General features: G+C 47.6%; 292 protein-coding genes and 3 non-coding genes across 295 annotated transcripts, besides 2 other annotated features; 140 read left to right on the top strand and 155 right to left on the bottom strand.

The window, feature by feature from the left end:
- The first annotated feature begins 7,547 nt into the window (after positions 1–7,547).
- On the top strand, positions 7,548–8,842 carry P174DRAFT_150094 (uncharacterized protein). Its single transcript, XM_024821161.1, has 3 exons — positions 7,548–8,360; positions 8,415–8,549; positions 8,606–8,842. The coding sequence occupies exons 1-3, from the start codon at positions 7,935–7,937 to the stop codon at positions 8,669–8,671; spliced, it is 627 nt and encodes a 208-aa protein (XP_024684566.1). The 5' UTR covers positions 7,548–7,934; the 3' UTR covers positions 8,672–8,842.
- Positions 8,320–9,939, top strand: P174DRAFT_150100 (uncharacterized protein). Its single transcript, XM_024821162.1, has 5 exons — positions 8,320–8,360; positions 8,415–8,656; positions 8,709–9,015; positions 9,068–9,348; positions 9,407–9,939. The coding sequence occupies exons 3-5, from the start codon at positions 8,709–8,711 to the stop codon at positions 9,773–9,775; spliced, it is 957 nt and encodes a 318-aa protein (XP_024684565.1). The 5' UTR covers positions 8,320–8,360; positions 8,415–8,656; the 3' UTR covers positions 9,776–9,939.
- Positions 9,940–11,823: 1,884 nt separating this feature from the next.
- P174DRAFT_150030 (type III PLP-dependent enzyme) lies at positions 11,824–13,749 on the bottom strand. The gene is made up of 5 exons (XM_024821160.1): positions 13,569–13,749; positions 13,164–13,498; positions 12,698–13,093; positions 12,088–12,642; positions 11,824–12,026 (listed from the first exon to the last, which is right to left on the bottom strand). Exons 2-5 carry the CDS (start codon positions 13,435–13,437, stop codon positions 11,869–11,871), a joined length of 1,383 nt encoding a protein of 460 aa, XP_024684564.1. The 5' UTR covers positions 13,438–13,498; positions 13,569–13,749; the 3' UTR covers positions 11,824–11,868.
- A 571-nt stretch (positions 13,750–14,320) lies between these two features.
- Positions 14,321–16,354, top strand: P174DRAFT_440572 (MFS transporter). Its single transcript, XM_024827083.1, has 6 exons — positions 14,321–14,622; positions 14,686–14,706; positions 14,759–14,816; positions 14,897–15,561; positions 15,618–15,720; positions 15,785–16,354. Exons 1-6 carry the CDS (start codon positions 14,617–14,619, stop codon positions 16,276–16,278), a joined length of 1,347 nt encoding a protein of 448 aa, XP_024684563.1. The 5' UTR covers positions 14,321–14,616; the 3' UTR covers positions 16,279–16,354.
- Positions 16,355–16,733: 379 nt separating this feature from the next.
- Positions 16,734–18,476, top strand: P174DRAFT_387827 (agmatine deiminase family protein). The gene has a single exon (XM_024823376.1). It carries the CDS (start codon positions 16,943–16,945, stop codon positions 18,077–18,079), a length of 1,137 nt encoding a protein of 378 aa, XP_024684562.1. The 5' UTR covers positions 16,734–16,942; the 3' UTR covers positions 18,080–18,476.
- A 1,595-nt stretch (positions 18,477–20,071) lies between these two features.
- P174DRAFT_459457 (TNT domain-containing protein) lies at positions 20,072–20,742 on the bottom strand (the record flags this gene model as incomplete). Its single annotated transcript, XM_024829765.1, has 2 exons — positions 20,072–20,311; positions 20,365–20,742. 2 exons carry the CDS (start codon positions 20,740–20,742, stop codon positions 20,072–20,074), a joined length of 618 nt encoding a protein of 205 aa, XP_024684561.1.
- A 1,534-nt stretch (positions 20,743–22,276) lies between these two features.
- tyr1 (tyrosinase) lies at positions 22,277–24,536 on the bottom strand (the record flags this gene model as incomplete). The annotated part of the gene is made up of 6 exons (XM_024830734.1): positions 24,216–24,536; positions 23,431–24,051; positions 23,294–23,382; positions 22,889–23,236; positions 22,529–22,829; positions 22,277–22,462 (listed from the first exon to the last, which is right to left on the bottom strand). Exons 1-6 carry the CDS (start codon positions 24,471–24,473, stop codon positions 22,277–22,279), a joined length of 1,803 nt encoding a protein of 600 aa, XP_024684560.1. The 5' UTR covers positions 24,474–24,536.
- A 2,891-nt stretch (positions 24,537–27,427) lies between these two features.
- On the top strand, positions 27,428–28,183 carry P174DRAFT_459455 (class I SAM-dependent methyltransferase; the record flags this gene model as incomplete). The annotated part of the gene is made up of 1 exon (XM_024829764.1): positions 27,428–28,183. One exon carries the CDS (start codon positions 27,428–27,430, stop codon positions 28,181–28,183), a length of 756 nt encoding a protein of 251 aa, XP_024684559.1.
- Positions 28,184–28,422: 239 nt separating this feature from the next.
- P174DRAFT_419858 (uncharacterized protein) lies at positions 28,423–30,451 on the bottom strand (the record flags this gene model as incomplete). The annotated part of the gene is made up of 4 exons (XM_024824810.1): positions 28,423–29,266; positions 29,341–29,504; positions 29,555–29,829; positions 29,881–30,451. 4 exons carry the CDS (start codon positions 30,449–30,451, stop codon positions 28,423–28,425), a joined length of 1,854 nt encoding a protein of 617 aa, XP_024684558.1.
- A 609-nt stretch (positions 30,452–31,060) lies between these two features.
- P174DRAFT_511631 (FAD/NAD(P)-binding domain-containing protein) lies at positions 31,061–33,008 on the bottom strand. Its single transcript, XM_024831805.1, has 4 exons — positions 32,953–33,008; positions 32,225–32,893; positions 31,600–32,156; positions 31,061–31,524 (listed from the first exon to the last, which is right to left on the bottom strand). The coding sequence occupies exons 1-4, from the start codon at positions 32,981–32,983 to the stop codon at positions 31,171–31,173; spliced, it is 1,611 nt and encodes a 536-aa protein (XP_024684557.1). The 5' UTR covers positions 32,984–33,008; the 3' UTR covers positions 31,061–31,170.
- Positions 33,009–33,714: 706 nt separating this feature from the next.
- On the top strand, positions 33,715–35,657 carry P174DRAFT_503212 (cytochrome P450; the record flags this gene model as incomplete). The annotated part of the gene is made up of 6 exons (XM_024831145.1): positions 33,715–33,940; positions 34,001–34,263; positions 34,337–34,521; positions 34,577–34,851; positions 34,948–35,050; positions 35,110–35,657. The coding sequence occupies exons 1-6, from the start codon at positions 33,773–33,775 to the stop codon at positions 35,655–35,657; spliced, it is 1,542 nt and encodes a 513-aa protein (XP_024684556.1). The 5' UTR covers positions 33,715–33,772.
- Positions 35,658–35,764: 107 nt separating this feature from the next.
- P174DRAFT_440569 (uncharacterized protein) lies at positions 35,765–36,381 on the bottom strand. The gene has a single exon (XM_024827082.1). The coding sequence runs from the start codon at positions 36,213–36,215 to the stop codon at positions 35,931–35,933; it is 285 nt and encodes a 94-aa protein (XP_024684555.1). The 5' UTR covers positions 36,216–36,381; the 3' UTR covers positions 35,765–35,930.
- A 380-nt stretch (positions 36,382–36,761) lies between these two features.
- On the bottom strand, positions 36,762–37,348 carry P174DRAFT_387817 (uncharacterized protein; the record flags this gene model as incomplete). The annotated part of the gene is made up of 3 exons (XM_024823375.1): positions 36,762–37,127; positions 37,176–37,207; positions 37,254–37,348. The coding sequence occupies 3 exons, from the start codon at positions 37,346–37,348 to the stop codon at positions 36,961–36,963; spliced, it is 294 nt and encodes a 97-aa protein (XP_024684554.1). The 3' UTR covers positions 36,762–36,960.
- A 1,097-nt stretch (positions 37,349–38,445) lies between these two features.
- Positions 38,446–41,227, bottom strand: P174DRAFT_149547 (glycosyltransferase). Its single transcript, XM_024821158.1, has 4 exons — positions 41,070–41,227; positions 40,760–41,008; positions 40,323–40,714; positions 38,446–40,275 (listed from the first exon to the last, which is right to left on the bottom strand). The coding sequence occupies exons 2-4, from the start codon at positions 40,883–40,885 to the stop codon at positions 38,751–38,753; spliced, it is 2,043 nt and encodes a 680-aa protein (XP_024684553.1). The 5' UTR covers positions 40,886–41,008; positions 41,070–41,227; the 3' UTR covers positions 38,446–38,750.
- Positions 41,228–41,460: 233 nt separating this feature from the next.
- On the top strand, positions 41,461–43,138 carry P174DRAFT_405109 (uncharacterized protein). The gene is made up of 2 exons (XM_024824058.1): positions 41,461–41,970; positions 42,021–43,138. Exons 1-2 carry the CDS (start codon positions 41,510–41,512, stop codon positions 42,970–42,972), a joined length of 1,413 nt encoding a protein of 470 aa, XP_024684552.1. The 5' UTR covers positions 41,461–41,509; the 3' UTR covers positions 42,973–43,138.
- Positions 43,139–43,203: 65 nt separating this feature from the next.
- P174DRAFT_450303 (putative flavin containing polyamine oxidase) lies at positions 43,204–45,521 on the top strand. Its single transcript, XM_024828923.1, has 7 exons — positions 43,204–43,727; positions 43,771–43,801; positions 43,849–43,986; positions 44,034–44,061; positions 44,107–44,126; positions 44,170–44,422; positions 44,470–45,521. Exons 1-7 carry the CDS (start codon positions 43,597–43,599, stop codon positions 45,480–45,482), a joined length of 1,614 nt encoding a protein of 537 aa, XP_024684551.1. The 5' UTR covers positions 43,204–43,596; the 3' UTR covers positions 45,483–45,521.
- Positions 45,522–48,422: 2,901 nt separating this feature from the next.
- On the top strand, positions 48,423–48,770 carry P174DRAFT_366716 (DUF3716 domain-containing protein; the record flags this gene model as incomplete). The annotated part of the gene is made up of 1 exon (XM_024822126.1): positions 48,423–48,770. A coding segment is annotated over one exon (348 nt), but the record flags the coding sequence as incomplete, so codon positions are not given.
- Positions 48,771–50,271: 1,501 nt separating this feature from the next.
- P174DRAFT_440563 (uncharacterized protein) lies at positions 50,272–50,775 on the top strand (the record flags this gene model as incomplete). The annotated part of the gene is made up of 1 exon (XM_024827081.1): positions 50,272–50,775. A coding segment is annotated over exon 1 (191 nt), but the record flags the coding sequence as incomplete, so codon positions are not given.
- A 74-nt stretch (positions 50,776–50,849) lies between these two features.
- Positions 50,850–52,359, bottom strand: P174DRAFT_440562 (putative short-chain dehydrogenase/reductase family protein). Its single transcript, XM_024827080.1, has 6 exons — positions 52,281–52,359; positions 52,133–52,193; positions 51,971–52,082; positions 51,544–51,938; positions 51,312–51,495; positions 50,850–51,264 (listed from the first exon to the last, which is right to left on the bottom strand). Exons 2-6 carry the CDS (start codon positions 52,186–52,188, stop codon positions 51,208–51,210), a joined length of 804 nt encoding a protein of 267 aa, XP_024684548.1. The 5' UTR covers positions 52,189–52,193; positions 52,281–52,359; the 3' UTR covers positions 50,850–51,207.
- Positions 52,306–54,502, top strand: P174DRAFT_419848 (glutamine synthetase family protein; the record flags this gene model as incomplete). Its single annotated transcript, XM_024824809.1, has 6 exons — positions 52,306–52,362; positions 52,808–53,261; positions 53,323–53,579; positions 53,625–53,677; positions 53,730–54,386; positions 54,472–54,502. 6 exons carry the CDS (start codon positions 52,306–52,308, stop codon positions 54,500–54,502), a joined length of 1,509 nt encoding a protein of 502 aa, XP_024684547.1.
- A 1,372-nt stretch (positions 54,503–55,874) lies between these two features.
- Positions 55,875–57,703, top strand: P174DRAFT_419847 (malate synthase; the record flags this gene model as incomplete). The annotated part of the gene is made up of 5 exons (XM_024824808.1): positions 55,875–56,235; positions 56,289–56,713; positions 56,769–56,969; positions 57,018–57,371; positions 57,425–57,703. 5 exons carry the CDS (start codon positions 55,875–55,877, stop codon positions 57,701–57,703), a joined length of 1,620 nt encoding a protein of 539 aa, XP_024684546.1.
- Positions 57,704–58,456: 753 nt separating this feature from the next.
- P174DRAFT_419846 (uncharacterized protein) lies at positions 58,457–59,042 on the top strand (the record flags this gene model as incomplete). Its single annotated transcript, XM_024824807.1, has 2 exons — positions 58,457–58,611; positions 58,661–59,042. 2 exons carry the CDS (start codon positions 58,457–58,459, stop codon positions 59,040–59,042), a joined length of 537 nt encoding a protein of 178 aa, XP_024684545.1.
- Positions 59,043–59,982: 940 nt separating this feature from the next.
- On the bottom strand, positions 59,983–60,641 carry P174DRAFT_503203 (putative IgE-binding protein; the record flags this gene model as incomplete). Its single annotated transcript, XM_024831144.1, has 3 exons — positions 59,983–60,147; positions 60,204–60,305; positions 60,357–60,641. 3 exons carry the CDS (start codon positions 60,639–60,641, stop codon positions 59,983–59,985), a joined length of 552 nt encoding a protein of 183 aa, XP_024684544.1.
- A 763-nt stretch (positions 60,642–61,404) lies between these two features.
- P174DRAFT_387799 (beta-glucosidase) lies at positions 61,405–64,820 on the bottom strand. The gene is made up of 3 exons (XM_024823374.1): positions 64,172–64,820; positions 63,944–64,115; positions 61,405–63,896 (listed from the first exon to the last, which is right to left on the bottom strand). The coding sequence occupies exons 1-3, from the start codon at positions 64,748–64,750 to the stop codon at positions 61,456–61,458; spliced, it is 3,192 nt and encodes a 1,063-aa protein (XP_024684543.1). The 5' UTR covers positions 64,751–64,820; the 3' UTR covers positions 61,405–61,455.
- Positions 64,821–65,430: 610 nt separating this feature from the next.
- P174DRAFT_450295 (putative mRNA-nucleus export ATPase (Elf1)) lies at positions 65,431–69,282 on the bottom strand. The gene is made up of 2 exons (XM_024828922.1): positions 65,699–69,282; positions 65,431–65,639 (listed from the first exon to the last, which is right to left on the bottom strand). The coding sequence occupies exons 1-2, from the start codon at positions 68,992–68,994 to the stop codon at positions 65,561–65,563; spliced, it is 3,375 nt and encodes a 1,124-aa protein (XP_024684542.1). The 5' UTR covers positions 68,995–69,282; the 3' UTR covers positions 65,431–65,560.
- An 863-nt stretch (positions 69,283–70,145) lies between these two features.
- Positions 70,146–71,796, top strand: mcsA (putative citrate synthase Cit1; the record flags this gene model as incomplete). The annotated part of the gene is made up of 3 exons (XM_024824057.1): positions 70,146–70,193; positions 70,256–71,404; positions 71,465–71,796. The coding sequence occupies 3 exons, from the start codon at positions 70,146–70,148 to the stop codon at positions 71,663–71,665; spliced, it is 1,398 nt and encodes a 465-aa protein (XP_024684541.1). The 3' UTR covers positions 71,666–71,796.
- Positions 71,765–73,672, bottom strand: P174DRAFT_440556 (putative integral membrane protein (Pth11)). The gene is made up of 6 exons (XM_024827079.1): positions 73,151–73,672; positions 73,030–73,097; positions 72,729–72,978; positions 72,669–72,677; positions 72,396–72,619; positions 71,765–72,289 (listed from the first exon to the last, which is right to left on the bottom strand). Exons 1-6 carry the CDS (start codon positions 73,362–73,364, stop codon positions 71,834–71,836), a joined length of 1,221 nt encoding a protein of 406 aa, XP_024684540.1. The 5' UTR covers positions 73,365–73,672; the 3' UTR covers positions 71,765–71,833.
- A 992-nt stretch (positions 73,673–74,664) lies between these two features.
- On the bottom strand, positions 74,665–76,735 carry P174DRAFT_440555 (FAD-dependent oxidoreductase). The gene is made up of 2 exons (XM_024827078.1): positions 76,240–76,735; positions 74,665–76,140 (listed from the first exon to the last, which is right to left on the bottom strand). The coding sequence occupies exons 1-2, from the start codon at positions 76,417–76,419 to the stop codon at positions 74,773–74,775; spliced, it is 1,548 nt and encodes a 515-aa protein (XP_024684539.1). The 5' UTR covers positions 76,420–76,735; the 3' UTR covers positions 74,665–74,772.
- Positions 76,736–76,841: 106 nt separating this feature from the next.
- On the bottom strand, positions 76,842–79,080 carry P174DRAFT_450292 (putative very-long-chain acyl-CoA synthetase family protein (CefD1)). Its single transcript, XM_024828921.1, has 4 exons — positions 79,025–79,080; positions 78,838–78,966; positions 77,448–78,789; positions 76,842–77,392 (listed from the first exon to the last, which is right to left on the bottom strand). Exons 1-4 carry the CDS (start codon positions 79,032–79,034, stop codon positions 76,978–76,980), a joined length of 1,896 nt encoding a protein of 631 aa, XP_024684538.1. The 5' UTR covers positions 79,035–79,080; the 3' UTR covers positions 76,842–76,977.
- A 376-nt stretch (positions 79,081–79,456) lies between these two features.
- P174DRAFT_459437 (uncharacterized protein) lies at positions 79,457–80,157 on the bottom strand (the record flags this gene model as incomplete). The annotated part of the gene is made up of 2 exons (XM_024829763.1): positions 79,457–79,885; positions 80,011–80,157. 2 exons carry the CDS (start codon positions 80,155–80,157, stop codon positions 79,457–79,459), a joined length of 576 nt encoding a protein of 191 aa, XP_024684537.1.
- A 1,078-nt stretch (positions 80,158–81,235) lies between these two features.
- P174DRAFT_503197 (aminotransferase class I/II-fold pyridoxal phosphate-dependent enzyme) lies at positions 81,236–82,563 on the bottom strand (the record flags this gene model as incomplete). Its single annotated transcript, XM_024831143.1, has 3 exons — positions 81,236–81,741; positions 81,793–82,409; positions 82,481–82,563. The coding sequence occupies 3 exons, from the start codon at positions 82,561–82,563 to the stop codon at positions 81,269–81,271; spliced, it is 1,173 nt and encodes a 390-aa protein (XP_024684536.1). The 3' UTR covers positions 81,236–81,268.
- A 573-nt stretch (positions 82,564–83,136) lies between these two features.
- Positions 83,137–86,438, top strand: bioDA (adenosylmethionine-8-amino-7-oxononanoate aminotransferase). The gene is made up of 5 exons (XM_024831142.1): positions 83,137–83,528; positions 83,576–83,908; positions 83,941–85,489; positions 85,570–85,700; positions 85,984–86,438. Exons 1-5 carry the CDS (start codon positions 83,244–83,246, stop codon positions 86,329–86,331), a joined length of 2,646 nt encoding a protein of 881 aa, XP_024684535.1. The 5' UTR covers positions 83,137–83,243; the 3' UTR covers positions 86,332–86,438.
- Positions 86,439–86,483: 45 nt separating this feature from the next.
- On the top strand, positions 86,484–88,033 carry P174DRAFT_503195 (biotin synthase; the record flags this gene model as incomplete). Its single annotated transcript, XM_024831141.1, has 2 exons — positions 86,484–86,980; positions 87,032–88,033. Exons 1-2 carry the CDS (start codon positions 86,765–86,767, stop codon positions 88,031–88,033), a joined length of 1,218 nt encoding a protein of 405 aa, XP_024684534.1. The 5' UTR covers positions 86,484–86,764.
- A 1,923-nt stretch (positions 88,034–89,956) lies between these two features.
- Positions 89,957–91,363, bottom strand: P174DRAFT_440549 (uncharacterized protein). Its single transcript, XM_024827077.1, has one exon. It carries the CDS (start codon positions 90,986–90,988, stop codon positions 90,068–90,070), a length of 921 nt encoding a protein of 306 aa, XP_024684533.1. The 5' UTR covers positions 90,989–91,363; the 3' UTR covers positions 89,957–90,067.
- A 786-nt stretch (positions 91,364–92,149) lies between these two features.
- Positions 92,150–92,285, bottom strand: P174DRAFT_t67. Its single transcript has one exon. It is a non-coding gene; the product is annotated as a tRNA-His (tRNA).
- Positions 92,286–93,135: 850 nt separating this feature from the next.
- Positions 93,136–96,471, bottom strand: P174DRAFT_430250 (cation-translocating P-type ATPase; the record flags this gene model as incomplete). The annotated part of the gene is made up of 4 exons (XM_024825616.1): positions 93,136–93,762; positions 93,813–95,868; positions 95,921–96,186; positions 96,238–96,471. 4 exons carry the CDS (start codon positions 96,469–96,471, stop codon positions 93,136–93,138), a joined length of 3,183 nt encoding a protein of 1,060 aa, XP_024684532.1.
- Positions 96,472–97,660: 1,189 nt separating this feature from the next.
- P174DRAFT_366848 (uncharacterized protein) lies at positions 97,661–97,963 on the top strand (the record flags this gene model as incomplete). The annotated part of the gene is made up of 2 exons (XM_024822135.1): positions 97,661–97,854; positions 97,939–97,963. 2 exons carry the CDS (start codon positions 97,661–97,663, stop codon positions 97,961–97,963), a joined length of 219 nt encoding a protein of 72 aa, XP_024684531.1.
- A 954-nt stretch (positions 97,964–98,917) lies between these two features.
- Positions 98,918–100,941, bottom strand: P174DRAFT_511608 (uncharacterized protein; the record flags this gene model as incomplete). The annotated part of the gene is made up of 3 exons (XM_024831804.1): positions 100,759–100,941; positions 99,421–100,709; positions 98,918–99,370 (listed from the first exon to the last, which is right to left on the bottom strand). Exons 1-3 carry the CDS (start codon positions 100,793–100,795, stop codon positions 98,918–98,920), a joined length of 1,779 nt encoding a protein of 592 aa, XP_024684530.1. The 5' UTR covers positions 100,796–100,941.
- Positions 100,942–101,269: 328 nt separating this feature from the next.
- P174DRAFT_366439 (M20 family metallopeptidase) lies at positions 101,270–102,664 on the top strand (the record flags this gene model as incomplete). The annotated part of the gene is made up of 4 exons (XM_024822112.1): positions 101,270–101,362; positions 101,408–102,204; positions 102,255–102,394; positions 102,447–102,664. 4 exons carry the CDS (start codon positions 101,270–101,272, stop codon positions 102,662–102,664), a joined length of 1,248 nt encoding a protein of 415 aa, XP_024684529.1.
- Positions 102,665–103,086: 422 nt separating this feature from the next.
- Positions 103,087–104,944, top strand: P174DRAFT_450283 (putative MFS allantoate transporter; the record flags this gene model as incomplete). The annotated part of the gene is made up of 9 exons (XM_024828920.1): positions 103,087–103,229; positions 103,284–103,502; positions 103,550–103,808; positions 103,870–104,133; positions 104,185–104,285; positions 104,336–104,401; positions 104,467–104,701; positions 104,757–104,777; positions 104,837–104,944. The coding sequence occupies 9 exons, from the start codon at positions 103,087–103,089 to the stop codon at positions 104,942–104,944; spliced, it is 1,416 nt and encodes a 471-aa protein (XP_024684528.1).
- A 7-nt stretch (positions 104,945–104,951) lies between these two features.
- On the bottom strand, positions 104,952–107,047 carry P174DRAFT_440544 (putative 2-methylcitrate dehydratase). Its single transcript, XM_024827076.1, has 5 exons — positions 106,689–107,047; positions 106,518–106,554; positions 105,778–106,476; positions 105,540–105,724; positions 104,952–105,487 (listed from the first exon to the last, which is right to left on the bottom strand). Exons 1-5 carry the CDS (start codon positions 106,965–106,967, stop codon positions 105,053–105,055), a joined length of 1,635 nt encoding a protein of 544 aa, XP_024684527.1. The 5' UTR covers positions 106,968–107,047; the 3' UTR covers positions 104,952–105,052.
- A 723-nt stretch (positions 107,048–107,770) lies between these two features.
- Positions 107,771–110,012, bottom strand: P174DRAFT_387770 (DNA cytosine methyltransferase; the record flags this gene model as incomplete). Its single annotated transcript, XM_024823373.1, has 2 exons — positions 108,318–110,012; positions 107,771–108,239 (listed from the first exon to the last, which is right to left on the bottom strand). Exons 1-2 carry the CDS (start codon positions 109,775–109,777, stop codon positions 107,771–107,773), a joined length of 1,929 nt encoding a protein of 642 aa, XP_024684526.1. The 5' UTR covers positions 109,778–110,012.
- Positions 110,013–110,684: 672 nt separating this feature from the next.
- P174DRAFT_440541 (amidophosphoribosyltransferase) lies at positions 110,685–113,128 on the top strand. Its single transcript, XM_024827075.1, has 5 exons — positions 110,685–110,759; positions 110,965–111,066; positions 111,134–111,586; positions 111,645–112,332; positions 112,391–113,128. Exons 2-5 carry the CDS (start codon positions 110,982–110,984, stop codon positions 112,914–112,916), a joined length of 1,752 nt encoding a protein of 583 aa, XP_024684525.1. The 5' UTR covers positions 110,685–110,759; positions 110,965–110,981; the 3' UTR covers positions 112,917–113,128.
- Positions 113,129–113,335: 207 nt separating this feature from the next.
- P174DRAFT_440540 (endonuclease III domain-containing protein) lies at positions 113,336–115,032 on the top strand. The gene has a single exon (XM_024827074.1). It carries the CDS (start codon positions 113,500–113,502, stop codon positions 114,907–114,909), a length of 1,410 nt encoding a protein of 469 aa, XP_024684524.1. The 5' UTR covers positions 113,336–113,499; the 3' UTR covers positions 114,910–115,032.
- A 208-nt stretch (positions 115,033–115,240) lies between these two features.
- Positions 115,241–117,462, top strand: P174DRAFT_450278 (aldehyde dehydrogenase family protein). Its single transcript, XM_024828919.1, has 3 exons — positions 115,241–115,574; positions 115,651–115,832; positions 115,905–117,462. Exons 1-3 carry the CDS (start codon positions 115,314–115,316, stop codon positions 117,319–117,321), a joined length of 1,860 nt encoding a protein of 619 aa, XP_024684523.1. The 5' UTR covers positions 115,241–115,313; the 3' UTR covers positions 117,322–117,462.
- Positions 117,463–117,504: 42 nt separating this feature from the next.
- On the bottom strand, positions 117,505–118,902 carry P174DRAFT_430241 (uncharacterized protein; the record flags this gene model as incomplete). Its single annotated transcript, XM_024825615.1, has 1 exon — positions 117,505–118,902. The coding sequence occupies one exon, from the start codon at positions 118,900–118,902 to the stop codon at positions 117,505–117,507; it is 1,398 nt and encodes a 465-aa protein (XP_024684522.1).
- A 987-nt stretch (positions 118,903–119,889) lies between these two features.
- Positions 119,890–120,152, top strand: P174DRAFT_459422 (uncharacterized protein; the record flags this gene model as incomplete). The annotated part of the gene is made up of 2 exons (XM_024829762.1): positions 119,890–119,910; positions 119,964–120,152. 2 exons carry the CDS (start codon positions 119,890–119,892, stop codon positions 120,150–120,152), a joined length of 210 nt encoding a protein of 69 aa, XP_024684521.1.
- P174DRAFT_148630 (uncharacterized protein) lies at positions 120,013–121,661 on the bottom strand. Its single transcript, XM_024821157.1, has 2 exons — positions 120,394–121,661; positions 120,013–120,317 (listed from the first exon to the last, which is right to left on the bottom strand). The coding sequence occupies exon 1, from the start codon at positions 121,520–121,522 to the stop codon at positions 120,395–120,397; it is 1,128 nt and encodes a 375-aa protein (XP_024684520.1). The 5' UTR covers positions 121,523–121,661; the 3' UTR covers positions 120,013–120,317; position 120,394.
- A 408-nt stretch (positions 121,662–122,069) lies between these two features.
- On the bottom strand, positions 122,070–123,235 carry P174DRAFT_440538 (F1F0 ATP synthase subunit d). The gene is made up of 4 exons (XM_024827073.1): positions 123,191–123,235; positions 122,718–123,113; positions 122,565–122,651; positions 122,070–122,496 (listed from the first exon to the last, which is right to left on the bottom strand). The coding sequence occupies exons 1-4, from the start codon at positions 123,197–123,199 to the stop codon at positions 122,467–122,469; spliced, it is 522 nt and encodes a 173-aa protein (XP_024684519.1). The 5' UTR covers positions 123,200–123,235; the 3' UTR covers positions 122,070–122,466.
- A 420-nt stretch (positions 123,236–123,655) lies between these two features.
- Positions 123,656–125,803, bottom strand: P174DRAFT_459419 (NAC-domain-containing protein; the record flags this gene model as incomplete). Its single annotated transcript, XM_024829761.1, has 7 exons — positions 123,656–123,849; positions 123,879–123,979; positions 124,040–124,098; positions 124,205–124,444; positions 125,143–125,175; positions 125,331–125,594; positions 125,678–125,803. 7 exons carry the CDS (start codon positions 125,801–125,803, stop codon positions 123,656–123,658), a joined length of 1,017 nt encoding a protein of 338 aa, XP_024684518.1.
- Positions 125,804–126,954: 1,151 nt separating this feature from the next.
- P174DRAFT_440535 (protein transporter YIF1) lies at positions 126,955–128,448 on the bottom strand. The gene is made up of 3 exons (XM_024827072.1): positions 128,023–128,448; positions 127,394–127,957; positions 126,955–127,340 (listed from the first exon to the last, which is right to left on the bottom strand). The coding sequence occupies exons 1-3, from the start codon at positions 128,308–128,310 to the stop codon at positions 127,119–127,121; spliced, it is 1,074 nt and encodes a 357-aa protein (XP_024684517.1). The 5' UTR covers positions 128,311–128,448; the 3' UTR covers positions 126,955–127,118.
- A 94-nt stretch (positions 128,449–128,542) lies between these two features.
- P174DRAFT_450271 (signal recognition particle receptor subunit alpha) lies at positions 128,543–130,877 on the top strand. Its single transcript, XM_024828918.1, has 3 exons — positions 128,543–128,829; positions 128,881–129,166; positions 129,225–130,877. Exons 1-3 carry the CDS (start codon positions 128,605–128,607, stop codon positions 130,661–130,663), a joined length of 1,950 nt encoding a protein of 649 aa, XP_024684516.1. The 5' UTR covers positions 128,543–128,604; the 3' UTR covers positions 130,664–130,877.
- On the bottom strand, positions 130,828–130,899 carry P174DRAFT_t66. Its single transcript has one exon. It is a non-coding gene; the product is annotated as a tRNA-Arg (tRNA).
- Positions 130,900–131,183: 284 nt separating this feature from the next.
- P174DRAFT_440533 (MFS transporter) lies at positions 131,184–133,699 on the top strand. The gene is made up of 3 exons (XM_024827071.1): positions 131,184–132,299; positions 132,326–133,069; positions 133,125–133,699. The coding sequence occupies exons 1-3, from the start codon at positions 131,652–131,654 to the stop codon at positions 133,416–133,418; spliced, it is 1,686 nt and encodes a 561-aa protein (XP_024684515.1). The 5' UTR covers positions 131,184–131,651; the 3' UTR covers positions 133,419–133,699.
- A 166-nt stretch (positions 133,700–133,865) lies between these two features.
- Positions 133,866–137,957, bottom strand: P174DRAFT_511594 (tetratricopeptide repeat protein; the record flags this gene model as incomplete). Its single annotated transcript, XM_024831803.1, has 13 exons — positions 137,842–137,957; positions 137,598–137,767; positions 137,387–137,525; positions 137,255–137,332; positions 137,070–137,203; positions 136,965–137,016; positions 136,698–136,903; positions 136,581–136,649; positions 136,447–136,533; positions 136,185–136,379; positions 134,622–136,133; positions 134,184–134,561; positions 133,866–134,116 (listed from the first exon to the last, which is right to left on the bottom strand). The coding sequence occupies exons 1-13, from the start codon at positions 137,877–137,879 to the stop codon at positions 133,866–133,868; spliced, it is 3,309 nt and encodes a 1,102-aa protein (XP_024684514.1). The 5' UTR covers positions 137,880–137,957.
- A 1,921-nt stretch (positions 137,958–139,878) lies between these two features.
- Positions 139,879–142,421, top strand: catA (catalase catA). The gene is made up of 3 exons (XM_024827070.1): positions 139,879–140,220; positions 140,277–140,589; positions 140,637–142,421. The coding sequence occupies exons 1-3, from the start codon at positions 139,987–139,989 to the stop codon at positions 142,328–142,330; spliced, it is 2,241 nt and encodes a 746-aa protein (XP_024684513.1). The 5' UTR covers positions 139,879–139,986; the 3' UTR covers positions 142,331–142,421.
- Positions 142,422–142,775: 354 nt separating this feature from the next.
- Positions 142,776–146,027, bottom strand: P174DRAFT_367719 (F-box protein; the record flags this gene model as incomplete). Its single annotated transcript, XM_024822192.1, has 2 exons — positions 142,776–143,662; positions 143,723–146,027. The coding sequence occupies 2 exons, from the start codon at positions 146,025–146,027 to the stop codon at positions 142,776–142,778; spliced, it is 3,192 nt and encodes a 1,063-aa protein (XP_024684512.1).
- Positions 146,028–148,612: 2,585 nt separating this feature from the next.
- P174DRAFT_366886 (Mpv17/PMP22 family protein) lies at positions 148,613–149,393 on the bottom strand (the record flags this gene model as incomplete). The annotated part of the gene is made up of 3 exons (XM_024822140.1): positions 148,613–148,762; positions 148,851–149,168; positions 149,295–149,393. The coding sequence occupies 3 exons, from the start codon at positions 149,391–149,393 to the stop codon at positions 148,613–148,615; spliced, it is 567 nt and encodes a 188-aa protein (XP_024684511.1).
- Positions 149,394–150,271: 878 nt separating this feature from the next.
- Positions 150,272–151,933, bottom strand: P174DRAFT_450266 (putative iron-sulfur cluster-binding protein; the record flags this gene model as incomplete). Its single annotated transcript, XM_024828917.1, has 5 exons — positions 151,602–151,933; positions 151,067–151,538; positions 150,575–151,006; positions 150,387–150,512; positions 150,272–150,324 (listed from the first exon to the last, which is right to left on the bottom strand). Exons 1-5 carry the CDS (start codon positions 151,842–151,844, stop codon positions 150,272–150,274), a joined length of 1,326 nt encoding a protein of 441 aa, XP_024684510.1. The 5' UTR covers positions 151,845–151,933.
- A 287-nt stretch (positions 151,934–152,220) lies between these two features.
- Positions 152,221–153,696, bottom strand: P174DRAFT_459410 (RHO alpha subunit C-terminal catalytic domain-containing protein; the record flags this gene model as incomplete). Its single annotated transcript, XM_024829760.1, has 7 exons — positions 152,221–152,348; positions 152,409–152,824; positions 152,881–153,062; positions 153,119–153,242; positions 153,326–153,399; positions 153,441–153,575; positions 153,658–153,696. 7 exons carry the CDS (start codon positions 153,694–153,696, stop codon positions 152,221–152,223), a joined length of 1,098 nt encoding a protein of 365 aa, XP_024684509.1.
- Positions 153,697–153,829: 133 nt separating this feature from the next.
- Positions 153,830–157,351, top strand: P174DRAFT_440528 (GTPase-activating protein GYP7). The gene is made up of 7 exons (XM_024827069.1): positions 153,830–154,053; positions 154,398–154,543; positions 154,623–156,012; positions 156,071–156,333; positions 156,384–156,446; positions 156,467–156,701; positions 156,759–157,351. The coding sequence occupies exons 1-7, from the start codon at positions 154,047–154,049 to the stop codon at positions 157,097–157,099; spliced, it is 2,445 nt and encodes an 814-aa protein (XP_024684508.1). The 5' UTR covers positions 153,830–154,046; the 3' UTR covers positions 157,100–157,351.
- A 75-nt stretch (positions 157,352–157,426) lies between these two features.
- Positions 157,427–157,507, top strand: P174DRAFT_t74. The gene has a single exon. It is a non-coding gene; the product is annotated as a tRNA-Ser (tRNA).
- Positions 157,508–157,865: 358 nt separating this feature from the next.
- P174DRAFT_503172 (aminophospholipid-translocating P4-type ATPase NEO1) lies at positions 157,866–161,969 on the bottom strand (the record flags this gene model as incomplete). Its single annotated transcript, XM_024831140.1, has 3 exons — positions 157,866–160,056; positions 160,107–160,514; positions 160,547–161,969. The coding sequence occupies 3 exons, from the start codon at positions 161,967–161,969 to the stop codon at positions 158,087–158,089; spliced, it is 3,801 nt and encodes a 1,266-aa protein (XP_024684507.1). The 3' UTR covers positions 157,866–158,086.
- A 1,069-nt stretch (positions 161,970–163,038) lies between these two features.
- On the top strand, positions 163,039–168,593 carry sec16 (COPII coat assembly protein SEC16; the record flags this gene model as incomplete). The annotated part of the gene is made up of 4 exons (XM_024824806.1): positions 163,039–164,306; positions 164,372–164,725; positions 164,785–167,966; positions 168,019–168,593. 4 exons carry the CDS (start codon positions 163,039–163,041, stop codon positions 168,591–168,593), a joined length of 5,379 nt encoding a protein of 1,792 aa, XP_024684506.1.
- Positions 168,594–168,946: 353 nt separating this feature from the next.
- Positions 168,947–170,393, bottom strand: P174DRAFT_440525 (checkpoint protein HUS1 family protein). Its single transcript, XM_024827068.1, has 5 exons — positions 170,265–170,393; positions 170,093–170,211; positions 169,290–170,037; positions 169,139–169,215; positions 168,947–169,083 (listed from the first exon to the last, which is right to left on the bottom strand). The coding sequence occupies exons 1-5, from the start codon at positions 170,305–170,307 to the stop codon at positions 169,057–169,059; spliced, it is 1,014 nt and encodes a 337-aa protein (XP_024684505.1). The 5' UTR covers positions 170,308–170,393; the 3' UTR covers positions 168,947–169,056.
- Positions 170,394–170,642: 249 nt separating this feature from the next.
- On the bottom strand, positions 170,643–172,384 carry hxkB (putative hexokinase; the record flags this gene model as incomplete). Its single annotated transcript, XM_024823372.1, has 3 exons — positions 172,112–172,384; positions 171,561–171,971; positions 170,643–171,485 (listed from the first exon to the last, which is right to left on the bottom strand). The coding sequence occupies exons 1-3, from the start codon at positions 172,319–172,321 to the stop codon at positions 170,643–170,645; spliced, it is 1,464 nt and encodes a 487-aa protein (XP_024684504.1). The 5' UTR covers positions 172,322–172,384.
- A 1,133-nt stretch (positions 172,385–173,517) lies between these two features.
- On the top strand, positions 173,518–178,020 carry P174DRAFT_430223 (GAS2 domain protein; the record flags this gene model as incomplete). Its single annotated transcript, XM_024825614.1, has 1 exon — positions 173,518–178,020. One exon carries the CDS (start codon positions 173,518–173,520, stop codon positions 178,018–178,020), a length of 4,503 nt encoding a protein of 1,500 aa, XP_024684503.1.
- A 939-nt stretch (positions 178,021–178,959) lies between these two features.
- Positions 178,960–184,455, bottom strand: P174DRAFT_405027 (putative GTPase activating protein (Tsc2)). The gene is made up of 2 exons (XM_024824056.1): positions 184,178–184,455; positions 178,960–184,067 (listed from the first exon to the last, which is right to left on the bottom strand). The coding sequence occupies exon 2, from the start codon at positions 184,012–184,014 to the stop codon at positions 179,248–179,250; it is 4,767 nt and encodes a 1,588-aa protein (XP_024684502.1). The 5' UTR covers positions 184,015–184,067; positions 184,178–184,455; the 3' UTR covers positions 178,960–179,247.
- Positions 184,456–184,623: 168 nt separating this feature from the next.
- P174DRAFT_450257 (putative chromosome segregation protein Cse1) lies at positions 184,624–188,302 on the top strand. The gene is made up of 8 exons (XM_024828916.1): positions 184,624–184,865; positions 184,934–185,244; positions 185,302–185,472; positions 185,556–186,880; positions 186,939–187,021; positions 187,085–187,388; positions 187,446–187,625; positions 187,683–188,302. The coding sequence occupies exons 1-8, from the start codon at positions 184,796–184,798 to the stop codon at positions 188,125–188,127; spliced, it is 2,889 nt and encodes a 962-aa protein (XP_024684501.1). The 5' UTR covers positions 184,624–184,795; the 3' UTR covers positions 188,128–188,302.
- Positions 188,303–188,306: 4 nt separating this feature from the next.
- On the bottom strand, positions 188,307–189,209 carry P174DRAFT_503165 (peptide chain release factor family protein). The gene is made up of 2 exons (XM_024831139.1): positions 188,934–189,209; positions 188,307–188,862 (listed from the first exon to the last, which is right to left on the bottom strand). Exons 1-2 carry the CDS (start codon positions 189,150–189,152, stop codon positions 188,455–188,457), a joined length of 627 nt encoding a protein of 208 aa, XP_024684500.1. The 5' UTR covers positions 189,153–189,209; the 3' UTR covers positions 188,307–188,454.
- Positions 189,210–190,385: 1,176 nt separating this feature from the next.
- P174DRAFT_440518 (serine palmitoyltransferase small subunit family protein) lies at positions 190,386–191,691 on the top strand. The gene is made up of 2 exons (XM_024827067.1): positions 190,386–190,893; positions 191,026–191,691. Exons 1-2 carry the CDS (start codon positions 190,776–190,778, stop codon positions 191,268–191,270), a joined length of 363 nt encoding a protein of 120 aa, XP_024684499.1. The 5' UTR covers positions 190,386–190,775; the 3' UTR covers positions 191,271–191,691.
- P174DRAFT_440517 (uncharacterized protein) lies at positions 191,622–192,825 on the bottom strand. Its single transcript, XM_024827066.1, has 2 exons — positions 192,384–192,825; positions 191,622–192,293 (listed from the first exon to the last, which is right to left on the bottom strand). Exons 1-2 carry the CDS (start codon positions 192,432–192,434, stop codon positions 192,036–192,038), a joined length of 309 nt encoding a protein of 102 aa, XP_024684498.1. The 5' UTR covers positions 192,435–192,825; the 3' UTR covers positions 191,622–192,035.
- P174DRAFT_440516 (dodecenoyl-CoA isomerase) lies at positions 192,636–194,102 on the top strand. The gene is made up of 2 exons (XM_024827065.1): positions 192,636–193,224; positions 193,277–194,102. Exons 1-2 carry the CDS (start codon positions 193,034–193,036, stop codon positions 193,911–193,913), a joined length of 828 nt encoding a protein of 275 aa, XP_024684497.1. The 5' UTR covers positions 192,636–193,033; the 3' UTR covers positions 193,914–194,102.
- Positions 194,103–194,201: 99 nt separating this feature from the next.
- cdc123 (cell proliferation protein CDC123) lies at positions 194,202–195,524 on the bottom strand (the record flags this gene model as incomplete). The annotated part of the gene is made up of 2 exons (XM_024824805.1): positions 194,202–195,330; positions 195,397–195,524. 2 exons carry the CDS (start codon positions 195,522–195,524, stop codon positions 194,202–194,204), a joined length of 1,257 nt encoding a protein of 418 aa, XP_024684496.1.
- A 311-nt stretch (positions 195,525–195,835) lies between these two features.
- Positions 195,836–198,386, top strand: P174DRAFT_511576 (uncharacterized protein). Its single transcript, XM_024831802.1, has 3 exons — positions 195,836–196,000; positions 196,059–196,228; positions 196,283–198,386. Exons 1-3 carry the CDS (start codon positions 195,858–195,860, stop codon positions 198,331–198,333), a joined length of 2,364 nt encoding a protein of 787 aa, XP_024684495.1. The 5' UTR covers positions 195,836–195,857; the 3' UTR covers positions 198,334–198,386.
- A 176-nt stretch (positions 198,387–198,562) lies between these two features.
- On the top strand, positions 198,563–200,297 carry P174DRAFT_511575 (CCDC90 family protein). The gene is made up of 2 exons (XM_024831801.1): positions 198,563–199,742; positions 199,793–200,297. Exons 1-2 carry the CDS (start codon positions 198,638–198,640, stop codon positions 200,173–200,175), a joined length of 1,488 nt encoding a protein of 495 aa, XP_024684494.1. The 5' UTR covers positions 198,563–198,637; the 3' UTR covers positions 200,176–200,297.
- On the bottom strand, positions 200,286–206,880 carry P174DRAFT_482683 (AP-1 complex accessory protein LAA1; the record flags this gene model as incomplete). Its single annotated transcript, XM_024830733.1, has 9 exons — positions 200,286–202,005; positions 202,062–202,363; positions 202,411–202,642; positions 202,695–202,703; positions 202,730–203,971; positions 204,024–204,383; positions 204,435–206,390; positions 206,426–206,518; positions 206,602–206,880. 9 exons carry the CDS (start codon positions 206,878–206,880, stop codon positions 200,434–200,436), a joined length of 6,045 nt encoding a protein of 2,014 aa, XP_024684493.1. The 3' UTR covers positions 200,286–200,433.
- Positions 206,881–207,126: 246 nt separating this feature from the next.
- Positions 207,127–208,150, top strand: P174DRAFT_387711 (post-initiation translation factor DPC29). The gene is made up of 2 exons (XM_024823371.1): positions 207,127–207,364; positions 207,419–208,150. Exons 1-2 carry the CDS (start codon positions 207,151–207,153, stop codon positions 208,042–208,044), a joined length of 840 nt encoding a protein of 279 aa, XP_024684492.1. The 5' UTR covers positions 207,127–207,150; the 3' UTR covers positions 208,045–208,150.
- A 34-nt stretch (positions 208,151–208,184) lies between these two features.
- P174DRAFT_503159 (Mis6 domain protein) lies at positions 208,185–211,016 on the bottom strand. The gene is made up of 4 exons (XM_024831138.1): positions 210,693–211,016; positions 210,577–210,639; positions 209,480–210,507; positions 208,185–209,425 (listed from the first exon to the last, which is right to left on the bottom strand). Exons 1-4 carry the CDS (start codon positions 210,712–210,714, stop codon positions 208,328–208,330), a joined length of 2,211 nt encoding a protein of 736 aa, XP_024684491.1. The 5' UTR covers positions 210,715–211,016; the 3' UTR covers positions 208,185–208,327.
- Positions 211,017–211,190: 174 nt separating this feature from the next.
- P174DRAFT_440510 (CLPTM1 family protein) lies at positions 211,191–213,610 on the bottom strand. Its single transcript, XM_024827064.1, has 4 exons — positions 213,367–213,610; positions 212,236–213,300; positions 211,692–212,177; positions 211,191–211,640 (listed from the first exon to the last, which is right to left on the bottom strand). The coding sequence occupies exons 1-4, from the start codon at positions 213,409–213,411 to the stop codon at positions 211,320–211,322; spliced, it is 1,917 nt and encodes a 638-aa protein (XP_024684490.1). The 5' UTR covers positions 213,412–213,610; the 3' UTR covers positions 211,191–211,319.
- Position 213,611: 1 nt separating this feature from the next.
- On the top strand, positions 213,612–215,355 carry P174DRAFT_450247 (short chain dehydrogenase/reductase family protein). The gene is made up of 5 exons (XM_024828915.1): positions 213,612–214,065; positions 214,121–214,206; positions 214,265–214,429; positions 214,482–214,552; positions 214,612–215,355. The coding sequence occupies exons 1-5, from the start codon at positions 213,785–213,787 to the stop codon at positions 215,164–215,166; spliced, it is 1,158 nt and encodes a 385-aa protein (XP_024684489.1). The 5' UTR covers positions 213,612–213,784; the 3' UTR covers positions 215,167–215,355.
- Positions 215,273–217,014, bottom strand: P174DRAFT_148110 (uncharacterized protein). The gene is made up of 3 exons (XM_024821156.1): positions 216,745–217,014; positions 216,181–216,663; positions 215,273–216,116 (listed from the first exon to the last, which is right to left on the bottom strand). The coding sequence occupies exons 1-3, from the start codon at positions 216,856–216,858 to the stop codon at positions 215,379–215,381; spliced, it is 1,335 nt and encodes a 444-aa protein (XP_024684488.1). The 5' UTR covers positions 216,859–217,014; the 3' UTR covers positions 215,273–215,378.
- Positions 217,015–217,146: 132 nt separating this feature from the next.
- On the top strand, positions 217,147–218,249 carry P174DRAFT_440507 (SNAP receptor SEC22). The gene is made up of 5 exons (XM_024827063.1): positions 217,147–217,238; positions 217,298–217,332; positions 217,398–217,507; positions 217,564–217,969; positions 218,030–218,249. Exons 1-5 carry the CDS (start codon positions 217,205–217,207, stop codon positions 218,090–218,092), a joined length of 648 nt encoding a protein of 215 aa, XP_024684487.1. The 5' UTR covers positions 217,147–217,204; the 3' UTR covers positions 218,093–218,249.
- Positions 218,250–218,368: 119 nt separating this feature from the next.
- On the bottom strand, positions 218,369–219,577 carry P174DRAFT_459385 (Elongator subunit IKI1; the record flags this gene model as incomplete). Its single annotated transcript, XM_024829759.1, has 4 exons — positions 218,369–218,698; positions 218,725–219,098; positions 219,164–219,317; positions 219,419–219,577. 4 exons carry the CDS (start codon positions 219,575–219,577, stop codon positions 218,369–218,371), a joined length of 1,017 nt encoding a protein of 338 aa, XP_024684486.1.
- Positions 219,578–220,715: 1,138 nt separating this feature from the next.
- On the top strand, positions 220,716–222,038 carry P174DRAFT_440506 (SNUT3/LISCH7 family protein). The gene is made up of 2 exons (XM_024827062.1): positions 220,716–221,275; positions 221,330–222,038. The coding sequence occupies exons 1-2, from the start codon at positions 220,921–220,923 to the stop codon at positions 221,707–221,709; spliced, it is 735 nt and encodes a 244-aa protein (XP_024684485.1). The 5' UTR covers positions 220,716–220,920; the 3' UTR covers positions 221,710–222,038.
- Positions 222,039–223,447: 1,409 nt separating this feature from the next.
- On the bottom strand, positions 223,448–226,733 carry P174DRAFT_440504 (uncharacterized protein). The gene is made up of 6 exons (XM_024827061.1): positions 226,339–226,733; positions 226,280–226,287; positions 226,176–226,221; positions 225,306–226,117; positions 224,474–225,252; positions 223,448–224,401 (listed from the first exon to the last, which is right to left on the bottom strand). The coding sequence occupies exons 1-6, from the start codon at positions 226,441–226,443 to the stop codon at positions 223,617–223,619; spliced, it is 2,535 nt and encodes an 844-aa protein (XP_024684484.1). The 5' UTR covers positions 226,444–226,733; the 3' UTR covers positions 223,448–223,616.
- Positions 226,734–226,877: 144 nt separating this feature from the next.
- On the top strand, positions 226,878–227,840 carry P174DRAFT_387688 (MMtag domain-containing protein). Its single transcript, XM_024823370.1, has 2 exons — positions 226,878–226,954; positions 227,017–227,840. Exons 1-2 carry the CDS (start codon positions 226,917–226,919, stop codon positions 227,699–227,701), a joined length of 723 nt encoding a protein of 240 aa, XP_024684483.1. The 5' UTR covers positions 226,878–226,916; the 3' UTR covers positions 227,702–227,840.
- On the bottom strand, positions 227,822–230,733 carry cwh41 (mannosyl-oligosaccharide glucosidase). Its single transcript, XM_024831800.1, has 8 exons — positions 230,430–230,733; positions 229,881–230,357; positions 229,663–229,820; positions 229,571–229,616; positions 229,126–229,504; positions 228,638–229,046; positions 228,138–228,590; positions 227,822–228,077 (listed from the first exon to the last, which is right to left on the bottom strand). The coding sequence occupies exons 1-8, from the start codon at positions 230,677–230,679 to the stop codon at positions 227,829–227,831; spliced, it is 2,421 nt and encodes an 806-aa protein (XP_024684482.1). The 5' UTR covers positions 230,680–230,733; the 3' UTR covers positions 227,822–227,828.
- A 176-nt stretch (positions 230,734–230,909) lies between these two features.
- On the bottom strand, positions 230,910–232,357 carry P174DRAFT_387686 (NAD(P)/FAD-dependent oxidoreductase). Its single transcript, XM_024823369.1, has 2 exons — positions 232,254–232,357; positions 230,910–232,168 (listed from the first exon to the last, which is right to left on the bottom strand). Exons 1-2 carry the CDS (start codon positions 232,291–232,293, stop codon positions 230,979–230,981), a joined length of 1,230 nt encoding a protein of 409 aa, XP_024684481.1. The 5' UTR covers positions 232,294–232,357; the 3' UTR covers positions 230,910–230,978.
- A 53-nt stretch (positions 232,358–232,410) lies between these two features.
- On the bottom strand, positions 232,411–232,921 carry P174DRAFT_147926 (uncharacterized protein). Its single transcript, XM_024821155.1, has 2 exons — positions 232,519–232,921; positions 232,411–232,466 (listed from the first exon to the last, which is right to left on the bottom strand). Exon 1 carries the CDS (start codon positions 232,855–232,857, stop codon positions 232,609–232,611), a length of 249 nt encoding a protein of 82 aa, XP_024684480.1. The 5' UTR covers positions 232,858–232,921; the 3' UTR covers positions 232,411–232,466; positions 232,519–232,608.
- A 43-nt stretch (positions 232,922–232,964) lies between these two features.
- On the bottom strand, positions 232,965–234,830 carry P174DRAFT_367235 (RBR-type E3 ubiquitin transferase; the record flags this gene model as incomplete). Its single annotated transcript, XM_024822161.1, has 1 exon — positions 232,965–234,830. One exon carries the CDS (start codon positions 234,828–234,830, stop codon positions 232,965–232,967), a length of 1,866 nt encoding a protein of 621 aa, XP_024684479.1.
- Positions 234,831–236,160: 1,330 nt separating this feature from the next.
- Positions 236,161–237,110, top strand: P174DRAFT_440499 (phosphatase PAP2 family protein). The gene is made up of 2 exons (XM_024827060.1): positions 236,161–236,461; positions 236,522–237,110. Exons 1-2 carry the CDS (start codon positions 236,386–236,388, stop codon positions 236,986–236,988), a joined length of 543 nt encoding a protein of 180 aa, XP_024684478.1. The 5' UTR covers positions 236,161–236,385; the 3' UTR covers positions 236,989–237,110.
- A 536-nt stretch (positions 237,111–237,646) lies between these two features.
- On the top strand, positions 237,647–241,194 carry P174DRAFT_511561 (FAR11/STRIP family protein; the record flags this gene model as incomplete). Its single annotated transcript, XM_024831799.1, has 7 exons — positions 237,647–237,880; positions 237,907–238,928; positions 239,026–239,602; positions 239,653–239,765; positions 239,829–239,998; positions 240,049–240,178; positions 240,229–241,194. 7 exons carry the CDS (start codon positions 237,647–237,649, stop codon positions 241,058–241,060), a joined length of 3,078 nt encoding a protein of 1,025 aa, XP_024684477.1. The 3' UTR covers positions 241,061–241,194.
- A 105-nt stretch (positions 241,195–241,299) lies between these two features.
- P174DRAFT_440495 (ribosome biosynthesis protein MAK16) lies at positions 241,300–242,677 on the top strand. The gene is made up of 2 exons (XM_024827059.1): positions 241,300–241,441; positions 241,541–242,677. Exons 1-2 carry the CDS (start codon positions 241,380–241,382, stop codon positions 242,436–242,438), a joined length of 960 nt encoding a protein of 319 aa, XP_024684476.1. The 5' UTR covers positions 241,300–241,379; the 3' UTR covers positions 242,439–242,677.
- A 134-nt stretch (positions 242,678–242,811) lies between these two features.
- Positions 242,812–244,020, top strand: P174DRAFT_440494 (uncharacterized protein). Its single transcript, XM_024827058.1, has one exon. The coding sequence runs from the start codon at positions 243,058–243,060 to the stop codon at positions 243,796–243,798; it is 741 nt and encodes a 246-aa protein (XP_024684475.1). The 5' UTR covers positions 242,812–243,057; the 3' UTR covers positions 243,799–244,020.
- A 1,350-nt stretch (positions 244,021–245,370) lies between these two features.
- P174DRAFT_368124 (putative MFS sugar transporter) lies at positions 245,371–247,085 on the top strand (the record flags this gene model as incomplete). Its single annotated transcript, XM_024822211.1, has 2 exons — positions 245,371–245,926; positions 245,986–247,085. The coding sequence occupies 2 exons, from the start codon at positions 245,371–245,373 to the stop codon at positions 247,083–247,085; spliced, it is 1,656 nt and encodes a 551-aa protein (XP_024684474.1).
- Positions 247,086–247,567: 482 nt separating this feature from the next.
- Positions 247,568–249,322, bottom strand: P174DRAFT_450233 (uncharacterized protein; the record flags this gene model as incomplete). The annotated part of the gene is made up of 4 exons (XM_024828914.1): positions 248,685–249,322; positions 248,257–248,629; positions 248,077–248,194; positions 247,568–248,012 (listed from the first exon to the last, which is right to left on the bottom strand). The coding sequence occupies exons 1-4, from the start codon at positions 248,838–248,840 to the stop codon at positions 247,568–247,570; spliced, it is 1,092 nt and encodes a 363-aa protein (XP_024684473.1). The 5' UTR covers positions 248,841–249,322.
- Positions 249,323–250,061: 739 nt separating this feature from the next.
- P174DRAFT_387667 (mannose-ethanolamine phosphotransferase GPI13) lies at positions 250,062–253,924 on the bottom strand. The gene is made up of 2 exons (XM_024823368.1): positions 253,218–253,924; positions 250,062–253,139 (listed from the first exon to the last, which is right to left on the bottom strand). The coding sequence occupies exons 1-2, from the start codon at positions 253,454–253,456 to the stop codon at positions 250,181–250,183; spliced, it is 3,198 nt and encodes a 1,065-aa protein (XP_024684472.1). The 5' UTR covers positions 253,457–253,924; the 3' UTR covers positions 250,062–250,180.
- A 1,005-nt stretch (positions 253,925–254,929) lies between these two features.
- On the bottom strand, positions 254,930–255,478 carry P174DRAFT_367959 (uncharacterized protein; the record flags this gene model as incomplete). Its single annotated transcript, XM_024822206.1, has 1 exon — positions 254,930–255,478. One exon carries the CDS (start codon positions 255,476–255,478, stop codon positions 254,930–254,932), a length of 549 nt encoding a protein of 182 aa, XP_024684471.1.
- P174DRAFT_440490 (uncharacterized protein) lies at positions 255,477–255,795 on the top strand. Its single transcript, XM_024827057.1, has one exon. The coding sequence runs from the start codon at positions 255,569–255,571 to the stop codon at positions 255,761–255,763; it is 195 nt and encodes a 64-aa protein (XP_024684470.1). The 5' UTR covers positions 255,477–255,568; the 3' UTR covers positions 255,764–255,795.
- Positions 255,796–262,092: 6,297 nt separating this feature from the next.
- Positions 262,093–265,080, top strand: P174DRAFT_367963 (mRNA-binding protein PUF3; the record flags this gene model as incomplete). Its single annotated transcript, XM_024822207.1, has 5 exons — positions 262,093–262,225; positions 262,304–263,640; positions 263,706–263,984; positions 264,047–264,602; positions 264,659–265,080. 5 exons carry the CDS (start codon positions 262,093–262,095, stop codon positions 265,078–265,080), a joined length of 2,727 nt encoding a protein of 908 aa, XP_024684469.1.
- An 877-nt stretch (positions 265,081–265,957) lies between these two features.
- On the top strand, positions 265,958–267,072 carry cwc21 (U2-type spliceosomal complex subunit CWC21). Its single transcript, XM_024831798.1, has 2 exons — positions 265,958–266,600; positions 266,638–267,072. Exons 1-2 carry the CDS (start codon positions 266,220–266,222, stop codon positions 266,860–266,862), a joined length of 606 nt encoding a protein of 201 aa, XP_024684468.1. The 5' UTR covers positions 265,958–266,219; the 3' UTR covers positions 266,863–267,072.
- Positions 266,643–270,851, bottom strand: P174DRAFT_450228 (ATP-dependent RNA helicase ECM16). The gene is made up of 2 exons (XM_024828913.1): positions 270,547–270,851; positions 266,643–270,478 (listed from the first exon to the last, which is right to left on the bottom strand). Exons 1-2 carry the CDS (start codon positions 270,748–270,750, stop codon positions 267,038–267,040), a joined length of 3,645 nt encoding a protein of 1,214 aa, XP_024684467.1. The 5' UTR covers positions 270,751–270,851; the 3' UTR covers positions 266,643–267,037.
- Positions 270,852–271,060: 209 nt separating this feature from the next.
- P174DRAFT_459364 (uncharacterized protein) lies at positions 271,061–272,695 on the bottom strand (the record flags this gene model as incomplete). Its single annotated transcript, XM_024829758.1, has 5 exons — positions 271,061–271,140; positions 271,415–271,603; positions 271,688–272,508; positions 272,596–272,627; positions 272,651–272,695. The coding sequence occupies 5 exons, from the start codon at positions 272,693–272,695 to the stop codon at positions 271,061–271,063; spliced, it is 1,167 nt and encodes a 388-aa protein (XP_024684466.1).
- A 544-nt stretch (positions 272,696–273,239) lies between these two features.
- Positions 273,240–276,050, top strand: P174DRAFT_404952 (uncharacterized protein). Its single transcript, XM_024824055.1, has 8 exons — positions 273,240–274,406; positions 274,466–274,657; positions 274,705–274,883; positions 274,930–275,041; positions 275,098–275,158; positions 275,208–275,491; positions 275,551–275,651; positions 275,711–276,050. Exons 1-8 carry the CDS (start codon positions 273,552–273,554, stop codon positions 275,952–275,954), a joined length of 2,028 nt encoding a protein of 675 aa, XP_024684465.1. The 5' UTR covers positions 273,240–273,551; the 3' UTR covers positions 275,955–276,050.
- Positions 276,051–276,159: 109 nt separating this feature from the next.
- atrF (ABC drug exporter AtrF) lies at positions 276,160–280,924 on the bottom strand (the record flags this gene model as incomplete). The annotated part of the gene is made up of 6 exons (XM_024829757.1): positions 276,160–276,181; positions 276,235–276,488; positions 276,545–276,694; positions 276,750–279,313; positions 279,367–279,587; positions 279,642–280,924. The coding sequence occupies 6 exons, from the start codon at positions 280,922–280,924 to the stop codon at positions 276,160–276,162; spliced, it is 4,494 nt and encodes a 1,497-aa protein (XP_024684464.1).
- A 3,118-nt stretch (positions 280,925–284,042) lies between these two features.
- P174DRAFT_430188 (uncharacterized protein) lies at positions 284,043–284,927 on the top strand (the record flags this gene model as incomplete). The annotated part of the gene is made up of 1 exon (XM_024825613.1): positions 284,043–284,927. One exon carries the CDS (start codon positions 284,043–284,045, stop codon positions 284,925–284,927), a length of 885 nt encoding a protein of 294 aa, XP_024684463.1.
- A 162-nt stretch (positions 284,928–285,089) lies between these two features.
- Positions 285,090–287,637, bottom strand: P174DRAFT_503137 (protein kinase COQ8). Its single transcript, XM_024831137.1, has 3 exons — positions 286,743–287,637; positions 286,406–286,688; positions 285,090–286,349 (listed from the first exon to the last, which is right to left on the bottom strand). The coding sequence occupies exons 1-3, from the start codon at positions 287,559–287,561 to the stop codon at positions 285,235–285,237; spliced, it is 2,217 nt and encodes a 738-aa protein (XP_024684462.1). The 5' UTR covers positions 287,562–287,637; the 3' UTR covers positions 285,090–285,234.
- A 175-nt stretch (positions 287,638–287,812) lies between these two features.
- Positions 287,813–288,926, top strand: P174DRAFT_147547 (urease accessory protein UreF). Its single transcript, XM_024821154.1, has 2 exons — positions 287,813–288,020; positions 288,084–288,926. The coding sequence occupies exons 1-2, from the start codon at positions 287,894–287,896 to the stop codon at positions 288,851–288,853; spliced, it is 897 nt and encodes a 298-aa protein (XP_024684461.1). The 5' UTR covers positions 287,813–287,893; the 3' UTR covers positions 288,854–288,926.
- Positions 288,927–289,403: 477 nt separating this feature from the next.
- On the bottom strand, positions 289,404–291,927 carry P174DRAFT_366796 (E3 ubiquitin-protein ligase BRE1; the record flags this gene model as incomplete). Its single annotated transcript, XM_024822132.1, has 6 exons — positions 289,404–289,577; positions 289,633–290,706; positions 290,763–291,310; positions 291,369–291,417; positions 291,475–291,618; positions 291,739–291,927. The coding sequence occupies 6 exons, from the start codon at positions 291,925–291,927 to the stop codon at positions 289,404–289,406; spliced, it is 2,178 nt and encodes a 725-aa protein (XP_024684460.1).
- A 278-nt stretch (positions 291,928–292,205) lies between these two features.
- On the top strand, positions 292,206–294,133 carry P174DRAFT_450222 (transcription factor TFIIIB subunit BDP1; the record flags this gene model as incomplete). The annotated part of the gene is made up of 3 exons (XM_024828912.1): positions 292,206–292,342; positions 292,402–292,491; positions 292,629–294,133. The coding sequence occupies exons 1-3, from the start codon at positions 292,315–292,317 to the stop codon at positions 294,131–294,133; spliced, it is 1,623 nt and encodes a 540-aa protein (XP_024684459.1). The 5' UTR covers positions 292,206–292,314.
- Positions 294,134–294,352: 219 nt separating this feature from the next.
- Positions 294,353–295,580, bottom strand: P174DRAFT_511545 (DUF1183 domain protein). Its single transcript, XM_024831797.1, has 3 exons — positions 295,350–295,580; positions 294,775–295,287; positions 294,353–294,748 (listed from the first exon to the last, which is right to left on the bottom strand). Exons 1-3 carry the CDS (start codon positions 295,405–295,407, stop codon positions 294,420–294,422), a joined length of 900 nt encoding a protein of 299 aa, XP_024684458.1. The 5' UTR covers positions 295,408–295,580; the 3' UTR covers positions 294,353–294,419.
- Positions 295,581–295,734: 154 nt separating this feature from the next.
- mmm1 (ERMES complex subunit MMM1) lies at positions 295,735–297,809 on the top strand. Its single transcript, XM_024821153.1, has 3 exons — positions 295,735–295,834; positions 295,892–295,922; positions 295,981–297,809. The coding sequence occupies exons 1-3, from the start codon at positions 295,819–295,821 to the stop codon at positions 297,422–297,424; spliced, it is 1,491 nt and encodes a 496-aa protein (XP_024684457.1). The 5' UTR covers positions 295,735–295,818; the 3' UTR covers positions 297,425–297,809.
- On the bottom strand, positions 297,485–298,493 carry P174DRAFT_503133 (acireductone dioxygenase (Ni2+-requiring)). The gene is made up of 3 exons (XM_024831136.1): positions 298,304–298,493; positions 297,868–298,239; positions 297,485–297,801 (listed from the first exon to the last, which is right to left on the bottom strand). Exons 1-3 carry the CDS (start codon positions 298,331–298,333, stop codon positions 297,751–297,753), a joined length of 453 nt encoding a protein of 150 aa, XP_024684456.1. The 5' UTR covers positions 298,334–298,493; the 3' UTR covers positions 297,485–297,750.
- Positions 298,494–298,645: 152 nt separating this feature from the next.
- Positions 298,646–301,077, top strand: P174DRAFT_503132 (tRNA modification protein MTO1). Its single transcript, XM_024831135.1, has 2 exons — positions 298,646–298,798; positions 298,864–301,077. The coding sequence occupies exons 1-2, from the start codon at positions 298,692–298,694 to the stop codon at positions 300,833–300,835; spliced, it is 2,079 nt and encodes a 692-aa protein (XP_024684455.1). The 5' UTR covers positions 298,646–298,691; the 3' UTR covers positions 300,836–301,077.
- A 648-nt stretch (positions 301,078–301,725) lies between these two features.
- Positions 301,726–303,207, top strand: P174DRAFT_368854 (alpha-mannosyltransferase; the record flags this gene model as incomplete). Its single annotated transcript, XM_024822247.1, has 1 exon — positions 301,726–303,207. One exon carries the CDS (start codon positions 301,726–301,728, stop codon positions 303,205–303,207), a length of 1,482 nt encoding a protein of 493 aa, XP_024684454.1.
- A 98-nt stretch (positions 303,208–303,305) lies between these two features.
- Positions 303,306–303,733, top strand: P174DRAFT_147371 (uncharacterized protein). Its single transcript, XM_024821152.1, has one exon. The coding sequence runs from the start codon at positions 303,404–303,406 to the stop codon at positions 303,644–303,646; it is 243 nt and encodes an 80-aa protein (XP_024684453.1). The 5' UTR covers positions 303,306–303,403; the 3' UTR covers positions 303,647–303,733.
- Positions 303,734–303,821: 88 nt separating this feature from the next.
- P174DRAFT_367806 (cardiolipin synthase) lies at positions 303,822–305,420 on the bottom strand (the record flags this gene model as incomplete). Its single annotated transcript, XM_024822198.1, has 4 exons — positions 303,822–303,951; positions 304,304–304,568; positions 304,671–304,990; positions 305,227–305,420. 4 exons carry the CDS (start codon positions 305,418–305,420, stop codon positions 303,822–303,824), a joined length of 909 nt encoding a protein of 302 aa, XP_024684452.1.
- Positions 305,421–306,929: 1,509 nt separating this feature from the next.
- Positions 306,930–308,771, top strand: P174DRAFT_387633 (uncharacterized protein; the record flags this gene model as incomplete). The annotated part of the gene is made up of 2 exons (XM_024823367.1): positions 306,930–307,916; positions 307,968–308,771. 2 exons carry the CDS (start codon positions 306,930–306,932, stop codon positions 308,484–308,486), a joined length of 1,506 nt encoding a protein of 501 aa, XP_024684451.1. The 3' UTR covers positions 308,487–308,771.
- A 1,265-nt stretch (positions 308,772–310,036) lies between these two features.
- On the bottom strand, positions 310,037–311,470 carry P174DRAFT_419754 (camp independent regulatory protein; the record flags this gene model as incomplete). Its single annotated transcript, XM_024824804.1, has 1 exon — positions 310,037–311,470. One exon carries the CDS (start codon positions 311,468–311,470, stop codon positions 310,037–310,039), a length of 1,434 nt encoding a protein of 477 aa, XP_024684450.1.
- A 12,324-nt stretch (positions 311,471–323,794) lies between these two features.
- On the bottom strand, positions 323,795–325,038 carry P174DRAFT_503127 (uncharacterized protein). Its single transcript, XM_024831134.1, has 2 exons — positions 324,673–325,038; positions 323,795–324,568 (listed from the first exon to the last, which is right to left on the bottom strand). Exons 1-2 carry the CDS (start codon positions 324,844–324,846, stop codon positions 324,242–324,244), a joined length of 501 nt encoding a protein of 166 aa, XP_024684449.1. The 5' UTR covers positions 324,847–325,038; the 3' UTR covers positions 323,795–324,241.
- Positions 325,039–325,536: 498 nt separating this feature from the next.
- On the top strand, positions 325,537–327,137 carry P174DRAFT_367338 (putative Snf1 kinase complex beta-subunit Gal83; the record flags this gene model as incomplete). Its single annotated transcript, XM_024822165.1, has 2 exons — positions 325,537–326,288; positions 326,498–327,137. 2 exons carry the CDS (start codon positions 325,537–325,539, stop codon positions 327,135–327,137), a joined length of 1,392 nt encoding a protein of 463 aa, XP_024684448.1.
- Positions 327,138–327,299: 162 nt separating this feature from the next.
- Positions 327,300–327,819, top strand: P174DRAFT_147239 (uncharacterized protein). Its single transcript, XM_024821150.1, has one exon. It carries the CDS (start codon positions 327,408–327,410, stop codon positions 327,741–327,743), a length of 336 nt encoding a protein of 111 aa, XP_024684447.1. The 5' UTR covers positions 327,300–327,407; the 3' UTR covers positions 327,744–327,819.
- kae1 (O-sialoglycoprotein endopeptidase) lies at positions 327,676–329,160 on the bottom strand. The gene is made up of 2 exons (XM_024824054.1): positions 328,711–329,160; positions 327,676–328,605 (listed from the first exon to the last, which is right to left on the bottom strand). The coding sequence occupies exons 1-2, from the start codon at positions 329,060–329,062 to the stop codon at positions 327,896–327,898; spliced, it is 1,062 nt and encodes a 353-aa protein (XP_024684446.1). The 5' UTR covers positions 329,063–329,160; the 3' UTR covers positions 327,676–327,895.
- A 178-nt stretch (positions 329,161–329,338) lies between these two features.
- P174DRAFT_511536 (ribosomal lysine N-methyltransferase) lies at positions 329,339–331,252 on the top strand (the record flags this gene model as incomplete). The annotated part of the gene is made up of 4 exons (XM_024831796.1): positions 329,339–329,677; positions 329,789–330,387; positions 330,457–330,684; positions 330,752–331,252. The coding sequence occupies exons 1-4, from the start codon at positions 329,527–329,529 to the stop codon at positions 331,250–331,252; spliced, it is 1,479 nt and encodes a 492-aa protein (XP_024684445.1). The 5' UTR covers positions 329,339–329,526.
- Positions 331,253–331,712: 460 nt separating this feature from the next.
- On the bottom strand, positions 331,713–333,654 carry P174DRAFT_368686 (enhancer of polycomb-like protein 1; the record flags this gene model as incomplete). Its single annotated transcript, XM_024822236.1, has 3 exons — positions 331,713–332,837; positions 332,891–333,373; positions 333,514–333,654. 3 exons carry the CDS (start codon positions 333,652–333,654, stop codon positions 331,713–331,715), a joined length of 1,749 nt encoding a protein of 582 aa, XP_024684444.1.
- A 571-nt stretch (positions 333,655–334,225) lies between these two features.
- cnaB (calcineurin regulatory subunit B) lies at positions 334,226–335,000 on the top strand (the record flags this gene model as incomplete). Its single annotated transcript, XM_024822208.1, has 4 exons — positions 334,226–334,334; positions 334,399–334,451; positions 334,505–334,578; positions 334,655–335,000. The coding sequence occupies 4 exons, from the start codon at positions 334,226–334,228 to the stop codon at positions 334,998–335,000; spliced, it is 582 nt and encodes a 193-aa protein (XP_024684443.1).
- Positions 335,001–337,292: 2,292 nt separating this feature from the next.
- Positions 337,293–337,885, bottom strand: P174DRAFT_147083 (uncharacterized protein). The gene has a single exon (XM_024821149.1). It carries the CDS (start codon positions 337,761–337,763, stop codon positions 337,440–337,442), a length of 324 nt encoding a protein of 107 aa, XP_024684442.1. The 5' UTR covers positions 337,764–337,885; the 3' UTR covers positions 337,293–337,439.
- Positions 337,886–339,456, bottom strand: P174DRAFT_147082 (uncharacterized protein). The gene is made up of 2 exons (XM_024821148.1): positions 339,263–339,456; positions 337,886–339,174 (listed from the first exon to the last, which is right to left on the bottom strand). Exon 2 carries the CDS (start codon positions 339,064–339,066, stop codon positions 338,008–338,010), a length of 1,059 nt encoding a protein of 352 aa, XP_024684441.1. The 5' UTR covers positions 339,067–339,174; positions 339,263–339,456; the 3' UTR covers positions 337,886–338,007.
- A 1,132-nt stretch (positions 339,457–340,588) lies between these two features.
- P174DRAFT_147064 (uncharacterized protein) lies at positions 340,589–341,210 on the bottom strand. The gene has a single exon (XM_024821147.1). The coding sequence runs from the start codon at positions 341,054–341,056 to the stop codon at positions 340,691–340,693; it is 366 nt and encodes a 121-aa protein (XP_024684440.1). The 5' UTR covers positions 341,057–341,210; the 3' UTR covers positions 340,589–340,690.
- Positions 341,211–341,998: 788 nt separating this feature from the next.
- P174DRAFT_440464 (uncharacterized protein) lies at positions 341,999–342,754 on the bottom strand. The gene is made up of 2 exons (XM_024827056.1): positions 342,098–342,754; positions 341,999–342,037 (listed from the first exon to the last, which is right to left on the bottom strand). The coding sequence occupies exon 1, from the start codon at positions 342,391–342,393 to the stop codon at positions 342,109–342,111; it is 285 nt and encodes a 94-aa protein (XP_024684439.1). The 5' UTR covers positions 342,394–342,754; the 3' UTR covers positions 341,999–342,037; positions 342,098–342,108.
- Positions 342,747–344,153, bottom strand: P174DRAFT_440462 (mitochondrial 37S ribosomal protein uS9m). Its single transcript, XM_024827055.1, has 2 exons — positions 343,182–344,153; positions 342,747–343,120 (listed from the first exon to the last, which is right to left on the bottom strand). Exons 1-2 carry the CDS (start codon positions 344,035–344,037, stop codon positions 343,029–343,031), a joined length of 948 nt encoding a protein of 315 aa, XP_024684438.1. The 5' UTR covers positions 344,038–344,153; the 3' UTR covers positions 342,747–343,028.
- Positions 344,154–344,390: 237 nt separating this feature from the next.
- On the top strand, positions 344,391–346,044 carry P174DRAFT_368762 (putative translation elongation factor eEF-1 subunit gamma; the record flags this gene model as incomplete). The annotated part of the gene is made up of 4 exons (XM_024822242.1): positions 344,391–344,420; positions 344,530–344,731; positions 344,977–345,699; positions 345,758–346,044. 4 exons carry the CDS (start codon positions 344,391–344,393, stop codon positions 346,042–346,044), a joined length of 1,242 nt encoding a protein of 413 aa, XP_024684437.1.
- A 619-nt stretch (positions 346,045–346,663) lies between these two features.
- Positions 346,664–348,952, bottom strand: P174DRAFT_387606 (NIF domain protein; the record flags this gene model as incomplete). The annotated part of the gene is made up of 2 exons (XM_024823366.1): positions 348,727–348,952; positions 346,664–348,658 (listed from the first exon to the last, which is right to left on the bottom strand). Exons 1-2 carry the CDS (start codon positions 348,841–348,843, stop codon positions 346,664–346,666), a joined length of 2,112 nt encoding a protein of 703 aa, XP_024684436.1. The 5' UTR covers positions 348,844–348,952.
- Positions 348,953–349,070: 118 nt separating this feature from the next.
- rrp36 (putative pre-rRNA processing protein) lies at positions 349,071–350,425 on the top strand. Its single transcript, XM_024827054.1, has 2 exons — positions 349,071–349,319; positions 349,375–350,425. The coding sequence occupies exon 2, from the start codon at positions 349,396–349,398 to the stop codon at positions 350,272–350,274; it is 879 nt and encodes a 292-aa protein (XP_024684435.1). The 5' UTR covers positions 349,071–349,319; positions 349,375–349,395; the 3' UTR covers positions 350,275–350,425.
- A 720-nt stretch (positions 350,426–351,145) lies between these two features.
- Positions 351,146–352,651, bottom strand: P174DRAFT_459336 (uncharacterized protein; the record flags this gene model as incomplete). Its single annotated transcript, XM_024829756.1, has 3 exons — positions 351,146–352,335; positions 352,412–352,413; positions 352,443–352,651. 3 exons carry the CDS (start codon positions 352,649–352,651, stop codon positions 351,146–351,148), a joined length of 1,401 nt encoding a protein of 466 aa, XP_024684434.1.
- Positions 352,652–358,121: 5,470 nt separating this feature from the next.
- Positions 358,122–358,761, top strand: P174DRAFT_419741 (DNA-directed RNA polymerase core subunit RPC19; the record flags this gene model as incomplete). Its single annotated transcript, XM_024824803.1, has 4 exons — positions 358,122–358,247; positions 358,343–358,434; positions 358,491–358,567; positions 358,628–358,761. The coding sequence occupies 4 exons, from the start codon at positions 358,122–358,124 to the stop codon at positions 358,759–358,761; spliced, it is 429 nt and encodes a 142-aa protein (XP_024684433.1).
- A 198-nt stretch (positions 358,762–358,959) lies between these two features.
- Positions 358,960–359,947, bottom strand: P174DRAFT_387598 (putative NADH-ubiquinone oxidoreductase B14 subunit). The gene is made up of 4 exons (XM_024823365.1): positions 359,804–359,947; positions 359,637–359,698; positions 359,348–359,494; positions 358,960–359,259 (listed from the first exon to the last, which is right to left on the bottom strand). The coding sequence occupies exons 1-4, from the start codon at positions 359,844–359,846 to the stop codon at positions 359,140–359,142; spliced, it is 372 nt and encodes a 123-aa protein (XP_024684432.1). The 5' UTR covers positions 359,847–359,947; the 3' UTR covers positions 358,960–359,139.
- Positions 359,948–360,052: 105 nt separating this feature from the next.
- Positions 360,053–361,424, top strand: loc1. The gene is made up of 4 exons (XM_024827053.1): positions 360,053–360,544; positions 360,617–360,766; positions 360,867–361,343; positions 361,396–361,424. The coding sequence occupies exons 1-3, from the start codon at positions 360,257–360,259 to the stop codon at positions 360,999–361,001; spliced, it is 573 nt and encodes a 190-aa protein (XP_024684431.1). The 5' UTR covers positions 360,053–360,256; the 3' UTR covers positions 361,002–361,343; positions 361,396–361,424.
- On the bottom strand, positions 361,161–362,823 carry P174DRAFT_368337 (putative hydrolase, alpha/beta fold family; the record flags this gene model as incomplete). Its single annotated transcript, XM_024822220.1, has 6 exons — positions 361,161–361,346; positions 361,399–361,527; positions 361,580–361,703; positions 361,767–361,847; positions 361,905–362,065; positions 362,119–362,823. 6 exons carry the CDS (start codon positions 362,821–362,823, stop codon positions 361,161–361,163), a joined length of 1,386 nt encoding a protein of 461 aa, XP_024684430.1.
- A 1,159-nt stretch (positions 362,824–363,982) lies between these two features.
- P174DRAFT_366739 (uncharacterized protein) lies at positions 363,983–365,228 on the top strand (the record flags this gene model as incomplete). The annotated part of the gene is made up of 2 exons (XM_024822127.1): positions 363,983–364,230; positions 364,298–365,228. 2 exons carry the CDS (start codon positions 363,983–363,985, stop codon positions 365,226–365,228), a joined length of 1,179 nt encoding a protein of 392 aa, XP_024684429.1.
- A 557-nt stretch (positions 365,229–365,785) lies between these two features.
- Positions 365,786–368,813, top strand: P174DRAFT_367858 (uncharacterized protein; the record flags this gene model as incomplete). The annotated part of the gene is made up of 5 exons (XM_024822201.1): positions 365,786–366,748; positions 366,835–366,945; positions 367,102–367,217; positions 367,266–367,922; positions 367,976–368,813. 5 exons carry the CDS (start codon positions 365,786–365,788, stop codon positions 368,811–368,813), a joined length of 2,685 nt encoding a protein of 894 aa, XP_024684428.1.
- A 795-nt stretch (positions 368,814–369,608) lies between these two features.
- On the bottom strand, positions 369,609–370,571 carry P174DRAFT_503110 (histone H3 family protein; the record flags this gene model as incomplete). Its single annotated transcript, XM_024831133.1, has 2 exons — positions 370,027–370,571; positions 369,609–369,998 (listed from the first exon to the last, which is right to left on the bottom strand). The coding sequence occupies exons 1-2, from the start codon at positions 370,219–370,221 to the stop codon at positions 369,609–369,611; spliced, it is 585 nt and encodes a 194-aa protein (XP_024684427.1). The 5' UTR covers positions 370,222–370,571.
- Positions 370,572–370,952: 381 nt separating this feature from the next.
- Positions 370,953–371,775, top strand: derA (putative ER-associated proteolytic system protein Der1; the record flags this gene model as incomplete). Its single annotated transcript, XM_024822253.1, has 2 exons — positions 370,953–371,141; positions 371,215–371,775. 2 exons carry the CDS (start codon positions 370,953–370,955, stop codon positions 371,773–371,775), a joined length of 750 nt encoding a protein of 249 aa, XP_024684426.1.
- A 1,544-nt stretch (positions 371,776–373,319) lies between these two features.
- P174DRAFT_146658 (uncharacterized protein) lies at positions 373,320–373,744 on the bottom strand. Its single transcript, XM_024821146.1, has one exon. The coding sequence runs from the start codon at positions 373,620–373,622 to the stop codon at positions 373,353–373,355; it is 270 nt and encodes an 89-aa protein (XP_024684425.1). The 5' UTR covers positions 373,623–373,744; the 3' UTR covers positions 373,320–373,352.
- A 2,134-nt stretch (positions 373,745–375,878) lies between these two features.
- P174DRAFT_146632 (glycosyltransferase family 32 protein) lies at positions 375,879–377,754 on the top strand. The gene is made up of 3 exons (XM_024821145.1): positions 375,879–376,598; positions 376,660–376,815; positions 376,884–377,754. Exons 1-3 carry the CDS (start codon positions 376,320–376,322, stop codon positions 377,517–377,519), a joined length of 1,071 nt encoding a protein of 356 aa, XP_024684424.1. The 5' UTR covers positions 375,879–376,319; the 3' UTR covers positions 377,520–377,754.
- A 659-nt stretch (positions 377,755–378,413) lies between these two features.
- Positions 378,414–379,602, top strand: P174DRAFT_440445 (uncharacterized protein). The gene is made up of 2 exons (XM_024827052.1): positions 378,414–379,160; positions 379,223–379,602. Exons 1-2 carry the CDS (start codon positions 378,818–378,820, stop codon positions 379,528–379,530), a joined length of 651 nt encoding a protein of 216 aa, XP_024684423.1. The 5' UTR covers positions 378,414–378,817; the 3' UTR covers positions 379,531–379,602.
- An 87-nt stretch (positions 379,603–379,689) lies between these two features.
- Positions 379,690–380,480, bottom strand: his3 (imidazoleglycerol-phosphate dehydratase HIS3; the record flags this gene model as incomplete). The annotated part of the gene is made up of 2 exons (XM_024824802.1): positions 379,690–380,105; positions 380,162–380,480. The coding sequence occupies 2 exons, from the start codon at positions 380,478–380,480 to the stop codon at positions 379,690–379,692; spliced, it is 735 nt and encodes a 244-aa protein (XP_024684422.1).
- Positions 380,481–380,861: 381 nt separating this feature from the next.
- On the top strand, positions 380,862–381,472 carry P174DRAFT_367667 (uncharacterized protein; the record flags this gene model as incomplete). The annotated part of the gene is made up of 2 exons (XM_024822190.1): positions 380,862–380,951; positions 381,086–381,472. 2 exons carry the CDS (start codon positions 380,862–380,864, stop codon positions 381,470–381,472), a joined length of 477 nt encoding a protein of 158 aa, XP_024684421.1.
- A 2,750-nt stretch (positions 381,473–384,222) lies between these two features.
- P174DRAFT_368566 (uncharacterized protein) lies at positions 384,223–388,221 on the top strand (the record flags this gene model as incomplete). Its single annotated transcript, XM_024822231.1, has 1 exon — positions 384,223–388,221. One exon carries the CDS (start codon positions 384,223–384,225, stop codon positions 388,219–388,221), a length of 3,999 nt encoding a protein of 1,332 aa, XP_024684420.1.
- Positions 388,222–389,483: 1,262 nt separating this feature from the next.
- P174DRAFT_459323 (Pet127 family protein) lies at positions 389,484–392,194 on the bottom strand (the record flags this gene model as incomplete). The annotated part of the gene is made up of 6 exons (XM_024829755.1): positions 389,484–390,001; positions 390,037–391,154; positions 391,217–391,280; positions 391,339–391,510; positions 391,565–391,948; positions 392,012–392,194. 6 exons carry the CDS (start codon positions 392,192–392,194, stop codon positions 389,484–389,486), a joined length of 2,439 nt encoding a protein of 812 aa, XP_024684419.1.
- Positions 392,195–392,817: 623 nt separating this feature from the next.
- ade1 (bifunctional aminoimidazole ribotide synthase/glycinamide ribotide synthase) lies at positions 392,818–395,805 on the top strand (the record flags this gene model as incomplete). Its single annotated transcript, XM_024831795.1, has 4 exons — positions 392,818–392,886; positions 393,186–393,491; positions 393,569–394,096; positions 394,145–395,805. The coding sequence occupies exons 2-4, from the start codon at positions 393,212–393,214 to the stop codon at positions 395,803–395,805; spliced, it is 2,469 nt and encodes an 822-aa protein (XP_024684418.1). The 5' UTR covers positions 392,818–392,886; positions 393,186–393,211.
- A 903-nt stretch (positions 395,806–396,708) lies between these two features.
- On the bottom strand, positions 396,709–398,603 carry act1 (actin ACT1; the record flags this gene model as incomplete). The annotated part of the gene is made up of 6 exons (XM_024825612.1): positions 396,709–396,939; positions 397,021–397,792; positions 397,868–397,898; positions 398,113–398,168; positions 398,428–398,458; positions 398,597–398,603. 6 exons carry the CDS (start codon positions 398,601–398,603, stop codon positions 396,709–396,711), a joined length of 1,128 nt encoding a protein of 375 aa, XP_024684417.1.
- Positions 398,604–400,413: 1,810 nt separating this feature from the next.
- fes1 (Hsp70 nucleotide exchange factor FES1) lies at positions 400,414–401,790 on the top strand. The gene is made up of 2 exons (XM_024827051.1): positions 400,414–401,174; positions 401,247–401,790. Exons 1-2 carry the CDS (start codon positions 400,773–400,775, stop codon positions 401,493–401,495), a joined length of 651 nt encoding a protein of 216 aa, XP_024684416.1. The 5' UTR covers positions 400,414–400,772; the 3' UTR covers positions 401,496–401,790.
- A 302-nt stretch (positions 401,791–402,092) lies between these two features.
- On the bottom strand, positions 402,093–403,139 carry P174DRAFT_503099 (UPF0220 family protein). Its single transcript, XM_024831132.1, has 4 exons — positions 402,941–403,139; positions 402,607–402,867; positions 402,434–402,531; positions 402,093–402,372 (listed from the first exon to the last, which is right to left on the bottom strand). The coding sequence occupies exons 1-4, from the start codon at positions 403,037–403,039 to the stop codon at positions 402,309–402,311; spliced, it is 522 nt and encodes a 173-aa protein (XP_024684415.1). The 5' UTR covers positions 403,040–403,139; the 3' UTR covers positions 402,093–402,308.
- Positions 403,140–403,412: 273 nt separating this feature from the next.
- On the bottom strand, positions 403,413–404,949 carry P174DRAFT_503098 (uncharacterized protein). The gene is made up of 2 exons (XM_024831131.1): positions 404,823–404,949; positions 403,413–404,763 (listed from the first exon to the last, which is right to left on the bottom strand). Exons 1-2 carry the CDS (start codon positions 404,872–404,874, stop codon positions 403,445–403,447), a joined length of 1,371 nt encoding a protein of 456 aa, XP_024684414.1. The 5' UTR covers positions 404,875–404,949; the 3' UTR covers positions 403,413–403,444.
- Positions 404,950–405,140: 191 nt separating this feature from the next.
- P174DRAFT_440432 (Vps55 family protein) lies at positions 405,141–406,151 on the bottom strand. The gene is made up of 3 exons (XM_024827050.1): positions 405,979–406,151; positions 405,697–405,910; positions 405,141–405,572 (listed from the first exon to the last, which is right to left on the bottom strand). Exons 1-3 carry the CDS (start codon positions 406,012–406,014, stop codon positions 405,439–405,441), a joined length of 384 nt encoding a protein of 127 aa, XP_024684413.1. The 5' UTR covers positions 406,015–406,151; the 3' UTR covers positions 405,141–405,438.
- A 171-nt stretch (positions 406,152–406,322) lies between these two features.
- pre5 (proteasome core particle subunit alpha 6) lies at positions 406,323–407,615 on the top strand. The gene is made up of 3 exons (XM_024823364.1): positions 406,323–406,532; positions 406,604–406,715; positions 406,798–407,615. Exons 1-3 carry the CDS (start codon positions 406,495–406,497, stop codon positions 407,434–407,436), a joined length of 789 nt encoding a protein of 262 aa, XP_024684412.1. The 5' UTR covers positions 406,323–406,494; the 3' UTR covers positions 407,437–407,615.
- Positions 407,616–407,744: 129 nt separating this feature from the next.
- Positions 407,745–408,587, bottom strand: P174DRAFT_459315 (LOG family protein; the record flags this gene model as incomplete). The annotated part of the gene is made up of 3 exons (XM_024829754.1): positions 407,745–407,990; positions 408,053–408,428; positions 408,544–408,587. 3 exons carry the CDS (start codon positions 408,585–408,587, stop codon positions 407,745–407,747), a joined length of 666 nt encoding a protein of 221 aa, XP_024684411.1.
- A 511-nt stretch (positions 408,588–409,098) lies between these two features.
- On the bottom strand, positions 409,099–410,214 carry med6 (mediator complex subunit MED6; the record flags this gene model as incomplete). The annotated part of the gene is made up of 3 exons (XM_024822145.1): positions 409,099–409,617; positions 409,683–410,044; positions 410,121–410,214. 3 exons carry the CDS (start codon positions 410,212–410,214, stop codon positions 409,099–409,101), a joined length of 975 nt encoding a protein of 324 aa, XP_024684410.1.
- A 475-nt stretch (positions 410,215–410,689) lies between these two features.
- pabA (aminodeoxychorismate synthase pabA) lies at positions 410,690–413,640 on the bottom strand (the record flags this gene model as incomplete). The annotated part of the gene is made up of 2 exons (XM_024828911.1): positions 412,493–413,640; positions 410,690–412,430 (listed from the first exon to the last, which is right to left on the bottom strand). Exons 1-2 carry the CDS (start codon positions 413,155–413,157, stop codon positions 410,690–410,692), a joined length of 2,406 nt encoding a protein of 801 aa, XP_024684409.1. The 5' UTR covers positions 413,158–413,640.
- A 184-nt stretch (positions 413,641–413,824) lies between these two features.
- Positions 413,825–419,649, bottom strand: P174DRAFT_450179 (histidine kinase-like ATPase domain-containing protein). Its single transcript, XM_024828910.1, has 4 exons — positions 419,167–419,649; positions 414,791–419,103; positions 414,086–414,767; positions 413,825–414,032 (listed from the first exon to the last, which is right to left on the bottom strand). Exons 1-4 carry the CDS (start codon positions 419,292–419,294, stop codon positions 413,948–413,950), a joined length of 5,208 nt encoding a protein of 1,735 aa, XP_024684408.1. The 5' UTR covers positions 419,295–419,649; the 3' UTR covers positions 413,825–413,947.
- Positions 419,650–419,833: 184 nt separating this feature from the next.
- On the top strand, positions 419,834–424,839 carry P174DRAFT_450178 (TRAPPII-specific subunit TRS120). Its single transcript, XM_024828909.1, has 4 exons — positions 419,834–420,208; positions 420,296–420,725; positions 420,815–421,280; positions 421,339–424,839. The coding sequence occupies exons 1-4, from the start codon at positions 420,043–420,045 to the stop codon at positions 424,621–424,623; spliced, it is 4,347 nt and encodes a 1,448-aa protein (XP_024684407.1). The 5' UTR covers positions 419,834–420,042; the 3' UTR covers positions 424,624–424,839.
- Positions 424,840–424,897: 58 nt separating this feature from the next.
- On the bottom strand, positions 424,898–426,576 carry P174DRAFT_387540 (SDR family oxidoreductase). Its single transcript, XM_024823363.1, has 2 exons — positions 426,373–426,576; positions 424,898–426,306 (listed from the first exon to the last, which is right to left on the bottom strand). The coding sequence occupies exons 1-2, from the start codon at positions 426,568–426,570 to the stop codon at positions 425,338–425,340; spliced, it is 1,167 nt and encodes a 388-aa protein (XP_024684406.1). The 5' UTR covers positions 426,571–426,576; the 3' UTR covers positions 424,898–425,337.
- A 142-nt stretch (positions 426,577–426,718) lies between these two features.
- On the bottom strand, positions 426,719–429,023 carry P174DRAFT_440424 (Sec1 family protein). Its single transcript, XM_024827049.1, has 3 exons — positions 427,571–429,023; positions 427,295–427,510; positions 426,719–427,232 (listed from the first exon to the last, which is right to left on the bottom strand). Exons 1-3 carry the CDS (start codon positions 428,594–428,596, stop codon positions 426,873–426,875), a joined length of 1,602 nt encoding a protein of 533 aa, XP_024684405.1. The 5' UTR covers positions 428,597–429,023; the 3' UTR covers positions 426,719–426,872.
- A 375-nt stretch (positions 429,024–429,398) lies between these two features.
- P174DRAFT_440423 (lysophospholipid acyltransferase) lies at positions 429,399–431,489 on the top strand. The gene is made up of 2 exons (XM_024827048.1): positions 429,399–430,617; positions 430,681–431,489. The coding sequence occupies exons 1-2, from the start codon at positions 429,462–429,464 to the stop codon at positions 431,160–431,162; spliced, it is 1,638 nt and encodes a 545-aa protein (XP_024684404.1). The 5' UTR covers positions 429,399–429,461; the 3' UTR covers positions 431,163–431,489.
- Positions 431,490–432,125: 636 nt separating this feature from the next.
- On the bottom strand, positions 432,126–434,342 carry P174DRAFT_419712 (putative serine-rich protein; the record flags this gene model as incomplete). Its single annotated transcript, XM_024824801.1, has 3 exons — positions 432,126–432,164; positions 432,220–432,413; positions 432,476–434,342. The coding sequence occupies 3 exons, from the start codon at positions 434,340–434,342 to the stop codon at positions 432,126–432,128; spliced, it is 2,100 nt and encodes a 699-aa protein (XP_024684403.1).
- A 2,285-nt stretch (positions 434,343–436,627) lies between these two features.
- Positions 436,628–438,459, top strand: P174DRAFT_440421 (CAAX prenyl protease RCE1). The gene is made up of 5 exons (XM_024827047.1): positions 436,628–436,990; positions 437,044–437,084; positions 437,249–437,629; positions 437,686–437,714; positions 437,744–438,459. The coding sequence occupies exons 1-5, from the start codon at positions 436,936–436,938 to the stop codon at positions 438,219–438,221; spliced, it is 984 nt and encodes a 327-aa protein (XP_024684402.1). The 5' UTR covers positions 436,628–436,935; the 3' UTR covers positions 438,222–438,459.
- Positions 438,460–438,690: 231 nt separating this feature from the next.
- P174DRAFT_404831 (sucrase/ferredoxin-like domain-containing protein) lies at positions 438,691–439,890 on the top strand (the record flags this gene model as incomplete). The annotated part of the gene is made up of 2 exons (XM_024824053.1): positions 438,691–439,071; positions 439,125–439,890. The coding sequence occupies 2 exons, from the start codon at positions 438,691–438,693 to the stop codon at positions 439,806–439,808; spliced, it is 1,065 nt and encodes a 354-aa protein (XP_024684401.1). The 3' UTR covers positions 439,809–439,890.
- A 210-nt stretch (positions 439,891–440,100) lies between these two features.
- P174DRAFT_440419 (leucine--tRNA ligase NAM2) lies at positions 440,101–443,415 on the top strand. The gene is made up of 3 exons (XM_024827046.1): positions 440,101–440,704; positions 440,772–440,912; positions 440,961–443,415. The coding sequence occupies exons 1-3, from the start codon at positions 440,564–440,566 to the stop codon at positions 443,280–443,282; spliced, it is 2,604 nt and encodes an 867-aa protein (XP_024684400.1). The 5' UTR covers positions 440,101–440,563; the 3' UTR covers positions 443,283–443,415.
- Positions 443,416–445,670: 2,255 nt separating this feature from the next.
- Positions 445,671–447,379, top strand: fdh (formate dehydrogenase (NAD+) FDH1). Its single transcript, XM_024827045.1, has 4 exons — positions 445,671–445,698; positions 445,770–445,945; positions 446,005–446,549; positions 446,607–447,379. Exons 1-4 carry the CDS (start codon positions 445,684–445,686, stop codon positions 446,948–446,950), a joined length of 1,080 nt encoding a protein of 359 aa, XP_024684399.1. The 5' UTR covers positions 445,671–445,683; the 3' UTR covers positions 446,951–447,379.
- A 453-nt stretch (positions 447,380–447,832) lies between these two features.
- Positions 447,833–448,612, bottom strand: P174DRAFT_387525 (uncharacterized protein; the record flags this gene model as incomplete). The annotated part of the gene is made up of 2 exons (XM_024823362.1): positions 447,833–448,524; positions 448,586–448,612. The coding sequence occupies 2 exons, from the start codon at positions 448,610–448,612 to the stop codon at positions 448,111–448,113; spliced, it is 441 nt and encodes a 146-aa protein (XP_024684398.1). The 3' UTR covers positions 447,833–448,110.
- A 769-nt stretch (positions 448,613–449,381) lies between these two features.
- P174DRAFT_459304 (formin sepA) lies at positions 449,382–454,888 on the top strand (the record flags this gene model as incomplete). The annotated part of the gene is made up of 4 exons (XM_024829753.1): positions 449,382–450,574; positions 450,630–452,430; positions 452,483–453,994; positions 454,052–454,888. 4 exons carry the CDS (start codon positions 449,382–449,384, stop codon positions 454,886–454,888), a joined length of 5,343 nt encoding a protein of 1,780 aa, XP_024684397.1.
- Positions 454,889–455,804: 916 nt separating this feature from the next.
- Positions 455,805–457,759, top strand: P174DRAFT_419704 (tRNA modification GTPase; the record flags this gene model as incomplete). Its single annotated transcript, XM_024824800.1, has 4 exons — positions 455,805–456,077; positions 456,142–457,433; positions 457,466–457,678; positions 457,741–457,759. 4 exons carry the CDS (start codon positions 455,805–455,807, stop codon positions 457,757–457,759), a joined length of 1,797 nt encoding a protein of 598 aa, XP_024684396.1.
- A 1,212-nt stretch (positions 457,760–458,971) lies between these two features.
- P174DRAFT_440413 (uncharacterized protein) lies at positions 458,972–460,359 on the bottom strand. Its single transcript, XM_024827044.1, has one exon. The coding sequence runs from the start codon at positions 460,043–460,045 to the stop codon at positions 458,981–458,983; it is 1,065 nt and encodes a 354-aa protein (XP_024684395.1). The 5' UTR covers positions 460,046–460,359; the 3' UTR covers positions 458,972–458,980.
- A 433-nt stretch (positions 460,360–460,792) lies between these two features.
- Positions 460,793–461,340, bottom strand: P174DRAFT_419702 (uncharacterized protein; the record flags this gene model as incomplete). The annotated part of the gene is made up of 2 exons (XM_024824799.1): positions 460,793–461,059; positions 461,146–461,340. The coding sequence occupies 2 exons, from the start codon at positions 461,338–461,340 to the stop codon at positions 460,793–460,795; spliced, it is 462 nt and encodes a 153-aa protein (XP_024684394.1).
- Positions 461,341–466,040: 4,700 nt separating this feature from the next.
- On the top strand, positions 466,041–467,580 carry P174DRAFT_404817 (O-phospho-L-serine:2-oxoglutarate transaminase). The gene is made up of 2 exons (XM_024824052.1): positions 466,041–466,839; positions 466,899–467,580. Exons 1-2 carry the CDS (start codon positions 466,126–466,128, stop codon positions 467,469–467,471), a joined length of 1,287 nt encoding a protein of 428 aa, XP_024684393.1. The 5' UTR covers positions 466,041–466,125; the 3' UTR covers positions 467,472–467,580.
- Positions 467,581–467,656: 76 nt separating this feature from the next.
- Positions 467,657–468,850, bottom strand: P174DRAFT_450162 (cytochrome b5 reductase family protein; the record flags this gene model as incomplete). The annotated part of the gene is made up of 1 exon (XM_024828908.1): positions 467,657–468,850. Exon 1 carries the CDS (start codon positions 468,803–468,805, stop codon positions 467,657–467,659), a length of 1,149 nt encoding a protein of 382 aa, XP_024684392.1. The 5' UTR covers positions 468,806–468,850.
- Positions 468,851–469,139: 289 nt separating this feature from the next.
- Positions 469,140–471,096, top strand: P174DRAFT_503079 (putative amino acid transporter; the record flags this gene model as incomplete). Its single annotated transcript, XM_024831130.1, has 2 exons — positions 469,140–470,229; positions 470,287–471,096. Exons 1-2 carry the CDS (start codon positions 469,159–469,161, stop codon positions 471,094–471,096), a joined length of 1,881 nt encoding a protein of 626 aa, XP_024684391.1. The 5' UTR covers positions 469,140–469,158.
- A 149-nt stretch (positions 471,097–471,245) lies between these two features.
- On the bottom strand, positions 471,246–473,310 carry P174DRAFT_450160 (glycoside hydrolase family 32 protein; the record flags this gene model as incomplete). The annotated part of the gene is made up of 3 exons (XM_024828907.1): positions 471,246–471,762; positions 471,823–472,602; positions 472,683–473,310. The coding sequence occupies 3 exons, from the start codon at positions 473,308–473,310 to the stop codon at positions 471,362–471,364; spliced, it is 1,809 nt and encodes a 602-aa protein (XP_024684390.1). The 3' UTR covers positions 471,246–471,361.
- Positions 473,311–474,656: 1,346 nt separating this feature from the next.
- On the bottom strand, positions 474,657–477,111 carry P174DRAFT_368408 (CeGAL family transcription factor; the record flags this gene model as incomplete). The annotated part of the gene is made up of 5 exons (XM_024822225.1): positions 474,657–474,971; positions 475,037–475,634; positions 475,694–476,713; positions 476,817–476,908; positions 477,073–477,111. 5 exons carry the CDS (start codon positions 477,109–477,111, stop codon positions 474,657–474,659), a joined length of 2,064 nt encoding a protein of 687 aa, XP_024684389.1.
- An 817-nt stretch (positions 477,112–477,928) lies between these two features.
- Positions 477,929–480,297, top strand: P174DRAFT_511490 (amidase; the record flags this gene model as incomplete). Its single annotated transcript, XM_024831794.1, has 7 exons — positions 477,929–478,125; positions 478,179–478,579; positions 478,643–478,664; positions 478,725–478,997; positions 479,055–479,249; positions 479,304–479,345; positions 479,440–480,297. Exons 2-7 carry the CDS (start codon positions 478,326–478,328, stop codon positions 480,295–480,297), a joined length of 1,644 nt encoding a protein of 547 aa, XP_024684388.1. The 5' UTR covers positions 477,929–478,125; positions 478,179–478,325.
- A 402-nt stretch (positions 480,298–480,699) lies between these two features.
- On the top strand, positions 480,700–482,312 carry P174DRAFT_440405 (polysaccharide deacetylase family protein). The gene is made up of 4 exons (XM_024827043.1): positions 480,700–481,064; positions 481,125–481,702; positions 481,775–481,878; positions 481,935–482,312. The coding sequence occupies exons 1-4, from the start codon at positions 480,950–480,952 to the stop codon at positions 482,062–482,064; spliced, it is 927 nt and encodes a 308-aa protein (XP_024684387.1). The 5' UTR covers positions 480,700–480,949; the 3' UTR covers positions 482,065–482,312.
- A 68-nt stretch (positions 482,313–482,380) lies between these two features.
- P174DRAFT_459294 (replication factor C subunit 4) lies at positions 482,381–483,655 on the bottom strand (the record flags this gene model as incomplete). The annotated part of the gene is made up of 5 exons (XM_024829752.1): positions 482,381–482,606; positions 482,664–483,086; positions 483,138–483,237; positions 483,289–483,509; positions 483,567–483,655. The coding sequence occupies 5 exons, from the start codon at positions 483,653–483,655 to the stop codon at positions 482,381–482,383; spliced, it is 1,059 nt and encodes a 352-aa protein (XP_024684386.1).
- Positions 483,656–483,855: 200 nt separating this feature from the next.
- P174DRAFT_145315 (uncharacterized protein) lies at positions 483,856–484,880 on the top strand. Its single transcript, XM_024821143.1, has 3 exons — positions 483,856–484,494; positions 484,564–484,632; positions 484,721–484,880. Exons 1-3 carry the CDS (start codon positions 484,125–484,127, stop codon positions 484,816–484,818), a joined length of 537 nt encoding a protein of 178 aa, XP_024684385.1. The 5' UTR covers positions 483,856–484,124; the 3' UTR covers positions 484,819–484,880.
- P174DRAFT_440400 (protein GET4) lies at positions 484,871–486,607 on the bottom strand. Its single transcript, XM_024827042.1, has 4 exons — positions 486,246–486,607; positions 485,891–486,147; positions 485,583–485,735; positions 484,871–485,529 (listed from the first exon to the last, which is right to left on the bottom strand). The coding sequence occupies exons 1-4, from the start codon at positions 486,287–486,289 to the stop codon at positions 484,943–484,945; spliced, it is 1,041 nt and encodes a 346-aa protein (XP_024684384.1). The 5' UTR covers positions 486,290–486,607; the 3' UTR covers positions 484,871–484,942.
- A 189-nt stretch (positions 486,608–486,796) lies between these two features.
- Positions 486,797–488,385, top strand: P174DRAFT_368663 (DXO/RAI1 family decapping nuclease; the record flags this gene model as incomplete). The annotated part of the gene is made up of 8 exons (XM_024822235.1): positions 486,797–486,871; positions 486,929–487,171; positions 487,237–487,268; positions 487,321–487,357; positions 487,477–487,570; positions 487,625–487,795; positions 487,878–488,177; positions 488,240–488,385. 8 exons carry the CDS (start codon positions 486,797–486,799, stop codon positions 488,383–488,385), a joined length of 1,098 nt encoding a protein of 365 aa, XP_024684383.1.
- A 627-nt stretch (positions 488,386–489,012) lies between these two features.
- Positions 489,013–490,853, bottom strand: P174DRAFT_387489 (tRNA dimethylallyltransferase; the record flags this gene model as incomplete). Its single annotated transcript, XM_024823361.1, has 2 exons — positions 490,441–490,853; positions 489,013–490,377 (listed from the first exon to the last, which is right to left on the bottom strand). Exons 1-2 carry the CDS (start codon positions 490,537–490,539, stop codon positions 489,013–489,015), a joined length of 1,464 nt encoding a protein of 487 aa, XP_024684382.1. The 5' UTR covers positions 490,540–490,853.
- Positions 490,854–490,904: 51 nt separating this feature from the next.
- Positions 490,905–490,980: a sequence feature (Protein overlapping with rRNA (P174DRAFT_366768, PKX95786.1) was converted to a misc_feature.).
- A 27-nt stretch (positions 490,981–491,007) lies between these two features.
- Positions 491,008–491,192: a sequence feature (Protein overlapping with rRNA (P174DRAFT_366768, PKX95786.1) was converted to a misc_feature.).
- Positions 491,193–491,435: 243 nt separating this feature from the next.
- On the top strand, positions 491,436–492,336 carry P174DRAFT_368931 (putative ABC transporter; the record flags this gene model as incomplete). Its single annotated transcript, XM_024822256.1, has 2 exons — positions 491,436–491,571; positions 491,630–492,336. 2 exons carry the CDS (start codon positions 491,436–491,438, stop codon positions 492,334–492,336), a joined length of 843 nt encoding a protein of 280 aa, XP_024684380.1.
- A 147-nt stretch (positions 492,337–492,483) lies between these two features.
- Positions 492,484–494,973, bottom strand: P174DRAFT_145487 (Elongator subunit ELP2). The gene has a single exon (XM_024821144.1). It carries the CDS (start codon positions 494,553–494,555, stop codon positions 492,582–492,584), a length of 1,974 nt encoding a protein of 657 aa, XP_024684379.1. The 5' UTR covers positions 494,556–494,973; the 3' UTR covers positions 492,484–492,581.
- Position 494,974: 1 nt separating this feature from the next.
- P174DRAFT_387483 (ubiquitin-related modifier 1) lies at positions 494,975–496,228 on the top strand. The gene is made up of 3 exons (XM_024823360.1): positions 494,975–495,453; positions 495,515–495,679; positions 495,736–496,228. The coding sequence occupies exons 1-3, from the start codon at positions 495,392–495,394 to the stop codon at positions 495,851–495,853; spliced, it is 345 nt and encodes a 114-aa protein (XP_024684378.1). The 5' UTR covers positions 494,975–495,391; the 3' UTR covers positions 495,854–496,228.
- On the bottom strand, positions 495,844–498,592 carry P174DRAFT_145305 (bifunctional fructose-2,6-bisphosphate 2-phosphatase/6-phosphofructo-2-kinase). The gene is made up of 11 exons (XM_024821142.1): positions 498,310–498,592; positions 497,964–498,152; positions 497,862–497,897; positions 497,713–497,810; positions 497,415–497,584; positions 497,257–497,337; positions 497,097–497,204; positions 496,927–497,046; positions 496,501–496,875; positions 496,265–496,441; positions 495,844–496,205 (listed from the first exon to the last, which is right to left on the bottom strand). Exons 1-11 carry the CDS (start codon positions 498,321–498,323, stop codon positions 495,966–495,968), a joined length of 1,608 nt encoding a protein of 535 aa, XP_024684377.1. The 5' UTR covers positions 498,324–498,592; the 3' UTR covers positions 495,844–495,965.
- A 707-nt stretch (positions 498,593–499,299) lies between these two features.
- Positions 499,300–500,520, top strand: tom40 (TOM complex pore protein TOM40; the record flags this gene model as incomplete). Its single annotated transcript, XM_024825611.1, has 3 exons — positions 499,300–499,611; positions 499,690–500,337; positions 500,413–500,520. 3 exons carry the CDS (start codon positions 499,300–499,302, stop codon positions 500,518–500,520), a joined length of 1,068 nt encoding a protein of 355 aa, XP_024684376.1.
- A 6,241-nt stretch (positions 500,521–506,761) lies between these two features.
- Positions 506,762–508,774, top strand: P174DRAFT_482408 (GSK family serine/threonine-protein kinase; the record flags this gene model as incomplete). The annotated part of the gene is made up of 7 exons (XM_024830732.1): positions 506,762–506,807; positions 506,844–507,070; positions 507,142–507,225; positions 507,301–507,649; positions 507,709–507,902; positions 507,960–508,164; positions 508,233–508,774. The coding sequence occupies 7 exons, from the start codon at positions 506,762–506,764 to the stop codon at positions 508,364–508,366; spliced, it is 1,239 nt and encodes a 412-aa protein (XP_024684375.1). The 3' UTR covers positions 508,367–508,774.
- A 1,122-nt stretch (positions 508,775–509,896) lies between these two features.
- Positions 509,897–513,349, top strand: P174DRAFT_450146 (NCBP1 family protein). The gene is made up of 7 exons (XM_024828906.1): positions 509,897–510,092; positions 510,199–510,293; positions 510,370–510,476; positions 510,553–510,820; positions 510,888–511,774; positions 511,828–512,009; positions 512,082–513,349. The coding sequence occupies exons 1-7, from the start codon at positions 510,029–510,031 to the stop codon at positions 512,975–512,977; spliced, it is 2,499 nt and encodes an 832-aa protein (XP_024684374.1). The 5' UTR covers positions 509,897–510,028; the 3' UTR covers positions 512,978–513,349.
- On the bottom strand, positions 513,044–513,716 carry P174DRAFT_145088 (uncharacterized protein). The gene has a single exon (XM_024821141.1). The coding sequence runs from the start codon at positions 513,601–513,603 to the stop codon at positions 513,166–513,168; it is 438 nt and encodes a 145-aa protein (XP_024684373.1). The 5' UTR covers positions 513,604–513,716; the 3' UTR covers positions 513,044–513,165.
- On the bottom strand, positions 513,340–514,810 carry P174DRAFT_440389 (sterol desaturase family protein). Its single transcript, XM_024827041.1, has one exon. The coding sequence runs from the start codon at positions 514,745–514,747 to the stop codon at positions 513,830–513,832; it is 918 nt and encodes a 305-aa protein (XP_024684372.1). The 5' UTR covers positions 514,748–514,810; the 3' UTR covers positions 513,340–513,829.
- A 1,445-nt stretch (positions 514,811–516,255) lies between these two features.
- Positions 516,256–519,044, top strand: rcoA (putative transcriptional repressor TupA/RocA). The gene is made up of 7 exons (XM_024828905.1): positions 516,256–516,693; positions 516,926–517,007; positions 517,104–517,426; positions 517,498–518,036; positions 518,092–518,559; positions 518,629–518,761; positions 518,844–519,044. The coding sequence occupies exons 1-7, from the start codon at positions 516,573–516,575 to the stop codon at positions 518,948–518,950; spliced, it is 1,773 nt and encodes a 590-aa protein (XP_024684371.1). The 5' UTR covers positions 516,256–516,572; the 3' UTR covers positions 518,951–519,044.
- Positions 519,045–526,204: 7,160 nt separating this feature from the next.
- Positions 526,205–527,744, top strand: P174DRAFT_459281 (putative C2H2 transcription factor; the record flags this gene model as incomplete). Its single annotated transcript, XM_024829751.1, has 4 exons — positions 526,205–526,957; positions 527,026–527,079; positions 527,152–527,325; positions 527,391–527,744. 4 exons carry the CDS (start codon positions 526,205–526,207, stop codon positions 527,742–527,744), a joined length of 1,335 nt encoding a protein of 444 aa, XP_024684370.1.
- Positions 527,745–528,087: 343 nt separating this feature from the next.
- On the bottom strand, positions 528,088–529,546 carry P174DRAFT_503062 (putative mitochondrial folate carrier protein Flx1). The gene is made up of 3 exons (XM_024831129.1): positions 529,269–529,546; positions 528,941–529,183; positions 528,088–528,857 (listed from the first exon to the last, which is right to left on the bottom strand). The coding sequence occupies exons 1-3, from the start codon at positions 529,384–529,386 to the stop codon at positions 528,298–528,300; spliced, it is 921 nt and encodes a 306-aa protein (XP_024684369.1). The 5' UTR covers positions 529,387–529,546; the 3' UTR covers positions 528,088–528,297.
- Positions 529,547–530,455: 909 nt separating this feature from the next.
- On the top strand, positions 530,456–532,414 carry P174DRAFT_144606 (U2 snRNP complex subunit HSH49). Its single transcript, XM_024821140.1, has 3 exons — positions 530,456–530,764; positions 530,844–531,219; positions 531,288–532,414. Exons 1-3 carry the CDS (start codon positions 530,745–530,747, stop codon positions 531,948–531,950), a joined length of 1,059 nt encoding a protein of 352 aa, XP_024684368.1. The 5' UTR covers positions 530,456–530,744; the 3' UTR covers positions 531,951–532,414.
- Positions 532,415–532,669: 255 nt separating this feature from the next.
- Positions 532,670–533,103, bottom strand: P174DRAFT_430106 (DUF2015 domain-containing protein; the record flags this gene model as incomplete). The annotated part of the gene is made up of 2 exons (XM_024825610.1): positions 532,670–532,989; positions 533,049–533,103. 2 exons carry the CDS (start codon positions 533,101–533,103, stop codon positions 532,670–532,672), a joined length of 375 nt encoding a protein of 124 aa, XP_024684367.1.
- Positions 533,104–533,436: 333 nt separating this feature from the next.
- Positions 533,437–534,919, top strand: P174DRAFT_404750 (60S ribosomal protein L28). The gene is made up of 5 exons (XM_024824051.1): positions 533,437–533,766; positions 533,897–533,991; positions 534,059–534,082; positions 534,154–534,278; positions 534,369–534,919. The coding sequence occupies exons 1-5, from the start codon at positions 533,715–533,717 to the stop codon at positions 534,544–534,546; spliced, it is 474 nt and encodes a 157-aa protein (XP_024684366.1). The 5' UTR covers positions 533,437–533,714; the 3' UTR covers positions 534,547–534,919.
- Positions 534,920–535,723: 804 nt separating this feature from the next.
- P174DRAFT_387447 (malate dehydrogenase) lies at positions 535,724–537,902 on the top strand. The gene is made up of 8 exons (XM_024823359.1): positions 535,724–536,177; positions 536,243–536,274; positions 536,352–536,462; positions 536,531–536,618; positions 536,689–537,066; positions 537,124–537,208; positions 537,261–537,405; positions 537,469–537,902. The coding sequence occupies exons 1-8, from the start codon at positions 536,165–536,167 to the stop codon at positions 537,607–537,609; spliced, it is 993 nt and encodes a 330-aa protein (XP_024684365.1). The 5' UTR covers positions 535,724–536,164; the 3' UTR covers positions 537,610–537,902.
- On the bottom strand, positions 537,877–539,060 carry P174DRAFT_440380 (trafficking protein particle complex subunit). The gene is made up of 4 exons (XM_024827040.1): positions 538,664–539,060; positions 538,401–538,518; positions 538,213–538,302; positions 537,877–538,152 (listed from the first exon to the last, which is right to left on the bottom strand). The coding sequence occupies exons 1-4, from the start codon at positions 538,891–538,893 to the stop codon at positions 538,021–538,023; spliced, it is 570 nt and encodes a 189-aa protein (XP_024684364.1). The 5' UTR covers positions 538,894–539,060; the 3' UTR covers positions 537,877–538,020.
- A 389-nt stretch (positions 539,061–539,449) lies between these two features.
- Positions 539,450–541,664, bottom strand: P174DRAFT_511469 (Siz/PIAS RING finger protein; the record flags this gene model as incomplete). Its single annotated transcript, XM_024831793.1, has 8 exons — positions 541,286–541,664; positions 540,973–541,191; positions 540,850–540,921; positions 540,477–540,793; positions 540,285–540,390; positions 540,007–540,232; positions 539,880–539,956; positions 539,450–539,829 (listed from the first exon to the last, which is right to left on the bottom strand). The coding sequence occupies exons 1-8, from the start codon at positions 541,431–541,433 to the stop codon at positions 539,450–539,452; spliced, it is 1,545 nt and encodes a 514-aa protein (XP_024684363.1). The 5' UTR covers positions 541,434–541,664.
- A 155-nt stretch (positions 541,665–541,819) lies between these two features.
- On the top strand, positions 541,820–542,836 carry P174DRAFT_440379 (DUF2423 domain-containing protein). The gene is made up of 3 exons (XM_024827039.1): positions 541,820–542,087; positions 542,170–542,217; positions 542,303–542,836. Exons 1-3 carry the CDS (start codon positions 541,904–541,906, stop codon positions 542,446–542,448), a joined length of 378 nt encoding a protein of 125 aa, XP_024684362.1. The 5' UTR covers positions 541,820–541,903; the 3' UTR covers positions 542,449–542,836.
- A 591-nt stretch (positions 542,837–543,427) lies between these two features.
- Positions 543,428–546,685, top strand: las21 (mannose-ethanolamine phosphotransferase LAS21). Its single transcript, XM_024828904.1, has 7 exons — positions 543,428–543,782; positions 543,842–543,886; positions 543,957–544,245; positions 544,313–544,440; positions 544,493–544,863; positions 544,931–545,923; positions 545,973–546,685. The coding sequence occupies exons 1-7, from the start codon at positions 543,583–543,585 to the stop codon at positions 546,536–546,538; spliced, it is 2,592 nt and encodes an 863-aa protein (XP_024684361.1). The 5' UTR covers positions 543,428–543,582; the 3' UTR covers positions 546,539–546,685.
- P174DRAFT_440377 (uncharacterized protein) lies at positions 546,536–547,682 on the bottom strand. Its single transcript, XM_024827038.1, has 2 exons — positions 547,139–547,682; positions 546,536–547,051 (listed from the first exon to the last, which is right to left on the bottom strand). Exons 1-2 carry the CDS (start codon positions 547,351–547,353, stop codon positions 546,679–546,681), a joined length of 588 nt encoding a protein of 195 aa, XP_024684360.1. The 5' UTR covers positions 547,354–547,682; the 3' UTR covers positions 546,536–546,678.
- A 308-nt stretch (positions 547,683–547,990) lies between these two features.
- Positions 547,991–551,135, bottom strand: P174DRAFT_404734 (putative meiosis protein MEI2; the record flags this gene model as incomplete). Its single annotated transcript, XM_024824050.1, has 13 exons — positions 547,991–548,577; positions 548,635–548,740; positions 548,799–548,878; positions 548,932–548,975; positions 549,026–549,054; positions 549,109–549,126; positions 549,189–549,219; positions 549,285–549,427; positions 549,478–549,513; positions 549,570–549,932; positions 550,039–550,473; positions 550,525–550,900; positions 550,948–551,135. The coding sequence occupies 13 exons, from the start codon at positions 551,133–551,135 to the stop codon at positions 548,348–548,350; spliced, it is 2,079 nt and encodes a 692-aa protein (XP_024684359.1). The 3' UTR covers positions 547,991–548,347.
- Positions 551,136–552,300: 1,165 nt separating this feature from the next.
- Positions 552,301–555,747, top strand: P174DRAFT_387435 (Rab GTPase-binding exocyst subunit SEC15). Its single transcript, XM_024823358.1, has 8 exons — positions 552,301–552,571; positions 552,627–553,619; positions 553,678–553,809; positions 553,882–553,983; positions 554,033–554,332; positions 554,384–554,833; positions 554,891–555,141; positions 555,198–555,747. Exons 1-8 carry the CDS (start codon positions 552,521–552,523, stop codon positions 555,274–555,276), a joined length of 2,358 nt encoding a protein of 785 aa, XP_024684358.1. The 5' UTR covers positions 552,301–552,520; the 3' UTR covers positions 555,277–555,747.
- hapE (CCAAT-binding factor complex subunit HapE) lies at positions 555,438–556,739 on the bottom strand. The gene is made up of 5 exons (XM_024821138.1): positions 556,548–556,739; positions 556,459–556,472; positions 556,335–556,391; positions 555,646–556,287; positions 555,438–555,559 (listed from the first exon to the last, which is right to left on the bottom strand). Exons 1-5 carry the CDS (start codon positions 556,627–556,629, stop codon positions 555,557–555,559), a joined length of 798 nt encoding a protein of 265 aa, XP_024684357.1. The 5' UTR covers positions 556,630–556,739; the 3' UTR covers positions 555,438–555,556.
- Positions 556,740–557,892: 1,153 nt separating this feature from the next.
- Positions 557,893–558,893, top strand: P174DRAFT_419669 (Fcf2 domain-containing protein; the record flags this gene model as incomplete). Its single annotated transcript, XM_024824798.1, has 3 exons — positions 557,893–558,071; positions 558,134–558,305; positions 558,519–558,893. The coding sequence occupies 3 exons, from the start codon at positions 557,893–557,895 to the stop codon at positions 558,891–558,893; spliced, it is 726 nt and encodes a 241-aa protein (XP_024684356.1).
- On the bottom strand, positions 558,621–560,431 carry P174DRAFT_482357 (purine-nucleoside phosphorylase; the record flags this gene model as incomplete). Its single annotated transcript, XM_024830731.1, has 7 exons — positions 558,621–559,144; positions 559,203–559,482; positions 559,544–559,746; positions 559,810–559,874; positions 559,936–560,015; positions 560,088–560,166; positions 560,221–560,431. 7 exons carry the CDS (start codon positions 560,429–560,431, stop codon positions 559,100–559,102), a joined length of 963 nt encoding a protein of 320 aa, XP_024684355.1. The 3' UTR covers positions 558,621–559,099.
- Positions 560,432–562,041: 1,610 nt separating this feature from the next.
- On the top strand, positions 562,042–562,834 carry P174DRAFT_459264 (mitochondrial 37S ribosomal protein uS10m; the record flags this gene model as incomplete). Its single annotated transcript, XM_024829750.1, has 3 exons — positions 562,042–562,094; positions 562,156–562,580; positions 562,659–562,834. 3 exons carry the CDS (start codon positions 562,042–562,044, stop codon positions 562,832–562,834), a joined length of 654 nt encoding a protein of 217 aa, XP_024684354.1.
- Positions 562,835–563,108: 274 nt separating this feature from the next.
- Positions 563,109–564,808, top strand: P174DRAFT_387420 (tryptophan--tRNA ligase MSW1). Its single transcript, XM_024823357.1, has 5 exons — positions 563,109–563,576; positions 563,625–563,705; positions 563,774–563,889; positions 563,939–564,057; positions 564,119–564,808. Exons 1-5 carry the CDS (start codon positions 563,169–563,171, stop codon positions 564,568–564,570), a joined length of 1,176 nt encoding a protein of 391 aa, XP_024684353.1. The 5' UTR covers positions 563,109–563,168; the 3' UTR covers positions 564,571–564,808.
- Positions 564,809–566,089: 1,281 nt separating this feature from the next.
- P174DRAFT_459262 (pepsin-like aspartic protease) lies at positions 566,090–567,713 on the top strand (the record flags this gene model as incomplete). The annotated part of the gene is made up of 3 exons (XM_024829749.1): positions 566,090–566,284; positions 566,352–566,670; positions 566,767–567,713. 3 exons carry the CDS (start codon positions 566,090–566,092, stop codon positions 567,711–567,713), a joined length of 1,461 nt encoding a protein of 486 aa, XP_024684352.1.
- A 27,969-nt stretch (positions 567,714–595,682) lies between these two features.
- On the bottom strand, positions 595,683–597,144 carry P174DRAFT_440366 (S-adenosyl-L-methionine-dependent methyltransferase). The gene is made up of 3 exons (XM_024827037.1): positions 596,831–597,144; positions 596,212–596,687; positions 595,683–596,191 (listed from the first exon to the last, which is right to left on the bottom strand). The coding sequence occupies exons 1-3, from the start codon at positions 597,136–597,138 to the stop codon at positions 595,881–595,883; spliced, it is 1,095 nt and encodes a 364-aa protein (XP_024684351.1). The 5' UTR covers positions 597,139–597,144; the 3' UTR covers positions 595,683–595,880.
- Positions 597,145–647,909: 50,765 nt separating this feature from the next.
- P174DRAFT_404711 (U4/U6-U5 snRNP complex subunit LSM6) lies at positions 647,910–648,217 on the bottom strand (the record flags this gene model as incomplete). Its single annotated transcript, XM_024824049.1, has 2 exons — positions 648,086–648,217; positions 647,910–648,028 (listed from the first exon to the last, which is right to left on the bottom strand). Coding segments are annotated over exons 1-2 (225 nt in total), but the record flags the coding sequence as incomplete, so codon positions are not given.
- A 536-nt stretch (positions 648,218–648,753) lies between these two features.
- Positions 648,754–649,965, top strand: P174DRAFT_450127 (small ubiquitin-related modifier domain-containing protein; the record flags this gene model as incomplete). The annotated part of the gene is made up of 1 exon (XM_024828903.1): positions 648,754–649,965. The coding sequence occupies one exon, from the start codon at positions 648,754–648,756 to the stop codon at positions 649,963–649,965; it is 1,212 nt and encodes a 403-aa protein (XP_024684349.1).
- Positions 649,966–650,237: 272 nt separating this feature from the next.
- P174DRAFT_482333 (RNA methylation protein TRM112) lies at positions 650,238–651,017 on the top strand (the record flags this gene model as incomplete). The annotated part of the gene is made up of 2 exons (XM_024830730.1): positions 650,238–650,423; positions 650,480–651,017. 2 exons carry the CDS (start codon positions 650,238–650,240, stop codon positions 650,708–650,710), a joined length of 417 nt encoding a protein of 138 aa, XP_024684348.1. The 3' UTR covers positions 650,711–651,017.
- Positions 651,018–651,280: 263 nt separating this feature from the next.
- set1 (histone methyltransferase SET1) lies at positions 651,281–655,066 on the bottom strand (the record flags this gene model as incomplete). The annotated part of the gene is made up of 2 exons (XM_024824797.1): positions 651,281–651,384; positions 651,445–655,066. The coding sequence occupies 2 exons, from the start codon at positions 655,064–655,066 to the stop codon at positions 651,281–651,283; spliced, it is 3,726 nt and encodes a 1,241-aa protein (XP_024684347.1).
- Positions 655,067–658,295: 3,229 nt separating this feature from the next.
- On the top strand, positions 658,296–662,025 carry gfa1 (glutamine--fructose-6-phosphate transaminase (isomerizing) GFA1; the record flags this gene model as incomplete). The annotated part of the gene is made up of 9 exons (XM_024829748.1): positions 658,296–658,300; positions 658,371–658,441; positions 658,495–658,726; positions 658,823–660,216; positions 660,273–660,434; positions 660,489–660,700; positions 661,088–661,091; positions 661,359–661,524; positions 661,617–662,025. The coding sequence occupies 9 exons, from the start codon at positions 658,296–658,298 to the stop codon at positions 662,023–662,025; spliced, it is 2,655 nt and encodes an 884-aa protein (XP_024684346.1).
- Positions 662,026–662,250: 225 nt separating this feature from the next.
- P174DRAFT_430085 (proteasome core particle subunit alpha 7) lies at positions 662,251–663,405 on the bottom strand (the record flags this gene model as incomplete). The annotated part of the gene is made up of 5 exons (XM_024825609.1): positions 662,251–662,592; positions 662,643–662,969; positions 663,060–663,218; positions 663,272–663,337; positions 663,403–663,405. 5 exons carry the CDS (start codon positions 663,403–663,405, stop codon positions 662,251–662,253), a joined length of 897 nt encoding a protein of 298 aa, XP_024684345.1.
- A 3,297-nt stretch (positions 663,406–666,702) lies between these two features.
- On the bottom strand, positions 666,703–667,011 carry P174DRAFT_430084 (mating alpha-pheromone PpgA; the record flags this gene model as incomplete). Its single annotated transcript, XM_024825608.1, has 1 exon — positions 666,703–667,011. The coding sequence occupies one exon, from the start codon at positions 667,009–667,011 to the stop codon at positions 666,703–666,705; it is 309 nt and encodes a 102-aa protein (XP_024684344.1).
- Positions 667,012–668,170: 1,159 nt separating this feature from the next.
- Positions 668,171–669,735, top strand: P174DRAFT_367860 (isocitrate dehydrogenase (NAD(+)) IDH1; the record flags this gene model as incomplete). Its single annotated transcript, XM_024822202.1, has 5 exons — positions 668,171–668,203; positions 668,392–668,452; positions 668,524–668,598; positions 668,683–669,586; positions 669,648–669,735. The coding sequence occupies 5 exons, from the start codon at positions 668,171–668,173 to the stop codon at positions 669,733–669,735; spliced, it is 1,161 nt and encodes a 386-aa protein (XP_024684343.1).
- Positions 669,736–670,426: 691 nt separating this feature from the next.
- P174DRAFT_511448 (18S rRNA methyltransferase BUD23) lies at positions 670,427–671,623 on the bottom strand (the record flags this gene model as incomplete). Its single annotated transcript, XM_024831792.1, has 3 exons — positions 671,335–671,623; positions 670,820–671,242; positions 670,427–670,799 (listed from the first exon to the last, which is right to left on the bottom strand). The coding sequence occupies exons 1-3, from the start codon at positions 671,355–671,357 to the stop codon at positions 670,427–670,429; spliced, it is 819 nt and encodes a 272-aa protein (XP_024684342.1). The 5' UTR covers positions 671,358–671,623.
- Positions 671,624–671,638: 15 nt separating this feature from the next.
- P174DRAFT_440352 (uncharacterized protein) lies at positions 671,639–673,135 on the top strand. Its single transcript, XM_024827036.1, has 2 exons — positions 671,639–672,060; positions 672,179–673,135. The coding sequence occupies exons 1-2, from the start codon at positions 671,991–671,993 to the stop codon at positions 672,814–672,816; spliced, it is 708 nt and encodes a 235-aa protein (XP_024684341.1). The 5' UTR covers positions 671,639–671,990; the 3' UTR covers positions 672,817–673,135.
- Positions 673,136–673,405: 270 nt separating this feature from the next.
- P174DRAFT_503036 (GTPase-activating protein BEM3) lies at positions 673,406–677,991 on the bottom strand (the record flags this gene model as incomplete). The annotated part of the gene is made up of 2 exons (XM_024831128.1): positions 673,406–674,141; positions 674,214–677,991. 2 exons carry the CDS (start codon positions 677,989–677,991, stop codon positions 673,453–673,455), a joined length of 4,467 nt encoding a protein of 1,488 aa, XP_024684340.1. The 3' UTR covers positions 673,406–673,452.
- Positions 677,992–678,588: 597 nt separating this feature from the next.
- P174DRAFT_511445 (mitochondrial distribution and morphology protein) lies at positions 678,589–681,315 on the bottom strand. The gene is made up of 4 exons (XM_024831791.1): positions 680,350–681,315; positions 679,499–680,289; positions 679,065–679,475; positions 678,589–679,006 (listed from the first exon to the last, which is right to left on the bottom strand). The coding sequence occupies exons 1-4, from the start codon at positions 681,137–681,139 to the stop codon at positions 678,875–678,877; spliced, it is 2,124 nt and encodes a 707-aa protein (XP_024684339.1). The 5' UTR covers positions 681,140–681,315; the 3' UTR covers positions 678,589–678,874.
- A 103-nt stretch (positions 681,316–681,418) lies between these two features.
- Positions 681,419–682,840, top strand: P174DRAFT_440351 (pre-rRNA-processing protein PNO1). The gene is made up of 3 exons (XM_024827035.1): positions 681,419–681,610; positions 681,661–682,307; positions 682,365–682,840. Exons 1-3 carry the CDS (start codon positions 681,532–681,534, stop codon positions 682,419–682,421), a joined length of 783 nt encoding a protein of 260 aa, XP_024684338.1. The 5' UTR covers positions 681,419–681,531; the 3' UTR covers positions 682,422–682,840.
- On the bottom strand, positions 682,501–683,628 carry prs3 (proteasome core particle subunit beta 6). The gene is made up of 2 exons (XM_024827034.1): positions 683,399–683,628; positions 682,501–683,340 (listed from the first exon to the last, which is right to left on the bottom strand). Exons 1-2 carry the CDS (start codon positions 683,494–683,496, stop codon positions 682,653–682,655), a joined length of 786 nt encoding a protein of 261 aa, XP_024684337.1. The 5' UTR covers positions 683,497–683,628; the 3' UTR covers positions 682,501–682,652.
- A 127-nt stretch (positions 683,629–683,755) lies between these two features.
- Positions 683,756–684,842, top strand: P174DRAFT_404681 (HCNGP domain-containing protein). Its single transcript, XM_024824048.1, has 3 exons — positions 683,756–683,988; positions 684,042–684,093; positions 684,154–684,842. Exons 1-3 carry the CDS (start codon positions 683,905–683,907, stop codon positions 684,714–684,716), a joined length of 699 nt encoding a protein of 232 aa, XP_024684336.1. The 5' UTR covers positions 683,756–683,904; the 3' UTR covers positions 684,717–684,842.
- A 376-nt stretch (positions 684,843–685,218) lies between these two features.
- On the top strand, positions 685,219–686,124 carry pre4 (proteasome core particle subunit beta 7; the record flags this gene model as incomplete). The annotated part of the gene is made up of 3 exons (XM_024825607.1): positions 685,219–685,248; positions 685,307–685,454; positions 685,520–686,124. 3 exons carry the CDS (start codon positions 685,219–685,221, stop codon positions 686,122–686,124), a joined length of 783 nt encoding a protein of 260 aa, XP_024684335.1.
- On the bottom strand, positions 686,000–687,506 carry P174DRAFT_440347 (fumarylacetoacetate hydrolase family protein). Its single transcript, XM_024827033.1, has 3 exons — positions 687,438–687,506; positions 686,544–687,273; positions 686,000–686,458 (listed from the first exon to the last, which is right to left on the bottom strand). Exons 2-3 carry the CDS (start codon positions 687,104–687,106, stop codon positions 686,326–686,328), a joined length of 696 nt encoding a protein of 231 aa, XP_024684334.1. The 5' UTR covers positions 687,107–687,273; positions 687,438–687,506; the 3' UTR covers positions 686,000–686,325.
- Positions 687,507–688,004: 498 nt separating this feature from the next.
- Positions 688,005–688,505, top strand: P174DRAFT_440345 (succinate dehydrogenase assembly factor 1). The gene is made up of 3 exons (XM_024827032.1): positions 688,005–688,143; positions 688,248–688,279; positions 688,368–688,505. The coding sequence occupies exons 1-3, from the start codon at positions 688,063–688,065 to the stop codon at positions 688,489–688,491; spliced, it is 237 nt and encodes a 78-aa protein (XP_024684333.1). The 5' UTR covers positions 688,005–688,062; the 3' UTR covers positions 688,492–688,505.
- Positions 688,506–689,015: 510 nt separating this feature from the next.
- Positions 689,016–689,597, top strand: P174DRAFT_430073 (Hsp20/alpha crystallin family protein; the record flags this gene model as incomplete). Its single annotated transcript, XM_024825606.1, has 1 exon — positions 689,016–689,597. The coding sequence occupies one exon, from the start codon at positions 689,016–689,018 to the stop codon at positions 689,595–689,597; it is 582 nt and encodes a 193-aa protein (XP_024684332.1).
- A 1,560-nt stretch (positions 689,598–691,157) lies between these two features.
- Positions 691,158–692,900, bottom strand: P174DRAFT_367572 (uncharacterized protein; the record flags this gene model as incomplete). Its single annotated transcript, XM_024822182.1, has 1 exon — positions 691,158–692,900. The coding sequence occupies one exon, from the start codon at positions 692,898–692,900 to the stop codon at positions 691,158–691,160; it is 1,743 nt and encodes a 580-aa protein (XP_024684331.1).
- Positions 692,901–695,831: 2,931 nt separating this feature from the next.
- Positions 695,832–697,007, top strand: P174DRAFT_511436 (ATG3/ATG10 family protein; the record flags this gene model as incomplete). The annotated part of the gene is made up of 6 exons (XM_024831790.1): positions 695,832–695,855; positions 695,997–696,024; positions 696,056–696,189; positions 696,299–696,418; positions 696,477–696,695; positions 696,762–697,007. The coding sequence occupies 6 exons, from the start codon at positions 695,832–695,834 to the stop codon at positions 697,005–697,007; spliced, it is 771 nt and encodes a 256-aa protein (XP_024684330.1).
- Positions 697,008–697,072: 65 nt separating this feature from the next.
- Positions 697,073–697,770, bottom strand: P174DRAFT_419641 (U2 snRNP complex subunit MSL1; the record flags this gene model as incomplete). Its single annotated transcript, XM_024824796.1, has 3 exons — positions 697,073–697,369; positions 697,427–697,640; positions 697,697–697,770. The coding sequence occupies 3 exons, from the start codon at positions 697,768–697,770 to the stop codon at positions 697,073–697,075; spliced, it is 585 nt and encodes a 194-aa protein (XP_024684329.1).
- Positions 697,771–698,003: 233 nt separating this feature from the next.
- P174DRAFT_440341 (WD40 repeat domain-containing protein) lies at positions 698,004–699,648 on the top strand. Its single transcript, XM_024827031.1, has 4 exons — positions 698,004–698,316; positions 698,387–698,973; positions 699,032–699,272; positions 699,344–699,648. Exons 1-4 carry the CDS (start codon positions 698,094–698,096, stop codon positions 699,382–699,384), a joined length of 1,092 nt encoding a protein of 363 aa, XP_024684328.1. The 5' UTR covers positions 698,004–698,093; the 3' UTR covers positions 699,385–699,648.
- A 219-nt stretch (positions 699,649–699,867) lies between these two features.
- Positions 699,868–701,635, top strand: P174DRAFT_142509 (lipase family protein). The gene is made up of 2 exons (XM_024821136.1): positions 699,868–700,264; positions 700,333–701,635. The coding sequence occupies exons 1-2, from the start codon at positions 699,983–699,985 to the stop codon at positions 701,299–701,301; spliced, it is 1,251 nt and encodes a 416-aa protein (XP_024684327.1). The 5' UTR covers positions 699,868–699,982; the 3' UTR covers positions 701,302–701,635.
- Positions 701,636–701,782: 147 nt separating this feature from the next.
- P174DRAFT_440339 (WW domain protein) lies at positions 701,783–705,948 on the bottom strand. Its single transcript, XM_024827030.1, has 5 exons — positions 704,025–705,948; positions 703,233–704,004; positions 702,844–703,177; positions 702,572–702,817; positions 701,783–702,511 (listed from the first exon to the last, which is right to left on the bottom strand). The coding sequence occupies exons 1-5, from the start codon at positions 705,724–705,726 to the stop codon at positions 701,969–701,971; spliced, it is 3,597 nt and encodes a 1,198-aa protein (XP_024684326.1). The 5' UTR covers positions 705,727–705,948; the 3' UTR covers positions 701,783–701,968.
- An 889-nt stretch (positions 705,949–706,837) lies between these two features.
- P174DRAFT_459233 (uncharacterized protein) lies at positions 706,838–709,526 on the bottom strand (the record flags this gene model as incomplete). The annotated part of the gene is made up of 8 exons (XM_024829747.1): positions 706,838–707,254; positions 707,318–707,839; positions 707,929–708,111; positions 708,187–708,788; positions 708,857–708,977; position 709,041; positions 709,337–709,440; positions 709,464–709,526. 8 exons carry the CDS (start codon positions 709,524–709,526, stop codon positions 706,838–706,840), a joined length of 2,013 nt encoding a protein of 670 aa, XP_024684325.1.
- A 3,393-nt stretch (positions 709,527–712,919) lies between these two features.
- On the bottom strand, positions 712,920–719,218 carry P174DRAFT_387357 (ECM29 family proteasome component). The gene is made up of 4 exons (XM_024823356.1): positions 714,162–719,218; positions 713,905–714,107; positions 713,743–713,822; positions 712,920–713,688 (listed from the first exon to the last, which is right to left on the bottom strand). The coding sequence occupies exons 1-4, from the start codon at positions 719,088–719,090 to the stop codon at positions 713,279–713,281; spliced, it is 5,622 nt and encodes a 1,873-aa protein (XP_024684324.1). The 5' UTR covers positions 719,091–719,218; the 3' UTR covers positions 712,920–713,278.
- Positions 719,219–719,490: 272 nt separating this feature from the next.
- On the bottom strand, positions 719,491–724,268 carry P174DRAFT_511430 (putative SNF2 family helicase/ATPase). Its single transcript, XM_024831789.1, has 5 exons — positions 724,215–724,268; positions 723,954–724,153; positions 720,679–723,883; positions 720,167–720,621; positions 719,491–720,109 (listed from the first exon to the last, which is right to left on the bottom strand). Exons 1-5 carry the CDS (start codon positions 724,246–724,248, stop codon positions 719,588–719,590), a joined length of 4,416 nt encoding a protein of 1,471 aa, XP_024684323.1. The 5' UTR covers positions 724,249–724,268; the 3' UTR covers positions 719,491–719,587.
- A 160-nt stretch (positions 724,269–724,428) lies between these two features.
- Positions 724,429–726,616, bottom strand: P174DRAFT_404651 (uncharacterized protein; the record flags this gene model as incomplete). The annotated part of the gene is made up of 2 exons (XM_024824047.1): positions 724,429–726,129; positions 726,178–726,616. The coding sequence occupies 2 exons, from the start codon at positions 726,614–726,616 to the stop codon at positions 724,547–724,549; spliced, it is 2,022 nt and encodes a 673-aa protein (XP_024684322.1). The 3' UTR covers positions 724,429–724,546.
- A 533-nt stretch (positions 726,617–727,149) lies between these two features.
- Positions 727,150–728,676, bottom strand: P174DRAFT_440332 (CCDC90 family protein). The gene is made up of 3 exons (XM_024827029.1): positions 728,014–728,676; positions 727,558–727,891; positions 727,150–727,502 (listed from the first exon to the last, which is right to left on the bottom strand). The coding sequence occupies exons 1-3, from the start codon at positions 728,558–728,560 to the stop codon at positions 727,445–727,447; spliced, it is 939 nt and encodes a 312-aa protein (XP_024684321.1). The 5' UTR covers positions 728,561–728,676; the 3' UTR covers positions 727,150–727,444.
- A 156-nt stretch (positions 728,677–728,832) lies between these two features.
- sec53 (phosphomannomutase SEC53) lies at positions 728,833–730,040 on the bottom strand (the record flags this gene model as incomplete). The annotated part of the gene is made up of 5 exons (XM_024824046.1): positions 728,833–729,205; positions 729,276–729,350; positions 729,434–729,750; positions 729,801–729,862; positions 729,932–730,040. 5 exons carry the CDS (start codon positions 730,038–730,040, stop codon positions 728,956–728,958), a joined length of 813 nt encoding a protein of 270 aa, XP_024684320.1. The 3' UTR covers positions 728,833–728,955.
- A 409-nt stretch (positions 730,041–730,449) lies between these two features.
- P174DRAFT_387345 (putative DnaJ chaperone (Caj1)) lies at positions 730,450–731,775 on the bottom strand. Its single transcript, XM_024823355.1, has 4 exons — positions 731,631–731,775; positions 731,553–731,567; positions 731,431–731,491; positions 730,450–731,374 (listed from the first exon to the last, which is right to left on the bottom strand). The coding sequence occupies exons 1-4, from the start codon at positions 731,635–731,637 to the stop codon at positions 730,798–730,800; spliced, it is 660 nt and encodes a 219-aa protein (XP_024684319.1). The 5' UTR covers positions 731,638–731,775; the 3' UTR covers positions 730,450–730,797.
- A 203-nt stretch (positions 731,776–731,978) lies between these two features.
- P174DRAFT_440329 (uncharacterized protein) lies at positions 731,979–733,289 on the top strand. Its single transcript, XM_024827028.1, has one exon. The coding sequence runs from the start codon at positions 732,424–732,426 to the stop codon at positions 732,889–732,891; it is 468 nt and encodes a 155-aa protein (XP_024684318.1). The 5' UTR covers positions 731,979–732,423; the 3' UTR covers positions 732,892–733,289.
- A 90-nt stretch (positions 733,290–733,379) lies between these two features.
- P174DRAFT_387339 (putative endoplasmic reticulum DnaJ domain protein Erj5) lies at positions 733,380–735,075 on the bottom strand. Its single transcript, XM_024823354.1, has 3 exons — positions 734,811–735,075; positions 734,657–734,722; positions 733,380–734,592 (listed from the first exon to the last, which is right to left on the bottom strand). Exons 1-3 carry the CDS (start codon positions 734,881–734,883, stop codon positions 733,535–733,537), a joined length of 1,197 nt encoding a protein of 398 aa, XP_024684317.1. The 5' UTR covers positions 734,884–735,075; the 3' UTR covers positions 733,380–733,534.
- An 831-nt stretch (positions 735,076–735,906) lies between these two features.
- P174DRAFT_142130 (putative COPII vesicles protein Yip3) lies at positions 735,907–736,897 on the top strand. Its single transcript, XM_024821135.1, has one exon. It carries the CDS (start codon positions 736,223–736,225, stop codon positions 736,745–736,747), a length of 525 nt encoding a protein of 174 aa, XP_024684316.1. The 5' UTR covers positions 735,907–736,222; the 3' UTR covers positions 736,748–736,897.
- On the top strand, positions 736,843–737,946 carry P174DRAFT_367548 (uncharacterized protein; the record flags this gene model as incomplete). Its single annotated transcript, XM_024822180.1, has 1 exon — positions 736,843–737,946. One exon carries the CDS (start codon positions 736,843–736,845, stop codon positions 737,944–737,946), a length of 1,104 nt encoding a protein of 367 aa, XP_024684315.1.
- Positions 737,947–739,413: 1,467 nt separating this feature from the next.
- P174DRAFT_419630 (Frag1/DRAM/Sfk1 family protein) lies at positions 739,414–740,376 on the top strand (the record flags this gene model as incomplete). The annotated part of the gene is made up of 4 exons (XM_024824795.1): positions 739,414–739,493; positions 739,557–739,826; positions 739,877–740,082; positions 740,132–740,376. The coding sequence occupies 4 exons, from the start codon at positions 739,414–739,416 to the stop codon at positions 740,374–740,376; spliced, it is 801 nt and encodes a 266-aa protein (XP_024684314.1).
- Positions 740,377–740,543: 167 nt separating this feature from the next.
- Positions 740,544–742,262, bottom strand: ptyA (putative tyrosine/serine protein phosphatase). Its single transcript, XM_024823353.1, has 5 exons — positions 741,731–742,262; positions 741,635–741,671; positions 741,487–741,581; positions 741,249–741,440; positions 740,544–741,181 (listed from the first exon to the last, which is right to left on the bottom strand). The coding sequence occupies exons 1-5, from the start codon at positions 741,847–741,849 to the stop codon at positions 740,686–740,688; spliced, it is 939 nt and encodes a 312-aa protein (XP_024684313.1). The 5' UTR covers positions 741,850–742,262; the 3' UTR covers positions 740,544–740,685.
- Positions 742,263–742,348: 86 nt separating this feature from the next.
- P174DRAFT_511420 (glycoside hydrolase family 35 protein) lies at positions 742,349–745,692 on the bottom strand. The gene is made up of 5 exons (XM_024831788.1): positions 745,414–745,692; positions 744,269–745,345; positions 743,720–744,218; positions 742,901–743,657; positions 742,349–742,859 (listed from the first exon to the last, which is right to left on the bottom strand). Exons 1-5 carry the CDS (start codon positions 745,652–745,654, stop codon positions 742,524–742,526), a joined length of 2,910 nt encoding a protein of 969 aa, XP_024684312.1. The 5' UTR covers positions 745,655–745,692; the 3' UTR covers positions 742,349–742,523.
- Positions 745,693–746,491: 799 nt separating this feature from the next.
- On the bottom strand, positions 746,492–749,573 carry P174DRAFT_503013 (uncharacterized protein; the record flags this gene model as incomplete). The annotated part of the gene is made up of 4 exons (XM_024831127.1): positions 749,225–749,573; positions 749,070–749,153; positions 747,584–748,987; positions 746,492–747,546 (listed from the first exon to the last, which is right to left on the bottom strand). Exons 1-4 carry the CDS (start codon positions 749,301–749,303, stop codon positions 746,492–746,494), a joined length of 2,622 nt encoding a protein of 873 aa, XP_024684311.1. The 5' UTR covers positions 749,304–749,573.
- Positions 749,574–750,007: 434 nt separating this feature from the next.
- On the bottom strand, positions 750,008–752,334 carry P174DRAFT_141711 (putative MFS transporter). Its single transcript, XM_024821132.1, has 7 exons — positions 752,189–752,334; positions 751,995–752,125; positions 751,552–751,941; positions 750,989–751,501; positions 750,524–750,932; positions 750,290–750,457; positions 750,008–750,229 (listed from the first exon to the last, which is right to left on the bottom strand). Exons 1-7 carry the CDS (start codon positions 752,232–752,234, stop codon positions 750,159–750,161), a joined length of 1,728 nt encoding a protein of 575 aa, XP_024684310.1. The 5' UTR covers positions 752,235–752,334; the 3' UTR covers positions 750,008–750,158.
- Positions 752,335–753,790: 1,456 nt separating this feature from the next.
- Positions 753,791–754,880, top strand: P174DRAFT_511417 (CFEM domain-containing protein; the record flags this gene model as incomplete). The annotated part of the gene is made up of 3 exons (XM_024831787.1): positions 753,791–754,215; positions 754,310–754,439; positions 754,522–754,880. Exons 1-3 carry the CDS (start codon positions 754,129–754,131, stop codon positions 754,878–754,880), a joined length of 576 nt encoding a protein of 191 aa, XP_024684309.1. The 5' UTR covers positions 753,791–754,128.
- A 196-nt stretch (positions 754,881–755,076) lies between these two features.
- P174DRAFT_141680 (uncharacterized protein) lies at positions 755,077–756,150 on the bottom strand. Its single transcript, XM_024821131.1, has 3 exons — positions 755,892–756,150; positions 755,370–755,801; positions 755,077–755,299 (listed from the first exon to the last, which is right to left on the bottom strand). The coding sequence occupies exons 1-3, from the start codon at positions 756,027–756,029 to the stop codon at positions 755,234–755,236; spliced, it is 636 nt and encodes a 211-aa protein (XP_024684308.1). The 5' UTR covers positions 756,030–756,150; the 3' UTR covers positions 755,077–755,233.
- Positions 756,151–756,239: 89 nt separating this feature from the next.
- Positions 756,240–757,997, top strand: cdc43 (protein geranylgeranyltransferase type I subunit CDC43). The gene is made up of 5 exons (XM_024823352.1): positions 756,240–756,935; positions 756,995–757,040; positions 757,090–757,451; positions 757,500–757,608; positions 757,669–757,997. The coding sequence occupies exons 1-5, from the start codon at positions 756,345–756,347 to the stop codon at positions 757,809–757,811; spliced, it is 1,251 nt and encodes a 416-aa protein (XP_024684307.1). The 5' UTR covers positions 756,240–756,344; the 3' UTR covers positions 757,812–757,997.
- Positions 757,998–759,761: 1,764 nt separating this feature from the next.
- Positions 759,762–762,498, top strand: P174DRAFT_430051 (non-specific serine/threonine protein kinase; the record flags this gene model as incomplete). Its single annotated transcript, XM_024825605.1, has 4 exons — positions 759,762–759,774; positions 759,800–759,960; positions 760,020–760,167; positions 760,223–762,498. The coding sequence occupies 4 exons, from the start codon at positions 759,762–759,764 to the stop codon at positions 762,496–762,498; spliced, it is 2,598 nt and encodes an 865-aa protein (XP_024684306.1).
- Positions 762,499–763,190: 692 nt separating this feature from the next.
- P174DRAFT_440313 (putative l-fucose permease) lies at positions 763,191–765,087 on the bottom strand. The gene is made up of 5 exons (XM_024827027.1): positions 764,860–765,087; positions 764,695–764,795; positions 764,422–764,639; positions 764,018–764,362; positions 763,191–763,960 (listed from the first exon to the last, which is right to left on the bottom strand). Exons 1-5 carry the CDS (start codon positions 764,992–764,994, stop codon positions 763,629–763,631), a joined length of 1,131 nt encoding a protein of 376 aa, XP_024684305.1. The 5' UTR covers positions 764,995–765,087; the 3' UTR covers positions 763,191–763,628.
- Positions 765,088–765,099: 12 nt separating this feature from the next.
- P174DRAFT_140886 (uncharacterized protein) lies at positions 765,100–765,934 on the top strand. The gene has a single exon (XM_024821129.1). The coding sequence runs from the start codon at positions 765,184–765,186 to the stop codon at positions 765,634–765,636; it is 453 nt and encodes a 150-aa protein (XP_024684304.1). The 5' UTR covers positions 765,100–765,183; the 3' UTR covers positions 765,637–765,934.
- Positions 765,935–765,959: 25 nt separating this feature from the next.
- Positions 765,960–769,855, bottom strand: P174DRAFT_440311 (calcium-transporting ATPase). Its single transcript, XM_024827026.1, has 5 exons — positions 769,299–769,855; positions 769,070–769,227; positions 766,677–768,992; positions 766,299–766,621; positions 765,960–766,238 (listed from the first exon to the last, which is right to left on the bottom strand). Exons 1-5 carry the CDS (start codon positions 769,414–769,416, stop codon positions 766,133–766,135), a joined length of 3,021 nt encoding a protein of 1,006 aa, XP_024684303.1. The 5' UTR covers positions 769,417–769,855; the 3' UTR covers positions 765,960–766,132.
- A 1,263-nt stretch (positions 769,856–771,118) lies between these two features.
- P174DRAFT_141202 (14-3-3 adaptor artA-like protein) lies at positions 771,119–772,825 on the top strand. The gene is made up of 8 exons (XM_024821130.1): positions 771,119–771,345; positions 771,537–771,544; positions 771,616–771,662; positions 771,725–771,744; positions 771,805–771,816; positions 771,877–772,151; positions 772,216–772,303; positions 772,387–772,825. Exons 1-8 carry the CDS (start codon positions 771,331–771,333, stop codon positions 772,741–772,743), a joined length of 822 nt encoding a protein of 273 aa, XP_024684302.1. The 5' UTR covers positions 771,119–771,330; the 3' UTR covers positions 772,744–772,825.
- Positions 772,826–773,524: 699 nt separating this feature from the next.
- Positions 773,525–774,923, bottom strand: P174DRAFT_440308 (eukaryotic translation initiation factor 3 subunit J). Its single transcript, XM_024827025.1, has 3 exons — positions 774,742–774,923; positions 774,552–774,589; positions 773,525–774,480 (listed from the first exon to the last, which is right to left on the bottom strand). Exons 1-3 carry the CDS (start codon positions 774,758–774,760, stop codon positions 773,776–773,778), a joined length of 762 nt encoding a protein of 253 aa, XP_024684301.1. The 5' UTR covers positions 774,761–774,923; the 3' UTR covers positions 773,525–773,775.
- Positions 774,924–775,366: 443 nt separating this feature from the next.
- Positions 775,367–776,870, bottom strand: aspf22 (enolase acuN; the record flags this gene model as incomplete). The annotated part of the gene is made up of 4 exons (XM_024822164.1): positions 775,367–776,162; positions 776,221–776,560; positions 776,633–776,689; positions 776,747–776,870. 4 exons carry the CDS (start codon positions 776,868–776,870, stop codon positions 775,367–775,369), a joined length of 1,317 nt encoding a protein of 438 aa, XP_024684300.1.
- Positions 776,871–778,162: 1,292 nt separating this feature from the next.
- Positions 778,163–779,873, top strand: rpt4 (proteasome regulatory particle base subunit RPT4). Its single transcript, XM_024831786.1, has 4 exons — positions 778,163–778,580; positions 778,693–779,079; positions 779,129–779,585; positions 779,644–779,873. Exons 1-4 carry the CDS (start codon positions 778,364–778,366, stop codon positions 779,762–779,764), a joined length of 1,182 nt encoding a protein of 393 aa, XP_024684299.1. The 5' UTR covers positions 778,163–778,363; the 3' UTR covers positions 779,765–779,873.
- A 726-nt stretch (positions 779,874–780,599) lies between these two features.
- Positions 780,600–782,824, top strand: P174DRAFT_419616 (glycoside hydrolase family 47 protein; the record flags this gene model as incomplete). The annotated part of the gene is made up of 3 exons (XM_024824794.1): positions 780,600–781,080; positions 781,136–781,780; positions 781,830–782,824. 3 exons carry the CDS (start codon positions 780,600–780,602, stop codon positions 782,822–782,824), a joined length of 2,121 nt encoding a protein of 706 aa, XP_024684298.1.
- Positions 782,825–782,879: 55 nt separating this feature from the next.
- P174DRAFT_482123 (M20 family metallopeptidase) lies at positions 782,880–784,259 on the bottom strand (the record flags this gene model as incomplete). The annotated part of the gene is made up of 2 exons (XM_024830729.1): positions 782,880–783,796; positions 783,853–784,259. The coding sequence occupies 2 exons, from the start codon at positions 784,257–784,259 to the stop codon at positions 782,935–782,937; spliced, it is 1,269 nt and encodes a 422-aa protein (XP_024684297.1). The 3' UTR covers positions 782,880–782,934.
- Positions 784,260–786,795: 2,536 nt separating this feature from the next.
- On the top strand, positions 786,796–788,350 carry P174DRAFT_430042 (uncharacterized protein; the record flags this gene model as incomplete). The annotated part of the gene is made up of 2 exons (XM_024825604.1): positions 786,796–787,093; positions 787,155–788,350. The coding sequence occupies 2 exons, from the start codon at positions 786,796–786,798 to the stop codon at positions 788,348–788,350; spliced, it is 1,494 nt and encodes a 497-aa protein (XP_024684296.1).
- An 873-nt stretch (positions 788,351–789,223) lies between these two features.
- Positions 789,224–790,974, bottom strand: P174DRAFT_366468 (putative DNA 3'-phosphatase Tpp1; the record flags this gene model as incomplete). Its single annotated transcript, XM_024822113.1, has 9 exons — positions 789,224–789,388; positions 789,448–789,593; positions 789,652–789,712; positions 789,776–789,915; positions 789,975–790,102; positions 790,151–790,473; positions 790,505–790,621; positions 790,681–790,841; positions 790,896–790,974. Coding segments are annotated over 9 exons (1,320 nt in total), but the record flags the coding sequence as incomplete, so codon positions are not given.
- Positions 790,975–791,494: 520 nt separating this feature from the next.
- P174DRAFT_367586 (mediator of RNA polymerase II transcription subunit 18) lies at positions 791,495–792,358 on the bottom strand (the record flags this gene model as incomplete). The annotated part of the gene is made up of 2 exons (XM_024822183.1): positions 791,495–791,807; positions 791,865–792,358. 2 exons carry the CDS (start codon positions 792,356–792,358, stop codon positions 791,495–791,497), a joined length of 807 nt encoding a protein of 268 aa, XP_024684294.1.
- A 1,687-nt stretch (positions 792,359–794,045) lies between these two features.
- On the top strand, positions 794,046–794,485 carry P174DRAFT_430039 (alpha-ketoglutarate dehydrogenase subunit KGD4; the record flags this gene model as incomplete). Its single annotated transcript, XM_024825603.1, has 2 exons — positions 794,046–794,121; positions 794,199–794,485. 2 exons carry the CDS (start codon positions 794,046–794,048, stop codon positions 794,483–794,485), a joined length of 363 nt encoding a protein of 120 aa, XP_024684293.1.
- A 934-nt stretch (positions 794,486–795,419) lies between these two features.
- On the top strand, positions 795,420–797,366 carry P174DRAFT_419611 (RUS1 family protein; the record flags this gene model as incomplete). Its single annotated transcript, XM_024824793.1, has 6 exons — positions 795,420–795,572; positions 795,693–795,805; positions 795,858–795,870; positions 795,957–796,331; positions 796,412–796,456; positions 796,530–797,366. 6 exons carry the CDS (start codon positions 795,420–795,422, stop codon positions 797,364–797,366), a joined length of 1,536 nt encoding a protein of 511 aa, XP_024684292.1.
- Positions 797,367–798,042: 676 nt separating this feature from the next.
- Positions 798,043–799,133, bottom strand: P174DRAFT_459202 (regulator of G-protein signaling domain-containing protein; the record flags this gene model as incomplete). The annotated part of the gene is made up of 2 exons (XM_024829746.1): positions 798,043–798,576; positions 798,675–799,133. 2 exons carry the CDS (start codon positions 799,131–799,133, stop codon positions 798,043–798,045), a joined length of 993 nt encoding a protein of 330 aa, XP_024684291.1.
- A 3,739-nt stretch (positions 799,134–802,872) lies between these two features.
- P174DRAFT_440295 (uncharacterized protein) lies at positions 802,873–803,655 on the top strand. The gene is made up of 2 exons (XM_024827024.1): positions 802,873–803,378; positions 803,432–803,655. Exon 1 carries the CDS (start codon positions 803,104–803,106, stop codon positions 803,344–803,346), a length of 243 nt encoding a protein of 80 aa, XP_024684290.1. The 5' UTR covers positions 802,873–803,103; the 3' UTR covers positions 803,347–803,378; positions 803,432–803,655.
- A 4,982-nt stretch (positions 803,656–808,637) lies between these two features.
- Positions 808,638–809,385, bottom strand: P174DRAFT_139948 (uncharacterized protein). The gene has a single exon (XM_024821128.1). The coding sequence runs from the start codon at positions 809,257–809,259 to the stop codon at positions 808,870–808,872; it is 390 nt and encodes a 129-aa protein (XP_024684289.1). The 5' UTR covers positions 809,260–809,385; the 3' UTR covers positions 808,638–808,869.
- A 127-nt stretch (positions 809,386–809,512) lies between these two features.
- P174DRAFT_430036 (casein kinase I) lies at positions 809,513–811,069 on the bottom strand (the record flags this gene model as incomplete). The annotated part of the gene is made up of 5 exons (XM_024825602.1): positions 809,513–810,093; positions 810,147–810,552; positions 810,609–810,757; positions 810,811–810,880; positions 810,941–811,069. The coding sequence occupies 5 exons, from the start codon at positions 811,067–811,069 to the stop codon at positions 809,513–809,515; spliced, it is 1,335 nt and encodes a 444-aa protein (XP_024684288.1).
- Positions 811,070–813,803: 2,734 nt separating this feature from the next.
- Positions 813,804–815,641, bottom strand: rtt106 (putative negative regulator of DNA transposition (Rtt106)). The gene is made up of 4 exons (XM_024824045.1): positions 815,405–815,641; positions 814,964–815,302; positions 814,542–814,898; positions 813,804–814,480 (listed from the first exon to the last, which is right to left on the bottom strand). Exons 1-4 carry the CDS (start codon positions 815,520–815,522, stop codon positions 813,915–813,917), a joined length of 1,380 nt encoding a protein of 459 aa, XP_024684287.1. The 5' UTR covers positions 815,523–815,641; the 3' UTR covers positions 813,804–813,914.
- A 170-nt stretch (positions 815,642–815,811) lies between these two features.
- On the bottom strand, positions 815,812–817,090 carry P174DRAFT_404579 (mitochondrial 54S ribosomal protein uL24m). The gene is made up of 2 exons (XM_024824044.1): positions 816,638–817,090; positions 815,812–816,577 (listed from the first exon to the last, which is right to left on the bottom strand). The coding sequence occupies exons 1-2, from the start codon at positions 817,052–817,054 to the stop codon at positions 815,930–815,932; spliced, it is 1,065 nt and encodes a 354-aa protein (XP_024684286.1). The 5' UTR covers positions 817,055–817,090; the 3' UTR covers positions 815,812–815,929.
- A 3,164-nt stretch (positions 817,091–820,254) lies between these two features.
- On the top strand, positions 820,255–821,548 carry rho1 (Rho family GTPase RHO1; the record flags this gene model as incomplete). The annotated part of the gene is made up of 5 exons (XM_024823351.1): positions 820,255–820,667; positions 820,764–820,791; positions 820,914–821,111; positions 821,204–821,338; positions 821,375–821,548. The coding sequence occupies exons 1-5, from the start codon at positions 820,600–820,602 to the stop codon at positions 821,546–821,548; spliced, it is 603 nt and encodes a 200-aa protein (XP_024684285.1). The 5' UTR covers positions 820,255–820,599.
- A 1,238-nt stretch (positions 821,549–822,786) lies between these two features.
- Positions 822,787–825,603, bottom strand: P174DRAFT_440290 (uncharacterized protein; the record flags this gene model as incomplete). The annotated part of the gene is made up of 3 exons (XM_024827023.1): positions 822,787–823,706; positions 823,766–825,106; positions 825,161–825,603. Coding segments are annotated over 2 exons (2,073 nt in total), but the record flags the coding sequence as incomplete, so codon positions are not given.
- P174DRAFT_139590 (uncharacterized protein) lies at positions 825,057–825,616 on the bottom strand. The gene is made up of 2 exons (XM_024821127.1): positions 825,162–825,616; positions 825,057–825,106 (listed from the first exon to the last, which is right to left on the bottom strand). The coding sequence occupies exon 1, from the start codon at positions 825,550–825,552 to the stop codon at positions 825,238–825,240; it is 315 nt and encodes a 104-aa protein (XP_024684283.1). The 5' UTR covers positions 825,553–825,616; the 3' UTR covers positions 825,057–825,106; positions 825,162–825,237.
- A 157-nt stretch (positions 825,617–825,773) lies between these two features.
- On the top strand, positions 825,774–827,154 carry P174DRAFT_367446 (methionyl-tRNA formyltransferase; the record flags this gene model as incomplete). Its single annotated transcript, XM_024822171.1, has 4 exons — positions 825,774–826,011; positions 826,100–826,195; positions 826,260–826,350; positions 826,413–827,154. 4 exons carry the CDS (start codon positions 825,774–825,776, stop codon positions 827,152–827,154), a joined length of 1,167 nt encoding a protein of 388 aa, XP_024684282.1.
- A 23-nt stretch (positions 827,155–827,177) lies between these two features.
- Positions 827,178–828,630, bottom strand: P174DRAFT_440287 (SDR family NAD(P)-dependent oxidoreductase). The gene is made up of 10 exons (XM_024827022.1): positions 828,535–828,630; positions 828,337–828,481; positions 828,160–828,246; positions 828,040–828,102; positions 827,884–827,991; positions 827,761–827,812; positions 827,618–827,706; positions 827,499–827,561; positions 827,363–827,441; positions 827,178–827,316 (listed from the first exon to the last, which is right to left on the bottom strand). The coding sequence occupies exons 1-10, from the start codon at positions 828,582–828,584 to the stop codon at positions 827,294–827,296; spliced, it is 759 nt and encodes a 252-aa protein (XP_024684281.1). The 5' UTR covers positions 828,585–828,630; the 3' UTR covers positions 827,178–827,293.
- Positions 828,631–828,994: 364 nt separating this feature from the next.
- P174DRAFT_387266 (glycosyltransferase family protein) lies at positions 828,995–830,244 on the bottom strand. The gene is made up of 2 exons (XM_024823350.1): positions 829,932–830,244; positions 828,995–829,874 (listed from the first exon to the last, which is right to left on the bottom strand). Exons 1-2 carry the CDS (start codon positions 830,004–830,006, stop codon positions 829,074–829,076), a joined length of 876 nt encoding a protein of 291 aa, XP_024684280.1. The 5' UTR covers positions 830,007–830,244; the 3' UTR covers positions 828,995–829,073.
- Positions 830,245–830,377: 133 nt separating this feature from the next.
- P174DRAFT_387263 (uncharacterized protein) lies at positions 830,378–833,464 on the top strand. The gene is made up of 3 exons (XM_024823349.1): positions 830,378–830,599; positions 830,667–831,503; positions 831,559–833,464. Exons 1-3 carry the CDS (start codon positions 830,486–830,488, stop codon positions 833,173–833,175), a joined length of 2,568 nt encoding a protein of 855 aa, XP_024684279.1. The 5' UTR covers positions 830,378–830,485; the 3' UTR covers positions 833,176–833,464.
- A 72-nt stretch (positions 833,465–833,536) lies between these two features.
- P174DRAFT_511394 (sugar porter family MFS transporter) lies at positions 833,537–835,903 on the bottom strand. The gene is made up of 8 exons (XM_024831785.1): positions 835,360–835,903; positions 835,233–835,309; positions 834,953–835,177; positions 834,571–834,886; positions 834,101–834,535; positions 833,905–834,029; positions 833,776–833,849; positions 833,537–833,718 (listed from the first exon to the last, which is right to left on the bottom strand). Exons 1-8 carry the CDS (start codon positions 835,453–835,455, stop codon positions 833,576–833,578), a joined length of 1,491 nt encoding a protein of 496 aa, XP_024684278.1. The 5' UTR covers positions 835,456–835,903; the 3' UTR covers positions 833,537–833,575.
- A 586-nt stretch (positions 835,904–836,489) lies between these two features.
- On the bottom strand, positions 836,490–838,813 carry P174DRAFT_404559 (glycoside hydrolase family 154 protein). The gene is made up of 3 exons (XM_024824043.1): positions 838,232–838,813; positions 837,879–838,177; positions 836,490–837,822 (listed from the first exon to the last, which is right to left on the bottom strand). Exons 1-3 carry the CDS (start codon positions 838,711–838,713, stop codon positions 836,657–836,659), a joined length of 1,947 nt encoding a protein of 648 aa, XP_024684277.1. The 5' UTR covers positions 838,714–838,813; the 3' UTR covers positions 836,490–836,656.
- Positions 838,814–839,215: 402 nt separating this feature from the next.
- P174DRAFT_440282 (uncharacterized protein) lies at positions 839,216–839,870 on the top strand (the record flags this gene model as incomplete). The annotated part of the gene is made up of 2 exons (XM_024827021.1): positions 839,216–839,702; positions 839,757–839,870. A coding segment is annotated over exon 1 (185 nt), but the record flags the coding sequence as incomplete, so codon positions are not given.
- Positions 839,871–842,189: 2,319 nt separating this feature from the next.
- P174DRAFT_440280 (uncharacterized protein) lies at positions 842,190–842,667 on the top strand. The gene has a single exon (XM_024827020.1). The coding sequence runs from the start codon at positions 842,241–842,243 to the stop codon at positions 842,445–842,447; it is 207 nt and encodes a 68-aa protein (XP_024684275.1). The 5' UTR covers positions 842,190–842,240; the 3' UTR covers positions 842,448–842,667.
- Positions 842,668–843,917: 1,250 nt separating this feature from the next.
- Positions 843,918–848,804, top strand: P174DRAFT_440278 (von Willebrand and RING finger domain protein). Its single transcript, XM_024827019.1, has 6 exons — positions 843,918–844,412; positions 844,840–845,334; positions 845,406–846,099; positions 846,154–846,374; positions 846,426–847,125; positions 847,179–848,804. The coding sequence occupies exons 1-6, from the start codon at positions 844,292–844,294 to the stop codon at positions 848,347–848,349; spliced, it is 3,402 nt and encodes a 1,133-aa protein (XP_024684274.1). The 5' UTR covers positions 843,918–844,291; the 3' UTR covers positions 848,350–848,804.
- The last annotated feature ends 334 nt before the right edge of the window (positions 848,805–849,138 follow it).

The raw sequence follows: 849,138 nt of genomic DNA, 5'->3' as shown, positions 1-849,138 counted from the left end.
AAGCTCTACAAGGAAGAGGCATAGAACTAACATTATAACCTACCTACCTACTGAGCAAGACTATTATTAATATTACTGTAATAGGTGTAGTAGCCTTCTACTAATACACATGTAAGAAAGATGCTACTATCTTCTTATCTTCCCTCCATAAGCTTAATAAACTAATTAATAAGAAACAGGGTGAACAACCCCTTTCCCTCCCTTAGTGGCTAACCATTACAGCTCAGTCTTTGATGTCTTAGTCAACCAACCATAGTCTAGTGATTACTGAAGATGAGATTAAGTGAGTCCTACCAGAACCTTATTAGGACCTAGTTAATATTTTCTCTAAACATAATTCTGATACTTTGCCTCCCCACTGCGGGGAATTTGACTATAAAGTTGAATTGGAACAGGAGAATGCAGTTAGCTATGGGCCCCTATATAAGATGAATGTAGAAGAATTAGAAGCAGTAAGGGAATATATACTAGATAACCTCTATAAGGGATTTATTATACCTAGTAATGCTCCCTTTGCTTCTCCTATTCTTATGGCAGAAAAGCTAGGTGGAGGACTATGTTTCTATGTTAACTACTATAAACTAAATACTATAATGTGTAAGGACTGTTACCCTCTCCCCTTAATTAATGAGATTTTAGAGCATATCTCTAAAGTAAAGATCTTCACCAAGCTAGACATCTGCTAGGGTTTTCATTAGATTCACATGGACCTGGCCTTGGAGGACCTTACCACATTCTGCTTGTGATATAGCAGCTTTAAATATAAGGTAATGCCCTTCAGACTTACTAATAGACTAGCCATGTTCCAGCACTTCATGAACAGTATTTTTATGGATTGCCTGGATTAATATCTGACCACATTTATTAATGACCTACTAATCTATTCTAATAATAAGTTAGACCACCAGCTCCACATCCATGCTGTTCTACAGCGCTTATAGGAGTATGGCCTATAAGCCTTAATAAAGAAATATGAATTCCATGTAATAAAGACGCAGTATCTTGGCTTCATCATCTTAATAGATGGCATCTAGGTTAACCTAGAAAAGGTCATTATGGTATAGAAGTGGAAGACTCCCACTACTATAAGGGGGGTCTAGTTATTTCTAGGTTTCTGCAACTTCTATTAGAGGTTCATACAGGAGTATAGTTGCGTTACTAAACCCCTAGTTATATTAATAAGGAAGGATGTTCCCTTTACATAGAATAATGACTGTAAGAAGATGTTCTGCTATTTAAAGGTTGCCCTTATGGAAGCTCTGCTTCTCACCTATTATAACCTGTCCTTACCCACAAAGCTGGAGATAGATGCCTCTGATGGCATAGTTGCTGGTGTGCTCTCTTAGCAGCAGGGGAAGAGTGGCATCCTGTTACCTACTATTCTAAAACCATGAATCTAGTGGAGCATAACTACAGCATCTATAACTAAGAATTATTAGCTATTATACATGCTTTAGAAGAATGGCGAGCTGAGCTGCAGGGCCTACAAAGAGCTGAACTATTTAAGATATTTACAGACTACTAAGTATTATAATATTTTATGTAGAAACAGCAACTGAACCCCTAATAGGCCTAATGGAATGAGTTCCTATCCAGCTTCTGCTTCCTCATTACTTTCCAGCTAGGGAAGCTTAATATGCTAGCTAACACACTCTCCAGGCTGTAAGACCTAGAAGGGACTAATAATCACTGAATTTAGTTAATATTTAAGCCAGACCACCTTAACCCCTAAATCTTAGCAGCTGTTACCCCCAGCCTAATGTTAATAGTGGATTAGGTATCCAAAGCAAATTAACTATATGACAGCCTCCAGCCTGAGTGAGAGCTTACATGGGCGGGTAGTGACTAATGGGAACTCTAAGATGGACTTCTGCTCTTCTAAGGACGCCTAGTGGTGCCTAATGAAGGTGACCTACATACTTGCCTACTAGATGAAATCCACCGCCCACCGTCTTCCGCACACCCAGGCAAGGCTAAGATGAAGAGACTTGTCTGTGCTCACTACTATTGGACTTCCTAGAGATGGGATGTGGACCACTATGTAGATAATTGCCTTGTCTGCTATTAAACAAAGATATGTAGAGACCCTCTACTAGGTCTACTACAGCCCCTTCTAATCCCTAACTAACCTTAGCAACATATTACTATGGATTTCCGTTTGTTCCCACGCTCTAAGACAGGTTTTGACACTGTGTTCATTATGGTGGACTAACTAGGGAAGAGAGCCTTTGCCATCCCCTATTATAAGATAACTACTACTTATAATATGGCGCGTCTCTTTATTACTTATATTTACCCATGGACTGGCTTACCGGAAATAATCATCTTGGATAGGGGAGGTCAGTTCATCTCAGATTTCTGGGACAAACTATGTAAGGTCTTGCAGATCTGCCTTAAGCTATTATTAGGACATCATCCGCAGACTAATAGTTAAATAGAAGTCATGAACCAGTGGATTGCACAGTGATTATAACTATTTATTAATTATTACTAGGATAACTGGGACCAGTGGCTGTCTATACTAAATTTTACTGCTGTAGCACTTCTAAGTAAATCTACTAGGATATTACCCTTCTTTATTAAGAGAGGCTTTAAACCATGCACATCCTTTGACTAGTTAGCAGCTACCAGGCTGTTAGACCTTAATATTAATTGCGAGCAAGCGCAGCAGATGGCTAGATGCATAGAGGAGATCTGGTTGTATGCTCATGGAGGTATGGAAGCTGCTTAATATTAATAGAAGTAATAGGCTGATAAGCATTGCTGTGCTATTAACTTTGATATCAATAATTATATCTTTGTTACTACATTAGATTGGAAGCTTAACTATCCTAGTCAGAAGCTTGCTGACCAGCTCACTGGACTATACTGAATTATAAAGTGAGAGGGGAACACCTTCCAACTAGATCTCCTAGATTCTATAAAAGTCCACCCCATCTTCACGCCTAAGAAGCTTTACAAAGCCCTATCCACACCTCCTCTACCTGGCTAGCTCCAGGACCTGGCTCCCCCACTAGAAGTTAACGGCGAAGATGAATGGGAGGTTGATAAGATACTAGTATCCTAACTCCACTATTGCAAGCTCCAGTACTGGGTAAGATGGCTTGGTCATGACATTAATCTTACCTGGTATCTAGCCTGAAATTTTAGGAACTCCCTAATGTTGCTCTGTGACTTCCACGCCTGATATCCAGCCATGCCAGGCCCGCCAATGCGCCTACCAGAATGGCTATGAGCAGCTAAAGACGATGTATTCCTTAATAATCACCCTAATGATGATAAACCCCGGATGAGGGCATCTGGAACCTAAAGGGGGGGTAATGTGATAATCCATCACTATATTCCCCGCGGACCTCCTTACATGGAGCTTTCTGCCCATCTTGACTACTTACCTCTCCAGGGCTGTTTGGATTGTTTGTACTGTTCCACCCTCTGTTTACATATCTCCCTACTATGTACATACTTCTTCCCCCTCTTCTCTATGCTTAGTTTTCTATCGAAATACTACCATACCATTGGAATATGAGCAGTGCCATCATAGCTTTATCTAGAAGTTGCCTTGTAGTAATTAATAGACTGAATCCCCTTGCTTCTGTTCTCCCGTCTGCCTCGTATAGACGCCAGACTCGTTCTGGAGAGCCTAGTCTGATGGGAGGTTTGGCTGTGTTTTAGATATTACTCCCTTCCCCTGGGCTTGAAGGTGATGGCATCAATACTACCCTCTTAATTAATATAGGCAACAGGCTGTTCATCATGTTATGTGTTACTCATGTACTGTCTGAGTCTGTCTCTCCCACGGAAGATCCTAACGGCACACACCCAAGCTGGTGCAGTTCTAAAAATACTCGTGGTGTTGACCCTGAGTAACATTTCAAAGGCAGGGCTTCAGAAAACAGTGGGATAAATAGGGCCTTTGCCATCTGACTCTAAATCCCTATGTTAGGATAAGGGATTTGAACCAGAGATCTCGTGGGTATATTAAGTCCAAGCATTATGTTGAATGCCGACGATGGTTAGCAGTTAGCTATGTAGACCTATGAATAAGAGAGTTCGAACAGGAGTTTTCTCTGAACAAGTATATTCTATTCTTGGCCACTGCTTGGAAGATTTAATTCATGTATTTGTTCTGGGAAATTTTCTTTTTATGAGGTTGATAACTTGAGCCGGCCCTAACTGAAGAAGTGTATCTTTGATTGCTTCAACTGAATCCTTTCACATCTCCATTAAAAAATAGGAGAAACTCTTTGCTCTGTAAGCGTTTAATACATGAGGTCTCTAAACTTCAGGAATGTTAGCAAGCTCTCAGGCTTTGACCATTTTAGAGATAGTTGATACTAATATCATACATAGCTGTAGGCGAGAAGCGCAAACAATATGATATCAGTTTATCACATCTACTGCGAATGGATCGATCCATGAAATCTACTCGAGGCAATATGAGTGATGGCAATGAAACACACAAAAAAGGTGTGTTACAGTCCCCTCTAGAAGCAGTGTTAAGAGTGGTCTTAATTGGGTGTACGGCCGCACAATAATTCTGAACGCGTGGCTCGGCTTGAGTATAGTACAATATATTATAGTTCTTTGAGCATAGGTTCGGTCAGTTACTTGAGCCTTCGAAGTCTTCGTAGCCGTAGCCGTGGCCACGTATCAGGCTATGATCGGTAGAAATTCGAGGGGATCTCACCTTCAGCCAGCCACGGCGTTAAACTAGCCATTCTTCACTGGCCCAGAGGCTCCGTTGGAAATGCAGCTTAAAGGCTGACTGCATATTCTGTAATAAATGCTTTGATTGACCTGTCATGGTTGGATGTGGCGACCAGGGTTTATGTGCGTTTTGAGATTTGACAGCGCGGGGCGTTTTTGTAGGGGGGGCTGGGCCAGGCGATGTAGATACTTATATCTCCGTGCGGGGAATTATTTCCGTCTTTCTTTTTCTTTTCCTCTCCTGATTTCGCGTTATTTTCTTTTGCTGTCCGTGTACTAGTTAGCATGGACTCTTCTTCGCGCCCGCACTAGCCCTACCCGTTGTTCCTCCCAAAGACAGATTTACATTCCTCCTGTTTTGAAGCCGACACTATGTTCTAAGATCAGATACAGCAGATCTAGGACAGCCTGAACCGTCATCTCTCGGTACAATATTGATTGGGCTCAATGACGATCTCATAATGGACAGTACAACCGGGTTGCCCGCGAGCAATACCGCTCATGAAACTCCCGCAGACCAAGAAGAGAGCGTTGAGAGATCTTCGATACGTGAGATATCTGACAATGAGAGTCAAAATAACGAGCGTACTGACGGGTCATCCGCTGTGAATTCAGTCCATGGGCACGCGGAGTCGCTTGGTGCGATCAGTCCGACTGGACCGGTGTCGGGCGACGAGGCGACCACGAACGATGAAGAGGTCGCAAGCCTTGGCGTATCTCAATCCCGCGAACAGAATACTGACGATGGCGAAGGTGATGGTTCGGCAGGGGACGGTCTATCCGAAATTTCAGACGACGGTGAAGCATATATCCCAGGGCTGGATCTTGAAACGATGGAAGCTATTCTAAGAGCTGCCCTAGAACGTGGGAATGATGCGAATTCCGATCAGTATACTTCTTCCAGCAGCTCCTTGACCGAGGTATCCGAATCCGGCAGCGACGATGGCCGAGATGGACATGCCAATCCGGGCACGGCAAGCGGGGCAACCAACGTTGTTCAGCTTTTGGAACACCCACCCAGCGAAGATATCTGGGAAGCTATATCTGATCGCCATATCGAGCGAGTGGAAGAGCTTCTAGCCGGTGATCCGGAGTTATCGAATTCAAAAGCGTTGGTTGAACATGATGACGAGGGGCAAGAACCCTTTGTAACGCCGCTATATTTGGCCGTGGTCTACCGTCAGCCTCGCATCGTGGAGGCCCTCTTGAAATATGGGGCGGATGTCGATGCATTGTCCACTAATATAGCTGGTGGGATCAGCGCGCTGCACACCGCGGCCATCATGGCCAACTACACCAGTGTGAGGTTGCTGCTTTCCCAGGGCGCAACCATTGATATTCAACGGGCTGGCGGAAGCACTCCACTCCACGACGCCATCAGGCAGCGAAAGTTCGACATAGTGCAGTGCCTCTTGGAGGAAGGCGCGGATCCTACCCTGCCAGACAACGAGCTGAACTCGGCTTTCCACCTCGCCGCGCAGTTCGACTCTGTGGAGATCTTGGATCTCTTGTGGGCAGCGACGGCTGACCCTGAGACACAAATAGCAGAGGTTAACGCATTGCACAGCACGGCGCTCCATACCGCGACTGTGAATAACTGCCCCAAGGTAGTAAGGTGGCTGCTGGATAAAGGGGCAAAGGCTGATCAGGTGGGCGAATATCAACGCACGCCATTGCACATGGCAAGCATAGAAGGAAACGACAGCATCGTCTCAATCTTACTGAAGAACGGAGCGCAGATAGACCCGCTAGACACTGACTCTCGGACTCCTCTACAGCTTGCATGTTTGAATCTGCAGGGTGAAGTGATGAAGACTCTGTTCTACCACTACGCCTCAACTACAACAGTCGACTCTATTGGACGAGGCTGCCTCCATCATGTGGTTCAGGGCCACCACCAGCTTGGTGAAGGGTCTAAATCATTCCCGGAGTACCTGGAGTACCTTGCGGGCAGGGGTGCTGTTATTGACCAAGAAGACGATCGTGGATCCACCCCGTTGATGGATGCATGCCTGTGCCAGAGCTCGGAGTTGATCCAGACCCTTCTCGACCTCGGCGCTGATATCAACTGGAAAGGCCATATGGGCCGGACGCCTATCTTCTACGCATGCGAAAAGCCGGACAATGGGAGCCTCGATCTTCTTCTGAGACGCGGTGCTGACGTTACTGTAACCATGACTGGAGGATCTACACCACTCCACGTAGTGTGTAGCCGGGGCGTTACTAGCAACGTCCGGCTTTTACTAGAGTACAACGCCCCCATCACTGCTCTTGATGGTGATGGCAACACGCCCCTTCGGAAAGCAGCAGATAACAAGGCCGTTGACATCATGCTGGAGCTTGTCAAGACACGCGAGTACTTTCCAAAGAATCCGGCTGCGGATCCGGCGTTCATTGAGGCCCCAAGGTCTGCTGCAAAATTGTTGGAGTCTTTCTCAATAGCTTCGGTGTAGAAGACCGTGACTATTCAGACCGTGATCTGGAGTCTCTACTGCACTGGGCCGTATCGCACGGCCGCTTCGAGCTGATCCAAAAGTGTCTTAGATACAGACGTAAAGCATTGTTCTGGAGAACTGGGGGAGAAGCCACATGGCTCCATGTAGCAGCTCAATACGGACACAGCGGCATTATCAATAACCTTTTCAGTAAGATTGATGCCGCCCAAGAAGCCAGTGGGGGATTACTGCGTTGAACGTTGCAGCTGCCCATGGCCACCTCGACACAGTTCGGGCGTTGCTGGAGATTATAGCGAGAGACTCTTCCAATGCAGACGAAGCCACTTGTGCAAAGGCTAGAGCAATCATTCACTGGAATGATCGAAGAGAATCACCTCTTACGCTATCCATCAGTCGAAAGCACAAGCGCTTAGAGGAGCTATTCTTTTCCGAGCTGAAGGCCCTAGGAGATGTGAGCGGCAATACCCTTGACTCAATCAAAGAAAGCGAGCTCCTCGAAATACTCGCCGAGTGGGAAAAGCCGGGGCGCGAGTCTCTGCTGAAGCATTTGCTCCAGCACTGGCTACCTGCTCCGTCAAATACAGATATCAGATACTGGTCGGCTCTTCACTGGGCCGTTCACGGATCCGCAGCCGTGGTGGTCTGGTGGCTTCTGTCAAAGGGGGATACAGATCGGGCGATGCGATCAGAGACTGCCAAAAAGATCCTCTGGCGAAAGCAGACGCAATCGGGCGGATCATTCAGAATCTCCTGCGGAATCCACCGCCGCAGATGTACGAGATTGCGAATCCCGTAGATGACGAGCGGCCCTTTCCCCCGAGACCGATGGACTGGGAGGATCAACGACCTGATCTCCATGGATTCATCGTGCATGTTTACTCTCAGAATGGAAAAACCGTCGTGCCATATACGAGCGATACTCTCCACGGCATCATTTACAGCCAAGGGCCGACTGCTCTCTCAAAACGCGCGGAAATGCTCGAACAGATAGACTTGAATATCTTGAAGAAGAAGCTGGGAAATGTTCCGAGCGAAGACCAAAGCCTTCCTAATATCTGGAATCGATCTCGAACTCCATCTGGCGGAGTCAGAAGCACTATCACCCGTCGCCAGCTGCGGCATGACTATAGTGACTCCTCGGAGAACCTGAAGCTTCGTTGGATTCATCTGCCTGTGAATGAATTACAGTTAACCAAGGTTCGCCAGCCAGCATCGCCCGTGAGTGATCGATCCTAATATGGTTGACCAAAGGACCTTGTAACGAGACTGTCGCACGACTCTGGCCGATCGGAGATGGACCATAGGAACTTTATGAAGTTCTTCAACAGAAGCTGGACCGAGCTCGCGGCAGGCGCAAGGCAACATTATATGAAGCCGCTGTGTCTGGTAGGCACTGCACCCAAAATGTTTAGTCATTTTCTAATTTGACATGAAATGTCTAGCGCGCGCAAATAAATGAGCGCGGTAAACACAGAACTTGCACCGCTGTCTACGTGAGTGGAACATAACTATCTCCCCTTGTTCTTATTATTAAGCCAACAACAGATGCCGTATCTGACACTGGGTGAACACGACCCAAAGCATCCCAAGAAGCGAACTCTTTCCGGAGTAAAGCAAAGTGGAGATGATAACTTGATCGGCAGAAGAGATTCCAGACACGTCGCGCATGTCCCTCTGACTCTCGACCAATACTACTACCCTGGGATCTCTGACACCAGCTACCGAGACGACCACCAGGTCTTCTCAAAGTACCTAGAAGAGCATCATGAGAAACCAGTGTCATCGACGAACAGGTCAAAGAAGAAACAGATATTGATGGTCGACCAGCTGTGGATTTGGATAATAGATGATCGTACGACTATTCGCTCCAGCAGGTATGATTGCAGCTAACTTTGATCACCTAGAGTCAGTCATTACAAGCACGTCCCAAAGACACGAGGAGTCCTCCACTGTGCCACCGCGAGATGCGAGGGATTCATCGATGAGCACTCTGCTGCAGCATGTCCTTAATGACATCGCGTACGGCGAGAGCAGAGGTCGCTCCGAGCGGCCTACGTCGGTGAATGCGGTCATGCAGTTGGTTCTCGGGGCGGCTACTGGATTCTTTATAGAAAAGTGTGTACAACTTGCAGACGGCACTTTCAAAGGACCTTTGGAGGTTTTCCGCGAGTCGATTCGTGATGTGGTTCGTCTATTGCAATAACCGAAAATTCAGCCGCGCATATCACTAATGACCGATTAAGGCCAACAGAGAAACCGAGCTGTTCCAGAACTTCTTGAAGGATCTCAAGCAGGAGATTAAGAAACGCAAGGCGCGCACCGAGCGCATTTCCTCGAGGAGCGGTCGCCCGTCGATCAGAGAACTGCCCAACAACCCGCACTATATCATCTCGGAGGAGACAGAACTTCTCGACCAGATTCGCGATATCAACGATGAACTTCACATGCTGCGGTCATTGGCCGAGGATCAGGAGATTGTGTGGAACCAAGCATTCGCTGGCATGGAGACGCAAGGCCGTTTCAGTTGCACTCCAACTGAGATTGCTCGAGATCTGGATGGAATGATCCTGGAAGCAGAGATGACTCGTGACTCGGTGAGTGTCTTGCTTTAGGGATCTTTTACTGCTGTATTGCTCACCAGCCAACTTCTCTAGATTGATACGTTGCTCGACTTGCGCCAGAAACAAGCAAGCCTTGCGGAGACCGAGGCCGGTCGACTACAAGCGAACGACACAGCGCGCCAGTCGAACAACATCTACGTCTTTACTCTAGTGACCATCTTCTTTGTAGGCCCAAATTACGCTCCCAGAAGTCATGCTAGAACCCAGACTAACTTCTCACGCAAAAAAAACAGCTCCCTCTTTCCTGGCTGACATCCCTGTTTGCGCTGAACATTACCAGCCTTCCGCACAACAACGGAACGACCGAGTACCAGCCTCAATGGCTGTTTCCTATCCTCTGTGAGGACTTCCTGCCAAATCTCAGAAAGACCCGTGCTAACATAGTACATGAAAGTCGGTGTGACGAGCGTGTTTTTCAGTATCGCCATTTTCGCCCCGTTGAGGGTTGAGGCGTTCCAGGACTGGATGTACAATCGCAGCGGGGTGGAAGTGCTGCTGGGGGCAAGCCACCCAGTCTGCGGCCGCCATCACGGTCCAGCGCGAGTAGGAGATGGAGCTCTTACACAGGTGACGAGGACGGGTCAAGCTCATACCTTCCTAGCGAACATCACGACGAGAGGGGCAGCAACCAACAAGAAAAGGGGTCAGGGCTCGGCTGCAGAGATACTGGCGGAGACGCGCGCAGAGATCTAGCTCAACAGTATAGCGTCTTCCAGCTCGGACAGAATAATCCAGGCTATATATAAGGAAAACAAAAAAGCTGCGGGTGAATCACAGATCCCCACACAGTAGTCTCTTCTTCCATATCAGTGATACTAGCAGCATCTTCCTCGTTGTCATAGCTTCCTCACTGCCGCTCTAGAAGAGCAGTCAAGGGACAGAGCATGTGATGTTACTGTGTCTAGACAATGACTCACTAAGATTAAGCTTTGTTTTCCAAGCTAGAAGCATTTCTCCCAGCCACTCCTTAGGAGTGCCATAATCAATGTAATAAATATTCCCACACTGTGCCCACCCCAGACGATCCCAATCATTCCCAGATACATGGATCGCTCAGTTGGAGGCATCAGGTTGGACAGAAGGGTCATCACTCCAAGACATATGCCGGCACCACCAAGACCACAAATCGCACGATTGACAATAAAGGCAATCATGCTCAGGGCGGCGTCACACAGAGCCAACCCAATCTCGAAAAATGGCTGTTGTGATGATGCAAAGCCATTTGCAATTGCACTGGTCATACCCTTTGCTCCTGTGCAGAATTAGCTTCATGGTAGCTTGGGAGACCTTCCAAGTTGACCCTACCAAGCCAACAGTGCATTTTCCTGCAAGGAACGCCGACCAGGGGTGGTTAAATGACTCACTTGGCTCATTCAGGCGCTCCCCGCGGTCAGGACGAAGCCCAATGCGATGATCTATATACTCGCCGTTTCGAGACATTCCTCGCGGCTACCCAGAAGATGGATTTTGACGAGGCCGAAGAGACCAGGCGGGAGAAGGAACAATAAACCTGATCAGATGAGCATTGAGCTATCCCGAGTCTAGGTACAGGCTACGAGCGGACAGATTTGGAAGTGTAGGTTCCGTATGTCATGTACGATCATTGGTGGCTCTCTACCTAGAACTGAGTCTCGAATGCCCATACGGGAGTATGCCGTTCAACAGTCGATCTGCAGCCTCAGTATGGGCAACATGCCCGTGGCGTACTTTGTGTGGTATTGGGATCGCGGGACTGGGCTTTCCCTGGTCCGTACGGCTTAGCCAGCCGTACTCCCAAACTGCGACGGATGTTCAACTCAAGCTGCTTGGGTACTGATTAATGTTTCGTCAAGTAAATAAATGACAAGGACCATCATTTGGACTAAATGTGTTGTTCTTTGGAGCTTGTGGCCTACGAGCCACTTTCTTCAAGGAAAGCCGCCCAGTATACTTGTCAGAGGGATCAGATCCACTTTATTCCTGTGTGAGTATGGAGATAATAACGGCAAACCATAGGTCTAGTGCAAGAGGAACAGCCTGATGATGAAGGCTTGAAAGGAGCATTTTCCCGCACCGACATGGGTTAAGCTAGAAAGATAAGAAAATCAAACTGAGATGGTAAAAGTACGCAAATGATCCTGATGCAGATTTGCCAACGCCTTCCAGTGCATCACTTGATAGTCCATCGACTCTGTATTAATGTAGATCACGTCATGCTGGTTCGAAAACCCATTGAACCGAGTCGCCGTTGCTGTGGTGTAGGCTTCCAGGTATAGTCAGTTTTTAGGTTTCTATACTGGACGGTCTGGCATGTAAGGACTCACCACCCATATTCTTGTACTTGAGCCAATCACCTATGCGTATCTCGGAGTTCATGGGCACATCTTTTGCAACACAATCCACGCTGTCGCAAGTGGGGCCCCAGATAGTGTATCGATGCTCCTGGAGTTTCCGCCGAGTATCATTGTCGTGGCTGTGAAATGGCCAAGTGTACGCGACCAAGGATGGCCGCACAGTTTCTTTCTCAATCAGTACGTTCATAAAACTTCCATATACCCCGTCGTTCTGGTAGAGCATATCCGGCTTATCGTGATCATCCGTCCCGATGTGACGCCGTCTGGACAGAATCTTGCACACGAGGGTGTAGGCACTGCGAGCATAATAACGACCCGGCTCGGCAATCAAGCGGACCCCAGAAGGGAACTCTTCTTTGAGAATTGGTCGCAGAGAACATGCAATATCTTCCAAGTTACAGTCCTGGAACCCTCCACCAATGTCCAGAAGGCTCATGTCAAACCCCAAGCTCTTGCCATATCCGAAGACAATCTTGGCATGCCGGATGGCGTTCACATAGGCTGAAGTATTGAACGCCCCGGTCCCTGAAAGGAGATGGTGAATACATTGAGAAACAATGGCCCTGCGGAAGCAACGTACCAACATGAAAACTCACCCCGCACACATCTAACCCTAGTTGTCGTGCTCGTTGCAATAGAGGTAATGAGGTCTCTACTGTGGCACCGAACTTCTCTCCCAGGTTTATCAAAGCATCACTGTCGCTGGCAAAAATTCGCAGGACAAGTTGTGCATTTGGTAGGAAGGTTCGGATGCTATCCAGCTCATCAAGGTTGTCAAAGGTCGTTCGCGTCACACCTGTTCGAGCCGCAAAAACCAAAGAGGAGGCAGATTTACAGGGATTGGCGAAGATGATGCGACCTGGATCGACCCCTAGACTAAGAACTGTACGTAGCTCCTCTATCGAGGCGCAATCAAAGCCTGTGCCCAGGTCTGCTAGAAGTTTGAGTAGATTAGGATCGGGGTTGCATTTCACCGCTGCAGCCGCCGACAGTTAGCATCAAGACGAGGGATATCAGAGCCTTGGATGGGAAGGGGTGGCACACACCAAAAAAAGGGTGTACGTCGGGCAGGTTTACCCTCCATCGGCGGTGCTGGCGGATAACCTGACCCAGATCCGCGACAAAAAAGGGCTCGTCAGCAATTCCCCAACCACGACTGCTCAAACTAAGCAGACGGGTCTGAATTGCCAAATCAATCAACCGCTCTGTCGAGTCCATTACTTCGCAGTGAGGTCTGGCGCAAAACTGGTGTACTGGTGTACCATGGTCGTTAGCGATGGTCACCTTTCTTATGGCAGTACATGCTGACCCGCCGTTCATGCACAGACCATGAAGTCGCTGAATCCCATTACGACATGAATGAGCGGAATGAGCTATAGAACTGTGGCAGTTCAGCACATGCAACCCAGGCTGATCGGGCGATCAGGGTGAATGTACAAAATCACACATACCAGGGTTCAGCCAGCCACTGTCTCTCAATCGTGTTTTTGGCCGATCCAGGGCAAAATTGTAGCTTCCCGTCACCCGTTCCCTGTATTATGAGCTGTAGGAGTGATTAACACTGCAATCCAAATCACAAAAAGCAAGCATAGCTGAATCACTCATGGAGCAGGACGTCAGGGTGTTGTATTCTTGCAAATCGTCACCAAATCCTCTCTTATAGATCAGCCACCGACGCTTCGACCTTACCAATAGCTCCGTTGTGGATCCTGGGGTTCCGGATGCGTTCTGTCGCTGCCAAGGAGGCAAACAAATAGTTTACCTAAGGATCTGCAGCACGTCCCCATTGCCTAGAACACCCTAGAGCGATTGGCTAGGACATCTCGCGACCTGAGCTGCCAAAAAGCAAATCTTGCGCCGAGTTCAGCTGGAGTCTACACTCGCCCTGATGAGCAGGTTTGAGGTATGCTTCTGGTCGCACTTGGCTGATGAGCGAGGACTAGGGCAATTCTGGCCAAATGCACGCAGAAGCATTCTTGTCGATCACCTCTTGGCAACCCCACATCAGCATCAGGGAGTGGCCCAGGCTCCCCTGGCAGATGAGAGACACACCTGGCTGGGAACACATGTTCCCAGCCAAGACCAATCAAACCGCGGGAATCGTACACAGTGAGCCCTTGAGGCATTTACGTGTGTTGCGGATGTCTCCGCAGTGACAAATATCTGCGGGGGTATCCTGCAGCTGCATTCTTCTGCAATGCTTCGTTTTTTCTGGGTTGTGACGCCTGCCAGAGGTTGCATATATGTGATAGTTTGGACGCAAGCGTGTCGCCAAACTCATCTCCCACCATCTTGTCTGGTTGTGATTACTAACCGATAATCACAATCATCAACTCCCAACTCCAACCATCAGATCCCCAACTCAGATTTGCCCAGAGCATTCTTGACTGAGCATTAGGACTGTGTAAAGACATGGTATCAAATGCAGACTCGGCGAGGTTGTCGCCATCGTGGCGCTCTTCTCGATGGTTTATCCTCACCGTCGTGTCCGTTTCTTACATGACGGTGTGTCTAGCCATGGACGTCTCCCCGTTTGGTAGTTTCACTACTGACATTTCCGACTATTAGACGCTGTTTCTCTATGGCATGGTACGCGGCGATCAGGTTCAGGCAGTATGCGCCCTTGCTCAACAGGTTTTAGATCGTCCCTATTATGCCATCCGCCCTGGTCGCTCGCGCTGGGGTGCTGCCGCAGGATAGTATGTATTCGTCCCTAAACTTCAAATGGTATCAGTGATTGGGAAGGGGAAGTTCACTGACTCTTCCTTCCAATGGCTAGAGGTCTACTGGACAAGTATTATGCTCGTCGCGGAAACAGCTGCAGCATTTTTCACCTGCCCCGTTTTTGGTTACTGGGTTGACCGCACGGGGCGGCGCAAAGTTCCTTTCCTGGCTGGTCTCGTTCTACTCGCTGCGTCAATGTGCCTTTTCACGGTCGCACGATCTGTAGCAACGTATATCATTGCTCGACTCTTGCAAGGCGCATCGGCCGCCATAGTTGAGGTCGCCGGTCTTGCTCTTTTGAAGGATGTGGTCGGAAAACAAGGTCTCGGGGAGGCCTTGGGATATATGGGAACAGGAAGTATGGTTGGCCTTATGGCGGGCCCACCCATGGGAGGCCTCCTAAACAAGGTTGGCGGATACTATGCTGTTTGTGCCCTGGGCTTTGCTATTGTCGCCGTGGACGCGGCACTGCGTTTGGCTGTATTGGAGAAGGGCGAGATGGAGCGCGGCAATAATTCAGCCCAGTACAGTACTATTCCTTCAACAGATCCAGAAGACCAAGACGCGGCTTCGGGTGGAAATACTACCCATCCACCGTCAGGCTTAAATGCGCAACGGGGCGTCGCTTTTGCCTCGCTGGAATTGCTGAAGCAACCGCGAGTTGCAATCACGCTTTGGGCACTCGTGGTTGATGGAATTATTATCGGTGCTTTTGACGCGGTGGGTGCTCACGGGGCCTTAAGCAGACCCGATGGATTGCTGACCAAAAATATCAGACCGTACCCAGCTTTGTGGAAAAATTGTTCGGATGGGACTCGTTCGCAGCCGGTCTCATCTTCCTCGTCATGGCGACACCGTCGCTTTTAGAGCCACTGTTTGGTAGGTTGACAACTGAGACCAATACACTTGCCCACCAAAGCACAAAATGCTGATACTTCTGTAGGAAGGCTGTGCGACCGCTTTGGGGTCCGCATCATGGCTGTCATTGGATATTCATTGCTGACGCCTTCATTGGTTTGTCTTCGCTTTGTGAGCCATGACTCCGTCTCCCAAAAGATCCTTTTCGGCGTGTTGGTTGCTTTCTGCGGCATCTCTCCCGATCTTGGGCACCCGGGATTGTACGTCGAGTCTCAGATGGTGATCGAAGAGATGGAACAGCAGTCCCCCGGAATTTTCGGTGAGAAAGGGGCGGTTGCTCAGGCGTTTGGTCTGCAAACCATGGCTAACTACGCTGGCCTGGCCATCGGTCCCATCCTGGGTGAAGCTCTGTTTGACAACTATGGGTGGAAAGCTATGGCTTTGGCCTTGGGGGCACTGTCTGCAGCCACGGTAGTGCCCTCCTTTTGGTTAAGTAATCGGACCTATGGCCATGAGACTGAGGAGGCGGAAGAGGAACACCTGACAGTAGCAGCACCGACCCCCTATGGGACCCTTTAAAGCGGCTAGCATCGTAGGTATCTAGAGCGTGACCAGAGTAACTTATGAACTCCTCATCAACCACGCAGTCATTCCCTCAGCATCCTTCGTATCACGATTAGTAGATCATCCTGTCGTTTGTACTAGGAGTGCGCATGAGGCTGCTTGGTGGAGCCAATTTCAGCTACCCAGCTGCCGCGGTGACCCTGTTCTCACGGTGCAGTTGATTCTGTGGCGCAATTACGTTTTCCTTTCAGCCCTGCCTCCATAATTTTCATTTTCTAGACTGAAGATCCCGGATTCATCAGCTCTCACCCTCAGCTGCAGCTCCTGATTGGCCTCGGGGACTCGGGGTTGGATGTGATCTATGCATGATCGCCTGTATATCCCGCCAATTACAAACCTCTTATAGCGAAGAATGCATGGGCTGCCTTCTATGAGACTTGGAAGCGGCCCCCGGGTGTTCAGCTGAACCTCAAAATCAAGGAAAGCTGATATCGTACTGCTGACTAGCGGTAAATTGGGCGTCTACCTACTGCCAGTATGGTCTAGGGACAACCGACATAGACACCGCACACACTCCTTTCATGCCTATAAGACGCTTCTTTTCTTCATCCATCTGGCAAATTGTCCCAACTGCGAGTTGTACAACAAATCTATCCTGCTAAAAGGCTATTCCCGCATTATGTTGCCTCCTCTGGAAACTGGTCGCTTCTTTTTCCCGCCCGAGTGGCATCCTCATCTTGCTACCATACTTGGTTTCCCATCCCGAGCATCGACTTGTGACGAGCTCCACGATGACAACTGCAGTGAAATAGTCGACCTTGCCGCTGCGATCGCAGAGTTTGAGCCCGTTCGGCTGTACGCGCGTCCAGAAGACGTATCTGCTGCCCAGGACCTTGTTAACCGCAAGGTAGCCGATCCCTCCCAAGTGAGCGTCGTCCCCACGCCCATCAACCACTGTTGGGTACGCGATACTGGCCCGGTGTATGTTCACGACGCGTCCGGCGAGTTAGATCCAAAGCAGCGACTGGCGATCAGCTTCGAATTCAACGAATGGGGCAATAAAAACGGATGGGAAGGTATCGATGGGGATTACCGATTCGCCAACCCTTCCATGACGCCGAAATGTTTGCAGGAGAACACCGACTTCGCTCGGAATGTCATCGAGAGCGACACCACCCCATCGCCCGTGCAGCTGGTCAAATCACGCATCCGCACGGAGGGCGGCGGTCTCGTCGTCGACGGCGACGGCACCTTGATTGTTGCCGAGAGCTATATGGTCTGCGACCAGCGCAACCCTGGCCTGAGTCGTGATGAGATCGAGGTAGAACTGCGCCGGGTCCTTGGCGTGGAGAAAGTTATCTGGGTTCCTGGACGGAAGGGACTCGATATCACCGACTGCCATGTGGATGCTGAGGTGCGATTCATCCGCCCGGGTGTCCTCGTCTGGTCACGCCATCACCCCAGTGTTCCACAGGTGTGGTTGGACATGTCCCACGAGATCCGCCACATATTGGAAAACGAAACAGACGCAAAAGGCCGGAAATTCGAACTGCATGCGATTGATGAGCCCGGCCCGGCAGACCTCGGGATCGAAGAGCACGACGAGTTCGTTTCTGGGTACGCCAATTTCTATTTCTGCAACGGAGGAGTGATTATTCCTGGATTCGGCGTCGAGGAGTACGACCGCAAAGCGAGGGAAACCCTGCAAAAGCTGATGCCGGAGCGCAAGGTGCGACAGGTGCAACTCAACGCCATTCCCTTGAGTGGTGGTGTGATTCACTGTGTGACACAGCAGGTTCCAATGCCAGTAGCATAAGTATTTGCTCTATCCCTCATCGTGTTCCCATGCCTTTGCAAGATCGGCGTATACTTTTTTGGTGTACGCTACCTCTGGAGCCAACATGTATGCCCTCAACCTGTCAGTCTCTTATATGCGAAGGATTTCTACTGTTTGCGAAATTTTGTTGAATATAGCTCTACATGTCTATACCTGAGTGATGGCTCCTTGCTTCCTAGTGTTTACGCGACTCAACATGTTTTGAAGCTCCCTTTCAATTTTTCCATGCCGTGTATCTTCAAATAGTTGGGAGTCTTGCCTAGAGCTTCATTATCGTAAGCGAAGAGCTATTGGCCAACTCTTTTGAGGTAGAGTTGAGGCTTTATTTGAATAGCGCGTAGAATACTTAACAAGGGACTTGTTATACATCTCCCACTCAGCCAAAAAGGTGTCTAGACAACCATCTCTAGCTAATATGGATGATAGCAGTAGCAGGAGGGTCAACTCAGCAGCGATGACACGACAGGACTCATTTACCTTCACTTTATCCTTATTTTCCTTATCCCATTACTCACGTGATCAAATGGGCCCTATCCGAAGAGGGATCGAAACATAAGAAGGTTCGAAATGCTTCGGAAGTTGGGAGAATCGCATGGATTCACAGAAGAATACCAAACAGGACCTTATTAACAAAGATAATGTTGTTAGCTGACGATCGCCTGCTACTGAGGAGTGGTACAATCATGCTGTTGACCGGTGGAGAATGTAAGAAGAATCTATGCCACCTGAAAGTTAAAAGTAGAGGATATTAATTGCCATAACAAAATAAATGGATGCTGTCAAAACACTAGCCTGGATATCTGTATTTCAGAACAGACAACCTCCATCCTCCTATCGGTATCCTTAAGCCGTTCGCCGAGAGTTATATTATGCTTCGTGAGGGCCCTTTACCAAGTCAGCACAGTGTCTTGCACAATGTTTCCTGTTTTATAAGTGAATGGGAAAGGGCGAGATTGGTTCAATTACCGGAGACTATTGAGGATGACGCTTATAATATTTATTTACTATTTCCCCTTATTATTTGACGTCCATATTAATGGTTGGCAGCTTATCAAGAATGAACTTACCCCTAAGTATGGGCTCAGCACCAAGCATAGAGAAAAGTTTCCTGTTACAAGAGTGGACCTCGACATTCTTATTAAGCACTTCTATGAGAATGATCAGCATGATTATGTCCACGAACGTTGTCGCTTTCAACAGGCCTTTGGCCTGTCAATGTTTTCCTCGTCCGGAGCCAGAGCAGGGCCTATTGTGGAGTCGACTTTTTACGAAACTCTAACGGGGCTATATATTACAAGGTGATATATATGTGTCTGGAGTTGCTCAATGAAAAGTAAACCTAGATCCAGCGGAAACCAGCATCATTATCACGGAAGGGCTTCCCAGCAGTCTATCAATCACTTGCACAGTCTTCGTAGAGACAGCGATCCGTATGGCTCCCAGAAGAATGGGAAGAATAGAGACAGGTATTATGGGCAGGGGAATATTAAACATGCTGTAACCGACAATATCTCCCCCACTTAGCTTTGTAAGGGAAAGGTGACTATCAGTCACCTCACGCATGCAGAGAGAGGGACCAAGGAGTCCAAGGACAATGGTCGGTACTCGGTGCTAGTGTAAGGATGAAAGTCCTCTTAAAGGGGTCACTGACTGTCTGACATTGAGAGGCGGCGGAGGCCTTTTATCTGATAAAGGGCCGGGATTGGTGATAAATGTCCTCCCTTGTCAGTCCGGTATCAACACTACTAACGTTTACTTTTGCCTTTTCTACTTGCCATAAACAAGGAAAGTTCAACTTGACTAATGAAACTTCCATTAGGCTAAAAGTGTGCCTATACAAACTGTTCTGCTACATCAGCCTGTGTGGACCTTCCCTTCATCGCTTCCATTCCATGTCACTGTTCTCGTCACCTGATTGCAAGTTATAACAACTGCATTAGGGCAGCTCGGATCTGCAACATATCAGCAACCTTAGTGATACATGTCATCATAGTCTCCCTCAATTCCAAGTGAAGCAGCTTCGCTCTCTTCTGCGTCTGAAAACTCCTGCCACGTAATATCGCCCGTTGAGTCCAATACTGGTTTCACGTGAACAAGGGAATCATTGATAAGTGGCTTAAGGCCTCCAGGAATATACCACTGCTTCCCTCCTCCTGGCTGACCAAACCATGGCAGAATTTCCCCTTCCAGAGCACTCAGGGTTTTGATCACCTTATACGCCCAATAGTTGTGCGTAGGGTTTCCGGCCCGTGGGTTGAGGTTACCCCCGGTATCGACCGCTTTTCGAATGGAGTCAGCCTCGGTGCAAGGTACCCGCCATATGGTGAGCCAATCCGGTCCACAATGTCCCCGACACTCGGGGAGCCCGATGACGGGCAGCCCTTGAATCCGTTGTTTGGTGGGTAAACGTAACTACCCTTGCCATTTGCCGCAGTGAAATTGGTCCATGTGCATAACCAGTCCTTGGGACATTGGGCATCCAGCGCCTTATAGTTGTTGAATATGGGCGCTAATTCTGGGACTTGGAGCGTGAAGTTCGCAGGTCCAAGAAGTTTATTACTGCAAATGCAGCTGCTACAGTCGTACGCGAGTTGATAGCAGGCATTTGTGCCACAGGTCGCGGGGTAGTCCTCTGCCTGCATTCACTGTTAGCATGAATACCGGGTTGACCAGTAGTTGTAGACATCCTTACGATAGCGTCCGGAGAGCACAACGCTGGTAGTGCTAGGAGCAGAAGTGTTGCAAAGGTACTATAGGTCATGGTGAGTTTGGCAGATGCACAACGTGAAACAGAAAGTTAAATAGGAGGAAGCAGTTAAAATAAGACAGTGCTTTTGATGGCATGGCTGTATTTGCATTGCTTGGTGCGTGATTGCATTAAATACTATGGCAGATGTTATCCACTTGTATCCTTCCTTCAATTGTTGGCCAGCCGGATTTTGCCTTGGACGCCAGGGATGTGATAGCAGAGGAAGCTGCTATTTCTGTGTAACAAAAATCAACTAGGGCATGCTGGTCATGGAGATTCTCATGTTATATGGAATCCAAACTCGCAACAATAATAGGGTAGCCTGAAATTATCAGGAATGATTGACGGTATTTGATTTGCGAGTCTGCTTATCTATGACTAGCTAATTCACCTGGCCACTTATGCAGTGTTTCTGTTCCATATTGGCTCGTGTGCATGGCAAACATTTTGTTTGTGATAGCCAGAGGGCTTAGTCAAGCTCCCAAAAGGTGAGTTGGTATGTCTCACGAGCATGACAGAGTGAGAGGGAGCTAAGGACACGCTGTATATACACGGTAGTCCCTACATACCAGCTGAGCAAGATCTCCTCCTCAAATACTGAAATCACAAGCGGCTGGGAGACAGACATGTAAACACACTCTTGATGCTTGCCAGAGAGAAAAGCTACGCTGTAGCCAAATTTCTCCTGTGGAATGGAGCTATCAAGCCGTATTTTATTTCTGGCGTAGCTAGGACGGGAACCCTGGTCGTCGACAAGGCGCTCAGTTTTGATCGTCTGGGGGAGTGTGAGCCAGATAGTATTGCAACACTCATTCAGCGCTACGAATCAGATACAATAGACGGCGAACCATACACTGCACGATAGATTTTCGGGCTTAAGTTCATTGTTTGATAAACTCGTAGGCTGTGCTGATGCCAGGGTACCTGTGGTAAACACTCGCTAGAAGGAAGAATTTGTGTTGCAGATTGCCCCGTCGCTGATTTGCTGTGTGTGCATTGATGTAAGAAATTAATGAAGCCTTTCCTTCCGTCATAGATTGATCAGTGGAATTCCGTCAGGATTTTTGGTGCACATAATAAGGCTCCATGGACTGCGTATACAATTCGCGACGTTCCCAAATTAATATACCACCTGATAAACTGACTTCCGGGCAGTGAATATAGTAGATGCCCCTACAGGGAGGAGAGATCCCTGAATGCTTCGGGCAGTCGATCAGATCACGTTCTCCGGTTATGCTGAAGAATACTACATGTAGCCTGGGGAGATAGGAGTGTGTATATCAATTTGCCACTCTCATATAGCAGATAATTTGACTTCATAGCATGAATTGAATAAGTAAGTTTCTTGCAAACCAACACCAACCGGAGAAGACGGAGTTGATCGACGTAAACTAAAATCAAGAACAGAGGTTGATTTTCGGTCTTTACTAGCGCAGCTCACGTCTTAGCGCGTCGCGCATTTGCAGCTTGTTGTTCTCGTCGCTCTCCAAAAGGAGGTCATATTTATCTGGGAAGACTTTTATTGAAGCATCAGTTGGGTATTGAGCTGTGCCAACGTGGACTGTGACATGCAGCCCCTTGAGGTGTTCCAGAGGAATCTCTTGGCCAGACGGCTGCGGAACGCTCTGTCAGCGTGTGAGGTCTAGGGGAAGTTGAAAGAGGGAGGAGAGCAATAATACCGTAGAGACAGTCCAGAAAAGCTGGTCTTGTAATTGGACTCCAACATGACCGAGCACCAAGCTGGTTACATCGGGGAATTCCGTATCCACCGCTAAATTGCAGACAGGGAGGGTGATCGGTACTTGTGCTTTTGATTTCACACCACTCTGTTTCTGGTCTGCACAGTTTTCACAGTCAGGCAGCACAGGAGCAGAGAAATTAAAAAAGGAGCCCAGATGCCGAGTTTGCCCCACTCTGCCGGGCTGGTCTTTCCCCTTCACGTAGAAATCAACAATATATGGCTCGCCATCCAGCGCGTACCTGATTTCGGGGTCTCAGTCAGATATAGCACGTTGGCGATTTTAGATATCAAAACGTACCGATCGTATTCAATATTGATGAGATAGTCATTAAAATAATGCTCTTCAACACCGTCGACCAGGCGCCCTTCGGTTGTTTTCATCTCCTTGAGAACTGTGACACTGTTACCATATTTGCTGCTGATAACCCTCTTCAGCTTGTCGATATTGGTATTCACCAATTCAGGATAAGTGTAGCCCAATTTTGTAAAGTCTCTAGCACCATCTGAAGAGTAGATTTCCCCTTCAGTGTTCTTATGAAAAGGCTTTAAGTTTTTCAGGGCAGGGTCCCGGTCATCTCCCCATGTGTTGTCAAACCACTTATCGGCATTCAAGAATTGCCATATAGCAAACAGCCGGTCGACATTACTTGCCTGCTGTCAGCGTATTGCCTGGCAGTCGTGCGAGGATGAGGGAGGTCCTTACCAGTGGTGCAGCCAGAAGACAGGATCAAATGCTGCGACAGGCACATTCGCCATGTGACCCTGCAGTCCGCTGGATCCTCCTGTCCAGAGCTGGCGGTGTCAGTTTTGGTGCTTCAGTACCTTCACGGAGTCCCCTACATGGATATGGTTATGGATCTCTTCTAAGGAGAAAAAGTCGGTGGCGATCTTAATCGGAAGCTCGTTTTTGTATCGTGTACTCGCAAACGTTCCATACGATTTAAAGTAATTATCGCTGAGGATGCGGAAAACGTTGTGCGCAATAGTCTGATTGCCTCCGCCCTGTTTCCAGGCGTGTTTGGTAAAGCTGCTAGTGACCTCATTGTTATTCTGCACCCCATTTACCCATTTCATGCTGTCGTTGGGGTCAGCATAGCGGCTGGTACCAATCCAATTGCTGAAGATGGGTTTTTTTGTAAAGTCGATGGCAAAGTCCCCCATTTTTTGCTTGTCACCCACATTCACCTCTTCGCCGTTCAGTTTATTAGTGAACTTGTAAAGGGGATTTGGAACCGATTCCTTCTCCTTTTCTCCAAGCTTGAGGATCCAGACTTGGCTGTCAGCCACGAGCTTCGGGACACCAAGCTTTTCCTCATGGGCTCCGTAGTCAACTTGAGGAAGAGCCCAATCCCAGTAAGGGAGACGCCACGTCTCCGCTGCCTGCTTCCAGGCCTCCTTTGCAGAGTTGCTATCTGGAATGGTGGGAATGATTTCATTCTTCATGATGTTGTAAAGACATTGCTACATAGCGTCATTAAATAGTGCGCCAAAGCATTGCAGGGCTGCAGCATTGCACTATACCTCGTACAACAACATATAGGGCCGATGCCATGTGGGAAAGGTAAATGTATTATGGGGACAGTAGTATCCACCCTCTGCACCGTCCCACTCCACTATAGGTAAACCATGGATCCCTGCGGTATCGTTAGTATGCGCTTGTTGCAAGAGAAATTAAGCCATTGCCTACCAGCAATTTGGTAGAAGGAGAGTTTATCCTTAATTGGATTCTTTTCTTGCAGCTTGCGCACAGCTCGAATAAAGAGAGAGACTTGAATTTGGTCAACAGGCTCGGAGGATACCGCCCAGCTGGAAATCTCTCGCCGTGGAGGCGGGTCTTGTCCAACGGGAACCGGGATGCCGGTAATGGGATAGTAATTAGCCATGGTGAAGAGAAGATGGTGTAAAAATACAGGTAGTCAAGACGAATAGATTCTTGTCAAGAGAAATATACTGATTATGGTTGATGTGCCTAAAGACGGACAGCTCAAGTAGTGGGAGCTATTCCTTTATTTAAGCCGTCTTTCCTGCCCGGAGTGGTAAACGGGACCTCTCTGATTACCATTACAATCAGGAGGTCAATATTAGGTCCCAGTGGGCAGCAGCCCATGTAACGTAGATGGCCTTCCGCTTGCATCGTTATTCGGGCCTCTGAAATCATCCTTTGTGCCGCTAATCCGTTCTGCGATAATGCAGAACTTCCCTAGATTAAATGGCAGTGGGAGGTATATTCAAATCACTTAAGTCACAAGATACATTACAAAAAGCCCAACCAGGGTATACCCTGTGGTTCAAGCAATCCGACAGTAGATGCGGCAACATAGGAATAGCCATGGTCAAATCCACGGCAGCTTTCCAGGTGTTGAGTAAAGAGGTTAGAATCCAGGACGCAGTATGTAAGATCACAATACTCGTTGCACGGCTACAATTGGTTAGTTGATTGCTGTGCTGTGAACTGGCCTGGACGTTACCGACCCCTGCTACTGTACATCGCAGCCTCGTCAAACAGTATTAGTTTTTTGGCGTCGCGCAAAGTCCAGGCCTCAGCGATTAAAGATGTGTCGCCATCTACAATCCGATTCCATCTCTAGACTCGTGTCTTCAATACTTACTCAATTTCTCTAGATTGGACATTAGAATCCGTCATATACCTTGGCTCTGGAGTGATATGTAACCTTGCGAGGATAACAAGGGATCATATTTTCGCAACCTTTTTCCCAAAGCGGATATTGACGTAATAAGACGATGACCGCTACAATGCGACACATTCCGAACCAAGCCAACCATCCCTATATTTTATATAAAATAGCACTTTTCAAGGTTCTGATATGTTAATGACCAAGCATCTACAAGGCCCAAATTGAGGCATGAGGTATAGTACAGTTATTTATAAGCTGTAGCCTCCTAAGACTGTGTATATAGAGGTACAGATGGGTAAACAAACATATTTACCTTTCTACATATTACGAGAGAAGACTACTATCTTAGGGCCCTAGAAAAGAGGATTGTAGACTTTTAACTACACATAATTTAAATATCTCACACACATATATATATGCATATAAGACCATTGTTGAGACATCAGGGCCTCGAAACATATGGAATACAGAGATGGATGGCTTGGTTGGGAATTCCATTACTCTCGACCAAGTAACCATCTTACAGACTATGTCAACATAACTTAAAATGCCGAAAGGCCCTTAGCACTAGGCCCTACTTAGTGGACTGCAGGGTACAGAACCTTAAATCATAGCTCTCCATGCTGAGCTGATCTTTGAAGCACTCTCCGCTGGGCTACATTCCCAGAATATTTATAGACCGGCGGAAGCTGCAATTCAAAGGCAATTACCGGCCTTCTTCGATCCGGACTATTTGTCCTGTGCACACTGTCTTCGGAACCCATAACCCAAATCCTAATGTTTCGCTTTTGTCCCTTCTCATTCTTACTGTTTCAGCCGTCAGGGTCAGAAGATGCCTCATCCAGTTGGTGCTGGGATGGACATAGCTAGAGAAGGGATAATTATTAGCACACTTGCACATGTCTGCAACGAAAACGGAAGAGTATGCTTTGTGAGACGCAATGTATCAATCCGATGTATTAACCAATATGTAACCAACAGTTAACTTCAGACTGTGCCGCAAAATAAATTTGACGCCAGGGAGATCTACGCGTTGATTGGATACCATTGACTCTTACAGCGTTTTTTACAAACGCGGAATAACAGTGATTGATGGTCGACAGCAGCATGACAAATAAAAGTTGCATAGCCCCCAGCCATGACTGTTACTCTACCACTACGACAACTGCGACCTGCCTGACTAGCTATTGTCCTAGGGTAAGCTTACTGAGAGGAGCGGATCAACGCTGGTATATCTCACAACCTGCCCCATCCCCTCTGGCGGCTATCGCATCCATAATCCAGAGATGGATTTGTCCCAAGAAGAACGACGTCACTGCGAGATTTCAGAAGCTAATTTATGTTTTGTCAAATTTCGGTCTTGCAAGTCCCACTTTTACGGTATAGTCGCACCTATTTGAGTGAGTCTTGAGAACTATGTCGGATTACCCGAAAAGGCGCATGCTTCAACATTTACACAGGAGTGTAATGACCATTACTGCATCATCACCTCTGCAAAATGAACAGTGCCCAACTACGCCTACAAGAAATAGTTAATGACCCAAGTTTCGTCGCAGTAGCTCAGTTATCATTGCCTCCCTTTATTAAGTCTATTTGGCCTGTCTACTGCACGACACGCTGACGTGGCCAATCAGCGTACCGTAGTATAAGACTAGGTTGATTGGGAGCCAGTCAAGACTGTGGGTAACCCGAGGGGACCAGCAAGTGTGGCTGTGGAACGATCTGATATTATGTGAAAATAGGGTCACCAAGTATGTATCTAGTGCAGCCGGGCGAATGCCCCGGAACAGCAGCTCAGGCAAGCACAAGCTCCTATGTTTACTTCAATATACCATCCACACATCTCAGCTCAGAGACCAAATACACCGTTTCGTTTATTTTGTTCGTTCCATTTGTTGAATAAGCCGCCAGAATAGGCCAATCCATTTAGCCTTGCTACCATTCCACAGTCAGCAAACGGCCAGTAGCCAAATGGTTGCTACCAGATCGTTGACTTGCCACGATGCAGAGAGATGTAGTGAACTGCACCTTACAGTATGCCTGCATGTCAATGAGACAGCGGCCACACCGCTACTTGCCCCTACTTGCCTCTTGAGTTTCTGGCCATGATATATTGACATAAATAGGGGCCATATGCCCCTGAAACGAAGAAGAAAAAAAAAGCCCCGGAAGAGTAAAGCTGATATTTGATATTTGCCCCAATGACAATCCCCGCACAATATGATAACCCGGCGTTCTTCGCCAAATACTCCCAATTGCCCCGAAACTCAGGCGGCCTGACAAATAGTTTGGAATGGCCCATCATAAGCCGCAACATAGGCCAAGTGACCAACCAAACTGTGCTTGATCTGGGCTGTGGCTATGGTCAGTTCTGCGGCTGGGCCTCAGAAAACGGGGCTGCCTCTGTGCACGGTATCGATGCTTCTGCGAACATGCTAGAAAAGGCGCGGGAGTTCAACAATGCCGACAATATCACCTATGAGCAGGGGGATCTCGACTTGTCCCTGAAGCACCCCTTGAAACTCCGAGAAAATGCATATGATGTTGTGCATAGCTCCCTGGCATTCCATTATCCGAAGAACCTTGCAGCCACCTTCGCGGCTATCTACAAAGCTCTGAAGCCGGGAGGCCGATTTGTCTTCTCAGTGCAGCATCCTACCTTCTCGGCACCGCGGACTCCAAACTGGGGTTCGCGAAAGGATGGTGGAACGCCTTTTTGGGAGCTTGAAAGTTACGGGTCTGAAGGGCCTCGAACGGTTGATTTTCTGGGCCACCCGCTCCACGTGTATCACCGTACAATGGAGACCTACGTCTCTTTACTATTAGAGAATGGGTTTACCTTGGTGGACTTCAAGGAGTGCATACCTCCTGCTGGGGCATTGCCAGAGGCGCATCCGGATTACGGAAAGGAGGGTCATCGTCCTTTGTACTTGATTCTTGCTGCTGAGAAGGGTTGATGTTTCTAGCTTGGATAGCAGGGTTGCTATTTAGTTCTCCGTCCCGGGTAATCCATGCTTTCTCTACCAAACGATGATGAACCCGAGGTTAGTTACGGTCCCTAGAGATGAGTATGTGGGCTGGACTGAAAGACGTAAATTAGTGCGTAGTGCGTGGAATTAATGCTTGTCAGTGTCTAGATTAGTACCTATCCAGCGTATCTATTATATTACATCTATTACCGCATGAAAGAGACCGATTATCGACAAGGACGAGAAAAGGGATATGCCTCCATCCACAACCCATAATCCCCCTCATCGCACGCGACATCCACCCACGCAAAAGACCGCATCAGCTTCTGCATCTCTGCCCAAGATTGAATATTCAGTATGTGACACAACTTCCGTAATTGTCCCGCATACCAGCACCGTCGCTCCAACTCTCCATCCTGCGCCGCAATGCCCCCGATCATCGTACACCAGAGCACAATCTCACTCTTAGCTTTCTCCTCATCCTCATTCTCATCAGCCAAAGAATCACTGCTCCGGCGGATCGCGTCTTGCAACTGCGGCACCAGATTCTCCCTCGTCGGCCGCGTGGCTGAGATCGGGAATGTGACGTGTGTACTGAACAGGAACGCTGCTAGCCAGCATGCGCGGTAGAGTTCCATTGTCGTTGCCATGGCTGTCTGTTGTTTATCTTCCTCGACTCGTTCATGCCCGTCGTTGTTCTTGTTCTCGAATATCCCCTCCAAAAACACCTGATCAGACGGTTTAGGCAAGCAAAGCAGCCGATGCTGCACCAGGTTCCGGACATCACCCAGTCGGTCGATGGCCATGGCATCGTCCTGTCTCGGCAGGTGCAGGTGCAACTGCACCGCCTGCGCGAACTCGCTCAGATCGAGCAGAGTGCTGACGACCGATTTCTTAATTCGTAGCGTCTGCAGTTGTCGGAATCCGCCGCTGCATAGGGTCTTGTGCCACGGCCGGACTGAGATTTGCAGGATTTGAAACGGCGAGTCGCTTCCGTACATGTTGCCTGTGGGGTCGATGATGGGGAATTCGGGTGTGGATGCGGTGAACATGGTGTATTTCAAAGAGGTACTTTTCACAGTCATTAGTATTCTGGTTTTATATCTCGATTCAGACGAAGACAGCTGCTGCTAGTACAGACTTACTAGGATAGAAACCACGGCGCCCCGTACAGTTTCACCGTATTCAACCCCCCATTCCGCATGACCAACTGCGTGATCGCATTCCAATGCACGCCGTGGAAGGAGCTGAACCCGTAGGAATCCAGACCCTGCAGGTCTTGCAGAGGCGGATTGAACGGGTTATAGTCCTTGGCCAGCGATTCTTGAATATCGTCGTGGACCGCCAGAAAACAGATACACAGATCTCGTCGAGGGTGCGTGTGCCGATGATCGGCCCCGTAATGGCCGACCGCAGCGCTCGCAGCGCAGCGCCCTTGTGGTAGAGCTGTTCGGTTGCCCGGCTGGGGTAGTTGATGGCTCCGTTGTTCTGGGCCGTGCGTTCGAGATGGACCGATGGGGCCATGCAGGTTGAGTGGAATAATAGGGGGGACCATGTCCCCTTGAGGTAGGCCTCGAAGCAGCCCTCGATCCAGGCGTGAGTGCGGCGGAGAGAAGGGACGAGGGTTGTGAAGACTGGACTTGTCAGTCAGTGGTGACGAAGATGAGGATGACGATGAGCCCTACAATGATCCAGCAGCTTGTAATACCCCGGATGGCCGCGTCCATTCGCGGGTCCTCCAAACGAATCTATCTCTGCGTCTGCGAGACGAGTCAAGTGCAGTTGCACGATGCGGTTGATATTGCGCTTGGTCTTTTGGATGACACTGTTGTGGCGAGCGTTGACGGCCATTTCCGCTGGTTTTCCGCAGTGGTTACAGACGGTGCTCGTGCCCGTCTCATGCCCTGCGCTGATGAGCGCGCTGCAAAAGGCACAGCAAGACCGATCAGCATTGCTGCTGCTCGCTAGGCCGGACTTGGTCGAATTCAGCAGTTGTGCTTGTCCTGATCGCATGGTTGCTTTCGACCTGTGAGACAACGCTAGCTGGTGGTGATGCCCCCGCATGCTGGCTGCAAATTTGTCGATCGATTGGTCCACATGTGGATTCAGCTGCTCTTGAGATCGCTCCTCTGGCGGCAATCTCTCTTGATAAATGCGCCGCATCAGTTGGGACCGGATCCAGCGACGGTCGTTGATGGTGCCCGCGGACCCCAGGCTGGGGCCATTGATGAAGACGAATCGATCCGACTGGTCCATTTTCTATGCAGGCATGATCGTTGTAGTTGTACCTCTTCTTCGATAAGCAGACTCGATTCACTGTCTAGACTCCAGTGCTCGCGATGCCTTTAGGGGGAAGCATGACTAATACAGAGTAATTAGGTTAACAAAATCAGTGTATGTGGGGGCCAGAATGCTGTATGATAACATTTTTGCACGACATAACTATAGCTGCTTTGGTACTAGTGCTTTTTATGCATATATCCCGGCAGTGTCACTGGTGATGACAGCGGCGCATACTTTCTCAAGACATTCATCCTGATATAGTCCAACTATCATCTAGCAATGATTGGGCCGCAGATTTCGGGGATTCCCGCCAAAGTCCCATCCACCCCTTATCAGGACGTTAGGGATGCGATTTCTATACGTTGGGCGATCGAAGGGACATATCTATGGCAATAAGGGACCCGTTCATATCTGAAGTCAGTCCCACGGGAATCGGGATTACCCCATGAATTAGGGACGGAAAGGGGAAATTCCCCTGGGCCCAAAAGCTTAATATGGTATAAGTCTTGGCATTCCCATTGCTGTCCCTTTCCCATAGAAGTTTTCAATCTTCAGCCCGATTCTCTGGCAATGCACGATATACTCGGCTTTTGCTTATTGATTCCTTTCAAGGCCATTTCCTACCGTACATTATACTAAATACATACGCCGGCCTAAATCTAATAGCTTATATAGGGCTTCAAGTCATAGACTCACTTTGCATCCTTCACATTATCCACAATGATATTATCAACATGGAAAATATCCTCGCTCTTAGTCAAAGCAATCCTTTCCTCCTCATTCAATTCCTTTGCGCCTCTCGCAAGCCTGAGAATGGTAGCCGTCGCGAGTTCGGGCTTGCTCCCGTCCCCGAAGAGCCGATATTGCGCACTCGAGCACATCCCGAAATACACCGCGTGGAGAATGGTCATCGCACGGATTGGATTCGAGGTGAAGATTCGCGAGAGGAGGCATCCGAAGGTCGGCGCTGCGCCGAGATCGTTGGCTAGCGAGTCACAGTATGGGAGGAAGTGGGCAGAGACGGTGTGTCGGTCGGATTGGATCCACTGTTGTAGTCAGTACCGTGAGTGATACGGACTTGGCCTTTTGAAGGCAAAGGAAAGAAAGAAGGAGAAAGTTACCTGTCTGCGCCGTTCCTCCTCTTCAGATGCGATCAATTCGGACATCCTTTCAGCGGGTGGGAGCTTGATCCTCCCCGTTAAAATGGCAGTGACCCATCGCGCTTGCAATTCCACGGCGGGCTGAATCGGCCCGGGTAGTTGAAACACGCCCATGATAAATAGATTGCGGACATGAGGAGGAGTCGTCAGTCGGTATAGATGCACCGAGTTTGGTGAGTCCATGAACTTGCTGTGTTTGGAGCGATAGCAGTCTTCGGAGATAAATGGGTAGTCAATATCATATCCGGTACAGAGGATGATTGCGTCCAGATTGTCGATTGTCTCTCCATTCGTCAGGGACAATCCTGTGGCCGTGATCTCTCCCACGCTGGCGCGGTGAGGGGTGATTCGTCCCACTTTGATATTCTCGATCAGCGTCGAATGGACTGCAGGATTCGCTCCGAGAATATCGTGCTCCGGTTGCAGTTCAGGTGGCAGTTTCCCCTCTACGAGCTGGACGAGCGTTGTCAGGCTCCATTTCGAGATGGATGCCGGGAGCACCGATTGCGAGAACCGGCCTGGTTCAGTTGTCACGTCAGGTCAGATCAACTGAGTCAAGAAGGTATGAATATAGAAACGAACTCACTATTCCATGCATGTATCGACTTGCCGAATATATACCGTGGGAACACCCACCCTCCTCTTCTCGTCACAAGGTGGCATTCCTCCGTCTGCCCGCAGAGTTCGGACGCAATGTCGGCAGCAGAATTACCGAATCCGATAATCGCGACTCTCTTCCCACTGAACCCTTCTGGTCGGCGATAGATATGACTGTGGAAGATGCGCCCCTGAAACACTTCCATCCCCTTGAACGCTGGGATGTGTGGTTTGGTGCTCTTGCCCGAGCATACCAAAAGAGCGTCGTAGACTGTTTCCCTTGGCTCTTCGTGTTCTGTTGTGTATTTGATCTTCCACCGGTTGTCTTCCACCTGCTGACATGAAACAACTTTGGTCTTGAACAGGATGTGCTGCTTGAGCCCAAAGTGATCCGTATATTCATGGAGATACTGCAGGAAAGCCCGATGGCCGCAGAAATCCGGGTATCGCGCTGGATCCATGGGGAAATCACTAAAACTCGACGTGTCGCGGCACGTGTTGGAAATGGCGCCCTCGTACATGGAGGACTGGGCCTCGCTGGTGGCAGGGTCGGGTTCTTCATAGTACCACTGGCCGCCGATGTTGTCGCGGGCTTCGAAAACAGTCACTGAGAATCCTTCCGCGAGGCTTTGCTTTGCTGTGGCAAGGCCCGATATGCCTGGAAGTCTCGTGATAAAATAAGTCTGCTGCTGATCGCGATCAGATAGGGATACGCACCGGCTCCGACAATTGCAACTTTTATTGTCATGTTAATCTCTGTGATAGAATTCAAGTTATAGCTAAGGAGAAGGAACACTGCGAGTATAGCAGCATTTGATCTTATATCAAGAGAATAAGATCCAAGCTCCTACCTAATTAGCTATAGTGGACCGGACACAGCTCAGCTGGTGTTGGCAAAAGCTCACCAGGTGCAGCCCAGCCGGACATCGCCGCCACTTTAACACTATAGCATTAATTTAAATGAGAATGTTAGTAAATTCATGCTTAATATATACTTAATATTAGGAAATAACTATTAAAGTTTGATTTGTTTTGATGTCAACAAATGCGTAAACATTAATTTCTTTATTTAATATTTTATTTTAGTACACATCGTACTGTAATAGGTAATATAGACGCAGGTACTGTGGTACTGTACCCTAATAGGATTTAGATTAGCGTTTTCAGCCGTGGGCTGAGCTGACTCGGAGACTGCATATCAATGACCCCCAATTAGTAGGTAGACGCATGGACACTGTCGTTCAGGGTAGTCTGAGTAGAACCGTACCGGATCCACCCCTTGGCCCCCATTTTATATGACGGTAGGAATTCTAGCTTGCAAAATCCTCTAATTACTAGGGTTAGTGCGGCTGATAAAAGACAATTACCAACTGGTCAATGCTTCTTCCTTAATCGGCCTTAGGTTTGAAGCGTCGAGGATATATGTAGAGATAGTTGATCAATTAATGATAAAGCTGATACACTTGCTTATCCCTGCAATTGTCATTTCGATTACTTCTCCCATGACCATCCTGTAAAAAAAAAAACCATTAAAATCATGACCACAGGCGTGGCGACCATAGTCCTCTGGTCGGTGCTCCTGGCCATCACATCGAGATACGCCATTTGGTACGTGTCAACATTCCGAAAAGCCCTGCGCATCGAAGGTTCGACTCCTCTACCAAGTATCCGGATCTACACCCCTCGTTATTCACCTCTGATCTATGTGATTTCGCCGTACATCGCCCCACTATTCAAATACCTGCCCTTCGGCTGGGGTAAATAGATGCGATATGCCGTCCGTGACGGGATATGGCAGCACAAGGGGACGCTGCCGCGCAAGGAACTCGGTTCGGACGTGTACTGGATGCTGGGACCGGGCGGACCTCAACTATGGGTTGCCGATCCCGATCTGATCAGCGAGATCACGCACCGATGGAAGGACTTTCCGAAGCCGGTTATGTACTACACGCAGCTGCAGCTCTTTGGCGAGAATGTGCTCACGGCCGAGGGTCCGCTGTGGCAGTTTCATTGGAAGATTACTATTCGGTAGTTCAATCCAAAGAATAACAGGTTCGTGCGTCTGTAATCTACTGTCATGCAAGCTCTGACATTAGTACAGCCTTGTTTTCGCCGAATCTCAGGAGCAGGCCAAAGCGATGGTCCGTTCGTGGTCCAAGGAGAGCAGGGAAAAGCGAGAGTCAGCCTCGTCCGCGATCACCGTCGACGATCTAGAGAACTCGGTCAGGAAACTGGCTCTGCATATCATTTCCGCGGCGGGATTCGGCCATCAAATGCAATGGGACGGTCAGGAATCCAATGCGGCAGAAACCTGGGACAACACCAAAAGTTACTTTCGCAGAGAGTCTAAAGACATTTGTGGATGAGGTCTGGCTTCTCATGATCTTTCCATCGTGGCTTCGGAAGTTTTCACCGTCGGCTCATCTGCGAAGAGTCCACAAAGCGCCCAGCATCTTTGCGAAACATGTTCAACAGGCCATTAACGAAACAAAAGCTGAGGATAATATGCGCAAATCAGCCCGGAGAAATGATCTGCTCAGCAATATGATAAATAGCGACGGTGTCTCCCATGGCTCGGACAAAGACGGTCTTAGCGACGAGGAAATCACGTCAAATGTCTTCATATTCACTCTTGCTGGCCACGAGACCACTGCCACCACGATCCAGACGGCTCTAACCCTGTTGGCACTACATCCAGACATTCAACAATAGGTCCACAAGGAACTGGATACGATCTACGGAGAGAAGTCGGAAGGCGTAGGACTCGCCTATGAGACAGATTATCCGAAGATGAGACATCTTATTGGCCCTGATGGTAAGTGAACCATTCTGCATCCGCATAAAGTGAGGAAGAATTCCACTAATCTTACCTAGCTGGAAACGCTCCGCCTATTCCCCTCGATATCCGGTATCCCCAAATGGACCGACGACAAACACCAGACTGCGCACTACAACGGCCAAACATTCGATATCCCCCGAATACCAGTATCGTGCTGGACGTGGTGGCCGTCCATCGCAATCCGCGATACTGGGGCGACGACGCACATGTTTTCCGCCCTTCACGTTGGCTCATGGACGAGACGTACGAACCGCCGGCGGACTCGGTCAGCCACTCGAAGCATCATGCGAATCTGTTAGGTCCGCGGAAGGGAGCGTTCGTCGTCTTCAGCGATGGGCATCGTGATTGTCTGGGTAAAGGGTTTGCGCAGGCGGAATTCTGTGCGGTCATTGCGACGTTACTGAAAGATTGCTCGATTGAGTTGGTTCCGCCTGAGGGGGCTACACCATCCGATGAGGTATGGAGTACGATGTGTCAAGACGCATGGAAGGCTCTGGACGACAGGAGGAATATGACGAGCTTCAAAATGTATGGGAAGGTTCCTGTTCGGTTTGTTCCTAGAGGATCAGAATGGCGTCGTTGATCTCTTGTATATTACATAGCATATGTCCTGTATTGGGAAGACTGTTTCATGCATAGTAGCATAGATAGATCTACATATATAATCATTTACGTCTGCGCGGAATTCAGCCCAAATGCGAATGGTATGAGAGTCAGCTCCTGAGCTATACTCTGTAGGCTTGGATTATGTGACTAGCAGCGCATGCGGTTCAGTTAAGCATCTTATAGTTAACGGGATCCAGTAACATCCTGGGTACTGGACAGATTTCCTTCAAAATCACAATACGCGTGAAGATCAATCAGTTTTCGGTTTCTCCAGTTTCTGTCCCTTCATATCACCGACATCACTCTGCTGATGAAGCGGACTCTCCGTCATTTTCAGACCTGCAAATGTCTTGTCACGCACATCCTTGTTAGCATCTTCATCGGCATTACTACTGCTAGGAACTGGGGCGTAGGGATGCGAGACGCTGCCCCGCTGAGGATGGGCGCGGCCAGTATGGATTGCCCCGATATCAGTTACGCGGTCGGCTGTGGAAAGGGCGAAATCTCCAGAGTCGAAATATGTTCGTTCCTTCATCATCAGTCAAGATACGATAGTTGTCGACTGAAAGCAGACGTACTTTTTTAGCCTGCTGGTCGAATAATCTTCCTCTTTGAGGCAGCCTTCCATAGGCGCGAAGGAGACCTTCTTCGTCCTTGGGGGGTGACTAGGATGTATTAGCTAGCAAGAAATCTAGGTTATAGGGTGAGGATGGTACCTCGGTATTTGATTGTTTCTTCTGCTCTGGCTCCATTCTGGTTTGTATAAGGGGTAATAATGTTAGGTACGAGATGTTAACACCGAGACTGTCTGATAGGACCCACTTGAGTTGGGGAATGACGTACATCACAGCGGCAGCCCGCGGAGAGTCACGTGTCAATCAACTTGCAGTAGCACTTGGCCCAATGGAGAGTAGAGATGATCGTATCCGTATATGGTCAATTCAAGACTGAACTGCCTCAATCTGCCTATCATTGTGTCTATAACGCCGGTGTGAAGGGGTATTAGCAAATAGGATAATGCATGGTGAAACCTACTTTACAGTATAGAGCACGACGCATTTAAGACCACCACGACATGAGGCCAGAATGCAAAACACTGTCTCAAAGTTGGATATAGTACAACAGGCTATCTCAATAGAAGTAAACAGAAATATCCACAAGTCAGCGACTCATAATCCTGCCCGCAGAGACTAGGAATGATGATTGTAGACGCAATAAATGTGAAAACCCAACACTAACACCAACACCATTTATCATCAATCATTACCCGTCACAGGAGGTTACTGAATCTCATAAATCTCCAACGCATGCTGGACATCATGCAGACTATCCTTGTCCCCGTACGCGTCCATCAATTTCTGATTATGCCGGATCCGCTCTTCCTCTTGGAGTTGGTACCGGGCTTGTTGGGCTTGAAAATCATTGAGGTAATTGGCGATGCCGAATCCTGATCGTGTCAGTTTGCGTGTGGGGAGATGTGTAGGCAAGGACATACCAGCTGCAACGACGGCCATGGCTGGAAGATAGCTGTTATTTGTTAGTGATTACCTGGATAACTTAGGCAGAGACATACAGTTTTCCTACCCTCCCTACTTTGAAGCTGGGGTAGCCGGGCCGCTTGAAGAATGGCCGTGGGGATTGCGGGGAAGGTGTGGCGAAGGAGGACATTTTGTATATCTCGTTTGTAGTGGTTTGAAGATTGCTTGATGTTGTTGTCGTTGTTGCGTTGAAGAATTGAAAGGACAGATATAGGGATAGATAGGCTAATATGTATTCAGGGGGAATTGGGATTGAGGCAGTGCCTGAAGGTGGATAACCTGATGCTGCGGGAGTGGTGTTACAGTGGCCTGATCATCATATGACCCTAATCCCAAAGAGGAGAAACTGCGGAGGAAAGGAAGGGGCTTTTGCGGGGGTTTCCATTTTATAGCCACGATCGATTCATGGATGGCCAATCAGATTGGCTTGAATCAATCATGATATTTAGCGTGTTTGAGGGAAATTTCGTTGATGTCATTGCAGGTGCGGATCAGTACATAAATGAGGGATGATGGACTTGCTGTGAGGAATAGCATCATATGATATAGACCAGTCTTTGATGGGCTTATTTATCAATTAACATCCGCTTTCGCCCACAGATTTCGGTTTGCAATATATAGGTCGATGGGCGACCTTGATGACATGGCGGACTGTCATCCGCTACTTAATTCTCACTTGGGTACAGTTTGACAAGCATATGAAAGATGACTTAGTCTCAATGGCAGTACTAAGCTAATATATACTAAGCTTATAGCAGATGTTATTATACTGGCACTGAACAGGACGTCCCGGATGATTTCTACACTTGCTATAGGGTAGTAGATCCAATGATGGCGGAGTGATCTTTGTCAATTCTGAAATACTGGACGCCTGAGGACACCAATATGAGGGGGTCCTACGCGTCAACACTATTCCTCTCATCTCTAACTCTGAAGATCTCTCTTGGTCATCATGGATCTGGCCAAGACTATCCTCAGCTCATCGCATACCCTTGAGACTTCATCTATCCCATAAGTAAGAATGCCATAAGAGCCTATTCAAGGAGGTACGAATGCTATTTTGGACGAGGAGATGTCTGCTCTGCGGCAAGCTGCCTTGCGAGGTGATCCACGAAATGTTGAGCCCCTATTGAACAATGGCTTGAGTCAACCAACCAGGGGGCCTCGGGGTTTGCCGCCGGTCGGGGTGCCATGCATTTGATGTAGCTTTTCTTAAAACATGGCTAACAAAAGAGGAGAATCTGTTATCTCCCGTTTCCTGGTGCCATTCGAAAATGTGACCATGATGTGGTTGAGCTTCTGATTCAGAAAGGAGTGGATCCAAGCGGTTTCATTGCGTCTTCGCTGGGTTTGGAGGAGAACATCTACCTTGGGTTTCATGCGGCAGTATCCTGCGCTATCAAGTACCTCTTGGTTGAGAAGAGCGACCGGGGCGGGGAAATATTGAACCCGCGAAGGAAATGAGATCGGAAGCCCTTGTCCTATTGTCGCAATCTCGCCATACTACACCACTGTAGCTTGATGCGGAGCGGTCAAGTGTCAATCGATGCTAAGCCCAAATCTTCAAACATCAGATCGGATAGTAGTCGATTTCCAGGTTTCCATGAATGGTCCTCAAGAAGTTTCCGAATCATATAGAGCCACGAGCTGACCAGACCAACCGTCGTGACATTGTCACTGACTGAACCAGGGGCTTTTTCCTGCATTCGCCGATACAAGTCTTCATCGGTCCACAAATTATAGAGACATTCTGCGACTCGGTCTGTGTCCCCTACTTTGACAATAAATCCCGTCTCGTTATCAATAACTTGATACGGCAAGCCACCAACGTCCGTAACAATCACGGGTTTGCCTTTGCGGAGTGCTTCCGAGACCTTGATTTCAAAGCCTTCCTGGGTGGAGAGCTGAAGGACAACTTTTGACTTGGAAAGAATCGCGTTCAGGACCTGGTCAGATGGCTTCGCACGAACAACAGCGATCTTATCGGCGAGATGGGGCATTACTTTATGAATATGGTCCATGGCCACGTCGAACATTTCACTTGCATCTGGATCATCGACAGACCCATGTCCGCAGACGACTAGTTTCGAGACCTTACTGTCCGGCTCAGCCTGTACCAGACGAGTATGGAATTTGTGATACGAGTCCAAGACGTCGATTATTCCCTTTGACGGGTCGAACCGGGCGATTTGCACAAAGTACTCGTCGGTCGGATAATCGATCGTTGGCATTCCTGTTTCGTGGCACCACTGGTTGAACAGCCGGCCATAGTATGCGATGTCGGAATCTATCATTTCCTTATTGAGTCCGTCCAACACATCCGTCGAGGCGGGAGAGTGGCCGATCATCGCTTTCGGCACAGTGGGCGGCACAGAGGCTGGAATGGGATGGCTGATAAACACATCAGCATGCTGCGCACGATGCCATAGCCAGTCCCATGATCTGGCCTGAGGTGTGTCAGGTGTGCACGCCAGGTCCACTCGGATCTGGATGTGGCTGCGGAAGATCACCGGCCGGTCTGGTGCCTTCTCCTTGGAAATAGGGATCAGGTCCGGCAGTTGCGGGTCGTCTACCACGACGATATGTGCACCGCCGCTGGAGGGATGATCGAGAGGTCCGCCGGGACAGGACCAGGCGCGTTTGCTGTTGACGCTTACCCATTGTCGGAGTTGTTCCTCATTCTCTGCGGTTAGATAGTCGTCGGGCTCTGCAACACCTTGGAAGATATTGTGATTCATCTTGGTGATGCGGAACACGCCGGATCGCGGTTGCGGCACGTACCACTGCACGTCCAGGTTCAGGAGCTTGCTCAGTCGAAGAAAGGCATGGCGGATGAGGGCGACTCCACCTCCCTGGGGTGTTGCGCTGAAGAGGGCAATTCGGATTTTCTTCCCCCGAACCTGTCCTGCAAGCCGTTCTAGAGCCACCCATGTCCGCTCGCTGACTGTGCCTTTGTAATCATCGAGCGTTGCCAGATGCATCATGAATCCAGAGTCCACTTCGACCAACCCACGGAACCCAACTTGCAGGAGTGGTATATTATTCGGGCCGAACAATCTGCTTGCATTAACGAGATCCAGCCCCGGCCGTGCTATGGAGTGTACCTCACGCATTTCATGGCCAGATACTCCGCCTGCTCATCTGCATCCCGTGTCTCCCATGGAATTTCCTGCTCGTAGCGACCACCCAGCGCGTCATGCTGCGGTACAACCAGTGGCATCACATCGAGCTCTAGCCAAAGCCGGGAGGCCAGTCGGGGACAAAGGTCCGTCAATTCTGTCGGGAGGCAGGTACCGATGAACTTTTCTGCATGATTCAGGCTGTACTTCCGGAGCTGCGCGAGGATAAACTCCGTGATGTTGGCATCGAGGTTCTTGGCAGGGATATGGAATCGATGTTCCAGAAAGTCCAGCGGGTAGACTGCGTCTCGGACGGCGATTACAAGATGTATACTATGCTCGTCGACTCTTTTAGCGGTGATACCAGTGTATCGGATCTAAGTCGTCAGCGGTGTGCGGCAGGAGACAGGACGACAGAATACCTCTGAAGTAGGACCCGACCAGGCGGCGAGTTTGTATTCTTCCTGCCATCGCTTTTTCTGGTGCTCGGAGATCCGTCGTTGGAATGAGTGTATGCTACTTGCATATGCGTACATGCCGCTTGTCATTAGTGGTGGGGTATATCTATGATACTTGAGTAGACCGAGATGCAGTCATGTCCCTAAAATAAGAGGGCATGCATTTATGTCATGTCATGTTTACATCATCTAGTTAGATCTTATGCCCTGTGGCTGCAAACCATGGTTAGGCCATCTTTCCTGCGGGGGAGAAAGCTTGATTTATTGATAGTACCTGTGCCACAGTCCACGGTTATTGATCATAGCCTAAGGCATTGCTTGTTCAGAGGAATACCTAGCTATCGTCAATATTCTGTTAATTAAGATTTTGGGAAGAGTGACGTATCCTACTAGTACAGAGAGTCTATCAAAGCATGGTGTCCTTATGACATCACACGTAAAGGACAAGAAAACCTCATTTATCAATATAAATAAGCAGACTTCTACCTCTCGATATGTATACATTATTAATATAGAGATGATCGGTGGGACTTACAGAGTCATTCTACATAATCAACGATTATGCGTCTCAGTCTCATATGCTAGTGTGAATTACTAGTAAAGCGGGGTATTAGCTTCAGCTTACTCCCCCAACCCACCTCACACACAATACCACTCTATACCCTCTTAACCTAGTACAGCACCATCCAATGGTGCCCTAGCAGTAGACAAAGCATGTCCGGCCTCGAAATCCTCGGCATAGCAGCCAGCATCCTGCAAATCGCCGACCTCGGCGCCACGGTTTCGGTCAAGCTATGCACCTTCTACCGCCAGCTCAAATCCGCCGACCAATCGGCACAGAGCCTCTCGACCGAGGTCGCGCTCACCTGTAGTATCCTGCGCCAACTAGGCGAGAATCTCAAGCAGGACGAGCAGACGCGGTTGTATTCTGCGCAGGCGTTCCAGACGGCGCAGGAAGTGCTGCGCGAGTGCGAGAAGGTGTTTAGGCGGATTAGCGCGGCGGTGGATGAGTCGCGGGCGGACGTCACGAAGAATGCGATTCAGCGGGCGGCGAGGCGGTTGGGGTTTGTGTTGATGGAGAGGGAGCTGGATTTGCTGAGGGGCAATCTGGAGAGGTTGAAGTCAACGATGTTGCTTCTGTTGAATGTGATTATGTATGCGGGGCAGCTGCGGAGGTGAGTTTTGCGTTTCGGGAACGTAAGAGTAAGAGCTGACGGATTTGCAGTCGGGCGGAGTCGTCTGTTCTCAAGGAGCAGAGGGGTTTGATTCAGGTGCTGGCGGAGGAGAAAAAGGCGAGCGAGGCGCGATTCGACCAGTTGGTCAAGGCTCTTGGGTCTGCCGATATCAACCACCACGGATCAGCTGGGCAAGATACGCTCCCTCCGTATGAGTCCCTGGCACAGGAGGATGCGTTACGTGAACTCCGGACGTATCACCAGCTCATCAAGCGGCTACTCCAAGAAGTGGATGCGTGCAGGACGGGCATTGAGCAGAGCCGGTATTCAAGATTCAGGAACGGAGTGGTCAAGGTGCATGCGGCCGAGGTGGAGGGATTTCGACGGGCTCACGGGGAGATTGTTACTCGATTGTTCGAAGATCCGCTGTTTAGTCTTTCTTCTGAGACGGACGTCGAGACACAAACTCAAGAGAATGACAACACTGAGGAGGCTGAACGGCCACAACGCAAAGAAGCCATAGCGAAAAGAAGACGAGTCGACGAGTTTACACGCCATACGTGTTTCCCTCCCGAGGCATTTGAGAGAGATCGTCTACCTTTAGAGCCATCGGGCTTTGACCCTTACGCTGGTCAGATCGGGCATCCTGCTCCTTCGCTCGAAATGGTCAATGAGAGAATCGAGGCATATCGTGCACGTGACAGAGCTTTCTGCGACTACGAAGGAACTATCGAGGGCGTCCGTCCCCGTATCGGTTCCAACGTGGCTTCTGGTCGTGCTATCGGGAGGCAGATCCATCATAATGCTCAGCAACAACAGGCTCAGCAACAACAGGCTTCTCCCAGGAGCGAGATAACGCCATTGGAGAGATACGTGTTCGAGGTTGATATTACCCCAGTTCCGGCTACGAAGCCAGCGCCAGAAGTCAAGGGAACTGTTGATGCGGTGGACGATTTGCTTCTGAAATGGACAACATTAGGGCAGAATGACCTCTTGGCTTGATCTAGGAACTTTCTTTTTCCTGCAAGTTCCAGTAACAGTTTCCCAAGACTCGTGCACATGTTCCTAGGGATATTGGCAAAGGGCCAATACACTGTGAGTAGCTTGAAGACGTTGCGCGGTATATAATTGCTCCTGGCGGTTTGCATAGGTAGAAACAATCACGAGGATACTAAATAAACCTCCATCTGATCATCTGATAATTTCAAACAAGACCACTCATCAAGTTCATCAATCATCCACGCCTAGAGTCGACTACTCCCTTGCTTCTCCGGCAGCACCAAGAAACTCGCACCTCAGTTTCGAATCTTAACAAACTAACCAATAAGTTCTTACAATCATGACCATTCCGCCTGGACTTACCCGCTTCGTCAGTCCTCTCATCCCTGGTGGACAGATCCCAGTGGTCCCGATAAGCCTTACATGCCAAGGCATCGTTTGATTCGATCACAAGATATCCCGCCCGTCGATCATGTGCCCGGAAGTGGTACAAAGAGGTGTCAGTGGTCCGTTATACGCCTCATTCCGAATTGTTTTTCTCTTTGCAACTGAGAGGAATAAGATAAATATGCCGGAGGATTCGGATGTGGTTTTTCTGTCTTTCTACGGAACTGTTCGGTGTTGTTGATGAAGATGCGGCTGAGATATGTACTTCCTTTTGTCACCGTTTGGATACTGCGGACTTGTGAGGGATATGTGGCGCAGCAGGTGCCTATGAGGGAGGACGGGAGGTGTACGAGGACTACAGTGGCTATCTTGTAAGTGTTTATCCTGTATATCGACAAGTGCTGACGGTAGAAGAGGGGGTGGAGTAACAGGGATTACCGCTGCTGTAAGTACTATATTTCGATATGAGATGAAAGCGACTGACTGTAACAGCAAGCGATGGCAAATGCATCCATTGATGATTTTATTATTCTCGAGTATAGAGATCGACTTGGGGGTAGATTGAGACTTGAAGAGTTTGGAGAAGATGAGAATGGGAATCCGTATGTGGTAGAGCTGGGGGCGAACTGGGTATGCAGCCTTAGAGCTCTATGCGTAGATGGAGTTGACTGGAATAGGTACATGGAGTTGGGATGGGTGTAAGAGGTGTGTACTGTCGAACTCAAGATCCCTTCATGCTAACGTGCTCAGAGAACCCTATTTGGCAACTGGTGCGTCTCTCCTCCGCACCACGGCACATATTGACAGCCCCAGGCCAGAAAGCACAACTTGACAGTCACACATTCCAACTACAGCTCGATACGCACCTACAACGAAACCGGCTTCACCGACTATCGACATCTCCAGCGCGAGTATGCCGCGGCCTACCGCACCGCCTCTAGAGAAGCAGGACGCATCATGACCGAGAACCTGCAGGATCAGACGGCGCGGACTGGCCTCGCACTGGCTGGATGGCGGCCACGGAAAGATGATTCGGCAGCGCAAGCGGTGGAATGGTGGAATTGGGGTACGTCTCACCTCATTTCGAGATCAACACGACTGATCTAGTTGTAGACTGGGAATCCGCCCAAACACCTGATACCAGCTCGTTGGTCTTCGGCCTCGCCGCCGAGAATATCACCTTCCAACAGTTCGGAGCACGGAACGAATTGGTCATCGATCCCCGCGGCTACAGCGCCATAATCAACGGCGAGGCCGCAACCTTTCTATATAGCGAGAATGGCGATCCGAGGATGGACCCTCGCGTCCGGCTGCAGACACAAGTCACCGAGATCGAGTACTCCGACAAAGGCGTCACGATCCGCAACAGCGACGGTAGCTGTGTAGAAGCAGCGTACGCCATCTGCACATTCTCTCTTGGTGTTCTGCAGAACCACGCAGTCAACTTCCGTCCTGCACTACCCGGGTGGAAACAAACCGCCATCCACAAGTACACCATGGGCACGTATACCAAGATCTTTATGCAGTTCGAGGAGATGTTCTGGCCGGACGATACGCAGTTCTTTTTGTATGCGTCGCCGACGACAAGAGGGTACTTTCCCGTGTTCCAGTCTCTGTCGATGGAGGGGTTCCTTCCCGGGTCGAATATCCTGTTCGTGACGGTTGTAGATGCAGAAGCCTATCGGGTGGAGAGGCAATCCGATGCGGAAACGCAAGCCGAGATCCTCGATGTCCTCCGGCAGATGTTCCCCGACAGGCACATTCCCGAACCGAAAGGGTTCTTCTACCCGCGCTGGTCGGAAGAGCCTTGGGCGTACGGCAGCTACTCCAACTGGCCGGTTGGTACGACGCTGGAGATCCATCAGAACCTGAGAGCGAATGTACAGCGGCTGTGGTTTGCTGGTGAGGCGACGTCTTCGGCGTATTTCGGATTTGCGCATGGGGCTTGGTACGAGGGGAAAGAAGTCGGAGAGCATGTGGCTGCTCTACTGCAGGGTAAATGTGTTACGTTGCAGGGGCAGAAGGCTTGTGGAGAGAGGAGGCATTACGAGGTGCTGCATGGGACGACACCCTTGGAGTCATATAATGCGATCAATGGGTGGCCAGTGAGTAGCATTGAGCTGTAGCCTGTAGATTCACTGGTTTATTTGTTTCAGGGAAGACGGTGAAGGAGAATGATCCTAGCTGGTTAATCTGCTTCTGATAGTGAATAAACTGATATGATATTATGTGAATATTTAGTACTTTGGCTCCCCTCTTAATGCCGATTCATTCATCTCTTCTTCAGCCCATACATGGACTTCTGGATATGTCCTCTTAAGAAGTCCATGGTTGGTCTACACATCTACCGTGTGAGCAATCTTCCTTCTCCCACTTTGTCTGTAGTTTTCTTTTTACTTCCTACTAAAGACATTATAACAACCAATATGATTCTATCATAGCCACTTAGCGCAGATGGCTTCATAATAGCTGCTGGCATCATATTTCCAACAAAACGGGAGGATGAAAACCGAAAACATAAACAATCTCTCCAACCTGATGATGCTGACAAATGCTTTCCATGAGGAGGTCAGGCTGGACTCACATGCGCACATGCCGTAGCTGAGCTCACTGCATCTCCGCGTCGGTAGGAATCTGGATCTCTACATTCCCAGTTCGTGGGCAGGTGGCTCTCCTGGTAGTGGTCACATCTAGCGACGATGGCGGTTTACATCGCTTTGCATCGTCTTTGGTATGGCCCTCGCCTGGTCCGCCGCTTTCCCCGATTCCCTCAGACTTTGCACAGCTGAATAGGTTACGCAATCGAGCTTCCCCAATCTCCCTTCGGGGACGACATTCTCACTGCGGTCGAGAAGTGGAAGATGAGCCACCCCATAGCCCGCCGTGAGGTGGCGATTCTCTGACACTCATTGTGTGAAGCTGTATGTTTGGATAGCTTCCCTGTTCTATGAACATGCTAACAGTGGTGTTGGCTAGGTTGCTCAGGAATGGCGGCGAAGCCCTTGACTTATCTCGTCGGGGCTTTTATTCGACGTCGACGGCGAGATGTGTCTGCAGTAAGTAATTTCGTGGGACCTTCATGATCAATGCTTAATGAAGGTAGTACAGTGTCGCATGCAGCGTTCCAACTTGCAAAGACGAAGAGAACTGTGCAGTTCTGAACAGCATTTTGTGTCTTCGCGGTACCCTAAAGGTAAGTCTATCAAAGACAAAGCTACATCTTGATCATCTACCGAAGTATGGATACTAAGGATGTGGGTTATACAGCTCAAGTTCCAAGAAGAGCACTCCCGATATCATATACAAACCACCGCGGGACGCCCCTTGGACTGAAGGGTCCTGCTCTACTACTGTCAAGTGCACTATCAAATCTTGCGCTTCTTTTACAATGCCAACCTCGCAAGATGACAACCACCATTAAACACTGGCCGCGCCGGGAAGTGGCGATCGGTTTCCGTCTGTCTAGGCGCATCCCTGCAAGCAAGTCCTGCTACTGTATGATCATATTTGGCTGGCCTCCATTGCTTTCTCGTCGCGCAAGCCATTTGCGCGGTGCTGCCATTACCATGCTTGGTGCCTTATTGTCTTTCACCATGGCCCGATTCCACAAGGGGTAGCACCGGGCACTCAGGCAATACGCCTAACACGGCGGATGTTCTTTGGCCAGTCGGTCAGACCTGGCGCTAGTCCAGGGGATGTTCTGCCTCTGGATGTAGATGAGCGGCGAGCCATAGCCCCAGATTGAAAGGGCCCGACGGACGAGCTACGACAGTTCATTCACATATATGGGATAACCTTTGGCAATCAAGTAGAGTGGTAGCATTCACTTTCTCCCTGTACACAAGAGTACTATGATTGCTAACAGTTATTCATACCTAGTATCGAAGGGCTACAAGATGATTCTGAGCGCGTTGAACGCTGTCGGCGGTCACCATCTGCAGGGCCCGTATCTGAACGACGAAGAGGAAATCCTCTTCAAGCTAATCACAAGGCCGTTCGATTGAGGCAAAGCCGACTAAGTGGAATTGAAGAGTATCTGTTCGACGATCCCCCGCGTGCGGAGGAGAGTGAGATGACTCCTTGGGCGACGAGCCAGGGGAAAGTCGACCATAGCAGTATAGTACGAACCTTGCAGGGCGATTTGGGGTTGGGGGGAGGAGATCGACTCGCAGACCGCAGGGCTGTTTCGCTGGAACACACACACTTATTCAAAGACCTGCAGGACATTCCCAAAACAAACGACTCGGTGGCACGGTGGGCTTTCGACCGGTTGAAGGACCGAAGGCCTAGTGCTGGTTGGATCCAGAAGGAAGGTCAGGGATGGCAATGAAAGTCGATTCATGTATCAATAGACTGATACAAGAGGGCTCGCTGGTGAAGGGACGGTCATCCCTCCGAGCCTGGGCCGGCCAGTATGTTGTCCAGAAGATGGCAACAGCCTGGTTAGACAACGCCATAAACCATGGTACAGTCTCCTGGGACATCCAATGCTATAGGCTGCCGTCCCGGTTCGTCTAACCTTCCCATCATTGTTGAATATACATACTGACGTCTAACTCCAAATAGGAGATCTAATCCGGGACATGTTTGACAAGGGGCTTTTCCTCAAATGGCGTGATGTGATCATAACTGTTTGTGACATATTTGATGCCCTTCATGGGCAAATCAGTCTCCGGTTTACCAGAGGCCACCAGTACATCTATCCTTCACTGCGTGCAGCCGAGTCGTCCTGCTTGAACCACGGCTTAACCTAAACACGCTATTCCAGGCAGTCGGGCGGGTCCATCGCCTCGGACTGCGTAAACCCCAGAACGTCTGGTCGATATCTCAAGAGCACTTGATCTCGCACTGGATCGAGTGCAATAATGCTGGCAAGGCCCTCCTCTAGTTAGCGGCGCAGCTTCACGATCTTCTGAAGCCAATGTCCTGGCAGCGCGTTCAACAAATCTTCAGCAGATGAGGCAGCCGACTACGCAGAGGTCGAGGTTATCCAGCAAGCTGCGGAGGATTGTCTCTGACGCGTGCTTGGCCAGCAGGCCAGTCCGCTGGGCATCAAGGACTTAGATGAAGTCAACCATGTATTGACGGCGTCTCAGAAATCTTGTGCGATGCTTTTAGATCATGTTCGAGAGATTGGCTGGACCGTGAAGAATGGAAAGGTTTTGGAAAAGCCGTTGAAGTCACGATTCAATCGAGATGCGTACATCTTGCAGCGTCGCGGTATCGAACAAGAAGATGCATGTACTCTCTGTGAAAGTGGGCGAGGGGTTTTTGGTTCGTGCGTCGCAGCGCCAGATGTGACGACTGACCAGACTGGAAGAAAGTGTTCTCTTTTCGCTGGCTCCTGCGCCAACTGTTTATGGCATGGAAAGGCTGCAGAATGCTCGTTTTACCTTGGGCGAAATGGTGGTTAGAAATCAGACCTGGATTTGTACTATCCCCGTTCCTCTTTTCGTTCTTATTTCATTCTTTTCTAACTGGTGTAGGTTCTTCCTCAAGCAAGGTGGACTTTGTACACTCGATGACGATAGCTTGGTGGTCAAAGACTGGCCTCTCGAGGAGTCCTCGTTCCGCAAAAGGTACCCCCGTCAACCAGAATGTTCCCGAAATCGTTATTTCTGGTGATTCTTCAGTTCGGAGCACCCGGTCTGGGAAGATTTTCAACCTTCCTGCGTTTGCGTTGAAGAAAGGGACACCTTCGTCGAGAGTCCGCCTGGACAAGCCATCGTCCCTCTCTAATGATCCCTTCGTTTCGGATTCGCGTGCCTCTCATCCCCCTCCTTCCTTCGATGTCGATAGAGCCAAAGGGCCCAAACGACTTCTTGTTTCTGCTTCGGGGTCCCCCTCGGCAAAGACCTCGGCCTTGACCCGGCTGAAGCCGTGGCAGGTCCGGGGGCACTCTGGCCGATGCGTGTGGAACGGGCAAAACGACCACAACTATCACGATGCTCTGGCATGCATCACTCGCTGCGGAGAGAGATACCTCGCACATGCATCGCCCGACATTGATTCTGTGTCCAAGCGCGCTCATCGATACGCGGCTAGCGGAGCTTAGGACGCAGAGGGACGGTGAGCTCACAAAGGCGCAAATGACACCGTGGCCTTCCAAATGAAGTGTCGCCGAGTGAGAGGCATGCACGCCGGAAGCGATCAGTATCAGAGTTCCAGCCACAGGGTGACTCCCAAAGGGACTGAGGATCAATTGCCGCTTGGGATATGTGAAGTCTGGCAAGCCAAAGAAGTCAAGAGGCTCACAAGCAGAAGGTCAGACTTGTTGACCCAAAGTGCATCCATGGGTGCAGCATCATACCTGCATCAGATGAGGAAATCGTCAATTTTGCAATTGTTGACTGGCTCCAGGCTGTCTGCTAAGATGCTTCGGTATACTCGAACAAAATCTACGACATCACCGACGTCCGAGGTGGCGCCCTCCGAGAAGAACACGTTCGTTTTGACAAAGAATACTCGACTGAATGGCACCGCATGAAATGCGCGCTGGACATGTATATCCAACTGCAAACTGCCTGGGAAGAGGCCCTATCCGACTATCGAACGGACATGGCGAAGTGGCGGATCGCAGCAATGAATAGGCAGCAGTTACCAGGTGGAGCATGGTTTGGTCGAATGAGCTCAGGCTTGTCAACGACGAAGCTCCCCAAATTCTTGCCGTGAGGTTAACATGACTCTATCCGAAATGAGGGCCCCAGACGAGGACCTAGGGAAGTCCCATGGGGCAAGCCTGCGAGCCAGAGAGAGTCCATGCAATCATTGAGTGCGAGCCCCTAATATACTGTCAGTACATCAAAATCGACTAGCTCATGCTCACTGAAGATTGTACCAATGTTTAGGATTTAGTACAAGAATATAATATATTCCAGAATTTCAAATAAAGTATCGTCTCATTATCACCGATTAAGGAGGGCCTCAACATACGATAAGCAGCAGTACAAATATCTCCAACTTCCAGATCCGCCAAAAGCATACGACGAAGATCCCATGCAACCCCTAACTACATCACCACAGTTAGAATATCATCCTTACCGTCGTTCTCGTCCAACCGCCAACTCGACCAAACCCCAATCATCCTCTCCTCCGAGCCCCCAGACGCATCACGAACCCTATCATCGACCCCCGTGCAGGCGGCGACCCCAGCCCCTACACATCTTCTACAACGCAGACATACGTAAACCAATCATCAACCGACCCAAGCTCCCACTGGAAATTGCAAGGAGCTACTTTGCAGAGCTTATTGGGTGTACGAGGCTCAAATTGGGTAACTCATCGCGAAAGGCTCAGCGACGCTGGAAGATGGGCCGTATGCCAAAGAGCCGAATGCTTCGTATGTGGCGGGGCAGACGCTACGACGGTGACTGCGACACAAATGGCTGAATTACGTTATTGAGACGGGATTTGAGGAGCCGTTGGGTCGGTTGCGGCTGCACAAGGAGCGGTGGCTTGGTCAGTCGGACGGATAGGTACGAGCGGTGTTGGTTGTTGGGGTGAGTAGGACGGCGCGGAGGGTTGTAATTGAGAACTGGGCGCAGAGGGCGGATCTTCGATCAAGGAGCAGGAGGTTGGTATTTCTGGAGATGAGGAGGGGTTGGTTGTTGCTTGGGATACGCTGAGAATCAAATTTGAGGATCTTTTTTTGCGGCCTGCGAGTGGTGATACAGAAGGAGATTTGGTGTTTCAGCGCGAAGGGATGGAAGACATGGCTGTAGCGGTTGGAGTTATTTGCCTTTTGAATGAGGTGTATACTACTTCTGGCGGATCTCATGTTGCAACAGGGATGCTGATTAGGCTCAATGGTATATTCGATGGCATGTGAACTGATAGCTACTCGAGATGAGATCAATGGCCAAGGTTCTTAGGAGCAGCAGTCGCGGGGCCTTCAGGGGTAACGTATGCCTGTTGTTGTCAGCATGATTGTTTGAGCCATGGAGTAGAAGTCATACCTTGGTCATGCCTCCATCTACGACAAAATCGCTTCCATTGACGAAACTGCTTTCGTCGCTGGCAAGGAACACGACCGCATGGGCCTGTTCAATGGCCTCGCCGAAGCGGCCTGTGGGGAAGTGAATCTCGCGACGGTGACGCTTGGGCTGATCATCACCCAGCCAGTCTTGCAGAAGAGGAGTGCTGTGACTGGTTAGCACATCTCGCTATCTGGGAATGAAACGAACTTACTTGAGCGGAGCAGGGCACAGAGCATTGAACCGGAAACCCTCACGAGCATGGACAATCGCCAACTCCCGAGTCAAGGCAAGAACAGCTCCCTTGCTGGCAGTGTAGGCCAGCTGGGGCGTGGCGCTTCCCACCAGAGCAACCACACTCGCTGTGTTGATAATGCTACCCCTGTTCTTCTTGTGACGACGCAGACTCAGCACCGCATGCTTGCAGCCAAACCAGACACCCTTGACGTTGATGTTCTGTGTCAGATCCCAGATCTTCTCTGGTGTATCGACCGCATCAGCGTCATCAGCGTGCATGATCCCCGCGTTGTTGAAGATCACGTCCGTTCCACCCCAGCTATCCTGAGACTCGACCATGGCCTGCACTTCAGACTCCTTGGAGACATCGCACTTGATTGTTTCGACCCGGGGGCGTTGGGGACGACTTCCTTCACTTTGGCGAGGGCTTTCTCGAGAGCCGGTGCGGAAATATCCGCCATCAGGACGTTGGCCCCTTCGCGAGCGAAAAGGATACTGGTTTCGAGACCGATGCCACTGCGGGGAATCAATCAGTATGTCAATTGAGTGATTAGATGATGCCTTACCCTGCGGCACCAGTGATGATGGCATTCTTGCCTTGGAGTCTTCCTCGAGAAGCCATTTTGTCTGTGAAGCTCGATCAGTAACTGAGGCTGCGTAGTGTGGGGTAGTTGATAGATACGACAGGGGGCGTGTGAACGGAAACGGTCTTACTATGAACTTGTGAGGATGTCAAGAAATGACAGACAATCTATGGGAGGAATTGAGCACTCAAGTCTCTATGGAGGAAAAGACGGTCAGGAGTCGCAGCCAGCAGGAGAGATACTGTGACACAGCTCCGACGCGGGGGGCAGTGTGGATCGAATTATCTAATCGGCGGAAGGCCGGTGATGATAACAGCTGGCGATAATCCGATGCTCGTATGCAAGAATATAGACCGTGGACTAAAGACATCTTCTATTTATCTCTTCAACCATTTAGACAGAAAACTGCTATTCTGTACTTCAAAAGCAACTATCATGATCGCTTATCTACATCGGCTCCTACCCCCTGTCTCCAATATGCAATCGGACCGATGTGGCCAACACACCGTTGATAAGCTCCGATAAGGCACCTAGGCTCTAAGGCTCTCCACACTTGACACAGCCTCAGTCTTCCGCATCTCCAACCCCCTGCCACCACGCGGGTGAGTTCATTCCCTGTCCATAGTGCCGTCTACAGACTCCAACTTACCGTCCCAGGAACTCCTGTCAATCACCATGTCCGCGTCCACATCCTCCCGCGAAGTGACCCTCGAGAATGTCGCCGAGATACTCAAACATGACACCAAGGTCAAGCTGGCAGGTGTCGACGTGGACGGCCAGCTGCGCGGCAAGCTCATCTCCAAGAAGAAATTCCTCTCTATTGCCGCTGACGGGTTCGGATTCTGCTCGGTGATTTTTGGCTGGGACATGCACGACCGGACATACTTTAAAGAACTTGCGATCAGTAATAAGGAAAATGGATACCAGGATCTTGTCGCGGTGCCTGATCTGAGCAGCTTTCGCCGAATCCCCTGGGAGAGCGATGTTCCGTTCTTTCTTGTCAGCTTTTTTGATCCGGAGACTAAGGAACCTGTTTCTGCTTGTCCGCGGGGGTTGCTGAAGACGGCGCTCAGTAAGGTGGAGGCAGCGGGATACCGTGCTATGGCCGGGGGTAGGTTGTGCTCTGCCTTGATTTCCCATCACGTTCTCGAAACGCTTACTGATTGATTCAGCGGAGTATGAGTTCTATCAATTCCGCGCACCAGGCGACTACCCCACACCCGAACGGAATGCCTCCGCGACCGCCGCCTTTCTCCAAAAGAACCCTGTCGAAGCGTTGCCTGCGCTGACGGAGGGTATGTTTGGATACAGTCTTACTCGCCCCATACACAATCAGGATTACTACTACGGTATATTTGACGCATGCGAGCAGTTCAACTGCGAGATTGAGGGATGGCACACGGAAAGCGGGCCTGGTGTATTTGAGGCAGTGAGTGTCCTTGGCTGTTGAGCAGTGCATGGTTGACGCGTTCAGGCATTACAATTTGGGGAAGCCAAGGAGATGGCAGACAAGGCTGGGTTATTCAAGTGAGTCGGTCGGTCGTTGAATACTAAGCTTTGGCGACTGCTGACCTTTCAGATACGTGGTCAAGTCCATCGGCGCGAAACATGGCATCACGCCAGCGTTCATGGCAAAACCACGCGAAGGTTTGCCTGGCAACAGCGGGCACATGCATATCTCGCTGGTTACGGAAGATGGAAAGAATGCGTTCCTCCGCCCGACGCCTGACCCATCCCCGCCCTATCCAGATGTAGCGCACCTCTCCGACCTGGGAAGACACTTTTTGGCAGGTATTCTCACCGGCCTTCCGGATATCATGCCTCTTTTTGCACCGACGATCAACTCATACAAGCGGCTGGTGGAGAACTTCTGGGCACCGGTCACCGTATCCTGGGGTCTGGAGCACCGGGCCGCTTCCATCCGGCTGATCACCCCGCCCACAGCCAGCGCGAAAGCAACTCGATTCGAGGTGCGCGTGCCGGGGGCAGACGCGAACCCACACTTTGTCCTAGCCGCTATTGTCGCGTTGGGTTGGCGCGGCGTCGAGAAGAAGCTGGAGATTCCCGTCCCGCCTCTGTCCAAGGGCGAGGACATGGGTGGTGCCAGCGATCAGGGCGTCCGACTGGCCAAAACATTGAAGGAGGCGACGGTTGCATTCATGCGCAAGGACAGCGTTGCACGAGAGGTATTTGGTGATAAATTCGTGGATCACTTTGGGGGACGCGGGAACATGAGGTGCACCTGTGGGAGGAAGCGGTGACTGATTGGTTTGTGTTCTCCGCATGCATGACGACAGGGATTATGCTAACGCAGTTGACAGGGAGGTGCGGCGGTACATCGAAACGGTCTAACGAGTCCTACGGTCCAACGGCTGTTGTATATACCCTGGTAGTCTGTTTAGCTTGATCATGCTGTATCTTCGAGTTGATGTCTCAGCGAGTGTTGTGTATTGATTGATACCATGCAGAGAGCACGTAGTAAAGCGTGATTGATCTCTATTTGTCTCTTATCGATCAGTCTGAAACAGGTACCCCGTTTGCTCCCGAGCGTATATCAAATCGGAATGAGGCCCGGAAGCTAGAGCTTCTGTTCTCGACTTACAGAATATCACATGCAGTCAACCATCTTCACATGCCGCATGCCAACACGCAAAATCGCAATGTCACAAATCACTAGATACAACAGTTGATATAATAGTCAGTATTCAGATCAAAAGTAAATTGTATCCTTGATATTGATATTATTAAATATATCTGTTGAGTGTTGGTGTTGATTGTGGTATTGATAGTAGTCGTCCTGATGGAAGGATGACTCCATCGGGTCAAGTCGGACGGCGCCTGAGGCAGCGACAGGCCGATATGCAGCTGCAGGGTTCAGGCCTAGATCATCCTGACGTTGGACCGCGGCTTCAACGGCTCAGGGAGATCTCGGGCATGCGGACGAATCCCTCGGTTGATCTATTTTGATCTGGAGTTGATACCTTCAGTCACGATTAGTCCGTATTCAGTGGATTGAGCGGTGCACCGAAACGGCCGAGAAATTGATCCCTTCATAATACTCCACGAGCAATTCAATTGCCTCGAGTACGTTCAATGATTATATAGTAATAGTATTACCAGTATGATAACAACCCCTGCCGATATCGATCGGTCTGCGGCGGCCCCGGGTGAGGGGAAGCGAACGACACCTCAGGCAGGACGCGGGGAGTCGGCCGAAAGATCCATACACGCTAGTAAGATAACTGGTAATTTAAACTTCCTGCTCCGGCTTAGTGTGAGTGATATCCGCGGGAAAGTCATGTGATCCCCTCCGAAACAGTCAACTTCCGCTCATCCAGGGCTGGTTATGCACGATGACTGGCTGTTGTCCATCAGTGATAGGATGTTTTCCACAGTTTCCCTGAAGAACGCTTCCCCATATCATGAGAATAACTTACCGATTACAGCTGGATGACTGGAATGGAAATGGGAGACCTCCAAGGTGTCCGTTCTTCGCCCATGGTTGGTCCAAACTTCCAATGGGCCGCGGCTGTTCATCGTTCTGACGTAGTCTCCATTCGTACTCCCGAAGGAACTATGCATGCGATCCTTCTATATATTGTCGTCTAGGCGCTGCGCCGGGCTTTGATTTCTCTTCTTTCTTTTTCTTGAACTTTATTTGGGTGACTTTCTTCATCCATCACATCATCCTCAGCCATTGATCATTGCAAAAGACAATATCAACATGAGCCAAATCGAAGTACAGCTCAAGGATGTCGCCATCCTGGGCGCCGTGAACAACGAGCATCGCAAGATCCTCACCAAGGAAGCTTGCGCTTTCCTCGCCATCCTCCACCGCACCTTCAACCCTACCCGGAAAGCTCTCCTGCAGCGCCGTATCGATCGGCAGGCCGAGATCGACAAGGGCCATCTGCCTGACTTCCTCCCCGAGACCAAGCACATTCGTGAAAATGACGCCTGGAAGGGTGCTCCTCCCGCTCCCGGTCTGGTTGACCGTCGCGTGGAGATCACTGGTCCCACGGACCGCAAGATGGTCGTCAATGCTCTGAATGCGGATGTCTGGACATACATGGCGGATTTCGAGGGTGAGCCCACTTGCATTTGGCTGTATTCGAAGACAACAAACTGACAGGCATAGACTCGAGTGCCCCTACCTGGTCGAACATGATCAACGGCCAAGTCAACTTGTACGATGCTATCCGTCGTCAGGTCGACTTCAAGCAAGGAAACAAGGAGTACAAGCTCCGCACAGACCGTACCCTTCCCACCCTGATCGCTCGTGCTCGAGGCTGGCACCTTGACGAGAAGCACTTTACCGTTGATGGCGAGCCTATCTCCGGCAGTTTGTTCGACTTTGGTCTCTACTTCTTCCACAACGCCAAGGAGCTGGTTGCTCGCGGCTACGGTCCTTACTTCTACCTCCCCAAGATGGAGTCCCACCTCGAGGCCAGACTCTGGAACGACGTCTTCAACCTCGCTCAGGACTACATTGGCATTCCCCGGGGAACGATCCGTGCTACTGTCCTGATTGAGACCATCACTGCTGCTTTTGAGATGGATGAGGTGAGTCAAGGATACTCTACAACTAGCTTTGGTGCCCGTGTACTAACATGCGCAGATTATCTATGAACTGCGTGACCACAGCTCCGGTCTCAACTGCGGCCGCTGGGACTACATCTTCTCCTTCATCAAGAAGTTCCGCAAGCACCCCAACTTTGTCCTTCCCGACCGCTCCGACGTCACCATGACCGTGCCATTCATGGATGCCTATGTGAAGCTGCTCATCAAGACTTGCCACCGCCGTGGTGTTCACGCTATGGTAAGTTTCGCGTCTGCCTGATCAACGGAGAAAAGCTGACAATCGCAGGGTGGTATGGCTGCTCAGATCCCCATCAAGGACAACGCCGCGGCCAACGACAAGGCCATGGAGAACGTGCGCGCCGACAAGCTGCGTGAGGTCCGTGCCGGCCACGACGGTACCTGGGTTGCTCACCCCGCTCTCGCCGCCATTGCCTCTGAGGTCTTTAACAAGTACATGCCTACTCCCAACCAGCTGTTCGTCCGCCGGGAGGACGTCAACATCACCGCCAACGATCTGCTCAACACCAACGTGCCTGGCAAGATCACTGAGGAGGGTATCCGCAAGAATTTGAACATTGGTCTTTCTTATATGGAGGGCTGGCTCCGCGGTGTTGGCTGCATCCCGATCAACTACCTGATGGTATGTGATTTCCAGTTTTTTACTTTCACTTCATCTTGCTAATTTAAGAGTAGGAGGACGCCGCTACCGCCGAAGTGTCCCGGTCTCAGCTCTGGCAGTGGGTGCACCACCAGGTCACCAGCTCCGATGGCAAGAAGATCGACAAGGCCTACGCTCTGCGTCTGCTCCAGGAGCAGGCCGACAGCCTGGCCGCCAAGGCACCCAAGGGCAACAAGTACCAGCTGGCGGCCCGTTACTTTGCCGGTCAGGTGACGGGTGAGGACTACGCGGACTTCCTTACCAGTCTGCTGTACAATGAGATTTCCACCCCGGGTACGGCGTCGAAATTGTAGCCTGTGACACTGAGCGTGGTGCCAGATTGATGATTGATGATTCCCCTGTACTGTACATTTAGCATCAATACATTGTCAGTAATCTTCAAAGCCATCTTGTAGATCGATATGCACAATCATTAAACATAGGCAGCAACCCATACTTTTGTCACCTCCCAAGTAGTTGAGTTCTTTATTAAACCTGTACCTGGACCAAAAAGGACTTCATTGACGGTATTACCAGAGTGCGAAGCAGTATCTACTGCATGATATGCTAGGTATCGTGCAGGCTGACAGATAGAAGCCAGAATCCACTTCACTAGCTATCGGACATGATATCTCTTGTCTTGATGTCCAAGACAATGACAAGGAATTTCCCATTGTTCAACTCAACAAGTCACAAATCGAGATATTTGTATCACAATGCCATTGTGCATGTCTCGTTTTGTCTTTTCCGTCATATTTCTTTCTTTGTCCAGCACCTCGGGATGTTCCCTCCCCGGAATCGACTCAAGACAATGCCTCGACATGATGTCTCTCAATCCGTGGTAAGACATCTCTCACGCAGTTTCTCTACCTATGCCATTCATGTCTCTAATGTCTCTTGGTTGATATATAGGACATCTATCTTCATCCTTTCAAGTTAGATGTCTCTCTTCTCTACAAGACATCGCCGTCTTGTCGTGATGTACCGAACTGATGTCTCATATCAACAGATTGCGTCTCATTTCTCTGCTCGCGATGGATATAAATTTCGAGAGAAAGCAGCCCAAGATGGACTTCTCTCTTCGTCACCATCATCCTTTGGATATCCTGCTCTTGCTCTACTCTCTTCTCTACTTGTTCGAACCTCGCTTCACTACAACCCCACACATCCTCTACAACTTCTTGACCTCCTCGTTCACATCTCTACTCCAGTCAAGCACCGGGTAAGAACAACCCAAGAACAATACCAAAAAAGAAAATGACCAACCAAAGACCAACAGCCTACCACGACCCCTCCGCCCCGCACCTCGTCCCAGTAGACGACTGCCTAACCTACGAAACAGGATACCGCCCTAACCTCCCCGGCCAACGAACCTGGTGGATCTTCTGCCCGATCACCGGCCTTTTCGCCAACAGCTACTCCCTCCTCGGCGCGATGATCGAGTGCGTCGCGCGCGGACAGGCGACCCTCGCGCCGAACTGGGACCGTACCGTCGCCGGCGGCATCTGGTATGATTTTGACTGCGGGGCTGATGTTTTGGATGGGCAGGTGCTGATGGATATGGCTGTTAGTGATATGCAGAGACGCATTGAGCGGTATATGTATACGAGTGATGGGCAGGTGGGGTATAAGCCTGCGCTTGGGTTTCGGTAGGTTTTGGCTGTGGTTGCTGACAGTTGCAGGTTGGTTGTTGAGAAGCATAAGGATGAGTGGTTGGGATTGGGAGATTGACAGGTATGTTTTCTTTGTTATTGCAATCGGTTTGGTTGGTTGAGGCTGTTTGAGTTGCTGGGTTTGGTATTGTTGGCTTCCTTGACTGCTACGATGTGCTTGGATTATGACAATGAAGTGAGTTCTTCGACAGAATATCCCGATACTGAGATGCATATGTGGGCTCGTAGACGTAGCAAAAGATGCAATACCCAGTAAGGAAATTTCCACAGGCGTTGCGACGGAGAACCCTAATAGATGGACGTTGCGACATATAAATACTCGATAGTCCTCGAGGCATAGTTCAGAAAGTGCCCTCAGAAGAAACCTCATGGGTTTGAAAGGAAACGCACGAAACACCAGATACCATTACTCCTGCAGAATGCAATGGTATGTCTTGTCTATTACACAATCTCCAATCTGTCCAACATTCCTTCCTATCCTCAGAACCGCAGAATCCACTCTTCAAGGTTTGTATCACTGACCGATAAGTGGATACCGCCTATCCTGCATACCCCAGTCCCTTCCATTATGCAGTCCAACATATCGGCAGATATTACGGAGTAGAGAGCGAGGATACAATTGACTCTAGTATATTCTAATGTATACGAGATCCATAGCAGTTTATCTACTACATCCAGGCAGACAACGACTATAGGAGCAAAGGTCGATCCGATGTCTAGAGCTACGCTTAAGACAGTGACAAGCTCTTACACCTCTATTCTTTCATATGCAGACAGGAGCAACGGTCATAGTCCAGTGAAGTTGACTCTATTCCAACGACCACCACCAATTCCACTTGTTTCCCACCTGGGGTCAAGCTATGCTACTCCGTACAAAATCTAGCACACCAATTCAGTCCACTCACATTAGTACCACAAAATTAGATATACTCCCAAGCGGCAGCCCGAGTATCATTCGAAGGCACGGCCAAAGCATCGAAACCAAGACATTCCGCACTGCCGGTAACGTTCGCAACAGAGGCATACACCTGCCAGTGCGTGGCGGTGCCATTGCTCTTGGGGCAAGCGACGAACCCGCTGGCGCCCTGGCCGTTGTAGGCGAAGTGGCCGAACGGCGTGCCGGCGGTGTAGACGAAGGGACCGGTGGAGGAGCCGGGGGGATGTAGCCCGAGTGAGCAGTGGTGAAGCGCAGGGCGCCGCGGGGGTCGACGTAGATGCGCTGGCCGCCTGGGACGGCGACGTCCTGTGTCTTGTTAGTATGGTCGGAACATATGAGGAATAGGCAAGGACGTACCAAGGCAGACTCGCTGGCGAACCGGGTGGTTGTGCCGGGAGGGCAGCCGCCGACCTTCTCGACGGACTCAGGGCAGAAGGTGGAGGGCGACTCGCCGAGCCAGAAGGTACCGTGAGCAGCGTTCAGGGGGAGCAAGTGGACGGGCGAGGCGGAGCGAGCGGACATGACGGAGAATTTGCTGGTGCTGTTGCTGGTGCGGTAGCTGTGGCTGTGGCCATTGTTGCGGACGGGGATGCTGACGGCAGAGGCCAGGGTGAGGAGCGAGAAAAGAGCTGGGATCTTCATTTTTTGCTTGTAGATGTAGATGTAGATATAGATATAGTATAATTGCAACTGTACAGTGATACGGAGTACTGGGAATGGGTGTGAAGTGAATCAGATATGGAGAGGGAGGGTTTAAATACCTGCTGTGCCAGCACTAACTGACGAAAAAAACCAGATCTGATCAGCGACCCTTCATTTTCATCATCCCTTATCTATTTCTTTCACAAGAGACAAAGCCTTGCCCCATGTGGCATCTCGAGCGCCCATCTCCACTTGGCCCTGACGATCCCGGGTCGGTCTCCGTCTCGATTTCTACAGCTGACTCCGACGGTTAATACCCTTGAAACACAGGGACAGCTGATCATGTTACGTCGTTGCCGTACCCTTGTTCATTCTCTTACACGGCTGATGATCAGGGTTTCTTTGGCAGGGGATGCCGTACGGGAAAAAGAAAAATTGATCCAGCAATGACATGGCCGATGATGCCGATGATCGACGGTTGCTCCACTCCGTGTCTCGGGGTGAGTACCTTTCTGGTCAAATGGAATAGCTTCACGTTCTGCAGCTCCTGTCATTGGCCGAGTGTCAGCAATAGCCCCCTCAGGGTCCAGTCCATAGCCTGTTGCTGCCGAAAACTCTCGTCGAGCTGGAAGATTCGGCGCAGCCACAGATCCACAGATCCACTCCGGGCCACTGCGGATGCTCATGGCGACAAGAGGCGGTCTGGTTGCTTGGAATAAATTTCTATATTTGTCGAATGATGCCTGCTGTGGCATTGCTTGGTCTATTATGTCCCACATCTATGTACAACAATTAGTCTATACAACAAGGCAAATCAATACTCCCCCATCAATGGCAGATCGCGAGAACTTCGTCCCACCCAGATCTGGAATTTGCCCTCGGGCATCACCCAGTTCTGCTCACGCGTGCTCCAGTAGCTCAGATCCTTCCGGCTGAGCGTCATCTGCACCTCGCGTCGCTCACTAGGTTCCAGCTCGATCTTGGTGAAGTTCCGCAGAACCCGCTCAGGAAACTCGATTTTCACCCGCTCCCTTTGTTTCTCCCCGGGCTTCTTTGCGTCGGTGTCCACCTCCACCCAGTCGCCCTCCTCGGTCACATCGGGCGGGAACGATACATACACCTGGACTACCTCCTGTCCTTTGCGATCTCCAGTATTGCTCACCTGGAGCTTTACGCTTACCATCTCCTCGTATAGCGCGGGATGGCCACCTGCTCCACCCCCGGCTGGCGATGGACTTTGTGTCTCGTTGTAACCCTTGGGGTAGAATGAATAGTTGCGCGGTGCCGTCCCATCAAAATTCGAAAGGTAGGGATAAATGTATTTGAAGATTGGCTGGAAACCAGCCGGGAATAAGACTGACGCAGGATCCGGAAGGCTGGTATCGTACACGGGTGGAGCCACGGCGTCTGCAGGCCGTGGGGGTGGAGACCGCGATTTTCTCTGCAGTGGGCTGATGCTGAGATCCGACAGTTCAAACGTGGTATACGACAACCCGAACCCGAATTCAAAGTGCGGCGTGATGTTATGCCGGTCAAAATGCCGGTAATCGACGTACAGAGCGTTCAAAAAGTCTGCCTGCGGCACCGGTGCATTGGGCTCGTATAAAACCTGCGCGCCAGGACCATAGTCCTCCAAACTCTTCCCAATTGTGTATGGCAATCGTCCACTTGCATCCACGTCGCCAAACAGCACGTCCATCAATGCATTTCCGCTCTCCTGTCCGGGCAGGTTGGCAAGCAGGACGGCGTGCACGCCGGGGAGATCGATCCACGATTCCATCACGACTGGGCCGACCGCGTGAATGACAACCACTGTCTTCCCTTGTCCACCACCGCAGTTGCTCCCCACGCTACGGACCAGTGTATCGCCTCCTTTCTGCAGAAAGAGATCGTTCCGATCGCCGTGGATTCCGCCTGCGGAAATATACCCCTCTCCTGAGTCGGCATTCACAAAGACGAGGCACAAATCTTTGTCAATCGCGTCCGCTGGCATGACGGCGTTGCGCAGGTACGCGGTGCTCTCTATTTCCGTCGACCATGCAGATTCCAACGCCTCGATAGGGCTGACAAGGTACGGAAACTCCACGGTTCCGCTGCCCCAGCCGGTAGCCAGGGTGCCCTGGTTGCATCCCCGGTCAGGGCAAGCATTCGGGCCCGATGCCGGTCCGGCATCGTCACCATAGATACCAACGCGGAGAATGCCGCCGGATGGACTCGATGCGTTGCGCGACAGCGGAAGCGTGTGATCTACGTTCTTCAGCAGCACTGTCCCTTCCGCCGCAACCTTTCTCGCTATGATGCTATGCGCCTCCGGCCCGGTGCCCTGGGCGTCAACGAAGTGGTTCACCACAGCATAGGACTCATCGTTGCTTCCCGTATGCAGCCACCCAACTTCGTCGTTGGTCCAAGACGAAAAATTAGGGCCGCCGTTGCCTTCCGGCGGCGGACGTTCCCAGGTATCCTGCCCCAAATGATACCACGCAGCCACAATCCGGGTGACCATGTCGTTGAGTCGCTCCATAGGAACAGACGTGTTGAGCACTGCTCTTGTCAGTTCACTACCCCAGAGAGACTTGCCGTCCACCCAATGCAGACCGTCCCCCGGCATGCTCATGTCGAGGCCCCCAAGGGCGCTGTTAATGCCAGACCGCTGGGCCAGCCAGTCGGACTGCACAAATCCTTGAAACCCTAGTTCATCCTTGAGGATTCCGTTCAAGAGTTTGCTATTTTCACAGGCGTGGCTGTTGTTCACCATTTGATAAGAGCACATCACGCTAGCCACGTCGGCTCGGATACTCTCGGCGAACGGCCACGCAAAGACTTCGTGCAGGGCACGGTCGCCCACGTTGGACGATAAAGCGGTGGGAATCCCCCATTCAAAGGGCTGCCGGAAATGTTCCTGCTCATTCATCGCAAAATGCTTCGCCGTGGCCATGACTCCGTTGCTCTGAATACCTCGGATGGTTTCCGCCGCAGCCACCCCTTGAAGCACAGGGTCCGAGCCGAATCCTTCCCAGTTGCGTCCTCCCGCAGGCATCATCCCCAAGGGACCCATCGACGGACCCAGGAGGACATTCACCCCTTTCAATCGAGCCTCCCGCCCCATAGCGACGCCCCGCTCGCGCATGAGCTCTCGATTCCACGTAGATCCCGTAGTAATACCCGCCGGAAAGGCAGACACATGGTCCGCAAAGCGTAATCCTTGAGGGCCGTCCTGTAAGCACAGCGAGGGGAATTTAACAATATCCGCGGGGCCTGAACAATCAGCATGAATTCCATAGTTCACAGTCAACCATGCATACCAGTGTTTCCAACACACAGGCCCATCTGCCAGCCAATGCCAGTAGTGATGTTGACCTTTTCGACGAGCGTCATGTTCCGAACCAAGCTCTGCGCCTTTTTATAACTCTCCTCCCAATGTTTGAGCGTCCCACCCTTTGGCGACGGAAACCACGAATCAGATGGTACAGTCGGCTAGACAATCAACAATCAGCCCCCAGCCTCAGATAAAAGTATGGCACAGCACTCACCCAGACTTTCGGCTCGTCCCTATGCGACATCGCAAAGCTCAAAAACCCCCACACCACCACCGCCAACGTAACAATGACAGCGATCAGCGTCCGCCACCAGATCCGCGCGTACTTGACAGGCGTCCACGCCCGGAGCCTCGCACGCCGCCGCTTCAGCCTATCCTTCAACCTGTATCTGAGTGTAGCCTCCTCGTCGGAGTCGAAATCGTCCGAGTCGTCGTCGTCGACGAGATCATACTGCTTCGACGCGGAGAGGAGCTCCTGCTCTGCTTCTGTGATGCTATCGAGGTACGTCTCGACGCCGCCATCATCGCGGAAGACGGGGATGAAGGCGGAGGAATGGTGGGAGCCGTAGCGGTCGACCGGGCGGAGCTTGTAGGAGCCTGACTTCTCGAGGTCCGAGTCCGAGTCGGTGTTGGCATCGGCGAATTCGGAGGGGGAGCGGAAGGAGGAGATTTCTTCGGGGATGGCTTCGTGGAGGGGTGCGTAGCGTTGTTTGCCCTTGGATGTTGAGCTCCGGTCGTTGGTTTTGAGGTGGTCCCTGAAGCTTCCGCCGTGGGTGGAATCCGGGGGAGCCATGCCGGGTTAGGGTAGGGATGGCATTGATTAGAAGGTGTCTTTACAGACTCAGAAAAGGGAGAGACTGAAGATGCCGATGGACAAGTAACTGGCAGGAGCAATGCCGATGGAGGAAATGACAGAGCCGATGCGGTGGAACGGGGAGAGCTATTCAGCCAATCAGAGGAGAGCTGCGTCTCCTGTATTGGAGATGCATTACGCACTGCTGGCGATCTTTTCACTTGATTTTAAACGCCGTGCTTGTGATATGTAGGAGAAACAGAGCGAGAGATTATGGTTTGTCATGAAAAATAGATAAGTTAGCTGAGGTGCTGAGTTCTGGGAACTCGATGGATTGCCTAATATGGCATAACAATGACAAGGTATCCAACCTCTTAATTGCAGCTCAAGAAATACTCAACTTTAAGGTGATCAATAACCAGGAGAAGTGATAAATATTACGAGGAGACTGGCTTACTTTATATGAGCCACTTTGGACAGTCCAGTGAGGGATATATTGGCTAAGTATCAGGTACTTGAACAGATCTATATATAGTTCATATTGCTATCTACACGCTCATCCGCGGCAGACACTCAAAGATAAGATGTCTTGCTGTAAAAAGCCTGCCTATGAACGCGAGACGAGCAAGGCAGCTCATGCAGTTTATGTACGAGTTATGCAATTAGAGATAGAAACAGATGAACGTAGGCAAGAAGTCATGTTCTCTATGTACTAACATGTATTATTCAAAACATAATAACACCAGACCGTCTATAGCAAGATATGCCAAGTTGAATCATAACGCTCATATGCAGTAGAAAGATGCACTTTTAGAAGGAAAAAGCAAAACGTCTATTCAGCTTCGTCGTCGGTGTCGGGGGCTTGGGGGTACCCTTGGGAGATTGCAACCTATGTAGAGTTAGCAGTCTGCAGAAAGTCAAAAAGTCAAAGGATAAGGAGGAACATACCATTCGAGGTGACGCAATCTACGGCGCGCCTCGCGCTCTTTGATCTGCGCACGCGTCATCTTCTTCTTCTTTCTGGCCTTGAACTTCAGTTCGCCTTGATCTTCGGCGCCAGAGTTGACGGCCGAGGGAGCGGCGCTGGTAGCAGCAGAGTTGGCGACGGTGCTGCCGGGCTGAGGAGAACTGGCGGCGCTGTCCTCGAAGCGGTCGAGAGCCACGGCGTTGTTGGTCCGGGCGACAATGCGACCATCGGCGATGTGCAACTGCTCGGGGCACAGGGCACCCACGAACTCTTCGTTGTGGGAAATCATGACGACACCTCCCTTGAAGTCACGGATGGCCACCGCCAGACCACCGAGAGAGTCACGGTCCAAGAAGTTGGTCGGCTCGTCCAGCACCAGCAAGTGCGGGTTGTTCCACATGGCACCGGCCAAGACGACCTTGACCTTTTGACCACCGGAAAGACCGGAGATCTGGTTGTGGTTGGCGATCTCGGGGTCCAGGCCGATATCCTCAAAGTGTTTCGAGATCGTCTTGGGTTCAAGGACTCGGAAACCGAGACCCTCACGGGAGGCTTCATGGTCGTCAAACTCTTGGACCAGCTTGAAGAAGCCAAGCTCGACCAAGGTTTCACGCGAGATCATGGTGTTGTGCTTGGGAAGAAGGCCGACCCATTTGATTTCGTACTGGAAGGTCTTCTTCCACTTCTGACGACCCATGATGGCTTCGATGCGACGCGGGCCACGGCCATCGCCAAGGTCGACCGGCTTCTCCATCTGCGCCTTGTCCTGTTCGGTCAGAATTCGGGTCTGCTTGAGGAAGACTTCGCGGTCGTCTCCGTTGGCATAACGCCATTGCAGGTATTGGCTGGGAGTCTTCTCGAGATGCATTTCAACATGCTCCAAAGCGTGCTGCTTGATGTATCCGATACGAAGGTTGGGGTGCTTCTCAACCTTTCCGGTCTGAGGGATCGTCTCACCAGTCAACATCTTGATGAAAGTCGATTTACCAGCACCGTTGCCACCAATGATGGCGACGCGCGACGACAGTGACAGCGAGAGGGAAGCGTCAGCCAGAGACGGCTTGCTAGCGCCGGGGTAGGTATAAGAGCAGTTGGTCATACGAAGGATCGAGCGGGTGTTGGACTTGATGCCGGAAAGGATACCGGGGGGAGGGAACTTGAACTGCACCATGCTGGACGACAGGGTGTAGTAGCTCTTGGCTTCGGGCTTCTGCTTGACAAAAGCGGCGAGGTTGCCCTTGTAGTGGACCAGCTTCTTTCCTTCGTAGTGGTAGATGTCGGTGCAGACCTCGTCCAAGAATCCGGAGTCGTGACTGACAATGAGACTGGTGATGTCAGTGTGCTGCTTCAGATACTCCTGCAACCACTTGACGTTGGCAACATCGAGATGGTTAGTCGGTTCGTCCAGGAGCAACACATCGGCCTTCATGAGCATAGCACGGGCCAGAGCCAGCTTCATCTTCCAACCACCAGAGAGGGAGCCGACCCGCTGGTTCTGTCTTCCCTCGGGGCCATCGGTAAAGCCGAATTCCAGAAGGACACGGCTAATGTGCTCTTGTCCGGCTTCGGCGATCTTGGGATCTTTGGACACATATTCGATGATGCTCAGATCCGCGTCTTCGCCCTGATTGTGCTCGACGAAGCACGTGCGGACAACATCCTGAGGAGGGAATCCCTCTAGCTTCTCATTGGCAATACTGCGCATGAGGGTAGACTTTCCGGCACCGTTCCGACCACAGAGACCGTAGCGGTGGCCCTTGAGGAGGCGAAGGTTCGTGTGAGAAAGGAGAAGCATCCCTCCGTAGGCGAGGGAGAAGTTGGCGTTGACGATCTCAACCTCGTTGGGGTCGTCAGGAACGGGCTTGCCGAACTTGCGGTGGTCTTCTTCGATGAAGTGCTCCTGGACGGCAGAAGCGACCGCCTCGTGCTTGTCATCCTGGAGGAATCCACGAAGATAAGGGCCAACACAGGCAGGAATGCGATCGTGCATTCTGGCGTTGACATCCTCGCGCACCATCTCAGCGATGTAATTCTTGCCGAGTTCGAAGATGGTGTGCTCGCTGGGCACTGCAAGGCCGCCGTTCTCCTTGATCTTGGCCTCGAGCACAGCGAGAACATCTTCAGCGGTCGTCTTCGCTACGGAGCCGGCCGCCAGGCTGCTGTCACCCATAGCTTTGTCGATGACATCCATGGCGCGGGTCGCGAGTTCTCTGACTTCAGGCAGCGAGGCGCGATCCTTAACAGCCTGGACACCAGGCTTGAGTTTGGGCAAGAAGGTGCGTGCTTCCGCAGGGTCATGGACCAATTTGGTCAAGTTCTCCACAACCACCACAGTGCGGCGCAGGGTCTCCTGAGGCGTCGTGGGCGCATTCAAGGAACGTTCGAGCAGAGGGGTCAAGAGGGCGAGGACGGGCGAGGTGACGATGGCGACAAAGGTAGTCTGAGACAGGGCATGGATGGCGTTTTGCAGAGTCTGTTCGGAAGGCTGCTCCATGGTCTTAATGAGCAGGGGAATGCGAGGAGCGACATCGTCGTTGTCCAGCAGAGTGATCAGCGCGGTCATGGTCTTGCTGGCCTGCTTGGCCACTTCGTTCTTGAGATCGTGCATCCCGGACTCAACCAGGGGAATCAGCTCCTTGAGGGTCTTGCCCATGGCGCTGCGCAGAAGATCCTTCTGGCGCTCCTCGTCCATGGTTCCCGTGCCAATCTGCGCCTTGACGGCCATCTTCTCCAATAGGGCATAGGCGCCGACGAAGCCCTGCCATTTACCAGAGCTCTTGTTGAGATATGCCGAGAGGGCGGGGATGAGAGCGTTGACGAGCGACTCCGGTTTCAGGCAATCGAAGAGCGCATCGATGGCGTACTGGGCCGCATCGCGGACGACGGCGCCCTTGTCAGCCAAAGCGTCGAGAGCAAGGTTCAAAACACCGCCATCCTGAAGAAGGAAGACGACTTCGCTGAGGGGATGCTCGCGAGGAAAGCGCTCGAACAGGGCCCCAATGATCAACATGGCGCTCTCACGTCGGGCACCGCTCTTCTTATCGGTAGCAGCCTTTTTGATCTCAGGGAGGATATTGTATCTTTGAAGACCGAACGCTCCGACGCTCTGAATGAGAAGGTTTGTCAGGCCGTATGCAGCATCGAGAGACTGTTGCGAGGTCTCAGCCGTGAAGATTGTGTTCGTAAGCGAGGAAACCTCCTCCACGGTGGGAGGGACTCCCGAGGGAGTTTTCGAGACGGCGACAGGTGCGGACATCTCGGAGTGAGGCATTATCATGAAACTTGAGGAGAAGAGTGGAGAGTGTCAAAAACGTGTGCTTCTGAGTGGGCTGAAGGCAGGCCGACAGGACTATCTTCGAGGCGACGGCGGGGAAACGAACGATTAGGGGGAGGGTATATGAGACGATGAGCTGGTGGATGAAATTAACGTCCTTCCCCGAGGACAGATCGTCTTAAGAAAAAGACAAAGTCTAGGGTATATGAGAAGAAAGGAAACAAACAACAAAGAAGAGAAACAGAAGATTTGAAAATTCCAGGCTGATGATAGATGATGGAGGGGTCTCCACTATCTCGCTTTATCAACAAGAAAAATTCGTGTCCAGCCGTCGAAAATTTCTGCCTGAGGCGATTCAGGGGTAATGGCCAATCAGAGTTCACCGCCAGCACATGCGGACGGTGATTTGTCCATTGGGTCATGTGGCGTGTGGCTGGAAAAATCTACGCCACAGTGAGGCTGAGTGGCAAGTTGGTGCCTGACTTAAATTCTAGCTGCCTCAGGCATAAAATACCCCGGTCTTGGCCTTTCCTAATCGGGACTCCCCGCATGGCAACAGCTGTCAATGATAATCATGCTTACAGCATACTCTGTAGGAGGAGGATTTTAATTTGTATCTCTGATTTGGTCTTGATAGCTCCCCTTGCTAGCAGTACATCGCAAAGATAGGCTCGAGCGTGGTAGAGTCAGTAAACATGGAGTCATCCTTACCCCAGACCCACGAATACCCGAACCCCTCATGTGATAACCGACCGTTGTATGAGCTGCCTCTGTATGTCAACAACAAAATGATTCAAACCATCGAGAAATTGTGAATAGATCTTCATCACGGTCAATTCTAAGGTCAATTACTACATCCCCATCCTTGAATCAACCGCTGGACCGAACCATCGGCCATGCAACACCGGTAATGCCAATTGTCTTGTCAACTGCTGATCCGCCGACCGCAACTCCGCATGCAGCCGCTTGTTGCCTCGGTTTGGGCAGACTTTCCCCCTGCCGTCTGCTGTCTGTCCACTGCCTACCTCCGCGGTCAACCGGAGGTGCCGAGCTATTGCTCTTTTTTCTCCTTGTTTCGCTGAGCTTTTTATCTTTTGCTCTCTTCTCCTTGTCCCCGCATCATAACTCACATCCCTTGATATCATCCCATCACAATGGCCATGACAATGAGATCAACACGCCATGCTTCCAAGCTGGCTCAGGTGAGCAATCCACCCTTGCGCAACGATCGCATACAAAGAACTCATCCTGTCATCCCCTCTAGACTGCCCGCTTGGCTCTCAACAATACCCGCAGATACTCAACGGCCGAACCAGATCTCAAGACCGCTCTGAAGGCAGTAATCCCCGCCAAACGCGAACTGTTCAAGCAGGTCAAGGAACGTAGCGATGAGGTGATTGGTGAGGTCAAGGTCGCCAACGTCATTGGTGGCATGCGCGGTCTCAAATCCATGCTCTGGGAGGGTTCCGTGCTGGATCCTGAGGAGGGCATCCGTTTCCACGGCAAGACCATCAAGGACTGCCAAAAGGAACTGCCCAAGGGCCCGTCAGGCACCGAGATGCTCCCTGAGGCGATGTTCTGGCTGCTCCTAACGGGCCAGGTCCCCTCGACCAACCAAGTCCGCGCATTCTCGCGCGAGCTGGCCGAGCAGTCCCATCTGCCGCAGCACATTTTGGACCTGATCAAGTCCTTCCCCCGGTCCATGCACCCCATGACGCAGCTGTCCATTGCCGTGGCGGCCCTCAACACCGAGTCCAAGTTCGCCAAGGCCTACGAGAAGGGCCTCAACAAGGCCGACTACTGGGAACCCACCTTTGACGACAGCATCTCGCTGCTGGCCAAGATCCCGCGAGTGGCGGCGCTGGTCTTCCGCCCGGACGAGGTGGACCAGGTGGGCACCCAGGCCCTGGACGCCAGCCAGGACTGGTCGTACAACTTTGCCGAGCTCCTGGGCAAGGGCGGCAAGGAGAACCAGGACTTCCACGACCTGCTGCGCCTCTATCTGGCGCTGCACGGCGACCACGAGGGAGGCAATGTCTCCGCGCACGCCACCCACCTGGTCGGCAGCGCGCTCAGCGACCCCTTCCTCAGCTACAGCGCGGGGCTGCTGGGTCTCGCCGGTCCGCTGCACGGACTCGCCGCGCAGGAGGTCCTGCGCTGGATCCTAGCCATGCAGGACAAGATCGGCACCAAGTTTACTGATGCTGACGTGCGCAACTACCTGTGGGATACGCTCAAGTCGGGACGCGTCGTCCCTGGCTATGGCCATGGCGTCCTGCGCAAGCCCGACCCGCGCTTCCAGGCGCTCATGGACTTTGCTGCGACCCGACCAGATGTCCTGGCCAATCCTGTCTTCCAGCTCGTCAAGAAGAACTCGGAGATTGCGCCTGCTGTGTTGACCGAACACGGAAAGGTATGCGCCTCTTTTTTTCCTGGAGATACTTTTCAATGCGATGTACTGACGAAGTCACAGACGAAGAATCCCCACCCGAACGTCGACGCCGCTTCCGGAGTCCTCTTCTACCACTACGGCTTCCAGCAGCCTCTATACTACACCGTCACCTTTGGCGTCAGCCGTGCTCTGGGACCATTGGTACAGCTCATCTGGGACCGGGCCTTGGGTTTGCCCATCGAGCGACCCAAGAGTATCAACCTGCTGGGATTGAAGAAGTGATTCTTCACGAAAATGACTGACGATTTGTATTGCCTGTGATATCAATGTTTGTATTTCGTTTCTTCGTTTCGTAGCATTAGATGTAGATCAATGATAGATTACCGTCATTAGCAGAAACAAAAAGGTGTAGTTCTATACTTTGTAAATACATGGGTATCAAAAACGCCATCAATCACTAGTCCACCCACAGCCCTTCACACTATGGCTCTCAACCCTCACCTCCGTCATCGTATGAATCCCGTTCTCACTCATCCCCTTCAACTCCGCCAGCGTCGTCTCACTCTCGCTCCCTTGGCCCCGCGAATGCGAATTCGACGGCCCGTTGATATGCGCACACCGCGCAAGTATCCTCTCCTCCGAGTCCCCGTCCGAGGAGACTTTATCTCGTTCTCGATCCCGCTCTGCGGCTGTCGACATGATGGTCGTCGTCGCGGGGATACTACTATCGAAAGGACGGGAGCCGGAGCCATGGATATAGCCTCCGCCGGGAGGGCGGGTCGAGGGCGAAGTCAGGCGGTAGGATTGCGATCGGTAGCCGTTCGCGTGGCGGCGGCGGTGGGTGGAGGAGGTTAGGGAGAGGGAGTGGAAGAGGGGGCCGTAGGTTGGGATGCAGGAGATTATTACCTAGATCGTTAATTAGCGAGCGTAGCGAGCGACTAGGTGGTGAAAATGTAGGCAGTGAAGTAGCGTAGCGAGCGATGATTGAGTGAGGAAGGAAAAGGGTGCTTACACCAAGACTAATTTCAATAAGGGACCAAAGGACGATAGGCTGGCTATCTGTATAAGTCTTCAGGTCCTTGATTGTAAAAATGCGGATGATTTGGATGATGGTGACGAAGAAGCCGAGGGCGAAGACGGCGACGAGAGCAGCTTTTTGGCGGCGTTGGAGGCGGAGGGTTATCAGGACGGGGAGGGGGAGGGCGATGATGATGCAGTCGAAGGCGAGACTCGTCCCTAGTATACTTAAGTTGCTTGCTTACTGCTAAGTGAGTTATGCTCGTACCTGCGAGTGCTGCATGGGTGTTAGTCTGGCATGTACAATCTGGCCCGGGAGGGGACATACCGTAGTAAGATGCGACAGTATCGATGCAGCTGCCTTGGATAGACATATCCCATTGCCTGGCTATCGGACGACAGGCGAAACACAAAACGAACGTAAAAGCCAGCTGGTTACAGACACAGGCGACAATGACGGCGATGATGACGATACGGTAAGCCTTGACGAACCCGCCTATACGGAGATACGAGGCCAACAGCGAGACTTTGAAGCCTAGCAGGGCCAGCGTGTAGACGGGGCCGCCAGCATATTGGACCTGTAGTCAGTCAACACCAGATCTTAGGTCAAGAGGTCAGGGCAAACGGACCCTACTGAACGGCACGACATTTTCCTTGGGAAAGTATTTGGCATTTAGTCCCAGACCCCATCGCGATTCTATGCCAGTTAGCATCTTAGCCTTGCAAACTCCAGAGTGGCAGAAGACTCACGCACAATGGCTATGGCGCCATAGGCGATAGCCAGAATGGAACTGGACAGTGCGGCATAATCATCGACCCATCCAGCGCGCTTGGTGTGGATGCGCACGTACAGTCGCAAAAGAACGGCAAGAAAGGCAACAATGGGGAAAACCAGGCAGATGGCAATAACGCGGGGGACCTGGCTGTGAGGATCGGGGGTTTTGAGATTGTACACCCAACCCATGGCTTGCTAGGGAAGCATCTCACCAAGGTTGTTCGACTGAATATGGAGATACGAAGCTATTGACCGCAACAACAGACGCGCATGAACTGGAGGTTTTGACTATTTTCTACTTTAGCCGGATACTTACTCAGGTACAATTAAGTTTGTGGGATTTACGTAGTAGATCGATATTCAGAGTGAGGATGTCCACTGAATCTGGACAGATCTCCACCTGTTTCTCTGACTATTCTTCTCTGCTTATCTCCTGCTGGACTGGGAATAGAACTTACTAATAGTGAGGAAGATCGGCACAGGATCAAGGAACACGCCGTGGAACAATGGAAGACCAGCCTTTCCCGGCCACTTCTCCGACGAATCATCTCCTCGACTTGGCAAATAGACCGAAAGACCGAGACTGTCTCAGTTACGGACTGGAGTTCGGACTACGGAGTACAGTCAGTCCGTCAGTAGGATAATTTTTTTTCCCACTATTCCAGCCCGACGGACAATAATCCCTTGTCTATGCACATGTATCCTGCACCAGAATGTTATAGTAGCATAAGTGGAGAAGGAGAACTGCTGATCTTCTACCCAAAGCTGATGAAACCATGGTTCATCATTTCATGTTATCTTGGCTGCGATCTTGTCAGTGTCACTCCATAGATACTGTAGACACCCATACTACCTCCCTTAGTACCTAAGTTATTGCAGTAAGCAGGGTAAAGTAACTACTAGGTACTAGACTAAATAGGCAGCTCGCTTGAGAACTTCAACCAACCCAAAAGGGCAAAACACCGGGAATCGCGGAAGCAAAAAGGCAGGTGATTCATTTATTAAGCTTCCGCCACCGGGAACATCCCTGTTCGTGGCCCCCAAACTAGGGCCCAACTTAGTCCCTTGTTCAGTGTTCATTGGGCGCATCGATCCCGCGGTGGATTGCAGGTTTATATTGTACCTGACCAGTAACGAAGCAGACCCAGTAGAGAACCATCTCCTCTGTCCACAGTTGCCAGGTTCCCTGCTGTCTAATAGATGGATGGATAATTGCCGATCGTCTAGACTCTGGACTCATGCCTTAATATCGGTAGACGATGATACAGTTTCAGCTTGATGAATGCAACTGCGAGCACGGATATAGATAGACTTCCTCGTGGTGTTGAAATCATTGATCCTATTAATGATGCGGAGTGAACCTATCCAGTTACCCTAGTCTTAGATTAGCTCAATCACCTGACCTAGTGAATCAAGTGAGAACTCTACTCTAAGCGAGCTAATAGTCTTCTCATAGTAATTAATAGGTAGGCTAGTGGCACACCAAATCCCGATCACGTTACTCGCGTTACTTATCTGCTGAATAGTCTAGGTGGAGTATATCTACTTACATACATACATACATACATATATACACTGTTCGACTGCCGTACACTGGCTATGGCTTGGCCTTGCACAAGTGTCCATCCGACCTGACGGTCCACTCGTCCGACCCCACAGCCGTAGTCCCATAAAACATACTCTGCGGATCATACTTGGCCTTGACGGCCCGCAGTTTCTGATAGTTTTTGCCATAAAACGCCGTCTTGAAATCGGGCTGCCGGAAATCCGCCTCGTTGAGATACGCCCCGGACTTCGGCGCCAACGCCTCCAGCCGGGGAATGTACTCGTCCGTCATCTTATGCTGCAGCGCGATCATGTCGGCCGTCGGAGCGGTCCAGTTCCAAGGAGTCGTGATGACGGTGTCGATCAGCGTGTCGCGCCAGGCGGGCAGCACCGCGTTGTAGACGTCGCCGGTGACCGCGGTCGAGACGTTGACTCCCACGCCGATGAAGGTGGCGCCGTCGGACGTGATGGCCCGGTATGCGGCCGTCAGATCGGCGTTGTTGGTCTGCACGACTGACCGCGGGATCAGCCAGCCACCGTACTGCGCGATGCCGACCTCGATGGGGCTCTGCATGGCCTCGAATTCCGCCAGGTAGCTGTCGAACTGCGCTGCGTAGGTGGTATACTTGATCCCCAGCTTGGTCAGCCCGTCAGTAAACGGCTTAACCAGCTCCTGCAGCGTGGCCACAGGAATGTTCGGCCCCGTCAGCGGCGAGATGGAGAAGCTAGTGTTGGTAAAATACCAGACACTCATGGCGCCGGCGTCGACGATCGCCGGCAGCGTCGAATGGTACAGCGCAACCGCCTCGTAGAACGTATCCTGCGAGATGCCAGCGTTGGTAAAAGTCAGGTTCAGCCCCGAGGCCGGCGTCCCCGTGTGCGCCTTGGACGTCATCGACCAGACCACCCCGTAGGTGCCGCCGCCGCCGCCGCTCAGCGCCCAGTACAGGTCCGCATACTCGTTGTCGCGGTTGGCCACGATGAAGTTGCCCTGCCCGTCAATCACCTCCCACTCGAGCACCTGGTCGGCCGCCAGTCCGTGCCGCGACGCCAGCGCCGAGTGCCCGCCGCCTTGGGTGTAGCCGCCGGCCAGACCGACGGTCGGACACTCGCCGCCGACGACCTCGAGCCCCTGCGCGTCGGCGGCCCGGTACGCCTCGATGCCTTGCACGCCGGCGCCCAGCTTGATCGCCTTGCCCTTGTAGTGCGTGTCGGACCAGTCCTTGATCTCGATGTCTTTGAGGTGGTGCGTCCAGATCCCCAGGGCGCCGGCCCCGGTGGACTTGCCGTTGTAGTCGTGGCCGGTGTTGCGGACGACCACGCGGATGTTGTGTTTCGTGGCGAACTGCACCGCCTTGGAGATATGCTCAGGCTTGCCCACGTTGACCGCGTAAACGACGTAGTTGCCCAGTGTGCAGGGCTTGGAGACGGGGTGGAACGGGTCGCAGGTGCCATTGGTGAAGAAGGGGCCATGATCGACGAGGAGGATTCATAGCTGCTTTTATCAGTTCTGGATCACAAAAGAAGAAGAGGACATTACGTACTGCAGCTCAGGAAGCTGCCATTGGGCCTTTAGAGCCTCGCATGTGGCAGCATCATAGTTGGGCGCATGGCAGGGAGTTCCCAGCGGGATCGTAGCAACCAGTCGGCCGTCAATCGTCTGGTTGAAAGCAGACCAGACCTTGGGGAAGGCCAGCATGCTTCTCCGGGGAAGCATCGACAGTTTGTTTGGGAAGTGTTGGAGGCAGATGCCGTAGAAGACAAAGCCAGGAGGCCGGTCAGAACCGACCAGCCATGGGTCGTAGTGGGGAACATCTTATCGGTGTATCACCCGTGAAGCAGTTGACGTCTCGACGAGGATGGACGACAGACGAGGGATCTCTTGATTTATTAGTTCATTCCCTCAGCATCCGTCCCACCGGTCACTAACCTGTGCCATCCGACGCTAGAAGCCACCGCGTGGGCTGGACAGGAGTTAATCCGATGCTAATTCCTTAGTCGGTGGAGATGCTTGAGTATTACTCCGTAGACTAATCAGTCGAAATTGTTCCTTGAAATATAGTTGAGGGATTTTGTCTCGCTGATAGTCAGCTTTCCATTATTATTTTTATCAAGTATCCTCGGCATCTCCATTCCATCCGCAGTAATATGCATATTCATCCCTTGACGCACAGCTACCCAATCCACTCCTTATCTACATAACACAATGTATATTATCTTGCATACTTGATACTTCTATCCAGTATCTAGATCCAGACTACAAACGAGCACCTCCCACCAGCGTCTCCCACTCCCTCTTCCCAAACTCAACATATCCATCTGCCCCCGGCGCAAGCCAATAAAACTTATCGTCCCGCCCCTCAGGCACTTTACTCCCAATCTTAACCGGGTCGACCCCCTCTTCGCGCAAGGGCACCTTGTTCTGCTTGTGGTTGTGGATATGCGCCGACGTCTCCACGATCCGCAGAAACACCGGAACAGCGTACCGGGGCAGTCTTGCACGCGCAAAAGCAGCCAGACCGCGAAAGTCGAATGCGTCTCGTGCCTCGGGACTGAGCTGGAGCGCTGCGCAGCCGGCGCGGCCTTCGTGGTTAGGGACCAGAACGCCGTAGACGTTGGCTTCTTGGATGCCGGGGTATTGGCCTAGGATTTCGGCCACCTCAGCGGTTGCACTGCGTCCATTAGTAATTTTGACTTTATTTCTAAGGGGGAGAAGGGACAGCTTACACATTCTCGGATTTCCATCGAAAGGTATCGCCCAGCCGATCGAGAAAGTACCAGCGGCCGTCGCTCTGGCGGCGTAGCGCATCGCCGGAGCGGTACCACAGATCGCCCTTTTTGAAGACGTCGCGCAGGAATTTCTTCGATGTGGCGCTTTCGTTGCGCCAGTAGCCTTGGAATGCTTGCTCGCTGGGAACATTGACGATAATCTCGCCGCCTTTGTCGTACGGGGCCCGGATGGCAAACCCCGTCTTGGGATCGCGCAGCACATCGCCGGTGGTGGGATCGATCTCCACAGGCACAAACGTGTTGTGCATGACAGCTCGCATGAGCAGTCCGTGGTGGCCGACACTCCCTGCCGTAAACGGGCCCTTGTTGAGATTGAACAGCCCGAAAAGCCCCTCGGTGCTGTTGAAGAACTCGCCGACGGCACTGATCCCGAACCTTTCCCGGAATTTCTCCCAGATGTCTGGTCGCAGTCCGTTGCCATACATGCAGCGAACGTGGTGGTTGCGGTCGTCCGGCGAGGGCGGTGCGGCCAGCAGGTACCGCGCGACTTCGCCGACGTACACGAAGATCGTGGCGTGGGAGTCTCGGATATCGCGCCAGAAGTTGCGCACGCTGAACTTCTTGCCTAGGGCAATGCTGACGCCTGTGGTGAGGCAGACCATCATGGCGATCGCCGATGTGCCGTGGTACAGGGGCATGCAGCTGTACCAGATGTCCCCACCGGGACCGTCAGTGTCCTCCATTGATCCGCGACGCAGAGCGAGCGTGCTGTACAGTCGTGCCATGGTGAATGCGCAGCCCTTGGGCATGCCGGTGGTGCCGGACGTGTACAGTAGGATGGCTGGATACTCGCCCGACATATTCTTTGCGAGCTCCTTCGGTGGCTTCGTGGTGGGAATGGTGGATACTTGCGAGGCGAAGGAGTGGTCAAGGTAGATAAGTTCCATGCCGAGTTGGCCTTCAATAGCTGCTCTGCTATCCTCGATGCGCGCGCGACATGCTTCATCGTCATCCACCAGGACAAGCTTGGCTCCACTGATCTTGAGGCAATGCACCAGCGCATCCCCGGTCAGATTGTAGTTGATCGCAGCGGGCGCACATCCAATACTGCAGAGAGCAAGCCACGCGATCATAAACTCGGCCCGGTTCTGCAGATAGAATGCCACCAGGTCCCCTTGCTTGACACCTTTGGAAAGAAAGTAGTGTGCATATTGGCAAGCGAGGTTCTGGACGTCCCGGTAGGTATAGATTCCCTCCCGTGTCCACATGCACACCATATCCGGGTACTTCTTTGCTGTTTCAAGGAATACAAACCAGACATTTCCAAGGCCCTTGGCGGCTGGTTCTCGTCAGCGTGATTTTGCAGGTACGAGGGAGGGCACCATACCAGCTTGTTCAAAGGAACGCGTACTTTTCCATGCGACGTACAAAGTCGAGATGTCTTTGACGAGGTGGAACTTGGCGTTTAGATACGCCGCCAGCGTAGCACCTCCTGCTACTGCGGCTGCTGCGACGCCTACAGTATTCGATTAGCCAGGCTCTGGATGTCAATGGCTCAATGAGTGTAGACGTACCTAGACTCATCGTGCGAGTAGTGACAGATGTAAACCCAGTAATTCGGTCGTGTAAACGTTATCAAAGCAAGAAATAGTAAAAATGAATGCAAGCAGTGAATGTTGTCTAATAGTTGAGACAGCTATTGCCGTTGCCGAGCTGTCGGTCTATTCCTCGGTTCATCATCGACTTCTCCGCATCTGGCATTTAACTCTCGGTCTCGCGAGTCAGTTTACTGGTTCGGCTCTGACGGACACATAACATACTAGGCCAGTCAGGGATGATAACCATTCGTCTCATTGGTGATTATCCTTTGGCAAAAGAATTTAACCAGTTCTTGTCTTGAAGAACAAGAATGCGGGGAAGTAAGCTCCGACGGCAACTCGCCATCCAGGATGATAAATCATATTTCATCAATCATTCACTCATACACCACTCTTCAATATCATTCTTCAAACTGAGCTGCCTGCAGGAGCAGCAGCACCATCACCACCAGCAGCACCACCCTGCTTCTTCTTTTTCATCGCCTTCTTCCGCCGCTTCGTCGGATGAGCAGTGGTATGCGCCGCAGCAACAGTAGCAAGAGTAGCAGCAATGGTATCGTACATCTTCTGAAAGTCCTCGTTATTAAAGTAGTCGTACTCCTCGTCGTCGTACTCTTCATACTCTCTTCTCTTGCGCTTTCTGCCTCTGTTCTTTCTCTCGCCTATCTCATGACGAGCATTTGCATCCCAGCGTTGTCTAAACGGGAAGGGCGGAGCAGAGAGATGGACGCCACGGAAAACGCACTCAGTCGCTTCGATGGCCAGCTTGCTTTTCCAGTTGATCTTGTCATCGCTGTCGCTGTCGCTCGCGGCGAGGGCAGCTTGCTCGGTTGGGATCTGGATGGTAGGAGCGGGGGTCGGGCGTCGAGTGGCGGAGAGGTCGGCTCGGACTGCTATATCATGATCCATCAGTATCTATCAGTATTCTGCCTGTAGATTCCTCAGACGGAGAGCGAGATAACGCGCCTGCGCGTAAGCGACCACCAAATCCGAGATCTCGTACAGCGTCTGGCAGCTCTCGGCGCCGGGACAGGTGAGCTTGTAGCAAGAGCTACAAGACTATCTTCTTCAGTAGTATCCTGTGCATTGTAAATTGTACTTACAGCCATGGTTTTAGTTGAGACAACAACCGGAGGGAATCTGTGTTGTTGTGATGGTGTTGTGATGATTTGGATCCGGTTCGAGGAAGAAGTAGCAGCAGGTGACGACGGTATACAGACCCGTTGCGCCTACCTCGCGTTTGTAGCCCAATTTGATTATATGGGTATGGAATTCCAGACTGCTTGTAAAGCAGCTAGTCGATACTTGAAATAATATCATGCTACGTTGGTAGCTACACGCGATCTCTATCCAAAAAGCATCTTGCATATCAAGTCCATTGTGTCCTGAGCTACCACAGAGATAAACACTGTCTCTGGACCTGTCTGACTGGCTCGCAGACTGTCATGCTATCTCGTTTTCTGATCTACTGTGCCAAATCAATTAACTAGGCTATTATAAAAGCGGTCTAGGAGAAAAATGCCTGCAACAACTTCATTGGGGTAGTTCTCTGGGATAAACAGTGTAAATTCACAGGAATACACAGTCATGGCTATCTTCATATCCTGGTGGTCACCCGGATGCCTAGAAAGGTCCCAAAGCCACAGCTCCATCTCATCTTGCTGGTATGACTGCTCCACTAGATGTTCGTCGGTCTCTGACGCTTTCCACGCAGGAACCATACCCTATCCCCGACGATGAGTCTGTCTGCTCATGTCTTGCGAGGCCCAATTGCTTATTTTGTCAACCTCTTGATACTCGTGTTCTATGGGATGCGAGTGCACGACATGCTAGGGTTGACATGTGTGTCAGCTAGATTAAATAAATGCGCAGCCTTGCTAGCTAGCTAGATTGAATACATGAGAATCAAGGGGTGAAGTTATAACCGAGGAGCTCTCAGATTTACCATGAGACAGTGAGCATGAGGATTCAGACAACTCGAAAATACCTAATCCCCTCCTATAACTACCATCAAACTAGCAGCCACACCTTCTATACCTACTATTGCAATAGTTCTGGGTGCTATTTCAGTGGAAGGACTGACAGTCTTACTTAGCCTTATATCTATGACATAAATTGGAGCCTAGCAGCTCCAGACACATCTATGGCGACTGGATCCTTCTTAGTTTCCTTGATCTCTAATACTGCATTTTTCTATACTGGCTAGTTATATTCAGCATGTCATAACCTAGCAACCTTCTTCTCCGTCGTCTGGCCCAGCCAAACCTTAAATGTATCAACCAACCCATCAATTTCCTCCACCGTATTACCAGCATGAAGGCAAACCCTCACCCGCTCTCTCCCCGCCGGAACAGTAGGCGCCATAATAGCGCGGACCACAAACCCCTTCTGCTGACAGGCCGCGGCCAACTGGCGCGGGAAGCGGCTACGCACGGAGAAGATGGGCGAAGTCGGGAAATGATCCACCTGGAAGGCCGCGGGGTCCAAGGCGTCCAATTCCGCGAGGCGGTCCCGGAAGTACGCGACCAGCTGCTGCAGTTTGGTCTGATGCTGCTCCGTCTCCCCCTCAGCCAGGAGCTCGTACGCAGCGCGTATGGACGCAAGGAAGGGGAATCCCATGGCAGTGGTGTAGATCAGGCTTCGCGCGTAGTTGATCAGGTAGTCTCTTGTGTCGGGGCAACAGAGCACAATTGCTATCTACTTTAGTTTCCGTACCCATGCAGAATGAAGGGGAAAAACTTTACCACCGTGACTTGCAAGCGCTTTGCCGAACGTATGCACCCGGATGAACATGCGCTTCTCGACGCCTAGGCCCTGTACAACGCCCGCACCGCGCGGCCCAAACACGCCTGTGGCGTGCGCCTCGTCGACGATAAAGTAGCCATTGCCTCGGGGGAGAAGCCGATCAACGACCCGGATAAAGTCCTGGATCGGCGCAATGTCGCCGTCCATGCTGTAGATGGACTCGATGGCGATAAAGACGTTGCGCGAGCCCGTCTGGATCAGAGGGTCGTCGGCAATATGCGACTGGAGGACTTCATCCAGGCTGCTGGGGGAGCTGTGCGAGAACGGCAACCGCTTGCCAGCTCTCGATAACCGCATACCCTCGCGCGCGCTTGCATGGATGAGTTCATCGTACACGATCAGGTCTCCTGGCTGGGGGATGCAGGAGAAGACACCGACGTTGGCGTCGAAGCCGGAGTTGAATAAGAGACCGCTGGGAGCGCTGTGGAAGTCTGCAATGAAATTTTCGACTTCCTCTGCGTATGTTGAGTTGCCGTCCAATAGACGCGACCCTCCGCTGGCGAATGGGTACAGCGGGGAGCTTGGTGGAGGAGGTCTAGAAAGCGTTCTCGAAAGACTGGAGATGTCGACAGCGATAGAAAATCATTCGAGGAAAAATCTACTGAGGACTGAGGTAGCACGGTCAACCGTCGACGAGAGGACTTGGCTTCTCTGCGAAGGAGTGCTTGACGCAGTGACTCCCGGAGGGACTTGGGAGGGGAACTATCCATTGTGACAGGCAATGGTAGACTTGTCACTGACAGATTACCGGAAAACGCAGTCACACAGTGACACAAGGGACAGATGATCTGGGGTAGACAGATAGACTAAGGAAATAAGGACATGACCGTCCAAATCCAACACTCTGGAGTGGAGCCCGGAATTGGCGATTAACAGCATTGTTGTGGTGGATCGCCTATTGGTACTTTTAGCATTCATGCCTTGTTGGCAGTGTGACACCGACACATTTTGATAAAAATAATAATAGTAATAGTAATAGTAATAGAAAATACAATAATATTAGATTGTGGTCATTGCTTCACAAAAGCCAGCACTAGTTTGGACAAACGAACTGTGCTGCCAGGGACCAGGACCAACTGTTGGTCCCCAACAGCAGAAACAGTTGGTATTGGTGGGACATTCCCTGGTGCCTTGCTGCCTTTGTGCCTAGTGGGCTGGCAGGTAACCGGATTAGCCTTAGCGCCTGATGGATGCCTCGGGCCCTCGGCCACCTAAGTAATAAGTTATAATAACAGCCGAGTATTATTATGGATCCTTGGAAAGATGATATGATTCACCGAGATTAGATTGCCCTGCTTATAGTCGGCTATGCGGCTATCATCGATATCACTCACATCTCTACTTTGAATAGTGAGATATCGCTGTACAGGTCACAACATCCGATTATCTGATGCCTCCGGTTCGAGCGGCCTTGTGGCGCACTCTGCGTGCCCACCAAGTCTACGGCGCCAACACGGACGTAGGCAAAACCATTGTGTCTACCATTCTATGTAATGCGGTACAACGTCGCAAGGCTGAAAAGGCGGCATTCCTGAAGCCAGTCTCTACAGGGCCATTGGACGAGGCAGATGACAGACACATCCAACGTCATGCGGCAGGTGCATTGACCAAATGTTTGTATCAATTTGATGAGCCGGTGAGCCCGCATATCGCTGCTCGACAGAAAAACTTCGTGGTATGTTTGACAAGGAATTGCTGCTCCGAAACAAGCTAATAAGATAGATCCCTCGGGACGATGATATCCTCGGTTCCGTGCATAAGACACTCTCCGAATGGGCCCGCACTGGAGTCAGTTTCGCTCTCGTAGAGACTGCCGGCGGAGTCCATTCGCCTGGGCCGAATGGTAACTCGCAGGCAGATCTTTACCGGCCCCTTCGTTTGCCGGTGGTTCTTGTCGCAGATTCGCGACTTGGGGGCATCTCGTCTTCCATTTCCGCCTACGAATCACTACTGCTTCGCGGTTACGATGTCAATTCAGTGCTCCTGTTCCGCGACGATTACTACAAGAACCATGAGTACTTGGGTGACTACTTCCGCAATAGGAGCATTCCCCTTGTACCACTGCCACAACCCCCAAACGCCCACAGTCGCAGGATGCCGCGTCCCTGGCGCAGGACGAGGAGGCCATGGCAGGCTACTATCAGCAAGTCGCGCAGGAATCAGACGTCCAAGGTCTATTGGATGAACTAGCGGCGAGAAATGCCGAGAGAATCGATCGTCTAGAGTCAATGGCTAGTCGGGCTCATGATACGATATGGTACCCCTTTACGCAGCACCATGGCATGACGGTCAAGGATATCACTGTGATCGACTCTGCACATGACGATTACTTCCAAACTTTGGAGTCGGGTGGCAGCGCAGATCAGGGTAGTTTGCAACCAACGTTTGACGGCTCAGCGTCGTGGTGGACTCAAGGTCTTGGACATGGCAACCCGGAGCTTGCCTTGTCGGCTGCGTACGCAGCTGGACGATATGGACATGTCATGTTTGCGGGGAATGTTCACGAGCCCGCGCTATCGCTCGCAGAGCTCCTGAAAGACACTCTCGGAAACCCTCGGCTCCAGAAGGTCTTCTACACCGATAATGGAAGCACGGGGATGGAAGTGGCTGTGAAGATGGGTCTTCGTGCGGCATGCCATCGCTACGGTTTCGACGCCAGCAAGGAACAGATCAGTATTCTTGGCCTCAAGGGAAGCTACCATGGCGACACGATCGGGGTCATGGATTGCTCGGAGCCGTCGACTTATAACCAGAAGGTCGAGTGGTACCGCGGTCGCGGCTACTGGTTCGATTTTCCCTTGGTGAAAATGTCCCAGGGAACTTGGAAGATTGAGATTCCTAAAGAGCTGCGAAACTCCTTGGGCGAGGATCTCGAGTTTTCCTCGTTGAACTCGGTATTTGATTTGGAGAGCCGTGTCAAATCGGAAGCGGGACAACGCTACAGAGATTTCATACGCACTACGATTGAAGACCTGGTCCACAGGCAAGGAATGAAGTTCGGTTCTCTCATCATGGAGCCTATCATTCTCGGAGCCGGTGGAATGCTCTTCTGTGATCCCCTATTCCAACGATGCCTCGCAGACGTGGTCCGCAGTCATCCAGAGCTCTTCACGGCCAACGCTACAGATACAAACAGCCTAGGATCGGAGACATCCTGGTCAGGTCTCCCGATCATCTTCGACGAGGTTTTCACTGGACTCTACCGTCTCGGACGCAAGTCAGCGGCCTCCTTCCTGAATGTCCATCCTGACATCGCCGTGAACGCGAAACTCCTGACAGGTGGTCTTCTACCTCTTTGCACCACACTTGCGAGCGATGAGATTTTCCAAGCATTCTCCAGTCCCGAAAAGAGCGATGCCCTGTTGCACGGACACAGTTATACCGCGCACGCCGTCGGCTGCACGGTCGCAGTGGATTCCCTGCGAACCATGACGAAGATGGAAAGCAGTGGGTCATGGAACGCGTACCGCAATGACTGGAAAGCAGTTGATGTGTCTGGGGAAGATAATTCCCCGGAGGCCTGGTCGGTGTGGTCCCGCGATCTGCTGCGTGACCTGTCATACGCCGAGTCGGTCGAGAGCGTTTTCGCTCTCGGCACCGTACTCAGTATCTCACTGAGAGACGCCCAAGGCGGAGGTAAGTCTCGTCCTCTCTGCATGAGATTATTTCGACCGATTCTAGCCGGCTAACATGTGACGTCGTCTCCACTACTCTAGGCTATACCTCCACCGCAGCCAAGGGCCTGCAGCAGAGATTATCGGCGGGCGGGCCAAAGTTTAACGTCCATTCAAGAGTGCTGGGAAATGTGCTCTACCTCATGTCGAGCGTCACGTCGAAACCCGAGACTGTGCGGGGGTTGGAGGCACTGCTCCGGTCGGCGTTGCTTTGATGCATCAGCAAATAGATTAAGTGACGAATGATGAAATTCAACGTACTCCATATGCTCCGTAGATAAGGTACCAACTACCAAGGATAGACTAGGTTGTGAGAGCGATCCGCGGAAAACGATGGTCCGAATTCGCAGACCATGGATTCTAGAATCGAAACCAGCTAATTTCGAACCAAGAATATGAGATGGAAACCTGCAGATTCTCTTGCTCTGGCGATCCCCTCACCGAACGGCCCGACAGAGGGGAATGTCTATCACCAATCAACTATCAGTATGGAATACGCTAAGATATTATCAAATTGATTTGCATCAGTCAAAAGATAACTGCCGGTTCCGGTTGTCCGACCAGTCGATCCAATTGGTCTATCCAGAAGTCAGAGCCAGGGACAGCGGAGCCTTTTCCCGCCAGAATCAGGAACGAAAGACACTCAACGCTGGAGGATCTACATCATCAAACATTGTGTACGTACTTTCAATTACGATGATGGTAAACAGAGAATATGAAAGAATGAATGAATGGATGGATGGATGTAGTATTGAATTGCAATGTGGATCACAATACATCATCAGTTCTGTATCCGCGCTCTGAATTCAACCATCGACAGATGCGGTTGGGGTCAACAAGAACTGTACAATTCCGGAGAATAGTGACTCATCTATTTCATAATCCAATTTCGTACCTACAATTAAGTTATGACTTTGCAATATTAATCAATTGACTTTCTGAATTCTTTCTGCAATTGTTGATGCCAATTAGCAGTAACCTTATTGGACCCTTTTTCTCCAACCCCCTCCCCACACTCTTCTTCCTCATTCCGGTGAAGCACTAAGATAGACGGATTCTCCCTCCCAACTACGTGTACTGCCCCTCTCTCCCTTGTCCAAACTCCCGAGGTTCAGTCCAGAATGCTAGTCTGATCAATTAGCCTCTGTATTAGCCTCTGTATTGACGATTATTATCGCTCTCCCTTGCGCAATTTCCTATCCGTTCTTCACCACCACCACACCACACCACAAACAGCATGTCGCTATCTCTATCGCGGTCCCTGCACAGGGCCCTTCTGAGGAGATCTTATGGCACAGTCCAAGCTCCTCCCAGTGCTGCATCACTTACAGCCAACCGCATTGCTCCCGCCCTCCAAGAAGCAACCGCCGCCACGGCCCCGCGCACCAACTGGTCTCGGGAAGAGGTCCAACAGATTTATGAGACTCCTCTGAGCCAATTGACTTATGCTGCGGTAGGTCGATCTCACCTCATTATTTTTGATGCATACTGATCTGTCTGACAGGCCGCCGTCCACCGCCGCTTCCATGACCCCGCCGCCATCCAGATGTGTACGCTGATGAACATCAAGACCGGCGGCTGCAGCGAAGACTGCTCGTACTGCGCGCAGTCCTCCCGGTACAGCACCGGCCTCAAAGCCACCAAGATGAGCCCCGTCGACGAAGTGCTCAAGGCTGCCCGCATCGCCAAGGACAACGGCAGCACCCGGTTCTGCATGGGCGCCGCCTGGCGCGACATGCGCGGCCGCAAGACAAGCCTCAAAAACATCAAGGAGATGGTCTCGGGCGTGCGCGCCATGGGTATGGAGGTCTGCGTGACCCTGGGCATGATCGACGAGAACCAGGCCAAGGAGCTCAAGGACGCCGGCCTGACCGCCTACAACCACAACCTCGACACCTCGCGCGAGTTCTACCCGTCCATCATCACCACCCGCTCCTACGACGAGCGCCTGCAGACCCTGTCGCACGTCCGCGACGCCGGCATCAACGTCTGCTCCGGCGGCATCCTGGGCCTCGGCGAGGCCGACTCCGACCGCATCGGCCTCATCCACACCGTCGCCAACCTTCCCTCTCACCCCGAATCGTTCCCCGTCAACGCCCTCGTTCCCATCAAGGGCACCCCGCTCGGCGACCGCAAGATGATCCCCTTCGACAAGCTGCTGCGCACCATTGCCACCGCTCGTATCGTCCTGCCGGCCACCATTGTCCGTCTCGCCGCGGGCCGCATCTCGCTGTCGGAGGAACAGCAGGTCGCCTGCTTCATGGCCGGTGCCAACGCCGTCTTCACCGGCGAGAAGATGTTGACGACGGATTGCAATGGCTGGGATGAGGACCGCGAGATGTTTGAGCGCTGGGGTTTCTATCCCATGCGGAGCTTTGAGAAGGAGGGCTCCACGCAACCTGCCGTTGAGGCGCCCCTGCCCCTGCTGCCCACGATAGTGTATCCGCTGCGCCGGCCGCAGCTAGCTCGTAGACCTAGTATCATATATATACATACATATGAATGATCAACGATATCAAGCCTGTATGTCTTTTCGCACTGCATCCAGACATAATCCATTCCGCCTGGCATGATGGTTTCGTCTACACTTGCTAATTTTCAACTTCAGAAAACGAAGCCGTAAAATCATGTCCATACTATGACCTTTCCAGTCTAGACATATCCAAAAAAATAAACTCATCAGCCATCTATTACTTACTTACATTCCAAGCCCAAAGTCCTTTCTTTATGCCCTTGTTCCAAATAACCCTTGACGTCCCCAGATTTCCTCCTGACTCTGCTGAGCCGCCTAAGGTTAACTATCTTTGCATGGATAGCTGCCGTAATGACGCCTCTTGTCTAGTTATCACCACCTTGAAATTCAGCATCAATAGGTAGCAGTCATCGGAAGATTCCCGCCATGCGGCGCCTCTTGTCCACTCTCTCCCCAGGCATTTGCAGCTAGATAGGTATCGGTATTGGTATTGATATCGACCGCTCTCGATCGTCCGAACTGGTATGCCATGTTGCGGTCAGAGCTCGTTACTTTCTTCGCCAACGGTTCGGTTCGTCGAGTACTGTACGGCTTGTACCTTAAGTTATCATCGTCCAGTACTAGAGGAGTCGAGGCTGCTTGCGATTGATTATTTCTGGAAATCAGGTCGCCATGTAAGCCCCAGCTCTCTGCTTGCTGTTTGCTGCTTGCTGCCGTGGCAGCCTTTCTTTCATTGATTTTTGATTATTGATGGAGGGATTGTCTGATTGCCCTCTCTGTCTCTGATTGCACAAAGACTGCCTTCATTAAGCATTAAGCCTGAAGATTTTGCACTTTACCTTACAGCCATGTTGTTCATCCTTAAGAAAGGTAAAAGGCGGTGATGGTGATGGTGATTGCCAGGAGATATTCGGGATATATGCCATTATTTAATAATCTGCATGTATTAGCTTCCTTCAGTGTTGGATAAGTCGGTGGAAGAGAAGTCGCAGGAGAGGACGTAAGGATGAAACACTACAAGTATTATAGTTCATCCACACATTCATAAAATGGCTGTCATTCACTAGGACCTAAAAGTAAGACATTACCCCATGTATACTGCATCCACAGTCTTATATGGATGACATAGTGAATAGATGACCAGATGTATTCACTTCGTACTGTTGGGATAGAAGAGCCTACATGAGCGGATGTCTTCCAGCTCTCCTGGATCTCCTGCTTGCTTCTTCCTCCTGCTCTCTTGTTGTTGATACATCAGGATATCGATTACCGCACCAGCTACTACTGACAGACTCGACTTCGATATACCCATTGAACAAAATCAGTATTATAAATGACATCCCAGTGGCTATTGATGTGATTACTCAAGTGATGATGCAGGCGCTCAGCCATGTGAGTATTTATCTCTTCTTCTGCCCCGTCCCCCTTTTCTTAAGCTTTCACTGTCTAACTGTGCCTTTAGCACTTGAAAATTCCGTACAGAAGCCGATTCTTCTATTTCGAAAACATCAAACTTGAATTCAATATGGCGCAGCCGCTGGCAGGTTACTAGCAGGTTACTGGACGCTTCCTATTATTGCGTCTTACCTTTCTGAGGCCAACCCTGCAAATCATCCTTATCAGGAACGGAGTTGAATATCCTCACCCACTAGTACCCGCTGCGCGATGGTTTTGGTACCGAGAGGGAACTGTATGTCCAAGCCGGAAGGAAGTTTGCGGCCAACATTGCTGTCACCAACATACGCCGAACCATATGCACAAAGTGATCATCGTCGAGACAAGAACAAGGCGTGGGAATGGATTACCGATTGGAGAACGACCATCTATGTATCCATTTAGCTCAGCTACAAGCTTTTCATGACTGATAGAGATGATTATATTTGCAAATCGAGCAAGCTGCTATTGATAGGTTTCTAAAGAAAGGCCGTTTCGTACTCATGATCCCCCCCCCCCCCCCAGGCATGACTGTACAGGGAATATCTGACTCATTATAATAATAACTTAGGAAGGAAGTGGGGTCACAAAAGTAAATAGACAAACACCAAGACTCCCCGCAGAATGATGAAATCAGGATGACCACACTGCTCGACAGTTGGGGCAGGACGGGCAGACAGGATCCCCGCGTGGGGTTCGAAATGCACGCTGAGTAGCAAGCCACACGTCGATGCAGGCTTTGTGGTAATTCTTACCGCACTGATTTTTGCAGTATACAAGGTCGTCAATATTGTCTTCTTCGTTGTCATCGTGTTCATTGTCGGACGCTGTGTCGGACACATTATTGTCATTTTCACCATCGCCGTCATCTGATCCCTCGCCGTCTTCATCACTGTCTTGTTCTCGTAGAGGACACATGCAGATATCACAGTCTCCTTCAATTGGTTTGCGAGTGGTTCTTCTGGGCTCGCTCTGAGCGACGGTTGGCTCCGCGGCACCACTGGGGACAGCTGGCGACGAAGACTCGGTAGATGTCCGGCTGGGAGAAAGTCCAGGCTCAGGTTGAGGTTCAGGTTGAGGCTCAGGTTCGTCCTCCCTATCTCCTCCTTCTTCCTCCGTTACAATAGCAGCCGACCTCTCCAACCGTGGGAGACTCAAAACTCTTTCTGAGAAACGCTGACCCGCCGACCCAGCAGTAAGCGAACGCGCCCGACTCTCCACAAGCTCTTGGAGGGATTTCGATATAGCAGCCAGAAGAGTCTGCTGCTGGAACGCCCGCAGCTTAGCCCGCCAGTCGCGGACCAGGTCGTCTGCCTGGTATTGGTGGAAGCGTTTGCAGAGAACTAGCGGGGCTAGCTCAATGAGCAGACCGTCGACGGGTAGGTCGTGTTGGAGGAATCTGGTGCCCTCTTTGAGGAGCCGGGAAGCCCTGTCTCGGTTGTCTTTCCTTGTTCGCATTCTGCAGCGGCGCCGTTGGGATGGGGCGTACCCGTAGCAGGTGTACTCGCATTCAGGGTAGACTTCGAGGATGGTAGATAGATCGGGATAGGACATTGTGCTTGCTAATGTGATGATTACCTGCCACTGAGGTGTGATGTCAATTCTGAGAAATGTGCTGTTGACTTGAAGACAACGACGACCACAGATATCTCAGCCCTTATATGCCATTTCCCCTGTACACCTTCAGCAACCAACAGCCTCTATCCACCGTCACGATCATGGCGACACAGCCACTGGCAGAACTGCATTGACTGTGCCACACATGCTATGCGTCTGAAAATATCCAAACCAAGGATGATTAACCTCACGGGGAAAGGCACCAAGGCAGCCAAGTATGAAACCCTGTTCACTGAGATGAAACAGCCAATTGCCATGGCCATGGTGAAGCCACATCGCTCATCTGGCCGTGCCAGACCACTGATAATTCAGGCATCGACATTCTTAAGCGCCTGGGCAGTTAGCCTTGTGCCAGCATTCCAAGGAAGATAGTGGCTTGTATGGTTACATCTGGCAGACGCTCCATTCCATTAACAGAACAAGTGCGACACGCCTACCAGGGCTAGAACTGCGCTATCTGCAAGTTACGACTCGCGTGATAGTAGTAGGGTAGTGTGGGTTACCGACATGCCCTATAGTTCGGCGCTTAGCAGGGATCTGATGGCCCTACCCCAGTCTAGCTCGGATGCGGAATGCTGTGCCGCTTGGGCTGGGCTTGGGCCTGGGCTTCTGAATGCTTGAAATAGATACAGTACCTTGTTGTTTGAGGCGGTGCATGCTTCCAAGGTCAAGGCCGTAATGGGAAACCCCGTGGGTTCGAAACCCTCTCTTGTCTGGGTGTGTGAGCCATACTGGATGGTCGACCAACTGAGAGGCTGGATCAACTGTGCTGATTATGATAAATAATATGCTCAGACTATGATGGGCAATGAGCATGCGGTCAGTTCGATAATCACCCACTGTATCTTTCTAGGGATGGGGTGGGCAAGCAGCTGGTGATAGGAATGTAGGCCCCGCAGGATGGCGTAAGGTGCTGTTTGGAGTTGGAACAGGCTAACAGTCGTCCTTGTGTCCTCACATGAGACGGCAGCCTTGTCATTGGCCAATGGCGCAATTTGATAAGTACTACCTACTCTGACCAGGCTAGATTCTGTTAAGAACTTAAGTGCCACGTAAAGGGGTCGGCGGCAAAGGCAAAAAAGAAAAGAAAAAAGATAATGACAAGAGTGGGATTCGAACCCACGCGGTTTCCCATTACGGCCTAAACGTAACTAGGTTGATCATTAGCTGAGATGCTGAGAGAGAAACAGGACACAGGGAACACTCACCGCCTTAACCACTCGGCCATCTTGCCCTTATTGGAAGTAATCTATATTCTATTCCTTTTATATGCGCTTTTTCAGAATCTCGAGTCTCAACCACTGAAGAACCACTATGTCAAATTTAGTGGAAACATTCCTAGCATAGTATTTTCATATATAAATTTATGCTGTTAATGGGGCTATATAGATAGTACTATCTAATCTATTATTTTATCTGGTTGTTGTTGACCTGTCTGTTGTTGCGGAAGGGTTGTGATTGGATATATATCCAGATAGCACACGTATATGGTGTACATTAATGGACGAGAGTGAATATTAAGGAGCCCATGTGACATGTACTAAATTACTAGTATGCTTAGGTAAAGTGATAAGTATACATACAGAAATCATATAATGTAGTTATAGTGAATCAACATAAATATGATAATAATTGCCATTGTATAGTCACAAAGATATACTATATCAACTGGAGTGATGCAGTACCAATACCCTTTTAGGAGATATGTCCACCTAACTTAACCTCTCCTAAACACATCTCTAAGTTATCCGGGCTCTGTCCTCTGTCTGGAAGAAGGAACACTTTCTTCTGAAAGTTGGTTGATGTCTTGGATCTTAGGGACATGCTACTATATTGTGGTGGTACTTGCCCTTTGCAGTAATAGCAAACACATATGCCATGTGGCCTATATAGGCAGGCTGCAGCCCCAGTGTTCTGTGGTCATAAAGTCAATTACTAGTGAATTTGCAGAGAAAAAAATCACTTCTATTCATGACTATGCACATTTTGCTCATGCAAACCAGTGGCGACCAATTAAACCCATGCAAGGCCACATAGTAGCTTCGCTGACTTCCAATTGCTGCTATCCGGTCCCATTGCAAGATCTAAACCATCGACTTTTCCACATTCAGATCACTCGTTGCTTGGGTTTCGGACCTGCTCATGGTGGTATACCGACTAAAGTCCCGAAGTATCCTATCTCTGCCAGTTTCCTTTTGACTGGTCCGTCTGAAATAGATGCGCTTGCACCACTTCCAGGCCTCGCAGCCAGCGAAGAAAAGAATCGCTTCAACAAACACCACTCCCCACTCCCAGGAGATGCCGACATGTTTGAAAACAACGTCATTAATCACAGGGATGTACAGGATCGGGAAGGTCGTGATGAATCCGATCATGATGCCGCTAAACAGAAACTTGTTCCGCCAGACGTCAAACATCCACTGGGTGAAATAGCGCTTGGAACCGGGCTGCATGCGGAAGAAGCTGCGGCGCATGTCGATCATCTCCCAGGCGAGGAAGAGAGCGAACCAGGTCATGCACACGAAGGTCGTGGCTCGGGCGCGGTACACGCCGTCGCACTCTGGGCTGTAGTCGCTGTTGCAGCCTGAGGCCAGGTTGCCATCTCCCCAGCCGAAGAGGACGAGCGAGAAAGAGGCGAGACAGAGAGCTGCCATCCAGACGCCGTAGACGACGGTGTCGACTATGACTTCCCAGGTGAAAATACCTTGTTTCTGCTGCCGTCAGTATATATGACCCCAAAAGAGTGACTGATGTTACTTACGCTTTGAGGGGGACGGTCCATGATATCTGGAGCGGCGATTTCCATACCCAGTCCCATATCCGGGAGACCGGAGGTGATCATGATGATCCATAGAATTTCAACAGGGGCAATAGGGAACACAGACTGCCCGTTGTCATCCTTGAAGCAGAGACCGATCAGAAGCGTGAGGGCCAGGCCGACGTTTTCCGCCAAAAGATGCAAGACGAATTTCTGAATATTATCAAAAATACGACGACCCTCCTCAATTCCGTTGATGATCGAAGCAAAGTTATCATCAGTCAACACCAGTTCCGATGCATCCTTGGCCACATCAGATCCCGATTGTCCCATAGCAATTCCAACATCTGCCCGCTTCAACGATGGGGAGTCATTGACTCCATCACCGGTCATTGCCGCAAACCGACCCCGACGATGGAGGGCATCAATCATCCGAACCTTTGTGTGGGGAGCGCACCGAGCAATCACAGCAGGAAGAGTAGGCAACGCATCGATTTCCTCATCTGTCAACTTGTCAAACTGACTGGCAGTCATCACCATGGCGTCCGCAACATCTTTGGCAAGGCTATCCATGTTCGCTGGAATGATGCCAACCTGCGCTGCAATGGCTCGCGCAGTACCGGGGTGGTCACCAGTGACCATGTGGACCGAGATCCCAGCGCGATAGCACTCGTCGATAGCGCCGGCAGTCTCAGGCCGGGGAGGGTCATACAGACCGATGAGTCCACAGAATGTGAGATCTTTCTCCACTTCTTCACGAGCAGGGACATCTTCTCCTTTGACGGGATGGCGATTCTCCCGGCAGGCGAGGCAGAGAACCCGCAAGCCCTCCTTTGCGAGAGCTTCCATGTTCTGCAAGATTTCCTCCTTGATGTTCTCGTCCAAGGCGATCGGGTCGGAACCAGCTGCCCAGGTGACGGTGGTGCAAGCCTCGAGGACCCGTTCCACCGCCCCCTTGGTGAAGATCATCTCCCGGTCGTCGTTGCTATCCTTGAAGATGACGGACATCTTCTTCACGGTGGAATCAAACGGATATTCAGCTTTTTGGCGCCAAACAGGCTTCTCGCCTTTGGTCCAGCGATCGCGTCCCCAGTTGAAGCGAGAGGCAAATACCTGAATCGCAATATCAGTCGGTTCACCACGAGCCTGCCATTCATTGTGCTCGGACTTGTGCACATGGGCCAGGTTGGCCATCGCTGCCACGTTCAGATATTGCTCCAGAAGAGGATTGTCCTTGAGCAGATCGTCCGGCCTGGAAGGCTCTCCCTGAGCGTCAGGACCAACTTTGACCGGCGGGTCAGGCAGTAGGCTCAGGTCGCCCTCTTCCGGGTTCAAGGGGTTATTAGAAGACCCCACCGAGTAGGTGCCAACAGAGGGAATCCAAGCCCGCTTGGCGACCATGCGCCCCTGGGTGAGGGTCCCCGTTTTGTCTGAGCAAATGTTAGTCACAGCGCCCAGGGCTTCAAGAGAATCAAGTTTCCGGACAATGACATGTCTTTCAACCATTTGCTTGGTGCCAACCGCCATGGTGATGGTCAGAACCACCACCAAGCAGGCAGGAATCATCGCAAGTCCCGTTGCGACCGCGTAGATGATGACCTCCTTGTCATTGCGGAACCCATTGACGCCCATGACAATGATGGCGAAGATGACGGCAATGACGAAAAGGGCCAAAGCCAGTTTGGATAGTTTGCGCTGCAGTGGTGTGCCAACGTTGATTCCCAGGAATCGTCCCACGGCGTCTGTGCAGGTCAGGGTCCACGCCTGCACGTACCATCGTTTCTTGGTTTCTCCCTCGGGACCGCGCTTGACGGGCCGCTTCCTGGAGTCGCTGGCGCGGAGAGCAGCGGCGATGGCTCCAATCTCTGTTTGCATCCCGGTGCCGATGACAACGCCCCGAGCGCGGCCTCTCGTCACCGTCGAGGAACTATACGCGATGTTCAAGCGATCTCCAGGCCCTGTATCCGGGTCAAACGTTGTTTCGACCTCTTTTTGCACTGGCAGCGATTCGCCAGTCAGGAGAGCCTCGTCGGTTTCGAAATTCATAGCATCGACGAGCCTATCAACAGTTAGTGAACGGAACGACATTTTGTCTGATAACTCATACGCACCGAAGATCCGCAGGAACCGTGTCTCCAACTTTGAGTTCAACCATGTCCCCAGGGACAATCTCGTTGGCAGGAATGGTATTGGTTTTGCCATCACGCGTGACGGTTCCGGTGGGAGAACTCAATGATCGAAGCGAGTCCATCGTTTTCTCTGCGGCATAGTCTTGGTAGACACCTACCACGATGTTTAAACCAATGACAGCTCCAATAACGCCACCTTCGATCCAGGATTGAATGCCGAAACTGACCGCCATGGCGATGATCAGGACCTGCTGTCGTCAGTTGTCTGTCAAAATCTGTCTAACAATGGAGAGACTAACCAGTATCATGGCATTGGCAATCTGCCTAATGACAATCTTGACCATTGAAACACCCTCTCCCCCTTCCAGCTCATTCAGACCATACTGTTGGAGTCTTCGTTTCGCCTCCTCCAATGTCAGACCCTCGTCGGGATCGACGACCAGCTCACGAAGGACATCCTCATAGCGAAGAGCATGAGCAGGCTGAGACAAAGCCTGAGAGTTGTCAGAGGATTGCTTCTTCTGCGCACCCATGTTATAATGAAAGTTCTATTCCAGTGACGTTATCTTAAGGAGGCTTCATGTATATTGTATCTTCAAGAGAGTGAGAGTCCATACACAACGACTTGAAATCAACTTTGGAACTAAAGCCTAGATTGCAGATCCAGATTTTCTTTTCCTGTTCCTTGCGGGGGGTATCGCAACATATTTAAGTCGCTCTGTGTCACTCATCACCGGCGCCCCGAAACCCGTCCATGACGCGAACTGTGGTTCCAATCTTGGCACCCTTATCAATCCGTACTCGTTTACACTGCACATCAATCACATCCCCAACCCATCGCATACATAAGAGGCAATCGATCCAGAATCTTGGCCGAATTCCTTGGGTCGGTGCGCGAGCGTTTGCCCCCTCCCGGCCCGATGACGCACACGACATCAGACACGGCCGACATCCCACCCACGTGTGCACCTTCGGCCGGGCGATACCAAGAAACCGCCAAGCCTCAGGGCGAATAAGTGGCCAATCCTTTTGGAGTAAGCGGTTTGATTGGCTGAGCAAGGCGGTCGCGGGGCAACCGGAACCACTGCGCCAAGAGCGGGAGCCTTGGCGGCCTTGGGGTTATTTCCCGCCTGGACGGTCTTGGGAGTCTTGGCGAGAGGCAGCAAGTGGTGGCCTGAGACCCAGTGGCAGCCCTATCTAAATGCAGGCTGGTCCCCTGGGCAGACGGAGCCCGACGCCCAACACGGCCTGTGACTATCTTTCCTAGTGTGTGTGCTCCATTGTGGGTGTTGGTTCTCTGAATGGCTGTCTGATATCCTCCCCTCCCTCAGTCCCCACACCCAGTGATTGTGTCTTGTGCACAGGCACTCGCTTTGATCTGATTGTGCATTACTATATTCTGGCTTGTTGAAGCTAGCCGATTTACCCGATTACGTGTCGTCCGTGGTCTGTTAGAGACTGGTTCATTGCTTCTCGTATTGACTATACGCCCTTCGTCTACGGAGTGAGTGTCTATGGCTAGCAATGGCGAGATCGCAGGTGTAGTTGCGGGAGCAGTCGTCTTATTCGTCGCCATCAGTGCGATCCCTATGTGAGTTCGACCTGTCCTCGAATGTCGCGGGGAATGTTCCATGATTTTCTATACGCTTCGTTGCGAGTGCCCAGAACGCTGGAATCGAACTATAGAGGTAACAACTGACAAACTTGGACCACAGCATAATCATGTGGCGGCACCGCAGGAAAGAGGCTGCAAGAAGAGCACGCGAGCTCGCCGCACTGCGAGAATATGGCTGCATGCGACAGGTGGGCGTGGAGAGATGGCTGGAAGAGCAGCGGAGCGATACCGCTGTCTGCAGCCGAAGCAGCAACAACAACAATAATGTCCATGATTTTGGACGGTACGCGCAAGAACCGTGGTAAGTCCCCTTCTCAGACTATCGGGCTATCGGCCATCCTTTGTTCTTGGCGTTGGAGACAAAGCGGGGACAGGGCTGCACTAGCGGCCTTGGCTGCTCTCATCAGTGAGACATCGTCAATCCGTGATCACACCGTTACTAATGAGTAATGGTGGGTTTGTTCTCATAGTGCCGTCTGCCTCTCGACCGTGCTACCCTCGTCGCCGTCACAATCATCGCTTCCGTGCTCGAATCCCGAGCGTTACCCACAAGGCACATCTGATCTGGGCCCGCCTGCGGAGGCCTCTCTGCTCGTTCTCAATCGCTGTGGCCATGCGTTTCATTACTTCTGTCTTGCGTCATGGTGGGAATACCGTCCATACAGGTGCCCAGTATGTCAGGCATCGTACGCCCCGGAGGAATGACATTCAGATTTTCGCTTGCTTTTGTTGTTCCTTTCCAAGCTGGCTGGACTTTCTTGGAACCACGTTTAGCGCTTATTTTGCTTTTGTCTCTGGCTTGTCATGTAAAATCACTATCCAGTACAGCAATTTCTCTTGGCATGATGGCGGAAGAGCAGACAAGGTCGGTATCGACCTGTAAATCTAACGACCTTTTGGATGAGTATCGTTGTAGGTGGCACTGAATAATGCCATAAACTCTATAGCACCCTCAACTAGAGGTTTTTTCGAGTGTTCCATCCGCCAAGAAGGCTCGTCGCAAAGTTCAATCCATGGCGAAGCACTGAAGCAACCTCATTCCCAAACATCCACTAAGACATTCGGAGAAATCTGGTTTCAACTCGGTCCAATCGTGAAGTCAAAGAGTCAAGGATCAAATCTCATATCCAACCAAACTCTAAATGCACTAGAGGCGAGGCCGGAGAATAGATCAGATATCAGTGTCTCCTGCATCTCAAGTCATGTGCCCCAGACTATTCTGGTAAGACAACATCCTGTCGCTTGGAGTCAATTCGGCGAATATCTTGGGCACTTTTTGCCAAGATCATCGCTGGTTTTCGAACGTTCTCGAAGTGATCTGTTGATCGAAAAGGAGTTAATCGGATTGGTCATCTTTGAGTGGATCAACCAGCATCGTAATACGGAAGTTGCTTCTGAGAATACGCAAAAAGGTCACTTCCGCGAATAATCTCGTCAAAGCGTTGGCTGACACGGCTGTAATTCTGCCCATACCGTCCCAACTCTCGTAATCGGATGGACACCCAATCCTGATAGATCCTGTCCGTGGTAGCCACGCCTGCCATGAAGAGCGGCCACGTGATGCGCACCATGAGATGCGGTCTGCTTCGATGGAGCTTGAGGGATAGGTCTAAAACTAGGGAGACGGCCTTTTCTCGCGACATCAACATGGTCGGCATGTTGTCTGGGAGCAGCCTGTCAAAGCATAGGTGGAAGTATACAATCGTGCTGTAATACGTGATGGCTGCCCAATAGATTGTCTCCATCAGGCGGCGCCCGTCTCCCACAATATCACACGACGGGGCGGCTTTTGCAGACGAGAGAAGCATTTCGAACTCCTAGCATGGTATGTCAGTCTGAGCAGCAACATGGGTGCGAACGGCCTTACATTGGCTATCTTGGTTATCTCTTCGACAATCTGCTGATAAGGTGCTTCGTTCCACGAGGTGCTTCTTGCTTGCCGAAATAGCTCGGTGATTCTGAATTGAACCACATGGCTTTTGTGGTAAAGGGCTAAGCCGGGATAGTTTTCCATGTCGTCTAGTTGTGCTTTGGCTGGGTAGGCTTCTCCCCAGAACTTCGAAGGCGACTGTCTACTGATACGATAGAGGTTCTCTAGGTTCAATGGCGTGTTTTCATCTTCTGCATGAAGAAAGAGACGGAAGAGACGATAGAGATCATTGTTGACTTTGTCAAACCCTGGTTCATATACAGCCCCAGGGCCAAAGAAAAGCGCGCCTGGCGTAAAGAAGTAGAGGGTCCACAGCAGGAATAGTGGCACTGCGGTGTAAACTAGTTTCCCCTCAGATGGACCAGCTACCGACTCGACCGAACTCCTGGCCGCTCTCTCGATCAAGCTCGCGCCCTCAGCCGAATTGTCAAACAGCAATCCTGCCGCTTCAGGACTGCCGGCAGTAATTGCAGGGGCCGAACAGTCCTCGTATTTCAACTGAGGTAAGATATAGTTGTGCAGTATGCTTTCAATCCCTCGCAGATGGATGTTGATTGTAGATGCACCACTACCGAACCGGTTCTCGTAATCGATCATCAGCCACAACGTTATAAAAACCGCCTCGACCTTCGACGGGGTCTTCACGCCTTCAGCCAGTGCTTCACGGAGTCTGGACAACGCTGTGCCGTAGTGTACCCTGCCATCGATATCGGACGAATTACTGGTTGGGGGGTATACGCGTGTATTTTCGCAAGCATGGAGGCGTGATCGATGGATTTCACTGGCAGTCGTGGCGAGGATCATGCTCATCACCATAGGTTCCTTGACGGCTACTCTATGGTAGGTGTAGGAGATGGTGGACCACGGCCAATGCTTGCCGAGTATAGTTACAAGGACAGAATCCCGAAGATAGTTCAAGCGAGACCGGTCAGATCTCGAGAGGAGAAGTGAATTGGCAGCTTGCAGACTACTGTCATGGGTGCAAGCAGGAAGTAAGGCAGTCTGCAAGTCAGCCAGTCTTCTCATCGAGCCATGCGAGCTAGCATGGGTCCCTGACTCCAGACTCTTTCTATTCCCTGTCGTTGACCGACGAGGGATGGGTCCACCCTTCCATTCGCAGGAGATTCGCGCGACAGAACATCGCCTGCATTGGGGTTCCTTCTTGCTGTCGACGATAATCCGTTCCTCATCGCATTTCACTTTTCGGATCCGACACGTACGGCAACCTGCATTCTATGAGTCATTGGCAGCAGGCCAGAAAGCAGATAATCCTACCAGTCTTGGAACGTGCTTTTCGGCCAGTCTTGTACATACTGAATCATTGAACAGCCAGATTGCTTGCTGATGACTGGTATTAATGCGACCCTCACATTCGAGCACACGAACATTAGCGGGGTTTGCCGGCGAGGTATGATTATCCAATGGGTCCTCTTATCACGACGACTGGCATGAAGCGACCAGGTGAGGAGAGTGAGAGATACGTCGAGGTTGACATAGCCACCCCAAATCGGCAACGAAGCGAGGATGCGGAGAAATACCGAGTCGCTATTCGTGATTGGCTGCATCGGCTAATTACACGTGATTTGCACTTATCTCAGCCAATCATGACTTTTGGAGTCATGACAATCCCCATTCGGCAAGTCCACACGTTGCCGAGATGGAAGTTGAAGGCTTCAGCTTTGTTGATCGTCTTAGCAGAACAAGCATATAAAATGACTCCGAGTCAGCCTTGGCTTGGAGGCCTTCGAAATGATCAAGAAGAACGGCCAAGGGTCAGACAAGCATAATGCAGCTCTCCGTATCTCAACAACAATTCATCGGAAGAGTTCGCGATGCCATTCGCAAGTATGACGCGCAGCTCAACGATATCAACAACAAAGTAAGGTTGACTCCATCACAACCATAACGTCCGCTAACCGTCCAGATCTGGTCGAATCCGGAACTAGCTTATGAGGAGCACAAAGCACACGACCACATCTGCGAGCTGTTCGACACCCTTGAAGGCTATGAAGTGCGTAGAAAGGCGTATGACCTGAACACGGCTCTAGAAATTGAGTACAAACATGGTGCCGGTGGTCGCATCGTGGTATTCAATGCGGAATACGACGCACTACCCAATATCGGGCACGCGTGTGGGCACAACCTCATCGCGACAAGCTCCATCGCTGCATTCATCGCCACTTGCGAAGCGTTGAAAATCCACTGCCCCGAGCAGCTCGGATATACCGTGCGTCTTCTGGGTACTCCCGCCGAAGAGTCGGGCGGCGGAAAGGTGCGCCTGCTGGACAATGGGGCGTATAAAGATGTCGACGCATGTCTCATGGTTCATCCCATGCCTATGGTCCCCAGTGCCCCGGATTTGCTGTGTATAGCTACAACGGTGCCAGGAGGCTTCCTTGCCAATGATAAGGTGCGCGTGACTTTTACTGGCAAACCGGCGCATGCGGCAGCCGCTCCGTGGGAAGGGATCAATGCTCTTGATGCTGTGGTTTCTGCATATGTGAACATCTCCCTCTTGCGGCAGCAGATCAGGCCTTCCCAGAAAATCCACGGGGTTATTGTCAATGGGGGAGACCGGCCGAATGTGATTCCCATGTCTGCAACGGTGGACTACTACATCCGATCAGACACAGTTAAGAGTCTGAAAGTCCTTACGGACAAGGTGGTCAAGTGCTTTGAGGCAGCTGCAGTGGCTACAGGTTGCAAAGTCGACTTTGAATGGTGAGTGGTTATGTCCTGGTGGGAATGTATCGTCGTTCTGATCATGACAGGGGAATTTCATATGCCGATTTAAAGACAAATCGTCCCATCTGCCAGAGTTTTGTATCTGCGATGCGCGCAATGGGTCACCATACCCTCTATGACAATGCCGGCCAGCCAAACGCTCTCGGGGGAGGCTCTACAGACATGGGTATGAATCCCTCTGAACGTGTTGTTCCAAACGACTAACTTTTATAATGTAGGAAACGTGTCATATGCTGTTCCTGGGTTCCATGGAATGTTCACCATTGCGGCAGAAGGGGTCAATCATACGCCAGAGTTTACAGCAGGAGCCGGATCCCAAGCATCGTACGAGAGATGTCTCGACTGCGCCGCAGGAATGGCAGTAGTCGCTTGTCAGATGTTGGTGGACGATGAGTTCGCAGCACAGGTGAAGGAGGACTTCCAAAGAGACGCGTAGATTATGTTATAACCTATGTAGGCAGGATATTTCTAGAGTAATCATTAGGTGACGTATGAGTAGAATGGAACATGATCCCACCGCATAGTTTCTGTCTGATAAGGGAATGAGATGTACGGCACCTTCTAGCCTCGGCTCTTCTATCCAATTGACTCATACTCTCCGATCAACTTCTATAGCTAGTTATATCGTATACGTATCGCCAAAGCTGCCAAGGCCTGCTAGCTTTGCCGACGCAGCCAATGACACTATCCCGGCAGTGTCAATCTTCGGCGCCGTTATCTCTATATCCACGGGCTCAACTTTATCTTCGAAATGCGGGGGTACAAGATAGAGATTCCAATGTTGCTGGATATAAATAGGGATGTTTGTATACAGAATGGAACGAGACTGCATGGCTGAGACACTGATTGCAATTCAAAATGGGAAACATGTCAAGCGAGAAGACACTACAAAACAACAAGCATGCAGATGACCTCGACGAGGGCGCTGTGCAACAGATTCAAGAGTGCTTTACCTTTTCGTCCACCGCAGAGAAAAGACTCGTCCGAAAGATTGACATTATGTATGTCCGACATGCAATCAGACAACCAGTCTGCCATGAACTAACAGCTATAAGGATCCTCCCTATTATGACATTTGCCTATATGATGGCCTTCCTAGATAAACAAGCCCTCAGCTACACGGCCATCATGGGCCTGCGAACAGATCTCAACCTCAAGGGATCCGAGTATAGCTGGTCCGGCAGCATATTCTACTTTGGCTATCTGTTCTTCTCATATCCAGCCTCTATTCTCCTGGTCAAGTTTCCGCTGGGGAAGTATCTGGCCTGTAACTTGTTCGTCACTTCCCTGAACCCTTAGGGATTATACTGACAATGAACAGCATGCTATGGGCTATTGTTCTGGCTTCCCATGCCGCCACGACCAATTTCGCCGGGCTCATGGTGGCCCGTTTCTTCCTGGGATGCACCGAGGCGAGTGTCTCCAGCGGTTTCAGTCTGATTACTTCGCTGTGGTACCGGACGTCTGAGCAACCACTCCGACATGGGATCTGGTTCTGTGGGAATTCCATCTCAATGATCATAGGGAATCTCGTTGCAGTGGGAATCTGGCAAATCAAGACTGGTCTGCAGTCTTGGAAGGTATTGCCACACCCTTTCCAAGTCTCAATTCCATTCTTACTCATAATGTCCAACAATACAGTGGCTCTTCATCATCTTCGGCATCATCACCTTCCTCTGGGGCATCCTGATGTTCTTCCGTCTCCCCGACACACCCAACACAGCCACCTTCCTCACAGAAGAAGAGAAACTCCTCGCCATCGAACGCCTCAAAGCCAACAAAGCCGGATACAAGCGCAATAAAATCGACACCGCCCAAATCATCGAGGCCTTCGTCGATCCCAAAACCTGGCTGCTGGCCGTCATGATCCTGGGCTTCAACATCCCCAACGGCGGATTCACAACGGTATACCCGTCCTCGCTACCCCGAACACCGCAGATGCTAACAACCCCCCAGTTTTCAAGCCTCATCCTCTACGGCTTCGGCTTCTCGACCTTCAAGACCTTGCTGCTGGGTATGCCAGTCGGCGCTGTAATCCTCGTCTTCGTCTTATTCTCGTAAGTCTCCTTGCCCTTCTCCCAGATCTAACCCTCTGATCGAACGATAGTTCCACCCTATCCTCCAAAATCCAAAACTGCCGCTGCATCGTCATCGCCGCAGTAGGCTGTATCAGGTAAATCCGCCCTCCCAAAAGCCAACTCTCCACCGCAACTGTCCCTGACAAAATGACGATCACAGCATCCTAGGCAGCGCCCTCGTCTACGCCACCGAGTCCATCGCGACGCGGTACGCCGGCCTCCTCCTCATGGGCGTCTACTCTGTTAGCATGCCTCTGTCGCTCGCAATGGTTGCCTCGAATATCGGCGGGTTCAGTAAGCGGGCGACTGTCAGCGCAATCTATTTCGTTATGTATTGCGCGGGGAATATTGTTGGGCCGCAGTTGTTTTTTGAGAGTGAGGCGCCGAGGTATCAGGTATGTGTACTAGTTCATCAAACTGAGGGAAACTGGGCTGATGGAATGAATGCAGAGTGGGTTTCAGGCGGTCATTGTTTGTTTTGTGGTTGTGGTGCTGGTGGCTCTTGTGTTGGGGTGTACCTACGGTGGGAGAATCGGAGGAGAGATAGGGTTGCTGGGCCTGTTAACGACGCCGAAAAGCCCACGGAGTTGGTGGATATTACTGATCTGGCGAATATGCAGTTCAGGTATGTCTACTAGATCTGACCTGGTATGCTAAGAAAATCTATTCTTCTGCTATCGTATAGGACCAGAAACCTTTTCGTATAATGACATAACATGCTAAAATCAATTCTAATTTTGACACAATTATTGAGCAGCGGCGACCATCTTGTCCTTGACATAGAGGTCAACGTACTTGTCAACATCGTAGTTCTCCAGAGAAGAACGGTCCAAGCCAACTTTCAGAAGCTCGTCAATACGGGTCTGGTCGAAGTGGGCCTCCAGGTGGCGCTTGTACTTGGACACAATCTCGGGCTTGGCCTCCTCACGTCTGAAGCGGTGTCCCAGGGGAGCCTCGACAACGACCTCCTCCAGAACGGTGCCGTCGTTCAGGGTAACGGTCAGAGCGTTGGGAATGGTGCGCTTGGCAGGGTCGTGGTAGTCACGGGTGAACTGGGGGTCCTCCACACAGCGGATGCGCTTGCGCAGGTCCTCAACCAGAGGTGAGGTGGCAGCCTCGGAGCCGTCAGCGTAGTCCTCGGCGGTCAGGCGGTTGAAGGCCAGCATGGTGGCAACCATGTACTTGATCAAGATCAGCAAAGCTTCCGAGGTCGAGTTCGAGCTGAAAACATACCTGAACACAGTGGTCACGGTCCGCAAAGTTGTCCATAGCCTTGAACTGCTTGTCGATAATCCGGATGCAAGCCTCATGGGTCCGGTTGGTGATCTCCTTGATGTCCTTGGCGCTCTTGCCCATAGCTGCCAGCTTCCTGTTGATAATCTGCGCGCACTCAATGGCGGTCTGTGAGTGGAACTCGGCTGTCAAGGGTTAATAATGAACTCGTCTAATTCCCACTTCCGCACAAACTTACCTGGGTAGGAAACCTTGAAGAGAACGTTCTCCATGACGTAGCTGCCGTACGGGCGCTGGAACTTGAACTTGTTGCCCTTGAACAGAACATCATAGAAACCCCAGACGGGGGCGGATAGGACAGTGGGAACACCGCCCTCGCCCTTCTGGACCTTTAGAACAAGGTTAACAGCACGCTGGCAAGCATCACCAGCAGCCCACGACTTTCTGGACATGGTGTTAGGGGAATGTCTGTAGGTACGGAGACTCTGGCCGTCCACCCAAGCCTGGGTGATGGCATCAGCGGTCTGCTTCTCGTTGAGACCGAGCATCTTGGCAACCACAGCAGTGGTGGCAACCTTGACCAGCACAACGTGGTCCAGACCGACCCTGTTGTAGGAATTCTCCAGGGCCAGAACACCCTGGATTTCGTGGGCCTTGATCATAGCCTCCAGCACTTCCTTGACCTTCACAATCTTGCCATTTCCGAGGTTACCTCCGGCACGGTTGGTGCGGGAGATCCAGTCAGCGACAGCGAGAATACCGCCCAGATTGTCGGAGGGGTGACCCCACTCGGCGGCAAGCCAGCAGTCATTGTAGTCAAGCCACCGGATCATGGCACCAATGTTGAAGGCACCATTGACAGGGTCAAGTTGGTAGGGAGTACCAGGGACACGGGTACCGTTAGGAACAACAGTGCCCTCAACAACGGGCCCAACAGCTTGGCGCATTCTTTGAATCTCAAGGCCTCCAATCCGCAACCCAGCGTGTCGAGGAAGACCAGACGGGCAGTGTCATACTAAATCAAATCAATGCATGAGCTACTTCCTTCCAGCGATGCGAACTGAATAACCAATGCCACGCCTCAATTGATAGAATTCATATTGAGGCCAAAAAATCGCTTATGCGCAACGGAGAAGAATGGACCCATACCGCCAAATCAGAGTTCACACTGTAGTTGTGAACATAATCAGCCATATCCTTGATCTCGGGATCATAGCTCCTCTCTGTCGGAGCAGAGGGAGCACCGTGCTGAAGGACAGTCATTGTCGAGAATTGTGAAACTCGGGGAGCACAAGGGTTGACGGCTTTGGTGAAGGAGTTGCGAGCGACAATGCGGGAGGAGGGCCTGGAGACGGAGACGATGCGGGATGGCAAAGTGCGGGGAGACCTGTGGGTCAGCCGTCTCAGCGCCGAACACGAGGCAGACATAATGGAAGGAGAAGGGAAAGAAGGAGGATGCAATACTCAGGAGACAGGAGGAGAGGAGAGGAGAAGAAGTTGTAATTAAGGATGGTCGCTTAGCAATGGAGGAGGAGGAAAGGTAAGAAGAGGAGAAAAAAGAAGGAGAAAAGGGACCGCGAGGGATAATTGTTGAGCGAGATCGAACTTCTCGCTGGACCGAGGCCGGTTCTGTTTGTTGTCCTGCGGTTACTCCCGGCTATCCGAATGCACACTGTAAAATGACCAGATGATGATCCTTCATCTACGGAGTTCTAATGGTCATACTGTCCAGACTTTTCTCCGGTGTCGGAAAATCGCTTTGATTCTTGAATCATTCGAAGTCTCCAGGTCTGTGATGATTCTACATTGCATACTCAACAGCCTGCGACTGTCATGATTACGGTGCTGCTCCGCTTCATTGGGAAGCATGAACACTGCGGATGTCATATTTTGGCACAAGCTTGAAACTTTCACTATCAATCAACTAAACAGTCCGATGATCTGAAGCGGTTTGACCGAGAGTCAAGCGTCGAGGGAGGATCCTTCTCTGCCGATGGTGATGGCCAAAATCATCCCTTGGAGCTCCCCGCGGTCGGACGGCATCTTTTCCATTTCCGCGGCTATAGCTTAACCCCATATAATGGACAGAGCATTTGCACCAGCCGATTGGAGATCAATTGACTAAACCAGTCACCATTATAGATATGAATCATGGAGGAAACCTCCCTCTTTTATCCGGGTATCAAACAGACGCTTCGTATGAACTGAACAAGGACCAAAATTTATCAAATCTACCACAGAGATGAATACGAATCGAAGAAACCAACGCCTTTGCCCTTGTCACGGATACCCAGCTCGTCCGTACGCTGCAACGACTTGATGATCTCTCGGTAAATCGCTTTGGACAGCGCAGGAGGGACGGCATTCCCGATTTGCCTCCGAACTTCTCGTGCTCCAAAGCGATAGTCTAGAGGAAACGTTTGCAGGCAGGCGAATTCGCGGTTTGTGAAGCCCCGTGTGCCAGACGGATGGTAATTATTCTCCCCGCCGCTGCAGGTCACGGTTTTTGCCTGCTGGTTCGGGTCGAAGGGGATCCTCGTTCCATTGCGCAGTCCTCGACTCCTCGCACCTTCGATATCGTGGTCCGGGGCATCTGGGGGGATGTTCGCTATCATCTGGTTGATCGTGGTGTAATCAGAAAGGCCCGATCCCGGCAGCCCGTGAGTGGGTTTCGGAAAGGATGGCAACACCTCTCCTGGTCTAGAAAGACATCAGCTCCTACACATTGAAAAGCCAGTGAGGACAGACAGGAGAACAATACGAAAGCAGGGTCCTTACCCGGAAGCAATAATGATGAGCCTTCTTCGCGATTGCGGTACCCCATAGTCCATGCAATTCAGGATTCTCCAACGAACAGAGTAGCCGATCTCTATAAAATCCTGGATGACTCTGTGAAAGGTTTCCTTGTGTCGATCAAAAAGTCCACTGGTCTCCTCCATTGTGTGCACTCTCGGCCTCGATTTCTTAATCATGTCCGCACAGGAAAAGATGCACGCCGAGTTATCATCGTCATTCACACTGTTGATCGTATGGGCTGGAGAAAATGTCTGACACGGAGGAGAACCATGGCTGACATCCACTTTTAAATCTTCTATCTTATTCGTCAAGAAACAGAAGATGTCACATGCTTCGCACACCGCAGTTGCAAAGTTCAGACGATACGTAGTAATCGCATTCTCCGACTTATCGAATGCCCACTTGATATGCAGACCAGCCTTCGAAGCACCACAAGAGACACCCCCTGCACCACAGAACCCATCGCCAAACGTATACTTGCGATGCTTTCTCTGCACTCTGGCGTCTTCTTTCTCAATTTCGGTAAGATCAATGACAGGGTCTGCATCCAGGACTATGACTGGAGATTGTGGTTGAGAATTGGTATCCGCACTACCAAACGGACGAGTTTCACCTCGCCATGACTCTCGTAAAGACGTAGAATCGATTGCAAAGCCTTCATCAGATTCTTGGGATGACAGGTACTCTACTGCTGCCTGAGATGAATCAAGATTCTCCTTCAATCGACAGAACAGATCATTTGGCCGATTTTGTTTCTGGAGATCCTGCTCAACATGGCAGCAGCTTGTGAAACGAATATTGATGAAGCGCTTGACGAAGCCCAGTGGGACTTCTGTTGACTCATTAACGATCCAGACCAGTTCATTGGACCATTTGGGTATATAAGTTCCCTTGTGATTCCTCGTTCGGATCAGATGACGGCCCTGAAAGAAGATCTCTCCAGCAGTATCTTGAAGCACAGTTTCGATTCTGAGATAAAGGCCATTGTGAAGTTCAAGGGAATGCCCCGCTTTGTAAACGATTCCGTCTACGCAAGCATGGTCGATTGGGCGCTTTTCCGATTCCGTGGCCTCATGAATCGGCGGAGGCGCCGCCGCGGGTCCAGGTCGGCCCCAGTCTCGGAGAAGACGCTCAAAGCATTCATCGGTGAGATAATCGCCTTCGGTGACCAATAGCTCAGGGCCCGAGGTGAGGTCTATGATTTCTTGGTGAGTTTGAGGTCCTATGTGGAAAGGCGTTGGGGTTCGTCGGCTGCCTCCAGGGTGAAATTGTTCGTCATCAAGGAAAAACGACCGATCCGGGTCGTTATTGATCGTGACGCTGCTGCCAGTGTTGCTGTCGGTATCACAGATGCTACAATCATCACTATCGTCGACGTATATGGGCTCTGAACGCTGTGGAAGCTCCTGGGAAGGGAGGAAATCATTTGTAGGACGGTTCATCTCTACTAAAGCAGGTAGAGCTGGAGGATGAGGAAGGTCTTTGAGCTATTCTGAATTGCCAACGGTTTCGTAGAATGGAGGCAACTAGGAAATGCTGGGAAAGAGAAACTTGGGAGAGTAAGGGAATGTAAGGAGCGTAACAACCTGAGAACTGGAAGATATGCCATGGTATAGATCATGTTGGTCAGAACACTATGAGGGAGAGTAACACAAGTAGAATTTAGCAAAGAAGTGGAGCAATCAACCATAAGGATGTTCGACAAAGAGCTGGCAAACCATTGAGCAGTGAATCAATGAGCACTGTTATAAGTACTAAGTTCATCAATAGGCTTATTCCCAGCAGTCATGAGGCTCTTCAGTCTGCTCACGCTGAAATATGAGCTGAGCTGAGACTCGACTAATAACACTTCATTTACAGATCACCAGTAACTTGAGTTGAGCTACGTCTTATCAAGTAAATTGTTCCCATCATTCCAGGAGAGGTCACTCTATCAAAGAGTGTTGATACTGAAGACAAACGAAGTATGTTTGCCCTGTTTGTGAGGGGCAAAATTGACAGCTTATGTCATCGCCGGTCTCGGCACTGCCTGAGGCTCCGAAGCAGTGCCGAGTGTAGCCTTTCATTTGTTATTGGTTTAGCGGCACCCGCAAAAATTCTGTTTCTTCCACTGACTGAGCGGTGGGGAAAGAACCAGAACCAACAGCACTGAGGAATTAAAAGAATATGAGGGCTTCCTCTCGTCCCAGTTTTTCCCTCTCTCCTAACTCTTCCTTCACCATGACATCTGTTCATTCAATATTCCCTTCGTGGGCTCTGCGTTGACCACCGTCTTGACTCTAGTCATCTTTCAGTGGCTATTGTTATGTCTCAATAAGAGAGTCGTTCTCCAATACCACCCCTGTCTTCGCCGACATTTCCGGTCCTTTTCTCGACCCCCTCCCCGGTCTCTGTGTGCGCGTGCCAGAACTTTTGCCTCTAGACGTGAGTGTCACTCGTGACTTTTTTTTCTTAATTTCGTACATGTCGTTCCTTCTCTTTTATGATGAATTTCGGTTTTTATAGATGTTAGACTTCCTAAGCATCCTTGCGGAGAAATATCCGATCTGACTTTAATTGCTTAATCTTGATTTGTCTTGCCGTTCAGTCTGATTTTCAGGCTCAATGCTGATATCATGAATACTTCTAGAATACCCTCTCAGCAAGATGTGTGGTATCATCGGTTTAATATTGGCGAACCCCAAGTCGTCCGCCGCCGTCGATCTCCACGAAGCGCTCTACCTTCTGCAACGTGAGTAAACGGACGATACGCAATGCCTTTCGAGGGTCAAGACTAATCTTCAATCTCCAATTACTAGATCGTGGCCAAGATGCTGCGGGTATTGCAACGTGCGCGGCAGGTGGTCGCTTCTACCAGTTGAAAGCCAACGGTATGGCAGCCAAGGTTTTCAATGATGGTGCGAGAGTGGCGGACCTCCCAGGCTCTATGGGCATTGGACATCTGAGATACCCGACTGCTGGAAGCAGCGCGAATGCCGAGGCTCAACCCTTTTATGTGAACAGCCCCTACGGTATTTGCCTGGCTCATAACGGAAACCTCATCAATGCTCCCGATTTGAAAAGATACTTGGATCTCGAGGCCCACCGTCACATCAACACCGATAGTGATAGTGAGCTGATGTTGAACATCTTTGCCGATGAGCTCAGCGAGACCAAGAAGGCGCGTGTGAACAGTGAAGATCTCTTTGCAAGCCTTAGCAGGATGTACGAGAGATGCCAGGGTGGCTGGGCTTGCACGGCGATGCTGGCAGGTGAGCAAGATTCATAACTCTCAGTGATTTCCTGAATATCAATTGACAATCATGGTAGGGTTCGGTATCCTCGGTTTCCGTGACTCTTACGGTATCCGTCCTCTGGTTCTTGGTTCCAGACCCTCCCTGGACGGCCCCGGAACGGATTACATGATGGCGTCCGAGTCGGTTGCCCTGCACCAGCTTGGATTCAGCAACTTCCGTGATATCCAGCCTGGTGAAGCCGTTATCATCGAAAAGGGTGGAGAGCCGGTCTTCCGTCAGGTGGCGCCGAAGAAGGCATATGCTCCCGATATTTTCGAGTATGTCTACTTCGCACGTCCCGACTCCGTCATCGACGGTATCAGCGTTTACCGGAGTCGTCAGCGCATGGGTGATCGGCTTGCCGCGAGAATCCTCGATGTTCTCGGACCTGAGATTGTCAAGGACATCGACGTTGTTATCCCTATTCCTGAAACATCAACCACGTCGGCTGCAGCGGTTGCTCGTTATCTGGACAAGCCTTACTGCCAGGGCTTCGTCAAGAACAGATACGTCTTCCGTACCTTCATCATGCCGGAACAAAAGACTCGGCAAAAGGGTGTCCGTCGCAAGCTGAACGCCATGCAAGCCGAGTTCAAGGACCGAAATGTCCTCTTGGTAGACGACAGTATCGTGCGCGGTACCACCAGCAGAGAAATCGTCACCATGGCGAGGGAAGCTGGGGCGAAAAAGGTCTACTTTGCTAGTTGCGCGCCTGAGATCACGTAAGTCGATATCAAATTCCCTTCTATGGCCACGACAAATTACTCATACTTCTAACAGACATGCTCACGTGTACGGTATCGACTTGGCATCGCCTAGCGAGCTCGTTGCACACGGCCGCAACGCTGACAGTATCGCAAGACACATTGGCGCTGACAACGTCATCTTCCAGACTCTGGACGACTTGATTGGTGCCTGTGCCGAGATCACTAAGGAAAACGGGTTGACTGAACCTGTCAACTTCGAAGTTGGAGTCTTCTGCGGCAACTACGTTACCCCCATCGATGACGGCTACTTTGACCATCTCGAGAAGATTCGTGGCGAAGGACGCAAGATCAAGGCCGTCGACCGTGCCAAAGAGGCTGTCACTCATGGTTTCGCCAATGAAGAGGACTACCAGATTGCTGCTAATGGAGTTAAGCTCGATCAACATGGCAAGGTTATTCCTGCCAATTACCCTGGAGAATCCGAAGTGCCTCAGGTGGGCTTCAACCGGTGCAACAAACCCATGACGCACGAAGAGGAACCTCCCAAGGTCAAGGATCGTATGGATATCAGCATCCATAACATTGCTGATCATGCATGATTATGGTTTCCTCTTCTGATGGATTACTATACCAACGGTGCATTTGTCTTTGGCGTCTTGGAGTTTGTATGCGATAGAGAACAGCAAGATCAAGGGCGGCTCTCTGTTTGATGCTTTCCACTGCGTAGCTCGGGCTGGACAAGGGGATGGTATTCCCGTCCAGGTCATGCAGTTATGGATCTACGATGAAAATCTTTTGGCACACATGTCATGAGGCTTATGGTGTTTGTATATAGATAGAACTAGATCGGCGATCATAGGTCGGATCATGTGATATGACGAATATTGAATCAAACAATCTGATGAGGCTATAATCAACCTTGGCACCGATTCTCTCCCTCATCTTTTGTTGCACATGCTCTGGGGAAGCAAGAATCATGATGGCAGAATATTAAAGCCATTATTCTTGCAAGTGTAGTCTTTCAATTGAAAAGTCATCTGAGGATACTGCTCACCGAACTGAACTTTGTACTAACGTACCATTGTCCATCTATCACCGCCCGATAAAGATCAAGTCTCCGTCCTCGTTTAAGGATTCCATCTTCCAACCGTGTCCTTATTGATTCAGCCGTGTACTGTCAGCATGAACGGCCGTGTCACACGTTCCGCAGCAGCCCGAGAGGCAGCTTTGCTTGCGGCAAAGGCACAGCATATCAGACCGCAGCTAGCCGACTCGAACGGTCCAGATGTCTCGCCGAAGACTAGAAACTCTACAGCTGGTCGAGCGAGAAAACTGCCCACAGAGCAACCAAAGTCCTCAAAAAAGAGAAAGACGAAAGCTACTTTACCAAGTCTCAATGTGAATGACGACCTTCCTCACAACCTGGGCTCAGTCTCTCAACCACTTGAGAATATCAACGCAGATCCTAGACTCAACAAGCAAGACTCCGGCATCAAAGAGGAAGAAGATTTAGACAAACTTGCAAGCGATCTTCAAAAAACCGTTGACAAATCTACAGAGGGACTACCACAACAAATCAGAATTAACAAGAAGAAAAACCCGTATGGTCTTACGCCCGGAGCTACCCCATATCCTGAATGGGCTCGGCCTACACCTGAAGAATGCGAGGAAGTGAATAGGCTCCTCTCCAACGTCCATGGAGAAGTCATCCCTCCTACTAAGATCCCGGAGCCGTCTCTCACGGTTACCGGGTGTGGCGAGGTTCCGTCAGTGCTAGACGCACTCATTCGCACCCTGCTCAGCGGTGCCACGACGGGGAGAAATTCCGCTTTGGCTTTCGATGGTCTGGTACGGAGATTCGGTATTCTTGAGGAAGGTATCGGCAAGGGAAGCGTCAACTGGGATGCCGTCCGTCAAGCACCGCTGAAGGACGTCTTCGAGGCGATCAAGAGGGGTGGTCTGGCAGATATCAAAAGCAAAAAGATCAAAGCAATACTGGACATGGTGTACCAGGAGAACCAAGAGCGCAAGAACATTCTCGTGAAAGGCGAGTCTGACGGGCGCTCCGACCTCACGGCAAAAACTGAGGGAGAGAAGGAGTACGAGATAGCGTGTGCTGATCAGAACTTCCTCTCACTGAACCACCTCCATACACTCGGCACGGAAGACGCCATGACAGAGCTGGTCAAGTACCCAGGAATCGGCCCCAAAACCGCTGCCTCTGTCATTCTTTTCTGCTTGCAACGCCCGTGCTTTGCTGTCGATACTCATATTTTCCGTATCTGCAAGTGGCTCGGCTGGGTGCCTCCAGATAAAGCTACCGAGGTCACTGCTTTCAGTCATCTCGAGGTTCGCATTCCGGATCACCTGAAATACTCTCTCCATCAACTTTTGATTCGCCATGGAAAGACTTGTCCCAGATGCCGAGCGATCACCGGGCAGTCCTCCGCTGGCTGGGAGGATGGGTGTGTGATCGACCACCTTGTAACTCGAACTGGAAAGAGAAAAGAGGGAAACGCGAAGGTGCCTGTGGTTAGCAAGAAAAGGACTGGACGAAAGGCCCGCGTCGAAACTGGTGAAAGTGACGAATGAGGTTGTGTCTCTGTTAGCATAGATTTGCTGCTCTATATAATTAGGATTACTGATTTCGGGGTACGTGGGACTACTCATGAAGAGTCAGGAGACATGAGACAATGATTATTGCTCAATACCCTGTATTCGGTACTTTGAGACAGCTAGCTGAATCTGCAAATAAACTATAATTCCTATTTCCTATTCATTTGAGGCCATGTTGACTACGGTTAAAATCATAGACCTTCTACTTGTTTGCTCCTTATCCTCAGGTGGTCCGTGCGATCGCGTAGTCCGCAGAATGTTGATAAAAAGATGGGACCACTTCTGTCCTTGCTCTCACACCAGAACGCCCCTCCAGGCACGAGCGACACATCCTTCAGGAGAGGTTCTAGGAATCAATTGAGGTGCAATTGATTGCCAAAATGGACTCTCTGGCTTCGCTCGTTCCGCCTGCTTTCGCTCCCCTCATCGACGCCCTGGCGAGCAATGCACAGCTGCTTGGCGTCGCAGTCATCTCTGTCGCTGCTATCTACCTGGGCTACGCTTTTATTTTGAGCAGCAAGGAAGCCGCTGTGTCTTTCAATGTTCCGCTACCGGCTGAGGTTCGCGCCAACTGGACCGGCAAGAAATGGGAGGATGTGCAGGGTGAGCAGAAGAAGGTGCTTGAAGGTCAGGTTCGAGGGGTAGGTTACTCCCTGCGCATTGACGATTTGATCGGTGAGACAGAAGGCCGATGCTAATGCGTTGTGACTTGCGCAGCAATGGAGCGACAAGTTGATTATGAGTTACTGTCCTGCGGACGGACGGGTACTGGGAACCGGAATCAAGCCGAACACCGCAGACGATGTCAATCGAGCGATACAAGCTGCCAAAACCGCGCAGGTCGAATGGGCCAGGACTAGCTTTGCCGATAGGAGGAAGGTTCTTCGGACATTGCTCAAGTGCGTTCGCCAGCCCTGAATACAAGGCTCGAGCGAGGATCTGGAAGCTAACAAACGATATGAAATATGCAGATACGTTCTTGACCACCAAGATGAGATCGTCGCTGCGTGTTGCCTGGATTCGGGGAAAACAAAAGTCGACGCCTCGTTCGGGGAGATCCTCGTCACCGCAGAGAAGCTGAAATGGACCATCGACCACGGCGAAAAGGCCCTGGCGGCTGAGCCCCGACCCACAAACTTCCTGATGATGTACAAGAAGAACATGGTCACATACGAGCCTCTGGGCGTTGTCTCCGCCTGCGTCTCCTGGAACTATCCGTTCCACAACTTCATCTCCCCGGTCATCAGCGCGATCTTCGCCGGGAATGGTATTGTGGTGAAGCCGTCCGAGCAGACCGCGTGGTGCACCATGTTCTTCCTTGAAATCATCCGAGGCGCTCTTTCGAGCTGCGGCCATTCGCGAGACCTAGTACAAACCGTCGTGTGCCTTCCCGATGTCGCAGGCGCCCTGACATCTCACCCGGATATCTCTCAGTTGACCTTCATCGGTTCACGGCCCGTCGCCCACAAAGTGTGCGAGTCCGCAGCCAAGGCACTGACACCAGTCACTGTGGAGCTGGGCGGGAAAGATCCCGCGGTCATCCTGGACGACGCCCGGACCGTGAGCGAAGTATCCTCTATTGCCTCGGTGCTCATGCGCGGTGTATTCCAATCCGCCGGGCAAAACTGCATTGGTGTCGAGCGCGTCATCGCCCTCCCAGGCGTATACGACAAGCTCCTCGACACCGTCGCCCCTCGCATTCAAGCCCTCCGTCTTGGCTCCGTTCTGCTCGACTCTAAACCAGATGACTCCCGGCAGAAACCAAACACCCCGGACATGGGCGCGATGATCTCCCCGGCCTCCTTCGATCGACTGGAATCTCTCATCGAAGACGCCGTCAGACAAGGCGCACGACTCATCTGCGGCGGCAAACGCTACAATCACCCTAGACAACCCCACGGCCATTACTTCACGCCTACTCTCCTCGCCGACGTGACGCCGGCCATGCGAATTGCCCAGACGGAACTCTTCGCCCCGGTCTTTGTCCTCATGCGCGCGGACTCAGTGCCCCACGCTGTCAGCATCGCAAACTCCACAATGTACGCCCTCGGAGCCAGCGTGTTCGGGTATAACCAGAAAGATGTCGCGGCATGTGTATCTCAGATCAAAGCGGGCATGGTGTCCGTGAATGACTTTGCCAGTTACTACGCGGTGCAGCTGCCGTTTGGCGGCGTCAAGGGTTCCGGATACGGGCGTTTCGCCGGAGAAGAGGGTCTGCGTGCCGTGAGTAACATAAAGGCAATTTGCGTGGATCGCTTCCCCAAGTTGATGGCTACGCGGATACCACCCAGAGTGGACTATCCGATTCAGAAGGGCGATGATGAGAAGCAGAATGGGACTGGAGCTTGGGAGCTGTGCAAGGGTGTGGTTGAGACGGGTATCAGTTGACGCTGGCCGGTAGGATAAGTGGGATCCTGCGGCTGTTGAAGAATATGTGAAGGGTTATCTACTGTATTAGGTGAAATACCTGTCAACAGTCCATCAATGGGGCATATATCTTGTAATTAATATAATGAAATTATGATATTGACAGACACCATTGCAGCCATGTGCTCGATGCTGGCTCTTTCTTTACGCCGTCGTAGTTTCGATCGCCCTCCATTGACTGAACAAATCGACCGACGCCTCCTCCATCCAACTCGGCAGCTCGTCCACATTCAATACATCCCGCAAATACCGTCTCGCCAGCTCAATCTGCCCATTAGCTCTACCGAGATAAAACACCGCACCCTCCGCGGGGTTCGCATTCGCAGTCTCTATCTGCTGCGGCAGCCTCAGCATCAAATCCAGCAACCAATGGCCAAACGAATCCCCGAGATTCATCGCCCACTCCGTAATCTCAGGATCATCCGCCGGGACTGATTCGGCGCTCGCTCGAAGCAATGTCTGGAAAAGAGCGGGGTCATTCCGTGCGACGCGGACAGCCGTGCGGAAATGTTCGGGTGGGATGCTGTAGGGCAGGCCGCCGGCGACGGTTGCGTTGCTGCGGAAGACGTACTCGTCTATTTTGAGGAGGGATGCGAGAGCTCGTGTGTTGTGCTCCACGAGGGCGATGTGGACGCCTTGGTGCAGGGATTCGCGGGAGACGGAGACGTCTGTCTCCAGGTGGCCGGAGCGGTTGAGCCCGCAGGCTAGTCGCATGGTTTCGAGGTACATTGCGTGTTCGTCGCTGAAGCCTTCGCCGCTGGCGCCAAGGAGGAGCTTCTCGGGGAAGTGTTTAATGTTGAGGATCTTGTGGGTTTGTTGCTCGTCGGTTTCCTGGCATGCGATGCTTATTGACACGAAGGGAGTGATGGATAGAGTGTAGTGATTGCCGTCGTTGTCGGTACCTTGGTATATAGAAGTGTCGTCTTCTCGCGTAAGGAACCGGTCCAAGGATTCTTGTTGCTCTTCAGTCATTTCAATACCAGCGTTGACCCAGTGTCTCTGGATAGTCAGGTTTGTCATGTCTGAAACCTGCTTGAGCAACCGGGACATCGTGCACCACCGGCAGCGCAAGATGGATGTTTGAAGACTTTCGCGGTCGTCATCCTGCAGAGGAACATAGTCCAAAGTTCTCGGTATCCTCGAGATAGCAGAGTCTGGATCCTCAGCTTCTGAAGCGGAATCATTCCAGAAAGCGAGCAGTATCAACACGCGATAGATGCGCTCACTCGACACCGCCGCCGCTAGCGAGGGCGATGCACGGGGTAGATTGACATTCAACGAGTACAAGAAGATCTTCTCGATCAACTCTACCGGAAGAGCCTCAAGTATGGACAATGTCTTGCGACGCTTCGACGGCCTGGCGGTCCACAGGCGGGCTCTCTTATTGCTCCTGGACTGAGACGAGCTGAGCCTCGCCTCACGGGACATCAAGGGCCGGCCGCCCTTGGGCCCGCTTGGTCTTGCCTTCGCCCCTTGATCATGGTTAGGGTTCTGAGCAGGGACTTTCTTTCTACGGCCGCGGACCCTGATTGGGGTCAGCATGCCCGGCGGAGGGGAGTGAGTGGAGATTGTCCGACAAGAGTTAAGGTTGTCTTTGCGCCATGACAAGCGAGCCTGTAGATTCTCGAGGAATGTACACGACCCAGTTTGAGCTCAGGTTAGCCCGGTAGGGCTGGGGTTGGCAGGGGTGCAATGACGATATCGTTGACACTTGGAATCTGACAGTTTATGGGCATAACATCACAAAGAGCCGTAGCCAATGAGGAAGAGGTCTGCGAAGAGCCTTACCATAAAGAGGAGAAAAGGGTTTTAGTAGGTCAGCTGACATAGCTCAATCCAGCCCTAGCACTAGACTACTTGAGGGATAGTGTAGCAGATACAAGTAATGATGTCATAGCATGATGTACCTCTCTACATTTCAGTACGTACTATTATGTCAAGTTTCTCAACGCCACTTGCGCACCCTGAATCTCTGTCAAGAACAAGTATGAAAGCCCATGAATGGTCAAGGCACGGTTAAGCTCTTCCTGGATCCCAAACACATCTTGTTCCAGGACCACCTGACAGGTAATCAATCCCTCGATCCACAGTCAGTTTGCCGCATGTAGACGAATCGTACCAAGAAACCAGGATGGACAGTCGTCGATATGACGGCATCGAGCAGTGTTTGGTCCTGGCTCTGTGGAGGTGACCATGCCATAGAATTCATAGAATTACGTTCTTCGTAGCACCTTTTTCTCTCGTAGCTTCTATTCTTACGCAGCCTGCCCCTTTCATGATATTCCCTTGTCCCAACCTCATACATCATTCTGAGACCTTGGCGCCATTGTGACATCGCACCTGCCATATATAGTCTCACTATCCCTCCCCTTCAACCTTACACAATGCGTCCATTCTCTGATACCTCTGTCCACGCTACTGCATCTTCCAGTACTTTGGCAAACACAGACAACACTTCCTCCTCTAAACCACAAACCGTGATCCACATCAAAACAAAGATCCTACAATAAACAAGACCATCTGATCAATATGGGTGCCGTCGTGTCTTGCGTATGTCCCTGCTCTCTCAATTGTTTTGCAAGTCCTTACTGACCACTCCATAGATCCGGGACATATTCCGTTCCATCGGCGCCTGCCTCATGGGCATCGTCAATACCATCGGTGCAGTCCTTAAAGCCATCATCAACGGTGTCGTCAGTCTCTGCGATGTCGTTATTTCATGCCTCACTTGTGGCTACTGCGGAAACCGGGGAAGGATGAGGTCCTCGAGACATCGACGATCAAGGGTCTAGTCACTGCGCCCTTCGGACTTGATGAGTTATGATGGATATGATACCTTGTGTGTTCATGGGCTTGTCTTTTCAGTTTCGTCACGTTATCTGTCCACGTTCGCGCTTTTGTCGTCTGCTTTCTTCATACCCCAGCAGTGTTGGTCATCTTTAGAATCTTATGTATTTCTAAATGATACCGGTTAATCCATGACTTCTTCTCCCTGTTCACGTCTCAAGAGTATCGTATGGTAAAAGTTCATACCTCATGCTGGAGAACATAGTCCTCCTTTCGCTATCAGCTCATTCTTGAGCTTTATATCAGACGAAGGTAAATCATCCCAACGTTCCCTAACCAGAAAGTTGAGGAACGGATCGTTTGAAGAGTCCGCGTATTTCAAAGCTGCCTTGAAATGAGACCGTTGTATAGGCCAGCGGAGAGGGTATCTATATATCCGGATCCGAATGAAGAGTTCTACCAGTACCTTGAAAGTACCGTAATCGCGGCTCCGGATTACCTGGCGAAGCAGGCGCCCAGAACGCTCAAATTCCTCATCGTCATCGATGTATACCTCCGAACACAGCAATTTAAGGAACTCGATCTTCGTCTCTGTCCATGGGCCACAAAGCAACTTGTCTGGCATACGCGATGGAGCTTCGCCCGCGCAACAGGGTAGTCGAAAGAGATCGAGCTCGGTATGAATCGGATTCGGCCTGCGGATCTGAAAGGCGCCAAAGTTGAACCACACTGCGACTCTATACTCCGCGTCGGTTTCTGGATCTAGAGCCCTGCAAACCAGATCGCCTTTTCCTAGACGGCCTCGGTGGCCCTGGTCGTATCGTTTCAGGTCGTGGAAGTGCTCCCCGATCTTGGCTATGCTGTCGCGGTCTTCAGGCGCGAACACTAGTTCTCGACACTTGAGACGGACGGCGTGTTCGATGTATTCTCTCTGGCATTTGCGCATGAGCTCCAGCGTACACCAGCGGCATGCGAGAATTGCGCTTTGGAGGTCACTTCGTTCTTCTGTAGATAGGGCGAAGAAGTCTAGTGGCGGAGGGAGAAAGTCTGGGGTGAAAAAGCCATGCTTGGAGCTCTTGTTGGAGCTACTGAAGGCCAGGCGGATGAGCCAGGTATAGAGGGTCGGATTTGATAGAGCCCTAGCAAGGGAAATCGAGGCTCTCGGAAGATTGAACTCGAGACTATGCAGGAAGATCGTCTGGAGGAGCTCCACTGGGAGGCATTCCAGCCTAGACTGAGCCTGCACTGAAGGCGATTCCTGTTTCATCTGCTCGGAGTCGCCTCCCTGATGAACCGCATGCGGTTGTATGATGTGATTTGACATGGTATGGATGGTCGTGATGAAATCAAGCCGAGACAATATCTTGATAGTCATGCCATGATATGGGCGAATCCATATATATTGTTTCGAATCAGCCAGGGGATGCAATGAGAGACCAGACAAGACTGCGCAGCCACAAAGGTAGCCGCCTCTGTCAAATCATCTTCGTTGGCAAGTATGTCTGAAGAACTATTACTGCAGGACGAGGGTTGGGCACTCGGCCGCCAGCTCGGTGCTATTCTCAGGTATCGATCCAGAGAAATAACCAACAATACCAGTCAGACCAATACTATATGTCTGGGATAAATGGATGACAGCATCAGCGCTACTTACTATGACTCGATCAAGCAAAGCCACAATATCAAAAGCGGCATGCAAAGCGAGTCGCTAAGAGCCCGGTATGGAGTAGAAGCGTAAATTCCATGTACAGGGACAGGGGCTGAAGGCGGAACAGCCCAGTTCGCTGAAAGTCCAGCATTGGACACACTCGATATATCCAAAACTCGGACTAGTTGACCAATCACCAGAACTCTCTATTTGACGGGCCTGCTTTTGGTTGGTTTCTGTCTTTTTTGTCGCTTAATGCTTGCAATCTTAGGTCGTGATACTCATTTTACGCGCTACAGGTACAGAAGGCAAGTGAGTTTCCAGTACAATGCTCGGCCTGGGCTGGGGAAGGGAGCACCATCTACAGCAGGTTCACATATATGTGCGATGTGCGAGAAATCGTGAATCAATGAAGACGGGAGTATTAAGCATCGAAAAGGACGAGTCATGGCTAAGAGCCGTAGGCGAAAATGGCTGGATGCATAAATGCAAGGAAACCGTCTTCTAATTTCAACATTGATTCTATACAGATCCGTCGACCAAAAGAAATACACTGCCAGGTATCAGGAATGGTAGCCATTCGTTAACAGGCTTGACAAGAAGTTTCCGTCGTGTAATTCCATTGGTTGTAGGATAAAAGATGCGGGAAATGAGATGCAAATGCTGACAATTTAAACAGCGGACAAGTCACCGAAGCGCTCCTATTCAAATAAATTATGGTCAGTAAATCGACTTGTATGAAAGCAAACGTCCAGGAATTGTAACCCACCTTGTATCCGGCCGGCATCCATCTGCCCCTGGAGACGAGGGCAGCAGTCTTCTCATCAATCTCGGGCTGAGCAGCAGCGACCTCATCCTGCAAAAGAGTCAATTCATATACCCTTCAAACACATCGCCTCCCATCTTGTAATCTAAAACATACCACAGTGAGCTCGTCGAAGGGACGAGCGGTCTCAATGTTCTCCAGAGTCTTCTCCAGGTTGCGGAGCTCGGACTCGACCTTGCCCTTGGTCTCCTCAGCGCTCTTGACGGCCTGAGCCTCGAAGGCATCGATTGCCTTCAACTGACGGCTGACATCGTAGGTAGCGGGCTTGAAGTTCTTGACGTAACCCTCGATCTCGTCGACGATAGCCTGGTTCTTCAGGATGCTGCGGTAGTGGTCGAAGTTGACGGTCTGGGGCTGCTCGGACAGGACCTGGACCTTGCGGCGCGCATCGTCGTTACGCTTCTTGAAGGCCTGGAGAGAGGCAGCGGTCTGACCGCGGAGGCCCAGAGAGCTGGTCACCTTGACCCAGTCGATCTTGAGAGCGGCGCTACGCTGTAAAAAACGAGTGTTAGCGATTCGAATCCTCCGATTCATCACAGATCCATCGTAGGAAAGCGCAAGTAACATACAGCAGCCATTTTTATTTGTGGAATGGTGGAAGATAGGAAAAAGAGGGGGACTTCAACGTGCAAACCTGGACATTCCGAGATGAGGGTTGTTTCGGCAAGGTTTGGATGGGGATAAAGTCACGTGATTATTTCGTTCCCGTGTTCCGAACACCCATCCACCAACAGCCGCAAATCATCAGGCAAGGCTGAGCTGTTATATTGATACGCATCGTTATTTAATGGAACTTTAGATGTAGTATTGTCCATGATTGTAAAGATTGGAATACAACATTCCAGGGTAAGAATGGCCGTAGAAAAAGTGATTTAAATCCGGTCAATTCTCCTTTTTTTGAACTAACTGATTTACACAAAGGGCGAGACAGAACAAGCGTCAAAGGGATGTCAACCTGATGTCGCACCCAGAGTTCATCCTGCCAGCAGGGCTAAGACGTCAGCCACTGACGGCGTGGATTCAACTTGGCGGGGTTATATGCTGAGCGCCATGATGGAGTTGACGATATCGTTGTCGTTCTCGCGCAGGGCCTTGACGGCCTTCTTGCGTGACACATTAGCCTGAGCCATGACGAGCTCGATGTCCTTGGCCTCGAGGCCAGTCTCATCGACCTCCTCACCATCATCCTCTTCCTCCTCCTTCTTGGCCTCGGTCTCGGGGCCTTGCCCTTGCCGTGGTCGTGGTCGTGGTCGTGACCGGCGTGCTCGCCAGCGGCGGCCTCAGCGGCAGCCAGCTGCTGGGCAGCGGAGGCCTGAGCCTGGGAGTTCAAGTCCTCGATCTTGGCCTCACCGAAGATGCTGTTGAAATGTGTAAGCTAAATGATAGACGCTCATCGAAAGAATCCGTAAGACACATACATCCAGGTGTTGCTGGAGGGAGAGCGGTAGACATCGGGCTGGTTGATGACGAAGAGGATCTGCAGAGGACGAGTTAGCTCCTGCTCTTTCACATTTGGGTTCTGCCTTGCAGGAACCCGAGATATATGGACTATCGATCGTCGCGAGAATGGGCCGTGTTCTTACGTTCTTGGGTCTGCGGAGGGTAACACGAGTGATGCCGGGAACGTGCTTCAGGCCGAGCTTGCCAATGGCCTTTCTGGCCTTCTTCTCGTTACGGGAGTGGATGGTGACGGCGGCGCCAGCGGGGATGCTGGACTCCTCACCAGCCTCGGACTCAGAGTCGCTGCCAGCGTCCTCAACGTTGGCCTTGGGAACCTCCTCATCAGGGAGCTCTTCAACACGGGGATCAGCCATTTTTGCGGTCTAAACGAGCCTAGAAGGGCTGTTAAATTGACTGTTAGCGATTCGAACTGGAGCACCGTCAGGTGGTTCAAATATAAACGTTGGAAAATGCCCCACGAAACACTCAAATCTCCACCAAAAGCGCAGGAAAATAAATTGGGCCCAGAAATGAATTTGGAATCTGTAAAATCAATATAAACATACCTAGTTCACGGATAGAGGGCTGTTGGGGATGATTGGGGGTTTTTGTCTTGTTGTAAGTGGAAGGTCGCAAAGCTGTGTGAATGCCATGCTGCCGAAAATCGTTAGCGAGGTGATTGTGACCCTCACCCCGGACTCACACAAGCACCACCTTTACAAGCTATACAAGTCATAACGAGCCAATTAAACTCAAATATATATATGACGATATATTCCTACATTTTCCCTGAGGCAATTGAGTCTGAAGTGTTTAATTCCCAATTAATGTCTAAGGAGACGGCTAAAAACCAGAGCCATGTAACTAATCGGGTGCGCCAATCTGATGACATAGTAGGATAACCAGTGTCAGGATATCAAGGTTTTGAATCATTTTTTGGCTGTCATTGTAGTGGATACAGCTTAATTTTTGCTGAAATAGAATAAAACCCTCAGCCATGTAAAACCGTCCCAAGGTACCCCTTCATACTATGCACCGAGCCTCATGAAAACATCTATGACTTAGGAGCAGCAGCCCTGACCTTGGCGTGAGCCTTCTGGACCTCGTAGCGAGCCTGTTAAATCACGACATGTCAGCAAACCGATCGCATATTATCTTGCAAGTAATTGCTCCTCTTTCCTCTCGCGATAAGCGAACGCAGAGTGGCCGAAAAAATGTCCTCCAACGTCCCATCACAAATTCACCCGTAGTTTCGCAAACTGCACGTACCTGCTTTCTGAGTCTGAGGACCTTGAAGCGCTCGAAGTCGGTCAGGTTCTTCCTCCGCTCAGCGCGCTCAGTCTTCTGAGCAATGGTGCTCTTAGCCCACTTTCCATCGATCTCGTTCTTCTCCCAGAGCTTCTTGACGGGGCCAGTGCCGGCAGCGCGGGGGAGTTTGGGAATGACGAAGGGGGTGAGAGTGGCGTGAGCGAGAGGAAGGGCGTGACGGGGAACGATCTTGTTCTCCTCGGTGGAAGGACCGTCAACCAGGACCTATAATCGCGACTCTTGTCAATATCACATCCGGCCATAATCTTTCCGTCCTGGGCTCAGAATTCCTCCGTTGAAAAACGTACACGCTTGTGGTCGATGATCTCGACAATGGCAGCAAGCTTGCCGGTGTAAGGACCGCTGCGGATCAGCAGAACACGGCCAACCTCAACAAGCTTCCATTGAGCAATCTTGACATCGATATCGGCCATGGCGAAGGCTTCCTAGAAAACGACAAAACGGATTCTTCAGTGACAGTCCAGAAATGCGATAGAGGGCGTAGATTTCAAACTCACGGTCGACAGACTCCGGGAGGGCGGTGATGGGAATTTGTTGTCGAAGAGTCGGGGTTGTCAAAGTCGTCCGAAACGCACACAAGTCGCTCTGGGCTACTGGATCGCGAATTTCCGGTGTTGCGTTCTTCGCCCACAAGAGTCTCGCTTAACAGCCAGTAGCAACTCGCCGAACGGGGTTGCGTGCGGCCTAGGGCTGCTTTTCGCTGGGGCCTTGGCGCCTCAAGGCCGGCTTTACTCGTTTCTCCGTTCCGGCCAAACTACATTTAAGCTTCTCCCAAAACATTTTACTCACCTCTTCCTTGCATTTGCAAAGAGTTTGAGCTGGCCTTTGGCTTGTTCCTTCAGGACAAAATGAGGTTCTGCTTATGCTATCTGCGACTGACTTGATCTACACAGGTTCATACATGGGATATCCTATATTTTACTGGTATGTTTCTATCTCCATTTTTTCAATATCACCATTCACATGATGCGGTAATTTGCGATTGACGCAGTGTCTGTGAACCCTTGCCGGGGTTCGTTAAGCAGCGCTGCCGCATGATATTCATTTCTTACATATTCTGATATTTGTTGATTGCTCCTCTTTCATTATCGTCACGATTCGTCCTTTCAGCGAGCTGACTTGTCAAAGACATTTTAGGTTCTCGTCAACTGGTCAATCTCATCAATCAGCAGACATTTCTGGTACGTTCGACTACTTTTTCCCTTCCCCAGTCACCGTCCGATGATTACACCTTTTGCACTGCCTAGATAGTATATGATGCCTCACGGCTATGATATGTTGCATTATCACCAAGATCTCTGAGGACTTGTGACCTTTCAACCTTTCTTGTACATTTTTACTTGTTTGCATCCGTCTAACATGAGACATTTATAGGTTATGGTGGACAGCTATGGATCCTTGTGTAGTCATTGGAATAACAATAATATGAGTCTTTCAATTCGTCCTCAATATCTATCTTTAGACTCGTCCCTTTGTACTCGCTGTAATATTTCTAACTTAGACGTTCCCTAATCGTATCTGAGAATTTTCGTAGAGAGGCCTGGTACTAAGAAACGTGGTGGAACTCAAAGAAATTCATTATGGTATTGAACCTCACTAGTACATACAGATCGCAATGAACACCGGCAAGCGAAGACCTACGGTCGACGCCGTCATAAGAGACTGCTTGCTTTTCATGAAGCCCGTCTATGTCATTATTATATGCAACTTCGCTGTCATCAAATGGAATCATGACAGCGACCCGGCACCCTTTGCAGCCGCTGAGGCAGCAGTAGCTGGGCCCTCGCGGCTCAGCACCCACATGAAGATGAATTGGATGACATAAGAGTAGATGAACAGGAACTGAGTTCGACGATTGCGCTGCGAACGGGCAACTGTATGCATCGAACCGGCGCGCATGGACGCATCACTGGTTGAGTCTGGGAGAAGAACGTACTTCAACGAGCGGAGCTGGAAACTTGTCAATGGACTGGCCGGCTGAAGTCACAATGCTTTTCACTTACCAAGAAGAAAGCATTGGCGAGGAATGTGTAAACGAACACAACCCAGCCAACCCAACCGCCAGTTCCCCTTCCTGGCGTCAAGATCTCGGACATAACCAGAGTTGCAATGATGCCAACGAACTTGTAGCCAGAGTATGCCACAAGGTCCAACAGCTGAGATTCATTGTTGATGCTGAGAATGTACATGGCCAGCTTGAGACACAGTATTTCAAAAACTATGACCGCAATAGCCGTCGTAGTTATCGAGCCAAGTAGCTCCGGATGGAAATGACCTCGGAATCCCGCCAGCACCGCTGAAAGAAGAATATAGGTGACGAGTGCCATCACAGGGATGTACATATCTGGAGAGTTCAGATCGTCACGAGGGGGGAGGAACATGGATGAGTATTGTTGCTGTGCAATCTGACCATTAGGACCGGCCGGCGATGTTGTTAGACGTGCTTGCTGACGAGACCAAGGCTTGTGTCGCCAGGGAAAGAGCACGAGTGCGAGCTTGTTCAGGACGTAATAGTTCGATACGTTGAAGTAATGCTTGAGAGCTGGAATGGAGACATAGCGATTGAACTATCGAACTTCAGCAGAAGCTCATAGGTTTGGGGTGCGGTAGGCTTCTTTGTTAGTCAACTCACGTTCTGTTCCATATACTCCTGGCCAGCAGCCATCGCCGTCTTCCCAACCTGGAATCCCATCTGCGCTGTGGGATCACTGATGAACCCACTAAAACCAGGCGCATATGTTCCGCTGCCGCCCTGCGCAGGAGAGGGCTGATAAGGATTGCCATATCCAGATGACTGGGGTTGCTGGGATGCTGGGGGAGGAGGCGAGCGCATCATGGGAACGGTAGACACATGTTGAGGCACAGGATGGTGGAGTGGAGGTGACTGCGCCGGCGGCGGTACGAAAGACTGGCGGTACATGTTGAATTTTTCTGTATAAGTAAGAAGCTAGTGATGAAAGAAAGTCTCGCAAATATTCCGTCTCGTCTTCTTGTCTTCTAGCAGCCGAAGAGGGGGGATGTTGGAAATCGGACAGTTCGAGTGCGAGTGATGTTGAAGTGTGTTTATACGTGGCTGGACTCGGTCTGATCGCCGGGGAGCTCTCACCTTTTCCGCCCGCGGTTCCCCACCATAGTGGCCACTACACTCACTTGTCCGTTCCCCAGAACCCACGCTGCTCGCCGTGAATAATATACACAAAAAGTGCTTACGATCATGTTAGAAGCCTTCGAAGTCTTGACTACATCCGGGGTGGTGCTGTGGTCAAAGTCGTATACACCGGTCGGAGCGCATGTGGTCAACAGCCTAATCAACGATGTCTTCATTGAGGAGAAGGTTCGCGCGCAGAATCAGGCAACGAGCAGTGCAGCTCCTATATACAAGAAGGAAAAGTATACTCTGAAATGGAAGCAAGTCAAGGATTTCAATCTGATATTTGTGGTATGTTCATGCCGCGCTTTGATTCAATGGCGCCGCTGACCGAGTCCATAGGCTGTATATCAATCTCTGCTACATCTTGGCTGGATCGACAAACTCTTGGATAACATTTCGACCATATTCATCGACTTATATAAGGACGAACTGAGGAGCGCACGGGCTAGGATTATTGAGTACCCGTTCGATAAGTACTTCGACCAGCAGGTGCGAGAGCTTGAGGACAATGCTGGGGCTCCTACATCAGAAACTCTCGTAGCAGAGAGCAATGAGAGAAAGGACCCTCTTGTTTCATCAGATAATGGTGGGCCACCTCCGCCGCCCGTGCCTGGTCTGTTGAAAGGTATTTGACATCGATAATTTTTCTCCACTAGTGATTGTGTTGCTAACTACCTCCGAAGCGCAACGTCCAGTTGCGCAGGGCGCGGCGACCTCGGACGAGGGTTCGCCACCCCAAACCCCAGATCTTTCTCGATCATCAACGCCCATTTTAGGTCATCTGTTGACCGCCAAGGGAGGGCCTGCTGGCCGCGCCTCTCGCCGCGCACGCAAAGCGGCCAACGCGAGCGCCACTGCTTCTTCTGGAGATGAAAGCATTCGGAAGGGGAAAACACCAAAAAGTGGCAAAAAGATGCGCAAGTGGGATGCTGATGGCTTTGCGGATGAGGATGATGGCAAGGTCCTCGATTACTCCGCGCCTGCAGATGGCGAGGACGCACCAGCTCCAGTAGTAGAGGCTGTTGCGCAAGAATCCTGGGGACGCCGAACAGGCAAGGGCCAATTTGTGCTGAAAGATCTAGGGGATGAAGTCCATTCCATTCTTGAGAATGCTGATCATGAAAAGGCAAAGGCTTCCTCGTCCACGGGCCTTGTTGGGTCAGGAGTCAACGCACTTGGTGGATTCTTCCGTAATATTGTCGGCGGCAAGGTCCTTACTGAGGCTGACTTGGAGAAACCCTTGAAAGCCATGGAAGACCATTTGCTGAAGAAGAACGTTGCGCGCGAAGCGGCCGTCCGTCTATGTGAAGGCGTCCAGCGCGAATTAGTTGGCAAGAAGACAGGCAACTTTCAAAGTGTTGATGCAGCGCTGCGCTCCGCAATGGAGTCCTCATTGCGCAAAATATTGACACCTACGTCGTCTCTCGATCTACTGCGTGAGATCGATGCTGTTAGATCTCCGACGAGCAAAGGACAGGCTCCTCGCCCATATGTCATCTCCATCGTGGGCGTCAACGGTGTTGGAAAGTCGACAAATCTGGGCAAAATCTGTTACTTCCTTCTCCAGAATAACTATCGTGTTCTGATTGCAGCCTGCGACACCTTCCGCTCTGGAGCCGTGGAACAGTTACGAGTCCATGCTCGCAATTTGAAGGAACTTAGTGCCCGAGAGAATACTGGAGAGGTTGAACTCTACGAGAAGGGATACGGAAAGGATGCAGCGAATGTAGCAAAGGATGCAGTGGAGTACGGCGCGGCGAATCAATTCGACGTTGTCTTGATTGATACTGCCGGTCGCCGTCATAACGACCAACGCCTTATGTCTTCTCTGGAGAAGTTCGCGAAGTTCGCCAAACCGGATAAGATCTTCATGGTCGGTGAAGCTCTGGTCGGTACGGACAGTGTGATGCAGGCTCGCAACTTCAACCAAGCTTTCGGCACTGGGAGAAACCTCGATGGCTTCATCATCAGTAAATGTGATACCGTTGGTGACATGGTAGGTACGCTTGTCAGCATGGTGCATGCTACAGGCATTCCCATTGTTTTTCTGGGCGTGGGCCAGCACTATGGTGATTTGAGGGGCCTAAGTGTGCCTTGGGCTGTCAATCTGTTGATGAAGTGAGTGCGCAGCTTTTGCCTTGTTAAAGAGATTTATATCATCTCGCTTCTGGTCACGCTGGATCTTGGAATGTTCTTGTAAATTAACTTACTGCGATTATACATTTCTCGCTACGGTAAAAATAAAGAAAAAAGAGAACGAGAACGAGAAAAAAGAGGCAAAAAGAATGACCTACGCAGGATTCGAACCTGCAATCTCTTGATCCGTAGTCAAGCGCCTTACCATTGGGCCAGCAGGCCTTCTTGAAGGATTTGGGCAGTACTGAGTCTTATCAGAAAAGGCAACAATGGGCGCTGGTGCTGCGAGCATCCACACAGTCTCTCCCACCATAAGCTTACGCCAGTCATTGTTACTGCAGCATAAGTACTCTAGTGTGGCTCTTATGCAGGGGGAACCATACAGGATTTTGAACGATGAATGTATTTGTTCTGCCTTGAGGTATGACATCATTTTGTTTTTGGAGCCTTACTATCTCGACCTCATGGGAGGATTATGACACCCTTGGTTCCTGAATCTTGTCTTGGCTGGAATGACCTTCATTGACACAACCACAGAAATAGCGCGAATCATTAATATTTCTGGGCCTGGCATGTTGGTACTTCGCGTGGGAAACGCATGACTCAGCGTGTCTCCCCAGATCGCTTACATCATCATCTCAGTCTCAAGTTCTGGACCTGGACTGCTCACTCAAATCATCACCCCATTGCATAATCTGGTCACTTCTGCTCTGTGCCTTGCCTTGCTATTGTACACTGGAAGACGTGTTTGTGATTGATAATTCGCCGGTTTGGAAGTACATGAGCGCCTTATTCCTTCCCAATCCGGCCGCGCGTGACGCAGTATTTTCCTCCGCACTTTGAACTTTCTGGAGACCATTGAGCAACATAGAGATTGGATTATCAGTCGACCTGCCTGCTACAATAAGTCTCGTACGAATCTTTACAAAAAATACATCTCTCCTCGAACTGCGTGAGGATCGTGCCCTGTGAGGATGAGAGAGACTGAACAGAACTCGCTGAATAGGCGTCATTCGACCACGCAGCACTATCAAACCTTCGACACTCCTCCTCCAAAATCGCGTGGAAGACCGAACTCAGGCCAATCCGAATCGTCAGGCGGCGACTCGAATCTGCAACAACATGGATCCGGAAGCGACGACGGATCACGATCTCCCTTGCCGAAGAAACAGATGGCAGTGTTGGCGATGATCGCGCTTTGTGAGCAGACGGCACTCAATTCGATCAGCCCTTATCTGCCTGATATGGCGGCGTCGTTTCCCGGAGTCGAACCGCAGTCTGTGGGTATCTATGTCGGAACGATCGCCTCGGCGTTTGCGATAGCGCAGTTCATAACCAACTACTTCTGGGGTTGGCTGTCGGATCGCGTGGGACGGAAGCCGGTCATATTGCTTGGGACCATCCTCACTGCAGTTTGCATGCTAGCGTTTGGATTCTGTAAGACGTTATGGCAGGCCATCCTGGTGCAGGCGTTGATGGGCGCTGTCAATGGCAACCAGGGATTGGTGTCAACGTGCCTGGGAGAGATTACCGACAGAAGCAACCAGTCGAAAGCTTTCACTTATCTCCCTGTCCTCTACGGTATCGGAGGTATCACCGGACCTCTTATTGGCGGCTTACTAGTCTTCCCCGAAATCCTTTGGACAAGAACAAACCCAATCCTTATCCTTATGCCGGGCCGAACCTCGTGTGTGCGGGAATTCTTATGGTGGACTTCATTTTGACGAGCCTTTTCCTCGAAGAGAGTCTCGAGGATGCGGAAGTTTTTCCTACAGTCAAACGCAGAATTCGTGCAATATTTGTCTGGTTGTGGGAGTGGACTAGTCATGCACGGCGGGCAAGACAGGCATACCCTCCCCATGAATATCATTCCGTGCAACAGCATGCATCTGAGCAAGATCATGACAGCGAACTTGACTCCGCCTCGGAAGTGTCCAGTCATCAAGGCGTCACACATGAGTCCCTGCTCAAAACCGAGATCTGGAATCGGGACACTGTTTTGCTTCTGCTGACGTATCTCATCTTCGCCCTGGGCAATGTGTCTTTCAACTCGCTTTTCCCTATCTTTTCGCATGCTCCACCTCCTACGGGACGAGCCCTTACTCCGAGCGAAATTGGTCTCTCGCAAGGTTTTGCCGGCCTGGCCACTATCCTCTTCCAAGTTTGTATCTTCGGCAAACTGCGAGATAAGATGGGCAACCGGTGGTCATATCGGGCAGGCCTCTTCGGCTTCGTCCTGTCGTTCATGCTCATGCCTTTCGTCGGATACAAAGGAGACGATGCTGACGGTCGGCTGACCAAAAAGACTGCTTTCATGGCTATGGAATTGTGCTTCGTGCTCTTAGTTAAGACGGTCGCTGCGGTTGGCGGTTTGACTAGTGCGCTTTTACTGGTAAAGTCATCCTCATCCCGACTGGGATTCGAGAATGCGCTAACTTGTCCTTCAGATTACGAACTCTGCTCCGGATCACGCAGTTCTGGGAGCACTCAATGGTCTTGCGCAAACTCTCGCCGCGGCTGGTCGAGCAGCCGGTCCGTTCCTATCTGGTGGCCTTTTCTCCCTGGCCTCCCGCATCCAACCAAAGGGAGAACTGCTGGCTTTCGGCGTCTTTGCTGCCGTTTCTTTTGTCGGCTTTATCTTGAGTTTCGGCATCAAGGGTCGCTCTTTAGAGGCGCAGGATTGGGAAAGTGACGACGACGATAATTATAAATCGGATGATGAGCATCCCTCAACTCCGTGATTGTGCCCCGGACAACCTCAGGACGGGTATCACCCGGTCGTTATGAATTGATGATCATGTATAGTGTCTCTAAGCCTCGAGTCCGGTGTTTTCCATTGTTATTGCATTTCCCTTAGATTGCCTCGCATCTGTTGCGCAAGCGCTTGTTCATATGTATATATTGGTGACAGCGACGATAGATTTATGGTTCATTCCGGGTCTGGGGACATCTAAACTTTCATATCATTGGCACGTCTTGTTCGTGTAGGTGGGATTAGATATTTGCATGAGATTAATCGAGACATCTACGTGTAAAATTTTGATCACAAGGATGATGCTAACCCCGATGGCTCGCTGGTACACCACATGTCTAATCATAGAAAGTATCCAATTGTGTTTTATCAACTTCGTATTCTCGACAACTCCTAGAAACAAAGGAAAAAAGGTTCGTTCGTGTATTCATGCTCCTCACTTCCACTCCCACTCAATGACATACATGAACGCTTCCTCCAGGTATCCCGACAGAAGCAAGCCCTGAGCATACTCGATCAGCTCGCTATCCGGCAACGAGAGAGACCGAAAATGTTCCCTTTCGCCGTTCGAGCCCCGCACGCTGATTCGCTTCTGGATGGCTGATTTGAACATTTCCTTGCCTGGGCTGACGAGGACGTACTTTGCGGGTGTATTGGGGGTATCCGGGGGGATGTAGCAGATGGCTTCTTGGCGTTGGGGGTTAGCCATTGGATTTCTCGGGGGTGGTGTTGGCGGTTGTTGGGGTTGAAGAACTTGTATTGCCGGGTCCAGATGATGATGATGACGATGATGATGACGGTGACGAGCTGCTGTCGATGGTTGCGAACCGGATGTCTGAGTCGAGGGAGAAGATGATGAGGGTGTTTGTGAGGGAGCTGAGCTTCATCCGGAAGGTTGTGAAGTTGCGCGGGTCGAAGTAGAAGGTGTAGCTGGCGAGTACGTCTACGGTCCTGTTCCCGTCGAGGGAGCGGATTTTAGAGAGAGCCTGGTCTCGGACCCAGGGTGGGCAGCGTGGTTTGACGGCTAGGGATTTGGACTCGCGGAGAGATACGGAGGGGATGCAGTAGGGGAGGTGTGATTGCAGGCTGGCTTTGTGGCATGGTTCGCTGCAAAAGCGGAAGATTTTGCATGCTGGGAGGCTGGTCAGCTTGTGCCGTGAGTCCGGGGGAAGATGTCAGAGAGAGGACTCACAGTTGCAGAGGATTTTGGTGGATGTTCCGCAGTTCTGGCATTTCCCGGGCTCGTGCAATCCCCACTCTTTTCTCTCAGTAGCCAGAACTTCTCGCCGGCGGTCGAGCTCGACGATTCTCTTCTGTGCATAGCCGATCCGTTTCCGCGAATGGTGCTCGTCGGGCGTGGCACTTGCCATTTGAACGAGCTGGTGATAGGCGAGGATGGCTTTATCCACGGAGTCGAGGTGCTCGCGTGACACGCAGAGCGCACTGAGCGCATCGAACGTCTCAGGAGCCTCTGGTCCTCTTACTACTAGGAGGTCCTCGAACAAGGTCTCGAAGAGATCAGCGGCGTCTCGGTTCAGTCCTGCATCCATGTACGATCGGCCTAATCGATGGATAACCCGAAGGGCCTCGGGGTCGCGAGAGTTGCGGTATTGGTCGAGTACGTCCAGGATTTCTGGGGGAAAGTCAAAATTGTCAGAGCCTTGGATATACCGGACAACGGCATCTCTCGTGATAGCACTCGCTACACCGAAGATCGTCTTGCAATGTGGGATGGTTTTGCCACATATCATCCGAGATTCCTTGACTAGGCCGAGCTTCTGATACAGAAGAGATAGCTTGTTCATTGCGTTGAGGGTCGTTTCGTTCTGTAGTCCAAACACCGTGTCCAGAGCAGGAACCGCCCTCTCCAATAAAAGGAGCGCGGATTCTAAATCACCCAAGGAGACCTTGAGCGACGCGAGATCTTGCATGCTACTCAATGTTTCCGGTGCGTGCTGTCCCAGAGTCTTCAACCTGCCGGCGAACGAGCGTTCGTATAGTGCGGCTGCTTCGGTGGCGTATCCGTCCTTCTCACAAAGTGCTCCTAGATCGTGCAGAACTGCAAAGTTCGTAGGGTGGTCGCGCCCAAAGGATCGTTTGTAGAGCCCGAGTGCCTCCAGGTAGCAGGCTTCCGATTCTGCGGCCATGTCCAGACTGCGGTATGCATGTCCCATAGAATGTAAAATGGACGCGCGAGACAATCTGTCGGTGTCCAATGCTGGCTCACTGTCCAGAGTCCGCAGTGCATCATGAAACTCCACAACCGCTGCTTTCGAATTGCCCTGCTTGAGGGCTGCATCAGCCCGCATACGCGTTATCAGGGTTTTGGAATAGACTGTCGAGGCAGAGAGCTCATTCTTCAGCTGGAGAAAGAGCTGAGCTACCTCATCCATCTGGAGCAGTCTTTGACGTCCAGAGGCGTCATGAACCATTGCGCCTCCCGAGAGGTGTTGAATATGAATGAAAATGTTCTGGCAGTTTCGTAACAACGTCATATACTCGGCTTCGAAAACAGCTGTTCGGATTCCATCCGCTCTGCGTTGCGTTTTGGCTGTGGTTTTCATGGCACTTGAGCTTCCTTCGCTTTCTAAGCTTGTATCACTTTCATTCTTGGAGACCCTTTGCGTGAAAGAGAGCCTCACGGTATTGACTCTTTTCAGCAACTTTCTCCCTCGGTTAGAGGCAGATTTTGCGCGTGACAGACCTGTTCTCCGTCAGCTGGGGTTTTGACTAACATTATATTCATCAAGCAAACCTTTCGGAATGGTACGACCAAATATCCTTTGCAGAAAAGATTGCCTTCGAGATGGCGACGGTGGTGTCCCTTGTGCTTGGTCTTCAACCAGATTTCCCTGCGAATCAACATAATCGGTTCTGTAATGCTCGTTTTCCTCCTCACAAAGGGCCATGCCCGATGCCTTTGAGCCAATGACATGGACATCATTCGGCGCTGGCAGTAATTATCAGCCGTTCACTCTCATGCACTTTTGTTCTTATAGAGACAGGGCCGAGCATACTTTCATAGGGACAGTCCCTCTGTGACTGCGTGGACTGCCATTCGGCAGCACCTCCGAACTGTTGGAATATACCATTGGGGGCATGGACTGCATCACACGTTAAACATGGCGCGTCAGAAAAAGGGTTGGCCTACCTCTCTCCAGGTCATATAGTCCAGCAAAACTAATCGCGATGAGCTCATCTTCATCACTTTGCGAGATTTCTGTCGAGAATTAGACATGTCTCTCATCAGTGGAATTGTGGAGCTTACTTCTGAATGACCAGGAATCCCGCAGCTTTCTGGCCCTCTGAGCAAACGATTGCTCCCCGGCGGTATTGGTCGCAATATGAAATTTAGAGCCGGTAAAGCTCATCTGCGCAATGCTGGGGCTTCTGCTGTGCGCCCCATTTGCCCTGTCCTTTTGAATATCCCGAAGACTGATATCGTCTCGGGGGTCATTCAGAACAGGCTCATATCTAAATTAGTCGTGTAAGACTGGCTGGACGACAAATAGATCAGTATCAGACTGGCACTGACGAGATGTTACACTCCTCCCCGCAGTTTTTGCAACTGATGAATGACGGCATGTCTGCGAGCTTATATGAGAGGATGTTCATAGGCAGTTACGGGTGACCGTCTCACCTCGCTGTCGATCCACTATTTCATCCTTGTCACCCATGGTAAATTGCTTCTCGCAATGCTCGCAGAAAAATCGGAGCGGACGGGAATTCAGAGGCAAAAACCGCTTTTCCATCCGGTAGCCCTTGGTGATAAGACTATAAAAGAATACTCAGCCTGAATCAACCGTACCCTGAAGTCAAGCATACCGATCTCGCATCATCAAATAGATTGCCACAGCTGCCCCAGGACAGAACCTCGTCAAGTAGTGTTGTTTCAATTCACACCTGTATATATCGTCAATTATGCATTGAAGAAGCAGGACAAATCAGCGGCCGTACGGTGAGGAGAAGACAGCATGGCAATCCGGGCATTGGGAGTCCGCAGCACCATTGGGGCCCCCATCGTCATTTCTGAGAGGCGGGAACAGACGTACAGTTTCTGCAAAACTTTCAACGCCTGGAGAATCTTCGACGGTTTCTATAGATTCGCGTCACAATACGTTAGATTTATCAAGTGGCGGATCATACACAAGAGCGGAATTCGACGAACCATTCTCTGTCTTGCCAGCTAACGACAGTAAGATGTCCGACGCTCGAAGAACCCGTGTCCGCGCTCCAAGTGCAACAGAGGCATTGTGAGAAGAAGGGCTTAAAACAATTTGGTTCTCAAAGTTCCGCTTCGCCTCTTCCTGCAGCGGACTGCGGCTGTCAATGCCATCTCTAGTCATCAAATATGAGTTCTCAGTGGGATATCCTAATCGGGGAGCAAATGCAGACCCTGGGAATGTTCTTACCGTTCCACCATCGGACTTGTATAATGACCGTAATCCATAACCAAGCTTCAGATAGGATGAAGAGAGGTCAAAGGCAAAGTTAAGAAGCAACCCGGATGTCAATGACACAAACCCACATGCAATCTGGACGAAGATCAAAGAAAGAAAGAAGCCGCATCGGAATGCACCAAAGGGCCGGGTGAGGCATCATTTTCAATAATCGGCAGGTCATGGTCCAGGTGCGTGTGCCCTGCGGGTCATCTTGATGAAATCGATTCTCCATGGGGATGAGAGAGGTAAACGGGTCGCATACTTTCTGGTTTCAAAAGGGAGGAGTTCGCAGCGTCAGTGCTTGTTATCCCTCGCATGATCCTAGCGGGACGCTTCCTTGGGATTGTGAAAGTCGTTTGCGAAGGATAGAAGCCAAATACTGAGTAGGCTCTGTAATCTGATGAAAAGGCCAATCAATTGACAGCTGAGAGGGTGGTTGGCGTCTGCAGGGTTTGTTGTCTCGGGCAATCCCGTTGGATGTGTATACTCTACAGAAATGTCGTGTGTTGGAGAGTCGCGGTCTTCGCGTCTCTTTTCTCTTTGAATTGACCGGACATCAACAATCAGGGGGAAGGATATCTCCAACAGCCAATCAGAAACACATTCTTCTTGATCCTGATTCCTTTCCTGTCAAAGAAATTCATCCCTGGCTCTGTACGACGATAAACCGATTGCTCCCTTGCGTCGAACTTTCTACAAGCACCCCAATGCCAGGAATACGTCTCCTCGGCCACGCCATTTTTCCTCACCGCATGAACATGCTCCTGCCTGTGGCTCCCTTCGATTGAAAGCTGGCCTATGACTATTGTCCCCGCATTCACAAGATGAAGTCGTTTCCCACCTGTCATATTTCGATGTGGACGCAGACGATCTACGGAACTCAAACGAAGACCCAGCGGATGACCCACAGAATTAACATAATCGACTGATCCTGAATAGATAGTCCGCCGCGTACGGATCTACAGAGCGGACTCCAGAGACAATTCGGATCAATAATTGTGGGAATCCATCTGATAGAGGATCCGATAGTTCATGGACTTGGGTCTTGGGGATATGACCTATCCGTGATGATCCTAAACTGCGGCCACCGCTTCTCCGTCTTCCTAGCAACAAATAAATCCATTCGATGGCCAGTTATCGAAACTCTCTGAGAGGTGATAGTCGACGCGACCGTTGTTTGAAGAAAGGAAAGCATTCGTATGGATCTCGGTGGGAAAGAGTTTGAGGGAGACGAAGGAGCAGTAGTAAGAAGAGAAACCCGGCCAAAAAGGGAGAAGCAGGACAGGCTAATGCGACAGTACAAAAAGTCAAAAACTTTATGCGCTTCGACTAGACTTTACACGCCAGATGCCGAAGTGTCTATTCCTCATGGATCCTTCAAATGCCGTCCTGGCACAAGTGCCTCTGCCTTGAAGTCATCAACCCGACAATCTCAGAAGCAAACGGTTTCTGGTTGATCGATGGATCGTTAAGAGCATCAATTCGCCCAACATTCGTTTGCTTCCCTGCTTCTGGAGCGGTGTTGCGTAACTCGCGGAACGATATACAGCCGCCAACAACAACACTTCGGCAGCATCAATGCCGATATCACAGCGAAACAGTCGATTTGGAAGTAATATCAATAAATTTATTGGACACTCTCCTGGCTTTGAGTATTCTCGTTGCAGATCATCAGCTCACCCGCATGGGGTAGAGTGAGTTCCTTGGTTATCAGACACAGTCATGAACTCATTTGCCCCACAAGAACAGAGCTTGGCTCTCCGTCAACGAATACCATCCTTGATGGAAAACAGGTTCAACGGAAAGATTTCAATTGGAGAAGTCATGAAGATATCCTCCGCATGCGAATTCCGGTTTTTCCATGACACTGGACAGCCTGGATGGTCATGATCGCTGGATCCAGCCGAGGCCGACACTGACAGGGTGACGTTGACGTTCCGCCAACGTCACACTTACGTGCGTCACAGCTCTGGACATACCAAAGAGCATTTATTACACACCATGGAAGCCAGCAGAGATGTTAAAGAGATGTTCTTGTCAGGTCGGCGCTGTCGGTTCTTCACAGAGCTTTAACTTAAATCTGAAATTACCTTGACCATCAGTTCGAGAATCAACATGGCCACAAAGATTGCTGGAGGCCTGCACAAAGCGCAGGAAGTGCTTCAAAACACGTCTTCTAAAAGCAAGAAATTGGTCGACTTGGAAAGAGATACTGCCGATGCTCACACCCAGCAGCCACTGACCACGGATCACGGTGTGCGAGTCAGCAACACCGATCAATGGCTTAGAGTTACGAATGACCGGCGGACTGGCTCATCCTTGCTGGAGGATCAGATCGCCAGAGAAAAGGTAAACATATTGCATGTAAATACTCTCGATAAAAATGGTATTAATGATATTCACAGATCCATCGCTTTGATCATGAACGTATTCCTGAAAGAGTAGTCCATGCGCGTGGCACTGGCGCATTCGGAAACTTCAAGCTTAAGGAGAGCATCGAAGATCTGACTTATGCCGGTGTCCTGACGGATACATCAAGAAACACGCCCGTCTTTGTTCGCTTTTCAACTGTCCAAGGAAGCAGAGGTAGCGCTGATACAGTCCGCGATGTTCGTGGATTCGCCGTCAAGTTCTACACTGAGGAAGGCAACTGGGACATTGTTGGAAACAACATCCCTGTGTTTTTCATTCAAGATGCCGTCAAGTTCCCAGATTTCGGTACGTATCATTCCTGTTGCTGCTTCTGTCAGATCTGACTTTGCCAGTTCATGCGGTCAAGCCGGAGCCACACAACGAGGTTCCTCAGGCCCAAACAGCTCACAACAACTTCTGGGACTTTGTGTACTTGCACCCGGAAGCCACCCACATGTTCATGTGGGCCATGTCTGACCGCGCCATCCCCCGATCCTACCGGATGATGCAGGGATTTGGTGTGAACACTTTTGCTCTCGTCAACAAAGAGGGAAAGCGACACTTTGTCAAGTTCCACTGGATCCCCCATCTGGGTGTGCACTCTCTTGTCTGGGACGAAGCCTTGAAGCTGGGAGGCCAAGACCCCGATTTCCATCGCAAAGACCTCATGGAGGCCATCGACAACAAGGCGTACCCGAAGTGGGACTTTGCAATCCAAGTCATTCCAGAGGAGAAGCAGGATGACTTTGAATTCGACATCTTGGATGCGACCAAGATCTGGCCCGAAGACCTTGTGCCCCTTCGTGTTATTGGAGAGCTCGAGCTGAACCGCAACGTCGACGAATTCTTCCCCCAGACCGAGCAGGTCGCATTCTGCACCAGCCACATCGTCCCTGGCATCGACTTCACCGACGATCCACTTCTCCAAGGCCGAAACTTCTCCTACTTCGACACCCAGATCAGCCGCCTGGGCATCAATTGGGAAGAGCTGCCAATCAACCGTCCAGTGTGCCCTGTGCTCAACCACAACCGAGACGGACAGATGCGCCACCGAATCACGCAAGGCACGGTTAACTACTGGCCCAACCGCTTCGAAGCCGTCCCTCCAGCCGGCACCCAGGGCGGTGGGTTCACAACCTACCCCCAGCGCGTGGAGGGCATCAAGAACCGCGCCCTCAGCGACAAATTCCGCGAGCACCACAACCAAGCCCAGCTCTTCTACAACTCCATGTCTGAGCACGAGAAGCTGCACATGAAGAAGGCCTTCAGCTTCGAGCTCGACCACTGCGACGATCCCACCGTCTACGAACGCCTCGCCGGTCATCGCCTCGCCGAAATCGACCTCGAGCTCGCCCAGAAAGTCGCCGAGATGGTCGGCGCCCCAATCCCAGCCAAGGCCCTCAAGCAGAACCACGGCCGCCGCGCCCCGCACCTCTCCCAGACCGAGTTCCTCCCCAAGGCCCCCACCATCGCCAGCCGCCGCATCGCCATCATCATCGGCGACGGCTACGACCCCGTCGCCTTCACCGGCATGAAGACCGCCATCTACGCCGCCAGCGCCCTCCCCTTCATCATCGGCACCAAGCGCTCCGCCATCTACGCCGACGGCGAGGACAAGACTTCCTCCAAGGGCATCATCCCGGACCACCACTACGACGGCCAGCGCTCGACCATGTTCGACGCGACCTTCATCCCCGGCGGCCCGCACGTCGCCACCCTGCGCCAGAACGGGCAGATCAAGTACTGGATCTCCGAGACCTTCGGCCATCTCAAGGCGCTGGGCGCCACGGGCGAGGCCGTGGATCTCGTCAAGGAGACGCTGGGCGGCACCCTCGATGTCCAGGTGGCGTCGTCGCAGAGCCCGGACCCCGTTGAGTGGTATGGTGTTGTGACTGCGGGCGGGAAGCAGAAGCCCGAGAGCTTCAAGGAAAGCGTGCAGATTCTCAAGGGCGCGACGGACTTTGTGGGCAAGTTCTTCTACCAGATCTCGCAGCACAGGAATTATCAGCGTGAATTGGACGGTCTGGCATCGACCATTGCTTTCTAGTTAGCCGGCGAGTTGATACGGATTAGTTTTACGAATTTGTTTCTGATATGGATCTAATGGTAGCAATAATTCAATTTTATGAAAATCATTCAGATGTGATTGGAAGAGACCATTGCACGCTATGCGACAAACAACCATGTACTGAATCGCTTCAGTAGTAACATCTATATCTGGAACATGCTTGTACAGTAAATGTCTTGTAACGAGTGTACAAATGGGTATCGAGCCGACATGCGAAGACAGGTACTAATATGTGAAGAAAAAAGGCAATATACTTCAGTCGCTAAAAACGCAGCGGAAAAAAGAAAAGATTGATGGTAAATGCTCTCAAACCCCGGCAGTATCATGATGGGGTCTGGCACAAAACATGGCGGCGTTGCGCATGCAGACGTTGACACATAAACATAGATCTGAGAGTCAGAGAGCTCAGTTGACGAGAAGATGCTCAAGCCCATCTCCAGCCAGAGTTGACCGACTCTTGACTGTTGATGACGGATTCAAGCAGGGACGGGCTCTTCGAGCGAAAGGCGAAGCGGCCGCTGCGCCGGTGTTCGTATCGTTCTTGTTCCCTAGTGAGCAGTGCAACCGCGGCATTTGCATCGATGCCCTCGCCAGTATCCGTGATCTTCAAGGCCCACTTGGCATCTTCTTCTTTGAAGCCAAGCTCGTGGACCATCACATGGATAGCCTGGTCGACGGGGTCGAGGACCTGAGGTCTGCAGGAAACTGGGTTTGCGGTGGGTGGTGGTGGTGGAGGTAGTAGCTGTGAGTACTGGGCGGGTGCGGGGGGACAGTAGCGAGGAGTCAGTGACGCTGACGACGCCACTTGCTGGCTGGGTGGAGCTGGAGGTGGAGGTTGGTCGCTTGGAAGCCCCTCGAGGCGTCTCATTATCATGGCATAGCTTGAGATCGGGCGCTCCTCGGCGAACGTGATTGGGTTACCAGGGTTATTCTGCTGTTGAGTGCGCCGGTTTCGCAGCTGAGCTGCGAAGACGGCTTGTCGGCGCCGATTGCTTTGGTTGCTATCGGTCGCGTTGCTGCTTGTTTGAGACGTTCTCTCGCGGCCGGCAGAAGATCTGGAGGAGGTAGAACTGGCATTCGATAGACGTGATCCGTTGAGCGACGGGCTTCCTTCCCGTACCTTGTAGGCTCTGGATACGGCTTCTTTGAGAAAAGTGGACCGGCTGATGTCTGAGTCGGGAGGCTCCCACTTTGTCAGTCCAATGGATTGCGCCGTTTGAAATGTCGCTTCAGCGTTATCGAAAGGACAGATTGAGCCAATACTTAGGACTGCCGAAGGTCCCAGCGTGAGGACATAGTATGTCCATTCCTCTGTTCGCTTGTCAGTCTACGATCCCAGATAAGAAGGAGATGACAAAAAGGGCCACTTACCTATCATAGCTTCTTCCTTAACCGTGTCATTTTCTGCGATGTCGAGCCCGTCAAAAACGCCAGCCTTTCGGGCCTCAGTGCGGCTGCCGTGAATGGGTTGGAGCAACACGGCAAGACAGGTCCATATTTCTGTCATGTCGTAGAGCTGACTTTGGGGGAGACCTTCCCCGTTTCCGCGCCCGAACCCCTCCGGCGGTTCGAAAAGAACATTGTTCATGCCGAATGGTTCAGTGAGCGACGTGGTCACGATGCTGTTACGGTCGTGGGCCATAACGCCGCCATTCAGCCAGTCCATCTGTCCTACTATATCATTCTCCCGATTCTTGCCACAGCCAAAGATCCGGCAGAAAGTCCAGATTCGCCAAAAGGCGTCATCGATTTCTGCCGCTCGGGCATCATCTTTGCCTGTCAGGCCATTGATCGTTTCCTGGCGAAGGAAGGTATTGCAGCGGGCCAGGATGAGTGACTTGAGCTGAGCGAGCGTATAGATGTCTTGAGCGTAACGTTGGAGGTAAAGTGTGGGAGTGTATTCGGGGACAGGAGCGTCCGGATCGACGAGAATCTGCCATTCGCTATCCCAGGGAGGACTCATTTCACGCAATTCCCAGGCTGGAGGGGACATGCGGTAGACAGCAGTCTTCATGAGATGTAATTCATGCTGTTTGAAAACGCGGTAATACTGCTTGGAGACGACGGCTAGATGGAAGAGATCATCAAGGGAAGAAACTTGCTCCAGTATTTTGAGGGTGATGTCGTCTGGTAATTGGACAGCAGTTGTCTTGGAGGGTTTGTGAATTGAGATGGTAATGTTAGGATGTGGTGATGGCAAACCTGCATCAAGCTCATAGACCATCCTTTGAGGCAGGCCACCTTCCAATTCGAAGAGCGAGTTTGACGTGTTTAATCGTCCTGATTTGCTCGACGCGACAAAAATCTTCTCCTCCACATTGTTCGCTCGGATTCTAGGCATCGATCGCTCAGCGACCAGTTTGTCTCCCACAGAGCTGGAAGTGGAGACGAGGTCTTCGTGGCTGCGCACTTGCTTTGTCTGAAGCCGAGGGAGTTTCAATCGTAATTCTCTTTCGCTGCAAAAGGACGATGGTCTCTGTCTTTGGGAGGGTACTGGCAGGCAGGAAGACCCGGCCACTTCAGCCGTTTCCTCTGCCTCATCGTGAATAGTTTCCGGGCGCGGTGGGCGCTGAGGGCGAAAGGACGGGGATTCCACTTCGGACTTCAAGCTGGAGCTGCTGAACGATCGGAGATGAGTATTGGTGTACTTGCGACTGAATCCAGGGACGGGAAACGTGAAGGGCCCTTTATTCTTCGTTTTCTTCATTGTTTTTTGCAAATCGCGTTCTGGTTTTTCGTGACTGATTTTTTGACTCGAGTTATCTTGTGACTTGATAGAAGCAATATTTGTAGGAGGCCTTGGAGCTGGTCGAGTAGCAATCATGTCCATGTTTCCCCGGCTTATCTGCAAGGGCCCGTTGACGATCTGTGAAGAAAACAATTGGGGCTCATTGTGGCGCTGCTCGGTGATTCCTGCAAGAAAATTCTCCAATTCCTCAGCTGCCTGGGACAGAGTATGCTGAGAACGCGAAAGTCGTGTGGCAGGACTGGCCGGGGTTGTCGTACAAGGCCGGTCGCTGGAGGGACGCTGGCAAGCCTGGAACGGACGGGGGCCTTTGTGACGAACTGACAGGGGAGCTAATGCAATCGGGGGCTCCCGAGGGAGGGGCTTGTTTCTCACCTCATCCAGTGATGGACTTTTTACGGCTAGCTTGGAGGCCGAGCCTACTAGCACGGGCGCTATATCGTCATCAAAAACTCCTGCAGCAGCGGGGGAAATGACAGAAAAGGCATCGGCTGATTTGTAGGGGCACCCGGCTAGTTCGGAGCCAAGACTTGTCACGGACGATCTTCGGCTGTAGCAAGAGGAAGTTGTGTCGAAAGTGTCTTCAGACAAGGACGGAGAATCAGTTCTAGTGCCAGAATCCGAGGAATTCTGTCGGTTTTGATGATCAATCGCCTGCATGTCTGCCAGAAGAGAAAAAGGTGTCACCTTAGGGATCGTAGTGCTTATCGGCGACACCAGCGAGAAATGCGACGACAGTTCAGGGAAGAATCGGGTCCAATGAGTCCCTCTTGGAGGTGATCTGTCAGACAGTGGTGAGATTGCGAAATCGTCGTCGTCTGTCCATTCGTCATCGGATGGTCGACTCGAAGAGGTCTCGCACTTTGAGATCGATGTAACGGAGTGTTCTGAATCGGAAGGCGGCACGCCTAACGGGTCTGTCGTGCTCATTTTTAAAGATGGTAGCCTTTTCAACGGCTCCTTCCCGCAGTTCAGATCTTCAATCGAGTCAAGCCAGAAGGGCTGTGCTGTGTACGGTTTACCCAAGTTCGGAAACTGCGGTGTGTGATATGATCCACGGATCTGGAAAGGGCTGGAGGTTCGTGCTTAGAGCTGTACAGTTGAATCACCAAGCAGATGTGCCTTTCTCAGGCGTATACATGATCATGCAAGATAGGTCCGTGGTTTCGGGACGTTCTTTGTTCTCCTTGACAATGCCACTCCGGTCTATTCCTGGGCCACTGCACTGCTCTTCCTCACCAAGGTCCCGATCCTGGACAAGTCCAGTCCTCCAGTCGCGATGATGAAAGACCCTAATAGTAGTTTCAGGTCTTTATCAGTCGAGCGGACTTGGAAATATACAATGGACGTTCCAGTAGTCGGCGTTCCTTTTCCTTCCCTGGTAATTCCGAAGCTGATAGAGATCGCCTCGAAATTGCGCTATACAGGGAACAAAGAGAACGGAGAAGGAGTATCTGATGAGACCAGTTAGCATGAATCTGTTCCACATGACCACCAGATTGCTCGGTGGGAAACGAACCAGTCAAAAGGCAGGTATGTACAGAGTAGGACAAAGAGGTAGCACCATCGCCTGCCAAGGGATGAGTGGTCAACAGGGAAAACAACCGGTCAGGATACAGAGTATATAGTACTGAGATGCAGTACTAGTCTGGCAATTAATCACTGCATAAATCGATTTCGAGCCCTTGTCACCACGTGCATGGCATGGGTTGGTTTCCGGCAAAAACAGGTCGAGCATTGTTGGTGTTGGGGGGACATATAGACTATTATGGTCTATCCGATTGTTGGAACTAATCATTCTTTTCCGCAAGCTGCCTATCCAACCAAGCTACTTCTGGTCAAAGGCTGAGGGCAAAAGGTTAACTTTGCAAGGGACGATCCCTCGACAATAATCCAATGATGATAGACGATAAAGCTGGTGACACGAGGAATGATGGATGGGGGCCAAAAAGAGACAAGCGTGACCAGTTGGTTACTAGTGGTATTTCTCATTCTGAAGGACTTTGGTGTTGGACGACTTCGAGAAAGCCTCGCTTAGGTGAATTACAATTACCGTCATTTCTAATAATATCACATTGTCCATCAGTGCAATAAGTATTTCTTCAAGAAACGAGAATAAAACGTGTCCTTAGAGAGGTAATAATTTCGTAAAATGAACGATGCCGATTCTATCGACGTCCACAATCGTATATGCAAGTGCGGAAGAGGTATCTACTCCGTAGGTAAAATGGAAGAAATCAAGAACACGAAGTGATATTCCGCTTTGTCGTATCGAGTCTTTTTTTGGCGTCGTCTCGGCCCTTTATCCTCGCATTCCCCCAGGCTTGGATGCTCCGCCATCGAGCCAACGCCACTGATCTGCACTTCTGCATCTTCAAGACCTCGGCCCCGGTCCACTCCATCCTTGCTCATCGTATAAGCTCGTTAGTTGACTGGTTTCAATCTTGTTTCCCAATCGACCTTGCAGGATTTCAGAGGATTTCAGTTCAGGCCATCATAGATACGGGGTCTCGCTCAACTCTAGAGTCACTAGCCTAGTGTTCTGGGGGCCACACAGATAAGCCTGGGGTGTGGGCTATCCTTATGGCAGTTTGGCTGACTACCCAGCTATCAGTTGGGAACTTGAGGCTTTTTCGAACAATGACATTATCCCCTTCCTCTATATGTCTATAATAACTGTGCCATGTAAACCAGCTGATCACCTCCTCTGTGAAGTTGGCCACATTCCTACCGCTTACCTGCATCTTCCTCGCATGACGGAGACCAGGCATGACCCATGGGATTCGAGTATGATTTATCACGAACTGGAGCTCGTCCTTCGGAATAGGAGACCTCCAGTCTCCAAAACTGTTAGGATGTAGACATACTGCGACCAGATCTGTTTCCTTTGTTCGTAAGCCCACCTTAGATACGCTCTGTTGTTGAAGATGTCACTCCGCACAACCTACATCGACTAAACGACTAAAACAACCAACACTCCGCAATCGTCAGTAGAACTCCAAGGGCCAACTTATTGTTGGCGATCGGCTGGATCAAATAACCATACCGTCACAGTAAGGCGTTTTCGGGAAGCAAATCTGAACTAATAGATGTGTCTCACATACATTCGAGTCGAGCTCAATTGCTGAGGTGATCGCGGAAGGGGCAGGAAGTGAGTACCCGTCTAAGCTCAACAATCTTACTAGAGCTTGTCATGAAGATTCGCCTCGGCCCTTGTTGGATGATGTGCATCAGCGTTAGTAGACGGATGGCCATTTGATTAAGGCTTAATCTTATGTAGATCCTAGATGAAATATAGTGGCCACGGATGATCAGATAGGATAGTTGGTAATATTTGTTGTCGGAATTCTATCCAACTTCAGCCCCCAACGGCCCCATCATATACAATAGGAATAATATGGAATGTCTAACTAACCAACCAACCCAACAATCCTTTCAGTCTATTCTTGTCTACAACCAGAGCACGGAGGCCAACAATTGCTGCAATCATGAATCTGCCTTATCTGGGGCCAACATCACCCAGACATCAGACTCAGATAAACCGCCCAGATGACGCCAAACAGACTACCAACAAGCAATCGCTTGTCTGCGGGTACAACAGTGAAGTTGAGAATCGACACAAGAGGCCAGAGCTTGAATCCAGCAAGCATGATGGGCCAAAAGTCCTGCGGCGCATCAGACCTGGGTAATACCCTCGCTATTGTTGCAGAGAAAAAAAGATACACCCGAAGGGAGTAACAGCAGTGGACTTACATTCTGAATCTGTGCATTGATGACCTCAAAATCCTGTCCCCGTAAAAGTCCCATTGCCATAATGAAGGCGACAGTGTTGATCGCCGCGCCGACAGTCTGGTCAATCACGACTTTTGCTACGGTGTTCCTCACGTTCAACCTCTGCTTCCCCTGCTTCGGACCATTCTTCTCAGCAGTAGACTTGGTGACAGACGTGTCTTCACTGGAGCCCGGGAACCTCGACTCCAGGCCCTCTAGCCAGACGTAGGTCAGCGGCGAGAGCACAAACGCACATGTCGTGAACTGGAACAAAGCCTGGAGGTCAAGTTCGAACGGTGTCTACCTTATGCGAATCATCGCCATCGCTCGTCAGAATCGTGATCATTACGTTTCTTGTTAATGGAACTGTTCATGGCGGGCTGCTTGCTAGGATGAATAAGAAAACATGAGATCGAATCCACGTACCTGATCTCTCCACGCTTTGATTCCCTGCGCAAGGACATTCGAACCCGCATTTACGAGCGCAGCCTGCAAGGTTGCCGTTGCAATCGGAGGTAGAGACATATCTGGCAATGCGCGAGATAGATGAGATGCGCAAGCAACCGGGTGAATACGAGTTCCCCCTCGTAAATAGAGTAGTGGACTCGGGAGGGAAAGTCAAATAGGAGGCTTGGCTCTATTTTTGCATAGATCAGCACTTAGTCTAATCTAGTCTTTTTGTGCGAGATACGAACCAGGGGATATCTTTGGCGTACTTACTGCAGACTACTACGGGAGCTCGTGTTCCGTGGGTTGACTCTGTCTGCGGTAATGATGTCAACTGACAAGACACGAATTGTTCTGGGCCTGGTGAGCTAAAAATACTTTAGAAATTCAGATGAAGAACTCGTGTTCACCTATTTAGCCGATGGACCAGATGCTTGGATCAAGTGTTATGAGCTTACAAACACTTTGATGAAAGTGATCGAGAAGAGAACACGAGGTTACGAGGACGCCTTTAAAGCATTTATATTGATGTTGTACCTAGGCAGGTACTTAGATTTTGATCTCTTGGATAATCAGGAGGTGGAGTTGGTAGGGTAGATCAGGGCTCCAGATAGGTCCCTGGTACTCGAAATAGTGGAGAAATGGATATGCGGAAAAGGGAAAGTTGACACGTCGAGGTACTCCGTACGCAGGGGAGACTCAAAAAGTCAGTGAAGAATGTGTCAATTCAGGATGTTGATTGGTGGCTGGCCTTTCGTTGCCAATACTACCTCTTTTCTCCATCACAATCGATAAGAAACAGGAAAAGAGATGCTCCCAAGCTATAGAAGATAAATCTAGTAGGGAAGTGCCTTGATTATGCATTGGTGCTACAGGTATCGCTGCTTGTCCCAGCGAGCTCGCTCAGTGCTATGCCATGCCTACTGCTTGATTGATCGCTTCAAGGCGCATGACGGCTACCAGGCCAGACTTGGGAATTTCTCACCACGACATTCGAGCTCTCTGCAAACTGAAATGAGTCAGTTAAGCTACTTTAATCATCCGGCTCCGAACAAGGGGTTATCGACTTACGTCGGTCGGCCTGCCGGGACTTTGGCGTCATTCGCGGCTGCCTCATTGCAGGATGCACTTCCATCCCTTGCAGCTCTTCGAGCTTAGTATGCGTTTTCAGCTGCTCGAGGATCAACTTTTGCAAATCTATTCAACGTAAGCATCAGTGTTCTCCAAATATGGATACTGAGAGCCAGGTAGGGACGAACTTGAGTTTGCCAAGCGAGAGCGACAGTCCCGATCTTCTGTTGTCGTTGCGGTCACATCTTCCTGGGAGCAATCCGCAGCTCTTCTGACTTGTAACTGATATTGGTTCTCCAATTCGGTGACTTGTTCCGTTATCATCTCAATGATCTTATCTGAAATCAACTCAGATTTGACGTCGCCATCCGTGTTCTGGAAGCAATACAGATCGTATCGGATCAGCGTCTTTCGCTCGGACGCCGGATGGAAGCTAAGAGAGTACCAATATCTGCTATCCTTGATGGTGTGAAGCGAGACGTTGGGAAATAGCAGACTGTCAGAGTCTCCTGCGTTCTTCCCGTCCAAATGATGCTTGATTCTGGCTAAAAGAGATGAACGTAGAAGTCGCGCAAGTTTGGGCAATATTGCAGATGTACCGAACTGCTTCTCAGATACGACTTTTGCGGTAGATCATCAGGGCTCATCCAGGCCAACGAAGGCAAGACTGCAGAACTTACCAGCCATTTTCCAATTGAATACTCCTTCGATCGCCTTACCCCCAATCCATCGTGACTGAGCTATAGGCCCATTACGCCTCACGAAGTCGGTCAGACAGTCAGTCTCTAGCAGCTCACCTGACGCATCGGCTTCGAGATTCACAAAGATGAGGCCGTCGGTGCTCTGCTGAACATGAATAGCAAACAGACCATTCTGTGATTTATCGAAACCAAGTACATTTTCAAAATGAGGGGCTTTGATAAGCTCGCCTTTCGTGCTGTAGCTCCAGCCATGGTAGCGACATCCGAGAACGGTAGAACTTCCTCGCTCTTTATTCGTGACGGTGTACGCTCTATGGCGACAAACATTGTGGAAAGCTCTAATCTCACCATCTTTGCCCAGGATGAGGAAGATGGGGAAGCCGGCCACTTCGAAGGACTGATAATCGCCAGGTTTAGTGAACTGGCTGCGGTGAGAAAGATACAGCCATGACTGTGATCCACAAGCGTTAAGAGATCTGAATTTCGAACCCGGAACATGTTTATTCGGGCTTACCTTGCTGAACACCGCGCGCCGTTCGAGTTGAAAGATATCATTGCTATTCAGCCAGATTTCAGGAAAATCCGATTCCTTGGAGACAGCTTGTGCGTCGTCGGCTTCTGGGACTTGAGGGACCGGCTCAGATTGTCCTATGAGGAGCGTCTTCGGGTGTATCCCACGGGGCCAGGCTCGACATAGGAAGACGATGGCAGTCAACAGTGCTACAAGTATTGGTGTAGGCGAGCTCAGAGCCTCCATGGCGATTCTCCAGCGATTCTTCCCGTAGTCAACGCCGCAGCGTCGGAGAGCCGTTGAAGCATTTAAAGGACAGTAACTTTGATGACCCCAAGGAAGGTCAACTCCATTCGTTACCTGATGGGCTGGCATGAAGAGACTAGACTCGTTGTACAACTGTGAGTCAAGCCCTATAAGTCAGCAGGCTTGCTGCATATCTTTCCAGATTTGGTGAGCTTTTCCGGTGTACAGCTGTTTCATGGGTCGCAGTTGAGAAATGACTGTTAGTCTCTGCTGAAGCTGAAGGCGAATTTGAATACGATGGACACGACATGTATGAATCTATACTAGTACTAACACTAACTTATGTACAAACATGCAAATCTAACAGCCGTGTCTCCTATGCGGCCGCTCCGACCTGCTCGGCATTTATCTCTGATTCCTTCAATCTGGGTGCGGAGAGACCATGGCTTGCGCTTTCCGCAGCGTGCTGCTGGCACACCAGCTCAAAGACTCTGCCTTGATAGACTGTGACACATTAAAACAGTTTTCACCATCAAGCTTAGCGGGCGTCAATTTCATACTCACATGCAACTCCGTTCTCCTTTTCTGGATTCAGGATACCTTCGCTGTATACACCCTTTTCCAGATTACCTTGCGCTTTCTCGCAAAGTTCATAGTCCTCCATCGCAACCTGTCGAACGAATTGGTAATACTCCTCAAATTTATTCCCCGACTCTTTGTGATAATAGTCAAATTCCATCCTTGTCTGGCTTGGATCTTCAGTCGGACAGACACGGAATGAAGACATGCCTCCGCCATAGACGTTGAGAGTGCAGTTGGGGAAGAAATACAAGAACAATCCGTCGTCTGGTTTCTTTGGATCAGCGATATGCTGGGAGAAGTTCTGGTGATTGTTGACAGTATAGAATGTCGGGGGATAGTAGATGGAGAACGAGGGATGTGTGTATTGACAATGCAAGCATTCCTGATAACCGTCGACCCTATTTGGTCTCCGTCAGAGAGACAGAGACTTAGTCAAAGGGAGGATCTTCCTCACATCGTCTTCCAGTTGAAGCGTCCTTCATATTTGATACTGCGCCTATATGGCAGCTTGGTAAAATCTACCCTTTCTAGCAATGCCTCGAGACCCGGAAAGTACTCGTCAAAGTTCGGAGCTTCGTCCGACAATGTACTAAAGACAAGACCAGTGGGTGTGACATGAGAGCGAAGCGTTCTGCCCTAAAAAAATGATGAGCATCCACAATATGGCGCGAAGGAACCTGAGCAGAGCGTACTGTCCTCACACTGACGACCTGAATCTCATCTGGACCAGGGAAAGTCGCGTCTCCAGAGCTTCGAAAGGCGAGAATCGACTGCTGGGCGATTTCATACTCGACCTTTTCCCCTATGGTCAAGAACCTTGTCACAGGTCCGAGTAGATACCATGACTATGCGGTTATAAGAAATTTTTCTACTTTTCTCACACAGGCAAACTTATATACCTTGTTGAAGATTGCCCTGCACTCGAGCTGATAGAGCGGCTGGCTGCAATACCACGAAGCCGGAAGAGTACGTGCTAACTCAGGCATTTTCGAGCATCTAGCAAATATATCCGGCCATCTGGTGTTTCTCCCATCCTTTTAAGCTCCTTATCTCTGGACATTCCAGCCAACTTTTTGTCCTGTTGTAGCAGAAGAACGGAAGATGTCCAATTGGATAGGTATATCGTTTCCTGAAGAGGTTATAAGATCCCTTAAAGCCTCTTGCTATGTCACGCAGAACCTTAGGTAATTAACTTCGCTGTGGGCGAATGATGAATGAAGCATATGCATACGAGGGTGTCCTGTCCTGCTGATAGGACCAAGGGTTGCATGCAGACGAATCACAGTAAGGTATGTAACATCATTTGATATCAGGGATCTCTCCTTGTAAAAGATGGTCAAAGCACAGGCAGCAGAGGATGCTTAAAGGAAGATGGAACACGTTACTACTCAGTGAGGTGTACAAAGGTAAGGACTCAGGAAGGGCTGTAGACAAAGATGTACAGCATGGACTGACACGTCTTTCAGGAATAAAAAGGAGAAACCTCTTCCAAATAGAGTATCCTCGAGACAAATTTCGGTTCTTCCTTTCTCTGTAGCCGGACTGTTGTTGACTGTATCAGCAATGAGATCTCTTCAAGGTCGAATGTTTTGCTGCTGCCTGCTGTGGGCTTGTGTGGCGATGGAGGGTGCTCTCGGAAAAGTACTCCTTCACAGCATATTTGAAAATCATCAGAGACTTAAGAAAGCTACTCTAAAGAATAGAAAAGTGACGAGTATCCAGCATCAAACTATTTCTCTAGTGTTTTGTGAATTTCACATCTTTGAAGTTCGACAAAGATCATCTAAAAGTGGGACAAATCGATCAATAATCAGGTGCCCCACGATTACGTCGTGATCTCATTCTCCACGCCCATCTTATCAGCTTCACTTAATAGGAAAAGAACAAATTCAATCGCAGTCTTTCGCATGATGAGCACTTTTCTCTGAAATATATCTCATCAAGCTCCAAATTTGCCATTAAGAATGGCAGGCTCCGGCACCAGATTCACTCCTCCTCCTTCGCCGCCGTCACCGACGGCGTCCTTCTACGATGTCAGCGACGCCGAGGAGGATGAATACAATAGCATCTCCTCCACATCAGGGAGGGGTGTGAAGCTTTTGTTCTCTAAGAGCAAGGTTAGTCTTTGACAAATCCAACAGAACTTTTGCATAAAAGGCCAGAGCTGACGTTCCGCTGTCTTCCTGAGTATTGCAGGTATACGTCCATCCGACTCCCTCCTCCAAGGACAATATCCCTGGCTTTATCGCTCTGCTCCAACAAAAACCAGCTCCTACTATGAGCAGCAATATCGCATCAACAAATACCGCTAAGACCACCGCCGACCTCTCTTCCTACCTCCTTGCCTGGGTCCCCGAATCCTCCCTCGGCGACGCCTACAGTACCTATGTCAGAGTTGACCTGTCTGGTGACTCTTCACCCCCGAAGCAACGATATCTGGTACCACCGCTCCCGACTACAACTACATATAAAGATCCGATAGGTCTATATGCATTCGCCGTACCGCTATCCGAAATTTATTCGCTGCTAGTGCGACCTCCTAGCTTGGGTTGGTGGTTTGGTAGCCTGGTGATCAATACCCGGGCTGGTGATAGTTTCCCGGCGCTGTTCTTTCACGATAGTGAATGCGAATCAACGATACTGCAGAAGAAAAAAAGGACAAGGGAGAGTTTTGACCCGTTTGGTGAAAATGGCGGCCTATTCTGGGGCGGTGACGAGGTTCTGCGCTGGCTCCGGAAGTACGTTGAGGTGCAGCGCTCGTCTGTCGACAACAGTGTCTATTTAATCAATCCCTCCGAAGAGGACCGCATATCCTTCGCACGGCCACTCAGCAGTTATGACGGATCGGTAACGAAGCAAGGGCACGATGCAGCTGCTGGCCCACATCAACCCGGTGGCAGTGCAGAACGAGATGCCGGAATGGATCCCTTCGTGAAAGCACTCAAGGAAACTAGATGGAAGGTCCTTGAGCAGCTCAGCAAGATTACTACATTCACAAGGCGGACGGCGAACGAACTTGCCGACAACACCATGATTCCTCCGCAAGTTCGTCGCCTGATGAAGACTCCCGAGATTCAGACCTTGCAGGATGAGTTCGATAGCGCCAGGCTCTACCTAGCTCGATGGGCCATGAGTATTGCTGAGCAGAGTGAACGAGAAAGGGCTCAGCGCATATGGACTGCACGGGATGTCCTGGAAATGGAAAATAGCTCTGTGGGTGATTTTGAAATTTTGGAGCTTGAGACTGGAACAATGGCGATTCAGGACCGACGCAGAATTGTCACTATGCAGGAATGGGAGGGCTTCTTTGATGCCACCACGGGAAGGCTCAATTTTACTGTAGATGAAGTGAAGGAGAGGATTTTCCACGGGGGCCTTGATCCAAATGATGGGGTCAGAAAGGAGGCATGGCTTTTCCTTCTCGGAGTGTACCCTTGGGACAGCAGCCGCGACGAGCGTCAAGCTCTGATGAATTCCAAACGGGATGAATACATCCGGCTGAAGGGTGCTTGGTGGGAGAGAATGGTTGAGGGGTCTTCCACTACTGAGCAGTATGAGTGGTGGAAAGAGCAGAAAAACCGCATAGGTATGCTTGCTTCCCTTGGAGGCATTTCCAAATTTAGCTGCTAACATATCGGTATCAGAGAAAGACGTACATCGTACAGATCGCACGATACCTCTCTTTGCAGGAGAAGATATCCCTCATCCCGATCCAGACTCCCCCTTTGCGGACGTAGGGACGAACGTACATCTAGAGCAGATGAAGGACATGCTCCTCACCTACAACGAATACAATCCTGACCTTGGCTACGTTCAAGGAATGAGTGACCTCTTAGCGCCAATTTACGCGGTCATGCAAGACGATGCAGTCGCATTCTGGGCCTTTGTTGGATTCATGGACAGAATGGTAAATCCCACACATATCCGTCCCAAATCAACACTGCTTACACAGACCAGGAACGGAATTTCCTTCGCGATCAGTCTGGCATGCGCGCTCAGCTCCTAACCCTAGATCACCTGGTACAACTTATGGACCCCAGTTATACCTCCATCTCCAATCCGCCGACAGCACGAACTTCTTCTTCTTTTTCCGAATGCTCCTTGTCTGGTACAAGCGCGAGTTCGAATGGGTAGACGTCCTACGTCTCTGGGAGACATTGTGGACCGACTATTTCTCCAGCAGCTTCCACATCTTCGTCGCGTTAGCAATCCTAGAAAAGCACCGCGACGTAATCATGGACCACCTCAAACATTTTGATGAAGTTCTTAAATACGGTAAGCACCTTACCTCTGCCCCGACTCACTGCGAACCCCCAACTAATCAACCAAAAGTCAACGAGCTCTCAAACACCATGGAGCTCGTCCCCATCCTCACCCGCGCAGAATCCCTTTTTCGTCGCTTCGAACGCACAGTTGAAGCAATAGACAAGAAGAATAACTTCCCCGCTCCATCAACCCATCAACGAAAACCCACGCAGGAATCTGCTTTGAACAAAGGCAAGTCGCCGCAACGACCACAAAGCGTCGGATACAGCAGTGGTGTCAGTGCCGGTCCGGCGAGTAGTAGTGCTGCTGGGGATAATGCCGAGTCCAAGGTTATCTCGCCGGAATTGAGGCAGCTTCTGAGCAAGGAGATTCTGTGGAAACAGCCACATCCGTCCAGCTCGAAGTGAGCAACTGTAGCGACCCGTATTTAGTCCTCACCTTCGCATCCTTTATCATCATGTGTCGGGCTCATATTTGTAATGGATGAGGAGAATCTCCTGCTGGGTTGGGCTTGGGACGGATTGGCGTGTATCTTTTTCTCTGGGCAGCGCTTTTAGCTATGATGCTATTTTCACGACTAACTATCTCAAACGACCATAAATATCATGACTCTCAACTACGGAGAATGTTCAGGCGGTAGTTTCTCTGCCTCACGGAGGTTGCTTTGTGCTGCGTATACCAGAGTAGTACGCACAGTATCTATATGAATTTACGTAGTATATCAAGCATCATTCGACACTTTGGCCGAGTGGTTAAGGCGCAGGCCTGCTAAGCCTGTGGGTTCGCCCGCCTGGGTTCGAATCCCAGAGGTGTCGTACGCAATATCTTTTTTATTTTTTTTTTGGTGCCGTTCTACCACCTTTCTTCTTCCATCTAAGTGGCGCTGCTTATTTGCTTATCACTATTCCATACTCACAAATATATTATCTGATATATTTTGATTGAGTTATATTTTGGCTTGGTGGCTTGGTGGCTTGGGGATATTAAGAGCGTTACTCCCATACTCTCCCGCATAGCTCGCTCGATATATATATTTGTTTAACCAACCCTGAGTCTCACGAAGGTCTTGTTGGACCTGTCATGTTAGTCATGAAGAATATACCTAGGATGGAGTCACAGAGCAGGTAGCTCATTCCGGGTCTTATACAGCAGAGTAAGCACGTAAAAATAAGTGTCCACAGGACGTTCATTGGATCATAAGTAAAGTTCCATGCAAGGTTTATATACCAACAAAGAAAAAGTGAAGGGAAATGGTATAGTATCAATGCTCGATGAATGCTAATGAGGATAATACAGAGAATTATATGACATTCAGGAAACCGCAACTCCTCTACCTGGAAAAGTGGAGAAACGACCAAGGCAGGGCGTCGCGAGAAGGGATATCATGAGAGCGATTAACCTCGAACTTTACGATAACTAGGAGGCTTCCACGACCGTTGGATCAGTTTAGCTGCCCAGACGGGGATGACGGAGACGGCGCAGACGGCAACCACACGCCAGACCCAGTCGACTGTGATGACGTATTCGAGATCGAAGTAGTCGCCCAGAAAGGGGACGCTGGCGGCATAGACCAGAGCTGTACCGATAAGGCAGAAGATCATTACCGGATGCCAGGTGGTGATGGCGATAGCGACCATCAGCAGCTCGTTGATGACGAGGGCCGTGAACGAGACGCTGATCAACCGCGGGCCCGAGATGGTGTTGAGCAAGATCTGCGAGAGTCCCTGGATTACGGCACCCTGATAAACTGACACAAGCACCCAGCCGAAGAACGAGCGATAGCTGAGACTGCGGCCGGACTTGAGTTCTTTGTACAGTTCGGGGTAGAGATTGGCCAGGTGCTCGTCGACGTCGCGGTCGAAAACGAGCGAGAAGACCGGGGCATTGGTGTAGACCGTCGCGTAGCCGACCATCAGCCAATTGATGAACAAACCCTTGGGGTCAAAATGGCTTGCAATGCTGTACATGGTTTGGCAAGCGCTAATGATGAGGCCACGATGCATGATGAATTGCGCCAATTTGGCGGATCTCTTGTATGAATTGCGGCCGTGCCAAACGAGGAGCTTTGTAAGGTGGTGGAAGTGCGTGATGCTAAAGTCGGCAGCCAACGAGGCCTGACGTCCCTCCTTGCCGACAATACCAATTCCAACATCGGCTGCTTGGATCATGGAGACATCATTGCCGCCGTCGCCAATACAGCAAACTCGTTTCTTAGTGTATTGACGAATCAACTCCGCGACTTCAGCTTTCTGAGTCGGAGAGCATCGACATGCAACCACAGCCGGTAGTAGAACAGCCACGGATATGAATGCCGACCGGAACTGACCAAGCATCAGCGACAGCGACTCGCCATCGATGAGCAGACAGCAATCAGTTTTATTTCGCAAAAAGTCCAACGCCTCTTGGGCGGCAGACGGGTCCTTCACTTTGGCGACGGTGTGGATGTATTGGCCTCGAGCTACCAACTTGGCGGAGATCGCGACACAACGTGCAGTCTCGACTTTATCTCCGGTCAACATCCAAATTTTGACTCCAGCATTGCGAAGAAGCTCTAGGGATGGTTTTACATCTCTTTGCAGACGATCTTCCACACCAGTCACGCCGAGAAGCTCCAGGTCACGCTCAAGGTGCTCGCTGACGACCTTGGCCATCCCGACGTCGCGTCCTTGCAATGCAAGCGAGGCCTGCTTGTACTTCGCAAAGAACTCCTGGAACTGCTGCAAGGATAGCCGTTTTCTACCAATCACAAGGGTACGCAGACCCTCCCGAGCCATATTCGCAGTTTCCTCGTCGAGCCAGTCGTTTGCTGCAACGATGCTGGACATAACAGTATCTGCACCTTTCTGATAGAACCAGATTTCGGTATCTTCGTTCGAAGTCTCTAGGATCGAGTTGGCGGTTTCGAATTGTACAATGATACCCATCCGCTTGCTGTCCGAGGTGAAAGGGAAAATCTCAAGGATGCGAACACGAACGACAACACTGCCTGTGTCGGTCGTCTCAAGGACAATGGACTGCCGGTCACGGTATGACAGCTTCAGACCGACCTCCTCGGTGTACTTGACAATGGCAATCTCATCGGGCGATGACGCTTGATAATTGGTGACTTTCACACCGTCTTCTTCGTCGGTCGTGGGAGTGACATTATGACATAGAGCCAGCGCCAGGACAATGTCACGAACGCGCGACCCAATCTCTCGCCTTGTACGAGGAGCTGCCCCAAGTCCGGCTTGGGCTCCGAATGCAGCTGAAGGTGTGGTCAAGGTATTGCCAGCGAAGGCTTGCCGAACAAATGACGCCACTTCCTCCATAGCGTCGTTTGCATAAGAAACCGTACCGACATGGATCTTTTTCAGCTCCATTTCTAAGACAGTTAGTAACGCAATTCACCTGTTAAGATGTATGAAATCTTACCGTTCTGAGTTAGGGTACCAGTCTTATCCGAAAGGAGATACTCGATTCTACCAAGATCCTCGGGTATCGTACTTGTTCTAACAACGGTCCCAGGAATATCTTTGTCTCGCTGAATGAACCTGCTATACACAGATTTCGCCATGTCCAAGTTGACGCGCAAGCTCATGGGAATGATTGTTGAGAATAGGATAAGGTAAATCATGATTGCGATGTACCATTTTTTGTCGTTGTTAGGTTGAAAACCCTCCAGAGCCACCAGGATGATCGATAGAGTGAGCGTCAACGCGCATAAAATCTTGGTCAGGTTATTGATCTCATATTCCAGAAGACCCACTTTTGAACGAGATGGCGATGTGGAGAGAGCTGCTCGAGTTTGCGAGCCAGTGTAGATAATGACGGCATACGTTACTGTATTGGATGCCAGGACCGTGTTTGCCCACGCCGTGTTGTCGATTGTGAGGGGGCAGAATCGGCTTGCCGATCCTCGCTGCTCGCTCCGCCGCCAGTCTGCGCTTTGTCGACGTGGGGATCGTAAAAACCTGACTGTGAGCCAAGCTCAATGGTGCCAAGGAACTCATTGACTCGCTTGTCCGGTGCGCTGGCGGTGACCTTGAGTCTAGTGAAATCCCGGAGTCGCAGGGACTGAGATAGGACCGCAGGCAAGCGTAGTTTCCAGTCAGTTTCACCGTCCAGCTGGTCGGTACGGATGAACGTGTCACTAGTAGAAAACGTATCAATTTCATCCGCGGCGGCACTTGAACTAGGCTCAACCTCGGACGGTTGAATTGATTCTTGGTCGGGTCGCATAAGATCCGTGGCAAGCTCAGCTGAAGAGCTTCGCGGCGCAGTGACAGAGTCGTTGGAGATAGTTTTCAAGATCACCACATCTGCGGGAAGGCGCTGGTTTTTGCGGACCTTGAGAACGTCACCGACTTTCAGGTCCCTAGACTTCTTAGTGATCTCGAATACGTCGTCGGCATCCGAATCATTATTTGCAGGTGTCGCAAACGCCCTTCTGCCCACGGGCCTGTCAAAGGACAACACTGAGAACTCTTCAGAGTTGGCTTCGGCATCTCGTCTTCGCCGGCCAATATCATCCAAGGCTTCTTTTCCCAAGGATATTGAGACGACGAAAGCTAGAGGCGCGATGTAGGACGACATGTACCCGATGCGAAGCACGGGAATGATCTGCGAAAGAGCCACAAGCAAAAAGTAGATGTTGAAGAAGAAAGAAAACTCATTGTATAGGGTGCGTGGTAGAAAGCTCCAAGGGGTATATTTCGCATTGGAAACGATGTTCGCTGGGTACTTCGACCTTTGCGCTTGCCCAACAAACACTTCCCGAGGAGGCTGGGTTGCATTATTTTCATCGTTCCTGCGAGACCAGCTCGACGGACCGGAGAAGATGTTGGCTGCTTTGAAACCAAAAAACCGTGACCGAGAAACCCCTCGTTGAATTGATCCATCACCCGGAAACGAGCGGGCTGAGCTCCGCCGGGGATTGTCAAGCAGCGGAGCATCATCATCAGTGAAATTGCGTGAGCTCGCATGCGAGTTCCGGAGAGCCTCTCCCTCTCGATCTTCTAGTAAACCGTGTGTATCCTCCTCCGAATCCCTGTTCCGTATGCCGGAAGCACTACGCTTCCACTTTCGACTTCCACCGCCGACCCGCAAATTCCTCAAAGCAATCCCTGAACCATAGCCTCTTTGTCGCGTTGGTTCGTCTTTCGATAGTCGGGGAGATTTATGAATGGTCGCCGTGGTCGGATCCAACTCCTCCAAGTCGAGATCGTCCTCGGATCCGGAGTCACCAGCGATGCTGGCGCGGTCGTGAGGATGAAGGTATTCGGATGATGAAGGCATTGTGGGTATGATGCGGAGTGATATTGACTGTGCTTCCCATATGAAGCGGCGATCCCGGATCTTCCTCGCAAAGTTCTATCTAGATCAGGATCCTATCTCACGGTAAGTGGCATTTCAGGCCCGCATTGTTATTGTTCTTGTCGCTGTGAAGAAAGTAGATGGCGTTCAACAGCGCGCCAGGAAGTAAGAAGCCGAAATCCAGGAAATGAGGGCAAATAACACCATCCTATATGCACCTAAGAATAATCAAGGAGTAAAAGAAAGGGAGTCATTCTATCATCGCGATGATAACAATACTAAGGTATCTTTGGAGCCTAAGCAGTGGTAACTGATCCATGAGAGGTGGAGCACGAGGCCGATCACATGATTGGTGCGGGCCTCAGGCTCTGCCACGCAGCTGTGGCGCACTCAATTGTTTATGAAACAGCGATGTCATAGGCGGAGAAGCTGTGTGTTGATCTGCTCCTTTCAAGATCAAATCGTAGCAGCCGAGTGTCTTCACACAATGAATTCGGGAGGTTAGTCCCCGTAAAAAGAAAGCAAATGAGAGTACACTAGTCTATATCGTGATCACAATTGATGCACATGCAACTGATGACTGTTGATAGTGCTCCGCAACTATGCGATGCAGAGTATAGACATCTGGACCAGGCACGTGACAAGGACATGTTAGGTGTTCTTTTCCAACCGGATTAAAGTCAATCCCCTCCGGATGACGGACAGGCCCAGACGGGGTAACCAAAAACGGAGAAAGCATCACTGCTCCGTACTCCGTGCTATCTATCGGGTGTCTGTTCGGGTGCCGAATCTCAAACCTTCATACCTTTCTACATGTCATGGATATCCAGTCATGAATCCACAACCAGGCTGTCTCTTGTAATTTTTTCTTCTTTCTACTGAATTGCTTCTTCCGCTTCTTATATGTTTAATTTCCCGTGTTTCTTGGATTCTTTTTACGATTGTGCTTCGCCTTGTTGACTCTCAGGGTCCCGGAGTTGTCTAGAAAACGTGTCAGCTTCGTAATTTACAGCAACCGTACCGCCATTCGGCGAAGTCTTTTCTTGCAGACATGGCGCAGACAGAAGGAGTACTCGCGTGGAATCCAGCGTTTCGACCTGAGGATAACGATTCCGTTACGACCGATCTGGCCAGGTTGGCGCTAGATTCCGAGAAGGAACTTTCAGAAACTACAGACATTGACACCCACGTGTCTCCCTCTGCCGAAAAAATCACTGAAGAGAATGGTCTTATTGAGTCCAAAGCCGCTATTTCTGCTGATACCAGTGACCAAGGTGCACTCGATGTGGTCGACTCGAGTACGCCGGCTGCCGATGACAGCTCGAAACCGGACATTGAGGAGCCCGAAGAACCCAGCCGTGATGAGTCGATTTCTATGCAGACTGATGAGCCCCGGGCAGTTGAAGATGTCACAGAGAACGTGCCTACGGAGAACGGCGATGTTGACATGACAAATGGACTTCGACTGGAAGAGCATGTAGCAGAAGAACCACATTATGAGGTGCCGGAAAAATCTACTGGCTTGGCAAGTCAGAATGATGCACAGGATTTGTTTGAGGGCGGTGACACTGCCTGGATGGATGAAGCTGAGGGCGAGGAAAATGGCGCAACAGTCAACGGAGAGGCTAGCGATAGCCGCCCGGGCTTCTGGGACAATCTCGGGGATAATGAACGCGATAATGAGGATGACTTCTTTAACCAGCTCAAAACACAAACAAAGCCGATATATAGTCCGCCAGAAACAGAATCTCGGTTCGAAGAGGGAATTCCGCTACTAGGTCACGGTGCGGCGACACAAAACGATCAAGCTCAAAAGGGGGAGGGCCAACTCGACGACTTTTTCGGAGGCGATGAAGATGTCGAGAGCGGATTTTTTAGTGAAATCCAGAAGTCAGCTTCAGCCGAAGGACCTTCCCACATCACGCGCAAGAGCACCAGTCAAGTCATCCATTCTCTTAATGCGGTTCCGGACTCTCCGTTCAGTGAACCATCGCCAACAGCCGTGGAGTTCAACAACAGTTTGGTTGTGCCAACAGCGGACGGTGAAATCAAAGAGGCTCCCTCAGAAGAAGATCTTGCCGCAAGGTGGCAAGCGGAACTTTCCGATGATGCTGACGACACTATGCCTACCGAAGATGATCTGGCTGCCCGGTGGCAGGCGGAACTCGATGATGATGATGATGAATTGCTCTTGGATGATGATACGACGAATGCACAGGGACCACCAGAGGCTGCCAATATAGATCATATGAACGACACTGCAATCCTTCAGAGTCCATTCGGTACCCTGAGAACCCTGCTCGACCCAAAGCGCAACCGGTCTCCTACACACCGCACCAGCCCTCTACATCAGATCTGCTCTCAGGTATTCCTGCGCAAAATAGTGCGCCTCAGCCCACCAATGCTTCCATGTCAAGTTACTACTCAGCACAAGCTCCTCCGAACCCTGTTACAACTAGAGCAGAGAGTTTCGCAGAACGTTCGAAGGAAGGCTACAAGTCACCTTATGACCTTCCAGAGGATCTTGCGCGGCCTCGTCGGGCCGTTGCCAACAGCAGAACAGTTGTTGCACAGCCTGGCACCGTACCGCAGCCGCCTCCGCGGAGCAGTAGCATACCTGCACCTCCTTTGAAGGCGTCAGCAGTCCCTCCTGCACCGCTTGGAACCTCATCGGCAGCCCCAACAGCACCTCAGAAGAACTTCTTCGAAGAACTTCCACTGCCGCCTCCTAGGCCCAAGTCGAGGCCTGCGAGCTCTGGAAGATATACACCTAATGCCCCTGTATCTGCGCCGTCAGTACCGCAGTCGGTCCCCCTCCCGCGAATCCGTATTCGAATGTTCCGGCAGCGCCCCAGTCCAATATCGGGCCCCCAAATCCACCCCAATTGCAGCAGCCGGAAAGGTTGGACCCATACTCGAATCTATTAGCGCCCAATGTACCAAGCGCGCCGGCCGTTCCAAGCACTGCGTCAAGATACTCGCCAAGGCCTCCCGGTCTGCAGGCTGGTGTTAAGCCCCCTCCTTCGCCCAGATACTCTCCAGCCCCACCTCAGTCTACGAATGCTGCGGCGGCGGCTCCTCCTCGCAATCGGTACGCCTCACAACCAGCAAGTATCTCAGGGCAGGGAGCTGCTTTACAGTTCCAACCACGCACATCGAGCCCTCTGGCTTACCACGAGAAGATACACTATCAAGATCAAGGCCAAAGTGAAGAGCGGCCTCAACTGCAACCAACAGCTAGCCCTCCTCCGTTGAACCATTCGCATCCGTCAGAACAGCCGGTCTCCTCAGAAGATAAAGGCCCTAGCAGCGCGGTCGTCCCGGACAATATGCCTCCGGTATTTACACGACCGCAATCGCCAGCCAAAAATCCATATGCTCCTTCCGCATATACCAATGAATTTGCCAAGCGCGCAGCTCCCGTATCTACCGGTCCACCTATCGCCGGAATGACGGGAGTCCTGAATCCTTCATCCACTGAGGAATCCCCGTTTGTCCCTCCTCGTCGATCCCAGACACAGTCTCCCAGTCAAACCCTCAGCCCCAGATTGTCCGTTCCCTCGCTCGACCCTTTCCAACGGCCTGCTTCTGTGCATGGTTCGACGTCTCCGACGCGAACGGTTAATCCTTACGCCCCAGCATCAGTTCCCACCCACAACCGTGCACCTTCTCAAGTGCTTGAGTTTATCCCTCCAACTGATGGACAACAACTCGACTCCCTGGAACGGTGGAAGGGTGCACCAACTTTCAAGTTCGGGTTTGGTGGCGCTGTGATATCTTGCTTCCCCAAGCATATCCCACGTTACTCGGCTGGCCAGGCAGCCCCGATGATCAAATCTTGTCCTGGTGAGGTCCGAGTCAGCCAGCTGAATGACTGGCTTCCCGCTGCTGAGGGTATTGTGCAACATCCGGGTCCTCTGAAGGGCAAGTCGAAGAAGAAAGACCTGGTTGCTTGGCTTTCTAGCAAAATCGCAGCCTTCGAAAACGCCGATATCCCCGATTTCGATCGTCTTTCACCTGATGCTTCTAAACGCCGCGAGGAGAAGACCCTTTTATGGAAGGTCATCCGAATCTTGGTCGAGAACGATGGTGTTCTGGAAGGCTCCGTTGAAGCTCAGAAGTCTTTGCGTAACCTACTATTTCCCAACCTGCAGGATTCTGCGCCCAATCAATCGCTTGGAGATGGCTTTACACCATCTGCAACTCTACGACCCTTGAACGCGCCCTCTCAACCTGATGCTGTCGATCCTCGGTCAGTAGATTCACTCCGTGATACTCTTGTACTTGGAGAAAGAGAGAAAGCAATCTGGGCTGCAGTAGACAAACGTCTCTGGGGCCATGCTATGATAATAGCCTCGACGATGGATAGATCGGTCTGGCAGCAGGTTGTCCAGGAGTTCGTGAGGCGAGAAGTGAGATCGGCGACAAGCCGCACCGAGTCTCTAGCGGCGTTCTACGAGATTCTTGCCGGAAATATCGAGGAAAGCATTGATGAGCTAGTTCCCCCTTCGGCCAGGGCCGGCTTGCAAATGATCAGCAAGGTTGACGGACATGGACCTGCCAAGAATTCTCTTGATGGCCTTGACAGCTGGCGGGAAACTTTGGGACTGGTACTGAGCAACCGCAGCCCCGACGATCAACGAGCGCTGGTTGCTCTCGGCCGACTGCTTCTCTCTTATAACCGTACTGAGGCCGCTCATATTTGTTTCATTCTCTCTCGCGCCGCTGTGTTCGGCGGGGTCGATGACCCGCTAGCAAATATCGTGCTTCTCGGAGTGGATCATCAACGCTTGGCGTCCTCCGCTGCTTTGTACGACGACGATTCTATCCTGCTCACCGAGGCCTATGAATTTGCGACATCTGTGCTTGCGGGCTCGTCCGTGTCCACACTTCCGCATCTGCTGGCGTTCAAGCTAATTCATGCATGGTCGCTTGCGGATCGTGGTCGCAAGTCTGAAGCTCAACAGTACTGCGACGCCATCGCAGCCGCTCTAAAGGCAACCACAAAGCCGTCCGGCTATCACAATCAGTACCTGTTCTTCGGTGTGGATGAGCTATCGGCGCGCCTCAGAGAATCGACCAGCGATGGCGGATCATCCTGGATTTCGAGGCCCAGTATGGAGAAGGTATCGGGCTCGATGTGGGCAAAGTTCAACAGCTTTGTTGCTGGAGATGACAGCGATGCAGCTTCCACTGGCTCAGGGAAGGCCGAAGAGATCGGACCGTTTGCCAGAGTCTCTGGAACTCCCACCATTAGTCGCTCACCGTCAGTATCCGACATCTATGGGTCCTATCCTGTGGCGGCGGCTCAGCCGTTGCCCGGTACTGGTCCCTCTCGCTACCAACCAGTGAGCCATTACGCTCCAAGCGCTTCACCCGAGCAACTTCGTGGTAGATCGTCTATGGACTCTCAGAGGTCTGCATCGTTCGGGTACCCACTAGGACAGCGACGAGGTTCTCAGGAGCCTTCTACACCGGTTGACACGAACATGTATCACGGAATGCCAATGTATGGCTCTCCGCCGGTTGCTGGTTACCAGTCCACGCCTCCACAATCATCCTACATGCCTTTGGCACCTGTTGCAGAGGATTCGGCATCTGGAGCTCAACAAGGAACTTTCTCCGCACATTCTCAGGTCTCCGACAGTGCCCCGTCCCACCGGCCTTCTATGTATGCACCGGAACCATTTGGTCAACCTTTCGACATCACTACGACGTCTCAACCAGACCAGGGCGGATATATGCCTCCTGCCAGCAAGGGGGCCTACGAACCTCCATCCGTTGAGTCTAATAAAGAGCCTGCATCGGACGATGTTCAGGATGAGTCTACTGAAGAGGACAAGCCAAAGAAGAAATCATTCATGGATGAGGACGACGACGAGGATCTTGCAGCGCGCGCAGCCGCAATTCAGAAGGCAGAGAGGGCACGCCGGGACCGCGAAGCTGACGAGGCGTTCCGCAAAGCGGCCGAAGCAGATGGTAAGTTCCCATGTAACTGTCGATCTCTGCTGTGGCTAATTGATTTGTCTAGCCAAGAAACCCCCGCCTGCAACAGGGAAGAAGGGATGGTTCAGTGGATGGTTTGGAGGCAAGAAAGACGACAATAGCGGCGGAGGGCCAATCCGTGCCAAACTTGGGGAGGAGAATTCATTCTACTATGACACCGAACTCAAGAAGTGGGTTAACAAAAAGGATCCCGGGAGTGCTGCTCCAACGCGTGGAACGCCACCCCCACCGAAGGGTTCGGCACCTCCCAGTAGATCAATGAGCGGCAGTGGTGGGCCGCCACCTGCTATGGCGACGCCTCCGCCGACAGGGGCCTCGGGAAGCCGGCCATCCTCTTCTGCAGGCGCACCTCCGTCCGTGACTGCTAGCCCAGCTCCCCCCTCGCTTGGAGCTCCGCCTCCTGCTATCCCACGGTCTGTGTCGACGGGCGCAGTCTTGCCGACTCCTCCGAGCAGTTCAGCCGGGGCACCACCCAGGCCCGCAACGTCATTGAGCAATGCCAGCTCAATAGACGACTTACTCGGGGCACCGCAGGCGCGCAAAGGCCCTGCAGCCAGGGGGAAGAAGAAAGGCCGCTACGTCGACGTTATGGCGAAGTAAGAGCCTTGATGGGCTGATCTTACTTTCTCGACTTGATTTTTATTTTCACTTCTTGCACAATGTGAAATGCATATACTCGGTCCGGTCATAGAACCATTGATGTTGAGTTTGCTTAGAAGCGTGCATGCCGGGTTCGGCTTGAAGAATAGCGGCCCCTTTCGGCGGCGCTTTGCAAGATATCTCCTTGCATGTTTGCATATACGTCTGCACAGTTGCGCTGCACGACTTCCTACGGGAGTTGGAGATGATCTTTTTGGGTCGTTAGATCCAAGCCGAATTCTTACAATCACCAAGGTTTCCTCGACGCCTTGCGACAGATTGGCTTACGTTTTGTATGATATACGATTTTAATTTGTCCACTATTGCTCTAATAACCAGCATTCTATGTATCATGTCTCATTATCGCAGCTTTGGCGCTCGACCTTGCCCAGGTCTTCCAGACTCAGGCGAGGTTTCTGATAGATCAGGCTGCATAGGAATTGATGTAATACTAGCAAGGGAATATTAATATTGGCATGGCTAAAATATCGCAACTGGGAACTTACTGTCAAGCATGAATCCTCCCCATTCCAACTTTGTGGTAAGTAAACATACAGAATCAGGGCCGTCTCATGGATAAAACCTGGACAGTAGAGTAGACGTATTAGCGCCAGCGTACAGTCGCAAGCATATAAACCAACAACAGCACGAACTCACAAGCAACCACCTTCGGGCTCAGCCTCCCAATACTCAACACCCGACTCCAATCTTTGGCATCGATCCGCACCTTAGCCCACCCCGCCTCGTCATCACTCCCCAGCGCCCGCATCCTCTCACTGGGCAACTGCTCAATCTCACTCTGTGACATCCCCGCCGGATCCAGCGGCGGGTTCACGAGATCGCTCCACACACTCGAGATGCGCAGCGCATCCGTCGCAATCGCCAACCTCAGCGAGCCATGCATGTTCGCCGATAACTCGAGCTTGGGCGACGTCAGCGTCGATGACACGATCCCGCCGCTGGCAGCGGGCCGCGCGTCCCCCGCTAGCTTCGAGAAGCGCTCCGAGATGCTTTTCAGGTGCGCTAGGCTGGGGAGGATGATGTGCACGTCTGGATCGCGGCAGCGCGGCTCATGTAGGCCTTCGATTGCGCTCTCGTGTAGGACCTTGACGGGGATTTCTTGCGTGATTACCGTTTCGCGTTCGCGGGGCCCGGTCATGCCAGGAGCTGCTGCTCCAGTGGCCGGGTTGGCGATTCCGAGGGCGTTTGAGCCTGTTGTCCAGGAGGAGGAGAGGACGGTTAGTGCGAGGAGAGGGATGTTGCCTTTCTTTGTGAGGCGGAGTTGGGCGGAGGTGGCGCCTGTTGCGGAGCGGAGGGCGCGATGGAGCGCGCCGATCGGGACTTCGAGGTTGATGACTCCTGAGTTGGATTGGAGGGTGTAGGTTGGTTCGTCGAAGATGGCGTCCTACGCCGTTTTGTTAGCTTTGGGTTGCAGATTGAGGCGGGGAGGTGGTGCGTACGACTGGTAACTGGGCCCACACTTGCGTGCCTTGGTCGGGGATGATGGTGAAGCGGACGATGCCATCTTCCAGGCGCATCCAGCAGACTTTCCCTAGCGATGAGAGGGAAGCTGTCAACTCTGTTGGTGGGTGGTTAGTGGGAGTACTGATGATTGGCGACGGGGAGACGTACTGCTGAAGGTGACAATGTTAGTCAGTTGACTTCGAAAACGCATCGTGGGTCATCGCGTCGCTGCGAATGCTGTCCTTGGAATGGTAATAATTGGCCTACTTGAGGATATCTAGACTACTGTGATGATGATGCTGAGCTTTGTGCATTGATGAGGTCCAGGCTTCAGCAGGCTGAAGGTGATCGGCAAGGGACAAGCGCTAACTAGTCATCGCTGTGGGGAACCTTTACACTATCAGTGTAGGCTACGCTAGTGGCCTAAGGCCGTAGCCACGGTATTGCTTCGGTTTACCTACGTAGACCTGCTACCGACTAACAGAGGTTGGAAATATCGCCAAACTGCGATAGAAGATGGAAAATGATCCTGTTGAAGGTTAAAGTCTATTCTGTTCTGCTAAGGACAGTTCCATCCGATCTCTCGACAGCCAACGCAGCGATCACCGCGGCGCCAACTCCAGACCCATCTTTGTAGAATCCAAACACAATCGGATCGTCGAGGTCACCGGGCCATGCAAAAATATCCCCGAGCGCCTGCGCCGCTCGCTTGCGGTAATTCTGATAATGACTAAAAATCGAGCCATCAACGCCGACATGGCAGCGTTCGATATTGCGTTTCTTGCAGATCGCTGCAATCCCGCATGCATAGAGACGAGCAGTACGCGTTCCGACCAGTTCGGCCAGGTATCGACAGGCCTTGAGTTCGTGCGGAGCTGGGTCAAGGCCCGTCTTCTCCCACAGACACTTACGAGCGTTTTCCATGCATTCGCCGACATCCTCCTCCAGGGTTGGGAAAAGGGAGGCGTCCAGGGCATTTGGCTGGCGCAAACACGAAACATCCTGACCTACAAAGAGAAGTTTGGCTTCGTGCAGCTCCAACATCACCAGTCGGAGCAGCTCCCCCAGGTACGGCCCGGAGACCATCTTCTCGTAGAGCTGCTGGCCGGGATGCGCGGATGTCCGGTCGATTTCATCGTCGAATCGTGTCCGCGGCAGTATGCGGCATGAATTATCAAAGGCACCGTACTCGGTGTTGATCGCGACGAGAGCATCGCTTGGTAGCCCGCAGTCTTGGATCTTTGGGATTGCACAAATCTCTTCCATGTATGCAGCGTTGCAACCGGTGCTTGCTATACTACCGATCTTGACCTCTCGATCTCCATACGCCGCGGCGAAGAGCGTTCCGACCGTATCATTGATCAGAGCCACGACTCGGACGGGAATTTGCTAGTCAAATGAGCAATAAGAGAACACGTCTTTTTCCTGCCTTTGCAATCGGACAGGTTACAAGGGGACACACACCTTCCGTTCGAAAGCAGCCTCTAACTGAAATACGACATCATGGCCTTCCACTCCAGATACGCAGAAATCTTTCGTCCAGCGCTGAAGGACTCCGACTTTTATAGAGGACTGGATGACGGGATAGGAGAACGTAAAGGCAAGCGGCAAGACTTTCGAGCTTTCGCCTTCCCTGAGCCGTGACTGGAGAAACTTCTGCACACAGTCCGCCACGAAATCCCACAGATCGTCGGCTGTACCTTGCTTGATCGACTGGGGTATACTGTACTTCTCCTGGATGGACTCCATATCGCGATCGCTACCGAAAAGCTCCGCCTGGCTTACGCGCAGGTTGGTGCCTCCCATGTCGAGGATCAAGAATTTCCCTTGCTCCTTGCCTGTTGGATAGCCCATGACCCAAGATACGTTCATTGGCTATGGCATGATCTCCGTCAGTTAGGGTTCCTTCAGAGCACGGAACCTAGATATTCAAATCTAGCAAGCTCACTAACGATATCGCTTCCTTCCACGGTTAGGCCTTGAGGATTTGGTCAGTATGGACATCGAAGAATGACGACGTCGTTTCGCCATGCTTCCAAAAATCTCTTCCAGGCTGGTCTGCAAGGTTCCAAGCCTTTTTCCATTTCCTTGACTAAATGATCTGTAATCTTCCTCAACAGGAACCTGTCCGCAGCGAACAGCTCCTCCAGTCCCTGAAGCGCAACGACCAGTTTCTCTGGTGCGTCGCTGAGAAGGTCGGGTTGAGTCCGGAGACCTTTTTCCATTGCTGTACCTGAAAGAGACGAAAAATGGGCCTGGGGTTGGTCATGCAAGGGGCAGGACCATTCAAGATCTAGAAAGGAATTTTTGTTCTATCAATCAGGGTATTTGGATTTGGGACGAGAACGGAAGGGATATAGGGCTACTGAGGCATTCCGATAATCGCGTGGAATGAGAATTATGCCGGGCGGATTCTAATGCCAGAGGCCATCATATTGACCGCATAATGAGCCAAGTTGATTCTGTCATCTGCAGATGCACGGATCGAGTGAGAGGCAGCTGTCAATATGCATGTTTCTTAAGTATCTCTAGCGATAAATCAGTAGACGGCACACGCGTCGGGCAGAAAAGGAGTGCAGGATGCATTTCAGGATTATTGATGAAGTACTCCGTGATGCAAATACACAATACCCTAACGGGAAAGGGAACTATCCAAAAATACTTTCTTCTAGCGAAACCCCCTGATATTATTGCCTAGATAGTTAGTACGTATCTACTAGTGAATAGCAAGGTCCACTTGAGTATCCGCGCGTCGCCGTCAACCCTTAGTAAAGTAGCTAAGGTAGCTAGCTTAGGGATCTCCGTCTCCAGGTCACCAACAACAACACCATCAAAACTCTCTCTCTCCTCTTTTCTCCATGCATGCACAGATAATGCTGCTCCTGTTGATGCAAATGGTTGGTTGTTATCAATTCTGTCATTGAGACCCAATTATTAATGAGCTGGTCTCCGACATTACACTCGTTTCCCCTCTACTGCAGCCACCTCGACTTGGTCGATCCCAGCCTTTCCCTCTTTTCCCCCGTCCAACCTCATATTATCCCCAGTCCCAGTCCGTTTGTGACCTATCCGACCTGCCAACTCTTCTTCCTTCTCATCCTGTCTCTCATTATCGTCATAAATTTTCTCTCGTTCCTCCGAATCATCTCCGCTCCACTTCCTCTGTACTTCGATTCTGCTCAATCTACTCCGTACGCTCTCGCTTTCGGTCCCTATACAACCACCTCGCCATACGCCTTCGTTCAGCTTCAGCGGGATCGCGCCTCAGCATGCTCACTCAGCGGTATTCTCTCTCTCCTACCATCACTGATACCGCATCTCGACCTCCGTCTCTTAAAATATACATCCACTCCTCGGTACTCTTTCCGCCCGGCCTTTTGTGAGCCGTCGATTCTAAGCTGGTGACGACCCCTTTCCCGAAATGGCAACCAGTCGTGTCAGCCCCGTTCGCCCGTCGGTTCGGTTCTCTCCCACCGAATCTCATCACTATCGAAAACGCTCATTATCTCGATCTCCCGACCGTTCTGCTGCTCCGAAATATGAAACAATTGACCCCTTGCTCAGCAACCTTTCTCCCGAGTCCACCTTGCTGGCGCTAACCTCTACCGATGCGGTACCAAAGAATGAGAAAGCTGCTCATGATATTCTCTGGAAGAGTATTTCACAAGTCTCCCCAGCGGAACGCGCCCTGGGAATCCGCGCGGCTATAGCAGCTCAGAAGCTCGGCGAGTGGTATCGGGAGGTGCAGGCATGGGACTGGCCGAAGCGAGCCGATGCTGAACTAGGAAAAGGTTTCATGCCGCCATGTTCGAGTAGTATCGATTCTGAGGAACAAGTCTACTATGGCAGCCTACCCTCGGTTGTTGTTAAGCAGCACGAAGATCGCATTGAAGAAATCCGAGATGGAATGGAAACATTGGACGTTGACGAACTCAAGGAACATGTACTCAATGCCCACATTCCAGCGCGGTCTCGACCCTCGTCATCCAATAGCACCGTGTCCGTCCCTCCTCCTCTGACCTACGTTCAATTGAGCGATTTCACCGCCGTCATTACCGCCACCATTCTTCGAGCCCTTCCTCTTTTGTCCCGGTTGAACAGCCTCCTTACAACATGGGACGTTCGACTATTGGTCCTTCGCCAGATTCCAGGTCTACTACGAGCTTTGCATCTTGCTCAGTCCGAGGTGAATTCTGCGATGGACCTGTTGAAAGCTACCGCTCCTCCTTCCGAGAATGATCCTCTTTATTCGAGAGAAAACTACCACGCCAAGCGAGCTGGACTTGAGGCGATAGTGCTCTCGGCGGGCAGACGAATGGATAATGTCATTGACGCGCTCGAGGGTCGCGAGGATTCACTCCCGGAAAGCTGGATTGACCAGCTGGAGGCTGTTGAGTCTGATTTTAGCACCTGGGTTATGGAAGCTGAAAAGCGTACGGTTCAGAATGAATGGCTACGGCTGAGAACGACGACGAGCAAATCGAAAGAAGCCCATCGTGTGCAGAATAAACAGAATCGGCTGTCAAACATTCCTGAAGAGGAAGATTCTGAGTCTCCAGTTGCGGATTCATCCGACCCATTCCCGCAATCCAGTTGCTCGTTTCCTATGGAAACCATCGACGAAGGTGACGATGACCAATCGTTGGTGGAACCTATTTCTGATCCTGTTACGCACAATCAAAACTCTGCACAGGTGCTCGATACCTCGGATCCCTCGCAATCCCATCTTGACCCGAGTGAGTCTGTGAGTTTGTCTGGACCGAACACGGACGCTGCATCAAAAACAAAAGAGGGTGCGGAGCTAGCGAATGAGCCTCCAGAACAAAGTACAATCAAAATCGTGATAGATGCTGTATCACCTGTTGGTGCGGACTTGTGTCAACCGGAGTCTTCGGAAATTTTCAAAAGCTTCTCGGGAGACTCCTCCGACACTTCTATTGGAGGATCTTCAGAGGAGCCATCGAACGGCCCCCTATCTCATTCGGCTCCTCGCCAGATTCTACCTGACACTTCTGACGCCGTTTCAGAGGAGGTATCATTTGAACAAACCCACGAAGATACTACGGTGCCACAAACTCCCGAACAGGAACGTCCAGCTTCCATAGAGCAACCTTCGGGAGAAAGGACGGACGACACCACCTCAACCGAAAAGCATCAGGTCCCTTGTGACCTTCAATGTTCCCTGACAAATGACGACCTCATCGCAAACCGGCCTGCAGTTGACTCCTTATCTGTCCCATCTGAACTCCTACCAGAGGATACATTTATTGTCTCACATGTTGAGGAGAAGTTGTGCGGTTCGCAACTATCTGTATCTGCCCAGCAAGAACCATCTGTTGTTACAGGGTCGGCGAAGTCCACTTACAAGGAGCACAAGAATGCACCCGTAGAAGAATCCAGCTTTACCAGTTTAAAGAACGATTCCTTCCGGATTCCAGAGCCTGAAACGCCCTCTCTACCTACGACAGGCACATCGATGGAGCCGACTGATGCTGTTTGTGGCATCAATGAGCATCAAACAAGCAGCAACACAGTTGAAGACAAGATCCAGGAAGGAAGGAAACAATTTCCAGAGGGATCACCTGTCGTCGCGGTGCCTTCGGACTCTGATCGTCACCTTTCAGTCGAACCATTGGAGGACAAGGTTGCTCCCACGGTCTCGAGCAACCTGACAGAAATGGCATTCCATGATGAGACAGCTGCGGCTGAACGACTCACAGTCGACAGGCTCAGCCGTCAGAGCCTGAGTGCAGATACAGGACGAGCAGTTGACCCGTCTGGCTCAGAGGAATCCTCGCCAATTGAAAATGAAGCAGCAACTCTGGCAAGCGTCATAGCCGAAGCAGCTACAACTGGAGCGCCTTCTACTTCTATGTCACTCAAGAGAGAAGAGTCATTTTCTAGATCCACAACTTCGTCGCCAGAACCTGCGAAGCCTATGTCTAATTCTGGCAATGACAAGGAGTCTCCCGTCTACCCAGGCGAACCACAACAGGCTTCGGAGACAGTTCCTCCACCCAAGATTCGCTTGCAAAGTCCCATCAAACTATCCAAAACCAGGCCGCAGAACTTATATATCAGCAAAGGAAACTCGAAATCGCGGGCTCGACGAACTTCTACCGCATCTGCGGGCTCGCTTTCGGATTATCCCTCCCTTACATCTAGTCCGGGCATCCGTGAACCTCGCACCGCGTCTTCGAATGGGACACCACTGCTTCTCGAAACGCCACCACCGTTCCAAGACTTTTCACAAGCATCTGATTATGTGTCAATTGGTGCCGACCATACTCTGCGTGAGGAGCGCTTGCGTCGTTTGGACAACCAGAAAGTTCCTAATGCAACCATGTCGCATAACCGGGCCCTGAGCCTTCCTCTGCAAAGATTCATCAATGAAGGGTTTGACATGCAGTACGAGAGCGAGGCTGGGGGTGATTTGAAAGGTACTCTCGGCAATCGACGAGCCTCAGTTGCTTCCGTCGACCTGCGTCCCCAAAGCGAGCAACATGCAACGGACTTACAGTCATCAAAGGATGGCTCAACCGTGCCGACTAATAACTTGAAACTCCTCGCAAGTCAGCACATGGAACTTTCCCAGAGAAGACAATCCACTTCGGAACTCGATGACGCTACCCCTAAGCCGCCTAAAGCCTGGGCACTTAACACGAACGCTTTTGCCAGAAACTCTGCCATTCCAAGCCCTCCGTCGGAACCTCCTGTTCGTAACGACACCGTTCGTATACGAAAGCAAATGACCACCCATCCTAGCCTTGAGAACATTGGTGCATACAATTCCAACTCCCAACCTTTGGGAGACGCTAGCTTTCCAAGAAAGGGGACATCGAGACCCTCGACTCCCAGTAAACAGATGAGGAGGCCGAAAAATCAACTGGATGAGAAAATCAGCTCGATACTGAACACTATTCCTGCCCGCATTCACCTCGTATCTTCTGGAGACCGCGAATTTGACGAGGCTTCTGTGGCGCCTTCCTTGCCAGTGAAATATGGCGAACGTTTCTCGATGACCCCACAGGGAGCCTTATCGCGCAGTGGCACGCCGACACCTTCATTGACGCTGACCGCGGCCCCCTCTCGCAGAAGGCATTCTCATGCGCCGGAAGACGGCTCCGTGAAGTTGTATCATTTGCATCGAGGTGGTAAGGCTGCTCCTACCAAGCTATTCATTCGCACCGTGGGAGAAAAGGGTGAACGTGTGATGGTTCGTGTTGGAGGCGGATGGGCCGACTTAGCCGAATATCTCAGGGAGTATGCTATCCACCACGGTTGTCGGGCTGTATCCGAAACACCGCGCCCCGAGGTTCAAGGCCTCTCTTCCCGCGGGACCCCGGCCCCTTCATCACCAGGCAGCACACTCACACCGACTGCCAACACTGGACGCAGAACACCGTCCCGACCTGCATCCGTTATAAGTAATCGGCCCTCATCTTCGCTTGCGGTTCGCAAAACACGGCGAGTGTCGAACGTGTCAGATCGGCCGGACTTCCGTTCCGTTAGTGCCGGTCAGGCATTGATGACCTCGTATTCCCCATTGTCCACAGTCTCCTCGCGCCGACGGCTCTCGATGTCGTCTACGAACTCCTTCGGTGCCACGTCATTCGCGAGTGAAAACCATCGTGCAACCTTCGCGAATTCGCCGTCAATACCCCTGGGTCTAGCAGGCCCAACACCGAGATCACGTCGTGTCTCAATCAGCCCGGAAAGCGAGGCATGGGTGGAAGATGTACTTGGACAAGCTCGAAGGAGCTCTTCCTCGAGACCGGTCAAATATGTCTTACCATCGCATGAGCAAGAGCCTGTTAGCGCCAGAGCCCGGACCTTGCCCAAATCCAGAAGCATCAGCGACATTGGCCGAGCTGGTTCCAGCAGGCGAGTTGCACTGCGCGGGTTGGGAAACCCGAGGGACTGAATTGGCCTCCTCACCATGTCCACATCTCGGTCATCCTTTTTAAACCATCTCATTGATATCATTCTTCGTCAATCATCTAGCGCTGGCGTTCTTTTAAGCTTGGTTGTGGGTTTAGAACAAAGACTATGGTTAAAAGCGTTCATGCATCCGTACCTTTCCCCCTTTACTCGACATTATTTTCCGTGTCATCTGCCTAAGGGATCCATACATTGTTTCTTAGAGGAGCTTCTGTCTTGATCTGTTCGCGGACGTCGTCAGCGTGGCATCTTGCATTTTTCAGCATAATTTGCGTGGAGTTTAGGTGGTCTTGTTCTTTGTTTGCATGGTCGTTCGCGCTTTTCCTATTGTTTTGCAAGGAAAGATACCCTCGGCTGAGGTTCGATAGCATGCTTTATTGTCTTTTGACGCTATTCAATTGACTACGAGTCCGTTGAAGGCATAGAAATCGTGAAATAGATAAACTATCCGAAAGATCTTTCTGAAAGCTTTGATAGTGACTGGTAAGTACTGCAGTTACTACTGTCCTCACTCATCCCACGAATACCTTATACATAACTCCCTTATCTCCTCATCTTTGTGATGTTGCTTTCAGATCTCGATAATAATCCAATTCTACGCACTTTGTTGTCTACACGAAGACTTTTCAATTATCCCGCTCTCATAAACGTGCCTTCTGGTGTCGAACCATAATATCACCGGCCGCGGAAGCCTACCACCTTAGCGAGACAAATGTCCAGTCTCAAAGTAGAAAAGTAATCCCTAGTTACCCTGGAAAGATGCTATTGTTCTCCAGTAATTTTATCACTTGAGTTGTCTTCTAGGCGTGGCATGTGTTCCATCACATATTCATCATCGTGTGTAGTCCGCCACAAGAAGCAAATAATACAGACATAGCCAGGTCAGGTCAGGTCATATACAGACAGTGGAATGAAAGAGGTGAAAAAAAAAAAAAAGGAAATAAACTTTTTGCATGACATTCAGGGGGTATTGGCACAGGTGTTGTGGATCATTAAAATAACAAAGAACGTACTGCATGGAGAAAGGCCTGGAGCCTAGTAATCATCAAGCAGGTAAAAGGGCATCACACATTTCAAATTTTTTTTTTTCCCGCTCCTTCCACAATCCTCAATCATCAATCCTTTTGTTCTCTGTTTTAGTTTGGATCACCCAAAGCGGTCGTGTATGTATTGGGCGTGACAGAGATGAGTTGAGACCGATACGAACGCCTTAACGGCCCCAGCGAGAAAAGTCCAAGTTCTGCAAAATGTTGGCGTCTGCAGCGGCATTCCAATCGGTAGCAAAGTCGGTTTTGACAGGAGTCACTCGCGAAGGCACCTCTTCGGAGAAAATGTTGGGCTTGGTGTTGCGTCGCTGACCGGGGTAGGCACCCTCCGCGGCCTCTGACATCTGCAACTGCGATCCCAGTGCCCGTTCTCTGAGCCGCTTGATCTCGCGAAGGCGATTGCGCCAAGAGGAAACATGCTCGCCTCCTTGACTGTTCCAGACGAGGGAAAACACGGATGCATTCAATGCAAGGATGCGCACAAAGGCTGCGAGGTTCTTTCCAGAAATGACCTTGGGAGTCGATGCGGGCGAGATCTCTGGCAGTCCATGCTTGCTCATGACCTTCACAGTGTACGATGTCTGTTCGAAATCACTGGGTGTCGGAGTTGCGGCACCAGACCCAGACGCGATGCGGCACACGGGACTAATGATAATATTGATGAAGTTGAACTGAGACGCAATCGTGTTGAAATTGAATGGAACATTGGACCGATTGAAGATGATATTGACAAAGTCATTCCCAATATGCCGCTTTTTGTTGATACAAGCCGGGTCTCTATCGAAATCGGTGGGCATCATCGTCGCAACGTGGTACACAATCTCCGTGACCCGGTCTCTCCAAGCATAAGTGAACTCGCCATCCACGTCCGGATGCAATCCCTGGGTGTTGAACTGTGCTCCTCTGATCGGTACCTTGGTTCCCAGACCGGAAAGGAAGTACTCGTAGTCAGGGCTCCCAACGGTATTAGAGAGGATCTCCGACTCGGTCGTTTGGCCGTTGTCTATGTAAATGACGCCGATTTTATGGCCATCGACAATGTCGTTGCGGTCAAAAATGCTAAGCGCTCTGCGAGTCATGTCGTCGTCAGGAAGGGGGATCGGTTGCATTACGGTGGGTGTAGGAAACGCTGTGGTCGTCAACTGCAGTAGTACGTGAGAAGGAAGCACGGCAGTGCGCATATCGTCTGAATGGGCATGCGCATCAGGTGAGGTCGGCACTTGATGAGGAAGTACAGGAGCTGTCCGCTGCTGGTACATCGCATAAGTGGTTCCGGAAGCTTGTCGCTTTGTAATTTGAGTCAAACCAGATACTCCAGCTGTCTCCACGGTGACTATGCTCATGCCCACGACCCATGACTTTTTGGACACTGGTCCATCCGAGGGCGATGGAGGGAACGTCTCATATGGAATAGTCTCACCCAAATCCGAGAATGCAACTCTCTGCATCAGATCAATGAAGACCTGGCTCTGTTCTTCAACCCTTTCCTGCCCATGTTCATCCTTGAAAATGAGTCTGCTGGTAATCCAGTTGACATGCTTCGCCCGATCCTGGAGTTTCAAGGACAAAAACCAAAAGACCATGACATGATGAGTCAGGGTGTAGATGTATCTCGACATTCCATCTTGCTGTGATGGATCAGAGGGCTCGCCTGGCGTCACTGCAATCTCTTTGACACCTCCAGCAAGCCGTGTCGAGGCCTGGCTGGGCCGATTTGACGAGTCACCCGCCCTCAAGCGGTGCTCTCTCGAGGTCTGGAGGAAGCGAATGCAGATACCGAAAACGGTTCGGATCTCTTCCTCGCGCAAATTGACGTAGACATCTGGCAGCCGTGCAAGGAGGGACAGAAACTCGAGAATGTGTACTGCTAGATTGGACATAGTAATCACTTTTGCCATCTTGTCGAATATGCCATTCAACGATTTCGTCACAGAAAGTGGAATTTCATGGCAACACACAGAAAGCGCATGTACACATCTGCGAGATGTATCACCCCAAGATCCTATGATGCCCATCATAAAGGCGCGTACAAGCTCATCTTCCTCGCTCTTGGCGAAGACCTCGTGATAACTGACCAACACGGAGAGGCAATCGAAAATATAGCCAGCCACGTCTGTTTTCTTGACGCCCGTGGATGCTGGGGGCTCTCGAAACGATTCGTTCTTGACTTGATCACACATTACGCTGCGTAGTAGTTTGATCTGAGGAACAGCGTTGCGGAAAAGACCTCGGTTGCTAAGCTGGGGGGCTAGATGCGTCAGCACGTAGCTATAGATTTCCCAATTTTTTTCTCGGAGAAGCAGCGTTATGACTGTCTCCAGCCACATGTTGGCCTTCAACGCGACTTTTTGAGTAGGTTCATATTCAGACTGAGGCGACAGGTCAGGGGTCGTATAAGCGTACATGTAAGGACTCGAATCAGCCGGTGGATTCTCGGGTAGAACTTGTGATGAGGCGAACGTCCAGACTGGGGGAGTTAAGACCGATGAACGGGAATGAGCTGCAGTGTTCCGACCAGCGGATCTGGATAAGATGTTTGCAAGTGATTCCCTGCTTATAGACTGCCTTCCTTGAGCGGCCAATCGCAAGTTTTCTTCACTTGTACCATGGTCTCCAACTGCACTTTCAGAAGTCTGTGATCTAGCGCTGCTATCAACACCACCTCGACCCGAACCGTCCACTAAAAAGTCGTTCTCAGACATCGATGTTACTATAACAGCCCCAGATGAATCACATCGGAGTCTGAACAATAATCTAAGGACATTCAGACGGCAATCTGCAGGTCGTTCAAGGGATTGAGCGAAGTTGAGAAGCTTCTCGAACACTGTAATCGCTTTGTTGGCTGACGTATTGAGCGATCTAAGGAACATTCTGACAAGCCCAGCGGTACAAACGCTTGAGAGAGACAATTCCAGCGAGTGATGATGAGAGCTAGCAGGATGTAGCGCGGGCGCCAATTCTGCAGATGAGCGACGTTGAGGCGAAGGTGCATCGGAAGCCGGGGGACTGAAAAGCTCGGGGTTGTCGAGATCCTTGTTCATGGGTGAACTCAAGGTATCTACCAGGAACTTGAAGGTAGCGTCGTCGGTAACAAGGACGGACGTATCAACGATAAAAGATACTAGTGATTCTAGGAACAAGATGTCATCTTCCTCGCTAAACTTTTCAACCATGAGGTGGAGCAACCCCTCTCCCTCGAAAAGAACTAACGCGTCGTAGGTCGAGAACGCCTCCTTCAGGAGGTCCAAGGCTGAAATTCGGATATCAGATGGCTTGTTGCGAGACCGGATAAAGCAGCGAATCAATATCTGGCAATGGTTGACCCAGTCCGAGTTAGAAGGGAGACAAAGATTTTCGGATCTCGTCGTGTTGATGACGAGCTCAGCCTGCGACGGCTCAGTGTGCTCACACAGGTTCATCAGGAACCGTGTAGCTTCCAATTTTTGCTCTCTGCTCAAACGGTCCCAGAGGGATTCGACTGTGGTCGCGATTTGAACAGCGTTAGCGAGGATATTCGATTTTGCGTCTTCAGACGTGCCGGTTTTTGAGAGGGGCGACTGTGAACTAGAAATTGAGGCGGCGCGCTCTTCACGTTCACCAACGGCTCTGAGCGAACATGAGTTGAGAACCCTCACAAACCCCGACCAGCTGCTTTCCAGAGCCACGTGAGCGAAATCGCCATCCAAAATGTTCAAACACAACTCCAGCACATCTGCTTCTAAGCGACTATCATCTTTACGAATCACCACCTCGAGACAATCCATTAGATGCTCAAAGTGAAGCTGCGGTATGCCATCCTGACCGTGAGCGCGAATCAAGTCTGTGAAAATGTGTACTGTACCGCGCAAAACGTTGATATTGCGACTCTCTTCCCCAGATGACTCCATCAGGAATGAATCAAGGGTGTTGACCATTTCTGTCTGCCATCTTGACTTTGCAAGGTTTCTGACAGCTCTCGAGGTAGGTCCAGATAAGGACTTCACGGAAGCATGAATACTGCACAGAACCTCTAGCATAGGAACAAAACTCCCGTCCGGAACGTCTGCATAGAGTATGACGGCATCGAATACTGCTAGTGAGTTTTTGATGTCGGCGGCAACGCTCGTCTTTTTGCAAATCACGAAAATCTGATCGAGCAACGACTCAACCTCTTCAGCGCTTGGACGCTTCCGTTGCAGCGTGATCAAATCAACAGCGAACTGCAACAAATCATCTAGTGCTGTTTCATCATAACCAAGTCCGTTCACTTTGCCAACCTTGGCTTTACGAGCTTTCAGTCGGGCCGACGAGATGAGCTCATACAGTGGGACAGCGCATGACGAAAGGATGGGAAGGATAGACGATGAGGTGAAGTCCAACTTCCTGCCGTGATCCGAAAGCGATATCAACGATTGGACACGTGCTGGTATTACATCCGGCTCTGACGAGCATGAAATCGCTTCAAAGACGATACGCCGACCTGAAGGCGATAGATCCTGACGGGCTGCAACAGCCTCTATCAACATTGACCCACTTCGTCGAGCGTCCGGCGAGTCCAGATTGTGGATGAGGTAGGAGCCAGCCTCCCATAGCGCAACGGATTGGTCTGAAGTGAACCACTGCAGGGATCTGGAGACATGCTCCGCCTCGTCGATGGCATGAGCTAGATTCTGTGTCTGTGATAGATTTCTGAGAGATGTTTCGAAATCCGGGGCACCGGGAGTGTCCGAAGAGCTGGAAACGACGCTACCACGATGCATTGATTCAAATCCGAGTACGAGGAAATTGTTTCTCCGCACATCCGTCGTATGCGACAAGGAATGACTGCTGTCCTGCAGCGAAAGTGGAGATTGCGATCTGGACCGGGAGACACCTAACGTTTTGAAGACGTCCACAAAACTTGCAGCGGTACTTTTATAAGGAGACGGTAACGGAACTTCATCGGGAGACATGCGTCCTCAAGGACGGGAGGTATATACAAGGTCTAAGTCGAGAGGTTATATATCTAGGACACCGACTGATCAGCATGGACGGAGCTATGACAAGGTTTCATGCAATACATGGGTTCGCCTTGTTTGCTGTAGCTCAAAGCCGTGTCAAAGAAGATCCACATACCCTTCCTAAGGAGTTCTAAGTCAGGTGTTCACAGCATCAGGAGGCTGAAAGGTAATACAAAGCTTCATCCAGATATGACAGCTCTAGTGGCAATGACGGATGTCTCAAAAGACAAAGCTGACTCTTTAAATAGACAAGAACACTTTTTCTTCTCAAAGTTCAAATGAAAACACCAGCGACAGAACAAAGAGACGCTCCTGAACAGACGTTGTTTGAGCACAGCCGGAAGCAATGATATCAGGTTCCCGTTCAAGCAAAAGTGTGCCAAGACACCTTTCCCCTCAAAAGGATCGATGATGAACATGCTCTGGCGGAGATGGAAAAGGTTAATCCGTTACATCACCTGATGGGCAGAAACACCCCGCCATCAGTGCTGACCGCCTTGTAAATTCCCAAAGCAACCAAAGCAACCGCTAAACAAACTGCCTTATATGAACTAAGCTCTGACAGCTTTGAGAAGGGCATTTTTTGTACAGACAGGCTGAAGGAATCTCCTGCCCGCACCAACTACTCAGACCTTTCCTTCTGTCCCCTTTTCTTGAATTGCTTATTCTTTGAAAGATTCTCACGCTGTTTTCTCCGTGAACTCTACCATAATTACACCCCGCTTCTCGAAAAATGGCTGCGGATCTCGGAGCTGTTGCCCAGCTCCTTGAAGCAAGCTTGGACCCAAGGCAAAACAAACAAGGTATGGGAAATTAAGCTTGTCTGGCTTGTATGTCTATTTTGCGATGGATTGTCTGATCTTTTTTGCAGCTGAGGCAACTCTTCGCCAGGAGGAACAGAAACCCGGCTTTTCTTTGCAGCTCCTCCAGATCACGGCATCTACTTCATACCCCTACAACACCCGCCTCGCCAGTGCTCTGTGCTTCAAGAACTTTATTAAGCGAAACTGGACTGATGAGGATGGGAACTACAAACTCCAGCTGGACGAGGTCGCGACGATCAAGCGGGAGCTGGTCAGCTTGATGATTTCTGTTCCGGCAGGTATCCAGTCTCAGCTAGGTGAAGCTGTCAGTGTGATTGCCGATAGTGACTTCTGGGAGCGATGGGACACCCTTGTGGATGTGAGTAGTACAAACAGTTTCTTTTGGTCGCCCTGCAGTTGTACTGACTCTTCCTAGGATCTTGTTTCAAGACTCCAGCCAAAGAACCCCGCCGCCAATATCGGTGTACTGCAAGTCGCACATTCAATATTCAAAAGATGGAGGCCCTTGTTCCAGTCAAATGAGCTGTATACGGAGATTAATCACGTCCTGAACAAATTCGGGAACCCATTTTTGGCTCTCTTTGAGGTAAAGTTCCTCCTCTCATGGCTCACTCGGCCATTACCATCGTGGCACCATGATTACCTGACCATTATGCTGAATCTGATTAGGGCTTGGATTCATTCCTCGAGGAGAACAAGTCGAACAAGGAAAATCTCATCCAGGGGTTTACGCAATTCAATCTGATGGTGAAATTGCTGTTCGACCTCTCTTGTCATGATCTCCCTCCCATGTTTGAGGAAAACCTCTCAGGGATAGCTTCGCTCTTGCTTAAATACCTGACATATGACAACACCTTGCTTCATACAGACGACGACACTGAGGCCGGCCAATTAGAATTCGTGCGGGCTGGGATTTTCGAGGCTCTGACGCTGTATGTGCAGAAGTACATGGACGTATTCAGTTCCCATGTTGGTCAGTTTGTGCAGAGCTCGTGGAGCTTCCTGACCACAATTGGCCAAGAAACAAAATACGACATTATCGTCAGCAAAGCACTTCAATTTTTGACTTCGGTTGCGGGTATGCCGGAACATGCATCGGTCTTCCAGGCAGAAGAGACCCTTGGCCAAATCGTCGAGAAGGTGGTCCTACCAAACGTGAGTCTGCGTGAGTCAGATGAGGAGCTTTTTGAAGATGAGCCTATTGAATTTATCCGGCGGGATCTTGAAGGATCGGATAGCGAAACAAGACGGCGGGCTGCCACAGACTTCTTGAGACGGCTGGCAGAGCAATTCGAGGGGCCAGTTACTAAGGTCGTTCTCAGATACAGCGACCACTATCTCGCTGAATATGCGAAGAGCCCTGCCACGAACTGGAAGGCCAAGGACACTGCAGTTTATTTGTTCTCTGCAATTGCGGCCAAGGGAGTTCCCACAGCAAGCCACGGTGTCACTGCGACCAACCCCCTTGTCAGCATCACCGACTTCTTCCAAAAGAACCTCGCTGCGGACCTGGTTGTTGATGAAAGTGCCCACCCTATCCTCAAGGTGGATGCCATCAAGTACCTTTACCTCTTCCGCAGTATCATCACGAAAGACCAGTGGCAAGAAGTTCTTCCTTTGCTGGTCAAGCATCTCGGTTCTCCGAACTTTGTTGTCTATACTTATGCAGCTATCGCTGTCGAGAGAGTGCTTTACCTTGCAGACAGCCAAGGTCAACCGATTATCGCTCCCGCCACTGTCACTCCTCTAGCGAAAGATCTTTTGCAGCACATTTTCTCATTGATCCAGAAGGACCCTGCCCCTGAGAAGGTGCAGGAGAATGAGTTTTTGATGAGATGTGCCATGAGAGTCCTGATTGTCATCAAAGAAGACGTGGTCCCATATACAGACATTGTTCTTCAACATCTAATTAACATCACTGATGTTATCAGCAAGAATCCAAGCAACCCCCGCTTCTATTATTTCCACTTCGAAGCAATGGGCGCATTCATTAGGTATGGCGATCATTCCATTCTTCGCTCTTTTCTCGATTTAGAGAGCTGACACGCCCAGATTCGCTGCACCGGCCAATTCCGAGAAGCTCGAACAAGCGCTCTACCCACCTTTCGCAAATATCCTTCAAGGCGACGTTCAAGGTATGTGCTATCAGAAAGGTACAGGAGGTTAAGGGACATCTTTGAGTGCTAACCTATTTGCAGAATTCATGCCATACGTCTTCCAGCTCTTTGCGGCTCTTTTGGAAGCCAACCCTTCGGGGTCCCTGCCCAACTACTACCAGAACCTGATCGCTCCCATCCTCATGCCTGTTATGTGGGAGTCGAAGGGCAACATTCCTGCCCTTGTCCGTCTACTGTCTTCTATTATCCCTCGTGGCTCTCAGTTCATCTTGGAAAACCAGCAACTGGTCCTAATCCTTGGTATCTTCCAAAAATTGCTCTCCACGAAAGCCAATGAAGGCTTTGGATTTGACCTTTTGGAGAGTGTCGTTGCAAACTTCCCATCGTAAGTGGATAATGGGCCGATCGATCTTGTCAATTATGTACTGACGCCTTCTTCTAGCACGGCATTGGAGCAGTACTTCGTCTCTATCATGCAGGTCATTCTCACTCGCCTTCAAAACTCCAAGACCGAGCATCTCACTCTCAGATTTGTCCGCTTCTATCACTTCATCTCCGCTCATGACGACAAGGGCTATAGTGCGGATTACTTTATCCAGGTCACGGATAAAGTCCAAGCAGAGTATGTCAAGATGAATCTGTGTATTGCCGATCTTTAGCATATACTGACGAACAACAGCCTTTTCACCCCCATCTATCTCAACATCATTCTCCCTGAAACACAGAAACTCGCACGTCCACTGGACCGCAAGACTGCCGTGCTGTCTTTCACAAAGACCCTTGCAAACTCAGAAGCGTTTGCAAACAGATACAAGAAGGGATGGGGCTTCACATGTGAGGCTTTACTGAAGTTGTTGGAGCTTCCCCCTCTTCCCGCCAGCAAGGATGACATTATTGCCGAACATGACGTTGAGGATATGGCTTTCGGAGTGGGTTTCACAGCGCTGAACACTGTGCGACCACAAACCAGGGACCCATGGCCCGACACGGGCGCTGATCTCAAGGCTTGGGTTGGCAGATACTTGAAGGAGGCCGACAAGAAGCATAATGGACGGGTCTCTGCGTGCGTACAAGAGCGCCTGGGAGCCGAGGCGCGGACAGTATTGAGCAGTTACATTGCATGAGCGGTAGCAGAAGATGTGCATGGTCTGCATCCGACGCCGAGTCAACAAGAAAAGTGACAACTAATACATTCATGCCTTTTATGACAACTTTCCCAGATAATTCTTAGAGTTTCCAGCTTGTCTCTTGTACTTGTGCATAAAGTACACAAAATATTTGGAGCTTACACAGGAGACGTTCAATTCATCCTTAAAAGTGTCTGTTATGTCCATTAGATTGGTGCAAGACCTGACCGGCAGTAGCACAATGAGATGAAGTGTAGACTGGCCATTCCGCAGCTAGACGGAGCCCCGTCGTGACGTTTCGGGAGAAATACAGCAGACGACCGATCATCCGAGCTGCTTCTGTTCAGCGGTGTGATGCTCAGAAGTTTCCTCGGTGGTAGAATATTTAGCATCCAAGCGAGAGACATGCGGCGCTCCTTGGTCCTCAGGACAATCCCCTGCGTCATCTTCTAGGTTGACCTCGTCTCCGTCCTCATGCTCCTCATTTTGCGCCCCCTTCTCTAACTCCCGATACTTCCGCCGAGTCTTCTTCATCTTGCTGGCCTTCTTCTTGCGTGCGCGCTCAGCCCGAATAGCATTCCGGCTCGCATCGCCCTTCAGCACCTCCTCGACTTTATCAGCCAGGATCTGCCGAGCGATTTTCTCATTCTGGGACCGCGATCGCGTGGCTTGGGATTTCACCACTATGCCGGTGGGTTTGTGGATGAGTTGGACAGCGGAATTGGTTTTGTTCTGTTCGGGTTGTTAGCGAGCGGGCATGGTATCAAGGAGGGATCAATGGTGGAGGAGTGAATGTAGCGTACAATCTTCTGGCCTCCTGGGCCGGTGCCCTTGAGATAGGATACCGTCAAGTCGGCATCGTCGATTTTGAGGCGCGGAGGGAGCTGTTTTGCGGAGGACGACGAGGTGAGGGTGAAGGAGCGGCGGAGTGAGGGTGGTGGGTGGATGGCTTTGGGTAAGAGGAAGGTCCTTAGGATGGATAGGCTTTGCTGGAGCGTTGTCGCTGTCGCGGGGTGTGGCATTGTTTCATTTTGTCTGTCTGTGAGGTTGGTTTGATAGGTAGGTTAAGTCGAGCGGGCGGTCAGTGCTTGATGAGTCTATCTAAGAAGCTACGCATATCTCTCGGTCTATTATTGCTATTGGGCTACCTTGTGGAAACATGGACTCATTCTTCTGGAATCTCCGTACACTTCTCTACTTTAGAGTAATATACTTCTTTCTTCACTGCTTTATAAGTAAATCTGATGGGTTTAGCAGAGACTGTCTGATCAGACTGAAAGATTACTTGGTGTGGAGTCTCTATTACGGTTACGGTATAAGAATTGGAGCTGATTCTACCATAGAATCACGATGACGAGACCTTAGCACAATACTAATGATATTGACATGCGTTAACAATAGCGATCATCGTGATCGGGAATAGCTTCGTTGGGGATGCTACAGATGCCAAGCAGAGGCTGACGTACGCTCTTACTCGGGTTCTCGGTCCTCTGCAGGAGAGGTAGGTAGATAGTCAGATCCATAAAGTTTGTTATTATGAAAACTCGGATCTTCCGCGATAATGCACGCCCCTGCATAACTATGTTGGACATATCTTTAACTAACTAATGCCCTGCGGGTATCTAGGTGATGTTCTAGACACTCAGGTTGTGCATATTAATCCATATCAGTATGGAGTGGTAGTACGGGCAATTTGATTTCTATTCTTGTCTTCCAGTCAAAGTGGTAGCAGATATCTGGCTAGCACCTAGACCCTGAAGTGGAACCAAGTGGCTTAGGTCTCTTCTGCGCAGTTATCGAAACGTCTGACTCGGTCGGAGAAAACATCCTTGTTCAAGTGAAAATCTGAACCACTTATTATATTATCTCAGGTATTCTTTCGACATATCTAAATTAGTTCGTATAATTGTACTTCGTAGTCGTACTCGTATGCCTCAATCAAGTAAGTAAGATTGGTGGTTCTTTGCTATGCATCAAACCTACCTCTCCACATGTTGATCTTCTCCCGGTCAACAATTGTCCCCGCACAGCTTGTTCTGTAAATTCCTCAAGCTGTTGATCTTCTCGATCAGCACTTGTTTACTACACCGAAAGGGTTGATCACTATCCTCAAATCTTGACACCTGTCAGTTATCTTTATCTGCCGAACCTAAGGTCCTTGACTAATTGAGCGGCCTCAACATTTTAATTGAATGAATCTCGCCACTTTCAAAGTTAAATCTCCCTTGAGCCCCTGAGTGGGAGAAGTTGTCAACCCCCAAGGTACCGCTTCGCTGGTAATTTCCACTAATTGCTCCACAGTCAGATAGACCGACCGCTGACTACTCTCCCAATCAGACCAGACCAGACCAGGAGATCTCTAGGTCACTAGGTCAATTCTATCCTGAGCTTCTTCGACAAGCAATTCTGTTCTTTTGAAATATCTTGCTCCTTACCCTAGAACGACCTAAGCAATCATCGCCTCTTTACAGCGCCAAGTCCTCCAATTCAAAATCTCCGCACAAGTGATCACTAAGGGGTACAGACAGGAAAAGGAAAAAGAGACACCGTTCCTTTATAATAAGAAGGAAAAAATATCACCATTCAGTCGTTGACCCAGCTGTCTACTCTTGTTCAGAGTCCATCAAGTCAAATCGGTGTCCACCATGGCTCCTCTTCTCTGGATAACAACTGCCTTGGTTCGGTGGTTTCGCCTGAAGGTTTATCAATATGAGGTGACTTTCGCCATATATATGCTCACCCCTACCGAAAAATTCATCTTTAGTATGTTGTCTTCCTTTGCCCTGGATGATTGACCTTGTTGGCTATCTATCTGTCCTATTGACTTCAGTGATGAGGACGCCTCTGAAGCGTTTCTGTTGCTTGCAATTGCTAAGAACCATTGTTTCTTGATAGACACACTACTCCTTACCCTCATCACCATGATTGTCACCGGCGTCTACGTCTACCTCCCGGACCATCTCAGATCCATCTACGGCCATCTCTATTACTACTGGGCGGGTGAACGCCCGTTCATCTCGACGGGCCTGCCTTCTATCAGCGCGGTATTCCGCGATAATAGCACCAAAACCCTAGAGATGGTGTATGACACGGTCAAAGATGCCGCCGCAACAGCCACTGGTCCAATCGCGGAATTGTGATCATCTCTCCTTCTTGTGCGATCCCGATCACATACTACCATTATCATGACCTCAAGTCGATTCACATACGCTTCTCAGTACCGTCTTCTCTTGTCTTCCTAGACGACGAGCATGTCGCAGCTTCCTATTCTTAGCATTCTTATTATCAGTCTTTTGCATACAAAGGCGTTGTAAAGGGACTCTCCTTTTCCTATTCATTCGAACAAATAACCAGAAGCGGGCGGGCGCATACCCTAGGAGTTCTTCTTGCCCTTCTGTGTATCCTTTAACTGTTATGTTTATTGAAAACCAGCCTTTTCTTGCCAGGCAGAAATGACATTGATACCCAATTGGCATGATTTTCCATTGCCTGTATATTTGTGCCCAGCATGGAGACGCTTGGTCTGTAAGCAGAGGAGGCGAAGGTGCTACGACTTGTCCAATCCAATGCAGTAAAACGAAAAGGCAGTATCGTGTAAGCAAGCCAGGTGGACTCAGCCAATTAACGAGATAAAAACTTTATTGTATAGAGAACAAGACGAAACTCCTGATATGCCCAGAGAAGAGTGTTATACAAAATGGCAATCATACATCGTACATGTGTCACTGCCACTCTGGCCATTTTGCCATGACACATGTCCGGCCATTCTGAACCCCGCAGAACGCCTTTATGCTTTTTCTTCCCTTCCATTTTCCAGCTTAGCAGCCTCCGGTTTATAAGACCCAAGGTCCTCGTCCGGATAATCAAATCCCACACGTGGTATATATCATCCCCTCATACGAATTTCACTCGGCAGTCTCAGCCTGCGCAGCTACTTGTGCCTGCGCCTGCGCCTCCATCGCCTCCCGCTGCAACCGTCGCTCACGCCGGACCGCATCTACCGTCCTCATCCGAGCCAGCTCCCGGTCAATCTCTTCCTTCTCGAGTGGGATCTTGTGCGATTGCTCGGCGGTGGGCCAGAAACCCGGTACGCTGAATCGCTCGTCGAGGTTTGTGCCGAAGTAGTACATCCAGCCGATGGGGAAGATGACATACATGCCGAACTATGGAGACGGGTTAATGGGGATTGGTTCAGTGGAGAGATAAGGGGAGGTGTTTCGTGCGGAAGCGAATGCGAGAGGGTAGGTATGTACCTTGAAGACTTCGAGGTTGCCCCCTTGTAATCTGCGCAGGATGGCTGACATTGTGAATTGATGTGATGGAATAGCGTTCTGTTAGAGAGGTGTATGGTCTGGATGGAGATGCGGTTTTCGATGGATACAGTGAATTGTGTGCTCAGTTTTTGGTATTGCAAGGCTGACTTTTTCGGTGCCAATTGCTAATCCGACGAGCAGTGACACATGCGGCGTTCTTCTTGTGCATTGAACTTGATATCAGAGCCCGCGGACTTCCATCGGCCCACCAGTGTCACGGACTTTTGGTGAGTCGAAGATCGGCGGTTCCTGCAAACAGGACAAACAAGGCCACGTGCCGGTCACCTGACCTGCAATGTGTCTGGCAGCGAGCCTCGGCTGCCAGCTCGGACCGTCGGCCTCCCCGCAATAATGAGAGTCGGTTTGGTGCTCCTGCTCCATTACCGTGAGGAATGAGGGCGTGAGGATAGCCCGGATCCTGAGGGAGCTAAGGATCTGGTATTTATCTGGAGCGTCGCTGGTCGATCTCCTGTCCCCGCTTGTTGACATCAAGTATTCCCCTTGTCCACGTATCTGGGACTCCTAATTTCTGCACGGCCGAACTGCTTCGTTGAATTTTACCTCTGCAACGCCTTTATTCGTATTTCATCATGGCGGCCGAAGATCTTATCACTCTTACATACCTAGATCGTATCGCGATCATTACATTCAATCGCCCCGAGAAGCTGAACGCCCTCAATGCAGACCTCTACTACCTGCTCGGTGAGCGGTTACGGGAAATTGAGAAGCGAGATGACATCTTCGTCACCATCCTGACAGGAACTGGTCGTTACTTCTCCGCGTAAGCTTGTAACTTCTTCTTCAGCTGCTCCTCCATCATTAACTCCCTTTAGCGGAGCAGACGTGAACTCTACCCGGCCAGGCGGCGGCCTGAACAGCGACTCCCGGCGAGAGATAGCCCGTACCTTCGTCGTCAACAACCTCGACCTCACCCGCACCGTCTACAACCACCCCAAGATCCTCGTCGCCGCACTCAATGGCCCAGCAGTCGGTCTCTCTGCGGCTCTCGTGGCCTTCGCCGACTTTATCTACGCCGCCCCGCACACCTTCCTCCTGACCCCATTCTCCTCCCTCGGCCTCGTCACCGAGGGCGGCGCCTCCCGCGCCTTCGTCGAGCGCCTGGGCATCTCCAAGGCCAACGAGGCGCTTATCATGAGCAAGCGGATCACCTGCGAGGAGCTGGTGGCCACCGGCTTCGTGAACAAGGTCATCTCCGCTCCGTCCGGTAAATCCGATGACTCGGCGGGGTTCCTTAAGAAGGTCCTGGAGGAGGTCGACGATCGTCTAGGTACGCATCTGAACCAGTCGAGTCTGCTCAAGATCAAAGAGCTCATTCGTCGTCCGGAGCGGGAGCTGCTCGACCGTCAGAATACGTATGAGGTTTTTGCCGGCATGGAGCGCTTCGTCAAGGGGTATCCGCAGGAGGAATTCCGCAAGTTGGCCTCGGGTGAGAAGAGGCATAAGCTGTAGATGCTGAGATTCGCATTGTAGAAATGGCATAGTATTGATTCTTAGACAATGCAATTCATTGTCAAGGAATACGGATTTGGACAGGTACATGTGATGAATTCTACGCAATAGCGAAACTATGGAACATAGAGATCTTGCCATAAGAAGCAATCATTTCTTAAACGGAAACGCTGTTGATACATGTAAAACTTTTCCCTGCTTTACCGTTCCAAAACGCCGTCTAAATGCCCCGTGAACCAAGGAGCTTCTCTATCGAAAGTCATAGTAACAAACAGTAAGTGAATGTAGCTATCGTCCATCGTCACTGTCCGTATCCTCCTGCGTCTGCTTGGCTAGAATGTCCTGCCATTTACCCAAGAACTCACTCATGCCACCTGGGCCAGAGAGAGACGCATCGACGACCTCTCTGGGCAATTTGTGCGCGGAGTATTGAGGCGTACTGAAAGAATATGCCTCCGGGTCGTCACGCTTCACGAGACGGAATTCGGGGAGGAACGGCGAGTCGTCTCCATCGTCTGCGCTTCCAACATCTTCCTCTTCGGACTCAGACCCTTCATCTCCATTTACCTCCACCACTGTAGGGTTGGCTCCGTTGAGAGACAGTCGAACAAAGCTTTCTTCGGGAGCGTCTGCGTCCTCTTCCTTTATTCCTATGGGATCCTTCATCTGCAGGATTTCCATCCAACTGAACAAAAGCGGGTCGGTTCTGTCCGCCCAGGGGTTGATGTCGATAAGCCACACGCGCCGGTGCGGCTCAGGGATATACACGTCAAAGACGAAGTTGGGGTCTGGAAATGTGTCCTTGAGCTTGTCGTCGAAGAAAGCCTGGATTCGTGATCGAATGGTATCTCGCAGCGAGAAGAGGAAGTCGAAATGATTTTGGTCGCGCTGGCACATGCACAAAAGCATGCGGTTACGGACAAAGCAACGGAATTCAAGAGAGGGATTGAAGTTGACATATTTGCGGAGGACGAGGTGGTAAGGGATATCGGGCTGGGTGGCAGGCGTATCGGACGAATCGTCTGTATCGGGCACGCAATCATCAAATGGATGCTCCAAGTCGTGTGTGATGAAGTCGCTGCTCTTCAGGAGGAGGTATATATCATTTGGTGTTCGGCATTGAAGATCGTTTGTCGCCGACATCCACACGGCATCCTTTGGCGCACTCCAGTTCAGTTTTGGTGTTACTTTGCCGCCAAACTCTGAGATGGTTGACTTGATCTGGGAGTGGATTTCTTGCCATTCAACGGATGGGTCTGGCTCCTCGTCTGCACCGTCGTCGGAGAACGTGTCTAGGTCATCATCGGCCTGTGGCTTTGTGGTCTCTGGTGGTAGAACGATTCCATCGGCGCGGAGGTAGGACACGAATGAAGGCGTCAAAGGTATAGCACGAGATTTAGGGGTGAGTGTGCGGTATCTAGTCCACGACGCTGCTAGTTAACTTCATGAACTTTCAGACGTTTGAGAAGCATGAGAAGCATACCGAGGTTGCCAGTAATGATAAGAGCAATGAAGGATGTGAGAGTAAGTCACAGGGGGAAAGGGTAGCCTCTGCGGCTGCGCCGCTGAAGATTCAGCCGGAGCCTGTGTATCAGGGTCTAGAAGTGGCATGATCGTTGTTGATTCATAGAAGTAAAAGATCGATAAAGAAATATATGAGGGGCAAAGATCCTCGATTTATCCGTATCTATGAGTGTTTTAGTGACTCAGCGGGGCCGGTTTACCGTCCTTCAAGTAGGTACAATCGGTGGTACTTAAGTTACCATTTGTGGATTAGTCAAATACGATTTGTCACGTATTGTAAGATTGTAAGATCGAGATGCCACGTGTGGTGCCTGAGGCACCATTGATGATCATTGCTTGCGGCACAGCTAAGCTCTCATCAGCGATTGTCTTTCCGTGTTGTTGGCATTTTCTCCTCCAGCATCCTGTGCGCCCGTCAATATGGCGTCGGCCGGTCCGGATCCGCAAAGCCTCAAGTCATGGCAGGATGCCTTCCAGTACCCAATTCCCACCGTTCGCCATCTGGAACAGGAGCTACGTCGGGACATCGCGAGCAACAAGGAGAGGCTCCGGGCTCTCGTAGGGTGAGTGTTCATTAAGACAATTGGGTGGAATTATTGCTGATATTAAAGTCGCACTCAGAACGAGGTATCGAGATCTCCTTGGGACTGCCGAAACAATTGTCCTGATGAACCGCGAGATTCAGGAGGTGGATTCGACTTTGGCCGATATTGGACGAAGATGCAACCCACGATTGATCGAGAGGATGCATGTGCACATGAATCAGATAAAGGATGATGCTCAGGATAATGGTAAGAAGCTCGCGCTCTCCGGCTTCGCAGTTCAGGGAATTGATTCAAGTGCAGAAACAGAGCGACGAGCACTGGGGGCTCAGCTTTCACTTCTCCACCGCTGCACACAGGCGATTGCATATCTACTGAGAAAGCGCGGTTCCACGCTACTGATGGCGAAACTACTGGTTCTTTCTCGACTGCTTCACAAAACCCTTTCACAACAGAAGACCATCCCGCCATTTCTGGACAATTTGCGCAACCAGCTAGCGTCCCTTCGACGGACACTCCTGAAGAGAATCGACAAGCGACTCGCGTCCGCAAAGTCCACTGTTGACGATACAATCGAGTCATTGGCCGCTTATTGCCTAGCGACAAGCTCCTCGTCCGACGATGCTATTCGCCATTTCCACCACGTTCGCCTGGAAGTCATTGGAAACCTGCTGGGACTTACTGGGTTGTCCGGCGAGAATGTCCCGAACGCTCTACAGCTCTACATCCAAACTCTGCAAATCTCGAAGACTCTACTTTCTCGCCGATTGTCAGATGTGCTCAATAAGTTGAAAGCAAAACCTATCTTGGCCGATCCTGCCATCCTCAGTCTCGATGAACTGAGTATTGACGTGCTGGGACGTTGGGTAGCTGCAGACGTCAAGAATTTCACTCCCTGGATCAAACTAAGTGAGCTGTCGAAACCAGAAGCCGAAAAGACAATCAAACAGTGGTCAAGGCAAGCGTTCGACGCTTTCGTCAAAGGCTGCAGTCACACCTTGACAGACTGGTACAGTTTCTCTGAATTACTCGCTCTTCGTCGCAAAACTTTGGAATTATGGCTCAGCTCCTGGGGCTCAACACCTACTCATTCGCCCATGAACGTCCTAGAAGGCATTCGATCTGCTTTCAATGAGCGACTCAGTCAAATATTATCAGATCAGGCCAAAGAGTTGGAGCAATTCGGCCAAGCTGTCTCTTCTGTCGTAATAAATTGGGACACCAACGAACACGTTGAGACTCTCTCCCTTTGGGATGACGAACTAATCAACCTTGACTTCTCAGATGGTGCGGCCGCGTTCAAACAAACAATCGCAGATAGATTGCTTGGCCGCGACGCAGACGTATCCACGGTATTAGCAAAGTACGAAACCTGGCTTGCGGCCATTGGCAAGTCCAAGGAGTATATCAATGAAATGAAACGAGTTCGTTGGACCGACATCCTCGAGGAGGGAGAAGAGGAGGATGCGGACATGGATATACCAGCCATATTAAACGACGACGATACTACATTGCTGAAAGACGCCCTCCAGCAATCTGTTCGGGAGTCATTCAACTACCTGCAGTCATCCTTCGCCGAGATTCTCAATTCCTTTGGATCTTGTCATCGAGACAAGAAAGCCGCCTTCCTGCTAAAACTCATTAGACTGGTTAGGAAGGACCTGCCTGTTGACTTCATTTCCAGCGATTTCGCCTTTTCGAAAGAAATCGTCCCTCAGCTGCAAGAAGTCCTTACCGCACGGGTAGTCACACTTACAGAGCCCTCGAATATATGGCCCAAACGCGCCTCCCAAACAAATAAGATATTGCCAGGTCGGACCCTTTGGGAGGGTGACCCTGAACTTCCGGTCCAGCCTTCACCAGCAATTTTCAAATTCCTCCGACGTCTTGTAGACACGATGGATGACTACGGCTTAGGGCTGTGGGACGTGTCTACCACTCAAGCGCTGAAGGAAGGATTGCGAAAAGAGCTTTGGGTCACCGCCGCAGCTACTCTTAAGAAGGATTCGGAGTCGGTACACGATCAAGAAGAAAGCGCAGCATCGAAAGAAGCTCAAGCAGTTGAGAATGGAGACAATGATAAAATCCAGCAGTTGGAAGCCGATGCTGCAATCACAGCGCAGAACACCGACGATTACAAGATCCAGCTCTACTTCGATCTAGTCTACTTGAGCAATGCTTTGTCGACCATAGAGCCGGCTCAGGGCTCTTTGTCAGACGCTGTAGACAGCCTCTCCAGCAGTCTAAACTCGAATGTGAAGACGGTCAAAATCCTTGAGCAACGAGCCCACGATTATTGGAAACGGACGCATCTGTTGTTCGGGCTTCTGGCAGTGGGGATAGCGCAATCATGACCGCATCAAACCAAACATCTTGTATATATCATCTGTTATGCACATACATAACCATAACTTTCGCAAAGACTGTGTTCAATCCATCTTTCCTAGTTAATCGAAGTACCTTCACCAACTGGCAACGCCCTAAACTATCATTATTCCGCGGCTTCTTCACCGCCCACGTCACGTTCCACCCACAACCAACTTCGCCGCGGGAAAGCTAGAATGCCTTCTTGCCAACTTCCTACCTGTGTACGCAACCCACTACGGCTTCAATACATGCTTTCTCGAATGATCTGGCGGTAGCTCCGACTGTTCCATTATGGCTTCCCCACGGCTACCATTTCTGTATCCGCATTTGATGCGCGCGATTAGAACATGCGAACCGTCCACCTACCGCACCATTCGGAGTCCGTCACATAGTCGTGCGTTTCACGCCAGTCGATATCGCGCTCAGGAAGCATATCACCGGCGGTATGGGCCCGCCGCCGAGGCCAACTTGCCTCCTCCGTCAAAACCCAAGGAAGAGTTGTCCAAAGAGCAAGAGTCGAAAACGCCAGCGGCGAAGGACGGCAACCACCAACTTGAGCAATCGCGGTCACAAGATGGTACCAAGCGAGACGTTCTGGACGGTTCACATGAGAAGGATAACGACCCAAAGACAGCACAACCTCGCGAGAGCCAGTCTTCGAATGAGTCGCACCCACAGGAGGAGTCCGAGCCCGACCTTGACGCCCCGGATATCCATGCTGTCTCCCCAGTTCCCACCGAACATCCGAGCCAAGATGGGCACAAACCTAATTCCCTTAACGATAACCCACTCGACGGTGTTCTCCATATGCCATCTCCTTCGTCGCCCTTAACCCCTACGGAAACATCATCTTCCGCTAATAAACCGCACCTGACTCCTGCCCCATATGTCCATCACTTCGATACCTACTCCCTCGTCTGCGACTTATCAAAAGGCGGCTTTACGGACGCGCAATCCATCACCATCATGAAAGCTATACGAACTATTTTGCACAGCAATTTGGACATTGCCAGACAAAGCCTGACTTCTAAATCCGATGTCGAGAACGAGACCTATCTGTTCAAAGCGGCCTGTTCGGAACTCCAGTCTTCCCTCCAGACAGCTCGAAATTCCGAAATGCAGAGGCAGCGTGCGTCCAGAGCACAATTAGAGCACGAGGCGGATATTCTCTCCCAGCGCCTGAACCAGGAACTTGCAGGCTTGAAAGACGACATCAAAGGAATGTTCAACGACCACAAGATGACGACTCGAGAACAGCAACGGAGCATTGATACATCGGTTCAGGAACTCAATTATAAAATTACTGTCTCCTTGAACAGCGACGGCAAGAGTGAGATTGAAGGTCTCCGATGGATCCTGACCAGGAGGGCCGCCATGGCTGTTGCTACAAGTGCCTGTAGGCCGTCCCTTTTTGCTCCTTGCAGACCTGAGCTAACCTACATATAGTCATGATCATTATTTTCCTCAAGTACTACTCCGTGCGCAAAGCGCAGGAAGCCGCTGAGAAGAAGAAAGAGACCCCGCCAAAGAGACCACCGAGAAGAGAGTTGCTCAAGAAGCCGCCCCACCGCCGACGCTACCTGCTGTCCCGGAGATCATTATCAGCGAGTCTCTTGGCTGATGACAATACAAGCGTTGCTCTACTGCGCTCTGGTCGCTCCTTGACTTATTGCTCTACTGATGTTTGTGGTTTTTTTCATTCACCCCTTCATACTAGACTTTCCTTCGCTGTATTTTCTCTTTCTTTGTGCTTGACGCCTGGTCGTTGGTCCTTGCGCGGACTCGTTACAGCACCACTTCGATACCCTGGGGATATTATAGAGGCTTGAGCGGATAGACGGACGGATACCGAGTCATTATTCGTTTCTTGTATTGATCATTGTAACTGTACTTATCTATCATTCTATATATAAACAAGACTCACGGTCAAGTGAGCCGAGCGTTCACTGTCATCTCCGAGTAATTGTCACATTCAAGTCATCATGAAGTCATGCGCACCAGGGAAGACGTAAATTGGTGGACAGCAGATATACAAGAGAGTCAACGTGAGAATCATGAAGAAATCGACAAAGAGCCAGCCGGGTCGTTTAGAAATCGAATCTGAGCGCAATACTCGGCATACTTTGCGATGCCTCCGACTGCGCACCGCTTGTTTCAGCTCTGCCAGCGCCAGCGCCAGTTCCAGGATCGGAACTTCGAAGAATTTCTTCAAGAAGACTCTTCTGGTCCGCCTTCATCGAGGCTACAAGAGCTCTAAACGTGGCCTGGTCCGCTCGAGCAAGCTCCAGTAGATGAGCGGCGGTTTCTCTGTATACCGGGTAACTCTCGCGTTTTGCGCGCGCGAGAAGTGCGGACATAACCAGGGAGAGAGCCGTGGGCAATTCACTTGCGGCAAAGGTAGTGCTGGTGGCGTAGGAGACTAGCGTACGTGCAATGACTGTCCTTGACTTCTCGGGGTCGCTTGGAATCTCCCCTTTGTCAAGGGGACAACCGACTAAGAACGCTATGAGACGGGGAAGGAGATACTTGGCAATGAGGTCATCGGTTGGTGATCTTGGTGTAGAGGTAAGGAGAATTGAGCGGATGCAGCCTGCAGCAACATTGGCAAGACCAACGTCCTGGAGACAGTCTAGGAGCTCGTTCAGGACACGAGGGATGGCAGGATCTTGAGGAGGCAGGATGTGGCCGCCGGTTGTTAGCAGGATCGTAATAGCAAGGAGTGTGTTTTTGGCACACGGTAGGGATGACTCGGACTCCCGTCGCTGAGCGATTGTCAAAGTCGTAAGGAAGCGTGTGAGACACCCGCGCAACTGGTGAGAGACGATGGCGAGATCCTGGGGTTCATCTGACGCGGAGCTCTTGGGATGGCTGATGCCATGGATAAAGTATTTGAACGTCGGAAGAGCCTGAGGCACTACCTCTGCTTGACACAGTCCGGTCGCCAAAATGGTGGTGAAGATGTGCAAAATGCATGCATTAAGGTCATTACGGATGATGGAGGGAAAGATGGAGGCAACTTGGACCAGAGATGAAAGGGCTAACCGAATAAGCGACAGAGAGTCATCCGACGTCACGTTGAATCGGGCCACAGAAGTGTTCTCACGCAGATTCGGTAGCAGCCCAGCCAGAACAAGGATGATACTTCGCGTGAGCTCGAAAAGCTGCTCGATGTCATCAGAAAGATGGTCGCTGCGCGCATCTCCAGCCTTGGCTGATGGGTGGTCCAGTGAGAGATTTCGCGCTATTTCGACAATCACGGTCTGGACGGGGGTTCCCTCAGTAAGGGCGAGCCGGTCAAAAGTGTCCATTGTCTCAGAAAAGATGGCTTCCTGGTAGATAGCATTCCCAGATATGACAGGCCGCAGGATCCTCTTGAGGGCTTGCAGGATATCCAAGCGCTGAGATGGCGTCGTCGACTGGTCAACCAGAGCTTCGAATGCCAAGCCAAAAAGTACGAAGAAGAATGCGACTGGCTCGTCACGGTAGTTGATATCATGTTTCTTGTCCGCCGCTTTCCCGTTAGGCACGTTTGCTTTTTCTTCCTCTCGGTCCTTGGGCTCCGTTGTCTTCCCGTCCAGGGCGTCGAAGACGAAATCGATATCCTTCTCGACTAAGCCGGCAATCGCGTCGACTAAACTCAGCCAGGAATCTTGATAGAACTACGGATTTTTAGGGTCAGCTTTGTCATGAGCATGCCTATTTTGACTGGGCTCACCTTCAACAGTGTTTCCCGGTTCAACGCCGCGTACACCTCATCTAGGTTGGTACTTTGTGGGCCAGTTCCCAAGCTACCTGAGATGTCCGGTTCGAATCTTAGCCGAGCATATTCTTGGAGAGAAGAGAGCCACAGAGGGGTGAGCGTCGCGAGATAAGGTTGAACGACCTCGTTCAGATAATCCTGGTCGATGCTTGCGATCTGGAGCCGTGCCCAAGCGGCGAACAGAGCCATCTTGACCATGACTTTAGCGTTGGAATTGAGACCTTTGAGATCTCCAAACTCCGTCGCGTCAGGATTTTCTAGAGAAAGTTAGCACTATTCAGGAACACTTCAACTGCGCACTTACTCGAGAAGTTTTCCAGCCCGAGAACCAGGACCTTCAAGATTCTGCCCATCCGTTCTACATTTGTCACAATTCCGGTTGCGATAAAAGTCGCAGAAACATTGATTGCCTCCGATGCCAGTTCTGGAGATGAATCAGCAGCAAATGCCGGCGTGAGCGCCGATCCGATCTGAGCTTGGTATTGCTCGAGGAGAGATGCCTCTGCAAAGTCTGGATCAGGAGTTTTGCCGAACATCTGGTATGGGTCAGTCATGTCTTCACCCTGTTGAAGAACGAGAGCCAGTTACCTTGAGAACCTGATCGATAATCTTCAGCCCCAGACTCTCAGCTCTATGACATTTGCGGTGGACGCTGAGAATGCCATCCGGACAATATCTCCAACCTTGTGCTGGAGGGCAAGTTCAGCAGGAATTGTCTGATCAGGCAAAATAGCCTCCTGGACTGTCGCCAACAGCTGACTCAGACAACTCATCACGAAATTGCGTGTTTGCCATTTCAGCAGCTCCTGACCGGCAACAGTTTCGTTTACGGTCTCCGACTGTCCTGCCCCAGCAATTGCAGATGCGAAACCTGCAACCTCGTCGTCTGGCATGTCATTGACAGCTGTCTTAACAGCAGATGTTGGTGGGATGTCCTCCACTTTCAATCGGGTCTTAGTCAACGTATTCTGGCAACGCTGAATCCATTGCTCGGTCTCTGTAAGGGCGGTGTGCTGCAGCCAGTCCAGAATCATATTTTTCAGGACCAGGTTATCAGGCGTATCATCATATGCAAGCCAGATCTGCTCTTCGAGACTTGGCGTGGCTGCTCGAAGGACAGAAGTAGCATCTCGCTTCATGAGATTACTCAGTGCACGAATGGCTACATCCCTCATCAGAGGGTTGCCTGCAGATAATTCATTTTGGAGACGCCTCACAAACCCTGAAAAGTCCACAAATCCCGGCGCGTACAGTGACATGTGATCTAAGCACTTGGAGCTCTCAGTGACCAGAGCCGGATTGTCCTCCAGTTGAAATTGCCGGAGGAGCGTCAGAATCAGGTTTCGCGTTTTTGTGATGTCTTGAAGATCAGGGCCGAGGACATTGATCAGTGAATCGACGCAACGACTTATTACGACCGGAGTGAGGAAGGTCATTTCGATGTTGGATGTTGCTAAGCTTGCGGCTTCTTCATTGTGAGTATCGGCATTGTATAGCTGAGCGAGCATCCCGAGCGCGCTGGAAACAAATGGTGAAAAGGTCAAGCCTGCGGAATTGGCTACTCTTTCTAGACCTCCAAGCGCCCAGAAGTGAACGACAGGGTGGGGATCATTGCAAAGTGACATTAAGACGCCAACAATCGTCTTGAGGTGCAGGCCAGCTGCCATACCACCTACTTGTGCGTGAATGCATCCCAAGGCTGCAGCACAGCCCGCACGTGCATTAGGCTCCCTGTTATCAACAATAGTATCGACCAACCAATTGACCTGTGTAGTCATAAGTGTGTTTCCAGCACTGTCACAGAGTCGTCCAAGTGCTTCGGCACCAATGGTTCGGACAATCGGATCTGCGTCAATGACGAATTTCTGTGGCTGTCAGCTAGAGAATAGGTGAATGGAGGTCCTCAGCATGTCTTACCTGCAACAGCTCCTGCAGTACTTTCTCAGTAACAGGATTGAGCCTGCCAGATGCTGAGCCACTGTCCTTGGCAGCGACTTTCAGCGCATGGAGTAATGCCACCGCAATGTTGACGATCATTGCAGCCTTGCGGCCAGGATTGCGCTGAAGGCTCTGGGATGACAGGAACGTTGCAATCTGTTCCATAGTGCTTTCCTGTACCTTAGGGGCGTACAAGCGAATAGCAACAGCGAACAGTTCAATTGCAGCATTGACGACCCCGGTGGCATGCGGGTCAGCCAAAACACTGTCTCTTTCACTCCTCGAAGAGTATAAAAGAAGAGAATCATGTTCGCTAGCTTGGCAGATAGGGAAAGTCAACTGCTATCGTTAGTTTGACTGCGCATGCCTACTGGAGGATGAAAGACTCACAGCGTCGTCGATATCTTGGTCTGATGAATCGACAGCTGACCAAGCAGGACCATTGTCGTTGTCCTGTTTGCCTGAGAGTGTTGCACGGATATATTGTCGGGCTAGGCCGGTGACACCAAATCCAAAATTATCGCAGAGATCCCAGAGAGTCTCAAACTGAGCGGTGGCAGCCGCTATCGAACTTTCCAGCGGAGCAGGTTGGGTGTATTCTGGATCGGCAAAGGAGGAGATGGAAAGCCTCAACAGAGTAGTCTGGGAGATGACATCTGCGTGACTGAGAGGATGGACATCAATCAGCTTAGAGAAGCACTGCAGAACCCGTCGCCGGACCATTGTAGCCATATCATGCAATTGCAACGAAGGTTGAAGGCGTTGCGAAAGATCCGCAACAGACTTCTGCCGAGGAAGATCGTCGAGAAATTCTACCGTATTTTGTAGCATAGCAGCGATTCTTCTCGCACCATCCGCTGTGATCAATTTGCTGTTGAACTCCATGAATACCAACAGGGATCCCAAAGCACATTCCCGTACATGTGCAAGGAAACTCATCTCTAGATACCCACGCTGAGCAATATTTTCCTTGCCAAGATGCTTGGGTAGCGCATTTTTCCAAAGTAACATCAGCTGGGACAGATGAATTTTAACGAAACTTGGTCCAAGGGGCATCAGACCTCCGATCAAAATCCATGCCACCTGTACCTGTGTACTCGCTGCCCGAAGCTCTGATTTGCCGCTGGTCTTCAGCAGATCAGTGGCCTGAGTGAAAACGCGGGAGAAGACATCAACAGAGCCATAGAGCGGTTGCAGTCGAGAGGTACTCAACATAGCCGACAGTCCGTTGGCGTACCCAACACAGCGCCGCGGCGCCTGCCGGGGCGTAGAAAGCTGCCCAATCTCTCTGCTCAGACTGTTCAAGCAGATGGTCACACAGGATATGAGCTGATGTGGGCAAGCAAGAACAAAGTTCCTCAAGCAGTGCGAAGCGTGGATTTGAACGGTGTAGCTGGGATGAGGGAGGACTTGGAGCAGTGCCTCGCGACAAGCTTCTGCCATAGAGCCGAATGCAGAGCCTAGGGACGATATCAAAGAAGACAATGCACTCAAAGTGCTGGCAAGTGTGTATTTGCTGGGCTCGCGGCGTTCTTGAAGGACCTGAGGATAGTCCTTAAGAATTTCGTTGATTAACCACTTAGCAGCATTGAGCTGGCTATTCTCGCGCAGAGTTTCCCGTCCAACCGTCTCCTCCAGAATTCCTTTAACGAATCTCCGGGTCATTAGGAGTCGGAATCGGTTATATGTTACTGTTGGATGGTTCAGAAGTTCAAAGAGGAGATGATTCGCAATCTGCCCGTAGCGCTCTTCGACAAGCTTATCGCCTAGGCTCCGCAGAACATATTTGTAACACGCAGCAATACCGGCTCGTGCGCGATTGGACGTTGTGCTTTTCATATATTGAGTGGAAAGTTGGCGAAGAAGATCCGGCAGGAGGAAGTATAAACCGGGCTCTGCCTTTTTGGAAACCGAGGACTCGGAAACTTCAGCCTCGTCTTCGTCCTCTCCGGGTCTAGGCGCGGGCTTTTTAGACTGTCTCTTCATCTTCTTAGGCTTGGGAACGGCTGTGACTCGCGCATCTGAGGCGTGCAATTTCACCAAGGCTTGCGCCAGACAAGCCGCAGCAGCGTGTCTGACAGGCGCAACATTGCTGTCAATGACTTTCCAGATCAGAGTCTTCAAATGATCAAAGTCATTCGCATTATCGAAGAAAGGTGTTGTTTTCACCAACTGCTCGAGACAGCGGCATGCGTGGACCTGGACAAAAGTGGACTTGTCACTGGTTGCGGCATTGCGAGCCTGCTTCCAGATATCCCGCGCTGTTGCTTCGTCAAGGGGGACTCCTGCACCCACGACAACCTTGCGCAAGATCGCAAAAGTTGATCCCGAAGTCCGGTATGGTTGCTGGAAGACTTCAGCAGTTTGAGCAAGCCCGATACCACAATTCCTGATTGCGCAAATACACTCTCTCCGGCGACCGCGAATACCTCTCCCAAACAGTGAGCCGCGGCGAACTTCGTCTTGAGCTCCGCCTCATTTTTGCCTGCATTCAGTATACCAAGAAGGTCGGTTACCGTTTCAAAGAGTACCCCCGATCCCCTTTGCCAAGTATAACGCCAAAAGAGCGGCCAAGGTTGTTGCGGATAACACGAGTGATCGTTGGCGACGAGAGGGTCAATATCTTGAATAGTTCCTTCTTCAAGAACTTCTGTTGCGATGATACACTCGCCGAATCTAGGTCCGAGATATATTGTACCAAGTCCGAAGTGAAGGTGAGAAGGTAGAGGTCCTGCTGTTCGGAGGGGAGCGCATGGAGCTTGGTAATGTCCAGCTCCGCACGAGGGGCCGCATTGTCGGAAGCAGCAGCTGTTGTTGCGTTTTCAGAAGAAGACATTGAATCTGACTGGCTCTGTCAGGCATTACCCATTAACCATATAACAAATAACAACAAAGAGAGGCAAAATTTGAAAATTAGTGTACGACTGAATCAGCCCCAGGTATGTTCCCAGCTGATTGCGTCGGTGTCCCCTTAATCGGGCAGTTGGCCCTATCGCCGGCCGCCGGAAGAATGTCGGTCCGTCTGCAGATGTATACTTGCGCCGTTCCTGAATCGCAAGTTTTATATGATTCTGCAGCTGCGGAAAGTGACACAGTCTGTTTCTCAATGGCATCGATAGTGAGCCGAAGATTGTTATTACAGCAACGTCGCCGGACGGGGCAATCGGTATGCGAGATATGTCGGAGTTTCTCCAGCGGCGCCCCGTTGCTCGCCGGTCACAATCGATGGTCACAGATCAAGCATGACAAGGCGAAAAATGACAAAGCAAAAAGCAGAGAGCGACAAACAATCGCAAAGGAAATTAGCAGTGCTACGCAGAGTGCGTGTCTGACTCCGAGTTTGCCGAGGTCAGCGCATGCTAACGTTTTTGCAGTGTGGGGAGCTGATCCCAAGTTCAACCCCCGACTAACTCTTGCCCTCTCCAATGCAAAACGTGCCGGTATACCGAAGACTGTGATTGAAGCAGCTATTGCCAGAGGCCAGGGAATAAGTGTAACCGGCGAGGCCCTGGAGTCGGTAACGATTGAAGCTATCTTACCCCATTCCGTTGCGGCGGTTATCGAATGCCAGACCGATCAAAAAGCTCGCGTATTACAAGACCTCCGGTATGCTATTAAAGACGCCGGCGGTACTGTCACTCCGACGACATATCTTTTCGAGAAGAAGGGCAGGATCATATTTGAGAAGAAGGAAGGCGTGAATACAGACGATTATTTAGACCAGGTCATCGAGGCGGGAGCGATTGACGTAGCGACAGATGATGAAGGCCGACTTGTGGTCTTTACGGAACCAACAGAAACGAAGAGCGTCGGCGAAACGCTCACAAAAGTGACCGGACTTGCTATCAAGGAACTTGACATAATCTGGGATCCGAACAAGGACACTATGGTGGAGTTGAAGGAGGACGATCAAGTCAGGGAGATTGAGGACATTCTGAATACTCTTCGAGAGGATTCTAGTGTTCAAGATATTTATCTGAACACATCTACGCAATTTTGATGACCATCAACACATGGGTTTGTCATGTATATATAGCGAACGAGTCTCACGAATACCCTGGCAGCTATAACATAGAATATAGAACATAGAACATACCATTACGTCCGATTTACAGATCCTCCTAATACCTTAGGAAATTACTGTATCATATAAAGGGCCGTCAATCTGCGCCGCCTTGACGGAGATCGACCGCTTTAGGGTATTATCAAAGCAAAATCCAATAGAGAACGTCTGAAATCCAACCAAGGCTTCCAAGTGTTCTCAACATTGGCCAACATCAACATCATTCCTTGCGTAAAGCTTTCATCGTACTGCGCATCAAGTTCCCAATTCCACGACTTCCTGTGGCGTCTAGCCAGTCAAGCATGCGCACCCTGTACTCCTGCCATGTCAATTTGACACCACCGTCTTTCTCAAGTGCACTCAGTGCTTTCTGGGTCACGGGTTTCCTCAACCTGGGCTTGCCCTCGGTGATGTTGTTCTCTTCCTCTATGTCAGCGAAGCAGCCGGCTGACATGTTGCACAGGGCTACATGGTAACTGAGAGAGAAAATGGAAGATAGGTTGAAGGAAAAGGAAGCCTCGCGCTTCCTGTCTCGGGATGCCTCGTTCAATTCCCGAGTGTACTGTGTGAGTGCACTCGTCGTAGCAGCTGGCAGGAGACAGCCGAGTGCGTTTGGATCGTCGCCATTGAGCCCTCGATTTCGCCAAACCAGATTGCAGACGTCCATGACGTAGCCGTTGAATTGGCCCACCAATTCAGTCGGATACAGCGAATCTGTAGAGTGTGGTAATTGAAGGATTTCGGAAGTCAGAGATGTTTCGAAGGACATTTTGTAGCTGGCGAGAACCGAGCTAATGATGGAGATGCTTGAGAGAATCGGTGTGAAAACGAGAGTGTAGACTGTCGGAGCTGGAGGAATAGTAAGACGGATCTGGCCATTCACAGACGCATAAGAGAATAGGTCGGCTAGAACGCAGTAGAACTCGAGGACAGATAGGGCGGCCGGTTTGTGAACTTCCACGTCGTCGGTATTGGATGGTTGCACCGAAAGACTCTCTAGTATTGACAGTGCCAGCAGTTCCGCATGCGTGATTAAGCGACCCAATGGTTTTGATTCTGCAGAGACAGAAGGTGAAGTCCTCAGCTTCACACCCCATTGCCGAATAAGTGAAGAGTAAAAGTCAAGAATGACTGTCATGGAGAATGGTCCGCTGCCCATTATGGCAGCCTCTAAAGGAGACAGAAAGTTGGCTCGTAAAGTATCGAAGTCCTGGATGGGGAGGTACTCAAGAAGACTGAGAACCTCTTCTTTGTTGTCGCGGCCGTTCCAAGACAAAAGATATCGTCTTAGAAAAGAATGGACTGACGCAGGAATATCCTGCAACAAACTGCGAGTTAACAGGTGTACATCCATGGGGCCAAGATGGCATACCTTTGTATAGCGCACATAATTCACAATGAGACTCAAGATGTAACCTAGAGATTCTGACGTGGCTAGTTCTTCATCTTGAGCATGCTCCAAACTTTCGTCAAAAAAGCTGCTCAGCCAATCATCTAATCGGAGCCTCACAGGCTCCGGTTGAGCTAGGTATAGATATTTCTGGGCTATGTTGTCTGCAATTGCGGAAATAATCTGATTTGGAAGCTCAATCCGGTCGAGCTTTTCAACCAGGTGGTCGACGCTCCGCAGCTCTTCTAAAGAGGTACGGTTGGATGACACTCTCGATGTCTGGAGAACAGGAACGATCACTTCCATTTTCCCTCTTTTCGCCGCTCCACGATGAACTACTTGAAAGCTCGATGACTGGACCGTCTGTACTTGCTCCAGATTTCTGTCTTGAAGAAGCCTTGCGTGACTAGTCCACTCGGGGTCGGGATGTTTGAAGACCAAGCCTCTGCGTCTCAAAGCCCCGAGATCACCCACGATGATGTCTGGATAATAATTCTTGAAGACGTTAAGCAAACCGATGAGTTCTTTTTCTTCCGCGCCGGCAGCATTGACCAGTTCCATAAGAGCTTGGATCCTGAAGGGCTTGACGTGCTTCCGCCTTGTGGTCATTGAAAGCAAATGGCATAACGGCTTGCGGAGACTGATCATATCAAGGTGATTGAACAGCACTGCGTAAAGTTTAGTGAGGTGCGACCTGTCCTCGCAGAATTCGTAGATGAGGATGAGCCATCGCAGCAGGGAAGCCTGTGTAGCAGGACTCGGCTTGTTCTTGCTGGGACCGAGGCAACAGACGACCTGCGTGACAACCTTGGAAGAGATCCTGTCTATCGGATAGAGATTTTTTATCAAGGTAGTAATTGTTCCTTGATCAAGGTGATTATTTCGTGTCAAAATGTGGATCAATCGCTCCAGTGCAGATGGGCTGATGCCGCTTTCATAAGCGTTCGAAGCGATTGTTTTGGCCAGTTGACCGGCATCAGTGTATCGCTTCTTTGAGGGTACATAAGCAACTGCAATCAAGCATCAGCAAGAAAACCTGCGAAAATCGGCTGAAGTACGATAAAAACAGGCAAGCAGACCTGCTTCTAGATGCTCAAGTGCATCAGCCAGGTTACTCGGCCTGGGCTCTATGCCAGACGGGCCTGACGACTTGTTAGCGATGGTAATCAATCCGAGGGACCTGGCTGTAACATACTACTTTGTGGATCGGACGACATCAATCGTAGAATTTCACATGAATATTTGGTTCAATTCAAATACTGTCGCGTTCCCTTTCTCTGGTTGGCATCGGCAGTATCGCGGTACTCCACGTTTTGTTGGGGTTCTTCGCGTTCCGTCGACGTCCCTTCGCGCCAATGCGATATTATGCGAATGTCCATGCGCCGACACAAATCGTCTTCTTGCCAAAAAAGAAAACAGTTGGATTTGAGAATCAGGCTGAATCATTTGCAGGTTAATGCAACGGTTTGTGACTTGTATCCCCAATCGTGCATTCCTAATGGGTCGCGGGAATTGTGAGCTTAAACCGAATCTGGCGATCAACCATATGGTAGTCTACTACGGAGTACTGCTCCCAATTAAAAACGGCTGTCCTTGAAGTCGAGAAAGTGTTTTCACTTAATTGACCTACAGGTGGCCATCGCTTCGGTAACGCAGATTCTACGGTTAATCGGGCTGAAATATCAAAAGATACCGTTGATGAAGGTTTAAGCTCATGAAGAAAAATGTAGATTTTGCTGAAGGCAAATCTAAGCTTTCGTTCAGGAGTTATGGTATATAGCTCCTCCCGCATCACACAGAGGAAAGGCATTCCGAGTCATTCTTACTTCCTCTTCCGTGTCGACTTCTCAGCATTGTCCCTTCCAGACGCTTCAGACACCGCCTCCAACTTCTTCTCGGATTCGGCTGCTGCCGGCTCCTCTGCCTCCTCATCGCTGTCGCCTCCCTGTCCAAATTCATTGACCCGCTTGTAATCAACCTTGTACTTGTAGCTCTGATAGAGCCAGACGAAGAAAATCACATCATCTCGGAGAGTGGCAAGCCGGTGGAGCCATGGCATCTTGACGGTAAATGCGAACAGATCATCGATGAAGGTGTTGAGGAATTTGTACGTCAAGGCCTTGCCAGGCATATGAGCAACAGACTGTTGACAATATTAGCTTCATTACAGGGGTATGAATCGAGGGGCACCAACCTTCAGACGGTAGTTGATGTAAAGACTGGGAACCATCATCAAAAAGCCATATGCGTAAACGCTGCCGACAAGTGTTTCAATAATGTAGGAGTACCACGACTTGTGTGTGTTGTAGATCAAGCTGTAGGCTGCATATGCACCGAGGAGAGGCACAGCAATGATGTAGAGCCAGCGGAATGCAATTTCATCATACTCCTTGGTCTTCTTCTCAGTTTCCGAAAGCTTGTGCTTATCCTCGAATACCACAACGTAAGGAAGGAAAGAGTAGAAAGACCCCGCTGGCGGCGCACGCAGACGCACGTTCACTGTCTTGGTGATCTTCCACGCCTCCAGTAAGATACCGAAACCTTGACTGGCAAGGATCATCCAAGAAGTGTTTTCACTGTTATCCATCAAGTAGAGGAAGATGACCATCTGCATGAACACGTTAGCCAAAATAGTGCGGACTGAGGTCCCAACAACGTCCTTCTTCTTGCGCCAGTGAGACTAGAGGAGACCCATTAGTTCGACTACATACTGTGGCCAAGTGAAAGGAGGAACGTACAATGTCGTTCTTGAACGCCAAAGTTTCAAAGATCATGTGCAGAATCGTAACCACACCAGTTGTACCAAGCAACCAAATGTTCGTGTTAAGGAGGACTTCCTTGACCATCTCAAACTCAGAGCCATCGCCGCCGCCAGGCACGGAGCCTCCAAATGCGGCTTGCCTGGCGTTAGCCTTTGCATTCTCGTCCACACTTGCCATCATGCTAAACTTCCAGTTGGCCAGATTGCTCAGAGTGATCCGCAAAGGCATCGTCTTCACGGTAGAGTTGAGCTCGGTCATATGGCTTCGGAGTTGCCAGAAAGTATTCAGGTACAAAATAGGATAGTACCACCCGTTCTGACCAGAGGCATCTCTTGCGCCGGTGGCCTCGAGTTGCATGTGATGCCGAATAGCAGGGTGTACTTGGCGGTATTTCTGGACTCCGGAATCAGGAATCAGCGATACCGTGAAGTTGGGGTGGTAGTATGAGGCAATAGAGGCATCCGGAATGCTGTTGTCTTCTTCGTCCTCCTTGGCATCGTCCGCACTGGCAAGCAAGTTCTTGAGCTTCTTGACCTTCTTCTTGGGAAGGTAGTGGTTCAGTGGGCGGAAGAAGTGCACAGCACTATCTGTGCTATAATCCTTAGCAGTTGGGTCGAGTTGATGTCCAGTGAGCGCAACATAGAAATGCGCCCAAAGCGTTCCATTTTGCTGGACTTCCCTGGGAATCTCGATGGTAGTGGCGATTTCCCTGGTGTCACTGTAATTACCGATCGTGAAGTTCTTTTCACTTAATACAAGAGAATCTGGTGGGAGCGAGCTGAGAGAAGGAAGGACAATGGAAGGCGAGACGTAGATGCTGATATCAACGGCGCTGTTTGGGGGCCAAATTGGAGCAACGGTGTCGGGGATAGGACTGTAGTCGGCGATTTCGCTGCGAGGCGGACGAGCTTGGAAGGAGGTCAATTCGCCAGGCTTCGCTCCAGATCCAGCATTCTGTGACTTGTTTCCGAAATATTGAGAGATCAGAAACTGCGTCAGCATAAAAATGGCGAGACCCTGAAGAGCACCCTTCAGGCCGGACTAGAAGGACACGAGTGTGTGTTAGCTCAACAAGGCTTGCGGGCGCTGGTACAAATGAATACGTACGCCGCCAGACTCCTGCTCTTCCCTGCGCTGTCTCTGTTCTGGCATCGTGCTCTGCTGACTAGAGATTGACGATGGCAAAAAAGAGTAATAGTCTCGAAAAGGAGGGAGGGGAAAGGAAAGGTAGAGCCATACGCGGACAGCCGACGGTCGAGAACCGAGCTAGGTCCACCTTGGCGGGCCTTACGCCATTACGGAGTATTAGTAGCGTTCTCGCTCGGCGGATACCATGGTCAATGATGTCGTCTCCGGACTACATTCTATACAATCAATACTGTGCTTACACCTCATATATCTCTAGGCTGTACTGAGGTAGATTTTACGCCAATCTACGCTCGCAGCACTCTTATCCAATCGCGGCTTCTAGGATCGTCCATCCGCGATGGGCTTGTCTGGCGCGTGAACTATCGGCTGCGACCTAATGACGGACAATCAACCCTCCCCCGATTACTCCCGCCCACAGTTTCCTGCCCATAGCGAACCGCGAGTATGGATTCTCACTGCAGGAGACTCGCCCATTGGGATATCGGTTACGCGCCAGATTCTTAAGCACGGAGACTATGCGTTAGTGGGATTGGCACATACATCCTTGGACCGGGACGAATGCCGTCGCGAGGAGTTCGGGGAGTTCCTGGTTGAAGTTGAGAGTCACCGCGACGAAGGATGGGCGCAACGCTTCAGGACAGTCCCTTTGGACATCAGGTGCGGACGTTTTTGACTCTGAATTTACTGATCAGAGCTCACGTTCGACATGTAGAATGATAGGGCAATGTCAAGCCTTGGTCGCCGAGGCAGTCGCAGCATTCGGCAAGGTAGACATCCTACTCTGCTGTACTAGCCAGAGTAAGGGATCTATTCTACTGTTTTTCGAGTTCTGCTTCATGTGCTGACACGCCAGAAGCCCTTGTCGGCGCGGTAGAGGAGCTTGCAGCTTCTCAGCAAACTTTAAACCTGGTCAAGGACCAGTTTGAAACCAATTACTTCGGTCCTCTGAACATCATCAAAGCAACGCTGCCTCACATGAGGAAGCAGAAATCCGGTCATATCATGATTCTTTCTAGCATTAGTATGATATTCCTCGGCCCTTATTGCTCCGATGCGACCCTAATCTGGAGTAGCTGCCCACATCGGTACACCCGGCCTTGGGATGTACTCCGCCGCTGGCTGGGCCCTGGAGGGATTTTGCGATGTAAGATTCTGGCAGAATGCCCATTTTTTACATTCTGGCTAAGAAGTTGCATTATTTAGAGCCTTGCATACGAAATCGCTCCATTCAACATGAAGCTCACAATCTTCCAATGCAGCATCGAAATTGGTATCCTGACAAATTTGATCACCAGTGTGCCTCCCATAGTTCCAGCGTACTCTCCTGCCGTCAATCATGCCCCTTTGTTCCGTGGTATATTGAACAGACTGATTCCTCGTCTGCCCCACCAACAGACTCAGGGCACGGAGAACGGTTTTCAAAACTCAAATCAAGTCAGCTCTGCTGAAGAAGGGCCCTTTTCCGCCCCCAGAGTTTTCTCCATGTATCCACCACTAAGTTCCGCACATATGGAAGTTCTGGTTGAAGAGACTGTGTACGCTATCACAGCCATCGGTGGTCATGAGAACCCGCCTTCACGTCACATAGTGGGACAAGAAGGTGTTGCAAGCGTCAAAGAGAAGCTCAAAACCGTCAGCGAAGAAATGGAGGATTTCATCCAAGCAAGCTTCGCCGTCGATTACGCTGCCGACGGTGGCCCCGGTCCGTCCAAGGAAGATAATATGGCCCTGGGGGCAAACCACAATGAAAAAGTTTGACGTTTGAATGGCGAGCTCTCTGAAATCTTAGCAAAGCGCTTTTTTCGAGACTTCAACTGCTATTCCGTTGGGTAAAAAGTAGCTCTTAAGGGCTACACGTAAGGTTGAGGAGAACATCTGGCCGAAAATGACCATGAGGAAATGGCCGTCAATGCCCGCGTTTCAACTCGTAGCCAGCAAAAATCTCCCCCAGATACACTGAAGAGAAGATTTTACTGCCCTCTAAGGTACCAAGCCTGTCTAACTTCCCATAAACTTCCCATGTCCTGATTGTTTCGGTAAGATCGAAATTCCTTCCAAGCATTCCCGTTGGGAACGTCCTTGATACGCCCGTCGACTTCCAAGATTTTCAGAGCGAGGGCGGTTGGACCCCCGATATTCTCTAAAATGATTTCCGAGGTCTGATCCGAATCACCGGCCATATTGGTTGAGGATGACTCCTCGTCCTTCGCTAGACTAGAAGCGACTTTATCTTGAAGGACTTCCGTTGCTGCTGCGGCAACACTTTCTGCTTCTGTGCTGTCAGTTGAGACAGCGTCGAGTGTCCCTGTAGGTAAGAATGAATCTGCCTCTGCTCGAGGATTGGTGACCTCCTCGGCCAAAGTTTTGGGATTGGCTACAAGGACAACATCGTCATCTGGCTCACGATTCTGCGAGTCATCCTCAGAAGATATAGATCCCTGTTGGCGCTTTCTGCGACTGCCGTGCTCGACTTCAGATTTCCGCTTTCTGGAGGATCTGGACTTTCTTGTGTTACCGGTGTCCGCCTGTGCTTCTCCGTTTTCCTCTGCAGCTCCGTTCGTGGGGATCTCAGTTTTGGAGATCTCGTCATCCTTGTCCTGAGAACTTGCCGTAGAATGCTGCCGGACTGGAGCTTGAACGGCAGGCAGGAAGACGCGTTGGCCTGAAGGGATCGCAAAAGTCAATCGCTTTCCGTCAATCTTCAGAATCTAGCCACGAGTATTGGTTAGCTCAAAGGGTATATGGCGAACGAGAGAAGAGGACCGCATTTACCTTTGCCTCCTTTTCAACTAAGGTCTTATTTCGCCCTTTGCCAGCAAAGGTTCGCGAATACTTCCAGACATCGCCTTCGCGCACGACTCCATGCTCAATGAGCGTAGTCAACTTCACTTGGGAACTCTGTCCAGCGGCAAGAGTTTTGTCCATTTTCTGTTTTTGGCCCCAAAATTCTTCAAATTCCTCCTCTTTGAATCGATCAAATTTCCCCTTTTCCCTTTCGCGCACAGCCTCATGAGCTTGGCGTTGCCATTCAGGGTCATAACGGCCATGTTGGAGGTCTAGCTGAAACAGACGAATACTATCTCGCCAGAAGTTCGAATAGCGCAGGAAAGATTCGGGTAAAGGGGGTATCTTCGCTTCCGAATCATCGGACGTGGATTCGCGGTTCGGGTGTAAACTCTCAGGAAGGAGACTCAATATCTCCTCTTTCTCGCTTTCTTCCAGGCAGTCCCATGCCTCGGGCCGCGCGAGCAGTTTCTAGATCATAAACAACCTCAGTCAACTTTCCGGTCACGTTCTCCGGCAGGGCGCAGATAATCCTCTCAAAGCAGGACATACCACAAGGTCTATATCAATCAGTTGCGAAGTGGTACTGGTCATCAACTTTTCCTCCTCCCAACGATCCTTTGCCGTCCTTCGGGGATTTCGCTTCGGTTTCTTGTTTGTAGACATTGCGGAGCCGGACGTGCCAGCGTCATCGAAGTCTGCTACATCAGCAGAGCGCGTCGAGCGGGTCCTGAATCAGCATTGTTAGAGATATGCACTTAGAAACCCGCAACAGACATTCGCCGCGAAGGGAAGCATATATCACAGCTTTCACAGTTCCGCTGTGTGTTCTAGATGGCATCACTTACGTCTTCGGTTGCTTCCGTGTACTGCCGCTCTCGACCGCCTTGCGCTTGCGGGCCATTGCTGAGGACAACACCAAGGGATCACGGAGTTTAATGTGTTCTGACAGCTGTCTTCTGGAGGTCTGCGCACACTTTAGACGGTAGATAAGGTTGCAGTCGCTCTCATAATGGTCAAATCAACTCAGATTGCCAGGCTAGATGGTAAGATACAGCACACTGTAGTGTTGAAACGGGAGCAGTCACTGACGTTAAGAGTGAAGGCCTGATGCTAGCAGCGTCGGTGGATGATGAACAAGTGAGTTTGACGACTCATTCACTGAATCTTCCCAAGAGAGAGAAGCTAACCGAATCTTTATCCAGGCAGAAGCAGAGCTTTCCGAGATTAAGTCTCAGGCCAAAATGATATTTCGCCGGTTGAGCCGCAATTCTGCACCACAAGCCAGTATTGAATGCGGCCAGTATAATTTACAGTACGCACGGTCTTCATATGCAGAACCCATAGAAACCTAACTTATTCCGACTTTAGCTATCTCATCAAAGACGACATCTGCTTTCTGTGTATCTGCGATCGTTCCTACCCCCGGAAGCTTGCCTTCACCTATCTCGAGGATCTAGCAACGGAATTCACCACCACATACTCCCCGTCACAGTATCATTCTCCGACTCTGCGACCATATGCTTTTGTGGAGTTCGACACTTTCATTCAACGCACGAAGAAGATTTACCAGGACAGCCGTGCATCGCAAAACCTCGACCGGTTAAATGACGAGCTTCGTGATGTAACCAAGGTAATGACCAAGAATATCGAGGACCTTTTGTATAGAGGCGATAGTTTGGAACGCATGGGCGAGCTATCGGGGCGTCTGCGGGAGGACAGTAAGAGATATAAGAAAGCCGCAGTTCGCATCAACTGGGAGCTGTTGATCAAGCAGGTAAGTTGTCTCGACGCCCCCCAGGAAGATTCCCAGAAATTCCCTTCTGACTTATCATAGTATGGGCCATTTGCGGGTGTTGGCTTCCTCTTGCTCTTCTTAATCTGGCTTCGGTTCTTCTGACCCCTTTTCTCTTCCGAGCGCTTAGGGTGTTTTAAACCCCCTCTCTTCAATGTATCTTAATGTTTCCTCATGGATGCAGGACATCCTGCCACTCATACTTGGCCTCCTCAGTTTGATAAACACATAATCTCCAAGGCAAAGCCTCATACTTACTATTGCACGACGCAGAGAAGCAAGTAACTCACTGCTGACGGCAACCAGAAGAGAGTCTGCATATAAGAACGAGACGAAGTCATGTAGACGGTTTGCGAAGCCGCTGTACTAGCCGGATCAAAGTTATAATTCGTCCTCTTCTTCGTCAAAGTCATCCTCTTCGCCCATATCATAGAGAATGCGCCCGCCTTCTCCAGGGCCGTCGCCTTGCTGCGCATCAAAGTAAGGCAACACAACTCCTTCTCTCTCCCTTCTTTGCCGTTCGGTGAGACGTAATTCAAAAGTCGACTCTGGTTCGCTGCTTCCCATTCCAGCGTCGGGCTCCACTGGTGGACGATACAGCGGGTGATCGTCCAGTAGAATCACAATTTCCTTTGCGTAATTGGACGGATAGCGCGCTGCTGGTGGTAGTACATACCACTCTAGAACGCCGCGTCCACTCTTACGCCGATGCTCCATTTCTAACACGACCCTTCCACGGAATCTTTTCCTGTTGGTTTGTCCAGTCGGCCGAGCAGGACTCCATCCAGCTCTTCTTCGAGTCCAAAGACAGGCGCAGCCAGACTGCGATCACGGGCAGCTTTCTGGGCAAGTATGTGCGAGAAAGAGTGCAGCTTGATAACGGTCGTTGCGAGATAGCTAAGCACAGAAAACAAAGGTGGAGAGTAGGGTGTTGCACATAATTGGTTCGGGACGTCCTGGTGGAATGTCACGATAAGTGAGGTCTCGACTTTGGCAGGAGACGACCCGGGAGGTGCGATGAAGGAGCCGAGAAAAGTTGGCAAATGAAACTTCGAATCGGTCTTTTTAGAGCGCAAGAGCGGATTGATAGAATCAATGAGAATTAATCGACCTATAACCAGGGGGGCAAAGACGTGAGCAAAATTGGGAGGAAATCGGTCCGGATGTTTCACTCACGGCGCGAGGGAACGTTAGAAGCAGGCTGGTAAGCAGCGCCTACTTCCTTGACAATTTCCGAAGGATGCTTCTTCCGAGCCGAGATGAATGCATCAACACCTTCGAAAGACCGCAATGTCTCGAAAGCTATGAGTGTTACGTGAACTTTTGAAAGCTTCCCAGAGGCCGTTAGCACGATGAATCAGTTTAAAAATAGACGATGCCATTAATAGTAATAATCATAGCCGGCATGCATGATCAAAATGCACTACTAACCTTTGCACGTCGAATATACTCGTGAATCAATGGCGTGGCTGGTTGTTCTAGAGAGTCCAACAACAATGTGAGAGGGGAAGCTGTGTCTCTAAGGCTGAGAAGTTTCGAGATTAGAAGTAGATTATGTGTCTGGCGATGGGATAAATTTGAAGGGGCCATTTCGTAGGCTACAAACGTCGTGCGTGCCTTTGTCGACGATGAAAGCTTTCGCGGTGCGGGGTTTATTTCAAGGGATCGGAGAAATTATTGAATCATCCACACCAGAATATTCCTGGGCAGTTCTTTGCGACTAACTACTTTTCGCAGTTAGACTGAGGCTCAGCGGGACGGGCCGTTAGGCTGCATCAAATTCGCAGATTACTGGGCATCTTGATGCCTGAGGCACCAAGGCGAGTTAGTCCTTCATCTCTCGCTAGAGAAAGGCGCAAGGTATCCTTGAGGTTAGATAAGGTGTAGAAGAACGAGGATTTTCTAGTATTTAACCTCGGGGTTGCCGATTAAGAACTAAGAAATCCTGAAAGCTACTTTTTGAATACTTCGTTGAGATTCCCTGGAGGCTACCTCACTACAGGTACGGCATTCTCATACATTGTCTTTTATTCAGCCTGATGTGCTCCTAGGCTTTCGCTCCTCATCAGTCAAGCGGTATTTGGGGCATACCGCACGGATATGTGAGACCTGAGGTATTAGAAGATGTACGTGGGCCTTCGATGTCTCTCTTGAGTTTCCGCCGAGTATTATCAAATCAATGGAGGACATAGTCTCGCTTCTAAAAAGGCCAGGCTATGGGGCTATCTACTCTTATCATATCCTTATCTGATGAAAGTGCGCTTCAGCGCTGGAGTTTCGGACTCAGCGATTGTTTGAGATATCCACCAAACGATTGAAGCCCACAATATCCAGCTATGTCGTTGTTTTCTGCTGTGCCTGGTTTGTAACGGATGACATATAAAAAAAAATAGTGGTAACCAGTTTGACGATCCCATGAATATGCTATTTTTGGAAAGGAGTCAATATATCGAAAATAGAACTGCAAAAAGGAGACTGCTCATAACCCCGAAAGAAATCAGGAGCGTAGACGAAAGCTGGCTAATTCCGTGCTGGAAGACAATGACCCTTTCAGTATCCCTGTCCTCATCTTCTTTAGGGTTAGTATTGAGAGACGACGAGAAAATGGGGGGTGACTGAAGGTTGTAAAAGATTGTTGAAAGTCGACGGCTTGAATTGGCTTAGTGGCGCATCGGGTAGAAATCGGCAACCGTATTAACTTCACGTTCTCCGTTTCAACTGCACCAAAGGTTGTTTCAGCAAAAGGACACGGCAAAACCCATTTTTCGATGAATTGATACCCCTTTTTTAGACAAGCCATGAGTCTCCCGTCGTTTCTATAATAATACCCTCAGAAGTCGCCGAATATCGCCTTACTCTCGAGCATCGAAAGAAGCGCGCCTCCCTTATCGACCATTACGATCACGATCTCCGCAACAACGCAGAGTTGAAAAATGGCAGAGCCCCCCGCGAAAAGAGCAAGACGAGTCGATAGCTCGACAATGTGGGACTTAGACGAACGAAAAACGCGTTCTCCTGAGCCGGACTCGGATATTGGCAGAAGCCCTCGGCGTGACGCACATCAAAAGGACGATCGGCGGCGTGAGGGGCCTCGTGACGACAGAAGATATCGTTCACGCTCAAGAGATCGGGTTGAAAGGCGCAGAGAAAGGAGCAGGTCTCGAGATCGGCGTGACCGGGACCGTGACCGTGACCGCGATCGCGATAGGACAGATCGGGATAGAGATGGTCGGGGAGCAAGGGACAGTGATATAAGCGCGACCAGAGAAAGACATTACGATAGGCGAGGTATGCTGTATCCTACTAATGAATTTGGGTTACGCATACCTAATGCTTTTCAAGGATATCGAGACAGATACCGCGACCGCTCCCGCTCACCTACTCGGAATGGGAATAGGGACAAGGCTAGGACTCCACCACCTCGAGGGCCTAAGGGAGATCGCAGAGACGAGCGCGAAGATAATCGTCCGTATGGCAATGGTGTCCCACATTCACCGTCACGACGAGACAAGGACGAGATGGAGTTGGATCCCGCAGTACCGATCGAAGAAGATGAGATGGAGGCGCTGATGCGCAAGACCGTGGGTTTCACAAGGTTCAGGAGCACGAAGAATACTAAAGTGCCTGGAAACGACGTCTACGGTGTGCGGAAAGAGAAGAAGACTGTGTACAGACAGTACATGAACCGTGTAGGCGGATTCAACAGACCCCTCAGTCCTTGATGCAAAGCGACACTGCAACTTCCTGATGCGCAACTTCCTGATGCAAAAATCGCCAAGAACTTTCTATTTCCGTCGACTTCTTCTCCTCATCTTCTTCATCCGGACAGTTTCTTCAGTTCTATTTGTCATCCGTTGTGCGCATTTACCGGAGTAAGTTCTGTTATGGCAAGCTCTTTTGTATGTCTTAAGTCTGGGCGGGATATCTGGAGTGTTCATATTCATTCAAACCAGACAAGAGCTAGCAGCTAGGTCATGCTTACCAAACCCTCAGTACAATACCAATAGCTTTCTGGCGATGAGAGCAAAATAATTATTCTTCTTCCTGTCGGCTTTCAAGTCAAGGTCCTTTTCAAGTTGACCCACCCATATATACTGCGCTAATGCATAGGTAAACACCCACTCTGAGACTCTCGTAAAAAGGCAGAGCATTGTTCGCCGGGAGACAAAGAGCTGCAATAATACCAGAGAAAGAACAAGCAATGATCCTCTGCAACAGCCTGTCAATGCTACAGGCGATCAGGAACCCACGCAACAAGTCAGGACAAGGCAGCCTCAGCATTGGAAGCGCGAGGTTCCCCTCCGCCCTCAATGGATCCCAGGACACAGTGACGACCCTGGAAGTGATGCAGCAGACAAGCTAGCCAAACCAGAGTTAGCCCAGACAAAACACACCCTTTCAGCCGCTTTTCTTCACAAGAAAGGGCGGCCAACTTCGCTGGATCAACACGAGGTTGCCAGCCATCCATACTCGATGATTATACGACCCGTTGCCACGAAACTGTGCCTATGCCTACCTAGGCAGCACTTACCCTCTGTGGGCTGGCCACTGCTGGCTGGTACCTACGGTGAGCCTTATGGATTGCAAGAGAATGAATAATGTGAAGTCATCTATCCATCGATCCAGCTGACAGGTGCCCAACACTGCCTACTCACTCTGGACTTCATTGCCCTACTCAATCTCGTGCTCGCTCAATCCTTGCAGGCTATATAACTTAGACAACTTGGCATAGAGTCTGATATACGCAGAACTATTATTTAGAGTGATCTGTCTTTAATGTTGCCTTAGACTGAGTCTGTTTACTACTTAATAAGGTACAGGTGTGATTTCCTTGATAATAATCCTGAGATTATTGATGCCACCAGCACGCAAGCAAAGAAAACCTTCTTTATATGATATAACTACTATCAGTTAGCTTCATATCCCCTTCACTCCAATATGCTGGCACTATATTGTATTAATTCTGCTTCTACTAGCTTTGCTGCTGTGTTGCAGCCAACAGTAAGCTTACTTCTTATATTTGCACTGTTGCGGGTTAGCTGTGCTAACTTAATAACCCTGACTTATATAAGTAACTTGCTAGAGTTATTCCACTAGTTAGTTAATATAGAATTAAATTTAATTATGAAGACAAGTATTATCTCACCGATGTCGAGCATTTGGTTCCATCTATGCCGGCCCAAACACACTTCCCTCTGTAGGTAGGAAAGAGGTTTGTATCAGGACTCTTGTCCTCACTGTACTAGTCAAACAGACCTGTCCTCGATATCTCAACCATTCTCATTATGCTGAAGCTGGATGACTGATGGCGGACAGATGTACTTCAATGAGAGTTGGCATTTGGAATGTCGGTTAAAGGATGTACAAAGGCCAGATAATTTTAACCCTATTGTCAATTAGGTGCTGGAATGTTTGCAGTACATGGAAACCTGGCTGCATTGGCTGTTAATGTTTATGCATTTTGACCAAATGTCATCGGAACTATACCTAAGGAAATGATAGTAGAAGGTATGTGCTGATTTGCCTTTGTACATTGATGAATTGGTGGAGGGGTTTTGTGTGAATGTCAGATGGTTTCTTATACAGAATGGATTGGCTTATAAAAGGAAATGTGCAGATCGAATGGGGCTCAGACTATGAGCACTTCGTCTTGGTCCGTTCCATCCTCTTCGTCGGATACAAACTTCGTCTTCCAATCGTACCAGAACTCGTAGCTCATTACGCTATGATCATCGTACATCAACAGCAGCCGATATCGACGCGAGACATTCCAGCCTCGCCAATGCTCCTCTGGCTGATAGGCCCGGGTTGCTCGAGCGTGACACTCAGGCAGCGTGGATGGGTGTTGTTGTTCACGCTCTGTGGGAGATTGTCTCAGCCCCGGCCCTGAAGGAAACGTCGGCGCGTATATCTTTCTCGAATCACCCTTGATATTGGAGGATGAAGTGAAGGTGTTGCTCCTGTCGTGATTCACATCTTTAAATTGGAAATGCAATTCTTTGCCGTCGCCCAGGTCGCGAGGGATGTAGGGCACATCTGGAGGCATCTCAAATCCCTGAATGGGGCTGACGCTCATGCCTAACAGAGGCACTAACGGACGCTCGCCGAACTTTTCCTGACTCTCAAACGGGACTATCCAGTCGACTCTGAATGACAGACCGGTTTCTTCTGATTGCGTGAGAGCTATCACGGCCGCACGGCCTTTCTGGGATGCTGCGACAACTATGCCATGCTCGGGAATGGATTTGACCATATTAAATCGATCGCACGCCCGTATGGAGACTATGGGTCTGGTAAAAGCCTGTCGGAGCGGCGCTCCACATACAACATTGGGTTGTGGCGCTAGAGGATGAGGAAGCAGACGGATGTCTGTCTGCGAAAAATGAAGGATTGGAAAATAAAACCGAAAAAGAGCTGGAGTCAGTAGCAATGTTTGTCAGCATGCCGCTGTTAAGTGAACTGCAGAGGACAACCTGAGCTACATACCATCGGAACCCGAGTATGCAGGTAGTCCAGTGTCCGAAATTGCATCACTGTCGGAGGAACGATCCTCAGCGTCGTCCATCTCCTCATCAGCACTATCACTCTCTTCTCCCTGGTTGTCCTCGTCGATATCTGAGTAATCTAGATTGTCGTCAAGATATTCTTCGGCACCCGGGATGTCGCCACCTAAGGCTTCTAACAGTGCAAACTGAAGAAACTCCGCGGTTGTCAAAGGCCCTTGTCCACGATGACGCCGAAGATTGACGTTTGCGTTGTGGAACCTATTTGTGTTCCCATTGTCGCCAGATCCGACAGCATCCTGGTTCGAAGCTCTCTGGCTTGGGTCCGAATTCACATCCGACTCACTACCTTCGTCCTCAGCAGCCGAACCATCTGCAGCATGATAATCAAGGCTATCGGCTGCCTCAGAGGGATGATTGGCTTCACCAGCAGGCTCCGAGTCTGAAGAGCTGCTGCGGTTCGGGGGCTGACCTTTGGGCGTTGTCGAATAGGCCCGCTTATGAGTGTCACTACTGATGCGACAGTCCGCTCCAAAGATGTCAGGCAAAACCGATTGATCAGGCTCAGACCTGACTGCGGGAGGAAAGTAGTTGTAAAGATGTGAAGCATCTGGTATACGATTGCTCAATCTCGTAACGTCGAGAACAACCTGGCCCCGCTTCTTGCGACGCAAAGGCTGGCCGCCCAAGGCCTCTTCTGTAGTCTTGACTTGCTGAAAGGTGCGTGGGTCAAGGGCGAGGACGGCCCAGCCTCTTTCAGTGCTGTTTAAATTAGCATAAGTTGTCACTCAATACTAAGGATATCTGTCTCTTACTCATTACGCAAAGTCTCGGGAAACGACCTGATGGTAGATTCGTTGAAGTGATAGACGTTGAAAGGGCCCAGGCTTTCCCAGATTTTCCACACAAGAAGCTTGTTGTCGATGTCAGTACTGACCATCCATGTTCCATTGGGATCAAGATCGCAGTTATAGAACCCGACAGACGGTATGTTCGAAAAGTGCCCAGTGTAGGTGAGCTTGATGTTTCTTGTCCGATGCTTCTCCGGCATGAGTCGTTGCAATTGCGCAAATTGTTCATTTCCCCTAATGTCCAACCAGGTTTGATCGTAGTCCGTGGAATCGGGCTCATTCTCCAGCTCATCGCTACCGTCTTTAGATGTAGGATTCACCAGCGCAAATGCGAAGACAGTGATGAGACCTGTGTTTGCGCTTACAGCGATAAGCCGCGCAAATTTATGTATAGCCAAGCCCCAGGCGCTCGCCTGCACGTACTCAACGAAGAACGGGTCCACCTGGGAACCGTCAAGCGGGCGTTTGCCGTCCTTGTTTTCTGTGGCGCGCTTCAGCGCTGAGAAAATTGCCTCGACTCGATAACCGCAGATATTACCCGAGTCAGTGACAAGGAGCAACACTTCCTCGCGACCGAGATCATCCACGAGAAGGTTGTTAATGGCATGAGGGAAGATTGGCGATATATAGCCACTGCTATGGGGCTCCTTCATAACAGGAGTAATGATCATTTCAGGCTGGGAGCCAAGCATCTGAAACGAGCCAGCAGGCTCCCATACATAGATTTGATGGCTGTAGGCCACGAACAGCAAGTTACGACGCTGAGAAAGTGCGGTCTATAGATATATCAGCAACAGAGTTCCTACAGCACGTACAGGAATGAATTTAACTGACCAAATTGTTCCGCCAAGTTGCGGTCTGGGGAGGTATAGAGTCCGACCTGGGGCAGCGTCAGTGTCATTCAGAGACTCTGGAGACAGAGCAGAGCTTGGACATACACAGGAAACTAAGAAACGTAGTCAGCCAGTATCAATCCAGGAGCAACTGCGCTACACACCCTGTGTGATCCCTTTTCGACATTCAGCGGTCGGAGATGTAGGCCGTCTCTTGGGCGAAACCTCGGTCCCGAAGGTTCTCCATCAGGACCACTGCGAGACGCCATATTTTGGTAAATTACAGCGGTTTTCACTGACAGTAGAGTGCCAGGAAAAAGGCTTCGCGATTCTACCAAGCGCCTGAAAGACAAGGAAGCAGAGTGGACGATTCAAGATGGTAAGAAGCGGAGGAGAGACGATAGTATGGTTTAAGCCATTAACATGAGGGGTATATGTACCAGACTGAAGACAACATCACCGAACCGCCCGGCTATATCGCATTAATACATCAAATAGATGAATTTGAGGCATGTCTCAATTGTAGAAAGCGACGGTCGTCCAAAGCCGCCTTATGGAATGGACTGGGTTGTTAGACGATATACCTCGTCCTCTTGTGGTAATCAATGAGGTCAGACAATATTTCTTGATGCCTCAGGCGTATATGCGCACGTGCCTTGTGCCCCCTTCAGTGAGCTGATCACCAAGTCTCCATCTGTTGACCATTCACCACCGAACTTTTTGCGAACGGGATAAAGCCAGGATGGATCTTGTTGCAGGTGTTCGCAAAGAAGGCAGCCGGTAAGCACTCCGTGAAATTCTCATTACCCGCGTATGTACTTTATAGATATTGACTGTAACAGCGGCGGCCGCGATGAGTTTAAATGGTCTGATGTGAAGGACTCGGCGCATCGCGAGAATTACCTCGGTCATTCTCTTATGGCCCCCGTCGGTCGCTGGCAACAAGGTCGTGATTTACAATGGTATGCCAAGGGCGAGACAACCGCGGAAGAGCAAGCCCGAAGGGATCGTGAGGAGCTACAACGGGTCAAACAAGCGGAGGAGGAAGCCATGGCACGAGCCTTGGGCCTACCCCTGCCAGCATCGAGTGGGAATGCCAATGCAAACCTTACACCCCTAGGCGAAAGGGAGCCGGAGACTGCGGTCCAGGATCCAGCTGATAGGAAGAGAGAACGGAGAAGTGAGCGGAGTCGGAGTCCAGGAAGGCATCGTATACGGGATCGCGAGAGCAACAGAGACAGAGACAGAGACAGAGACAGAGACAGAGACAGAGACAGAGACAGAGACAGAGACAGAGACAGAGATCACAGACACCACAGGCATCACGAAGAGCGCGAACGTCATCATCGAAGCCATCGTCACCGATCGAGATCCCGGTCGCGTGATCGCGAACGTCGGAGGAGGCGAACAAGTTCGCGGTCCACGAGCAGAGTAAGGGCCGGGGAAGATGGTCACCGCAGACACAGGGAAGACCATCGTCGAAGACATCCGAGGAATCATGACTCCGATCCTTATCGACGCCGCTGAGTTTTCTGACTGCATCATATTCACGACTTTTTGCACATGGAGTTGGGCGCTTGGAGGCAAATGTTAGTGTACAGGTGTTTTGATTCCCTCTCTAGTATATCAATATATTCAATGATCTTTGATAATTCTACAACTCGTCATGACCTATCTGCTTGTTGACAGGCAGGTCAGGCATTGACATGATCTTCACTACCATGCTGGTCCACCCTGTGAAGTGTTGCGTCCGTTGCCCCTTTCCGGTTTCAGGGTTGTACTGTTCCCAGGCAAATCCGGTCTCCTTCCATTGTCTGAAGACGTTTTCGACCAGGTTTTTCCGCAGGCTCGAGTACATCTCACGGGCCTGTTCTTGATGAGGACCAGATGTGGTTGCAATGTCCTAGTCGGCACAGTCAGTCTATCTGTTCGAACCGATATTTCAGATGATGGCTCTACTCACGTAAAGATTCTTGACCACCAAATAGTTGATGGGCATCCAGATCGGGCTTCTCCAATAGTTCTCGGCAGTACCGTAGAACTCGTCTTTCTTGCTCAAGCTGCGGATACCGTAGTCGCTCCAAAGCTCTTCTGGATCCCTGATCAAATCCAGAACAGCCTTGAGTCGAGGACTATCAGGGTCCAGCATGCCTGTCAAGAACGGGAAGAGGGAGACATAGCCCTTGTGACAAACATGGACACTTTCCTCGAATTCGTCGATGGTCGCATCACAGTACGTCTGTGCCTCATCATCCCAATGAAGATCGTCGATGTTGCGCGCAATCGCCGTTTCGTACCCTCTAAATTCTTCCACATCCTCGGTCTCGCCAACAAACTCGGCGATCCGTCGCATGGCACGAGTCATCATTCCCATCCAGCTGATCAAATCCACATGCAGCTCGCCTGGATGGGGAGGCTGGGGCGGGGATAATCATCAAGTCCCGAAGTGAGAATATGCTGGACGGACCTTCCTCGCCAGCGGTATGCTTCTTTCGTGGAAAACGCTTCCCGATCGTACGACTTGATGTCTCCTTTTTGGGTAGTCCTGTACCAAAAGTAATGCCGCTTGAGCAGCGGATAGATCGATCGAATAAATGCTTCGCCCATTTCCGGCTTTTGTAAATAGGTCATACGCAGACCGTCCAGCGCGCCCTGGTCGCCGAGGGCTTGAGAAGCGGCGCCCTTGCTAGCCTCCAGCTTATCCAGGAAAGCCTCCAATACCATGAACAGAGTCGGCGGGTTGGCATAATGGGGATACTGTACCGTAAATTCTGGCGGCACCTTGCTGCGGGCTTCGGCACCAAGGATTTGCTCTCGAGCAATCCAGCCATCCTCGTCCATCAGATTCAGCCAGCTCTTCACAATTTCGAGCCTTTATCTGAGTTAGTAGGCCAATTCATCAAAGGATAGTACAGAATAGGGAAATAGGCCAGGTAAATCGAGGAACATACGCGAGGGCAGTGTCCCAGTCAATCACAGGTATCAGGTGGAATCCCTCATCCCATAGAAATCCTCTGGGGAAAAAGGGGCGAGACGGGACACAAGTAAAGAGGTCCTTGGGCCCTTCAAGAACAGGCTGAGCTCGGCCCCTCGCCTCGGCCGTCTCCTCCCAGAAACCTTCGTTTTCTTCATCGTACTCTGGTGCTGCGGAGCGGTCAACAACATCATCTCCATGGAAAAAGCCAATGCCGCCAATGAGATTCGACAACATAGCCTTGGAGAACTCGGTGTATTCCGCAGTATCGAAAGGAGACTGCGGTGGAATGACTTTGTTGAAGCGTTCAGAGAACGATTGGGATGCGCTGGAGATCTCTTCGGTGAGCTTGTCGGCTACATCCCTTTGATTAGTATTCACGTTCTATCGGCCAGCAAGGCCAAGAGTAGGTAGGAGCTTACACGTCACGGGATCTGGAGAAGACCCAGAATTGAACAGGATATCGAACTGGAAATTGTAAGCCATGTACCGATGAGCAAATGGCAATCAATACCTCAAAAGCACCCTTGAACACCTTCTGAACGAGGTGAATGTTCCCGTCGCCAGGCGCGCTTTTGATCGTAAAAACTTGCGCTGGAGGAGGAGGATTCTCCTGACCAAATCTCTGTATAATCTCATTGACTTCGGACTTCATCTGCGCGAAAAGAAGGGCTGTACATACGTCAGCGCCATTTCATATGAGAGAGCAATTCCTCGGGACGCTGAGCCTACCTTTCACCTGCCAGAGGTTCTCAGGTGCAATGGTAGAGCTGGAAACCAGAGTGCGATCCAGCGGCTTGTCCTCGTAGGACGGGTGCCCATGTTCAGGATGCTCATTGGTTCCAGGGCCAGCAGTCACATCGATGGAAAAGTCTGCAAGATCGGTTGTATATCCTGTCAATTGCACGTCCCCCTCGTATCCAAGAGGACCAGATTCCGTCGCAACACCCAGATTACCCAGACCCTCCAACGTAGCATAGAAGACGATCGATGTAGGCTGGTCTGGGGAACCGTCTTCGCGCGGGACACCTCTCACTCTGGCAGCCCAGCTGCCGCCGTGTTGTCCACCAGGGACCTTGATGAAGTCGATTGTCAAGTCCAAGGAGTTGCCGGTGTCATGGATTGTCTGCCGGCCGCCTTTCCTGATATCGTACTCGTCCCAGCCATAACCAGCCATGCCTTCATTCTGCTCGCAAGTATGTCTGAAGTCTTCGAATAGGGGGTCAGTATCCAATGCAATGCAATCGCCCTCTAAATACACTAATGGTGCTGCAAACATACTGGCTTGCGCGGTGGCATAATTGTCCACCTTAGCCCACATCAACCCGGCGGACAGACTATTGGCGATGCGAGGGCGGACGCCAAAATAGAGATTGGACTTGTAGGGACCCCATAATAACGAGTCGTTGTTGGCCTTCGCTGTCTCTGTGGTCAGGACAGATAAATCGTCTGCGGCGGAGGCTTGACCAGCGGAGACCACGACCTTATAGAGAAAGGGCGCGAGAAGGAAATGTAAGTTCGGGAAATGCATATCTAGGAATGCATCGGAGGAAAAGTAATACCCTCAATATTCGGCATGAAATTATAACATGGAGACCTTGCAATTGGAATGGTTCTCGACGCTACGGAGTACCTATGATCTGTCCTAAAGCGGAGAGCTTCTAGCTTCCGCTCCACGTGGCCCAAGCTCCTATACCAAGTCCCAACTGTCCGTCTTCTACTCCGTATCTACTTGAGCAACCGAAAGATAGAGCTGAGATGATGAGGTACAAATTATTTCCAGACATGGCTACAACCAAAAGTGACATGATTCTAGCCTATATAGAGCTTTCAAAGAAAGTTCCTCGGATCTAGAGACCCGATCTTGGCGCTCTTTGCATCGCCATCGAAGACAAATTCACTGATAAGCTTGCCGGTCCCGGGAGCGTTTTGGATACCCCAGCAGGTGTGTCCAGCGGCAAGGTAGAGCCCTTTAGTGCCAGTGTGGCCGATCAAGGGACCTCCCCGTACGGTGACGTTGGGCAAGTAGCAAGCTTGCCGTGCGCAAACCTGTCCATCCCGAAGCTCATCGGATATGCTTCCCACTTGGTCGATGATGTCCTGGCACCGTCTCTGGTCCACTTCAACATCTGCTGTGGTCTTTGGAAGCGGGACAACCTGGTCACCCTCGCCACAAGCGTATACCGTCTCATCGGGGCGGGCGTAGATCTCCGGGGACACGACTGTGGGGCGTGAGGGCTTCGATGGATCGAAGTTGGCGGGTATTTCAATGTTCGTAAATAGAGTATGAGCGCTCACCGGCTTGGTTGGTCGGATGACAACACTGTGAGCGCGCATTGCCGATATGGGAGCTTCCGGCATGACCGTTCGTGTCCAGGGACCAGCGGCAATAATCACGTCCGTCGCCGAAATTGTGCGCGACTCTCCGGACTCCTTATCATTGTATGTAACTGACTCCACAGCATCACCTGCGTAGCCAATGTTTGTCACTGAGCCCAACTTGATCTCTGCGCCTTTCTTCTCGGCAAGCTTTGCGATTGATGTGGTGAAGAGGTAAGGGTGGACTTGAGCGGTTTCGCCAGGGTCGCTCATGCTCTCATAGCCTCTGATAAGTTGGGGATCAATCCAATCCAGATCCTGCGGAAATTTGGCTTTCCTTAGTTTCGCAATAGCAGCCTCACTCCGCTTTTGGAGGGATAATGAGCTTCCCGAGTCCTTCTCGCCGGCGTCCTTCCTTTCATTAAGAGGACGGCCTTTCACAACAATCTGTCCACAGCCAATTTCTCTATAACCCCATCTCTCTTTACCGTTGTGTTCCTCGGCCAGATCCGCATGCAACTTGTAGCTCAAAGGAACTATACTGCTTGGATATGCCCATAGCGCCAGCAGTCCCCCAGCTTTGCCCGATGCTCCACCCGCAATTTCTGTGGCCTCGATCAGAGTCACTTTATGGCACGCTGGATCGTACGATGGATGTCTTGTCAGATAATACGCCGAACAGCATCCAATGATACCGCCGCCTTTGGGAGCATCTAATCAGCTTTGCGCGCCTCAAAATGTGTGCGGGGTAGTTCAGATTGCAAGTAGACCATAATTCATACATACCGACGATAACAATTTCACGACGCTCGCTCGAAGCCGACATCTTACGTTGCAGAAACCTTATGGAAGCCACACTTACGGAAGTTGCTGGTATGCGTTATTAGATAGATACTCTCTGGAAGGGAGGTGTGGGGAATATAAAAAGCGGCTATATATGGCACTCTTCATCCCTATGACGCAAGAGTTCAACAAGTACACTTAGGTCCAAACTGCTATCTCCGGGGCGTATGTCAATAATTCCTGGGAAACCATACAACAGGTAACCTACAGACAGCCACTACCACAATTAGCCTGCCGAAGAACCAGCCGGAAAAAATGGCTGTACTGGTATGGGATGGTTCTGGATTTGTGCTATTTGTTACTTTCTGGAACTTGGCGGGTATAGTGCGGCATTGTATTGGGATGATTGTTTTGTTGAACTTAGATGGATGTTCAGGCTTCTCTTTCTTCCAGAAAATTGGAGGTATCTTGCATTGTACATCGGGAAATTGACAGAATATGTTCGCACTGGTACAGCTTTTTTCAACAGACACAAAACACGCAATGCTATGAACAAAATGTCGCTAATCATAAATATATGCATCACATCATTATTTGATAAATGCATGCAAAAAGATGTTCTCTCTTAAAGGCAGTTGGGCATCATCGTGATAGTTCATCGCTAGATTATAGTCGTCAAGAATGCCTGATTGTTGTGTGGAGCATATCAGGCAGTCAGAGGTCGTCATCCAATTCGTCACTGTCCCATTCATCTTCACGATCATTCTGAACCAGATCCAAAAACCTCTGGAGGCCTGGCCGATGGATTCGTCCTGGTCGAGGCGGCTGAACTACAGCTTGTCCGTCATGTTGCCGAGGACGCGCTCGCACCTCAGCCATCGCTCGCGCCTGCGCCTGCCTCTCTGCGGCTGCTGCCCTGCCTGCTGCATCCAGAACATTCGCATCATTGCCACGATTTCGGCGACCATGACCACCTGCAGCTTGGTTGACTTGCGGTGGCACAGGTGCAGGAGGTGGAGGTCGCCTTCGGTGTGCGATCTCTTCTTCACGGAACTCCAGGACAGGAGCACCTTCGTCATCACTGGGTTCATCAAAATCGACCAGGTCATTAGGTATTCGGTGTAGAGCCTCCGGACCTTCGGGATCAATGCCATCTCCTCCCTCCAAATCCCACAGTCGATTATAACACTGGCTGTTGATGTCGTTGAAGTGCCGGTAAGGGTTGTCTTCAGGGAGCCAGCTCGAACAGAGATAGCAGAAGTGGGTACTGCACTTGAAACATATCATATGGTTGCAGCCCATGCGTTTCTGACAGGGAGCATCGCATGTTGGGCAAGGTGAGGTGTAAAGTCTTAGGTACTCCTCTGTCGCTTTCTCTTCGGCTGACAGCTCCGCCTCCCGCCGCGGGAAGCACCGCACCAATTCACCATGCCAACCTTTCTTACAGACGCTGCAGAAGGCATAGTTGCAATCTTCACAGATGGCAACACGATCCGCCATTGGCGGCAGTTGGGCCTCATCTCCGTTCGGATCAAACGCAAAGCCTTCCTCCTCGTCAGACGAGTCAACGTCATCTGACATGGGATCGATGGGCTTCGGATGCTTCTTCGACCGAGCTGCACCCTGGCACCACTGTCGAGGGCAGTAAACTGTCGACTTGTCAGACTCGAGCTTCTTCTTTCTTTTCAGAAAGACATAGCGCTGGACCGTCTCTTGGTCCAATGGTATCTGAAGCAGCTCGCTCGGACTAAGTGTTCGATCGTGCTTCTTCCGCTTTTTCAACTGGTTCCCTGTCTCGGGTATACCGTTTTTCTCCTTGCCGCAATCGGGTGCCAGACATTTGACGCTATCAACATCTCCCTCAGTGATACAACTGTTGTAGAAGTCTTGCAGGCATGAAACGCAGAAAACATGGGAACAAAACAGAAGGCGGTGGCAAACCGATCCCTTCTTGGGCTCGAGGCAAACCCCGCATTCGAAGGTCTCTTGTTCGAACTTTTCCCGCTCTGCCTTGTTGTTGAAATCCAGCAATGCGATTTTGATGTCACGGGGAAGTCGTACTTCCTGGTCAGCCGTGTCGCTGACGCTAAAAGCTGTTTCTGCCAATTGCTGGAGGTGATCAATATACGTATACACAACAAGATCCCTCCCGCATTCTTCCCACAGACGGTTGCCATCCTCCGTGAGGCGCAAGATGATCGAGTGCGGGAGCCATGGTGGATTTGTCTCAAGCCTGAAAATGGGCGCCTTTTCAGAAGGGTACCCTTCCGGGAGATCAATCTCAAGACTGAGAGGCGGAAGGTGCGAGAGCGTATGAACGTCCCGTCCGTCGTCCTTGGTTGCAAATCCGAGTCCAACATCGCTGGCATCGAGGGAAGTAGGAGGAGTCAAAACCTCTGGGAATCCAGCGTCTAATTGTTGCTCGAAGCAGACAGGTAAGGGCGTTGAAGGTTTGACGGGTATATCCAAAGAGGCCCTGAAGGGAAAGGCTGGATCTATTTTGATTTCAGGGAAGATGGCAGCGATGGAGGACAGCTCGACTGAGCGTTCATCCTCCGAACAGAAGTCTGACCCCGTCATGGCGAACAAGACAGAGGAAAAAGAATGCAGAATTGCTGATGGAGATTATCGAGATAAGAGGTTATATCGGGTGGCGAGGCGGAGTTTGGACGGAGTTATTCCAAACCCAACCATAGTATAAAATCGGGAACGCTCGTGCCGTCTATAACATTCTGCGAGGCAATGACCAACTGGAAAATAAAAAGTAGTTTATATTGCCGACCAATTTGTAGAGATATACCAGGGGTCGAGGAAAGTAACGTGGTGTCGGAGACTCGATGAAACCTATCCGTGTCTATGCATTAGTAAAAGAGGCCCAAGGTAGTTTGAAAAAGAGTGGCGGCGGTCGAGAAGACGACCATGGATGGATTCTACCTACCCCTCAGGTACAATAAACTCGTTGGATGATCACAATTGCCTATGAAGGCAATAGACCCATCAAGCGAAGAGATCGATATGGAGTCAAAGCGAGTTCTTGGACTGTTTGCAGTTTCCTAGAGGGAGTTGTCGGAGTAGATGAGTGTGAGAACAAAATTTCGCGATGATAACGTGGGGAAAAGTGCGTCATGATTTGATTATATAGATAAGAAACCGAGTAATGAGAGATGGGACTGGTCTTGTGCCTGAGACAGCAGAGGAGCTCCGAAGAAGCAAAGAGGAGGAAAGGAGCAAAGAATACAGACTGCGTGAGTCATGAAAAGGACTTGATAAAAATAAGCGATTGCAATGGGCAGCAAAACGATTGTTGTTTTGTTGCTGCCCCAGGCGCTGCTCTCACTTCTGTGCAGGCTGTATGGTTCTTGTAATTTATCTACTTTTCTAAAAAGGTATTGACTGACATGTTGAATGATTGCCACAAATAAGAGGTACTTGTTTACTTTTTACCTTATTCTTTTTCCATTAGATTTTTGATATTTCGTGGCTTATCTTCGACTCATTATCCGATGTTATTTCCCCTCCCCCTCATTCCCCGTGCTGCTTTTGGTGTTCCTCAGCGGGATCTCGTTCATGTGATAAAAGTGGTTAAAGCAGCGCCCATGCACGGCCACGCCATCGAGGACAACCGCTGTACTCTGTGTTTCTATGCATGTTCGACCAGCATTGAGAATACTTGAAGCATGAATTGCGCTGTAGATCCCAGGTGACGGCGGGATTTTTGATACGTACCGCACTGCCCACTCTCTTCATGATGTATACCAGTTGACGATCATCGGTCGAGATTCCTATCAGTTATCAACAGCATTCAAGGGGTGCAGTGCAGGTGCTTACATCATTCGTCAGAATAGATAGTCAAGCTGCCTATCTATCGTATACACCTACGAGACAATATGGAAGAAACACCGCTGGCATCGCTGTCGTTAACCCACGTGCATTATGTGAGTCTCTGTTCCGAAAGGACTCAATCACGACCGGTGATCTCGAGCAGAGCTTTGGTACTGACTTCCATACTTCATGTTCATAGAACCCTGAAGACCCGTTATCCTTCCTTTCTGCCTGGCTCGCCCTTGTACCCCAAGCACTATGTGTGGCCTACGTGACCCTTATCTGGGCCTCGAGAGAAGTGGAGGTAATTTCCATGTTTGCTGGGCAAATGGGTTGTGAGGCATTCAATTTTGCCCTGAAGCGAATTATCAAAGAAGAAAGACCAAAGCGTATGTGATAGAAGCAGAAGAAACACACGGCGACTTAGGCTAAAATCTGAACTTATCCAGAAATGCTCGGGAAAGGCTACGGGATGCCGTCGTCCCATGCCCAATTCGTTACATATTTCGCTGTCTACCTGACTCTGTTCCTTCTCGTCCGGCATGTTCCAACTGTTCCAAAGCCTGACACGACTTCCTATTATCTCATGCGGGTGGCGCTGGCTGCCGGGGTGTGTCTCGGAGCTGGCGCGGTGGCCACCAGCCGCATCTATTTGAACTATCATACTCCAAAACAGGTGCTAGCAGGTTGCGCTGCTGGCGTTCTGTGTGCGGTATCTTGGTATGTGGCTACGAGCTTTTTGCGGACGAAGGGTTATGTCAATTGGGTATTGGATCTGGGAATATCTCAATTCTTGAGACTTCGAGACTTAGTGGTAAGTCAGGATCTCGCAGAAGCCGGATGGCTGCAATGGGAAAGGCAGCGAAAGTTGAAGCGGCGAGGCCACAGTGATCAACCGTCGGCCAAATCGGATTGAATATTGGAGACTTCATGGACCTACTGTTATAGCAGGTCGATCGTCCGTGTACGGGTTTCTATATGATACCCTAGCTTCCAGCGTGCTTGCTGAAATAATATAGAAATGCATCTTATCTTAAGCACTGAGTAAACTTTTAAGGATTTAGAATTGGAGATATACTTCCCACGTCAATAACAATCCTGCTGTTGCCCTGTTCGCATTACCCTGCAGCTGCATGCTTGTAGATAGTTCTTCGCAAGCGGTAAAGCCATCGCAGCCAATCTAGCATCTCTCAATCTTACTCGAGCCACGTCCTGGTCCAAAAAGTGGTACAGTCTTTCAAAGTGTATAAGATCACGTGATGCAGCCAGCGGCGGGCGCGCGTGGACAGTCCACCGCCATAAGCGATCTCCCAACTGCTTCGTCGCTATGTGCAGAGGTGGAAATCCGCATGATGAATCTTGAGGACTGATAGCGATGCTTGGCCGTTTGAATTATCCCAGACATTCTCCTCAGTGGAAGACTTAGGCTTCTATCCGTATTTCTTTCCCTGCCCCTCTTTTTTTTGATTTCAGTTTGCTTGGAGATACATAATAGTATGGCTTTACAGTAACATTTTCCGGTTTTGTCCTAAGCCATTTCCTCGAAACATTGAGACCACTTTTAGAGCTCAATGATGGATGATTCAATTGCGTCTTCTGAACATACAATGCAGGAACATCATATTGTCAAGGCCGACGAGGTCGATCAAACCGGAACCGACATCACAACTGTGTCAGATGATCAGTTGATGGAAGAGGTCGCGCAAGGCCTGCGACAGGAGCAAGCTTCAAAAGCGACGTCTGCTGAACCAAATGAGTTGCAAGAGCAAAGACCCAAACCATCGAGGCGTCCAGAACTGCGTCGGGACGTATCAGCTCCCCCCCGCCTTTACAGCCTCCGCCTCCTGCCCCGGTGCAGCAACTGCCGGACAGGCCGTCAGACTCGTTGAGCCTGGCTCAATTAAAGCAAATAGTTCAGGACATGCCCAAGGCCGATCAACCTGCGTATGCATTTGAATACGCTGACTCTCAGCCTCTTGCGGAAGAAATTGAAGAATGGTTCCAATACAGCGAGTTTGATCGAATCATGCTCCTTGGCATGAAGTCCACATTTGAGCGAGAATGGGCTTCTTTCTGTGAGAAGCAGTCTGCAGTTTCCAATCGGCTGCCTTGGCTTGATGCCCCTCATGACTTACACAAATCTTTCATGGAACAGATAATCAATGGGCTACCGGATCGAGACATTTCTGCTCGCACCGAAGCGTTAGAGATTATTTGCTATGCATTGACTGGTATCTGGGGTAGTACCGCTGGAAAAGCAGTCCGTGACTACCCAGAAGATCTGCCCCCGCAAGCAGTCACAGATACACCCAAATCAAAATCACTGCAGATCATATGGATGCAGAGAAACGCTGAGCTTGTCAATGAGTGTTCAGGACTTGGTCCATTGCTCAGTTGCCTGTGCAAAGCTCTTGAGAAGAATCGGGGCTCACCCAATCCCGAGTTGGACGGTCTGGACTCGAACTCGGATTCCGCAAATGTTGCTGCGTCAGAACATGAATTGAACCTTGTGCTTACGGCTTTATACATAGTCGTAGAGATTGGCCGAAGACAAGAGAAACATGATCCTCAAAATGTTCCCCTGCGCGATGCGCTCATGGGGTTGAAGCCTAACCTGCCAGTTTTTCTTGTCGAGGTCATAGCACGACTGCGATGGGACGATTCAGCAAACATTCCGCTCACGCGGATCATCCTCCTTTTTTGGAAGTGTCTTCTCCTCTTCTTTGGGGGAAGCGATAGCTTGAAGAAAGCCAAGGAAGAGTTGGAGCCGCGAATGGAGGCACGAGAAAACTCTCCCAACCGGAGGACACCATTTCTGACGGCTTCCCCCTGGATTACCACCTCTTCCGGCAAGAGGTTACATCAAAATACCCTGCTTACAACCCCCGCTACCTGTCGTTCCTCTGGAGCTTGAAAATAACTCTATTCTCCCTCCTCTTCCTCAGCATCCTAGCCGCACCAGTTCATCTACCGGGCTCTTTTCCGGAGTAGGTCCCTCTGTGGCTGGTGGAAACGGCTCTATCCTCCATCACTCTGTCCACATCGCTACACCGGCTCCATCACCTCCACCGTCACCTATAGGACCCGGTGGCAAAGCGGGCAAGAAGCAGAATTACCAGACAAACCAGAACTTTCCTTTTATGTATCCTCCTTTGGATGACTCGAGCAACGATATCGGCGGAAGAGGCAGCACTGAACGGCAAGATGCACTCGTGGGAAAGAGATGGGAAGGAAGCGATGTACCGGCGTCAATCATTGAAGCCGGAAAGCTCTTCTCGACTCACGTTAAGATGACTAGAGCGATGCGCCAGCTGTGGGAAGAAAGAGAGCGTTTCATGAAATATGACCGCGGTTGGTATCTTGACGAGAATTCAGCTGGCTCAGACGAGGACCCCTCTGGTGAACTTGTTGAGGACTTGGAAAACCTGGTTTTAGAGGAGAGAAGAAAGTCGAGTCACAGTTGGGTCCCACAGAGGGAGACCGATAATGATGACATACAGCGCCGCTTAGATGCTGTCGAATCGTTCTACGTACGTGTTCCCCTCTCTTTAACATGGTTGACATACTCACGCGTTGATAGTCCCAAGTATTGGTGCACCTACAGTCGATCACAATTGTCTTCTTGAAGATCATTTTGACCAATGTCAGTGCTATGGTCAATCAAGCGAATGGTCAAAATGGACATGCCATGAGGCACGTAGCGGACAGTCTATTGACAAACACATGAAGAACAAGAAATGGCTGACTTGAGGTTAGTGATGGTTACGGGGCCGCCAATGGGTTCCCAGCTGCCCCCAATAGCTTCTCGGATAGTTTCAATGCCGATGCTGCCATTGAGGAACTTGACAACATCCGCCTGCGAGAAATTACAGGGAAGGCTATATCTGGATCTTTGTTGCTCATGTTGAAGTGGTTCAAGAGATCTCGTAAGTTACAAGTTCGAGGCCTATGTGAAGTGTTTTCTAACAGGCTGTAGATATATTAAAGTTTGAATATATGACGCAGCTTTTGCTCGATTCAAACTATTTACCCCTGATTCTGAAGATGTTCGCGCATCAAGATATCGACCAGGCGATAGCACAGAAGAACGACCGTGAAGAACTAGGGTAGGTGCTCGTCAAACACTGATCACGATGCAGTCACTAACTCTGAGCAGTTTCTTCCACTTTTGTCATGTTCATTCCGATCAGCCGCCAAATTCAGCTGATAACTCAGATGAGGACTCATCACCAAGTGAAGATGAAGCCGTACCCCCGCCTATTCTTCGGCACCGCCGTGATACAGATCCAGGCACCTCCTCAGTACGACCGTCGTCTCCCCAGGAGGCTCTTCCTGAACTGGTAGAAGGCCCTCATCGTCCTGAAGTTGACGAACTGGGATTTCCCACTGCTCCTCCGCCGAAAGAGCCCATCACGGTGTTCTCGTTCCGGAACTTCTTCTCTGCCATCAACTACCTTCACATCATGCAGAAGATTACGCGGGACAAAGCACACAGATGTCTGCTTCTTGTTCAGTACAAGTCCAGCACGATCTTACGAAAGGGGCTCAAGATTCCTGATCCCCACCTGCGATTCTACACCCTGAAATTGTTCAAATCGCAGGTGCCCTACTGTGGCCGTAAGTGGCGCCAGAGCAACATGCGTGTCATCACTGCGATTTATCTATACTGCCGTCCGGAACTACGGGATGACTGGCTGGCTGGTTCGGATATTGACGCAGAAGTGGAGGAGGCATTGCCACTGGAACAAGCCCTCAGAGGGCTGACACACTGGTGGCACCTACGTCGATACAAGGACGTGATGGGCGGCGAAGGTGGTGCGTCCATGATGGAAGAAGAGCGGGACTTCTTTGTACGCGAGTTGGAAGCTATGGGTTGGGGGTTTGCCGGTGAGGAAATGATGAATGAGGAGGCGGAAATGGCTGCCAACGGGGCCATGATGAATGGGACAGAATGGGATGGTGGCCCGTTACAGATGGAAGGATGGTGATGTAAATATCTATTAGCGTTGAGGAAATATTGGCGCTGCATTGTGTTGAAACGGCCGTCATCATTGGCATATAGCATGCTGGGCGCATCAGAGTATCAGCCGGCTGTGATGAACAAGGAACAAATACGGAGTAGATCAGTTGATAACGATAAGCCGGCAATCGATAAGCGCCGCCCACGTGACCCCCTTGCTACCGCAACTTTTTTTTTTCTGCGGAGAAAATCAGCTTTCGATCCGTCAGGTCAACAGAAAACCATCCTACCTCTAAACAGACTGGGCAGGTCAAAACCGGTGCACGTAGCAGCCGGAATCAAATATCATGTCTTCCGACGAGATTGTCTGGCAGGTTATCAACCAGCAGTTCTGCTCCTACAAGCTCAAGTGAGTGAATCCCAGCGAGCGCTCGTCGAATTCGCCGCCCGCGAAAAACAAAATCTCAGCCGATGAAATATATGCACATACTAATAACACGCTATCCAGAACAACAAAAGGCCAGAACTTCTGCCGCAATGAATACAATGTCAGCGGTCTCTGCAATCGGCAGTCCTGCCCGCTGGCCAACTCCCGGTACGCTACCGTGCGGTCGGATCCGGAGACGGGCGCCATGTACCTGTACATGAAGACGATCGAACGAGCCCACATGCCCAGCAAGCTCTGGGAGCGGATCAAATTATCGTCCAACTACGCCAAGGCGCTGGGGCAGCTCGACGAGCGGTTGATCTACTGGCCCAAGTTTCTTATTCATAAGTGCAAGCAGCGTCTTACGCGGCTGACGCAGGTAGCTATTCGGATGCGGAAGATCGCCAAGGAGGAAGAGCGGCTGGGGGAGAAGATTGTGCCGAAGCTGGCGCCTAAGATCCGTCGGAGGGAGGAGACGAGAGAGCGCAAGGCTGAGTCTGCGGCCAAGGTTGAGCGGGCGATTGAGCGTGAGCTGATTGAGCGGTTGCGGAGCGGCGCGTATGGTGACCGGCCGCTTAATGTTGAGGAGGGGATCTGGAAGAAGGTCCTGCGCGGTCTGGAGCGCAGTGGTGAGGGTGAGCGGGATGAGGATCTCGACGACGGTGAAGAGATTGAGGACGAAGAGGAAGAGGGCGTTGGTGAGGTGGAGTATGTCAGTGATCTTGAGGATGACGAGGATCTCGAGGATATCGAGGACTGGCTGGGTGGAGACTCGGCCGACGACTCGAGTGATTACGATGAGGACAGTGACGAGGAGAGCGGCTCAGAGGAGGCGTCCAGCGATGAGGAGGTCAAGAAGCCCAAGCCTGGGGCCAAGAGAAAGCGTGCTGCACCACAAGCGAAGCCCCGGAAGAAGGGTCCTCGGGTCGAAATCGAATACGAAACCGAAGGAGCGGGCAAGGAGAGCATCCTGGCTTAGAGGGGGTCATGCTCGTGAAGGAAGTGAAGGATATAGAAGAAAAAGTAATTTGTTTGAGCTACATTCACGGCGTTTCGGGTTTTTCTTCTTACAACTTACTCGTGCGATCGGGGCTTGGCATACCCAGTCATTGCATCTACTTGTTTAACGACTGATTTTGAAGCTTCAAGAGAATATTTTGTTCGACAACATGTACAGAGCCTAGGAGATTATCAAAATATGCATCATGTCTTGTCAGAATATCTGCCAGTGTTAAGTATGTTAGTACGTAGTGTTTAAGTGATTTCTCCACGGCCGGGGACTCACGTGCGGCGGTAACTGGATCCGCCGTTGAAACACGCCAGCGTAGAGTGTCTGATCGCAAGAAACCACAGTTGGTCTACCTCTGGTTTCTATAGACTTCGTGGCTTCAATGTGCCGTGGATGATTTAAGTTCACGCAATCCCATTATCCTGGACCTGCACCTTGGCTTTCAGTCGCCCGTACCGTCGAGCTTAATTAAACCTTCCATCCTCTCCCTGCGAATCGCTTCCGACCCCGCCACCGTGCAATTTGGACCTTCCTTCGCGGCCCATCTAGCTTCTGCACATATTCCTCCGGCGAATCAAATCACAGAATAATGACCTCCTATTTCTCTTCGATTACCTCGTCGTCAGCGATCTCCAACATCAGCACGCGACTCAACTCCCTCCGCCGTGCCATCACCTCCGGAGACGAGGCCGACGACCCAGAAAACGAAGACTGCTCTCACATCTCCAACGTTCTGCGTGCCTACTACACACAGAAAGGCCGGCCCTTTCCATCATGGCTCCCTCCGGACCCTAAAGCTCCAGCACCCGCCCCTTCCCGAACCATCGCAACCACTCAGATCCAGCCAGGCGCCTACGGACACGGTTCAGCGGTCACAACCTCAGCCCCCGGACGCGGTGGCGGGCTGAGTGATCTATGGGGAGACTCGGGAGCTTCTCAACAACCACCAGCATCACAAACGGCCAGTCTGCGACGAGGACGTCTGGCAGCCGGGAGCGCAGGCGCCCCGCTGTCGACGGTGCACAGCGCTCCCTCTGGCTCAATGGTGACACCTCCCTCGGGATCCCCCACACCGCCGACTGCGCATCCGTCCGGGGCACGACCTCTCCCCAGTCAGCGAGCGGGATCGTATCAGACAATTGCATCAGGCCAGGCCTCTCTTGAGCGGGCTGCATCTGCGCAGGAGAGACTCCGAGCGCGCTTGCATGGAGGGCGGTCGCCTAGCCCGGCCCAGACTCCTCCGGGCGGCAGTCGGCCGGGGTCACCGTATTACGGGGGAGGGGCAGATCCGAGTGTGCGAAAGCCGGTTGGGATGCCGGGACGACGGTAAGAGGGAGGGGAATTGGGGGTGTTACCCTCAACAGCCACTGAATGAAGTTGTTATGTCTCAATATTACTACTAATTTGGACTCCCAACGCTCGAGACGGACATCGCTGGATGGTGCCTGTCTGAGAAGTTTGTACACAGCGTTAGGCCATTTGCTTGTTTCCTGTAATTATCTCTTCAACATCATCAAATAATACTTGTATCGAATCTATTTACTATTCCCTGTCTCTTTGTGCAATCGTTGGAAGTTCATAGACTGCTCAATATTCCGTACCTGTACTGTCGGGGTGCCTGGTAGGCACGTGACCTTAGCGAGTTCCCCCACGGGCTGAATTGTTCCTTGGTTGTTCCTCTCATGGTAGACCTTCTGGGACGCCACACTAAGCCTTTTGGCACGGAATCTTGAACCCACCACGGCGAATGAAAGTCTCGGGTGCGTTTCGAGGGCAAGTACTGCCTTTCTTGGCTGATGCAGTCTCGGGTTGTGTCCGGGTTGGTGGCGTTCAGCGAGCAATCAGCATCCCGGTAGGGCCGGTCCTTGACCGGATGATTGATTCAGCAATTGGACACTTTCGGGATCGACCAGCATTAAATGCCTCATTGGCATTAGCTAACTGGCAACACTCGGAGTTTTGACCACGGACAGGTGATGCAATTGGATGGAATTCCACCGAAGTGTCGCCGACAGTTCGGGATGACTGCGTGGTGCAGTGCATGACTGGGAGGGTTAAGATTTGGCTCTGACTGGCAATGGGGTGTGCCTGGGGTTGCACTACATGAATCGAGTTTTCTAGTCGCGTCCTGAGTCGTCCACAGTCCACTCTCTTTTCTCCAGATCTCCACACCAACCGTCTCTTTGCCTCCACGGGGACTCGTCTCGTTCCCCCAGCATTTGCTGCTTCAAGTCTCCGCATTCTTTGCACTATTGTCAAAGTATGTAGATGGCACTCATTGAGTTCATCGATTTGAGTCTATCCCTGCTAGGTGAAAATGACCGATAGGAGGGGGAAGAACCGACTCAAAATGCCTCGAGGATGAGCACCACACCACCATGGTCAATTGGTCATTGGCCGTGATCGTGATCATCATTCCTTAAGCTTCGGCCATTCCCCCCACCGTGCCAGAAATGCTGGCTTGCTGCTGTAAGCCTGTAGAGTTCGGAGTAACCTGTTCCATCGGTTACGCTACCTTTTTTCCTCTCTGATTTTCTTTCTGTCCCCACTTCCCCGTTAAAGTCTTGTCCCGCTTGTTTCCTGCCCTAAACCCGTGATGACCGTCCCTCCGCGGCCCAGGACTGTACCCCGGGATGCCGTGCCCGTATAAATATCCCCCGGGTTTCTTCTTCCCTTTTTCCTCGTTGTTAACCATTCTTCTCTCGCGACATCCTTTCTACAGGCGGTTGTCCTCTTCCTATCTAGAAGACTGTGTCTTTGTAGGGAACGGCAGGTCCTCCCCTCTTCTCTTTCTACTTTAAGTAAAGCCTTCCATAGGTGAAGGTCTTTTGTACACTACCTACTGCCTCTGGCTACCTCTCAATACACTACTTCTATAATCCATTCCCCTGCGTTGCCCGTCATGGCTATCAAAGACGTCGAGGTTCCTCTCGACGACCACAAGGAGGTCGCCGAAGAGATGGATGATATTCGAAATGATCCCAAGTCCGAGGCTTTCAACGAAGCTGCCATGGATGCTGAGCTCCAGCAGCTGGAAGTACAGCTCGGTAACATCAAGAAGTCTCGGCTTGAGCTCACTTTCGCCAACCCGGCTTACTTCACTTATGTTCTGGTTGCCTTTGCATCTATGGGTGGTCTACTCTCTGGTCTGGATCAGTCGTTGATCAGCGGTGCGAACCTTACCATGCCCAAGACTTTGCATCTGTCCGCCTCGCAAGCTAGTTTGGTCAACGCCGGTATGCCCCTCGGTGCCGTCGGCGGTGCCCTAATCCTTGGTCCTTGCAACGAGTACCTTGGTCGGCGCATGGCCATCATTGTCTCCTGCATCCTTTACACTATCGGTGCTGGACTCGAAGCCGGTGCCATTAACTTTGGCATGATGTTCGGCGGCCGTTTCGTTCTTGGCATGGGAGTCGGTCTTGAGGGTGGTACTGTCCCTGTCTACGTCGCCGAGTCTGGTATGACTCCTTTTAGTTCAACCTTTTTGTGACGAGTACAGTTACTGACTGATGTCTAGTCCCCGGTAAGATCCGTGGTAACCTGGTCTCTTTGTACCAGTTGAACATTGCTCTTGGTGAAGTCCTGGGCTATGCGGTGGCCGCGATGTTCTTTGGTGTCGACGGCGACTGGCGCTACATTCTCGGCTCTTCCCTGGTCTTCTCGACCATCCTTCTGGTTGGCATGCTGTTCATGCCTGAGAGTCCCCGTTACCTGATGCACAAGGGAAGACCGGTCGAGGCGTATGGTGTGTGGAAGCGCATTCGTGGCTTCGATGCTTACGAGTCCAAGGAGGAATTCCTGGGCATGCGCCAAGCTGTCGCCGCGGAGAACGAGGAACAAGCCAGCACCAAGAAGTGGGCTTGGCTGGATTTCTTCACCAACCCCCGGGCTCGCCGCGCCATGATCTATGCCAACATCATGGTATTCCTCGGTCAATTCACGGGTGTGAACGCAGTTATGTACTACATGGGTGTTCTGATGACGAAGATCGGCTTCGACGACCGTACCAGTGTCTATATGTCGCTCGTTGGAGGTGGAGCCCTGTTGATCGGTACAATTCCCGCAGTGCTGTACATGGAGCGGTTCGGCCGACGCTACTGGGCCAACGTCATGCTCCCTGGTTTCTTCATCGGTCTTGTGCTCGTGGGAGCTGGCTACACCGTCGACTTCAAGACCTATCCCGCCACGGCTGAAGGTCTCTATTTGACCGGTATCATCCTTTACATGGGCTTCTTCGGCTCCTATGCCTGCTTGACCTGGGTGATTCCCGCTGAGGTATTCCCCACTTATCTCCGTAGTTACGGCATGACCACTGCGGACGCCAACCTCTTCCTGTGCTCCTTCATCGTCACCTACAACTTTACCGCCATGATGAACTCGATGACTCGTATCGGTCTCACTCTCGGTTTCTACGGAGGTATCGCCGTCCTTGGCTGGTTCTACCAGATCCTCTTCATGCCCGAGACCAAGAACAAGTCCCTCGAGGAGATTGACGAGCTCTTCTCCAAGCCTACCTCGGTTATTGTCAAGCAGAACATCAAGAGCACTGTCGAGATCATGCGTGATCTGTCTCACTTGCGTTTCAGAAAGGTCTTTAGCCCTAGTCCTAGACTTTAGACAGGGTCTACGATTATGTGCCTACGAGAGTGTTTATATATTGTTGTGTCTGCATTATATGTATGTCATGAGGTTTAGATGAGATGATGGGATATGTATTCAAATTGTATATATTATACATTAGCTTACATCAAGCTATAGGAATCATGAAATTATTCCTCAACTACTACTTCAGTTTAAACCTGTTGGTAATTATCTTGTTTTGTCAGTGTATGCCGTTCTGACTGCTAGTCAGATACAGGACAACAGGCAAGGGGTTAGATAGTAATACAAGCAAATGTTTTAATGCTAGATATGTCACCCTTTGACATATAGTAGCTCCAGTGACGGGAACGAAATTTGGTTGCTTTTTGAAGGACGGCGATTGAGAAAGACTTTTGAGGATGAGTTATCGCTTCAAAGTACCTCTGGTATACATCGTCTATTCTAACATACAGTATATAATGTCTATACACCCTTCCCATCATCATGCGCAACAACAGTCACGTCAACCTGCTTCCGAATCCCAGCCGACCCCGCCCCAGCTCCTGACTACTCCCACCCGTCTCCACCCCATCAAGACTATTCCGACTACCAAGTATACGATCAACACTCGCCCCATCATCGCCCCGATTCCTGGTCGACAACATCCCACGCAACCGCGAATCAGTCTTTCTATGAGACGTCTTCTGCGCTGTAACTGACGTCGTCCCCGCCCGTGTCCCCGTAAACGCTGCACCAAGCTCATACGAGCGAGACCGCTGTCCGCTACTCGTCATATAATGGAACCCCGAGAGAATAAGAGAGCGGAGACAAGGCAGCGACGCGGTGATGATCACGAGGTTTGCTTCGATGTAGCCCCAGCGGAGGAGGTTGATCGTGCCGCCTAGTGCGTCGTTGTGGATTTCGGGGAGTTGGATGGTTTTGACGAGGGCGGCGGCCATGGCACTTTATTATCATCAGCTTTAGCAGAGGGAGAAGAGAACACGGGCAGAGGGGGGTTAGGGCTTACACAAGTCCACCGCTCATGAGGGCCACCAAACTGATTTTGATCCCGAGTTTGAGGTTGAGGTGCCAGAAGATATAGGTCGGGACGACGGCCAGGTACAGATCAACGAAGATGTTGAATACTGAGGTATATCGCATCGTCAGTTCACTTTCCCTGAAACTAGGAATTCGGCCATGGGCGTACCGCTCTGGAAATACCCAAAATTGACCTGGATGGAGTCCGCGGCACAGGTCCCCTCAACCGTGTAATCCCAAAGCATGGACACAGGCGTGCAAGAAGCAAACATCAAGATGATGCAGACAGAATTAAAAACCACCTCCATGCTGGCCAGAGCCGTCAGGATGATCCGCTGCCATTTCTGGCCGCCCAGGATGGCTAGGAGGTATAACACGAAGGCGGCGCGGCCGACGGCTGTACAGAGGATCAGAAAGGCCTGGCCTACGGTGTAGAATTTTCGACCCGTCGTCGCGCCAGGCTCGGGGACGGTTGCGTCCGGTAGACCGTATCCGTACTGGACTGCGATGGTGTTTAGGGAGCTGGCGATGATACCTAGGATCTAAACCGACGGTGTTATAGAAGACTTCTGTTAGAGGGCAAGGGCAGGTACGAACCAGCGCAAAGATCATCACGACATCGTCTGTCCGGAATTGGCGAATCTTCGTTTTGGCCAGGACGCGCAGAGAGACCACGACCACCGAGGTGCTTGTCAGAACCCATATCAGGACCACCAGGCCCGTTCCGTGCGGGTTTGAGGCAGTCATTGTCATCTTTTGAGATTGAGACTTGAATATCCACACTGGCTACCCAACAACGTCACCTATCCAGCACAGAAGAACTCTGCATTGTCACACAGATAGAACTGAGAATGGTACCGTCAAAGAAGAGAAAAAGAAAAACGAAGCAAAAGATGAACCTCGTCAGGTAATAACAAACTTGACAGACATCGCAAACCCCTAGCCCAGCCCCACTGGCAACGAAGAAACCGACAAACCACCCTATCGAGATGGATGAACTTTCCCAGTAATCTTACTCCACGAGCATTTAGTCTATTGTTACTGGCGAAGGGCCCACTCAGACTCCTACTGAATCCAGCAACCTAGTCGCCGGAGCAGCACTAGAGCCCCGTGCCCGTATCGGCTTCAATACCCTAATTCCCTACGCTCTTGTTGACAGAGTTCTTCACTCCCTTGTGTACTTATCATTGGTTCCTTGCCCCTAGTCATTCTTTCACTCTGACCTTAAATACAAGCCAACGATACAATCCACGCAGATATTCTTGTCAGCGGCCTGCGAATTCAATTCAGGCTAGTGGACCCAGCACAGCCTGCTGTCACTGCCACTGTCAGTCTGTCAGCGTCATGCAAGATCCCCTACCATATAAGTACTAGTATGCGTCCTGGTAATAATGCCGACAGGCGATACCAGAGGCAGCTCATAAATCGGGACATCGGCCAGTATCCGTCCCCTCAACCGTCGCCACAACGGTCAGACCTCTTCCAGGCTCCGTAGGGCGTACTCCGTAGCTTCTAGACCTTACCTTTAGCCCTAGTCCTAGCCCCCAAGAACCCCATACAGCTGAACTGAAATCGTGTTCGGTATTTACATGCTGTGCTGTGCATTATCCAATAGTGTCGACTTACATTAGCCATAGCTATACTGTTAGTGCTTAGATGGGGAAAAAAAAAATAAAAAAAAAAAGGATTACCTGAGAAAGGGGCAGTAGAGAGTCGAGACGGCTTGAAATGTCAGTTGGCGAATCTTATTGCGTCTACAAATAAAGTTGCAGCTAAGATGGAATAAACTTCAGGAAAAATAAAAATTTCCGCTCCGCTGCCGGGTGGCATTATGTAAGAAACCTTGTTTTTGCTTAATAGGCTTCACGCTAAGCTGCTTGCGGGTAGTGACTGGACCCCTGGGTTTCTAGATTAAGTGCTAAGTAGCGAGTGCCTGACGCCAATGTGGCGAGAAGTACGATTAGCTTCTAATTTCATTTGTTCAATTGATATGCTATTTTACTTCTGTGCATGATGTCTATGTAAATAATGGATACACGAAGGTGCACTTATAAATGCCAATGACACATGAAGTGCGCAACACATGGGCAGCACTACCAGCCAAATATTTCAGCCACACTCAATATGCTGAACCGTACGCCAGCCACAGAGAACAAGATCAACACAATATCCACAACACCAAGAACGGCAGCCCCCATCATGAATCGAGGGCAGAAGATCCGGTAGAGCATAAGGTGGCGGCGCAGGTGGCCGGCCCACATCGTGGTTGCGACGTTGATCGTTGCAAAGTAAAGAGTATATGTCGCGGCCGCTTGCGCCACATCAGACAGAATTCTGGTGGCGGGCGTGCTGGATGTGGTGGATGAGCTGCTATCGTGCAGTTGGAGGGGTCGTTTCCACAACACGGTGAGAGGAACAGCAATTGCAGTGAGGATCTGCGCGCCGAACGTGTTGAGGATTACCAGTATTGGCGACCAAGGATATTGAACTGAAGACAACGGGATGAACGCAGTTTCCCATTGGATACTGGTGAGGGTGGCCTGGTGTCCCGTCTTAAAGAAGTGGAACGACCCAAGAAGACCCAAGACTACAGGCCCGATGGCAGAGCTGCCGGTGACAAGCCCATTCGTGTCAAGGATCTCAAGAAGAGAGAGGATCTGCCACAGCAGCAGGCCGATTGCCCCTTGGCCCATGGGTTTCTGCATGAGAATGATCGCCAGGCAGAAATTAATGACGAGGAGGAAAGCTCGTGTGCCATAAACATTCCCGAATCCCAAAATAGTAACGGTCTTCCTGGCCGGTTCTCTACCCTCGGATTCAGCACCGCCTTGGCTCACGTTTATGCTGACGCACGGTTTGGTGTAGACGAACGCAGTGGTTCCAGCGGCGAATGCAAGAGCAAGGACGGCCTGAGCGACGAATACGCGTATGGTCTTAAGGGTCTCCTTGCTCAAAAGGCCCCATTCACCGTCGTCGGCAGCCTCGAGCGTCCAGAAAATGGACGCAATAAACAGACCGAACCGGAACGCAAAGCCGATCCACAATGTCGCTGCGCCTTCATAGGATTTGGAGCCTGCATAGAAAGACCGGACAACTGCCGGAAGGATGAGGGTCACGAGAAAGGGAATGACAAGTTGCCAGGGAGCAGACGTAGAGGACGTCGTGGAAGCATAATAGGTGGAGCGGCAGAATGGCATCTGCTCTTCGCGGCACAGGCGGGAGAAGGACGCAACTCTTCCCAGAATCACAAATAAGATTGAATGATAGACTCCGAGCACTCGGTCCGCGGTTGACTTCTGCCGCATTGATGATGCCCCCGCGACGACTCCAAAAGTTGAAAGGAAGAACAGAAGGATTTCATCCTCCCAGATTGTGTACGAGTTCGATGCAAAGCCTATCGATTGGGACACTGTGAAGATAATTGCAAGCCATCCCCAAAGACTATTGGGGAGAGGCAACCCTATGCGCCCAGGTTTACCGAAAATGGCCCACGAAGCGCCAATGATGCTTCCTACGGCAGCCAGCAGAGCAGAAGACTCGACTGCTCGAGCAGACAATATGCGAGAGTAAGACAGGCAAGCTCCAGTCACAGCACCCAACACGGATCCCACCCCCACGGAGGAGAGCAGAGACTGAGTGAGTTCTGTGCGGGCGGCTTTCATACCTCGTGCGTAGAAGACGAGAAGGATGATCGCCGCAGAAAGAATTCCGATGCCCTGCAACATGCTGGGTACATCAAACTTCGCCCATAGCCCACGGCAGACGTGCAAGACGTGCCGTTGGTACTCGCGATGCAATTCAGAAGCCGAACGCGGAGCTGCCGCGTTCGATTTACCTGCTCTCGGGATATTCTGCCAGGCGCTCTCCGCGGCCTCCCAAAGCTCCTCTGATCCAAGTGACTGGGCTTCATCCGCACCGTGCAAGGATATATATTCGTGCTGATACCGTCTGATTTGCGCAGAGGTCAGGCGGTTTACTGTGGCAAGATTCTTCCAACCGTTACCCCCAACTCCGATGAAAGCCTCCTCGATCGGAGAACCAAGGTTGTTGAAGGGAATCGGCATCCCCAGAAGAAGTGACAGAGTGGGTACGAGGTCTATCTGGGGAATGAAACGTTCCCGTGCCGTGCTCGGAGGATTAGCGGTCTCCGAACTCGTACGGCCGAAGATTGCCTTCTTGGAATACATCCAGAGAGCCGCCTCAACTTCATCGTTGGATTCGCCCCCGTGGTCGCCCTTGGAGTCCATTCCGTGATCACCCATGACCACCAAAAGTGTCTTGTCATCTAGCTTGGCAATGATGTCTCGGACTACTTGGTCCATCTCGCGGAGTTTTGCGGCCATCGCTGGGTGATCCGGTCCGTATCGGTGCCCAGCATGATCGACGCCGAGATAATGACCGAAAATAACATCCCATTTCGTTGAGTTTTCAGGATGCAACAGCGGGAAAAGATTATCATTGACTCCATTGTCAACAGTGTGCAAGTCCCACACATTGAAGGAATCGAAAGGGCGTGTAAGATCAGCGTCAAAGTAGCCCGGGAAAAGAGCATGCCAGGTATCATCTCCCAGGTGGACCAAGGTCTTGCCTGCCGCGTGTAGCTGCGCAACGAGGTTATCTTCATCGATTGCCGTTCCGGCAAAGTTGGAGCCAGCATCCACAAATGTAGGTAGAGTGCCCGTCGTCAGTCCTTTGAGTCGTTGCAATGTCGTGGTCGGCGGATCCGCAATGAATGGAAGTAAGAGAGCGTTTTCAGGAGACTTGACAGCCGTTTCGTACAAAACTGGTATGTTGTTATGAAACAGGTGCGCTGTTTCGCTTTCCGTCCCTGGTACGAAAGGTACTGTAAAGTCGTACCGCAATGCATCTATAACGATCACAATAGCCTTGTCAAATGACTTTTCATGCCAGCATCCTTGCTTTCCTTTGCTCACTGATGATGAAGAAGCATCGTCGAAAGGAAGAACATCACAAGCCGATTTATTTTCCAAGACCATCCGAGTGAGAAGGAAACCTTTCGTAAAAAAGAAGATGCCAGTAACATGCAAAAGCCTAGGATCATTTTGACCAGTCAGCTCACGGCATCCAATAAAGACCAAAAGACCTCTGAGCAAAAGGGGGAAAGCTTACAGTATCCAACCGAAAACACCCAGTATCCCTAAATGTTTTATTGTGAAGGCGCGCTCGAATTGCTTCGTCTTGTCCACCGGCGCTTTAGTCGTCTTTCCAGGCTGCAGTTGCGGCCGTGTTGTCAGGTCGCTGGGTTCGGAAACCCGCGGCGAAGATGTTCCAGGGGAAGGTGCCGTAGGTCGCGAGCCTTTGGAGCTCGGACGATCATAGCCGGGCCCAGAGGCTGTCGTTGAGGCCATGGTGTGCACGCGAGTCAGAATAGAATGAAAGCCGGGTCATCCAATGGTTAAAGTTGCCCGTAGCTTTCGTCGCTGTGGGAGGGGGTTGTTGTCGCGCAATATATTGGCAGCCGCCTGCAAGTGCTAGAGTGGCCTCCGATGCGAGAAGCTCCGAGGCAATTGGATCACTCAAGAGGACTTCATTGATAATGTAAGGACTGAGTTCAGAATCTGAGGAACAGAGGAAGAATTAAAGGCCAAAAAGAAAGAAGGTGTACCATATGTCACTATCTGAGCTGTCAAGTGTGCTCTCCCATCGAAGCCGACTCAAAGCACGTTCATGGCTACAATGACAGCTCAAATACAACGAATAGAACAAATGAAACCCTAATAATGAGAGACGTGTTGTCAATTGATCTTGCCGATTATGAGCCTAGTAAAAGAGAAAAGAATGAAAAGGCCAGCAGAACGATGAGTTCAGATTGTTCGGACCCTCCCAAAAATCTCCTGCCGCCCGTGACGTCGGGAGTTCGGCGCTTTCGGCGACCCCCAATTAGGTAGCGAGGTATTCATGCAAGCTTTGTGCTGGGCGTCATTGGTTGGCTCGGCGCGGAACATTCAAGAAACCCTGCCACGGGTGGGCCATGTTGCCCTATCTGGAGTTTTGTTTACTGTCAAAAGTGACGATCAAAGAGTGAATATGATCTACAGACTATTCATGGACCATTTATAGATTATCTGTACAGGTAATGACATCCATTCAGGCTCACACTATGGAAAGCAGCCACGTAATGTAAAGCGGACTAGTTACATACATTATCCAGTTGTATGACACCCTAAAGGCAAACCGAGAATTGCAAGGGATGAAAGCAGCATAATAGTATAGAGAAAGTAAAGGGGGAAAGAAGAATGGTAAAAATAAAAGCTGGGGTTGAGAAGGAAGAAAGAGGCTCCAAGAAAGAAAAGTGAAAACCCGCGTGCATTACGTCCTTCAACCCTAGTGACGTGGCAGGGCTGAGAGGACCACAAGTGACCAGGCACAAGAGATGAACGCCAATGGAAGCGAGAAGACCAGGCAGTAAGAGATCCCAATATGGCAATGCAGAGAGAAAGAAAGAAGCAACCCTTTGCTATACACAATTCAGCTTCGGTAAGCCTTCGATCTGGTAACTCTTCCGGTCGATCCGGTCGATGACATTGTCCTCGCGAGCATGAGTATAGTCGGATGACCCGAAGAGTTAATAGGTGTAGAGGGCAGGATCGACGGACTATTCGCGTATGTGCAAGTCGAGGACAAAAAGGCAAAACGGTAATGGTCAAGAGGCGCAGACAGGAAGACAGGACAGATTTTCGCCAGAATATCGTCAAGTATTGAAAGGAGTCGGTGTCGTCGAAGGATGGAAGGGGTTAAAGTAATCGATTCTTTTGGGTATCAGTTCGGTGGAGAGATACGCAGGTCACCTCAAAGACGGTCGGCGCTCGGCGGTCGGCAATTTAAGACCATCTTTTCAAATCATCTTTCTCCTTGAGGCCGCCCATGCGTTCGATGTCCAAGGATTGGAAACGTTCAGCGTCGCTGGTCTGATAAGGTGGAAGCTCTTCATTGCATGGTTCCAACCCAACGGCACCGGCATCACTAATTCTCACCACCACAACACGGCCAGACTTGCGCTTTCCAGACTCGTCTTCCTCCTCGGGGAACGTAATGCGGATTTCAGGGACCGGACTGGGTGGAGGGCTTGACGAGTTCTCGATCAGGCTGCGCTTCTCATCGTACACCAGAATAGACTGTGTCCTCGTGTTTGAAGATGCGGAGATCGTGAGACGACGATGGTTGGGCGAGCACTGCCCGTTATGAACTGGGAGTTCGGAGTGCATCTGATTTTGACGCTTTCGTCGCAGGACAAGAAGAGTAGCGACTAATACAATGCCGAGTAGAATGAGAACCAAGAGAGAAATCAATAGATCAATCATTGCGGGGGCAAGTGTACTATTGTCATCGCTGTCGCTGCTGTCGCCGCGAGTCACAAGCTTGATGAACATCTTTGCTGATTTTGATGGACAGGTGTACCCTAGCGACGCGTCTCGACTCCGATTCTTGCAGGCTCTTTAACGGGTTCGAGTATACGATGAATGGGTGTATTTAATCCAAAAAAGAAGTCGTGCTGTCACATTTCCCTTCTCGTCAATGACAAGTCCAAGGACATCAGGCAGTCTTTCCATCATCATCACTTACACTATATCCGAAAAAGTTCCCGCCAGTCGATATTGAGGAATCTTATTCGAGTGTATTCAGAAGTCCAAGGAGAGAATGAATCGGGTGGGTAGTGGTGGTCGGTCGTGAGTTGATCGGCCGAAGTGTAGAGACTGACTTGATCGGCGGCGATGATAAAGGAACGGACAGCAAGGTGAACAGCTGAAAGAGTGAAGCTGGCACCTGCTTGGGTTAGAGAGAGAACGTGATGGAGTGAGAAAGGAGGAAGAATGAGAGAGGGGTTGGTATGGGGGATGAAAACAATAATGACAAGGGAAGAAAAATGAGATGACTGAAGGGAAGGGAAGGACTTGAGTTGGGGGAGGCAGGAGGAAGGAAGGCCAGCAGGCCAGGCCAGCAGTCAGCAGCACAGCCGACCAGTCCGGCTCGAGGGAAACGGGGCGCAAGGGCGCCTAGAGCCTTAGTGTTCAGTCTTAGAGGTCCAGACTCCTGACCGCAAGGGTAAGGTACTGTTCTTTCCCTTAGGCAGACAACCTGTCAAGTGGGGTCATTCTGTAGTCTAGTGGAAAGACTAAACCTATAGAGGCATGCTCCAGGAGATTTAGTGACCAGTTGTTACTCCGTCACTAAAGAAAAAGGAGCCCACGCTGCATTGGTTCCAATGTTTCCTCTGCTTGTTGACTCGCACAGTGTTTTGCTTCATTTCTTGGTGGTTCGCTCGGCGTTGCCGCTAAGAGCGGGTGTAATTTCCCCATCATAAGCATTCAGTCAATAAGAAAGCCTTTGTCCCTGACGCCAACTGTCCATCAAGCTTATTCGTCACATGTCCCATCGTAAGGAAGGGCGCTAAAATAGGTGTGTGCTAATATTATCTCTCTGGGCTGACTATTGAATCCGAGGCATTTTCTTTTGCTTGTGGCTTTCTTGTTTTCTGCCCCTGAAAAAAGGGCCATTTGCTTGGTCATCTATCCATCATCGGATGTGTCCACTTACGGGCCCTCAAGAGAAATAATGCAGACTTAAGCATTCACATCAGACAGTTGGACACTTGTTCTCTAAGAATTCCCAAGGATTCACTGAGGATTTGGCCAGGATCGAGTCTATATATTTTCCGAAATTTCAGCGGAACCTCCATAGAAGACAGATCTTGCGCATTTGACTTGCGAGGAAAAAGTGTCGTCGCTCACGTCCAAAGCCCTGCAGTCTTCTCACTCTACTCGGTATGCACGGATATTTTCTTGCAGGATTCACAGGAGGTGGGGTTCACAACAACCACAATGACAGCAAGTGCTTTATTAGGCTTGTTTATCATCTTTCAGACTGTTCCAGTCCAACCCGTATTGTAGACTAAGGTAAGTCTATCATCAAACAAGATCCGGTGAATCATTTTGTACAATGTTTAGAGCAGACATGTAAGCATAAACACACGTACAAGCACCACATGTAAGCCTGGCCTAGAAGCACGACAATGAAATGGTATCAGCAGCGTTGAATGGATTTATAGATTGTGTAAGTATTTGTTTAAGAATAAAAATCCTAATCAAATACTGTATTGCTTGTTGTGCATGATAGGCATCTAGGATTTACAAACATTGCAAATCAGAGCAGATTATACTGAGAGGCCGCTACAACATATAATATGTTGGAGCACAGGAACAGCAATAGCACACGGGAATTGAGAACATCTTGATGACTAACCTTCCATGTCTGTACCTGAGAAGATCGGCTCCAACAACCCGTATGTTAACCGGATGAGCTAGCGAATGTTTTCAAGGACCCATTGGATGTCTTACAAAGTACGGAGCAGTAGTAGTAGGATTGATGCCGAGGCTCGTAAAGCCTCCAGCACTTACGGAGAAGAACCCTGGACCCTTCCACTCCAGAACGATTATTCTACAGATTCGAATTTGACTACCTCTAGGAATAGTCTTCTATCAGTCGGCCAATGCCCTGTTTGAATGTATAGCTCACTTGACAACCGTAGGAAACGCATGATGACCGGACTATGAAGGTCTAAGCTTGAGCCCACTACTGTGTTCAATATATGAGGGCTCCATCTACCCAGCATCAAACATGGTATGTGATAATCTTTGCTCGAAGGAAATCCGAGCAAATTGCTTCCACGTCTTCTCAGCTAAGTCAGTAATTCTTTTCTAGTCGTCACCATTGATGGTTCTGCGCGTCCTATGTGTCCAAGAATAGTATTGGAAATGAGGCATCATATAGACACATTTCCTTATCCAGATAACCTCCCGAAGATCTTCTTCACCAGTCTGTAGCCATATTTGCCTGCCCAAATACGCTACAATGACCTCCTACGGTTCTGAGTATCTCCAGCATCGGTCCAGACTCGAGCTCCCTTGCTTTTGGATGACTGACCGTTGGTTCGAGTGCAACATTGTTCGAAATATCTACACCTAAGAATTTATGAGCCAGAGAAAGAACGCTTCGTGTATGGACAACACATACAACGGAAGCTACCTTACGGAATGCAAAGGATGCATAACTTTCCGGGAGAGTACCCACATGTCTCAAACACACCTCGAAAATATTTCCGCTTGTTGACACGAGCACTTTTGAACTATACTCGTGTCTCGATCAGAATCCGGGGTTGATAACAGCTTTCTTGACTAGGCAAGGGACTTGCGTGTTCAAGCTTATCAGCCCCATACTGATAGTCATAGCGATAGGTGATCATCATGTTCATCATAATTATCGTTTATCTAGAATGTTAGTGCCACGGAATAGATGAGGAAAATAACGCAAGGCTCAATTGAGTCTTTGGCTTTGTCCTATCGTAAGGGAAGGGATGACTATGCGGATCCAATGGTATGTGAGCTCTTAGTGGAAGCGTAGAGCAGAGGACAACTGTGGAGGAGCACGGTGATGCACTGCAAAGAACATCATTATTAGTACATAGAGTAGTCACGAAGCATCAAAAGGGCCAGATCCGATAAGAGGAAGTCATGATGCAGTATATGAGGATAAGGATGGGTTCCCCTGGATCGCAGCTGTACTTACTATGGGCCAAAGTGACGAGCGATAAACAAACCATGGTTGTTACTACTGTATATGTAAGGGGTTTTCAGGCTCGAGGGATCAAAACTCAGAACTTTACCTATTTCACTGCGAGCATGAGTTGGCACAAACTTACAGCAAGTCTCAGTGTTGATGCTGCTCAGGTCAATAGTGCAGGTATGTACGAGGATAATATTGACGAGAAAAGCGAGTAAATGAATTGACCGAGGAAGAAATTCACAAAATTATATCCAACCATGGGTAATGGGTGTAAACTTGGACCAGTAGGTAAGGTACCATTCTGTATGTACCTGAGGTTGAGTCAATCAAGGTCACGGGATTTGGAAGTACCTTAACCATAATGAGGATTTGCCAATGATGAAGCTGCAGACGTCTATGAAACAATTGCGTAACAGCAGGTCCTAGGCAGACATTCAATTTCCTCAAAACTTTCTCCAATTTCCGCCTATTCAGATTCCCTCCTACGGATCCCTTCGTTCAAAAAATCTGCAACGATACATGAGAACGCCAGAAATAGAAATAGTGGCCTCAGGGCAAATCGGATGATTCCTTGAAAAGACTCTAGATCGACAACTGACGAATGATCAGAATACGATGGAGGAAAAGGGCTAGTCTAGTGGATCCGATCGGTCGGCCTGAAAGGCGCTGCTTAACCTTCTCACCCACCTTGTCAACACAACTGTGTTAGTGCAAGGGTCTATCCATAGGTACTACTTACTCTAATATCAGAAGACGATGACTCTATGCTGATGATAAGAATTGAATTGACTCAGGAGATACTTTGTGTCATCCGAGCCTTAATGATCCATGGCTGATCTGAGAGAGAATTCAATAACGAAAAGTCAGGAAAGTATGTCCGACCAAATGACTACTGAGAGTTGGCCATTGTCCCATACGCAAACAAACCGCTACCTACGGACTAAACCTAGTAAGCTACTGAGGTGGGCAGTCCGGACTTTCTTCCGCCCTTTGCGTACATAGATTACGCACATGCGATATAGGAATGCCTCTACCTCTCAAACCATGGCTTCGATCTGGCGGTCAACCTACCGTTTCACCTAGCTGAAGGCACTGATCGATCCATGTGTGGTGAGAATGGAAGATTTCAAGACCAGCGAAATAGAACCAATTGTTGTACAAGGACTCCTCCACCTATGCAGATTCCACTCAATCAACCCCGTATAGCCAATGATGATCCATCCTCATCATCTTGTTTCTCCGTCATACCAGCAAAAGACGAGCGGACCCGCCTTGATTGAAGCCTAAACAAGAGGCGGCGGGAGCATAATTTCGGGCGGCCCCAGATCTGGCGGTTGTCTGGAAAGGTGCTTAAGACAACTAGAACCAGATAACCTGATCAACTCACGGGGACATCAATGAACGACTTATGATACTTACACTTTGAATGTTAGGTAAGGATAAGCCAACAAAGGTATGTCCCATAACTGAAAGATCAATGGATACCTCTTGCGATACGAGAAACACTTATGGAGCACTCAAATCTGCGATCGACAGAATCGCCTGGGTGGGTGGTGTCTTATCTGTATTTCTGTGATCGATACCGTATCATGACTGATCGCCAACGAAACAGCCCTTCCGGACTTGAGCCTGAGGTATCCAAAATCCCCCTGTAAGTCTATATGTAGACTATGTAAGTCCTGAAATTCAAGGCGCCTCACTTTTGGTATGCTGGAAATATCCTGTAAGTGTAACGGTATTACAGTTACATACTAACTTTACCTACCTTACTTTTAGGCCCATTAGTCTTTCCTTCCAAGACACGCAGCATCTTTTTTCCTGCTACTGGAACCTTTCCATAGCAGCAGCATCAGCAGCAGCTTATCTAGGTAGTCTACCTATCATCCCAGCAAAAGACTTCATTTCTTCTTTGCTTTTTCCCTTTTCTTCTCGCTTTCTGTTTCTCCTCCAGATTCCCCCTTCTCTTGTTCTTATTACGTCCGTATTGGCAGGTCGTCTTAATAATTTGCTGTCTTACCATTATTTCTGCACGCTTGATCGGTCTTTTTCCCTTGTTCACTATTCTTTTTTTTTCCCACCAGAGCTAAGCTATCTGGCTCTCCATCTTGCCTTTATCCTTCTTCCTCCGGCCCCCTTCAACGGCCAATATCATATCCTCATTTAATATACGGTCCTTGAGAAAGATATATTGCAGTCGGAATCCTTACGATACAGATTGACCTGCTTGGAGCAGATTGGCCGCGGCGTGTCATGCTTGCCTCGTCTGTGTGACAGCTGGATTACATTGATTGCCGTGCTTGGTCGTCCACATTCTCACCATTCGAACGGTCCACTCATAACGTCTGATCTCCTCGCCCACTTGCGCAACGAGCACATTCCTACCTACCGTACCGGCTGCAATAACACTCGGTTTCCCCCTCCACTCCCACACACCCCTTGCCGCTACGAACCATCCAAGCTCACTCCCTCACGCTTGTCTGATTACAACCACAACCCCCCTACGGCCGCTCGTCGCTATTGCAACACACCGGTGTCTGTATCTCCTCCACTGGGCACATGAGGGCAATCGGCGCAGTTCGAGGTTCCTGGAGCATGCACGGAGCGTGGTAACGTTCACGACACACACGAGACACATACACCCATAATCGGCAATTTTGAAGGACGGCTACTTGCTGAGCGTTGCGCTAGCAAACGACAAGGGAGATTCTTCTTCCTTAGTGCTTGTCACCTTGCGTTGAATCTCGTTGGCCTGCTTCTCCGCTCCGCATTTCTCGCTTTCTCATCTGCCGTCTATCTCTCTCCCTTCCCTCTCCCTTCGGTCCCTTGTATAGTCTTGTACATTGCTTGACCGTATTGCTGTTTTCGAGTAAACGATCATCATATTCTCTTTCTCTCCCTCTTACCCATCCCTTTCCTCACCTCTTCTCTTTACTTCCCCTTTCTTCTCTTCTCTCGGTAAGTTTCCCTCCAAAGGAAACCTTTCATTTTGGACAGCAGGGAGGACGTGCTGCTTGAATTTCCCGAAAGATCGCTTGGCTAATCGTATGACTGGTCCTCGTGCAGCTTTATACCTTCTCCTCCGCCATTGCAGGCAGCTCGTGCCCATCTGCAAATACGGGTTGGCATATATTATTCTTTTGCTTCGTGATATCTTTCACTTGTGACGGGTCTGTGTGATTCGTGCGCAAGTATAGAAGGGCGATATTGATATTGGCCTTGATTACTTGCAAATATTTTGCGGCCCGTCAGGATACTTTTTTTCGTTCTTTTTTGTTGATCTGTTATCCTTGGTGGTGACAGTGGAATGGCCTCTGCCATGGCAGCAAACTCAACCACGGTACATAATGTAGGTCTCAATGGCAGGATTAAGTCGGACAGACCATTGATTGCTGCGATACAGGTACGATCAAACAGAGCTACAAACATGTCCGCATCGGGTATGAACAGTGACCGGTCACGAGGGCCTCATGCAGGTATGGGCAAGGGTTTCGGGGCTGGAAAGTCAAGCTGGAATTCCAACATCTGGGGCGACAACAACCTGGGAAGCGGATTCGATGGTGAGTTGATGGATCGAGCTCGCGGTATTTCTATTTTGTCCTTGCACAGAATCATTGAACTGACGATATGACCTGAAGACCAGAATCTTGCGGAAACTGCTTTCGAAGGAAAATCAGGGTCAGGCTCGTTACTGCCTTCCTCTGAATCTGACGGATGGAGTAGTCGGCCGAATCTGCCCTGGAACACAGTGAACACAACGTCGGCTTCCTTGTCCAGAGGCCAAAACAACGGCATGACTGCTTCACCCATTTCGACAAGGCCCAATGACAGAAGTGCACCCGCTCTATCGGAGACCGCCGATTCCTCGTCATATTTCTCCATACCTAGATCTTCCGGAATCGGCTCGTCCGCTGGAGGAGGGAACCACAAAACTTACCTGAACGCTGGAACTGACGGGATCTCTCCATCCGGAGACGGGCTGTCATTCGGCAATTTTGGTGGGCTCCGGAGTGGCGACGGTAGACGGCATCCCAACTCCTCTGCCTTTGGAGGAAGCCCAGTTGGAACGGGATTTCCTATGAAGCAAGGGTTTACCACTCTGGACACCACTCGGCCCGATGAGGTAACTGGGTCTCTCACAATGTCTAGTTTACCACAGACGTTGCCAGACACCATGTCGCAGCCGTTGGCTCGTAACGGTTTTGCGCATGCATCCCATAACTCCGCATCAATTACATCTCAGAGACCCACCCACGCCTCCCACCCGTCGTTTCATTCTGAAAGCCAGGGATTTGAGGGTCGCTTTGGAGGCTCCTCCATGGACCTGAGTGCTGGAATCAATAAGCTTCAGCTGAACGAAGGTGGCTTCTCGGGCCACCCAGCAAGCCGTCCGCCCTACCTGTCCCACTCGTCCTATGATGGGTCATTGCAACGCTTCAAATATCAGAGCACTGCCGATGAATCCAGCTATGAAGCAGTCGGGGGATACGCGGGAGATGGTTTGCCCGAGTTGCCATTAGGACACCACGCCGGCCGATCCCGTCTTGGTGAAGGTTCACTTTCTCCCACAGATCTCGCGCGGATGGAGAGCAACTTTTATTCTGCTCTTGAGGCCGGCGCGGTCCCTGGGTCACATTATCGGAATGGGTCTGCCTCCCGACTGAGTGAAAACCAGACGCTAGCCTTGGAGCGGAAGTTGCGTGCTATGCAGCACGATCAGGATCTTGCCCACGGTGCTGCAAGTTCTCTGCAACGTATTCCATATAATGCTCCTGCGTATGATCTTGCGGGATATCAAGCGGCACGCCTCAACGCCCTGTCAGGATTCTATCCTGTCGCGCAGCTTGGTGGACTGGGCTCCGCTGGTATCATCCCCAGGGGCCATCGTGATCAAGACCCTGCCCAAGTGGTGCGGAGCCCACTCTTGGAGGAATTTCGAGCGAATAGCAAGGGAAATAAACGATACGAGCTCAAGGTATGTATTTCCGTTTCCCCCTTACTATTCTCAGGCTCTAAAATCCCTATTAATAATCCCTGCAGGACATTTACAATCACATTGTTGAGTTCAGTGGCGATCAGCATGGTTCAAGATTCATTCAACAGAAGCTGGAGACAGCGAATAGCGACGAGAAAGAGCAAGTGTTCCGCGAAATTCAGCCCAACTGCCTGCAGTTGATGACAGACGTGTTTGGCAACTACGTTGTCCAAAAGCTCTTCGAACACGGCAACCAATCCCAGAAAAAGATCCTTGCCAATCAAATGAAGGGCCATGTGCTTGCCCTGTCCACCCAGATGTATGGGTGTCGCGTTGTCCAAAAGGTAAGGCTACTTCACGCCAAAGGGTGGATTTTACCGTACATCTAAGGCTAATGGTTGATTAGGCGCTGGAACATATCCTTACCGACCAGCAGGCATCCATGGTCAAGGAGCTCGAGAACCACGTGCTCAAGTGTGTCCGTGACCAGAATGGTAACCATGTCATTCAGAAGGCCATTGAAAGAGTTCCATCTCAATACGTGCAATTCATCATCAACGCCTTCAAAGGACAAGTGAGCAGGCTGGCCGCGCACCCATATGGATGCCGGGTCATCCAGCGCATGCTTGAGCACTGTGAAGAAGAAGACCGCGAATCCATCTTGGCTGAGCTTCATGCTTGCACTGCTCACCTTATCCCAGATCAGTTCGGAAACTATGTCATTCAACACGTGATCGAAAACGGCGAGGAGAAGGATCGATCCCGTATGATCAACGTTGTACTGTCGCAACTGCTCATGTATTCGAAGCATAAATTTGCGAGCAATGTCGTCGAAAAGAGCATCGAATTTGGTGAAGAGTCGCAGTGTCGGCAGATCATCAGCACATTGACATCCGCGAACGAGAGAGGCGAGAGCCCTCTCCTGGGTTTGATGCGTGATCAGTACGGAAACTACGTTATTCGTGAGTACTTTTCGGGTCTTCGTTTCGATGTAAGCAATCGCTAACGCTTGCTTTAGAAAAGGTGCTTGGTCAGCTGAAGGGCGAGGAAAGAGAGGCTCTCATCGACCAAATCCGGCCTTTGCTCAGCCAGCTTAAGAAATTCAGCTATGGAAAGCAGATCGTCGCGATCGAAAAACTCATTTTCGATTCTGCGACGCTGGGTGCTAATTCCCTGCCTCCGGCTTCGTCCACGACTCCTCCTCACTCCCACAAATCCTCCCCTCAGCCAAGCAAGCGCCTGGTCAACGATCTAGAGGACAGCCGAGCTCCTGTTGTCGGCGCGGCTCCCCCTACCCCTCCTCCCACTGACAACCAGGGTCATACACACGGTCCTACTGAGTCGAAGAACCTTGCAAAAAGCACGGTGACCCCTTTGTCGGTATCTGAATCTGCCTCTGCCGCCCCCAACGGCTCTGTGCCAGTGTCCGGATCCACCTAAAGTTACTTCAGACCTCAGACTCTGCACTTTGTTTAATTTTCTCCCTTTTCTTCGTGCGAATATTTGCTCCTTTTATGTCTTTAAATGAGCCGAAACCCCAACTCTATTTTTAATATGGGCGTATACATACAGGGAACTCTCTGAGGGATATATGAGTTTCCGGCTTTCTTTCTTCGATACTTCTCCCCAGCCATTATCGTTCATGGCATGACGGCGTCAAAATCCAAGGGTCATGGTGGGAGCTTCACTGGTTCATGTTCGACCTTCCCACATTCTTAATCGTTTGTCTTCGTCTTGTGTTTGAAATTGTGATGTGATGAAAATGAGGATACGTCTCGAGAAGTTTGTGAATGGTTCTTCTTTCTTTGTCCAAATAGGAGGGTTCGGCGTCTTCAACGGTGAGCTAAGGATACTGGAATATCGCGCTTGACTGACCTGGCGAAACTCGATACGGGATCATGGGCATATGCAGGAATCTGGAAATAGGTAGATTACATGAGACTTGCCTGGCGCATGAGGTGACTTTTCTATCTCGCTATACAGTCTGTTCAAATGAAAAGCGTTTGCTCGCAAAGCTGATATGATCGGTTCATATATTCCTAATGTAGAGGGGCATATGGGAAATGGGTTCATTCTATGACAGAAAGACATGGCCGTCAGAACGCATCCAGTCCGACACATGTCGGTGTACCTGACTTGATTAGCACAATAATTATAGTTTGTCTTTCTAATCTCTAACATATAGATGTTGCACCTTTCAGCTAATTTTCTCAACTCTCCTCATCTTCCCCTTTGGTGCTTATCAAGGGCAGTAATCACGTGACCATACTTCTATCAGGTACGGAGGAACTGGAGCTTGCCACAAGTCACAAGTTCATTCTACCGGAAGCATTACCCTGCGCAGAGTGTCTAACTCTCACAGTCACCTCATTCTCAATATCTAGAGCATTACTCCGTCCTGCTCAACATTTGAGGTTACTGTGCTTCACAGTTTCCCCGTCCCACGAGTCCTTTTCGACCGGAAAACGATTTATCCACTCTCACGGCTGTCCGACTTCACAAACACCTCTGCAGAACCACTACTCCTCCCGCTCCCACAATAAACCATAAATCACATCCCAGTCTTGTAGCCATCGATCATGTCCTCAAACGTCGGCCTCTCTACCCCTCGTGGAAGCGGTACCTCGGGCTACGTCCAACGCAACTACGCCTTCATGAGGCCGCGCAACGCAGGCTACGGCGCGCCGTACCCGCCCGTTTCAGGCGCCAATGCCAATGATTCTGCCCGGTCATTCAAGCAGAGGCAGCCCGATAAGCAGATTCTGGAGCATGATCGGCGGCGTGCGGTTGAGGTGAAGGTCATGGAGGAGAGGGAGAGGCTTGAGGAGGAGAATGAGCGGATTGAGGAGGAGGGTAAGGGCAAAGGAGAGGGGAAGGTGTTGTCGGAGGAGGAGATTGAGGAGCGGTGTGAGGCGCTCAGGGCGAGGTTGTTGAAGGAGATGGAGGAGGAGAATCGCAGGGTTGATGTGGGGATGGTGAGAAGGATGAGGGAGGGAGCGCAGGGGGTGGAGGCGTGGGCCTAGGGATAGGGAGCGGGATCTGCCGCCGAGAGAGAGGAGGCAGTTCAAGACGTATCAGGTGCATGAGCTTGCGGAGGCGAAGATTGAGGAGAGTGAGCGGTTTAAGAAGGCGTTGGGGATTCGGGAGGATACGGAGACGGGGGAGATCTCGAGTGGGAGGAAGGATTTTGAGGCGAGGAAGAGGGATAGGGAGCGGTATTAGATGGGGGTTGGTGCTTGTTTTTGTTCGTATGGGTTACCATGGCGTTTAGGGTGTTGAGGTGATGCTGCATCCTTTTTGGTCGGGATGAAACGGCATTATTAAACGGCATGCATGTATTTCATCAAGCATTACTCCTGTCGATCTTTGCTTCCAGCCTGCCAAAAACTATATACATCTAGGTGGTGAACTTTTCAATCACCCAGCCGTCCTTTATATCTTTCCGTTGAATGACCTTCTTGGCCGGTAAGGGCCAAGAGGTACCTCCAGCTTCGCCTACAAGCGATGGAATGACCCAGCATGCTCGTCGCTGCGGGACCCCGTCCATCGGTTCTATCTTGCCGATTGGCTTGCCGTATTCGATGAGCGGCGTGCCATGCGCGATAGCAGAGAGCTGCAGGCCGCTGGGTGCCGCGAGAGGATACATCCTGATCCTCGGGGCCTGGTCGGACAGCACCGAAGGCGCTGATTGTTGGAGATGAGAGTAGACCAGGTACTGCGGCATTTCCTTTGGTGAAAGGCGGGCCAGAACAGACGACGGATGCATGTAGACGGCTTTCTCCTGGAGTTCTGTCGCCCTTCCTTCTCGAGATCTGAAGAGCGTTAGGTATGGGACATCGATGGCTCTCTTCGGTGTGCGGTCCATCTCCGGCGGAACCGGCGCCAGATCGGCGCGGATTGCAACGTTGTCGATGAACCCAGCTGTCACGATCTGCTTCAGCGCTTTGATCTGTTTATCGGTTGGCTCAGGCAGACGAGGTTCGTACGCTCCAATCAGACCCGGGTTGTTTGCGCGCACAATGTCGGTCAACTGTTGCCGAAGTTGCGTTGCCTCCTTGAATGCCTTTGCCCGCAGGAACATCTGATCGCAGAATGAGTCCCCATTCGAAGCATAAGCATAGGCGCAGATCGCTGACAAATACTTCAAAGCGTCCGAAGTATCATCGTGCTTGCTGAAGAGACGCTGTGCTCTCGCGTAGTCCTTGTGGCGCTGTTCTCGAGCCGTGTCCTCCAAACGATCGGAGTTCTTATATACTCCGTCACCCTTGTCCTCTTCCTTTGAAGGAGCTGGATCGATCTGGTTTTCAGGGATGAACAAGTCTCCCACGGCCAGTGCAGAGACAAGCGCAATCACATAGGGCATGCAGCCGTGCTGGTGGCCGATATGAAGCATTTTGCTGAACCGCGGTGATAGCGGATACGTCGACAAGCGATGGCCGATCTGAGTGATCTTACCGTCCGCGGAGAGTGCTCCGAGGTTCTTCAGTAACTTCTCGGCCTTGGTCAGACCCTGCCGACTAGGAGGTGTAGGGAAGGGGAAATTGATCACGTTATGTAGGCCCATGCTTTTCATCTGGAGCACGACGCCTTCAATAGGTGTTCGTAAGATCTCAGGGTCGGTGTATTCCGCGAATTCACCTTCGTAAATCGCGGAAGAATAGAGTCGGTAGCAGTGACCTGGTCCGGTTCGACCAGCTCGACCAGCTCTCTGGCTTGCGCTAGCCTTGCTGATCCAACCGATTTGGAACTTTTGTACGCCAGTCTCTAGATCGTATTGCTTTTCTTTGGCTCGCCCACAATCAAAGACATACTTGATGCCGGGAATTGTAAGACTGGTCTCGGCGACGTTGGTCGCCAGGACGATAAGACGAGAGCCCTCCGGTGGCGGTTCGAAAACCTTCAGTTGCTCCTTTGTGGGCAGCTGAGAGTAGAGCGGCAAGACATGCACTCGAGTTGAGGAGTCCATCGCCTCTTCCCCGAGATTGAACTCTTCATCTTCCTCAGGATTCTCATCCAAGCCGGTAATTTCGAGGTCACTGTCATCATCCTCGTTGCCAGGATGAGACAAGTCTGCACCTCCAAGGTCCAGATCCTCCGCTTCGAGCGGTGCATCGTTTGCGGAGAGTTGTACTTTTGCCTGCATAGCTTCTCCCCGTTGTGTGGGCTTGAAGGTCTGCTTCAACCGCTTAGCCAGATGCCTGATCTCGTTCTGTCCAGTGAGGAACACGAGCATGCCTCCAGGAGGTAACTTGCGGTGGCCCCTGCAGACCTTTCTGTAGGCTTCTTCAACATAGTCGCGATGTGTCCGTCGCGCGAAGTGTACGGTCACAGGGTACTGACGGCCTTCTGCTTGTACTAGTGGCGGCGGGCCATGACGGAAGAGACTTGGATTCTGCGTGAAATCAGAGATCCGCAGAGTCGCAGACATGACCACGAGCTTGAGGGGTTTGATGGAGGGATTCTCTTCGCTCATGGCTTTCCGCAGATCAATGATACGGCTAACCATCCCAATCAGGATATCTGTGTTGACGCTCCGCTCGTGGGCCTCGTCGATCACGATAACAGAATATTTCTTCAGAGCGAAGTCTTCGGCAATCTCGCGAATGAGGATACCGTCGGTCATGAACTTGATGGCGGTTTTGCTAGAGACGTTGCTTTCGAATCGAATCTGGTAAGCGACCCGGTCGGAATACTGTCCCAGCTCATCGGCCACACGCTTGGCCATACTGACAGCGGCAACTCGGCGGGGTTGTGTCACTGCAATCATACCCGGGTTGGGACTGTCGGGGTGTCCATAACCGGCCTCGAACAAGAACTGAGGAAGTTGCGTGGTCTTTCCGCTACCAGTAGCACCCCAGATGACGATGGATGAATTGTTGTAGATGGCTTCCATTATCTTCTGTTCCTCACCGACCACGGGCAGTCCTAAGCGCGAATTTTGAACTTCTTCCGAACGGTCAACTTGCACGCTGAAAGCCTTGCGGTTTGGATCGCCTTTGGTGACTTGGAGCTCTAGCGGAAGCGGCTCCTCTTCAGCGACGGTGTTCCTGACGGGCCGCTTGGATTCAGGAACGAAAGGCTGCTCCTCTGCTGTAATGGGCCCAGAAGGTTTGAAGCCGACAACCTCATTGATTTGTTGTCTTGCCCACTCTTTGAACGCGGACTGGCGAGGCTTGATTCGGCGTTGTGCTGACGACTCGTCTTCCTCATCCTCGTCGTCATCGTCGTCTTCTTCTTCTTCGTCCTCGTCTTCCTCTTCATCCTCCTCATTATCACTGCCGCTATCCGCGTCATCGCTTTCATCGTCGTCGGAAGATGCGTCGTTCTCTCCATCCTGCACAGTCTCCTTTTCGGCATCGCTCTCTGAGTGTTCCGGCTCTTCATCGCTGCTACCAGCACTATCATTTCCATCATCTGAATCGAACCCTTCCCAAGAAACCTCCGGCACGGATACGACCACCGGTTTGACCTTGGGCGCTCTTTTCCGCTTCTTCAGAACTGGGAAACCGTCCGGACCGAGTTCAAGAGGACGTTTGAGACCGCCACCAACGGCTGGGGCGGGAATCGGTGGTGCAGGAGCAGTCTCAGAGAGCTTTCGCTTAGTAGTCCCTTTCGAATCAACAAAGAAATCGTCTGTTTCGTCGCCTGACAGTTCCGAATCCGAAACCTGATTCTGCGAAACACTAGCAGCCTTTGTAGCAGTCGCGGGTACAATATTTTCGTCCTCTCTCTTCCGTTGCCCTAGTTCCCTTGAGCTCTGGAGCGCGGAGGTGTCGACTTTGATCTTCTCAAGTTTTTTAAGCAGCTCGACGTTCTCTTCTTTTTTGAGTTTGTTTTCCTGCTCAGACGGTCAATAAAATCTGCGCAGACATCCGTGGAACCACAAGGAACTCATAATCCACATACAATATATTTATCCAAGCGCTTTTGCTTCTTCGCAGAGATTTTCGTGTGTTGCGCCCTCAGTTCCTCTCGGAGTTTCTGCTTCCTTGCTTCCCTCTCGCTCTTGGAGATGGGCAGTATCTCGGCAGCATTTGTGTCGACCGCAACATCGTTTGAATTGTTTTGTCGATGCTTCTGCTTTCGTTGACGGGGGACAAATTTGGGCATTGTGGATGTCGATGGGATTCCCTTGCCTCAGCCCGGAGACAAAGGGAAGAAATTTTAGAAAAACAACGTTAGAGAATGGCTGATTTTGTGATTGCTGCTCTTCTCCTGTTGAAAGAAACGTGAAAAGAAAATTGATTCTGCCGGACAGTGGGGATATAAACCTCACCGCCCACAAGGCGGCATCACCCACCATCTGCCAACTGATCACCGGCTTCATTTGTTTATATCTGTATTTCTGTGGTAGAATTGAAATCAAACGTTCTCTTAGTCCGTCGAAGAAGCATTTTTTTCAATTTCTAGCATTCCGAAACTAAATCTCAGTACCATTCGTCATGTCCAATCTTCTTGATCTCGATAACCTCCAGGTGCCACTAGACCTTCCTTTTCCTGCTGCGACAAAACAAGTCTCTGGCATGGTAAATGGCATACAAACAGACGTGACGTGCGTCCAATTTAGCGACAAAATTCTGGTCACCATATCTCAGAAGGGCCGACTTGGACATTGGGTCCGTAGCTTAGCGTCCCCTCCTACCAGGATCTCAGGCTAACCCATAGCTCAGCTGCATGTACCGCTAGAGAATAAAAACCCAGGGGCACAGGGATTTCATACACTGTCTGAGCCAGCTGATGATGATCTTCTTCCAATGAGTCGCTTGATGGCCACCTCTCTGCTTGGGGGTCGAGCTCCTGGACATGAAACAGTTGGTCAGCTCTACGCCCGTCAGATTGCAAGTTCTATTGCAACAAAGACACCTGACGAGAAGCGATTGCTTGTCGTCGGTCTTGGACTCGAAAGTGCAGAGGCTGATCGTGAAGTCTTTTTCGCCATCATCGATCTTGTGCTTCAATGCATCTGAGCTTCGAGCCAATATCCTCAATGAACCTCGAATGAGAACAAGTGGCAGAAGAAGGCATGCAACGAAAGCGAGTCACTTACACAGATTTATAGAGACTTCTTCCTCCTGTGCTCGTGTTATGACTCGCTCGATCGTCAAATTGGGAATTCCGAGGGCAAAGATGAGTTGAGTCAGGCGTTCTGTCTCGTCTTCGGCCAGGCCTCTGAATATCAACCTTCCGAGAAATTCAATCCCGCCACTAAACAGAGCGCGGACCAGGTCTCCCTCGTCAAATCCGGGGATTTTCCATTGATTGTACACAACGACAGAAAGCTCGTGGACTCTGAGGGGTTCGCTCATTCTTAGTGTGGTGATGAACTCTGCAAACGCCCAGCGACGTTGAACTGCCAGCAGGGGCTCGGATGCTCCGATCAGAAACACGATTTTCTTGAAAGATCTTCTCCACACAATTTCTTTGTTACGACAGGGGTATTCCAACCATTGCTGGAAGACTCGGTTACGGCAGCAAGGCAACGGTATTGGCTGACGTCTGAGGAAATCAGCGGACTTCGACCCGTAATTTCTGAAAAAGAGCAGTCGATCACCCAGGGAATGATACAGAGCGATAGACGCTTCATGGTAAAACACATGCGAAGTTCTGAGGATTGCCAAATCCCCGATTTGGTGGTTATATGGTCCCCCTATCTCGACATAACTGTTGTGGTGACAGAACAAGAACTCATAAATTCTGTATCGGACCTGGATCGGCAGACGAAGAAGGTGACACCGCAGGTGCCGGTTGCCCACGATCAGACTGCCTCTCACCATCTTGCAACCCTCATTGACAGCTACATCCTCGAAGGTTTCCGGTTCAGCTGGCTTGACAAGATTGGACGTTCCCTGATGCTCATCATATACTTGTCTGAAGAATTGCACCAACAGTCTGAATGATGAATGAGACATATGTGCCAGCAATCAAAAGAAGATATATCATATCCTGGAGACTTACACCTCTGGTTTCTGAGCCCGTGAGAGAAGAGCCTGTATTTTGCTTTTCTTTCCACTCTCGGGGGTTCTTGCTCTTGCTGAATTTGTGCGCCAGGATCCATCTTGCCAGGTTCTTTTGATTCGGCGTTTTCCTGATTTTCCTGAGTAAATGGAACCAGGGTTGTATTCGCGTCTTGGAGATGTCCTGTCGAGGAATGGGACAGTTGTGAATCCTTTGAGAGAAAGGAGTGAGGAGATGTGCGTTTGTTGTTGCGCCGAGAGCTCTTGTGTCAGGGACGGTAAAAGCTCTATCACTTCAGATTGGGATCAATACAAACAAATCTGAACTGACTGCTTTATCATATGAGCATATTCATGCTGACTTTTATGCCACTTTGATCTTTGTGTTGAACATTTTAAATATCATCTCTCACTGTAGAAGCTTGAGAGCTTATACTCAAGCTTCTACTAGATAATCTGCCTGTATCTTCGTAGAGTACATTACAGACCTCATTTTCAGCAGACTCGATTTATAGATGCCATAGCTAGGGACACACTCTAGATGTCCTCTTGATCTTCAGCACCAGAGATGGTCACGTGTCTCTGAGGTTCAAGGAGCAGAATAAGCCTGGCCACCAGTTGTGACTTTGCATGATTTCTACATTTCTTCGTTGTCGTTGCTTGTTGTCTATTTTGTCAATATAATACACATTCACCAGGTGTCATAGCGACAGTGCCAACTGGACACAGCTTGGTGGGACGCGTGGTGTCTGAATCCGTTTATGTGACATCTTACCATAAACAATCGCAGCATGGTCTCCCAGGAGTCGACAACAAGAGCTACATTGCATCTCATTTGAAACCTCTTAATTTTGGGAGTGTCTCGTGTCTACTAAATCGCTGGTTTCGGTTTTGTCTCATTTCTGCATCGTTAAAATATCCCGCTCATTGCAGTCTGAGATTCTGGGCCAACTGGAAATGGAGCCAGAAGATTTAACAGACCCCGACCTTAAAGCAGCCATCGCAGCCTCATTGAGGGACCTTCACGATAATGGTGTTAGTCCAGCTGATGAACCTCAACAAAATGTCGTCGATCTTACTGCAGAGTCAGACGATGAAGTCATTCCTATTTTCCCAAAGTCCAAATCAGTTATTGGATCTGATACAGATGCTGATGAGGATGGAGTTGATGTTGAAGGCGAAGATGATGAAGATGAGGATCTGAAAAGAGCCATTGCGTTGTCCCTGAAAGACTCTGAGGATACAGAAAAGAACCCACCTAATCCATCACACGGTAACAAAGAACATGGCCCACTACCAGAGACAGAAAGTTCTGCAGCAGAGCATGCAGCTTCGCAATCATCAGGGCTCCTGGGCCTGAATCGCAAGCAGATGGAGGAAGAACGCCTCGCCCGCATCGCGAAGAGAAAAGCGGAGGAAGTTGGGGCCATTGATCATCGTCAGGCCAAATATTCCAAGAACGAATCGAGCCAGCCGGCACGTCAAAGCAGCAGTGGTTCGGTATCGGCAGGCTATGCATCTACGATTGGCGTTCCTCAGGCCAGGCACGACACTGTTGAGTCAAAACCACGCCTGCCCAATCCTTCTCGGACACCAGGTGTACAGTTCCCAAAGGGAGTTGTCAAAAAGACTTACGCACAGTATTGCCCACGGACAGGTGACGATATCACAATCGAGGAGGTCTTCCAGAGAAGTGATTTAGAGCTGGCCATTTTGAGCTCATTTATGTGGGACATTGAATGGCTCTTTTCGAAGGTCGATACGAAAAGCACTCGTTTTCTCCTGGTAATGCAGGCTAAAGATGAGTTGACGGTGATTGACCCCCTGTCTGTTTTTCCTTGAAATACATAACTGATAAAGTGGGATACCAGAAACGTCAATATGAGGCAGAAACCGCGTCGATGAGCAACCTGAGATTGTGCTTTCCATCCATGGAGGGACAGGTGAACTGCATGCACTCGAAACTGATGCTACTCTTTCACCCGGGGTACCTACGAATTGTAGCTCCGACTGCGAATCTGACACCATATGATTGGGGTGAGATGGGAGGCGTGATGGAAAACGTAGGGATGACCAGCTATCTACAGAACCATTGCTGACTCTAGCTTAGAGTGCTTTTCTCATCGATCTTCCCCGGAAGGCAGCTACAACTTCTGTGGGCTCCAAGACCGCCTTTGAGGAAGACCTGGTCTACTTCCTGAGAGCAAGTACTTTGGATGAGAACATCATTTCCAGACTCGACGAGTTCGACTTCAGTCAGACTTCTCATATTATGCTAGTTCACACTATGTAAGCGTCCTTCGCGCTATTCTAGACGGCTACTAATGCTGTACAGCGGAGGGTCACACACAGGAAATGCATGGAGAAGAACGGGATACTGCGGCTTGGGACGCGCAGTCAATGCATTAGGATTGCGAACTTCCAAGCCGATCAATATCGATTTCGTCGTATGTACAGTCCATGGCCCAGCAAGCTCCAGACTCTCTCGACTAATCTCGCAAAGGCATCCTCGGTAGGGTCACTCACCGACGAATTTCTAAGATCAATATATCTCGCTTCGCAAGGTAAGCGCTCCTTCCGCTCCATCCAGACAGGAGACTAAAAACCTCCCAGGAGACGACGGTATAACCGACTTCACCCTCCGAACCTCCAAGACCTTCCCCGCGCGCAATTCCAACGACAGGAACCAACTCATTCACAAAAACACCGCTGAAGAATGGAAAGATCGCTTCCGGGTCTACTTCCCCTCACAGACGACCATCGAGCAATCGCGAGGCGGCCCAGACTGCGCCGGCACAATCTGCTTCCAGTCGAAATGGTACGAGGGTTCCAAATTCCCGCGCCATGTGCTGCGCGACTGTAAGAGTCGGCGGCCCGGGCTTCTGATGCATAACAAGGTACGTCCTTCCTCCCAGTCGCAAGATCATATACCAACTGAGACAATCTTGCTCTATAGATCCTATTCATAAGACCGGATGAGCCGATACGATTACCGAATAACGCACAGTGTCGAGGGTGGGCGTACGTGGGGAGTGCGAATCTCTCAGAAAGCGCGTGGTGAGTGCAACCTGACCCCATTAAACACAATAGAAAGCATTCTAATGCTAGACGCAAAGGGGCCGTCTCGTCCAAGATAGAACAACCAAGCAGCCCAAGCTCAACTGCCGGAACTGGGAATGCGGTGTCCTTGTCCCTGTCCTCGACAAAGACAATCCATCGGACAAAGCCTCGGATAACGGCAGTGGTAAAGCGGCAACCGAATCGGCGGATATGCTGGATGTTTTCAGAGATACTGTCCCCGTGCCGATGACGGTTCCTGGGCGACGATACGGTCCGGGTCTGAAGCCTTGGTTTTTTTAGTACTATCTGTGATGGACAGTGTAGTTTTGGGATTTGAGAATTGAAGATGATTTATGAAGAACGCTTGTCTATGCATTATTATTGCTCTATGTATGCAGAATGGATATCGCTAAATCAATATCATGATCCAACAGAAATGCTTTTACGACCCCTCACTGAGATCACTTTGATCTCATCCTTGCATCTGGGTCCTATGTCCTCATCCTCATGCCTTCTCCGACTTCCTCCTAAAAACCCCCTTGACCTTATCAATAACCAACCCCATCCCCCAAACAAATACCCCATACCAAACGACCAGCCCCTCACACGCACTGTATAGATAAAGAAATAGACCAACAGCCAATTAATAATCACAAAGGCCAAGAAGATCCCGAAACAGCGCCACTTGTCGCCGTCGTGCACGTTCAGCGTGGCCATGTACTCTGCGCCGTTGCTGTACGGGCAGTACTGGCAGTCTGCGCTGGCGTCGGGGTTGAGCAGGTACCCGTTCTTGGCGACGTTTGCGATGAAGTTGCCTGCGTAGTTGGCGCAGGTCTGGCCCGGGGCGGGTTGAAGTGGGTTGTTTCCGAGGGCGCGCAGTCGATCTGCACGGTGGGGAAGATGGAGGAGATGACGCCGCGGAGCCACCAGGTGACCGGGTTGACGTAGTACATCCAGTATTTCCAGAAGACGGGGTAGTCGCGGTAGGGACGGACGATGCCGTTGAAGAGGTTGCACATGACGAAGAAGAAGGGGAGGACCTGTTGACGGGTTAGAGTTAGAGCGGGTGATAAAAGGGGGGGCGGGTGGACTTACGTTGGAGATGACGGTGAACGACGGCGCAAAGGCGCAAATCCATTGGCCCCAGCTGGACATGAAGAGGAAGAAGAGCATCGACATGAGGAAGACGTAGCCTGCGGTGCTGGAGTCTGTGGGGAAGCCGACGGGGTAGTACCAGAGCAGCCAGTAGATGAGGCTCGAGACGATGGCCATGGGGATCTCGCAGACGATGTTGGCGGTGCAGAAGGCGAACCAGCCGTAGATACGGCTGGGGTACTCGCGGGCCTCCCAGAGGGCGCGGTTGATGTAGAACTTAGGCACGATGCTGTTGAGGACGACGGGGGGGATCATGATGATCAGGAAGATGGAGAACATGCGGTCCTGCATGTTGGCGATCGAGTTGCCGAGCATCCAGAAGGTGAACCCGTTGAAGATACCGATGATGACGCTGACGAACAACTTTCCATAGTAGTACGACGGGTCGCGCCAGTACTGTTTGAAGATACGTTCCGTGAGAAGTAGAGTCTGCGTCATCGTGGGCGCGGCGAATTCGTAGGGGCTTCCTGTCTCGGTTATGGGAATCTTGCTACGCTCTTCGCGGATCTGCTGAATTTCGTCCAGGACCCGCTGGTTCTGCTCCGAGTTCCTCCATTCTTCGTTCCAGTCGATCTTCTTGCCGTCCTTTGTCGTTGTTGCCTTGGCGGCCGTCTCGAGGATGAATTCAGCCACGTTCTTCGACGGAGGGCAGACGACGCCACGATCTGCGAAATACTTGATCACGTCGCGACCCTCGTGGCCAACTGGACCGAAATAGAAGGTGTTACCACCGGGGTTCAGGGCGAGAATCATATCGAACTGCTGGATCAACATGGACGAGGGTTGGTGGATGGTGCAAAGAATGGCCTGTCCGGCCTGGGAGAGTTTCTTCAGGAATCGGACAATCGAAAACGCCGCTTGACTGTCTAAACCAGACGTAGGTTCATCCAGAAACAGGAGTAGACTGGGCTTGGCTGCAAGCTCAACACCGATTGTCACCCGCTTCTTCTGCTCCACGTTGAGAGAACCGATGATGGCGTCTTGGATATCATTCAACTCCAACAGATCGATGATCTGGTCGACGTAGTCGAGCTTCTCCTGTTTGGGAGTGTTCCTGTCCTGACGGAGCAGGGCCGAAAACTCCAGAGCTTCGCGGATGGTAGATGTGTTGTCGTGAAGATCCATTTGTTCACAGAAGCCAGTGCCCCGTTGGAAATCGGCGCCCAGAGGACGACCGTCGACAAGCATATCGCCAGTCACCACACCCATCTTCTGACGCTGGGCCAAGGTGTTAAGGAGTGTCGTCTTACCGGCACCTGAAGCACCCATCAGAGCGATCATGACTCCAGGCTTTGCGTATCCATTGACACCATTCAGGAGCTTTCTGGTTCCGTTGCCATAAGGTACCGTGTATTCGACGTTCGACCAGGTGAAGATTCTGTCGCTGGAAGAGATGCGTTTGAAGGTTTCGCCATTGCTCGCGGACGTCGCCTCTCCGCGCGACAGCGCAGCCTTGTCGCCAGCGTCCTGAACCTTTTCCTCATCATTGCCCTGGGTCGTCTGGGTGGCCAGTTTCTTGGCACGTTTCGATCGTTTAAAGACAAGAGCACCGCCACCACCGCCGACGAAGGAAAGGAACTCAGCGGCAAGCACCGTGACTGTGAGATACAGCACAGTGAAAGCGACGACGACACCAAAGTTGCGCCAGAGATGGCTGCGAGTGAACTGGAAGGACTCCTCCAGGTACCGGCTACCCGAGACGCCTCTGCGACCCAGCTCAGACCCGGGAAGAGCACAGCCCTGATATCTGGGATCGACACCGGGACCCTGGGGTACCAGCTGTGACGGCGCACAGTCCATGATACGATCGGAAAACTCATTCGTCAAGACGGCCTCATAACTGTACGAGAGAGGGTTCACGTAAAAGAGCCACCCAAACCAGATCGAGCCGTCGATCAAACCCTGCTTGGGAATGACGTAACCAACGAAGACGATAAGTATGTTCAGAGCAATGCCACTGAAGCGAACGGCGTCATCGATAGTGGGTGAGAGCGCAGCGAACATGCGGTACAACGAAGTGATGGAGAATGTAGTGGTGTAGACGAACAAGAAGTAGATGAAGAATTTCGAAGCGGTCACGTCGAGCCCTGTCATGAAATACATGATGATCGTAAACGGGACGACCATGCAGAAGATAGCAGGGAAATCCATCACCACTCGAGCAATCGACACGGCAGATGGTCGGTAGAACGCGTACTCCTTGTGACGGGCAACAATGCCTCGTCCGGTAACGGCGGGCATCAACTCCGTCAATTGCAACCAACCGAGGAACAGAATCGAGAAGAAGAGCGCACCTCCACGGGAGAATGCACCACTGGTGTCGAGGGACTCGCCGTAGAACAGAGAAGAGACGATCAGGGCATTGGAAATGATGATAAAGTACTTGGTATAGAGGGATGTCTTGTCACCCCACAGGAGCCAAAACTCACGCTGCACGCAAGCCAGGACCTGACGAACAAACGAAACCGTGTAGCTGGACCTTTTCGACACCGTCTTACTTTTGGCTGAAGGGAATTAGTCTTCGGTAAGCATGTACTAGGGGGTGTCGCAAACTTACATTGGGCAACGGTCTTCTGGAAGAGGCGGGTATCCTCCTGATCCGTATCCTGAAGCTTCTTCTCATAGCTAGCCACCTCGTCGCAGATAGTCTTGTAAGTCTCACTATTTCTGAAGACGGCCTCAAGCTCCTCAGGGGTCTTGGGGGTAGAAGCCTCTCGGCCGGGCTGGAATTGACGGGCGTTAGGGTCGCAGATTGAAGTAAGAAAATCAGCAGTTGTCCTAGCAGCGGGTTAGCGAACGGCAAGTTTCATGTGAGGGAACAGAGAGACATACGATTTCTCTGGGCAGTAGAAGCCGAGGTTCACAAAGTACTCGCGCGCCTTGTTCGCAGGGCCCTGATAGAGCATGCGTCCGGAATCAATGACCAGGACCTTGTCCATGAGTTCGTAGATACTCTCTCCGGCTTGGTAGAGGGTCACAAATGTAGTACGTTTGCTGACGTCGGTCATGATCCGGAGAGACTTGGCATAATCCAAAGCCGTACTGGCGTCTAAACCTCTGGTGGAGTTATCCCAGCAAACAACCGACGACTTGGTCGCCAGGGTTTCGGCGATACTGACACGCTTCCTCTCGCCTCCGGACACACCACGGACATACTCATTACCCACAAGCGTATTCTTAGTGTGCATAATGCCGAACATCTTCAAGAGAGCGTCAATGATGATGGGAATGCTGGCCTTGTCGTGCTTTTTGGTCTTGTTGATCAAAGAAAACTTCAAGGTCTGCCACACGGTCAGGCTCGGGAAGTGCTGGTCGTCTTCCGGGTTGTAGTTGACCTCGCCACGGAAGTGCTTCAGTTGCTCTTCGGCAGAGAGACCGCCATACCGGACCTCACCCTCCACACCGGCAAAGGCACCCCGGTCGTTTGCAATCGTTTTCAGGAAGGTAGAGCAACCAGCGCCAGGCCTGCCCAGAACCAGCATCATCTCGCCTTCTCGGACTAGACCGGTGAAATCATGCAGCAGTTCTCGCACCGGAGGCTGTTTCCCAAAGCGCAATTGTGGGATGAAGCTACAGACGATTCTGTACAGATCCGGGCCAAATGTGCCAACAACAGCATCCGGCAAAGTCCGCACAAAGGACGCTCCGGTCTCGACACCTTTCACCGTGAGATTTTTGAAATGGACACCGACCTTCTTCGCCGGCTCTCCTGTGGTCGTTCTCCGTTCCAGATGACCACCCATCAGGAACTCGCCGAGGTCGAACCCACCCTGGTAACCGTCACCGTCACCGTCACCGTCAATCGTCGAATCCTCCTCGTCGATCGCCTTCTCTTCATCGCGAACTTGACTGGCTCGCCCGGAGGCCCGGGACCGCAATCGATGGGCATCCTTTCCCACCGACCGCGTTCGTCTCAGACTCAGTTGGGTCAGTTCCCTCCTCATCTCCTCAAAATCCTCCATGGCGCCACGGCGCGAAACAGGCTCCCCTTGATCCCGCTCTCCCCACCGGCCATCGAGGCTCAATTCAGAAGAGGTTGCTGTCACCGATGAGGAGTGTACAGTTTCCGCATCTGGACCGGAGACCTCTGCGTGCTCATGGTTGTTGTGTTCCATTGTTGTGTTGGTTGCCAATTCTGGCAGACGAGAGCCGTCCGCCATCTCGCTGTTGACGCGTATACCTTCTTGTTGTAAACTATGGAGATGTGGACTAGATTGTGCAGGCTGAAGTATTCGTCTTATATTCAGAGAGGAATCGACTCAATAGATTCCTCTGTTCGACTAGGACGGACAAAAGAGAAAGTCGAAGGTAGGTATGTACAGGAAACCGAAAGAAGGGTTGAAGAAATAGATGGGATATCAAAAGAATAAGTGGAATCAACACCGTTTACTGTTCAATTTGGAGAGGCGATACCAGTCCAATGCACCAGGAGTGGAGAGGATCTAAGAAACACAGCAACGGCACCGAATATAACACAGCGACAGAGAGACTCGGGGCGTCATTTCGTCGAGACTTATATATCGGTGATCTCCCAGGGTCCAGATTATTACTAAAGTCCGTTAGCGACATCAAGATCGAAAGAGACAAAAAAAAATTAGTTGATTTGTAAGGCTTGCGCAAAACAGGGCCCACCTAGTTGGAAAAGGAGGCAGATAGACTCATGGGGAGTCATGGAAGAACCAGACGGAGATAGCGAATAATCACCGGACGAGAAGTACGGTGGAGCTTGCGGAAGACAAGGAAAAAGTTCAGAAGTTGAAGCAGAAGTGGGACCCCAAGTTTCCATCGATTTCGTTCATGCAAAATGCCCAAGTGTATGCCTGGAAGCCTGAATCTTCCTGACTCATGATGAGTTATGCACGATCCAACATGACTCGTGCCAGTAATCCCGGGAATTTGATTGGACAGAGGAAAAATTACCAAAGCAGATGCAGACGGTTTTGGCAAAACTTCGGAACAGCCCGATTTCTAAGGACTCCACATCTATGCAGCGGCATCTACATACTGCACCTACTACGGAGTAGTTGGCATCAATATCACCACACGGATGCTAGCAGTAGGAGAAACAATTCGACAGAGCTTTGATTGGAGACTGTAGTACGCATCCATTATCATATCATCTATAGAATATTGACTCATCCGCTCACTGTGTTCTAAACCTAACCTTTCTTATAGTTGGCGTAACTATTTCATATTCGTTATGTCATCAACCATCGCGACCCACATGAGTCGGAGATAAGCAGACGGCGTTAGATTAACATCAAGCTTAGTGCTGACGCCACTCTTTTCTCCTTTTCCCTTTTCTGGTCTCCGCCTTTCTAGACCTCTGTATTTACTATTTAGTGAGGCAGATCCTTGTGTCAGCTTATCGGAGCCTTGGCTCACATGGAAGAGAGTCCTCAAGGTCAGCCATTGACGCATTACTAGTCACCTTCAGTATCTGCTTCTAGGGTAAGGTAATAACGGTGATACCTGGTCGCAGATGATGCGGATTTCCAATACGCACTGATCACCATGTGCGCCTAATCAGGGGCATCTAGTCGGGCACCTTCCATGCGGTTCGAACGTTCGATAAGGAAGCTGTATCTATAATGTGGGACGCTTAAATCAGGAACCGTTGTTGACTGATTATCAATCAATCGCTTCATTTCAGCGACTTATAAAAACTAGCTTGGAGGTGGTGGAGCTGGCCCAAAAGGGAAAACAGGACAGCAATCAACGAAGAAATACGAATGATGATTACAATGCAGAAAGAATTTAGGTGAATAATTGTAATGATTGGATGGTGCAAATTTAGAAGCCGAAACCCTGAAAAGTCGCCGAGATCCATCGGGTATCGGGTCGATGTTTTGTTTCATTATGTACCATGAACTGCCGAGTCAAGCTGCATCATGCATGGTTCTCTTGAATCATGCATCATTCTTGATCGCTTTCTGACAGTTGATAGGTTACGGTTTATGCATCTTCTTTAGTTTCCGATATGGTGCACTGACGTGGTAAACCTTTTTTTTTTGAGATCCATCATATTTAAGGGCGTCTGTCACCCATCATTAGTATTACGAATCATCCACTTTACTCCGCATGCTTACAGATACACCGCTTCATGTAGATACAGAACAACGAGGTCGCAAAAACCCCTCGAACAGGCCGTCTAAATCTCCCCGAACACCCAATCATCCATCCCCATTAAGGTAGAGTCATAGTTAGGTGTCTTGTCACCATCGTCGAAAAAGCTCATTAATAATCACAACATGGCGCCATCTTCTCATCTGCACTGCGGAATTCATTTTCCTCGGTTCCTTGCGCTGCCCGTGGAAATTTACCTAATCCAGCTGCCCGACTGCACCCACTTTCATCAAATAAACATAGATTTAGGCTGCTTTGAAATCAGCCTGCATGCAGTACTCGTGAAACCACAAATCCCGTGGTCGTCGGCGTAGCGCTATATCACGATACTCATAATAGGATACCACCGATCCATGGATAGTGTACTTTCTGTCCTTGACCTGGCCTACTTCCTATCAGAGACTTGATATCATGTATTCATGCAGATATACGGCGAGAACATGCATCGTGCAAAATCGATATGAGCACACGATGCGCCTGACTTTACTCGAGAGCTGCACAAGCCTTGTCGGTAGGCTCATTGACGCATTTCGCGACACATCAGACACCGGTATAACTATCGATGGTTGTACAGATACCGCCGTGCTCAGGAAGGCTGCCATTCTTGATTATCCCATCTCCCACGAGACATACAAGTTAACGCTCTCCTTTGAACCTCTTCTTAACGCAGACAAAGACCGAGCTCACAGTCTTGATATGTCATATGATGCTATAAATTTACCTTGCATATTGGGTTATGGAAACTATATGGGAGTTACAAATTGCTAAGGTCTACCATATGTAGTAACTTTCATAGTGTAGTGACCAGGTACTCTTGGGAGATATAGCGACATCATATTCTACACCTTACAAGAGTATATGTGAACCCAAATACCTCTAGACATAAAGACTGCTGCAAAACCATGGACAGACAGAAAGTAACCAGAACAATTCATTTGGGGTTCTCATGACTATAGAAGTAGGTACCCTACTTTGACATCATCTACCTTTTACCACCAGAACGATTCCTTTGGGGTTCTTATGATTATGCTATAGAGGTACCCTGACTTTGACCTCATCTACCTTTTACTACAAACAGATACCATCGAAGCCAGCTACTCAGTCACAATGGCAGTGAGAGCAGGTAGGCAGAATAGCTATCAGCAGCTATTCCGTGTTAGTCCTGAAACCAGTGAATACCAGTACTGCGGAGAACAAGATTTCCTTAAAGTCCTTGACAGTGAATATCACGCCTTGGAGGAAGACACGACTGGCTGTAGAAGCCAGTATATTATCATTTCTAATGTTGACGAGCAAACATTTTCAGAGACTTTCTCAAGTCCCAATCTATGCAAGAAGCTTTTCACCTGTTCGTTTTTTGAATATATTCCAGACCTTGCTCTACTTCTCGTGAGGATGACCACAGCAGCTCATGAGCAGGCACACAATGCCCTCCATACTATGATCATCCGCAAGTGTGCATTTATGAATGGGCTGGACTTGGGGCTACAACTGACAGGACAAGTCGCGATTACATCTAACGGGCGCACGAAGAAAGCCGACCAGACGTACCGTCCCATAGTCCTTCCGCAACCCCGTTCTGACCACTGGCCTACAGTGGTGATCCAATGCGCGTACTCGTACTCTCAGCCAGGGTCGAAGCTCGCGGATGACGCTCGCTGGTGGTTGTTGGAAGCAGGTGGTGATGTGAAAACAGCTCTTACCATTTTTGTTCACCAAACAAGAAGAGGAGTCGTTATCGAGAAATGGCAATTAATCCCACGGGAAACAAGACAGGACCAAAACAAGAAGGTCCCTGAAATAACTCAGCGGGCTGTCATGTCCCAGAAGACAGACAACGACCCCATTCGTGTGACAGGATACCCTCTAACCCTACCCTTCGAGCACTTTTTCCTTCGGCCCGCCAATCCTGGCGAAGGGGACATTGTCCTGGACGAATCGGATCTGAAGACCATCGCGAATTTAATCTGGAACGTACATTCCAAGGTCTAAGGTGGCTGGGACGAAGTTGACGACGTCTTTGAGATCTGCTGGGAAATGCGGAACAGGATCGCCTGGATATCACTATCTTCGCTATGGGATGGGAAGCGAGCGACGACTGGAAACGGATTACATTGCGCTTTGAATGGAAGGCAAGAATAGTCTCCAGACAGAGCAGTTCAACATTGAAAAGAATCTTTGTTCTATGATATCAAGGCCCTCGTTTTACATGATCTATTTTACAAGAGTAGACTTTGGCCTTCTATAGTAATACATAGCATGGCAAGGTACGGCAAGCACCACCATACTCCCTCCCGGTCTATTTCCGAGTCAACCCAACGTCGAGCCCAGACTTCTCTGCCTTCTGGACCGCGTCTGCAAACAGCTCCTTGCATCGTACTTGGCTTCCCAATCTCGCACAGAGCAGGAAGGCTCCGCTGAGCTTGCGATGCAAGCTGTAGGTTTCCTCCGGCGGAGGTGCGAGTCGCTCCCGAATCATAACAGGGATCAAACTCCGCACTCGGTCCGTGATGGTCTGATTCCGGAAATCGTAGACGTCTGGCGAAGAATCCATGAACGGTTCGGCAAGTGTCAATATCGAAGAAACATGGGCGTCTACCATGGCCTTTGACTCATGACCAGTCAGGTAGCCCAGTTCGATTGAGAGGCTGTGGCAGCGTTCCCGGTCGTTGCGAGAAGCGGCGATAAGTGTTCTGATATATTTCGAGATGAATTCGATAGGGTACTCGCGAGAAGCACCAAAGTCAAGAAGTTCCAGCTTATTGGTCTTCGCATTGTAGAGGAAGTTGGTCCAGTTGGGATCTGTCTGCATAAAGCGGAACTCGGTGATCTCGCGGAGGGATAGGCGTAGAAGCTGCGTGCCGATCCAGTCACGTTGCGCCTGGGTGAAGTCATGGATCTTGGTGACTGCAATGCCTTCCAGACGTTCCATGGTCAGGACTTGTTTTCCTGAAGCCTCCGGGATAATCTCTGGAACCAAGAAAACGGGGTCGTCCTTTACGAGCTCTCTGAAACGGTTGCCGCACTCGGCTTCTCGGATATAGTCGCATTCCCACGCGAGTTCGGTCCGTGCGTTTGCAATCGTCTTGTCCAGATAAAGACCTCTCGGAAGAAGACGGGATGCCGTCAGAAGGATGGAAAGGTTGTTCAAGTCGGAGTCAATGGAGTCAGCAACACCCGGATACTGTACTTTAACGGCAACTGGCTGGCCGGTCCTCTTGAGCACCGCTCCGTGAACTTGTCCAATCGAAGCTGCTGCCATTGGAACTTCCTCGAACGTAGAGAAAAGATCCCGCCAGTTGGGTCCAAGGTTATCAGCCAAGACTTTGTCTCGTTGAGACGCTGGCATATAGTCTGCTCGATCTTGCACTCGCTGCAAAACCTGATGAATAGCCTCTGGAAGCATTTTGTTATCTAAAAAGAATTAGTGTCCACCACAACGCAATGAATAAGTAACTCCGAGTACTAACCCTGAAAACTCAACATCTGCCCCAGTTTGAGAGCTGCTCCTCGCATTTTTGAGAGTTTGGCCACAAGTCGTTCCATGTTTCCAGGACTGAACATTATAGACCCAGCATAGTCTTCTTTGCTCCCAGTCATCCTTCGCAGGCCCTCACCCACGGCTCCAAACGCCATCGAGGTAGCCAGTCCACTGTATTGCCACAATCGACCTAACCGCGACGACGGAACACGAGATTCAGTCATCTTATAGGTATCGCTTTGCTTGAGCTCCGCTGCGATCAGGCGATCTTTCTATCAAAATATCAACAAGTGTTTTGTGCCATTCCACTCGACTAGGCGACGTACCACGGCAACGTCTTCAGCAATGCTGGCCCCAATCTTTTCCATGTCTTCCTTATCAGTTACCTTGCCATTCTCGACAGGAGCCGAGGCTGTCCTTCGACTGATCGAACTTTCGGAAAAACCTTTAGCTCTCCAATCCGGACTCTTTATATCCGAGGCTGCTTTCTTGGAAAGTATTCTGGCAACCTTGGGACTGTGGAAAATTTCCTTCATCATCTCCTCCGACACATCTTGCTGTTCCGTAGTAGACACTTCCTCGGACACAGGCTTCTCAGTGTTCACAGGCGAGTGGAAGACGTCCGCATTAAGAGAGCTATCCACATTCACTTGCGTGTCATTGATGGTCTTTGGCAGCTTCACTCGAGGAAGCCCCGACAATCCCGGCGTCGACTCTTGAGAACGCTGATAAAAGACATCCTGTTGTTCGCTGACATTCAATGTACTCGAGCCATTGTTCACAGTGTGCTCCGCAGCCGATGACGAAATTTGAAACTCAGCCTGTCGTTGAGCTTTCTTCGCTTCGCCCGGAGAGAGACCGGAACGGGCTTCCGCATTCGTTGGCCGGGAGGGCGCAGGCGTGCTGGTGGGCTGGGTTTTCGGCGCAGTTTCGGAAGTGGAAGGTTCATCAAATCGCTTTGCTAGAGCAGCTGCAGCTTGAGCTGTTAGTATTAAACCCTCAGTCTGCCTCTGGATACCCTTAGTGAGGGAAGAAGTCCGTGTAAAGGTGTCTAGCTGCCGTTGCCGCAGCGTAAGGTGTTTCGTCGCAACTGATTTCGCGACATTGAATAATTGGATAGCATCCAGAAGACGCTTTCCTGACATAATATATAGACTATCTCGTCAGTAGTAGCTCCAGGTCTAGCTTTATCATAATGTAATGCAGAGAGTAACATCAACATGCGGAAAAGTGATCAGAAGCTCGCATCGGACGACTATTGCTTACTTGCCTCGTTTCTCTCGCATCCGCCTTTTTCTGCCGACATCCACCGCCGGAGACGGGCAACTCCGATGTTCGGACGAGCTTATCAGTGGATTTGGTCATAGAGATAAGAAGCGGGCATATTTATGCTTCGGTCTAATGGTATGGAGGAGGAGCTCGTCGCGCAAACATCGTCCTCCTCCTTTTCTCTGTTAACACACTGAGGAATGTCCGAATGAATGGGAAGAACAGTATACAAGCTTTGGAGAAAGAGATCGCAGATCTCGAGTGCCGTTTGCGCAATGCCCGCACACGCCTAACATTAGCCCGCCCAGAGGGTGCAAGGGAATTGCCCTTCAATGGTCCGTGACAACTACCCTGCGACGGCCATGATTGTCGTACCTGAAGACTGACATCGAAAATAGACGAACCATACCTTCCACCAAACCACGCATTACTCCTCCTGTCAGATTCCGCCCTCCCACTGGGCTCCTTTGCCTACTCCAGCGGTCTGGAGTCCTACCTAGCCCACAATAAACCCTTGCCTCGCTCGGTGACAACAAGCGCATCGTTCCATCACTTCCTCAAATTGTCAATTGCGTCAATCGCAAGCACATCTCTCCCGTACGTCCTTGCAGCCTATAGGAACCCAGGAGAACTAGAGACACTAGACAACGATCTGGACGCCTCGACGCCGTGTATAGTTGCTCAGAGGGCAAGTGTCGCGCAGGGAAGGGCGTTACTTGGCGTCTGGGAGCGATCATTTCGAAGCGCATATGCCTCGGGACCGTCTGTCGGCGGGACGGACGCTGCAAAGGCCGTGCAAATGATTGAGAGCTTCTCCGACGCTCTCAAATCTTGGGTTGGCACTGCTGATGAATTAGGGCCGAAAGGCCATCTTGCTCCTCTATGGGGCATTGTATGCCTTGCTATGGGTGTCGATCTCCGGCAGACGGCGTATGTTTTCATGCTGAATCATGCCAAAGCAGTTCTCAGTGCTGCAGTTCGCGCATCTGTGATGGGGCCATATCAGGCGCAAAGCGTCCTAGCCAGCAAGCCCCTGCAAGCTATGATTTCAGAACGGATCGACCGAGAATGGGACACCGCAGTAGAGGATGCGGGTCAAATCGTCCCTCCTTTAGACCTCTGGGTAGGGCGGCATGAGCTTCTCTATAGCAGAATATTCAATTCATAAACATTTGAACAACACTACATAGAGAACTGTCTACCACAAGAAAGTCAAACGACATCATTAAGGCCATGACCGCATGAGCATGGTGCATTCATCATCTCGTACTAGGTAATCCTACATCTCGCATCCCGGCTCCCCACCACCGGTGCTACTCGCAACACAGAAGTGGGTATCCAAACAGTCTCTCTTCCTCCTGAAAGAGAGCAAGACACAAGGAAAATGGTGTAAAGAAAAAAGTTGAAGCCAAAGACTGGACAACCACCATGTCTGGCCAGATCGTTATGCAACGGGAAATCTTGCTCGGAAAGCGTAACAGCAAATCAAAACGCCGGCCCCAGTGAGACCCTATCCTGCTAAACCTTGTAGAGCAAAAACACCGCACCATGAACCTTCCATGATTGTGTGAAACACGAGAGCAAAAGAAAAAAGGGTAATAAAAAGGCTAGGGAGAAAATCGGGAGGACGAGAAGGGCAATAAAAACTATGGTACACGAATGTAAATTTTGAACTGAACCAAGGACCAAACCGGAAACTCAACGATTGCTGAGAGGACTCATAGCGTGATATGCATATGGTCATTATTTCCGAATGATCTATTGCAATTTGGACACTTTCGAGATCGAGAAGTGAGTCTTTCTTCTACACATTCTTTGCAGAATACGTGACCGCACGTCTTGATCGCAGTATTCTTGAAATTTCTGCGGCAGACAGTACAAAGTGCAAGACTCTGGAATGGCAATCAATTAGTATCAGTCCCTTATACATGGGCCGGAAAGACTTACCCTTAACATCTCATACTCTGACGATGAATTGCCCAAACTCTTGTTCTTCCAATTCTCAAGACTCTTCTTGGTATCGGCAAGAGTGACTTTCAGGCTTTCAATTTCAGTCTCGGCCTTACGACAGGCGCTTGAAGCACTCGCCAATGACGAATCCTTCGACACCGAGAGGGCCTTGAGCTCATTGACTTGGGCTTTGAGACCGTCGATAACAATGTTATTCTCCGCGATTTGCTGCTGAGCCGCATGATGCTTGCTGATGATCGAATTCAATGCTTCCTTCGTCTCACTAGCCTGCTTCTCCATATTGGCCAACAGAGAGCGAGTGGTTGCCTCGGATTCCTTTAGTTGCGAGACAATATCTGAGCTCTTCGAGTTCTGCATTCTCAAAGTTCGCACTTCCAACTCTCGTGCTTCCTTGCTCTTCATTGCAGCGAAATACTTTTGGTCCGCTTTCGACTTTTCGGCAGTCAACCGGGCGACCTTCTCTTCTAAAGCGCTGAAATCTGCAACCTTTTGCGAAGCCAACGAAGAGTACTTTTTGCAGGCGGTCTGCATCGACGTCAACTCAGTGTTGAGCATGGAATACTGGCGCTCCAAATTCTGATATTTCGCACGAAGTTCTTCCAACGGAATATCGTCGATCTCTGTATGCGCGGCTTTCGTGTTGTCAAGCTGCAAGCGGAGCCTTTCTACCTCGGATTCTAGGGCATTAATCCGAGCCTGTGCAGCATCCGCAAGTTCTTGAACCTTAGTTGTCGCAATTTTCTCCTGTTCTTGCGCAGCCTTCCGCATCTGCTGATCAGCCAAGAGCTCGTCACGGGCGTTCCGAATTCGGGCTAAGTCAGTCTCAGCTCGCATCAATTGCGCTTCCTTTTCGGCAATAACGTTCTGGGTTTCCTCATCCACCCGGTTGCGATATGCAGTCCGTTCAGATCGTAATTTTGCGGCCTCTTCACGTAGTTGTATGTTTGTTGCTTCCAGGTGATTGATTCGTTTAACAACGTCGTCGTATTGGGATCGCAGTTGCTTAAATAAGTCCGTATGCGCATAATCATCGTCGGTGGGCTTTGTACGCTACATCAACACATCCAGTCAGCAGAAATTTGCACAGCTGACCATAAGCGCCTTACCTTGATATTCAATTCCGTAATCTGGCTTAGTAGATTTGCGTTCTCAGTCTCAAGTTTTTGCAGCTGTTCCTTTTGCTTCTCCGAAACCGCCACAAGCTGTTTATGCGCTTCTTCCAATTCGGAATTGCGTTCGACGCTCGAGGGCACACCGTTGACAGGTGACTGCTCTTCCCGATTTCCGGATGCACTATCGCCGCCAGGTCGCTGAGCACCAAGGAGATACTGCTTCTCTAATTTGGCGACAGTCAAGCTTCGTGCGCGGTCGAGCTTCTTCTCAGCCACCATGTACCGTAGTGACGCTGCCTCCAGGCTTTCTTCCAGTTGCTGTTTTTCGGTCAAAGCTTTCTCAAGTTCGGCAATAGTACCTTTTTCTTCGGCCAATTTCTTCGCTAGTTGGGACTGCAAATCTGTAACCTCTGGGGGCGCATTTGTGGAGAAAGATTGCAACCGAGTAATAATGGCACGTATATCATCTGACCGGGCTTTGAGATGTTTCTCAAAGTCTTCCATATTTTCGAACAACAACGAACTTCGAAACGAAGGCCGATCTAGAAGAATATTAGTGAGATGATCTCAAGATGACGATCTAGCTAGGTTAGTGCCTACCTTTGTCTTCATTCGACGCGCCCATGAGAGTTTTGACCTCCTCAATTAACTATCGCAAAAACAGTGAGACTCTGCCGCTGCAAGGAAGATGAGCGAGGATACTTACCTGATTGAACCAGGCATCAATTACACGTAAATGATCATTATGGTAGGCCGTAGCTTTCGACATTTCCTTGACTTTCGTCTCCAGAGACATCTTCTCACGTTTGTACTCTTGCATCTGCCGCCATATCGCATCTTTTTGAAATCGCTGTCACAGAGTGTAAGTCAGCATCAGAACCATTTCAGACTTCAGCTGAATTCTAAGTGGGCTGAAAAAGAAGCCCCCTGCTACAAACTGAAGGTTCAGTAACAAACGTTAGCAACTCACTTCTAGGTCGTCTTTCCAAGGCATATCGGCATCTGGGTGCGGTTTACTCCCACCATTGATAGAAGTAGCTTGCTTCTTCAATGGTGGAGCGGAATCATTGTGATCATGAGTAGCAGGTCTCTTCCGGTCTTCCATCTTGACGATACCGGACTCGGAACATGCGACGGGAGTTGCTTCGGTGGCCGGCATCAGTGGCTAGAAAGACATAAGTCGATGAAGGCCGTCACCACTGAACAGCAACCAGCCTGGAGCAATAACCGCAGCAGTACCCGCCCGTGTAGGTAACAACAAATTCTGAGTGACGTTGAAGGGCGTAGCCGTGCAGGTGGTTGTGATAAGCAAGACTTGGGAAGCCAGGAGGATTTTCGGCCTGGGAGGTTTAGCGTCGCCTAGCGCCTCCCACGTGACCGAGCCCACTTCCCCCCAGAGTTCAGACGAACTCACGGCATCTAGTCTAGACTTCTGCATGTCACTCTCTACGTGTATTCGTTGGACCAACCATCCCATCGCATCAGTTCTGTTATCGGCCTGGACTTTGATGGTTCCATTTGTCTCCAGCGATGCTGAGCTGTGAGGATGAAATCTTTTTCGAGCTCTGTCATCAGTAAGTGTTGGATCCTGCTCCTACAACGTGCTGCATCGTCTGACCGCTTCCGTCTTCAGATAAGTCGGGCAAGAAATTTGCTCCAAAGGCGCCTGTCCGACGCGCCCCTCCGGCCCCTTCTGCCACCCCAGCACCACCGCGAAGACATAGTACCGCTTCACAAACATCTACTACTCAAAACACTCAACCAGCGTTTGATAAAATTCCTGCCGAGCCCGCGCCTCCTGCTACGGTCCCGGAGCCTTCTGTCGCATCTGCGGCTGATGTTGAATTACCCATCGCCGAGACGTCGGGGGCCCGAAACCCGATTCAGCGCCATCCAAATCTGTGACAGCCATCCCCGTTCCGGTTTCCAAGCGTAAGGCATCTTTCTCGGCTCCCACACGGCGCGTGACTGTTGAAGAAGCACCTGCGCCGTCTCAGTCTCTCGCGCATCACAACACCAATACCGAGCGCTTACCCACAAATCTCGACGCGAATGGGCCAGAGAAACAAAGGGAAATTGTTCAAAGTATCGAAGACACTCAAAACCTTGTGAGCTGCGATGACGCCTCGACACCTGCGGCTAGTTCTCAGAAACTTCCACCTGTTGAGGCCGCTACAGAGATCCGCCCATCCAAGCGCTTGAAACTGACTCAAGAATCGTCGACAACATCCACCCGTCCTACTCTTTCACCATCCCATGTCATTACTCCCCCATCTACCCAACCCCCGACGGTTGAAGAAACTACAGAAGTTACCGACGGAGCTGAATCGCAAGCAAACGCCGACCAGACCCGAAGAGCGTCGAAGTCGCGAGGCAGAAGGGCGAGCCGCGTCTCGAATGTTGAAGATGCCGCGGGCAAGGTGAAGAGGAAGCAACAGCGGTCTCGCAAAAAGCGCGAACCAACACCTGAAGGAGCGGATCTCATCGAAATCGCCCCAGCAGTTGTCAAAATGTCGGAATTGTGCAAGGATTTACGAACAGGGAGAATGTCTAAGCGGGAAACTGAATTGCGCAACATGGAGCTCGCTGAGCAGGAACGCAAGCGAGCTCAACAAGAGGAGGAGAGCCAAGCGCCAGTCCCTCTCAAACCGAGCGCGGAAGCTACATCCCCCGGGGCGGAACCTGACATCGACCTCGACAAGAAGCCGCAGGCCGGTCCTGTGATGCGAATCGTGAATGGAGAGATTGTGCTTGATGCCGCTTCCCTCCAGGTCGACCGTTACGCAGATGCGGCGAGAAATGCGGGGGAGCTGGAGGATGTGGTGGAAAGCTCTCTTACTCGGAAGATCAACCAAGCTACATGGGGAAAGCGGTCCAAGACAGAATCATGGGATGAAGAGATGACGGATCTATTTTACAGAGGCTTGCGAATGTTTGGCACCGATTTCATGATGATCAGCAAGCTGTTCCCCGGAAGGTCGAGACGTCAGATCAAGCTGAAATTCAACAACGAAGAGCGGCGCGCTCCAGAACGAATCAAGGAAACACTGTTGGGTCCGCGGGAAACAGTTGATATCACGACGTATTCCGAAATGACCAATACTGTGTATGATGACCCCAGAGTGGTTCAGCAAGAGTTGGATGAAGAGAAGAAACGGATTGAGGAACAACACGCAAAGGAAAAGCAGGCTCAGGAGGATTTGCTTCGAAATCCAGACGGCGCGGCTGGTGGTGCAGCAGCACCAGGGCTGGATAACGCCAATAACGTGCCCGTAAAGGGCAAACGAAACAACAAAAGACAGGCGATGAGAGCTATGGGAGGCGGAACTGAAGAAGTGATTGGCACGATTGATGACCTTCCTTGATTATTTAAGCGATTTGCTGGTCGGAGTTCGGTAGAAATTCGGGGGGGGGGGGGGGGGGGGCGCGTTTAGCGCTGTCTCTGTGTTGCATGGCTTTGAGATGGGATTACGACCACGGCCTGGTGCCTTTTCTGCTGTCTACCTCGGTGTTGCTTCTCGCTTCATCGGAGCTTGTAATATTATAACTAGACTGTCCAACACATGCTAGGTTCGTCATGCAGCGTCTAGGTAGGTTATGACAGCGGTATTAGGGGCGAACAAATCAATTCTAATGTCCGCGATTCAAGCATTATCTTCGTCTTGTTGAGCCGAATCCCGTACTCTCTGTGGTAGCCGATAACCGAGGAGGGGAACGCGGCCGTGTGCTGCTTTCTCTCCAAGGCTCGTGGTCATCCCATCTTCTAGAAGATGACGGTCTGTCGCTATGCCGATTGCTTCTCCTACCCATCTCGTAGCCAGCCATGCCACCAGTCGCAGCACCGGTCCAAAAGCCCGGTCTCCACCCTGGCTGCGAAGAACATGAACTACTATCTGGAAAGCTGCTGTATGGAGGAGGTGGCCCAGGATAAGGCCCATAGTCATTTCCTCCTCCTGCTCCTCCTCCACCACCACCACCTCCTCCTCCTCCCAAAATCCGCCCCAACCTCGTCCAACATTGGTCCTTCTTCGACGACCTCGCAGCTCAAAACAGGAGCGGACCATAGGCCACAAAATCATAACTAGAACCGCAGCCCAGAACCCTAAGAAAATCAGGTCGACTAGAGCGTCCACGCCTCGGCGCCATCCTTTTGTCACGCGCGGGATGGACTGCATGTCATCCTCTTGTATTTTACCAAATCGCCTCTCCCCGCGCTCCGTCAACAGTAGCCGGTACTCGACACCACAGCTGCCCTTCAACACCCACTTGTCGTCAGCATTTCGGTATCCCTCGCAGATCACATCTGTTGCGCCCAACATGAACTCCTCTGGAAGTGGTGCAGTGCAAGTCCACTGGACATCTTCTTCGTCGTAATCGTATCCAGCATTCGTGCATCGCGTAGTCTCTATCTTGTACTTGTCACAGATGGTCTTTGACGGTCCCACGCATTTCAGCTGTGGAATCGGGGAAACACGGCGAGAGGAGGTGAGACGGTTGGCGAAGAGTGTCAGCGACTGCACTCGCGAGAGGAGTATGGCATTTGGCCCGGGGGCGATTCCGAAGATCTGCCGTATGCGAGACCTGGGGGAGCAAAGCATAGAAGCCATAGTAGCAGTGAGTTGATGCTCGGATACTGCATTCCGCGAGTTGAATATTTCCGTTCTGTGTGGAGTATTTTGTAGCAGGAAAATCAGTTTGGAGGCATCTTAATTATGGGCACAGAGGCGAGGCAGAACCAGCCAGCTGGTAATATAGTACAGATTCTTAAGGATCTAACATGGATGACTGCGAAAGCTCAACGTGTCCTTACACAGAGGTGTGAGCTCGTGGGTCATTTTGGAGTCCAATCGCGATACGGATGTGATAAGCAGCTGCTCCAACTTAGCTAGTGCCTTGGCCGAGGCCGACAGGGTCCATCATTCGTCATTCTTTTTTGACCCTTGACATTGATCTTCCAGGGTTCCAACACATTGGAATCTTCAATTGTAGCGTCATTTGTTGTAGCAATGGGGTTATGGAAAGCACCCGATAACATATACAGCAGCTGAAAATGTCTTCTCAGCTAAGTGAGATTGATCCGATTCCATTGTTGATTTGATCCAAGACTGACAACACTGAACTAGACGACCCCACGCCTGTCCCGGCTCAGTCCTCGTACGTCAAGGTCACCGTTCATTTTAAGGCAGCTGAATAGCTGATGAAGTAGGAGTAGTTTATCGTTTACACAAGGGTTCTTGCTGGGACAGCTCTCCGTCGTGCTTCTCATTGCTGCCTTCATCAAGTTCTTCATCTTCGGCGAAGCGCCGCCTCCGCCCTCTCGCGGCCTTTCTCATCGTTCGGCGACTCATCGGCGTTCCAATTCGATTTACAGCAGCGCACAACATGATGGAAGCACAAGAACATTGAGAGAAAAGCCATCTAACTCGAACGTCCTCCGTCCGGTACCGTCCTCCGCGACCAACACCCGCTCCATCCTGCGAAAGACCTACTACACTGCAATCCCCACCAATCCCACTTCGAAACATGGACGACACAGGATACACCATTCTTCACACCAGCCAGAATCGTTGGACTGGTTCAATGTTCTCATAGCTCAGACCATTGCTCAGTACAGACAAACGGCATATATGCTGAAGGACTCGCCGACATCATCCATCCTCAGCTCGCTAACGGCGGCCCTGAATAACCCCGAGAAGAAGCCATCATTTATAGATAAAATTACTGTGACGGACATATCTCTAGGGGAGGAGTTTCCGATTTTCAGCAATTGCCGGATCATTGCTGTTGATGACCCAAATTCTGACGGTGGACGGCTTCAGGCACTGATGGACGTCGACCTGAGTGATGATAATCTCTCCATCGCTATCGAGACGCAGTTACTTCTCAATTATCCGAAGCCATGCTCTGCCATCCTTCCCGTGGCACTCTCGATCTCTGTTGTCCGCTTTTCAGGGACCCTTTGCATATCACTCGTTCCCGCTTCCACGCCTCCACTCGACACTCCATCCCATTCCCCATCTCCCCCTACCGCCCAGACAACAACGAACGGACGCTCAAAGCGCGAAGATCAGACGGGTGGAAGTCACTCTCGCGCAGGTGGCTCCTCGGAGGAACCCAGCGGTGAAAATCCGCCGAAAACCAGTCCGAAGAGCAACGTTGCGTTTTCTTTTCTTCCAGACTATCGACTGGACCTCTCCGTGCGGTCGTTGATCGGCTCTCGTAGCAGACTCCAGGACGTCCCTAAAGTCGCTCAGCTGGTCGAAGCTCGTGTTCATGCATGGTTTGAGGAGCGCGTTGTCGAACCTCGGGTGCAGGTCGTGGGATTGCCAGACCTCTGGCCTCGCATGGGCAGAACAGGCGTACGGACCGGCGATGATTCGGAAACGGGCTCTAATGCGCCGCGGAGTAGCACAGCGGCGGATGCCAGCGGGTCTGCCCGTCACGAGGACTCGTCTCGCGAACCAGAGGTGCTCAGGTTTGGATCACTGTTGGGCGCACGGCCGCCATTTGACCTTGCGTCCCGAACGAGCAGCTTCAATGTTGAAACTGGGGACCTCCGCAGCCGCAGCATGACGCGGGAAGAGAGCAGTGGTAACTTGAGCGATCAATTCCACATGCCTGGCTCTCTGCCAGGAGGTGGTGTAACTACGACATGAGTCAATATCTTGACCGGTAGCTTAAAAGACATAAAAATGACATGTTTTTCACAAGTGCCTGGGGATTCCATAGTCGTTGTACGTGAAAAGTGTCATGATCTATCGAACTGCTATGATATATACAAAACCATCAGTTATGAGCTACAAGCACCGGAATCTCATGGCAAACGGTAGTCTTGGCCCCGCTATCAGCCATGCCTCTCACCATGCTGGCAATTAGCATTAAGTCATCAATGGAAAGCAAATGTTCTAAGCAACAGCCTTGTTCTGGACCGTGCGGAGGTAAGACTGCCGATGAGCGTTCTCATCGACATCAGGGGCACGGTTCAAGGGGTCCATTTAGGCTCTTCCTGGAAAAGGCGCATAGCCTTGACGTACTGTGGACGAAGCAGTCAGCAAGTCGGTACTCGAAGCGTAGACAATATAAGGTCATGGAAACCAACATTCTTGTCATCAGTGGTAAAACGATGGTAGATACCAGCGGGAAGAATGATCAAGTCATCCTTCACCAACTTGATCCGGACCCATTCGTCCTCCTGGCCCCGCACGTCAAAGTAACCCTCGCCGTCACGGATGTAGCGGATCTCCTCATCTTCGTGCAGATGCTCATTGAAGAACATCTTCACCTTCTCCTCGTACACATCACCCATCGTCTGTGGAGAAACGACAATCTCATCGCGGTTCTTGTATCCACGTTCCTTCGCCAATTCATTGACAGACTCGAGGGAGGGGAAATGGTAGTACTGCACTCCAATGGAGGCAAGGTAGTCCACCGTCACCGGACGGCCAGAGTCATGGGGTTCCCGCTGGTCGCCCTATTGTAATCTCAGTCTCTGCCCGATAAGAGGGGGAGCCATAGTCTCGGATAATGGAACCTACCGGTTTGTTGTCAAACCAATAAGCCTTCATAGTGGAATGGTTTTCCTGTGTATGGCCGCCAAAAGAGTTCTCTTGCGCTCAGATAAGAGTCAACAGGTCAACACACTCAACAAAGTACGTCTTATCCTATCAGCGCGAGGATATTAGAAGATAGGAAACGCATGTAAGGGCCTGCGGGGCATGAAAAAGCAGCCCCGCAACTAGTGATCGCGCAAATCATGGGCAATATTGCTTATTTGCATTACGTCCGCTTTTCCACCGCCTTCGGAAATAAATGGCAATAAGAAAATATCAGCCACGTGATCCGGATATCCGCCAGTATTTTTCCATGGCCGCAATGCAGTTTATTGTTCAGGTGTAGAGTTGTCCTGGCTAAAAAGCTGTCATCATGGCTTTCCGGGCACGTTCAGTGGCTCTTTGGCGATGGGGCTCTGCTCCTCGGTCCCGGGTCATCGGCCTCACACGAGGCATGGCCACGGTTTCTGATGGAACCCGGTATGGTTTTTCCCCAGCACCCTTATCCTAGTCGTCTCTGCACGGTACTGACTCTGGGCATGTAGGGCATACGATGTCGTTGTTATTGGAGGAGGCCACGCTGGTTCCGAGGCCTCTGCAGCTGCGGCTCGATCAGGCGCACGCACCGCATTGGTTACGCCCTCGCTTTCGAACATTGGCGTTTGTTCCTGCAATCCGAGTTTTGGAGGAATCGGGAAAGGGACAATGATCCGCGAAATTGATGCCATGGACGGTGTGGCCGGGCGGATCATCGACAAGGCCGGTATCATGTTTCGCATTCTCAATCGATCCAAGGGACCTGCTGTGTGGGGTCCCCGCGCTCAGATCGATCGGGATCTCTACAAGAAGTACATGCAGGAGGAGTTGGTCGCTACCGAGGGGCTGAGCATTGTGGAAGGCAAGGTTGCAGATATTGTGGTGTCAAAAGAGGGGGTGGAGAACATCCCGGGATCACAGGGCAAGATTGTCGGAGTACGGCTCGAATCCGGAGAGGTAATACCTACTGGGCGTGTCGTCATCACAACTGGAACGTTTCTCGGTGGAGAAATACACATTGGACTTGAAGCGTACCCCTCGGGGCGTATGGGTGAAGCGGCTACGTTTGGGCTCAGCAAATCGCTTCGCGAAGCAGGTTTTCAGCTTGGTCGTCTGAAGACTGGGACTCCTCCTCGTTTGGACATGAAAACGATCGACTTTTCGCCATTGGAAGTTCAGAGAGGCGACTCCCCTCCGCAACCATTCTCGTATCTGAACACAACGGTCGACGTTAGCGATGAGGGTCAGCTTACATGCTGGATGACCCACACCAACGAGGCTTCACACGAGATAGTACGCGCAAATCTTGACAAATCGATTCACATTCGCGAGACCGTGCGAGGGCCGCGCTACTGCCCCTCACTGGAATCGAAGATTATACGTTTTACGGATAAGAAACAGCACCAGATCTGGCTCGAACCGGAAGGATTCGCACCGAATGAGGTTATCTATCCGAACGGTATCTCGATGACCATTCCGGCCGATGCACAATATGCCCTGCTACGCACGGTCCGCGGTCTTGAGAACGTGCGCATGCTACAGCCCGGCTATGGTGTGGAGTACGACTACATCGATCCCCGCAATCTCCGCCCGACTCTGGAGACAAAGCTGATCAGCGGCCTGTATCTTGCAGGCCAGATCAATGGAACAACCGGATATGAAGAAGCTGCAGGACAGGGTATCATTGCCGGTACGAACGCCGGTCTGTCTGCCCAAGGCCGACAGCCGTTCACTCTCACCCGGTCGGACGGATTTATCGGAATCATGATCGACGACCTCATCACCAAGGGAGTATCCGAGCCCTATCGTATGTTCACAGCACGAAGCGAATATCGCATTTCGACGCGGTCCGACAATGCCGATCTACGACTCACCCGTATGGCCCGTGACGCCGGAGTGGTCTCGGACAAGCGGTGGCGTTCCTTCACCGACACAGAAGCGCAAATCAAGGAGTTGCAGACTCTCCTTGCCAACACAAAACTCTCCTCTACTGTGTGGTCGCGCAAAGGATTCAAAACTCGAACAGATAGCTCGGTCCGCTCGGCGCTCGATCTCCTCTGCCTCGACGGTGTGGACATCGACGCTTTGATCCCCCACATCGAGTCGCCATCGGGCATGGCATATACACCCTCCTCATTCGACCCCATAATCCGAACCCGGGTCAGCATCGAAGGCCGCTACGCGCCTTATGTCAAGCGGCAGGAGGCAATGGCGAGGAAATTCCTGCAGGATGAGAGCCTCATCCTGCCTCCGGACTTGGACTACTCGAAGGTCCAGGGCATCAGTACCGAGGAAAGACAGGCTCTCGAGCGCGTCCGCCCTGTTAGTGTGGGAATGGCGAGGCGCATCGAAGGAGTCACGCCAGCCGGTGCTCTGCGGTTGCTGATGCACGTCCGCAGGACCATGGACACGAGCAAAGAATCACTCGATGCAGACGCGATTGAAGGCTCTGCGGAGAGCGTGTTGCGTGGATCTGTTTGAGAGTGCCGGATGCATCGTGATGTTCAAACATCTAGGAGGCTTGTACGATTAAGATTGGGTTTAACGTTTATTGGGAAACTGCATGGCGCATGGGATGGTATAGCGACTGGAATATTACTAGGGCTTGTTGATCTTTGCATTGCATATCGCATTGTGGCATACTATACCAAGGTTACGTCTACTCAGTATACTCTCAATGGCCTCGCCTCAACAACAACACATATCGTGTATTCCTGAGCTCCAAATTCATAATATATCCCTCTCTATCTATCTACTATTCAAAAAGCAGAATAATAGACGAGGAGAACACTCCAAGTCTTAATCGTACTATGATTGAGTCGATGATCATAACCAACGTGGTGAGTAGAACAGACTTTCCGCAGACCGGGGGAGCATGACTCTTCTATGATGATCATCAGCTGTGATTATTTTATCCCGTCCAATTAATTAACCGTTCGCTTACCCGTAACCCCCCAGTCTACGCCTCGTATATAGCAGTCTAATCTCACTTTTATTGCAATGTCAGCTTAGTTATCTATCTCTCTCTCTCTCATCTTTTCTTGACCTTGGACTCGCTCGTTTTTTTCTGCATACTATTCCCACACCCCAGTGTCTATGTATATTCACTCACGCCCGCAATTCTGCATTGATCGTCAGCGCATTACCAATCTTCCACAATAGTGATTGCTCTTGGATGTCTCTTGCACTGCGCTTATAAACTCTTTCTGGGGCGTCGCAGGTGCTAGCGCGTCGGGTGCGCAAACTTTCGCAGCCCCCTGAGCTTCCGTATCTTGTGCGACGAGGTGCACTCGCTGGGAAAGGGCTATCACTCAGCTTCGCCGGCGAAGGCGACTGCTCACCCTCATCTTTGCGCTCGCGCGTCGACGACAATGGCAGTACCTCGGATATATTCGCGAGTGCGAACGCTACTGCTTGCACTATTTCTTGCCTCGGTCTTCACCTGGTCTTTCGCGCGATGGCGATCTGTCCCAGTCAAGTCAGGCGACAAAAACCCTTCCTACGTTGATAGCGTCAGTGTTGGAGTCTTGCATTCTGCCGATGGTCATATTCATTTCTGGCAGCAGTTCCAGCCACTTTTGGCCAAATACCAGCCGAAATGCGACCCGCCCACGCGACTCGGCAATGCGCCGTCTGTACGGTTCGAGGAAGCGAAGCCGGAAGACCGCCGGGAGTATCTGGACATGCTACCGGGTGAAGTGGAGGCCATGAAGAACGCGCATACCGGGTTTGTTAATGACATCAAGAGCAACCCGCCGCAACTACACTATGTCCCCAACACAAGGGGCCTGGTCTCGACAGCAGGAGGTTCATACCTGCCTGTCCTGGTCATTTCTCTTCGAATGCTCCGGAAAACAGGCTCAGAGCTTCCGGTAGAGGTCTTTTTGGCAAACGAAGAGGAGTATGAGGAGTATATATGCGATGTGGTTCTGCCGTCTCTGAATTCCCGATGTGTGGTACTGTCGCATATTCTCGATGCAGTCCCCAAGATCATGCAGATAGAGAAGTATCAGTTCAAGCTCTTCGCAATGATGTTCTCGTCTTTCGAAGAGATCCTCTTCTTGGACGCCGACGCCTTCCCGCTAGAAAAGCCGGACATCCTCTTCGCGAGCGAGCCCTTCCGGTCGAAGAATATGGTCACATGGCCGGATTTCTGGGCCGACACCATCTCGTCATACTACTACCAAATCGCATCGAAACCGATGCCCCCAAACACCATTCGCCAGTCGACCGAATCCGGCGAGCTGCTCCTCTCCAAGAAGACTCATTCGAAAACGCTTCTCCTGAGCACGTACTACAATTTCTGGGGCCCAGATTACTACTGGGCACTGCTGTCACAGGGCGCAGCAGGAGAGGGCGACAAAGAGACCTTCGTCGCAGCCGCTCTGACAATGGACGAACCGTACTACCAAGTCAGCGAGCCCATCGTCGCTATGGGCCACCGCACCGAATCTGGCCTGGCCGGCTCCGCAATGGTCCAATTCGACCCCGTCGAGGACTACGCCCTGACACAGAAGGGGGAATGGCGCGTGCACGGCTCCAAAGCTCCCGCGCCCCGCGCTTTCTTCATCCACGCAAACTTCCCCAAGTTCAACCCCGCCACGGTCTTCGACGAGCAAGCCGTCAAGCCGACCTTTGAGGATGACGGCAGCTACACGCGCGCGTGGACGATTCCCGAAGAGGTGATTGGAAAGTTCCGCACGGATGTGGAGAAGCAGTTCTGGAGGGAGATCTTGTGGACGGCGTGCGAGCTCGAAACCAAGTTCCGGTCCTGGGAAGGCCGCGACAGGGTATGTCAGCGAGTCAAGGACTACTGGAACGCGATGTTCCCCACCCAGCCGGCCAAGACATGAACGGGTGTCCTGAAGGTTGACAACCCGAATCGGGCCTTTGATGTATGAGACCATAACCGGGGAACCGGGACACGTTTCCATCTTTCCAGCATCCTACGGTGGCCGGGAACTCACCTCGTCAGTGAGCAGAACTCTCCTTTAGGGCATGCCCAAACTCCACGATGTCCAGCTGCCCTGACAGAAACCCTACTGGAGTATGTGCTGTCATAAGGCGCACGAGGTGAGCAAACAATCTCGCCGGCTTTACGAATGTTACACACTCAAAAGGCAATCATATCTGTTCATATATTTGTTCGTCAATGACCATTATCTCCTACGGAATCACTTCGCATCTATCGGCCATTTCATCGGCTGCTACGCGATCTTCTCCCGCAGAGGAAAAGCTACGAGAAACCGGAAGACTCATGCTTATGCACTTCGCTTCATTTGCAAATATTGAATCTATTACTGCCCCTTTGTATGTACATTAGCAGGTCATATACACTCCAACCATGCAAATATTTACCACAGCGTGCAGTAACCCATCAACCGAAACATAGGAGGCGACAGTATCCGGCTTTACTACGCCGACGCCATGCACTTTTCCCTGAATCATCTATACACTATGCACAAGTTCAAGAGGGCTTCTTTCCGCTGGCTCTTGCAAGGCGCTTTTGTACTTCCTCCTTAGTGAGGATCTTTACTGCGTCTTTGGAAAAGACGTAACTGAGCCCAGACCAGATCGTAGTGGCTGCAACGAGGTACCTAGGTAGAAAGTTAGGATGCGATGCAAACGAATAGAGAATATTAACGAAAAGAAAAGTGTGCAAAAAAAGTAAGATATGTAGATGAAAATGATTTTGCAAAAACCAAAAAACGTACAACAGCCGGGATTCGCTGGTGGTCACCCACCCAACTACTAACCGGCCGGCGTGTGGCTTAAGTACGGCTGAGCGGACGGGAAGCCCTGTTTTCCACACCCTATGGTCGTACGTGCTAGAATTTCACATAACGGCAACCATATGCGCAGGGACCTCGCATTCTCTTCCGAATTTCAAAGGAAATAAAGGTGAAAAACGATAACGACGAAAAAGAAAAGGATTCAGGTGGTACTTACTGCAACGCCGTCATTCCTTCTCGGAGATTCCATGCATCGAGGAATGCCTCTGGAATGACAGGCAATGCGATCGCGGAACCCACAAGCACAAGCTGCAACGCTGTGTTGACTTTGGAGATACCCGTTGGCTTGACTTCTGCAGAGGGAAGGGAGAAGTCCCAGTATCGTGCCATGGTCTTTGGCGGGGGAAGAGATATCCAGCGATAGTAGATTGCGGACAACGCAAGACCCACATCGCGACCGAGAATGATTACCGCAAGCCATACTGTTCCCAATCAGTGACTGTCAAGATGAAATAGGAAAGAACCCATCGTTCGATATTTGAGAGGTTATAACAACAGCGTCATAGAAGGAGAAGGAGCCCTACCAGGAATAGAACCATTGACAGCCAAGCAAGCGACACCAATGGTCATCAAAAGTTTATCGGCCATTGGATCAATAATCGTACCAACGACAGTTTGCAGGTTATACCGTCGAGCAATGTAGCCGTCCACAAGGTCTGTGAGACCAGCATAGACAAATAATGATAGTGCAGCGGCATGATGATCATGAACGAGGAAGTAGCCCACCAAGGGAGCTGCAACTAGACGGGAAAACGTGAGGATATTGGGAACTGTGTAAATGTTCTCATGAGTAGGAATAGGAATCTTGGAAAGGATTGGAGACTTCTTCGGGCCGGATTGAGGACTACACATGGTTAAATCTCAAGAACGGCACCGACAGGCGCAGATATCAATGCTCACTTTTGAGAGGATTTCTCCATCTGATCATCCGGCCTTTTCGAGCCTGACCATCTCCTCTGTAGATCAAGTGGTCGGTGACACAGAGGCATGATGCCACGGAGCATGCAGCCCGTGTGTCTCGCGAACCTAGCAACCTGTTAGGCTCCATGAAATGTCTAGCTGAATAGGCAATGCACATACCTGTCTTGTATGCGACTAGGACGAGCTGGTGGAGTGGATACCGTCAAAGTGTGTATGTTCTTCCACCCGGCGCTTTGCCATCCTCCGCAGGTAGCGGAAGTCGATCCGACTGCATGAAACATGGCTCCTCGCCATAGATTTGACGATTGCCTGATTGCCCGAATGGGAACCGGCAGGAGAGTATTAGTTGCCATGATGAACCCCCGTCAATCAATTGCACAAGAAACGGGATAAGTGAAATAGCAGAAGAAAGGCGCTTGGCGAAATATTGAATCTGTTCAGCGGTCTGGTTCAATGCATATGTCTCTGTTGGCGAATTTCCCTAACTCAAGACAGCCGCTGGGACGATAACATGATCAATTAAGTCTGGCGTTTATGTGTTCGTCAAAAATTATGCTGTCAACTGAAAACCCATATGCTGCGATGGGGTCAACGATCAAAAATGAAGGTCAGATTCGAAGAAATGCACGATGACGGAACGAAAGTCAAGGCTCTTGTGGCAAATGTGAACGTAACAAGAAGTGAGAGACAGCCTATCCTAGTGACGGCTTGGATAGTCAACAATCTATCTCTTGGACTTTGAATTTATGGTGATGACCGGAATATATTATGGCGGCTCAATCACCCGATTCCAAGCAACTCAACGGCGGTCTCGGGTCAGAAGGTATACAGGTGACGGTGGGACCAGACAGCGGCCGACTACAGACCGGCTGGATCCCAGTTGAGCCCGAAAAACCGCACAAATGCTTGTGTCGCAATGAGGCAAGAAAATACTTTCAATGTATACAAATCGAGGCTCGTGACCACCTTTTTCTGTCTGGGGAAAGGAAAATGAGCACGGAAAAAGTGTTGTTCCGGCTCAGTCATGTGATTGTTCCCGAGGTTGTTGTACATAGGTATCTGGAGTAAACCTTTGGGAACATCGACAGGTTGAACCGTCCTCAGTATGCTGGGATACGACGGAACTTCCTCTCCACTATTGTCTGAGTTATTATTTGAATATGCGTAAGACTTCAATCACAGCGGGTGTGGTGTAACCGCCTTATCTCTCGATCCTGAAGTGCAAATCATAAGGCAAATTGACATAAAACTATGATTGTCGAGATTGGGAAGAGTCATACTTGGAACAGTCAAGATAGAGTCGGTAGATGGGAATGATAAACGACTCAATGACGGCTATTCATGGCTCAGAGTTTTCGTGGTTGCTTGTGCTACAACATGGATATGTATACAAAGATATATACTCGAATGTTCCTCGGTCACCTCCAGCATACAGCAGTCTTCTATACCATTCCCCCAAAATCGCAAAGAACAGAATGTGTTTAAGAGTCATTAGCTCTCCACCTGACCTCCCAGGTCAACAAAGCGACAAATTCACTGGCGCATTCACCACATCCATAGTAACACATCCATCCGTCTCTCATCTGACTGTAGATCCCTTCTCACCTGACTCCAGCCATGAGCATCTGTCCACAAGCTCGGTTTTCGCCTTCAATTTTGCCCAAGTCAGTCAAAAGTAGAGCACTCTGCATCTGACACTCGTCAACTAACCTCATAACTAACGACGTTGATATACAGGCTGTTCGCGGATCATCTACTTCCATCGCTCATGGATCCACAAGCAACAAACGCGACCTCAAACATAGGACTTTGACACGAGGCAGTCATTTTTGGCTACCTGATACTACAAGAACGAACTGGGAATGCCGAGCATGAACGGTCAGGCGCCTCCTGCGCCGCTGCCTCGCGACTCTGCCGTCCCTGGCAACAAGCAAAAGAAACTTGAGACCAGCAACACCGAGTCCCAGACGCCTGCAGATCCCAATCTGGCAAACCCACGACTATTGCTCAACGGAGCCTGTATCTACGAGCGTCAATTACCCGGCGATGCATACATCACAGCGCACGTCCAGCGACTGCAGCATGGATTCTATTCCAGCCCTGCCGTTTCCGACAAGGACTATGACCACGTAGACTTCCTGGGGATCAATTTCGTCTTCCACTCACCCAACACTTTGGCGCATCGGTTCAAGGCGGCCACGATTCGAGCCTCTGTGCAGGGCACCCGTCACGTCGCTTCGTCGGACCATTATCCGAACGGCTACCCGCCGGGAAACCCGCGCTTCCTCATGCATGCACCACATCTGATCTACGGCTCAATATCGCCGGAGACACTGCAGTGGAACTACAGCTTGACCGGATCACTGGGAGTCGTTGACTTGCCGGTGATGGCGAGCCTGTCGCCCACCGGTGGTATTAACGGCCGATACAGACGCTTTGAGATGATGAGAATCCAGGGATCAGTCCGGACTCTGAAGAGCCCGCGAGGACGGAAGTTCGACATCGAAGCCGGAGAAATTGTCTGGTCGCTGGAGGAGAACAGTTTGCAGAGATCGGGCCTGCCGCGGGAGTTCACGTTTGCCATGCTGATCCAGAAACCGCGCTCAGACAGCCGCATTGTTTTCTCCCTGGACATCGAGCCGACCCTGCAATCGTGGTACGGCAGCTACCCGGACTGGTGGTTATCGTTGCTCAAGTATCAGCCTCTGAGTCGACGGCCTGTGGACTTTAGATCAGAGGTTGGACAGCGCTTTGAGCCCGCTGCGTCAAAGAAAGGATTCAATTTCGCGACTCTCGAAAGCTCCTTTGATGACTATGTGAGCATGCCGGGGAAGAGATTCGCATCTGTTGTAAGTCCCAAACCCCAATAATAGAAACAAAGTTGACGCAGACAACGACAGATCCCTTCTGACGGAGGAGTGCTGCAAGACGACAACGACGCCCTTCAAGACACCAACCATGATCGCACCATAGTCGAGCCGATCAGGGGGGTCGCAAGATTCGCATATCCCAACACCCTCGCCGGCGCAGCAGCAACAACAGCAACCTCAGCACCAGCGTCTAGCGAGCCGGCCCTTATCGCACGCCGCAGATCCCTCATCTCAGACCCGAGCGCCCTAACCATCCACCTCCTGATGGACAACCAGATGGCCTCGCACCTGTCAAGTCTGCGCGGGAGCCGTCCCTCACCCAAATCCACAACCCACAGCGACATTCATGGCAACAGCACTGCCAAGCGGGATAAAGCTGATCGCCGAGAGTCCCCAAGGGCACTGCCAGCAGCCACCATCCCAGCACCGCCTCAGCGCCGAACAACCCTCCGCAGGACAAGATCGCGAGAAGGACTAAATTTGAGTCTGAATCTGGATCATCATCACCCGGAACCGCGCCCGCAAGTATCCGAGCGGCGTTTTAACTGATGCACCCTTCTTTTTTCTTTTTTTCCTCTCTTCTCAACATCAGGGCAGTTTCACATCGAGCGGCTCACATGACCGAGTGACGACGCGGGAGTCCGCATATCCATTCAGTCACATGCATGAGGCGCAGCACATCCACATCCACAGACTCGCCAACTACCTTACGTACCTCGATTCGAATGAAATGGAATGATCACCACACTCTGCGATAACTACCATAAGGTACCTATCTGCCTAGTTAAGGCACCCCAGGTAGCCAAACACGTAACCCGGTCCCACCAATCAAGGTCCCCAAAGTGGAGTCCTGCTGATCCGCGTCTCCCGGGTCCAAGCACCCCTGATTCGCTGACCCAGGACCCGATGGGCTACGGGACAAATCGGCCCACTGGCGAATGATCTGCAACTGCAAGCAAGGCTATGTCCTATGTCACGTACTGTATCCGTCATAGACAAGGAAAAAAGATATGAAGTTCAGAATGTACTGTAGTTTCTGTTTCGCAGATTGATCTCTGGTAGTTTCAGTGGATGAGCCCATGGGTGAGGGATTGTTTCATCATGACTACCTTGACTGAGGTAGAGCTAGTCTGTACCATAAAATAGATACTGTGTGGACAGTGGATAGCGGACGGGTGGCCTAGAGCGGTGGATCTGACAATGGCCTATTCAAATTACATCCCGAGTCTATCCTTGGAGAGTAAGAATGAAGGTTTTCTAGACTGCGGTCTAGTCCACACTAAGCATCGTATTTCAACGTCGAACGAAGAAATACAGATAGTCAGAGGCTCTGGAAAGAAGCTGACTGGCAAAGATCGAACATTAGTGATGATGTAATCCATCCGTTCCCTCGAGAGGTTACATACAAGGAATGGAGACATGTCACGTAGCACCTTTGTTTCAGCACCAGGAATATGGGGCTGGGCGATTAAATTGGACTATTGAAAGTATGATATAACGTCCGCTGGCAGACCAGAATACACCGATCAGAGAAAAGGCAAAAGACATCAATGTGACCTGGCTTATATTTGGCCTGCGAGGATACTCTCAGCTCCCGAATACACCTAGAGCCTCTCTCCGTAAAAGAGCAACAAGGATATAATAGCTTAGCAAAGCAGGAACGGGTAAACATAGAAAAAGGAAAGAAAAAAAATAAAAATAAAACAGATAGCCACCCAGACCGAACCACCCAAACCGCGACATTGCTCATAATCGTGTAAAAGACGGTGCAACTGAACCCGAATGAAGGACCCTCCGAAAAAGTGCAGGAGAAAAGAATAAAGGTCACAGTTGGCTAAGAACGAAAAGATTTTGATGTGTATCATATCGTCGTAGAAGACAACACAGCAAAACATGAAAGAAACAACCACCGGTATCTTCTCTAAGAGCAGAATCCCATCCGGGTAAACATCCATACCGTGCATGCAGCATCTATCCCCAAATCGCCGCCCTCAGAGATATAATGTGAAGAGAAAAGGAAACCGGGTAATCATCGGGAGGGTGCACGAAACAAATAGAAAGGAAGAAATAAGGGAATATAGGAGGATAGCGCAGCGAAGTTACATTTGCGGCTGAGCTGGAGCAGCCGTGGTCCACGTCGAGACAGGGTAACTCGCATGTGCGGCCGGCGCCGTCGCTCCCATGTAATACTGAGGCCTGTCGCTTCCCGTATAGTAATGAGCTGGTATAGACTCCCGACGAGGGATACTAGGATCGAACGCTGGCGCAATGCCACGCTGCTCGGGTGGTTGTAGCGATGGCCCATCCATGTGGCCCGAGAGACTGAAACTGTTCCCTCGAGAGAAGGTCGCTGGGGTGGAAGGATCGATTGGCGACGTCACGTCCGTGGCAACACTGCGCGACGAGATCGAGGAGTTTCGGTAAGCCGACACACTTTGATCCGATGTGGAGCGATTGCGCTCGCTCAGAGAACTAGGTATGCTGCTGTTCAGGGTGGAAGGCATTGATGAAGACAAAGGCGCATGGTTGATTGAGTCAAAACTGGTCCCATACGGACTTGGTGCTGGGTTGGGATTCCTGTACTGCGGATAGTCCTCCGTCTTGTGCTGGACATGCGCGGGTGCAGAAGGGGCAGGAAGGTACGGATTCTGTGCAGGCATCGAGCCTCCAATGGAATATCCAGGGATCGATGCAGACTGTGGTGCGTGAGAGGCAGTGTAAGGCGCCGTATGCAGATAAAACTCGGGATGGGGATTCGGCATGGCGTATCCAGGAGGCGCCATGAGCTGTGGCCGATATCCATAAACGGTATGAGACGGATCATTCGGATTCTCAAGTCCACCTGTCTCCAGATCATCGATTGGAGCGCGGAAGCTCTGCTTCTGCGTCAGTTCCGCGCGTGGGCGGATATATCGCAGCGACTCCACCATCGACGGCGGATTCAGAACGCCCCGCATCACATCCTCAACGCTGTAATACGACACCAGGTGGTGAGTCACCCCAGAGACAGTTACGCTCATTGTCTTCTTGACCAGCCCCGAATCCTTGAAGCCGTATGAATCCACCAAGGAACCGACCAGTGCCCGTTCCACGTCCGACTGATGCGACCGATCGCCAAACGAGCCAGATGTCGACGAGGGAGAATAAGATCCACCGTTGCTATCGTGACGCGGGTAGGGTTCGCCAGGCCTCGCAGACGGCACTGGACGTCGGTTGGCCTTCTTCATCGCTCGTTTCTTTTCTCCTGGTGGAAACGGCTTCTCGAGCTCTCGATAGACTAGAAAATTGCCCAAGATGCGACTGGGACTCCACGTAACTCCGTCTGTCCATCGTTTGATGCCTGATGAGTTCTCTTCGTAGATGAATACACTCCCGCTGCGGACGAGATGGCTCCTTTCGCGATCATGGGGTCGACGAGGAACGTGATGTAGGATGCCCGTCAAACAGGCCTCGAACAAGATCAGTGCATCTTGCGTCGTTGCGACATACCCCGTAAAGGTGGGTTCCAACACCGCAGCGGTGCCGTTCACCATCTTTCCGTTCCTTCTGTTCCCAATTTGATGGCGGAGGTTGTAGTAGAGTTAGGTTAAACCTAGTTGACAGGGGAGGGGCCAAGAGAAGTAATATCAATCAGAGTTGAACCACTGCTGAATCAGAGTTTCAAGCAACGCGGATATGACTGCGATGTTTCCAGGAAGTTTAAAGAGAGAAGGAGCGAGTGACCAGATCCCAACAGTTGTGGTTTCGCGCAACTGCTGGCTGGAAGGAGGCGAGGTAATTCTTTCTTGCTTGTGTTCAGACCGATGATTTAGTTTTGGGCGCACAATATAAGGAGAGAAATTGAAAGAAGTGGAAAAGAGAGGGGTAAAAGAAAAGATGACAATGTTCGAGATGTATGTAGGTCAAGGTAGGGTAAGGTCGTGAGTAGGTAGTAGTGACACTCCGGGGCAAAGTAAGTGGAAGCTCACGGCAAGGTCGAACCGTAGAAGAAGGGCCGATGGTGCAAGTTTAAAACCAGACCTCCCCCCTCTCTGTCTCTCCAGAGAGTTTAAAGTCTACCAGAGTTTCGACTTTCTGCAACCCGGATCGACGACCAGCACGGGCCCCAGTCTCGTTTTGTTCCCCCAAATCTCCGTCTAGACGGAGGAGGCCCCAACGAGCAAAAAAAGGAAAGAAAAAGAAATGGAAAGATTATTGGATCCGGACTCTGAATTTCTGGAGACTGGAGACTTGATCCAATGGGTCACTGGAACACTGGGTATACAGACACGGATGGAAAACGCCTGGACCTAAGTAGTATAAAAGCTGGGTCGACTGGAGCTTCTGGTTCCACGGGTAGCGATCGGATCGTATAGGTTGACTTGAGTCTTCCAACCACACAAAGCTGCGGTAATTCCCAAGCCTCTGAAGTTCTGGACTGACTGGCCAGAGATAGCATCAGCACCTAGTTCACCTTTTTTTGCGTTTCCTTTTATAACTTGGGATTTTTATAAAAGAGAAGAGGAAATCGCAGTGCCAAGTTCTCGAAGGAATAGGGGAGAAGAAATAGTAGAAACGAACAGTTCAACTGGTGCTGGAGTGGCTGTTCTGTAACTGTATCGCAGCAGGAGGAATGTCAGCCGATTTTATCCACTTTGGGACTCACGACTGCCACCAGTGCCATGCAAAACGAGGGAGCAACGAGATGAACCTCCCCAGAATAAGCAAAGAGGGTAAAAAAAAAGAAAGCAAGCCTAGAACACGAGGTGAAGGAACAGAAGGAAAGTGATATGATATAGATACCTGGGAAAGAAGTGTGAACCTAGAGAGGGGGACCGATCTTAAAAGAACAATTGATGATGATCGAGAAACAGTTTAAGCAATTCACATTAACATGCAAAAGAGCAAGGGTAAGATAGATAGGTAATGTCCGTCTTCTCTACGGAGCGAGTACTTGTTTTGCTATTTCACATTTTATTTTATTTCGACTTATTTTATTTTTTTGCAACTCGTCAGGAAAGTAGAACAAAATTAAAATTAAAAATAAAATAAAAAGAAAAGAAAAGAAAGAAAAGTGGATTAGTATGCTAGCTACAGGAGAGTAGTAGGCTAGGACAAAGCCGGGTATGGTGGGGGAGAAGCAGCAGCAGAACTCCGTAGTTACAGAGTAGATGACTAGGTAATTAGCAGGCTTAGCAGCAGAAGAAGAACTGGATAGTCGCAGTTAGTATTCCCGATAGACTTGACTATCCAGACTAGACTACGGAGTACCTAGTTGATGGGCAGCTAAGGCCGTCGTGTGGGCGGGGCGACCCATGGTAATCCGGTAGTCAGGTAGGCCTGAGCAGCAGCCAGAGGCCCAGAGGCCCAGAGAGGGGGACGGATGAGGAGGCAAGACCATGATCGTTATCGCATTATGATTGGAAGGGAGGGGGAAATAATCGGGGTGGAGGCTAGGACGATAGGCTAGGTGCAACTAGTGAATCCCAAGTTCCCAAGTTTCCAAGGGGCTAGCACTTAGCAGAAAACGTCGCAGAAGACTAAGAGCGAGAGCCATGAGAGAAGATGACGGTGGATCACCATCCATGAGGCCATCGCAGGATTCAACATTCCAATGGCCACCTGAGGTAAAAGGCCAAGAGCCACAGCACCAGCTATCGATGATGACCTTTTTGGCTTAGGTATTCAATGATATTGGCACACAAAGGGAACAAGATAAACGGCACTTTAGTACTCCGCACTGATTGGAAAAGTAATAGACAGGACACGGCTCGAATAAAAGCGAAAACGAGGGAGGGGAATAAGGGGGAGGGTAATAAAACAGAATTAGAGGGGAAAATTAAACGGGGAAAAACGACACATAATGATGATGCTGTGAAGTCGTCCGCCAGCAGCAGCGGAAGGGTAGAGGAGGGAATGGGGAAAGGGACCAACCTAGCTTACTCCTACACTCAGCAGTCAATAGAAGGGAGGGAAGCAAGTGGGGATGGCAGAAGCAGGTACCGCGTTTCACTTGCTGGGGTTGTCTGGTAACTACCTAACCTTAGTAGTAATGACGTTTGATATATTTTCTTTTTCTTATGCTCATGTTCGTTGAAGAATGACATGGTATTTCCTATTATGGCAGGCCCTTGTATGCGCAATAATAAAACTTCTAGTTCTATCCAGGTTCCAAATCTCCCAGACCAACTGCGCTGGAAGAGGCGGGGAAAGCAGTTTCATGCAAAAATAGTCGTCAGGACGGAGATTTCAGTTTCACTGACATTGACACTGGCTCTGCTTGGCATGAAGATGGAGTCCGAATCGCCTGGAGGATGTGGTTGAGTCCATCCAGTAACTAAGAGGCAGTGACGGGATTGAGAGGTCGGCGCGGGGAAGAGTGGATAATGGATGATGGAGTGATATTATTACAGGGCAATAGTAGGCCTAAAGCCTTTTATACCAACATTGAGCAACTTGTTGGTGACAAGATAATCATAGAAAAGTAAGGGAATACAGTTTGAGGCGTGTTTTTATTCTATCCCGACTTGAGGATATTCCATTTGGCTAAACAACAATTTGATGAACATATGGATGTCCTTGAGAAGCAAACGATAATCACTGGGCATCATCCCCGTACCATGGATAAGGGGACATGAACAGAGTGGACCAACCAGCAACTTGCAGTGGTCACCAGTCACCCCACTGGAAAAAGGAAGCGAATTATTTGGTTGGGGAAGGAAGAACACTAGCACAAAGGAGGTTTGAATATCCGTACTTACTGCCTATCAACATTGCTGCACTGCACAGAAATCTCAAGCCAGGTCTGCCAGGCGAGATCGAGCTGCATCGAGCACTCGACATCTATAGAAACAGAGTACAGGGGTCCAAACGTATCTAAATATTTTCCGCCATGTCAGCGAACTGAATAATATCGTTGGTGTACCTGTGCGCCATGGAAAGCAGCGCCTGGTCTGTGAGTACGAAGTACACTGAGTGAGCAAGCACTGAGCAGCAGTAATTGAGGGGTTGCCTGCAGGTGGAGTATATAGAGGAGGTTGTCCAACCATGGCTCCGCTCTTCTTGAGACTCCCTCACTCTTCTGGCGACGACATCATGACTTGAGAAAAATGAGTTCATTTAGAATGATACAATACTAATATTATTAGAGAGACCGAATCAATCAGTGAACGCCTGAAGAAAGTCATAATAAAATACCAGGAGACACTAAGATCTATATCTGCTACTGTGCTCCGTACTGCTGAGGATCCCCACATCTCATAGAAGCTACTTTTAAGTGACAGGATCTGTGGTCAGTCAGTCCAATAGAAAGAGGAGTAGCAAGCGGAGAGAGGGTGAGACTGGGGACTGAGAAAATCACAATAATCTGCGATGAAACTATCTAGCCCAGATTTACTTTTACTGACAGGCCATAGTCGACTCCGCAGACCGTACTAGGATTATGATGTGATTTTACTGCCGGAGACTCGAGGCAATTTCTGGTTGAACGTCGAAGAGGGTCTGGAGAAATGGTGGCCAGCCTACCAATGGTAATTAGACTTGATCTGTTCTGGTGGACCACACCTAAAGTACGGAGTAGATCAACTCGACTATGGAAACACTAGTTTTAGTAGCTTTACTATGGTTTCTTGCTCCCCGATAATCATAATCGCTCGACTCCGTGCAGAATTCTGGCGTCTCCTGGACCCGGAAGATATTCGTGGTCGTCCAGAACCGGAACCCGGTCAACTACGTACCTTGGTCGTGGCGATCTGAGGCTGTCATCGTCGCCGTTATTGTGCTGCATCGTACTCCATTCCCCTTCGATACATTAATATTGGCAGTCCTATCAGCTTCACTCACCGTTGCAAGAAGTCGATAAAGACTCATAGTATTGACCACACGAAATGTGTCCGCGACCTGGCGGCCCGGTCACCGGCCCAGGGAAAAGAGAGGACTGTGCGCCACTCGACCAGCCCTGCGCGTCGCCTGGACTCGAAAAGGATTGCCGTCTCCATTCATATTGTTTTTATGATGGGTAGGGTGCTCGGTAGATCAGAAAGTAGTGTTGCCATACAAGGAATACAGGATGAGGGGAATTCCTCTTTCGCCATCCTGCAGCCTGAGACTTTGCTACTTGCCCGACGGACAATACCAATCACAGCCTCTGTGGCTACTCCATACCGGTCGGATATTGCAGTAGGATTCCGTTAATTTGAAAGAAGACAGGATAACTTTGCTGATCAGGGTGCAAAAGAATGGAATCCTGCAGCGAAGAAAAGGAGTAAGTGAGTACTGTTAATTAAAAAGAGAGATAAGATGTGAAGTATGCATAGTAGATACTCTTGTGCTACAGTCCCACAGTGCGGTCACCTAAAGTAAACGACAAGATTCATTCCCATGGCTGATCTAGGTTTAAAGTTGAATTGGACTAAAAGTCTTCAGTAACTTCGTGGGGACCTTTTTTTTCAGGGGTTCGTCCCTTGAGCTTATTGAACTCATAAAAAAAAAAAACCTTCACGGGAGATCCCCAGCAGATCCAAAGTCGTGTTCTCACAGATGGTGCCTTGTTGATCAGAAATACGGTACTCGTCTGTGACATTCAATGGGACAATCCTTCGGCACTAGCAGGGTTCCTTCGCTCGGTAAGACGCACCAGAGGCAATAGGCGTGGCCTTGACAAGAAAGGAAACCATACTTGATGATTATTTCTAAATTTTAGTTGTTATGAATGGAGTGCCAGAACCATTGGCTCCTAGATATCCATTAGGTGTCCAGTACCCATAGACCTGGCGCCAATTTCCGATGACTTGGGTGAACAGTAGACGATCAGTATTGGCGCGTGCTTGTCGAAACTCAATTCGGTTAGGACTTTCGCCTCACTCGAAGATCGAAATTCTACTCCAGAATGATAATTGGACCATCAATGGGTGAGAATCACGGACAAGCCATCGGGTTTTCAGCGTTCAAATTGGGCTCAGAGGAACTATGCAGATAGATAGATCATGCATTCGCCAATTCGACGTCAAGCCAGACCCTTATATTCAAGGGAATTGATCGTCGGCCTGGACTCTCCGGGGCCGTGACAGTTGACACTTGAAAATGCAAAGCGTTGAGTGCCAGCTTCTGATGGGGTAAGCAGCTCATCCCCACCCATCCGTCATCATAAAATTACTACAAAAAGTGTCAGTCTTTCACATTTGCAGGAATATCTTGCTTGAGAGACAATTTCCGGAGAATATGACTATATATCAGTAAACAGTGCACAGTAACAGAATCAAGGTCTCCCCCACAGTTTCAACGGCTTTGATTATCTCCTCCTGTTGGGAACGTCCACTAGAGTGGAATGGAGGACCAACAATTAGGCGACTTGGGCTGCACCACATGTAGGAAGGTATGGTAACACTGGCGAGGAGACAGAATACATCATATTCATACCGCATTCGCATGCAGCTAAAAAGCTGGGGAAGGCTGCTGAAAACTGAAGGGCTAAAAGAAAAAAAAAAAGGCTAAACTGATTCTTGGTAATTTAGTGTGCGTCTAAAGGCCAGAAAGATGCAGCAAAACTTGAGGTCCTCCAAACAGGAAAGCTTCCTCTCATCTCGCAAACTAATTGTTATTCATCAATCAGAATCGCCCACAATACAAATGGATCATCTCCAGTATACGGATTTGGGATTTGGGGGCTTTGTACGTTGCAGTGCACTTAATGGAGTACAGTACTGCATGGGCATCAGAGTACTCTCTTGTGACCCGTCCTAGCCAATGACCTAAATCGGCTAGCCGAGCTTCATATCAAGCCAGAGGGAGTGGTCTGATTTCGCCCTTCGTATCTGCATGAACGAAGAGAGGATCTGTCCCTTTCCCTTTTCCTTTCTTCGCAATTCTTGGAGTCTTGCGTTCAGTAAAGCGTTTCTGCCGATTTGATCTCTTTATGAAAACATTTTTGTCGCATCTCTCTCTCGGCAAGATCCTTTTTTTTGGTATTGAAGCAGTGTCCCAACTTATTGGTCCGAATCCGAGTTCAGCCGTGGCAGCCATGGGCAGGAAACCGTAGACGTGCGCTAGTGCAGGAAGAGGACAACGGCTGAACAGCCTGGATTATCACGATTGAGAGCCCACGACGACTCACAGTGGTATCCTCTTCTCGGACGCAGATTACTGCCGTAATGGTCGGGAAACGGTCGGTTGGGATTCGGCGAACGCTGGTTTGATTGGATGTAGTTTGTCTAAGGATGATGGCCCTACGTCCTGGGGGAGCACGGCAGTGTGGCGTTGTTCTGACATGTCGCTAGTACTATGGGCGACTATGTGAATTTGAGACTCCAGCACTTCTAGCAGGAATGCCGCACCCACACAGCCAGGTTGACCAAGTCAGCCTGATGGAAGCAGGCAATCATCCCAAACCAAGGCAGCCAGAACAGGCGGCACTCCGTACTAGAGCGGACACGAGTTCATCACCACCAGACTAGATAGTACCAACTAGTACTAGCCGGTACCTACTGTATAGCCAATTATCGTAATTCCAGAATTCAGGCACACACCATAGTCACCCCAAATCGCCAAGGAAATGCGTGAGGGAATGAGTAGACAGAAGACTAAGAGAGCAGGGCCTCGTGAGGTAGATGATTCCTTAATCCAATCTACTCCGTAACTGCTAGCGTGTCCATGATGTGGTCAAACGATGTGCAGGAATGTCATCCTGCATATGGATAGACGCCGCGTAGGGTGCTCTACAGAGTACTCAATAGGTACGTGAATGTCCCGTCATTCGCCGGAACTGTTCTCTTGGATCAGGACATCCATCTCTTCCACGAAGCGCAAGGGGTCAATCGACTACGTACAAAATAGCCTGCTAGGTATCGTAGACTTGACCACTAATCAATAACCACCATCTCGATAACTATCTAGGCGAATCTAGCATGCTATTATCATGTGTATATTATTATACTTCCCTCTGATCTGTTCTCTCGTGCCCATGTATTCAATGCCAAGCTTGCGCCTGCATCATAGGCTGTTCCAACCAGGCAGCCTGCTCGATGTCTTAAAAGGCAATGCATCGCTGCAGTCATCTACCCGTAGGTCGGCCTAGCTACAAGCACGGGTGTAAGAAGGATGCGAATTTACGAGCGATAACAGTGCTTCTCCATAGTGATTTGCAAATGTCAATGCAAATCTGCAAACTCATGTGCGGAGACTCGTTCATGTGAAATGCTCGACTCAGAAGAACTGAATTTTGATTCCCCAGAATCCAGCTAAACTCACTAGCATCCCTTGGGCTTCATGGTTGATTCGCCCCTTGTGGCTTGCGGACTACGCCAATTGAGAAAGACTGAGGCCCAATAATTGGCCAATTTCAGCAAACATCAAAAGCACGCAAACCCACATCCAGTACTCGGGACCCATGCAATGGGCTATAATAGGGATGCTCATCCGAGTTACGTACACATACCTACGAATCTCTGGGCGGTGCGCGGCCAGTGGCCACCTGTGTCGGGACCAGGTCTCACTTCTCTGCAGTTTGGACATGGCATGTAGCTGAGAGTAGGCAACAAAATAGGAAACCGAAAAAGAGCGACAATGCAGAATGACCGGCTCTTGATTCCCTGGCCAATGAGATAGATGGCATATCTATTCGACCCGTTGCTGTCTGGTGATGCTGGTCTTGGTTCGAGATCAGCTAGGTGCGTTAGTGCAAATACCTCATTCCGTGCCCTAAAAAATGGCCAGCCATCACATATTCGCATACTTTCATATGATTGGAGCCCAGCGAACATTTTAGCGTCATTTCTGGCGTACCAGTCAGCTAGTTCTCTCCAATGGCGATGGTTGCTCAGACTCCCTCATCCCATGGCAGTCCCGAATTACGGGCCTCCAATCCAAGCGTTAGCCTATGTTAGCATTTTCCCCACTGACGGCAATAGTTCCAAATCCCATGTACTCCCTCCGTAGTCCGTCAGCCGTACTGTCCGTATCCTCGTCTAGCGCTTGTTACATCTAGTTATTACTTACAATCTTTTGTCAGCTATCTACCTGAAGGTGTGTAACATTATTAAGCTGAAGCAGTTTCAGATTCATCTGAGTACTACAGAGCAGCTAGTGCTGAGAATGTAAAGTCAGCAGTGACTTGCTGCTTTTTTACCAACCGTAGCCACTTGACGATGAGGGATGCCTTGTATGGCAGCCCTCTACCGAGAGTACACCTCATGACCACTAATAACGGCATTCGTACATGTCCAATCCACTCAAGAGCCATGAACAGGTCGATCACCGAGGGCATACTGTGTACGTACTCCATGTTTGGTGGGTACTACTGCTGTTTTACCTGTGTGCAAATTGCATCCAACAGTGAAATGATATGAATGATCGGGTTGGTGAAAGCAACTAAATTGCCATTGGAGCCGTCGCATCTTGTCACTCGAGACGATCATGATAACTCCGACTAAACTAGACTACGCTCCGGAGTTTCTAGATATCTCCTGATTTTCAAACCACAAATGCTCCATGAAGATCTGTTGTACGCAGAAGATCGACCAAACATGTATACTTAATTGGATAGTCTGGCATTCTTGTGTTCCATCGACATCTCACTATTTTCTACGATATATTCACCTCGTATGTGCCTTTACTTAGTCCTCTGCGATTGTCCAAGCTGTGCCACTGCCACCTGACCTAACTAGCTAATCCTCAGCCTCCTCAGCAGTCAGCCCTCAGGATTGATTGTTGCTTGGCTTTCTGAAGGCACGGACAAAGTCTCGCTGTCGTCTGTAGCTACTCCATGTATGCTAGACTGACAGAACTGCTGATGTACTCCATAGCGAACCATGCGCCGTTGATCTAGACAATCGCCCTGCTGGAATGCTAGACACCAATCAGCGCGTTCTTAAGTGAATCCCGCCCTTGAGACAATCAGCCCGATCGCATGGCAGTTGGAATTTTTGAAGCAAAATCTTCTAGATTATTCCCCCCATAAGTCATTTTCGAGTCCGTACTAACTGACCCCTTGCATGGGCATGGTCTGTGGTGGTAGCCTCCTTCTTTTTTTTTTTTTTTTTTTTTTCCCTCCTTTTTATTCGCTGGTTGCTACCCCCACCCGGCCTACTTGTTTGGCACTTTGGCCTCGGATTTCGAAACCATGTTGATCGCTGTGGCCCATGTCTCTGATCATGATAATATTGCATATTATGGTGGTATTATTAGTACAGGGTAAGGCAGATCGGAGAATGACGCTATTTGCAACCATCTGCCACAAAACAGGGATCAAGTTTCAGATGGCGGAATAGAAATTGGCCAAGGAGACCTGGAGAAATTATACTAAAAAAATAAATTAAAAAACGTGGCTTTGGCGTCTGCGCGTGTCTCATCCTCCACTTTACTGCTTGAGGAAACTTCTTCGACATGGGGCATCAAGATACGGAGGACTAGTTTAGCCTACTCGCATTCAAGCAATAATCTCTCTGTCCGACGAGGTCAGTGCTGTTGTCGTACCATCATTTCGCGTCATTCCAGCACTAATACGCTCAGCCTCCTATAACTTCAGAATCCTGTCGGTCCGATTTTTGCCTCTTGATCCTTCAAAGCCTTGATTTCTGCTAGCTGGGGTATTCTCGGTGTAATTCTTGGTGATGATCCATCAAGGAGGGGCAGGAACTTGGAAGTCTAGAGGGCCCTGGGGGAAAGCTATATCCGTTCTTGGTTAGTTTACGGGGACTCTTTAGTGCCCATTTGGTGCCTTATGCGAATTGGCCATGCCTATCACTAACTAGTACTAGTCATACAGTTAGTCAGGAGGCTTAAGAGCTGGACATGAACAGCTTAGGCCTGTAGATTCTACATTCTACGCAGCAATTCTGACTACGCAGTACCGCGTAAGAAGAAAAGTGTACAATAAGGAGTAAGTGCTGCGGCGCTTATCATAGGTCCGGTACTACGCGATTGAATAGGCAATTATTTCCGACAGGAATCTGTCATTGTACTGAAGACATTTGCACATACTCAACTCCATGAATGCAGATCTACATTGCTCCTGTGGGATGATGAAATTGCAGCGCGGCTAGAGTGGGGGCCTCCTCCATCAATCATATCTGAGTATGGAGGACTGCAACTGTGATTGTTGCTATTACTTGCTGTGTGTTAGTGTTATCTACAGGCAATCTACTTGTTGCCTTCTATTGTCTCCTAGGAGAGCAGACGGCATACTCCTAGCCCATTCTCTTAATATCATGTCTATCCAAGTGATGATAACAGTACTTCCATCCAGGTAATACAGGGAGAAGTAGTGCAAGCTTTGAAAATTACAGAGGACCCAGTTTTTCACTAGAAATAGACTTTGCTAATACCTCCCAGATTTAATCATGTACACTCACTATTGCTGGGCCCTGATCCTCAGCCGGCCTAAATAAGCCTCTGCACTAATTGCAATGACCAAAGTTTGTTATCCAGGTTTTGGGCATGAAGAAATGCAAGGGTTTCGAAACTTTCCAGCTGTCAACAATGTCGTACAATCTGTCAAGAACATTCTTGCCTCCGATCGCTCAACATCTACCATCTATTTTCTCATAAGGGGTGAAGGAATTACATCATCCATGGCCTGTTCTCAAGATTGTGTGCATACTTGTTTCCTCCCTGCTTAAACAACGCAAGGTGCAATTAATAGACTAGTCAAGGCGTGCTATCATTCTGCGACTCTATGGATCTACTTCCTCGCTTTTTAACTTTCATCCACCATTAACTTCGATTCATTAACAAAGTCCGGGGTAGATTGAATTTCTCCGCCGAGTCTGTGCAGCTGTCCGAGTACTCCAGCGGCTTCTGAGTTTCTTACTATTGTTTCTGACATGTTAACTCCTCGTCTAGCCTGCTGTCATATCTTGCCAGGGTGGATCGCAGGATGGATATCATTATGGTGTTTGTTGGACTGCGTCTTCATGCTTGTTGATAGTTTTACCTGATATGTCGGGCATTAGTATTGTCTTGACTGTCGTTTGATAGAAATTCGCAATGCAACTCTCTGACAAAATCAAGATTATTGCTTCTCATACTAGGATCAGTATTGTTAGAATTGCTCATTATAACAAACCCCTACTCATCGTCTGTCTCGTTGCCTCTGTCAACATATTTGCAGTTATGCTAACATTTCTGTCTTCAGACAGACCACTTATGTCAAAGCGTCAGATGGAGTTCCCCGCAGCGATGGAATCGAATTACCCTGTCAACGCGATTCCATTCGACTGACAACCTTCTCTGTGGTATAATCCTTTACTCTAGGTGCAACACCTTGACAATAGTCATAACAGTCTACCAGTCGTCTCGAAAAGCAGGCCAAGGGACCGCCGTCGTCTTCGAGGCTCTTCGTCCACAATCCGAAAAGTGATAACGGCACGTCTTAATGCGTCTCTGATATATGCAGGCGTATTAGTTGCTGTGATCCAAACCACAATACCGTGGCCACACAAGGAGGTCAAGCGCGACAAGCGAGTTGGGGTCTCTGAACATCGACGGCTCTGTCCCTTACCCTTTCCAATCGAGCCCGGGACTTTTACACAATAACTCAAAAGCAACGGGTTAGCAGAGTTCCCTCCGTCGCCGACTTACCATACCTTGGAGGCTACAACAGGAACTCTCCGCGGACCGATCGTCCCCATGCAATAGTCCCGCTGGTTTACGAGGCGCATATAACTGTGTTGGCATCAAAAGATACCCAAAACTGGGACATTCGGCGGTATGGATATGTCATAACTGCGAATGGCAGACCTGTCCCAGCATCTTCAGCTTTAGATTGCCTAGGGACAGACCAGATCCGAGGTATCCGCGGGTATTATTGACAGAACATCAAAGAAAACCCTGATGCAGGCCGTTGCCCCTGTAACGGTCATGTGTATACTGTTATTCCCCATGAGCATTAACCGTCTAATTGTCATTTTGGGAAAGTATCTCAGGTCATCGCATCTATAATCGTGTTGGGTGAGAATTGGTCTTCAGCGTACTAACATTCAACACTCGAGTTGTTGCTCTTGTTGCTTTTGTGCGCTAGTTTTCGGTATCCGTTTGTACTGGAAGTTAGTTCATTTTATATCCTGGCTAATGTACATACGATCCATAGACCGGTGAGACATGACCCTCTTATGGCCCTGCTCGCAGTTAACCAGGATGCCTCCCTGAACCGCCTCAGTTGCCGAGCCTGTCAGCGATTGACAGGGCCCAAAATGAACATTGGGATCGATGCCATATAGAATACTTCCATAGTGCAGTTGAGTTTCGTTTTGACATTTCCTCGTCTTCAATCGTAATCTCTCTATGGGCTAACACAGGGAGTTTCCATGTGCCTTAGCAGAACATTCAGCTTGCTAAGCAGAATCATGGCTGAATTCCTCTTCTTCTAAAATTGAGGAAGAGAGTAAACCTCCCGTATCACCGAGAGGTTTGACCTCCCTCGTGTCAGGCCATTCCACAAGAATGTCTCTAGATGATCTTGGTCTCCCTGCAAATGGAAGCTTCCGGACTACGTCGGCGGACCGACGTGACCGAGTCTTTGAATCTTCACGACTCGGTGGGTTTTCAGAGAATCCCAATGACTCGTTAAGCGTCTCAATGACAAATGCACTGGTCAGATGTACTACAGTGCCGAGGATCAACCCGATAATTAAAGCGGTCGCGAAGAATAGCAGCACGGCCTGCGACACATGTCAGTCTCTCATCACTCTAATACCCAAAATGTAGCAGCTTGCAGTGTACAGATTCAAGAGCTCCGTTAAGGAAATTTTCAACACGTCCATACCTCAAATTTAGCAAGAATCCTTAGAGGGAGGAGGGCAAGGTTTAAGACACCAAGTCCCAGTTTCCACAGTGGGGTGACCAAAAGGTTTAGTAGCCCATACACACAATATGCCAAAAATGTCAAGGGGTATATGATAGAGTAAAGCAAAGTTGCAACTGCCGAAGCCCATGCCATTGAAATACAACACTTGAACTACCGTCGCATTCCTTTAATATATGACTGACAACGGAGGTGCAATAGTAGGCCGACTAATTCTTGAACTCAATGAGGGGATGGACGTTTATCAACTGCGATTTGCCAATCCCAACCTGACCACGGAAGATGAAGGTACAGGCTCTTGAAGTTCTCCTACTGGCAGGAATGGAGTATGATGTCGGTAGATAAAGATCCAGTGGAGCCGAAGGCCCGGGGCGCCTCAGGTCTCTGCGATTGGCGCTAAACCGAATCAATTTTAGTTTAGTAATTTGGCCTGCTACCTATCTTAAAGCGGCATCGGCACCTTACCATAAGAAAACAACCCCAGAGCTGGAGAATCGAACCCTATACCCTAAATAGACGCTTTTGGCAAGCCCCGGAACAACGTCGACATCATCAAATGCAGTGAGATACCAATGTCCATTGACAGAGTGAATCGTAGTACGATTCGATTGTCTGCACGTCTACCTGAAACATTTACAGTGAATCTCATTCGCATTCAACTCCTTTATTTTGCATCATTGCTCATCCACTTTGCGCTTGGCCCTCGGTACAGCCCCTGGAGGCTGGCGCGCTGATGCTGGCATCCTAACATACAGTAGTCACTCTTGTCCCTCCCCCTCATTTATTCTCCGTGCACACCGGTCGTCTCAGACACCTTCGCCCCAGATGGGCAACAATCCTTCAAAGGGCCCTTCTGGAGATGCTCCGCCAAGTTCGGCCCCATCAAATTTAACGGTTCCACCAGGCGATAAGAAGGTGAATCGCCGGCCGTCAACCAACGCGATATCCGGAGCAAAGGCAACTGCGGCCGACCCCTCGGCGTCTATTGAGACAGCAACAGGACATTCGGCCACAGCACATCAAACTCCAGTTCAGCAGCGCCTTCAATCGCGCAATATTACAGACCCTTCTAAGGGTAATTCCGACCGACAGGACCGACACGATGCAAAGAAAGCAGAGCCTCACTACAGGGATATCCCCTCACCGGATCCTTCGAATCCTGTGCAAGTACCAGTTTCTCGTCCTGCTGCCAGAAATGATGCGACTGTAGCACCATCTGCCCCACCTCTCAACACATATTATAGTGCATCCACCCACCTTCAACGTCCGCCTCGGATGCCCCTACCCATCGGCGATGCGACGGCTACTCCAGGTTCACCGATCATCGGACCAGAGGACTCACATATCGGCTTTGTCTCGGGCGACCGTCCATTGGGCGAACAAGCAAGTCGAGACAATGCAAGCATCACCAACACTGCCGTTGACGATGAGGAGACGCTTGACGAGCTCGAACCATATACCCCGAGCGGTGTAGGCAGGGCTGTACCAACATTTATCGAGTGGAATGGCCCCGGAGAAAAAGTATACGTTACTGGAACCTTTGTGAATTGGGAAAAGAAATATCGTCTGCACAGAAAGTATGTAACCCTCCACACTTACTGCTGCGTCTCAATCTGCCCCTATCTACTATCTAGCGAAACCATCATGAGGGCCAAACGACACCTTTCATTGTTTTTGTCTTTGACCACTCTCCTCTTCTTTCCCGCCCTCCAGTCCGGCATGCAACTTCTCGCTGTCTGGTCCAACAAGATGATGCCACGAGTGCTAATCGATGATTTGTGAACAGTGAAAGTAATCCAGGCGTCATGTCCACAACGTTAAATCTCCGTCCTGGTACACACCATCTGAAGTTTATTGTGGATGGGGAAATGCGGGCTTCAGATAATCTGCCGACTGCAGTCGATTTTACAAATCATCTGGTCAACTACATTGAGGTCAGCGCGGACGACGTCAACCGATCGCGCAGGGGGAGTGATAGAACGAACAAAAGTGCAGTTCCTTCAGGTGTTCATCCTCCCCAGGTTATTCCCAATCTTATTGGGGCCGACCGCAATGGAGCCGATGTCGAAGATCAGTCGGACAAGGAAGAACCAGAGGAGATTCCTTTGGGAGACTTCCAGACTATTATCCCCCAATTTCTTGTCGATCTTGACAAGGATGAAGACAGTCCAGAATACCAGCAAGCCGCTAATGTGATCGGTGATACTCCTACTCCCCCAAGTCTTCCACTTTTCTTGGGTAAATCGATCCTGAACGGCACGACGCCGATGAAAGATGATAGCAGTGTTCTCAACTATCCTAATCATACGGTACTCAATCACCTCGCAACGAGTAGCATCAAAAATGGCGTTCTGGCGACCAGTGTGACAACCAGATACAAACGAAAGGTAAGATCTCCGCCAAATTCCACCTTTTTTAGAGTATAGACTCAACCTTGCGCAGTATGTCACAACGATACTGTACAAGCCGACCAGCCACATCACGGGCTAGTAACCGCTAGAAAAAGGCGCTTGCTGCGCAGTCTCTCATACCATGCGTGAGCCAGTCTCAGGGACACCGCGGGCGTTTGCGCACGAAATGGTTAGGTCAGGGGCCGCAGTCTCTCGGTGTCAGTGACCCTTCGCTACGCCACTCGCCTCCCCCAGATTCCTTCACAGGATCTGTTTCGACGATAAAGACACTTCATTGACTTGTTCATGGTCATAAATTCATCCGATAGATGCATATATGCAAGAGCCGTATCAGTTCACATGCCTCACGGCACATGGCTACAGTCAATTCACTCACATATGATGAACAATTTCATTTATGACCGCGCTGTTTACATTTCATTTCTTGGTTATTACAGCATGAATTGTCGATATGCAATGTTATCAATTGCCGCTGCCCCTTCCAACATTTTTGTACCTTATCTGTTCCTCATGGGCTGGTGCACGCTTGCGTTGCGGTCATCGTCAGGTTATCAGGTGATCTTCCCATTCCCGTATTTACCGACTAGATTTCCCAAGCGATGTACAATTTTTATTTCTTAGCATCGAGCAACTGCAGGCCTTTTCCATACGAGATAGAAGTATCAAGCTCTCCTATACACAGAGGTCCCTAATGGCGACTCCCAGTATTACAAGGCGAATGGTTATGTCTGTAGACCGGGCCGTATGTGTCATCATCATGACTGGTGCTCATATTAATCTCTCCATTTTACAAACACGTCGTCTGTTCGGAACCGCTGCGTACAAGTCGACTCCTTCAACGGAGTGCGGAAACCTGTCTTGTACGCGAGTAAACCTGCCTGCGCGATCATGATTCCATTGTCAATACAGAATCTCTCATCCGTCGCATGGACACTACCACCGCGATCGCGAGCCATGATTCCCATCATCTCCTGTAATCGTTCATTGCACCCGACGCCGCCGACTATGAGGACTTCCTTGGAGCCCACATGCGCCATAGCGCGCTCGGTAATCTCAACGAGCATGGAAAACACAGTCTCCTGGAGCGAGAAGCACAGGTCTGCGCGTGTGGGTTTAGAATCATCTCCTGCACCCTCTTCTTCTTCTTTCCCTTCGCCGTTCAAGCCGTAGGATGCAGCCAATCCGTCAATGGCGGCGAGGATTCCTGAAAAGGAGCAGTCCATGCCCTTCACTGTGTACGGCAAATCGACCAGCTGCTTGCCCTTCTTCGCTAGTTGCTCGATGTTGTACCCTGGTGCGGGATCGTTGGAGATGTGCAATGTTCGGGCGAATCTATCCAGGCAGTTGCCCACGGCGATATCGAGAGTTTCACCGAAGATCCGATACCTTTGCGAACTGTAGGCAATCACCTGTGTGTTACCTCCTGAGACGTATAGAACGACAGGATTGGTGGAGCCAGTGATTAGTCTGCCCATCTCAATATCTAAGCGAGTGGTTAGCTCTCTAGTAGGAATGTCGGAGGCTGTCGAATGTCCAGGCCTCAAGCATGAGACAGCGGACAGCGGACAGCGTCTATGGTCACACATACGTCCAACGCAATGGTTCACACCAACTAATTCTTTGCCCCATAATAGACTCAGCGTCCGGGCAGCCACAGCGACGCTCTGAAGCGGAGCACCCATGCCAGGGCCCTTGGTAAAGCAGATGCAGTCCACATCACGGACTGAGATACGAGCTTCTCTGAGCGCTCTCTTTACAAGCTTCACTACCCAAGAGCGATGGTGCCGCGCAGTATCTTTGGGAAGAAATCCCTCACCTGGAGGGGAGACATAGGTGTGACGAATATTAGCAAGGACCCGCGGGGTGCTGCCATCCTCGGGATGGAGCATAATGCCCACCCCAAGTTTGTTGGCGGAGCCTTCGAGTCCGATAGCAATCATGACTGGAATGAACTTATTATCGAACAATTCTAAGATTCAAATTTCAAGAGAGAACAATCATATCCATTAGAAGTTGGTCCATTCGTTACGGGCAGCTCGCCTGCAGAGGGGTAATCTCGGCTTTCATTCGTTATTTCTTTTTTTTTTTACCCTTTTTAATCAGCGGCGTTATCTATTGGCGGACGGGCGGCTTGACACGGTGGTAGCGTTTATCCGACGACGGGGGTATACAATAAAGGTAAGCTAAATGCTACACTCCATGCATTTCCCCTCCCACAACGGTGGATTGTTCTTGTGATATCCCTCCATTGTCCTGGAGACTTCTTGAAAATTGCTTTCTCTCTCTATCTTCTCGATCCCTCCCCTCTACTCTGTCGAAACGTCTGTGTGTATCTCATCTTGAGGGGGTCCCGTTCATACTACTCCACCCACACGGGTCACAAACATTCTTCATCGGTAAAAGAATGTCGTCCTCAGCCCACTTTCCTGATTCCGACAGCTTCCAGCGTCAGTCAGATGTGTTTATCACATGGCTAGCTGGAAAGCCGGGTGTGAGAATCAATTCGAAAATCAATATCGCTGATCTACGATCAAAATCTGCTGGGAGAGGTGTAGGTATGTGGCCACCCCATCCGAAGGTCTTAGATTCATCTTTTTTGTTTCCCTCCGAAAAGAAGCACCACCGCCAAAATACCACTTTCTGATCACTTATCTTTACATCATCAGTGGCTCGGTCCGATATCTTCGACGGCGAAGAGCTTTTCTCCATTCCCCGCGGACTCGTTCTATCGACTCAGAATTCGAAGTTGAAGGATTTGCTCTCACAGGACCCGGAGGAACTGGGCCCATGGCTGTCTCTGATTCTGGTGATGATGTACGAATATCTCTTAGGAGAGCAATCTGCTTGGGCACCGTACTTCAAACTTCTTCCCAAGAGCTTTGACACACTGATGTTCTGGTCCCCTTCTGAACTTCAGGAGCTGCAAGGCAGTGCAATTGTTAGCAAGATCGGGAAAGAGGGTGCTGAAGACTCGATCATGCAGATGGTCGCACCGGTCGTGAGGGCCAATCCTTCTCTCTTTCCGCCAGTTGCGGGCCTAGCCTCCTGGGACGGTGAAACAGGTGCCCAGGCTCTTCTGGGCTTGGCTCATATCATGGGGTCCCTTATTATGGCTTATGCATTCGATATTGAAAAGGTTGAGGATGAAGATGATGAGGATAACGACGAAGAAGACGGTTATGTGACCGATGATGAGCAGGACCAGTCTTCTAAAGGCATGGTACCACTGGCAGACATCCTCAACGCGGATGCGGATCGAAATAATGTGCGTGCCCTTTCCCGCACACTCCCTCTTGCGTTCCATATTAGTGCTCATTGTTTACAATTCCTGCAGGCACGCCTCTTTCAAGAGGAGGATTCTTTGGTCATGAAAGCCCTCAAGCCCATTCAGGCTGGAGAGGAGATTTTCAACGACTATGGAGAATTACCCCGTGCCGACCTTCTACGGCGGTACGGCTATGTAACGGACAACTATGCTCAGTACGATGTCGTTGAACTGTCCCTTTACCAAATCTGCCGGTCTGCCGGTCTTCAAAATGCGGACATTGAAAGTCATCCTCCGGTACTTGCCACCTCCGTTTTCCGGATTCCTCCAATTTCTGCGGCTCGATAATTGACTTGTACCCTAGCTCGCCTTTTTGGAAGATCTGGAACTCCTCGATGATGGATATGTCATTCCCAGACCCTCGCCCGAGGACTCGCTGACAGACATCCTTCCGGATGAGCTTCTCTTGTTGCTCAAGACGCTCACACTCTCACCAGAGCAATTAGAGCATCAGAAATCGAAGAGCAAACCCCCCAAGCCGTCGTTTGGCCACGCTGAAGCTGCCATTCTGCTAAAGACCATCCAGCTCGTGGGCAGCCAATATCCCACAACCGTTGCCCAGGATGAGGAGATCCTTTCGCGGCTCATTCAGTCTGAGGCATCTCAGCCCCTGAACCAGTCCGACCGACGGCAGAAGATGGCTATTCAGGTTCGCCTGGGTGAAAAGTATATCTTGCAAACTATGGCCAACATGCTTCAGGAGTTCATCACGAACTCCGCTCAATTCAACGGAGGGTCCGGTCTCAAACGAGTCGCCAACGGCGACAGTGGAGATTCCAGGAGAACAAAAGCTCCCAGGAATTGACATCAGCGTAACACGTACCGCTACGCCTTACGTTGATGGAAGGGATCATTCATCTCTTCTTTTGTTATTTTCTTCGTTGCTGACATCAAGCTCCGCTATCCGTACACGAGTCTATCGGCTGATAGGTTTTGAAAAAGTCAAGAGGAAAGAGAACAGGCTATGTACACTAACATTCGCATAATTTCAGGGTCATATCATGATAACAGGGGTTATCCACAACTATCGTCCCTTGGACGAAATAGTTGGTTCGGAGTCAAGGTTAAAAAGGTGGCGGCTCATGAGGTCAAGGTATCGGAGGGGCGGTAAAAGTACAAGTACAGAGGAGTATCGAGGTGAAAAGACGAAGCAGAGGGAAACAAGGGAATCGAGGAACGCCCGCCAAATGCAAGATATGAGTTGGGGGAATTAAAAGAAGAAGACACGACGACGAAGAGAGAAGAAATAAAGCCCAGCTCATATCTCACGAAGTGGAGGCGACGGCACCAGGCCCGGGGTTCGATCCCATTGTCTGCCCCATGTTCGGGGGTCCATTGTTGGTTGTGGTTTGTTCGGCCTGCAACCGTTTCTGCGCTTGAGCCTGCGCATGTGCTTGGGCGGCGGCAGCAGCTTGGTCTCGTGCTTTAGCAGCCATTATGGCACGATGTTGCATGATCTGGACATCGTACGGATCACATTCGAATTCTGACTCATCGTCCGAATCCTCCCGATCATACTTGAATCGATCAGCCTTCAGCGGATCCATCTCGATTCTACACCGCGACACCAGGTTTCGACGATCAATCATCAACCGACCGCCGCGCCCAATGCGCCTCCGGAACGACGGTATCCTGCTGGTGTCCTCGTTCATCTCCCATGTACGAGGAACTAGCTTATCTCGGAAGGAGAGGGAATTGGCCGTATCTAAGGCAGAGTCCAACATCATATTGTCGGACGAATCTGAAGAAGGAGGAGTTGGCAACTGGGTGGTGATTGCCGGGCGGAATGCGGCCTGGAAGGTTTTCTCTGGAGGTGGTGAGAGAGGCGCTCTTGTGAAATCCACATAGCCCTCGTTCCACTTGATATGCTTCGCGATGTTCTGCTTGATATCCCGCAGAATCTCGTTTTCTTTCTCCGCCTGGACATCTTCCAGCAGTTGCAAGTCGTCCGCGGCCTGAGTACCGGGCTTCTGTGGCATCCGGATCTGAGCAGCGGTCGGCCGTTGTGCAGCTGGCGCCTCCGCAGGCTTCTTCTTTGGCTGCTCCGGCAAATTAGCAAACGCATGAGGAAATCGTGCTGGGATTGACGTTACCTTCTGGTTGATGAGATCCTCGTCATCGTCTTTGATGTTGAGTTTCCTCTTCATCTCCTTCACCTCGGAACGCTGCAGGAATATCTGCCGCTCCATCGAGAGCATCTCCTTTCTTGCCAACTCCCGCTGGCGCACCAGTGCAACCAGCTGTCGAGCATCTTCCAGCTCCTTTCTGAGTCTGCGCAGTTTATCGGCACTTTGGGCATCTCTGCCGCGGGTCTTCCGAATCTGACGGACTTCACGCCTACGAAAGCAGACATACGGGTCTGTATCATCGGTATCTTGACCAGTTTCGAACTGCTCAGGGTCAGCGGTGGGAAATGGGTAGCCATGCGACGAGGTCTGCTCACCTTGAGACTCGGTAGGAGTGGGCGGTTCCCAGTGGCAATCCTTCGCAACTTCCAGTGCTCATATATGTCCTTTGCAAAACGCTTGACGCTCTCCTCTACAGTTGCATCCATCGAGTCTTGCATCTCTGCGAAGCTCAGGACAGGAGGGCTATCTACAGCGGCAAATGGTTGCTTTGTCTGTGCCGTCTCCTCGAAGAAGTACATCACCTCCTCGAACTGATCCTCTGTGATCCGGTTCGACGGCTCCCGCTTCTCGTTCATGATCTTGAAGAAGACATCGTCCTCTTCGGTCATGTTATACGGGCATCCGCAACAGTCCTCGACAGTCGAGGAGAAGCGGATGTATGTCGCCGGCTGCGAGAAGATGGGGGGATAGAGCTCGTCATATCGAAGATTACTGAGGACGGTCTCTGGTGTGGGAATGTGAGCTTCGTTTACTTTTCCTTGGGCAGTCGCGCTGATAGCAGCTTGAAGATGAAATTCCTATTGAAAACAGGGTTAGCGAACGCTGTTTGGGGCCCAATATATCGGCTGACAAAATTTTCACTATGAGGTGAGGTTGTGATACGATCACGTGATACATGCAGGGATGGCTAAAAAATTAGTCGGGGGAAATCACTGACCGACTCCTCAGCCTTCTCGACACCAGTTTCCACCTGTTGTAGGGCATTCTGGACCTCATCGTCGATGATATCGATCTCATCTTCCCGGACAATGGGGATTGAGGCTTTCGAGGTGAGCTTTTTTGGGCGCGTCCTCCCCATACCCCCGTATCTAGTCATACGAACTTTGGGGCGCAAATGCGGCAACGACCATGGGACAGTGGTCCCAAAATTAGTATGTATCGATAGGCCTGATCATGCGAAAGCGCGTAGACGTATTTTTTTGATGAAAATCGATGGATGGTGGAAGATATTGACGACTGAAATCTCGTAGTATCGGCACTTGCGGTTGAGTTGACGTTGTAATGTCACCCAGACGTGGCCTGTCTTAGGCCGGCGCACGGCCTCAGGGGTTCGCTTGCCTCTCCGTTTCCGGCTAGTGCGGGGCTGGCCGATATCAAACTGATGAACGGGTGATGTCCTTGGCATGTTATGAGCTACGTGAATCCTGGAGCCGCACCAGTGGGTAGCTGAATAGCCTTTCCTACTCGCCATCACTCCTCAAAGTTATCCGCCACTGGCTGTGTTGTTCCTGTTGATTATCACGACCAGGTTAATAAGCACTTTCCACTAGCCTCTACTGCACATCCATAGTTTATTTTATTCATAATTTCCCCACGCTTTTTATCTTGACTTTTGCATCCCCCTCAGTCACACACGACCGATAACCAACATGGAGCAACCCAGTGAACCAAATAATGCCGCTATGTATGATGCACGCAGGCGTAGAGCATCTGTTGGGACATCGCAGCTATTAGACAACATTGTCTCGGCTTCAAACTGTCAGTCTTGACCAGCGGTCTTTTTTCTTTACATTCGAGATCGCGATCTAATCATCACCGACAGTCGACAGAGATGAGGTGGACAGGCTCCGCAAGCGATTCATGAAACTTGACAAGGTCCGATCAATACGTGAAGAATTACGGGAATAATATGGCTTACTCTGTCGCAGGATAGCTCCGGCACCATCGATCGTGACGAGTTCCTTTCCCTCCCACAAGTGTCTTCCAACCCGCTCGCAACGAGGTACGTGAGACGCGCGATAGATGATGGCACCGCGGAGGAACACCAGGACGTGGGCGATATGCTTACCGATACACAGAATGATAGCGATCTTCGACGAAGACGGTGGCGGCGATGTCGACTTCCAAGAGTTCGTGTCGGGGCTGTCGGCTTTCAGCTCCAAGGGCAACAAAGAGGAGAAGCTTCGGTTCGCCTTCAAGGTCTACGACATTGACCGGGACGGCTACATCTCCAACGGCGAGCTGTTCATCGTGCTGAAGATGATGGTGGGCAATAACCTGAAGGACGTGCAGCTGCAGCAGATCGTGGATAAGACGATCATGGAGGCGGATAAGGACCGCGACGGCAAGATCAGCTTCGAGGAGTTTACGGAGATGGTGGAGAATACCGATGTCAGCTTGAGCATGACACTGAGTATGTTCTAGCGGGTTGTTCCGAAGAAAGGACAGGACAGGACTGACCGACTGTGTTTGAGCAGGCCAAATATAAGCGTTGCACATGAGTATGTTCGAGTCTTGCTATCTGGCGTTGTTGTTTTTGTCTATTGCTTGCCGCGCCGAACGCTTGCCGGTCCTTTCTGCCCCTTTGGCTCTGACATGAATTTCACGATCATTGATGATCAATGACCTCTGTAGTTTACATCCTGGCATCCTTGAAGGAACCACAGACACGACGACATGCACATATACAGTCCATGACCATCCAATATACATATATTCATCACGCGTGTGGCTTTACAGATCGCGAGTACATATAGGCGGTGCATACCATCAAACCACGAATACCTCCGTTACAGAGAAAATAAACAACAAGGAACTAAGACCTTTTTTGATATCAAATTTATCCTTCGTCAACGGATCTTATTTTGCTCCGGAGGTCTCTTCTATCCAGACAAATTACATAGCAAGGGACCCAAGAATGTCAACACATTCAGGACATATATAAAACCTACGACTACGCGTTATGTAGAATGTGACGCCACCACATAAGCGGAATTTTGGGCCATATACGTATATACGAGGTTATCTACACATATCAGCTAGGGATATATATACGTGCAAGTTTATATCTGCCAAGTGATTTGACGATATTCCTGTTCAAGAAGGTCGGAAAAAATAAAATAAAATAAAATAAAAATAAGAATAAAAAAATAAAATTGCTGCGTGCACCTAGCTATGGAATTTGCAGCCCATCCGTCCATCCACCCATCCATGGGATTATCATGTCCCGATCTAGTCTACAGAGTATCCATCGGGCATCGAGTTTCTATATATCCAGATCAGGTAGCCCCTTGGTAACGTGGATACGGTTAGTGTTATGAGCCTAGCCTAGCGTCCCGCGGAACCGGGAGCAACTCCCGACCCTTGGTGATGGGACGCGATCTATAGAATACCCCAAAGTCGGAATGTGATGAATCGAGCGGAGTGATATCACCATGTCGTGTTTTCATTTAGAGAAACGGGAGCCCCTTCGAACCTTTCCTTCCCTCCGAGTGTATTTCTAGGATTCAAAAAAGGCTTGAGTTTGAGTTTGATAGATTTTCCAGAAATTGGGTTAGAGGTAGACTCTTGGTATTATGATCGGAGTTATGGATTGTGAGAGTAACTGCACGTCTCCTAAAGTTTAAGAGGTTGTATTGCTTCAATGCAATGCTTGCATTGTGCGGAGTCCTGTAGATAGTAGCCGAGACGACGTCTTCATGGCCATGTCTTGGTTACGTCTTGGTCATGGTCATACCCCCCCCCCACATCTTTCCTCCGGCGGAGCTGGGCCAGGCCAGTGGTCACTCTGACATTATTAGACAAAGTGAGGCCACTTGCCAATCCTGAAAGAGAAAGAAGAAGCGCCACGATTGGTCTATCAGGTGCAGGTCGGGGATCGTGGACGATCGGAGTCCGGTGATGACCGCGACCAAGGAGTCGGATCCCTCTCATTGTGCTCTCTCACAAATCACAATGGTGGTGATAGCCTTGCGGGTTCCGAACCTGGAAACCGGGACGTGCTAGTCTTGCACCGGCGTCACACAGCGCTACAGGCGGCTGTATTGGATTTGGACGTGTGGCCCAGCGTTACCCGGTCACGCCCCTAGTGCTTTGTTCTGTTGAAGTGGTCAGAGTAGGCCGCACAGAAAAAAAAGTTCCAAGAATTTCTATCGCTAGAAAGCAGTGGTATATCCTTTATACGCTCAAAAGACCCGCCCACTGGTTGCACCGGAAATGGGAAGAAAAGAGTCACGCGTGAGGGTATATATATACAAAATCGGATGTTGCCTGAGAAGGCACCAATGATACATGAGATGATAGTGTGTAATATGCGGTTTCACTCTCATGTCTCAGGAACAAGAGCGCCAGAGCTGAGAACGGTGATGGAAGACCTCTCATGGCAGATGTCTACCCAGGAGAGCTTATGGTAGCCCTGGGCGGGAAGCCCTTCAGGTCTTCATGCCCCGCGGACAATGAAGCCAGGGAATGTAATGGCCTAACTCTCCGCCCTACTCGTAAAGAAAGAGAGACATGCAGTCATGGACACATGATTCAAGGAAAGTGCTCCGTAGTGCGGGCTGTGAAGTGAGGACTGGACCATACGGTGGTACTCCATAGTCCGTCACGGTGGTATGAACCGTAGACAGTGGGCGCTTGGGCTCGTGGGTTTCGTCCTCGAGAACTAAACTAGTTCCTGCGTTAGGCCGGACGCGAGCACAATCACGGAAGTACGGAATATGACTGCGCCATTTGGGAAAGTGAGCTCGAACTCGACGGAGACCATCACTCAGGACCGCGAAGTAGTGGCTGCGGCGGCGTTCACTCCATGTGCCCGCATATTATCTGGTCGGCTTTCTATCAGATCGATACATTCCCCGAGGACTATGCGATGAGTCGCCGAATCAGACAGCTGTGCCAAATTTCTTGACAGGATTTCTCGACTAATGTAGGGTTCTTACCACAGAGTATCTCCTCCTCCCAAATGCCCATCTGATAGTCCACCAGTCCGTGCTGTTCCATCTGATCGCATAGCTGAATCAGTTCTCTGCCCATATCGTCCAAACGATCGCTACTGAGCATTGAGGTGTTCGACGGTTGATGGCCAGTACGCAACGCCTCCTGTGTCATATCTTTCTGTCTTTGGCAGACACCCAACCAGCAGATGTTGAAGTCATTCCATAATTGCAATCGATCAGAATAGAACATCGGATCGTCGCTCAAAATGCCTAGGATTGGTTAAAGGTCAGCAACTAAAATGCCTCATCATGAAATTGATCTTCATATGCCCGCTACGCAGGCTCGCAGGTATCATCGACGTGTGCCAAGGGTGCGATCAACAAAAACAAATGATGTATTCGTTGTGCACGTATTATTGTATTCAATGTAACGATGCAAAGGTACGATTCTTGAAGGATGGTGGATAAGGCAATGAGTGGAATCCAAACAAACGCTAGGGAAGAAACATACCGAGTTCCCGCGCATTAGTGACAAGCCACTCGGAAATTTCCAAGAGTGATCGCCCAGCCTCTACCAATTGGCCGGCGCGAATGTGATCGAACGTCGACCGCAAGACTCGTTGAAACCGACCATATTCTTCATTCAAATTTGTCGAATCCGGAATTACATGCTGGTGCTGGTGCTGCTGCTGCTGTTGTTGTTGCTGCTGAGACGTTTCTTGTTGCTCCAAACGTCTCGCCGTTGTCCCCACAGGGGTAAACTCGGCCATGGTTGCGGGAAAGGGCTGCATTGCGCTCGAGCGCCCAATGGGGCCGGGCTGGTTATAAGCAGGTGAAGAGAGGTGCGGGTTCATGTAGGGCGAACCCTCTGCAGGGACCCCTGTTGCCATCGGCTCATTAGTTGGAAAGTACTGTGGAACGGCAAATTGGCTGGACAGGGCGTCAATCGCTGCAGACTGCCGTGCTGGGTACTGTGGCACGACCTCGTACGGATTTTGTGTCGGACCTTGCTGACCGAGATTATATACCATCTCCGATTCATACGCGGCGAAGGGTTGCTGTATCGACTGCTGGCGCTGTTGTTCGCGCAACGTTGTAGGATACGGTTGTAATTCGTCCCCGTGCAAGGAATCACCCTGAAACGCAGTGTCTGTGTATCCATAGTCCATGTAGGCTGACAGTCGAGATCTTGTCGCTGCTTGCGACAATCCTGGATGGTTTCCACGTGCTGAAGGTTGGCCATGCTGTCGAAAACGATCCGCAGCACCGCGGGATGAACTGGGGACCCCTCGACGTGTCTGCCCCGAGGCGGTTGTGAAACTGGAGGGATCATGCTGCTTCATGCGTCGGCTATCGCCATCCATACCACGCAGTCGGTCCCACGAGACCCTGCGCGCTGGATGGAGGTCAAGAGACCAATGCGCTTCGGGGGAGAGCGGAGGACTCGCGTATGGTTCCAGTTTGCCGGGATTGTGGTGTTTGGTCGTCAACGACGTCGTCTGTGTGAAAGCCTTTACAACGTGAGTTCCTACTCCTCCTTTCCACTCATTCATAGACTGGTGCAAGCAGTTCGGAACGATACTCTTGCTATCGGATGTGCCGAGTCTCGTGGCGAGTCTCTGTGCGGTTCAAATATACCGTGTTGCGCAAGCATGCGCAGTCTGGTATCTATCAGCATTATGAATGAAGATGTTTTGACATAACCAGATTGAAATGCAAAATATGTACGCATCATTAGCAACGACATACCTCTCTGATACACTGAACCCCTCTCAAGTCGTAGTTCTTTGAGAACGGTAACCTCCTCTGGTAGAGAACGAAACGCACAACAGTGCGGGCAGAATGACAAAGAGCGGAAGAGAATCAGGGCTAATAATAAAATTTTCTATGATTCAGAAAAAGGTAAGTCCCAATGACTGGACTCCTATAATTGCAGCCCAAGCAACCTGCTCTGACAGATGAGGGACACCAGAGACTGTGTGGAGAGTGGGGGAACAAGAGCGCAAGGATGGGTTGCAAGATATACTTCAACTGACAGTGACTAGAATAGATCAAGAAATAAGCGGTCTCTAGGGTATATATTTAAACTCTCAGGAGAAGACAGGATCAGCATCTAGGGGCCGTATTATTTAGAAGCAGTGCAATAGAAGGGAAAGGCTGAAGTATTGGTGATCTCTTGGTGGTCTCTATTGATGCGCTTACATCCAGGCAAGCAGGCAAGCAAGCAACAAAAAAACGAGTAAAATTAAATTAAAAAAAATAAAGAAAGAAAAATAAAGGAAAAAGGAAAAAAAAAATATACATACACATATGACGAGAACGAGGGGAAAATGTAAAAAAAAAAAAACAAAATAAAGGAATGGGGGTTAAAGAGACAAACAAAAAAAAAAAAAGAAAAAACAAAGCAAGTGATCTACTTCCAAGTTAGAAGACAGCAGCAATATCTTCAGCTTGGAATAATCATCATTATTATTACTATTGTTCTATCAACCGTACACGGAGTGGTCCATACACGTCTTCTGTCCATTTGCTTTTTGTGTCCACTTGACTCGGTCAACCCGAACGTGATGGCGGACGCTACTTGTTTCTTTTTTCGTTTGTTCCGAGCCATTGGGGGCAGAAATTCTCTTCTCGCGCTGTTTCTATCAATACTACCTATATCATACTGTACTAATTGCTGCCCTTTCCCCTATGATTCGTGGTGTAGTCCTGTTGTTGGGATTCTTATGGGTCATCATTGGGCAGCATAGACCCGAGAGCGTTTCCTGAGGATGCTCTAACTGATCTGATCTAGCGAGTATATACAGGAGAATATTGATATTTCTGCTTACGTAGTTGGATCACCAGGATGGAAAGCATACTAAAAGAGTTAATGAAGAAAGATGAAATTAGTCATTTCGAGCTGCTTTTATTAACCCTATGCGAAGACGCGGAGCTAATCGGGTCCTTCCATAGTGCTGGGGCGCACGATCATGCAGAGAGACGAAAGAAACAGGCTAGAAAATCGACAGATCCAAGTCGACAAAGGGGAATGACCGATAAGGTTAGAGAACAGGGCCACTAGGTAAGTAGGTAGTTTCCTAAAGTAAGGTACCACTAGCTTTGTCTTAGATTCAAATTCAAGTCACCCGAGTACTCGACATATTATTGTTGCATCCTGCCTTGTATTCCTTTGGCCTAGTCTAGTCTACTATGGAGTACAGTATTTGAGTATTGAGACTCGACTATGAGTAAGTCAGGGCTACTAACTATATGACGCTGGCCATGCTTAGTGCTTGGCTGATCTTCCATCGAATCCACTTCGGGGATCTTCGTCATCTGTTGATCATATTTATTGATGGCTGGATTTTGACAAATCCCACACGGCCCCAGGAGCCCGAGACACTGGTTCCCCCCTTGTGGCTGCTCAGAGGTTAAACTTTCTCGATGATTAGCTTCATCTGGCGGAATCCCGAAAAACAAAACACGGAACAAGGCGAGAAGAGAAAGACAAAACTCGGTGAAGAACAGACCGAAGAAGAATATCCTCTCCAGACTTGGCATGAGTTATGTATGCTTGCCACCGTACTCCGATCCTCAGGGCAAGAGAAAGCCCCCAGACGAGAAAAAGCACAAAGTACGCTGTCCCTTAAGTGATCACCAAGTCATAGTCTAGATAGTCACCGCCAAACTGACGAACAGACTCTGTTAGCCTGTTCTAGAACAGAAATTATGCTGTGTTTTCATACACACAAGTGCAGAGCGCACTGAGTTGTATCAGCATTATTAACATGCCCCTTGTCTTCCAGAGAATCAGCGCCGAGTTGTACTTGTCGTTGAACACGAGCCAACTCGTGCAAAAGTAGCGGAAAGTCAACAAGGATACTGTGGCCGACGAGTACTGAGTAGCTGGCTAAGACAATCGACAGTACTGACCTGCTGGCGACCGGAATCCTGGGAAAGGCCATGCATGCGGACGGACCGACCAATTGGTCGCTTGTCGAGTTTAGAAACCAGAAAGGAGCTCAATAGAGCTTGGAGATCTGCAAGAGATGTCACTTGGATCTTGATAGATTGTGCTATATTCCCAGAGGGGAAATGGTATGGATGATTTAAGTCACAGTTCAAGCCATAGAAGCTAGTGCGCGGGGACCGGGCCCTGGCGTCAGATTGGGGACTGACGGCTGCGGCGTGATCCAATAGAACCCATGATCAGTATTTTTTTGATTTGAAATACTTCGCCGGGGACGCAATAATTGATAGTATTGATAGTAGACTGAGTGGTTTCCTTATGTTTTCATCCTGTTGTTGTTGTTCTTGTCATAGTCTTCCAGCTTTGCAGCTTTGCCAATGATACTACGGATATCCCAAGTGAGGCGTCCCAGCCTGCCAGCTGCACGTTGGTCAACCATCAATGTGAACGCTTGGGATATGTGAGGGGCTGTCACTAGTGCAGGATCACGCTACTCAATCTCTATTCATGGAATATCATGATGCAATGCGAAACGAGTGTTGAGTGTCAAGTTCAACCTTCAAAATATCAAGGTAGAGCATATAATTGGTGAAGATCATACACATGGCATACTGAGGTAACAACATACCAAGCATACTGAGCATCATCGAAGGGCATCGTAAAAATCGCTTCTGCCTGCCACCATAATTACTACATCCATAAATAAAGTCATGGGCAGGCAGGAACATTGCAAACCGACCCAGGAGATGACAACAATGAACAAACTCAGACTCAGCAATGTGCAACCCTCCTCCAGCGAACTGTCACTCAGCCCTTCCAGTATCCAGGCTCCCTCTTTTCTCCTCAGTTCGCAGATCGATGATCTCAGCGCCACGTTGCCAATAGCAATAGATAGCTGCGATAGTCTGAGTTTGAGTCCGCGACCCATGATCCCTTCATCGACCTGAAACTCGAGACTCGGGACTCGGACTCGAGGAGAGCTCAACGGCAGTGTGTGGATTGTGTAACGTTGGTCCTCATTTCCGTCAGCACTGGGCTGGATCCATCATCGTGCGAGGTCTGCGCAATCTCCCCCTCTCGTACGGAAAACCCTGCGCCTCTTTCTGTTCGTTTTTACATGATTGGGTCTTTCGACTGGGTTGCTTGGTTCTTCTGCATTCGGGCCACAGCTTGGAATTAGACCGAGACTCGGGAAGTTAGAATCGTCTTGATGTTCTGCACTGATTTGACAGTGGTCAAGAGTCGTAGTTCCTGCTGCCGGCCTTCTCAGTGCTCGTCCAGTGTTTATCCACAACTCTAATCAATCGATTTCATTGTCATCTGAGGGTAACGCCCGATAAGAGTCAAACTAAGGTACATTGCTTGTCGCCGAGACCACCCATGCAAGTGTCTTGTCTTGAAACAAACCGCCATGGCACTCGCGGTGATGCGGAGGACTCGAAAGTATATTCAGTCAAAGATCAAGGTGGCAAGTGAGATAATGATACAGGTCGGGGAAATAAGAACAGTAAATGGAGTAAAGAACAAACAGCGCTCCAGGACCAAGAGAGAATAAACATGCTTTCATCTCTTGACCCAGGTTGGCATCTTGCGAGCCTTGACGTGACCAGGTTTCTTTCTCTCGACGCGACGAGCATCGACGGTAATGACACCAGCTAGAAAAATTGTCAGCAACATTCTTTAATACCCACCGAGGCGGCCTCAACTGTAACGTACCTTTTCGCAAAATTGGCTTCAGCGCCGGCTCATGGACGAGCAGTGCCCGTGCAAGCGCTAATGTGATGGCCTCTGCCTGGCCAGTGACTCCACCTCCCCGAACTGTAGCCCACACATTATACTTGTCTAGTCTCGACGTGCATCTCAGCGGCCAAGTTGCGCTCTCACGGTCGTGCAGACGGGGAAAAGCTTCCGTCAGCGTCTTGCCGTTTACCATGACCTCACCCTCTCCTTCGACAAGGTGGACCACCGCCGAAGAGGTCTTGCGCTTTCCCTTGCCGCGAGCTCGCCCCATCTCGTCCACCGTCGCCGGCGCCGGCTTATTTCCGTACGGGTTACCAGGCCGAAGAAAGGTCTTCAAGGTGTCGCGGACTTCCCCCGGGAGAAGAGCAGGCTCAATGCGATTGAGTCGCTGCAGAATCTTGACCAAGCTCTTGTATTTCTTCGTCGGTACGGGCTCGCCGACAAAGTCGCGGAACTGTGCAAGTTTGAACCATGCCATTCGAGGCGCTTCGCTCGGGGACACCGTAGGTAGTGATGCGTACTTTGCGCAGATACGTTCCAAATTCAATAAATGATCGATGAACTTGGGACTGCCGGAGAAGTAGGCCGGTGATGCGGGAATGACCCGAGCAGGACGGGTAGCGAGTTGGGAGAAATCGATCTCGGGAGCTGCTCGTACCTGGAGAGCATTTCCACCAGTGATTTGGGCCTCAGTTGCATAACTTCGCGCACCCTTTCGCTGTTGTAATAAGCTCCCCGAAGTGACTGTGGAGGTTCGCAGTATGGACTGCAACTGAGTTCTTCGGACCGACTGCACCGCCTGAACAATGCAATTAGGCCTCTGCCACGCCATAATTGAGGAAACCGGCAGGCAGGAGCCTTGCTTGAGCCGTAGGCCAATTGTCAATGTATGTAGGGAGAGGGAGAAATTGTAGCAGTGTGGTCACCCGTCGAAACCCTAGCCTATCCTTGTTCAGCCGTTGTTGGACAAGCCTGAGGTTTTTCGATGACATATCACGTGAGCGACCAAACGTTCCTCCGGTCGCCGACGCCGAGTCTTGATTCGCACAAAATTTCGTCGTTCTTTTCCGCCAGAGCCCCTCAGGTGTCGGTTTTTTTTTATTTGAGCAGTTTCTCCTTTCCCACCCCTCCCCTTCTTCCTCTCCTTTCTCTCCCACATCTCCCCATCCACACCTCACATTCACAATGGCTTTCGGAAAGCTTTACGGTCTTCCTGTACGTGTTATTCTTGATAATCAGCCCGATTGATTTGATGGATTACATCCATTCAGCTGCCTTGCTTCCGTTGCTTTGGACAGCTGGCTAATCGGAGTGACTCAAACAGGAGAACGGTCGTACCATCGCCGCCCTCGTCGCTGCCAAGTGCAATGACTTGGAGCTCGAGCTGGTTAACACTGAGGCCAACTCTGCCGCTGCCTTCAACCAGTCTGCTGAGTACCTCAAGCTCAGCCCCCTCGGCAAGATCCCTGCTTTCGAGGGTGCCAATGGCTTCACTCTCTCCGAGTCCATCGCTATCGCTGTCTACGGTATGTTTCAATTTTGCTTAAACGTCTCTTTTCCACTACCAGCTATGTCGAATTCCTTTACATGATGAGCAATTTTTATTACTAGTTATCCCTGGCAGAACTACTGTGTTGATAACATTACAACTCTGAATCTCTTTTTGTTACCCCGCCTTGTGGCAGAAAATTTCCCAAAATGGAATTGACCTTGTTTCATCGTTGCAAACCACCGCAGGTCCTGAACATTTTGAGGCTGACTGGATTTAAAGTGACCTCCCAGAACGAGAAGACCACTCTCCTGGGCAAGACCAAGCAGGACTACGCTGTCATCCTCCGCTGGCTCTCATTTGTCAACGCTGAGGTCCTCCCCAAGCTCGGTGGCTGGTACCGCCCTCTTATGGGCCTTGACCCCTACAACAAGAAGAACGTTGAAGATGCCGCCAAGGCTGCCAACAAGGCCCTCGCGGTCCTTGAGAAGCACCTCACCGCCAACACCTACCTGGTTGGTGAGCGCATCACCCTCGCCGATTACTTCGGTGCCTCTCTCCTCACCCGCGCTTTCGCTACCGTTCTGGACAAGGCTTGGCGCTCTGAGAACGTTGCCGTCACCAGATGGTACAACACTATCATCAACCAGGCTCCTTTCAAGGCCGTCGTCCCCAGCCCTGTCTTCGCTGAGGAGGCTATCAAGTACACTCCTCCCAAGAAGGAGGAGAAGCCCAAGGCTGCGCCTGCTCCTGCCAAGCCTGCTGCTCCTGCTGCTGAGCCCGAGGCCCAGCCTGAGAAGAAGCCCAAGCACCCTCTTGAGGCTCTTGGCAAGCCCGAGTTTGTCCTCGATGAGTGGAAGCGTCAGTACTCTAACGAGGACACCCGCCCCGTTGCTCTGCCCTGGTTCTGGCAGAACTACAAGCCCGAGGAGTACTCTCTCTATGCTGTTGACTACAAGTACAACAACGAGCTCAAGCTCACCTTCATGGCTAACAACCTGATCGGTAAGAATTTCACTTCTTTGGATTCATCTTGCTCCCACATTCTGACTTCCCATCGTAGGTGGTTTCCACGCCCGTCTTGAGGCTTCCCGCAAGTACCTCTTCGGTGCTCAGTCCGTCTACGGCGAGAACTACAACTGCGTCATCCGCGGTGTCTTCCTCGTCCGTGGCCAGGACTGGAAGCCCGCCTTCGAGGTCGCCCCTGACTGGGAGAGCTACGACTTCCGCAAGCTCGATCCCTCCAACCCCGAGGACAAGAAGCTCGTCGAGGACGAGTGGGCCTGGGACACCTCCGTCACTATCGACGGCAAGGAGTACCCCCACGTTGATGGTCACGTCTTCAAATAGACGCTGTTCTGGGAATGCTATCAGCAACCTCATGAAGTCCTCTCTTCCCCTCATACATTGGGTTAGCTTCTATATGAACTCAAGCCTTGGCCATAAGCACTTTCGTTTCAGGATACACCGCATATGTACCTGTTACCGGGAAGGGTTATGGGCCTGGCTTTCCATTTGATATCCCTCTCACCCCCTCCACGCGCCCAACTGACCCTCCTAATGTCTACGTTGCCCACGACTGAATGGTTTACGTATTTTCATTCGTCGACTTGACTTTCAAAAAAGATTCTCTTCCTAAAATGCATGGATATTGTATATCCGCGCTAATGATATCTTGAGATGTGGAATGATAGTAGCTAGTCTAGCCATGAAGAAGCCAAAAAGCACTTCTTGATCCTAGCATCTTTCTGTTCCGATTATGTATCCAGTAATATGTTAGATGCACGCCGTCCACGTAAACGGTGCATTTGAAAGTCGCCATGTATGTCCTTGACAAGCCTCACGAGGCTCATATTGCGAGGTATTTATTCAAAACAACCGATAATTTCAAACTTAAATTTACGGCAACGCATAGCAAGGGTATCCTCTTCGTGAATCAATAAAGACAAAGACAGAACAAAAAGTCGAATCAGTCGCGGCGATCATTCAACGACTCCTCTAGGCGATCGAGAAGGTAGTTTTCCGACTGCACTGAGGAAGCGGGAGACGGAGAACGTCTGGGATGCGATTGCGGCACAGCTGTAGCTGTCAGGATAGCAATGTCGTCACCTGGTGAAGCTGGGCTGCTGTCAATCGGAGTAACCCTTTCGTTGACCCCCTCAGCTGTCATGGCAGAAACAGCAGCTGCAGCGGGTAAATTCGCAGGTGCAGCGCCGATAGCGGCGGCAGCCCGTCGCGCCGCTTTCTTCTCCTGTTTGCGAGCTCTCCGTCGTTCCTTGCGTGCCTGGGCTACTTCCTGGGGTGTTGACGGTGTGGTCGAAGAACTTCCGGTTTGTTGTGGTGGAGACTGATTCACTCCGATGTCGAGGCCAAGGATTGTGCTGTTTGTCGCGATGTTTGACGCGAGCTTTGAGTTCCAGAGCTGGAGCAACTTGCTGACGTCGTCGTGCTGGGCTAGGGCGTCAAGACATTCCAGGACTTTGGGAAATATGTGAGACTCGTTGATACCCGGTGCGTTCGTGAACTCCGGGATCTCGAGGATGTTGTAGGGCTCGCTGAGTGCTTTGAGTTTGCTATCATCGATGAGAACGGTGTTCGTCTGGTCCCACCGCCAGCTCCCCCGCGCCGCCTTTTTCTTCGTTTTAGACCGACCGTTCTGCTGGGAGCTGGGATACGAGGCTTGAATCTCTTGATTGCTCCACACTGTCTCTAGGGTCTTATAGACCTGCACCTTTGACCAGTACTGAGATTTCGAGAGATTCAACTTATCGCGGCCCCATTCAGCTACCAGTGACTTTCTTTTCTCGCCAGGAAACAGTTTCTCGCAAACTGCGTTTACCGTCTCTGGTTGCGAACTGGACCAGATCATGACCTTGTAGTTTTTCAACAAAGCGTCCAAGAAGTGGTCCAGGCCTGTCCTTTTGGCGAAAGAAGGGGGCAGACGTCGATGCTTTCGAAAGATCAGAGTGCCGTTCAGGTCAAGAATGACCAGTAGAGGTTGACGGTTGGGATGTAGTTTCGGGGCCAAGGACGATTGCGTCAGATACTCCTTAGTCGGCGCAGGAGGCTCCGGGGTTTTAGATCGCCGATCACGCGGTGGGATTAGGAGCAATGGTTGCGGTGTTGGTCCTTGAGAATTGCCTCCAGTAGGGCTAGCTGTTGTAGGATACATTGGGTCGACGGGACAGAACGGAAATCCGCCGAAAACTGGGGGTGCCAATGCTGGACTGGAAACACTCAAATTCATGGGAGGGAATGGGACCATTGGAGGCATGAAAGGTAGTATCTTTCCAGGGTTATTAAAGTCTGGCATTGGCGGGAAACCGTAAGGGGTGAATGGGAGGTTATCGGGCAAAGTCTGAGATTGTGGTGATTGCGAGTGGGATAGGTGTAACGGGACAAACGGCAGCTGCACAGCGGTGTTGTTAATAGTGCCTGATGTACTGGATGGTATGGGCAAAACGGGAAACGAGTTGATATTAGGGTCGAATTGCAGACTAGTAGAAGGCGCATTGAACGGCTCCTGTAGTTGCATGTGCGGAACTTGAGCTGGTTGAGAGCCTGACAGATGCGGACTATACGGTGACGGTTCTTCTTTTGACATTCTGTCAAAAGATCTGGCATTGCGCCGTGTACCATTCTTCCGCGAACCGCTCGACATAGCATTGTCAGATCCGGGGGAAATCACTCTGTCGGAGCGCCAACCGGCGTTGTTCGAATCCCAACGACCTTGATATGGCCTCCATGATTTCCTCGAATTCTGGCTTGTATCGCGTAGACCATCATTGTTCTGTGGATGATATCCTGCTTGAGGTGTACCATCTCTCGCAACTTTTGATCGTGTCATGCCTAGAGCTTCGAGAGCACTGCCGACGGTAGCTTGTAATTGGGGTTTCTTTGACGGGTTGATATGAGGTGGCGACCTCAAAACAGAGTTGGCTGGCACCTTGAGATGGGGCAGGACCTATACAGGAGAACCCAGTGTTCAGTCGCCGACCATGGTGATCACCTGTACTTGGATTCGTAACACACCTTCTCGGACGCCCCGCCTTGGAGCATGCGGCGGTACGCAGCAGTCACTGACAGCGGCAGAGATGAGATAAACGAAGCAAGCCTAACGAATGGATGGCCCCAGCGCCTAAAAACCATGAAGTAGACGAAGAATTGACGCCAGCACGTAAGGAGAGAAAGAATGATCAAGATTGACTGCGCTTGGATGGATGGAAGAACGGCAAAATAAAAAGGCGACAACAGACAATCGCCGCGCGGAAAGAAAAGCGGCCAACGAGAGTCTCGCCGCCCAACTCACCGCCTTATTTGGTGGCAGTATAATCGACTTTTTCTGCGCTGATCTTCACCGCCGCAGAGTATTAGAGGCACAGCTGGTTACGGCGGTCTTATACTTTTGCTCCGGTCCATTCTCTGATATACGCATCGAACTGAAGCCGCTGAAGAGGATGGCGGTTTCTGATCTTCTCAAACGGCGAGTTCGAGCTCTGCCAGATGAGGAAGAAGAGGTTTACTCGGAAGCCTCTGCATCCGAGTCAGAAAGTAATGATGAAGAAGGTGAGGGATCAGGATCGGATATTAGCGATGATAGTTCAGAAGGGGACTACAGCTCTGAGGTAAGCCTCCCAAAATCTTGCCCTAGGTTCCACACGATTCTAAGGTCATCATCAGTCCCAAGACCAGTCAGATGCCATGAGCAATGAAAACGAGGAAGACGAGCAGGAAGACGAGGACAGCGACGACGACCAAGACGACGTACAAGCTTCATTAAGCAACATCTCTTTCGGCGCGCTCGCCAAAGCGCAAGCCTCACTAGGCCCCAAAGCCAAGCGCAAATCCAAAGCCACCCAATCAACAACAGATGATGGAGAAACCCCAACTGCCTCCCCATTAGACGACATTCGCGCACGGATCCGCGAAGCCCGCGAACAGAAACGACAGGGATCCTCAAAGTCGAAAGACTCCGAGAAGCCTTCCCGCTCCTCCAAACACGCACCGATGGTGCAGTCATCCAAACACCCCGTTACCCGCAAGCGCACCATTATCGAGCCGCCGGCTGCCCTCAAATCGCGGGACCCGCGTTTCGATCCCGCGGTACGCAGCCAAAGCGGGCGTAGTGAAGCTTCCCAAAGCGCGTATGCCTTCTTGGACGATTACCGCGCTGCAGAGCTCAAGGAAATGAAGGAGAAGCTCGCAAAGACCAAGGATCCGAGACAGAAGGAGGCCTTGAAGCGTGATATCCGGTCGGCTACGGACCGTCTGCGCACAACTGAAAACAGAAGACGGGAGAAGGAGGTATTAGCGGAGCACAAGAAACGAGAGAAAGAGCTCATCCGCGAAGGCAAGAAGAGTAATCCCTACTTCCTCAAGAAGTCGGACCTCAAGAAGCAGGTGTTGCTTAAGAAGTATGAGAGCATGGGCTCTAGGCAACGCGTGAAGGCGCTAGAGAGAAGGCAGAAGAAGTTGACTGCTAAGGAGAGGAAGGAAATGCCTATGGAGCGACGTGGATTTGGGAATGATTCCACGCCTTATGATGATGGCGGGGGCGGTAAACGCAGGCGCCTTGCGTAGAGGCCGTGTGCCCATATCTTCAATCCATCAATGCTTTATGGCGAAACCGTTTGTTTCCTTCTACATTATTTCTTCTATGAAAGGCTTGCGTCTGGACTCTGGGTAGATCACAGGAATGGTCATGAGAACTCATTATTAGAATTTGACTGGATCTACCAGTCACACTAATTGTGCTATAAAAATGCAAGATGACGTCTCTCTCAAATTATCACCAGTTCTGATTCGACAGGATTGATCTGTGCCCGGCATTACTGTAAGGTCCAGGACAAGAAAAGGGAAGTTTTAAGGAAAAAGGAAAATGAGCTTTGTCTGACGGAAATGCTATGTCGAAATGGAAGATAAGAAAATGCGGACGAGAACAATGGTATCACAACAAGATGGCCCAAATCAGCGGCGACAAATGCCAGCAATGATATCGGCGGAAGGGAAGCACAGTTATGGACATAGTATTGTGCAAAGTTGGCGTGGTCCAGCACCCGATCCAAAAAAAGACACAACGCCAGTGAACAGCAGCCCCCAAAAAAAGCGGAAAGAAGAGACCCAAGGAGTAAGTCAGAAATGATAACAGCTCGTGCTCTGGGGGAAGGGAGGTTCGAAAAAGTTCGTAAGGGTAAGTCGTAAGTCTCGCAATCATCAATCTCAACTGACTAATCTCATTCAGTCAAAAAGCTTCGTGCCTGTCCGATTCTCAGCTGTTCTGAATCTCAGTATACCAAGACTGCTCCCGATTTGGACTCGTTGAGGTCTTGTGCGAGATGCAGAGGATCTGAGCCCCACAAAGATCGGACTTGTAGAATTGTGCCCAAAGCTGAAACAAGCGAATAACATCAGACAGAATGATAAGATACAACAGGCCCCAGATGAGCCTGGTTCATGAGTGAAAAAGATCCCAGGCCCTGGCACACAGGCTGAGAAACTCTTCCTTCTTTCTCCGTTGTGTCTCAGGGGAGTCTCTGCCTGCTCCAAAAGGCCCGTAAGTGGTGTTTGCGCCAGAAGCTAGAGCTGGATTTGGTCGATAGTGAGGTTCGGGGCCATGACCCAAGGGAGGACTTCCGTTATCCTGTTCATATTCACTTCTCGGGCGCCGGCGAGCAGTTCCCTCGGTTGACTGTAATACAGGTTGGAGAGACTGATGGGGCGCTGAAGGTGCAGCGTCGGTACTAGTGCGCGACTTGGCTTGTCCATTGTTTACATGAGGAGACGGTGGAGTTGGAGGTTGGTGGCCGCCATAGTGAACAATGCGTGGTAGAAGCTCCTCTCGTCCACCAGCTAATTCATGGACAGCCTCCTCTGCAGACCGGTACTCCCGAGGTCGACCTTGCGCTTGCGCAGCAGATCCCGGCATCCTTGGAGATGGTAATGGCGGAAGGTTATTTGATTGTGACGCATTTGCGCCTGAAACAGCCTGATAGTATGTGCCGCGATTAGGGTCCCGGTCACGGGAGCCTAGAGTATCAGAGCCAAAGACGTCGGATAGCGGGGGAAGGCGGTTATTTGTTTGAGTAGCAGGTACATGGTGAATGTGAGAAGTTGACCCGAGGGTAGGGCTTTGGTTCACAACGTGCCGAGTCAGCGGCTGCGCTTGGTATCGACCAGTAAAGGTTTGATTCAGCGGTGCCGATTGAATGACACGCTCGTTGGAAAATTGGGCAGCAGACGGAGGTACGATTGACAGACCAGGCGGAGGTCTACGCTTGGAGGCGCCCGTTTTGGGGGCACCAAATGAGTTTGACTCCGATGGTTTAATACCATCAGGACCGTCATCCTTGGCCGACTTGTGCAACCGAGATTCTATGATGGACCTCTGCTGGTCTCGCACGGAAAGACTCCTTTGAAGCTGCTCCCTCATAATTGGATCATGAGTCTGAAACCCCGGTGACAAGCATGCGATCCCAACGTCAATCATGGTAACTCCGTCACGGGCTGTCATGGGACCGCCGGCAGCGCGAGCTGAAAGACCACCCGTAGTCGGGAGGCTCGTGGAGAGGTCCAGCTTTCGGGGTCGGGGCCGAGTGTGGGTCTGAGTTTGCATAGCAGGTGAGGATGGCGGTTCCTTTTTCACTATCACCTTGGGGGGATGCTTCCATTTTGTGATCTAGACAGTGCAGAAAATTAGTGTCAGCAAACCCCAAATCACGCCTTTGCTTATTATAAGTCGAGCCACTTACGATGGCGATGTGTGCTTTCGTCCCGGTGGTGAACCTTTCGTCGCTGCAGATCCATCTTGTGAGAGGCCAGATGCTCGTGGAGGGGTCAAACTGGAGTTGGAACTCCTCGTCGTCGGTGCCAGGGTCGGGCAATTTTTTGGGCTCGGATCGCGATTCATATGTGGCGACGGCAATGGAGCGGCTGTAGCAGGTGCAACCGCCGTAGACATGATAGTATGAAGTCTATCTAATAATATCGCCGGAAGACTAGATGATTATATGCAATGGTATGGAACGGACAGTGAACCAGATTGACCGAATAGCGGAGTTGTTGTTCTCGGTAAGTCGCACAGGTCCGCGGACGACGCAAGACGGTGCGGAACAATCAAGACTATGTGGACTGTACTGTAATCCGTATATATCGCTGGTTGAAGCTCGGAGAGTCTAGAGTAGGTATAGGTCTGTGCCGCACTCAGTGTGTATAGGCTTCGTATATATGATGATGTTGATTCGGTGGTTGAGGAGAGGTGGTATCAAAAGGTCCCGAGAATCGAACAGTCCTTTGTTAGAGAATCGACTTTCGGCTGTTGGTAACTTGGTAGGCGTAAAGTGGAATCGCGCGCGGATGGGAGAGCGCGGCGGAGGTTAGCGGCTATGCTGGGCTTTTCCTCTTTTCAAGAAGTGAAAGCTGCCTAGCCAACAAATATCCAGAAAAAGCAACCCGAAACACAAACAGCGACAAGCAGAGCACCGCCACTACCAAGTCAAGGGACAGTCAAGAAGACGAGCGAAGAGTCACGGTACTGAGAGATATGACCCACGCCCAAAAGGAGAATGATTCGAAAAGAAAAAAGCTGTTGGAGGTGTGACACGAAGTGGTCAGACACTTTCGGAGAGGGCGGTTAAGTAAAGCTGGCTGGCGGCAGTGTGACGGCGCCGACAGGGTCGGTCAGGCCGGAGATCGATCCAGAGCAACAAGCGAGAGAAATTAGACAGGGATCTCGATAGGTCTGGCCAACTAGTATGCAGGCAAACAGGCAAGTTGCCTAAAAGGGAGAGAGAGAACAAAGACAAGGCTAGAACACGCGAAAAAGGGAAAAGATGAAAAGAAGAAATAAAATGACAGGTGATTTTGAGAAAGGTCAAAGGGGAAGAGGAGAGGAAAGAGAGAGAACTAAGGACGAAGAGGTATGACTGGAAGACAGATATAAGACGACGGGACTGAGAGGAGGCAATAAAATAATAATAATAACGATAATGATAATGATGAAAATCAAGATGAGAAATTAGAAACAAAATGGAGCATACTATCTAATACAAAAGTGGATCTATCATGGACACTTTGGGTGTTGTAACTTGGATAGCAGTGTCTGACCACTTGGGATATGGATGGAAAAGCAAAGGTCAGGACTCAGAAAGAGAAAATGTGCTCAGCTGCTAACGAGTAATAATATAATTAAAGAGGGGCTGGGCGACTCTCAAAGAGGCTGACAGGAGGATATCGGAATATGGAGCATCCTCGATGCATACAAGTTTACAACATGAGGCTATGGGAGTATGGACGGACTAACTAATCACTATGGAGAAGGGGAGGAGGAGCATGTGGGGATGAAACTAGACAAGCTGTGACCACTTGATTCTGTAGGACAATTTTAAAACATCTCTGAGATTCAAGCGCGCCCCCCCCCCCCTCCCCCGCGCGGCGTAAGGCATTAAATGGATGAAATTCCTGGATTATTGAGTATCCTTATTCATATCGCCAGACTGCTCATACAGCCATCACATACTCCATAAGGTACTCTGTACTCTATACTTGGACTGAATATGATAATGGAATCTATTGGAATTCTACGATATTTCGAGTTTGTGGACACACCAAAGCTGAGATCAAAGAGATATGTACTTAATTTGTTTCATTAAGTGTTACTATTGTTTCCTCCTGATTGTCAGGGCAAAGGGTGAGTGGAGACAATGAGAGTTTGGGAGGAGACTCGATTGGAGCATTCTGAGACATGGATTGTTTCTGCCCAGGGCTTGCCCGTCAATGATGTGACAACTAAGACAGCCAACTTTCAAAAATGCATGCTGGGTTGCCATTCGTACCTCAGTCGTGGATACCATACCATATGTATATTAAACATAATCATCAGATCGAGCTGATAGGAAGCAAAAACTAGGTATGCCTCGGCCTCAAGTCAAAGCCGAGTAAATGGCGTGCTTACAGAATCGCAGTTCGGTTTGCAACCTGAACAACAATACATAGGTATGGACAGATATTTTGGTATTACGCTTACAACCATTGGAATCTGGAACACCATAAGGTCTGACGGTCTGACCCCATTCTGGCTTCCCTTCCCGCCTCTGGCATTAATTGGGGATCTAGCGTCGACCCAGCATCGACATTCGACAGCTTGGTATCAAGTAACCAAGATAGGAAATACATTCTGAACGGATTTGACTTTCGAGGCATATCTTCAAGATAACGAACGGCATGGTGCCCAGGTTCTACCGAGTTGACTTCCGAGCAATGAATTAGTGGATATACTCATAGTTCAACTGAATTACAACACATAATTACGCGAGCTTACGTTCAAAAACCAGGGGATAGCAAGAGTTAATAATCTACAGAGTATCCATAGTAGCAAACATTTCTCAAACGCGTATATACTGGTTTAGTCCATTCCTAGTCAGTTACAGTACACACAAATACTGCCCCTCTTTCCCCTGTGGCGAGCCAGGGTGACCATATCTGCGACACCAGTGTCCCTCACCACGATCCTTCAAGTCCTCCAATCAAATCCCCGAACCATGGCATTTGTTGTTTAATTTTCTAGCGTCACGGCCTCGCTTGGTCATTTTGAGGTTCCTTTTGGAAGAGAAATTAATATCATCAGATTTTATGTGTGACTCTTTCTGACGTTATGGAGTAGACTAGATACTGAGATGACTGTGAGGCAGAAGAAATTGCTCCAATAAACCAGGCAGTCAGTCGAGGACCATGCCCACGAGGGACTAATTTATGCATATATCTGCTCTTCCTGATCACCATCAGAAAATCAATCTGAATGGACACAATCACCTTTCTTCTTTTCTACCTAGATATAGTATCCGTATGTCTATTTCATGTACAATGAGCTTCAATAGTCAACCGTTCATGCTCATCAGGTTGCTCGTCCCCAACCAAAACCGGGATACTAGACATCCCTAGTTTCATTGAGATCCAGCAGATGCTGTTATCTCGGCTCGTTCTCTCATGGTATTCTCCGGGAGGTCATATATATCTAACCTCTATGGATCGAGCTTCGCCAGAGCTTCTGAGTCACTCAAATGTCCGCGTTTTGCCCGACAATATGGCCCTTTCTCTATTCGCCGTACACAGACCCATGCCTCGTGCGGTCCAACATCTTTCCTTCAGGAATGCTAGTCCATTACAGGAGTCAGTGCGGGTGCAACATTGAATTACGGATTCGGAGCATTGGTAGTAGTAGAAACTCAGATCTGCCTCAGGGAAAAATGGTTCCTTCTGACAGGTACTTTTGACCCGTGCGGCCTGCCATTATTGCTGAGATGAGATATCGACGCACGGATCGATCTAGTTAATGCAGGAAGAGAGCCAATCCCTGTTCTTGTTGCAGCGGCTATATTAATTATTGAGCTAGGTCTCTGACAGTAGTCTAATCGCAGTGCAAACTGGAAAGTGGTTCATGGCTAATGTGCAATAATTATAAGCAAACTTGGGAACCCTGTCATTGCATAAGGTATTTAGCTATTAACCTTGCTATGGAGCAACGCAAAGATCACTATCATGTGATATCTACCTGTAAAGATCAACGTACAGAGTTGGCAGCATTCTAGCCATCTAGACTTGTACTAGAAGTGGACAGCCCTCTGATCAAGTTACCTACAGCGTGCGAGCCTGTCTGACTGAAGTCACTGAATATTGGTAATCCATCCGTAATCTGAATCCTCTTAATGAGACATGGCACGAGCCACAAGCCAGCTCATAAATCCATCGGGATTGTGACAAGTCGGAAAAAGTAAGACGCGAATGTCGTCGCAGTCCATGATCCAAACCGCCGGGAAATTATTCTAGGCCAACCTTAGCAAGTTAGCACAGTCGCACTACGTGCTCGATGGATGCACTAGTGATCTTTTGGCCCCATGAGTGTTTCTAGCGAAATTATGTCACGGCCTCGAGGAAGTATGAACTTAGGAACACGGGCGACAAATCTGGATCATGGTAGCAGTTGGCCAGTGGTCTTTGCGTCCATTTTTTAGCCGATCTTAATCTGAGATCTCTCCAAATAGCAGCAAAGTTTACAAGTCTATTACCATATTCAGATTTCAGCCGCTCGGACCAAACTGGGTCTCCACCTAAGCCCATTGTTTCAATTCAATAGTTTCTTTCAGTGTCTGCCAATTGTCAGCTGTCAGCCTGTCAGGCTCCGTAATCCCTACACTTCGGAAAAATTCTTGCCATAGATAAATGACATGCTACAGGAATATGTGTCTTAAGAAGTCGCAGCTGTTCGAGAACCCGAATGACCGATATCATATCCCTTGGTATAGTCGCTCATGCTGCTAATTCAATCTTGCCGGTTGAACTGAAACATTGACTGACAGAGCAGATCCAACGGAATCCTGTCTCTGCACTGCGGTCACTGAAGATATTGATAGCTCCTGCTCGACAAGCCACAGTTGCACAACATCCACAAAATCGGGGTAGTGGTCGATCCTAAGATGTTTGGTAACTACAAGCTGGACTGTATGAGGAATAGGACAGCCAATAGGTACCTGCACAGATCCCCGACGGCTGCTTGCAACAACAGCAGGAGAGCTTGTCTCGGTCACATTATCTCATGGATATCTAGTACTCCGTACTCCGTATAGAAGTATGCTATGTATCCTGTATTAAGCATAGAGGGCACGTTCTGAGCCTTCGAAGCCCAAATGATCACTCCGAGCTGACAAAACCACAGTCGCCGATTCAGTACAGTTGCTGAAGGTAAAGCATGAGATTCCGTATCGAAGCTCTGTATCTCTTTAAGGTGCGCTTCGTTCGGCCGAACAGCAACTCCTCATCTCTAATTCCGCTCGCTGCGACTGTAGACATTCGGAATGATCAATCATTAAAGTAAACCCTAGTCATTGTACAGTGCAGAAAAGCTCCTCTTCGAGCTCCAAGGGATGTACTCCGTATGTCAAGGTACCTCTCTACGCCTGGCGGCCTGATGATCCGCCAAGATCTGCCGGATACCGAAGGCGGTCAGCGCGCTATCGATAACCATTTTTGCTCTTTTTCTTCCTTTTGAGGGACCTGGCGAACTGCGCAACTCGGATTTCCTCCTCGGCGTCACTACTCAATTGCGTTCACGACCTATATTTCACAGTCCAAGCCACTTGCACCTGCTCCATCGATTAGATCTGCTCCGCTGGAAGGACACCTAGGAACGCAACGCCCGAACGAGCTCCGCTGCTTACAAACCACTGATCTCGGAACAAGAAGAACTGGATAAGGAGGTTCACAACTGGAAAAAGGAGACATATCCATCAAAGCCGGACGGATCTGAGCTAGCAATTTTCGAAAGGGCGCATTCAACGCACTCTTCCGTACCTGGGCCAGGCTGACGAAGCCCGCATTCAACTATCACTCTCTGTACGACTAAACCGTGCTCCATATCCTTTCTTCGAATATCCACCATGCCAGCCTCTGTACACTCTCAAGACCAAGACCAGTCCATGATGGACACTGCTCCCCAGGAGCTTGAACAGCAGCAGGACTATGAACAGGAGGAATTCGAGCTTGAGGAAAAGCGTATTGTCGTGGTACGTTATACTTCCCCTCGTGCGCGATTCTGCTCCCTGTCAGACACGCAGCACGAATTTTCGTCGATTTGTCGCTTACTGAGTCTTCTTCTTAGCTACCGGGTGCCACCGAGACGGCAGCTTCTTTCCAGTTTGAAGGTGAGGGGCATACTCTGGGGAATGCGTTACGTTATGCCATCATGAAGAAGTGAGTCGGCCTTATTCTGTTTCTCTGTCGCCACTGCTGACCCCTACGCCTTTCAGCCCCGAAGTTGAATTCTGCGGATACACGATCCCGCATCCCTCGGAAGCTAAGATGAACTTGCGTATCCAGACCTACGGTATGTATTTTGCCACACCACACATAGGCGGGTTTGATGAAGCTGACGGGAATATCGCAGATTCGACGACTGCAGTTGAAGCCCTGGAGAAGGGTTTAGAGGCTTTGATGGACCTCTGTGATGTTGTCACAGACAAATTCACATCGGCGCGGGATGCGTTCAATGCTGCCCAGGCTGATAAGATGACCTCGTGATGCATGGCTCTTCTTGGGTAGGTTTGACATTTATGGCGTTGTATATTGAAGCAAAAAGTTTCCTTTGTACTCATTATTGGGACGATTTTGTTGTCCATGGCATTGTACCGGAGTAAACTTGTCTTGAATAGAATGATTAGATATCCCTCTACAGTGTATGATGTGCAGCAGACCTGCAAAAGATAACGTCTGTCCATGAGATGTCCATTGCCTTCTATGATCTTTTCAAGTACTGGAAAGGCAGAATGAAACAAAAAGGTGCGATTTGCTAGTCTGACAATATTTACATGACCGCTCTCTATCTGGGACGCAACGCAATGACCCAATCCCCGAAGGCGGAAGAAACTCATGGCAAGTGAGAAAACTCGAAAGGAAAATTCAATTGCGGCCTTCCAAGAAGCCAGAGATGAAGTTAGGAGGTAATCTAGCACCGGGCTCCTCTTCCGGCCGGAAGTATTTCATCACATGCGAAAGCTGCTTCCAGTAGTTGAGCGTTTCCTAGAGAAATACCATCAGTGAAGTCCGAAGAAGGCTGTGTCGAGACAGAGGATCAAGCCACGGAGGATATATCGTTGGTTGAACTGACCTGGTACTCTGCATGGCTCTGGAACAACAGAACATCAACAACGCCCAGCTGCTGGACGTAGCGGTGCTTCTCAAACTCTTGGCGAATCTTCGTCCGGATTGCGGATACGGGGAGGTTCAAGGAGTACATGGTCTGAATCTCGGGGGACTGTTCTCCTCGAAGTTTTCATGTTAGTCCTTTCTTGCTTGTAGAGAAACATTCGCCGATGCTTAGAGCTTTCAGCGGCTCAATGGACGGAAATCCAAGGGCCAAATCAGAGTATGTATAGCTGCGGGATGGGCGAACTGACCGCTCTGAGCCATGCTCTGTAGGACTGGATAACGCGAGACTTTGCATCGGCCCAATTGACGGCTGTCATGAACATGTACGTTAGCATTGACCAGTTCATCCACTGACATCGCGGCAATTTGTAAGGTCATCGCGGGACGGTCTCGGGGCGGGAAGTGCTACACATACAGGAGCGCGTGCGCTGCGCGAGGTAAGTGGGATTGATGGTCATCTTGGAAGTGGTCGGTGATCCGGGCCAAGACGCAGCAAGCTGGAGGAGGGACAGGTGCGCTGAAAGTCGACGTTCCTTTCCGGGCTCAAGTTAGCGTGACGATGGATGGGTGGGAAGTGGAGGTTTGGGATCCTCGCCGGTTGGCCATACCGCCTTCCTTTTGCGAAAAATTTCGTCCGCAGTTATTTGGAGAGCATCGAGATTTGCCATGGTCGACTCCAGAAATTAATCTCCAAATACGCATTGTTGTCCATTTATCGGTGCCAGTAACCCTGAAATCTGTCTAATACGATTCTGGTCTACTTTTCGTCCTGTCGCCATCAGCGTACCTTAAACGAAAAGTTATCCGCAAAACCGATTCCCTCTGCACGATATCCACGTGCGAGCCACGATCACGATAGATAACAGATATGGCGCCGAATAAGCCTTCAGTCAAAGGCAAGTCATCCTCCAAGGGCGACTCAGGAAAGAGCAAGCCTCTCTCATCCGCCTCGAAAGTGAGCAAGAAAAATGCAAAGCGCCCGCCACCCAAGGAAGTGAAGTCGAAGGCACGCACGGAGTCGTCACTATTGAAGAAGACGAAGAAGAGGGAATATACGGAAGAAGAACTTGGCCTCCCGAAGCTGAATATGATCACACCTGTCGGAGTAGTGAAGCCAAAGGGCAAGAAGAAGGGAAAGGTTTTTGTTGATGATCAGGTGCGTGTGTCCACTCTCCAATCTTTGTCTCTCGCTTTGGCTGAAGATCACTGATACCTGCTCCATGTATAGGAGGGAATGATGACTATTCTTGCCATGGTCAATGCAGAACAAGAGGGCCACATTGAGTCCAAGCTGCAGAAGGCGCGTCAATTAGAGGAGATTCGCGAAGCCAAGAGAAAGGAAGCAGAAGCGAGACACGCGGAAAAGAAGAACAAGTTGGTATGTATCGATATTATTTGCATTACCGTCTCCTCGCAAAAATTCTCTATTGGACTTGCTCTGCATGGAGGCATTGGCTGACGAGAACCTCTGGATATAGGAAGAAGCGAAACAATCAATTCGCCAGAAGCGGAAGCACAAGAGCGGCGGCAATGAAGACTCTAAACCCGATGCTTCGACGTCCAAATCAGATTCAAAGTCAAAAGGAAAGAGAAAGAGTGTTTCTTTTGCTTGAGCGTTCTATGTACAAAATCTCATTCTATCTATACCAATTTTATGTATCTAGATGGGTTATTTGGCGTTTCCGCAGGTCTATGTATTACCCGAATTTGAAATGAACGGGCATTATATACCGGCCTTCCCAATGAGGCCAGAAGTGTGTATTTATGTTCCTTTATTGCACCATCTTCATGGCCAATTTGCGCCGCATAGGATCAAAGTCCGGTTTAGGCGCCGTGTCTGCATCTTTGTTCAGATCAAAGTGGTTCGCAATATGGCCAGGAAGCTTCTCGGGATGCTCAACTATGAATGGCGTCCCGAGGTCAATCTCCTTGGCCATCGCGTTCAGGAAGTTTGTCACCTGTCTCAAAGGTCAGTAGAAGCGTCATCGCGTCTATTAGGAAGATACACACCGGTTTCACAAACCACCTATCTCCACCAAGTTCAAACCAACCGAGGTGACCGCCCCAAGACGTAGTCAACATGACACCATAAGGTGTCTGAGTCATTTCTTGAAAAGGAAGCGCATCGACCGAAGCGATCTACAAAGTGATTAGTTCAACGTTAAGCCCTAGAATCAATTGCAGAACCAACCGGATCATCTTCAGCCTGCACTGTGAAGAACGGGATTCGAATGGCAAGCACGGAATCGATGGATGCCGCGTCTCGATAGTATGCACCTTCTGTAGGGTATCCCCAGGTTGGGCATTGCACTGCCCTAACGGAATGATCAATAACCGAGTGACGAAAAAGTGTTCTGAGAGAATGTACGAGGTCTTACCGATCAAATTCATGCAAGTATGTAGAGTTTCTGACTGCCTCCACGTCCACTCGCGGATTCCTTGAGACTTCTTCAACATGCCTGATATAGATCAGTCAGCCTGGATAACAAGATAGCTATTGACAGCGCTGAACTCACTGTTCAAAGAGTCGCTTCATGCTTGATCCCATCGTCTTACTGTACACCTCAAGTCCGAGCCACGTCTTTTGAAGGTTTGCTGAGCCGACATCTAAATTCCAGGGGCTTGCACAGAGCACCGCCGCTTTCAGCTGACATGCATCACCTTCTTCACCGAGGTACTGTGCACGAAAATGTTAATTCACCCTCAAATAATGAACGGAGAGCAACTTACATTGGCAAGGATATTTGCGCCGAGAGAAAACCCAATTCCGAACAGGGGACGATTTGGAAACGCTTTGCGGAGCCATTTTACAGTTTGACGAACATCCCAAGTGGCCCGGGCATTGTAGAGCACACCGGTAGTGATTTTGGTTTGAGAGCAGCCTCTGGAATTGACCACACATGCTTCCCAATTCCCATCTGCAATGAGTGGCGCGAGTACATGGCGCAGATAGATCTCGTGTGAGCCACCGCTTAACCCATGGAGAAGCACAAGCATGGGCTTGGTGTCGTCTGAAGGCAGAGCTTGGAACTCCTCTTCTGAGAAGAAAGATGTCCGTTCCGGAAGACCTGAAGGCAGAGTGTATCTCCTCGCTTCATCAGTAGCTTCGGCGTTGTCCTTGGGCGTTTCGTACGGCTCAACGACGAAATCCACTGCAAAGTGCCCTTTATACATCGAACTGTCGGCCTCAAACATCCTACGCTTGTAATACACAGGAACATCGTCGAATTTGACGGTGGTCCAGGCAGTCTGCAAATGCCCATTGAAAAGGAACGGATTCAGATGGCATTTCGCCGGCGTCGCAGAGCGACAGACATCCGCCAGCGCAACCTGCTGCTTAACACCGGATTCGCCAGGCTTCTTGGTCAACAGGAGTTTGTTATCCTTGGAATGAAAAAAAGAAAGCCGTGCACTTGGCCGAATCCATGACAACATGCTTATTACGAGCAGCAGCCCAGAAATAATCCACGGAAGTAAATAGGCGTTTAGGATACTTTGAATGGCAAGTCAGTCATGGCCACAGCGGCAGTCTAGAGAGCTGAAAGGGAGCAATGATCGACTGACCTGTCTGAATACATCAACAATCTGATCTATAAGCAAAAAATAGTAGCCACAAAATGAAAGAAATAGAATACAGAATCAAGAAGACAGAAACAGACCTACATTACCACTCTGCACCACGCCTTCTGCATGTATAGGATTTTTCCTCTCCTTCTGCCTCGGCATCACTACCATATCGGGAAGCCATGACATAAGCATCCTTTATCTGATCAATGACTCAGCAATCACATGCTTGCTTCCGCTGTTTGTTCTGTTTGCTTTCCCTTGCATCATGAGACACAAGAGAAACCCTATGATCATGAAGCTAGCAGTCAGTTGATAACAATAAAGCCAGTTACATCGGACTCTTTCCCTCCTCTTTTTATCAGGATGGACAGTGGCTTTTCTTAAGTCAAGTGGCACATGCTTGGAAGTGAGCATATTTTGAGAAGAAAGATGCAGACATATACGAGACTTAAAGAGTGCTCAATGCGGCTGCCAGGAATCCGGAAGCGGAAAGCCAGCTCAAAATTCGGCGAGAAGTCATCCTGCAAATCCCTTTCACAATGGAAATCTGGTTTCTAAATATACTTTACAGATTATTTGGGACTTATGTATGCTTGCAGCATTTTTTATTGAAGAGTTGAAGCAGCCATCCTTTAGGGTGGTCGGACAGTGACCCTGCATCGGGAGCCTTAGCCTTGTATGTAATGCTGATAGCATCTGCTGCACTGTGATCATAGCGCGTGCTCCGTTTGCGTGCAACTTAAGCCATCGTGGGGGACTACTTCAAGGTCAACAGGTCCTCCGTATCTTAGTCTTCCTTTTTGAACGGCTCTTTGTCACGCGCTGCGCTTTTTGTGTCTTTCATATAACTACACAGTATGCTACCAGAGAGCCAGCAGCCAACTAGCTGGTTCTTACCATATCCATGACTTACTGTCAATCTTCAACGAAGGTTTTCGGAGTAAAGGGCGAGAAACGCTGGAGACAAAGCGCCAAGTTGCTGGTTTCTAGTCTAGCCCGTATCAAAAGCACGCGGCTTTCAGTCAACATGGTGTATCCTTTTCGCCGGGCTGGAGAAAAGCTGAAGACTGTTGCGAAGATGGACACGTGGGCGCGAGGTCAATCCGAAGAGCAGACCACAGCGACGAAACCTTCGACTCGGTGCTACCTCCTTGAACTGCCAACAGAGCTGCTGCTAGAGATCATCTCGCATCTATCTGTAATACCTGAAACTTGCCTGGCTCTGACCTGTAAACGATTGTTTGCGATATCCGGAGCCATTTTCAGATCTGTAAGGTACAGAAACTGCCTCGTCAGCTTTACCCAGGGATTGAAGTCCACTTCGCTAACTTGGACCCTTCAGGTTCAGCCAGGATTTTGCACCTCTATTCCATCATTACCGAAACGGACACAACTTCGTCACCACACGATGGCAGCTCATCAACATACTAGAGAACAGCAGGTGGTCGGCCTGCTCGAAATGCTTGAAGCTCCATCCGCGAGATGCTTTCTCCTCTCGCGAACTCAGGCGCAAACCGGAGGACCGAGTATGCCTGTTGGGTGACTTTGCGGGCATAGTTGACTTGTGTCCCTGCAAGAAATTGACGTTTCGGGATAAGATGGATCTTGTTGAACTTTTGAAAGTGAGACAGCGGTCGGTTGCCGCCTTACAGTCTCAGTTCGGAGCCCGCATTCAACAGCGGTTCTGCTGGCATTCTTGCACCAAGGACTATGGCCCAACGCAGCTACATATTGAGATCTATCCGGAGCTGGACGATCAAGATCAGTTGAAAATCAAGACCGAATACCGATTGACAACGGAATCCGGGAAGCTAGGAAAGGAAGAATACATAACGCCCCGGTTCGGATGTGCTCATCGATCAGTCGACCTGTGGCTCTCCAGTGTATGCCAGACGACTATTTGCCAAAGCTTCGACAGCATCTGCGCGTCATGCAAGCGAATATCGATTTGCAATTCTTGCAACTCTGTGCTCAAGTGTCCTCGGAGGCAACCTTCTCGTGTTGACCAGGACTCAGGCAGGGTAACTTACCACTTCTGGACCGAAAGATGCCTTGGTGGGACGATATCGACGCCAGATCAGACGTGGGCTTCTCAACGCATACATCCCGCTGAGAATTCGGTTGAAGTGGACAATTGCAGCGACGTATGCCCTTGGACTGTCCGGGAGCATCCTCCTTCTACCGGCCCACCTGCTTTGGGAATGGATATCCTTGGTCCTGCAGTCCAAGATCAGTCGATGAGTCAGCTTTACACTTCAATAAACCTGATTTAAAGACTGGGAAGACTCTCTAAGCCTTCGGCACTTCCAGATCGGCCATTAGGTGAGGGCAAGGCGTTATGATGACACGCATTCATACTGCACTTCTGTTTGCCATTGTGTATTATGCCTCTCATTTCCCAGTGACTTCTTGTGGATTTGATTCCCTTCTCATTTTTGTCTGTTTTGGATAGGTACCTTTGCTTCTCATAGAGTATACCCTGATGGTAGATCAAGTCGTTTCCTTGCAATGCATATCTGTACCATCTGCTTGATATTTGCCTACCTCAGTCTCCCTGTAATAATCGTTAATAAAATAGAAGCACCTTGCGAATAACGTCGATGGTTTCAGCACGAGCGTCTTTCTGTTAGGCTGTCGCTCATACGAGGGTCATACGTAGATGAATCAGGTGGTCTGACCGCCCTGGAGTTTCTCCGAACCGAAACGGCAAAGGCGCGTATCACGATGAAAGGTATCTGGTTCGATAACATCTTCGTCCTCAAATTCGAAATCTATCAACCGGGATAGCAGAGTGTTGCGATTCCATGACAGTTATCTACGTTCGGGGGCGATGAACTACCCACCATCTCATAACGGTCAATATCCTCCGCAATATTTGCAACAACCACAGCAGCTACTGTATAGCAATGCCGACTCAAATGCTTCGCCATATGAGTATGGCAAGCCTGTCGCTTACCCTCAGACTATAATATCGCCATATTCGACGTACGGACAAGCATATAATATAGAGCAGCATCAACACCAACCACAATCGCAGCATCACCAACAGCAGCAGCCGCAGCAGCAGCCGCAACAACAATATGTAAACCCATCTGACGTGTTCCATCAACCGCTTATTCCTCCTGCCTCGTCATCTCAACTTGTCCATGGCTCGACCCAATATGGTGCCCAACCTATGGTTTCTGTTGCAGGCAACAGCAACCGTTCCCCAGCCGTCGCAGCCTCCTCAACATCTGCGCAATCAACACCCGCGCAATCAACACAATCGGCATATCAGACTGCCCCAACTCCAGACTTGGGGAATAATGTCTTCAACCAGTACCCCCAGGTTGCTCTTCCAGCGCATTCGGTTCCAAGAGCGAATTCAGTAGCTGCCGCTCCTGTGCCATCTCCGAAACCCGCACCTCCGTCATCATCGAAACCTGCGACCCCTGTTCCATCCTCGAGACCTGCTCCTCCCGCTCCGTCGGCGTCGAAACCCGCGCCTCCCGTGCAGACCAAGAAACCCCTCCCTCAAGTCCTGGTCCCGGCTCCTTCACCGGAAGTGCAACAGAAAATGCAGCGCCAAAGCTCTAAAAAACAAGTGCAACGACAGAACGCTCAGCAACCCGTGCAGAAGCCAACCAAGCCGCCTATAGACTATCAAGTCCTCTTGTTGAGCTTGGCAGATGAGTATTTAAAGGCAGCTTATGGTCACGGGACCATGGTTGCTTTGTCAAGGCGGGAGATGGAAATTGAGGAATATTACAAGCTTGTTGCAACAGGTCTTGGTTGTCTGGAGGCAGTATTAAAGGTTTGAATTGCCGCTTCCCCCGATTACAACAATTGCTTTGCCAGTAACTGTCGACCATTCAAGCTAATTTCAGTGTTACCCTTTAGAATTGGAGGCTACAACCGCGAATGGAAGCTCTTGTAAGATTGCGATATGCGCGCATACTGTTTGAGGAGACGGAGAATGATCTTGAGGCAGAAACAGCCCTGAGTAAAGGGGTAAGGGCTCCAGCGCACAGTCGTTCATTAAACCAGCAGTCTACTGACGTTCTTGCTTCGACAGATTGATTTATGTGAGAGAGTAAGTTGGCATCCCTCGGCTATGCACTGCCGTTCCTTTTGGAACATACCATCAGATTACTTACAGTGTTGCAGAATCGCATGTTAGATCTCAAATATAGTATGCAGCATCTCCTGGCGCGGATGCTACACAAGACCAACCCGAAAGCCTCATTGAAGGCTGTCGATGGTATGATACTGGATGTCGAAGCGTAAGTTGGAACATTGCATTCCACACAGCCTGGTTCTAACAGGCGCAGATACCGCCATTCGGCTTGGGAGTATGCTTTTCGCTTTCTTCGTGTGTCACTTTCGTTATCAACATCGGGGCATCAGGATTCCGTCTCGGCGCTGCAACATCTACATAAGATCTCGAATATGGCTAACCGACAAGGCGACAAAGCTGTTGCGGCCATCTCGGCCGTGATTGAAGCACTTGCTCATCTGCAACATGGAACGAGCTCCGATGCAATCGAACAGGCTCAGCGTGCGGTTGCAGTAGCAAGAAGCCATCAACTCAACGACGAGCTCCGTCATATACCGCAGCTCTCGACTCTGGTGCAAATGGTTGATATTTGTTGCAGTCTCCTTGAATGCGACGTCAACCAGTCGTCTCAGAAATTGAAGGTCATGCAAGATTTGATGGACGAAAGATTGAATGATCCGAATTGGCGTGCTGATGGCTCTTTCTCAATTCCTTTGAGCGGAAGATCAGCTGGACCCTCCTCCATTGATACGGGCGATATCCTTCAAGTTCAAAATGGGACGCTCCTGTTGAGTTTCAATTGGCTTCCCCAGCACGATCTCTATGCGCTTTGCTATTTTCTTAGCTCGATCACACTCAGCGCAAAGAACTCTTATGATGGTCGCAAGGCTGAGAAATTTCTTCAGGAAGGGATACGAATGGTTAAAGGTATGTCATATTTCCCTTCTGGGGTTCTAAAAAGTTCTAATGGGAGTCCGCAGGGAGCTTTAAAGCACCACAAGAAATTGCAGAGTCGATGGTCAGTGCGAATAGACGCGTTGATTGGCGGCGGATTCTGTATTGCAATCTTCTTCTGCATCAGGTTTTTCTTGCCTGTGGTCGGACGGATTGGGATCTGGCGAATCAGGCACTGAAGGAGCTGCGCCCCATTGCAGAGGAACTCGGGGATCAGCTCCCTGACACCATTCAGCGCTTGATGGAGTATGCAACGGGCGCACTTGCGCAGGCGACCGGTGATCTGGAGGCTGCCCTTTCCATTTTCCAGTCCCCTCTTCTCTCACTATCGTCAATCACCAGCAAGACAGCACGAAATGATCCTCGTCGTGACATCGCTATCCTTGCCGCCTTAAATACGATTCTCATACTCCGTGACCCCAATCATCCGTCTCACTCCAATCTTCCCAACGCTTTGGCCCTTGTCGAGTCATTCTGTAAGGGTAGCCCGAACAAGTATATCCAGGCGGCTTATTACCTTGTATGTGCGACAGTACAAACAGAGTCGACCATTCAGACCAAGCAGTATCTTCAGCAGGCTCTTCAATCTGCCACGGCAATAAGCAACAGTCAAATCACCTGCATGACCTTGACGTTCATGAGCTGGAAGTATTTCCGTGGCGTGGTTGGGGAGCAAGCTGAAAAGAGCGCTCGCGCAGGCCGGGCAATGGCAAAGAAGGCCAATGACCGGCTTTGGGTCAGTGTCACTGATGAAATGCTGGCAGAGACCTTAGAAAGGCAAGGGAAAAGTGAAGAGGCAGAGGGAGTTCGCGACGAGGGTCACCGCGTGATGACCGGATTGCCGCCAGCTCTGAAACGACCTGTGTGATTGCACCTTCTTCTCTTTATATCTTCGTTCTTATGTCTTTTCGTTTTCGCTTCTTCTGTCCAAGGCAATTTTGCTAGCCTTCTGTTCTGTGATACCACTTCATGGCCAATTGTGATGATCTTTGCGTACATGGGACATGGCTGGCGCATCTGGGATACATAAATGGGAGCTCGTCTATTGATACAACAAGTTGTTGCTACAGCATCTGCTATATGAACATGGAGGCCTGCTATGAATATGCAGACTGCAGGTATTGCCCTCCGACACCTGATGAAAATTGAACGAGAATTTGTCCAGAAACGCTCAACTGCATAATACTAGTAAGTCTCCAGACATTGATAAATTGTGATTTCCTTGACGGAATTGAAGTGCACACAAGTTAGATGCAACCGACTACATCGCATCCACTATTTCAACCTTGCTGGCAAGGCAACTACTTAATATACATGCATTGAACTCGAAGGCTCTTTGGCCATGGCACAAACAATCTCAATGTAACGGCCGACACGAACCAGGTAGAAACCCATTTCCTGAATATGACTCCACAACTCTCCATACGCCTGCAACGTGTACACCACTCAGAGCCAGGTTGAATCGCACCATGGCATAGCAGTAAAAAAATGGAATGAGAATCGAACATCACGGAACAAGTCGTCTTCCTGCGTGCAATATCGATATTGGGACCTTCGCTCCCTTGCGTCTAATTCCTCAAATGAGAGATCTTTTTTCCCCCCTTTGTTGACTGATATTTCTTTCCCCACAAAACGCCGTTATATTGCAATCTGGAAGCTCAAATCAACCCAGACCTCCCCAAACACCGCGTATTCTTCGGGCGAGCTGGATATCTTTCTGCATAATCGTTACACGCTTAGCGTGCAAAGCACAGAGATTGGTATCCTCGAAAAGGTGGACGAGGAAAGCTTCAGCGGCCTCTTGTAGTGCCTGAATTGCGTGGGACTGCCATCGTAACTCCGCGCCTACTTCAGCGGGGAGAAGTTCCAATGCGACCTCGCGTACGAGTCGCGCAAACGGTAGCTTCTGAATAAGGAGGTCATATGAGCGCTGGTATTTGCGGATCTCTTTCAATGCGACGGTCCCCGGCTTGTACCGGTGTCGGCGACCTTGGGGGGTGGGGTCCCCAGCTAGCACGGTATCAGCGGTAATGCTATTGCATAGTTGATATGTCTGCGTAAGGAGCCATGTATGTACATACGTTGGACGTCTGACGGCCTTGGGGCGCCGGCTGGCCGCTTGCCCCCCTTGTTCCTCCGCGGGACTTGGGCGGCCGTCCTCGAGTGGAAGGTGATGCAGTGGCCGCAGCATTAGATGGACCTGCACCTCCGTCATCTCGAGGTTGTGTTCGAGGGGCCCCAATTGTTTTACGGCCTCGTCCTCTCTTCGGCGGCATGGTGAACAAATGCGCGTTCGGTCGTTACGCGAGAATTGTTACTCGACGGCCCGGTTTTCGTGAGAATAAAACCGTTGAAGATAACCGACCGACTGTGCGATTATGCGCCCTCCACAATTTGCTGCGTCCTGTCTGATGACAGGGTTCACGCGAGACAAAAGGTAGTTTGTTTTGTTTTGGTCCTAATCTAGGTGGTTAAATGCGCATCTGATCTGACGTCGAACCAATTCCACCCGAGGACCACTTGACATGGAGCCCTCTATCTTTGAGAACAGTCTTCTCAAAGGGAATAACACGGTTGGGATGGAATTGGGGGGTTGGTAATCTCTCAATTACTCCATGTCTCCACTGCCTCTCAATGCGCCGGCAGAATGTTGTCCCCAGCCATCCGATTATTTGACGCGTAGCGCGCGCTTGGATCTCACGTGATGATAAGTACTGGAATTGCTTATCGGCCAAGAAAGCAAACCGTAAGCAAATCCCCGACTGACGTCTGTTCGGAGATGGAGAAAAGGCCACCTAGAGCTCTTGTGCCTGCCGTGTTATTATTTATCCACTTTGACATGTTGTCCAAGATCACATGTGCCTTTTGTACATTATTCAATCATACGGCTTATGCTCTTCATTAAGTCATTGATTGTCGCTCAGTTCTTCGTATCACTCACTGTCAATCACTTCCTTAACCAAGCTCAACCTGTTCTCCGCTCTGTTATTGCTCTATCTCCGACGTAATGGCCGCCATCTGGGGAAATGGTGGACAGGGCGGGCAGTTCCCCTTGGAGCAATGGTTCTATGAAATGCCTCCAGTTACTCGCTGGTGGACAGCTGCGACCGTGGCTACATCAGTATTGGTGCAATGTCATATCCTGACACCATTTCAGCTGTTCTACAGCTTCCGCGCAGTCTACTTCAAGTCTCAGGTACGTCATGAGAAACCGCAGCTCCAGAGGAAGCTGTTATTTGAGCAGTAGCAAAGGCTGACTGTAATGGCAGTACTGGCGACTTCTCACAACATTTCTCTATTTCGGTCCATTAAGTCTCGATCTACTCTTCCATGTCTTTTTCCTTCAGCGGTACTCGCGACTCCTCGAAGAATCTTCCGGTCGTTCCCCCGCTCATTTTTCATGGCTGTTATTCTACGCGATGACCTCTCTCCTCCTCATTTCACCGTTTCTCTCTCTTCCCTTTCTAGGCACCGCCCTCTCCTCCAGCTTGGTGTACATCTGGAGTCGCCGCAACCCAGACACTCGACTCAGTTTCCTCGGCATATTGGTCTTCACTGCGCCATATCTCCCCTGGGTTCTGATGGCCTTCAGCCTGGTTGTGCACGGCATTGTGCCCAAGGATGAGATTTGTGGCATTGTTGTCGGCCACATCTGGTACTTCTTCAATGACGTCTACCCGTCGCTTCACGGCGGCCATCGCCCCTTGGACCCGCCACGATGGTGGAGGCGAATCTTTGATCCGAGAGCAAGTGCTGGAGAGGCACAAAGAACAGATGCGGATAATGTAAACCGTGATTTTGCCGCCGCGGCCGCACCTGAGATCCGATGAGTTGCTGGCATATTGGGCAATCTTTTTCTTTTTTCAGCGCCCCAACACTCGGGGCAAGATGATCACATGCACTAGCAACGCATCTAGCGCGGTAACCCCCTATATAAGGATTACCTGAGAAGGAATCGGCCTAGCTCAGGCTGGATTTATTGCTCCAGGCTCCGAGGACTTTGCTTGCAACAAGGCATCTGTTTAGGATACTGTCCAGTGTTGATAATAAGATCACGACATACCGGGGCCCGACGGCAAGCAAGCAGCGCACCTTGGAAGAAATTCGAGGACGAGGTGCAGCGCACATCTGCACTTGGTCGAGCTGGCTCAGGACATGGGTGATATTAAACTATGATCGCTAAGCTGTATGAGAACTCAGTGGTGCTCAGTATAAGCTGGCTTCAAATGGTCTTTGTGTATCATGTGGACTACAATCATTATTGCGACGACATTCTGGCTATGATGGTTGACGAGGGACATATGGAGATTTCACCCATTGCTTTGTCGAACAGACGCTTATAGATATGAATAGAGACAGAGCTTGGATAAATACCAGTAAAGTAGCTCAATGGAGCTGTAGACAAGGATTCAACGAATATCAGCTCCTGCATCTGCCTCAGGCCCTCGGCTCTACCTAATACTTGACTCGCGACAAGGCATGAATTTTCGGTTGTTCATTTCGTCGTCAACACTTGATATCGGCCAGTAGTCAGTATACTGCAGGACTGCGCGCTTATCTGGCCGCGGTGGTACAGTTTAAGTTAGACATCCACTCCATCACTTGCAATCCGCGTTCGAATTGCCGAAACCATTCCGTATGTGTGTGATCCACTTGGGTAGAACGCATGACTACATCCTTCTGATGCCCAGCTGCACGGACTTCAGCTATCAGGAGATCACCCTGGACATTGAATCGTCTGGCGAACGTCTTGCAATAATAATAATGGATCGATCAGTGGGTACAAGAGGCTTGCTTCTTCCGCGGAACCATGTATCTAAATTACCTGTCTGAGAGTAAAGGTAGGGCACATTCGATGAGTGACCCACTTTGAGTTTTTGAATGAATTTCACCGATTGCGTGCATTTTCGCCCAATGAAAAAGTGTCTTACATGGCCAAGCCTTTAAATGCCACGAGTTTTCCAGGTGGTTTGGCGGTTTTCCTCAGAGTGCGAGAATGTTGATTGGCTTGTTCAGTTTTCGTGGGGTCGGTTGTTCATGGACATTGAACTTTGATTTTCCCCATTTTTTCGCGGCTTTGGTAGAAAATGCCACTTCGAGCCTTTACAGTTCAAGCGCACCAAGGGAAGATCGGTCTAATGGAGTAATATGCCTTGTGACCTTGTTAATTATGAATAGCTGTCTGATACAGGTGGATGGCTGCATGTCTTGGAGGTTGAAGTCTGGAAATCGAAGTCTGGTAGACTCTGAGCAAAGAGCAGATAAGACAAGACACTGCAGTCATCATGTGGCTGGATTATTGCACTACCCTCACCTTCGATCAACTCATCTGAGTCTTTGACAATCTTCCCTAAGCTCGAGATGGTAACAGTTTAACAGAGCTGTTCCTTGGCTTCATTTGCTGGTATTAATTTGGAAGCCTTGGCCGACGCTTGAGCCGAGGTTTCGACCTTTCTCTCTCAACCAAGGCTCGGCGTTCCTCCAAGCCTAGGATCGCAAGGTGGATGAGGTCTTCTGTGGCGATGTCTGAAATTCGACAATGGGACGGTCCTCCGTTGAGATGATGTAGGCGGTGAAATTCTATGGAACAGTGTCGCCTGTTGATGAGGATTTGCTTGGAAGGTGTTCCGCTGTCAGCGCCACCTGACAACAATATGATCAGAAGACATCGCCTCATAGGGGATACCAAGGTAAGTTGATGGGAGCGAGGCAAATCAGGTCATAAGTTGGATTGAACGAGGATTGTGAACTGCGATGTGACGTGCTGCCGAAGTCTTGCCTTCTTGCTAGTCGCTCTACGCCGCAGCCGTTATGATAAGAAGCGATCTAGAGGGGCGAGCCTTGTCAATTGTCAGATATGCCGAGTAGGTACGGAGTACGGATACGGAGTTACTGTGCTCTGTAGTCCGTACCTCTCAACTTCATTCCACAGTAATGACCCAACTGTGGCTTTGCAACTTTCCATAATTCGCAGTTTTCCTGGTCTGAGAGAGCATACGTACTCCTTGGCGTGTTCCAGGCTCTCGGTACCTATCTAGGTAAAGTGGTAATGTCCAAGCCACAATAGGTCGTAATATTACACCTTTCGCCAGCCATACGAACTCTTGAGACAAGCTTACTGCAACACTCAACAACATCAAGATCAAGGCAGGGGATTGATTGGCAGGTATTTTGGGGCTTGAATACTTCAGTGCCCGTTCGTACCTAGTGACAGGCTGACAGCTGGCTTTTATGCTGCGGTACAAGATCCTTCTCTGTAACACAAGGTAGGTGATATCGGAGAGATGGCTCTGATTTGAGGAAGCAAGCCTCGGAATCGATGGTCTTTGGAAAATCAATGAGCCTTCTTTGGGCTGAGTTGATCAGGATGGATTCATGGTGGACATAGATTAAGTCATAATAATATATACCTATGCCATTACACAATGCACAAGCGGCGATACGAGTACGAGTAACAATTTTGCTCTTGTCTTTACGAGCCAGTATTGGTCGTTCTCATTCCCAGCGACTTTGCATTATCATCAGACACCTCATTTATTGGTTCAGTCTATACATGCAGCCAAGGCATAAAAACGAAACCGTAATCCACACTGAAATGAGTTCCGACAGATAAATCGTACATGTCAATGAAACTGATCGCCTGCTCTGTAGAACTCAAAGAAAAACTAAAAAGGTACATCGTCATCCAAATAATATCGCATTGAAAACAGCAATCGTCGCTTAATCTGTATAGAAGAAAAGCAAGTCCGATGCTCTTTACATACCAACAAGGCTCTGGACAATTGCGCCAATCCCGCTTAGTTATCATTCCTGTCTCAACGAAAGGCTAACGAAGAAAGCAGAACTAAGGTGATCAGCTAAAATGGCCTAGTTTCAGCGACGAACCTTGTCGCTCCGTTAGTTTCATTGGTGCAAGCTTCTTAAGTCAGGTATAAACTGGTGTACTGGCCTTTGATCCTATCCCTTTTGAACTTGCTCTTTCGTCAGACTACCGTACCTTCAATGACGATATGCGAGTAATAGTCTCAATTTCCTATTTCTTACCAGATACTGGCGCGTAGGTACGTAGTTAATTTCAATGCACTGCCCTGCTCGTCAACTCTGGTAATAAACTAGCCCGGTGAAAGTTTGGCACTAGACCTGATCAGGGAAGGATTCTGCGGGCTAGATCAAGTAGTGTGGCGGAGGCTTAGCTCTGGCGACAGTGGCTCTCAACTCCAACCCAAAGGCTTCCCCGAGTATTCGCAGACTTGCTCCACTACACTCTACCTTAGTATCACGCCCCGTCGCCCCACCTCTCCAGGGCCCTCTCCCCTGAACAGCCCTGGGTCCTCCCTCGTAACCATGGACCGCTGTTAAGGGATGTTGACATGGGCGAATCGAACGACTTGTACACACACTCGGCCACGCCTCCCTTCTTTCTCTCTTTCTTTTGCTCTTTAACTGCCTCTCTACTTGTCTTTCTCTAGCTGATGCTTTGTAGCTAGGCATCCTTCGTTCCTTCTCTTCGCTCTCTAAGTAACTTTTCCCTTGTCCTTTTTATTTTTATTTTAAAAAACTTTACTCCGAATCTCTATTTTTTCCTTACACCTCTTTTTTTATTATTTTTATTTCCAGTCCAAGAAACTCTAACCTTCCTACATTCATTACCATTATTGATCTACAGGTCCAAACGTCCTCTAAAGATTATTATTTGCCTAATTTTCCTTCAAATCTATCCTTGACAAAGTTAGCTCTGCTTCGTATTATTCGTCGCTTCTTCCCAACGGCCCCAAGTTGGCCCCCTCCCCGCCTCCCTTTCCCCATTCGGACCTCTCAGATCACTTCTTGAAACCGTCAACTATTATTACTACTAATAAGTAGTGGTAGTAGTAGTGGCTTGTCGTCCGTCACTAGGCTTCGTTTTGTGTCTGTCCTCTCACTTTTTCCCCCAACCTCGCAAGCCCTTCCGCCGAGTTCTGAGGATCTTCATCAAAAGGGGCATCACAACTTAGGGCAAACAGAACCTCTCCGATTACCTGTCTCCTTCTGAATAACGCCTGTGCTTTGCGACAGCATTAATCCTCCTCGAGGCATATACAAACACTATTGTTCGGATAATAATCAGTCTACTATCAGCAGATCCGGCAATTGGAGCTTACATTGTCGACGCTTTTACTCCGTGAGCTGGCGGCAAAACAAGGTTGAAGATAAACAACAAACCGGAGACAATTGTTGCGGCCTCTTTCGCGCTCACAAGAACCTCGCACGACACGCCCTTACGACTCGAAATAACGTCAGAAAATAATTTGCGCTTCAATTGGGGACACCCTGTCCATCTTTTGTTCGGCCGTACTGTTGCACATTTGCACGGTCGTGCTACTACACTTCCAACATGCGGCGCGGTGTCTTGATCTTTCTCATTGTCAACCTGCTCATCATATCGTTTCTTGTGCGCAGTGTCTTCACCTTACTATCCTTGCTGGTAGAAGATGCCTCGGCCGATGCAATCCGTCACGCCGAGCTTCCCTCGCCAAATTCAAGCTTAATTGAACAACGGCCGCAGATTATACCCAAGATCATTCACCAGACATACAAGAACGAGACAATCCCAGAAGTATGGCGGGAGGCTCAACAAAGCTGCAAAGATCTGCACCCTGACTATGAATACATCGTATGTGCTTCATCTCCCGTCAACCGTTGCCTTGTTATACTAACGTGTCCTCCCGCGTCAGCTATGGACCAACGAAAAGTCCCGCGAATTTATCAAGGACGAATATCCGTGGTTCCTCGACACATTTGACGGCTACAAGTACCCGATCCAACGGGCAGATACTATCCGATACTTTGTTCTTGCTCACTTTGGCGGTACATATATCGACCTTGATGATGTATGTGTTCCGAACATGGTTACTAAATTGAACTGCGAAATTCTGTTTGCTGACGCGAATTGATTCAGGGTTGCAACCGGCGATTGGATCCCCTCCTCTCCTACCCTGCTTGGGTGCGCCGTACCGTTCCAACGGGTATTTCGAACGATGCCATGGGATCCGTTCCCCAACACCCGTTTTTCCTTCGAGTCATTGAATTGCTGAAATCTTACGACCGCAGCTGGCTGCTTCCTTATATTACCGTCATGTACTCGACTGGTCCTCTCTTCCTGTCAGTGATTTGGAAGGAATACATGCAAGATAAACCGAGTGAGTCTGCACGGGTTCGGATTCTCATGCAGGATGAATACAACAAGTACTCGTGGAGCTTCTTCACTCACCATGTCGGCAACAGCTGGCATGGTAAAGACGCCAGGTTGATTTTCTGGATGGGTCAACATTGGATGTTCCTTACTGTTCTGGGTTTCATCCTGGCCTCTGTCGTGGGATTCTGCCTCTGGTGGGTCTATGGGCGCATGATCCTCCTGAGCTCGAAATACCGCTATCGATACTCGAAACTACCGGGCCTGGGTCGCTTATCCTCCCCCACACGTCGATCTCGAAGCATGATGCCTACGCTGCTTCGTCGTGTTAGCTTTAAAGAAGACGAAGAATCCGCCCATGTCACGGAGACCTCGTTCGAACTTTACAGCCGTCGCGATTAAGGTTCTACGCCTCTTTTGTGACTGAAATGTGACCCCGTGGTCACTTCGCAACGCAATTTGATACGACTCTTGCATCCAGCATTTCTTGTACCCACTATTACCGATGGTCCAACACTGTTCTGAGACACGCAGTTCTGGGCCATGTTTCTCTGCTTATTCGTGCATGTATGGAGTTTTTCTTGGGTCACGGATTGACCGAAGCGCCTGTTTGGATCAAATGGTTGCTTGTACATGTTTTGGCAAGATGACTTGGATCTATCTGCATGCGAGGTGGTCTGCTAGGCAGCCTACCCGCATTGTATTTGGCTCTCTCAAATTCCTGATCTACTTTGCTCTTTCTGTTTCACCTTTCATTCTCCATTGTCTCGTTTACATATATTCTTTTGTATTGATCTTTCACCTCCCTTTTGATCCCATTACCTTTCATGTCACTATAGACTTGCGCTCGTGATGGGTATACTCATCCCCACTACAGATATAACGTATCGGCTGGGAAGCAGACCGGAAATAGGATTTTGCTAAGCGATGATACATTCGCGATGAACAGGCAAATCAAGTGTTTTCTTCTTATCAAGTCCATGGGTTCCTCTGTACATTCAGGTTGTCATTCGAGCTGATGGAGAAGAAGTCCTATGTAATTGTGAGGCTTGCGCTCCAGATGATCCAGTAAGCGCAAGAGATAGTACTCCGTAAGCTGTTCTCCATCCTGTTTGGTCGCTCAGCACCATGCAGCTTGGAAGAATACTGTGCAACATGTTTCAGCCCCGATCCTCCGTGTTCCAATCAACTTTGAGTTCGGCACTGGCAGATCGCCGCTAACGCATACCAGGCGTGGACCTGCAAGAGGCATATGCTTCGGATTCGTCCAGCAACACCTTGAGACATAATCGACGTTGCAACGCTTGACGAACCCAAAGCCACACCAGGGGTAGGATAGGTAATTTCTAAACACAATCTACCCCTTCAAATTACCACTACAGCGAAGATGATAGACCTCTGTTCATCCTATTCAGATTTCAGCCGCAGTCTCACCAGCCATTTCCACTCCCACCTTGAAATATGTGGGATGGGTAATGAGGAATGAAGACTCTTGTTGCCCCTCTGGTGATGAAGAAGTGTTGACTAGTGACTAATTATCTCATAAGCATTACCCGCCTTCCATTTTAAAATCATATAAAGAGTGTGTTTGAAGCCAGTACCGCTTATACATCTTTAGATCTCTTCCTCTGAGGACTCATACTGTCTGTTATAAATTATGAGCACCCGGTAGAAGTACAGGGCACACAGCGCAGCTCACAATGAAGCCAACTCATCTCTACAACTCTCTCGTCTTCCTCGTCCTCCCTACCCTGGGCTACGCGGCTCCAGCTTCTACCACCACCCAGCACCAGGCCCGAGACGTGAAGATCACAGCAGCGCAGATCGAGGCCATCGCACCCAAGTCCAAGTCGTGCGCGGACGCGCCTGCCCCGGGCGAATGTGCCACGTCCGACCAGGCTGCGGCCAACATCGCCAAGTCATTCGAGACGTACAAGGTGACGTCGGTTGCGGAGCAGGCGGCCGTGATCGGGTTGATGGCATTTGAGAGTCTGGATTTCGAGTACAATAGGAACCATTTCCCTGGTGTTGCGGGGCAGGGGAGTACGTTTCCATTTTTTACGATTTGTATTCCGCGAGAAGAGGGCTGATCCTGATTCGAATAGCTCGGAATATGCAATCACCTGCATTCAATGCCAAGTACGCGGCTTCGCTGCCGGCTCTTGCGGACAAGTTGAAGGGTGTGTCTGGCGACCCGGCGGGTGTCCTTGACTTGTTGCTGTCGAACGAGGAATACGATTTTGGTTCTGGGGCCTGGTTCCTCACCACGCAGTGCTCGCAGGATGTGCGGTCGGAGCTGCAGTCTGGTTCGCAGGGTGGGTGGGAGAAGTACATCACCAGTTGTGTGGGGACGGATGCGAACGAGGAGCGCAAGGCGTACTGGACGCGGGCCGTGCAGGCGCTGGATGCTTAAGAGTTCTTTGGAGGAGCGAGTTTGGATTTCGACTAATGGGTTCCAATTGAGCATCAATGCAGTGTATTCTTTGGGATTCATCTGTATCTTCGTAACTTCGTCTCTCGGGCCGCTGATATCCGTAGTTGCCCCTCCCCCTCTCATATATCTTCAGGACCCTTACAGCACTCCCTTTGTACTAACCACATCTCCCGCTCCGACCTCACCAGCCACCCTTCTGGCACAGGCAGTGCGGATAGCTACGGCCAGCGCCTTGAACGCACTCTCCGCACGGTGGTGGTCGTTATCTCCGTATGTGCAGCCAACATGCAGCGTTACATCAGCAGCCTGCGCGAAGCTGTGCAGTCCATGAGTGATCATCTCGGTGCTCAGGTCTCCGATCTTCTCCCGCTTGAAGCCCAAGTTGATCACGGCCCAGGGACGGCTGGAGAGGTCGATCACAGCCCAGGAGAGAGCCTCGTCGAGCGGAGCATCGCCGCGTCCAAATCGTGCAAGAGATTGCCGAGCACCTAGGGCTTTGGTGAAGGCAGCACCGAGCGCAAGGAAAGTATCTTCGGTGGTGTGGTGATCGTCAACTGTACAACACATTAGCCACGAGATAGTGCTAGGGGGGCGAGACTGAAGCACATACTGTACAGATCTCCCTTGGCTCTGATGGCTAAACTCCACCCCGAGTGTTTGGCCAGAGCATGCAGCATGTGATCCAGAAATCCGATCCCGGTGCTCACGGTGATCTGCTGGGTCGGTGTGAATTGGGTCGCATGGGCGGCATTCTTGGGGGGAACGATGCCGTGCTTGGCGGCCTCTGCCTCCTTCGGGTCTTCAGCAGCCGGGAAATGCTCTGACGGTTCGTATGGAGGGAGCACGCCGCCGTCGAGAGAGAGAGAGACCTGGATCTTGGTCTCGTTGGTCACCCGCGAGACGGTCGCTGTTCGTGCGGGGAGAGGCATTGTGTGGATGTAGGGCGGCAGGTTCAGTAATTGAAGGGTTGTGTTTCTAGGATTCAGTAATCAAACAGTTCCCGTGCAATTGAATTCTGATTCAGGCTGTCTCAGCAGTATCTCGACTGAAGGACTGTGTAGTAATCAAGGTCTGATTCACTGTCACTTTTTTTAGCGGAACATGTCCCGCGTTTCAGTGTTACCGGAAATGGACAATCACTTAATCCGACTGTATAGCTGCGTCATTCGCAAGTGTTAACTATCGAATGATAACACTTGCAATGGTGATCTCAGCTTCATGTCGAGGATTGTTCCGGTTCTTCTGGACCTTTTTTCTTTTTCAGTCCATAACATCTATATAATCTTGGCATATCATCAGATCCTTCCAGCATGCCTACAGTGAGTCAGAAAGGGGATATTGACCCTCCAGACGAGGTCACGTCGGAGGCTGTTCGAGGGTTCCTCACTGGAGCGTTTCGGGTGGGTTTGATCATCATAATCCTTGTTATTTCCAGATGAGTTCCATATCGGGTTCATGGGGTGAATGGCTCAGACCTCGCGTATGTGCTGGCGAAATGAGTGCAACATGCTGACACACAGCTCTTGATTGGTAGTTTGGCTCCGTGTCCATCCTTGCACATATGATCCTCATGCTTCCTCATCCTTTCAAGTTCTCTCCACCAGCGGCAACTCCGTCACATCCAGCGCCGTCGCCGTCATCCAGTCGTCCGGGGACATTGCGTTTTTCCAAGGACCATCTACGGTCCAAATTCATCTACGGCCCCCTCGAGGGGTTTTCTGAGTGGCTGTCTCCGACGGCCCGGGTCTACCGGGGATTGACTCCGCAATTTAAGGTCTTCCTACAGATTGCGGCAATGACTCTGGGGGGATGCATCTGGGCCGAGCGGAGAGTGAACGAATATATTGATTTCATGCGGAAGGTAAAACGAGCCGAACGACTGCAGGCACAGAGGGTAGCGCGATTCTCAGAATCGGAGTAGACGGGTTTTGCATGAGTTTGAAATTTCGTCAAAAGGTCTCCGTTCATCGAAGGCATCCACCAGCCGGAAACACAGGGCAGTGTCGATGTGTGGCATTGCATCGTGTTGAGCCGAGGCAATGACCAGAACGATACTTATGGTCTGCCTCATACCTACATGGCTCAACTGGCCGATGCGCTCGTTTCGTCATCGTTCTCTCCTCGCCACGGTACTCGCTCTCTGTGCGGGGATGAATCTGAAACCCTGTGATCTCCGTGACGACGGGCTCGACTAAGTCCTGTAGATCCTCAGCTATCCGATTGCGTAGATCAGCAATGGGACTCCGTCATTATCAAGAATACAAGCTGTGCTGCATCATAGGCTTCAAGCTGATTGCATGACGAAAAGGGCCATGATTGGAAAAGATCTGTAACATGACATCAAGGGTAATTCACTTGATCCAAATGGCTTTTTCTTGGCCTTTGTATTACGAGTACTATGGTGGTTAGCCCTAAGCCAAAGTCACTTGCAGCCTTACTTTGCTGGTGTACGCGGCTATTCTTAGTTTCTCGAAGGCGCCCGGGCTTGTGGCTCAGTGAAATAGGCTTCAATGGCTCCGTTCGGGCGCATGAGTAAGGTAGTGAGTACCTTTCAGGCTTTCTCAGGTAGGATCGGAGTTACAACCATGAAGGAGGCAGGAACCATCCTGAGTTCCACATAGTCGATGATACTTGGCACTTGGCACTCAACTGGCCTTGGGGGTAAAATGGAGACCGCAGAAGACTTGGAGCTGGACAGTGTACGTACCCTTTTCTCAGAGTGGAATACCTCTATGAATTGAGTAATCCACACGATGACGATCCGAGATCTGGTGGAGCTTGCGTTGCGCTAGTTGAAAGCTGTATTTAGCTGTTACAGTGTAGATGTTCCGTGCTTCGGAGGCGTTCTTCGTCTCCTGAAACCCGACCATGAACTAAAGTATCTCGAACTGTTGTTGTACGGATGGAAGAGTCGTCTGTTCGTTTATTTTGTCTACAACTGATGTGGCTCGGGTCCGTCACGCTTTGGTAAATGAAGGGTCGCCTCAAATTGTTCACCAGCATAGGCTAAGTGTTAGTCGGTATCAGGTAGCTTAAATCCACCGTGTTTCAGCTTTCAACCCCTTTTTAGCTACGGAGTACCTCTGTACCTGGCTAGAGACTGAGGTATCTGGGTTAGATACTCAGTCTCTCTCATGTGTCGATTAGTGTCAATGCTGGATGGTCGGGAACTCAGGGTTTGAGAACTTAAGTTATGGATTTATAGGGAGGTACGTACATCATACAATGATGCTATTGCTGCCAATTTCCCCGTACATTATTGCGATCGACTCCATCTGATCATTTCCCATTGCGGAGCTCTATGATCATTATTGATCAGTAAGTCACCAAGTAGCATTTAATTTTGCCATCAGCATCACTATGAGGCATTGATCGCCCTTGACTGTTCTCGTCTTGCCGCCGGAGCTGTTTGCAGCAGTAACCTGTAACTTGTACGTAACTGAAGTAATTCCTTACCTTACTGGAAAAGAGTAAATAAACATAGTAAAATTGCTTACATGATTCCGAGCTGACATCATGCTTGTTCTCAATCAGCAAATTGAATGATATTATTTTGATGCTTCGTAGTCATTATTAACTAACAGTCGACATTTATATCAAGTTATCGTACCTCTCTACGGAGTATTACTGTCATGCTCTTATTAAATAACCTGCTAAGACTACTAAGATAGCCAACCTCCATCCATTTCCATCCATTGATTCTTCCCCTCTGGTTCTGGAGTGAAATCTTGTTCCTGGTCATCTATTTCGTTCCTGTTCCTGATTTCCCCTGTTCTTACCAAACTCCAATACCTACCTTCACATCTCATATTATCATTATCATACCTTAGCTACTTGTATCGCCCTCCTCCAGTATTGCAAGCCAGTACTAGTCAATCCATTCTTCTTGTCGTTGTTGGCTGCTTTCGCTTTCATCTGCTTCCCTTTCCGGCGCTTCATCCGCTGCTTCTGTTCTTGTGATTCTCTCTGGGCGGTTATCGTCTCTCAGCTCCTCTGTCTCATTGTAACCTTCCACGTACCTTTCTTCATTCTTTTGTTTTTCTGTTCTCCTTCTGGTGATCAATTCAGTTAGCGGTTGCCTTGAGTTCCTAGGGAAATTGTGGACTTTCGATAATTTTTTCTTTACTTTTTTACTTCTTTACTGTTTTACTTTTCTCTTAACCATTTCCGATTGTTTATTAAAATCTCTGGTGACTACGTCCAAGCTACAGTACTTGGCCTAAAGTACCACTGTCCTCGTCGTAGCTCCGGTGCTTCCCCTCAGTCTACCAATTGCTTCTCATGGCGCCTTGACGGACTGCTGTATGTTCCACCTCTTCTTCTCCTTTCCCTCTTCTTCCCTCTCCCTAATTAGTCTGCTTTCCCTCTTTTTCCTTCTCCATCGTCCCTGCTCCACAGGACCAGAGGCTGAGCTAGTTTCATGGTCCCAAAAATCATGCTCTCACTATCTACCACTAGCCGGTCCTTATCCAATATGCATGCCCGTCATTACCATGTGGTGACACTGAGCTAACTTGGTTCTTCTGCGCTTCTCTCCTAGTGAGAACGACGTCGATGTCGTCGATGTGAGGACTTTTCACTCCTTTAATAATTTCCCTGACACTCGTTATTTTTGTTTTTCTGCGCTTGCCGTGGATCTGAACCTATTCCAATTTACCCGCTCCCCCCGCCATGGCCGACAGCTTGGGGAAGAAAGAGCGCAGAAAAAGCCTGAGCGTGTTTAGCCCGTCCTCGACGACCTCAATTCTATCCGGTTCCGCGATTACCCACGATCGATCGCCCTCGGACGATGTCAACACTCTCAAGAAGAAGAACCGACGAAATTCCGGGTTTTTTGGTGTCCGGAACACCAGCCCAGCAAGAGCTCCGGGCAACAATGCTCAGCATTGGCCCGGCACGATCGAATCGGAATCAACGGCAGCCCGCATAGCGTCGACACCTACAATAATAGTCCCGGAGACCACCACTCGTTCCCGACGTAAATCCCTGCAGAAAAGGCGCACGTCTGTCTTTGGTTCCTTACGATCGCTTCATTCACTGGATGACGACGAAAAGTCTCTCGGGCGCGTAAAAGGTTCGCCCGTTGACGATGAAGACGCCTTTGCCTCTCGAAATGGAATCGGCTCGGTCATTCTGCACCATGGAGCGATCCAGACGACAGGCGGCATGTGGAGGAAGAAAAGCCAGTACCTGGTCCTCACGGATACGCATCTCGTTCGGTTCAAAAGTCAGAGCAAGGCTGCGGAGATGTTCTCCTCGATACCTGCGTCCTATGCGCGGTCCCCAGCAATGAATCGCCAATCAGTCGCCTCAATTAACTCGTTGCAAGAACCCCAGCTTGCTGTTCCCAACGATGCCTCTGTGGGAATCCCTCTGAACAGCATCATCGCGGTGTACATGTTGGACGACGGGAGACCTTCGTCCATGGTCGAAGTTGCCTATCTGGACGAGCGGCTGCACAAGGCCGCTTTCATACAAATGCAAACATCAGATCTCCAGGAACTAAACCTATGGATGATAGGGATTCGTTCAGCAGCGGAAATGACCCGTAATGCGGATCCTCTACCCTTTGACCAGAAGTCGATCGAGTGCGTGTCCCGGATGCTCGAATACGAGAGAGATTACGACCCAGAAACGTTTCGTATGTTTCGGGTCATCCAGATGGCCTCCAGTAGCAAGACTACCACACGGGCCTCATCGGATGACCTCACCAAGCTTTCCCCCACCGGGTGCTATCTCGCCTTGGGTTCGCACAAGCTTCACTTGATACCTTTGCACAAAATCTCCAGTCGCTCTTCGGTTGTTTCGATGTCCGATCTGGAAACTGCAACATCTTTCGGCTTGATGAATCTAACCGGTTTATCAATGGAGTGGGGTGACGATAGCCTCCATCTAACGTTTCGACTTCCACTTGGCAAACCATTCTCAGTCTTCCTGGCTTCCGTACATTCGCTCGAGGTTGCTTTCTGGATAAGGCAGCAGACGGAGTTTTTGCGTCCGTTGTGGCTCCGGCAGCCATACGATTTTATCGTGCCTCGCGATTTGAACCATGAGAGCAATTACCCGCCTGTCAGCTTGGACGAAGACTACGGCTGCTTTGATCGGACGTTGGTCGCCTATTCCGCCAGTTATGATATCGACACCTCTAACATCCGCTATACGATTGACATGCAATGTGACAATGCGCCCTGCTTCAGACTCTTGCCGCCCGCTTCCCCCCAGCGCCAGAAATACACCGCATTAGAGCTCATTGCGGTCTTACGAGCTCTTCGGTACAACGAGTCTTTCTGCTCTATCTCATTTAGCAGGGTCAGCTTGGATGCGCTCCAGAGTGTTCGTGATTCCCATGGAGTGGACACAGACGCTCTCCTCACTCGCTCCGGCTCTCCCATTCACGTTCCCGGCCAGGAGAACTTGTCAGTGTTGTCGCAAGAGATTCGCGCTTTGGCCCTGAAAAGCACTTACCTCAAACGGCTTGATTTTTCCTACACGTTGAGCCGCACGCCCAGGTCTGATAGTGAGAGTCACGATCCAGGATGTGGAATTCCTGAAGCCCTTTTCCCCATCTGCCGCAGGCAGCTCACGAGCGTCGACTGTGTTGCGCTCAATGGAATTAGACTCGGAGATTCAGATCTCGACTACTTAGTCGACGCTGCCTCGCAGAAAGGAAGTCATTTACGTGCATTGGAAGTAGGGCACTGCGGCCTGACCGTTCACGACATTGATCTCCTTCTTTCAACACTCGTTACTCAAGCCTCTACGCTAGAGGCCATCGACCTTTCTGGTATACAGGGCCGTTTGGGTCCCAGCTTACTCCAACAGTACCTCGGGCACTTTGGCAAACTGAAAAAATTTGATCTCTCACGCGTCTCCCGAACTTCGGGCCCGGAAGCGCTGATCAGCCCAGAGACTCTATTCAGATGGCGGCTGCAGGAGCTTTCTCTGAGTGGAACTGCGGTCAATAGAGAGACTGTCGATGCGATAGCTACTTATCTGGCCAGCGATCAATCTCGCGAACTACGTGTGCTTCGGCTCGACCGGTGTGGACTGACAGGGCAGGATGTTGCCATTTTTCTGCACTCAATAGCTGTGGTTGGTGCGCCTCGGGATCTGCATCTTTATGTCAGTGAGAACCGCCTAGACCTCGGTTGTTCGTATCTTTTCGACGCCATAGCTCAGAACAAGACACCGTCGCATCTTTCAATGAGGATGATTGACTTTAAGAGGGAAGAGCAATTTCAGGAACTAGTGGAGGCTCTCAGAATAAACCGGACCCTGAAATATCTCGACATTTCCAAAGCCTCACTGCCGTATGACGCCGGACCGGAGACGTGCAGATCGCTCCAATTAATGTTCGAGGAGAACAGCACATTGGAAGACCTGGATATCAGCGGAGAGAGTGCACACTTGGATGTGGCACGATTTGGGATTGGGCTCAACCTGGCCTTGACCGGCTTGAAAAAGAACAAGTCCCTCAAGGTCTTGAAGATAGAGCACCAGAAACTTGGATTTCAAGGCGCGAGCACTTTGGCCTCCGTGCTGGAGGAGAACACCTGCCTGCGGGAAGTCCACTGTGAGAACAACGACATCAATTTGCAATCGTTCACTGTCCTGGTCAACGGACTCCAGCGAAACAGGGCAATCTTGGACCTCTCTTCCATGGACCGCGACCGGGTTCAGTCGCTCGATAAATTCCGGCGGGAGATTGAGAACGTCAAGCGTGATCTGAGCCACGCGCCGAGCTCCACTACGAGCTCCATTCGCCGCTCGATCCACGCTGCCATTCATGTCAAGGATACGACGGTTGGGAATAAGCTGTCCAAGCATTCCTCGGCGGCAAACCCTGCTCGTTCTATGACCTCGCCATCTTTGAGCTCAGCGTCGACGACCACCACCGTGCAGGCTTCCCATATGATGGATCACGATGTTGAGATTATTCTGCAATCCTTGAATGAAAAATGGGACTCGGAGGTTGCGCGTCTGCGTCGCTATCTGTTTCGGAACTACAACATGGCCAATGGAATCGACGATGGCTACGAGGATGCCGCTAGTGATAGCCGGCCGGCTACGGCGGCTAGCCTTGGGACGATGCTGGAAAATCTGAAACTGAGTAGTTCGGAACTCGGCGACGAGAAACCTACGATATCTCAGACCAGCTTGCAGGCTACACCACAATCTGAAGAGAAAGCCGACTCTCCAACGCCATCAACTGCCAGTGCAGAAAGCAAGAGCAGCCATCTGGACATTTTCAAGAGCCTCGACGCCGATAGTGGCTTTCGAGCCGAACTCGGCGATCGACCACAGACAGCTGGTGTCGTGCTAACGCACCATGGGTCCGCAGGCTTGCCACTAGAGTACTCTACCTCTAATGCACCCTCGGCGCGCTTGGCAGTTCCGGTTCCTGCGATGCCATCAGTTACAGTCAAACCTAACAGCGTCCGAAGCGCCCGCAGCTCGAGCTCCGTGTCCACAAGCGCGGGTACTACAGTGAGTTCACGTAGTGCATACGGCACAGCTTCCTCCACGCTAAGGGGCTTCCTCAGCAAAGGCGTATCGAAAGATCGGCGCGGTCTTGATAAATTGAAACCTGGGCCTCTTTGTGTCTCTAGTGATGCGCCTCCCCAGCTGGATTGGACACCACCTCAGTTAGAACTACGTGGGTTCCGATAGATGAAGGTGCCCATAGGCCCTCAGAGTTGCGAAGGTTGATGAGCTTGTCTGGACTCGCTTGAACGCGTGCATCATCTTCCAAGCCGGTTCTGGGCAACCTCCACTCGAAAGGACACATTATGAATTGTACAGCACAATTTGTTCCTGGATATTCGACAACAATTTCTTTTCTTCCATTTTGTTTCCTCCTTCATTTCTCTCTCTTGGCTGAGCCTGCCTGTACTTACTATCCAACCTATCTGTATCTGAGCCATTCACAGCGCTCCTGGAAGCGAATTCGTGGATTACCATGGCTGCATGTTTTGGACAATATTGCCTGGACCCATTCCCTCCTAACCTCTCGTCCTCCTTTTTTGCAATTTTTTCCGCTTTCTTTTGGCGCTTGCTTGTTTTTCAACGGATATCCCTGCCGAGTCATTTCTGCATTTTCCTTTCTTTCTTTCTTTCTTTCTTTCTTTCTTTCGAAAAGGCGTCTACCAAAGGGTGAAGGTGAGCATAACACGGATCTGCGAGTTTGGCGCATGGACTTGGTGCGCGATTTGTCTCATTTGTTTGCAACATGCTACTTCTAGCGCATATGCACATCCCCTCGGCGTTTTGCATTTCACTTTCTTCCTTTCCCCTTTACCGATCTCTTGTGTCTTTTCCTTACGGCATGGGAGTCTGATGATTCTAATTGATAATGTCATAGAGTTGTTGTCTGTCTCGAAAGCTGCGGGCTGTCTCGAGATAAGGCTCTGTTGAATACTATGATATCTTTTCCTTACGAATGCTGTATTTAGATAGCATCCATGTATGAATATATATTCTAGAATATCAAATTCTTCCCGTTTCAGATTTTGAAGGTGTTCTAGTTTCAATCAGTGAAGCTGTTTTCTCTTTTAACTTGAATATATTCTGCGACAGGTGCCATCACCCGTCCAGTGTTACAGGACACAAGATTGCCTCGCAGGCACTAAGAAAGAATCAGAAGGTGTCTTAAAATTTGCCCGAACTGTTTAAGAAATTGAGGTGTCCAAAAGTACATGTTTTATGCAGTGAGTCGTACAATATTATGTTGCCTGAGACTAACCCTAAACGCCGTTATAGGATACCAAAAGACGCAGGCCGCGCACCCAGATATGCAGGGCGGCTTCTCCTTCTCTCAAAACAGTGGGTGGAAGTATACATCAAGGAAGGGCAAGCTCAAAAGTCAAAAAGATATATGATTAGAAAGGCTGAATGTCGTTGCCGCACGGAGGAAGCGAAGAAGAATCTAATGACTAGACCGCACCATCCAGAACGACGATTCCTCGCTTCTTGTCGAGTTCGTCCTCCCTTCGGCGGATTTCGCGGCCCTGCTTGGCGAGCTCCCGCAGTTTACGGATATATACATTGGCCGCGACGCCGCTCTCGCCCTCTCCGCGATTTGCGAGGGCCTTGGCCCGGCGGTTCTGGCATGCAGTGTATAGGGATTGCGCTTGCTGCTGTTTCACCTCGGTCAGCTCCCACTGGACCGTCCACTTGTCGGACGATGTGAAATTGGTCGGCCGCTCGACGTAGTAGCCGTTCATTTTGTTCTTGATCGTGAGGGTCATGGCAAGCAATTCTCGCGGCGCTTCCTGAGCCTCCTCCGCGGGTGCGTCTTGAGACTCCGAGGCAGGCAATCCGTCTGAAGTTGCTGGTGTCTCTTGATCGACATCGGATGTAGTGGAAATTTCCTGCGATGAGCACTTTTTCTCGTCGCTCGATTCAGCAGTCTGGTCCTTTGCGGGGTGGCTGGTTGGCTTCCTGCTTTGAGCTCTGATGGCGCTGGTGTAGGTTTAGGATTTATACGCTCCGTAGAGGGTAGGTTGAGAATGCGTCGCTGGTAGGCCTCAATTTTTTCCTGGTTCTTCGTTTGAATGGCGTGGATTTCGTCATCGGTGACCGGCTCCGCGAAGATATACATGAACGGCGTCTGCGCATCTCGGGTCTCAAAATGGAATCGCAATGACTTCTTTGGAAATTTCTCGGTGGCTTTGTCAAGGACCTTGTTCCATAATGCTAGGCTGAGTTGAAACTCGGTATCGCCCAGTGAAGTGTCGGACTGACCGTGCAAAGTCTGGTCCATTTCCGGCAAACTGACGTACTGAAATCCAAAGATACGCTCAACATTATGGAAGGCGACGAAGATGCCATCCATACGACCAATTCGTACTTGGAGAGAGTACTTCAAGAACGCAGCCCGAATCATGTCGAAGAATTCGCGCTCATAGGACTCGTAGCCGCCGAAGCGATGGCGAATCTCATAACCGAGCCCATGCTCAAAGTTGCGTACGTCCATACGGATGGACACGACCGCTCGGGTCTTCAGATCGAACATTCCAGTTCCCGGAAGCCTGGGATCATAAGCGTCCAATTGAGATCTCATGACGAAATCGCCCATTGTCGAATAATGGTAGGCCTCGGGAATAGCCTGTTCTTCTTCCGGAGAGATCTTGTTCGTACTGGTCCTCCTGTATCGCTCAAAATCCTCCTTTGGCAGAGTCAGGAGTTTCTCTAATGACTTGCCAAGGTTCATCAGAATGTTGGCAGAGTCAAACTCTTTATCGGCATCAATGGCGTATACACCGTCTTGATACCGGAGAAACATGGCCGCTGGCGCTCGCAAAAGGCGTGTAAATGTACGCAACTTATCTGGGAAGCCCTGTGATATGTTTCGGGCGTCGATCGGTCTCCACGAAGAGAGCAGGTAATGGAAATGAGAAAGTACCGAGGTCATGCTCGACGATGAGCCCACGTACTTTTTCTTCTCTTTTGCTGCAATTCCCCGAAGAGTCTCGTCCCTGGACGATGTAATGTATTCCTTGAGTGCATCAAAGTCGAATTCAGTGACAGGCATGATGGAGCCCAGATACGGATCGAAGTTGAAGACGCGGGATCGAGGATCACGGAGATGATATACACCAGGGCTTAAGGAACAAGTATGTTAGCTCACCCTCGTGACTCGACAACAAAATCGAAAGCAACTTACTTGAACAAGACTCTGTCAAGACCGAATGACAATTGAGGAACCGGAGTGGTCTTAATTTCCAGAGCTTTGCATCAGTGAGCTAAATGATCTAAAGTACGTTGAAAGAGGGATGAAGCACGTACGCGTGATAGATAACTCTTGGGAATGCAATTCACCAGAATGTCGGCCCAGTACAGAGCGCGCATTTGCGGACAAGGTTTGGATGGTTTCCCTGCCCCCGAGATTTGCACCTCTGGAATCCAGCAGAGTCACAACTGACTGAAGGGAGGACTGAATACGGGCAGTGCTGTCCTCCTGAATTGTGGGTCAGCTACAGAGCGAACTGCAAAAAGAAATAGTGTAACTCACCTCGCCCTGGAATGGAGCGCCCGGATTCCCTGATTTCGCTTTTTCCAACGCGGAGAGCTCAGCTCGCTTGATCTTCGCCGTCACCGTCTCTTTCAGAATTGGTTGACCAGTGTCTGGTGCAGTACTTCCACGTCTCTTTTTCGTAGCTTCCGTGCGTACCTTGGCATCATCGTCGCGAAGCGTTTTCAGGATCTGTTCCTGAAGGGACATAGATGTGCTGGGAGTGGGAGTGGGAGTGGGACTGGGGCTGGGCCTGGGAGTGGGACTGGGCACTCTGCGAACAACGGAGTCCGCGACATCCTGTACACCCTTTCTCTTTCTCCTCTTCTTCTTCTTCGCTGGGGTGGAATCGCCCTTGGGAGTATGAAAAATCAGCAGCCGGATCTAGGAGTAAAGCGAGTCTTCGGGCGTAGCTGGCTTCAGAGCCAGTACGAAGAAGAAAAATACCTCATCGGAAGTTGCACGAGTGTTTCCATCGGAAGCCCGGTCATCGCCAGATTTAGCGCGTGATAGAGGCGAGTTGTAGAACTGGCGCAACCGGGGACGACCTCCGAGTCCCTGAGCTAAACAGGAAAAGCAGACATGTTCGCGGAGAGGGTCTTTCAAAGACCGCACGGAGGTCCGAAACATCCAGTCCAGATGTATCGCAGTATGCTTGGCGAGCAGTTAGGGATGTCTGCTCAATTGAATTGAGGTGTGAAGGTCAGTCAATGCTGTAAACGCGAGAGCTTGAAGCGTCCCCAGGGTCTTTTTGGCTTTTTCTGCCGGTTGGCATTCACCGCCCTTGCTCTGTTGATAACAGTTCAGATAGGCCGATGAAGATGGTATACGGAGTAGATACCTTCTTATGGGTTGGCGATGATCTTCGCTCGGTGCTTTTGTTGAGTGACAGACTGTCTGAAAAAATCAAAGATGTGCAGATTGACATATCAAATCTGCTGTAATGAATTCAGGATATTACTCGGCGATAAAACTGCTACGTGCAACACAGTAGTAATAGTGTAGAGGTCTCTGGAACCTCTTTGCACCCTCAGAAACTAAACTACTTTTGATTATCTCAGTGACGACCCTTCAAATAACAACTATATCACTGACTGTAGGGAGCAATTGACCGGATGCATATCCTAGTGTAGACCAAAGCTGAGGGCAATCTGCGCATCGCCAAATCCGGGGTCGGAAGGGAAAAAGAGGGCCCGCCGGTCCGCGACAGAAAAAAAAAAGGTGCGGTGCTTCTTGGGGAGAATCTGTGGAAAGCTTCTTTTTCCAACAGCCACATTATTTGCTGTCAACGCAGTTTGATCTCAAGTCAATTCTCTCAAGAGGTGAGGCAATTTTTTGCTTTTGGTTATACTGGTATCTGGCGTGATTGTCTTGTCCATCCCCTGCCAATTGTGAACATGCAATGAGTGAGGGGCACTAGCCAGGTGCCCCTCCGAGCGGTTGCGGTTCATGATTGTCAGTCATCGATGATGGCTGATTGAATCTCTCTGCGCGGGGAATACAATCTGCTTCATCTCCGAATACTACTACGCGTTTGGTCTTGCGGCAGAACAATTGGAGGAATTACAGCCTGCCTCACTACCTTCTCGATAGACCGCTAACGTGACTCATACCTTTTCAGGTTTGCTCGAGAAAACTGCATCCAAGATGGCTCAAGAACAACTGCGCGTCCTTGTGGTCGGCAACGGTGGACGCGAGCATGCGTATGCCTGGAAGCTGAGCCAATCGCCCCGCGTCGATATCGTCTACGTCGCTCCAGGCAATGGCGGTACTGCTCAGGGCGCCTCCAGCAAGATTACCAACGCCAACGTTAAGGGAGACGATTACCCTGGCCTCGTCGAGTTTGCGCAGAAAAATGGTGTCAATTTGGTCGTTCCTGGACCTGAGGCACCCCTTGTGGACGGCATTCAAGGCTATTTCCAGGCAGGTGGGTGTTTTGTTCCCTGCCGGACCCTATTGGGTGATACTTAATAGTATGGGACATGCTATTGACGTCCATGACAGTCGGAATTAGATGCTTTGGGCCTTCCAAGGCTGCAGCCCGCATGGAGGGATCCAAGACCTTCTCCAAGGACTTCATGAAGCGCCACAACATCCCCACCGCCGCATACCAGAACTTCTACGAATATGAGCCCGCCCGTCAGTACCTGGACTCTGTGAACCACAACGTTGTCATCAAGGCAGATGGGTTGGCAGCTGGTAAAGGTGTCATTATCCCTCAGACCAAGGAGGAGGCCCACAAAGCGCTCCGCGAAATGATGCTGGATCATCAGTTTGGAGATGCTGGTAATGAGGTTGTTATCGAGGAGTATCTTGAGGGTGATGAACTCAGTATCCTCACCTTCAGCGACGGCTATACGATTCGCTCCCTCCCTCCTGCACAGGATCACAAGCGCATCTTCGATGGTGACCAGGGTCCTAACACCGGCGGAATGGGCTGCTATGCTCCAACTCCCATCTCATCGAAGGAGGTTCTGGAGGAAATCGACCGCACCATTGTGCAGCCAACAGTCGACGGCATGAGAAAGGATGGTTCGTTTGTTTCAACCAATTCAAGCTTTATCGGACGTATGCTAATAGATTTGATGAAACCAGGTTTCCCCTTTGTGGGTATCCTCTTCACTGGTCTCATGATGACCAAGGACGGCCCTAAGGTCCTCGAATACAATGTCCGTGGCGGAGATCCGGAAACACAGACCTTGCTCCCGTTGCTCAGCGATGATACCGACCTGGCTCAGATCATGGTTGCCTGCACTGAGCACTGGCTTGACGGTGTGGACATCAAGATCAAGCCCGACTTCTCCACCACTGTGATTGCCGTAGCGGGTGGTTACCCCGGCTCCTACGCCAAGGGCAAAGCAATCACTCTGGATCCGGCCCCTGAAGACACATTGATCTTCCATGCCGGCACGAAACTCTCCGGCAACGAACTGCAGACCAATGGTGGCCGTGTTATTGCTTCCACCGCTACTGCATCCACTCTCGAGGAAGCACTCCGCAAGAGTTACGCTGGCATTTCGACAATTCACTTTGAAGACATGTTCTACCGCAAGGATATTGCGCATCGTGCCTTCAGACAGAGAGACGCAGCCGCTTCCCAGCAGCAGCAGTCTCTCACCTATGCCTCTGCTGGTGTGTCCATCGACGCTGGTAATGATCTTGTCAACAAGATTAAGAGCTGTGTCGCTCGTACGAAGCGCCCTGGCACGGACGCGGTGATTGGTGGTTTCGGAGGTCTCTTCTCCCTTGCCGCCGCCAACTCTGCGTACCACCCTGAATCTCCCACTCTGATCGGAGCGATTGATGGCGTCGGAACCAAGTTGAAGATTGCCCACACTGTGGGTGTGCACGACACCGTGGGAATCGATCTGGTTGCCATGAACGTCAACGACTTGGTTGTCCAGGGCGCCGAACCCCTCTTCTTCCTTGACTGCTACTCTTGCGGCAAGCTGGACGTCGAGACTGCTGCTGCCTTCGTGACCGGCGTCGCGGACGGTTGCGTGCAGGCGGGCTGTGCCTTGATCGGCGGTGAAACCGCCGAGATGCCAGGTCTCTTCGTCGACGAGACCTACGACGCCGTTGGTGCCGCCGTCGGTGCCATCAACACCACCGGTAAGAACGCCAAGTCCATCCTGCCGGCCACCTCTGCCATGCAAGCCGGTGATGTCCTGCTCGCATTGGCGTCCTCTGGCCCTCACTCCAACGGATACTCGTTGGTCCGCAAGATCGTCGAGAGATCCGGACTGAGCTACAACGACCCTGCGCCCTTCACCATGCCTTTCTCATCCTCCGAATCTCTGACCCTGGGCCGCGCCCTCCTCACCCCTACCCGCATCTACGTCAAGCCCATCCTGAAGGCTCTGTCAACCCCGCCCTCCAACAGCGCCAGCGGCTCCTCCGCCATCAAGGGTCTGGCCCACATCACCGGTGGCGGTCTGGTCGAGAACGTGCCCCGCATGCTTCCTTCGACCCTCTCGGCACACATCAACGTCTCCGCCTGGCAACTGCCCCCGGTCTTCTCCTGGCTCAAGAAAACCGGCAACGTCACCGCCACCGAGATGGCGCGCGCCTTCAACTGCGGTGTTGGCATGGTCATCGTGGTCGAGAAGGGATCCGAGGCCGCCGTCAAAGAACTCTTCAAGAAAGAGGGTGAAGTCGTCTACCAAGTCGGTGAACTCAAGCCCCGCCAGGGCGGCGAGGAAGGCTGTGTACTTGAGGGCTTACAGACCTGGGATGCTTGAAACTGCTTCTGAAAACCAAAAGAATTCTTTCCCTTTCTTTGTTACATACTATATCTCATGACATGCTCTCTGAAAAACCTTTTTTTTTTCCCTTTTTGATTATCTATATTTTTGTTTGACGACAACTTGACTTGCCTACTACATAAGTGATGACGAGGGATGAATGTCAATAACACCTTATGTTGGGTGGAATGCACTTACTTATAGAATGAATACAAGCAATACCCACACGTCTATATACTCCTCAAGTACACCTACTGAGATTCTAGGCCTGATATCATGCGATAAACTGCCAACCACCGTCGGTGACTGCTTTCTGGTAGGCACAAGAGCTAGGCTGTGACATCATATTATAGAACAGACTACAAGACGTACCTCTGTGCTCTCTACAGGACTAGCAGGAGCCATGCCAGCAGCGAGGAGCCAGGTTCTCTAGCGATAATTGGAGTTGAAGACAAAGAGCAGGCCGGAGACCAGAACATCAATCGGGTGAAAATGGGAAGCAATAGGATTCAAACAGGCGCTGAACTATACGAGAACTGTCACCGCACTGTCCACAAGACCCCATGTACACTCCTTCTACACTGCTCCCTTTTATCGGCTCTCACTACTCCTTCTGGCCACATTCCGTGAGCCGTCCGAAATTGCCGGTACACCGAGCAACAAGCATATCAATGGTAAACCCATCTCTATTTCACAACTAATATAAAAAATTCCTTTTCCAGGCAATCTTTTCCTCATAGTGCGAGTAGAGAAGGCCTGCATGTCACCATTCCCTCCATTCCGGTCTTTTGATACAACGGGACAGTACGAGCGAAGAAAAAACCAAATGCAAGAGCTGTAACCCGGTCAGCTTAGTGTCATGGAAAATTCAAGAGAATAATGGAGGAACACCGTCATACCTTAGAAGCACTTGCGGTGAACGATCGAAGGACCGCTCTCGTCGTACTCCTGCTTGGAGATCCACATCTGCTGGAAGGTGGACAGGGAGGCCAGGATGGAACCACCAATCCACACAGAGTATTTACGCTCAGGAGGAGCAATGATCTTGACTTTCATAGATGAGGGAGCAAGGGCGGTGATTTCCTTCTGCATACGGTCGGAGATACCGGGGTACATGGTGGTACCACCAGACTAAAGAGAGGAAGAAAAATAAGCACACAGTTGAAAGAAAAAAGGACGGCATGAGCCGAACAGAAAGGCAAGAAGGCTTACCATGACAATGTTACCGTAGAGATCCTTACGGACATCGACATCACACTTCATGATGGAGTTGAAAGTGGTGACGTGGATACCGCCGCTTTCCAGACCCAGAACGCTAGGCTGGAAGAGAGCCTCAGGAGCACGGAAACGCTCGTTACCAATGGTGATGACCTGACCATCGGGAAGTTCATAGGACTTCTCCAAGCTGGAGCTCTGGGAGGCAGTCTGAATCTCCTGCTCAAAGTCGAGAGCGACGTAGCAAAGCTTCTCCTTGATGTCGCGGACAATTTCACGCTCAGCGGTAGTGGAGAATGTGTAACCACGCTCAGCCAGGATCTTCATCAGGTAGTCCGTCAGGTCGCGACCAGCCATGTCGACACGGGAGATGGCGTGGGGGAGAGCGAAACCCTCGTAGATGGGGACAACGTGAGTGACACCATCACCAGAGTCCAGGACAATACCGGTGGTACGACCGGAAGCGTAGAGGGAGAGAACGGCCTGGATGGAGACGTAGAAGGCGGGAGCGTTGAAGGTCTCGAAGACAATCTGGGTCATCTTCTCACGGTTGGACTTGGGGTTGATGGGGGCTTCGGTCAAGAGGACAGGGTGCTCCTCAGGAGCGACACGGAGCTCGTTGTAGAATGTGTGATGCCAGATCTTCTCCATGTCATCCCAGTTTGTGACAACACCGTGCTCGATGGGGTATCTGAGGGTGAGGATACCACGCTTCGACTGTGCCTCATCACCGACATACGAGTCCTTCTGGCCCATACCAATCATGATACTGCGTTGGAATCGTCAGCGACCATGACTCGAGCTAGCGCAACAGCCGAGAATTAGGAAAGGGGGAATTATTTACCCATGGTGACGGGGACGACCGACAATGGAGGCTATCTCGCAAGTTAGCGTTTAATTGTCCAAATTAAGCTGTCGTGCACGATGATTCAGGGAGAGGAAACCGCCAGTAGGGGAATAGCCACCCGACGCAAGGGCAACGGTTGACACATCTCCTGGCGACAACCTGCACAGTGACATCAAGGGATGACATGTGGTAGGAGGGGTAGACTCGAATGTTTAGCATTATGGGGTGAGGGGTTGACTTACGGAAGACAGCACGGGGAGCATCGTCACCGGCGAAACCGGCCTTGCACATACCCGAACTACGAACCAAGCGTCAGTACGAGATACGAAATATTGTGTTCATCATCTCAAGAGCATTTTCTCGCTGCGTTGAATAGAAAGAAACCCAAGGGAAGCACTCCGTGAGAGACAACCGATGCCAGCGCTGGAAGGTGCCAAAGGCGCCAGTTGAGCGACCGAGAGCTCGGACGGTCAGGAGGCTCAGAAGCGGGACTCTTTGGATAAACAACGCCCAAGTCGAGAGAGAACCATCAATGATGCTGAAGATAAAAAACATACCCATTGTCGATGACGAGAGCAGCAACTTCTTCTGTAAATTGGAAAGATGCAATTATCAGTAGTTGTTCGCTATGTGGGTGTAAAGCAAGCGAGCAGGAGGGGTGGAACGGGGGGTTGTTTGGTGGCAGGGAACCCAAGCAAAGCTGTTGAGGTGTCAGAAACCACGTACCTTCCATGTTGACAGAAATAGGATTAAGACGAAAACTACAGAGAAGAAAAAAAGAAAATTAAAGAGAAGAGAGAGAGATATAGACTGATGGAGGGGAAAACGAGATAGAGGGGAGGTGGATGGAAAGTTGAGTTTGAGTACGTAAGTTGGGAAAGGTTGTTGTGTAGGGAGGGAGAGAAGTTCGAAGTAGGGGGAGAGAGGAGAGAGGAGAGCGAGAGAAAGGAAGATAGCTAGCTGGCTGGCTGGCTGGCTGGGTTAGCGGTAACCGTAAGTAACTTTGTAAGGTGGTGGTATTGGTCGGGGCGGAGGAGAAGGAGAAGGAGAAGGGAGAGAGAGGGGACTAAAAGGGAGTGGACTAGTGGGTGCTGTGGTGGGCTGCGACTGGTCCAAGAAAAGAAAGCGAACAGTCAAGAGGCTTAAAGTCCACCCAATCTTAGTAGTCTTTCTTTGCTAAGATTATTGTTATGTCGATGATGATGATGATGATGATGTTTGGTTCTTTAACCAGACAGTTGTAACGACTATGAATCGTCTTGACAGTGATGATGTTGGTGCTTGGATAAGAGGCAAAGAGGGTCGTCGGGTTTGTTGCCGCTTCGTATAGGAGGCCGTCCACCGCCACTGGTATTTATACCTTAGCTACAGAGAGATCGAGAAGAATATTCAGCACTACAAAAATGATGCCTATTTGAAGTTGAATTTATCATAATCACATAGACTAATGCTAATTGTTCCAGAATATTGCTGCCTCTCATGATGATGCGGCTGCTGATGAATGATGGCTCGGTAGACCAAGTCGTCAATGCCGTACTCCGTAGAAGTCGAGAAATCCTAAGGCAGAATCATTTTGACACTCGTCCTGGAGAAAGCATTTGAGCACAGTGAGTGGTAACGCTTAGGTGGCCTTTCACGAGGCCAGGAGGATGGCAAAAACAATTGCGCATGCTTCGTGGGGCTGGTCCCTATCCAAGAACCAGAAATTGATGTTCAATGCCTCAATGATCATAATCGGAAGCCTGGGAATGGTTCCTCCTGTCACTGGGCGGACCAGAGAAAGGGTTCATCCTCGTCCCATAAGCTAGATTACTTACCAATCATCGTATCCTCCTGGATGATGATCCTAGGCTTCCACATACCATTCATTATAATATGGAGGTACTCTTCTATATTCGAATCTATTGGGATGAATGGCCATCGCAATTGCTACAGAACCCTATTGCACGTACTAGTATTGGTTATTCTCTTGATTCTCTACCAGAACCCTGTAAGATTAGGTCCCGTCATAGTAGTCCATCACTGCGGAAGCATCAGCCAGATGGTCTACGGTCTACAAACATATGTACAATGGTAATACGGAATAGTCTCCGGACTCATTGTTATTACCTTACTGACTCCATGTGCATGAGTGCCTGATTGATCCGTCTTAAATGTCAATGATCTTCTGTATTCTCCTATCATCTTGAAGAGACGGAGACCTGGTTCTGGGCTTACCATTCTCACCTCACCGCCTTTTGGGAGGACTCCAGATCCTCCATAGACCAGGGGGCAACATTGAGATTCATATGCATCTAGTACACACTATTACTTGAGAAGACTGGAGAGGCACAGTCAAGAAATCTTCTTCGGATTCCAAGGTTCAAGACATTGCACTCAGAACAGCTGGTGACCATATCAGCTTCCAGCCATATCTCATCGCGGGGTTAAGCGGCGGATGGCGGGGCAGCTTCTAGAAGAGCAAGTTCTAAACAGCCATCACAGCGTCCTATATCAATGATTCACAGCTAAGGTATACTGTTGATCTTGAAACTATGTCCTCAAATGCCAATCCCAAACGTAGAATCGCCCTTAAAAATCACTCTGTCAACTATTCTTTTCTTACTGGGCTCGTGCGGTGTGTGTGGGAGTGGAAGCGGGTGGAACGTCCATGAACCATCTCGATTCGTCAGAACAGTACCGCCGCCCATCTACAGAGGTATTCCAAAATAGAGCGATAAGAAAAATTATCTGTGACACATTTTCTCCGTCATAAAGATTACATTATATTCAATTTCATTCAGTCGAATTTCAATCTAATATCTGAATTCATCGTCTTCATACGTCAATTGCTATATTTGGAGCACACTCTCCGGGAACCGCAGTTTTCAATCCTTGAGCAAATCACTTTCAGACCATCACCATGGACCCCAACATGAACAATCTCCTCAAATGGAGTATCGAGAACTCGACCTCAGCTCGGCAGGCCGGCGATTCCAATGACGCTGCTCCCGCCCCTACCTCTCGCAGCAATCTGAACCCTGAGCTGCTCTCTGCTCTGTTTGGAGGCCCCTCAGATGCCGACCTCATGAAAGCCGCCATGGAAGCGCTGCACTCGGACGAAGTCGATCTCGAGAACAAGATGATCGCATTTGACAACTTCGAGCAGCTCATTGAGTCTATCGATAACGCGAACAATTTGGAACCATTGGGTCTGTGGACGCCGCTCGTGGAACTGCTCAAGCACGAGGAAGCTGAAATGAGACGCATGGCCGCCTGGTGCATCGGAACCGCCGTGCAGAATAACGAAAAAGCGCAGGACAAGGTATGTGCTTTGTTACCGGCTCGCTTCCTGATTTACTGTGGAGAAAAAAAACGCTAACAGGCACATCTCCAGCTCATCGTTTTCAATGTCCTCCCAACCCTCGTCGCCATGTCCACCTCAGACCCGGCACCCGCCGCTCGCAAGAAGGCAGTGTACGCCATCTCTTCCGGAGTCCGCAACTACCAACCCGCCATGGATGAGTTCGTGAAGCACCTTCCGGAAGGATATACTAGCGGAGAAAAGATCGATGCGGCAGATATGGATGCTATCGACGCCTTGCTGGACAAGCTCAGGGCTCACCCGTCTGAAGTCTCCGCATGAACCCGCGTCTGCATTGCAATTAGACATATACCCTCATTCGCTGTGATGCTATCACGCATGTGAACTTCGCGAACTGGATGAATGGTTCTGATGGGCAGAATACCGCCGTTCCTGCCGCCCGCCATTGCTGCGCGTGGCCCCGCGTGTCTGGGCCGTCGGTGGGCGAACCCCCGCCTCGGTTGTATAAAAACATGGAGTAGCTCCGACTCGAGCGAGCTATGCTTGACAGGCTCTCATCCTGCAACCTGTATATCAGGCGAATTCGAGCGTTGAGCATGACTCCGCTAGGCTGCTATATTTGCACTTCCAAGCATTGCTTCGGCCCTCGAAGTATGAATGTTACCTGAGTGCAAATATGTAACCATATGCTACGTGCATTGTACGTGTACATGACGAATATAGATCAATAAATACAGAAACAAATCTTAACTATTTTGCGTCAGCTTGTGTAAACCTCACTGTTTCAAATCAAGTTCGACAGGCCACTGCCTAGCCTTAGACTAGGTACCCTTTTGCTAATGCCTAGACTGTATACGCGGTGAATGACCCTTTTCAATGTGCCACCGCTACTTTATGTTCTCTACGAAACAAGTTCGTGATCGCCGAAATTCAAATTCTAGAACAATTCATCAAGTATAAACATAAACAGAGCATAAGGTAGGTATGCCAGGCTGAAAGTACAGAACCCTCGAGTACAAGTGCGCCAGTCAAGAGAAAACAAATAAGGTATGGCTGTGACGCACTGAACATGCTCCCACTCGTACCAAGAACGCAGCAAACAACGCACAAAATCCAAAATCAGTCAGTCCATGGCTACAACGCAAGGTTGTAGGTGTAATCATCCTCTATGTTCTGCGAGATCCATAGAACAATAGTACTGTAGCAAATCAATCAGCAATGGGGACAGATGTGTAGCTGCAGGAAACACATCAACAAACCTTAGCATGACCAAGCCATTGGCAACGACGTTAGCGATTCCAAAATACAACGTCGGTAACGGGTAATTCTTGATCAGATATTTCAAGACCATGACCGTCTATTTCCATTTCCAAATCAGCACTTTCAGCCCTCGACGTCCGCAGCAGCCGCAAAGAAAAGAGAAGAGACGAACCACACTCCCCGCCAAACCGCCCGCCAGCAGCGCAAACCCCAGGAACAGCACAAACCGCGCCTTCCACGCCACGCCGCTCCCGCTATAGCTGAAACTATCCGCCTGCAGCCGCGACTTCTCAATCGAGTTGATCACCAACATCCCGAGCGCCGAGCAGATACCGGGAATCCAGTCGACGAACTTGACGTTTACTTTGGACCCGTTGCGTGAGCTGTGCGAGAATGCGGCCGCATCGACGAGGAAGAAGAATCCGAGGGAGAACTGCTCGCAAAATATGGTCAGTCACTCTTGGTGCTGTGCTGTATTGCGTTCAAGAAGACGGGGTCGAGCTCACCAGAGCTCCTGACGTGTAGACGCCCGCATTACGGACGCTCGAGTTATTCAGCCATTCGGGCTTGGACCATCGGAAGAGACGGTTGTTGGAAACTTCCATTGCGAGCTTTTGTTGGAGTCAGATGCCGTATAGAGTAGCTGTGCTATGGCAGGCGTAAAAGTACGTATGTTTGCTCGATCGACATCCGCATGCACAGCTATCTGGGGTTATGATGCAGTCAGTGCCCGGACCTCGGAGATTCACAATATCCGATATATGCGTAGCCCCATGATGCATCCTTGCCAATTCTATACCTCCGTATCAACGATAACGTCGCCAGGGACATCTGTTACATTCGCGTCTGGACTCGAATTTACTTGTGCGAATACTGCTGTACAGCGAGTCAGATGGGCGGTTACAGTTCACAAACAGCTCAAAATCAACATTGAGATCTCGAATTTCAAGTAGACCAATCAATTGCTTAATTCATGACATCGTATCTCATTAATCTGTACCAGACAGATATCAATTCTCTTCACAAAATAGCCTCAAGAATTCGTCTATATATGTCATTGCCTTTTCTTTGTCCAGCAAAGGCGGAAGCTCCTTCACGGCCCCGTCGGTACTGGGGCATTGCTTCAGATACTTGCGGAGGGCAAATGTTGATGCGCGATAAGTTGCATGATACATCGCCTTGAACTCATCTTCGTCGGTACCAGAAGTTGCCCCTATCTCAGTGGACAAATTCACATCCGAATCCACCCCATTGCCATTTTTGGCTGTGCTTGTAGGTCGCGATGAGCGATTGAAGCCGTACAATCGCATGCATGTCAAGATCGTACGAGTGATGGTATATTTATTCTCAGAAATAATGGTTTCTGCATCCTTGGGCATCGCAGAAGGCTCCAGCTTGTCGTCCGAAGACGGTAACGCCGTCGAGTGTTCCCTTCGGGACATAGATTCCACTGGATTCGGGGTGTTCTTCCGCGAAGCAAAGTGGCTTCTGCGGCTGCTAGGTCGGGACTGTTCATTTCGGATATCAGACGGTCTGAGGGGATGCAGATTGGCCCCAATGGACAATGACCGCGACCGCTGACAGGCTATCTTCTCCAATAATGGCAGCGACGGTTCCTCGGACTCACGTTTGATTCTGAAAGTCTGTAGATGTTGGGAGGGATGAGAAAGCGAGCTGGCCATCAACTGGGAGACTGCCTCTCCTCCTTTCTGTCGCACTTTCTTGTGATGCTGAGCAGCTGTCTCAAACAGCGTAGCAACTCGTTTACGCTTGGGGCTGGGTGACCGAATGTCCGGAAGAAATTCAGCAAATCGTCCGTCGCCGGCGAGCCCGTCCGGATCTTCCGGTGGGGAACAAAGAGCCTGAGTCTTTGTGATGAGGGACGAAGAAAGCGGGGTCGCATAGATTCTCAGCTCCTGCTTATGAACATGAGATGCATACTCATACGGCCCGGGAGAAGACGAGATAGGCGGAGTAGGTGGCCGTTCAACTGAGCCTGCGCTTGACAGGACACCATGGACCAATAGATCTGTTGTAAGGAGACAAGAGGCCTTGGTTCGAGATGGTCTGTCGATACTAAGAAGGATTCCGACCGGACATTGAAACGTATGGAACTTTTCTAGTTCCTCCTCCTGCAGCCATATGTTGCCCAGCAATTTGCTCTTGAGCCATTGTGATGTTTCGGCGTCAGCTGTGTGTACTTCAAGGCTCGGTCCAGTTCGGGCGTAACAGGGTATCAGTGCGGGATTCACGAAGCTTCGAAAGGCTAAACTTGAATCTTTGAGTGTATCCGGTTGCCAATTCGACGTCCGGTCGATTAAACGTAAACCTGTAAATTCGGTAGTGAGCAGCGCGCAAAGCAGAGGGCTCAGTCGCGTGAAGCGGTACCTCGAAGCAGAGATTGCCTGTCCAGCGCAATGGATCCAGACCAAATGTCCATTGTAGAGTAATTATGTGGCCCGAGAATCGCATATCTTGCTGATGTGAAGATTCGCTGGTGCAGATACAGGCGCACTTTATTAGGTTGCTGTAGTGGGAGGTTTCTACTTGCAACACGACGCGCTCTGGATACCGGCGCGAGGTCACGTGCCATCTACTCTGTCTATCTAAACCAATTAGTCGACATGGCTGTATCCGAAATCTTGTCTAGATACCAATACCATGCGAATATATAGCATGAGTTTAAAAAGGATCATCGAAGCTTAAGCCCAGCTAGGGGTATTACCCAAGAAATACCGTGGCAATGCTCTATATAACTTCTCATCGGCTATAGTACACCGTTCGTATCGCTGATAAAACAGGGTCAAATGAAACAGGCTGCAGTTCATGAAACTTCACATAAGAGTAACTGTAGGCCAAATCAAGCGGGAAAAAACAACTTGTCACTTGTGGTGAGCCAGTGCCCTAGGGCTTCACAGAGGGCTTATGAACGGTCTGCTGGAATGGTGTCGTAGAAAAAGTATCCGCCCTCGAGCGTTCCCCGTTGGCTGACGCTTTATGGAGATCAAAACTCCTCTTGCTCCTTGAAGAACATCGAGAAACTGATAATAGTGCCGTAAATCAGAAGACCTCCGAGGATGGACATGATCATGGCAGGGAGCTGGATAGCTCCGCTATGTGCAAGCACGGCCGGCAGGGCTAGACTCATCGGCATTAGGTACCAATCATATGACAGAAGGTTTGCAAAGCATATAATGAGGGTATCCCACGAGACGCAAATGCGACGGAGGAAAGAGGATGGCAGTAGACTGAACAAACTTACCAATACCCATCAACACCAGGAAACCAGTCAAGAATCGTCCAAAATCAGCAACTGCATTACCAGAACTGTCCATAAAATCATCTGGATTAGCGCATCGAGCGCAAATCCAGTTCGGTAGAGGAGCGATGACATATGTCGCAACCACAATCAACGGGAGGAAGTTGTGCCAGAGAGCGGAGGAGAGGATGACCAGAAGAAAGCCAATGGCAAGAACCTAAGCAGCAAAGATATTGTATCAGTACAATGCGCCACCAAAGCAATAATAGATAATGAGGGACTCACAAAGGAGAGAGCGATAATAGTCTTAAGACCTGCCATCATGACTGCGGAGATACAGGACCTCGAAGGGCCCAAGGCAGGTGAGATATGAGGAATTCGTTCTCTGTAAACAGAGCCAGCAGCGACTTATCTCCAGATATCGGATATGATCTAAATCACAGAGACTGTTTTGTCTGCATCGAGACGGTCTGGGTCGGTTTAAGTGATAAGCGTGGGCTAGCGGCACAGCTGCAGCTGTGGAGGTGACGTTGGCGATGGGGCATTATTGGCAGCCTCAGGCACACAGGTCCGAGCTTACCCAGCAGGCGGAGAGCTTCCCATGTACCACTGACAGTTGCTGGAGGTCACCGCGTCAGTCGCTCACTGCCTGCTTCGATACTGCTTGTCTCTCTATCCCCCCTCCCTGCATCATCAATCTTTTTCGACCTCTTCCTGTTGCTATTGAGCTTCACAGGAGCAATAATCTACCGAGACTGAATCCTCCTTACTACACTCCCTCCTCAACCATAGCCCGCAATCATGTTCAGAAACAATTACGACAACGATGCAGTCACCTTGTAGGTCCACCGAGCTATCCTATCCATGTTATAAGGCTCTCTCATAACTAACAAACCATTGATTGGGACAGCTCGCCGCAAGGCCGGATATTCCAGGTTGAATATGCACAGGAAGCAGTCAAGCAAGGGTCAGTTGTCGTAGGACTTGTCAACAAGACACATGCCGTGTTGGTCGGTCTAAAGGTACGAACTGTCTTCAGATTTACGTGCTCCCATCGCAGAGGACAGCTGATATGCTAATACGTTTTATTTTTGCTACCTCTAGCGAAACGCCGAAGAACTATCCTCCTATCAGAAGAAGATCATCGAAGTTGACTCCCATATGGGCATTGCTATTGCCGGTCTGGCATCGGACGCTCGTGTGCTCTCCAACTACATGAAGCAACAGTGCCTTGGTTCCAGAATGACTTACGGCCGCCCACTGCCAGTGGATCGTATCGTTACTCAAATCGGCGATCGCGCCCAGACCAACACTCAGCAATATGGCAAGCGACCATACGGTGTCGGTCTGCTCGTTGCAGGTGTCGACGAGGCTGGACCCCATCTGTTTGAATTCCAGCCCTCCGGTATGATTCAAGAGATGCTTGCTTGCGCCATCGGGGCTCGTTCGCAAATGGCGCGGACTTACCTGGAGCGGAATCTGGACAAATTCGCCGACTGCAGCCGGGAAGAACTGATTAGCCACGGACTCCGGGCTTTGAAAGAAACTTTGTCTCATGATAAGGAGCTGACGGTGGACAACACGTCTGTCGGGGTGGTGGGACTTGCTGGAGAAGGGGCTCAGGGCAAGATCGAGACCTTCAAGTTATATGATGGCCAGAGCATCTCACCGTTGCTGGAAGCTCTTGAGCAGACAGATTCCGGGGAGACGAAAGAAGAGGAGTCGATGGAGGTCGATTCATAGTTCCCTTTGGACTTAACGCCGATAGATATGCAAGCTTGATCTCTTTCCTCTTCTTGTGGATCCGCTTCCCTATGCTTATTCTATACTCCGGCATATTCGGTAGTACGATCTGATTCGGGATATGGTTGTGGGATTATGGATCCATCACGGATGGTGCAAAACTAAATGTCAGAAATTCGTAATGGTAGTGTCTCTTGCATTGCATCAATCGTTCTAGGTCTATTTCATCCCATCATGTATCCGAGCTGCTAGTCAAAAACAGTCCCCGAGCCGAAGGTAGTACCACCAGCAATCCGCTTGGACTGAACTCATTCCTGGCCCCAATCCAGGTCCATCCTGCCATTGCTAACCCGGTACTCCAGCAGCTTCGGCAGAACCTCGCGAGGATCCTTCGCCTCGACTAGGATCTTGCCATTGTCTGCACCAATGTACCCCTCCTTGACAGCGCTCTGCACCCACGACAACAGCCCATCCCAGTACCCATTGACATTCAGCAACACAATCCCCAAATGGTGAATACCCAGCTGATTCCACGTCGTCATCTCCATGACCTCCTCGATAGTCCCAAACCCACCCGCCAGCGACACGAAGCCCGACCCAGGGCCCCCGCCATGACCTTCTCAGCCATAAGCCGCTTCCGCGTATGCATGTCCGGCACAATCGTCGTAGTCCCGTACTCGGACTCTCCCAGCAGAGCAGTCTTGTCAAGCGGTTCCTTGATGGTCCGCTCCGCGCCCTTCCCGCTGCTCTCCGTGGGCTTCTCCTCCTCCCGCTTGTTGTCGTAGCCTGGTTCTACGCGGACGAGCGCCCGCGGGATCACGCCGTGGACGGCTTGTGGGCCGGAGAGGGAGACGAGAGTGCGCGCCAGCTCGCCCATTAGCCCCTTTGTGCCACCGCCGTAGACGAGCTGGACGTTGTGCTTGTGGAATTCGTGGGCTAGGGCGCGGGCGGTTTCCATGTGAATGGGGTCATTGCCTGCCACTGAGCCGCAGCTGGAATGGATTGCATTGTGTTAATAAGCTTTTCGCCATGGATAAGGTTGGAGAGCTTGTTGTTTTAGAGGGGATGGCGTTTCCGGTGGATGGCAGGGAGGGGAGGGGTGCTTACAAGACACAGACGACTGCAGGCTTGTCTTTTTGTGTGGTGGCCATGGCGATTGCTATGCGTTTGGCAGATTGAAGGATCTATGGTATAAGGATTCTATGAATGAAAGGAGATGTGTCTAGTGTAACATTCGAGGCAATCGTTGTTAAGTGGAGGACTATAAATATATCACACGGATAAGCTGGTACAATCCGTGACCTCAGGATTGGCCAGGTCAGAAAGATCAAAGAGCAATAATAGCTTCTTTTTTATTCGGATATCTCCACGAAAATCTAACCATGTCTAGGATTATAGTCGATTGCTTGACCGTATTTTCTGTCCATCTTTGAGTCATCTCCAGTGGGTTTTGTGATAAGTAGCTGCAGCCTAGCTGGACATTACTTGACTAAATCCATTCCTGGATGCAATAGTTGTGACTCATTGCTGTACTGCCACCTGCTCTAACTTCATTTAGATCTGGTAACGTAAAGAAATGCTTGTTTTCTTATGAATAGCCGCATTAATATTAAGTCTCTTGGGGTATCTTGTAGAAGTCTAGTGCATTAACAAGAACATGCTTCAACCGCCAACTCGGCCCTTTTTCTTCTTTAATCTACTCTCATCAGCGCTAGATGGCGTCCCGACCTTCTCCGGGCCTTTTCCCGGTGTATCCACTCTCATCAATGGAGTCCCCATCTTCGTAGGAATCGTATTTGGCGCCTGTTTTGCTGTCGCCGTCCGATCTACGTCATTGGCCTTGGACATGATGAACGATCCAGGCTCGCCGACCAACGGATTCTCATCCATGTACTCGTCCTCATATCTGAGAAACAGATTTAGCGATTCAGCGAGTGTCCTCGTATCCTGGAATGTAGAAGTAGTGTTCCCCGTCTGCGACCCCACCAGCGGGACTCTGGCCGGGTTCTCTGCATCGGGCATGGGCGTGTTCTCCTTGCTCTGCTGAGACGGGACGCCAGGTTGACCGGCATCAGCCGGTTTCGGAGCTGGTGGTAGATAGGTATGCCCATGGGCCGGGGTGAAAATGGGCAGCGTCGAGGCGGTTTTCAGAAGACTGGTTAGGGATGTGACAGCAGAGAGCTGATGCAATTTCGGTCAGCCATACCTTCCCATACGCGAGAGAGATAGAACCATTGTAGACGTACAATGCGGTTACCAACGACACTTGCAACCGAAGGAGCCATGTAGATACAATCCCCCACCACAAAAAATGTCGCCAGGACCACCACCTCATCTTCCTGACCAGCGCGCTTTCGCCGCATCTGCTTGCGGATCACCCATACGTTCGAGGGTTCGTGAGCGAACTGAGAATCTGTCTGCGCAGCGGCTTGCAACGGATCGTAAGCGACGACAAACTCCAGGCCCTGCATAGTCCGCAACCGCCCTTCAAAGGCTTCGCGGGTCTCGACGAAATGGCGAAAGGCTTCATTGTAGTTGGCCTGGATAGCGAGGGAGGCGTTATTCGAGGTGGCATCGAAGAAGGGTGACTCTGCAAAATAGAACAGAACTGATCGTTGCTCATCGCGTCAAAAATTGAGTTCTGAAATCTGCAAGCTTGCTAAGCCCAGAGAAGCTGCCCTTACTGTTATTCGAATGCAGATATCCTCCCATCATCTGGACGTGCGGGGGAGACCGCCAGAGGATCTCCTCTAACGAAGCATCCTGAGGACCGGCCATTGAGATGCCTCTTAATCTTGCAGAATAGACAAAAGTCGACGCACGCGTATAGGTCGAGAGCCAGGTCGCAGCGATGCTCGATTGTCTTCCCAGGGATCGCTGGTGTGACGGCAGATGTTCACCAGTTGATACCTCTGCCGAGAAGAAAGTGATGTTTGGAATGTTTGCAGTAAGTTCCATAGCTGCTGCATATCGTACCAAGTAAAGCCTAAACTAGTACAGAATATTGATGCTTATGAGAACAGCAAGGTACTTCTGAAAGAACTGTATATTTGTCTAAAGTTATATAATTTCTTCATGAGGATATCATGAGGTATCTCCGAGTAACCAACGCCATGCCCAAGTCCCCCACGCTGAATGTTGAATCGACCTCTTATCATCTAATGCAAATCGTATAAAAATCGCTGCAAATGTTGAAGTATTCGCCTTGGGTACCCATAACGTCATCATAAAAAAAAAAAAAGAAGAAGCGTCGCTATGGATTAAGCGGAGCGAAAATCCCACAGACCGTACGCAACTTGGTCAACATCTCATCCCATTCCCCTTCGGGAGTACTCAGAGTGGTCACGGCTCCCCCAGCGCCAATTCGCCAGAGTTGCTCGTCATTTTGCTCATTGGAGCAGGTGAAAGCTGTGCGGATGAGCACTGAGAAGCTCCCCCCGCCACCAAGATCGAGGAAGCCCATGACGCCCGAATAGATCCCACGTTTTCGGTCCTCGATGGAGCTGAGGTGCATGCATGAGCGTTCCTTAGGGGCACCAGTCATCGAGCCGGGCGGCAGACATCTTTGCAACGCGGTCAGTCCGTATCCGGACATGTTCGAGGAGGGTAACTGCGGCATATCCCGTGCGGCAAATCCGGGCCGATTTCGATCAACCCTGGCTTTGACATGAGTGATCATCTGGTAAACACGTCCGTGATCCTCCACTTCCAGGAGCTTTTCCACGTGAACGCCGCCCGAGCCACAGATGCCGTAGAGGTCGTGGCGGATCAGATCGGCGATCATGAGATTCTCCGCTATCTCCTTCGTCGATCCAAGGATTTCGCGGGCCTTCTCCATGGTCATATCTTCGGTTTTCCTCACAGTGCCCTTCATTGGCTTCATTTCCAGTGTAGAGTCCCGATCCCAGTTGAGGAAGCATTCGGGGCTGCTGCTGACAATCTTGACGTGACCTAGTCGCACAAAACCACTAAAGGCGGCGGGGTTGTACTTCCTCAAACGCTTGTACAGCTTCCAGGGGAAACTGGCACGGCCACTCTGACTAGCCGGAGAGGGTAGCGTAATCAACGTTTCGCCAGTGAGACATAGTTCGTACGATTCACCAGCTTCCAGCTCAGCCTGACAAGCCTTGATCTGCCTCTGATAATTCTCCTGGGTTGGGAATTTGATGACGCTCTGCTTGAGGATAGAATCCAAGAACTCTGCCTCGGTGTCACTGGTGCAGACCTTGCATTGACTCCTGCTATGTGCAAGGTCCTGTAAGAACTGCTCGGTCTGATGCAGCCATCCAGTCGGTAGATCATCGTCAGCCCGTGTTGACTGGACCGTGATTTGACCTGCCTTGTGGTCAACAACGATACTCCTTTCAGTCCACAGCAAGCTGGCGTCGGCAGGGTCTTCTCCGGCATTGTTGCTGGTTGGATGGATTTCTGCAGCTGTTTTGGGACGTGCAAGACAGGCCAGCCCCATTTCATAGGAAAAGTAGCCCAGGAAACCTCCCCAGAACGGCACGGTGAGGCATCCTGAATCAACCTTCTTCATGTCCATTACAAATCTCAGTATATCCCAGAATTGCGAGACCGACAAAGTTCTCTCGATGATGTTCTCTGTCACTGACTGCCCACTCGGGGAACTTTCTGTCCTCTGGCAATCCTGCAGCTTCTCCAGCAGGAGTCTCTGAGTCTCAGAGTAGTATTCGAGCCTCCAGCTGGAGGGGCTTGGCACCGAGATTATGCTGTACCTCCCATTAGATTGGAATAGCACGGTTGGCGAGTCGGGAGCATTCAGGTTCTCGCAGACGACCTCGGCATCCAGACTCCTCGCTGTAAAGGTACGATATGCGGAACAGGAGGAAGTGCTTGCGCTCCAATCCAACATTGTGGACGCGGCGTCGGGAAGAGTAATACTACCACTGGCGTAGTGGTTAGGGTCTGGGAGACTGCCATATCCTCCTCGCCCCGTCTTTTTGTTGTAGTTCAGGGCCATATCCCACCATCTTCGGAGTAACTCAGCGCAAGCTGCCCTGTCAGATTTGCAAGACTCAGGGTGAAACTGCACCCCCAAAGTGGTTTCTTCTGGTGGCGCACAGCCATGGGAATCTGTGTCCTTTCGTCTTCTAGCAGAAACCAAGCTAGAAGGTCAAGGTTCTTGGAAGCGAATCGATCAACATGAGGGTTTCCACTGTCGCCCCCTCGAGTCAACTGGTCCGGAGCATCCAGTTTGGCATAAAGCGAGTGATAAAGCGTGACTTCAACATCTTGCACGTTTTCGAAAATGTCCCTGTTGACAGTCTTGATTCGATGAACCTGGCCATGTAGTGGATATGGCAATCGTCCTATAGGAATGCCCTGATGAAGACAGAGACTCTGAAAACCAAGACAGATTCCGAATACGGGTAACATGTCTGCGCCGCTCAGGTTCCAAATATCTCGCATGATGCCGACATCTTTAGCAACATTCGGATCCCCAGGACCAGGGCCAAGCACGACAGCTTCGAAATGCTGCAGGTACTCGACCATGTTGCCTTCTGGCCAATCGGAGTCGATGGTCATCACGGAGACTTTAACATCCAGAACCTCTTCGAGCATTGCGACAACATTGTAGGAGAAGGAATCGTATGCATCAATGTAGAGGACATTTCTTCGGGCAGGAGCATCGACACCCGAGCCAGATGACTGGCCGGCACCTGAAGCCCTCACATCATCACCTATAAATGGCGCCATATTGCTGTGGCCCGCAGGCTCCGACGGTACTCACAGAGAAACACCAAAAGGGGAGTGCGTTAAAGTGAAAGGCGAAGCTGGATGCAATTGTGCGACACAGCGATCAACCAAGTGAGAATGAATCAAAGACCTCAAGAGCGTATCTAGTCGATAGCCAGAATTCATCGGCCAAGGACCAGGAGTGGCGATAGGTAAATCTTGAGATACACTGTCCTCTACCTGAGGGGCCAATTTTTGATCAGTTAATCGCCGCCATGGAAGAAATGTACATATCGGAGAATGCAATAGAAATTCAAAAGAGTTAAAAACATAGGAGAAAGATCGTGAAAGAGAAAAGGACAGACAGTGGCTCCTCCGTGTAGATAAAAAAATACCACGGCGGAAAGAAAAGGGTCCCTGGAAGTGGAGCGGCAATCAACGGAACATTTTGCTCTACGATCCTTGGGTCCTTCTCCGATAACCTTTCTTCCCGCAAACGGTCCAGCATCGGTTGATGAAGATGATTGGGAGAGGAAGGGCAGGGCCATATTTCTGGATGACAGTGGCAACTGGTTGCTCTGTTTGGTGTATTTTGCCCCATAAAGGCTGCTTGCTTGCCACTCCAGGGTCTCCAAAGCTCCAGTTGAAAGCCTGGTATACGAAGAGAAAAGAGAAGGAAATGATTATTGTATTATGTTTAGTTATATTAATGCCGAAATGCCATTGATTTATGTACTGTAACATGCTTTATGTCTATCCTCTCAACGACTCATGGAAGCACTCTTTATGTTCATCGAATCGTATAATGAATTCATTCACTTGAACCCGACTTTGGCTGGCTCGCGTTGGCCAGCTTGACCGCGATCTTGGGGAAGTATTGTGCCACGAAGCCCTCACTGTAGCAAGTTAGTCGAATTTCTATGTCAGCAAGGATAGAGGGTCCTCTTACCTGTAGTAACTGTGGGCGGAGCTATGGTCTCCCACCAGGTTATGGGCCAATTCGTGACAGAGGATGACCCACCAGTATACCATCGATTCAGATCTGTCAGCCGACTGGTTTTGAAGCAATTCCTTTTCATGCAGCTGCTGGAAGTAGAAGTAGTTGCAGAAAATACTGCCAGCCCGGTTGAACGCTATTGTCTTTCCACCCGGGTCGTAGAAAACGCTGAGACTGTCCTTGCGCAGTGAAAAGACACTAGCACATTCGATCAACAGGGCAGCAAACAAATTGATCGCAGCACTGTTCTTGGACAGAAATGCGGATCGATCAGCTAGGGTCTTCACGAACAGCACATTGACTCCACAGGGAAGAGTCGCCACGAACTCCAAGTCATGGCTTGGCTTCTCGTCGCAGTAGGATTTTGTCTCAGTGACCTCATTCGTCTCCGGCCGGCTGTACAAGCTCGACGATCCGTGAGGCTGGCAGGCTTGAATGGCAGAAAGCAACTCGTTCTGCAAACGATGCGGAGGATGCACAGGCACGGGTTCTTCCGGGAGCGGTCTCTGAGGGTCGTCTGCAGAATATGGCGGAGGAGGAGTGCCTGTGGGCTCCGGTGTCCCAGCAAGCTGGGGTGGCGGTGGCTGTCCCCAAGAGGATTCCAGTTCGACCGGCCACCTTCCAAACCAAATCGCTTGGTCAGGTTGGCAAACAAACCGCGCGGACGCCGCTCCGGGAGTGTCTCTGTTGCTTCGGCTTGCACATTGGCATTCAACCCCTTATTAGTGGGTGAGTCGGGAAAATCACCTGGCATGAGAGGTTGACTCTTCGCTTCCGTCTCCCGCTCTTGTGCCTGAAGCTGAGCCTGTTCCTTGGCCCAGGCGGCTTCCCTCTCTTTTAGCCGCTGTCGCTCCTCTTCCAACTGTTTCTGACGCCGATCCTCAGCTATCTTGGCCTCTTGTGCCTTCTGCTTCAAAATTCTCTCCACGTTATATCCTCGTGCCTTTAGTTCTAGGAGATCAGTCTTCAGCAACATCTCTAAGGTGAGCGTGGAATGGAGCTTTGGCCGAACGAGAATGAGATGTACAAGAGCTTGACTGATTTCGTAGAGGTCGTATTTGCCGGGGCAGATCCAAAGAATCCAAGTCCGTCCGTTCTGGGTGATTATGGCACTCCGTTTCTGCGTGTGCGACACCCGACGGCCCTTGAGAGACCGCGTGAGCGAGATGGAGTACACGACCTTCACTTGGAGGTTCTTCTCCAGCCATCTGACATCGTGGCGAATTGAATCTGGGGATTGATCATGAAGAAACAGCCTTGAACGTTCGTTGATCAGCTTATGCAGTTTAGCCGCTGGATGCTGACCCGGGGCCACAGCTCCCCAGTTGGCACGTTCCTCCACCAGTCCGCTTAATGGGATAGCTCCGAGTGCAGAGTAGAAGTTCTCTAACAATTCCTCTTGCGGCGCAGCTAGTATGTGCTCTTTGAAGAGGTTGAAACTCTGGAAATCATCCACCACAACTGCATCTTTCGCAGCTGTCAACGTCCATTCCTTGATGCTCTGATCTTCTACCTCATCGTCATCTGAGCCCAGAAGATCCTCGCTCTTGACCTTTCCCTGAGCCAGAGAGGTGATATCTCGGCTCGCCAGAAGAAAAGCGGACCGTTTCATCTCAGTAAAGAGTTCCTTGTCTCGTCTCAGAATGGCAAGGTGCTCTGCAAGACTTCTCAGGAGCTTGAGGTACTTGTCGGCACTTTGAAAAGAAGCAGAAATTCTAGCAGGTTCTTTGACTAGCATGTATGCAAGTTCGGTCTTTGTTGGCTCTCTCTTAGACCCGACTGCCATGAGGAAGAGATTGGCCTCTTGACCAAAATCCACAAAGTCAAAGATGTCTCGGTAATCTTCGCCCTCTCCAAGGTAGCATAGCTTCGGGGCAACACGACGAATAACCGAACCTTGCTCGACTGTATCCCTTGTGGTGATCGGGACTATTTGTGCATTCCCCGTACGCTCTATATCCCGTGCGCTTAGCTCCGCTACTCTCCCAGCAAGATACTTGAACAGCACTCTTGCGTCTCGCTTCGCGGATGGTGGATGACGGATCAAGTAATCGAGACAACTCGTCATGCCAGCGTGTTGCTTGACCCCGAATTTCGAAGCATGAGGGTGAAGGTCCCGTCGGAGAATCTTAAAACCAAACAGTGCTGCGCCTTCATCAGTAAAACATCTGCCTGGTGTGCTCAGGTCGCGAGTTCCTTCAATTGGCAGAAACGGAACATTGACAGCACTGCAATCAAACGTGGCATAACCGTTCGTATGATACTCGGAAATGTAGTAAGACATAGCTTTTCCGTGCAAACCCCAGTCATCCGCAGCAGCTGCCTTTGCCATAACATCTATCAGCTCAGGCGCCGACGGGAAACTCCTCAAGCCGAGCATGGTAAGGAATTTTCCTTCAATGCTGCTTGGCTGATATTTTCCCGGCCATTCGAGGATGGGGAGACTAAGGTCTCTAAGGGAATCTTTCGGCTCAAACAGCTCAAAAATCTTATATCGCTTTCCACCTACCGGCTTCGAGTCTCCTGTGACTTCGGCGGTGCAAATGCTAGTATTCTTGAGTCTTTTGACGTCATTCGCCGGGATGTCATCGCGAACGGAAGCAAGATAACGAATGAGATCAACGTGACTCCATTTTCGCTCACTGTCGCTCTTGCCATCGGAAGCTTGGGGGTTATCGAGAAGCCGCTCGAAAATGACTCCAAGTTCGACAGTCTTACGAACGCCAAGCGCCATGAGGAACTTTTCCTTAACGCTATTGAGACCATGAACAACGGGGAGGTCATCGAACAGTCGCACTGAAGAGAAATATGTCTCGGCGGGTCTTTTCATCCCAAGTTTGGTTGGAATGACCGTTTGCGACCGCAATAATGTGACAATCGTCTGCTTCGACGACTGGCTCAGGCCGTTATCCCATTGTTTTGACAGCACAGGAAGAACCTGCGCAGAGAAGGACGGCGTCTGCGTTATATCTTGCTCTAATGGGAGAACATCCCTATTACCAGCATTGATGACAAGCCAGCGGACCCAAGGGACTGTCTGAAGTTCCGTCCACCCGAGTGCTTCCAGTTCCTGCTTCGAGAGAGACTTGGAGTATTTGAAAGGTATAACTGAGGACGCCACGGGCAAATCAATGGGTATACGCTGTGGATTCAGAAAATTGTTAATGTCCCCAAAAACAAGTAGTCGGGCAGTATTGCCGGAGCTATCTTCATCGTTCGCCACTGCAACACTCAAAAGGCTCTGGATTGAGAAAGAATCAAGTTGGCCAGAAGTAGCTTTCCGACTTAACCAGCCAAGAAATTCGATGACCTGGCCGGGCCGTAAGGTGCTGGCCTCGAGTTCTCGCTTGATATCCGAGACGGTGACTTCAGTGACCAGCCCAAAATCAGTTAGTTTTCTGACGAAATCTTTTGCGCCCGACACAAGCTCATCTGGCAGGACCGGGATAGAGTCCATGAAGCTCAAGTCTTTGGGAGCAATGCGCGCCTGATGACTTTGCATAATACCACATGTTGACAGTACCTCTATGGACGCGTTTTTATTACATGTCCAAAAGGCGTCTTCGATAGTTTGACCTAATACCGATGACGGCGTCGACTCGCGGAAAACAAACTGATTCGCGGTATAAATCGCTTCAGGCAAGACTCCAACAATGTCATCCTTCCGGATCTTTGATGATTTGGAAGAATCGACCTTGGACAGGATTCTGGACTTGATCGATGCCATTTCTGCGGACCAAGCAACTCGACAAACTATTCCGGCCGCTCGTAACATTTCAAGGTTCCATTTGCTGATGTATCTCGTATTGAGGTCAATACTCTCTCTCTCGACCGTCGGAATCACTGAAGGCGCAGATATGTGGGCGTTCAATCCTGTTGTCTGGTGGGTGGGAAATCCTATGAAAACCCTTCCAGCCTTGGTAGGTAGAATTGAGGATAGGATCTCTGATCGTGACGTTGACGCTCCGGATGCAACGTCCGTGTCATAGGAAGGCGTAAGTATCGCAAGGGTAGTTCGTTTGGGCGGAGGCTTGCGCGTAGCTCGTTCAAGCTCGCTGCTCAGGGAGTGACTGACGGAACATTGGATACTTGCAGTGCTGATATGTAAGAAAACGGATGCTTTCAAGACAGTGGCCAAGTCTCCGTATTCGCTGATGTTGTCCGGCTTCTCGATCTTTGCAGGGTTCTCTTGTGTGCTCTGACCGGTGAGTCGGGAGAAAAAGGTACGCAAGGAGCCTGTGGTATCTCTCAGTCCGTCCAAGCGAAACACGCTTGCGTTCGGATTCCACTCAACGACACGCATCCAGGCCGCGTCGACTTGAATTACCTCTCGAGTGATACCCGTTACTTTCATCAAGCCTTGGGGCGTCTTAGTTTCAATATCTTTGGGTATCGTAAGGTTGACGCTGGGTGCAGTCTTCTTCACGAGGCGCAGGATATTCCAGTCATCAAGCCATAATTCTATGCTCTCGAGACTGACAAACGTAAGGCTGCTCGATAAGAACTGACACAGCTGCATCAGAGACGGAATCGGAGAAGTATCGTTGCGATAGTCAAGCACAAATGTTGTTTCTGGATTCGACTCTTCGCTAAGTTGCAAGCGACGTGTAAATAGCGCGTTTCCCTTCCAGTAAAAAGCCATCGCATCTTTGCCTGAAGACACAAATGGTTCCTCGCAGTCATCGAAGACACTGTAAAACCCGACGCCAAATGCGCCAATCTTAGTTTCGTCTGGATTTCCATCCGCAATACGTTTTAGTCTTGCCCAATCCTTCTCGCTGAAAGGAAGGCCATTATTCGAGATCAACAAACGCTTGAGGGTATGATGTGATATGGTGTGCTTCAACAGGGTAGCCTGGTCGGCGCTAGCAGGCAAGGGTACGGTTGTAGAAGGCAAAGTCTCAAACTTGATAGTGACCTTGGTAGCATTTGCGTCGGCCGCATTCTGGATCATCTCTCGTAGAACGGTCCTGTCCACTCTATATCAGTACTCTTCTCTCAGAGCCAAGAACAAGACGGTAACAATCACTTACCATTTTCCTGAATATCGTGCGAGGACCTTAGATATCAAGCCCCGTGTGTCAACAGTGACAGCCTCTTCGTCGTTCCCTGAGCCCATCGTCCGCGCCTTCAGCGCGTTGAAATCGATGTTCTTCGCCATGTCGTAAGAATTAAGAGGCTCGATGCATGAATGACCAAGCCTCTTCAATAAGATGCTTCAACTGAAAGCGCACGTAATCAGAAAGCAAAATTATTAATCTTTGTATACCTCAATATTTGGAACTCCGGATATTACGTGGTCGATAAACATGGGTGCCTAGACAACCGACGAGAATAAGACTGTAACAAGATGCGTCCTGGGCATTTGACCGGGCCCGGAATCAAAGATGGTCAGAACAAAAGGCAAACAGAATAAGCACACAAAACTAGAGACAATGAATGGCAACAAGCAGGAAATATATAAATATGTGAAGCGGTACCTCTCAGTTCGGAGGCGAATGTCGTTCTTATCGGAGACAGCGGAGTTAATTGATAATTGACCAAGGTTACCGCTTATCGCCACGTGCAAGAAGTTATATAATCATCCTTATCCAACGACAGGAACACTACGGCGGACCAGGAATACCAAAGGCGCCATGATTATCGAATCGCTGTGGATCATTATTATTACCTTACTACTATCAGTTGTTGCTTGTTGTTGTTGCTTCAGCCAAAGAGTGACCCAACGGTCACTAATTTGTGATCAGGACCGTTGGCCTGGCATTGCCTTCTCTTTGATTCTTGCGCCGTCCACAAATTTTCAAAATTATTCTCTCGTATGATTTTTATGAGCTTGGGTCTCTCCTTTTGGAAGCAGTCCAGAGCATATCGCCGACTGCCTCCCCTCCCGCCTCCTTTCCGATGACAACATGGCCGTGGATCCCCTTTCCCCCATTGCGCCCGCGCGTTTGAGGGCACTGCTACTTCCTGTCGGGAGGATCAAGCGCTCGAGGTTCCTTAGCTTCGCTGCAAGACTACAGGCGGAAAATGTTGTCCGCCTGGGAGATATCAGTCCCAATGCGCGACCCAATCGAAGTAGGCACTGTCGCTTCCTCCGTGAGGAAGAAAGAATACAACAAGATTATGACGTTGCGTGCAATGATTGACTGATTCTCCTGTTAGATATGTTTTCTCCACTTGCATTTCCGACTGGAATGATAATATATGACCTTACTTTTTCCGTCCCTCCCATATCACATTTAGAGTTGTTCCCATTCGAGGTCTTCCGAGAACCCTTGGTCGTCATAGCTATAGCGGATGGAGCCGAGCTACCTGAAGAAAATGAAGAGACTGAGGCAGATTCAGCCACAAGGTCCGGCGATCGGATGCAACCCGGGCTAGACGAACTGTTGGACGGACTGCGCTTGGTCAAGGAGAAAAACACTCGGGCTCTAGTTCACCAGCTCTTGATCTTCGATCGTGAGGGAGTGAGCAAGCTCTCGAGTGGTCCCGACGGTATCATCTGGGTTCCCCGACCTGAAGCGTCTAAGGCGACCACGATAAAGACTGCGTTGTGTGATATCACGTCGATACTGCTTTCCGAGCTTGACGAGTTCGCGAAGGCGATTCAAAGCATTCCCTTTATTGAATCTCCCAAGGCCTCATCTTGGGGCCACATCGTGGCCCAGACTTGCGCGCAAGGCCTGCCGACAGGCTGATTCACCGGATGACCCTGCCTACGCATCTCCCATCCCACCCCAATGATGCACCGGATTCTTTGGCTTCCATTAAGACCTCGCCTGGTCCAAGCGAGCACGAGACACCCACGACCTTTGACGAAATTACACGGTCTATTCAGTTGGCTAATCGCTCAAGTACCTTTGGCAAACCCAACTCTCTGCCGACCTCGAAAGAGCATAGCCGTGATCGAATGTCAGTGAGTGGAGTGAGTGCTACTGATCGCACGAAAAACCGGATCAAAGGCCGTACCGGAGTCGTGATTGGGACCCTCTTTCTTCAGACGGGGAGGTGGCCAGACGCTCTCAAAGAGTTGGTAGAAGCAGCGACAAATGCCAGGGCAAGCAGCGATTATGTTTGGCATGCCAAAGCTCTCGAGTCAATCCTTCTTTGTCTTCTCATGTTCGCATGGGCAGGCATGGATTTCCAGGTGTGTTCTATTCTGCGTCTTGTTCACTGCACCCATTCCACTGATCCCTGTGCGTTAGATACCTCCGATCTGCTACCCGGTCGCCGACAAATCCTCCAAAGCAATCCAAAGCAGTGCTCTTGAAGTGGGACAGTCTACGCCTGGGAACCGCATCATCTCCCTTCAAAATCTTGCTAACCTCTTACCCGACCTTGCGAACAATATCCTTCATCTCTACGATCGTGCCTCCAACATTACGGATGAGCCGGTGCCCCAGCTTGTCTTTTCGGAGACGGTAATCCGGCTCTCAAGATTGCTGGTAGCCGCGCGAATACGGGATGGCGCTCTGGACGACAATGCTTTGAAGCACATCGTAATGAACGAGCCTTTGCTGCCACTGCATCGGCCAGAACGTCCTCGTGGCTTGGTCATCCTCCGCCAGTCAGAGATTGCGAATTTCCTGTTCCGTGCTTTACCACTCTCCCCTAGCTCAGATCTGCCTGCAACAGATACTATACCGATTATCGTTGGAGTCGTGTCTGTACTGAATGTGCTTGATCTACCGCGGAAGAAAGCATTTATTTTGCGGGAATTCCTTTCGGTAATAGTCCCAACTCTCGTTCAGGCCCGCAAAATTGGTGCTGCAGAAGTTGGGATTCACCCCGCCGCTGGGTTGGCGTCGCTCAGTGATACAGCATTTGATATCAACGCTCTTGATGTTGGATCAGGGAATATGGAAAGTAGTATGCGTGCCCTTTTGGGCCTCACAGGGGAAATATATGGTGTTCAACCATCTCCATTCTACGAGTGGGAGAAGAAACGTTCCTCGACTGCAAGTGGAACGGACCCAATCCCTGAGTATGACTCTATCGCGGCCATTATTGAGCGGTCATTTCGCCATGTGGCCCTGGACAGATATGGTGACCTGAATTTGAAAATAGACGCCCTCAAAGCGTGCATCAACTGCTGCGAGGCGCTTCCTGATTTTACTGGCGTTCTCCGGTTCACAGTTGAACTGCTCCAAACCATTCGGGGAGACCTGATGCTTGCTGAAAATTATTATCAGCCTCCGTTTCTGCCGCAAGATGAGCAGGTTCGCCTATTGAACAATATCAAGCGAACAGTGGGCGCTGCTCATAAGCTTGGCGCTTCGGATCTAGAAGCAGAATACTGGGATGACTTCCTCGTGCGTGACATTCGGCTCCTTACTCTACCTGACTCTAAGAGACCTGTTCGACGTTCTAAGTCACATCTTGACGTGGTCTCAGGCAATGGCGACAAGCCCTCTAAAGACCCATTCTTATATAACCCATTCTCTAAAACAAGCAGTAAAATCTCTGAGTCGCTCATGATCGCTGGTGAGCATGCAGCATTCACAGTTACTCTTCAAAACCCCTATGAGTTTGAAATCGAGATCGAGCGGATTCGTCTGCATGGTGAAGGTGTGCCATTAGATGCTGTTGCAGAATGGATAATACTTCCACCACTTTGTCTACAAGAAGTGACGGTTATCGGAACTGCCCCTACAGAAGGGACAGTTAATGTCACCGGCTGTATTGTCAAAGTGCGATATTGCAGGGAACGCAAATTCCCGGTATTCAAGGAATTCTGGAAACCAGAGATTGAAATGAAGTTCAAGCGAACAGGTCTCGCGGCTAAAAAGCCTTTGACAGATCGGCCGCTGTCCTGGAGCTCTACCACTTCGAAAGATGGAAAACAGCAGCCGAAGAAAGGCCCCGAGACAAGGTCCTGTGAAGTCAAAGTCATTGGCCAACAGCCATCCCTCGTGATTGAGTCGATGTCATTGTCGCAATCAGCGGTGATGGTACTGGAAGGAGAAACCCAGTCCTTCAACATCACGCTGCGTAACACGTCGAGCTGCCCCCTTGACTTCATAACTTTCACGTTTCATGATTCTACTACGAGACAGATTCAATCCGCGCTGACGAACAAAGACCTGCTGCCGGTAGAAGTGTACGAGTTAGAACTGCAATTATCTATGAAACCAGGCTTGCGATGGCGCCGACAGGGTTCTTCACCGGAAGATCTCGTCATCGATGCGGGACAAAGCGCGACATTTTCTCTCGACATTGTCGGCAAACCGGGCTTGCAAGATACGACTGTGCAGATTGATTATTCGTATATTGGGCTTTCCAACGGCCAATTACCGGAGGTGTTCTACACGCGGCAGTTGTTCATACCGCTTACCGTGACGGTGAATGCTAGCATTGAAGTGGCCCGTTGCGACATCTTACCTTTTAGCAGTGACTTTGCATGGCGGAACAGCCGGGGATTGGAGCTGGACTCTGTCGGGAACAACACCACGGACGGCGACCCATTTGCCCCAGTGCTATCTCATCTGGGACGAGGCGCATACGGGCACGACCACTGCATCTTGCTACTTGATTTGCGAAACGCCTGGCCGAACCCTTTGTCAGTCACTTTACAAGTGAGTGAGCAGCCAATGGAAGAGGGTTCTGCGGAGGAATTCACTTCCCGGGTTGGACAGTACACCATCACGGGAGAGCTCCAGCCGGGGCAGATCTCACGCTTTGTTCTTGTCCTCCCTCGTGTCTATGTGGACAATCCACATGCTTCGATACCGGTTCTGAATACTGGAATCAAGAGGCAGTTTGTCGTGAGTGCAAACAAGCTCACCTTCGAGGCAGAAGCAGCGTCACGGGAGGCTTTCTGGTTCCGGGAGGAACTGCTCAAGAGAATCTCTGGCGTCTGGAAAGAGAGCACCACGACTTCTGGCCACAAGGGAGTCATTGAGCTAAGAGGCATACGAATGAACGCACGGATGGTGGACGCCTTTCGACTTGAAGCCATGGATATCAGCTTTTCCCTGAAGCCCTCCTTTCCGAAACAGAAGGCATCTACCGCGGACAGCATTGATGAAGTGATGCAGATTGGGCGGTCAAAGTATAAGGTACAGACCGACGAGATGCTCGATCTCACCGTTACCGTCCGGAACCGCTCCTCAAAGCCTATCCATCCACTTCTCCGGCTCCAGCCCAGTCTTCGCCACCAACCTAGTAACGTTGCTCTTGATCTTTCGAGGAGGCTGGCCTGGACCGGCATGCTGCAGCAAGTGCTGCCTATTTTGCCCAGTGGAGAGAGCACTAGTGTCACCATTGGAGTTACCATCTTCTGCCACGGCGAGTACGAAGTCGGTGCAAGTATTGAAGAAGTGCGAACCCTGAGATCGCTGCCTGGATTCGAAAAGGATCAAAAGTCAGCGGACGATGCGCCCGCACTACACGATGATGAGGCCATCAGAGACTCATTTGGATTAGATGTTTCTCGGAGAAGACGGATCTGGCATGCCAGAGAGACATGTATCATGCATGCTTGTGATTAACTGTGTGATCCTCCTCTTAATGTACAGATTTGCGGCCCTGAAACGACCTGGTTTGACGACAGCCATGAACAACGTGTATGATTACTCCTCAACTTCACACTTTTGAATTGTATGATTGAAAAGTCGAGCCAGCCGCTTGAGCGTTCTCGCTGAGGTGTACTATGGACTGGCTTCTGCACCTGAATATATAATGTGGTTGCTTCTTTTATTGCATGGGGCGGTATCGAAAACCCATGCATACTATGAACGCATGATGCATATGTTACTTTGTTTTATATACATCGAGTCCACATTGTACATGCGGCACTCTAGAAATGAATATATATATATAGACATCATCTATTCCACGTCTTCCGCGAACCTTAAAACTCTCCTGAGATCAGTATCCATAACGAGAAGTCTCCAGCACGCGTTACATTGGATGGAACGCAACGTGCATATGTATATACGGGGATCTCAGATGTTCTCAAGCGGCAAAGTTTTCCGCAGAGACCAAGGGGATCATAATAAACCCGCCAGTAAGCCCTTCAAGGGAGGGGGTGTGAAAAGCCGCCTTACAGTGGCCCAGACGGACTCACAGTCGCTCAATCGGATGTTCTCACGATGGAGCTGATTCGCATCCTGCCTTATTCTCGCCTAAGGAGTAGCGAAGGACCCACGGTCCAATGAATATGAGATAGCTATGCGATAGTCAAGGATAAAAGCCACGCTAGATCAGGTGGCCATTTCTCGATCCTGTTTGTCCCTGCTCTCCGTTGACGGCTTGTCTTTCCCAGTAGAGGAGCCCGGTTGATCGCCCACAGGGAAGCTGAGGTACTTCCAGTCCTCGATCTCCTCGATGATGCATTTGAGTCTGTCGCGGATGCTCTCGACCGCGTAGGTCCCCAGGATCAATCTCAGAGGAGGATAGGAGCAATGGCCCAGCTGCCAAACTAGATGGGCCGCCTTGACCGCACTGGCAGGCTGCTTATCGCCCAGCCACATCAGCATGCGCCTTGCATGCGCCGCGGGCGCCGTGGGCGTATTATATGGCTCGCTGGGCTGCTTGACAAAGAAATGGCCGTACAGCGGCAGCGGCGACGCGAGGTTGTGCTCGTTACTGGGCATGGCAGCGGTGTGCGAGACCAGATCGCCCACGTCGTCGCGGCGCATATGCCCCGGCTCCACGAGCGTCCCCTTGATATTGAAACTATCCACCTCGTAGAGCATGCTCTCCATCAGACCCTCCACCGCGTACTTGGACGCACAGTACGGCCCCAACCCCGGCACGCCCAGCGCGCCCGACGTCGAGCTGAAGATCAGATACCGGCCGGACCGACGCTCGCGGAAATGCGGCAGCGACAACTGGATCATGTTCAGGGTGCCGGTGAAATTCGTCTCGAACTGGTCGCGGATCTCGTACTCGTCCTGGTCCTCGCACGCGCCGATCACGCCGTACCCGGCGCAGTTGGCGACAATGTCGATGCGCCCGAACCGCTCGATCGTCTGGTCGATGACCTTCTTGACTGTTTCGCGCGCGCGAACATCGCATAGCAGCCCCAGGCAATTCTCGTGCTCCTCTTCCAGCTTCTTCATTGATTCGGGGCTGTTCTCGAATGTGCGGCCGACCGCTGCGACGAGGTCATTGCGACATAGGGCGGTTTTGACGAGTGAACGGCCCATATGGCCTGTGGCGCCAAAAATCTAACGGTCCAGCACATTGTCAGTGGGCAACAACGCAACTCGAACAAGGATAGTGGTAGGGCGTACCAGCCATACGAGCTGCTTAGGCGGGTTCTGAGGCCCTGGGGGATCGGTTGTAGAGGGGAGCTGGAGTTTCGGTTCTCGGGCGGCGGATGCAGAAGGCGATAAAGCATTAATCGGCTTGGGTGGTGAAGGATGAATATCCATCGAGGAGTAATATTGTTGCTCCGGGATATGGGAGTCAGGGGAGTGTGTCCACGACATGGCTGTAGGTGGGGGTAGTAGTTGATGGCTGAGGTTGATGGGATCTCCACAGGCAAAATCCGGGGTTGACACAACTACGCACTCTATACAGGGCATAACGGCCAGCTTATTCCCGCGAGTAAAGGAATTCGAGAATTCGACTGTCACTATTCATGCTCTCTCGTTCTATTCATGAGCTGTTAAATTAATGACATCCGTCAGGGATATAATAACTATTTACTTTAAGCAGAGTAATGCCACCATTAATCAACCGCCAGCGCCCCAAGGGACGAACTGTAAGACAGAAACAACGCGATCGGCATCTATCGTCCGATCTCTCTTCGAAGCCGTCCAGCGGCCGTGGAAGGGCCAGGCTCAGGCCACCCGCTCACAGCATCGTCAACTTCTTCCAAGAAAGAGGTACTGTTGTGGATGGTCGTGCCTCCTAATACCACACGCACTCCAGGTGAGCTAGCATTGACTTGGGCCACCATCTTGGCCTCTTCGTAGGTTGCACCGCCGATCATAAAGATGATGATGTCCTGTGGCTTCTCCCGAATGTGGCTACTGCCTTCGAGGAAGGGGTACTGTAACTCTTTCAATCTGCCTTTGATGAGATTTTGTAGTGTCACTTCAAGTCGCGGTGAGTGTTGTGTGTATACATTTTCGACACCTTTGAGTCCCTTGAAGCGGTCCCGAGCCCCCGAGAATAACGACGCTGATTCGAAAAGATCCGAGAAGCCACCCGCAACCGGGGTGCCTGGAGAGAATGATGATAGGCAAGAAGCTTCGGTATGATGTTGACCTTGTAGGAGGGAACATCCCCTGCTGTTACCAAGAGGTCAAGTAAAACCGGAAGGGCATTGGAAGGCTGCTTTTCGTATCGGAGGGCATATAGGGCTACCAAGCGGATCTTGTTCTCCGCCGGTACCGTGGATAGCTGAATGATTCTCTGTAGTGTCTACAACGATTCATGAGTATTGACTGTGCTAAGTGTTAAGAGGCTCATCTCGTGACATACCTTGAGGTCATTCGCGTGATTGTCATTGCAGGCCAAACTCTGCTCCAACTCACTGACGTCGAGTAGGTTATCCTCCCCAACTCGTCGGCTGAGCTCGCCGACCAGCGTGACGTGCTTGCTCACATTACCGGAGAGTTTGCGGAACTCGGGGTAATCTTCCACGAAGCGCTTCATGTCCGCAATGGACTCGATGTTCATGGTATTCTGAGTCTTCGTCTGATACTGCTCGACGTACTCCTTGATGTTCTGACCCAGGTCGCCAAAGTTCTGATACATGTTCTTCTTGAAGAACGGATCTTGGTCCTGCGAAAGGACAATTTCCCGGAGCTCGGGTCGAATGTCAGGCACATCGCGCAGGTCTACTCGTCCGTTGGTGACTCCCAGTAATTCGTGAACCATCGCCTGGTATGTCCACTGCGTCAACAAAGGCGTGATGGGGTCATCTCTTCGGTCCAGAATAAGCAGAATAGGAGGCGTGTCGGTCTTCCTGAAATTGAACAACTGCTCCTCCTGAGTCACCTGGTAGCGGACTTCTGTAGCCAATTTCTTAGCCAACAAGCTGTTCTTCTCATAGCGGATCAGAGGGTTTTTCTTGAGCGCCAGCAACAGGGCAATCACGCCTTCTGTCGCTCGCTGCAAAGCGTCTGCATTCCACAGGTCCGGCGAGTGGCTCCACAATCGCTGGTTCGGAAACCCGAGGTTCAGAGAGCACAGGTCGGGGTTGACGACAAGGAAGTCGGCAAAGTGCTCCTGCACCACGCGCACCACTTCATGCCCATCTGCTTCCGCCAGTCGCTCCAAGGAAGACTTGCGAATAATATTGCTCAGGTAAATATGGTACTCTCCGTACTTGGGCTCACGAAGCTCGTCGATGAGGAATTGGATGGAAGTCGGGGACGGGCGCACGAAGCACAGACAACGCAGATGTCGCATCTTTTCGCGGGCGGTATTGTCCAAGCGATCGATGAGGTATACTTCATGACTCAAAAGGGCTGATTGTGTGATAGCCGTCGATACAATGGGCATCTGTGCATTACAAGAGTCAGCCTCCAAATTGAGCTTTCACTGCACTCGGCAGTAGAACGCAGATCCCACTGTCTCACTGTCGAGAAGCAAGATCTTCATCTTGGTTGACGATGAAGATCCCGTAGCCGATGCTGTGTCTCCCGTGGTGACCATCTTGGAGATGTACCCGGATACTGCAGCAACGACGTCCATGATTGTGGTGATGATGCAGCCCAAGCGGGCGCGTCGGCTAGGTGGGGTGTTGTAAGTGTTTTGAAGAAATGTCGGATATAGAACCTCAGTAGATCAAGTAAGGTAGAAAAGCCAAAAGTGAAGTTAGTTGAATCAATAATTAGTCAGATACCTCTCTGGTAGAGTAACATAGATGGAGAGAGTTGGATGCGTCATAAGACAGAGACAGACAGACAGACAGACCACAAGGGGGAATGCTAAAGGTGCTGAGTTACTTGTTAAGCCAAGCCAGGTGAAGCTCTCCACCTGTGATGATTTCATGCCATGTGCTTCTCTCTTCTTTTTCTATCTATAAACCGATGAACACATCCTTTTCGCATCCATGTCGTCCTAGATCGGTCCTCCACCTAATTACGGATATTCTCCGTCCTTCTCTTTTTTATCTTATCCTGTAGAGTTCTTTTCATGAATTGCACCTCCAATAATGTTACCTTACGTCGATACCAGTATGTGCAAATGCTCCCCCACCGCCAGAATCCCAACAATTCCCATTGCACCCCAAGTACCTCAGAAGAAGCAGATACTGATGACGAGGACCATGCATAGTATTCGGCTATCCTGCAAGGCTCACAGGAGCTTCAGTGGATGAGCGTAAGTGATCTCCTAAGCTTCTTTCAACATAGCTCTGTTGTTAATGGTTACTTTTTTTTTTTCCCCCTTCGGAACTACAGTCAAGCTTATTGCATCATTCCTGCTCTCCTACCCTTTGGCCGGTCTGCTTAAGAGAATTCCCGACGCTCACCCCTGGAAGAAAAATGTCTTCATTATTGCCGTTTCCTTGTTCTATATGGTCGGTTTATTCGATCTGTGGGATGGTCTGCGCACTTTGCTCTACAGCGCTGCTGGCACTTACGCCATCGCATACTACATAGACGGCTCGCTGATGCCATGGATCGGCTTTATCTTTCTGATGGGCCATATGTCTATCAGCCACATTTACCGGCAGATGGTTGACGATCCTCAAGCGATTGATATCACCGGCGCACAAATGGTACTCGTCATGAAACTTTCTTCCTTCTGCTGGAACATTCACGATGGCCGTTTACCGCAAGACAAGCTGTCAGACCCGCAAAAGTACGCTGCTATTGCGCACTTCCCCAGCATCCTAGACTACGCAGGATATGTCTTGTTCTTTCCATCCTTATTCGGGGGCCCGTCGTTCGAATATGTGGACTATCGGCGGTGGCTTGATACAACGCTTTTCGAGGTGCCCCCAGGAACTGATCCGTCCAAGGTGCCTCCCACCCGGAAGAAGCGCAAGATTCCCCGCAGCGGTACGCCTGCTACCAAGAAGGCTTTGATGGGTCTGGGGTGGATTTTTGTATTCTTGCAATTGGGCTCTCTCTACAACAAGGAGACGGTGCTTGGAGAATCCTTCATGAGCTATTCATTCCTTCGACGAGTTTGGATTCTCCATATGCTCGGATTCACCACACGAACGAAATATTACGGTGTATGGTCTCTTGCCGAAGGTGCCTGCATTCTATCTGGACTCGGATACAATGGCTTTGATCCTAAGACAGGCAAGGTCTTCTGGAACCGCTTGGAGAACATCGACCCCTGGAGCCTTGAGACGGCCCAAAACTCACATGGATACTTGGGGAGCTGGAACAAGAACACGAACCACTGGCTTCGCAACTATGTTTACCTGCGTGTGACACCCAAGGGAAAGAAGCCCGGTTTCCGAGCCAGCCTGGCCACCTTCACAACCAGCGCATTTTGGCACGGATTTTACCCTGGTTACTACATGACGTTTATCCTGGGGTCTTTTGTTCAAACAGGAGCAAAGAGTAAGTATACAGCCGGTGCTTTCCCCTCATTCTCTGGAGATTTCTCAGCTCACCTCATTGCAGACTTCCGGCGTTATATCCGGCCGTTCTTCTTGACTCCCGATGGCGCTAAGCCTCTGCCTACCAAACGCTATTATGATATCTTCAGCTGGCTTGTTACGCAACTCACCATGTCCTTCGTCGTGATGCCGTTCATCTTCCTTTCGTTCAGCTCGTCCATCCAGGTCTGGCGCAGCGTCTGTTTCTACGGCATTATTGGAAACATCCTATCCATCATCTTCTTCGCGAGCCCCGCAAAGGGCTATCTCGTCCGATCCTTGAAGAAGCGCAACAAGCCCCACGTCCCGCGCACTGTCAGCATGGAAAGTATCCAGCAGCCGACCCTCGGTCTGCCGAATGACCCGGCTCGGGAATTCGACGATGCCGTCCAGGAAATCAAGGCTGAGCTTGAGGCGCGAAGAAGACGTGGCAGTGTGGTTGGGATGCCAACCGGTGAGGAACTGAAGGCCGCCGTGGAAGACAAGCTTGGTCGGAAGATCTCGTGATGGTTCCCTCACTGTGGTTAGAAGTATGCGGCACGGCGGCGGCAGTGTTCGACTCGAGATCCCTTCCTCGATGTCATCTTGCCGCGAATCGCCGTTCGGTTTAGGTCGTCTTGGACGACGAAACGATTAGACTCACGTGTGAATATTGTTGTACTAGACTTACTCTTGTTAGCTCAGCAGCGCCCTTTTTGCTTGTTGCCGTGCGTTCAATTAGCTTTTCCTTTCTGGTTATACTATAATGGGGTTCTATTGTTAGGAGCGGCTGTGTGAGAGGGTTGGATATTGTATAGCCTGGCGGGGTTAATAATAATAATTTCACTGATTTCATCCTCTTAACATTGTGCGTGCAAGCCAGATCGTGTTTCCACCGATTTGATCCTCATACGGACGCGAGCCGAAGTTCTTGTGAAGTGTTCCCATTGGTCATGATCCTAAATGATAAATCTAGGTCAGGCTCCAAAATGCAACGCTATGTACATGAGTACAGTACATGAATCTCGAAAATACAAGATGCAATAATATATAGGTCCAAAGAAAGGGCATATATCCGTAACCGGTTCGTAAACCCTAATTATTCCATCGCCTGGTGCGCCAAATTCGCTGTGGGCGCATTGAAACACACCGTTAACCGAGGGGTAAATTAGGCAGGATCAGAAAGAAAAAGGTGAAATGCAAGAAGTCTAAACAAAACATTATATGCATCGTGACGTGTCGTACAGTCGTATCAAGTCGAATTTTTTCGGTTTCGGATGAAGGCGAACCAAGCAACCAGTACCGGGAGCGGAAGAAGGAGGGTGTTGCGGAATGGAGAGAGTCAACACCTGAGTACCGAATTATGAAAGAGTCGTCGATCCAATCGACAAGGTGCAGGATATCAGGCGTAGCCTGGGGAAATGATAGGTCGACCCCGGGGTGAGGGGATACAGGACAGGTCGAATTTGAAGCGCATCGAAAAATTGCAATTTAGAAGCCCACCGTGCTGCCAACGACAGCCAGCGTTATCTGTAAGGCTAGTTAGTCGCGGCTCAGAAAGAGATACCCAGTTTAATAGACTTACAACGATGGCGATAATCACCAACCCTAGAGGAGTCATCCATCGATTGAGATTCCTCCACCATCGAGCGTTCTCGTACCGTCTTCGCCCAAGTTCATGAAGTCGCATCTTCAGGGCCATCTCCAGTTCGGGTCCGCTCTCCTCCAGCACTGCATCTGGCTTCTCCGGCAATGGAAGGAATGCGGCGATGAACCAGGCTAAAGCACGGCGTTGTCAGCGGTTTGCACAATGGAGTGTTCAGGGCAACAAGTGAACTTACCAAGTGGAAAAACGAACCCCAGGCAAAAGGACCATACTTGCATGTTCCTTCGTCCCAGCAAGGGCTCTGTCCGAGAATCCATAGAAGGCGCGGTCCATGGCTTGCCTTTTTGCCCAACAGCCCGCTTGTCGGGATACAAGTGCGGTGACCAACTGTGTCGTAGGCGGTTGTTTGCGTCCGATAGGTGGTCGGTCTCTGGGCCTTTGACCCAATGGCTTCGAGGATCGCGGGGGTCAGGCGGGGCCATCCAACGCACGCTTCCCATTGTTTCATTGGTTGGAGCTCTCGATCGGCCTGATGCTGTTGGAATATGCCGTAGAGCTTGTGAGTTGGATGTAGCAGGGCGGGCAGTGGGCGGGCGGCTCCCATCAATCACTGATAACGCAGAGTTCACGGTCTGTCCATCCAGACCATAGTACATCTTAGCCCAAGTCGGGAGTATGTTGTAGACAAAGCTTGAGCTAGTCCCCGGTCGCTTAATACTGTTGCTGCGCAAGCTACTTTTCCTCGACTCCGAAGAAAGACTGCTTGGAACAGCTGGGTTGGTGGGACGAGCTGGTAGACTTGATAGATGGTCCAGATGCTCATCTCTATCTGAGTCGCTTACTAACCACAACGAGGACGATCCCGGTCTCTGGCGGACGAGTGCAGCCGAGGGCCTGGACGGCTCTGCAGCCGACATTTCGCTGGGCTCATCGGGTCCGGAAGCAAAGCTGGAGTCCAGCTCGGCGGACCACCTAGATGTGACAGTTGACAAATGGGACTTGAAGCGGTCAGATGATTGGTCGGGGGTGAGTTCTTGGAGATTGCGATCGGACGAGTTGGCAGATTGTGAAGTATCCACCCATGAACCTGATGATGAGGGAGCGAGGACTGTGGGATATTGGATAAACACGCCACTATCCACAATAGCCTGGATGACCGAGGGTGGCCCGCTGCGAGAAGATGAAGTAAGGGAACGAGAATGACTGCGGCCGCGAGGTCGGGTGGAGTTAGAGTTTGATCGCACTGATGGATGGTATGGAGGAGTAGATCGGAAAGATTGTGAGCGAGAACTCTGCTCTTCGGAAGATCCGTGGGTCCACGGAGCGGCACCAATATGTCTGATCACAGTCCCCATAGAGTTCAAGGATGTCAGCGAGTTAGAACGCGTGGCGGAATCCGGGTTTGAGGAAGGACCGATCCGGACAAAGTTCAAGCTGGAGTTGTCGAGGGCAACAAAGCTGGGACTTGACGGCGGTCCAATGGTCACGACGTTAGGGCTTGATCCGCTCGAAGACGCATGTTGAGCACCTGACGGTTGGCGAGACGGTCCTGGAGTTTCCGACACGACTGGTTTAATGCTGGGAGCTGATGTAGGGAGCACCATCAAGTCCTCGTCGGAATACCCTGCATCTGAACTCCCAACGGACCTATATTTCTCTCCCGGAAGAATTGGCTCAGGAAGAGAAGAATTGCTGGATTTAGGGTCATCTTCCCACACCTGTGAGGGAGTATTTCCGGGATCAATCGTGGACGATATATCCCACGGATCACCGACAGACTGCTCGAGCAAACTACTATCGGCGGCTCGGCTGGCGTTGGATGACAATGTAGCTGTTGACTGATCATGCGCCTCGCCGGCGTGAAACTCCGGATAGTGAGCATATTCTTGCCCTTTGCCAGGTCGTGGTAACAGGATGTGCTCCGGTTTGGTCGGAAACGGAGTGGCTGAGTAAACATCGTGCGCTTCGTCTTCGTGGTCTTTGTCCCTGACGATCCGCAAGGAGGGCGGCGGCGGAGACGTCTCGTTCGTTTGGGATGCACTGCGCTCATGGAGAGCTCTCCGTCGAGGAGAGCTATTTGTTGAGGGTCCAGTCGAGCGCATGTTGTTTGGGTGGATTATTTCATATTATCAGCAAGCACCGGCAGAATATTAATTAATTAGTCAAAAGTAGCGATAGCGAAATGAGTGTGGAGAACAGAAGGTAATTAAGCCCGACCATGCGGTTGACCGAGGCAAAGTCGAGATCGAAAAGAATGCAAAATTTGGTAGTACACGATACTGCTGATCGGGTTGTGACTGGGTTGCTTTGGTGGTCCGATGGGTGACAACTGATGAAGCTGGCGAGGTATGTAGGTATGCTGCCGCTGCTATTGTGTTGTTGTTATTGTTGCTGTTGTTTGTTGTGGTCTATAGCGCTGTGATGCAATAAGGAATGCTTTGATACAACCAAAACCCAATGCGAAATATAAGTCCAATTCAATGGCAAGATGACCGAAAAGAGCGTATTTGTGACGACGAAAAAGATTCTCGCCCACAGTTGGAATAAGGAGTCAAGCCAGACTGTTGGAGTGAAAGTAAGTTGAAGAATTGAAGGTGCAGAGAGCGTTTGAACTGAAGAGACCGAGAAGCAGCACTCAAACGAGTGTCTCTAAAAGAGCGACAGAAAGCACAACGACTGGAAAACGACGAACGACAACCTGAAACACGGAAAATCCATCAGAATAAGTAAAGCCTGCAAGGCACGAGCGGGACTAAGTGGGCGATATCATTTATATGGAATCTCGTTGCTCCGCTGGCGGTGAAAAGCCCGGCGCTAGCGGGCTGTTTACGGAGTAGCCGCTGGCCGTAAGCCATAACGGACCTGTGGAGACGCTGGAGGGGGCTGTGGCAGCCAAGCGGGCAGATTACGGACACAAACTGACCTTTCGTTTGTTGCATTTTCCTGCCAGGGGTATGTATGCAGCTGCACGCTTTAAAAGCAGTGCTCTAAAACCATCCAATTGGTTGGTGGAAATGAAAAGAAAGCGAAGCAGGGATGATCTTTGTAACAGCTCGCCTTTTTGGACCAAGATAGTTGTTATGTTTGTCCTCCGTGGGAAAGTACGCGGAATTGGTACGCAGTACTCCATAGTACTAGTCGTAATGTCGTCTAGGGGTGATCATAGACGCCTGGAACCCTAGGACTGCACAAATTTCTTCAAGGATAGAGCAGACCGGAGAGGTTCGCGGCTAGTTCGTCTCAGGCTACTCCGTAATCAGCTTGAACCAAAAGAGCGGTAACGGATCATCGGAATCTAATAATAATCCTCATCGTCATGATCCTCAGGTAAAATTATCAGGAACAGGCACGAATCATTGTTTCACTTGCTGGAAATTAGACGATCTGAGACTCATTTCGCTTGGTGATGATCACTATTCGGTGTTGAGGTTGGACACGGACCACGAGTGCAACGATAGGGGTCGGATAAGGGGAGCCGTCGAGAACATTACTCGAAGACACAGATATTGCCGGACTTTCGTGACCTTCGAGCATTTGCAGGTTGCAGATATGATCAGCTTCCACGCTCCTTGATGGAATTACTCTGTACGGAGCATTGGCTGCAAATATATGCAAGGTACGGAGTACCACTTGCTCTAAGAAAGCATGAGTAGGGTATGCAGACGCAGGACATCCACCTGTAAGTCTGTGACTTCCTGTACTCAAGAGACATTTGTCACGTCTGAGCCTCCACGAGGGCAATAATACGTTGTAGAATTGCCGCGGCCGATGTCACGGGGGAAGTTCACAGAGTCGATCTGACTTTCCAGTTCTCGAACCTCGAGGACCAGAGATGAGATTAGACAGATAGCCGCGAAATGAACCATGGGTGGATCTAGTTGACGGCTTCAGTACTCCGTAATAATCGTTGAACTAAAAACACTTCGATCTTCCCTCGACCCCGACGATTTGAGGATCTAAAAGATTCAGGAAGATTGATTGGCAGGGGAATCAGCAAATTCTATCATCCTCGCTATGGTAAAGTCCAATAAGGGGACTATTTCGGAGGACAAAATGGCACTTTCGAAGCGACTAATTATTTAGTCTCATGCAGTAAGGCTGCCAACTCACCGGTGGATCTTGTCTACCGATTTAGCTTCCTCGTTACCACCCTTTGACTCTTTCCAGTGGCTTAGTCAACTGCGGCCATCCAAATCCAGAACAGAAGCTGGACAAAAAGGACCAGCTAAATGACGCGGGGTTCAGGAGCAGCATCCTTTGTCAATGTGGTAGAGGCATGTACAGAAAGTACAGAGTGTCAGGTCTAGAAGCTAGATAGCGGGGAAGAAGATCCAGCATTCCCGATTCGGTAATATTGTAGGTGTCAGACAATAGTGGATGCCTCTGAAATCAGGCACGAAACTCCTCGCCTTGTTTCTGGCTTGCTTTTTCTTTGTTGGACAGTCGCTTCATGCTTCACATCCAACCTGGCTGTAAAGCTGGCCTGATGCATCACATTTCAGCAACTACATTCTCGGGATAACCATAATAACCATAATCATCATCATCTTTCTATTTTTGCGGAAGGGTCGAGCCTGTGTAATCTCTGATTGCCAGCCTGTTTCCCTGCGGCTTGTTTACTTGCATGTGAATCTCTCCAACACTTTTGCAGATCAGGTGTAAGTCCAATACACTGCTACCACTGCCTTAAGTGATATGGCTCCTGTTGGACTCCTGGCGCGTCTTCGAACGCTTTATACTAAAACTCATGGTAATCTCTCCTCTACAGCATTTGCATGCTGGTCTCTAACTATCCCACACCAGACGAGCCTGTCATTTCGATCCGCACAGCCGCTTTCTTCTCGGTATGTATCGCTGGTCCTAGCGCTTTCATTCCTCATGCATATTTCAAGTAAATGAGCAGTGTATTCCATTCCAATATGAGAGGTGATTGCCAGAGAACACAAAAGACGGAGGCTCATCGTGAATTTCATGGTCTATACAAGCGTGCAACTAACTCCCACTACAGGTGCTCCTAACTTTACTCTACGTGGCACCATTCTACATATCGCCTACTACGCGCCCCTCTCAGACGCTCAGTCGAGATGCTCCCTCTGTGATTCGAGCAAGGATCAGGGCAGTGTCCTGGTCTTGTTCCCTGGGCACTCTTGCGGTTCTATGGCTGATCGTAGCTAAGAACCATGCTTCAATCCCAGAGGCTGTGAGGCTTCTGGGTTGGTGGCCTATCAACCTCTGGGACATCTGCCGGGCCTTGCTTCTGACAGCTATCCTGTTTACGGGACCTCTTTTTGAGCGTGGCATTGCCGAAGGGGAATGGAAAGACTGGCTCAAAGGAAGCAGAATCTCCGAGACTCTCCATGGTTGGATTGGATGGCGGAATTACGTCGCTGTAAGTAGAACTCGAGTACAGAAACTCATCGCAACTGTGGCTTACAAAAGATGCAGGGCCCCATTACAGAGGAGATTATGTTTCGGTCCGCCATTGTACCTCTCCACCTCCTAGCGAAGGACACCCCGGCCACATTGTTTTTGTGGCGCCTCTTTATTTTGGAATCGCACATGTGCACCATTTTTATGAGTTCCGCTTGACGCATCCAGATACTTCGATCTTTGCGGCATTGTTCCGATCGGTGTTCCAGTTTGGCTACACTACCATCTTCGGTTGGTATGCCACCTTCCTGTATCTTCGAACCGGATCTTTGCTGGCGGTCATTCTCGCGCACAGCTTCTGCAACTGGTGCGGACTTCCCCGACTGTGGGGAAGGGTCGAGGCAGGTGTCCCCATCGGGCCGCCCTTGGGTAAAGGCAAAGAAGACTCCGATGTGAAGGACGCATACGCCGCTTATGGTAAACTGGGCCTGGGCTGGACAGTTGGGTACTATGTACTCCTCGTATCAGGGGCGATTGCCTTCTATTACGCCCTATGGCCGCTAACTGACTCGCCAAATGCGCTTGCTGCGTTTACAGGAGGGTCCAAGTGATCGCATGTTTTCTTTGGCGCTTCTCGGCCTTGAGAACATACATCAGGGTATTGCCTATTAGCTTTTTATTTCTCCTGTTTTGATATTTCCTCCTATATATGATGTTAATACTTTGTCCCACTGCGCCATATTACGATAACACGGGCAAGTGGATATCTGTTGAGTGATGTTGACATGACCCTTGTATGGAGCGGGTTACGGCAGCATGACAGTTTGATAATGATAATGACGAGTGCCTGATATGCTTCTACTTGTAAGTTGGTAGGAGAATCGAAAGGAATATTCAGTCCTTTGTTTAGTAGCCGGACTGAAGAGACAGGATAAATCTCCGTTATCTCCGAGTCCACCTCGGACAAACACTTGTGTTGGCTTGCCTCATAATCAGGTCATAATCCGCTGATTTATCTGCAAAGTTCTCAAAGTACCTCTACAATTAACCCCTCTCGCATAACCTAAAGAGGCATACTTCATGAGGCCACGATTGACGAATTGCCGCTCACTCATAAGTGGGTGCGGCAAGACCACAACACCAGCTCGGTTCTTCTCTTCCCGCATTTCCCACTCGAATCTACGCGCTCCTCTCAATATACCACCACCTTTTCCTGTGACTGAGAAATGTCCAGAACCAACCTGCTCATGTCCTGCTACACCAGCTATGCCCGAAGGGCTCACGATCGACTTTGATCAGCCATTGAACGGAACAATGGCAGCATACACCCAGCAGGTCGTCATCTGCACTGGCCAGAAAGACTGGGAGAGTCGCATTGAGGACGCTGGCAAGGGTCAAAGCTGGGGAGAGCTAGTGAGAGGCTTGAAGAAGCTGATGGGCCGTGGTGGGCGCTATGCAGATGTAAGTGTCGCTTGGTGCTGTTCTACAAGCGCTGACAAGATGTGATTCGGTAGCCGTTCAATAACGTCTTGGTTTCGAACTCATCCTTTCCCTCTTCGTCCTCCACTTCTACCGCCTCGGCCTTTCTTTTCCCCGGATTCAAATACATTCCTTCAATCTCCGTGAATGTCTCCGAGGAGCAGAATGCGCAGACAGATCTCGCAACGTTCGTCCAAGCCTTTCTTCTCCCGGAACAGCTCAATTCTATGCAAGATTCCCTCCCCGAATCCAAGCGGGCGAAATTAACCCGCAAGCCTGAACTTGAGTCCAGTTTCCCAGGTGCCATCGACATTCAGTACTCTCCTGTTGTATTGATATGCGGTCATGGTGGGCGTGACATGCGCTGCGGAGTCATGGCACCTGTTCTAGAAAAGGAGTTCAGCCGCGTCTTACGTGCGCAGGGTTTCTCATCCGCCGGAGGGGACGGCAATACCGCTGACAGTCCCGAGCATGCCCATATTGGACTGATCAGTCATGTCGGTGGTCACAAATATGCTGGAAATGTGATTGTGTACATTCCTCCCGGGATGAAGGCAGGTGGCTCCCCTCATCCGCTGGCGGGTAAGGGTATTTGGTATGGACGGGTTGAACCCAAGCATGTCCAGGGTATTATAGATGAGACTATAATGAGTGGAAGAGTGGTACTTGATCATTTCCGGGGTGGCATTGATCGCAACGGTGACATCCTACGAGTATAGAGTTGAGTTGTCCAGGATATAGACTCTTCAGTCAGATCACACGTGTATATATAGATGCTAGGATAGATCATGAATTGCCCATTCGGCCTTCTTTACCGCCGAAATTCTCTGGATCGAGCATATAGGCTTCCTCTCAAGAAACTGATCAACAAATACAAGCTGATTGCCTCATTTGTAAGGTATTCCGTCCCAAACCAGCTAGCTCGGCACTAACCCAGTTTGGGGTGTGAACCTGCCGGAGCCGAAAATCATCGTCGGAGAACGGAGTATCTGGACTGAGAGACTCTGGGTCATGCTTCGATATCAGCTCCATTGCCCGATACAATTTGCCTCAATGGCCGAGTAATCAATTGTCCTGCAACATACGATGGTCAAACACCGACCATGCAATCCATATCCCGACTACGATTGAGCCCGACCGTCTTCATACAAGGCCGATGGAGATGCGTCGCCCACCGCCCGGTCTTAAGCAATTTCATGCGACTCGCGACGACGTCAGCGACTCCGCTACCCAGGAAACTCGATCTGCCGGCGATTGATAGAAAATGGCAGGAGAAGTGGCAAGCGGAGGGAACGCGGTCGTCGTCCAACGGCAGCGCGAACAAAGAAAACCGGGGGACAGACCAAAGTCGTACATCCTCTCCATGTTTCCCTACCCCTCGGGGACATTGCATATGGGCCATTTACGGGTCTACACGATTTCGGATATATTGGCGAGGTTCTATCGTATGCGAGGGCATGAGGTTCTCCATCCGATGGGCTGGGATGCGTTCGGATTACCGGCGGAGAATGCGGCGATCGAACGCGGGATTGACCCGGCCGAGTGGACGAAGCAGAATATCGCGAAGATGAAGGAACAGTTACGCAGCATATCAACGTCTTTTGACTGGGATTGGGTATGTGTCGGATACTTCTCAATTGGACTAGTTCGCTCTCGTTGACCAGCTCCGGCGCGGGCTCTAGGAACTGGCGACGTGCTCGCCCGAGTTCTACGAACATACTCAGCGGATATTCCTCATGTTGTATCGGAAAGGTCTTGCCTATCAGGCAGAGGCGCTCGTCAATTACGATCCGGTTGATAAGACGGTGCTTGCGAACGAGCAGGTGTGTCTGTTACTCTGCAATGGATACTCTTCGGGCTAACTTCTCCAGGTTGATGCCAATGGTTTCTCATGGCGCTCCGGCGCAAAGGTTGAGAAGCTGAAGCTAAAACAATGGTTCTTCCGAATCACGGATTTCAAGGAAATGTTACTGAAAGACCTGGACTCGTTGACCGGGGCTTGGCCTGAGCGCGTATTGACTATGCAGCGCAACTGGCTGGGCAAGTCATACGGTGCGAAAATCAAATTCCCGGTCGCTGTTGATGGGAGCGGTGATACAAGTCTCCATGTCAATGTTTTCACCACGCGCCCAGACACCTTGTACGGAGTCGAATACATCGCTCTCTCTTTGGACCATCCTATTGTCCTCGAGGCTGCAGAAAATGATGCGGCCTTGCGAAAATTCCTCGATGAAGCAGCTTCACTTCCGCCCGACTCTAAGGTCGGTTACAAGCTGTCGGGTGTGACTGCTTCAAACCCGTTGCACATCATTGACAAGGAAAGCCCTCACATTGCGCGGAAATTGCCAACCTTCGTGGCCCCTTATGTCCTCAGTGATTACGGCGAGGGAGCTGTTATGGGAGTCCCAGGTCATGACTCTAGAGACTTGGCGTTCTTCAAAGAGAACACAAATCCCGAATCAATTCCACTTGTTATCGGACCGGAACACTCGCCTAACCCAAATAACGATAGCACAGGAAGTGTTTCATCTCCAAACGATATGAAAGCATTTACCCAAGAAGGTATCCTTACCTCGAGATGCTGGAAATACCAGGGCCTGCACTCCCGTGAAGCCAAGAAGCAGATCGTGACAGACCTCAAAGGTGTTGGTCATGGTGATTTCGTTGAGCAATGGAGACTCAGGGACTGGCTTATCAGTAGGCAGCGCTACTGGGGAACTCCTATCCCTGTAATACACTGCGGCAGCTGTGGCCCTGTGCCTGTGCCTGAGGACCAACTTCCCGTCCGACTACCCAAGATTGAGGGTGACTGGCTCAAAGGGAAAAAGGGCAATCCGCTTGAGTCGTCGCAGGATTGGGTCAATACAAAATGCCCAAATTGCAGCGGGCCTGCAAAGCGCGACACAGACACCATGGATACCTTCGTTGACTCTTCCTGGTACTATCTCCGCTTCCTGGACGCCCATAACAAGGAGCAGCCATTTTCTCCTTCAGCAGCGCGACCGGTCGATATCTACATCGGCGGCGTCGAGCACGCTATCCTGCACTTGCTGTATGCTCGATTTATCTACAAATTCCTTTCCCAGACGGAGTTGTTTCCGGACATTGCTCGGAGCGGTGACGTCTTAGGACCTTCAGAACCGTTCAAGACAGTCCTGACCCAGGGTATGGTCCACGGAAAGACGTATACTGAGCCGTCCACTGGCCGGTTCCTACTCCCATCGGAGGTCGATCTTTCCAATCCGAACAAGCCCCTCATCAAGGGCACCCAAGTTGCCCCCAGCATCTCTTTTGAGAAAATGTCGAAGAGCAAACACAACGGAGTGGATCCCACGTCTTGCGCGCTACAGTATGGCGCTGATGCTACTCGTGCGCATGTTCTTTTCTCCGCGCCTGTCAGTGAGGTGCTGGAATGGGATGACACGAAGATTGTGGGCATCGAGCGTTGGTTTGGACGGCTCTGGAAACTTGTGCTAGACGCCAAGCAAAGTCTGGCTTCGGCGTCATTTACAGTTTCACACACTGATCTGCAGAACTCCGCCAGCCCTATCTCCACACTTCCTACCCTGTTGCAAGGACTTGGTGATAGTGACGCTGATGGCCTTCTCCACACCCATCAGACCATCGTATCTGTGACCAACTGCATTGAAAACAACCCGTACGGTCTGAACACCGTCATCTCCGACCTGACCAAGTTGACCAACACATTGACATCGTCAACCCCGACATCTCCCCAGGTTTTGTACCTTTGTGTCTCCGCACTTGTCCGGCTTCTCGCTCCCGTGGCCCCGGCCTTGGCCTCTGAATGTTGGGAGGTTTTGAACAATTCACTGCTTGAAGAGATTGCGAGCATTGGAGCCCGTGTACCAGATGTCTTCGACTGCGCGTGGCCCTCTCCCCTTTTAACCTCCGAACAGGCTGATGTTCTATCCGCGCGCGGGGGCCAGATCGTAGCTGTTCAGATCAATGGAAAGCTACGCTTCACGGTGACTATTCCTCGACGATTGTCACCCACAACATCTGCGGAATCCAGCGACAACTCTGGTGCAGTCACCGATGAACAGGACTGGATTATCAGCCGAATTTTGGAAACGGACGAGGGCCGTGTCTGGTTGCGAGAGAAGAACGACTGGGAAAAGCGGAAACGGGTAGTGGTTGTCAAAGGAGGCAAACTGGTCAACATTGTCTTCTAAACTGCCAAGCTGCTGAAATCGCTCCGGCGATTGCCCCGGGGTACCTATGTAGTATAGACATTGTCATTGTACATTAGAAGTATAGTAGATTCATTTCGCGAATGCCGCATCATGGAACCAAAATCACTTGCAAGAAATTCCGAACTTTCCTGATTTTTGCAGCGTCAGTTTTCTGGTTCAGCGACAATAACCGGGATTGACAACTCGAAACAATTGCCCATGCGCCCGTGTTCCGCACTTGCGTATGTCTCTTGCAGATTGCGCGGTCGAGTGAGGAGCAGTGGGGAGCTGGCGGAGGCGTTCCCCTCATCATCGCGAGCTGAGGAGCTTGACTGTGATGGTTTACGGAGTAATTCGGTGTCATTCGGTATCATACCCTCAATCTCAACAATGATGCGCATTGCTTGATTGATGGAATCCGAGGATTCGGATGAATCTTGGGAATAATTCGGACAAGACTATTGTAGATACTTGCATCATTTGTCATTTGACGTTTGGTTGGAGAGCCTGGAGCTCCGATTAGTGGGCCAAGCTTGACTGGGAGCCAAGATTCCAGAAGAACTGCATTGCATCGGGTCTTTGAGACACCAGCTCCAAAGTACTCTGCGACATGATCTGGATATCCTTAACTGATATCTGATATTTGTTCATCCGTTCGAGCAGCAATTTCTCGAGCCAGATTCGGGTGGTTTGACTTGATGTTTGACTTAATGTGGACAGCACCCAGAAGATACTTCTGTACCTCTCCTCTGAAATTTGAGAGGCCGTGCGGGGTATGAGGGGCGGGCTCTCCTCATGAGGGGCAGGCGATGTGATGAGGGGTTGTACAGCTATCTGGATGTGGAATAGTGCCATACCGATCCCCTCAGCTTAAGTGGGAGGTGGGTATTGAGGGCATCCGTTTGTTAGGGTGAGCAGAGGGGAACCCTTTAGAGACGTTCTGACATCGTTAAGGCCGAGAATAAGCCGCGACTGACGTGTACTTTTTGAAGCCTGTGTTGTGGACTGTGTGTGCATGATCCCCCTCTTAAGGCTGTTTGCTGCATGAGGCTGGACCCAGGATCCTCTCTTCTGCCCACCCCTCACTAAGAGGTCAAGGCACGCTTTTTTCTGCGCTGCTATGCAAGGATATGCAGGTAAGTATCGTCGGGTCAATATTTGGAATCTATTAAATCAATTCGTAGTGTGTATCATTGTATAGTATTTCGGGTCTCACATAGACGTAGCAGTACCTATACGTTGTCGCACAACGATAAAGTTGTTTCATTGGAACCAGTTAGTAAAGCGATACTTGAGTGATAGGTATTACATGCATATTCCAGAAAAGAAATCATTACTAGGTACCAGGATAAGAATCCTATTACCTTGTCAAGTAGCGCCAACTGTCAAAGCTCTCTCCAACTCCACCACTCGGGATGTCTTTCTTGTTGTCCCGCATGCGGAGAGAGTGAGAGACCCAATAATCGATCATCCCACCCACTTACCATGGGATCCGTCGATCCGTCCGTATTCTTGACTACTGGACTAAGGAGTACCTAGTATTGTTTGTTAGCTGAGGTGGTCTTCCATGTTACCTTTGGAGTGAACCAGGTTGCTCTGGCATGGCCCACTGGTCGGTGGAGTTCCGTTCATCCCCAATGGATAGTGCCGCGTCTTCGAGACCTTGATGGTTACTATGTGGTAATATGGTACTACTATGCACAGTTACTAGTAGCACTGGTGTGTTGAGAATTGGAGAGGGGCAATTTGAATCGGTCTGTTCGCCATAAAAATTGGTCTAGTAAAGGACCCAGAGAGGTCTATATATTTGGGGCAATGTCCCTGTAGTTCTGACTGCTCGTTTATTTTCTATATCGATCTCATCATCTTCATCATCTTCAACATCATCAACATCAGCTCATTCTTTTACTTGACCGAATCCGGTAAGTCTCTTGATATGTCACATTCTCTCCTCATTCTTCCCTCTCCGGTCTTCGTGTACCTCAATAGCCATAGTTAGAAGAGGATGATTCCCCACCTTCGACTGCCATTCGGCTTTCCCCCGCCCTGCATCATGCTTCCATCACGGCCATTGAATTTATGCTCCGAAATAACCCTTGAATATCTGGCTCCAGGCCCAAAGTGAATGACGATTTAAATAGAGTGCTGACTCCCTCCTCAATCCTAGGTTCACCACTCAATCATCCTTCCTCTTCCTATCTAACTCAATCAACTTCTATTCAAAATGGTATTTATCCGTTCTTTGTCCCGTCAGCTGCGGCGGCCTGCCACTTCTTTTCTTTCTACCAAAGGAACCTTTTCTTCCCCCAGCAGTAGTCCATTCCGGGCTGCTTCGCTGGGAGGTTCCATCTCTGGTGCACGAACGCTGACAGCCTCTGCCAATCTACAGGGCAAGGTTCTTATGGTCCTCTATGACGTAAGTACCCGTACCAACATCTTTCTGCTACGATATGACAAGGCCTGGAATCTGATCGACGGTGAAAACAGGGCGGTGAGCACGCCAAACAGCAACCTGGCCTTCTTGGTACCACCGAGAATGAGCTTGGTTTGAGAAAGTGGCTCGAGGAGCAGGGCCACACTCTGGTCACCACCTCCGACAAGGAGGGCGAGAACTCCACTTTTGACAAGGAGCTGGTCGATGCCGAAGTCATCATCACCACCCCGTTCGTGCCCCATCTGGAGTTACTTACCCTGGCGCGGAATTCCTGACCGTCTGTTGTAGTTTCCACCCTGGTTATCTCACCGCAGAGCGCTTGGCCAAGGCCAAAAACCTGAAGCTCGCCGTCACTGCCGGTGTTGGTTCTGACCATGTTGACCTCAATGCCGCCAACAAGACCAACGGGGGTATCACTGTCGCCGAAGTCACTGGTTGCAATGTTGTCTCTGTCGCCGAGCACGTTGTCATGACCATTCTGACTCTGGTTCGCAACTTCGTCCCTGCCCATGAGCAGATCCGCAACGGTGAATGGGATGTTGCCGCGGTTGCCAAGAACGAGTTCGACCTCGAGAACAAGGTCGTTGGAACCGTTGCTGTTGGACGTATCGGTGAACGTGTGCTGCGCCGTCTCAAGCCCTTCGACTGCAAGGAGCTGCTCTACTACGACTACCAGCCCCTCAAGCCTGAGGTTGAGAAGGAGATTGGCTGCCGTCGTGTTGACAACCTCGAGGAGATGCTCGCCCAATGCGATGTTGTCACCATCAACTGCCCTCTGCACGAGAGCACTCGCGGTCTCTTCAACAAGGAACTCATCTCCAAGATGAAGAAGGGTAAGTTTTGCTATCACGGTTCGACTTGCGAACGACACATCCGCTAACTGTCTCTAGGCTCTTGGCTCGTCAACACTGCCCGTGGTGCTATTGTTGTCAAGGAGGACGTTGCCGAGGCCGTCAAGTCCGGCCACCTCCGCGGCTACGGTGGTGATGTCTGGTACCCTCAGCCCGCCCCCAAGGACCACCCTCTTCGGTACGTCCAGGGCCCCTGGGGCGGTGGTAACGCCATGGTTCCTCACATGTCCGGTACCTCGATCGACGCCCAGATCCGTTACGCTCAGGGCACCAAGGCCATCCTCGACAGCTACTTCTCCGGTCGCCACGACTACAGACCTGAGGATCTCATCGTCAAGGACGGTGACTACGTCACCAAGGCCTACGGTCAGAGACAGAAGTAAATGTCACAATCACTTTATGAAGCGAATGACTGAATGTATTTATTCTTGCACATTTCTTCGGTTCACTCACCTTTATGAGTGACTTACCTATCTTATGATACCTAAATGGCATTTCTCTTTCTTCAATCCGTTGGTTACTAGGCGAGTTCTAACTCGGCTCTTACTCTTAGTTCGAAGTGCAAGATTAATAGCTGATTGTAGTGTTAAGATTGAGTCACCATGTCATGTACGCGGTTACATGCTTGATACGCAATACAGATGCTCGGCGGCATTTGGTGGGAGTAGTGTCCTTATTCTACTGCTCAGTGCTTGTCAGGGGCATACATAGTTTGGCTTGGGACTAGCTGGTGGAGACCGTCGATCAGCTAAAGCTTAACCCTTTTAGAGTTGCTTCACCTGTAGGCGCAATCTTGCTCCCTTGGAACCATGGTGATGCCGTCAATAGGTAGTTCAATACAAGATGACTTGTTATCTTCCAGGGTGTTGAGACCTGATTTAATTGTGTTTCAAGAACTGGACTCTCATCAAATCACATTGATCTGAAAGCTCGTGCTCGAGGCCATAGTGGACTACATGACACTCGAGTTATCAAATGGGCTTGAACCACAACTATTATGATAAATGTTAATATATAAGTGAGGATCAAGCCCAATGGGGATACTTTCTGTTCTGATGCATAAAGTGCCGACGCCCCGTTTACCTCGCGTGTCTTGTGCAGAAAACATGCGGGGTCGGCTATTGCTTTGGACAGTCGAAATGAAGATCCCGACGTTAGTCAATGGGATAAACTATGCCCTTGAATGCTACAAAGTTGGAACGAGGTTATAGTCTACGCGTAAAAGATATGTCTACTGTTGTGGAGTTGGCATTCTCCACATATCTGGCATCATTTGGTATGTACCTTATCCAGCCTTTGAGACGAGATTGCCACGGGTATTCTGAGCATGTATATGTCGGATACCTCGATACGACTCACTCGGGGTATCTATGTCCATGGAACATTCTAACGAGCTCCGATTAAGGTTCAATGAAAATTCTCATGAGATCCATCAGATACATGCGAAAATATCTGAAGATGTGCTGGACTTGTGCCGCTTGTCTAATATGCATATACCCAAACGCCAGCTGTAACTGCAAGACAAACAATAGTCGATCACAAATCATCGGCGGGCTCTTGAATGACCCTGATCATCCCCTTCATCATCGCTATCGTCCATGAACCCCTGCTCGAGGTCCCGGCTGAGTCGGCTACTGGCGTCAGCCGTATCGCGCCGTCTTTCAAGCGCTTCCCTCCGAGAGGGATCCATGTCCATTCCGACCATAATTTCCCCCTCCTCGTCGAATATGCTAATGTTATCATGTTGTCCGTCGGTCTGCCGCCGCCACGTCGATGGCAAGAAGAAGCGCATGACGGCATCGGCTACACGATCTCGCAGGGACAAAGTATGCGCAGAAATGGCTTGCATCGGAAGATATTGTGAGTAGCGTTGATGATAGCGACGGAAGAACGGGACAATGAGGAATGAGAGGAGGAGGTAAAGCGCCAGGGAGATTACGGCGGGTATAAGAAGGGTCTGAGCAGGAACTGATCATTAGAATCGACCACATCAGAATATGACACCGCGGAAAACTTACCTTGGCCAGACTTGACATGGAGCCCATCTTGACTGTGGCTCAACGTGGTGGCTTGAGTTGCGTATACAGTTATAGGCAACAGCCTAGGTATAGACTCAGGAGTAATGACGGTGACGGGTCTCTGATCAACATGAAGCCATCATGCTCACGTCACACATAAATAAAACAAAGCGACTAGAACTTCTCTAAATTCCCATCAGGCTTCCAGAAGCCCAAGCCTGCTGACGATTATCTTACAGCCTGCTCCGTGTCGCCCAGCTGCAGACTAATGCGGACGATGTCACGTGACTTTATCTCCTTTATTGAAAGAATGGTCACGTGAGTCAGCGGCCCTACTGCGTTCTAGAGCCGCCTCTCACGCCCCCCCTAAACGAGTAATGCCCGCGCTTTAACCCTGACAAGAAAACGACGTTTCTAGCATCATCCTAGTGCCCACACAAGCAGGAAAGCGATCACGCCCTTTTTGGGAGACCGATAACCCTCGCTTGTGGTGTTGCGCATTTTACGCGTCCAGTCCGGAAGAGGAGGGAGGATTTAAAGTGTTACTATTCGGCGCCCTCCCCCTCCTGTTCTAGCGCTGCTCCGCAGCGGGTATTCAACTGCTAGTCAGGAGTCCCAACTACGGCTTATTGGATTTGAGCTGGATGTCGTTGACGCCCTTGCGCAGGTTTGACAGCAACGGGGTTCGTCGGTTTCTGGGAACAACCTTGTCAGCGACAACGCTTCTGTTTTAGATCTTCTGGTTGTGGACAACGCTCATGCTGCGCCCTGCATCTCCCCAGCGACGCCCGTCAAGATGCCAACCACATCTGCATCCGACAAATCGAGACAAACCTCGGCTGGCAAAGGATTTTTCGGGAGGAAGCTGCATAAGGAGAAGCCGGTAGATGATCGGTATGAGGGTTATGGAGGGTCGGAGAATCTCGCGCCCCCAGGAAACACTGCTGGATCCCGTTCGTCCCGGCACTCGAAACGATCATCCGTTCAATCTGTGGATTACTCGCACGACTTCGATCCAAGCGGAATCTCGATGACCGCCGGTGTCATAACATCCATTCCCTTTGAGAGCCTTCCTGCCGATACTAGGTCTCCGATACCGGTAGATTATCTGTCCAGGGCGGAGACATCGCCGCGAAAGGAGCCGTCGCCAAATCATCTTGCCAAGGGAGGCGGTGATTTTCATCAATACCCAGCATGGAACCCGACGGGACTACGAGAAAACAACGCCTTTTCCCATCCTACTGGGCCCCGTCCCCCGCCGCATGCGTCCAATGTGTCTATGGTCGGGAGTACTGCAGGAGACAAGAGCGCGAGGTATCAGCAGTGGGCAAGACCAGGCAGTTCGGCCACCAATGCTGGGTTCAGTCATAATTCTTCGTCCACCGTGGATTCGTCATCGACTTCGCGGATGTCCCTTGATCAGACCAGCATCCATTCGTCTCTCTCCTCCAACACAAGGGGCTCGAGTTATATCTCTTCGGACGGCTCAGCACGGACGCTCACAACATCACATTCGGGTGACCGTGGCACTCTCTTCCCGAGCAGCGGCAACTCCAGTCGATTCTCCACTGCACAAGCGGCATGGCAAGCTGCTCAGCTGGCTACGCACCCTGCTGCACCGGCCCTCAATCCTGAGCAATATCTCACGCGACCCAGGGATGATCGCATAGTGGACCAACTGTTCCTTGACTTGATGCAAAAGCGAGGCTGGCAAAACCTTCCAGAGCAGGCCAAGCGGCAGATGCTGGCGTATCCCGCATCCAAGAAATGGACACTAGTACATCAGGACCGCTTGACGGAACTCCAGGGTGAACAGAAGCGGAGACAAAACGCAAGGCAAACTCATGGCCATGACGGTCCAACCGGCATTCTCGAGCGGGCCGATGAAGAAGGGAGCCCGGAGTGGTATGTGAAGAAGGTCATGGACGACAGTATCACCTCGAAGCAATTGGCCAGCTTGAGTGTCAGTCTGCGAACGCAACCTATCAGGTGAGTTTCTTGTAACAGCCTTACAGCATCCTATCTCCTGCTAATAATATGACAGTTGGGTCAGAGCCTTTGTCGAAGCACAAGGTCAGATCGCTTTGACCAATGTGCTCTCTAAGATCAACCGCAGGAAAGCTTCGGGTCCTGTACCCGCACCACCGACAGGCGACCGGGACTTGGATAGAGAGTACGATATTGTCAAGTGTCTCAAGGCCCTCATGAACAACAAATATGGTGCGGACGACGCAATCAATCATCAACAGGTCATTATCGCTCTCATCAGCTCGCTACTATCTCCGCGGCTGAACACAAGGAAATTGGTCAGTGAGGTCCTGACCTTCCTATGTCACTGGGCGGAAGGCGAGGGCCATCAAAAGGTCCTGCAGGCCATGGATCATGTTAAGAACCAGCACGGCGAAACTGGTCGCTTTGACGCCTGGATGCGAATCGTGGAGGTGACGATCGACGGCCGGGGCAAAATGGGCAGTTTGGTCGGTGCCAGCGAGGAGTATCGCAGCGGTGGCATTGGCATGGAGAATCTGCTCATGGAGTATGCGGTCTCAACCATGATGCTCATCAACATGTTGGTGGATGCGCCGGAGAATGACCTACAGTTGCGATGCCACATCCGGGCTCAGTTCATCTCCTGTGGCATCAAGCGTCTTCTGACGAAGATGGAAGGCTTCCAATACGAGGTCATCGATAAACAGATCGAGCGATTCAGAGAAAATGAGGCCATTGACTACGAAGATCTCCTTCAGCGGGAGAGTAGCAGTATGAAGGACAGCATCGAGGGTGAGGTCAAGGACATGAGCGATCCCCTGCAAATCACGGATGCCATTCTGACCAGACTCAATGGGACTCGTGCCCATGATTACTTCCTTTCTGCTATGCAGCACATGCTTCTCATACGGGAGAACTCTGGGGAGGACGGTCTTCGAATGTTCCAGCTTGTCGATGCCATGCTCAGCTACGTTGCCATGGACCGCAGACTACCTGATATGGATCTACGGCAAGGATTGACTTTTACAGTACAGAGTCTCCTGGACAGGCTCCATACTGATGCAGAGGCAAGGCGAGCGTACGACGAGTCCCTTGAGGCGCGGCAGATCGCGGAGGCCGCAATTGCGGAACGGGACGAGATGAAGGCGCAGGTGGAGATGGGAGCGGATGGTCTGGTGAAGAAGCTGCAGAAGCAGATCGATGAACAAACGAGCATCATTGAGCTTCAGACTAGACAAAACGAGGCCCTCAAGGCAGAGCTTGCCGACGTGCAGCGGCTGCGTGCTCAGGAGCTGCAGCGGAATGAACTGGAAACCAGAGAGCTCTATCTGATGCTCCGGGACGCTCAGGATATCGCTGCATCGAATGCCAAGAAGAATAATCTGGCCGAGACCAATCCTTCGCACATGAGGGGTATTCTGGACCGGGAAAGACTGCTGGAGCGGTTGGAGAAACAGCTTGAGCGGACCAAGACTCAGTTCAAGCTGGAGGGCAAAGTTTGGGGCCAACATGGACCTTCTGACCGACTGCGCGAGCTACGGGAGCAGATGGACGGCGAACCTGACCCTGAGGACTTTCAGGAGCAAGCTCGTCGAAACTTGGAGACTAGCGCTCTGGGTTCTGTTCATCGCAAGAGAAGCCATGTTCCGGAGATGGAAGTTGCCAACGGTCAAGAGAGGCCATCGGACCAGGATGGGTCACTTCTCGTTAACTTTGGACGACCCCGAATGGATCCGGAACAAGCGTCTGATTTGCTGGGGGAGATTGCTTTCAAAGTTCCAAAGATCGACGCTGAAGATGCCGAAGCCGACGAGATTGATGCTCAACCAACTCAGCCAGAGACTGAAGAAGCCCAGGTCGGCCAGGATGAAGAAGTCAAGCCCGAGGACGAGACTGAAAAGCCCGAAGAGAAGCCTGTATCCGTGCCTGCACCTCCGCCTCCACCCCACCTCCACCACCGCCACCTCCTCCAGGTGGTGCGGTAGGCTTTCCGCCGCCGCCTCCACCGCCTCCTCCACCTCCGCCGCCGGGTGCCAAGGGTTTGGGAGTTCCACCTCCGCCCCCTCCTCCCCCCCTCCTGGCTTTGCTGGAGGAATGCCTCCGCCCCCTCCACCTCCCCCAGGTCGGTTCGGAGCACCCCCACCACCTCCGCCGCCTGGTGTTGGCGGAGGCTGGCGAGCCAATTACATGGCTTCGCAATCAGCACCTTCTCACCCAACTGCCGTCTTGTCGTCTATTAGACCTAAGAAGAAACTTAAGGCTCTTCATTGGGACAAGGTCGATACTCCACAGGTAACAGTGTGGGCTATTCGCGATCCCACTCCTCAAGCGAAGGAAGAGAAGTACAGCGAGTTGGCGAAGAAGGGTGTCTTGGACGAAGTCGAAAGGTTATTCATGGCGAAGGAGACCAAGATCTTTGGGGCCGGCTCCGGCGCCAAGCAGCGCAAGGACAGGAAACAGATCATCTCAAACGACTTATCGAAGACCTTCCAGATCGCATTGGCCAAGTTTTCGCAGTATCCTGTCGATGATGTCGTCCGTATGATTGTCCATTGCGATCCAGAAATTCTGGACAATATGGTGGTCATGGACTTTTTGCAGAGAGAGGAGATGTGCACGATACCCGAGAATGTCTCCAAGCTAATGGCACCGTACAGCAAGGACTGGACGGGGCCTGATGCTGCTAGTTCTGAGCGGGAGCAAGATCCAACCGAGCTTACACGGGAGGACCAGATCTACCTCTACACTGCTTTTGAGCTAAATCATTACTGGAAAGCGAGAATGCGGGCCCTTGCACTGACGCGCTCCTTCGAGCCGGACTACGAGCATCTCTCGACAAAGATGCGCGAGGTCGTGAGGGTCAGCGAGACCTTGAGAGACTCAGTCTCCTTGATGAATGTTCTTGGTCTGATCCTGGATATCGGTAACTTCATGAACGACGCCAATAAGCAGGCTCAAGGTTTCAAGTTGAGCTCGCTCGCTCGCCTTGGCATGGTCAAGGATGATAAGAATGAGACAACCTTCGCAGACCTCGTTGAGCGTATTGTCCGCAATCAGTACCCCGAGTGGGAAGGTTTCGTTGATGAGATTGGCGGCGTCATCGGAGTCCAGAAGATCAACGTCGACCAGTTGCGGGCGGATGCCAAGAAGTACATTGATAATATCAAGAACGTGCAGGCAAGCCTGGATGCTGGCAATCTAAGCGATCCCAAGAAGTTCCATCCACAGGACCGCGTGAGTCAAATCGTCCAGCGGAGTATGAAAGATGCCAGAAGAAAGGCGGAGCAAATGCAGCTTTATCTGGAGGAGATGGTCAAGACGTACGACGACATCATGGTCTTTTACGGAGAAGACAATACAGATGAAGGAGCTCGACGGGACTTCTTTGCGAAGCTAGCTTCGTTCTTGCTGGAGTGGAAGGTAAGTTTCTTTGTCTGTTCATCGTGACGATGACAACCATGGCTAATGGATTCTTAGAAATCGAAAGAGAAAAACATCGCCCTCGAAGAGGCCCGAAAGCGTACAGAGGCTTCTCTCGCCCGCAAACGTGTCAACGCCGGCCTTGCCAACAGTTCTGGTGCAGGCGATGCACCGGTGTCTCCTGCTACCAGCGGTGCCATGGACTCGCTCCTGGAGAAATTACGAGCTGCAGCTCCTCAAGCTAGAGATCAACGTGATCGTCGTCGGCGCGCCAGATTGAAGGAACGTCACCAGGTTCGCGTTGCTTCAGGTCAGAAGATCCCGGACCTCACCGGATCTGAGCCCGCAAATGGTGAAACGCAGACGGACAGTAACGGTACCACTCTCGTGGGCAGCAATGACGCTAGCACCACAGAGACCGGCCTGCTGAGCCCGCCAGGCCAGGAGACCGACGTAGACGCTCAAGCGAAAGAGCTGCAGGTGTCGGAGAGCGAAGACGTTGCAGACCGCGCTGCAAGCATGCTGCAAGGCCTCAGGGATAACATGGATAACAACGGAGAGCGTGCTCGACGGAGAAGAGAGAGCGCCGAGGAGGAACGTCGGAAACGCAGACTGAGAAGGAGAAATGGAGGAAATGCTAGCAAAGACAGCGCCGACGGTTCGAGTTTGTCGATCGTCCCAGAGCCCGCAACACCACCGCCCAGTACCGAAGCCTCAGCACTGAGTGAACCCGGCATGGCCAGTCCTTCGAATGATGAGGATGGGGCTTCACAACCTCCTCAAACTCCCTCTATTGTCGTTTCGCCGAACGCAGATGAGCATCAGGGATCACCCGGTGACGAAGATTCCCTCGATGGCTCGCCAAAGCATCAGCCTACAGAGCAGTCGGGTTGATCTAAATCCCATGATTGCTGGTCGCTCGGGCTGAAACAAAACCACCGAGCTCTCTTAATATAATGTTTGATTGATAGACTTACTGATGTCGTCTCGGAAACATTTCCCTATGTCTTTCAATGTATAATATCCCCCACTGTTACTTGTCTTCACCATTTTCATTTGATCACTACAGCCCTCTTGTTTCTTTCCGGTCAACACTAGCAGCAAGGCTATCTCTTTTCTAGACCTTTTACCTTTGTTCCCAAGCATACCTTCCTCGTGATTTGCTTTGATTCATCTTTCGAGAGTACATCATCCCAACAATCCGTCATCCATATTTCGGCATCTCTTAATTTCTGTTCCCTTCTCTGCATATCTATCCAAGCTTTCTTTCTTGATTCCATCTCTGTACATAGTTTCCGTCAGTTCTTGACTGTCTCTTTGCGCGTTCCTTCGGCGGTTCGTGCTTTTCCTGTACTGGCACGACTTCTTGGCCCTTGTTGTACCTCTTGGCGGTGGATCTTGAAGCGTCGGCTGTCTGGCGTATGGCTCGGCGTCTTTCGGCGCGCTGGCGTGACGAAGTGATGCAAGTGTCGTGTCGTTGAATATCCCCCATGCATATGTTGGTCCCTACAGTTTTCGCATTGACCTGCGTGGTCTGTTGCTCTAGGTCAATGGACCAATGGCGCCACCCACTTCAAGAGCAAAGTCCTAAACCCTGAACCACTTGACAAGTTGGCCGGCTATCCACTCAAGGCTCTATAAGCTGTTATAGGATGTCTGTCTAACATGCAGATGCTGTAAATAGTAGCCATTGTTCCAACCCAAGAACACGTATGTAATCACGTGATACCATGATTGATAAAACGGAATATCACCATTGGTTCTCCGCCCTCTACTTCCAACCACAACTTTCCACTCCACCGGCCTGCGCATGCGAGCATTCGGTTTTTGGAGTCTACGGCGGGCTTTTACCTTTCGCCCGTCATGGAGCCGATATTCTTGCATAGCAATTCCAAGTCATGGAGTTGCTCTTGATCTAGCACGACCGGCCCAGCGGAGATTACCCAGCACTTGCCGGCACTTCTCTGCATCTTCGAGCTGTCGATTCTCCTTGGAGGCCGATTCAACGATATATGCGCTCTCAACTGCTCCCGGTAGAGCCGCCATAGCGGTTGTACGAGTCTCTGGTTCCGCGTGTGTGCAGGTAGGTCAATGTTGACAGTTATTTCCAGGCGCGGCTGACACCAACTTTCCGACTTCTTCAATAGATCTATCGCGCCCTCTGTCCCAGTGCACCTCTTCCTCGCGCGCGCGTTGCCGCAGTACGCACCCTCTACGATCCTGCACAAGAGCCGTCCGCCAACGCAGTCCTCGATGCGGGCGCTCTTGTACTGTATTTCCCTGGACCCAAAACCGTCACAGGCGAGGACGTCCTCGAACTGCATCTTCACGGTGGGCCGGCTATCGTAAAGTCGGTGCTGGCGGCTATTGCCCGCACCAATCGGCCGGAGAGTCTGGTCCGCTATGCGGAGCCGGGCGAGTTTACTCGCCGAGCGTTCATGAATAATCGGCTCGACCTGCCGCAGATCGAAGCATTGGGTGATACGCTCACCGCTGATACGGAACAGCAGCGCCGCCTTGCTGTTCGCGGTGCCAGTGACGCTCTTTCGAAACGCTACGAATTGTGGCGCCAGCAGTTACTATATGCGCGCGGGGAGCTGGAGGCACTCATTGATTTCTCCGAAGACCAGTATTTCGATGAGTCTCCTGAGGAGTTTGTCCGTTCCGTCGCAGGACAGGTCCGAGCGCTGCAGACTCAGCTGAGATTGCATATCGAAAATGCGTCGAAGGGAGAACTGCTGCGCAATGGGATCAAGATCGCCCTGCTTGGGGCTCCTAATGCAGGCAAGAGTTCACTCTTGAATCGGATTGTGGGCAAGGAGGCCGCGATTGTCAGTACCGAGGAGGGAACTACTCGGGACATTGTAGATGTTGGGGTTGATCTCGGCGGCTGGTACTGCAAGCTTGGCGATATGGCTGGGATCCGGTCTGAGATGAGCGCTTCCACCGGTCAGGGAACTGTGGTCATTGGAGCAGTTGAGAAGGAGGGTATCCGGCGCGCCAGAGCCAGGGCTTTGGAATCGGACGTGGTTGTGTTGGTCGTCTCCCTGGAGGAAGGGACCAATGGCTCGCCTTACCGACTATCAGTGGACCAGGAGGTAATCGATGCGGTTAATGATTGTGTACAGGCTGGGAAGTGCATTGTTGTGGCTATCAACAAATGTGATCGACTTCCTGCAGCAGATCGGTTCAGCCGGTCACTGCATGAATTGAGGACGAAAATAAGGACGCTGTTTCCAGCCGTTCCGGAGAAACGCATATTCGACATATCCTGCCGCGAGGCCTCCGAAGGGACTCTGTCTGAGCAATTGGATCCGGGGAACATGCAGGGATTTCTACGAGGCTTGATTTCAACTTTTGAAGAGATTGCGTCCCAGCGGGAATGGAAGGGGATGAGAATGGACAATTTGATATTTCATATTGGGAAGATTCATTGGGAGTGACCCATCGACAAAGCTCTAATCTACAAAGATGCATGCAACACTTGGACGATTTCCTGAACGAGACTACCCAAGCCCTAACGCCCCGAACTCCCGGCTATGCTCATGATCGAAATATTGAGACTGAAATTGATGTCGTGATGGCAGCCGAGCATCTGCGATTCGCCGCCGACACTCTCGCCAAGATCACCGGCAAAGGCGAGAGCGGCGACGTGGAGGATGTCTTGGGCGTCGTATTCGAGAAGTAGGTTCTCCTGTGTGATTATGATAGTGTTGCTTTGCGGCTAACATCGGGGCTTGTTTTAGGTTCTGCGTTGGAAAGTGAAATTGCAAATATATTCGTCGATTTGACAATCCTAGGCATCTATATGGTTGCATCGCTTCCGCCAAAAATGGCGTACTCCCATCCCACAGCCCATATCCCAGGCACCGCCGTTCGTCCCAACACATGATGGTGGCCGAGAACAAGATCAACCGGGTCAATATATACCGACAGGTTCGGATTGACTCTCGAGCGTTATTTAGTCGTCGTCGCTATGCACGTCGTTATATCCGCCACGCCCTTGCATAGATGGCAAGTCGGGCAAGACGCCAGTGCAGGCGCGGCCGGGTACCGGATGGGAGGGCTTCGTGGATTTGGCGGGATCGTTGTATCCACCTCTTCCCATTGATGTTGTTAGGTTAAGGGAGAGGAGAGGAGAGGAGAGGACCGTTCAACCTTCTAAGGTCCAATTCTTCAACAATCGAGTCCTTGAGAAGTGTCGCAAGACTGGTAGGACTGACCAGGTCAAGATGATTGCGAACTCGTAGTTGTAATGCAATAGACTGAGATGAATACAATCTAACTGAAGAGACTCCTAATTTGAAGATGCCTACTATTTATACCTATACTCTCTTGTCTCCCGTCGAATATATGTCTGCCTCATGACACAAATCCGCCAGGCACCCACGGGGGCAGGACAGAACCGGACCGGAAATGACTAACATCCTGCTTGTTAATCCTTTGGAAATCGATCTACGATCTATTTTTGCAATAAACGATTATAACTAAGGACTCTGATTCGAGTTCCTTCTCGCATCTTCCCGATCGTTCTGCGTGACTTGCTTTCCAAGGTTGTATACATACAGGGGTTCGACTAGTTACATAGCTCGGATTAATCATAGACGGCTTACATTCACTGCCGCCTGACAAATCGGCCAGACCAGAATTGAGTTGCGGGTCGCTGGTAGGTTAATCCCGAGAGACGAGAATACCGTACCTTACTCATTTGCGGTTTCAGGGCAGGTGACAAACGAGGCGTTTCTTCAGCTCCTGTGGTGAAAGAATTCGTGACTGTTGCTTATCGTTGAGTCATAGGTGAACCAACGGGGAGTGGCTGCATTCCTATAGGGTAGGTATTTCGTCGGGGTTGGTCTCGGTGTTAGGGCTGTGCTGTTTTACTTGTTTAGATGGAGAGGATGATCTGGGATTGATTCTTCAAACTGCAAATGTGATGAATTAATGACCAAATCGATGATTGAGCTGACGCGGAGCTAGCTACTAACTCTAACCTCCCCCGTCCTCGGCTGCCTTTCTGATTGCTTTGAAGATCGCATATACAACATTCCTTTTCTGCTGCTCCCCGACAACCATGCAAACTGCAGTTGCCACAATGGCTTCATGGGCTTTGCTGAGGGAGCTGTCATAATCATAAGTGTCTCCTACATATGCATTTGGCGTGTGTCCGAAAACCCTGGATACCTCTGCCTTGTAGATGACCAAAATACCGTACTTTTTCTTCTCGACGCCGCTGAAATAGTGAGCAAGCACCGCTTCTCCTTGGCTATGATCAGAAGAAGATGGGACTCGAGCGGTCAGTTTAAGGTGATGCCATGGCAAGTAGCGCTTCGACCACTTGAGTTCCTCGGGGAGATCCCTCGTGCCCTTCCAGGCGAGATCAACCCCGGCGTTCTTCCACTGGTAACACCGAGTGCGCGTCGATAGTGGTGCGATCCAACATAGCGCCAGCGCTTCGTCGGCGCGCGCCGGTAGATGACCCTCATCTGGATCGGGATCACTGTCGGAATGACCAACTGCCTGCTGCGCATCTTCTTTGTTGGCCTTGGCCTTCGTTTCCTTTTTCTTCTGCTTCCGCTTCGCGTTCACGTCGCGATGGTACTGCTTTCCCGTTTCGCGCCAGAGTCGCCACGTGCGCACCTTGTAGCCCTTCAACGCGAGATCGTCGCCGTTGTCAACGCGGTTGTCGGGGTTGCTTCGTCGGTTCCAGCTCACTGCGCCTCTTGGGTCAATCGCTGCGACCATATCCTCCCCGAATTGGAGGTTCCATAGTTTCCAGAAGACGGAGTTGTGGATGAGACAGATTGGGGTTCCCTGCTTGCTACTGCCTTGCCGCAGGGTTCGCGGCGGCCGGTGGAACGAGATGTAGGGTTTGTGGACGAAGAAGCCATTTGGATCTGTTGCAACTTCGGGGTTTTCCTTGAAGAACTTGCGTCGTTTCCTCGGTTTGATGGGAAGTTGGTGTGGTGAGATCAGGATGCTGTGCTCATTTTCTGGGTAGAGATGGTAGGTAGATATGCTGCCCTGCTGGGGAGCTTCTGGAGATGACGGCATTTTTCGCCATCGCTTGCATTTTGAGAGCATGGCGTCTGCGCAGGTTCAGTACAGCGTCGCCATCTCTTACATAAATTTAACCCCCTAACGGTTTCATTGAGATTGACGGAGGGAGGCGTAGCCAAGAACAACGTTTGGTCGGGCAAAAGATCGGAATCATCGACTCCTCTTCCAATTGAGCACGGGGCTTGAATGTCAATCATGACAAGTGCGTAAAAGGGGTGCGGACTGTGAAATGGCTGACGCCGGCCACTAGAATACGAGGTGTCTAGTCTGTTGACCCAGGGCGAGTCGGACGCCATCCGACCACGGACGCGAACAATACAAACAGATAATTTTATCAGTGGTAGATATCAGTAGAATGTGTTGCTTGATTTATCATATCATGTTTGTCAGTTTCACTGAATGGAATGAATCCATACAGCTTCTGCATCATTGAGAACACCCTAAATATCAATATGCCTAGTAAAAGGTACTTAAACAAGCGTTGGATTGCATAGAATGAGCTTGAAACTGTGCATCGGAATGGCTCGTCGCAAGTCTAGACTCTCAAAGGTTTCATAGTTCCGCGCATCTGTGCTTATCGATGAGGGTTGCGATAATGTACGTCACCGATTGCTGTTCACCAGTTGGTGGAGATAGCCAGTTGGCCGGGATAACCAGTTGGCGGACTATACCCGCTGCGAGATGAAGCGTCTCAATTTAGCCAAACACTTCGGCATTTGCAACAGATTATCGCAGCCGGGACTAGTCTCCATGTGCTGATAGAGAGCTGAGGAAATCGGAACTCGCGCCCACACCCAGGACCAGGGCAAAAGTATGGAAAATAATCATTTTGGTCCCGGGTGTACTAGCGGGCTTGGTAGCACTCAACGCCATCTCGTGAATATCACTAAGATCCACGCCCTTTGAGCATGTCCCCGTTTCGAAGTGGATCAGCATGGCAGAGAAAGACCCGAATACTCGGTAGCAGCTGAAGCATTCCTCGTCGCGCGCGTCGTGCGTGCGTTGGTGCTGTTTGAAATTAGGATACGGACAGTAGCAATTGAGCGAGGACATGGGGACGATCCATGCGGTAGTTGTTCTCGTTCCGAAAGTACCTCTTCCAGGTCGCTCTGAGACGGAAAGTCCACTTCGAATTCGCAGAGATGGCAGATGATCGCGTTTGAAGTCCTCTGACACGAAGACGCGTTCACATCGCGCACACCAGAAGTGGTCCCATCGACAGTGCTCTTCCAGGTCGGATCAGTTGTCAAACTGGTTCTGGCAGATGGTGCAGGTGTATTCAGGTCCATAGCGGGAGTCTATGTCCTCAACCACATAGCGACCTAATTGACACATTTTGAATAGATGAGATGACGGAATTTGATGGGATTAGAATGGGAATTGCCCCAGAGGTAACGGAGAAGGAAGGTATACACAGTTCTTAAATAGGCAAGTGGATAAACCGCGCGCGGCGGAGCTCCACTTGCCGGGGAATTCCCCTGGTTGACGTCTCAAATTTCTACCAAAACACCATCATCATCATCATCATCATCATCATCATCATCATCATCATTATGGCATTATAGTCGTAAATACAAAGATTTCATTACATGCAAGCCCTTTTCATCACAGACTTACTCCTCGCGCGCAGTATATACAGAAGATGAGGACTCCGAATCCGAGCTTACCATGCTAGTTGGCTCAGATACAGGGTCAACGGGGTCGAATGTGGATAGCAATGGTAACTTTGATACCGTCCGCCGACCCGGTTGTGGTGCGAGTACTTCGACCTCAGTCTCGGATTCATAAACAGTGGGAACTGGAGAGCCCCTCCAGTACGGCAGAGAGTAGTCGAACCAAGGCTCAGAAGTAGAGCCAGTGTGAGAAACACTTGGCTCAGGTTGACGGAGAGCCGTACCTGACGAAGAAGACTGTATCGCTGCCTCGAACTGCCTGAATTGTGGTGGATTGCTGCTCAAACCAATGCTGGTGCGTCTTCCTCCGCGCATATGCTCCGGTGTAGCGGACCGGCTTGGGGGCAATCCTTGCTCGAGGGTAACAGGCAGCTCCTGAGGCGCCATGGCCGAGGGGTCAACGCAGGGCTCTGGAGATCGAGTCGCCAAGGATAGCTGAGGGTCTATTGTCCTGTTATAGAGTGTTTCTCCTGTGGCTTGAGGGGGCTGGGAAGCAATGATATGGGTCTGCGCAACGAATTGCCTGCTATCTTGGGTCAACAACCGCCGGACTTGCTCCTTCCGCTCCTCAGAGATGATCGCATGAGGGGCGAAGCCGATTCCCGCGGCGTCAAGGCCGAACCTAGTCCCATCGTTTGCCGATGCAGGTCCACGTTGAAGCAACAATGCCAGAACGTCAGGATGTCCATAATACGCGGCGTAATGGTGTGGCTGCCATCCGGACTCGTCTCTCCGCACGACGGATGCGCCGTGCTGGAGGAGAAGGGATACTACGGGGAGATGTCCCCCCATTGCAGCCAGACACAGTGGGGAATCTTCCTGTGGCCTGGTTTCGTATGCCAAGTACAAAGGGCAACCTCGATCAAGGAGGTTCTGAACTGCTGCTGCATGGCCGTGGCGAGAAGCGACCCCGAGAGCCCGGTCACCCTTGGCGTCTCTAGCCTCCAGCGAGGCTCCCTTGTCACAAAGCAGATTGAGGATATTCATCGATCCACGAGCGGCTGCGATGTGGATGGGCCTCTGCTTATTGATCTCTGACTGCGCCTCGATGTTTGCGTTACTGATGAGCAGTAGTCTGGCAATCTCAAGGCTGTTGGCCAAACACGCGTAATGGAGAGGGGTGAGACCGTCGAGGCATCGTGTGTCGACCGGTACACCCTTGCGCACAAGTAGCTCTATCACCGCGAAACGCGAGTTCATGGCCGCAAGATGTAGGGCTGTTCGCCCTAGTTTGTTGGTTGCTGTCAGCACGCCCTTCTTCTGACTCAAGAGATCCACAATCTCGATGTGTCCATTGAACGCGGCCCAGTGTACCGCAGTCATGGAAGCATCATCCACACAATGCGTCGAGGCTTTACGCTTGAGCAGCTCCTGCGCCACCAGACATCTCCCCATTGCTGCGGCGCAGATGAGCGGCGTTCTTCGGTCACTTCCGGGCACATTGATATTCGCTCTGTTATCCAGGAGCAGTTTCATCACGCCTATGTGGCCTTCTTCGCATGCATAGTGCAACGCTGTCATCATCGCACCATCTCTTGCTTCTAAATCTGCACCACATGATATCAAAAGCTCTACAATTTCTTCGTCACCTCGCTTTGCTGCAGCATGAAGCGGCGTCGTATGATTTTCGGCTCGCACGTTCACCTTGGCATGGTGGGCAATCAACAAGCGGGTGGCTTCAAGCTGGCCTCGACCAGCCGCTAGCCAAAGCGCCGTCCTGCCCTGGACATCTCGTGCCTCGGTGTCCAATTGCTCCAGAAGAAGCAGCTGAAGTACATCACAATGGCCGCGTGAAGCCGCTAGATGGAGAGCTGTAGAACCCCAAGCATCGACAGCATCAAGTCTCGCGTTCTTCTGAATAAGCAAATTGACCACCGCCTCGTTACCACAGTGCGCTGCCACCAATAGTGCAGTCCTGCGAGTACTCAAATGCCGCGCATCAACTCCATGTCCACTTTCTATAAGCATCTCAATGTCAGCCAACCCTCCTGACTGGGCCAGTTTCACGATCAAAGGAGCTGTAGCCCCTTCAGGTGTTGTAAGATCAATGCTCGTCTTCAAATCTTTTTCGTCAACAGCGCGTGCTACTCTCGATGCCGTAGGGCTTAGACCGGAAGATCTCGAAGAGCTTGACGTTAGGCTGCTTCGACTGAATTGTCGAAAGACCGAACGTATCTTCTCGCGCTTGGACCCCAACGGAGGACGAGCACTTGATGGCGGTTTTGAATCTGATTGCGATCGTCGAACTTGACTCTGGCTGTACTGGCGCGGAGCATGTTGTAGCGTCACGCTCGTGCTATGACCATTGCTCATAACGATCGAATCGTTGGGACGAAGGGGCAGCGAGAAACCATCTGTTTGCGAGAAGCTGCGACTGGTAGTGGCTGCACTTGCATAGCCTTCATCTATGTCCGATTTGGATCGGAAGTGGTGGCCTGCGTAACGGATTGAGGGAGAAGAGGCAAGCACTCTGTCCAAATCAGAAGCGACGTTGCTGACGGATGGCTGGTAGAAGCTCCAACTCGAACCGTGTGCCTGGGAGCCTGCGTAGCTGGAGCTCCGAAGAGTGGCCGTATCATCCGCGACTTTTTTGATGATCTGGCGGTTTTCCGCTCTCCGGAGCAGCTCGACTTGCTCAGACGACGAGCGACTATCGCGCTGTCAGCATATAACGTGCATGTTAAGACTCGAGGCTCCGACCATTGACACGCCTGTAGCAGCAATTGTAAGGCCACAACCTGCGCATGGAGTCTTTCCTGGTGACCTCGCATGACATCCTCATTCCAAACCACTTTGACACGAGCTCTGAATCCAACGACAGAGTCCTGTCCTGCTATGTTCTGGACGAGGGACGCTACCTCTTCGGACAGAACCTCCATAACCGCCCGGCAGCCATCCAATGCGACATTCAATCCTTCAATGTACTCTTCAGATTTGGTCGTACCGCGGGCATTGAATTTAGCCCAATCCTCTAGGTGAGTCAAAGCTGATTCGATAATTGATAGCTCTCCGATGAGTGACTGGATGGTGAGATCGGCATTGCTGAATCTCCCCTTTAACTTGACCAAACCTGCGGTTGTCTGGGAAATGACTTGAGCGATTTGAAGAACTCCTGAAATCGCACCGATCCAGGTGAAGGGATCCATGGCGAAGATGGTTTCCTAACCTAGCTAGGAGACCAGCATTGGTCGGTAGGATTAGTGGAAGTAGATGTAGACAGCCACCGACTGCTATATTGGAATAGATATCAGGACGTGGATCGATGATATTTAATAGAAGAGAACAAAATCAAAAATAGAATGGCAATGGACAAGGACGAGAAGATATCAAGAAAGATTCGAATTGCACAGCCAAGCTGCAGCACTAGGTAGACCCTGCGGGCTGACAGTCACGGACGAGGCTGAAACTGACGAGGAGCAGCGGCCCTTGTAAGTTATGAGTGATCGTCCGTTTCCCCTCATCTGGAGACCCTGATTCAGTCGACACTGCCACAGTCAACAAGTTGTTAGATGCAGTCAGATCTTCCCCTGCTTGATATGCTCTGGATGTTGGCAAACGAAATATATGCTGTGCTGCAAATGAAGTGCTACACCTGGGTCAGTCTGACTGCTGATATCGGTAGTGCTTAACGAGATGGTAGCCCACCAATGAATGTCATCGTTCGCTGTAGTGATGCCAGAAGAGGGGTGTCAAGCTTCTTTTATGCCTGGGTTAATTGTGACTTGTGGTCTCTTTCAGAAGGGGCCAGCCCACCGAAAGGAGAGTTGAAGGTGGTCAAATCCGATTGTCCGATGCTGTTGAATACCCCGGGCCCCAAGGGAATGTTGCTCCTCTCTCAAGCATGCTTATTCCCTCAATGAAATACGACATTTCACCGGCATGGATCTGATGCAATAGAACATTTTCCATCATGGACATCTACTGTCTGAAGTGCAATCCCAGATAAACAATAATTGAAGATAGGCAAGTATGCTGGAATGGAAAGTGATATCTCAGATGAAGTTGCACTTTTTACCATAATAGGATAAGTTGAAGCTATACAAGGCAGATGCTCCTACACTATATACTCCCTATTAGAAAGGTTAAGTCGATGATATGTGCAGCCAAGACAAGACACCTTGTAGATAGGCCTTATACTAGACAACTTTGAAAGTAATACGTCAAACAATTATCCCTGGCAGAATAATCAATAACTACCGATGTCGTGATTGAGGCGGATGAGTCAATAATCCCAAGAGCAGCGACAGATCCGCTCTCGGGGATCACTATTAATCTCCGGCGGGGCCTGCGAACCTTCTGAGTCAACCCCGCCAACATTTAAATTTGTTTCTTCCTTTCTCAGGCCAAAACTATTTTGATTCCGCTTCAATTGATCAAAAGGTCGAGGCTTATACAGTCAATATGCCTTCCAGACAAGAGGTCGCATACTTTGGAGCTGGTCCTGCTCCCCTGCCCACCTCGGTCGTGGAGGCGGGCGCAAAGGCCTTCGTCAACTACAATGACTGCGGTCTCGGACTCGGAGAAATCTCGCATCGCTCTCCTGCCGCCAACAAGATCCTGGAAGATACCAAGGCGAGCCTGACAACACTCCTGGATATTCCCGATGACTACGAGATCCTGTTTATGCAGGGAGGTGGAAGTGGACAATTCAGCTCGGTCGTACAGAACCTTGTTGGAGTCTGGGTAGAACGCAGACGACAGAGAGCAGAGGCCGACATTTCGGCCACCGGAAACAAGGATGAACTGGTCTTTGAGAGATTACAAAAGGAGGTACAGGAGGAATTGAAGCTGGATTACATTGTCACGGGTTCATGGTCGTTGAAGGCAGCGCAGGAGGCTACCCGTCTGGTGGGCGCCAAACATGTGAACATTGCGCTGGATGCCAGAACCGCGAACAATGGGAAGTTTGGCAAAATCCCTGCGGAGGAGACCTGGACTCTCTCGCCCAGTAAGAACTCGGCGTTCGTTTACTTCTGTGACAATGAGACGGTGGACGGTGTGGAGTTCCCCAGCTTCCCGAAGATCCTGGAGTCGGACGACCGAATCGTCGTCGCAGACATGAGCTCGAATTTCCTCAGCCGAAAGGTTGATGTCAGCAAGTATTCTGTGATCTTCGTACGTATCCTTCCTATAGCGAAGTTCTGTTTTCGAGTCTCCGAGCTAATGGACAGCAGGGTGGTGCCCAGAAAAACATTGGTATCGCTGGTATTTCCATCATCATCATCAAAAAGACGCTTTTGCCTCCCCAGACACCTACACCAGCACCCGCTCTTCTTCATCGGTTGAACATTGGCGGATTACCGGGGAGCGTCGTACTCGACTACGCGACCATTGCGAAGAATAACTCCCTGTACAACACACTGCCCATCTTCAACCTGTGGATTGCTGGCCAGGTCATGGCCGAACTCGCCCAGACCTACGGTGCCCAGAAGATCACCGGTCAGGAACAGATCTCCAACCGCAAGGCCGAGATCCTCTACAGTGTTCTGGACAAGTACCCCCAGGTCTACCACGTCGTCCCGGACAAGAGTGTCCGGAGCCGTATGAACCTTTGTTTCCGGGTCTACGGCGGCGATGCCGAGAAGGAGAAGGAGTTCCTCGCTGGTGCTGAGAAGCGCCTGCTCCAGGGTTTGAAGGGACACCGCAGTGTTGGCGGTATCCGAGCCAGCAACTACAATGCAGTTCCCTTAGAGAACGTTGAGAAGCTGGCGAAGTACCTCGAAGACTACGCCACTGGCAATGCTTAAAAGGTCTCTCTGAGGGCTATGAACTCATTTCCTAACCGGTAAAATGTCTTTTCTTGTTTGTACGGAGTTAACCTCGACTACCCAGCTTTATTCAACATAGTGCCAAAATTATATATAATTTTATTTACACAAAAAGATTTAAAATGTTACATATTGTAAATTTACATAGACGGGATGGTGGACTCTCAAAGCTTCCAAACAGCCCAATCTTTCAGATCGAGTTCCTTGATAACTCCGTTAAGTGGACCTTGGAGTTCCATCCCCTGTGCCCACAGCTTTGGTCCTGCCATATAGCTGATGAAACCTTCCGGTCCTGACACAAGGATCATCTTACTGCCAGGAGGCCCATTGGGGGAGGCGGAATCGGTGAATCTCGTGATGGATTTGTTCTCAATGAACGAACTCTCTTCGTCCACAAAATAGTCAACTGTAACTTGGCCCGGATATCGAGCTTTGAGAGCCTCAAGCTCGCGGACCATGAGCGAAGTGACTGCCGGGTCCTGCGTGGGAGCTACTGGCGGAGGACTACTGGGTTTTGATGACCCGAACAGACGTAAAAACCAGGATCTTTGCTGCGCTTCGTCTATTGCCGAAGTATCATTGCAGCCTCCCAAGCAGTCATCCCGTCTTCGATTCGCCCAGAGAATATGAAGCCTCGGCTTGTGGTCCGCATCCGTCCGGCGAAGGAGCGTATGTCCAGCCTGCAAAGCAGGAGCAATTCCAGTACCGCCCGCGATAAAGAGAATCTGCCGAGTATCCGAGGGGATTTCGCATTCGATTCGAGGTCCGCGCACTTCAATAGCTGATCCTACATCAAGAGAATGCAGATACCGCGATACCTCCCCGAACGGGTCTTTCCGAATGAAGAACCGGAGGCACCCTTCCTGCTCATCTTGGGCCTTTGACGATACTGGCGGTAGGGGTGTATAGTCTCTTCCGATTTGCAATTGCGGTTGCTTGAACATAACGCTCCATACGCCCGTCTTCCATGCATCTTCGTAGACTTCGAGATTGCCGTCAGGTTTGGGTGGTTTCAGAGTGAAGATACTGCCGTTCGACGATACCTGTTCCCTTGCGACAAGACGGTATTTGGTAAAGGTGACTGGATTCAGAGTCGTCGACTCCGAGCCTTGTTGCGATCTAACATAGGCTCCGATTCCCGCCGCAGTTGCAGTGACAATCGTCAGTCGAAGCCATAGTCGCTTTTTCGGCGGAGAAGGTGCGGAGTTTCCAGGTGATGTAGGCGTGGTATAGCGACGAGAAGTTACTCTCTTGCTGAGGGTAGAAGTTGGGTTGAACAGAAGTCCCCCTGACCTTGGTAGTCGGGATTTCATGAGGTTGACTCTCAACGAAAGAGCATGTATAATAAATGACTATCGTCGAGTCTTGTGGTGATCTTCCATCTTCAAGCTTAATTGGAGACCCTTATAGGCCTGGCGCTAAACTCGATCGGGCATCAATGAAGAACCCCTTGTCGATGATCGTCTTCATTTTCCTCATCTACCACTCTCAGCACTAGAGCAACTCCGAATCTCTTGCTGCTCTTGTATTACCATATGATTATCGCCGTCGCTTGGATAGACCCCGCCATTGTCGTCTGTGCAACAGCCCTCCGCCTTCTGCTGTGATGGAGAGAGAATCTCGTCCTCTCTTGTTGACGACCCGTTTGAATAACCACAATTGATACATGAATGCATGCCGTTTCAACTACCAGCTCAAAGAAATGTCCCATATCACCTTTTCGCAAACGGATACCAGATCGGACACCCTCCATGCCCCTCGTGATTCTCTAGAACTTGCATCACTAGCGTCTTCCTCCCCGGAATCTGCGGGCAGGTCCTCGGCCTCATCCTCGCCCTCGGGCATTTCCTCCTCACGCAAGCTCTCCCTTGAGGACGAGGATCCCCTATCGGACGTACATTCGCACGCAAATCTTGAATCCGGGCGAGCGAGGCCGGCCCGATCGTACTCCATCTCCTCTGCCTTCGATTTCGGCAATGCCCTCTTCCCACTATCGCAAACCGCCGGGGGGTATGCCCCCTTAGGGGCTCCCTCCGCACTTGACCGACCAGGCGGGACCGAAGGCTCGTTAGAACGAAATAAGACATTGACGTATTTGAACGGTCTGTCACTAGTGGTTGGGATCATCATCGGATCTGGGATCTTTTCGTCGCCGAGTCAGGTCAATGCCAATGCGGGGTCTCCCGGTGCGTCTCTGATCGCGTGGGCTGTCGCAGGGTTGCTTGCATGGACCGGGGCTGCCAGCTATGCAGAATTGGGTGGCGCTATCCCTCTCAATGGCGGAGCTCAGGTTTATCTCTCGAAGATTTTCGGGGAACTGGTTGGGTTTCTCTTCACATGGTGTGCTGTTCTGGTGCTGAAGCCAGGGAGCGCCGCCATCGTCGCGATCATCTTCGGCGAGTATGCCGTTCGAGCAGTGATACATGCAGACGCCGAGACGGTCAGTCCCTGGATCAGTAAGGGAGTCGCATTCGGGGGCGTGCTTGCGGTGACCTTGCTGAACTGCATATCAACCCGACTGGCTGCGCGCATAGGGGATTTTTTCATGTTCTTCAAGTTCATTGCATTAATAGGAGTTACGGTCATAGGTATTGTCGTTGCTGTGACCGGGTTCTCTTCGACCGGGAGCGCCAGTAAGGAGTGGAAAGAAGGTTGGTTCAAGGGAACGAGTACGGACATCTCCGGCTGGGCCGTTGCGATATACGCCGGTCTATGGGCTTTTGACGGCTGGGACAACGTAGGCTTCTCCCATACCACATCCTTTCCGTGTGTCATTTACTGATCGTACTCGCAGACAAACTATGTGACCGGCGAGTTCAAAAATCCTAGCCGGGATCTTCCCCGAGTGATTCACACGGCGATGCCGCTGGTGATCTTATCTTACCTGCTTGCCAACGTCTCGTATTTCCTCGTGCTTCCTCATTCCACCATAGAGGCGAGCAATACCATTGCCGTCCAATTTGGCGACAAGGTCTTTGGCTCCGTTGGGGCGCTTGTTTTCGCCCTGGTGGTGTCTGCGAGCTGTTTTGGGGCCCTCAACGCAACCGTCTTCACCAGCGGTCGGCTGGTCTACGCTGCTGGCAAGGAAGGCTACCTGCCCTCGATGTTCGGCAATCTCTGGAGTGGTGGATCCAGCACCATGGGAAGCAATCGACTGCAGCGCCGCTCGTGGGCTAGCAAGGCGCTGGCCCGGATTTTTGGAGAAAACACCAGCTTCGGGTATACACCGATCAACGCCATGGCATTAAACAGCACCTTGACATTGGTATATATCATTGGTGGCGAGTTCAAAACTCTGGTTACGTTCTATGGCGTCGCAGGGTACACCTTCTACTTCCTCACGGTGCTAGGGCTGATTGTCCTCCGAATCCGAGAACCGTACCTGGCGCGCCCCTACAAGACCTGGATTTCCACACCAATCATCTTCTGCTGCGTTAGCCTCTTTCTTTTAAGTCGCGCGGTCATCGCCGAGCCACTGCAGACGTTGATCGTGGTGGCCTTCATCATCGCCGGCGTCCCAGTCTACTTCTTTCGCATCTACCAGCGTGATGGGAAAATTACGTTTCCCGGATGGAAGTTTTGGCAAGCCAGTCGACGTCGGTAATGCATTTCAGGCGTATAATGAACATTTCCCTTCTATGAGACGAGTGACGCCCATGCGCATAGCTTGCGTGTATGACTACGGTTTTTAGCATCTTGCAGCATTATGATGCTCGCATCTGGACGATCGAGCAAGTGATTGGCGATTACCGTGATCAGAACGCGAGTACCATGTTTAGTTCATTTCGACCCCTGTCTTCCTAGTTACGAGTTTGCTCCCGCGTCTATGTGGGCCTGTCATGAGATACAACGCTAGTCTAGAGATCTATCTAATGCTTAATTTCATCCCGAATCACACTCAGTCCATCCCAGACATCTGCCCGCAGCAGCACAGCGGCAGCAGCAGCAGCAGATGTCGATGGTTTCAGCTGACTTTCGGTTGCCGAGGCGAAGAATTTCAACCCCGTGCAGGTCTGCGCATGAGGTGTATAGATGCGTGTGGAGATGACCGTTCTGCTATTCACGAACACTTCGAGCACACTTGCGTCGAAATAGGCGTGGATCTGAAGCGATTCCGTCACCTCCTCGCCATTACTGTTGCAGAAGGTGAAGAGGGTATGCGGAGCGGTCTCGGGGGCATGGTTGATACCGGCATCGTGAGGCGAAGACCTTTCGATTGTGAACGTCTCGTCGTATGGTTTCCATGATAGGGTGGTGCGCTGGTGGAAATCTTATTCGTGCGTCAGCAATTGTTGCAATTTTGGGGGAAAGAAGAAGCGTGAGAGCTCACCAGGGCTATGGCCGATTTCCAATCCTACTGCCGCGCAGTGCGTCCCAACCACGAAAGTTGCGTTCAATTCCCACCTAGCAGTGCGCAAGGGCAAGAATGCAGGGGGCTGACAGACCGAAGAGCCCAGTTGTACCGTGGATAAATGCAACTCTCGTGCTGATGTTCGAAGTATGTCGAGTCTGGGGTCCGGCCGGATACTCAATGTTCGGACCCGTGTACCTTGCGAATGGCGCTCCGTTTCGATAGACGTAATGGATTCAAGCTTCGAATGGTGGGCTCGCTTGACATTGTCCAGAGTCACCAGCCTTACCAGTCGCGGTAGAGACATGACGCCACTCCAACCTTGTCGATGGCGCAGGCGATCCGGTAAATCCTCTTCTGTAATCCAGCAGTATACGACGTACTCCTCCGTGACCGGATCCCAGAATGAGTTTGCGGCGTAGCAGCACCCGTGATCGAAGATCCCCGAGAATGCATACTCTGCGAGAGGCTCGCAACTGCTTTGCGCCTGCAGTCTAGGTCGGATAGTAATACACGTCCAGAGCAGGGAGCGCGGTACTCTCTTTGATCCAACCTCGGAAGATAAGCATCCCTCTGCGCCGAAGATCACGAAATCTCGGGAGACGCCATCATCTGTCAACGTAAAGCAGTTGGCTACTTCCCAGTTGACGCCGAGATCTCCCGACCATCGAGAGGGTCGAAAATTCAGGCCAACATGAACCAAAGGCCCGATGTATGTCCACTCCGTCAGATTGTCGGGATTGACGGCGTATACAAAGACTGTTGGGGACTCTTTAGCGATACCCCGGAGATAAATCCATACAGGTTCGGGGAGGCAAGTCCTTCTTGTCGCTGGGCACGCAACGAGGGCCAGCAGTTCAGATAAGGGTCTCTCCAGCCTGTTACCTCAAGTCCTGCAGGGGCGCCGGGGTGAATCGGGTTACTGTCGAATCGTTTCCATGTCGTGCCATGGTCATGGGAGACTGCTATACTGAGCGATTCACTGCCCTTGACATACGGCAGGGTATAGTGGAGTGGAAGGTGATTCACGGACGTGTATACATACGTAAGTACACCCGGCTTGCCATCCGGACCGTGAGGACGGAAGCAGCCAGTGAACACGCCGCATCTATCATACTCCGCAGACGGCGTGAGACATGGTTCGGGGGATATTTGCCAGGACACCAGATCGTTGGAAGTGGCATGGCCCCAGGAGATGTTGCCCCAGTCATTCCCGTGCGGGTTCCATTGGAAGGACAGATGGTACAGTCCAGTCGTCGGATCATATCCAAGCCCGCAGGGGTCATTCATCCACCCCCGAGGCGCAGCAAGGTGGTATGACGGTCGCCACTTAGGGTCCACATGAGCTATACCCTTCACTTGCGGGATAGTCCTGGCTTTCTGTTCTGGATCGCAATGGACAGGATGTATTGGAGTTTCACTGTTGCCCAACCCTGCCGCATGTTGGGATCCTGGAAGGATATGCATATTGCCCGGGTTTATAAGATGTGGGCTCTGCAGATCCAGCACAAAACTGGCCTTAGAGAAACCACGTTGTTCGGAACAGAGTTTGACTTTGAGACAGAGTGTAAATAGACGCTAGGCACCCGTCATGGATTCGCTGATGCTGTCACATTCATTAGAGTAGCTGCCATTGCATTACAGAACTGTCAATCCTCTTTCGGGACAAGGCAGTAGGGAATCTCATCCTTTTTATTCAATACGCAGGCATGAGAGAGAGATCGAGATCGATGTCCGTAATTGACAATTGAAGCTTAGACGACGATAAGGGATCATTGACTGTGAAGAGTGCCAGTGGATGACGGTATTACCTCGGAAGGATGCGGAGAGTTGTCGGAGAAATCCTGCTATAGCAGCTGTTATCCTCTGTCCTTCAGCTCATTGCTGTATCTGGCAATATCAAGGAAAATCATGCAGCCACTGCATCGAGGAGAAGCACGAGCTCTATCCAGACCAGTCTAGAGTGGGACTTGAGCTCAGAGACTTAAGTAGATGAAATTAACAGCTCATCCAATGACCGAGTGCTCTAGCAGGCACCAACATTCAGGACTGAAGAGGGTCAGGAGCAAATCAATTCCTGCCATCCTGAGAGCTCGGCCGTGTTAAGCTATCTCAATTTATGTCAAGCCTTCAATAATGAGACAGTAATATACGTCCCGCGGTGACAGGCCTGGTCTCCCATCTCTCTCGATTCTCGATTTGCGACATCCGCATACGGTGTGCAGAACACCGAATTTACCCGAATATCATGAAATAGGCCCGGAAAGTCGTGCAAAGTGCAAATCTCTTGGAGGACTAGGCTGTCAACTGAGCCGAACAGAACGCGTGGAAAGGTGATGCCGCATATGGTATCCGACAGTGCAGCGAATGACTTGGGGCTCAAGGCGCACTTGGGATGGGGAGGCTCGTAGCACGATTGCTTTGGTAACATCATCTTTGGATATTTTGTCATGCCTGAGAAAAGTAATAAGTCAGAGGTGACCCATGTATGTTCCATATGAAACTCCCGGGATTGAACTGGAGTCCTCCTGTCAACCCGTTCGAAGGTTACTGAAGGTGAATCCCGAGCGAAGATGTTGCTCAAGTTACGTTGATCATCCAGCGCAGGCACGGCATGAGTATGTTGTCTGTTCCCAAGATGCTGTACATCTCCCGGACAATTCTGCTATGGATATGAGTCTGTAGAATACATGATAAATAACCCCCATAAAGAGTCCAACCTGAACTAAGGAAAAATACAGTATCAAAGACGTGCAAGCTCATGAAGTTGGTTCCAGGAGGACCGGGGTCGGCTCAGCTATTATATACAAATGTCATGTCTGCGCCCAGTTGCTGCACCCAACCCCGACGATGTGCAAAGAACTCAGGTAAGCCTTGAATTTTTCCAGAAACGGGTGGTTGCCTCCGCGGAGTGTATTCAAAAGCAACATAAAATCCTCGGCCAACGACTGAGTAGAATGCACGGTTGCTGTGTTTGGAGACATCGCTCCCACAAGGCCTCCAGGAGGCAGAACGCCTGGTCCTGCCATGGAGCCAGCTACCGAGGCTGGAGAATGTTCACCAAGGGGCTGGCGGACATTAGAAGAAATCCCAATTGCACTAACCGCAATGTCGTACAGCTTCTCAACCTGCATGCACACATGAGTAAAGCGAAAATCAAAAATAAATTTTTGTCCGGATGGACTGCACTCACTAAGCCAATTCCATGCGCTTCCATCGAGCTAAGGCGCAATGACTGACATATCTTCAAGGTGTCCACAGCGACCGTGATGGCGTATTCGAAAGACAGCTCCTGGTGGTCTGAAACAGGTCTCAGGAGACCATGAGTGGAGCACAGCACCCACACCCGATTCTGCAGCCATTTCTTCGTGATAAACACATCGGCACACTGTGTCTCCCGCATACTGATTGTCGGTTGGACGCTCTGGGCTTGACCCGGGGCCGACTTGGTGCGTTCAAACCAGTCATAGCCCTTATATCGCTCGGACTCGCAGACTCTGCTGAGATTTTGATGGATGGACAAGGCCTTCTCCTCGGTGAGATTATCGCAATAGCCTGAATTGACGTTGCAGCGCTGATTCCAACAATCAATCACCTCTTCGTCGATAGCATCGAACAACTCCATTAAACGGGCCAGACCCAGCATTCCCTCGGCATCTTTTTCGTTGTGAACTATGATACCGGAAACAACGCTGTGTGTTGCATTGTGGATAAAATCATGGACAGAGCGCATGCTGAACCCCGGTCTTCCCCAAAAGGTGATGGGATGTCGCCGTTGCAGTGCATAGGCTCTTTCGCTTTTTGTTAGCATATATCGGTTCTGGCACATCTTACTGGTTGAATCTCATACCTCTCTGTGATGGACAAGACCAGATAAGTCCGTAATCGTTGGCCCTTTTCGTCGTTCGGTAAATCCCGATATGAGTCAGGGTTGTTCAAGCCCAGTGTCGCTGCAAGGTCTAGAGCCTCCCGGAGTCGGAGCCAGGCAGCATTGTGTTGGTTGCTGCCGAAAAGACATCCAAACAGGAAAAAGCTGGTGAGAACAGCCTCGATGGTTGGATGTTCCCCAAAGTCAGAGCAGCTCCGCATTTTCGTCGCCTCGTGCATCATCGATCTGGCCTGGCTGGCTCGGGACGAGGAAGTGGGCCGTTCGTCAATCTCGATAGGTTGCGTCAGGGAGAATGCGCATAAAGATAGTAGCATGGCACCGAACTGCGGGTTTCTACGATGCTCTTGAGCCAGCATGCGAATGAACAACGAGGACCTGTTCAATACAGGCAGAGTCGGGTGCAGGCGGTCAAAGTAGACTTCAATCCACGGAATCATGTTGGCCTCGACGATTGATGACGGCCATGTCGTTCTCATCGGAACGGGCCCGGTTGGCATGACCCCTATAGTAGAAAGAGCCAAGTTTGAAGCGTCCACATGATGAGGCTGCAATCCAGCAGCTTCCTGCTCCGGTTGGATGATCGACGGTAGCGATGCCTTTAGGTAAATATTGCTGCCCGGAAACTCGAATACAGGCACCTGCGCATCTAAATTGTCGGGGAGCCAATACTCAACATCGTTGCGCTCATTCCAACTGATGGCAGAGTTAGTCTGAGAATCTACCGATGAGGTATCTGTAGCAGGCCACGACGGCCCAATCGAGGTGTTTGGACGCGGCGGTACTATGTCCGTCGGCACTGAGGCTTCCCCACGCTGAGGGATAGGCCACTGGGTGGGATCTTGCACCGATGGGGCGATCCCATGCTGCCCCGTCTCCCCAGGGGGAATCGGCCTCTGGTACGGATAGGCGTCTGAAAGAGACGATTGAGAACTCTTACGTAACAGCTGAGTCTGCTGTTGCTGACGAATTTGGGATACACGACTGTTTGGCGAGCATCAAAAAATGCGCAGATGGTTAGAGATGGACGGATTCTCAAATAGAACATCCGAGCATAAATAACCACGCAACTGGTTCAAAAACTCACTTGCCAGTTGGCCCCCGCTTTTTCTGGGGCTGTAAAAAGAGGCATTCAAATCCCATCTGACAACACGCGCGACATGGTTGCGAGAGACTGCACTGTATAGTCCTAAGCAGATTAGCATGACAGCTCTCCACGTCGGCAACAGTTACTCCTTATGGAATAATGATCATCAGAAACAAGACCAGAGGGGGAAATGAGGGGGGTCAGTTCAACTTGCTTTTATCTTACGCAGTCGGCAATTATCACAAGCTCTTCGGACCGGCGTTTTCTTCACGGCATTGGTAGGACTCGGGTTCATGGTGGCATATTTGTGAGTGGAGTTTTTTCGTGTGGAGCGGAGAGAATAATGGGGAGGAGAGCAAAGGGCAGTCTGTACAACTGAAAGGAAGGGCAAGGTAATTATGAGGAATTATGCTGAGCTCAAGGGGATAAATGATAAATGATTAATGATTGATCATCGATCCAAAGCAGAGATGGTCCAAGATGGGGTTTATTTGAATTTGGGAATGAAGAAGAGAGGGTAAAGGTAGAGCGGGTCGTCCGGGGAGGCTGTGAGCTACTAGAGCACCGTGGTAGTTAGGTACACATTCTCTTAGGTTGGATACTACTCACTGTTCCCACTGTTCCCCGTCTGCCATCTGATGATCCGATCGAGGCTGTGATCCAGTCCAGACTTTTATGATTAGAATAGTCTATCCACGAGGAGGGAGGGACTCGAGGGAGGGAAAAGGGAGTTTGGGTGACCGTTTGAATGTTCTGTGGATCGCCCCAGGACTAGACCAAGGTAGTAAAGTACGTAGTTAGGTTCAAAGGTTGATTGGTATCTAGTAGTTTCATCCCCTGGGTTTTTTCGCTTCTTCGTCTGGGTCTTCTCTTCCAATGGTTTGGGCAGCGGTGGCCATGGAATCATGGAATTTATTTCCATTCTCGTAGTATATTGTCATTCTTACTGTAAGGTTAAATTCTTATCATCAGTAGGTGTGAAGCTTAGATACCGAGATACCTGTACGCCTGGAATTTAAGGTGCAAACTGGTGGATTCCTGAGTTATTTAGATGACACAACTAGATATTATTCTTCCAGATCCATCACCATCATCACCACTATGATCATCGTCGTCAGCGTCATACACCAGAATTAAAAATATAATGTTGATCCTTAAAATTAATGGATCAAAATCCCTGTGGATGGATTTGTTTGCATCGACATACTCCAATCGTCTCCGAACTCTCCAATTGCTCGGCAGTTAACCCCCCCTCGAACTGCCTATTTCCCCCGCCTCTGACCTGGAGCCAGCGGGATCCACGAGGCTGTGAGTGCCATTTCCAATCACGTTCAGAATTCAGAATTTAGAATTTAGATACAGACCGATAACCGACATGACATGCCACGGTGACACAGATACGCCGTTTAGCTACCTTGGTTAAGAATGGGGTTTGAAACATGCACCCCGCTATCAATGCTTCTAGCCCTGCATTTCGATTCTGGATAACAGTGCTAGATCCAACACAAGATGGGCAGCATCCAGACCTGGGAGCAAACAGTGACTGAGAAACGCTCCTTACGAGATCGGACTCTAGAGCCATATATGACCATCGATATTGAACAGCGCCCGCCTCGAATTCACAATGTGCATCACCGTACCTGCATACATGACGATCCTACCATCCAGGAGATTACCGACATTGACAGCGTCCCTATCCTCCTCGATCGTATAGAACGGGGCCAATATACTGCGGAACAGGTCAGCCTTGCTTATATCAAAAGGTAAACTTCAACGAAGAAGCCCCTGCGTCTAGGAAGGATAGACTGATCACTAGTATTCATCAGAGCCACAATTGCGCATCAACTTGTGAGTTTACGTTGTGCTCGAAGAGTTTATAGTGATGTCGAGCTTACGTCGCATCATTAGATCAACTGCCTGACAGAAGTTGTTTTCGAAGATGCACTTGAACAAGCTAGACGGCTGGACCAGCTGTTTAGAGAAAAAGGTCAACTCGCGGGCCCGCTTCACGGCATTCCGGTCACTCTCAAGGATCAATTCAATATCAAAGGAGTTGATACGACTTTAGGCTACGTAGGCCGTTCGTTTGCTCCAGCTTCCGAGGATGCAGTGCTTGTTGAGATGTTGAAAGGCATGGGTGCTGTTATCCTCGCAAAGACAAACCTGCCGCAGAGCATTATGGTCCGTATCTCGCTGGGACCATGGCCAAATGTGCGAGTGAACTAACCTTTTCTTCAGTGGGCCGAAACTGAGAACCCGCTCTGGGGTCTAACGGTCAACCCACGAAATCCTCTTTTCACTCCTGGTGGTTCGACAGGGGGTGAAGGAGCTTTACTGGCTCTGCATGGCTCAATTCTGGGGTTCGGAACAGATATTGGAGGAAGTATCAGGATCCCGCAGAGTATCAACGGTCTGTACGGCTTCAAACCAAGTGTATGTTCTACGAGCATTGATACCGATTAAGGGTCAAGTCTGATTCTATTATAGAGCAGCCGATTTCCTTACTACGGCGTCCCGGTCTCAAATACGGTTTGCACCAAAATTCCCATCCCGGTCAACAGATTGGATATGCAGGGATCCAATTGCCACAAGAGTCAAGTTCTCGGAGTTCTGCGTGACCGAGGGTCAAGAACATGTTCCCTCGTCTATAGGACCTATGACAAGAGACCTCTCGTCACTCTCTTATGTATGTCGCATATTTGCAAAAGCTAAACCGTGGACCTTGGACCCTAAATGCGCTCCTCTCCCGTGGAACGAGGATAGCTTTCGAGATGCGCTATCCAGGCCTCTCGTCGTCGGTCTGATTCTGGATGATGGAGTTGTGAAAACACACCCCCCTGTCCAGAGAGCCCTCCGAGAGCTATCCACTAAATTAGAATCTCAGGGCCATGAGGTCGTGGTCTGGGACGCATCGGATCATTTCGACTATATCAAACTCATGGATCAATACTATACCGCTGACGGATGCGAGGATATTCGGCGCGACGTAGAGGTCGCCGGGGAGCCTTTTATCCCTCACGTCGAAGCTCTGATCAACCGCGGGGAGGCAATCTCTGTCTATGAATACTGGCAACTGAACAAGCAAAAGACTACACTTCAAAAGAGATACCTTGATAAGTGGAATGCCGTACAGTCCCCGTCAGGGAAGCCAGTCGATATTCTCCTTGGTCCAACGATGCCACATGCGGCCGTCCCCCACCGCAGTGTGCGTTGGGTAGGCTACACCAAGATCTGGAATCTGCTTGACTATCCCGCAGTCACCTTTGCTGTCGATCAAGTGAGAGCAGATAGAGATCGATTGCCAGGCGAGCTCTATCGCCCCAGAAATGAACTCGACGAGTGGAATTGGGGCCTCTATGACCCGCTGACGATGGACGGCCACCCGATAAATCTTCAGATTGTTGGTAAAAAACTTGAAGATGAGAAGGTATTAGGAGCGGCAACGGTCATAGAGAAGATCTGGAGGGCAGCCAAACCATAGCGATCTTATCTAGCTTATATCCATAGGACGTATGTTCCTTAACTCAAATGGCGACTGGATAGATATACACCTCTTGTAAGCATCATCCCTCCAGTCCAGTACTCTCTTACAAACCGATTTCAACTATAGAGAGGCTGGATTCTTTAAATTTTGCTCCGACATGCGCTTTTGACTCCCATGACCTTCAAATTGGAGTCGTGCTGCTCCCTTCTCCATCTCTTCCCCTCACGACAGCTGGGCAAGTGTCGTTTGCTTACAGCCAGGCCACCCCCGCCCTTGGCTATCTGCGCCTGCATATGCGGATCAAGAGGGGAAATGACCAATCCAAGACTTTTCCTTTCGAGCTGCATAGATAGTTGCACTTTGATGCAGGTGGACTCGAATCTAGAGGCCTCACCTACCCCTCAATCGAACGTCTGCCAAAAAAAATGGTAGGTCGTACGTCCAGGGTCAATGGGCTGATAAACACCAGGATACAAACGATACAGATTGATTCCTTATCTTGTCCTATCATAGATCTGACTGTTTCTCCAATGTGGCTGACCTGATATCAAGCCAGGTGGAGCAGGCTCGCCATACATATACTGGCGCAAACTTGATCGCCCAAGTCGTCTCCATTATAATTCTCTTTTGGCAAAATCTCAGTAGCCAAATGGGCATTATGGGCAAGAAACGTGTCTTGGTCGCCTACGGAGTGGATATTGATGCTGTCGCGGGTTGGCTGGGGTCCTACGGTGGTGAGGACAGCTCGAACGATATCAGTCGAGGTGAAATACTGCGCATACACTCAAACAAGATAAAGTAGTTCTTACTGACTACTCTCATAGGACTCTGGGCGGGTCATGTGGGAACCCCGCGTCTCTTGAAGCTCTTCGAGAAATATAACATCAAAACCACATGGTTCATCCCGGGCCACTCCCTGGAGACCTTCCCTGAAGAATGCGCCCAAGTGAGAGACGCAGGCCACGAGATCGGCTTACACGGCTACAGCCATGAGAATCCCAGCGACATGACCCCCGAGCAGCAAAAGGACGTTTTGGACAAGACGTACCGCATGCTGACCGACTTCTGCGGCAAACCGCCCCGAGGCATCGTGGCGCCCTGGTGGGAGACGAGCAAGGAGATGGCGGATCTCCTGCTTGCGTACGGGATCGAATACGACCACTCCATGTCCCATCATGACTGCCAGATGTACTGGCTTCGGACAGGGGACACTTGGACCAAGATCGACTATAGCCAGAAGGCGGTGACATGGATGAAGCCGCTGGTCCGCGGCCAGGATACTGGGCTCGTGGAAATCCCAGGAAATTGGTACATTGATGACTTGCCCCCCATGATGTTCATCAAGAACGCGCCCAACAGTCATGGTTGGGTGAATCCGAGGGACATCGAGGATATTTGGAAGGTCTGTTTACCTGTGACCCAGCCCAGTCTAGGTTGTCACTATCCGCGCGAGCTGAACTAATACCTGTTCCAGGACCATTTTGACTACTTCTACCGCGAGTATGACAGCTTTGTCTTCCCGATGACGATCCACCCCGATGTTTCAGGACGGCCCCATGTCCTTCTCATGCATGAGAGGTAAGTCTGCTGCTGCGTAAGTCTATGCGATGTTTCCCAGGCCGACTAGAGTACAGGATCATCGAGCATATCAACAAACACGAGGGTGTGGAATGGGTGACGTTTGAGCAAATGTGCGATGACTTTAAGAAAAACAACAGGCCACCTGAGGGTGCCAAAATGCCGGTTACACCGGTTCTGGGGTAGAGCTGGTATCCGGCCGGAGCTACTTGATGCTCGTAGTCCTCTAGGGGATCCGCAATAAGCTGGCGTATCCGTAAGTCACCAGTCTGGGTTGAGAACTGCTAGTGTATTCAGCACTCGGTGCTTAATTGACGCATATCAAAATCTAATTGGATTCAAATTGTGGAAAAATAGAATGCCATGTGAAGATTCTTGTGGATGCATAATTTCAAACGCGCCAGTTCAGCTCGTTGCAATAAAGAAAGGAGTTCAGACTTCTCGGCCGTTGAAACGCCGTGACACCGTATACATGTCCTATGCAAATGCTTTTCGCGGATATCTAGGCATTCGGAGGCTCAAACAGTTGGGGCTTCATGTTGATTTTGCAAAGCTTGGATACGCAGCCACTCAATTGAAGGAGCGATTGCACGCCGTCGAGAATGCGCATATGTGTGAATCCGATCTCCCTAATGAATTCCAGCTTTGAATGCTCTGACAAAGTCGGAATTGTCTTGGTGACTCGGAACATGGTGCTGATGATATCATGAGATGAGTAACCGAGATCCCTAAGAGTTATCAGTATATCGGTGACGAAGCAATAATCGAACGCATAATGCGCATACCATAACTCGTTCAGTGTTTCTAGCGCAGCGTCGACCTTTCCTTCCCAGCATGCCTTGATCATAGCTTGGACCTTGATCGGATGTGGGCTGTCGACCACACGAAAGACATTATCTCCACTGACCAGACCGAAACCTGACCATGTGCTCTGCAGGTTATTGATAGCCTGACGCATATCTCCCTCAGCACTGAAAACCAAGGCAGCGATCCCATCTTCCGTGTGTTCCACCTTCTCGGCATCGCATATCTGTTTCAACCGTTTCACCACCTGTGCGTCTGTCAATCGGGCGTAGCGCAGGATAGCGCATCGAGACTGAATGGGCTCAATGATCTTATTTGACTGGTTGCAAGCAAAAGCGAACCGTGTTGTAGAAGAGTAGATCTCCATCGTCCGTCGTAATGCCTGCTGCGCGCCAGGGGTCATGCTGGAAATGGTCAGCGACTATCTGTATATATTCTTAATTCTCGGATCACACCTATCCGCTTCATCAAGAATAACAATCTTGTGACGGCCCGGTGGGAGCGTCACCTTCTTCTGGGCAAAACCTTTGATTCGACTCCTGACAACATCGATACCTAAGCAGATCGTCAGACTGGATCTGAATCGGCTTACTCAAAGCAGCATACCTCGCTCGTCACTAGCATTCAGTTCCAAGACCGCCTCCTTATAAGCCTCTCCTAGTAGTTGCCTAGCCAAGCACAGAATCGAGGTAGTCTTTCCGATACCAGGCATGCCCGAAATGATAACGTGGGGCATGTTGCCATCTTTGGCTATAATCTTCAGTCGCTCAATTGTCTCTGTATTGCCGACGACATCATCGAGGAAGATGGGACGATATTTCTCCACCCTAAAAAGTCATCTATTAGATATCGTCAAGTATAACATTGTGGTCCTGGTTACAAACCAGGGTAGTTCATAATCGGGGGGAGCTCCCGCCGTAACAGCTTTGAGGCTATTTCGAGAAGCACTTGCTGAGGATTCTGCTTGCACCATTGCGAAGAGTTAAATGCAGGAATAGTGAGGTATATTAGGAGTTCCTGCAGGTTTTTATAATGCGAAACAATAGGCAGGTTATCTGTTAAGCGATCTGGTTTTCGGAAAGACGCGAAGGTTGGAGACGCGTCGGGATGGACCAAATTGGGCTTAATTGGGACTCCGGATCAATTCCGCCCTTTCATCTCCACCCACTGCCACCAGCATTGGCTACTTATTGTTATGCCTCAGGATTCATCTTATTGTTCCAGGATCATTCTTTTGCTACAGCCTCGACTAGCTTGAATTGTCTTGACACTCATTTCAGAGCCGCATCTAATTCAATTACGTCACATTACAAGCATCTATCCTTGGGCCAAAAAGTAGTCAACAAGCATCACAGTTTCTCCTCAGCTTCTGGCAGCACATCGGCCTTGCTAGGTGCTTTCTCAATCAACCTAAGACCTGTTCCTGCAGATCGCCCGCCAGGATGGGCACAACCTCCGTCAGACGCAATCTCTTCCACCATAACCTCAGCAGACGTCCGGTCTCTGCTACGCCTGGGTCGATGCCAAGCGGCAGAAGCAATGGGATTTCGGGCCCTCCCTCTCACATGCTACAGCCCTCTTCCGAGTCAATGGGCCCCTCTGTGACTTCTGGTTCCTTGGACAACGGAGATATCGTGGTCAGGGACAAGAACGGTGGTTACAAGCTTGACATTCCTGTCCTCCCGCCTGCCATTACCAGTGAAAATGGCGACGGGATGGACGGTTTGGATGAGGGTGGATCTAGCGGGGGAGCAGGAGCTACGGCTGTCGATTCAACTAGCCAAACTGAGATCAGCGGGCGAGAAAAAGAAAGTACGTTGGCAGGCTAGAGAAACGATTGGTGGTCTGAATGAAGGAGCTGACGTGACTGGCCTGTCGAAGAGATCGAGGCAAGTCTAGCAGAATTGATGTATCGAAACCGAAACAGACAAATGAGCAACGAACCAGCCGGTAAGTGCATGCGAATAGTGGGTCCAACGTGGTCCTCTGCAATCCTCTGCTTTCATACTGTTTGTATCAAAGCACTAATAATCGACAGAGATCCTCAATCTCATCCATCAAAGTCTCCGAAGTAGAGTAGCAGCGCTCGAGGAAGACAATTGGATGTATGAACCAGAAGTAGATCCACGTGCCTAAAGTCAGCTTACAGCATCCGGGTCAAGCCAAGTACCACTGGATAATCACGCTTTAATTATCTATCTGGTATCTACTTGGTTAGTATGTTCAACATATATCACGCAGAAGCCGTGGCCTGGTTCATCTAATCGAGCTCCATGCTGGCCGGCGGCGCCTCCACGGTCTTCGACTGACTCCGTCCCTGGGGTGCCCTCCTACTTCCGCCCTGGTTCTGACCTCCGAACAGCATACTGCCCATCATATCCAGAAGTGGGTTACCTTGTCTTGGAACGTTGATCGCGAAGTATTGCTCGCCTATATGTGACAAAGCATCATCCCAGATCCCTACTTCTTGGATCTGCGATGCATAATGAGCAGTCAACTGCTTGAAAAGGTCTGCGCTGCCTCGCTGGATGGTGAGAAGCAGCATGCTTATGAAGTTCAGCAAAGGCAGAGACGGGAAAACCCGAACATCGGAGCTGGCGCTGCTGACTTCTTGTACGCCAAGGGACGCATTTGAGGAAGAGAGCCTTGAGGTGAAGATGAGGAAGGCCTTGTTGGCGTTGCGGAGGTTCCCCACTAACAAATAAGGAAAGACAGCACGCGAGGCGTAGATAGCCGCCGTATGGGGCTCGTCGTTCGTGTACCACTCGTACTCGAGTTTCGCGAGTGTCTCGGCGGATTCGGAGGTTCCAAGGATGAGATGCTTCTCGGCGTCATATGGCTCATTGTCTGGCAAAATAGTCAATGCGTTGTAAAGTCACGGTCACAAATGGCCAACGAACCTTCAGCGTATACCGAACCAGCTGCATGGTGCAGCTCCGCATCTCCTCTCTCCACAGGACCGAACCGTCCGCTCCAGCCGATCATCTCCTGAATGAATCTCTTCCTCGTGGGCTCTTCCGACGGGAATTCACGCAGAAGCTCGATTAAGCGCTCTATCATGGAGAAGCATCGTTAGCCGATTCGATCTCAGAAAGCCCAATATGCTTAACCCATCAGCTAGCCGCTGGTTCCATGTAGATTTCACTCGGAAAGTCTTCCATCCATAAAGAGATGGCATGTAATGTTCAATAGACAAGATCAAACTCACTCTTTCGGGCTCGACCCTCCGCATCATCATCTCCTCCAGTAATCCCCCATCCCGCCTTGGTGTACACCTCGTCTACCAGCATTATAGCCAGGTCTCCCCCACTCGCAGAAGCGCCCTGCTGAGATCCAGCTCTCAGAAGAGCAGTCGCACCGCCAGCCAATATTTCAGCAGCGGCCTCATAATTGGATTGTTTGATGTATCGCGCAGCGATGACACGGAGTTGTTGGTGAGCTTCGTAGTAAGCACCGGAGGCAATTCTGCAGGTGAGAACCGAAGTTAATATCCTTTATTCTTTTCTTGAGAGCTTGGAAAATAAGACACCATTGTCGTAGGTCAAAGCTCGGGGCAAACTTACTTCTCGCGCTGCCGAGCAATCGTCTTGTCGATGCGTGAAGTCATCTCGGAAGTGCCCACAAGTGACTGGGGACTGACTGTGGGAACCACAAATTCAGGGGAGTTGCGTCGAGGGTGTAAATAAGCTGGTTTTCAATTTATTGTAAACAAACAAGTTTGTAGAGGGATTCAAGCCTAGGTGGATAACAAGACAAGATCAGGGAGCGGACGGACGACTGTCGAGAACTTTTGGTGGGGAACTTCCCTGGTGTCTTCCAGAACCGCGGAGCTTCTCCAGATACAGACCCCTTGTTACTTCGGCGGAAAATATTCCAACCCAGCAAGCTTGACGCGCATCGATTCATTGAGGTGTAATTGCTTCTCGTTTGAGCATCTGTCAGCGCACCTAGGAGATCATATGTACTGGCGTCTTGCTCTACCTAACATTCCGTATTGGTCGCAAGAAGCCTATATAGATGCCAGAGCTTCAGATAGCTTTCCCTTGGAGCATCACTTGATTTTCTTTTAACAATAGGCCCGATATAGGCCCGATACGCATCAAGTGAAGAAGCTATGGATGGAGGTGCATTTGACATCCAGCCAATTGGCCGCTTCTATGGCGCCAATACCACAATCCGACGTCCAAAGGTATGTCCTTTTCAGTGTTAATACAAGACAAAGACTTGAAAATAACCTGAAAACAAGGAGATCACTTGCTTCTCATATGATGATGAGCATAATTTCCACCTCGGGGATTCATCCCTGCGGTACTATTATACGCCGCGGCTCCCCGCGGACTTGAATCGTGGCTTCGACACTTTCCAGAAGCTAGATGATACTGCCGATGAGCATCTAGACGCTTTGCTAGAGACCATTATGGCTCTGGAAAAAGAGACTGGAAAGCGATGCGAAGCGGATATCATCACATGGAGAGGCATGATGACGAAGGTAAGTCGCGCAAGTCTCATTTCATCGGGAAAGTGGCTAATACTGATACTATCGCCTCCTTCTAGATTTTGACTGCTCCTTTTGACAATCTCAACGGGTATGTCGACGGCATATATGCAATGCCTTCACCTTACTGATCTGACGGTTAGTTTCGAGATGAATGCGACTTGTTTCCAGGTAGGGGGTGTCCAAGCTCGTTGATACGTGGTTTACATTTTAACCGCGCAGATGCAGGGTACCATGTGTGTATATCATTCTAAATCTTCGTTAATTCTGCGATGCTAATGAGGAATAGTTTCATTGAGGAGAACAACGTCTATAAAAACCAGCAAAAGCAGATCCAGCAGAATCAAAGAATGCCCCCGGGAATGGCTTCCCAGGATCTGATGGCATACTGGGGTACGGTTACCGCTTCATGAACTATTTGACAAGAAGCTGAGATTGCAAGCTCAGGTTACAAATTTGAAACCCTATGTTTGCTTCAGCAGCCATGGGATCCAACGCCTCGGGCTGAGATCGAGGGTCGCGAAGACCTCGTTGTCAACAACAATGCACAATACTGCTCTGTTGTTCGAACAGGCATAGGGAGTACCCGTTTGATTATTGGTGGTGAAGTTGATGCTGGTATGCTCTCCTCACTCTAGATGCATGCTTCTGGCGATTCTTAGGGGTCGTATTAAAGCCTATGCTGATGCTGGTGTGCTAGTGTGGGACTGCAAACCCGACCGCAAGGAAGACCCCATCAATTGGGTAGAGCTTAAGACTTCGGCAGAGATCAGGAACGATCGTGACATGATCAAGTATGAGAGAAAGCTCCTGAAGTTCTGGGCACAGTCGTTCCTCCTTGGCGTCCCCAAGATCATTGTTGGTTTTCGCGACCATCACGGTATAGTTCATCGTTTGGAAGAGCTTGAAACGGCCAGTATACCAAATAAGGTAAAGAAGCTTGGCCGGGGTACGTGGGATGGCAACATTTGCATAAACTTCGCGGCTGCATTCCTTGAATGTAAGTCTCAGCAGTGCACTAGAATGCCCCTTTTTATGTCCCTTGAGCTAATGGGTTGAAAGGGCTCAAATCCACAGTTAAAGAGGGAGGAACGTGGCGAATCCGTAAGCTGGAGAAGTCTTCGCTTATTCAGGTGTTCAAGGTTGAGGAGACTGGGACAGGCGACATCATCTCCACGTCGTTTCTGGATTGGCGAGCACGCTCATGATAGGTGGAGGCTGGCACCTACAAACTGTCTGACTGGGGGAACCTTGCACTTCAAATGGTTCGAAATGCAACAGACCGCGGCAGGCGCGAAAATCTGTCTGCCGGTTCGACCAAAGCAATTAGAGTGGCTCGCCGGCTTCGGTTCAGGCTATGATGGAAGTAATGCATTTGAGCTGCCTGATACCGTGGTAAGCCCTCAATGTGAACAGCCTGACCACAGCACTGGCTTTTGAAGCCGGTATCCGGGTCTTGAAGTCCTGTCGTGCCGTTGCATTTGATGGGTGAATATTGCCAGGCCGGACAGATATAACACGACTACAACATGCTCGAGGATCGACGCGAAAAGGTGACAATCATCGCCATCTCGTACCAAGCTGAGAGGCTCTATTTGCCTACGCCAGTGTGTCCGCAAGGTGATGTAGTGCCACCCTCGCATGGCCAGCTGCCATGATACGGGAGACTTGAATTGTTGGGCAAAGGGTGGTATTCAACCACAGTACGACTCGAGGCACTATGTATAATTTCTCATATAATGGATACTGGAAATCTAAGTTGAAGAGGGTTGCTCTGACTGCCAGAGGAAAGCAACCAATGGGATTTTTTCGTGAGCCGAACACATGTCTATTTTCTACTGCGGCGTTGAAGGCTGCTCAGTAGGAGTTGGATCGTCACGGTTTTCAACACCTAAGGTCTGCCGATTGCGCAAATATTCCTGGCGCTCTGCTGTTTTTGCTGCATTCTTGATTGCCCTCTTGTGGGCGCGCCCGTTCAGATGAATATTCCACTGATCTTCGGTCGCCATCGTTCTACTGCAGATCTCACATGTAAAAGTCTGAAGCACGTCGCCGCGCTGCGTCTGCGCCTGAGCCTCCCGTGCGCCCAGTGTTTCTCTTGCCATGTCCGAGAGAGATTTAGGATCCGGTCTGGGTTCGTCGTTGAGCAGCGCCTGAGTCAGGCGCTCAGACGGTTCGGTAACACACCTCTGCCAGTCTTCAACGTTTGTACTGTCCAGAAGATACAAGTTATCTGTCGCACTGGCGTCAGCGAGCGCCTTCCAAAGCTTGTTCCGTATCCATTTGATCTGGGATGTCGCATATTGACGTGTTGCGATTTTCACCAGCTCGATGGACGACTGTTTGAGTGCTTCAAGCCCTCCTTCACTCAATTCACCGTTTTCCAAGGCGTCAAAGTAGGGTGCTAATTCCTTGAACCCGATGGAGACCCAGACTCCTCTTGTTTGATCAACAGTAATGCCTTGCCGCTTTTTGTCCCGAAGATAAGCCCACATTCTCTGGGCCTCTGCCATCAACCCTTGCTCCACCATAGAATCTACACGTTTGGCAAGACGGTAGTTCAATGTCTCTTTCTCTGAATGCACCCAGAATATCAGTGTCGGGTAACGGAGCTGTCCTATACCCGGGGAAGACTCTCCATTTGTCTCCGTCGCATATTTCTGACGCTTCTGCTCCGCGTAAATCTCGGAGGCCGGCTTGCCGGTCTGAAAGTAAATCTCCAAGGACCGTCGGATTTTGCGCACGTCGTTTGGATGCCATCGACTGGCGATAACGGGATCGACTTCCTTTAATTTCTGAAAGACCACCTCTGGCGGCGCATCAAGGATGGGCCACTTTGCGGACGTAGGCTCGGTCTCCTCATGGAAATGTGCGTCATCATTGTCGCTTGAAAAGAGGCTCTCCTCGACCAGCTGATCCTTGAAGAGTACCGTTTGTGTGTAGTAGTGCGTTCCTCCGACCAGAATGGGAAGCTTCCCTCGGGAGTGTATGTCCTTTATTAGTCGCAGGCATTCCCTTTTGAAATGACCTATGCGCCACGGCTCTTCTTCAAAATCGACACAACTGATCAAGTGATGTGGGATGCCGTTCCGTTCCTCGATTGGTATCTGATTCGTGATGATGGGTAGGCCACGGTACATTTGCATAGCGTCGCCATTTATGATTTCACCGTTGAAACGGGTGGCTAAATCCACTGCAAGCTATCTACAGCCGTCAGCAGAAAGAACTTCTCCAATGGTTCCTCTCCTTCCTGTCTCCCTCACCTTGGATTTGCCGGTGCCCGTGGCACCGACGACGGCAATGAGGGGCTCCATGGTCAATGGGCGTTTGATGCGCCAGAAAGAGCGGAGAAAGTTGAGCATGGGAGAGCCACATGGAGGATTCTTGTCATTACGAGTCCATTTTCCCCTGACTATAATACAAAGCAGATGCTTTAGCGGTCAAAGGCGTTGTAGTCTCGATCAAGCACGGGAAAAGAAAAGTGCGCGCAAATGTATACATGCCGATATTACCTCATCGGTCTCCGCTTCAACATGAGATTCGGCTTCTCATCATGAAGTACTTGATTGATATATACCAATATAGCTCAATTGTGACGGACTTTATGAGAAGCTGATGACTATCCAACTAATCCTCTTCAATGGCCAGTCTGTCCAGCGTTAATATTCAAGAAATGCTCAGAAAGGACGGGAATTCCGTCACTATATAAGCTTTTGTATTGCAATATCTAGCACATACGACCATAGGGTGTGGAAAACAGGGCTTCCCGTCCGCTCAGCCGTACTTAAGCCACACGCCGGCCGGTTAGTAGTTGGGTGGGTGACCACCAGCGAATCCCGGCTGTTGTATGTTTTTGAACTTTTTTATTTTGCTTCTTTTATATATGTGTTGCTTGCCGCCGTGTCCTGAGTCACAGCCAAAGAATATAAATAATCGATTGATAGAAATCCTTCAACTACTCCGAGAGTCCACCGCGACTCAAAGTCAAACTTCATTTCCGGACAGAATGGCGTAAGTAGGAGATCACATGACATTCGTCGTCCTCACTCCGATGCTACCTACCTCACCGACTAGTGGCAATCGAGTCATAAGCACGTTTCTAGTACAAGTCCTATTTGCAATCTGTTGTGGTCACTCTCTTATTCAAAATTAACAAGCGAATAGGTTTATGAACCGCTTGCCATTTAGAAGTAGTAAGTGTTCTTCATATCAGGATAACACTTTCTTAACCTCCGCCGTAGTTCCTCCTCGTCCAAACATGGCAGACTCGGACAATCATACAGGTCCTTCAATCAATGTGAATGGCCTGAGTTATAAGTTCCAGGATGGTTCTTCAGGCTTGACGAATGTGTCTCTCAGTCTCCCGGCAGGCAGCCGGACATTGCTCATTGGAGGTGATTTGGTTCCCCTCCAGCCTAGATGAGTCATGACCGATTGCTAACGCCGTTGTAGCGAATGGAGCGGGCAAGACGACTCTCCTGCGCTTGCTGGCAGGCAAGCGCTTGGCCCCGACAGACACAATTTCTGTTGGTGGCAAGGACCCCTTCAAGCACGGCCTCGAAGGGGTGACTTACCTGGGTGTCGAATGGGTTCTGAACAGCATTGTCCGAACGGACATCGACGTCCCCACGCTTTTAGCATCTGTGGGTGGAGACGCCTATCCCGAGCGTAGGGATGAGCTGGTTGAGATTCTCGACATTGACCTCCGATGGCGTATGCACGCCGTGTCGGATGGTGAGCGCCGCCGTGTGCAGCTGGCGATGGGTCTGCTGCGCCCTTGGCAGGTGCTTCTTTTGGACGAAATCACTGTGGACCTCGACTTGCTTTCCAGGAGTAACTTCCTCTCCTTCCTCAAGCGGGAGACAGAGACAAGACCCTGCACGATCGTCTATGCCACTCACATCCTGGATAATCTGTCGCAGTGGCCCACCCATCTCGTGCATATGCACCTCGGAAACGTCAGGCAATGGGGCCCCATGGAAAAATTCAAGAGCGAGGTCACCGAGACATCAGAGAACAGTCTACTCGGTGAGCTTGTGCTCAAGTGGCTTAAGGAGGACCTGTCGGCCAGAGGACCGAGGAACGGGCAATCCAGCCAGAGCAAGACCTACGGGTCACTGGACGGACTTGGGGGATATGGGCTGGAGAAGCCAACCTGATCAGACTCTCCCTCCATCCGGAGCGTCTGATTCTCTCTTGGCTGTCTAATTTTCTGGGATGCTACTTTTTCTTCAACAAACATTCTGTTCAACCACAATAGCATGGCGGCGGTTTACGGCTTGGTTTAGGGACGATAAAGGTCAGGCATCATTCAACATTTTAGAGCTATTCAACACCCATGACGTGAGCTCATAATTGCGTTTTTTTTTGGTACTTCTTTCGTTGTGTATATATACATGGCATTTCATGAAAGCATGTCAGAAATAGCATATACGCGCACCGAGGAATCCTCACTTGCTACAGCAAGCTCAAATCTGCTCTCAGTATCTCTAACATCCTTCCGATGGGACGGTCGCCATGATAATTGGGTGATCGCTCTAGAGGGAGATACCGATCTATCAACTGTACCAATGTGTCTCGCCTCGAGACCGTCGACCGTCACCTGGTAGATCGATAGTTTTCCACTTTCTTCGCCCGTTGCAAGGAAGAAGGAAGCGTCAAATACACTTGGAAGGATCGAAACAGCTGTGACTGAGTTTTCTAGGGAGATAGTGGTCTTGCACGCGAACGAATCCTCGACCTTCTCCCATAGTTTCACAGATTTGTCTCGGCCAGCCGTCGTGAAGACAGGGTTCGCCGCTTGGGGAGCCCATGCCGCATCTAGAATCATTCTAGAATGGCCCTTGGGGTTCGATGTCAGAAGCGAGAATGAAGAAGGATCTTGCCCATTTCGTAGGAAGACAGCCCACTGCCGATCTCGCCCAACACTGAGAAGGTATTGGTCATCACTCGAAAAACACAGACTTGTGATAGTCAAAGAATGCGCTTTCAGGGAAGGTCGAATTTCACGCCAGTCAGAAGTGTCGTACAGCCGTATCACCGCATGGTCTATTGAGCTTGCTTTACAAGCAGTCGCAACCAGCGTGCGTTCATGATTCACGGCCACGGCTGATATCTCGTAACCATGACCATAGAGCTTCTCGTGCTCGGGCCACAGTGTATAACGAGCCAACTGGTCTTCCAGCGGTGGATGGTACAGGTTCGATATCATTGCCTGGCTCGCTTGGACCTGCCGCGCCCCCGCAGCACTCTCTTCGTCTACCTCCAGTGGGATTTCCTCGCCCACGGCCTGGTTAGACAAGCCGAGAACTGGAATCTGTGCTGTATCTGGAAGCTCTTCGTCCGTTCCTGGTTTAAATTCGGCCAGCTTCTCCAGTAGTTGAGCGATGGGTCTCGGCTCGTTGAACACCCGTAAAAGCTTTTCGTCAGCGCCTGATACAAAGCGCGCGGGTCCCAAAGTATCAATGCAGTTCAGATCGTAACCATGAATCTGTGGTCTTGAAAACTCATGCCACGACGTCAGTCCCTCACGTGACCACTCTGCATGCAGGCGAGTAGTCTGGTCTGCGCTGGTGGAAAGCAAATACCCTCCGGTTGGTTCCCACTGCACACCGTTCACAGAACGCACATGGCCCGTAATCCCCAGTGCCTGCAGCCACATGTCGGAGTCGGCATCATACCTCCATGCCCTCCAGCTACCTGTTCGGCCCAGACTCACGACTTGCCTTCCGTCCGGAGACCAAAGACCAATCCAAAAGCCGCCAGTGCTTCCTGTAGCTGTGGTAGATCCTTTTTGGACGCTAATTTCTCCCATCCTCTCTGCGGAGAGCCATACTCCGGATACTGGATCCTGCTCCCAGATTGTCAAAGTATTGTCTGCAGAAGCAGAAAGCAGCTGTTGGCGTTCCGTGCTTGGGTTCCAACAGGTCGTGTAAATCCAATCCTCATTTCCAAACAGAAGAGCTTCGAAAGTGACCGAATATTTGGATCCGGCTGCTTCGAATTGATGAGCTTTATTGGATAAAGTCGTTTCAAGTCCGCCGAGTATAGGATCTGCATCATCTGCTAGCGCCGACTTGGTGGCCTCTCCTCGTTGAAGCCTCCACAACCGGATATATTTATCTTGACTGGCTGAGGAGAGCAGTAGGTCCCCGGACTTGCTTTGTTTATCCTCGGTGAAGGAGAGGGAACGTACCCATGCCTCATGGCCTGAAAGAGTCGCAGAGAGTCTAAAGCTTGCACCAGCGAATATGTTTTCGGAAACATAAATCTGAACATTATTCATCGTACCGGCGACTGCCAATACCACGGGTTTGTCTTTCGATTCTGTTGACAGCGGCTTCAATGATAATGCCAGCGGGAAGAAGCGAGGTTTCATCGTAAGATCCTGAAATAGATCGGCCTTTATTACGGTTTTCTGCGTGTCGATCTTCCAGATCTTGACGGTACCATCTGCGGCTCCAGATGCGACGATAGCGACGCCATCAGCAACGGCAATCGTATTTATTGAGCCTGTATGTCCCTTAAGAGTATGTGCATGGGTGAATTTGGTGGGGTCGACTGCATCAGCCCGCCATATCCGAATCGTTTGGTCAATGGAGCCGGTAAGAAGCAGCTTCGTACCAGTGGCGGGACATGTGTAGAATCTGACCGCACTGACTTTGTCGGTATGGCCAACGAGGAGGGCATAAACCCCGCACTGAGAGGCATCCTAGACAGGCAACAGCAGTATTAGTCCGGTTGCGTCGAGACCAATTGAGGCACTGAGGAAGCTCATACCCTTGGATCCCATAAGGCCACATTGTTATCTGCACCAAAGGCGAGCACACCTAACTGCACATCCCAGTCTGCGGCGGCCGGATGCCTGTTCCCCCAACACTGATGTATTCTGTCGTGATTGACACCATGAATGCGCCGGACAATGATCGCCAATTAGTGGTCTAAGTTGGTATAGAAGTGCAGCGACAAAGTCCAACTATGGACACGGGCAGAGAGGCGCTATCTTTCGATTGCTGAGGAGAGAATGGATCGATGACCACTTTTTGTGCTCGGAATTTAAGCTTATCGATAAGCGCGGCCATCGCAGAGCTGCCCCTCTCCGTTTGCATTTTCCTCCTACTCGTATGTCTTCGGTCAACGCGACTCCTCGACTATTCCTGAATCAATATTTGACGGCCACATTTTCTCCGGCCGTGGGTCCATTCTGAAGCAGTCATGGCTGACCCTTCTGCCGTGAAAGGCGGTGCCGATAGCATCACCATTACTGTTGAGTTCACGTTAGACCGTCCTTGAATGCATTGCTTTCACCTCAATGCCTGCTGACTCCCATTCGTACAGTGGTGGTCTGGAGATTCTCTTCTCCAATGAGCGAAAACATCATATCACGCTACCCGCTCAAGTAGATGACGGTGGCCGGCCAACCATCGCTTACTTATTACGATATCTGGTTGACAATGTTATGAAGGATCAAAGGAAAGAGCTATTTATAATGGAAGACAATGTGTATGCCGCGAATGGGGCCCCCATGAATCAGTGGCAAGGCTGACAGAAAGTGGTAGACGACCTGGTATCCTCGTCCTTATCAACGATGCCGACTGGGAACTGGAAGGCGAAGAGAAATACGAGCTCCAGTCAGGGGACAATATTGTATTCGTCTCAACACTTCACGGAGGATAGATCCGCCTGGAAGCCTACATGCGCTCTATAAGAATCATCATTTCCATGCACTCGACATGATCTAAGGTCAATTGTATACCGCGCAGCATTTGAGTCCAGACCGAACATACGATCAGACAACATCGTCCACATGCTGTTGCGATATCCTCTCCGGCTCACGAGGAGTTCGAAGGCCGCTTTGTGGTGTTGAAAATCCATCCTTGGGACTGCCTATTCCTCCAACCAAGGGAGACGGCACCCCACTGGGAGGTACCGGAATCTTGATATCTTGCGGAGAGCCAGGTATAATTTCTTTTGGCAAATCAGGGATGTGTATTCTGCGCGCCTCGTTTTGGTAGCTTTCCGGGATAATCTGCACGAAGTGGTTTTAGTCGGTTGCTCTTTAGGTTAGGGCGTTGAATGTATCCTTACTTCGATGATTTCATCACGTGGAAACTCCAAGAACGGAATATCAGCAGCATTGCACGCCATGAGGTAACCATAGAGGACTCTTAGTACGCTTTCATGAGCTATGATGAGAAGATCCTTCTGCTCCCGTTCAAGTTCCAAAATGATGGGTTCGAGTCGCACCGCAAGGTCATGGTAGGACTGTCATAGTCGTAAGCTCGGCTGGTCAACGTCAGATTTGAAGCGTAAATTGAGCTTACCTCCGCTCGCGGGTACCGATGGTGGTAAGGATCGAGCTCATGCTTAGCCACCTCGTCCGGGTACTCTTCGCGAATTCTTCGCTCAGACATTTTCTCGCAAACACCAGGGTTCAGTTGGCTCATTTGTGAGCGTTGCCGGACTTTGTACCCCTTTTCATATAAATATTTCGCTGTCTCAACCGTCCTGCGTCTCGTGGATGTCCAAACAGTTAGTGGTTTGAGTTCATAATCCGTCTCTCCTCGGTCAATCATGGCCTGTCTTTCAGATTCCCTATGCTGCAGGAGACGTTCAGTCATTTTCTTTGCGTAGTCCTCTCCCTGCTCAGACAGAGACGCATCGGCTTTATAGGAATCTGCCTCCAACGAAACACCGGCCTAATGAAGATTTAGTGTCTGAAGAATCCATTCACCCAGAACTCCACTTACTCGTGCAAAGTACGTATGCCTGGACTTGATGTGAAGGTTGAGAAGATAGAATACAATTCGGTTAGATAGATAACCGAAACTTTTATTGTTGACAATCAGTCTTTCTCCCGCGTTTATCATCTGTACTTCAATTAGTATCTAAGCTGGCATGCCTTTCCGCAAATGGATACCTTGATGTAATTCAAATCTTTCTCCTCCATGGTTTGAAATTGAGGGATTCTGGCAGATATCCTGGTCAAGTAGTGTTTCACCGCATCCTCTGATGACCAGCCAACATACTGAAAGAGTTAAGCCATTTTGATCAGACACATGCTAGGAGGGCCTACTTACGTCGGGGGATGAGATCTTGACTCTGCGAACATTCTCCTCGATAATGCGCTCGTCATCGCACCATGATTCGATGAAAAGCGTCTGCGCGTGTTTTGACCGTTAGAACAATCCAACACACAAATAGTATGGTGAGATGAGATGTCTTGATACTTTCATACCTCAATATCTTGTTTGGCAAACTCCTTCGCGAGCGATCGTCGGCCAGAAGCTAAAGGATTGACGGCATCATAGATCGCAATTTGGCCATTTTCGAAATTCAGGTACTGGTATATGTCTTCACGACACCTTTTCATGATCTTTTGCCTCAATAGAACCGATGATGCAGATGCTGTATTCAATTAGCGGGACGAAACGACGTCAAGGATATAGATATCTACTGGTGCGAGTGTAGTGCGGAACGTGCCATGTAGCAAGAAGAACAAAAATGAAACCGGTGGAGAAACTCGAATCACTCACCATTGACAAAAAAGTAGTCATCTGGGATGTCTTGACCAACGGGGATCGTGGCTCGTCTATAATCTCCAAGGTGGAAGATCCTGGTTTTTACACCTAGCCTGCAATTCCCTTAGCGAAGACAGCATGACCGATTCGACAAGAATACCAACCATCGAAGGTAGCGCGCCAATGCTACTGAAATATGTCTGAAATACAACATGAACAGTCAGTTACTTGACTAGCTCGATTCTCGTCAAGATGGTGAAACGAACGTCTTGCCCCTCGCTGGTAAGCCTACAGTAATAATTACAATCCTTCCAGAATGGAAAAGTCGACCAGACTCCGTGCTATACAGCTGAGCTGGTGCCAAATCGGCCTTCTCTGGCAAATCATGAATGGCATCAACGAATGTCGATGATTTCCTTCGGAACCGAGGGGAATTGGCCACGATTTCAGCCGTTCTGAACAATGTTAGATTTGAACAGTCTGATACAGCAAAATGGAGGGTATGCCCAGAGGAGGGGATATGATTCGTTTCTTGACCAAGCTTGAACCGGACCGCTTTGGCGGCCCGGACTATTCAGTGCATTGATGTAAGGGAATAATAACAATCCTTACAGTAGTGTATCCATCTTAAAAGACAGGTTTCAGACACTGAGCTCTGACTGAGAAACGATCCAAAAGATATATCTCGCGAACAAATTGCAGGCGAGGAAGTATCCGTCAGACAGGAGATATTCACCAAGGCTAAGTGCCAAGGCACCTTCGGAGTTGGGAGCTTCGGACAGATGACGAGGAAAGGCAAAGGTAAAATGGAAAAGAAAAAGAGAAAGAGACAATGATAATAATAAGATAAAAAGGGAAGAAAGGAAAATAGATTGCAATAGGTTCCTGCGAGCTCCAGTAATGATTAGAGGTTGGCAAAAGACGTCTTGTTGGCGATAGCGAATTGTGCCTATGGCAGGCGTCCAATATACAGCCCAATGCTGGTTTTGGTGCAGTGAGTGTAATGTACCTTCGGGGGTACACGGTACACTTGATCAACTTCGGCAGTGCTTCTTAGAAATTGCGCATAAAACTTTTTGAATCTTTCTCGCAAGCTAGATGTTTTCTGCCGAATAGAGGCTACAGTAGCTACCAGTGACCCTTCATCTAACTTACCAATCTGCAATTATATCATCATCATCAAAGCCCCAATGTACCATTCCCAGTTAAGCCCGAAGCGGCATAGTGTCGAGTCCTGTGACTTCGGGACTCTGTATGTGCCAAAGACGCATGCCGGGGCGGAAAAGCAAATGTCGCTTTTTTTCCCGTCAGAGGCTGCTTGGGAAGATCAATTAACAATTGTTGCGCTGCGACTCTTCCACTTACCTCTCAATCCCCTAGAGCTGGTTAGACGCAGCCTGCTATCATTTCAGTTACTCGGCAACTACTAGCGAAGTTGCCTTCGTCACGTTCTAAGTGCAATCTCGGGGCTGGTCTCAGATCTCGTCTTTCCTCATCTCATCGACAGCGAGAAGGAAAGACGTCCCTCGAGCCCGCGTGACGGTCAACCTCATTACCTGATCATCCTCTTATCACACCAGTTCACTTGCACAGACAATCACAATGGCCGACTTTTTAGCCCTTCCTTCTTTCCTTGCGGAGAATTCCGCTGCCATCGCCCTCAAAGATGCATACAACTCGTTCTCCGAGCGAAGGGCGGCCCTCGGCCTGTCCAACCCAGGAACTGTGGATAACATTGCCAGGGAAGTGCAGAAGGAGGTCCTTCTGTCTAACTTTATGTTCAGTGGTCTCCGTGCAGACCTGACAAAGGTTTTCGGCATGTCTCCCCTGTTCCGTGTCTCGCACGCCTTCTCCATGGGCGGGTCTGGCAACCTGCCTCCATATGCCTTCTCGGCCATGTACGGAACTCCTAAGGTATGCATCATCGCTTAATCGATGAAATGGGCTCCTTGAATTTTGCCAACTTCGGTTACTAAACTCTCATCTCGGCAGGTTTTCATGCAAGGTAACTTCGGGAGCGATGGCGCTCTCGCCGCTGTTTTCAACTACCGATGGAATCCCAAGCTGGTCACCAAGACCAACACTCAGATCATGGCCGGTGCTAGCCAGGGCCTCCTGCAAATCGATAACGACTATACCGGTGATGACTTCTCCGCATCTATTAAGGCCTTCAACCCATCCTGTCTGGACGGTGGCCTTACTGGAATCTTTGTCGGAAGCTATCTTCAGTCCATCACTCCCAGCCTTGCCCTTGGATTCGAAGCGATCTGGCAGCGCCAAGCTATGAACGCCCGCCCAGAGACTGCCCTTTCCTACTGTGCGAGATACAAGGCAAACGACTGGATTGCCAGTGCCCAGCTGCAGGCTCAGGGCGTTTTCACTGCCTCCTACTGGAGAAAGCTCTCTGAGCGTGTTGAGGCTGGTGTTGACATGAACCTTCAGTTTGCTCCTAATGCTGCTGCTGCTTTGATGGGGGGCCCTAGCAGAGACGGTACCACCTCTATTGGAGCCAAGTACGACTTCCGGGCTTCGACATTCCGTGCCCAGGTTGACAGCGCTGGTAAGGTCAGCTGCTTGCTGGAGAAGCGGATAGCCATGCCCATCTCTCTTACTTTTGCTGGCGAAATTGACCAGGCTAAGGTGAGTTGTCTGTCTTTATACAACCTTTGTGTGTACGATGGGTTCAAATGGTTACTGATTCGTATCGCATTGTAGCAATCGGCCAAGCTTGGTCTTGCTGTGTCCCTCGAGATCGCTGGCGAGGAATTGATGGAGCAGCAGGAGAAGATCGAGGCTCAGGGCATGATCCCTCCTCCTTTCTAAACCCTCCCTGAAGCATAGCTGGAGCTAATCATACCCGCTTGCTTGTGGGAAACTGGAGCTTTTTTTTGGCTGCTCCGCCATCCAGCTTGAATTATTTCTCCACTATCTGTTTTATTAGATCTTCTCTCTCCACGTGTACGTCTGGAAGATGGTGTATCACCTCGGTTACGCCCTTGAACGCGATTTGCTGGTGCAGGAAGGCGGTCGTTTGGCGCCAGGGAAACCAATTTTTGTATAGATCCATCTTCGATTTATTGGGGAGTCTCCTATTATTTCTCTTCCGACTTCCGCGTCATGGCTTCATCTGTGAGACTGTTGTTCCTTTTTCTTGTCCTTATTGGTACCACGTTTATTTGTGATGGGCGATGCTGGCTTGTCGACGGGACTGCAGAGCATGGAATGCATGGAAGCGATGGCAGGAAGCTGTTATGTTCATGACATCTTAGAGGGATCAATGTAAAACAATTTAAGTTTCCTAGCAGTTGGACTTTTGGAGACGGGTATGTGGACACAAGATCAACGAACACCGCAGTTGTCATTGGATATCAAGCCACATAGATAGGCACTTCTCGAGAGGGACAAGAGAGGATTCAGTGGCTCAGAATAGAGGCCATGCCCGGCACCAATGCAGCTTTAGTCGTCCAATGCAAACCGTCAATTGTTCAATTCACTTCCCTCTGAAACCTTACAAAGTACTCTCTCAACAACCCGCGGATGGCATCGAGCATATACGTAATATCTACATACCTATCACGAGATTTGACTAGGCTAGTCACTGGCTCGCGCAGTACGCTGACTACTGATTTACCCAGATACTCTGGAAATAGGTACACAATGGATGATACCGTGAGAACGCAGCTCCTGAACGTACCTGTATAACTCCAACCCACATAGGTGAGCTTGTTGGTCCACTTAGGCTCGCTAAAAAGGTCGTTTGCGCAGAGGCTCGACAGTCACTCCTTTCTCAGGCCCCACGTCTGTTACCTTAATTACACATTCGTATCAGGGTTCCTCCTGGAAGTATCTATAGAGTATGCGGATTGTTAGAGAGGCAAAATGCTCGATAGTAGTACGCAGTTAGGTCGAGCTTCGAGAGCGATTAGGCCCATCTTCTGTGGCGACTTTTGGGCCACCCCCAACTTGAAGTCGCGAGGTTGGGCGATGGTGAAGACAAGATAATCAATTTCGAGTCTTTTAAAGAGTCCCTGAATCCCTGCAGATACCTATTCTGATTTGCGGTATATCCACGGTCCTAACGCCCAAGTAAATTGTCTCAGCCCCACCGTGACATCATTTTCCCCCGGTTAAATTATCTCTTGAACTTTTAGAGTAGCAGAGAGGTAGATAGAGGACAGTAGTGTCAGGCGAGGTGGGTATCTTTTACTGTTTTGCATTGATACTATAGCAATGGTCATTATTGTCAGTAGAATAGGGTCATAATCGAAGGATAAGGCAGGTAGTTGTTCGGTATCAGCTCCGTACTTGGTGCATGTATATCTGTCTTTCGTCTTTCCTTGCGAGTAGATTAACTCAGTCAAATCTACCAACCTAAGTGAAGCGAGAATACATGAACGTCGTATATAGCAAAGAGATCGCCAGTATATTAGACTAAGCGGATACCCAGAGGGGACTCTAAGAAGCACTGTTGCAGTCGACCAAGCAGTTCTGGTTGAGGATGAGGTCTACGACTTGATTCCTGCAGCAGTATATCTAAGATAAGTAGTCAAGACGGAAAAGATATGAAATTCAAACATTGTCTGTTCGACTCTTTGAGATATGGATGGTTCAGGGTCAAGGGCAGCTGCCTGTCAATGTCAGAACATCCCTCCTGGTCTCACATATACTTGAACCGGTACGATTTGATTTGCAGCAGGACCTCTCTATGGATTGGTTTAGGGCCATGCTACTTGACGACCGTCTTGTTCATCCACTTTTCGCACACTGTTCGCAATACTACAAATCCCAGATATATAAAACTATTCTCAATGAGCGATTTTGTAGCATTGATTCCATTCCTAGCAACCAGAGATCATGATATGCATCGTCTTCTCACAGGATCGCAGCCCCTACCACCCAAGAAGTTAGTGCCATGCAAGCCTCAGTCACCTGAGAACAAATTCGGAATCGGAAAATTGACCCAACAGACCATGATCTGCTGACCGCACCAAGAGCGCTAGTACTTACATGACCTTCTCAGTACCCACAGCCTGGTTCAAATGCTGGAATGCGGTGCCTGGTACCATGGAATAGGAAATTATCGACATACATGACCGGCACCGACAGAGGATCTATCATGGAGGCATTTAGGGAGGGTACAGGCAAGTACCTACCTAAGGTAGGTAAGGTACTTTGCAACCGATATTGTATTGGTAATTCTCGGAGTACTCACACCACAATACCCAGTGCACTGCTCGCCTATCTGTGTTGATTGCAATATATGCAATCTCCCTCAAGACAATCCCCTTGAAGCTTGCCTCGTTTGATCTATATTTGTAAGAACCGAGACTGCGGCGTTCTGATTTCCTGCCAATTGAGATCAAGTGGTGTTTAGTTGGAGCCTCGTGATGCCCACCATCCTTGAAGCGAAACAGGTCACCTAACCAAAACCATCAGGATCCGAAGGGATATACTAACGTAATTCAAGCATGATAATTCAATAATGGCCGTAATGCCACATATACATTAGGCCGAATCATAGAATCCGAAAACACGGACCGGAATAGCACTATTAGAAGTAGTAGACAACATCAATGGCATGCCCAGTCCGTTCGCAGATCCAATCCAGGTTTAGTGACATTCATGGGGAAAAGCCGAGCAGATTTCGTATTCTCATATGTCCAAAGACTCAACAAAGTCCCAAATGCCCATGTCATAAGGGGGTCCCTAAGACTGCTGTCATGAACGGGCTGATTCATGACGATCGGGGGCAATTCGGTGCCAGCGGCCGATTGTTCAGATCCATGTTATGGGATGCCGAAAAAAAGGATAAAATCACACCGGTCTTGGCCCATCGCGTCGGACTATCTAATCTTGACAAGTATCTATCTATGCCGCGGATATAAACAGGCAATGCGTGTCACAGTCGTGCTTCAAGACACAACAGAAAGGTGGCGCAGTTTGTCAAACTTGGCTTGTATGCTAAATCCCGACTCCAAGGAGCTTCTGGTCACTTGACAAGCAGATAATTTCACCGTGGACCGGGGCATGATCGCAAACTGCCTACGTATGGTACCTGTCAGTACCCCTCGAGTCAGCAGGTGGTCTGAATCATCAAGGTAGCTAAGGTAATATAGTAAGTAGAGATCTAGATCCTGGACGGCGCAAGTATGCGGCGGCTCGAGATTGTACCAATTCTGTTACTTTCATACGTCGGGTGAGTGGGCAGCAGAAAAGGTAGCCAATCAGGTGGATTCCAGTGAAAATCATGGCTGGTCACTTGACACCAGCGGACCAGACACATGGCGCCTGGTGCCTCTCCTCTTACCTAAGCTCCCGGTAAGTAGGTTAGGTCACTCACAGCTTGGTAAGGTATGTACTCTGAAATGATGACCCAGTAACCCCCGTACACAAATACTAAAATGATAATCTCAACTTATGACCAACATATCCACCAAGTTGAGTGGCCAAAGTTGCCCTGATTCATGAACGTCGCATTTTCTCCTTAGAATGGTCCAGTGATACACTTTACATATGAAATCTATCGTCATAATTGCGTTGTTATGGTGCTATCTGATATAGTATTTGTAAAGTTGCTTCTTTTCCCCTTCTTTGCTCTTAAACATTGCGTTTATTTATAGTCAACGAGTAGCGACACCCCTAGAAATACAGAACACTTGAGAGTCTCTAAATCAAGGACAGAGGATCTACGCCTAAAGTGCCATAGTGCGCCATGTGATCAGACTTTGTCCATCTGCTTAGCTTCCACGGAGCATGATAGTGATCCATGACTAGTTAATCTAGCAGTTGATCCAGTTATATAAGGAATACCCTCTCAGATGCATGAATTCTCGAATCCGTATTATAAGAATGCAATCATCCTTTCCTAAAGTCCAGTATCCGAATTGAAGAGAAGGAAGCAATTCAATCATATACATATGGTGATGGGCAATTGTTAGGGAGCCATCTACATAACTAGGATCCGATCAACTTCCCTTCCTGAGTCCTCATAGGCCTCATGGCACTGGTCAGCTGGCTTTGCCAATAAGAATATTGGACTACTTCAGGTGCATTATCTCCCTAGTTCAGCATTATTATTATTAACATAGGCTCGTACCTACCGTCCAAGCTCGAAGGTCCCACAAAAGCCGCCGTCGTTATTGGATATTTGGGAGTAGCACAAGACTTTGCCCTAGATAGTCTGTAGAGACTTGGTACCTAGCTTCTTCTAAAGGCTTGAGGCATGATCAACAAAATAATAATAAGTTCTTTTTAGTTATCTAAGGCTCGACAGCAACGACTAGGTAGATACTTATTGGCTGTGGTGGACAATTTTCTGCTTGACGTTGTTCACTTCTTACTGACCCAATTCAGAGTAGTATATGATGCCATGTCCAATGAGACTGCCTGTGACTGCCCTGGTGTCCAGTCTGTATGCCTGTGCGCCCAAAAGGGCACTAAATAGGCACCTTACTTCAATTCCTGCAAGGGAAATATAGCGTCATGATGGATAGCTGGAGGTACCCACTGGTCTTGTAAGTTACTGTATCAATACATACATACATACATGCATGTACCTACTTAAAATCAGATTGTCCATTGGATAGCCGGGTAGGTAGTTAGGGACTTAGAGTAAAGGTAGTTAGCATATGCCCCTCTTTCCTGTGGCTCTTCTGGGGCCCCTGGCAAGCAAATCCATATCTGCCTCTCCGCTTTCTGGCTGGTACGTACTGTCATAAATTACTCTAGCAAATTATTCTTTCCCATGAACTGTTACTGTTAGACTTTTGAGGACAAGATTGGATTGGAATGAATTAAAAAAGGAGAAAGGAGGAAACTAAGGTACGGAGTATTATTCTACTTGACTATCAGCACATCATGTCTGTGGCCATAAACAGAAAGCCAGAATGCGCCAATAGAAGACATTCCTAGCCATTATCCTTCGCCTCATCTACACACACTGCCACAACTGTCTAGGTATGCAGCAGGTACTATATAGAGCTACTATCTAACTACTAACTACTGCACCACCCTGTAGCTCATTTATTATTCAGAATTCATTAAGAATCTACAATTAGGCCGCATGCCATACTTCAGGATCATTCAGTTGGTGAACTTGTGGGTTGGCTACCGCAACTAAATAGCAGCAGTAGTGGTAGTCTCTAGTAGTCCCGCCCCCTCCTCTCTGCCCCAAATTATTGCCTCCTCCAGCGCCATATTGAACTTCGATCTCACTACGATCTATTATTATTTCTCTTCCCCCCGCTCGACATCAAGACGCTTCCTCGCTCGAATGGTTCTTTGACAATTCATATCTTCTTTGCATCAATCTTTAGAACGTTCTTACTTGACTGAAGATAGCCCGAGTGTTCCTTGCTTTTCATCCTCTACTCCCGGTTCTTTATTTCCGCGTTCCTGCAGACCTCGCGTGTTCGGGCTTCGTCGCTCCATCAACGTCACCTGCTCTCCCTCCCTCTCCCTCTCTCTATCCTACCTTGACTACCTTAATCTCTCTCCCTCTCGCTCTCACTCGTGCTCCCTTTCTTCCTCTTCCTTTCCGTCCTCACTACCTTTCGAGGACATCAATCCAATATAATTTCTGAACTAGAACGCCAAATTTGCAAATTCCCTCGCCTTTCAAGTACTTCCACTCCTGCCTTTTTCTTTTATCTTTTTCATTTTTTATTTTTTCATTTATCATCTTCGTTTCTGTTCTCCAAACGAATCCATTATTATTTCTTTCCCTTGGAGGTTTCCTGCTGTGGTCTTGTGTCTGCACTCTTGCCAAGTCCATTGGTCCTTGCTCTAAGCCTACCACCTACGATTCGCCCGCCCATAAGTCCGCCTCTCTCAACCTTTCCATCTCACACGCACCTCCACTCAACATCCACCATTCGGATATTCCGCCCATCCAAAGCGAACACCCCTCCTTCTGCTCCACCATCGATTGCAGTCTGCCCAAAACGGACTTCAGAACTCCCTTCTACGCTATTTTCCGCCATTCACTGTTGAAGTGCAGCCCTCCATACTCTCGATAGCAACTGCCCAACCCCCCTCTTGTTGCCAACCCCACAAGTTGCCCGTGATGTCACAAAATCGACCTGGGGTGTTCTCGAATCTGCGCATGGGCGGTAAGAAACTTCCAAATGCTGAGTTCAATTGTTCAGAAAACATTACCCAGGAGCCTGTGGAACTGACTGCTTCGCTTTCCGACCATGCAGAAGTCGTCCGCGAGAAGGTCCAGGATGGACTGACAGGGGAAACCAAAGAAATCTCGTACTCACAATGTAAAATCGTCGGCAATGGATCGTTTGGTGTCGTCTTTCAAACGAAAATGATGCCAAGCGGCGAGGATGCTGCCATCAAGAGGGTCCTTCAAGACAAGCGCTTCAAAGTATGTGTACATTATGAGGGCAATTGCCCTCGCTGCCCAACCCCACGATACCGTCGCTGACGAGATACCAGAATCGAGAACTGCAGATTATGCGGATTGTCCGCCATCCTAACATCGTAGAATTGAAAGCCTTCTACTACTCGAACGGCGAGAGGGTATGCGACTCTCCTGTGTTTCCCCTTTCGTCCTAAGTTGCCTTTTGCTGACTACCCTACCATTGTCTTCAACAGAAGGATGAAGTGTACCTAAACCTCGTTCTCGAATACGTACCAGAAACCGTCTATCGGGCGTCGCGGTACTTCAATAAACTGAAAACGACTATGCCAATGTTGGAAGTCAAGCTGTATATCTATCAATTGTTCCGTTCCCTGGCATACATCCATTCACAAGGCATCTGCCACCGTGACATCAAGCCCCAGAATCTCTTACTCGATCCAAATACCGGCATCCTCAAGCTCTGCGACTTTGGTTCGGCCAAGATTCTGGTAGAGAATGAGCCCAACGTTTCCTATATCTGTTCCCGCTACTATCGTGCGCCCGAATTGATCTTCGGCGCCACTAATTACACAACGAAGATCGGTAAGTCCTCACTGATTCCTCCTTCAATTCTGACACTGTCATTGCTGACGATCGTCAAGACGTGTGGTCCACAGGTTGTGTGATGGCTGAACTCATGCTTGGTCAGCCATTGTTCCCTGGGGAGTCGGGAATTGACCAACTGGTGGAAATCATCAAGGTCCTTGGTACCCCTACTCGGGAGCAGATCCGCACCATGAACCCAAACTATATGGAGCATAAATTCCCTCAAATTAAGCCACACCCATTCAACAAGGTGAATACGCTCTGAAGGAACTTCTTGCGAATTGTACACTGACTCGATGACCCCCAGGTTTTCCGGAGAGCTCCTCACGAGGCCATTGACCTGATCTCAGCTTTGCTGGAATACACGCCGACACAACGTCTATCCGCTATCGAGGCGATGTGCCACCCGTTCTTCGACGAACTAAGAGATCCCAATACCCGACTGCCCGACTCTCGGCACCCTGGTGGCGCAGCTAAGGATCTCCCCAATCTCTTTGATTTCTCCAGACATGGTTCGTTGTCACTTGAGGCCCAAACTTATTCTTCCAGATGGCTGATTCGCTGACGATTCCTTTTGTAGAACTTTCTATTGCACCTGCATTGAACAGCCGGCTGGTTCCCCCTCATGCACGCGCCGCTCTCGAGGCCCGGGGGCTAGACATTGACAACTTCACTCCTCTCACGAAGGAGGAGATGATGGCACGTCTCGACTGAGTCGATAAGTTTCTCGTTACGAATCAAACGCCCGTTCGATAGTGCTTCTATCTGCACAACTGCGCGAGGATATGATGTCATGCGATGCAATTCACTTTGTGCACTGGGATGTTCTTGGACCAGAAGTGGCTTTTATGGAACTTGTCGACCAGAGTCGCTGGCTAGACACCCGGGAGTTGGCATCTCTTCTGAACGTATGAGGATACAAGGCAAATCCCATATTCAAAAGAAAAGGTGAAAAAAGAGAAAACAGGAGAAAAAAAAGGAATGGGAAATACAGAAACATCGCATTCTGGTGACAACATAAGCAGTTTTCGTGAGGCGGTGGTGCATCATGACAGTTTCATGCAACAGGGTTGAGGGATTGTCATAGTCTGGAGTTTTCGAGGTGTCTGAGACAGCTCTTGGGAAAGGAAAAAAAAGTGATACCCTTTAGTGTGCGAGTCTGCCTTCGGGGATTTAAGTTGCATAGCTTCATTCTCGTTTGAAGGAGGGCATGACCACTCCAATGCCGCAAGTCCTACTGAGAAATGCGAAGTGATCCATACCCTGCGGAGGCTACAGATACTGTGAGGAATTTCTCGGCTTGGAGACACCTAACATTTGTGTCTTTACAGTCAGTCTGTGTGCTCCGAGTACCGGCATTGGAGGTCCCATGGCCCGCTCAACTTGCAGCTTTAGAAGCCCCTTCCTTGTGTTCACACTTCATTTTCGATTTTTGTGTCCTTAGCACTTCTCATCCTTTTTCCCCTCTGATTTTCTCTAAACTCTTGTTTGTTTCTAACGTCCGATTTCACCTGTTTGGCTTCGATGCCCACGTGGACTTCGACTTGGCCAACGGTGATCACAGCTGTTTTTTAATGCCAAGAGGATAGCCTATTTCTACACCTCCATATACATTCAGAGATTCTCAAGCTGTATGTCTGGGGACTTCTCACTCGCTAGTATGTATAAACACAGATACGTGTATCATTTCTTCCTGCTGCCTCTCGTCTCTACTTTCCTCTGATCAAGTACACGGGATCTACCTGAAATTTGTGCTGTGTAAACTTGTTATCCCAGAACCTCCCAATTCGCAGGCACTTGTACGCGCTCTGGTTGCCCTCTGTCAAAGAAAGAGAGAATTGAGATTCAAAACTAGAGTCTGCTCCTTACTTTCACAGAAGAAAGTCATTTCCATAGCCTTTTCGTCATCCTGAGCATAAATGATCCTTACAGGGACTCTTCATCTGATAGACGCAGCGGACTTAAGCTGGTATAGGGTTTCACAAGGATCAATAACCGCTGAAGCTGCTAGATACTAATCTGCTTGCGCCTGATAACAGAAGCGACTTGTTATAAGCCCACCTTCAAAGTAAGGAAGATGAATCCGCTTACCTCGCATTATCAGGGTCACGGTCCTATAGTTAACTAACTAGTTATCAGTAGGGGTTATATAAGCCATGGAACGGAACATCTAATGTTCCAGCTTTGCGCCGGCCGAAGCTGTTGTCTGGCATGCGGTACTTAGCTTCAAGTGAACTACCTGGTCTTTGCCAACGAAAGGGGCCGTGATCTTATTTTTAAGTGACAGCTTCAGCTTCAGCTTGGGTATCCACCGGATAGATACTCTGTTGGAGTCAATTGTTGTTTGCGAGTTGAGATCTGTCGTTCAATCCTAACATGGCCGACTACGAACGCCGACCACACGGACCCTCAAGGGGAGGGCGCAAGAGGCGTTATAGAGGTCGGTCTACGATAATTGCGATCCTTACTGCTCTGCCTTTGGCTGAGTAGAAGGTCCTCTCCCTTACTGGTTTTGATTGAACTAACATTGCTCCGGTGGTGCATAGATGATGAGGATTCTGACCGGCGTCCGCAGAGGCGCAGATACGAAGAGCCACTCGTGGTCAAGGTTCGACGACAGCTGCTAACTCTTGCCGAATCTGTACGAGTTTCCTTATCACATAAGACCTGGTCTTACCGATTGCAATTGGTGAAGCTTACTTGTAAATGCGCTCTAGGCTGCTCGAAGAGCAGAGGACGACGCTGTGGTCATCGCAAAAAGTGTCGCAGAGAACTATGAGGACGAAGAGCTGAGAAAAAGCTATGTCGACATAGCCATTGATCTGTATGTGAGAATAAGCTTTCTTTTCACTCCAATCTCCCCTGCGCCGTCTAGTGCTAACCTTTCGGCTTTCTGCTAGTGTCATAGAGCAACCGTTGAAGATTCCCTTTATCGCCGCTACAGTTCTGGTCGCCAATAACTATAAATCAGAGCTTGTGGAAGATGTCCTCAAACGAGCACGCGAATCACTACAACAGTACATTGATGCCGGAGCCTGGCGCGAGGTCAAGCTTCTTCTGCGATTTCTGGGTTGCCTTCAATCTATTTTCGAAGGAGACGGTGTCTTTCCAATCCTGGAGGAACTTTTTGCACGTGCGGTTGATCTTCAAACCGCGTCATCTGAAGACGTCAGTTATATATTCAAACATTTCTTCGAGCATAGAGGTTGGCTGGGTGCTGATGTCGTCTCTATAGTTGCTAGGACTCGAGCTCGTCAAAATCATTCTGTTTACGATTCCATACACTATGGCGTCTCCAGCCACCGGGTTTGAAGCACAAGCAAGTGCACTCCTGGAAAAAACAGACATCATCGCCTCAACGCCGCATGCTCTAGTTGACTTGGTGAATCCATTCGCTTTACAGGATGGTGAACCAACTGCTGTGCAGAGTGTCATCGGCTTGCTTCAGAACCAACTCCAAGCCGAGGCGAACCGTGGCTGGGAGCTTGCTTGCCTTCCTCGGCCCTGGAAGAGGTCGGAAGGCGAAGAAGATGGTCCTATAGAAGCTGGGCCTAAACATGCCTTCCCTCAGATCACCGTCCCAAATCCTGTGCGAAAAGGAGCCAGGGCGATTTTTCCCGAGATCTACCTCTCTGTATACGCGAATCAAGACTTGGAGACCGTCCCTCCAACCTCGGACATTGCATCGTCTTTATTGAGAGAAGCTCTCGTGGATACAATCAACATCCTCGACTTCAACCGCATCGCTACTGCCAAGTTTTTGATAGATGTGGATTGTTATTTCACGCCACACACTTTTGTGAAGCGTGCTACGCCATTTGACAGGCTGCGCGATCTCCCTGGGGATCGCCCTACGTGGAAGCCTGAAGATGTTGCCGTCGACGCCGTCTTCTCCCAGCTATTCCAGCTTCCTTCCCCAGAACACAAGCTGGTTTATTATCACTCGGTACTCACTGAATGTTGCAAGATTGCGCCCGCGGCAATTGCTCCCAGTTTGGGTAGGGCTATTCGCTTCCTGTATGGGAGCCTTGACACAATTGATTTGGAGCTCATGCACCGATTCTTGGATTGGTTCGCCCATCACCTGAGCAACTTTGGATTCACGTGGAAATGGAGTGAATGGTGGGTGAAGTCAATCCGGAAATCATTGTCTGTATGCTGACGTCTGGTTTCAGGATTGAGGACCTGGAGCTCCCGCTTGTCCACCCAAGAATGGCGTTCATTACGGGCGCTATCGACAAAGAGATTCGATTGAGCTTTGCCCAACGCATCAGAGGAACTCTGCCAGACCCGTACCAGGAATTGATAACTGAAGGAAAGGAGAAGGATACTCCTGATTTCAAATATTCCTCAGATAGTGAGTCTTACCTCATACGTCATCCGCGTTCTACCTACTCGGTAGGGTTAACTAGTATCCTTATTCCTACAGCTACTCCTTACGCCAAAGAAGGCAGAGAGATCATGCAACTCATTCGCAAAAAAGCGGGCGATGAGGAGATTCAGCCACTGGTCACCGCCATCGAGGAGCAAGCCCAGGCTCTAGGAGTCGATGATCCTATGTTGCCCTCTACCGATGCCTTGGTCACGTCTATCTGCTTCGTTGGATCCAAGTCTCTTTCTCACGTCCTGTCATGCATTGAGCGGAACAAGGAAAGGCTATTGGCGATCGGGCCCAAATCAGCTCGTGCCCGTTGTCAGATCATCACCTCGGTGATGGAGTACTGGGTGGATCAACCAGGCGTCGCGATCAATATTATCGACAAGCTGTTGAACTACACGATTCTGACACCCTTATCCGTCATCGAATGGGCCCTGGTGGAGAGGTTGCAAGCAGGAACGATTCTTAGCAGAACACATATCTTTGAGATGATTTCTGCTACGGTTGGCAAGGTCACCAACCGTCTGCGGCAGATTGTGGCTGCACGCACCCAGCCGGGTCTATATGAACCTCAATTGAGTGTCTTGGACGAGACCCTGAGCCGCGAAAAGGCCGATATGCAGGCTCTTTTCAGAGTGATCGAAGACTCTATTGTGTCGGTCGCTGGCGGTAGTAACGATGGACTGATGGAGAGAGGTGATGGAAGTGGGAACCTGCCAGAGGACGAAATCATCCGTCAGTGGGGTCGCAGATGGCTCAGGGTATTCAGACGCAAGGCTGGTGTGGAAGAATCATTCATCACGGAAGCCATGGCTGATGCCACACCGGTCGGGACGGCCGCCCCTGCGCCCCAGCCTGCTGCCTCTGACACTGGGGCGGCCGCGAATGTAGCAGCAGATGGAGACATGGACATTGCTGGCGCAGATGAAGCCGTCGAGATTTCGTAGGGCAGTCGCTCGCAACCCAAACAGCCCATCAGTCTCAGTTGCTGCCGATTGGCTTGGCTGAGCCACTGCGTCTTGTTGAGTTTCCTTGAAGCTATGTATTGATAGGTCATTGTGGGATTAAGGTAAACAGAACGAAAAAAGACCATGTACTCTGTCCTCTTATTTCTTGATCCGTCTTCGGCATTTCTTTACCGCTCCTTGTTCGATATACATTCAATCATGGACGTTTTGTCTGCTATGCCTGCATTTGAGCCACCTAATAATGTCTGACACTTGTGGAATCTCCCATGGGGTCGTCGACCAAAAGGGACCGTTATGGATCTGGTTGACGCTAGTAATATTTCGCTTGAAGGGCACCTCTGGGTATTCAGTAGGTTTATTAATGTAATGTTGGTATGTGTTTCTAATAATTGATGAATTATATACAGCAAACTTGCACAGGTCCTGCCAAAAGACAAGCAGGGAAGAGAAGAAGAGAAGATTCCGGACCTCCATGCATGCAGATGATTAAAATGATACAATAAGAATGACCATGAAGGAAGACAGGGAATGATGTGTTGTACAAAGATGATTAGTGTATGGGCAGTGGCCAAGAAAGGGAAAATGTGAAAGCACATGACAGTCATAATTCACGTCAAGGTTGGGGACCAACCTGTCCAAGTGGTCAAAGGAGTTATGTCAGGCCCTCCTCTTTTCGTTTCGATGGGCTTTTTGGTAGGTTCTTTTTGTCTGTTTCCGCCTCCATGAGCAGTTGACCTATCCGCAACGGAGTTCGATTCGGATGTATTCTCCGCCAACGCAGTCTGTAATAACTGAGGACTTTTGGCGTACTCCATGGCGCGACGATATCGATCACAGATCCTTTTTAGTCTCTTCTTGAGACAGATACTTGCGGTCGTCTTCGCCTTCAACTGTTTTGAGGATTGTCTCCATTTCCTTGGTCTGTCTCTTCCACTCAGCTTCGTCCATCTTCGTCTCGCGCCGGAAGAGTTCTTCGTTGGGCTTCCGGTAGCTGCCACCGAGGCGGTCCCACAGTGTCGTGAATTGGCCATAATTGTAGTTGAAGTAGAGGTGGTGCATCGTGTGGCAAGCAGCCCCGTTGATGATCGGGCTGTTGGCAACATATTCTCCGTCGTGAATCATTACCGTCCACAGGTTAATGAAGCCGAAGAGGAAAACATAGGCCAGCTTCTGTAGGGGAAAGATGAATGGGAAAACATGGTAAGGAACACTCTGCGACCAACCATCCAAGGGGTGGAAGGCATGCGACGCGAAGGGACTGGGCATGATCCACTTGTGATGGGGCTTGTGGAGGGACTTGTAGATCAGCGGGTGGTGCAAGCCGCGGTGAATCCAGTAGATGCAGAAATCAGTGAAGGCGATAAACAGAGGGAACTGTAGAATGCTATAGTAAGGGAACGGCTCTTCGTCGAAGGAGTCGTACAACTTGGCGTATCCCCTAACCTCGGCGACCAAGAAAGGAGCGGTCAGGAGAGACATGACGGGCATGGATCGCATGGTCTGCGCAATCTCCATGGTAATTTGATTTTTGAGGAACTTTGGATGCTTGACTGTCGTCTTGTCCCAGATGAAGATGTAGGAGAGGGTTGCGGAAATAAAGTACACGATAATGCCGAAGATCCTATTTTGAAAGAAAATCGAGGCATTAGTTAACCATCTCTTGGACAGGATGCGGTCAAAGATGATCTTGCATACCAAACGATCAGAAAGAAACTCAGGAACTGGCGGTAGATGTTGTTTCTGGGCCATGCGCTCAGGTAGGCGTACTTGGACGGCTCCAGATGAAACAGTTGAGTGGCGGGTTCGTACACAAACGGCTTGGAGGCACCAAACAAGGACAAAGAGCTATTGGCAGCATTGGTCAAGCCTGGTAACGAGACCGTCGAGGAAAGCGATACAGGTAGTAGGGCCGAGTATACACGGTCCCCGATGAAGGTATCCCAGATCTCAAGAACGATATCCATGGTGCCGGGAAATGAGAACTATTTTTTTTGCGCCAGAGAAGAAATTTGGCAGGGGTTGAGCGCAGCCCAGTCAGTCGGTAGAGGGTCAATCTCGATAGAATGACAACAGTATGAATTTAGAGACAAGAAGAAAGATAAATCATCGGTGGAGGGAGGAGAGGATAGCAAAAGGGTATAAGAGGAGGTGGTGGAGGAGGTTTAATAAAAATAATAATGATGTTTTGGGAGACTTCTAATCAGGAGAACCACGGAAAATCGACCCTGCAGTAGCGTAGTTATCACACCAGGGCGGAACAGGCACAGCCGATCCATCAGTGGATTCGGCTCGTGGAGCAAGTAGTATCTGGAGATACTCCGTAGTATCTACTCCGAGGTCTAGGTTGCCTCGAAGATTTCAATAATAATGACTTGCAGATGAAGACAACGACAACGATCACTCAATAAAAATCCTCTGTAGGTATTCCACAGGAAGCCGTCTGGAAGTTCATGTGGGGATCTACGTGCCTACTCCTTCGTCCGCACTGATGTTGTTTAGGTAAGGCGCATTGAGCTGTATCGAACCTCATTTTTTTGAATACAGTGACAAGGTATAGGCGTATAGGTGCCATCAATATCAAAAATCCGTACACTGTAACCAAGACTGTGCCCAAGTAACCTCAGAATAATTGTTGATGAAGGAGCTGAGGTAAAGTACGAAGTTATCGAAGGATAAGATCGATGCAGAATCTTGATCTATCAGCCAGATAGTTGCCACAGCTTAAATCTTGAGAGCATAATACTCGATGATCAATAAACATGACTAAGATATGAACACTATGCATGAAGAATAGTCTTGCCTTGAGTCTGTGTCATTGACTGCTCTACCGTGGTTAGTTGTCTGCAAACGGCCCTCATATCTCACGATTCTTTTACCGCTCAGTCGAGCCCCACCAGTACTAATCCACAAATAGTAAGTCAGGTACGAACTTTACCTACAAAGGTTAGTTACAATACTATACTGTTTTAGGTAACGATCCAAAACCAGCCAATGCGCGCGATTTCGCTTCTGGAGGCTTGGCGGCAAACGTTAGCCGCCTGCCCCGGCTGACTTTTTTCCTTCTTTACCTTATGCTACCTACCTTATATAACATATGTGTCCGGGTGTCAGTGCACGCTTACTAAGGTACTAACTACTGTCCCACTGGCTGCTGAGTCTTGGAAGCCCCAAAGTCCCAGCTCGACACCTATCCGCCTACCTTACCGATCTTACCTCCTGCTACTCAACTCTGTTAGCCTCCTCATCCTCCTACTCATTCCGTTGCTCTTCTTCACACACACTTACACCCCGGCCACAGATTATCCTCACCCTTCCCACCCGCTTTTTCCTTCTCCTGCATCATTGCAGCGGCTTGTCCCTGTCGCGCTGTGATGCGACAGGTTTGACTTGCGTTTCCATCTGCAGTGCCTTGAGAGGTGTCATCCAATTTCAACCCGAACCGCCCCTCTTCCTTCAATCGTCAGCATCGCTCGGTCGCGGCACGTTGCTGTTACAGTCATCCTTGCAACTGGACTATATCGCACTCCGATCTCGATTTTCTCGAAGCGATTGATTTCAAATTTTGACGCGCAAAATGTATAACACACATCGTGGGATGGTTCCCGCTCCCAACTCCCGTCTTACAGAGTTGCTGGACCAGCTGCGCCAGGAGTTTGAGAACCAGTCGAGAAGCACCGGAGAGTTCGAGCACCAATGTATGTTCTTTACGTCTTTTTCATATCTCTTAGGTTATGTTCGACGCTCCCACTTCCATGTGTGACCATATCGCCATTTGTCCATCTGTTCTCTCAAGACATCGGGGGAGGGGAAGCAGACCGTGGTCGTTCAATCTTCGCCCGATTCACATGTCATGTGGACTACGGTGCCGCACAAGTCTTGTCATCACTTGCAAAGTTATCCTCGAACCGCGCTAACTATCTACTCCAGTAACCGGTCAGCTCCAGGAGATGGAGATGATCCGACAGAAGGTCTATCAGCTGGAGCAGGCACAGATCAAGATGAAGCAAGAGTTCGTACCTCCAATCCCCAACCTTGAGGGAAAATGGAAGAAGGAAATACATAGTTGGCTTGGCTGCTAACATAATCTCGCTTTCCAATAAAATAGTTACGAAGCAGAAATCCGAGTCCTGCGCCACGAGCTCGAGTCGCGCGGCGTGCAGCCCGTCTCATCCCATATTGCTGGCCCTGCGCAGCATGCTGGCCCGTCTCAGGCGCCTCCCCCGGCCCTGGGCCATGGCCCCAGCAATTTGTTCGGTGGAATCATGACCAACCAAGGAGGTAGTGGTCCCGGTCTTGCCCCTCCCCCTCCCCAGGATCAGCAGCCTCCCCAGCATACCCTTCAACAGCCTGCTCCCGCGGCTCAGCAATCAGCGCCCCAACCGCCGCAGAGCTCCTTTGGAGGATATCAGCCTGGTGCTGCTGTGAACGGTATGTTCTGACTGTATTTACTTTTGGTTCTCTGGCGTCTGACCCTGCGATGATTTTCGTTTTCTATTCAGGCTACGGACCCGCACCGCCTCCGACCGCTTCTCCTGGCCCCGGAAAGAGGCCTCGCGCCCCGCCTGGGCCTGCAACTCCTCAACAAACTCACCAGCTAGCGTATCCCGACCCGCGTGTGTCCCCTCAAATTGCCCGTCCCACTCCTCCTAGCCAGGCGCTCGTGACGTCTCGCGGCGAACGTCCCGGGAACATGCTGGCTAACTGGAACCCCGATGACTTGCCCGCTTCGCAGAAGCGCGAGGGGGCCGATTGGTATGCGATCTTCAACCCTGAAGTTCAGCGAGTGCTTGATGTGGACCTCGTCCATCACCTGGTCCATGACAGCGTTGTCTGCTGTGTCCGTTTCAGTCGCGATGGCAAATACCTCGCCACGGGCTGCAACCGCTCCGCTCAGATCTTCGACGTGACCACTGGCCAGATCGTCGCTACCCTACAAGACGAGAGCGTAGACAAGGATGGGGATCTTTATATTCGCAGCGTCTGCTTCAGTCCTGACGGCAAGTACCTTGCCACCGGAGCCGAAGACAAGCAAATCAGGGTATGTTGAGTTGTTCCCTATTGGAAGACCGGGTGGCTAATACAAATGCATCTAGGTGTGGGACATTGCGGCGCGTACCATTAAGCATATCTTCACCGGACACGAGCAAGATATTTACTCGCTCGACTTCGCCGGCAATGGTCGATACATTGCTTCAGGCAGCGGAGACAAGACCGTGCGTCTCTGGGATATCCTCGATGGTAAACTCGTCTACACTCTCAGCATCGAGGACGGCGTCACCACTGTGGCCATGTCTCCGGACGGCCACTACGTTGCGGCCGGCTCCTTGGATAAGAGTGTCCGTGTTTGGGACACCACCACTGGATATCTTGTGGAGCGTTTGGAGAGTCCTGACGGGCATAAGGATAGCGTTTACTCAGTCGCCTTTGCTCCCAATGGTCGGGATCTGGTCAGCGGCAGTCTTGACAAGACGATCAAGCTCTGGGAGCTAAGCGTCCCCCGGGCCGGCTACACAAATGCCGTGAAGGGTGGTAAATGTGTGCGCACATTTGAGGGCCACAAGGTATATCCAATATGACGCTGCTTGCCTTCGCAAGAAGTTTGCTCGATCGATGCTAATTTTACTGGGTAGGACTTTGTTCTGAGCGTGTGTCTCACTCCCGATGGACACTGGGTCATGAGCGGTTCCAAGGACCGGGGTGTTCAATTCTGGGACCCCATCACTGGAAATGCACAGATGATGCTCCAAGGACACAAGAATTCCGGTCAGCACCTCTTCCATTATTTGTCTTGCCTTTCTCTCTTGTCGATCTCGTGGATTTTTCAGGGTCTAACTGTCTTTTACAGTCATCTCGGTTGCCCCCAGCCCTACAGGCAATTTGTTCGCCACTGGCAGTGGCGACATGCGGGCAAGAATCTGGAGGTATTTTTTCACGTTCAATTCTTATCGCTGATATTGAAACTAACGCGGTGGTGTCTCTGGCAGATACTCCACTTATACCGGACGGTAATGGGCTTGATGATGGGAAGCTTCGGCGCAAATGTGACTTCTTTTGTTTGTTTAATCCACAATGTCGTAGCCTCTTTGAACATGGCCTGGGTTTGTTTATGCGTTCGACCTTTGGAAGGGTCTGTCCCCGTCACATCGCAACTTCAGATTTTCGTTTCCTCGGTGACGTTACTTGTTGAATTCCATGTTTTAAAAAATGACAAAACTCTGCATGTACGGATAGCAGCTAAACTGATATTTTGACTGACACGAGAATCTTCTACTTCGGCTTGCCATGGATGTGCTCCTTCGCGGATCTGTTAACTGAGGTGCTGGTTGTCCTGGACTGGTCGCAACAGCGCCGAGCATTATTCGCGATGAGCGTATACGTATGCCCTGAAGCTGACGTACGTGCCAGATACCCGGAAGTCAGTGGCTTCACGGTGATTTGATCTATGGAGCCGTTTGCCTCCTGGACAGGGTTCTAGGGTTAATGGGAAGATTACATCGTTTTGTCCAGTCATAGACAATGTCTGTTACGGATATCCTTGCTTGGTACATGGTCAAGGGCCCCTTAGATGGAATATGATGCTTGAGGCACCAGAAACAGACCGAGACCTCGATATCAGCTCGGACCAGCCACATGATCCCAGGCTGGACGATGGATCTCACATATCGCCTGCTGCGGGATAGGGTGTCTGACTCACGGATGAGAAGAAACATATATCAACATGGTCGATGACAGCGGTATCCCAGGATCTGTCAATGCCGGTAGGAACATGATACAGACCAGGTGCCGTTTTCTGCCTTAGGAACAGAAACTACTTTTAGGTATGCGTGATTGATCCATGATCCATTGAGTGTGATCCCATCGCGACTGAGACTCAAGCGAAGGGGTTTGCTGACAGGAAATAATCGGAACGAATGGCTTCCCACGTCGAGTGGGCCAATTCGAGCACCATTATCTAGGTACGAGAAGCATTGGCAAATGCGAGTGATGACAGAGGTCGGGGCTGCATGAGGCAGGGTCACGAGATGGAAGGACCACGGGCAAATACTAACATAACATCGTTGCTGACGGGGTCTTTGACAACTGACTCCCACGCCAGTGGTGTAGTGGATTGGGTCTTCTACAGTTATGTAGTCAGCCTGAGATTCTACGATTTATCCCTGCCAAAGAAAGGGCTGATTGATTGTGCAAGGCCGGCCCCGAACTGTCAATTGATTTGCAGTGGAAACGCCCTGTTGATCACGAGGGACAACCTATATCCACTAGGGACTGCTTCCTCACTGTGAGATGTGAAGATATCCGCGGAGTCCATGTGAGTACAAGTCCACTGAATTACATTATCACATTCACCACCGCCTATCAAACTGGGTTATTTCCCTTGGAGACTGAGTAGGACAGTAGAACTATAACTCAACAATATTAAGACTAGCCGCGCATAAATGAATCGGGTATAGTTGCCAGTCGCTGAATTTCTGCAGCCATTGGCGGCTAGCTGGAATTATCTCACAGGCTGGGTCTGTCAACCATGATCCGTAAGGTACAAATAGGGTTATGACTTATTGCTAGCTTGGTACCTTTGTAGTATGTCTCTGTGCATTGAGGCTATCCATTATTGATAGTTAGTAAATCACTAACATAATACTTGACATGTCATATTCAGAGGGGTTTGAATGGGAAATAGTTGGGAACCGCGTGGACGTTCCGCTGGAATGGCTGATCGAGCGATGAAAGTGATGATTCTCGGCTATGGAAGAAAACCATTGGTGAACTGAGATAGTGGATGGCTGGGGATCTACTTAGGACCTTAGCTGATAAGTAGCCTTAAACTAAGAAGGATGAAAGTATCAAGTCCTAGCTGGTGCAATACGGCCTTGCTCCTCGTACTTTGTATATGACAGTGAAGGGGAAAGATCGGCATTTCGGACACGGCCCCAGAGCTGCAGTGGGAACTTCCTAAAGTTTGTCTATTTTGAATGCACAGACTGTCTTTGAATATCTCATCGCTGTCATCAACGTATACGGAGTACCGTATCGATCGATGATGCGAGCTTCTCATGTCTCTCTACCTATATATTCAATAGTAGATATAATACATTGGGGCTCTCTTTAAACATGACGTTTGCCACCTCATGGTATACCAGATCAGGTCAAGATCGACAGGTGGTGTGTCGGGGTCAGCAACTGCTCAACTGTTCCTATTTTGTGTTGAGGAAAACGGCTATGTCCTTGGCGGGTATGCTCGGTTCGGATCTTAGCTTGAGATAGATAGATCCAATGAACCTACTTGTTTCAGACACCTCGAGCGCGACCGTAGGCTTCACGGTCACACAACATTAGAAAATACGAAGTAGTCAGACTATTGCCACTCCAATAGGCCGATGGACCCCAAAACAAGACCTTTATGAAACCTTGGAGATCGGGTTTCCTTCGCCGATGATACCGAATGCTTTAGCAGGTATTTCCAGTATGGGGCAACCTCGACGATTTATGCGGATCACTCACGAGACGAGGGACCCCAACTTCAAAGATCGCGAGCAGTCTCTTAGGTCTGGGTTAGACTGTGCCGTACTCCGTAGAGAGCGAAGGACCATGGATGTTTTGGCAATCATCTAAGGAACGCTAACTGTGGGTGGACGACTCTCCGCCGTCCCGAGTTGAAGAAGGCCCGGCCCGCAACGAGAGTATATGAAGACGGAAGAACGGGGAACAACGGAATAGTTAAGTCTATTCATATGGTAACTTGCTTGCTTTTTTTTGTCCCTTTCCCTTCTCTCACAGGTCGGGAAGCCTTGTCTCTGTTCAACGCACGAGAATGTACAATATCAATATGTCTGTCTTATTGCAAGAAGACCTCGGGCCTTGAGTGTGACAGTCCACAAAACTTGGTTCCTCATGACTGCTCAATGTGACTGGCCGACACAGTGATGACTCAGCACCCTTCATGCTCATGGTTTAAGTATCTTAGTCAATCTGTCCTGTGCTGACAGACAGGAAAATGGCATATGTTACACGACGGAAGGGAGGAAAAGGGGCTGAAATGTGCGTCGTAACTATTTTGAGCTGCAGGTGTCTCTCTCCTGTCTCGGCATCAAATACAAAGACCTATGACGCTTCATGGACATCATATAAGTGCCTCATCTATACAGTTCGATGAAGGGAGATAGGTCTACTGAAGATCGTACTGCGCTAGTACTAAGTGTACTCTATGCTGCCAGCATTTTGGCCCTTGCTTCTGGACTGTATCAGCTTGGTAGCATATTGATTGCTGGCCATTGCAATCATATCATTTGTCCATGAGATCTATCTTCATCCTTTCCCTTTGCACATACATCTTTCACCAATCCGAGTAAACCTACCGGAGTTGGAGTAAGGAAAAGTATGCAGGTCTCTTGGGACCCTAGATTTCGAAAAAATTATACCTCTCTATAGCTATCCATATATGCTTAAGTCTTACGTAAATCATGTGCGCAGATCTGCATGGGCTGAATGACTGAGATGATGTCACTTGAGTTTTCAGCAACAGGAGCAGTCAGTTCAGATCTTGAGGAATTCCTGGCGTCCAAAATACAAAAGACCAGAAAAGGGGGCGCGAAATAAGACAGATAAATGATTGAATATGCATTTGTCGGCAGTCGCGGCTATTGAAAACTAATGCATCAGAGGACATGAGGCTAAGTCTGGACTCTGGACTCCGGTGAGGCTACCAAGAACCAATTGTACCTTAGTCTACTCCGTACTAGTACACGGTCTGCTCCACGGCCCACACAGGAGGCTAAACTAGTACTCCGTCTGTACCACAGTAACTTGTGGGCCAAACCTTGCAAGTTAGACTAGATACGGAGTAGATAGATACTACTAGTACCGGTAGAGAGTTCCAATCATCTGGCCAAGGAGAAAATAGTGGAGGGTTTCTAGCAAATCAGAGGAGGCGTCTGACCACTATTGATCGCCTGCGAGCGGTCCGTTCAGTAGCTCTGGCACTCTGCTGCGGGACCCTGCTGTCCGATTTTATCCTCATTTTTATTCTGGGGCAACAGTTGACTTAAGTGCTGTGTGGGCCACACAACACTAAGATCGATTATTAGATAGGATTGAAATGCAATCAATGTTTTTGGTCAACAGGTAACGCCTACCACAGTGCGCCGTGACGGGAGATCGAGAGTCCGTTTGTGCTGGAGTCGAAAAAGGGATAGAATAATTATGTCCAACTGACAATCTTGTCCATTACTCCATACACTCCTGAACCTTGACTTATCTAGCTTTCAGCTTCACCCCACGGAACCTCCGGCCGCCCTGCAGCAGGTCTGCAACCGCAACCACTAAGAAGCTGGCTTTTCAATCCGAAGCTGCCGCCTGAATCACAAACTTCAGCTAGTGACCTTGGCCCGAATGAAGCTAAGAATCCTCATCCATCAGACGCTTTGGATCGAACAAAAGGAAGATCTCGGAATCAGATGGCGAGTTGCAACAAACTGAGCTGACGGACAACTACACATTGCTTCAAATAGAGGTACAGGGAACTGAAGATATGGAGTGGAACGAAGAAGTACCTAGGTATACCTACCTACCTTGCCTCCATGGGTGAACTCAGATGGATATTGGACCTGACTGGGTTGGTCTAATTGATGCGGGCATGAGCCACCGTTTCAGGATCGACATCCAGGTGACGGCTGAAGATCAGTACGTAGTTAATTCAGCATCATGCCAGTCAGTGTCTTTGAATAGAAACTAACGAATATTCCAAGTGTTCAGGTGCCTACCTGCGTGGGTGACGAGGGTATCCCTGTTCTTCCCCATACCACACCTATTGGAATACGAGTATTATCCTTATGGGGGACCCATAATAATGGCATCCAGCCAGCCTGACTGGATCACTGGAGGCTCGAATTATCAAATTATGAAGAATAGGAAGAATCCATCCCGTTCAAATGCCAGGCAATTGAGCCGGTCCACTCTGGCGGGTCAGATGATACATACCCACGATTTTTACTTATAGTTCGTGGCATAAGGTAAGTGCGTATCGCGGAAATTGTGACAAATGCCTGGTTGCCTTCTAACAAAGGCCATTCATTCTGAAATTAAAATCAGTCAAAGAGTCAAGTACTTGGCGGATTCATAGGTAGTGTAGACTCATAAATTATTTCAAAGCAGTGCATACTTTACCTACCATTAGAAAGTAGAGTGCCTCAAGACACAGCGACCTAAATATCATGTAAAAAATAAAACATTAGGTAGATCGGAGTCCACTGGAATAAAGATTCAAGGTTCATGATATCTGGGAAGGCTAGCCGTACCATCAGGTCAATGCATGAGCTATGACAGCGTGACACAATGGTACAGTGATTTGCCCATGAAGCCCCCGATCGGAATTTCAACATGAGTTCCGCGATTGGGCAACAGGGCTCAAAAACAGCGGTCCTCAAGGCCATCATCAACTATTTATTGACTTCCGGCGGCGACTGAAAAGTGTCATATCAAGACTAGATCCCGGTGAAGTGGTGACGGGCAGCTAAGGAAAGGGGAAAGATCTAGATCACCCAATTACAATAAGCATTTTATTACCATTCGCCCCCAGTCAAGAACGAGGGAATACTGTGGTAACTCTGACCAGCAGCTTCAGCTATGTGCCCAATTTCTAAGAACATGACTGAAAGGGTGACATCTTTAACCTCGAAGTACTTGGCTATAGATAATCTCATCATTGTTAGGTACTCATACTCCCTAATTGTCATTCCAGCTCACTGGTGCCAACTGGGTGTACCTTACTCATTCCTGTGTTGACAATTTTCAACCAGTGGAATAGCCGGGGCAATCACGTCATCTAATTGGCAGCTTTTTAGTACTTGACTAGGGGCAATCTTCATTATTATCAACTTAACCTTGGGAATTGGCACATAATGCCTAAGCCACTAGATGCTGAGTGGGGGGCGCAATTGTATGGCAGACTACCTCTCATGTTCATCATGATCAAATAAATAATAATAAATAAATGATGATAATATTAATTACTAAGGTACCATTCTGTGGGATGTAAAGTATTACTACAATTTCCTTGAATTTATATTCCTTATTAATATTTTTTTGTTAAATTATATATGGTTTTTCATTGGGAATTCTTTTTCAATTCCCATGGTACTCTCTTCAAGCTTATTGTTTTCCTGCCCAATCCTTGCTTTCATTTCCTTTTTTTTTTTTTTGTTCCGCTGTATTTATTTATTTATTTAATGTATTTTTTTTTTTTTAAAAAAAAATTAATTTAACTTATTTTTACCTTCCTCTCTACCTAATTTGGTAATTTTCATATATGCAGGTTCACTCATACAAACATATACACTTCTGTACTCTAAGTAGGTAAGTGTCATCCTTAGGTTAGCCTCCTTAATGCTTCATCTAGTCTCTCTTTTGATCGTAGTCTATAAGCCTTCAGCTAACTAAATTAGCAGGCCAGATCCTTGTCACTGCCCACCCCCGCTGCTTCCACTATTCTGGGACACAGGGAAGAACGATTCAGTTATGAGGATCACGTAGGTATATCTAGTTCTAGATCACCACCACACGCACCCCCGAGATGGGGGCGGAAAAATGAGTCTACTCACTGGTCACTATTCACTGGCCAATATAAAAGAGATCTCACACTGAGTTGGATAAGCAAAAAAGACTCTTAAACTGGACTTTCGCTGATCACCTCGACCACCTTCTTGTTTGATTACCCCATATCTTCTTTCAATTTCCCATTGTTCACATTGTCATATATTGATTTGCCTTTGTTTTTCCCATTCTCAATACCCAGGAAAGGCCTGGCCTTGCCAGTGCACCAGTACACAAATATCTATGGTCTCTGTTGTGGGTACTTTGGCCATCCACCTTATAGCATTGTCTTGCTTGCCTTCAGAAGCTCGTTCCTAAGATCTTCTTGCGTCTCTGCCTACCTCATCCACCCGAGTATTACTGAAACCTCTCTTGCTTTCTTGGAAGCTGGCATTGGGGGATCGAAAGTCACCGAACACCTGGCACAGCAATTTGGACCTCAAAAGCCTTCGAGAGCCCAACTGTGTCACATAGTAGGGACTGTTAAGGAGACCTCTATGGGATTTTTAGATCCTCGCCGTCCTTCTGTCAAGAGAAACCGAGAGAGATATATATTGGAAGCGAGAGGGTTGGGAATTTCACGACATCCAACGTTCGTTATCTCACCTTGTTCGCGACACAATGGAAACAGCGGAACCAGTTTCATACGAGTTCACCGGCCATGCAATGGGTTCAATGGCTCCTCGTCGGTTACTGCACGCGGGCCTTGGGTCAAACTTCTCTTATTACAATAACCCGGCTACATCTTTTCCTTTGCCCTATCACCAATCGTCTTCCACGCCGTATGGTTTCAGTCATACGATAAACCAGCACCCTCATCACCTCCCGGGCTACCAACACTTCTATCTTACGGGTCATCCATCGTTCAATTCGCAGCCAGTACGTCTCTCATCTGAACCGCCAACCGTTCAACAGATTCCCGACATCCGCCCAGCGAAGAACGCCATCAGTCGCATTGTGGGAAAGCCATTGGCAAAGTTGGAACAGAGCGTATCATCACAACCTATTGCAGCGGCTCAACCACCGGCCACTGGGGCTACCCAGGAGAAGGGCCCTGGCTCGACTGAGATAGAGTTCTCAACGGAGGTAGACATCCTTATGAAAGCTATTCAAGCAAAAGCTGTCACTCAACAGTCGGCTCTACAGCCGTTACCGCCGCTCCAACAGTTGACACACAGCGGTGAGAATAACTTCTCTCAGACCTATGCCATGGCCTCGTCAACTCCGCGATGCAACATGGCGGTTGAGGAGCTCGCTTCCCGGCCGGGAAAAAAACGAAAGTACATATGCCGACTTCCCAACTGTGGGAAGAGCTTTGCCCAGAAGACTCATTTGGATATCCACATGAGGGCACACACTGGGGATAAGCCCTTTGTAAGTGCACCCAACAATAAACCCACATTCTCGGAACCTCGACTTCTGACATTGCATTTCGCCGTAAGGTATGCAAAGAGCCTTCGTGCGGACAGCGTTTCTCCCAATTGGGCAATCTCAAGGTAACGCACCGAGAGAAACACCCTATCGATGATGAAGGAATCGCATCCTGACATGTAATGGTCATAATCTAGACACATCAACGCCGCCATACGGGCGAAAAGCCCTTCTCCTGTGATATCTGCCAGAAGCGATTCGCCCAAAGAGGCAATGTTCGTGCCCACAAGATCACTCATCAACATGCTAAGCCCTTCACTTGTCTACTCGATGACTGTGGGAAACAATTTACTCAGCTAGGTAACCTCAAGGTATACTGTCTCATGAAACAAGTAACTCTGGCCCCAGAGACTCTCTGAGCTAATGGATTGGACAGTCGCACCAAAACAAGTTCCACGCCGCTACGCTAAGGACGTTGACTCTGAAGTTTTCTCAAATGTCCGAGGCGCAACTCATGAACCCTCAGGATCGCCAGCTTTGGGAGTACTTTGCCACCCTATATAAAAACAGCAACAAAGGCATCAAGGGTCGTGGCAAGGATCGGAGGATCTCCCCCACGTCCAAGTCCAATGACAGTTCTGCCTCATGCACGCGAATGCAATCTTTCGAAAGTGATGAGGACGTCAAGGCGTCGCGCGGCAGTCGTGAAGCCTCATCTGCCTATACCGGCAGCTCCAGCGGAGAAGAAGAGGACCCCGAAACCTATTACACCGATAGAAGAGGTCATTGAACGGTGTTATTTCAGTCATTCAGCTTCATATTCATTTTCTCTGCCTTTGGCTTGTTCTTTCTTTTTCTATTACAGTTTCTTTTTTATTTTTCTGTTTTCTTTTTCTGTTTTCTTTTTCGAGATACCAAGTTTTGTCTGTCTTGGACTTGCGCTTCTTTCGTCCAGGCTACTGATGTACTTCTTACCTTCATTTGCTTTCAGGCTCATATGTTTTCTGGAGTTTGCGGGTGATAGTGTGTTACGGGTTTCTTGAGGGATAGCATCATTGAGGACAGTGCTCGGTTTTGCACGAAGGAAAGGGTCAGTCCTGTACAAAAACCAACATCAACAGACATGTTTCAGTATATAGGCTCACATGTGGCTCGATCTACTAATTGTTCCGTTTGGCTGATAAGAATTCAAGCATCATGCTTAGGTGGACGATAGTCCCCAATACGGAGTTTTCGCTCTCATGACTATGTCCATTGCAAAGAGTCCCACCTGCCAGAGTTCGAAGAACTGTGCTAATGATATGCCCTTCGGCAAGTGAATAGCGGCCTCTACTGTCGTGATGTTAAACTAGGCAAGACTTGGTATTCTCATACACCAGAAAGGTTACCCATGTGCTTGGTAGCACGCGCAGGAGGTTCGGGCCCAAACCCTTGTAGAAACCAGCAAAGCCCTCTTGAGCCCAAATCTGTGCCATTGCATCACGAACACCACGATACACAAGGTGAGCGTCATATGTCTGCAGACGAGATCTCAGCACTTGATAGGGATAGGTGACACAGCCTGCGAAGATCTTTGAAAGGCTTGAGGTGAGAAAGAAATCGAAATTCCCCAATTGTCGTGCCGGTGTCGCCCCCATGCTATCGCCACTAGTACGCGAAGCCGACCTCATCCTTGTACGATACGCTTTCAACTTCTCATACGCCATGAACTGAAGAGCTCCATGACTGACTCCGAATAATGCGGGCAAAAGGCCCCGGTAGAAGCCAGGGATACCCTCAGAGCGATAGATCTGTGCTACGCCGGTGGTAAAAGACGCATAGGCTCCGGGAGTGTTGGAACCGGTGGATAACATGCGGGTTTTGATCACCCATATAGGATTCGTCAAAACTGATGTGGCAAGTCCTAAAGCAATATAGTGCAATTAGCAAATGTGATTCGTGAGCATTTGGAGTCCAATGAAACGCAGATGGGCGCAAAGATCATACCTGCCAGTCCTGATGCAACAAAGTAGTCAGTCGAGGTGAGCTCCGGCACTCGCGAGCCGCGGAGCCTCCGCATCAGATCTTTCGTCTTCCCATAGCAAAAAAAGTACAGCGCCCAGCTGGTGGAATTCCCGATGATGTTGGGTGTTAACCCTCGGTAGAATGCGGTGATGCCGCCCTCACGGCGTGAAATTTCACGGATGACACGGAGCGATCCACCAAGTTGAGAAGGCGAGGATCGGTCAACTAAGTCTCAGTTTGCGCATGAGTAAGCTCCATGAAGATGTCCTCTGACCTACTCGGGAAGTAGTATACGCGTCGAGTCACGTACCCTGTAGCCTTGTCTTTAATAAATCTAGCGGATGGAGGCAGAGCGTAGAGACTATTCCCGCTGTAAATCCTGCTATGGTCTCCACAAAGGATGACGACAGGCCATCCTTAATAGTCATGAAAATCGTGTGTGATTCTTCAGAATCTTTTGGGAGCGCGTGAACGGACTTTCGGAGAGCCAATCTTCGAAACAGCGTGCATGAGAGTTGTTGCGCAAACTTGCGGGTCTTGCTTTTTTTGCTCCTCGGCAATAAGCGCAGCAATCCGGCGAGGCGTTTCAACTCCGCGCAATTGTTCAAGTTGAGACGATGACCGATAAATGATATTCTACATGAGAAGCGAAGGGGGTGTCCGATTCGACAAAGCTTTATACACATACAAATCTTTCTTGATAAATGAACCCCATTCCTGCGAGGATGAGCCCACTTGCCGCGAGTTATTAGTTTACCCAAATGAGTGTTAAGACGGTGTAGCATTTCTCGAGGAAGAAGCTTATCAGTCTATGAAAAGCGCAGAACAGTTCGCAAACATGAAACAACTTTAGAAATACATGAGTGTCAATGTCATCTCCAAGACATCGACATGAAGTATGAAAGAGGGCTCGAGGATCTCCATTACCTCCTCTTAGCCTTTATGTCCGGGAGAGAAACAGGTGCCGAGGATGATAATGAGAATGCACTCAAGTCTGAAAACCTGTTTCATAATCCCCAATTCCCGTCATCGTCTTCTTTAAGCAAGAGGCGAAAACAACCTGTTGGGAGGATCAGTTGTCTGGAATCGAAGGAGTAAGATTTCGCTGAGGTATTACTTGAAAAGCGAGGGTCTGGGCTCGCTGTATGTGTAGCCTGTTTCTCGTCGTGAGCATTTCTGATGATTAAGATCTGAGGGGGGAGTTGCATACCCAGATAGATGATCAGAGGCAGATAGCCACTGCGTAAAAAGAACCGTCAATACTGTCACCAAATTGGGAAACCTCGCCGAAAGGGGGTATTACTAGTGGATAGCGACTCTCGAGACGTCAATGACCTTGGAGATTCGCTCCTGGAGATCAAAATGTCTGGTTAGCAGGGGAATATAGACTAAGAACATTTCCATTGACGGAAGATCCAACCTTAGTCTCCTCGGAAAACTGAACCATTTCGGCGGACGAACGGGAAATAATTATATCAATACTCGGACCTTGGAGCCAGGAAAGGCGAGTAGAGTCAGCGCAGGAAGTTATTGAATGCGGAGTGCTTGGGCGGAGTTAGAGACGAGCAGTTGAAGTTCAAGAGTTTTCTGGGAACTTTCGAGGCAAAAAAAGCTACCCCCAAAGTCCGCAAGATACCCGTTCTTGCAAACCACATCCAAACTTACAACTATTGTCACGTCTGACAAACATCATTTTTGTCCAGAGTGTCCTGTATCTTTCACTATCCTCTAACGAGAATTTGACTACAAGACAACAGTCAGATACCCTAAATTGAGAGTCGGCAACATGTCCGGCGCGAGGCACTGGTGAGTAACCGCTTTTTACTTATGACACAACGCTACAACGCAAACCAAAAGATTGACCAGGAGCCTCTTAACTTTCTAGGGAGCAAGATAAGGAGGCCACCGTTTACATTGGTAATCTCGATGAACGGGTCACCGATAGCCTGGTATGGGAGCTGATGCTGCAGGCTGGGCGCATCGTTAATGTTCACCTTCCCAAAGATCGAGTGACGCAGTCACACCAGGGTTACGGCTTTGTGGAATTCATAAGCGAGGAGGATGCTGAATATGCTTCGCGAATAATGAACGGGATTCGCCTTTATGGGAAACCTATACGAGTCAACAAGGCATCTGCCGATAAACAAAAAGCCGTGGAAATCGGAGCAGAGCTCTTTGTTGGAAATCTTGATCCGTTGGTCACGGAGCAGGTCCTCTATGACACGTTCAGTCGCTTCGGAACGCTCGTCAATATTCCAAAGGTAAGGCGACAATAAATGTCTGCCTAATAAAAATTTTTCCTCTTCTGCAACAAGCTAACAAACTGTAGGTTGCACGCGATGATAACAACCTTTCCAAGGGCTATGGATTCGTATCATTTGCCGACTTCGAGTCCTCAGATGCTGCTATTGCCAACATGAACGGGCAGTATCTAATGAACAAACAAGTTTCCGTGCAGTACGCCTATAAAAAAGACGGCAAAGGTGAAAGGCACGGTGATCAGGCAGAACGAATGCTGGCTGCGCAGGCTCGCAAGCATAATGTCCGTCCGCCAACACAGCCGCTTCCTCCGCAATTCACCAACCCAGGAACTCCTATGGCAGCCGCTGCGATGGCTAATGGAGAAGGCACACAAGTGTTGAGCGCCGCTCCGCCGGAATTAGCAACGGGAAGAGGCGTACCGCCGCCTAACTTGGGCTTTCAGAGCGTACCTCCGCCGCAACCTAATCGGCAACTCCCTCCTACCGCTCCCTTGGCAAACCCACCTCCCGGTTTACCGGCAAGACCTCCGCCCTCGCGAGCCGGTTACGGTGGCCCTCAGACATTTCTTCCCCCTGCTTTCAATACTGCTGGTCAACAGCCACCCTTCCCACAGCAAGCAGCACCGCCGCCGGGGTTCGCGCCACCGGGTTTCGGTCCCCCATCAGGAACCCCGAACCCTCCACCATTACCACCGGGCTTCCCGCAACCTGGTTATGGTGGCGGCCGCTGAGCTTTGGATCGTTCGTATTTGCACTTTAAACGAGCATTGATGCAGAAATATATCTCTCATGAATTACTTTTGACGACAATGGTCTTTTCCCACAGTTTCGCTGCGATACGAGTCGACGAGAGCATGTGGTTCAGGTGATTCCCTATCCTGTGTATTAAAGCACGCCACTACATGGCAGATCAGTTTTTGTTCTCCAGGAACCCTATTGAGCTAACTAATCCATTGATAATGAGGTAGAAGTTTGGGGGCGAAATTACATGATTGATCAGGGTTTTATATTCCTTCCATTAGTCTTGCGGTGAGGCAGCATGTTATTACCCAAAGTGGTATCATTCAGCGGCGGGTATATATTGCGATTGTACTTGATTCACATGAGACGTGGCAAGTGAACTGCTCATACTCTGATGCGATATTGGCATCTAGCTATACAGACCAACCTACGAAGATGGCCAGCATGTTTTGATTACAATAGAAGAAGTGACATTCGGTGGCATCAAATACTTCATTCATAGCTGTTTCCTCCTGCATGTTCACGAAATTGGAGGGACTTCAGGACAGGGACACGCCTGATGAGCATAAGAAAATGAGAGAAGGGCAAATGAAAGCTGGGTCAGCGAAGAAGAGCAACTGCTGCTTCGGAAGGGCAGATGCCAAATGGCGGTGCAAACGATAGGCGACAGACAGCGATAGGGAATTAGAAATCGGAGCAGGAGTAGTGGTTAAGAGAATGACACGAACTTCGGGTCCCTTGGCCGACCGTCAGGACCGATATTGTGGGTAGCAAACCGTCGTTCTGTGTAGATGCGTCGAGCTTCATCGAAGGTAACATTCTGCGTCTTCATGATCTTCTGCACCTCGCGTTTTGCTTTGTTGTCTAAGCCGGCTCTTGAGTCGCCATCTGCGATGTTGGACGATATATCGAACTGTGATGAGGAGAGGCCCGCCTCCAGGTCCCCCGCAAAGCTGGAGGGAAGGCGAGCATAAAGATGATCCGGGACTGGGATTAAGGGCAACCACCGGGACCGGGCGAGATAAAGCGCTGCCAACGGGCGTCAGGTTGGTTATAACCAAGGTATACAGTTTGTGGATCAGACATACCAGTCCCGCAAATCACGACAGCAAAGGTGAGGAAATAAAGAGTATAGTACGCCATATTGACCGCGTATATGCAATTACACGGACTTCGGCGAGTAAATATTGATGTTGCTATGTTAGTTAATATGACTTCCTACTGCGGGTGTACCGGAATACTGGCGGCAAGGCAGATGGGAATTGTGATGTGTGGCAACTCGTCAGGGATTCATCAGGTAGAAGCCAGTAACGTGTGACGCTGGCCGGGCAGGATACTGCCACAACCAGCTACAAAGTAAGCATCTGAACAGAAAGACGGTGAAATATAGTTGGCACTCAAAATATCATGCCCAACAATGTTAAAGCCGGATCAATATCAAGCTGAGAAAGGCAGGTTCGGAGTACCTTGGCTAGCACGTAAGGTACAGATAAGGTAGCTCATCGGCACCAAGATATGATTGGAAGCAGCCTGGCCGGTATGGGGAGGGGGGCGGGCGCACGTCTTTGGGGCTCTTCCTGAATGACTTAATCTTGAAGGTCAGACTATTCCGAAAACGGTCGCCTTAGCGAGATTGTTGGATTCTGTTCTTGGCACGGGCGCACACAATAACGATCCCAGGCAATTCAAGTATACCAGCCTCGCGTCGAGTTCGATCTGTTCCCATTCAATCAGCTTGAAAAAGACATTTCACAATGGCCGCCGAAAGAACAAACGTTTCCAGCGACCTTGTCTGGCAGATCACTCGTACGTTTATCTCTTTTTTGCCGTTACCTAACCTTTCTACTCCGGAGTAACGGAGTTTTCTGTGTCTTTTGCTCTGCCCATACTGTCCGTTAACATCCTTAATTTTTGCTGATTCATATGCTCTGAACAGGCAGCCAGAATGCTTTTCTGGTCAAGCGGAGGACCGGTGGTGGCTCCCAGTTCTCCCGCGATCCCCTGAACCTGCAAAACAAGCAGTCTTTCAAGGTACAATCCTGAAGATCAATTATGATTCCGATGGCACTAGAAACGCTGACTTCAATACTCTGTATAGTATGCTGGCTATGCCAACACCAAGGTACTTCATACATCATCAACTTGCAGACTTTCGATAATAAAGAAGAATTGTGTCTAAGCTCTTATGAACAGGCGGTCGGTGTGCAGGCTACTGAGAACGGCGGTGTTGTTGTCATCACCAAGAAGCCTGGCAACCCTCAGCAGCCCGCGAAGAACCTGGTCAGCGTCAGCTGGGGCCCTAACGCTGCCACCCGCAAGTAAGCAGAACAACCTATTTCCCACCGATTTGCCGGGTGGCTTTGTATCAGGCCGGTTTTGCTAATCAGGGGCATTGTTCTATGGCACAGGATCTACAAGGCTGTAGCAAGCAAGACTGCCAAGAACGGCTACCGCGCCGACCTCCGTGAAGATGCCGTTGCTCGTGTGAGCGCCATCCGTCGCTCCCAGAAGCCCAAGAAGGACGCTGCCCCCAAGAAGCTCAGAGGCGCTCAGGCCAGAAAGGCTGCGGAGCAGAAGACGGAGTAAATACAAATCTCAGCAACAAAAACGCCGAAGACAAGAGGTCAAGGAACGGGCGCGTCGACTGAAATAGAGCCGTGCTGGTCAAGGGCGAAAGCGTCCCTGTAATTTAGCAATATCGTTATTGGGTATTGTCCTTCCGAGGCCATCAGCAATCTCAGCACCATAAAAAAGAAAGCGAGAATCAAATGCCGTGCAGAATGGTTGAGTCCAGATTACGTTTGCCGGGCCATAGGACAAAAACTCCGTAATTTAGATCGCGTAGTTCTCTACTGATAGATGTCCTACGGCATGGTCATTACTTGCAGTTGGCACATGTTCCGGATTTTCAACGATTGCAGCCGCTTGTCGGGCCGAAACATATTCTAGAACCTGTTGGGACAGAGCTTGGAGCTTTCAGCTTTTGCCGCATGTAACACTCAACACCCGCCTTTTCCCGAGTTCATGATGGATAGATGGAATCAACTCTCAAATTCGGTAGGTTCCTCGGTGATACATATCGTGGAACACACGAAAATTGTCGGAATCTGGTGCGCTTCGGATTGGATCAAGTGGACTCCCACGTACCTTACATTTATGGACAAGAGACATGAGAAAGTTTCTCGGCCTGTATCATGACAGTACCATCGGGGACATGGATATAGGTAAGCTGTGAACTGGATGTAGGAGATAGCTATGTACTTCTGGTGCTCTGTAGACTAGGTAAACAGTCTCAGCAGGGTGGAACTGATAGACGATGCGAAAAGGATATCCCAGGGTCATTCTTCTATATAAACCTACCATAAGATGGCGAGAGTATAGGTAGCGGTTAATACCGATGGATGTGATAAGTCCGCGGTTGATCTTCCTTGGGTAATTACCATCGGTGTCAGGAAGTTTCCGGTAAGATCAATGATTACTCTGTACATAGATACGCAAACATCGGACTAGAACTGTGGGAGCTCTCCTAAATACACTCCCCACATGTGATCTCCGTTGCCGGTCTACCCCTCCGCAACGCAGGTCTGTATGAGAGCAACAGAGCTATAATCATAATAATTAGTCTTGATAAGGACTGGATAATGGTTGGACATGCATGCATTATTTCCTTACCTACCCGAGACAGTACTGATGGGCATCATATACCTGGCCGTCGCCGCGTTCCTGTATCTATAAGAACTAGTTAATTGCCCTTATTATTATGATTGTACAGATCTCCATCTCCTAAAGAAATTGCCAAGTTTTTTTATCATCAATTCCTCAAGAAATGTACGTCCAGTGGGATCTATGAACCTATAGATAGCTCTTGTTTCTACTATTCGCACTGTTTGTTTGTGCCTTCCCCGTTCATCCCCTTCCCAACCCCAAATATGGCGCGTTGTTTGTTCCCGTTTGGTTTACCGTTACCCCTCCCTACAGTACTCCTGCATGCCCCTCCGTAGCTCCCTCTATCCCTCCTGCTCCACCCCCGCTCTACCTCAAGTGCTTTCTTTCACCTTCGACCGGTCGTTCTCCTTCCATCAACAATTCCCCAATCTTGCGTTGGTCCGATTCTGTCAGTCCGTCTTACTCACACGCGATACAGATACAGTGCTTTCTTGTTCTTAATCAACAGCTACCAAGCATAAAGCTCTAATCTCTCATCATGGTCAAGGCGGGTAAGCATCTGATCTGCTTCCTCTGAGACCACCGAAAGATTTATCCTACTAATTCATTCCTATAGCTGTTCTCGGAGCCTCTGGTGGCATTGGCCAGGTATGTACCCTCTGACTTTATGAGTCACCGCTTATCACATAGTCACGTACTGATATTCATTCTCGTCGCGTCTTTAGCCTCTATCTCTTCTGTTGAAGGCATGCCCTCTGGTTGATGAGCTTGCTCTCTACGATGTCGTCAACACCCCCGGCGTCGCTGCGGATCTGTCTCACATCTCTTCTGTCGCTGTATGTGACAACTGCCTAGGCCCATCAACTCGAGTGACTAAATCCTCGATCCTGACTCGCACTTACAGAAAGTCTCCGGCTACCTTCCCAAAGACGATGGTCTGAAGAATGCATTGACTGACACTGATGTTGTCGTCATTCCTGCTGGAATCCCTCGTTAGTACTCCTATTCGCCAGAAATGAAAAGTAACTGCTGCTCTTCTTCTGACTCAATTCTTCCCAACAGGCAAGCCTGGCATGAGTCGTGACGATCTTTTCAAGGTGAATGCTGGTATCGTCCGCGACTTGGTGACGGGAATCGCACAGTACTGCCCCAAGGCTTTTGTACTCATCATCTCGAATCCTGTAAACTCCACAGTCCCAATCGCCGCTGAGGTGCTCAAGAAACAGGGTGTCTTCGATCCCAAGCGCCTCTTTGGAGTCACCACTCTGGATGTTGTCCGTGCAGAGACCTTCACTCAAGAATATTCCGGACAGAAGGATCCATCCAAAGTTCAAATTCCTGTCGTTGGCGGGCACTCTGGCGAGACCATCGTTCCCCTCTTTAGCAAGGCTTCCCCTGCCTTGGATATTCCTGCAGACAAGTATGACGCACTTGTGAACCGTGAGTGTCTGCACTATATCTACAGCTATTTGCAACTGGCGACTGACTCGTCCGTAGGTGTCCAGTTCGGCGGAGATGAGGTAGTCAAGGCTAAAGATGGCGCCGGCTCCGCCACTTTGTCCATGGCTTATGCTGGCTTCAGGTCTGCCACTTTCTCCGGAGCTTGAATCCGCCTCCCTGCTAATTCGAGGTAGATTTGCCGAAAGGGTTATCAGGGCTTCGCAGGGCCAGTCAGGCATTGTCGAACCCACTTACATTTACTTGCGAGGTGTCACTGGTGGCGAGGAAATCGCCAACGACACAGGTGTTGAGTTCTTCTCGACTCTTGTCGAACTCGGAGTAAGTGTTTCCACGTCTCCAGCACAGACCATTCTCATATAGTATATGCTAAATGCAAAAAAGCCTAATGGCGCGGAGAAAGCCATCAACATTCTCCAGGGCGTCACCGAGCAGGAAAAGACGCTCCTCGAGGCTTGCACCAAGGGCCTTAAGGGCAACATCGAAAAGGGCATCGAATTCGTCAAGAATACCCCACCAAAGTAAACTCGCCTATCCCCGTCAAACAAGCTCACCCCCATTGGCCAGCCGCACCGTTGTCTTCCCTGAAGAGCACTTGTCGGTGGCATTTTCCCCTCCCCGAAGAGCTCACCACAATTGAAAAGGACGTCGCTGATCAAAGCTATCCCGGAAAGATAGGCTCTAAATTATAAGGTTGATGAAGACTGATGGAGGAGGTGGCCGTGGGGTTGATCATTAGGTTCTTGAAATGCAGGGCCCTAGAGACATGCATGCAGAAACGAAATGAATCCTTTTTTTTCTTTTTTGCTTTTAATGTGAGCCCTGTTGCAGTGTAAATGAGATAATTGACTGAGCCTGCCATCGCGACGAGAGACAAGAGGGGTCTTTGGTGTTATTTCATCTGGTGCCTTCTAGCAAATTCACCGTCCCCAGCGTTCAGGGCCTTGGCTGAACTGTTTTGATTTGGAACGTCGCCCCGGGAAGCTCAGACGTTTCGGCTTGTACAGTGGTGGCAATGCCCATGTTCGATAAAGCACCACGAATGACGCCGCACGGAAACCAGAGAAACTGGGGTCATGTCCAAATGTCAGAATGACGATGAAGGTAGGAATATGGGGCCTTGCCCACCGCTTGTGCCATAGCAGTCGCCTCGCTTCGAGAAGCCGTACTCATTCTTGCAAATGGTCGAAACGAGTTATCTGTGAGGACGTAGACACCCTGAAAGATAGGATATACCACTGTCAGCTTCTATCCGTGAAAGACCCTGAACACTCAAGCGCATTAAGTTTGGTCTAAAGTCGCTTCCGTGTACTAACCCGGTGATTTGTTTTCAAATTATCCACTTGTTTCCTGAAAAGAACGGTCCACAGATCCTTGCACAGAAACTTGATAACATCGAGATTGTCTGTGAAACGAGGGCGATCGCGAGAAAATCTGCCCGGTGAGAAGATGCGAGAGGGATATGTCAGCTGCATTTGCGTTCAGTCAAGCCCTGTTCAGGGAGATCGCCTCTGCCTTATGTTCATCCGAACACATGTTCCATCCCTCAAGTACTAGACAGAATGTGTCGCTGGCTTACCGTTCCGCAAGTCCTTGACCAACTCGGTAGCCTATAGACTCTAGTCGAAAGAATGTCGACTCCCTGATTTCGTCATCATCTGAAGCTTTGTCATTGAGTGCCAATTCCCTTGCTAAGCGTTCGGCCATTGGAACGAGCTCTATCAGAAGAAAGTCTAGGCATGAGGTACTCAGGAAGCGAGCATGAGGATCAGAGCTATTGATAGATGAGACAGATGCATCAAACGACATCTCGATGAGTCCGTGTGGAAATTGTCTGCGAGATATACAATACGTTATTTCCAATCTGAAAATTGTAGGATAACGCTAAACCTCAGCTCAGATAACTTCGTTTTCCATATCCGTGATCATGAGTATTTGCGGAGGTGGACTCAGAACTCCGCAACGTGGTTTTGGTCCTTTTGATAAGGTAATGCTTGGACTTACTCCCTAACTTCTGCCGCCCGACTTCTGTAATCACAACAATTTCATCCTACTACACTGACAAATTCAACTTACTATAAAAATCTCTAACGACGAAATCTACATGCAGATTGGTATCATCTGTAGCATCTGCATTTCAATGAACATGTTCAGAGCCATTGAGGGCGTTTAATGCATGTGGGAAATGAGCCAAATTTAATAGTAGTGAACTGTTGTTACCTCACCAACTAACAGGGTTTATTGGACCATGTCTAATGTTGCTCCTCCTCATCGAAACTCGCCCAACGTGCCTATGCCCAGCAATAACGCCTGGACCCAATTGCGCCATGCCCCCATGCAAATATGTATGTCTCGCTAGATCTCATCACGCATCAAAACCACCAATATGTCTAGGTGACTCCGAATTAGTCTGGTTCGTAAAAGAGAAATTTCCTCCGTTTACAAGGCCGCTGCTAAACGAGTTACGAAATGCTGGTCGAGCATAAGCCCGATGGGGAGCATTTGATCCCAGACGCTTAGCTGGTCTGACTGGGGAAAGATCGCCATCATCATCACTACCAGTCAGATCGATCACTTGGGCTGCCGGGCGTTTGTTAGTGGACAGACGAGCTGCAGATGATGTCGCTGACGGCTCCCGGGATTGAGCCGGTGTCCTCTCTAGGGAGAGGCCCGATGCTGAGAGCGACTCCTGCTTCACATGCACAATTCCAGGTTCTTTGATCTCGATCAGCTCGTCCTCGTCCTCTGTCGCCGGAGTGACGCCCCAGCGCCTTTGCACTCGTCTTCCTTTGGACTCGACCACTTCCCGTCCGGTTCAATAATGACCTGTTCCACATCCGGCGATGTGGAATGAAGTATATCATCAACATATCTTCACAGTTAGTTTATTTTACGTGACAGTTGCGAATTCGCGCAGCTTACTGATCAACTTGCAATGATTCATAGCTGGTGGCCTTGGAACAAACCGGACATGACCATGTAGGCGCTTGCTCCTGCAACTGTAAGAACGACGATGCATCAAAACACTGGTTATGCGTGCAGACGACAGTGCGACAGGGGACCTCGATCCGCAGCGTGGAAAGAGGACATTTCAAGGACATGACAGTGGAGGTGGCAACGATGTCAGAATCCTCTGCTCTATTCTTCACTGCAAACCATTAGAGGAATGCGATGCATGGGAAGGATAGGCGGGTACATACTTTCTCGTAATACTTGCTCTTTTGTGATCGTTTTCCTCCTCTTCAATTCCAAGACAAGGTCTTCAATGGGATGGCGCTGGACTAGGTTCACAAGAACGAAAAATCTCTACAAGATAGTCAGGAAGAATGCATAATGGGCACTGACATGATGGAATGAGCTGAGCATGGGTGGGCCTGAAAGGGACGGCTTGCCTTCTGCGTAAGCGCATAAGTCATAACAATATGATTGGGATACCCGGGCTTTTTGCGGATATAATTCGTCACATCCGCGGGCCTTGTTGTACCAGGTTTATTCTTGAGGCCCTTCAGATTAGCCTTGACCTCGTCCAAATTCGCTTTGAGCTCAACTTGGTGAGGGAAAGCAATATCGGACTTGGTGTATTGATTGAGGCCACTGTCCGCTGCGCAATAAACCATTACCCGAATATTGGGATCAGCTTGCAATCTTGAAGCTACAGTTGGGGTGAGGACGACTTTCAGCTCGACATTGTCCCTGGTTTGCTCCCGTACTTAAGAAGTTAGACTTGACTGGTGGTTGATCTCAGCTGATAGGATCAATGCTCACTTTTGCATTCTACAGTAGGAGTAAGCTGCTCCAAGATTGTATAGAACGGGCTGTCTTTGAAAGTAATGCGGCCTGAAAACACATGAGCAACGATCATAGAGAAATGAAGTGTGCACAGGTTACCAGGTGTGAATCCATGCGATGACATTGGTATAGTCAAAGGCGTTGGCCTATGCTGTGTTTGTATTGGCGGGGTAATAGGTGATGCGTGATATGGTTGACTTGGGAGAGGTTGTTGTGTCGTTGATGGCCCAGGCATCGCGCGATGCGCTGTAGCATAAATGAATCTCCTTAGATTATCATAACGCTCAGTATGACCTCCTTGGTTGAGTCGCTCAATATCTAGATAATCCAGTCAACAGAGTTTTAGGCAGTCTCAGTGTTCTTGAACACCAATTGAAATGAAAACAAAGTAGCAAATAGAGGGAGAACGAACAGTCTATTATCCGGAGTTGTAGCGATGCTTTAACACCAGAAACAGCGAGCCCCTCACTCCTTAAGATATCTTTAAGCTGTGCATTCGTGAGTGTCTTTATCAAAGCAACAACGCTCTGGAGCTCAGACGACTGAACGGCAGAGGCCATGATTCCGAGCTGATATGACGAGTGCGGATGGCAGAGTATAAATTAACTCAAGCAGTGTGGTTAGAGGCGAATGCGCTTAGATTGCCAGCTCTATTGACAAACATTTCAACTCTTATCTTATTGACAGTTTCGATTCTCGGCAGGAAGATCAGATGAGGTAGTAGAAGAACAAAGAAAAGGCAAGAAAAAGAAAAACAAAAGGAAGCTGTATACATTTATGACCAAAACTCCTGTCGCATCTGAGGTGCGACAGAGCGAATAGCCCAGTTAAGGTTTCCGAAGTGATGACATAAGATTGGCCCAGAACGAGACTAGAGTGAAGTTCGAGAAAAAATATCTTGTACCTATATCGCGACTTCAACTTTCTCCCCCCACCCCCCCAATTGTTTACCACCTTTCTGATATCCACGTCTCCGATCGTTTTCTCACAACTGCTAAAGTTCTGACAAGTTTTACTCGAAACAAACAACATGGCAAAGAGTGTTCGAGCCAGTGTTTCCAAGCGCAACAGGGCCAAACTCCGGGCCACAGTCTTTGGCCCTGCTACTGATGCGCGGACAGAGAGGCTGTCTGCAAAGTTGAAAGAGCTGGCTTCTCAGCCGATAATCAGAGAACACAAAACTTCAAGTATGGAACTGGATACTACAGGAACTGGTTCGTTGCTCCCACAATCAGTGCTCAATATAGTTCAACTGCATGTTCGTTCTTCAATTAACAGTCTCATTCCACTGTACAGGTAACCAAGTCAAATCTACAGACAGCAAACCATCAGTAATAAATGAAGGTGTGCCTCTCCTCTCCTTTACCCCATCCCAGAGGACCAAATCTTCGCGAAAGAAATCACAATGCTGATATTGGTTTCCTTCTAGACATGGACGTCGACACAATGTCTGTTAAGCACACTCAAAGTCGCTCTAAGAAGTCAGGACGTGTTCAAAAACGCAAGAAGCCCCGTTCCTCCATTGTCTTCCAATCACATCCTTCGAAAACAAAAAAGGGATCTCAAAGGAAGTGATTAATAAATCTCGAAAGCGGACGAATGACATCTGAAAAGCGGCGTTGGGAGTTTTAGCTTGCAAAAGGTACTTGCATTTTTCCAGCTCCACTGCGTCAAACATGTGGGAGCCTTATGGTACAAAACTATCAAGCACAACCATCCCTGGGCGATACTCCCAGATTGGGACTTTGAGTTTGCATACAGAGGTACTAGAAGGAACATGTGCCTCTTATCAAACCATCAAGGATTAATATTTTTGGCTTGAGACCATTCGTTACTATTATTACGGCTATCAATTTTCCACGTATCTGTGTTAAGGTGCATACTCTGGGTATCTTCATAACAAGACGGTGTGCTTAATGCATGCATATACCTCTCTAAAGTCATATAATTTATCAACCTGCTATTGTTATAATTACACAGCTGGACCGTTGGCTATACATAATCTGCTAACCCCATATGGGAGGCGGTGTTCCAGGGTGTGGTTCCCCCTGACATCCCTACGGTAAGATAAGTGGTATAGAATCTCCAATCATTTGATTATACAAAGTCACCTTGAAAATTAAGCTGTATATTTTACAAGTTGAGACCAAGTGCCTTGCAAATAGCACAATATTATCTTCTGCTGTTATCGCCCGCGGTGAGCAACGTCAATTAAATGCGTGTGGATGTTGAGTTTGACAAGCCCGAATCTGATATGATAACCTCCCCGAATCGCAGCTATCGTTCGTCGATACAGCAACAAAGTCAGTTCATCACCTCCGACAATCTGGCTTTCAAATTCGTTCTTCTAGCTTTAGATACCAAAAAAATATTAAAAAAATTTAAAAATAAAATAAAAATAAAAAACTTAGCTAATATGTTGGAGTCCTATCATCAAAGTTAGAACTGTAATCAGAAAGTAGGATACATTGACGTTGCGGAGGTTGCGGAGGTTGCGGAGGTGATCGATATTCTGCCGCTTGAATGCCGTACTTGGTTAGCATGTTGTCCATAATTTTAGTACCTCCTTGACAGGCTTTGGAGACTTCACACAACCTGGCAGCTTATGAGACCTCGATAATCTTAAGCAAGTCGCGGTTGATATGCAACAGGTTTCAATACTCTATTGAGCTCCCTGGCGCTCGGGTCAAAGATATCGAAGCCTGTAAGATGGCTCTCAAATGGGAGCATCGGGCAATTCCAATCGCCAATATACTCATTGTTGTAGCCATGTCGATATTTTCATCCGGATTTTTCCCCTACAAGTCTTTACTTCCAGGACTGGCCACATTCGATGAGACTAATATTAACACTGTGGCACCAAAAGTCTTTGATAGAGTGATTTTCATGGTGATTGATGCTTTGCGCAGGTACGACTAATTGTATCTAAATGCTCAATTCTGTATCCCTAGCTGAGCCTTAATGCTAGTGATTTCGTTTATTCAGAGACTTCCGGGTTCTCTTTCACCCAAAGGTCAACCAGAAGCCACATAATGATTTTGCCACGGGATCTGCTGCTGACTGAGGCATTTCGAGATCAACAGCCTAATCCGTTCTGGAGCGGCTCTACCTTTCACGGCCCATGCCAGCTCTCCAACGGTCACGATGCCACGGCTCAAGGCCATGACAACTGGCTCCGTGCCGTCCTTCTTGGACGTGATATTGAACATCGCAGAGTCTGATACCTCTTCTACCCTCGCATATCAAGATACATGGCTAGCGCAGATAAAGGCGCAGGGAGGTGAGCTTGTCATGTACGGTGATGACACTTGGATCAAGCTATTTCCGGGAGTCTTTGATAGGTCTGATGGGACTACGAGTTTCTTCGTATCGGTCAGTCATAACCAATGAGCGAACAGAAGACACACAAACGGGTCAAATAATTAATAGCCACCTACAGGATTTCACTGAAGTAGATCACAATGTTACTCGCCATGTCCCGCGGGAGCTATCAGAGCGCGATTGGTCGGCCTTCATAATGCACTTTTTGGGATTGGACCATATTGGTCACAAAGCTGGCCCTAAGAGGTGAGACATTCGACTTTCACTTCGCTTTCCGAGTTGTGTCCTAATATCGTAGTCGACATATGATGACAAAGCAACGAGAGATGGACTCGATCGTTGCTCTAATTTATGCCGCAATAGAGGAACAGGAACATCTTCAATCGACTCTGTTTGTTCTGTGCGGAGATCATGGCATGAACGATGCCGGGAATCATGGTGGCTCATCACCGGGAGAAACTTCGCCCGCCTTGCTTTTCATTTCACCGAAGTTTCAGACTAAAAAAAGCCCCGAAGACAGTCCGGTTGAAGCATTTAGCGACTTGCAATACTATCGGACTGTCGAGCAGATGGACATCACGCCGACTCTGGCAGGGCTCCTGGGTTTACCTATTCCGCTGAATAGTCTCGGCATTTTCATACCAGAGTTTCTCATGATGTGGGATAATGGTAATGTCGCCAGTTCCTTTTCGTCCGCAACGTATTTCAAAACTGACATGTTGCCTCTTGGCTCTAGATGCTCACAGAATTGATATCCTGCTTCGAAACGCCAAGCAGATGCTTAACGCAATGAAGGGGACCTTTCCCGATCTAGATCTTGAAGCAACTACTCCTCACGGCTGCGACAAGCAGTTGCCAACAGGTCCTGCCAAAGTTCAGTGTGCCTGGTTTCAAGCACTACAATTGGTCCACGGACTGGAGCGAAACAGAACAACTCGGCCAGATGTCGAATCGGCTCTGCTAAGGGTTCTAAGATCTGCCCAGGAAGTGATGAGCAGCACTGCCAGTAAATACAATACAACAAGACTTTATTTGGGCTTGTCCGTCGCGGCTCTTGCTGTCTTACTCTCTTTTTTTCCAGCATATGGATTGGTCTCGAAGTCCAGCGATGCTGTGACGTTTCTCATGTTGGGCATTATAAGCTACGGTGGTATGATGTTTGCCAGTAGCTACGTGGAGGAAGAGCAACAATTCTGGTATTGGGTCGTCACGGCATGGACCGTCTATTTGCACATAAAATCACTCCGCCCATGGCATGGCTCGAAAGATGCTCGGTTCTCGTTCTCACGGTTTGCAAGATGTATGACAGTTGGGCTGGCCATCTCTTATCGGATTCTCAGACGCTGGAATCAAACAGGCCAAAAATTTGCTGCTGAGCCAGATATTGCGCGAACTTTCTTTCCTCGCCATCAGAACGTCTTGTGGGCCTTGATTATACTGACTTACTTGGATACATGCATGCGTCTTTGTCTCAATTCACCCCCGAGTAGTATCTGGCGTTCTGCAGCTATACTGACGACAATAGCGGCCTTCTTTTTCAAGCTGGTTTTCGTGGCGTCCGACTCGCCCGAGCTTCTTGACGAGTCCCTCCTATCACCCGTACAGAAAAGCCTTGAAGAGATGCCATTGGTTCTACCCGCAAGACTCGTCTTCTGTGGAATTGCCCTACTGGTGGTAACATCGTTCTTTATGATGAATGCCACGCAGAAACGATCTTCTTTAACAGGAGGCGAGTGTTGACCAATTACTACTGCGCGGGTTTTACTGACAAACATTAGTGATCCCGCTGGGCACTATATTTCATGAAAGCCTGACCCTCTTCTTGATAACACAGTCAAAAGCGGTTAATATCCCGATCTTTCTGATGTTTCGACTACAGGCTATGATTCTTGATTCTCTGAAAATGAGCGCTATTGAAGTGACCATTACGTCCTTGCTTTCACAGAATATGACATTTTTTGCATTTGGAGGTTCGAATGCAATATCTTCTGTCGATCTTTCGAACGCATACAACGGGATTGGCAGTTATAGTGTGGTGCTGGTGGGACTCTTGACATTCATAAGCAATTGGGCTGGACCCATATGGTGGGCATCCGCTTCTCGGCTTCTCTACTCAAATCCAACCTTTGCGGAGAGATACGGCCATAGGACCCTCCTAACCTTCCATGCTGCAACATCTTTGATGTCCGTCATGGCGGCTTGTACAATGTTACGGACACATCTTTTCATCTGGACAGTCTTTTCACCAAAATATCTTTATACATTGGCGTGGACTATTCTCAACCATCTGTTTATCAATTTACCGGCTACGGCGAACGTGTCGCAAGTTTTGAACTGGCAATAATGCGTTTCATTCAGTTGCTTGTCGTTAACCGAGTTGCTATGAGGATACAACTGGGCATCGTTTATTCTTAACTGATACATTCCGAATTTGGATGGTCCGCAAGTAGTTGAATAATGTCTGACTCTAAGCAGCCAGCATGATCACAGCATCCCATTGAAAAGATCATCGATGGCGTTCTTCTTCCTCTTCTTCTGGCCCGAAGGTTTTACAGCGATAGTAGCAGTTTCTCTTGCTGCCCTCTGGTGGCTATTCGGTTCTTCTAAACCGTCTTGCTTGTCAGACAGAGAGCCTGGAACAGGGATAAAAGACTCGCTCAACCGAGAAACAACTTCTCCCACATCCTCCTGTTGCAAATTATTAAGGCAAGTCGACGGCCGAAATGCCATTTTCTTTCGATGCAGGGAGTTCATCTCCTTGTCTATTCCTGTCGCTTTAGTTAAACGAGCAAGCGCAGCTACCAGCACTGTGCCTATTGTAGAAAACTGGCCATCGGCTATGACTGTCGAGAATGCCCTGATACATGTTTAGTCATTGAAAATTAATGGACCCAAGGTATCAGAAAATAATGGCAGAGTGATAGGCCACGATAGCGTGACTTACAGGTAACAATGTGGAATGACATGCAAAGCCAGATGCTCTTTAAATAGGCGAGCAGTATGGAAGGCATCGGTCTCCAATGACTTAGCGAGTTTCAGAGTGATGCGTTTCAAGATAGACAACCATTTCCACCATTTCGTGTTCCCGTGCTGATTCTTATTTCGGTGGAAAACTAAATGAAGCAGTGAATGTAAAGCTATGATTTCTTTGACATCCATTACTTCTTTAAAGTACCCTGATGGCAACGAGCTGCTCATGAATCTTGAAGAATAATGTTAACTAGAAGCTCTTGTGCGGAACAAACTATAACCGGCTTTTCGAATCCATGGCATGAGAGCTTCTCATTAGGAATAGACGATGCCAGGAACGGGCGTGATGCAGGTAAAGAACCAAAGGGGGAGGATGAAGCAAGCAAGTAAGCAAGGGAAAAGAAATGCAAGATGAAAAAGGAGAGAGAGAGAAAGTATTCGAAATAGAATAATGATGAAGAGAAATCTACGCCGTGGTTTCGATACCCTTTGTAGACTGGCTCGGTGTTTTATTTTTAAGAAGTGAAGTCAAACTGCTAGCTAGATAAGGAATAAATAGTACTCCACCCACACCCGGAAAATCGTGGTCTCATCACGAAGTTGATCGAGCAACCAACACGCATACGGTTTACAGAGAAATTAATGCCGTTCATGCAAGCCACTAAATGCGATCAGGTCGGCTATTTGCGCTTTCAGATAGAGACAGTCTACGAATGAAGACAAAGCAAGAAAAAGGGCAAGTCATGAATTGATCACTTTAATCTCTCCTAGAGATGAAGAAAAGAAAAGGGAAGTAAAGGAGTAGACATAATTTCGATCATTATTTCAGAATAGACACCAGGAGGAAAGACACCTAAATCTCACAGAGATGGGCTTCCAAATGGAGATGAACCCAACATTGGACTCGAACTGAGACCCCATATTGCGTGCCAACCAGGGCATTGAATGGTTCTCTCCTGTGAATCAGACAAGTCGGTCATCTCACTCTCTGAGTGTCTGCTGTACTCGGGACAAGAAGTTAGTGGGGTAAGACGAGTTCGTGAAGGGTCCTGCATCGCCAGCGAGGTCAAGTCCCAATTGACACTTTTTTCGCAAGTATTGTCTCGCAATATCAATCAGTTATTTTCCTGAACTTCCGGCCGGGAGGCACGTTCGAAGAAGGCTTTCTGGTGCGATATTTGCACTAGGACGTTCTTGGACCGCGCGCAGAGATCGTCGGATCGTACCATATGGTTGATGTAGGATAAGTGCAGGGAGCACTTCGCAGGCCATTATTGACACCAAAGGGATGTGAAGCAATTGTCTGGACATATACGATCTCTCGTTCAGCAGCGGTAGTCCCACGATCGAATTGTGAGCGGCGTCGACGTTGTTCGTCCCGATATTGCTGTCCGACACGTGGTGCGAACAATCCTGGTGATATGATTTGTTAGCAAACCGTCATATTGTCCTAGAGATATATGAGCTTACCGATATGTTCAGCATTTTCGATGCTGCGACGCATTTTCGAAGGATTGTCTGGTCCGGGAAAACGATCTTCTGTGCCAGCAAGAGGCCCAGTGCCGGTGTGGAAAATCTACACTCTCAATTAGTTTTCGTGTTATCTAGCTTCATGTTGATTATGCCGCGCTAACCTTTGGACGAAACGATGGATGTTCCAACATGACCGAACTATTTCGGAATTTCTGTATAAGGCAATCTTTGCCCTGAATCGCTGTATTTAGGAGTCAGAATGCCCAACCTTGTTGTTCAACAGGTGGCACGTACTAGCATACGAAACTTCCGCGACTTTGTCACTGTTAAAGCAGTTCCTAATTGATGGTCAGCTTATGTTAACAGAGAGGGTAGGGGGGTCTCGTACCAGGAACGCCCAGCTCGCGTTTTGACAAACTATTGTTTATTCAGTAAAATGGGCGGCAAGAAGGGGACAGGGGGGTTCCTGACATCGATTATATCAATCGGCTGGCAGTTTGTTAGACAACTTTCGAACAGGGATAGGAATCAAACGGTTCCATATGACTTACGTCTTCGAAATTGATAAAAGCATATCCGACGCTGGCAATAATGTGAGTATGATCAGGTCATCAAGAAGCTACGCATGGGTAAAGTAATTGACTCACTTGCAGTTATTCGCAAAGTCTAGGAGGCTGGGGGTTAGCTTCATCTTGAAATCAAACCAAGAGTGCTCCTTCTTACCAATACGCAAATACATGAAGTCATACTTCCCGTGACTGGTCTCGTCAACGATCGCCTTGAGCATAGTCTAAGCGTGTTAGATGCCGTGCCGCTTCCGTTGACAAGCGTTGGACTTACTTGATCAATTTTATTCGGGATATTGCGGAGCATAATCTGAAAATTTGGCAGGTCAGTTCCTGGACGATGGCAGCATGACCAATCATACATACAGTTGTTCTAACATCTAAGCCAAGGCGAATTCTTTCGATATCAACGGCATTTTGGCTAATGACACGGGCATCAGGATAACGACTGATATCGCGCCGAGGAGAGTGCAAGTTTTTCTCTCCTGCCCTGGACATCCAATCCATAAGACCGGCGTGCTCTCCTGAAGGCACAGTGGAGCGGCCAGTGGGGCTAAGCTCCATATAAGGCGTTCTGAACGGACGTGTTGGGGCAGGCGGCGAGCTTCTGTGGTATGAAGTACCATAGCGTGAGCCTCCATCCTTCACTGGAGATGGGCTCGGCAGAACATTGAATGGTCCGTATTCCGTAACGTCAGGCTTGAACAGAGCAATCTCCAGAATACAGTCCTTTATTAAATGATGCATCAGCATTCTCGGACACTTTTACGAAATTAAGCTGACGGTGGGGAAATCGTAATGTGAAAGGCAACACGATACAAAATGTTTCACTTACATCGACCGTGGTGCCATTCAGTGTCACCATTGCATTATCAGCATCACGCGTGTTATAGAACTCGAGGTGGAACTCGCTGACATTGTCCTGTCCCCTGGGAAGTAGATCGAATGCCTTGAGGTCCCCAAACGTCGTTGCAAGTGTTTTGAGGGAACGCGCTACAGTATGCGAGTTGAAAGTGGGGTTTCGGCTGTCGTAGTACACAGACACAAGCAAATGCCCTTCATAATCTGATGTCTGCTGGAGAAGAGATGGCTCGGAATGCTTCACATATTCCTTCGCAGTAAGTGGGAAGACACGCCATTCAGGTCGAAGAAGGCGAACCTTCTCGATTGCCTTCTTCGCCTCACGACTATCTGCAAATGCAACATACACCTTGCCCAAGGAGCTGAGTTCATTAAGAACTGGTCCTCTGAGAGTTGCAAACTCGCGACGCTTTTGCAGAGTTAGCATTCTACTACATGAGCAGCTAATCCGAAAACTTACATTGAAGAAACCAGCCAAAGACATGAAGTTAAGACTGGCCGGGACGTTTTCAATAACAAATGCGCGGCTACGTCTGTCGTTGTTAAAATTCCCGGCGAAAATGTCAGTTGGGCAGCCTTTTTGAGCGATTGGAGCACGGCCAATAGGCCCATAATTCGGTAGGCCCTGCTCATATACTCCTCCCGGTCGGCTTCTGGCTCCGCGGATTTCAACATTAGCTTGAGCGTTCAAGGAGCCGATATTCGAACGGCCGCGAACTTGGATATCACTGGCAGCACTGCCGGCTATCCCAATAGGGGTGAAGCTTGCTGCGGTTGGGGACAGCTGCACGCGATTAGATGGGTCTAACGGCACCAAAAATGGATCGGCTGGGTGCCTAAGCAGTGTTAACAGAGAAGTATATTCGTTTCATAGCGCACTTACACTGTGTACAGCCTGCGGAATCCGGCGTCGCCGAGGGAGGTAGCAACACCGATTTCAGGACGACCTTTAGATCGTACATCCTCGGGTGAGAAGGCTGTAAGCTTGGTGTCGGGGGATCCATTGGGCGAGATTCCATCGTTCGTCGAACAGGGACTGCTCAACCCACGAGAGGAGTTGTTGGCCCTCATTACAAGAGAACGAACTGGTGTCTTGTCAGGGAACAATGTCAAGCTACTGAACCTTCAGCAATAGTATGACAGCCGTTTCTGAAAACAATGAGCAATTTGAGAAGTGTATTAAAGATATTTGCGATTACACCTCAAGAAGAGAAGGTAGGAATCGAGGGAAGTGGCACTTGTCTTAAACCATTAGAAGAGCATGGGGAAATGGCCTGACTTTGCAAGATTTGAAGAGGAGCTGATACAGAACAAAATAAAACAGTTGACAGGGACAGCATGAGAAGATGAAGAGCAACGCCCCGGCGACATCAACGGGGCTACTATGTATACAATTTGTCATCGCACATGGGTGATATAATAACAATCACTGGGTAAACAAGCCATAACTATATCAATTTCCAAAAGAAAAATGAACATCATATATTGTCTTCTCAGGCCTTACCATTTATGACAGAAATGATGTTATCCTAGGTTAATATCAATGCACTTTTTAAAGGCAATAGGAACCTCACAGCGTATAGGCTGTTATCGTACTCTTTAAGTAGGTTAATAGGCTCAGGAGAAAACACACATATTGCATGATCTGCATCACGTTTGGGTGTATAGGAAATGTTAGAGCCTAGAAGAGGAGAAGTAAAAGGGGGTGGTCATGTTGGAGCCTACTTATTACTCTTATAGAAAGTTAACTCTGACTAGTATTTCATGGTATATTAACCCAACACAACTAATGAAGCTAATTAGTTATATGTAGGACTTATATCTTTTCCAAGACACCTACCTAGCTATACATGATGCTGGTGCACTTGTCCAAGGTAGGCTGATTTTCATTTTCCTTCTTTGATCTGATCTTAAACCCATCTGACTCGATAGACGGCTATCCTCTTCTGTACTCCAGTAAAATAAGTCTGGAGACCAGGATCATACAGATAGAACCAGTGAAGTGAGGAGTTCATAGCTAGTTTGTAGACTGACGATGTTCGGTTGTTCATTCCATACTTTCAACATATTCATGTATGTATTGTTATCATTGTTGTTGTTTTAGGGTTAAAATAACTTAATCTAAATAGTTAGTGCTTAATATCTAAGACAAGCGCACGGACCATGACAAAAATGGAGCTCCTTTACTTTATCCTGACGTAGGCCCTTAGCCAGCTTTCTAGAAAGGTAAAGATAACATACAAAAGTTCATAGTACATGCGAAAAACATCTAGGTCATCTCTAGACGCCTGCACACTGCTGAAGAACGATCAACATAAATTTGCCTTTCCATGCTTTATACCTGATACAGGCACCCGTGCTGCTCGCCTATATTAGCAACCTAGGAAGTTGACCATCCTTACACGACCTCACTTGACGATCAAGGCTGCGCAGACGAGGATATTGATACATGGAATATGCCGTCAATGGTTCTTTCGCGTAGTGAACCATCACATGTGCTGAATTCAGTGAGTTCAAAGTAGCAGGCGTCCCATATCCAAGCGCTAATTCCATGCATCACAGATCATCATCTCTCCATCGGACACGGATTATATCGATCAATTGATCCCATCAATCAGGGAGTATAGCGTCGGCAATCGAACGTCTCAATTATTGCAGTCCCTGTCCAAGTTCGCCAGCGATAAAGAAGCCGAGATAGAAACGATATGCAACACAAACCATCAGGAATTTGTATCTTCAATCAATCACCTTCTGCGTATCAGAGAAGGAACAGTGAGCTTGACCGCGGAGATCCTAGACCTGAACCAATCTATCCAAGCTAGCACCGAACGTCTCGCCGAACAAAAGAAGGCTCTAGTAGAGTCGCGCAGTCACCGACAGAATATTGATGAGACGTCTCGCGCCATCCAGGACTGCTTGGAGGTGCTACGCTTGGCTAATCAAGTTCATGATCTACTAGCCAAGAAAAACCACTATGCGGCTTTACGGGCGCTCGAGGAACTCCAAAATGTGCACCTCAAGGACGTGACCCAATATAAAATCGCCGACATGATTCAGCGCTCAGTACCAGCGACCCAGCGAGCGATAGCGGAGGCCGTGCTATCTGACCTGAATACTTGGCTTTACAGAATCCGCGAGATGTCTCAGTTTCTCGGAGAAATAGCTCTTTACCATACAGAATGCCGGAAGACAAGACAAAAGGAGAGGGCGGAGAAACTACCATACCTCAGACATTTCAAATTGAACTCTGCTATTGAGCTGGTTTCGGATGAGCACGAAGAATATGATTTACTACAGAATGAGGAACTGCAAGTTGACTTCACCCCCCTGTTTGAGTGTTTACACATCCATCAATCACTGGGGCAGATGGACAAGTTTCGGACGGAATACGCTAATACCCGTCGCCGACAAAAAGAGCTTCTAATTCCCTCTTCAATAACTTTGGTTGACGAGGACGGGGCTTGCCTACACAACCTTCTAGAAGAAATGGCAGGCTTTGCCATCGTAGAGCGTGCTACCATGAAGAGAGTGCCAGACTTGAGGTCATCTGTCGACGTAGAGTCACCCTTCTCCTGGCCATTTGCTCAGCATGAAGTCTAATGCTTGTGACTAGGTTGATGAGCTCTGGGACTCAATGTGCCAGACTGCTGTGGGCCTCATTTCAAAAGCGCTTCCTGAAGTTGATAATGCTGAGAGTTTGCTCAAAATCAAAAATCTCGTTGCATTATTTATGCAAACAATGAATGTTGGTCCATGTCTTCGGAGCTGGAGCTGATGCTTTTGCCCTTCCTCCATTACTGACCACTGCTGGACACAGACATGGGAGTTCTCTGTTGGAAAATTTGACGAATTGCTCTTGACTTTGTTCAAGAGATACGCCGAACTTCTCAAGAAAAGATTCAGTGACGACTTCCAGGAGGTATGCTGCAATATCATGGTCAACTTGTCCTTGCTAATTGAATCATAAGATCGTATCGACGGACGATTATATGCCTATGCCGATACAATCGCTGGATGAGTATGACAAGGTCCTCAATGTCAGCTGGTACAATCCTGAGAAGCCAAGGGAGGAGCAAGTGTACATCTGCAGTCTCGATTGTGAGAATTTCGTTCTCTTCACTAACTTCAATAGGTTTCCATGTGTTCTGCCTTTTTCTCAGATGTATCCCTTGTGTTGCATCGACATCCGCAACTTTTTAAACCAGTTTTATTTCTTCGCCAATGAAGATTTCTCGCATCCTCATATGATTGATGATACTCTCAAAGATGTCAGTCACAACGAGCCCGAAAACATAGAAAGTACATTCTGATGGTTACAGGCTTTGGATGAGCTTCTTTCAAACCAAGTTTGCGATACGCTTGTTGAGCGTCTTTCTTCGCAATATCTGGGCCAGATTGTTCAGATCTTAATCAATCTGGAGCATTTTGAATCAGCGTGCCGTGAGCTCGAGGAGCTTCTCGCCGCTGCTCGATCGCAAGGTGCTGCGGGCGGTCCGATATCCTTAAGAGCGACGGAGAAATTCAGAAGCAACAAAAAATCAGCAGAAAAGAGAATTTTTGAGGTCGTCAATTCCAAAATTGATGATCTCATTGAAACTGCAGAGTATGACTGGATGGCACTCACGCCTCCGACTGAGCCCAGCAACTACATGCAAACGCTGACCCGATTTTTGTCCAATATAATGAACTCAACATTGCTTGGTCTCCCAACAGAAATCAAGGAACTCATATACTTCGATGCTCTCAGCCATGCGGCGAACATGATCTTGGTAATACCATATTAATTCCTTGATATAAGAACTGGCTAATCCCTGCTCTCTCGACAGGCACAGCCGCTCTCCCCAGACGTAAAAAGCATCAATCCCAATGGAGTGATGGCCCTTGCGAAAGATGTTGAATATCTCTTTCAGTTTGTTGACAGCTTGGGTGTTCCCATTCTCCGGGAGAACCTCGACGAATTGCAACAGACTGTGCATCTAATGCAGGCGGATAATACGGACGAGTTTTACGATATTTCTACAAGAAATAAGAAGTATGGCCGCGTGGATGCTATCAATGGCCCTATCCTCTTAGAAAAGTACGTCTATCCATGGCCAAATACCCCGGAGGGGCCAATTACTGATTATATTACAGACTCACTCGCACTGTTCAAAGTTCGGGAAAGATTGATAAGTTCGCAACACTTTCCTCAAGGTTCGGCAAAAAGTCTTGAAACGTTCAAAATTGGATATTTCGAGATTTCTCTCACTGACTGACCGAGCCATCTCCCCAACCAACCTCTTACTTCTAGCTTAAATAGAATTAGGGCCCGGAGTCGATGTTAAGCATACTGCGAACCACTCTGTCTGATTCCATTTGGAAACTCCATGGTAGTGATAGGCACAAAATCCATCATAATACTAGCGACAAAAAAAGATAAGCACGGCGCCGTGACAATGAACTTCCAATATGCTCGTTAACCTGTCCATGAAGACTTAAACCTCTGCAAATAATCACTTTCAAAATGACCAGTGTTAGCTGAATCACGTACCGAAATGCCGCATAGCGGACTTCAAATACAATAAGTAGAGGCTTGGCATACCTGCTGTGGCGGAAGATGTGGGTAAGGATTGTACATTCCTTCAAAGATTTGGGATTGCGGCTGTCCATACGCGGCCGTTGGATCCGACTGAACGGCTCCCCCGTACATCGTTGGCTGTCGATATTCTTGGTCTTGTCCAATGCCATGCTGTCCCAGAGAACCGTAATCTGGGGGACCCATATGGTGCGGAGGATGTTGAACACCATGTTGAGAAGGTGGCAGTTGGGCACCTGTCGCAGCAGAGGAACCTGCAGCACCTGCGGTCGTCTGGCTCGATCGTTTCGCATGCGATGTCGCTTCTTCACGAGGCACTATGTCGATGAGGAAATCAAACATATCAGATTTGGATAAGGCCGCTGCGATATCTGATCTTTGCAACGTGCGTCGCTTGTTATCCTCAGCATGTATCCAAGCCCGCATAGTGAGTTCTGTGATGAAGATATCGCAGCCTTTCGCAAACAATATAGGGGCTTCGGCGGATATCATCTTCACCTCAGGATCTGCCTTCATGACCTTTTTGATACGGGCCAGTGGCAATTGATGAATTTTGTAGTCATGATTGTCGGATTCGAGATGGTTGATAATGTGTTGCCAGTAGGTCGTTAGTATGTCGCGGGCTGTGCCTTGTAGCCCTTGATTGACCTTTTCTATCATCAGTATAATGAAAATCACTAGGTTGGGTTACTTGCATTCGCCCATGTTCCCGTATAAAGCTCAGCGACGGGCGCATACCCCTGCGCTGAAAGCTGTCATATTCCAAGTCAGTTTTTATTACGAGCTAGAAAATGGTTGCGCTGGTCGAGTCCACCATACCGCAGCACTGGCACCTACAACAACGGATTAATTTCGACATTTGATGAGATGTTGAGAACATAGGATGTCTATGCACAGATACTACTTACCATAATGTCCGCCGTTCCTTGTGTCATACACTGGCTGCTGTCTACCTTGCTGCTGTCCGGCACTCTGCGAAGGCTGTTCCATGTCTGAGATTTTCTGGCAACGACCAAATAAATCGAAGCGTCAAGTACAAGAAAATGAAGTACTTCAACACGTTGAGACAACAGTGGATGTATCGCGATAGGTTTCTCCCAAAGGCGTTGCTGGGTGACTGACGGTGCGACGCGGTAGGCGATTCCGATTCCTGTGAATATAATAGATCAAAAATAACAAACGTCAAGCTTCTTCGCCGTGTCCGAGTCACAGAATAATATTGCAATAGATTGCGAACTGTCGAAATGTTACTACTTGGTTGTTACAAAGATGTCGACGTCAAGGAGCGCGCTGAAACAGGCGCCAAGCATTACGCACCGTACCTATGTACCTGCTGTTTTACTGTCTACAGTCTAGGTAGGGTAGGTAGGGTCCACACTCCACTAAGTAGGACCTCGATGGAACTCTAACAAGCTAAACATGATAAAGACACATATCACCATGCAAGAATACCGCGACAAAATTTCAATTCTGAGCTGTTTGAACACTGCGGCCAGATACAACTGAGGGGTAAGCGGTGTCTTCCCGCTCAAAGGCAACAGGTGATGCCCTGAAAGTGAGTTAGTTACCCGTAGTCTCATATCTTTCTCATTGATGTGTCTGTAATTCTGGTCCAATATATTTGCCTTACACTTTGAGGATGAGATCTTTACCAACTTATGTTCTTCCATCCTATTATAGCCCTCTCTTGCTGGTTTGCCCAACCAGCTACAGCTACCTTTTAGTTGTTGTGCAGCTGTCCAAGGGCTCCACCGGTATCGAAGGTTAATAACGTTACATGTGGCACGGTACCTTAAGTAAGATGAGGGCAAGACTAAGGTAACTTACATTATATGAGTTTAGATACTTGAAAGTGTATAGAGTACCTTAGATATGGAGTCGAGTTTGCATCTCTATTGCCGGAATAATTTAGAGTGACTGCTTCCTATTGATGGTGATTCAGAACAAAACCAAATTGTGTGTGTATGTGTATGATAAATCCATGCGCATTAGATCCTTATCTAAAAGAGCAGTTGCCTGAGATACTGGCCTGGAGTGCTGGAGACATGTCTAAATAATTACTCAGATTGATGGGCATAACTTAGTTACTTAACTAGTTAACTACATGTATTATGATGACTAATAGCATTGGATCACGAGATTTAACTATCCCCAACACAGCTAAACGGGACTTGGATTTTCCACCATAAATTCTTTCTCAAAATCTTTCCTCACTGCTCTGCTTTATCTCCTCTTCACGACGTTCCCACAAATATGCAAGTAGAAGCATGTGGTAAAGTTGCACTGCATTCTCTTGAAGCGGGTGCCTTGAATGATCAAGATATCGAGCAGCTGCTTCTTGAGGCCGAGTCTCGATTGCAAACATGTAAAGTTCAGCCGACGAGCACTCCGCAGGACCCAGCCGTTGGGCACTCGGGAAAGCCCTTCTTGAAGTAAGAGTCTTCCTTATCACTCAAGGTCAATTGAGTTGTTGCTGATGGTGTGGTTATTGCAGCATTCCGAAGTTAACAACGGACTCCTCATTACAATCTTATATCGCGCAGCGAGACGATGTTGCCTTGGCTGATACGAAACGCATCATCGATCCCCTGCAAATGAGTTTATCTAATAAGAGCTTGTCCACTCTTAAAACCCAGCAGGCTTTTGTCAACTCCTCAACACATAAGGTAAGATTCTTGATTATCTTGCCTCGCCCTTTCCCTACCCATGCTATGAGGAAAATTTCCCACTGCGTAAGCCCTTGATGCAGCTTCAACAGTCCGTATTGGGCTGCGCTGCGCCAATGAGAGCAGAATTTTCATAGTTACTCTGAGCATAATCTCATCACATTAGCTCGTCTTGTGACCTATTGATGGTTCTTTGCTAATGTCTTTTAACAGGAAAAGCCAACCGCCGGTGCCGATTGGTTCCATCTTCCAAAGACAGAATTGACAACACAGCTCAAGAGAGATATTCAACTCATTAGGATGCGTTCTGTATTAGATCCCAAGAGGCATTACAAGAAAGAAGGCGGCAAGGCACAGCCTCCAAAATATTCTCAGTTGGGAACAATCATTGAGGGTCCAACGGAATTCTTCAGCGGTCGCATCGCCAAGAAAGACCGCAAGAAGACCTTCGTTGAAGATGCCTTGGCTTTGGAGCGGGAAACTAAACGCTTTGCTTCCAAATACAGGGAGATTCAAACATCGAAGCAAAGCGGCAAAAGATCATTCTACAGTAACCTTCGTGCGAAAAGAAACCGTCAAAAAAAATGAGACAATTTCGCAGATGTTGAAGGACATGAATCCAGTGAAGGGTTCGGTACAACGGTCGAGTTATTCTGTTGCCATTTCCTAGCCACTTGTGAAGAGGTCCCGTCATGACGATCGTCTCAGAAAGTTGCTCTTGCACGCTCCTTGTCCAATCGTGGCATTTGCTTCTCGAGGCAGACCGAATCTTTGATCCACTCACAGAGTGGACACTATCGGCGCCCATGGACATTTGATATGGCCTTCACGACGAGTTTCTGCTACCCTATCAATACCAATCCATACAGATAAGCTGCTCTCAATGCGCATGCTTACCTGCATATCGATGGCTGCTGTGCGGCCAGCTTCGAGGACTTCTTCGTGGCTTGCCTTGCCTTCTTGCAATATGGAATCCAGCTCCCTCACGTCCTTGGCTTGAAGAAGATGATCATCTCCTCGGGGAACTGGAGAGAGGACCGCATTATTGGTTACCAAGCTGAAAGCCAGTACCCTAATGCCGCAGTGCCTCGCGACGATTATTTCTGGTACGGTTGACATGCCAACCAGATCAGCCCCAACTTGGCGAAGCATACGACATTCAGCGCGAGTTTCGTAACTGTGAATGATTAGTGTATGGCTGCATAAGAGTTTATGGTCCTGGAGGAATAGTTACTCACCTGGGACCCGCAACAAAGGCATACACACCCTCGTGTAGTCTTCGTTTACTGTTTTCGCTCATCACTGCTTTCCATGCCTGGTGTGCATGGCGACGGAGCTCGAGATCGTATGCGTCAGACAGAGGAGGGAATCTGGGTCCGAATTCCTCCGGGTTTGGCCCTCGCAGGGGATGTGTTCCTGCGAATCCTGCAGGGAAGATGTGCTGCAATTTCGACAATGTCAGTATGCCTAGCTTGCAGCATCCTTACATGTTAATTAGACATACATCGTTGATGATCACGATGTCTCCAACCGCATATTCGGTATTGAGGCCTCCGGCGGCGTTTGTTACTATTTATTTGTGCACAATTACTAAAAATGTCTCGTGCCGGAGAGCGCGCGGGGTTCTCACAAACAATAGTCTCAATTCCAAGAAGCTTAAACACTCGGATTGGAAATGTCACCTGATGTATCGAGTGACCCTCATAGTAGCTGCATGCGAAATAAAATATTAACGATTTTCATTAATTATAGTCAGCGAGGGAATGAATTGAGGGCTCTCACTGTGCACGGCCCACCATGAGAACAACTGGGATATGGTCGGCAAGTAGTCCAAAGACGAGCTTTCCCGCATGTCCGGGCACTTCAGAGGTCAGAAAACAGGAGGTTGATATTGAGCTTCAAGGCTTCATTTTACCTGTCAGACAAGGGAAATGGGGTATGGAAGAATATTCAAATTCTGCTCGCGGCTCATCATGGATGGTATTTGCGAGTTCTCCTAAACCGGAGCCACAAATAACTGCAACATGAGGGTGTTGTAGAGTTTCAGGTAGACGTTCCTTCAAGAATGAGAAAGCTTCAACGGCCTCTTCGTATAGTGACTTGTTTTTTGGTGCTTCTGGCAACATTCTTTGCTCTGGGTTAGACTAATCAGTGGAAATGTGAGGTGAGGAAATGAAATTCCATTTTCTGTTTAGATGTGTTCAATGCTCTAAAGTATTTTCTAGCTTACCCTAACTATGAAGAGGTAAGCGCCAATCCCAGAGGTATTGTGGATCCTAGAGGGCTAAGGTGTTCACGCTCTCCACGTACAACAGTCTGTTTTTAACTGTGAGATGAGAAGCTGTACGTGCTCATTCTCCATGACTACAGTGGCACGTCAAATGTTTGGAATCCAATGTATTTACCGCTAGCCTGATTAGAGATCCAGATAGATTCTCAACAACTAGCAGTCATAATAGTCCTATAAGCGATATTATGATGCTTTCTATAAAGCGTATAATGATTCTATTCAACACTATAGAGACTAAATATGTATAATTGCATCTACAGTGATTACTTTTAGTAAAGCGCCGTGATATTGTTAATTTGGGAGGGTATCTTAAGATTTGAATTGTGGCAGTATAGGCAAGGAATTTCCTAGTTAAGCTAGCGGTAATACCACTGGTTTCAGACTTTTGACCTGCCAGTGTATAAGTCAGCTTACTATCTAAGCTCCAATCAAGCAGTGGTAACTTGCCTCAGGTGCGATAATACACCACTGAAAACAGAATAGGAGTTCAGAATAACAGGTGCTTCTTAGGCATTGGTAATATTAATCTGCTTCACCAACATGTGCTTTGCTTCAGCCGCTAACTGAGTGCAGGCTAGCTAGTATAGAAGTGACCTTATTGCTGCACAGTTTCACTATTCTAGATGTACTAGGTACATGCGCGCAGCGCAGTCAGATATCTCCTCCAAATTCAAGAGTTCGGCTACTAAAGCTGATACTTCTTCGAGGATCACAGACTATATCATAAAACGTAGGATACAATGATCGACTGCAGTTGACCTACGCAATGGTGTAAAATATCTGTTGGCATGGGGCAGGAACATACAACTATGTGGAAGACGGTGGAGCATATCCACCAGCTGATGTGATGAAGGTAGATTGACTTATAATTTTGAATTGCCTGGTGAGCACTCAGCAAACAATAATGATGGTTGTAGTTAGGTATAGCAACATGTAAATATTCCAGAATGATAATATTAATGCGTCCACTTGCCACGTTGGTACTAGCTCGAGGGCAGTGTTACCAAAGGTAGACAAGGCGGTCAGCAGAATCTCTAATTGACCAGAACTTCTGCTTTAGTTGTGTCTGGCAGAAAAGCCAAGGTATCTACACAACTTCGCAAAAGTTGACAGGATTGTGTGTCTGTAAGCCACCTATCAGTCATCCTGCCCAGATACACTATGTCAATTTCCCTCGGTCCACTTTTTCATTTACGAGCTGCTAGGCATCTGAAGGTATTCAGCGGTGATTTCTCTTTTCACAAGTGTGCCCTGTGAAGCTGATCTTACTAAAAAAGTTCGCCGTATCCGCCTCTCGCAGCATCGCCTCTTCAGCCGAGCTGGACATCGTAGACTCTAGGCCGTCTGAGTCTCGCAGCGATCCAGTCACAAGCTCAGAATTGTTAGAGATGCCTTTTTCACCTGTTGGATTCATGCTACTTGGTAAAGTCCCTGGACTAACAAACCATGCTCAGATCAAGGAATCCAGCGCCTTCGTCAGATTCAGGCGTCAAAGAATGGTTGGTGATCTAGTTCTCTGCAGGCATTTTATGCTGCGCCACCATGCTCATCGGTAAATAGGTCAGTGCGCTTGGACAGTGTTGGTCAGAAGGCCCGACTCCCGCGGAGCGTACAAGCGTTGTATCTTCGGCCACTTCGGAGGAAGCCTGAATTTGGTCTGCCAGTCTGCGATCTTCAACTCAGGTCTTATAGCGTTCGCAACTTGGAGTTTTTTGCTGACTTTGCTGTACGCGCCGCATATTACCTGGAACTTCCTGTTTCTGGGCCGGTTCCTCTGCCACGGATCGTTGAGCGCTGGACTTTCCCGCGAAGCAATTTCGTTCACAAGAAAAGTCAGGAGAACTTCGAGCGAATAACCCTCCGCCGGTTGATTCAGATCAAAGATGGGCATCCCCAAGCTGTACAGGCATGGCTGGCTTTTTTACGTAAACATGCGTTCTATGGCGTCGGTATGAAAGCAAATGTGTGGGATCACGAAAGCCTCGGTATGGCCTCCTCCCGCTATACTTACTGCCTGACCGGCATCGTGTCAAGTCTTTATGCTTACGGAGTGTTAAATCTAGACGTGGCCCGGAACATGGATGAAGCACTGCCCGATATCGAGAAGTCGCTTGAACCGTACCTCTCACATTTCGGTCATCGGAGTGACGGATCGGATCAGAGCGCGGTATTTGATCTTCTAGAAAATGAGCGTTTCACTCATAACAAGAGCCCCTTGACAGACATTCGCAAGGGTTGACCTCATGGTTATGTTTAGGTTTGGTTTGCTCTGTTTATAATTCTCTTAGCATCTCGGTAATCAACCAACTTTTCTCTGGGGCCCATATACACACGCAGCAATTTCATTAGTCATCAATATTTGTGAAGCAGTATGAGTATACCTGTCATCAGGATCCGGCTTATGTGTACTACGAGCTCGAAGTATAGATGGTTGAGAAGTAGTACTGATATCACGTGGTTTAAGTATTTTGTCGGAGTGCTAAGCATTACGAGACGTATATCCTTTCCGAATAGAAAGCCATCACACAAATACGGTTTGCACCAAAATTCCCATCCCGGTCAACAGATTGGATATGCAGGGATCCAATTGCCACAAGAGTCAAGTTCTCGGAGTTCTGCGTGGAGCAAGGAGACCTCGCACTCATGCAGGGAAACCTGTGACGTCGAGAGAAGCTTTCCGCAGATGGAGTAGCTCAGAGACGGCGAAATCGTCTTCAGCTGCCATCCAGACCATATTCTCCGGGATTCAACCAACCGGCGTACCGCACCTTGGAAATTATCTGGGAGCTTTGCGTGAATGGGTACGGCTACAAAATGCTGCGAAGGAGGGGACAAGATTGTTTTTCTCTATCGTCGACTTGCATGCGTTGACGGTGCCACAAGACGCCTCCCAGCTACGAAATTGGAGAAAAGAGACCTTTGCAACACTCATTGCCGTTGGCTTAGACCCGAATCGGTCAACGATTTTCTACCAGTCCGCCGTATGCAGTATGAATCTGGGTTATAAAGTTTACTGACCATATCATTAGGTCCATGCGCACGCCGAACTGTTTTGGATTTTGTGCACAATAGCCTCTATGGGATATCTCTCCCGAATGACACAGTGGAAGGTTAATATCCAGATCAAGCGCCAACCTGGTCCAATAGTCAGAAGGAACGGCTAGCTGACATCGTCCAGAGCAAACTTCAGTTGCCTGATAACGCAAATCTGGAAGACTCGGCGGCGAGGTCAAGTTTGCGATTGGGATTGTTCTCATACCCTGTTCTACAAGCGGCGGATATTCTAGTTCATAGGTATGCCGCCCAATCATTGGTGCATTTTCACATTACTGATGTAGATCAGAGCTACTCATGTTCCTGTCGGAGATGATCAAAGGCAGCACCTCGAATTTTCGAGGAACACTGCGAATAGTTTTAATCATGTATATGGACCCATTTTCCCGTCACCAGAGGCAATTATATGTAAGTGGATTTTGCCTCTTGCGGAAGGGTCCTGTGTTGGGAAATTGACGACTATCAATAGCGCCTGCTAAGCGGGTTATGTCCCTCAAAGAACCGACATTGAAAATGTCCAAGTCCCATGCCGACAGACGCTCAAGGATCATTCTTACGGATTCGCCCGCAGAAATCTCCAAGAAGATCAATGCTGCGCTCACAGACTCGGAATTGACCATAACATATGACCCAGTGCGTCGACCTGGGGTGGCGAATCTAATAGAGATCTTGAGTCATTTCGACGGACGAACTTGCGATGAGATAGCCATGGAATACCGTTCAGCCAGTCTTCGCGCTTTAAAGGAACATCTGGCCAGAACGTTGTCCAATCACCTTGAGGGAATAAGGGAGAAGTATCTCTCACTTGTAGGAGATCAGACTGACTACCTTGATTCTATAGCAGAACAGGGTTCTGAAGCCGCGCGGGCCAACGCTGAGTTGACAATGGAGCAAGTCAAAGTCGCCATGGGGTTGATTTAACCCTTCATATACGTTGTCATCGTGCTCTGCCGGGTACGTATGTAGGTTCGGTTAGTCATACTCTGATGATCAGTTCATAATGATGGCCACTATTGAGAATTACCCACCACTATTGCCTGTCTAGGTACTTATCAACTGCTGATTATGCAATAAGATACATACATATATATATGTGTACGTTTGTATATGTATATGTATGAATATGTGCATAGCTAATTAGATCTCGCTTGGGTTGGTGAAAGAAATGCGACATATGCTCTAGAGAACATCCTGGCCTAGGAATGAATTCACTTCAGCATCGCAGGCAGTGCAACTGTAGAGGGGTACGTCATCTATATTGGCAGAGGTACGTCATCTATATTGGATAATGGCTGCTGCCTACAGAGCCAGACTGGTAGGTAGGTTCGTTGCGTGGAGAGCACTAAAGAGGCCCAGATGGAGTCAGAGGAGCAGAAGATAAGTGGTGTGCGGCAAGTGGGAGCATTACCAGGAGCATGCAGTGTACTCCATACATTTCCCTCTTACATATGGTTCCATTGAGAAGCAAGTGCCTTAAGATAGGTACTGCCCAACTGGTATTCGCTTGATAATTGACGGTAGCAGACTTCCTTAAATATAAGGTACCGGTTACTTTGAGAGTACGGTACCTGAGGCCTAGCTGTCATGGGTATTAATATTCAAATATTGCAGCAACTGGACATGTTACGTAACATATTGCTATGTGTTACTAGCAGGGTTGTGCGTATCAGTAGTATTTTCAAAATCCTAGTCAGGATATGACAGAATATTTAGGCACACCTTGAACATTGAATAATAACTTGAATGAGCAGTATTTGAAAATCAGTTTCCGCATTCTCCGATAGTAGCTGTTTGCGGCAATGGCTGGGGCCCAGGCCTCGTGGGCTAGGCTTCCAGGTTCTTAATTGATCCTACAGAGTGCGCCAAATCCTCAAAGTGGGGACTGCATTGCTTATTCAACTGATGATCATCCGGAATATTAGCAGCCCTCCCATTGGAACCATCAATGTACTGAGAGTCTGAAAGCGACCAGGGGCCCACCATTGATGACGACAGCAGCCGACACGCCATGATATTTATGATGCTTGAAGCTGGTACTTATCCGGTCCCCCGACTGCGCTGGGCCGACCGAGTGTACTATCCTCGGGCAACTCTGGCCTGAAAAGCTGGGCAAAGCGATGTATGATTTCCTGCACCTTATTGTGCTGGTACATGAAGGTGATTGACCCATCCTGTTTGTCTGCGAGCAATACCGGCAGTATCATATCACAGAAGAGTAGGTCACTTCTATCATAGCCATTAGGTCACCCGAGGGGCGCAAATACGGGCGTATGTGCCAAGGGAGTCCTAGGCTTTGGAGCCCTCCAGACTAGCCTCAGCTGATGTGTGCTATCATCTCAATACCTGCTGATGACTGAGTTTCTACAGCTTCTGCGGCTTTATACAGTCTGGGCCCCGCAACTCTGGCAGTTGGACGAGATAGCATCATAGCGGGCCAATCATGCGGCACATATTCTCTCTCCTTTTTATTGTGTGTCTGACGGTCAAACATGGTGCCTGCTTAACACTGCATCAGAGGGATGTTCCTGCTGTGGTCTCACTGGATATCAAGCGTAGCATTATTTCAGACCCTGTGGCGAGGGACCGAGTTCGGCGGAAAAGAGACAAGACAATCGACCAAACGCTCGATAACGAGGTGAGTAATGTACCCCCGGAAGTTGATTTTCCGGTTCATCGGTTGGATCATATTTACATTCAACCAGGAAACTCTGTACTTTTGCAACGTGACTCTCGGCACCCCTGGGCAGGCCCTGCGCCTTGTTCTCGACACTGGGAGTAGCGATTTATGGTGCAACGCGGCTAACTCAACACTGTGCTCGGCTTCGAGTGATTCCTGCAACATATCCGGTTCTTATGACCCTTCTTCCTCGTCAACATATGCCTATGTTTCATCAGATTTCAATATATCATACGCTGATGGGACCGGCGCCGTGGGCGATTATGCAACTGATACACTCCGTATTGGAGGGTCAACACTAAAAGACCTGCAATTTGGAATAGGGTACTCGTCTAGTTCTTCAGGTAAGTCGACCACAGCCTGGGATTGGGCGAATTTCCGCTCTACATGTACCTGCATTGCTTCAGTGTAGGGAACTAATGCTGTCTCCCTTGGTATAGAAGGCGTTCTAGGAATTGGCTACCCGTCGAATGAGGTTCAGGTGGGTCGATACGGCAAAGACGCTTACCCAAACCTTCCACGAGCAATGGTCGACCAGGGATTGATCAAATCCAATGCCTACAGCCTTTGGTTAAATGACCTTGAATCGAACACGGGATCAATATTATTCGGGGGTGTCAATACAGAAAAGTATCTCGGAGAGCTGCAGACTTTGCCCATACAAAAGGTCAACGGACGGTACTCGGAGTTTGTGATCGCATTGACTGGAGTTGCGTTCGACTCGGAGTCGCATCATAAAACTTACTCATCAGATGCCTTACCGGCGGCGGTACTGCTCGACTCCGGCAGCTCTTTGACCTATCTTCCTGACTCTATCGTCGAGAAAATATATCGTGACCTCAACGTCGCGTATGAACCTTCAAGCGGGGTCGGTTACCTGCCATGCAATTTGGCGGGAAACAACATGAATATAACATATACATTTTCATCTCCGAATATCACGGTTATGATTGACGAGCTTCTCCTGGACGCGGGCGACCTTCGTTTCCGGGATGGTACACGTGCATGTATCTTTGGAATTGTCCCCGCAGGAGACAGTACTGCGGTTCTGGGTGACACATTCTTGCGCAGTGCGTATGTCGTATATGACATAGCCAACAACGAGATATCTATCGCCAACACAAACTTCAACTCGACAAAGGACAACATACTGGAAATTGGCGTTGGAACTGATTCTGTTCCCAGTGCCACCCAGGTTTCGCATCCGGTTACATCGGTTGTAGCTGATGGCTCTGGGGCAAGAATTGGGGCGCCGACAGGTGCATCTTCAACGACAGTGCCGTCAGTAAGCTCAGCGGGCGCTTTATCAGCAGGGGTTGTAAGAGCCCAGAAGCAGCACCTGGCCATGGTCTTGACAGCTGTTTGGTTTGTGCTGAATTGGTGGTAACTCTTGCTGATTGTAGATACCCCTGCATATCAATTTTTTATCATCTTTCGATACTACAGTGGCACGTCAAAAGTTTGAATCCAGTGGTATTTACCGCTAGGCCTGATTAGGCAACTCCATATTATCTGCAAGTTCGAATCTAATACTTTGTATACCAGCCATTCGCCTCAATGACTGCCTTGACCCGGTGAGGCATGGTATTAGATAGCTTCTCTAGGATTTGACTATCAATACTATTCCATGCCTCCTTTGCTGCATATACAAGCTGCTCTAGTGTATCTGCTGTATCTGGTGCGTGCTCAAGCTCAGGGTAGAGCTTATAGATTTCTTGCTTCATAATAGCCCAGAGGTTCTCAATTGGATTTAAATCAGGGGAGTAGGGTAGCTAGTCCATAACCTCTATCCCTAGATCTTGAAGAAGCTGTTGAACAATCCCTGCAGTATGCACAGATGTGCTATCATGCATAAAGATATCACCCTTAAAAATAAACTCTGGAAGCTATGCTCGGTATAAAGCCTTAATATATGTTAAATTAACCCCTCCATGGCCAACATCTGGATCACCATGTAGTGGAATAAGGCCTGTCTGAATAGATTGTCCAAATCCAGCCTAAAATATCTGCTTAACACCCTTCCCTGTACGTCTGGTACAGACATCACCAGTAGAGAGTTGCTTAGATGGACGCTGGAATGTCCAGATTAGTTATACACCTGCACCTTATTTAACTAAGCATTCATCTGTCCATTTAACACGGGCCTAATCTTCTAATGTATAGTGTTCATAGTAATGTGCCCATGCAAGGCGTTGAGTAGCATAGTGAAGTTAAAGCTCTAGATGGTGAAGCTACCTCCATTTATAGAGGCCCATTTTATTAAGAAGTCTCTGAATTGAATGCATTTTCACATAGAAGTCAACCTCTACTAACATATCTTGTAATTTAATATGTGAATTAGACTAACTAAGGTTATAGATATGATCACATTGAACCTTAGTAAGCTTTTGGGGTCTGCCAGAACGCAGGCGCGTCATATTGTTATTCTGGATAGATTCTCGACAAATAGTGGTCTTAATAGAACCAAGAGGGATTTCAGGATGCTTTTTATGAATTCTAGAATAACTCCATCTAATACTATGCAACTCACAGATACGTGATCACATCTGTGGAGATAATTCTTTGTGAGGGGCCATAATAATTAATTATTGAGAGAGGTATCTTGAGATTTGAATCTGCAGATAGAATATTAGGGAGTTGCCTAATCGGACCTAGCAGTAAATACGCTGGATTCAAACTTTTGACGTGCCACTGTAGACACACCTTTCTCCCTAATCATGATATTGCTTGTCTCTAATAGTTACCCTCTGTCCACTCGCCCACCCAACTATCATAGTCTACGGTAGGCTGGTCGTTGGGAAGGGATAGGATCGCAGTCGGGAAACCCACTACTACTTAACCTTCTCTCTTATTTTCGCTGTATGAATCCCCTCGTAATGTCTAGGTACTATAGTAGTCCCTAGATTTCCTCCCTGATTCCCTTCTTATCTTCCTTCCTATATGAGATTCTCTTTCTATTATATATAGGGTGATGTTAAAATGACAACCCCATATTCTAGAAAAACGCTGGTAGGTGCTCTACAGGCATGCGCTGGTATGTCAGGGAAGACAGTTGTTCTTAGTAAAACTAGTACTAAAGCATAATAATATAACAGATGGTGCTACACAATAATAGGAATATAATAATATGCCTATGTAATAATGGGGGAAAAAAATTAAAAAAAAAAAAAAAAAATTAAAAACATAAAAAAACTCAAAACAGTAGTTCATGGGGGATATATGCTTTATAAAATAATGAGATTGGTTAGGGAATGGAAAATCTATCTAGGTAGTAGAAAGTATGATGTATCTCTTTAGTTAAAATAAGATCTAAAAGAGTCTGAACTCTGAACTAAATACTTCTTTACTTTTAGTATTGGTGATCATTTATTAAGGGTTTTAAGGATAGTTGTAGCCTTAAAGGAATACTATTTAATATGATAAAGGGTCCTGATGGCCTTATGTAAGTAGGCTAGAGGTTCTGAGGTTGACTGCTTAGGAGTTCCCTAGCTAGTGAGGAGTTATTAACAAGGCTGTGAGCTATTGCTATAATTATAGGGTTTTAAGATAATATAGATTTACTAGGCAAATAACTAGAATAAACTACTTAGCTCTTACTAAGCTATTTAATTACCTCTATTCCTACCTTATATAGGTAGAGTTTAGAGGAACTATTATCTAAGCATGTAGCAGGCAAGGCCTGCTGGGTGCTTAAGCCTACTAGCACTCACAATCTGCCTTAGGCACTAATAAACTCTAATCTAATTAGACATCAGCTCATGGTTATATAATAATATACTAATTAATATAGTAAGCTATATTATATGACCTTAGCTATAATTTATATACCCCCCTTTATATTTAGCTGCTGCAGTCCTAGTTAGAACCTCTTAGTAATTTCTTACTATCTAAATCTAGGTTATAGATTTACATAGCTTCTAGCCTGTGATAAAGCAAAGTAGTAGCCCATGCCTAAGGCTTGCTAGAGGTTTGCCATGTAATACCTTATTAGTAAAGAGTATATTCTTCTAGGGCTAATATATCTTTGGATAGTCTATTATTAGGTGTATTATTAGCTCTTAGTAATCACTAAGCTATTAGTAGTTATTAGTTAACAATACTAGTACTAGTTACTTATAGTAAATACTAAATAATAGAGTTATTAAAGTATTTAGGTTAAGTTAGAGTTATATAACCAAACTACCAAAATTAAATCTAACCCTTACTAAACTTGCAGTGGTTAGGGTTCAGTTCCTAGTCTAGGAAATTATATTAGTTTTAGTTTCCCTACCCTAAACTTAAAACCATTTGGTCAATCTATTAGTTATGGTTTTTGTGGTTTTATTGGATTATATTAACTAAACCTTACTATTTCAGTAATCACTAATTCCTAGGATTTCTCTAAAAATTATTAATATTACTAGATAGCCTAGTATCTAGGCTATCTAAATATAAAATATTAATTCAAAATATCTAGTAGTTAGTGAGATATAGGGGAATAATTATTTCTATTATAAGTTAGTATAAAAGTAGTAGATTATATATATATATATTTATATTAACCTTTAATAATTACTATAGTTAAAGAATAATTTATAAGCACCACCTATTCAACCCTAGAGATATTAAGCTAATATTTTAGATATAGATTAAAATAACTATCATTACTATATATTTTATATAAAAATATTAGTTTTATATAAGCAGGTTTAATATGTGCTTAATATAGGAGAAATTAATATATTTAGGTTATATAAATTAAAACTAAACTAAACTAAATCTAACTATAGTTAGTTAGTAGTGGCCTAGCTATACCTATCTAGGCCTAGTAGTAGTTTTTTATAGTTAAACTTAAAGTAAATTATATTTAGTTCTGATTTCTAAAATTTAGACTTAAAATTATAGCAATGTGGTTCTAACTAGGTTCAAACTTGCCTGTAACTCTAGGTTAAGTTTATTAAGCTGATCTATGAAATCTAGAGATATATTATTTAGATTAGATACACTAATTATTATAGATAAAATCTCATCTAATTATCTTAGTAGTAATTAATATAGATATATAGATAGTACTCTAGTATATAGTTTTACCTTCTATTTATCTACTAGTTTATAGATAAAATATTATCAATATATAATATTTAGTAGCTAGGAGGTAATATAAACTAGACTAAAATACTAATATAAATAGGGACCCTTAAATTACTAATAAGATTCTATAGTATTCTAAAATAAGATATAAATATTATATAGATTAATTCTATAAGATTTTTTATAGTTATATCTTTCCTACATAAGTAATACATTATAAATTTAGTATATATATTTATTATAATAAGAATTAAATTATAGACTTTATTATCCTATTTAGATAGTAGTAATTCTATAATAAAATCTATACTAACCTATTTTATTAGCTTTTCCAGAACTAGTAGGGTTATAAATGTCTATATAGCTTATATCTATAGACTATAATTTACTAATAGACTATATATTATTAGATATATTTCTTAATATCTGTAGTAATATTATGTTATTAATATTATTAGCTTTAGTAGTATTTAAGATATAATTCTCTCTAAAATATCTATCTTATAGGTTATTATAATTCTCCATAGAGAATCTCTTAATAAATTATAAGTGTATTTAGCATAAAGATATAATTATTAAACCTAATAAGTCTATCTTTAGATCTTAGCTAGGGTCAGCTAACTTACTACTCTAGAGCTATTTCTACTATCTTATATAGTACTCTAGTATAATATCACAGGCTAGAAGCCTTAAAATCTATAACCTAGATTTAGATATTAAGAAATTACTAAGAGGTTCTAACTAGGGCTATCATAGCTAAATATACAAAGAAGTATATAAATAATAGCTAAAGTTATATAATATAAGCTTAGTATAATATTATATAACTATAAGCTAGTAACTAGTTTAGACTAGAGTTTACTAGTACCTAGGGTAGATTATAAGTATTAGGAAGCTTAAGTAGTTAGTAGGCCTTACCTACTATACTACCCCTTCTTAAATTTAGGCTAGTAGCTCTCCTAAGTATTAAGTACTACTATATTAGTAAGATTAGTAATAGGCTTTTAAGTAGGGTATTTATAGCTTACTTATTTTACTAAGTACTCTGTATTACTAATAGCCTTATCTAACTTATTTCTTATATCCCTATAGGATCTCCTTAACTATATATTTACTATTAACTAGCATAGAAGGTAGCTAGTAATTATAGGTTACTTATAGTAAGGTATAAGAGGCTAATATAAAATATATTATATATACCTATTTATATATCTAGTTAGGAAGTATATAATCTAATAGCTTTAATATAAACTTTATATACCATATAATAAGCTTCTAGCTTAAGTAATTTAGTTTAAATATTCTATAAATCTAGCTATACTATTAAATTAATAATATAGTATAAACTTACTTTATAGGAGTAGTTTAAGTACTCTTTCTACTATTACTAGACTATAGTAAGTTCTAACTAGGCTATTTTAGTAACTTTCTATATTTTAGTAATAATATTATTAGTCCTATCCTTTAGTAAGTAGGCTATATTCTTAATAATAATTTTATAATCTAGTACTTTAATCTTAAGTAGCTTAATATTATATTTATAGTTAAGAAAGAATAGACTAACTCTAGTACTTATAATATCTTAGCTATTAATTATTAGTTAAGCTATTAGTAGTAATAACTTCTAATTAGTTAAAAGTATAGTTATAGAAGTTCTATATATAAGTTTTTAATATAGTATTTATTTATTTAATCTACCTATCTATCTATAGATAGAAGGCTATTAAAAGCTATTATATAATTAACTATAGAAGTACTCCTAGAACTAGCAAATAAACTATAGACTATAGTCTAGTATAATTATACTAGGGATACTATAGTATCTAATAAACTACTCTATTAAAGGTTATATTACTATCCTAGAGTTTATAGATTTAGAGCATATTAAGATTATACCCTTCCTAAGCCTATTACTAATTAATATAATATACTTATAGCTACTAGATATAGGTAGCTTTATAATAAAGTTAATAATAATCTTAAAAATTTTATAATCTAAGATACTAATAGCTTTAGTAGTTCTTAATATTACTTATACTATATATAGTTAGTACTATACCTCTTATAGTTCTATATATAGTTAGTACTATACCTCTTATAGTTCTATATAAATTATTAGATATCTGCAGATAGCTCTAACTAATAAAAGTTTTAAATAATTATTATATATAGTATATTATTTCTAGGGTGGCTAGTAAGTACTAAGCTATAAATCTCTTATAGTATTCTTATTTATAATAGCTCTAAATTAGAGACCTATTTATAGCTTTAGTATAGTAGATAGTTATCTAGTAATATTAAGTATTTAGTAATTAATACTTATATTTATAATTTATTAGAGAATTATATTACTCCTTCTTTATAGCTTATTATATTTTATTTAAATTAGTATTATCTAGCTAGGCTGTTCTCTAGTATTCTTAGAATAATAGTAGTATCTTATTAGTATATGAAGCTAATATAATTATATAATAGGCCTAATTATTATATTAATTAATATATTTATTTAAAGACCTTATATCCAGGCTAGATACTACTTTATAGGTGTAAAATACTTATATATATATCTAGCTAGTAATAACCCTAAGGGCCACTAAGTAATAGTTATATATCCTAAGCCTATTATTATCTATATCTTAAGGTATATATTATTTCTTATATAAAAAGATATTAGGTCATATAGCTAACTTTCTAGGCTTATAATTAAATCTACTTAGTATAACTAATATATCTACATTTATCAACCCTTTAGACTATCTTAAAGTATTTAAGATTATAGTAGTCTATAATAAGTTTAAATTATAATAGGCTAATTAACTCTAATACCTATTCTTTAAGTATATTAACTATAGTAACTAACTCTTTATTATAGATTTTATAATTATACTCTACTAGTATATTCCTCCTAGAGATATAGGTAACTAGTCTTAATATATTATTATTATTATATTATAATATAATAGCCATTATTATCTACTTTAAAGTATCTATTTTAATTACTATCTCCTTACTAGGATTAAACTATAATAAGAATTAGGTTATAGTAAATATCTTCTTTGATAATTTAAAGACTCTTATTTATCTATCTCTTTATATAAAGGGCTCCCTTATGCATTGGTACTATTAATAATTATACTATATATAGGAAGTTCTATATAAACTATTAATAAATGTTTATAAAGCTAGGAAATAATTATATACTATATAGAAGTAGAGCCTACTATTCTAATATAGCCTTTATTTAATTAAGGTCTATCTATATACTCTTACTAGCTTCTACTATAAATTAAGGTACTTTATACTCTTTACTTTAAACTTATATTTATTAATATTTAACTATAACTCTATATTCTTTAGATATTTAAATACTTAGTAAAAATATTACTAGTGCTTTACTAGTAATCTATTAGTAAAAATTAGTATATTACTAATATATATAGAGGTAAATTAATCTGGGAACTCTTAGAGTATCTAATTAATATATTATTAGAAGGTTCAGTATGTTTACTATACTAAAGAGAGTAATAAACTATTTAAAAATAAACTAAATTATATATAGAAAGCTATTAGCTATTTACCTTCCAGTATAATATATCTTATAGAATACTGTAATTATATCTAGCTTTATAAACTAGTTTATCTTAGATATACTCTAGGTCTTATTAATTAGGGGTAATAAATATCAGTTTTTTTATAATTCTATTTAATATATAATAATTAATATAGAATTATAGTCTACCCCTAGGCTTATAGGTAAATAGTACTAGTACTATAGCAGCAGAGCTACTAATATAAATAAAGCCCTTCTCTAATAGTTCTATTAATATCTTCTATAGTACTAGGAGTCCTTTATATAATATACTATATAATAGTCTCTATAATAGTCCTATTAGCTTCTTATTTTTATCTTTAATTAGTTTAGTTTAATAATTAACTCCTAGATAGTATAGTAGTAACTCATTAGCTATCTTTTTATTAAATACTTCTAGGAACTTATAGTAGTATGCTAGTAGCTTTATAGCTAGACTAACTTATAAGGCTATCTTAATATCCTTAATACTAGTAGTAAAGATCTATATAGATTTATTCTTCTTTTATTATTAATTATAAACTGTAAACCCTTAGATACTAATCTACTTTACTACTAGCTTTAGCTTATCCTTAATACACTTAATTATAAAGCTACTTATAAACTATAGTTAGGGGTCTTCTATGTCACGGGCTAGAAGCCGGTTCAACCTATGACCTAGGTTTGGACGGTAAGAAATCGCTATTGAGCACCCAGCGGGCCCTGCCCGCTACATTCTACTTCTACTATTACTTTCTAATATACTATCTAACTAACCTTTCTACCTAGTTTACAGGGTTGCCTGCAGGGCAACCCCGCCATCTTAATATAAAGGAGCCATAGATTTTTTAAAATATTAATAACTTCTAGAGAGTCTAGTTTTATCTAATAACTATAATACCTAGTGATTACTATATAATTAAGGCTAATATCTTAAATACTATTAAATACCTTTACTAGTAAAAGAAACCTAATATTATAAAAGCTATATATAAGTTTAGGATCCCTATATTATATCTATAAGTATATAAGAAAGATTATTAATCTTAAAGCTAATAAACCCCTTTAAATTAGAAGCTTAATAATATCTAGGAGCTTACTCTATAAATGTATATTAATATATTAGATAAGATAATTATCCCTCTATGGCTAAAGTAGATTATTAAATTAGTTAATAAGATCTTATATATAAATTATACTGACTCTAAGACCCCTCTACAAAAATTTAATATAACATAGCTTAAATAATAGCTTAATAAAATCTAGACTACTAAAGAAGAAAGATAAGGGCTATAAAGCTAGATTAATACTAGGCTTATAAGCCTAAAATTATATAAGACTAGTATAATCACCTAGAGTATATTATTTAAGAGAAGGGAATTTAATTACTATTAAAGATATATAGAATTTTAATAATAGGCTTTTAAATTAGTATGAGAAAAGATTAATAAATTATTACTAGGGAATTAATAAAGAAGCTATTTATATTAAGTAATACTAATACTAAGTATATAACCTTAGTAGAGGCTATCTTTACTAGAGGTAAATCTATCCCTCTATTAATTATTATAATAGGAATAGTAATTATAGAGGGATAATTTAGTTATACTAAAAAAAGCTTTGTTAGTATCTCTAAGTGTAGATATATTATAATAATAAACTAATATATTAGTAGATTTAGTAATTCCCTGCTACTATAGTAAAATCTAAGAAGGGTATCTATTAATTACTTCTCTATAATAGATATAGCTCCTATATAATATAAAAGTTTATTAAATGCTATAAGTAAAATTATATTATTATCTTTTTCTTAATTCTATATATAAGTTATATTCTTTAGTCTCTTATATATTTAATATATTTAAATGCTAGCATAGTAAAGCTATTATAGATACCACCTAATCTAGATATAAGAAGTTTACCAAGATTAAATTTCTTATATACTTTTTTTAGAAATATAATACTAGATCTTTAAGAAATATACTATCCTAGCTTGCTTCTAGCTTACTAGGATAGTTTTAATGATCTAGATATTATAATTATAAGCCTTCTAGAATATTAACCTTGTACACTAGCTTTAGAGGGAAGTAATAAGACTTTCTAGATCTAGAGAAGTATACTAAAGGTAGTATCTTAATTTAAAATAGTAGGTAATTAAATCCCTTACTTAGAAGGCTATAATTAAATATATAATATAAGGATATTAGTTAAGGATGCTATTATATAGGCTTATCTTATTACTACTCTATCTAAGGAGATCTATACCTTAGCTACTATATAGAAGGCCTATAAATAGTACTTAGGGTCTTAAGATATTAGATATAGATAAAAGGTACTATATCTAGCTTAGGCCTATTATAGATAAAGAAGCTAAAGAAATATTGTAATAATATAAAGGAGAGGTTAGAACTATGGAAAATATAGTATATAGTAATAATAGAATTAATTAATTAAATAGTTAATTATAGAATAACTATTAAGTATTTATAATAACCCAAGAAGATAGAGTAGATCCTAGAGTTCCTTTATCTATAATATATATATATATATATTTTTATGGTTAGGGGATATAATAAAGCTTTAAAAATCTAATATTAAGATGGCTTCTTATATTAAGAAGGTGGGTGTTATAGTCTAACAAGATCATATACATATTATATATTAATAATAGCTCATAGTAAGAATAGATAACTATCTTCCCTATAACTTAAAGAGCTAACCCTACTAATTAGTAGCATGTCCCTAGGCTTTCTAGGAAGGTGATTAGGTATTACTAGTCATAAAATTATTATTCTAATTTTAATTTCTTAATTATAAAGCAATATAGTAGTAGTTTATCTATACTTACTAATCTTCTTTACTTACTTAGAGCTTTAGTACTATTAGAGCTTCACCATTTCCTCCTAACCACTTTCCTAAGAAAGAAATTAGCTTAATTAATAACTTAGGATTTAGCTTCATTAGTAATCTTTACCTTCACTTTTATATCTATTATTATTTAACTACTTTTCTTTAAACCTATCTAAGTACTACCTTAAAATATAAGAATTAATTTATAAGAATTACATTCTGCCTACTTATATTAAGATTTTAATCTTATAGTCTATTAATAGCTTATTTAGATTCTGAGCTGCATTCTATTTTTACTAAGTTATTATTATAATTATACTAATTATCATACCATCATCATTGCATTAAGATACTATTATTAGCTAGTTATCTACTACTTATATAATAGGCAAGATTAACTTATAGCTTATCTTAACTACTATATAATTCTAGTTATTTAAAGAGAGATAGGGCATAGATTTATAAGAGACCTAGACCTAGACATAATAGTAAGAATTATATTTCTATTATAATATCAAAAGGATCCATAATAGATTAAATTCCTAGATAATTAGATTTATATCTAAGTAACTCTCTCTACAGTAGTATAAGGGTTCCTTAAGTAGTTAGAATTCCTCTAAGATAACTAGTAATTCCTTACCTTTTATATAAATCATCTAAAAGACAATAATTAAGTGGTGAAATAGCTACTAGGAAGACTAAAGAATTTCTTACTACTAATACTATACTAAGATATCCAGCTTTCTATAGAAAAGATACCCTATTCACTACACTAAAATTAGAAGACAAGGACAAAGAGGAAGATAATAAGATTCTAGTAGAGAAGGATAAGTTCTCTATATCTTTAGACTTCAAAGCCTAGATTAGTTAATTAGACTTAGGATCATCATCTTTTGTGCATTATAGATTAAATATAGAGTTATCTAGAAATATTAAGAAGTAAATAGACTTACCTTTACCTATTCTAGAATCTCTAAAATCTTAAGATTCTCTAAAATCTCTAGAATACCTGTAAAGTTCTGCCTAGAGTCTATTATCTAAGGATCTACTTATACTTATTCCCTAACTATAAATATAGCTAGGCAGGGTCTAAATAGTCTTAATAGGCTAAATCTTATCTTTATAGAAGGATAGAAGGAATAGCTTAACACTATAATTTAATAGGCAGTAGTAATATCTATGCAGACCTTAATTAATATATAGCTTAAGATATAAAAGTAGTAGTAATAAGGTAATATAAATCTTAGTAGTTTAAATAATAACTAAAATATAGGAGGTAGTCATCCCTCTAACTATTATTATTCTAGAGAATATTATCATTCCAGATATAGATACTAATAAAGGGGCTATAATAATAATTATAATAGTAGCTTAAGTAATAAGAGTAGTTATTAATTATCTTATTACTATACTAATAGTAATGCCAGATAAGATATAGATCTAGAAAGACTAAGTAGTAGTATTAAAAATTAAGATAGACTAAATAGAGGAGTATAGCATATAGCTAATATTAGATTCTTCTATCCTAATATATCTTTCTTATAGAGAGATAGAGAGATAATTAATAAGGATAATAAGATATTTTACTAATTAGCTATAGTATTTACTAATCACCTTAGAGTAGCTATATAGTCTTAATAGATTACTAAGATTAGCTAGAATCTTAATACCTACTTTTATAGAGAGGCTTTAAAGTAGTAGAATTCTAAACTAGATAATATTACTAGATATAGTCTTATCTACTCTACTAATATTAAGGATTAGTATATAGCCCTTAAAAAGTGATTTAAACTCCTACTAAGCTAGGTAAGGTAGAGACTAGATAATACCTACTATATAGTTATAGATATTATTATTAAAAGACCTTTCTTATTATATATAGCTTTAATTATGTCCCTTACTAAATAATATAGAGAGGGAGAAACTAAGTTCTCTCTAGTATTATAAGTATAGTATAACCTAGATATAACCCTACATAAATTAATTAATAAACTAGATAAAGGGATTACCATTATATAGTTTATTCAAACTCTAAATAAAAAATCTATAAACTAGTTTAATAAGCTTACTAGTATACTAATTCCCTATTATTTTCCCCTATAGCTAGTAGCATAGAATACCCTATATAGAACTTTCTATAGCTAGTACCCTTAGGCTGTATAGTCTTAAGTAAGATTTTATAATAGTAATATAAGCTACTCCCTAAATCATACTAGATATTTAAGGCCTAATCACCCTTCTTACCTAGTAGTAACTAGTTTCTTATTTAATAGTCTTTTTTCTTCTAACACCCCTACTTCCCTAGGTTATGGTTAAGGAATATAAGGGAATAGACTAAGTAGTCTAAGATAGTAATAAATTATCTATATCTTTATAGAGGGAACTGCAGTCTTCCCTATAAAATCTATACTTATTATAGTAATAAATAAAATAATAATACTTATAATTATAATAGAGAGATAGACTTTAGTAAGTACCTAAATAGTAGGATATAGAGTATACTAAGTATTATAAAGAATTACTACTAGATTATAATAGTTAGGAATATTAAGATCAGCAGGAAAATAAATATAAATATACTAATACTAATTTTATATAGCTAGTTTAATACTATACCTATAAATAAGAATTTCTATTAAATAACACCTTATATATATATATACTAAACTGTAATAAGATAGGTACTTTCTATATAAATATTATAGATTTATTTACTATTAAAGTAAAGCCCTTATATACTAAGACCTATAATAGTATAGGCTTTTATAACTAGAAATATACTATACTAAGGGCTTATCTAAGCCTTAAAAAACTAATTATAATAATTTACCTTAACTCTAGCTGTATAATAACTATAATTAATAAAGGTCTCTTAATTTAATATTTACTAGATATTTAAATTTGCTAGTGCCCTATCTATATACCTATATATAGTATAATAAATAGCTTTACTAGTATATATTTTATAGTCTTCTTATTATTCTTCTCTATAAAGCTAGGAACTTAGTGATATATCCTTAAATTACTAGTAGAGGTATATATTATACTAGATTAAAAGCTAACTTATTAGTTAGTATAGATATACTAGGTAAATATAGTATAGTAATTAATTTTACTATAAGAAAATTAAGAATAGCATTATATAATAATACTAAACTTCCCTTATAATCCTACTAAAGTTATACTATGTAGAACCTAAACTAGTATATATCTAGAAGAAAGTAGTTATACCACCTATATTATTACTATAAAGATTTAGGTTAAGTAATTATAGTTAATAGATTATAATTATATATTTAATACTACCTAATATCTATAAGTTATATTATTCTCTTATATATAGGATGTGAATTTTTATATATTATTATAGTAAATTAAATAGCCTAGCTAGTTACCTTATATTATTATAAATAACTAGGTATATTATCTAAATTTAAAGTAATAATAAGTATATATTATATAGATACCCTATATATCTATAACTTAGCTATTATACTACCTAAGGATACTATAAAGATATTATAAGTTAAACCTAATAATTTAATAATAATAAAGCTTAATAATAGTATATAGGTATATAGAGGATTAGGAGTAGGTAGTAAATTAGTAGATATTTTAATAGCTTATCTAATAGTATAGATAAATACTAATATAGTTAATATCCTAGAGGATATATAGATATAGATATATCTTAATAATAGCTAGAAGAACTAAGTTAAGTAATCTACTAAGATTTATATTATTAGTTTAAGATATAGGGAGATTATTAATAATATATTTAATACCCTATATTAGCTAGGCAGGATGGGCTTTTCTATAAATATAATACTATCTAAAGTACTAGTATATATCTTAAGCCCTATATTACTATTATAGCTAACTCTAGAATTACTAAACTTTAATAAACTACTATTTCTACTATCTCTAGCTTTTATTATTAATTAAACTAGTAAAAGCAGGGCAGTGATTAACTTCTATAAAATTAATATTATAGTAATATTAGATATATACTTAGTATCTTTATAAGTAGAAATTATTTTAGTACTAGTAGGCTATTCCTATATTATAATAATAGATACTATAGTAATATTCTATTAATAGCTAGTCTACCTAGACTACTAATAGTTTATAGGAGTTATAACCTATTATAGTTAGGAATATTTCTATATATATTCTATAGGGTTTATTAATTTAGTTCTATATATCTATAAATAAATAGACTTAATTTTTAAGTCTATAAAGGATTTTCTTTATATCTATATTAATAACTTTATCTTATGGAGCTCTTAAGACTCTTAAGGAATATAAGTAATATTTTTCTAGATTTCTTAGATAATATATAGAGATATAGATTATACTAAGCCCTAAGAAGATATTTATTACTTTTCTATTAGTATAGGTCTTAGGATAGAATGTTTTATTACTTAATATAATTACTATAGAAGATAAGCTTACTATAATTATAAAGATTAAGTTTCTAGTGAACCTTATAAATCTTAATATATATATTAGTCTTATAGACTAGATATAAAACTATATTTTATACTACTTAGCTATTATCTAGCTATTATAAGAAAGAAAAATATAGCTACTAAGTTAAGGCCCTACTAAGGGTAAAGCTTATTAGTTTTATATAGAGAGAATACCTTTAGATAAGGAAAGGGAACCCTTTAATTACTTATAGGACTAACTTAAAAGTCTTAAAATACTAGTATACTAGAATATAGAATAGCTGCTATATATTAATATAGACTTATTAAAATATTATAGCTGTAGAGCTATAATATTCTATATATAGTAGGATAATCTAGCTTTTTTTATAGAATATATAATTATTTAAAAGGGCCTTTACCTAATATAGTTATACTAATTATATTTCTAAGTTATACCTTAACTAAAGTAGAGATAAATTACTAGCTAACTAAGTTAGAGGTATTAGGTCTTATCTAAATACTATATAAGATAAGATATATAATAGATACTTATAAAATAGGTATTTATATCTATACTAATTATACTATAATAGTTAATATTATAAAGTAGACTAGCCTTTCTATCTTATTAACTAATAAGTTAAATCTTTGTCTTATTTAAGCTTTCTAATATATCTAGCTATTTCCTAGGGTTATCTTATTTTATAAGCCCAAAAAGAAGTATATTATATCTAATATACTATCTTAACTATCTTCCTTCATAAAGGATAACCCTAGTCTAACTATATTAGATATATATCTACTTAATATTCTCTTTAGTCATATATTCTATGCTAATAGACTAGGATAAACTATAATAATTAGGATTACTTTATTAGATGATTTTAAAGACCAGATAATTAAGAGATATCTAGTAGATTATAAATAGTTAAGGGTTATATAAATAATCTATATATACTCTAAATCCTAAGTACTAGTTATTCTACTACATAAAATATATAATTACTTACTACATATAAAGGAGAGATACCTTTATATACCTTACTCCTTATTTTATAAGATATTATAGATTATATATAATAAGAATAATTTCCTAGATATTAATAAGATATTAGAGTTACTTAATAGTTTAGTTTTTAATTATGCATAGTATTAGATAAATTAATATATATACTATTACCTAGAATGCTAGAAAAAGTAGATAAAATAATATTAATCTTATAGTATTTTATAACTAATTTTAATACTAGCTATTCTATTCTATATAATTATAATTAATATTATTATTACTTTACTAGATACTAGATTATTTAATACCTTAATATCTATTACTAATAAGTTTACTGAATAAATAATAGTAATTCCTAGATATACTAAATAGAATATCTAGTAATAGGTAGATATACTACTTATTACTCTTAATAAAGGAGACTAGGGGCTACTAAGAGTTATTATCTCTAATAAAGACCTAAAATTTATCTCTAAGCTCTAGATAAACCTAATAAAAACACTTAAAATTACTTAGTATTATTTAATAGTATACTATGCCTAGATAGATAAATAGAGTAAGTATATAAATTAGACTATTAAAATATATCTCTAATATATAATAACCTTATTAGATAAGATTACTAACTAGCCTATAGTCCTACTATAGCTATAAAGAATATTTAATTCTAGAAAGAATGCATCTATATAGGTAATACTATATAAGCTTATATATAGTATAAGCCTTTCTATACCCTTAAATATTATATTATTATAGCCTAATAAATAATCCTTTATATATTATATAGTAATAGTAGAAGCATTATACTTTACTACTCTTATGATATAATAGTAGTATAATAATAAATATATACTAATTATATTTACTAAAGATAATAAGGTCCTATTAAAACTCTATATAGGATATATAATATAGTCAACCTTAAGAAGGAAACTAGGTAATTAGTATACTAGACTATTTAAGGTCTTAGTTAAAGTTAGGTCTCTTATATATAAGCTAGATTTCCCTATAGACTAGAGAATCTATCCTATTATCTTAATAACACATCTTAAGAGGTATTATAGTAATAATCTATTTTAGTAATAACTAGAAGAACTAGGTCCTATCTATATAGAAGGAGATATAGAGTAGTATAAATCCTATAAGATTAAAAGAATCTTAGCTAAATAAACTTTACTATCTAGTAAAGGTAAATATAAAATTATAAAGATAGAATATCTTATTAAATAGAAAGGGTATAGAGATAAGTAGAATTAGTAGATAATACTAAATTAGCTAGATAATATAAAGGTAATAGTCTAGGAATTTAATATAGTATAGTAGCTATTTATAATACTAGCTTTTAGTATTAATTATTAATATTTTATCTTACTTTATATTAACATAGCTCTTTATACTATATTTATAGATTTATACTATTTATAGATTCACACTAGCTCTATATATTACTATTTTTTATCTTATTTACTTATTATTCACAGGGATTATTACACTAGGGATAATAAGTATAGTTAGCTTATATTAAGCCTCTCTCCTTAATACTTTTCCTTTTCTACTCTTAACTTATATACCTTCCTACTTTTAACTTATATACCTCTTATTCTATATGCCTCCTATAGGGCTATATAATTAATTACTACTATTATTACTAGATAAGATTATTAAATCTACTCCTACTATCTTCCTAGCTAGAGTATTTCTATAACTATAACTTTATTAGTTTATCTTCTTAAGGAACTAGTTATAACCATTACCCTACTAAAGTCTCTTAATTAGTAAATACCTAAATAATAGGAATCTCCCAGGCTTGAGTAGTCATTATAAGAATATCTAATAGTTAGTAATATAATAATTAACTCTATTAAGCCTTATAACATCCTAGATAATATATTCTTATAAGATAAATATTATAATACCATGTCCTATACTAAAAAAAGTAAAAGGATGTTAATATGATAGTAGCTATAAAGAAATAAGTTAAATCTTTATAATAAGTTACTTAAGACTTAATATACTTACCTTTCCTGTTTATACCTGCTAATACTAAGTAGGTATAACTATATAAGAATTACTATTATACTACCTATAGTCTTAAAATTTCCCCTTCTTAATATTAATATACTAATACTAATAGTTAGCTTTATCCTAGATTATCTATATTCTTACTTAGAAGGGCTGGATATCTTCTATAAGATTACCTATATATTAGTATATCTTAAATTTAAAATAATCACACCCTTCTTTAAGATATATAATACTATAAGAAAAACTATAGTAGTAGATAAATACTACTTACTTCCCCTATTTAATAATAAGGTTAAAAGGTTATATAAGGCTACGGCTATATTCTAGGAGTAGATTAATAAAATTTAAAAGGTCTATATAGAATATAATATTATAATAAGGGAGTTTAGATACTAATACTATAAATAGGAGGTATCCCCAGTAAAACTATTATAAGATAAGAAGATTACTACTAAGGCTAGAAAATAGGAGAAATAAGAGAAGTATATAGAAGATAATTATAAATATAATACCTTTTTCTTTAGTACTATATAAGTATAAGTACCTAATACTAATAAGACTAAGTCTATTTTTCTAATATAGTAGAATAAGCTATACAGCCTACTACTACTAATATAGGTGCCTTAGCATCTTATAGAACTATGTATAGCTATATAAAATATTAATAAGGTAATTAATTAACTTACTAAACTAATACTATAGTCATCTATAGTTATAAAAGGAAAGAGAAAATACTATATTATATTATTAGATAATAATAAGGATAATAGTATCTTACTAAGTAGAAGCTTACTAGTAAGGTAAGAAAGCATATAATATAATTACTTATAGATTTATATATAACTAAGGAGACACACCCTATATTCTTCTAATATGGATTTATATATAATGATATTCTTTTAGCTCTAAGCTTTTTTTTTTCTCCTTTTTTCTTTATATTATGGCAATTGCTGTATATTAACAATATTACATGCTATATTACTTCTCATGTCACTTATTAATAATAGCTACTAGCTAAGAATAAGGAACTATCTTCCCCATGACATAAAGAGCTGACCCTACCAATAGAGAACATTACATATATTATTAGTATTATTATATTATTAGGATCTGATAGAATTAGCTTTAGTCTTCTTATCAGATCCCATATAGGGGTAATAATATGGGCAGGCACTATAGGAGTAGCTTGGGGGTTAGTACTACTTCTATAGTAATAGATTAATTCCTCTTCCTAAGTACTTTATATAGCAGAGACAGATATATAACCACTACTTATATAGTTATATAATATATAGGGGCCCTAAAAAGCTAGCACCCTCACTATAAGGAATATATATAGTAAAATAAGTAACTAAGGAAATAATAAAATAATTAGTTAGTGAAATAGGTAAAAATCAGTCTAGTAAAATACAAAAAAAATTAGTAAAAGAATACTAAATATAGTTCTTTAGTAGTATTAATTTCCTTAAGAATATTAGTAATATATTTTCTTCCTTTAGTAGTAAGAGCCTAATAATTAATACCTTTAGATAATAAGGCCTTTTAGTTTATCTTACTCTAGGTAATATACTATTATTCTATTCTATAAAGAGCCTTTATTATATTACTAATAAATATTAAGTCTATTATATATCCTATAGCTTTAGTAAGTATATACTAGAGGGCTAGAGCTGGTTTTCTCTATAAATATGTACTAAAATCTCTATTAACTTATTAGGGCTAGTAGCTAGGTAGCTTAATCTAGATTAATATTATCTAGAAGATTATATTTCTTAAGTAGGTCCTTATTTCTATAGGTGTAGTTATATCCTATAAAGTATATTATTATATAACCCAGTTAAGGTATATAAATAGATCTATAGATAGAGTAATCTAACTATTATCTAGCTCTTCCTCTAAGTTACTAATATATTTAAAATATATATACTTCTTATCTTTAGATATTATGCTCTATGTCTGTAGCTTTATAAGTTTAGTAATAGTATTATTAATAGTTATAATTACTACTTTTAGATCTTATAATTATTATAGAATATAGAGTAGCAGGGATAGGTTATAGCTTTTATTTTATTATTAAGGATAGATAGGCTATATACCTAGTATTATAGAATTACTATTGTAAAATATATTATATATACTATATAGTAGTAGATATTATAGGTATCTAAGTAACTATGCAGGAGGTCCTTAATAATTCTAAATAGTATTATTACAGGTCTTTTATTACTAAACTTTAATACTAATAGTAGTAGTAAAATGAGATAGAATATAGAGAAGTTAATATTAATATATTATTTATTAGATATAAATATAAATAGGTTATAGTTATAGTTTTATACTACTTTCTAGGTATTTATAATTTATTTTACTACTATAATTATAATGTCTAGTATATCTATAATTACCCTAGCTATTATAGCTACAGCTAGGGTAGCTTTAAGTTTAGAGGGTATATACTTAGTACCTATTTTATTATTTACTATAAGTAAGTATGCCTTAGTAGTATAGGGAGGGGCCTGTGGTTATATAGGATTCTAGAGTACTATTAATTATAGATAAATACTATTTATTAAGAGTAATATAGAGATTAAGAATAATATATTTATTAAATAGCAAGGTCTTAGTTTATTAATAATATAGTAAGTCTGGAGATTTAATACTAGATTACTAGATTAATAGTAGTAATTTAGTATGTCAGACCATAGGTGAAGATTTAACTATTAGGTCTAAACAAGATATATAAAGTATATATAGGTATATAGAGAGAGAAGAGAGAATATATATATAGAATAGAAAGTAAGAAGATATTAGGGAAGGCTATATATAATAGTATTTATTATTATTAGTTAAGTAATAATAGGTAAATAGTGGTTATAGTAATTTAGTAGATAGATAAAGAAATTTATATAGTAAATAATAGATAGGATATTATCTTATTACTAAGTATAAAATAAAGAATATATTACTAAATATAGAGTAAAGAATATAATCTTAGTATAATAAATTAGTAATAATAGATATATTTAGCTTATAATAGTATAGCTAGGATATTATATCCTGCTAATAGTCCTTAAATTTATAAATAAGATCCTAGGCATGCTCAAGGTCCTTATTATCTAACTATATATTTTTATAGTTCTTATATCATAGCTATTTAACTAGATATTATATCCTTATCTTTCTTTTATTTTATATACATATTTAATAATAATATACCTAAGCTTATATTCATCTTAGCCTTTGCCTTTAACTTATACTTGGCCTGGCTTGTCTGGCATAGCATAGTTAAATAGATCTTTACTTAATAGGTATAGTTCTAAATATTAGATTATATATTCATCACAGTGGGCATAAAGTCTTTAAATTATATAAGGGTAGGGGGTAGGCCAGCAGCCACCCCATATATACCCCACTAATATCAAGGGATTCTAGCCCCTTTAATAATCCTACCTAAGCTATGAAGGAATATAAGGGTCTATATAATTATATATATATATTAATAATATCTTTAAATATACTCTATGTACTCTTATAGACTTAATTAAAATTATATATACTATTTAATATCACATCCTCCCCTGCTTAGATTAAACTCTATTTATAGATCTCTTAGTCAATAAGTAGGAGCTTAGTTAGTACCTATTATTATAGTTAAATAGATTTAACTATTACTAAGATATATTAATTACTAGATCTAATATTTAGATAGTTTTATTTCTTTAGTAACTATCTATAATATTTTACAGTCTTAAGACTTAATATCACATCCTCTAGTAAAACTTCTTATCTAGATTAATAATTAACTACTAGCTCTCTCCTCTAATAATTAGATTTTAGTTCTATAGATACTACTTTATATTTATTCTTCTAAATCTTTTATTATGCCTAATATTCTAGAGTATGCCAGCACCCTTAAAGTTATGGAAGATAATATAGCAGGCAAGGCCTGCTGGGTGCTTGAGCCCACCAGCACTCACAATCTGCCTTAGGCATCAATGATCTCCAATCTAAATTGGATACTAGCTTATGGTCATGTAACAATGTACCAATTAATATAGTAAGCTAGGTTATATGACCTTAGCTATAATTTATATACTCCTTTTTATATTCAGCTACTGCAGTCCTAGTTAGAACCTCTTAGTAATTTCTTACTATCTAAATCTAGGTTGTAGATTTACATGGCTTCTAGCCCATAATATTAGAAATTACTTACTACCTTTTAATAAACTAGATAAACTAGACAAACCAGATAAACCTAATAAACCAGGTGAACCAGATAAACTAGATGAACTAGATAAAGTAACTAACTAACTAAATAGCTAGAGTAAGAGATACTAGTAGTATAGGTAATATAGCCTATAATAATATATTATGACAGATGTTAATATCCCCTAAAGAATAAACACTACTATAGAATATAGTAGAAATAAATCCTATAGCTTATATATCCTAGTAGCTGTAGGAGATACTTAATTAGATAGCCTGAATTAAAGCCTAATAAGTAGCTACTACTTCTATAGAAGTAATACTAACCCCTTAGACTACTCCTATAGTGCCCACCCTTGTGGCTACTCCTATAGAAGACCTAATAAGGAGACTAAAGCTAATTCTACTAGATCCTAAATAATATAATAGTATTATTAAGGCTATATATAATATCTTCTATACTAACTTAATAATAAAATTAGAAATAGACCACCTCTTACTTAGTAGTTACTATAACTATATATAGTATATCTTTACTAGGCTTAAGGACTAAGCTACTACTATAATAAGCTTCTAGATAGACTAGTATACCTAAAACTATACTATAATCTAAATAGATCTAGGGTATATAATTAACTAGCTTAATCTTGTATTTTAGGATAGAAATTATATAGAGAAAGCTATAGAGGAACTTTATTATTTATAATAAGATAACTACCTCTTTAATAATATATTAGTAGACTTTAACCAGCTATTAATAAAGGTAGGAGGCTATAGTTAGATTAATAATATAAAGTAAACCTTTATTAATAGCACCCTAAATATAGAGATATAAGTATAACTCTTTAGTATATTAAAGATCTAAACTTTAAGAGGTATTACTAGTAGCTATAAATAATTATAAACTAAGTTAAAATCTTTTATATATAAGGAGCAGCCTGAGCTAAATAATATAGAAGAAATATATCTACTATAAGCTATAGCTAAGCTGCCTATATTCCTATATCTCTAGTAAATCTAGCCCTAAATATTATTTTAATAAATTCTAATAATACTATAGATTAGGAACCTTCCACTATAACCCTAGGGAGCCTGCTAATATTACTATACTAAGTAGGTTAATAAAGCTAAGCTATCCTATTACTATAGTAAGGGAAGATGCCTATACTATAGAGCCTTAGACTATATAATTAAAGACTGCTAGTATCTTAGTGCTATTCCCCTATAAGATAGGGAATTAAAGTAATCTTATATTTCCTAAGCTATTAGACCCTTAAAGATAATAAGATAGAATCTACTAATAAAGCTAGTAAGTTAGAAAACTAGTTACTCCTATAAAAAGACTCTTGTAGGGGCTAGTTAAATAGTTAATATTACTAGAAAGCTAGTATTATCTATATTCAAAAAAGAAGATATACTTACTAACTATAGAAGATTTTAATAGGTAGTTAGATTTAATACCCCTAAATTTATTATATCTAGTATAATTAATAAGGAATATAATTATAGAATTCTATCTAATACTAGATATATATCTTATATAGTTATAGCTGAATATTTTATATAAAAGTAATAATTAGAGTAGATTAAGATTAAGCCTATCTAGCTTAAGAACTATACTAGTATAATAGGAAGTATTATTTTAATAATTACTTACTTCTTACTAGATATTAGTGGGAACTATTAATATACTATATATATATATATAGTACTAAAGCTAGGTGAGGGAACTAACCTAATTCTAAGAATACTATAGATAGTAGATTAGAAAGTAATAGTAGAAGCTAAAGGCCTCTAATTATAATTTATAAATAGCTTTATAGTTAAGAGTATTAAGAATAAGCTAAAGCTAGTAGTAAAGTAAATTAGTATCTAAGGATTTATAGTCTATAATTAATAGTAAAAGAAAGAGAAGATAATATAAATCTTTACTACTAGTATTAAGGATATTAAGAAGGTCTTATAAGTTAAGAAATATACTAATCCTACTATAAAGCTACTAGCATACTATTATAAGTTCCTAGAGGTATTTAATAGGAAGAAAACTAATAAGCTACTACTATACTATCTAAGAGTTAACTATTAGATTAAACTAATTAAGAATAATAAAGAGAAGCTAATAGAACCCCTATAAAGGCTACTATATAATATATTATATAGAGAACTCCTAGTACTATAGAAAATATTAATAGAATTATTAGAGAAAGGTTTTATCTATATTAGTAGCTCTATTACTATAGTACTAATACCATTTACCTATAAGCCTAGAGATGGATTATAATTCTATATTAACTATTATATATTAAATATAATTATAAAGAAGGACTAATATCTACTACCCTTAATTAATAAAATCCTAGAGTATATCTCTAAGGTAAAGTAGTTTATAAAGCTAGATATAATTATAGTATTTTATAAAATGTATATTATGCTAGGAGATAAATAGCTAATAGCTTTCTATAATAATTTAGCCTATTTAAATAGTTTATTACCCCTTTTAGTATAGTAAATATACTAAATACCTTCTAATAGTATATTAACTAGATACTTTAGGACTTCCTAGATATATTTACCTCTATATATATTAATAATATACTAATCTTTACTAATAGACTACTAATAAAGTACTAGTAGTATATTTATTAGGTGATAGAATACCTAAAGAATACTAGCTTATAACTAGATCTTAATAAGTATAGGTTTAAGATAAAGAGTATAAAGTATCTTAGATTTATAATAGAAGCTAGTAAGGGTATATAGATAGACCCTAATAAAATAAAAGCTATACTAGTCTTACTAGAATAGCAGGCTCTAACCTTTATATATAGTATATAATCCTTCCTTAGCTTTATAAACTTTTATTAATAATTTATATAGAACTTCTTAGATATAGTATAACTATTAATAATACTAATATATAAGGGAGCCCCCTTTATATAGGGAGAAGATTAGATAGAGATCTTTAAATTATTAAAGAAGATATTTACTATAGCCCTAATTCTTATATAATTTAACCCTAATAGGAGAATAGTAGTTAAGACTAATATCTCTAACTAAGTAATAGCAGCTATAATATTATAATATAATAATAATAGTATATTAAGGCTAGTTACTTATATCTCTAGAAAGAATATACTAGTAGAGTATAACTATAAGATCTATAATAAGAAGCTACTTACTATAATTAATATACTTAAGGAATAGGAATTAGAACTAATTAGTCTACTATAATTTAGATTTATTATAGACTACTATAACCTTAAATACTTTAAGATAGTCTAAAGGCTTAATAAATAGTAAATTTATTAGTTATACTAGCTTAGTAGATTTAACTATAAAATATACTATTAGCCTAGAAAATTAGCTGCGCGCCCTAATACCATAACAAGAACTAGTTTTAAATTAGTAATAAATTTCTAAATTAATATATTATTAGAGATTCCTAATTTAATATATTTAGTAGCTTTAGCTAGAAGAGAGATAGTCTAAGATTATACCATTTTATATACCTCTTATACTCTTCCTAATATTCATTCTCTTCTCTAATCTCTCTAAAGTTATTTTAGATCTACTATTTAAAAGTATCTAGGTTAGTAATAATAGCTATTAAATTATATTTAGACTTTTATTTATAAGTATCTTATTACTTCTTAGCCTGGCCTATAAGGTAATACTTAACTATTATAATCTTTTTAATATTAGTAATAACCTAAGTAAGAGTTTACTTATTCTAAAATAATTATTAATTATCTAAAGCTACTTTAATATAGCATCCTTACTATACTTACTATTATATATACAGATATTAGTTTAAGACTAGAGATCTTTTAATATAGCTTAAATACTATAAAAAAATAGAAGAAAGAGAAAGAGAATTAGAGATAATAATTATAGCTTCTTTAATATTAAATAAATATAGTCTTAATAATTATACTCCTCCTAGATATATTTAATAGTTATATAACTAGATTAGTTAATTTAGCCTATATATCCCTATTAATTATACTTAGGTAGTAAGATTAAATTATTATTATTAAAATCAAATTTAGTCTACCTTAAAGCTATTACTATTATTAGTAGACTAGATTTCAAGGGCTCCCTATATTAGAAGATATTAATTTAAAGTTACCTATTTTATTAAGTAAAGAATAGTAATTAAGCTAAGGTAAAATTATAATTAAAATTATTAATAATTATCTAAGCTTATTAAAATAATTATAATTATATAAATTTATATTATCATTTATAATTATCTATTAATTATATTATTAGTTACTTTTAGAAGACTTAGGATAGTCTATAATATCTATAACTATAATATTATATTAGGGAAGACTTAAGAGATATTCTATAATAAACTAATTATTACTTAGGTAGAAGGTTAAAAATAATTAATCTATAGTAATTCTACTAGTTTAAACTAATTAATATAAGTACTTATTTAAACCCCTATTATTAATAATATAATTAATAATAAGGAGACTACACTTTCTAGGATTATTATAATTAAGATTAAGTTATTAATAAAATATTTAAACCTTCCCAAGAATTAAGTATTATATAATTACTTGATCTAGTTATCTAGATATACTACTAGATAGAATATTTATTTATTATAGTAGGTATAGAGTCTTTAAATTCTTTAAGGGTAGGGGGTGAGCTAGTAGCTACCCTATATATAGTTTACTAATACTAAGGGGTTCTAGCCTCTTTTATAACTCTGCCTAAGCTATAAAGAAATATAAGGGTCTATAATTATATATATATTGTCACATGCTGAGCCTCCGGCACACCCCCGTCAGGGCCCCTCCTCTTACTTAGATAATAGTTTGTCTGAATTCTGCACACACAGAATAGAAATAGGGGAACCTGAACAGCTTGGAGGAAGCTAAGTAGTTTATTCTAATTATTATAATACATATATTTTTATTAGTAAACCTATATACTCCTATAAGTAAGTAATTGTAGCAGCGACTTGCAGCCTTGATACCTTGCTGGCTAGGAGACCCCCTAAAGTAGCCTATCTCCCTACGGCCACTTACATATATATATATTAATATTAGTAGCTTAGAAAGCTTATAGATTCTTTACTATACTGATAAACTATAGTAATAGCTATCTATATTATAATAGAAAAGGGCTATTATCTATGCTTTATATTTCTTTTAATCTAGAAGTTAATATATTAAATGACTCTGTGTAGAACTCTACTTCTAAATGTGGCTAGTCTTATTATAATTAAACTAGTCTTTAGGCTATAAGTACTTAAGACTTATTTAATCTTAAGTATCTCTTAATCTATCTAAGCTAGAATACCTCTCTTCCCTCTATAATACTAATACCATCTTACTAACCTCCTTATCTAAAAGTTATAAATCTAATTATTAATAAATATTAGCATCTCTTACCCTAGGTAGATCTTATCCTAAAAAAGACTAAGCTTTTTATTAAATAATCTCTTTAAAAGAAGGTATTTATCTCTCTCTATATATTATCTACTTAGATAAGGTATTCTCTAGCTCTGGCTAGTTCCCATAGTAATAGTGTTCTATATTATAGAAAGGGAGGGAATTAGTATTAATATAATTATATTTATAGGATAATATATTAGAGACAAGGCTAGAAAGAGTATAATTATAGGTATCTTAAAACTATTCATATAGGTCTTTCTGTATTATATTTAGATAGAGGTATTCTGAGCTTATAAAGCAGCCCTCTAAGATATTAAGATAGGCTTTCCCTAAGGTATATTAGCTAATAGAACACCTTAATATAATGAGGCTTATTATAGCAAGGCTTTACTGTAGTAATAATTATTATTTTTAGAGTATTCTAATAAGTTAATTAAATTTTAAAAAGTAAATAGAACCATAAGATTAGTTACTAAGAGTTAATATTAACCAGTAAGATTAGGATAAAGATAGTAAGATAGCTATATATTACTTAAGTAAAAAAAGAACCAATTATTAAGCTATATAATACCTAGCTAATTAGTCTATTATATAATATAATAGGTCTAAGCCCTCCATTAGTATTAACTATCTACAGCAGCATTATGGTCTGCTATAGCCTTGGTAATATAAAAGTCTGTAAAAACTAACTATCTGGTGTTTTCTCTTGTAGTTATATTTACATTTCTAATTTTTGTAGCCAGATTTTAATAGGTTTGAAGGTATAATAATAACAAAGAAACTGCCACCATCTCCAGCACGCCCTAGAGTGTTAGATTAATTACTGGGAGTATAGGACCTTTGCACCTGTAACTCTGTATCAAGATTAGGTCTATATGTGGACACAAGTTTCCACATCCCACTGGGGTCACTGGCGTGGCCGACTATTAAAATTAGTAGGACGGGTTTACTCTGTAGAAGCGCCCAGTATAATGCGAGAGTCTTAAAGCTTAGGCCGTCTATATAAGAAAACAGCACATGGATCTTGATCTGAAGAGGGCGAGTCTGCTGCAACCCCAGTGTCCAGAGGCCACACCCATATGGATAACGTATCTGCTGCTCTGCGGTTAGCTGCAATTTCACTGCAAGCAGATTTTACTCGTTCCGCCTGCAGTCGATCGCCGCACTCCAGCACAGTCAATCCTACTTGAAGATCAAATGATAGCAGAATTAATCTCTGGTAGAACAAATCCTCCTCATGCAGTCCAAACATAGACGTATGCATCCAATGAGGGGGACTAACGCAATAGTGGGCTCAAAGATTCGGACACTACGCGCTGTAGTCCCATTTCGAAATGACTCAGCTGATATATAAGGTGGGTTTGAAACCAACACATCCCATCGAAGATTCTCATCCCCGCCAAGTGTGATGGTCTGCGAATGAGAGTACTCCCGTAGGATCTGGTAAATGTCTGAGTGCTCATGTTCTTTGCAGCGAAGTACATCACCCTGGAGGAACTGCACTTCTTGAAGAGCGCGACCAGACAAATGCTCCAATCTAGCATTGTAGTGAAGATTTCTCCTGGCCAAATCAACAGCTCTGCTGCTGATATCTACGCCCAGGACGGATACCCGATCATAGTAACGCGAAAGGAGAGCATGCAGGAGAAGCGATATGCAGCCGGTGCCGGAGCAAAGATCTAGTATTCGGAGAGAGGATGCAGTGATTGACCCATCTAGATTTCTGCAGCCACCGAATTCTCGCAGAATCACAGTGGCAGCATGAAATGTCAAGGACTCGGTTTCTGGTCTGTGCCATGACTTGCCAATTAGCATGTAGAGGTAGTAGATGTCGACGAAGGACGCAATAAGGATGAAGAGGAGCATCATTCAGCAATTGAAAAATGTAGAAATCAGAACAATATAGGAAGTTGCTCAGCTGGTCAAACTCACCTGGGAATCAGCACCCCTCTCTCGCAAAGTATCTCGAGATCTCCAAATGGCTGGTCCCCCAGAATGTATTGAAGTGGCAGTCCCTTTGATCGCTCCCGGCACATCGACCTCAGGGTGCTTCTCCAGCCAAATAAGGTGGTTGACCTTCTAAGTCTTCCCCTTTTCGCGGCAATACCGATAGCTTTTTCCCTTAGCCAGCGAAGTTCATTTCGTGCAGATGGCAAGGTGCGGCATTCCCGCAGGAGCAATGGGAGAAGCGGATTCTCTTTATGTGCATTGAGTACTAATCGAGTTGGAATTCGAGGCATGAGTCACTGCGCATGGAGTGTCAGAAACTCGTGTCAACTTTTTAATGGAAATTCTATGTTGTCAGTGTGTGTGTACCTACAGGGTGCTGGCAGCCTGAAACTCAATAAGTTGAAAGGGCACTGGGCTCCTCCAGACATGGGGCACTCAATTGCTGTCAAAAACTAATAAGTATCATTGGAACATACTAAAATTGAATGTAGGGTGTGGTATCCATTCGTGGAAGCTTGCTTTTTTTATAATGTATTACTGGGTGAGCCAGCCACCCCCATCCAATTTCAACGCGTTTACACCGAAGTTATCCAAACCAACCATGCCATCAAAACCATGTTAAACCCCTAGAAATTTAGTAGAGCAAGAGGGAAGGATTTAACTAGTAATATCTACTTTAGGAAAGAATAAAATTTCAAGCATTCACTGCGCTATAGAGATATTTAATATGCCTAGATCTACCCTCAAGATTAACTAAATAGATACTAATATTAAATTAAAAAATATAGCTATAATTACTAACTATCTCCTATGCAGGAAGAAGTATTAGTAGAATAGATACTATCTAGGCATCTGCACAGAGTGGCTCCTAGGCTATCCTATATATAGGAAATAGCTAATATTCTTCATTTCTTCTCCAGGCAGATAATCTATCTAGATTTAAACTTATTAGTAAGAACTAGGTGTCTATCTTTACTAATTAATATAAGGAGATTAAAACTTAATATACTTAATAATATAATTATAGTTATACTTAATATATGGATCTAAAGATTATTAAGGGGTAGTTTAACTATCTATAGTAGATCTAAATATAATATAGTATCTTCTATAAGGATATATATAACTTTAATGAAATAGGCTTTATAATAGGCTTAATTATAACTACTAAGATAATAATAAAAGCTAATATATCTAGAAAGCCTTATCTTATTTAGCTAGGTAATTAGGAATAGGTTATAATAATTAAATATATTAATACTACTAGCTAGGTGCTTCTATCTTATATAATCTTAAGAGGAAGATTTATATTAAGGGATAATATTAAGATTATACTTTATTACCTTACTAGATCTAGAATTAAAGTTAGTTAAAATAGATAAATAATAAATAAGATAGGCCTTTAATAACTTTAAAAAATCTTTATCCCTATAGTAACTAGCTATATAGTTAGAAGATATTATCTATTTATTCTAGATAGCTATAAGAGCTATCTAATGTGACGATCCGTCACCATGTTCCCTGCTGACATCCTTACACAGAGCTTTCTGCCCCTCTTAACCACTTACTATAAGGTACTTAAAGAGGTTAATAACCCCTTATTCTCATATAATAAACTTTTAAAAATGACTTAAAAGGATTAGGAATCTACTAAATATCTAGGAGTATATTTAAAGCAGGTAGAGAAGGGTATCTTAATAAAATAATATACTTAATAAATAAGGCTTTAAGAATATATTAGTAATATACTAATAGGGAATAGCTAACCTGTGTACTATTAAAAGAAGTTAACTCTAGAAAGTAACTAGAGTGAAATTAACTTAACTTCTTTAGATAATAAGCTAAATAGGGGAATAATATATAAATTATTAAGGAGTAATTAACCCTAAAGGAATACTAGTAGGAAAGATATAAACTTTAATAGATTATTTATAGTAGTAATTCCAGCTTATTAGAAATAATTAGAGAAGGATAAGCTACTTAATATTATAAGAATATTAAGATAAAGGAATAAATTACCTATTTAACTAAAGTTAATTACTTAAAGATAGCTAAGTATAAAAGAAAACTATAAACTAATACTAGATAAGAGAGCTATATCTATACCAAACTCTAAGAACTATAAAATTAATCTAACTAAAAAAGCTTCTTTAACTTTATTAGCTTTCTTAATAGAAGCTATACTTAACTATCTTAGCCTCTATCTTAGCTTTAATAATTACCCTAGTCTAAAAGAACCTAGTTCTAATATACCTTCTTATACTTATTAACCTTCTTTATATCTTCTTCTTTTATCTTAATAGCCTTTAGAGCATTAATCTAATTTACTATAACCTTATTAAACTTTACTAGGTCTTAGTAAATAGAATATAGGTGCCCTAAGTTCTTAAAATCCTTAGTAGAGAGTAGCTAGGTAAGTACTTAACTATCTATAGGATAGCCTTAACATCTCTACTTTAAAGGAGTAGTATTAGTTAAGGGGGTTAGATATTTCTTTCCCTTATTAAGAAGGGTAGAAGGGGCCTTAGAAGAAGCATCTTAAAAATAATATTAATAAAATAAGACTATACTAAACTCATCAGCCTAGAAGAAGCTATATAGATAAAGATTAATAAACTTATAAGGTGAAGTAGGAGTACTTATCTTTAATATAAAAAGAGAAGGATTAAAAAAGAACTTCTTCTTCTAAGAATAAGTAGTAGGGCCTTTAGATAGAAAAGATATAATAATCTCTAGAGTTAACTTTTTTATAGATACTTTACCTTTCTTAGAAGAAGTAATTAGCTTTATAGAATAAGATTAAATAGTAGATTCTAGTGCTTCTTTAGCCTTCTTAATAGGCTAGTTATATATAATAAGACTATTATTATTAAGAGTATAAAGTCCCCCTTACTTAAGGAATAGACTATATAAATTAGAAAAGACTAAAATAAAAATAAGGAAGGAAAAGAGAATTTATATATATTAAGATTAGGCTTCTAGACTCCTAATTTACTAAGGTAAAAAGAATAGTCTATACCTTTACTATTCTATATATAATTTATATAGGTGCCAGCATACAAAGAATAATATTATCTAGAAGAATTAACTATATTAGGGGCAGCTATATAGGAATAAAAGATACTATAACTACCTATATAGATAGAATATAGTTTAGATATTTTATTACTATATTATTATAGGAGGAAGGTATTATAGTTAGATTATATCTTAAGGTCCTTTATAAGAATCTACTTATTTTAAGTAGCTTAATTAATCTCTTATATAGGGTCTAGTAATATTATATAGGATATTTAGGTGCTTATTAATTTATAGCTAATATCTTTCTTAGCTACCTATATAGTGCTAGTATATTTAGGAATATTAAGCATCTTAAAATTAATAGAATAAAGATAAAATAAGATATAAAGAATATTAAAATACTCTATATTAGGGAGTAATGATAAGAGACTATTAGTTTAGATAAGAAGAAGTTTAGCTAAGGGATATATTATTAAGGCTTAAACTATAAAATATTATATATAATAAAGTACTAAAGATTAAGGGTATTTATACCTAGGCTATATATACTAGTAGTAAATATTTACTTATTTATTTATAATTATTAGTTAATTCTACCTTTATTAATTCTTTTATTTATATATATTTATGAATAGTAATATTTACTATAATTCCCTATATACTACTTAGTAATTACTAATTACTTAGGTAACTTATATATTAATATCACTAAGTAAAGGGATCTAATTATAACCCTTATATATTAATAAAGAAGATGCTAAGCTACCACCACCCTAATTTTAAAGTTAGAGAATAAAGAATAATTTAATTAATTCTATAGACATTTAATAAAGAAATAATACTATCCAGATGCTAGATCTAGTAATTAATATATCTTAGTAATAGTTAAACCCTATTTAGCTGTAATGACAGGTGCTAACTAAACCTTCTACTTACTAACTAAGAACTCCACAGATGGAGTTCAATCTAAGTAGGGGAGGATATGATATTAATTAATATATATAATTTTGATTAAGTCTATGAGGGTGCATAGAGGATATTAGTAGATGTCATCAGCATATACATAACCATGTAGATTCTTATATTCCTTCATAGCTTAGGTAGAATTATAAAAGGGGCCAGAATCCCTCAATATCAGTAGGACATGTATGGGGCGGCCTTTGGCCTACCCCCTACCCTCACATGATTTGAAGGCTCTATGCCCCCCTGCGATGAACAATAATCCCAATATGGTAGCTTTAAATATAAGGTAATACCCTTTAGTCTTACTAATAGGCTAGCTATATTCTAGTACTTTATAAATAGTATTTTTATAGACTGCCTAGATTAATACCTAATAGTATTTATTAATAACCTACTAATCTATTCTAATAATAAATTAGATTACTAGCTCTATATCTATACTATTTTATAGTATTTATAGGAGCATGGCCTATAAGCCTTAATAAGAAGTATAAATTCTATATAATAAAGATATAGTATCTTAGCTTTATTATCTTAATAGATAGCATTAAGGTGGACCTAGAGAAGGTTATTATAGTATAAAAGTAGAAGACACCTACTACTATAAGAGGGGTCTAGTTATTTCTAGGCTTTTATAACTTCTATTAGAGGTTTATATAAGAGTATAGTTGTATTACTAAACCCCTTATTATACTAATAAGGAAGGATATCCCCTTTATATAGAATAATATTTATAAGAAGGCATTCTACTATTTAAAGGCTGCTCTTATAGAAGCTCTACTTCTTATTTATTATAACCTATCTTTACCTATAAAGTTAGAGATAGATGCCTCTAATAGAGTAGTTACTAGTATACTCTCTTAGTAGTAAGAGGAAGAGTAGCATCCTATTATCTACTACTCTAAGATTATAAATCTAGTAGAGTATAACTATGGCATCTATAACTAAGAGATATTAGTTATTATATATACTTTAAAAGAATAATAAGCTAAGCTATAAAGCCTATAAAGAGCTAAGCTATTTAATATTTTTATAGACTACTAGGTATTATAATATTTTATATAGAAGTAGTAACTAAACCCTTAATAGACTTAATAGAATAAGTTCCTATCTAGTTTCTACTTTCTAATTACTTTTTAACCCAGGAAGCTTAATATACTAGCTAATATACTTTCTAGACTAGAATACCTAGAAGGATTAGATAATTACTAAGTTTAGTTAATACTTTAGTTAGATTATCTAGACCCCTAAATCTTAGCAGCTATTACCCCCAGCCTGAGGTTAATAGTAGATTAGGTATCTAAAGTAAATAGATAATATAATAGTCTCTAGCTTAGTAGGGAACTTGCATAGGTAGGAAGTAACTAGTAGGAACTTAGAGATAGACTCCTACTCTTCTAAGGATGCCTAGTAATGCGGCTAATGCCTAATAAAGGTAATCTATATACTAAATTACTAGATAAGATCTATTAACCACCATCATTAGCATATCTAGGTAAGGCTAAGATGAGGTAACTTATCTAAGCTTACTACTATTAGACTTCCTAGAGATAGGATATAAACTACTAGATAGATAATTACCTCATCTGCCATTAAATAAAGATATATAGGGACCCTCTACTAGGACTACTATAATCTCTTCTAATCCCTAACTAACCTTAGTAATATATTACTATAGATTTCTATTTATTCCTATACTCTAAGATAGGTTTTAATACTATATTTATTATAGTAGACTAATTAGGGAAGAGAGCCTTTACTATTCCCTATTATAAGATAACTATTACTTATAATATAGCATGTCTCTTTATTACCTATATTTACCTATAGACTAGCTTACCAGAAATAATTATCTTAGATAAGGGAGGTTAGTTTATCTTAGACTTCTAGGATAAACTATATAAGGTCTTGCAGATCTACCTTAAGCTATTATTAGGATATTATCTATAGACTAATAACTAAATAGAAGTTATAAACTAGTGGATTATATAGTAACTATAACTATTTATTAACTATTACTAGGATAACTAGGACTAGTAGTTATCTATCCTAAATTTTACTACTATAGTACTCCTTAGTAAATCTATAAGAGTATTATCTTTCTTTATTAAAAGAGGCTTTAAACTATATATATCCTTTAACTAGTTAGTAGCTACCACCCTATTAGACCTTAATATTAATTATAAGTAAGCATAGCAGATGGCTAAATATATAGAGGAGATTTAGTTATATACTTATAAAGGAATAGAAGCTACTTAATACTAATAGAAATAATAGGCTAATAAGTACTACTATACTATTAATTTTAATATTAATAATTATATCTTTATTACTATATTAGACTAGAAGGTTAACTATCCTAGTTAGAAGCTTACTAACTAGCTTGCTAGACTATTCTAAATTACTAAATATAAGGGTAATACCTTCTAATTAGATTTACCTAATTCTATAAAAGTCCACCCTATCTTCATACCTAAGAAGCTTTATAAAGCCCTATCTATACTACCCTTGCCTAGCCAGCTTTAGGACCCAGCTCCCGTGCTCAAGGTTAATAGTAAAGATAAGTAGGAGATTAATAAAATACTTATATCCTAGCTCTACTATTATAAGCTCTAGTACTAGGTAAGATAGCTTAGTTATAATATTAATCTTTCCTAGTATCCAGCCTAAAACTTTAGAAACTCCCTAATGTTACTCTGAGACTTCTATACCTAATATCTAGCCATGCTAGGCCCACTAATGTGCCTACTAGAATAGCTATAAGTAGCTAAAGATGATGTATTCCTTAATAATTACCTAGACAATAATAGACCCTAAATGAGGGCATCTGGAACCTAAAGGGGGGGTAATATGATAATCTGTCACCATGTTCCCATCCTTATATAGAGCTTTCTGCCCCTCTTGACTGCTTACTACTTTGGGGTTATTTAGCTAGTTTGCACTACTCTACCCTCTGTTTATAATTTCTCCCTACCATATACATACTTTCCTTCTCTCTCTTCTCTATACTTAGTTTTCTATCGAAATACTACCATACCATTGGAATATGAGCAGTGCCATCATATCTAATACCTAGTTTTAATAAGGTTTATAGGGATAATAATATTATTACTACCTATATATCTACTTATTCTTCTTATCTCTTATAATTACTAGATATTAGTTATTCTAGCCCTTTAAAGCATGCTTATAGAGGCCTTATTAAGGGAAAGATATACTTAGAATATAATTATATTAATAATTTTAACTTCTATAAAGCATATCTAGTAGCTTATCTAGAGGTATTTATACCTCTAAATATCTAAAATAGCTTTATAGCAGCTGGAATCCACCCTTTAAGGCTAGAGAAGGTACTTAAGAAGCTATTTTTAACCCCTAAAATATGGTTATATTACTAAATCTAGTTATTCTTGCACTGCAGATATTATAATTACTTATAGCCTAGAATATAGCAGTTACTGCAGTATAGGGGGGCTATTAAAGGTACAGTGAGGTGCAAAAAGTATTTGACGACCCCTACCTTAACCGCCTACTATTAGCTAGACCTAATTAGGAAGGAGTTTGTTTCCATTATAACTAATATTTTGTATACCAACTATCTGCCTCTATAACTGCCTTCACCTAGTTATACTTTGCCTTTACGGCCCAATTTGGCTGTTGATATCCTATGGAAGTAATGGATATGTACGCGTTTTGTGGTTCTTTGCCAGCAGAATAGTAGGCGGTAAGGTAGGGGTGGTCGAATACTTTTTGCATCCCACTGTACTATTCTATATCTACTACCTACTCTATAGGGATAGATAGGATAGCTTTATTAGTCTAATTCCTATACTAAATAAACTCCTGCCCCTCCTAGATAGAGAATCTATCTATAGCTTCTATCTGCCTCCTAGATCACTTCCTCTTTTAAAGCTGTTTCTTATATATAGTATATAAATCTAAGTGGCCTCTTAAGTATGCTTTCCTACTTTTTTAGCTACTTAAGATTATAATGTGTTTTTAGGATGGAATTAGTTAATTAGCTACCTAATAGTATAGGGGGTTCTAAGCTAGATATTAAGCTAATTTAATTAATAATATACTATTAGAAATTATAAATAGCCTCTATTAAAGGATGATAAGGATCTTCTTTATCTTCCTTTCTTGTTAGTTTCTATCCTAATTATATTAGGCTTTAATTTCTAGAATACTATTATATCCCTCCTTTAGCTATAATCTTATCTATATAGGTATTTTAGGATATTATAATTATTTAATATTCTCTATCCCTTATAATTTTATACCTAAGGAATTAAGAAGGTTCCCCTAGTAAGAAAAAGATCTCCTAGTTATAATTTAATTAATTTAATTATATCTATTATTACATATATTAAAAGCATATTATTAATATAAATTAACAGATATTTATCAGCTCTATATTAATAAATATAGGGACCTTCTACTAATTATTTAAATCTAATTAATATAATTCTATTATTAAATTTCTTATTCTATAAGGAGTTAGATTAGTATAGTCTATAGAGGGCCTTAAGGACCCTATAGACCATCCATTTCTACTTAAAACTATTAAGTTAATATATATATAAATTATATATTTCTTAAGTAAGGTGTAAAGATAGGCTATTACTATATTAAGTTATTTAACTTCTAGATTCTATATAGTAATAAGGGTAGGAAAAAGTTAAGTATAACTTCTACTACTACTAGTCTATAGATAATATTAATATCTAATCTAGATTATTAGTGGTTATCAGAGACTACCTATCTTATATAAAAATAAGTACTATAATTATCTATATCTAGCTTTAGATTATAGACCTTATTTCCCTAGAAGTATTAGGGAATTATCTTTTAGGTATTAAACTAGCTTATAAGCTTTATATTTCTATAATTTATTAATCTATATATGTATAGTAGATTCCTAATAATATTTAAATAGATTTTCTATTACTTTATAGTATATATGTATAAGGAATCTTAATATTATATATATATAAACCTCCTAGAATTATAAATATCTATCTCTAATTATATCACAATTATATTTAGAAATTAATAAGAAGGTATATCTAAATATAAATATTATATCTATATCTTCTTTATCTTTATCTTCTTCTAGTTCTATTACACCCCTAAGATTCCACACTTTCTTTCTACTTAATATTTAATTTATCTAGAAGCTGCTGCAGTGGTTTTTCTTTAGTAGATTATTTAAATACTCTTAATAATAAGTATAAGGTGTAAGACCTAGAGCTTATTAATAGTAGTATAGCTAAAATTAAATAAGATCTTATAGACTTTAGTACTTATAGTATTAAATCTTCTAGTATATTAAATAGACCTTAATACTCTATCTATTTTCAGGGCATATAAACATCCTTAACTATTCTATTAGATCTGCTAATTTAATTAATTTATAGATATATTATTATTTAATTTAGCTAAATTTTAATATTCCTTTAGATCTTTATAGCTATTATCTAACCACTATATATCTTCTTATAGCCTTATTAAATATTTAGCTTAGTTATTAGGTACCTATATTACTTCCATAGCTGTTAGGACTATAGATAATCTATCTATATTTATAATACTATTATAGGGCCTTTACTAGCTTAGGGCTAATCTTACTGGCAGTTCTATTAGATCCCTAGGCCTATTTTTATTATTAAAATATACTTAATTCCTACCTTACTTAACTTATATATAGTTCCCTAGTAATTCATAGATTATAGGATGTTTTTAAGGTTCTTCTAGTAAAAGTTAACATTGAGCAGCTAGTTAAATTAAGATTAATTAAGATCTTACTTAGTTTACTTATCTAGCTAAGTGCTTATTTTAGTTTATATATCTAGTAGGGCCTTACACTTATATATCTATAAGCAAGGGATCCAGGGTAATCATTTAAATTCTTACTTAAATAGGTAATTCTAGTATTCTAATTAGTTAGTTAGCTTGCATAATTATGAGCTATGTTAAGATGGGCCTAGGATATATAAATTAAATTATTTTGCTAGTACTAAACCTAATTTTAGAGGTTATATCTAGGCTGGGTATTAGTTCTAGATTAGTAGGACCCTTTAGGTAAGAAGATTTATTATTATAACTATATTATCTTTATAATTCTCTATAACTATCCTTAAAGGTTGCATCCCTCATATAGATAATCTAGTTTATTTCTAGTATCTAGCCTAGGTAGATATAACTATTATCTCCCTTATATCTAACTTAATCATGCTTTATATATATGAGTAGTTTTTTAGGCTTAAATATAATCCTCTTTATAGATATAGATATATACTAGAATACTAAATAATTATAGATAATTAAGTAGGGGAAATGGATTACTAACTCCTAACTAGGCCTTTATACTATTTAGTAATTAAGATGCAATCTTCACTATTAGGGACTAGGTAGTTATTAATATAAATAGTAGTCTTTATTATATATAGCTATAGTTATTTAGATAGACTAGAATTAATTAATATAGCTCTAGCTATACTATATTAGTATAGCCTCTATAGGTTTCTATAATACTATTCATCTCTAGGGACCCTAGAGATATTATAATAATAATAATTCCTTTACTTTTAGCCTATATATAGAACTTATTAAATTCAGTTCCTCTATCTATATACTAAATTAGGATATATCTTCTAATTAATAGCTTATATTCTTTATCCTATCTAATTAAATAATTAGAAGGTTATCTTTTTTACTCTTATATTATTTAATTTACTAGAATTAGGAGTGATTATTAATATTAATAAGATAGTTTAACTAGGTATTAATTAATATACTAGAGAAGGCCTAGAGCTTTTACTTAATATATATACTTATAGGATATTTATTTGTTTACCTTACTTAGCTAGGTGGTATATTTTATAATGAAATTAATCTAACCTAATAACCTTATTACTATTGAGGTTACATCTTTCAATTATTAAATTTAGCTTAGACTTACTATAATAGCCTAGTCTATAGTAAATCTCTATTAGGGTTAATACTATAGCTGCTAGATTAGCTTACTATAGTACTTTTAATATTTATATTCCTATATCTAATATAGTATATCAAAATAGGGTTCCATTATCACATTCTAATATATTTATATAGGAGTTATAATAGTATCTAAGCTTTATAAGCTAATTAGTTAATATAAGTATTATTATTACCTATAGATAGTATTTATATAGAATATATAGCTTACTAATAGCATCTCCTATATAGTATTAAAGAATTAAACTTTCTTCTCCTACTATATATAATAGGATTCCTTTAGTAGTTTTGAATTAATATCCTTTCTTATTAGGTCTATATAGCTGATAGTTTACTACTTCTACTCTATTTATATAAATTATATACATAGTTCTAGAATCTAGAATATAATGATGGTCTGATTTAATATAATCCAGTTTAGTATATTTAAAGGAATTAGATTATTAGATAGCCATGCCTGCTAGATTAATAACTAGATTAGTATGTTCTATAGGAATTTAAGTAGCTAGATAAGCAGTATTTATCTAATTTAAGTATCCTATAGTAGATCTCCTTAGTTGTTTCTAATACTATATATCTAGGAGTGGCTTCCATATTAGGGGCCTATCTTCTATAAGAAAGTATAGTATATAACTATTCTATGGCTAGGGAGATTGTCACAGGCTAGAAGCCATATAAATCTATAACCTAGATTTAAATGGTAAGAAATTACTAAGAGGTTCTAACTAGGATCATAGTGGCTGAATATAAAAGGGGTATATAAATTATAGCTAAGATTATATAATATAAGCTTGCTATATTAATTAGTATATTATTATATAACTATAAGCTAGTGTCTAATTTAGACTAGAGTTTATTAATACCTAAGGCAGATTATAAGTACTAGTAAGGCTGGTAAGCTTAAGCACCTAGGAGGCCTTATCTACTATGCTACCCCCCCCCCCTCCCCCCTCTCCGCCTTTTAAATTAAGGCTAGTAGCTTTCCTAAGTATTAAGTATTACTATATTAGTAAGATTAGTAGCAGGCTCCTAGGTAGGCTATTTATAACCTATCTATTTAACTAAGTACTCTATATAATATCCTTATCTAATTTATTTCTTATACTTCTATAGGATCTCCTTAACTATATATTCAGCCTTACTATTAACTAGTATAGGAGGTAATAGTAACTAGTAATTATTATTTAATTAGCTTAGGAACAGGTTACTTATAGTAGGGTGTAGAAGACTAATATAAAATATATTATATATATCTAGTAGTATATCTAGTTAGTAAGTATATAATCTAATAATTTTAAAAATAGTAAACTTTATATACTATATATTAACCTTCTAGCTTAGATAATCCATTTAGATATTCTATAGATTTAACTATACTTTTAATTTAATAGCATAGTATAGACTTACTAAGTAAGAGTAGTTTAAATACTCTTTATACTATTATTAAGCTATAGTAAATTCTACTTAGATTATCTTAGTAGCTTTCTTTAACTTAGTAATAATATTACTAGCCCTTTCCTTTAGTAAATAGGTGTTACAACACCAACACAGCCGCTTTAGCACAAGGCGTATGTGACAGGCAGAATCCAAAGGATTATTAGTTGCTAATTAACCTTAAAAATGATTACCTAGTAATCCAGAGGAATACTTAATCTAGATAGACATTCTATAGGAAAATAGTTTAGTTATACACTACTATACTATATAGGTGATAACAGATTATGTAGCTAACCTCTAGTAATACTAAGTTATTATAGAGGATAATTTATATTCACCCTAAGCATACTAAATACAGCTATAGTAATATATAACTAACTACTATATACTAAGGCTTAATAATAGTAGATAGATAGATATAATAGTTAGTATATTAGTATTAGAGGTACCTACTAAATCTACTAATCTACCACCTACCTTAAATACCTTAAGAGGAACTATAGATATATAAGGATATTTATTACTATATATCTAGCACTCTTAGTTTAGTTCCTTATATTTAATAATAATATCTTACTTGAGTATAAGTTCACTAGTCTAATTTATTAGTTGCTCTCTTACTATTAAGTATATATACTTAATAGGTCTTACTTCTTCTATCTCTACTATTATTATTCTTATATTACTTTTAGATTATCCTTAATCCTAGTCAGATTATTATATCACTGTGTTAGATATATACCTAGATAGTATATTATAAGGCTACCTAGTTAGTAGGCCTTAGGCAAGTATTGGGTATAGCCCAGGACTATATCACCCCATTCCCAAAGTACAACGTTGACTAGCAGAGAACAGCAGAGACGGATCCCAGGGTGTGACAATAGGCTATATTACTAGGTATAGCCTTATTATCTAGTACTTTAATCTTAAGTAGTTTAATATTATATTTATAGTCTAGGAAGAATAAGCTAACTCTAGTACTAATAATATCCTAGCTATTAATTACTAATTAAGCTATTAGTAGTAACAACTTCTAATTAGTTTAAGTATAGTTATAGAAGTTCTATAAGTAAGCCTCTAATATAGTGTTTATTTATTTAATCTATCTATCTATCTATAGATAGTAGGTAGTTAAGAGCTATTACTTAATATTTAATTATTTATAAAAATACTCCTAGAACTAGCTAATAAACCATAGGCTATAATCTAAGATAATAATATTAGGGATATTATAATATTTAATAAATTTATCTATTAAGAGCTATATAATAGCTTTAGAATTAGTATATTTATAGGATATTAAGATAATACTCTTTCTAAGCTTATTACTAATTAATATAATATCTTTATGGCTATTAGATATAGGTAGTTTTATAATAAAATTAATAGTAATCTTATACTATTTATAGTCTAGAATTAGTAGTAGCTTTAGCAGTCCCTAATATTATTTATACTATATATAGTTAATACTATACTTATTATAGTTCTATATAAATTATTAAATATCTATAGATAACTCTAGTAAATAGAAGTTTTAAATAATTATTAAATATAGTATATTCTTCCTAGAGTAGCTAGTAAGTACTAAGTTATAGGTCTCCTATAATTTTATATTTAGAGTAGTTTTAAATTAGGAACCTATCTATAGCCTTAGTATAATAGATAGCTATCTAATAATACTAAATATTTAATAATTAATATTTATATATATAGTATATTAGGGAATTATATTACTCCCTTCTCTATAGCCTATTATATTTTATCTAGACTAGTATTACCTTGCTAGGCTATTCTCTATTATTCTTTTAATAATAGGGGTATCTTATTAGTATAAGTAGCTAATACAATTATATAATAGATCTAATTATTATATTAATTACTATATTTATCTAAAGATCTTATATCTAGATTAGATACTATCTTATAGGTATAGAATATTTATACCTATATTTAGCTAGTAATACCTTTAGGGGCACTAAGTAATACTTATATATTTTAAGCCTATTATTATTTATATCTTATAATATATCTTACTCCCTATATAATAAGATATTAGGGTATATAGCTAACTTCCTAGGCTAGTAATATATCTTATAGTTAAATCTACTAAGCTAGTATAACTAATATATTTAATATTTATTAAGCCTCTAGACTGTCTTAAAGTATTTAAGATTATAATAATCTATAATAAGTTTAAATTATAATAAGCTAATTAGCTCTAATTCCTACTTCTTAAGTATATTAATTATAGTAAGTAGCTCCTTATTATAGATTAAGCTTATAGTTATACTCTACTAGTATATTTGTTCTAGAGATATAGATACCTAGCCTTAATATATTACTATTTTTATATTATAATATTATAGCTCCTATTACCTAGTTAGAGATATCTATCTTAACTATTATTCTTCTATTAAGGTTAAATAATATAAGAATTAGAGTAATAGTAAATATTTTTTTTAATAATTTAAAGATCTCTATTTATTTATCATCTTATAAGTAGGGGCTCCCTTATATATTAATACTATTAATAGTTATACTATATCTAAGAAGCTTTATATAAACTATTAATAAAAGTTTATAAAGCTAAGGAAGGATTATATACTATATATAAAGATAAAGGCCTACTATTCTAATATAGCTTTTATTATAAATCTAAAGTACTTTATACTCTTTATTTTAAACTTATACTTATTAATATCTAGTTATAAGCTAGTATTCTTTAGATATTTTAATATCTAGTAAATATACTACTAGTACTTTATTAGTAATCTATTAGTAAAGATAAGCATATTATTAATATATATAGAAGTAAATTTATCTAGAAAGTCCTAAAGTATCTAGTTAATATATTATTAGAAGGTATTTAGTATATTTACTATACTAAAGGGGTAATAAGCTATTTAAATAGGCTAAATTATATATAAAAAATTATTAGCTATTTATCTCCTAGTATAATATAAATCTTATAGAATACTATAATTATATCTAGCTTTATAAACTACTTTACCTTGGAGATATACTCTAGGATTTTATTAATTAAAGGTAGTAGATATTAGTCCTTCTTTATAATTATATTTAATATATAATAATTAATATAGAATTATAATCTACTTTTAGACTTATAGGTGAATAGTACTAGTACTATAGTAATAGAGTTACTAATATAGATAAGGCCTTTCTTTAATAGTTCTATTAATATCTTTTATAGTACTAGAAGTTCCTTATATAATATACTATATAATAGTCTCTATAGGGTTTCTATTAGCTTCCCCTTTATTATTTTTAACTAGTTTAATCTAATAATCTACTTCTAGATAGCATAGTAGTAGCTTATTAGCTTTCTTCCTATTAAATACTTCTAGAAACTTATAATAGTATATTAGTAGCTTAGTAGCTAAGTTTATATACTTCTTAACTTATAAGGCCTTCTTAATATCCTTAATACTAATAGTAAAGATCTATATTATTTTATCCTTCTTTTACTATTAATTATAGACTATAAACTCTTAGGTATTAATCTATTTTACTACTAGCTTTAGCTTATTCTTAATACTCTTAATAATAAAATTATCTATAAATTATAATTAGGGGCCTTCTATCTCTACTATTATTTTTTAATCTATTATTTATAGAGATTTTAGAATTATATTAGCTCTCTTACCTAGCTTTAGGCACTATATATATATATAGATAATATATTAATAGTTGCTACTAATATCTAGTAAGAAATAAGTAATTATTAAAATAATACTTCCTATTATACTAGTATAGTTTTTAAGCTGGATAGGCTTAATCTTAATCTATTCTAGTTATTACTTCTATATAAAGTATTCAGCTATAACTATATAAGATATATATCTAGTGTTAGGTAGAATTCTATAATTATATTTCTTATTAATTATATTAGATATAATAAATTTAGGGGTATTAAATCTAATAGCCTATTAGAATCTCTTATAATTAGTATGTATATCTTCTTCTTTAGGATATAGGTAATACTAGCTTTCTAGTTATATTTACTATTTAACTAGCCCCTATAAGAGTCTTTTTATAGAAGTAACTAGTTTTCTAACTTACTAGCTTTATTAGTAGGTTCTATCTTATTATCTTTAAGGGTCTAATAGTTTAAGAAATATAAGACTACTTTAATTCTCTACTCTATAAGGGGAATAGTACTAAGATACTAGCAGCCCTTAATTATATAATCTAAGGCTCTATAGTATAGGCATCTTTCTTTACTATAGTAATAGTATAGCTTAGCTTTATTAACCTACTAAGTATAGTAATATTAGTAAGCTAGAGTTATAGTAGAAGGTAGGATCCTAATCTATAGTATTACTAGGATTTATTATATTTAGGGCTAGATTTAAAAAGGGTATAGGAATATAGCTTATATAATTATAGCTTATTACTAGTATATTTCTTCTATACTATTTAGCTTAGGCTACTCTTTATATCTAAAAGGCTTTAACTTAATCTATAATTATCTATGGCTATTAGTAATACCTCTTAAAGCTTAGCTCTTTAGTAATACTAAAGAGTTATATTTATATCTTAGTATTTAAGGTATTATTAATAAAGATTTATTTTATATTATTAGTCTAGCTATAGCCTCCTACCTCTATTAATAGTTAATTAAAATCTATTAGTATATTACTAAAGGGGTAATTACCTTATTATAGGTAGTATAGTTCCTCTATAGCCTTTTCTATATAATTACTATCTTAAGATATAAAATTTAGCTAATTAATTATATACTCTAAATCTACTAGGGTTATAGTATGATTCTAAGTATACTAGTCTATCTAAGGACTTATTATAATAGCTACTTAATCCTTAAGTCTAGTAAAAGTATACTATATATTGTTATAATAACTACTAAGAGGTAGTCTATCTCTAGCTTTATTATTAGGTTAATATAGAAAATATTATATATAGCCTTATTAATACTATTATATTATTCTAGTTCTAGTAGAATTAGCTTTAGTCTCCTTATTAGGTCTTCTATAGGGGTGGCAGCAGGGGTAGGCACTATAGGAGTAGCTTAGGGTACTAGTATTATCTCTATAGAAGTAGTAGCTGTTTATTAGGCCTTAACTCAGGTTATTTAATTAAGTATCTCCTATAGCTATTAGGCTATCTAGGCTATAGGATTCATCTATACTATAGCCTATTATAGTATTTATTCTTTAGGGGATGTTAACATCTATAATAATATATTATTTATTATAGGCTATACTACTTACACTACCTATATCATCTATATTACTTATTTCAGCTATAGTAGTTAATTAGCTGCTTCTTCTAGTTCTGTTAGTTCATCTGGTTCATCTAGTTTATCTAGTTTGTCTGGTTTATCTAGTTCATCTGTTCTTGTGAAGGCAGTAAGTGATTTCTAATATTATAGGCTAGAAGCTATGTAAATCTATAACCTAGATTTAGATGGTAAGAAATTACTAAGAGATTCTAACTAGGACTATAGTGGCTGAATATAAAAGGGGGTATATAAATTATAGCTAAGATTATATAATATAAGCTTGCTATATTAATTAGTATATTATTATATAACTATAAGCTAGTGTCTAATTTAGACTAGAGTTTATTAATACCTAAGGTAGATTATGAGTGCTGGTAAGGCTAGTAAGCTTAAACACCTAGTGGGGCTTGCCTGCTATAGAGATGGCAGAATCTATAATTACTATTCTTATTATATATATTACTTTATTACTTTATCTCTATTTATTTATATATTCTATATAATTCTCACCTAGAGGAGGAGCTATCTTATATAACACTCTCTAGGTTATAATTTAATTATATACATATATTTATCTGTATTTTCTGATTAGTTAAACCAGAATTTAATCTAGTTTAGGATTATATTTAGTTTAATACTTATATATTATACTTACCTTTAGCCCTAAAGGCAGCCTTATATTTATTCCTTTTATTAATTACTAGCATATAATACTTATAGAAGTTAGTTTTATAAGGCTCTCAGGGGAGTCCTTAGTAATTTTAGATTTAATAATATTATACTAAGATGGTAGCTCCTTTAATAGCTCTTCTAGTATTAAAAGGGTAGCTATATATAGTATAATTAGTATTATGAGCTATTTATATATATCTATATTATCTCTAAAGGTGCTAATATACTGGGTAATTATTATAAAGTCTAATCTCTTTATATAGATATTGGAGGTCCAGCTGCTAGGCAGATGGCCTGATGTTGTTCTAAGAGCTATCTACTTCACTTAGAAGGATCTTGAGCATCTCTTTTATTCCTAGATAGTTATAAATCCCAGTAGCTTTATAGTCTATTTCCTTTATAAGGTTATAAGCCCTCTGCTTTTATTTTTTATATTTATTATAGTCTATTATTTATTAATTTTATTAATTCTCTGCTTTCTTAGTGATTTAATACTATATTATATATTTCTATAAACTTTTATATATCTAATAACAAAGTTAAATTAAACTCTTACTCTCTACCTAGAATCTTTGAAGAATTATAAGAAGATATAAATTATAATTAGAATTATGCTATAGAAATGGCAGATCTTATATAGATTATAGAGCTAGATAAAGATTCCTTACTAGTAAGTATATCTAGATTAAATAAATAATTAAAAATATAAAAAGACTATAAATTATAGACCTTTTATACTAAATTAGAATTAGAACTTCATGAGCTGCAAGATTTAATTAATAAGTTAATATCTAGGCTAGAAGTAACACACCTAAACTATTAAATATAGAGTAAGGCCTTAAAGCTGGTATGTAATTAACTAATAGGCTAAGTAGGTAAAGATATTACTAATATACTATATATAATAATAGATTTAATTGTATATATAGATAATATATAGGAAATAATTAAGAATATTATATTAGGCCACAACTATTTAGAATTATATTTAAATTTTAAGAAGATAATCTATATAAGGAGATTAGACTTTATAATAATTACCTAGTATATAAGCACCTTCAAAGATAGGGTAAATATATATAAATACCTTAAGATACTAATTATACTTTATATAGCTACTCTTTTTATACTAGAAGAGCTATTAAAAGAGCTACCATCCTAGTATAATATTATTAAATCTAAATTTATAAAGGACTCCCCTGAGAGCCTAATAAAAACTAATTCTATAAGTATTATATGCTAGTAATTAATAAAGGGAATAAGTATGAGGCTATATTTAGTACTAAAGCTAAACCTAATTCTAGCTTAACTAATTAGAATATATAGATAAATATATAGAATTAATTAAATTATATAATCTAGAGGGTGTTATGCAAGATAGCTCCTCCTCTAGGTGAGAATTATATAGAATATATAAATAAATAGAGATAAAGTAATAAAGTAATATATAATAAGAATAGTAACTATAGGTTCTGCCATCTCCCTAGCCATAGACTAGCTATATACTATTATCTTATAGAAGATAGGCCCCTAACATAGAAACCACTCTAAGATATATTGTGTTAGAAACTATTAAGAAGATCTTCTCCTATAGGATAGTTAAATTAGATAAATGCTGCTTATCTAGCAGCCTAAATTCCTATAGAATATATTAATATAGTTATTAATTATACAGGCATGGCTATTTAATAAACTAATTCCTTTAAATATACTAAGCTAAATTATATTAAATTAGACTATTATTATATCCTAGATTCCGGAACCACACACATAATTTATATAAATAGGGTAGATGTAATAAACTATCACCTATATAGACCTAATAAGAAGAGATATTAGTTTAAAACTGCTAAGGGAACTATATTATATATAGTAGGAGAAGGAAGTTTAATTCTTTAATACTATATAGGAGATGCTATTAATAAGCTATATATTCTATATAAATACTATCTATAGGTAATAATAACACTTATATTAACTAATTAGCTTATAAAGCTTAGATACTATTATAACTCCTATATAAATATTTTAGGATATAATAATAGAGCTCTATTTAGATATACTATATCAGATATAGGAATACTAATATTAAAAGTGCTATAGTAAGTACAGGCTAATCTAGTAGCTATAGTATTAACCCTAATAGAGATTCACTATTAACTAGGCCATTGCAGCAAGTCTAAACTAAACTTAATAATTAAAAGAGGTAATCTTAATAGTAATAAGGTTATTAGCTTAGATTAATTCCATTATGAAGCATACCATCTAGCTAAGGTAAAGAAATAGATATTCTATAAGTATATAGATTAAGTAAAAGCTCCTAGTATTCTCTAGCATATTAATCTATAGCCTATTAAGCTATAGGGAATCTATGGATATCACTATTTCAGATTCTAGTGAATTAAATAGTATAAGAGTAAAGAAAGTAAGCTATCTAATTATTTAATTAGATAGAATAAAGAGCATAAGCTATTAACTAGAAGATATATCCTAATTTAGTATATAGATAGCAGAACTAAATTTAATAAGTTCCATATATAGGCTAAAGATAAAGGAATTATTATTATTATAATACCTCTAGGGTCCCTAGAGATAAATAGTATTATAGAGATCTATAGAGGCTATACTAATAGCACTGCTAGAGCTATATTAATTAATTCTAGCTTACCTAAGTAACTATAGCTATATATAATAAAGATAGCTATTTATATTAATAATTTATCTACCTAATTCCTAATAGTGAAGATCATGCCCTGATTACTAAATAGTATAAAGGCCTAGGAATTAGCAATCTATTTCCCCTACTTAACTATCTATAGCTATTTAGCATTCTAATATATATCTATATCTAAAAAGAGGATTATATTTAAGCCTAAAAAACCACTCCTTGTGTATATTGTGATATCGACAGGTATGTATAGGATTTAGATGATATCTATAAGATTACAACAATATCTAGTAGTTGTCATTAATTATATATCTAGTGTTTAGATCCCTCCATTCCTTATAGTTTAGGCTGAATATAAAAAAGGGGCAAGAATACCTTGATATCAATGAGGTATATACAAGGTAGCCACTAGCCTACCCCCTACCCTCACATAAGTTAAAGGCTCTCTTCCTACTATGATAATGAATATCCCATCTAGTAGCATATCTAGATTAAGTAAATATATAATATTAAATTCCTGAGTAGGGTTGAAAACTTTAGCAAGAATTTAATCTAGTTAAGATAACATTAAAGGATATATAATAATATAGACTTAATAATTACCTTATATCTATTACTTTTAAGTTAGTAAAATTACTTAGATTAACTATTTTCAACCTTCTTAGACTAATCTAGACACCTATAATAGTAATAACTTACTATAAGATATCCTTTAGCTCTTCCCTAATATAATATTATAGTTATAAATATTATAAATTATACTAAGCCTCCTAAAAAGTAACTAATAATATAATTAACTAGTTAATAAAAAGAAATAGAATAAATTAGAGTTATTAGAACTATTTTAATAAATTTAAAATAACTTTAATTATTATTCTTTTAAATTCTATAATTTACTCTATTATTATTCTTTATATAATAAAATAAATAATATTAAATCTATATTATCTAGTGTAGAGACCCCTTAAACCTATTCTACTAATTATAGTAATAGCTTTAAGGTGGACTAAATTTAACTTTAATAATAGTTTAACCTAGCTACCTAAGGCATAGCTAATAGTAATACTTAGGCTAAATTAATCTAGCTATATAATTATCTAGTTAAACTTCTCTAGATAGAGTATAATTATTAAGATTATACCCCTTTAGTTAGTATTAGGGGAGTTATAATACCTATTCCTAATCTTAACTCCCTCTCTTCTATAAAGGTTTCTAACCTTAATCCCATCCCTATATATAATAGTAAGTATAGTAAGAATGCTATAATAAAGTAGCTTTAAAGGGTTAATAACTATTTTTAAGATAAGTAAACTCTTACTTAGAAAGTTACTACTAATATTAAAAAGGTTATAGTAGTTAAGTATTATCTTATAGGCTAAGCTAAAGAGTATTAGGATACTTATAAGTAGAAGGCTAAATATAATCTAATAGCTACTATTACTACTCTAGATATATTTAAATAGTAGATCTAAGATAACTTTAGAGAGATTAGAAGAGAGAATAAATATTAGGAAGAGTATAAGAGATATACTTAAGGAATCTAAATAGTGTAATCTTATACTACTTCCCTAGTTAAAGCTACTAAATATATTAAGTCTAAAATTCCTAATAATATATTAATTTAGAAATTTATTACTAATTTAAAGCTAGTTCTATATACTTACTAGGTAGAAGATTATAATAAACTAGCTACCTTTAATAATATAGTTTATTATTTTACTAAGTATAAGTAGGGAGTTACTCTATATATCTAAGTATAGGTTTAATCTTTTAGTAAGATTAATAATTACTAAATAGATCTGATAAATATTAATCTAAATGCGATTACTATATCTCCTAATTACCTAAGAAAAGGAATATATAGATAGAAAACCTAGTATTAAACTAATTAAGCTTATTTTAATTATAGATAGTAGGGTCATAATATTTAAGCTTATATAGTTCTAAATTAATTAAAATCTAATAGTAAGAAGTAGTTAGGAAATATAAAGGACTATTAGATAAGAAAGTACTAGTTAGTTAATTATTAAAGGCTTCTACTATTAAGGACTATAAAGTATTTAATAACCTTAAACCCCTAAAGGATTATAATAATCCTAATAATAATAGTAATAAAGAGAACTAACTACTATAAGAAGGCCTACTTAATAGTATAAGAGTTAACTTAGAACTAGATGATTATAATTATATTAATACTTATTTAAATACTCTTAGATCTAATATTCTTTATTTCCTTACTATACTTAAAGCCTCTTAGATAGTAGCCTACCTCTAAATACTATTAGATTATGGCTCTAGCTATATATTTATATTAAAATATCTAGTTGATTTATTACCTCCTTTATATTTTTAATTTTAATAGATATCTAATCTATTATATATTTATCTACTAAATAGTGGATTTATATATATATTATATTAAGTTTAAATCCTACTTAAGCTAGGTAAATAGTGCTATATTATTACCCTATAGATTCTTAAAATAGCAGAATATAATATTATCCTAGGATAAGATTAGCTAAAATACTTTAATCCTAATATTAATTAGGTTATAGGATAGATAGTTATAAAAGAGTATAGAATAAAATATACTACCCTCTATCCTACTAACCTTAGGAACTAGATTAGGCTAGATTTAGATAAATCTAATCTAGAAGTATCTATTAATCTTATATCTACTAAATAGCTTTAGTATACTCTTTAAAAAGGTTAATAAGAAGCCTAGCTATTTATTATTTAAGAATTAAAAAGAGTATAGAGGTACTAATAAATCTATAATAGCTAAGTCCCTTACTTACTTAGTATAAAGATATATTTAGAGAAGAGTTATATCTAGGGATGCCTCTAGAATAATTAATATAGTATTATATTAATATAGAAGATTCCCTACTAATTAATATAAACTCTTATCTATAGTTACCTAAGAAGTTTTATAAGATAAAAATATAAGTTAAAGAACTATTAAAGAAAGTAGTTATTTATCCTTTAGCTAGTATATAGGGCTTTCCTATTATAATTATCCTAAAACTAAATAGAAAATAATAAATATATATTAACTATTACTTACCTAATAAGGTAACTATTAAAAATACCTATCTACTATTATAAATTTAAGAACTCCTAGATTAAATAGGTTAAGCTAAATATCTTTTAAAGCTTAATCTTCTCTCTAGATATTAGTAGTTATAAATAGGTAAATTATTAATTCTAAAGATAGCTTTTAATATATTATTTAGTAAATTTAAATTCTTAGTAATATCTTTTAGATTTTATAATATATCTATAATATTCTAGATAATAATAAATAGTATTATATAAGATCTTAACTTTATAGTAGTTTACCTTAACTAATATTTATAAAGTTTAATAATTCCTAGGACTAGCTATATACTATTATTAATTTATATATTTGTTTATAAGAATTATAGCTCCTCTTTATAAACTTTTAAGAGAATTAGATACTTTAATTTATAAAAGAAGTTTTATTCTATAGTCTAGAATGCTTAATATTAGCAAGTATTTATTATACTAAAGAATACTATAATTTATATACCTATTTTAAGGATTACTAATCCTAAACTACTATATTATATTAAGACTAATACCTCTAAGTATAGTATTATTATAATAGGATAAGAAAGGATAGTAGTATCCTATAGCCTTTAATAGGTAAAAGCTTAATAATACTAAAAAAAAGTATCCTATATATAAGAAGGAACTTCTTATATTTAAGAAAGTACTTTAATAATAAGACTATTATATTAATAATAGTAAACCTATTATAATTATAATAGATTATAAAAGTCTTTAATATCTTATTAATATAAAGATATATTTAAGTATCTTATATTAGATTAAAGAATTTTAAGTATATAATCTAGTTATATAATATTATTAAGGAACTAAAGTAGTTATCCCTAATATAATAAGTTATTAATCTAACTTTATTAAATAAGGTCTAGTAAATTAAGTATAAATACTTACTTTAAGTTTATCTATAATATAGTTATAGTAGATAACTAGTAAAGAATACCTTTATACCTTATATAGCCTCTCTAAATTAGAATAGTATCTATTAATAATCTTATTCCTAAAAGGTAAAGATCTAGATATATCTAATAATACTAAAATAAAAATTAAAATATTAGTACTAAACTTTTAATTTAAGAGAAGAGTATATTAATTTTCAGCCTATAAATAGATTATATTACCTTAATAGTTCTATTAAAATACTATACCTTAAGATTCCCTTTTAGAAAGACCTTATATTATAGCTATATAACTAGTTTCGATATCTAGCTTATCCTATCTTAGAGTTATTTATACCTATACCTAGTAGCCTATAATTTAAAAAGATATTTAAGAAATTACTAAAAACTACCTAAATTATTAAATTATAAACCCTTTAAGACTAAATTCTAAATATAAAATAGCATAATACTTAGTAAAGAAAGGTATATATCTATTTAAATAATAAGGAATTAATATTATTAGGTATCTACTAATAACCCTTAATAGGAATTAATAGATTATTATAGTAATTAACTATATAACTAGTTAGGTTATAGTAAAAGTAGTACCTAATATACAAGATAAAATATTAGTATATTTTCTTTATAAAGAGATCTTTATTAACTATAAAGTATTTAAAGAACTACTCTTAGATAATAGTATAAACCTTCTATCCCAAGTTATAGAGCTATATATTAAGATTCTTAAAGTAAAATATTATATAATAACTCTAAATTACCCTAGAACTAATAGCAAAAATAAAAATATAAATAACTTACTAGAAAAGATATTAATAAAGTACCTTATAGGTAAACTAATATATCTATAAGATAAATACCTACCTATTACTATTTTTATAGTATAAATATATATCTATACCTAGATAAAATTATTACTATTTTATTTTTTTATAGTATAAACTTATTACTACCTAGTTATCTATAATATTATATACTTAACTATCTAGTAAATTAAAAATTAATTATAATATATTAACTATATATAATCCCTAGCTAATAAGAAGTTATTAGTATATATAATTAAATAAAATCTTATTTCAAGATAGTAATATTAGAGAATCTTAACTTAAACTAAATTAATAGATAATTATTTAAAATAAATCCCCTGAGAAGTTCTAAAGTAAATAGTTTAGTCTATATTAAATTAAATAATCCTACCCACTTAGTATATATACTATTATAGAATCTAATAGACATATAGTAGAGAATCTTATTAATAGATAATAATTAATAGATACTAATATTAATAATAAACTAGAGAAACTATAGATATTAGCTATACTAATATAATAATTATAAAAGGTAGGATTATTAATCTATATACTAATTAAAGTATATAAGATACTTAAAGAAGTTAATAACCCCTTATTCTTATATAATAAACTTTTAAAAATAACTTAAAAGGATTAAGAATCCACTAAATATTTAGGAGTATATTCAAAGTAGGTAGAAAAGGATATCTTAATAAAATAATATACTTAATAAATAAGATTTTAAGAATATATTAGTAATATATTAATAGGGATTAGCTAATCTATATACTATTAAAAGTAGTTAATTCTAGAAAGTAACTAGAGTAAAATTAACTTAACTTCTTTAGATAATAAGCTAAGTAGGGAATAATATATAATTTATTAAAAAATAATTAAGCTTAAAGGGATACTAGTAGGAAAGCTATAAATTTTAAAGGATCTTTTATAGTAGTAATTCTAGCTTATTAAAAGTAATTAGAGAAGGATAAGTTATCTAGTATTATAAGAATATTAGGATAGAAGAGATTATTACTTATTTAGTTAAAAGCTAAGTATTTAAGAATAGCTAGTTATAAAAAGAAAACTATAAGTAAGTTTTAACTAAAGAAGTTCTTATTATAATTATAAATCTACTAAGAATCTATTAAGATTAACTAAGACTTCCTTAACTTTATTAGCTTTTTTAAAAAAAGCTATATTTAACTATCTTAGCCTCTACCTCCACCCTAATAGAAAGGATTATTATTATTAGTAGTAGTTAAAGTAATAGTTAACGTAGTCTTATTCTAGAATAATATATTTAGATTATTAAGGGACTCCTCTTTAGCCTTTTTAAAGGTTTTAAGAACTAAAATCTACTTATCTATAACCCTAGTAAACTTTATTAGATTATACTATATTTATTATAACTTATTAAGCGAGTCCTAATTATCTTAAGTAATAAGCTAAGATAACGTTATATTATTAAGGGTATTTATCTTCTTTTTTAGAATAACTAAGTTATTAATAATACTATTATAATAATATTTTCCTTTTAGATTTAAAGAAGTAATAGAAGAAAAATAGATCTTATTAGAAATATATAAAATAATATTAGAATAATAGTAAATTACTCTAAACTTATTAGCCATAAAGTATCTAAAATAAAGAAGATTAAAAATATTATAACTACTCTTAGAAGTAGTAGCTATAGTTAATATAAATAAAGAAGATATAAAAACTAATAAGCTTTTTCTAGCCTTAGACTAAATTATAGTAGCTAGATCTAATCTACTAGGTAAGGACTCTGCAGTACTCTTATAAAATATTTTTAAAGAAATAGATTTAGATTTAATTATCTTATTCTTAGTAAAAGGCTAGTTAAGGATAGAACTATTAGTATTAAGAGTAGTAAATAGACCTCCTTTCTTTAGGATAGCCCTATCCTAGTTAGTAATATATAAATAAAAAAAGAAAGGGAAGTTTATATATATTAAAGTAAGTATTCTAATTATAGTTTTTATTAATATAGTAAGAATAAGATACTGCCTTATTATTCTAGATATAGTTAGTTTATATAAGTACTAAAAAAGAAAGTATAATCCTATTAGTTAACTTTAATATTAGGGGTAGCTATATAGTAATTAAAAATATCTATATTATTTTTATAAGACTTATATCCTTCTTTATATTTAACTTTATAGTAATAAAGTAGAACTATATTCTAATAAGCTTTAGATATAACTTCTTTAGTAATATTAATATTATCCTAAGATAGCTATTTAATATCTCTCTTAATATTAAGTAACTTAATAAGACTCTATTAAATCTTATTAAGTCTAAAAAGGACTTTATATTAAGTAGCTATAAAGATACCTTTATAACTTAGGATTATAACTACTATTATAAGGAAATCCCTAGGATATTTAAGTTAGTATTAAAGGAGCTAAAGAAGATAAAAATAATAAGTAAAAGAAAGTAGCTCTAAAAGCCTAAGAATCTAAACTAATAATAGATAGTTTATTTAATATTATATTAAAGGTCTGTTTATAAACTATATATATAATAAGGAGAAAAATTAGGAGTATTTATATCTATATAACTTATACTAGTAATAAATACTTACTTATTTACCTATACTTATTAGTTAATTCTACTTTTATTAATTTAGTTATTTATATCTACTTATAAATAATAATATTTATTATAATTCTTTATATACTACTTAATACTTACTAATTACTTAGGTAACTCACTTATTAATATTACTAAATAAAATTAATCTAATTATACCTCTTACTATTAAATAAAGAATATACTAAGCTACACTACTCTAACCTTAAATAGAAGTATAAAGAATAATTTAGTTAATTCTATAGATTACTAATAAAGAAATAATAATATCTAACTACTAGATTAGGTAATATAATATATCTTAGTAATAGTTAAATCTAGGGCATGCTGTAGGTACTAACTAAGTCCTATAGGTAGCTACTAACTAAGAACTCTATAGATAAAGTTTAATCTAGATAGGGGAGGATATGATATTAATAGGTATATATAGGATTTAGATAATATCTATAAGATTATAATAATATCTAGTAGTTATTATTAATTATATATCTAGTATTTAGGCCTCTCTATTCCTTATAGTTTAGGTTGAATATAAAAAGGGATGAGAACACCTTAATATTAATAAGGCATGTATAGGGCAGCTGCTGGCCTACCCCCTACCCTCACATAATTCAAAGGCTCCCTTCCTACTGCAATGACACATATCCCAGTATTTATAGTTCCTTTATCTAGGCCTAATACTAATACTATATATAGTACTAGACTATCTAGTTTTTTAGCCTATTAGGTCTTATATTACTTCTAATATATTTTAGATATTTTACTATAATATAGCCTTCCCTATTATAATTATAATATTTAATAGTACTCCTATTATTACTAGAGCTATATTTTTTAATTATAAAAATTATATTTTCTTAACCCTAGGCCTTTATCTTATATATAGAAGCCTCTCTAGCTTAGTATATTTACTCTCTCAGATAACTAGCCCTTATACTTAGTTATCTAGTTTCTAATAGATATAACTTTATTAATATAATTACTATATAAGATATCTTTTATAATTTAGTAATATAGAATCTTATCTTAGACACTAAAGAGTAGCTTTATCTAGAGATATACCTTCTTCTACTCTTGAGGATTCCTATTACTCTAGATATATTATAAAGTTAGTTACTATCTATTCTAGCTATAGTATCTATATACTTCTATCAGGTACTATATACTAAGGTCTTTAGATTATTTACTTATCTTAGTAGGAATTAGGTAAGTTACTTCTATATCTACTTCATAGATAGTAATTCTCTATATCTAATCTATAAATCTAGTATTTTATTAGTAAGTAGTAGAACTATTATTTAGATCTTTTAATATTCCTTTATATAAAATGTATAGTATTACTTAAAATGCACTATTATACTATTAATAAATTTAGTATAATTATACATATTTTTAAATTAGAACCCTATAATAAATAGAACTTTTAGAACTACTTTAGTATTTATATCTAATAAATTATCTTATCTATTATTTTTATAAATAGGTAGTTAGAGGTTATTATCTTCTATAAATATTATAGGTAGTATAGATCTAGTTCTAAGGGTGTTTAGACTATATTACTTATAAGTATTAGTTTCTCTAGGGGGTCCTATATAGATTTACTTTAAAAGATATATATAGGGATATATTATATTAATTTTATATATCTAGGGTATATTATATATATATTATAATATTATTAAGTTCCTGAAGTATCTTCTTTCCTTATTACTATATCTACTCTAGCCTAATAATTTATTTTTAAATAGCTAAGAAATCTTCTCTTAAGATTTCTAATAATTATTATTTACTAAATTTACTATATTTAGGGTCTTTTATTATTAAATTAGATATATAATTACCCTATACTAGGGGTACTCTTAATAATAATTATTTTACTTATTAAGGTATATAAAACTACTCCTACTAGGCTATCTTAATTTAATAGAGAAATTAGAACTATAAGAGTACCTATAGAATACTCTATATTAAACAGTAGATAGTATAATAATAGTAATACCTTTATAATTAAACTAATTAGTAAGGTATAAGCATCTTATACCTTAGTAGTTAATAATATCTCTATAGGTCATATACTACTTACATGACCACCCATAGTTCAGCTATATATAGGTTCACTATGCCTAACAGTAGGCTTACCCTATACCCTTATATAATTTAAAGGCTCTACTCCTATTATGATAAATGTTATCCTATTAATTTGAAATCTATACAAATTCTTAGTCATCTTAAAACTTTACTTTAAATATTTAGTATTAGGTATTACACTTATGTAGGCACTTATAGGCTTTTAAATAGAGCTATAGATTAATATTCTATAAAATACTAATAGCCTTAACCTAATACTATAGAAGATATATAAGACAGAGCTCTAGGTTATATAGAATTCCTAGCTAGCTAAATATAAGTAGTAAGGAAGCTATAAAGTAGTATTATAATTAGAATTATCTAGATATAACTTTCTATATAGATAACTAGGTTATGTTCTATATAAAGAATATAAATATAGAAAGACTAAGAAGCTTAACTATTAGTAAATAAGGCTATTATAAATTATTAATTCCATAGGTAAATAAGCCTATAAGCTAAAACTATTACCATATTTCTATAGATTATATCTAATACTATAGCCCTTAAATGCTATCTTAATTCTAGAAATCTATAATCTATAGATACTATAAAGAGGTAATTTACAAGATAAAAGAAAAGATCTTAGATGATTAAATATACTATATAAAATATTAATATCTAGTTAAGTAGACAGGATGGCTAGATTCTAATATTATAAAGGAACTAGATGAATATATTACTGATATTATACTAACTCTTGTATACTATCTTAGTTCTAAAACCTATAATCTAAAATACTATAAGCAGGCGGCCTAAAAGTATAGCAAAAGATTATAATTTAACTACTATATATAAAAATAAAGGAAATATAGTATAAAGGCTATAACTATCTATCTAGCCTATAGTAAACCATAGAGGAACCTAGGCCTAAGGAAGGAGATATAGGCTATAATATTAATATAATAGACCTCTTAGGTAAGGGAGATAGAGATATAGGGGCTAGAACTATAGGGATAGTATTAATAACTATAGAAGTAGTAGTAGTAGTAGTAATAGCTAGAACTATAGAGATAGTAATAGTAGCTAGTATAACTAGTATGCACAGCACCTACTATATAAGGCTAATTATACTAGAAAGTTCCCTCTTTTAGAGGGGAGGAGGGACCTAAAATATAGCCTTAATATTAGTAACTATACTTAGGTATCTATAATTATTAGTTAAATCTTAAAAGGAAGAGTCCACATGACCCTAGAATCTAAAATAAAAACCTAAATTTAATATAGGATTATCAAAAGAGAAATAAATTTAATTAAATTCTATAAGATATTACCAGAACATAACAAGAACCATGAATATATAGAACACTAATAGAATGTAGCTAAGCTAGTAATAATATAGAGAAAAAGAAATATTTTACCTATATATATTTCTACTTTTTAGTAATATATAGAATATACAACTTCTAGATACAGCCTATGGTAGACTAATAGTTCTTATAGTAGTAGTTAGGGTTATAGACTTTCACCTAAAGATAATAAATATAGGGAACTCTATAAGGTATTATTAGTATATAATTCTAGAAAGCTAGGGTCTTACTAGTATTAATAATATTAATTCTCCTTTACACAGACCTCCTCCTCGCTTTTATAATAAGGGAGGGAAATATATTTAATAAGTAAAATTCTATATTATAATATAAAGAATCTATATCTACTACATAATAAATAACCTTAATTATAATATAATAAAATTACAAGATAAAGGAAATAATAAATAATATAAAATATTAGAATTATAAAATAAAGAGTAGTTATAAGAATAATGAAATTATAAGTAGAAAAGAAGGTGTTAATAAGGCTACTAGATATAGATAAAAATTATTAAATATATATAAGAAGCTATTTAATTTAAATAAGGTACTATAGAATAAGAGACATAAGGCCTATATTTCTAAATTATTATTACCTTAATCTATTAAACCATTTAATTATATAGAACATACTATCCAGAATTAACTATGATAACTATATATATAAGCTAGGAAGTAATAAATATAATAAGAAACTATAAAAATAATAAAGAAGAACTAATATTATTAGACTAATTAGGAAATTATATCTTATAGCTTTCTTAATAATACTAATAAGGGGACAAATGAAGAAGTTAGGCCTATAAATCTACTTATACTATAGAAAATATAATATATTATTATAAGTCTATCATAATTACTATTAATTATTTATCTATAATAAAGCTAAATAAATACTATAATCTATAATAGTAAAGAATATATTATCTAAATAATAAGAGACTAACTCCTATATTTATAATTTACTGTAGAAGATGATAATAGTCTAAAATATAGTCTTTTATATTACTAAATTTGCAAGTATCATAACTTTAAGGGTGAAGCCTATAGAGAAAGGAGGTAACTATTAAGAGCTATAATAGACTATCATACTACTATATATACTAGGTTATATACTATATACTATATTTATCTCTATAAGTTACTAAGTATTATATATATTAATGAGTAGTTCTCCTTACTTAGGTAATATATAGTTTGCTCCCTTCATGCTGATCTTACATTTTTTTTATTTTTTATTCTTATTATGTACACAACTCTACTTTCTTATTATCTATTAACAGTTAATTTTATAATAGAAACTTCTTATTAGTATTATTTTAAAGATCTATGACATAGCAGTATTAAGTTATAAGATCGGCTATGGAAAGTCCAATACCAACTGGTAAGATCAGCATGAAGGGAGCAAATAACTATATATTGCCTAAGCAAGGAGAACTAATCACTGAGTTGTGGAATACTCAGCAACTTGCAGAGATAATTACAGTATGTGTTATGTGATCTAGTGCATATAGCAGTGTTCCAGTCCGCTGTACCCCTTAACACAAGTACTAATATTATAAAGATATTATAATTATTCTTTACATAATTTCTAGTAATCTTTAAGTAATATTCTTTATAATTAGAAAAGAAAAGCCACTTAATGGATACTATAATAACTATTTATTTAGTATTATTATATAGTTTTATATAAAGAAGTTCTACCTTTAGGTTTTAAGAAAAGTAGGCTGTAAATAATATAATAGTATATATTATTATTATAGATAGATAGTCCTAGTTATAATATTAGTGGGGTTAAGTCACTTATAGACACTAAGGATATAAATAATAGATTAGTAAGTTAAATTTAAGTAAAGTTAGCTTTAATCTAATAGTCTTTTAGTATAGAAATAAATAGTTTATAAATTGGTTCTTATGTAACTTCTTAAAATATATGTTTTTACTTCTTTATCCTAGCCTATTAGTTTTTTATTAGATTTATCTTTCTAGGGTGTCTATTCTATAAATAAATATTTAAGAAAGCCTTATAGCCTTAGAATTATAAGTAATAGAAAATTGGATATAAAGTAGTAAATATTAATAATATAAAATAATTAGATACTAATAAATCCAGCTTTATCTCTTATTTCAGTTTTCTAATATTAGAGAGGTGTTTATAAAATAGTAAGCTATTAGTAAATCTAGTAAATGGGGTTTTAGTAGCTAAGTAAATAATTTACCCAGGATTATCTTAATATATTATAGATATTATTTCTCTTTAAATATTATATATTCTTTAGCTATTTTCTGAAAATATTTAGGGTAACTATGCCTATATAAAGATATAGATAAAATATATTATAACTACTAATTTAATAATTTTACCCAATAATAAGAAAGTAAAGGATTATATTCATAATAGTATATAAAAATAATAGTAAGACTATTAAAAAAGAGCATATTTAAAGAAAGAGAAGATATATTATAGCCTATTTATTATTAAGTAATAATTATAGTATTAGGCTATAAATAAGATAAAGAGAATAATATCAAGTAAGCTATAATTAAATAGTAAATAAGATGAATAATATTATATAGAGATTAAGAAATATAAATATTAATAAAGAGTAATTACAAATATACATAATATAATAATTAATATTATCAGTTTTTAAATTTAAATTACTAAGTTAGCTCTTTAGTATTAGCTATTTATTTAGCTAGTATCTATAAATTCTATTTATTATTATAGCATTTCTATCTAATATAATACTGGACTTTTAATTTATGTTTATTCCTCTTATCTTTACTAGGGAGGGTATACTTAATAATAATTCTTTTAACTTTATAGGACTTACACTATTAGATATCTTTATTAATATAAATAGGCCTAGCTCCTTAGGTTTATAACTAAATAGGTTACTATTAAAATACTATTCCAGATATATAAGCAATACTATAGGATGTATCCTCTAATCCTTTAGAAAATCTATTTTATAAGTAAGTAGTGTAATATTATTAACTATAGTAAAAAATAATATATTAGTTACTAAATTTATAGCCTAAAGTTGAGTAAAAGATAACTAAAATATAACTTTATCCCATTTATATTATTAGTTTATATTAGATATTATATTATTACTTTATAATCATTATAAATTATAAAGCCTTAACTACTAATATCTAGCCTATAAAAATTTAGTCTATAGTGTCTTATAATATAATATCTAAAAGATATAGATAAATTAAGTCTATATATTAAATAATGATATATTATTTCTAATAAAGATATTAACTAAATATTCTTTATATTACTAATAATACTAATAGTTAATTAGTGACCTCATTAATTAATATAGCTGTATATTTTAGATAAATATTAATTATTTATAAGTTTATTTACTCTATTTATTTATGTAAGTATAATAAGCTATAGAATAATATTAATAAATATCTAATAATTTAGTAGATACTTACTAGACTTTAAACTTTAGATCTATAAAAATAGTAGACTTTAGAATATCCCATTTATTAATAGTAAGTAGTTATGAGTAAAGCTATTATATATATTTCTTTATAATTTATATAGAGTATTCTAAAATAACTATTATTTTCTTAGTAAACTTATTAGTAACTAATATAATTAGTAGATATTTCTATCTGGTAAGGTAATAATTATATAAAAAGTGATATCTACTATAATAAGTTTATAAAACTCTTATAATAAATAATATTATATCTGCTACCTTAATGTCTAGGTTAGATAAAGACTAGGGTATATAGAAGCTCTATATTTAGTTAACTCTAAGTTAGTTATTCTTATTATATAATATTTATAAAGTCTTATAAAGTAAAGTATATAGTATATAAAAAGGGCTATTATTTAGTATAGAGTAATTTATTATTATATAGCTTATATAGTAATATTATAGGAATACTAGAGCTAGTATTCCATTCTAAGGCATATTATATAATTTGGAACTTTATTAGATATTTAATAGTAATCTTTTAAACTTATTAATAAGACAACTCTAATTATTATAGGTTATTATAGTAGATTACTATATAAAGTATAGCTAAAGAGAATATTCAGAGCATTAATTTTTATAGTAGTTAGATTTAGCTTATTTTTATAAAAGATAGATAAGATATTTAGGATTATATAAGTTTTCTTAAGTTTATAGTAAAGCTATAGATTTAGAAATAGCTAGATATATTATAAAGCCTTAATAAGATAAAGATTAACTTATTTATTCATAAAGTTAATGAACTTATTATGATTAGTTTAGATATAGATATTCATTTTGTAAGCTTTAAATATATATCTAATCTTCTAGAGTAACTAGATAAGGCTAGAAATCTTAAACTTAGTAAGCTAATAGTTCTTTTCTATAGAGATTAATATATAACTAATAAAGATAATTAGTAATATTTCTTCTAATAATAGTCCCTTTAAGCAGTCCTATGTGGGATTAAAAGATAATTCAGTTAAAATATTAAACTTAATATAAAATTATAATATATAATTATTAAAGTATATCTTTATAAAGATTAATAGATTACTATAATCTATCTAGACTAAGTATATCATAATAATTATCAATAAGGACGTTTTATCAAAACAAATATATTGTAAGATCGGCTATGGAAGCCCGATATCAACTGGTAAGATCAGTGTGAAGGGAGCAAATAACCATATATTGCCTAAGCAAGGAGAACTAATCACTGAGTTGCGGAATACTCAGCAACTTGCAGAGATAATTACAGTGTGTGTCACATGACCTGGCGCATACAGCAGTCTTATAGCCCGCCGTAGCCCTTAACATATATAAATTTAATAGTATCTTACCTTAATTTTAGTTTATAATATTACTAATGGTTTTATAGGTATTTAATGTGTCTCTCTTACTTTCTACAGTAAAGTTATATTATCTAGAAAAGATATAAATAGAGGTATATTAATATTATATAAGGTTTAAAAACTAATCTCTTACTTAGGACGATATAGCTTTATTAAATTTTATGAAATAAAAAGCTATTATAGTCTTATATAATAAGACTATAGTTCATCATGGGCTGCCCCCATGACATGCACTGCCTAGTGTATATAGCTGTATAATCACCTAACTAGTAACTAGTATCTAGTTTAGATACCACCTAATTAGTTATATGATAATAACTAGTTATTATATTAATTAGTATATTAGTAGTCTATATCTAGTTCCTTCCTTCCTTAGTAATTCCACTCCATACCTTTGTGGCCTATTAGGATAACTAGGATAAAGCCTTAAACTAAGATATCCTAGCCTATTATAGTTAGAATTACTTATCTACCTACTAAGTAGTAATAATATTATAATAGCTAGTAAAGCTATTATAGATTCTTAGGGAAGAATTTTTGCTACCCCTAACCTAACTCCTAATAGAATTTTATAAGATATCTAACTAATCTACCCTCCTCCTGCTTATATAGTAACTCTAGTAAGAACTCTAGAATTAGTATAATAAAATCTAGATACTTTATATAGATCTAAATACCTCTTAACTGACCCTTCCACCTAGTTTCCAGGGTCGCCCGTAGGGCGACCCCACCACCTCAACATAAGGAGCCACCTCAATATTAGATTTTTTGATGAGACAACATTTAAAGCTTCATTATATCCCTAAACCATAAAAATATATGTATTTCCTATAGATAAAAGGAACTCTAGGATCTAATCTATCTTCCTAGATAGTTGTGAATACTTAATAATTATTCTGTAATTAATTATATAATTAATTAATTCTATTATTACTGTATACTATATCTTCTGTAGCCTTAATCTCTCCTTTATATTATTATAACCTTTCTTTAGCTTCTTTATCTATAATAGGCCTAAGCTAGATATAGTGCCTCCTACCTATAGCTAATATTTTAAGGCCCTAGATCACTGTTTACAGGCCTTCTGTGCTGTAGCTAAGGCATAAATCTCCTTAGAAAGAGTGGTAATAAGATGAGCTTGTGCAATAGTACCTTTAACTAATAACCTTATATTATGTATTTAATCACAGCCTTCTAGGTGAGGGATTTAATCACTAACTATTTTAAATTAAGATACTATCTTTAGTATGCTTCCCTAGGTCTAGGTAGTCTTATTGCTTCCCTCTAAAGGTGGTATATATAGTTAATATTCTAGCAGGTTTATAATTATAATATCTGGATTCCATGGAACTATCCTAGTAAGCTGGAAGCTAGCTAAGATAGTAGATTTCTTAAATATTTAGTGTTATATCTCTAAGAGAGCATATAAGAATTTAATCTTAGTAAACTTCCTATATCTAGATTAGGTGGCATCCATGATAGCTTTACTATGCTAGTATTTAAAGATATTAAATATAGTAATATTAAGAGGCTAAAGAATATAGCTTATATATAGAATTAAGAAGAAGAGAGTAATATGATTTTACTTATAGAATTTAATAAATTTATATATGAGATGGGAGCCATATCTATTATAGAGAAGTAGTTAATAGATACCCTTCTTAGATTTTACTATAGTAGCATGGAATTACTAAATCTACTAATATACTAGTTTATTATTAATATATCTAGTCTTAGAGATGCTAATAAAGCTTCCTTTCTTAGTATAATTAAATTATCCCTCTATGATTACCCTTCCTATTATAATAATTAATGGAGGGATGGTTTTACCTCTAGTAGAGATAGCCTCTACTAAGGTTATATACTTAGTATTAGTATTGCTTAGTGTGAATAGCTTCTTTATTAATTCCCTAGTAATAATCTATTAATCTTTTCTAATACTAATTTAGAAGCCTATCTTATTAAAATTCTATATATCTTTAATAGTGATTCCCTTCTCTTAGATAATATATCTTAGTTAATCATACTATTCTTATATAACCTTAGGCTTGTGAGCCTACTGCTAATCTAGTTCTATAGCCCTTATCTTCCTTCTTTAGTATTCTAGATTATAATTAAGCCATTATTTAAGCTATCTTATATTAACTTTTAGTAGAGGGGTCTTAGAATTAATATAATCTATATATAAGATCTTATTAACTAATTTAATAATCTACTTTAGCTGTGGAGGGATAATCATCTTATCTAAAGTATTAATATATATCTTAAGAGTAAGCTCCTGGGTGTTATTAAGCTTCTAATTTAAAGGTATTTATTAGCTTTAAGATTAACATCCTTTCCAACATGCTTATAGACATGATATAGGGACCTTAAAATCACACATAGCTTTTATAATATTAGGTTTTTTTTGCTAATACAGGTGTTCTATAGTATTTTAGATCTTAGCCTTGATTATATGGTAATCACTAGGCATTATAGTGGTTGAATAAAACTAAATTCTTAAGAAGTTATTAATATTTTGAAAAATCTAACATTGAGGTGGCTCCTTATGTTAAGGTGGCGGGGTCGCCCTACAGGCGACCCTGGAAACTAGGTGGAAGGGTCAGTTATATTAATATTTAGCTTCTCTAGATCTATCTCCTATCTTAAATACCTTGATCTTGCCTACTAGACCACCCCCTATTTTTATAATAAACTATACACCCTGCATACCTAGCTTCTATTAATTAAGTAAAACTCTAACTAGATAAGCTTACTAGAGCTAATATCTTTAACTATATATAAGATTAATTAGAGTAGCTATAATAGGCTTTAGTCCTTTACCTATACTAAAGATAGATCTATAATCTATATATATTTAGAGTATAACAGTATTATCTAATTTTTTAAACCCTACTATATTTATTTATTAGAACATAGATTTACTATTATATTATAATATTAATTCCTCAAACAGCATATATTATAATAATTTTCTTATTAAGTTTAATATTCTAACTAAATTATTCCTTAATCCTACATATAATTACTTAAAAGGATGATTACTAGAAGTAATATTATTAATTATATTTCCTAATTATATATTAACTTTTATAAAAAAAAATCACTAGCTTATTGAGCTTAATCTCTCTAGCCTTATCTAAATACTTTAGAAGACTAGATAAATAATTAAAGATTATAAAATTAATATTTATATCTATATAATTGTATAGTAATTATTGATATTAATAAATAAATTTAACTTTATTAATACATTTAATCCTTGTCTTATCTAGACTTTATAATATTAAACTACTCTAAATCTATAGCTTTATTATAAGCCTAGAAAAACTTATATAGTTCTAGATATCTTATCTATCTTTTACAGAAAATAATCTAATTTAACTATCTCAGATATTAATTTGTTTGATATTCTTTTTAACTATATGTTATCTAGTAATTTTCTACTCAAATAATCTATAGTAATTATAATTATTTTATTAGATACCTTTAATACTTATTATAATATATTATAATAACTTATTTTAGGCTTAGCCTCCCCTTCTAGGGAAGTAGTAAGAAACTTATATTTCTATATAACTAAAAGTATAGTTATTAATGGTAAGTATTATAAGAGTTATAATCTATTTAAATATACTTAATTGACATCCCTTACTATACTTTTAGATATCTCTACTACTAATACATACCTTTACTCTATAGACCTTAAGATAGTAGTAATATAATATGATATATAATTATTTTTAAGCTTCTATATTAGATATTACTATCTTAGTTAGGCCTATTTTATTACTTAAAAAGATAATTATTTGATGTTAAAATACTATAATGATGGGATAATCGTTCATCGCAGGGGCGTAGAGCCTTCAAATCATGTAAGGGTAGGGGTAGGCCAAAGGCCGCCCCATACATGTCCTGCTGATATCAAGGGATTCTAGCCCTTTTTATAATTCTACCTAAGCTATGAAGGAACATAAGAATCTTCATAGTTATATACATACTAATGATATCTACTGATATCCTCTATGCATCCTTATAGACTTAATTAAAATTATATATATTAATTAATATTACATCCTCCCCTGCTTAGATTAAACTCCATCTACAGAGTTCTTAGTCAGCAAGTAGAAGGTTTAGTTAGCACCTATTATTACAGCTAAACAGGGTTTAACTATTACTAAGATATATTAATTACTAGATTTAGTATTTAGATAGTATTATTTCTTTATTAAATATCTATAGAATTAACTGAATTATTCTTTATTCTCTAACTTTAAAATTAGGGTAGTAGTAGCTTAGTATCTTCTTTATTAATATATAAGGGTCATAATTAGATCCCTTTACTTTATAATATTAATATATAAGTTACCTAAGTAATTAGTAATCACTAAGCAGTATATAGAGAATTATAGTAAATATTATTATTTATAAATATATATAAATAAAAGAATTAATAAAGGTAGAATTAACTAATAATTATAAATAAATAAGTAAGTATTTACTACTAGTATATATAACCTAGATATAAATATCTTTAACCTTTAGTACTTTATTATATATAATATTTTATAGTTTAAGCCTTAATAGTATATCCCCTAACTAAACTCCTTCTTATCTAAACTAATAGTCTCTTATTATTACTCCTTAATATAGAGTATTTTAGTATTCTTTATACCTTATTTTATCTTTATTCTATTAATTTTAAGATACCTAATATTCCTAAATATACTAGCACCATGTAGGCAGCTAAGAAAGAGATTAGCTATAAATTAATAAGTACTTAAACATCCTATATAATATTACTAGACCCTATATAAGAGATTAACTAGGCTACTTAAAATAAGCAGATTCTTATAAAGGATCTTAAGATATAACCTAACTATAATACCTTCCTCCTATAATAATATAATAATAAGATATCTAAACTATATTCTACTTATATAGGTGGTTATAGTATCTTTTATTCTTATATAACTATCCCTAATATAGTTAATTCTTCTAGATAATATTATTCCTTGTATGCTAGCACCTATATAAATTATATATAAAATAGTAAAGGTATAGACTACTCTTTTTACCTTAGTAAATTAGGAGTCTAGAAGCCTAATCTTAATATATATAAATTCTTCTTTCCTTCCTTATTTTTATTTTATTCTTTTCTAATTTATATAGTCTATTCCTTAAGTAAGGGGACTATATACTCCTAATAATAATAGCCTTATTATATATAATTAGTCTATTAAGAAGGCTAAAGAAATACTAGAATCTACTATTTAATCTTATTCTATAAAGCTAATTACTCCTTCTAAGAAAGATAAAGTATCTATAAAAAGTTAATCCTAGAGATTATTATATCTTCTCTATCTAAAGGCCCTACTACTTATTCTTAGAAGAAGAAGTCCTTTTTTAATCCTCCTCTTTTTATATTAAGAATAAGTGCTCCTACTTTATCTTATAAGTTTATTAATTTTTATCTATATAGGTTCTTCTAGGCTAATAAGTTTAGTATAATCTTATTTTACTAATATTATTTCTAAGATACTCCTTCTAAGGCCCTTCTATCCTTCTTAATAAGGGAAAGAAATATCTAACTCCTTTAACTAATACTACTCCTTTAAAGTAGAGATATTAAGGCCATTCTATAGATAGTTAAGTACTTACCTAGCTAATCTCTATTAAGGATTTTAAGAACTTAGGGTGCCTATATTCTATTTACTAAGACCTAGTAAAGTTTAATAAGGTTATAGTAAATTAGATTAATACTCTAGAGGCTATTAAGGTAAAGGAAGAAAAAGATATAGAGGAAGTTAATAAGTATAAGAAGATATATTAGAATTAGGTTCTTTTAGACTAGGGTGATTATTAAGGCTAAGATAGAGACTAAGATAGTTAAGTATAACTCCTATTAAGGAAGCTAATAAAGTTAAAGAAGCTTTTTTAGTTAGATTAATTTTATAGTTCTTAGAGTTTGGTATAGATATAGCTCTCTTATCTAGTATTAGTTTATAGTTTTCTTTTATACTTAGCTATCTTTAAGTAATTAGCTTTAGTTAAATAGATAATTTATTTCTTTATCTTAATATTCTTATAATACTAAGTAGCTTATCCTTCTCTAATTACTTCTAATAAGCTAGAATTATTACTATAAATAGTCTATTAAAGTCTATATCTTTCTTATTAGTATCTCTTTAGGGTTAATTACTTCTTAATAATTTATATATTATTCCCCTATTTAGCTTATTATCTAAAGAAGTTAAGTTAATTTCACTCTAGTCACTTCCTAGAGTTAATTTCTTTTAATAGTATATAGGTTAGCTATTCTCTATTAGTATATTACTAATATATTCTTAAAGCCTTATTTATTAAGTATATTATTTTATTAAGATATCCTCCTCTACCTACTTTAAATATACTTCTAGATATTTAGTGGATTCCTAATCCTTTTAAGTCATTTTTAAAGTTTATTATATAAGAATAAGGGGTTATCAACCTCTTTAAGTACCTTATATACTTTAATTAGTATATAGATTAATAATCCTGCCTTCTATAATTATTATATTAGTATAGTAGATATCTATAATTTCTCTAGTTCATTCCTAATATTAGCTTTTACTAATTATTAGCTATTAATAAGGTTCTTTACTATATATCTACTAGGTTCTATGATAGTATATATACTAAGTAGATATAATTAAATAATTTAATATAGGCTAAACTATTTACTTTAGAACTTCTATAAAGATTTATTTTAAATAAGGACCTATTAACTAGGTTTAAGGTGGGATTCCTTTATATTACTATCTCTAATTAGGTTCTATTTAATTATATATACTAATAACTTCTTATTAGCTAGGGATTAAGTATAGTTAATATATTATAATTATATTTTAATATCTTAACTAGTTAGTTAATTATATTATAAATAACCAGGTAGTAATAGATATATGCTATAGAGAAGATAAAATAGTAAAAGCCTTATCTAGGTATAAATATATACTTATATAGTAAAAACTATAAGAGGTAGGTATTTATCCTATAGATATATTAGTTTACCTATAAGATACTTTATTAATATCTTTCCTAGTAAGCTATTTATATTTTTATTCTTACTATTAGTTCTAGGGTGATTTGGAGTTATTATATAATATTTAGTTTTAAGAATTTTAAGATATAATACTATAACTTAAGATAGGAGGTTAGTTCTATTATCTAAGAGTAGTTCTTTAAATACTTTATACTTAATAAAGATATCCTTATAAAGAAAATAAGCTAATATTTTATCTTTTATATTAGATATAGCTCTTACTATAATCTAACTAGTTATATAATTAATAGCTATAATAATCTATTAATTATTATTTAGAGTTATTAGTAAATACCTAATAAGATTAATCCCCTAATACTTAAATAGATAGATGCCTTTTTTTACTAGGTATTATATAGCTTTATATTTAAGATTTAGTCTTAAAGGCTTTACTATTTAATAATTTAAATAGCTTCTAGTAATATCTTAGATATCCCTTTATATTATTAGCTACCAGGTATAGGTATAAATTACTCTAAGTAAGGCTAGATAAGCTAGATAGCTAAATTAATTATAGAGTTATAATATAAAGTCTTTTTAAAAGGGAATTTTAAGATATAGTGTTTTAATATCTTTATTTATATAATATAGTTAATTAGTAGGTTATTAGTTAATATATTCTATCTTAAGCTAAAAGTTTAGTACTAATATTTTAATTTTTATTTTAATATTATTATATATATTTAGATTATTACCTTTTAAGAATAAGACTATTAGTAAATACTATTCTAATTTAGAGAGGTTATATAGTATATAAAGGTGCTTTTCACCTATTATCTGCTATAATTATATTATAGATAAATTAAAAGTAGGTACTTATACTCTATTTACTAGACCTTCTTTAATAAAGTTAGGTTAATAACTTATTATATTAGGGATAACTGCTTTAGTTCCTTTATAATATTAGATAATAAGATTATATACTTAAAATTCTTTAATCTAATATGTAAGGTGTTTTGAGTATATCTTTATATTAGTAAGATATTAAAGACTTTTATAATCTATTATAATTATAATAAGTTAGCTATTATTAATATAATAATCCTATTATTAGAGTACTTCCTTAATTATAAGAAGTTCCTTCTTATACATAGGGTAGTTCTTTTTAGTATTATTAAGTTTATATCTATTAAATACTACTAGATACCACTATCTCTTTTTATCTTATTATTATAATAATACTATATTAAGTGCCTATTTAGAGGCATTAGTTTTAATCTAATATAGTAGAGAGGGATTAGTAATCCTAAGAATAAGTATATAAACTATTATATTCTTTAGTATTATAAATACTTACTAATATTAAGTATTCCAGACTATAGGTTAAAACTTCTTTTTATAAAGTAAAGTATCTAATTCCTTTAGAAGTTTATAAAGAGGAGTAGTAATTCTTATAAACTTATATATAAATTAGTTATAGTATATTACTAGTCCTAAGAACTATTAAACTTTATAAATATTTATTAATTTTAGCTATATCTTTATAACTTCTATCTTTATAGGTATTAGTTAAATAAATCCATTACTAATAATATAACTATAAAACTCTAGTTCTCTCTTAGTAAATATATACTTAGAGAGCTTTATATATAGTTAATATTCTTAGAGTTGGTTAAGCACCTATTAAACATACTTCTTATATTCCTTATCTAAGTCTAAGAAGATTAAGATATCATTAAGGTATACTACTATGAAGTTAAGATCTTATATAATGCTATTTATTATTATTTAGAATATTGCAGGTATATTACAAAGTCTAAAAGGCATTACTAAGAATTTGAACTTGCTAAATAATGTATTAAAAGCTATTTTTAGAATTAATAATTCACCCAGAGAGGAGATTAAGCTTTGAAAGATACTTAGCTTAACCTGCTTAATCTAGAAGTTCTTAAATTCATGGCAGTGGATAGGTATTCTTAATAGTCATCTTATTAAGTAAGTAGTAGTTAATATATATTTACTATTTCCTATTAGCTTTAGGGATAATTATTATATATACTAGCTAAAGGGTAAATAATAGCTTTCTTTAATAGCTCTTTAACTTACTTCTTTATCTTATGAAACTTTTCAGGTGACTAAGGGTAAGAGTTTATATTTATTAGTAAGGAATCTCTAGTATTAATATAATACTATATTAATTAAGCTAGAGGTATTCCTAGATATAACTCTTCCCTAAATATATCTTTATACTAGGTAAGAAGAGGCCTTAACTAAGATAGTTCTACTAATACTTCCTCTTCCTTTTCCTTTTTAAGCTCTTAAATAATAAATAACTAGGCTTCTTATTAATCCTTTTAAAAGGTATACTAAAGTTATTTTATAAAGATAAGACTTATAAGTGCTTCTAGGCCTAATTTAATTTAGTATTAAAAATTAATAGGGTTAATAGTTATATACTTTATTTCTTACCCTTTAATTATTATTTAACCCATAATTTAATTAATATTAAGATTAATATATCTTAGCTAATCTTAATCTAGAATAATATTATACTCTATTATTTTAAGAACCTAAGGAGTGATGATATAAGGCTAACTATTAAGTGGGGATCTAAGCTTAATATAATATATATATAACTTTATTATTTAGTAAGTGAACTTATAAAGGGTTAAGTATATACTAAAAGTAGAACTATAATAAGGGTAATAAATTAGCTAGATATTTTAATATAAATATATAGCTAGAGCTATAGTCTAGTAGTACTTAAATATAGGCTACCATCCTAGAAGCTTTAAACTTAGTAGGGAAGTAGATAAGATTAGATCTAAGAGTATTTAGATAGGTATTAATATAATTATAATCTTCTAGTTCTAAATCTATCTATATAGTATTAAGTATTCCCTTAATAAGTAGTTAATCCTCCTTATTATTATTCCTATTTAAATTATTATAATATTTAGGTAGTTTAAGATTATTAGATACCTTATACTTCTTAACTTTAGAAGTCTTTAGCAGTTAATTAACTAGTACTTTCTTATCTAGTAGTTATTTACTTTTCCTAATTATTTCTTATAATAGGTCTTTAATTAATTTAGTATTATATAAGCTTATATATTATAGCCTTTCTATTTATAATTAAAATAAGCTTAGTTTATTTAATACTAAGCCTTCTATTTATATATTCCCTTCTTTAGATAATTAGGAGATATAAGGATAGTATTTAAATTAATATCTATTAGGTCTATTTAATAATTATTAGTCTTACTAAAAGATTAGAACTATACCTAAGTATATAAAGTAACTCCCTACTTATACTTAGTAAAGTAATAAATTATATTATTAAAAATAATTAGTTTATTATAATCTTCTGCCTAGTGAGCATGTAAAATTAGTTTTAAGTTAGTAATAAACTTCTAAACTAATATATTATTAGGAATTCTAGACTTAATATATTTAGTAGCTTCTACTAGGGAAGTAATATAAGATTATACTATCTAATTACTTTAAGTATATCTCTTATACTCTTTCTAATACTTAATTTCTCTTCTAATCTCTCTAAAGTTTTCTTAAATCTACTGCTTAAAATTATCTAGAGTAGTAATAATAGCTATTAGATTATATTTAATCTTTTACTTATAAGTATCTTATTACTTCTTAGCTTAGCTAATAAAATAATACTTAATTATTATAACCTTTTTAAGATTAGTAGCATCCTTTTAAGTAAGAGTTTACTTATTATAAAAATAATTATTAACCTATTTAAGCTACTTTACTATAGCATCCTTACTATACTTACTATTATATATAGGGATAGGCTTAAGATTAGAGATCTTTTAATATAGCTTATATTCTTTAGAGTAAAGAGAAGAAAGAAAGTAGGGGTTAGGAGCTATAATTAAAGCTCTAGTAATCTCTTTTAGCTAAGAATAATTATACTTAGTCTAGAGAAGTCTAACTAGGTGTTTATATAGTTTAATTAGTTTATCTTAAGTATTCTAGTTAGTTATACTATAAGCTATCTAAGTAAACCACTATTAAAGATAGTCCTAGTTAGTCTTAAAGCTATTACTATTATAGGTAGACTAGATTTAAGGAGTCTCTATACTAGAAGATATAGATTTAATATTATCTATTTTAGTAAGAGAAGAATGATAATTAAGTTAGGAATAGAAATCTAAATTAAGCTTATTAATAATAGTTTAAATCTATTAAAATAGTTTTAATTATTCCTATTTATCTTATCTTTTATAATTAGATAACTTAATCCTATTATTAGTTACTTTTTAGAAGGCTTAGATAGTTAATAATATCTACTCTATAATATAGCTATAGAGAAGAGCTAACTAGATATCCTAAGTAAATTATTACTATTATAGGTATCTAGATTAGCCTAAGGAGGTTAAAGCAGTTAATCTAAGGTATTTTCTACTAAGTTAAGGATAGTTAATATAAGGTATTTATTAAAATTAACCTATTAGTAGCATCCTTAAAGTCCTAAGACTATAGTCTTTTAGTACTACTAGGGTTCAGATTAAATCCTTTATAGGGATTTCAAACCTTCTTAGGAATTAAGTATTATATAATTACCTAATCTAGATATGCTACTAGATAGGATAATTATTTATCACAAGGGGCATAGAGCCTTTAAATTATGTGAGGGTAGGGGTAGGCTAAAGGCTGCCCTATATATGTCCTGCTAATATTAAGGGATTCTAGCCCCTTTTATAATTCTACCTAAGCTATAAAGGAATATAAGAATCTTCATAGTTATATATATACTAATAATATCTACTAATATCCTCTGCACATCCTCATAGACTCAATCGAAATCACACATATTAATTGATATCACAATATGTATATGAGCTAAAAGGTATGAATATATATACTTTAAAGGAAGTTATCTAATCTATACCTAGCCTAAGGCTGTATACATAGGTAGCCTGTATAATTTTTTTTCTAATTTATATAATCCTTAGGTTGCCTAATCAGGGCTCTGCTAGTAATATAGCCAGTAGTACACTTAGTATTATATTATAATAGGTATAAAAAACATCTATTACATAATCTTAAGTAGAAGATTACTATTAAACATTTAATAAAAGTCAAGTTATATAAGCCTTAGAATAGAATACTAGCTTTAGTTTTCCTATATATTATATATAGGCTACATAATATAGATCACATTAAGAATAGCTTTTTTTATATACTATATACTTTATAAGACTTTATAAATAATATATAATCAGAGTAGCTATCTTAAAATTAATTAAATAATAGAGCTTCTCTATAGTCTAGTCTTTAACTAACTTAGATATTAGATAAAAGAAATATATATAGTTCTATTTAAAATACTAAAAAAGTAGATGTAATATTAGTATTATGTAGAGATTTATAATCTATTATTATACTAGCTATCTCTTTTACTATATTTATACTAGTTACTAGTAAGTTTACTAATAGATAATAATTATTATTAAGTATTAATATTACTAGTAATATAGAGAATCTTTAACTTTATAAAGGATATATCTACTAAAATAATATCTTATTAATTAATATATAGATTTAACTTATTTATATCCTTAAATATTATATTAAATGGCCCCTTAGAGTAAATTTTTTATGATCTAGATATTAGTAGTTAAAGGCTTATACTCTATAACTAATATAATAAAATAATAATATAATATATAATATAAACTGATAATATTTTATAAAGAAGAGAAAATCATACTTAAAGTTATATATTAATTATTTTAACTAATGCTATACTATTATAAGCTTAATAATTATTATATAAAATTTATTCATTATAGTTAATAAGATTAGCTCTCTTACTTATAAGCTAGGCCTTTCTAAAGATTAAAGAATATATTTTATAATATTAGTTATATTTCTAGATATTAGAAGATTAGGCAAAGGTTATCTAGACTAATAAAATAGCTATTTGAACTAGTGTATAACAGTATAAGGCTATTTAGCTATTAATATATTACAATAATAAGAAAATAAGAAGACTAAGTACTATGTAGATATTATCTAGTAAAGATATAAGAACTATTTAGATCTTATATTTTAGGGAGCTATTATATATAATTTAAAAGATCTATATTATATATTCTATCTAGAATCTAAGGAATAAAAGTAGGAGGCTGTCTCTAAGTCTAAGACCTTCTAGAGTATAGAAGTTATATCTTAGTAAAAGAAAGATATAAAAAGGCATAGATTCTTTAATCTATGTTTAGAGATAGCTAACTAGCTAAGGTACCTTACTATATAAAAATATATAGAGAGTAACTAATATTTATCTATCCTTGATAGGGTAGGAAGTAAATATTTAAACTAAAAGCTATATATATTTCTAGTACTAGAAGGATAAAGGTATTAACTAGTAGTAATATAAGTAAGAAATCTTAGAGAAGAAGCTATTTCCCTATACTAGAGATCTACTTTAGTAATATAACTATATTTATCTAAGAAGGTAACACCTCTAGATACTCTATAGGGTACCTTAATTATATCTTGTAGTAGTTAGGCCTAGTAAAGTATAAAATAATATAGCCTTTTAATAGTCTAGATCTTAACTATATAGAATCCCTCTAGGGGTTTATAAAGTAAAGATATTAGGTCTTAATAATAGAAGAACTAGAAAAATTCTTCCTAAAATGTTAGAATAAGGTCCTATAGAAGATAATCTAAAAGTAGATTGTAAAGATGCTATATTAAATTAAGTAGGTTATTAGATTAAAAAAAGGTAATAACTATAATAATTAGATTTTATATATAAACTATATAGCATTCTATATTAGTTTTATTAATAGCTCATCTTATTAATAGTTAATAATTCAAAAGTTAATTTTAATCACATATTACACTCCCTTTTGCCTAGGGAGGGGTAACTATAGACATATAACAGAAACCCTCTATATAGACCATGCTATCAGCTTTAGTAATGTATAACAGCACCATAGTCTGCCATAAGTTCATAACCCTTAATAATCTCTTTGTGTTATGCCATATTATAGGTAAACTAGTATTAGAGGTATCTACTTAGCTAATTCTGTTAAACATAAGAGGCCCATGGTGTTCAAATATTTGGAAAATAGGTGTATATTGAGCTAGCTCCCTGTGTCATACTGGCTGCCTGGCAGGGTTGCGCTACTAGGCAACTCTGTAATTAGGAACATTCAGTTAATGCACTGGCTGCATTAATAGACAGCAGATATGGAGAGTAAGCCACGCCAATAAGAGATTAGGAAAGATGGATCATTGTGCCGAGATATAAAGCACTACACTCATTAGTATAGACAGAGAGCTGAAAGATGACTGAATGTATGACAGACCATTGTTTCCCCGAATGAAAGCGTCTCCGTAACTTCGCCTTAATTTGCCATCCACAAATTCTTCGGATCTCTCCAGGGCAATATTCATGTAACCATCTACAGATTGGAGCTCGCCTGTGGAGTTTATCAGCACAAATATGGTTATGTAAAGAATGGAGATGGTATAGAAACCTCTGTAGACAACACCTGAATTTAGCTTTACTGTAACTGGAGCACCAATTATTTCACTAAGGAAGGCTGACGGATCCCTTCCTTCAGATGAAGCACCATTCTCCATAATTTGGTAAACACCAGTATGCTGATAGCTGATAGGGTAGAAGAAAGGATAGAAGAAATGATGATTTATAGCTAGCTGTTGGACTTGGAGGCTTAGTAGACTAAGAAGCAGCCGAAAACAAATAGGTGTTCTCATATGACAATGACTTAAGCGTTAAATGCTCCTTGGCCATGCCTACACATGGTGGATTCCCCACACCATACACATTCTATGGTCACCATCAAAATTACTAGTGACCATTGCACAAAACAAATTTGCTCCAATAAGAACTGGTGAGATAGTAGACAGAACTAAAACCTTGACATTAGGACATATAGAAAGACAAACAACAAACAGACTCACAAGAGAGAATCACCCATTCTTCTCAAGTACACCATTTCTCTTCAATGAATACTGATGCGCCAAAAACCTCCTAGTTGGGTTGGTAATCTGATTCCAATGTGTGGCACCATCCGCAAATCAGCTCAGATTTGTACTGTGTAACCTGACCATTCCAACAAACAAACCAACCAACACCTCGATCATTCATGCAATAGAGCCGCCCGGCGAACTGACAGGCCTGATGCGTTCATTCTTCAAGAGGCCTTCCTGGGCAAGCAAAGGAGACGAGCCAGTGACGTCTGACTTCTACCGTCGCGCTGGACAGATCTACGACGATATCATCACTACGAACAGGGAGGCTCGGGAGAAATCTGTCTGCGCCAACAAACCTGCAGCTGAAGATGGCAGGGCAAGAAAACGCCGTCATTTGCTGGACAATGGGAGCCTAGAGGGTAGCACGTCCTTTGGCCTTGACGGTATTTTCAAGCACGATATTCTATCGAAGAGTCAACAAGAGTGTGCACCTTCAAAGTTGACACCTTCTCCCTGCAACACTCTGGCGGAGGAAAGCATGGACAGCGGGCTACAGAAACCGGCAACGACATATTCAGGTGATCTAGCCATCAGCGGGAATGTGCATCAGGATCGTGACTCCGAATTTACCCTACTTACATCAGACCAGCGCTGCAAAATGAATTTTGATGACTCTTCCCAGTCTAAAATGGAAAGAACGAGCAAGAGCATGAGTGCCAACGAGCGCCTGAATCACCAGAGAGAAGCCCGATGCCAGAAGAAGGCCCCAGGCGCTGGCATTCATCAATATTCTGGCCCCAGAAGTGAAGATGTCACTGTGCAAATACTTATTACCTCACCAATTGAGGGCACAAAGCCACTCATAATTCATAGAAAAATGTCACAATCCTTGAGGGACGTCCGTCTAGCTTGGTGCAATCGTCAAGATCTATCGACAGCACTGCAGGCGTCTATATATCTGACTTGGAAGGGCAGGAGATTATTTGACGTCACAACGTGCAGAAGTCTCGGACTTAATACCAGCGAAACCCCAACTGGCGATGAGGATATTGACAAGTTTTCACAAATGGATGAGGAACCCTTGCGTATCCATATGGAGGCTGTAACAGACAAGCTTGCTGCCCCGGATACTCATCGACTTTTGCCGGTACTTGGTTCGCAACCGAACCTGAACGAGGGGTCGGATCAAGAACATCTGGTCAGGCTTGTATTGAAGTGCCCAGGGTTTGATAAGTTCGAAACAAGTGTTGCTTCGAATGCGCCTATATCTCGGGCTATTGCTACATTCCGGCGCGCAAAGCGCATACCTTCAGAGCGAAAGATTCATCTGGTGTTTGACGGTGATCGCCTGGACCCTAATGCATCTTTTACAGACTATGACATAACAGATGATGATCTGGTAGATGTTCTAATCAAGTGACTTAAAACTGGCGATCTCCTGAATATTCCCGAAGGTGCGGATCGTGGTGACTGAACTTTGCTAAAAGCTTCTTTCCATCTTGTACATTGTAGTGAATACAAAAAAAGTCAAGGATATATAAGAAAAAGAACCCAGAAAAGGAATAAAAAGAAAGCGGAATAAAGTTGCTTACCCACTTTCGCAGGGTATGAGACGTGTGATTGTACTCCTTATCTTATCGGACTCTACTCAAATTTCACTCCAGCGTCCTATCACTCTGTGATTTAAACACAATGAAGTTAGTGACTGCGAATTTTTTAACTTGCGCCGTCAAGGGGTGCAAGACATCATCAGCGTCATTTCCTCTCCACTTTCATGAGGCTGAGCTTGAACTCGAGGAGCTTGACTTCCAACCAGAATTCATACGCAATATCATTCCTCGCGTTGACTGGGATGGACTGCGGGTGACTGCGAATGAGGTAAGGTCGGATGTCTCCTGGTCTCGCTGGCATGTGTAGTTCCTGACTTTCCCAAGCTTGGATTCTCCAATCTTCCCGAGAAGAAGCCCGAAGGGGAAGCCCTCAATGACGAGCAGACATTGAAGGATCTGCACCGGTTGCTACTCGAGACACATGTTATCGAGGGAAAGTTGGTGTGCGGGAATTGCGGTCATGAATATATGATCAAAGAGGGAATTGCGAACTTCCTTCTGCCAAGTCACTTGGGTTTGGGATTTCCTGACCGCATCTACGTGATCGCTTGCTAACAGCCCATTTAATAGTCTGAAACCATACTGCATGGGGTGTGTCATGTCAAGTTTTCCGCAGTTTGAGCTTAGGTGTATTGCTCAAGGAACCGAGACCTTGATGGTCAGCTCATCTAAAGCGGCCTCTTTTTGAAGGAATAGCTGCTGTGGCCTAACGGGTTCGAAATTCTGGCTGTATGACATACGTCCATAACAACATGCATTAACACTGTGGAATATATCATTGCTTTATTTCTCATACTCCCACAATGAGTACCTGAGTGATTCAAAATTTATTGTACAAGGCATGTGTGGTTCCTTCTGAGTCGCCATGAGCTAGATATTGGTGCCCCAGGGGCACGAAAAGAAACCAATAATACATGAATACTTGCTCAAAGCTGAACAGAACGTCGTAATGCGAAAGTTTGGAGCCAACCCAATCACTCTATGAAAGCACGACAGAGTGAGTAAGAATCCAGGCAAATCTAATCGCGGCGAGATAAATGAAAGAACTTGAAACTCGGAAGGCTTTATTCTTGCACTCGATAAGAGTGCAGTGTCCAAGTCAACTGCGAGGTATCTCGGGTGACCTTAATTAAGGAACCCTTTGCAACCAGTCGAGCCGCAGAGGCAGGGAATTCTGTCGTCACTGTCCCATTCCCGTTCGAATTTGTAGTCGTAGGTCAGCTCTTCATCTGCATACATGTTAGCTTACGTCCGGATGTAAAGTCACTTGGCTTGTCTGTCAGAATTACCTCTTCCAATGTCCCTGAGAGCATATATAACAATTCTCTTGCTACCATCAACCTTGATGATCTTTGCAGTGCAATTAGGAGTACAGCTGTGGTTGATGAAGCGAGCGATACCCCCTCTCTTGGTGGCATCTATGACAGTATTCTCGTCGATTCGGAAAAGGTAGCTGCTACCTATCCCGCTCTTCAAGTACTGCCTCTCCCTCATGTCTGCCACCTGCTGTCGCACCTTTTCACCAACATACTCTATGATCATATCATTCGCTGATATGTTCTCTTCAGCGTACAGACCCCAATTGTGAATCGCTGACCGAGCAAAGCGCACTGGCTTCTTTCGTTTCTTCAACTGGTTGAAACGGAGAACATCACCATCTCCACCTTGCATAGGGAGAGCCTGCTTTTGCGCATTGATGTCTGCAACCAGCCTGCGATTATTGACCCTTGTCGATCTCGAAGTGGATTTAGATATCGTCTTCGCCGCGGAGACCCTAGCGGCTTCTGCAGCAGAAGCATGAGGATCGCTCTTTGCGTTGGCCTCCCGTTCTTCTCGAGCCTTCTGGACTTTGATACGGTGAGGCAGGTATTTCGACTTCTCCGACTCCAAGATTCTCTTTCTTCCTTCGGTCCGAGCAGCTCCAGTGGGGTTGCAAACGTAGTAATCTGGTATCCTAGTCTCTTGGTGGACGGGCCCACTTTCACCGGGACGGTTGAGAGCTTTAATCTCTTTCTGTCTCCAAGCCCATGCCGATAGATTCCCAACCTTGGATCTCGACTGCCCGTCCAGAACATGGCGAAGGAAGCAGAGATCCTCCTCATCCTTGACGAGATTCTGCCAGCCGTCCAAATCCAAGATTATGGTTTCATCATCATCAACTGTCGGACGAGGTTCATCATTAGACACCCCCCATTCGATCTCTGTAATCGGGTCTTCATGGCTCTTCGCAATAGTGGATTCGTCAGGTAATGGCGGCTGAACGTCGAGATTTGCTCCTTGTATGGCAGACTTGATATGCAGCCGTTCCACATTCTCTTTCTCACTGCCCTCCTTGATTGACCTGTCTTCCAATGGGCCCAGGAATTTACCCCCGATGCCAGCGAGGTTTTCCGGCTTCACCGCGCCAATCTCAGCAGCTTCTGGGTGTTGAGACTCCTCGTAGAACAACGTATTTTCAGTTTCCACAGAGCGATTCAACTCTGATCGCTCGGTTTCCTCCTTGGGTCGTTTACGCACTTCAATTCCTCCCGCAACCCTTTTCCTTTTGCGCGTAGAGGAGAGACCAGGCGAATCATGCCGGGAATACCCGTCGACTGTTTCGTTAGGGGTGGTACCGCTATCCCCATATTCCAAGCCTAGGAACCGCGCTTCATGCCTTTTGTCTTGGGAAGCCGGTCCATCCAAGGGTTCTGATTCCTCGCCGTCATCGGAAATTGAAGATCTGGAACTTATCCGACTCGGTGGACGACTATCCTGTTCATCAATATCCCTCGAGAATGGAGTACGTTGGTCCTCATCAGAGTCGTCGACGTCATGCAACTGCTGCAGTCTGTGATAGAGAGGACGTACTTCCTTTCTCCGAACAGGCTGCTTACGCCTCTCATCTAAGAAGGCAGCATCGGCACGGTTCAAACGACGAGCTTTTCGGATGCGTGGGAGCGCAAGTATGTTAAGGCCATACGGGCTGAACGAACGGCCGCCTGGTAGGGAAGATTGGGGATTGTTGGATCCAAAAGTATCAACATCAAGTTGAAAAGTATGTCTTCTGATCCCCTCAGGATCAGGGATGCCCAGAGCTCGCCTCCTTGCCGCATGTTTGTCAGGGTCGAGATAGTCATATAATGTTGGGGCGGCGATGCGTGATTTCACATCCTCAAGAAGCTTATCTTTCAAATCGCGGACGATGAGAGCCAGAACTTCTCTGCATGGGTCCAAATCAATCGCTCGCTGTTTCTTTTCTTCCTCGAGATCCAAATCCGCCTCTTTTTTCAGCCTTTCTCTCTCTGCCCGTTCCCGTCGCTCTGCCTGGAGTCGTTCTGGGCTCGGACTTCGCTCATAGTTGGGATTGCCATAGGGCTGGCTTTCCATATTCATGATGTAAGTAAAAAGAGGCTTCATATGGCATACTTTGAAACAACGCTCAGTTTCCTCCTCACCGCGCCTAGAATTCTCGAAGATGATATAGTACCCAGTTTTATCGCATCGAATGTCTTTCCAGTCGAATAATTTGAGTCTTTTCTTCAGATGCGGAATCGTTGTGCTCAAAACAGGAACGTAGCAGTGCGCGATGAAGATATATGGATCCCGCTTGATTTGCCCTAATATGGGTGTTTCCTCTATCAGAGAGGGCATGGCGGGCTTGAGAAAGCTCGCTCTTGGGCCTTCGGGTACAGCGGCTACCGGACGCGCGGAAGACCTTGAAGGGCCTTTGGGAGCTGTCGGCGGTGGTTCATTCTTTTTTGCTTGAGGCTCAATCTTTGCCTCTTCCCCGACTGTGTTCTTCTTATGTCCCGTTCGCTGAGACTCGATGGCCCTTGCAACAATTCTGTCTGAGACAGCACCATCTCGATCTAGTTCAACCCTGATCCTTCGTGTCCCAATCCGTTGCTCCTTCTTGCATTCAACGTAGGCTCGCCTGGCAGCGGTCGCCGCTGGTATTGGCCCGGCACCTCGAAAAGAGGTGCTGTCTTTGTACTTGACTGAACATACTCCGAGAAATCGACCTGTAATCGGGTCTGTGCGATTATTTATCTCTGAAATCTCGCCGAAGCTTGAAAAAAGCGCGTTTATCGGAGCCACTGGGGTCAGGGGATCGAAGCCAGTGACCACAATTTGGACGGGGGGTCCGGGACCGATAGTAGTTGCAGTATCATAGGGCCACTGTTTCAGTCTATAAGGAGCCGGCCGGTATTTGGTCTTCTGCTTACAGCCAGCACCTCGAGTGTAATTCAGAATATTCAGACGCGGGTCTGGTGAACAGCCGTCTTGTTCATTCACCACAAAGTCCACATACTGTGGCTTTCTTCTCTTTTCCTTCGATGATCTTTTCTCAAGATCGGGGTCGTAAACTAACTTGCAACCCTTGATTACACCACCGCGCGATGTTTGCGACCGTGGCGTTGGTGGTGTATGTAGGGGTGTAGCAGCAAGTTTCAATTCATCGGTTGCAAACTTGTTCGATTCGTATTCGGCCACTTCAGCGGACTTGGATTGATGAGGACTCAATTTGCGAGGCGGAGACGACTCTGCGTTGGTGAGCGGGGTGAGATTATCGAACCGTGCCTCGTTCACCTGCGTTGCACGACACTGAGCAAGCGATGCACTTAAAATAGATGTATCCGTACCCGTTATGTCCGTGTTCGTTTCTCCAACGAGTTTGCATCCGGGTTTCTCTACACCCGTACCGGTTTCCGATACTGATACGTTAGGTGGGCTGCCATTCGTAGAAACGTTGGCTGCGCTTGCTCCAGAAGAGCAGGACAATTGTCCATTGCCATCCTGGACATGAAGTTGATCCTCGGGCCGATCCTTGGAGCGAGATCGATCTCGCGGCGCTCTGACTCTTTTTTGTTGAAGGACCGACGGGGCAGTGGGAAAGAAGTCCGCAAAGCCTGCCGATGTGCGCGACATAATGGGAGATGGCTCACAAGCCGGAAAAGAACAGGCCGCGATCAGAACGCAGCATCCTTGACCGCGGTCTATCTGCTCATGCGATGACCCACGGCCAGGGAAATTTCCTGACAGGATGGCACAGGTGTCAACGGTTGCTGGGCAATCGGTGGGGGTAATTCTAATAAGCCGGAAGCAAGGAGCAAAGGGAAGTGAAGGCAGTAAGTGTTGACGTATAAATGAGACGAAGAGAAATAATAAAATTATTAGTAGTGGAAGTAGTAACCTTGATAATTCGATAGTGTACTGAGTATTTGGGGCTCATGGGCAGAAAAGCGGAGTTGAACCGGAAATGAGCACGCCTGCCGACGCGATCAAGCTGGTGGCCCAAGAACGCGAACAAAGCAAGTCACTGAAAGACCTTGTGGTCGAGGAACTAATTCCATGAAGTCGGCGCAGGTTGTGTCTCAATTCTGATAGATAGATGTCCTTGAATATGGAGGTCCAGTGCGCCACTGCCGAACATCTATAAATTCATTGTGGTGTTGAGAAGAGGCTAGTCATGAAAATCTACCACTCCTTTCAAAGACATAATTACCGGAATGCATTGCTGACTACTCCATTCCTCTGTCACCAGTTCCATCAGACCCAGCCGTGAAGTTGTACAGGAACCACAACCACCGAGGCTTTCTGGTGTCATATCGTGCTTCCAGGCGAAATTTCGATATTCCGAGTTTTTACACTGTTCTCCCTACCCATTTACGTTAGTTGTTGATGGGATCGCAGGGTGTATGCAAGATTCTGATTCGTCGTCATGACGGATGTATATCCATGCACTACTGTCGTTCCTCGAGACGCGATCGGACTGCCCATGAAACTATGCCCTGGATAAACCTTTGCTCCGCCTCTTTTTGGGAGGATATCACCCAAAATTTCTGGGTCTCTCAAAATTCGATTTTAAATTTCACCGATTGAAGTCGAGTTCCCAGGCCTCGAGCTTTGCTATAACCCCCCGTTACGAGATAACATAAAGCAACGCCCGTCTGCCATCTGATTGAGATTCTGTAGTGAATGGTCTTGAGGCGATATTGTCCTTTTTGGGTCGTAGCAGGCCGTGATGAACTCGTGTATTTTAGGGGGAGACTGAAACAAATCCAACGTGCGTCTTTCCCGTGGTCAGTTCCATCAAGCCGGCCCCCTCGCAGTTTTGTCCGATTTTCATGTTGTTGTTGTGCTTAGAGCGACAGCTGCCCTCATGTAATATTTTCACGCACTTCCAATCGAGCTACGAGCGATTCAGAGACCCTATGGTTCAGGTAGCAGCAGTACCTTTGCGATGGTGAAATGCGCCGAAACCCAAAACCTTGAATCCGAAAAAGAAAGACGACAAGGATGAAATAAACAAAGATTGAAAATATGGAAAATAGGTAAAAAGGAAACTAACAGCCCTACGGAGTAGTAGTCAGGATATATGACAAACAAACAGCAAGGCGCAGAAAGTAAGAGCCAGCTGAAGTTGGAAGACACGCAACATGGTTGATGGATCAGTTGCTCCCAGACAACTCAGTCAATTGGAGGATAACAAACCCATGAAGTACTCCATCCTGATGGAATGGCAACCGTGTTCCGTAGTGGAACCTGTACTATTACTTACTATTGCCGACTGAGATAGTCTAGTGTTCATACCTTAGTTTACTTTCTTTTGCTATGGAAGAGTCACTAGATGGTAAGGTAGTTCGTTAGCGGTCATATTATTAGTGTACTATTCCACTGCAGCGAGATTACTGATGGATGATCATATAAGGGTTTCCTATGGGATTTGTGAAATGCTACTAACATTGGTCCACATGGATACCTACCTATATTGAGTACCTCAGAAGAGGTACCTTACCATACTGTGTAAGAAAGGTAATAATATGTGGAACTTAGTGCATGATGTTAAAAATAGTAAATGTCCAGGAAGATAGTCTCACATTGATAATTGTCATTTTACTATGTATCTACAGATTTATGTAAGGAACTCTAGTCATGTAATTACCTATATTAGATACTAGGTACTTCATTAATATATAATATGATCATGATACGTGTATTCCCGGATGTCTGGGTGTCTTTATTTTAATATTCTAGTATTTATGGCAACATGGCAATATCACCAAGATATACAATCTTGGAATCAGTGAGGAGGACGATGGGACCAGTGGCTGTGTTTCTTAGATCTGATGTATTGAAACAATATTGGAAAATTCTGAATACATTGGATTTTCCTGCAGGTACTGTACTTAAGATCTATCAAATCGTGGTAGTTCCATAGCAAGGCTAATGCTCTGTGGACAGAGCCCGCCCATTATGGACCACAAGAAGAATAAAAACGATAACAGATATCTTCAGAGTACTCCGGGTGTTATTTTTGTACCATCCCAAGTAAAGTAAGAATGGGGACCAGCATAGTAGGATAGGAGGCTAGGAGTACCGGGGGTAGTACCTTTAGTTACCTGTTCTGTATATAGCAACAAACTCACACTATCCATCTGCGTTTATTTTTAACACCCACTACTATCTATCTAGTATGATAGTCGGCACCAGCATTTTGTAGAGGGATAGATAGCTCTCCACACCTATGTATGCCAACCATCATGTTTGTTTCGGATCGAGTTAGGGTGAGACATTCCAGCAGATGTGTGTGTGTGCGTGTGTGTGTGGCTACGAGGCGCAGACGCTGCAGCCACCGCTGGTAGTTGGCCACTTCCTGACTTGCTTACTTGAATAAAGGAAGGATAGGAACGCCATCGCTCCATTCTGTAGCAGCTTCCCTGGTCCTGTGGGTGGGTCTATCCTGTAACGCGGCAACATAAAACATAACAGCTCCCCCTCCTCTCAGCTTGTTGATCCTGTATCCATTCAACTCCCCTCTGCTTTCATTATTGACCCCTCCCTTCGCTCGTTCAGTTGCTCCCCTTAAAACCATTCGTCCATTTATTCAAACCTCGCAGAACATCCTCAACAATTCAACAGCAGTCAACAACCAATATCTGCCTCCGCCTCTACCTTCGGGCAGTCTCAACAACTCTATTCCTCGTTGGCCATTGATTACTCTCGTCGTCCAGAGTTCTTGCCTTCTTCTTCACAACCGCCCTCCTTTCTGGTCTTTTCGGTCTCCTCATCAGGTTAAAAAGCTTCCTCTGGGAGCCCTAGTCTTGCCTTACAACTTCTCCGAGCCCATCCAACTCTACCTGAATAGTCTTCCACGATGTGGTATGTCTTTTGAATAGACCTCTACTTCCTTTCCAAGATAATTAATATACGGCCTGTTAACGTGATTCAGTGGCATTTTCGGCTATATCAATTACCTTGTCGAGAGAGATCGTAAATACATCATTGATACCTTGCTCAATGGTATGTGACTCCCTCCATTTGCTCTGATAGCGATCTTATAGTATGAAATGCAGGACTCTCCAGACTCGAATACCGCGGTTACGACTCGGCAGGCTTTGCGGTGGATGGTGACAAAAAGAATGAAGTTTGCGCCTTCAAGGAAGTTGGTAAGGTCGCGAAACTGAAGGAGCTCATTGAGGAATCCAAGCCCGACATGACGAAGACTTTCGAGTCCCACGCTGGGATTGCTCACACACGCTGGGCTACTCACGGGACACCCTCTCGCCAGAATTGCCACCCTCACCGGTAAGTGCATCACCGGTCTCAGCAAGTCATTTGGCAGTCAACGGGCAACCAAAATTGTGGTCCATTCACTGAACTAACGCACATTTTGTCCGATAGGTCTGACCCAAACTGGGAATTCGCAGTTGTTCACAACGGCATCATAACGAACTACAAGGAACTTAAAGCTCTGCTAGAGAGCAAGGGGTTCCGGTTTGAGACTGAAACTGACACGGAATGTATTGCGAAGCTTGCGAAATACTTGTACGACCAGCAGCCCGACATTGAGTTCACAGTCCTCGCCAAGGCTGTTGTGAAAGAGCTCGCGGGTGCTTTTGGTCTCCTCATTAAGTCTGTCCATTACCCTCATGAGGTAATTGCGGCTCGCAAGGGCTCTCCGCTTGTCATCGGCGTGAGGACATCAAAGAAGATGAAAGTGGACTTCGTCGATGTGGAGTACTCGGAAGATGGACCTCTTCCCGCTGAGCAGGCTTCTCAGAACGTAGCTATCAAGAAGTCCGCTACCGGGCTTCTGGCTCCACCTGATAAATCCCTCCTGCACCGGTCGCAGTCGCGTGCGTTTCTTTCAGATGATGGCATCCCCCAGCCAGCAGAGTTTTTCCTGTCTTCTGATCCCTCTGCGATCGTTGAGCACACGAAGAAAGTGCTTTATCTCGAAGATGACGATATCGCCCATGTCCATGAGGGCCAGCTGAATATCCACCGTCTTACAAAGGATGATGGTACCTCGAACGTGCGCGCTATCCAAACCATTGAGCTGGAGCTTCAGGAAATAATGAAGGGCAAATTCGACCATTTCATGCAGAAGGAAATTTTTGAACAGCCCGAGTCAGTTGTCAATACCATGAGAGGTCGATTAGATGTTGCAAACAAGCAAGTCACACTTGGGGGGCTCCGGCAGTATATTTCCACTATTCGTCGCTGCAGGCGAATCATTTTCATTGCTTGTGGAACCAGCTATCATTCATGCATGGCCGTACGTGGTGTCTTTGAAGAGCTCACTGAAATCCCAATATCAGTTGAACTTGCCTCGGACTTCTTGGACAGGCAGGCGCCTGTTTTCCGGGACGATACTTGCGTTTTCGTCTCCCAATCGGGTGAGACTGCCGATTCACTCTTGGCTCTTCGCTATTGCCTTGAACGAGGAGCATTGACTGTCGGCATTGTCAACGTCGTGGGATCTTCCATTTCTCTCTTGACCCACTGTGGTGTGCATATCAATGCTGGTCCTGAAATTGGCGTTGCTTCCACCAAGGCCTATACGTCCCAATTCGTTGCCATGGTCATGTTCGCTCTCTCTCTGAGCGAGGATCGCGCTTCGAAGCAAAAGCGACGGGAGGAAATCATGGACGGTCTTTCGAAAATCTCTGGACAGTTCAGAGAGATACTGAAATTGAACGAACCCATCAAACAGATGTGCGCGAAATTCTTCAAGGACCAAAAGAGTTTACTTCTTTTGGGCAGAGGCAGTCAATTCCCCACGGCTCTCGAAGGTCAGCATTACTGTATCCCCACTTGAGGTACTTCAGACCCTAATGACTTCTTGCAGGAGCGCTCAAAATCAAGGAAATATCCTATCTTCATTGTGAGGCCGTCATGTCGGGTGAATTGAAACATGGCGTCCTTGCTTTGGTCGATGAGAATCTGCCCATCATCATGATTCTTACGAGGGACAATATTTTCTCAAAATCTCTGAATGCTTATCAACAGGGTGAGCTATCTTTCCCTCCTGCCTTCGTCTTAGATACCTCTAACCATTCATCAGTGATTGCTCGCGGTGGTCGTCCCATTGTGATTTGTAACCATGACGACCCAGAGTTCTCTTCCGCCCAGACCGAAAAGATTGAGGTCCCAAAGACCGTCGACTGTCTACAGGGACTTCTCAACGTTATTCCACTGCAGCTTATTGCCTATTGGCTTGCTGTTGGAGAGGGACTCAACGTTGATTTCCCACGCAACCTCGCAAAATCGGTCACTGTTGAATAAATTACCATATCACCCATGGTACGTAGGGATCGTGAATCTGGCACATGAGTTGTTAGAGAAAGAATGGTTTTCCAGTATCTTTGTTACATTGTTCACTTTACACATCCATACCCCGTGGAAATGAGAAGAAGTGGTACGGTTATTGTAGTCTAGATGCTAATCTTATCAACCTCTGCTCGAATTATAATGCTGGCCATTTGACTAAAGCCACATCTGGGACTCTCGTAGCATTGTTCACATCCGGGAACATTATCTCCCTTTGGTATATGTTTAGTCACATGGTGCCGATGTGCAGTGGTTCGCAGATCGGTATCCTAAAGCCAAAAGCGCCGGTGAGGAATTACACTCTGTATATGGGTTTTGCTGGAAACTGTATAGGTTGGTACGGAGTAGCTGCCTGTAATTTCCCACCAAGCGGGGAGTCGGTGTCGACTTCCAGTTCCCCACAAGACTTTCGTATTTCGAAGAACCCCTCATCCTAACGAACCACCTGTTTCCCCGAGACATTGACAACGAACTTTCGGAGGAAAACACCGGCACTCAAAAATGACATCAGTGAAAGGGCCAGGGGCTGCTCAGGCTTTTGATGGTGAGGGATTCATCTGTATTCCATGATGCGTTTGCTTATGCTTCATCTCCCTCTCTGAAGGCTCTGGACTTCGCGTTGCCATAATTCATGCCAGATGGAACATGGCAATAATCCAGCCTCTCGTGGAAGGGGCGAAAAAAAGCCTTTTGGCGGCCGGAGTATTTGAAGAGGATATCACTATTGAGACAGTGCCCGGCAGTTACGAATTACCCTTTGCTGCTCAGCGGTAAGACATGGCGATTCCAAAGGCAATACGGAGACACAGTCATGTGTTCTGCCTTCCTGTTATAGGCCTATCTGATCTGAGATCTCTACCAGGATGTACACGGCCTCGCAGCTCCAGGCTGCCAAAGGATCATCATCCGCAGGAGGGATCAGTGCTACGGATTTATTATCGTCCTCTACTGCAGACCTGAGTAAGACATCGCCAACTTCGACTGCATCTAAGCCTTTTGATGCCATTATTGCTATCGGTGTCCTCATCAAGGGAGAGACAATGCATTTTGAGTACATTGCGGATGCGGTGTCTCATGGGTTGATGCGTGTCCAACTTGATACTGGCGTGCCAGTAATTTTCGGAGTGCTCACTGTTCTGACGGAAGAACAAGGCCTGGAAAGAGCGGGTCTTGGCAAGAAGGGAATGCATAATCATGGCGAGGATTGGGGTAAAGCCGCCGTGGAACTTGGTTTGAAGAGAAGAGACTGGGTAGAAGGAAAAATCGTTTAGTCTCACGGCAATTAGCAAAGGCAAATGGCTTCCTGACAGAACCAGAGGTAGGCGTAGTTACAACACCCGTCGCTCGATAGACAGAGGTAAAGGCCCGAAAAAAAGAAAAACAAAAACAACATTGGGCCTAAAATACGAGTGACGATAATTAACCCCTTGGCCGCCCTGAAGGGATCTGATTATCCTTGTATTGTATTGTCGGGTAGTGATCTTTAATTTGCGAATCTATTCCTCCATTCGCTCGCCTTCATTGCCACCATTCTTTGTTGTCTCTTCCTCGTCCTCGTCTTCCCCCTCCAGAGCTCTCTTCGCTGCCTTTTCGGCCTCTTCAAGGAGTTCCCTAGGTACCTCTTCATGCTTCCCTTTGGTCGGTCCGTCTAATGAGCTGATCCAAGACATCTCCAACTCAAACTCCTTGTCCTTGCTGTCTTCGTGGGCCACGTATATGATACGGGCGGCTTCTCTGACGGCATCGAGCAGAGTCAACTTTTCGGAGGCTAGGTCCAACTTCTCAAGTTCAGCTTTCGCTGCCTGTCTTCCCTTGCCAGTGGCCGCGCCGTAGTAACCCTTATAAAGTTAGCACGAGAAAGGAGGTTGAACGTCCACAATCATCTTACCCAGTACAGCCCACTGGGCTCGATCATATAAAGACCCGGCCCACCAACCTTCGCACCTGAAACCTTGCCGCCGGAACCCGAAGCCGGGCCGGTTCCTACTTGACCATCAACAGCAAGTTCGATTTCAGAATCCCAACCTCCGACAATAGCTGTAACCCCAAATGGTCGTACACTGGAGTAGAGAGTGTAAGCTTGGACATAACTGCCAAGACGATTGGCCAGGGCGGAGATCGGGATGGGCCCTTTGTATACGCTTCTCCAAGAGGAGGCTTCGTCTCTAGCTCGCGAAACGAAGTGACGACCATCTGGGACTAATCCCGCTGAGACCTGAGACACGCGCATATACGAATTAGCATGCTCTGATTCATAGCAATGAGACGGTGCTCTGTCAACATCAAAACATTATTGTTGCCTTACAATGCCCACATGGCGATCCACTGTCGCGATCTTCTTATTCGCACCTGGCTTCAAAAGCTTACTTGTGACGATCTTTTCTACCGCCAGGACAACTCCGTCCTTGCATCTAATACCGATAGCTGTCCCTCCATTTTCGACCGCCTTGACTGCGTATTCCACCTGCGGCGTGTATGAGTACCTCCTAGCTCACCAGATGGAGTATATCAAAATACCTGAAAATTGCGACCGTCTGGAGAAAAGACGGAGTTCGATAGATCATATCCAGTACCGATAGATGTCTATAATGGAGTTGATGTCAGATTCTTGGATATTTTAACATCAGCAGAGGAGAGAGGGACTGAACCATAGCTGTGACGTTGGACCGACAACCACAGGTGAGATGAGAGCAGTGGCAGGAAGGTGAGTATCAACTAACGAGATGAATACTCAGGCAGGGACAAATAAAAAGTAAAATAGAGGTACGGTGAAGCTAATGGATCAGATGCCAATGATATATGAGAGGTTCAAGAAAAGATATAAGCAGCAGTATGTGCAAGCTAACTTGCGGGCTCCAAAGATGTGGGTGCTAAGGTAGGTAGCTATGATCGCGTCACGAGGTTTCTGCCTATCAGTACTGTATGTAGCTATGAACAGCTATTATCACATGATTTATGATGAATCTATGAAAAGAATAGATGGAATATGACTAATACATGTAATTATGCTACATAGTTAACTTTGCAGGCATTATCTTAATAATGCTCATGGCACTGCAAGCCTTATGACAAATGGAAATAGTTCCCAAAGAGTAGAGAGATATTAATGTTTTACCACCTTTTCCTTTGATAAAACCCATGACTTATGAGAGGTGGGTGTCCTCTGTCATATATGGCCAAAGCTCACCACAAATCTCTAGCATTAGTTTGTGAGGCTGTTCACTGCGCATGAAGCAGAAGATGCCCTGCTTTGTTGATTGTACTCTGTACAAGCCCCCGCTTTAAGTAAACTCATCTTGTTACGTGCCCAACCTGTTGCTTCGCGTCCCAATTTCTTGGGCATCCAACGAATTATATGGATCTCTTATCCCCTTCGAAAGTCCAATTTTTCTCCTTCTAGATCCCAACCGTTCTCTTTCCAATGTCCTGATCTCTGCTTGGTGGTAGAGTCATCTGCTCGATTCCAGTCTCTATCTACCTGGCTCTATAGACAAATTCATTACATACTACGCATATCCCGCCCTCACCCCTGCTTGACGTCCCATAATCGCTAGACGGTATTGTCGATTGATCTTTTCTCTGCCTACACGTCGGCCAGCACTCCCGAAATGTCCTCCTCTATTCTGCATACGTGTGCCTTTTGCGGAAAAAACACAGACGTGTCTACCGCGCTAGCAGCATTCATCATGGACCCTTGTTGTGCAGAGGTGGGGATCTTTCCTTGCCCATCCTCAGTCTGAGCTCCTGAGTAGTGACGGATTCAGTGTGGCCTATCGGCATCTGAGAGTAACATTGCAATGCAAAATGACCTTGCGACGCTCTTTGCAAAACAGATGAGCGTGGGGTCTGAACCACCAAAGGACAAAAAGTTCCTCGGTCCGATCGTTTATAGTATCACACAGCACTACCATCATTCCTCGCATGTAGCGCGCCAGGCAGCAACAGAGCCCATGGACTTAAGCTGATGCATTTGATCGGCAGGAGGGGCTTCATTGCTCAATATAGCTGAATTGTGATGAAAGTGACGCTTACTTCTCCGACCTCTTAGTCTAGGATCCACATTTGGTGTTGATTTTCCGTCTATTTATAGGGAGGTATTGTTTCTTAAACCTAGGTCTATTGAGTGGTGACCTTGGGATGCCCCTAGGTGGCGCAACCCTCTCGAAGCCAATATGATAATCAAGCATGGGGAACTTATCTAGGTACACTATCATGACTTCGAACGACCACAGGAGGTAGCCCGTGTACGTTCCAGTAAAGTCGCACCAGGGTAATTCCATGAATTCACACGAAGTAAGAGTTTGGAGATATGACTTAAGTGAAGTATCCTTTAGCGTATCATCCTGCCCTTGTTCATCTGGCGTTGTCAGCACGAATTTTTGCTCTATCACTCGCACTTTGTCCTTTTGAAACTATCTTGGAGAGCTGATCTTGTTAGTATAACTGCAGGGACGGGCCATCGTACATCAGGGGCCTGTGGCAGTGGTGGAATGTCCTAAACACCTGATGAATTGTAAGCCAGCACACTATATTCTGAGTGCAGAGTTGCTTACAATCCATGTATCAACCTACAGCTTTCACTTGGGTTCTTCTGTCCTAGTCGAATCGGTGCTGTTATAGATTTCCAAGCCCATGGTACCTTATGAAGCTGTGCCATACTTGGAGCCCTGACCTGACACATATTTCCCACATTTTCCCATCTGCGAGTCCCTTCGTCTGGTCTGACGATGGTGGGGTTGCTCAACCACACAGGTTTATCAGTGCATATACCAAGTTTATCAGATCTAATATTGGTGAAATATCCAAATCAGAGTCATAACGTATTCCCATAGAGAGCTTGATCACCAAGGCAGTACGTATTATTCCTGTACCTGTCATAGTGGCAGCCTATCTGGCAGCGTACATTTATGCAATCCTGTACTGCTGGTTATGAATCCCTTTATAGGGTTGGGAATAATTGGTCCAACTGAAACAATCTGCCTGAGTTATCCTGCTTCGTGCATTTTCTGGTAATATTGGGAGTCAGAATTCAAGAGGCTATAACAATGAGACTAGCTTCTGTTTATCTAAATTCTTATGCTACAGCACCTATGCACTGATGAGGATTTTTCTTGTATCTAGGGATATAGTGATTCATTGGAGTATAGGTAGCCACGCTCTCCCCCACATTAGGCACTAGTGAAAGTCAAAGAGGACCATGATTACTCCAAAGTGGATTAATGTACACTGTTACTGTGATGTCCAGCTCTTAAGGAATTAGATTGCTTGAGGGAAGACTACAGTCTTGTTTTCCAGGGCTCTATGATACGGCTTCTTACAAACATCACACCCCATCAGCATGATTTTACCCAAGGTCAAACAAGTACACATAAGTTAATGTGAGGGAAATCTTGCAGCAGCTTGGAAGGTAATGATATATGCCAGCTCAACCATTGTAACAAGAAAGAATGACGAGTTAGTTGTCTGGCCAGGGTGCCATGGAAACACAAGGCTGTTCCGCCTTATATATGTCCAGCCCCCATGTCAAAACACAATATCAACACGAATACTTGGAAACAAAACCCTTGCTCGTCCATCAGCGTTGGGACACTTCATATTTCCCTTTCGAATTGGGCCGCCACGTATTAAGACGATCCTGCCTCGGTCCCACACCCCAAACTTCATCAGCCAAGCGAATAATCGTAGTCATGGTTGAAGAGAATGTCGGCAGTAAATGGCGCGCCAAAATCAGACCTGTGACATCTCGCCTCAGTAAAGAATCATAACCAGCCGGAGATACCCCGGGTGTAACGTATCTCTAACTACTGCAACAGAAGTAAAGATCATACAGCTTCAGGGAAGAAAGAAGGGGTTCGGTAAAGACGAAAATGAAAACAAAGAGAATCAAACTGATCGAAAGGAAAAAAAGCTCATTGGTGGAAGACTGCAAGGGGTAATACCAACTTTGCCTATTCCTTCTCAAAAGCAGCCATGGCTTCAGCAAAGGCATCGGCAGAGCGCTTCACCTCTTCAGCGGCCTCGGCGGCTCTCTTCGCCTTGGCGCAACCCTGACCGGGAAGATGGCACCACGGAGTCTGCGGGAAGGCTTCCGCAACGGCCTCAGCGACGGCACTGGCTGAACGTCTGACCTCATCCGAGGCATCAGCAGCGCGCTTAAGCATGTAGCAACCCTGACCAGGAAGATGGCACCACGGCGTAATGTCTGCCTGGACAGCAGTGGCAGCGAAGGTAGCGAGAACGAGCGAGAGGAGTTTCATTTTCGATGATCAAATGAAGTGGAGATATAGAAAGAAATGTGTCACTGTAGGTTGCAAAGTAAAGCCTGGCTCTGAAATTGAATTGACGACTTTGATATCAACCAAGAGATCGATTCGAGGCAGGTCTCATGCGCTTTAAGTAGGCACATGGTACAGACACCTTGCCAAATGCAACGCATGAGATGCATTCCCAAGGCTTGAGTGATTCTATTCAACATCTGATGAGAAAGCTGGGAAGCAGAGGAATGAATAAGAAGTGTGCATCCCATGAATAGATCTCAATAACAGCAATCGCAAAAGCACATCCTCAATAAGAGTTAGCCTTTGTGTTATTGATCCATAGTTTTAAAGTAGCGTTGAAGTTGACCAGGATCCATCCAGGCCAGTTATTCACCTAGAGAATCTGTTATCACGATGGGTGAAAATGCGAATAGCAGGTGATCAAGGCACCTATGTGCATTAAATTGTGTCAATAGACATTTCTTAACCAAGAAGGGCCATCAATAAAGTTAAGCTCCTCAATAAACTTTTGCATCATCTCTTTCTTTCAGCGGTATTGGAGAGAGGTCTTGAGGCCGTTTGATAGACTTGCCAGCGGAATGGACCGCAACAGATGTGGTTAAGGACAGAGGAATATTCCCCTCGAGTATCACGGAGGTACAATGATCTCTCTAACCAGCAAGCCAAGAAAAAGAACTTTTGATCATGATGTATCTCTGTACGGAGTACTCCGTACTTACCATTTGTACTGATGAACTGTCAAAGAATCTGGCGATAACTTGCAGACTATAGCGATTATTGTCCCCAGCGATTATTCTTTCCCACTTCTTCTTCATCCATTGTAAATAATCAGCGCATAGTTACCTACTTCTATGTTGAGGACTGATGATATTATGACGGGGAGGGGGGGAAAGATAAGATCGGGCCGTGTTCTGAGACAGGCACTGTCCAAATAATACAACGGAAGAGACACCTTACTTGGTGGATGCCGAGATGGTCCGCCGTTTTTTCCGGCGCCTCCTTCTTCCTCGTGGCCGTCCACCTCGTTTTCCAACTCCATCCGTCTTTTTGCCTGCGCGTTTTCTTGCTCACCAGGGAACAATTCCTTTCATCTCCGCTCTTCCTGTCCATTTCCTTTTCTTGTCCATTGCCTGCCAAAATGTTCTCCTTGCGGACGGCGCAGCCCGCGCAGGTTAGTAAGACCCTACATCAGATAGATTGTGTGACTTGTGGTCGGGCGTTTTATTTCTTGTCCCATTTTCCCCTTCTCTATCTGGCTACTTCCATCCGCCCGGCAGCCGCATTGCAGCAACTTTTTCATTCCCCTTGCCTCGACGTCGTGTCTCTGTGTAATAAAGCTAATTTCTTTCTGTTCTGCAGGCTTTCCTCCGCCGCGCAGCTGGTGCAGGCTCTCTAGTCCACTCCTCGATCCCAGCAAGATGTACGTACCTTTAATGCTTTTGCAGCAGGACTAGCTGCTTTCCTATGACATTGATTGACTTGGGTCCTCAGCTTTTGCTAGCGTGCAGTCCGACATCTTCAAGCCCACGAAGTATGGCGGCAAGTACACCGTTACTCTCATTCCAGGTACCTATAGCTCACCCCAAGCCTTGCCCCGAATGTCAGTAGTCGGTATCGCTGACATGAGGATTTCCCCTCTGTGATGCAAAGGTGATGGTATCGGTGCGGAAGTTGCCGAGTCAGTCAAGACCATCTTCAAGGCCGACAACGTTCCTATTGAATGGGAGCAGGTAGATGTCAGCGGTGTTGATACAGGCAACAAGCATTCGGAGGAGCTCTTCAAGGAATCCATTGCCTCTCTTAGACGCAACAAGCTCGGCCTTAAGGGTATCCTGTTCACCCCTGTTGAGCGCTCGGGTCACCAGTCATTCAACGTTGCTCTCCGTCAAGAACTCGATATCTTCGCTTCGATCGTTCTGATCAAGAATATTCCCGGTTACAAGACACGACATGAGAACGTTGACCTTTGCATTATCCGTGAGAATACTGAGGGAGAGTACTCTGGTCTCGAGCACCAGTCAGTACAGGGTGTGGTCGAGTCGCTGAAGATCATCACCCGTGCCAAGTCAGAGCGCATCGCTAAATTCGCGTTCGGATTTGCTCTCGCCAACAACAGAAAGAAGGTCACCTGCATCCATAAGGCAAACATCATGAAACTCGCCGATGGCTTGTTTCGCAGTACTTTCCACAAGGTCGCCGAGATGTACCCTACTCTGGAAGTTAACGACATGATTGTCGACAATGCATCCATGCAGGCCGTTTCTCGGCCCCAGCAATTCGACGTGATGGTCATGCCCAACTTGTACGGAGGCATTCTATCCAACGTTGGCGCTGCCCTTGTTGGTGGACCTGGTGTGGTTCCTGGCTGCAACATGGGACGTGACGTTGCGGTCTTCGAGCCCGGCTGCCGTCACGTTGGCCTCGATATCAAGGGCAAAGATCAGGCTAATCCCAGTGCTATGATCCTTTCTGGATCCATGCTTCTTCGCCACCTTGGCTTGGACGACCACGCAAACAGAATCTCCAAGGCTGTGTATGATGTGATTGGTGAAGGGTGAGTTCATTGCCATCGTCTTTTTCGACGGTCCAGTCTCGGCTAATTCTCACATCTTTAGTAAAACGAGGACTCGCGACATGGGTGGACAAGCCACCACTCACGAGTTCACCAGGGCCGTCTTGGACAAGATGGAGGCTGCTCTGTAATTACTCCCGATACCACTCATCTCCTTTCTGCAATTCTCATGATGACGACAAAAAAAAAGGGTCTGTTGTCGTGTTTCCTGAAGGCCTTGCTAGCTGCTCAGACCTATGCTTATACTTTGTAACACTTGCAACCGCATACAATGCAATAAGACGTCTACTGTATATTCGAGGCGATAAACATGATTGTGGGATAGGAGTAAGTGTTAGATGCGTCATTATGAATAAAGGTGCTTGAAAGGTTGCTTTTGTCCAAATCAAGGGTATCATCAATCGGCAGTAATCTATGAGCCTATCTTTGCTCCACTAGCTTCCACACAGCATGAGACGTCCTATCTCAGGCTTGACACAGCAACGGAAATCTCTTAGAGAATGGTCCTCTGCCCATTCCGAACCAATAGGTCCCTGTGAGGAACGGCTCTAATCTGAAAGCATCCCTTCCAGACCGACCCATCTGCTAAACAGTTTGTAATCTTCGTGAGGGCAGGAAGGCCTTTCGTCGGGATGTCAAACGAACAACATATCGGATGACTGCTCAATTCAGTTCACCGCACAAACAAGCGCTCTGCCAAGTAGTCTATAGCAAGGGATCTGTTGACCACTGCGTTGCGTCGATTTAGCTGTACTCCTCGCAATGGACGAGTGACCCGAAGCTGTGTAAATTCTGGCACACGGCCGGACAGAGCATCTCAAGTTAAAACGCAGGACGCCTCTTTCTTCCGGTGTATTTGGAATTTGCTTTCACGATTTTCCCTTTCTTGGCCATTTGTTCCTTTTTTCGCAAAATCCAGGCTTTATCTCCTTTCCTGGATGGCTGGACCTTGCCGCGCTCCGCGGCTTTTCTCCTGGCATCCAAGATGTCAACATCGTTCATGCCTTGGACAACGCCAGTAATATCGCCATGCAGTCCACCACCTCCGACGGTCAGCACGAGATATAATTTGCCATTTTTTGTGCCAGGGTCATCTTCTAAGATACCAGCTCCGAAGCCAGCTCTTACGGCAGCACCGCTAATCATGGCCCGTTGCGCATCATTCTTTGGATAGAATTGGCAGACAGCACGTCCCCTCGGCGAAGACTTGAGTACAATCCCTCAAAAAATCTACGAAGACGGCCCTCGGGGCTGACATCGCTTGTCTCAGCATTGCACAACCACTGGATAGCACTGATACTGATAGCCGCGTCGAAGGTGCCAGGCCGAAATGGCACGCCCTGTCCAATATCAGCCAAGAGCAAGTCACCCTCGACATCTCGTTGCAGTGCCACATCAAGCATGCTTGGTGAAATGTCCATCCCGACCCAGGTATGAGGTCCACCCTCCTGAGGAGGAACTTGGGAAAGGATCTCGCCAGAAAGTCCGGAACCGCACCCCACATCGAGGATGAGCGATGGAGAACGAAGATCAAGGAGCTCCAGCGCTCGATGGGTCATATCTGATTGAATGTTACGAATACGGGATGAAGTCGTGTATTTTCGGGATTCATTGTCATCGTAGAAAAGATCGGGAGGCCTTTGCGAACGGGATTTCGAAAACTCATGTCAGCACCAAGCTTAAGTGAAACAACAACAAGAGTAAATGTTTTTCGCATTGAGATAACCCACAGAACATCCTCAGGACGTGACATGGCTGGTAAGGTGAAATGAATCGCAGATCCACCAAAGATATGTATTGGAAAACGCCAAAGAGAAAGCTTTACTGCTTCTTGTGGCTCAGCAGGGTCACAGTTCAACAGAGTGAGTGAGAATTCTTCAATTATAAATGTGAACAGCACTGTGCTGGAAAGTTTATTTGGTAACCAAGCTGCCTTCGTCTCGTTCACTCTTCGAGTAATATCTCGCTATTGGGGAGAGGGGAATTTTTTCTTTTTTCTTTTTTTTCCCTCCCTCTCTTCTGCTTTATCCACCATTTTATTTCTCCTATCTGATGACGGCACGGCGGCTGATTTGCCCGCTAGCGCGTCAGGGCCTGAGGCATCAAATCGCAGCCGTACGGTTGCGGATGGAGGCGTCCCAACTTTGAGATAAGGTAGGTGCCTACTATAGACTACCAAACATACCAGACATGACTGGTCACCATAACGCCCAGACGCTGTGTTCGATATCCTTTCACGACATATTATAGAGGCACTGGCATTCCATAATCTCCTCTTGGGCTTTCTTGCTTCCCGTTCGACCCCCTTCTTGTCGATTTGTTTCCAATTCCATTCCAGGGACAGCTGGACGTTCTACTTTCGGCTTCATCGCCATATTATCATGAGATGTGGATCCTACCTCTTGTCGGCTACTTAGGGGTCATTGTAGGATTTACTTTCCTAACACTAGCTATAGGTAAGCAGCCCGACAATGTAACTCATGGTGATGGTGCTTTAGTTTTGCACGACGAACCTAAACTCGCTTTGAGAAACTTGTAACAGTTTCCAGGATATCTGAACTAATTACGCATTAGCATCGGGTCTATACTATCTATCAGAACTCGTGGAAGAACATACAGTCTTCGCACGTCGGGTGTTGACTCGATTGATATACAGTATCATCGTCATCCAGATTCTTCTCTTCCTCTTCGATCGATTTCCCTTCTTCCTCTCCATCTTCAGTATCGGCTCACACATCGTGTACGCGAGCAATTTACGACGTTTCCCAATCGTTAAATTGTCCGATCCATTATTTATTTTATCATGTGTTCTCGTCGGCTTGAATCACTGGCTCTGGTTCCGCCATTTTTCGAAACCGATGCCCTCATCACGAGTGGGCGCCAACTGGCGTCAGCCGTACCAAGTTGATATCGAAGATATGCCAACTTTCACCGAGGTGGCTTCTTACTTTGGACTCTGCGTGTGGCTAGTTCCATTTGCCCTTTTTGTTAGTCTCAGTGCAGGGGAAAATGTCTTGCCAAGTATGGGATCTGAGTATGCGACAGGCGAGCATGTTCCTACGGGTGGACGTACTCGCAGTGCTCTGTCGTCAGATGCGAAAATGAAGAATAAGGGAATGGCAAAAGCCGTAGTAGACGGCGTCAGGGATTGGATTAGCGAAAACGGCGAACTGATGGGCCTCTGGAGGGGTGAGCGGACAAGAAGGTTTTAAATGCGAAGTCTACCACCACCATTCGTAGACCAGCCATGCTAGTCTGCGTTTTTGATTTGCTTGTTCCGACAGACCTCGCAAAGTAAATCACCCTATTGGAGAATAGCTCAGTTGGTGATTGTAATAACCCATGACTTTAAACTGTGGGCAAAAGGTTATAAACAAGTACAGTTTGATACAAAGCTCGGAAGCCTCAAATAGATACTGCTTGATATAGCTCGCACTGGGGTCAGCCAAAGTCACAAAACGGTGTCCAAACACGTCTGTATCAGATGATTAAGGCACTGACTCTTGGGCCACGGTTGCCAAGATATATTCCTTGAAACAATTAACATTAACATTAAGTGCCTCCATGCAGCTCCTTCATCGTATGTATGTATGGCTTCATGAATATCATTCCACATCCGTCCAAATCGTAATTGACATTAACCTTAGTCATGAAGGGGGGGAAAAAAACATAATGCAAGGTTATAATTGATGAACAAAACGCACATAATATGCAACGAGACGAAGGCAAGATGGTGGGGATATAGATGCAAAAGTAGCGAAGGACGAGCCAGTGCCTTGGTGGAGGAGGTATGGTGTGGCTAGATGCATGGAATCAGAATTCCACTCGATACATGATCATCTTATCATTCACCTGGATTCTCTCAAGTCAGTTTGCAAACGAAGGCTGAGTTCGGGCGTAATCGACGGACACTTACTCTGATCATTGCGCATAGCTGGGAGACCTGAGCCTTGGTGGTTGTATTCCATGAACAGCATAGAACTCTCCCTTCTCTTGGCCTTAGCAGAACGGGAATTATCAACGCTGGGCATCAACATCCTATTCATAGCTGGGGAATCGGGCTGGCGGTTGTAATGACCCACTGGGTTATGAGAGGATTGCTCATAACTTGGCTGAACTGAAATAAACCCAGTGTCATGACGTAAATCATCGGCCACTTCTGTCGGTTTGCGAAAGGTTGTTTGGTTATAAGCAGGCGTGGGCAAATCTGAGAACATCTGATGGCGTGGAGAGCGAATGTCTTCTGGGAGCGCCGGACGATCAACTTTAAGCTCGACTGGTTCTGACCGGCCTTCTGGCATCTTGTCAAATATGCTCTCGAAGTCTGTGAGAAACATGGAGAAAACAGGGGCTGGAATGTTGAGCGTTGGTGCGAAGACAATGCCGACATTTCTGATTGTCATTTTGTTCACATCGGAGTTGTTGACAATGATGATCAAAAACTGAACTAGTGCCCGTAATAAGGCCAGATTTGGTCGTGGGAGCCTGTGGATAAGTGAATTAAACGCTAGGATTTTCTTCTGTCGCTCATCCAATTCTAAATAGGATTTAATCAGTATAATGCCTCAGAGCGAAGTGGAGAGAAAAGAGAAAAGGAAACTGCACGCACCGAGCACACGTAGAAAATCCAGATGTAGTTCACGTGTAAGAACAGTAGTTGGGAGCTCCCGTAAATATTGCTTGAAAAGACTGGCCACAGCATGAACATCGTAGTACTCATCGCCAGCAAGGAAGTCGACATCCCCTTCAGTATTGAAGCGTTCCTTCAACGCTTTGACGACCACATTGGAACCGCTTAATCGAAATATACCTTCCTCTGTTGCTGCTCCCTTCGCTTTGAGATACTCAATGCAGCGATAGACAACAGCTGGTAAATCGACGTCAACACCTTGCGGAGCGCAGTGCTGCACAGCCTCCGCCAACGGTATTCCGAATACAGGCCTAACGAGGTCCTTCCTTTCTGTAGAAGGATTCACGACTGCTTGAGATGACGAAGGTTCTTGACTCGCCTGTAGCTGCGAGGCAAGATCATACGATGACCTTGTGCGGAAACCCCAGATGCTGCGTTTCTTCTCCTTGGTGCTAGTGACGGTTTTATTGCCCCAGGCCCCTGCATCCTGGATCACTGTACCGTTGGTAGGTCCAGATATCACTTTAGATGAGAGCTGAACATGATCCGAAGCCGGGTTTGTGTCCGAAGATTCCATTGCTGCCTCTAATGGGAACATAGGGGATCTCGGTGGTTGTTTTTCGGATGGAGGACCCAGAAGAGGCGGTTCAGCAGGAACAGCATCATCGTAACTGAATCCTTGCACAGTATCGGTCAGGTCCATCTCCGCGTTGCTCATTCCCTTGCCGCTCTTTTTGCTCCCACCTGCGAAAAGTTTAGGTTTTGACGTTGATTGAGGGACATGTCTTGCTTGGGTTGAAACTTGACTCTGCGGCGACGTGTTCTCTGTGCCCTCATTATCCGATTGTCCCTCAACATATGCCAGGAGTGCTTCGACCCAAGCATCCCTTTCTTCATCGCTCTCAGCGCAGAGCACGTGCCTCACGAGCGCTGATGAGTCTTTTCTTTTCGGTTCCAATATGAGAAAAGCGTGTCGGTATTGGTTTTCAGAGTCATCTTCAGCCCCGGACAAAGGGTTGTTTGGGTTATTTGCGGGCTGAGATTGCTTGCCGATTTGAGCATTGAAAATCTTGATAGTTCCTAGGTGAGGACCACCTGGCGATTCAAAATACTTCAACTCAGGCCCATAGAGTATGAAGTATCGTGCTTTCCAGCCGCCAAAATTCTTGCCCCTTTTTGTCAAATAGCCTTCCTTTTGGGGCTTTCCATCTTGACCTGGCAAAGCTTCCGATGTCGCTTTACAGTTGCCCTTCAGCAAACTTGACTCGTCATCTCGCGGCTCGATTGCATCCAAAGTAAGAAACTGACAGATCGCTAATGCCGCTCTCTCGTCTACGGGTGTGTCAAGCAGAGCTTCGAAGTAGGAATTCAAGGCCGCACGTCTCGCGTCGATTTTCGCAGGGGAATGACCGCTGAAAATCGATCTATCTGGCAGTTTCATCCACAAAGCAGACGATTGTCTTATCTGTTGATCCAGCTGCGGGAGGGCCGCGACGACCTTCTCTACGCGCCAAAGTTCTAAATTCTCTGACCGCGAAAAAACACCCAGGGTGAATACTGGCTCTTCTTCGGAAGGCTTTGGTGCCATATAGCTGTTTCTAGAAGGCCTAAGTCGCGACGAAGAGACTTTCACTCGTATCAAAGGAAGAGCGTTCGGAGGCAAAAGAAGACCGGGGTAATCCTCCGACATCAAGCCTTGATATATCCCGGCGGCAGGAGAGCAAGGTGACCGAGGATTGTCCTTTCTCGAGCCATGGTTGATCGTGGGAATATGCCTGTGAGCACCAATATGCGAAGGACTAGTATCAGTAGGCATAGAAGCTCCAGGAGCAAAGGGATTTGGATGATTAGTAGAGCGCGGGGACAGGGCCAAGCCTGCGAGGCTATTCTCTGAAGAAAACGGCAGATGTGAAAGGGAGTTCGGCACTTCCCTGGGCATCCGGGGCAAAGGAGAGCCTATAGGGCGGTCTTCTGGTCTTGGGCTGAGAGGCAGTCCCGGACTTTTTGGGACTGCGAATGCGGGTTGATCGTTCAAAGATGGCGCATGAATGTTCTGAGGGCTTTGAACTGAAGTCAGAGAATCCTGATGTTCAATTGGAGAGGACGATGAAATGGGTTGCCACGGGTCCTTAGATATCCCGACTGTCAGTCCACCGGTAGAGGTTTTGCCTGAAAGATGATTGGGATCGTATGTCTGTGGTGCCTCTTCTCCAGGAGCCTTAAGAGCGCCCATTTCCCTGTCAAGGGCTGCTTCCCGTTCTCGATCATCATCATCCCTCGTTTTCCGCCTACCACGCTCAACCGGCAATTCGTCGACCTCAAGAATATCTTCGTAATCGGATTCGGAATCATAAATGCCCGAGTTCTCCATAGCCGCACGCTGTGTTTGTCCGAGCTTCAAGGGGGCAGGAGGAGGCTTGCGGGAAGGATGAGGAAGTCTCTGTTGTCTATCCTCCGATGGGAGGGTCTCGTTCAGAGCTGAGCTAGAACTGGCCAAGGAAGTTGGGCTCGCTGCTGACATTTCCTTCCGCGAGTAAGCGAGCGACTGCGAATTTAATTGCTGATCGAGCTCCTCTGTTTGTCCGGGTCGCGAAAGTTCGTTGTCAAACTCAGTGGTCAATGTTGTTTTCAGGCGCGGAGAGTCTGCTCCGGCAGGAGACAGACGATCTGTTTTCGCGATCGGGGCGAGAACGGGGCTGTCGCAGAGATCCTGCATGCCCGCATCCGTGCTCTTCGCCTCTGATGATTCGCCCTGGACCTGTTCTTGCTTTGATAAATCACGACTGACACGGATGACCGAATTATCGGCACCTCGAGACTGGATGACGTGATCGTTATTAGATGGCACCGGAGGTATGGAATTCTGTAGCTCTTTGGCCCTTTTCTTATATCGCTCCTTCTCTTTCAAGGCACGCTCAAGATCCTTATTCAGGCCAAGTATCAAAGTCCGCTGCTTGTCCACCAGTCTCCAGAGTTGCGCATTCTGAGACGCTGCATGATGCTTCTCCTTCAGAAGGTGTATGATAACAGCCTCGGTTGATCCCGCGGTTGCTATAAGGTGATCGATATCAGCTTGGCTGACCGCGCTGGCATCGAACGACGACTTGTGGGGTTGAGACGCTGACGACAGAGAGGAGATTGCAGAATCAATTGACGAAGTGCGGGGCATAACACGGTGCCCCGGTGTTCGGTCCCCAGACATTGATTGCAAGGAGTCCAGTAGTGATACTGGGGATGATGGTGACTGCACCGAGTCGCCTGTATTCGATAATTTGCGTGGTCCGATGTCGTTTTCTATCGCAGTCATACCTCTACCATGCTGTTTCAGGTCACCACGCGCCCTATCGCCTGCCGACGATGTGGTCGACTTCTGGCCAGAACCGGATGGTTTTGAGGGAGATGGAGCATGGGCTATCCGGCTGGTCGAAGAATGGTTGGGCGGCGGAACTGTTTTAACGGATGATCGAGGAGATACAGGACTCTGTAACAAGCTGGAATTATCTTGACGGTCTTCTCGACAACGGTCACTTGTATTCAAGGGGGAAGGCGTTGGTTTGCTGGGGCCAGTAACAGCAACAACCCCAGAACGTAAGGGCTGGGCGTCGGCTCGCGCAACTAAGTAGTCACGGGGAATAAGACTTCGTGTCAACGGGGAACGTGGGAATCCTGCATCTCTCGCTTGTTGTGAAACGGAGTACGCTGCAGGTGGCTGGTTGAGACTGGGATTGTTGTCGCTGTCGTGCCGAAGCTGCGACATGGCGAGCTCGTTAAGGAGTCGAAGCTCAAGTCAGCATGAGGAGGGTGAGAAGCCGGGCAAATAATGATTCGACACTAAGGGAAACCGGTCGGCACAGACTTAGGGGTTGGCGCCAGGGGTCGCACTTGAGGACAAATAATGAATGGCTATTGATCAAGCTCATTTAGCTAGTATCCATTGTGTAAGATTGTAGTATTTATTGCGGTGCTAGTGCTGAAATATCTCAGGCTGGCATCACTGAGATGAAATGAAGTACATGATAAAGACATGGTCCTTTCCAAAAGAAGAAACTAGCACAATGTCTATCCATTGAGAAGTATTACAGTCTGGCAATTAAAGTCAGATGTAGAGCAAGGATGATATTAGTTTATTATTATTATGGCGTGTTTTTGATCATTATTACCCTATGAATGATTTATAGCATGGTCAGGAAGGGAGCCATATTACTCTATAATGACCTCTATAAGTAACTTTGATCATACTATGTTGCTACCTGCTAATATGGACAAGGAAGACGATGTCTCCTGCATTTTACCATCTAAGGTCATTATTACTGAAACAACACTGGCATCTGTGAATTGTTTTGATGCTTACTGTGTCTTTTTCCAGGATCTTGGCCATTACTAGCTGTAGAATCTCGGGGCTCAACACAGAGAGATGAGACACTGGTAACAAGTCCAAAAGGAGAAAGCGAGGGTTTGCTCTAAACAGTAAGTGTTTAACAGGGAAAAGGACTAGTACACAGGTCTGGTCTGTCCTTAGAGGGCTTGATATAAAATTGGAGGGGATTGTCTCTATAACGCCCCGTGCCGCAATGATCTGCTTTCCTTCCCAGAAACCCAGTGTAACGCCATAGAAATACATAAGATGATACATACATAACTCATGCTATATTTCCCGCCATTCCCATGAATATTGCCTGAGCGGCCAGCTGAAGAGACCAGAAGCCAACCTTCTTGAAGCGCCGTTTGCGCGCTTGCTCATCAACCACGTCCCGCGCAAATGCGTCATATACCTATAGAAAACAAAACGAATCAGTATTTATAAATACCAATCGCGCGTGGGAGTCTTACCGCGGCCGAAAGGTCATCCATGAGCCCGCTGTCAAAGGTCGTCCAACTACCGTCAAAGTCTGCAAGTCGTTTGACAAGACGGCAATGGATGGGAATGAAAGTTCGCCTCGAATTGATGTAGGCCACAATGGGGCGTATCAGCGCGTTGTTTATGTACGAAAGATCTCGGGTAAACAAAGGCACCACTGCCCTAACATTGTTCAACTGAAGCCGCAGATCAGTGACTAAAAAGCGTCTATCGTCGCTCGAAGCAGTATCGTCCATTCCAGGTTGACGGCCTGAGTCTGATTCATGATATTGGTTGGATATGACGGTTGCTTCTAACCGATCGTAAAGGCCGGCCATTACTTGCGCCAGACTTTCGTCATTTTCCGCTGGAAACATGATGTCGGCAACGATATCAACGGTTCCCTCATGTATCCAAGAAAAGGGACCTTGTACCCCCGATTGAGATGATCGATGTTTAACCCATCGATTCGTATCCTGCTGTGCTTTTTCCATGGGCTGGGTTTGCCATCCGCTTCAATTTTATTATCCATCTCGGCACCCGCAAAGCTGTGACTTTGCCGCGGGTGAATAGTGAACAAGGAATTGTCGAAAGACCCTGTCATCATGTTCGCCGACATGAAGTCATAGAGAAGCCATTGCTTTCTCAGTTGTGGAAGATCGCATGAGAATATACTCACAGAGAAAGGTCTGAAGTTACCCGGCTGGTAGACCGTAACAAGGACATCGCTCATCTTGAACGAGTCAATCTCAAAATCTCCAGGATGATGTTCGTGTCGATAAGATTTTGGATCCAAATGGTCGTCCGACCAATGCACAGATCTTCGGTCGACAACTCCTCGAATTCCTTTGACCTCGACGTCGCGCAGAAGCCCTTTTCCATTGATCCATTTCGTGAAAGACAATGTAACGTTAACTGTCTCAATGGACACGTCAAACTGTGTGTAATTCGTGTCCTCCTCATCAGGTATCGATTGGTGATCCGGAAATGGCTCAGGGCTAGAACTCCCGCTCAGGGCGGCAGCGGCAGCTACGGCAGCTGCCGTCTTCGACGAACCCTTACTGACGTGCCCTGTTCCCTGTCCCGGTCGTCTCGAGACGAACACGTTTTTGAAGGTTATGACGCCGTCCTTCCATTTAGGCACAATAGCGGATTCAAAGACAACCTTCACACCCGATGATTTGGTGAGGTAATTGCCCACCCACCCTGCCAGTGTTTCTTATAGACGTTAGCACATATAGTTCCAGTTAGGCCGTCGGGCAATGCCTTGAAACATACCTTGAGCCAGCACCGTATTTATCGCGATTATCAACAGCGAGAAGAACGTGGTGGTCCCTAGGACGATCCATACAACATGACCCAGCAGCACCCATGAAAAGAGTGCAGTAATCTCGTCAAAATTGAAGGGACGGACGCTACGGATAGAGAACCACTTGAACCGTACTTTCAAACGAGACCAAAAGCCATTGGCTGCAGCTAGCAGTTCTTCTTTCGTAGGTCGATGCAGATGTGACATGTGGGGTAGACGGTTCATGATGTGCCGGCTTGTGAATCCCTCAAAGTGCTCCTCTTTTGGCTTCAAATTCCCAGACCGAGTATCGCTATCCGCAGTTTCCCGAGACGGAGAGGGAGATGTATTGTTATCATTGCCGAGAGGCTCATTCGAGTGTTCTGACTTTGTCCAATCATCCTTTTTTGTGTGCAAACCTCTTTTCCATGTGTAAAGTGACGCGCAAACAAACTTCCTATCCAGTAAGTGATTTTGCGAGATAAATTTCTCTGGACCGATTGCGCAAGATGTTCCAGCCTCTACTGCACATGGACTCGGGGAAACCCCGAGCATAAGAAAGCTACCAGATGCAAAGCGCTTGGTAATATGTCTCGTCCGCGGCGGCAATGATGATATCTTCCGCACATGGGTATTGAACAGAAATCTTCGGAACCAATTTCTTGTGCTCGGTGATTCGAAGAAAAAGGTCATGCGGCTGTTCAGGAGCTCACGCCCAAGCAGAGGATGTGCTGTGTCCCAGATACTGGTGTACAGCCTGCGTCCGAAGTTGAAGGACATGATGCCGTCACATTCTGAACATTTCCTTATAAAAAGAAGTTTCAGTCCACAGAAAGAGGATGTAGAAATAACCTTTGTAGTATAAAAGGCTGCAAAGGTTAGGAGCAAAATAAGGTGGGAAATACTTGGACTTAAGTTCCACGATGAAAAGTAGAGATGTAAATATGACACTTTTGAGAAGCTTCTCGCCGCTGCCCGGACGTGAATCTTTCCATGAAATCATCCCGCACACCAGATGTTTGTCTCGTTTGCAACTGAAAAATCCACGACCCACATGCAGATTTCCCTACCACTGCCCATAAAATTTGCGATAACAAGCCCCTCAGGTGATCGTCAGCGAATCCTATCTACAGAGATTTAATACTCGAGATAGCGATAGATAGACGACGAGAATGCCAGCACCGACAGCGCTTCTTCGAAAGTCTGATGAGCCACTCTCAGCCGAAGAGCCATCTTTGGCTTTTTCTTCAGGTTTGTTCAGTCATTGACTCCATCCGTACAAATCGCCTAACAATCTCAAGAGCGAGACGATGAGATTTTGATAGATGCACAAGCATCCGGCCAGGGAGAAGCATCATCTCTGATTCCCACCGAGTCCGCCCAGGACAGCGACATGCGCATTGATGAAGAGAGCCGACCAGTGTTTACACCAATAGCGGATGCCGGGACCGTACTGCGAGTTGAGACTCGAAAGGTGCCAGTTCCTCCTCACCGTATGACGCCTTTAAAGGCAAATTGGCCCAAGATTTACCCGCCCCTGGTTGAGCATCTCAAACTACAAGTGCGAATGAACATCAAGAACCGAGCGGTCGAACTGCGTACCTCTAAATTCACCACCGACACAGGAGCGTTACAGAAAGGCGAAGATTTCGTAAAGGCATTCACACTCGGATTTGATGTCGACGATGCCATTGCCTTATTGAGGCTTGACGATCTGTATATTCGCTCATTTGAGATCCGTGATGTCAAGGCTTCGTTGAATGGAGAACATCTCAGTCGCGCTATTGGGCGAATTGCGGGCAAGGATGGGAAGACCAAGTTTGCCATCGAAAACGCAAGCCGAACACGGGTTGTGCTTCAGGGCACAAAAGTTACCATTTTGGGCAGATTTAGAGATTTGGGAATCGCCCAAGAAGCCATTGTTTCTCTGATCTTGGGTAGTCCTCCGGTAAGTCGTTGTTGCGTCGTATTTCCCGTCTGAAGAGCAACTGCTAATACATAATAGGGTAAGGTGTATGGAAACTTGCGTAAAGTGGCATCTCGCATGAAGGAGCGATTTTGATACCTAAATTCTTTTGTTACTTTCTTCCTCGGTTTGACGACAACCTTACTTGGCATGACATGGGCGTTTAGGGTTATGGTAGCCAGTGTTCGAATGCGATACATTTGATGTGATGTTTATAAAAAAATGTTGTTCCCAAGCAAAGATATTCCCTCTCATGCTGTCATTACATATTTGAATGAACTGTTATGAGTAAGACAGAACAAGTGAGGATCCTCAACAGTAACCCCTCTAGTCTTTCTTCAAAGGTGTATAGATCTCTTCTATCCCTCTCTGAGTGATCACCATCATCTGTAAACCATCTCCAACTTCGATATGTCTCTCAACAGCACTAGTGAACGCGTCCCGAACTAGTTGTTCGACTGTCGCCCTTGGTAATGGCTCCGCCTTCTTGGGCTCAAGGGCATGTCCTTCCCCGCTGCCTGGGATGTACTGATTCTTGAAATTAACTTGATTGTCCAAAAACGGCATGATCAAGCTCGCTGCCGATCCTGCTGCCCGGCATTGCTCCCTTTCGTACGAGCCCACTGGATCGTAGCTGTACAACGCCCCTTTACCTTCCTCATCCAAGCCCGCAAGGATCGCATGGACATAGTAAGGGAAGAAGCGCTTCTGGTAAAGAATAGTCGATAGCCGTTGAGCACAAGCTCGTACAGACATGGGCTTTCCATGCTGGTACTTGTACATCTTTACCACCGCATCTAGCCGCTCCTTGAGTGCTTGACCATCTGCGGCGAAACCCACGACCGAGAGCAGAATGTGGGCACCCTCCCCTGTCTCAGCATCACCTCCAATCTTGAAAACCTTGGGAACGTAGCGAGAATTAATGTTGTAACCTGCAACAGAACGAGTGTCACCCGCTAGAATCGCAAAATCGGAACCTGTGATTCCTAGGGTAGAGCCGCCATTGTCGGTATATCTTAGATCAGAAGTCAGTGATGGTTCAGACAATCATGTAGAGTGATCCTGTTGCATACGGGTAGAATGAGTGTTCTCTGATTGCGGAGCTGTTTGGTTGAGCAAAGGAATATCCCATGGCCTCACTTTGAGGGTCGTGAGCCATGATCGAGGCCATCTTCGTTGAGGATTGGCTTGATGAATGCAAAGCAAAAAGAGGTCAGATGTATAATATTATGGACACGATGGCCGCTGTATTGTTAATTTGTGCGATCTTGAGGGTGAGTCTGATTGCTGGTGAGGATGTAGGTTGGTCACACTAAGTAATGGTATCTGACGCGATGCTGTAGCTGCCTTCTGCTTAGCTAATTCAGTAGCTTCCGCCACAGGTGGCTTGATGTGGCTGATTTGCTTGAGTTGGTTAAACTGGCACAGAGTGAAAATCGGAAATAAACATAGCTTTTGCTGATTTGAGTACCAAGTATCCCTGTCTGGATTGATTTATTCGGTGAAGGCTTTAATTTTGTGCACCGGTAAGAAACGGACGGTTGAGGAGCCTCTCGAACAGCATCCCTACACTTGAAGAATGACGAGCTTGCTGGGTCTCGGCGCATATCAAAGCAGTAGCGAGGATGAGGGTGAATCCAGACATTCTTCACCAACTCCGAATGTATACGCTTTGGATCGCTACGTCTGATATCTGTTGCTAATATTGAATTTCAGATCGAGCACAAGAACCAGGGAACTGAAGCATCAAAGACCACAGGGCGTATAAGTAAGCTGCCTCTTCTCCCGGGTATTCTCTAGCTGGGACAATGCCTGATACACGATATAGCTCAAACGGAAAACACCAGCAACCGTAATCTAACAGATGAAGCTCCTCCCAAAGCACTTAGTGGGCCCATTATGGGACCGTTGCACGATGAAGCTCCATCTTCTGCAGACAAACTTTCAAATGATGCGCAATTGTCCCCTGCCTCAGCAGCACGCACATTGATTCATGATCTAACTCTACCTCCCGTGGCCAATCTGGACATTCCCCCGTCTCCTCCTGGCTCACCCGAGCCGATGGCTAATGCGAAGTTTACCCATTTTCTGTCATTGAAAAAGCAGGGTACACATTTTCATGAGAAGTTAGCAAATTCATCGTCACTCAGAAACCCCAGTCTCCTACGAAAATTGATGGATCATGCAGGGATTGACGAGCAAGCGCAATACAATACTTCTTTGCCTGCTGAATTGTGGAATCCCTCTGGCTTACCGAGCTGGGCTTACAAGGAGGAACTGTTGAAGTCACAGAAAGAAAGTAACAAGAAGTTGGAAGAAAGGAGGCGCACGGGACAGAGGGAAAACATTGATTTTGTGCCTTCCGTTACCATGGACTCCAGCATTACGTGATCTATCTGTGGATGTATATGTAGAATCAATGGGGAAAGGCATGAACTTCTCAGACATCCAGAGTACTTTGGATTGAAAGAGTAGCTAGGAGATCAGCGGGTCATTTAAGGTTCTTCCAGGAATCCTACACATTTGAGAATTGATTCATAGAGATATATCCACTATCCTATCATGTTTATCGGGACTCTCTTCTGATCTCATGGTTTTAATGCATTTGTGGTGAGGACAACAGCTTTGTATGGATTGACGGTGTTAACGTATAGCCGCGCGGGGCGTGTCCACCGATTGGTGACATAAGGTGCTAACGTAACCAGAGCTCCGTAAGCTCTCCTGCCTAGCTCGACCGAACCCTGCATCATCGCAATCCTGATAACTCTCTAATCTAACTGCCTTGCTCCTGCTAAATAAGCTGCGTACCTCTTCTCGCTACAGGTTTTTCATTTCACTTCAACTGAGTTTAGCTCGCATCCTCTCGACGAAACGCTTAAGTGCAGCTTCCATCATGAATCATTTTCCTGAAGCCTGGGGCCGAGTGAGTACCCTATCCCCCCGGTTCTTATTGTAGTACTAATAAGTCTCCCTCCCAAAAGCCAAGGAACGATGTATATGGGCCTTACAATCCGTCATACCTTCAGACTTCTGGCCCCAAGTCACATACTCAGTCTCCGGCTGTGACGGGCACGTCGGTAGTAGCGGTCAAGTTCAATGGAGGAGTTGCAATCGCCGCCGATAACTTGGGTAAGTAAAAAAGGGGGATCTGCTTTGCGGCACACACATAACTGACCTGAAGAACCTGTCAATAGCATCATATGGCTCTCTTGCTCGATTCTCGGACGTCAAGCGTCTACGTGTATTCGGTGAATCTGCCGTCATCGGATTCAGTGGTGACGTGTCTGACATGCAGCATATCGACCGCCTTTTGGAGTCGATTGATATCCGGGAGAATTACTCAACCCATGGAAACACGCTGAATGCGAAGAATCTCCATACCTACTTGTCCAAGGTCTTCTACAAGCGACGTTCGGAGTTCAACCCACTGTGGAATCAAGTCCTTGTTGCTGGGTTCGACGGTAACAACCAGCCTTTCTTGAGCTCTGCAGATTTGCTCGGAACAACATTTTCAGCGCCACACCTTGCTACTGGATTCGGCGCCCATCTCGCTATTCCGATCCTTCGTCGACTGTTTCCTGATGAAAGGCCTGTTGAAGAAATTACCAAAGAAGAGGCGGTGAATGCGTTGAAAGAGTGTCTCAAAGTTTTGTGGTACAGAGATGCACGGAGTCTCGACAAATTCTCGTTGGCAGTGATTACAAAGGAAGGAGTGGAGATGCATGAGGACCAGAAGATTGAGAAGCAGAGCTGGGCATTCGCCGAGTCCATCAGGGGATACGGAGCTCAGGTTAACTGATCTTCGGACGGGAGTCCCTCGCTCGAGAGTCACTGGGGTGATAGAGTTGATAAGAGGATGACGCTACGATGAGGGCCTAGCATCCTGGACGATCTCTGAGAAACACTGATGATATCTAACATTTCACTTATGCTATTCACTCAGCTTTGCAGGTCAATTACAGATCTGTCGTAATCAAAGTCTACAGGAACATGGTTACCCTTAAAGCTTAGCAGAGAGCCTGTCAAAGACAACTTGGTTCACGCATGATCCCACTCCTTCAAGAGACACTTCAACCTGATCACCGTCTTTCAGCCAGAGGGCGGGCTTTCGGCCCATGCCCACGCCCTGCGGTCTGCAATTAGGCAACAAGTTAGCTTTTCCTCGATTCAATAGTGTATCATGAATGGGAATAATAATATGGTAAGGCAAAGACTCACGTTCCGGTGAAGATCAGGTCCCCCGGTAACAGGGTGGTGCCTTGAGACAAAAATGCCACAACCTTCGCAACGCTGAAAATCATGTCCTTAGTAGAGGAAGACTGAACGACCTGGCCATTGAGCCTCGTCGAGATATGAAGTGCGTTGGGATCACGGATCAACCGCGAGGACACGATGCCTGGTCCAAACGGCGCCCAACCATCAAAACCTTTCCCAAGACCCCATTGACCGCCCCCTCGCTTGATCTGCCAATCCCGGTGAGAGACATCATTACCTACGCCGTAGCCCAGCACGTAGTCTAGAGCCCGGCTCTCAGGGACATCTTTGGCTTCCTTGCCGATGACGATAACTAGTTCGCATTCATAATCGAGACCTTCGCTTTCTTGCGCCATAGTAGATATCGGAATGTCATCTCTGGGGCCCGCGATGGACGTGACTGGTTTGTAGAATAGAACTGGATATTTTGGGATGGGGAGGTTGGACTCTCTTGCATGTTGCTCATAGTTCAAACCCAGGCAGCGGACCGTCCTAATATCTTTCCTGGCCAGAGGCGCAAGAAGCATCTTAACCTCGGAGATCTGGTCTGTGACATAGTGCTGACCGAAGATGTCACCCTGGATCACCTTTGCCTTGGTCACTTTGGCAAGGTCGCTGACGCCCGCCGGGAGAATGGCATCACCGTAGTAAACATGGCCGTCTTTGGCCAAGAATCGAATGAGTCGCTGTCCGGGGAATAGCGATATGGATAAGCATTGAACGACCATTCAGTACTACTTCGGGATTGGGATATTATGAAGGGAAGCCATTCTTGTCCTGCCAGTGAAGTGAAGGGAAAAAGGCTGGTCTTCGTGTGTAGCCGTAAGATAGGATAGATGACAAATGCTCCATACTTACAGAAAACGTAGACATGTTGACGTCTTTAATTGGTCATAGAACCGGGTGTATCAATTGGATGTTGTAGATGGGCGGGTATATACACTTGGCATACAGAGTATGTAAATGAACAGGTACGAAGTGGGATCGTTGGTCTGGTTCGGACATAGACTAAGTTGGGATATATATACTCTGTACATGGTTTCTCGGCCGGAACAGGAGCTACTTCAGTAGCCGCTTCCCCTGTCCCCAAACCGGCGGAAATCCAGATTGTAAACTAAAATAGATCGTTGTTAAATATTCGGATTTGCTCTCTGTAATATTATGTGTGGTTGTTGGGAGTGTTAGTGGACTGCAATTTATTCATTCACCATTCCACATTTCCATGCCTGTCTGGCCGCATCTCTTCAAGTATTGCTCCCGTGCGAGGACTATTCATGCCTTGTGTTTCGAGGCGTATTCAAGGGAATTTTGGAGATGCTAAGCTTTCATCCGCAACTATCTTCGGGGCCAATGGCCGCTTGACCATTAAAACCAGGTCCTTAAGGACAACCAACATTCATGACTCAACTTCGTTCGAATACCAGACTAGGACTAATCGTACTGAGAAGTTTTCCAGCGAGAATATAATACGCCATCCAAACCGATGGCTCGTCTATCAGGTCTTCAGAGGGAGGTCCTGTCTCTCTATAGAAGGTGTCTGAGAGAAATCAGGAAAAAGCCTTCAGTGAGTCTCCTCTTTAACGCACACGTTCTATAACCGAGTCACCAGGCTACATAATGAACTTGTCAATATATCTTTCTTTTTGGCTGATCGAACCGATACTGTAGGAAACACGGAGCAATTTCAAAGCGTACACAAGGTATATCAAGAAGAAAGTCCAGCAGTGTGTTTGACAGAGATCTTGAAATGCACGCACTCCTTCAATAAATCCGCTAACTCCCCAACAGAGCAGAATTTCGAAAGAACATGTCCGTCAGCAAGAAGGATTTTAGTGCGATAGAATATCTACTGCGCAAAGGGAACAGGCAACTTGAGATGTATTCATCCCCTGGTATCCGAAACATCCGGTAATCGCGGCGCGCGTTCAGCCATAAAGAGTTTGCGATCGACAACGACAGAAGCATTGATCTCTCCGGCTATCCTCAAAGCAAGCTACCAACGACCATGACCATGCAACTGTACGGTCGGCGTCATTGGATTGGGATAGCCTGTGCCAATGCATCAGAATCTCACGACGATCACGTGACTTATCCGAACGTGGAAGGTTCTCGCATCTTCCGAGGCCAATTCCGAAACCTCGAGAGGCATCTTGAGAATTCGAGTCGTCGCGTCGAACAGCCAGGACATGCCGGTGTCTTCTAGATGCCCATCACTTTCTCGACAACATGGAGATACCAGTGCTTTCTAGAATAACATTCGACCATTATAATAACCACTCAAAGCCCGTTAAATGTAGAGCATCAGAATGCAGACAAACATTATTGAAACAAAGCAAGATACTAAATACATTCTTCAAGCTACCTTCGTTGTCGCTCTTAGCCACCAGTTGCATTTTTGCGAAACCACATACACTACTTTTCCTCATACTACCAGAAATGGCATTCCCATGCTTTTCGACCGACCTGGCTCCCTTGTTCCAGCTATTGGATGACTATGATACCCATCGTACCTATCGCCCAAAGAGCAAGGTCACACCCGTCCGGACATTCGCACCTAAGTTCGATGTGTGCGAGTTCCCAGATGGATATCGTCTCGACGGAGAACTTCCCGGCGTCAACCAGAGCGACATCGAGATCGAGTTCAGTGATCCACAGACTCTTGTGATCAAGGGTCACGTAGAACGCAACTACGACGACACCGCCACCGAGACGGGGGACGACAGCTCATCCACAAAGTCCCGTCAACCTACAGTTGAAGAGGAGACTGAAGAGGGCAATGCCTCGTCTGCTGTCACATCGCCGGCTAAGCCAGCTGAGCAGGCTGTTACAAATTCACAGACCCAGGCAAATTACAAGCTCTGGGTCTCTGAGCGCTCAATTGGCGAGTTCCAACGAACCTTTGCCTTCCCAACCAGAGTCGACCAAGATGCCGTCAAAGCAAGTCTGAGAAACGGAATCCTCTCGATACTTGTTCCAAAGGAGGCGGCGCCCAAGTTGAAGAAAATCCGCGTCGAGTGAAACAGACGGTTAATCAGAGACAGCTTTACATTCACGGTTTTCTCATGACATGTTTCCTGCTTCGAATCCGCGTGTACTCGTCCGACGTCTTTGGCTGGCCTAACGACGATATGCAATGATTGATGTTTTCTCGATTATGTCTTCTGCACAATGCAGACGCATCAATACCGGCGTGGGGTCCCATCTTGCAATATTACTTAATGTCCTGGATGAATAATAGCTATGGTATCTTCATAATTATACGAATGAGTATTCATGATCAACTATTGTCCAGTTCGCACATGCTACAGTAAAGTAACTATGAAACCTAGCTCTTCTAAGATATAACATCAGCTGGCCTTGCACATTCCAGCTATCTCGTTCACTAAGTTACAAAACTTGGTTCGAGGATTGCGAATGGCGCGACCGCTGTGCTTGAGAAAGATAAGAGGTTACGAGATCCCACCGACAACAAACAGTGCAGATCTATGCATATTAGGTATCAAAAAGTCACAGCTTGTTCTTTGTACCAACGCCAGGAAATTTGCTCACTGGGTTCTAGAAGCTATGTACGTCGTGAGGATACGTAACACTCAGCTAGCCTATCCACGACCTGCAGTAGAAGGCATTAGCAACTGCTACCGTGGTCATGGTTATGTCCAGCGGGGTTCTGCATCATCGTATTCTACATGTGTGCATGTGTCGGTCAATTGGCGATGTACATGTACCAATATGCGCGAGTGTCGAGTGCTGGGTTCAATTTCCAGATGTTCCTTCGACCTGCAATGCATGAACACTGTATGCATGTGTTGCTGCAGGATTCAGATAGATCCAAAGCGATTCTCGCAATCATGCCGTAAATCCATTACAGGGACCTTCATAGGATATCCATGTCTTTAAGATCATCTAGTCTTGGGCCCTTCGGTTTTCGCCAACTTTTGACTCTGGACTTGGATTTGCATGTTGCTTCTGTAAATCCACCCACACTAATCATACATCATTCAACTTATGTGTTGTTGACATTGGGAACAAACGCTTCACCGCCATATTGTGCGTTGACGCAAGAAGTTCCACATAAATCCGGGTATCTCAAATATTTCAGGCCATGCATGATTCATCGGCCGTTGTGATGCTCCAGGGTAGCGGTTCTTCATGTCTATGTATCTTCGCAGAGACGATTAACTTTCAGAAGGAAAAGGGACAAAAGAAAGGAAAGAAAAAAAAAAAGGGCAAAGATAGTCGTGAGAGGACAAAAGGAAAACAAGACTTTCGCCCAACGCCATTAGACCTTGATCCAGTAATGTCAAACGATCAAGCAAATGCAACGCTGGATATGACCGGGAACATATGTTCAAAAAGGAGAAGAGACCGTGGAAACACCGTATGCCCATCAGGATATCAAACTCCGTGAGGAAATCAATAAAGACATAAACGTGTAATGCTGACGTACGACATGAGAGCCGAGGAATGAGAGACGTCTAGAGTTAGATCGCCGATAGAATGGGTCAAAAGAAACTCATGAAATGAAAAAGATAGAAGAAAAGATGTATCGAGAAACGAAGGGCACATAAGATAGCCAAGTCAAGTCAAAATGAACGGGGATGTTGCAAGGTAGATGTCCGAACGTTTCTGGACGTGCGGTTTCGCCATCACCAGTCTTCGGTGCTGAAGCTCGATGCCCCGGCTTTGGCCTGGACCGCGTGCTGGTTCTGATGCGGCGACACTGCGGTCTTGGTGCACTGAGCTTTTGAAAGTGCCCGAAATAGGAGACACAGGCAAAGGCGGGGCCTCGATGCCCGGTCGTTGCGACCATATCCTGGCCCATGCCTTTCTTTTTGGGTCCGTAGCTCGAGTGCTCGCGGATCTGGAGCCCCTATCATGGGCGAAGTTACTTTCAGATGCTGACCTGAGTAGCCTTTTGCTCTGGAATCTGAAGTCGTCAACGACCTCCTTTGTGTGGTCCAATTCGGAGTGACCGGATAGATCACACGGGTCACTGGACTGGGCAGTGTGTTCTCTATCTCGAACACCCCTTGCCGCTTCCAGGTCAGACTGTCCCATCTGACGTATCGATGAGTGAGGCGTGCGGTTGACAGTCGGCTCAATGTTGCGCAACTGCGCACAGTAATGAGTTCGAAAGTAGGTGCGATTGGGATTCTGTGGAACCGAGTACGACGAGCTTCTACTGCGGCGATAAGATGATGTTTCTTGAGGTTCATGGCACATTGTACTTGTACTCGCTTCAGCCATCAAACTCGCCCTGTGGCCCTGAAGGCTCACATGGCGGCGCATTACAAGCTGATTGTCCGGTTCCTCCCGAATTTGGAAAGTCTTCGCGGTGTCCCCAAGAGCGAAAGGGTGATAGTCTGGAGAATGTCTTCTTGATGCTTGGGAATCGATAGAGGCTCGAGAACGGGCATCCTGCAGAGACCGAACCGAGGTTGCAGAACTGTAGCCGCTATCTGCTTTTCTGTGGAGTCTCGGTGATGATCTCATTGTGCCGGGTTTCTCTGTGGCAGTTGGCATCGCTTGGTGGTCAAAAATTTCCCCATCGTCTGGAACTGATATGCCCTCATCGTCTATTTCCTTAGAGAACAGATACGGGTCTTGACCGTGAGGATATATATTTATAGGCGACTTCTCGAATGAGAAAGGACTGGCGGGAAAGTCATCGAGTTTCTTCGAGTCCGACAGTGACGGGATTCTCAACAATGACGCAAGCGGCTTCTTGACGGGTTGCCCTTCTGACGCATCTTGTAGACACTCTTCCACTACTCGACGGACAGAGCGCAAGGTGGCGTTCTCTGGCGATTCCGAGGTAGGACTCGCGTCTGCATTGTTTCGACCTACAGCTCGGTTGCGCCATGATGCTGCTGACTGCACAGCATCCTCGTCGGGTTTAGTGGTCGGACTTCGCGCCTCATCTAATCGAGATCGTTCACTTGGGCTCGGTGATGCCGAGCCATTTACAACTCGCAGCGATCCGAGCTTGAGGTTGCCCAGATGTGTGTACTCTGAATCGGTCGGAGTAGGTGGGCGGACCTGGGTACGCGATCGCGTACAGACGACATCCTGATCTCTAAGTTGAGAGTCCACATGACGGAAAGAATGCTCATATCCCTGGTCGATCGACGGTGGAAGTCTTCCAATGGTGGCCCCTTTAACAGATCGTCTTGTGGCAACTCCAGGTTTTGTGAGGAGGGATCTTCGGCGCATCAAGGAAAACCCTTGATTGTCCACCATGAAATGCGTGTTGGACGACGCTGCCTCTTCAAAGGCTCGATCATGCATGCAGTCTTTGGCTTTGCCCGGAAGTGTGTGCATTGAGTAGGACCTAGTTGGGTGCACAGATTGGACGTATGACAGGTGGTGGTAACTATGCAGTGTTGCTGGTCGCAAAAGGGCCTGTCTAGAAGGTCGAGCAGAGGTTCGCCTGCTCAAAGAGATCGGCGAACCAAAGTCCGTGCATGGGGACTGAGGAGACGACTCGTCTGTTTCCTCAAAGACGACACAGCTTTCGTTGACCTCGTTCGCAAGACCCCACGGCGCTTCACACTGAGGAGGACGAGACGGAAACGACTGCGACCGCTGCGCACGATGATCATGAACCGATGGACTAACAGGGATCGTGGTGCCAGTCCATGGGTTCTGCCAGGGAAGGGCATCGTTAGTGACCGCTGAAGGTTGACAAGGAGAAATTGGGTTCGTAGGGCTTATGGTAGCATTTTTTGTCGGAGGTTTAGAGAGACGGTTGGAGCGGCGACGCTCATCTCTGCTCTGAACAGAGTGTGAGCTTCCCATGACTTGGTGAATGAGATGGAAGCAGTTCTGGCGGGGAATGACTTCCCAGGCTCAAATATGCCGTATGAAGGACATGAATTGTCCAGGCAAAGGATTAAAATACCAAGACGGTTGTTCCAGGGAGCTCGGCCCGCAGGTACCTATGGTCCTATACCTGTTTTCGGAGATTATCAAACCGCTTATGTTGTAATTGTGACAGCAAATCAATATGACGGGAGTTTGGCGCCGATCGGCCCTGATCTTCAGGAGTCCACGACCTGGAATAAATAGGAAACGCAGACGGGACGGCCAACCCAGCTGGGTGTTCTGGACCAGATTTGAGAGTTTCTTGTCGCGGAAAGGTGGCCAGTGAAAGTGCGAAACTATGAAGAGGACAAAAGTTCCTCAATCTCTCTTTTTGCAAGCGCGCGACGTCAGGGGGACTGCCTTGAAACTGGCGTACACCCGGCGAGACAATGCTAGGCCCACTGCGATCGAAAGATCGCCGTATTAGCTCAGCTGTCAAAGAAACAACGATGATGGAAGGAAGTGACCAATCAAGGGCAGAAGACGAGATGTCTGAAGCTTGAGATATAAAGCAGGCTCATGCGGCAAAGCATAGGCAGGATCGAGACAGTTACAGCAGAATTGGAATCAAGGTATTCGTATAGAAGATAGAAGGTCAAACAACTAAGGTCAGAGAAGGGTATCACTCATAACAACGATAATACGATGAAGGACAATCAATCACGAATAAAGCCCGAACTTTCTCCTGAAGAAACAAAAGGGAAATATACAAGAAGGGGCCAGTGGGGGGAATATTAAGATCCATCGTTGAGCTAGAGAGAGAAATGAGACGCGCTGCCATGAGCCAGAAAGCTGCAAAGAATACACAAGCATGACGAATGCGTTTGTACAGCGGCAGGAATAATAGGCAGTGTAGTATCCAACTAGACAGGAAAGGTACCTTGGTCCATACCATTGGTAAGGCTAAGTGGTAGCAAGTAATCTTGCAGTTGCAGGAGAGGGACACCAGATGGATCGACAAGTCAACGTTGGCCCTTGGCAGCAAGCGGACCCACCGGACAAGGACATTGACATTGACATTGTATGATCGTATCATCCATTCATTCTAATAATCCGATTCATTTTAGAAAATAAAATGCCAATCTATGGTGCATGGGGTAAAATAACACCTTAGGTCAGGTAGCTTCGATGGAGACAAGAAGATGACATCGTCATCGCCGAACACGGACAAAGAAAGAACCTTCTTTAAATCCTTCCAACTTGTTACTTAGTAAATTTAATGTAACCATCCATACGCTGACAGCTAATGATTATCTAGGGTATTAATTTTCCTGAATCAAGCTCGAAACCAGCGGGAACATGGCAAGGTACTGGCTGCTGACTGGTTGGTTATTAGAGAGTGGGTAAAGGACTAAAGGTACTCCTCCGTACTCTCCTCCTATCTCATGTTTTCGCGCCATCGAACCATGAATCCGTGCAACAACAATGTTACGTAGATAGGTTAGCTCAAGAACAACCTTGGAAGTAGGAAATTGGAACAGTGGGAGTAACCGGACTTGGGAAATTGCGCTGTTGTCTATTCTTCTACGGCTTTTCAACGCTTTACCTGATTGATAGGTAAGTATAGGTAGTTAAGCTAGAGGCAGACATTGGAGAGCCTGGAGTAGACAATTGGTTATCAGTTAGTTCATTTAGGCCTTGACTGCGGGATTAGACTACTAAGGTAGATAGTTAGGTGGTGTGGCGGTGGGCAAGTCTGAAAACCGAAAGAAGATCAAAGGTTGTCGCAAACAGCATCTGCAAAGTGAAACAACCACTGACTCAACCACGACTCTCAGAAACATAGATGATAGATCGAGCTCTGATCCCCAATCTTCAATGTCATTGGATAAGTGTTACATAGGATCGTGCTTACAAAATCTCAGATGCAAGGGGGCCGTCTGAAGTACCTTCCATTGTATGTACCTTCACTATGTGGACTCGGTTTGCTGGATGTCTCGGGTCATAAAGGATGATTTTAGACGAGATTAGATTAGTGGATAGTTCTAAGATCTCGATTCTATAATACCATTGTTATATTCATAATCCAATTATCATCTTTGAATCCTAGGTACTGCGTGGTTCAAAACTATTTTCCTCCTCGACCCACTCCTCCCATCTATTCTATGCTATCCGCTTCTTTCTTCTACGACAAATGCTTTTTAGGATGACAACATATAATATTTAACCTGAACCGCTATATGAATCATCACCACTGCTAATTATCTAGACGCTGCATACACAGCAGAAGGAGCATCACCACAGAGTACAGACCCTGTCTGCCTAGCGTTCGGAAGCATTCCGTATCCGGAGGTTCTGTTTTGAACTCTTGGGAGTCCGGGGACGGTCAAATGCATACCTACCACACAGCTGCCTAAGGACTTCTGCAAACAGCAACCTATCCTTGATATGCCAGGCCAGAGTTCTGAACGCGTCGTCGGGAGTCTGGATTGACAGTGGCAACTGAGTCGGTGTACAGTGCGTCTGCATTCTGCACTGCAACGCAAGAGCTTCTGCAATCGCTTTTTGTCGGCTACCGAGGACTCTGCCTACCTTAGCTACCTACTTATCCAGCTTCGCCTACACCGTGTCTCTGCTGATCGTGCAGTCGCATGACGTCTCCGCCCAGCCAGGGCCCCCTTTCGGCCTTTCCCTCGCTAACTCCGGGGAGTTCGCCTGCGCCTGTCACGCCTTCCTGAGTCGAGTTCATGATCTGGCCAGCGATCCAGTTCATGTACGTTGGTCCTCCGTTAGGCTTGTGCAAAAGGTAAGAACTTACTCTTGAGAGGCCTCTTCTTCGAGCGGTCAATACCCTGGACCGTGAGGCTAGACTTTCTGATGTCATATTCTCATCCTTTACTTTGTCGACCTTCTAGACTACTGGCGCTATTCTCAAAATTTCGCGAAGCATTGAACACCTCACCAGCCAACACATTGAGGGCATACCTCCAGAACTGGGCGAGTCTCAAGAACCAAATTTGTGCGAAGATGATCCTGTTCGTGGAGAATGTGCTCCTATGTACATCTGCACTATGATCTGACAGCCAACACCAGGAAGCTCTGATTCGAACAATCCAGACGAGTCCCGGATTACATGTAGATTATGATATCCTTCTCTCCCCCGTATACCGCGTCCCCGTCCTATATTTCCTGTTACGGCGCAATGGACATCCACAGTCGCTAGGGATAGACGCTGTCTATCACCTTCTGGTACCGGACCAGTACAAAAAGGAACTGCAAAGTGTGGGTGTCATGGGTGGCATTAGTGTTGGCGTAGGTGCATGTGCTTTTATTGTTTTCTTTCGCATATCAGATCGTTGCGGAGCTCACACTTTGTAGTATCATCCCGAATCTGGAGTTCCGGCATTCTTCGTTCACCCTTGCAACACCGCAGATGCGATGATGCGTATCTCGGGGTGGCGAAAGATCACTGCCGAAACGTATCTCCTCATCTGGCTTGGGCTGGTAGGCAATTGCGTTGGTCTTCGACTGCCGTGTGAAATTTTCGCAACAGATACGCAAGAACCTTTCCCGGAGTTAAATCAGGCGGATTGTGAAGCAAACGATGCTTCGAGAAGTCTTTAGCGCTGCCTCCTACTACTGATCCCTCTCTCTCTGAACCGGGGATAGCCGCAAGTGACCATGCGCTCTTAATCTTCATCTGACGAGGCTTCCATTGGCACGTCACTGTCCTCGTCCATCGGTGCCTCTTCTTCATCACTTTCTTCCTCACGAGGCCGCTTAGTTCCATGAGCTGCCTGGGCCTCGCCGTTGACCTGCCCCGCGGGTTTCGGGGGCAGTGCTGTGGATCCAGGCGGACCGCTGAAGATCGATTTCTGGAGATCTGTGGAAGCACCTGTAGCTTGGGGAGCAGTAGTTGTGGGGACGTTGTAGGTCCCTCGTAGCCTGGCGATCGCATCCGACGTGCCTTTGGCATAGACAATTTTCTGAAAATACACCGTGTTAAGACCAATGGCAAGACCGTTGAATCAAAAAGCACCTACCATTTCTTTCCCGAAGAATTCGAAACCCTGTAACGCGCGCATAGCTTGTGTGCTAGCCTGGACATCCTTGAACACAATATGCGCTTGACCGCGCATTTTTTCAGTTTTCATGGCCACGACGTCCAAGACAGTACCGTAGGTGGAGAAAAGAGTATAGAGCGACAACCGTAAGTCATACTTCCGGAGTTTGTCTGGGAGATTGGTACAATATAGCCTGATTTTCTGTCAGACAATTCCAATTAGCAGTAGGACCAAGGCAGGGAGACTGACGTTTGGTTCGGTACGCCAGCAGGCACAGATTTGTTCTGATTGCCACCGCGTACGGAGGCCACTCTTGCAGACATGACTTAAAAAGCCAAGAGGTGATCGAGATACTGAGAGTTAATGAGTAGAGGCGTGCAAAAAATTCGAGGAGCTTATGTAGTTACTGTTGGACGCGTTCCAACGCATGGACACTATTCGCCCATCTTTTGCTCTGTGGACGTCCTTAGCTCCTTAATCATGTGATGTGTTACCTAATCGCTACGCCCACTTCATTCGTCATCTCCCCCTGTCCCGCATAGCCATTCGAGGTTGTTGCTCTACTTAGATTACCCCGTACCCAAACACTCCAATAATCATCGTTCTCACATGACAGTAGAGAGCTCCTCCTGTCGTTCATAATACCATGTCTGCACCTGAGGTCCATCATTTGTTTCACAGTCCAATTGCGGATCATTCCTTCTCAAGCGATAAGAACACCTTGGCCGTTGCACGGGAGAACAATGTGGAGCTTTATCAGCGAACAGGCAACAAGTTCTCCTTGACCGATGAACTGAAGGGACATGAAAAGACCGTGACAAGCGTTGATATTGCTCCCAATAGTGGCCGTATCGTCACTTGTTCCCAAGGTACCCTGTCCTTCACAAATGCGCACCCATCCTGACCTCCAGCACCAGCTAACCTACTCCTCGCGTATAGATCGTAATGCTTATGTTTGGGAACAAACTCCGACGGGTTGGAAGCCGACTCTAGTTCTTCTCCGGATCAACAGAGCTGCAACTTTTGTGCGTTGGTCCCCATCAGAGCAGAAATTCGCCGTTGGCTCGGGAGCCCGCGTCATTGCCGTCTGCTACTTTGAAGAGGAGAACGACTGGTGGATTTCAAAGCACCTGAAGAAGCCTATTCGGAGCACCATCACTACTCTCGCGTGGCATCCAAACTCCGTTCTGCTGGCCGCGGGTTCGACGGACTCTCATGCACGGGTTTTCTCCAGTTTTATCAAAGGTATCGACACGCGCCCCGAGCCAAGCGCTTGGGGAGAACGTCTTCCGTTCAACACAGTCTGCGGGGAGTTTCTTAACGACTCGGCTGGATGGATTCATGCCGTGAGCTTCTCCCCTAGTGGAAACGCTCTAGCTTTCACTGGTCATGACAGCAGTGTCACTGTTGTTTATCCCAGTGCCCCCGAACAACCTCCTAGGGCCATGTTGAACATCACCACACGCCTCTTACCGTTCACTAGCCTGATTTGGAACGGGGAAAACGAGATTATTACCGCCGGCCATGTGAGTACCTAATGACCATTGTAGTAGTTGCGGAGTCTATCGTGCTGACCGTCTCTAGGATTGCGAGCCATTTCGCTTCAGCGGTGATGAGAGCGGGTGGAAGCTGGCAGGTGCTATCGAGAGCAAGACGGGAGCCGGAGCTGGCAGTGTGCGGGACGATTCGGCCCTCAATATGTTCCGCCAGATGGATCTCAAGGGACAGACTCACGCGGACACACAGCTTAAGACGATCCATCAGAACACCATCAACACGATCAGGGTGTATGAAGAGACGGGCGGTGCGGTCCACCAGTTTAGCAGTAAGTTATACATGCTCCATTATGAGGCACTCGCCTTATCCTAAAGGGTATCACTAACGGCCGCGTGCTAGCGAGCGGAGTTGATGGTCGTGTCGTGGTCTGGACCATCTAGATGTCCGCCCACACTTACCATACTTCTTCAACAACGTAGTCGACGTTGTTCTGAAATGGTCTATACTAGAGTTCGGCACCCGAATAGTTGGACATGGCTGATATAGACTCCGTTGAACAAGTTTGGTATCCATGAGCAATCACCAATTCATACTTTCATCACAGTAGACAATCGACATGGACAGGTTTATCAGCCCGCAAGAAACATATGTAAATATTCAATGAGCATTATACAGCTACTGGAAATTGTACTACAAAACGGTCGATTTCCTCTCCGCATTATTATTGTTCGTTGTTTGTAATAACCCAGAGAGGCAGAGAGACCAGCAGTCATCAGGGACCAGTTGTACTGCAACCCATACGTCATTGGACAGCTCCACTAGCACGTTTCGGGCAGTGGAGCCATGTGGATAACTGATATGGATCGGAGTCACCTGACTACCCCAGATTCTCGAAAAAAACGTCACGAATCATGATGGCACATCACGAGCCCCATTGTCACTATCTTCCTGGAAGGCCGAGGTCTGAGCAAAGTGCCTGTCCCGCTGTTGATAGAGAGCACAGTCAACGATGTTCTGTAGCCCAGGAGACTGAGACTCATGGTATGGGGTGTTTATTCAATCATGCTTCACAAGTATTGCCTGGTCTGTCTCACTATTTTCGCCTGCTTTTCCTGCCTCTTCCTTGTGAGAGTGCATGGTGCAATATTCGGCAGGGATGATGAAGGGCAACAGCAGCAGATATCTGAGGAACTCTTTGGCTCACTTGAAGAGCTTGCACGTATTGTCGATGTCTCGTACTGCGTTGGGACCACTGAAATTCGGAAGCCATTCAAGTGTCTCAGTCATTGTAGCGAATTCCAGGGCTTCGAACTGGTCACCGTATGTTGAATGACTCTCACTTGCATTTTGCCTTTCTGTTCAAGCTTGATCGCTTACATCGTCTCCAGACATGGAATACCGGCCCCTTCCTCTCCGATTCCTGTGGCTACATAGCCCTCTCCCACGAACCATTCCCGAAGCGCATCATCGTTGCCTTTCGCGGTACTTACTCGATCGCCAACACGATCATCGATCTATCCGCCTATCCTCAGGCCTATGTACCGTATCATCCCGAGGATGGAAAAGTGTCCGACCAGTTACAATGTCTGAACTGCACGGTCCATGCAGGTTTTTTGGCCTCTTGGAGCAACACTCGCGCCATAGTACTCGAGCACGTAGCTGCGGCAAGGGCCCGGTACCCGGATTACAGCTTGATTTTGGTCGGTCACTCGCTCGGTGGCGCGGTCGCCGCCCTCGCCGGGGTCGAAATGCAACTGCGCGGGTGGGATCCACAAGTGACCACTTTCGGAGAGCCAAGGATCGGAAACAAGGCCTTTGTGGGATTTCTGGATCGAATCTTCGATCTAGATGGCTTGGGAGCTGATGCCCTGGATCCAAGATTTCGAAGAGTCACACATGTCAACGATCCGGTGCCCCTACTCCCATTGCAGGAATGGGGTTATGAGATGCATGCGGGGGAGATATTTATCGCTAAGGAGGAGCTCTCGCCTCTGCCCCATGATATCAGACTGTGCCAGGGCGACAACGATGCTCGATGCATTGCAGGAGCGGACGGACCTGTAGGGCTGATGCTGAAGGAGTTGGATGATATCGCTTGGACCAAGCAACATCTATCAAAACGAGTCCAATCACCCCATCAGGCCGTTTTGGCAGATGTGGATCCTCATAGTAGTGCAGATGCCGATGTTGCGGATCGTAACCAACTACAGACGCCATTCAGCCTGCCTTGGCATCTCATCCCCTCCAGGTACCGACTGTGGGAGCTGTTCTTCGCACATCGCGACTATTTCTGGCGGCTTGGGCTTTGTGTACCAGGCGGTGATCCAACTGGCAAGGTATCTGACATTCAGAACTAGGGCTTCATGATCACACAGGTCTGGTGGTTCACGATATACGACTGAAGCTAGGTGTTCGAGGAGTGATACCCTTTTCCTTCCCCACTTGCTGCTTTCTTTATCAGTGTGACTGTAATCACTTGGATATGCTATCTAGCGAGCTAATAAATTTTGCCTACCACTTTCGAACGAGAATCCGTCTGAAGCTAGCCCGGCCGAATCTTGCGACATGACTTTCTAACGTAGATGTACAGAGATGCCGACTTGGGAATGACTCTAGCTCCTTTTGGCTAGAATCCCATGCTAGGCTATGGAGGCATTCCCAACCAAGGCAAAAGACCTACTATGTCACGCCTAGCCTCCATGTATATAGTATCTTAGTCACTGCTCTAATAACTGGTATTGGCCCGCGCAATTAACCAGGCATGCTCAATGTCGGTTATCTGCTTGAAGTAGCTCACCTGAGGGACGAAAGGAACCCAAAGAAGAATAAAAGAAGACATGACGGATTTAAGACTTGACTTGAGGCAATCTAAGCTCGTCGCTATGAACACATAATATATGTCAAGAACAGACCATACAACGATGAGATTCGGAAAAAGAAAAGTCATGCATCATCACATAACACAGACCAGGGAAGGAAAACTCAGAGAACGCTTGCGACAGGGCGCCATGTAACAAACCGGGGTCATTTCCCATGCTCCAGGCTAGGGACAATGACGGGTCCATACTTGACCACATTCCCATAGGTGCCGTCGCCCTGAACCATAAAGTCGACGGCGAGATTAAGCTTGCCGCTGCCATGGGGCATGTTCTGGCCGTACATGGTGTTCACGACCTCGGGGTCGTAGGCGACGATGGCAACGTAGTTGCGCCGACCCATAAGTTTACGATATTCGCGTGTTTGGCCCGTGACGTCCGTCTGGAAGATCTCCATCATGTCTTCCTTGGTATCTGTGGGTTGCGACGGGGTGGAGCGGTGGCCGTTCGCGGGAATGTATAGGGGCTTGTGGCTGCCGTGGAGGAGTTTGATGATGTACGAGGGGGGAGGGCTGTTGACAACGGCTGAGGAGATTATCTGGTACATGGTCTTGTGGTCCTGTGGGTGAGCTGGGTCGTGCACTAGTCCCGCACCACAGACGTTTACGGCACCGGAAAGGAATGTCATTCGCAGGGACTTCTGGTGGGCGATGCCTTGAAGTGTGCGAATGAGATATGTCCGTTCGAGGTCCTGTATTGGCGCATTAGCATCTCAGGTATTGAGCGTGATAGTCAAAATCGATTCACAAACCTTGGATTCATGCGTCCATTGATCCCGCAATTCATCGAGCAGATCAAACTCCCCAAAGGGACTCAATATCCCACCCATGAGACCAGACTTACCGACGGCTCGCTTGACCGAGTCGAAACCAGAGCCGACCATATCTTTGGCGCCAACCACGCCGGCCACAGAGCTCGTGACTTTGCCCAGCACGTTGTACGCCCCGGTGACGGCCCTTTTCCCCGTCGCAACGGTATGTGCGATGTGCTCGGCAGTCTCTAACCGGGGTAGATGATGGGGACCGACAACATCCATATACAGTGCTGCACCGAAGGAGGCAACATGGCGACCTTAGGGAAAATGCCCTGATACGTCGGTCCAGCTATGACTTGGTGCGGGTTTCGTTCCGACCTACAATCGGCGCCAACGACGACAACGGCTGGTCCTAAATACTTGACGAAATGCCAACCCGTCCCCGTTATGGTGAAAAGATCTATGTCGGTGTTGACATTTCGCAAGATGTCCAGCGTCGTATGGTGTTGGAAGAGCAGATACATCTCAATACCAATGCGCCCGATGTTCTTGAACATGTTTGAGAATTGCATATGCTCAGGGTACGAGCCGAACCCATCAAAGCTGACGAAGTCAGTTGCTCCTCCTTTGCAAGAGGACAAGGTGGGGCAATACTCACATATCATGGTCATCAATCTGGCAGACGTACGGAATCTGAGCAAACGATTCCCTCAGATAAGGCTGGTCAAAATGACTGGTGTAATAATGGAAATAGGCATGAGAAACATCGTCATCATGCGCTGCCGTCCACGGCGCATTTTTGCGAGCCTCTTTTCCACTAATCGCAAGCCACTGCTTCAGGGATGGAATCTCCTTCCACATTCGATCCGCGTAAATCTGGCCACCACAGCACAGCTGCGCATGAAAGCCCCCGATCTCATTATGTTTCTGCATGATGTCCTTCCACATGAAACCGATTCCTCCCAGACGGGACCTCTCATTTGCATTTACGTTTAGGGAGAAGTCGTTACCGGAAGTGGCGACGAAGCGCCAGTTCGTCTCGTACCGTCCAGCCACCAGGAACTCGTACCGAGTGCATCCAAGATGCGATGTAATGGCATACGTCCACTTGGCGGGCCCAGACTCCTCCATCCGCAAGTCAACCTCGTACTTGTAAAACGTCCAGCGCTGGTGAACGGCAATGCTCATTGGCTTGAGCTGCCGGGGATTGGGCGACAGGTCGACGCTCTGATGGATGTGGATTGTCGGCGGCTGGGCAGCGTCCGTGACTAGAAGAATAGAGCCCAGCCAGATACCGCGCTCGAGATCCATGTTCGTGTACCGGAGGTAGGGTCCGAAGTAAACACCGTTGGTTGGAGCAACTTTGTACAGGTCAACCCCACTGCTTGGAGGGGCCCGCTGAAGCCAGCGACTACGGGTGATTGCAGACTCTCATAGCCGGGCGCTAGACCAGGCGTAAGAGGTATGCCGGGAGACGCCAGTGGCTTTCCAAAAGCTGAAAAACCGGGGGAGGCAAGAGGATGACTGCTGTACACGCTGCCGACCGGTGATAACGGAGTTTCGTTTAGATTCAAGGGAGTCGGTCCCTTGGGGAATTCCCACTGGGTCGACTGAGTTGGGAGGTGGATATAATAGTATTGTCCTGAATTAGGGTCCAGATGGGCTATCCATCCTTCTGGGAGCGGCGGCGGAGAGGCTGGAGGAACCGTCGATGAGCTGGGCAAGGAAGCGGCTTGTGCATTCTGCACAGGGGTAGGCAGGCGCCCGGCCGAAGTACCATTCTGTGGTGATAAACCTGCCGGGGACTGCTGCAGGGGTTCGTTGGCAAACGCCGGATGATCTTGAGGCGAGACTGTTGGAGCAGCAGGGGCGGCAGCAGCAGCAGCAGCAGTGGTAGGAGCCATGGTTGCTGGATGGCTTGCTGCAAGAGCTGGCTGGCCCATCGAAGCCGACAAACGCTGCTTTTCATTTGGATAGCCTTGGGGAGCGGCAGATCCAGATACGCTCGAGTACGCAGGAGGAGGCGAGGAACTAATACGCATCCTTTCAAGGTCTTGCTCCAGTGCGTTGGGCGGAATCCTCGGCGGCTGTTGGCCTTGAGCAGCGGCATGCGGCGGCGTTGCGACAGGTTGAGGTGGAGGAGGTTGATAGGAACTGGCCGGTGGATTCGGTGATCGTGATCCCACGGCCTCGGCGCCCTGGTAAACTGTGGGTGGACCATGTGGTTGAGACCCCGGCTGCTCTGTTGGAGTCCACGGCCGCTGAGTAGGAAGCTGGTGCTGCTGGGTTCTAGATAATTGACCGGCGTATGGTTCTGCTCTTCGCTGGGCGGCAGCACTTTGCGCATGCAATCCTGCCAGTGTCGAGGTGCCCGCAATGCCGGAAGCTGCATACCGGGCCTCAATATCAGATCCAGGTTGTTGGCCAGGGCCGACGACGGGAGTTTCCGGGGGTGGAGGCGATCCCCTCTGGGCACGGGTTGTGGAATTGGATGCGGTCGAGCTAATTCGATTGATTGTGCTGCTAGGAGGTTGTAGACTCTGCGGCGCCCCTACCCTCGTAGAGACCGCAGATGGAGTCGATGGTTGAGGCGGCGGCCAATACTGCTGCTGGTAATCCGGATATGCATTACTTTCTTCCCGCTGGATACCGTCCGACGACGGGGCCGAAGACGCCGGCATGCGCTGATATTTCCGGGCAAACAAGGCTTCTCTGTCTGGCGCATCTGGACCAGGCGATTCTGGTAACGGTTTGGGAGCGGTATTGCCCCGTCTTTCGGCCAACGTAGCTGGCTTGGGCTCGCGACCGTCCCGCGGCCGGAGAGCTGCCGGGTACTCCGAGGGTCTCGTTGCGCTGGAGCCTGCCGGCATCGAGGACAAGTTATTTACGGATGAAATAGGGGACCCATGTCTGCCAGATTCACCAGTCGTCGGACTCGACCCGGTGGAACCAGACGAGCTGCGCATCTGGCCCAGCCTGGGCCGGTCATCAGGGTATGGAAGTGGCGCAGAGCCCTGGGATGCTGGTGAAGGTGTATCTCTTTTGCTGATGCGTAACGGTTCTACCACAGGAGACTCTGCCGGCGGTCGACTCGAGGAATTGAGAAACAGTTCTCCCTCAGGGTTACCCTGATGGATACTGTTGGGGTTCATGGCAGCGATAAATCACCAACGCTCAGTTTCGAGCTAGTGACTGGAATATGACAAGTCAGAAAGGAAGACAACGACGACAGAGCGCAGGAAAGGAGGAAAAAGAATGTAAAGCCAGAATATCCCTTTTTCTTACCGTTTGCGACCGTGAATAGGAGTAAGTACGGGCTTAAATCACGCTGCCTAGTGGCGCAGGGCGCGATAGAGAGAGAGACCGATGAGGGGTAACAAGAGCAGACAGGGGGATGCGGGGGAAGCAGAGAAGAGGTATTCTTCAGGCAGCTCGCTTCGAGTCGAGGGAGAGAAATGAAGGGAGACACTCCGGACGTCTTGCAGAATTATCGTTAACGACGAAACCGCACTGCTTTCAGGCTTGCCTGATGCTTTCTGGTCCTCTCGTACGGTCGTACCTATGCTCGGTGCTAGTCGTGGAGTAGCCGCCGGACAAGACATTAGAGTGCCAGAACCCGCTTGGGCTCGCTGTTATTGGCTTGCACAACGACATGGTCCAACTCGGCAGCGCCCAATGACTGTGTCGAGATGCCTTGAATATCTGCGATTCGAGTCTTGTCTGGATGACCGCAGAACACAGGGTATGGCACCCGAAGTCTTCTGCAAGCGCCACTGTTGGGTAGCGCGTGCAACAATCGATCGTCGCTGGGAAACCTTGAATAGGACCGACAAGCAAATAGCAGAAACTATACCAGTGGTGGTTGGATTTGAATAAACTTGTATCATTTGGGGGCCTAGTTGCGGATGGGAGTATTCAGGGTTATCAGAGTACGGCTCACAGATATGTTTAGTTGTAGTAGTTGAGAGCTTGGAAGAAAGAGAAAGATCAACTCTGGATCGGCCCGCTGCGAGCCTATCCACGGATTCTGCGTCTCTCTCAGCCCCCCATCCCATCGGCTAGATTGCAGGTCATGATCAGCCTGTATCATACAAAAACACACAAGGCACCGCCGACTCTATATGCAGTAAAATCCAACCGCCCCGTGCCTTTGCAACCCTATGCATACAAATCATGTTCTCATGCTCAATCGCGTAACAGTCACACCGACAAATCATAAAGAAAAAGGGGCGACATCCAGATAAATTCATCATCACTGTCGTGTCACCCGGAAGCCACCAGAGGCAGACCGTGTTCTGCAAGTATCTCCATCCAGTCAGCGCTCCCCGGATGACCGACGCCCTGGGATTGCTGCATCTGTCGCTCATACACAACCTGAAATAGGTAGCGGACACTTGTCGCATTGCGACCGATCTCGTGCGCCTCTAACCTGGAAAGGATGTCAAGGGCTATCACTTTGAGATCGCTGGAAGGGGTGACGGATCCCGCCAGGAAAACGGGAAAGGTCACAGAGCGCCAGCCATTCTCTTTGCTTTGCGCCATCACAGATTCTGCCACGCTGAAGACTGCTGTAGCATGGTGGCGAACTTCTTCATGAGGCGCAGCTCCGGGCCCGAAACACTGACCAGGCCAGAGACTGGTGTAGGAGAAGAGGAACGAGGTATGGTATAGCAGAGAGGTCTGTCGACCGAGCGGTCAGCATCATCGGTGTTCAAGAGGACCAAAAGCGATAGATCAACCAACCTGCCAGAGGATTTCTTGTAAAAACAGTGGTAAGCTCTCTTGTGTCCGGGCGAGAAACTGTGCTTCTGGAGAATTCCACAACAGCCACAACGCTTCGCGCCACTCGCAAACTTCCGTTTGACGTTGGTCTTCATGGGAACATGGAAAGGGCAGGTTGATTCTGCGTGACTCCGCTGCAAGGAATCCGAGTCTTGCAGCGAGCTTGAAAGTATCATGGTACAGCCGTAATACAATCAAGGAATCACCGTCTTCAAGAGAGAAATTGCGATAGCTTTGAATATGCATAGACTGTTGGAAAGCACCATGCCCAGGGAGCAGATCTGGATTCTCCATCGCTTCCTGGACAAAAGTCCCAGTCCCTGCTCCGCTTAGAAGGGCGTAAAGATCAACGCTGCAAATCCACCAGACTATGTGCGGGTATGGCTCGGTTCCGAACGCTGAGCGCCGCAGAGCCGATATGTGAAGTAATCGGGAGATGTGGTGAGACCATAGATTTGAGCCATCAAGCTCAGCTGCCGCAAGCTACATAGTTGGAGTGTAAGTGGACATCACATAACACGTTCAGCCCGCGCGGGCTTGATGTACAAGAAGGGAGAAACGTTAAAACCAACCTCGTACGCCAAAAGCAAGAAATGTGTCAGGAAAAGACCATCCAGTAATAGGTCTTTTTCGCTCCAGATACTGCTTTGGAGTGATAAAAATGCCTGGTGATAGTAATTCAGAGCGTCTATACTGTGGCTACCGCTTTTTCGGTCGAGACTGAGGGCGGAAATTGCCATCATCGCATGGAACAGCTATGGTTCATGCCGTTAGGAATCAAAGAAGGAAAAGTAGTTTGATCGTGCCGACTAGGGAATGGCAAATCTTACAGGAGGGAAGTTTGTGGCTTCACGGTCGAAGACACCGGCGTCTAGTGAAATCCCACCCGCAAAGTTGAAGATCCCTCCGGCTGGAACGAGTTGCATCCACACCACATCGCGAAAATGGCCGAGAAGAATCGCCTCTAGACTCTCCTGTTCCAACATGTCCAGAATTGGATCATCATCTACGGCATTCTGAGATGTCGCATCAATTGTGGCGGCGGAAAGAGAAGACTCGCGCAAGTCGGATGTGGGTGAATGGCTTGCACTCCGACACTGAGAAGACGATGAGCGTTTGGAGTCCCTGAATTGTTTCAGTATGACCACGTTGGAATCTTCATGCTCCGGATTGTTTGCGAAGTGGGCAGTCTCGGTGTTTCCGCACAAGGGACTTGGGATTGTATCTCCGAGTTCTTCCTCAGATGCATCCTCAATGTACTCCGGAAGATGCGTAAAACTCTCCGGGATGACGACGACGTGATATGTGCCAGGCCTAGATGTTTCTGCCTTCCTCTCCCGTTCTTCGTCCGTAGCGAGCAGTGGAAAGGGGGGTAGGAGATCATTTGTTGCGGAATCGCTCGAGGCGTTCTTGCTTTGTGGACATGCGTTTGCTGCGATTTGGCATGGCCGAGTTAGTGCACCATATCTCGACGAGGAATAGAAAGCAAAGGTGTCTCACGATCCCAAACTGTATTGCCTGCGATTTTGATATCAGACATCCGCTCTATGGTTCGGAGCGTATCGTCGCGGAAGGATAGACGAGGTCGATAATCGCAGATGTGACCCAACCTCGAACATTGCTAAGGATATAAGGGTCAGACTGCATTTCTGGATAGGATGATTCAAGAGGTAAGGTGTATTACACTGCACTGCGGATGACCTTCGTCGCACTTAACTGTAGACCAGTTACTAAAAGTCCAATCCAATCAGAAAGGTCAACCCGTCCTGAATATACCAAACAAGCGGCGCATGCGAGTAGGGCTAGACTGACCTTTGCGACTCTAATCCAATTGAAGACATAGAAGTCAGTAAATTCCAGGTACACCGCAGGCAAGTTCAGGATGGAAGAGCTGGCTCACTCTACATGTCCTAGAGGAAAGCACGTATGACATCAGCGCACCACTCCCAAAGGCGCGGAATCTTGATCGGAGAGACCTACCAGCACCCTGTACGAGATCGCGGAGGAAATCGCGAAAGTGGTCTGGGAAGTGGTGTCTGCTCGGTCATGGAGGTATCGATGGGGTTGGAGGTTGCATGATCGTCCTTGGGGCAATGATGGGTAACACGAGAGCGCGCTTGCGTGAAGGAGCGCCCTTCTTTGGTGTCATCCCGAACTTGAAGGCTGTCATTGAGGCGAGTTCTTCTTGTCCTGGTCTCATCTCATCAGAAACGTGCTCTTAACTGGGAGGGTAAGGAATAGGCCATCTCACAGGACGGCTATTGAAGGTGAGTGAGCTTCAGGTGCCAGTATGATGAGACGATGATGAGGTAGATGAAGCGACAGTAGTGATTCCTAGTCACTCTGATGCTACCAAGAGGTGTTCGAGGAATGAATGAGTCAATCGAAGTCGGAGCAAGAGCATGTAAGGCTCGAAAACGATGATTGATGTAAAGTAAATAAAGGCATAGTCAGTAAAAGTATATACATTTCTCCCCCGTCGTTAAAGCAGTAGTAGGGGGAATGAAAAGTAGATGATGCGTCTGTCTACCGAAGAAGAGTCAGCTCGGACGAAGCATGATAGTTGTCATCATTGAGGCAACTAGGAATCTCAGACTAACACCCAGAAAAGCCGGCATGATATCTAGGAATCTAGGTACTTAGTTAGTCTAGATTGATGCAGGCCAGAGCCGGAGGTCCGTTCAGTTTGTGCCTATGGTGGCGGATCTGAGAAATGTATCCGCATGTACGGAGTAAACAATACAGCTCCAAAGACGACAGGTTTTTTTACCTTTTGTTTTTATTATTATTTTTATTATTACTCTACATTTCTTTTCTTTTAAAAACTTCTCTTCTTTCTTTCCTTATTTATTTATTTTTCTTCTGGATCCATGACCAGCGATGATATTGCGTGTCTAATAAGGAGTCCTATGATCGAGAAATCAGCAAGTAAATCCGATCGATCGACGGGGCCAAGCGCAAAAGGGAAAAATAGAGATGGATGGATGATTCGGATTGGAACCGCATGTGCCAACCATGTGGAAAATGCAATTTGAAGGTTGGTCTGAGTGGAGTGGTACAGGAGGTACTAAGGTAGTGGGCCCTGCGACAATACCTAAATTTAAATTATTATTCTCAGGTTTCAAATTCAGTACAGAAGTACCATTGAACTCTACGAAGCATACCTTAGCAAGTTCTACTCGTAGGTAACATGGAACTGATAGTGTTAGTAGTATTTTCAATTGAAGAATAAGGGTGAGACTGGGAAATGCAGGTCCTCTATAACTCTGCACCTCTAAGATCGGGTCCGGGACATAAAGTGCATTATTGAATGCCAGCACAGTAGTGCAGGTTTAGTCCACTCTCCACAGTCCACACTCTATGGAGTAGATACTAGAATGGAAGGTTAGAGATATTTAGACAAATATTAGGTACGGCCAACAATACAATAGTGATATATCTTGCGCCTGAATCAAGCACGTGGGTCTGATTTCCAAACAATTGCTTCTGGTATTTCCTGCTGAACACAGAGTACTGCCGAGGTAAGCCTCCATAGTATGGAACCAATCTTCACGTAATATATGCAGCGTGACTATGCAACGAGTCAGACGCACCCCGAATTACTCCCATCGACTGGTTCCTAAGTGATAAAAAATAGTATTAGGCACTATGTAGGGAGTGCGCTGGTGCAATTACCTAGGACATAGACTAATACCTGGAATGCTGGAATCTTATGCTCTCCACTGGTTCCCTAGTTTTCTTTACCCAGGATTCCCAATGATCCTGATTTCAGCCAACATCGAATACGGTTCAATTCTCGGATCCGATCGTCAATGGCGCAGTCACTGGCAGAATGATGCTGCAGTTTGTCTGCTGGTGGCGACATCTTAGAGTCCACTTCTGTGGCTTGTATGGTCACGCTGTCAGTGCGAGCTGGGGAAAATTCATGTTCCAGGCTTGCAGACAACCTTGCATCACGAATTTCTCGCCGGACTGCACACAAGCAAGCAACGGTCATGGGGGTATCCCAGTAGCACTTGTTGAAAACTTCAAGGTTCCAAGGTGATCGATCGGTGAGTCCGAGTCCAAACTCTGGATAACAAACAGCCTACGAATAAGTCGTAAGTAGTACTAGGTACACAAGTCCTTGTCCAGAAATCGGAGGCTCAATTCATAGACAGACTGTTACCCCTCCATGACTGCCTCCAGCTGTACCTCCCTTAGGGTTTGCGCCTTGGCAGTTCTGCATGAAACGAAAGGGAATGACAAGCTTCTCTTTTGGCAATAATTCGCTTGTCGTCACCGGATTCGACCATAGTCTCATCTTATCGCATTCCTAGTCCAAGTACGTTGTCATCGTTATCCCACAAGGCTGGCTGAAAGTTGAAAGCCAGATGGAGTTTCGGGGCGATTGCCTGGTTTTCGGACTCGCTCCTTGCGTCCCCAAAAAAGCGTTCTGCAGTATTGTCAGCTAGTCAGATCGGGCTTAGTGCCAGCGCTAGAGCAAAGTTCGTCCATGGATTGCAGGCTTTGTAGCAGGTTTTGATTGGCGGGTAAAGAAGTCTTGGTTTTGTTTTTGCTTTAGCTTGAGTGCATTTTAACTACCTTAGGGACTATCGTCGGGTATCTGTACGGAGCACCCACTGGTAACCCAGTACGGAGTACCTTAAGGTAGTCTCAATGATGCTCCTGCCAGGCTGCCTATGAAGAGAGCACTGGTTCTTAGTCATTGCTATGGATGCACTCAGGACGACACTCATAGTACCGTTTGTATTCCTCGATTTCTGTCTCCCACTCGATCAGACCACTAAGTAAGTGTAAGCATAAATTAATCTCTTGCTAGCTCGAACCCTCCAGCTGATTAAAGCCAACACCAGGAAGCGACCATACCTCGCTTAATGCTTAGTGCTATTACACGCAGGCCTCACAGACCTCCTGGCTCGTCGGATCCGAGGAATATTAATCAATAGTTCCCAACGAAGCCAGATACATCATGAATCCGTATTTTCCATGTGTCCGTCGTTCTGTCCAGAGGTCAGGTCGATTCGACACCACGTATCACTCCCAAAGGCCGACCTTCTCCGGCGAGATGACCATATCCAATGGTCTAGATCCAAACTGCAAAGCGTCTAAACTGCAAAACGTTTAATAAGCCGGACAATGTAGACAGTACATAGGAATGAAGACTAAAATACTCCCATTCCCTAACGAGACTGGTCTCGGCCGGTCTGGATCATCAAACTTGGTCCCTGTACTATTTCGGCCCGTGCCCAACGGATGGGTAAGACAACCCCCCTGTCCCCACCAATCATTGCCCCCAGGTGTCATGCTGAACTCTGGACCAAAGTCAAATGGGTTACGCTAGGACTTGTCCGCAACTTTGCACCGTTACCCTATTTTTCCCTTTTCTTGCATAACTACTCCATACCTTATGCAGTCTTCAGTGAGGACAAATTCTAAATGTCCTCCTGGCAATATTAATGGATGAGGGTGATGGGTGGCATATGAGGAGCTGTGCATTTCTTCGGCTCCGCAACGGACAACACTACGAAGGCCCAAACAATCTGCTTCATAAATGATTCATCAGCTCGTCATAGGTCTGCCCTCTTAACGCCCAAGCCTCGGACCAAATAATGCAATTCTGGGCCATGTAATCATTCCTTGATTTTCGACAGTACAGTTTGCCCTGACCGCTACTCTTCTCTAAATGCACAGGTCAAGTGATACGCCTGACTGCTTCTCAGAATATCGAACCTGATTGGTTAACCAGTCTGCATCTCCCCGTCCCCGGGCCCAGCCGTGACCCAACGGTCTGGATAAGAAGCTAGATCGGCTGAATATCACTGCATGCAACTGGGCCTGACAGCCTGACAGGTACCGTATCGAGGCTTTTCGCCTCCTCAAGCTGGGACAAACCACGCTTCTCCGCGTTCTCGATTTGTCTCATCGCAAGACTGCAAACTCACCCAATACCTGGTTGAGGATTTGCTGTACCGGCCCCGATCTTTCGCCGTCTCTCCAGGTCTTGACCGATTCCTGCAGTGCCTGACTGACTTCTAGCCCCATCTGTTGGGACACAGTAACGTACGCGGCTGCAGCCTGTGCGCGACCCATCCGGATGGTTTCGATGGACATGTCTATCTCCCGACAGAGCATTTTTTGCGCGAGCGCCACCAACGGCCCCTGCAATTCGCCTGCTTCAGGCTTCTGGCCATTGCCTGCGGTTGCCCATTTCGCGAATTTCTCGAATAGCTTGCCCAATTCTTCGTAAAGGCTAATCTGCACTTTCCTCGTCCCGTGCATCACAGCTTTGTCAATCAACGGCGTCATTTCTTCGAGATAAGACTTGATTGCTGTCGGCAAGGTCAGTAAATCTTGATAGAAAACGATGTATTGTGGGTACCAACCTCCCGCTGCCGCGGCGGACGGTTCAAGACATTCAAAGAGACACCTCACACAGGCCGCCAGTGTATCTTCTAAAGTTTGTCTTTTTGAAAGTCAATCATCTATTCAAGGAGCTAGAAGAGCCTATAAAGACTGAGAAAGGGGAGCAGGGCTTGTAGACATACTTGGAATTTTGACCGCTACCCGAATCAATGTCCATGGAGTCTGCATCAGTATCCGTGACTTCGTCCAGTACTCGAGACACAATGTTCAGCGCATCTGGCATGAAATCCACATCTTTGCGCGCCCGAGCGACTCCGCCTAAGGCTACGAGGCCATGCGGACGATATGTCGGATTGTTGCGCTTCGCCTCTCTAATCGTAATAACCTGACCCGGCCGCTTAGCATCCTAGATGTACAAGGTACGCAAGGATAGACTTACCTTCATTGAGTCACTAAGCTGCTTGTTCTCCTGCCACAACTTTTGAGCTTGGCTTGCGAACTTCACGAACGCCTTGAGCACAACTTCTTTCCCGTCCCACGTCTTTCCTGCCAATGCCTTCTCCAGCACAGGCCAGAGCGATTGACTTGTGGCGAGATCGAGATCGGCCTCTAGCAACATGATGGCATTTGCAATACCAAGGGCAGCCGTGTGCTTGATGGCCCACCGGGGGGAATCCAGGTTCTCCGCAGCGAGACTGGCAATCTCCTTAACATAAAGCGAAACCGCCCTAGTGCCGCCGACGTTATCTTGCCAGGTATTATCGAAGACCTCCCGCACATGGGTATCCGTGTCATACTTTGAAATGAAGAGAAAGGGCAGTGTCGTAGCAGCAAACGCCATGAACCGGTCATTGGACAGCTTGGACGTAGAATGTAAGATTTCTGCCGAGATGACTCGTTCATTGGCATCCTCCGCCGCCAGATATTGATTCTTGGCATAATTAATGGTTTTCAGGACTTGGTCGTCTGTAGCCAAGCGCATGAGATAGCCAATGGAGGTGCAATAGGATGCACTGACGGTTTCGTTCCGATCAACAACATATTTGCTCAGCAGCTGAATGAATCGATCCGCATACGGACGGAAAAGCATTGGCCTCATGCTGAGGAGGACAAGGACACGGCTGCATCCCACTTTCGATGGAAGTCCAACTGCAGAGCGAAGGACACCTTCGAGCCTGGGTGCGAACTCCTTCATGCTGGCGTCGTCCAGCATGTCAATCAAGTATCGTTCGATCACTTCCATCATCGGTGAGGTGCGGATACTAGATAATCTCATCTTATCTATTTCCTGGCCTGTTAACCCGTACTTGTCCGCATTGAGATGGACATAATTGACCGCTTGAGGCTCCAAGGAGCTCAGCGAATTGAGAAACTGTTCGATTACGCGAGGGACAAACGCTCGTAATGGGCCACTGGGACTCTTCTTGATCATCTGAACCAGGGCCCCGATCGCGAATCCTTGAACTTCTTGCACACTGGACTCCATGCCCTTATCGCTTAGCAGGAACGGAATGGCGCTTGCTAGCATGGCATTTGCTCGTTTTGTCTCCAGATCACTCGTTTCTAACGTACGGACGATTGCATTGGTGAGCGTCTGACAGAGCTTGAGCGCTGACACTCTGACTGATTCCTTGATATCGTCCAGGAGCTTGAATGCTTTCGTGAAGATATCATCCAGGTACTTTGCGTACTTTTCAGGTTGCCGTCCCTGCATCAAGTCTGCGATCGCAGCACAGCTTGCCTGACGAACACGCCACTCCCGGCCCGCCAGCATACTTGTCAGCAGATCATCCATGATCTCATCGAAATGAGCATTGATTACCACCGTTGGGTCCTTGACTAATGCTGTCCAGATAGTATTCATGGATCTTTGCACGTTCGGGTTTGGATCAAATCGGTAGCGGAACAGCTTCGGATAAATCTTGGTATTCTTCGCCAGATATCCGTTGACACTAGAATCGGAGAAGATAGTGCTGATACCTAGCTTGCTGAAAGCGGCACGGTTAGTCCAAAGCGCGTTGTTGGAGGCTAGCGACATGAACCGGTACACCATCGTGGGGTCACCGGCCTCAGATGCGAGATTCATGATATCTTTGTACGTATTAATCGACGCCCCTTCTCCCGTAGGGAGAGCACCAGGTTCGAAAAGCTCCGTATTTGCGTGGACTTTTCCCCCAGCGAGGTTAGACTTGTTCGCAGTAAAGGAGTCCACTAAGTCTCGCACAAGGTCGTCTTTGAGGGATTGATCGCCCATCTCGTAGACAAGGCCCAATCCTTGTGCTCCAGTCTCCTGCACAACTTCATCACGATCTCCGAGTATGCCTGTGAATGTGGCCTGGCATTTGCGTAGACGGTTTTGTATCTCGGCCAGATGTCCGCAGTTTTTGATCAGGCACAACAGCCATATAGCGGACGACTTCCTTAGCGAGGGCTTCGATGCGGTGCAGTCCGCTATGATCTTGTCCGTCATCTCAGCGAGTACTTTCTCCGAAACTGTCATGTGCGGAACCTCCTCGTCGACGTCAAATTGCCGGAGTAGTGACTTCGAATTCCAGCCGACCGCGGCACTACTTAATGCGTCACCAACAGTAAAGTGGATCTCAGGGCTTCGGATCTCATGCAGCTCATAAAGCGAAGTGAGCAGCTCTTTAAAGAGCGCATGTTCAGTACTTGGTCTCGCAAAGGTCAAGGCCAGGAGGCCCAGGGCGGTGATGGCAGTATCACTCTCGGATTTGGCGTCTTGAGTTAGTTTCTCCTTGATTTGCTTCCATCTGGCATCAGAGATCATTGCCGGCGAGAGAATTCCCGAGAGACTTAGTAGTCCGAGTGCCACTTGTGCGGAGCGTCGGAGGAGAGTGTCACGAGAGTTCTCTACCAGGTCGAACACTGTGCTTGTGAATTGTTCCACCTGTTCGTCGGAGGCTCTATGCAGCGCCTTACGGAATGCAAGCCTGCTCAGTATATAAGCTATGGCAAGGATCGCGCCCCGTATCTTCAGCAAGGCTTCTCCGATGGCCGTTTTCCATGTGGATACAGAATCTGACAGATCTGAAAGCAGGGATCGGATATCGGCATCAGAAAACGCAGGGTGAGATGCTAGGATCCCAAGAGCTTGCGCAGCCTTATTCTGTATTTCCTGATCAGTACTGCTTACAGAGACTTTCAATGACAGCGTCTGCGGAACCATAGCCCCAACTGTCTCATTTGACGCCAGCGAGCAGATGCTCACAAAGTGCTCTCCGCACCGCTGTAGACCCAGTCGTTTGTCACTCGTAAGACCAGTCAAGGCACTTGTTAGGAATAATAAAATAGGTTCCTTGTCCGACGACTGCATGTACTGTTTCAATCCTCGTCGGGCTCCCTCATCAGACGTAAGAAGCACGTCGAGTTTGACATCCCAATCTTGCTCAATTTCCATGATGTTTCCGGATGCTGAGAGAGACTCCCAGAGAAGAATGTTGCGAAGAAATGCAATAGCAACGGGCAGAGCGGTCCTGTATGGCCCCGACAGGGCCTCCGGCGCGGACAGAGCTGGCGCCACTGCACTTCCCGTTGATTCTGGGGAACCAAATAGGAAGCGAGTTGCGTCGGAAAATGTTGGGAAGCTGTACCAAGCCTGGTCCGTTTCATCTGTAGCTGTCGATGCGAACCATTTTCTGTCCTTGCTGGGATTGAGCAGCCGGTACCAATAAGGATGTAAGCCTTTCTTGCCTTCCTCTACAACCTCTTGATTCAGTTCGGATCCGCGTGCAACCGCCATGAGGTCAATCCAGCGAGCCACAACATCACTATATGGTAAGAATCGATTGGAAAAACGGACGGCGGCATATTGCGATCTGCGAACGACCTTGAATCCAGTGATGGGATCTTCGTCACCGGCTTGATTACCCATCTGATGGACGAGGAAAGGACGAATTTGCTCTTGAAATGCCTTATTCCATCGGTCCACTGAAGAGTTCAAAATGCTCCCCAGGGCCTGCTCAATGCTCACAAAGATCTGAGGGCCCGAGTCATCGGAGCTCAAGGACGTGAACAGCCATTTGATCAGATCAAAATCAGAAAACCGCGCCTGGTCATCCTGAACTTGAAAGTCGACCTTGGGAACAAGTATACCAATGCTCTCGTAGGCAAGACCTCGGAGACTCAAGTCTGATGCGGGGAGCCTTTGGCCGCTGGCTCCAGGGCTGGGCCAACCCTGAGATTGGATGAAGTCCCTCAACCCTGCTATGAGCTTTGGAGCCATCAGCTTGAGATCGGAAGGAGATCCCATCCGCACCACCCAGGTTGTGAACGTAAAGATCTGGGTTCTCAGTTTCGAGGCTTGTAGGCCTTGGGAGGACCTTGCTTTGTCTGAGAGGAGACCTTCCTCAATTAATCGAATTACTCCTTCCGTGTCCTTCGTAGCTACGATCGACTTTCCTAAGAAAACCAGGACCTTCAACTGTACGGGAGGTCGCGCCGGCTGGGCACCATCCGCCGTACCGTCTCCAAAATAGAGACTATACAGTTTCTGCACCACATCAGGATTTTCTAGGTCAGGAATAAATCGCTTCAAAATCTCTTCGCCGAGGTCAGAGACTCGAGAGTTTGCATCTGCAGAGGCGATAAGAGCCGGAATGAATCTCTCCGAGTCCGTGAAAGCTCCGCTAGCGAGGAACCTCAAAGCTGTTACTTTCGTCGCGGTAAGGTTGAGCCCGCCATTCGAAACAGGGTTCCATGTTTCATCTGCAGGAAGGCCTTTGTTCAGAAAGGTGTACTCCGCAGGTGATAGCCCAGGACATGTGGTTGCATCTTTTTCTGCAGGGTACAGAAGAAGTAACTTCTCGAACCACGAAGACAAAAAACTCGTATCCTGGTCAGAAAGGCCGAGCTTCGACTTCAACTGTGCATCCTCTTCACTGCCCTTTGGAGGTAGATTGAGCAAAGGCAGAAGCCGCAAGACAAGATTGAAGATAATGGCACCTTGATTGGTTGCTGCTCCGATCTCAGAGATTCCCTGGAGCAGAGGGAGTAAAACGTCAATCCTCGCATTGGGACCCAAACGATCAATGCCTTGTTGAAGATACAGCAAATCAAAATGTCTGATAAGTTGCGACTTCTGGTCTTTGAACTGCTTTAGTAGAGCTACCACGGGCAGTTGTATGGACGGTGCTTGAACTCTCGTATTGATATGTTGGCACACCGCAATGACCTTACTGCGGACTGCGTGGCTCTCGGAACCTAACTTCAGTAACAACGGAGCCAGGTATGTGTTGAGAAGTCCTTCGAGTCTCTCATCCGTATCTGCAAGTGCGATTCTTAATTCAACCTTCGATATTAGGCTCAACTCGCGAGCCTCGGAACTCGCTGACGTGGCGTCGGAAGCCATAACGAAATCAGACGGGGAAAAAACGATGCTTAACCTGCTGCATGGATAATGTGAAAGATGATAAAAGTCAAGCCACCAGACCAGAAGCTATGCTTAAATAAAGAATGACTACCTAGAAAACAACTCGCCTTCCGTAGGCAGATACACCTCACGTCACTGCGGTCAAGAAGCTCTGCCGGTCAGGAACGCACCATGATTAGTCATCAAATTGGAAGATGAGTCGATCAAAAATTTCGACATGAGAACTATTCTTACAGATGGAAGACGAGGGAAGTCAGCAGAGGAATGAAGAGATTCAAGTAGCAGTAGATCATCTGAGCCCGTTGGGTTGCAAGAAATACATCGAGCAGACTTTCGCGGGATTAAGAGTCAAGACGGGTGATATATATTCAAAAACCATGTATGCTCCTGGTATGCACGGAGAAGAAAATGCAACTATATTTACATATATCATCATATAAGATAACTCATCAGTCATTATATAATATATCGTAGGATCATGAAGAAGCAGCGGTCCTTCTTTTCTCTGCTGCATCACCTCGCAAAAACCTTGCCACCTCCCCGTCCGTCCTCAAGTCCATCTTCTGGGTGGCATTGCCGAAAAGGCATTGCCATAAATCGTCCTTCTTTACGAGCTCTCCCCCGGCCGTTCCTTTTGTCATCAGTTTTGCCAGTGTCGCATCTTGCACCTCTAATGAGTTCGCCGAATCAATGGCTGTTTCAGTCAAATTTTTGAATACCGCTCCTGGGTCGTCCAGTGCCTCTTTCACCTTCTCCTTCTGGACAATATGAGCCAGGCGGCGAGAGACTGATAACTCGTAGATTGATTGCTCAACGGTATCGGATACGAGATACATCCAGACGGTAGTAGGCCGATGCTGACCGATTCGATGCACACGGGCGATGGCCTGAAGCTCAATCGCAGTGTTCACAAGTGGTTCGCAGAGAAAAACATGAGTAGCGTTGACCAAGTTGAGACCGGACGACTGAGCTTTAGCATGTAGAAAGAAGCATTCAACCTGCATGAGCAATTATCAGTAAAGGTATAGCAACATGCGGGCTTTGGGGAAACATACCGCTGGGTCGCTCTTGAACCTCTCTATACCATCTGCATTGTCGATGCTACTGTACCCGATCTTAAATCGGGAAAAAGCGGTCCCCAACACCTCAAGAAAGGTCTTATATTGAGAGAATATAATAGATTTCGCACCAGGGTCATGCTCGCGTAGCCAAAGAATATGACGGGCCAGAGTGTCGATCTTGGTGCCAAACGAGGCTTCAAGATCGATGTTCTTAATTTCTTTGAGCGTCCCCGAGCTGATGTCAGCGTAAATGAAGCTGTTCGATGAACGACCTAATTCAAGTTTGGGTGTCTTCTCTTCCTGCACCACGAACTCTTCGGGTTTATAGGTGATTTGGTGAAAATCATTGACCTTGAGTCGTTTTTTGCAGGTAGGACAGGTGCGATGTTGATTCCACCAGATTCGCAGACAATCCTTGCAGTATTTATGACCACAGACAGTCAAGACCCCTGTAAATGTAAGCGAAATGAAGCCACAGCTTAGGAAAATAGAGCACATGTACTTACCGATTTCAAAGCTGGACTGACATATAACACATATTCTCGATGCATTATCAACCCCTGAGTCGTCTCTCAGATGTAGAAGATAACGATGTTTCGACCTTAGGGTGGATATCTTTGCATCTATATCGTTCTCTTGCTTGAGCTTTGCTGCATATAGATCTTCATCCAACGGTTTACCGACACTCTCCTCGTCATAAGGAGCAACGGTATCGGATATTTGTTGCAGCTGACGGTAGTACTCAAGGCGGTTATTCATAGTGTCCCGGAACATCTCCACTTCTCTCTCCAGATTCGATGACACTTTGTTCTGCTCAGCAGCCATCTTGGCAGCATGTTGGAGGACTGAGTTGACAAGCTCTAACTCGGCAAGAGCGCGAGAGCTTCCCCCGCTTCCTTGCCATTCGAGGGAGGTCGCAAGACTGCGAAGCTCGCTGATGATGCCACGGAGGGAACCAAGCGCAGGCGCTGGTTTCAGCGCACTACGGGTGTTCATCACCGAAAGAAATAGTCCCGGAGACGGCCCCTCGCCTTGCTGAGCTTGAATAATGCCGCCTTTCACCTCGTGAGCGATGAGGACATTCTGCTGACCAGTGAGAGCATCGTGACGGTCCGCAAACATGGCGCGCAGAGCTTCCATATAAACATACATCTCGTCTTGATGCTTTGTTGACCTTTCATACTCGTTTCCTTCGAGCTCTGATTCATCCTCCTGGTCAATGAGCGACTGTGAGAGGAGCTTGACCATGATATCGCGCCATTCATTGTACTGGACAGCGTGTTTATTCATCACTTCACAGAACTCTTCGTATCTGTCGAATATGCGGCGGGACTCCAGTCCTTTGCTGTAAAGCTGTGGCTTCATTTTCGGGATAACCACGAACTGCTTCCTTTCCGATTTCTCTCTGATCACTCTCATATAGCGAGCAACTTTACGAGAAACATCAGATAGTATCTCCATCCGAATCAGTTTGGCCTCTTCGTAAGCCTCGGTTTCGCGTTTCTCGAGGCGCTTGAATTCCTCCGAGTCCGGTTCAGTAAGCTTCGGATCTGTTCTGATCTGATAAAATGCATTTCCGATAAAGAATATCGAAATGTGCTGAATCTCAAGGGCAGCACGCAGCCTTTGACGGTACGCACTAACGCGAGTATTCTTGTCCGCCTCATCAACTTCGTTATCGCTCACTGGATCATCTGTCGCTCCGCCTTGGCTTACGCCGTCGGCCGTGGCTCGACTTTTATCACGCTCTAACTGTAGCCGGGTGCGACATTCCTTGACCAGTGCACTGGACCGTTCATATGACTTGGTCCAAAGTTCAAGCGCTTGCTGACGACGCAAGGCATTTTCCAGGAGCTGCCCCCGTCGGAGCTGAGACTGGACGAGAGTGCGCTCTTCTGCATGGACGAGAGCATCGTTTTGATCGATCATTATCTCAAGAACCTCGGCAACAGAACGTAGCGGGCCGCCACCGAAACCTAAGACACGGCGACCACTTCCAGCCGGATAGAGACATGCTTGACGGAGTCTCATTAGCCAACTCCGCATCTTCTCTACAACGGCTTGGTCCTCTGGGTTCCAATCGTCTTTAAGCGGCGCACCGGACAGATCTAGGCCGCAGTCTTCGGCCATTTGCTCAAATAATTGTGCGTAGTGCTGTTCTTCGACCGCTGTGAAAGGAATAGTGATCACAAATCTCTTTTGGGACGGCAGATCAAGCTCACTGCGAACACGGTCCTTGCTGTGCCGAAGAGCGACTCGACTGACAATGCCGGATAGCACAGAGTGGAACGATCGACAGAGCCTATTCCACCCGAACCCACAGAACGGTTCATAGTGAAGGAAAAGCAGAAGGCCAAGAAGGTCAGAGATATCTTTCCGAAGAGGTGTACCGGTAACAGCCCACGCATTCTGGCGAGGTATCAGACGTGCGACCTTTGCTGCATTGCTCACGCCGCTCTCGATCATTTGAGCTTCGTCAAGACAGACTCGCCACCATAATATTTTAACAAGAGGCGATTTTCGTGGCTGGAATCTTTTCTCATGCCGCAAATTACGTTTTGGAGCATCACCGGAATAATGAATCTCCCGTGCAAGGACATCATAGGTGGTGAGAACGACATCTTGGTCGGCAAGTAGCTCAACAAGTTCGCGGTCTGAAAGCTTCTGATGGCGATTTATACCTGTATAATGAAGAACGTGGAGAGCAGGTGCATGCAACTGAATTTCCTGCATCCATTGCTGGAGAATAGCAGGAGGTGTGATGATCAATGTTGCGCCGGATTGTCTCATTCCACCGATAACCAAGTCCATATCAGGTTGCAAGGACCGACGATGGAGGCACATCAGACTAATAATTTCCACAGTTTTACCCAGTCCCATCTCTTCAGCAAGGATACCACCCTTGAGATAATCCGCCGGCGCGTACCAGTTGGAAAGATCGGATGCGACAGTCATGAACAAAGGGCTAACATAGTACATTTTCCCCTCAGCGTCTGTACGCTTCTCGAATGACGTGGGCAGTTCACTCGCCGATTTGTTCTCCAGAGGAAACACGTGTCCATTCTCGTGAAGCTTCACACCTTCCCTTTCGAGTAACCATCGTACTGCTCTCCTTTGGAATGGATAAAGCCGACAATGTATCAAGTCGGACTTGATTTCTGCAGATGACTCGGGCGTGTCTTGAGGAACATGGACATTATCGTAGAAATCTCGAGGCGACCAAATACCTGCTGGCGCGAAGCGCGCCTTGTTGTACACCTCGGCATCACGCTGTAGCACATATTTCGCAAACGTTTCAAGTGACCCGGCATTTAGCAGCTTTTCATCGATAATATTCAGAGAATCTCTCCATAGGATAAACGTCTCAAGCCGAAATGACTTTCTATTTGTTGAACAATGGAGAGTACATTGATAACATGCGATCGGAGCCTTCTTATGATATCGATCGGCGCAAACAAGGCGATGAGCGGACTCGAGGTGTTTCCCAAACTCTAGTAATTGAGGACTAGTCGAAGTCTCTTTGTACACGGTCTCTCGCTCCGCCAGTGTAGCTATCTCTAGCTCGAAACAGTCATACGAGGTCGACTCGTGAGTCCAAGTGGCCAAATGTCGGGAGTTTCCAGCACTCCGAAGGACAACAGGAAGACGGGGTAATGGCGTCAAAGGATCATCAATGTGTTCCTCCAAAAGAGGATTTGCGTGGGCGAATTTCTGATAGAGATTGGTCAAGTCAGTCACGCTCTCAACGGTATATGGTCAATGATTATGGTCATGTACATACCAGCTTTAGGTCAAAGCGCGCCAAAGCAATATATCCATTGGGGACTCCATTTTCTGATGCGCCGTTCAAGTCTCGAAGACTTTGGGGTGCTGATGTCAGTTTGCGACGCTTGCTGGGAGGACCATCGCTCTCGAGTCGCCCGCTTTGCGCAAGTCGCCCGCTTTGCGCAAAAGCAGTGGCTAAGCTATCAGGCACTCTACCTGCATGTTGTAAACAATTAGCAATCAGCAAATCTCATTAGAGAAAGGGTAGTTGGCGCACCTGAATAGCACACTTCTTCCGTCACCATAGCCATCCTACAGCTGTTTCGTCTGTACGAAGCGCCACAATGCATCGAGTACGAAGCAGGAGGATGAATGGCGATAAGGCAATCTTATCATAAAAATCACGTGATATTGATATAGAGGTTCCATGGTTGTGCAGGTACGTAGTGGCAAAACTCACTTTTCTGTTGGTAAAGTACGGCTCTGAACTCAATTAATTAAGTACAAAAGATATGTAGGAAAGTAATGTTCCATTCAGCTCTATCAGTGCTTGGAAGTGAGATATTGCATCTAGGTCTACCTGCCCTCCGAGTAGCTTCACATTGAGTGTTAATTCTTCCCTCCAGGCCCTCTTCCGATGATGCTTTTCACGCTGTCTCTGCCTGGTGATAACAGAACATCCTGAATGGCTTGAAGTGAAGTAGTCTGTGGTCGGACATCTGTATCTGAGACGACACTTGCATTGATAGCACGGACGTTTCTGTGATATGATTGTTCAGCGATGCTCTCGAAAACATCAGTTGTATCTCCAGCAGATGTCGACCCGCCACCTGTGACTGAATGGTAGAATGCGCTGCCCCATTGCCTGGTGTGCAATCTCGACGGGCCCGAAGTTAAGGTGTAGGTAGAGATACCAGTGACCCCTGTCGCCGCTATATCAAGACCTCTATCCATATGGGCGTTTATGGTGAGCTCAGTGTCAGTTATACCGTAAGTTGTGTTGACAAATAAAGGATACTCGAAGGCCAGATCATCAGTAGATCCGTTGACTCCAATTTCTGCAGCTGATATCTTCCCGGATGTGAGTTGGTGATTCGCTTGGCTCAATCCTTGCTGGTTTAGCAGACCCGAATTGGAGTACTTCAAGGACTGATGCCAAGTGAATTGGGTTGAGGTGATACTGAGAGTCCTTTCAGCAACAACAGAGTACGAGAGTGTATCGTTAACGCCTGTCTCATCTTTGGTGAGAAGTCGTGTAATTGTAAACTGTGGTGTCGGCGCGGTTATTTGAGGCACCTTCTTCCATTGATCAGTTCTTGAATACGATGCATCCCCCTCAAGGTACAAAAAGATGTTTCCCGTGACCACCCAGTAAGAGCCGACAGAATCAGAAAGTCTGGCAGTTCCGTTCGCTTGAATTTCCAAGCCCACGATCTTTATTTCAAAACAATGTTCTCGCCCATCAGTCAGAAGAGGGAGAAATGGTGAGATGTCTATCTCGGGCTGTCGCAGGTCAAAAGCATCAATTCCAACTATTGGACGCCAGAAGCCGGGCGAGACGCCCCCTGTGAAGATAATTGGAAATGGCCAGATGACCCCAGCAAGCAGACCGTCGATATAGAGCTGAATTTCACGAAAGGGGGAATACCCGTAGAGTTCGCCAACCGTGTTGACGAATGATTCTGTGTCGGGTGAGAACACATTAGACCACCAGAATTCCTCTGTGGACTGTCCACATGCAGAAATCGACACAATAGCACGGGCAGTGTTGGAGGGCAATCGGTAGGCTATTTCTACATTGTCTGATGGCACAATCAAGGCACTCGATGCATTAGACGCTGATTTGCACGCTGATATCGGCAGAATCATGTCCGCTGTTCTAATAGTAGTGCCCCGTTGGGAGAAGACGGCAGTAAGTGTGGCATTGAAACTGCCTGTGTAGACGTCAGATATCAGATTGCCCAGATCAAAGATTAGCTTTTGTCGTTCTTTCCACAGTGCATTGTACTGAGACATCTCCTTAATGTATGTCCAGACAATCCCATTTGTAGTTGGTTCAGCTGTCGATGTACGGAATACCTCTGCATCCCCAAGGTACATGATCGCCAATCGATCATATTGTCGACCTCTAGAGGTCACAGTGAGGTTTATTCGAACCGTGTCGAAGTTGCATTTGGGTGGATTGTAATATCCTTTGGAATCAATATCAGAGCCATCAATCCGCGAGGATACTCACTGACCTACAAAAGGTTTGCCATAGCTATAGGCAAACACATGATCCATAAGAAGTATCTCATCATTGCATGCAGAATCTGCGCCTCCAGTGGTCGAAACAGGTTGGTACACTTGAAAGACCTCCAACACTTCTGTCGTATTGGAGGTAGAAGCTGAAACCTGACGAGTTGCAATACCAGATATACACTCCAAAGGCAGGTATCCGAGCCATATGAGGGCGGCACAAAACATGAGTGACAGCGCCATGCAGAGGGTCTTTATTTGGCAGGGACAGTTCCGGACGAAATCTTCTTGATTTCTATTGCAATCCAATGACACAGAAGGTTTTAATTCTGAACAAGTATCCAATCTTGACTCTTTGTATATTGTAATATGATCCAGCGAAAGTTCTTTCGCCTCGACCTTGGATATCTTTCGGGATCGCCGAATGTTGGCAATATTCATTGCAAAGCAACAGCAGAGAAATAGTGCCGAAACAAGCAGCACAAGCACCTGTGACTGGGACATGGAACATCCTAAAAGGAAGCCGCGACTAGATGCATATCCCTGCTCCATTCCGGATCGCGCCATGGCTGGGTCTATCGATGTGACGGAGCTATACAGGAGCCCCGTTGGCAGCATGCAGAAGTACTGGCGTCTCCTCTTCCCCGCTCAGTAGCGTTGTTGTTACTCCAGAATGAGCGTTGCAGGGATAGATTATTATCATATCATGATATCACTAGCCAGAGGTAATGAATATCAATACTAGCGCGCAAGGAGTACGACGACTATCTGATGTACTATGTAGTAGTTAATGTTATTGGGAGAGTGATAAGCCATGTGGGATAGAATGGAAGTCATGTCACACACTAGACAATCGACCTGCCATTTTGAGAAAGACCGGCACAACACATCTCCTGGACAGCATTCCCAGTCCAGATAGAACCTACATCTGTCGGCGAATACCGTCGTAATGTGACTGTCTATGCGGTTGAAATGTCCTTACAAGCGGTAAACCAATCTGTTTTGTCAATGTCAATTCCACAACTCGCTTTCGTTGAACATATCGAAACAACGCTTTAAAATTATACAAAAAGTATCTTTTGAGGACCAGGTTGATGGCCATCACACTCCACAAATCCAAACGGACCTTCCTTCCTCTCAGTTTGTTCTATTTGAGCAAAAGGACGAGGCGAGCGGAGTATTATGTACAAGGATTGCTACAACTCGACAGTAAGATTGGAGTGCTGAAGAAGTCGATATCGAAGGGAGTCGGACTCAAGCGCCGATGAATCACATGAAAAGACGCCATGCACCGAGAATGAGAGCGGCTGTACCGGTGCAAACACCCCTGAAAGTATAATATGTTAGCCAGGTTTGAGCGAAATGTAGCAAAGGAGCCATACATAAGCCATTGTAAGGTCGAGAACTTCACAGCCTCAACGCGCTCTCGCAGCCCTGCAACTTCTTGCTCGATTCGTGTTTCAGTCTCCTTGATGCGCATCTCTTGGCCGTTTGCTTCTTCTCGGATACGTCCTTTTTCAAGGTTCAAATCAAGGCGAACAGAGGCTTGAGTTCGTCCAATCTCGTCCCGTAGTCGCGAGTTGAGTTTCGCAAGATCCGCAGCAATCTTTTCGTGCGATGATCTAGTCAACTGCGCTTCGGTCGAATCTGCGTTTAGCAGCTCTGAGCGGAGTTTAGCAAAATCGACTTTCTGTGTATATGCTGAGCGTTCAGTATCTAAAAATGTGTCGTCAGCGCCTGAGAATAGAGGAGCAATAAAGAGGGTATGATGACTGCCAAAGGTCCAAATGGACCTGCCTAAGGCATGGCCAGTTGGGGGAAACAAGGAGTTGACCAACCTTCCCGAAGAACCATTGTCCGCGTCAAGTGCTGTATTGATTCTTGGATGACATCGTTCAGGACCCTCATCATTGCGACGGCTTGCTCTTCACTAAATCCTTCATCCTTAAGCCGTTGGACGAATCTTAATGTGTCGAAGTGATGCTCCCGCTGCAGAGAAGCCGAAGCGTGGAAGGCGCGCCGCGCTGGCTTGAAAGTGGCCACATATACCCCGTTATACCTGATAGGATTGTTGAGGTCCTCGAGAGCTGGACGATTTTTCGAGGCGCTCGATGATGTAGACGGGCATCTTGCAACCAGTGTTGTCGAGCTAAGGTCCCGGGACGCCGCTGGGAAAGAGCGGGCTTGATGTGGATAGAGGGATAAAGAACGTAGCTGTTGACGCACAGGACTCAAATTTTGTATGCGCTGCTGGTGTTGAGGTCGCAAAGTCGAGAGAGCGTTGCCTTGGGGTGGAGCGACCGTAATCCGGGAAGAGGAGCCGTTCCAGGTCAGACGAGGGAGAAGTGAGCGCGGGACTTCTGTGACAGATTTCTGCGGCGCCATCCTCAGAGTATATCAGCGCAATGACAACTCATCGAGGAGAGATGTAGCAGCAGAAGCATAAACCCGCAACTTCTATCCTTCGTCGGATAAGTGACTGTTGGTTGCCTCTTACGGAGTACTCGCAGTCAACCGGGATGCGGGCATTACTGATGACTAACACGGTGGATAATTATCGCAGCACTAGTGCATTTTGGGATGCATGTGATTTCCAGCTTCCCATTGGAGAAAGTATGATTGCATAGGAGGCACGACTGAATTACATTTGCAAGTTTGTCTATGCATTATTATTAAAGCTCTCCAGTTATGTCACAAACAGTGGGAAAGGATATCGCTGTATGTCTCATTCGAATGCGCCCCAAGGCAGTCACCAAAGGTGAGAAAAGAAATAGCACACTTCATAGCTGGAACAGTTCCTTCAGCTGCTTCATGGTATCCTCAGGGCCATGTACGGAATGGCCTATCGTCCGTGGGTCTGAGTAGATCTCGTAGTCATTACCTCCAGGAAAGCATTTATCTCCAAAGAAGTGGATTGTTGTGTACTCAACCCCAGTAATTTCTTTCTCAGCTTCAACGTGCCGCAGGCAATAGGTCTTATCCCAACCAGTGGGGAAGACATCAAAAGAAATCTGGCCACCGATAGAGTAGCTGCAGATTTATTGTTAGAATCATATTCCGGAGCGCAGTATTTTTACTATTGTCATTATGATCCACTTACGTGAGGCCATAATCAGGGAACTCCTTCTTCAGCGCGTTGACCATATCTGTTCTGATGTGGTGTTCTTTGTCATATCTGCTGTAATTGTTAGCAGACTGGTATTCACAGATATCATCTGTGTCCTCAATGGCTGGTTGAGCGCAGATTGGTATACATACGCTTCGAACTCGTTTCTCTCTTCAACACTTGCGTTTCTGCCAATGGGACTAACATTGATCATTCCATTACGGAACTCAATGAAGGTACCACGCTTCTTGGGCAACTGCAAGTCCGCAAAGTATCTAAGGATGAAGTTCACCAGCTTCTGATATTTCTCCTCGCCGATCCAATCGATGAAGCTGGTGCTGGCAAGGGGCTTGCCCAGACGAAAAGCCATCAAACCATTCTCCGGGAAGCAGAAATCGAAAAGGGAGGTCACGTCCGTCGCGGCCGTTCCAAGTTGTTCTTGTTGCTTGGCAAGGTTGGAACCACCGACCTGCAGAGGGTGAGATTGGACGTCGAGATCCGGAGAATGGGTTAACTGACGTATCCAATGGCACACTTGTGGCGCAATTGCGAAAGAAGCGTGAGCATCTCGGGGTAACGGCCTGGTACGCAGAGAATTGGTGACCATCAGCTTATGGACTCGGCATTGAGTTCTTCATTGGTAAATTAACGTACCCGTCTCGCAGGCGTCAGCGTCTCGTCGACATCGAATAGACAGATGGTGTTTTTAATAGGGCGGTCCTGGAGAGCCGGGTAAACACTCGCAGCTTCGGTAGCCATGATGATGTATGTTTCTCAATGTGATATTGTTGAATCCAATCAATGAGATTAGTCGTACAATGCCTGTGCAAAAGAGAGGTAGGGATCAAAGACGGCCACAATTTGCAGAGGGTCACCAGACTGCGGGACAAAGTATTAAATATCAATAATGCCTCTCTAGTAAACCTCAGGAACGTGGCCTATCCGCATGCGGTGAGAAGAGGGGCTAGCGGGGTCTAGACAATGAGTACATTAGTGGGTTGTTGATTCAGGCACCAAGGCAAACACGCTCGAAGCGGTCAAAGTCACAGTCAGGGGCCCGGCACTCCTTCGCTGTAGGAGTACATCTGTGGGTCTGGATCTTCTTATCGATAACCAGATTAGTAGTACAGAAAGAAGTACTCCGTACTTCATCCCACCTCTTTCTTTTGAGGAACATTCCATATGCTTGTATTATTGATCGGCCAATTATAGAAAATAAACAGCCCTGAAGTAGATTGCACATCAATGAATATGACCGACCGCGAAACCCCAAAAGAGGGAAAAATGAAACTACACGGCTTGTGGATCACCGCCAGATGCCTCGCTTTTCCGTGGCGGTCCTCGTGACTGAGCGTGAAAATAGATAGTGCGGTAGGCTGGGAGTATCTTTCATGTCAAAGGGACTAATGGCAGATATTACATATTAGCGTTAAGCTCGATTCCCAAATCCTCCAAATATTCCAAAAAACGAAGCCATATAAACACCACATAAACTAGCCAGTGTGGCGCAAATCGCCTAGCGACCCAGAGTAGTCTGGAAGACCTTGGCTGCCAATTCGCTGAGTAGTCGGGCTCTTTCAGACTGCGGAAGTTCGAGGAAAACCTCGTAGACACTCTTGCCTTTTGCGTCTCGGACAGCACCAAGGCGATTCCCTGCAACGGCACCAGCCAAAGCACCGGGAGTATTGGCAACGATAAATCCTAAAGCACCGCCGCTGATGCCGCCCACAACAGACCAAAAGCGTGATGTAGGCCTGGTACGACGTTGGCCATCGGCATCGGTATCCTCGGCAAGTCCTTCCTCCCGTAACATCTCCTCGAAGACAGACCCAAATTGCTCGGAGGCTCGTTGCTCGCTATCTGTGGTGGTGCCAAATCCAAAGGCAGACCATGGGAAGCCGCCAGCGCCCCGAGGCGCTTCCTCCGCTGGCTCTTCGTACGCTTCTGCTGCTCTTAGGGCGTCATATTCTCGCCGACGTGTCTGGTCAGAAAGAGTATAATAAGCATCATTGATCTCTTGGAATCTCCGAGTACGAGCGGGTCGCTCTGGTGAATCGGCAGGCACTCGGTCGGGATGGGATTTCAAAGATTCTCTGCAAATTATTGAGTGTTATTGAACGCCTTGGTATGATCTGAGGTTTTCGCGCACCTTTTGTATGCAGTTCGAATTTGTTGATGAGTGGCGTCGGGAGATACACCCAGAATTTTATCTGTATCCAAATGAGCGCGGCTCCGATCGGGTTTAATCACTTAGAAGAAGGGCAGTATTACAGTAATCCGGCCGCCCTGGTTATTGTTTGTCAGTCTTTGATTATCCTCTCAAGGTATGACTAGGGTTGATGGTCTTACTTGGCATATTGACTGTTAAGCGTTCTGAGAGAAGATCCTGAAGTCATGCAAAACTAAGCGGTGATGGGGATGGCTCTATTCGTGTTTCAAATGAACTAACCGTGAGGTCAAATTTGAGGAATTTCTAAATGCACGGCAACGTAGCGAACTTGAGGGAATCAAGACTTCGATGCGCTGGCTTCATTCAAGCCGATGACGTCGGTAGTTGATGCCTTTGATGCCTTGAAAATAAGGACACAATGTTCATCTGCGTGCAACACCCCCTGGAGGAATAACCACCAATGAGGACCATCCTGCTCGTTACCAGCCACCCGTCAGCTTTCTACTAACGCATGTCAGTTTAGTTGGTGCACGCAGCTCCTTTTGGCTTCCGGTTCTTTTGTGCTCAAAAATGGAATCACTTTGCAACTCCCTTGTCTGCTCTCCAGCCTTTGCCTGCTGTGATCACTCAATTGCATGAATACTAGGCCGCTGATCATTGTTTACGGTGACTTTGCCAGGACTTCTGATCTATACCGAGATCTCGGCAGGACATCTCTCTAATTCCAGTAGTGGAGACATCTTCTGCGCTGGGCCTAGAACTGGAATTTCGTGCATCTGCATCAATTGACTGCGTATCCACTTCCGATCCATCTGAACCGCGCACAGAAAGACGCCGGAGGGGCAAATATTGCATTCTCAATCTGGGTCCATAATCCAGCAGCTACCTCTGCCTTGCTCCAGGCAACTCTGGCTTTAAGCTTGATTCTTTACCCTGAGAAACTACAGGACGTCCCAACATTGATTGACGAAAATGGGCTGGTTTGATGGAAGGTCGTCGACTTCGTCTTCTCGCCACGTTCGTCGGCGCTCCCCGTCCCGTCGATCCGTCTATTCGACCTCGCACTCTCGCCATTCAGCGCCATCAATTTTCAGCCTAGGTGGCTACAGTCGTGCTGGTCGTTCAAGCCCATCGGTGCTGTCCTCGTCATCTTCGAGACGCGCACGGCCTCGAGCTGGGTTTATCCAGCGCGTAATCCACTATATCAAGCGCCTCTTCCGCGACATCTACAACTATGCGCGCCGTCACCCTGCAAAGGTCTTGTTCATGGTCATTATCCCTCTGCTCACGAGTGGTGTACTACAGAAACTACTGGCCATGATCGGTATCCGCCTACCGCATAGTCTAAGTGGTCACTCCTCCGGTGCCAGAAAGGTCGGCGAGAGTGGCATGAGTGACAACCTCAATGGACTCATGAACATCGCTAAAATGTTCCTGTAGTACTGTGGGGTGCCCGGCAGACTCAGGGAAGCTCAGCTGCAATTGGCGATAAGCTTTGACGCAGCCATCCCTGCCGAATGGCGACATGAATGCCTACGAACGATCATGACTATGACTATGACGATGATTACATGTACTCGATCTACATTATTGATGTTTTTGTTTCTTTCCCAACAACCGGTTGATGATCTATACCAACTATTATCGGGAGGCTGCCTGCAATGTCATACATTTAAAACCTTACACATGCGTCGTGGTAAACAATGATTTTCCGCTCAAAGGTCTCAATGGCCTAGCTTGCCTATCTTTGCCGTTGATCTCTCTAGCCACTCTTTTCAGCTTAAAACCTTGCGACGGCACGGCCTGTTCGCGACCATATTAGTGAAGAGCAATCTGCATTTAATAAATATGGCTACTGCCCAAGGGCATACTAGTAGACAATGAGCGTAGTTGCAGCAACAGTTAGAGTAACTTCTTGAGAAGATGAAGGTGTTGCGTGGCATAAGATTCTGTAGTAGCTTTTTTACGTCTAAAATTGATATACATGTATACAATGCTTTCTCGCCGATAATGGCTCGAGAAGAGTAATATAAGCCAAGGCCCGACCTTGACAATTGCGCATCCATCCTGGGGATAGGCCGACTCAAGACCTCTGTGCCCGTTTGCCTCTCCGTCTAGACGCACCGTTCTTGGACCTGAGAGCAGAACTGTTGCTATCTTGAACTTCTTGCTCCATGGCCTCTGCTGATTCTTCTTCAGTGTCGACCTCCTGCTCCCCCGTGGTCGAAGCTCCAGTCAGTTTGCCCACGGTCTGCCGGTACACCCAAATCGGGACGCGGAATACCATTGTGTCGCGGATAGTCGGTCGCTGGATTTCATCAACGTCCAGCATGAATTCCTGGCGTTCTCCGTCCTCGGTCTCCTCTTCGAGGAAGACATTTCCAACGGAATCGACGATCAACACCTTGCCATTTTCAGCAATAACCCGTTTCCTCTCGCCAGTCGGCTGGACAGACTCAGTGGTGGGTGTTGCAGTACCGGAGCCGCGAGGTGATGCCTTTGAACCTTTCTTGCTTTCCTTGCGGTTCTCTCGCTCCATCATGCGCTTCTGCCGCCGATTCATAGGAATTGCAGTCGCTTCTCCTTGCTCAGGAGGGGGAGTAGGGACAGCGACGTCGGCGGCGTCAACGCCAGGAATACCACGGACGCCAAGTTCATCGCCCCAGGCGGCCCTCCTTGCTTGACGAATGTACCGGTCGACGAATTCCCGCTGCCGCTTCCAGCTAAGAATGAGGGCGGCGTAATGAGCACCACCACCGAAAACGAGAAAGAGCCCAACAAGCACACTTCCTAGACCCGGACGGAATCGAGAGTAGTAGTAGCCGGTGCCCTTCCACTTGGGAAACCCATTCTTCAAAAAGTGATCGTAACGCTCACGACTGGGTCCGCGGAGGATGTTGGCGACGGTGTTCAAGCGAGCAGCCCGTTCATGGGCTTCCTTGACAGCCGCGGCGATTTCGCGCTGAGAGGGACCCTTGTTGACATGGACGCCCTGCTTGGTGGTTTTGGCTCTGCCCTTGTCCTTGGAGCGGTTGGCGATGAAGGAGCGCTTGACCTTGTCGGGGTGGAGAAGTCTGGATTTCTTGCGGTAGGCCTTGTTCAATTCGTCCTGGTTGGCATTGGGACTCACACCGAGGAAGTCTATCAGGAAAGGAGAGAATGAGATATGAATGCACGGGTGAGAGACAGGGAAAGAAGGACGTACCGTAAAAGGTCACATTAGCACCTTCAGTGGCTGCGACCTCATCATTGAGTCGGAAGATTTCATAATCTTAACGGTATTAGCACTGATGCAACAATTTCTTTGTTCGCAAGGAAATCCAGCGCGATACAAAAAGGGGAAGAAAAAGAGGACAAACCTTCTTTAGTCCAAGCAGCAGCAAGAACCAGTAGAACAGCGAACACAAACAAGCGGAGAGCAAGAGGCTTCATGATGGGCACAGAGGGGAAGCGGTCAATGCCGCAATGGCCCGAGCAAAGAATCAAATAGAAGTCTAGACTTGACTCTTCTCAGGAAACAAGTCTCGCACAAAAGTTGAGAAATGGAGGGTGAGCACTACACACAATTTGGAGTTACCGCTTTTGGTAAACTATGATCTGTCCACAATCCACCTATGATACATCGAAAGGCGGTGGGCTGTAATACAGTTGTACAGGGTAAGATACGTCTTCCTGAAGGGGGATAGGAAGTTATCTAGATACGTACTCCGGACGAGTCCAGCTGCCTTCGTTAACTATCTACTCCGTAGATCATTACCAAGGCATCAAGTACTTCACTGACACGAAATCGCTGAGGGCTACGTGTAATCCACTCTGCAGAGGGAAAAACGTGGACCAATAATGGGGATGGTATTGAAGCCTTAGACATGAGGACAAATGAATCCGGTACGGAGATGAGGGGTTCCAACAGCCATCCCAATTCTAGATGTGATGAATCTGATGGGGATGATTCATCATCAAGACGAACAATTGGAGGTCAAAGAGTGTGGGTTTAAATGCAAGCATTCCCTGCCATAGTAGTCTCGTAAACTCCCTTCTTCTCTGTCCTTGCCTAGAGATACTCCGGTCTACAGATGTACCCGGTATCCTGAGGCATCTATTTCGGTTGGCAGACCCGACAAGGGAAAGGGTTTTGATCATGGAGGAGACTTAATCCGAGCGAGACGTCGCATCTTGTCATGTTGTCCTCTGCCGTTTTCCTTTCATCTGATTCTACAATTTCTCGTTCGCGGTTCGGCTTGAGACTGTGGACTCTTCCGCTTCCAGGCACCGACCACTTCTATTATTAGGGTCTTGGGAACTGTGACGCGCAGTCAAAAGTAACTCACACCGTGACGACTGCCATTATCATCAAAGTTCTGAGCACTACTAGGGAGAATCTAGAGTCCTTGATCCCCTAAGTATCTTCAATCTTCAGGGATCCAGTCTACTCCGTAAGGAGTCTTGGACGGTGGTGACCAACAGCGCTAATCTAGTAAGGCTAAGCCCCTTGTGCCTGTTGCAACGCCGGAACCAAAAATACGAACCAAACGGGGCTAGGCTGAAGGTTCCAATGATTTTTCTCTCTTTACCTCTCCAGGCTTCCTCATATGTTCCGGCCAGATAAACCTGTCAACTTTGCCTTCATTTACCACCCCTTTTACTTACTTCTCTGCTCATCGACTCGATTCACGTCTACTTCTTGCCTCCGAATCCTCTTCGGTTTTCCCTGACCGTCAGTTACTACTTCAGAATTTATTTCCACCATAAATCTTCCTACAACCATTTCACAATGAGTCCGATTCAGTTCCCTATTGACGCGATTGCCTCGCGATTCGGTGATCGCTTCAATAGCGTCCGCGCGCAATCTCTTACCTCGCGTTTCTCCAACCTTCGACCGATCTCGGAGTTCCTCGACGTCAAGCGCCTCTCGAAGCCTGCCAATTTCGGCGAAGTTCAAAGCCGTGTGAACTACAACCTAGCCTATTTCTCGAGCAACTATGCCGCCGTCTTTGTCATGCTCAGCATATACAGCTTGCTGACCAATCTGTCGTTGCTTCTTGTCATCCTGTTGGTTGCCGGTGGTCTGTATGGAATTGGCAAGCTCCAGGGCCGTGATCTTGATTTGGGCTTTGCCCGATTCACCACCTCTCAGCTATACACCGGTCTGCTGATTGTTGCGGTTCCTCTGGGTCTTTATGCTTCCCCCATCGCCACTGCGCTCTGGCTGATCGGAGCCACTGGCGTGACTGTCTTCGGTCACGCCGCATTTATGGATAAACCAATCGAGAATGCTTTTTCCGAGGAGGCGGTCTAGGTGGTCGGCCGCGAGCTCCTTACGGTATGCCCCGATGGGGAAGACCACCGGGGGCACGGGTGGGGAGATCCAGCGGGAGACAGACGGCTCAGTGGATGGATACTAATAATGTGCGGATTCAGGAGATTGACAGCGGGGCTGAGGAGGAGTATCTTCTGCGACGTGGTCGCGCTTTGTATGCTGCTGAACAACGGAGGATTGGGTGGCCGAGGCGCAATGGGGATTACGACGGATCTGCTGATGATGTGCACTCGGTCGACGGCATAGACTTGGATCTGTATGACGATTCGGACAGCACGGTGGCATATGCAGTGCAATTAGCGATGAAAGACGATGAAGAGTGGCTGGTAGACAAGGCCCTGGAACGGATACGGCGTGCGCAGATACTGGGCCAGAAGAATGTACGACTTTCACAACGGGAGTTGGACGCCCTCGAACGAAAACGGACGCAAACTGGCGGTATGGAAGACGTCGGACAGAGAAACAAGGTTCCCAAGGCAGCGTCTGTCGCCAGCAGACCCCTGAGGCCAGTAGAGAGCTCCACAAACGGGGGGCTGGGAAATCTCCGGACAATGCGGCATGGATCTAGCGCCCCAAACGGTAGCGTACCCCGTACCTTTGTGACGGACAAGAAGGAGATGTATGAATCGAGGGCGCGGGCTTCGGGTGCTTCGGCCAGGGACCATTCTCCTGTACTACCACGAACGTCCGCCGTGCCTAACCTGCAACCTCAAATGTCGGGGCCTCCGACTTACCCATCCGTTCCACGCGATTTTCGGTCGGACGTTCCCCTCACCTACCCCAGCCCTCTTCCACCGGCGACCTTCCAAAACCCTCCATATGCACGCATCCTTCCTCACGAGCCACAGTGGGTGCCTCCGTACCAGGCACCATATGCTTCGGCAACCGTCCGTCCGGGACCTCAAAGCTATCCGGGCCATATGGCATACCGGGCAAGTCCCGGGTCTGTTCTTAGCGATCGCCATCCGCTGCGTCGTCAGCATGTGTCGAATTCGGCCAGGGGCGATTCGAGCAGCGAAGGTGACGAAGAAGAAGACAGTGAATCCGACAATGACGGTGATAAGATACACATTGTCGATGTGGTGCGACGCAAAGTGCCAACTGGTCTTCAAAGTCGGCCTGCTGCAGCCAGCGGGGTCGGCGCCAGAGCAGTTCCCCCACGGTCTCGACGTTCTTGAAAAGCATACAAACGTAACCCCCGCTCTGTGCCCCTTCATTTCATTTTTCCTTAATCTGGTGGAGACGTCTTCGATGGATTGTGCCTTTCTGTGTCTCTTGTGTGTTTCGGTTGGGGCGGCCCAGCGGGTATTTGGCAAACAAAAACGTATGGAGTTCTGAATTAGAGCGGTGACTGTTTTTCAAGGTTACATTAATTTTCAGTTCTGATTAATTCTAAGACAATAGACTATGTGATGGATGGAGCCCAGCGTGGAACAACAGCCCCCCTGGTGGCAGTAACAGTATCGTGTAACCGGGATGCGATCCCGAGTCAGTCTGTGCACATGGCAGCTGTGCAGGTAAGGTATGGAAGAGCGTGCAACTGCATGATAGACGGCTATCAGGATGATTGACAAGGATCTGCGAATGGTAGAAAATTTAGAGTCAGAAGAATCGAGTAGTTTGTGGCTGAGACTGCGAACCCGAGGTGATACTTTGCTGCCTGCTCTGTGCACTCTTCGTATAGAGAATGAGTAATCTACGGAGCACAGCCAAGATGTCCAACAAGATGGTAGTCGAGACCAGGGAGAAGAAGGACCAATATGAGCTCGAGTTGCTTTGTGAATGACAATAATGGATCATAACAGAGCATAATCGAGAGGTACACAGCGCAGTCTTCTAGTCCTTCGGTTGCATTCCGGAAGATCGACAATGGCTCTGCCCGATGACGTCGATGGACTGACCGGGTGGTGAAATCATTCCTGATTCCTTCGGGATATTATTATTTATAAACAGAGAGGCTAAATGATTCATGATCAGCGCGCAGAGTATCCAAGGACAGTTCTGTTGGCTTTTTGTTCCTCCCTTTACCTTTCTAACTTCCCTTGGGCTCCAGGCTGCTGCCAGACTGTCACCATATTTGTTTATCGACACATCCTTGATTGAACCACGCGGTGTCTGCCTTGCTCATCCCCATCCGTTGTTCCCTCTATTACCACTGAGCCACAAGTAGCCGACAGAACTAGGGATACCCCGAACAGCCATAGAGTCAATTGGAGGGATTGTCGTCATCCACGCATTACATTTTACCGCTGCCTGAAGTATTCGTCAAAGCCAAGCTTCCCTCATCCTGTAAGTTTGATCTAAGCCACATCCGCTGTATCCGGTGCCCCCGATCCCGATTCCCATTTAAAGTGAAGGATGGCTTGAACTGATCTTATTGATATGTGTTGTAGTATTGCCCTAGCAGAGAGCCGCTGTCGTCCTTTTGAGGTCGAAACTTTTCCGTCCTATTTCTTAATTGTGAGACCGACGTCGATATCTTGATCGAAACAAAGCCGTCAACCAATAAAAGCTCGGCATAACAAATATGTGGATTATATCATTTTGGATCTTTCCGGTGATATCGGCTTGCATGTGGCTTGGTAGGGAAACTTTTTCCACCGAACTTGTCAGATTGATGCTAATTTCATGGGTTTTGTCTAGCTATGCTGCTTGCGATGCTGGGAAACTGGGCTGTACTTGGGACGCCTACCTACCCCAGCATGGAAGCCGGACAAACCATTGCGTATGTCGTCATTTACTGCTCGCTTGCGCATGCCGTTCATTTGACGCTGACAAAGGATGATAGATATATATCTGACATTGGAGCGCAGGGGTTGAAGCCTCTGTTTATCACAGGCAGCGTCATCACCGTTGTCTTCTTGGATCTGTCCTTCGTTTCAGAACGCTGGCTGCGACACTCCGGACTGTTGGTGCCGAACAGGGGCTGGTTTGACAAGTTCTGCGCTGTCGCTTCGATATTCTTCGCGGTCGCTGGCGCACTTGGGTTGATCCTACTCTCTTGCTACGATACGCTGCATCATCCGCATTATCACGATGGATTCCTGGTCATGTTCATGTAAGCGGCATCTCTGCGGTTTGGAGATATAAATGACTGATTACTTCAAGTGTCGGATACCTGGTCAGTGCGGTGCTCATCTGCATCGAGTATCTGTGGCTGGGGATCTTCTATCGCTCGCAGCATCGCATCTTGTTCGCGAGCTTCCTGGTCAAACTCGCGTTTGTGATTATCGAGGTCGCACTGGCCATTGCCTTTGGTATCTGCACTCGCCGCAACTCTGGCAAGAAAAACGTGGCCGCTGTCTTGGAATGGGGTATGTTCTGAATTCCTGTCTCGATTATTCTCGATGCTAATATCTGCAGTTATTGCTTTCGTTTTCACGGGGTATATTCTCTCCTTTGTGGTCGATCTTCTACCCTCTGTGCGAACGCGGCGCCACATCCCTCAGGGCGAAAAGCGCCTCGAAATGGCCCACGAGGGGCCCAATGCTCCTCATCCTCATCGCAACGGAGCCAGTGGCGGCTACATGGTTGAGGAGCCCCTGACGACGGATTCTACCGGGCCCAACACCAACTTCTACCGCGGGCAGCGTTCTACCGGTTACTAAAACCGGCGTTCTTGACGATAAACACGATATACACTTTGATGATAGCCTTTTTCTCATTTTATTTGATTTGATATGCTGCTGCTTGTACAACACTGCATTGGATGTGCTAGATAAAGATACCTTGGTCCCTAATGGTTGCTGATACATGGGTATACAACGCCTTAATTATATTATATAAATTGCTCATTTGTCCCGAAGTTGCTAAAATCTACCCAGAATCCATGCATGTATCCGCCCGTAATTACAAATATCGTATCCCAGCTAAATGTACATCCATCATCAGATAGAATAGTCGAAGAAAACCGAAGACTATGCGAGCAGCCTCTGCCTGATCAACTCCTGCTTCTCGCGATCAATCCCAACAGACATCAGATACCCTTCAACGCCGCCGTATTTCGCTTCCAGATGCGCCCGGATCTCCTGCGTAAATCCCGGCGGGCATTTCGCATACTCCTCATCCAAGCCCAGCACGCGGATCTCCTTCATGCGCTCCTCGAACTCAACGACCAACTCCGGCTCCGACTTGACGTAGTCCGCCGCGATCGCATCCGCCGACACCTCCGGCACAAGGAGCAGAAGCAGAAGCACAATCAGACCCGTGCGGTCCTTGCCCTGCGTGCAGTGCACGAGGACCGGGTACGCGGCCGGCGACGCCAGCAGCTCGAAGATCTCGCGCACCTCCGCCGTGCTGCTGTCCAGCGTGTCCTGGCCGAGCCTGATCAGGCCCCGCGGCGCCATGGCCTGCTGGCCCACGATGGTGACTGCTTCGGTGCGGTAGCCTGAAGCTACGAGGGCGAGGACTCGTCTATAGACATCAATAGCTGTGCGTGAGGTGGGGAGTCGCCGGGGGGGGGGGGGGGGCGGGCGCATACATGAGGTTATACCAGTCCAAGCGCCACAGGAGGGCGCGCTCGAATGCTCTGCCCGTTAGACTGATCAGGGAGCGTTGCACACCGGAGATCTCCATGAGATGCTCGTTTGCCTCCGAAGGAGGGAGAGATGGTTGTTCTGGGTCGAGAGCATCCTCGCCGCGACATTTGCGAGTGGCCATTTGGTGTTCGGTCCTGTCAGGGTCAGGGTCAGGGTCAGCATCAGTATGCATCTATGAACGCTTGCCGTCCATACATCGATCTGAGGTCCAGGACGGTTGAAATGTGTAGCTCTTCTGCTAGGCGCCGTCTATCTCGTTCTGAGGCATCGTCTAGCTGTTGTTTGTTAGCAATGAACACTGACAATAGATCCTAAGCCTTATGCGCACCCTGGCACTTCGGAAGAGGACGCCTTCCTTTAGGATGCTGTACCATGCCATATACCGTCAGCAAATGCAATTGATAACGAGAGACGTGCAACATACCGACATCCCATCAATTGATTGATTGACCGTCCGACATCGCGAAAGTTGATAATATTGTCAAAGGGCCGATCGGCCGAGTCTAGATCGACGCTGGATTGGCGGGGGAGATTGGAGGTCATGGTGACTGCTGAGATGACGGATACAGGGAAAGAGGAAGCAGGAAGCAAATATTAAGAAGGGTGAACGAATATGGGTATCATAGATGGAATGAGAACAAACCCAAGAAGTGAGTTGATTAACCCATCAATTAGGATCAACCAGTGGAAGCGAGGTTCAAGACAATAAGTCGGTTTGTTATCGTAAGTGCTAGACGGGCTACAGCCTTTAAATCTTATACAATGTCCATAACAAAGATGGACCGATGAAGCAATAAATTGATGGAACTATGTCAAAGAACGAGAGACTGGCGAGATGAAGATGAAGATGAAGACTAGGACGGGACGAGGACAAGGAGGAGGAGGAGGAGGATGAAGGAGATACAAGATAGCCGGACAGACAGACAGACAGACGATGGATTGATTGATTGGACAGAGGAGTCAGGATTAAGCATACTATGCGGATCCCCTCAAACTGGCGGTGGAGAGGAAATCCAGGAAAACTGGCACTAGTCACGGCCCGACGGCTTCTACTCCGGCTGGATCGCTGGATATGGAGTCGAATTCATTTAATTTTCCGCTTCTTTCTCTTCGTGACTGTCTACTTTCACGAATATGTACAACTCCTGGCTCTAAGACTCTGGCCAGACTGCAGCGACCATCCCAGAAGCTACCAACCGGCTTTCTGACAGCTGCCCTCATGCATACTGGCTTCGGTCTTTCCAGCCCGGCTGCAGATAGCCCCAGTCCTGATTGAAGTCGAACCCACTCCGATACTTTCCATACGCCACCAGCTCCACCTTGTCCAGCTTCGCACCCGCATCAGTCAGCGCCCACATGCTGATCGCCAGCGTGTTCTCCCCGCGGTTGTTGATCACACCTGGCGGAAAGGGAAAGAGACTCTGCGGTCCGGTGTGGGGGAGGTAATGACCAAATTGATATCCGTTCATGAAGACCTGGACTACCGCCTTTGTGCCTTCGGGAGCCCCCAGCTGGAGTCCGATGGGGACGTCCAGATCTTTATCGAGCTTCAGCTTGAACGTGGTCGTGTAGAAACGACCCTCGGCCCGGATACCCCGTCTAGAGGGCTGCTCTTCGACGCGGATTTGGGTACCTTGTACCCGGGCAGATGCCAGCCCATGCGCTCACCATACAGTCCGCCCTCGTTCATCGGGCCACGGACGGGGTCAATGTTCTTCTCGCCGCCTGCGTTACCTTGAATGCGCCAAGATTTAAAGTTCCCCCCTCCAATCAAGGTGGCGCCCAGGATCCCTCGCGGATTTTGTGTTCCCTTTGGCCTCACGCTGTTCTGATCATGGCCTGTATAATCCGTGACCACTGTCAGGACGTTGTCACGATCCTTGAGCGCGGAGCTGTTGAACGTGAGGACAGCCGACGTCGCAGCAAGGCTAGGGCTGCCCACGGACCCGCCGGCATACTGCCCGTTCACCCACGCTGCCCAACCCGCGGCTGCGCCGTTCTGCACGGTCACATTCGCGCCGGTCACGTTGCGTCCGTCGAAACGACCACGGTAGACCTTCGTGCCCGCATGGTAGCCGTAGTCACCGGAGTAGAGGACGGGGAGAGAAAGCGGAGCAATCGCATTGACTGAGGAGGTCTTGTTGCAAACAGTCCATTTAGAATCGTCATAATCCGGCTGGATTTCTGGAAGAGTGTCTTGGGACTTCCAGGAGTCCAACGAAGGAAGTTGAATCTTAACATCTTCCGCTCCAGGTACAGTTCCGATCAGGCTTCCGTACGCAGTCTTTCTGGTCTCGATTGTCTTCCCGTTCCACTTGACTTTCTTGACCTGCGAGTCACCAGTGTACACTCTGTCTTACGGTCAGTCTCTCTCATGACAAAGGAGCCGGGAAGCTCAGCAGTTTTTACTCACTCAATAGATGTGGTGTTTGCGTTGTCACCAGTGATTTCCACGGTACCGTGGCTGATGGAAGCCCCGCGAACCAGGTACGGTCCTTGAACCAATATGTGCTCGTTGGGGGCGACCTGCGGGCTTGACGTGGTCGGAGGCGCAAAGAAATTCCAGGCAGACTCTTTGTCAAGAAGGTAGGCCAACACACCGTTGGAGAACTTCACCGCAGTGACACCCACTCCCTGCGTGTAGGAATACTGCGTGCCGTAGCTAAACTCCGAGGCGGTGACGTTGCTATTGCCGTATGTCTGGAAGGCGAGCTTTGGTACATCCTTGAACGCGAAGGTCCCCTTCTGGCCGACATTCAAGTAGAAGACAAGGACATTTACATCGAGGTTGGCGTACGTCAGGACTTCAGCGGATGAAAACAGGAGAGTCGAGTTATTTCCGAAATTGTAGTCTGTCACTATAATCTTGCTCTGGCGGCCATTCAGCTCGATGTCGGGGATGGAGATGGCACCTAAGTCCGGTTAGCACAAGTCAAGAAGAAACTGCACGCGAGGACCATACCGGCAGAGGTGGTGGCGTTGAGGGAAAAGGTAGTCACATCGCGAGATGAGCTGGTGCTGTGTGCAAGCACGTAGAATCCCGCGTTTGTGTCGGGGTTTCTAAGCGACCAAGTGTAGATGCTACTATCGCTAGTATAACTAGTACCGTTACCTTCCATATAGGTCTTCAAGAGGTCGGTCGACACACGAGTGAAGAGCCCAATAAGCTTTGTCTGTTTCAACTTGTCGCGGATCTCTCGAGTCTCGCGGAGCGGAGCCCCGTAGTCGTAGGAAGTGTACACAACTGGAGCGGCGCTGTGGCCCCAGTTGGTCCCGCCGTACGTCATGTAGATGCTATGCAATGTCACCCGAGAGCCGATGTTGTTCTTGTAGTAAACATCTGGGAACTCCGGCGACAGCTCCGCGGCGCAGGTGTCATAGAAAGACCCGCCCCAGGGCTGGAACCACCCACCCTCGAACTCGGGCATATAACTCGGTTGCGTGGAGGAGTAGTTCTGGAACCATTGATAGTATGTCCGGACGAGTCTGAAACCAGAGTTGGGATTCGTGCACGAGAGGCCACCAGGGTACGAGTCCAAGCCATAAATATTGACTGCGCCTCCTACGTTGTGGTAGTCTGTCGACCAGCTGACGCCTCGCATGCCCTTCTCATTGTGGGAGCTTGGAACAACAATCCCAGCCTCCTCAAACACCTGCGCAATCTGCTTCATGTAGATAACCAGGGTGTGGTTCGGATCGTACGTCGTCTCCGTGAGCTCATTCTCGTGTTGATTGAGAATCACAGGCCCGCCGTTGGTGATTTGGTTCTTCGCAATGATCTTGCCGATCTCCAAGATCCACGGCCGCCATTTTTCGTAGTATGCCTCGTCGCTCGTCCGCTCGTTCCCCATCTGGCCGTTCGCTGCCCAAAGGGCATACCCGCCAGCGGAGGTTTCTGCGTTGCAGTACGGGCCGCCTCTTGCAATCACATACAAACCCGCTTCTTTGGCGTAATCGAACAACCGCTGAATATCATGGGCTCCGTTCTCAAAGTCGAATTCGCCCTCCGAGGCGCTGTGGAAGCTCCAAAAGAAGTACACTACCCCCGCCCTTTAGTACCCTGTCGGACTCACCCAAGAATAAACGCAGGATAAGATATGATCATACCTGAGATGGCATTGAACCCATTGGCCCGCAATTTCTGAAAGACATCCAACCATAGCTCCGGCACAGGAAGTCTCTGGTAGTGAAATTCGCCCGAGAAGACAAACAATCGCTGCCCCTTGACGGACAGACTGTACTGGTCCCATGTCACGTCGGTAGTCTTGCCATTATCTGTTCCTGACACCAGACCCTCGCCCGTCAGGATCCCCAGGAGGAGCAGAAACAGGAAGCTAAAGACTCGCATATTCGCCTCGCCAATTGCGCCAGGATGCAGTCGAGACTACTATCCTTGTCCATAGCTGTAAAATGTACGACAGGATTCACGACAATAAAAAGGTCGCATGGACAGAATGACGCGACGACCATCTTCGGGTTTTCGCGACAGTGTTACTCCGGTGCTGCGCAGGGATTGGTGGATGTTCGTGATTGAGTAGTCGACGACTAGATGCAGCTAACAAGCATGCATGCTCCTTTTCCCCGACGGAAGCAGGGGAAGATCGACGGACGAGCGCGATTGGTGGTGATGGTTGTCTTGGGTAGGATTTAATCTATAGATGAAATGCGGGGCGGAGAACAAATCTCGGAGAGAAATTGTGGGGGAATGAGACACTTCGACAATGGGAGACCTCACGAGATGATTCCGACTGCTATTTTCGATTCGGTATTTCTCTTGTCTATTCGTCTCGATTAATGCCGAAGGTTGACTGAAGTAAAGCCGTTGTCAATCGAAAGAAAGGGGATAGAATGATTCTGATCTCGCCATGAGCTTCGACGGTTGTCAATTTCTTCAAACTCTTTCAGAAAACGACACCCATATAACAGAAACATGATTGAAATTTCATGAAATATGTACCAATAACTAAAGTCACTAGAACAGATTGCGCCAGAAACGTTTGAACCCCGATTAGTCCCCAAATTTCCGCCCCGATAACCACAGACCACGACGCCCGATAACATTCCTCCCAATAAAACTCCCAAGGAGAAGGCACGAGGTATAGAAAGGAAGAACCCAAAGCTCGGCCAATACAGAGACAAGAAGGCAAAAAAGGTATTACATATTAGTGCGCAAAGGCAGATTGCATCACAAGTCCTCGGAGAACCGCGACTCACGACTACCATTGGTGGCATGCTTGCCAATGGCTGGAGGCACAGGCAGTCCGTGGTCAGCGGCGCCCTCTCGCAGTTCTTCTTTTGTGGCGGTGGATGCGTTGGAGCCTTCAGGGTTGCGAACGCCACTCTCTGCAGATTCTGAAGCGGTCCGATGATCATCACTCGGCTTCGATACTCCGTTAGTCTTGTTATCCTGCGAACCGCCAGACACCATCTTCTTGAAGCTGGATCTCAGGCGTGATGGCTTCCTGTTCTCACCATTCTGCTCAGCTATGCCGCTAGAGCCACGCCGCGTGGCGTCGTTTCCTAGACTGCCTTCGTCACCAGACATTCTCTGCTGCATCGTGGTAGGATCATTGCCTGTGACAGGATGAGATCCGAGTGCTGCACCGCGCGAATCTGTCCCCGCCAGCGCCGCACCTCCAGCGAACCCTGTGTTTGCGGTTCTTGCTCCCTCGCCTTCTATCTCTCGTAGAGACTCCCGTTCCGCACCATTAGACCGGCGACCCACCCGGCCTTTGAACCAAGATTTGAGTCTGGATCCCCGTCGCTCAAGCCGAAGCTCTTCCTCTCCGGCAGTCCCTGGCGCGACAATCCTCGCTTCATCCTCAGCAGGCTGAGGTTGTGTAGTGTCGATGATGGCCGGTGCCGCTACGGGATGTGCCTCTGCTTGGGGAGCAGCTTCAGTTGTAGCAGGTTCAGCCTGGGGACCTTCGGCCTTGGGGGCTTCAACCTGAGGAGCTTCGGCCTGGGGAGCTTCAACCTGAGGAGCTTCGGCCTGAGGAGCTTGAGCCGCAGGGGCAGCTTCCACCTGAGATGCAGCCTCAACCGGAGGAGTGGCGGGCTGAGGTGCAGGTGCAGGTGCAGGTGCCACTGCACCGGGGCCGTGATAATTGGTCTCTTCCTCAGCCGAAGGCTTTTGTTTAGTGTCTTGCGTTCGCTTCGATTTCCTTCTCCAGAGCCATGTCTTTTCTCCTGTAGCTTTCTCCTTCATCTGCCGCTTTTGGATCTCTGCCTCTGTATGAGCTTGTCTGAAGTCAAGAATTCGAGCGGCACAACATACCTAGCTGGCGTTTCTCCTCAGCCCTCGTTTCACGCTCCCGCTCACGCGCAATGGCCTCATATCGCTCCCTTTCTTCGGCATCCAGACGAGCCTCCAACTCCTTGGCCCTCTCCTTCTCGGCACGATCCGTAATCTCATCGAAGGTTGGCTGAAGCCTCGAACGCGCGACTGCCTCCACGTCGGCCATATCCATGTATCTTTCAGCGCCGATATTGACTTTGTCGTATGGTCTGTAGGGCTCTTGTTCCTGGACATCGCGTTGTGCCCGCTCAAGTGCGGCCTCCTCCCATTCTTTCTGCATCGATGGCGGAGGCCGGCCTGTTTCGTGGTAGACACGCATCTCCATATCTTGGATGGTCGCATTGACGTTTCGCCTTGCGGCCTCCATCAAGCTGGCACGGTCTTTCGTTCTTTGTTCATCCACAGCATCGAGTCGCGATCGAAGACTGGACATCTGGTGCCTGATTTCCCTTGATCGCTCGGCATCAGCAGCTGATGTGTCCGAGTCGAAGGACGCTCTCCTGCGACGGATAGACAGGGTGGGCCGCGGAACGTGCGGATCAACCCCATAATATTCCTGATAAGTTGGTTCATTGAGTCTAGCCAATTTCTCCGCAGCCCGCTGTTGAGCCGCTTCTTGCACTTTGATAGCCTGCTTAAGGGCCGCTGGATCGGACTTGGGAACGGCTCGCTGGGAGCGCATGCGGCTGAGTCCTCGCTGAGCACCGTAGAGGGCTGCGCTGGGCTCTCCAGTCGGTACTTCCTCTCTTTTCTCCGTAATATCGTACATATCGCGCGCCATCGAGATAGTAGCAGCTCGAAGCACGTCCTTTCGGTCTTGCTCCTCGAGACCAATAGGAGGGTGCTCAGTGTAAAGTTGCGCGTTGACATTAGCCATGTGATGAATTCTACTGGCTTCCATTGAGCTGTCAATATGTGCAAGTGGGTCTTCCACTTCCGGCGCAGGCTTCACACTGCCAGCCGCTGAAGCAGCATAAGGCGCTTCACGAGCAATTGTAGGTTTGCTGGGTGCGGAGTCGGCCCTCTTCCTGCTGAGTCGGTACGCGCCCGTAGCAGCACGAAGCGCCTTGTCCCTGTCCAAGCTCTCCCGCTGGATATCATAGACCTGGTCGGATGTCGTCGAGATGTCATATTTAAAGCCAGTGGTCACCGGAGGAAGACTCGTGATGGCTCTCCGGTCTCTAACTGCAGTAATGGCGGCTTTGTACCCTTCCGGGCTGGGTCGAGCCACGGGAGCCTCAGTAGTTCCTGTGTCCTGAGTCTGATATCCTGCTGCGCCGCGCCTGTCAGTTGTTAAGTTTTTGTGATGACTCCTCGCGTGGGCAAGAGCAGCGCTCGCTGATGCATGGCTGAGGTTGAGCGAGCCCGTCGCTTTCGGATCTCCTGTCATATGAAAATTATGGCGTCAGTCACAATGTTTCGACATCGTAAGATCATCTCCGGAGATCCGGCGGTTATTCCTCACTGAATAGTTGCGATTCAAAGGTAGCAGGTTCCCGAACGGACAGTCTACGCTCGGGGTGCGTCACATAGAGTGCAGCTGTCGCAGCTGCCGAATAATCGAGTCAGCGAAATAATTCTTCGTCAAACCAAAGTGCAAGATATTCATCCAGGACTTACCTTGATCAGCTAGCCGGGCAGACCGGGAACGCTGGATGGAGACGCTATGGACTCCAGGATGAGACTCAGTAGTAGCCATGATAAGATAAGGTCTGCGCCGTGATGCGGGGAGTATGAAAGGACGGCGGATACAGGCATTCCCGATGGAAGCAAGTCAAAGGAAAAGAAAGAAGGAAGGGAAGAAGATGATGAAGGAAAAAAAGGTTACGTGTCGGTGGCAGAGATAATAGTGGTGACGACCAGTGGGATGAACCAGCCGGAAGCTTGAGGGAAGAGAGTCGAGAAACGAGTGTGTCGTCTGTGACGTCGGTTGCAGAGGGCAAATCCACGGATGTTACCTCTCAACGATCATCGATCAAGCATTGAGCTTCGTCGATATCTCACCTCGCTGATGTCATCATGTCGACGTGATAATTGAATTTGATTTACGATGAAGTCTAGAAAGTGAAGAAGAACAGAGCTCAGAGTGTTACACTCTCTTCAGCCCAGGCTGGTTGTGTCGATGCTGTCTCTCGCGGTCGAGTCATGATGCTTCCATCCCCACGTTCACATTCCAGTCTCGGCTCTCTTCCGTTTTCAACCATGACGAAGATCTCACTAGTGTTTTATTATTCTATATCTAGATAACCGTCCCTGCAGATGGATCGTCTCCACTATCTCTCATTTTTGGCGGTTCCCCGACTTAACCAGTCTGATCTACGTCGATGTCACAAGCGAATCCGCTCGATTGAAGCATAGATTCGGATGCACGCCGCTTTTCGTTCCGAGTGGTTATTTTACACATGAACCAGAGGTGATAATAATACTCGTAACAAGGCTTCAGATTGAGAGATTAAGATTAGTGTAGTGCGCGCACATGGCGACTCATTAGGGTGTTATAAAACGACATCGCGCAGGCATTACCCCCGTTCTATCGTAAATCATCCGCCAAGGATTACCAGAGATGCAGCTTCTTCAAAATGTTGTAACGCGTGAAGAATGACCGATTTCGTTTCCCGAAAATATCTGAGTGGTTTAGTTAGCTGCAGATGCAAAAGCTTCGAGTAGCTCGAAAGGAATACTCACACATGGGAATGCTCAAGAGACAGACGCCCACCTGGATGCTGGAGATAGCTAGGAATGCCGGTCTGATACCATTTTTTATGAGCCAGTCATATGCGAAAAATGTCAGAACGAAACTGAAAATGTTCTTGAAGATCAATAAGCACGTGAACGCTTCAACGGCGATTTGACCTGTATCAAACGTCATCAGCAACAGTTTCCGCAGGCTTTGTCGTATGGCAGAAGGCTCCAACTCACGGTGTGCATCGACAATGTACAAGGCGCTCGCGACAGCACCCATGACCATTCCTATGATAACAAAAGCAAAGAAGACGTCCGGCACAAGCCATCCATATCGGTCCACGTCCTCTGCCACAATCCCAAACCCGTAGAGACCAGCGCCACTGAAGATCAGTTGGAAGATAACTAGCAAAATACGGAACTCGGGTTCGTATTTGCCTTTGTTGAGTTTTATCATGACCTTGTTCAACGAATCGGACAGGATGCCAGACAGAATCAGGCCTAAGATAGAGCCGATGAAGGCGCCTGTGTAGAGATATCCTGTCTGAACCTCATTGAACCATAGAGGAGGGCCCAGGAAGATGGCAGCCAGGACAACACCGATGAAGACAGTCCAACCAATGATAACGCCTTGTATCAAGCAAGCCTGTGGGAGTCAGAAATAGCCGTCACATAGGAATTGTGGGAGAGGAAAGGACTTACCCAGAGGATGCCAGGATGGAAGAATAGGGGAAATGGTCTCAAAAGCAGTTTGAAAAAGGCCTCGTCTGTCTTCCGTCCATTGAATAGCTTCAGAGTCGCCCAGTACGTGGCCTTGCGAGGAATCGTAGGTTCCTGACCGGCGCCATTTTCTCCTCGAGAGGATTCTCCTTGCGACTTCTCGTTGGTCCCAGGTACGGATTGCTTCTGCTCTCCAGAGATCTGGCTTACTTCAGAAGTCGCATATCCGGCGGGCTGCAGTTGCGTATGTGACTGGCTTCCATCAAGGCGGTCGTCGACATGCTCAAAGTCTGTGTTGAAATGGTCGGCGCGTCTGAAGGCCGTCTCGGGTATTAGGAAGAATGTCATGGGCAGACAAGCAGCGGTAAAGATTGCCACTAGGTAAAACGTCCATTGCCAACTAAGCGAATGTGTGATCTTGCCAGCCAAAACCGGTGTGAGGAAGGCGGCGCCGAAGACGGCAACATTCGACAAGGCCATCCGCTTGCCCCGTTCCTGGCGTAATGGTCAGTCGAAATCCGTGAGGTAGCGCAGATGGAACCTACATGGACAAAGAATAGATCACCAACACAGGCATTCGTCAAAGCTTCGAATGGAGCCAATGCGACTCCTTGTAAGATCCGGGCCCAGAGAAGGCTCTGATAATTCTGGCCACTTCCCCCAGCCCATGCGCAGCTCACGACCATCAGAATATTTCCAAGGATGAAAAGATGCCGCTTGCCCCAGACTCGTGCAGTCGGTACGATTAGCACACCAGCGACACCTACACCACAGAGGTGGTAGCCAGTGAGGAGAGCAACGGACGTGAAACTCTTCCCATAGTGAAGAGCAATGGTCACAGTGTTGGCGGCCATGAGCGAGCTAGTTGTTGCACAGAGTACTGAAACGAAGCAAAGCGCGAATAGGATTACATCGCGCCACCATAACGGCCAATTCTAGAGGCGGTTCTCAGTATCGAGCTTTGCCAATCGTACCTTTTTCTACCTACCAGAGGATCGTTCGGGTCATCGCTTGGCTGTGGCACTAGAAGTATAGGAACGTCGCCTGAGCGATCGTACTTGAGGCGCGAATCGAGAGCGGTCTGATCATTCCTTTCATCTTCGAGGATATAGGATGTACCTAGCCAGAATGTATCAAAAATGGTGGTTCCGATTGTACAAGTTTTTCTGTTAAAGAACTTACCAGGGACATGGTCGAGTACCTTGTCCTCGAGCACACCTAGACCCATATTGATAGGGAGTGAAGGGCGGAAGGTATGTCAATCAAAGCAATGCTCACTGGCTTGTGCCGGGGCGAACAGATAGGTAGATAATATTACGGGGTAACACGGGCTTGTGCCTGGCTAGAGGCTTGAATCAGCGACCAACAGTCGTTGTGATACACATTATAATAATGACTGAAATTGTAGAATAAGGAGTTCGGTTGATAAATGCGAAATTTCTGCCGAGGCGAGAGTAAAAGCCTAAGCTGTCTATCTTCGAATTGTGAGTGTGACGCGTTCTATGTCACAGGAGAAGGGTGCATTTATGAATTATTGATCCTTCAAAGAGCAGAACGCCAGGGAATCCTCTGCAGTGTCGATCAGCAGGAGCATGAGGGACTGAATTCGTGGTCGCGGCTGTTTGCAGAGCTCCCGCAGGATCACCTGATACGGAATTTCTTTGCCCAGCCATAGTGACCAACGCAAAACTATAGTATTGCCTGCTTGTTTTTGCTGTACCTTATGGTTATTTCTTAATATTGACATTTGATACCCGATGTCAAGGTCTCTACGCCACTGTACTCTATATATCCTTCCCAGGTGTCATGGATCAATGCCTGTTGGGAGGTGGCGCAGCATTCCTCCGCAGGAAGCCAAAATACTCCATACCTACTGGACAGATGGTCATTGTAAGGTACGCTGTGATAGCAGTATCTACATGTTTTACGGAGTACATGTTGAGTGAAGACCAAATATGGACTCTTTGCAGCTATGAGTTCAGCGATGACCATCAGAAAGGGTACTGTGGACTGGTAAAGCACAGAAATGAGCCTAAAGACATTTGACTTGAGCCTTGACAGAACGATGATAGCAATTCATTGCATCCTTTGCCAAGAGTTGCTATAAGGATCCGGTAGTCTAATGAATGTTTCCTCGTCAGATGGTCAAGGACGGGGCAAAAGTGTCTGAGACTGGTGACGAATTTTGGGTGGAGCAACTGGGAATTCCGGGAGAGGGAGAAACCTCGGGCTTGGTGGCTCCAAGGGGGTCCAGGAGTCCAGGCTAGTGATTTCACGGCTCTTTTGATAGGCTAATGGCTAAGTAGAATCTGGGGATGGGCCAGATTTCTGAGCAAAATAGGCGGCCGGTGGAGTCGAGCTGAGGGACTAGTTCATGATGAACCATGACGAGCCAGGGTCCCAGTGCAGGAGGATGGGGTCATAACATTGGAACACTCAGGGAGTATCTCCTAAGTGACGGTCCTTTACAGGATTGTGAGTGTGTTTCCCATCATAGGCTGATATTAGCAATTAATCTGCCATTAAATTCTGTCACAAAGAGCTGGCCCGTGTCTCATACAAGTAAGGTACTGTAGAAACCATGTTCCAGGCGCCATAAATGATCCTTCGGAGAAACAGTAAAAAGTATGCGAAAGCTACATATTCACTTCGGCCTATGAACTTAATTCTTGCAGATTAACAACCATAAGGATAACTCAGATAGGCATGAATAACAACAAGGAGTCTAGACTCTAGAACAGTTATTATCTAGTAGTTCAATTCGACTATGAAGGCTTAATCAATCGCACCTGAAGTGGGGAAAGCAATGGAAAACTGGAAGGAACTAGAAAATAAACTAACCATCAGAGAGGTACCACACATCCCTTCCCAGGCATGATTATTATTCGCTGCATACTAGATAGGCTGCACATTCAGACATTCATCAGCTTACTGCGAGATCGTCGCGCCAGTTACCAACCACTCCCATCTTGTTTCTACTCTTTCTGATCTTGTCCCCTCACCCACGCTTCTACACCTTCATCTTCTCCCAACAGATCTTACTCTAAGCCCGTCTTGAGGTACATGATCCTACGTTCCTAGCACGATTTATTTCAATCGAGCATCTTAGCCAAATCCTCATAATGAAGCTTTACTCTGTCTCCCTTGCTCTTGCGGCTTGCCTGAGCATGGCAGCTGCCCAGGGCCTTGACGGTCTGCCGGATTGTGCTGTAAGTGTCGCCTCTCATTTATGTGTTCACCATACTACAAAGTTGTTTCTTCTGTGCGGAGTGATTGGTACCTATTACTGATGACCTGAGATAGAAATCATGCGCTACGAATTCCATCCCAGCCAACTGCGGTCTTGACGTGAAGTGCATCTGCACCGACTCGTCCTTCATTTCGGGTATTTCATGCTGCGTTCTCCAATCTTGCGCTCCGGACCAGCAGCAGGGTAAGTTCTCGTCCTTGCTGTTCTCGGCACTCTGCACGCCTACACATGACCCTTGATTCTCCTCCTCTACATTAGACTACAGAAGACGCTCACCCATTCTTTCCCACAGCCGCCGTCGAGTTTGCGAACCGTATATGCAGAACCGCCGGTGTGACCAACATGCCTCAGTCTCCCAGCTGCTCAAACACAACTCAATCTGCCACTGGCACGTCCTCTGGATCCTCTACAAGCACATCTAGTTCTTCCACCGAGTCCAACGCCTCCCAGACCGCTGCAACTGCAACCACTTCCACCACAGCCACTTCTACCACTGGCTCCGCGACCTCGTCTGCTACTTCGGCCACCAACACCAGTACCGGGGCTGCCGTTGCTCAGCACAAGGACATTGGTCACATTGCGGCTGTCGGTGCGGCGCTTGCGGCTTTCGGCTTGCTCGCTTAGGGGCCATGGGATTCGCGTCATGGCTGGACTGTTTGTCATTCTTGACGAAATACAAGCACAAGCTGAACGGTTTATGGGAAAAGAAGTGCATATGGCAACAAGTGCTTATATTGTGACCCTATTTCCGCAAAGCTTCAACTTGTCTTGTGACTTTAATAGGATCTTGAGGAGAACTGTTCTGCTTTGAACGCATATGCTAGCTTAATTGTCCGCAAACTGGATTTTCGCTGTAATATGTCATAATTGCTGGGCAATCGAAGAATTCATTGTCATTCTTCAGTATATGGTGCTCTGTAGATTATGTGCAACGCCTGCACCCAATCCGCATCAACCGAACAACGGAATACCACCGTCTATTCTTCTCGTTCCACGAAACGAGCAGCTATTTCCTGGCGCTCTTCGCGGAGAGTGATGAAAATCTACCACGGATCAGCACAACTCAATGAAGGCTTCCACAACCAGCGTGGCCAGCAGGCGGACAAGACTTACCCAAAGCCAGAACATCATCTCCATAAACCCATACGTAAATACAACCCTATTCTTCAGCTGGTCCAAGCCAGACGTCACCTCTACCGACCCATACCCGCCTGTCTTGCGCGCGGCACCCGCACCCACACCCCAAGCATCCGGTTTACTCTGGTAGATGAAGAACGAGACAGCAAAGAACAGACAGAACCGGGCTGCGGAAAGCAAAGTCCAGATCTCCGAGTAGAGGGCGGCGAGGCGCGCCGCGAAGGGGTTTTGCATCGCGCTGGACATGGGTGTGGCAGATTGGCTTCTGGCCGCTTGGGCCATGGCGACGAGCTCGTTGACCCGGGGGATTTTAGCGACGATGATCAGGTCGACGAGGGCGTCGGCGATGAGGAGGATGCCGCATAGCGCGAAGGGGGATTGAGGACGGGAAAAAGACGGGGCTGCATCCTGTTGGTGTCGTTGCAACAACTCTGTCAGTTTGAAGTTTGATGACGCAGGATTTCGGCAGAAATGAGATTAGAGAATCTTCGGACGTACGATCTGTAGGACTTCTCCTATCATGAAGACAATGTCTGATTCGGTGACTGTGCTTGGTGATCTGGTGAGGTACACGGCCAGAACAAACAGAAATAGGGCGTGTGCCTGAATGAGCGTCTTGGAGGAGAGAAGAGCCATGTTAGAGGAGAATAGAGAAGATGAAATAATAGTATTCTATATACAAGTCACAGCAGTCGCTGCGAATAAATCTGAGCTCAATCGATGCTATTGTACATGTTCTTGACTTTGTATCTGCCGCTACTTTTTTTCCGATGTCTGGATCCATCTTGTGGGGTTGCCGCTGTTAAGTCCGGAGGCCGCCCGCAAAATAATAATGATAACAATGAAGCGCAATTCAGAGCCACGGACTCAAGGAACTCACCCCTTTGCTAGTTCTTATTTTTACCTTGATCTGACTAGCAAGCAGATGCGATATTTGTCAAGTCCGGCAACATGACCGAGGCTGTCTTTAACAAGGAACGTCACATCAAATACTACCTCCGTTGTCTCAAGACATTCCTCCCCCACCAGTACACCTCCAATGACTCCAATCGCATGCTCCTCGCTTTCTTCACAATCTCCGGACTGGACATTCTAGGCGTCCTCGACAGCAAGATCACCGCCGAAGAACGAAAAGGTTACATAGACTGGCTCTATCACTGCCAGGTTCCATCGGGGGGTTTCCGCGGGTTCACGGGGACAGATTTTGGGATTGACAAGCGCACTTCGGAGAACGAAGCTTGGGACCCGGCGAATGTCCCGGCCACATTCTTTGCGCTGGTATTGCTGCTCATCCTGGGCGATGACCTGTCGAGGGTGAAGCGGACCGAATGTCTTCAATGGTTGCCCAAACTTCAACGTGAGGATGGCAGTTTCGGAGAAGTGCTCGGCCCCCGGGGAGAGGTCAAAGGTGGTCGCGACTTGCGGTTCTGCTGCTGCGCAGCTGGGACGCGATATATTCTTCGAGGGAGGAGCGGGAGAGGCCTTGAGGGTGTGAGCGATATTGATGTGGGCCGGCTCGTGGAATTCATTCAGGCTTGCCAGGTCCGAAGACTCTTAGGTATTGGGTTATGGCTGCGAATGCTGATACTTGGATCTGATAGACATATGACGGGGGAATGTCGGAAGCGCCCTTTCGTGAATCCCACTGTACGTGCAATGGACTCTGCCATAAGCGACTGATTCTGACTAGAAACAGCTGGCCTGACCTATTGTGCCATTGGCGCTCTAACTTTCCTTTGCCGTCTTTCGAAGGAGCAGAGACACACGGCGCTCCTTTCTCCCGGGAGTCGGGAATTCGAGCATTTGCTCAAATGGCTCGTCTCCAGACAGACGTCTGATTTGGGTGAAGAGGAGTCGGACGAGGAAGATGATGGCTCACCTGACCAGAGTGATAGTTTACATCAAGCTACAAGCAACCTCGCTCTCGATGAGAAGATTGCCGTGCTTCCTAACCTACCCCCGCCCGCAGAGGAATCTCTGCTTTGGGCAGGCTTCAATGGGCGATGCAACAAATATGCGGATACATGTTACTCGCTTTGGAACGCGGGTACGCTCGTAGTAAGTATTTACCGATCTTGCGATGTTGAACACTACTAACAGGACTAGATGATGAACCGACTATCTCTTATCGACCAGCAGCGCAACCGGCGATATCTGCTCGAGAAGACACAGCACATTATCGGCGGGTTTGGGAAAGGCATTGGTGAGCCTCCAGGTAAGATCCCAGAGCTCCTACAACATAGAAGAAGAGGCTTGTTCTAACGGTCAATGCAAGATCTTCTACACTCGTTTGCTGGGCTGGTATCTCTCGCATTCCAAGGAGAAGAGGGCCTGAGCAGCGTAGATCCTGCATTATGCGCCAGCCACCGGGCAGCTCAACACATGGAAAGTCTTCCCTGGTGGCAAGAGACGAATTGATGCTCTAATTATGGTGGATGGATATCCAAAATAGCACGCTGTTCGTATTATCCAAGGTCGTAGGCTGGGCTGGAAGTCTTGCCAATTTATACCCCAGGTCGTTGATTTTCATTTTATGACACTTCGGAGCAATACGCAGCTCCCAGCTATCTTTGAACGGGAATGGGTTTAGATTACTCGCGCAATAAATTCTAATCATTCGTTAGTTCAAAACGCAAGCGAGCACTTCCCGTGTCTGGAGGCTAGGAAGTGTTCTAGAAAACGGGGAGTGGCCCATGTCACCACCCACCGTTAGGACCAGCCGCAAGCCGTCGTCATCGTAATTTATCTATCTGCCATTCAGGGGCTCGTTTATCGACCACACGAGTAGCACTGAGAGCCACTTACTCAGTGATGATATCAGTATAGTCAGGGAATCACATTCTATACCCGATACGTAGACGCAAAGCGAAGATCTGACCGCTCCTGTAAGGAACCCTCGTGTATGAGGCCCTCAAACTCGTCGGGTGATCGATATTGGGTTGTTGATGACGATGATGTCGATGCCGAAAGACTCGAAAGTCGAAACGGCGCACGTTCCCACCTGCAAATGAGCATCATGGTCTGTTTGTTGTTTTACTGGCTGTCAGCGGTTCCATAATGAATGAATAATAATGTATTGTCCGACAATTGACTTGTGTGAAATTGTGCGTACAGCCCGAATGCAGTAGACAATTGGTACTCTGTAGATTTCTTAAAAAGCAACTAACCAGTTTAATAATAACACTTCCCCTGGTTCATCGTCATCGTCATAACAATAAGGTACATACCTCCAGATGGCCGTCTGTTGGCTAGATAATCAGAAGGATAAGAAAATCCCAATAATAATAGTCAAGTCATTGTCCAAGCCGATGCAAAATCAGTTTGTCCGTTGACACTCGAACCAAACCAACTTCTTGTTTCATCATATTATTCTCCGCCAGATCCAATAGATATAGGTATGCATTGCTAGCTTCTTCTCCTTTCTTGACAATTTTCCCCTCTTGTCGTCTTTATACAGAATCTCTTTCTCTTTCCATCTTCATAATATATTCCGGTCTGTTTACTAATAATAATATCTGAGCTTCTCATCTTCAAGTCATTTCCGACCTCCTTCCGGTCCTTTTCCACAAACAGCTGCCGTTCCGTCCATCCTCCTCCACCTCCACGTCGTCCTGTTGGGCCCGAAATTTCCACTCCGGACAAGGGAATTTTTTGCGTCCTTCTTACATCCCTCTGCGAGGCGTCTCTCCTACTTTGCGGAGACTTGAACGAGCTATAGCCGATTCCCTAACTGCTAAACAATCTCGATTCCATCTTACCCGGTCCGTCCGTCTATGCGATCCGCGATCTGCCAGCCATCTTGCGCGCCGCCGTCCATCGCATTAAACTCCTTGTTTTGCTACACTTCTTCGTCCTTCGTCTCCATTCGTCCCCCTGATCGCGATACTCCTCTCCTGTCCCGCCTCGGGTTGAATGTCAGTCCCAAGCGGTCATCGTCGTGATCATCTTTCGTCGTCAGAACGGCCCATCGTGTGCATACATCATCTCCGCGGGATTCTCCAAATTAGGCGGAGACGATCTCATAACACATGCCGTCGGCCAGGACAAGAGCGGAGGTTCAATCCCAGAAACAAAAGGAAAAGGTTCGTCTTCCGGCATTGATATTTGGACGCATCATAAAACGGTCAACCTAAGGCTCGCATCTTCTACGAGACCCCACATTCAAACTTTATTGGGCCAAACCATCACAACTAGCTGTAGTTATTGCAAACCCTGTCATTATGCGGTCTCTCATGTGGCCTGATGTTCCCCCTCTCAATCCCTGGACCTTTGATATGCTGCTTACTTTTGCCTTATGCTGCTGTTGAAAATGAAAGTTGCTGACTATTGGCGATTGCGTCTCGCCGCTATAGCTCGCCAAATCATACCATGAGTTATTGGAGTAAGCTGCCCTTTTATTCCCCAAGCTCTGCCAAAGCCCTATGATACTAATCAACTATCTGTTTCCAGGGAGTTCTCGTCAAAGGACCTTCGAACCGTTGGTAACTACACCCTTGGAAGGCTGATTGGGAAAGGCTCCTTTGGCAAGGTCTATCTTGCATCTCACAAGCTCACCAATGGTTCCAAGGTATAATTCACCCCGCGGCAGACATAAGAGGCAGAGCTATTCTAACACATCGTCCATAGGTTGTGCTCAAGTCCTCCCCCAGGGAGGATACGAACCTGCCACGCGAGATTCATCACCATCGCCAGTTCCTCCACCCGCATATCGCCCGTCTCTATGAGGTTATAGTGACAGAAAAGCTGGTCTGGCTTGTACTCGAATACTGCCCAGGTAGGGAACGTTGCACCGTGATGCAATCGGCTACAGCTGACAAGACGATGCGCAGGTGATGAACTCTACAACTACCTTCTCCGCCATGGTCCCCTCCCAGTCGACAAAGTCAAGAGGATATTCACACAGCTAGTGGGCGCTGTCGCATACGTACATAGCAGATCATGCGTTCATCGCGATCTCAAGTTGGAGAACATCCTCCTGGATAAGCACGAGAACGTCAAGCTCTGCGATTTCGGCTTTACGCGAGAGTATGAGGGCAAGGCAAGCTACCTACAGACTTTCTGTGGTACGATATGTTATAGTGCACCTGAGATGCTGAAGGGCGAGAAGTATGCCGGAGAGAAGGTGGACGTATGGAGTCTAGGCATCATCCTCTATGCGCTTCTCGCCGGGGAGCTGCCGTTCGACGAAGACGACGATCAAGTCACCAAGAAGAGGATTCTCACCGAAGAGCCAGTCTTCAGTGATAAATTCCCCGACGATGCCAAGGCCCTCATCAACTTACTCCTGTCCAAGCGACCTCTCATCCGACCGAGCTTAGCCGATATACTGGCTCATCCATTTCTCGCAGAGCATGCTCCGGAGCAGCAAGCAATTCTTAAGATCGCTCGTCCAGCGCCTTTCTCGACACCCTTGGAAAGGACTACCCTCCAGCGGATGAAAAGTGCTGGAGTTAATGTCGACGAGGTCATGGAGAGCGTCCTTGCTCAACGATGCGACCCGCTCGCCGGCTGGTGGGCTCTCCTAATCGAGAAAGAGCAGCGGAAAGAGGTCCGGAGGGAGCGCAAACGACGAGAACGAGAGGCGGAAGCAAAGAACTTGCGACGACTCAGCGCCGCTAGTAGCCGTTTGGAGAAAATCTCTGCTGCACTCCTTGAAGTGGATGAGGAAGGACATGCGTCTCCGGGCACATTGCTTCAGGAACGAGGACGAAGGGACCGGCGCAGTCTTCCCTCTCAACTCGCTGTCCCGGAGTTGCCAATGCTCCCTGAGCCAGTTCCCCTGCAGCCTTTGGATTTGACCATCCCAGCGCCGCCGCCGCCTCCTCCACCTATTGACAAGGACTCGGTCCGATCTGGCAGCTCAACAAGACGTCGGCCGGTACCCCCTCCAAAGGATAATACGCGACGACCGAGCACACTGCATGCTAGTGCGTCGCAGCCGGAGTTGGCACAGCACAATGGTATCCTCAGGCGCCGAACTGGACGCCGTCAATACCCGATCATCAGTCAGCTCGCATCGCTGAAACATTGGTTAATGGAATCTGCGAAGAGGACAAAGTCTCCTCATCCTAAATCAGCGGGGGGAGGGCATCGCAAGTTCTTCTCCGACAGACTGAGCCCAGGGAAAGGTCAAGAAGCTGGGAAGAAACCAGCGCCAACCTCACCAAATATCCCTCCTGCTGGCGATCTGGCGACTCCAACGCAAATCAAGCGCGCATCCAACGCCAGTAGCCTTGCGCCAAGCAGCGCCTCCTACTCCAACAATCGTCATTCATATCCGCGACAACCCCGGCCGCTGAGTACTGGCTATCCGAGCCATCGGAATTCTCTATCTCCGTCTCCGATCACGCCAAGGGGCTCGTACAGACGATCCTCCACGGGGCTACGAGGTCGCAAATCCACCTCGTCTTCTGTATCATCCATACGAAGCATTCATCATACGCACACTCACTCCAAGGCGTCTTCTGTTTCCTCAAACAGCATTGGATCCGCATCGACCCCGACGGCCCGACCTGCGAGATCCCCACACTCTTCGATCAAAGTTCTTCCTACGACACCCAGTGCCTCTGCACGCTTTCCCAGTAACATTCGCCTCGTACGGAATGCTAGCAATGGATTCCGTGATACCCACGATGCGAACGGAAGGATGCAATCTGTTTTCAACGAAGCAGCGCCCGCACCGTTACTCTACTCGCCCTCGAGCAGCCTTGTGTTTGCCAGGCGCAAAAAATCTGCCTTCAGAGGTCCTATGTTACACACAGCGAATCTCATGGCCTCTGGTGGCATGGCTGCAACGGAATTCCCCCACGACAATGCTGCAATGGATTCGGCCCACGGTGCAAGCAAGGCTCGGGCTGCAACGCGGAAAAGTCAAATTATCGAAGAAGAGGAGGATATGGCAGAGGAGGATATTGAGGAAGTAGAGACTTTTTCGGGTCCAGATGAGGATCCAGGCTCGCCAGTGGACGCTATCATCGGGCCGGAGGAAGAGAGTAAGCCGTTTGACTGTTCAAGTAATTCAGCGGCCGACTGTCAAAAACCATCGCTCGCCCCTGCGCCGGATATCGACGCGAGTCCACTTCGGCCCCTCGCTCTTCCTCCCTGAAAGTATCAAAAGCAGGCACAGGAGATGCGCCAGCTTCGCGCGACGGGGACAGCAAGACCGTTGTTGTCACCTCCACAAACGCTGTGGCTCCCTAGGATTCATCTTGTGTCGGCACATCGAATTGGACAGACGAACAAGTTCCATGTCAGGTGACCAATGACCTCTCATAGAATCATTTATTTGTTTTGCACTAGCCTTTATACCCCTTTTGCGGCAATGTGGCATCGGCTTTCTTGAATACCTGTATTACTTTGGATTTGGTGGAGATACGAACGGTATACGCTTTTCATCATCTGCCACGACTTCATTCATTTTTGTTCGTTTCCTTTCCTTCACTTCATCCGGTCTCTCTCCCGATGCAATCTCTTCCCTCTGTACCTGCTGATATCTTCTTCTGCCTTTCATTTCCTCCGACCATATTCCCTCTATGGAGATACCCTCAGTTTTGACTCATTTTCGTTTTTTCTCTGTCTGCTCGGGCTGGTACCCGATTGAGCACGGAGTATGATATTTAGCGCACAGCGCACTCATTCCCCTGTTGTCTAGACGTCGACAGTTCACATTCAAGCTTTTTGCTTCTGTTTGTTTGACTTCGTCATATACATATGTTCATATATAGATAGAGTAGATTTCGTCAAAACTTGTTACGCAATAGACATACACCGGCCGTTAATGTTTATTGGAACAATTCAATTCGCATTAGGTATAGATCATAAGGCATCGTTATATTCATCGGAAATACAGATATACCGTCAATTTGCCATCATCAATGCTCAACCTGGACGGATACCTCTGCCGGCTTCTCCATCCCCCGAGCCTCGACGTCCTTCATCACGCCAGCTCCATCACCCTCGATCAATCCGATCTGGCTGTCGCCGACCTTGTCCACCGTATCGCGGTACGCAGGCACAAAGTTGACGGCGACGGCATACGTCCACGCAGCGACCATGAACATCGTGGGGACAATCATGGCGAAGCCCGTGCTGTTGTGCATATCGGCCACATGGCCCAGGAGGGGCGGCACGACGGCACCACCGCAGACGCCGCCGACGATGAAGCCAGACCCGCGCTTGTAGTGCCGGCCCAGACCGCGGATGCCCAGTGCGACGATGGTGGGGAAGCAAACAGACTCAAAAAACAGGGTGACGAAAAGCATGGCTGTTGGAATCATCATCAATCAGAATCATATCATTCCGAAAGTGAAGGGAAGGGGAGGGAAGGGAGCGCATACCCATTCCATTCTGCTCCCTTTGGGTGATGGACGCAGCGAGGAACGCCACCACGCCCGAAAGATATACAAGAAAGACCCAGCGCGCACGCATGTATTTCATGAGCAAGGCACCGGAGAAGCGGCCGACGGTGAAGGCGCCCTGTGCGCCGGCGAGGTACTTGGAACCCGTGGCGCTCGAGGTGCCGGGCCAGGTTTCGACGGCGTAGTTGATGAAGTAGCCTGCGATGCCGACTGTTGTGTGTGTTAGACGGAGCGGTATGCTATATACAAAAAAAAAAATTGACGCACCTTGGGCACCGGTGTATGTAAACTGAGCCAGGGCGGCATGGAACAGCTTATATTGTTTCCAGAGTGGCTTTTCTTGCTCGTCGACGTGGGTCTCAGCGACCTGGAAGGCCATGTCCTCATCGGTGACTTCGGGGATGTTGGATAGGTAGAAGACCCCAGCAAGAAGGAAGACGAAGATGCCGATGGCGAGGTAGACCCATTGCACGCTCTTCAAGGCTGCTACATCGTCCTGGGTATCAGTGAAGAAGACGTAGGAGGCCAAGGTTGGAGCGACGCAGGTGCCGATGCCATTGAAAGCCTGGGCAAGGTTGATCCGCAATTCGGCGTACTTTGGCGGTCCACAGACTATCGAGTGCAGATTAGCACAACTAGTTGCCTTCCCCTCTTCCATAATCTCTACTAACCGGTGAGGTACGGATTGGCAGCGGTCTCCAAAGAGCCCAGCCCCGACCCGATGACAAAGGTAGCCGCGCAGAAACCTCCAAAAGACCGATTGAGGCCGGCCGGCCACATGCAGAGCGCTCCAATGCCATACAGGGTCAGTCCGAAGATAAAGACGGCCTTGTATCCGTAGTGACGCAGAATCCAGTTAGCGTAACCCAGCGATGCCAGTGGATATGCCCTGCAACCAGTCAGTTCCACGATGGGTTCGATAATATATACCTGGCATATCATACCCAAAATATGCGGCCTGAAGGCCGGAGGAACGAGTCCGAGTGATGTTAAGTGTATTTTGGAAATGCTTGTTAAGAGTATCTAGCAGTCCATAGGCGAAACCCTTACATATGGAACATGATCAGCATATACTCGTCATATGTCAGTCAGTTCAGACACCGACTCACCCACATAAAGAAGAGAATCGTGACCAGAGCGAGGGGCCACAGACTCTGACGCAAGGTGAGCGTAGCTGCAGAGGTGGTACTCTTATTGTTCACCCGGAGCGCCGAGCGGGATTTGAGAAGCTGAGCGACCCCCATTTCAGCAATTGCGGAGGTTAATGGCTTGATGGTGTCCTGTAAAGGAAATCCTTCATAAAGAAACGCAAGAAGAAAGAGGGGAATGAGGTGAGGGGGAAAAGAGAAACAGTGACCAGGGCCGCCTCGACGAACCAGACCCTTTATGTACTACTACCGCACGCCGTCAGCCGTGCTACCCCCAAAGCGAAGATGATTGCTCCTCTTGGTAGTAGCGGCATTATCAAGGTCACAGTCGCCCGGCAGCCACAGACCACATGGCCTCGTCAACGGCATTCTGTCCTATTCTGCTCCTTTTCCGGTATGAGACTCTCGAAAGGGTCGGCCTATCACGACCTGACGACTTCAAGCAATTCGCCGAAAAAACGGCGGAGATTCCACTCGCCAAGCAGGGAATCAGAGCATCTTGCCCCAGAGGTGAACATGGTCCCGATGGTGCATTCCGTAACAAGTACACCTTCACTTCCTCATCCCCCGGACTTCGGTTTCTCCGCACTCTGGGGAAGGGTCGTCGGAGAGAATCCACCACTAAGCCACGCAGATAACGTGCGAGTGGTCTCCATCCTGAGACTCCTGGAAGGATCGATGATCATTGATTGGACAGGGGCGGCCCAAAATGCCCCCAGGTGTTTTAGGTCGGGGTGACATTCCTCGCAAAGACCGAGGAGCGAGAGACTTCCAGCATCTCTTGGCATTGATACTGTGGGGGTTTGTTTGTCTTTTCCCCGCATTTTGTAGTGGTTGAAATGGTTTTAAGGTTAACTACCGGTGAATTCTCAGGGAGAAGCCAATTGTGAGCTTCCACGGTTCGTACGCACGTTGGTGGCTGAGCTTGCTGAAGTGGTAGAGAGCTTGCATGTTTTCTTTTCCTCCCCAGAAACGTGACGCTGATTCCTCCACATGGACCTGAGGCATCCAGAGGCAACAATCACAAAGCATCAAAGTGTATCTACTCATCACCACACATCAGGGTCAAGTCGTTTCATCATTTCTATACGTTAGGATCATCTAGATTTATACATATATACTTTCAGATGCCCCACGAGAGAAGAAAAAGGGAATGACAGGACTAATTCGCAAAGGCCATTGTCTATATCTAGTCATCAACAGGCCCCTTGGTCGTCACTTCATCGGCCAACGCCTACGCCTTCTTGGGCTTGAATGCCGTCCCATTCTGCTGCTCCCCTGCATTTGCAGGGAGAGTATACAGGCGGCGCTCAGCATATTTAAGTAGCTCGTCAATGGCCCTTCAGAAACAGTTAGCAACAGCCAGACTCCGAATGAGCACGCATGAGGGCAAGACTTACACAACAGGAGCGCTAATCGCCAGAACCGCCTTCCATTCAGTCCAGTTCAACGGCAAAATAGAGAACAATGTCTGCAGGAATGGGATATACAGAATGGCGAAATGGAGGGTCATCGACAGAATAATGGCGTACACCAGCATCATATTGTTCCAAAGAGGGAAGGCGAGGAGAGACTCGCTGGACGAGAGCGCGTTCATGGCGTTCAGCATCTCAATAACCACAAGGATTGAGAGCGACACAGTGGATGCGGACTGCGACATCTCGTTGGAGAACATTTCACAACCGATCTCGGGGAATTGAGTGGAGCACTTGTGGAAGTGGGACTGCAAATATGAGTTAGACAGACATGAAAGGATCTCACTGAAACGATTGGCTTACCAGCTGCCAGAAGGAGATCTGAGGTCCCTCTGGATAATAAACAAACCACCATACGTAACCAAAAACAGTAGCAGCACCGACGTATGTGCCGATGATCAGGTATCTGAAAAGTAGCCAACCACCCACAAGACGCTCATCGCGCTTTCTGGGCGCGCGTCTCATCACATCATGGTCAGGAGGGTTGAACGACAAGGCGGTAGCAGGCAACCCGTCAGTGACCAGGTTCACCCAGAGGAGCTGGACAGGGATCAATGCTTCGGGCATGCCCAGAGCTGCGGTCAAGAAGATAGACACAACCTCTCCAATGTTTGAGGAGATCAGATAGCGAATAAATTGCTGAGTGTTGCTGTAGATTGATCTGCCCTCTTCAACGGCCACGGTGATTGTCGCAAAATTGTCGTCGGCCAGAACCATATCAGCAGCCAGCTTAGCAACATCCGTTCCTGTACCCATGGCAACACCGATATCGGCCTTCTTCAAGGCAGGAGCATCGTTGACGCCATCGCCAGTCATTGCAACCACATGGCCCAGGGATTGAAGAAGATCGACCAGCTTGGATTTGTGGCTTGGCTCGGTACGTGAGAACAGAGACGCTTTCTTGACGGCCTCGAGCTTTTCACTTTCCGAGAGGCTGTCAAATTCCCTGCCCGTGAAACTTTTTCCCGTAAGGTCCTCATCCTCACCAAAGACACCAATTTGACGGCAAATAGATTCAGCAGTGTTGCGGTTGTCACCGGTGATGACGATCACGCGAATACCAGCGGCACGGCATTTCTTCACAGAGTCGGCGACCTCGGTGCGGGGAGGGTCCAGCATTCCAACAAGGCCAATCAGAGTCATGTTCCTTTCCAACTGAGCATACTCCTCGGTGGTTTGGGCATTGTGCAAGAGGGGGTTATCCGCGATATCGTCGACACTAGCCAGAGCAATGACACGCAAACCACGGTTTCCGTATTCGACAACTTCCCTAGCAAGAAGATCACTGTGCGCTTTGGTGAGAGGGACACGGGGCCCATCAGATCCCAAAAGGACGTAGGAGCAGCGTTCGAGGATCGATTCAGGGGCGCCCTTGACCAGAAGCCTCTGAGCCTTGTCCTTTGTAACGAGAACAGACATACTCTTGCGGTCGCGGGAAAATTCATATGTAGCCAGCAGCGGTAGACGTGATTCGTAGTGGGCACTCGAAACGTGAAGTCTCTCAGAAGCCGGCAGTCTAAACACCTTTTCGTTGGTAGCCAAGTCATCAGTGCCGATCTTTTCAACTAATACCCTCAATGCTCCTTCAGTAGGTTCACCGATGCAGGAGAAAGTGCCACTCTTGGGGTCATGGGCAAGGGTAGCGCCGTTGCAAATTGCCATGACTTCAGCCATCTGGCGGACGGTAGACGAGGTTACAGCAAGGTTCTGCAATACCTTCCCATTACGGGAGAGGTTGCCCTCGGGAGCAAAGGTTGTGCCCTCGACGTCTATCTCCTCCAGGTCATCACCGGACGCATTGAGATAAACAAGTTTTTCAACGCTCATCTGGTTAGTAGTCAAGGTTCCAGTTTTGTCGGAGCAGATCACACTGCAGCTACCCAAAGTTTCGACGGACGGCAGAGACCGAACGACGGCGTTCTTAGCCGCCATCTTGCGCGTACCCAGAGCGAGACAGGTGGTGATGACCACTGCCAACCCTTCCGGGATGGCGGCCACGCCCAGAGAAACAGCAATCTTGAGATAGTAAATGGCACCCTTGGCCCAGCCTCCATGAGCCGGGTCATTGAAGTGCTCAACGTTGATCACCCAGACGAGAACACAGATGACAGTGATCACCTTGGCCAGCATGTCGCCAAAATCGTTGAGTTTCTGCTTAAGTGGCGTCGGCTCTGAGATCTGGGACGTGATACTTTCGTGGATGCCACCAATAGCAGTCGATGCACCAGTCAACACAACAATGGCAGTAGCATGGCCGTTGACAACCGATGTGCCCGAGAATAGGATATTTGTCTGGTCTTGCTTGACGGCCTGTTCATCCTTGATGGTGCGAGTATCCTTGGAGACACTCTCACTTTCACCCGTCAGGACCGCTTGGTCAACGCGGAAACTGTTGCTTTGAATAGCTAGCAGCCTACAGTCGGCCGGAACGCGGTCACCAACTCCGATGTGGATGATATCTCCAGGAACGAGATCTTCCGCCTTAATGCGCTGGGTCTTGCCATCACGAACCACTGTCGCTTCGTTTGCAGAGTATTCTTGAAGAGCAGCAATTGCCTTTTCCGCGCTGCTCTCCTGCGTGACACCGACGACAGCATTGAGGATCAGAATAGTCAAAATCTAAGTTTGGCAGATTTACAATTAGCTCAATCCTTCAAAGCACCACCTTTGTACAACCTGGGTTTCGCAGAACGTACCACAACAGGGTCAACAAACGCTGTCCAGTCGTCACCTTCCTCAAAAAGAGCCAGCACAAAGGACACAGCAGCGGAACCTAAGAGGATGAGGACCAGTTGGTCCTTGAATTGTTCTAGCACAAGTTCCCAGAGAGGAGTCGGTGGTTCTTCCGCGAGAGCTTCATCGTTCATCAACACCGGTCAGCTTGGATCACTCTGTGCGCTGAGTGTGGAGGTGGGGAGTACTGACCATTTGGTCCATACTTCTGCCTAGATTTCAAGACCTGATCCTGAGACAGACCACCGCGCTCTGAGACTCCAAAGTGCTCCAGCACTTCTGCTGGAGAATGTAGAAAAGGCCGCTCCATTGTCAATCACACCTCGAAAAACTGAACAAGCCAAAAGAGAGGGAGACGAAAAGGAGAGATAGGAAGAAAGAATGGGAAGAAATGTAAAGAGAGAACGTGGCTACCGAGTCATGAATGCCAAGTGGCCGGATGGACAAAGGTTACCAGTAGTAGTAGACCAGGTTAGGTAAGTAGTACTCGGATAGCAGGACTCTAGATAGCAATCGGGAAGGGTCTAGAAGGAAGGGGAAAATCGATCAATAAATATCCGAAAGAAGGACCCAACAACAGAGAACGATACAAGAGAGGAGATCTCCCAACAAGTCTATCGAATGAAAATGTCTATTCTAGCATTCTGGGGCGAAAAGAAGGAAATTCGAAGTCCAGTCTATCCTGTAGAGGCGTAGTTGGTCTTTGCCCCAGACGCTGAGGGCAGAATGATGCAGTTTGGCTGACAAAACGTGTTATCTTTTTTTTGGCGGTGACTGTTTTGCTCACGATCACTGGCCACTGCTGGTTTTATCCGCAGACCCCGGTAATCCACGCTCAAGGAAAAGCCGGAGGGCCACAGGGCTGAACTGTATCAAACCATTTTGATAGATTGAGGTGCCATGTATTTTGTTATTTTATGTCGAAGATCTCTCAAATTCTGCTGATCTAACGTGGTGATTTCCTTTGATGATTTCCACCAAATGGGGGTTGCACTTCAGATCTGATAAGGCAGAGCTCAGTCTTATCTACATATAATCAAGTCTATGGCTTAAGTATACAAAGAAAGGGGAGGAGCACAGTTGGGAAATTCTGCTCCTGTTAGATATTTGCCTGTTATTCAATGTCAAATCTCTTCTGTAACTACTCGTAACGTCACCGACATCCATACTATCTACGTAGCATATTGACCAAGCTCCACTGAGAAATGATGTTGCCTTGAGGGGATCCATGCTAAGGAACGCCCCTGTCTATTGTCTTTTTCGGCGCACGAATGAATTTGATATCTAGCTGGACCTTGGATGAAATGGAGAAGCGTCGATCATGATTTGGATAGTAAGATGATGTCTTATTGACGATTCGCTCAAGGACTGCTATGCTCAATCACCGGAGACTTTCCACCGCTAGACACAGCAGCCAGATACTATCCTTCTTGAGATGACTGGCGGGGAACTTAGGTAGCATTAGTTTAGCTACTGGCAGCTCCCCAGAATAAGGGCTTTTCCCTCCATTTCTTTGCCTTCGCTGAAGTCTACTACGCTTGAATATTGATTCTTGCGCGTACTGTATATCACATGGATTGCCGATTGAGGGCTGGGCCCCTCGATTTGGAGATAACTGCCAGTAGAAAGCATCTTATTTGGTAGTACGTATATGAGCTCCAATCTAAGGTCATTTTCATTCAGCAAAAGCTAGAGTCGCTGACACCATCGGCGTATGAAACTGTTGGGATAGCCATTGTATGAGGTATGGTCATAATTGCCTATTCCATTCACGTACTCATACAAAGTGCTGACAAGCACCCCTTCAGAGTGTGACAGAACTAGGACAGCAATCCTGGCAGAAACTGGACAGTTAGGTACTGCATAGTCCAGACCACTGGGCTCAAATCAAGGGCCAAGGGTGAATGTCTTCACTGCATGACATGAACCTGAATGCCTGAGGCTGACACAAAGCAACAAACCAGGCAAACACACCGCCTCACTCTCGCTAAAGCTGGCTGGCCCGTCAGCTCACCGATCCATCCCCAATCACTTTAACTACTTCCAGTTGCTGGGAAGATCACATCTTCAGGTCGTGATTACTTACCTACTCTACTTGCTTCTTCCATCTCCTAACCCATTTTCCCTAAGCAATCTTCCTTATCTACCTTGTCTCCTTTCTCTCTCTTCCACATTTACCAACATCTCCTTTTCTACTTCCCTCTCTCTTCTCCCATAACCTTTCATGATGACTTCTGAGGTATGTTATGTTATGTTGTTCCAGCCTAACCCCTCCTCTCTGTTGTTGTCCACCCTGTCACCGCTGTCATGGTGTCCCATGGCGTGTATACACACACACACCTCCCCCACCACTCCATCTGATTTCCGTTCTTTTTTTATATTTCGCCTTTTTTGATTAAGGTTTGCTGACAGTATATTTTTGATGTACAGCGTGAGAAGTAAGGATCTCCGGCGACTATCAATCTCCAAACAGATGGCAGGATCGCTGACGTCTTTCCCCTCCCTACAGCAAGACTTTCCTCGCAAGGCTCTGCGAGCAGGCCGAGCGCTACGATGGTTAGTTGTCTTTTCCCATCATATTCACTGGCATGAAATAACATCATTCTCACTTCTTACAGAGATGGTTACCTACATGAAGGTTCGTTTGTTGTCTGACTTGTAAGGAATGAGTGGACTAACTCAGCTAACCGCCGCACAGGAAGTCGCCAAGGTATGTACCAATGAGGCTCTAATGCTGCACTGTTTTTAAATGACTAACTCCTTGGATCAGATTGGAGGCGAACTTTCCGTCGATGAGCGTAACCTCCTCTCCGTCGCCTACAAGAACGTGGTCGGTACCCGCCGTGCCTCCTGGCGTATCATCTCCTCCATCGAGCAGAAGGAGGAATCCAAGGGCTCCGAGCAGCACGTTACCATTATCCGTGACTACCGCCAGAAGATTGAGACCGAGCTGGAGAAGGTCTGCCAGGATGTCCTTGACGTTCTGGACGAGTCCCTCATCCCCAAGGCCGAAACTGGCGAGTCCAAGGTCTTCTACTACAAGATGTAAGCAAGCGATTCGTGACTCTTGCATCTAAAGTACGATCCCTAATCACCGTTTTGTCTGTAGGAAGGGCGACTACCACCGTTACCTCGCTGAGTTTGCTTCTGGCAACAAGCGCAAGGTTGCTGCTACCGCCGCCCATGAGGCTTACAAGGTATGTCGACCAGATGAGACCCGCCTGCGGAGTTGATGCAATATATATGCTTGAGCGCTCGCTTACCTGCTGACCTCCTTTAGAACGCCACCGATGTTGCCCAGACTGACCTGACCCCTACCCACCCCATCCGTCTTGGTCTCGCTCTGAACTTCTCTGTTTTCTACTACGAGATTCTGAACTCACCCGACCGTGCCTGCCACCTTGCCAAGCAGGCTTTCGACGATGCCATTGCTGAGCTCGACTCTCTTTCCGAGGAGAGCTACCGTGACAGCACCCTGATCATGCAGCTGCTGCGTGATAACCTCACTCTGTGGACCTCTTCTGACGGCAACGAGGCTGAGGGTGCCCCTGCTAAGGAGGACAAGACCGAGGAGGAACCCACCCCCGCTCCCGAAGAGAAGGCTGAGGAGGCCAAGCCTGCTCCTGCCGAGTCTTAAACGGGCGGCTCTCGGGGGTTTCCTTTGTTGTATCAAAAGCCGTGTTGTGTCACTCGGCGTGTCTATTGGTGCCTGCAAGTCCTTTTCTTAGCCGCGTGACTGGTTTGGGCCGGCAGATATCTTCCACTTGTTCGGGATCGTATGGGTCGGGCCGGCGGAGTTTGATGATATCTGGAGAGGGAGGAAAAGGGGCCGAGTGGAATTTATCTCTCTTTTATTTGTCTCTATTCCCAACCCCAGCAAGATACAATTGTCTTTTATTTCCCATTTTTACCCCTTTTACTAGTTTCCACTTCCCTTTCTCCCCTATCCTGAGATTTTATTCCCCAATTAGTACCTGGCAATGGAAGTAGTTCGCTCCTTCACATCAGATATTGAGAAAGGGAAGACCGGCAGGTTGAGACAACAAAGAAAATATAGGGGCTGTCGGATACTTCATCAATCACCATACATGATCTCCCTAGGTCCCTTCCAGTGACTGCTGGCCTATTTCCCTAGCGAAGGTGTGCAAGCGCGCCTCTCCAAGAGGTTCCCGCAATCATTCTGCAAGGGGCCGGAGAAGCCAATTTCTGAACCTCTCCTTGTCCAGGCCAGGAGTGCCTCCTTTACTCTGCCCCTTTTACATCCGTCTGCCGGTGGGCATCATGTGATGACTCACGCAAGGACTACAGAGTACCTAAACTGACAATTTTATTATCGAGCTAGATGGCCTCGATATCATAAAGCTGCTCCAATCACTTTACAAGAGAAGACTCTGAGTAGTTTTCACAGAAATAAGCGCAAGGCATGTAATGTAGTCTATGGTTGAATCAAACAGAGTATATTACCCGGACAGGAGGCGCAGGATACAAGGTATATAGATAAGCATATACAATCTCAAGAATGCAAGAATGAGAAGGGAGGTAAGAAATCACTGCTTCAATTAACAGTATGGACAAAAGAGAAGCGTCATTTGGAGGATAAAAGGGAACCAGGAAGAAGGGTGTCGTTCCTATCCAAACAGGTGTAACCCTACGTTTACTAATCCTCAAATCACATGAAGTCACCATCGTCCAGTCCATCATCGTCATAAGGTGTGGCATCAATCTTGTTGTCTCTGCTAGCAACCAGAGAAACCTTGGTCTTGGCCGCCTTGGTCTTCTTGTTGCCTTTGTCGGCGGCACGCTCCTCCCTCATCTTCTCGTTGCTGATGGTGGTAAGGGCACTGGCAATCTTCTTGACATCACCGCTGTTGAGCTCCTTGACAAGCTGCTTGGTGAACTCCTGCGCCCACAAAGCGTAGTGAGGCTTCTTTGAGTGCGCCGTCAGCAGCGGGATCAGTGCGGTGGTCAGCCGGGTGAACTGGTCCTTCGTCGTGGGCTTGAACAGCGGCATGGCGGAGAGGTCGACGGCCTGCGTGGGATCCGCCGAGTCGCTGATGACAATCGCCTTGGGCGCCCCCCGGTTGCGGTTCAGGTCGATGTCGTCGAACAGGTCCTGCGCGTGCTTGAGGTCACCCTCCTTCTCCGTGAGGCGCAGGCGGGCCCGCCTCTCTGCCTCGTCCTCGTCGCTGTCCTCATCGCTCTGGTTCTCCTCGGCCTGTTTCTTTCGCTCCTGCTTATGCTCCTCTATCCGCTGTGCCTTGCTCTTCCTCTTCGCGGCCGCCTCGGCTTCGGCCTTTGCTGCCGCCGCAGCAGCCTTTGCGGCCTTTTCCCGCTCCACTTCCGAGTCTTCGGCGGCGTCCCATGAGTCGAGGACCTTTGAAACCACAGAGCGTTAGTATATCTTGAACCAGCAAGCAAGGCGTATAGACCACGGGGGTAACCTACATCTCCTTCCTCCTCATCGTCGAACTTGCGTCTGGCCACTACAGGAGGAGGAGGGGGGAGCTGCTATCTTCCTCATCGTCTAATAGATTGATATCAGCATCTTTCTCAAGCTATCAAGCCGAACACAGCCCTATCTGTGACAATCCGGGATCGTCATTTGCCGGCTGGCATATTTCAAGATATCACTTACCCCACTTTGAAGGCGCCATGGCGGGCAAAATCGTCAAAAAAAATTATTGACTGATAGGACACGTTCCGAGACTTGCTGAGCAGGTACCCAGGAGGTGATTCAGCAGGATCTACCGTGTTTGCACGAGGTAGACTGTCGTGGCGAAGACCGACGATGGTTTTTCTGAACGGACACAGACAGAATCTCGCTGCTGCCGCAACAACTTCATAATGGAATCTTGTAGTGGGGCATGTAAATGGTCACGTGATGTTCGACCATTGATGCCCGATATATCCATTGTTCTGAGTGCCCTGGTACCTTGGTAATGTTCATGGCCTCGAAGATTTCTAGAACGTTACAAGGTCTGCGCTACGTTCTAAGGTAACGTGGATGAATGCTTTACTGCGGACGTATTAAGTTGGATGCATTTTTCATTAAGCCACTATATAGTGTATTTGGCTGATCATATCATCATCATAACTCTTTATCGAACAGCATCGGGACCGGGCTGGCATCTCTTGGTCAGCCCGCCAATACTGTCATTTTTCGAAGCCCGCAAGGGGTCTGAGTCCAATCGTCATTTTTGAAGCGTGTCCGATTGGGTTGAGAACCATTTCTGTGTAGATTATAGGGTCCGCGGCTGCATTTACAGGTTGACGGCAGTGCGGAACTTGGAACCAGCGTAGACGGCGTTCTCACCGAGCTCCTCCTCGATACGGAGGATCTGGTTCAGCTTAGCCAGACGCTCGGAACGGGCAGGAGCACCGGTCTTGATCTGGCCGGAGCGCAGACCGACGGCAATGTCGGCAATGGTGACGTCCTCGGTCTCACCGGAGCGGTGGGAGACCATGACACCCCAGTTGTCGGCGTAGGAGTCCTTGGCGGCCTGGATGGACTCGGTGAGGGTACCGATCTGGTTGACCTTGAGCAGGAGGGCGTTGCAGGACTTGAGCTCGATGGCCTTCTTGATACGCTCAGGGTTGGTAACAGTCAGGTCATCACCGACAATCTGGAAGTCGGAAGTCTTGTAGAAGTAGCTCCAGGCCTCCCAGTCATCCTCAGCGAAGGGGTCCTCAATGCTGACAATGGGGTACTTGGCAGCAAGGGACTTGTACAGGTCGGCAAGCTGCTCGTAGGTGAGCCACTTGGAGGAGTCGCTCTCGGGGTTCTTGAAGTCAAGATCGTACTTCTTGACGTCGGCCTTGTAGAACTCGCTGGAGGCAACGTCCATAGCGATCTTGATCTTGCCGGTGTAGCCGGCCTGCTCGATAGCCTCGGTGATCAGGTCGAGAGCCTCCTCAGCGGTCTGAATATCGGGAGCAACACCACCCTCGTCACCAACGTTGCCAGCGGACTGGCCGTACTTCTTCTTGGCCAGAGCCTTGAGCTTCTGGTAGACCTCGGCACCCTGGCGGAGGGCCTCGGAGAAAGAGGGAGCGGAGCTATTGGTAATAGTCAGAAATCGATCAAAGGAAGCCAATCCACGTCGGGCAGACTTACTCAGGGACGATCATGAACTCCTGGAAAGCGAGGCGACCACCGGCGTGAGAACCGCCGTTCAGGACGTTCTGGAAGGGGACGGGAAGGACATAGGGCTTCTTGGTACCGGCGAGGTCGGAGATGTGAGCGTAGAGAGGGACACCCTTCTCAGCAGCACCAGCCTTGGCAACAGCCAAGCTGACACCGAGGATGGCATTAGCACCGAGGTTGGACTTGTTGGCAGTTCCGTCAAGCTTGTTAAGGAACTCATCGACCTTGGACTGGTCCTTCACATCGATGTTCTCCTTGATGAGAGCAGGGCCAATGGTCTCGTTGACATTCTTGACAGCCTTGAGGACACCTGTTGATCACATTGGCATCAGCGAGATATTCTTTGAGCACGAATATCATTATCAAGTAGATCCAAACGTACCCTTGCCGCCCCAGTGGGTCTTGTCACCGTCACGGAGCTCGTGAGCCTCGTGCTGGCCTGTCTCTTCGTCAGCACTCGAGGGTTTTAACGATGCTTAGTTTCGAGAGAACGAACCGGTGGAAGCTCCAGAAGGAACAATAGCACGGTGCAGACCAGTCTCGGTGACAACGTCCACCTCAACGGTGGGGTTACCACGAGAGTCGTACACGGAACGAGCGTGGATCTTGGAGATAGGCATTCTGACGAGCTGATGAAAAGGTCAGTTGGATGGAAATTGAGAGGAAAAAAAGACCGCAGGAAGTGAGAGGACTGGACAGCTGATATAGAGGAAAAAAGCCAGTTACGGGGTGTTGGGTGTGTGACTAGCAGCGGGGGTTGCTCTTCACCGATGACCCAAAATGAGTGAGTGGATGGGAGAATCGGTATGAGAGGCAAGTGATGCTGATCCAATCAATTGCAGACCACACTCACGGTGACTCAAAAGGACAAACTAACAGGTGGCAGAAGACACAAGGGATAGATTGCAGTATGAATAAACCCGTGTGGAAAGCCCAATTCCTCTTAGTGATGAAGAACAGCGATGGAGGGGTCAACAGTACAGGTGTGGAATGGCGGGGTAGATAGATGTTAATGATCTCAGAGTGGGAGGGCCAGGCCGGAACTTCACTTACATTTCAGACGGTAATGAGGATCTGAGGATAACTGGGGTTCAAGTGCAGCAAATGAAAAGGAAGATCAAAAGACAATCGATCTTCTTTAAGTTGGAATCGTCGTCTTCTTGTAGGTTGCCAATGATTGTCCCCCGGGTAAAGCTCATGATGGAAGCTCCGAATCTTCCCAACATCACAGTGGGGCAGCGAACCGATCTGCTTCTCTCGCTGGCTGAAGCTTCTCCTTTGCACCGTTTCAATTGCAACTGCAGCGAGATCTTCCGCTTTCCCTCGGGGCAAGGCGGGTGAGGATAGAGACGGCGATGAATAGGTTAGACCTGCGAATGAGAGCAGCAGAGCCATAGTGATCTACTACTGGATATGGAGAACTGTATCTTCTCATTTGACAAATTCGAATAACGGCTATGTGCTACTGCTGAAGAAATAGACCGGAGATACTCTACTTTCTAGACAGCTCTCTATATAAACACTGAATCTATACACCTCAAATTCAATCATGAAAGCAAAGTTTGTTAGCTAGTCAATGCCTATATTACACCCGTTGGTCTATTGCAGCTCAGTGATCATGAACAAACAGACAACGTAGCATGCTCCTGGTCAGAAGCGTAAAGCGTACCAAGACTGCAGAAACTACTTACAAGGTACCTACCTACCTGTCCAGTCCAGGCATCTTTCTACGTGTCTGGAAACTTCCATCCGTTGTGATTGCGTAATGGCCAGAAGTCATGACATAGATACCTTGATACCTGTATGCCTTGTAGCCTTGTGGCCTTGTGGCCTTGTGGCCTTGTGGCCTTGTGGCCTTGTTCTCTTGGCAATATCACGTAATCGCGATGTGGTAGATCTGGGTCATGTGATCCATGAGTGGTTGCTCCGTGAGCTCTCAACAGCTCTACCAAGTTGGAGTAGCGAGGTCAGGTACCCCATAATCATCAGCCTTCTTTTGTACACATTGTATTGCAACCCTCCCAAACCAACACTTTTTTAACTTCTAGGTCATCCTTTGATTTTACCCAACAACCGTGTGAAGTCCTACCCCATCGGCTTCGCCCTTACAACGATGAACGGCGGAAGCGACCCTGAGAGAGAGCAGGCGCTCGAAGATTACAAGAAGAGCTTACTAGAGCTTCGAGAATGGGAAGCTAAGCTCAAGAATCTGCGTATGGGCATCAAGGACCTGCAGAGAGAGTTTGATATCTCCGAAGAGAACATCAAGGCCTTGCAGAGTGTCGGTCAGATCATTGGCGAAGTGTTGAAACAACTGGATGAGGAGCGATGTATGCCATTTTCATAACTCCTATCTACCGAAATGTGCAGGGACTTGATCATCTATAACGATGAGAAGTTCAATACGATGATACAATAGCTAACTTTGGATGACTGAGATAGTCATCGTTAAGGCGTCATCCGGTCCCCGATATGTTGTCGGCTGTCGCTCCAAGGTCGATAAATCGAAACTGAAACAGGGCACTCGCGTTGCCCTAGACATGACAACACTCACGATTATGCGGATGCTCCCGCGTGAAGTTGACCCGCTGGTATACAACATGTCCTTGGAGGACCCTGGTCAAATCAACTTCGCGGGTATCGGTGGTCTGAACGATCAAATCAGAGAGCTTCGAGAAGTGATCGAGTTGCCATTGAAGAACCCCGAACTATTTCAGAGAGTTGGTATCAAGCCGCCCAAGGGTGTATTACTTTATGGTCCTCCCGGTACCGGAAAGACATTGCTGGCACGAGCCGTGGCAAGTTCGATGGAAACCAATTTCTTGAAGGGTAGGCACATTTCAATCCCCTCTTGTCGCAGCTGCTGACCCTGGTATAGTTGTCTCGTCCGCGATCGTCGACAAGTACATTGGTGAATCTGCGCGGTTAATAAGAGAGATGTTCGGTTATGCAAAGGAACACGAGCCCTGTATCATCTTTATGGACGAAATTGATGCTATCGGTGGCAGGCGTTTCTCTGAGGGTACTTCGGCCGACAGAGAAATTCAGAGAACATTGATGGAGCTTCTGAATCAGCTGGATGGCTTCGACTACCTTGGAAAGACGAAGATCATCATGGCGACCAACCGACCAGATACCCTTGACCCTGCTCTGCTCCGTGCCGGTCGTCTGGACCGGAAGATCGAGATCCCCCTTCCCAACGAGGTTGGCCGTCTGGAGATCCTGAAGATTCACTCCAGCACCGTCCAGCTGGAGGGCGAGATTGATTTCGAAAGCGTCGTGAAGATGAGCGATGGTCTTAACGGTGCCGATCTGCGTAACGTGGTTACGGAAGCGTATGTCACATCTACTGGCTCGTTGATTTGGCATGAGTAAATTGCTGACATTGCACAGTGGACTTTTCGCCATCAAGGATTATCGGGACGCAATCAGCCAGGACGACTTCAACAAAGCGGTTCGCAAGGTCGCGGAGGCAAAGAAGCTGGAAGGCAAGCTTGAATACCAGAAACTGTAGTTTTACAGCCCGATTACTTTTATGCCAATGACCTCATTCATTCATGAATGGCCACCTCGGAATTAGACAGAATCTACCACAATATCATGAGCATTAATTCCTGCCTTCATAATGTTTGTATGGTATATCTATCATGTAGTTTCATAGACGGGCCTCCCAGTTTCCCCGCATGGATAACCCGCAGCTGGACCTTGATCTTTGCGCCCGCGGAGCCTATGTCGTAGGATGAACCGTCTCACTACGATCTCATGCTGCCCAGGTGCAGCGAGGCGAGCTGAAACCTTTCCATTATCTAGACTAGAGAGTTGCCCGGAATTCAGAAGCATGCAGCATGCAGCAGCGAGAGTTGGTGCCAAGCCGCTTGCTTCCCTGAAGCAACTCCGCCCGTTAGACAGATAGATCTACAGATCGGCCAAGTCGCAACAAGAAGTGGCCACACCTACCATTTCCGCTGTTCGACTACCCTACTGAGAGACACTCCTCAAGAGGCTAGGTAGAAGGGACGCTGGACAACCTGGTAAGTACTTCAGCTTCTCTTATAAGTAGCATTGATTATTCCGCGGGCAATCGGGTTGGGACGAGCATATTGATATGTTTGTTTGGCTGCGGGACGGAGAAAGTTGGCGAGCTCAGACTGATGTCGAATCCCAAGATTGCTAATGCTTTGTCTCTCTCCAGATTGATCGCGTGTATTTACGGGTCGGATATCCTGACAATAAACGAATTGCGCATCTATGCGAACCCATTGATTCCTCTTCATACTAGGTCTCTCAGCAGCTGGGTCAACCCTGAGAGATCGGAGACAAACACAGCGCAACAATAGCCCGTAGTCGTCATGTCGAGCTCTCCAGGCCAGCGACTCCATAGCGAAAGCCACTGGCGAGCGAACCGCAATCCCACTGCAAGCCCTCTGGGCGGATATGGGCTATCGCAGCAGTCGACCGGGGTAGGGAACAAGCTCGGCAACTTCTTCGACGGCGGTCGCTCGCTCCCGATGTACAAGGATAAGCCGTACTTTGCGCCGCGGCGTACAGCGGGGAGGAGTAGGCGGAGGAAGATTCTGTACGGCGGGTTGTGTGTTTTCGTGTTGGTCTGCCTGTGGTATTTCATGGCGGGGTCGTCTAAGCGGCATAGGCATGGGTTAGACACGCCTGACACGCCCAAGGGCGAGGAAATGTGGAAGTGGCTACAGAGTCTTGGGGATCCCGCGACCGAGATTGAAGACGGTCACCAGAATATCGATTGGAATGCGCGAAGGGAAAAGGTTAGGGATGCTTTCATTATTAGCTGGGATGGATATGAGCAGCACGGATGGGGTATGTCCGCTTGCAATTGGTTTTATGAGGGCCGCACTGACTGGTTTACGGCTAGGATATGACGAGTACAAACCGATCGCGAAAGAAGGAAAACAGATGGTCCCAGGAGGGCTGGGCTGGATCATCGTTGACGCCCTCGATACGCTCATGATCATGAATCTGACCTCGCGGGTTCAGCACGCGCGCAACTGGATCCACAACTCGCTACAGTACAACCAAGACCACGACGTCAACACATTCGAGACGACCATCCGTATGTTGGGTGGCCTACTGTCGGCGCATTACCTGTCCACCGCTCATCCCGGACTCGCCCCAATCGCGGACGACGATGCGGGCTCACCAGGAGAGGATCTGTATATTGAGAAGGCGACCGACTTGGCGGATAGACTGCTGGGCGCTTTTGGGTCCAAGTCTGGAGTGCCGTATGCCAGCATCAATCTGAATACGTCGACTGGTATTCCATCGCATGCAGACAATGGGGCTTCATCTACCGCGGAGGCGACCACAGTTCAGCTCGAGTTCAAGTACTTGGCCAAGCTGACCGGAGAGGCGGAGTACTGGCGGGTGGTGGAGAAGGTGATGCAAGTTGTTGATGACCAGAAGATGGAAGACGGCCTGCTCCCGATCTATATCTATCCAGACTCTGGAAATTTCCGGGGAGACAACATCCGCCTGGGAAGTCGGGGTGATTCTTACTACGGTGAGTAAGCCAAGTATCTCCTTGGACGTCCTACTAACAGTGGCTTTAGAGTACCTCATCAAGCAGTACTTGCAAACATCTAAACAGGAGCCCATCTATAAAGAGCTCTGGGATGAATCGCTGATGGGCGTCCGCAAGCATCTGATTGCGTACACCAAGAATGCTCAGCTGATGATCTTGGGGGAGAGGCCGTCTGGGCTCCATGGGAAACTGTCGCCGAAGATGGACCACCTGGTCTGCTTCATGCCGGGAACCATTGCTCTTGGAGCCACCGGCGGCGTGCCGTTGAGCAAAGCCAGAAAGTCTCCTGACTGGACTCAACGGCAGGAAGAAGAGATTCTGCTTGCGCGGGAACTGATGAAGACATGCTGGGCGACCTACCTCGCGACTGAGACGGGTCTGGCTCCCGAAATCACGTACTTTACCTTGGACGACCCTCCGAAGATGTTCCACGACATGTACCCGGACTCGACGGCGAGCGCGGGCAACCGCGAGTCCCAGGGGGTTGATTTGCCGATGAAGTCACAGCCTCTTTACCCGCTGGACGACAAGACCCTCAAGTGGCGGGAAGACATCCAGATCCAAAGCCAGGACCGCCACAATCTCCAACGGCCGGAGACGGTCGAGTCACTGTTCTATATGTACCGCGTGACCGGAGACCAGATGTATCGCCAGTGGGGATGGGAGATGTTCAAGTCCTTTATCCGCCACACGGCGGTGGTCGAACATGACCACTCGCACGAGACCGATGTTCCTGCCGATGCCGATGCTGCAGCTGCAGGAGCGCAAGCCGAGAAAGTGGCGCGTCCTTCGCGGATTACAGGATTCACATCGCTGAGCAACGCCAACACCGTGCCCCCCGTAACCCGGGACAACATGGAGAGTTTCTGGATGGCAGAGACGCTCAAGTATTTCTACTTGCTGTTTTCCGACCGGGACTTTATCTCCCTGGAGGACCATGTGTTCAACACGGAAGCGCATCCGCTGCCGCGGTTCCAGCCTACGGGTGATCTGAAGACGGGGTGGACGCGGAAGCCTCGTTAGCTGTCCTGCGAGGAATCTTAGATGAGATGATGCTGTACATATATACATTCTTATGTGTTTTCGAAATAGCATAATGCAGTAACGAGGCTGTTTCTACCACTCTTTCTAGTCTACGAGGTCGACCGGTCCAGCGCCGCCTGAATCAGTTTCTTATACCCGCGCACGGCCTCCTCCAGCTGCGCAACGGTCAACGCTTCGTTATCGCCGTGCGCAACGTGGATAGTCCCCGGTCCATAGAGGTACCGCTTGACCTTGCCGTCCGGACGGGCATGGAGCTGCAGGTTCGGCACGTCCGTCCCGTAGTTGACGGTAGTGACGTTGAACCCGGCCACATCTGTATCCAAATCCTGCGGGCCATATCCCTCCAGACTGAAATTGACAACCACGCGGTCATCGCCGCCCGTCGCGTCCCGGACAGCCTTGAGGACAATCTCGCGCGCCTCGTCGTCCGTCCCCGCCGCCAGCCGCACGGCGACGCCAGCGCGTGCCTCGCTCGGCACCACGTTCACCGCGACGCCGCCCTCCATCTGCCCGATGTTGACCGTCGTGCGACCGTACTTGTCGCTGGCGGGCAGGCCGCCCTCGCTCGCGGGGATATCACCCAGCTGATCCACGCGCGCCAGCGCCGGCAGGATGGCGGAGATGGCGCTCTCGCCTAGCCAGGGATACCCGGAGTGAGCGGCGCGGCCGTGTGCGGCGACCTCGAAGCCCAGCATGCCCTTGTGGCCGGCGACGAGGGCCAGCTCGGTGGGTTCGCCGAAGATGACGGTGTGGAAGCGGCTTGGGGAAGGGTTGAGGTCTGCAGACTGCGAGAAGGCCTTCATGCCGTCGCCGCCGGTTTCCTCGCCGACGACGAAGAGGAGGCCCAGGGGGGCGGAGGGCTGGGCAGCGAGAGTGTCGAGCGCGGCGAAGATCTGGGCCGCGACGCTGCCTTTGGCGTCTACGGTACCGCGGCCGGCGATGAGGATGTTCCTGTCGTCGGTGTCGTTGGCATCGCGGTGCAGCGAGTATGGGATAAAGGGGGGCACGGTGTCAATGTGGCTGGTGAGGAGGATCTGGGGCCGTGGCTCGGGTGCAACTCATCCAGGGAATGGGATTGGGACTTGGGGAATGCGAAGATGTTGAAGCGTGCATCCGACTCCGTGGTGACGGGCTGCTTGATCACGGTGAAGTTGTGGGATTCCAGGAAATCAGCCACAAAGGCGCCCGCTGCGCCCTCGTTTCCGGAGATTGACTCGATTGAGACGAGGTCTCGATGGAACGAGAGTAGAGGCGAGGCATTTACCACGTTGTCCAGAGAGTTTTGGCTGAACTCTGTCCGAGTCTCTCCCACGATGCTGGGGATATCTGCTAGAGGCGCCTGCGGAGATGCGGGGTGCGGAGGAGCTGCCGCTGAGAGCGCGGCGCTGAGCAGGAGAGACGATAAGGGTTTCATCTCATGGATAGATGAGAACCAGTGGATTGGAATTGGGAATTGGGATAGAGTTTGAGGCGCCGGCGGAATTATTAGTGACAAAGTTGATGAACTGTCGTAAACCACGGTATATTGCGTGATAGGAGAGTGCCGACCGTGACATGGTGACATCATCACGTGATATCGGCTGTCAAAAGGTTATCCATCCGCCTCTACAGTACTACTACGACGAAATGGTCTGCTCCGTATCCAATGGGGCAATGAACTTATTTGATCCCTCGACTGATCGATGCGTCTATGAGGAGTCATATAGATCCCTTGGTCTTGGGTTGTACTCCGTAGATAGATCGAATTGACGCATACACTAGACACATGGAGTGTGGCTAATGGATAGCCATTGTACTCCGTACGAGCAGATATGATCATATGCCTAGGATCTGAATCAATGCATCAGTTTTCTGCCATTGATAGTAGGATAGTACCTCTTGAGACCGGAGTAATAATAGTGCGATCTCATCGTGTTCAGACTTCCACGGTAAAAAGTATCCAATCATAATTCTGCCGAGGAAAGGATCCTCAAGACGTTGCCAACGGATTATTCTTATTATTCACGGAATTGATGGAGAAAACCATGGAATCATAAGAGGTCACATTTACGTCAAAACTGGGTCCTTTCCAGCCATGAGGTCGTACCCAGTGGACAGCCATGTGGTCCTGACGGAGGCACCAAGGCTTCTCTTCATAGGCTGTAGATAGATACATGGTCCAGCGTACTCCGGAGTACACACTACACAGTAAGATGAGAAATAAGTTAACTGTCAACTGTACAGTACTTTTTTCCTGTACATATATCTTATTATCACTTCATACATGTACATAATACATATACATATACATAACTTAAAGTATGCGAACTCCTCAGTGGCTTGACTGCTCAGATAGACCTATTCATGCGGTAGATACTGAGACTGTCGCACGACAGCTGAAGCTCAACCTTTCTTCCTAGTACTAGTCTGTCTACCTCTCTAGTGATCAGCCACCCGGTAATATTGTGATGATAATTAGAAACCAGGCTATGACGACAAAGGCTCTCGTCTAGCAAGTCCATCAGAGTCTAGAAGACGCTGCTCTTTGCTTGTTCGGGGTCCAAGTGGGTTTATCCCGAAGTGGTGGACTCCGATCTCGCATCAGGATTAGCCGACAGTTGATTGGTAATGCCTTAAGCACTAAACTAGCAGGATTAAGGGCATTGGCAACGGTTTCTGTTTCTGTCTAGCAGTTGAATCAGGTCAGCTGCATTAACTGACATATTATTCTTTAGACTTGCAACATAAAACATTATGAGACATTGTGAGTCTAATAATACTAATAATAATAACTAGAAAGTTATCATCGCACTGAACAGAACAACTGTAGAACTATCCCTTCTAGAAGAACTCAGTGGACGGGAGAAGCCACAGCAAACCGTGGCAACTGGCGAGCAGGAGTCCTCAGGCAAACCAAGTTCCATGGCTTACGCACAGCGGAACGCACGGAGGTCTTTACTTTTTACAGTATCTGCTGTGTTCTGATTCGTAGTGCCACTCTTTTTCCCTTTTTTGGGGGGTCTGGGTCTGGTTCTAAAGAAAAACAAAAAGTGAAAAATGGACATGGAGAATTGGAGATAGTCAGTCGGACTAATTCAGTTGAGCCTTGGAGACTTGATCCTTGTAGAAGAATAATAATCCTACTCACATCTGCTAAGAACAGAATGAAAAATCCTGCTCCATTTTGCCTCTTTTTGCATAATTCTTCGTATTAGGAGTATCACAGACATTTTCATTCCATCGGATTGTAGATATCCTATCCTCGTCTTGTCCTCTGCTTCTCCTCCTCTTTCTTCTGTCAACCGTGACACTCGCACCAGTCACCGCGTTTTCTCCCGATCCTTGTGGTTGTGAATGATCGATTGTTTGGCAGCTAGCTTGCTTGTTGGATTGAGAAACTGCATCCTCTCCCTCATCCTCCACTGAGCTGTCGTCCTTTCGTCCTCCTCGGTCTGTCTTCTTCCCACTCAGCTGCTCCACGTCTGCGTCTGCTGTCGGCCCTACCGCCTGTTCGTCGCCTTCAGGCCCAAAATATCCTCTACCGCTGTTCTTCAATCAATCACGTCTCTACAGTCAGGAAACAAAAGCAATTATCTCGATCTCTGTCTATCGGCGAACTGGTTTTCCTCGCCCGTTCAACTCTTTTCCTCCTCCTGACTCATCCATCGCGACCTCTTCTTTCCCTCTGGTTGACCGCCACGCCACGTCTACTTCCTCCTTCCAACTCATCGGTCCCCTGTTTGAAATAAGGGCTCTTGCCTATTTTCTCTTTCTCTTCTGCTGCCTTCAATTCGTTAAATACAGACAGACAGTCTAGCAGCAATCCTCATCAGATCATGTCTCTGTAACTTGGTTCCATCCTCTGCTTCTGAACCGCGCATCCGCATGTGAAAGTTTCACCCACACGAACCCAGTTGCAGTCAAACCAATCAACCCACCACCACAGGGACAATTCCCTGTTCTTGACCACCATGTTGAAACTCTCACAATTACTGGACGCCAAACAGCGTAACAGCTCCGATACATATGCAGACATCTCGCCATTGTCCCGTCAACCCCCTCAGTCCCCCTTGACGGCCGATCTCTCAACCCCGGTCTCGCCTGTGGTCTCGCTTTTCTCCTCCAAAGGTCATACGCGTGTCTCCAGCTCCGTCTCCTCCCTGGTCTCGTCCCCTGGTCAGGGCAATTCCATGGAGAGCTCAAGGAATGCCCTGACAGGAGTGAAGGAGGAAACCTGTCAAGCCAGGGATCTTGAGGAGGAATATTTCCGTACGTCCTTCCCTCCCACCAAATCTTTGTTCTGCTTTGCATACTGATTACTTCTCTGCAGAACACTTTGACCAAGGCATGTCTGTTGTGGACGACGCGTACTTTCGACCTTCGGTCGATTACCCTGAATCTTACGATTTGAACGACACCGGAATGGACACCCCCCATTCCACCAAGAAAAGACGCGCCGACAGTCTCTCCGGTAAAGGCCTGTCGCGCATTAGTTCTCGCATTTCCACCATCTCCAACCGCCGGAGGTCGAATCGCGTGTCGGACGGTCCCGATGCCCTGGACGCCATCGGACCCAGTCTACGGTCCCGGACAAACTCCGCCTCGTCCATCCGCGCCAGCCCGACTATAAGTCGAGTCGACTCCACCACGATTCCGCCTTCACCTGCAAGGACTATCTTTGAGGAACGCCTGAGCGAGTCGGGGGCACAGCCCATCGACATTGCCAAAGCGAACAGCCAATCCCAGGATGACTCGGAAGCTCCACAAGCCACCACTCCTCTGCTTCCTCCCTTCATGGGGGATGAGCCTCTGAGTGTTACTGCCTCCCGAGTTCAATCGCCTCTGCAGTCACCATCGGTCGCCGACGTCTCCGAGGAGAGCCTGGACAACAGCATGACGTCTCCAGACCCTCGCCTGGCAGGACTTCCGTCACCTCCGCTGTCGACCAAGCCGTCGGTCGCGTCTTTCAATCGTCCACGCGCCAGCACGATGCGGACGGTGTCTGGTGAGGGTCCATCCTTCTCGTTGACCGATCCAAACGACGAGTGGGCGACCCAACTTGGCCATGCCAATTTCACTATACAGCCCGAGCCTTATGTGCCTGAAGTCTACGATCTGAGCTCATTCCGGCAATTGCGCGAACACTGGGACCAAGCACAGTGCAACTTTACCAAGCATCTGGTTCGGACCGGTGAACACTACGGTGTGACCTCCACCATCTACAAGCTGACGGAGGCCAAGTGGGACGCGATCAACAGTGAATGGAAGCGCACCTACGACGAGATGTTGTCCCAACTGGACGCGACCGACGGCTCGCTGATGGGCATCATCCAATCTCAAGGCAACCCCTGTGAGCCAGTCAAAATTCCTCGGCTACACGATGAAAAGTTCCCCGAACTGGGCGATGGCGAGATCGTCGGTCCCATGAAAATTGCTCCGGCGGCGAATATGCCGGCACGCTGCCGGAGCCGATCCTTGAAACGAAGCTTTTTCAAGTTCTTCCAGGATCTCATGTCGCGATCCTGATATGCATTCGCATTCATTTACAGCAATTAATGACGATAGAGTACTCCCGAGAGGTTTTCGATGTACAACAACTTGTAATAACCGAGCCCCTGGGGTTGATTTGTTTGAGCGTTTGACGACTAATGTCTCTTTTTCTAATGACTGAACGACCACCTCCATGTGCCTGCGACTACTGACTCGCGGAGCAATTGCATTCCTTCAACAAACTTCTTTTCATATGTTCAATATTCTATGACATGAGGACAGACGGACAAGTTTTTTTGGCGTCAGGATTGGGCTGTTCACGATGAGAAGCAAACAGTGCTGCAGATCGTGCAACCGTTCCGTTCCCTGTACCACGCACAGTCGGTGTCTTGATGTCGATGCGTCTGAGAAGGCGTGCATCCGTCTCTACCCAAAAAGAAAGAAAAAAAAAAAAAGAAGCATGAATGATACGGTCTGCCGTGTATATGTATATATGTACCCGATATACCCAGAATTTCGATAATGAATCATAGAGATTACTTTGACCTCTCTCTCCCTTTGTAAGGCCATAGTCGAGTTTAGTGGAATCAGTAAGGGTATCACAAAATCAGAGTACCTCTCCATCGATCCTCCGGCTCCACATCAGCCAGTCGTGCTTGCTCATCTGTGAAGGTGCTCGAGTCTGCTTACGGCAGGACCATACTGAGGGGCCCTTATCTGTCAGTCGTTACCTCACTCTGCAGTGTGCACCCATGCACATGAGGCAGGTTGGCAGCTGATGGAATATACCTCTGCTAGCTGGCATAGGCGGGAAAACCCATCACGATAGACAGCGTCATCTCCAAGGTAAAGCCACGCAAGTAGACAAGACACCACGACAGTGATGAGCTTCTCCGTAAGGTCTGAGAATCAAACCCAGTACTGCCCCCATATCCGTCTTGCCTCTTCATCCCCCTGAAACCGAAAATCCACGCGGACGATATCACTGAACCCTTCCTCCAGGGTGGGCTCTTTGAAGCGTTTCAGGAAATCGCCGAATGCGATGCCGGGGAGTGGCGCGCGCAATTCGGGGTTCTACAGCGAATCAATCGTCAGTCTCATTTTCAACGTCAAAAGACAAAACATAGACGTACCAAGGTTCGATTCGCGGCGCGAACGGCGTTGTTGTGCTTGCATAGTTCCAGCGGACTGGTGAAGTGCACACATCGAATGGGGACGTTGAATTCCTTTGCGACGCGTACCCATTCGGCGCGTGTGTTGGGGTCTGCGTTTGTGTTGTCTGTCATGGTGTCAGCAGCGTGGTCCTGCTGGAGACTTGTAAAGTATAGAACACCCACCCACGACGACGGAGGAACCGGCTGCGAGAAACTCTTTGGCGACTTTGATACATTTCTGTCTCTGTTGGTATTCAGTATCAGTGTACCCGTTTTCATGTTCACCGCGAGTGTACACCAATCGTACCGTCTTGAGAAGGTCCTGATTGACTCGCTCGTAACCCAGCGGCTCGAAGTGATTCCAGTAAAAGGTCGATTTACCCGCGCCAGGGCTGCCGCAGAAGATGACCAGCTCTCGGGGACTTTGCCGGGTGAAAGGGGCAGGCACTGCGGTTGGTCAGCTTGGTATGCATTCAGCTACGGGGACAAACAGAAGTGCGACTGACCGTCGTCCGCGGTGTCAGTCTTGACGTATGAAGAAGGGTTGAAGGGCTCCTGGACATCTTGGGGCGCCTGATTGAGGAAGAACTCTTCGGGTGTTTTGAATGGGATCCCGATGTTTGACGCGAAGCCTCTGCGACGCTTTAGTGCCACTTCTTGATCCATTCCCGGATGAACTCACCGGTCCACCATTGAGTGATCCCGGGGACGTCCCGCCGCATCGCCCACGTAGAATGATACAGACAGATCGACGCCAAAGACGTCGAGGTCGTAGTCTTCCACAAACTCCTTCCACATTCCCGTTCGCGGTTTTCTATTCTCGTCGTCCGCCGTGGCAGCGTAGACGCTGATGGGAATGTCAATCTGGCGCATCACGCCTGTCACCCTTTCCTTGAAATTGGTTAAGCTCTTCGAATCGGCGCGGCCGCCCTTGAGATCTTTCTGCAGGCTGATCCTCTTCTGGTTGGACATGATCACAACGTGGTACCTGTGGGTTGCGGTCAGCTTGGTTGCCGTCGTGGAAGAGACATGCCACCTGCCCATCTGCATTCAGCTCCTGGAGTCTTGTCGGTACATTGGGGGAAAACCACTTCCAATCTGAAGAGTCCCGCGGAAAGGTGTTGCCGGAGGCTGTCACGACCAAAGTAGAGTCCTGCGTTGTGGCGTCGTCAGTCTGTCTTCGAATCTTCGTGAAAAGCCAGAAGAGCTTACAAGATCGAAGGCTGCCACTTTGGCCTTCTCTCTTCGTGCAGGTTGTTCCCCTGGACCGGTTGCGTACTTTCCAATGACGAGGCTATTGTTGACGACCCTCCATGTGATCTTCTCAGGCTTTTTCTGAGACGTAGGTGTGAAAAAGGAGGCCACAGTACGCTCTGAGCCCGTAAGCCGATGCTATTGCAGTCCTGTAGATATCTTGGAAGACTTACTTGTGACTGTTGATTCGACTTTTCTTTTGAGCGGGGGCGGAGAGATGGCTCTGGTGGGCGAGGCCGCTCTTTTGGCTGCCCGGACATTATCCCGAGTGTCGCTAGCAAACTGAGAATCTTGACGGTAGTATGGTCTGGTTGATGTGGTTGAATTTTACGAGAGAGTGACTGAATCTGGTCCCGCGGGGTTATGGGCTGGAAAACTGACCGAAACCCGGCATCAGATGGTCAACAGATAGTCGATGAAATCAAGAAAATAGTATATGCAGCAAGATCCAGAAGCTAGAGGGGTCAAACAGGTTGTGTTGCGTTACTTGACTAAGATATATCAGAATTGGGTATAAGTTGAGGTTGACGCGCCCGCACGCGTAAATGAGGTTCACGAAGTCACATGGTCTATATAAGTTCAAAATGCCTGAAGTAGTGGTAGACGGCCATAGGCACCAGCAACAAAATCTAGCCTCAAAATTTATCGGATTATCATTGCTATCTCGTTTTTACTTGGGAATGGCACACAGCCCTGGGAAGAATTTTAATCCAAGGTGAATAGACGACGCCGGGTATCATGCTAGTATAACTCTCAAAACATAGACATGAGATCACTTTGCTCGAGTATCCAAGGACAACCGATCAGCTTGTTCCAGACGAACAGCGGATTTCAATTGCTCCCTTAGCCCAAAGAGATGCTGAGAGGCAATCTTCATGGTCTCCTGATTGCCGCCATCCTGGACTGTGATGGCGGCCTGTAAGACGTAACCTCCACTCCTGTCAAGTGGTGTCATTTCATTTAGAGCTGGCAATTGCCGCCGAGGCTCTTGAGATTCAGTGGGGTAGTGTAGGACGCGATGTAAAAAGATGACAATGTCGTTATGAATGAAGATATCGCCCTCCACTGCATACTCGGTGACAAAGCTGTATCGGAGTCAACCAATAGTTTCTAGGATCTAAAACAAGGAGATAATGACTGACTTGTACCCCCAGGCATTCATCGGGACTGTAATATCGCCTTTAGGAAGACTAGCACTGGCCATCAGCCGGGCTGTGACGGCCGACCGGGTGGCTGCCTCGGGGATATCCCTAAACTCCAATCTCCAGGGTTGGTTCTCGTAATCATAGTAGTGCGTACGGACGGACGATTTCTCATCCGTCCCTGACATGTGTGCATCTTGGTCGGCGACCGGTGAAGCAGGTGCGCCAAAATCAGCCTCGGAAACAGGGCCAACGACCTGGGTGTAGAACATGCCACCATTGAGCATCTTGTTCAGTCGCTGCAATTCTGCGCCCTGCAGATCCTGACTGGCACCTACACGGACATTGACCAGTCCGGGTTTACGGTATGCTTTGAAGACCAGTCGTCTTTCTAGGCGATGTTGAGGTTGCATGGCAGTCAACCCTGCCAGCTGTTGGAGTAACTCACGATGCTGATGCGCCGGTACCGAGGCGAAAAGCAACAGCTCATGCATGATGCGTCATACGAAGACGAAATAGGGCCGGGTTGGTGGTCGAATGATATAAGGCGATGGTCACTGATATGCTCAGATCACGGGAATCACAAGCTGCCAACAACCAGAGTAGCCTAGCCGCCTGAGGCATTCAGTACCGGTGCCTGACAGTCCGGATCCGTCGGCGTTAGGAACGGGCAAAAAAAAGTTCAAAAAGCGCGACGGGTAAAGTCGGGCAGCGGGAGGCGGAATGCACCGAATGTTCGCCTGAGGGTCGCGAGTCGCGAAAGGTTCACGGACATTGTGAGTCCGTGGGCTGATCGTCCAGTTGGAACCGTGAACAGGTCAACGGGAAGCGGATTAACTAAGTTTCCGGCTATCAGCAAGGTGATGTGGTAAAAGAGTTTGATAATCTTACCTAAGACTGATACCGTTCTTGGTCATGAGGAGGTACTTTCGTGGATGATGATACTTCGACAACTTTTCATATGTCCGACGAACACATGTCTCTAACTCTCTCTAGCGCATTCGGTGACTTGTCTACCTGAGACCGACTGATATGGACGGTGGTATGATTTGAGAATACGACCTAGTCCGAGTGGTCCCTACAACTGTTTGGTACTTTTGATGTGATACGTTGCAACCCCATTGTAGATCATCCACATGTTCGGTCTCCGAGACGAGGGGAAGCGGTACTGGTGAGGACTGAGGAGCAACGCTTAAGGCATGAGAATGAGGAATAGGCTCACCGAGAATGCGGGTTGGGTAAGGATTTGGGGAAGATCTCGGTAGTTCAATTCCCATATCAGTGGTAGTACAGAGTACCTGTACTCCGTAGTAATTATGTAGTTAGTACACAAGTTTTGCAACTCGTATCCGAGCGTAGTTGGAGACCATTGGAGTACGGAGCTAGAATGAGCTGATCTGACGCCGCCATGGGGTGATCCCCTCAACAACCCATCCTCGACCGAGTCTACCTGTTCACCTGCAGCCTAAATGAGGTCTCCCGGCGTTCCTTTCCAATAAGAGATCAGCAGAGGAAAAATTACTGAGAAAGGCGTGAGAATCCTCCTCCGCAAATTCCGAGGGACCCTTGCATGAGTGCGGAGGAGGTCATTCAAGTGCATATACTGTGTAGTAACAGAGACTGAGGAACAGAAGACTATACAATGATAAGTTACTGGATCTGGTGTCTTCACAGAGTAAAGTCTAAGGAAAAGGTGTCTGAATTCTCTCTCTTTTCCCCGCTGGACGCAAAAGGCCGGTGGAGAGGGACACTCCCGCTGTGCTTGTGCTTGGGAGGAGAGTTAAGCTAACCACACCACCACCGTCACCTTATCAGAATAATGTGAAACCCACCCTCGCTTCTCCTCCCCTCCTCCTCTTATTTTAACTTAGATTCCCACTCATTGTTCCCTCTCCGGTCTTTCCAACCTCTCAGTCTTTTAATATTCCATTTCACTTACTTTGGATAATTCCCCTACACCTTCACTCCACACAAGGCTGGGTAGTCGGCCTGCTAGCAATCATCAAAATCTTGCTATACTGAAAAAGGCTACCTCGGGCGGATCGGACAGTACCGGATCTGTTCAAGTTCTCGCGCAATTCTCGTCGAATTGATAATCTTCTCAACCTACTTTCTCTACCGCACCATTTCTCCTTTCGATTCTCTCGATTCTCCCCACATAACAGCTTCATCTCATTCAAAATGCGTGCTACGGTTGCTCTGCGAAGCGTCGCTCGGACTCCCCTGATCCGCTTTGTCGGTCGGCGTTCTGTGCCTCGTACGTATTATCTAGAGTTAGCTCCTGGTAATCTATTTGATTGGTGAACTAACCATGCTGTTTTCGCTCCTACTCAGAATCCATTGATCACACTCCTCGCCCTCACCCTGCTTCTCCCTCGGGCGTTCTCCCCGACTCTTTCGCTGCCTACCGCTCCAAGGCTCAGCAGCACGGCCCTCTCGGTCGCGCTTCTTTCTCTCAGGGATCCGTCGGCCGCTTGCCCGGAGCTGCTCTCGGCCCAGTTCAGCCGAAGCAAGGCGAATTCTTCGATCGGGCCGAGCTTCCCGCCAGATTCCACCGTCTCCCATGGACTGACGCTGAGATTGAGGCCATTGAGACCGGCGGTGCGAGCCTTTATGCTTAAAAAACACGCGTGGATGCGTATATGAGGGATGACACGATTGATGTGGAAGCTCATGTCGACGAACACAAAGAGACTCGCTCAATGACACGTCAGGACGGAGGAAGTGGTCACCATTGGCTGATCGGAGGTCATGGGGATGATAGTCGTTTTGCTGTTAATTACGGCTTCCAAAAGTGCCGTAGTATTGGTGCGTCAAGTGTGCCATACTTTGACCTGCAGTACTTCACTCCCGTGCTGGTGATGAATCGTCGGACAAACGACGACTGTCACCTCCGTCAACGGCTGTGCCTGGCCGCCTCTCTCCGACTGTTTCTCTCCTTTTCTTCTTTTGCTCAATTTTATTCGTCAATTCCTTTGGGAGGCGCTGGTGGTTTGCAAGTCATCGCACTTAGCGATTACAAGTTTGGTCTATTTTCGGGCGCGTTCAACACCGTGGGGTTTCTTTTGATGTTTGACTGTGGTATTTCAGGGTCTAGAGACATCTGTACATATTTCTATAAAAGTCCGCTGGAATGGTTAGACTGTTTTTCGTCGAGAGGTTCGGATTCCTCTCGCTGGTTATTGTTGACAACAGGAGTCTCAACGATGAAACTACGATGCATTTCTGAAAACCAATCACCTTTGGGCTGTCTTTCCTTGGCCCTGTAAATTGATAAGCATACATAGACGCGAAAGCTGCCCTTTGAAATGGTTGCATTGTATCTCGAGGATGATCCTGGCATGAGATATTTCCATTGTTCGTCCCACGTGTCCTGATTCGCAGGAGCGTAGTCCGTCGACCTTGGCCTGTCAACCTATCAGCATTACGTCTCTCAACTACACTCCGCAAGCCAAACAGTAATCCTCGGATTTTGTTCACTACGCAGTACAGCTTGATCTTTAGACGATCTACTTTGGTACATGAAATCTCTATCATAGACACAGAGCCTTCAAGATGGCTATAAGCGACGCGCGAAACACCATCGCGTTTACCGAAGTAGACGAGACCAACAATCCCACAGCAACCTATGTCTATTCCGAAGCTCACGAACATGCAAACAATCCACATGAGAAGAGTCTCAGCAAACGGGCAAGGGTCGAAGTGATGGTGTGTCAAGCCTTGATCTCTAGACATATACTACTTGTCACTCTCATGCAACTGCGGACTCGGCCATTTGATCTTTACTGTCAATATAGAGATGGTAGACATTGATTGACAATATACCAGCATCCTTCTTCTACTCCCCCATCGCCATGGTCTCTGATGACCTTTTTTAATCTGCTCGTCGATGTCTTTCTGCCTTCGGGGTATCCCAACAGCGTTACCGATGATTATCTGCCGTAAGCATAGCTTTCGGTTCTTGATAGGACATGAGTTGCTAATCATACAAAGGTATCAAATCTTCGTAAGGACCCAATTCGATGGATTCTCGACACCTTCCGCTGCGTGCGGTACACATGACTTTCCAAGAAAGCTGACGCCTCGCCTCAGGACTCCCTCCAGGCATTCTGCAGCTCCATCGCCGGTCTCTTATCCTCCAGAGCCGTACTCCAAGGCGTTGGCGTCGGCAACGCGAACGCCTCTCCAACCTCTGCTCTCCTCCTGCACATCCTGCAGGACTCCTCCGGCCGGATCGCCACGATCCTCTTCGCCCATCGCGTCGGGACGGCCCTCGAGCCCGAATGCAAGATGTACCGCCTCGCCGCCGATGTGTTCAACGACGTCGCCATGGTCCTGGATTGCCTGTCGCCCATGATCCCCGCGGGAGTCGGCCGCGTCGGCGTACTGAGTGCGGCGGGCGTGCTGCGCGCTCTCTGCGGTGTTGCCGGGGCAGTTCCAAGGCGAGTCTCAGTGCCCATTTCGCTCGTGGGGGAACCTCGCTGAAGTCAATGCTGTAAGTGGCTGCGGAAATCTTCGAAGGTCAGCGTACTGAACCATGTCTGTAGAAAGACTCGTCACAAGAAACGATCATCTCCCTGATCGGGATGCTGGTAAGCTTCGTCTTTGCGAACTCTTGAGATAAGCGGGACAGGTGTTCACGCGCACGCACGCACGCACACACAGGTCGGCTCCTTCGTTGTCTCCCGCGTCACAAGCTTCGCAGCCACCTGGGCCAGCCTCCTGTTCCTCCTTATTGTCCACCTAGGCATGAACTACGCCGCCGTGCGCTCCGTCCAGATGACCAGTCTCAACAGGCAGCGCGCCAACATCGTCTTTTCCACCTTGCTCGAGTCTGACCCAGCTCTGGATCTCCATGGCCTCAGTCTTAGCAGGGAAGTCGACCATGCACCACCACCGTCCGCGCAGCAATCTCCCTTGACAACATCAAGGCCACCGCTAACACCCGCCGACGTCTCCAAACAAGAAAGGATCTTCGAACCCGACGGCATCCTAAAATGGACGTCCGCTTCCAGTGAATGCCACAAACTCGGGTACTGCCAGATCGGCGTCTCCCTCGACCGGTTCCTCCGCCTGTCGTCGACAAGCACCAGCGTCAGCAGCACCACAAGCACAAAGATACGAACATCGCCTAGCCTGAAAACCACACTCCCAATGCCTGAACTCTCCTCTCTCTTCGCAAAGGAGGATTATCTCCTGTACCTCGTGCGGCGCGGAACCCGCGGCCCGGTCTGGTACGCCAGTCTCGTCCTCAAGAATACCTGCTCCGCCAGGTCGCAGCTGAAAGCCTGGACGCATGCATTGCTTGCTGCGCGGGTCTTGCACCGTTCCTCCTCTGATGACGGAGACCAGCAGGTCTTGGATGTGATAGCGCGCACTCTGGATTTCCTCAATCGCGACGCGAGGTTCGAGCGATATCTGCAGAGTCTTGAGGAGGCGGGCTGGGATTTGACTATAGCAGCTTTGGAGACAAGCTCTAGGCGGAGAATTCTGGTAAATTAACCACCAGTAGCGAGGTCGTCTATTTCATGTCTAGGAAAAGAATACATAGACCTTTACAGGGCAACTACTGGACATTGTACAGCCAAAAGGCAGGTCAGTCGTATTGGGTATCTATATACATGCCAGAGAAGGGTGTTCAGATATGCGAGCTCCAAGACGCGAGATATGTCAGCATCCAGAGTCGCAAACGTGAGTCCATGCATCATCAAATAATCAATCATCATCAAATCATCTAGGGACGACGAGGTCGACCTTGTCGCTCACCTAGACAACAAAGCAACGCCAGGACAGAGTCACCTCCCATCCAATTTTTGCAACAACCAAATTCTATATGATTTTGTGAACCAGACCAGAAGAGGAAAATGCTCGCTCGCTTGACCTCTCACAGAAACTCCTGCTATGAAAATGCACCCAAAAGAACAAATGCCATGCGTCGCACCGTTCACTCATATCCAAATAGTCCAAATGCGAAGGTATCGCTTAACAACCCAAATATGAATCCGAGTATGCATGCAGCGCGAGGGTATGCAATCGAGTCGTGTCTATCAAATGATGCAGCGTAAAATATGAGAAAAAGAGATGCCCAAGACACCTTCTAGATGGTCCGATCGCCAGATGGAGAAGGACCTCCTAGACTGAAAGAAATAAGAGAGCCGTCGGTCGATAGAGTAGCCGTTTAATCGTCCATGGAGGATCGCAGATTCTGACTGCCCGAGCCCCCGTGGCCCGAACGCTTCTTGAATCCGAACTTCATTCCCATTTTCTTCCAGGGATTCTCGGTGCGATGCTTCGGGCTGTGACCCAAAGTCAACGAGGGCTCGCTCGAGGGTGGTGTGGTCGGAGGAGTCATGGGTTCTCCAGTACTGTAATTAGACTGCATACTTCCTGAGTCGTCGGTCAGAGCATAGTCACCGCTGGTAGTGGACGAAACCTGGCCGGAAGTGCGGTTACTGGTCTTGCCCATGGAGGTGACGGCGCCGAATGAAAAGTTGGAGCGGCTAGAATGGCCAGAGGGCGGACCCGAGGGAGCCGGGGCTCCCAGCTCCCGGGAGGACTTGGGCGAAAGCCGTCTCCCCCTCTTGACCACATGTTCATCTAAACTCGAGTTCGATACAACGGTGACATCGTCCTCGTTCGAGAACAAGGGCTCCGAGAGCGGCAAAACATGTGCGGATGTAGCATGGGCGTTGAGAAAGGGGAGAAAGATGGACTCTTCCATCAGGTCGTGGACCAGTTTCACGGCGGCATCCAGTGTTTCGGGGGTGGGGGGATGTGCGAATTCGCGTGTTGTAGGATCTCCTCCCGAACTTCACTGGAAACATTGATCTCGCGGGGAGCACCGGGAAGGATGTATGCGGACAGAAGTCGCTGCCAGAGCATACGCAAATGCTGGCTTTCGGGGCAATCGGTCACAATGGGTGACTCTCGCAGTTGATGGGTTAGCGAGTGATACGTCTCCCGGTACCGCTTGGCCTCCAAAGTGAATTCTAGAGTCTCGAGGCAGTGATTTTGAGAAAGATACGCCATAAACGCGCTAAGGGTGTATGGAGCAGGTGCCGTATTCGCTAGCACCTCATCGAGTGTTGGTCGCATAGGACAGAACGCACCCGGTTGAACATTCAGACTCAGCGGACGTGAGCCGGACGAGTCCATATCCTCGTCCGACTCGCTGTCCGACGACGATGACGTCGGCGAGAGTTCGGGCGTCGAAGTAGGAGAGTTGTTCCAGAAGAATAAAGGAGGGTATAAAGACCTCTTTTTGAGCATCGCGTATAGCATGCGGCACCCTTTTGAGCTTGTTGAGCAATTTGTGTTACGGCACACAAATTTGTCCCCTTACCAGAGGCGTATGCAAGTCGTGGGGCTTCTCGTTTTCACGTAATTCACGGGTCCTCAGGGAGTCCCCAAATTCCCTGACCCGGATTGCCGAACTGATGACGAACACAGTGGGCGAATGTTTGGTAGTGGATTGGTGTTGAGTCAATCGATGTCTGCAGCCTTCCGACACGGAACCCAAGATGCAAGAGGCCGTAGTGTATATGGTTTGTATGCGTCCAATCGAAGGCGCAGAACGGTAGAAGAAGGGTGCTGACTTCTGACGTGTTGCCGTATGGTAAGGGAGCGGATGGTTATGATGATTCAGTGATCATTGAACGAGGGGCGAGGTCTGATAAGAGACAAAGGGACGGATTAGTCTGCTGCCTGCCGGGGGGTTGGTATAAGGGCGCGAATATAAGGTGGTAATAATGAAACAGAAGTTAAGAGTACAACAATGATAGTAAGACAAGAGGTATATCCTAGAAAAGGACAGTCGACATTAAAGCCAAGGTGAAAAGGTCTCAAAAAAGGCACATGGATCCAGGAAGAGGGAAACGAGTAGTTTTGAATGATAGTGAGACCGAGAGAACTGAAAGTGGAGAGAGGATTCACAATCGATGATCAGACAGACCCTTCAGAGTTCCAAACCCTGCACGGAAGCGTCGAGCAGCCGGGGGCGGTTGGGTCCACAGGAACGGCACAGCCAAGAAGGAAGGAGGAAGGAAAATGGAAGGGAAATTACAAAAGGAAAAGGGAAAGGAAAAGGAAAAATTAAAATTAAAAAATTAAAAAAAAAAAAAAAAAAAAAAAAAAAAAAAAGAAAAGAAAGAAAAGAAGAAATAATAGAAACACACCTTAGGCAGGAGGATTGGATGTATCCTGAGTTCCAGACTAACCAACAATCGAATCAAATCACGGATTGATCGATTCGACCCAAGGAAGCGCTTCTTCTGCACCGCAATCAATTTGGGAAATGACGATACTTCCCGGTCGATCGTAGCAGGGAAGGGCGCCCCCGTGGTCTACTATTAGTATCTACTCCGGAGTCTGTACTGGTCCTTGATCGAGCCGACCTCGGCGGATAAGGGGAGCCACTAGGAACACAAGGCGACGGAGAGAGTGATGATCGGACAATGATGCGAGAGCACTCTTCTGTGCGAAGAATTTGGGCTGTAAGAGGAACACAGATCAAGAGGATGAAGAGGGAGGAATGACCAGCAGTTTTTGCCCTTTTTCTATTCCGTACCAAAAATCATCCCATTAAGAAAGGTATTACTGCAATGGAAAGCGCAGAGAGGACAGAGAATAATGTCTAATAATAAGAGGAGCAAGATCACGTCATGTCTCCTCCCTAGGGCTTCAGGTCGACCAGATAAAGAACAAGAAGGGAAAATGTGCTCGTAACCCTGAACAGAATCTGGAAGCCTCTGGGTGGGGAAGCGGGCGATTGAATCGTGCTCGCCACTGGTCAACAGATGGAGGGTGGATCTTTCATCCAACTCACCACCCATGCCAGACAAGAAAAAGAGGAGAATTCCAATAGGGCAGAGACACTTACGCCAAGTGGGCCCACTACCGCATAGGACCTAAGCGCTGAGTGGCTGAGACTTGGGCACCAGGCGATTTGAAATTCTGGAATAATAAAAAGAAAAAGGAAGAGAATTTTGCTGGACCGTAGACTAGAAAAGATATGGTAGGAGTGGAGACCGGCGCCTGTCCGTCCAGTTTCTCTCTGCGCTTCTCTGCCTATCTATCTGTCTCGTGCCCTCTCGCTGTACTGTACTACTCCGAACGAGTGGAATTGGATCCCGTAGAAATCGGCCTTTGATCATTTGAATTGATGGGTTTGGAAATTGTAACCGACCGCAACAGGACAGAAAGGAGCGGGTAGGAAGGATGAAAGGGGGCGAGGAAGACAGGAAAAGGAGCAGTATCACATCAAATCGAGCAAAATAATACCTTGAGAGAGTCACGTCTATTGTAAACAAATGGGAGATGGACAGATTCCTCATTCCATAGGTACTGTACGCAGATCCCATGCGACCTTCCGCAATGGTTTATCTATCTGCTACGTTGAAACGGTACCCCAGACTTCAGCAGCAAGGGAGAGAATCTTGAGGGATTTATCCAAGGATTTACCCCAGTCTGAGTTTCACAGATGACAGAATGTTGCAGAAGTAATGAGAGTAATGATGTAGGTCTGACTATCTACACTACGGCAAGGTAGAGAGACCCGAAGCTCAAGGTATCACGGTCAATCCAAGGAGATTGGTTGGTACCGAGAAGTGTCATAGCTCACTGCAGTTCTACTCTCATAGGACTATTATTAATGACGAGATGCTGTAAGATTAAGCTGAATCCGATGATATGGAGCGTTGGATCTAACAGGTCCAATATACTTTTGCGCAAACTCTCAGAGGAGAGCACCTGATGCGAAGCTCTCCATAGGTGGCCGCCAAGTTCTCGTATCCCGACTTATGAACCGCAAGATCCAAGGATACGGAACGCGAATTTTCGTCATTGTTGTGGTACTCATGTACCTGGATAACGTCGGCGATCAGCCATTTCTTTGTTGACGCCTTCGATACCTATGGCACACGAGCCCAAAGTTGAGGAATCTGATCCATCTAATTGGGATCAGGGATCATCTGCGCTGGTCCTGACTACCGAGATAAGAAATCACGCATTCCAGTTCAACGGCTCAATAGTCATAGAGGAGCACATGTTGGCATATCCACCGATTAAATAGCTCGACTTCAAAAGTGTACGATCGCACTCACATCTCTAAGAGCTACTTACCAACGACGCAACCAACCTAACCGGAAGAAGGCACAAGAGCGTGACAAACAGTTGTGCGTTGCCCACGCAGACGTTTGATTGGCAAAAGTAGTCAGATCTACAGGTTGCCAAGAAGGCTGTGCTGCCAGAAGTAAGGGATAGTACGAGGCAGTGACACCACATACTTTGCTAGTGCATTGCTGGACTGGCCGATTGAAAACGACCCCACAGTGCTCATTGCTCACTGAGCTCACTCTTTGCTGAAGGCCACCAAGTGCTGATAGGATTGTAGAGATACTCATGTAGGAAGAGCATAACCAGTGGGTCCTGGACAAGACCAGAGCTACCCAAGCTCATGATCATCAGTGATGGGTTGATGGACGTTGCCTCTTGATTTGCGCGAGTCATCATAGCTGCATATAAGAAGAGTTCTATATGAAGCTCGATATGCGCCCAGTTTCAGATAGGACACTGTCTGACACTCCGATGTACTTCTGCCATTACATATGTTTGTGTCTGCAGACGGATATATGGCTATTGGTACCTTAGAACGCCAACTATAACGCCCAGTGGGAGACCATTTCTCAAATGGGTGTAGTCGTACTATCACCCCAGACTGCTTAATTCCTTAGTTGACTAGTACTCCGTAGATACTCCGTATCTGCAAGGGCCTGCAGCTGCAGCGCAATCAAGTAGTGGCGTGTGTGTCACTGCGTGGTTAAGATCCATTCGAGAAATGTGATATCCCTTCCTTCCATTCTGACACCTCTTGTCAACGGTCGAGGAAAGGGATGAAATGTTTCCAGAACGTTAAGGGAACAGCCAAAAAATCCCGCCCGAGAAAATAATACTGCTAGTAATGGGACTAGGTTACTTCCGGACATGCCACAAATCAGAATGTGGAAATGCCACCTTGTGAGCAAACGGGGCTGTCCATAGTCGTCAATGTGGCTACCACCTCAGCCAGTGGACACTAACAAAAGAGGGGTGGCTTGCGTGTGCCTGTGTGTATTGCACATAACGATCACCAGCGTGTGGCTAATCAACTCCCTTCTCTCTTATTATTGCTAGGGACTTGCGGACTTCGTTGGGTTATCGCCTGCCTTATCATGCCCTTGACGATAGGACCCGCAAGTCCGCAATGCAAAGCGCCACACCCATTCCTGGACTCCTGGAGACTGCGAGGGTAACCGCAGTCCTCAGACTGCAACAGGCAGCGCGCGCCTGCCTAACAACGTGTGTGGGGCCCTTGTGGGGCCTTGGCTGGGCTACATGGGGCCATGCCCCAGCCAAGACTCCAAGGTACGAAGCCCCAAGGTTTTGCGGGGCGTTTAAGTCACGAGGTCGATCCTGGGCCTTTGTTTGGCCGTTTGGAGAACTTTAGACCAATTATTAGCATCAGTGGTTTCGAGCTTGGTTCGTCGCTAATTCGTTGATTTAATCCTCGGAATGCGCTGATTGGCTTGCAGGAGTCGGGCATCTGACTCGGAAATACAGCGCTAAGGAGGTCTTGTCCGTGGGTTGACTGCTCGGTTGACGCCGATTTTGACGGCTCTAGCCTTCATCTGGTTACTTTTTTAGGCAAGTGGTGATTGTTTCAGGTCGATTTGGAGTTGGATGTCGCGAGATCAGTTGTTGGAGCCAATCAAGCCAAGACTATGTGTTGCTAGAGAGGAAGAGCATGAAGTTTGACTCTGCACTCCAGACTCTGTATACGCTCTCTAATCTATATCTAGCCTAGTGTCTAACTTAAGTATTTCCTAAGGCCAGTCTAGATCTAGCGCTTATGATAGCAGTTCATCTCTTTGCTGCTGGGTATGCGAACACTACGCCATTTAGAATTCGTACCCCTCTAATCCGTACTCTGGTCGTGGTTGAAAAGTATGGTCGCGACATCGTCATCCAGAATTTTAATCTATCAAACAAGCATTCTGACATTCCTGTCGTCGTTACACCGCAGGTTCGACCGGAAATGATGAACGAGATCTACCATCCCTTGCTAGACTGTACTCTATTGATTGAAGGTTGGTAACGCCGTGTACGACACGAATGATAGGAATTGCATCATATTCTGTAGTGCACCGTGTCACAGTGCCACAACTCCAAGCAGTAGTGTACTTATACTATGACCAATTGCAACATTATACATCTCGCAGTCCAAATCTGGATATTGCAAATCACTTATAATAAGAATCATCACGCAATGGCTTGCAAATGATGCAAGATGATCATTGGGCCTTAGACTCGTAGATATCGCTCATATGGTACGAAGTACTGAGGAAGCATGAGACGAAAATGTTGTATTATTCCAGCCAAAAGTCAAGGCATCGATCCTTCCTTTGATTAAAATTGGACTGTCAATAATTGATATTTAACTCTCGTCAAAGGCTTGAACGAACAACAGTTGAAACAGCCACGTTCAGCCTTAACCCGCCAAGCCGGCGAAAAAAAGAACAAAATCTTGGCCTTCTAGAACAATTATGGAAGCTGCCAACTGGAGTTACAAGAAGCCACATCACCGATAGTTCGTCAATAATGTACAGAGCATCGAGTTACACTTTTAGTAGCATCCTTCTTTTACATTTCTCCGAAGATACTTCTTACCTGTACCCATCAACCGAATCATCCGTTCCTTCGATTTGCCACGTACAAAATTTCAGGAGAATTGATGTGGCATGGTCATATTACTGCACCATCATCATCGGTGTAGCCATTCCTATTCTTCCCGATGGTTATCTATCCACAATTCCACTGCGGAGTACACAGATAAAAATCGAACGATCGTCGGGTCTTGGGTTTTAACGCTGTACTAGCGCTATCATGATTTTTGAGGAAATTGTTTACATCGTACCTCCCGTAGATATCAACACCGATCTTTTAGTTTTGACTCATCAGATTCAGATCTTTGACCGGCGGCTCCACAAGAAGTCTCGGTCATCCGAATTCGGACCATGGACTGCAAAAGATAAACACTCACGAACGGAGTAGATACGAGGGTCCTCTGTCTAAGTCTTCTCCGAAACATATGGGGATGTGGGTTACACCAGACCATGTCCTTAGTGAGACTATCGCCACTGGTCTGGAAAACTCTTCTTCGTTGAGCTTCCAAGGGCATGCAGGCGCTCTTGGGCCTGTCAGTGCACCCGTTGTTGCCACTTGATATTGACCATTCAACTATAAACAAGTTGATAATAGTGCTACATCAATATTCTCTACTAGACGAGAACATGGACGATGGTGGTCTACACCGGTTTCCGAGACAATCGGAGCAATTACTGAAATCGACCGCTTCTAGAATAATACATTGACCGTAAGCTCTTTGAACAAACTTTTCGTAGATACTGGCTAGTCTAGTAAATGCAGGAGAAAGTTCGGAGCTTACCGCAGGCTCCTCAGTAGCATCTGAGCTACCAGATCATACGAAGCCAAAGTATCAAGGACTTACTGGTAGGCGTTGGAGTCGGACACATCAGATCTCCTGACATTGGAGTTTTCTCCTCCATCCAATGATAAAACATTCAACATCCAAGTCTGTCAACTATGCTCAATGTACAGCGTACAGCAGTCTTCTCTTACAAGATGCATCTATCCACGTGTCGTGGGGGCAACGCCACGTTGACACTGTTGATAGCAGCATTCGTCCAACAAATCATTAGACTGTGCGAGCTGCGAAGACCAAAACCAAACACTAAACAGAACAATAGTCGACAGAACCCAACAAGCCGAGCGAGTCAAGCAGGTAGGTCGACTCGGACCTGTCCCTGGATCATCAGGCTAAATGCAATCTGCAGTGCTCCGAGACCTAATGTGCATCGGCCCAACAACGGGGACCTTGGCCTCTACTTTGACCCTCGGGTCTCGCCTATCGAGTCCTTGAGTGGAACGTCTTTGCGGCCTGGATGCTTGGATGCCCAGCAAAAGGTTGTCGAATCGAGTCTGCGCTTGACAGTTCGGGGTCGACCGGTCAAGACAAGGACCATCAGGGGAGAATATACGGAGTTGTCTAGAAAAATATTACTCTGCAGGTTACGAACTTGGGAGTGGATACTGAATACTGGGTTCAAGATCCACAATTCTCCCGTTGTTGGCAATGCAGTCAGTGCAATGCAGTCACTGCGAGCTCTGGAAGAGGAGGGAATCGATAGCGTGTGAATCGGGTGATTCTGAATCACGCGAACCGATTCCGTCTCTGCTGAATTGCTTCATGCTTCTAGCCTATTCAGGTGATCAAGCTGTGCGGATTTCATAATCAACTGCTGTGATGATGGTCTGATCTTGACAAATGGGGTGTCTCTTGAGGCTGACCTGCATCTTACCCTGTCTCAACTTCGACAGAGACGTCTGGATCGATCCTGTCTTGACACAGTTGATCATTGCTAACAGATTGTTCCATGGCCAGGGCTACCCGGGATCAACACCTCTCATCCATCTGTTGATCCGTTCTAGAATGTCTCGGTGGGGATTGTCGCACCCTCAGAAACAAGGAAATTAAATCCACACCGAAGACGCACCCATGTCACAGCACTAGGAAAGACGGGACGATCCCCACGGCAATGACTTCATCTACTCTCCACCGAGGAGATCAAAATATGGTTATATCCTTCGAGATGGAGCGCCAACTTTGAAATCGGGAGTGCAGTACGTACGCCCCTTCACCTCATCTGGCATATGGTGTGGATAATATCGAACTCCGGGTCGGGCGACGTCATATCATCCAAGTCCGATCTTATTTTGCAATTTTTACAGCGTCTATTGATTGTGTGGTGGCAAATCAAGCGATTCGCTTCACGACGTCTCGACGAGTCCATCAATATCCTGTCCTAACCGTTTTTCTTGCTCTCACTAATCTGAGTGCCAAGTCGATCACTGGTTGATCGAGTTTATCGAGGTCCGATCCCAACATGGCACAGGTTCAATCTACCGAACGTCACTCGTGCCTCTATTCACAGAGTACCTTCCCATATGGGAAGCGCCTGGCACCATACCAAGCTGGTGGAGTCTCGGCTACTCGAACATACATACTGTGTCGTAACTCCTCTCAACATCAACACCCTCATCGGACGATCCTCATACCGAGGAGATTTGACCCCCTCCCACCACAACTAACCTGACTAGTCACTACACCTTGCAACTGAAATGACCTCGGCAACGTCATGGGCTCATCTATCTCAGACGCTGGCGGCATACCATGCACAATGACGGCATCCCAGCATGTAGCCAGACGCAGTCCTAAAGGCTCGACACCACTCACTGTATGTAGATAAGAAGCAAGCAAGGGCAAGACCAGGGGTTCAACCGTTCAATATAACAGTCTATTAGACTAGTCAATAGCATTCCTCTCGCTTAACAGGAGGGCCACTTACTGCAAGCCTGCACTCCTACCTGTCGAATTAGCACTTACCAGTTACCACCTTATCACTAGTACCTTAGTGTCTGCTCGTAGAGACTAGACTAGACACCTGGCGAATCCAATCCCTGCGATTCCCCAAGTCCCGACTCTGCATGTGAGCAATCATTCTTAGATACTAGTCTTGCAGAATACCCCCTCACCACCCTCAGTAACAGGCTAGTTTCTCCGTAGGGAATTCACCAATCGTCACTCCTGAGAAGAGGATTCCCTCTGTCGATCGCTGCACTCCATCATTTAGTCGTGTCGTCTGGAATCGAGTCTCGTTGGTGTATGGCTGGAGCGTACTGAGTGGCTACGAGCTGCCTTACGTAGTATAAGTGTGCACTGCTGAAGAGACACATCAGACCACAAAATCCCTGCCATCTGCCATCGGGTCGTCTGATTCTTGCCTCTGACGTCGGGACAAAGTTTCCCTTAGTCTGTCGAGTTGTCGATTGAGGTGAAAGACCAACCCGATCATCCCATTGTTGATGATCGTTTCCAATCTCGAGATGTCTCCTCTACTGGAGAGATGTGGCACGTATGTATTAGTGTCCTTACTGAGCAAAAAGTACATCGAGGAATTCTGTAGAGCATGCATAGTCCTTCAGCTGCGATTCTTGCATTGTCCTTTCGATTCCCTAGAGCTACCTATCTGTTGGTTCATAGCCTGGGATCCTATGGGGATCTCTTCAAAGAGACCGTGATACTTAACGACTCAGGCTGAAACGCCATGTTACTTGTGAGGATAGGGCCTGTCAACTCCATAGCGAAGCGTACTTTTAAAGACCATTGACTCCTGGTTGTTATTGGTATGTGGCCGATGACTAGGTAATGATTGCTTGATACTCTCTACGCCAGCTCTTGTAGCCGGCTGTTGCATGTGTAAATGTATGACACGATTTAAAAGCACTGCCAGGAAGAAAACACACAGGCGCTATCTTCACAGAACCAACCCGCTGCTCAAACATGAATACAGGCGCAAAGATTAAATTCAAACGCGGTATTATAGGACAGAAGCATATATCAAACACGTTCCCTCTGTGACAGTTCATTCCTTTCCAGGCGAGTCATATCGACTCGCGAAACGAAAAGGAGCAAAGAGAAGGCAAGACAAAGAGCATATGGCACGATTGCGTGAGGGAACAGGCAGAATAGCGGAGCATGAACCAAGCACAAAATCACACCCAGGGACTCCCTGCAGACAGACGCTCAGGAGCAAGGACGAACGAGAAGACAACAGACAGCCACAGGCCGCTTTTGAGAGGATGACCACCATGACCAATGGTGCATCCCACGTTGGACATATTCAAACATTTATATGCTAAGCTTCGCGTGAAAACAGAGTGACTGCCCGATCCAGGCGGGAGGGACTCTTCCATCAAATGCACAAACGCCGCTTATTCCTCGGTCATTAAAGAATTACCATCGAAGGACAGCCACGGCAAGCCACATAGAGACGGAAGAAGGTGGTGTGCGATGAGGCGAGGAGCGACGCGGCGACAATCAGGGTGGTGATCAAACAAACTGCGGCAGCAAACAAGACAGAAATAGAGATCTAATATTAAATGGCTGACGCCAGAAATGCGCAATGGAAAAACGGGACAAAAAACACATATGCAAGGGCAAAGACAACTTCTCAAAGTTCGCCGTTCCGAGCCGTAGCACCATGAAATGAATGATGACTATGATGTTTGTGAGGATGACGGAGTATTCGGTAGGGAGGGTGCGAAGAGCTCCTCGTTCAATGGGCGGGTCAAGCTCCAAGCTCGAGTAAAAGATGTCATCAAAAGAAGATATAGCGAGCGTAGACAGGGCGGTTCTGTGACCCAGAACCAAGACCCACTGATGACAGAAGAGAAAGGGTAAAAAGAAGAGCATGGAACCCCCGAGCCATCGTGCACTCATCTGGGAGTGATGCCTGTATAGCCGGCTAGACCGAACCAGGAGGGTAGTAACCTCTGGCAGAAAAATAGAAATCGCAAGACCATGCTGCCTTTCAAGCCCACCAAAAATTTCGACACAAAGAGAAAAGAGCGTTGAATGATCAACATGACCACAGCGTGATATAGAATTACAGAGACACCGTTGATGAACCTTGTGTCAACCTGGAAGCTTGTATAAGCACGGAGGCATGACACTTGGGAACTTGGCAGATTCATCACCTACCGCAGCACAGCGCTTTCATCAACTTTTGGACGAAAGTAGGCTGCGGGTCATTGCCCTGAGTGCCCTGGCCTTGTTGGCTGTTCTTCGTGGGATTCGCCGGACTTCCCATGCGACCCGACAGATTCGCGTTCGAGTTCTGGAACTGCGCCTGGGTCGATGCCGTTGGTGTTGTCGCTTCCAAACCCCCGCTCTGACGTTTCGGCGGCATTCCGCCGGAGGCGCTTGGCCGGTCGCGCGTCTTCCCAGCTCCGGGTTTCGCTGGAGATGGGGGCGGGGGCTGCGCGGCGTTTAAACGGTCTGCAGTAACGCCAGGCCTCTGGCTGCCGCGGAGCTGCTGTGCATGGAGCTCGCGGGCGGACGAATTGGGAAGATTGTGCTGCAGGTGCTGCTGGGACGAATACGCCTTGTATTCCCAGCCCCTGCCGCCGTTCAGTTTCATCCAGTCATACTCTCCGTCCTCTACTTCCCCGGCGTTCTTTAGAGCTTGGGTGAGCAAGTCCCTCAGGTAGTCGTAGTCGGGGGTGTCTTCGAAACCAAGGTTGCGGACGTAGGTAAGGTACTTGTTGAATTCCTCTGCATAACAAAGTCAGTTCCATCGAACGTCTACGGCTTGCTGAACAACATACCTGGATATCCTTCGCAGAGATCTTTGATAGCAGTTGTTTGCTTCTTTTCTCCGATCTTCTCGTACTTTTGCTTGTTGGTAGCTGCCTTCAGCCCCTGCCAGGGAAGGCCACCTCGTAAGAAGTAAAGGAAGACGTGGCCCAGAGCTTCCAAATCATCCCGTCGTGATTGTTCCCGTCCCAGATGGGTGTTGATACTCATGTAACGTGCTGTACCGGACAGCGATTTCCGTTCACGATAGGGGATGTGCTGCTTGGTCTTGGGATCTCTGTATTGTTTGGCCATGCCAAAGTCGACGACGTGAATCACATTTGCAGCCTTGGTGCCCGGTCGTCCGATGAGGAAGTTGTCCGGTTTGATATCGCGATAGATCAGATTCTTTTCGTGGATTGTTTGGACACGCGAAAGCTGGTAATGCGGTTAGTATCGAGCACGCCGCAGGAGTAAAAAAGCACAGCACGCACCATCTGCTTGGCGACCATCACTACGGTCTTGACAGTGAACCGACGATTGCAATGATCGAAGAGGTCTTCAAGACTAGGACCAAGAAGATCAATGACCAAGATGTTGTGCAACCCTTCCTGGCCAAAGTAGTAGACATTGGGAATGCCAGCTGTAGTCGAGTCAGAATTATCGATCAGCCTTTGTATTGTTATGTGAACTTACGGCATCCGACCAAGATCTTGTATGTCCGGTACTCATCGCGCAGTTGAGGTGCATCGCTCTTGCGTGGTTCCTGTGACAGTTAGACCATCAGGAGTCACTGGACTCGGACTCGAGTTCGAGTAAAACATACAAACTTGATAGCCACCTGCTGGTTATTCAAGAGGTTTGTACCCTCGAAAATAACACCAAAGGATCCTTCACCAATCTTCTTCCCCACTCTATAATGAACTCCAACAACGTTGGACGACGAAGATGCCATGTTCGCAACCGTGTCTCGATATCAGCTTAGACCGACTTCGAAGTGACGACTTTGGAGAACCCCTTCAATATTATAACACGTGGAAGACGAGCTGCACTCAATTGAGCCGTCAGCAACTGAAATGACCAGGAAATGGCGAGTAAAAGTGACACCGAAAACAGATAACTTGGATCCGACTCTTGCAAGTCTACTCACAGATGATCGTCGAGCCACGTAGAAAATAAGAACAGGTTTGTTCCTTCACCAAGCGGGACCATTCATGAACGAGTTCGACGTGCAGCTAAATCGACCTTGAGAATAAAAGGCAGGCGGAAAATCGACGACAAGCCTAGGGCTGCTAAAGACGATTGCAACGGTGATACAGATGACCTGGGAAAAGGCAATCGTCGAATTTGTTCAGGATTTGTGTTCAGGGCGACTAGAAGTCGAGTAGGTTGCTCCGCGGACTGGGACTCGGGGCTGCACACTGGCAATGATTGCGGTCGGGCGAGCACCGTGGAAAATGGGAGGACGGGGAAAAGGAAATAAGGAAACGAAAAAGGGCAACTCCCGGGAACCAACAAACCAACTGCGTGGCAGCACGATAAGCCGCACTGTGCAGCGGTTGATAGGAAGATTGGAGAGCTGGAGGAGAGGGGAGACTCAGCAGGTGAAGGAGAAGGAGAGAGGAAGTTGGGGAGTTGGACAAAAAGAGAAGAGGAAACGGAGAAAGATGGAGGACGATGAGTGGTTAGAACGGGGGCCCACGCAGCGTACACCAGTCAGAAGTGCAGGACAGGATTTAGACTAGGTACCTACCTACGGGGGAGGGAAAGGGAAAGGAAATGGAAATAATGAGGCGGAGAGAGAGGGAGAGCCAGAGTTGGTCCAACTAGATACCTTGCGATCCGAGAGAGAGTCGAGAAAAGACGATACCTTAGGTTTTCAGGCAAGGAAAGGAGATCTGGTTGGGTGATTTGGCTGAGCGAAGGAAATCTTGAGTGACTGTCACTGGTCGAGTTAGGCTTCTTGAGTGCCTAAGGTACCTACCTCAGTACCTTCGGGTACCGCCCCCATGTACCGGCCAGTATTGTACAGCCACGGAACGGTAATTTTCATTGGTTGTGGCCAAGATCTTTGTGAATTTTGTCAAGGTTTGGAAATGGAGGCATGTGCAGAGTAATTCGTACTGTATCTACCCGCACATTACCTTAATCAATGAATCACCTTACGATACCTCCTGGCTAAAGTACTCTAGTGTTCAGTCTGAGACCCTCGATCCCCTGTAGTTAAGGGGCGACAAAGTTGCCATATTATTATCGCCCAGTGAGGAAGGGGGCGATGGTCAAAGTTCACAGGGGATAGCTAAGGAAAGGAAAAAGCAGCAATCCGTAATCATTTTCCGTACGTACTTTGTCCGATGTATTGTCGGGGCCGCTTTGGCTCAGGGACTCACCATTTATCTATCCGGCGCTCATAACGTTTAAAGATGGAAAAGCCGGAGTGGGTTATGCTGGCGTCAGTCTCAAGTCTGCTAGTGATGAGCCAGTAAGGAATCAGATTAGCTCAACAGAGAGCTGGAGCTCTGAGCTTGTCGAAATTAGATATCTAGTCTATCGAGTCTAGAGCCTGAAGTAGACATCTGAGTACTAAAGTTCAGTGGGATCCAGTCATCGGATCAAGTACATAAAAGGAAACAATCCATCTTAACTTTGATAAGTCGCTGAATTGTGTAAGGGAGTCGATTTGGAATTTGATCTGATCACCACCTTTTGTTACTGCGGTTACTATCATAATTTATCATTGATACTATCAGGTAAGTCCCTGCAGACTACTTTCTTGTAACCGCGGAATGTCACATGGTATTTAGGTTCGTCAGTGTCTTGGTATGTTACATAACGGTTATAGCCCGGGCTCGACCTGACAAGTACATGAGGCACAGCTACGTATTTGTAAGATGCGTTTACAATTCGATTCTGTCCCCAGCTTCCTGGAATTTACCGGTAATAATGTATACCGGTGCAAGAGCCTTTGATAAGCGCTGACGATTGGGTTTGTCGACTCGACAGTTGTTCGTGTGGCGACAACAGCAGCCTGAGTTGGCATTGCTGCGGCGGAGACGCTAAAGACATGACAGCCCCTGATACCGTTTTGTACCTGACCAGGGGATGCAGTGCGCACATCAGCGTATTTTTCCTACTCAATTCACCTCTCTAATAGGTACCGACTGGTACAGACGATCAGATACCCGTACACCCTTTATTGATCTAGAAGCGTTTCTAGGAATGGCTTCGGCTAGATCTTAAATTCCTTAACCGATAGTCGAACGGCAGAGCGCCAAACAAAACCGGCTGAGTGGTTCACAGAATCATGATCCGAATACAGAATGACGACGGATTGGCAGGAAAAAGAGGATCGAGTATGGCACTATCAACGGCACAGCAGGATCTGCCACGTCCCACTGGCCCACTATATGATGCCATAATAACTTCATCTCTGTTCTTCCTTTCCTTGTGGGCCATTCGAGTCTATCAGACGTTGTTGGCGTGAAACGCGGAGTTAGATTCATATCGGCATCTTATTGGATGATGGTTACCTGCGCAAGCCAGGGAAGGCAACTGGTCATGCATGGTATCTTCGTGACTGTCGCGCATCTGTTATTCATGTTCCACAAGAACCGGACTCGATCTATCTAGCGGCTTGTGATTAAGCTTACTGTAGAAAAGATGATTTAGAGAAGAACAATGGGAAAGTAATCGGATGCACTTTTATGTCAATTGCAGGGATGTAAAGGGCCAGTCAAAAATGACAGGATCTTGTTTACATCGAGCACACGAACGTTAGTGTCACAGATTCGAGACAGGGATCACAGTTCGTCCTCAGCTACGTCTTCTGCTTCACTCCCAAGCTCGGCCGCAACAAGGTCTTGCCCTTCATCATCTTCGTCGCCTTCTTCATCACCGTCCTCCTCTTCTTCGCTGCTCGAGCCACTACCATCGCTCTCGCCATCACTCCCAGGATCGTAGTCTTCTTCGTCCTCATCCTCCTGATCTTCGAGCTCGCGCTGAGCCTTTTGTAATTCGCTCTCCTCCGCAGCATTATCGTTCGCGGCGCCAGCAGCATCTTCCTCTGCCTTGGCTCCATTGATATTAAAGCGCTTAGCACGTCGCGCTTCTGCCAGACTCGCGTCTTGTAGACCGTGTTTCTTGATATATGCATCAATACCGGCATAGTCAGCCTGATCAATCATGGACAGCTCAAATTCCTGCGTCTCGTTTTCATCACCATTGTGAGGCCGCACCGCGATGTTGAGGTTGAAAGTGCGCTGAAGGACCGAAGTGTATGAGACCGACTCAATGTTCTCGAAGGCGAAGAAGATTAATGGCTTCTTGAAACCGAAGAAAATACCCGTAGAGAGGAAGAAAAGATAGCCTGAAGGATATGAAAATTAGTTCACTGACGAAGGGTTAGAATTGGGGGGGACCACACATACCTTCTTTGCTACCACGGAAGGCTTTGACATGATAGGCCTTCTCCGCCTTTCGATGCGCCTCTGGCATAGCACTCACAAACTGCCTCTCATCCGGCCGGACGACTTTTGTATGCGATAAATTCTCATTCAATACCCGTCGGACCAAGGCCTCAGCTGTCTCTCCATCACCAGTCCCAACCTGCTGCCCATTTCCGGCGAATGCAGCCTTAGCCGGTCCATCGGAGACAGTCCATACCATGGACTCGAACACTTGTTCGCCTTCCGGAGGCGGGTTGATGCCATCACTGTATTGCGGGATGATACAGAAGTTGAATTGTCGTTGAGACTTCTCGGGCACAGGAAGGCACACAACATGTCCTGTCAAACGTACGGTCAAACGTCAGCACTCTCCAGCTACCAAGCACAACGCGTTCAAAACTTACGTATTCTATCCAATGGAACACCAAATTCCACTTCCTTTGATGTTTGGTTACGCGCGCGCAGAGAACCGCGCCCGGCAGTTACCTCGAGGGTGAGCTTCTTGCGTTGCGGTATAGCAAAGGAGACATCCTGCATGTAGAATTGTAAAGGCGCTTCCGCCTTAACATCGCCTGAAGACTGTGTATCGCCTGCGACATTGCCATTCTGGAGCTTCCGTTTCTTCGCGGCAGGACCTTCGTCGGCCTCTACAGGCTGGGTGGGCGGGTTTGCGTGCCTGGCCAGCAGGCTGGAGGTATATTTAGCGATATCCTCGAAGAGAGGGACATGTTGCGGGGTATTCTCTGTTAAGGGGAAAAAATGTTAAATGTTAGCTTATATTTCCCATTAGCATCTCGTAATCGCAGATGCCTGACGGAAATCCAGGACTGTGAGAGTGTGCGTACCAATCGCATCATAAACCCGTTTCTTCAAAGAAGGTTCAGCAGCGAAGGCATCTTCAATTGTAGGGATACTGGCCGAAAGAGTCTTCGTAGCAGATCGGTTAATTGTGGCAAAAGACATGACGATGTAATTACAAGCTACAGCCCCAAATAACAGAAAGAAATAGCGAAGACGGGGCTGAACTTTTTTAGGCCTTAGAAGAAAGGATGAGAGAGACAAAATCGAAGTGCGGATAGATGGGATGGGATAAAGGACCACGGGCCATCCCCGGCGGCAAATCGCTCGAGATGACGCTCATCTATCTCCATGGTGTCCATGCTATGGTCGCTCATTTGATAAGCTATTAGGTAGCCATTGTGTTGCATCGCAACCAAATGATGCCATTGCGCATTGAGCAGACAAAATATTTGGTTTCTATTGTCAAATTGGTCTTATTGTCTTATGCTACAGTACAATTGTATACACGCAGTTGGATCCCAAGAAAGAAAGGTTGAATACAGTATCCCCAACAGAACGTCATATGGAATCTAAGCAGAAGACCCAGCTTTCTTCGCTGCATTCTGTTGCATGAAATTCGCGATGAAGCCAGCCGTCTGGTCGTCCATAATGAAGTTTCCGTCGGCGTCCCGTCTGGCGCTCATACTCTCGGCCTTCTTAGCCCGCAGCATGGCGAGGAGTTCCCCCTTGGGCGTCATCAAAGACCTGCTTTGAAGATACTCCTTTCTGAGGTCCTCCATCTTCTTCGATTCAACCCATTCGGGGTTGTGCCTCGTCCGGTACTTGGAGAATGGGTTGCGGAGCTCATCGAGGACGCTAGGAGGGAACGGGGCGTTGTGCAACGAAGGAATCCATGTCGGTGTCTCAACTTCCATACGGAGTGTGTCCCATTCCTCATCCTTCATTGTTGCGGGCTCACTGCGGGGCCACGGAATCTCTATGTCCTCGCCGGCAATATATCTCGTGTGCTTTGGGGTGTCTGTGCCGTATTCTCTCTCGAGTATGGGCTCTCCTCCATAGACGTGCTCAACCAAGACGTCCCGCGTGACGCCCGTCTCCGGGTCGTCGAGCGCAACCACGAGTCGAACGTCATCAAGCGAAATCGGCAGGTTTACTGAGTTAAAGGGGGTCTTGTTTCCGTACTGCTCGTTCAACCACTCGGGGAAATGCACATCGGCCTGCAGAAACCGCCGATCTTAGTAGGTAGTCATGGATCGTATGCAACCGTAAGAACGCACCATATTGAGGTCCTTGACCATAACAGTCTCGTTATTTGGGTCCACCTTAATGACCTCGCCGATCTTGCCCTTGTCTCTGCCCTTCATGATACACACCCGGTCACCCGCAGCAATATTGATGTACTTCCTGCGCAAGTGCTTGGGAATGGTCGGAGGATTCATCGCCTGTGGGCTCAAAGAACCAAAAGTCTTTCCATCGAGGCCTGCATCGCGCTTCGGGGCGAGAGGCCCTCGCAACCAGTCTTCCCGGCGTCGTATTCTCTCGGCGCGGACATTGTCGAGTTCTATGCGGTTAAAGGCGAATCGCTGTCTCAATGCATCTTTGAATTCTTCGCGCTCGGCGGCCTTGGCCGCTCGGATCGCCTTTCGCTGGGCCTGATTCCTCGCTAGGGCTGTCCTCCGGATAATTTTCTGCATCTTGAATGATGCTGTCCTAGCAATGGCCAATTGTGGATCACCAACAGTTCCTGAGATATCACTCGGGAAGGGAAAATTGCGGCTTCTCAGTGCACGTGACCGAAAATGCGCGGAACTTAAGAAGAACCAATGGGAGGCGTCAGATATTGTACTTCCTGTCAACGCGTTATCAATAACAGCGAGCAGATGGTTTTGTCTGCAGTCTCTGAAATCTAGTGCTGCTCTGTCAATTTGGATGCTTCTGCACCAGTGAGTCGAGCCCTTCCCCGGACAACTTCTTGCTGGTTATCGATTCTTTTATATCTGTAACTGGTTACAACAGAAGATACCGATGAAATATATATTATGAATGAGTTCCAGATTTGCATTCAGTTAGAACTCTCTAAAGGCTATGGTACGAGTGCTGGATCTTATCTTCTACTCCCACCAAATCCTTGCCCAGAGAGCATAATAATAATAACCAGCCAGAGGGTTGTCTAGAGTGTATAGGCTCGGCATCGAGCAATAGAATGATTGCATTCCCGGTATAATAGTATCTCTTCCCGGCTCTATAGCGCTTTCCTCTCGATCAAAAGCATTTCGTCAAGCCAGGCTAGCTCAATAGTAGCCGGACTCTATGCAGGGCCTTACACCCACAATCACACCAGATTGCGCCATCATTGATGGCTATTCGTCTATGACCAGGGACGACTCGAACGAGCTCAAGTGTGCAGGGACGAGGCTTTCCACTTGGCTAGCACGCCCATTGTCACATACGTGGATCGCAAGAGAGGTGAGACGACAAGAAAATCCAGCCTCATGGAGACGATGTGGCATGTGAAGAATCTGACGAACCGAGTTCCTCTCACAGTCATTGACTTTACCGCTTTGCGAGGAACAAGGTTCATGCCGGAGGGTTCGCCATAGACCTGTTGCAATGGCCTATCACATGGAGCCGAACTCCTTACATCTCAAGCGGAAATGCTCACCAACCAGAGATGTTCCTCTCTCGGAGTGATAAGGCTAAGAGCGGTCATGTGTAGATACAGTTTACCTTAAGCTAAGTGTATATCAATCAGCATGGACAGCACCCTGTTTTGATATGAAACTGTTTGCAATTAAGAACCAAGCACTGTAGACAGTCACGTTGCATTCGACCTTGATCCATTCCAAGAAGGACGGTCACTCATCTCCATGATCCGGAATACAGCTTGCAGCGGAGCAACCCCATTCTACCACTGGCATAATGAGGCAAAGGCCTGGAGAGGCTTCTGACGAACCAGAGGCCACTGAAGCTCTGACGTGTAATGCGCACTCGTTTCAACCAAAGCATGACCACATATGTAGTGATAAATGTCGCTCGACAAATCGCGAAGCATGAAGGGATCGTCTTTTGGACCAAGCGTCTGCTGTTGTTCGGGAATAGCATTGATCCACACGTCCTATCAAGGTGCGAGAAAAGTGATGTAAGATGCAGCACTTCTGCTCGCCCTTCTTTTGTCTGTGGCTGCGTATTCCATTGAGAGATGATTACTCTCTGTACGAAGTATTCAGGGCTGATTGAAGGAGTTATTCTTTTATTAGGAGAACGCAAATCTAAAGGGGTAGCCGATTCCAATAGATGACGTTAGTGTGTATGGGATGGATAGGGGGCTATGGCAGACAAGTATGCACCGCCACGTATGTTTTGACCACTTTGTACCGAATATTGTAAGATACCGGTACCTAATAATCTGTTAGTTCAAAGAAAACAAGCATCCATGGCAACTGACAAGGCAATCAGGATGGAAAGGAATCAATAATAACACCTCAACGCAACGCCCTGCTTAGACCTGGACTTGGCATGGATATCTCTACCGAACATGAAAACGGTGTGTCTGCGCATTTGCAAACCAGCCAATGCAGATCCCGTGCGGTCATCGGTCTCATGTCGATTCAAGGCAACAGCTATAAGGTCTGGAACATCAGGTAAGCCACTATCAAGTATACCAGCAGAAGCCAAATGAATACATATTATCCCCAGTACTGTGGCATTGTACAGGTACAGATTAACGACACGCATGGCCTTTCCATTCTAGACGGACTCCTGCGCTCGGTTTAACCAATTCTTTTGGTGAAGCAAGAAGCAACATGCTAAAGAGACTAATATTACAATCCTCTACGGCATACCCTACCCAAGCTAACCATCATAGAATTATCTTCATGCTGACATGTGAGGTATTCAGAGGAGCTGATGCCCCAGATGAAGAGCTCCGGATCTCGAGCCAGAGTGAGCCGGCATAGAAAGAACCAATTAGATGCCTGATCCTCTCAAGCCAGTCCTCCCAAGCCAGGTCCACCGTCAAGATCTTTATCCATGAAATAAATCGGTGAAGCAATAATAATACTGATGACATATACCAAGTTGTAAACACTCAATACTTTGGAGATCAAGTTTGAGTTATATAAGAGAAGATATAATTTCAACCACCTATTTCCTGTCTGTGGAGAAATCCAAAGTATCCCGTTGAGCAACTCTTACATTGAGACATAAGGTACAGTACAGTATCCAAGCTTCATGGCCATGTACTAGTGTGTATCATCTAAGTGGAGTAGGAAATTAGGTCTCAGCCACGGTGGCTTCAATAAGGGGACAAGGCAACAGCGGATTGAGGCAGCTGAATGTGGGAAGATAGTCCTTATTCTCAACATAATCAAGCAGAGCATCTCTATATCAGAGACAATGAGTGAAAGGACTTTGATATAGTGCCCTTATCATCTTAGATTCTGACTGTATGGCAACTGCACAGAGTATGTAAATATTATACGCATGAAAAGTCCTGGTTGTAAATACAATGCACAATCAGGAAAAGAACAAACACCGCCTGGCTCAGCCACATATTTACCTTAGTAGGTAAGGTTACTGTTGTGCACAGATGGGTCTGGTAAAATTACATCCATTTCACTTCCAACTCGTTTCATGGTCCTGTCTATTGTCCATCAATACGGAGTAGTCAGCAGCATGAGGACGGGACTAATAATACCTAATAATGGAAGAGGACCAGCCGGGGAAAAACGAAACAGCGCCCAAAGAAATGAGAGCGAGTCCTTAGGCCAACCTAACCTCATTATTAACGCCGATAAACCTCTCTTTCCCTTTAGCATCGAAACTTGACACCACCACCATCAACAACTATCTTTCCTCATCGAAGACCATCCACCATCCATTTTCCATCCCAGTCTTTTTTGGATTCTCTCCATCTATAGATTCAAATTAATTCAAAGCTCGCAGTCCCTCTCTGTCTTTCCTTCCTCTTCTTCTCCTTTCAATACCTCTATCTTTTAGTGTTCCACGCCGTTGCGCTTGTTGCTCCCGTGCACTGTATGTGATAACCCTTTTTGCTCCCGGGCGCCTGACTTGTCCCTTTCTCTACTCTCGACCACCCTCCGCCTATTCCATCACTTATCTACCTACAACAGTACTCCTGCCTCCTTTGCTGTTTACTTCTCATCAACGCATCCCATCGTCTCTGCGTTGTCATCATTAAATTTTCTAAATCATTCGCTGATCATTGTCTCCTTTAAAGATGGCTGAAATCCGCCGCAAGCTTGTCATCGTTGGCGATGGTGCCTGTGGTAAGACCTGTCTTCTGATGTAAGTTTCATATACTCTCCCTGCCTATGGCGATCATGATCATCGGCAGCACCGAGCTTTTCTCTTACTTGAGCTAATCCGATTTTCTTTGGATAGTGTCTTCTCCAAGGGAACCTTCCCTGAGGTTAGCTTTCCCCAGCCTTGCCGTTTATAATCGTACTACCGGTGCTTGCTGCTCGATTCGAGTCAACTTCATCGTTCAGTGCTCGAATGACTCCTGTCATCTGACACTCCACAATTCTTCAGGTCTATGTCCCCACTGTTTTCGAGAACTACGTCGCCGATGTCGAGGTCGATGGCAAGCATGTTGAACTTGCCCTTTGGGATACTGCTGGTCAGGAAGATTATGACCGTCTTCGTCCTCTTTCATACCCCGACTCCCACGTCATCCTGATCTGCTTCGCCATCGATTCCCCCGATTCCCTTGACAACGTCCAGGAGAAGGTGAACAATAGCCCAGGCGTCCCTTTCTTTCACCCAGGAAGAGGGGGAAAGTGATTCATGCGCGCGTACACAGGGGCTGACAGCGTTCATAGTGGATCTCCGAGGTTCTTCACTTCTGCCAAGGCCTCCCCATCATTCTCGTCGGTTGCAAGAAGGATCTTCGTCATGACCCCAAGACCATTGAGGAGCTGCACAAGACCTCTCAGAAGCCAGTCACTCCTGAACAGGTATGTGACCTGCCCGGACATGAACTTGCTCTATAGATTATTGACATATTCGTCCAGGGCGAGGAAGTTCGCAAGAAGATTGGAGCCTACAAGTATCTCGAATGCTCCGCACGAACCAACGAGGGTGTCCGTGAGGTCTTCGAGGCTGCCACCCGGGCTGCCCTCTTGACCAAGACCCACAAGAAGAAGAGGGGGTGCACTATTTTGTAAACTAGTTTTCGTCTCCTTCGCAAAAGGTCTGTTACATTCGGAGATTTTATCAACGGATCAGCGTCTCCAATATCTGGTTGCTTCTTTTCACTGAGAGGGGGTTCTCTCCGGTTGGCGTGTGCAGATGTGCCTGTGTGCGAGTGTGGATGATGTTCGACTACGGGCACATGAGCTTCATGGGAATTATCTGGCTATGCAGTTGGTCGACTTTGTTCTTTTGCAGTCTTCTATTATTTTCTTAGGGAGGCGTTGTCTTCATAACCTCGTGGGTTTCCCTTATTTTCTCGCTTCAAGTTCTCCTAGCGTCTACAGGGCTGCCCGGCTGCTGTAGCAGCGAAATATTGCTTGGTTCCTAGCAAGCAACGGGAAAAAAAGGGGCGGCCCACGACTGTGAGGGCGTATGGTTCGGAAGCGAGCAATTTGAGGATGGCGTTCTGTCGCGTGTGTCCCGCCAACATACTCTGAGAAATTGATCGAGAAAGGGAGTCGGAATCTCGTGGTATGATAGACGATACCTATCGCACCGGGTACTCCAGCAAGGGTCTCATACTTTCCTTTTTTCGGTTAAAGAGAATGCATGAAACTGTCTTCGATCGTTGACGCTCGCATCCTTCAGTCAATCTAGGTTTTGTCCTATTCTCCATGAGTCCCAGGATGTCCGAGTGATCTCAACACAGATGGTTGCAATAGTGTCACCTGCTCAGGCTCCCAACTAATAATAATGCTGTTACTCATTTTGTACTAATTATGTACTGCCTGTTTTCCGCGTCGATAGTATCTGCTTATATCTTCCAATTGACAACGTAGAGTATTAGCAACCTAAGTCCAAGGTAGGCATTGATGAGTGATATGATCTTACATTGTAGTTGTTTCTCTTTACCACGGGTATGTTTGAGCAATGTCTTCAGAAGAACTAGACAGTATGACAACACACTTGTATTGCTACAGTTTTAGTATTCTGGTAAGCAGGATTACTCCTGAGTCAGGCCCATCCCTGCATCCACGGAGTAGATAGTAGCGTTCTTCAGAAGAGTCATGTTAAAGTCGACCGTCTAGAGTCTGCTACGGTCCGAAAAGTAGTCTACAGGAGAGTAACTAGTAGTACTAAGCAGATTATGTGTCATTCCCAATAGGGCTGGTGCCAGTCTAATGAGTGGAGACCCCAATAGTGCTTGATTTAAATAGATAAATGCATGGCTATGCTCTGCTGCGAGCCCGATACTATGCTAATAGACCAAGGGGTGGCTGATTTAGTCCAACTAGATACTCACAGAGATCGTGCTGTCACTTATCAAATTGCAGTCATGTCGACACTGCCGTGTATTTTTTACCGACTTTCTCTTTTCAATGTTGAGTGCCTTTGCGTGAATACAGAAAGAAGAAATGTGGTATCTGAGAGAAAGTTCCTAAACCCGAGTATATGACATTATCTGTTCAGGCTTAATAGATTCTCTATATATCGTCTCGCATCAAGGCTCAGGCCCTCTATAAGTTTTCCCGGCCCCGTCTCAGAGCGGGAGGCTTGCAGTCCCGGTGATGATGCACCACCGAGATCTCTGAAGAATCGTGTTCCACTGCCACCGCGAGCATGCCCCGATGCCGAGACGTGGTCGCTCGCTTTGCGGACTAGGAATGCTTCCCGCGCGGGAGGGGGAGAACAGCCTTCGCCTTTGCTAACACTTGAATTGAGATCGTCTTGATGGTCCGGGAGTTGTGCGTCAGTGATTCGTACCCAAACGATCCACCAGCCGCGACTAGTCTTGCATGTTCGCTCGAGTTCGAGGGGACGCAGCCTGGTTTCGGCGTATGTGCTCAGGAGGCGCTGGTGAATGTTGAGACTCTCGACGCGGGACCACGGCGAGGTCTCCAAAGAGTAGTATCCGAGATCCGGGATGTTCGGAATAGAAGACCGGATGGTCAGATTTGTGGGGTCGTAAACGAGATCGTAGACCGGTAGGTTCTTGGTTGAAAAGCGTTTGTTGAAGTCGACCGCATTCTCGGACATGAAAATGCGTTCTGCGGCATTTGCAGGTGATGTGGAGTTGCTCAATGGCCTCTGGAGGGGAGCGAGTTGGTGATGAATGCTTTGGTAGAGAGAGACATCGTTCAAGGACGGCGCTTGAGGGTCGAAAAGGAAGGTGTATATAAAAGGTTGATTCTGTTTGTTACATTAGCTGACATCTTAATGAACAGGCCTGGTAACGGGACTGAACGTACGACATAAACCACTACCCGCAGCTCAACGGGTTCCGTATCACCTGCTGCGCTTTGTCCTGAATGACCAGGTCGTTGGACATACAGAGTCCGTTGGACTATCTTCTGTGTTAAGTTTGCTGTTGAGTCATCCCTGGCGTTATCTTCAGGAGATTGGTAGTCCACAAGGTCAGAGTCATCACATAGACCAATAATGAATTTTCCATTGGCCTGGTCCTTGGGTTTGGTGTCGTTGCTAACGCTCGGTGCGCTTTCTTCAGATGCTTCCTGGGAACAGTCAGAAGACTGGTGCTCTTTCCTTGCGTCCGACTCAGTCTCTTCCCGCTTCAGTGCCTCAATGCGGGGGTGTGTGCTGGTTGTGCCGGACGGAAATCTCCAAGACGAGCCGTACCCGAATGTTAGATACTTGACCAGAGTATCTGATCCAAGACCCATCCAATCGCTGCCCTTGTCGCCCCTGGATGGGGAGTTGTCAGTGCTACTTTGGCGTGTCCCTGGTCCGGCCTCCTGCGCAGCTTTCGATGTTCCTACTACGAGAGGAGGGGGTATCCCTGGGGCAAAGCTGCGTTTTGTTTTCGTGAATTGGGATTTGTCGGTACGGCTAGCTGAGAGAGATTTCGCAGCTGATCGACCACGGTGTCCCCTTCGGCGTTTTCGCCGTCGCGGTGACGTCGGATCTTCACCCACCCCATACGCATCATAGCCATATCTGAAGATCCATTCCATCCACTGAGAGACCTGTACCAGAGAAGACCTCGAGATGTTGCCGGCTCCGGAGAATATGACACCATCTGAGGGACGAGGGTAGATGTCCGAACCAAGCCAACTTCCCTGATTTTCGCTTGCGTCAGCAGGATCTTCAGATCTCTTTGTCTTTGCTAAATCCTCCGCCGCGGAAGGAGGATCGCCGAACCGGGAGACGACTAGATCCACTAGGCCGTCTGTTCTGAGCACATAGTCCTCAAGAACCTCTCTCTCCCCGCTTCCCCATTCTTCCTCGCCCACTCCGATGCCAAGCTCGCCGCCAGCAGAGAGCTTTATGCCATTATATAATTCAACGGTGGGGTTCCCGGTCAGGAGAATGTCCCAGCTCCATGCAAATTTGCTCCAAAAGCGCTCAAGAAAACTGCAAAACGAGGACCTTCCAACGCGGTCGTACAGACGCTGAAGCGTAAGCTCATGATGAAGGAGGAATATGGAATGCGCCCGGCGTAGCTGTTGTTTCAAGAGTTGCGGCGGACAAATCTCTCTGGAGGAGTAATAGAAAGGAGAAGCACCGGATGTATCTTGCTGGGAGGCAGCGCCACTTGCTGAATCATTGGGAAGCCTAGTGAGATCTATCGACTGTGATCACATCGTCAGCGATCAACTCAGAAATGCCCCGCGACGCCTTACTTACTGCTAGTATCCACCAATTTTCCTCCAACTCATGTAGTATGACGGTCGATTTTTCTGTCTCCACATAATCGACCGATTTACCCTGGGAAAAATTCCTGGAGTACCATCTCAGCTTTATTCAGCCTCTGCAAACGTTGTGATTCGAACCTGGCGAAGCTGACCATTCCCTGCGCCAGTCCTATCTGGCGCAGCCTCTCATTTTGTCCCTCAGTAAGCTTTGCATCATCGTTACCGACAGCCGATCGTTCATTTCGTCGTGATCGCTCTGTTCTGGAGGTGTAAAAAACAACCTGGTCGCCGATACTTTCGTCTGTCGGTCCGAGGAGGGGGCTGTATATCGCAAGGAATGAGAGCTGCGCGGGAACCACTGAAGTCAAGTCGCTATCTGGCATCGCATGTTCAGATCATGCCACTGCTCATCACTGAGATGTGGCACACTTGAGCACGACTATGTCGTTGGAAGACGAGCTGCGCTGATCAGATGGCCATGTTGACATGGTGACATCACGTGGCTGAGCATCGGGAAAGCTTCCGCGGAGCTTCACTTCACGACCGCGATAGCCAAATAGCAAATACAGAACCCGTCTCACGAGCACATGGGCAGGTTCAGACCATGGCTTATCTCATGAGAGCTGGAGCTCTCTGCCACCATAGAAGCGCTCTTTCAAAGCGCAGCTTTGGATATCGATTCCTTGCGACGAAAACATACGACCCTCTCCGTATTCTCTTTTGCGGAGCTGACGAGTTCAGCATAGCTTCCTTGAAAGCTCTACACGCAGAACATGTCAAACGACCAGATCGAATATCGTCAATTGACGTTGTTTGCAGACCTGGAAAAAGAGTAGGGAGGGGTTTGAAGAAAATACGGGAGGGTACTCTGTCCACTTTCAAGGATCAATATGCTTGGAACTATGCTCACTCATTTTATCTGGTCAATAGTCCCTATCAAGGCGGTCGCAACAGAACTTTCACTTCCAATTCACGAGATAGACACATTCAAAGACTGGGCGGTAGATTATAGTCCTCGCCGCCTTGGTAGACTTGCTGTACTGATGCTGTTAGCCCCCAATACTGCCCGCAGGTCCCATCAATCTGATAGTGGCTGTGTCCTTTGGCTTATTCGTACCTCCCCGAATCCTCAACGCCGCCAAGTACGGTGGATTGAATGTTCATCCATCTCTGCTTCCGGAGTACGCTCCTCAAAATCCTAAGCAGTTCCTCAAGGGGGTTCGTCTAATGGATGAATGTCTAGTTTCCGTGGTCCCGCCCCGCTACACCATACTCTTCTAGCAGGGAGAACGAAAACCGGCGTTACGCTTCAAACCCTACATGTCAAGCATTTCGATCACGGCGTCATCCTCCAGCAGACTCCAGCCCCCGGTTTTGAGATACCGAATCCTGACACATGCACCGTTCCGGAGCTCCTAAACATCGTTGCCCCTAAGGGAGCGGAGATCCTCTTGGATGGTATTCGCAAAGGATTGTTCGTCCCTCCCATAGAAGACGCAGGCTGGCGGGCATCACAGAGCGATGAGCCATTAATTCATGCGGCGAAGATCAAGCCAGAGGATAGACACATAGACTGGGTCAATTGGACGTGGAAGGACATCAACAGGCGGAATCGCGTGCTCGGTCCGCTCTGGAGCAAAACCCTCGCGGTTAGCGATCCTACTCCAGGAAATCCCTTGTTCCAACAGCGCAGGGTAATCCTGAGCGAGATGGAGGAAGTAGATACGCTAAAGGGCTGCGAGGCTTTCTCTCTTGTTCCCGGCTTGCCTTTCGTGGACAGTGCACATCCGATTGATCGCCAACAAGGAAAGGGGCTGTACGTGTTCACAAGAGATGGCAAACTGATTCGGATCCATCAAATGAAGGTCGAAGGAGAACAGAATGCAGATGGTGTTCGCGCTGCGCTCAAAGCTCGGATGCTTAGCGATCGGACCTTTCACTCTGGCGCTGCCGACTTCACTCCGTTCCATAACCCTTTGCAATAAACCAAAGAAGAGCGAGCATCGTCATTTCATTTTCATTATTCTAACAATATGATACCGCTTACAACGTTGCTCGAGTCTCAAAATCTATTTACTTGGCAGCTATCACTCATGCTCCAGCTGGTCTTCTGGGCCACAACGCTTATTTGATCGCAAAACCGGCATCTATGTTGTCAGCGCTGCGATAAATGACATAAATTGGACCACCTACCAACTTGGATGGACTGTCCAGTCATGGACGAGTTCTGAGCCAGCATAACATATGCATTGGCAGCGTCCTCCAGCTCAGGCTAATGGCCACTCGATTAGCTAACGAGGGGAGAGTATAAAAATTCGACCTATCTTACCAATTTCCCAAGTACCGCTTTGTTCTTGAAGGCTGCGATCTTTTCAGGAGGGAACCGTTGCCCCTGTAATTTGATTAGCCTGAGTTCTGCGCTGCTCACTCTGTTACGGTCTGACATACCCATTCAGTGAGCAAGAGAGCAGGAACTACAGCGTTGACACGGACTTTTGAACCTTGACTCTGTGCGAGACACTTCATAAGGTGCAAGCCTATGTTGAAATTGTGAGTCATGGTTTACTCATGGCTTTGACTATGGATCCTACCTGCTGCCTTTGTCACAGCGTATGGTATGCTGCTTCCGCTTGGTGTGACAGCCTAAATGGTTCTTATAAGCGCCAACCTTCACAATATATAATGACCCAAATATGGGATTGGTGGCTACCTACCGCAGTGGACGAAGTGATAATGAAGACACCGCCGTCGGGGTTTGCGTTGAATGTAGGAAGTGCTTCCTTGAAGAGGTACCAACTACTCTTGACATTCGTTGTCCAGCACTGGGTGAAACTGTCAGCTGTTGTTGTCCATAAAAGTGGACTTCTTACCCTGTCCCAGTCGTCATCATTCATGGCGTCTAAATCGCTGAATGTAGTCATTTTGGTCCAACCCTTGACGACAATTAGTCCGAGGCAATATAGTGAGAAGCATCCACTGATAGAACTCACTGCATTTGAGATCACAATATCCAGACCTCCAAGCTGTTCAATCGTGGTCTTGATCGCATTGCTGCAGTCTTGACGGCGACTTGCGTCCTAGATTTGCAGGCCTCAGTCAATTGTCCAGCTCGTTGAATCTGTCTAGCTCGCATTTGTGGATTGCCACAGCAGGCAAGCAAGACTTACACCTTGAATAGTGATTGCCTTGACGCCGTACTGAGTCTGTAGGCTGGACGCGAGCTCCTCCGCAACGTCTTTGCTCGAAAGGTAGTTGATCGCAACGTTACACCCTTCGGCAGCGTACTTTTGAGCCACTAGAGCTCCCAATCCTCTGAATACCTGTCAGCGTCAGTCAACAATAAGAAGCCGGATTAGCAGATGTACCGAGAGCCACCAGTAACCAGGGCATTGCGGCCTTTTAAGGAGTAGGACATGATTTCCCGAAATACCTTTCTAGAGGTATATTTATGGAGAATTTAGACAGCCAGTATCTAAGTGATAGGGAAGGATAATTACCGAGACATAAATAGTATATTGGTCGACTGACGCGGGGTAAAGCATTCAGCTATGGGGAAGATATCGGTATAATTCCGATATCTGGATGGGAGCGGAATTATGAGTTGCTCTCTGGCTTGACAGGTGGCGCTTGATGCTCCCAATTCCTACATATACACCAGCGTCCTCTTCAAGAAAAGCAATAGGCAGGCACAAGGCTCAATTGACCATCTCAATCTCAAGTACGGGGGGAAGGACATACTGAATCGAGGAGGTGCACTGGGCGCGCATACCTGGCCTCGGCTTTGCTGTTAGTGTTGTGGCTGATAGACACAGCTATATCGTTTATCATTATCTCACAGTATCTGTAATAGTATACATATTCTAAGAAATATGGTAGATTGAATCTCAACGCCATCAGAATGCAACTAGTCTACCAGCGTACCGGCATATTCGGTTTTCCTCATGCCCCTCCAGGCCCGTTTTCCTGCCAGATCAGGCCATTGCACAAGAAATCGATCAGCAAAAGGTAACAATAGCTTTCCGCTTAGACTAAATGTTGTGACCCGTGCCCATGACTCTACGTAAATGGTACGCAGCTGGAAGTAAACTGGCGCTGACGCATCCTCTGATCTCTTCGCGTGGGATGATCTCGAGCTATCCCTGTCTTGGCGGTTCTTGATATTGAAAAGAGACTCCAGATAGTGAGACAGTCGCAAAAGTTTGGCGGCCAAAACCATACAGACTGCAGTAGCCGGACCGTTGGTTAGGATAACGTCCGGGTATGGCGAGTTTGTTCTCGGAAGCGGCGACTTTTGCTCGGGATGACGGCCGCGGAGTACAAGAAGGCAAGCATTAAAACATTGAAGGGTTGAAAGAGGAGCAGTCAGGTAAGACTGGTGCACACGGCGAGCGCGAGGAACCGTGACGATTGCGTAGGACTCTGCGGTGTTGCTGCAATTGGCAGGAAATGATAGCTTTGAACTTTGCTTCAGCCATTCTGTCTCAAACTCCACAGCCCTCGCAGCGCTAAAATTGTCGCCCGAGCTGACGACGTAGGTGCGGTAAGTATATGTCGAGGGGTCGAGTTTCATACGCCGCAACATAGAGAACATCTCCGCAGTATGTCCGCCGCTGCCTAGGACGACGAGAAGATGAGTTGGACTATTCTTTCGTCGCCACTTCGGAACTATGGAATTTTGCGATATTGATAGAGCGCGAATGCAGAGCTGAAAATAGAGTCATGAGCATGCAGCAAAGAAGGAGGGATTGAGCAGTGTCCTCACAATTAATGCTATAGTGCCGCATATGGCCACAAACAAGAGGCCATAGAGGATTAACTTGACCCACGGCGGAGCCATGGGGAGCTTATTTTCGCGATTTCAGACAAAGATTGCCAGTTGAAGTAAAATTAGCCACTGTTGTAGCTAGATCTCGTCCTCAACGTAGGGCACTTGAAGACACGGTATCAGCAAACGACACCCGTTTCGCTTGTTTTTGTTGGCATCCTAGCTCGGACAACCTTTCAAAGCTGGAAATACACCTAAGGTTATCATTCAGTTGCAGCTACCCTAGAGTCAATGAGCCATTGTGTCTTGGGATGGCTGGAGTTGTCAACATTCCCATGGTGTTATATCATTGGATTAATTGCAGACGGCACGTGGTCCGTGCGGATCTCGGTGATTATTTTCCTGTTGTTGTCTTAACTCCTGCGATAGACAAAAACACCAAAGATACCGTTTATCATCATCCCATAAGTAAATTGTTTTTCAAGCGAACTAGATTCTCTCTTGGAACAATCATCATCAATGTCATCGGATCTGACATGAAATACTAAACCATGTTCTCCAAGCGACTAAGCTGCTTCTATTGTGGACATCGCTCTGCGCAGGCTGACAGAAACGTTCGCAAATGGCGCTGCAAACACTGCGAAGCGGTCAACTACCTGGATGAGGTATGTGCTTGCTTTTGTGCGCCTTCGTTCTTAGTATATTCCGGGTTAACGCAGATGCCGGCACCAGAAAGGAGAGATTACCGACCCTCCCGCCGCTGAAACGAATCCTACTGTTTACGGTCCTGGAGCCACAGACGTTCCCTTTGAGTCGGTTGATCTTACAGGATCCGGCCTCTTCTGTGCTCAGTGTGTTCGCAACCAGCATCTCTTCACAAGTGCACTTGCCTCTTATTTTCCGTCGCCGGAGGATCCAAATTATAGCGCCTACGAGCGGGAATATCCCAGTTTTCGCAGGAACCTGGAGGAACGATACCCGCAAGTATGCGCAAACTGCGAACCTCGGGTGAAGGAACGGATACGTCAAGCTGGATATGAGGCGAAATCGGACCACCTTCGACGGATGATGGACAGGAGCAAAGCGGGAAGGGCAGCGAGACACGCGCGGCGGTGGAATTGGAGAAATCTACTGGTGTCAGCGGGTGCCATGGGTTACTGGGGCAGCGTTGCTGGTCAACTGTCCTGGGATACTCTGGGAGCTCTGAGTGCCGATCATCATCTCCGCGATATGTACGATGACTTATCGCCGCCGTCCATTGCGTCGTGCGCTCGTGCGACATTACAGACACGTCAACTACCGAGTTCATGCTGGATTGATTTGTCTCCCTACGCTGGTCTAGCTCTGATTGCGGGAATCCTGTCCTTGTGGTGGAACCCGAAACTGCGACTCAAGGTCGAAGGCAGAGGAGGACGCTTCGTCGGGCTGGGCGAATACTATCAGGTGCAGCTCATCGTCATGGTGGCGCGATGCGTCTTCTGGGCTGTACTTAAAGACCCTTCTTCCAGTGGACTACAACCGACATTGCCGCCGGCTCTGCATCTATTTATGATACTCCTCACGATCCTGGTAAGTCTCGTCCTTTTTGAGGAACGAATGAATCGCACGCTGACAGAATCCCAAGTCCGTCGTTATCTCTCGGCGCGTTGTCAAGTATGACACTCGCCCACTGGTCGCATGGTCGGATAGCACGCCAACCGCGACTGCTAGTGAGAAAGCAGTTGCGTCACCCGTCGCGCAATCGAGCGCGACTACTCAGCGTTTCACCAGCCTTCGCGGAACCGACCAGCAAGGTACTCCACGCTTCCCGCTTGAGAAGCTGGCAACTCCCCGACCAGTACCGGAAACGGAGCCCGTTATTTCTCCCACGCCTCCTCCAGAGGTGGACGATATGGATTGGACCCCTTCTGTACAGCACGAAATCACGCCGACGGTTAGTGTCCGTCAGAGAGACACACCGTCTGTCCTCAACGGACCTTTACCGTTCTATGGATCACTACCTGCGGCCCCTAAACCTCCATCATGGGCCCTTCGGACCCAATCTTCGCGGCCGAAGCCTATACAGCAGGTTGTTGAACGCAACCCATTTCACCGTACACCCACTCAGTCGCCAAGTTCCTGGCAACGTAAACCCGCCGCTCAGGCAGATTCGGTCTTTGCACCTCCAAAGTTCTTTCCTACCAGCGACCATCTTGCTTCAACTGGGCTGGAGAGTTTGTTCGACCGAGCTTTTACGATCAAATCTCCTGAGGATGAGGGAAATGAGAACTGGCAGCAGCACCAGCGAGCATCGAGTGCGCATGCTCGCCAGTCTGCGGATATGCAGACACTCTTTATGTTCCTGTACTTTCGGGTGGGCCTACTGCTAGCATCTATTGCTGCCTGGCTTCTGTCACAGTATAACCATCTCTCAATTCCTGGCAATTACGTCGAGGTGGCTTCTCTTGGGAGTGCAAGTCTGATTGCGGGATTTGCATTGTTGGATGTCCTCAAGCAGCCCATCGCGCAATGGAACGGCATGGAGATCCTTGTTTATTTCGCCGAGCTAGTGGCGGCCGTCCACCTTGGGGGGCACCTTCCACATGTGTCGTTCGAGAGACATTATTTTGACAGATATGGGAAACTTCTGTTGGTCTTCATGACCGTTCAGGAAGCATTGGGGCTGTTATCTCTCTACCGTATTGCGACAACTGGCGATACCGGCTCTCAAGTGCAGCAGCCCAGCCAGTCTCCGGACGCAAGCTCCCCGGGCAGTCCATCACTCGGGAGCCATGTTCGGCCCGAGCAACCATCTTCATCATTCAGTTCTGCTGAGCCCCCTGTTCCCCCTCTTTCGTTTTCTTCGACTGCTGCCGGTTCCAGCTTCATGACGCGGTCACCAGAGGCACAGTACCAACTAGCATTTCCGAACCAGAATCAAGGTCTCAAACGTGATCACAGTTTCACATTGAATAGTCTCAAGGACAATGAATCCGACTTCTCTGATGCCTACGATCGCGATTCAGACACCGAGACGACCGTGACGACAGCGACGACAGCCACAAGCAACACGGTCAGGAATATCCGCTACGGACGGAACCCGACTGATACATTCTTCTCACCAAGACGCTCAGAGCTTGGTCCTGGAATCGGGGGGTTGAGTCTTGATGACAAGCCCACCCGGCGAGTGACACGCAGTCAGTCGCAGAGACTCGCCGGAAATGAGGGAATTAGTAAATACTCGATGCGTGGCTTGAAGTAACCGCTTGGCCAGCTTCAACCAATTTCTTCTCTTTATGCTATGACGCGCATTAGTGGAGTTGGGTTTGCGTTCTTTTGAGATCCGGATATTTGCATTCATTAAGATATTGGATTTGTCACATCTCGAATTGTCGGAAGCGTTCCTGTTGATTGATTGATATTATTCTGCATCCACTTTACCCCAGTCTGTCTTCTTGTTTCATCGCTCTGCTATGTGGGAATTTACCGTGGGTTTGTACATAACGACAGGAATATACGACTTACGACCAATGATGAACAGATAGTTACCCTACAAGTTCCGATGCCACCACTACTTTAACCAAAACATCTATCAAACAGGATAATCTGATTCATAGCAAGTTACCAGAACTCTCTCACCAGGACATTACACGCATAGCTATCTATTGCCTTTCGACCCTTGTCTCAACGATGGTCTCAGCCTCCTTGTCGGTCGTCGAACTCATGGCCCGCTCGGCATCGGCCACCTTGCTATTCTCGGAAGTGGTGACGCCGAACAACTCATCCATTTTCTCGAGTGAGAGACCTATCCTCGTCAGCATGAACTGTCGATACAAGATTTTGAAACGGGGGGAAAAGTTACCCTTGGTCTCAGGGATGAAGAACCATACGAACACAAACATGGAGAGACAGAAGCAGGAGAAGATGATGTACGTTCTTTGAACCGTTAGCATACTTCACCTTGTATGAGAGGACTTTGGGGGAGACTTACCCGTAACCATTCGCACCGACGGTAGCAAGCATATTGGGGACGGCGCGGGCGACAACAAAGTTGAAGAGCCACTGGGTCGCGGCAGCGAAGGAGACGTTCAGGCCACGCAGGCGGGCGGTGGGGATCTCGGAGACGTAGATCCAGCAGACGGGCCCCAGCCGAACTGGAAGCAGGCGGCGAAGAGGAAGATGCAGACGAGGGCGACGTAGCCGGCGGGGATGACGGGCTCGCCGGTCTTGGGGGGCGAGATGCGGACGTACAGGCCGATGTAGAGCATGGTGAGGCCCTGTGCGATGGAGGTCCAGAGGAGGGAGCGGCGGCGGCCGAGGGAGTCGGCGACGAAGACGAGGAAGACAGCGCAGCCGACGACCTTGACGATGCCGTAGACGCCTGTGGCGAAGAGGCCGGTGGCGTTGCCGGTGACGCCGAGGTTCTTGAAGATCTGCGGTGCGTAGTAGTTGATTGCGTTGGTGCCGGTCATCTGCTGGCAGATCATGAGGAAGATGCTGATGAGGGCGCGCTTGCGGTTGCCCGGGATCGTCCACATTTCCCGCATGAGGTCCCAGGGGCCGGAGCCGCCGATGAGCTGGCGCTCGTGCTCGAGCTGCGCGACGATGTCCTGGAATTCGCGCTCGATGTAGGGGTGGGTGGGGGCAGGTGGCGCACTTGGGCGAGTGTGGCGCGCGCGGCTTCCCAGCGGTCCTGGCGGGCGAGCCAGCGGGGAGACTCGTTGCACAGGAGCATACCGACCAGGAGGAGGATGGCGGGGAGGGCCTGCATGGCCAGCGGCACGAGGTACATGGCCGGGCCGCTGATGTGCAGCAAGGAGCCATAGTTGATCCAGAACGCCAGCATGATGCCCATGGTAATGAAGAGCTGGTACAGCCCGGTCAGCATGCCACGGATGGCACGAGGAGCGTTCTCCGACACGTAGAGGGGGTTGATCATCGAGGCGAAACCGACACCGAAGCCGGTAACTAGTCTGCAAAGACGGATCGTTCAGCGCATGCTCCACACGAGTGTAACGCACGGGCTCGGGGTCACTCACCGTCCAATATACAGGGCCTCCAGGTGGCCACTGGCGGCAACCTGCATGATCACACCAAGGATCGCCATAATCGATGCCGATATCAGACCGGGCTTTCTTCCCCAGCGATCAGCCACTTGCGAAGCGATGAGGGCTCCAAAGAAACAGCCCGCTTGCAGCGTGGACACAATGTTGGCAGACAGATTTGCCTGGGCGACTGAACTCAGATTGTTCAGGCCATATTTCCTGGTGACGGTTAGAACAAACTCGCCATGGTTATATTCTCGGTAAGGAGACGCACGCCATGAAAGGTTTCATTGTGAGAACACCCCCAATGATACCTGTTTCCATCCCAAAAAGCATACCACCAAAGCATGCCTACAGACTCGTCAGTCTCTGAATACGGGGGATATTGTAGGACAACGGACCGAGCAGGCAAGCATATACACTCTCCACCCATAGATTTCCTTGGGATCCTCTCGTATCGCCTCATTGTGGACGAGCTTTCTGAGGAGGGCAGACATGTTGACGACGACAGTAGGCTCCTCAGCAGGGTTAAAGAATTAACAAGTGAAAAGTCGATATTATTTAAGACACCTGGAACGCGATTAAAATCCCACGCTCATCCCTGACAAGATTATTGAAGAAGACCCCTGAAGCGAAAACCGAAGGCAATTCTAGATCCCAGGGATGACAATGATTATGTCTCTTTCACCCCAACAGACCAGCAGATCGACCAACTGACCCGGTAATGTATATATAACCGACGGTGTCTGATATCACTAACCGTCACCCTGCAAATGTGTGGGTAATATGACTGGCAGCCACGGAAAAAAAGACGACGAGCGCGCCGGAAACTTTCCACGAATTACAGCAGATGATGAGCAGTTCAGGCGAAGATACTTCAGACGCCGAGAACGCTTGGAGCTCGTTGTTAGGGCGGGTTGGACGGGGAAAAAACGAAGGTCAGAGGACAAGGGTGTATGTCCGTCTGGGCAAAGAGAACCTATCGGTTTCGGTAGGATGATAGCGCCATGCTATTGCTCACTTAGCCAGACCAGCCGGTAGACAGGATCTTTGACCCTGTCCTTTCTGTGGTGGCTGATGGTCAGCATGGGGGAAAATAACCGGGGGAAGGTGGTTTGCTCTGCGAGGACGGGGTAGTGTGGGGGCCGACAACGAATTAGATGGGATGACTGAGATGACTGAGACTCACCAAGCCGTTTAGAGCTTGATCCCAGCTTGGGGATGGCTGGTTGATGCCCCGAGTCACGCATGGCACCTGATTTGAAAGCACCAAGGATGGCCAAGGGTCGGTACGAATGGTGGAACGGCGAGGATGTGCCAAGCAAAAATGCGGAGGGGAAGGACAAAAGCAGAAAGCAAGTTTGCGGGAAAGTAGGGGCCGATCAGCATCAATTCGACTTGTTCGGGGGCGAAAGGTTGCATCTAAGCTGCTTTAGTGCGGCAGGTCGGCTCACTTGGCTGAAGCTAGTGAGTGGGTGATTTAGCCAGAAACGTTCATTCATCCGGTCCTGGCAAATGGACATCGTTGATACGAATAACAAAGTAATCTACACGTCTTGGTAGTTGCCTGTCTTATCAGTCGATTGCTGTTAATCAATTTCATTTGCGCATTCTACCCCAAGGATAGATATTGTGGTGATGCAGATAGACAGTTTATGGAAGGTGGGAGTAATCCATCGCGATCCTTCGCTTGCCCTTTCAATCCTGCTGCCCCATGATCTGCTTCAGCTTGCTCGGAATGTCTGGAACCCGTTCCCATCTCGCGCGCCATTTCTCCTGCCAGTCGTCGCCGTTGCCTTCAGCTGGCAGGGCGAATACCGCCGTTGCCAACCAAGTGTCGCTCCCGGGGCTGAGCTTCGATCCTAGCGAAGGGAGCAGAGTACGACCGTAGAGCAGATTCGAGTTGGCATCTGCCAGCACTATCCTGCCTTCTCGATCCACATTCGGCTGGAGCTCCACAATGCCGACGGCACCGACGGACGAGACCGTGAGCGCCCGTCGCGATTCCGTCAAGGTACCTTCGGTTGAACCTGGAGTGAATGGGCCGAGAATGCGGCCGTTGTCGCTGCGACAGCCGTAGATTGCAAATGCCCCTTCATTAACCAAGAGTTCGCGCTCTGTTCTTACGCGGTGAATACGAAGGTGCCAGTTTTCGGTCTCCTCGGTTGGAGGTATGAGCCACGTATCGACAGCAACGTCCTTCCACGGCTTCCAGCCGGACACGAGCATGGGAACATCATCAAGCCATTCAAACCGGGCATCTAGTGCCAATCTTCGTGTCTGCCAGATATCGCCCCCATCGTCAGAGAGAGCAAGCATACTATCTGGTGCGTGCTGTTCTAACTGATAGGAGCCAGTGGGAACGGAATATCCAAACGAGGCGCTGTAGGCAAACTTGCCATATTTGGCCTGGGTAGCTTTCAGGGGGTAATGGCAGGCCTGACCGGACGACAGCAGAAACCAGTGTCCACCACGATGAACCATAATGTGCTTGGGGTGTTCAAGGGCTGCGACGGCCGGAAGGGAGGCAGTTGGGTAGGGCTCCTCCTGCGCTGCCCAGAAGGGATGCGATTCCGGCAAGACCAGGGGAACAAATGACAGACAGCACCAATAAGGAGATCCAGGAGAGTTGTAGTTTTCCGTCAAGTACATGTTTGCGTAGGAGTATCCCAGGTTCAACGTGCCGTCACTGTTGAAGATGTCTTCCTGGGTAGCCCACCAACGGAAATGGCGCAGCAAGATACCTTTGACCACTCCCCAGGTCAACGGAGCAGGTAGCTCAACGTCCGCAAACGCCAGTGCACCCCAGAATCCGACCATGGCAAACCGATACGTCATCGATCGTCCAAATGGAATAGCACTGCCTGATCCTAGTTAGCATGACTGAACAGATTCCCAGAAAAACAAGTGGAAGACCAACCATTTGGACTGAAATAATGGACAAAGTTTTGAGCATATTGCCTCGCACGCTCACGGTATCTCTCAGCGCGAGGTTGGTCAAAATCACCCGCCAACTTGGCATATAGCAGCTGTAGAAATTGAATGGCAAAGGAGCCCGAGTAGTAATCCATCTGGTGATGGCTCTTGGGGCCATCATTACTCCAGCCTGCGTCGACGTGAAACGTATCCAGATGATCCATGTCTGCCTCAATACGAGCAAGCGAGTAAGGAGCATTATTCCTCCGCAGACCAAGGTTGGCAAAAACCCGGAACCACAGCCTGTACGATAAGGTGAGAACAAGCCCCCAAACAGTTCTGTAATTCAAGACCTACCAATTGGTATTTGGCATCTCGCGCGCATTTATCTGCGCCAGCCAATTTGCAATATTCTCCTTCTGCTTGTCCGTCAACGGATCCCAGAAGACGTGAGGAGCAACCGCCAACGTAAACCCGATAGGACACATCTCCACCATGCGCTGATCCATATCCTCAATGTCGCCCCAGTACTCCGGATGGTCGGGATCAGTCCCGCTGATAAAGCCCTCGCGCCAACGAGCTGCCTCTGCATAGTCATAGCCTCCACCCAGCAAGGAACCCAGGGCCCAGAGGGGACGTGCAAAACCCTCGATCTGGGCGCCACCTTCATCGAACCGGGTCGCTGACGAGCCGATCTTCACACGACTGCAGCCGGGTGTGAAGCGCGGGACGAGCGCATCGAGCAGCGCTCGACAAGCATCTTGAAAGTCGCTGCGTGTGCGAAAGGGAGACCGACTAAAGGCATGGGTAGGCGTCCTTCCATTGGCGTGGACGGACATTGTGATCGATTGACCTGTTTGGGTGTTTATGATCAAGATAATTCGAGAAAAGTCTCGTCACTACCGCATGCATCGTTGTCTCAGTACCTGAGGGTGCCAGTTCCTGGTTATATGTCATCTGCATGGGGCTGTTTTCCTAATGACCTTGAGGAGGGGCAGGTGGGCTGTGGGCATGGCGATCGGGGTTCGGAAGGAAGTCCGATATGATAACCTCGAGGGGTAAATGGCCTGACTGCTCTTAGTGATGGATAAATCGCTGATGCAGATTAAGCTTCTTCCATGGATAGGACAGTGTCTCGCACTTTGCAGGTTGTTATTGGATGGTTAAATGGGAGGTGCAGAGATCCTCAAGGTAGAGTCGGGGCCCAATTTAGCCGAAGTGGAAGTGGATACGGACATCAGTCTGGCTACCTTGAGGTCCGCATCATCCTGTTTGGAAACAAACAAAGATCTTGAGTTATTCTAATATCCTCACGGACAACTCTTCCGTAGGCTTTAGCCATGGACTAGTTCAAGGGTAAGATAAGCATTGCAGTGCCCCCAAGTACAGCACCAGGGCATCGGACGATAGGTATGATGTTCACTTGCGTGCTGCTGAATTGGAGAAGTTTATCTGATTGCCGAGACCTGTGCTCCAGCTTCTTTGCTTGAACAGTGAGGAGCAAGCAAAACGTCCGAGACGTTGATCTCTGGGCAGGGTATACGCAATCGAGTCTTCTGACTCTTATTGAAGGGGTCTGACAGAATAAGACCGACCAGATCTCGAGCGCAAGATGCGACGAACTATGGCTTATGAAAACAACATTGACACAGACCAGGAGATATATGCTCGCGATGGACTTTTAGGAAGTCTTGACGTACGAACGGCTTGCCGCTTATCGTCAGCACCATCTGGTCCGGTCTGTATGAGGAGCCACGGAAGTGGTGCTCGATCGAATACTGAGCAGAACAGGCTCGATTCAGGAGATAAGTAGGAGGCTCCAAAATCAGTCAGGCCAACAGAACTCTGTCAACCCTGGGAAATGTGACTCACATTACTCAAGATCTGTCGAACTACAATATGAAGAATAGAGACGACTACCCCTTTATCGTCAATTGTACTTCTTGACCACGCACTGACGAATATGAATGGGTTTGACCATGCATACTGCACCGCCATCCAGTCCGGTCCACAGACCTGCACCCGTTGTCCTGATCTAATGGTCAAGGCTTCGAGTAGGGTGCATATGTGAGTCTGCCTGCATCACAGCATGGCTAGCTAATTGGCGGATGCATTTTGAATTAAGTATTTCATATTTGAGACCGATCTGCTAGGAGTTGTAACAATGGCAAAAGCACGTTGGATATGTCACATCAACAAGAGACAACGGCAATTGATCTGTTATTGTGATACAGATCAAATGGATGTATCATCAGATTTGCGACGAGGAGTGTACAGCGGACTTGAAGAATTGAACTCCCTGGGCCAGATATATTTTACCTAGATCTTAATCTGTGTTAATTTCATTGGTAAGAATAACAACATACACCATCCGGAACAAGCACGGCAGTTTGTCAATCTATTAACTAGAGTCAGATACATCCAAATCAAGTTATTTGAAATTAGTACACTGACTGCAAGGACTCTTCGTAAAGCAGGATGTTTCAGGACCGTTTCATACACTTGGATCGATCCATAGGGCAGCGGATTTCATAATAGTCCACTGAGACCCTGTACTATCCGCTCTAAGATTTCCTAAATGTAGGCAGACCGTCCCATGAGTCAGTTGATTCAGTTCTAAAAAGTAAGAAGTACAATCTACGCAAGTACGATGCCGCGTACTGTTGAGATTTTGGATATTTGTGGCATGGCTGATAAATGCATTTACAGGATTATAACCTACCTTATAGGTACAACGTGAATGATGCTTAGTATATATTGTGACACACAGAACTGCTCAAGTTAACCACTCTATGGATTACTATCTGGGACTCTGGATCCAACTAGACTGTGTACTTTCTGGAAATTTTTCTTTGCGGTGCTAATCTCCAAAGGGAGTGATTTCATGTGTGAGTTCAGTGTGGGTTGCCTCAGTTAACAGTGTCTGCCAAGTTCCCCGGAAATTCCGTCCTGACACAGTGGCAATGCTTCGTTGATATATAATAATCACAGAGTACTCCGTAGATAGGGAGGAATAAACTCAGACGTCACAGTCCCCATCAATGTTAGGTTCAAATGATCCTTGCCCGCAAATAAAGTCAGACGACAACAGCCCAATATTGAGACACGATACATAATATTGCTCAGTTTTGAGATGGGGGAGAAGTTGCCAGTTGCCACTGGCACTGTTCCAAGGTTGAGCAGAGACGGTGCTCACCATGAAAACCAATGACTCAAGCTGAGTGGTGGATTTTCCTTCTGGATGGCTTCAAACAGCGGATCGGAATCATCCTGCTCCCCGGTCGCGGAGAGCTTCTTTCTGCCTTGTCCAGTAGGATGCGACCCGAGCGGTCCCAATTTTCAACTGGTTGGACCCCGTCACCTGAGTACAGATGGAATGGAACTCGAACATTGGGTCCTGGATGATTTTTGGATCCTCTCACGTGGAAAGGCGACTGTACCATCCAAACTTCAACCGTGCGTTAGCTTGTCTAATTAATCGATGAGGAGAGCTGGGATCTACTCCCTAGTGTCTGGATGAAACAGCTAATCGTTGTTCAAGCTGAACCTTCGAACATGTCGGCATTTGATACTTTCTTCGGTCATCTGTCTACAATGATATTCAATATTGTTGACTTACAATATGAAGTGGGAATGGGAACCTAGAGTAGCAGTAACTACGTACAAAGTTGGTGCTCTTGATAGGATACTTAGTATTGCATAGTTCGGACATTCTCTCGACCACAATGAACCATATTGAACTGCCGAACCTCGGGACGGTATAACCAATGTACAAAGGGTCAAAGAAACAATCATCAGGCGACAAATCAGGCCCAAATGTTAATTAATTCAACCAATCAAATGATCTTTGAGGAATAGATTATAGATTATTATGGTTAACGAAGAGGTGGTCAGTTTGGCTGGTAGGATCCGGCCAACAACAGTGAACAGCCACAATTGCATCCTTCTGCACCCAGAGTCTGCATGGGGTAGATAGAAGATGCTACTTGTCCTTTACCTGGTAGATATCAGGGTGCTATTATGATAATCCTTAAATTATGGACAGGCATTCCGAAGTACAGTACAGATGGTTGAGTTGATGGATAACAATTGGATGTTGATAGATGTGTATTGCCGGAGCTCTAATTTTGTAAATGGACGATAAGCAGGCCATGACCAAGGGTTTACTTCTCAAGACATCCGAAGTTTAAGGGTAGCGAAGGTGTTAATATGTGTTCAGATTACAACAACCTTCAACACTTCGTGTTCAATTTCTACGCGGCAAGACAATCCCGAGGACCACCCAGTAGCCCTGTGTCCCCACAAACAAGCACCACTAGTAACATTCACCATCAATTCATCATGTCGTAGTATCAAAAAGAAAGTGATGGAGATTCTAGATAAAGTCACAATTGATGAGTCGACAAACCAGGAATGCAAGGCAAATGACAAGCGCTTGACAGAAAACGCTCCGGGATCGACGGTCGGCTCCCGGACGAGTGGCAATCTTTGCTCCTTTGTGCAAAAGCTCGCGGGTCACTTTGATGAGGACCCGTCAATGGTCTCCATCTTTGGGGGAAGTCCAGAGTATTAGTCTAGGTGCAGATCTTAGATTCTATCTATCGCTGTCGCTCGAATCTGATCTGTGCTTATTTTCCGAATTAGGGCGTCGTAGACTCGTAGCAGACCATTGAAGCAAATGACATGCAGTATCTAGGAAAATACCCGAATCGGGACTTGACTGGATTTCGATTTGATTGATACATCTGACAAGTCAAATATGTTAGTTTCCCAGAAACGCTGGAATCAGTAATGCGACAAGCAAGGGAATCTAGGGATTAACAAGTTTATTAGAGTATGTGCCTGCAGGTCATCTAGAAAGCTAAAGACTTTAAGGGGTAGTTGAGACCTCACTGATCTACACAGTACGTAGTCATCGGAGCAGTCAAAGACTAATACAAATAGCTTTTGAGGACTGTCTGAAATTTCCCATCGACCAATGCTCCTTAAGCTTAGGAAGTGCACGATCTTCACATGGTTACATAGACTGTTGTGACGCGGTCCGACTAGGCGCAGCATATGTGAGTCCCTGCATTGTACAGACTGTAGTAAGTATTAATTAAAATCTGCAGAAAAGACAGCATGGACATTACATCATAGGCTCTTTTTCTAATAGAAATAAAGTATAATGATACTAAGAGTTACATGTGATAATTTCTTTTTTCCTTTGTTCTGACTTCTTTGAGAATAATCAACAAAGAAGTTGAAGAACCAAGGTACCATTATCATTATTGAGTATTTATCTACTCTGTAGTCAGGGGTGCATGAGCATCTCATGATCTCCTAGTATTATTATTTACCTGATAAGTACTACCTTCTCCAGTACCTAAGTAGTTGACCCACTGTTACCCTACCTAGTCTCACAGGTTCCGTGGCTTTCCTGTTCCTTTGAGTTTCCATAGAAAATTTCGCATGCAGTTTCCTGCCCCACCAGCGTCCTTTCTCTGCAATTTTACTGGCAAATATTGCGAGTTCCCTTCGCTTGGTGGATTTTAACCTTTGTACCTTTTCCTCTGGTGCTCGGAACTAGAATCTTTTGGGAATTTTGATGATGGTGGAAAGGATCAACTGGGAACTTCCTCCGTCGTTAGTCCATACTGCCTCTGCAGAGTTAGTCCATTTTCCCTCCTCTTTCTTCCTGTCTCTGACTCTCTGTCTACCCATCGGATTATGTCTACGGAGTAATCAGCCATTCATCATATCATATTTTTTTTTATTACCGCATTCCTGATTATTGATACTACGTACTCCATATGGACTAAATTTCCATTCCCTCTGACCATTCCCTCAGATCCAATCATCATCTTCAGCCCCATCAACTATCAACGGCCTCCTGAACATCGGCCCGGACACCGTCGCAAAAAAAGGTCGTTTACCATCCAGGATATCTCCAGGTTCAGGCTTTTCCTGGTCCTAACCCTTTTACGCCATCATACATTATTATCCTCTAAGGCTAGGTATGGTATCACTATCTCAGTCTCTCGCTCTTTTCTCACATGTCTCTCTTGATCTCTTCCCTGTCCTCAATTCTCTGCCATCTGCCTCCTTAGCCCTATCATTCTATCCCTGAAGCTTCAATTACAAGCAATTATCTGTCGTCTTCCCTGACCCCTGGTCAATTTCTTCCAAGGATTCCATCCGTTCATCGGGACTTTCTTTCCTCTTCTCCCCACTCTTCCTAACTTTCTTCTGGTTCTTCTCCCCACTTGATTCACCTAAGTAGTAAATCTCTCCTACCTGGCTACGCCCCCTTCTCCTCAATCGCACTACCACCGTCATCACCGCTACCAGGAACTATTGATACTTGAAACTTGACATTCTCGGTTGCTCATGATTCTCCTGTTTCCCCAGGAATAGCCTCTCTCCTTTCCGTGGTCCATGTGGAAACATCATCGACCATCTTCCAGATCGGATTCCAAGTCTGGGAACGTCGATTCAGGCCATCTAAATCTGTCTGAGTTTGGCTTCTTTGGTCGCTCCAAAAAGAAATCTCCGCTCCGTGAGTACTACCCTACTATCTTCTACAATACTTAGAAGCCTCTTGGGTGTTTTTGTCTCTGTTTTCTTTTTTCCTCTCTCTTCGTATTTGCAGTTCTTTTTCGATCTCTTCACACTCTTCCTTGAATTGTTAATTTTTTTTTTTTCTGGCTCAATTATACGACTTCCTAGTATAATTTCCCACTACATCGGAACTTTAATCCCCTTTTTCCTTCTTCGTCTGCTTCCCTCCCTCCATCCTCTTGTCTCCTGCGTTGTCAATCCCAACTATATTCGACACGGAGAAATCAAGCCGTCAAAAAATAGTGGCATCACCAGACCCTCAGTCGTCGTTGTTATTGCCATTTGGTTCCTTACTGAAAGTCGGGCCAGCGGACCGTTTCTACCACTTACTGACGAGTATCTGCAACCTTTTGCGTGACCTGCAGATTTCCCCTCCCGGCCAGAGTCCCCCTCGCGTTCACCTCTAAGGAGCTTCCGTTCATTCTCCCGTTCTCACGCAGATCGGCCGGGAACCAGTGCATCTGGTCAAACGCACACTTCTCGATCTCGTGCTCCTTCCACTGTTAGCACGTCGCTTCAATCCGACCATCCTGGCTTGGGCTGGCAGTCGACCGCCGGCACAAACTCTTCGCGAGCATCGTTCAACTCTAGATCAGGTAGACCAATGGCGGGGCTGATGGACGTTGACCGTAGCCGTACCCGGAGGGATCGAACGTTTGTCGGTAGTGAATGTGCCGTATGCGAGGAGCCGCTAGAGCATACCCTGCGCGGAGAGCGGGTCCTCCAGTTCTCCTGCACACACGTGGCGCACGAAGCCTGTTTCTACGAGTATATCAAGGAGTTTGAGGGCCAATATTGTCCGACCTGTGATGCCCCATTAGGGCTGGACACCAGCCGCGGGGGTCATGTACTTGACATCGGTAAGCGAAAAGATGCACTTCGGACAGCATAGTGATTGCAACTGCTGGGGTACTGACCATCCTCGTTGTAGAAAAATTGAGCAACATTGTACGTTCGGTGACTAGCGATGCAGCCACGCAGCGCAGTGGTTTGACCACCCCAACTCCGTGGGATCAGCCGTCAGCTCGTGGGCGAGCACCCAGCGAGACGGGAAGCCGGTCATACAACAATCGCGACAGTCGGGACATCTGGGCGAGAAGGGATAGCCGCGATACGGGCAATACGGGCAGCCATCGTGAGCGCGAGCGAGTGGAGCGGATGACCACAGGCTCACGGCAACAGCATTCCAGAAATGGAAGTGCTGCAGGATCGTCGGGCGACTACGATGCTCAGCAGCAGAGCAACGGCAGGCGACATGATTATGACGTTCAAGCCATGGAATCCGATCTTAGCCCTCGCGCGGCTCCCATGAAGAACCCCATCCCCGCCCCCACGGTGACGATCCGCAGCGAATTCCCCACACTCAACCGGTCCAGACAACAACAATCTTTGACGTGCTTGGTCACGGTGGAAGTTCCTGAGGGAGTATGGCATCCGGATTCGGAGGACTTGCGACAAACTTCGTCGGGTGCGTCGCAGCCGCAGGATGAGCCTTACGGCGGCGTGGTTCGCTTTCCGACTGCGGATGCTCGATCCATCCAATACGAGCCCCAGGAGAACCTTGACGAAATCGCTGAGGACTTGCGAACGCGGGTCGACAACTGGCATGGTCTTGAATTTTCGCGGTACGTTTTCTCCCATACGAGGTTCTTGATTGGCGAATACTGATTGGTCTTCAGGTTCGGAAAACTCCGCTTGCATGGACACATGCGAGTGGGCAAGGATCGCGAATCATGGCAGGACCTGGAGTGCTATCTTTTCGCAGAGATGCTTATTTGTATTAAGGAAAAGAAGACAAATGCTCATCAGTATGATGACCAGTCCAAGCGCAAGACTCGGAGCTCGCTGAAAGGCTCGATTCTTATCAAGAAGCATCTCAAGTCTATTGAAGCGTCGCCTGGTAAGCTGCGATCGACTTTGAGATAAGGGTATCGGATGCTGACCACCATAGATGAACCTGTCCTCACGCTTAATCTGTCAGTCAGCGAACTTCCTTGCTTCTACCTTCGCTTCCAGAGCCGAAACGAATTAGAGATCTGGCGTCGAGCTCTTCGCGATCTTCATAACTCTGATGCATTGTCCCGACACACTGACTATGACCTGGATCATTCTGGAGCTGAGGAGGAGGACTACCGGGCCAGCCAGATCAAACGACAGGCGTCAATTAACTCATCCTACGGTGCCGGACGGTCTAACAATACAGCCATCACGGATTATACCACCGGTGCAGATAATCTGCCCACGTTGAGTGCCCACATACCTCTCGATATTGTGGTTGTTATTCCCGTTTCTTCGTCCATGCAGGGGCTGAAGATCACCCTGTTGCGAGACGCACTCAAGTTCCTGGTGCAAAATCTCGGACCCCGAGATCGTATGGGCTTGGTAACTTTCGGTTCCAGCGGTGGCGGCGTGCCCCTTGTTGGAATGACCACCAAGTCGTGGGGCGGATGGAACAAAATCCTCAGCTCCATTCGACCTGTCGGACAGAAGAGCCTTCGTGCGGATGTTGTCGAAGGCGCCAATGTTGCAATGGACTTGCTGATGCAGCGCAAGTCCAACAACCCCATTTCTACAATCCTCCTGATCAGCGACTCGTCCACTTCCGACCCCGAAAGTGTCGATTTCGTGGTGTCTAGGGCCGAAGCTGCCAAGTGAGTTCCTCCATCACCAGAGATCAAGAGCATAGATGACTGACCATTTGCAGAGTGAGTATTCACTCGTTCGGCCTTGGACTGACTCACAAGCCCGACACAATGATCGAGTTGTCCACGCGGACAAAAGGCTCGTACTTGTACGTCAAAGATTGGATGATGCTTCGAGAATGTGTTGCCGGCTGCTTGGGCGCACTGCAAACCACTTCGCATCAGAACGTCAAACTGAAGCTCCGTCTTCCTGAGGGTTCGCCTGCCAAATTTGTGAAGATTAGCGGGGCTCTCCATACAACCAAGCGCGCTACAGGCAGAGATGCCGAGGCGGCCCTTGGAGACCTCCGATTTGGCGACAAGCGTGATGTGCTGGTACAGTTGGTCATCCAACCAGACAACTCCACGCAGGAAAGCATGCCGCAGGATCCTTGGGAAAGCCTGGTGTCCGGATTGGAAGCTCTCGGAGGTGGCTCCGATGCAGACGAGCAACGCGTGCTGAGCGTCGAGGAGGTTCCTTTGATCCAGGCGGATCTCACCTATGGTGATCTCCTCCGTGATGGTCACCTGACGCACTCGCCTCGCCCGTCACTGCTTACCGTGCCCATGCTTCCATCCAATCCGAGAGCCAAGAATGGCAGACCTTCGACACCACCCATTCCTCCTCACCCGTCCATTGTCCAGCGGCGCATGGAGTTGCTCACGTCTGACATGCTGACCCGAGCCTTGACACTTGTGACTCGGGGTCAACATGACCGCGCACAGCATCTCTTGACCGAAACACGAAGCATTCTTAAGGGTCTCGGTAAGGGTAGCCTTCCACCGCTACCGCCAGGTGCTGTAAAGCCGGCCAGTCTCAGCGATGCCGGAAGTCGCGGCGAAACTCCCACATCGACCTCGCCGAGATCCTCCAACTTCACCGAGGGTCAGTCGTCTGTTACATCAGATACTGCAACTATTGCCCCTGTTGCTGCAGTCGACGCACAGACCATCACAGCGTTGGATGCGGACTTGACGTCGGCAATGGAGTGGATCAATCATCCTGCCGTGTTTGGGCGAGACTCGCGCAAGGCCGTTCTACAGGCCATTGGGGTCATCTCGTCGCAGCGCGCTTACACATATCGTACGCCATCCGAGGCTCACTGGGCCCAGCGAGTCGCGGGAATCCGACGATTGATTGAGCGGTCAAAAGAGTGGCGCGAGACTGGAGACGACGCCTTGACAGAGGAGTAGTCAGTTATTTGGATTATTCTCTCTTCTTCTTGGTTTACCTTTCCCCTTATTCTACTGTTTGATTATTCAGTTACCCCTTTTTCAACCCCCTTTTTACCTAATATTCGTTCTTCTCTCTGGTTACCCGGCTGAGTTGGCAGGCTTTTTCTTGTTATGATACCACTTTGTTCGAGAATGACGGCGCAGCATGATACCACGGATTTCCCGAGTTTATATCACCTTGTCTGCATCTGATATTTTTTTTATGACGTATATACCTGTTTATAAATCACCTAATCATGCTTTATAATGTTATTTGGTCAGCGGCCGGTGTGGGATCTTGGATATGGATGACCTGTACGTTCTCAGTGGTGGGAGGTTAGTCATTCTTCATCGCACCTTTGGCTACGGTCTTGTTCTTCAAATTGGTTACCTTTTGGGTGTCCATGATAACCTGCATTTGACTTTATGTCTGTAAGGAAGGTCTCTGAATAGTCGAGTGGAATACCCAAGACTTTCAAGCCTCCGATGAACTCGTAAGCTGCTCATTATTCATCTCTGTCAGTATAGAAGAATGGCGTCAGTTTTCATTGCTGCAGTAGACAGCCTTGAGGACATTCAGCCAGCTATTCATGGGAGGCTTCATTGCCGACACGTGGCAGAGAATAGGATTATGGTCTACAACATGCGAGCGGCACGTCGGAGATCAAATGAGGCGCGACAGCTCGACAGTTGATGTAGGGCATGTATTTACCAGGATGTATTGTATTGTATCATACCGTTCAGCCCAAGTATGTGCTCACGTACTCC

Source organism: Aspergillus novofumigatus (genome assembly GCF_002847465.1).
Source record: "Aspergillus novofumigatus IBT 16806 chromosome Unknown P174scaffold_3, whole genome shotgun sequence".
In the NCBI taxonomy this organism is placed as follows: domain Eukaryota; kingdom Fungi; phylum Ascomycota; class Eurotiomycetes; order Eurotiales; family Aspergillaceae; genus Aspergillus; species Aspergillus novofumigatus.
Note: the sequence above shows the minus strand (reverse complement) of the source record. Positions and strands in the feature narration are given on the sequence as shown.

What these genes read in the sequence shown, in the direction of transcription:
- P174DRAFT_150094 (XM_024821161.1), top strand. Translation starts at nt 7,935, where the DNA reads ATGTACGAGATTGCGAATCCCGTAGATGACGAGCGGCCCTTTCCCCCG. An exon ending in ATGAATTACAGTTAACCAAG is followed by an intron (nt 8,361 to 8,414) that starts GTTCGCCAGCCA and finishes GGTTGACCAAAG; the next exon opens with GACCTTGTAACGAGACTGTC. An exon ending in ATATGAAGCCGCTGTGTCTG is followed by an intron (nt 8,550 to 8,605) that starts GTAGGCACTGCA and finishes TGAAATGTCTAG; the next exon opens with CGCGCGCAAATAAATGAGCG.
- P174DRAFT_150100 (XM_024821162.1), top strand. Translation starts at nt 8,709, where the DNA reads ATGCCGTATCTGACACTGGGTGAACACGACCCAAAGCATCCCAAGAAG. An exon ending in GATTTGGATAATAGATGATC is followed by an intron (nt 9,016 to 9,067) that starts GTACGACTATTC and finishes TTGATCACCTAG; the next exon opens with AGTCAGTCATTACAAGCACG. An exon ending in GCGAGTCGATTCGTGATGTG is followed by an intron (nt 9,349 to 9,406) that starts GTTCGTCTATTG and finishes TGACCGATTAAG; the next exon opens with GCCAACAGAGAAACCGAGCT.
- P174DRAFT_150030 (XM_024821160.1), bottom strand. Translation starts at nt 13,437, where the DNA reads ATGAACGGCGGGTCAGCATGTACTGCCATAAGAAAGGTGACCATCGCT. An exon ending in CGGGGTGAGTTTTCATGTTG is followed by an intron (nt 12,643 to 12,697) that starts GTACGTTGCTTC and finishes ATCTCCTTTCAG; the next exon opens with GGACCGGGGCGTTCAATACT. An exon ending in CAAGTACAAGAATATGGGTG is followed by an intron (nt 12,027 to 12,087) that starts GTGAGTCCTTAC and finishes TATACCTGGAAG; the next exon opens with CCTACACCACAGCAACGGCG.
- P174DRAFT_440572 (XM_024827083.1), top strand. An exon ending in TGGGGTGCTGCCGCAGGATA is followed by an intron (nt 14,817 to 14,896) that starts GTATGTATTCGT and finishes TCCAATGGCTAG; the next exon opens with AGGTCTACTGGACAAGTATT. An exon ending in GCTTTTAGAGCCACTGTTTG is followed by an intron (nt 15,721 to 15,784) that starts GTAGGTTGACAA and finishes ATACTTCTGTAG; the next exon opens with GAAGGCTGTGCGACCGCTTT.
- P174DRAFT_387827 (XM_024823376.1), top strand. Translation starts at nt 16,943, where the DNA reads ATGTTGCCTCCTCTGGAAACTGGTCGCTTCTTTTTCCCGCCCGAGTGG.
- P174DRAFT_511631 (XM_024831805.1), bottom strand. Translation starts at nt 32,983, where the DNA reads ATGACAATAAAAGTTGCAATTGTCGGAGCCG. An exon ending in GTCGATACATGCATGGAATA is followed by an intron (nt 32,157 to 32,224) that starts GTGAGTTCGTTT and finishes CAACTGAACCAG; the next exon opens with GCCGGTTCTCGCAATCGGTG. An exon ending in AGGAGGAACGGCGCAGACAG is followed by an intron (nt 31,525 to 31,599) that starts GTAACTTTCTCC and finishes TGACTACAACAG; the next exon opens with TGGATCCAATCCGACCGACA.
- P174DRAFT_440569 (XM_024827082.1), bottom strand. Translation starts at nt 36,215, where the DNA reads ATGAAGGAACGAACATATTTCGACTCTGGAGATTTCGCCCTTTCCACA.
- P174DRAFT_149547 (XM_024821158.1), bottom strand. Translation starts at nt 40,885, where the DNA reads ATGACAAGCGGCATGTACGCATATGCAAGTAGCATACACTCATTCCAA. An exon ending in GGTCGGGTCCTACTTCAGAG is followed by an intron (nt 40,715 to 40,759) that starts GTATTCTGTCGT and finishes CTGACGACTTAG; the next exon opens with ATCCGATACACTGGTATCAC. An exon ending in CTGGCCATGAAATGCGTGAG is followed by an intron (nt 40,276 to 40,322) that starts GTACACTCCATA and finishes TAATGCAAGCAG; the next exon opens with ATTGTTCGGCCCGAATAATA.
- P174DRAFT_405109 (XM_024824058.1), top strand. Translation starts at nt 41,510, where the DNA reads ATGTCCGGCCTCGAAATCCTCGGCATAGCAGCCAGCATCCTGCAAATC. An exon ending in TATGCGGGGCAGCTGCGGAG is followed by an intron (nt 41,971 to 42,020) that starts GTGAGTTTTGCG and finishes ACGGATTTGCAG; the next exon opens with TCGGGCGGAGTCGTCTGTTC.
- P174DRAFT_450303 (XM_024828923.1), top strand. Translation starts at nt 43,597, where the DNA reads ATGAAGATGCGGCTGAGATATGTACTTCCTTTTGTCACCGTTTGGATA. An exon ending in TAGAGCTGGGGGCGAACTGG is followed by an intron (nt 43,987 to 44,033) that starts GTATGCAGCCTT and finishes TGACTGGAATAG; the next exon opens with GTACATGGAGTTGGGATGGG. An exon ending in AGTTGGGATGGGTGTAAGAG is followed by an intron (nt 44,062 to 44,106) that starts GTGTGTACTGTC and finishes TAACGTGCTCAG; the next exon opens with AGAACCCTATTTGGCAACTG.
- P174DRAFT_440562 (XM_024827080.1), bottom strand. Translation starts at nt 52,188, where the DNA reads ATGGCTTCTCGAGGAAGACTCCAAGGCAAGAATGCCATCATCACTGGT. An exon ending in TCGCCAAAGTGAAGGAAGTC is followed by an intron (nt 51,939 to 51,970) that starts GTCCCCAACGCC and finishes GAAACAATCAAG; the next exon opens with TGCGATGTCTCCAAGGAGTC. An exon ending in CTGTGCCCTGCTCCGCTCAA is followed by an intron (nt 51,496 to 51,543) that starts GTAAGTTCGTTT and finishes AACCAGTCACAG; the next exon opens with CACTCCTCTTCTGCAAGACT.
- P174DRAFT_387799 (XM_024823374.1), bottom strand. Translation starts at nt 64,750, where the DNA reads ATGGCTCCCCCGGATTCCACCCACGGCGGAAGCTTCAGGGACCACCTC. An exon ending in GGGACGAGCCGAAAGTCTGG is followed by an intron (nt 64,116 to 64,171) that starts GTGAGTGCTGTG and finishes TTGATTGTCTAG; the next exon opens with CCGACTGTACCATCTGATTC. An exon ending in CCTGTGTGTTGGAAACACTG is followed by an intron (nt 63,897 to 63,943) that starts GTATGCATGGTT and finishes CTGATTGTTCAG; the next exon opens with GCCCCGCGGATATTGTTAAA.
- P174DRAFT_450295 (XM_024828922.1), bottom strand. Translation starts at nt 68,994, where the DNA reads ATGATAATGCCTCACTCCGAGATGTCCGCACCTGTCGCCGTCTCGAAA. An exon ending in AGATTGCGTCACCTCGAATG is followed by an intron (nt 65,640 to 65,698) that starts GTATGTTCCTCC and finishes AACTCTACATAG; the next exon opens with GTTGCAATCTCCCAAGGGTA.
- P174DRAFT_440556 (XM_024827079.1), bottom strand. Translation starts at nt 73,364, where the DNA reads ATGGGTTGGGTGTACAATCTCAAAACCCCCGATCCTCACAGCCAGGTC. An exon ending in TGGCGCCATAGCCATTGTGC is followed by an intron (nt 73,098 to 73,150) that starts GTGAGTCTTCTG and finishes TAACTGGCATAG; the next exon opens with AATCGCGATGGGGTCTGGGA. An exon ending in TTATTGAAATTAGTCTTGGT is followed by an intron (nt 72,290 to 72,395) that starts GTAAGCACCCTT and finishes TTAACGATCTAG; the next exon opens with GTAATAATCTCCTGCATCCC.
- P174DRAFT_440555 (XM_024827078.1), bottom strand. Translation starts at nt 76,419, where the DNA reads ATGCTGGCCTTCCCCAAGGTCTGGTCTGCTTTCAACCAGACGATTGAC. An exon ending in TAATGTCCTCTTCTTCTTTT is followed by an intron (nt 76,141 to 76,239) that starts GTGATCCAGAAC and finishes CCCGTCTCCAAG; the next exon opens with CCCTGCACACTGGGCAACTA.
- P174DRAFT_450292 (XM_024828921.1), bottom strand. An exon ending in GCGTTCCTTTGAACAAGCTG is followed by an intron (nt 78,790 to 78,837) that starts GTATGGTGCCCT and finishes GACGAGAACCAG; the next exon opens with CCGCCAAGGGCCTTGGAAAT. An exon ending in CGATGGAAATCCGAGAATGT is followed by an intron (nt 77,393 to 77,447) that starts GTAAGCTGTCCC and finishes TAATGGACGCAG; the next exon opens with TGCAACCGCTGAGGTGGCCG.
- bioDA (XM_024831142.1), top strand. Translation starts at nt 83,244, where the DNA reads ATGCCTCCGGTTCGAGCGGCCTTGTGGCGCACTCTGCGTGCCCACCAA. An exon ending in GAGAGACGCCCAAGGCGGAG is followed by an intron (nt 85,490 to 85,569) that starts GTAAGTCTCGTC and finishes CCACTACTCTAG; the next exon opens with GCTATACCTCCACCGCAGCC. An exon ending in TCACGTCGAAACCCGAGACT is followed by an intron (nt 85,701 to 85,983) that starts GTGCGGGGGTTG and finishes ACGGCCCGACAG; the next exon opens with AGGGGAATGTCTATCACCAA.
- P174DRAFT_440549 (XM_024827077.1), bottom strand. Translation starts at nt 90,988, where the DNA reads ATGTCCTATCCCGATCTATCTACCATCCTCGAAGTCTACCCTGAATGC.
- P174DRAFT_440544 (XM_024827076.1), bottom strand. Translation starts at nt 106,967, where the DNA reads ATGTCTGCCTCGTGTTCGGCGCTGAGACGGCTGACCCACAGGTCTCCC. An exon ending in GGTCTTCCTCGACACGCTGG is followed by an intron (nt 106,477 to 106,517) that starts GTTGCGGATTGG and finishes GAATGCGCCAAG; the next exon opens with CTGTTGGGCCCGTTGTTGAG. An exon ending in ACCGTGACCACTGTGTTCAG is followed by an intron (nt 105,488 to 105,539) that starts GTATGTTTTCAG and finishes ATCTTGATCAAG; the next exon opens with TACATGGTTGCCACCATGCT.
- P174DRAFT_440541 (XM_024827075.1), top strand. Translation starts at nt 110,982, where the DNA reads ATGTGTGGTATCATCGGTTTAATATTGGCGAACCCCAAGTCGTCCGCC. An exon ending in TTGCACGGCGATGCTGGCAG is followed by an intron (nt 111,587 to 111,644) that starts GTGAGCAAGATT and finishes CAATCATGGTAG; the next exon opens with GGTTCGGTATCCTCGGTTTC. An exon ending in AGTTGCGCGCCTGAGATCAC is followed by an intron (nt 112,333 to 112,390) that starts GTAAGTCGATAT and finishes TACTTCTAACAG; the next exon opens with ACATGCTCACGTGTACGGTA.
- P174DRAFT_440540 (XM_024827074.1), top strand. Translation starts at nt 113,500, where the DNA reads ATGAACGGCCGTGTCACACGTTCCGCAGCAGCCCGAGAGGCAGCTTTG.
- P174DRAFT_450278 (XM_024828919.1), top strand. Translation starts at nt 115,314, where the DNA reads ATGGACTCTCTGGCTTCGCTCGTTCCGCCTGCTTTCGCTCCCCTCATC. An exon ending in TTGAAGGTCAGGTTCGAGGG is followed by an intron (nt 115,575 to 115,650) that starts GTAGGTTACTCC and finishes TGACTTGCGCAG; the next exon opens with CAATGGAGCGACAAGTTGAT. An exon ending in GTTCTTCGGACATTGCTCAA is followed by an intron (nt 115,833 to 115,904) that starts GTGCGTTCGCCA and finishes TGAAATATGCAG; the next exon opens with ATACGTTCTTGACCACCAAG.
- P174DRAFT_148630 (XM_024821157.1), bottom strand. Translation starts at nt 121,522, where the DNA reads ATGACTATCAAGATATTGTCTCGGCTTGATTTCATCACGACCATCCAT.
- P174DRAFT_440538 (XM_024827073.1), bottom strand. An exon ending in CCTTCGACGAGCTCACTGTG is followed by an intron (nt 122,652 to 122,717) that starts GTATGTTTTAGA and finishes ACTCTTTTGCAG; the next exon opens with GATGAGGTCGCTGCTGCTCA. An exon ending in GGATGCCGGCCGGATACAAG is followed by an intron (nt 122,497 to 122,564) that starts GTGGGTTACAAT and finishes TTATTTGAATAG; the next exon opens with GAGCGCTTCGGTGACTTGTC.
- P174DRAFT_440535 (XM_024827072.1), bottom strand. Translation starts at nt 128,310, where the DNA reads ATGTACCGCCAGTCTTTCGTACCGCCGCCGGCGCAGTCACCTCCACTC. An exon ending in AGGAGTATATGGAACAGAAC is followed by an intron (nt 127,958 to 128,022) that starts GTGAGTTGACTA and finishes GAAGTTCGATAG; the next exon opens with TTCAATCGCTATGTCTCCAT. An exon ending in TCGCCAATGCTTTCTTCTTG is followed by an intron (nt 127,341 to 127,393) that starts GTAAGTGAAAAG and finishes ACAAGTTTCCAG; the next exon opens with CTCCGCTCGTTGAAGTACGT.
- P174DRAFT_450271 (XM_024828918.1), top strand. Translation starts at nt 128,605, where the DNA reads ATGTTAGAAGCCTTCGAAGTCTTGACTACATCCGGGGTGGTGCTGTGG. An exon ending in ATTTCAATCTGATATTTGTG is followed by an intron (nt 128,830 to 128,880) that starts GTATGTTCATGC and finishes CCGAGTCCATAG; the next exon opens with GCTGTATATCAATCTCTGCT. An exon ending in CGTGCCTGGTCTGTTGAAAG is followed by an intron (nt 129,167 to 129,224) that starts GTATTTGACATC and finishes CTACCTCCGAAG; the next exon opens with CGCAACGTCCAGTTGCGCAG.
- P174DRAFT_440533 (XM_024827071.1), top strand. Translation starts at nt 131,652, where the DNA reads ATGAGAGAGACTGAACAGAACTCGCTGAATAGGCGTCATTCGACCACG. An exon ending in CTCTTATTGGCGGCTTACTA is followed by an intron (nt 132,300 to 132,325) that starts GTCTTCCCCGAA and finishes CCTTTGGACAAG; the next exon opens with AACAAACCCAATCCTTATCC. An exon ending in TGACTAGTGCGCTTTTACTG is followed by an intron (nt 133,070 to 133,124) that starts GTAAAGTCATCC and finishes CTTGTCCTTCAG; the next exon opens with ATTACGAACTCTGCTCCGGA.
- catA (XM_024827070.1), top strand. Translation starts at nt 139,987, where the DNA reads ATGGCCACAAAGATTGCTGGAGGCCTGCACAAAGCGCAGGAAGTGCTT. An exon ending in ATCAGATCGCCAGAGAAAAG is followed by an intron (nt 140,221 to 140,276) that starts GTAAACATATTG and finishes TGATATTCACAG; the next exon opens with ATCCATCGCTTTGATCATGA. An exon ending in CGTCAAGTTCCCAGATTTCG is followed by an intron (nt 140,590 to 140,636) that starts GTACGTATCATT and finishes TGACTTTGCCAG; the next exon opens with TTCATGCGGTCAAGCCGGAG.
- P174DRAFT_440528 (XM_024827069.1), top strand. An exon ending in TTTTGTTCTCTAAGAGCAAG is followed by an intron (nt 154,544 to 154,622) that starts GTTAGTCTTTGA and finishes TGAGTATTGCAG; the next exon opens with GTATACGTCCATCCGACTCC. An exon ending in TTGGATTCATGGACAGAATG is followed by an intron (nt 156,334 to 156,383) that starts GTAAATCCCACA and finishes TACACAGACCAG; the next exon opens with GAACGGAATTTCCTTCGCGA.
- P174DRAFT_440525 (XM_024827068.1), bottom strand. Translation starts at nt 170,307, where the DNA reads ATGCGTTTTCGAAGTCAACTGACTAACATTGTCACCTTCAGCA. An exon ending in TAACATTGTCACCTTCAGCA is followed by an intron (nt 170,212 to 170,264) that starts GTACGTCTCCCC and finishes ACCCACCAACAG; the next exon opens with AGTTGACAGCTTCCCTCTCA. An exon ending in GAGCCCGAAGGTGGTTGCTT is followed by an intron (nt 169,216 to 169,289) that starts GTGAGTTCGTGC and finishes TCTACTGTCCAG; the next exon opens with GTTTTATCCATGAGACGGCC.
- P174DRAFT_405027 (XM_024824056.1), bottom strand. Translation starts at nt 184,014, where the DNA reads ATGTCTCCCGATGAAGTTCCGTTACCGTCTCCTTATAAAAGTACCGCT.
- P174DRAFT_450257 (XM_024828916.1), top strand. Translation starts at nt 184,796, where the DNA reads ATGGCTGCGGATCTCGGAGCTGTTGCCCAGCTCCTTGAAGCAAGCTTG. An exon ending in CCCAAGGCAAAACAAACAAG is followed by an intron (nt 184,866 to 184,933) that starts GTATGGGAAATT and finishes TCTTTTTTGCAG; the next exon opens with CTGAGGCAACTCTTCGCCAG. An exon ending in GATGGGACACCCTTGTGGAT is followed by an intron (nt 185,245 to 185,301) that starts GTGAGTAGTACA and finishes GACTCTTCCTAG; the next exon opens with GATCTTGTTTCAAGACTCCA.
- P174DRAFT_503165 (XM_024831139.1), bottom strand. Translation starts at nt 189,152, where the DNA reads ATGCCACACCCCGCGACAGCGACAACGCTCCAGCAAAGCCTATCCATC. An exon ending in GCCCAGGAGGCCAGAAGATT is followed by an intron (nt 188,863 to 188,933) that starts GTACGCTACATT and finishes CAACCCGAACAG; the next exon opens with AACAAAACCAATTCCGCTGT.
- P174DRAFT_440518 (XM_024827067.1), top strand. Translation starts at nt 190,776, where the DNA reads ATGGCTCCTCTTCTCTGGATAACAACTGCCTTGGTTCGGTGGTTTCGC. An exon ending in TACCGAAAAATTCATCTTTA is followed by an intron (nt 190,894 to 191,025) that starts GTATGTTGTCTT and finishes GTTTCTTGATAG; the next exon opens with ACACACTACTCCTTACCCTC.
- P174DRAFT_440517 (XM_024827066.1), bottom strand. Translation starts at nt 192,434, where the DNA reads ATGTCAGCCATCCTGCGCAGATTACAAGGGGGCAACCTCGAAGTCTTC. An exon ending in GCAACCTCGAAGTCTTCAAG is followed by an intron (nt 192,294 to 192,383) that starts GTACATACCTAC and finishes CCGTCTCCATAG; the next exon opens with TTCGGCATGTATGTCATCTT.
- P174DRAFT_440516 (XM_024827065.1), top strand. Translation starts at nt 193,034, where the DNA reads ATGGCGGCCGAAGATCTTATCACTCTTACATACCTAGATCGTATCGCG. An exon ending in ACTGGTCGTTACTTCTCCGC is followed by an intron (nt 193,225 to 193,276) that starts GTAAGCTTGTAA and finishes AACTCCCTTTAG; the next exon opens with CGGAGCAGACGTGAACTCTA.
- P174DRAFT_511576 (XM_024831802.1), top strand. Translation starts at nt 195,858, where the DNA reads ATGGCGTCGGCCGGTCCGGATCCGCAAAGCCTCAAGTCATGGCAGGAT. An exon ending in AGGCTCCGGGCTCTCGTAGG is followed by an intron (nt 196,001 to 196,058) that starts GTGAGTGTTCAT and finishes AGTCGCACTCAG; the next exon opens with AACGAGGTATCGAGATCTCC. An exon ending in GGATGATGCTCAGGATAATG is followed by an intron (nt 196,229 to 196,282) that starts GTAAGAAGCTCG and finishes ATTCAAGTGCAG; the next exon opens with AAACAGAGCGACGAGCACTG.
- P174DRAFT_511575 (XM_024831801.1), top strand. Translation starts at nt 198,638, where the DNA reads ATGGCTTCCCCACGGCTACCATTTCTGTATCCGCATTTGATGCGCGCG. An exon ending in GGCTGTTGCTACAAGTGCCT is followed by an intron (nt 199,743 to 199,792) that starts GTAGGCCGTCCC and finishes ACCTACATATAG; the next exon opens with TCATGATCATTATTTTCCTC.
- P174DRAFT_387711 (XM_024823371.1), top strand. Translation starts at nt 207,151, where the DNA reads ATGGCATCGATAGTGAGCCGAAGATTGTTATTACAGCAACGTCGCCGG. An exon ending in AATTAGCAGTGCTACGCAGA is followed by an intron (nt 207,365 to 207,418) that starts GTGCGTGTCTGA and finishes ACGTTTTTGCAG; the next exon opens with TGTGGGGAGCTGATCCCAAG.
- P174DRAFT_503159 (XM_024831138.1), bottom strand. Translation starts at nt 210,714, where the DNA reads ATGTCGTCCGATCCACAAAGTA. An exon ending in GTCGTCCGATCCACAAAGTA is followed by an intron (nt 210,640 to 210,692) that starts GTATGTTACAGC and finishes ACAAGTCGTCAG; the next exon opens with GCCCGTCTGGCATAGAGCCC. An exon ending in ATTATGTGCGCTATACAAAG is followed by an intron (nt 209,426 to 209,479) that starts GTATGCCATCTT and finishes AGTTTGTTGCAG; the next exon opens with GATATTCCTGCGTCAGTCCA.
- P174DRAFT_440510 (XM_024827064.1), bottom strand. Translation starts at nt 213,411, where the DNA reads ATGCCAGAACAGAGACAGCGCAGGGAAGAGCAGGAGTCTGGCGGC. An exon ending in AAGAGCAGGAGTCTGGCGGC is followed by an intron (nt 213,301 to 213,366) that starts GTACGTATTCAT and finishes GTGTCCTTCTAG; the next exon opens with TCCGGCCTGAAGGGTGCTCT. An exon ending in TGGCGTTCAAGAACGACATT is followed by an intron (nt 212,178 to 212,235) that starts GTACGTTCCTCC and finishes GGTCTCCTCTAG; the next exon opens with TCTCACTGGCGCAAGAAGAA.
- P174DRAFT_450247 (XM_024828915.1), top strand. Translation starts at nt 213,785, where the DNA reads ATGACGGACAATCAACCCTCCCCCGATTACTCCCGCCCACAGTTTCCT. An exon ending in CATGATTCTTTCTAGCATTA is followed by an intron (nt 214,430 to 214,481) that starts GTATGATATTCC and finishes AATCTGGAGTAG; the next exon opens with CTGCCCACATCGGTACACCC. An exon ending in CCCTGGAGGGATTTTGCGAT is followed by an intron (nt 214,553 to 214,611) that starts GTAAGATTCTGG and finishes TGCATTATTTAG; the next exon opens with AGCCTTGCATACGAAATCGC.
- P174DRAFT_148110 (XM_024821156.1), bottom strand. Translation starts at nt 216,858, where the DNA reads ATGTCTACAAACAAGAAACCGAAGCGAAATCCCCGAAGGACGGCAAAG. An exon ending in TGATTGATATAGACCTTGTG is followed by an intron (nt 216,664 to 216,744) that starts GTATGTCCTGCT and finishes TTTATGATCTAG; the next exon opens with AAACTGCTCGCGCGGCCCGA. An exon ending in TAGTTGAAAAGGAGGCAAAG is followed by an intron (nt 216,117 to 216,180) that starts GTAAATGCGGTC and finishes ACTCGTGGCTAG; the next exon opens with ATTCTGAAGATTGACGGAAA.
- P174DRAFT_440507 (XM_024827063.1), top strand. Translation starts at nt 217,205, where the DNA reads ATGGTCAAATCAACTCAGATTGCCAGGCTAGATG. An exon ending in TCAGATTGCCAGGCTAGATG is followed by an intron (nt 217,239 to 217,297) that starts GTAAGATACAGC and finishes TTAAGAGTGAAG; the next exon opens with GCCTGATGCTAGCAGCGTCG. An exon ending in CGTCGGTGGATGATGAACAA is followed by an intron (nt 217,333 to 217,397) that starts GTGAGTTTGACG and finishes ATCTTTATCCAG; the next exon opens with GCAGAAGCAGAGCTTTCCGA.
- P174DRAFT_440506 (XM_024827062.1), top strand. Translation starts at nt 220,921, where the DNA reads ATGGCAGAGCCCCCCGCGAAAAGAGCAAGACGAGTCGATAGCTCGACA. An exon ending in AAGACATTACGATAGGCGAG is followed by an intron (nt 221,276 to 221,329) that starts GTATGCTGTATC and finishes ATGCTTTTCAAG; the next exon opens with GATATCGAGACAGATACCGC.
- P174DRAFT_440504 (XM_024827061.1), bottom strand. Translation starts at nt 226,443, where the DNA reads ATGGCGTCTCGCAGTGGTCCTGATGGAGAACCTTCGGGACCGAGGTTT. An exon ending in CCCGAGACTTTGCGTAATGA is followed by an intron (nt 225,253 to 225,305) that starts GTAAGAGACAGA and finishes TAATTTAAACAG; the next exon opens with CACTGAAAGAGGCTGGGCCG. An exon ending in TGCATACTCGGGTTCCGATG is followed by an intron (nt 224,402 to 224,473) that starts GTATGTAGCTCA and finishes TACTGACTCCAG; the next exon opens with CTCTTTTTCGGTTTTATTTT.
- P174DRAFT_387688 (XM_024823370.1), top strand. Translation starts at nt 226,917, where the DNA reads ATGGATCTTGTTGCAGGTGTTCGCAAAGAAGGCAGCCG. An exon ending in GTTCGCAAAGAAGGCAGCCG is followed by an intron (nt 226,955 to 227,016) that starts GTAAGCACTCCG and finishes TGACTGTAACAG; the next exon opens with CGGCGGCCGCGATGAGTTTA.
- cwh41 (XM_024831800.1), bottom strand. Translation starts at nt 230,679, where the DNA reads ATGCATTTCCCGAACTTACATTTCCTTCTCGCGCCCTTTCTCTATAAG. An exon ending in TTCTCCAGATCCCGTGACGT is followed by an intron (nt 229,505 to 229,570) that starts GTAAGCTCCTAC and finishes AAAGGGATGTAG; the next exon opens with CCGACAAGCTCACCGAAGAG. An exon ending in GACTGGGACACTGCCCTCGC is followed by an intron (nt 229,047 to 229,125) that starts GTATGTTCCTCG and finishes ACTCAGATAAAG; the next exon opens with GCTCGAAATTGTGAAGAGCT.
- P174DRAFT_387686 (XM_024823369.1), bottom strand. Translation starts at nt 232,293, where the DNA reads ATGTCGGCTTCGAGCGAGCGTCGTGAAATTGTTATCGTCG. An exon ending in TCGTGAAATTGTTATCGTCG is followed by an intron (nt 232,169 to 232,253) that starts GTATGTATGAAT and finishes ATGCTCCCAAAG; the next exon opens with GCGGCGGTATCATTGGATGC.
- P174DRAFT_147926 (XM_024821155.1), bottom strand. Translation starts at nt 232,857, where the DNA reads ATGCATTTATCAAATAATGATGTGATGCATATATTTATGATTAGCGAC.
- P174DRAFT_440499 (XM_024827060.1), top strand. Translation starts at nt 236,386, where the DNA reads ATGTTTGCTGGGCAAATGGGTTGTGAGGCATTCAATTTTGCCCTGAAG. An exon ending in CAAAGAAGAAAGACCAAAGC is followed by an intron (nt 236,462 to 236,521) that starts GTATGTGATAGA and finishes GAACTTATCCAG; the next exon opens with AAATGCTCGGGAAAGGCTAC.
- P174DRAFT_440495 (XM_024827059.1), top strand. Translation starts at nt 241,380, where the DNA reads ATGTCTTCCGACGAGATTGTCTGGCAGGTTATCAACCAGCAGTTCTGC. An exon ending in TTCTGCTCCTACAAGCTCAA is followed by an intron (nt 241,442 to 241,540) that starts GTGAGTGAATCC and finishes CACGCTATCCAG; the next exon opens with AACAACAAAAGGCCAGAACT.
- P174DRAFT_440494 (XM_024827058.1), top strand. Translation starts at nt 243,058, where the DNA reads ATGACCTCCTATTTCTCTTCGATTACCTCGTCGTCAGCGATCTCCAAC.
- P174DRAFT_387667 (XM_024823368.1), bottom strand. Translation starts at nt 253,456, where the DNA reads ATGGCCTCAACGACAGCCTCTGGGCCCGGCTATGATCGTCCGAGCTCC. An exon ending in GGTGTTTTCGGTTGGATACT is followed by an intron (nt 253,140 to 253,217) that starts GTAAGCTTTCCC and finishes AAATGATCCTAG; the next exon opens with GCTTTTGCATGTTACTGGCA.
- P174DRAFT_440490 (XM_024827057.1), top strand. Translation starts at nt 255,569, where the DNA reads ATGGGTGTATTTAATCCAAAAAAGAAGTCGTGCTGTCACATTTCCCTT.
- cwc21 (XM_024831798.1), top strand. Translation starts at nt 266,220, where the DNA reads ATGTCCTCAAACGTCGGCCTCTCTACCCCTCGTGGAAGCGGTACCTCG. An exon ending in TGGAGGAGGAGAATCGCAGG is followed by an intron (nt 266,601 to 266,637) that starts GTTGATGTGGGG and finishes TGAGGGAGGGAG; the next exon opens with CGCAGGGGGTGGAGGCGTGG.
- P174DRAFT_450228 (XM_024828913.1), bottom strand. Translation starts at nt 270,750, where the DNA reads ATGCCCAAATTTGTCCCCCGTCAACGAAAGCAGAAGCATCGACAAAAC. An exon ending in AGCGCTTGGATAAATATATT is followed by an intron (nt 270,479 to 270,546) that starts GTATGTGGATTA and finishes CCGTCTGAGCAG; the next exon opens with GAAAACAAACTCAAAAAAGA.
- P174DRAFT_404952 (XM_024824055.1), top strand. Translation starts at nt 273,552, where the DNA reads ATGGAGCCAGAAGATTTAACAGACCCCGACCTTAAAGCAGCCATCGCA. An exon ending in ATTATGCTAGTTCACACTAT is followed by an intron (nt 274,884 to 274,929) that starts GTAAGCGTCCTT and finishes AATGCTGTACAG; the next exon opens with CGGAGGGTCACACACAGGAA. An exon ending in AATATATCTCGCTTCGCAAG is followed by an intron (nt 275,159 to 275,207) that starts GTAAGCGCTCCT and finishes AAAACCTCCCAG; the next exon opens with GAGACGACGGTATAACCGAC.
- P174DRAFT_503137 (XM_024831137.1), bottom strand. Translation starts at nt 287,561, where the DNA reads ATGTCAGGAAAGCGTCTTCTGGATGCTATCCAATTATTCAATGTCGCG. An exon ending in TTGCTGAAGACGTTGCCGTG is followed by an intron (nt 286,689 to 286,742) that starts GTACGTCGCCTA and finishes ATATTTTGATAG; the next exon opens with AAAGATCGCCTGATCGCAGC. An exon ending in GCAGATGTTGAGTTTTCAGG is followed by an intron (nt 286,350 to 286,405) that starts GTTAGTACTCGG and finishes AATTCTTTTTAG; the next exon opens with ATAACAAAATGCTTCCAGAG.
- P174DRAFT_147547 (XM_024821154.1), top strand. Translation starts at nt 287,894, where the DNA reads ATGAATGGGAAGAACAGTATACAAGCTTTGGAGAAAGAGATCGCAGAT. An exon ending in AAGGGAATTGCCCTTCAATG is followed by an intron (nt 288,021 to 288,083) that starts GTCCGTGACAAC and finishes CATCGAAAATAG; the next exon opens with ACGAACCATACCTTCCACCA.
- P174DRAFT_511545 (XM_024831797.1), bottom strand. Translation starts at nt 295,407, where the DNA reads ATGCAGTATCCGAGCATCAACTCACTGCTACTATGGCTTCTATGCTTT. An exon ending in TCTATGCTTTGCTCCCCCAG is followed by an intron (nt 295,288 to 295,349) that starts GTCTCGCATACG and finishes TCCTCTCGCGAG; the next exon opens with TGCAGTCGCTGACACTCTTC. An exon ending in AAGGACCAATGTTGGACGAG is followed by an intron (nt 294,749 to 294,774) that starts GTTGGGGCGGAT and finishes TGGGAGGAGGAG; the next exon opens with GAGGTGGTGGTGGTGGAGGA.
- mmm1 (XM_024821153.1), top strand. An exon ending in CCTGTCCCGGCTCAGTCCTC is followed by an intron (nt 295,923 to 295,980) that starts GTACGTCAAGGT and finishes AAGTAGGAGTAG; the next exon opens with TTTATCGTTTACACAAGGGT.
- P174DRAFT_503133 (XM_024831136.1), bottom strand. Translation starts at nt 298,333, where the DNA reads ATGAAGGCTTATTGGTTTGACAACAAACCG. An exon ending in ATTGGTTTGACAACAAACCG is followed by an intron (nt 298,240 to 298,303) that starts GTAGGTTCCATT and finishes AGATTACAATAG; the next exon opens with GGCGACCAGCGGGAACCCCA. An exon ending in TTACCACTGATGACAAGAAT is followed by an intron (nt 297,802 to 297,867) that starts GTTGGTTTCCAT and finishes CTTCGTCCACAG; the next exon opens with TACGTCAAGGCTATGCGCCT.
- P174DRAFT_503132 (XM_024831135.1), top strand. Translation starts at nt 298,692, where the DNA reads ATGGCTTTCCGGGCACGTTCAGTGGCTCTTTGGCGATGGGGCTCTGCT. An exon ending in ACGGTTTCTGATGGAACCCG is followed by an intron (nt 298,799 to 298,863) that starts GTATGGTTTTTC and finishes CTGGGCATGTAG; the next exon opens with GGCATACGATGTCGTTGTTA.
- P174DRAFT_147371 (XM_024821152.1), top strand. Translation starts at nt 303,404, where the DNA reads ATGTGCTGTCATAAGGCGCACGAGGTGAGCAAACAATCTCGCCGGCTT.
- P174DRAFT_503127 (XM_024831134.1), bottom strand. Translation starts at nt 324,846, where the DNA reads ATGGCATGGGCTTCGGCAGTTGCAACTTTGCTTTACTCTATCATATAC. An exon ending in GGATTCTTGCTAAATTTGAG is followed by an intron (nt 324,569 to 324,672) that starts GTATGGACGTGT and finishes CATGTGTCGCAG; the next exon opens with GCCGTGCTGCTATTCTTCGC.
- P174DRAFT_147239 (XM_024821150.1), top strand. Translation starts at nt 327,408, where the DNA reads ATGGTCATAAATTCATCCGATAGATGCATATATGCAAGAGCCGTATCA.
- kae1 (XM_024824054.1), bottom strand. Translation starts at nt 329,062, where the DNA reads ATGATTGCTATCGGACTCGAAGGCTCCGCCAACAAACTTGGGGTGGGC. An exon ending in TGTGAACCATTGCGTTGGAC is followed by an intron (nt 328,606 to 328,710) that starts GTATGTGTGACC and finishes CCACTCGCTTAG; the next exon opens with ATATTGAGATGGGCAGACTA.
- P174DRAFT_147083 (XM_024821149.1), bottom strand. Translation starts at nt 337,763, where the DNA reads ATGTTCTATTCTGATCGATTGCAATTATGGAATGACTTCAACATCTGC.
- P174DRAFT_147082 (XM_024821148.1), bottom strand. Translation starts at nt 339,066, where the DNA reads ATGAATGAGTGGAAAGGAGGAGTAGGAACTCACGTTGTAAAGGCTTTC.
- P174DRAFT_147064 (XM_024821147.1), bottom strand. Translation starts at nt 341,056, where the DNA reads ATGCCAAGTCTGGAGAGGATATTCTTCTTCGGTCTGTTCTTCACCGAG.
- P174DRAFT_440464 (XM_024827056.1), bottom strand. Translation starts at nt 342,393, where the DNA reads ATGGGTCGCGGACTCAAACTCAGACTATCGCAGCTATCTATTGCTATT.
- P174DRAFT_440462 (XM_024827055.1), bottom strand. Translation starts at nt 344,037, where the DNA reads ATGGCGTGGCAGAGGCCTAATTGCATTGTTCAGGCGGTGCAGTCGGTC. An exon ending in GAAGCCAATTTTGCGAAAAG is followed by an intron (nt 343,121 to 343,181) that starts GTACGTTACAGT and finishes CAATTTTTCTAG; the next exon opens with CTGGTGTCATTACCGTCGAT.
- rrp36 (XM_024827054.1), top strand. Translation starts at nt 349,396, where the DNA reads ATGAGCAATGAAAACGAGGAAGACGAGCAGGAAGACGAGGACAGCGAC.
- P174DRAFT_387598 (XM_024823365.1), bottom strand. Translation starts at nt 359,846, where the DNA reads ATGACCATCAATCCCACTTACCTCGCGCAGCGCACGCGCTCCT. An exon ending in ACAGAGCATGGCTCAGAGCG is followed by an intron (nt 359,495 to 359,636) that starts GTCAGTTCGCCC and finishes CGAGGAGAACAG; the next exon opens with TCCCCCGAGATTCAGACCAT. An exon ending in AGAGCCATGCAGAGTACCAG is followed by an intron (nt 359,260 to 359,347) that starts GTCAGTTCAACC and finishes GTATTTCTCTAG; the next exon opens with GAAACGCTCAACTACTGGAA.
- loc1 (XM_024827053.1), top strand. Translation starts at nt 360,257, where the DNA reads ATGGCGCCGAATAAGCCTTCAGTCAAAGGCAAGTCATCCTCCAAGGGC. An exon ending in AGGTTTTTGTTGATGATCAG is followed by an intron (nt 360,545 to 360,616) that starts GTGCGTGTGTCC and finishes CTCCATGTATAG; the next exon opens with GAGGGAATGATGACTATTCT. An exon ending in CGGAAAAGAAGAACAAGTTG is followed by an intron (nt 360,767 to 360,866) that starts GTATGTATCGAT and finishes CTCTGGATATAG; the next exon opens with GAAGAAGCGAAACAATCAAT.
- P174DRAFT_146658 (XM_024821146.1), bottom strand. Translation starts at nt 373,622, where the DNA reads ATGAGGCGATGTCTTCTGATCATATTGTTGTCAGGTGGCGCTGACAGC.
- P174DRAFT_146632 (XM_024821145.1), top strand. Translation starts at nt 376,320, where the DNA reads ATGCGGCGCGGTGTCTTGATCTTTCTCATTGTCAACCTGCTCATCATA. An exon ending in ACCCTGACTATGAATACATC is followed by an intron (nt 376,599 to 376,659) that starts GTATGTGCTTCA and finishes CTCCCGCGTCAG; the next exon opens with CTATGGACCAACGAAAAGTC. An exon ending in CATATATCGACCTTGATGAT is followed by an intron (nt 376,816 to 376,883) that starts GTATGTGTTCCG and finishes GAATTGATTCAG; the next exon opens with GGTTGCAACCGGCGATTGGA.
- P174DRAFT_440445 (XM_024827052.1), top strand. Translation starts at nt 378,818, where the DNA reads ATGAAGCCAACTCATCTCTACAACTCTCTCGTCTTCCTCGTCCTCCCT. An exon ending in TGGTGTTGCGGGGCAGGGGA is followed by an intron (nt 379,161 to 379,222) that starts GTACGTTTCCAT and finishes TGATTCGAATAG; the next exon opens with CTCGGAATATGCAATCACCT.
- fes1 (XM_024827051.1), top strand. Translation starts at nt 400,773, where the DNA reads ATGGACCCCAACATGAACAATCTCCTCAAATGGAGTATCGAGAACTCG. An exon ending in ACGAAAAAGCGCAGGACAAG is followed by an intron (nt 401,175 to 401,246) that starts GTATGTGCTTTG and finishes GCACATCTCCAG; the next exon opens with CTCATCGTTTTCAATGTCCT.
- P174DRAFT_503099 (XM_024831132.1), bottom strand. Translation starts at nt 403,039, where the DNA reads ATGGAAGTTTCCAACAACCGTCTCTTCCGATGGTCCAAGCCCGAATGG. An exon ending in TCTACACGTCAGGAGCTCTG is followed by an intron (nt 402,868 to 402,940) that starts GTGAGCTCGACC and finishes TTTTGCGAGCAG; the next exon opens with TTCTCCCTCGGATTCTTCTT. An exon ending in AATGGCTTGGTCATGCTAAG is followed by an intron (nt 402,373 to 402,433) that starts GTTTGTTGATGT and finishes GATTTGCTACAG; the next exon opens with TACTATTGTTCTATGGATCT.
- P174DRAFT_503098 (XM_024831131.1), bottom strand. Translation starts at nt 404,874, where the DNA reads ATGGACATTTGGTCTGGATCCATTGCGCTGGACAGGCAATCTCTGCTT. An exon ending in CAGGCAATCTCTGCTTCGAG is followed by an intron (nt 404,764 to 404,822) that starts GTACCGCTTCAC and finishes CCGAATTTACAG; the next exon opens with GTTTACGTTTAATCGACCGG.
- P174DRAFT_440432 (XM_024827050.1), bottom strand. Translation starts at nt 406,014, where the DNA reads ATGGCAGGTCTTAAGACTATTATCGCTCTCTCCTTT. An exon ending in CTATTATCGCTCTCTCCTTT is followed by an intron (nt 405,911 to 405,978) that starts GTGAGTCCCTCA and finishes TTTGCTGCTTAG; the next exon opens with GTTCTTGCCATTGGCTTTCT. An exon ending in CCTGGTGTTGATGGGTATTG is followed by an intron (nt 405,573 to 405,696) that starts GTAAGTTTGTTC and finishes CGATGAGTCTAG; the next exon opens with CCCTGCCGGCCGTGCTTGCA.
- pre5 (XM_024823364.1), top strand. Translation starts at nt 406,495, where the DNA reads ATGTTCAGAAACAATTACGACAACGATGCAGTCACCTT. An exon ending in GACAACGATGCAGTCACCTT is followed by an intron (nt 406,533 to 406,603) that starts GTAGGTCCACCG and finishes TGATTGGGACAG; the next exon opens with CTCGCCGCAAGGCCGGATAT. An exon ending in CCGTGTTGGTCGGTCTAAAG is followed by an intron (nt 406,716 to 406,797) that starts GTACGAACTGTC and finishes TGCTACCTCTAG; the next exon opens with CGAAACGCCGAAGAACTATC.
- P174DRAFT_450179 (XM_024828910.1), bottom strand. Translation starts at nt 419,294, where the DNA reads ATGGCGAAGAACATCGATTTCAACGCGCTGAAGGCGCGGACGATGGGC. An exon ending in GCACGATATTCAGGAAAATG is followed by an intron (nt 419,104 to 419,166) that starts GTAAGTGATTGT and finishes TAGAGTGGACAG; the next exon opens with GACCGTTCTACGAGAGATGA. An exon ending in TCCGCCCACAGTTACTACAG is followed by an intron (nt 414,033 to 414,085) that starts GTAAGAGGACCC and finishes AACTTGCTACAG; the next exon opens with TGAGGGCTTCGTGGCACAAT.
- P174DRAFT_450178 (XM_024828909.1), top strand. Translation starts at nt 420,043, where the DNA reads ATGGCCGTGGATCCCCTTTCCCCCATTGCGCCCGCGCGTTTGAGGGCA. An exon ending in CTGCTTTCCGAGCTTGACGA is followed by an intron (nt 420,726 to 420,814) that starts GTTCGCGAAGGC and finishes CTTGCGCGCAAG; the next exon opens with GCCTGCCGACAGGCTGATTC. An exon ending in GGGCAGGCATGGATTTCCAG is followed by an intron (nt 421,281 to 421,338) that starts GTGTGTTCTATT and finishes CCTGTGCGTTAG; the next exon opens with ATACCTCCGATCTGCTACCC.
- P174DRAFT_387540 (XM_024823363.1), bottom strand. Translation starts at nt 426,570, where the DNA reads ATGTCGTGGACACACTCCCCTGACTCCCATATCCCGGAGCAACAATAT. An exon ending in CTAAGCAGCTCGTATGGCTG is followed by an intron (nt 426,307 to 426,372) that starts GTACGCCCTACC and finishes CTGGACCGTTAG; the next exon opens with ATTTTTGGCGCCACAGGCCA.
- P174DRAFT_440424 (XM_024827049.1), bottom strand. Translation starts at nt 428,596, where the DNA reads ATGCCCATTGTATCGACGGCTATCACACAATCAGCCCTTTTGAGTCAT. An exon ending in ATCACGCGAATGACCTCAAG is followed by an intron (nt 427,511 to 427,570) that starts GTATGTCACGAG and finishes GAATCGTTGTAG; the next exon opens with ACACTACAGAGAATCATTCA. An exon ending in TCCAGGCACCCCGGTTGCGG is followed by an intron (nt 427,233 to 427,294) that starts GTGGCTTCTCGG and finishes GACCGCTTCAAG; the next exon opens with GGACTCAAAGGTGTCGAAAA.
- P174DRAFT_440423 (XM_024827048.1), top strand. Translation starts at nt 429,462, where the DNA reads ATGGTTACTTTTTTTTTTTCCCCCTTCGGAACTACAGTCAAGCTTATT. An exon ending in TGTTCAAACAGGAGCAAAGA is followed by an intron (nt 430,618 to 430,680) that starts GTAAGTATACAG and finishes ACCTCATTGCAG; the next exon opens with ACTTCCGGCGTTATATCCGG.
- P174DRAFT_440421 (XM_024827047.1), top strand. Translation starts at nt 436,936, where the DNA reads ATGGCTCCTGTTGGACTCCTGGCGCGTCTTCGAACGCTTTATACTAAA. An exon ending in GCACAGCCGCTTTCTTCTCG is followed by an intron (nt 437,085 to 437,248) that starts GTATGTATCGCT and finishes CTCCCACTACAG; the next exon opens with GTGCTCCTAACTTTACTCTA. An exon ending in ACAGAGGAGATTATGTTTCG is followed by an intron (nt 437,715 to 437,743) that starts GTCCGCCATTGT and finishes TCCACCTCCTAG; the next exon opens with CGAAGGACACCCCGGCCACA.
- P174DRAFT_440419 (XM_024827046.1), top strand. Translation starts at nt 440,564, where the DNA reads ATGGGCTGGGATGCGTTCGGATTACCGGCGGAGAATGCGGCGATCGAA. An exon ending in CGTCTTTTGACTGGGATTGG is followed by an intron (nt 440,705 to 440,771) that starts GTATGTGTCGGA and finishes CGCGGGCTCTAG; the next exon opens with GAACTGGCGACGTGCTCGCC. An exon ending in CGGTGCTTGCGAACGAGCAG is followed by an intron (nt 440,913 to 440,960) that starts GTGTGTCTGTTA and finishes TAACTTCTCCAG; the next exon opens with GTTGATGCCAATGGTTTCTC.
- fdh (XM_024827045.1), top strand. An exon ending in GAAGTCATCATCACCACCCC is followed by an intron (nt 445,946 to 446,004) that starts GTTCGTGCCCCA and finishes CGTCTGTTGTAG; the next exon opens with TTTCCACCCTGGTTATCTCA. An exon ending in CATCTCCAAGATGAAGAAGG is followed by an intron (nt 446,550 to 446,606) that starts GTAAGTTTTGCT and finishes AACTGTCTCTAG; the next exon opens with GCTCTTGGCTCGTCAACACT.
- P174DRAFT_440413 (XM_024827044.1), bottom strand. Translation starts at nt 460,045, where the DNA reads ATGCCGTCATCTCCAGAAGCTCCCCAGCAGGGCAGCATATCTACCTAC.
- P174DRAFT_404817 (XM_024824052.1), top strand. Translation starts at nt 466,126, where the DNA reads ATGCCTTCCAGACAAGAGGTCGCATACTTTGGAGCTGGTCCTGCTCCC. An exon ending in GCAAGTATTCTGTGATCTTC is followed by an intron (nt 466,840 to 466,898) that starts GTACGTATCCTT and finishes AATGGACAGCAG; the next exon opens with GGTGGTGCCCAGAAAAACAT.
- P174DRAFT_440405 (XM_024827043.1), top strand. Translation starts at nt 480,950, where the DNA reads ATGGGCATTATGGGCAAGAAACGTGTCTTGGTCGCCTACGGAGTGGAT. An exon ending in CTCGAACGATATCAGTCGAG is followed by an intron (nt 481,065 to 481,124) that starts GTGAAATACTGC and finishes CTACTCTCATAG; the next exon opens with GACTCTGGGCGGGTCATGTG. An exon ending in GTCCTTCTCATGCATGAGAG is followed by an intron (nt 481,879 to 481,934) that starts GTAAGTCTGCTG and finishes ACTAGAGTACAG; the next exon opens with GATCATCGAGCATATCAACA.
- P174DRAFT_145315 (XM_024821143.1), top strand. Translation starts at nt 484,125, where the DNA reads ATGGGCACAACCTCCGTCAGACGCAATCTCTTCCACCATAACCTCAGC. An exon ending in CAGCGGGCGAGAAAAAGAAA is followed by an intron (nt 484,495 to 484,563) that starts GTACGTTGGCAG and finishes GGCCTGTCGAAG; the next exon opens with AGATCGAGGCAAGTCTAGCA. An exon ending in AATGAGCAACGAACCAGCCG is followed by an intron (nt 484,633 to 484,720) that starts GTAAGTGCATGC and finishes AATAATCGACAG; the next exon opens with AGATCCTCAATCTCATCCAT.
- P174DRAFT_440400 (XM_024827042.1), bottom strand. Translation starts at nt 486,289, where the DNA reads ATGACTTCACGCATCGACAAGACGATTGCTCGGCAGCGCGAGAA. An exon ending in ATTGCTCGGCAGCGCGAGAA is followed by an intron (nt 486,148 to 486,245) that starts GTAAGTTTGCCC and finishes TCTCACCTGCAG; the next exon opens with AATTGCCTCCGGTGCTTACT. An exon ending in TGGTTCGGTATACGCTGAAG is followed by an intron (nt 485,530 to 485,582) that starts GTTCGTTGGCCA and finishes CTATTTTGCCAG; the next exon opens with ACAATGAGCCATATGACGCC.
- P174DRAFT_145487 (XM_024821144.1), bottom strand. Translation starts at nt 494,555, where the DNA reads ATGAAACCTCGCTTCTTCCCGCTGGCATTATCATTGAAGCCGCTGTCA.
- P174DRAFT_387483 (XM_024823360.1), top strand. Translation starts at nt 495,392, where the DNA reads ATGGCTGACCCTTCTGCCGTGAAAGGCGGTGCCGATAGCATCACCATT. An exon ending in ACCATTACTGTTGAGTTCAC is followed by an intron (nt 495,454 to 495,514) that starts GTTAGACCGTCC and finishes CCATTCGTACAG; the next exon opens with TGGTGGTCTGGAGATTCTCT. An exon ending in TTTATAATGGAAGACAATGT is followed by an intron (nt 495,680 to 495,735) that starts GTATGCCGCGAA and finishes AGAAAGTGGTAG; the next exon opens with ACGACCTGGTATCCTCGTCC.
- P174DRAFT_145305 (XM_024821142.1), bottom strand. An exon ending in TTGCCAAACAAGATATTGAG is followed by an intron (nt 497,338 to 497,414) that starts GTATGAAAGTAT and finishes AAACACGCGCAG; the next exon opens with ACGCTTTTCATCGAATCATG. An exon ending in AAGATTTGAATTACATCAAG is followed by an intron (nt 497,047 to 497,096) that starts GTATCCATTTGC and finishes ATTGAAGTACAG; the next exon opens with ATGATAAACGCGGGAGAAAG.
- P174DRAFT_450146 (XM_024828906.1), top strand. Translation starts at nt 510,029, where the DNA reads ATGGCCGACTACGAACGCCGACCACACGGACCCTCAAGGGGAGGGCGC. An exon ending in GCGCAAGAGGCGTTATAGAG is followed by an intron (nt 510,093 to 510,198) that starts GTCGGTCTACGA and finishes GGTGGTGCATAG; the next exon opens with ATGATGAGGATTCTGACCGG. An exon ending in TTTCAAATATTCCTCAGATA is followed by an intron (nt 512,010 to 512,081) that starts GTGAGTCTTACC and finishes TTATTCCTACAG; the next exon opens with CTACTCCTTACGCCAAAGAA.
- P174DRAFT_145088 (XM_024821141.1), bottom strand. Translation starts at nt 513,603, where the DNA reads ATGACTGTCATGTGCTTTCACATTTTCCCTTTCTTGGCCACTGCCCAT.
- P174DRAFT_440389 (XM_024827041.1), bottom strand. Translation starts at nt 514,747, where the DNA reads ATGGCCCAGAAACAACATCTACCGCCAGTTCCTGAGTTTCTTTCTGAT.
- rcoA (XM_024828905.1), top strand. Translation starts at nt 516,573, where the DNA reads ATGTATAACACACATCGTGGGATGGTTCCCGCTCCCAACTCCCGTCTT. An exon ending in CCGAAGACAAGCAAATCAGG is followed by an intron (nt 518,037 to 518,091) that starts GTATGTTGAGTT and finishes AAATGCATCTAG; the next exon opens with GTGTGGGACATTGCGGCGCG. An exon ending in GCACATTTGAGGGCCACAAG is followed by an intron (nt 518,560 to 518,628) that starts GTATATCCAATA and finishes TTTACTGGGTAG; the next exon opens with GACTTTGTTCTGAGCGTGTG.
- P174DRAFT_503062 (XM_024831129.1), bottom strand. Translation starts at nt 529,386, where the DNA reads ATGACTATTAAGGATGGCCTGTCGTCATCCTTTGTGGAGACCATAGCA. An exon ending in ATTAAAGACAAGGCTACAGG is followed by an intron (nt 529,184 to 529,268) that starts GTACGTGACTCG and finishes ACTGAGACTTAG; the next exon opens with TTGACCGATCCTCGCCTTCT. An exon ending in TGTTGCATCAGGACTGGCAG is followed by an intron (nt 528,858 to 528,940) that starts GTATGATCTTTG and finishes ATATTGCTTTAG; the next exon opens with GACTTGCCACATCAGTTTTG.
- P174DRAFT_144606 (XM_024821140.1), top strand. Translation starts at nt 530,745, where the DNA reads ATGTCCGGCGCGAGGCACTG. An exon ending in ATGTCCGGCGCGAGGCACTG is followed by an intron (nt 530,765 to 530,843) that starts GTGAGTAACCGC and finishes TTAACTTTCTAG; the next exon opens with GGAGCAAGATAAGGAGGCCA. An exon ending in CGCTCGTCAATATTCCAAAG is followed by an intron (nt 531,220 to 531,287) that starts GTAAGGCGACAA and finishes AACAAACTGTAG; the next exon opens with GTTGCACGCGATGATAACAA.
- P174DRAFT_404750 (XM_024824051.1), top strand. Translation starts at nt 533,715, where the DNA reads ATGGCCGCCGAAAGAACAAACGTTTCCAGCGACCTTGTCTGGCAGATC. An exon ending in AAAACAAGCAGTCTTTCAAG is followed by an intron (nt 533,992 to 534,058) that starts GTACAATCCTGA and finishes TACTCTGTATAG; the next exon opens with TATGCTGGCTATGCCAACAC. An exon ending in CTGGCTATGCCAACACCAAG is followed by an intron (nt 534,083 to 534,153) that starts GTACTTCATACA and finishes TCTTATGAACAG; the next exon opens with GCGGTCGGTGTGCAGGCTAC.
- P174DRAFT_387447 (XM_024823359.1), top strand. An exon ending in GTATGACGCACTTGTGAACC is followed by an intron (nt 537,067 to 537,123) that starts GTGAGTGTCTGC and finishes ACTCGTCCGTAG; the next exon opens with GTGTCCAGTTCGGCGGAGAT. An exon ending in ATGGCTTATGCTGGCTTCAG is followed by an intron (nt 537,209 to 537,260) that starts GTCTGCCACTTT and finishes AATTCGAGGTAG; the next exon opens with ATTTGCCGAAAGGGTTATCA.
- P174DRAFT_440380 (XM_024827040.1), bottom strand. Translation starts at nt 538,893, where the DNA reads ATGTCGTTTGATGCATCTGTCTCATCTATCAATAGCTCTGATCCTCAT. An exon ending in GGTCAAGGACTTGCGGAACG is followed by an intron (nt 538,519 to 538,663) that starts GTAAGCCAGCGA and finishes CTCACCGGGCAG; the next exon opens with ATTTTCTCGCGATCGCCCTC. An exon ending in CGACTGCTATGGCACAAGCG is followed by an intron (nt 538,153 to 538,212) that starts GTGGGCAAGGCC and finishes ACATGACCCCAG; the next exon opens with TTTCTCTGGTTTCCGTGCGG.
- P174DRAFT_440379 (XM_024827039.1), top strand. Translation starts at nt 541,904, where the DNA reads ATGGCAAAGAGTGTTCGAGCCAGTGTTTCCAAGCGCAACAGGGCCAAA. An exon ending in ACTGGATACTACAGGAACTG is followed by an intron (nt 542,088 to 542,169) that starts GTTCGTTGCTCC and finishes TCCACTGTACAG; the next exon opens with GTAACCAAGTCAAATCTACA. An exon ending in ACCATCAGTAATAAATGAAG is followed by an intron (nt 542,218 to 542,302) that starts GTGTGCCTCTCC and finishes GTTTCCTTCTAG; the next exon opens with ACATGGACGTCGACACAATG.
- las21 (XM_024828904.1), top strand. Translation starts at nt 543,583, where the DNA reads ATGGCTCTCAAATGGGAGCATCGGGCAATTCCAATCGCCAATATACTC. An exon ending in GGGTTCTCTTTCACCCAAAG is followed by an intron (nt 543,887 to 543,956) that starts GTCAACCAGAAG and finishes CGAGATCAACAG; the next exon opens with CCTAATCCGTTCTGGAGCGG. An exon ending in CACAAAGCTGGCCCTAAGAG is followed by an intron (nt 544,441 to 544,492) that starts GTGAGACATTCG and finishes CTAATATCGTAG; the next exon opens with TCGACATATGATGACAAAGC.
- P174DRAFT_440377 (XM_024827038.1), bottom strand. Translation starts at nt 547,353, where the DNA reads ATGGATGTCAAAGAAATCATAGCTTTACATTCACTGCTTCATTTAGTT. An exon ending in GTCATTCCACATTGTTACCT is followed by an intron (nt 547,052 to 547,138) that starts GTAAGTCACGCT and finishes AACATGTATCAG; the next exon opens with GGCATTCTCGACAGTCATAG.
- P174DRAFT_387435 (XM_024823358.1), top strand. Translation starts at nt 552,521, where the DNA reads ATGCCGTCAATGGTTCTTTCGCGTAGTGAACCATCACATGTGCTGAAT. An exon ending in CATCACATGTGCTGAATTCA is followed by an intron (nt 552,572 to 552,626) that starts GTGAGTTCAAAG and finishes CATGCATCACAG; the next exon opens with ATCATCATCTCTCCATCGGA. An exon ending in TATTTATGCAAACAATGAAT is followed by an intron (nt 553,810 to 553,881) that starts GTTGGTCCATGT and finishes TGCTGGACACAG; the next exon opens with ACATGGGAGTTCTCTGTTGG.
- hapE (XM_024821138.1), bottom strand. Translation starts at nt 556,629, where the DNA reads ATGGAACAGCCTTCGCAGAGTGCCGGACAGCAGCAAGGTAGACAGCAG. An exon ending in ATACGGGAACATGGGCGAAT is followed by an intron (nt 556,288 to 556,334) that starts GCAAGTAACCCA and finishes ATGATAGAAAAG; the next exon opens with GTCAATCAAGGGCTACAAGG.
- P174DRAFT_387420 (XM_024823357.1), top strand. Translation starts at nt 563,169, where the DNA reads ATGCAGGGATCCAATTGCCACAAGAGTCAAGTTCTCGGAGTTCTGCGT. An exon ending in CCCGAATGACACAGTGGAAG is followed by an intron (nt 563,706 to 563,773) that starts GTTAATATCCAG and finishes GACATCGTCCAG; the next exon opens with AGCAAACTTCAGTTGCCTGA. An exon ending in GTCACCAGAGGCAATTATAT is followed by an intron (nt 564,058 to 564,118) that starts GTAAGTGGATTT and finishes GACTATCAATAG; the next exon opens with CGCCTGCTAAGCGGGTTATG.
- P174DRAFT_440366 (XM_024827037.1), bottom strand. Translation starts at nt 597,138, where the DNA reads ATGCCTCGAATTCCAACTCGATTAGTACTCAATGCACATAAAGAGAAT. An exon ending in AGAGGGGTGCTGATTCCCAG is followed by an intron (nt 596,688 to 596,830) that starts GTGAGTTTGACC and finishes GTCATGGCACAG; the next exon opens with ACCAGAAACCGAGTCCTTGA.
- P174DRAFT_440352 (XM_024827036.1), top strand. Translation starts at nt 671,991, where the DNA reads ATGTGGATCCTACCTCTTGTCGGCTACTTAGGGGTCATTGTAGGATTT. An exon ending in TTTCCTAACACTAGCTATAG is followed by an intron (nt 672,061 to 672,178) that starts GTAAGCAGCCCG and finishes ATTACGCATTAG; the next exon opens with CATCGGGTCTATACTATCTA.
- P174DRAFT_511445 (XM_024831791.1), bottom strand. Translation starts at nt 681,139, where the DNA reads ATGTCCTTCAACTTCGGACGCAGGCTGTACACCAGTATCTGGGACACA. An exon ending in AAATACGGTGCTGGCTCAAG is followed by an intron (nt 680,290 to 680,349) that starts GTATGTTTCAAG and finishes AACGTCTATAAG; the next exon opens with AAACACTGGCAGGGTGGGTG. An exon ending in TGGATGACCTTTCGGCCGCG is followed by an intron (nt 679,007 to 679,064) that starts GTAAGACTCCCA and finishes TGTTTTCTATAG; the next exon opens with GTATATGACGCATTTGCGCG.
- P174DRAFT_440351 (XM_024827035.1), top strand. Translation starts at nt 681,532, where the DNA reads ATGCCAGCACCGACAGCGCTTCTTCGAAAGTCTGATGAGCCACTCTCA. An exon ending in ATCTTTGGCTTTTTCTTCAG is followed by an intron (nt 681,611 to 681,660) that starts GTTTGTTCAGTC and finishes AACAATCTCAAG; the next exon opens with AGCGAGACGATGAGATTTTG. An exon ending in TGATCTTGGGTAGTCCTCCG is followed by an intron (nt 682,308 to 682,364) that starts GTAAGTCGTTGT and finishes AATACATAATAG; the next exon opens with GGTAAGGTGTATGGAAACTT.
- prs3 (XM_024827034.1), bottom strand. Translation starts at nt 683,496, where the DNA reads ATGGCCTCGATCATGGCTCACGACCCTCAAAGTGAGGCCATGGGATAT. An exon ending in AGAGAACACTCATTCTACCC is followed by an intron (nt 683,341 to 683,398) that starts GTATGCAACAGG and finishes TTCTGATCTAAG; the next exon opens with ATATACCGACAATGGCGGCT.
- P174DRAFT_404681 (XM_024824048.1), top strand. Translation starts at nt 683,905, where the DNA reads ATGACGAGCTTGCTGGGTCTCGGCGCATATCAAAGCAGTAGCGAGGAT. An exon ending in ATTCTTCACCAACTCCGAAT is followed by an intron (nt 683,989 to 684,041) that starts GTATACGCTTTG and finishes ATTGAATTTCAG; the next exon opens with ATCGAGCACAAGAACCAGGG. An exon ending in AAAGACCACAGGGCGTATAA is followed by an intron (nt 684,094 to 684,153) that starts GTAAGCTGCCTC and finishes TACACGATATAG; the next exon opens with CTCAAACGGAAAACACCAGC.
- P174DRAFT_440347 (XM_024827033.1), bottom strand. Translation starts at nt 687,106, where the DNA reads ATGCTTCTTGCGCCTCTGGCCAGGAAAGATATTAGGACGGTCCGCTGC. An exon ending in GACCTGATCTTCACCGGAAC is followed by an intron (nt 686,459 to 686,543) that starts GTGAGTCTTTGC and finishes GCCTAATTGCAG; the next exon opens with ACCGCAGGGCGTGGGCATGG.
- P174DRAFT_440345 (XM_024827032.1), top strand. Translation starts at nt 688,063, where the DNA reads ATGGCTCGTCTATCAGGTCTTCAGAGGGAGGTCCTGTCTCTCTATAGA. An exon ending in AAATCAGGAAAAAGCCTTCA is followed by an intron (nt 688,144 to 688,247) that starts GTGAGTCTCCTC and finishes CCGATACTGTAG; the next exon opens with GAAACACGGAGCAATTTCAA. An exon ending in AATTTCAAAGCGTACACAAG is followed by an intron (nt 688,280 to 688,367) that starts GTATATCAAGAA and finishes ACTCCCCAACAG; the next exon opens with AGCAGAATTTCGAAAGAACA.
- P174DRAFT_440341 (XM_024827031.1), top strand. Translation starts at nt 698,094, where the DNA reads ATGTCTGCACCTGAGGTCCATCATTTGTTTCACAGTCCAATTGCGGAT. An exon ending in AGATTATTACCGCCGGCCAT is followed by an intron (nt 698,974 to 699,031) that starts GTGAGTACCTAA and finishes GACCGTCTCTAG; the next exon opens with GATTGCGAGCCATTTCGCTT. An exon ending in TGCGGTCCACCAGTTTAGCA is followed by an intron (nt 699,273 to 699,343) that starts GTAAGTTATACA and finishes GCCGCGTGCTAG; the next exon opens with CGAGCGGAGTTGATGGTCGT.
- P174DRAFT_142509 (XM_024821136.1), top strand. Translation starts at nt 699,983, where the DNA reads ATGGTATGGGGTGTTTATTCAATCATGCTTCACAAGTATTGCCTGGTC. An exon ending in AGGGCTTCGAACTGGTCACC is followed by an intron (nt 700,265 to 700,332) that starts GTATGTTGAATG and finishes CATCGTCTCCAG; the next exon opens with ACATGGAATACCGGCCCCTT.
- P174DRAFT_440339 (XM_024827030.1), bottom strand. Translation starts at nt 705,726, where the DNA reads ATGAACCCCAACAGTATCCATCAGGGTAACCCTGAGGGAGAACTGTTT. An exon ending in CAGATTGATGACCATGATAT is followed by an intron (nt 703,178 to 703,232) that starts GTGAGTATTGCC and finishes TGACTTCGTCAG; the next exon opens with CTTTGATGGGTTCGGCTCGT. An exon ending in ACTGTATATGGATGTTGTCG is followed by an intron (nt 702,818 to 702,843) that starts GTCCCCATCATC and finishes CCCCGGTTAGAG; the next exon opens with ACTGCCGAGCACATCGCACA.
- P174DRAFT_387357 (XM_024823356.1), bottom strand. Translation starts at nt 719,090, where the DNA reads ATGGCTTCCGACGCCACGTCAGCGAGTTCCGAGGCTCGCGAGTTGAGC. An exon ending in AGCTTAGTGACTCAATGAAG is followed by an intron (nt 714,108 to 714,161) that starts GTAAGTCTATCC and finishes CGGCCGGGTCAG; the next exon opens with GTTATTACGATTAGAGAGGC. An exon ending in GTCCGCCGCGGCAGCGGGAG is followed by an intron (nt 713,689 to 713,742) that starts GTTGGTACCCAC and finishes CCTTGCCGACAG; the next exon opens with CAATCAAGTCTTATCTCGAA.
- P174DRAFT_511430 (XM_024831789.1), bottom strand. Translation starts at nt 724,248, where the DNA reads ATGGCTATGGTGACGGAAGAAGTGTGCTATTCAG. An exon ending in TCAGTCCAGCTTTGAAATCG is followed by an intron (nt 720,622 to 720,678) that starts GTAAGTACATGT and finishes TTACATTTACAG; the next exon opens with GGGTCTTGACTGTCTGTGGT. An exon ending in GGTTCAAGAGCGACCCAGCG is followed by an intron (nt 720,110 to 720,166) that starts GTATGTTTCCCC and finishes TTGCTCATGCAG; the next exon opens with GTTGAATGCTTCTTTCTACA.
- P174DRAFT_440332 (XM_024827029.1), bottom strand. Translation starts at nt 728,560, where the DNA reads ATGGCGCCGCAGAAATCTGTCACAGAAGTCCCGCGCTCACTTCTCCCT. An exon ending in GACAATGGTTCTTCGGGAAG is followed by an intron (nt 727,892 to 728,013) that starts GTTGGTCAACTC and finishes ACACATTTTTAG; the next exon opens with ATACTGAACGCTCAGCATAT. An exon ending in TCGACCTTACAATGGCTTAT is followed by an intron (nt 727,503 to 727,557) that starts GTATGGCTCCTT and finishes TTATACTTTCAG; the next exon opens with GGGTGTTTGCACCGGTACAG.
- P174DRAFT_387345 (XM_024823355.1), bottom strand. An exon ending in ATTCGAACTGCATACAAAAG is followed by an intron (nt 731,375 to 731,430) that starts GTGCGCGAAAAC and finishes AATAATTTGCAG; the next exon opens with AGAATCTTTGAAATCCCATC.
- P174DRAFT_440329 (XM_024827028.1), top strand. Translation starts at nt 732,424, where the DNA reads ATGGGCTGGTTTGATGGAAGGTCGTCGACTTCGTCTTCTCGCCACGTT.
- P174DRAFT_387339 (XM_024823354.1), bottom strand. Translation starts at nt 734,883, where the DNA reads ATGAAGCCTCTTGCTCTCCGCTTGTTTGTGTTCGCTGTTCTACTGGTT. An exon ending in TGCTGCTTGGACTAAAGAAG is followed by an intron (nt 734,723 to 734,810) that starts GTTTGTCCTCTT and finishes AATACCGTTAAG; the next exon opens with ATTATGAAATCTTCCGACTC. An exon ending in TGCTAATGTGACCTTTTACG is followed by an intron (nt 734,593 to 734,656) that starts GTACGTCCTTCT and finishes CTTTCCTGATAG; the next exon opens with ACTTCCTCGGTGTGAGTCCC.
- P174DRAFT_142130 (XM_024821135.1), top strand. Translation starts at nt 736,223, where the DNA reads ATGAGTCCGATTCAGTTCCCTATTGACGCGATTGCCTCGCGATTCGGT.
- ptyA (XM_024823353.1), bottom strand. Translation starts at nt 741,849, where the DNA reads ATGACCTCCAATCTCCCCCGCCAATCCAGCGTCGATCTAGACTCGGCC. An exon ending in TCCTCTTCCGAAGTGCCAGG is followed by an intron (nt 741,582 to 741,634) that starts GTGCGCATAAGG and finishes AACAAACAACAG; the next exon opens with CTAGACGATGCCTCAGAACG. An exon ending in TTGGACTGGTATAACCTCAT is followed by an intron (nt 741,182 to 741,248) that starts GTATGCGCCCGC and finishes TGATGTCTATAG; the next exon opens with ACGAGTCCTCGCCCTCGTAG.
- P174DRAFT_511420 (XM_024831788.1), bottom strand. Translation starts at nt 745,654, where the DNA reads ATGCGAGTCTTTAGCTTCCTGTTTCTGCTCCTCCTGGGGATCCTGACG. An exon ending in TGGGTTCAATGCCATCTCAG is followed by an intron (nt 745,346 to 745,413) that starts GTATGATCATAT and finishes GGGCGGGGGTAG; the next exon opens with TGTACTTCTTTTGGAGCTTC. An exon ending in CAACGCCACCACCTCTGCCG is followed by an intron (nt 744,219 to 744,268) that starts GTATGGTCCTCG and finishes AACCGGACTTAG; the next exon opens with GTGCCATCTCCATCCCCGAC.
- P174DRAFT_141711 (XM_024821132.1), bottom strand. Translation starts at nt 752,234, where the DNA reads ATGGGTCTAGGTGTGCTCGAGGACAAGGTACTCGACCATGTCCCTG. An exon ending in GGTACTCGACCATGTCCCTG is followed by an intron (nt 752,126 to 752,188) that starts GTAAGTTCTTTA and finishes CATTCTGGCTAG; the next exon opens with GTACATCCTATATCCTCGAA. An exon ending in GTACATTGTCGATGCACACC is followed by an intron (nt 750,458 to 750,523) that starts GTGAGTTGGAGC and finishes CGTTTGATACAG; the next exon opens with GTCAAATCGCCGTTGAAGCG.
- P174DRAFT_141680 (XM_024821131.1), bottom strand. Translation starts at nt 756,029, where the DNA reads ATGGCTCTTCTCTCCTCCAAGACGCTCATTCAGGCACACGCCCTATTT. An exon ending in TAGGAGAAGTCCTACAGATC is followed by an intron (nt 755,802 to 755,891) that starts GTACGTCCGAAG and finishes CGACACCAACAG; the next exon opens with GATGCAGCCCCGTCTTTTTC. An exon ending in AGATGATGTTCTGGCTTTGG is followed by an intron (nt 755,300 to 755,369) that starts GTAAGTCTTGTC and finishes GATCCGTGGTAG; the next exon opens with ATTTTCATCACTCTCCGCGA.
- cdc43 (XM_024823352.1), top strand. Translation starts at nt 756,345, where the DNA reads ATGACCGAGGCTGTCTTTAACAAGGAACGTCACATCAAATACTACCTC. An exon ending in GCCCTTTCGTGAATCCCACT is followed by an intron (nt 757,041 to 757,089) that starts GTACGTGCAATG and finishes GACTAGAAACAG; the next exon opens with CTGGCCTGACCTATTGTGCC. An exon ending in AGGCATTGGTGAGCCTCCAG is followed by an intron (nt 757,609 to 757,668) that starts GTAAGATCCCAG and finishes GGTCAATGCAAG; the next exon opens with ATCTTCTACACTCGTTTGCT.
- P174DRAFT_440313 (XM_024827027.1), bottom strand. Translation starts at nt 764,994, where the DNA reads ATGGGGGTCGCTCAGCTTCTCAAATCCCGCTCGGCGCTCCGGGTGAAC. An exon ending in CTTCAGGCCGCATATTTTGG is followed by an intron (nt 764,640 to 764,694) that starts GTATGATATGCC and finishes GACTGGTTGCAG; the next exon opens with GGCATATCCACTGGCATCGC. An exon ending in TGCCAATCCGTACCTCACCG is followed by an intron (nt 764,363 to 764,421) that starts GTTAGTAGAGAT and finishes TGCACTCGATAG; the next exon opens with TCTGTGGACCGCCAAAGTAC.
- P174DRAFT_140886 (XM_024821129.1), top strand. Translation starts at nt 765,184, where the DNA reads ATGATTGCTCCTCTTGGTAGTAGCGGCATTATCAAGGTCACAGTCGCC.
- P174DRAFT_440311 (XM_024827026.1), bottom strand. Translation starts at nt 769,416, where the DNA reads ATGGAGCGGCCTTTTCTACATTCTCCAGCAGAAGTGCTGGAGCACTTT. An exon ending in GCAGAAGTATGGACCAAATG is followed by an intron (nt 769,228 to 769,298) that starts GTCAGTACTCCC and finishes TGAACGATGAAG; the next exon opens with CTCTCGCGGAAGAACCACCG. An exon ending in CGTTTGTTGACCCTGTTGTG is followed by an intron (nt 768,993 to 769,069) that starts GTACGTTCTGCG and finishes TGCCAAACTTAG; the next exon opens with ATTTTGACTATTCTGATCCT.
- P174DRAFT_141202 (XM_024821130.1), top strand. An exon ending in GCAGGCCGAGCGCTACGATG is followed by an intron (nt 771,663 to 771,724) that starts GTTAGTTGTCTT and finishes CACTTCTTACAG; the next exon opens with AGATGGTTACCTACATGAAG. An exon ending in CCGCCCATGAGGCTTACAAG is followed by an intron (nt 772,304 to 772,386) that starts GTATGTCGACCA and finishes GACCTCCTTTAG; the next exon opens with AACGCCACCGATGTTGCCCA.
- P174DRAFT_440308 (XM_024827025.1), bottom strand. An exon ending in ACGATGAGGAGGAAGGAGAT is followed by an intron (nt 774,481 to 774,551) that starts GTAGGTTACCCC and finishes GTGGTTTCAAAG; the next exon opens with GTCCTCGACTCATGGGACGC.
- rpt4 (XM_024831786.1), top strand. Translation starts at nt 778,364, where the DNA reads ATGAACGGCGGAAGCGACCCTGAGAGAGAGCAGGCGCTCGAAGATTAC. An exon ending in ACAACTGGATGAGGAGCGAT is followed by an intron (nt 778,581 to 778,692) that starts GTATGCCATTTT and finishes TGACTGAGATAG; the next exon opens with TCATCGTTAAGGCGTCATCC. An exon ending in GGAAACCAATTTCTTGAAGG is followed by an intron (nt 779,080 to 779,128) that starts GTAGGCACATTT and finishes ACCCTGGTATAG; the next exon opens with TTGTCTCGTCCGCGATCGTC.
- P174DRAFT_440295 (XM_024827024.1), top strand. Translation starts at nt 803,104, where the DNA reads ATGCAAAGCGCCACACCCATTCCTGGACTCCTGGAGACTGCGAGGGTA.
- P174DRAFT_139948 (XM_024821128.1), bottom strand. Translation starts at nt 809,259, where the DNA reads ATGAGTGCACGATGGCTCGGGGGTTCCATGCTCTTCTTTTTACCCTTT.
- rtt106 (XM_024824045.1), bottom strand. Translation starts at nt 815,522, where the DNA reads ATGTCTTTTGCCACAATTAACCGATCTGCTACGAAGACTCTTTCGGCC. An exon ending in TGTTCCATTGGATAGAATAC is followed by an intron (nt 814,899 to 814,963) that starts GTAAGTTTTGAA and finishes TACGTTTGACAG; the next exon opens with GACATGTTGTGTGCCTTCCT. An exon ending in CTTCCGTGGTAGCAAAGAAG is followed by an intron (nt 814,481 to 814,541) that starts GTATGTGTGGTC and finishes CATATCCTTCAG; the next exon opens with GCTATCTTTTCTTCCTCTCT.
- P174DRAFT_404579 (XM_024824044.1), bottom strand. Translation starts at nt 817,054, where the DNA reads ATGCAGAAAATTATCCGGAGGACAGCCCTAGCGAGGAATCAGGCCCAG. An exon ending in TGGTCAAGGACCTCAATATG is followed by an intron (nt 816,578 to 816,637) that starts GTGCGTTCTTAC and finishes CGGTTTCTGCAG; the next exon opens with GCCGATGTGCATTTCCCCGA.
- P174DRAFT_139590 (XM_024821127.1), bottom strand. Translation starts at nt 825,552, where the DNA reads ATGCCAGATAGCGACTTGACTTCAGTGGTTCCCGCGCAGCTCTCATTC.
- P174DRAFT_440287 (XM_024827022.1), bottom strand. Translation starts at nt 828,584, where the DNA reads ATGTCCTACTCCTTAAAAGGCCGCAATGCCCTGGTTACTGGTGGCTCT. An exon ending in CTGGTTACTGGTGGCTCTCG is followed by an intron (nt 828,482 to 828,534) that starts GTACATCTGCTA and finishes ACAGGTATTCAG; the next exon opens with AGGATTGGGAGCTCTAGTGG. An exon ending in ATATTGTGATCTCAAATGCA is followed by an intron (nt 828,103 to 828,159) that starts GTGAGTTCTATC and finishes ATTGTCGTCAAG; the next exon opens with GGTTGGACCAAAATGACTAC.
- P174DRAFT_387266 (XM_024823350.1), bottom strand. Translation starts at nt 830,006, where the DNA reads ATGGCTCCGCCGTGGGTCAAGTTAATCCTCTATGGCCTCTTGTTTGTG. An exon ending in GCGGCACTATAGCATTAATT is followed by an intron (nt 829,875 to 829,931) that starts GTGAGGACACTG and finishes CTCTATTTTCAG; the next exon opens with CTCTGCATTCGCGCTCTATC.
- P174DRAFT_387263 (XM_024823349.1), top strand. Translation starts at nt 830,486, where the DNA reads ATGTTCTCCAAGCGACTAAGCTGCTTCTATTGTGGACATCGCTCTGCG. An exon ending in CGGTCAACTACCTGGATGAG is followed by an intron (nt 830,600 to 830,666) that starts GTATGTGCTTGC and finishes TGCCGGCACCAG; the next exon opens with AAAGGAGAGATTACCGACCC. An exon ending in TGATACTCCTCACGATCCTG is followed by an intron (nt 831,504 to 831,558) that starts GTAAGTCTCGTC and finishes CAGAATCCCAAG; the next exon opens with TCCGTCGTTATCTCTCGGCG.
- P174DRAFT_511394 (XM_024831785.1), bottom strand. Translation starts at nt 835,455, where the DNA reads ATGTCTGCCCTCCTCAGAAAGCTCGTCCACAATGAGGCGATACGAGAG. An exon ending in GAGGCCCTGTATATTGGACG is followed by an intron (nt 834,887 to 834,952) that starts GTGAGTGACCCC and finishes CCGTCTTTGCAG; the next exon opens with ACTAGTTACCGGCTTCGGTG. An exon ending in CTTCATCCCTGAGACCAAGG is followed by an intron (nt 833,719 to 833,775) that starts GTAACTTTTCCC and finishes TGACGAGGATAG; the next exon opens with GTCTCTCACTCGAGAAAATG.
- P174DRAFT_404559 (XM_024824043.1), bottom strand. Translation starts at nt 838,713, where the DNA reads ATGTCCGTCCACGCCAATGGAAGGACGCCTACCCATGCCTTTAGTCGG. An exon ending in GAGATGCCAAATACCAATTG is followed by an intron (nt 838,178 to 838,231) that starts GTAGGTCTTGAA and finishes CTTATCGTACAG; the next exon opens with GCTGTGGTTCCGGGTTTTTG. An exon ending in CCATTATTTCAGTCCAAATG is followed by an intron (nt 837,823 to 837,878) that starts GTTGGTCTTCCA and finishes AACTAGGATCAG; the next exon opens with GCAGTGCTATTCCATTTGGA.
- P174DRAFT_440280 (XM_024827020.1), top strand. Translation starts at nt 842,241, where the DNA reads ATGGAGATTCTAGATAAAGTCACAATTGATGAGTCGACAAACCAGGAA.
- P174DRAFT_440278 (XM_024827019.1), top strand. Translation starts at nt 844,292, where the DNA reads ATGTGGAAACATCATCGACCATCTTCCAGATCGGATTCCAAGTCTGGG. An exon ending in CATGGTCTTGAATTTTCGCG is followed by an intron (nt 846,100 to 846,153) that starts GTACGTTTTCTC and finishes ATTGGTCTTCAG; the next exon opens with GTTCGGAAAACTCCGCTTGC. An exon ending in GTCTATTGAAGCGTCGCCTG is followed by an intron (nt 846,375 to 846,425) that starts GTAAGCTGCGAT and finishes TGACCACCATAG; the next exon opens with ATGAACCTGTCCTCACGCTT.